Here is a 996,239-nt window from a genome sequence, read left to right as displayed (position 1 = left end):
TCTTTCCATTAACAGTCCAAACTTTTCTGATTGGGTTCCATTAATATACCCCCCAAGAACTGGAAATTAAAGAAACAACAGACACGACTTCCTCCGACTCATTTTAAGACTTATACCTCGAATTTGACATACACGAGGATCGCAGTACCAGAACTTATGACAAACGAGACGATTTTAATTTTGACATTATCAATTTCCCCGACCTTAGTAACAATATACCAACTCATTCGGTATTCAAGAGCTTGCAGCTGCTACTCAGACTTTGTAAAACGTTACAAGTGTCTGAGTAAAAAGTTGATGAACCAGGGGTATGTCAAAGAACGTCTCTTCCTTTTTCTAAAAAAAAGTTCGGAAGATACCAAGACCTTGTTGATAAATATTCCGTATCAACTTGACAAATAATACACGATGGTCTTGATAGATTCTTGGTACTGACGTTGTTTATCACCTTAATAAAGTGTCTATTTTAGTGATATCAATTTGACATGGCTCTGTACTTATACATCCTGTCATTGTGTTATTGTGCTATGGTAATTTTTTTGTATTCTTGTCTTTCATTTGTGCTTTGTCTATATGCCTTTTTGTGTTTCTTTTTTACATATTTGTTTGTTTTTATAGTGATTAAGATTATAACACAATGTTGACTGCTGTATCCCTATTTTTGACATTTTTACCTATTATGTCTGTTTGTTTTGTTCACACATCGTTGTCAATATAATGCATTTTTATGCGACTGCCATACAAGTGAGAGGTTTAGATAGCTATAAAACCAGGTTTAATCCACCATTTTCTACATAAAAAAATGCCAGTACCAAGTCAGATATATGACAGTTGTTATCCATTCGTTTGATGTGTTTGAGCTTTTGATTTTGCCATTTGATTACGGACTTTCCGTTTTGAATTTGCCTCGGAGTTCGGTATTTTTGTTATTTTACTTTTCAATGACAATTTAAAAAGTAAATAAAGGCAACAGTAGTTTACTACTGTTTAATAGTCATAATAGGATTAAGTAAAAACAACTCCGGGTAACAAACTAAAATCGAGGGAACACATCAACTATAAGAGGAAAACAACGGAACAACGGAAACACTGAACACGAAAGCAAACGCCAACATACATCGAAACGGACTGTCTGTAAACCACGAATTAATTACTAAGCTAAATGTCGATTCCAGGTGACCTATTATCGATATGTTTTACTTTTTTTATTGAATTAACAACTTTGGTATTGTCGGTTAATGTAATTTACCTTAATCTTTGATGAAACCATGACTTGGACAACTGTTTGCCATTCACAGAAATACAAGGGTTTTCTTTATAATTCTTTATTCATTCCGCCCTATGTGCTATTGACAATTTTTATGATTTAAAATAAGATGTTTATTTGGAAATCAAACACCCTAAGCTGAAATTGACCCAGTAGTATCAGAAAAGTTACAACTTTCAGTCGGACGACAGACGAAGGAACAACAACACACTCTAAGACAAGACATTTGATTAAGTTGAAATTAGAGGACATTTAAGTTTTAAGTCTACATAACATTTCATATAAAACTAAATACTGAGCAACACGAACTCCACCAATAATCAGTGGATAAACTTATGTGATCCTGAAGAGAAAAAAGTATGCTCTACATGTGACACTTTTTCAAATAAACCTTCGGAAGCTTTTTCTCTAATATGGTGTATTTCCTTAATTTTCTTGATGTAGTCGAATTTTCGTTTTTCGTGACCGAATGGATACTTGCTAATGATATATTGAAGTAACGACTGTGTAGCAGTAAAATTAAAATGTGTAATTTGTAAGTTACCAACCTAGTTTGCATAACGCTGAGTTAATGTTGAGTTGAAATAATATTAAAGTGTTCTGCACAAGTAGTACTTGCTTGTAAAAGAGAAGCAAATGATACAAAAGGGATATTCAAATACATAGTCGAAAACAAACGGATAATGGCATTGCAAAAAATGAAAATCGATCAAAAGTAGAGAAAAAACTAAAGATTTAGCAACACACATCCCAACAAAACCCGGATTTAAGGTGCTCTGAAAGGGTATGCAGACCCGTTGTGATGCTCGTATACGTACACACCTGGTGATAACTATGATTTGGTAGGTCACATTCAAGAAAAAGCAAATGTCCGATTTTCATCTATGGTATCGGCTGTTTTGGATATGTTGAGTCATGAAATTATAGACAACAATCTATATTGTCTACACAAGACTCTTCAGTAACGCTCGAATCAAAGAGTTAAAACGCCCAATAAAGAAACAAAGATCGATTTTGTTTAAGGATGTAGTCATGCCAGTTTTAGGATTTTTGGTCAGATGTTCGGACTCCTTTGGATTTTTTGCTACGATACTGGGTAAAATAATTTGCCCCAAATCACCCATTTTTCTTTACATAAAAGGTTCAATAAAAGGTCATTACCAAATTTTCAGCAGATTTTAGATTTCTTTTCTTACTATTTCAGACACAAATAATGCCAATGCTAAATATAAGGCAAATGTCCGAGTCAGCCTTTTCCCGCTATTTTTTATATCTCGAAAAGGAGTTCCATAACCTATCAACATTTTTAGCTTATTTTGTACCTTAAATAATGCTCTTCTGATTTATAGTATAAATCTTAAATTCCAGATTATTTTTTTTTAATATCATCATCATGTCAAATACACATATGAACCAAGATATCTAACTTATTCGTTTCTTTTTTCCAATATTGTTAAATGTCATCACTTCAGTCATTTATTTGATTTAGTTGTCCGGCATTGTTATATCATTTCTAGCCAATTCGTCAACTTCTTGTCTTATATTGTCGGTAGGTTTATCTGGTTTGTCATTAACTTTGTCTTCAAATTCCATAGATTTTATCGATTGTAATTCAATTATGTCTTCGATGTTTTCCTGAACAATAGTATTTGCTTTTTTGTGTAAATCGACAGTTCTAACTGACAATCGCAGTTCGTTTTTAGATGATCTGTTTGCTCGGTTATCCTCTTTATTTCTTTGATTTCTTTTTTTCTTAGCGTTATCTCCTACTTTTTGAGTTGCATTGTCTTTTCTGATTCCAACTCCCTTTCCACCCGCTTTAACACTCACTTGCATCATCTTTGTGTCTTTCTTGAATCGTATTGCATTCAATAAAGTTGTTACAACACAACATATCTGAATTAGAGAGTGGCTTGAAATAAGAATCTTATGGTATACATGGTATACGCCACCACAAAATCGATTTTGTTTTTGTTGTTTTGTTTTAATAATTATCTGAGATACCTGGAACGATTTTATTTCATAAAGAATCTTTTTTGTTTACTTATTGTACCTCAAACTTAATAACAATGTGTAGGTCCTGAAAATGCGGTTTTATTTTCATTAAATTAATCGGGCATGACTTATTGGGTACGCCTTTTATAATCAAGGGGTCCACACACGGCATTCAAAATACAATAATTCAAAGCTCCGTGGAATAAAAATGCCTTTGATTGATCATCTCTAGCTAAAAATCAGACAATATCATAGTGGAAATTCAAAGATGTTCGAAACTTAAAAAGTGCCTGCAATAGGAATTGATAAACACAAAAATACACGTTTTACTGACTGTAATGTTTAAATGGGCGGTCTTGCCTTTGAATTCGTTGAAAAGTTTGTATAAGGTTTTTTGGAGGTCGACCCACATTTCACTTCGTCCAAAATATACATGACATATTTGCAACTGGACATTTAGGCGGCAATCAATTATTCAGGGTCACAGGATTTAACTTCCGTATTCAGACCGAACGTATTCAAACGTCCATCACAGCCACACAGCCAAACGGATGCCTCACGTTAGCAAGGGTTTACTGTTGTATGGGAGAAGTGCAAGGGTTAATCGCGTCCAGCTGTTAAACGTAAATTTAAGCTTTTCATTAATCATTTGTCTTTTCAATTTGTATTTTCGGACCTATTCAATAATTTAACTATTTTGATTGGATGTATCCGATAATCCACTGGTATCAATGTAAGAATCTAAATGTATTACACGATGTTTAATACATGAATTGTTGGAAGAGATTTACTAACTGTCTGCTTATAATCTGGTCTTTTAAAATTAATTTCCTGATTACAAACAGATAAAAAAAAAACCCAAATATATATATAACAAAAAGTTTTGTGCAGAACATTAATTAGTCAGTTGTAAATGAGGTCAGTATATGGTTGACTGACTCATTTATGAAATAAAAAATTATTATTTTGAACATTTAAAGTTTGAAAATATAAGTTTACCCCTTAGTTTTATAGAACAATTCAACGGTTTATATTTAGAACTGGAAATGTTTAAGAATTCATAATTTGAATCACGTAAATGTCTTTAAATCGATCGGTTTTCGATGCAATTAAGTAACTTGTGTAGAATGTGTAGTGTTTACCTATCAAGTAAGTTGAATCCGATTTAAACTCGTCAATTCTAGGGGAATAAGGCTTATCCAAAGGCCTTTTCTGTACTGTTTATGACTTTTTTTAAGATTTCGAAATCAGTAAAAGTTTAATAATAAGTTAATATTGATATTAAAAGACCTCATCACAAAAGAACTCTTAAAATCGCCCCACCTTTTGGGCTCGTGGATCTTAGCTTCCCTTTTTGTTCCGAGATCTTTTATTGTCAATATAAACTTATCATTGAACTTTTATTATTACTAATAACTTCTTTTTCTATCATTAAATTTGACTATTGATTTAAATTAAAAAGGTACAGATAGTTATGTATGTGTTTTTTTTTTGGGGGGGGGTTTTGAGCTGCGACTTGGATAAAACTCCTGACCGCACATAAAGTATTACAGACCTGGGTACAGCTAAACATCTTTATGTTCTTAGTAAACTATGAGAATACCTAAAGCTCACCTGTTGTATTGGGAATTTGGTTAGAAACAATAAAAACAGATTTACTTTTTTGTGGATCTTGCTCAAATATCACTGATTGTTTTCCTTCATTTAATAACCAAGTAGACTACTTGATTGTCGATAGCATGTTCTACTGTCATATTAGAATAAATTTCAAAACTGTGTGAGATTAAGATGTTTAAGTTCTATATTAAAAAGATATTTTCTTTGCCTTCATCTGACGACATATGTTTTATACATTGTGTTACATGTTACATGCATATTGACTCGATCGGATGAGTTCAGCCCTTACCAACTGATTTTAATAGTTTTTTCTTGTGTTGTCATCGCTTAACCCCGCCACATTCTGTGTCTGATTTGTCCTAGTCAGGATTATATAATGCAGTGGTTCTCGTTTGTTGCTGTATATCATATTTGTTTTTGCTTCATTGTTTTGTACATACATCATCAGGCCGTTTTACTTTCGTCTGATTTATGTTGCATTTGTCATTTCTGGGCTTTCAGTGGTACTTTGCGATATTGGCTTTTGCTCATTGTTGATCGCCATACGGTGGCATATAGTCGTTTGTTTTTTTTTTGGGTTTTTTTTTTAACATTTAACTGATACAGTTGTTAACGTCTGCGTCATTTGGTCTCTGGTAGACAGTTGTTTCATTGGCAATCATACCACAACTTCGAATTTTTATATTGACTCTGCAAGCATGTGTGAACATTATAAATAGATACGCAAGTCGACTAAACTTCGGGTATATCAACGCAATTAGTGTCCTTACATTTTGTTTATTGTTTAAAACCCTCTTACATTTTCATCAGGGAGCAATCGGTTATAAGTCATGGCCTCCGGTTTCCTCGATTTACCACAAGTCAGCAGCAAACTATACAAAGTACCAACGGTTGTAAAAATTACAACCTTCTGTAAAACGCAGTCCTGGCTTGATACTTTTAAATTAAAAACGAATGAGGCGGGTAAAACCTGTTTAACTATACGATAGTGGACTTAGTGCCATCAAACTAAGGGTTACAAGTGGTAAAATTGAAGTCATCCATTCGAAAATTTTGGAGACGTAATCAAAAGTTGGTTTCCGGTTAAGGAATATCTGCCCCACATATGACGATGGATATGTTTAAATTGTCGTAACCATCATCGCGTCCTCTTCTCCTTGAATGTGAACCATCGAAGATGTACTTGCATTACCCATACGATAGTTACAACTTGTGGACCTCCTGAGATTTACCCCCTGCTTTTTAGTAGGGTTCATGTCGCTCAGTGTTTGGTGTTCTATCCTTTGTATTATAGACTGTTGTTTTTCGATTTTTGCCTTGGTATTGCCAGTTTGTCTTCAACTTTTGTGTTTGATTATCTCTATGATGTCTTTTTTATGCAGAATCATATATGCAAATTATGAAGAAGTGCAGCTTAAAATCACGAAAACACGTGAAGTACTTTTCCACAACTTATTCTGTAAGAATAAAAGGAAATCGGAAGTATACTTAAAAAAACACTCTTTTGCACATATTCATACTCACCTCTACAAAAATGATCATAGCCATGAATACAATGAAGATTGTGCTGTATATTTCTAATCTTTCTTTAACTGCAACATCACATGACTAAAAGACATAGTTGGCAAACTTAATTTCTTGGACATACAATGGAGTCCTATATTTGTTGTATATATCAATATTTTGTTATAATCAAATATTTTATGACTATGAAAGCAATATTTTCTGCGAAGGGATTTTACAAATTCGGGGTGATTTTTACAACATGATTGCCGAACTAAATTTAGAACCAGGATTGGTAAAACATTGTGTCGAAAAACTATTTAAATAGACCGTTCAGCACAAATTAATTAGTTTTACAATTAAAACAACCTATTAATCCGTTTATAATCCGTATAATGAAGAATAATTCAGTATTATTTATTATGTCATTCATGGAGACTTTATAGCTATTTGGTCGTTTTGTATTGCATAAACATTTATGAAAATATCAAATGCTATTTCTTATATAATGACATTTAGATTAGATTAATAAGAGCCTTGGAAAAGATATATCATGTTGATAAATCATACCCTAAAGTTAGAGATTTAAATAATTAACCTGTGAGCGATAGTAGCCGTCTAGCATAGAAGTTGAGCAGTTGCTATCTGTTCTCGTAGAGTAAGGGAAGACATTGGTTTGAGATATACAACATTGTACTGGAATTCGTTGACCTGCTGATCTGTCATATAAATACCAGTAAGTAGATTTAAATGACGATTCTATCATAGGTCCTACTCCACAACATTCTGCCTACATAAAAAGTTAACAGATGTTTTATTTAGAGTTTCCTCAAATTGATATCTACTTTTAGAAGTTGTCAGTGGTATATGTATGCATATGATCCCACTGATCACTTTAACAAAATAATAAAGAGACAAACGACAGACTTCTGTTAAATTGCGCCTACTTGTATTCAATTCTACATTATATCAGCAGTTTTTCTAAGAATTTTCGAATCATGCATATACTTTATCTATAATAATTAGCTGACTATTTTCCTTCTGATATTGTTTGTCAATTGTGATTTATTCGCAACACTTAAAAAACAGTCTTGGACAAGTAAAGTACTATATCAATAAAATAAAAAAAGATCTCTCCAGATTATTTATGAATATAACTTGAAAGACAGGGCTGTCTTGAATATGCAGTAGGATATGAGCTTTTTCTCCGTGTTGCATATCTAACTGTTACTTTGAGATGAATAACAGGAAATAGACCCGGTTCGCTTTCTGTAACTTTGCCTAAACACGTGCTAAATTGACGTAAAGTGTGTGTAGGTCTTTGTTTCATTACTTGATATAGCATATAATTTCATTTACATATATGGCACTGGAAACTAATTTGCAAATTCTGCGGAAGAATTCTGACAAACTGTTCAACATTTTGTATTCTAATTTAAACAAGGGGTTGACTCATTTTGATAAATATTTTCTGTACATTTTAGACTATACACTTATTCTTGTATGTATGTCCAATGTTTAAGTACTGATAGTTTTACATGTATTTATCCGTAGTGTAGTAATCATTTTTTTAACCGTTTTCCTGTCATCATACCTGTACAAATAGTGTGTTCCACGAAAGTGATAATGACCAATCACGTGTTGCTGATTTGTCAGAGTAATCATAACCGCCATTAGTACTATTAAACTGTTTCATAAGTTCATCTTCTAGCTCTGAAGATACCTATAAGTTAAATCAATGTAGTGTACGTTCATACGAATAAACGGATATGTGATCAAAAGTAAGAGTAAGCAGGTAAGAAAGGTATCAACCCAACAAAACTATAAAGCAAAGAAATCTTAGCACACGGTCTTCAATTATTTACAACTGTCTAGTTAATATGTCGGGCTCTTCTTTATTCTTATCGCAATCATATATGAAAATTACATCCTATTGCCAGACATTAGCCTACTGTATTAATATGGGTTTTTTATACCTATTTTTTAAATAGTAGAATGTCATAAAGATAGTTGGAGCAGAAACTACATGTCCTTTAACTATTTTATTTTTATTCTTGTACATGTCTATAAATAAAACAAATCTATTTAATTTTTATTCTTGTACGTGTGTACGATTGTTCTTGCGTTTGCTTGTACTGTAATCCTGTCAGGAAGTGTTGTCATTTTCATCAATAGCGGTATTTTTAACATTGTTATATAAGCGGGAGGTTTGGCTAGCCATAAAACCAGGTTCAAGCCACCATTTTTTTCTTAAAATGACCTGTATAAAGTCAGGAATATGGCATTTGTTATCAAACAGTCCGTTTCAATGTACATTGGCGTTTGCTTTATTTGCAGTTCAGTGTACCTGTTGTTCCGTTGTTTTCCTTCTATAGTTGATGTGTTTCCCTCGGTTTGAGTTTGTTACTCGGATTGTTTTCGCTCTATCGAATTATGACTATTGAACAGCGGTATACTACCGCCGTTACTTGTAGCATCTGAATATTTCAATTTAACTTATGATATACTAAATCATCAATACAAATTCCCTTTATAAACTGTGTGCATCTGAGGCGCTTTTCCTGATTGACCTTCATCAGGAACATTCTTTAACAGCAAAAAAAAAATAAGTAGCCATATTCTTAAAAGTGATTTAAAAGGAATTTCAAACAAGGTCAAATTTGCCTAAAGTAGTTGGAACTATAGCATATCAATAACTTCTAAATTAATCAAAGGAATTTTTTTAAATAAATGTCATAAATCATGTTAGAGGAATTATTGTTTTTGGAAACAGCTACTATTCGTTCTTCTAATATTACCGCGTATCTGAGTTGTGATAGATTGCAAGTGATAGATGTAGCTTGATCTTACAAAGAAATCCTCCCAAACCAGTGCAATGGGACGTCTTGACTTTTGCAGTGGAAAACTGGCTTTTGCTCTGTGCTATTACTTTGAGACGAAGAACAGCAAATAAACGAGGTTCATCTTCGTTAGTCTTAAAAGTACGTGTAGCGATTTGTGTCTTGAATAAAAATTATCGTATTTTTATCATCAGGAAATTATGTTGAATCATTAATTGTAATCAAATTATTTTAGGTAAGGTTTACAGGTTTGTGTATGCCTATCACGTGATTTGCTCTTAAAGGTTAATATTTTTGGCTTTCTAAATGTTTGTCTCTATCGTACCTGCAAGAGGATAGTAGTCCCCAATTATACCATTTTTCAAGGAACCAGTGTTACGGTATAACCACGATGTATAATGTCTGTGATAAATTATGTTAGAGTCAATATGTGGAACATTATGTTTGTGAATTTACAGTTAAGACATATATGGAGTTGTTACAGACCTCTGGAGAGACCCTTTTGTTCCTTATGCTCTAAACATTTTGTATATTTGGCTATCCAAACATTTTGTTCTCAAACAAACGTGATGTATTCAAACAAAAGAGTTGTCATATGGCAAAATCCTAGATACGTTATTCATTAGATTAGCACCACGTGACTTTAGCTCTTTTAATTAAATTACTTCCCTTAGCTGTAGATTGAAAAATAGAAATTATATCAATTTTGCTGATCATCAAGTCTGTTTCCGTCTTTGATCTTAAACTTACGTGTCTCTGAAAATCTTCCGCAGGTATATATTTACAAATATGCTATGTAGTGCAAAGGAATAATGCCTAATATTTGAGGTTTTAGAAAATTGGACGGAATTAATCAGTTAAATTGAAAAGGCCGAACGTTTTTAGTGTTGATAAGGTTCATTTGTACACGAACACAAGGCAAAAACATGTACAATTCACCAATATGCGGACAAAATGTTGATGTAATTACGAATTGGCATATTTGAATATTTACTTAAGGGGCATGCATATTCCTATTGAAACGGATGTCAACATGATACGGCAATATGGCCGCTATGCAAATTAGTACTCAACATGTGGCCACTGTAATCATATCCTACTTTTTTCATACTAGACAATTATTTAAATGAAGTTAATTCCTGTAGAAAGGTCAATTTATTTCCAATTGTTTTACAAAATATGTACAGTGGTATCATTTGTCTGATTATTGATTTTGAAATATAATGCTAGACTTAAAAAAATATTTACCCATTACTCTGAGTTAGTCATTTGTAAAATAAATGTTATACAATTTAAAGCAGTCGAAACACTCCCACATGTTGTGACACATTTGAAAGAACTATAACATTTTTTTGCAAAAATAAATATATCATATAGTATCCTACTTCTTTGAGTTTTAGCATACATATTGTGTATTATTTTGCAAATTAAGTATAACGACAAGGAAGTTTTGAAAAACTGTTGGTGATACAATAACTATATTAGATTTTTATTTTAAAGCTCTAATTAGTTATTTATGGGGGTGAATGACCCTCATCCGAATATCAATTTTACTTCAAAATCTAATACAAATTACGAATCACTTTTCATACAAAAATAATTACCAACATTTTGTTCTATGTACTTTTGTATAGCGTAATCCATGCTTAAAAGAGAGACTAAAGATTCGGAAAGGACATTCAAATTGCACTTTAAAAATAAAATTAATGAAAAAGTATGAGTTTGCTTTTTTTTCTAGAAAATAAACCTTACGAATGTCTGTAAAACTGTTGTTCTCCGAATGTCATCCTATATTTTTAGGAACATTTACTTCAATATGATTCGAAAAAATGTAAACGACATCTTCGGAAAATTACACAATATGTGCAAATGGAGAACTAAGAATATATATATTTTCATTTATCCAATTTTTAGTTCTATGATCGTTTTGAAGAGACTTTTTTCCGCGATGCTATCAAACACAACAATTGGAGCAACAGAATAATTAACGTTTATATCTGTTTGACAGTTATCTCCTCTTCATATTTTCTCATATTTCCCTTAATTAGTTTCCTTTTATTCGATGGATACTAGAATCGATTTAGGAAAGTTTGTTCTATTTACACAGATCTTGGTATAATTTTTTTGAATAACGTTATAAAAAACGAAGCTAGTCAGACAAAAATGCAAAGGTGTTGTCACACCATAAAGTATAATGAATAAACATATTATTTTAGCAAAACTGTAATTACTATATAAGTATTTTAACGATAAATGAATTATGTTATTCGTAAACTTACATTATTGAAAAAAATCACCCATAATCCTTCTTGAAGAAGATTTGCAACTGCCACGATACACAATACCCCAGCACTCTAGTAATACAAAAAGTATGCCAGTATTAATGTAAATATAATAACTTTAGTCACCACAATAACATTAACGATACCAATTTTTCTACATTAGATGCACTTTCGACAAGAAATGTCTCTTCATTGATGCTCAGGACTTAAATATTTGAACATCCAAAACTTGGTAGGAATTGAAGAGATGATAAAACCAAAAAGGACAAAAAGTATAGCCAAAACCGGATATGGTATCAGCGCTATGCATACGAGAGATATACTCTCTTATTTTCTATCTTAATTAAAAGTAATTTCTAAAATTTTAAAACAACAAACTTTAATAACACAATAACGTGTAACCGTATTTGGCTGGTAATACCCTCGGGGACAAACAGGCCACCAGCAGAGGTATCGAACCAGTGGTAGTAATTACATTAATGGTACTAATTTTACTGCAACAGAAACGCATTTTGACAATTTAAAGAGAGGCGAAATATACCAATGGGACATTCAAACTCAGTAGAAAAATAACTGACAACGCCATGGCCAAAAAAGAAAACCAAGAGTAAACAAAAAAATTTCTCTTCAGTGATGCTTGAGGCCAAACAATTTAAAAATCCAAAACGTATTAGGAATTGAAGAGCTGATAAAAACAAAAAAGAACAAAAGTATAGCAAAAGCCGGGCAAGGAATCAGAGATTTGCATGAGGAAGATACATTCATTAATTCCGAATTTTTATGCAAGTACCGAAGTACTGGCTCCTGGGCTGGAGATACCATCGGGTATATCATATTAGAGTGTTTCGGGCCTGTTTTTTGTCTCACATCAATACAATCTCCTCGTAATTTGCCAAATCTAGTGATTATGATAGAATGTGTTTGTGACATAATATGTTTAAGCTGCGGAATATTCTCTAATTGACTTATTTCTTGAGGATTTGAAAGAAACAACTCAATTACTTGAACAGAGGGAACACAGCAAGAAGGGTAAATTCATAGTATAATTTAGTCTTAAATGAAATCAATGCAGTTACATCTCCATTTAAATTAAATTTCTTTCATGTTAATAAAAAACATCAATATGAAGAAGAAAAATTATCGTACGACATCAATATAAATTCAATATGTATGAAAATTACAGATATTATCTTAAATTTTCGATGCTCTAACCCTATTTTTGTAAAAATTTCATCAGCAATAGAACACTTTTTAAAAACAGCCTTTTCAGATAATTCATTTCTACCATAAAGTTACGCCAATCATATGCTAAATGCACTGTTACCAAAACAGAGAGGGAATATGTTTTTGAAACCAAGACACTAAATTGCTGTATGCCAATTCAAAATATAAGAAAACAACAGTACTTACGACAAAACTAAGAACTGATTTCCATTTGGGTAATACCATAACAAAGATTGACAATATAGCAACTGCTATGGATACAGACGAAAAGGTGACAGTCACAATGGAAAATATGTTGATCGACCTTGTAAATATTTGATCGGTAACGTTTATCCTGGAGAATAGTTCTTGTACATCGGAGTTTCCAAAAACTTTGTCAAATCGTATGTTGATGGCTAGACACAGCACCACAATGTTGAATATCTGTTAAATTAAACAATCAGTGATTCACAACCGTGTATAGTAATTTGCAATTACAGAGACCTTGTCAAATTATCTTCCAGTTCAGTACATACGCGTATATTCTTCAACAATCTTTTTGTGTAGGATTAAGGAATCAGACATATTCAGTACTAATAGCATGATTTCTCTGACTTCCTGAGTATGTGTTGTATGACATTCATTTACCTGCATCTATGGTGTCGACAAAATGGAATTAACTGAATATGCTGGTTTTATTTTCATTTAGACCATACTAATTTTGACGTTATTCATCAACTTATTGAGAAAACCGGATATAGGCTGGTTGCTCATTATAAATATAGCCCATCACATGGTGTGTGGCTGTACAGAATTAGAAATCTCTGCAGTGGAGTTTGCTCTTTATCTTTTATCTTTTGTTCGTTCATTTAATTGTTTGTCTATAAATAAGTAGGTGTTTGTGACGTAATATTGAACTTATAAACAATAGGTCAATATAAGAATAAGTAGATATGGTATGATTGCCAATGAGATATATATATCCTACCATATTCTACAAAATATAGACTAAAGCAGTAGGCTAAATATGTCAAAGAAAAGCAATCAAATGACACTTACAAAAAAAATCTAGTATCTAGCATCCAAAGATAAATATATATATATATACTAGAAAATACTCACAAACAAACATCCAAGAGAAATAAAGTGAACCAGTGAAATTTTTGACCTATAATGTAAAGATATCATAGTAGAAACATACATTTTTTACGTTTAAATAAAACATCTTAGAGCACAATTTTTTACTATATGCATGAGCGTGTTATACAATAACAAACATACAAATAAAATTGCTACATATTCTAAATATTTTTAGTTTTTATTAGCATAATTGAATCTTTCCAAATATGATTTATTGCATGTATTGTATATATATTATAGTGATTCTGATATTTCCTAATCGGTTATTAATAATATGTGGTTTTCGATTATATTATTATTGAATGCTGACGTCAACGATTTAGCAATTTTTTTTCATGGAGGAATAATGTGGTTGGTGTTGTATGTTACTATATATGTTTGGTAATCGTGTATCCTTTCAATTAAACATACCACTGACAAAACAAAGTCTAAGTTGAAGAAATTCTTTGGTGGATCAAGAGTTGTTTTGTTATAAATTTGAAAACAAAGTCTAAGTTGAAGAACTTTTGTGATGGATCAAGAGTTGTTTTGTTATAAATTTATATTACAAGGCTATAGTAAAAGTTTCTAAGTCTTTTTTTGTTGGCAACCCAAGTTGTTTCTTCTGTATGTTACCATTATAACTCGCAATACATGATGCGTGTCTCCTTAATAGCTAATCGATGCTCAATTCTTACGTTTTCAACTTTTCTTCTTTTTTTATTATCCCCCCCCCCCCCCCACACACACACACACACACACACACACACACCCTGTTTTTTTTTTTTGCTTATTCAGGGCCATTAATTTTCAAATTTTCATTTCTATAAAAATGCTAAAACGACATCGCAAATAAGATATCATTTTAATTCTTTTTCATTTAGAATAAATTTCCCACATAACTCTACATAAACTTTTCCTAAAGATCTCATATTAAAAATGTTGTTTTTGTTGCTTTTTTGTTGTTTTTTTATTTTTGTTTGTTTTTTTTATCTTCTTCATTTTTTTTTCGAAAAGGGTGGGGTGGAGTGGGTCAGTTAGTGTTTGAAGTCATTAGTCGAAAACAAACTGACAAAACCATGGCCAAAAAGAACTAAAAGGGTCCAGAAATCAAACAACAGTATACAAGACACTGTTCAACTTTTATATTTGCTAAACCTATGGCAAAAGTATGCCAAAAATTTAAAACAATTCTTTTTTTGAACGAAAAATGACATCGCAAACAAAAATGTGATTCGGTTCTGTTAAGAATTTCCCACATTTATAAACACATTTGGTAACGCATGCATAAAAAAAAGAATAAGGTCATAGCGGCACGTATGATCGTGTTTTTCTTTAATTATTTTATTTTAAACATCCTCTGCTAAGATATGTAAAATAATACGATATATGCCACGTTTGTCATGTTTTATTTATATCGTGCACCATAAACCCATAACTAATATACGATATACTTATTTTTGTTGTTACCTTTTCCAGTTACTAACACAAAATGATTTTATTTCTTTAACCATCTTTCTGAATATTACAGACTTTGCATTCAATGTTGCTCCTGTTGGGTTTCCAGCGCTTTTTGTCAACATTATAACGAGATATTCTTTGCTAACAAATACGAAACCAATAATCTAAGGCAAAACAAAAATACAATGGTTGCATGAATTCCTATTCGTAGAATGTTTCATTAAATATATAAATATAAAAAATTATTCCTCATCTTCATTTTAATTTTCTATGAAGGACAATTTAATTCGTTGTGTAATAAAATAAAAGTTCCTTTATTATATAAGTTCCAAATGGAACACATATTCTATAATATTATTTCTACTTGAACAAATATTAAAGTATTCGTTCCTAACGGAAAAAAGGGTATAACTTGCTGTTCTAAGTGAGCCAAGGCTCCATGTTGAAGGCCGTACTTTGATCTATAATTGTTTACTCTTTAAACATTGTGACTTGGATGGAGAGTTGTCTTATTGGCACTCATACCACATCTTCTTACTTCTATAAAATATGTGTTTCAAAACAACAGATATTATAACATTGTTTATACCAACGTTTCCGGGAGAACTTAAGTTAGGCGGAACAAATACACGTTTACCGTGAAAGGTATTTGAATTTTAACATTTTAAATATGACCAAGTGATAGCCATATCAGAACAAATAATGCGTTCACTTGTGTTCTTCAATATAGATTCTCACTAAAATAAAAACAAAATACAGGAAAAAATGAAACATCATTTTACACACTTGACATTCAGTTTTTAAACATTTATCAAAGAAGTCCTATTAAATTATTTTTTTATTTGAAATAAAATTATTAAAACAGCTCAAATAAACTGTATTAAGTGAACTTTAAATGTATCCATGGTATTTGGACTGTGGATTCACTAGTATTCCAGAGGTACCATTTTTTATGTATTTTGTTGGAACAAGTGAACCAAGAATCTTAATCAACGAATAACAAAACTTTCTATAAGCTTGTATGCAGACTATTGCAAAACCACAAAATCAAATATCCACGAAAATTTAAGTTTTTCTGAATCCACAAACATTGATTCCCACGAAAATTTAAGCTTTCCTGAATCCACAAACATTGGTTTCCACGAAAATCAATGCATCCACAGTATCTATTTTTTTCAAAATGTCTGCAGTTATTTATTTTTAATTTATCTATTTTCGTTTGTTTTCATTCCTGTTTCGACGCAAGGTTTACTTGACCTATATAGTCTTCGATCCCGTAAGGTGCTTTAAATAAAAAATAACTCATCAAAGATATCAGGCTTATAATTTGGTATGACAGTACTGGTGTCTTCTCGATTGCTCAACTTTTTAAAAGTACAGGTAAAAAAGTAATGAAACTAAGTGGGACAATCGGGAAGATGTCTGTTAGACTTCATGTAGACTGTTATTTTGTACACTAGCACGTTACAAATCTGGTTCAGATTATAGGTATTGTTCAAACCAGATTGTATGGTCATCTAACATCAACATGTTTCCGTCCTGAATATGCATTTAACTATCCACTGGATGTTAAACAGCCCTCCATTTACCCTTTTTCATAAAATAATATCTGTTTAGAGCACACTAATGGCATTATACATTTTGTTCTATATGAGAATGTAGATTGAGTCCTTGCCCTGTTATTTTAAAAAGTATGTGAATTCGAATTATTAAGGTTAAATTAACCACTAAACTTACCCGTCATTGTGAGTGTTCATAAAAATTGGAAAGAAGAGAAAAAAATTACGTGCATTTTAATGAAAACTTTAAAATAAAAAAAATAAAATTTAAGATTACATGATTGATATTGTATTATAAATAAACCTAGCATTATAGATATTTTTTATTACTTATATGAGAAATTATTTTCGTGCATTTTAACTGATGATTAATTCAACAATTCACATTTACATATATAAAATTGATATCAAGTACCAGTATTCTCATGCGATAATTAATATTAATTTGACATTACCAAGCATTGTTTATTCAAAACAGTTACCATAAAAAAAATGATGTGATTCAATCAGAAATTATGATGTTGGCCAATCAGAAGTCTAATTTAAAAACATAAGGTCATCTAAATTAGAGAGAGACGAAAGATACCAGAGGGACAGTCAAACTCATAGATCGAAAACAAACTGACAACGCCATGACGAAAAATAAAAAGACAAATAAACAAATAATAGTACAGATGACACAACATAGAAAACTAAAGCCTAAGCAACACGAACCCCACCAAAAACAGGGGGTGATCTCAGGTGCTCCGGAAGGGTAAGCAGATCCTGCTCCACATGTGGCACCCGTAAATGAGATTACAATTCAACCATATACTTATTTTGTATGCTATAATTATATACCTCTAAAACAATTTGCAGCAACACAATCGCTAGAAACCAACCAACAAACATTTTAGTCTTGAACAAGATGACATCTGCGCATGTCTGAAAGATAATGATTTAATTTATTTGACACATGCGATTTACAAAAACAAGTACTTAGTAAGCAAAAACGACCAATCAGCAACATTCTTCGATTTGAGACCAGATATAAGAGTTCATTAAAGAAAAAAATTATAAATGCAATTTAAAACAAGATTTGGGAAATTAACAAATGCGAACGTTAAGCAATATGCTAATTGTTCTCAATGTAAATCGTGTTTTCATCAAAAAAATTAGTTGATCTTAAGAAGAGGACGGATTTCGTGGTTTATCTTGTGAAAATGATTTTCTTTAAATTATTTATATATATTGTGGTGGGTTTTTTTTTTTCGTGACAACATAAAACTTTTTTCAGTTCAAGTGATCCACAAAAGAAAAATTGCCAAAAATAAAAGAACCGCTAATATTTGTTATAGTCAATAAACTATGTTTCCGTTAAATACTTGGTTATCGTTGTTCAAATCACGTAAAAGTATTTTAAAAATGCAAATAAAAATTAGAAATAAATGGAGTGAGACCCGCAGGTTGAGAAGTTCCTGCGAGTCAGACATCACACGTCATGCGAATCCAGATTTATGATACACCGAATATGATACACTCAGTTATTGAAAACAACACGTTATAAATTGCATGCGTCCGAAGTACTTTTTATAACCAATTCGTAATTTTGACCATAAACTAATGAAGTTTCGTTTTCCTTCGTTTTTCTCACAACCCAGTTGGAAAAGTTTTTGAAATGATGAATAAAGGGCTGGTGATATCCTCGGAAAGAAAACCTCCATCATCAGTGGCATTAACCCATTGACAGTGAAGAAATATTATTAAAGATACCAGATAAAGAAAACATCCTGTTTTACAACAAGAATTACCTCTGTTTTGTATCCACCACATCCACCCAAATAATCAAACGATGAGTAGAAATTTGTATTATATCCAGCAGAGTCCAGTATTCTGGGATGAGCATTTTTACAACAAAATTTTATTCCATTTGTAGTATATGTTTCATTGTTATGATTGACGCCACAACACTGCAGCTGAAAACATTAGAAGAAGACTTATTACTATTCAAAATTGGAATTTCACAAGGTGATGGCTTTTTCTTTTTTTATTAACTTTTTTTAGCATTAGTATCTTCTGTCAACATTTTGTACGAGACTTGAACCTAACACTTTTGACACAACTTTGTAGAATTTTGAGTTTCAATGCTTTTCATTCTCCTTATTCACCTTCTATCTGTGATTCGAATCCCACTAATAATGCTGGTGTTGACTAAACGCGCGTATGGCGGTCTTAATTATAAGCCTGATATATAATGAATTTTTTTATCTACTTTGATCGTCAAGCCACTGATGTAATTCGTAATCAATAATTTCCTTTTAATTGTTTTTTTAACTTGTCATTTCGTCATTTTTGTCTTTGTTTTTCATTGTTTTTGTTTTTCTCTTTGTACCTTTCCTTTCTTTAAGAGTATAGCAGTATGTCTTTAATTTCTTACAAATTATTAATTCTTTCAGAATTTTCAAAACTTAAAATTATAAACATAGTTATGTCGGACACTTGTTTGTATCTTTATGTCTATATATGTCTTACTGTCATGATCATATCATTCCACTTCGTAGTAATTTCATTTCCGGAGCCTTCAATAAAATAACCTAATTGTTGTAACCATAACTGAAATTTCATGCCACTATTGATCTGTAAAGGAATATATTTTCAATTTTAAAGATATACTTTTGTACTATACCACTTTCTATAAAAAAATAAAATAAATGACATTCGTCTTAAAAGCTTTTCTAAGCCGAAAATATAGTCAACCCCATCTAATGGTCATTTTGCTGTAAGTGCTTCAAATGCATGCATTTTAATCCATTTTGAGTTCGTGTGATTACCCCAACCTTTTTCTCTTGTGTGAAATGTTCCAATACAAAAAAACGATTTACGATTGTAAACTACTGTCTCGTGTTTACATTTCGAAAAATTCTAAACTAATATCGTTTTTTACTTACATTAAGACCACAGATTGAAGATTAATGTTGACAAAATAGAAGAAGAAGCATACAAAAACATTGCAACAATACTAATCTACAAAAAGTAAAATATCAAAAATACCGAACTCCAATGAAAATTCAAAACGGAAAGTCTCTTATTAAATAGAAAAATCAAAATCTCACACATCAAACGTATGGAAAACAACTGCCATATTCCTGACTCTGTACAGGCTTTTTCTTATTTAGAAAATAAACACCGGTTGATAATCAGTATATCCATACAATAAACAAATTTACAAAATGTATATGCTAATGGAAAGTACAGTATGTTTAATACTGTAAAGATAAGCGCCAATGAGACTTCAACCAAAGAAATCAATAGACAACAATATGGCAATTTGTATCTTTCATAAAAGAAAACTGGTAATGAAATAATAAAATGTGACAGGGTATAAATCAATCTTGGTCTCGGATAAGAAGTTTTATTGGATCCCTTTATTCATGAAAAACTATTTAATTTTACTGATAAATGAAAATGTTATTAATTTTGTGGCATTCAAATGATATATTCACAATAAAGGTTATTATCCTGGTCGCAAACCGTTCTTTATAATTAGGTTGTTTTGAATGCAAAGAAAGGTCAACCCTCTTATTACAGTCCTTCATCTCAAGGTAAAATTTAGGCATTAAACATTGAGGAAATATGAAGGAAAGAAATGTGTACGCCTGTAGTTGATTTTTCATCTACGTTCAATAATCTCAGGGACTTTAATATTAAGTTCAAGGTGAGAGGTTTCTTTCAAATTCTAACTATAAAATAATAAGATTTTTTTTTGCCATGGCATAGTCAATGTATTTTCGACTTATTAGTTTGAATGACCCTTTGGTATCTTTCGTTTCTTTTATATATGTAATTCATATTATCTACAGCCATTTCAATGACTTGGGACTTTAAATCAAAAGTTTAAAATTAAACACAATAACTTTTACGCTGCAAAAAAAAAGGGATTTTAATTTGCAATACTATAGTGCATACCTTTGCAATAAAAAATATCCAAAATGCAACTGCAATGATTCTTGGTACATGCAAAACCAGAGAGAGAGCAGTGCTCTGAAATAGAAAGTGTTAATATATCAATTGTTTCACATCTTCATTCCTTGACCCTTAATGGATAGTTGTCTCGTTGACAATTATATTACACCTCCCTCTTTATGCATAGAATTATTTTACTGCAAAAGCAACCCACCAACACAATAAAGCATAAATAAAAACAATCTTATATGTATTGATATGTGGACAGTTGATTGTCTTTTTTCATTTGAAATTAATGTCGTACTAGTATTTCTTAAATCGATTGATTGTTTATCTTTAGCTCCTATGTATTTGAATCTCAACTCTAACTGACTGTTTTTTCTTAAAAGAGGGTACAATAAATAAACTGGTATATTTAAGATTATTTAACGATACATTATATATACTACCATTATCACTTTCTTTTTTAACTCAACAAGTATGATGAAGACATAATCATTCAATCAGTTTAATTGAGGTCTGGAGCTGGCATGTTAGTAAATGCTAGTAGTCCTTTGTTAATTTATGTATCATTGTCATTTTGCTTAGTTTCTTTTGTTACCTATTCTGACGTCGGACTCGGACTTCTTTTAAACTGAGTTTTACTGTGCGTATTGCTGTGTGTTTCTTTATTCTATATTGGCTATATTGGCTAGAGGTATATGGGAGGGTTGAGATCTCACAAAACATGTTGAACCCCGCCGCATTTTTTCGCCTATCGCAAGTCAGTGGCCTCTGGCCTTTGTTAGTCTTGTATGTTTTTTTTTTTTTAATTTTAGTTCGTTTATATGTTTTGGAGTTTAGTATGACGTCCATTTTCACTGAACTAGTACACATTTTTCTTTAGGAGCCAGCTTAAGCCCGCCGTGTTGAAGACCTATTGGTGGCCTTCGGCTGTTATCTGCTCTTTGGTCGGGTTGTTGTCTCTTTGACATATTCCCCATTTCCATTCTCAATTCTAATTTGTTGCTAAATTGCATACCGTCACAAGTACGATTGGTGATTTTTTCTAGGAACCAACTAAGCCAAGAACAGCTACCGTCGATGTTACTGTCCCAAGTACAACAGAAGCTGCAGCAAGACCAACCAGTATATCATAGAAATAGTAGTTGTGAAACTGTAGTTTGTAAAATATATGTTTGAGGGAGCTATTATTTATAAATTCGTCTCCTAGAAGCGTTAATCCTAGTCCAAGAAGTCCAACACCTGCTGTCTGAAAAAAATATTTCAAGCAATTTTATTGCGTGTAGCACTAATGTGGTTTTATTTTGTTTTCTTCTTTTTCAGCTTTTAATTTGTCTAATTTGGTGTTATCCTAAATGTCTTCATTGAAATTAGCATATGTAAAGACTTCTGTAAAATCAAATCCGGACGAAGTCGATATTAACAGTTAAAGCATAATTATCAGTTGTAATTAGAATCTATGTAATTTTGTGAAAACACAAAATTCTAAACCAATACAATGGCACAAAAGAGTAAAATTCTTAATCAAATACTAGGCAAAATTGTCAAGCAAAGATAATAATTCTTCGACGAACATCGAAGATAGGAAAAAGTATTTCAAATCTTTTTCTCATGACCTCTATCACTACCAATACTCACAAGAGAGGCTACTTTAAGTAGGACCGACGCAACAACTACTTTTGACCTGCAACGAAAGGTAATTAGAATTATCATAATTGTCTCTCAGACCGCACTCAATTAGACTGTTTGTCGATATTTTCTGACAAGACTTCATATTGTAAAGGATATTGGTAATCAATATACTTGTTTTCAGTTCTTTTTTCAACGGAAGTCGGTTACAGGGAAATATTCTGTTGAAACAATTATCGAATTTACCGAAACTTTCGGTGTTTAGAAAAAAAAGATGTAATATTTCAAGCAATATATAAAATGTAAAATAACAAAAATACCAAACTCTGAGGAAAATTTGAAACGGAAAGCTCTTAATCAAATTGCAAAATTGAAAGCTCAAACACATCGAACAAAAGGATAACAACTGTCATATTCCTGACTTGGTAAAGACATTTTCTTATGTAAAAAATGGTAAATTAAACCTGGTTTTATAACTAGCTAAACCTCTCACTTGTATGACAGACGCATAGAATTCCATTATATTGACAACGATGTGTGAACAAAACAAACAGACATAATAGGTAAAAATGTCAAAAATAGGAGTACAGCAGTGAACATTGTGTAATAATTTTCATCACTATAAAAACAAACACATATGTCAACAAAGAACAACAAATAGGCATATAGACAAAGCACATTAGCAAAAACGAAAGACAAGAATACAAAATGTATGTAAAAAAAAAATGGATCAACTAGACAACCAATATGCCAAGTTTTTATCATCAACGCAACTGAAGTAAGTATTCTCACGCTCATTTTAAAATAAAACACTACTACTAATATGTAAAGAACTGAGAAAATACGAGTTAGAGGGGGAATGCTATATTTCACCTGTTCCAATTTTCCTTTATAAAGATGATCAGAATTCGAAATATGCCATGCTTTAAACTCAACAAAAGATAGTACTTATTCTCTGAAATACTTGGTTTCTTTTCTTTAAATTCAAGTTTACGGAATGTGTATTCAGCTGCAACTATTGTAACTATCTGTAATGAATCATTATTTTAAAAACATCGTATTTCAATAATCGTTTATAAGTTATGTCTTTTCTCCACATATCACATACTTCAATCCCAAAGAATGCACATCAAATATACATTAAGTATTTTTGTCATCCCAAAACAAGCATTATACAGCACAAAATTCAGAAATGCACAAGAATTACACAAACGCATCGTGATTGTTACGTGAACGAAACAATATCGTAAATATGCAATAGTTACTAATTCAAGAAAACATGAAAATAGTAGGTTTATGTTTTTATTCTGTATAATTTAATAAACTCGCATCTCCAGACATCTCTTTGGGTTCGAAATATGTTTTTTTTTTTTTTTTGGGGGGGGGGGGGGGGGGGGGGATTTTATGACTATTATTAATATTTATGTTTTATTTGTATGAAAAAGATAGCTCGTATTAACAATTGTTGATCTTAATTTTAAACTTTAACATATATTTTTCAACTGTCTACTTGTTTTCTATTGTGTTTTATTTTTTTAAATTTTGCGCTATTATATTTAAATATCTCACTTGATTATACTACAGCTTCCTTTTTAATATATTGCAAACCTTCTATATTTCTTGATATTTTTCACATCAGTTTTCTTTACAAATCCTGCTACTAATGTTTTAACGAGGCGAGCGGTTGTCTGTCCGTTTGTAAATTATAAAGTCACTTGTTTAGTGGATCAGCTACTGAATCTTTCTTTGATTTATGAGTATTTTGGTTATTGTTCAATATAGGCAACAGTTGTTTGCCAGTTTTTCAGATAAAGTCGATCATAACTGGAGATCAATAATTCTTCTCAATTCAAGTTTATTGTGGGAGTGTTTTGCTCAATTATTGTAACGTTTTGTGGACAGTTGTTTATCTTTTCGTTGTTTCTATTTGACCATAGTATTGTTTGTTTTTCTTTGTTTATGGTTTTTGGTAGCCCACTTCATATCTCCTCCGTCCTTTTGCATATCAGATGTTGTTATGGTTTGAATAAAAAGTCAAGGAATTTATATAATAAGTAACCCGGAAAAGGTTCAAACACACCCTACTTAAAAAAAAGGATGGCTACAAAATATCAAGGGAAAGTTGAATATTTAGAATCAGACAGCCATCTGTATCTTTTTCCTTTCCTTTCTTATTCGTCTGGTTTAAGTGATGTTCGTGTTGCTGAGTCTTTGATATTGTAGGTTGTATTTTGTATACTGTTGTTTATCTTCTCATCGTTAAAAGTTGTGTGCCATGAGTTTGTTTTCCACTAATGAGTCTTGTATGTTTCGCCTCACTTTTATCTGTTTAAATCCATTAACGTTTATTAGTATTTCCAATGAAAACTATTTATAGTACAATTTCAATGATTACTAGGACATTGTATGTGCAAATAGCATCAAACGATGTAAAACATTTTATATTGGTTTAAATCTGTATGGCCGACATAAATCATTCGACTAAGTCGCTTTAATGTTTTAAAAGCTCGATATTACAATCTATTCACAAATACCTGACATACTATACACGTCACAATTATACCGATGTATATCTCTAAGTAAGTGTCTAACTTCTGGACATACACACTCCCGCAGTGATATATTTCTGGATAACTATTTTGGCATCCAAGCTAAAAATATGAAGAAAAATTTCACAAGGTCATGCATTTTTCAGAATATTAATGATATCGTTACTCTTAATTCTTTTGATGTGTACTGATTGATGTTTTGTCTTATACCAAAGACGGGATTTTTTTATTTAGCTTGAATCGATCGTACAAGTACGATGTTGTTTTTTATTGTTAACATATGAATCAGTTTCTTTGGGATCATTTCTTAACAATCGACTTCCTTCTTTAGGTATATAACTATATATATATATATATATATGAACAAGTCTAAATTGAAAACAACGTTCAAACCTATGATTGCGTTGGTTAAAAACCGCAATTTTTATACGTGTGCATGCAGAACAAATTTCTTGATTAAAGGGTCTAAATACAGCACAAACAACATTTTCCAAAAGACCAAATGAGTGAAAAAGTATATTTTAACAAAACGCATTTTGACTAGCAGGTCGAACAACTGATGTTCTTAGACCCTGCTGTCTGCCATTGGCGATTGCCAAAAAAACGGATCACAAGCGTTACAAAATAGATCTTATTATTAATTTATTACCAAACAGAAAACAATAACTTGCAGAAAAGATGGTAAACCGCAAACATGAGGTGCAAACATTTGTACACCATATCCGGATTTCGACAATTAATGTCTCTCCAGTGATGTTAGGAATCGAAACGGTATTTGGAAGGCCATATAATTTACCTCAATTTAGGATAGACTCTTGAATTTTGAAAGAGTCAAAATAGGATGAACGGATCATATAAACCCGAAGGAAAATATAATACAAGCCCAAACGAAAAAATATATACAAGTCTAAATTGAAAACAACGTTCAAACCTATGAATGCGTTGGATAAAAACCGCAATTTTTATACGTGTGCATGCAAAACAAATTTCTTGGTAGAGGGGTCTAAATACAGCACAAACAACATTTTCCAAAAGATAAAAAAAGTGAAAAAGTATATTTTAACAAAACGCATTTGACTAGCAGGTCGAATAACGGATGTTCTTGAACACTGCTGACTGCCATGGCGATTGCCAAATAAACGGATCACCAGATGTAACAAAATGGATCTTAATTATTAATATAATACCAAACAGAAAACTATAAACTTGCGGAAAAGATGGTATACCGCAAACATGAGGTGCAAAAATTTGTACACCATATTCGGATTTCGACAATTAGTGTCTCTTCAATGATGTTAGGAATCGAAACGGTATTTGGAAGGCCATATAATTTACCTCAATTTAGGATTGACTCTTAAATTATTCTTTCCCTGTATATATATATATATATATATATATATATATATATATATATATATATATATATATATATACAGGGAAAGAATAAAGCATTCAGGGACAAATAAATTGTAAAACAGTAGGCGTAGTATATGCAATTAATTGTACAAAATGCGAAAAACTTAAATATGTAGGACAAACGGGTGATACACTATATCAACGGATGCTATTGAACTTTTCAAAAATAAGAACAAAGAAAACAGAAGATCCGGTAGCCAACCACTTCATTCAGCATAATCATTCGATGAAATATTTTTAAGTTACCGCCATAGAAAGAGTATTTGGAACAGAAATTTACAGAAAAACTAAAGAAGCCTTTTGGATAAAAAAATTAAAAACTTTAGAGGCTGATGGACTCAACACAATGTATGAACGATAATGAAAATATTTATATAACAAAAGAAAAAAACGCGGCAAATGAACGTCATAGTAGTTATTATAACGTAATGTATTCAAGCAATGTAATTGTTGTTTGAATGTTGTAATTTATTCCAATGAAGAAGGCCGTAATGGCCGAAACGTATGGGAATTTGTGTTATAGTTTTTATTATACAATCATTCAGAGACTTTATATATATATATATATATAAAACCGCTTAAGAACCGAGTTTAAGAACATTTGTTGTTCGACCTGTTAGTCAAATGCGTTTTGTTAAAATATACTTTTTTCACTTTTTTGGTCTTTTGGAAAATGTTGTTTGTGCTGTATTTAGACCCTTCTAACAAGACATTTGTTTTGCATGCACACGTATAAAAATTCCGGTTTTTATCCAACGCAATCATAGGTTTGAACGTTGTTTTTAATTTAGACTTGTATATATATAAATATATCAATGTATTTCTTATATTTAAAAAATGTCTTTTACTTGGATATATGTTATCGATATTATATATTTTATTTGGACCTTAGTATGTGAAGTATCAGCTTTAAAAAATTAAATTTCAAATTATAAATTTAGTACTTACGAACCTGTATCTGTTTGAAACACAAGTGATATTCCCCGTTAGAAATTCTACGTTCATTAATTATTAAGAAACTAAGGTTCCTACTGTCTCATGCAAAGTTTGCCTGAGATGATTTTTACTGTTCTATTTTGGTCCTTTCTGATCATATAGCTTCGAACGTTTCAATGTATTCACGGTTAATATGTCGATCAGATCAAAGTAAGGAGACGTAATAAGATGGGCAATGATTTAATCATCTACCAGAATTTTGATGACGTGAATATAGGCATGTATAGATGTAATAAGATGGGCAATGATTTAATCATCTACCAGAATTTTAATGACGTGAATATAGGCATGTATAGATGTAATAAGATGGGCAATGATTTAATCATCTACCAGAATTTTAATGACGTGAATATAGGCATGTATAGATGTAATAAGATGGGCAATGATTTAATCATCTACCAGAATTTTAATGACGTGAATATAGGCATGTATAGGTCACCGTACGGCTTTCAATGACGAGAAACAAATAATTACATGAGTCAGCTTGTAAAGGGTCCGGCATAAAAAATAAGAAATAATTCGAACAAGAAAAGGTACGCTTTATTTCATAACAATAAAATTAGTAAAATTAAATATGACAGATGACGATTATATGACCACTTGTACTTTGTTATTTTAAGATCTAAGACCAGGTAGACACGGCTCCCCGTGAGTTGAGAGAAACACCTGTCGTATTAGTCAGTCAAATTGTCTTAACAATTCTGCTTCATATTAATAAAGGTTTTGTATATGATTTCTTCTCCGTGAATAAACATAGCAGAAGACGAAGAACTTGGCACAAATGTAACACAAAACAAAAACTCTTTATAAAGTTATATATACTATATAGTGTATCAAAAATCTTTCAGTTTTATTTCTGTGCCTTACTCATGCTCAATAACCTGTTACGGTTTAATCCATATTTTATCGTTCCTTTCTTTTCCGATCATAATTATTTATAACGTTTACTAAGTCGAACCTTTACCATGTCGTATCTTTGCGATATTTAGCAAGTCGTAACTTTACCAGTTCGTACCCACACATTCTGTATATGAAGTAAGGATAAATGCTATTCCTGTTTTCATTTTGCAAGTATTTTTTTCGTTAACTTTTAAAGGAACAGCATTTCCCGCAAATTTGTATATTTTATCAAAACACATGCCTCATATTGTTTCAAAGTAGTTTCATTTCAGGCTTGGACCATACCTATTGAGTATTTGATTATTTATTTTCAAAATTCAAAATGATTTTGTGAACTTCATATTGTTGGTGTATTGAATTTGATAAAGCATATCCCCAATTGAAACAATAATATCTTACCTTTTTTAAAAAGTTCGGGAAGGTTTTTTCCCAGTACGTGTATGATATGTAGTGTTTGTTATAAGGAATAGTTGCCTGGTACGCTGATGTGTAATTAGATAATGTGTCGTTGAGGTCAGTTTTCTGTAAAATAAAAAAAACTAATTTGTACCATAATTCAAAGCAAAATGAATGCATTAACCGGAGAATTGTATTGATTTTAATTCCAAAAAGAAACTATTTCAATTGACATTTATATTTGACAAGCATTTTGCGATCGGTAAGATTTGAAAATACAATGAACAGAACAGCAGTTTCTATTCTCATTTATTAAAAAACTAGCTTCGGAAAAACGACTAATTGTTCATTATACTATATGTACGTTTTGCAAACGTTCAAGTGCTGAAGTGACCGTGACAGTATTTTTTGAAAGTGTTTTCTTATAAAAAAGTCAACACATATAAGGTTTCTAAATTCTAACAAAACTCCTAAAACTAAGACCAGACCAATGCGGGTCTGAATTCGAAATGAGAACAAAAAGGTGTTTCCATGAAAAACGTAATGAAATCAAACTAAAAATATTTTCTAAAATACCCGATTTTGTTATCAAACTATCATTGTTATTCTGTGTTTGTGTCATCCCTTTCTAAAATTTTGTAACTTACCTTATTGTATATAATAGAAATATTCACTATATTTATCAAGTAGACAACTATCATAATGGAACTCATTAAGACGTTCTGCAATAAATAAATTAAACAAATTGGTATATATTCATACTATCCATTTGATTTTTGCACCTAATTTCTTAGACGATTTTGTAATCATATGGACATTAATTACCACAGAAGGTAAATTTATTCTAAATTGAGTTCTTCATTCAAAACTGAAATGATAATGAATGTTAAGTATATAAGTGTATAGTATCCTATTTGTTTGAGTAATATAAATACTTGGCGTTTTTAAATTATATGATCATCGACACTTTCTAGCTCTTGTTGGCAATAGCTGCATGAGATTTCGATTGTGTTCAATGTAAAATGTTGATTTTTTTATCAGTTAAAATCCTCAGCTTTTGTCAGCCAAAAACATTTATACTTTGCGGAACCATATATTTGGAATTCAGCTTCGTTATCAGAATTTGTGATATCATTGTGTTGTAAGAATATTAAAAAAGAGTTAACTAGGTTTAAGTTAGAAGCGTTTTTTTTTATATATTGATACATCTTATCTTACAAAAAAACGTACAAAACCACCGCTTTTTAATTTTGCATGGATTGGAAATCTTCATGTTTTGTAATTCAAATCTATCTTTGGCTTTTATAAATGTAGTGGTAGTGTACTATACAAATTGAAGTTGCACCTGACAAAAACATATCTATCCGAGGTCTGTCTTATGGGTGGCTGGGGGAGGGCGTTGTAAAATCTAAACATGTCATACATTTTTATGATTATGATCTTAATTTCATCTTATTCATACATAGTTTTTATGTAAAGTTATACATAATGTAAATCATTGAATAATGTAATAAGCAGGATACCAGTTGTACTTACAACGGCCAGTATTCGTTTTTTCCTTCCAATAGCTCCCCATATTCCAAAAATACCAGAAACCAGTTCTAAGACAAATACTCCAATGAAAGAAAATACAACAGATTTAACGGTTGTTCCTAATGGCATCCCAGCTAGTATCTCCATGTCGATAATTTTGATGACGTCTTCGTTTAAAATGTCGTTGTTAACCTTCATCAATATCGACATCATTATGAAACCAAAGGTAAATGTCTGTAATAAAAAAATGCAATTTTTTTTCTTTGAGTCGTGTAAACTCCCCCCCCCCCCCCCTTCACCATTCTCTATTACACAACACATCATTCCCCTTTTTCACTATATACTATTCCCCATTGCACCATACACATTTTAATCATAGACGATAATGCACCATTAGAACGCGTACACCTTTCCCTAACACACGATACACCATTCTCTATTTTATCATTAGTCATTCCCTACTGCACAATACACAATAAGTTCCTCATTATCCTATCACAATCAATCTGAAACGGTAATTTTTATCTGAACATATCTTAAAAGACTGAACAAAAAATGGGAAGCAACTGTGTTTATCGTCTTTTGATATTGAGGATCGGTTGAGATCAAAACTTTACGAAAAAAGATATGATTTTAGCTTCTCGATAGTGAACTTTCTAAGATCCCCTTGGTATCTGTCGACTCTCTAGTTAAATAATTTTCAGTCGTTCAGTCAATATTGAGATTTATCCACTGCGGTAAATACAATAGTGATCAAACAATTCACTTGCACTCACCTAAAATCTGTCCAGTCTATAATCATATTGTTTTTGTACAAGTGTTCGAATTAAATCATTGCAAAACAAAAACGTTTCCTGTTTTGTAATACCACATTCTTTATTGGTTCCTCAAATTCCTTCTGATACGGCGCTTTTAAAAAAATAAATCTACACATAGAAGTATTATTGAGTAAAATAAATTTAACATGTACTGAGTCAGGTACTCCAGTGATTTTATTACTTTCGTGTATTCTTTCGGAAATATGGGTCCTGAAGCTCTACAACTACGTACTTTTCTTGGCCTTTTTTAACTTTTTAACTTCTATGAGTCGTTTTAAGACAAAACGAGCGTCTGGCGTACAACATTTGTATCCTGGAATTTATGATGAGTGTTTATACTTATATACTTCATATGTTAGGTTGTTCAGTGGTTGTTATGCTTAAACAATGTCAAATACTTTATTCGCCTTAACCATTGCCAGAACTTATACCAGACCCCACCTTTACGCGTCATTTTCGTCAGAAATATACAAAAAAAATATAGAAACAAATAAATAAAAGTTGATGTAAACTAGATAAGGTTGTGGATTGAGATTTAGATCAATTGATATACGCATTTAAATACATAATATGTATACGAGCAAACAGGATTTAAGTTAATTATTCTGACATAATTGTATTTGATTTCGGATAACGACTTTAATTCTAAAGAAATATAATTTTCATGTTTTACAAACGATTTGTTGTGGTTTAAATTTAGAATTTGGTTAACAAACATCCGTGTTCTATTTTTGATATATTCATAGTTAACAACAAGAAAGTGACAAAAGATATGACTCAAGTTCTGAAATAACGAGTTCGTGTCCATCCGTGTTCTTTTAAGATATTATATGCAACAATTTACAATCACATCATGTTTAATTTATACTTTGAAATGCTTGAAATTGATAATCAGAATAATTTCGAATGTTATTTTGTTATTTCGTCTTATATTACTTATTTCTTAAAACAAGTGGGAAACGATTCGGGTATTTCGACAGGGTAAGTATCGTCTGAAAATCACTACGAAAAAAATAAAATAACAAAAATACCGAACTCTTGGAAAATATACCTAATTGTTGGAATTGATAAACATAACACAACGTTCGAATAAAAATAATACCGGTATTTCATATATTTCATATCAGAGTTAATGGATTTTGACCGTACATAAGGAAAAAACATTTTTTTCAATGTAATGTAATTGATCTAGTATGCTTGGATCAATTTCCTACAAACTTAACACTGTCGTTGTACTTGGTTCATCTAGACTTGCTTTTGATTTTGAAAATTTTCTAGAGTTATAAGTTTTTAACCGTCATATTTGAAGCAATATGTGTACTCCTATGGTTATCATCATGCGTGTTTTTCTATAGAGCCTTTTCATTTGATCTTAATAAATTACTTCATAACATCCCGTTTTAAGCACCAATTGCATATGCACAATATTGGCGTATCATGCAATCTTGGTATAGCTTATTATTGGATTTTTTCAGCTCTTCAATATTTGTTTTAGGTTTTGTATTTGGTTTTGGTTTTGGTTTTCAGCATTACTAAAGAAACATTAATGTCGTATGTGGTAAATTCTAATTTTTTCATTACAAAGATCTGAGAAATCTTGTCATATAGAACTGGTCCATAGTTTGTTTTATGTAAATTTTGAGTTGATGTTGCCAATACAAATTCAAAATTGCCACCACCTTTGAACAAATTTAAGCATAGAACATGTGAAATACATACACATGGCGTCTTCTGAGAATCTGTTTTATATATGTAAACGATATCTTGCACTAATTATACTTTACTAGTCCTATATTTATTTGCGCTTTTTGTTGCCGATCAAAGATAAGATATGACCACCGCAGTGGGACAAAATAAAACTATACGAGAAAAAAAATAATGAGTACAAACAATTTCTTTGCCCCTCTCTCACCAAACAATAACTTAAAACCAAATCATGTACAAATGCTCATAGGGTGTTCCTATACTTATTTTTTATATATCGTACCTATCCGAAAACAAAGATTGACACATCTGTTGAACATAGTTTTACGTAGAATCATTTTGAAAATCCTTACAAATAGCTTCTCCACCAAACTTATGCCTAGTTTTTGCTAGTTATCTGAGATCCAATATGACTGTCCCCACTGAACAGAGTTTAACATAGAACCCAATGAGAAAGACATAGTAAAAATTATAAAAATATATTAGTGGCACTACCATGCATGCACTCAATGGCACTAACACGAATCAAACAAGTACTTTCTCACTGATCTGTTATCACACTTCAAACTATATATTATTTCAAAAACACTACAACCAAATCGATGGTCTCAAAGTAGCTTGCTCGCTTTTAGTGCGGAAGATCTTTTTTTTTTTTTTTTTTTGCTGCTTATCCAGTTATTACGTGATATCTAAAAGTAAGATCAAAGATTGGATGGCTCGGGGTCGTAATAATGTGACCAGGTAGGGTGTCATATATACCTGTGTTTCATTGTGAGTCACGTTAAAAAGCCTGTCCAGATTGTTAGCATAGTAAAAACCAAAGTCAATTATAGTATCTAACAATAGCAGAGCTGTGCATATAAAAGCAACATGGTTCTAATTTCAATTTTTCTGTTTTTGGTCTTTCTATCTGCAAACGCATTTTTTTAAACGAATAAAGTTATGATATTAATGGAACTTATTCTACTCTAACAGATGCGCATTTCGACATTAAACGACTCTTCAGTGATGCTTGAGGCCAAACTATTTGACACTCCAAAACGTATTTAAAAATTTGAAGTACTGAGTAAATCACAAAGAATAAAAATTATAGCCAAATCCGGGTCAGAAACCTGATCTTTTCATTTGGAAGATATATTGCTCGATTTAGGATAATTTCTTCAATTCTATCACAGCAAATCTCCATAACACAGTATCCGTAGAATCATGCCAATACCAAAGTACAGGCTACTGGGTTGGTGATATTCTCGGAGACTAATAGTCCACCATCAGAGGTATCGACCCATTGATATGTACATTATTCTAACTGACAAAATACATATATTTAACTTACCCTGGTTATTAAGGATGCTGTCAAAACAATATTTGCTGAAATAGACAAACGACCTCGATTTATTTTCACCATTTTTCAAATAATATTTTGATGCTATCGGTGATGTGGTTGTCAATTTAAATGTGTAATGTGTTATTGTAATACATGTTTCAAACAAACCATACGTGAAATTCGAGGCTAAATTACATTTAAATACATGACATTCAAGATGGTATATTACATAATAGACTTCCTAGTTCTTTGTTACACAAAGGACACAAGAAAACAACATATATAAAGAAAAATAACCGCTTTCCACGAACCTTACACTTAATAAAGTGGACCATTTTTTGCATCAAACATTTTTTTTACTTATGAATTATTTATGGTTTTAAAGAAACAAAATAACATATTATTCAATGAAAATTTTAAAACTCAATCCGACGATACATTGTTCCCATAAAACATGCTGAAATATTTCCCAAGGATAAAGTTGAGAGCAATATTATATCACGCCAGTCAACTATTTAAGCTTATCAAAAAATGCTAAATAAAATGATTCAGAATAAACACAGACTTATTAATTTTGTAAATGAACATCATATAATGAGAAATGTGATAATAAGACAGTTCCCTATGCATGGGTTTATACATCTATGGTGTAACGATAGCCACTATCAGAAAATAGTTTATAACAAACGATCAGAAGGCGATTTCGTATTAGGAAAACTGTTGCTTTTAATCGGGTATATTTTTGGCATAACCTTTTTTAGATTGTTTACTTTTTTCAATGCTCTTCAAACTCTTATTTAATTTTGTATTTAAACTGTTCGAGTGCCATTGATGATTTTAATGCAGGCCAGACGCTTCTAGCGTATCAAATAATAAGCCTGATAACTTTCATTAACTTTACAACCGCTTGATTGATTCAAATGCTGGTGGACTTTTCGCCCCGACGGCATCACCAGTCCAGTATTCTGCAGTCCTATGGTGTAATATGTTAGTCTAATAATGATTTTAATGCGTTAGGTATGCGTTAGATGATACATCTTTGGACATGTTCTTTTGACATCACGATAGCGAAATCAGAGGAAAGCAAGACAGTTTGGCGTAATAATTGAAATTTGACCAATCAAGAATTGAGAACAAGAGAATTACACGTTTTATATATGATAAATATTAAGTTAAGAAAACCAAAAGAAAAAAAATTGAACCAAATGCTTAAGTTTAAGTCATCCTTTTGAATGTTTTACAGGCGCCTTCATAAATTAGTCGACTATTAAAAAGTATCTAGATCGTAGCCTCAAAAGTTTAAGCGGTTTGTCGTAAAGCCTATAAAAAAAAGAACGAATATGGAAAAAAATATAGTCCGTCCTTGTGTTGATTAACAAAAATTCGTCCAAAAATTAATTTCAGTCATCATTTTAATGGAAATCATAAACAAAATAGATATTCATGAAAGGACCGCTTTCCTTTTATATAACACAAAACTTGAAATTCCAGGTTTTTTGTCTCGGTGAAATTATACATTGTTTCTAGTGTCCTTACAACCGTTAAAGACTTATTATCTGATAATTTTATACACAAATGCATACATCAGAATCAAATGTTGAAAATCCAAATTATTGAATAATGCCATGTGCTTCTGAATTGTTATCATATCGCAACATGCATTAGAAAAAAACATGTCAATTCTTCAGAAGTGTTATCGCTTTCAACTTTTGAAAGACGTAATATTTATTTTTTTTATAACAAATACATGTTGCACACAATAATTTATTTATATAAATATATCTAAAAATTCGAAAACGTGATTTTATTTATGTAGACAGTTTAAAGTTTAAAATTTTAAATCAAAATGTAACATGTTGTGTTTTGTTATATAATGACGAATATATAGCATAAAGTATCATGCCATACTCGAATTCAACACTATAAATCTTCTTCGACTAAATTTTCTGCGTCAACATCTGCTATTAATTTGTCTTTCAATTCGGTTTTATCTGAATCTGTTTCTTCAGTAATTTGTATACTGGTGTCTTTCATTGTGTTATCTCCTTTTTCTTGATGCATGTTTTCTGTTTCATCGTTTTTGTGTTGATCTATTGTGTCTGCTTCCTCTTTTTTGTCATTGTTTGTGTTTTCTGTTTTATTGAAATGTTTCGAATCAAGCATTTCCTCAGTATTCGTTCTCATTCTTTCATTTTCTGTCTTTGTCTCTTCCAACGACTGTATTTCAATATTGTCTTTGATTTTCTCCGTTTCAGCAGTATCTTGCTTTACGAATGATTTCTGTTTTTCAGTCGATTGTTGCCTCTCACTTTTTGCAATGTTTTCGGATTTCTCTTTTTTTTTCTTCTTTTTCTTATCTTTTTTATCAGAAACAGTGCTTGTAGGTTTTGATGTGGATTTTTCATGTACTTCTAATATTTCTACATCTCCTTCATTTGCTTTCTCTTCTACGTGCATAGTACTTGGTTCAGCTGGTAGGTGAATGGCGTCATATATTGTCATCACTATACACGAAATCTGAAATGACAAGATTTTTTTATTGCGAGTAAAAACTAACAAGACTACGGTTATAAAAAAAAAATATATAACCAACAACACTCAATGAGAATCACGATCCGACCATAAATCGTGTTAATACAGGTACTCCTAGCGGGGAGTAGTTATTGCTCAACCTGTTGCTTCCGTCGTGTTACTCTTTGCTTTGGCTGAAATCAATTTTTTGAAATAAGGGAAAAAAACCTCATGATTGAATTCACGACAAGTGGAACATATGAGGGCCTCGATTGGGGTCCTTCATTTCTGTATTTTCTTAAGTTTCAGCTGTAATCTTTAATGTCGATACATTTCAATAGTTTAAATGATATGAAATACAAAAATGGACATATTATAAAAATGCATTTTTTAAATTTATTACATGAATGTAAATTGATGCTTTAAAGTTAATGAACTGTCAAGAAATTGTCATATACATTTTTATTTACTTTTCAAACAAAAGTTGAATGATTCAAATCCTGTAAGAATGATGTACCAATTATCAGCAACCAATCTTTAAAGTATATATGGAATTTAACCATTAAAATGAACAAAACTTTTAGCGGTTTGCCGTAAAGACTAATAATATAAGAATGAGTATGGAATAAATTTATCTGATTTCTACAACTTCTTCTATAATCCATCCTTGTGTGGTTAGACGAAAATTTGTCTAAAAATTAATTTCAGCCAACATTTTAATGGAAATCATAAAAAAGTTATATTCATTAAAGGACTATTTACCCCTGATAAAAACTAACATGTCAACGGGTACAATGCACGATATTGGTTGTCTACTACTAGATTACAAAGTCCATATAAAAATATCTGTTAAAATTTTGCTTAGTTTCCTTTGTTACTATTCTGACATCGGGCTTCTTTTAAACTGAGTTTTACTGTGCGTACCTTCGGCTGTTGTCTGCTTTTTGGTCGGGTTGTTGTCTCCTTGACATATTCCCCATTTCCATTCTCAATTTTAATGTATCATATCCTAGACAGAACATCTGTTACTATTTTTAAGTACTATATTTATGTTCAAGTGAGTAATTTGTAAACAGAAGCATTATTAGCGTGTGTTTTTAAATTGTTATTCGAATCATATTGTCATTAATATAGTCATGTGTAAGAGAAGACCGAAGACCCCAATTTAGTTCTGTCTACTAATTAATCAAGATCAGTTTTCCCTAGGCTATATTCAATTGTATATGATTATCTGCTACACAATTTGCTTGCTTGAGAACTTTGGATAAACTTCTGTTTTATTATTGTCCACCACACTGTAGGTTATGCTATTTTCATATTGTTATTTGTATTTTTAATATGTACCGACAGTTTCTTTATGATCTCTTTCAGAGTTTAAAGTAATTGTCTGCAAACACCTGATTTTGATTATCTTACATTGTGTCAGTTTTCACGCATTTTAGCCAGTTAAATACGTTTGATAATTGTCCAATCCCATTTGTGTGCAAGTATTTGGCCTGTATCGCCCCTCTTAAATTTCTAATTTTTGCTTTCTAAAGTGTCCTCTTTTTCAATTTAATTTTTCTATGGAACGTCATTTGTGTCATAAATTTTGGTTAATAATTTTTTAACAATGTAATGAAAATCGTATTATTGAGAACATATATGTTTGTAATAGTACTTACGATTCCGTTGTCGTCGGAAATGATAAATTTTAAGTAATATACCTAGTTACGATTAAGGCTCTTATCACAATGTGCCCCGTGAATGTCTAAACAGTTGTGTAATTCCCGCTGTCTTGTTCTTATTTGATTTTTATGAGAATATAAAGAACGATTAAATATTTTAACCTCAGGGTAATAAACACAGCATTGCATAATTATGAACTTTACATTTCTATGTAGCAACATTCCAGAAGCGCCTGCATACGCAGTATATATCTCCCAATTGATACGGGCTTGTATTTCCTATCATGATTTCCTTGATAGAGGGTTGTTGTTTACAAGGAAGCTTTTTAACAAAGAGTTCCAAATGGTGAAGCTAAAATCATCCCTTCGTAAAGTTTACGGATGCCATATTGATTTGGTTGACCGTTATGGAATATCCGTTTAACATATGATAGCGGATATGTTTCTAATGTCGTAACTACAATCCCGTCCCCTTTTAACGAATGTGACCCACCGAATAGGACTTGTTAGCGGGTTTGCACTAACATGGGCAGCACAACGGGTGCCACTTGTGGGGCAGGATCTGCTTACCCTCCCGGTGCATCTGAGATCACCCCCAGTTTTTATTGGGGTTCTTGTATTTAGTCTTTAGTTTTATATGTTGTGTTTTGTGTTTTATGGTTTGTCTGGTTGTCTGTTTCTTTTTTAGCCATGGCGTTGTCAGTTCATTTTCGATTTATGACTGGTATCTTTCGCCCCTCTTTTATTATAGTCATTGTTCTGATTAATCGGTGTTTATGTAGTATTCTTTTCTTTTAGCAAAATAATTTCCACAATATTCTCTTGTGAATCATTAAAAAGTCCATCGTACAAAATTTTGTGAAAAGAGCTACATAACCATTGGTGTATACAAACTTGAGATGATAGATGAAAACCACCCTTTAATATTATGGAGATGGCAGATGTGGATAAAGTTTGATATTTCACAGATGATCATTTTCAATTGACGTTACGACAATTCTCGATTGTGACATCCCCCTAATCAGACTTATCGGCAAATGTTTTCTTACCATGCGTAACACGACGGATGCTATTAAGGGAACATGGTTTGTTTGTCCTTCCACAGCACCTGAAACCTCCCTCAGGAAGTTCCAGACTGAGTATTGAATAACAATTGCACATTATTTACCTATGTTTTCCTGCTTACAGGTGTTGCAAATAATGTATTGTAATAAATAAATTGTTTTGTATTGCATGACAAACACCTACTTGACTGACTAAGCGGTATGAGTTTTGCTCATTGTTGGAGGGCGTAAGAAGGCCTATATTTGTCAACTTAGATTTCATTAGTCTCTGGTGGAGAGTTTTCTCATTGGCAATCATAATACTTCACATTTTAAATTGAGATCATTTTACTATAAAATGTTCATTTTTCATATACCTTTCTAACAATATCTATTTAAAAAAACAATATGAATTTCGGTCATTAAATATGTGTTGATGTAATATTTGGATTGATGCATACACTAACATGAGAGAATTTTTAAAAAGGATTAAATGATACAAACATCCCTAGAGTATATTTCTCTGTTGTATGTCTTGCTTTGTGACGATCTCTAACGGTCTAATTATCTATCTTAGTTTCCGATTATTCATTTTCTTCTTTGTGTTTCATCTTGTTTAAACATATGGAATATAATATCGTAAAAAGTGCACCAATCTTACAAACCTCAGCTAAAATGACGACTGCCATAAACACAAAGAACGGTATGCTGTACATTTTTAATCTACCTTCAACTACAGAATCACATCCCTACAATATATTTTGGTTTTTAATTTATTTATCTTTTATGTGCCATTATTCAAATTTTCAAATTCTAAGTAAAAAATTAAATCAATATGATACCATATTGTTTGAATTTCTTTCTTTTTTTTTTAATAAAAATAAAAACTTTTGAAATCATTTTCTTGTTATAATTATTCATGAGTTTGTATTAAACATGTTTTGTGCTATACAAATGCCCATTGAAACAATGGAACGAGTTATGCCGAGTCACTTATCAATTTACATTTTTTTTTCATATTTTATCTATGCTTCTTTTTCTTAGGCAACGAATTCTTAGATCGGTGCTTTGTTTCGATCTAAATGTTTTTGTCATTTGTATCGATTCGATTAATCAAATCATATTTTACAGCGTGTTTTTCAGGTGTGATGTAACGGTGCTGTCCCAAGTTTATGGCGGATCGACAAATCGCAAACATGTTAAATCTCGCCACTTCTATATGTGCTTCTCTTAAGTCATTCCAATGTAATTGAGTGTTGTTTTTGGTTGCTGTCTATCGAATTTTGTGTTTCTTTATTGTTTTTGTACATACACTTTGGCATTGTTTTTTTTCGATTGAATTGTTTTGCTGACTATATGATATTGGTTTTGATCGTTGTTAAAGGACTTGCGGTAACCTACAATTTCTTACATCTACTTCATTGGGTCTTTTTTTGGAAAATGTATCATTGGCATTCATACCACATAGTCTTGATTTTAATCAAATGAATGTGTAAATTGTTGACTACTTGGATATTTACATAAAGCAGGTCTTTTTTTAAATTCTTTATATAATTTGAAGAGGATATATATAAACTAGTATTCCTAAAATAGATTAATCAGTTCCGTTGATGTTAAAACGGCCTTTAAGAACATAGGTCAATGCGGAAAAATGTCTTTTTCGAATTACTCGCTTTCGTTAGGTTTGTTTTTCCAACCTTTTGTTTGTATTAATCTTTCTACTTTATACAACAGGCAAAGGTTTGAATTATGTCCCATCATCAGTTTGAACGCTTTAAAATGAGATAATACGCTTCCTTTCAGTGAGACAACGATTAACAGTATCATAACGCAGAAGTTAAATGGTCTAAATGTCGGTGTAACAAAAAAATATTATCGATAACTTCAATCGTATTTACATCGAGTAAGATGTTGGACGTCAAATCCAAAATCGAATCAATATTTGAAAACAATTCAAACAATACCATTGATTTAGGAAACTTCAAAATTTAATACAAGTTTGCTCTACCGGCTCAATAGTAAGATTTAAGTATTCTGGGAAAACCTAGAAGCTTTACCAAGGCAACTACAGATAAGACGATTTTATTTAAACTGTAACATAACTCGTACCTGACTATGGTAATAACCGTTAAATAGATTATATGTACAGTCCGTGTCAGATATACTGGTATATGGATACACTTCTGTCTGAGATTTACAACACTGCACTGGAATACGTTGGGAGGTCGAATCACGCCGGTACATATACCAATCCGATGAGGTAAATGAGTCCGGCATGTAAGTCCCAACACCACAGCATTCAGCCTAAATACATTAATATATATATTACTGTTAGATCAATGAAAGTATTAAAAAAACGAAGGACAAAATATAATATCTACGGCTACAGAGTATATGAAAACCTTTTTTCGAAAATGCATAAGAAATTGAAGATCTTCGTACATCATTACACCACCTCTTCAAACAAAAATAAAACAGAAAAATACAACGTCTTCTGAATTTTAAAGACTGTTAGCCTCTCCCAGTGACAGTTTATGTACTTATACATCCTTGGTTTGCAAATCTTAATCTTTCGGGTTGATCGGTCATCGATGAAGGTAAATGATGAAAAGTATTTTGAACACAACAAATTTACATTATTTTCATTGTCTAGGAGTGAGTATATTCCACTGCTGTTGTATTGTTATTCCCTGTTGTATCATCTGTTCAGTAATCTTTCTAGAATGTCTGTAAACAGCTTACTGTAACACCACTTTCCAAGGTTAGGGGATGATTGAGATCCCGCTAACATGTTTAACGTATATGTGCCTGTCCGAAGTCAGGAGTCTGTAATTCAGTGGTTGTCGTTTGTTGCTGTGTTACATATATGTTTTTTGTTAATTTTTTGGTACATAAATCAAACCGTTAGTTTTCTCGTTTGAATTGTTATACATTTGTGATTTCGGGGCCTTGTATAACTGACTATGCGGTACGGGCTTGGCTCATTGTTGAAGGTTATACGTTGGCCTATAGCTGTTAATTCTGTGTCATTTTGTATTTCGTTGAGATTTTTAGGTGGGGTTCGTGTTGCATATTCTTTAGTTTTCTATGTTGTGTTTTGTGTACTATTGTTTGTCTGTTTGTCTTTTTTTCCTTTTTAGTCATGGCGTTGTCAGGTCATTTTCGATTTATGAGTTTAAATGTCCCTCTGGTATCTTTTACCCATCTTTTGTCTCATTAGCAGTCTTCGTTTTTATAAGTTTGTATTCAGAAACATATGATTAAACTCTCTTAGGCAAACACTGTACACTGTGATAGATTTAACATCCTTTTTGGGGGTCCTATGTCCTTTCACGTGTATGTCGTCCTTATTATTACTTCTTTATTTTGATGATCAAGACTGGTACCTCGGGTACAGAAGGATCTATAACCCGGAAATGATTACATCGGGTGCAATGCTGCTTAGAATTTAGTTTAGTATGTAGTATTATGTAGACTGCCTTTTTCGTCCGACTCTGTTAGTTTCTCTTCTACTAATAAATATAAGATGTCTCTTCGAATCGATATCTTCCTTCTCTTCATTTTTATAGTGAGCCGGTGTATTTGGAATTCTGTTGTATTACCTGCTTCGCACATGAGACATACAATCAATACGCCGTTTTAGAATCGAATGCAATTTTGATTATTCGATTTTGTGTACCCCAAAATGAAAACCACATCCTGTTAAATAATGAATTTCAATTGTTTTGGTATTTGTTAGCCTATCATAGCGTTTTGATGTATTTTCATGAATATATTGCCCAGATTGCATTTGATTCTAAAACGGCAAATTGAAAAACTTTCTTAGTCTGAGGAACTAATCTATAAAACCTTCACTGTTTGTACCAATACACTGCAATTACCTGGACCTGTATCTTAAACAGTTTTATACTATAGAAAACGTTGTTGTCTAAAAGCAATGTGTCTGTACCACTGCTGTGCAATGGTTAAGTCATTCTAAATCATATCAATTTATCGGTATAGCAGTTATCTTACTAATGGCCCGAGAACACAGTTATTTCGTAGTGCATTTCTTTTAGACAATAAATTCAAATTAAAAAAATCGCACCTGCTCTATTTCAAAAAGATTTTTACAGTGTAGTGTACTACTATTGGGACAAATAATATCAAAATTATAGACACTTCTACCAGCTAAAACTCAAACAATTTACAATTCTGTGTTAAGGGGGTCTAAAATTCAGTTTGACAGCTTCAGACGTACTAATTTTGACCTTTTTTAACTGGACCAAATCACTACTTAACATAAAGATTCAGCACCCAAATTTTTTAAACATGTAATTTCATCCCCTTACTTAATATTTCATGCATTTAATATCAAGAAATAAATTGGAAAAGTGTAACAAAAAAAATGCAAGTTATACACTGTTCACACTAGGGACTATATTCGTAGACAACGAAAACCAAAGGACGATAACTGTGTCCTTGGACCTAATAGGACAGAAAAACGTGACCAATCTTAATAAAACTTTGCATGACCTAAGCTTATGGAATTATAAGATAGTTGGCCAAGTTTCATGGTCATAGGACATATATTATAGAAACTACGGTCATTTTAGTATTGACAATTGGATGTTTATTTTTGACGTTTAAATCAAATATTTTCAACTGTCAAGATTTTGGCCTAAAAAATTTAAATGTTGCAAAAATTTGCTTTTTAAATGCTCTTGAATATTATATATTAAGTATTAAAAGCATCTGAACATTCATTTTATTTATCAGATTTATTACAAGTATTCCAAAGTCAGATTTCTATGAGCCTATGCCTGAAAATAGAGATTTTCGAATTAAGGGAAGCCTTACATTAACATGCATTTTTTTCAACCAATTTGAAGTTTTTGAAGTTTTTTAACCATAGATTATTCTTCCATATATATTAAATGTACTTTAAATGTAGAGAAAAGTTACAAAAAGCATACCACATGAATTTAAAAAATTGAAAACAACACGTTTAATAATTTCCTGCGTACGAAGCGCTTTTCTGGATTTACCTTCATCAGGAACGCTCAAAATGGTCTTAGGCCATGTAATACTGAGAATTATTTAGAGTCGATTTAGGCCGTAGCCAATATTTACATATAAAAATGCACACAGAAGCTATAAGAAATGAAAATTTGTGACTTTTTGCTCATTTCTCTGCTAAGGTGTCATGATACAAGAAGTCTAATTGCAAAAGGACTCTTGTATTTAACTTTTTTGCAGACAGTATGGTCTGATGACCAGTTTTTTCACTTTTCAATGGAAAACTTGCATGTAGTTTTAGTCTCAATTGGCATATACTTGGACCACTTACTATCCTAAAGAAGAAAATTATGGTAGCATATGAAATAAATAAGGTGTACTGATCATTGTAAAGTGCTTTTTTTACAGATTTAGTGAAATATTTGTGATGGACTACAGATTTTATGTACAAAGCTCTTCACATTTCACATACATCAAACAGGCCGTTTAACCAGGGCCATAAATACATTCGTAGTGCATTTCTTTTAGACAATAAATTCAAATTAAAAAAATCGCACCTGCTCTATCTCAAAAAGGTTTTTACAGTGTAGTGTACTACAATTGGGACAAATAATATCAAAATTATAGAAACTTCTACCAGCTTTAACTCAAAATATTGACAATTCTGTGTTAAGGGGGTCTAAAATTCAGTTTGACAGCTTCAGACGTACTCATTTTTGACCTTTTTTAACTGGACCAAATCACTACTTAACATAAAGATTCAGCACCCAAATTTTTTAAACATATAATTTCATCCCCTTACTTAATATTTCATGAATTAAATATCAAAAAATAAATTGGGAAAGTGTATAAAAAAAAATGCAAGTTATACACTGTTCACACTAGGGACTATATTCGTAGACAACGAAAACCAAAGGACGATAACTGTGTCCTTGGACCTAATATCTTTACCAGTTTATATTAAAAAAAATCGTCAATGAAGCCACATTTTAATTTTGTACACAAAACGGACTTTTCGTCAATATTACACCTATCATTTGCGCTTGACTCAAACAGTATGATTAATCAATCAAAAACTGATCAGAAGAGCGTTATTTACAGAAAATTCCATAAAGTTGTGACTATAATCTGTATGATTAATCTATGCTAGGGGTCGAAAAACAGTGATTCAAATGATCGTTAAAATTTATAAACAATCAATTTAAATATTTCTTTCAATGATAGTGGACATTAACACAAACGTGTCGACTATCTCCATATTCTGAGAAATTTACAACTTGGTTTTTAAGGTTTTTGGGGGGTTATTGCTTACAAATATTTTATTATTTGTCTTCCTAATTGTTTGGTCATAATGATCGATGCAGGCTATACCGCGTTTCGTATCAAACGAATGATATACGTTTATACACACACGTACCTTTACAAATAATGTATTCCAAGATAATGATGTTTCACGGTGATGGTGGCCTGATGCATGAGAATACATATAGCTATATTGACTGGTTAACTCCGTTCTCATTTTTCCCTCTAAATCTGAATCTACCTGCAAAACAAAATATAAATAAGCATTAATATATATTGTATATAGTGATGCCCTCAATCATTAATGTAGATATGAAACCTTTCAATTGTTAGTATTCGTATCTTATACAACCCTCACATGATAGCGTTGAAATAAAAACATTGTTGTTGAAATAGTTCAGGTTCCTGTTTTATGCAGTCTGACTCAACTTACACTCGTAAATCTATTTTAAACTGAAACTTTCATTTGAATTTCAAAAGCTCTCAAAATACTGAACATCACATCCAGTAGTTTGGCCAATGCTCAGACATATTCACAGTGGTAAACTCAGTAAAGAACTGATTAGAAACTCTGAACAAGACTTGGTGTTTTCAGGTTCAGCTTTTTCGGTCGTTGTTAAGATCGAAATCACATTTTCAAAACTACACTTCTTTACTAGTGACAGGTTGCATGAACTTACATTGGAGTTCTAATGATACTTTTTTGGCACAGTACAGCTAACAACAGATAGACAAATTCAGACAACAGTTATTTGCCGATGTTCAAAACTCATGCATACGATATAAAGTCAAAGAAAAACAGCTAATAGAGGGATTCTCATGAAAATAAAAATGAGCGAGACCAGGTGTGTCTCCTCTATGCATGCATCACCAGACATTTGAATCCGCACTCAGGCAAACGATCTCGATCGGGAATAGGGACTTATCAGTAAAATGACATATTAGAAATTTTGTGGTAGATCTAAGACAGCAAAAATCTGTGAGTTGCGGCACATTTATACTTTATCCATTAACCATGTCGCAGTGATGACCGTGCAACTTATATAGTGTCGATTTCAGTCGTTCTTCCTCATAACTCTGTTAGAAAAGTGTTTGTGTAAAGAGCAACTCTTTCTTATAGTATCCGTATAGTGTAAACATAAAAAGCGTAACGTTAGAATTAAGATATTTAAACGGATTCTTTTGGTCAGAAGATAAAGTACAGGCAATAATTTGAAAGTTGAAATTATAACATTTGTCATAGATTCAAGTTAGAAGTTTTCAATCTGTTTCTATATCGAAAAAACTTTTTAAATATGAAAGGGGTTCTTCTAGTGTCTGCATAATCCTTATTCACAAATTTACTGGAATATATGAGATGCAAACCTCTACTTAAAAGTGGGTGTTATTGAGTGACAGGACTACATCAATATATCTTAAAATGAGATTTTAAACATTTGTGTCTGCCATGTTTTTTTCTGTTTCTTAATGAGGCGATTTTGTATGAGTTCTGCTGATAATGATTACAAAAACAGGCACGTCATTAGATGCACTTTTAGCACCGATGTTAATGGTGCGTCATTGTAAAGAGTTACAAAATACCTGTTTGTATTGGAACATAATTGTACACTTTTCAGTAAAAAAATTATCAAAAGGATAAACAGTAGGATAACAAGGAAAGCAAGAGGTATTGTTCAATAAAAGTTTGATGTATATTACATCAATTACACCACCTGACATGTTAAGCCTGGCATCGGTAATTGTTATTTTTAAAACATGGCAACCTACCAGAGCCCTTTTCTGCTTTACAAGGGTATACCTATGATGCTCTATTATGGTGATATTTGCCATTATACTTCCGTTTCTATGAGAGAGCTTTACTGATTGTTTAAACATACTAAAACGTACGGATTGCTGAAACTTATTAAGAATGTGTAAGAAAAAGTATTTGATTTTCTCAAAAAGGATCACTTTAAAAAAATTTATCAAATATCATATAAACATGTAGCCGTACTGTTTTGAACATCAAAATACCTGCAATTAAATATAACGAAAAGCTGTTTCTGTCCAGAAATAATATAATTATATTCTAATGTATTTACTAAAATTGACTTAAAATGAGGATTGGAATGGGGTTCCAATATGTTTACATTATTAGGAATAAACTTTTCTGTTAATTTGCATGAAATGGAATTGCTGAACTATGGTCCAAGAATTAAAGAAATTGAAAATATAATACAAATTTGGTCTAAACATAATAAACACTCTCGAGAACGACATATATCCATAAACAATCTTTATAATACACAAAGACCAATTATTACAAATAATATAAGAATATTTTTTTTTATCAAAAAAAGGTTCGAAAGATATGTATAACGTTTTATGAGAAAAAAAATACTAAACCTAAATGTTAATACAAATGGTCCTTAACACTACGCAAAAATTTTGATTGGAAAACCGTGCATAATATGTCTTTTTACTCCACAAAAAGCTCAAAACTACAATGATTATAGTACAGAATAATACACAGAATTTTGGGCACAACTACATTTTATTTAGAATGAAAATAAAATAAAGAGATAAATGTACTTTCTGCAATGAAGTTATTGAAGATATTGAACATATATTTTGGACTAGCTATAAAATAGTAGATCTGTGGATAAGACTTGGTGACTGGATTTATAACCAAACACTAATAGATATTCCGTTTAACATGGATATAATCTTTTCCGGAAATTTATGAAAAATGATAAAATAAAATATTTAATAATACTATCATCGAACTAGAGATAAAGGATACAACAGATACAGTTAAGTCTGCCTCATATCTTGACTTACATCTTGAAATTGACAATAAGGGTAGGTTGAAAACAAAACTTAGCGACAAACGAGATGATTTCAGCTTCCCAATTGTGAACTTTCCATTTCTATGTAACAACATTCCAGCAGCGCCTGCATAAGGAGTATATATCTCCCAATCGATACGATATTCCCGCGCTTGTATTTCCTATCATGATTTCCTTGATAGATGGTTGGTGCTCACAAGGAAGCTATTAAACCAAGAGTTCTAAATGATGAAGTTGAAATCATCCCTTCGTAAATTTTACGGACGCCATCACGAGTTTGTTGACCGTATGGAATAACAGTTTCGCAGATGATATTGGATATGTTTCTTACGTCGTAACTACAATCCCCTTTCCTTTTCATGAATGTGACCTACCGAATTAGACAATTTTTATCAAATTTGTAATAACATGAGCAACACGATGGGTGCCACATGTGGAGCAGAATCTTCTTACCCTTCCGGAGCACCTAAGATCACCCCCAGTTTTTGGTGGGGTTCGTGTTACTAAGACAGTCTTAAGTTTTCTATGTTGTTTTTTGTGTACTATTATTTGTCTATTTGTCTTTCTCATTTTTAGCCATGGCGTTGTCAGTTTATTTTCGATTTATGACTTTGACTGTTCCTCCATCTTTCGACCCTCTTTTATCAAAATTCTTTGTCTAAAGAACAAAACTTTGTGAAAAATCAATTAAATTTTGTAGGGCTGAAAAATTATCTAAAAGATAATATAATACTAGAAAAGAATATATTTTTTAAAACAAAGCCTCCTCAAATTGCCCATCTCTACTGGAACCCCTGACTCCCATGACTAGAATAATTTACACTTAAACAATTTGGCATTACCGTATGTAATGTTACTGTGTATATCGCTTTAGCCTTTTCCATACCACCAAATGTGTTTTGTATAGTATATTGATTTACGGTTGTTTTTTTTGTTTTTTTGCTTTTGTAATTTATTTCTTTATTATTTTCTCTTCTCTCCATTCTTTCTCTCGGAAATACAATTCTTTCTTTATTGAACAATAGGGAAATAATGGATACATAATTATAAAGCGTATATATTTCATAATCTAGAAAACTAACAATTACTTACTGTTTTCTATCTAAATATACAATATTATATATTTCTAAAAAGGCCTAGGTAATGTACCGGTACTTTCTGTATCCAATTAAAAAATATATGTATAATTAAAAAAAAATGACTTACACTCGAGATAAATTTCCCCCATAAACCTATCTGTGCTATACTCGCAACCAAAATAACACTCCACAATCCAGCACTCTGAAATGATATTTAAACCTGATCTTAGACTAGACTTTTATTGGTTCGTACATTTTAAATAAACAAAAACCAAATTCAGTATATGGCTTTGGTGGAAAAAATCAATTGATCATCCATACAGCCATATAGACATAATTTTATTGCAATTGACGATTGAACGTTTTGTCTGATATTTGTTTTGTTATGCAGTTTTTGTCTCGACAAATGCCACTTTATATCTAAAATAATCTTTATATTTAGTACAAAAAGTCTCTCAAATTTACAAGGTTAATTTTAAAAGGAAAAGACTTTCAAACAAACAAAAATTAGATATCGTCACCCAATGAAACCAATAAAAAACACCGTCATATTCCTGACTTTGTACAGGCATTTTCCAAAGATAATGGAAAACTCTAAACATTTGTAAGGTCTTGCATCGCGAACCGGTTTTATTTTTAATTAATATGGTTTCTTAGTGTATAAGTTACTCTGGGTAATTTACTAACTCATTGACTGAGCTAATCCGAAACGTCTTTTCTGTTAGTTTGTGTATTAATAAAATGTTTGCCTTCTTCGTTATATGTACAAGTACTACTGCAAACCGTAATACATCCTGCTCGAAATTTTCTCCTCGTATATAGGCATGCTTTTATTTTGTTATGTGTTTATAGTAGCCTATGCGCATCATGTATATACAAACAAGCTAACATACTGTATATAAAAATATTCTCCTCCATCTCCATGAAACAATGGAAACAATAGAGTACATAATTGCAACAATCGACAGTGACGAAAAGGTTGAAACCACGATAGAAAATATGTTTAGAGCTTTGCTGAGTGTGTGTTCTGCAATGCTAAATCTCGAAAGTATTTCCTTGATATCTGAATTTCCAAACACTGTATCATATCGTATGTGTATTGCTATTCCAAGTAAACCAACATTTGATATCTGAAATGGATATTGGCGATGATAACAACAATAACTATGTACAAAAATTAAAAGATGATGGAAATGATTTTGCAATAAATGATCGCTTTAAAATGTGACACATTATCAATTATCAATTTGTGATAAACGCTTATTTTCAAAAAATGTTTAACCTTTTTTTAATATCTTTGTCACAGATGACCACGGGTATTTTACTATTGCTGTAACAATAATCCCGTACTTTTTTTCTCAATTGAGACTTCCCATAAATAGACTAATCATCGTTTTTACTATGAGTAACATGACGAATGCTTGTGGAATACGGTCTGCTTACCCTTTCAGAGCATCTGAGATCATCCTATTCTGCTTAAAAGGGGTCCGTGTTGATTTTTCTGTAGTTTTAATTATAATTGTTTTTTGTCCTAGTCAGCCGATCTCATCTCTTGTTTTTCTTTTTTTGTGTGCTTGTTTGTCTTTTCGTCATGTTTGTCATTTCATTTTGTTGGTCTTTTCGTCATGTTTCTCCTTATGCATGGGCAATTTTTCGTTGACTTATGGGTTTTGAATTTTTCGTTGGTACAGATGGGTGCGGTCCTAACCGGTACAAAAGTTAACTTTGAGCAGACTTGTTGACTGCTTTTCTAGTTAACTTTGGAAATTTTAAGCAGACAAACAAGTTAACTTTGTCGTTGGTAGACCAGACCTACGGTCTGCTTTTTTGGGACTGCTGTAGACCAATTGACAGGTCTGCTCTAGACCAGACCTGTGGACAAGTCTGCTTTTGACCAGTCCTGAGGACAGGTCTGCCCCAGACCAGACCTGTGGACAGGTCTGCTCCAGACCAGACCTGTGGCCAGGTCTGCTCCTGACCAGACCTGTGGACAAGTCTGCTATTGACCAGACCTGGGAACAGGTCTGCTTATGACAGATAACCGTGTTTAAGACTTTTGATTTTAATATGTAAACAATAATCGCATTGTTCTTTTTTCCCAGTATAGCAAATTACTTTACTCGTTAGACTCTATCGATATTAAAAACATTAAAAAAAAATCTTTTTTTTAAATTCATATTCTTATATACATTAAACAATGGCTATAAAATTACACACTTGTGATCACATACAGCTATCATTAAAGAAAGGAAAGTTTTTATTTAATTAGAAGGCGGATAGAAAGGTTATCCAACGCATCGGAAAAATATTTTTATGTCATGGGATATCAACATCATTGTCGACGTTGCTTCGTTCCCCATTTTATACAGTCTCTTCCTTAAATTTAACTTTATGCATTACATGGATATTTCATCGTAATTCACCTTGTTTGCCTTGGATTTACGATTCTGTTTTCGACAAAATATTCTAACGAAAATTGTACAGTGTCCGGATACATAAGGTGTTGAATAATTATGAACAATCTCGTCAATTTCGTTCGATTTTTCTTTACCGATTAAAAATCATGATATGGGAATTCCAAAAAATATAGTCTTTGCACCACCGAACACCACCGCACACCACCGAACACCACCGAACACCCAAAAAAACACCAACCACTAAGAAAAACAGTGATATTATACACTAAAACGATAAAACAAATTAAATTACGCATAATTTAATCAATTTTTAGATTTTTATGAGCATCATTTTCATGTTTAAGTTGATAATCAATATAAAGGGAAACGTTTCCGGATTCAACCTTATTTTCCGGATTACAATCTGTTTGTATATATATTACTTTTATTTTGTGATAGCATTTTATCTTACTATCCTTTTTTGTTCTGTATAGATTTTTTCTTTCTGTTAATATTTTTTTCCTAACAAATACAAGTGACTAATATTTTCATATAATAATTTATTACATCAATGACTATATATACATAATTTACAACATGTTGAGTGTTTATCGTTTTTCTGTTCTCTCATTTACTGGTCTTTTTCTTTGGCAAGGTTTCTTTGCAATGTTTTTGGCCTTATTTACAACTGAAAATTTCCCATCAGTGGAACTGATCATTATTATTTTTCGCTTTCTTTTCTTGTCTAGTAAAAAGTTCTCAAAAATTGATGATTTTTCATCTTCCGACTTGCATCTCCATATTTGGTCTGTTATTCTGTAATGTACTTCACTTGAGATCAAGTCATAGTCTCCGTGACCATGACGACATCCTCTTAAGTGTACAAATTGTACCAGCACACAGTCGTAGAGTCTTTTTATTAATTCTGGTGTGGATTGGGGTTTCCATTTGATGGCTACTTTAAATACATGATTTATGCTCTCTGCGTTGTTGTTAGTCCAAAGTTTTTCGGATTTATCTTTATTTTTTCTCCGCGGTTCATTGACAAATGCTTTGATACGAGGTTTTAAATTGTCTGTGAAATACTTGGCAAGCTTGGGATACAGAACTATTTGATTCTTGAAGGTATTTGACTTATCTTCAAAGTCCACTGTATTATTTGCATTGACTACTCCGTCCTTTCCAAAAATGTTGTCCATGATTTCGTTTCGTTCTTTTACGTCGACACCAATTTTATTTTGAAGATAATGTTTTAAGTTGTCTTTTAAATGTTTGCTGCAGAGAAGTCTTGTTGCTGATGGAAAGGCATCTCTGATGGCATTGGTCATCGCCTTCTCGTCATCAGAACCGAAGATTAGTTCCTCAGGAATTCTTAATTCAAGACTGTTTATTTTGAACTCAGATGCTAGATGAGAAAAAAATGAATAATAAGTTTTGTAGGATGCATCTTTGTGCAGTAGCATTGGACCAATAAATATTGGGTGGTCTTTTGTAGTTTTTTTTACCACTCTATGGTGTTTGTAAACTAAGGCTGTCACGAAGAAGCTTCCCAAATTGAACGTTCTGTCTACACCAACTGCACCGTCAGACCTGGCTAGAAACATCTTAAAGTCGGTCATCTGTTTTTCTGTATAACAGAGGATTGATGGCACTTGTTCTTTTTTATGTATTACTTGTTGAACAAAGGGATGGTCGTTCAGCATACTAAGGACTTCTAGGATTTCGTCGGCTATGTTGTTTGAATTTGATGGCTGGTTTGCCTTCCTTTGTCGGTATTTGGCATTTTTAATTTGTTTAGTGTCATGCGGAGCGGTCATTGAATTGTCTTGATTCATTTGCAGGAAAATCTCTTTCGGCTTTTTGTCGCTGAATTCGGATTGCACTTGGCGAATAATGTTGGGATGAGTACGGACCTTATTGTCAGAGTTAATTACGTAGGTGCCTTGATACTCGTACAGAGCAATATCTGTCAATGCTGTATCTGATGTTGACGAAAACCAGGAAACATGTTTCTTGAATGCACTGTTTGATTTCAAAACAGTTTCGTAGCGATGCATAGTAATCACATCGGATTGAGGAGGTTGAGGTTCTAAAGCTGTCCATACCACTTGACCTTTTATGCGTTGCTTTAAACAGTACTGACTTTTTTTTTTGAAAATTGTCCTAAAATTGTCACTTATCAAGTAATCTTGAAGATGGGTGCGGCTTTTGCTGGTATTCAATGAACCACAATCGTCATAGTAATTTCTTTTTTTGTCGCTGGTAAGGGTGTTTCCGTCATTACGGACTAGTAACCATGAATTGGATTTGTTACCAGAGGGACAGTCATCAAAAACTTGTTCTTTCTTATTTATGTGGGAGAAACATTCTCTTGCAGACATGAATTTACCTAGTGGAAGGCTATTAACACCATCAGCAACTGGATAATCGTCATTATCACTATCAGCAACGGTTTCTTCAAAGTTATCGTCATCATTTGCATCTGATAGGACGTTTGAAGAATTTGTATAACAGTGGAGTTGTTCATCTGATTGTTCAATGTTATCGTCATCTACATCTTGGTTGATACTGCTATTAGGAGATAAGTCTATGGTTTTATCTGTCAAGTAATTTTCCAAAGTAGCATTTAATGGATTTGTTGTTTTTACGCATGGAGAGCTATGAGATTGTGGTACGAATTGTATATTATTAGCATTGTGTTCAAAAATTGGGACAAAGTGATTTGGTGTCCAGGTACCGCGCGGGTTTGAGGTTAATGATGAATGTGTCCACATTATGCTGATTTTATAGTTTGGCTGTAACATGGTACTAGCGTTGTAGACAGTGTTTAGCACCTTGACACGCGTCGATGATGAATAGATTAAACAGATTAATCAGATTAACAAATTCAACGTCTTATGCACTGAACAATATTAAGCTTAAAAAATTAAGAAGATTATGCAAAGATACTATATATTTTTTAGATTAAAACATAAAATTACCAAATTAAGACGAAGTAAGCCAGATAATTAAGAGTAGGTTGACCCTACTTCTTCTCTCAAACAGGTCAAACAACAGAACGTGGAACCGCTGGATGTAACCAAGAAATTGATGTCTTGTAATGATAATTGTTGACAATCATAGTGGTACCATGAATTGCAAGAGTCACAGTGTACTGCGTTCTTGGTGCAATTCTGTCTGCAGTCACCACATGGCCAGAAAACCGACCTTTTTAGGTACGAAATTTTGCGTTTTGGCATTTTGACTTTAGTGATAAACTTTGATACTTTAATAATAAATTTTGTGAGATTTTTGGGATTTATTTCTTGTTCTGTCAATATATACCTTTTGGTCAATATCTTTAGATTTTGGAGCCAATCGTAAATTTGACTTTTGAGGTGTTCGGTGGTGTTCATGACGGGTGGTTTGCGGAGTTGTAGTGTTATAGACTCTCCATTTCTGTTCGCTTTAGATAAATAATATCTTAATCTTATCATTTATTATGAATTTGTTGAAATAATAACATACATAATATATTTAGGTTGCATTTATAACGTTAAAAGACACAAAAATACATTTTTTGGGTGTTCGGTGGTGTTCGGTGGTGTGCGGTGGTGTTCGGTGGTGAAAAGACCTACCGAAAAATATACTCGTTGTGCACATGAATGAAATAGTTGCCACTTTAGGTTTAGCTACAAACAAAATCAATCAACCGACATGTATACTATTCCCAGAAGAGAACTTCTTATACTTTTCATTATAAAGTAAAAATGAAACCAGACATGTCTGTGTTGGATGATGCTGTCAAATAGTTTTGTTATACACACCATCCTCATTTTGATCCTGAACTACTAACTTTAGTGATGGTCTAATATTATGAATACAGGTTGAAATGCTGACAATCTAAATTGATGCGGAAAAGATATTGCATTCATTGTTTTCCAATATTGCTTTCATTTGTATTATAATACAGTACATCCATGACATCCTGACATAAAAAAAAATTCTGATTAAATATAATGCAGCCATAAAGATTTACATACTAAAGTGCAAATATGGTCAGTTTTAGTTGATACGGTCAAACAATTTGCTATACCAGTCAGCCTGAGGTATCAAAAGTACTGAAGTTTTGTTACATATCAATATATATTGAACAACAGGAGGAAATGCTGGCACTCTAAATTTATGCGGACAAAATTTTGTATTCATTGTGTTCCAATATTACTGTCATTTGTATTATACATTAAATCCTGACATAAAAATATTACTGAATTATTATGCGGCTATAAAGATTTACATAATCATGATAATAAAGTGCAAATATGGTTAGTTTTGGTTGATACGGTCTAATAATTTTGCTATACAAGTCAGCCGGGGGTATCAAAACTACTGAAATTTAGTTACGTATCAATATATTATGTATATTGAACAAAAGCAGGACATGCTGGAACTCTAAATTTATGCGGACAAAAATTTTAATTGTTGTGTTCCAATATTGCTGTCATTTGTATTATACATTAAATCCTGACATAAAAATAGTTGCTGATTTACAATGCGGCTATATAGATTTACAAAATAAAGTGCAAATATGGTCAGTTTTTGATGATGCGGTCAAATCATTTTGTTATAGGAGTCAGCCTGAGGTATCAAAACTACTGAAATTTTGTTGCGAAACAATATTTTGATTAAAAAGAGGACATGCTGGCAATCTAGATTTATACGGACAAAATTTTGCATTCACATTATGTTCTAATATTGCTGTCATTTGTATTATACAATACATCCTGACATAAAATATTACTGAATTATTATGCACATATATAGATTTACAAAATAAAGTGCAAATATGGAAGTTTTGGTTGATACGGTCAAATAATTTTGCTATACGGGTCAGCCTGGGGTATCAAAACTACTGAAATCTTGTTACGTATAAATATATTGAACAAAAGAAGGACATGCTGGCACTCTAAATTTATGCGGACAAAAATGTGTAGCTGTTGTGTTCCAATATTGCTGTCATTTTTATTATACATTAAATCTTGACATAAAAATAGCTGCTGATTACTATGCAGCTATATAGATTTACAAAATAAAGTGCAAATATGGTCAGTTTTTGATGATGCGGTCAAATAATTTTGTTATAGGAGTCAGCCTGAGGTATCAAAACTACTCAAATTTTGTTGCGAGACAATATTTTGATTAAAAAGAGGACATGCTGGCAATCTAGATTTATACGGACAAAATTTTGTATTCACATTCTGTTCCATTATTGCTGTCATTTGTATTATACAATACATCCTGACATAAAATATTACTGAATTATTATGCGCCTATATAGATTTACATGATAAAGTGCAAATATGGTAAGTTTTGGTTGATACGGTCAAATAATTTTGCTATACAAGTTAGCCTGGGGTATCAAAACTATTGAAATTTTGTTACGTATCAATATATTGAACAAAAGGAGGACATGCTGGCACTCTAAATTTATGCGGACAAAAATTTGTAGCTGTTGTTTTCCAATATTGCTGTCATTTGTATCATACATTAAATCCTGACATAAAAATAGTTGCTGATTTACTATGTGGCTATATAGATTTATAAAATAAAGTGCAAATATGGTCAGTTTTGGTTGATGCGTTCAAATCATTTTGTTATAGGAGTCAGCCTGAGGTATCAAAACTACTGAAATTTTGTTGCGAGACAATATTTTGATTAAAAAGAGGACATGCTGGCAATCCAGATTGATACAGACAAAATTTTGTATTCACATTCTGTTCCAATATTGCTGTCATTTGTATTATACAATACATCCTGACATAAAATATTACTGAATTATTATGCGCCTATATAGATTTACATGATAAAGTGCAAATATGGTAAGGTTTGGTTGATACGGTCAAATAATTTTGCTACAAGTTCTACAAGTCAGCCTTGGGTATCAAAACTATTGAAATTTTGTGACGTATCAATATATTGAACAAAAGGAGGACATGCTGGCACTCTAAATTTATGCGGACAAAAATTTGTAGTTGTTGTGTTCCAATATTGCTGTCATTTGTATTATCAATAAATCCTGACATAAAAATAGTTGCTGATTTACTATGCGGCTATATAGATTTACAAAATGAAGTGCAAATATGGTCAGTTTTGGTTGATGCGGTCAAATCATTTTGTTATAGGAGTCAGCCTGAGGTATCAAAACTACTGAAATTTTGTTGCAAGACAATATTTTGATTAAAAAGAGGACATGCTGGCAATCTAGATTGATACGGACAAAATTGTGTATTCACATTATGTTCCAATATTGCTGTCATTTGTATTATACAATACAACATGACATAAAATTTTATTGAATTATTATGCACCTATATAGATTTACATGATAAAGTGCAAATATGATAATTTTTTGTTGATACGGTCAAATAATTTTGCTATACAAGTCACCCTGGGGAATCAAAACTACTGAAATTTTGTTACGTATCAATATATTGAACACAAAGAGGACATGCTGACACTCTTAATTTATGCGGACAAAAATTTGTATTTGTTGTGTTCCAATATCGCTGTCATTTGTATTATACATTTAATCCTGACATAAAAATAGTCGCTGATTTACTATGCGGCTATATAGATTTACAAAATAAAGTGCAAATATGGTCAGTTTTGGTTGATGCGGTCAAATCATTTTGTTATAGGAGTCAGCCTGAGGTATCAAAACTACTGAAATTTTGTTGCGAAACAATATTTTGATTAAAAAGAGGACATGCTGGCAATCTAGATTTATACGGACAAAATTTTGTATTCACATTATGTTCTAATATTGCTGTCATTTGTATTATACAATACATCCTAACATAAAATATTACTGAATTATTATGCGGCTATATAGATTTACATGATAAAGTGCAAATATGGTAAGTTTTGGTTGATACGGTCAAATAATTTTGCAATACGAGTCAGCCTGGGGTATCCAAACTACTGAAATTTTGTTACGTATCAATATATTGAACAAAAGGAGGACATGCTGGCAATCTAAATTTATGCGGGTAAAATTTTGCAGTGATTGTGTTCCAATATTGCTGTCATTTGTATTGTATATCTATCCCGACATAAAAATATTTCTGATTTACTATGCGGCTATATAGATTTACATTATAAAGTGCAAATATGGTTGATACGATTGAAAGAATTTGATATGTATTGGAATATATATTCAGCTCGTTAGCATTGTAACCATTATCGTTTTTTTTTAATATATAGAAAGGCAGGTCACGGATAAATTTCTATATAAACAAGCAAAGTTTTATGCGTACTTTATTTACAAATAGATATAAGAAGATGTGGTATGAGGGCCAATGAGACAAATTAACTCTCCATCCAAGTCAAAATTTATAAAAGTAAACCATTATAGGTCAAAGTACGGTCTTCAACACGGAGTTACATGTATTTAATCATGTTTATATCACGGAAGTATTAAATTGACTTTATTTTTTCTATGTTTATACCAAGAAACAAAGACATTAAAAAATATTTTAAAAAATCGATTTAGATCGAGCGGTCCTGGTTACAAGTTAACTTAGTGTTGAGCAGACAAGGCCAAAATGTAACTTGAGATCAGGTCTGGTTCTATCGGAGTTGTTTAAATCAAAGTTAACTTGTGTTAACTTATGGCAGAACTGGTTTCGAAGTTAACTTATATCAATAGCGGACCTGTTTCCAAGTTAACTTTTTCGGCAGACATAAAAACAGTCCTAGGACCAAGTCCGCTTTTCAAGTTAACTAGATTGTGGTCCTAGGACTGGTCAGAGCAGTCCTAAATCCTGTCACAGGTTAACTTTGACCAGTCCAAATGACTGGTTATCAAGTTAACTTGCTGTACAGGTTAGGACTGCACCCATCTGTAGCATCCGACTTTTTTAAACAATGTACGCAATCGATGAATTATGATAAGCGAATTTTGACAAATTGCTCTATGATTAAAAAGTGTTAAAGTAAACTCACAAACAAAATTATAAGTGAAATGAGGTACACCAATGTCATTCTCGATCTGAAACAAAACAATATATGGAATCATAATTTATAGTCAAATTGATGCCTATACAGGAACTAACTTCATGTATGTTCTTCTTAATCTCCAATATTCGTTTTACATCTTTAGCTTCAGTGTCGTATAATTCTTTTTTATCTTTACTTTTTGTTTGAAATTTTATCATTATATTTATTTTTGTCATTGTTTATTCGATACCATCAAACTATTAAGGGGGCTCGAGGGTATAAATTTATTTTTTTTAAATATAGGATTCCGCTATTTTTTTCTATAAATGAACTTTATTATATACTTAATAGAAAAATTTAATTTAAACAAATGGGTCACCGTTCATTTAAGCTGATAATCTGCCTTCAAAAGAAGTATGCATTTTTGTTGAAGTCCTTTTTCTGTTGAACTAATAGTAGAAATAGAGGTAATATCGAAATAAAAAAAAGAACTAAATTACAGAAATCGCTTAAATTTTACAATCGTTTAGATTAAGTACAGCTTATTTAAAAAAAAAAAGAATAAAAACTAAAGGTCACCGATGAGTTAAAAAAGATATTTCAAGTTAAATGCAAAAAGTATGGCACTTTTCACCAAAGGGAGATAATTTGGAGCTTTTTCAATGATATAAACATTTTAAAATTCATCGAATCGAATTTGGCTGAAATATTTGTACCCTCGAGCCTACTTAAGGTTTATATGTGAGATCGTTTAACTATTTTTCAGTAGTGAATATCGATGGATGAGTTTATCACCTAGAATCAATTTCATTAATTATCCAGTATCGCTCTGTTTGAAGTCATTGTGATCTCGGTTTTTCTCTTATTACATCTTCTGTGCTAGTCCTTGATTTACGAATTAAGAACATATGTTTATCATCTGGAACTCATTTCATTCAGTCGACGTTCATAGTATCGCTCTGTTCGGAGTTCTTGCGATTACTGTATTTCTATGCATATGTATTCTGTGTTGTTCATTGATTTACGAATTTTTGAACATCGGTAAATAATGGTGCTTCCTATTGTATATCTGTATCCGATTAAAATAAAATACATAACTTTGTACTATGAATACCAGAAGAGCACTCACTGCAAACACTGTGTTATAATTAGAATCACAATGTCGAAAAAAATAATTTATCACATTTTCTCCAAACAAAATGCTACTCTTATTAATTATCAAAATATTGATATACTATCGATACAAATTGTATATGTGTTTATTTAAACATGTAATTAATTACATCACAGACCTTCTCCATTTATTCATGAGGAAAGATTGCATCCCTTGAAATGCTGTCCTGAAAATTGATGTTGCAGTTGATTCATTTTCCGTCTTGGTTTCCACGTTTTTCAGTGTAGATATAAACAGATATTCTTTGTTCGCAAATATCAAACCTAAAATCTATCAAAAACATCTTGTTTAAATGAAGCAATTTCTTCTGTCATGTTCAAATAATTTTTAGTCTACGAGAATTTTTTAATTATCATTTTAGTATTTTAGTAATGCAAGGCGTTTCTGATATTTACGCTGCATCAATCTTGTCAATTTGAAACCAAGAGAAAAAAAATCTTTTTTCCCAGCAATAACGAAGTTTAGTTTCTTGTACTTAGTTGTAAATTCCTGCTAAATAATTTCTAGCAACACTAAGAAGCAGACTAATTTGAAATTAAGGTCAGGTTCGATAATAATGTTACTTACCTTTATATAGTGGTTATATTACTAAATGCTTACCTCAATGACTACCTGCAGCAACAAAATTGCTAGGAACCAACCAATATACATTCTGGTTTTAAACAAAATGACATCTGTACATGTCTGAAAAAAATATAAATTGTTGCAGTTTAAATATTCGACTAAGAGGTAAAATTCATGGTTCGTTTATATTTGTTGCATTGCCGTTTGGTTTTTGTTGCACTTCAGTGTTTCTATTGTTTCGTTGTTTTCATCTAAAAGTTGATGTGTTTCCCTCAGTTTTAGTTTGTAACGCGGATTTATTTTCTCTCAATCGATCTATGACTTTTGAACAGCGGTAAACTACTGTTGCCTTTATTTTGTACCATATTACTAAACGGTATGACCATGACCTCCAAAAGTAATCCCAACCTTTATTTTGGGTTATGAAACCTTCTGGTAAAATTCCATAGAAATACATAGACTCATACACAAGTTATTGTACTGTAACAAAACTAATTCTTGATTTTGGTCCCGTTATGGTCCCTTATTCATAAACAGCAAGGCCAACAACTCCCAATATTCATCCAAATCTTCCTATTGTATGATATAATCAACTATATATCAATTGATTTCAGTCTATTTATATTAAAGGCTATCATTTATTTTACAGCATTTTCCGTATTACTTGTTTAAATATCAAACTTACATCAGTTTTGTGCTCATAACATCCACCAAAATAATACAAAATATTATTATCATTATTGTTATAATGGTTTCCTGGATCCATACGACTTTCATGAGCATTTGTACAACAAAATCTATTTCCATACGTAGTGGACCAAGTTTCGTAATAATAATTTACTCCACAGCATTGTAACTGTCAATAAAATATCAACGTGACCAATATTACTGTGAATTCTCTTCTGAAATGTTTCACATTTTGACATACCAGGGTATGATCTTCTATACGGTTTGAATGCTATATTGATTAATCTGTTCTGTTCTTACAGCAATGGTATGGTAAAAAAGCATTCGTTCGTTTTTTATTATATCTTATATACATAATAAACTTTTTTAAAAGGATATTATTTAGTTTACCTGCTTTTCATTATTCTAAAAATCATGTTTTTTTTTAATTCGTGACGTTAATTGTGATTTTAAGATTTTCGAAATGTTTTAATTACTTCCCTTTGTTGAATGTAAATGTTTGCCACAAGAGTTAATTTGTTATATTTGTTTTTGATTTCTTGGTTTACTTGTCGATGTCACTTTGACGTATTACCGCAGCTTAAACTATTTAATACATAGATAAACACCAGCATGATTCGTGATGACGTGTTTTGTAAAAAAAAAATGCATTACACTTTAACTAAGCGATTGATATAATTTAACGTTTGTAACATAGAGGCAGTTTTAGCAAACGTGGATAATAAATAAAAGTAGACAAAAACACCACACGCAATCGGAAAATGGTAACAATCGGACACAGTTTAAAATCTTACTGTCATTATCATTTCATTCCAATTTCTTGTGAGTGTGTTCTGGCTACCGCCGTAGTAGTAACCTTGCTGTTGTAGACCGAGTTGAAATTTCATTCCATCGTCAATCTAAACAAAATATAACAATATTTCAGTCATTTCCGTAAGTTTAATTACGCTTTTGTTCATATATGCCAAGCATTTTTGCTTCATCTTAACACTTCAAGGCTTTACTTTGAGGCTTTGAGTTTAATTTTGTAACATTTCAAAAACAATTACAACACTAAAATAATATCAAGACAGTGGAATAAATACAATGGGTACTGTTCGTCACTTGTGAGTCTTATGTAGACGAAATGCACGTATGGTGTATTAAATTATAAGCCTGGTACCTTTGATAACTATTAGCATGTCGAAATGTCATATTGTAATGTTTATTTGGGTATTTCTCTGTCCTGAATGTTCTTGCATTTATTTGTAATGTAGTCCTGTCAAGCAATGTTGTCATTTTAGTGTTATATTTAACATTGCCATAAAAGCGCGAGGTTTGGCTAGCCGCAAAACCAGGTTCAACCCACCATTTTTTTCTTAAAATGTCCTGTACCAAGTCTGACAAATGGCAGTTGTTATCTCATAGTTCGTTTCTGTGTGTGTTGCATTGTCGTTTTGGTTTCATGTTGCACTTCAGTGTTTCTGTTGTTTTGTTGTTTTCCTCTTATAGTTGATGTGAATTGCGGTTTGGTTTGTAACCGGGATTTTTTTTCTGTCAATCGATTTATGACTTTTGCATATACTTTCGGTATACTACTGTTGCCTTTATTTTACGTTTAAACCGTACGTGTTTTCCAAAATTATACGATTGTCTTATAATATGGTTCTACATACCAGTATACAAATTGAAACAACTAGATAGTATGATTTGGGCATCTTAATAATTGATTACTGATTCATTAAAAGCATGAAATATGAATGCAGGACTCAAATCTATGGAGAGTTCCAAATCTATGGCAGATTCTTAATCTATGGCAAATGTGACGTTACAAAAGTCCAACAAATCAAATCTATGGCGGATTTTTGTTTTCTCCAAATCTATGGCGGATTTTTAAATTGTTTCATTTTCCGGGAAAAGAGTAACACATAACGTCACAATTGAATTAGCCATATTACATCGTTGCAGCCTCTACCGATGGCGGAGCCCATAGATTTGAACACCATTCTAGATGAAAGTATTTCCCTCGACAACAATTTGCTGATGGTTTAAAGGAAGATGTGGCCTATTATCCGGAAGAGGGCTTTTTAACCAGTCAAGGTCGTTAAAAACTTTCATCATCATCGTAAGAGGGACATAAGGTGATGTACCGGCCGAAGTCCGCGATGAATAAGAGCTGTTTTCAGTACCGGATATTTTAGAAAAGGAGTTGTAGTAAACATTTTACTGTCTTTGGCTGGGAAAGTTTATAAAGTGAAAAATAAATTTCCGGATACCAAATTGAATTTGATTTAAATCGTCATTATATATAAAAAGATGTATTGACGATGAAATAAATCTCATGTGAAAATTCAAATTGTTAATGTTTGTTATGTGACTTACTAGTTGGTTTAATGAATGAGTTAAACAGGTAAAACGCTCAGATTAGTAAAATGTTTATTTTTACGTGGCACATCATTTCAATCTTGATGTCTACATTAAGGTGTATGAATTCATCATTTACGAAATATGTTGGTTGCCATCACGATTTGGTTGACCATGATGAAATGTTCATTTCACAAATGTTTAAAGACATGCTTCCGAACATTTCCACTTGTTGAGATAAGTCATTGGTCATATGTACTGCATTGTTTTCGATTTGCACAAAATTTGCCATAGATTTGGAAACAATAAAAATCCTCCATAGATTAGGAAATTACAAAACTTGTCATAGATTAGGATTGTAAAAATTCTGCCATAGATCTGGGATGGCATGACGTCACATTTGCCATAGATTTGGGATGGCATGACTTCACATTTGCCATAGATTAGAAATCTGCCATAGATTTGGAACAAACCATAGATTTGATTCCTACATGTTTTATTACTATCTGTCAAGGTTCGTGTCTCAAACAATATTTCATCAAAACTTTAACATGTTTGATATGAAATAGATGCTCGTCAAACATCCAACATCCATAAAAGATATAGATTGTTTGTGAGAATTACATTAATGGTACCAATTTTATAGTACCAGACGCGTATTTCTACAACTATCGTCTTTTCAGTGATAACCAAAGTATGTGAAATTCCATAACCTAGTATTACCAATGTTATTTCATCTGATCGGGCAGAGCTTACGTTTTAATTTGCATAAGGACAGTCTATTTGAAGATGTGTGTGATAAGGATGATGGCAGTTATAATTATAACTGATTTCTAATCACATATCAGTGTCACCAAACTGATATTCAAATGAACTGAGTGTATGATATGGGACGAATAACTGGACACTTTTATCCCGACACACCTGTCTATAGATGGACTTGTCTTAAATATGCGAACCGGTTAAACCCCGCCCAGTCAAGTGAAATAAATCAAGTAATATCAACGTTGAAAAGCACAAAAATTAAAAAAGGACTAGAAGCAAAGGTAATCATTGACCAGGAATCAGAGCTAGGCAAGACGGAGATATATTTCTTAATTCAAATGATTTTGAAAATTTGACTGCACATTTAAAAGGAACAATATCGGTATTTTATGTCAGGGCCGGGCTACTGGGCTGGTGATACCCTCAGAGACTAACAGTTCATCAGCAGATAGATCGACTCAGATGTCATGACAGCTTTCAAGGTAAAAATTATATTGCACCAATTTTATTGCACCAAATACGCATTTCGACAATTCAAGTCTCTCAAGTGATGACTGTTAAATTACGTTATTACTCATATGTAATCCATTTTGTTAAATTCGGATACAAATGGAGAATACTCAATAGTTATGGCAGCAATGGTATGGTGAATAATCAACATGGAAAGCACTCCTTTCACATACTACATAATGCAATAGTTTTACCTCCTCATTCTTACATATGACATAAATGGTGCTATTTTACTGCACCGCGTGCTCATTTCGACAATAATGTCTCTTAAGTTATGCTCAGACCAAAATATTCGAAAATAGAAAACTTATTCAAACATTGAAGAGCTGATATTACTAAAAAGAACAAAAAGTCAAAGTCGGACAAGGAATCAGAGTTTTGCTTGAATTGATATATTCTATAATTTTAAATAATTTTCAAAGTTTTATAACAGCAAATTCCACTAACACAATATCCGTCTTTTCATGCCGATACTGGTTAATGGCTGGTTTAGGGGTTTCTTCAGAAACCAAAAAGGACCAAAAGAAAGCCAAAGCCGGGCAAAGTGCTGGCTACTGGGCTGTTGGTATATTAAGAGATTGCGAAATAATCAATGGATTGGATTATACATTACTTCGAATCATAAACTAGGTAACAGTTGATGACAGGGTTAAACAATATCAGGAGTATGAAGTTATTGAAAAATATACTACTTTTTCTAATGTTAATGTCAAGATATTTTCAGTGTAGGTATTGACGTTTTGAACATTTTTTTCTTTGATAGACGACGGACGCTAAGTGACGACAAGAGATCACACTGTACCTGTTGGCTATATGAGTTAAGGTAAAAACTAGATAAATCTGTGAATTTTAAGAAACTTTAAGCATACGTTTAATTCTAGCATAGGTTAAACAATGAAATTGATCATTCAATTGCTCTTAATATAATGTTTTAACTACTTCCTTGAAAGAAATAGCCTATAAAATCTCAACAAATTATGAAATGTTTAAAATATAATGTATAAAGAGATTAATTCTGTTTTTCTTCTGAAAATACATTGTTCTTGTAGACCGATTTTTTTTATTTTGAAAATTCGTAACAAGGTTAGATTTATCTGAGTTTTCTGTATCCGAAGTTTTAAAGAAAAAAATGCTTACTGTCACGTAATTAAAAAACTTTTTTGAATTTAAAAACCACATGATTACACATACCTCTTCTACTAGATAAATCCATATAATTATAGCAATGATTCTCGGAATGTGTAAAATGTTCGACATAACAGAACTCTGCAAATAAAATAAAAAGAGAAATTTATTTACGAAATGAACTACAATAAAGCAAAAGCAATGAATTAAATAATCCTTTACAAGTGAGACGTTAAGCTAGCATTATTCATGTTAAAACCTGGTTTAATCCACAATTGTTCTACAAAATTAAATACATATACCATGTCAGGAATATGACAGTTGTTATCCATTCGTTTGATGTGTTTGAGCTTTTAATTTGGCCATTTGATTAGGGACTTTCCTTTTTGAATTTTCCTCGGAGTTCAGTATTTTTGTAATTTTTCTTTTTATTTAAACAAAGTTCAATTTGCAAAAAGAAATTCTACAAGAAACTTGTAAATATATATTGGTTTTTTTTTTAACCTATAGCCAATACCGAGTTATCTACTGTCTTTCTAAGTTTTTCTGAGTACCCTTTTCCTAGAGAATTGTGTCCTAACTGAAGCCTTGAACATTGACAGCAGTTGTCTTTAGTCATATAAAAAAAAATCCATGTGTTTAGGTCGACAGAATACTATTGATGGTATTTGTTTAATGTTTGTATTAAAGTTGAGAATCCAACTTTGGTAATATTATATAGTTTTTAGGTGAAAGACAAAGTAAAAGTTTGTTAGTGCAGTCAACAATTACGTTTACCTGTGTGCGTATACATAGAACATGTATAAATTTACCTTTTACATACCGTGAGCAATAGTTTTGATGACTTTCTCCATGAACCAATTAAACCAGTTATAGATGTAACCATCGTTAAAATGCCAATCACTACAGCCGAAGCAGCTAAACCCACAAGAATATCATAAAAATAGTAATTGTGGAATTGAATTTGCTTAAATATATATCTTAATGATGAATCATGTATGAATTTATCACCAATCAGTGTTAGTCCAAGCCCTGTTAGTCCAGTTCCAATTACCTGAAAAGTAAAATAATACGTATTATCAAATACTTAGAGTAAATGACTTATAACTTTATAGTATCATAGAAGCACCTTTACATTTACGTAAATTCCATATTCTTCGAAATAGGCCTTAGCGGGATGATGTGAAAAAATATCGACTGCTTACGGTTTTTTTTTACGTGCCTTTTCGTAAAGTTATCACATAGCATTTCGACGTCACTCGGCAAATTCCGAAAAAATACACCTCAATGGTTCGTTTTCAGTGAAAAACATAGTAAAGTAGGTTACAAACCAAATATTAGGAAACAGATATATAAAAGATTTATAAGGACAAGACAATTCAGATTTTTTTCTGATGCCCATTTAGCTGGCAATGTCACACTCAACTTTGCAGCATAATCTAGGTACTTTACAAATGTTGATATTTATAAACAATGTTCATTATATTTTGCTGATTTTTTTGACGTTTTTAAGGTTCTTGTTGGGTTATAAACGTCGTATATACCCTGGCAGTTTCCTGAATATAAACTGACATCTATGTTCTGTTATCCAATCACAAAATTTTATTCATTTGTAATCCTTAATATGAAAAATATATTATACTGTTGAATTTTTCCTGTATTGAGGCATATGATAGGAAGATTTCATATCGGGGTTATTACATTTGGCGTCCGTCTTCCGTAAACTTTTCAATGTTTTAGCTTCTACTTGAGAACCCCTTAAAGGATCAATATACCAGCTGTTATTGCTCACCATTGTTAAGCATTTGATAAAAAATTCATAAAATGTTATTTTTTATATCAGATGTATTATCAGCCCTCGTCCGAAATGAGACCTTAAATCATCGGCTCTTGGGCTGTAAATATAATTGATAGGAAATATGGCATGTATGAATCTGATGACATTAATTGTGTATAATAATGCAATAGTAGCAGTAGGACATGCAATATCCTTGCCTGTGTGTTCAAGGTGTGAAATATTTTGCGATCGGCCTCTTTTTTGATTAAATAACATTGGTTAAAATATCTTTAGCAAAGTCATACTTAGAAAAGCTCTTCGAACGCATGATTTTATTACGTATTGTTTTCATTTTTACGTGTCAGGCTTTCATTAATACCAAATATATGTTCCTGAAAATTCTTAAATATTGTAAATCTTTGTTTATTTAATGTTGCCATCGACTCAATTATTATTATCATACTTATGTTCACAAATATATCGATTATGTATTTTCAAATAATTCATACTTACAAGTGAACAAATCTTGAAGCTAACTGATATAAACATCAATTTTGACCTGAAATTGAGATGTATTTGACTTTATTAACTTACGAGAAAATTGTCTGAAAGATCTCCAACTCATATGAAAATAAGAACAGATGCGAACAGTTCGTTCTCATAGGAATGCCGACAAATTCAAGATATATATTGTAAATAACAAACTAAAACATACTGATTCCAACAAAATGTGTCATATGGGACCCAAAAGCAAAAAAAGGTTTAGCGTATGCTGACATTTTCATAATGAAAAGCGTTGTGGATTATCAATTTAAGACGATTCATCAATTTGACATAGGGAAAGGTGCTATAAAGGGATAAAAAATCAAAATTTTGACAGAATTGATTTAAGATTGAGATTTAAATTTAAATTTATCGAGAAGTTCTTTTGAGTTTGTAAGAATCCAAATATGGTTAATACCATTACACGAGTAAACAGTTACACAGTATTTTAGAGGACTTTCTTTCACTGCGGACAGAATTTTTGTCAATCTAATGGACAATTCCTTTGTAGAACCTGCAGATGAGCCAGCAACGTATCGTTATCTAAACGGAATTTTGTGAAGCTTAGGTATCCAATACACATAAGGTTAGTCCTCAGTTTGCAGTTCAATTTAATGTTTAAGGTAAACATGAAAAACTTATGATTCGTAAAAATCTCATCCTTTTTAATTTATATGATATTGTAGGTGGGACTACCTGAGTGCTCATTTATTCCTAATCATTTTACAAGACACTTGTATTAGTACGATTCACATACAAAAAAACAATATTATTTGAAGCTTTGTCCGCAGGAACAACAACATATTTATTAGGAAAAAATGAAAGACAGTTCACAACTTCTTTGACTCTGAATACGGACTTTGGTCGATCATTTACAGTTTTTTCAACTTTTGGACGGAGACCAGAGATAGCTTTAACCCATTCTGACAAAGTGTTTAGTTCAACTTCTTCTCTTTTAGTCCATGCTATGGCGGATTCCCTAATGGAATACATAACCATTTTGAAGTTATGATTCCAATTGATGTGTCGGGGTGCTCTGAACTTAGGACCGTGGGATATCTTTCGGAGATGTTCATGTTGCATTATGTTAAGATCACCAGTAATGAGATGGCAAGAGGGGCTGTAAATATAAGACGAAATGGAACAGTTACATGTCAGAGGGTTATTTATGTATTCTTCTCAATCAAGGTCCTACAATGCTTGCATAAAGTTAAATAGGCACAATGATTTTGGTATAACTGTAGGTTACAATAACATAAATTCTGCTGTAAAATCCTACTTTCTCAAGTTAAGAACATTACATTTGATATCATCGCTTTTGTTATTTGTTCTTTGTGTCGTAAGTTTTTTCTATATCATATTCATTATCCTGTTTTACCTTTTCCAATTATCTCTTACAAATATGGCAAAACTTCGAAATATTCCATGCTGTAAAGTTAACAGTAAATAATACTTGTTGTCTGAAATTCTCGGTTTCTTTTCTTTAAACTCAAACTTCCTGTATGTATATTCTGTTGCAACTATAGTTACTATCTAAATAGAAACAAAACAAATAGCATGTGATCATGGTTTTCCAATCAAAGTTGAGGAATCCTTATCTACTGATTACGAGCTATAATAATATTCTTCGAAGAAGATTAATTGTGCAGAGTTGCATTTTGAAACAACATACAAAAACGAGTGAACACGAGTAATTGTTTAATTGATAAAAACATAAGATGTGTTTATTTACTACTTAATACAAAATTGATATTTCAGAAAGATCAGAATAGAATGTTTTTCAATTGATTAAAGCATAAAAGCTCTGACGTCTATTATTTGAAATACTATGTGTTTATCTAGAATGGTTTAACATATTTGTGTTTCTGCAGATATAAACACACATTTTTGCAATAGTATATGGTACTGATTGATTAATACACAATGTAGGTACCAACCAATGAATAATATTTTGTATGATCGAAATCAGTTCGAACGATCTGCCTGGTGGTGTGATATGATTGCCAATGAGGCAACCATTCATAAAAATCGTAGATTTGCTTTGCTATCATAAATCCTTTTTTGTGTTATTTCGGCATCAAGCCACTGAATGCATGATAGTCTTCCTTACTTTGTAATAATACTTCATAACAAGTATCTCTCATATTTGAATATGTCTTCGTATATTTTTTGGCCTTCTTCCTATTTTTTGTTTAATAAGAGCGTCACTGATGAGTCTTTTGTAGAAGAAACGCTCGTCTGACGTACAACGTATCAATCTTGGAATCTATAATGAGTTAATTATATCCACGTACCTGGCAGACGATAGAGGTTACAATCAAACCAAAATAGGTTTTCAGGTAACTACTTAGTTGTTCATTGAAGTTTTCATAGCAGTAATAAACACCAGGTGTGTTTATTCCATCACATCCTAACTACAACATACATGAATAATTACATTACATACGATTCCGTAATTTCGAATGCCAGAGGCATGGTTCCGATAATTATGTTTTATTTCCGTATAATTACATTACATGTATGTTTCAGAAGAATCCGTTATTTTGATTGGATAACAACGCTTATGCGTCATACTAAAATTCACCATCATATCCAAATGAAGTTTAACATTCATGATGACACGTGCTATCACAATAAAAGTGCACAGCTTATTCAAAGAATTAAATGATAAAAATCGATTTTTCATTATCATAGCGAAAAAATGTAATTATAAGTATTGAATGCTTCTTTTAGTAATTTCATAGGGTTGTAAACGCGTTGCCCGTGCGCATATTTTTAGAATGAAGCGCTTCCGTGCTTCATACAAAATGTACTTCGGTCAACGCTTTTACACCCCAATGAATTTACAAAAAGAAGCATTCAATTCTTAAAATAAAAATTCAAAGATCACGGCAGCACGTGCTATCCATGACAATGGTAAAATACTGCATAAAAAATATGAAAGATTTGATTAAACTCGTAATTTCATGGTTGCAACATAAAAGTGTAATTACAAGATTATTTTTTTTCACTGAGGTAATAATATATGGTTGTAAAAGCGTTGAACGGTCGCACACCTAAAGTATGAAGCGCTTCCGCGATTATTGTCAGCCAATCATTTTTATGGGTTTGAATTAAAAAAAAAATACACGTTATATAGTAATGAAACAATAAAGAATGTCATTGCTGTAATCAAAGATATATAATCAAAAAGTCAATACCGTCATTGATATCCGCGCTTATGCGTTTTACTTTCTAGTATGCATAAATTCAACTAACAAATAGTCACTAACATTCAATTGGAGATGTCCTTTTGGTATTTCAAACTAAGGACGTTATTAAGTATTCTTAAAAAAGGCTATATCATTATAAGAAAGAACTTACCTTAGATAAAAAGCTTGGAAACGTAGACCAATAGTATGTGCTTGAAATGTAAGAAGTTCCTTGGTGATAAGCTTGCGTATAAGTGTACAATGTATCACGTAGGCTTGATTTCTACAATTATATAATTCGACGTGTTAACCTTAGTCAAAAATTTGGACAGACATTTATTTTATTTCATTTTTAATTTATGTTTTATATCTCTTGATACTGGCACAAATATAGTATATCTGAGGAGTCTGATACCGAACACACCTTTTTAATCATTTTATTGATTTTACTATTTCCAGTATATTTAAGAAAAAAGTATAACATCTTTATGTTAAAGGGACACTAGCTGTCAAATTCGTGTTCACCGATTTTACTCAAATTCCTATATTTGATGTATACCAATGTATAACATTTATCTAAATTATAAAAAGTATAAAATAAACAATTCATAGGACATGGGCTCGATAATACGTAGCTTCGTTTCGTGTGTATTTTAGTCTAGACGCCATCTAATTAACTGTCGGCTTGACCTCCGAAGACAACCGATGTCCATATAAGCGATATAAACATAAGTATAAATATAAATAGATAGTGAACTCGTGCGTTTGGATTTATCTATGTCTGTTTAATTTCATATTATAGGATAACAATATGTGTTTATCGTCGTTTTTACCTGTATAAAAATGATTTTTTTTTGTGGATCGAATCAGTCAATCAAATGATTTACCTTTGTTTCACTTTCAATGTTGACATTCTTTTCTTTTAAATAATCAACACGCACAATTCGTGCGTTATCCACTCTAGCTAAGGAGTTAAATTGAAGTTCACATGAATACGGATTCAATGAGGTCGAATTATTCACTTGAAAGTGAAAAATTCATCATCACTGTTTCTTAGCTTTTTGTCTTGCAAAATTCAACCATACTGGTCGCTACGACCAAGCATAAAAAAAAATGAGCGAGTGCGGAGATTTGATTTTAATTAGATTGTATTTTTTATATATCTCGTAGCTAGTGTCCCTTTAACTATTTATTGGCGAGTTTCAATATACAGGTATTAACTTCATAAAAAAGACTGCAAATAGGGGGAAATATTAGTTTACTATAAAGTGTAGGGTCAAAGTAAGGTCTTCAACAAGGAGCCTTGGCTCACACCGAACAGCAAGCTATAAAGGGCCCCAAAAATTAGTAGTGTAAAACAATTCCAACGAGAAAACCAACGGTCTAATCTATATAAAAAACGAGAAACGAGAAACACTTAAATGAACCACATCCACATACGACAACCACTGAACATCAGGTTCTTGACTCAGGACAGGTGTATTATTAAACAAATGCAGCGAGTTTAAACGTTTTAATAGGTACCAACCTTCACCCTAAGCTGAAACAATAGTTTAACAACACAACATAGAAAGACACACCTTAAACTATCAATTGAAATGAACTCAATCAAAAATAATATTAATTAACACAAACTAGTGAATATACACTGAACGAATAAATTTGATCTATGACACAATGTAAAAACATAATCCATAAAATAAGGGCTGTATGTATATATGCAAATACTAACCTGATGGTATAATATAGAAAGAATCACTAAGTATATACCGTAGATTATAATCATCAATGAACTCATCAAAACGGTCTGTAATTAAAAAATAATTCATAATTAAAAACTTATTTTTATTTTTAAAGTTTTCTCAAACATAATTATTAATTTTTTATTGGTTTTCAGCTAACTATATTTATTTTACGTATTTTATTACTTAAGAATTAAGATGTTGACTGTTATAACAAAACGTAAGTTATTATTCATATGTAACCGGGAGACTGGCTACTTTGACGGACAAATATTGCAAATAAAATGATTTCGATAAAATAATGAAAAGTTTAACAATATAATGACAATTTATGACCGAACAGTTTGTCAGTGAAAGTTCAAAAGTATCAGATTTGTGAAAAATACACTTTTTAAATAGCTCCAAATGAAGATGCATAATTTACACAAATTAGCGCTATCACACATATATTGTATAACGGAGCAAGAAAATCAAGTGAGTGCGGAGGCCATACACATTTGGACACATGCTATGCCGTGTCTTTTAAAAATTCTCTAATTTCGTTTTCTTTCAGGTCACATAATTTGTAAACAGAATATGAGAATTTTTACACGCGACCAGGAAATATTAACACCTTTGTCGTTTGCTCCAGGGATATTTATCTCATTTGCAATCATAATAAATCTTTTTATTTTTTATGCTGTAGCTCGATTTCATTTTTATCGTCCTGAATATGCATGAAATATTTGCAACTGGACATTAGGAAAACAACAATAAATCAATTGATTTCTTTTCATTTAAAAACTTTTTTTCTTTTCTGTTTAGGCCTTTTTAAATCATTGCGTGCATGTAACATGTATTGATGCAATATGACAGACCAACAGAAAACCCAAATAAAACACATGATTTCTATATGATTCAAACAAACTGTGATTGGTGATTGCTTAACGTCGCGCGAAGTCGGCGCAAAAATCTACATGTATATAGCGATAAAAAAACAATGAAATTTGAATTCGAAAAAACATGTTATGAGAAATTGCAAACTGGTTAATATGTCGATATTCTACCCAGAAGAGTCTTTTACATGCACATAACTTAATTTGCAACTTACTATCGCTAGCATTCGCTCTTTTCGTCCAATAGCTCCCCAAATACCAAATATTCCAGCAAGAAGTTCGAGAACAAAAACACCAATCAAGGACCACACAATGGATTTCATTGTTGTCCCAAGAGGCATGCCGGCCACGTCTTCCATATCCACAACTTTAATGACGTCTTCATCCAAGATGTCATCGCCAACTTTGATGTAGATTGACATCATTATATATCCGAAAGCCAGAGTCTGAAAAAGTTATTGATTTTAAAATGAAAAAGTTATAAATTTAGAGCACTCTCTACTTTTAAAGATTTTATATGGGTTAACGTTGCCCTTTAGAGCTTATTTAGTAATTTTTTAAAACTTACAAAATCATTGAAAAACGTATCTTCCTCAGGCAAAGCTCTTATTCCTTGTTTTGTTTGGTAATACGTTTTTGGTCAATTTCGGTTATATCAGCTGGTACACAATAAAATTGGACCCCTTAATATTATAATATTAAGACCACTGTATCGATACCTCGGCTTGGTGAACTGTTAGTCCCTGAAGGCGTCACCAGCCCAGTAACTCAGTGTTTCTGTATAGAAATGAAAATGCGCCTATTGTCATGTTAAAATATGCTGCTACAAATCTAAGAAAACCATTTTAAATAAAGAATGTTTTTCCTCATGCAAAGCTCTGATTCCTTGTTTTGTTTGGCAATACATTTTTGGTCATATTCGGTTATATCAGCTTTTAAAAATTTGTATTGCGTTTTGAATTTACAAATATTTTGGCCTCGGCCAATACTGAACAGACATTGAATACATGGTACACGGTGAAATATGACCCGTTAATGTTATATTAATAACACTGAATCGATACCTCTGCTGGTTGACTGTTAGTCCCTGTAAGTGTCACCAGGCCTGTAACTCAGTACTTCTGTACAGACATGACAATACGGCTATTGTTTTGTTAAAATTTGGTGTATAAATGTAAGAAAAACTTTTAAATAAGGTATGTATCATGCAGAGCTCTGATTTCTTGTCCGTTTTTTTTTTTGTTTTTTTGTTTTTTTGCTATACGTTTCTGTCTTTTTTCGGTTATATCAGATCCTCAAAGTTAGAATATATATATATATATATATACATTTTGGATTTTCCGGCAAATATTTTGGACATCACTGTGTTCACTTTTACCAGTATATTAATAGAGCACGGTCTAAAAAAAAACTATGAGGTAGTAGGGGCATATGTCTTTGCCGAATCGGATATTTGTTATAATCAAATGTAACGTTATTGGTCAGTTGAAATGACAAAACGTTTTTTTTTTGTATGGTAGCCCGGACTGTAAACATTTCATAAGTAAATTAAGTTTTACATCTTACTTTTCTTTTAGCTTCTTTTATAGTAAGAAAAACCCGTTCACAAAATAGTAAAAAAAACTTTAGACTGAAAAATATTTTATCTTTTTTCTTCATTTTTTTATATTCCTTCCATCATTGTCCATACTTTGAATGGGAAATGAAAATACTCTTCAAATATGTGTAGCTCCTTACAAATATGATATATACCTTGAGTGTCTGTATAATTTTTATCATAGAATATTAATATTACAAAGAAAACAACCGAATTCATATTCCATGGTTATGATTTACTTAAATGAACAACTTTAGATTATAAATGACTTTAAAAAAGTACATTGCCTTACCCTGGTAATCAAGGATGCTGTCATAATAATATTGGTTGAGAGAGTAAAACGACCTCGTCTTACTTTCGCCATTTTGAATTTTGTCTAATATTGTATTTTTTATTATTGATTTACAACACGTAAATCGATGTTGTCGATTAAGAGGTTTTTAAACATATAATATTACTTTAAAATGCATCGAGGCATTGTAAGTTTGAATAAAAGAATCGTTCAAAAAATGTTCCTTTAAATATTTAGATATTGGTTTTATATGATTACAAACGTATATCATATAGACAAGGACTTCCTTGTTTAATGTTATATAGGTAATCTGAAGAAATGTCATGTGTCAAAATGAATTTAAATTAAATTTGAATGTAATTTTCTATATCTGAACATAATAAAAGTAAAATGGGTACTAATATCATTAACAGGACAGTCTTTAAGGTTGGAGAGGAGATTAAAAAAAAGGACAGATAACATTGGCGGATCCAGGGGTAGGGGGTGTTCCGGGGGTTGATTAACAAAAAATGCCGATAACATTGGCGGATCCAGGGGAAGGGGGTGTTCCGGATTGATTAAGAAAAAGAACAGATAGCATTGGCGGATCCAGGGAGTGTTCCGGGGGTTGATTAAGAAAAAGTACCGATAACATTGGCGGATCCAGGGGTAGGGGGTGTTCCGGGGGTTGATTAAGAAAAGGGACATATAACATCGGCGGATCCAGGGAAAGGGGGTGTTCCGGGAGTTGATGAAGAAAAAGTACCGATAACATTGGCGGATCCAGGGGTAGGGGGTGTTCCGGGGGTTGATTAAGAAAAAGTACCGATAACATTGGCGGATCCAGGGATAGGTGTGTTCCGGGGGTTGGACCCCCCCCCCCCCCTTTTCCCCCTTTTCAAAATGGCTTCATTCGTGACTGCATGGATAGGCAATAAACAATAATAAGTCTAAGAAAAACAGACATTACCATGGCAAAAAAACGATGAAAAGGCGAATAGACAAACAATTCTACAAACGTTTACACAGAAAACTAAAGATTGACTTGATCAAAAACCGGGGCGATCTCAGGTGATCCGGAAGGGTTGGCAGATCTGGCTCTACGTGTGGCAATTTGAACATGTTGCCATATTTATCTCTTTTTAGAAGTCTCCTGTTATCGCTATACATATGTTTGGTAGTTTTAATGATGGTTTGTATGATTTTTAAAGTGTATCATAAGTTTACATGTAAAAAAATATTTCTCTTACTCTATATGCATTTTTTTTTCTTATTCTATATGCACTTTTCTCAAATTCTATAGGCCTATGCATTTTTCTCTTATTGTTTATGCATTTTTCTATAATTCTGTATGTATGGTTAGGGTTAGGTATAGTACATGTAATATATAGGATTATTTACTACCTGATGATCTATTAACTGAGTTCGTAAAATTTTTGTAAACAGTGATCGTTAATTTCTCAATGAAGTAGATATATTAGGATGTACAAAGGGATAAAGGTCGCCGACTACGATGAAATTTGCAAATTTTGGTTAAAAAAATAATTAAACAAAAACAAAATTCATGACGTCCTTATATTTGCTTCATTAAATCAAATCAAATAACACAATGTTGATTTAAAGTCGACAAGATAAGTATCAATACATGTAAAACGTTATAGTTCGCGTTGAGCTATTGAATAAGACATGCTGCATGCGATAAAATGCCTGTTATCAGATCGATGTCTATTCCGAACTAGCTTCGGAAATACTCATTTTGTTAAGTTTGCAAATATCGGACGTTAACCTATCGATCGTTCTCTCTGTTGTGTAACAGTTTTCTTAAACTCTAGATGAGGGTCTGGATTGGTGGGCCTTCATTACTGTAATTCTTTAATTGTTACATTACGTCATTTTTATGCCCCACCTAGGGGCATTATGCTTTCATGTCTGTGCGTCCGTTCGTTCGTTCGTCCGTTCGTCCGTCCGTCCGTCTGTCCCGCTTCAGGTTAAAGTTATTGGTCAAGGTAGTTTTTGATGAGTTTGAAGTCCAATCAACTTGAAACTTAGTTAACCCTTACCGAAAAATAAGCCCTGCGGCAAACATTTGCCGCAAGTTTGCAGCAAACATTGCCGCAAGCTTGCAGCAAACATTTGCTGCAAACTTGCCGCAACCATTTTACCATGCAAATGAAGGTTGCGGCAAGCTTGCTGCAAACATAATTATGCAAATTAGATTTGCCGCAAGCTTGCGGCAATTGTTTGCTGCAAGCTTGCGGCAATTGTTTGTTGCAAACTTGCGGCAAACTTGCAGGAACTACACATATACCAATGTCATGTGTGTAGACACATTCAATTTATCTCTTTCAAATTACACAGCAACATTTTTAAAAGATTTCCTGCCTGTATATAAACAGTCATTGAAAGAATTCTTGCAAACTTAAAGATTTAAGGAAATACATACATACATTTGAGTTTTGAAAAAGGGGGTAGGGGTTATTCTCAAATGACATCATATACCTGTATTAAGAAATGAAAAAGGAAAAATCTCCAATGTGTATTGGGTATAAAGCTATGTAATAATTGCATTACAGAATTGAACTTAATTTTAATAAACATGATACAGTACATCAGTTACAAAATTCAAACTTATAATAGCTAAAGTTTTTCAAACACACACATATATATATATATATATAGTTGCTTACTTAATTATGTATGATGGTGACATTAATTATTTTATTAAAACATGCAGTTCTATGAATTATTTGTACTTACAAAATTACCTATTGAATATCCTATATTATTGAACCAAAATGCCTCCTTGATCTCTTATATGTGAAATGCATTTTCCAAACACAATCAACATGACCTAGACACAATTTCAAATTGTTAGCTTCCAGGAAGTGCCAACTAGGCATGCCCAGTCAATATTGTGTAGTTCTTGCAATCTTGCGGCAAACATATAGAATGGTCAAAGTTTTCTGCAATCTTGCAGCAAACATTATTTATTATCTTAACTTTCTGGCAATCTTACGGCAAACATTGATGTTTCTGCAAACTTGCCGCAAGCTTGCAGCAAAAAGCTGCAATGTTTGCCGAAAGTTTGCAGCTAGCGGCAAACATCTGCAAACACTATTGTCTGTGTTCCTGCAAACTTTTTGTTTGCCGCAAGCTTGCAGCAAGTCTGCTGCAAGTTTGCGGCAAACAATTCAGTTCCATAAGGGTATACACATGTTCCCTATGATATGATCTTTCTAATTATAATGCCAAATTAGAGGTTTTACACCAATTTCACGGTCCACTGAACATAGAAAATGATAGTTCGAGTGGGGCATCCGTGTACTTTTGTCAATTTTTCTCTATTCTATATTTTAGGTTCATTTTCTGTAGGTTTGATCTATAATTCTCCATAGTTCTGTAAATACCATCAAGACCCTCCTAGATGTGTTATACACGATGCCAGTAATTCATTAAGTCAATTTCAAGTTCTTTTGTTAACACCGTGTCTTATATACATGTTTTACAAATATGTTTATTATCGATTTATTCTAAAATGTTATGTAATATAATTACTAGTAATTTAAAGGTACTGAACAACTAAAGAACCTGTGCACTAAAAACTTATTCTGAAAAATAAAATTAGATAACCATACGACCTTCGATGATGGATATGATGACGAAAAAACATAAGGTTTCATAAGTTATACCCCCCCCCCCCCCCCCCCTCTTTTCCGAACACCAATGGACACAATGACATGACTAATGGCGAATTTACAATATTTCGTTTATTGACGTTAGACTCTGTTCTAGATCTAAAATTGCCCGATTATAAATTTTGAAATTATACAGAAACTATATAGGTTTCAACTCCCTCAGGTAAAGTTGGCTTTAGATGGATTTTGCTATGATTTATCGGGTCATTTTTTGTTTGCAACTCTTCAACATGTTCGTTCCTTATACATCCTTGGCTTTTGAATATTTGGCTTTGAGCGTTCCTGATGAAAGTAAATCCAGAAAAAAAGCGCTTCGCACGCATAAAGTTGATAACATGTTTTCATCTTTATTTACTAGTCATATTTAGCCGTTTCAAGTATCATTCCTTTCAACAAACATGGTGTAGGTTTCATCTTGTTCAAACTGCAAAACCTCTATAATAGCTTCAGGAGCTGCGCCCGCAGACCCCCAATACAGTGATGGAAGATCCAGTTCTTCATATTTAATTGAAATTCCAAAGGAACATAGAGATACCTACTATTCCATGATTTCCTCTTTACTAAGTGTCGTGGGGGGTATATGTTGAGTTTCCAAGTGAATTAATTGTCAATGCCTAATTCACAAGGCAATGTGATTTCCACACAAAAACGACGTTGTTTGGGGCTTTATCTGCGAGGACAACAACATTATTTGTCATGGAGTTAGGACTAGTGGTTTGCAAAATTTGGGTAATTACAGATTGATGTAGCATGGGTATTAATAGACGCATTCAGTTTCTTGATAATTCTGATTTGTATCAACGACCTAACAGCCTTAATAATTAATAATCCTCGATTGAATCCATCAGTTTTTGAAGGTTTTTTTTTCCCATTGATGTATTTATAGGCTCACGATATTTCTGACCTTAGGATAACACATTTCGCAGATAAATGCAGAGGCGGATCCAGCCAAAAAAAGGGGGGACTGGTCACTGGTAACATAGCGTGGCCAGTCGGATTAAATATGAAAGGGGAACTAGCACAGGTGCAATCAGGAGGTTTAGACGAAGAAGTCTTCAATATTGAGATCCTGCATAAATGTTCATACTAGATATATATATATCCCTTACTGAAAAAATCAACCTCCTGCAAAAATTTGCTGCAAGGGCATTAAAGTTTAATAAACGTATTCAATCATTTATTAAACCACATGGAAATATTTATAAAAGTTGATGGCTTGTTTTGGGGCATTAGTTGTTCAATGACATATATAATTCTCACTGATAATTGTAATACTTGTCTTTGGTGGATTAATAATAAAAACAACGTTTTGTTTTGAAAAACTAGTCAGCTTCAACCTTGGAATTAATAAAAAAAACAATGATGTACGAATTGTAAATCATTAAAAGGATTTATAAGTTCACTTATTATACTCTGTGACTACCATTATAAAACATGTGTCATGGTAGTCTCAGTTATATATATACTGCATAAATTGACTGAATAGAATTATTTTGTTATCAAATATTAATAGGCCTATAGATAAATACATTGTATTCCACTATTCAGTCTACTATGCAAATCAAAGGGAAAATAATAAATTGGTTGCGGCAATACAAATATATTCGGCAAATTTGTCAACAAACTCGAATGGACCCTGGGCGAACAGGTACTAGGGCGAACATGAATCAGGGCGAACGGACCCAGATTCAGTGTCGAATATAAACTGGACCCCTGCTGTTGTTTCAATCTTATCTACACAAACGGCTGTGTCGGAAGTTTTCGAGAGTTTTCCAAGGCACAATTTGGCGCTTTATTTAGGCGGGTAAATTGAAGAAGGTAAACAAAGCTGAAAAGTATTTAATTTTTCTATTCTCTACTTTAGATCTTCATCGATAGCTGTGTATTCGCCGAAACTATCTCTAACCGTCAATTTTGTACGTTTTGCAAAGAGATTGATTATCTGAATCACACATGCACAATCACACTGATTCACAGACACTTTTTATTTTACCTACAGGCTACAACTACAAGTAAAAATGTACAAATGTACCTTTTAATCTATATATTTCATATAAAACTAAGGTTGGAACCCCCCTTTTTTGGACTATCATTTGAATGGGAACATAATGTTGAAACTCGCTTTATCCTGGGTCGGGACGACCCCTCCCTTTTTTTTTTTGAAAATGGCTGGATCCTCCCCTGAAAACAATATTTCATGACTATCTAGTCCAAATAGTTATGATGTGTTGCTAGGCTGTAAATAGACTTGTAAGACGTTGTAATTATTTGGACTAGACTGTCAGTCAGGGGTACTACTTGTACAAGTATCCTTTATTTACTTGAAAAAGTAAAAGATATTATAAGTTATCTACGTTCATATCCGTAGATATGGATATTTTAACACCCTGAAGTATCCAAGTACACCCTGAGGCGCAGCCGAAGGGTGTACAGGGTACTGAAGGGTGTTAAAATATCCATATCTACGGATATGAACGTAGATAACGAATATTTCCCCGGTCTTAGTCTAAATCTGGCGATTTTTAGAGAAATTCGACCACAAAGTTAAACGTGAAAGCAACGTTTTTTTAATTTTTTAAATATATCTTTTATTGAAATTTGGGAATTTGACATATTTTTAACGGGGTGTAGGGTCCTACCTTTGGTAGGACCCTACAGGTAGACAAATATAAGACGTTTTTAAACTAGAGACAGAGAAACTGAAATGGGTCTAATTTGGCGCGCAATGTTGTGAGAGTTACATCATAAACGGTGTGACGTCAACGTGGGTCATTTGCATAGCTAGGTCAGTAGTACCATTCATTGAAAATGTGGCTGCATAGTGATGCATTTACTAAAATGAGTGCAAATAATCGATATAATAAGATAAAATCGTTAGTGGATTAAATATTTAATTATACAGACATCATGGAAAATCTACATAATTCGATATTTCATAAGGAACAACCATGGAACTAAGGAAAACGCGCGTGAAATTCCCCGATGTAATGGGTAGCAACGTCCGGGGATATGGGTTAGCAACACCCGGGGGCTATGGGTTTTGTAACGACGTACGTTAACCAATCAGAATCCTAGAAATATACTAAGCCGGGGATAAATACTTATATCGTCTTGGTACCTGTTTTGACGCGGACCAGAAATGACGCACCGATTTAGTTAACGGTTTTATATTTCTAAACAAAAGCCGTGACGTCATCAACATTTGTTGTTCATAACATGATGTTGAAGGTCATCTGACTACAACAAAGATGCCTAAAACTCTGCCCAGAAATGTTATTATTGCTTAAAATATTAAAGACGATGCAATTTCCGCCATTTTATTAAGGTCAAAAAAATTCTACCCTTCCCCGAAAGATTATCATTCCTATCTCCACTTTGGTCAAGAAAAGTATGTAACCGTAGGCTTCCCCATTTTGTGTTTTTCAAATCACGTGACTGTCATGTGATATGGCTTTACATTTAAGCGGGAATCACTGTAGAAAAAATGATCGTCGCTTAAATATCATTTTCTATGGTTTATCGATTTTTTTTCATTCAATGTATGAAGTATACATATGTACATTGATAAATGTATTATTGTCAATGTTGTTTAATGAATGCAATTACTTTTTATTTTCAAATATATGGAATATGTATATCACTTTCATAAATTTTGGACAATTATATATCAAAATATAGGTTACAATTAAATTGATTAAAAATTTGGTGTTACAATCATCATGATCATTAAAGTGAATGAAAATTTCAAAAATTGTTAATAAAATTGAATCTGTTGAACAGTTTTAACTTCAAAGAATCCGGATTGAAGCAATTTTTCGATTATCAGTTACGTACAAGTGGTTTCTACTGGTTTGTTTATAGTGCGTCATTACTGGTACCCATCATTAGTTGGCAGTCCGTTTATTATGTTAGCAAACATGATTTTTATTGCTATTACTGTTTCAAATATCAACTGTTTAATAATTGAAATATAATAACAAGTTATCAATCTTTTATTCCATTCCGTTTTTCTAATTCTTTCAAATGGTAGATTAAATGCAGAGACAAACACAACCTTAGGTGCGTCATTACTGGTTCCTCGGGGATATAAGTTAATTATAATGTTTGAATAATCTCCCCTTAATTTTCTCAAAAATTCACTTGTATAAGTAATTTTTTTTTACAATCCCACAAAAATTCTCAAGTTTTGAGATGTAAAAACATGCCTTTAATGATTTTTACCAGGTTAGCTCATAATTTTTTATTAGAGTTCAATGTTTCATCTCATTAATTCAACAAAGAAACTGATTGCGCAAGGCCTTCAAAAATTGCTCCTTGGGGGGCTTGTAATTGAGAAGTGTTCTGAAGATAACAGACAAATGAGATTTTCATTGTCCAGGGCTCGACAATAACGCTTGTCCGATTGTCCGGTACCAGAAGAAAAAAAGGTCGGACAAGTAAAAGCTAGATCAAGGTTGTCCGACGGGACAAGTAAAATAATTTTGTAGAAAATAAATTAAATCCAACTTTGATGAACAAAGTAATAAACAAAAAACAAGAAAAGATAGATAAGGTAACAAGACAGTTCGGCACCGGCACGGAAACTAATCCTTCCATGTTTAATAGACAGTATGGCACCGTAGGAGACATTTCGGGACCAAGCCAACCAGCACCTCATTTCCCTACCATATTCTGTTGCTTATAATAAATATGATAAATTTTATTTAACAAAAATATTTTTTAAAATAAAAAATGAAGAAATTATTGACCATAAAATTCACAGAATCATATTTGATCATATGTAGACAAAACAATACTTGATTGCATTTGAATAAACATTTTAATATATTAAAAACAAAGCTGTTTGTAGTAAGGCATTAATCATAGTAATCAATATTTTACCAACATGAAAGACCAGGATACAAACCAAATGAGTGTAGACTGACAGGCCTACCAGACTGTGCCTCATGTGCAGAGTCTGATGAGACTTTGGCATTGATGAAAACTAGAACCTAAGTCCTGTGACATGACTTGATTCAGTTGTTCTCGACTCATATTTTTGAAAAGGATATCAAGAGATATAAATCAAATTCTGTTCTTATGTTCATTAAATCAACTTAAAATGCAAAAAAGGTTAATATTTAGATTTTTCTTGGACAAGTTACAATTCCATTCGGACAAGTAAGTTTTGATGTGTACTTGTCCTATTGGGCAAGTTGAAAAAAAAAACATTGTAGAGGCCTGTTGTCCATGAAATTACACTTAAATGATTAGTTAAGACAGCTGCAAAGGACAGACAATTTAAAATTCTATTAGAGCAAAGAAGTCCTAAGAATTCAAGAAAAGAAGATAGGATGACTTTTTCACTTATATAAGTAAAAAAATCTGAATGTCTAAGGGACATAACTAAGCCAATCTTTTTTTTTTACCTATACAAGTAAATAAAATACACTTGTATAAGTATCCTAAAAATTTACTTATATAAGTATATTAATATTACTTCTTCAAGTAAATAAAAATTACTTGTACAAGTACAATGTAGTACCCCTGACTGACTGTATCGTGAAATTTTTTCCCCATCTATGAAATAATGTCCAGAGAAGGAAATATTTCCATGATATAGACAATATTTTACCATACACATGATACATGTGATGGACTGTGAAACTCCGATCAGGAGATTAGGAAATTTTGGTCAGGAGATTAGGACTCAGATCAGGAGGTTTTTAATCGACATAGATTTTGTCGTAAATGTAACCGTGTGCTGTAGAAATTGTCTTTTAAAGTGTTTTTTCTTCAACTTTCCATCCGAATGTATTATGTTTATAGTACCCTTGTACTTATAAATTTTCTCTATCTTTATTCAACATGTTCAATCTAAGGCCTAAAATAAATATTGTTTGTTTCCCCAATCCCGACCGACCCTGCAAAAATGGTCTGACTCGCAAAATTTTATTGTCAAAAGTAAGTCAAATATTATTTTATTCATTTCTGATTTTCAGGCTTGCTGGATCAACCAATATTGTTCCAGCTTTTTGGAAAAATAAAATTATTTCCCTACCTACCTACCCACACCTGGCTTGGCAGGGTCGGGATTGGGGAAACAAACAGTATATTAATTTAGGCCTAACATTCTTTTTTTTTTAGTATGTTCTTTAAATTTTTTATTTTTGTCGAGCCTTCGACTTTAGTCGAAAAAGCGAGACATAGCGATCCTACATTCCGTCGTCGTCGTCAGCGGGGTCCACAAATATTCACTCTGTGGTTAAAGTTTTTGAAATTTTAATAACTTTCTTAAACTATCCTGGATTTCTACCAAACTTGGACAGAAGCTTGTTTATGATCATAAGATAGTATCCAGAGGTAAATTTTGTAAAAATAAAATTCCATTTTTTCTGTATTTTACTTATAAATGGACTTAGTTTTTCTGCCGGGAAATATTACATTTACTCTGTGGTTAAAGTTTTTAAAATTTCAATAACTTTCTTAAACTATCCTTGATTTGTACCAAACTTGGACAGAAGCTTGTTTATGATCATAAGATAGTATCCAGAAGTAAATTTTGTAAAAAAAAAATCCATTTTTTCCTTATTTTACTTTTAAATGGACTTAGATTTTCTGCCAGGAAACAACACATTCACTCTGTGGTTAAAGTTTTTAAAATTTTAATAACTTTCTTATTCTATTTTGGATTTGTACCAAACTTGGACAGAAGCTTGTTTATGGTCAAAAGCTAGTATCTTGAAGGAAATTTTGTAAAAAAAATAAATCCATTTTTTTCCGTATTTTACTTTTAAATGGATTTTCTGCCAGGAAACAACACATTCACTCTGTGGTTAAAGTTTTTAAAATTTTAATAACTTTCTTATACTATTTTGGATTTGTACCAAACTTGGACAGAAGCTTGTTTTATGATCAAATGCTAGTATCTAGAAGTAAATTTTGATTTCTTCCAGTTAACATTACATTCAGTCTGCAGTTAAAGCTTTTAAACATTTATTAGATTCATAAACTATCCTGGATTTTTACCAAACTTGGACAGAAGCTTCTTACAATCAAAAGATAGTATCAAGAGGAATATTTTTATTGATTTACTTCCTCATTTTTGTTGAGCCTGCGATTAACAGAAAAAGTAGGCGAGACACTGGGTTCCGCGGAACCCTTACGAATTTTATACCTTTTTTATCATTATTCTTCAGAACAATCACTGCAATCAGTACATTTGTTTAACTATCTACCCAGAGATCTTTTTTGCATGTTAAGAAACACATTTAAATCTAGAAACAAGGGTCATAGTTATTATATAAATTTCAATTTAAGCCTTGAAAGGAAGTATAGAACCCTCAAATAATTTTCAAATTATTATTTTTTTATTTGTTCTAAAACATTTAAAATCATTTAGTTACCATCCTTTTACGATTATTTGTTCAATTTATATTTTATTTATATTCTTTTACAAATTTACATTATTTAAAGGAAAGTAACTTAAAACAGGATAAATCAAGGGAAGTAACCCAACATTCATTTCAATTATTTTTAAATACACAAAGTTTTTATTACACAATGGCAGTTAGCCTGAGGTAAAAATCGTTGATTACCAGTATGTTTGACACCCAAGCTGACAAGTGAAGCCATATAATTATGCATGTTAGTTGATTTACAGGTAAAATATAACTTCAGGTAATGTCAGTTACACCAGATATGTTGGGCTGAAATTTTTCATTCATGAAATATTTCATACATGGGATTTTTTTCTCTTCAACAGGAGGTCGGGAGGAGACCCCTGAAAAAGGGATTATTGTACTACCGTCTGGAGGTTCACATGTATGTTTTACAGATGGATAGTATGACATTTTGTCCTGTTTAAAGGGAGGTTATCCAGATCCTGTATCCAAGCTACGACTGCAGAGATCTGTTAACTCTTAACTCATACACACCTTTAAAAATTTGAAAGCTGAATTTTTATTGGCTGATATAATAAAAATTCGTAAAGGTTCCGCGGAACCCAGTGTCTCGCCTACTTTTGCTGTTAATCGCAGGCTCAACAAAAATGAGGAAAAAAATTAATAAAAATATTCCTCTATATACTATCTTTTGATTGTAAGTAGCTTCTGTCCAAGTTTGGTAAAAATCCAGTATAGTTTATGAATCTAATAAATGTTTTAAAAACTTAAACTGCAGAATGTATGTAATGTTAACTGGAAGAAAAACTAAGTCTATTTATAAGTAAAATACGGAAAAAATGGAACAAAATTTTAACAAAATTTCCTTCTAGATACTAGCTTTAAATCATAAACAAGCTTCTGTCCAAGTTTGGTACAAACCCAGGATAGTTTAAGAAAGTTGTTAAAATTTTAAAAACTTAAACCACAGAGTGAATGTAATGTTAACTGGCAGAAAAACTAAGTCCATTTATAAGTAAAATATGGAAAAAATGGAATTTTTTTTTTACAAAATTGACTTCTGGATACTATCTTATGATCATAAACAAGCTTCTATCCAAGTTTGGTAGAAATCCAGGATAGTTTAAGAAAGTTATTAAAATTTCAAAAACTTTAACCACAGAGTGAATGTAATGTTTCCTGGCAGAAAAACTAAGTCCATTTATAAGTAAAATACGGAAAAAATGGAATTTTTTTTTTACAAAATTTACTTCTGGATACTATCTTATGATCATAAACAAGCTTCTGTCCAAGTTTGGTAGAAATCCAGGATAGTTTAAGAAAGTTATTAAAATTTCAAAAACTTTAACCACAGAGTGAATGTAATGTTTCCTGGCAGAAAAACTAAGTCCATTTATAAGTAAAATACGGAAAAAATGGAATTTTTTTTTTTACAAAATTTACTTTTGAATATTATCTTATGATCATAAACAAGATTCTGTCCAAGTTTGGTAGAAATCCAGGTTAGTTTAAGAAAGTTATTAAAATTTCAAAAACTTTAACCACAGAGTGAATATTTGTGGACGCCGCCGACGACGCCGACGGAATGTAGGATCGCTATGTCTCGCATTTTCGACAAAAGTCGAAGGCTCGACAAAAACCAGAACAGATGGTAAAAAACGTGTTAACAGAGCCTTGTAAGGGTCGCTTGAACACAGGGTCAGTAATAAAATTGGAATGCACATGGGCAGAAAAAGCAACAAAAGTATAAGCTGTTCATGTAGGATCTTGTATAACATATAAATTAGAAGGTGTGGTATGATCAATGAGTCAAGAGACCAACTGATACAGAAATTAACAACTATAGGTCATTGCATGGCCTTCAACAATGAGCGAAGCCAAAACTGTATTGTTGGCTATAAAAGGCCACACAAAGTGACAAATGTAAAACAATTCAAACGAAAAAAACTAACTTTTTTAGACTAGGGGCCCAACCAGCCACAATATGAAAATTAATGTAAGCACTATGGGCATTTTCATAAAAATTTTATGGGCCCAATCCAATTTTCAGTAGCATTGGCTACTGGGCCCCTGCTAATCTTTTTCCCTGAGTTGCAGCCTAATTTATGTACAAAATAATGAACAATAAACAAATATGTATTGTTATAGAGCAACAAATGACAACCACTGTATTGTAGGCTATTTTTTATATGTGTTCTGATCTTGATTTTACTAGACAATTATGGAAGCAGAACAGAAACAGATGAATGGACATGGCGACAATTTATTCAAAACAGGAGAAATAAAACAAAATGGGTGTAATGGACATACAAATGGTACAACTAGAAGGTAAATAAAGAGCTGCTGAACCAACGCTTCCTATGTTTTGTGCTGGTACCAGATGGTATGCAGGGTTGTCAGATTAAAAAAAATCAAATACTGCTATATTGACAACAACACTTCATTCTGTGTGAAACTGTTTTAGAGTTTGTCTGACCGAAAGAGAAATTTGAACTTTTTCAATATATATTCAACAAAAATATCTTATAAAAAGTTCTGTCTGACATTTTGTCGGTCAGACACTGAGAGTTGGATACACTGACACTTAAGTAAACTGCATCTTTTATTGTCTACCTTTTTTCGCTGGGATCTAGTCATCAAAACAAAGTACTGTAAATTCAGAAATTATTGCGTGCATTTATTATTGCGATTTTGGAAGAATGGACTAAAATGCGAGATTAATTATTGCGATTTCAGGAAAATCTACATACAGATATAAGTATCAGATATCATAATGCGAGTTCTTATTATTGCGATCTTCATCCACTCGCATTATTCGCATTAATAAAAACCTCGCAATAATTTCTGAATTTACAGTATACAAAAGGAGAACCCCTGAAGTACAAAAAATGATATCTTGTATGTGACGTCATAATTGTCTAGGCCAAAAAAAAAAATATGTTTGTTTACTATTACATCTTTGAAAAAAATAGGGTAGGTAGGTAGGGAATTTTATTTATTTTACCTTTTTTTTTACATTGAGTCTATGGGAGGGACATTCTGACTTTAAAGAGCTTATTGAAAAATGAAAAAAAAAAAAAAAATAGGGTAGGCTATTTTTGAGCTGAAAAAATAGGGAGGGTAGAGTAATAGGAAACACACATCTTTTTTTATTTGGCCCTATTGTTGACTTTGCTATAGGATACAATATATATAATTATAATGAACTAGAAAGTAACTATTCTTGAAAGAGGTGTGACCGTGTCACTTTTGTAAGCCACGTATGAATTTCAAGAAATTTTATGAGACGTATTTTTTGTCTTCTACATGTTACTAAGAAAGTTCTTTTTTTCATCATAAGAACTAAAAACACAAACCATGAAAACTAAATATTAAGTTTTTGTATTGAATATTTTTCAAAATCAAAATTTAAATTTACGTGGGCTAGAGTTAGCTCCATTCACTAGACAGGATGAACTGAGATGTTGTGTACCTGTATATTTTTTTCTATATATAGACACGATGAATACCACTACTTGGATGCCATACAAGAAGTTATTGACCATGGTGTAAGGAAGAGTAACAGAACTGGTATTGACACGTTATCTATATTTGGAATGCAGATGAGATACAGTTTAAGAGATCGTACGTATGAACATTTTCTCGACAAAAGAACCTAAAAGGTACTCATACCTGTGTACTTTTCAAAATCTCCCAGGGCTCACACTACCAGGCGACTAGGGCGAAGAAGTTGCTTTCCCGTCCATCACTTCGCTTTGCCCGACCCTCAAAATATAAAAAACAAGTCACCCTGTGGTTTACGATACTCGCTTTCAGTAGCTTTCGTCATCTGCAATATTCAATTTTTACCAAGACGATGAAACAGCAATTTTTCATTTAAAAGTAAAGAAATTCAAGGCATAAACGATTTATTTTCTTCAGAAAAGAGGTTAAAGCATTGATTTCAAAGTTGGTGGCATGTTATTTCATAAAAACAATTTTTTATCACTTCCGGTACTTGTTACTCAGGTCAAATCATTCTAACTTACAGCAAAATAAGTTGTAACTTCATTAGAACTTGATGAAATTTGAAGTAAATTTGTTATCCTTGTATTGCATTAAAAACGTCATATTCCTTTCCAAATAGCGTGTCAAACATCTTTTTTTTTGTAAATTTTTCTTCGTCCGCCATTTAAATTATTGGGCATATTATTGTACAACTACGGATCGGAGTTGGGATTTCATCGGAAACGGACCTGCTATGACCGAAATCCGGATTTTTACGATAATGACTATGGACGCATTAATGGCACTGATGACAGACAAAAATAAAAGGAAAAATTACGCATTCCACAAGCATTACCGTACTTTTGGTTAGATCTTCTCGATTAATGTATATATTTCCATGTATATGCATTGTTTCAATTTATAAGTTAAAGTTGCTCAATTCTGGGACTATTACGCTAATATAATTATATTATGTCCAAGCTTAACTGTTAAATTTATATATCTTTTTAATGAGAAATACTCAGTTTCATGAACATGATAACAGAGTAGTTTTTGTCTCGCCTTGACCGAGTCAAAAAGCAAGACATAGGTATGCTGTTTCCGGCGGCGGCGTCAACAATGTATTAGTTTGTGATTAGGTCTTGTTCATGGTGAACCACTAGTAGTAGGTCAATGATATTTGGTATGCAGTTGTATTAGCATTGGCACATCTCATTACCATAGAGATTATTTGGCCCCACCCCCTTAGTCATGGTCTATAGACTTTGAAAAATTTTGCTAAGTTAACATGTATTAATTTGTGATTAGGTCAGTTCAAGGGGAACCATTAGTGGTAGGCCAATGTTAATTGGTGTTCAGTTGTATAAGCATTAGGACATCTCATTTCCATGGAGAATATTTGGCTTTGCCCCCTTAGTCATGGTCTATAGACTTTGAAAATTTTGCTAAGTTAACGTGTATTAGTTTGTGATTAGATAAGTTTAAGATGAACTGCTAATGTTAAGTCAATAATATTTGGTATGCAAATTTATTGGTATTTGCAAGTATCGTTTTCATGGAGATTATATAGCCCCACCCCTGATCATGGTTCATTGACTTTGAAACTTTTACATAGTTTACAAGTTAATGGTTGTGTTTAGGTTTGTTTAAAGGGAACGACTTATAATAAGTCAATGGTATTTGGTATGCAGTTGTATTAGCATTGGCACATCTCATTCCATGGAGATTGTTTAGCCATGTACCTTCAGTCATGGTTCATCGACTTTGAATATTTGCATAACCTACATGTTAAAGTATTGCTATTTTAATTTCAACATTTGCATTATCAAAATTACAAAAAGGCGAGACATATCTCTGTGATAACAGTTTATTTAATTGATTTAACAACTTTCTTTTCCTTTTTAATATAAAAAAAAATCTTTTTTATTAGTGCCAGATATTTAATTGTTTTTTCTGAAAAGAGGACTCCTATGATTGTGCAACTAGATATGATAAAATTAAACAACTTTAAATTTGAACAGTTACTTTAATTGTATACCCAGGTACAAATTGAACTTTAAAAAAAAAATAAGATACATATGGCCCTTAATGTATTATAGTAAAAACAAAACATTGTAGCGCCGCGAGCGAACAAGCACTTCTCTTTCAAATATCACCACTTCTCCCTATCAATTTCAAAAAGAAGTAACTTCTCCCTATGATTCTGAAGTAGTGTGAGCCCTGATCTCCATTGGGGATTTTGAGTGCAAGAGGAACTTTTGCACCTCCTATTTTGTCATAAGTGTTTTAATCTACTACTGTATTATTTGAATGATAATGTATACATGTGCTTAAATACCCTTTCAGCTAATTTAAATGCCTGTTTTGAGGTGTTCAATTTGTTGAAATATAGAATTTTAAATTCTACATCAACACCTCTCATGTGGGATATAAATTGAGATAGTTGACAGGTGTTGTACTCAAGTTCTTGATACACCCCTGTATGTGTAAAAAGTTTTCATGGTTTTATTCACGTTACAAGCAAACTTTAATTATACACAAAAAGGAATCCAAATGATAGTTGACAGAACAAATGACTATACTAACCACCAACACTGAACACTTCAGATACCCCAGACTAATAAAATTTTATTCTGACTAGTTTGTTTTTTTTAAATATGTTGTTTAGACACATAAGAAAAATATCGGAATATTAGTCTTTGGAATATTAGTCTTGGAAAAGTTTTTGGTGCAGACTGGTTGTATCTGTGTACAAAGTCAAAAGTCAATTAATATCCTGAAATTTTTGTAGGTTTAATTTCTCTTCATAGAATACTATTTAAGAAGAGCTCCACATGTTTATTTTTGTTTTCTGAATATGATGGAACAGTTAAACATCAGAATGACAGACGTTGAGAAAGTAATAAAAGAATTTAAATCATTGAGTGACACATGTAGATTTTAAATGCATATGAAATAAGCCAAAATGTTAACATGGTTAAAGAAACTAATATGGTTCTTAAAAAAAGATAATTTAATTTTTGTATAAGGAGGGTTTTTTTTTAATTTGGTTATCTCCCTTTTTGTAATAGTAATAGTAAACAGACATATCTATCACTATGATCACCTAAATGATATTAGAAGCAGAAGAAATCATCAGTGACTTTTCTAGAATTAAAATCACAGGGCAATGATTGGCACTTTTTTAAAACCTGACCACCTTAAATAAAAATTTTATAATTCTTACCAAATTTTATAGAAAAATGCAACCACCCATATTTAATTTATTTTGTGGGACTCCCGTCCCCCACCAGATTTATTTTGAGACAGCCTTTTTTAAAAATCAACATTATTTTCAGAATTTCCCCTCCTGACAACTAAACGAGTGTTTTGGAGAGGAGTAGCTGAAGAGTTACTATGGTTTGTGGCAGGTTGTACTAGCGGGAAGAAACTGAGTGATAAAAATGTAAAAATATGGGATGCTAATGGTTCCAGAGATTTCCTTGATGGGTTAGGTCTTACACACCGAGAAGAAGGTATTTTTGTTTAGAAAATTATATATGAAATTGAGAAAAAAATCACTGTAAAAGTGCAAATTTTTTGCTCATTGTTGAAGGCCGTATGGTGACTTACACTATAGTTGTTAATTTCTGTGTCACTTGGTCTCTTGTGGAGAGTTGTCTTATTGGCAATCATACAATATCATCTTATTTTGATTGTTTTAGGAAGTGTTTTGATGGAAGTTTGCTTGCGAGTATTGTCAAAAGGTACCATTGGTAATTTGGATTAGCAATATTTACTTAAATTTATATTACCACACTTTTAATGCCTTCTGTTATAAAATCTATTTACAGTGATTTTCCTACCCTTTTTCAAATGGGGCCTGGGCCCTAGGCAATTGGGAAAATGTGTCATATAACGTCTGAATTGGGAAAAAATAAATCATTGTTTTCATCATAGTTTAATGAGGTTATTTATTAAAATTCCAATTTTCTATCATAACCAAATTTTAACATATCATTTTTTTTTCTTAATGCATTTAATTTAATATATATCATCAAGGTTTTTCATACTAATGATAAAACTTGATTAAATTGGGAATTTTCAGTGTTCATTTGGGAAAAAAATAGGGTTTTTCTAATTGGGAATGGGGCCTATATTCGGACCCAAAATATAAGCAGGAAAATCACTGATTTAGATAGCAGCATGGTGATATTCATCCCTTGGCAAATCCTACCTGGATGAATAAATCATGTAAATGTAAAACACCCAGAACCTATCCGGGTTGGAACATTTTATTATAATATAGAACAATTCTGTCCAGTTTCAGAAGGTGCTTAGTTTATTTTCCTACAAATTCATATGTTCAATTCTTATAAACATTGATAAATTAAAAGAAGAAATGAAAAGGTACTCTGAAACTTTGATACCATGGCCTTGCAGAAATAAAACTTGTTGGTCTCAGACCAATCAAAATGCTAGATAAGGTGTTTTGAGCAAAAATTTTGTACTTCAACGACTGAATATAGTTTTATTACCCCAAAACTATCTGCATTTTATAGAAAATTTCTGTATTTGTCAATATTATCCATTTTCTTTCAAGTTTTAATTCCTACCAATTTTGATTGTAGGTGATTTGGGGCCAGTATATGGATTTCAGTGGAGACATTTTGGTGCAGAGTACAAAGATATGCATGCAGACTATAGTGGACAGGGCGTCGACCAATTAGCAGACGTCATCAACAAGATCAAAACAAACCCTGATGACCGACGAATTATTATGTCCGCATGGAACCCTGTTGGTAAGATTTTGTAGCTGATATGTGTAAATTTAAACATAATATAACACAGGAAGTAATATAAAAAAATCTTTAAAAAAATTTAATACAAAAAATGTGGTAAGATTGCCAGTGAGACAACTATCCAATTAAGTTAAAATGATAGAGTAAGTAATTGTACCGTTCAACATGATTTTGAGTAATGACAGTTTTACTTTTAAATGTTGTGTGCCTTGATTATATTCAAACAAATTCTTTGTGGTTTAATGAGATAAACCAAGCACCATACTTGACAGAAATTTGTTTGTTTTGAACTGTTAATTTATTGGCAACATTTCCGTTGATATTTTTTTCAGATCTAAAGAAGATGGCATTGCCACCTTGCCATGCCTTTGTACAATTCTATGTAGCTAATGGGGAATTATCTTGTCAGTTATACCAAAGATCTGGTGACATGGTAATGTATTGTCAATTCTTATTTTAAAATTCCAATAGGGGTATTTAATACATATTAAAGTATTATTTTTTAAGGCGTTTTGGCCACTGGCCTGCTTCTTCATTATCCTTCTTACCTACATGGTAGACATTTCACTTTCACAATCATGGAAATGTTATACATTTATATCCTTGGTAATGTTGTGACGTCATAATAATTTTTTTTTTTCATGGGTACAGTCTTGATTTTTTAGTTTTCATGAATTCAGTGTGCATGTGTCTAGGAAATTTGAAATTTTTTGACTTTTTAAATTTGTGGAACATCTGAAATCTGCCAAAATTAATTTACACTCTACCAGTTTTAATCACATTTGAAAAATGGCAAAAAATAGATATTTAATAAGCTTGTGAATTCACTTATAGTTTGACTACAGATTGAAATTCATTTTCTAGATGATTACTACTTCCTTGGCTTGAAATAAAACCATGCTATTTTATTTTATTTTCAGGGTTTAGGGGTGCCGTTCAACATTGCCAGTTACTCGCTACTTGTATACATGATCGCTATGGTAACAAATCTGAAGGTTAGTTTAATTACTAGTGGAAAACAAAAATCCAATATCATTAATATTTAATAATAATGAGATGTGGTGTGATTGCCAATGTGACAACTATACACCAGAGTTCAACTGACAAAGATATATCATGCTTGAATCCTCATAAAATAGATAAGAAAGAATATGGGTATCCATCCATGACACAAAATTAGTTCATGCACAGCAAAAAATATAAATAGCAAAGGAAAAGTGCTTTTCTAAAACATAAGAAAATGTAATACTATACAGAGGTTCTACATGCTAAGCAATTTTAGTTTTGCAGTCAAATACAGTCTTCACGATAATCTTCTAAATTTAAAGGCCCCGAACCATAATTTTTGGAAATTTTTAGTTAGATTCTGTTGGCCTGTAGAGATGATTTTTACAAGCCCGAGAGCAATTTTACAAGCCTGGGCTGCTGTGGCCTGTGGTTAAGCCAGAGTTGACTGCAAATAGGCTATTTATTACCAAAGGTCTGACAGAAATAGCATGTATTACAAAATTGCCCATAATTACTTGTATATTCTCTTATGGTTGTGGCCTGTTATCTATTTCTTGCATAAATAGATATTTCTCGTATCACACTGCACTGAGTGTGATACGAAAATCTGTGTTAATTTGATTGGCTTCTCCAGCATCACAAGACGATATTACGGCATTTCCATTGGCTATTCGTTAGGTCATTGATGAATTTGAAAGGTTAAGACGATGTACATTTCGTCCATGGTAACGGACATATGTGATTTCTTCAATAATATACAAAACACTCACACATTTCACCTGACAATCTTCTTTTTGTCAAATTTTTTTACATTCTGAAGCGTACAAAAAGTCTTTCGTTGTCTGATGTTAAAGTTTGACACCAGAAAAGGACATATGACGTCATACTGGAATGTGCAAAAGACTAGATCAACATTTCGCGGAATTTTTAATTTAACACATTGAGAGTGTTGACCATAAGAGAAATAGGTTTCACAACTTGTGAAAATTGGATATCGCTTGATATCAACTCTCGTTATTTAATTTAAATAGTAATAACAAATTCTCCAAAGTTGATCAGGCGAATTATCTTTTTTACCAGTTATTCTTGGTCTTCTCAAAATTCAACAAAGGATTGTCTAGCCACAGCAATCATTTCTCTGACTTACAAATTATTTATTGATCTATAAAATCAAGGAAATTAACCTGCTTTCTCTTAAACCGGTTCAAATTTACATGTTTACCATCAGTATCTGAAAAATTTAAAAATCATGAATTTTAACAGTGAAAGTTAGTGGATACAATATTTATGGTTTTAACTAAATCAAACTAAATTTTAAATTTGGCATGTGAATCAGGATCAAACCATTTTCTTTACCGACCTTTGGATTAATGAACTGCCAGTATTTGACTGTCACACAGCATATTTTCCAATTTGTCCAAAAGTCAACATAGTTTGGCAAGTCTGATATAGGCTGACACACTATCTGGGAATTTATCAACTTGAAAAACAATGTTATAAACAAAGACATTGATGGTGATGGTCAAATCTATATACTTTGGATACATTTATTTTCGTTGGTACCAATTTTCCTTGATTGTGGAAAAAATGTATTTCATTCGGTGTGAGCCAATGCTCCGTGCACGTGTTGAAGGCCATACTTTGACATATAATGGTTTACTTTTACAAATTGTGCCTTGGATGGAGAGTTGTCTCATTGGCACTCATACCACATCTTATTATATCTATTCATGCATTTTTTTCCTTCACTTTTAATGTCTCTTTCAGTGGATTGGAATTATAGAAACGCTTGTTGTTTTTTTGGGGCATTAATTTGATTAAATGTTGTTTGTTTATATCAGTGTTCAGTGGCAAATACTTCATACCTAAAATCAGGACAAGTACAATTTGAACCATAAAGCAATTAGATACATGTAGTTCTATTAGGTAGGCCAGTCAGTAGGAAAGACTAGAGATTTGGACATCACTTGAAAAAGGGCATAATTGATAGGGTCAGAAATATTTGCCATGAAATTGGTCACCTACAGACCCCTCAATCAGTAGTTTCGGAAGTTCTTTTGGATGCAGAGAGGGACGCCATCCTAGCTTGACCTCATTAGGCCAAAAGTGAATTATCTATATAAAATTAAGAAATATTTTCAATTTGTGACTTCTTTTTCTTTACTTTACAGCCAGGAGATTTTGTACATACCATTGGAGATGCCCACGTTTACGTTAATCATTTTCTTTACTTTACAGCCAGGAGATTTTGTACATACCATTGGAGATGCCCACGTTTACGTTAATCTTTTTCTTTACTTTACAGCCAGGAGATTTTGTACATACCATTGGAGATGCCCACGTTTACGTTAATCATTTTCTTTACTTTACAGCCAGGAGATTTTGTACATACCATTGGAGATGCCCACGTTTACGTTAATCATTTTCTTTACTTTACAGCCAGGAGATTTTGTACATACCATTGGAGATGCCCACGTTTACGTTAATCATTTTCTTTACTTTACAGCCAGGAGATTTTGTACATACCATTGGAGATGCCCACGTTTACGTTAATCATTTTCTTTACTTTACAGCCAGGAGATTTTGTACATACCATTGGAGATGCCCACGTTTACGTTAATCATTTTCTTAACTTTACAGCCAGGAGATTTTGTACATACCATTGGAGATGCCCACGTTTACGTTAATGATTTTCTTTACTTTACAGCCGGTAGATTTTGTACATACCATTGGAGATGCCCACGTTTACGTTAATGATTTTCTTTACTTTACAGCCAGGAGATTTTGTACATACCATTGGAGATGCCCACGTTTACGTTAATCATTTTCTTTTCTTTACAGCCAGGAGATTTTGTACATACCATTGGAGATGCCCACGTTTACGTTAATCATTTTCTTTACTTTACAGCCAGAAGATTTTGTACATACCATTGGAGATGCCCACGTTTACGTTAATCATTTTCTTTTCTTTACAGCCAGGAGATTTTGTACATACCATTGGAGATGCCCACGTTTACGTTAATCATTTTCTTTACTTTACAGCCAGAAGATTTTGTACATACCATTGGAGATGCCCACGTTTACAATAATCATTTTCTTTACTTTACAGCCCGGAGATTTTGTACATACCATTGGAGATGCCCACGTTTACGTTAATCATTTTCTTTACTTTACAGCCGGGAGATTTTGTACATACCATTGGAGATGCCCACGTTTAGGTTAATGATTTTCTTTACTTTACAGCCAGGAGATTTTGTACATACCATTGGAGATGCCCACGTTTACGTTAATGATTTTCTTTACTTTACAGCCAGGAGATTTTGTACATACCATTGGAGATGCCCACGTTTACGTTAATGATTTTCTTTACTTTACAGCCAGGAGATTTTGTACATACCATTGGAGATGCCCACGTTTACGTTAATGATTTTCTTTACTTTACAGCCAGGAGATTTTGTACATACCATTGGAGATGCCCACGTTTACGTTAATCATTTTCTTTACTTTACAGCCAGGAGATTTTGTACATACCATTGGAGATGCCCACGTTTACGTTAATCATTTTCTTTACTTTACAGCCAGGAGATTTTGTACATACCATTGGAGATGCCCACGTTTACGTTAATCATTTTCTTTACTTTACAGCCAGGAGATTTTGTACATACCATTGGAGATGCCCACGTTTACGTTAATCATTTTCTTTACTTTACAGCCAGGAGATTTTCTACATACCATTGGAGATGCCCACGTTTACGTTAATCATTTTCTTTACTTTACAGCCAGGAGATTTTGTACATACCATTGGAGATGCCCACGTTTACGTTAATCATTTTCTTTACTTTACAGCCAGGAGATTTTCTACATACCATTGGAGATGCCCACGTTTACGTTAATCATTTTCTTTACTTTACAGCCAGGAGATTTTCTACATACCATTGGAGATGCCCGAGTTTACGTTAATCATTTTCTTTACTTTACAGCCAGGAGATTTTGTACATACCATTGGAGATGCCCACGTTTACGTTAATCATTTTCTTTACTTTACAGCCAGGAGATTTTGTACATACCATTGGAGATGCCCACGTTTACGTTAATCATTTTCTTTACTTTACAGCCAGGAGATTTTGTACATACCATTGGAGATGCCCACGTTTACGTTAATCATTTTCTTTACTTTACAGCCAGGAGATTTTGTACATACCATTGGAGATGCCCACGTTTACGTTAATCATTTTCTTTACTTTACAGCCAGGAGATTTTGTACATACCATTGGAGATGCCCACGTTTACGTTAATCATTTTCTTTACTTTACAGCCAGGAGATTTTGTACATACCATTGGAGATGCCCACGTTTACGTTAATCATTTTCTTTACTTTACAGCCAGGAGATTTTGTACATACCATTGGAGATGCCCACGTTTACGTTAATCATTTTCTTTACTTTACAGCCAGGAGATTTTGTACATACCATTGGAGATGCCCACGTTTACGTTAATCATTTTCTTTACTTTACAGCCAGGAGATTTTGTACATACCATTGGAGATGCCCACGTTTACGTTAATCATTTTCTTTACTTTACAGCCAGGAGATTTTGTACATACCATTGGAGATGCCCACGTTTACGTTAATCATTTTCTTTACTTTACAGCCAGGAGATTTTGTACATACCATTGGAGATGCCCACGTTGACGTTAATCATTTTCTTTACTTTACAGCCAGGAGATTTTGTACATACCATTGGAGATGCCCACGTTGACGTTAATCATTTTCTTTACTTTACAGCCAGGAGATTTTGTACATACCATTGGAGATGCCCACGTTGACGTTAATCATTTTCTTTACTTTACAGCCAGGAGATTTTGTACATACCATTGGAGATGCCCACGTTGACGTTAATCATTTTCTTTACTTTACAGCCCGGAGATTTTGTACATACCATTGGAGATGCCCACGTTGACGTTAATCATTTTCTTTACTTTACAGCCCGGAGATTTTGTACATACCATTGGAGATGCCCACGTTGACGTTAATCATTTTCTTTACTTTACAGCCAGGAGATTTTGTACATACCATTGGAGATGCCCACGTTGACGTTAATCATTTTCTTTACTTTACAGCCAGGAGATTTTGTACATACCATTGGAGATGCCCACGTTGACGTTAATCATTTTCTTTACTTTACAGCCAGGAGATTTTGTACATACCATTGGAGATGCCCACGTTGACGTTAATCATTTTCTTTACTTTACAGCCAGGAGATTTTGTACATACCATTGGAGATGCCCACGTTGACGTTAATCATTTTCTTTACTTTACAGCCAGGAGATTTTGTACATACCATTGGAGATGCCCACGTTGACGTTAATCATTTTCTTTACTTTACAGCCAGGAGATTTTGTACATACCATTGGAGATGCCCACGTTGACGTTAATCATTTTCTTTACTTTACAGCCAGGAGATTTTGTACATACCATTGGAGATGCCCACGTTGACGTTAATCATTTTCTTTACTTTACAGCCAGGAGATTTTGTACATACCATTGGAGATGCCCACGTTGACGTTAATCATTTTCTTTACTTTACAGCCAGGAGATTTTGTACATACCATTGGAGATGCCCACGTTGACGTTAATCATTTTCTTTACTTTACAGCCAGGAGATTTTGTACATACCATTGGAGATGCCCACGTTTACGTTAATCATTTTCTTTACTTTACAGCCAGGAGATTTTGTACATACCATTGGAGATGCCCACGTTTACGTTAATCATTTTCTTTACTTTACAGCCAGGAGATTTTGTACATACCATTGGAGATGCCCACGTTGACGTTAATCATTTTCTTTACTTTACAGCCAGGAGATTTTGTACATACCATTGGAGATGCCCACGTTGACGTTAATCATTTTCTTTACTTTACAGCCAGGAGATTTTGTACATACCATTGGAGATGCCCACGTTGACGTTAATCATTTTCTTTACTTTACAGCCAGGAGATTTTGTACATACCATTGGAGATGCCCACGTTGACGTTAATCATTTTCTTTACTTTACAGCCAGGAGATTTTGTACATACCATTGGAGATGCCCACGTTGACGTTAATCATTTTCTTTACTTTACAGCCAGGAGATTTTGTACATACCATTGGAGATGCCCACGTTGACGTTAATCATTTTCTTTACTTTACAGCCAGGAGATTTTGTACATACCATTGGAGATGCCCACGTTGACGTTAATCATTTTCTTTACTTTACAGCCAGGAGATTTTGTACATACCATTGGAGATGCCCACGTTGACGTTAATCATTTTCTTTACTTTACAGCCAGGAGATTTTGTACATACCATTGGAGATGCCCACGTTGACGTTAATCATTTTCTTTACTTTACAGCCAGGAGATTTTGTACATACCATTGGAGATGCCCACGTTGACGTTAATCATTTTCTTTACTTTACAGCCAGGAGATTTTGTACATACCATTGGAGATGCCCACGTTGACGTTAATCATTTTCTTTACTTTACAGCCAGGAGATTTTGTACATACCATTGGAGATGCCCACGTTTACGTTAATCATTTTCTTTACTTTACAGCCAGGAGATTTTGTACATACCATTGGAGATGCCCACGTTTACGTTAATCATTTTCTTTACTTTACAGCCAGGAGATTTTGTACATACCATTGGAGATGCCCACGTTTACGTTAATCATTTTCTTTACTTTACAGCCAGGAGATTTTGTACATACCATTGGAGATGCCCACGCTTACGTTAATCATTTTCTTTACTTTACAGCCAGGAGATTTTGTACATACCATTGGAGATGCCCACGCTTACGTTAATCATTTTCTTTACTTTACAGCCAGGAGATTTTGTACATACCATTGGAGATGCCCACGTTTACGTTAATCATTTTCTTTACTTTACAGCCAGGAGATTTTGTACATACCATTGGAGATGCCCACGTTTACGTTAATCATTTTCTTTACTTTACAGCCAGGAGATTTTGTACATACCATTGGAGATGCCCACGTTTACGTTAATCATTTAGATCCTTTAAAGGAACAGGTAAAAGTAGTTTTATACAAATACAGTTAACAACAACATATGGCAACAATATATGCAAATTTAGAGGTTACCCCAAAATATCAACAAGCATAATCACATTAAAGCCTCTAAAAGTGTCTTTAATTAATGGCGAGGTAATCTTCAAGATGCTCTCTGTACACAAATGCTATGTTAAAGAACAGTATGTCGTTTTAATGTAAATTCAGAAATTATTGCTTGAGTTTATTATTGCGATTTCAAAAAATCTGCGTACCCGTCTATATTTCAGTTATTCTTATTATTGTGATACTCACCAAATACCTTTATTGGCATTAATAAAAACCTTCACAATAATTTCTGAATCTACAGTAATCTTTGAAAACTAAAACACTTTCATGCACTTGACATAAACTATAAAGGAGCTTGTCCTTTTATGTCTGCATCTTTGATTAGTTGAAAGTTTCAGCACAAAAACTGTCCAACAGATATTTTGACAACAATATTCCACTTTTCTATCAATGTGTAATCAGGTAATGTCAATTTACACCAGAAACGTTCGATCCACTCGAGTTTTTTCATCTTCAATATAAACAGCGTAGTAAAAAATGATACCTAAAATTATACAGTGGATTTTTTTCTCTCAAATGGGAGAGAGGGAGGAGATCCCTGAAAACAGGATTATTTTACTCTCGTCCGGAGGTTCACATGTATGAAACATAATAGATTTTGTTATTTATTGCAGCTGAAAAGAGTGCCGAGAGAGTTTCCAAAACTTGTCATCAAAAGGGAAGTTACAGACATTGACGATTTTAAATATGAAGATTTTGAAATTGTTGGTTATAATCCTCATCCAAAGATTGCTATGGAGATGGCTGTGTGATGTCGGGTTGTCATGGAGATGGAGTTGTTATTGTTTATTAGTTGCCATGGGAATGCCAATGCTTTCAATTGATCAATTGATCAGTGTAGAATCTAAAATAATTCAGAAGGTCCTTTATTTAATAACATTGAAAAGTGCTTAAATCTTTTATTGATTAAAACATCAAAGTAGGCATGATATTGTAATGTTTTGAAGGGCCATCTTGAAACGTTCTTCACCATATATGATGGTTTATATGTCAGAAGCACTTCTTTATAAAAAAAATTATACTAGAAAACCAAATAATGTGCTCTCTCAAGTTTATGCATAGTTTTGTGTTCTCTCAAGATTATGCATAGTTTTGTGTTATCTCAAGATTATGCATAGTTTTGTGTTATCTCAAGATTGATTAGTTTTGTGTTCTCTCAAGATTATGCATAGTTTTGTGTTCTCTCACGGTTATGCAGTTTTGTGTTCTCTCAAGATTATGCAGTTTTGTGTTCTCTCAAGATTATGCAGTTTTGTGTTCTCTCAAGATTATGCATAGTTTTGTGTTCTCTCAAGATTATGCATAGTTTTGTGTTCTCTCAAGATTATGCAGTTTTGTGTTCTCTCAAGATTATGCATAGTTTTGTGTTCTCTCAAGATTATGCATAGTTTTGTGTTCTCTCAAGATTGATTAGTTTTGTGTTCTCTAAAGATTATGCATAGTTTTGTGTTCTCTCAAGAAGAGATCCAATTAATTTGTCAATCTCATTCATTATGTATGTACATTGAAAGAAAAGATGATTTGAATACTATGATAGATATTATACTCGCATTTTTGTGTGAATTATTTGAAGCTCTCTTATGCTCAATTATACTGTTGCCCAGTATGTATACACTTTTTGACTTCAATATAATTTTTTTTTTAAGAATCTTATAATTTCAATAATACTAGACCACTTTATAAAACATTTTGAATTAATCAGAAATATTTTTTTTTTATCTATGTAATTATTTAAGCCCAGTTGTGTTCAATTATATTGATGTTCATGCCAACATGTGTTCAAAAATACTTAACTTATGCAATATAACTTAATCCAACATGTGTTCCAATATTATGATATTATTTTTCTATGTATATATTCAAGTAAATATGTTTTCAAATATACTCTACTTGCACAAATTTCTTAACCCCATATGTGTTCAAATATACTGAAAAAATTGATCTTTGCAATTTCTTTATAAACCCACATGTTTTAAAATGTAACTATCCTGCTCTGATGGAGGCTACACTACTCTTTCTCTAACTGTTCATATATCTGTCCCATGAAATATTTATCACATTTTTCTCAAAAACTACAAATTGGAGCTTCATGTGAACATTCGGGCCTTGGTGGGTGAGTGGTCTAAGTAGTTCAACTACGGTACTGTATCACTAGCCTCTCAACACCAACACTGAGGTTGTGAGTTGAATCCCACACATGGCAGGTGCACTTGACTCCAATCTTAATTGAGAAGTATTGCCAGATTTCCTACTGAAGGTCATAGTTCTCTCTGGGCACTCAGGCTTCGTCCACCAAACAGCTGCCAGGAAATAGCCAGTAGTAATGAAAGTGACATTAAAAACCAACAATCAACCAATCATGTGAACATGCCATACTGTGTGATATTTTTTCACATCAATCTCTCATCAACTTCCTGTTTTCAGAAAACTTTAAAGTAACATTAATAATCACTAGCTCTCAGTACATCTTGGTATCATATTCTATGCAATTACTGATTCAAAATTGTTCTGATTTATTGTCCCCTGCGAACACGTTGCGGGGGACATAGAAATTCCAGGCTTCTGTCCGTCCGGTCTTGTTAGCGCTCTGACATGTACAGTTCTTGCCAGATTTTTAGGTTTAAATCATCAATGTCTCAGACAAATTTGAAAATCAGTGCCGATAAATTATTTTTGAAAGAGTTATGTCCCTTGGAAATATTGATTATATGGAAAATTGCATTGTTAGTGCTCTCATGTGTAAAATTCTTGCCAGAATTTTATGAAACTTATATCATAGGTTTATATCAGCAATGTCTTTAACACTTTCGAAAATAAGTGCTGATCAAATATTTTTAACTAGTTATGCTCTTTGGAAAAATTAATTATAATGGAAATTGCATTGCATTTGCACTGAAGCCTTCATTTCTCTAAGATATTTATAAATTGTTTAAAAAAAAAAAAAGTGTTTTTTTTTTTTAGTTATTTCCCTTGGATTGATTAAATATGGTTTAACGCGGTGGACATGGGCACTCTTTTCTTTTATTTATCCTTATTTAACCATCCATACATATAATTTTGGAATAGACATTAGACTAATGCATGTTCTGATTTATTTATACATTTCTTCCATTGTCTAACAAATGTGTTCCAATATACTGAAATTCTTGTATTCAAATATATGACGATGATGGGTGTGTTTAACCACCTTGACAGGCTATATTAGCCTTCGCACAGTCAGTGATCAAATATACTGCTACATTATAAAGTTATTTATAATGATATCAAAGCTTGTATGTGGAAAAAATGTGGATTTAAGGACATTCTTATAAACTATACCACTTGTGTTCAGCTATTATGATATAAATATATTAAATTTATGCAAATACTAAACTTGTGTGTTATAAATTTTAGATAACTTTCACTTATGCAGTTATTTAAGCCAGCATCTGTTCAAATATTTCATCTTTGCATCAACTTAGTAATACTTCTGTTCAAATACATGTAAACAGGAAATCATTATGTTTACAATTACTTAAGCCAACATGATATGAAATATACCTATAACTTTGCTATGCAATTGTTCAGTCTATTATTTGTATATTGATAAAATTATGTATGTATTTTTTTATACCAACTTGTGTTCAGCCTGAATGGCAGCTATTATTTTCATTGTATTATCCTTGTGCCATAATTATGTACAGAACTTAATTATGTAGATCTGAAGTTATAAATTCATTTCATATTAAGTAAAAAATTATGTTAATATTCTCTTTTTCCATTTTTAAAGGCAGTGCTTTAATGCCTTTCTAGTTGCCGTGTTAATCTTTCTTTCCGCGATATCCAACTTATCTACGTGGGGGGTCATTAGGCTCCAAGTAGATCCGGAAATTGTTGATTCTCTCCTCTTCTTATTGTGATATAAAATGTTTTTTGTTTCATTTCATTTACATTGGGAAATAGAGAAACGATCATTGTGTTTTGTTAGTTTTATAAACTTTTGATATATTTGTATTTTACATTATAAGCAGTCAACCGATTGACAAACTAGAATTATTTGAATTCCGTGTGGAAAGAGGTCGGGTTAATTTCGAGTGTTATCTGCAATCTAGATGTTTATAAATCATTTCAGTCGTTGATATAATAATTAAAGGTCGACTGAACATGAATTATATTATACAATTTAAAGCACATTTCTGTGTATGCACGCGAACCCGTCTAACGTAATTGTTATTTCGCGGTTATATAAAGTAGCAAATTATCGTTCCTGAATAGGTGGCGCCGTGGTAGCCGATCCTGTTCTTCAACTTCCGGTTTCTGCACTGTGCAACTATTACAGTTGCAATTTTGATTAACGATGTAATCATATCATGGACACCAGGACATGCCAATATAGCTGGCAATGACGAGGCTGACATCCTTGCAAAAACAGCAGCACAGGAAGCAAAAGAACTACCACCGGAAAATAACGTCATAACACTACAGGACGTCAAACAGGCAGCCTATAAAAGTACAGGAGAAAAATGGCAGAGAAGATGGGAAATATCTGAGAGAGGCAGGGACCTTTACGAAAAAATACCAACTACGAAACACTCAATTATGTATGATTTTCCCACTAAAAGACATTTCAGTATATTCGTCCAACTAAGAACTGGCTATACAGAACTCAACTACTACAAGAACCGAGTAGGCCAAACCAACGGCATAGAATCATGCAACTGTGGAGCACCTGAAACACCTCACCATTTCCTTCTGGAGTGTCCCTGCTATGAGAACGAACGAGCAGATATGTTACAACAAATATCCAAAGAGGTCGGGATCAGAAACCTGAATTTAGCTACTATGCTAACGAGACTAGACGGTGAGAACACCGAAGAGACAAAAGCCAAACTACAAACAGTGGCACATTACATTGACAGAACAGGCAGATTTGATACTGCTGTTCCTCAATCCCAATCTTAACCAGCACATACTAATTTAAAGCACAGAGAAGAAAATACGCCGAGAAAAACGCACCAAAGAGAAAACCTGCACATTGGGAAAATTCGTGCCAACAGGCCTTAAGATTGAGGATTGAGGAACGATGCCAAGTACATGTTGTTGTGTACCTGGATGTCATTTAAGAGGAGGACATGCATTTCCAAATGACTTAAAAAGAAGAGAAAGTTGGATCAACGCCATGGCCCATACGCAGATTGGACGAGAATACGATGAAATCGTGGAGTCCATCTCAATCAGCTGTTGTTTGCAAGGCACATTTTACTGAAAAAGACTACGTGCAGGAAACTATTCATGGTAAAACTCTATTTTCTTTTTAAAATATATAGTTATATATGTAATTGCCATGCGAATAAACCAAAGTTTGTTTACAACCGTAATTATCGTTTTAGAATAAAAGGGGGTGGTTAATTCAAGACGTCATAATTTTTTGGATTACGATTCAATGTGATCTGTTTGAGATTTTTTGGTGCTTGCTACAATTATAATGATTTCTTACAAGAGGTATATCATACTGAGAATTATTTTAGCAGTAATTATGCTAATGTAGTAATGACAGGAATGCATAAGCTATGCCTCATAGACTTTCTTGAAAAATATCAATGACAATGTTAACATGAACAAAACAATGACATGCTCTCATCTATATTATAGTTATTTAGGTACAAACAATGTATGTTTGTTGCATACGTCTCTCATTGTTTGTCCTCATTAGAGCTTATGTTTGTATGTTTGTCAATATGCCGAATCAAAATAAAGTTTTACTTACTTACTTACTTACTTTGGATTTACATAACATACATTTTGATGTACATTGATTCAGGCTAACATAGTTTTATCCAGATTGTAATGAATAAATCTAGTTAATATTTTGCCAGGTAGTACAAAGTATGCATTGCTAATGGAAGTTCATTTAATTATCAAAAAACTAATGTTTTATAACCTTTTTCAGGGTGCAAACCCACCATACAGAGACTAAGGTCTACTGCCATTCCCAGCCTATTTTCCTGGATTAAGCAAGAGACTGAATCGTCCGCAAAAAGAAAAATCAGGGCAGTTTCCTGTGAAAACAAAAGAACTAAACTTGATGAATATTGTAGTAGAAATCTAGAGGAAAGTTTTGATTGTAAAGTTGGTTTTCCTGAAGAAGTCATTCATACTGCAGACAGGATTTATGACTGTCCACCACCAACTGCCGAGCTAATGTTGAGCTTCACAGATGGAATTACGCAAACACCATCAATGCCTATATTTTCAGCAGAGAATTTTGAAATGAAGACACGTGACACAGCCATGCATTTTTATACCGGTTTAGAGTTGTATACTAAATTTTTATTTGTTTTCACCACACTTGGTCCAGCAGCACATTGTTTGAGATACATATATTTTCAAATTGATAGGGTGTCATTTGAAAATCAGTTTTTTTATGACTTTGATGAAATTGAGGCATTATACAACCAACTTTGAACTGTCTAGATTCTAGATTGAAACTAGTGTTAAGAATATTGTGTAAACATGGATTGTTTTTATGTCTAAACAGTGGTGTGAGGCTAACACTTGGCCATTAAGTGGTTTAGTCAGGTATTTTTCGCCATCCAACTTCAAATTAAAGTTTCCTACAACTTGGATTATTATTGACAGCACAGAATATCCCGTGATAAAACCTAAAGCTCCTAGAGCTCAGGCAACCTTTTCATCATATAAAAACAGAAACACTGAAAATACTTGTATGTTCGACACTGGTGGTTTAGTCAACTATGTCTCTAATGCATATGTTGGTTGTACCAGTGACTGTGAAATAGTTGAAAGATGTAGAATAGTTCAATTATGTGATCCAGGTGACAGTGTGATGGCAGGCAAAGGTTTAAATGTGCAAGATTTGTTTGCTCACTTTTTTCAAAAAAAGAAACAGAATTAGTTCCAAAACTCTTATACGGGATAGAAAAGTCTCCAATTAACATGTGCACATAGAGCTAATTATTGGACTTGGCAAAACATACAAAATTCTAATAAATCCTATGAATGGAACTGAAACAAAACTTTCATCTGAAATAACATTTAGTTGTTTTATGTTGTGTAATTTTAGAATTTTTATTGTGCCAAAGGATGCATAAATAAAAGTGACACAATGAAGTTTGTTCTGATATATATATATAAATATTATTTACAATTACATGCACATGTAAATTGTAATGCATATAAAAATAAGGAGATGTGGTATGATATTCAGTGAGTTTATCGAACCAAAGTGCATAAGAAATGGGTTAAGCAGTTACAGGTGTTACTGTCACCGTACAATCTCCAACAATTAGAAAAACTTGTACCGTGTAAACAATTTCAGAGATCTTACAACTAAGTTTGACTTTGGTGAATTGTTTATATCTGTTGATGTAAATATAAAAAAGAAGATGTGGTATGATTGCCAATGAGACAACTCTCCACTAGAGACCAAATGACACAGAAATTAACAGCTATAGGTCACAGTACGGCCTTCAACATTGAGCAAAGCACATACCGCACAGTGAGCTATAAAAGGCCCCGAAATGACAATGTAAAACAATTCAAACAAGAAAACTAACGGCCTAATTTATGTACAAAAAATGAACGAATAACAAATATGCAACACATCAACAAACGACAACCACTGAATTACAGGCTCCTGACTTGGGACAGGCACATACGTGTACATACAGAATGTGGCGGGGGTTAAACATGTTAGCGGGATCCCAACCCACCCCCTAACCTGGGACAGTGGTGTAACAGTACAATATAAGAACGAACTATAAAAAATCAGTTGAAAGAGGCTTAACTCATCAGATGGATAAATACAAATACAAGTGGACGTGGCCGGGTAGTTGTACATCCAAACAACAAAAAGACACTAAGTACAGATCTGAGAGTACTCGCATTTACTGACAGCTAGTTCAAAGCCACTAACAACTGATAAAAAAATCTTGCATCTTAGACTAAATTATCAATCCGTAAGCTCCCTTTAGAATTTTATAAATTTTAGATTTTACATTTCTGAGTTATGGGGTTTTATTCATTAAAAAAGGGGGGATTTTCCAGTTTTGGACAACAACTCAAAAATGCTTTAAGCAGTTCGCATGAAACTTTGGTGAATTATTTATAGCTATTGATGTAATCTCCCTATTGATTTTCCTAAATTTCAAATATGACATTGAGAAGAAATTGAACTTTATTTGTTTATAGTCTGGCAACAGATTTATTAAGTATTGCGCAACAGCAAGAAATCTTTAATTGAATATAAATTCAATTCATATAACCAATTTCAAGTTCTTTGACTACATTTATTCAGAAACTATAATATGTGAAATATTTAATTACAACCAAATTCAGACTTGTATCAAGCTTGAATATTGTGTCCATTTTTGCCCAAACTGTTCAGGGTTGGACCTCTGCAGGTGTATCCAGCTGCGCTCAGCGAATCAGTTTATTTCTTAATTAAGAACTCCTTTTTGTTGAGCCTGTGACTTTTCACGCAGAAAGCTCGACATAGGGATAGTGATCCGGCGGCGGCGTTAGCTAACTTCTTAAAAGCTTTATATTTTAGAAGGTGGAAGGTCTGGATGCTTCATACTTTGTATATGGATGCCTCATGTTACGAAGTTTCAGTCAGTCACATGTCCAATGTCCTTGACCTCATTTTCATGCTTCAGTGACTACTTGAAAAAAAAGTTGAGATTTTTTGTAATGTTAAATTCTCTCTTATTATAAGTAATAGGATAACTATATTTGGTATGTGCGTACCTAGCAAGGTCCTCATGCCCGTCAGACAGTTTTCACTTGACCTCGACCTCATTTCATGGATCAGTGAACAAGTTTAAGTTTTGGTGGTCAAGTCCATATCTCAGATACTATAAGCAATAGGTCTAGTATATTCGGTGTATGGAAGGACTGTCCAACTGGCAGGTGTTATCTGACCTTGACCTCATTTTCATGGTTCAGTGGTTATAGTTAAGTTTTTGTGTTTTGGTCTGTTTTTCTTATACTGTATGCAATAGGTCTACTATATTTGGTGTATGGAATGATTGTAAGGTGTACATGTCTAACTGGCAGGTGTCATCTGACTTGACCTCATTTTCATGGTTCAGTGGTCAAAGTTAAGTTTTTGAGTTTTGGTCTTTTTTTCTAATACTATATGCAATAGTTCAATTATATTTGGTGTATGGAAATATTTTATGATCTATTTGTCAGTCACACAGGTTTTTTTTTACCTTGACCTCATTTTCAAGGTTCATTGCTCAGTTTTAAGTTTTTGTGTTTTGGTCTGTTTTTCTTAAACTATAAGCAATAGGTCAACTATATTTGTTGTATGGAAGAATTGTTAGCTGTACATGCCTGCCTAGCATGGTTCATCTGACCTTGACATCATTTTCTTGGTTCATTGGTCAATGTTTAGTTTACTTGGTTAATGCTAAGTTTATGTGACAGTTGTAATGAAGCTTTATATTTAGGACTATCAACATAATATCAATGATTAGTAAAGATGGCGAGACATTTCAGCGTGTGCACTCTTGTTTCATTCATAAATTACTTTATACTTGGAAATATAATTTTGCTTGGAGTTTCTCAAAAAAGTATTGTCATTGAAAGAGTTGACATGTTGCAATGTACATTTATTCTACATAGTTCTATGGTACCAAATCAAAAGTTTATATAAAAGAAAGAAGTCAAAGGTTTCCCATCATAGTTTAGTTACATACTTTTTTTTTGTACCTGAGGTCGTTGAATATAGATCATTTTATATAAATAAGGAGATGTGTTATGATTGCCAATGAAACAACTATCATCCATACATTGTACCTACCAGTAACAAACCACATTTGCGAAGTTGAATAAAACACAGTTGATAACATTTACTTATTACTAAAAAGAAAATGCCAAACTATTTTAAACAGTATTTGACTATAAACATAGATAAAAAAAGGTACAAAGTGGACATAATGCACTAGTTCATAAACAAGTGAGAACAATCGCCTTCATATAGTGCTCAGAATATGACATTCATAAAAACTTGTTCAATATCATTAGAGAACTCTAAATCTTAAATACTGAAAGCCACCTCTGATAAGTACAATGTACTATGCAAGATAATGATATAACTGGACTAAAAATACACACAACCTGTAATTAACTGCCTTTACAGCGCTTTCGCGCTTTGATTATACACTGCCTACCAGTTTTTGGTTGGTTTCGTGTTTGTCTTTAGATTTCTATACCAGTGGTTTGTTGTCACGACATGTTTGTGTATTTTATATCTGACTAGGCTATATAGGTTTTGCTCATTGTTGAACACAGTAACATGGTTTTTAATTGCTTACATCCACATCATTTGTACTCTGGTAAAAGGTTGTCACATTGGCAGTCATACCACGTCTCCTTATTAGCTCACCTGGCCCTTGGGCGTCCGTCGTTAACTTTTACAAAAATCTTCTCCTCTGAAACTACTGGGCCAAATTTAACCAAACTTGGCCACAATCATTATTGGGGTATCTAGTTTAAGAATTTGTCCGATGACCTGGCCCGCCAAACAAAATGGCCGCCATGGCTAGAAATAGAACATACGGGGAAAATGTAGATTATGGCTTATATCTCTGAAACCAAAGCATTTAGAGCAAATCTAACGGGGTAAAATTGTTCATAAGGTCAAGATCTATCTGCCCTGCAATTTTCAGACGAATCAGAAAACCTGTTGTTGGGTTGCTGCCCCTGAATTGGAAATTTTGCAGTTTTTGTCGAGCCTGCGACTTTTGTCGCAGAAAGCTCGACATAGGGATAGTGATCCGGCGGCGGCGGCGTTAGCTAACTTCTTAAAAGCTTTATATTTTAGAAGGTAGAAGACCTGGATGCTTCATACTTTGTATATGGATGCCTCATGCTACGAAGTTTCCGTCAGTCACATGTCCAATGTCCTTGACCTCATTTTCATGGTTCAGTGACATTTTTTGTAATGTTAAATTCTCTCTTATTATAAGTAGTAGGATAACTATATTTGGTATGTGCGTACCTTGCAAGGTCCTCATGCCCGTCAAACAGTTTTCACTTGACCTCGACCTCATTTCATGGATCAGTGAACAAGGTTAAGTTTTGGTGGTCAAGTCCATATCTCAGATACTATAAGCAATAGGTCTAGTATATTTGGTGTATGGAAGGACTGTAAGGTGTACATGTCCAACTGGCAGGTGTCATCTGACCTTGACCTCATTTTCATGGTTCAGTGGTTATAGTTAAGTTTTTGTGATTTGGTCTGTTTTTCTTATACTGTATGCAATAGGTCTACTATATTTGGTGTATGGAATGATTGTAAGGTGTACATGTCTAGCTGGCAGGTGTCATCTGACCTTGACCTCGTTTTCATGGTTCAGTGGTCAAAGTTAAGTTTTTGAGTTTTGGTCTTTTTTTCTAATACTATATGCAATAGGTCAACTATATTTGGTGTATGGAAATAGTTTATGATCTACATGTCAGTCGCGCAGGTTTTATATGACCTTGACCTCATTTTCACGGTTCATTGCTCAGTGTTAAGTTTTTGTGTTTTGGTCTGTTTTTCTTAAACTATAAGCAATAGGTCAACTATATTTGTTATATGGAAGAATTGTTAACTGTACATGTCTGCCTGGCATGGTTCATCTGACCTTGACCTCAATTTCATGGTTCATTGGTCAATGTTTAGTTTTCTTGGTTAATGTTAAGTTTATGTGACAGTTGTAATAAAGCTTTATATTTAGGACTATCAACATATCAATGATTAGTAGCGAAGGCGAGCCATTTCAGCGTGTGCACTCTTGTTGGTTATTATCGTGAACATTATTATAGATAGAGATAAACTGTAAACAGCAATAATGTTCAGCAAAGTAAGATCTACATATAAGTCAACATGACCAAAATGGTCAATTGACCCCTTAAGGAGTTATTGCCCTTTATATTCAATTTTTAACAAACTTTTGTAATCTTTTACAAAAATCTTCTCTGAAACTACTGAGACAAATTTAACCAAACTTGGCCACAATCATCATTAGGGTATGTAGTTTAAAAATGTGTCTGATGACCCCGCCTGCCAACCAAGATGGCAGCCATGGCTAAAATAGGACATATGGGGTAATATGCAAGTTGTGTCTATTATTTTTTGAACCGTTATAAATAGAGAAAATCTGAAAGGAGCAAAAATGTTCAGAATTATGAGCTCTACCAATTGTCCATATATGTCAAAACTGTTAGACAAATTCTTATAGGAGTTATTGTCCATAAATGACAAATTTTACCATTTTTTTTTTTTCATTTTTGCCTATTATCATGTTAACTATGATATTTAGAGAGAAACATGTTTTTTTTCTGTTATGCCTTATATGATTTAAATTATAATAGATAAATAAACACTTTAATCACAAAAATGGTCAGCAAGGCAAGATCCATTAAAAAGTCAAATTTTGCCGATATAGTTAGTAGACTGTCACTCTTCATAGGAGTGATTGCCCTTAAATGAAGTAGTTTTTACCCCTTATGTGTTTTGAGCAAAAACTAAAGAAGATAGAGAGAAACTAATCGGACTAAAAGATCAGTAATACAAGATCAACAAAATAGAGATTTTCGTCATGAAGTCTATTCTCGGTCTACAATGTTGGAGAGTGTCCTTTGTTTGATATATATGCACATAGACATAGAGCGACACAGGCTCTTTAGAACCTCTAGTTTTCTTATTGTTCATCTTTTTGTTGTTTTTCATTGCATGCCATGGATTTGTAAGTTTTTCTTCAACTTATTATATTTGATCGTCCCTTGACTTCCCTTGGCATGTCCTGCCTCATTTTCATATTGACCATGAAAACAGATAAACTATATCAAATAGCCAAGATGGTCTATAACAGGTGCAGACTGCAGATCCAGGATTTTGATAAAGGTGGCAACCTGGCAAGCCAACATTTCGAGTGATATACTTTTAAAACGTCTATATAAAAATAAGATGTGGTATGATTGCCAATGAGACAACTCTCCACAAGAGACCAAATGACACAGAAATTAATTAGTTAATGCATTTATCATATATGTAGCTTCATTAAGGTGGACCCGGCTCCCCATAAATCGGTCTTTCATACATCAAGTTAAAACTTTCCAACACCATGGCAACCAAAAAAACAACACTGTCTTGTAGTTTCGGCAAGTTTTATTGTCTCTGGTTATATTAACGGCAAGTTTCAATCAGAGACTATAAAATTAGTATTTGTTGCTTGTATTTGTAAGAGCAAAGACTTGTCAGCTAAGACAGAGAACAATTTTCAAATATCTTTCTTCATGATTTCCTTTGTGACACATCAGGTCAATAATTAAGATATTTTTATTCTCCTCAAATGATACCCTAAACAAGAGGCATTAGATTCAATGTCCGATTTGGATGGGACATGGCTGCTAATGTATAGATTTGAAGTCACAGAATTGGGAGAGTGCCACATGCTCTAAACGATTAGGGACCCTTGCCACATTTCTGAGGGTCTGTAGGTGGCCTTTTGCATGGCATTATTTCTGTCCCTATCCAACATACCCTCGTATTAAGTAGCAGTCAAAATATCCCACCCATCATTCAGGTCAGCCCACCATGCAGAATGTATAAAATTAAGAACATGTGATATGATTGCCAATGAGACAACTCTCCACAAGAGACCAAAAGACACAGAAATTAGCAACTTTAGGGTACCGTATGGCTTCCAACAATGAGCAAAGCTTAGTCAGCTATTAAATGTGCCTATTTCATTGATTGCTTATTGTTCTGGTCCTGAAAATACAGGGGCGGGTCCAGGTGAGGGCGTAATGGACGTACCCCCCCCCCCCCCCCCCACCTTTTAAAAAAAAAACTGACAAAAAAAAACTATCGTAATCTGCTAATATTGTATTGAATATGGCAATTTATCATATTCATTAATTAAACACATACTCTGATTTCTTTTTATACTGATTCCCCATCCGATGCAATGCATATTAAAATTTTATTTATGTACCATGATTGCTTTAATTTAGTACTGTAGTACAATGACGTCAATTTTTCATATTCAATCATGTATTCCACATTAAAGCCTACAATATTAAGAACGAAAGAACTTTATACTTCAGTGTTTGTTTGTCTTGTATCATGTGTGTCGTTCAACAAAACCAGAACTTAATCTAAAATAGAGAGATATTTATCAGTCTGGCTACTTCATAATTTGATGCTAAATTGTTGAAATCAAGGAGCTTCTGAGCTTCCCTATGGACCCTCTACCAGGGCAACAGTAATTACGCCTCCCGTTCATAAAATCCTGGCCTAGGACTATTGAAATGTAAAGTAACGCCTTATACCCTAGAATTTGGAATTTCTCGTTATTGGTCTACTGCTGTTAAGATCCATCCAATCATTTTAATATACCATAGACAATTAATGGAGAGAATTCGGCATAAAAAATGTCAAACCCTGACACTTTAACTATAAAATAAGTCAGGAACCGTTACATTAGTGCATTTCACAATTATTTTATGTTTTTTAGCAAAAAAAAGGTTCAAATTTTTTTTCGCCTCGCCGAGTCCGATCGGCGAAAGATTTGATTATACGCCCCCTCTATCAAATATCATAGAAACGCCCCTGCTCTTCTCTGTGCAACGCCTCTGAATTGACCACAGCTTCTATCCAAGAACAATCCGAGACTTCAAAATATCATAACGGAAACTGACTCAGTGAGTCGGGTACTAGGTACCTTTAATGCAATGTATAGGAAAACCTTTGGTCGCACTTCCATAATGAGGTCATTGCATCATGATGTGTTAATGATGAAGTCAGAGTCGTCACTGGTTCAGACGTACTTATATACAGTCAAACCACAGGCACTTGTCTCAGAATTTTTTTCCTATATACCTTAATATATTAAGGTATATAGGGGAAAACATATATTAAGGTATATAGGGGAAAAAAATATATTAAGGTATATAGGGAAAAAAAAATCTGAGACAAGTGCCTGTGAGTCAAACCTGCTTAATTAAGAGATCATTAATTTTAGGTCCATCTCGGAATGGCATTTCATATAGATTGAACTTGTATTTAAAGACCACCTGTTATTTGCTCTCCCTTGAGTTGTCTCTTAATACAGCACTGTGTCTAAACTACCCCGGCAAAAAATGTTTGGACTCGATGGTATCTAATATCCGGCACGGTGACGGAACATCAATAGACAGAAAAAAGGTAGTTTTCTGTTTATTTATTTGTTATTTTTATGATATCGAAGAAAATATATACATATATAACTATTTTCTATTGTGAGATTTAATATTTTCTACAACCGTTCTAGATTAACGGAGAAATAAGTAAAAATGCACGCCAAAATGACGAATTGGGTGAACCTTGCCTCGAATTTGTTTAATTTCTCCTTAAATTGTTCACATGGTACGGAAAGAAATGTACGGAAAGAAAGATATTGACATGGCGATTGCAAAACTAGTCACTTTGAGCACCTCAATCCTTGTATTTCTGCGTATGAAACGAAAGAAAAAGGTCATGTCAAAATGGAAGCACCCGGTTTTGTCAATGTTGTTTTCTACACAATGACCCGGTTTTGTTTATGTATAGAACCCGGTTTTGTTTATTTTATGAAAAACAACGTTAACACTGGTACCCTGAAACGAGAAAAAATAAATTTACAAATCGCTGATCATGTGGGTTTCCAAACCAGATACCTCAATAAAGCGTGTGGCCAAGTTTAATTAAATTGTTAAAGAGGAGAAGATTTTTGTAAGATAATTGGCAAAAACGCAAAGAAATGGTAAACATCGTAATTAAAGGTCAATAATTCTTACAAGGGTATCGACCAAGTCGACTTGTTCGTATATATTGTCTTGCTGATCATTTTTGCTATATAACTTTTATATGTTTCAAGATAATAGACAGAAATGGAAAAAAGGAGAAATTTGTCATTCAAGGACAGTAACTTCTATAAGAATTCGTGTCAGAGTTTTGATGTGTATGGACAAAAGGTAGAGCTCAACATTATGAACATAGCTGCCCCTGTTAAATGTTCTCTATCTATAGCTGTTTTCAAATAATAGACAAAACTTGCATCCCCTATGTTCTATTTTAAGCCATTTCGGCCATCTTTGTTGACAAGCGGGGGTCATCAAAAACTTTTTAAACTAGATACCCCAATGATGATGAAATCAGTTAAACATAAGTTCGTTAGACCTTTTAAAACCGACATAAGATTGTGGATAAGGTTTGTTAAATGTGTTGTAGCCCAGTAATTTCAGAGGAGAAGATTATGTAAAAAATTAACGGAAGACGACGGACGACGGGGGCCAAGTGAGGAAAAAAGCTCACTTTTCCCTTGGGGTCAGGTGAGCTAAAACCAACCAAGAATTCCAAACAAGATTGCACCGTTCTTAAATTAAAAAAAAGTCTCACATTTCATAATTAAGGCATACACGAACGAGATAAACTAATCAGACATGTCAAAACAACTTCAATTGCGATTTGTTTTTACAAAAATAAGTACTACGTATTATTTATACAGTCAGACCTTCTAACTTCTGACATATGAAACTTCATACAGTCAAATAGTTCAAGCCGCCACGAATTTGCATCCCTTGGTCTCGCATTCCGACAATTCCAAAATATCAATGTGAATTTTTAGAATAAACATGATAATCCTTCTCACATACATCCCGTGAATTTCACGGGTGTCCCTCATTTCATATCATGTAAAATTTTAAGTTGGTATACGATTTAGTTTATAACATCAGTGGCGAATCCAGGCGGCGTATAGGTCACACGCCCCAACCCCACCTTTGGTGGCCCAAAAAAATTATATCTTTTTTTTACGATTTTTTTTAGCATAATTCGTCCAAAACATTGTTCGCTTTGCTACACTCTGCGGTATGTAAGCTGTTGGAATTACGCCCACTTTGAAAAAACCTGAATCCGTCCCTATATATTGTCAATAATATTTTGACCAACATCAATGTACGATAATCATAACACGATGGAGAGATAACAGAACCGTTTATTTATACAACTATTAATAAACTATCATTATTGCATTTTCTCGATGGCCTGAGACTATTATAATACTAATTTATACTTAGTATTATACATGTTATAGTTACAATTAGGGATAGATAGATTTGATTTTTAATGCATGATTATTGTAATCCTTTTCTCACCATAAACATTCATTTTCTATGGCGATTCTGCAAGCATATATACATTTGTTTGATTATCATGCCTTATAATGAACATTTAGCCTTAAGAAGAGTTATTTTAAACGATCATAGGAAATATTACACCCCTAGGTAGATTGGATTACTTATAAAGATAACCATCCTAGTGTGGAAGAAAATCACATATCAAATGTGCGTCCTTCAATTTTTAAGACCATAAACTCTAATTTTAAGTTTAAACACTAAAATTTACATAATTCATAAAAAAAACGTTTAGAGGGCTTAAAACTCAATTTGCGGTTTAACCTTCATTTCTATCTATTTCGCAGTTAGAGTATTATTTTTTTTAATGCAAAGCAAAATTATAAATATTTTTGTTCCAATAAAGTAGGAATTAAGTGTTTACAGATTCAAATAAATAACCAGCCACCAAACTCCTTTTAATTGCTGAAGTTCAATTATGTTATGCGATTATGCATTTTTTTTTTTGACAAAACGGGTTCTGCCTTGTGAAATCTAGGACAAAACCGGGTTGTACACGTACATTGACAAAACCGGGTGCTTCCATTTTGACATGACCCATTTCTTTCGTTCCATACGCAGAAATACAAGTATTGAGGTGCTCAAAGTGACTAGTTTTGCAATCTCCATGTCAATATCTTTCATTCCGTACCATGTGAACAATTTAAGGAGAAATTAAACAAATTCGAGGCAAGGTTCACTCAATTCGTCATTTTGACGTGCATTTTTACAGAGGATGACCTTGAGGTCACTCCGATGTATTGCTATCGCCTAAATTTCCATTATGCAAATTAGTTTTGGGATTTCAACCGATCTATAAAAATTATAGATCCGCGGTCATTACAAGGGAAAAAAGTGCATTTTTATACCTGCGATTCCGTTCTCCGTTCGTACGATGTTTCATCAAAAAATGGAATCATTTCAGTTGTTGATTTAGTACTGAAAATTTGACTGAATTATCTCCTTATTAAATACGGTTTTATATGTTTAATAGGTGTTTAAGAAAGAGGTCAGGTGCTCATGTTCATTCATAAAATTATCGTTCATTCATGAATTTATCGTAAAATCAAAATCACTACACAGGTCACACAGGTTGTATACGTAGTGTCAAAAGATTACCTGTATAGTATCTAAAAATAGACAAACTTAACTGACTCCCCATACTGTAGTGTGTGATAACATTTTGTGAGGGAATTCGATGTTTGCTATACCACTGTTCATTTCAACGCACTTTATGACGATACAACTTTATCAATATGAATGAAATTTTTTGCAGTGTTTTAAGACATAATTTTACTTTAAAATCGCGTATCATTTGTGAACTATTAAATGTTTTACAAGGACGAATTTTCTGTATAAAGTCAATAATTGTGTGAACTTTTGAAGCCCAAACTTTTTATAGCCTTAAATACGCTAATGAAAGATCCGAAAACTATACCCATACAGAACGACATGTTTTTGAAATTGTAGCAAAACTTTTGGTTGACAAATTTTAATTCGTTATTGCATAAATATTAACTTGAAATATCTGTCATTTTCTCCCTACCCAGTTTACCTCTATTACTCATTATGATGTGGACTTGACATTGTTATTGAATCTTATGCAATTTGATTGGATTAAGTTATTATTAGATTACCTTCAAACTGTTCATGCTTTTTCGTACGAGTATATTGATTAAATCAGAGCGTGCATGAATGTGTACAGAAAATTAAATGACCTGCAAACTGGACACTGGATATTACGTTTTATCAATGAATAGATTTTTTTTTTACTTCCCAAATTACAGGGCCCATAAAGGGCATAAAATCAGATACAATTGATTTACATAATTGGTAACAACAACAATAATAGCGGCATATAAATAGATATTTAGTATATAAGCATTGGTCAGAATCAGATGAACGAAACTTAAGGTATGAAAGGTAACAATTGCCACTTTTTATCTTTTCACATAATTTTCCACATACACATTAGATAAATTATTTTTGATAGCCTATTGCGGAGAAAAAAGAGAAAGTTTACTGTATTAACGTTCTATTCCATTAAATACGCCATTTTTCGAAGATAAATGCAGAAAAACATTTATGAACGGCTACGCCAGGTAAAATTGTTGTTTATCCTAAAAAAAATTACAATTTTCAGTTTCATTAGAATATTATAATAATAATAAATCCCAAATTTATGTAGTCATTAGATAAAGTCCGTATATGTCCGATCTGCCTATTTTTGGACATCAAAAGACAATACGATCGTTTTAAGGTCAATTTCGTCTACCTCACACAATCTTGTTAGGCACTATAATGAAATGGACCTGAAATTTATTTCACATGTTTCCTGAAAATTGATAAATATCAAAGCAACATAGAGCTGTTTGTTCTAGTTCGTATAATGACAATTTAATGTCATGTTTGTTTATGATGACCCCCCTTTTCGGGATTGCATCAGAATTATAGTTATCTCGTATCGCATGAGGATGACACATGTCAACTGAGCAATTATGTTTGGGACTTAGTTTTAAGAAATGATGTCAAAGTAACATTATGAAAATATTTTTAGTAAGCTGAAATATATATTTATTTTTTACATGTTTATGTCTTGTAAGATATTTTATTTCTGTCCCGTTTTTCAACATTAGCGTCTGGAAAGTTGAAATGTTTTAACTGAATGGTTAATTTAAATTAATTATGAAAATGGTTAAAATTAAATCAATAAAGGAAATTATTGCCCAGTTACAAACACTACCAGGGGATACTCCATAATGATTTTTTTTTCAGTTATATGTCAAGTTCAGCACATGTATAATTAACCCCAACTTTAGCCTGGTAAACTTGTTGTCTCCTTGTAAAATATAAAACATATTTAAAATGATTTCCTGCTAAAGTCTTATATTGATATAAAGTTAAAACCGTCTTGCTTCTCACTAGTCAACACTCCTGTCCTGTCAGGTTTAATTCTTATATATGTGGATGAAAAATAAAAGTCCACAAAACATTAACATGGCAGCAATTGCTTTTACAGCCTTTAAGACTTTGATTTTTTTTACAGAAGAGTATCCACCATGCACTTGCATTTAACTATAATAATAGTAGAATAGTATGATATACAAATAGATGAAAATTATATATACATGCAACCGTAATATTAATATAATATATAACAACAAACCAGTGTATTCTCTGGAACTGTTATTATATAAGTATAATAGTCTAAGGTATACTGATTTGTATCACTACAATATAATAGTTATTACGGTGAGGTTGAATTTCCTGTCATTTATTCATCATCCAAGCACGAACTTGTATAAGAAAAAAAAATCTCTGTAAATTAACCTCAGTTTCAGGTATAGAGATGTGATCTGTTTCTGTGACATGTGCTTTTGACCATCCACAAGAACCTGTGGTCATCCGATGTTCAGTACTTCAGTACTTTGATTACTTATTTCAGTGGCGGATCCAGAAATTTTCATAAGTGGGGGCCCACTGACTGCCTAAGAGGGGGCCGCTCCGGTCATGCTTCAGTGATTCCCTATATAATCAACCAAATTTTTCCCAGAAAAGGGGGGGCCCGGGCCCCCTGGGCCCCCCTCTAAATCCGCCTCTGTATTTCTCCGTTAATCTAGAACGGTTGTAGAAAATATTACATCTCACAATAGAAAACAGTTATATATGTATAAATATTCTTCGATATCATAACAATAACAAATAAATAAACAGAAAACTACCTTTTCTCTGTCTATTGATGTTCCGTCACCGTGCCGGATATTAGATACCATCGAGTCCAAACATTTTTTGCCGGGGTAGTTAGACACAGTGTACAGGTTTCACTGTATACATTGTATATATTATTGACCTGCTTTTAGGTAATCGTGAGAAAGTCGAGCACCTGTTCGTGTGACGTCATAATACCCTATTTCATTTCCCACAATACACCCGGCGAAAATTTACCTGTTGCAAATCAAAACAAACCAGTGTGGAGTTTGTTCTATCCTATAATGTTATTCACTATATACTTGAGTAAGTAAATATACAATGTAACGTTTTCATATGTTCTTCCAGGTACATCATGACGACGAATTAAATGTCACTCAGCAAAATTGATCTATAAATGGAAGTCGTTCAGTGCCGGGTAGACACAGAAAATCAATAAAGTAAGTTAAATTTATCTAAAGTAGGAATATATGTACATAAAAAATACTTACACATACAAATCTGCATGTGCAAAACAAATAATATATATCTGCAAACTTTTAGAAAGAGGCCCCCCTTCTCCCCTAGACCTAGCTAGCTGCTTGGGCTAACGTTACCACACATCATATTTCGTTGTAAAATTTAACACAATACTTGAAGAATAATTTTTTATTATAAAATAATAGGTACTTTGTTTACCTGAATTACTTTCACTTACATTTCTTTACCTTATCCACATCACCATCTATATTATGATTTAATAAATCAAATCAAATATTTTATTGTCGTATAAATTTTACAGTTTGTGACCAACATGTATTAACACAATAAACATATATACATACATATCAAACATACACAATAAAAACAGCATCAAAATTTATAAAAACAAACAAGCTGTTAAGAGTCCCCTGCCCTCAGTTCTAATGACTTTTTCAAGAAGGATCCTAACTTATTTGTTTGTAAAGGCGTTGATGGATTTAGTAAATAATGAATTTTTTCTTCTTCATTTAAATTATTAAAGTTATTATTTTCAGTACATATGTGTTCAAAAAAGGCATTTCTTAGTGTTTAATTATAATCACAATAGAGTAAAAAATGTTTCTCATCCTCTAGTATTTTACATTTATGACAAAGTCGTTCCTCTCTTGGGATTTTAAAATATCTCCCCTTTTCAATTAAGAAGGAGTGATCACTTAGTCTAAATTTAGTGATCAATCTCCTTATCTGAAAATTAGATATATTTAGATAAGATTCTAGTTTGCAATCCTTTTTACCTTTTTTATATAGATAAAATTTACTTTTATCATCAATGTTTTCAAATTTAGTTTCAATTAAATCTTCATATCTATTTTTCATTTTTAACTTTATATCGTTTTTTATTTTATTTACATGTTTTATGTCCTTACAATTATAAAAATATTAAGGTCAATATTAGTCTCTTCAACAATATTTTTTGCATATGTATACCATGAATAAGTTCCCGTCAAATCTAGAGACTGTGCTAGAGAAAAAGCTTCCTTTATCAATGGATTAATATTATTATTATATAGTCTAGCTAAATATAAAAGGGTTTGTGTTTTAATAAAACATTCTATAGGCAATCTTCCTAATTCAACTCTTGCTCCTAAATTGGATGCATTTTTTCTTATTCCTAGAGTAGATTTACAAAATTTAAGATGCATATTTTCGATAGGGGTTTTGTCTGTAAAATCAAGTTGAATAATTTGTTTTCCTGAAGATAAGGCTCTGTTTTTGGCTCTATGAAAAGAAATATATATATTAATATATGTATCCAAATATGTTACTTCTGAATTATCATGATTATAGGTCATAATTGGTTTTACTAAACATGCTAAAGAATCAAAAAGATTATTTGCTACTTTTATAGGTAGATTATTCAATGATTTAGTATAGGATTTTATTGCAAAAAATACTTTTTTTGCCTTTTTTGTCAGCTCTAAAGTACTTTGTGATAAATTTCCATTACATTTTATCAACATTCCCAAAAATGAATACTACATGTATTATATGTTGGTTTATATGTATGCTTGATGTTTTGTCTATGTTTGTAACTACCTATATGTTCCTCTTAGTTATTGCCTGAACGAAAATAATTGAAAAAAAAAATCCTTTGCGAGCTGTAATGAATGCTGTATTAGTAAGACATTCTTTTTTGTTTTTGCTTTGTCCAAAATTCCAAATTTCTGTGATTTTCATTTATTTATTTTTTTTTATTTTTTTTTCTTCAAATATATGGATCATTCTATATATATTGATAATGTATAAATAACATTTAAGACAAATAATTTAGACTGGTTAAAAAAAAATCTGAGTCCAAGTCTAGTAGTGTTAACTTTGACCATAAGATGGATATTCATCAACACTTAAATATAATCCAACTTAAGGATTTAAATCTAAGACAAATAAGTTATTTTAGAAGTTTTAACTATTCACTTTATTTTTATCAATGTTAAATAGAATTGTCAATGTGTTGGTTATTGTTTCCCCCCAATGAAACAAAATCTGTTATAGATAATGCATATTTTAAGGTTTTTCTTGTTGTTACTAAGAACACACTGAGGGGTGTCAGGATGGATCAAATGAAAGACCAACCAGAGGGAGGTCTTTCTTTGGGCAATCCTGACACCCCAAGATGTGTTCTACGACAAGAAAAACCTTAAAATATGCATTATCTGACTTATATATCGTCAAAAAATATTCTTTTTTTAAAGATTTGCAAAATTTAGCATCCTATTTTACCGACCACACTTAAAAGTGGGATATTCCTTTCTAATGCGTTCAGGTTTTAAAACGCCCTACGGCTCATTTAGAATGTGAAATAAAACTCACCAATTAATCTAGATATAGACCTTAGAAATTATTATCCATACACAATAAAAATATTACTGTAACTGCATGAAGTAAGACACAAATGAATTGTAACCATCTGATAACGGTGTATGAAAAATACAAGACACTTTGTAAGTAATTTATTGTACCAACTTAGTTTATGGAAAGGGGGAGGAGCTACATGTATGTTTTCTTGTCGATTTGTAATGACATTTTATCGCGGAAAAGTGATTATTTTTTCAACAATTTTAATTGAATCGAATGAAATATTCAGAATGATTTTCTTTTGAATAGCAATACATTTTTTTAACAGATAATCAGGATATAATTATACACCTCTCCCCCTCATTGTGAGGTACGTGAATGTTATTCAATAGAATATAAGAATATTTTATTAGTTAATCATTTGATAGAGTAAAAGGTATACATAAATGTAAAAAAGTTAAGAACTGACACGAAGGGGGCACGAAATCGTGATACATGTACATGTTACATGAAAACGAATATCAATACATGTAGGTCACAGTATGATTTCCTATTCAGAATGATTTTCTTTTGAATAGCAATACATTTTTTTAACAGATAATCAGGATATAATTATACACCTCTTCCCCTCATTGTGAGGTACGTGAATGTTATTCAATAGAATATAAGAATATTTTATTAGTTAATCATTTGATAGAGTAAAAGGTATACATAAATGTAAAAAAGTTAAGAACTGACACAAAGGGGGCACAAAATCGTGATACATGTACATGTTACACGAAAACGAATATCAATACATGTAGGTCACAGTATGATTTCCTATTCAGTGTGTATCGTCCTGAACATGCATGAAATATTTGCCACTGGACGTTAAGTAACCATCAATCAATTAACCTATTCAGTTTGAATCAATTAGATTTTCAAAATCTTACACACGAATATGTTAAATCTGGCTTTATTTTAAAGTGTTATGAAAGTTTTACATTAAAATTCATCTCGCATATATGATAATGTCTCTGTATTGTAGCGATAAATTAACAAAACTTCACCTTATTTGTTTCTAAAATTAAAATTCGGGCAAGGACAATTTTTTACACCTATCATAGATTGAACTTAAAAAAATAAATTCCCAAATCGGCAACAGAAACTATCAGACGAATATAATTTTGAGGTAAATTATAGTTTGCATTTTTATCAAGGAAAATAATGACCTCACACAGGTCATTATTTTATGCCTTGGAGCATATTTCATTGAAACATGGTATCGTCCGGGTTGATTCTTCGAAAGAATGACCTATCGTTCTGAAAGAAAATAACTCCATATAGGTATATAAAAAACAAATAAGATATTTTAGATTTTATAAGTTTTATTTACTCCTCAACCTTTTAGCATATTTGAATGGATAAACAAACTGTATTTTATAAGTTTTAAAGTGGTACCCAACACCTTGACTAATATTAATTTGGCTTGTTTAATTTTCATAAAATTTTGAGAAAATGTTTACTTTGACCCTTTGACAAAAATATAAAAATTTCAAAAAATTTGAACCAACCACTTTATCAGAAAAATTTCATTGGTTGTATAGCAGTTTGACAAACACTAATTTTGATCATTGAGAAGCTTAATATTTCCTTAACAATACAACGTAATTAAAACGTTTAGCTGATTTTTACAGAGTTATCTCCCTGTAGTGTTAGGTACCACCTTAAACCTCTATTCCATAAGGAATAAGAAGATCAAACTGAAAATCTGTGTATATTTTAAATAGGACTTATGTAAATGATTCACTCTAACAGGTGTAAATAGAGCTCGATTATGGTGTTTTGTTCTATTTTTATACACCCGTCAAATTTTTGACGGGACGTATTATGGTATACAAATGTCCGGCGTCCGTCCGTCTGTCTGTCAGTCTGTCCGTCTGTCCGTCTGTCTGTCCGTCTGTCTGTCCGGCGTAAACATGTCGCACCGTAACTTGAGAATGACTTATCCAAATTTCATGAAACTTAATATAGTTGTTTCTTATGATGGTCAAACGATCTGTATACTTTTTGGTGAAAATAAGATTAAAACTTTTTGAGTTACAGGACTTAGTAACTAAAACAGGTGTGTGTTTTTTTTCACATGTCGCGCCATATCTCAAAAACAATTTATGATTATTGATTAAAACTTTACACACTTCTTAGTTATATTAATCTTAAGATCTGTATTCTTTTTGGTGATGATTCAAAATTTTATTTTAGAGATATTGAGTATTTTGTTAAAAAAGGGGGAGGGGTTTTTCACATGTCGCGCCGTATCTCAAAAACCGGTTATGATTATTGCTTAAAACTTGACACACTTCTTAGTTATATTAACCTTAAGATCTGTATACTTTTTGGTGATGATTCAAAATTTTATTTTTGAGTTATTGAGTATTTTGTAAAAAAAGGGGGAGGAGTTTTTCACATGTCGTGCCGTATCTCAAATACGATTTATGATTATTGCTTAAAATTTTACACACTTCTTAGTTATATAAATCTAAAGATCTGTATACTTTTTGGTTTTGATTCAAAATTTTATTTTTGAGATATTGATTTTTTTTTTTTTAAAAGGGGGGTTTTCACATGTCACGCCGTATCTCAAAAACGATTGCTTAAAATTTTACACACTTCTTAGGTATATTAATCTTAAGATCTGTATACTTTTTGGTTTTGATTCAAAATTTTATTTTAGAGATATTGAGTTTTTTGTAAAAAAAAAAAGGGGGTTTTCGCATGTCACGCCGTATGTCAGAAACTATTTTGCTTATTGCATAAAAATTCACACTCAAGACAACAGGCGTATCATGCGCTCATGGCGCAGCTGTTTATTACATTTAGGTGTATATCCTTTCGATTTTTAAGACATTTTAAACATTAAAATACTTATGCCAGATTGTATATAGACCCTTTTATTGTTTTACTTTTTAATTAATTATACCAGTAAAAGTAAGGGCTTTTAATACCGTGTGACATGGGTGCTCCGATATAGGAGGAATCTACTTAGAGAAGAAGTATTATTTGGATATATTATAATTTATAAATGTATATATTACAGATGAAATAACCTAATAAGTACTAACAAATTTGATTATATACTACTAATGGTTAACGAGGATGGGATAAGGTACCGGTAATTGATGTATCCACTAACAAATGTCAAAATTATCAATAAAGTATGATTTACTATGAAAAAAAAAAAAAAATTTAACACAATGATTACAATTGTATATTATTTTAAAGTTATTCCATATAGTTCCATATACAATAACAGTTTTTTTTTGTCATGTGTGCCTCAATCCTCAAATAGCCTCACATCAGTCACATGTCAATTAAAGGATTGTTAATTTTTACATCTTTGAAAAGGCTGTGTGGCCTTCTTGTAATTTTCAATATTGAAGTATAATGTAGATGTAGACATATGGTAGAGCTCCTCATTTTGTGCTCACATACATGTAACCTTTTGCAGGATTTCCTCTTAAGTCAAAAAAATTTCACCACTCACAAATTTTCTTTCGCCAACTAACATAAATATATTTATGTTTAGAACTTTGTTTTCCTTCTTGCTAACAAAACAATTAAATTCAGTTTGCAGCATTGTTGTCTCATTTATTTTAATTCTGCAGATCTTTTTATAATCTACATTGTAATAAATGAACACTCGATCAATTATCACAAAAAAATAACAAAGTCGAATTGTAATATTTCTCTGTCCTTTTGTCGTTTTTATACGACCGCAAAAAAATTTTTGTGGTCGTATATTGGTATGACGTTGGCGTCGTCGTCGTCGTCCGGCGGCGTCGTCGTCCGAAGACGCATTAGTTTTTGCACTCTAACTTTAGTTTAAGTGAATAGATCTCTATGAAATTTTACCATAAGGTTCAATACCACAAAAGGAAGGTGGGGATGTATTTTGGGGGTTATGGTACCAACAGTTAAGGAATTAGGGGCCAAAAAGGGTCCAAAAATAAGCATTTTCTAGTTTCCAGACAATAACTGTGGAACGGTGTATGGATCTCTCTGAAATTATACTACAAGTTTCCATACCACAAAGGGATGGTTAGGATTTGCTTTGGGGGGTTATTGCTCAAACCGTTTAAGAATTAGGGGCAAAAAAGGGGGAAAAACAAGGTTGTCCTCATTAATGGACAAATACTTTAGTACAAAACATAATTTAAAGCAGTGTAAGGGAGATAAATCAAATACATCATTGAAATTATCTCCCTTACACTGCTTTTAAATTATGTATAAAGTAATGGTTAATGAACAATTAAGATAATTTAAAACAGTGTAAGGGAGGTAATCCAAATACAACGTTTTGGTTACTTCCCTTACACTGCTTTTAAATTATGTTTAAAGAAATGCATATTTATAAAGGAAGACCAGTATGGCGCATTAGATTTGTAAAATCTTTGACCACATTTATTTATTTGTTATGCCGAATCTAACCGTGTATTTAGATTTTTAATTTTGGGTCCAGTTTTCAAATTGGTCTACATTAAGGTCCAAAGGGTCCAAAATTAAACTTTGTTTGATTTTAACAAAAATTGAATATATGGGATTCTTTCATATGCTGAATCTAAACATGTATTTAGATTTTTATACGACAGCAAAAAAATTTTGTGGTCGTATATTGGTATGACGTTGGCGTCGTCGTCGTCGTCGTCGTCGTCCGGCGTCGTCATCGTCGTACGGCGTCGTCGTCCGAATACATACTGGTTTTCGCACTCTAACTTTAGTTTAAGTGAATGGATCTTTTTGAAATTTGACCATAAGGTTAAATACCACAAAAGGAAGGTTGGGATTGATTTTGGGGGTTATGGTACCAACAGTTAAGGAATTAGGGGCCAAAAATAAGCATTTTCTAGTTTCCAGACAATAACTGTGGAACGGTGTATGGATCTCTCTGAAATTATACTATAAGTTTCCATACCACAAAGGGATGGTTAGGATTTGCTTTGGGGGGTTATGGCTCAAACCGTTTAGGAATTAGGGGCAAAAAAGGGGGAAAAACAAGGTTGTCCTGGTTAATGGACAAATACTTTTGTACAAAACATAATTTAAAGCAGTGTAAGGGAGATAAATCAAATACATCATTGAGATTATCTCCCTTACACTGCTTTTAAATTATGTATAAAGTAATGGTTAATGAACAATAAAGATAATTTAAAACAGTGTAAGGGAGGTAATCAAAATACAACGTTTTGGTTACTTCCCTTACACTGCTTTTAAATTATGTTTAAAGAAATGCATATCTATAAAGGAAGACCAGTAAAAATATCTGCAAATGTTGCATCTTTTTTTTTTACAAAAAAATCCATATGAAAGATTTGACAGTATATTTTTAATTCTATTATAAAATAGATTAAGTTAGCACTATGGTAAATTTAATTGGGTAATTATGGTTGCCAACTCCATTGGAAATTTGAATAGAGATTATGACCATATCTTGAGGGAAAGAATTTTTTGGGGGAAAAAAGGGGGGGATAAAAAGAAATTGTGGGGGGTCAATTTTTTCTCATTTCAGATTTCAGAAATTAAAAAGAATTATTCTTCAAATATTTTTTTTTTTTCAAATTTCAAATATTGAAAAATTTCAAGAAGTAATCTTTAATTGCACAGTATGGCGCCTTAGATTTGTAAAATCTTTGATCACATTTATTTATTTGTTATGCCGAATCTAACAGTGTATTTAGATTTTTAATTTTGGGTCCAGTTTTCAAATTGGTCTACATTAAGGTCCAAAGGGTCCAAAATTAAACTTTGTTTGATTTTAGCAAAAATTGAATATATGAGGTTCTTTGATATGCTGAATCTAAACATGTATTTAGATTTTTGATTTTTTGGCCCAGTTTTCAAGTTGGTCCAAATTGGGGTCTAAAATTAAACTTTGTTTGATTTCAACAAAAATTGAATATGTGGGGTTCTTTGATATGCTGAATCTAACCATGTATTTGGATTTTTTATTTGTGGACCCCGTTATCAAATTGGTTCATATTGAGGTCAAAAGGGTCCAAAATTAAACTTTGTTTGATTTCATCTAAAATTGAAGTATTGGGGTTCTTTGATATTCCAAATCTAACCGTGTATTTAGATTTTTAATTTTTGGTCCTGTTTTTTAAATTTGTCTACATTAAGGTCCAAAGGGTCCAAAATTAAACTTAGTTTGATTTTAACAAGAATTGAATTCTTGGGGTTCTTTGATATGCTGAATCTAAACATGTGTTTAGATTTTTGATTATGGGCCCAGTTTTCAAGTTGGTCCAAATTGGGGTCCAAAATTAAACTTTGTTTGATTTCAACAAAAATTGAATATATGAGGTTCTTTGATATGCTGAATCTAACCATTTTTTTAGATTTTTGATTATGGGCCCAGTTTTCAAGTTGGTCCAAATTGGGGTCCAAAATTAAACTTTGTTTGATTTCAACAAAAATTGAATATATGAGGTTCTTTGATATGCTGAATCTAACCATGTATTTAGATTTTTTATTTGTGGGCCCCGCTATCAAATTGGTTCATATTGAGGTCAAAAGGGTCCAAAATTAAACTTTGTTTGATTTCATCAAAAATTGAATTATTGGGGTTCTTTGATATGCCAAATCTAACCGTGTTTTTAGATTTTTAATTTGGGTCCCGTTTTTTAAATTGGTCTTCATTGAGGTCCAAAGGGTCCAAAATTAAACTTAGTTTGATTTTAACAAAAATTGAATTCTTGGGGTTCTTTGATATGCTTAATCTAAATATGTGTTTAGATTTTTGATTATGGGCCCAGTTTTCAAGTTGGTCCAAGTTGGGGTCCAAAATTAAACTTTGTTTTGATTTCAACAAAAATTGAATATATGGGGTTCTTTGATATGCTGAATATAACCATGAATTTAGATTTTTTATTTGTGGGCCCCGCTATCAAATTGGTTCATATTGAGGTCAAAAGGGTCCAAAATTAAACTTTGTTTGATTTCATCAAAAATTGAATTATTGGGGTTCTTTGATATTCCAAATCTAACCGTGTATTTAGATTTTTAATTTCAAGTCCCGTTTTTTAAATTGGTCTACATTAAGGTCCAAAGGGTCCAAAATTAAACTTAGTTTAATTTTGCAAAAATTGAATTCTTGGGGTTCTTTGATATGCTGAATCTAAACATGTGTTTAGATTTTTGATTATGGGCCCAGTTTTCAAGTTGGTCCAAGTTGGGGTCCAAAATTAAACTTTGTTTGATTTTAACAAAAATTGAATATATGGGGTTCTTTGATATGCTGAATCTAACCATGTATTTTGATTTTGGACATTGGACCATAATAGGTAAATTAAAAAAATTCAAGTTCTTAGACCACATTCTTTCTGTGTCAGAAACCTATGCTGTGTCAAATATTTAATAACAATCCAAATTCAGAGCTGTATCAAGCTTGAATGTTGTGTCCATACTTGCCCCAACTGTTCAGGGTTCGACCTCTGCGGTCGTATCAAGCTGCGCCCCAGCGAAGCATTTTATTGATTTTTGGCCGAGTTTTGAAGTTGGTCCAAATTGGATCCAAAATTAAACTTTGTTTGATTTCAACAAAAATTGAATATATGGGGTTCTTTGATATGCTGAATCTAACCATGTATTTAGATTTTTTATTTGTGGACCCCGCTATCAAATTGGTTCATATTGAGGTCAAAAGGGTCCAAAATTAAACTTTGTTTGATTTCATCAAAAATTGAATTATTGGGGTTCTTTGATATGCCAAATCTAACCGTGTATTTAGATTTTTAATTTTGGGTCCCGTTTTTTAAATTGGTCTACATTAAGGTCCAAAGGGTCCAAAATTAAACTTAGTTTGATTTTAACAAAAATTGAATTCTTGGGGTTCTTTGATATGCTGAATCTAAACATGTGTTTAGATTTTTGATTATGGGCCCAGTTTTCAAGTTGGTCCAAGTTGGGGTCCAAAATTAAACTTTGTTTGATTTCAACAAAAATTGAATATATGGGGTTTTTTGATATGCTGAATCTAAACATGTATTTAGATTTTAGATTTTTGGCCCAGTTTTCAAGTTGGTCCAAATTGGGGTCCAAAATTAAACTTTGTTTGATTTCAACAAAAATTGAATATATGGGGTTCTTTGATATGCTGAATCTTACCATGTATTTAGATTTTTTATTTGTGGGCCCGCTATCAAATTGGTTCATATTGAGGTCAAAAGGGTCAAAAATTAAACTTTGTTTGATTTCATAAAAAATTTAATTATTGGGGTTCTTTGATATGCCAAATCTAACCGTGTATTTAGATTTTTAATTTTGGGTCCCGTTTTTTAAATTGGTCTACATTAAGGTCCAAAGGGTCCAAAATTAAACTTAGTTTGATTTTAACAAAAATTGAATTCTTGGGGTACTTTGATATGCTGAATCTAAACATGTGTTTAGATTTTTGATTAAGGGACCAGTTTTCAAGTTGGTCCAAGTTGGGGTCCAAAATTAAACTTTGTTTGATTTCAACAAAAATTGAATATATGGGGTTCTTTAATTGATATGCTGAATCTAACCATGTATTTTGATTTTGGATATTGGACCATAACAGGTAAATTAAAAAAATTGAAGTTCTTAGACCACATTTTTTCTGTGTCAGAAACCTATGCTGTGTCAAATATTTAATCACAATCCAAATTCAGAGCTGTATCAAGCTTGAATGTTGTGTCCATACTTGCCCCAACTGTTCAGGGTTCGACCTCTGCGGTCGTATCAAGCTGCGCCCAGCGAAGCATTTTATTTTATAGATATTCTTATCTGAAACTATAACTGGGCTAAATGTTACCAAACTTTTCTTGAATGTTTGTAATAAAATCTAGTTGTAAAATGAGGGGCCTGATGGGTTATTTTCGTTCTTCGTGATCGGCACATTTTCGCTATCGTGATCTGTTTTTCTACAGATTTTTTTTTTTTTATATTTTCGTGATCCGTGATCATGGAAATTTATTTTCCGTGAATCGTGATGAGACCCCCCCCCCCCATCAGGCCCCTCTAAAATGTGTTCACTGGTATTTCATCCTTCAACTACAACTGTATACGCATGACAGCTGTTGCTAAAATAGATCATAGGGGTCAAATTCAGTTTTTAGCCAGTTTCTAAAAGAGTTAAGCAGTTGGAGCAAAACTGACAAGAGAAAAAATGAGGAGCAGGTCAAGGTCTATCACCTCTTCAAGGTGTAATACCACCATTGATTTTCCCCTATTAGTCTTTGTTAAATTTGCACATTTAAAAAAATTGTGCAGAATTTATATTTGTTTCAAATAAAGAAATACTTGGCATGAGTAAAGTTTTATCCTGTCCAGTACTATAGAAAAAATTTCAGATAACATTTCATTGCATATAAGAAAATAACCATCACTGGAAGTTAACCAATCACATTTTCCCCTTTTATTAACCTGTGTACAAGCTTTAGTAACCATGTAACCTCAAGTTTCCAAAATATTCTATAGAAACCCCAAATAAAAAAATAATGGTGCTTTTAAATACCCAAGATATATGTTTATGACCCAGAAATGTTTTACTGCAATGAAATGTAGGATTAATTACCTACAACTGTCAAATTCAAGGGAATATTTTTTTCGACCTATTTTCATATGCAACCTGATGTAACGTACTATGATTTGGTAGTTAATTATACCTTAAATTTCAGTAAGATTTGGACAACCAATTTCAGAGTTATTGCCCCTTAAATGTCAATTTTGAGAAAATTTCACAGATTTTGGCTTATACATTATATCAAGATTCCACAGGATGTTAATTGATCAGTAGATGAGTCTTCCATTTTTTCTTCTGTTGTTCGGGTAACTGTACGTCTCACTGTATGGTAAGTATTATTGTCAGCTAAAATGTCAATGAAACAGATATGTACATGTATTTGACAGAATACATGTTATTTAATTAACCATACTACTGTTAGTTAAGATTTCTTAGTGCATTTACTTGCAATTGTATCAGTAATATCATATGTAAAGCACCTGCATATAGAACTGTAATATGAAGTGGAGATTATGGGTGGTTTTTTCAATGAGAGGGTGTTTCTCGGCTACAATCTCATCGAAGGGTGACTGCCCTGAGATGATATGTAGGAGAGAAACATCCTAGAGTTTGGAAGACCATTGATTATCTGTTAATTTCACTGTTTTCTTAGGCAACATCAATGACTTTGGTTCATGATGTCATACCTTCTCTTTCTACTCGACTGAGAAAATAGACCATATCACTCGAGTAGCTTGATATGAAAAATTATCACAAGAAAAGACCATAGTAAAATTTGAGAAAATAGCGATAATTTGTATTCTTTGACACCTTTAGAAAATCAATGACTAGAATAAATATATGTTTGAAAAGTGTAAAACAAGACCAAAAATAAGTGAAACACATGATAATCAATAAATATCACGTGTTGTTCATTAATTGACATTGCAGGATGTGAAATAATATAGAGTTTTTTTTTCATGAATACCAGTGAGTATCAGTTAATATTGTCCAGAGTAGATTTTCCTATTGCACGTACAAGCTTGCAATAACCCTTTTATTGTATAGCAAAGTTTGAAAAACTGATTAAAATTTTTTTTAGGTTCCTCATATGAATTGTTTTACATTCATGACATTTGTCAATTTGGGGGCTTATACATGTAAAGCTTACTTTGCAGTATGGGTTTTGCTCATTGTTGAAATCCGTACAGTGACCTATAGTTGTTAAATTCTACGTCATTTGGTCTCTGGTGGAGAGTTGTCTCAGTGGCAATCATACCACATCCTCTTATTTCTATATTGTCACTCATAGATTACGCCGATTATTTAAAGCTTACTCGAATTGCACTAGTGCAATATAACAGAATATTGCACTCTATTTTTTTTTGTTATGTTTTGTTGGAAATTTTATGTTATGCAATTTAAATATCAAACATCACAACTTACTATTTCAGGGTAGAGTTGTCCCCTTGAAGTTGTCCATTTGTCCAAAAAATTTTGATCAACCATGTCATTGCTTTATAAAGGAGTAGGTCCAGTAAGACCCCTTTTTGGCCCCAAAATATAGCAGTTTTACAAAATTGTTAAAATATAAACTTTTAGCTATTTATTGGAAAGTAGAATACTTCTGTTACATAAATATAGGCTGTTTTTTATGGAAAGCCAATGGGGTCAAAATTCTTACTTCGTAACTTGTCAATTCATAACTTGTAACTGTGTGATTTGTCAATTTGTATATTGGTGTTTTGTAACTTGTCGATTCGTAAATTGTCAATTTGTATATTGATGTTTTGTAACTTGTCAATTCGTTAAATGTCAATTTGTATATTCAATTTGATGTTTTGTAACTTGTCGATTCGTAAATTGTCAATTTGTATATTGATGTTTTGTAACTTGTCGATTCGTTAAATGTCGATTTGTAAATTGTCAATTTGTATATTGATGTTTTGTAACTTGCCGATTTATAAATTGTCAATTTGTATCATTGATGTTTTGTAACTTGTCGATTCGTAAATTGTCAATTTGTATATTGATGTTTTGTAACTTGTCGATTCGTAAAATTTCAATTTGTATATTGATGTTTTGTAACTTGTAACATGTCGATTCGTTAAATGTCAATGTGTGAAATGTCGATGTCGTTGTATTATGCTAACAATCATTATGACGACAGGACTATATATATAAGTAATTCTAATCAATTAATTACAGCAAATGCGTCTAAAAGAAAGCAAAACAAAAATCGCATGTTTACAGGATCCCAGTTTTATTTTGTTTACTGACGTGGACTTTCTTTCGAGAACAGAAACTATATAAAAATACATCCCGACTAGTTCAGTCCCTCGACGTAATCGATCTCTCCTTATTGCGTTGGTCAGTGTTATATAACGACTGGATTATTCAGGTGAATACAATAAGGAGATGTGGTAATAAACCGTATGATTGCCAATGAGACAACTATCCACCAAAGCGAGGTTTAAATAAAGTTGATGTAAGCAAGTATAGGCAACCTACGGCCTTCAACAATGAGAAAACCTAATACCATATAGTCGGCTATAAAAGGCTACATCATTACTGGAAAACCCAGGTACTAGTAATAAACGATTTCTATTAATCCTAAAATGCTATTATCGGACCATTTCATTCTGGCAGGAGGAAAAGGACTGACACATATATATATATATTAATATACATGCCTACTGAATTTTTCTGGTCAAGAAACTTAAAAATTGCCGCTACCAGATTTCCGTTCTATAAAAATATACAACGAAAAAGACCAAAATATTCACGAGTCCCTCGATCTCAACAGCTACTTAACGCCCAGTACTCCCGATATGAACCCCACGGTCACCCGGTGCCACACCTCCTTATAGCCCGGCAAACTTACCAAATATAATATTTTGACGATCGGATCGTTAATTAACCGAAAAGATTCACGATATTACTCAATAAAGCTTTTTTTTTTCAAATTGCATGTCATAAAGAATAAAAAATCATTTGCAATGAATTCGTAACAATATAATCCTGATATCCAATTGACAAACTATGTTGTATTCTGCCTGGCTCTTCTGTTGAGCAGTCAGCCAGAATCCCAAGCTACCATTTTACTCTAAAAATGACCCAATACATACCCCTGGGCAAAACCCAAAATCATGTGCAAATATTTTCATGGAGAAATAAAATTAGTGTAAGCATATTGGAGATAATTGCCTCTGTCACGCAAATAGTGAGATGGCGAGATCTTTTCTCTGACAAGTCAAAGGGATAGGGTGTCACTTTGGTTAAAAGTATGTGTATAAGGAGGGGGTTGAGATTTAAAAAAAAAATGTTTAACCCCGCCGCATTTTTGCGCCTGTCCCAAGTCAGGAGCCACTGGCCTTTGTTAGTCTTGTATCGTTTTTAATTTTAGTTTCTTGTGTATAATTCAGAGTTTAGTATGACGTCCATTATCACTGAACTAGTATACATTTTTGTTTAGGGCCAGCTGAAGGACTCCTCCGGGTGCGGGAGTTTCTCGCTGCATTGAAGACCCATTAGTGGACTTCGGCTGTTGTCTACTCTATTGTCGGGTTGTTGTCTCTCTGACACATTCCCCATTTCCATTCTCAATTTTATGTAGGTGACGCGTGTAGTAAAAAATAAACAGTTTCATGGTTTTACGATCATGGTCATAAACAAAATATCTTGAGGGGACACCTAGTATATTTCGATCTAGTACCATGATAATTCTAGAATTATAATTGATTTAAATTACTTCGGTATATATTCCAACGAATCGACAAGTTACAAAACATCAATATACAAATTGACAATTTACGAATCGACAAGTTACAAAACATCAATATACAAATTGACAGTTTACGAATCGACAAATTACAAAACATCAATATACAAATTGACAAATCACACAGTTACAAGTTACAAATTGACAAGTTACGAAGTAAGAATTTTGACCCTGTTGGCTTTCCATAGTTTTTGACAATACAATGCACATGTATCGGGTACTAGCATCATTAAGCCATGCTAAATTACTGAAATCTTCACAATTTGAGAATTTGAGTTAAATTTTAGACAGTTTCAGTCTTTAATGGAAGTGGCCGCATTTGTGTTCATTCTTAATATTTAAATGCAAGTTGTATTTGATGATAATACATAACATATATAAAGATTGAGACTGAACACGGATGCGGCCACTTTCATTTTTGACAAAAACCATCTGAAAAGTGACATATTATGGCATATTTGATAGATTTTTCATATTTAAGCTTGAATCTGAGCGTCTTTAATGATAAAATCAGTTCAAATCTGTCACATAAACTAATTGAATCTACTGAAGTAGACACTTAAGTGTTTAAAAAGTGACCAATATCTTTCATCAGATGAACCTGAAATTTGAGGCCAAAATCAGCCCTTACCGGACCTACTCCTTTCCATTAATCTTTTTTTTTCCAGAGTAATAGCTTTAGTTGCATGAGATCATTTTAAATGATTTGATATAGTGAAATGTACAATTAATTGTTTAATAACTATTTTTTGATAAGGATGGCCAGCTGTAACATCCAGTACCTTATCCTTTTCATATATATTTTAAATAACAGAAAAACATATTTATACATGATTTATACTCTATCATGTATTTTTTTTACTAAAATACACCTGTAATCATGATTAAGATAAAAATTGAGAATGGAAATCATGGAAATGGAGAATATGTTAAAGAGACAACACTATTTCATGGAGAGAAAAATAGATTTGACAAATACCTTATGTATTTCTGACTGGTTTTAATTGCATCTATGAAAAATATAGAAATTTGATTAGTTTGAGAAACTTTTGATTTAATCAGCAACTGTAAGATTTATTTCATCTCAATTTCTCAACTTTATCATATATTCATGATATTTTTAAGCAAAAAATAGTAACCTATTCGAGCAGCTCATCCTTGCTACTCATTACATAATAAATGCCCCCCCCCCTCCCCGCACACACACCACTGAGGATATTGGAGTCCTCCCATGATATGTGAGAAGGAAAGAAATAAGATGAAGGGGGCTTCTTATATTTATGATTTTAAAAGATAAATCTGTTGTAAAAATGAAAACTTTAGTGATGTGCATTGTTTTTATGAGGGTCTAAATGGAGAGTACATCATTTCTGTATTTTTTATGCCCCCGCCGTAGTGAAGGGGGGGGCATTAAGTTTTACCCTTGTCCGTCTGTATGTTTTCCGTTTGCCTCAACCAAATGTTATGAAATTTATTACAATGCTTATTACCACAAAACACAGATAAAATTTGAATTTTGGTGGCGTCACTTTAACGGTTCCTAAGAGTTATGCCCCTTTACAAATGGAAAAATTGCTAAATTTTTTGTTTCCATTCTCTAACTTTAGTTTGCCACAACCAAATGTAATGAAACTTATAGACAATGCTTATTACCACAAAAAACAGATCAAGTTTGAATTTTGGTGGCATCACTTTTACCGTTCTAGAGTTATGCCCCTTTACAAATGAAAAAAATGCTTAATTTTTCGTTTCCGTTGCCTCAACCAAATGTAATGAAACTTATAGACAATGCTTATTACCACAAAACACAGATCAAGTTTGAATTTTGGTGGCATCACTTTTACCGTATAGAGTTATGCCTCTTTACAAGTGAAAAAAATGCTTAATTTTTCGTTTCCGTTGCCTCAACCAAATGTTATGAAGCTTATAGACAATTCTTATTACCACAAAACACAAATTAAGTTTGAATTTTGGTGGCGTCACTTTTACCTTTCTAGAGTTATGCCCCTTTACAAATGGAAAAATTGCTGAATTTTTCATTTCCATTGCCTCAACCAAATGTTATGAAGCTTATAGACAATTCTTATTACCACAAAACACAAATCAAGTTTGAATTTTGGTGGCATCACTTTTACCGTTCTAGAGTTATGCCCCTTTACAAATGAAAAAATTGCTGAATTTTTCATTTCTGTTGCCTCAACCAAATGTTATGAAGCTTATAGACAATTCTTATTACCACAAAACACAGATCAAGTTTGAATTTTGGTAGCATCACTTTTACCGTTCTAGAGTAATGCCCCTTTACAAATGAAAAAATCGCTGAATTTTTCGTTTCCTTTGCCTCAACCAAATGTTATGAAGCTTATAGACAATTCTTATTACCATAAAACACAAATCAAGTTTGAATTTTGGTGGCGTCACTTTTACCTTTCTAGAGTTATGCCCCTTTACAAATGGAAAAATTGCTGAAATATTTGTTTCTGTTTTCTAACTTTAGATTGCCTCAACTAAATGTTATGAAACTTATGCACAATACTAATTACCACAAAACTCAGATCAAGTACAAATTTGGGTAGCGTCACTTTTACAGTTTTTGAGTTATGTCCCTATATAACGTTATATGCAAGTGGGGGCATCATCTGTGTCCCATGGACACATTTCCCATTTATTTTTATTTTTTATACAATTTTTCTTTGTTCTTTACTTTTTGGCCTCGCATCCTTTATTTTTTTTTAGCTCTCTATTATTTTCTATTCTTTATTTTTTTGCCCATTATTCTCTATAATGTAAACCCCATCCATACCCTTTTTATCAGAACAGTGCCCCTCTTCCGTCGTTTTCTAGCTAGAAAGCTGTGCATATAAATGACTGAGTATTCACTAAAGTTTGACCAGTGTGATCAAGTAGGTCTTTTTGATATTACTGGATCTAATTGGTTTCTATAAAAGAAAAATATTTTATTATTTTTACTCGTCATATATGCACATTAAATAAAGTAAACTAAATTCACATAATTGTTTTTTTCTCTCGTTCCAATATGTCAGTTGTGATCTGCACAATGTTGGATGAACAGTGACATACAAATTGGTTATTAAATTATAAAATCAGAGACATATATAGCACTATATATGTCTCTGATAATATTGACTTTTCACAAAGAATCTTTTATATTTTTCATTTATTTCAGCTTTGTTCTTCCTTTACTTGTGCTACATGTATTGATCTATTTAAAACTTTTATCTGCTGTGTTTCCCCTGATTTATTTGAATAGGGATGTTATACATGTTATAGCCATTGTTCTATTTAGTTGATGATATTCTTTGTATAAAATCAATGAAAATGTAGAAAGCTTTTTAATCATGTTAATACTGTTATCATAATCTCAGGTGCAGATATTTTGTCCATGAAGATCTTTGAAGAGACAACGTAATTAAAATTGTTGAAATGTGCATCTTGTGGTATTATTTGATCTTATTGTTGTTCTATTAATAGTTGTATCTTTTATGTTTTTCCCTGATTTATGAATAAAATATGTTATAGTTATTTAGTTGAAGTTTTGTTCTTTGTAGAAAATCAATGAAGACCTGGAAAAGCTTATTAACTCAGGTGAAGATTTGGTGTTAATACAGTGAGTGATATTTTATTATGGGGATTTTGGTTTTTTTTTGGGGGGGGAGGGTGGGGGCAGGGGTTTCTGGGTCCCCTTTATGGAGCTACATAAATGGTTAAATCGTTACTGCATATACTTTTTACAAGTCCTGCTCATAATGTTGCCTTCAATCAGGTTCCCCATCCCTTTTTTCTTCTTCAAAATCCTGGATTTATCTTTTGTTTTTCACTTTAGTTTTATTGGGGTTTCAAAAACAAAAAGGGTGTTTCCTTGAATGAGAAAAACTTTCCTCATTTCAGACTTTAAAGTCGACATTTTTTTTTAGAAATTAATTGTCCCCTGCACAATTAATGCAGTGCAGTGGACATAGAAATACCTAGCATCCATTAATTCATCCACCTGCCAGATAGTGTAAGGGTTCTCATCTGTAAATATCTTGACAGATTTTTATTAAATTGATATCAAAGGTCTCAGACATATCAAAACAGTGCTGATCAACTATTTTTAAAAGAGTTATTACCCCTTTGAAATATTCATTATATGGAAAATTGCATTGTAAGTACTCTCAAGCCTTGATTTCTTGTAGGATTGTAATGAAATTTATATCGAAGGTTTATATCGTCAAGTACTCAGCCAGGGGCAAGTTCAAAAATCAGTACTGATCAATTATTTTTCAGGAGTTACATCCCTTTGAAATGAAAAATTCTATTATAAGCACTCTTAAGCCTGAATTTCTTCTCAGATTAAAAAATCAAAGATTTATATTAAATATTAGTATGTCGTGGGCAAATTTGAAAATCAGTGCTCGTCACCTATTTTTACAGGAACTACCTGGTCCCTTAGCTTAAATATGTTTAAAATGTAATTTATATTGAACACTGCATTGTGAGCACTCTTAAACCATGTTGTATTTTCATGAAATTTTTAACAAAGGTTTACATCTGCAACTGCAAGGTATAAAAAGAGTTTGATACATGTAATTGACACCAATATTCTATTTTTACAGGAGTTATGCCCCTTGAAAATAGAAATTATATGAAAAAAAACAGAATTATGTCCGCGATTCGTGCAATTTCTTGTAGGATATTTGGTTATGAAAAGGTTTAAAAGAACCAAAAAATTATTGCCCTTGGACAGATAAAATATGTGCATCAGCGGGGCACATTGAAACCTAGCTGCTCATTTCTTTATACCTTGAAGATTGTATGTTGACCTAGATGTCACATTGAATCCCAGGTGCTCTTTTCTTTATACCTTGAAAATTGTATGTTGACCTAGATGTCTTTGATATCTTGTGTTGTTGAATTGCTTTCTGATTTACATTTTTTCACACATTTATTCTTCAAATAGGTATTTGAGTTATATGACATGTATGAGCGAGTACACTGTATAAATGATGCTTTTGGTATATCAAAACTAATCATCAGACAATTGTCCACTGTATTGAGCAAATTATCTGCTTCTATGCCAATCATTTAAGAGTAGGAGGAAAGATTGGTTGATTCAGAGTCAGAATGATATGTCTAAATAAGGTAGTAGCTGCATGTCTTCCCTAATACAGTAGACAATTACTATGTCTGTAAATCTGCATGTCTTCCCTAATACAGTGGACAATTACTATGTCTGTAAATCTGCATGTCTTCCCTAATACAGTAGACAATTACTATGTCTGTAAATCTGCATGTCTTCCCTAATACAGTGGACAATAACTATGTCTGTAAATCTGCATGTCTTCCCTAAAACAGTAGACAATTACTATGTCTGTAAATCTGCATGTCTTCCCTAATACAGTAGACAATTACTATGTCTGTAAATCTGCATGTCTTCCCTAATACAGTGGACAATTACTATGTCTGTAAATTCAGAAATTAATGCGTGCGTTCAGTGTCTTCCCTAGAAAATTTTTCATGCATGGTGGGTCCATTGTGGATTTGCAAGGCGGCGTGCAATGATTCTTTTTCAGAATTAGTTACACTACATAATTTATATGTTTATAGCCATATACCAATCTGATTGTTTTATTATAGGTAAGTCATGGAACTTTAAAGTATTTATTACATATGAGAGGAATTAATGAAAGACATTATAAACAATAATAAAAATAATCCAGTCTGCACTAGTTATTTACAAATTAATGCCATGTACATTATTTTGTTGATATCTTCCTCTGTTTCAACTTTCCAAAGGTCCCCACACATTTTTCAAAATCAAAATCTTCCTGCTTTGGTCCTTCAATTGATATATGCATTGAGCAATTCAGCACTTTTTGGCATAGTCTGTTTCTCAAAGGTGTTTTAACTCTGTTTAAGCATGAAAAACACCTTTCACAATCAGCTGTTGAAACTGGCAAAACAAGACCAATTGCTGCATACTTAGACAGACAAGGATACAAAGTTCCAAAACTGGCAACTTTGTTCATTGTCTGCCTAAAAGTCATGTCTTTACATTCTTTCACTAACAGTGTCCTCAATTTGCTGATAGAATGGTTTCAGCAGCAGCAACAGCAAGTTGTTCAATAAAACTTTGAATGTCATCATTGCTTCACAGAGATTTTACAGTAAACAATAAAAAAAAAGTTTATTTGCCATTTATTATTGCGATTTCTTAAGAACGGACAGAATGCGAGAATAATTATTGAGATTTGAGGAAAGTCTGCATACAGATATCATCTATCAGATTGTGAGTTCTTATTATTGCGATACTCACCCAGTCGCTTTATTTGCAATAATAAAAACCTTGCAATAATTTCTGAATTTACAGTACCTTGTGATTTAGAACATTGAAAATCTGACTGTGCATGTTGGTTATATAAGGCCAACAATAATAATTGAGTTGTTTGATGTTGCCTTATTTTATCTACAATGTACCCACTTAAAAAGCAGCCTACCCAAAACATTTTATGACACAGATCGCTTCAATTTTTTTTGTTAAAGATTATTTTACACTCTAAAGTTGTTTTCTTGTATAAGACATGTAACTTAAGTTGTTTTCAACAACAACAAAATCTCTACCTACCTACCTACCTACCCTACAATGCATGGGTAGGCAACATCAAACAAAGAATTTGTTAAAGGTGGCCTACATGTAAGTACAAGGCAGGTTAGGTAGGTTATAACAACTCTGACATGGACAAATTCCTTATTTTGATATATTTAATATAGTGTTATAGCTAATTTACTGTGTAACCCTCTTTAAATAAAGAATTATTATTATTATTTTTAATATGATGTTAACAACTTTTGATTTTGAATAAGAAGGATAAATCACTAAGAGACTTGAATATTTAGTAAAAATTTACCAAGTATATTAAGAGCTGTTCTTAATTGTCATGCAGAAGTATAGCTGTGGAAACGTAGCTCATCTGTGGTCCGCAAATTGTCAAAAAATATCATAAGGACACATGAGCTACGGTTCTGCAGCTAGCAGAAGTACAACTGATGCAGTTTTTTTATGTAGCAATTTTTTCATTGGCTCCTTTTTAGTGTCAAATCAGCAATTAAAATGTTGTTACTGATTCTAAATCTAGGAGTGACCCGCTGTATTAACTGTATGAAATCAACACAGTTATTTGAAAATGCAATAAATGTGACCCACCTCAAAACTCAAAAGCATCATTTAATGGGATAATTGAATTTGAATCCTACCATTAACGAAATATTACCTTCTGTTTGAAGATTTTCATTTGTATGACATCAAGTTTTGTCACCTTAATAATTAATGAAATGTCATGAACTTTTATCTTCATTTAATTTTATACAATTATTCTCTAATGCTTTATTTCTTTTTGAAATGCATTGGAACAGGAAAAACAGTACTGTCATGAATGTAGTTGAAATTAAGAGTTGACTGTGACCGTCAATTGGAGATTTGACAGTTGCAAATGTTTTACTTACTGGTTCAAATAATTAATAAAGTAATTTTTTTTATAGTGGTAAATATCAATACATATTTTTTCAATGTCACGAGATTACATACTTTACTTCTACCTTTAGTAATATATATAAAATAATCCTTAAAGTCACTCTGCTATATATATTCATCCTCTAATTATACCCCCGCTTTAAAAAAGTGGGGGTATACTGTTTTACCTCTGTCTGTCTGTCGGTCCGTCCTTCCCATGAATATTTTTCGTCGCATTTTTCTCAGGAACTACATACAAGGATTTCAGAAATTTAGTTTCAGGGTTTATATGAGTCAGCTATAACGTGTGATGCGTTTTCAGATTCATCACTCAACAACTTCCTGTTTACCATAATATTTGGGCTGGGGTATCATCAGTGAGCAGTAGCTCACAGTTTCACTTGTTTATTCTGAACTTTTGTCTTTGACATGGTATTCTGGTTTTCCCCAAAAATGCCCAAAAAAAGTGAAATAACAAAAATACCGACTCCAATGAAAATTCTAAAAGGAAAGTCCCTTATCAAATGGCAAAAATCAAAAGCTCAAACACATAAAAAAAAATCAAAGCAAGTTTACCTAATAACACTTTTAGTTTACTACAAAAACCATTAGACAGCTAAAGTTTTCACTCTTTTGCTAGCCTTTTTAGATAATTGATTATTGCAGAAGTAAAAGATCAAGATTGTTTCAAAATTATACCTTGCAAGATACTAATATGTGTTCATCTGTCAGCTAAATTATACTTAGCAAGATACTAAATATGTGTTCATCTGTCAGCTAAATTATACCTAGCAAGATACTAAATATGTGTTCATTCTGTCCTCTAAATTATAGTAGATTTTTACTGTTATAGAATTTGTGTTTTTTTAATGATTTTCCCTGTTTTTTTTAATTGAGTATTTAAACTTGGTCTTACTAAGATTAAAAGATTGATTCCATTTATCAAAACAAATAAGTTTAAAACAGTTTTTGAATGGTTAATGTGTTAGAGGGAGCTGTATGTACCAATTATATAACAGTTGAACAATAACTTTTTAGAAATGCAGATAATGCTGTATGGAGCCGTACCTGCAATCTTAAAAAGGTTTATTTTAGAAATGAAGATAATGCTGTAAGAAGCCGTACCTGCAATCATATGAAAGTTTCACAGTTTTTCAGGAGAGTAGATTATGCCGATAGGAGCCATACCATTCCCGTTTGGGAAGTGCAAGATCTGTAAAGATAAAGCTACTGGTGTACATTATGGGGTGGCTACATGCGAAGGATGTAAGGTAAACAGATCTTTCTTTAAGGTGTTATACCACCAAATTATAGTAAACAGATCTTTCTTTAAGGTGTAGTACCACCAAATTATAGTGAACAGATCTTTCTTTTAGGTGTATTACCACCAAATTATAGTGTACGTCACATCCGGTTTTATACGAAAAAGAGTCAGAAAAAATATTCAAGATATTCCATTGAATTTGACAGTTGTAGGAAATTAACCCTGCATTTCATTGCAGAAAAATATAACAGAATATAGACTACTGTAAATTCAGAAATTATTGCGTGCATTTATTATTGCGATTTTGTCACTGTAGACTAAAATGCGATTTTAATTTGTGCGATATTGAGAAAAATCCTGTTTAATTCATATAAAAAATTCAAAATGCAAGTTTAAATTATTAGGATTATAACCCTGTCGCATTTTTCGCAATATTAAAAACATCGCAATAATTTCTGAATTTACAGTATTAACCCTTTTTAGCTCACCTGGCCCGAAGGGCCAAGTGAGCTTTTCTCATCACTTGGCGTCCGTCGTCCGTCGTCGTCCGGCGTCGTCCGTCGTCGGCGTTAACTTTTTACATTTTGAACTTCTTCTAGAGAACCACTGAATGGAATGAAACCAAACATGGCATGAATGTTCCTTATGAGGTGCTGACCAAGTGTTGTTACTTTGTAGCCGATCCATCATCCAAGATGGCCGCCAGCGGAGGACTTAGTTTAACACAGGACCCTATGGGAAATGCATACAAATGACTTCTTTTAGAGAACCACTGAATGGAATGAAACCAAACATGGCATGAATGTTCCTTATGAGGTGCTGACCAAGTGTTGTTACTTTGTAGCCGATCCATCATCTAAGATGGCCGCCATCGGGGAACTTAGTTTAACATAGGACCCTATGGGAAATACATACAAATGTCTTCTTTTAGAGAACCACTGAATGGAACGAAACCAAACATGGCATGAATGTTCCTTATGAGGTGCTGACCAAGTGTTGTTACTTTGTAGCCGATCCATCATCCAAGATGGCCGCCAGCAGGGGACTTAGTTTAACATAGGACCCTATGGGAAATGCATACAAATGACTTCTTTTAGAGAACCACTGAATGGAATGAAACCAAACATGGCATGAATGTTCCTTATTAGGTGCTCACCAAGTGTTGTTACTTTGTAGCCGATCCATCATCCAAGATGGCCGCCAGCGGGGGACTTAGTTTAACATAGGACCCTATGGGAAATGCATACAAATGACTTCTTTTAGAGAACCACTGAATGGAATAAAACCAAACATGGCATGAATGTTCCTTATGAGGTGCTGACCATGAGTTGTTACTTTGTAGCCGATCCATCATCCAAGATGGTCGCCATTGGGGAACTTAGTTTAACATAGGACCCTATGGGAAATACATACAAATGTCTTCTTTTAGAGAACCACTGAATGGAATGAAACCAAACATGGCATGAATGTTCCTTATGAGATGCTGACCAAGTGTTGTTACTTTGATGTCGGTCCATCATCCAAGATGGCTGCCAGCAGGGGACTTAGTTTAACATAGGACCCTATTGGAAATACATACAAATGTCTTCTTTTAGAGAACCACTGAATGGAATGAAACCAAACATGGCATGAATGTTCCTTATGAGGTTCTGACCAAGTGTTGTTACTTTGTAGCCGATCCATCATCCAAGATGGCCGCCAGCGGGGGACTTAGTTTAACATAGGACCCTATGGAAAATACATACAAATGTCTTCTTTTAGAGAACCACTGAATGGAATGAAACCAAACATGGCATGAATGTTCCTTATGAGGTGCTGACCAAGTGTTGTTACTTTGCAGTCGGTCCATCATCCAAGATGGCAGACAGCAGGGGACTTAGTTTAACAAAGGACCTATGGGAAATACATACAAATGTCTTCTTTTATAGAGAACCACTGAATGGAATGAAACCAAACATGGCATGAATGTTCCTTATGAGATGCTGACCAAGTGTTGTTACTTTGTAGCTGATCCATCATCCAAGATGGTCGCCAGCGGGGGACTTAGTTTTACATAGGACCCTTTGGGAAATACATGAAAATGTCTTCGTTTGGAGAACCAATAAATGGAATGGAACCAAACATGGCATGAATGTTCCTTATGAGATGTTGACCAAGTGTTGTTACTTTGCAGCCGATCCATCATCCAAGATGGCCGACAGCGGGGGACTTAATTTAACATAGGACCCTATGGGAAATACATACAATTGTCTTCTTTTAGGGAACCACTGAATGGAATTGAACCAAACATGGCATGAATGTTCCTTATGAGTTGCTGACCAAGTGTTGTTACTTTGCAGTCGATCCATCATCCAAGATGGCCGAGTGTTGCTACTTTGTTGCCGATTTACTGTTCAAGATGGCCACCAGGATATTTTATTAAATAACGGGACCAATATTAATCAAAATTTGGCCTCAATCATTATTTGGGTATCTGTTATGATTTTTATCTATCTTTACATGATTTCTAAAACCAAAGTAGAGTCAGGTGAGCGACACAGGCTCTTGAGAGCCTCTAGTTTATCATGGTAATAGTTTAATGTGTACAAATGTATGCTATTTACAAGCCTATAGAAAGTTTGTACTTTGATGAACATTTAAATTCACGGTTCACCTTTATCAACAAAAGTAACCAAAACTGGTATCCGACGAATAATAATGAATACACAGTACAACATGTTTATATTTGTAATTTTTAGGGATTTTTCAAGAGGAGTATCCCAAAAGCACATAAATATAAGTGTTTTTTCGGAGGACAATGTGATATTTCACCAAAGAATAGGAATCGATGTAAATCATGCAGGTTTAATATGTGTCTTCAATTTGGAATGTCTATTGATGGTGAGTTTGAGTAAAGATAGATGGGGGTAAACATCAATTAGACAGCAACCAATACAAGAAAAAAGGACAATAATATTTAGATTTAAAGATCACTGTTATTAAGTCTTACTTTTAAAAATGACAAAAACATCATGACAGTCTGTCAGATTTATTTTAAGAAAAGGTTAAATTACCAAAATGACTCAGTAACTTTTGACGATAAAAAAATGACTGAGAAAAACTCAATGACAGAAATGACTGAGGAAAATCCATGACATATTTGACTGTGAGATACTCCTCTGACACTGAAATGACTGAGGTAAACTCCATGCATGACAGAGATCACCTAGAAAAACTCTATAGAAGAAATGACTGAGGAAAAATCTTTGACAGAAATGACTGAGAAAATCTTCATTGACCCAGATATGACTGAGATAAACTCCATGATCATGATAAAAATAACATAACAAAAACTCTATAGAAGAAATGACTGAGGAAAAATCTTTGACAGAAATGAATGAGAAAATCTTCATTGACCCAGATATGACTGAGATAAACTCCATGATCATGATAAAAATAACATAACAAAAACTCTATAGAAGAAATGACTGAGGAAAAATCTTTGACAGAAATGAATGAGAAAATCTTCATTGACCCAGATATGACTGAGATAAACTCCATGATCATGATAAAAATAACATAACAAAAACTCTATAGAAGAAATGACTGAGGAAAAATCTTTGACAGAAATGAATGAGAAAATCTTCATTGACCCAGATATGACTGAGATAAACTCCATGATCATGATAAAAATAACATAACAAAAACTCTATAGAAGAAATGACTGAGGAAAAATCTTTGACAGAAATGAATGAGAAAATCTTCATTGACCCAGATATGACTGAGATAAACTCCATGATCATGATAAAAATAACATAACAAAAACTCTATAGAAGAAATGACTGAGGAAAAATCTTTGACAGAAATGAATGAGAAAATCTTCATTGACCCAGATATGACTGAGATAAACTCCATGATCATGATAAAAATAACATAACAATAACTCTATGGAAAAAATGACAAAAAAAAAGTCCATGACAAAAATAACTCAGAAAAACTCCATGACAGAAATAACTCAGAAAAACTCCATGACAGAAATAACTCAGAAAAACTCCATGACAGAAATGACATACAAACCGATAGAAAATGTGTAATTTTGTTGAACATTTAAGTTCGTTGTTCAACTGTACCCATGGAATAAACGAAAATTGGTACCCAACGAATAATAATGAATCCACAGTACTGAAACAATACAAACATTTAAATGATCAAAAGGCACATCATTGAAATTAAATGAAAATTTGACACATACCCGTATATATTTTTTTCAGCGGTAAAAATGGGCAGAATACCAAAGACGGAGAAAGAGAAAGCCTTGGCTGAAGCAGCCGATGAGAAAACACCGGACCAAATCAATAACTTTCTTCAAAGAGAAGAATTGAGTTCTTCTTTTCAACAAAATGTGTGTTCTATGGAACAGAGACACTCTTTTGCTCCCCAAAAGGTATGTTCTGTGAGCCCTCAATCATTAGAAGAGGGAAATCAAATGCATGTTCCGCACGTGAATACGTTAGAAAATTGTGAGATAGAAACAAACTCAAGAATGCTAAATCATCATGACTTTCGTGAAAGCTCTGAAATTGAACAGAACTTCAAAGGGAGATTACAAAATTGTCAGGAATTTCAAGAAAAATCCCAAAACGATAGGAGTTTTGAGAACTGGAGAAGTCCAAGAAATTCAGCAAATGAAAGTTGTCAAAATTTACCTATGGATTTTCAAAAGACTGAATTTTCTGAGCTGTCATGGCAAAATCTGCAGAAAGGGCATACACTCGCGTCACAAAATCCATTATTGCAGCACAATTCCACTAATGGTATAAATCCATTATCATTAAGTGCTAGTAGTGAAAGTTGTGATAAAAACATGCATGAATCAAATTCTCAAAATGTACAAACTTTCTCAAACAATCACGATGTATTACGACCATCCACATTTTCTTCTTCTAATTTGGATGCCCAGATGTCCACATGTAGTCCTAATGTACCTTCTACTTCTAAGGTGCATTTTAGCTCAATAGTGATAGAAGAACTCGTTAGACAGGTTCTTGAAAAACCTGAGGTGACACAGATACTACATGAACGATCAAACAGCCTGTCGAGTCAGAGTACAACGTCTATTGGTGAAGGACAACTAGATGCATTGAGATTGGCAGAAGTTGCTTCGCCCAATGAAGACAACACAAACAGTGCCATTACATATAATATGATTAATGCTGAAAATTTGGTGAGCAGGCAATTAGGAAATGTTCAACAAATAAATTTCGACATGAACGGAACTGAAGTTGAAAAATCAGAGGAAGTAGCGAAAGAATCAAAAGAGCTGATTGATGTGACATTGGAAAGATTTAAAGCACCAGTTGATTTTCTGTTTTATTATCAATCCTTTAACAGGGAGTGTTATAAAAAGCATAAGAGTGGTGAGGTAAGTTAAATGAAAGGCATAAGAGTGGTGAGGTAAGTTAAATGAAAGGCATAAGAGTGGCGTGGTAAGTTAAATGAAAGGCATAAGAGTGGTGAGGTAAGTTAAATGAAAAGCTTAAGAGTGGTGAGGTAAGTTAAATCAAAAAGCATAAGAGTGGTGAGGTAAGTTAAATGAAAGGCATAAGAGTGGTGAGGTAAGTTAAATGAAAGGCATAAGAGTGGTGAGGTAAGTTAAATGAAAGGCATAAGAGTGGTGAGGTAAGTTAAATGAAAAGCTTAAGAGTGGTGAGGTAAGTTAAATGAAAAGCATAAGAGTGGCGAAGTAAATTAAATGAAAGGCATAAAAGTGGTGAAGTAAGTTAAATGAAAGGCATAAGAGTGGTTAGGTAAGTTAAATGAAAAGCTTAAGAGTGGCGAAGTAAGTTAAATGAAAAGCATAAGAGTTGTCAGGTAAGTTAAATGAAAAGCATAAGAGTGGTGAGGTAAGTTAAATGAAAGGCATAAGAGTGGGGAGGTAAGTTAAATGAAAAGGATAAGAGTTGTCAGGTAAGTTAAATGAAAGGCATAAGAGTGGTGAGGTAAGTTAAATGGAAAGAATAAGAGTTGTCAGGTAAGTTAAAAGAAAGGCATAAAAGTGGGGAGGTAAGTTAAATGAAAAGGATAAGAGTGACAAAGTAAGTTAAATGAAAAGCATAAGAGTGGTGAGGTAAGTTAAATGAAAAGCATAAGAGTGGTGAGGTAAGTTAAATAAAAAGCATAAGAGTTGCCAGGTAAGTTAAATGAAAGGCATAAGAGTGGGGAGGTAAGCTAAATGAAAAGCATAAGAGTGGCGAGGTAAGTTAAATGAAAAGCATAAGAGTGGTGAGGTAAGTTAAATGAAAGGCATAAGGGTGGTGAGATAAGTTAAATCAAAAAGCATAAGAGTGGGGAGGTAAGTTAAATGAAAGGCATAAGAGTGGTGAGGTAAGTTAAATGAAAGGCATAAGGGTGGTGAGATAAGTTAAATCAAAAAGCATAAGAGTGGGGAGGTAAGTTAAATGAAAGGCATAAGAGTGGGGAGGTAAGTTAAATGAAAGGCATAAGAGTGACGTGGTACTTAGTTAAATGAAAGGCATACGAGTGGCGAGGTACTTAGTTAAATGAAAGGCATAATTGTGGCGAGGTTAGTTAAATGAAAGGCATAAGAGTGGTGAGATAAGTTAAATCAAAAAGCATAAGAGTGGTGAGGTAAGTTAAATGAAAGGCATAAGAGTGGCGAGGTATTAAGTTAAATGAAAGGCATAAGAGTGGTGAGGTAAGTGAAATGAAAAGCTTTAAAGTGGCGAGGTAAGTTAAATGAAAAGCTTTAAAGTCGTGAGGTAAGTTAAATGAAAAACATAAGAGTGGCAAGGTAAGTTAAATGAAAAGCTTAGAAATACACTTCAGGTCAGATAGATTTTCTTTGATTAGACAATAGAATAGAGAATGGAAGCAGGGAATTTGTCAAAGAGACAAAAACCCACCCAAAGAGCAGAAAACAACCCAAGGCCACCAATGGGTCTTCAAAGCAGCAAGAAAATTCCAGACCCGAGTTTTATTATAAACAATAATGTATACTAATTCAGGGAAATGGACCCCACATTAAACTCTGAAACATACAAATGAAACAGAATTTAAAAAATACAAGACTAACAAAGGCTAGAGGTTCCTGACTTGGGAAAGTTGCAAAAATGTGGCGGTGTAAAACATGTTTTGTGTGACCTCAACCCTCCCCCTGACCCTATACCTCTACCCAATGTGGAATGAACAAACACACAATATTTTGTTACACTGCCACCAAAATTGTTAGGGGTTGTCATGTTCTTACACACTTTTGCTGCAATATTGTACAATTACATTTTATATACTTTTCATAATTTTCTTTCAAAGTTTGAAAAATCCACCCTTAGGTTTTTACAGCACCTGCACATGAAAGGCACATTAATTCTGATAAAATTTACATAAAAGATTGATATCAACAGCTACTTATCGAGTACACTCTAAAAATCAGGTGTAAAAAAGATGAATTACCAATAATGCTAATTATTGATAAATATATCCTAAATTCAACAAAAATATCCTAAAGTTTCAAATCTGAAAAAATTAAAAGCAAAATGATCCCATAATCATGTGGTGGAGCTTCTATTGTAAAACAAACATATAATTTTTTTTAGTGGATAGTTCCTATGACAAACACTGACAGGAAAGAATTGAAATTCATTTGGAACCAGCTGATGGAAGGAGTAAAATATTACAACGAGCAAGTTATGGGTAAGGCTGATGGAAGGAGTAAAATATTACAATGAGCAAGTTATGGGTAAGGCTGATGGAAGGAGTAAATTATTACAATGAGCTAGCTATTGGCAAGACTAATGAAAGGAGTAAATTATTACAATGAGCAAGTTATTGGTAAGGCTGATGGAAGGAGTAAATTATTACAATGAGAAAGTTATGGGTAAGGCTGATGGAAGGAGTAAATTATTACAGAGAAAGTTATGGGTAAGGCTGATGGAAGGAGTAAATTATTACAATGAGCAAGTTATGGGTAAGGCTGATGGAAGGAGTAAATTATTACAATGAGAAAGTTATGGGTAAGGCTGATGGAAGGAGTAAATTATTACAATGAGCTAGCTATTGGCAAGACTAATGAAAGGAGTAAATTATTACAATGAGCAAGTTATTGGAAAGGCTGATGGAAGGATTAAATTATTACAATGAGAAAGTTATGGGTAAGGCTGATGGAAGGAGTAAATTATTACAATGAGAAAGTTATGGGTAAGGCTGATGGAAGGAGTAAATTATTACAATGAGCAAGTTATGTGTAAGGCTGATGGAAAAAGTAAATTGTTACAATGAGCAAGTTATGGGTAAGGCTGATGGAAGGAGTAAATTATTACAATGAGCTACATGTAGCTATTTGCAAGACTAATGAAAGGAGTAAATTATTACAATTAGCAAGTTATGGGTAAGGCTGATGGAAGGAGTAAATTATTACAATGAGCAAGTTATGGGTAAGGTTAATGGAAGTAGTCAATTATTACAATGAGCTAGCTATTGGCAAGACTAATGAAAGGAGTAAATTATTACAATTAGCAAGTTATGGGTAAGGCTGATGGAAGGAGTAAATTATTACAATGAGCAAGTTATGGGTAAGGCTGATGGAAGAAGTAAGATATCACAATGAGCAAGTTATGGGTAAGGCTGATGGAAGTAGTCAATTATTACAATGAGCAAGTTATGGGTAAGGCTGATGGAAGTAGTCAATTATTACAATGAGCAAGTTATGGGTAAGGTTAATGGAAGTAGTCAATTATTACAATGAGCAAGTTATGGGTAAGGCTGATGGAAGGAGTAAATTATTACAATTGGCAAGTTATGGGTAAGGCTGATGGAAGGAGTAAATTATTACAATGAGCAAGTTATGGGTAAGGTTAATGGAAGGAGTCAATTATTACAATGAGCAAGTTATTGGTAAGGCTGATGGAAGAGCAAGTTATGGGTAAGTCTGATGGAAGTGCAAGTTATGGGTAAGGCTGATTGAAGAGCAAGTCATGGGTTAGGCTGATGGAAGGAGTAAAATATTACAATGAACATGTTATGGGTAAGACTGATGGAAATAATAAAATATTACAATGAGCAAATTATGGGTAAGGCTGACGGAAATAGTAAAATATAACAATGAGCAAGTTATGGGTAAGGCTGATAGAAGGAGTAAAATATTACAATTAGCAAGTTATGGGTAAGGCTGATGGAAGGAGTAAAATATTACAATGAGAAAGTTATGGATAAGGCTGATGGAAGGAGTAAATTATTACAATGAGCAAGTAATGTGTAAGGCTGATGGAAAAAGTAAATTGTTACAATGAGCAAGTTATGGGTAAGGCTGATGGAAGGAGTCAATCATTACAATGAGCAAGTTATGGGTAAGGCTGATGGAAGGAGTATAATATTTCAATTATCTAGTTATGGGTAAGGCTGATCGAAGGAGTAAATTATTACAATGAGAAAGTTATCGGTAAGGCTGATGGAAGGAGTAAAATATTTCAATGATCTAGTTATGGGTAAGGCTTATAGAAGACATACTCTTGTTTGTATCAGTTCATCAATATAAAGTAAGGAGATTTTGTGTGATTGCCAATGAGTTAACTATCTACCAAAGATTAAATGACCAATGGTCCAATGAATTTTAAATAATTTGGCCTTTAGCATCACTGTATAGACATTAATTCCTGTAATTCTCATTTGGTGCAGTATAATTGGTTACATTGATCAATTGTTGTTTTTCATGGGTACCAATTTCCGTGGATGGAGAAAAAATTGTTGTTTCATGGATATATGATTTCGTGGTTCAACAAAATCCTGAATATAAATCTTTTGGAAAATGTACTTAGTTAAACATTTGAATCGTTGTTCACTTTTTCCTATGAAATTGACGAAATTAGGTACCCGGTTTTCCACGAATAATTATGAATCACCAATAAATGTAATTGATCAAGTTTGAATTTTTCTTTGAAAGGATCCAAGATTTAATTGATGTACTTGATCTTAATATTTATTTTGACATTAAAATAGAAGATAAAATGTTTTTGATTACATACTGATGTCAATCAGTCATTTTTTGTCTCAAATTGAATTTTCATGATGTATTTAAAAACTGTAAAATTATATATTTTCAGGTTTTGCCAGTAAAACTCCTGGATTTTCTAAATTTACAATGGCTGACCAAGAAAAACTTACTATGAATGCCTACATGGAAATCTGGATGGTAAAAAAGGCGACATTAGATTAATTTGTAATTCTTAGTTTGTCTGCTTAGAAAAGAAGCGAGCTAGTTATTTTTTATTTGTATTTCCTAATTTACGAAAAGGTGATGAGCTGGGGAAAAAAATAATATAATTTAAAGAAGCAACAATGAAGTTTTAATTTTAATAATGAATATTATATTGTTTTTTTTTGGAGTTGAGGATTGCTGTTTATATTTCAAAGCTCAAATTATATAACAAAAAGGTGCCTAAATCAAGGAAAAGAGGCCAATAGATTTTAATCTGATTTGAATTTGAAATTTTAGCCAGTAGAAGTATTTTGATTTAATAAGTCTAAAGAATAACAAATTGATTAGTTGTTCCTAAGATAAGCATTAAATCCTTTTTTAGATCTAGATTAGGTAACCTTACTTCTTTCTGTTTGGTTTTAAATCAGTAAAATGTTTGTTATAAGTTAGTTTCATCAATGCTTTCTAAGCATTTATTTGAAACATAATTTGAATGAATATAAAAATAAGGAGATGAGGTACAATGTATGATTGCAAATGAGACAACTATTCATCAGAGTTCAAATGACATAGATATAAGCAATTATAGTTCACCGTACATCCTTCAACAATGAGAAAAACCCATACTGTATAGTCCAATATGAAGGCTCTGGCAGGAAAAATGTGGAACAATTCAAGGGGAGAAAACTTTATGGTGGTACATAACACTACAGGGAGATAACTCTGTAAAAATCAGCTGAACGTTTTAATCACATTCTATTGTTAAGGAAATATTAAGCTTCTCAATGATCAAAGTTAGTGTTTGTCAAACTGCTATATATCCAATGAAATTTTTCTGATAAAGTGTGTGGTTCAAGTTTTTTGAAATTTTTATATTTTTGTCAAAGGGTCAAAGTAAATATTTTGTCAAAATTTCCATGAAAATTAAACGAGCCAAATTAATTTTAGTCAAGGTGTTTGGTACCACCTTAAACTTCCTAATTTACAACAAAACAATTTACGAAAAAAAAATATGACAGACATGAACTGATGATAACCAATGAATTACTGTCTCCTGATTTGGGACAGGCACATACATGACATTAGGAAGTTTGTTATTTGAAGTTTAGAATATGTGTATGAAAAACGGTTAACCCAAACTTTAAGTAAAGGTGATTTTTGTAAAGAAATGTTGCAAAAGAGAGACACATCGCCCATTGGTTGATTGAATATTCCCATACTTCAATAAAAGTCTTTAATACTTTCTTTTCTTTTCTTGATGATAAGTAGAGCTATATGGGATGGCTTTGGGTGAGTGATTGGGTGCTCGAGACTGTTGTGACAATTGTAGGCCCTTCTTAGTTATGAAGTTCCTCATTTATTAATGCTACTGTGGCTGATTGTATACAGAAATTGTGTATCAAACACATGACTTTGATGTGGACACAGATTAGTATGGTTTTCTTTTTTACAGATGATCAATTCAGAGTTTTTGTGCGAGAATGAATCTTATGTGCTATTGAACAACACAAAGGTGTTTTATTCCAAGGCCACAATGAAGATGATACTTGGTGAAGAGCTGACAACTTTGATGTTAGATTTTGGCAGGAAGTTTTGTCAGTACAACTTGTCGGATACTGAGATTGGTTTATTAAGTGCCATTAGACTGACTAATCCAGGTTAGTGTCAATAAGCTGTTTAATTCTTGTAAATGAAAAAAGAGCCCTTCGGTGATTTCTGTAGATGAACTACTAAGACCACTTGGCCACTAAAGCCCCTCATAAGAAGATAACTGATACCTCACTGGAAAAATTCTTCATGCTGTTCTGTTTTTATTTCACCTGGCCGTAACTCAGGTCAGATGGAAAAAAAATTGACTTGAAAGTACAAAAAAATGCATTGCAGATCATGGAGTTTTCTCCCTTTATAGCATGTTTATGGTGTATTCTGTATGATTTATATTTCCTATAAACACAGGTAAAAATAGTAGTTATTGGTAGCTTTTGATATAATTTGGCATTCTGAACAGAATACTGAAAATAATTAAAAACCAATTTATCAGAGGACAATTGAAGGTCTTTCCACTTACCCAAATTCATATTTATTTAAAAAATTTGGTGAAAAATAATAGGTTCTGGTTAATAAAGTGAGTTCCATTGTTAGGAGATAGATTGTTTTGCACTGATTTCAAAAATACATAGAATTTGGTACTTTGTCATTGAAATAATCGAAATAGTTAACAACTTCCAATTAAAGAAAGTCACATCCTATTTTATATAATAGGTTATTTCACAATAGTCCTAAAATATAAGGTTTCTATGCACTTTTGCTTGAAATAGGGGAGATAATTTGCTTCCGGTTTAAAAATGAGTATGATGGGTGACTATACTGATTCCAAAATTATATGGTTTCTAGGTACTTACACCTGAAGTTAGTGCAAACATAAATACTTCTGATTTACAGAAGGAATAACAACTTTTTTTATTGTTTATTTACAGATGTTGAAAATTTGGAAGAAAAAGACAAAGTAGAACTCCTGAACTCTCATTTTCTGGATATTTTTGCTAGCATGTTCAACAAGAGGCCCCACAGTAGCAGAATAGCCTTGTCGCTATTCCAGTACATGTCTGTATTAAAAACAATTACCCAGTTACAACAGGAGGCCATCTTTAATTTCAGCTTGGATAGTCCACCTGTAGAAGGTAAGTTTGAAATTGTTGCAGAAGTTGATATTGTTTTCTGTCAGTTCAGAAATTTCTTTTTCTGTTTGTTATTTGATGAAGTCAGCCTTCCATAACAATATAATTTTACTATGGAAATAAACAAAAATACAGTTCATAGCTCTTCAACTGTCTTGGTTCTTATACATCTTTGGCTTTCAAATATTTGCCTTTGAGCGTTACTGATGAAAGTAAATCTAGCCAAGTGCTTCGGAGAAATGAAATTTATAAGGTGTTGTTTTCATTTTTCTATAGATAAGATGTTTGGAATCATGACTGTAGACCAATATATTTTTATCTTCTTTGATCAGTTCAAAGTTTGGTTTTATTCCAAAATGAGAATTAAACATATGTAATATAACTGCCAATGAGACAAAGTCAAGAGCCTTTAATTCAATGGTTGTCGTTTCTTGCTGTATATCATATTTGTTTTTCATTAATTGTTTTGTACATAAATCAGGCCATTAGTTTTTTCTCTTGAATTGTGTTACATTTGTCATTTCTAGACCTTTTGAAGCTTACTATGTGGTATGGATTTTGCTCATTGTTGAAGTCAGTACAGTGACCTATAGTTCTTAACTTCTACCTCATTTGGTCTCTGGTGAAGAATTGTCACATAAGCAATCATACCGCATCTTCTTTTTTTATTATATTATACTTCATGTCAAAATGACAGATTTTGATTGGTTAATATGAGAGAGACAATTTTCTCTATCCCAAGGTAAATACTCTATTACCATTCACCGAGTGTGTGCTTTAATAAATAAGAATGATTGTTATGTACAAGACGTCATAGCTTATTACTTTGAATTTGATATTTAATAGACAATAATAACAGAACATTCAGTATAATAAATTGAATACTGTATATTCAGAAATTATTGCGAAGTTTTTATTAATACGAATAATGCGACTGAGTGAGAATCGCAATAATAGGAGCTCGCATAATCATATCTGATACAAAGATATGCATGCAGATTTTCATGTAATCGCAATAATAAATCACGAATTTTTGTCCATTTTTCAAAAATTGCAATAATAAATGCACGCATTAATTTCTGATTTTACAGTAACACATATCTGAGAGGGTGATAGAGCAGATTGTTACCCCTCGAAGAGACATTGTCAACCTTGGCTTTGCCTCTGTTGACAATGTTTTCTCTGGGGTAACAATATGCTCTATCGCCCTCTCAGCTATGTATTATTTATATATTGTTTCTGTTTTAGTTGTAACTGAAATCAATGTGACCCCTACATGAGGTAAAAGATCGTATGGAAAATCTTGGAGCCTAGATGGATCACCATTACAGAAATTTTACCAAAGATTGAGATAGAACAACAGAGTGTTTAAGTTGTTTTGGAAATGTTATAGCTTTATCTACTATAACATCATGATATAATAGCAGCAGCCAAAAATAAAGAGTGTTTACAGGGTTTTACCAGCGCTAATTTTGAGCACCAACTCTAATGTTTTTATGACGATTTCTTAAAAATTTGTTCACCAACATATCAATTTTTGTAAACACTAACTAAACATTTAATCAAATTATTTGACTGAATTTATAAAAATTGTGATAAAAACTGTCACTTTGTTAATTGACTAATTGCAAATGTTGGAAGGTAACTCAGTCACATGTATAGTACCAGAACCAAACTTGGTGAAAACAAGATATGAGGGTACTGATGGGGGGGTCTCATCACGATTCACGAGTTGATTTTTTTGTCAATCACGATTCACAGAAAATAAATTTCCATGATCAGGGATCACGAAAATATAAAAAAAAAAAATCTGTAGAAAAACGGATCACGATAGCGAAAATGCTCCGATCACGAAGAACGAAGAACGAAAATAACCCATCAGGCCCCTCAGATATGTTTCAGGCCTGTAACTCAGAAAATCAATTTCTGACCTATTGACCCTAACTGACGCTACATTTTTCAGGTAGTACACCCTGAACCCACATTTTTTTTGGCTTATTAACCATCTAAATAGATTTTCTTGTTTAGCTTTATAGTGCCTTGTTTTTAAGTGAGTATTGTGATAAATTTTCTCCTAAAGGGAGATAATTGGTATTAATTAAAGAAGAAAAGTGTTATGTAAAAAAAGCAGAATGTCAATCACAAATTTTTTTCCATGACTTATTGCTCAAAAAGTGTAAAAATTACTTGTGTCTAACAATATTTTTGGATTTTTAATAAATAATAATAATTAATAATAATTAACAATAATTAGCAGACATTGCAGAACTCCAGACCTTTGGCTTCATCAGTTGTTATGGCATTAACTAATTTTATAAGCTGAATATTGCAGAACATTTAAATAGCTAGAGGTGACTTACGGCAAGCCATATTTTTCATTTGATACATTTGTTTTTTTTCTGGAAAAGAATAAATAAAAAGTTTGAGAATACTGTGCACATGTATTGTAAAGCCCTTTCCAAAAACTCATTTCAGAATCACAAATTTTACTCTAAAATGATAATTTGAAGTTGGTGATTTCCCTTTTTGGGATGTAGAACTGCTTCACGGCAATGATGCTCAATGAAGAGTCGACACTTAGCGGTTTAATTCCATGTTGATTTAAAAATAATACTTTGTTTAGATAAATTTAAAAATTATTAATGGTATTATGTCTTGCAACATACTCATAATCAAACTTGATTATAAACCTGGAAATGTTTGTAAATTAAATTAACGCATTGTTTACTATTTTACTTCTCTCTGTTGCTCTGCAGTGCAGCGAAACAGTATTATTTATACCAGTTAACTTTCCTACACCATGTACAAGGGAACTAATTTGTATTTTAATTGTAATTTTTAAATCCGATCGGGGGCTTTCCGAAGTAAGTTTCTAGAAAGTCCTATAGGGAGAGATTTACTTGCACATATTTTGTTGTGAATCTTATACAACTTATGCTTCGGACACATGAAATTTATAACGTGTTAATTGTTTTCATTTTTTACAGAACTGGGTTGATACCTCTGCTGGTGGACTATTAGTCCCTGAGGGTATCATCAGCTCAGTAGTCAGTACTTCAGTACTTCAGTACTGACTTGATTTATAACAAACCTTTCTAAAATTGTCCGTTGATAAATTTTGAAATTATTAGAAACTAAGGTTTCAACTCCCTCAGGCAAAGTTGACCTTAGATGGATTTTGGCTTTTTTTTTTTTTAGGTCCTTTTTGGTAATATAGCTCTTCAACTGTTTAGGTTCTTATACATCCTTGGCTTTCAAATATTCAGCTTTGAGCGTTCCTGATGAAGATTAATCCAGAAAAGTGCTTCGGACGTATAAAATTTAAAACGTCATGTTTTCATTTTTTATAGCAGATAGAAGCGATTTAATAAGTCATAATGCTTCTTTTTTAAACCTGGTTCAAGTTTTTTTTTATTCAAGGAACAATAGAAAGTATATCAGATTTTATAATCAAAAATATTTTATCAGCATATGCAGTTTGTATTAGAAGAAAACATAATGTTGTTTGTTAATAACGGTAAATTTTGTAAAAATGGTTTGTTGTCTTTTGTGTATGTCAAGAAATTCCAATGAACTGTTACGGCTAAGTCAAAATAACTGCCTTTGTAAAAATAGCAAGATGTGGTATGGTTGCCAATGAGACGACTATCCACCAGAGATACACACAATAATAGGTCACCAAACAGCCTTCAACAATGAGCAAACCCCATATCGTATAGTCATCTAGAAAATGCCCAGAGAAGACAAAATATAAAACAATTCAAACCAGAAATCCAATGACCGGATTAATTTAAAAACAATAAGAGAAAAACAAATATGACGGCCAGCCAATAAATAAACAACTTAATAATCCTACAATAATATTTCTACATGTATGTCAACAAAATCAATCTTTTGCAATCTAAACAGGAATTAATTACATTCTCTGATCCCAAGAAAGACAACTCTTACCAATAATGTTTTGCTCAACTGGCAAGGTTATATTGTTAACTGTGTGTTGCCAAATAAACAGCTTTAACTGCCTCAATTACATGTACATTCCAGTGCAAATATGTGATTTCACAATTTTTTGATATCTTTGAGTTAGGTTTAAATTGTACTGTTTATGATATTGTTTGTTGAAATTTTGTTATATTTTATCAGGAATTATGTACAGGCAGTAATTTTATTAATTTATGATATAAGTTTTTATTTTTTATTATGTATTATCATTATTTTACTAATATTTATTATTTAACTGCAATTTTTATGGTGTTTACAGAAATCATACAGTGTATCTCATATTGTCCTATTTCATGACCCAGAAACATGTTTCAAAATTATTAATTATGTCATACATCTTTAATAGAGGGGTGGAAGGACCTTTTACAATACGTCAGGATTGGGCCTTAATTTTTGCTGGAATTCTGGTGTACACTTTTAGTAATATCAGGACTCAGGAATTGATGATTAATTAATACGGATCTTGGAAAGAATGCTTTATTTTTTTCAGTTCCAATGACGAATTTATCTGTCAATTTCACTTGAAATTGTATTATTCTCTAGAATATTCTTTATTCTTTATTTTCATTGTTCTTTATTTCGTAACTTTTGCTTTATTTTCTATTCTGTGCCAACTTTCCTCATTATTGTATTTTTTTTAGAGATAGAATATTTACTTCTTGTATGTTATTCATTTTCACAATATTTTTATATTGTTCAAAGCAACTAAATTTTATCAAAGTAAAAATTGATAGTTTACCATAATGTATGGTTATTTTTTTATGTTGATCGTGCAATGTTTATTATTGTCTATGTATTATCTATTAAGTATTTTAAGGGTAGATAACCCAGGCTAGAATGTTTCAAATCATGTTTTATTTATGACAATCAATAATGTTGTGCCTTGGTATTTTGTGTTTTTTATTATTCCATAAATTTCTGAATTGTTGATACAATATTTTATGCCCTGCCTATGATATAGTAGGGATATTTTATGCCCTGCCTTTGATAGTAGGGGGGGATTTTGTTTCTGTTTGGTTTTTGTGTCTCTTCTGTTGTGTATCATTGTTGTTTCATTGTGATATGAACTTTTTAAAAGATATACCAAACAAGTATTTGTCCTAGATTTTGTAATTCACTGAACATGGAACATTAGCATTGTGTCCTATGGATTTGTTCCTGACCATATGAATATTTGGACCATTTTTGTATGGTCATTACCATATGAATATTTGGACCATTCTTGTATGGTCATGACCATATGAATATTTGGACCATTCTTGTATGGTCATGACCATATGAATATTTGGACCATTCTTGTATGGTCATGACCATATGAATATTTGGACCATTCTTGTATGGTCATGACCATATGAATATTTGGACCATTCTTGTATGGTCATGACCATATGAATATTTGGACCATTCTTGTATGGTCATGACCATATGTATATTTGGACCATTCTTGTATGGTCATGACCATATGAATATTTGGACCATTCTTGTATGGTCATGACCATATGAATATTTGGACCATTCTTGTATGGTCATGACCATATGAATATTTGGACCATTCTTGTATGGTCATGACCATATGAATATTTGGACCATTCTTGTATGGTCATTACCATATGAATATTTGGACCATTCTTGTATGGTCATGACCATATGCATATACTCATATGGTTATTAATGGTCTGGACCATATGAGTATTTAGACTACCTATAGGTATTTTTGGAATAAATTCTAACTTCCTTTGCAGGAACACGTAGCTCGTTCTTTGAAACAAAATCTGCACAAGTTACGCTGGATCCAATTTAAAGTGCCTTAATTTATCCTGTTGACTTTTTCGTCTGTAAGTGAAACCACCATTTGGGGAATGGGCTTTTTTCTTCTTTCTCCAGTGTTAGATTAATTTACTTGTTTAAATTCTACTTATTTTCACTTCATTGGTGTGTTCTTGCTCCTATTCAAAAGATTGTTCATTAACAGTAGTTTTTACGTGCTGGCCCACTATTCTTATTTTCAATACGAATAAAGATAGGGACAGCACATACAAACTACTAAAAATTGTATGAATAGGAGCATGAACACATTAAGTAACTAAAAATAATTTAAAATCTCAAAGAAATTTAATTTACTTAAAAAAATTAAAACACCAAATAAAGGAAAAAAAGAAAAAAAAAGAGGGTACAATGCCCCAAGTGCCTGTGAGTTAAACAGTTAAACAGTTGACTTCTTGTTTAACAGTTCATTCAGTGTTTTTAAAAGGGGCGTAATTCCAGAAAACACATTAAATATTGCTTAAAAACGAAATTGTTTAGGACAATCTTATGCTATAAAGTCATATAAATTGTGAATAAAATGGGATTATTTTGCAATTGGGGGGGGGGGCCGATCAAAGCTAGGTGGGAGGAAGTTTGCCCTTTGTGCCCTATCCTGTATCTGCCACTGTTGATAACCACACCTTTTTACAAGGTATAATATAAAAATAAGATGTGGTATGATTGCCAATGACCCTATTTTAGCCTTTTGAAGAAGTTGCTGTATCTTGTATGTCCCTATCCATCATACTATTGTATTCTAGTGGTAGTTCAAAATTTCCTCCCCATCATCTCTTACATCCCACCTTGCAGTACCTACATATTGAATTAAGGATGTACTTTATAGGTGAAATTAAAAAAATCTAGTATTTAAAATTAATACTATAAGTCAGAAGAGCATTAGTTAAGGAACAAAATAAGCTAAAAATATTGATAGGTTATGGAGCTCCTTTTCGAGATATTTAATTTTTATAAAATGGCGGGAAAAGGCTGACTTGGACTTATACCTTATATTTGCATTGGTATTATTTGGGTCCCAAATCGATAGAAAAGAAATCTAGAATCTGCTTAAATTTTGGTAAATGACCTTTTATGAGCTGTTGAAGTCTTATATGAAAAGAAAAATGGGTGTTATGGGGCAAAATATTTTACCCTGTATCTCAGGAAAAAAACCAAGGAGTCCGAACTTCTGACAAAAATTCCTAAACCTGACTACATCCTAATTATATAAATATACATGAATAAATTGCAACTTGTTGAACATTATGAAAGCAACAAACAATCAATCAATCATAACATTTGTTGAAGAACTGTAAATTGAGAAATTATTGATGCTTTTATTATTGTGAAAAATTAAAATAGGTGACGCAAAAATAAAAACTTGCACGATAAATTTTGATAGCGTTATTTGTATGCAACATTTCCTGAAACTGCAAGAAATAATCTCACATTTTATTTGTGTACATTGGTTAACAATTATGAGTGGGTCTCATTAATTTTTTGGGGTCTAAGCATGACCCGGGATTGCCAATTTTTTGTAAGCGTGATACGTGAAAGTCAAATTATTGTGCTGTGAAAACGGGAAATGAAGTCTAGCGGGACACAAGAAATTACAAAAAAATGAGAATTGCTTACATACATAATGTAAGCAAGATATGGGAATCTGACAAAACAGTAAGCTGGATCCGGATCAGAACCCCCCCAATGAGACCCCCCTTTGATAATACATGCACACAATCATTTCTAAATTTACAGTATATATGCTGAATTTTTTTGCTCAAACATTTAAATATGTAGATGATAATGACATAATTCAATGGTACTGTGGATTCATTATTATTTGTTCGTGGATTTTTGTAACAAATATCCAAAGGAAAGGCCTACTCGTTTTTCCGAGGTATTGTTTGTACAATTCTTATGATGTAAGAGAAATGGCATGATCAATCCATAGGGGCAGGGTATGTATGTGTCCTATATTCCCACCATGCATACTGTTGATTCATTCATTTTCATGGGTATCAATTTTCGTAGATTGAGGAAATATTGAATTTTTGCGGATACATGATTTCGTGGCTTGCCAACTATTGCATACAAGCCAATAGGATATTTATACTTTGTGGAACACTTACATTCATTGTTCATCTATCCCAACGAAATCCACTAAAATTGATATTCAAGGAATAATAACTAATCCACATTAAGTCAAAATAAATAAATCCATCCGAGCTGTTATGTATTTTAAAATAGTGTTGAAAAAATTGTGATTTTTAAAAGATGGAAAATTTTTAATGAAATTTTATATTGTATATTGTTGTTTGTGATTCATTTTGATAGTTTATTTATATTGTTAAAATTGACTGAAATTTATCAGAGTAAAATTGTTACTAAAATTTGTTGGTGTCTGTTTTTGTCTTGCCTTGACGATAGTCAAAAAGTGAGACATAGGTATGCTGTTTCATGCGTCGGCGGCGTCAACAATGTATTAGTTTGTGATTAGGTCAGTTCAAGGGGAACCATTAGTGGTAGGCCAATGTTAATTGGTATTCAGTTGTATTAGCATTAGCACGTCTCATTTCCATGGAGAATATTTGGTCCCGTCCGCTCAGTCATGGTCTATTGACTTCGAAACTTTTGCATAGTTTACATGTATTAGTTTGTGATTATATCAGTTTAAGATGAACTGCTAATGTTAAGTTAATGATATTTGGTATGCAAATTTATTGGCATTTGCAAATATCGTTTCTATGGAGATTATATAGCCCCACCCCCTCATCATGGTTTATTGACTTTGAAACTTTTACATAGTTTACAAGTTAATGTTTGTATTTAGGTTTGTTTAAAGGGAACAACTTATAATAAGTCAATGGTATTTGGTATGCAGCTGTATTAGCATTGACACATCCCATTTTCATGGAGATTGTTTAGCCATGTACCTTCAGTCATGATTCATCGACTTTGAATATTTGCATAACTTGCGTGTTAAAGTATTGCTATTTTAATAAAAATAAATTTCAACATTTGCATTATCAAAATTACAAAAAGGCGAGACATATCGCTGTGATAACAGTTTATCTGATTTAACTTGTATATAATATTGTGATAAGTCTTGTGGCTGGCTGAGTACTGTAAATTCAGAAATTATTGCGATGTTTTTATTATTGCGAAAATGCAACAGGGTTATAATCGCAATAATTTAAACAAGCATTTTTAAATTTTTTATATGAATTAAACATAATTTTTCTCATCGCAAAAATTAAAATCACATTTTAGTCTAAAATGACAAAAACGCAATAATAAATGCACGCAATAATTTCTGAATTTACAGTAATCAATGACTTCTCCTAAATGCAACATACAAATGAAAGAAGCAGCAAATGCCAAAATTAAAGAATAGTTTTAATATGTCTGGCAATCAAACTCAAGAACTCCATTTTCCAAGGCTGTTCAAAATTTAACTGTAGATTGTTCACATGGTAAAGTGTAAATTAAAGAAACTTGAAAAGTAGAAAAACAACTAGGGGAACTTTCTTGAATCAAAACCAACCACAAACTTCATAGTCCTGCATATCTACATAATAATATAACCGGGAAGTGTAATAATGTAAACTTAGGGAGCTACCATTTGATTTTTATGGGGGTGGGGGGCTAGGATGAAATTTGAAAAAAAAGGCAGGACAGGAGTTTTGAGTAAAAAAAAAGGCAGGATGAGCAACTTGGCAAAAAAAAAAGGCAGGATGACAATTTATGTAAAAAAAGTCAGGATAAACTAATAAAAAAATAGGTAGGACCGAATAGAGAGAAAAATAAAAAGGCAGGACAGAGATTACAATTAAAAAAAAATGCAGGACAAAATTTTTCATCCTAGCCCCCCATAAAAATCAAATGGTAGCTCCCTTATAGTTTCTGCAAAAACACAATAAACTGCTTCGCTGAGCGCAGCTAGATACGCCCGCAGAGGTCCAACCCTGAACAGTTGGGGCAAAAATGGACACAATATTCAAGCTTGATTCAGGTCTGAATTTGGATTGTAATTAAATATTTGACATATTATAGGTTTCTGAATAAATGTATTCAAAGAACTTGAAATTGGTTATATGAATTGAATTTATGTTCAATTAAAGATTTCTTGGTGTTATGCAATACTTCTGTAAATCTGTTGTCAAACTATAAACAAATAAAGTTCAATTAATTCTAAATGTCATATTAGAAATTTATGAAAATAAAAAGGGAGCTTACATCAATAGATATAAACAATTCACCAAAGTTTCATGAGAATTGGTGACAGCATTTTTGAGTTATTGTCCGAAAACTGGAAAATCACCCCTTTTTTTAATGAATAAAACCCCATAACTCAGAAATGTAAAATGTAAAATTTATAAAATTCTAAAGGGAGCTTACATCAATACATACAAACAATTCACCAAAGTTTCATAAGAATTGCTGAAAGCATTTTTGAGTTTTTATCCGAAAACTGGAAAATCCCCCCTTTTTTTATGAATAAAACCCTGTATATCGGAAACATAAAATCTAAAATTTATAAAAATTGAAAGGGAGCTCATGTCAATAGATATAAAAAATTCACCACAATTTCTTGCAAGTTGGTGAAAGAATTCTTGACTTATTGTCCGAAAACTGGAAAATCCCCCTTTTTTTAATGAATAAAACCCCATAACTCAGAAACGTAAAATCTAAATTTTATAAAAAACGAAAGGGAACTCACGTCAATAGATATAAACAATTCACCAAAGTTTTATACAAATTGGTTAAAGCATTTTTTAGTTAATGTCCGACATGTTGACGACGGACAGATGGACGGACAGACGGACAACGGTATACCATAATATGTCCCGTAAACGGGCGTATAAAAATGGGAAAAATCATCTTTCAAGGGTTATTACTCCTTTAAGAAGTTGACTGACTATTAAGACCATGTTGACATAGTTAAATATCTTGCCATGATTGTCACAATTCCCAATGAACAGTTTCTGCAAAAACACAAAAATGGGTTAAATTGTCTTTCAAGGGTTATAACTCCTTTAAGGAATTGACTGACAGTTTTGGCTATGTTGACTTGAATGTAGATCTTCAACAGTCCTTATGATAATTTGTGCTGTAAACAGGTTCTCTTTTTTCATTAGTTTCTGCAAAAAGCACAATCATGAGTGAAAATCGTCTTTAAAGGACAACATTTATTTTTAGATCTTATAAGCTGTAACTAGTTTTAAAATGGCCGTAAAAAAATTTTGCGGTCGTATATTGGTATCACGTCGATGTCGTCAGCGTCGTCCGAAGACATTTGGTTTCCGGACAATAACTTTAGTATTAGTAAATAGAAATCTATGAAATTTAAACATAAGGTTTATAACCACAAAAGTAAGGTTGGGATTGATTTTTGGGGTTATGGTCTCAACAGTTTAGGAATTAGGGGCCAAAAAGGGGCCCAAATAAGCATTTTTCTAGTTTCATGACAATAACTTGTGGAACAGTGTATGGATCTCTCTGTTAAAAAAAAATTGGGGGGGTAAACAAAATTGGTGGTGGGGGTGGGACAATTTTTTCTCCTCAAGATTTCAGAAATCAAAAAGGGAGGGGGGGGGGGGGGGAGGGGGGTTTAAAAAACAAAATTTTTGAAGGGTAAAATATTATTTTTTTTAGGGGGGGGGCAATTCGTAACCAATTCTAAGTTCTTTGACTAGTTATTCTGTCTCAGAAACCTATTATATGTCAAATATTGAATTACAATTCAAATTCAGACCTGTATCAAGCGCGAATATTGTGTCCATTTTTGCCCCAACTGTTCAGGGTTGGACCTCTGCAGTCGTATCCAGTATCCAGCTGCGCTCTGCGAAGCAATTTATTCTATTTATAGTAGTTTCCACAGTATCAGAGGCTCTAAAGAGACTGTCGCTTATCTAGCTCTGTGCATCTTAAAAAATGCAACATTATATACTAGAGTATAATTCATGACTAAAATCTCTTTTGTTGGACTTGCATTAATGATAATTTTTTCTGTGTACATCTTCTGGTTTTTGCCAAAAACACAAAAATTGGTAAAAATAGTCATTACAAAGCAAGAATTTTCTATACGGAGTGGACTGATGATTTGTGCCATTTGGTTTATTTGTGGATCATGTCTTGCTGATCATTTTGCGTACAAATATTGATTTATAGCCTATCAAATCTTAATAAAAGAGCAACAACTCAAATAAGGAGTTGACTGACCATTTCGGCCATTAGACTTATTTGTAGATCATTTTCGCTATTAAAGTTTTCTCTGTATCTATTTTTGTTTTCAAAATAATAGGCAAACATGAAAATAATTGGTAATTGGTAAAATTTGTCATTTAAGGGCAATTACTCCTGTAAGAAGTAATCTGACAGTTTTTATGTAAATGGACAGTAGGTCTCAACATTCTGAACATTTCTGCCTGTCACATTTTCTCTATTTATAAGCAAGATACCCCAACGATGATAGTGGGCAAGTGGTTCAATCTGGCCAAGTAGTTTCAGAGGAGATGTAAGAGTTAACAAACAACAGACATCGCAACCCAAGTGATGAGAAAAGCTCACTTGGCCCTTTGGACCAGGCAAGTTAAAAAAAAAGATTATATTTTTCTGTCATCGACTTAATATTGGATGCGTACAAGAAAGTCACATCTTGAGACAGTCCCTAACCCTCACTAACAACAACTGTCACATCTTGAGACAGTCCCTAACCCTCACTATCAACAACTAACACATTTCATGCTGAAATAATTTATTAGATATCATGTTCATGACATAAATGCAACATCAACAACAATTGTCAACAGGAGATTCAACTAAAGTCTAATCCACTGTAGACTCATCAGTAAATACTTGTGGGATACTTATTTTCATTACCTTCTTCAAAAATTTATCCACTTTTTTTTAATCTTTAGGGTGATAAGAGATTAAGCTTTTCTTTTTAAAATATCTTAAAAAATAAACAATAATACTGTGGATTCATTATTTGTGGATTACCAATTTTCTTGGATTTCGTGGATATAAGTGAATATCGAATTTAAACGTTCAACAAAGTACAAACTTCTAATAGGTTTGAAAACAGACTTTAGCACCTAAGTCAGGAATCTGATGTTCAGTAGTTGTCGTTTGTTGATGTGGTTCATAAGTGTTTCTCGTTTCTCGTTTTTTATATAGATTAGACCGTTGGTTTTCCCGTTTGAATGGTTTTACACTAGTCATTTTTGGGGCCCTCTATAGCTTGCTGTTCGGTGTGAGCCAAGGCTCCGTGTTGAAGACCGTACTTTGACCTATAATGGTTTACTTTTATAAATTGTGACTTGGATAGAGAGTTGTCTCATTGGCACTCATACCACATCTTCTTATATCTATTTGGCAAGACAACTAATCAAGTATCCACAAAAATCCTATCGTTACTCAATCAATGGAAATTGGTACCCAGGAAAATATATGAATCCACAGTAAACAGGTATTGTCAACAAAACAATACAAGTAAGATTTCACAACCTCCCATGGAATGAATTATGTAAATAAAGTAAGATTTCACAACCTCCCATGGAATGAATTATGTAAATAAAGTAAGATTTCATAACCTCCCATGGAATGAATTGTGTCAATAAATTTCTCTAATTCTTCGTCAATGTATCCCTTTCTGCACCCACTGTATAAAAAAATTTCATCAACTTGTGGTTCGTTTGACCTCAGTTCTTCATTGGTTATAATCCGATTATGACGTCGAATTTTCTTGCTTTCCTCTGAATTTCCTATTGTGACGGCATGAAAAAAGGCGACCTTGCCTGATGACGTCACAGAGAAAGAACACATTTTTTGGCAGGAATAAGTTTGCCTGCGTATTGTTTGAAAATCATTATAGAAACAGATTCCACCACCAAATCTTGTGTTATACGATATTTATCCACTCTCGACAGTTAAATTTTTAATATTTAAAACGCTCATCAAGCCTCGCGTTTTAAATTTGAAAATTTAACTGTGTCGAGTGGATAAATATCGTATCACACTCAATGCAGTGGTAGAATCTATATTTATTGTTAAATGCTGACCACTAATTACTAGTATTGATAACATACCAATAAACAAAAGTTCAATGTAAAAAAGAACCTTTACAATAAACAAGAAAATGATTATGGTAAACATGTATTTATCTGTCTTAATTAAAGTGAATTTATAGACAACTTACAAATTCATTCACTTTCCCGTACATTTCATATGTCTTAAAGCTTATGTTATTACGTCATAGTAAGAAGGAAAAATTCATGCACTTTCCCGTACATTTCATATGTCTTAATGCTTATGTTATTACGTCATAGTAAGAAGGAATTGCTTAATGATGTCATTTACACTGATTGACCTCAGGTTAACCAGTGTAACTCATTCATAAAAACTTACGATTGATGTATATCTGTACCAAATTTTAATGGCAAGAGAAGTAACATTTGTGAACTTGAAACTGTAAAATAATCATTTTCATGGCTATTAAAAAACAATTCATCATTCATAAAGATCAAAAGGTGGTAACCCTTGCTTAAAGGGAGATCACTCTAGATCCGTAACTTGTTGGAATCGCTTTTTAAAACATAAACTTAGAATATTTTATGAAAATCATTGAAGACTGGAAATTTTCCCCACATGCATAATGTTAATGTATCAGTGGTGAAACAAGATCTAAAGAAATCCATATAAAATCCTAGGTCCTACACCATATTGTCTAGACATATCTTAATGATTATAGGCAAACTCAAAGTAATGTCCACCAAATTTTTGTAAAAATCTAGAGTGCCCTGTATATTTGAATACATGGCAATGTAAAAGAATAAATCATTAAACCATTTAGTAAATAAAGTGACAACATAACAAAATATTACCTGGATTTCACATCAATGGATTCAAAGAATAAAATAAACAAGAAAATAGATATATAAATAAACTTATGTAAATAAATATTGCCTAGCTAGCTATTCCCTTCAATTGCATATCCAAGATACACTATAGCTCAAAGATGATTTGTCATATCCACCCGTCCACGGTTGGAGTGACCGGAGATGGGCCAAACTACTAGAAAGACCCCTTTGCCTATTTTTTCTATTGGACATCCCAATTCTTTTCTTTAATCATCAGAATTGAACTACTGCAGAGTTCTTGAAAAAGAAATTTGTCTTAGTTTATATAAAAGGATATTTGGACTAACATAGTCTGAAAATTTGTTTTAACAAACATTTGGACTGACAAAGTCTGAAAATTTGTCTTAACCAGACAATTGGTCTGACATAGTTAAAACATGTCAGACATTTTAAAACTTTATAATTCAAATGATTGCGACTAAAACTAAAAAAGTTGAGCTTTTGAAAAATTATATTTTTTTAAGACATATTAAAAAAAATTTAATTCGAGTTGGCAGAAGTTGAATGCCCTCTGTGGACAGGTAGAAAAGACAAATCTACTTGACCAATTGATAAGTTTTGATATGACATAATTTAAGTTTGAGTTATTTACCTTGGTCACCATTTTGGAGGAACAATCAAAGGAAATAGCAGTACTTCAATTGCACTTAATAAAAACAGCTTCATAATATCAAGAAAAATAATAAATGGATTTCAATCTATTAAACATAACAAAACAAAATCACATGTATAATAATACATAACAAAAATGGGGTATGCATAATATATATACATAATAACAAAAGATGACAACTATACAAAATCATATTAAATATGTCACAACTTTTTCTATGTTTCCCCAACAACCTGTGAATTGTAAAATAGCATATATACAAATGTAAAAGTATGGATTTCTTGTGTAAATTATTTTTTCAAATGGATCCTCTTGGAATGAAAGAAAACTACTGGAATGAAAAAGTCAACTGGAATGAAAGAAGTCCACTGGAATGAATTTTCATCAAAAATCTCATGAACAATTATAAAAAGAAACAATGAAATTAGGTTACAATATGAATGATGAATTTTGGTGAATAAAGTTTGAATTATAATACTGGTATTAATTTATCAATCTTTTTGTATTTTGTGACAAATAAAATTGACATTTCTTCATTTGATATAACTGAGCCCAAAACGTTTACTTTGGGCTGTTCCAAAATTGATCCCTGTGGGAGAGATAGGAGGTATTCAAATTTATTAATTGTGGGGTTGCATTTTCCTAGAATTTTGTATGAATTATAAGTAAAATGAAAATTTTATATTATGGGTAATGAGGATCTAAAAAAAGTGCCTCCCATCATTTGCCCATGCCCCACATGATTTTAATTTCTTCAATGTCTTTTACAGTTCTATTTATGTTTGTGAAGTTTAAATTTCATGATTTCTGGGTGGAATCTGATTACAAGGTTTCTGGTCTCAGTTTTTGACCTTCCTTACAGATCTCATTTACAGAATGGTGATTCTGATTTTGCAAGTTCATCATATGGAGGAAATTAGCCAAAATAAAGCAGTTACAAAAATTTCCCACTTGTCATTTCATGCAAAATTATGGGAACTTACAGTAAAAACTTATCATTTCATGCAAAAATATTGGAACTTACAGTAAAAACAAGTTAATATGGAATATGCAATGTACATGACAAATTTAAGTAGTATATTTCAAAGGCTGAACAAATATGACAAAAAGTCTTAAGAAAAGCAGACAAAACCTGAAATTGTCTCCCTTCAGTTATTCAGTAAGTGGCTAACAATACACATGTACAAGATTTATACCAAATATAGGATTTTGAAATTTTTAAATGCATACAACCGTTTAGAAGAAAAATAACAAAATACATTTTGGCTTAAGGATGTTGACTGATCATGTTTTTGACTTTTTGTCAGATATTCGAATTCCTCTGGTTTTATCCATGTAGTGCCATTTAAGATTTTGCCTGTTAACCCCTACTATTCTTTTCATAATTTTATATCAGAAAAAGAAAAATAAGAAACCATCTTCATTTTTCAATAATACTTAAAGATCTAACCTTATCATAGAGATTATCTTCAGACACTGCAACTGTCTTTCAAATTTGTATTTCATATGCCTTATTATTACCTCCCCTTTGACCCCAAAAATAAACATGTTTGTTTACAGTCACATTTGTAAATTTAATACATTGATTAGTTTCTTTCATTTTCAGTCATTGTTCAAAATGACGTCAACACAACAACTTTTGCATGGGTTAAATATGTTGTCTGCTCTATGGTCGGGTTGTTGTCTCTTTGACACATTCCCCATTTTCATTCTCAATTTTATTCCATTTGAAATATTGAAAAAAAAAACATTGATTATTTAAAATTCATACAATATAACATAATCCTGCTTGTTTTTGTCTTCTTATCAAGTATTGTGTAACCAAAGGCTTCCATTATAAAAATAAGGATATGTGGTATGATTGCCAATGATACAAATATCCACCAGAGTTCAAATGATGTTGTTTGTTTATCTCTGAACTCCAAAAAAGATGTTAATTGTTGATGTTTGAATTTTAAAAAAGAAAACTCAATTTATAGTTTTTTAAATGTTAAGGATAAGCGACACCTTTAGGAATTAGTCACATGACTGTCAACACATATTTTCTATTGGCTTTACAAATATTTAAGGAAGTTCGCTCCTCTTGTTTTTGAATTTTTATCAGATCATTGGAATCCTCTATTTTTTTCTATGTAATGCCATTAAAAATTTTGCCTTCCCCTACTTTTCTTTGAGAATGTCTGTGATTAGAAAGCATCTTTGATGTTACTAAATGGTCTGACCGCCAAATCTACCGGGAGTTTGAAGTTGATATTGTTTAATCTGTCAAGAGCCTTGATCGCATCATCAAATCCTACAATAAAGAAAATATAATATCAATCCTAATTGGATATTTAGCAAAAGGGTGAAGATATCAAGGGGAGACAACACTATGGCCAAATTCAATAAACTGTTAACACAGAGAGATGTCTCGCCTATTTGTTATTTTGATAATGCAAATGTTGAAATTGAAATAGTATTTGATTTTTGGTGTTTTAACGCCACTTTTAAGCACCGCTTTTGGGCTATTTTGTGGCGGCCAGTTTTTATTGGTGGAGGAAGCCGGAGTGCCTGGAGAAAACCACCGACCTTTGATAGGAAAACTGACAATCCTAGTCAATTAAGATTGGAGTCGAGTGCACCCGCACGAGTGGGGTTCAAACTCACAACCTCAGTGTTGACTGGCTAGTGATTACAGTAGTAACTACTTAGACCACTCGGCCACCGAGGCCCCCCGAAATTGAAAGAGTAATACTTTAACATGTAAGTTCTGCAAATATTCAAAGTCAATGAACCATGACTGAAGGTACAGGGCATAACAATCTCCATGGAAATCAGATGTGCCAATGCTAATACAACTGCATACCAAATACCATTGACTTTCCATAAGGTGTTCTCTTTAAACAAACCTAAACACAAATATTAACTTGTAAATTATGTAAAAGTTTCACAATCAATGAACCATAATGAGGGGGTGGGGTTATATAATCTCCATTGAAATGAAACTTGCAAATACCAATACATTGGCATACCAAATATCAATGACTTGACATTAGTGGTTCATCTTAAACTGACCTAATCACAAACTAATACATGTAAACAAAGTCAATAGACTGTGACTGAGGAGTAAGGACCAAATATTCTCCATGGAAATGACATGTGCTAATGCTTATACAACTGCATACCAATTAGCATTTACCTACCACTAACGGTTCCCCTTAAACTGACCTAATCACAAACTAAAACATGAAAACTAAGCAAAAGTTTTAAAGTCAATAGAACATGACTGAGGGGGCTGAGCCAAATAATCTCCATGAAAAAGAGATATGCCAATGCTTATACAACTGTATACCAAATATCATTGACCTACCACTAATGGTTCACCATAAACTAGACCTAATCACAAACTAATACATTGTTGATGCTGCCGCCGCCCCTGACACCGAAAACAGTATAGCTATGTCTCAATTTTCGACTACGTCAAGGCGATACAAAAATGGATCAAAGACTCAAATGGCTAGATTGTGCAGATTGTTTCTTAAACAATGGAGAATGGTCTATACTGAGCATTCAAATTTTTATTGAAATATAAATATAGACCATTCAAATTTTTATTGAAATATAAATATAGACCATTCAAATTTTTATTGAAATATAAATATGTACACGTACTACAAAAGAGCAAAAATTTTAATACTGTAAATTCCGAATTATTGAATAATAGAGAAAAAAAAATGCCAGTTTAAATTATACGAGTTCAGGAAATGCTTCACACAAATAATCTGAGTAAATTTTCCCCATTTTATATTATTGAAAAACCCTGTCCAGTTGTAATTTTCACAATAATAAATACATCTCAAAATTTCTCAATTTTCAGTAAAATATTTGTTAGATTTTAACTTCTGCCTCAAAAGTGACAAATTCTAATTTTTACATAGCACCTTTTTAAGAAATGGAGTTAAAAGATGTTCTCCATCAGTCAACCTTATGTACAAACCTGTTCTGGCAACGTAGCTCCAGTCTTGGTAATAATTGTCTATTAAACTCTGTGTTCGGAATAATAACTTTAACCACGTTGGAAGTTTTCTTTCACTGTAAAATAGTATTGTTATATTGTCAATATAATGTAAGAGAGATGACAGCTTTAAAATTAGAATCTTCCTAGGGTTTAATTTACTTCTTTTAATGCAAGTGAGATGAAAGTTTTAAAATGAGAATGTTCTGTGCATATATGTGACTTACTTTAATACAAGTGATATAGAAGCTTTAAAACAAGAATCATCTGTACGTTTATGTGACTTACTTTAATGCAAGTCAGATGCAAACTTCGAAATGAAAATCTCTCATGCATTTGTGTGACTTTTTTTAATCCAAGTGAGATAATAACTTTAAAATGAGAATCATTTGTGCGTTTATGTTACTCACTTTAATACAAGCTAAGTGAGATGAAAGCTTTAAAATTAGAATGTTCTGTGTGTTTTTTGTTATTAAATATACTGCAAGCATGATGAAAGCTTTAAAATGAGAATCTTCTGTGCGTTTATGTTACTTACTTTAATACAAGTGAGATGAAAGCTTTAAAATTAGAATATTCTGTGCATGTATGGGACTTACTTAAAAGCAAGAGAGACAAAAGCTTTATAATGAGAATCTTTTGTGGTTTTTGTTACTAACTTTACTGCAAGTGAGATGAATGCTTTTAAATTAAAATCTTCTGTGTGCTTATGTGACATACTTAAATGCAGGCAAGACCAAATCTGTAAAATAAGAATCTTCTGTGCGTTTATGTGACTTACTTTAATGCAAGTGAGATACAAGCTTTTAAATGAGAATCTACTGTATGTTTGTACGACCTAATGAAAAGCAAGTGGGATAAAAGTTAAACAATGAGAATCTTCTGTGCATTTATGTGACTTACTTTAATGCAAGTGAGATAATAGCTTTAAAATGAGAATCTTCTGTGCGTTTGAGTGGAGTATGAGATGAGATGACTGTATCTATTGCACCAAGTAATGTCTGTTTGGCAGTAATGGCTTTTCCTCCAACGATGTCCAAGTGGAATGACTGAGACAACATTCTGGCCGGGGATTCATTGTATTCTTTACCATGCTGAAATAAAAATATGTTTATCTATGTTATAATCTAAGTACAAGGCCAAACAAAAAAGTATGTGTGTTTACTGTACCCCTACCTACCCTAATTTTTATCCCCTACCCTAAAAATTTTTGACAATTTTTTATTAATATAAAAAAGAAGATGTGGTGTGATTGCCAATCAGACAACTCATCACAAGAGACCAAATGACACAGAAATAAACAACTATAGGTCACCTTATTGATTAAGCACTGTTAAAGTCACAATGTTGCTCTCATAGACTCAATGTAAAAAAAATATTAAAAATAATAAAAAAATTCCCTACCTACCTACCCTATTTTTTTCAGCATGTAACAGTAAATGCATATACTTTTTTGTTTGGCCCAAACAGAACATAATTAAAGGGAGATTTATTTGGAAGTACTGTAAACTAGCTGATTTTCCTGACTTTGCCAAGAAAATAACGTCACTAATATGTAAAACTTTGACTTCCCTTATATAAATATATGAAAATTTTAAAAAAATTAATCGCTGCGTAATCTTGAAAGGGCTAAAATGCGATATAATAGTATCTGTGAGAAGGTTTTCAGTATATATAATAGGATATCTGGAGTATATTATCTTATATGACAATTTAAAACAGCCTAAATTAAAAAAAATAACTTGTTAATAAACTGGGAAAAGACTTTGAAAGTTCTGTCATTAACACAATATTCCCCAAATGACAAGTAAAACAAAGAAACATATATAACAAGAATGTGTCCCACTCGCACGATCCTTTTCTATTCAGTGGACCGTGAAATTGGGGTAAAAACTCTAATTTGGCATTAAAATTAGAAATATCATATCATAGGGAACATGTGTACTAAGTTTCAAGTTGATTGGACTTCAACTTCATCAAAAACTACCTTGACCATAAACTTTAACCTGAAGCGGGACAGACAGACGGAATGACGAACAGATGAACAGACGGACGAACGGATGCACAGACCGAAAAACAAAATGCCACTAAGTGGGGCATAAAAACAAAAGGCAACTGGGGCAGTTTAGTGCTTAGCATACTCTTTCAGCGTCTACATGTCCTTTGGTTACAAGCTCATTGATGTATACCTCACATCAAGTCAATAAACTGCAGACAACTTAAGGTGGTACATATAGCACTACAGGGAGATAACTCTGTAAAAATCAGCTGAAAGTTTTAATCACATTCTATTGTTAAGGAAAAATTAGGCTTCTCAATGATCAAAATTAGTGTTTGTCAAACTGCTATGTATCCAATAAATTTTTCCGATAGTGTGGTTCAAGTTTTTTGAAATTTTTATATTTTTGTCAAAGGATCAAAGTAAATATTTTGTCGAAATTTTTTAAAATTGAACAAGCCAAATTATTCTAGTCACGGTGTTCTGTACCACCTTAAAAACAGATCAACACATCCATACGATTTACCGAATAAAGGCTTGTATAGTCCGCGGTTTTATTCTCCAAAATTGAACTTGCCAGACAGGTGTGCGGACTATGGAGTACCATAAGAGAAATAAGAGAAAAAAAATTCGATTTCTCGACGTGGTTTGTTTACGTTCCGCCATGTTTGTTATTGATATTGTAGAGGGTGCTTTTATCATTTTCAAAACTAATAATTTTACCTCATCCATAATTAATATGCTATTTTTATTCAATATCACATATTTACTGACAAAATTAAAAATCAAATGCTTCACTACAAATTTCTTTTCGCTGCATTGCTTAAAATAAACTGGAATCTGCTTGAATTTATCGGAACGAAAAAAATACAAAAGGCAACCGAGAACCAGCTTACAATGTATAAACTACAAAACGTAATCAGTCAGGGATATAACTCTATAGGGTTATTACAGAAAATATCTTACATGTGTTATTACAGATATTTTTATGAGTTGTCTACTCTTTAATCCTTAAATTTTCTAAATCTGTAATAACATATGTTTGTTATTTGTAAAATAAATCATCAACATTTTAATTTTTAGTGGACTCTAGGGAACTCTTGAAACTTTGAGCAGAAACTAAATGCATAGCCTTGATAACTAATTTTTGAATTAAATTAATACATTTATCATTAACCATGGTAAATCAATGAGACGAGGCTTTTAAGTGATAATCTTAGCTGTAATAACAAGGCTTAGTTATTAAAGGCATGTAACTTATTATATGAGGCACTTGGGAATTACTGGGAAGCTTGCGCAGAACCTCATTACATGCTCTGATCATTATTTCTTACAATGAATTAAAATATATTGTAATTGAACATGATGTATGTCTGAGCAAATGCTTTGGAGTGATAAAGAGAAGCTGTAATAACACCCTTTAGTTATTACAGGCATATTTTTTCTGTAATAATATGAACTGCTATATCTTTCTATAGTTAAGTATACATAAAGACGACAGAAATATCAATAAAACTTGTATACATTTTAACAAAACTAATGATGTATATTGTCCCTTTGAAACATGTAACATACATATGTTATCACAGGTCTTTGATTTTTTAGTCCACAATAACAAATGTATGTTATTTTTCTCTAATAACCCTATATAGTTATATCCTTGACTGGTAATCGGTTATTCATTCCGTTTTGGTGTTTCATACTGACACATGTGTTTTGTTTTAGCTTTAGATCCTTCAAACATTAGTGATTGATATATTAAACATTGTTTTATACAAGGATGCAACTGTTTTACTTTCAAAGTCGTATTATAGTGATAAGTACAGATTTTCTGTACACTCTCACCGTATTTATTTTCTTTTACACGTGCTATTCAAACTTCTGGTTTAATCATACACAAGTTTCTAAATTGTGTTTTGTGTGATTTTGACATATTTTAACACTCGTGAAGTGTTCTAGAATCATTTACAAGCAGTTTCAACTCCTTTTTGATGATGGAAAACAGGTTTTTCCATGAAAATACCGCAATCTACCACACACAATTTGAAATTACCGGAGTTTCATTAGACATTTTCTAACAGTTACATAGTTTTTTACCTGAAATTTCGTGGCCAGAAGGGGGTGCAGAAAATGTACCAGTGCGAACTATACAAGCCCGATTACGGTATATCTGCATAGCACTCATCATATGAACTTGATTTAAATAAAGGTTCAATAGATAACGAAGATGATGAGCATTGAAAACTTGATAGAAAAGTGTCAAATCTGGTTAAGGTAAAAAAAAAACAAGAGGCTCTCAAGAGCCTGAATCGCTCACCTGTATTTCAGAGGAGAAGATTTTCAAATTTTAGCAAACTTGATGAACAAATTGTGTAAAATTGTCTTTAAAGGGCAATAACTCCTTAAGGGGTCAATTGACAATTTTGGTCATATTAACTTTTTTGTAGATCTTACTTTGCTGAACATTATTGCTGCTTACAGTTTATATATATCTATAATAATATTCAAAATAATAACAAAAAAACTGCAAAATTTTGTTAAAACTACCAATTCGGTGGCAGCAACCCAATAATGGGTTGTTCGATTCGTCTGAAAATTTCAGAGCTGATAGATCTTGACCAATTGACCAATTTCACCCATGTCAGATTTGCTCTAAAAGCTTTAGTTTTTGAGATATAAGCCAAAAACTGCATTTGACCCCTATGTTCTATTTTTAGCCATGGCCGCCATATTTGTCGATGGATCAAAACTTCGGATACAATTTATAAACTAGATACCCTAAGGAACATTTAATTAAAGTTTGAAGGTATTTGGCCCAGTAGTTTCAGAAGAGAAGATTTTTTTAAATAGTTTACGAGGACAGACGACGATGCCAGACGACGATGACAGACATCGACGACAGACATCGACGACAGACGACGGACGCCAAGTGATGGCATAAGCTCACATGGGGCCCTTTGGGCCCCAGTGAGCTAAAAAATTAGTGCCTGCAAGCCCTTGACACAAATTCTATCAATTCAACATCTATATATATAGCTGTACAAGCCAGTTTTTCTTTCATATGTAATCAGAAAAAAGACATTTACCTTCATTTCATAAAATTTTATCAACAAATCCCAAGCATGCATTTGTCTGGTTAGTTGTGCTGACCTCGATGGAAAACATCCCCATGGTACTACACTTGTACTCTGTCCTATCTACAAAACAATTGTTTGAAAAGTAAATAGATGTGTTGATAAAGAAATATATCATCAATGCAATTTTTGTTGACATTCTGTGAGGTCAAGATCAGTTGATAATCATCAGGCTAATACTGTAACAAAACCAACTTTTTTTCAGACATACTTACTACTACTAGGGGGTGTTGGAACGACCTCTACTACAAATGAGGGTATCACACGGTAAGTCCTGGACTACACTCTTTTGGGAATTTATATAATTCATTTTTACCTTGTGGCAATTAACATGATTTTGAGAGACAAAAAAAATATAACATAAATATTGTAAAACAAGAATAAAATAAAATAAACAATTACTTGATAAAAAATAAATGAATAAATATTAAAGTTAATGAACAATAATTGTCTATTTGACACATTCCTCATTTCCATTCTCAATTTTAAATTTTACCCTTATTAAGAATGGCCTGTGACATACCTCCATAAGTCCATGTTCCATCAAATCTCTAATGGCCATGGAAAGATCTTTTCTCACCGTCTGTGTAAGCAAAGCACTGCTTTGTTCTTGACTCTGTACAATAAACATGATAAATAAACTAACTTATATACGAGCTATTCCAGAAATAAATGAATGAGGGGTCGGTAGGCACTTTATATTTAAACTTGCCATGCATAACATTTTAACAGATTATTTCATATAATTGTCAAGGCTATCAGTCTAAAATAACAACCACCCATCAAATTTTAATAAAATACCTTCTGACCCCTACCCCCACCCCATAAAATTAATTCTGGAAAAAATCCTAATGTATACTGGTTAACATTTCACAATTTGCTTCAAAGATAGATTTTTTGTTCAAATTTTGTATTCATTATTCATTTAAATTTCTTGTGCAGTGTATGTGAAGCATTTACAATCAATTATTTCTGCAAATAGATTTTTCACATTAAGCTGTAGAGGAAAGGGGATAAAAATTTATTTCACATTTCACAGTTTTAAAAAACGTTTGTTTTATTTGTTTGTCTTTTCCTACTTTTTTATTATCTTTATATATATTTCTATTACATTTCACACATGCTTTTTTAAAAAATATAGTAATAACAAAACAGAACTAGAGGCTCTAAAGAGCCTGTGTCGCTCACCTTGGTCTATGTGCATATTAAACAAAGGACACAGATGGATTCATGACAAAATTGTGTTTTGGTGATGGTGATGTGTTTTGGTGATGGTGATGTGTTTGTGGATCTTACTTTACTGAACATTCTTGCTCCTTACTATTATCTCTATCTATAATGAACTTGGCCCGGTAGATACAGTGGAAAATACTTTGTAAAAATTTACAAAAATTTACAAAATTTATGAAAATTGTAAAAAATTGACTATAAAGGGCAATAACTCCTTAAGGGGTCAATTGACAATTTTGGTCATGTTGCCTTATTTGTAGATCTAACTTTGCTGTACATTATTGCTGTTTACAGTTTATCTCTATCTATAATAATATTCAAGATAATAACCAAAAGCTGCAAAATTTTCTTAAAATTACCAATTCAGGGGCAGCAACCCAACAATGTGTTGCCTGATTGGTCTGAAAATTTCAGGGCAGATAGATCTTGACCTAATGAACAATTTTACCCCCATGTCAGATTTGCTCTAAATGCTTTGGTTTCAGAGATATGAGCCAAAAACTGCATTTTACCCTATGTACTATTTTTTAGCCATGTCGGCCATCTTGGTTCGCGGGCGGGGTCATCGGACACATTTTTTAAACTAGATACCCTAATGATGATTGTGGACAAGTTTGGTTAAATTTGTCTTAGTAGTTTCAGAGGAGAAGATTTTTGTAAAAAATTACAAAAATTTACGAAAAATTGTTAAAAATTGACTATAAAGTGCAATAACTCCTTAAGGGGTCAACTGACAATTTTGGTCAAGTTTGACTTATTTGTAGATCTTACTTTGCTGAACATTATTGCTGTTTACAGTTTATCTCTATCTATAATAATATTCAAGATAATAACCAAAAACGGCAAAATTTCCTTAAAATTACCAATTCAGGGGCAGCAACCCAACAACGGGTTGCCTGATTGGTAAGAAAATTTCAGGGCAGATAGATCTTGACCTAATGAACAATTTTATACTCAACAGATTTGCTCTAAATGCTTTGGTTTCAGAGATATGAGCCAAAAACTGCATTTTACCCTATGTACTATTTTTTAGCCATGTCAGCCATCTTGGTTCACGGGCGGGGTCATCGGACACATTTTTTAAACAAGATACCCTAATGATGATTGTGGACAAGTTTGGTTAAATTTGTCTTAGTAGTTTCAGAGGAGAAGATTTTTGTAAAAGATTACAAAAATTTACGAAAAATGGTTAAAAATTGACTATAAAGGGCAATAACTCCTTAAGGGGTCAACTGACCATTTTGGTCAAGTTGACTTATTTGTATTTGTAGATCTTACTTTGCTGAACATTATTGCTGTTTACAGTTTATCTCTATCTATAATAATATTCAAGATGATAACCAAAAACGGCAAAATTTCCTTAAAATTACCAATTCAGGAGCAGCAACCCAACAACAGGTTGTCCGATTCATTTCAGGGCAGATAGATCTTGACCTAATAAACAATTTTACCCCATGTCAGATTTGCTCTAAATGCTTTGGTTTCAGAGATATAAGCCAAAATCTACATTTTACCCCTATGTTCTATTTTTAGCCATTGCGGCCATCTTGGTTGGTTGGCCGGGTCACTGGACACATTTTTAAACTAGATACCCCAATGATGATTGTGGCCAAGTTTGGTCAAATTTGGCCCAGTAGTTTCAGAGGAGAAGATTTTTGTAAAAGTTTACGGACGACAGACGACGGACGCAGGACGACGGACGACGGACGCAAAGTGATGAGAAAAGCTCACTTGACCTTTCAGGTCAGGTGAGCTAAAAAGTGACTGGTTACGGCCCCTTCCAAGAGTGAGGAATAATCCAATTATACTTGTGAAAGAATTTATCTAAATAAAACATACACTAATATAAAATAACTCCCCAAATCCCAACCTTCCTTTGTGGTATGGAACCTTGTAGTACAATTTCAGAGGGTTCCATACACTTATACTTGTTATTGTCCAGAAACCAAATGAACAACGAAGATGATGATGCCAACGACATTGCAATACTATTATACGGCCGTAAAAATTTTGAAGTCATATAAAAAGGAGATGTGGTATGATTGCCAATGAGACAACTATCCACCTGAGTTCAAATGATGTGGATGTAAGGAATTATAGGTCACTCTATGGCCTGATATAAGCAATTATATGTCACCCTACGGCCCATTTTATTTATATTTTTACCTCCTCTGAATCACTGCCATATTCACTGAACCTGTCGTCTTTTTCCTGATTTTTTTCCTCCTCTACCGCTGCCTCTAATACTTTGTTTATAGCAACCTCTAACCTAGCTCGTAAGTCGCTACAAATATAAACATCAAGCTAAAATCAAGTCTCTATTTCTCTATTCTGTATTTTTTTTTTGATAATGCTTGATAAAGCGTTATTGACTTGTCACTTTGTTACAAGTTTACTCATAAATATTTTTCTAACATTTTTTTTCATTTTCAAACTAATATTAGCTCTTACTCAAGGAGGTTGCAAAACTTCCAAACAATTTTGTAAGTCATAATCTATGAATTTTTCATCTATAACAGCCTAATGAGTAATAATAAAAATGTATATATCTACATATTAGAGATCCTTCTACAGGTAAATACTGCTAAATGAACACATGTGTATGGGATTTACTCATTGTTGAAGGCCGTACAGTGACCTATAGTTGTTAATTTCTGTGTCATTTGGTCTCTTGTGATGAGTTGTCTCATTGGCAATCACACCACATCTTCTTTTTTATATTCAATTAATAATACACTTACACGGAGCCAAAAAGTCAAAACAAAGAGAAAGAGGTCAAGCCTTGCATGAAACGACTGTAAACTTGTCTCTCTAACATTTCAGCAACATTTAATTTTTGTCACTATAAACAAAGCCTTTAGAATATTTCTTCATAACTATGATGTTATGTGACTGTTGACAATGTAGTGAATTTCATTTTCATTTGAAACATGTTTATCTGTGTAAAGCAGTGAAACCAGCTGGACAATGAATATGTGATTTTGAGTGGATTTTTGTGTATATATTTTTATGATACCTACCCCCAATGATTGCCTTTTGTGGTTTTCTTCAGTAGGTTTCTCTGGAAATCCCTCCCACCACAACCAAACTGACTGATGAGGAACATCTGTAGTAACTCAATACTTTTCTTTATAAATGCTCTTGTTTCTTTCACATTCTGTAGAAATCAGATGTAATAAAAGAGCTGCATATGTATAAATATAGATTCTACCACTACATCAAGCGTGATACGACATTTCTTCAATGAAGACAGTTAAATTTTCAAATTTTAAATGTGAGGCTTGTCAAGCTTTTAAATACTTAAAGTTAAACTGTAGAGTGGAAAATATAGTATTACACATGTGAAAAGATTTGGTTGTGAAATCAGTTTCTCTAATGATTTATTGACAATATGCACATAAACTTAAAACTTCTTTTCCAATGGTCTGCAAAAAGATGTTTTTTTTTCTATGTGAGATCATCAAGCATGGTAGAATTTTTTTGTGGCCTCACAACAGGAAATGCAGAGGGAAAGCAAGAAAATGTTGCAACATAATTGAATTTTGACCATTGAAGAACTTAGATCAAACAGACCACATGTTTATCAAAAAACATAATCAACAGGTCAGGAAAAGATTAAATCTGTTAATAATTAGAGAAATGTACTTTATGAAATGAGTATCAACTGTACAAAGAAAGATTTATCAAAATAGTTAGAAGGTAAATGAAATACAAAATGAAGAATTTAAAGAGTGTTAAACACCAAAAGTTATGAAAACTTGTGCCAAATACAGCTAAGGCAACCTATGAATCTATAGTCTCCTGATTTATTGTACATTTACCTTTTTATTGTGCTTGTTGGTATTTCGGTCTCGTACTTTACAATCTTTTGAAGAGGTATCTGAACAATCACTGGAAGGAAACTAAAGAAAATACAAGAATAATAAAATTTATAAATAGTTTGTAACAACCTTTGCTTCTCCTATTATCAAACTTTTTCTTAATATATAATATCCTTTTTGGCCTTTTCTAAAGCTTAGCATAATTTGTTTATGCCCAAAATCATTGTTTTTCTTCTTTTTCTTTAAAACTTACATTACAGTTACACATCTGGAATTTTAATAGAAGTACAAGGGCAATAACTTTAATAAAATCTTTTTTTTATATAAATATCTTGGAAAAATGAAGGCTTGAGAGCAAATCCAATGCAATTTCTTATACAATTAATGTTTCCAAGGGGAATAACTCTTTTTAAATAAATTGATCAGCACTGATTTTTCTAACTCGTCTGAGACATCATTGTACACGTGCTAACAATGCAAATTTTCATATAATGTATATTTCCAAAAGGCATAACTCTTTTAAAATAAATTACTCAGCAAAAAAAATTGTGTCGCATAGCGTTGCGCTGGGAACAAAAATTACTGACACATTTAATTCTGAAGTTACCTTATGAACTGTACATGTGCATCTTTCTTTTCCTAAAGGTCCAGGACTTGTTGCCTCCCCTGAAAAAGACATTTAATGTTATGCAAAAATGAAATACACTAAAGACAGAAAGGACTGTTTTAGAAATGATCATATAATATGCAGGATGCACTTCAAATAAATAAGGGACCTTGTTGGACGAGGGGTCTAAGTACTTTATCTATTGCATCACTAGCCAGTCAACACTTGAGGTTGTGAATTCCAAACCCTGACCTTGTGCACAACATTACTCATACCAACTTTATAGCTTATGAATACATTTCAAAGTAGTGTCTGCAAGGATCTTGAATTTTTTCATACAATTTTGGTCATTCTAAGAAGAGTTGGGGTCCTTTTCACAAACTGTTGAAATTATTCATACTAGATTCACAGCATCAACGAACTTGTACTGACAGTTTTATCACATTTACTGCATGAAATTTCTAACCATTTTTTTTCTAAAAACAGTCAAGAAAGATTTATGGAATGCAATAGTTTAAAATTGAAGTGATTTTAATGACTTAAAAATGTATATTTCTTAAGAAATTCCCAGTGCTACACTATTTTCGATTTTAAAGAAGAAATAAAATCCGAAAATTTCAAGGTAATAATAAATTACAAATGAATCAAATGACTTAAAACTATCGTACATTTAATTTATAGTACCTGTAAAAATGATAATAGTTTCACTCTTATTATTTGGCAGGAAATCATGCCTGCCATGTGGAGGGTTCGAAGTCACAACCTCACTGATGGCAGGCTAGTGATACAGTAGTTAAACTACTTACCCCTCAGCCACTGAGGCCTCTAGCAATATTTGAAAATCCAAAACCTCATACATAAGTTGGAAACCAGATAAAACCAAAAAGGACCAAAAGTATAGACAACATGGACATGCAGTCTGAGGTATGCATAATATGAAAACATTCAATACTTAAAATATTTGATTTACAATTTAATGTCATATACAAGTGATATTCAGCAGATAATTTTACCGAAACGAATAAATTCTTGATAATATCATACTTAGAGTATCCTTAATTTGATTTGGCTCATTCATTTTATAAGTATTGTTCCAGAAATAAATATAGGGGTGGGGGATGGGAAGCATTTTTCATTTTACCCTGCTATAATAGAAAAACAAAGGATATTGGGTATCCAGCCATGACACCAAATCAAAACATACACAGCAAAAAACACACATAAAGCAAAGGAACAGTGCTCAAAAGTCACCTCAAAGTCACAATGAAGCCTTCAACACAGAGCAAAAAAAAAAAAAACTCTCACCTCACTGCAAGTTTAAGAAAGCCCCAACCACCTGCATATGTATAAAATCAAATTAATAAATTTGATTAAAATAATCAAAACTCATCGAAATTTAATAGAAGTACCTTCCAACCACCCATGCAATCAATTCAGGAACAATCCATAGTTGAATAAGAATGTGTCCATAGAACACGGATGCCCCACCCGTACTATCATTTTCGATGTTCAGTGGACCCTGAAATCGGGGTCAAAACTCTTATTTGGCATTCAAATAAGAAAGATCATATCATAGGGAACTGAACATGTGTACTAAGTTTCAAGTTGATTGGACTTAAACTTCATCAAAATCTATCTTGACCAAAAACTTTAACCTGAAGCAGTACGGACAAACGGATGGACGACCAGACCGAAAAACATAATGCCCATAAATGGGGCATAAAAATATCATATATTTGATGGTCTTCATTAGATCTATCTATTGTTATATATATTTTATTAGTTTTGCTATACTTAAAAGTGAAAAACAGCACACTTAGTATGAGATAAAAGCAGGTTTTGGATGAAGCATTAAAAATGTTATAAAAGAATATAAAATTAAATCAAAACAGAGTTAATTTCATATTAAAATGTCTGAAATTATAATTGTCATCAGATATGTTCCAATTGAAGGTACACAACAGCTCATGGATTTTGAAATTTCCACCTGTCCATCGTGGACACGCAGATTTTGACATGTCCACCTGTCCTCTATGGACATGCAGCTGCTTTCATCACTCAAATTTATTCGCAGAATTTGTAAAAATATTGTAAGTTTTGCATGAGCTGCATCTCTATGAAAAAAATTGATGGCATGACGATGTAAACTGTAAAAGGTTGCCAATGGAAACGATAAAGAATGACTCTTACCGTGGACAGTTGGCAAAAATCAGAGCTGTTCCAGATGTAAACGCATAGGGAGGGGTTTCCGTCATTTAATCTATTTTTAGATCCTATTTTGCTTATTATTTTGCTATCTACAGTTTCTCTCTGTCTACTAGAGTTTCTGCAAAAAACTTATAATGGGAATGACCTGTCATTAAAGGGCAATAACTCCTATTAGGAGTTGACTGATGGTTTTTACCATGTGAACTTATATGTAGTTCTTGTCAGGTGTATGATCATTTTTGCTGCATACAGTTTCTCTTTATAAATCTAAAATAGTTTTCTAGACAATAGCAAAAATTGTGAAAAATGGGTAAGAATCTTCATTTTAGGGCAATAACTCCTATAAGAAATAGCTTAATGATTTTTCGTAATAATGGATTGTAAGCAGATCATGACATTCTAAACATTTCTCATTCTGCCAGATTTTCTCTCACCTTTCTACAACTTTTCAAGATTTTAGCAATTAGTCATATTTCAGCCTTATATTCTATTTTTAGCATTCAGAGACATGTTGGTTGCCAGGTGGAATAGTTGGACACATTTTTAAACTAGATACCTCAAGGATGATTGTTACCAAGTTTGGTTTGGTTTTAACTGGCTAAATAGTTTGAGAGAAGATTTTTGTCTAAGTTAACAAGAGAACAACAGACTGAGACTGACAACGAATGCTAAGGGATGGCAATGAAAAAATATTTTCTTTAAGGACTTGTACTTTAAGGCAATCAAAAGATGATTCCCCTCCAAATTTTCTTAATATAACAAAACAGGTAATTCTTTCAGAAAATCATTTGAGTTACTTCTTATAAATTTCACATACAGTAACCTAAGGAAATTAATATTAAATCCATGCATAAATTTTTCAACGGGTCGTGCAATTGTTAGTGTGATAAAAGTAGGAAAAATATGATAAAATAATACAGAAAAAAGCAACTATGTTATTTCTAAGTAGGGAAGGAAAATCCCTCAACTATAGAATTAAAAGCATTACCAGGTCAAAATTTCATAAAAATTGCCAAAGATCTACGATTGATAGTAATCATATTAATAAATTTATTAAAAAAAAATAATTTTAAAATTAAGTTATAATGAAAGAGTTGAGTTAGTTTTTGTAACCCCATTAATATGTAGCTTAAGGATGTACCTAGGAATTTTTGTCATATGTTCGAACTCCTTGGGTTTTTTCCTACCATACAGGGTAAAATATTTTGCCCCCTAACACATGTAACATCCATTTTTCTTTTCATATAAGACTTCAACAGCTCATAAAAGGTCATTTACCAAAATTTAAGCAGATTCTAGATTTCTTTTCTTTCGATTTGAGATCCAAATAATACCAATGCAAATATAAGGTAAAAGTCTGAGTCAGCCTTTTCCCGTCATTAAAAAAATATAAGATATCTCGAAAAGGAGCTCCATAACCTATCAATACTTTTAGCTTATTATGTTCCTTAACTAATGCTCTTCTGACTTATAGTATCAATTTTAAATTCTAGATTTTTTAAATTTCACTTAAGTACATCCTTTAGTGCTAAAAACAAGGTTATTCTACGCAATTAAGGAAATTATTAGATTAAAAATTTAGCAGTCAGAAAACTTCATTTTTCGGTTTGTTGTTCCCCATTCTTATGTTAATTAAATAGAAAATAATTTTGTGATTAAAAAATTTAGCACTATTCAAAATCATGTCCACATTGAAAGTACAGCACAAAAAAAAAATTAACCAGTGCCACAAGCAAAAGAAGTTTTGACCCAGTCCATCACCTTGTAAGAACTGTATAAATCTTTCTAAATCAGTTATCTGTGTTGATAACTGCTGAATCAGCTTTTCTTTAACCTTGCCTGGGTTAACTATCTGTAAAAGAAAGAAAAGTCATAAAATTACTACATGTAAATAAAATTTACTATGATTTTTCCATGTATTAAAGTAACTTTGGGACAAGGATCATCAATAACTAACAATAAACAAAAAAAATATCAGCTGCCCATTTGACTTTGAATAATCCAGCCATACTCAAATGACACATTGTTATTTGAAAAGGCATGAAATCTTTTTAGGGTTAGATTCCAAAATTAAGATAAAATTAAAATTGAGAATGGAAATGGGGAATGTGTCAAAGAGACAACAACCCGACCATAGAACAGACAACAGCAGAAGGTCACCAACAGGTCTTCAATGCAGCGAGAAATTCCCGCACCCGGAGGCGTCCTTCAGCTGGCCCCTAAACAAATATATATACTAGTTCAGTGATAATGAACGCCATACTAAACTCCAAATTGTACACAAGAAACTAAAATTAAAAATAATACAAGACTGACAAAGGCTAGAGGCTCCTGACTTGGGACAGGCGCAAAAATGCGGCGGGGTTAAACATGTTTATGAGATCTCAACCCTCCCCCTATACCTCTAGCCAATGTAGAAAAGTAAACGCATAACAATACGCACATTAAAATTCAGTTCAAGAGAAGTCCGAGTCTGATGTCAGAAGATGTAACCAAAGAAAATAAACAAAATGACAATAATACATAAATAACAACAGACTACTAGCAGTTAACTGACATGCCAGCTCCAGACTTCAATTAAACTGATTGAAAGATTATGTCTTCATCATATGAATATCAGGCACAATCCTTCCCGTAAGGGGTTTAGTATCATACCATCATAACATATGAGAAGAACATAACCCGTGTCATGCATGAAACAGAAATTTACTTTGTTGCCTTATTCTCTAATGTACCAAAAACCATTTCAAAATCTTGAATGTTAAAAAAAAGTTCTGACAAGTATAATTTTCTTGACATGTTTTTGACAAGTTAATTTTCAAGTCCAAGGGCTGTAATCCTGCCAAAAAAACTGAAATTCAAATTTTTAAACTCAACTGTAAGTCATCATCATTCACACAAATCTGAACAAGAGGCTGTCAGAGTGACAGCAAACCTGATTTTTTAACATTTATTTCTGTCCTGGCATTTTTCAATATCACAACTCCTGAACAGTAAAAGTGACAATCATCAATATTGAACTTGACCTCCATTTAGTTATCAGTAACAACATATATAAATTTGAAAAGCTTTGGTAGAAAGGTTTGTGAGTTAAAGCATGGACTCGACTGGAAACACCATTTTTCAATCTTTCAAGAACCATAACTCCTGAAGGGTGAAAGTGAAAATCGTCAATATCGAACTTGACCTCCATTTTGTCATCAGTAACAACGTTAACATATTAAAATTTGAAAAGCTTTGGTAGAACAGTTCATGAGTTAAAGCACGGACACAACTGGAAACCTGAACAGTGAAAGTGAAAATTGTCAATATCCAACATGACCTCCATTTTGTCATCAGTAACAACATATTAAAATTTGAAAAGCTTTAGTTGAACGGTTCATGAGTAAATGCACATACACTGTTTGTTAGCCGCCTGCCGTACATCCCCAAATCAATAACTGATTTTTCCTTCGGAAATCCGGTTAAAAATTATCAATTTTTACAGCTGCAAGCATTTCAAAAAAAAAAAATATCAAGAAAAGTCCATAGGCATGTATTCCCCCAAATATCAGTCAAAGTAAAGAAACGTAAGCCATTATTATGTAGCAAAAACAGACCAATATCATTATCTACAAATATAACAGGGCATATTAAAAAAGAAGGCACAAAACAATTACCTCTCCAACAGCATGATCAACAATCTGTTTCAACTGATCTGTGCTGTAAAATACAATGTCATTTATAGGATTTTATTGTCATAATTAATAATCATTCTGTTGATAATTATTACTGTAAATTCAAATTTTATTGCGAGAATTTATTTTTGAGGTTTTGACATTACCGTTCCAAATTCTCGATTAATTATTGAGTTTTCTTCGTGAATATTTATCTGATATAAGATTGCAAATTCTTATTATTGCAATACTTACACGCTTTTTTTTATTATCATTGATTAAACCTTGTAATAATTTCTGAATTTACTGTTTTATATTTTTTATTATAATAACTTCATTCTTAAAAAACTTTTCTAGAAAACACTGATGAATAAAGTTAATCCATTTTTTTTTTAATTTGAGTTGTCAAGTTTTAATTTTAATCAACTTGTTATGGACTAAATTGTTTTAGTCTGTCATTGATTTTATTTGTTTTCATTTTCACTTGTTGTGGTGTGTTGTTGTTTGGAATTTTTAGTTGGTTTTGGTGTAATTTTAGTTCATGCAGGTAAGAGTTGTGTTATGCTGTTGTTTGGATATGTTAGTTTCTTTTTAGCCATTCCTTTACTGATGCCAGTAGTTTATTCATACAAATGCCCAAGATAATGAAATCTTTGAAACATTAATAATCTTTAGAAATGATGTAGTCTTTTTACTGTTGTGAAAATTTTACATTATTTTTTATTGGTATTTAACACCACTTTCATCATCCTTTGCTATCTAATGGTGACCAATTTTTTTATTTGTTGAGGAAACTAGAGTACCGTGATAGAATCACCGACCTTGTCAAATAAGATTGGAGTCAAGCACAGGCTGTCAAGAACAGGCTAGTCAAGCACAAGCTAGTAAAGCACAAGATAGTCAAACATAGGCTAGTCAAGCACAGGCTAGTCAAGCACAGGCTAGTCGAGCACAAGCTAGTCACGCACAAGCTAGTCAAGCACAGGCAAGTCAAGCACAGGGTAGTCAACCACATGCTAGTCAAGCAAAGGATAGTCCAGCACAAGCTAGTCAACCACATGCTAGTCAAGCACAGGCTAGTTAAGCACAAGCTTGTCAATCAGAAGCTAGTCAAGCACAAGCTAATCAAGCACAGGTTAGTCAAGCACAAGCCAATCAAGCACAAACTAATCAAGCACAAGATAGTCAAGCACAGGCTAGTCAAACACAGGCTAATCAAGCACAAACTAGTCAAGCACAAGATAGTAAAGCACAGGCTAGTATAACACAGGCTAATCAAGCACAAACTAGTCAAGCACAGGCTAATCAAACATAGGCTAATCAAGCACAAACTAGTCAAGCACAAGATAGTAAAGCACAGGCTAGTCAAGCACGGCTAATCAAGCACAGGCTAATGATCAATGTAGATTGATAACTGACACATGTGACACCTTGACCACAAAGGCCCAAGAGAAGTGATACAGATTTACATTGTACCTCAGTTTATAACACCTCCATATTTACCTGAGACTGTCAAAGCCCTCCAGATTAAGATCCAGTTTATGTTTCAGTTCATCGATGACAACTTTTTGTTTTTCCATCACTTTGGATGTAGGAACCACATCAGCATCACCAGTCTACAGAAAATATGAACATGAAATTTACTATAGACCATAATATGTACAAATAAATATAAACATGAACATAATTTTAAACATTATCATTCCCAGAAAACATCCAGATTTTTTACTGCATCATTGTCAGTTTGATGGATGCCACATGTGGAACAAGATCTGGTTACCCTTCCTGAGCACCTGAATTCACCCTTGGTTTTTGGTGGGGTTCATGTTGGGTTTTATCTACTGGTGGTTGGTAGGTTTTTTGTTTTTTGCTATGGCATTGTCAGTTTTTAACTTGTCTATGAGTTGCTTTTTGCTATGGCGTTGTCAGTTTTTAACTTGTCTATGAGTTGTTTTTTGCTATGGCGTTGTCAGTTTTTAACTTGTCTATGAGTTGTTTTTTGCTATGGCGTTGTCAGTTTTTTACTTGTCTATGAGTTGCTTTTTGCTATGGCGTTGTCAGTTTTTAACTTGTCTATGAGTTGTTTTTTGCTATGGCGTTGTCAGTTTTTAACTTGTCTATGAGTTGCTTTTTGCTATGGCGTTGTCAGTTTTTTACTTGTCTATGAGTTTGAATATCTCTTTGGTATCATCTCCTTGCGTTTAAAAGGGGTATGACACTTGTTAGTCAAGGTAGTGTTGAGAAAAAGAATTAAACAAGAATGTGTCCATAGTACACAGATGCCCCACTCGCACTATCATTTTCTATGTTCGGTGGACTGTGAAATTGGGATAAAAACTCTAATTTGGCATTAAAATTAGAAAGATCATATCATACGAAACATGTGGACTAAGTTTCAAGTTGATTGGACTTCCATTTCATCAAAAACTACCTTGACCAAAAACTTCAACCTGAAGCGGGACAGACGGACGAACGGACCAATGAATAAACGGACGCACAGACCTAAAAACATAATGCCCCTAGGTGAGGCATAAAAAAAAAGAAGAATGTGTCCGAAGACACCAATGCCCCTGCTCAAGCTTGCTTATAATATGTGAAAATACTTTTGGGACTGACGGAAGGACGGAGGGATGGTCAAGGGTAACACTTAATGCCCCTTCCCCTAGCTGCCGGGGGGCCTCAAAAGTGATTCTTTTAAAGAGGTAGACCTATGGCAAGGGACATAACTCTGAAGTTCCTGGAACATTTATGTCAACCATTTTCAAAAATATTTTCTTAGCTTCTTTACAACAGGTTTTTTTACTTCTGTTTCACGTGAGTGTTTAAAAACTCAAACTGACTATTACAAAACCAAAGTATAATTTGATTTACTTTTATCAACTGAACACAGAAAAAAACCTACAAGAAGTCAACATACAGTCTTAAACAGCAGTCAGACAAGTGTAAATAATACTAATCATGCTAATAGTCAATTTTTAAATTATCCACATGGTCTTCATTTTCAGTCAGGGTTACTTCTTGTACAAGTAATCTTTATTTACTTGAAGAAGTAAATAATAATATACTTATATAAGTAAATTTTGTTATGTTCATTTTTTCTTATAATGTTTGAATAATCTCCCCTTAATTTTCTCAAAAATTTACTTGTATAAGTAATTTTTTTTACAATCCCCAAAATCCTTAAGTTTTGAGATGTAAAAACATGCCTTTAACAATTTTTCTCATGTTAGCTCATAATATTTGATTAGAGTTCAATGTTTCATCTCATTAATTCAACAAAGAAACTAATTGCGCAAAGCCTTCAAAAATTGCCCCTTGGGGGCTTGTAAATGAGCAGTGTTCTGAAGATAACAGACAAATGAGATTTTCATTGTCCATGAAATTACACTTAAATGATTAGTAAAGACATCTGCAAAGGACAGACAATTAAAAATTCTATTAGAGCAAAGAAGTCCTGAAAAATTCAAGAAAAGAACATAGTATGACTTTTTTACTTGTATATAAGTAAAAAAATTTGAATGTCTAAGGGACTTAACTAAGCCAATGAAATAATTTACCTATACAAGTAAATAAAATACACTTGTATAAGTATCTTACAAATTTACTTATTTAAGTAGATTAATGTTTACATCTTCAAGTAAATAAAAATTACTTGTACAAGTAGTACCCATGACTTATTTTGGAATATTTCTAAAGGGGAGAAAATTCATATTACTGTAACTTAAATTTGTTCCGCCAAACAGAAGATCAACTGGAAACTTTATTATAAACAACACCATATTATCTGTTCCTATTGGAACAAATATTCTAACAGCTTTATTCTGTTAGGAAAAAATACTACAATGGAAATAATATTACAGAATAACTCTTCCATTTGTAATTTATATTATGGAGAAACTTCTATTTTATGACATAATGATTGACTGTCAATGAAAACCTTGTGGAAAGAACTTGATTTGTTCAGCGTAGGCTGTTTAGAATTTTCATTCTGAAACCATCTGTTTTACATGATTTTTAAAAATATTTGTATTCATGGGATAGGAATTACTGTTGATTTTGTGGGTACAGGTGAACCACAAATTTAAGTGTCCAACGAAGTAAAATTTTCTATAGACTTGTGTGCAGATTTTTGTAAAACCAAGAAATCAAATATTCATAAAAACAATTTTTTCCTAAATCCTCAAAAATTGGTACCCATCAAAATAAATGAATCCACAGTACTAGAAAATGGACTATTCTAAAAAGACTACGAATCATCACCAGATGCTGTTAATTACATGTGTTTTGGCATTACCTATTTTTTTTTTGGGGGGGGGGGGTATTCTACAAATGTTAGAACTACAAACCTCGTAAGCATAAGTTTCTAACTCCTCCAGTTGTTTTTTCAGCTGTTCTATTAATTCTCTCTGTTTCTCTCTCTGCTCTATTAATTTCTGTTCATGCTCCTGATCGCTCTGTAATAAAAGGTAGAAAAAGGTTATGGGCTGTTCCAAATATAAATGTATAGGGGTTGCAGGATGGGAGACGCTCAAATAAATAAATTGTGGGTGGTTGCTTTTTTTTAAGAATTTTATAAGAATTATAAGTAAAACAAACACTGCGTTCAGGTCTGTATTTTCTCGCTATTTTGAAGACCCATTGGTGGCCTTGGGCTGTATTATGCTCTTTGGTCGGGTTGTTGTCTCTTTGACACAGTCCCCATTTCCATTCTCAATTTTATTTTATATAATGAGTGGTTGGTGTCTAAAATAACTGCTCCCCTCCCCACCAATAATAAGTGCTCCCCTCCCCACCAATAATTATATTCATGTAGGTTTAGTTTGTTTTTGGAAGTTTTGTCCAAAATGGGCCAGACAGAGTAGGGAGGCCAACCCCTCAAAATTGTAATTTTTTTCAGGTTTCAATTTTTCAAAGGACGACTTCGGTTTCAAATTGTACCTAAAAAAAAATTTCAAAAGGACTTACCATTTCCTCTTGAACCTCTTCTAACTTTTTGTCTAAACATAATCTGGCATCAGGAATACCTCTAAAGGCAAACTCTTCCAGTTCTTGTAATAATGTCTGCAGAAGATAAATAGTATTCAATAAATGGTCAATATGTGGTTAGGAGCCTATTTATAGCTTACTTACATGTTCTATATACAGTATTGGTTGATCTATGTGTTACAGGATAGCTCATGTGCATTTCGTCATTTCCTCCTGGGAAGCATTGGCCTGTCAGTTTAAAGGACAAGGTACCTTTAGAGCTTATTTAACCCAATTAATTCACCAAAATAATCATGATAATATATTTCCTGGTATTCTTACTTTAATATCACAGTTTTTATGCATCAAAAAGAAGTGAAAAAGTGACTATTAGCGGAGTCTTGATGATGCAATTTGAATGTGACAACTTAAAAGTGACCTCATAAGTAAGATGGATTTGGCTATCATTTTTAAGTCCTTTTTGGTCAGATAGCTCTTCAAATTAACTGACCGCCTCAGAGGTCTTGTGGTAGCCTCGAGTGCGGAGCGTCGTTGGTTCAACCCCGCCTGTTCAAACCGAAGATTTTAAAATTGGTATTTGCTGCTTCTCTGGTAAGCACTCACCAAAGACTAGTTGGCTCAGAGTCAGAATAATGTGACATGTCTTCCTGCGGACTGTTACCTTGTGAACTACCACATTAAAAATCTGACTCAGGGTGTCAGTCTAGTACAAAGCAGGGTTAATATTCATATTAAGTAACATGTTCGAGTCCTGAATATGCATATTAATTTGCCACTTGATGTTAAGCAGCCATCCATCATCATCAAATTAATTGTTTCTGTTTTTACCTCTTTGTCATCAGGAGGTGCACTAACAATCTGTTTCAATCTAAATTGGACATGGGCAAAATGTGTGGTCAGGGCTAGTAGTGATGAATTTAACTGTTCTTGCTCTTCTTCTAACTGTCGTAACTGATCATTCTGTGCATGATGGCTGAAAAATTTATAAATATAATTTTAGTTTTATAAAAAAATAAAATGAGATAACTGCAATAATCTAAGCAATAATCTTTTTCAATTATGGAATTTATATTGACAATATACAGATATAATTATTTACATTTGTTTACAAATTTTTCATAAAAAAAAAATTTCACTGCATAAAAAAGATAAATTTCAACACCCAAAATTATTATATATCATAGGAAAATGTTAGGTTTATATTTAATTTGATGTTATTATGATCTAGAAAGAGGCATCAACACTATGGTAGAGTGTCTGGATGGGAGATGGACGCTGGGGGTCTTCATTTATGTATTCCTTCATTTTATTACTGATAAGTATTTTATTTTATTCTTTATTCTTTAAATAGTAAGTTATCATATCATTAAATATTTTCTGTTCTTTATATTTTAGCACAACATTGGGCTCTACTCTTTATTTGTTTGCCTATACTTCTCTATTTTTTATTTGTTTGCCCATACTTCTCTATTTTTTATTTGTTTGCCCATACTTCTCTATTTTTTATTTGTTTGCCCATACTTCTCTATTCTTTATTTGTTTGCCCATACTTCTTTCTTCTTTATTTGTTTGCCCATAATTCTCTATTCTTTATTTGTTTGCCCATACTTCTTTCTTCTTTATTTGTTTGCCCATACTTCTTTCTTCTTTATTTGTTTGCCCATACTTCTTTCTTCTTTATTTGTTTGCCCATATTTCGCTCTTTATTTGTTTGCCCATAATTCTCTATTCTTCATTTGTTTGTCCATACTTTTCTTTTTTTATTTGTTTGCCCATACTTCTCTCTTCTTTATTCGTTTGCCCATACTTCTCTCTTCCATATTTGTTTGCCCATATTTCTCTCTTTATTTGTTTGCCCATAATTCTCTAATCTTTATTCGTTTGCCCATACTTCTCTCTTCCATACTTGTTTGCCCATATTTGTTTGCCCATATTTCTCTCTTTATTTGTTTGCCCATAATTCTCTATTCTTCATTTGTTTGCCCATACTTCTCTTTTTTTTATTTGTTTGCCCATACTTCTCTCCTTTATTCGTTTGCCCATACTTCTCTCTTCCATATTTGTTTGCCCATAATTCTCTATTCTTCATTTGTTTGCCCATACTTTTTTTCTTCTTTATTTGTTTGCCCATACTTCTCTATTTTTTATTTGTTTGCCCATACTTCTCTATTCTTTATTTGTTTGCCCATACTTCTCTATTCTTTATTTGTTTGCCCATAATTCTCTATTCTTTATTTGTTTGCCCATACTTCTTTATTTTTTATTTGTTTGCCCATACTTCTCTCTTCTTTATTTGTTTGCCCATAATTCTCTATTCTTTATTTGTTTGCCCATACTTCTTTATTTTTTATTTGTTTGCCCATACTTCTCTCTTCTTTTTTGCCAAGACTTCTGTATTCTTCATTTGTTTGCCCATATTTCTCTACCTTTTATTTGTTTGCCCATACTTCTCTCTTCTTTATCTGATTGCCCATACTTCTATTATTTTTTACCAATACTTCTCTATTCTTTATTTTTGTTGCCCATTACATGTATAAGTCTATTCTGTATATCTTAGTCATGTTAGTCATTACTTCTCTATTGGTTATTTTCTAGCCCAATATTTTCTATTCAGCACACCAGATACAGACCCTCATTAGTGAGTGAGGTACATTTCTAGGTAAGAGTTTATGCACATTACCTTCATCAAAACTGCTTAAGCACGAAGTCCACACTAAAAAATACATAAATAAAATTCCCAAAGGAGTTATAGAACTAAAGGGTTGAGGCTGCTGAATCTAGGTCTAGTGCAAATATTTATGAAAGGGACATACACTTTTGCATTACATACCTAGTTCCTGTTTGAGATGGAGCAGAACTGAGGGTAGCAGCACTTAGTGGAGCCCACTGTTCTGTAGATCTATGACATTACTCTTACAATACATACCTAGTTTCTGTCTGAGATGGAGCAGGACTGACGGCAGCAGCACCTAGTGGAGCCCAACGTTCTGTAGGTCTTTCATCACTGTTTTCGTCAAAGCTGTCGTAGTCGTAACTTTCATCGTTAACACTGACTTGTGTTTCTTCCATCATCCTGAAATGTAACATGAATTGTTTCAAGTATCATTTATAAAAAGCTATATCTGCGTCAAGATTTTTCTAAAATATTATATTAGTGCATACAAATGAAAAAAACTAAATTTGTAGAAACAAATGAAAACAAAACTTTTTTCTTGTTCCAGTTTTCATCGTCCCCATGGTTTGTCGAAGTGGATCACAAGCCTTAGTATAGTTTACAACCAAGAATTTGTTACCATATGTATGATTGTCAGTGTTTAACACCATCTTCAGGGTTTTTTTTCATGCACATAAGTATATTTAGAACCAGAAATAGACTATCCAAAAATTCTAATGTACTGGTGAACCAAACGCTAGCAAAAGAATTTGAAGTATTTTTCAATTCCTCTTTCACCCACCCACCCACCCTACTTGTGATAAAATCAATCAATATAAATGACAAAGAACTGTCTTTTAAAGAGAGTGTCTATCCACCCACAATGCCATTATTGACTTTTTTTTCAAAATCCTTAATTTCATACCACAGTCATCATGTAAACTCTATCACCCTTTCTTTTAAACATTCATCAAATTCAATATTCAAACTTGTGTGTGGGTATATGAAGATACACAATTCGATTAAAAATACAGATCCTGTATCCACACTTTTCTGACAAGGATCTGACAATATTCCATTCTACTTTCTGTTTCAGGAATTATTACATCAGCCAATCAAATTTCTGCCCCCAAATTTTTGAAGGCGCGAATCAATATGACAAAACCAGAGGATCCCAAAAGGTCTTGAAAACAGAAAGTAAACCAAAGCGTTTTCAGATCTTTGTGAGTATAACGAGGACACATGATTGCAATCAGATTGGTGTATAGATGTACATACAAACCAGACAGCAAACCATCAATACAATAATATTGCAATCAGATTGGTGTATAGATGTACATACAAACCAGACAGCAAACCATCAATACAATAATTAAAAAAACACAATTTTTAGTTATCAGCAAAGTGATGTTTGGACCAATCAAAAAATAAATTGTGTCATGAGCCTCAAAGATATTAAGTGTGAGTTACAATACTTTGCATCAGTTAATAGTGAAGCAAGATCCCTTAATGCACTTTACAAAACCCAAAATTAAAAAAACAAAACTCTGAAATGATTGATTGATTGTTGAATGACTGTTTAACATCTTGTTATATTTTATATAGATGTGAAAGAAACTGCAAACCTGAAGTTAAGGATGTTCGCTCCTGGCTCCTATTGTTTTTGAATTTTTGTCAAGATATTCAGAATCCTCTGGTTTTATCCATGTATTGCCATTACAAAATTTGCCCACTAAGCCCAACTTTTCTTTTCATAATTTTATAACATATAGTTTAAAAAGCCATATTTGAACATCTTGTAAAATCCTTGTTATTTTTTCATACTTTTTGAAAGAATGTTAATAGTATGGAAAATCTAGAGAGAATCATTTCCCGCCAAATTTTCAATGGCTTATATCTCAAACACAAGCACACGGACCCTTCATTTTTTCTGCTTTTTAAGTTCCATTATTTATATACTATCAACTAGTCTTTTAAAAAGCTTGTTATTTTGAAACAGAGTAGCGAACATCCTTAAGGCAACAATATGTCCAACATCATAAACTATTGACAAATATATACAGTCTCCAATATTTATACTAATCAGGAAAATAATCTCCCTGAATGGTCAATTCCAACAACAACTTATGCATCTACTAGAATACCACTTAAACTTAAAATCAGTTTTTTTTTTCAATTGGAATTTTTTTTTTAAATTACAACATCTTATAACCATGGTAATATAATATATATGTTATCATGGTTGTGATCAAATATATATAAGCATTTACAAGTATAACAAATTAGTCCAACAAAATGCAATTCAAAGCATGTTTGTCAATTTACTTTTTAATTTTAATTAATTTCAATGAAGCTGTTTATAAATATTTCATGAAGTTTTAAATTGTCAATTTCGATACATACTTCCTAACAGGTGCACTTCTAGATAATAAATCTATCAAATGTCGTAGGTGTTTTGTTCAAACAAAATAATCCAAGTTTGTCAAAGTTTGGTTGAAACATGATCAGTAACCACAAATATCAGATCATCAAAAATGCAAAGAAATTAAAATGCACATGATGTATATATATATATATCATACATGTAATGAACTTTTATCTTATTCTTATGTGTAGTTGGGTATGATGTAAAAACTTTAATCCACAAGGTCAAAATGAAGGTAAAATGCCACGTACAAACTTTAAAAAAAATAACTTTAGGTGAAGACGATAACTTCAGCGTGAAAACATTTGACATTAAATAAAAGAGTCAATGTTTAATACATTTTGTATATACACTACAGCTGATGTGTAGATTTTACCATTGCCACCAGTCAATAGTGGGAGGGGGAAACCTGTAGATGTCACCTGTCTCCCATACCCCCAAAAAAAAGAGTGGACATGGAATTTCAATTTTTTAATCATAAGTATTGATTACACAGTATATAAATTATAATAATTTTGAACAAAGCCATTGTTGTCATTAAAAAGTTCAAAGAATATTCATCAACGTTTAGAAAAGTGAAAGAAATAAAGAAAAAATAAAAGGAGAAGTCTTAGCTTTTTAAATTGATTTGTAAGTCTACCTAATTACTTCATTGATACCCCGGTAATTTAAATCATCTGAGTGTAGATTGTAAGTTTTAGGTGTTTATGATCCTTGTATTTTGGTGATTAATTGTCTTATTTGGCTTAAGGTGGTACATAACACTACAGGGAGATAACTCTGTAAAAATCAGCTGAACGATTTAATCACATTATACTGTTAAAGAAATATTGAGATTCTCAATGATTAGTGTTTGTCAAACTGCTAGATATATCCAATGAAATTTTTCCGATAAAATGTGTGGTTCAAGTTTTTTAATTTTTTATATTTTTGTCAAAGGGTCAAAGTAAATATTTTGTCAAAATTTTATGAAAATTAAACGAGCCAAATTAATTTTAGTTAAGGTGTTTGGTACCACCATAATATTAATACCACATATCCTTATCTCTAAACAATTCAAGTTACAGTCTGCACCAAAATCCTTTCCAACTACTAGTCCCAAGACAAATATTTAGACATCTTCCTTATGTGTCTAAAAAAAGTTTTTGCAAAATCTACTAGTCCGAATAAAATTTTACAAGTTTGGGGCATCAGACTAGTGGCTAACGGTGCAGACTGCAAGCATGTCAATGTATGTATAAGGTTAAATAAAATAATTTTAAAACTTCTAGTTTTAATACCAGAAACAATGAGAAATATGTTTTACTGCAAATACCCCTCTCAGCCCTTACTAACATATTACACTTGGGAGATTTATAACTTTGAGGTTTTGAAAGTTTACACCTATTCAGTTATTGGATGAAGTTAGTTTAATATGGCACCATAAAAAAGGCTATGGTAAATTAATGATTTATTGAAGTTTCCTTAAGGGAGTACCCAACACTTTGACTAAAATAGATTTGGCTCATTTAATTTTCATAAAGTTTTGACAAAATATTTACTCTGATCTGTTGACAAAAATATGAAAATTTCTAGAAATTTGAACCACACAATTTACAGGAATAATTTGGTTGGATATATAGCAGTTTGACAAACACTATTTTTGATCGTTGAAAAGCTTGATTTCTCCATTCTAATAGTATGTGATTAAAACGTTCAGCTGATTTTTAAGAGTTAACTCCCTTAGGTGTTCTGTAACCCCTTAAAACAAAAGTATATGTTAAATGGGCTATGGCAATGACTTAACTCTACAACCAAAACTAAATTCTCAACGGTAATATTAACATGATTTATGTCTTTCCTTTTAAAATGATAGCTTATCCTGGATAAACTTCTTTTTATAAGATTATAACATTAGCATCAATAAACTTCAATGTACTGTAAACTACTACTTACATCACATAAGAAATAAATATGTTTTTAAATGCTAATTTATCTTTACATGAATGTAAAAAGAAATGAACATTGACGTTTCAACAAGTTCTTGTATCCATAAATAAGTTTTAATGAAAGTAATAAGAATAAAGAAAATCTTTTGAGAAGCAAAAAATGTGTCAGTTATATAAAGAGACACTGAAAATTTCAATAACACATAAACATAATAAATATGCTATTTATCATGTTTATTAGTTTAAAATTGTAGAATTTAAGTAAAATTACTTTACAAAATTCAATGACATTATTGAATAAAATCAATTTACTAAACCAAATTACAATATACATGCATATGACATACATGTATATTAGGTATATCAGAAACCTCTAGACTTTGTTAATCTTGGGTCGTGTTTTTTTAATTTTGGTTCATTTATATGTTTCAGAGTTTAGTGACAGTGTGGCATCCATTTTGCTGAACATTATTGAATACGGGCCAGCTGAAGCCCGCCTCTGCATGGGTGCAGCATTTTCCCGCTGTGTTGAAGACCCATTGGTGGCCTTGGGCTGTTTTCTGCTCTTTGGTCGGGTTGTTGTCTCTTTGACATATTCCCCATTTTCATTCTCAATTCTAATAACTTATTTCAATTATGTTAATAACAGATGTTCTAAGAAAAGTATAAAATAAAATTGAGAATGGAAATAGGGAATGTGTCCGACAAAGAGACAACAACCTCAACCAAAGAACAGAAAACAGCCAAAGCCACCAATGGGTCTTCAACACAGCGAAAAAATCCCGCGCCCGGAGGGGGCTTCAGCTGGCCCCTAAACACAAATGTGTACTAGTTCAGTGAAAATGGACGTCACACTAAACTCCAAAACATATGACTGAACTAAATTTAAAAAACATACAAGACTAACCTTGCTAACAAAGGCTCCTGACTTGGGACAGGCGCAAAAATGTGACAATGTTAAACATGTTTTGTGAGATCTCAACCCTCCCCCTATACCTCTAGCCAATGAAGAATAAACATACACACAGCAATACCCACAGTAAAACTCAGTTTAAAAGACGTCCGAGTCCAATGTCAGAATAGGTAGCAAAATAAACAAAGCAAAATGACAATGATACATAAATTAACAAAGGACTACTAGCAGTTACTGACATGCCAGCTCCAGACCTCAATTAAACTGATTGAAAGAGTATGTCTCCTTCATATGAAAGCACAATCCCTCCCGTTAGGGGTTTAGTATCATACCATCATAAAATATATGAGAACATAACCCGTAGCATGCCAACAACTGGTTTTAGAATAAATTTGTTTATTTCTGATGCAAAGACCCTATGGGTGAATCAATATTAATTCCAAAATATGCAATCTTTAATGACCTGACAATAGTATCATAACTATATCCCTTCTGAATAAGTCTGTTTAAAGGTTTTGTTAGCTTTAGAGGTGAATGACAATATTTTTGTGCTTTGTATAGAATATTACCATAAAAGATGTGAAATACCTGAACGTATTAGATGTCTGCATGTTGATTTATATTTACGAATGATGTCCTTGTACCGATGATAAAATTAAGTAAATGTTTTGACTAGTTTGTGATATCGAAAACCCTGGTGTAACAATTTTTTCAGTAATACAGAGATTTCTTTCGTTAAAATCAAATACATTGTTACATACACAAGCGAATCGAACAAGTTGAGATATATATATAAACACCATAAGATGGTGACAAGGGAACGTCACCATCTAAAAATGGATAATTAACAATAGGAAATGAAAAATCATCTCTTTTATCATAAATTTTGGTATTAAGCTTCCCGTTAAACATTGTTCAAGATCCAGGGCAGTGTCCATTGTTAGTATTAGCTTTATTTGAAGTCAGTTCAGCAGCACATGTATATCATTGTACATGTATGTCAAAAGAGAAACATTGTCAACTGACTCCTTAAAATAATAATTTACTGTCCTTAAAATTACTTTTTAACACTTATTTCTTTTGTTTTTGGCGATTAATTTGAAAACTATGTCAGTATGTATAGCAGATGAAATTTTACCTGAAAAACACATTACTGATCCCTTCCAATGCCAGAGTCATGAAAAAAAGTCAATTTACTTAATCCATCCAATGTTTACCAGCTTTTTGCAAATGTACCTGGTCAACGTCATATATCTAATGTTAAAGATACTATCTCCCTTTTATTGACAAAAAATTCTATAAACGACAACACGTTTTTGTCAGAAAGTAAGCCTACCTGTATTGGACATTTAAAAAAAGAAAATGAAATGGACTATTAATAAATTTCATGTTAAAAATATTTATTGCATGAATGGTTTTTATAGTGATTAGTTTCATGTACTACAACAATAGATGTTTTCTTTTAATTTTGCCCCGATCTGTGATTTTTTTTTATATACATTTGTAATACAATGTACATTCTTACAGATTAAGAAAATTTGAGGATCTGATGTCACAAGAACTATCAGCTTTACAATTTTTATAAAAAGTTAAATATCCTTAAAAAATGTTGCTCTGTTTGAATGTTTTTTTAATAAATAATCAACAGAAACTTTATGTTGGACTTTCAAAAAATATTTCTGAACAAAGTCAGCATAGGCAGTAGGCTAGCAAGGCAGTAAGCTAGCAAGGCAGAGAGACATGGAAATTGATGATCCCAATAAAGAATAAAATTGGGGAGAGCACATTTTATGTTGAGAGAGACGATCTAGCATGTCTTTAGTATAACTATAAGGAGATGTAGTTTGATTGGCAATGAGGCAATTTGAACTATCCACCAGATTTCAAATGAAGTGGATGTAGGCAATTATAGGCCACTGTACGGCCTTCAACAATGAGAAAAACTCATATTGAACAGTCAGCTATAAAAGGCCCTGATATGAAAAATGAGGAAAAGTTCAAACAAGAAAACCAACAACCTAATTCATAACAAAACAATTTATGAAAAACATATTAGAAAGACATGAACCAACGACAACCACTCAACTAGTTTCCGGACTTGGGACGGACATATGTAAAAACTGTGGTGAGGTGAGAGCTCAATATTTCCACTAACCTGAGACAGTGGTGTAACAGCACAATATAAGAACAAACTGTAAAGTAGTACATGTAGTAATTGGCTAAACTCAATCTATTGGTGTAGGCACAAAAACAATCAGATAAAAACATTAGAAACAAAGCACCAAGCAGTTACTGAAAGCTAGTTCAAACCCAATAACAACTAATAAATAAATCAGCTTCTCCCACACTAGGATCAATCAATGCCCATCCAATGGATTTAGTGTAAAGATGTCATAATCAGTCTAAGAAACGCATGACCTAGTGCAATGCCAAAATATAAAAAAAACATATCAACAGGATGTACGATAATTAGTTCTCATAGCTGTACATGTAGGTCGAACCCTGAACAGTTGGGGCAAGTATGGACACAACATTCAAGCTTGATACAGCACTGAATTTGGATTGTGATTAAATATTTGACATAGCATAGGTTTCTGACACAGAATGAATGTGGTCTAAGAACTTAAAAATTTTTAATTTACCTATTCAAACCATATCATTATTATTTGCTTTTATATCTAAATCAGAAATACCCAATTTAAAATGGAAAATTTTAAAGAAAAAAAAGGGGAAAAAAATCCCAACTCAAATTTTTTGAACCCCCTTATGATTCATCACCCCCAAACTCAATCCCATCCTTCCCTTTGTGTTACAATGTATGGTGCCTTGCAGTACAATTTCAGAGAGATCCGTACACTTGAACACAAGTTATTGTCTGGAAACTAGAAAAATGCTCGTTTTTTTGCCCCTTTTTGGCCCCAAATTCCTCAACGTTTAGGGCAATTACCCCCAGACTCAAACCCTCCTTTCCCTTTGTGATATGGAACCTTGATGTACAATTTCATAAAGATCCATACACTTACACACAAGTTATTGTCCTGAAACTAGAAAAATGCTTGTTTTTTTGCCCCTTTTTGGCCCATAATTCCTAAAATTATGAGGCAATTACCCCCAAAATCAATCCACGCCTTCCCTTTGTGGTATGGTACCTTGCAGTACAATTTCAGAGAGATCCATATACTTGAACACAAGTTATTGTCTGGAAACTAGAAAAATGCTTATTTTTGGCCCCATTTTGGCCCCTTATTCCTAAACTTTTTCGGCAATTACCACCAAACTCAATTCCAGCTTTCCCTTTGTGATATGGAACCTTGTAGTACAGTTTCAGAAAGATACATGCACTTACACACAAGTTATTGTCATGAAACTAGAAAAATGCTTGTTTTTTGCCCCTTTTTTTGCCCCTAATTCCTAAAATTTTGAGGCAATTACCCCCAAAATCAATCCCAGCATTCCCTTTGTGATATGGAACCTTGTGGTACAATGTCAGAGAGATCCATACACTAACACACAAGTTATGTCTGGATGTTACAAAAATGCTTATTTTTGGTCCCTAATTCCTTAACTCATGTAACTGTTGGTACCATAACCCCCAAAATCAATCCCAACCTTTCTTTTGTGGTATTGAACCTTGTGGTCAAATTTCATAGAGATCCATTCACTTAAACTAAAGTTAGAGTGCGAAAACCAATGTGTCTTCTGACGACGACGACGCCAACGTCATACCAATATACGACCACAAAAATATTTTTGCGATCGTAATGGTCGTATAAAAACTCTTGACTTAAAAATTTATCAGTTCTACATACATTACATTCGTTGAAATCTAAAACATGACTACAAATATCATGAATATATGTGAATAGCTAGTTAAGTTTTGAAATACACACCATCATGACCATAAGAAAGGGCTACAGGAACATCACCGTCCAAAAAGGGATAACTAAGGGACTACATCAAAAGATCAATGTAGGATAAAAAAACTTAAATCAAATAGTTTGGGGGTGGGGGGGTTAAAACTGCTGCAAGTTTTGTTTACCCAAAATAGATTTTACATATATCCATATTGGTGAATCAATTTTTCCCAAATTAAGTTAAGAGGGGGGGTCAGTGAAAAAACTATGTGAATTAAGTTTTTTATCCTACATTAAACTTTTGATGTCGTCCCTAACAATCAGAAATGAAAAATCTTCTCTTTTGTCATAAATTTTTTAATAGAGTTTCCCGTCATGCCTGTGTGTTACTGAAATATAAAAATCTAGAAAAGGACAATTATCACTGCCTGTATTAGATTTTAGGTAAATTTCTGCTTTAAAATGCGAAAATTATTGATTAAAGGCAAAATTATCACCAAGGTAATTATGGTAAATGTTTATTGAATTTAGACAGATCTTTCCTGAGTTTGGCCATAAACTCTGCATGAATAAGTCTGCTACTTATGGGAACCTGTTGGTGCTCATAAGAATAACTTGGCAATAGGTTATTGCAAAAATCACATGAAAATGTAAATGTTGTGGCTGATATGCTGTCCGACTGGAACACCATAGCCGTGAAGACACCATAATCAACCAAATTCTTTTAAACGGCAATATATAGCCTTAATTAGGACTTGCTGCATTCTCCATCCAATGATAATAAAGCCCTATAGTGATTATACAGCATACCCATATAAGCAGATGATGCATGTACATTCAACAAGAATGTGTCCATAGTACACTGATCATGTGATGCCCCACTCACACTATCATTTTCTATGTTCAGTAGACAGTGAAATTGGGGTCAAAACTCTAATTTGGCATTAGATTTAGAAAGATCATATCATAGGAAACATGTGTACTAAGTTTCAAGTTGATTTTACTTCAACTTCATCAAAAACTACCTTGACCAAAAACTTTAACCTGAAGCGGGACAGACGGACTGAAAGACGGACGGATGAACGGACGCACAGACCGAAAAACATAATGCCCCTAGGTGGGGCATAAAAATAATAAGATATGATATGATTGCCAATGAGGCAACTCTCCACAAGAGACCAAAATGACATAGAAATTAACAACTATAGGTCACCAACAATGAGAAAAGTCCATACTGCATAGTCAGCTAGAAAAGGCACTGAATGGCAAATGCAATACAATTCAAACTAGAAAACTAACGGCCTAATTCATGTACAAAATAATGAACTAAAAACAAAAATGATATACAGCAACAAAAGACAACCACCGAATTACAGGCTACTGACTTGGGACAGTCACTTACAGAATGTGGCGGGGTTAATATAGTTTGGAGGCGCTAACCCTCCACCTACACCATGTACACTGGGGCAGTGGTGTAAGGGCAAAACTAGTCCGAGATTACTCTGACTTCCAGCTGCTGTTTTACCAGACAAGCTGGGGCCGTGGGACGTCAGAGCGTCCCATATCAAAAAGTGGATATTTGCCTGTCCAAAATGGATGCGCTGCATCGTTGCTTCTGGTGGCATTGGATCCATATAAATCAAGCCTCTATTTGTTCATTTTTCATTTATCTCTTCATTCATGTAAGTTTTATCTACCTGCCACCCTTTATTTTCTCATATTTGGACAGTTTTCACAGTGACCCATCGATTCCGGCATTTATAACTTTTATTTTCAAATGGACCTCAATTTATGAGAGAGCTCTGACGTCCCACGGCCCCATCTTGTCTGGCAAAATAGCCGTTGGACATCAGAGTTATCTTGGACTAGGGCAAAACATGTAAACAACATGTATCTATCATGTGTATACAGTTAAATTATGACGGGTTTGCAAACATATACATGATTATGTTACTTTACTAATTGACAGAAACTCATTTTGTTCAACATGAAGTTAAAATTGTAACAGATTTAGCAATTATTGTCATGTTGTTACATATACATTTCTTGGGATCATGTTTACCGAATTGTTCCCCCTTTTTTAACCAAGTTGCTGACGCTACACTGTCGCTGTGTGTGTTTAACAGTGTTACCGAATCATACCCCCTCCATACATACATCTGATGTATGGAGATTTTACCTACTTCTTGTCATGGTTTCCTATACAATAAAATTGTCCATATGGGAATCGACAGGTGCCAAAAGTCTGTTTATCCTGGTAATCACAGAAGCAGAGCTAGCATCGTTTTATTTCCGATCAATAATGCTATGACGTCACAATGCAAGTTGTTGCGTAGGTGGCAAAATACAGTGCGATCGATATACTCAATTAAAAATACCTGAGATAGACATGTATTAATTTATACATCTCTGATCAGCTGATATCGGGTATAAGAAAACATAATTAAACATTTCCAATATCAGGGTAATCCGTCCACATTACATTGTACTGTAATTGTAGTTCTCCGCCATTCCTCAGAGCTCCATTCTGTTTGAAACATACCTTACTTTCCCAAAACTTTGAACATAGACAATTAATTTGTAAATTTCGAAAAAGCGACCACAGTTTTGATCAGTTTTTTAATAGAGATTTAAGATCAGTATATATATATCACTAATTCTCAGCAAATTGGGACCATTTGACAAAATTATATTTGGAAAATAAATTTGTATAAACCAACTTAATGCGCAAATGATTACGGTATATATATATTTGATTTGAAAGATTCCAAAGAGGTAGCTCTTACTGCGAAAATGATAACGATGGTCAAGACTAAGAGTAACTGTTTTCTACATAACAGATACATATATACCGTCTCTTATCATTTTATTTCCTTAGCAAACGAACTTTCATACAATGATTCAATTTTTTTCCTGCAAAACTATTCTAGTGGTACCTAAGATTACAGTCACATATTTGGTAATAGTCATAAACCTTGGTGATATAATCTGAAAAGTTTATGGACTGTTCTTGAATCTATGCATGCATATCTCGGTCCCGGTAAAGTGAGAAACGGAACAGAAACGAAACAGAGCGAAACGAAACGAAACATGGCGAAACGAAACGAAACTCAGCGAAACGAAACGAAACACGACGAAACGAAACGAAACATGTAAATTGAGAAACGAAACACAACGAAACGAAACAAAATCTGTATTTTGAGGAACGACCTATAGAAAATCTTCCTGACATAGCCCAAGGTCAATGTGGGTTTAGAGGGCCCTTTTGATTGATATCATCTAATCGTTTGCTTAAAAATCGTCAAAAAAACAACATTGGTGGTATGTTTATCTTTTTGGACAATTATGCCTCCCCCTTTCCTTAAACTCTGTCTGTGTCTCTGCGGTTTTTTTTTTATATATGTATACAAAAGATCTCGTTTAATCCAAAAAGAACGTGTGATTAACGGTTTATTCGAACACACATTACACACTGGGATTAACTTCACTGATTGCCGCACTAGAAAGAACGCATTACATACCAGTTCTATTGTGCTTTGTATTTTTCTGTGCTTTATAGTCCCACACATTGTTATCATTAATAATATTATGATATATTAGTATGTATAACTTTTCATTCGATCACGTCTGTTAATATCATTGTATATGCAATAATCTGCAATAGGTTTTTATCATTTATTGTTTATGAGTTTGTGCCAAGAAAGGTATTTGATTCATGAAAGAAACACTTACATGTACGTATCCCAAGTGAAATAACCATAGCCAAAATATGTAAATGGTATGGACACTTTGCCATACATAACTTTAGGTAGTTGGATCCAAATGTTCAAGTTGGATACATTCACCCTATATGTGGCTACACGTGACATTGTCAAGTCCGACCTGGGACGTCAAAGGAGGGATTGACCACGTTGCGACCTGAGGGGCTCCCACAGGGTACCCCCCTCAGGTCGCAAGGTCGCTTTTAAATTCGTCGCGAGGTCGTTTTTAAAGGAAATGTACAGGTCGCAGGTCGTTTTTCCAACATAGAGGTCGGAAGTCGTTTTTATATTTAAAGGATCCATTTAAGTCATTGTTGTGTCGATTCTTGTGTTATTAAACCAGGGACATATTATATATGATTAAACCTTTTAGTTTTATATTAGATATTTGGACATTTTGCTGTGACCTTGGGTTCGGTTGTTCTTGTTTTGTTTGAGGCTATCCAGATATGGCTGTCTGTAAGTGGGAAGTTCTGCTCTATTGAAGTTCGTTTCGTCAGCTCTAGATTTATTTTTGTGTGGCATTTAATGATCAATATGTGATGTCTTCGTGCCATTAACCCATATCCTTTCTTTTCCATATTGAGACCAAAACAGGACTTGAACTTTTCGATTTTTTCAACTAAACATTCAGTATTTCACTAATCCAACACAATATTTATATTGGGCAAGTCCCCAGAACTCTTATAAAATCACCGGGGTGTAGAGCTGGATTTACCTACTGAGATACTTTGAACACGATCTATAGACTGATGGCAACAAGGAAATGTCTTGAAGACAGGGGTGTTCCGCTCGGCGCTTATTTCCATTTTCGATGGAACTCCCCCATTTTTACACAGTTGTTAGTCCATATCATGATAAATAACGAGTACGGTACAGAATTTCATGAACATTCGACTTGAAACTTTTTAGGAAATCATCTTAAACGCAAAGGTAAACCAAAGTGTAACTGATGAACGAACGGATGGACGAACAGACCGAAAAACTATATTTACCGCAACAATGTTGTCGGGACATAAAACATGAAACTGATCATCAACCTTACTTGGATACATTTGTCTCTTTGGAGCACACACAGAGACGCTAGTAGCTAGTGCCCTATGCGCTAGTGATGACCATAATGTCCATCGCCCATAGTGTCCATAGTGTATTTGAAGCAATAACCCAGACCAATTTAAATCTTTTTTAAGAAACAAAAATGATCCAAAAATTATCATAACTTGACTATTTGATAGCTTATCCGGCTCTTGAAACAAAGAAACGAAGACTTCTAACCGACTATAGATACAAAAAGGGTCACAAATAATTCAAAATTGATTATTTGAAAACTGCATGTTGATTTAAGATGAAAATCGAACTTAACTTGTACTTTAAAGTGCTAAACAATTGGGAACAAATGAAATAAATCTTTGATCTGTTCTCAAGTTTTCATCTGGATACCACCATGGGACGGTCAGACAGATGGAAGTACGGACGGATACCCAACCATGTAATACTTTCTACTGCGTGTAGTGGAGTATAATAAAGTAGACAAAAGTGTGACAGATGGCCGGAAAAACAGTACGGTGGGACCAACAGTCAGCAGTTTATGTTTAATAACAGACATGTGATTTGGGCATTTTATTTTATCAGATCTACCATCCTAATCGGTCATGACGCCAGCCGATTGTTCTTCCCGATCTAGTTCTACTGGTGGGAAGAACGTAGTTTTCCGACACGATTCTCTTAGGAACAACTCGGTCAACATTGTCAGTATCATTTTCGTTCTCGTCGGATTCTTCTTCAGGGCGAACCAATTGACATTGATCAAGAAGAATGTTGTAGTCGTCTTCATTCAGAGGCGGGTCCAGGTAAGGGCGTAATGGGCGTACGCCCCCCCCCCCCCCTTTTCAAAAAAAAAAATACTGATTCCCCCATCCGATGGGTGACTTGGACACCTTTTTTACGAAAGCGGTAAGTAAATCTATACATGAAATGATTGTTTTGTGTGACACTTCCCCAATGGCCATTCTACATCTACCCGGGGGATACTCGCTATATATATGATACCGGGTATGTACCGACAAACGGGGTTGCATTTTCAGCTAAATTGTCTGAAATGGGGTTATGTTTTTTTCGCCTTGCATTGGAAGGGGTCAGATTTGACTATATAGAACGGGGTATTATAAATACAATGTTACACTATTGTTTCAGATAAGGGTAAATGTTTGGTACCATTAAAACGTTTAAACCCGCTGCAACTGTTTGCACCTGTCCTAAGTCAGGAATCTGATGTTCAGTAGTTGTCGTTTGTTGATGTGGTTCATAAGTGTTTCTCGTTTCTTATATAGATTAGACCGTTGGTTTTCCCGTTTGAATGGTTTTACACTAGGAATTTTTGGGGCCCTTTATAGCTTGCTGTTCGTTGTGAGCCAAGGCTCCGTGTTGAAGACCGTACTTTGACCTATAATGGTTTACTTTTATAAATTGTGACTTGGATGGAGAGTTGTCTCATTGGCACTCATACCACATCTTTTTATATCTACTAAATTGAAAACAACGTTCAAACCTATGATTGCGTTGGATAAAAACCGCAATTTTTAAAAGATTTATTTTTCATGCCCATTTCATATAACCTTTTAACTGAATTTACAACTTCTTCCAAAGATTTGATATCCACATGTTAATCAATACATAATTTCAATGATCCGAAAGCAGACTATTTTCACCAATTTGTCTATCATGGAGTCTGTTATAATACTTCATAATTTGATGCTAAATTGTTGAAATCCAGGAGCTTCTGACTTTCCCCATGGACCCTATACCAGGCCAACCGGAATTACGCCTCCCGTTCATAAAATCCTGGCCTAGGACTATTGAAATGTAAAGTAATGCCCTATATCCTAGAATTTGGAATTTCTCGTTATTGGTCTACTGCTGTTAAGATCCATCTAATCATTTTAATATACCATTAATGGAGAGATAAAAATATCAAACCCTGACATTTTAACTCTAGAATATACATGCTCCAAGTCAGGAACCGTTACATTAGTGCATTTCACAATTATTTTATGTTTTTTAGCCAAAAAAAGGTCCAAAAAAATTTCGCCTCGCTCCGCTCGGCAAAAGATTGTATTCTACGCCCCCTCTTTCTAATATCCTGGAAACGCCCCTGTCATTTATTAGTGAAAATGAAAATGGTCACAATCTTCTTCGTTCATTGAAGTATACTCGGAGTTGTCAAGTTTCCGGATTATCGAGTCTTTTGTAGTTTTCTCTGCGGTAGTTGTTGATGGCTTTGAAAATTTAAAACGTGATTCCAAAATGGCAAGGTCGTTTTTTAGCGTGGGTGAAGTCGGAGGTCGTTTTTTTTTCAAATTTTACAGGTCGCAGGTCGTTTTTAGAAGGCCCTCAGGTCGGAAGTCGCCTAAAAAAAGCCTGGAGGTCGCAGGTCGTTTTTGACCCTGCGGGAGCCTCACCTGACGTCTCTTTTGAAAGTACATGTGACCTTTAAAATGTTTAAACCGAGAATCAAATCAGTTTAGAACTGAATAGTTTGCTTAAAAGTGACCTGGTGACCCGAGGCAATTTTTAATCGTGACCTTGTGGTCTAAAGTGGTACTGGAGCACAGTCACTTATCTCCTTTTATTCATACAATATTGTATGTTCGACTCGTCATGTTCTACTTTCTTTTTTAAACTTACGGTACCGAATATTGTGTTTTGTTATTCGCCATTTATCTTGACAGACGCGTGTTACTAGGTATAGTATCTACCACATTTTCAAAAGATAAGCTACGAAGTACATACGGCATCTCCATACAGTTGAAGTCGATGGTACCTGTTGTAAGTAGTTTAAAAGGTTTATATGAATTGAACTTGTATTAAACGAGATTATGTCTTGCCTGATTTGCAACAAAATGAAAGAAGAAGAATGTTATCATGGTCATGGACTGCCATAATAAAAAATCTTTGAAACTTAAAAACAAAGAAGAAACGAATACAAACTAGAATATGTTATAGTGGCGAATTAGAAATGGACATATTGTGTAGACACCTATCTATTGTTGACATTATACTATAAGTTGCCTTCTAGATGTCCTTAGTTTGTTCTTGTCGTTTGGTTGCTGTCTTATTGACGTGTAACCTACATTTCATACAGTTTTAGTTCCGTTGAGTGTACTTTTGAATCGATGCATGAAAAATCATAACTAAACTGGTTATTGTGTATAGATTAATTGTCTTTCTTTCCCCCAATAATTCTAGGAAGATGAACCAAAGAGAGATGTACACAGACACTTGTTTCTATCAATATATAATACATATGAATAGTCGACCTTCCCATGTGGAGATGTACCTAAATTAAAAATATTAATATGTAAACAGAAAATAATGTTACACTTTTCAATCTTTAACTTCCCCTCCTTCCATTTTTTTTACTGTATCAATTTTAAAGACATGTCGCTTCTAAACAAAATCTGATTGATCTGTAGCTTATCCCCCAAACCTGCTTTCATACAAACTTGACTATGTTCCTCATTAAATTCGATCCCAAAACTTAAAAGGCACACATATCTAAATAGTCGGAATTATTTCCATTGAGCACGAAACTATAATCCAAATCAGATTTTATTTATTTGGATATTCTAAAATACATTTCTTTTTCGGCAGATATTACAAAAAAAAATATTATTATCTGGTTTGACTGGGAAACACTGATTTCAGATGTACATTGTACACAAAATATAAAATATTTTATGTCCCACCCTTTGAGTGGAAAACATATCATGTTTTAGCATAAAATCGTCTATTTTGGAGTGAAAAAAAATGGATGATTTAAATAAATTAGATGTTTTTGATGGTCTTTTGAATTCTGTTGACAGTTTTGACTTTTCTACTCTTTACACTACACCTCCACACAATCTTATCAAACAAAAGTTTTCTTATTAAATTAAATTGTCGTTTGGTAAATCTGAATGCAAATATATTTGCTGCAATTCATTTAAAGCCTTCTTCTTTAATGTGAAAGGTAAATATGCTAGATATACTTACTGGAGGTGGGATGAGATGATTGAAGCTGTTAATTTCCCCTTGAAAATATTTATGTACGTTTTGGCAACAAAGTTTATCGACAGGTTGTAGGTATTTCAATGGGCACTAATTGCGCCCCTTTAATAGCAGACTTGTTTTTGTACTGTTATGAATCATAGTTTATGACCACACTAAGTAAAGACCAGTCAAAATTGCATTTAACTGATAAATTCAACAACACTTATCTTTATCTTGATGATATTTTTTCGTTAAAAAATCAAGAATTTTCTAAATATACTGCCGAAATTTACGACAAAAGGGACGATTTTTCGTTCCCGATTGTTATTTTTCCCTTTTTGGATGGTGATGTTCCATTGGCACCATCTTATGGTGTTTGAATTTCACAACTCGTTCGCTATGCCCGTGTCTGTTGTGACGTTTTTGATTTTAACGAACGTAATCTACTAGTATGTATTACTGGTAAATTATTAAGCCAGGGATTTCGTTACCACAAATTACTTAAAACCTTTACTAAATTCTTCCATAGATATAAAGATTTGGTTTTGAAGTTCAAATGGGATAGCACATCCTAATTTTTATGGAAATGTTGTTTACCGTGCCCGGAAATTTAGAAACGATCCTGGTAAACTTGTCGATCCGTGAAATAAACTTATTCTAAAAGGTTACCAATGCAACACTGTAATTAGATCATTGAAAATTGTTTTATTGGTATCAATATTGATTTTGTTGTCAGTAAATTAAAAGCAAACTAAATATTATTGCTATATAATTCATATACACATTCATGGATCTACAATCTGTTGATACCTGTATCTTGGCATTACACAAGGTCGTGTTTTTCCTCTGACTGTTTATGACGTCTGTACACTAAATCCATTGGATGTTGGATGTGTACAGATCGATAATTTAGTCTTAGATGCATGATTTTTTCATTACTTGTTAGTGGCTTTGAACTAGCTGTCAGTAACTTCGAGTACTCTCAGATCAGTACTTCGTGTCTTTTTGTTGTTGGGATATACAAGTACCCGGCCACGTCCACTCTGTTTTTGTTAGATGTATGTTATTTGTATCCATCTGATGAGTTAAGCCTTTTTCAACTGATTTTTATAGTTCGTTCTTATGTTGTACTGTTACACCACTGTCCTAGGTTAGGGGGAGGTTTGGATCCCGCTAACATGTTTAACCCCGCCACATTCTGTATGAATGTGCCTGTCCCAAGTCAGGAGCCTGTAATTCAGTGGTTGTCAATTGTTGAAGTGTTACATATTTGTTGTCGTTCATTTTTTGTATATAAATTAGGCCGTTAGTTTTCTCGTTTGAATTGTTTTACATTTGTACGTCATTTCGGGGCCTTTTATAGCTGACTATGCGATATGGGCTTTGCTTATTGTTGAAGGCCGTACGGTGACCTATAGTTGTTAATTACTATGTCATTTGGTCACTTGTGGAGAGTTGCCTCATTGGCAATCATATCACATCTTCTTTTTTTATATGATTCGCTACATGTACACTCGGTGATATTTTTTAAATTTTATATGGAATTCCACTCCTTTCAAAATCGAGGGTCCGCCCCTAAAGGTAAGAGTACTTTTGAACTGTGCAGTATATCTGAGGTAGTAAATGCACACCTTTGCTGTGCATTATCCAGATTATAGCACAGTAAGAACAAAGAGATTTTACTCATGTCATGTGTTAAGTATCCATAGGACAGTATGACTCGCTTAAAATATCAAATTTGCATGTTCATTGAATCGCAAATTATGGTTCAAATTCCTAATTTGGCATACATTTCAAAAAGAACATGTCATAATGAACATGTGTTTCAAGTTGACATGAACACAACTCTATTGTAATTTAATCTATCTTAACAAACAGAATAAACCTAGTATTGGACGGACGGACTGACGGACGGCAGTACAGACCAGAAAACATTATGCCCCACTACCGTAGGCGGTACATAAAAATCCTAGTCACAAAGATAAGAATGGCCAATTTTGTTTGAGGCTGATATTCAGACGATCCCCAGTAACAGCTATTCTAATTTCAATGTTCCCTCATTGTTGCACGTGACAAGAAGCCTTGATATTAGAACAGGCTCTGTAGCATAGCTGACACACCTAAGCCTCACATTTAACAAAACAAGTTGACTAATTGCAACTAAAGCACGAAGATACCAATGTAAATGACGAGTAATTTTTTCAAAGTTGAATGGAATATTCGGTGTCTTCGGCTATGCACATATCTCGTCAGGAAGATTTTCTATATGTCGTTCCTCAAAATACAGATTTTGTTTCGTTTCGTAGTGTTTCGTTTCTCAATTTACATGTTTCGTTTCGTTTCGTTTCGTCGTGTTTCGTTTCGTTTCGCCATGTTTCGTTTCGTTTCGCTCTGTTTCGTTTCTGTTCCGTTTCTCACTTTACCGGGACCAAATACAAGTGTCGGAAGACAAATTGAAACATAACAATTAATTGTTCTTAATAAAAAAAAATGTATCAAGATATTAATCCAAATATTTTCAAGTATCAATTATCAACAACTGCTCTTGTTAATTTCATATATTTTTTCAACTGTTTTTATATCTGATCTTTTATTTTCAACTTGGTAATGAACAGATTACGTATCTTTGATACTGAAAACTCCGCTATATATGGCGGTTATAAATAAACTTTAAATCATGATGATAAAATATTTGAAATCAAAGAAGTGACCCAGTGGGCACTCGGCGTTGAAGTTTGGTTGAATTTTGGTCGTGACGTTGATCAACCTAAATTCATTATTTGGTGTTCTGCATCTTTTTGTTCGGTTTACTCAATTGTATCGGGTGTATATATAATGATTGAATGAGTAAACAGCTTGTTGATGTTATGGTTTGTTCCATAAGACTTAAATGTGGAGCAGGATCTGCTTACCCTTCCCGGCGGAGCATCTGAGATCACCCCAGTTTATGGTGGGGTTCGTGTTGCTTAGTCTTTATATAGTTTTCTATGTTGTGTCATCTGTACTATTATTTGTCTGTTTGTCTTTATATTTTTGGACATGGCGTTGTCAGATTGTTTTCGATCTATGAGTTTGACTGTCCCTCTGGTATCTTTTTGTCCCTCTTTTAAAGATAAATGTAAAAACCACATTCCGGTATATCCGGAAAAAAAAGTCAAAACAATATAACTAAATATCAGACAACAAAAACTTAAAATGAGATCAGATTTTTTTTTTTGAAATGGTCCTGCTATGTATTCACATTAAACAAAGGAGGCATTTTGTGTTTCTGCGCCAAACTTGCTGCATTTACATGATTTTGAATAAGTTCGAAAACTTGATCAACCAGAATCAAAACAATGTGCTGGAGTTAGGCGATACATGTGCTCCTTTGCTTTGAGAAATTAATAATGTGCTAGAATAGAAAGCTTTGTTATTATTGAGGTACTTGGTTTCAAATAAAATCTCGGAATTCTTACTGTCATTACTCCTTGGTTTTGATTGTTTTTGTCTACTTTTCTTTTTAGCCCACCAAGTGAACTTTTCTCATCACATGGCGTCCGTCGTCGTCGTCGTTAACTTTTTACATTTTGAACTTCTTCTAGAGAGCCACTGAATGGAATGAAACAAAACATGGCATGTATGTTCCTTATGAGATGCTGACCAAGTGTTGATACTTTGCAGTCGGTCCATCATCCAAGATGGCCGCCAGTGGGAGACTTAGTTTAACATAGGACCGTATGGGAAATACATACAAATGTCTTCTTTTAGAGAACCACTGAATGGAATTAAAATTAAAAATTACATATCAACACCAGTAAATTAAACATACACTGAACAAATAAATTTGATCTATGATACAATGTAAATACAAAATAAATAAACTAAGGGAAGAGTAATTGAAGTAACATGTTATACCGCTGTGAAATGTTAAACAATTTAAGAAAAACAATATGAACATGCAATTACCTAATTTGACGTTGTCCTTCATATGTCTTCAAAAGTTGCAGCTCATAACTTGTTGTTTTGATGATATTATTCATTGGTCATTAAACAAAACAAAAATGTGTTAAAGCAGATATAGCTCATATTATATATGTCTGAATTCCGAAATGGTACCGGTATTTCATCGTTAATAAAAACATGGTAACCTGAGACAACTATATATATAGTAGTCTCAGATGGTATAACGTATCTTTTGGTACCGTCTTAACAAATTATTCTTTGTCTTTTATTTCAATTTTTTTTTTTCTAATAACAGGACATTTTTTACTGTTGAAAAGGAAGATCAAATATGTAAAAACATATTCATGCAGTTACAAATGATTCCATAGTAACTTATCTGTTCAAAATCAACGTACAAAAGCAACTTCCTAATTAAGTAGCTTATCAATTTTCTAAATCATTATAATAACACATTAAATAATTTTGGTTACAACTATGGACAAACACTTTAACGGGGTTAGGGGGGGGGGGGTCGGACCTTTATCGGGACTCCGGGATCGGGTGTTTTTAAGCTCGGGATTTCGGGATTGATCCTTTCGGGATCCGGAAATTCTTTTTTCGAATTTCGGGATGTCGGGATTTAAATTTCTTTAAATTCGGGACCTCGGGATTTCATGTTTTTAAGCCCGGGATTTCGGGATCAGGACCCTACCGACCCCCTCTTTAAAAGCAACATAATTATTCTTCCAATTGACCTTTAGCTAAATGTAGAGTCTAATTAAAAGTCGGTAACGTATTTGGTCAAAGAAATAGTGACATATATAATCTCAAAACTGTGTTTGATATTTTTTTATGACAAACTACTTAAAATGACATAAATATGTACAGAAAGAATGGTGATAGATCGGAAAAGGCAACATATAAGGACATGTTTTGCAAGCTTCTTTTAAAGTGAAATCCCCAACAGAAGAAATATCTATACCATCAAGGACATTCGTTTTACACAAAATAATACGTTTGTGCAAGGTTGGAGTAATTTTGATATTCTTCTACTTGGCAATTGTGTTAGTTTTAGCAAAATATCCCCTGGAATTTCAAAAACTTTTTTTTACATTTTAAAGCAGACAAGGCTTAAAATATATACAGGAGCAACAAGTCAAGTTTTGGACCCGATTTCTTGAGAATGAGTGATATGTATTTCTTTTTTGAATGTAAGAAAATAATTGTTTATTGAAAATCAATACATGTATAATATAAACCCAAACCATATCATGGCATATGGATAAATTAAAGCAAATTCTTAATCCCAAAACAAAATAGGATACCAAGGACGAATAACAATATGTCCTTGAGGATACCAACAAACCAAATCAATTAAATCGATCAAATCATTTTATTTTAAATAATATATTATTATATCCGAGACATATATACATTGTATATACACATATATATACCGGATGTATATATCTCTCTGATTATATTAAGTATTTTTGTCATATATAGGATAGCTCTTCAACTGATTCGGCAATAGATTCTTCGGATTTCAAATGTTTGGCTTTGAGCGTTCCTGATGAAGGTAAATCCAGAAAAGTTTATCGGACGCATGAAATTATTGAACGTGTTGTTTTTTCAATTTTTTAATATATACCGCGAGATTATTTTTTTCACGATTTAATGAGACACTGAAAAGTCATATAAATCGCGAGAAACATGAGATTTTTTTTGGCAATCCGAAGGATTCGTACGCCTTTTACCCTCCCCCACATCCTGGATCCGCCACTACAAGGACGTATAAATATGTAGTTATACGTCCTTGACCATTGGAGATCATTGGAAATAAAATTCTATTCGCTCTTGGTTGATTCCGTTTTTATAACGTTTCCACTTGGGTTACACTAATGTCCTGACAATGTCCTGACAATGTCCTGACAAAGTCCTGACGGATATGAAAATGCTAATTACGTTTTCATTATATAAAGGATTTACTTTAAATTTGGAACCAAGCAAGATGACAACATTAATCTAATAAATAAAAGAAAAAAAATAAAAAAAAATATTTTTAAGAGTTAGAAAACTTGACCTGACCAACTTCGACTTTGAAATCACTAATGTCCTGACCGATATGAAACGGCTAAATACTTTTTTATTATTCACAGGATAGACTTCAAATTCGATATCAAGGAAGATTAAAACATTTAATCCAAAAATATAAGAAAAAAATGAAAAAAAAATAATTTTTAGAGTTAGAAAACTTGACCTGACCAATACGATTTTGCCGCGACTAATGTCCGGACCGATATAAAACTGCTAATTTCTTTTTTATCTTTGGAAGGATTAACTTCAAATTTAGTAGCAAGGAAGATTTCGACATTTAACAAAGAAATAAAAAGAAATGAAAAGAAAGCAAATATTCAAAAGACCAAAAAACTTGACCTGACCAACATAGGCTATTCACCAAAAAAAGACATGTTCGTTTAAAAAATAGAAAGACTATGTATATTTCTTAAATAAATGTCTTTAAGTTTGATAAATATCAATATTTTATTAAATATTTAAATGACAAAAAGAAAAAAATGTGAACAAGTATTGCAAGGGTAAAAATATATTGACCTGACATTGTCGAACTTGTCCTGATCAATTTTCTAACTGAAAGAAAATGTTAACCTCTTACCTTAAATTATTGAAATTGAAAATATCCGATCACAATGATATTACAACATTGAACGCAGAAAGATACTGTTGAAATGAAACGAAAGAGAAATATTAGAACCAGTTGCTGAATGTGAGTATTGTTTATGCATGTTAACTTTCTGTTATTGCTCTAATTGTTTATCTGATTAGGGGCTTGTTATGATTAGATTAATCACCTACTTGTTAATCCAATTAATTAATTATGAACGTGAACTGTGACCAGCTATTATTAAGACTGATAATTTATGATAAACAATACATTGGTATTTATGGGCTTCTACAAGCTTTGGTGATTGCTTTTTAAAAGTGAACATTAGTTACTTACAGTTATAAATATAATACATATTTTTAGTCTCTTTCAAAAGTTTTCATAGTGCTCTAATACATACAACCTCAGTGCTTTTTATTCGAATTGATATATTGCTTTAGTGCTATTTTTCTTTGTATATAAATCTCCTTGCTTTTGTTTAGTGTAATTAATTGTAGAAAATTGTAAATATATTTTTTGTGCTTTTGTTACATATTACTTGATTCTAATCATGTCTTCATTTCCAGTGCTGATTGCTGGCCATTCCCAGGCCAAGTATTTTAATCAATATTTATCTTTATCTGAAACTAATGTGCTTTCTTATTCAGGTTTTCGTATTGACCAGATGTTCAACGAACTGCAACCAACCATCGACAACTACAACACCGTGGTACTTCACGTTGGCGCCAACGACCTCTCCCGTGGTTCATCAGTAAAGACTCTACTCAGGAAATACCAACAACTGACATCAGACATTTGGCACAGCAACCCAACAGCAGACATCATCATATCTGGAGTCCTACCTAGAGCCGACAACCAATTCCCAGGGGCACTTCTGCGCACCAACTTCCTAACGGAACTCAACCAGAGAGCTCGGCTACTCAATACCAAACTACAGTTACTAGCTACCCGAGTTCCAAGACTCCACTACGTTGGTCACCCGTCATTCGCCCAGAAAGGTACTATCCAGAGACACCTACTCAGTCGAGATGGTCTTCATCTAAGCTACCGTGGTACATCAACTGTGGTGAAAGACATCGAGAGCGCCATTCGTCATCTACGCAAAACCAAGGATACTCATGACAGCATCTGGGAACTACCAACGTCAACACCAACGTCAACACCAACGCCAACACCAAAAGCACCTACACCAATGCCTGACCCAACTGAACCAGCTGTAGACCAATCACTGTACCGAACTGCACTACTCACTTTACCGATACGAACACCAACACCAACACCAACACCAAAACCAGTACTAACTTCAACAGGTATTCAGGTGATTGAAGAGTGGCCTGCTCTTCCACGGGTATGTTATCTGGTATCTTCTCTTATTAACACTTCATCTACCTCTAACACTGTGCATGTTCCTACCACCACGTCCTCATCTGTTCCAGCATGTACCATCTCACCAAATCCTGTTTGTGTCGCACCTACCTCCACTTCTAGCCGCTCACCCACTTCCACTTCTTACCGCTTGTCTACCTCCACTTCTATGTTCCGAAATTATAAATGTGTGCATGAATATGCTAGCGAAACAATTTCCAATTATATCTGGATTTCAATCAACAGGTTTAGCGCCTCTTTTTGATGAAGATAAACAGTGTTGGACAGAAAATTTCGGGACATTCACCAGTCAAGATACACCATGTGTGCAAATTCACCATACCGGAAAATCTCATTGGATTACATCTCTTCAGACTAAAAAGGATAGTGCCGTTTATGTGTTAGATAGTTACAGTAAAGATTTCAGATTAACACCATCGACAGAAATTCAGTTATCAGCTATTTATTCTCATGGAAAAAAGAACTTGCTTGTTAAATTACCTGATGTTCAACAACAAACAAATGGATATGACTGTGGTGTTTATGCTATTGCCAACATGGTGGAATATTGTCATAAAGAAAAACTCAACACTCAAAGACGTACGAAGTTTATTGAGAAATACATGCGACCACATTTAATATCGTGTTTGGAAAAAGGACATTTTACACCATTTCCTCAAAATACAACATCAAGTACAGACTTTGTTAGGATTTTTGCCAGAAGAATTGAGTGTAGTTGTCAGTGTGGTAAACCAGATGTTTTTGAGAACATGATTGGATGTGAAGCGAAAAGAGGACGGATCAGCTGTACTAAGTGGGTTCATCAGACATGTTCAGGAGTTTCAGAAGATTGGTACTGTGATGAACATCGCGATGCTTGAACATTGTATTGTATTGTATTGTATTGTATTGTATTGTATTGTATTGTATTGTATTGTATTGTATTGTATTGTATTGTATTGTATTGTATTGTATTGTATTGTATTGTATTGTATTGTATTGTATTGTATTGTATTGTATTGTATTGTATTGTATTGTATTGTATTGTATTGTATTGTATTGTATTGTATTGTATTGTATTGTATTGTATTGTATTGTATTGTATTGTATTGTATTGTGTTAACTCCTATATATTAGATATGAACGTTTTTCATTGTGGTAGGTAATCGTGACTAAATTGTTCTTTTCCATTTATCTTTATTGAACTCAATTTAATTGAATGTCTTCTTTTTTTCTGTTAGTGAAAATTGTGTGTATTAATTTATTTTATTTCTTTGTGATTCTAACATAATTGTAATTTATATGCTTGTATATACATCGTTTTTAAACAATACGAATCTCATTTCCTGCCTTTATATGACATGTATAATCACTCAATAACTAGATAAACAAAAAATAAATAATCAGATAGGAAAGAAAACATTCCAATTTGTGATTATAGTAATTAATATAGGTGTGATTTTATTTTAATGGTTCATATCACCTTCCTTTGCGTTTACTTTTATACAGTTTTTTTTTATTTATTATAATTGTTACATCAAGAAGAAAAAACCTTTCCATTTACTTAGTTATTAAAATCATTAATGTAGGTAACTAATTACATTTCACTTTTATAATTATTTAATTGGGTTTAATAATTCAATAATTAGTTTCATTAGTCACACTTATTAATCAAATCAAATGAAGTAGAGTTGTGATGAGGGGTAAACAATACTCACAGTCAGCAACTTGTACTCATATTTCCCCTATCTTTTCATTTAACAAAATTTATTTGCTTTGGATGTTGTGTTTTATGGATAAGATAAATATAAATTCAATGACAATATAAGGTAAGAACTAAAAACGTTTTTGTTTGTGTATTAAGTTTAATAAATTGAAGGTGGTTAGGTCAAGTTTTTATTTCGTATGAAATATTGTTTTCCAATTACTTTATAAAAAGTATTAAAAAGAAAACGTTATAATTTGACTTGGTTTCAAATAAGAACTCAATCATACCAACAATGTTACAAGTATTAGCACTTTTATATCGGTCAGGACATTAGTCACGACAAAGTCGATGTTGGTCAGGTCAAGTTTTTTTACCCTTAAAGTATTTTTTTCCCAATTCTTTTCAAATAAGTATTAAATCAATATTACTTTCTTGTCTGGTGTCAAATTTGAAGTCAATCCTTCCAAAGAAAAAAAGGAAATTAGCAGTTTTATATCGGTCCGGACATTAATCGCGGCAAAGTCGTAGTTGGTCAGGTCAAGTTTTCTTACTCTAAAAATTATTTTTTTTGCATTTTTTTCTTATATTTTTGGATTAAATGTTTTAATCTTCCTTGATATCGAATTTGAAGTCTATCCTGTGAATAATAAAAAAGTATTAAGCCGTTTCATATCGGTCAGGACATTAGTGATTTCAAAGTCGAAGTTGGTCAGGTCAAGTTTTCTAACTCTTAAAAATATTTTTTTTTATTTTTTTTCTTTTATTTAATAAATTAATGTTGTCATCTTGCTTGGTTCCAAATTTAAAGTAAATCCTTTAAATAATGAAAACGTAATTAGCATTTTCATATCCGTCAGGACTTTGTCAGGACATTGTCAGGACATTGTCAGGACATTAGTGTAACCCTTTCCACTTACGTCTTTTACCCTGTGTTTAACATTGTAGGTCAAGGTCGCAAAAGAATTTTACAGGTGTCAGATTCTCACTTTTAATTTTGTAAAATAATACTCCTATAACAACACTATCTGCATACAAGTAACCAATTACACTCTCTGCATTTACCGTGAATACAAAAATTATATCTTACATGATCAAAGACTTGAAAAAATCTAAATTATTACTTGATGTCCGACTTACTTGTTTTCTTCATGAATGGAGTGTTGTTTACGCAACCGTATTTACCTTGTATATTTCTTCTTGTGTAATACAAACGGAAATCTTACAAAAGCTGTTGTCAAAGTATAATCATAAAAGAATGTATAATCGTAACCTAGAGTAGGAAGTGCATGTATCCTGATCCTAAAGGTTAAAATTGACACTATACTTGTCTCTCTCTACTAGTTTTTCCCTCTTATGATACACCATTGCTCATGGTAATTTCTCGCAGTACTTTACAATATTTATTTAGACGCAAGATCGGGATTCAGGGCTTGTCAGTTCTTGAAATCGCCTTGATCTATCCGTATACACCCCTACAATTTGTGCTGTTGCTTCACAGGTTTCTCTCTTTGGTGGTCAGTCAGGGGACTTAAGGCTAAAAAAAAAAAAATCTGTGTTTCCGGTAACATCATTTTGTCAAATAGGGTCGGTAGGTCGGATTTTTTTTTTTTTTTTTTGACATTGTTAACGAAATCCGGAAAATTATCATGGTTTTTCCAAGTCTGTGTCCGTAATTAGTTTCAAATACCGTAAGTGCGGCCATTTGCAATGTTTTTTGAAGCACCTGCTGTGCAAATTTCTTGGATTTTAACCTATTTGGAATACCTTTTGACATAAATAAAATGTTTTACTGGCTTTCTGTGCAGTTAGATAAATAATTATGTCGATTAACAGAAGCCTGTGTCAAAAACAGGGTCGGTTCATACCAATTTTTTTTTTTTGAAGATCCAATAAAAAAATTAGGGTCGGGGCTAAAAAAACAGGGTCGGTCGGGTTACCAGAAACACAGATTTTTTTTTCTCGGACTTATTTAAGTAGCAAATTCGAAGTTTTGTCACAAATTGTGATTTTGTAGTTTTACCAAAATTTTAAACACATAGCTTTAGATAATATCTTTTCAATAGTAAAATTGTCTAGTCTAGTGATTAATTTGTACTACTTAAATAGGTGATTATTAAAGAAAGACAACTCTTACTTCCAACCTTTATGTACATAATGTTACTTGAATCAGTGATTTAGAAAATCACTCATTTAAGTAAGTCTCCTGACTGGTGGTGACAGTATTGATCATATGTCTAGTGGAATATTCAGTATTTCCAGTTGTCTTATCATGTCTTATCTTTCCTGTTGGTGTCTTGGGCAGTATATAAAGTAGTGTTATGTTGTCTGTTCTTTGCCGCATGCATTCACTCTATGACTATGTTGTGAGGGATTGACCTATTTTGTTTCTGTATCCATTCAATCTGCTGTAGCTTGTTTTCAATTCTGACAATTGGGGGGGGGGGGGGGGGGGGGGTGGTGGTGGTGGTGGTGGTGATGTGTCAGGTTGTACACCCCCCCCCCCCCCCCCCAGTAGGTACCAGAACGAAAAGTCATCTCTCAGTTTCACAAATTGTCCAATTACTTTGCCATTTCAGTTTTGTAGCCTGCACTTACATCTGATAATGTTATGATATTAAGTTGGTTGTTTAACGATGAGGCCCCCTTTCCAGTATATTTTGCCAAATTGTCTGCTATCTCGTTCGTGGCTATATTGATTAGCATGACCTGGGATCCAAGATAGGGTTGTTAGTATGCCGTGTCTCAAGAGTGTCCTCATGCCTTCTCTAATGTCTGTTATTGTGTCAATGTTTGAATGGTACTGTAGCTTGAAGATTTCAATTTAGAGTTAAGATGCCTACAGCAGTCTGGCTATCTGATAGTATTTTGACCTCAGAGAACTAGTCCTTAACTGTTGTAACGCAGTGCTCCAGAACCATTAGGATAGCTACATGTACAAGTTTGGCAAATAGTATTGATCCTCTGCTAGCTACTGATGCCTTGGCTATTTCCAGAATATATTACTGCCTATGCCCCACATGGTCCTGGGTTACCTGGTACATGAACTATATAAGGGGTGTGGAAATGCTATGCCCGACTTGCTCGACTCATACATTTGAACAACCGGACAAGTACTAAATACTACTATACTATAGTAATTTTTTTTTATCTCGGTTGCCCGTGTACAAGTAAAATAAAAATTCTCTGGACAAAACTAAATTTAATTAAAAAATACAGAATTACTTTCACAACTTATTTATACAGTAATATGTATTACCATGATTACTCTATGTAAAAGTAACCAATGATCAACAATTGAAAAAACAGAAGTAAGTCAAAATATCAGTGTTCATGGCGACAAGTATTAAAAAACCTGAAAATAAATCGATAACCAAAATTAAAAAGATAAGTACTAGTATGCAAATCTGGGTCTCATAAACATTGCATTATTTTTCTCAATTGACCAGGTTTCATCCGCCTTCAAACAGAAGCATTATTTTGATTTTTCATGACTAAGTTTTATCAAGATGAATAAATACTAGCTGCGGAACCGTAGCTCTTAGGTCGGCCCAAAAATTAAAAAAAATTACAATAGGACCTACAGATGACAAGAATAAAAATAACAATGAAGAAACGAAGAAAAAAAATGAAATAAAGACAAGCCAGTAGGAATACGTCAAAGAGAAGTTCAAACGTCGTGGCTTATAAATTTCACCAGGCTCTACAGTGAAGAAACTTCTGAACATAAATTAAATTGTTGTACAATTTGTAGGAAACACCAACAACTTGATGATCAAAATCTTACTCAATTGATGGCAAATTAATAGATAGAAGTGACTCTTTGGTGGCCCATCAATGTTCTGCAAAACACCAAGCTTGTCAGATGAAAGAAAATAGTAAAAGTAAACAGGTGTCGGAGGAAATTGACAAAACGTTAGTTGCCTTCTAGATTTATTTGGTTATTTTGCTTTTGGGTTTCAGTCTCATTGTTAATCTCATACCTCCTTTTATTTATACACAAACAAACAAACATCATTTATATTGCAATACAAAACAGTTTTAAGAATCGTACAAGCTTACAGTAATCTACCTGAATATTTAATGGGAAATTCAGAGCAAGTAAACTACTTGAATATTTAATGGGAAATTCATGGCCAGTAACTTTTTTTTCCAGACAAATAAAATTTACAGTTGAACTTGCCCAGGGAAAAGTGCTCACACCAAATATTTCTACTCTTCTGTATTTTCAAAATCTTGAAATAAGTTGTACACCATAATTCAGTCAGAGCTCAGACATAAACAAGTCGATTTTTGTTTTTGACTTACATAAGTCAAAAATGTATTTATTATAAAAATGTACTTTTATTTTAGACTTATTTAAGTCAGAAAATGACAGACTTGTTTAGGTCTATTTGTGTTTATGAAAAGACTTAATTTTAATTAGTGGCCAAAGTGCACCATCTATAGCATCATAAACCTGTGTGAGAGTTCACAATGACCCGAGCTATCTATTTTTATTATGCCCCCGCTGTAGCGGTGGGGGCATTAAGTTTTACCCTTGTCCGTCTGTACGTCTGTACGTACGTCCGTACGTCCGTCCGTACGTCCCAAAATTGGTTTCCATTCTCTAACTTGAGTTTGCCTCAACCAAATGTTATGAAACTTATACACGATGCTTATTACCACAAAACACAGATCAAGTTTGAATTTTGGTGGCGTCACTTTAACCGTTCTAGAGTTATGCCCCTTTATAAATGGAAAAATTGCAAAATTTAGTTTCCGTTCTCTAACTTAAGTTTGCCTCAACCAAATGTTATGAAACTTATACACAAGGCTTATTACCACAAAACACAGATCGAGTTAGAATTTTGGTGGCGTCACTTTAACCGTTCTAGAGTTATGCCCCTTTATAAATGGAAAAATTGCAAAATTTTTAGTTTCCGTCCTCTAACTTAAGTTTGCCTCAACCAAATGTTATGAAACTTATATACAAGGCTTATTACCACAAAACACAGATCAAGTTTGAATTTTGGTGGCGTTACTTAAACCGTTCTAGAGTTATGCCCCTTTATAAATGGAAAAATTGCAAATTTTTTAGTTTCTGTTCTCTAACTTAAGTTTGCCTCAACCAAATGTTATGAAACTTACACACAATGCTTATTACCACAAAACACAGATCAAGTTGGAATTTTGGTGGCGTCACTTTAACCGTTCTAGAGTTAGGCCCCTTTATAAATGGAAAAATTGCAAAATTTTTATTTTCTTCTAAATATCAAGTTATTTTTTAAATTGGAGTTATCTTCCTTTGTCCATGACTACAATCAATGCTTTATACAATGCAATGTTTGATTTTGACTTCCACTGATAAAACACAGATCAAGTTGAATTTGGGTAGTGTCACTTTAACCATTATTGAGTTATGCCCCTTTATAAATAGAAAAATTGCTGAATTTTTAGTTTCTGTTCTCTACTTAAGTTAGCCTCAACCAAATGTTATGAGACTTACACACAAAACTCAGATCAAGTTCAAATTTGGGTAGCGTCACTTTTACTGTTCTTCAGTTATGTCCCTTTATAACTATATGATATGCAAGCGGGGGCATCATCTGTGTCCACATGTGGACACTATCCACATTTATCAATTATCTAATTGAACATTTTTACTTAACATAGATTATTTTCCTCATTTTGTGTGATTACAGATGGTTGCATTGTAAAGTAAATAAACATTATCTCCGATTTTTTAGACTCTCATGCATATTTTTCCTTAGAAGACAAAGCATTGTCTTTCAATGTTGTCATAATTTCATGTAGATGCATGACCTTTTTATAAATATGTATGGTTTTTGAAGTTGGCCAATTTTGGTAACTTATTGACTTGAAGGAGTCAACATTTGCAACTCTTTAATTTAGGTCAAATATTTCTTGCTTAACACTAATTGACTTATTGAAGTCATAATTTGTCTTAAATTAAAGGGAGACAAATCTTGAAACCTTCAAATTTAGATCTCTATGAGTCAAAAGCAGATTTAGACTTGTTTATGTCTGAGCTCTGACTGTAATTTGTGAATGTTGTGTAACTGCTCCATAGAATTAGGGGGTTAACTCAGCCTTGGGTGATGCACTGGTAGGAAGATCTCTGGCTCAGTCGATTAAAGTGCTACCTTTACATCCCTAGATTGAGGGTTCGAATCCCGCTGATACCATGCATATATTTTCCAAATCTGGGACCAAATACATATAATATAAGGTTCATCATAACTATTAAACAAGCAGGACAACTCGCCCCACTACCAAAATATCCCTTTAAAGTCAACTTGTCCCCACTCTTCACACATTATCAACACTTTCATGGCCCTAAATATCCCACAAACCTGTCCCACTGATGAAGAGAATGTTACCATGTGTGAAAAAAAAATCACAACAATGAGAACAAAAAAAAGTTTAAATTTTAAATATATTTTTACTTAAGATTTGCAATTGCTTGTAGGCAGAAACATTCGTATATATGAGTTGGGAGTGATTGAAATGATTCATTTCAGTGGTGGGTTGGCAGTGGGATTAGTTGTCTAAGATTAAAAAAAAAAAGACTGTGTTTTCTCTACAAAATTTACCATATTTAGTCCGAGTACTTGGAACCTAGACAAACTTGTGCAACATGAAATGTTTTTAAGCCTGGTAGCACCTAGATAAATAAAAGTTAAATCTATCTATTACAGTATAATTTTATGTGATCAAGATATAGGGAAGGGAAAAAAAGTGTATACTTTTGTGATAATAGGTCAGAGGTCAAGGTCTTACTAAAAATTGAAAAATGGTTTCCAGATGGTACATGTAACTTGAGGAAACAACTACTGTGGATTCATCCATTTTCGTGGGTATCAATTTTCGTGGATAGAGAAAAAAAGACGTTTCGTGGTATACGTAAATTCGTGGATCGCTGATTACCAAAAAAAAAAAAATCCGTTACGTAGTTCTTGGATTTCTTTTTGACGATATACTAGAAGTGTTAGGAAAGTCAATACAATTTTGACGCTGATGTAAAATACCAATACCACTACAGGCTATAGTGGGGACCATCTCAAACTTTCATCACTATACACTCTGCTATCTAAATTGGACAGTATATAGTGCTGGGTGAATGGGTCCAAATGGGTCCATCCGTCCATTCTTTCGTCTATCTGTTCATTCATTGCTTCAAACCCAGATAGTAATAGACAATACGAATCACATATGGCTCATGAAAAGTGGTTTTGTTGAACATTGAAACGATGCGCAGCAAGACAACCTTCTTCCAAGAATTGGCAACAACTTGGAATTGGATTTCCCTCCAAACTGTGTTAATTTATGTGATAAGATTTATGCGAACCTTCCACCAATTGTTTCGCCATATAGGAGACACAAAATAAGACAAAACCGAAATAGGAAAAAAGAAAATGCAAAAAACTAAACAGAAGAGTTTCAGAATGTCAAGTTTATGTCGAACGTTTAAAAACATTTAGGGTTGTCGGAACTTTGTGGAGACATCCAAGACACGAATCAAGTTAAATTGTTGAATTTTGTGCTGGACTTGTGGAGAGGCAAACTGAGTTATATCACTGTTAAACATATTCTACTCATATCATTTAATGTATATATTTCGACTTGTGGCCGTAAAAATCTGTCATTCCCATTCTTGACCCTTTAGCTTACATATGTTTTTTTAAAGTTTTGTATTGCAATCCTAAATCAAACAAATACAAATGAATGTATGAAGATCTACGAGAGGCCAATGCACATCTTAAAATTTGGAGTCGACGTTAACCGTTCGCTTCATTTTGTATCAAGCACACCACAAAGCTAAACTATACTACGCCGGGTTACTTTTCAATGCAATTGCATTTTGAGAAAGTCCACACTTAAATCTTGTATCGGTTTTGGTATTTAACATCAGCGCAGTATTTAAATCCCTTTCCTAACACGTCTAATAAACAGTCATATAAGTAAAAGGTGTGAAAATAAATGTTCCTGTCATCAACAGTATTACCTACGGGCAATATCCCCATACTTAATCCTATTGATTTTTAATCACCAGTAAACCAAACTATGACACCGTAATTAACAACTTGCAGTTATTTTCCATGAACAGTTTTAATCAATTTTAAAAAGTAAATTATCACTGATATTCGATATATTTATTATTAATTTAATCAAAATACTTGTATCTTCTTTCAATAAAAACATGTGTTATGTTACAATGTTTATCGCTAGTCAACACTATACTAGAACTGTAAACATAAGCGGAAATAAACATCCGACTCCATAAACATTTCTCGGGATTATTCTTCGTTGAATTCTTAAATTCGTGGTTCGCTGTGACCCACGAAACCCACGGAAAATTGGTATACCACGAATAAAAATGAATCCACAGTATCATAAGTCAAATAAAAACAGACAAGACTATGGTCTAAAAGAAAAACAACGAAATGACATACAACATTAACAAACACTACATGAAAAACTTAAAATTGAGCAAACAAACCCCAGGAAAACCAGTGTTGAACTGTTCAACTCATGTGATCTGGAAAGGTAAGAAGTTCCTGCATCACTAATCGTAATGGCACCTGTCATGCTATCCAATGCAAGTTAAAATACAGTGATATGTCTATAAGTCAACTCATATGGTATTTTAGTTTTGAAAATTGATTGAGAACTTGGCTTAGGGCCATTCCATTGTACATGTTTGGGAGAAGTGGTGCATACTGAATATAGAACCTATGAATAAGAAAAAAAAATCACAGAGATATTTATTAATGCAAGTTTTGTTTTATTTTTTGTAGTAAAAAATGGCAGCAAGGGCAACAAAGGACTGGCGTCTGGACTGTAAAGTATATATTGGTGATTTAGGTTACGGTGCTGCTAAACAAGAAATAGAAGACATGTTTCAGAGATATGGACCGCTAAGAAATGTATGGGTTGCTCGAAACCCTCCAGGTTTTGCATTTGTTGAATTTCAAGATCCCCGTGATGCTGAAGATGCTACGAAGGCTCTTGATGGCACGTAAGTATTGGACCACTTAAGAATGTGTTGGCATGTTAGTTATGGGACACCTTTCAAATGTTTTCTGTTCAACCATCTGTTTGAGTGGAAGTGGTTCAAATTGTTTGATTGGTGGTGATCGAATCACATTGTAGTGGTCAATGTCCCTAAAGACTCTTTGTTGATAATTAATTTATATTGAATGCAATACATGTATATGTTTATATGAATGCAAGATGTATGTACAAAAAATAATTTAAATTGTTCACCTTGTAACCCCACATATATATAAGACCACAAATTCATTTACTAATGAAAATTATATAAAAAGCTATAAAAAAATGACAAAATCAAGTAAAAAAAGTTGTCATTGTGCATGCCCAAATAACAAGAATTGTAATGTTAGTCATGATCAAACTCTGAAAAAATGTAATTTTTTGAGATTTAGTCAACAAGAAAAGCAAAATAAAAAAACAAACTTTTAATATATATTTGTAAGTACTTTGCAGTAATTTACGAGTGTTGTTGTGTTTAATATTGATTATTTTTTACTTCTTCAAAGACAACTGTATCCACATGTTTATTACCCTACTGCACAATCACAACTCCATATACAACTATATATTTTTGTAACGTCAATAGGCAGGAAACAAATATATATACAATAAACCTAAAACTTCTCCATTGCATTAAACGTTAACATTATTTTACAGGAGAGTAAATGGTAGAAGAGTAAGAGTAGAAATGTCATCAGGGAAATCCCGCTGGGGCAAAGACGGTCCTCCTAAACGTGGAGGAGGGTATAGGGATGACTGGAGACAAGGTGGTGGCAGAGGAGGTGGTTATAGTGGAAGAGGTCGTTCAAGGTAGATAACTCCAAACATATGTCATTGTATGATTTAATTGTTACAATCAGAGAATTTCCTGTAAATCAGAAAATTTGGACACAAATGTAGGCTAGTTTTTGTCATATTTGTTCTTTCTTTATTTTTTGTCAATTTATATAAAAAAAACGTATTTATTAGACACACACATAATGGAAAAGGATATTATTCCTTGTCATAATGTTTACATATCCTACAGGGCTAAATGAATGCATGCCACTAAAATGTTGACGTATAAGTGTAACAAGTATGTAAACCAAACATGAAAGTGTATTGTATAATGAATATAAAGGGGCATTAGCTGTCCAAATCATGTTCACCCTTTGAATCAAATTCTCATAACTGATTTATAACATACTAAAATGTATATCCAAATTACAAAAAGTCTAAAATAAACAATTAAAAATGTTTGTACTTGATACTATGTACAAGCATTTCGTGTGTATTTTTGTCTAGTCATCTAATTAACCACTGAGATGACATCTGAAGACTGCTGACGGTCATATAATCCGATATAATAAACATAAATTTAAATAGATAGCGACCACATGCCATTTGGTTTTTCTAGGTCTGTTTGATTTCATATTGTAGGTTAAAAAGTAAGTTTCTTTTTACCTGTATAAGAATGATTTTTTTTGTGGATTGCATCACTCAACCAAATGGTTCATCCTTGTTTCACCTTCAATGTTGACATTCTTTTCCTTTTAATAGCTGAATACATGCGTAACCCATCTCCAGCTAAGGTGTTAAATTGAAAGTCATATGAATACAGATTCAATGAGGTCGTTTATTCACTTCCAAGTGAATGATTCATCAGCGATGTTTCTAAGCTTATTTTGAAAAAATTGAACCCAGCTGACTGCTGAAAGTTTTTATGATTTCACTATTTCACTTTTATTAATGATTGAACCAACAAAAATCATATTTTTTTTTTCATATCTCATAGCTAAGGGCCCTTTAAGTAGTTATTGGTTAATTTGAATGCTTATAAAAGATTGATTAATTGAAATTTATCAAAACAATGTTTGGTTTTAATACTTTATGTGTAAATGGTCAGGGTTTCCAATCGACAGTCCTTCTGTATTCAGTACTTAGAATTAACAAAGATAAGACGAAACTTCCTTTCAATGAATTATACGATTGAAAATATTTGTATTTTGATTTGTTTAATTAGTTATCAAAGGTACCTGTTTATAATTTAATACGCCAGATGCGCGTTTCGTCTACATAAGACTCATCAGTGATGCTCAGATCAAAATAGTAATAAAGCCAAACAAGTATAAAGTTGAAGAGCATTAAGAACCCAAAATTCCAAAAAGTTGTGCCAAATACGGCTAAGGTAATATGTCTGGGAAAAGAAAATCCTTAGTATTTCGAATAATTCATACTTTTTTAAATTGTTAATACTGAGTACTGACTGTTTTTATGCAGGCCAAACCTGTTTCAGAAAAAATATTGACAACTCAAATATTTTTTATTAATATTTGTGTTGAAGAAAGAGATAAAAGAAAAAGCACACATATAAGTGTTGAACAATATACTTGTATTCTTTTTTAGAAATACATTGTACTCAAAATGACATATATATTAAAACTTGTTCGTATCAGAAATTTCATGTAACTTGTATCACAATAACTTTATCACACGACTGTAAAGAGAAATATTTGATTTTTTATGTTTTTGTATAATTTTGTTTAAACTATGTGCAAATCAATTTACTATGTAAAATATCTGTGATTTCTTCTTTCAGCACATTGATGATTTAAAATATATTATTACATTTTGTGTTTTCTGACACCACTGTGCATGACTTGAATTGTGTAGAAATTTACGTGTATTTTGTATTTATTAATGTGATGACTGAACCCTTTACAGGGCCTCTCTCTTTGTCTTCAAACAAGTCATCAGGCAACACATCAAATCACAACCTCCTCACGTCTCAACGTTGACATCTTATCAACTGTAGCTCTGGGTCAACGCTATCAACAAGACCATGTAACAACTGACTCCTCAGCCAACGCTTTTTCAGCAAAGTTTGATTGACAGATACCAAATCTGTCAATCATCTCTAATAACAACAAGCACCTCTAATATGGGCTCTCAGCTTCATCTCTTGACCACACCCTGCTAATGCATGGGTTAAAACATGGAAAAATTGTCACCTCATCTGACATTATCATCATGGATTAGGGTACCAGTTCATGTAAATTATAATTTTTTCAGCAGAAGAAAGTTTTAGTGTGTTTTGAATCTAACAAAGTTAGTCCTGTTTTGGTTGCCTTACTAACACTCATTTGCCATGGTAAAATAACTTGATGCAGAATCTTTGGTTGACGATGTTGACAAAATGAAATTGGCAACATTTCAGCACACATTTGTTGAAAGATCATGGATCAATGAATTAGTTTGAGGCAAATGCAATGTATGGATATGTTTAAATTTAAAATGTATTTTACAACTCAATAGAGACTTGCCAAATTCTCCCAAAATCTTTAATATAGGACAAAATACACTATCAATTATATTGTTATAGCCTGTTTTATTTGGTATATTTCACTGTATCTGCATCAAGTTTATTCATGATGATGCCATTGTTATATGTGTTTTAGTTATTTTCCAGTTATTTATTTTTTTATTTATTTAGGTACTAATTGAAGTCATATGAAACTTCAAATTTAAAAAAAAGTTGAATATGTTTTATATACTTGAATAGCAGTTTTACTATAAAACAAGTGTACATTAACGTTCTTGTAAAAGAAAATCCTTTATATTATCAATATCTTCATAAATGTACTGCTATTGAATTATTGTCCTACCTGACACTTATTCGCTGGTATGTTCCCATATGTAGTGACCTTATCTATGAGACCTCTCGTTAGAACTTCTGCCTCTGCACAGGGCAAGTGCAAGGGTAAAAATGTGATGAAGAAAGTAAACAAACATGCACTGGAAGGTGAATATCAATAACTGATCTTAAAGAATTTAATACAACATATCAATTAAAAACTGTTATCGAAAAGTTTAATTCATAAATGGGAATGCATGGAAAATATAAGAAAAAAATATCATGGCTCTATCAATTCTTTATTTGTCACATGCATCACATGATCTGTATTGATTGTTTATCAATGTTACCATGGTTACAATCTGTTAAACTTTGGCAACAAACTTGAAAGTTAATTATCTTGAGATCAACAATCAAAGAATGAAATATTATTTGTTGATAATACATGTATGTTAATTTATAGATTCATAATAAATATAAAATATATGCATGCTATGTTTGAATAGTTTTGAAACATTGGAATTTAAAGAAACTCGTTTCATATGACTTTAACTTAATTGTTAGTTTGGGAGAGGATTTCGTTTCACAGTTAGGCCTATTCATGAAATATATCTGAAAATGTTGGTTTCATTATGGAAGTAATTTGCTGTGTTGGTATTTTGGGCATAAATTAGCAAGGTATCTGTTATCAAGAGGATACAGATATTGTTTATACATGTATTTTGATATTTATATAGATAAACATATTTCCTTTATACATGCACATAATTTATAAAGAAGCATCTGTAAGGGGTTTTCAAGGTAAAGTTACATGAACAGATTGGTTTGCACAGTGTAAAGTTGTGCGTATTTATATCCCTTTGGGTTTAAATAACCTTGAGGTAGAGGGATAGAGTTTATAGTTTTATCATCAACAATGATCAAGGTTCTGTTTGAATAATGACAATTAAAAAAAAAAAAATTAAAAATGAACTTTTTTCGACACTGTTGGTAAAAAGATAATGCATTAATGTTATTACACATCCATGGAAAAAAGAGGCATAAGCTATCAAAGGTGCACTTTTTAATTTAATTTAATTTTTTAGAAAGTAACTTGCCCTCCTGTTATGTACATATTTCATAACACAGATATCATGTATAAAATAACAATAGACAACTTTCAAGTTCGATGCATTTCCGTCAAAAAATCTGGTTTTAGTGAACATCATTCGTGCGTTTAGGGGCATCATCACTTCCGTTCCAATGTTGAGCGAGTGGTTGGAAAACTATAATGCTATATTGCACGAATTATTCGGCAAATTAAATTCTCATAATTAACAATCAGCACTGCTGTCATTAGGGAATTGTGATTAAGTACTTACAAAACAAACATTATTTCTAGTTTATCCTGCACAATGACGATCACTTAGACACTTGATGAACGTTAATAGTGCAGGGATACAGGCGATCCCCTCTATCTGGTAAATGACGTCATAAAGGCACTCATAATTGACGAGTTTTTTCCGGTGAAGGATGAACTCGAAAGTGGTCTATTGCTTTTAGTTTTCAATCTCAAATCAATGATTTGTACCACTTTTTCTACTACATTAGAACAATCATTCAATCTGTTAAACAAAAGAAAATAATGATATGGTAGGAAAATAACTTTGAAATGTTTACTTTGTTCTAGAAGCTTTCCAGGTTGTGGTTAGTGTTTCTTAGTGATAAGAAAATGCCTTTTCAGGAGTAAGCTTTCCCTAATAAATCTTGAAATTTGTACATCTGATTGTGTTGCAATTATCTTGCCTTTTTATGAATGTAATCTATTGATGGAGCGTTTGTGTTTAGTCAGTCTCTATTTTATACTTTTTGCAGATCTCCTTCTCCAAGACGCAGGGGATCACCATCACCAAGGAGACGAGGACACAGTGATAGTCGCAGCAGGTTTGTATAATAGATGTTTTATGATTTTTCATGGATATAGTGCAAAATTTCACAGATCAGGAAACTGCCTCAGGTGTCTCTTGGTAGCATACTCTCATACACTGTTGTAGGTCGGAGTTTGATCCCTCTCAATGTCAAAACAAAATATTTGCTGACTTTTTGCCAAACTTGCAGCAGGTATAAGAGAAATATCTGTCAGCTCAGAGTCAGAATAATGTGTCCAGGTAGGGTTACATGTCTTCTAGTGGAATGTTACCTTACAAACTAGTAAATTAAAAATATTAATGTAGCTCTTGTAAAAAGTAGGTTCATAGTAATATCACATTAGTATTAATAGTAGCTATCTGTCTTGTAGAAAACTTTCACAGATGGTAGGATTATTTGCATCATATTTTCCTGAAAATACTATATCGCCATTTTGATTTGACATATTTTTCTAATGTAAGGCAATGACACCTGAATGAAACCACGTGAACACATCAATATGTGACTGTTTACAAGAAAGTATTTGTACCTATCATTTTTGTCATTTTGTGTAGTCAACTATACTAAATCATCATTTTGATTTGACAATGGTTTCTGCGGTTAACGGACTTTGACAATCTGTTGCCTATATAAGCATACTCACGGAACAGCGACAATGGACTTATCTAGTTTTGTCCTAGTAAATCTAACTTTCTTTTTCTTCCTGTCCTTTCTCCTTAGATATAAATAAGACATTTTGTAAAATATAAAAACCAATATTAAATTGATCACTTTTCTATTGTAGGTCAAATTCACCTTACAGAAGAAGGTCAAGGTCACCAGTGGACAGAAGGTAGAGTATCATGGTAGTAAGCTATATTTTGTAGGATTCATGGAATTATATATATACAGGTTGTTCCTCATTGTCGGTAAAGTGGTGCTATCCATTTCTTCACGTTCTCATTTGTTTGTCCATTTGCTCATATAAATAAGGCGATGATAAGAGAGAGAATTGTTCATTTTCTCGTATAAATTAGACAATAGCAAGAGAGAGAAATGTCCATTTGCTCATATAAATAAGGGAATAATAAGAGACAGAAAAGCTCTACTGAAAAAAAATTCTGAAAGACATAAAAAGGAAATTTTTTTAGTTTTGTCAATCAAATATAACCAATGCATAGGAAAACTGAGAAAATACATAATCAAACAAGCATATCTTACAGAAACATGTGATTTGCGATAAGATTTTAGACATAGAAACCGACTATAGCTTATAAAAGGCACAAACATTTAGCAGATTTGCTTACTTCAAATAAAATAAGAAATTAGAAACACAGGACAATCCCTGATGATGGCAGTCCTATATTTAAAACTCATTAAAGAATATATACAAAGCTGCCGAACACTACATTAGTGTAAGGTTAATACAAACAATTATATAGACAATAACTGTTTAGTGTCTTTAAATATCAGCTGTATTTGTACGAGGCTAAGAAACCGGTGTAATGCGAGCTTCAGCGAGCTATTACTCCTGTTTCGAGCAGAGTACAAATACAACTGATATTTAAAGACACTAAACAGTTATTGTCTTTATCCTTCAATTAAATTTGTACATTTTTCCCATCCCAATCGATGAATTTGTTTTTGAAAGAAATCGACATGACTTCAATGCGGACCGCAATGAGGACCCCAAATTGAACTGTGACGTAAACAGTAATTTGACATAACCGTTCGCTCGCAACAGAAGCAGGATACCAGGAGACTATATATACGTCTAGTATACGTATATCGCTTCGTGTTATCTGTACACCTGTATTAGTATAGTAGAAAGGTCGATTGCAGGATAAATAAATTTATCCAGTCAGTTCCAGTATTTTACCAAAATATATATTAATACCTCATGATTGAGGTATTTTCATTCAACATTTTTTTTAAAATAAAGTTTGACATGAAGTATATAAAGATGACGGAATGCATGGATGTTGGGCTCCATTTGAATTTAAAATGTTTTGTCCCACTGAGGTAAGAAGTTTGAGCCCTGCTCGGGGTAGGTGTGTTGGACACTTATCTGAATTGACTAGGATTGGAAGTTTTCTTGCCAAAGGTTGCTGGTTATGCACAGGTACTTCATCTTCCTACATCAATAAAAACTGGCTGCCATGATGTATCCAAGAGTGATATAAGTACCCTTAAAAATCAATCATTTTAAAATCAAAATTGATTATTGTCAGTTTTATTGTAAGAAAATGCAAAATGTTTTTGCCATTTTTTTTTTTTTTTTTTTTATCTAGAATACATTTCATACTGAAATAATGTGAAAAGTAACAATAAAATTTTTGTTTCAGAAAGGACTGGTGAAGATCATAAACAGTAATTTAGTTTGACAGTCAACTGATAAAGACAGATTGCTGTTATCATTTTAGTCAGAATATATGATATTTTAATGTTCGCATCTAAATTGAAACCTCAGAGATGTTGAATTGTTCCAGTTTTTTTTTTTTTCTCAAGAAACCTGTAAAAGAACATTTCTATTTCAAGAATGTTATGGAATTACTTTCTTACTGGACTTCAACTTATCTTTCAAGAAGTTTTTTTTATTATCTTTATTTTTTATATGAAAAAGAAGTAAAATAAAAATGGCCTCACCATGGGGCCAAACTTAAGGTGTAACAAAATAAATTCAAATGCGTACACATTCTAACAAAGGTCATGGTAATCTGTATATGTGACAAATATTGTTGAGGACAAACCTTTTACACCACGGAACAAATAATGTGTTAGACCCATCAGTCTGTTAGTCATTCCGTTCATGAACTTTTGTAGATAATTAAGACATACTACGGTGATGTGCATATCGACAGGAAATTATGATTCAACATTTTTCTAGGAGTTATGACCCTTTGAACTTAGAATTTTGGCCAAAATATACTACTGCAACAGTTTGTCATCGCAATTGCTTCGAAACCACACAACAGAATTTCATCATGAAACTTTGTAGATAAGAAGGACATACTATGTTGATGTGCATATCGACAGAAAATTATGATTCAATTTTTTTTCTAGGACTTAAGCCACTTTGAATTTAGAATTTTGGCCAAAAGTTACTGCTGCAACAGTTTGTCATCGCAACTTCTCTGTAACCAAAGTTCAGAGTTTTATGAAACTTTGTAGATAATTAGGACATAATATGTAGATGTGCATATCCACAAGAAATTTTAAGCAGTTGACTTTTGTAGGAGTTATGAGTCGTTGAAATCTGGTGAGATTTTGTTTCCCCAGTGAAAATGTAAGGGTGTGGGGTATGTAAGCATGCACACAAAGGCTCTTTAATTTAATTTAGGATAATATTGGGGTCTCCCACCAGTTTGGATCAGAAAACAATTGGTCTACATTTTTTATGATATAAGGAAACTTTGAGGCTGGAATGCAATTCTTTTGTAAAACTTTTAACAAAAATGAATAAAATTGAGAATGAAAATGGGGAATATGTCAAAGAGACAACATGAGAATGGAAATGGGGAATATGTCAAAGAGACAACAACCCGACCAAAAGGGAGGCAACAGCCGAAGGCCACCAATGGGTCTTCAACGCAGCGAGAAAATCCCGCACCCGGAAGTGGTCCGCAGCTGGCCCCTAAATAAAATGGTGTACTAGTTCAGTGAAAATGGACGTCACACTAAACTCCAAATCATACAAATGAACTAAAATTAAAAAACATACAAAGACTAACAAAGGCCAGAGGCTCCTGACTTGGGACAGACGCAAAAATGCGGCAGGGTTAAACATGTTTGTGAGATCTCAACCCTCCCCCTATACCTCTAGCCAATGTAGAATAAAGAAACACATAGCAATACGCACAGTAAAACTCAGTTTAAAAGAAGTCTGATTCCGATGTCAGAATAGGTAACAAAAGAAACTAAGCAAAATGACAATGATACACAAATTAATAAAGGACTACTAGCAGTTACTGACATGCCAGCTCCAGACCTCAATTAAACTGATTGAAAGATTATGTCTTCATCATATGAAAATCAAGTACAATCCCTCCAGTTAGGGGTTTAGTGTCATACTATCATAAAATATATGAGAAGAACATAACCCGTATCATGCCGACAACTGGTTTTAGAATAAATGTGTTTATTTCCGATGCAAAGACCCTATGAGAGAATCAATATTAATACCAAAATATGCAATCCTTAATGACCTGACAACAGTATCGTAACTATATCCTTTCCGAACAAGTCTGTTTAAAGGTTTGGTTAGCTTTTGAGGTGAATGCCGACATTTTTGTGCTTTGTAAAGAATATTACCATAAAATAAAACAATATGTGATTTTAACCTTGATAGTTTCCTGTTATTGGCTCGAAATTTTTGTACTTGACCATAAAATGGGAGTTATTTAATAAGATTAATTTTGTAACAAATATGTGTAATATTATATTATTTTTTTTTGGTATTTAGCAATCTTAAAAGTATGCCTTTTAAGTTTCTAAAAGCATTTTATAATTTTAAATTATGTCATTTTGTTTTCTTTCTATTCATATAATAATGTTCATTTACTGTATAATCCTTTAACAAGCTTGGTTACCTATAATTTGTATTTAAATTTTGAAATAGCTCAAAGTATGAGATAATTTCTGTTACATTTTGTAACAACAACCATACTGCCTTAAGCAATGATAGGTCAAAATAAGGGTATTCATTATTTAAGTTGAATTTATTTTTCATCAAAGACTTAAATTTCATAGAATACTCGAACCATTATTGATCTAAATCTTGTATCTTTTAAAATATTTAAATTTTTTTAAAGTTTATTTTTCCACTTTTATATTTAAGTCTCCCAAAAAAAGTTTGGGAAAACTTATTGTTTTTGCTTAGTTCTTATTATTTTTATTATGTCACCTGATCGACAATGTCGGGTGACATATTGCTATTCTTCTGTTTCTTTGTTATGGCACCCTCAACGGAGTTGTGGTGACGTATTGTTATTCTACGTTTTTTTTTCTTATTATTTTTCTTTCACACATTTTGTCCGCGCGATTTCTCGAAATCCAATGGACCAATGTTGATTGAACTCTACTATATTGAGGACCCCCATGTGAAGTTGTGCACGAAGCATGGAATGGTTCAAGATGGCGACCGTTTCCATAGAAACTGCAAAAATGTGAAAAATTTTCAAAATTCTAAATCCTTCATTATAAGACCCAAGTGAATGAAACTTTATGGAAGTGTTATCTGATATGCCGAGATGTGCATGCATTATCAAGAAGTTCCAAAATGGCCGCCAGTGTCATGGAAACAGGGCAAAAGTTTAACATTTAGCAATATTTGGAAAAATACATAAAAGCTGCATTTTCTTAAAGATTATTACATAGAGATCAATGAAACTGTATTGATATTAACATGGCATGTGCCAATGTGGCGTCTGCTTATGGAATTTTGGAGATATCAATCGTTACCATGGAAACATTAAAACTTTCAAAAAATTTGAAATGCTCCAAACTTTCTGAAAATTTACAGAAATGATAACTGGCATATGTAGATAAGATGTTCCACTTTGGAATTTCCAAAATGGCCGCCGTTACCATGGAAACAGCAAAAATTTCAAAAATTTCAAAATCCTCAAAACTTAATGAAACTTTACAAAAATGATAATTTGCATGTGTAGATGCGCTTTTTGACTTTAAAATTTTCGAAATGGCTGTCGGTCGCCTTGAAATGGGGGAAGTGTGCCATCCGTTATTGCTAGCAATTACCAATCTAGTTCTTCTTCTTCTTCCGCCGCTTTTAAATTTGAACTTGTCCGCATCCTTTCTCCAAAACCTCTAGTCAGATTAACTTAGGGTTTCACAATATGTTAGACTAACATGTCTAGTGGTGCAATCAGGTTTTTATTTGTGCAATTGGGTTTATAAAAGGGTACTTCGAGGGGCAAAAGGAAAGGAGGGGTTTACTATAGAATCCTATCGGATTTTATTTTTTTTTAATTTTCAAATGATTATAAATTGAAAACAGTTAGTGATAGACACAATCTTTATAATTGAAAATGTTCTAAATGATAAAGCACATTGAATGAAATAAAAGGTTAGTCCCAAGGGGTAACCCCCGACCCCCTGCCATTTGAGAAAGTTTTAATATTTTGTAAGTGGTCAAGATTCCCACCCCTAAACCATATATATTCTGATTATTCTGGTTAGTCATGCCAAGATCATTTGAATGATAAACACAGTTAGTCCCCAAAGGTCATCCCACCCCTGCCGTTTGAGAAAGTTCTAATATTTGTAAGTGTTCAAGATCCCCACCCCTAAACCATATATATGCTGGTTTGTCATGCCAAGATGATTTAAATGATATACATGGTAAGACCCAAAGGGTCATCCCCACCCCTTGTCATTTGAATATGTTCAAATATCTTGTTAATTGTCGAGATTCCCACCCCTAAACCATATATATTCCTGCTTGTCATGTCATGAAGATTTGAATGATATATAGGAGAGGTCCCCAGGGGTTCTCACCACCCCCAATGTTTAAATATCGTGTAAATGGTCGAGATCCCCACCCCTTAACCATATATATATATTCCTGACCGTCATTTCACGAAGATTTGAATGACATACAGGGTCAGTCCCTTGGCGTTACTGATGCATATCCCTTTACTTGACCAAACCAATTTGTACTGGACTTTGCCCAATGTCAGGCGACCATGGGAATGACCAATTATGGGAGACTTCGTAACAGCATCCTGTTACAATAATTTCATGTTATTTATGTTTCTCAAAATTAGCAGGTTTAAACATCTAATATTTTCATCAACAAAGGTTTTCTGAATTAACCATTTTACTTCATATTGTATGAAATTTATTTTGAAATTAGCTATTAGGATCATTTTATTTTCTTTGTACTACATATGCTCATAGATCATCATCATCTAGATTAAATGGAAATGAAAGAAATGATTTAATGATTTCAGGTGTTGTAAATATTTTTGCAGATGTGACTGACTAAAAATAAATATATTCTTTATATCTGTAATACACCTACACAAGTGTAGGTTGGAAATAATATTAGGTATTCCAAAATTATGCATAAATAGGTTGGTAGTGATATTAGGTATTCCAAAATTATGCATAAGTAGGTTGGTAGTAATATTAAGTTTTCCAAAATTATGCATAAGTAGGTTGGTAGTAATATTAGGTATTCCAAAATTATGCATAAGTAGGGTGGTAGTAATATTAGGTTTTCCAAAATTATGCATAAGTAGGTTGTTAGTAATATTAAGTATTCCAAAATAATGGTACTTGCGATTCAGTTTGACATATCTGTCAAAAATTCTTGTTTTATGAAATGACAATATTATTGCATACAACTTATAGAAAGTTTGCCTGTAACTCCAATAAGTCTGTTGATGATGAAATGCAAACCTCTCACGAGTCTTGACAACTTTTGTATAATACAGAGTATTGTTGATACCAAAACATATAAGGATACATGTAAAATAGCTGAGACTAGTCAAATGTCCTTGTGACGTCCAAGAAAGTCTTATAAAGTTATATCTCTGATAATATCAATTCCTCATTAAACCTAATGTTTGAATGTACTTATTTGTCTATTGGTTGTAAATTATGATTTTCATTTCATGAAATATAGTTATTTTAAACAGGTATAGTGTTGACATAATGAATACGTTCAACATTGTTTCGTATTGCCTCCTGAAATTCTAAAAATAGAAATTGAATTTAAAATGTCTTCTGATATATTGACGGATAAGATAAAGCCAGGTCAGTCATACATTGATGGTTATGTGTGTGTGCAATACAAAACATTCACTTGATTGGGCATTTTGCTGAATGTCCTTGTTTTTAGGCTCTGTCTATTCACAATACTAATTCCTAAAATGTTATACCAAATTGCAGTTTTCAAACTGATTCACTGGTATAACTTGTAGCTAGTAAAAGGTTGTTAGTATGAAGCAAGTGCAGGGTATTTTTTAAAGTAAACTAAGAATTCTTGAAAAAATAGATTTTATATCTGTCAACACTTGTATATATGCATTTCTTTATATTAAAGTATGTCAATTGTTAAGGCATATGAAAGGTATTATAGTAATTTATGAATTGTTATAATAATGTCCAATTTAAAGTTTTCCAATTATCCCTTTTAAACTGTAAACATTCAGTAAATAGTACAGGATTGTCTTAATATCAATATTTAAAACACTCATAGAAATATATTCATTTTTTTTATTGTGTCTCTAGAATACGTTTTCCTAGAGATTTAAAGGGAGATGAGAGTTTATGTGAAAAAAATATTAAAGATTATCTCCCTTGAAATCTTATTGACAACATATTTTTACTATACAATAATTGAATGGATTTCTTATGTTTTAATTCAAGTTGATGTCTGTTTTGTAAGAATAATGAAAACATTGTAAAAGGAAAATCTTTAGACTTAAAAAATACATAGCAATTAAAAAATATCTAACTTACCTTTATAAGAACTTACAATTTGAAATATTTTTAAGAAATACAAAAACAATTGAGGAATTATAATGTTATATGATTGTAAATATACTCTTTAGTAAGAATGTAATTGCTTCATACTAACATGATTCACTTTGTATGAGCTTAACTGTTTAATCAGTTGAACAGTAGGGACGAAATCAAACTGCAATTAGGAAAACTATTTAAGCAATTGGTATTATGAAGATGAGGTTTTTCCGCAATAGTTTTTGTTTTGTCTTCCAATTTATCTCATTTGATACGTATTTTATCTTTCAGAAGTAAAAGGAATGTGAAAAGATGTATGTATAACAGATTCACCTCATTTGTAAATATATGTTTATATGTTGTTCCATTTTATTTTAATTACATCTAAATTATGTAATAGTAATAAAGATGAAGGTGAAATGTACTGATTACATAAAGGCAGAGTTGTTGGCTTTTTTGTTTTTTTTAGGGATTGTGGGGATGGTAGAGAAATAGATATTGTAATATTTTTATAACTATGTACTTAAGAGAACTTATACATTTGTCTTGTGTTGAAAACTGTTATAATAAAATACTTGTTTAACGATAGTATTTTTAATTTTTTCTTTTATATTTTGTTCCAAAAACTATGATAGAAAAAAAGAGAATTTAAACAGCAACAATTATTAGCTAAATAAAATCTATACATAAGGCAACATAACAGAATTTGTCAATTGATCCCTTATAGGAGTTACTGCCGTTCATATCTAATTTTAACATTTTTTATTGACAAAAACTATGAAAGATAGAAGCTTCAACCGCAAAACTATTTAGCATAGTAAGATCTACAAAATTAGTAAGTCAACATTACCGAAATTGTCAGTGGATCCCTAACTGGAATTATTGCTCTTGAAAGACAATATTTACAATTTTTAAAGTTTTTTGCAGAAACAATTAGAGATAAAGAGAAACTTAGAAGAACCAATATGTTCAGTGAAGTAAGATCTACAAATAATTGAACATGACCGAAGTGGTAAATGGATTCCTTATATGACTTATTGACCTTGAAAGACATATTTTATCATTTGTTTGCATACGTAAACTATGATGTATAGTGGGAACCTTTTAAAGGCAAATTAAAAAAAAACCTCATTACTATACATTAAACGGCATACTAATCATTGAAACAAGATCCACACAAAACATTATAGGTGAGCGATCTGGTTCTTAGAAGCTTATTGATTTGTTTGTTCAACATCATTTCAAGGCCCCAGAAAAATATCGTGAGTAAAAGTCACTAATACAGTAACATCAATGAAGTTTGTAATCTTAACATTGATAAAGTTTGTAATGTTAACATTGACAAATTTTGTAATGTTAACATTGATAAATTCTGTTATGTTAACATTGAAAAATTTTGTAAGGTTAACATTGACCAATTTTGTAATGTTAACATTGATACAGTATGTTGTTATAACATTGATACAGTATGTTGTTATAACATTAAAAAATTGACTCCAGTAAAAGGATACAACGATCTGAGATCAAAAATTCAGAGCTGGTAAAATCATAAAGAAACTCAGAAAGTGTCCATACATTACATTTTTTCTGAACTTCATATGTGATTTCCAACAATTGTAAATGAAGCATATATGTAACACTAATATTGTCACTATACTCTAAAAGTTGTTTTCAGATTAGGTATATGAAATTACTGCTGTCGGATATGTCAGATCTTCAGTTTGCATGAACCATTTTTATAAATGGATCTATTACTGCAAATTATGTGAAAAAAGAAAATAACTAGAGACCTTTGACGTCATCGTCGGCCCTAAGCAATGAACAAACACCCAAATCATATAGTAAATCCGACATGTTCGTGACAATTACTCTAAAGCCAATGAGTATTTAAAAATCTCTGGAAATGATATACCAATAAAGGACCAAAATGTAAAGCTAATTTGTGAAAAAGAAATCAGAGCTTTACGCGAAGGTGATGCGATCTTTGTCTGGTATTGTAAAACGATGGTAAAGATTATTTCGAGTGATAATACAAATATTGACGTTACTAATTTAACTACACTAGATGCACTTGATACAATAGTAGAAACCCGATTTTTAAAACGTATCAATCCATTATGAATACATATCAAAACAAAACTCTAAGGAAGGGTCTACTGCTAGACATGCATCACCCGTCATGCGAAATTATAAGGGAAAAATTCACAATAGAAAACTATTCACAATTGGCAATTCCTGTCACCTGATGCCATGTTTTGAAAACTGTTGATCAAAGACCGCATAAGGGTGTGGCTGGTGAGTTTATACCACATCGATCAATGAATTCGTGAAGGTTTACGTAAAAAGAATAAGTTTTGTCGTTCTTTCTCATTACTCTATGAAAACAGTAATTATGACAGCACATCCCTTTTACTGAGAGCAATGTACGATGTGAACATCCACGAGCGTAACTCATCAGTTACGATATGTTAACGCATGATAATTGTTTAAAATCTAGTTGGAAGATATTTCTGATATAGTATCCTTAGTTTCGAATCCGTTGATATAAATGGGATACAAGCATTCATGAGGGTCAGGTGCAGATCCAGGATTTGAAGGGGGGGGGTTGTTGCTAGAAAACCAACCTTTGGAGAAATACTTATAAAATGTCTATATATGCATTTATCATGCATGTAGTTCTAAATAGGGGAAGGCCCTCTGCAATCTATATCTTGGTATAGTTGAAACACACAAAGAACAGATTATCTTCCAGTTGTGTGTACTCTTTCTTTGTGGACTGGACATATTCACCAGTCGATTTATTATATCTTGGTATAGTAGAAACACACAAAGAACAGATAATCTTCCAGTTATGTGTACTCTTTCTTTGTGGATTGGACATACTCACCAGTGAATTTATTATATCTTGGTATAGTAGAAACGCTTAAAGAACTGATTATCTTCCAGTTGTGTGTACTCTTTCTTTGTGGATTGGACATATTCACCAGTGAATTTATTCTATCTTGGTATAGTAGAAACACACAAAGAACAGATTATCTTCCAGTTGTGTGTACTCTTTCTTTGTGGATTGGATATATTCACCAGTGGATTTATTATATCTTGGTATAGTAGAAACACACAAATAACAGATTATCTTCCAGTTGTGTGTAGTCTTTCTTTGTGGATTGGATATATTCACCAGTGGATTTATTATATCTTGCTATAGTAGAAACACACAAAGAACAGATTATCTGTCAGTTGTGTTTACTCTTTCTTTGTGGATTGGATATATTCACCAGTGGATGTAATATATATTGGTATAGTAGAAACACACAAAGAATGATTATCTTCCAGTTGTGTGTACTCTTTCTTTGTGGATTGGACATATTCACCAGTGGATTTATTATATCTTGGTATAGTAGAAACACACAAAGAAGAGAGAAGACTTTATAAGTTTGAATAACTTGTGTCTCATCCCTTTTGCATATTAAAGCAAAAAATATATGTTTAAACTAAACACTCAAAGAACAGATTATCTTCCAATTGTGTGTACTCTTTCTTTGTGGATTGGATATATTCACCAGTGGATTTATTATATCTTGGTATAGTAGAAACACACAAAGAACAGATTATCTTCCAGGTATGTGCACTCTTTCTTTGTGGATTGGATATATTCACCAGTGGAGTTATTATATCTTGGTATAGTAGAAACACACAAAGAACAGATTATCTTCCAGTTGTGTGTACTCTTTCTTTGTGGATTGGATATATTCACCAGTGGATTTATTATATCTTGGTATAGTAGAAACACACAAAGAACAGATTATCTTCCAGTTGTGTGTACTCTTTCTTTGTGGATTGGATATATTCACCAGTGGATTTATTATATCTTGGTATAGTAGAAACACACAAAGAACAGATTATCTTCCAGTTTTGTGTACTCTTTCTTTGTGGATTGGATATATTCACCAGTGGATTTATTATATCTTGGTATAGTAGAAACACACAAAGAACTGATTATCTTCCAGTTGTGTGTACTCTTTCTTTGCGGATTTGATATATTCACCAGTGGATTTATTATATCTTGGTATAGCAGAAACACACAAAGAACTGATTATCTTCCAGTTATGTGTACTCTTTCTTTGTGGATTGGACATATTCACCAGTGGATTTATTATATTTTGGTATAGTAGAAACGCTTAAAGAACTGATTATCTTCCAGTTGTGTGTACTCTTTCTTTGTGGATTGGATATATTCACCAGTGGATTTATTATATCTTGGTATATTAGAAACACACAAAAAACAGATTATCTTCCAGTTGTGTGTAGTCTTTCTTTGTGGATTGGATATTTTCATCAGTCGATTTATTATATCTTGGTATAGTAGAAACACACAAAGAACAGATTATCTTCCAGTTGTGTGTAGTCTTTCTTTGTGGATTGGATATATTCACCAGTGGATTTATTATATCTTGGTATAGTAGAAAGACACAAAGAACAGATTATCTTCCAGATGTGTGTACTCTTTCTTTGTGGACTGGACATATTCAGCAGTCGATTTATTATATCTTGGTATAGTAGAAACACACAAAGAACAGATAATCTTCCAGGTATGTGTACTCTTTCTTTGTGGATTGGACATACTCACCAGTGAATTTATTATATCTTGGTATAGTAGAAACGCTTAAAGAACTGATTATCTTCCAGTTGTGTGTACTCTTTCTTTGTGGATTGGACATATTCACCAGTGAATTTATTCTATCTTGGTATAGTAGAAACACACAAAGAACAGATTATCTTCCAGTTGTGTGTAGTCTTTTTTGTGGATTGGATATATTCACCAGTGGATTTATTATATCTTGGTATAGTAGAAACACACAAAGAACAGATTATCTTCCAGTTGTGTGTACTCTTTCTTTGTGAATTGGACATATTCACCAGTGGATTTATTATATCTTGGTATAGTAGAAACACACAAAGAACAGATTATCTTCCAGTTATGTGTACTCTTTCTTTGTGGATTGGACATATTCACCAGTGAATTTATTATATCTTGCTATAGTAGAAACTCACAAAGAACTGATTATCTTCCAGTTGTGTATTCTCTTACTTTGTAGATTGGATATATTCACCAGTACCTGGTAGATTTATTATATCTGGGCATAATTACTAACTATGAATACTATCTGTGGGATTTGATTACTAGCTATGAATACTATCTGTGGGATTTGATTACTAACTATGAATACTATCTGTGGGATTTGATTACTAGCTATGAATACTATCTGTGGGATTTGATTACTAGCTATGAATACTATCTGTGGGATTTGATTACTAACTATGAATACTATCTGTGGGATTTGATTACTAACTATGAATACTATCTGTAGGATTTGATTACTAAGTATGAATACTTTCTGTGGGATTTGATTACTAACTATGAATACTATCTGTGGGATTTGATTACTATCTATGAATACTATCTGTGGGATTTGATTACTAACTGAATACTATCTGTGGGATTTGATTACTATGAATACTATCTGTGGGATTTGATTACTAACTATGAATACTATCTGTGGGATTTGATTACTAACAATGAATACTATCTGTGGGATTTGATTATTACTGATGGAACAAATAATCTCCATTGACAGTTTGCTCATAATCAATATAAAACATTGTATTTATCTTATTATGAATTTAATTAAATCATTTGTCGAATCGCTGTATTTGGCAAAACCTTTCGGAATTTGGATCTTCATTTGTTTCAACTTCGTATTTTGTCTTATGAACTTTTCGATTTGAGCGCCACTGATTAATCTTTTGCACACGAAACGCGCCTCTGGCGTACGGTATCTATGATGAGGTTTTTTTCAGCCAACTAGATTTTATTTTTTTACTCATTGATTTAATCTATAATGGGGATTTGTTTTTGTGGGGAGGGAACTTGTTAAAATATCTGTTATTTCTTGTAGACGGAATATATCACTACCATGTTTCGTGTGATCATCATCAAATATGGATGTATCAAAACCCCAGATTAATTTGATGAATGAAATCTTACTGACAAACATGGACTATGCGAGTTACTCACTAAAGGTGGGACATTTTTGTCAATTGTGTACTAGCTAAAGTACATCTTTTCAAGCACCTCTTACTAAATCTTTCTAAAAAAAAGTGCAATTTAACCTTACATATAAAAGAGAGATATTTATCCAAAGTTCTTTCCTTTCACTGTTTGAAATAACGCCTCCAGCTACCTGCATTTGGTAGGATCTTTGCTGATCAGTCTAGATTTCTATGTTGTGTTTTGTAGACTGTTGTTTGTCATGTTTTTGTCGTCTTTTTGGGGCATGGCTTTGTCAGCTTGTCTCCGAATTATGAGTTTGAATATGCCTTTAGTATCTCTCACCTCTGTTTTACTTGAAATCTACCATTTGCAAAGAATTGTTTTTCTTTTTCTTTTTATTGTGATTAAGATTATAACACAATGTTGACTGCTGTACCCCAATTTTGACATTTTTATCAATTGTGTCCGTTTGTTTTGTGCACACATTGTTGTCAATACAAAGGAATTTTATGCGACTATCATACAAGTGAGTGGTTTAGCTAGCTATAACAAGAGGCTCTCAAACTAGATGAACAAATTGTGAAAAAGGCAATAACTCTTTAAGGGGTCAATTGGCAATTTTGGTTATACCTGAGACTACTATAACACATGTGTTATAGGTTTTATAGTAGTCTCAGGTTATACAGAAACTTATTTGTAGATCTTACTTTGCTGAACATTTTTGCTGTCTACAGTTTATCTTTATCTATAATAATATTCAAGATAATAACCGAAAACAGCAAAATTTCCTTAAAATCATGAATACAGGGGCATTAACCTAAAAATCAGATACCTGATTTGGCTGATAATTTCAGGGCAGGTAGACCTTGACCTAATGAATACTTTAACTTCTTGTCTGATTTGCTCTAAATGCTTTAGTTTTTGAGATACAAGTCAAAAACAGTATTTTACCCTATGTTCTATTTTTAGCCATGGCGGCCATGTTTCTGATGAAACACAAAATAAAACACAAACTGTTATCCAGAAGAACCATTCAGCTTAAGTTTGGTTTAATTTGGTGAAGTAGTTTCAGAGAAGTTTTTTGAAAATTAGAAAACATGATAGACAAATCGTGTAAAATTGTCTTTAAAGGGCAACAAGTCCTTAAGGGGTCAATTGACATTTTTTGGTCAAATAAAAACTTATTTGTAGATCTTACTTTGCTGAACATTTTTGCTGGTCACAGTTTATCTTTATCTATAATAATATTCAAGATAATTACTAAAAACTGCAAAATTTCCTTAAAATTACCAATTTAGTGGCAGCTACCCAATAATGGGTTGTTAGATTCAGATTCAGGGCTGATAGAACTTGACCTAATGAACATTGTTACCCCTGTAAGATTTGCTAAGATTTGTAAGATAAGCAAAAAACTGCATTTTACCACTATGTTCTACTTTTAGCCATGGCGGACATGTTTTTTTTGACGAAACAGAAAATAAAACTAAAAACTTTATATTCTACATACCCTAAGGATCATTCAACTTATGTTTGGTTGGAATTAGTTTAGTAGTTTCAGAGAAGATGATGTTTGAAATAGTTTACACCGGACAGATGACGATGACGGACGACGACTGACGCCAAGCGGTGGCAAAAGCTCACTTTTCCTTTGGAAAGGTGAGCTAAAAATCAGGTTTAATCCATCATTTTTTACATAAGTAAATGCCTGTCCCAATTGAGGAATGTTTTTCATTGGTTTGATGTGCTTGAGCTTTGGATGTTTGCCATTTGATAAAGGGACTTTTCGATTTGAATTTTTCTTGGACTTCGTTTTTTTTTTTTTGCCTAAAATCACGTTCGCTCCAATTCTCGTTCGCCCTATTTCACGTTCACACCCTTTTAAAGGTTTTGTTGAATACGTTTTCAATCGTGCTTTACTTAGTGTATTGCTATATAATAAGAAAAATAGTTTTTTTTATTGTTTTATAATTAAATTAAGTGACATTCTAAAAACGTAAACCGGTTAATCATCTTTTGAGAATAATGTAGACAAAATGGATAATAAATGTTGTCATGTTGATCAAAGACTAATCATTCGTCACTAATACAAAAGATTCCAAACGGCTATCAAACTCGCCACAAACTGTTAAAAAAATAAATTCATTCTTTTTATTAAAAATCTTCATTGTTTTTTTTTCCTACCAAGCTAACTACTTGTATTTTACTTCACAATATATAACACATAACAATAATACCAAATTAGCTTTGTAAATACCACCTAACAGTTATTGGAGTTTTACTGTGCGTATTGCTGTGTGTTTGATTATACTACATTGGCTAGAGAGAGGGTTGAGATCTCACAAAACATGTTCAACCCCGCCGCATTTCGCGCCTGTCCCAAGTCAGGAGCCTCTGGCCTTTGTTAGTCTTGCATGTTTTTATAATTTTAGTTAATTTATATGATTTGGAGTTTAGTGTGATCGAGGTCCATTTTCACTGAACTAGTACACATTTTTGTTTAGGGTCCAGCTGAAGCCAGCCTCCTGGTGCGGATTTTCTCGCTGTGTTGAAGACCCTTTGATGGCATTGTGCTGTTTTCTGCTCTTTGGTCGGGTTGTTGTCTCTTTGACATAATCCCCATTTCCATTCTCAATTTTATCTTAAATAAACCAGCTTATCACCAAAACAAATATTTCATTTAACAAATTCACGAATCTATTCATGAACATATAAATATTTTGATATATACATATAAAAACATCTTCTTATTCAACCGGTATTTGAAATAAAAATATGGGCGAACGTGTAGGGCGCGAATGTGTAGGGTGCGAATATATTTTTGGAGTGAACGGACCCGATACCTATACGCTGCTTTTTGTGATAGGTTGGACTGTCAGGTTCACCGTGTCAATGTTGCTTTGATTTTTTGGCCAATCAAATAAGAACAAGAGCATTTATTTATATGTTTTTTTACATAAGGGTGGTAGAACTCATCAAAAGTGTTTTACATATATATATATATACAAGTAGAAGACACTACTTAAAACACAAATAGTGCTAAAATAACCACAACAAAAACAACAAAAACACAATGGTATGATGACATGTTAAATTTGTAAATCTGAATTTTGCAAGCTATATATAAAGTCACTAAATCTGGCTAAGAACTTCTATATACACATTTGTGATGATTGAATACAAGAAGAAACATATTACACATGAAATCAGATTATCATAATTGTTACAAAACCTTTTCTGACAATATTGTAGAATATATCAACATTCACATGTTCACCTATCACCAATAGAAATAGCTGAGAAATGAATGAACAAATAAGTTGAAGAAAATGAATAACTATACAAATATTGATATTGGTGATGAAATGAAAACTTACATTTTTTAGAACTGACAATTAGTAATGCCATTTAAATTTACTAACTCGACTCCTCTAAACAAAAACAAAAAACAACAAAAATGCAACACAGAAAAACAACTCATAAAAGATTCCAGACATATCATTGTGTACGCCATTGTGTGTTTCATTCACAAAAGAATCATCAGTGACACTCGATTTAAAACTTTTAAAGGCCAAATCAGGCTCACATTTTAAGTAAATTTAGGTATAGCACCAACAAACAAATTAAGAAATAATTCCTTCATGTCATGCTCTATGCTCATTTTACGCTAACAGCGAGGTGTAAAATATGGTCAAATATAATGCCTACCCATGTTAAAATAAGCATAAAGCATGACATGAAGGAATTATTTCGATTCTAATAGGACAAGTACAGTATTTTTATAGGTCGAGTGCAGTCTGTAAATTCAGTTTTAAAACTAAAAGCAGGACAAATATATGTTGTTTGATAAAAAATATATAATAAAAGTTTATGTTAGCTGCTAAAATGAATAAATTTCATTTGGATAATAATGAAAATAACGAGAATATTAACAGTAAGTTTAAGCGCATGTGTCAAACATATTTTGTGCTAATTAGAACAAGGCTTTGTTTACAAAGCGTAATACGGACGTCATATAATAATGGTGTAGAGGCATTTGCTTGGGTAGCTGAGGTCTACAAATGTTTTCAAATATTTGAAAAATATAATACAATCAAACAATTATCACTGATCTGTTTAGATTTAAAATCCTGTTTTTCTGATGGATGATAGAGAACAGATGCATTATGTCAAATACCCATTGTTAATATTATGTCATGTAGCAACAACTATATTTCATAATATCGTTGCATTTGTTTTCTTCAAAATTAAATTGATGGAGAGACTTTTTTATTTACAAATGAACATTGAAAAGTAGTTGTAGGGTAAACAGCATATACAACAAACCACTGCCAAACAGAAACAACACAACGACAAGATTCGGTCTCTGAATTAGTTATTTTATATGTGTATACTTTATTATTCATTAGACTTGAAATTCGGAACTTAATTGAATATTAAGGTAGAATTAAACGCTTTTAAGATCAAAATAATTGAAGAATTTTAGAAGCACAGGTTGATCTCTTCCTGACATCGAAATGATGTTATTTAATTATATAAATGAAGGTCATTTTAAAGTTAATTGATTTCTGAGAGCAGTTGATTAGCACATATGCACACTTCTGAGATAACAAATCATAAACCAGGTATACATAACAAGTTTTGTTTACAATTACAGTGTGGATATCACTATTGTCGATTGTTTTGATCCCAGGGTTATCACCAGCTCGGGATTTCTGTGTTGTCTTCAAATATCATTTTTGAAAATTGTCTGTTTACAAAATTTTGAAATAGCAAAAACACTAAGGTTTAAACCCTCGGTCGAAGGTGGCCTAAATAAACTGGTAATTACGTTTACTTCCAATAGACTTACTTAAATAAACTGAAATTATTTCCTTGGCCAAAGTATGTCATGCCTCTTCCAAATTATCATATCTGTTAGGGAATGAACACTTGTGAAGATTTGAACATGTTTTAGTTTTTATTTCTTGCCATGACAATCATACATGAAATATGTTGAATATATGAGAATGTTATAACTAGCATAGTGTGATTCATTCACTTTGATTACTTAAGTGACCAAATTTTTGAGCATTGGTAATACCTCCTTCTATTGATTGTTCACAGGCGTTTGTTCTAGCTTTCTTTAACTTGTCGTGTATAGTTTTTTTTTTCTGAAAGAAATATTATTATATATTCTATTGATAGCACTTTTTAAGGATTTCTATATTTCTTCTCGTAACTGCTGTGCTTTCAATTTGATCTGCTAAATCTTTGTAAATTGAGTCTTTTCTTAAAGCTTTGAGAAATTCAATAAATCCTCGTTCATTTTTACGCAAAAGCATGTCCATTAAATTCCTGTTCTTTTCCTGTGGGGTTTTACCAGATTCTATCTTCTTCCCATCATCTACAGACACTACCTCTCTTGATATTAGATGATCTACTATGCTCTCATGTTGTATATCAGTAATAACCTTGAGATAATTCTTCTGTAGACGAACTTTATACAATGGAACATTCCAGTCTGATAAGCCTACAAAATATAAAAAGATTTGTTTCTCAAAAGGGACTAAAAATAAAAATAATAATCAGGCTTTGTGAATATTACAAATACATAGTTGATAGACATGTCTTTACAACAATGTCTAGCTAATGATTTAATTTTTCACAGGGAATGTTAGGTAGAAATCAAATTGTACAAATAATATTAACTTATATTTCTGAATTAGAACTATTAAACATATAGACAAAAAGATGAAGAGAAGTTGTGATCATACAGATAACCATTTTATGATCGGTTGCTGATTTGGGTATTTCTAATCCAAAAACTATTAGAAAATAACTAAACCAGTGTATTTGCGCCATAAATGATCAAGACTCCTTTCTGTTATCATAATGAACAGATAATTCTTTAATTACCTTTTAACAGTAACACCAACATTGAATAGAAATCTAAGACAATACAACTGTGTTTGCCCAGTATGGCCATATTTGAATCCTGTCTTTGAAGGAAGATGCCAAATGGGAAATAAAAATTGATGCCAAGGTAATAAAATCATCATTGGTACCAGGATTAAAATTGTGTAAGCCAAACACACATTTTGTCTTAAATAAACTGTTATCACAGAGATATATCTCGCCTTTTTGTAATTTTGATTATGCAAATGTTGAAATTAAAATAGCAATACTTTAACATGTTACATAAGTTATGCAAATATTCAAAGGCAATGAACCATGACTGAGGTACATGGCTAAACAATCTCCATGTGAATGAGATGTGCCAATGCTAATACAACTGCATACCAAATACCATTGACTTATTATAAGTCGTTCCCTTTAAACAAACCTAAACACAAACATGAACTTATAAACTAAGTCAATGAACCATGAAGAAGGGGTGGGCCAATATAATCTCCATGGAATTGATTCTTGCAAATGCCAAAAAATTTGCATACCAAATATCATTGACTTCACATAAGCAGTTCATCTTAAACTGATCTAATCTCAAATTAATACATGTAAACTAAGAAAAAATTTCAAAGTCGATAGACCATGACTGAGGGGGCGGGGCCAAATATTCTCCATGGAAACGAGATGTGCTAATGCTTATACAACTGAATATCAATTAACATTGGCCTACCACTAATGGTTTTCCTTGAACTGACCTAATCACAAACTAATACATGTTAACTTAGCAAAATTTTCAAAGTCAATAGACCATGACTAAGGGGGCGGAGCCAAATATTCTCCATGGAAATGAGATGTGCCAATGCTTATACAACTGCATACCAAATATCATTGTTTAATGTCCTGAAATGTACGAAAGTTTTGAATGTTTTTCATTAACACGGAGACATGCTGGATAGTTAGCAGAAGCATTCTGATTATTTTGAAACATATTGTCCTCATGTGTTTTGACTTAATATACCTCAATGTGAGCCCATAATTACGAACATTTATTTCTCACCAATGCAGTAAACCTACTTGGCCTATGTATGCAAAAATTATCAAGATAGATTATACCTTCATTCTCAGCGGGTACTAGTGCTGCACTTGGGCTTATTTCCTGTGAATCACATTTCAAATCATTTGCGAGCTCTTCATATCCATAGGTATTTAATCCGTCAACAAATACACCATACGCAGGTTCTCTTCTTTTATTCACAATATCCAGCAATGCTTTGTTCTGATCATCTTGTCCCGCATGTTGTTCAATACGGCGTCTGTCATCTACTGATATCACCAATTGTGTCATCATATGATCCAAAATCTGGCTGGTTTGTATTTCTTGTATTATTCTGTCTGCATTATCTCTGATTCTATCTGTAATCATAAAGATTGAATATTCATAAGATCATTACTGTATGACTGTTTTACATATGGTATGTAATGTCAAAGTATACGTAAATAAGGATATAAATAGTTTTTCAAGACTGTCTACGTGTAATTAAATTTAGATATGAAACTAACGGAAAATTAAAACCTTGATAATTAATTCTAAGATGCCAAAAAGAGGAATTTAAATTGTGATTCAAGAGCGGTTAGGTTTCAAATGTATCTTTGTTTTCAGACAGCCATTGAACTATCAAAATGAGGTCAATAAAAATAGACATATGCAAGACAGAAACATCCTAACATACGGCATCTGCATATAAGGTGTAACATTGTAAGCATCTAGGTCTTCTACCTTCTTAAAAACAAAGCTTTATACAAAAAGTTTACGTTGCCACTACGCATAGAAATGCATGTGTTTTTTTATTCTGCAACTATCATCAATTGCAGCTAAACAACAATTAGTTACTGATTGTTTTGTTGTTATTGGAAAAGTACTGTTTTAGATACAATGTTATTTGTCGTATAAAACTTCAGTAAGAAATCGTCCATCTACCTTCCATATCAAGAGAATTACACTAAAATACCAATAAAACCAAAAGAAGACGAAATAAAAATGAAAACAACGTTCTGCCTTTCAATACTTGTGTTGTCTGTTTTCATAAGACATGATTTTCGATTGGCTCGTTGTAACTCTTTGTTAAAAGAAATAAATCATCTTTGGCAAAAAAAACTTATATCAAGTTTTAATGGCTGTCTCTAGACATTTTTTTAGGTGTTGGCATAAGTGATCAATGAAAACGAGAAAAGCGAACATGTAAAACTATTTACAAATTAGCTGGATCAAAGCAACGACTATGCTTTAATTTGCTATTAAGAGTTTATGTATCTAAAAAGTCTGCTTTTCCTTTTTATCTTAATTATTTTAAAAGCGAAAGCCAAAATCGGATCAAATCATAAAAATCATCATATTTAAGGGCATTTAATCATATGAGTTAGGCAGTTGTGGTCAAAACAAATAATATGTATATATATTGATTTTGAACATTGTTATTCAAATCAGAACATTTTTTTTATCTATACTGGTTTACAAGAAACTAGACTTTACATGTATTCTACTCCCTGTTTATATTTTTAGCTTTGGTAGCCATGTTGGCTTGCAGGTAGCAATTTCTATTGATGAGTATCGTAAAGTTAACTTTCAATTGCTTTAGCTGTTTCTAAGAAGCAGATTTTACACAAATATATCATGCTTACAAGGAGTATTTGCCAAAAATACCGGTTGAGAGGTATAAAATTCCAGAGCCGTTAGGCTAGGGAAATTTAACTACATTGAAACCGGTATTTTTGCCAAATACCACCTGTAAGCATGATATAATTGTTTAATTCCACCGAATGTTCTTTGTATCCATCTTGACCTCAGAAGGTATACTGTAATCAGGTATCATATGGAGTTTCTACTTGAATGTATAATTGTTGTATATATACTGCAGCTGTGCTATTTGCGTAATCAAATTGCAATGGCCGCGTATAATCATTTCTGATCATTTTTTTATGTACAGTACCTCCCTGTTTATGATAAGCTGGTTCTCGGCTGACTACTGCAATTTGTTCATCAGTTTGAGTAAAGTGTAATACAAGCCAATTCCAGTTTATGTTTATGACCGGTTGACAATGTGTTTCCGTTGAGTTTCATATATGACATCATTAAAAGTACATGTTCACGGAATTTTTACGTCATTCGCTCCAAATTCAATAATGATGTTTTTATCCTTAATATTTCATTTGGAACCATATATTAAGAATGACCATAAATTTGTCCAATTAGAATAGAAATAATTTATTGGGCTTTTTTTAGACATGGTATTACCCATCTGTCATGGTATTTGCTAGCAAATACCCCGGCACATGGAATTCCCTAATGACAAATACCCTGGCAGAGAAAAGAAAATCTCAATACATAGAAATTGGTGAAAAATACCATGTCTCTCATCCAATCAAAATACAGCATTATTACATAAGGTGGAATTAATGCTAAAATAATCTCACAATAGGGACAAAATAACGTGAAAACCTTTCTGACATAGTTGATCTAAAAAAGAATAGGCCCATACGAGCTCGAATTGCATGGATTTTAACAAGAGTGCACACGCTGAAATGTCTCGCCTTCTTTACTAACCATTGATTTTATGTTGATAGTACATGTACTAAATATAAAGCTTTACTACAAGTAACACATGAACTTAACATGATCCAAGAAAATGAGGTCAAGGTCAGATAAACCAAACGAGAAATACATGTACACCTTACAATCATTCAATAAACCAAACATAGTTGACCTATTGCTTATAGTTTCTAAGAAACAGTCTTAACCAAGAAAACTTAACATTGACCAATGAACCATGAAAATGAGGTCAAGGTCAAATGAACCATGCCAGACAGACATGTACACCTTACAATCAATTTATGCATTAAATATAGTTGATCTATTGCTTGAAGTACCTAAGAAACAAACTTAACCATGAAAACTTAACACTGACCAATGAACCATGAATATGAGGTCAAGGTCAGATGATACCTGCCAGAAACACATATACACCTTACAAACCTTACAATCAATTTATGCATTAAATATAGTTGACATATTGCTTATAGTACCTAAGAAACAAACTTAACCATGAAAACTTAACACTGACCAATAAACCGTGAAAATGATGTCAAGGTCAAGACTGCCACCGCCAGATCACTATCCCTATGTCGAGCTTTCTGCAACAAAAGTCGCAGGCTCGACAAAAATATGCTGTTTTGATTTGTGATTTTAATATTTCATTCACTTATATTTCCTTATTTATAGGATCATTAAGTGGCAATTGTTTGTAACTTGTATTGATGATAATGTTTACTGTTTCTACCTTTTTATTTCACTTTATAGCTTTGGAGATGAGTTGTAATAAATTGCTTCGCTGAGCGCAGGTGGATACGCCCGCAGAGGTCCAACCCTGAACAGTTGGGGCAAAAATGGACACAATATTCAAGCTTGATACAGGTCTGAATCTGGATTGTAATTATATATTTGACATCTTATAGGTTTCTGAATAAATGTAGTCAAAGAACTTGAAATTGGTTATTAAGATTTCTTGCTGTTGTGCAATACACTGTGCTGTTGTGCAATACTTAGTAAATCTGTTGTCAGACTATAAACAAATAAAGTTCAATTTCTTCTCAATGTCATATTTAAATTTATAAAAATCAATAGGGAGATTACATCAATAGCTATAAATAATTCACCAAAGTTTCATGAGAACTGCTGAAAGCATTTTTGAGTTATTGTCCAAAAACTGGAAAATCCCCCCTTTTTTAATGAATAAAACCCCAGAACTCAGAAATGTAAAATCTAAAATTTTTTAAATTTTAAAGGGAGCTTAAAACAACACATATTAACAATTCACCAAAGTTTCATGAGAACTGCTGAAAGCATTTTTTAGTTATTGTCTGAAAACTGGAAAATCCCCCTTTTATTATGAATTAAACCCTGTAACTCGGAAACGTTAAATCTTAAATTTATAAAAATCCAAAAGGGAGCTCATGTAAATAGATATAAACAATTCATCAAAATGTCTTGCAAGTTGGTGAAAGCATTCTTGAGTTATTGTCAGAAAACTGGAAAATCACCCCTTTTTTAATGAAGAAAACCCCAAACTCGGAAACGGTAAATCTGAAATTTATAGAAAATGAAAGGGAGCTCACGTCAATAGATATAAACAATTCACCAAAGTTTCATGCATATTGGTTAAAGCTTTTTTGAGTTAATGTCCGACATGTTGACGACTGACGGACGGTACGACAGACAGTCAACGGTATACCATAATATGTCCAGTAAACGGGCGTATAAAAAGTCAGAAATTAGTTAAGAATCATGATTTAATGTTCATTACTGCTTACAGAATCCTCAGATGAGTTTGGTCATATTGATGTATTTGTATTGCTAATCATGTATGCTGTTTACGGTTTCTAACTATCTTTCATAATATAGTTTTCAAGGTGAAAGGCAAAAATACGAAAAAGAGTCAAAAGACATCTTCTAAAGGCACCAGCTCCTGTGAAGTATCATCAAACGGTTTTCTTACCAGTGACATCTTTATAGATCTTGTACTTCTGAAAATGTGTCTATTTACATAATATCTGTTGTTGTATTATGAAACAAATAAGAAAACTATTAAAACCTAAGGGCAATAACTCTTTAAAGAGTCATCTTATATTGGTTAAATATGAAGTAAGTCTATTGACATTCCGGGCAGATTTTCTCAATCTATTGAGGATTTCAATGTATACAAAAACAAATGAATTTTACTCTTACAATCTATTCGAATGACAAGTCATGTCCGTTTGATTGACAAGATTAAATAAAATGCTTCGCTGAGCGCAGCCTGATACGACCACAGAGGTCGAACCCTGAACAGTTGGTGAAAGTTTGGACAAAATATATATTCAAGCTTGACACTGTCTGAATTTGGATTGTAATAAAATTTTTGACATAATATAGGTTTCTGACACAAAATAAATGTGGTGAAAGATCTAAAAATTTGAAATGGGTTAAATAATATGTATTTTATTTCAATTGAGGATTTCTTGCTTTTGCGCAATACTGTGATATTGAAGATTTCTTACTATTGTGCAATACTGTGCAATTGAAGATTTCTTGCTAATTTATATATCAATCAGAAATAATCAATGTAAAAATGGAAAATTCTAAGAAGAAAAAAAAAAATTATGAAACCCCCCCACCCCCCCCCCCCCCAAATTTTTTTTGAGTAATGACCTCTAAACTCAATCTCTGTCTTTCCTTTAGTGGAATGGTACCTTGCTGTACAATTTCAGAGAAATCCCTACACTTGAACACAAGTTATTATCTGGAATCTAGAAAAATGCTTGTTTTTGGCCCCTAATTTCTAAACGTTTGGGGCAATCACCCTCTTCCTCAATCCCAGCTTTCCCTTTGTGATATGGAACCTTGTGGTACATTTTCAAAAAGATCTATAACTTACACACACGTTATTGTCCGGAAACTAGAAAAATGCTTGTTTTTGGCCCCTTATTCCTCAACATTTGAGGCAATTACCCTCAAACTCAATCCCAGCCTTCCCTTTGTGATATGGAATATTGTGGTACAAATTAAGGGCTTCCAAAATTATTTTTAGCCAGCCAGACATTTTATATATTATCCCGATTTTAATCCCTTAAGAGTAAATAAACAAAAGGCAATTATGGTATTCAGTTGCTGAGTTGGCCATATCAATGATTGACATTAAAAAAAAAGATATTAAACTTTCTTTGATTCAAATTCGAAGTTCTGACGTAAACTGTTAAATTGGCAGTGCATCATTCGAAGTGTGCAACATCAGCGTACTTATATTTGCCTTAGACTCTTTATTTGTGCAAAATAACGTTGTCAAAAACTTTACATTCGTTTAAATCTTATACCGGATGTTATCTTGACAACGGTAAAAAATGGACCAGAGACGGATATGTAAATTCTGTGTACGTTTGCAAAGCATGAATGAGTGTACGTAGCTCTTTCTACGTTATTACTATATATATAATAAAATATTAATTTTCGCGAACCATTTAGGTCACAGAAATTCCAAAAAATGGCATCAGTAAGGAGAGTTGTACAAATGATGTGAATACACAGAACCCGGATCCAAATTATCTTTTACTAAAAGTATTCATCTTTTTCTGTTTTGTATGTACTAACAACATTTCATTTTTCTACAATTTCGATTAAAATATTATAAAACCTGCAGTTCAATAGGTCACATGCCCCAAATAAACATTCCCCGATTGGTCGAACTACTGTGGCCTCGGTGTAAAGCAACGCAAGCCTCGATGTAAAGATCACGCTTCCAAAAATAGAGGTATGTCCCAACTTAACATTCCCCGATTGGTTGAATTGCTGCTCGATGTAAAGCAACGGAAGCCTTGATGCAATGAAGAAAAGGGGTTGACAGGATAAACGTAATCGTTATAAATTTTAACTTCATGGTTCTTATGCAAGCAAATTTAATAAACAATGATTTTATACAGTTGTGTTATTGTTTTCACCTAACATAGGGCTTTATTTCTGATCTCATTTCTGTGTACACAATTCTGAATCTACATATTTCACCTATATCAATATTAGGTAATCCGTTTGGACGATTCCATATACTATTATGTTTTAGGGTTTTTTTAGCTTCAGTGTCGAGTTGGTGTATAGTATTGAGGGATATCTGCGAGAAATAAATCCTTTTTTCTGATAGATTAACTAAATTCAAAACCAAAATAAAAATAGTTAACACATATATTTTATTTAACTGAGTAAATTGATCGGAATGTGAATGATACATAAACCTAAAATTCGTTTTGGTCTATCCCAGTGATGACATTTGCGCGGGAATTTAGTCCATTGACATTGTAATATAATTTACTTTGGATTATAACTATCTTTAGATGTAATGTTACAGGATTTAATGTGAAATTATTTGTCTCTTCTTTTATAGTACACGAGTTTGACGTCAGGTTTGTACACATGAAGTCTCTAGTCTAAAAAAAGCCAGTGACATAACGATAAACAGATAAGCAACTGTCTAGGGCCAAGTAAGGGAGGTGAAAAAGCCAGTATTACGCAGAACGATAAACAGTTACATAGACGGATCCAGGGGGTGGGGAAAATTTGGTTGATTTTATATGGAAGCAGGGGCGGATCCAGCCATTTTATAAAAGGGGGGTTCCCAACTCGGGACAAAGGGTGGGTGGGGGGTGTTCCAACTATGTGTCCCCATTCAAATGCATTGATCGTCCAAAAAAGGGGGGGTTCCAACCCTCGGAACCCTCCCCCCGGATCCGCCACTGGGGAAGCATGACGGGAGTGGGCAACCCTTAGGTCAGTCAGCGGCCACCCCCTTTTATGAAAAGTTGTGGATCCGCCACTGAGATTTATATAAACAGGTTTTCTTTGTGTAGATACCTTAAAATATCACCAACTGTGACTGAGTACACAATTTGATTCATTTTAGCTCATTAGCTGGGCTCACTCGCTAAAAAGGTTCATTGCGGGCCTGCTCACTGGCTAACATTTTACGATATTCATGACTCATGTAGGAAAGCCGATAATCTATATGTCATGTGTGTGAGGAGTAGTTATCAAGCTCTATCGTCTGTAAAAACTGTCTTAGGCCAAGTTAGGGAGGTGAAAAAGCCAGTAATAGAACGATAAACAGATGATCAGGTTTTCTTCATATAGATCCCTTAAAATATCCCCCACTGAGGACACAATTTGATTCATTTTAGCTCATTAGCTGCGCTCACTCGCCATAATAGGTTCATTGTGGCTTACTGGCCAATATGTGTAGAAAAGCTGATAACCTATACATACATGTACATGTATATGGTCAGATCATATGTTTTCGTACGTCATATGAATTTGTACTATGCATGCCTTTTCAATGGAAATTGTGACGACAGTATGCATTCTTAATAGCACGAAAAACGATGAGAAGAGGATACATATGTCAACCAAAATTTTTCAGCAACGTCAAAATATGTGAGGACACCCTATCAAGATCTATTAAGCTTGCATTCATGTTGCATTAAAACTGTTTGAGGAAGGTGAAAAATACCAACAATATAACAATAAATATAGATAATCGATATTGTAAAATATCAATGTGTTGAAAAGCCAATGATCTACATATATACTTGAATATGTCAACCATAAAATAAAACTGATTTAATTTACACCACAACTGTTGAAAAAACCTTTATGTTTATATAACTTATCTCATTCTAGTCCATTCAACTGACAGAATCGGTGTACATTTCATGAACTCTTGAATAACAATAATCATCATGGACTATTCTTTATAGCAATATCTGTTAGCCATTTAGGGGTCTTTTGCATTCAAAGTTTAGTTTTAGTAGGTTTATTTTGCAAAAAAGAACTCAATTTCAAGATCAAAGTTAACATTTTCTATATATTTTGCTGTGTCAAAATGACCTAATGAATATAAAGGACAGTACCCATATAGACCCAAAAATGGTATATCACATTCTACACATGACATTTTAGCAGGAAAGACTGCCATTGGAGTATATAACTTTTAACCTGTGTATATATAATTAAAATATGATAATAAAATTCATATCTTTTTCAGGACTTCTGATCGAACCATGTACATGTAGTATGGCATGTTTTTGAGATATAGTTTTGGTGGATAGGATGTTCATGAAGGACCTGTAGTACAAAGTATATCACTGGATTGAGCTCTTTGTCTAAGTGTATTATTAAAGTGCTTTGCTTTGAGCTCAGTTCATTGTTATGCAATTCATTCTTTGTGAAGACAACTCTCATGTACAAGGATTTGTCAGGGTAGTATCCATTCTATGTACAATTTCACTACACTGTAAGTAATAAGGAGATAAAAGCATTTTATTATGATTTGAACCAAACATTTTTTGTCCTTTAACCAAATTTTAAAAAAAGAACAAATTTACCCGACAATGCTACACTCGCTACTAGCAATATGATGCTAGGTTGTTTTAATACATCTGTACTGCCTACTGATGACTCGGTCCTGAGTGTAAATGGTCATTCAGTATGTTAAAAAAAAAAAAAATTATAAGGCCTATCTGGCCTAATTGATTTCTAAAACTATATTTCATTGTACATGTTCAACATTTTTCATTCATTTGTTTATTTCTTAATTTGTGTGAATTAACATTGTTACAGTAAATGTTAATTACTACACTTTCATACCACAACAAATACTGTATTGGTATCACTTATATTTGTATCCATATAACAAAAAAAATTGAAAAGAGAATAATTTTGCAATACCTTTTTCATATTGAATACTAGAACCTTTTTTGATATTTAGACATATTAAGTAGATTTTCATAATACCCACTTGACATGCCTGAAATTCTATCAGATTACTTTTGGAGCAGTTATGAGTCTTTGAAGCATGCTCACAAAGGTTTTTTTGTTGATATCGTTTTCATATTGGTCAAAACTTTTTTTTGCTTCGGCCAGCTTTGGAGGAGATGTTATCAAAGAATTGATAAAAAAAACAACACAGAAGTTTTCTTTCTAGCTCATCTTGCCCCAAGCATCATGTCAGGCATTTTTATTACTAAAAACCAATAAATGTCTTCTAATCTGAGAAACAATTTCGACATTTTAACAAAATATTTTACTAATGATACTGACAATCCACCACAAAGTAATATAAATAGAACCATACAAATAGTGAGCAAATACATATAAAAAAGATGTGGTATGATTGCCAATGAGACAATTCTCCACAACAGACCAAAATGACACAGAAATTAACAACTACGGGTCACCGTACAGCCTTCAACAATGAGCAAAGCCCATAACGCATAGTCATTTATGTTATTTATGTACACACAATAAACGAAAAACAAATATTATGTAACACATTAGACAAACGACAACCACTGAATTACAGCCTCCTGATATCATGTTCTCAGATATCATCTCCCATTTAAAAAAAAATCACATGAAAAAAGGAACCTATTATGTGTTGCTCTCCTAGCTACAAAATGTATCCAAAATCAAAGATGTGGAAAATATTCTATCATAATCATTTGGTCATTTATGCAATTAGTATCTCTTCCATGCCCTCTTCAACATAAAATCTAAATATTAAATAAACAACACTCCTCATGCTCAGGTTGGTTGTCATCGTGCAACACAGTTAATAACACCATATAGGAAAAACATAGAACTCCTTTTGTCATATAAAACACTGTCAAACATCCAAACATACTATCCACATTCATCTGTGTCCACACTTGTTTCTTTAAGAAAATATTTCGAAATAAACGTGAGAGAAAGGTATCAATGACAATTTAAGCATTTTTTGAGAAAATTAGGATGCATAATTAAATTTCACACCTGCGCACATGCGCACACGTGTACTAGTTCAAACAGAGACATGTCTCTGATCAAACAATGTGGTTATGACGATTTTTCATTTTCACCTTTTTAATTTTTTCATCAAATCATATTTGTAAACATATTTCTGATAATTTAAATCTTTTTGACTAAATTAGTTAGATGCAAACCGCTGAAATGTAAGAAAATAACTTTGAATAGACCGATCAATGTCCGGTTCAAAATAGTTTACCTGTCACCTGAACAGGTAAATTTCAGCTGTTCGACAACTAGTTAGCCTTGATTAAAATGAGAAGGTATTAAAGTAGGGGTTGTTTTGATAGTACTTAATGATCATGTCACTTTTATGACCGGAAATGTGTGGCTGTTAAAGGCAAAAGGTTGGGTCAAAAAGATCGCGAATTAGGTTAAAATGACCGTCTCTTAAGAAAGCCTTGAAAACTAAAAAGTAGATAACCGTTTCATGCTTTGCCCAGCCGGACTTTTACCGGACATTATACAAATGTCCGGAATATATGACCGTTTTGGAAGCTTTGTTCAATTTTAGAGAAATCCATACACTTTAACGCAAGTTATTGTCTGGAAACTAGAAAAATGCTTGTTTTTTGGCCCCCTTTTGGCCCCTAAATTCCAAAACCTTTGGGGCATTTACCTCCAAACTCACTCCCAGCTTTTCCTTTGTGATATGGAACCTTGCAGTACAATTTCAGAGATATCCATACACTTATACACAAGTATTTAGTAGATGTAAGAAGATGTGGTATGAGTGCCAATGAGACAACTCTCCATCCAAGTCAAAATTTATAAAAAGTAAACCATTATAAGTCAAAGAAACGGTCTTCAACAAAGAGCCTTGGCTATTACCGAACAGTAAGCTATAAAGGGCCCCAAAATTACTAGTGTAAAACCATTCAAACGGGAAAACCAACGGTCTATTCTATATAAAAAACGAGAAACGAGAAACACTTATGAACCACATCAACAAACGACAACTACTGAACATCAGATTGTTGTCCAGTAACTAGAAAAATGCTTGTTTTTGGCCCCTAATTCCTCAACATTTGAGGCATTTACCCCCAAACTCAATCACAGCCTTCCCTTTGTGATATGGAATATTCTTGTACAATTTTAGAGAAATCCATACACTTTAACGCAAGTTATTGTCTGGAAACTAGAAAAACGCTTGTTTTTGGCCCATAATTCCTAATCCTTTGGGGCATTTACCTCCAAACTCACTCCTAGCTTTCCCTTTGTGATATGGAACCTTGCAGTACAATTTCTGAGATATCCATACACTTATACACAAGTTATTAGTAGATATAATAAGATGTGGAATGAGTGTCAATGAGACAACTCTCCATCCAAGTCAAAATTCATAAAAGTAAACGATTATAGGTCAAAGTACGGTCTTCAACACGGACCCTTGGCAAGCTATAAAGGGCCCCAAAGAATACTAATGTAAAACCATTCATACAGGAAAACCAACGGTCTAATCTATATAAAAAACGAGAAACGAGAAACACTTATGAACCACATCAACAAACGTCAACTACTGAACATCAGATTATTGTCCAGTAACTAGAAAAATGCTTGTTTTTGGCCCCTAATTCCTTAAATGTTGGTACCATAACCCCCAAAATCAATCACAACCTTCCTTTTATGGTATTGAATCTTATGGTAAAATTTCATAGAGATCCATTTACTTAAACTAAAGTTATTGTCTGGAAACCAAATGTGTCTTCGGACGACGACAACGTGATACCAATATACAACTGCAAATTTTTTGCAGTCGTATAAAAACTTGACACTAGATATTCTATAAATCATTCAGCCAAAGTTTTGTTGAATTTGGTCTTGTAAACAGCATTTAAATATTAAAGGTATTCGATTGATTATTAAATTCAAATGTTTTGTTTTTGTTGTAGGTTTAATTGTAGAAAAACAAATGGTTTTTAATCTTTTGATTTTGTCTTCTTAGTTAAAAATAACTTAAACATATTTTTCAATGCAAGTTCAGAAAATATTCTATATTTAAATTGATCCTATATTTTATCTTCTTCAAATGACTATCAGACATTTGCAATTTTGATCCACTTTGAAAAAGAATTACCTGTAACGGTTTCTACAGCTCTCAGTGCTTTAGGATCCACATTCTTTACAACCTCCTCTAAACACCTTGCACCTTTTCGACTATTTACCAAAGCTTGTTCAAGGACACGTATTGTAGGTCTTACTAATCGGTCTCTCCTCCACGTAAATAACACTTCTTTACTCTGGTCGGTCAAGTCACAATTACATTTGTCTATGTTGTCCAAGTCTGCTATGGACAATCCAAGTTCTGTTCCTAATTGAAAGACCATTTTACCAATATGTGGTGATATGTTATCTAATATTTCATCAGAAGGAATCGAATCTAAGATATCGTCTGGAATACCTTTAAGGGAAAAACATGAATTATGCTTTCAAAAGTAGAAATTAGGAAAACATTTGGTTAGAGTGCCTCGGTATACCTTTAAGAGAAAAACATGAATTATGCTTTCAAAAGTAGAAATTAGGAAAACATTTGGTTAAATAATTTCTTAACAATATTTACGGACACTGGTACTTCTGAAAACTACATTTTGTTTACTTTGTTTTTGTTATGTAATTTATGCTGATGACCTATTCACTACAACTACCTATAACTCTTAAGAATTTAGAAATGTCATGAAGTCAAACATAAGCTTTTAAAATTTATTAACAATGCTAAAAATATAAAAATGTGTTACCAGCTTACCAATGACCTTTTTACAAAGTTGGGTCCAAAATGGACAATAAGTTTCAAAGAAAACATGACTTCTCAAAGGGTGGTAAGGCAACATTATGATCCTCTAGCCAACATATGCTAATATCTTAACTTCACAAATGACTGATATTTTGGTATTCATGACACGATTCTCATCAATATAAGACTCTACAGAGGCACTCTAAGCAAAGCAATTGAAAAGACAGAGAAAGTCCAAAAAAATGAATAGCATTGGGTATAAATAGTTCAATAAAACTGATCAAGAATACAAGGTTTATAGTTTGGTACGCCAGACACACTTTTGACTATAGGAAGCACATCGAAAGGCTTACATTATTAAAGTTGGAAAACTAAAGTAAATGCAAAGTTGTAGAGTATTCAAGTACCATTCCAATGAATTGATATTATAACACTTTAGTAACAGTTATAAGATTTTCATTTCTTTTGAAATAAATACTGGGGAGAGTGAATGTAGAATAATGCAATTAACCTAGTGTCTTCAAGGAGCCTGTGTCGCTCACCTGATATTTTTATTTACAATTGATGCATGAAATAATGCAACCGTTATACTTTTGCTTTAGTTTCAGAGATATAAGCCAAAAACTGCATTTTTCCCCTATGTTCTATTTTTAGTCATGTCTGCCATGTTGGTTGGCATGCATGGTCATTAGACATATTTTTTTAACTAGATACCCTAATGATGATTGTGGCCAAGTTTGGTTAAATTTGTCTCAGTTGTTTCATGAGAAGACTTTTGTAAAAGATTACAAAAATTTACGAACAATTGTTAAAATTTGACTTTAAAGGGCAATAATTCCTTATGGGGTCAATTGACAATTTTGGTCATGTTGACTTATTTGTAGATCTTACTTTGTTGAACATGATTGCTGTTTATAGTTTATCTCTATCTATAATAATATTCAAGATAATAACCAAAAACTGCAAAATTACCATAAAATTACTACTTCAGGGGCAGTAACCCAACAACTGGTTATCTGATTCGTCTGAAAATTGCAGGACAGATAGATCTTAACCTGATGAACATTTTTAATGATTGTCAAATTTGCTCTGAAAGCTTTAAATTTAGTTTGAGAGATATGAGCCAAAAACTGCATTTTTTACCCCTTTGTTCTATTTTTAGCCATGTCGGCCATGTTGGTTGGCATGCGGGGTCATCGGACATATTTTTTAAACAAGATATCCTTATGATGATTGTGACCAAGTTTGATAAGATTTGTCTCAGTTGTTTCAGAGGAGAAGATTTTTGTAAAATTTTGGTCATGTCTACTTATTTGTAGATCTTACTTTTATGAACATTATCGTTGTTTACAGTTTATCTCTATCTATAATAATATTCAAGATGATAACAAAAAACTGCAAAATTTCCTTAAAATTACCAATTCCGGGGCAGCAACCCAACAACGGGTTGTCCGATTTGTTTGAAAATTTCAGGGCAGATAGATCTTGACCTGATAAACAATTTTACTTCATGTCAGATTTGCTCTAAATGCTTTGGTTTCAGAGATATAAAAAAATCTACATTTTACCCCTATGCTCTACTTTTTGGTGGCCATCTTGGTTGGTTGGCCGGGTCATTGGAAACATTTTTTAAACTAGATACCCAAATGATGATTGTGGACAAGTTTGGTTCAATTTGGCCCAGTAGTTTCAGAGGAGAAGATTTTTGTAAAAGTTAACGGACGATGGATGACGGATACGATGGACGACGGACACCAAGTGATGAGAAAAGCTCACTTAGCCCATTGGGCCAGGTGATCTAAAAGGGAATTTAATACCACATGAAGTGTTCAAAATAAGGTTCATAGAACATTTAGAATATCTTGATTAAAAGATATTGTAACTATTCAAACGTGGACATTCTTCTTTTTGCATATTGCATCAAATGACAATAGAACTATGATTTGACTACCAAACAGACAATGTGCTTAATATGTTTGTTTTTAGAATATGGTAGACGAGGGGATACCAAAATAAAGGCAACAGTAGTATACCGCTGTTCGAAACTCATAAATCGATAGAGATAAAAACAAATCCGGGTTACAAACTAAAACTGAGGGAAACGCATCAAATAAAAGAGGAGAACAACGACACAACAAAAACAAAACATTAAAATGTAACACACACAGAAACGAACTATAATATAACAATGACCATTTTCCTGACTTGGAACAGGACATTTTAAGAAAAAAATGGTGGTTTGAACCTGGTTTTGTGGCATGCCAAACCTCCCGCTTTTATGGCAATGTTAAATCTAACATTAAAATGACATCATTACATGACAGGATTACAATACAAGTAAATGGGAGAACATATAGGACAAAGAAACACACGAATAATAGCTAACAAAAGGCACCAGGTTTAAAATCCAATACGCCAGACGTGCGTCTCCTCCACACAAGACTTACCAGTGACGCTCAGATGAAAAAAGTTTGAAAGCCAAAACAAATACAAAGCTGAAGAGCACCGATGACCAAAACTTCCAAAAAGTTGCACCCAACACGGCCAGGGGTTTCTGCCTTGGACAAGAACATCCTTATTATTTAGAATAATTTATAATTTTGCAAACAGCAAATTTTATAAAATGACTATATAATAGATATACATGATAAAACCGAAGTGGGGACTAACTACAGAATAAAAACGGATACATTACATAAAACAACTTAATCCAACACATACAAATACACAGCCGAGTTAGCCAAAGCCTCAACGCACAAAGTGACGTCACATTTGAAATTCTAAAAAAAACACACAAAGTGACGTCACATTTGAATTTGTAAAAATATTTCCCAAAAATAATATAGGATTAGGATTGATTCAAGATTAGATTTGTAATACTGACATTACATTTGTTAATAACAATGAAAATTACAATACTTATTAATGTCAAATTGTGGTAGTAATTAGATAAATAATTGTATTATCTAGCTATGTCGGTGTTTCTTCTGAATCAAATTGTAAACCAAATATATCGTATAAATTTCGTTGAACCAAACTAAAATCTAATAAAGGAAGGGGGTGATTAATTATCTTTACCATAACACACGAATATAACAGAAAAGACGTTAAGACATTTGACAAAATCCGACGAGAATAACAAATATAACATTAAAATTAAATACATGAATTTGGGATAGAAAAGTACCGTGACACGTCTTATAGCAATGCGGTTTCACACTCAGAAAAACAGTCACAATCGGGAATAAGTCACGTTCGGTAATTAAAAGATCAGACGACGTAATGACAAACCACACTAATTATCATGACAAGTAGATAATTTGAAGGCCCTAGGTATGCCAATTGTAAGTATCTGTATAGTTCCAATTAGTACTTACTAGATATCATTTGTTTTCTCCTCCTCATCTGAAAAGGAATAATATCAGATATTAAATAGTTGCAGTGACTGAGCATCGGAAGCTTTTGCAAATGTTTCAAAATGCTTATATTGTGCCAAAGCTGGTTTTCTTTGCCTGCTGTATTTCAAGTGTATAATCTTGTATGGACACTAACAGAACAGTTTCCACTAATGATATGGCTTTACACGATCGCTCTTTACAAGACCTGTAAACCATATGACAACAACCCAGAATAGTAGTTACCAAATTTCTGTGAAAATGTGCTAAAACATATCTAAACAAACAGTGTGACTTGTGGTTCCAATGATTCTGTATAGTTAAAACTACTATTGTTTTGTTTATAGACAAAAGAGACAGAAGAAACCAAAGAGACATTCCAAACTCATCAGTCGATGATAAAATGACCAAGTCATGGCAAAAACCAAACATGACAAAAAAAAAACAAGTATACAAACCATTATCTACATAATTAAAGACTTATGAACAAAGGGAACCTCGCTTTAAACCGTTGTTGATATCTGGAGGAAGAGTTATCAAATAATGCTCATGGTACTCATGTACAGTATGTCGATAAGTTATATGAAGGGATGAAGATTCATACATCAAATGACCTTTGGTTAAAATAGTTGTTCTTGGATTTTTTTATTAGTTGTTATTGACATTGAAGTCCATACATACGGTCGCATATAATTGCTAACATCAACTTTATTTTAAATTTGGTGGATAGTTGTCTCATTTCCTTATTTGTATATTGAGGCATAACACAATAGGGAAGTGTTAACTGACTATTCCCTCATCAAATTTATAAACTACTGTTCATGTTAGTTTTCTAATTCCAAAACCTGACCAAAAAAGATTTTTTTTAAAGTGAACAGTAGGCAATAAGACTTGAAACTAATTGTCTATTTTGGATAAAGATTATCCATGGAAAGGGTATAACTTAAACTAAAACTATTCTATTTAAGAACATATATCCAATCTTAAATCAGGGACAAATTCATATACATTTGATTTGAGGTGTAATTTATGCAAACTTTGTCCTTCTCTTTTTCTTCAGGACATAAAGATTGCTAGAATCCATGTAATAAAAAAATATCACCCGTAAAATAACAAGAACAATGGTAGATAAACTGACTTGAACTGTACTGGAATGAACAAAAACTCATTTTTTTCCATGACTTCATCTGTAAATTTCTGCAATTAAGTTTTGTGACAGGTTGTTGGCATTCCTATTTACATTTATAGTATTCTTCGAGTTGCAGACTTTGTCCTGTGTTGTTATGAATTACAGTGTATGGATTAACTCAGTACATCTGTCTGAATTCCATTTATTATTATGTTTTTAAATAACCTATACCTTAATGACATTTTTTCAAATCATCAAATGTCTAATTTTACTAAGAAAATTTACCTGAGGGATCTGTGCTTCAAAGTGGCATTGAAAATATAATTACGTTCAAAATTATAATTTCGTACCAAATATTTATTTTTAATCATAAGTTATTCTTAACAAATAATAATGTAAATAAGTTATTTGAAAAATGAAACACAAAGAGCGAATATGACTCATTTCTCCAGAACCTTCTGGATGGAGGTGGAGGGTAAGAAAAGCAAAAGAAAAACATTAAGAAAAGGAGCAATTTATCAGTATCATACATAGCTTACCATACATAAGGTATGTGTCGTTATCCTCATTTCTCTTAAGCCTTTGGCCAAATCTCCAAAACGTATTCCATTGTTCTCTCTCAAATCAATAAGTGTTAAAAACTTGACCATTTGTGTATTTCTTGGATAATTCTCTACCATATCATTCCATTCTTTTTCTTCCATTTCAAGATGAATAGCTAAATCATGTATCATGCGTGTCTCACAATTAACAGACAAACGAAGCAACTCTGTATTACTTGGAATGTGAGATAATGCATCTTCACTCAAACCTTAAATTAATATATAACAAATATATATGACAAATCTTTACACATACCCTACATAAACATACAGCTTTAACAACACATGACATATTTATACAGTGATAATTATCAGATTTCCTAAGAAAATAGTTAAACCTGTTTTTATAGCAAGATAAACCTCCCATTTAGTTGACAGTTGTTAACAGCCGCATTATATTGACAAAATTTAATGAGAAACCCAAATATAGACAATTGGTAAACTTGACAATAATTTGTATCCAGCAGTCAAATGATCTTCTCAGTATACCACTAATTTACTTACATTATTCATAAAAACTGAGTTTTGATATAAAATGAAAGTAGATAAAAATATTATACTTATACTGAATAACGGAACTTTTCACAAATTGTAATAAAACGCTGTATACATAGCCCCCCTCCCCATGATATTCAATGAAACATTTCTCTGACATTCCTGGTACTATTCTTTCTTAACTAATACAATAGGGTTAACAAATTACAAGTTTAAGTCGCCAATACAAATTGGTCGATATGCATGATGTGTCTGTGATACAAAAAAACAGAAGACTTGTTTTCATGGAATTACATATTAAGATACAAAATGTCTTCTGAACTGTAATTTACCGATTGCTTCCTATTCTATAGTGAAATTTTAACTGAATTCACATTTGATTTGTGGATTATGCAAGCACAGTAGGAAATGATTTCTCTTTTGACATCTGGTATTGTTCCGCTTTGAGTTCCAGAGATTTTCTTATGATTTGATTTGTTTCAAAAATTCAACACCAGTAATCAGCAATTGTCTCTAATTTAAAGCAGAAGTTATTTCATAAATAGGACTGTTTTTAACGAGAAAACAAACTTCATTAAATTTCCCTCTAATGTATTATGCGTAAATATGTATGCATCATCTGCAATGAGAATCCACACTGTCAAAATGTCACATATGGTTAAATGACACATTTAATGACTATTTTGGTATGTATATAATATGAAATAAATCAATGTTGCAAAATTATTTTCTTCTTGTCTCTGAAAATGTTCTATGAATTATACTTCATATGATTACAATAACAGATCAGCCAATAGGGATGCATATATATACTAAGAACCAATAGGACGACCGAAAGTCTGTTCAAATGGAAGTGTTATTGATTCCTTTCCATATATATATAATTTAGCCTCTGAGGGCATAGTCTCAATGTATATTTTCAGCATTTTTATGTTATTTTCAGTGTATTTCTTTTTAAGATCATATGAGCAGTTTGATGTCATCTTCAAAGTATTTTTGGTTGGGATCATAGCAGGTAGTTCTTCACAAATTCGATTTTTTATGACCAAAAACAATAAAGTTGTTTATATCATTCCTATTTAAAAAAAAAAAAAACCTCACTGTATAATGAAAATGTGTAGCTGACCTGTGAATGGGGAATCGAACTTGGAATGAATCAGTGTCTAATGAAATCAACAGTTAAATAGTAACAGAAGTTCATTACGAAACCAAAGAGCATTGACATCCAAAATTCTAATATGTTGTATCATATACAACTAAGGTATGCATGGGGGTTGACACCTTAGTGATCTGATTAGTTCAGTCAGATAATGAAGTATCACTGAGATCCCATGTTAAAATTCATTATCAACTTCTTTGGGTATTATTGTATCAATAAAAAAACACGAAGTTAAATACAAAACACATAACTATACCTGTACAATCCGGATCACACTGCTTTTGTTTCTATTAAAGGAAAAAAAAAATATATAATTGTAAATTCAACATCCACAATAAACTGCACAGACACTAATTATAACAAAGCATATACTAAACACAACAATTTGAACTCTAAACAGTAACTATGACCCAAATTCGATTGATTAACATTGACATATCTTTCTGTAAATAACTTATTAGCTAACTGCAAGCCGGAGAGCTGAAATGAAACACAATAAGGTAACCCCCCCCCTAAAATCTAAGTTGGCATTAGGATTAGAAAGATCATAGGGAACTTGTGTACTAAGTTTTATGTTGATTGGACTTCAACTACATTTCTTTATTGTGGTTAGGGAAATTAAGTGATTACAAAATAACTTGCATATTCAATGTTAGTATACAAACCTGTTCCTGGTTCCAAACCTTCCAGTTGCGTTTAATGTTGTCACCATGGTTACAAACGCACTCATCAGTTTTTAAAGCTAACCTTTCTCCTGGAATGTAACAGATAAATCTAGAGCAGGAATACTCAGTGTGAAATGGGAGTTGACCGCTAACTTTTTCGTGGACAGTAGACTGATAAAATTCTGAAATCCTCTCCAATGTTAAATGCAAACATTCTCTGACACTAGTGGCTATCTCAGGTACTATCAGGCCCTTGGAGCGCTTGTGGACTAGGTACAATAAGATCTTGTTTCCTTCTACACAGACAACAATATCATGCTCTTTATCAAATGATAACCCAACAAACCCAGAAAACATAAGTTTCCTTCCACGGTATTGTTTTAATGTCCACATACTGAGACATGCGCATATTAGACGGTTTGGTAAGGCTGGAGGTATGATGGTTCCTTTGAAAACAAAGGCCAAACTAAAAGTCCTCTCTGGTGTACATTCTTGTGTCAAGAAATCTGTATCGTTTCTTTGTGTAAGCATACAGGGTACAAAGAAGTTTTCTATTGGTAGACGACTTCCTGTTTTTGTATCATATCTACGCTGTTCAGATATGATATCTAGGTGTATCAGCATATCAAATATGTACTCTTTAAATGGTAAAATCTGACGGAATTCTTCTTGCTCCCATATCTGGTAGAGGTCTACTTTTTGTATCATTCCATTTATAGACATCTTTTTGAAGGTTTTCCATGTTTTATCTTCTTTTGGCCAGAATTCAACATCTATGAAAATGAAAATAAAAAAAAAAGATCTTAAGATTTGAAATAAAAGTCAAAAATATTAATATTATAATGTAATACTTCTCTAAATGGCTCACCTAGATCAGCACAGGAAAACAAACTAGTCTTGATAATTCAATTAAATGTCCTATTTCAAAACAAATTATTTTTCCTAATTCTGTATTCAAAGCATTTAAAGATCAAAATTGAATACTTTCCAATTTGGAAAAATATTACCACAAAAAAAGCATGTATATGTTTTTAATAATGTGTGTACATGTTTTCTATACGAGCAACATAAATGACAATGGTGGAGTGTGGTCTGAATGTATTGTTCAATCAAAGTTGATTACAACTGCTCCTTCTCATGATGAAAAATGAATTTATTTAGTTATGAAGTCCCTAACAGCCTTTTTGCATTTTTCTGAATGATTTTTTTTTGGGTTTAATTATCATTGTTTTAATGTAAGTGATTGTTTATTTGAAGCCAGATAGTGGTTATTAAACCGACCAAAGGTGCGAAAAATCTTTTTTCATTTTACAATTTAATAAAATGCTCCGCTGGGGCGCAGCTTGATACGACCGCAGAGGTCGAACCCTGAACAGTTGGGGCAAGTATGGACACAACATTCAAGCTTGATACAGCACTGAATTTGGATTGTAATTAAATATTTGACACAGCATAGGTTTCTCACACAGAATGAAAGTGGTCTAAGAACCTAATTTTTTTTAATTTACCAATTCAAACCATATCATTATTATTTGCTTTTATATATAAATCAGAAATAACCAATTTAAAATGGAAAATTTTAAAGAATAAAAATGAAAAAAAAATCCCCCCAAATTTTTTAAACCCCCTTATGATTCATCACCCCCAAACTCAATTCCAGCTTTCCCTTTGTGTTATGGTACCTTGAAGTACAATTTCAGAGAGATCCATACACTTGAACACAAGTTATTGTCTGGAAACTAGAAAAATGCTTGTTTTTGGCCCCTTTTTGGCCCAAAATTCCTAAAATTTTGAGGGAATTAACCCAAAATCAATCCCAGCCTTCCCTTTATGGTATGGTACCTTGCATTACAATTTCAGAGAGATCCATACATTTGAACAAAAGTTATTGTCTGGAAACTAGAAAAATGCTTATTTTTGGCCCCTTTTTGTCCCCTTATTCCTAAAGTTTTTGGGCAATTACCCCCAAACTCAATTCTAGCTTTCCCTTTGTGATATGGAACCTTGTAGTATAATTTCATAAAGATTCATACACTTACACACAAGTTATTGTCCTGAAACTAGAAAAATTCTTGTTTTTTTGCCCTTTTATGGCCCCTAATTACTAAAATTTTGAAGGAATTACATCCAAAATCAATCCTATCCTCCCCTTTGTGGTATGGTACCTTAAGCTTGCAGTACAATTTCAGAGAGATCCATACATTTGAACACAAGTTATTGTCTGGAAACTAGAAAAATGCTTATTTTTGGCCCCTTTTTGGCCCCTTATACCTAAACTTTTTGGGCAATTACCCCCAAACTCAATTCCAGCTTTCCCTTTGTGATATGGAACCTTGTAGTACAATTTCATAAAGATCCATACACTTACACACAAGTTATTGTCATGAAACTAGAAAAATGCTTGTTTTTTGCCCCTTTTTGGCCCATAATTCCTAAAATTTGGAGGCAATTACCCCCATAATCAATCCCAGCATTCCCTTTGTGAAATGGAACCTTGTGATACAATGTCAGAGAGATCCATACACTTATACACAAGTTATTGTCATGAAACAAGAAAAAATGCTTGTTTTTTGCCCCTTTTTGGCCCCTAATTCCTAAAATTTGGAGGCAATTACCCCCAAAATCAATCCCAGCATTCCCTTTGTGATATGGAACCTTGTGGTACAATGTCAGAGAGATCCATACACTTACACACAAGTTATGTCTTAAAGTTACAAAAAAACTTATTTTTGGCCCCTTTTTGGCCCCTTATTCCTTAACTGTGGGTACCATAATCCCCAAAATCAATCTCCACCTTCCTTTTGTGGTATTGAACCTTATGGTGAAATTTCATTGAGATCCATTCACTTGCACTAAAGTTAGAGTGCGAAAACTAATGTGTCTTCGGACGACAACGATGACGCTCGAAGACGACGACGCCAACGTCATACCAATATACGACCACAAAAATGTTTTTGCGGTCGTATAAAAAGACTTGTCATTTAATGGTTTAAAGAAAAATTTGCTACTTCTATTTATGTCTTAAGGGAAATCACCAACCATAAACAAAATGAAGGACAACACAATGCAATAAACAGCTGCGCCATGAGCGCATGATACGCCCGTCGCGTTTTCAAAGAATAAAGTTCAATAACTTCTCAATGTCATATCAGAAATTTATAAAAATCGAAAGGGAGCTTATAGAAAATATAAATAGATATAAACAATTCACCAGTTTCATTAGAACTGCTGAAAGTATTTTTGAGTTATTGTCCGAAAACTGGAAAATCCCCCTTTTGTTAATGAACAAAACCCCATAACTCGGAAACGTATAATCTAAAATTAATAAAAAACGAAATGGAGCTCACGTCAATAGACATAAACAATTCCCTAAAGTTTTATGCAAATTGGATAAAGTGTTCTTGAGTTAATGTCCGACATGTTGACGGACGGACGGACAACAGTATACAATAAAACGTCCCGTAAACGGGCGTATAAAAATGAAAACAAGAAGAAAGTACACTGGGTATATTAAGATAAGTGTATTTCCTAACATTTGTAAAGCTGTTGGTCGTCCATCTTAATTTATACACTCATGTTTTTCTTGCAATTTTATTTTGCTGCGGAGATTATGTTTAAAGAAAGCAGAGCCATCAATCAGAAGTTTTTTAAGAATTTCATCCCTTGTTCTCAAATTCATCATCTTAACAAAGGTCTACAAAACGTCACAATGAAAACTATATGTTTTAAAACAATATATGGTTGTTCTCCTTAAACTTCAACTCTCGTAAATATTCATATATTGGGTAGAAAACAATCGTATAACAATGATGCAAGTGATGACGGATGTGTTCACATTATGAAATTAACCTCAATATAATATGCCAAGATTCACTTGAGAGTAACAAAAGATGATATATGGCAGACTAGTCACCCCTGACAACATCTTGTCAGTCAATTGCTGTCTTTGATCTTAATGTTATGTTCATTTTTTCAGTTGTTTTCGGGGTAAAGTCTACTACTAGTACTAGTATACTAGTATTCTAGTGCAAACGTATTTTTAATAGATTTTGACTTGATCTAAATAAGACATTCCATTCCTTTGGCTGGGTAAAGTTTTAGTTTTATTTCACAGAAATGGTATATGATAGTTCAATAGCCGATCACAGGCAGTGTATTTCTAACAGACAAATATGATATTAACTTTACAAGGAATTTATGTTCCATTGTTAAGGTTCAGATTTCAGGATCAGATTCTTTCCCCAATACAACTAGAAAGTGAGTAAAGTTACATTTTTGACATTGGCCAACAATACTTGTGTAAGTACTTAATTAAAACCAGGATAGTAATACTTGCATTCTCAAAGTTTTTTTAGCATTGTTTAAATATATTTTATATTAAGAAACTATGTAGTTCTATAGTTATACCTAAACCTTTATACATATTAAATATCTGTTTCAGTTTAAACTAACAATTTTTTTTTTTCTTCAAAATTTGCAATTGTGTTTTTACAAAAAAGAAGTTACAACGGCCATGTTTTCCAATTTTTCACAACAGAATAAAATAATTGTCTGCACTTCATAAAAATTAACGCTGTGATTATAAAAGGATCAATTTTGACTAACTATATTACATAAAAGTTCTGACAAACCAACAAAAAGATTAGTATAGGGCACCGTTCAACAGTCCCCAGTGCTCTTAAAAATGGCTGGTAAACAATATTTTGGTATGTTTGTTTTTTACCAGCAATATCATCACTACTCAATGAAAATATATACACACCTGTAATGAAAGATCTCATTACTTCCACCATAAGAAGGGGGCTTATGATAACATTATCTCTCAGCTGTGGGGTATCAAAATAAACAATCTTTCCAAGAGAGTGTTGATAATGTAAAAAATCTGTTAGCTGCTCAGGAGACAGGACAGACACCTCGCTGATGGCATTTAATTCTTTAACTTCAGCCAATGACATAATTTGTTTTCCTTCTGCCACTAATTCAGCGATCTCCAGCTCTAGTGGAACACAAGCATTGGGCATTCTTTCACCCCAACATGGGTGGTTGAATGTAAGTTCTGTAATTGTTTTCTTCAGAACTTCTATTTCTGGGTCGTCTTGATTTTTTGCATTGACAAATATTAGAGGTCTAAGGACCAGATGATGTTGTCCCTCGTGGTCTTTAAACAACTTCTCAATTCCACTGTGAAGCATTTCACGTCGTGTCTCAACATTCTCCTATTAAAACATAAAAAGTTGCCAAATAAATAAACTTGAGGCTGTAAAAAGGATGCATTGCATACCATGATCTATAAGCATCTTCAATGGTGGAATATTCCAACTACAATATAATTAGATTTATCTCAAATTTTCAGAGTAGATATATCTACTCTTACAGGTCAATTTACACCTTTAACCTAGCTGTTATACTTTTAAAGATAACATTCCGAAACTGTTAACAGTTGTTTAATCTTACATTCCAAGGGGAATAAAGTGATAGTAGGGTCTTTAGAATATTTTTTGGAGAAGAACTTGTTATTGATGTTTTTTTGTTATTCACAATTTTACAAACATAATTTAGAAACACTAGTAAAAACTAGTGTATGAACGACACGAATGGCCCCGTCTAAAAAAGTTGAAAAATCTGCACTTTCAACAACACATGTGGACACAAACATGCATGGATAGTATCAAGCTCTCAAGACCAATACTAGTTTGATGAAAAATTTCCTTGATCAATGAGTAATTAAATTTCAAACTATCAGCAAACAGGAAGTGGATGTACTGCAGATGTAACAAGATGTGTTAAAACGACATGAAAATCAGCAAAGCAGAACGAAACATAAACTTGATCTGTAACTCATCATGGTTGTCTCACATACCAAAAATCAGCCCAATATCTAAAGGCATTTAGAAAAAAAGTCCCTATAACTGTGATTTTCAACAATTTATCAAAGTCCAAAGCCCGTAATTTTGGCAAAAATTAGCAGAGTGGAACGAAACTTACACTTGATCTGTAACTCAACATGGTTAACTCACATACCAAAAATCAGCCCAATAGCTAAAGGTGTTTAGAAAAAAACCATATAACTGTGATTTTCAACAATTTGTCAAAGTCCAAAGCATGTAATTTCGGCAAAGATTAGCAGAGTAGAACAAAACTTAAACTTGATCTGAAACTTATCATGGTTAACTCAAATACCAAAAATCAGCCCAATATCTAAAGGTGTTTACAAAAAAAGTCCGTATAACTGTGATTTTCAACAATTTGTCAAAGTCCAAAGCCCGTAATTTCGGAAAAAATTAGCGTAGCGGAACAAAACATAAACTTGATCTGTACCTCATCATGGTTAACTTACATACCAAAAATCAGCCCAATATCTGAAGGCGTTTAGAAAAAAATCCCTATAACTGTGATTTTCAACAATTTATCAACAATTTATCAAAGTCCAAAGCCCGTAATTTCGGCAAAAATTAGTAGAGCGGAAGGAAACTTAAATTTGATCTGTAACTCAACATGGTTAACTCACATACCAAAAATCAGCCCAATCTCTAAAGGCGTTTAGAAAAAAAGTCCATATAACTGTGATTTTCAACAATTTATTAAAGTCCAAAGCACGTAATTTCGGCAAAAATTAGTAGAGCAGGACGAAACATAAACTTGATCTGTAACTCATCATTAACTCACATACCAAAAATCAGCCCAATATCTGAAGGCATTTAGAAAATAAGTCTGTATAACTGTGATTTTCAACAATTTATCAAAGTCCAAAGCCCGTAATTTCGGCAAAAATTAGCGGAGCAGAACGAAACTTAAACTTGATCTGTAACTCATCATGGTTAACTGAAATATCAAAAATCAGCCAAATATCTGAAGGCGTTTAGAAAAAAAGTCTGTATAATGGTTTGTTGCGGAATGACGGAATGACGGACAAGGGTAAATTTATATGGCCCTGACAGCTTTGTTGCGGGGCCATAAAAATTACATTTTAATAAATTGGCAATAAATCTAAAACAGTTCAAGAGGATATTAAAAGCCTAGTAGCCAGTAATTTTGGTATTTGCGTGAAAATTAAGATATTGTTTGATTTAAATTTGCAGTTATAAATAAATGGGGAATGTGCCCAAGGTACACAAATGATGCCAACGCTAAAAAGGGACAGAACTCAAGAACTGTAAAAGTGACGCTACCTAAATTTGGACTTGATCTGAGTTTTGTGCTAATAAGTATTGTGCATAAGTTTCGTAACATCAATGAAGAGACATTAATTGCTGATAAGTGCATCTGGTGCAGTACAACTAAATGACAGAGTTCTTATACACAAACTTTTTGTTGAAATTAAACTGACTTAAAAAAAATCTTTAACATTTAAACTGAACAATTGTTTTAAGGGCATACGATACAGTTACAGGGGAAGTAATGACGTTGCTAATGTAAATTGTTATTTTCACGACGTCAAACTGTGACTTATCGGGAAAAGATGCAGTTTTCAACTGATTTTTATCATTCAAACTGATTTAACTTGAATACGAGTTAATGAACCCATTCTTTTTTAAAATGAAATTTGGTTTGATTACGTATGAAGATTATGTGTACCAATTTTCATGAAAAAGTCAATAGTGCAATTATTTAAAATTTGATAAATATACAGCAATAAACTGTTATCACAGAGATATGTCTCGCCTTTTTGTAATTTTGATAATGCAAATATTGAAATTAAAATAGTAATACTTTAACATGTAAGTTATGCAAATATTCAAAGTCGATGAACCATGACTGAAGGTACAGGGCTAAACAATCTCCATGGAATGAGATGTGCCAATGCTAATATAACTGCATACCAAATACCATTGACTTATTATAAGTCGTTCCTTTTAAACAAACCTAAACACAAACATTAACTTGTAAACTATGTAAAAGTTTCAAAGTCAATGAATCATGATCAGGGGTGGGGCTATATAATCTCCATGGAAACGATACTTGCAAATGCCAATAAATTTGCATACCAAATATCATTGACTTAACATTAGCAGTTCATCTTAAACTGATCTAATCACAAACTAATACATGTAAACTAAGCAAAAGTTTCAAAGTAAATAGACCATGACTGAGGGGGCGGGGCCAAATAGTCTCCATGGAAATGAGATGTGCTAATGCTTATACAACTGAACACCAATTAACATTGGCCTACCACTAATGGTTCCCCTTGAACTGACCTAATCACAAACTAATACATGTTAACTTAGCAAAATTTTCAAAGTCTATAGACCATGACTAAGGGGGCGAAGCCAAATAATCTCCAGGGAAATGAGATATGCCAATGCTTATACAACTGCATACCAAATATCATTGACCTACCACTAGTGGTTCACCATGAACTAGACCTTATCACAAACTAATACATGTAAACTATGAAAAGTTTCAAAGTCAATAGACCTTGACTAAGGGAGCGGGGCCAAAAAATCTCCATGGTTATGAGATGTGCCAATGCTAATACAACTGCATACCAAATATCATTGACCTACCACTAGTGGTTCACCATGAACTAGACCTAATCACAAACTAATACATTGTTGACGCCGCCGACGCCGGAAACAGCATACCTATGTCTCGCTTTTTGACTCCGTCAAGGCGAGACAAAAAACGAAGTTTTTTTTTTTACATGCATGAACATTTGATAAATATGAGTTATTTGTAAAAATAAAATGTACAAATTTATAGAACATTTATATTAAACAGAAATTACAAATAATTTAACAAAAAATTCGTAAGGGTTCCCCTGAACCCAGTGTCTTGCCTACTTATACTGTTAATCCCAGGCTCAACAAAAAATGAAGAAAAATAATTAATAAAAATATACCTCTCTATACTATCTTTTGATTGTAAGTAGCTTCTGTTCAAGTTTGGTAAAAATCCAGGATAGTTTATGAATCTAATAAATGTTTTAAAAACTTAAACTGCAGACTGTATGTAATGTTAACTGGAAGAAAAACTAAGTCCATTTATAAGTAAAATACAGAAAAAAAGGAACAAAATTTTAACAAAATTTCATTCTAGATACTAGCTTTTAATCATAAACAAGCTTCTGTCCAAGTTTGGTACAAATCCAGGATAGTTTAAGAATTTATTAAAATTTGAAAAACTTTAACCACAGAGTGAATGTAATGTTTCCTGGCAGAAAAACTAAGTCCATTTATAAGTAAAATACGGAAAAAATGGATTTTTTTTTTACAAAATTTACTTCTGGATACTATCTTATGATCATAAACAAGCTTCTTTCCAAGTTTGGTAGAAATCCAGGATAGTTTAAGAAAGTTATTAAAATTTCAAAAACTTTAACCACAGAGTGAATGTAATGTTTCCTGGCAGAAAAACTAAGTCCATTTATAAGTAAAATACGGAAAAAATGGAATTTTTTTTTACAAAATTTACTTTTGAATATTATCTTATGATCATAAACAAGCTTCTGTCCAAGTTTGGTAGAAATCCAGGATAGTTTAAGAAAGTTAATAAAATTTGAAAAACTTTTACCACAGAGTGAAAATTTGTGTACGCCACCGACGACGACGACGAAATGTAGGAACGTTATGTCTCGCATTTTCGACAAAAGTCGAAGGCTCGACAAAAACAGCTTGTTTTTATTCTCTAAAACAAAAAAATTAAGTATTTCTGTCGAAAGGAAAAATACGTTTACAAATCTGATTTTTGAGAAAATATCTGAAATTTCAACCTCAAAAAGTTGCACATGATGGTATATTTTTTATTGCATATTTGGTTTAATCAGGTAAAAAATAGCCTATATGCAAATTTTCATCAAAATTTCATTATGGGATCAAAACTGTATCGTATGCCCTTAGTCAATAGACCATGAATGAGAGTGGCAGGGCTAACTAATCTCCATGGAAATGAGATGTATCAAATTGAATATTGATATAAGGCATACCAAATATCATTTACTTATCTATTAGTGGTTCTTCATATCTTCTACTCTATTTATAAGCCCCGTAATCTGATCTTTAGTCTATTACCCACAAATGAATAGGAATCTTGTTCTTTTAAAAGTGTAGTTTCAAAAACATTTTGGTCAAGTTAAGACATATGAGCATACATCATTATGTAAGCCTAAGAGCTCTTATGGGGCAATTTGTACACATTATTAAAGTATTCCAAATAGCAATTACTAACTATTATATAGCTAGCATTAGATCACTCACCCTTGGTACTTTGTCCTTGTGAGTGGCAACAAACAAGATCTTTGGAATGCCTGCATATACAACCTTACAATAGGTCAGGATGGAATTGACCCAATATTGCAAGAATACTACAAAATAAAATCAAAATCTGTCATAAAAGAAGTACAAAAAAAATATATATACATTCTGCATTTTTCATAGTTCTGATACTGCACTTTAATTTTTTCATTATCTTTTGTTTTGTTAACCCGTTACTCAAAAAAAAATGGCTGAATACTTTGTCAACCTCATTCATTTAAACAGTTGAAAATAGTCTTCCTTTAAGTTGGATTATCTGTCAAAAAGTGACAACTATTTCAGTGTATATCTATATACTATATTGTTGTATTTTTTCTTCAGTTTATTTCATTAACACATAGATGAAGGAAAGCATATTAAAAAAAGGGTAATAATGCTAAAGACCTGCATACAATTAAAACGTATACAAACTAACATTTCAAACCGTACAAATAATGGCCAGTTCCAGTTGCCGTCCTGTTAAAAAATTTTGTGGAACAGCCCTTGGATTTTGTGTTTGTTCTTATCGCTATCTTGCTTTTTTAATTATCATTTATGGCCAATAACACATTTTTTTCGTAGTGCATTTCTTTAAAAAAACTAGAGGCTCTCAAGAGCCTGTGTCGCTCACCTGTATTTACTGATGCTTTGGAAATCATGTAAAATAAGGTTAAAATCATAATTAATAGTATTAGATATTAGATATTATAATCATGATATCTAAGATAATAACAAAAAACTGCAAAATTTTTGTAAAATTACTAACTCAGGGGAAGCAACCCAACAATGGGTTGTCGGATTCGTCTGAAAATTTCAGGGCAGATAAATCTAAATCTGATGAACATTTTTGCCACCTGTCAGATTTGCTCTAAATGCTTTAGTTTCAGAGATATAAACCAAAAACTGAATTTTACCCCTATGTTCTATTTTTAACCAAGTTTGGCCATGATGGTTGGAAGGCGGGGTCATCGGACAAATTTTTTCAACTAGATACCTTAATAATGATTATGGCCAAGTATGGTAAAATATGTCTCAGTAGTTTCAGAGAAGAAGATTTTTGTAAAAGATTACACAAATTTACAAAAATTGTTAAAAATTGACTATTAAGGGCAATAACTCCTAAAGGGGTCGACTGACAATTTTGGTCATGACAACTTATTTGTAGATCTTACTTTGCTGAACATTATTGCTGTTTACAGTTTATCTCTACCTATAATGATATTCAAGATAATAACCAAAAACTGCAAAATTTCCTTAAAATTACCAATTCAGGGGCAGCAACCCAACAACAGGTTGTCAGATTTGTCTGAAAATTTCAGGGCAGATAGATCTTGACCTGATAATCAGTTTCACCCTATGTCAGATTTACTCTAAATGCTTTGGTTTCAGAGATATAAGCCAAAATCTACATTTTACTCCTATGTTCTATTTTTAGCCATGGCGGCCATCTTGGTTGGTTGGCGGGGTCATCGGTCACATTTTTTAAACTAAATACCCTAATGATGATTGTGGTTAAGTTTTGTTAAATTTGGCAAAATAGTTTCAGAGGAGAAGATTTTTGTAAAAAGCTAACGACGACGGACGACGACGATGACGACGGACGACGGACGCCAAGTGATGAGAAAAGCTCACGTGGCCCTTCGTGCCAGGTGAGCTAAAACATGCAAATTAAACAAGAGTGCACTTTACTGACCATTGATTTTATGTTGATAGTCCTAAATATAAAGCTTTACTACAAGTATCACATAAACTTAACATGATCCAAGAAAATGAGGTCAAGGTCAGATAAACCAAACAACAAACACATGTACACCTAACAATCATTCAATACACCAAATATAATTGACCTATTACTTTAATATAGTTTCTAAGAAACAGACTTAACCGATAAAACTAAACATCGACCAATGAACCATTAAATGAGGTCATGGTCAGATGAACCATGCCAGACAGACATGTGCACCTTACAATGAATCTATGCATTACATATAGTTGACCTATTGCTTATAGTATCGGAGAAACAAACTTAACCATGAAAACTCAAAATTGACCAATGGACCCTGAAAATGAGGTCAAGGTCAGATGATACCTGCCAGACAGACATATACACCTTACAATCCTTCCATACAACAAATACATATAGTTATTATACTTCACGTTAAAATGCCAGATTTGGATTAGCGAATACGAGGGAGATAAATTACTCTATCCCATGGCAGAGCGGGAGACAATTTTTTTTAATGTCACCCTCTCGTGCAGACCAATCAAAAATCAATAATTTAAAGGACAATGAATTGAATAAACATCAAGTTATTTAAAAAGGCAATGCTAAAGTCCTACGTTTTGGCTCAGAACTTTTTTCATTGACTGTCAGAAAAAACAAAAAACATCTTGCTTCAGTTCTGTTGATTTTTTTGATACCCATAACGTTATGTTAGTGAAAATTACACTGTAAAAGACAATAATGATAGGAAATTCAGTATAATAAATTAAATAACACATAGCTGAGAAGGTGACAGAGCAGATTGGTACCACTCAAAAAAGCATAGTCAACCTTTGCTTCGTCTCTGTTGACAATGTTTTCTCGTGGTAACAATCTGCTCTATCACCCTCTCAGCTTTGTGTTATTTATATATTGACCTACTGCTTATAGTTTAAGAAAAACAGACAAAAACATATAAAAAATATAACCTGGAAGACTGACAGGTATATCATAAAATATTTCCATACACCAAAATAAAGTTGACCTATTTCATATAGTATTAGATAAAAATAAATGTGGATAGTGTCCACATGTGGACAAAGATGATGCCCCCGCTTGCATATCATATAGTTATAAAGGGACATAACTGAAGAACGGTAAAAGTGACGCTACCCAAATTTGAACTTGATCTGAGTTTTGTGGTACAAATGTAATAAGCATTGTGTGCAAGTCTCATAAAATTTGGTTGAGGCTAACTTTAGAGAACAGAAATTTAAAATTCAGCAATTTTTCTATTTGTAAACACGCATAACTCTAGAACGGTTGTGTATAAGTTTTATAACAATTGGTTGGGAAAAAAAAAATAAAGTTAGAGAACAGAAATGAAAAATTCAGCAATTTTTATGTTTATAAAGGAACACAACTCAAGAATGGTAAGTGTTGCCATCAAATTCCGTACTTAATCTGTATTATGTAGTAATAAGCATTGTGTATAAGTTTCATATCATTTGGTTGAGGCACTAAAAAACGGAAACAAAAAATTTGTACTTGATCTTAGTTTTGTGGTAATGAATATTGTGTATAGGTTTCATAATGTTTGGTTGGGGAAAACTTAAGTTACAGAATGGAAACTAAAAATTTTGCAATCTTTTGAGTTATAAAGGGGCATAACTCAATAATGGTTAAAGTGACACTACCCAAATTCAACTTGATCTGTGTTTTATCAGTGGAAGTCAAAATTAAACATTGCATTGTATAAAGCCTTGAATGTAGTTGATTCAATTATAATCATAGACAAAGGAAGATAAATCCAATTTTAATAACAAGAGTGCATACGCTGAAATGTCTCGCCTTCTTTACAAATCATTGATATTATGTTGATAGTCCTAAATATAAAGCTTTATTACAACTGTCACATAAACTTAACATTAACCAAGTAAACTAAACATTGACCAATGAACCATGAAAATGAGGTCAAGTTCAGATGAACCATGCTAGGCAGGCATGTACAGCTAACAATTCTTCCATACAACAAATATAGTTGACCTATTGCTTATAGTTTAAGAAAAACAGACAAAACCACAAAAACTTAACACTGAGCAATGAACCTTGAAAATGAGGTCAAGGTCAAATAAAACCTGCGTGACTGACATATAGATCATAAAATATTTCCATACACCAAATATAGTTGAACTATTGCATATAGTATTAGAAAAAAAGACCAAAACTCAAAAACTTAACTTTGACCACTAAACCATGAAAATGAGGTCAAGGTCAGATGACACCTGCCAGTTGGACATGTACACCTTACAGTCCTTCTATACACTGAATATACTAGACCAATTGCTTATAGTATCTGAGATATGGACTTGACCACCAAAACTTAACCTTGTTCACTGATCCATGAAATGAGGTCGAGGTCAAGTGAAAACTGTCTGACGGGCATGAGGAACTTGCAAGGTACGCACATACCAAATATAGTTATCCTACTACTTATAATAAGAGAGAATTCAACATTACAAAAAATCTGAACTTTTTTTTTCAAGTAGTCACTGAACCATGAAAATGAGGTCAAGGACATTGGACATGTGACTGACGGAAACTTCGTAACATGAGGCATCCATATACAAATTATGAAGCATCCAGGTCTTCCACCTTCTAAAATTTAAAGCTTTTTAGAAGTTAGCTAACGCCGCCGTCGCCGCCGCCGGATCACTATTCCTATGTCGAGCTTTCTGAGACAAAAGTCGCAGGCTCGACAAAAATTACTTCATATCTAGAAGAAAATAAAAATTTGGCAATTTTTTCATTTATAAAGAGGCATAACTCTAGAACGGTTAAAGTGATGCCACCAAAATTCAAACTTGATCTGTGTTTTGTGGTAATAAGCATTGTGTATAAGTTTCATAACATTTGGTTGAGGCAAACTAAAATTAGAGAACGGAAACGAAAAATTCAGCAATTTTTCCATTTGTAAAGGGGCATAACAGTGACTCCACCAAAATTCAAACTTGATCTATGTTTTGTAATAATAAGCATTGTGTATAAGTTTCATAACATTTGGTTGAGGCAAATTAAAGTAAGAGAACGGAAACGAAAAATTCAGCAATTTTTCAATTTGTAAAGGGGCATAACTCTAGAACAATAAAAGTGAAGCCTCCAAAATCCAAACTCGATCTGTGTTTTGTGGTAATAAGCATTGTGTATAAGTTTTATAACATTTGGTTGAGGCAAACTAAAATTAGAGAACGGAAACGAAAAATTCGGCAATTTTTCCATTTGTAAAGGGGCATTTCTCTAGAACGGTAAAAGTGACGCCACCAAAAATCAAACTTGATCTGTGTTTTGTGGTAATAAGCATTGTGTATAAGTTTCATTACTTTGGGTTGAGGCAAACTAAAGTTAGAGAAGGGAAACCAATTTTGGAATGTACGTACGTTCGTTCGTACGTACAGACGGACAAGGGTAAAACTTAATGCCCCCTCCGCTACGGCGGGGGCATAAAAACACAAAAACACAAAAACTTAACTTTGACCACTGAACCATGAAAATGAGGTCAAGGTCAGATGACACCTGCTAGTTGCCACCTTACAATCATTCCATACACCAAATATAGTGTACCTACTGCTTATAGTATCTGATATATGGACTTGACCACGAAATCTAAACCTTGTTCACTGATCCATGAAATGAGGTTGAAGTCGAATGAAAGCTGTCTGACGGGCATGAGGAATTTGCAATGTACGCACATACTAAATGCAGTTATCCTATTACTCATAATATGAAAGAAATTAGGTTACAAAAAATCTTAACTTTTTTTCAAGAAGTCACTGAACCATGAAAAGGAGATCAAGGACAATTGACATATAACAGACAAACTTCATAACATAAGGCATCTATATACAAAGTATGAATCATCCAGGTCTTCCACCTTCTAAATTATAAAACTTTTAAGAAGATAGTTAATGCCGCCGCTACCGGATCACTATCCCTATGTCGAACTTTCTGCGACAAAAGTTGTAGGCTCGACAAAAATCGCACCTTCACTATCAAAAAAAGATTATTATAGTGTAGTGTACTACTTTTGGGGCACATTATGTCAAAATTATAGAAAAATCTATCGGCTCTACCTCGAAATATGGACAATTTTAGGTTAAGGGGGTCTATAATTCGGTTTGACAGCTTCAGATATACTATTTTTTTACCTTTTCCCACTCGACCAAATCACTACTTTACCAAATTCATGTCCGAAATTTTTTTTAATTGTAATTTCATCCTGTACTTACAATTTATGCATAAAATATAAAGAAATAAATCTGGAAAGTGTATGAAAAATTTTGTAAGTTATACACTGTCCACAGAAGGGACTCTATTTGTAGACAACGAAAATTAAAGGACGATAATTGTGTCCCTGAACTTCATAACAGACATTTGAAGCAAAGAAATATTATTGAAAAGTAGTCCACATTTCCTAAGATTTATTTCCAAAATTAGTTTAGAAAAAGAAAAAGAAAGAGAAAGAAGTAAAAACTGAAAATAAACAAAGAAAAAACTCTAGAATTACATCATTTGAAAATCATATAAATCAAAATGAAGCTTTATTCCTTCAATTAAAACTTGCTTAAAAATAAGAACTGATAAAAAGGAAATTTTTATTTTTGTATGAAATGTTGATGGATGGATGGACAAACTACAATATATCATATGCTATGTTTTGTCTATATAAATGTGTTCAGTTTTGGTTCAAGTAAAGCAACACCTTTAAAATACAATGTGATAAATCCTTCTCATCAAAACTACTATTTTTAGTCCTTGAGAAATCAGTATGTAAACATTCTAACATTAAATATGTTTTCTGGTTTACTCATTTAAATCAATCTGAATTTCTATAGGAAAACCTTTTTTTTTAACATTGCTTAATGACAAGGCCATTAATTGTGAATTTTACCATACATTGGTAAACTTACTTTTACAACAAAAAAACATATTTTGACACAATTAAAGATAACATTTGTTTTGCAGCTATTTACTACAAAGTTTTAACAAAATAAGATTAAGGAATAACAACAAGAGTGCACACGCTGAAATGTCTCGCCTTCTTTACTAACCATTTATATTATGTTGATAGTCCTAAATATAAAGTTTTACTACAACTATCACATACACTTAACATGATCCTAGAAAATGAGGTCAAGGTCAGATAAACCAAACGAGAAATACATGTACACATTACAATCATTCAATACACTAAATATAGTTGACCTATTGCTTATAGTTTCTAAGAAACAGACTTAACCAAGAAAGCAAAACATTGACCAATGAACCATGAAAATGAGGTCAAGGTCAGATGAACCATGCCAGGCAGACATGTACACCTAACGATCAATCTATGCATTAAATATAGTTGACCTATATTGCTTATAGTATCTAAGAAACAAACTTAACCATGAAAACTAAACATTGACCAATGAACCATGAAAATGAGGTCAAGGTTAGATGATACCTGCCAGACAGACATATACACCTTACAATCCTCCCATACAACAAATATAGTTGACCTATTGATTATAGTTCAAGAAAAATAGACCAAAACACAAAACCTTAACACTAAGCAATGAACCATGAAAATGAGGTCAAGGTCAAATAAAACCTGCAAGACTGACATATACATCATAAAATATTTCCATACACCAAATATAGTTGGCTTTTACATATAGTATTAAAAAAAAAGTCAAAAACTCAAAAACTTAACTTTGACCACTGAACCATGAAAATGAGATCAAGGTCAGATGACACCTGCCAGTTGGACATGTACACCTTACAATCATTCCATACACCAAATATAATAGACCTATTGCATACAGTATAAGAAAAACAGACCAAAACACATAAACTTAACTATAACCACTGAACCATGAAAATGAGGTCAAGGTCAGATGACACCTGCCAGTTGGACATGTACACCTTACAATCCTTCCATGCACCAAATATACTAGACCTATTGCTTATAGTATCTGAGATATGAACTTGACCATCAAAACTTAACCTTGTTCACTGATCCATGAAATGAGGTCGAGGTCAAGTGAAAACTGTCGGATGAGCATGAAGACCTTGCAAGGTACGCACATACCAAATATATTTATCCTATTACTCATAATAAGAGATACATTAACATTTCAAAAAAATCTGAACCTTTTTTTAAAAGTAGTCACTGAACCATGAAAATGAGGTCAAGGACAATGGACATGTGACAGACGGAAATTTCGTAACATAAGGCATCTATATACAAAGTATGAAGCATCAAGGTCTTCCACCTTCTAAAATATAAAGCTTTTAAGAAGTTAGTTAACGCCACCAGATCACTATCCCTATGTCGAGTTTTCTGCGACAATAGTCTCAGGCTCAACAAAAATCATTTAATATAATTTCTCCCAGAACAAATTCAAAATCATATTTCAAAAAATTCATAAGGGTTCTGCGGAACCCAGCTGTGTCTCGCCTACTTTTGCTGTTAGTTGCAGGCTCAACAAAAATGGGGAAAAAAATTATTAAAAATTTTCCTCTAGATACTATCTTTTGATTGTAAGAAGCTTCTATCCAAGTTTGGTAAAAATCAAGGATGGTTTATTAATCTTATAAATGTTTTAAAAACTTTAACTGCAGACTGTATGTAATGTTAACTAGAAGAAAAACTAAGTCCATTTATAAGTAATATACGGAAAAACAGGAAATAAATTTTTACAAAATTTCCTTCTAGATACTAGCTCTTGATCATAAACAAGCTTCTGTCCAAGTTTGGTACAAATCCAGGATAGTTTAAGAAAGTTATTAAAATTTCAAAAAACTTTAACCATGTTAACCACAGAGTGAATGTAATGTTAACTGGCAGAAAAACTAAGTCCATTTATAAGTAAAATACGGATAAACAGGAATTTTGTCGAGCCTGCGAAATTTGTCGCAGAAAGCTCGACATAGGGATAGCGATCCGGCGGCGGCGGCGGCGGCGGCGGCGTTAGCTAACTTCTTAAAAGCTTTATATTTTAGAAGATGGAAGACCTGGATGCTTCATACTTTGTATATGGATGCCTGTTACGAAGTTTCCGTCAGTCACATGTCCAATGTCCTTGACCTCATTTTCATGGTTCAGTGACTACTTGAAAAAAAAGTTCAGATTTTTTGTAATGTTAAATTCTCTCTTATTATAAGTAATAGGATAACTATATTTGGTATGTGCGTACCTTGCAAGGTCCTCATGCAAGTCAGACAGTTTTCATTTGACCTCGACCTCATTTCATGGATCAGTGAACAAGGTTAAGTTTTCGTGGTCAAGTCCATATCTCAGATACTATAAGCAATAGGTCTAGTATATTCGGTGTATGGAAGGACTGTAAGGTGTACATGTCCAACTGGCAGGTGTCATCTGACCTTGACCTCATTTTCATGGTTTAGTGGTTATAGTTAAGTTTTTGTGTTTTGGTCTGTTTTTCTTATACTGTATGCAATAGGTCTACTATATTTGGTGTATGGAATGATTGTAAGGTGTACATGTCTAGCTGGCAGGTGTCATCTGACCTTGACCTCATTTTCATGGTTCAGTGGTCAAAGTTAAGTTTTTGAGTTTTGGTCTTTTTTTCTAATACTGCATGCAATAGGTCAGCTATATTTGGTGTATGGAATGATTGTAAGGTGTACATGTCTAGCTGGCAGGTGTCATCTTACCTTGACCTCATTTTCATGGTTCAGTGGTCAAAGTTAAGTTTTTGAGTTTTGGTCTTTTTTTCTAATACTATATGCAATAGTTCAACTATATTTGGTGTATGGAAATATTTTATGATCTATATGTCAGTCACGCAGGTTTTATTTGACCTTGACCTCATTTTCAAGGTTCATTGCTCAGTGTTAAGTTTTTGTGTTTTCGTCTGTTTTTCTTAAACTATAAGCAATAGGTCAACTATATTTGTTGTATGGAAGAATTGTTAGCTGTACATGCCTGCCTAGCATGGTTCATCTGACCTTGACCTCATTTTCATGGTTCATTGGTCAATGTTTAGTTTACTTGGTTAATGTTAAGTTTATGTGACAGTTGTAATAAAGCTTTATATTTAGGACTATCAACATAATATCAATGATTAGTAAAGAAGGCGAGACATTTCAGCGTGTGCACTCTTGTTTTTTAACAAAATTTACTTCTGGATACTATCTAATGATCATAAAAAATCTTCTGTCCAAGTTTGGTAGAAATCCAGGATAGTTTAAGAAAGTTATTAAAATTTCAAAAAACTTTAACCACAGAGTGAATATTTGTGGACGCCAATGCCGCAGATGACGACAGAATGTAGGATCGCTATGTCTCTCTTTTGCGACAAAAGTCGCAGGCTCAACAAAAATACAGTGTTGTCTGTCAATAAGTGTAACACTCTGTTTATACTTATGATAAAATCAATGTAGTTAGTATTCATCAGCTCCTTTTTTCAGAGAATTCATACATTCAAAATCTAAAGAAATTTACAGGAAAGCGCTTTATCACAATATATCATGATGTAATTCTATTGTTCTCTTGACTGATTTGAAAATTTAACACTGTCTTTTTCAGTTTTTTGTTCATGCTCTAACTTCCTTAATGATTTGGCCTCTCAATTTGATTCGAATTTAACTGATCATGTTAGTGTAAACAAAACACTAGTCTAACGTACAAAAATTTAAACCTGGTATCATTGATGAATGTTGACGGCAATATTATTGTCTTACCTCAAATCAATGCTGCAAAATGTGAGACATATTGAGGTTAATATGGTAGTTTGGGACAAGCTTAAAGTGACAACGTAAAAATTACCTAAACATTTAAGTTTACTTAGTTATTTTGAAAGGACAAATTTCAAAAATTTTAAATTATCACCTTGCTGTTATAGAAATATGACCTGTTTGCATTATCCGTGTGTCAATAACAAGCATATTACCTGCTGGAGTTGGCGTCATGTGCTGCCCTGGAAAATACATCACATCAGGGACCTGTTCATGCAAATCTTTGCTCCCATCAAATACTACAAGAAACAAGGCTCGGAACGTCATGAAGGTCTGGTGTGTTGTTAAATAAACATATTGTCCACCAAAATCCCAAAAGATAAGACGTCCAACTTTCATCTTATACTGCCCACTTTTGAGGACTTTTTCCATTTTCCTTCTTATTTCTTCTTTTGTCATTCTGGTTCTCGTTTTCTGTTTTACCGTGGAAGACACATTGGAGGATTTCTGAGGTGGTAGAGATAGTGCTGCTGTAGACTGTTCTGAGGGCAAAGAGGAAAGTGTGGTTTTGGCATAACTAGTTGGGCTTGTATCTGAAGCCTGTTCTAACTTTTCGGTTTGTTCAGAGTCTTCCTCTTCCAGTGAGGTCATTAAAACCTTATTGTACACAACATCCAGGGCATTATAAGCTTCTGAAATTATATTTAATACATCAGGCAAATCAAACCCAAAACAGGTTGTCAGAGCCAAATGAAGTATCTAAGGAAAATCAGAATTAAAGATAAATAAATTGCTTACCCAAGCGCAGTTGGATACGACCGCAGAGGTCCAACCCTGAACAGTTGAGGCAAAAATGGACACAATATTCGCGCTTGAGACAGGTCTGAATTTGGATTGTAATTAAATATTTGACACATAATAGGTTTCTGACACAGAATAACTGTAGTCAAAAAACTTAGAATTGGTTATATGATTTGAATTTATATTCAATTTTTTGCTTTTGTGCAATACACTATGCTGTTGCGAATTGACCCCCCCCCCAAAAAAAAAAAATTACCCCCCCCCCCCTTTTTTTGCATAAAAAAATAATATTTGAAAAAATTTTCTTTTTAATTTCTGAAATCTGAAATGAGAAAAAAAAAATGTTCCCCCCCCCCCCCCAATTTCTTTTTTACCCCCCCTTTTCTCCAAAAAAAAAAATTCTTTCCCTAAAGATATGGTCATTATCTCAATTCAAATTTCCAATGGATATTGCAACCATAATTACCCATTTAAATACATCATAAAAGTCTTAAAAATAGAAAATGTCATACATAATCATGTCTAAAATTAATATTCCTTAATCAGCATTTTTAATAGTAACTTCTAAAAATAAATTGACAGCTAATCACCTCAAGACAATAACTTAATAAACTATTAGGACTATAACCCCCAAAATCAATCCCAATCTTCCTTTTGTGGTTATAAACCTTGTGATTAAATTTCATAGATTTCTATTAACTTATACTAAAGTTATTGTCTGGAAACCAAATGTCTTAGGACGACGCTGACGACGTGATACCAATACACGACCGCACATTTTTTTGGGGTTGTATAAAACCTTTGTTATCAGGTGTAACACTCAAATGATGCTATTAAAATATTTTACAGAGAGGCATTTTAACTGATTGATTGATGAAATCATTGATTGTGGAAAATAAATGTCAATTCACTGCATGATTTTAACATTAAAAAAAGTAAATATCAAAATATAAAAACCTTAAAATCATTTTTTTAACAATAATATTAAGATTTTCATTAACAAATGATATTTAATATTGAATTAATTTGGTGCCTGAAAAGAAGTTACAAAATATATGACTACAATGTGATACTATCTAAATCAGTGCTTTAACATGTCTGCTTATATATAAAACGCAGCGGTCCACACAACAGCGTTTTTTAAAATATGGTTAGATGTTTCTACTTGTGCCTTTTCTCACCTGGATCAATAAGAATCCAACTTTTTGTCTCAATATCAAGGCCACAGCGACCTTCAACGAGAGAAATTCCATCAGTGGGATGTCGCCCTTCTGGTATGACATCACCAGCTAACAGCTTCACAAGAGTCGATTTCCCTACTGAAAATTGGCCGGTCACCATGCATCTCATATCAAAAGATTCATAGCTTCCCTTCCCTAATAAACGATTTAACATGGCAGACTGTTGCCCTTTCTTGATGGAATCTGAAAAAAAAAAATTAAGTTTGAAATTTGGAAATTTCATCATGTATGTCAAAAAGAATGTACGCATACCTCATGAACACACTCAAAGACAATTTGTTGCTCAGTCTATAGTTTTCTATGTTGTGCTTTGTGTACTATTGTTTGTCTGTTGGTCTTTTTCTTTTTTTTTAGCCATGGCATTGTCAGTTTATTTTCGACTTATGAGTTTGAATGTCCCTTCGGTATCTTTCACCTCTCTTTTTCTCCTCCAATTTTTGTTAAATAGAATGATAGAATGCCATCACCATCACTTGACTTGTGAGAGAAAATGATAGAATGATAGTACCGTAACATGACTTGTGAGAGGAAATGATAGAATGATAGTACCGTAACCTGACTAGTGAGAGGAAATGATAGAATGACATTACCATCACATGACTTGTGAGAGGAAATGATCGAATGATAGTACCGTAACATGACTTGTGAGAGGAAATGATAGAATCATAGTACCGTAACATGACTTGTGAGAGGGAATGATAGAATGACATTACCGTCACTTGACTTGTGAGAGGAAATAATAGAATGATAGTACCGTTACATGACTTGTGAGAGGAAATGATAGAATCATAGTACCGTAACATGACTTGTGAGAGGAAATGATAGAATCATAGTACCGTAACATGACTTGTGGGAGGAAATGATAGAATGACATTACCGTCACTTGACTTGTAAGAGGAAATGATAGAATGATAGTACCGTGACATGACTTGTGAGAGGTAATGATAGAATCATAGTACCGTAACTTGACTTGTGAGAGGAAATGATAGAATTACATTACCGTAAAATGACTTGTGAGAGGAAATGATAGAATAATAGTACCGTCACATGACTTGTGAGAGGAAATGATAGAATGATAGTACCGCAACATGACTTGTGAGAGGAAATGATAGAATGATAGTACCGTAACCTGACTAGTGAGAGGAAATGATAGAATGACATTACCATCACATGACTTGTGAGAGGAAATGATTGAATGATAGTACCGTAACATGACTTGTGAGAGGAAATGATAGAATCATAGTACCGTAACATGACTTTTGAGAGGTAATGATAGAATGACATTACCGTCACTTGACTTGTGAGAGGAAATGATAGAATGATAGTACCGTTACATGACTTGTGAGAGGAAATGATAGAATGATAGTACCGTAACATGACTTGTGAGAGGAAATGATAGAATCATAGTACCGTAACATGACTTGTGAGAGGAAATGATAGAATGACATTACAGTCACTTGACTTGTGAGAGGAAATGATAGAATGATAGTACCGTGACATGACTTGTGAGAGGAAATAATAGAATCATAGTACCGTAACATGACTTGTGAGAGGAAATGATAGAATGACATTACCGTAACATGACTTGTGAGAGGAAATGATAGAATGATAGTACTGTCACATGACTTGTGAGAGGAAATGATAGAATGATAGTACCGTAACATGACTTGTGAGAGGAAATGATAGAATCATAGTACCGTAACATGACTTGTGGGAGGAAATGATAGAATGACATTACCGTCACTTGACTTGTAAGAGGAAATGATAGAATGATAGTACCGTGACATGACTTGTGAGAGGTAATGATAGAATCATAGTACTGTAACTTGACTTGTGAGAGGAAATGATAGAATTACATTACCGTAAAATGACTTGTGAGAGGAAATGATAGAATAATAGTACCGTCACATGACTTGTGAGAGGAAATGATAGAATGATAGTACCGTAACATGACTTGTGGGAGGAAATGATAGAATGACATTACCGTCACTTGACTTGTAAGAGGAAATGATAGAATGATAGTACCGTGACATGACTTGTGAGAAGAAATGATCGAATGATAGTACCGTAACCTGACTAGTGAGAGGAAATGATAGAATGATAGTACGGTAACATGACTTGCGAGAGGAAATGATAAAATGACATTACCGTCACATGACTTGTGAGAGGAAATGATAAAATGATAGTACCCTAACATGACTTGAGAGGAAATGATAGAATGATAGTACCGTAACCTGACTAGTGAGAGGAAATGATAGAATGACATTACCGTCACATGACTTGTGAGAGGAAATGATCGAATGATAGTACCGTAACCTGACTTGTGAGAGGAAATGATAGAACCGTAACATGACTTGTGAGATGAAATGATAGAATGACATTACCGTCACATGACTTGTGAAAGGAAATGATAGAATGATAGTACCGTAACCTGACTTGTGAGAGGAAATGATAGAACCGTAACATGACTTGTGAGAGGAAATGATAGAATGACATTACCGTCACATGACTTGTGAGAGGAAATGATAGAATGATAGTACCGTAACATGACTTGTGAGAGGAAATGATAGAATCATAGTACCGTAACATGACTTGTGAGAGGAAATGATAGAATGACATTACCGTCACATGACTTGTGAGAGGAAATGATAGAATCATAGTAACATAACATGACTTGTGAGAGGAAATGATAGAATGATAGTACCGCAACCTGACTAGTGAGAGGAAATGATAGAATGACATTACCGTCACATGACTTGTGAGAGGAAATGATCGAATGATAGTACCGTAACATGACTTGTGAGAGGAAATGATAGAATGACATTACCGTCACATGACTTGTGAAAGGAAATGATAGAATGATAGTACCGTAACCTGACTTGTGAGAGGAAATGATAGAACCGTAACATGACTTGTGAGAGGAAATGATAGAATGACATTACCGTCACATGACTTGTGAGAGGAAATGATAGAATGACATTACCGTCACTTGACTTGTAAAAGGAAATGATAGAATGATAGTACCGTAACATGACTTGTGAGAGGAAATGATAGAATCATAGTACCGTAACATGACTTGTGAGAGGACATGATAGAACCGTAACATGACTTGTGAGAGGAAATGATAGAATGACATTACCGTCACATGACTTGTGAGAGGAAATGATCGAATGATAGTACCGTAACCTGACTAGTGAGAGGAAATGATAGAATGATAGTACGGTAACATGACTTGTGAGAGGAAATGATAGAATGACATTACCGTCACATGACTTGTGAGAGGAAATGATCGAATGATAGTACCGTAACCTGACTAGTGAGAGGAAATGATAGAATGATAGTACGGTAACATGACTTGTGAGAGGAAGTGATAGAATGACATTACCGTCACATGACTTGTGAGAGGAAATGATAAAATGATAGTACCGTAACATGACTTGTGAGAGGAAATGATAGAATGATAGTACCGTAACCTGACTTGTGAGAGGAAATGATAGAACCGTAACATGACTTGTGAGATGAAATGATAGAATGACATTACCGTCACATGACTTGTGAGAGGAAATGATAGAATGATAGTACCGTAACATGACTTGTGAGAGGAAATGATAGAATCATAGTCCCGTAACATGACTTGTGAGAGGAAATGATAGAATGACATTACCGTCACATGACCTGTGAGAGGAAATGATAGAATCATAGTAACATAACATGACTTGTGAGAGGAAATGACAGAATGACATTACCGTCACTTGACTTGTAAAAGGAAATGATAGAATGATAGTACTGTAACATGACTTGTGAGAGGAAATGATAGAATGATAGTACCGTAACCTGATTTGTGAAAGGACATGATAGAACCGTAACATGACTTGTGAGAGGAAATGATAGAATGACATTACCGTAACATGACTTGTGAGAGGAAATGATAGAATGATAGTACCGTCACATGACTTGTGAGAGGAAATGATAGAATGATAGTACCGTAACATGACTTGTGAGAGGAAATGATAGAATGATAGTACCGTAACCTGACTTGTGAGAGGAAATGATAGAATGATAGTATCGTAACATGACTTGTGAGAGGAAATGATAGAATGATAGTACCGTAACCTGACTTGTGAGAGGAAATGATAGAACCGTAACATGACTTGTGAGAGGAAATGATAGAATTACATTACCGTCACATGACTTGTGAGAGGAAATGATAGAATGATAGTACCGTAACATGATTTGTGAGAGGAAATGATAGAATCATAGTACCGTAACATGACTTGTGAGAGGAAATGATAGAATGACATTACCGTAACCTGACTTGTGAGAGGAAATGATAGAATCATAGTATCGTAACATGACTTGTGAGAGGAAATGATAGAATCATAGTACCGTCACATGACTTGTGAGAGGAAATGATAGAATGACATTACCGTCACATGACTTCTGAGAGGAAATGATAGAATCATAGTAACATAACATGACTTGTGAGAGGAAATGACAGAATGACATAACCGTCACTTGACTTGTAAAAGGAAATGATAGAATGATAGTACCGTAACATGACTTGTGAGAGGAAATGATAGAATGACATTACCGTAACATGACTTGTGAGAGGAAATGATAGAATGATAGTACCGTAACATGACTTGTGAGAGGAAATGATAGAATGATAGTACCGTAACCTGACTTGTGAGAGGAAATGATAGAACCGTAACATGACTTGTGAGAGGAAATGATAGAATGACATTACCGTCACATGACTTGTGAGAGGAAATGATAGAATGATAGTACCATCACTTGACTTGTGAGAGGAAATGATAGAATGATAGTACCGTAACATGACTTGTGAGAGGAAATGATAGAATGATAGTACCGCAACCTGACTAGTGAGAGGAAATGATAGAATGACATTACCGTCACATGACTTGTGAGAGGAAATGATCAAATGATAGTACCGTAACATGACTTGTGAGAGGAAATGATAGAATCATAGTACCGTAACATGACTTGTGAGAGGAAATGATAGAATGACATTACCGTCACTTGACTTGTGAGAGGAAATGATAGAATGATAGTACCGTTACATGACTTGTGAGAGGAAATGATAGAATGATAGTACCGTAACATGACTTGTGAGAGGAAATGATAGAATCATATTACCGTAACATGACTTTTGAGAGGAAATGATAGAATGACATTACCGTCACTTGACTTGTGAGAGGAAATGATAGAATGATAGTACCGTGACATGACTTGTGAGAGGAAATGATAGAATGATAGTACCGTAACATCATGACTTGTGAGAGGAAATGATAGAATGACATTACCGTAACATGACTTGTGAGAGGAAATGATAGAATGATAGTACCGTCACATGACTTGTGAGAGGAAATGATAGAATGATAGTACCGTAACATGACTTGTGAGAGGAAATGATAGAATGATAGTACCGTAACCTGACTTGTGAGAGGAAATGATAGAATGATAGTACCATAACATGACTTGTGAGAGGAAATGATAGAATGATAGTACCGTAACCTGACTTGTGAGAGGAAATGATAGAACCGTAACATGACTTGTGAGAGGAAATGATAGAATTACATTACCGTCACATGACTTGTGAGAGGAAATGATAGAATGATAGTACCGTAACATGACTTGGGAGAGGAAATGATAGAATCATAGTACCGTAACACGACTTTTGAGAGGAAATGATAGAATGACATTACCGTAACCTGACTTGTGGGAGGAAATGATCGAATGATAGTACCGTAAAATGACTTGTGAGAGGAAATGATAGAATCATAGTACAGTAACAAGACTTGTGATAGGAAATGATAGAATGACATTACCGTCACTTGACTTGTGAGAGGAAATGATAGAATGATAGTACCGTTACATGACTTGTGAGAGGAAATGATAGAATGATATTACCGTAGCATGACTTGTGAGAGGAAATGATAGAATCATAATACCGTAACATGACTTTTGAGAGTAAATGATAGAATGACATTACCGTCACTTGACTTGTGAGAGGAAATGATAGAATGATAGTACCGTGACATGACTTGTGAGAGGAAATGATAGAATGATAGTAGCGTAACATGACTTGTGAGAGGAAATGATAGAATGACATTACCGTAACATGACTTGTGAGAGGAAATGATAGAATGATAGTACCGTCACATGACTTGTGAGAGGAAATGATAGAATGATAGTACCGTAACATGACTTGTGAGAGGAAATGATAGAATGATAGTACTGTAACCTGACTTGTGAGAGGAAATGATAGAATGACATTACCATCACATGACTTGTGAGAGGAAATGATAGAATGACATTACCGTCACATGACTTGTGAGAGGAAATGATAGTACCGTAACATGACTTGTGAGAGGAAATGATAGAATCATAGTACCGTAACATGACTTGTGAGAGGAAATGATAGAATGACATTACCGTAACCTGACTTGTGAGAGGAAATGATAGAATCATAGTACCGTAACATGACTTGTGAGAGGCAGTGATATTGTTGTCTTTTTTCAAAACTACCTCTACCGTTTTTTATTGGGAAAAATGCATATTTTTTATGGAAATTGGGAAATTTGTATATTTTATTCTAAACACATCACCGATTTTTTGCTGACCTTTGCTGTCTTTTTTGCACTGTTGTTTTCATGTATATTTTGGCTGTCAGACATTTTCAACTTGAAAGGTACTTTTCGGAGAGGGGAAAGAAACAGAAGCAATGATGGTACTTAATGCATTGAAAACCACGTGTTACAAACACCATGATGATTGTGATCAGAAAACCGGATCTCAAAAGTGCTTTCTAATATCAAAATAATAACACGAATACGATATTTACAAACATTTACTACCAATGCCATCACTGTTTGGGGAAAATGTAAATCTTTTTGGGAAGAATTTTAAGCCATTTTTTTTAGTAATTGGGAATTTTCTCTAGGGGAAAAAGCCGAATTTCGGTTGTAATTTGAGGCAAACACTATCACTGAGAGGAAATGATAGAATCATAGTACCGTAACATGACTTGTGAGAGGAAATGATAGAATGACATTACCGTCACATGACTTGTGAGAGGAAATGATAGAATCATAGTAACATAACATGACTTGTGAGAGGAAATGATAGAATGACATTACCGTCACTTGACTTGTAAAAGGAAATGATAGAATGATAGTACCGTAACATGACTTGTGAGAGGAAATGATAGAATGATAGTACCTTAATCTGACTTGTGAGAGGAAATGATAGAACCGTAACATGACTTGTGAGAGGAAATGATAGAATGACATTACCGTCACATGACTTGTGAGAGGAAATGATGGAATGATAGTACCGTAACCTGACTAGTGAGAGGAAATGATAGAATGATAGTACGGTAACATGACTTGTGAGAGGAAATGATAGAATGACATTACCGTCACAGGAAATGATAGAATGATAGTACCTTAACATGACTTGTGAGAGGAAATGATAGAATGATAGAACCGTAACATGACTTGTGAGAGGAAATGATAGAATGACATTACCGTCACGTGACTCCTGAGAGGAAATGATAGAATGATAGTACCGTAACATGACTTGTGAGAGGAAATGGTAGAATGATAGTACCGTAACCTGACTTGTGAGAGGAAATGATAGAAATGTAACATGACTTGAGAGAGGAAATGATAGAATGACATTACCGTCACATGACTTGTGAGAGGAAATGATAGAATCATAGTACCGTAACATGACTTGTGAGAGGAAATGATAGAATGACCTTACCGTAACCTGACTTGTGAGAGGAAATGATAAAATCATAGTACCGTAACATGACTTGTGAGAGGAAATGATAGAATAACATTACCGTCACATGACTTGTGAGAGGAAATGATAGAATAATAGTACCGTTACATGACTTGTGAGAGGAAATGATAGAATGACATTACCGTCACATGACTTGTGAGAGGAAATGATAGAATGATAGTACCGTAACATGACTTGTGAGAGGAAATGATAGAATGATAGTACCGTAACCTGACTTGTGAGAGGAAATGATAGAACCGTAACATGATTTGTTAGAGGAAATGATAGAATAACATTACCGTCACATGACTTGTGACAGGAAATGATAGAATGATAGTACTGTAACATGACTTGTGAGTGGAAATGATAGAACCGTAACATGACCTGTGAGAGGAAATGATAGAATGACATTAACGTCACATGACTTGTGAGAGGAAATGATAGAATGATAGTACCGTAACTTGACTTGTGAGAGGAAATGATAGAATCATAATACTGTAACATGACTTTTGAGAGGAAATGATAGAATGACATTACCGTCACATGACTTGTGAGAGGAAATGATAGAATGATAGTACCGTGACATGACTTGTGAGAGGAAATGATAGAATGATAGTACCGTAACATGACTTGTGAGAGGAAATGATGGAATGACATTACCGTAACATGACTTGTGAGAGGAAATGATAGAATGATAGTACCGTCACATGACTTGTGAGAGGAAATGATAGAATGATAGTACCGCAACATGCCTTGTGAGAGGAAATGATAGAATGATAGTACCGTAACATGACTTGTGAGTGGAACAAGTGAGAATAAACAATCCAAATGCTACGGCAAAAAGTTCTTTAATTTATTGAAGAAAGAAGTTTGACAGACCCATATCGATAACTTTTTCCAGATGTACTATCATTCTATCATTTTAAAGTAGTTTTTTTTATTCTTTTCACTGAAAACTTTCTAAACAGCCTCAAAAATTGTAATGTATTTCCAAGCTATCGATCAGATCACTCTATGATTTTGCTCGATTTAGAATTTACCCTTTCATTAGGGGAAAAAGTAAAATCACAAAAAATACTGAACTCTGAGGAAAATTCAAAAAGGAGAGTCCCTAATCAAATGGCAAAATCAAAAGCTCAAACACATCAAACGAATGGATAACAACTGTCATATTCCTGACTTGATTTAAGAAAGTTTAACAAATCTTTATTATATGATATAGAATATATAAATACTACTAAACGAAAAATACAGAAAGTGAAAAAACAATAGTGTGCTTTAGTTTATAATTTGCAAAATATCGACAAAATAGATAACGAAAACATTCATTTTAGAATTAACTGCCAGCTTTTGCTTGAGACTCTTCTGCTGGAAATTAGGGGAAAAACAATTTCATATTAAAGTTAAACAAGAGTGCACATGCTGAAATGTCTCACCTTCTTTACTAACCATTGATATTATGTTGATAGTCCTAAATATAAAGCTTTACTACAACTATCACATAAACTTAACTTGATCCAAGAAAACGAGGTCAAGGTCATATAAACCAGACGAGAAATACATGTACACCTTACAATCATTCAATACACTATAAATATAGTTGACCTATTGCTTATAGTTTCTAAGAAACAGACTTAACCAAGAAAACTAAACATTGACCAATGAACCATGAAAATGAGGTCAAGGTCAGATGAACCATGTCAGGCAGACATGTACAGCTTACAATCCTTCCATACAACACATAAAGTTGACCTATGGGTTATAGTTTAAGAAAAACAGACCAAATCATAATAAACTGCTTCGCTGAGCGCAGCAGGATACGACCGCAGAGGTCCAACCCTGAACAGTTGGGGCAAAAATGGACACAATATTCAAGCTTGATACAGGTCTGAATTTGGATTGTAATTAAATATTTAACACATTATAGGTTTCTGACACAGAATAAATGTGGTCAAAGAACTTGAAATTGGTTATATGATTTGGATTTATATTCAATTGAAGATTTTGTGTAATACACTGCTGTTGCGCAATACTTAATAAATCTGTTTTCAGACTATATACAAAGAATTAGCAAAATAAATTGTGACCCCCAATTTTTCTTTGAAAAATTGACAATTTCTTAAATCTTGAAGAAAACAAATTAACCCCCTCCCCAAAAAATTTTTTCCCAAAAAAATATTTGAAGAAATTTTCTTTTTAATTTCTTAAATCTTGTGGAAAAAAAATTTGCCCCCTCCAAAATTTTTTTTTTTCAACCCCCCCCCCCCCCTCCAGTCTGCTTGTTTTAGACCTTTTTTTACCCCTAATTCCTGAACGGTTTGGGCAATTACCCCCCAAAACAATCCCAACCTTCCTTTTGTAGTATAGAACCTTTTGGTTAAATTTCATAGAGATCCATACACTGAAACTAAAGTTATTGTGCGAAAACCGAATGTCTTCGGACGACGACGAAACCGACGACGTGATAGCAATATACGACCCCAAAATTGTTTTGCGGTCGTATAAAAACTAAACACTGAGAAATGAACCGTGAAAATGAGGTCAAAGTCAAATAAAACCTGCCAGACTGACATGTACATTGTAAAATATTTTCATACACCAAATATAGTTGACCTATTGCATATAGTATTAGAAAAGAAGACCAAAACACAAAAACTTAACTTTAACCACTGGACATGTACACCTTACAATCATTCCATACACCAAACATAGAAGACCTATTGCTTATAGTATCTGAGATATGGACTTGACCACAAAAACTCAACCTTGTTCACTGATCCATGAAATAAGGTCGAGGTCAGATGAAAACTGTCTGACGAGCATGAGGACCTTGCAAGGTACGCACATATTAAATATAGTTATCCTATTACTCCTAATAAGAGAGAAATTAACATTACAAAAAATCTTAACTTTTTTTCAAGTAGTCACTGAACCATGAAAATGAGGTCAAGGACAATGGATCACTATCCCTATGTCGAGATTCTGTGACAAAAGTCGCAGGCTCCACAAAAATGATTACATAAGTGAATTTTCTAAGTCCAAGGACAATACCTCTGCACAAAATCATTAGACCCGAACAAAATTCAAACTTGATCTGTAACTTGTCATGATAAAACTATACACCAAATATCAAATCAATATCTTCAACTATGAAGAAAAAAAGTGTGGAAAACTGATTTGCCGGACTGACGGATGGACAGACAGACAGAGTGCAGACCTAAAATCACCTTCGATTTTGTCGGTAGGAGACCAACAACAAAACTCCCGTAACTGATGGTTTTTCAGCACAGTTCTATAAATATTTTTGGTGGAATCTTCAAATTTTTATTGTAAATTCTTACAACAATGGTGCAAAATCAAAGAACTATCTGTTACACAAAAACAAGGTATTATTACTTGTTTACCAAAAGGGAATAAACCCCACCAAGAATGTGTCCATAGTACACGGATGCCCCACTCGTACTATCATTTTCTATGTTCAGTGGACCGTGAAATTGGGGTAAAAACTCTAATTTGGCATTACAATTAGAAAGATCATATCATAAGGAACATGTGTACTAAGTTTCAATTGATTGGACTTCCAACTTCATCAACAAGAGTGCACACGCTGAAATGTCTCGCCTTCTTTACTAATCATTGATATTATGTTGATAGTCCTAAATATAAAGCTTTATTACAACTGTCACATAAACTTAACATTAACCAAGTAAACTAAACATTGACCAATGAACCATGAAAATGAGGTCAAGGTCAGATGAACCATGCTAGGCAGGCATGTACAGCTAACAATTCTTCCATACAACAAATATAGTTGACCTATTGCTTATAGTTTAAGAAAAACAGACGAAAACACAAAAACTTAACACTGAGCAATGAACCTTGAAAATGAGGTCAAGGTCAAATAAAACCTGCGTGACTGACATATAGACCATAAAATATTTCCATACACCAAAAATAGTTGAACTATTGCATATAGTATTAGAAAAAAAGACCAAAACTCAAAAACTTAACTTTGACCACTGAACCATGAAAATGAGGTCAAGGTAAGATGACACCTGCCAGCTAGACACGTACACCTTACAATCATTCCATACACCAAATATAGCTGACCTATTGCATGCAGTATTAGAAAAAAAGACCAAAACTCAAAACCTTAACTTTGACCACTGAACCATGAAAATGAGGTCAAGGTCAGATGACACCTGCCAGCTAGACATGTACACCTTACAATCATTCCATACACCAAATATAGTAGACCTATTGCATACAGTATAAGAAAAACAGACCAAAACACAAAAACTTAACTATAACCACTGAACCATGAAAATGAGGTCAAGGTCAGATGACACCTGCCAGTTGGACATGTACACCTTACAGTCCTTCCATACACCGAATATACTAGACCTATTGCTTATAGTATCTGAGATATGGACTTGACCACGAAAACTTAACCTTGTTCACTGATCCATGAAATGAGGTCGAGGTCAAGTGAAAACTGTCTGACGGGCATGAGGACCTTGCAAGGTACGCACATACCAAATATAGGTATCCTATTACTTATAATAAGAGAGAATTTAACATTACAAAAAATCTGATTTTTTTTTTCAAGTAGTCACTGAACCATGAAAATGAGGTCAAGGACATTGGACATGTGACTGACGGAAACTTCGTAACATGAGGCATCCATATACAAAGTATGAAGCATCCAGGTCTTCCATCTTCTAAAATATAAAGCTTTTAAGAAGTTAGCTAACGCCGCCGCCGCCGCCGCCGGATCGCTATCCCTATGTCGAGCTTTCTGCGACAAAAGTCGCAGGCTCGACAAAAATTACCTTGACCAAAAACTTTAACCTGTAGCAGGACAGTATTATTTTCTATGTTCAGTGGGCCGAAAAATTCGGGTCAAAACTCTAATTTGGCATTAAAATTAGAAAGATAATATCATAGGGAACATGTGTACTCAGTTTTAAGTTGATTGGACTTCAACTTCATCAAAAACTACCTTGACCAAAAACTATAACCTGAAGCTAGACAGACGGACGGACGAACGCACAGACAGAAAAACAAAATGCCCCTAGGTAGGGCATAAAAACTGGTGGCTAATATCTTTACTGAAAACTGTGTATAAAATTGGATCAGCAGCTATTTCAAACAGATTTAAGAGTGTCCTCGATAAATTAATCAATTTTGATCAGACTGGTTTTATAAGTGGGAGATATATTGGGGAAAATATAAGTATATTACAATATACAGAGGAACATGAAATACCAGGGCTTTTACTATTGATTGATTTAGAAAAGCTTTTGCTCCATATCATGGGATTTTTTTATGAATGTTTTGAATTTTTTGAATTTTGGTGAATCTATCATTAATTGGGTCAAAGTTTTTTTTACAATTATATCAACTCTGCTGTCATCCAGGGGGGAAATCTTTCAAATTTTTTTAGGATTGGAAGAGGTTGTAGACAAGGAGATAAGCTGTCTCCCTACCTTTGCATTTTATGCGCTGAAAATAAGGGGAAATAGTGACATTAGTGGTATCAAGGTCAAATGGGTTGAACATAAATTGTCACAATTTGCTGACGACACTTCTTTGATTTTGGATGGGAGTGAAACATCCCTGCAGGAATCACTATTAGAATTAGACTGGTTTGTAAAAATATCTGGACTGAATATTAACTTCACAAAAACACAAGTTATTTGGTTTGAGACTCACAGAGCAAAATATATAGTACAGATACATTATGTCCTGACAGAAATCTGTCTTGGGGTGAAACTACTTATACATTGCTAGGTATAATTTTTTATGTAGATCTTGAAAAAATTGCTAATATAAATTATTCTGTAAGAAGTGTACACATTAAAATACTTTAAAACAATGGTCTAATAGGAATTTAACTGTAATAGGAAGAATAACTGTGATTAAAACTCTAGTCTTGTCTATTGTAAACCATCTCATTATCTCTCTGCCAAACCCCTCAGATGATATTGTTAAGAGAACTTATTTATAAATACATATGGAACTCACCTATACATAGAGTTAAGAAGGATATCCTAAGGAGGTTTAAAAATGCTTAATTTGAATATGTCTTTTACAGCATATAAATCAACATAAATTAGGATTTTGAAGAGAAATAGTAATAGTGGCAAAATATTTTCATGTCAAATATAGTTAGGAAAATGTTGTTCAGTTGTGGTGTTGATTATATTAGACAACTTAATATGACTTTTCCGATCAATTTGTTGGGTTTTTTTTTCATTATTTTTCATTATAATATTATAAGGTGAATATAAGCAGATATCAAGGTTTCCAAATATTAGAAACAAGTTATTATAAATCATTTCAGTCAGTATCTGAATAATTAACATTAGATGATTACCTTCAACTACAGGTGCTGCAGGTTCCTGTAAATGGGTGTCAGTAGTTACTTCTGGGGATGTCTTTGACATGGCATCCTACAAAAGAAAAAAATGTAATAAACTGTCATTCCCCATGTGAAAACTTGTCAAATATTTAAAACATCTATCTTAAACGCCCATTTTTTGCCATTGTAAATTTAGATTCTAAGAACAATTTAAAATTTGCCCATAAAGTGCACACAATGTTTGGAAATGCATAAGATCAAGAAATACACACGTCAGACACATTATTATGACAACCAGTTCTTATGGAGAAGCAGGGCATACACATTTTTAAGTTGTCAGTTCGAACAGGCTGGTGATACAACCCATACTATCTAGCTCTCGAGACAGGCACCCTACAAAAGACCACAGTCATGATTGTGTGCCAGCGACTGGGGTCATAAATCCTAATACCTGAATAAGGGACGACAAATAATAATTTACTAATGTTTTTTAATGCTCTGTCCTTATTTCAGATTATTTATATTTTTATTTCTTTTTGTATTTCTATCAGAAGCAGTTATTGCCCAGTTTGAAAACAGTTGTGGTTATCAGCCATATAGTCATTAAGGAGAAAATGCATCATTTCTTAAAGTATGTTTTTCTATATTTGTTTTTATTTCTCCTATTGTTTAATTAGTCCAAAGACAGGAGTAAAAATACGTTGATGGGGACATTTCTAGTTCTTTCTACCTGTATATTCACATATATTTTACCATTATGTGATCTTTGGAAATGACGATAACACACACACTGAGGAAATGTACTGTAGAATTCTAAAGAATTTCCTACATTTCTATGCAATGTAGGATTTGTACTGTGTATAACTTTCAATGTTACGGAAAGCCAGAATGGAATAAGATGCCCAATTTACATCAGGCTGTTCATGCAAATAAAGGTGAATTTTTGTGTCCAACGAAATATAACAACGTTGTCAAAATCAAGACATGGAAAGATCCCCATGTAGGTTTGACTACAAGGATACGAGCATATTTACTCTAGAGATCTATTGATTTTGCGTTTATTATGTATCATGTTTGGTTTTTTTTTTCATGTTGGTCTTGTACACTTTAAGTTAGATCAGAAAAGCGCTTCGGACGCATGAAATTTATATCGTGTTGTTTTCATTTTTTACAGCACTGAGTCGACACCTCTGCTGGTGGACTATCAGTCCCCAGGGTATCATCAGCTCAGTAGTCAGTACTTCGGTACTGACATGATTTATAACAAATTATCTAAAATTGCACATTTATAAATTTTGAAATTATACAGAAACTATGGTTTCAACTGCCTCAGACAAAGTTGGCCTTAGATGGATTTGGCTATTTTTAGGTCCTTTTTTGGTGTATAGCTCTTCAACGTTTTCAGTCCTTTTACATTCTTGGCTTTCAAATATTTGGCTTTGAGCGTTCCTGATGGAGGTAGATCCAGAAAAGCTCTTCGGACCCATGAAAGTTATATCGTGTTGTTTTCATTTTTTAAGATGTATTTTATATTTATTTATTTTGCAGAGTATTTATATTTTATTAACAATCAAATGTCTTTGTTAGAACGATCATTTCAGTTTATCTAGACATTCTATGTAAACATCTATATAGATGGTAGGGGAAGGTAGGAATTAACAAAATCATTTTATGTTTTTTCAGAATCCAATATACATGATATATCTTAAACAAATCGCAGTCAGTACATGCTAAAGGAAAACTATGAATTAACCATATGGTAACAAGGAGTTACTACGAGCCTGAATCGCTTAATGCTTCACGTTAGTCAAAAACATAGAAATCAACAGACACTAGAGGCTGCCAGAGTAACAGCAAACCGGACTTTCCTGCAGAGGTCGAACCCAGAACAGTTGAGCAAGTATTTACAATACATTTAAGCTTAAAACAGCTCTGAATTTGGATTGTGATTGAATATTTGACACAGCATAGGTTTGTGACACAAAATGAATGTGGTTTAAGAACTGAAATACTTGAAATTGGACATTTAAATACCTATTATTTTTCAATATAAAAAATCTAAGTACATATTAGAATCAGCATATCAAAGAACACCAAGTATTCAATTTTTGATGAAATCAGACAAAAGTTTGATTTAAGACCCTTTGGACCTCAATGTGGACCAATTTGATAAAGGAGCCCACAATCCAAAATCTCTCAATACATGGTTAGTTGCAGCATTTCAAAGAACCCCATAAATAATTTTTTTGTTGAATCAAACAAAGTTTAATTTTGGACCCTGATTTGGACCAACTTGAAAACTGGGCCAAAAATCTAATATTTAAATACAGGTTTACATTCAGCATTTGAAAGAACCCTTTATATATATATTTAATTTATATTGAAATGAAACACAGGTTAATTTTATCCATAATATTTCCTGTGCAAAGGGAAAAAACTCAAACTGTATAAATAGTTCTCTAAAATAAGATATGATGCATTTTTTCAAATTATAATCAATAATATAATAACAACAACCAGTGATGACTAAGTTCTCTAAAATTAGATATGATTTCACACTCAAACATTGCTAGAATCAGCATATCAAAGAACCAAAGAATTCAATTTTTGATGAAATTAATCAAAAGTGTAATTTAGACCCTTTGGACCTCAATGTGGTATTATCTTATTAATAATGAAAAGAAATACAAGTTTAGATTAAGCATTTCAAAGAACCCTATATATATTCAATTTATGTTGAAATCAAACACAGTTTAATTTTGGACCCCAATTTGGACCAACATGAAAACTGGGTCCAAAATCAGAAATCTAAATATATGTTTATTAATAGACAATATAAGCTTAGTTTTTAAAGGAGTTTACTTTATCAAAAAAAAATTATATATAGCATTCAGAAAACTAGTTTTTACAGAATAACAAACACACTTGCCACAAAATTCTACAAACAATTTACTAAAGAAAAGAAGAAAAAAATCCTAAATTTTATTTATCACTAAAACAATGTCATTTCAAAATCTATAAAACTTATCAGTAACAAGAAATAATTGTAAGAGAATGCTGTTAAAAAGTCTCCCAAACAAAGCTCAAATAATTCGTCATTCCCATTGTCGCTTGACATTGGGCAATGTCCAGTACAAATTGGTTTATGATATGCATTAGTGACACCTATGGATTGACCCTGTATGTCATTCAAATCTTCTTGAAATAACGAACAGGAATTTATATGGTTTAGGGGTGGAGACCGTTTACAAGTTCTCAAAAGGGGGGGAGGGGGTGGATGATCCCCAGGGGACTCTCCCTTTACTTCGTATGATTTTTTTTTTTTGTCCTGTACAAGAATATATATGGTTTAGGGGTTGGGATCTTGACCGTTTACAAGTTCTTAAACAGGCGGGGGTGGGGGTGACCCCATGGGACTCGCCTTATATTTCATTTGATTTGTTTTATGGTCCCATACAAGAATATATATGGTTTCCGCATGGGGATCTTGACTGTTTACAAGTTTTCAAAAAGAAGGGGGGTGGGGGTTACCCCAGGGGATTTCTCCTTAATTTCATTTGATTTGTTTTTTTGTCCCATTCAAGAATATATATGGTTTAGGGGTGGGGATCTAGACCATTTACAAATTATCAAAAAGAAGGGGGTGGGGGTGACCCCCATGGACTTCCACTATATTTCATTTGATTTGTTTTATTGCATACAAGAATATATATGGTTTGGGGGTGGGGATCTCGACCGTTTACAAGTTCTCAAACAGGAGGGGGTGGGGGTGACCCCAGGGGACTCGCCTTTTATTTTTTATTTGATTTATTTCATTGTCCCTTACAAGAATATATATAGTTTCAGGGTGTTGATCTTGACCGTTTACAAGTTTTCAAAAAGAAAGGGGATGGGCGTGACCCCCATGGACTTCCCCTATATTTCACTTGATTTGTGTTATTGTCCCATACAAGAATATATATGGTTTAGGGGTGGGGATCTCGACCGTTTACAAGTTCTTAAACAGGAGGGGGTGGGTTGACCCCAGTGGACTCGCCTTGTATTTCATTTGATTTGTTTTATTGTCCCATACAAGAATATATATGGTTTCTGGGTTAAGATTTTGACTGTTTACAAGTTTTTAAAAAAAGGGGGTTGGGGTGACCCCTAGGGACTCCCCCTCAATTTCATTTGATTTGTTTTATTGTCCCATTCAAGGATAAATATGGTTTAGGGGTGGGGATCTCGACTGTTTACAAGGATACAAAAAGAAAGGGGATGGGGTGATCCCCATGGACTTCCCCTATATATCATTTGATTTGTTTTATTGTCCCATTCAAGAATATATATTTGGTTAGGGATGGGGATCTCGATGGTTTACAAGTTCTTAAACAGGATGGGGTGGGGTGACTCCAGGGGACTCGCCTTTTATTTCATTAGATTTGTTTTATTGTTACCATACAACAATATATATGGTTTCGGGGTGGGGATCTTGACCGTTTACAAGTTTTCAAAAAGAAGTGGGTGGGGGTTACCCCAGGGGTGTTCCTCTTAATTTCAATTGATTTGTTTTATTGTCCCATTCAAGAAAATATATGGTTTAGGGTTGGGGATCTAGAACGTTTACAAGTTATCAAAAAGAAGGGGGTGGGGTGACCCCCATGGACTTCCACTTTATTTCATTTGATTTGTTTTATTGCATACAAGAATATATATGGTTTCGGGGTGGGGATCTCGACCGTTTACAAGTTATCAAAAAGAAGGGGGTGGGGTGACCCCCATGGACTTCCACTTTATTTCATTTGATTTGTTTTATTGCATACAAGAATATATATGGTTTCAGGGGTGGGGATCTCGACCGTTTACAAGTTCTCAAACAGGAGGGGGTGGGGGTGACCCCAGGGGACTCGCCTTTTATTTTTTATTTGATTTATTTTATTGTCCCATACAAGAATATATATAGTTTCAGGGTGTTGATCTTGACTGTTTACAAGTTTTCAAAAAGAAAGCGGGGTGGGGGTGACCCCTATGGACTTCCCCTATATTTCATTTGATTTGTGTTATTGTCCCATACAAGAATATATATGGTTTAGGGGTGGGGATCTCGACCGTTTACAAGTTCTTAAACAGGAGGCGGTGGGGTTGACCCCAGGGGACACGCCTTGTATTTCATTTGATTTGTTTTATTGTCCCATACAAGAATATATATGGTTTTGGGGTGGAAATTTTGACCGTTAACAAGTTTTAAAAAAAAGTGGGTTGGGGAAGACCCCAGGGGACTCCCCCTCAATTTCATTTGATTTGTTTTATTGTCCCATTCAAGGATATATATATGGTTTCAGGGTGGGGATCTTGACCGTTTCCAAGTTTTCAAAAAGAAGGGGGTGGGGGTTACCCCAGGGGTGTTCCTCTTAATTTCAATTGATTTGTTTTATTGTCCCATTCAAGAAAATATATGGTTTAGGGTTGGGGATCTAGAACGTTTACAAGTTATCAAAAAGAAGGGGGTGGGGTGACCCCCATGGACTTCCACTTTATTTCATTTGATTTGTTTTATTGCATACAAGAATATATATGGTTTCGGGGTGGGGATCTCGACCGTTTACAAGTTATCAAAAAGAAGGGGGTGGGGTGACCCCCATGGACTTCCACTTTATTTCATTTGATTTGTTTTATTGCATACAAGAATATATATGGTTTCAGGGGTGGGGATCTCGACCGTTTACAAGTTCTCAAACAGGAGGGGGTGGGGGTGACCCCAGGGGACTCGCCTTTTATTTTTTATTTGATTTATTTTATTGTCCCATACAAGAATATATATAGTTTCAGGGTGTTGATCTTGACTGTTTACAAGTTTTCAAAAAGAAAGCGGGGTGGGGGTGACCCCTATGGACTTCCCCTATATTTCATTTGATTTGTGTTATTGTCCCATACAAGAATATATATGGTTTAGGGGTGGGGATCTCGACCGTTTACAAGTTCTTAAACAGGAGGCGGTGGGGTTGACCCCAGGGGACACGCCTTGTATTTCATTTGATTTGTTTTATTGTCCCATACAAGAATATATATGGTTTTGGGGTGGAAATTTTGACCGTTAACAAGTTTTAAAAAAAAGTGGGTTGGGGAAGACCCCAGGGGACTCCCCCTCAATTTCATTTGATTTGTTTTATTGTCCCATTCAAGGATATATATATGGTTTCAGGGTGGGGATCTTGACCGTTTCCAAGTTTTCAAAAAGAAGGGGGTGGGGGTTACCCCAGGGGATTTCCCCTTAATTTCATTTGATTTGTTTTATTGTCTCATTCAAGAATATATATGGTTTAGGGGTGGGGATCTAGACCGTTTACAAGTTATCAAAAAGAAGGGGGTGGGGGTGACCCCCATGGACTTCCACTTTATTTCATTTGATTTGTGTTATTGCATACAAGAATATATATGGTTTAGGGGTGGGGATCTCGACTGTTTACAAGTTCTCAAACAGGAAGGGGGGGGTGACCCCAGGGGACTCGCCTTTTATTTTTTATTTGATTTATTTTATTGTCCCATACAAGAATAAATATAGTTTCAGGGTATTGATCTTGACCGTTTACAAGTTTTCAAAATTAAAGGGGGTGGGGGTGACCCCCATGGACTTCCCCTATATTTCATTTGATTTGTGTTATTGTCCCATACAAGAATATATATGGTTTTGGGATTGAGATTTTGACCGTTTACAAGTTTTCAAAAAAAGAGGGTTGGGGTGACCCCATGGGACTCCCCCTCAAATTCATTTGATTTGTTTTATTGTCCCATTCAAGGATATATATGGTTTAGGGGTGGGGATCTCGACTGTTTACAAGTTATCAAAAAGAAGGGGGGTGGGGGTGACCCCCATGGACTTCCCCTATATATCATTTGATTTGTTTCATTGTCCCATTCAAGAATATATATTGGGTTAGGGGTGGGGATCTCGACGGTTTAAAAGTTCTTAAACAGGATGGGGTGAGGTGACTCCAGGGGACTCGCCTTTTATTTCATTAGATTTGTTTTATTGTCCCATACAACAATATATATGGTTTCGGGGTGGGGATCTTGATCGTTTACAAGTTTTCAAAAAGAAGGGGGATGGGGGTGACCCCCATGGACTTCCCCTATATTTCATTTGATTTGTTTGATTGTCCCGTACAAAAATATATATATTTTAGGGGTGGGGATCTCGACTGTTTGCAAGTTCTCAAACAGGAGGGGTTGGGGTTGTCCCAGGGGACTCCTGTTTTATTTCATTTGATTTGTTTTGTTGTCACATACAAGAATATATTTGGTTTAGGGGTGGTGATCTCAACCGTTTACAAGATAAAAGCACATTTACAAATTGAAAGGGGATGGGGGTAAGAATATATATGGTTTAGGGAGACTTAATTATCTACAAAATGTCTAATAATGAACAGTAAATTTCAAATTTCATTTATACAGTCCTATTTGTAAATTTCAAACTTTATGTATACAGTCCTACAGATCTAATCAGGAAACAGAAACTTTTCAAATAAATCTGTCACTCCAATGATATTATATGTTAAGATATAACCCAGATCTAATTAATAATTAATAATGTAATTAACTTCAAAATATCTAATAATATAGCTTATAATCATTACCTCCTAGGAAATAGATAATTTTCAAATAAATCTGTCACTCCAATTTTTATTGTGAGATAAGACATTATGATTAGTCATAAAAAAGATAACAAGAGTAAAATATTTAAAAATTCCACTTTTGGATATTAAAAATGGCGAAAACTCACAAAGGAGATACACTAATATCTTGAAAACTGAACTACACCTTCATTAAGTCCCAGGAAACAACATATTTAAATTTTGAAAAAAAATTGTTAAAGCGTTTTCATGTTATTGTGCTGACACTGTTTGGCAGCCGCCCAGCGTACATTACCATTTTAATAACCGATATTTCCTTTGGAAATCAAGTTAATAAGTGACGTATTTCATAATAAAATGCTCCGCTGGGCGCAGCTTGATACGACCACAAAGGTCAAACCCTGAACAGTTGGGGCAAGTATGGACACAACATTCAAGCTTGATACAGCTCTGAATTTGGATTGTGATTAAATATTTGACACAGCATAGGTTTCTGACACAGAATGAATGTGGTCTAAGAACTTAAATTTTTTTTTAATTTACCTATTATCAATTATGGTCCAATATCCAATATTTAAATACATGGTTAGATTCAGCATATCAAAGAATCCAAAGAATAAAATTTTTGATGAAATCAAGCAAAGTTTAATTTTGGACACTTTTGACTTCAATGTGGACCAATTTGATAACGGTGCCCAAAAATCAAAAATCTAAATACATAGTTAGATTCAGCATATCAAAGAACCCAATATATTCAATTTTTGTTGAAATCAAACAAAGTTTCATTTGGACCAACTTGAAAACTGGGCCCATAATCAAAAATCTAAACACATGTTTAGATTCACCATATCAAAAAACCCAAAGAATTCAATTTTTGTTAAAATCAAACTGAGTTAAATTTTGGACCATTTGGAACTTAATGTAGACCAATTTAAAAGACGGGACCCAATATTAAAAATCTTAATACACGGTTAGATTTGGCATATCAAAGAACCCAAATAATTCAATTTTTGATGAAATCAAACAAAGTTTAATTTTGGACCCTTTTGACCTCAATATGAACCAATTGGATAGCGTGGCCAACAAATAAACAATCTAAATACATGGTTAGATTTAGCATATCAAAGAACCCCATATATTCATTTTTTATTAAAATCAAATCCCCTCCCCAAATTTTAGGCCAAGTGAGCTAAAAAAGGAAAAAAAAAGGAAAAAAAAATCCCCCCCAATTTTTTGAACCCCCTTATGATTCATCACCCCCAAACTCAATTCCAGCCTTCCCTTTGTGGTGAGGTACCTTGCAGTACAATTTCAGAGAGATCCATACATTTGAACACAAGTTATTGTCTGGAAACTAGAAAAATGCTTGTTTTTTTGCCCCTTTTTGGACCCAATTTCCTAAACGTTTTGGGCAATTACCCCCAAACTCCAACCCAGCTTTCCCTTTGTGATATGGAACCTTGTAGTACAATTTCATAAAAATCCCTACACTTACACACAAGTTATTGTCCTGAAACTAGAAAAATGCTTGTTTTTTTTGCCCCTTTTTGGTCCCTACTTCCTATAATTTTGAGGCAATTACCCCCAATATCAATCCCAGCCTTCCCTTTGTGGTATGGTACCTTGCAGTACAATTTCAGAGAGATCCATACACTTGAACACAAGTTATTGTCTGGAAACTAGAAAGATGCTGATTTTTGGCCCTTTATTCCTAAACGTTTTGGGCAATTACCCCCAAACTCAATTCCAGATTTCCCTTTGTGATATGGAACTTTGTAGTACAATTTGAAAAAGATCCATACACTTACACACAAGTTATTGTCATGAAACTAGAAAAATGCTTGGTTTTTTGCCTTTTTTGGCCCCTAATTCCTAACATTTTGAGGCAATTACCCGCAAACTCAATCCCGGCATTCCCTTTGTGACATGGAACCTTGTGGTACAATGTCAGAGAGATCCATACACTAACACACAAGTTATTGTCAGGAAGTTACCAAAATGCTAATTTTTTGCCCCTAATTCCTTATCTGTTGGTACCATACCCCCCAAAATCAAATTCCAAACCTTCCTTTTGTGGTATTGAACCTTATGGTTAAATTTCATAGAGATCCATTCACTTAAACTAAAGTTATTGTGCGAAAACCAACGTGTCTTCGTACGACGACGAATCGACATCAACGACGCCAACGTCATACCAATAAACGACCGCAAAAATTTTTTGCAGTCGTATAAAAATAAGTTGTTAAAAAGAGGACATTTACTAAAACTGGCCACATTCTAAAAACAAATTTGCTAATTTCCAAATTCCAGGAGCGATCATCTAGCACCGTAGGAAAGTATAGGTGATTACTTTTGAGTTATTGTAAAAAAAATACCTGTCTACAAGTTTTAAGAAATTCGAATATTTCTTTCAACAAAGTTTGAATAGTGATGCACTTTCAATTCTTGAAAAAAATACAGTCAAACTAGTATTAAGCAGTCACTCATGAGAAGTATCAAAAGTGACCACTCAAGAGAGGTGACCTTTTAAGTGAGGTTTCAAATTATTCTGATTCTCAGACATCACCAGCGGTTGGGAATGCGGCAAGGCATTTTAGTGTTTTCAATCGGTAGAGTTATCTTTCTTAAGGCAGTGAAATAAAAAAAAATGACTGAATCGGTTGCTGTAAATTTGAGGAAAACATTCAAAATATTTATATTCGTGAAAAAATAAGTCGATGATAGGGTTTTTAATGGAAATGAAAAGATAGTTAAAAATATTAAAAAACCTTTGTTAACAGTTGAAATGACGATTTCGTGCGAACATAAGTTGTTTGCTGACCACGTTAGAAAGGCGATGACAGCTGAAAAAAATAAAACTATACAGACAAAACGTTTGGGAGGGTCTTAAAATGATCGTTGGAGGCAAGTAATCGCTGAAATGAGGTGACTGTTAAGGCAGGTTTTACTGCATCTTGAAACCTACAATGTGAGGCTTATGGCCACCTTCCTCTAAACTAAATTGAATAATTTTTTTCTTTTCTTTTGCTAGGAAATTGTTGCATAGTCATGAAAGTGTGTTTGGTAATATCTGAGGAATCAAAAATAGTTTAAAACAATTGGGCATATGATGACCAACTTGAAACCTAAGTTTAAAGTCATATGAAAGGGGTTTCTTGTAATTCTAATGTTATTGAAATTATTGAACTAATGCATGCATATATACTTAACTAAGTTTTCCTTAACAGTTATAAAATGAGTTGTTGTTGTATCAAGGTCAATTATGTCTAACGACATCTTGGATTTTGAAATAATCGGAAATAATTGGTCTCGATCGTTAGTGAAATAGGCAAATTTCAAGAGAAGAATGTAATTCATTTGTAAAAATTTCAACTTATTGAAGAAAATTATGTGTGTTATGATATTTTTATGACAGTTTCTTACAAATACAGAATATTATTTATTTGATTTAATTTTTTCAACCTTGCCATTTAAGGGGAGATAACTCAGATAAAGATACTTTTATAAAGGATCCTATTTTATTTTGTAGCTAGAAAACAAGTCCAGTGACCCCAATTTTCTTTTTTATTTTCCGAAAGCACATTAAAAGAGCTATCTTCTCATATTTCATCTTTAAATTCTATGGTTTAGTTTTCTTTTTATCACACACAATAGGAGTTTCCATGCAAAATCTATACAAAATCTGACCATTTTGCACAACCTGTAGCTTGACAAGAAGCCTGGTGGCCTATTTTCATTTTAAACAAAAGCATGATATAAACTACATTTAAGCAAATTATTAAAAAAAAAATCCATGCATTTTGATTTAGACACCCCTTCCCCAATCAACCTTAAATTTGTTCTTTAAGAATCATTTATTATTATTTACCATCCAGTGCATGTGTGTTTACATTCTCTCATCACGGTTTTCCCCTTGCACTTGCGCTGTGCGGTGGCCGAAGTTCTATCGAGTGGTCTCATAGTTAAGGTCACTGCATGTATATATACGGGAAAATTTCGACAATAATAAATAGAATTTTCTTTAACAAGAAAGTTCACATACACTTGTTTTATAGTTAAACTTTAAACTAAGCCATTCAAGTATATAAAACATATTCAACCTTTTTCTTAAACATGTTAAATTTGAAGTTTCATATGACTTTAAATAAATTGTTGTGTATACTCTAGCTATCATGACCTTTGTTACATTAATCTGGTTTCATAGTTGCCAAATCATACACTCGGATGTAAATGTTAATGCTCTAAAAGAAAATCATGAAAAGAATAATATATTCACTTTTTTACACGTTAGTGTATCAACTCTTTTCATCTTCAAATAAATTTCATATTGGGGCAATTAGTTATCAAAGGTACCAGGATTATAATTTAATAAGCCAGACGCGCGTTTCGTCTACATAAGACTCATCAGTGACGCTCAGATCAAAATAGTTATACAGCCAAACAAGCACAAAGTTGAAGAGCATTCAGGACCCAAAATTCCAAAAGGGTGTGCCAAATATGGCTAAGGTAATTTATTCCTGGGATAAGAAAATCCCAAGTTTTTCGAAAAATTCAAAGTTTTGTAACAGGAAATTTATAAAAATGACCATATAATTGAAATTCATGTCAACACCAAAGTACTGGGCAGGTGATACCCTCGAGGACGAAACGTCCAAATTGGGGATCAATCGCATCAAAAAGTCCACTTTTGTAACACTTTCGTTTACACTAGATCAAAATGAACTAACGGTAATCAAATCATTTATTTCATACTTATATTCTATTCATAATGATTTCATAGCTGAATATAACCATTAGCTTACCATAAATATCAACAGCAAAAAAGAAGGTTGATAGCTTCCGAATATAAATAGCACATAAATAACACATCTAGCACGAAGCGCAATCCGTGTTCACAAAACACATCAGCAATATGTATTTATTCATTTTCATGAAGTATGAGAAGTACTGAATTTTAGACATTAACAAATTCAAGAGTGGACAAAGGAATAATTTCTATGTAAAATGTCTTTAACAAACAGTCTATAGTCTTAATCGGTGTTAACTAGGTGTGGCAAAGATTCAAAAAAGATGCGAAGGATACCAAAGTGATTCAAAATAAACTGTTAACACAGAGATATGTCTCGCCTATTTGTTACTTTGATAATGCAAATGTTGAAATTAAAATAGCAATACTTTTTACATGTAAGTTATGCAAATATTCAAAGTCAATGAACCATGACTGAAGGTACAGGGCTAAAGAATCTCCATGGAAATGGGATGTGCCAATGCTAATACAACTGCAAACCAAATACCATTGACTTTTCATAAGTCGTTCCCTTTAAACAAACCTTAATACAAACATTAACTTGTAAACTATGTAAAAGTTTGAAAGTCAATGAACCATAATTAGGGGGTGGGGATATATACTGTAAATTCAGAAATTATTGCGTGCATTTATTATTGCGATTTTGTCATTTTAGTCTAAAATGCGATTTTAATTTTTGCGATATTGAGAAAGGATCAAATATTCTCCATGGACATGAGATGTGCTAATGCTTATACAACTGCATACCAATTAACATTGACCTAACACTAAAGGTTCCCCTTAAACTGACCTAATCACAAACTAATACATGAAAACTAAGCAAAAGTTCAAAGTCAATAGACCATGAATGAGGGGGTGGGGCCAAATAATCTCCATGGAAATGAGATATGCCAATGCTTATACAACTGCATACCAAATATCATTGCCCTACCACTAGTGGTTCCCCATAAACTAACCTTATCACAAACTAAGCAAAGTTTCAAAGTCAATAGACCTTGACTGAGGGGGCGGGGCCAAGGCCAAATAATCTTCATGGTAATGAGATGTGTCAATGCTAATACCATCCCTTGGGTAATTAAAAATGTAATTGTAATTAGCTGTAATTAATTACAATTTTGAAAGTAATTCAATGTAATGTGTAATTGAACATATTTTCAATTACATGTAATTGAAAGTAATTAATTACGTTGCCTTTAGCCATGTAATTATGAATTACTTTTCAATTACTTTCAATTACATTTATATATTTGCTGGGACATTTTAAACATTTTTGGCTTTTCTGATGCAATCACACATCATGCACTTGTAAATTGTATTTTTCCTACAATTAGATTGCACTTGGTACATTTTTTATACCTTATAAACATTTTAATGTGTTGAAAAAATATAAAACATTCCTTAATACTTCATTAACATTATAGCATTAATATAATCTTTAACATTTGTATTTAGTTCATTAATTATTTTTACACATGCATACATAAAAAAATTAAAAACAATACCAATTCATTGACATGATTGGCATATAATTTGTAGATATGTTGTTTTAAGAATTAACAATAATCTTTGCCAAAGGATATTGCTTTCACTTAACTAATTTTGAAGTATAAGAAAGTCCCTTGATTAAAATGCCAAAGGCCATTTTTATTTTTAACTATAACCATCATATTTATGTTAAACTCTGTTCAGATGGATATTATTTAAACACTTTCTACAAAATTTTAAATATAGCAGTCAAAACATACAAGAATGGAGTCCAATGTACTTGACAATTTTGACTTGCTAAAAGACAAGTTTGGAAATTTAATAAAAGCAAAATGCTATCATTGCTCTTCTGTAAAAAAATGGAAATTTGAAAGTTACCTTAATTTTTGTGACTCACATGTCACAATCAGGTTTTTAGTAGAAACTTGAAATTTTGAGAAAAACATTTTTAAGAATAAAAAATATATTCATTTGTATCTACATGATATATAATTTTACCAAAAAATTGTTTCCATAAAAATAAGAAATGTAATAAAATAATCAGTATTGAAAAGAAGCTTGTACAAATGTTTTCACTGTTAAATAGTCCATGTTTGAAAGTTTTATTCTATGGTGTTGTCATTTTTATGATTTATCCTATATGATATAGCTTTCCAATGTCTTTGGCCAAAAGAAATTCAATTGTAATTAATTACATTGGCAATGTAATTGCAATGTAATTAATTACATTTGAAAACCAATGTAATTGTGATGTAATTAATTACATTTAAAAATCAATGTAATTGAAATGTAATTAATTACTTTGACATGTTATTGACCACAGGTCTGGCTAATACAACTGCATATCAAATATAATTGACCTACCACTAGTGGTTTACCATGAACTAGACCTAATCACAAACTAAAACATTGTTGACTCCGCCGCCGCCTATGCCGGAAACAGCATACCTATGTCTCGCTTTTTGACTCCGTTAACGCGAGATAATCATAAGTCGAAAAAAAAAAAACATACAACGCCATGGTATAAAAAGAAAAATAATAAGAACCAATGCTTTAAGGAAAAAGTGAAAGTTTAATTTATTTGTTCTTTTTTTGTTAAATAAAACAAATTTGGATAAGTAGATTTAAAAGTAAGAAACATTTATTAGTTCCATAAATCCCTTCTTTAAAGCAAATTTATTTGACATTATTTTCACAAGATATTTTAGCCTTGACAACGAAAACTTAACCTTGACCACTGACCCATGAAATGTCTGACGGACATGTAGACCTTGCAAGGAACTAATATACCAAATATAGTTATCATTTTACTTATAATATGTGATTATTGCACATGACAAAAACAATATTACAGTGAACATGAGATCAAAGACGATGGAAATATGACAGATGGAAACTTTGTAACATAATTCATTTGAATACAAAGAATGAAACTGGCCAATCAAAATATTTGCATATGTATGCAAATGAACTACTGTATACATGTATACTTTACAAATTTTTAAATCAAACTTTGTTCAAAATTTTAAAGTTAGGTAAGTACATTTAAAGGTTTTAACAACAAATTGAAGAGCACCTTCAACTTAGCTACAAATAATGTCAAAGATTCATATTTGAATGTTCAGTGGTAGTTGTTTGTTGATGTGGTTCATAAGTGTTTCTTGTTTCTTGTTTTTTATATTAGATAAGCCCATTGGTTTTCCTGTTTGAATGGTTTTACGCTAGTCATTTTTGGGGCCCTTTATAGCTTGCTGTTTTGGTGTGAGCCAAGGCTCCATGTTGAAGGCCGTACTTTGACCTATAATGGTTTACTTTTACAATTTGTGACTTGGATGGAGAGTTGTCTCATTGGCACTCATACCACATCTTCTTATATCTATATACAAAATAAATGAATCCTTTACTTGCCACAGTAATTAGTTTTTCTTCTTTTCCATACCACACCTGAGTAAAATTTACAGCACATGCCTATTTAATAATGATGTGATTAATTTGTTAATGTAAAATAAAATGCTCTGCTAGGGGCAGCTGGATACGACCGCAGAGGTTAAACCCTGAACAGTTGGGGCAAGTATGGACACTACATATAAGCTTGATACAGCTCTGAATATGGATTGTGATTAAATATTTGACACAGCATAGGTTTTGTCACAGAACAAATGTGGTCAAAGAACTGAAAAAAAAAATGGAATTGGATTTTACCTTTTATGGTCCAATATCCAAAATCTAAATACACGGTTAGATTCAGCATATCCAAGTACACCAATAATTGTATTTATTTTAATTATTAATTGACCATAATATGATAATATCTTAGTACATCAAGAAGTTAATTTATTTATTTGTTAATGGACAATTTTAGCTAAGTTTTAAAAGGGGTTTGCATCATAAAAATATATATATATATAACATTCTGAAAATTAATTTATATAAAATAACACACAAACCTACCACGAAGTTCTTCAAAATAATAAAAAAAAATGAAAAAAAAAACAATTTCGAAAATATCATTCATCATTAATACAGTGTCTTTAAAATATCCATAAAACTTATCTCTTTTCAAAATATCTAATAATGAACAGTAAATTTCCAACTATATTTAAACATATTTCTAAAATTAGAATATGATGCTATATCTATTTTTAACTATGACCCATTTTAAAATTTCCAACAATTGTGCAATACAGCTCTAAATTTAGATTGTGATTAAATACTTGATAAAGCATAGTTCCTGACACAGAATGAATGTGGTCTAAGTACTTTAATAATCTAGAATTGCACATTTACCAATTATGTTCTAATATCCAAATCCTAAATACATGGTTGGAATCAGCATATGGGCTATTTAAAAAAAAATGATGACAAAGAGTGACAAATATGGTAAAACATTTAGTCATTGCAAATCTATTTTCTAGCATTCTACTTTAATCCAGAGACATTCAAGTTTACAAAACTACTTCTGGTTAATGCAAAAAAATAAAAATGAAAATTTTAACAACATTTTACTAATAAGAATTCATCAACTTTTCAAAGGAAACAACAACATACTATAATCAACTTACACACATAAATAAGTATGAATATATTAACGTAATTTGTTTGTTTGTTGAATTAAAGGTAATAGTTGATTTTCCTATAATTTTTTTCTCTTATATACAGGGATTTTTTTTAATATGTAAATTTCACCAATTTTCAGTGTATTCTTTAATATCTATAAAGTTTTTATATCTCTTTGCAAAAGCCTTAACTTTATATAATAAACTGTTAACACAGAGATATGTCTCGTCTTTTTGTAATTTGGTAATGCAAATGTTGAAATTAAAATAGCAATACTTTAACAGGTAAGTTATGCAAATATTCAAAGTCAATGAACCATGACTGAAGGTACATGGCTAAACAATCTCCATGGAAATGAGATGTGCCAATTCTAATACAACTGCATACCAAATACCATCGACTTATTATAAGTCGTTCCCTGTAAACATGTAAACTAAGCAAAAGTTTCAAAGTAAATAGACCATGACTGAGGGGGCGGGGCCAAATATTCTCCATGGAAATGAGATGTGCTAATGCTTATACAACTGAACACCAATTAACATTGGCCTACCACTAATGGTTCCCCTTGAACTGACCTAATAACAAACTAATACATGTAAACTTAGCAAAATTTTCAAAGTCTATAGACCATGACTAAGGGGGCGGAGCCAAATAATCTCCATGGAAATGAGATATGCCAATGCTTATACAACTGCATACCAAATATAATTGACTTACCACTAGTGGTTCCCCATAAATTGACCTAATCACAAACTAATACATGTAAACTATGAAAAGTTTCAAAGTCAATAGACCTTGACTGAGGGGGCGGGGCCAAATAATCTCCATGGTAATGAGATGTGCCAATGATTATACAACTGCATACCAAATATCATTGACCTACCACTAGTGGTTCACCATAAACTAGACCTAATCATAAACTAATACATTGTTGACGCCGCCGTTGACGCCGATGCCGGAAACAGCATACCTATGTCTCGCTTTTTGACTCCGTCAATGCGAGACAAAAATTATAAGAAGTCAAACATATATGATCTCATTACATCCTCTGAAAATTTCACACCAATTGCTTCAGTCAATTCTAAGCTTTCTTCATTTAAAAAATACATACATATGTTTTTGATCCTTTTGTTACACTCCTGACATATTTTTTCAGTAAATATAAGACTGTTTTTAATGGAATGTATTTTAAACTTACAATCTCACAAAACAAGTGAAACTGTGAGCTACTGCTCACTGATGATACCCCCGCCACAAGTGGATAAATTTAATAGTGTAAAAATATGTAAGTGTTCGGTAAACAGGAAGTTGTTGAGTGATGAATCTGAAAAGCATCACACGGTATAGCTGACTTATATAAACCCTGAAACCAAATTTCAGAAATGCTTGTATTGTAGTTCCTGAGAAAAATGTGACGAAAATTTTCAACTTGGCTATCATGTGTAAAATGATACAAGTGTTCGGTAAACAGGAAGTTGTTGAGTGATGAATCTGAAAACGCATCACACGGTATAGCTGACTTATATAAACCCTGAAACCAAATTTCAGAAATCCTTGAAATGTAGTTCCTGAGAAAGATGCGACGAAAAAATATTCATGGGATGGAAGGACGGACTGGACGGACTGTCGGATAGACGGACGGAAAAACAGACATAGGGAAAACAGTATACCCCCACTTTTTTAAAGCGGGGGTATAAAAATAAACCTATTAGACACTTGATTATGTTTTTTTTTAAATTCCTGAACGAAGAGTTAACTTTTAACATGTTTAATGTGAATTACAGTTTACACTTTAGTTTTTTAAGAATGTTAGGTAAAAAGTGTCCAGAAAAATCACTTTGCAAGACAGATTGACTATTCTCCAACTTTCTCATTACATTGTAAAGATGTTACAATTATTGTAATAAGGAATCATGTTGAATTTTGTTTTAGATGCTACATTAGAAACTAGTCAGGAATGTAACATATGTTACACTCCTGACCAGAATTCATTGCTACCATAAGATGGTAGCAGTATGTGCTCTGGATAAAAAATACTGTCCAAAAATGTACCCAAAAATGTCAGGAGTGTAACGCTTTTAGTGCGACATTTATGTTATTTTTTATAGAAACAATGTTGTTATTGTTAGTTTTTTTTCTTGAATTTAAGTGTGAACACCACCAATTGCAGATCATCAGTAACAAGCATGCCATTATCATGGCCTTCATTGGTTTGTATGCTCAATACTTGTACGTCAGGAGTGTAACACATTTAAACAAGCTAGTTCAATCGCAATTTTAGTTCAAAAATTTAATAAGTAATAATGTAGACTTGTCTTCTGTGTTAAGCTGAGGTTTAGTAATGTCATTTTTTAATAATTGTCAGCTTGTTTTTCTTCCAATAACTTACCTTTGCTAATTATATTGAAATAATGCATTTTTTTGTGTTACACTCTTGACATAGAAGTATATGTAAAAAACATAGTGCATGTTTTTTGTTGTCATTTCGTAAACTGACGTGTTGATGCTTTTCCTGGAGCTGGCGTGCGATTATTGATTAAACATCGATAAGTGCATATTGCAATAACTGTTCAGTCATACTTTTTTCGTTTATAAATGTAAAATGTATATTTAATTTGCATAAATCTATGGAAAAACTATGTCAATTCGTCAAAAATGGAGCTTTTTAGCGGTGAGTTCTCTTTGTAAAGATTCATATTTGCGTATTTTCCTTACAAATACCATCATCAAACAAATCAGAGACATTTTATTTTAATCATTTAAAACGTTGTGTAAAAAACAAAGTATGCCATATAGTTCCACCTCTCACAATGATAAGAATATCTTGTTAGCGTCCAACATCCATCTGCAGTCATTGTTAACCTTGACTCGATTTGGAATCGGCTTTCCCGAGTTATTTATATAAATAAATAAATAGCGAAAAAAGAAGGTCTTACCCATATTTCAGCGTAAAAAAAACACCTGATTGTTAAGGGGGGGATTAAAAAAGAAACTATTCTTGATTTTCTAAAAGTCTAAATATAAAATGTTTACATTCACTTTCCCATCATTGGAATGTTGATCATTTATTTATAGTTGTATATATTTTTATACGAGATACTTTTAGGATTTATTATCTGAACTTACTGGACTTTTCCATTTTGAATTGAAACTTTACCTCTTTTATTCAATTTTGTTACCCCCCCCCCCAAAAAAAATAAAAAATAAAACACACACACCCACACACCAGACAGAGACAGTGAAAAACCATATATTTACTGCCTATATGACATGTCACTTTTAGCATTATATATAGAATCCAATATTCCCCTTATTCATTATGTAAAACTTCTGATTTCCTAATATAACATTAAATCTAACCGTCACCTATATATACCAGAGCCTAAATGACACTGAGTTTGAAATATTTTTGTCTAATCATTTCTGCTAGCAATTTTGATACTGACATCCTTGGATCTGCACAAAATTAACATTGTCAGACTGGTCAGATTGAAGTAATAGAAGAAATTTATAAAAGACAGCCAATTTTCAAGTACCAATATTTTTTTCCTTCTATGCATTTGGTACAGGGAAATAGAACAAATCATTCTGCATTGAATTACACCCAGTAAACATCAATGTAATACATATGAGTTGCATGTCTTAATTCTCTCTCTAGGTGAGAACTGAATATCTTAGGGTTTTTTTGTGTTGTTGGGTTGCTTGTCTAACTATTGTATACCCTGTCCCAACATTAGCTTTCATGTATTATTTACTTAGTAGTATGTATGACTGGCATATCACATATGATACCTTCAGTTGGTTGCATACATTTTATGTAAAAACAGTTTATTTGTTTTCCAATTTTGGAAAATATATTAGAATTAGGAGATAACTGTATTGTATTTTAAGCTTGGCCTTCGTACAACATAGATTTTACTGTCGCAAATTGAGTTTACCTAGCGACGCGGAGCAGAGCTAGGTAAACGGATATTTGCGACAGTAAAAATCAAGTTTTACGAAGGCCAAGCTTAAAGTACAATACAGTTATCTCCATTCTAATGCCATATATTAAAATAAATTACATTATTTTACTAAATATTTTGGCTTAAAAATGCCATAAATGAAAAAGTCCGCGAAACTGTTGCATCGTCTTTAGCATCTAAACAATGTGACGTCATATGTATACTCTGGATGTCAAACATAAATACTAGACGTATGGTTTCGATATAGATAATAAGAAGATTTTGAGGCTCAAAATGGGACTTTATTTTTTGAGAAATTACATACCCCAAAAAAATCGGAATTCAAAATGGTGGCTTTTTTAGTTGCGGACTGGTAGAACGTGGAATCTAACCCCTCAAAATATTTGTCAACGTCCAATGAAAATTATCGTTACAAACGAATTGCATTAGAATTTGGTATTATCTGTGTTGTCTCAAGTTTGATATTGAAATGAAAGTCTTTCTTTTTGTCATTTCTTTTTTTTTTTTTTTTATTATGAAACATCGTTTCTCTAATTCTTACACGATTTATCCTTTTCCTGACCTGTTGAATATTTATATTTAATCAACGTGTGATTTGTTTGATCTCAGTTATTCATTGGTCAAAATTCGATTATGACGTCAAATTTCTTGCTTTCCTCTGAATTTCCTATTGTGATGTCATGAAAAAAGGCGACCATGCCTGATTGCGCCACATAGAAAGAACACATCTTATTGCAAATCTTCGAAAGGTAGGATTGAATTTGTCTGCATATCGTTTAAAAATCATTAGAGAAACAGATCCCACCACCAAATCTTGTGCAATACGATATTTATCCACTCTCGACAGTTAAATCTTAAATTTTTAAAACGGTTGGCGAGCCTCACATTTTAAATTTGAAAATTTAAACTAGCTTGAGTGGATAAATATCGATACATTGGTAGAATCTATATATAATATGTCACTTGTAATACTAATTTATATGGTTTGAAAATGAAAAGACTAAATATTTCAGAAGTACATAATTTTCACATTACTCCTTTTGTGTAGTGAGGATACCCTAAAATGTGAAAAGCAAAGTGTTTCAGCCAATATTAACTAGAGCATATTGGGTGGGTGTTTTGGTCAATAAATTTAGGAAATGTATTGCTTTCCCTGAAGCCCGCCATAAAAAAACAAGAGGCTCTCAAGAGCCTGAATCGCTAACCTGTAATTTTTTGCTTAAATCTTTCATCAATGATAATTTTTGCTATTCAATATATATTAACGAGTTGCTTAAAAATTCCATTTAAATGTTCTATGTATTTATCGTATTTTCTTCAAAAGCAAAAAAATGCATTTTACCCCTATGTTCCATTTATGCCATAGTGGCTATGTTTTTTGACTTACAAGGAAATAAAATACAAAATTTATACTAGATATTCTGAAACTCATTCAGCCCAAGTTTAGCTGAAATTCATTCAGCAGTTTCAAAGGAGCAGATTTTTTAAAGTAAGCAAACTAGATGACCAAATTGTGAAAATTTGTCTTTAAAGGGCTATAACTCCTTAAGGGGTCAATTTACAATATTGGTTATATAAACTTATTTGTAGATCTTACTTTGCTGAACACTTTTGCTGTTTACAGTTTATCTTAATCTATAATAATATTCAAGATAATAACCGAAAACTGCAAAATTTCCTTAAAATCATCAATTCAGGGGCAATAACCTAAAAATCAGATACCCGATTTGGCTGATAATTTCAGGGCAGGCACAAAGCAGGGCAGACGTTGACTTAATGAGTACTTCAACTTCTCGTCTGATTTGCTCTAATTAAATGCTTTAGCTCGGCCATGTTTTCTGAGGAAACAGAAAATAAAACACAAACTTTATTTTAGACACACTAAGGATCATTCAGCTTAAGTTTGGTTGGAATTGGTTCAGTAGTTTCAGAGGAGAAGATGTTTGAAATAGTTTACACCGGACAGACAACGACAACAGACGACGACGGATGCCAAGTGATGACAAAAGCTCACATTTCCTTTGGAAAGGTGAGCTAAAAAAAAAAAAGATATCAATAAGATGTTTCCTTTTAATGTCTTAGGTTTTAATTGAAAAACAAACATAAAACTGGAGGTAAAAAATGTTCTTTTCCATTCACATTACACTACACCAAAAGGCAGATTTACATCAATTTCGGCAGTCATGTAAATGTTTGACAAATATAACTACTTTTCTGCCAGATATATTTGCGGACCTACTAATGTATATGTAAATGTATTATACCTTTGACATTATTTAGGAGGTCCTCAAAGATATGCTAAAGATAATTATTTTATTTCCATAGCTTTACTCATATTCCAAAGATATGTAAAGATAGGCCATAAATTTGCATGCACTTTCCCGGATAGGAGATGTTAGCAAAGTTTAAAATTTGCAGAACTGTTTTATAGAGGTGTGGGCAGTTTTGAGAGACCGCGGTTTATAAAACATTTACAACCAATGTAAATACTGTCAAATGTTTGTGTTATATTTGCAAACGTTTGTCGATATGGTTCATGTATGTAATGAAATGTATTTTATTTACTAATACTTTACATTATGATAGTTATTTTGATAAATATTGATATATGCAACATATCTTTACAGAGGTATGCAAAGTTTTGAGAGACCACGGTTTATAAAACATTTACAGCCAAAGTAAATGCTGTCAAATGTTAGCTTATATTTGCAAACATTTGTCGATATCGTTCATGTATGTAAAGAAATGTTTTTTATTTACTCATGTACTAATACATTCCAGTATTATATTTTTTGGTAAATATTGATTTTTGCAACATATCTTTACACAGGTATGTAAAGTTTTGAGAGACCGCGGTTTATAAAACCTTTAAAACCAAAGTAAATGCTGTCAAATGTTTGCTTATATTTGCAAACATTTGTCGGATTCGATCATGTACGCAAAGAAATGCATTTTATTTACTACATAGTTATTATATGAAACATTGATATTGTTAAGATATCTTTACACAGGTATATAGCTTTGCGAGACTGTGGTTTGTATTTAACATGTACAGCAAACATAAATGAGGGTCTTGATTACAGCATAAAGAAGTAACAAGAAAATAATCGACTCCCAACAAATTAGATAAAATTGGTCTAATATATACAGAATAGAAAAAAATCATGAAAATGGACACAAAATATAAAACATAGAGAAATATGACCTAAATTATCAAGGAATACAGATATGAAGGTCCCCATCCAGACCCTAGTATTATTTCGCATTTACGAAGAAACTATAGCCACATATTGTACTTTTTGCAGCAAAGTTTAAGTATTGATGGTTTCAGAGACCGTACGAATATTTGAATTGATGAAGTAGATAGTGTTCTTCCCGAATTCAAAACAGATCTGAAGATATAATTAATGATATTAAAAACTAGCAGGGTGCTTTTTAAATGTCAGACCGAAGATATTTTTTCTATTTGAATAAATAAGAAATCTTCAAAGCTTTACTCCAGAACCATGGAAAACATTGAAACGTTAATGAGGATTTTCTTTTTAAGATCTTTCTTGTATAACAAAACACAAATGCTTTAAAATGTTCTTATATACCTATGTGGAGTTATTTTCTTTCGTCAGGTCTTTCTTTTGACGAATCAACCCAGACGATACCAAGTTTCAATGAAATTTGCTTCAAGGCAGAAAATAATGACCTGTGTAAGGTCATTATTTTCCTTGATAAAAATGCAAACTATAATAATTACTTAAACATTTAATTCGTTTGATAGTATCTCGTGCTAAGGATAAAGACATAAACACTTCTGTCATCTGTTTTTAGACTGAATTACAAAAGTCTTGAACGCACATTTTAACGTCTGAAACAAATAATGTGAAATTTTGTTAATTTATCGCAACAATAAAGGGACAATATTTGAGATGAATTTGATAATGCAAAACCCTTCATAACACTAATATAACAAACCATATTTAACAAATTCATGTGTAGGATTTTGAAAATTGTATTGAGTCACACTGTATTGGAAATCATACATTGACCTATGGATATTCGTTTTTCGTGTTATATGTACATGTATCAGTATTTCGTGCTCTATTCGTGTCACTTCTGAATTTATTACATCTATAGGTACCTATACCTTTTACTCTATCAAATGATCAAATTGCCATGTGCTTTATGATAGGGTTTGGGGGGGTATGATATTTAATTCTGACTAAGTTCTCTGTTTAAAAAAATGTCCTTCAAAAGTGAAAACAATAATTCTGAACTGCTCGTTAAAAACTGTTGAAAAATAATCTGCTTTTCCGCGATGAAAATGTCACGAAAAAATAGAAAAAACATAGCAAACCCCTTTCTTAAAATAAGTTGAAAATAAATTACTTACAAAGTAACATACACCGTAACAATTCATTTGTGTCTAACTTCATGCATTTAGTGATATTTTTTTTGTAACTGGATACAGATTGCTAAAGCTTATTATATCTAGATTAATTAGTGAGTTTTATTTCATGTTTCAAATGAGCCATAGGGCATATTAAAACCAGTACGGATCAGAAAAGAATATCCCACTTTAGTGTGGTCGGTAAAATATGATGGAAATCTTGCAAATCTTTGCAGAAAATAATATTTTGTTACGGTATGTAAGTCAGATAATGCATATTTTGAGGTTTTTCTTGTCGTAAAAAATTAACACACCTCGGGATGTCAGGATTGCCCTCCGGTTGGTCTTTCATTTGATCAATCCTGACACCCCTCGGTGTGTTATACGACAAGAAAAACCTTAAAATATGCATTATCTATAACATAACTTTCCTTACAGCAGGGTTTACAATTCAGTATGCTTGTATCAGAACGGAAACTTTAACTAAGACGATGAATTGTAACAGTAAACTTATAATTTTTTATAGCATATATAGACACATGATAAATTGGTTGATGGATTGATTTGTGTAAAAGTCCAGCTGCAAATACTACATGAATGTCAGGTGTAGGAATAGATGCACTATTATAATAACACTGTACTAAATTGTAAGCAGCATTACATTTTGTACTTCAAAATATGAAAACAACGATGTCATTTAGGAATGAACTGGAATAAATTAAGATCAAATTGATAAAAAACGGTACATTTTCTCAACCTAAGCTAAAGTCTACCAATCTTGGAGTGGACTTGGAAAAAAGTTTGTTTAGTTTTTGCTTATTTGTGATCTTTTCCCATTTTAAACAAGAGAATAATAATTACTTATTTCAATATAAATTGAGCCAAGGCGTGTGTTTTACATGATCCTATAATTTGAAAATACACTAGTATTTTATCAGAATTTTTATGTAAACAATTGAAAATGTCTAATAATACAATTCACAAAGAGCATGAATCAACTATCCCTTAGTAGGTGGTAAATGTGTCACTTGTATGTAAATGAAGGGATTTCCTGACTGTGAAATTGTTCATCTTTCAGCACAACAGGGTTCCTTAAAATGAAAACCGTATGTGTTTATTAACAAAATTGATCTAATAGCGCTAATTGTGTATAATAAAATCCAGACGTTCTGAAGACATTGATAATATACAATATACCAATTACGCAAGCCAAGAATATGTCAGATAAAGACATCGGGATCATTTCTGTAATTAAACATGCAATTTGTATTCATGAAAATGTGTTAATACTTTGAAAAATATATCTTTTGATATAAACCTAATATATAAGTTTTATAAAAATCTTGCAAGAATTGTACACGGGAGAGATCTAACAAGACTGGACGGAAGGACGGACGCCCAGTATTTCTATGTCCCCCACAACGCGTCGCACGGGGGACAAAAATCCAACAAGATCTTAAAATCATTTTGAATTTAGATTCATATTAATTTGCACTTCTCTCTTCAGGGATGGGTGTGTTTTTGGTGTTTTGAGTTGGACATGATGTACGGGCATGGTACAGCTGGTAAAAAAACGCACCTTTTCACAAAGTGGGGAGACAAAACGACTCACAGACGATTAGCAAAGGTGCCTTTTTGGTGGATGGGCATATTGCTCACATAGGCGTCGGGAAAAGCCCGAGAGTATTCGAATTCGCAGTCTTATAAGGAGTTTTTAAAACAAGTATACAAGTGTTTATGTAAATTAAAAGGGTTGTTATTTCTTTGTGTGCATAAATGAAAATGTGGGATATACAATAAAAAAGCAACTGGCCAATTAACGACACACAAAACCAAAGACATATAGACAACACGTGACTAATGCAGGATGGAGTATTTTTTTACTGCTAATCTGTAGGTTAAGTAAAGATTCGTTGGTCCCTTGAATTGATCCGGAAAGTTAATAAGTATATTTATATAGAAAGTATTAAATCTATCAAATTATAACATCACATGTTCACAACAAAAGTCAGATTTTAGCTATAACAGAAACATATTTCAGTCTTCTAGCTAGTACGTATCTGTTAGTCTTTAAACTTCTTGTATTTCAGGAGAAAACTCAAACCATTATGAAATAAGGAGATGTGGTATGATTGCCAATGAAACAACTTTCCATCAAAGACCAAATGACGTAGATGATAGCTAGCTTACGTTGCTACATTTGAGATCTCCCAATTACCATTCCACTATGAATTAAATATTCAAAAAGATATTTTGTCACCAAATGATTTATAAAATAGAATATTATTACAGTCAAGGGTCTAACTTAAATAAGTTATTAGAGAAAATAACATACATGTCGTTATTGTGGGCTAAAATATAAAAAAAACTGTGATAACATATGTATGTTACATGTTTCAAAGAGGCAATATACATCCTTTACTTTGTTAAATTGTATACAAGTTCTATTGGTATTATTATTGTCTTTATATATACTAAACTTTAGAAAGATATAACAATTTATAATTTGCCAATCATGTATAGTACACCTTTGTTATTACAGAAAATATATGCCTGTAATAACTAAAGGGTGTTATTATAGCTTTTCTACATCTCTTCAAAGCCATTTCTCTGCAGACATATATCACAATGTATTTTAATTCATTGTAAGAAATAATGATCAGAGTAAGTAATTAGGTTCTGATTGATTGATTGATTGATTGTTGGTTGCTTAATGTCCAGTGGCAAATATTTCATGCATATTCAGGACGAGAACAAATTAACAATAAATACAATAGGTAGGATCTGTAATAGGGGCGTCCAGGATTAAGGTCGGAGATATTTAGACTGCCAAGGGAGATGAGGGTATATTGGATAGGGACAGAAATTTAGCCTTGCAACAGGTCACCTACGGACCCCTCAAAGAGTTGTTGCAAGGGTTCTTAACGTGCAAGGAGCGTGGCACTCTCGTTACACGAGGCATCGGATTTAACATCTCCATTCTGAATGGACGTGGCTGCATATTTGTACATCCCGCACAGCCAAACGGACGCCCCACTTTAGCAAGGGTTTTACTGCCGGTCGGAGGAAGACAAATGGTGACCAAACTTCTATTCCCCAGTCACCCTTGGGGGTTAATGAGGTTCTGCGCAAGCTTCCCAGTAATTCCCAAGTGTGTCATTTTATAAGTTACATGCCTGTAATAACTAAGCCTTGTTATTACAGCTAAGTGTATCCCAAAAAAGCCTTGTCTCATTGTTTTACCATGGTTGATCAAAAATGTATTAATTGAATTGGAAAATTAATTATCAAGGTTATGCATTAAGTTTCTGCGCAAAGTTTCAAGAAATCCCAAGAGCCCACTAAAAATAAAAATATAATTTGATATATTAACTAATAACAAACATATGTTACTATAGATTAAGAAATAAAGAGCAGACAACTCATGAAAGTATCTGTAATAACACATGTATGTTATTTTTCTCTAATAACTTATTTAAGTTAGACCCTTGACTGTATTATATATGCTAATATACATTTTGCTCCCTTGACAAAATGCTGGGATCATATTGTTTTACCCGTGTCCGTTGGACAGTCCGTCCCGCACTTGGAATACAGGTTTATACGGTTGATTTCTTAGGACTACTTTTTTTAAGCTTAAACTTTATAATGATTTACCTGGTGTTAGTACATATACTAAAGAACTAAAGATGCGCATCTTGCCAGATTTTCTTTTTTTTATGACAGGTTGCTGAATTAGGCATTTTGATAATATATTCCGAGTATGTTTTTTTCACCTATATTGAGGGTGCATATATAATCTCAGGATCATTTTTTCTAATAATTTTTCAAGAACGACAGAAAGTTGAACTTGGTCTATTTAATTGACATTTTGCATACAGTTTGCAAGGTTTGTCCGACTTACGATGCACACAACCCACACGTTTACATCATACAGAGTATCCTATATTTAGAATGTGTATTTTATCAGGATGTTGATTTTCTTTATAATTTTCACAACTAACAGAATGTTTAAGCTTTCTTGACGGTGCATCAAATGTGTCTTTCAGACGCAACTATTTTAAATTGTATTGTATCGTCCTGAAAATACATGAAATATTTGCCACCAGACGTTAGGCAACCATCATGCAATCAATCAATTCAAATTATTATATTTTACCTCAACATCACTGTTTACCAAATCAAATGTTTGAAGCTTTTTATTTTATTCATGCATGAATACATTGGTGACATCACCATTGTCTAGTTTGGTAGGGTTAAGTTGAAGATCCAGTTTTGAAAAGCTAAAAGTGCACACAGTTTGGACGAAATAAAATGAACTCCGTCGAATGTTATTTTGAATTATTAGGAAACTTACGACAGGGGGGATGAAAATAAAATAACAAACACCATTCAGACCTGTAACATTTTTTTTCAGTACTTTTGAATAAAAATTACGCTTTTCTGTATTCAGTAACGTCACAAGTTTTCTGTCAAATTCTAAGCGTATCGGTCAACTCTAGAGCAAAGTATCTAAAAAACAAGGATGGTGACATATGTACAAACTATAATAAAATGCTTCGCTGGGGCGCAGCTTGATACGACCGCAGAGGTCGAACCCTGAACAGTTGGGGCAAGTATGGACACAACATTCAAGCTTGATACAGCTATGAATTTGGATTGTTATTAAATATTTGACACAGCATAGGTTTCTGACACAAAAGAATGTGGTCTAAGAACTTGAATTTTTTTAATTTACCTATTATGGTCCAATGTCCAAAATCAAAATACATGGTTAGATTCAGCATATCAAAGAACCCCATATATTCAATTTTTGTTAAAATCAAACAAAGTTTAATTTTGGACCCCAACTTGGACAAACTTGAAAACTGGGCCCATAATCAAAAATCTAAACACATGTTTAGATTCAGCATATCAAAGAACCCCAAGAATTCAATTTTTGCTAAAATCAAACTAAGTTTAATTTTGGACCCTTTGGACCTTAATGTAGACCAATTTAAAAAACGGGACTTAAAATTAAAAATCTAAATACACGGTTAGATTTGGAATATCAAAGAACCCCAATAATTCAATTTTTGATGAAATCAAACAAAGTTTAATTTTGGACCCTTTTGACCTCAATATGAACCAATTTGATAGCGGGGCCCACAAATAAAAAATCTAAATTCATGGTTAGATTCAGCAAATCAAAGAACCCCATATATTCAATTTTTGTTGAAATCAAAAAAAGTTTAATTTTGGACCGCAACTTGGACCAACTTGAAAACTGGGCCCATAATCAAAAATCTAAACACATGTTTAGATTCAGCATATCAAAGAACCCCAAGAATTCAATTTTTGTTAAAATCAAACTAAGTTTAATTTTGGACCCTTTGGACCTCAATGAAGACCAATTTAAAAAACGGGACCCAAATTAAAAATCTAAAAACACGGTTAGATTTGGCATATCAAAGAACCCCAATAATTCAATTTTCGATGAAATCAAACAAAGTTTAATTTTGGACCCTTTTGACCTCAATATGAACCAATTTGATAGCGGGGCCTACAAATAAAAAATCTAAATACATGGTTAGATTCAGCATATAAAAGAACCTCATATATTCAATTTTTGTTGAAATCAAACAAAGTTTAATTTTGGACCCCAATTTGGACCAACTTGAAAACTGGGCCCATAATCAAAAATCTAAATACATGTTTAGATTCAGCATATCAAAGAACCCCATATATTCAATTTTTGTTGAAATCAAACAAAGTTTAAATACTGGACCCTATCTTGGACCAACTTGAAAACTGGGCCCATAATCAAAAATCTAAACACATGTTTAGATTCAGCAAATCAAAGAACCCCAAGAATTCAATTTTTGTTAAAATCAAACTAAATTTAATTTTGGACCCTTTGGACCTCAATGTAGACCAATTTAAAAAACAGGACCCAAAATTAAAAACCTAAATACACGGTTAGATTTGGAATATCAAAGAACCCCAATAATTCAATTTTAGATGAAATCAAACAAAGTTTAATTTTGGACCCTTTTGACCTCAATATGAACCAATTAGATAACGGGGTCCACAAATAAAAAATCTAAATACATGGTTAGATTCAGCATATCAAAGAACCCCATATATTCAATTTTTGTTGAAATCAAACAAAGTTTAATTTTGGACCCCAATTTGGACCAACTTGAAAACTGGGCCAAAAATCAAAAATCTAAATACATGTTTAGATTCAGCATATCAAAGAACCTCATATATTCAATTTTTGCTAAAATCAAACAAAGTTTAATTTTGGACCCTTTGGACATTAATGTAGACCAATTTGAAAACTGGACCCAAAATTAAAAATCTAAATACACTGTTAGATTCGGCATAACAAATAAATAAATGTGATCAAAGATTTTACAAATCTAATGCGCCATACTGTGCAATTAAAGATTACTTCTTGAAATTTTTCAATATTTGAAATTTGAAAAAAAAAAAATATTTGAAGAATAATTCTTTTTAATTTCTGAAATCTGAAATGAGAAAAAATTGGCCCCCCACAATTTCTTTTTATCCCCCCCCCCCTTTTTCCCCCCAAAAAATTCTTTCCCTCAAGATATGGTCATAATCTCAATTCAAATTTCCAATGGAGTTGGCAACCATAATTACCCATTTAAATTTACCATAGTGCTAACTTAATCTATTTTATAATAGAATTAATAAAAATATAGTGTCAAATCTTTCATATGGATTTTTTTGTAAAAAAAAAAGATGAAAACATTTGCAGATATTTTTACTGGTCTTCCTCTATAAATATGCATTTCTTTAAACATAATTTAAAAGCAGTGTAAGGGAAGTAACCAAAACGTTGTATTTGGATTACCTCCCTTACACTGTTTTAGATTATCTTTATTGTTCATTAACCATTACTTTATACATAATTTAAAAGCAGTGTAAGGGAGATAATTTCAATGATGAATTTGATTTATCTCCCTTACACTGCTTTAAATTATGTTTTGTACTAAAGTATTTGTCCATTAACCAGGACAACCTTGTTTTTCCCCCTTTTTTGCCCCTAATTCCTAAACGGTTCGAGCCATAACCCCCCAAAGCAAATCCTAACCATCCCTTTGTGGTATGTAAACTTGTAGTATAATTTCAGAGAGATCCATAAACCGTTCCACAGTTATTGTCTGGAAACTAGAAAATGCTCATTTTTGGCCCCTTTTTGGCCCCTAATTCCTTAACTGTTGGTACCATAACCCCCAAAATCAATCCCAACCTTCCTTTTGTGGTATTTAACCTTATGGTCAAATTTCAAAAAGATCCATTCACTTAAACTAAAGTTAGAGTGCGAAAACCAATATGTATTCGGACGACGACGCCGGACGATGACGACGACGACGCCGGACGACGCCGACAACGACGACGACGACGACGCCAACGTCATACCAATATACGACCACAAAATTTTTTTTGCGGTCGTATAAAAATCAGTTGAAAAAGGCTTAACTCATCAGATGGATACAAATCTTACAAAAACACAGAGAGGACGTGGATGGGTATATATACATCACAACAACCAAAAGACACTAAGTACAGATCAGAGAGATCAGAGAGATCTCGCAGTTACTGACAGCTAGTTGAAAGCCAATAACAACTAATAAAAAAATCATGCAACTAAGATGTATGGATTCAGTATACAATCTTGGATATTATGTTAATTTTTAGTCTTTCTCCGTATATAAGAACATAGCCATCCATTGAAAAATCTAGAAACATAAGTAAAAAATGCATTTTCCCTTCATGTCTATCTAAATTTGTCGCCAAAATTGACATTTTCTAATGAATATTACAAAAAATCAAAAATGGTGACCCACATTTTTTATTTCATATTCCGATGTAACTCGATTCAAGATACAAGTGTGCCAAAAATTTTAGAAATCGGGAGATATGCCCTTCGTGTTACTTTAATATAAGTACACAGTTTTGGATTATGAAGAAAAACAAGCATTCTGTGAGTATTGCATGGCAATACATAGTCCCCTACAGGTTACAAATTCATTGTAATGGTACGAAATTCTAACTTGATCTATAACTTGTCATGGTGTAAACTACATAAAAATATCATGTAAAAATCTTCAAGCATGACGAAAAAAACTGTTGAAAACTGATTATTTAAGTGAATTTTCTATGTCCAAAGACCATAACTCATCAGACTGGGACAAAATTCAAACTTGATCTGTAACTTGTCATGATTAAACTATATACTAATTATCAAATCAATATCTTCAAGAATGACAAACAAACCTACCACTAAATTGTTCAAACAATTTACCAAAGAAAAGGAAAAAAATCCAAAATGTCATTTAGTCTTTTAAAAAATGAGTTATTTCCGTTTGAACAGAAATCTACTAATTAATAAGTATTTCATCAAAAATTTAATTCTAGGGAAAGGGCTTTAACTGAACAAAGAGAAAAGCTAAAATCGTGAAAATTGAACTTGACCTGTAACTTGTCATGATAAATCAATAAACCAAATATCAAATCAATATCTTCAAGCTCGAAGAAAAAAAGTCTGAAAAACTGATTTGCCGGACTGACAGATGGACAGACAGACAGACAGACAGACGGACGGAGTGCAAACCTAAAGTCCCCTTTGACTTCGTCCCACTTGCAGGGGAACATGAAACTGCATTGTAAATGACAAAATATGAAGCAAAATTAAACATACAAACCCTAGCTTAGAAAAAGACACTAGTTTTAAAAAATAAAAATAAAAGAAAGAAAAAATAATTAACATTAAGAGATACAATCATAATAATTTAGTACAAATAAAAAGACGTAGATAGTTAGAATGACACCTTCTATGAGGGCGTGCATGGGGTTTACAGAATAGAGAATAATGGGCCAAAAATATAAGAATAGAGAATAATGGGCCAAAAATATAAGAATAGAGAATAATGGGCCAAAAATATAAGAATAGAGAATAATGGGCTTCTAAAATATAAAGGATAGAGAACAATAAGCAAAATTTATAAAGAATAGAGAAAAATGGTGTAAATAAAATAAAAAAAATAATACAGAATTGAAGAACACCCCCCTTTTTCCAGACCCTCTTCTATCCTATGACTAATTCATAGGAAAAGATGGATTTGAAATATATTATTTTCTCTCATAAAGTCTTCTGTATAGTTGAAAACATTGTCAACTAGTTATCATAGATTATACATCGTATTAGAGATAAAATTGATATTTATTCGTAAATTCATGAATCACAGAGTCAAGTTTGGAAGTGCATTTTAAGAATAAAGGACAACTAGAGGCTCTAAAGAGCCTGTGTCGCTCACCTTGGTCTATGTGAATATTAAACAAAGGACGCAGATGGATTCATGACAAAATTGTGTTTTGGTGATGGTGATGTGTTTGTACATCTTAATTTACTGAACATTTTTCCTGCTTACAATTATCTCTATCTATAATTAACTTGGCCCAGTAGTTTCAGAGGAGAAGATTTTTGTAAAAGATTACTAAGATTTACTAAAAATGGTTAAAAATTGACTATAAAGGGCAATAACTCCTAAAGGGGTCAACTGACAATTTCGGTCATGTTGACTTATTTGTAGATCTTACTTTGCCGACATTTATTGTTTTTTACAGTTTATCTCTATCTATAATAATATTCAAGATAATAACCAAAAACAGCAAAATTACCTTAAAATTACCAATTCAGGGGCAGCAACCCAACAACGGGTTGTCCGATTCATCTGAAAATTTCAGGGCAGATAGATCTTGACCTGATAAACAATTTTACTTCATGTCAGATTTGCTTTAAATGCTTTTGTTTTTGAATTAAAAGCCAAAAACTGAATTTTACCCCTATGTTCTATTTTTAGCCGTGGCGGCCATCTTGGTTGGTTGACCAGGTCACGCCACACATTTTTAAAACTAGATAACCAAATGATGATTGTGGCCAAGTTTGGTTTAATTTGGCCCAGTTGTTTCAGAGGAGAAGATTTTTGTAAAAGATGACTAAGATTTACGAAAAATGGTTAAAAATTGACTATAAAGGGCAATTACTCCTAAAGGGGTCAACTGACCATTTCAGTCATGTTGACTTATTTGTTAATCTTACTTTGCTGAACATTATTGCTGTTTACAGTTTATCTCTATCTATAATAATATTCAAGATAATAACCAAAAACAGCAAAATTTCCTTAAAATTACCAATTCAGGGGCAGCAACCCAACAACAGGTTGTTCGATTCATCTGAAAATTTCAGGGCAGATAGATCTTGACCTGATAAACAATTTTACTTCATGTCAGATTTGCTCCAAATGCTTTGGTTTTTGAGTTACAAGCCAAAAACTGCATTTTACCCCTATGTTTTATTTTTAGCTGTGGCGGCCATCTTCGTTGGTTGGCCGGGTCACGCCACACATTTTTTAAACTAGATACCCCAATGATGATTGTGGCCAAGTTTGGTTTAATTTGGCCCAGTTGTTTCAGAGGAGAAGATTTTTGTAAAAGATGACTAAGATTTACGAAAAATGGTTAAAAATTGACTATAAAGGGCAATTACTCCTAAAGGGGTCAACTGACCATTTCGGTTATATTGACTTATTTGTAAATCTTACTTTGCTGAACATTATTGCTGTTTACAGTTTATCTCTATCTATAATAATATTCAAGATAATAACCAAAAACAGCAAAATTTCCTTAAAATTACCAATTCAGGGGCAGCAACCCAATAACAGGTTGTCCGATTCATCTGAAAATTTCAGGGCAGATAGATCTCGACCTGATGAACAATTTTACCCCATGTCAGATTTGCTCTTAATGCTTTGGTTTTTGAGTTATAAGCTAAAAACTGCATTTTACCCCTATGTTCTATTTTTAGCCGTGGCGGCCATCTTGGTTGGTTGACCGGGTCACGCCACACATTTTTAAAACTAGATACCCCAATGATGATTGTGGCCAAGTTTGGTTAAATTTGGCCCAGTAGTTTCAGAGGAGAAGATTTTTGTAAAAGTTTACGGACGACGGACGACGGACGACGGACGCAGGACGACGGACGACGGACGCAGGACGACGGACGACGGACGCAAAGTGATGAGAAAAGCTCACTTGACCTTTCAGGTCAGGTGAGCTAAAAAATAACGGACAGGAAATCACATGACAAAAAAATCACGATTAACAAAAAAATTTACGTACATATTAAGATTGATTATCATTATTTACAATGAACAAGATTTATATTTGGGTAGTTCATTTTATGACTTTCATTTAAAATAGTTCTAGTCTTAAGTTATTTTTGACTTTTGTTGTGGACCATTTCGTTCATGGTATTTATCCGTTGGCTTTGTTGCATGTCTCCTCTCTACTCTGAAGTCTTGGGTAGTATTTTTCATTTCTGTACTTTTGTCTTTGTGTTGTTAACGTTCACACTTATTTTTTTGTGTAAATGGTTAATGATACTAGGTTGATAAAAACGAAGCACTGTCATAAATTAGTTTTGGCACAATCTTAGTGCTAAAGATCAATCTCATATGCTAAGAGTGTATGTAGAAGCAATCTTAGATGGATTGACAGCCTTTAAAAGTCATGTTACGCTTGCAACCCTTAGAGTACTTTACCCTTCTCGGAACGCTCTGCTAGTTTTTATCTGATCTACTTGAATCGTCTTTGAATTCTCATAGAATATAATATGTGTCAACATTCTTTTTTGACTGAAAACTTTACAGAAAATTGTGAGAGTGGTCAGGTGCATCCCAATCGTCATCTTAGTTAATGAAAATAGCAACTGCAGTTCTTTTCCAGCACATAACTGTTGTCCTAACAAACCTAGAACCGAGGTTAACCAAACTTAGCAAGTAGATGCATCACAGAAAGACGGTGTTTCACACACACCCCCCCCCCCCCCCCCAAAAAAAAAAACAATAAAAAAATCATTGTTACTAGACCTGTGACCCCAATGCTAGTTAATACGGGTCCAGTCCATAACTTATGTACATTGATTAGAACTTAATATGTTCACAAACACGGTATCGATACCGATACTTGGTAGATACAATCTTGAAATGAGTGTGTGCCTCTTGCTTAAATCAATTCATTAAAAATTTCCTTTTACATTTGAGCCACCTGTGTTTCTTTTATTTTTGGAAGCATTTTTTACAAGGACTAACATTGCATGAACTAACCTCACATTTTGAACAGTCATCAGGATTTTGTATTGATAGATTCTGCCAGATTTGCAACTTGCATAAACATGCATATGGGGGTGGGGCATCAGTCCCGATATGCGGACAGCTCCAGTTTCGATTCATAAGTAGCTAGTTTATTAAGTTCACCTTTGGGACCCAAAGAACTAAAATTTCAATATCTAATAAACCTTTAAATTGAAGTTCAAACTGCATAAGTATTACAACATCGTGAATGGAGGAGTTGTAAGTGAAATAAAAGATTTCGTATGGTAGCCAATGGGACAAATACTTTCAGGGGTTCAAATTAGCGGTGGTCCGAGGTCCGCGACCTTCCACTATTGCAACCGGACTTTCGTTTGAGTTACTAGCTACGCCCGACGGACCTTTGATATGACTATTCCTGACTTTGTAATCTCTGATGAAGCAAAATTCCCAAAATCAAATGACAATGAGTATTCAATTGACTCTCATAATTTAAGAAATAATCTTGATTCGAAATCTGCAAACAGGAGTGGAAAATTATTAATTGATTTATGTAAAGAATCCGGACTCAGAATACTGAATGGAAGAACTATTGGAGACCCTATGGGCAAATGTACATGTATAACATATAATGGTTCCAGTCTTGTAGACTGTACACTTGTGTCTTCTAATATATTAGAATGCATTGGAAACTTTAAAGTTAATGAGTTTACTACAATTTCAGATCATTGTCCCATCAGTTGCTCTTTACTTGCTTGCTTTCAAAAATGTAAAAACACAGGGACAAAATTAGATCCTCTCCCTGGTAAATTTATTTGGGATAACAAAGCAATTGGTTGCTATACTACAAACATTCAAAGCTCACATGTGAAACAAAGACTAGATGATTTTGTAAGTGATAGCTGCAGATCGATTCTAATATAGCTGTGGAAAAAGTTAACGCTATATTATGTGATACAGCTCTTTCATCCACTAAATTTGTTCAAAAGAAAATCATGAATAAGCCTATCAAGAAAAATAAAAAACCATGGTTCTCGGACTCTTGTCATGACCTTCATACTACAGTTAAAAAGTACTGTTTTCTTGTAAATAAGTTTCCAGACAATGGATCCTACAGGAAATCATTTTACTCATTTAAATCTAAATTAAGAAGAAGGTGTAAACAAGAAGAAAGAAGTTACAAAAGTCAAATCTGTGACCAAATTTCACTAAATATCAAAAAAGACCCAAAGACATTTTGGAATTTACTTAACAAATTAAATGCTCTATCAGAATTAAAAGAAAAAAACCATTTTGATCAAGAATTATTTATAAACTACTTTGAAAAAATGAACAGTACTTCTAATATCCAAAACAATAAATTCCATGACATAATTATTGAAAAGTTGAAAGCCTTAAAAAAGACACTAAATACATGCAATTCTGACAACGAATTTAATCAACCAATTCAGCCAGTTGAAATCTTAAAGGCAGTTAAAACACTTAAAAATGGCAAATCATCAGCTGGGGACTTAATTTCTAATGAAATGATTAAATGTGGTATGCCAGTATTATTAGAACCCCTATCAAAACTTTTCAACCTAGTATTTATGAAAGGCAGCTTCCCAAAATTATGGAACAAGAGTCTGATCACATTAATTCATAAAAAGGGGAACAAATCTGACCCCTCTAATTACAGAGGTATCTCATTGACTTCTAATTTGGGAAAATTATTCAATAAAATTATACACACCAGACTTATGAAGATCATTAACACCAATAATGAAAGTGAAAATCAAATTGGCTTCAAAGAAAAAGCTAGAACAGCAGATCACATCTTCTCATTAAAGTCAATTGTTGATAAATATAAGACTAAAAAAAAAGAAAGTTTTTGCAGCATTTATAGATCTATGAAAAGCCTTTGATACTGTCTGGAGGGAGGGTTTATTTTACATCCTACTCCAAAACAGACATCCAGGCAAGCTTTTTAATGTCATTCAATTAATGTATAATGAAAACAAATGCAGAATTAAATTTCAAAATGGTATTAGCCATGAATTTATATCAAATTGCAGAGTAAAACAAGGGGATGTACTTAGCCCAACTTTGTTTAATATTTATATATAGATATGACCTTGTAAATGACCTTGATCATGCAAACACTCAACCAATTGTTATAGATGTTAAACTAACATCATTATTATATGCAGATGACATTATTCTATTGTCAGAAACCCAAGAAGGGCTACAAAATGCACTTAATGAGTTAACGAAATTTTGTTCCCTGTGGAAACTTGATGTAAACAAACAAAAATCAAAAATTATAATATTCAATTCTAATGTGAAATCCCATTGTAATTATTTTAAAGTAGAAAACGAGCATCTTGAGACTGTTAAATCTTATTGTTACCTTGGAATAACAAGAAATTATTCAGGCAATTTAAGTCACTCAAAAAAAATTCTTATGGAAAAAGGAAGAAAGGCTTGGTTTAAAATTAAAAAAACGGTTTCTTTAGATAATTCTTGCAATATGCTTGAAAAATTATTTGATACTTTACTTGTCCCAATCACTCTTTATGGAAGTGAAGTATGGGGTGTAAGCGAAGTGTTCAAAGATTCAGATCCATTTGAACATTTACATTTAAAATTTATTAAAGAAATTTTAGGGGTACAGTGCAAAACAACAAATGTAGCTTGTCTAGCTGAGACAAACAGAACCCCTTTGTACTTAAAAATTCAGCTTTCGGCTATAACATTTCTAAACCACATTGTGAATTCACCTAATTCTTTAGTCTATAAAATATATAATAATGTTGAGAAAACAAGTAAATGTGTTAACATTGTAAGAGTTTGGTTAAATAAATTAGGTTTTGGCCATCTTACTTTTGATACTATTAATTTAAAATATTACATAAATACTATCCAACAAAGAATCTTTGACCAGGCATATCAAATTATGAATTGTTCTATCCATAAATGTGAAAAATTAAATTTCTTTTGTAAGACTAAATAAAATGCTTCGCTGGGCGCAGCTTGATACGACCGCAGAGGTCGAACCCTGAACAGTTGGGGCAAGTATGGACACAACATTCAAGCTTGATACAGCTCTGAATTTGGATTGTGATTAAATATTTGACACAGCATAGGTTTCTGACACAGAAAGAATGTGGTCTAAGAACTTCAATTTTTTTAATTTACCTATTATGGTCCAATGTCCAAAATCAAAATACATGGTTAGATTCAGCATATCAAAGAACCCCATATATTCAATTTTTGTTGAAATCAAACAAAGTTTAATTTTGGACCCCAACTTGGACAAACTTGAAAACTGGTCCCATAATCAAAAATCTAAACACATGTTTAGATTCAGCATATCAAAGTACCTGAAGAATTCAATTTTTGTTAAAATCAAACTAAGTTTAATTTTGGACCCTTTGGACCTTAATGTAGACCAATTTAAAAAACGGGACCCAAAATTAAAAATCTAAAAACACGGTTAGATTTGGCATATCAAAGAACCCAAATAATTCAATTTTTGATGAAATCAAACAAAGTTTAATTTTGGACCCTTTTGACCTCAATATGAACCAATTTGATAGCGGGCCCACAAATAAAAAATCTAAATACATGGTAAGATTCAGCATATCAAAGAACCCCATATATTCAATTTTTGTTGAAATCAAACAAAGTTTAATTTTGGACCCCAACTTGGACAAACTTGAAAACTGGTCCCATAATCAAAAATCTAAACACATGTTTAGATTCAGCATATCAAAGAACCCCAAAAATTCAATTTTTGTTAAAATCAAACTAAGTTTAATTTTGGACCCTTTGGACCTTAATGTAGACCAATTTAAAAAACAGGACCCAAAATTAAAAATCTAAATACACGGTTAGATTTGGCATATCAAAGAACCCCAATAATTCAATTTTTGATGAAATCAAACAAAGTTTAATTGTGGACCCTTTTGACCTCAATATGAACCAATTTGATAGCGGGCCCACAAATAAAAAATCTAAATACATGGTAAGATTCAGCATATCAAAGAACCCCATATATTCATTTTTTGTTGAAATCAAACAAAGTTTAATTTTGGATCCCAATTTGGACCAACTTGAAAACTGGGCCAAAAATCTAAAATCTAAATACATGTTTAGATTCAGCATATCAAGGAACCCCATATATTCAATTTTTGTTGAAATCAAACAAAGTTTAATTTTGGACCCCAACTTGGACCAACTTGAAAACTGGGCCCATAATCAAAAATCTAAACACATGTTTAGATTCAGCATATCAAAGAACCCTAAGAATTCAATTTTTGTTAAAATCAAACTAAGTTTAATTTTGGACCCTTTGGACCTTAATGTAGACCAATTTAAAAATGGGACCCAAAATTAAAAATCTAAATACACGGTTAGATTCGGCATATCAAAGAACCCCAATAATTCAATTTTTGATGAAATCAAACAAAGTTAAATTTTGGACCCTTTGGACCTCAATGTGGACCAATTTAAAAACGGGGCCCAAAATCCAAAAACTTAATACACGGTTAGATTCAGCATATTAAAGAACCCCAAAAATTCAAGAATAAAACCACATTGAAATTGATCAAGAAATAAGCAATTTATACGAAGTATCTTCTTTTGCACAATACTGTGCAATTGAATATTTCTTGCTATTGCGCAATACTGTACAATTGACAATTTCTTGCTATTGCGCAATATTGTGCTATTGGATATTTCTTGCTATTGCGCAATACTGTTAAATTGAAGATTTTCTTGCTATTGCGCAATACTGTGCAATTGAAGATTTCTTGCTATTGTGCAATACTGTGCAATTGAAAATTTCTTGCTATTGCACAATACTTATTATATAATAATTTACACATCCTGTTTGGTGTGTATCTCCTACCATATCATTATTATTTGCTTTTAAATATAAATCAGAAATAACCAACTTAAAATGGAAAATTTTAAAAGAAAAAAAAAAGGAATAAAAAGAAAAAAAAAAATGAACCCCCTTATGATTCATCACCCCCAAACTCAATCCCAGCCTTCCCTTTGTGGTATGGTACCTTGCAGTACAATTTCAGAGAGATCCATACACTTGAACACAAGTTATTGTCTGGAAACTAGAAAAATGCTTATTTTTGGCCCCTTTTTGGCCCCCAATTCCTAAACGTTTCAGGCAATTACCCCCAAACTCAAACCCAGCTTTCCCTTTGTGATATGGAACCTTGTAGTACAATTTCAGAAATATCCAAACACTTACACACAAGTTATTGTCATGAAACTAGAAAAATGCTTGTTTTTTGCCCCTTTTTTGGCCCCTAATTCCTAAAATTTTGTGGCAATTACCCCCAAAATCAATTACAGCCTTCCCTTTGTGATATGGAACCTTGTGGTACAATGTCAGAGAGATCCATACACTTACACACAAGTTATTGTCTGAAAGTTACAAAAATGCTTATTTTTGGCCCCTTTTTGGCCCCTAATTCCTTAACTGTTGGTACCATAACCCCCAAAATCAATCCCAACCTTCCTTTCGTGGTATTGAACCTTATGTTGAAATTGCATGGAGATCCCTTCACTTAAACTAAAGTTAGAGTGCGAAAACCAATGTGTCTTCGGACGACGCCGGATGACGACGACGACGACGACGACGACGACGACGACGACGACGCCAACGTCATACCAATATACGACCAAAAAATTTTTAATTTTTGCGGTCGTATAAAAAATTGGAAAAAGACCCCTGTATATTGATATATGTAAATTCAAAACTGACAGATCAGTTTTCAGTAAACTTAAACTCAGTGCCCATTCCCTAGCAATTGAAACGGGACGTTATACCACCACCGAAAGAAATAAACGCATTTGCTTATCCTGTAATAGACAAGAAATTGAGGATGAATACCATTTCTTCTCAGTCTGCCCATGCTATATATCATTGAGGGACACCTATATACAAAATATTAATAAAAATCTTAATTTCAATTTTATTAAATTGCAATCGACTATAACACTGAGGCATATGACTACACTTTTAAATAGCAGTCTGCCAGTCATTATAAAACTCAACATAAAGTATATCAATGATTGTTTTTTATTGAGAACATCTGTATAACTTATATTTCTTTTAATATATATGTATCCTAATTTTTTTTTTTTTTTTTTTTGTACATGAACATTAATGATGAGTTTATTGTCTCAATACTGTATGCCATAACCATTTAATGTAAATGTGTTTGTGCTAATAAATATTGTCTATTGACTATTTATTATTCATGACAGCGATGTTCATTTTGTTCAACCGCTAGCTTTATACCGAAAATCGCCAACAAGTAATGTGTAAATCCGAGTAAAATCGTATCTGACTGACAAAAATAACATTGAAAAACAATGGATGCCGTAAACCGGAAATGAAGACAATTATAATACCGGATCAGATTCCGGGTGCGGATAAGGGTAATTCCGGGGTTTGCCGATCAAATACAATAACAATATAATGCTTCGCTGGGGCGCAGCTTGATACGACCGCAGAGGTCGAACCCTGAACAGTTGGGGCAAGTATGGACACAACATTCAAGCTTGATACAGCAATGAATTTGGATTGTAATTTTAAAAATATTTGACACAGCATAGGTTTCTGACACAGAATGAAAGTGGTCTAAGAACTAAAAAATTTTTAATTTACCTATTCAAACCATATCATTATTATTTGCCTATATATATAAATCAGAAATAACCAATTTAAAATGGAAAATTTTAAAGAAAAAAAAAGGAAAAAAAAATCCCCCCCCCCAATTTTTGAACCCCCTTATTGTCTGGAAACTAGAAAAATGCTTGTTTTTTGGCCCCTTTTTGGCCCCAAATTCCTAAAATTTGGAGGCAATTACCCCCAAAATCAATCCCAGCATTCCCTTTGTGATATGGAACCTTGTGGTACACTGTCAGAGAGATCCATACACTTACACACAAGTTATGTCTGGAAGTTACAAAAATGCTTAATTTTGGCCCCTAATTCCTTAACTGTTGGTACCATAACCCCCAAAATCAATCCCCACCTTCCTTTTGTGGTATTGAACCTTATGGTAAAATTTCATAGAGATCTATTCACTTAAACTAAAGTTACAGTGCGAAAACTAATGTGTCTTCGGATGACGACGACGACGAAGCCAATATACGACCACAAAATTTTTTTTGCGGTCGTATAAAAATAATAATTCCAGTCAGGTGACAAAATACATCTATGATGATGAAATATAAACACTAGAATTGAAAACCAAAAGATATATGGAACAGAAAAAAAGCAGGAAATATTTTATACAGAAACTCAATATTACTTTAAGTTCACAAATTCCAATTTAATGTGACAGTAATTTTCCTAATCATTAATAAATGTTGATATTATATGTAGATGTTTTTATAGTGTAAACATATTACTACAATTCCAAGAGGTCATTTCTTCTCAATTTTGAAGGGCCATTAAAAATCTGGAAGTTTCTTACTTTATTTTCACAGAGGAACTAATAGTTTGGGGTGTCAAAGGTCCTGGACCTTCCAGTACCAAATGTTAATTTGAACCCCTGTACTTTTATCCGCCAGGGACCAAATGACATTGATATTAACAACTTCAACGATAATCATGATGCGAGTTAAGGATTGTAAAAATCAGAAATGTGACTAGGTATACATAGACACAGGCGTTTGTCACCTTTTTATGTTTTTTTTTTATTGGAAAATATTCTTTAACATTTCAACTTATTTAGAGCTTTCTAACTCTTATCAATGCGATTTAAAAATAACGGTAGTTTATATATGTTGCCCCTCTATCCTTATTTTCCACCTGTGTGGGAAGCAAGTACAATGTTTCATGTTTTAGACTCGTGTGTTAAAGGACAAATGATACATGTAATGATTTTAAAAGACTTTGCGTAAAATATAACAAAGAAATGCAAGATATTCCTTTAATTTAAACACGAATCATATAAATTTCCGCTAAAATTATAAGTCTCAGTGATTTTCCTGCCTTTATTTTAGGGCCGAATATCGGCCCCGTTCCCAGTCAGAAAATACCTAAAATGTTTCCCAATGAACCCGTAAAATTCCCAATTCAATCAAGTTGTAGTGGAAAGGTTAGCGCATCCGAATCTGAAATCGACAACTTTTAATGAAATGTTTGATAAAATGCCCCCTAAATGTCCGCATTGATATGCAAATGATTGCAAATGAGGTCACAGAATAAATATTTGTGATTTTCACCGGAGAAGACCTTTGACGAAACATAAAACATTGAAATAAACGGCTGTTGAACTCATGTTGATCCACGGATGAAGCCATTAATTTCTCCCCAACGTGAACGAAGTCTCAACTGTATATTTCTTATTTTTAACCATACAAACCATTAAAACAAATTTAATAATAAGCTCCGTGACTGCGCCAATTTTCTCGTTCATATGACCTGTCATTTCGGTTAGAAACTGATTATAAAAATACCAAAAAAAAACGATGCCTTGAAGCATTGTTTTCGGACAAACGGGAGGCGATGCCTTGAGGAATCGTTGGGTACGAGCCAGGCGGTGCCTCAAGGCATCGTTGGGAATGAAAGGGTTAATATGGATCAATTCAAAAACAGACCCAAAATCCAAATAATAAATACCCAATTAGATTCACCATATTAAAGAACCCAAAGAATTCAAGACTTTGAATTAAACCCCATTGAAATTGCTAAAGATATAAGTATTACAAAAGAATTATTTTTTACCCCTTTTAACAAAACCAATACGGTCATTACCCCAAACTTTATTTAATGGTATAACACCTTGTGGCACAATTAAATAGAAATAAGTAGACTTATACTCAAGTTAGTGTCCAGAAACTAGAAAATCCTAGTTTTTTGGCCCCTTTTCGACCCCTAATTATTAAATGGTTTGGGCCTTGACCCCTTAAAATGAATCCCAACTTTCCTTTCGAAGTATGGAACCTTGTGGTAATATTTCATAGAAATCTATACTCATATACACAAATTATTGTCCTGAAACATGAACAATGCTTGTTTTTGGCCCCTAATTACTAAACAGCTATGACAAAAACCCCTAAAATAAACCCCAACATTCCTTTTGGGGTATTGAACCTTGTGCAAATATTTAATAGAGATCTATACACTTATACTCAAGTTATTATCTGTGAACCAAACAAATATTTTGTTTTGTTAGGCCCTTTTTGGCCCCAAATTCCTAAACAGCTATGACAATAACCTCCAGAATTAATCCCAACCTTCCTATTGTGGTGTGGGACCTTGTGCTAAAATTCAATAAACATATATACACTTGTACTCAAATTATTGTCTTAAAACCAGAAAAAAATAATTGTTTTGGCCCCTTTCTGGCCCCTCATTACAAAACAGCTACGACAATAACCTCCAAAATCAATCCCAACCCTCCTATTGTAGTATGGAACCTTACACTAAGATTTCATACAGATCCATACACTGCTACTAAAGATTTTTGTCTGCGAACCAATTTATTTTCTATGAACCAATAAAATGATTCATAACCCCTAAAATCAATCCCAAACTTTGTTTTATGGTATAACACCTTGTGTGACAATGAAATAGCAATACATAGACTTATACTCAAGTTACTGTCCAGAAACCAGAAAATCCTAGTTTTTTTTGCCCCCTTTTCTGTCCTTAATTATTAAACGGTTTGGACCATGACACCCTATAATCAACCTTTTTTGCCCCTAATTCCTAAACAGCTACTATAATAACCCCCAAAATACAACCTTCCTATTGTGGTTTGGAACCTTGTGCTTAAATTTAATAGAGATCCATACACTTATACTCAAGTTATTGCCTGCAAACCAGAAAATTGTTATTTTTGGCCCCTTTTTGACCCCAAATTATTAAACGACATTGACGACTAAAAGCAACCGCTGTACCATGTCTCTTGTGTCTCTAACAATCTGTGACATATTAGTGACTATCTCTTTTTAATTAAGACAGAATATTTACCTTTAGGAAGTCCATCACTTCTTTCTTCTTCCTTTTTGCCGCTTCAGAGCCAAAGATGTTACTTGTTACCACATCATAAGGAGTCTGACCCTGAAATACAATTTTCTTGTAATGCAAAACTATAAATAAAAGATAATCATTTTTGTGTGTGAAAAATATATGTACTCAAACCGTATGTCTGTTATTCTTGTTTGCGCTATATTCGCAAGTTCAATAACATATGATGAAAAGGCTGACATATGTTACTGTGGAGTGTCATTATTTTATTTTGTGTTCAATTCACATGGACAATGAGTGTATTATTATTCTAGTACATGCTTCATTGACAACCACTATGATACATGAGTAAAAGGCTGACATATGTTACTGCAGAGTGTCACTATTCTTGTTTGTGCTCTTTTCACACTCATAATGACACCTGCATAAAAACGGTGACATATGTGACTGTTGAGTATCATTATTCTTGTTTGTGCTCAATTCACAAGCACAATGACACCTGCATAAAAGTCTGACATATGTGACTGTTGAGTATCATTATTCTTGTTTGTGCTCTATTCACAAGCACAATGACACCTGCATAAAAGTCTGACATATGTGACTGTTGAGTATCATTATTCTTGTTTGTGCTCTATTCACAAGCACTATGACACCTGCATAAAAGGTTGACATATGTGACTGTTGAGTATCATTATTCTTGTTTGTGCTATATGGTAGTTGTGTCGGTAGTTTAAGATGTGTTGCTGGAGTATGATTAGATGGTAGTTTCGGTAAGTTGGTAGTGTATAATTGGTGTTAGGTGTTGATGGTGTATGATTGGTTAAATGTGTGTTGGTGGAGTATCAGTGATGTACAGTGTGTTGGTGGAGTATGATTAGATTGTTGTTGTGTTGGTGGAGTACGAGTGATGTACAGTGTGTTGGTGGAGTATGATTAGATTGTTGTTATGTTGGTGGAGTATGATTAGATTGTTGTTGTGTTGGTGGAGTATGAGTGATTTAAAGTGTGTTGGTGGAGTATGATTAGATTGTTGTTGTGTTGGTGGAGTATCAGTGATGTAAAGTGTGTTGGTGGAGTATGATTAGATTGTTGTTGTGTTGGTGGAGTATGAGTGATGTAAAGCGTGTTGGTGGAGTATGATTAGATTGTTGTTGTGTTGGTGGAGTATGATTAGATTGTTGTTGTGTTGGTGGAGTATGATTAGATTGTTGTTATGTTGGTGGAGTATGATTAGATTGTTGTTGTGTTGGTGGAGTATGATTAGATTGTTGTTGTGTTGGTGGAGTATGAGTGATTTAAAGTGTGTTGGCGGAGTATGATTAGATTGTTGTTGTGTTGGTGGAGTATGAGTGATTTAAAGTGTGTTGGCGGAGTATGATTAGATTGTTGTTGTGTTGGTGGAGTATCAGTGATGTAAAGTGTGTTGGTGGAGTATGATTAGATTGTTGTTGTGTTGGTGGAGTATGAGTGATGTAAAGTGTGTTGATGGAGTATGATTAGATTGTTGTTGTGTTGGTGGAGTACGAGTAGTGTACAGTGTGTTGGTGGAGTATGATTAGATTGTTGTTATGTTGGTGGAGTATGATTAGATTGTTGTTGTGTTGGTGGAGTATAAGTGATTTAAAGTGTGTTGGTGGAGTAAGATTAGATTGTTGTCGTGTTGATGGAGTATCAGTGATTTCAAGTGCGTTGGTGGAGTATGATTAGATTGTTGTTGTGTTGGTGGAGTATGATTAGATTGTTGTTATGTTGGTGGAGTATGAGTGATTTAAAGTATGTTGGCGGAGTATGATTAGATTGTTGTTGTGTTGGTGGAGTATGAGTGATTTAAAGTGTGTTGGCGGAGTATGATTAGATTGTTGTTGTGTTGGTGGAGTATGAGTGATGTACAGTGTGTTGGTGGAGTATGATTAGATTGTTGTTATGTTGGTGGAGTATGATTAGATTGTTGTTGTGTTGGTGGAGTATGATTAGATTGTTGTTGTGTTGGTGGAGTATGAGTGATGTAAAGTGTGTTGATGGAGTATGATTAGATTGTTGTTGTGTTGGTGGAGTATGAGTGATTTAAAGTGTGTTGGTGGAGTATGATTAGATTGTTGTTGTGTTGGTGGAGTATGAGTGATGTAAAGTGTGTTGGTGGAGTATGATTAGATTGTTGTTGTGTTGGTGGAGTATGAGTGATGTACAGTGTGTTGGTGGAGTATGATTGATGTAAAGTGTGTTGGTGGAGTATGATTAGATTGTTGTTGTGTTGGTGGAGTATGAGTGATGTACAGTGTGTTGGTGGAGTATGATTGATGTAAAGTGTGTTGGTGGAGTATGATTAGATTGTTGTTGTGTTGGTGGAGTATGATTATATTGTTGTGTTGGTGGAGTATGAGCGATGTAAAGTGTGTTGGTGGAGTATGATTAGATTGTTGTTGTGTTGGTGGAGTATGAGTGATGTAAAGTGTGTTGGTGGAGTATGATTAGATTGTTGTTGTGTTGGTGGAGTATGAGTGATGAAAAGTGTGTTGGTGGAGTGATTAGATTGTTGTTGTGTTGGTGGAGTATCAGTGATTTAAAGTGTGTTGGTGGAGTATGATTAGATTGTTGTTGTGTTGGTGGAGCATCAGTGATTTAAAGTGTGTTGGCGGAGTATGATTAGATTGTTGTTGTGTTGGTGGAGTATGAGTGATGTAAAGTGTGTTGGTGGAGTAAGATTAGATTGTTGTTGTGTTGGTGGAGTATGAGTGATGAAAAGTGTGTTGGTGGAGTATGATTAGATTGTTGTTGTGTTGGTGGAGTATCAGTGATTTAAAGTGTGTTGGCGGAGTATGATTGATTGTTGTTGTGTTGGTGGAGTATGATTAGATTGTTGTTGTGTTGGTGGAGTATGAGTGATATTAAGTGTGTTGGTGGAGTAAGATTAGATTGTTGTTGTGTTGGTGGAGTATCAGTGATTTAAAGTGTGTTGGCGGAGTATGATTAGATTGTTGTTGTGTTGGTGGAGTATGAGTGATGTACAGTGTGTTGGCGGAGTATGATCAGATTGTTGTTGTGTTGGTGGAGTATGAGTGATGTACAGTGTGTTGGCGGAGTATGATAAGATTGTTGTTGTGTTGGTGGAGTATGAATGATTTAAAGTGTGTTGGTGGAGTATGATTAGACTGTTGTTGTGTTGGTGGAGTATGAGTGATGTAAAGTGTGTTGGTGGAGTATGATTAGATTGTTGTTGTGTTGGTGGAGTATTAGATTGTTGTTGTGTTGGTGGCGTATGAGTGATGTAAAGTGTGTTGGTGGAGCATGATTAGATTGTTGTTGTGTTGGTGGAGTATGAATGATGTAAAGTGTGTTGGTGGAGCATGATTAGATTGTTGCTGTGTTCGTAGTGTATGATTGGTTTATGGCATGTTGGTAAAGTATGATAAGACGGTAGTTGTGTTGGTAGTGTAAAATGTGTTGCTGGAGTATAATAAGATGGTAGTTTTGTTAGTAGTGTATGATTGGTTTGTTGGTTGAATGTGATTAGACGGTAGTTGTGTTGGTAGGTATGATTGGTGTTAGACATGTTAGATGGTAGATGTGTTAGTGTAGTATGATTAGTGCTGGTAGCGTACATGTATCACTGGTGTTAGATGTGCTCTCAGATAATGAATATATGGTTGTTGTGTTGTAAGTGTATAATTGATGTTATATGTAGTGTTGTAGCATGACGGGTAAATGTTGGTAGTGTTCATTTGGTGTTCGTTATGTTGATAGATTACGTTTAAACAGTTGTGTTAGTGGAGCATGAATAGATGGTAGTTTTGTTTGTACTGTATGTCTATGATTGGTGTAAGCTGTTGGAGTAGAATGAGTAGATGGTTTATGTGTTGGTAGTGTATAATTTGTGTTAGGTGTTTTAGGTGGAGAATGATTAGATTGTTGCTATGTTTGTAGTGTATGATTGATGTTAGGTGTGTAATTGGAGTATGATTAGAAGGTAGTTGTGTTGGTATTGTATGATTGGTTTAGGCTGTGTTTGAGTAGAATTAGAAGATGATTGTTGTGTTGACAGTGTATGATTTGCGTAAGATGTGTTGCTAGATCATGACTAGATGGTTGTTGGGTTTGTAGTGTTGACTTGGTGTTTGATGTGTAATTAGAGTGTGATTGGTTTTTGGGAAAAAGGCGTCAGGGCAGAAGGGCGCGGATGAAGGCAGCCAGGGCGCGGCTGAGGGCACCCAGGGCGCGGCGCCCTTCTATTTTGGGCTAAAGAGACCACTGTTATTGCTATCTTTGTGCAATTACAATTGTTTACTGTGGCTTTGACATGAGAGAGTAATTTTCAATCGATCTTAATGTCACTTAAAGTTGACAAAATTGTTCATTCTCATATACAAGAGATTTTAGAAAATTTAGATTTCTTTTCATTTTATTTCATTTCAATCTTTTTCTGCAAGAGAAAATAAAAAAGACTGAAGACCGATTTAGATTGAGTATTTTTGAGTTGATCACCAACTGAAGTCTTAATCCTTACTTTAAGTACAACTGAGCTCATTAGTGTATGATTACGGTTAATTGTTTTTAAACATGTTTTAACAAATTTTCATAAACATTAACAATGTATCACTAATTATTTATCATGGTGATCAAAGATAATATTAGGTAAACACTCGTGGAAAAAGAATGTCATAAATCGATACAGTGGTCAGTGACCGGAAATTCAATTCCACATGTATTGTCAGATTAACTCTTTAATCCATTTAAATCCCTGAGGTCATGATTTGACATATGTGTATAAGTTCGAGATAAATAATGAATTTTGAATGTTTTTGTTAACCTTTGGGCCGTAAATTTAGTTCGAGTCAACACAAGTTTCGACTCATCCAAATTGGACTCATCAGGTGTCAAAATACATATATATATATATATGGAACAAAGTTCGGGACTACAAGAAAATTTCGACTCATCCGAAATTTCGAGTCAACTGAGTTTAAGACATCAAGAGTTAACTGTATTTGTGGAATGTCATAAGATTGTAGATGTGTTGGTAGTGAATGATTGGTGTAAGGTATGTTGATGGAGTATGATTGGTGTAAGGTATGTTAGTGGAGTATGATGGTGTTAGGTATGTTAGTGGAGTATGATGGTGTTAGGTATGTTAGTGGAGTATGATTGGTAGAACGAGTGTTGGTGGAGTATGATTGGTGTTAGGTATGTTAGTGGAGTATGATTGGTGTTAGGTATGTTAGTGGAGTATGATTGGTAGAACGAGTGTTAGTGGAGTATGATTGGTGTTAGGTATGTTAGTGGAGTATGATTGGTGTAAGGTATGTTAGTGGAGTATGATTGGTAGAACGAGTGTTGGTGGAGTATGATTGGTGTTAGGTATGTTAGTGGAGTATGATTGGTGTAAGGTATGTTAGTGGAGTATGATGGTGTTAGGTATGTTAGTGGAGTATGATTGGTAGAACGAGTGTTGGTGGAGTATGATTGGTGTTAGGTATGTTAGTGGAGTATGATTGGTGTTAGGTATGTTAGTGGAGTATGATTGGTAGAACGAGTGTTAGTGGAGTATGATTGGTGTTAGGTATGTTAGTGGAGTATGATTGGTGTTAGGTATGTTAGTGGAGTATGATTGGTAGAACGAGTGTTGGTGGAGTATGATTGGTGTTAGGTATGTTAGTGGAGTATGATTGGTGTTAGGTATGTTAGTGGAGTATGATTGGTGTAAGGTATGTTAGTGGAGTATGATTGGTAGAACGAGTGTTGGTGGAGTATGATTGGTGTTAGGTATGTTAGTGGAGTATGATTGGTAGAACGAGTGTTGGTGGAGTATGATTGGTGTTAGGTATGTTAGTGGAGTATGATTGGTGTTAGGTATGTTGATGGAGTATGATTGGTGTTAGGTATGTTGATGGAGTATGATTGGTGTTAGGTATGTTAGTGGAGTATGATTGGTGTTAGGTATGTTAGTGGAGTATGATTGGTAGAACGAGTGTTGGTGGAGTATGATTGGTGGAAGTTCTTATGAAAGTGTATGATTGGTCACAGGTATGTTGGTAGTGTATGATTTGTGGAAGGTATGTTGGTAGTGTATGATAAGTGGAAGGTTTAATGGAAGATAATTGGTGGAAGGTATGTTGGTAGTGTATGATTGGATGAAGGTTTAATGGAAGATAATTGGTGGAAGGTATGTTGGTAGTGTATGATTAGTGGAAGGTTTAATGGAAGATAATTGGTGGAAGGTATGTTGGAAGTGTATGATTGGTGGAAGGTATGTTGGTAGTGTATGATTAGTGGAAGGTTTAATGGAAGATAATTGGTGGAAGGTATGTTGGAAGTGTATGATTGGTGGAAGGTATGTTGGTAGTGTATGATTGGTGGAAGGTATGTTGGTAGTGTATGATTGGTGGAAGGTATGTTGGTAATGTATGATTGGTGGAAGGTATTTTGGTAGTGTATGATTGGTGGATGGTATGTTGGTAGTGTATGATTGGTGGAAGGTATGTTGGTAATGTATGATTGGTGGAAGATATGTTGGTAGTGTATGATTGGTGGAAGGTATGTTGGTAGTGTATGATTGGTGGAAGGTATGTTGATAGTGTATGATTGGTGGAAGTGTATGATTGGTGGAAAGTATGTTGGTAGTGTAGGATTGGTGGAAGGTATGTTGGCAGTGTATGATTGGTGGAAGGTTTGTTGGTAGTGTATGAATGGTGGAAGGTCTTGTGGTAGTGCATGATTGGTGGAAGGTCTGTTGGTAGTGTATGATTGGTGGAAGGTAAGTTGGTAGTGTATGATTGGCGGAAGGTATGTTGGTAGTGTAGGATTGGTGGAAGGTATGTTGGCAGTGTATGATTGGTGGAAGGTTTGTTGGTAGTGTATGAATGGTGGAAGGTATGTTGGCAGTGTATGATTGATGGAAGGTCTGTTGGTAGTGTATGATTGGTGGAAGGTAAGTTGGTAGTGTATGATTGGTGGAAGTTATGTTGGTAGTGTATGATTGTTGGAAGGTATAATGGAATTGTATGATTGGTGGAAGGTCTAATGATAGTGTATGATTGGTCACAGGTATGTTGGTAGTGTATGATTGGTGGAAGGTATGTTGGTAGTGTAAGTTTAGTGGAAGGTATGTTGGTAGTGTATGATTGGTGGAAGGTAGGTTGGTAGTGCATGATTGGTGGAAGGTAGGTTCGTAGTGCATGATTGGTGGATGGTAGGTTGGTAGTGTATGATTGGTGGATGGTAGGTTGGTAGTGTATGATTGGTGGATGGTAGGTTGGTAGTGTATGATTGGTGGATGGTAGGTTGGTAGTGTATGATTGGTGGAAGGTAAGTTGGTAGTGTATGATTGGTGGATGGTAGGTTGGTAGTGAATGATTGGTGGATGGTAGGTTGGTAGTGTATGATTGGTGGATGGTATGTTGGTAATGTATGATTGGTGGGAGGTATGTTGGAAGTGTATGATTGGTGGAAGGTCTGTTGGTAATGTATGATTGGTGGAAGGTCTGTTGGTAGTGTATGATTGGTGGGAGGTCTGTTGGTAGTGTATGATTGGTGGATGGTGTGTTGGAAGTGTATGATTGGTGGATGGTATGTTGGTTGTGTATGATTGGTGGAAGGTATGTTGGTAATGTATGATTGGTGGAAGGTAGGTTGGTAGTGTATGATTGGTGGAAGGTACATTGGTAGTACATGAAAGGTGGAAGGTATGTTGGTAGTGTATGGTTGGTGGAAGGTGTGTTGGTGTTGTATGATTGGTGGAAGGTGTGATGGTAGTGTATGATTGGTGGAAGGTATGTTGGTGTTGGTAGTGTATGATTGGTGGAAGGTAGGTTGGTAGTGTATGATTGGTGGAAGGTAGGTTGGAAGTGTATGATTGGTGGAAGGTGTGACGGTAGTGTATGATTGGTGGAAGGTATGTTGGTAGTGTATGATTAGTGGAAGGTATGTTGGTAGTGCATGATTGGTGGAAGGTAGGTTGGTAGTGTATGATTAGTGGAAGGTGTGATGGTAGTGTATGATTGGTGGAAGGTATGTTGGTAGTGTAAGATTGGTGGAAGGTATGTTGGTAGTGTATTGGAGGCGGGATTCATCGCAAGCAGATCAGCTATGACTGAAATTCGTATTCTTACGATAATAACTACAGACGCACTAATGGAACAACTGACAGAAGAATAATGATCCAAAAAGTTAAAATATTACATTCCACGCGCATAAAAAACTTTTGGTTTTATCTCCTTGCTAAATGTTTATATTTCCATGTAAATGCATTGTTTTAATTAATTGATTAAATTTGCTCAACTTCATTAAATCTATATATCTTTTTTAATGAGAAACAAAATATTTCATAAACATGATAAACAGAATAGTTTTTTGGTTGGTATATGATGCTTTCTTTTCTTTTTTGCTATAAAAAGATCTTTTTGGTGCTAGATATATAGTTGAGAAGTTTCTGACAAGTGGACAAAATATAATTGAATTACTATAAATGATTATTTAAGACATAAACTGAAACAACTGTTACTTAAATTGTATTCTCAGGTATGAACTGAACAATATAAAAAAGAATAAAATAAATAGGATGCATATGGCTCTTTATATTATGGAAAAAACAAAACATTGTAGCGCCGCCATCAAAAGAGCACTTCTCTTTCAAGTCTCACCACTTCTCCCTATCAGTTTCAAAAAGAGAAGTCACTTCTCCCTATAATTTTGAAGTAGTGTAAGCCCTGGTGTACCCCCTCCCTATGTGTACTGATGACTTTACCTCTTTGCTAGATTGACAGTTACCCAGGGCCGACAAAGTGTGTAAAAGGAACATCAATATATAAAAGTTTACTTACTTATTTTTTTAATTTATTTATTTACTACCTTTGGCTTTTGTTAGTTGTTACAAGGCTGGGTTGCATGTATCAGGGAATTGTATATTTAAATATACAATAATTATTCCTTGCATTTATATATCTTCTATTATGTCATTAGAAGTTCACTCTTGGATTTGACAAATAATGATTGGCTTTACTTATCATAGAACAATTAAGCAATACTATACACATGATACATGCAGTATAATATTAGTACCAGTAATATTTGGTAACTAAATAAGCAATTTAAATACATGTCATACATGTATCTTTTTTTTTATATGCAATGAAAATAATCAGACACAATGTTTAAAACAATACGGATACTAATTCTAACTATCAGCAGATTCAAATAGATGTCTATACATCTTTGTAAAATAACACTAAACATTATCTACAAACCTCATCAGTCTCATGTATATCTATATATATTTGTTGCGTTGGATAAAAATTTCGTGTTTATATGATCCGTTCATCCTATTTCTAATATTTCGACTCTTCAAAATTCAAGAGTCTATCCTAAATTGAGGTAAATTATATGGCCTTCCAAATACCGTTTCAATCCCTGAAGAGACATCAATTGTCAAAATCCGGATATGGTGTACTAATTTTTGCACCTTTTGTTAGCGGTATACCATCTTTTCCGCAAGTTTATTGTTTTCTGTTTGGTATTAAAATAATAATTTTAAAAGATCCATTTTGTAACATCTTGTGATCCGTTTATTTGGCAATCGCCAATGACAGTCAGCAGGGTTTAAGAACATCTGTTGTTCGACCTGTTAGTCAAATGCGTTTTGTTGAAATATACTTTTTCACTTTTTTGTCTTTTGAAGAATGTTGTTTGTGCTGTTATAGACCCCTTTATCAAGAAATGTGTTTTGCATGCACACATATAAAAATTGCGGTTTTTATCCAACGCAATCATAGGTTTGAACATTGGTATCAATTTAGACTTGTTTATATTTTTTCGTTTGGGCTTGTATTATATTTTCCTTCGTGTTTATATGATCCGTTTATCCTATTTCTAATATTTCGACTCTTCAAAATTCAAGAGTTTATTCTAAATTGAGGTAAATTATATGGCCTTCTAAATACCGTTTCGATCCCTAACATCACTGAAGAGATATTAATTGTCGAAATCAGGATATGGTGTACTAATTTTTGCACCTTTTGTTAGCGGTATACAATCTTTTCCGCAAGTTTATTGTTTTCTGTTTGGTATTAAATTAATAATTTTAAAAAATCCATTTTGTAACATCTTGTGATCCGTTTATTTGGCAATCGCCAATGACAGTCAGCAGGGTTTAAGAACATCTGTTGTTCAACCTGTTAGTCAAATGCGTTTTGTTAAAATATACTTTTTCACTTTTTTGGTCTTTTGGAGTATGCAGAGAATCAGAATTCACTAAGGACGTATGAGCCACGGTGTACTTGTATTAATGCAAATATCCGAACTTCTGAATACATGTCAGGGAAAAACAAATAAGTCTTTATTATTAGCATTATGCATTCTATTATGCATTTTACTCTTCATGAAAATAAATTTTACTTATTCACTTAAATCAATAATTGATCAACTTGAACTTTTTGACATAATTATTACTTTTCTGTCCCTTAATTTTTGGGTAACTAATTCCAAATAATTATTAAATATACTAAAAGTGATACTCCGATATTTTTATTCATCAATCAATAATTATTCATCAATCAATAAATAGTACGACTTAATGGAATAACAAAAAACTCACAAACAACTAAAGGCAATTTTTTTTTTACACCATAAAAGGTATGAGAAAATATGAAAATTAAATATAACAATTTTTATATTATATGATAATCTGGCGCAATACCCTACAGGGTAGTCGTCATTAACCCAAATTAGACAAGAAATGATTGTAACAGGATGCTGTTACGAAGTCTCCCAAGCGAAGCTCCCATAATTCGTAATTCCCAGGGTCATCTGACATTGGGCAAAGTCCAGTGAAAATTGGTTTGGTCCAGTAAAGTTGTATGCATTAGTGATGCCTGGGGACTAACCCTGTATATCATTCAAATCATCTTGGCATGACAAACCAGAATATATATGGTTTAGGGGTGGGGATCTCAACCATTTACAAGATATTAGAACTTTCTCAAATGGCAGGGGGTCGGGATGACCCCTGGGGACTAACCCTGTATATCATTCAAACCATCTTAGCATGACAAACCAGAATATATATGGTTTAGGGGTGGGGATCTTGACCACTTACAAGATATTAGAACTTTCTTAAATGGCATGGGGTTGGGGGTGACCCCTGTGAACTAACCCTGTATTACATTTGATGTGCTTTATCATGACAAACCAGAATATATATGGTTTAGGGGTGGGGATCTCGACCATTTTCAAGATATTAGAACTTTCTCAAATGGCAGGGGGTCGGGATGACCCCTGGGGATTAACCATGTATATCATTCAAACCATCTTCGCATGACAAACCAGAATATATATGGTTTAGGGGTGGGGATCTTGACCACTTACAAGATATTAGAAATTTCTTAAATGGCAGGTGGTGGGGTGACCCCTGGGGACTTACCCTGTATTTCATTTGATGTGCTTTATCATGACAAACCAGAATATATATGGTTTAGGGGTGGGGATCTCAACCATTTACAATATATTAGAAATTTCTCAAATGGCAGGGGGTTGGGATGACCCCTGGGGACTAACCCTGTATATCATTCAAACCATCTTAGCATGAAAAACCAGAATATATATGGTTTAGGGGTGGGGATCTTGACCACTTACAAGATATTAGAACTTTTTTAAAAGGCATGGGGTGGGGGTGACCCCTGGGGACTAACCCTGTATATCATTCAAACCATCTTAGCATGACAAACCAGAATATATATGGTTTAGGGGTGGGGATCTTGACCACTTACTCGATATTAGAACTTTCTTAAATGGCATGGGGTGGGGGTGACCCCTGGGGACTAACCCTGTATTACATTTGATGTGCTTTATCATGACAAACCAGAATATATATGGTTTAGGGGTGGGGATCTCGACCATTTACAAGATATGGGAACTTTCTCAAATGGCAGGGGGTCGGGATGACCCCTGGGGACTAACCCTGTATAACATTCAAACCATCTTAGCATGACAAACCAAAATATATATGGTTTAGGGGTGGGGATCTTTACCACTTACAAGGTATTATAACTTTCTTAAATGGCAGGGGGTGGGGGTGACCCATGGGGACTAACCCTGTATTTCATTTAATGAGCTTTATCATTTAGAACATTTTCAATTAAAAAGATTGTGTCTATCACAAACGGTTTTCAATTTATAATCATTTGAAAATTTTTAAAAATAAAATCCCATAGGGTTCTATAGTAAAACCCTCTTTTCTTTTTGCCCCTCAAAGTACCCCTTTATAAACCCCATTGCACAAACAAAACCCTGATTGCACCACTAGACATGTTAGTCTAACATATTGTGAAACCCTAAGTTAATCTGACAAGCGGTTTTGGAGAACGGGTGCGGACAAGTTCAAATTTAAAAGCAGCGGAAGAAGAAGAAGAAGAAGAAGAATAATAATAATAAGAACTGAGCAAAAACAATAAATCTTCCCAAACTTCGTTTGGGAGACTTAATTAGATTAATGTGTTAACATTTGATTGGTGATGTGAAGTGTGGTATGTGGGTTGGTATGATTAATGTTTGTAAATCAAGTGACTGCACCATGTTAATTACTTTGATTGGATGTCAGTGTGTTAACATTTGATTGGTGATCAGTGTGTTGACATCATTTGAAGTATGGTATGTGGGTTGGTATGATTAATGGTAAATCTAAAGACTGCTCCATGTTAAATACTTGGTTCACATAATATCAAGTGAATTTTTGTTCTCTATATGAATTTAAAATGTATACATTTTTTGTAAATAAAGATATTGAATAAAAATAAATACTTAATGTTACCTTTTTTGTTTTCACCCAAGGACTGCATCCTTGATCTATTAACCATTTTGTTATATCAATCTGTCCATACTGAGCAGCACAATGTAAAGCTGTTCGTCCATACTATAACAATATAAAAATATAAACATGTTAATGTTGTGTGATAATAAATCAAGAGAGGAGTCAAACAATTTATCAAAATGTAAGAATTATAACATCGGGTAAGAAAGAAACCAATTATACTTATGTATAAACTGATAAATGGTAGATTAAGATATATAAATTAAATATATATTTTCTGATCCAGTTCAACAAAACAAGTAAAATAATAGTAAACCTCACTTTATATAAGTCTAACAAGTATTTGTCCACTAAAGCTGTTTGATTAACCACATGAGTTTTTGTAGATTCAGAATAATGATCAAAGTGAAAAAAAAAACTTTTTCAAAATACATTAAAACGAGTTATATTTTCTAATTCAGTACGAAGAGACAAGAAAAATAAGATCCCACTTTATATAATTCCGTCAAATATTTGTTATCTAAAAAAAACATAATCAATAATGGGCCTGTATGATTAATATTCTCTGACTAAAGAAATCTTAAAAACAGATTTTACAAAATCTTTTTTTGTCAAGAAACAAAATAAAACCTTCACTATCTCATTCAGATTTGTGTTACGAATAAAATGAGACCCCACTTTATATAATTCTAACAAATATTTGTTGTCCATTAAATCTGTCTGATTAACAACATGATTAAGTAGAATGATCAAATTTGAAAAAAAAAAAAATTTCGAGATACATAAAAACGAGTTATATTTTCTGATTCAGTACGAAGAGACAAGAAAAATAAGACCCCACTTTATATAATTCTGTCAAGTATTTGTTATTTTTAAAAGATGTTTTACATTAGATCTGTAGAATTAACATTATCTGACTAAAGATGTTAACACAACTTTTTCTCATCAACTTCTCATTAAAATCAAATGTTTACAAAATAATTTTTCGTCAAGAAACAAAATAAAACCTTTACTATCTGATTCAGTTCTGTGTTACGAATAAAATGAGACCCCACTTTATATAATTCTAACAAATATTTGTTGTCCATTAAACCTGTCTTATTAACAACATGATTTTGTGTAGATTCTGTATAAAGTGAAGTTTTGTCAGAGTAAGGTCATTATATCTATCATTACCTTGTCTGTGACTTCTAACTGACTGCCGTGAGTGACCAGGTACGTCACCACCTCCAGGTGTCCTATCTCAGCAGCCAACATTAATGGTGTCATTCCCCACTGTAATATCAACATATAACAGACATCAAAACTTGTGTCATAAACTGGACAATGTTGTGTAATAAATATAAACAAAATATATATCACATGAATCAGTGGTCAAAACTGAATAAAATGACCAGTCACACTTGTATTTATATTCTACATAAACAACAAATAAACAACATGTTTTATTGTGAGATGTCAGAACTTCCATCAGAACTGTCAGGTTACAAAAAAACTTTTTTCTAGAAACATAAACAATATTTATATCAATGGACTCAGCTGGACAAGACAATTAAAATGAGACCCCACTTTATATAATTCTAACAAATATTTGTTGTCCATTAAATCTGTCTGATTAACAATGATTCAGTAGAATGATGGAAGTGAAAAAAAAATAAAAAATTAAGAAACATTAAAACGAGTTATATTTTCTGATTCAGTACAAAGAGACAAGAAAAATAAGACCCCACTTTATATAATTCTGTCAAATATTTATTATTTTTAAAAGATGTTTTACATTAGATCTGTAGAATTAACATTATCACACTAAAGATGTTAACACAACTTTTTCTCATCAACTTCTCATTAAAATCAAATGTTTACAAAATAATTTTTCCTCAAGAATCAAAATAAAACCTTTACTATCTGATTCAGTTCTGTGTTACGAATAAAATGAGACCCCACTTTATATAATTCTAACAAATATTTGTTGTCCATTAAACCTGTCTGATTAACAACATGATTTTGTGTAGATTCTGTATAAAGTGAAGTTTTGTCAGAGTAAGTAGATTATATCTATCATTACCTTGTCTGTAGCGTCTAACTGACTGCCGTGAGTGACCAGGTACGTCACCACCTCCAGGTGTCCTTCCCCAGCAGCCAACATTAATGGTGTCCTTCTCAACTGTAATATCAACATATAACAGACATCAAAACTTGTGTCATAAACTGGACAATGTTGTGTAATAAATATAAACAAAATATATATCACATGAATCAGTGGTCAAAACTGAATAAAATGACCAGTCACACTTGTATTTATATTCTACATAAACAACAAATAAACAACATGTTTTATTGTGAGATGTCAGAACTTCCATCAGAACTGTCAGGTTAAAAAAATAACTTTTTTCAAGAAACATAAACAATATTTATATCAATGGACTCAGCTGGACAAGACAATTAAAATGAGACCCCACTTTATATAATTCTAACAAGTATTTGTTGTCCATTAAATCTGTCTGATTAACAATGATTCTGTAGAATGATGGAAGTGAAAAAAAAAATTTTTTTTAAGAAACATTAAAACGAGTTATATTTTCTGATTCAGTACGAAGAGACAAGAAAAATAAGACCCCACTTTATATAATTCTGTCAAGTATTTGTTATTTTTAAAAGATGTTTTACATAAGATCTGTAGATTTAACATTATCTGACTAAAGATGTTAACACAACTTTTTCTCATCAACTTCTCATTAAAAACAGATGTTTACAAAATAATTTTTTGTCAAGAAACAAAATAAAACCTTTACTATCTGATTTAGTTCTGTGTTACGAATAAAATGAGACCCCACTTTATATAATTCTAACAAATATTTGTTGTCCATTAAACCTGTCTGATTAACAACATGATTTTGTGTAGATTCTGTATAAAGTGTTGTTTTGTCAGAGTAAGTAGATTATATCTATCATTACCCAGTCTGTGACTTCTAACTGACTGCCGTGAGTGACCAGGCATGTCACCACCTCCAGGCGTCCTCCCTTAGCAGCCAATATTAATGGTGTCATTCCATCCTGTAATATCAACATATAACCGACATCAAAACTTGTGTCATAAACTGGACAATGTTGTGTAATAAATATAAACAAAATATATATCCCATGAATCAGTGGTCAAAACTGAATAAAATGACCAGTCACACTTGTATTTATATTCTACATAAACAACAAATAAACAACATGTTTTATTGTGAGATGTCAGAACTTCCATCAGAACTGTCAGGTTAAAAAAATAACTTTTTTCTAGAAACGTAAACAATATTTATATCAATGGACTCAGCTGGACAAGACAATTAAAATGAGACCCCACTTTATATAATTCTAACAAAGATTTGTTGTCCATTAAATCTGTCTGATTAACAATGATTCAGTAGAATGATGGAAGTGAAAAAAAAAAATTTTTTTAAGAAACATTAAAACGAGTTATATTTTCTGATTCAGTACGAAGAGACAAGAAAAATAAGACCCCACTTTATATAATTCTGTCAAATATTTGTTATTTTTAAAAGATGTTTTACATTAGATCTGTAGAATTAATATTATCTGACTAAAGATGTTAACACAACTTTTTCTCATCAACTTCTCATTAAAATCAAACGTTAACAAAATAATTTTTCATCAAGAAACAAAATAAAACCTTTACTATCTGATTCAGTTCTGTGTTACGAATAAAATGAGACCCCACTTTATATAATTCTAACAAATATTTGTTGTCCATGACACCTGTCTGATTAACAACATGATTTTGTGTAGATTCTGTATAAAGTGTTGTTTTGTCAGAGTAAGTAGATTATATCTATCATTACCTCGTCTGTGATGTCTAACTGACTGCCGTGAGTGGCCAGGTACGTCACCACCTCCAGGTGTCCTCTCTCAGCAGCCATCATTAATGGTGTCCTTCCAAACTGTGATATCAACATATAACAGACATCAAAACTTGTGTCATAAACTGGACAATGTTGTGTAATAAATATAAACAAAATATATATCACATGAATCAGTGGTCAAAACTGAATAAAATGACCAGTCACACTTGTATTTATATTCTACATAAACAACAAATAAACAACATGTTTTATTGTGAGATGTCAGAACTTCCATCAGAACTGTCAGGTTAAAAAAAAAACTTTTTTTCTAGAAACATAAACAATATTTATATCAATGGACTCAGCTGGACAAGACAATTAAAATGAGACCCCACTTTATATAATTCTAACAAATATTTGTTGTCCATTAAATCTGTCTGATTAACAATGATTCAGTAGAATGATGGAAGTGAAAAAAAAAAAAAAATTTAAGAAACATTAAAACGAGTTATAATTTCTGATTCAGTACAAAGAGACAAGAAAAATAAGACCCTACTTTATATAATTCTGTCAAATATTTGTTATTTTTAAAAGATGTTTCACATTAGATCTGTAGAATTAACATTATCTGACTAAAGATGTTAACACAACTTTTTCTCATCAACTTCTCATTAAAATCAGATGTTTACAAAATAATTTTTTGTCAAGAAACAAAATAAAACCTTTACTATCTGATTCAGTTCTGTGTTACGAATAAAATGAGACCCCACTTTATATAATTCTAACAAATATTTGTTGTCCATTAAACCTGTCTGATTAACAACATGATTTTGTGTAGATTCTGTATAAAGTGAAGTTTTGTCAGAGTAAGTAGATTATATCTATCATTACCAGGTCTGTGACTTCTAACTGACTGCCGTGAGTGACCAGGTACGTCACCACCTCCAGGTGTCCTCCCTCAGCAGCCAACATTAATGGTGTACTTCCATCCTGTAATATCAACATATAACAGACATCAAAACTTGTGTCATAAACTGGACAATGTTGTGTAATAAATATAAACAAAATATATATCACATGAATCAGTGGTCAAAACTGAATAAAATGACCAGTCACACTTGTATTTATATTCTACATAAACAACAAATAAACAACATGTTTTATTGTGAGATGTCAGAACTTCCATCAGAACTGTCAGGTTAAAAAAATAACTTTTTTCAAGAAACATAAACAATATTTATATCAATGGACTCAGCTGGACAAGACAATTAAAATGAGACCCCACTTTATATAATTCTAACAAATATTTGTTGTCCATTAAAACTGTCTGATTAACAATAATTAAGTAAAATGATCAAAGTGAGAAAAAAAAACTTTTTTCAAGAAACATTAAAACGAGTTATATTTTCTGATTCAGTACGAAGAGACAGGAAAAATGAGACCCCACTTTATATAATTCTGTCAAATATTTATTTTTTGTTTATTAGATCTGTCTGATTAACAATGATGAAGGATCAAAGTTAAGAAAAAATAATTTCAAGAAAAATAAAAACGAGTTATATTTTCTAATTCAGATTAATGAGACAGAAAAAATTAGACCCACTTTATATAATTCTAACAAGTTTTTAATGTCCATGACACCTGTCTGATTAACAGTATTTTGTGTTGATTAAGAATAATGATCAAAGCTTAAAAAGAATTCAGTGGTATTTCCATGTAAAATGTTTGTGTGGAGTATAACAGTTGCTTCTTATCATATGTGCTGTTGCATATTGTGGTAATATAGCAATGGTGTATGTTTGTGTTGAGTATAAGCGAAGAACTTCAATAAGCCATGTTTGTACTTTTTGTTTGCGTTGCCTGATGTCAAATGTTTGTGAGGAGTGTAAGAGTGTCATTCCTATGTCAAATGTTGTAGTTGAGTGTAAGAGTGCCATTGTTATGTCACATGTTGATGTTGAGTATAAGAGTGTCATTGCTATGTCACATGTTGGTGTTAAGTATAAGAGTGTCATTGCTATTTCACATGTTGATGTTGAGTATAAGAGTGTCAATGCTATGTCACATGTTGGTGTTGAGTATAAGAGTGTCATTGCTATGTCACATGCTGGTGTTGAGTATAAAAGTGTCATTGCTATGTCACATGTTGGTGTTGAGTGTAAGAGTGCCATTGATATGTCACATGTTGATGTTGAGTATAAGAGTGTCATTGCTATGTCACATGTTGGTGTTGAGTGTAAGAGTGTCATTGCTATGTCACATGTTGGTGTTGAGTATACGAGTGCCATTGTTATGTCACATGTTGATGTTGAGTATAAGAGTGTCATTGTTATGTCCCATGTTGGTGCTATGTCACATGTTGGTGTTGAGTATAAGAGTGTCAATACTATGTCACATGTTGGTGTTGAGTATAAGAGTGTCAATACTATGTCACATGTTGTTGAGTATAAGAGTGTCATTGCTATGTCACATGTTGGTGTTGAGTGTAAGAGTGTTATTGGTATGTCACATGTTGGTGTTGAGTAAAAGAGTGTCATTGCTATGTCACATGTTGGTGTTAAGTGTAAGAGTGCCATTGTTATGTCACATGTTGGTGTTGAGTATAAGAGTGTCATTGCTCAACTTCCTACTTGTTTTGGCCTTTTTAACATTTTTTGATTCGAGCGTCACTGATGAGTCTTTAGTAGACGAAAAGCATGTCTGGCATATATACAAAATTTCAATCCTGGTATCTATGATGATGTTATTGCTATGTCACATGTTGATGCTGAGTATAAGAGTGGTATTGCTAGGGTACATGTTGGTGTTGAGTATAAGTGTGTCGTTGCTATGTCACATGTTGGAGTTAAGTATAAGTGTGTCATTGTTGTCACATATTTGTGTTTAATAAGAGTGTTATTTGTATGTCCTATGTTGGTGCTATGTCACATGTTGATACTGAGTATAAGAGTGTCATTGCTATGTCAAATGTTAATGTTGAGTATAAGTTTGTCATTGCTATGTCACATGTTGGTGTTGAGTATAAGAGTGTCATTGCTATGTCACATTTTAGAGTTGAGTATGACAGCGTCATTGCTATGTCACATGTTAATGTTGAGTATAAGTTTGTCATTGCTATGTCACATGTTGGTGTTGAGTATAAGAGTGTCATTGCTGTCAGTTTGGTGTTGAGAATAAGAGTATTTTTGCAATGTCACATGTTGGTGTAAGTATGTCATTGCTATGTCACATGTTGACGTTGATTATAAGAGTGTCAATGTTATGTCATATGTGTGTGTTGAGTATAAGAATGTTGTATGATCAGGTGTCACATGTCATGTTCAGTACAGGAGTGGTAAATGAATGTTGTATGATCAGGTGTCACATGTCATGTTCAGTACAGGAGTGGTAAATGCATGTTGTATGATCTGGTGTTACATGTCATGTTCAGTACATAAGAGGTAAATGAATGTTGTATGATCAGGTGTCACATGTCATGTTCAGTACAGAAGTTGTGAATGAATGTTGCATGATCAGGTGTCACATGTCATGTTCAGTACAGGAGTGGTAAATGAATGTTGTATGATCAGGTGTCACATGTCATGTTCAGTACAGGAGTGGTAAATGCATGTTGTATGATCTGGTGTTACATGTCATGTTCAGTACATAAGAGGTAAATGAATGTTGTATGATCAGGTGTCACATGTCATGTTCAGTACAGAAGTTGTGAATGAATGTTGTATGATCAGGTGTCACATGTCATGTTAAGTACAGAAGTGGTAAATGAATGTTGAATGATCAGGTGTCATGTGTCATATTCAGTACAGGAGTGGTAAATGAATGTGGTGAGATCAGATGTCACATGTCATCTTCAGTGCAGAAGTGGTAAATGAATGTTGTATGGTTAGGTGTCAGCTGTCATGGTCAGTACAGGAGTGGTAAATATATGTTGTATGATCAGGTGTCACATGTCATGTTCAGTACAGGAGTGGTAAATTAATATGGTATGATTAGGTGTCACATGTAATGTTCAGTACATAAGAGGTAAATGAATGTTGTATGATCAGGTGTCACATGTCATGTTCAGTACAGGGGTGGTAAATGCATATTGTATGATCTGGTGTTACATGTCATGTTCAGTACAGAAGTTGTGAATGAATGTTACATGATCAGGTGTCACATGTCATGTTTAGTACAGGAGTGGTAAATGAATGGTGTATGATCAGGTGTCCCATGTCATGTTCAGTACAGGAGTGGTAAATAAATTTGTATGATCACGCCTTCTTTACTAACCATTGATTTTATGTTGATAGTCCTAAATATAAAGCTTTACTACAAGTATCAGTTAAACTTAACATGATCCAAGAAAATGAGGTCAAGGTCAGATAAACCAAACGAGAAATACATGTACACCTTACAATCATTCAATAAACCAAACATAGTTGACCTATTGCTTATAGTTTCTAAGAAACAGTCTTAACCAAGAAAACTTAACATTGACCAATGAACCATGAAAATGAGGTCAAGGTCAGATGAACCATGCCAGACAGACATGTACACCTTACTATCAATGTATGCATTAAATATAGTTGACCTATTGCTTATAGTATCTAAGAAACAAATTTAACCATGAAAACTTAACATTGACCAATGAATAATGAAAATGAGGTCAAGGTCAGATGATACCTGCCAGACAGACATATACACCTTACAATCCTTCCATACAACACATATAATTGATCTATTGCTTATAGTTGAAGAAAAACAGACCAAAACACAAAAACTTAACACTGAGAAATGAACCGTGAAAATGAGGTCAAGGTCAAATAAAACCTGCGAGACTGACATGTACATCATAAAATATTTCCATACACCAAATATAGTTGACCTATTGCCTATAGTATTAGAAAATAAGACCAAAACTCAAAAGCTTAACTTTGACCACTGAACCATGAAAATGAGGTCAAGGTCAGATGACACCTACCAGTTGGACATGTACACCTTACAATCATTCCATATCCCAAATATAGTAGACCTACTGCTTATAGTATCTGATATATGGACTTGACCACGAAAACTTAACCTTGTTCACTGATCCATGAAATGAGGTCGAGGTCAAATGAAAATTGTCTGACGGGCATGAGGACCTTGCAAGGAACGCACATACTAAATTTATAGTTATCCTATTACTCATAACAAGAAAGAAATTAACATTACAAAAAATGTTGACTTTCTTTTCAAGTAGTCACTGAACCATGAAAATGAGGTCAAGGACAATGGACATATGACAGACGGAAACTTCGTAACATAAGGCATCTATATACAAAGTATGAAGCATCCAGGTCTTCTAGCTCCTAAAATATAAAGCTTTTAAGAAGTTAGCTAACGCCGCCGCCGCCGCGGATATCATTGGATATATAGCAGTTTGACAAACACTAATTTTGATCATTGAGAAACTTTATAATACCTTAACAATAGAACTCGATTAAAACGTTCAGCTGATTTTTACAGAGTTGTCTCCCTGTAGTTATATGTACCACTTTAATTGCAATAATTATAGGGTTTAACACAATTATGACAAATTTACAATTAGTGAATGCAAAGCAGACAGCCCTCATCAGTGATCTTTTGGGATTTTGTTTTGTTATGCGAGTGATTCCATAATTTATAGTGACTGACCTTTGTAAATATTCGTTTATTGATTTTGTTTATGAATGTTTTGTATCTGTACTTGTGTGTTCAATTATTATGAAGGATAAAAAAAAAGATGGAGCTTCAATACATAATAACAAATTGTCATGTCAAAAAAAAGGCACACTATTCAAAATATTTAGTTTACACAAATCTCATACTGTATTTCATGCATTCTAAATTGATGATGACACATTCGAACTTGGATGATTCTAACCTCAGATAAGGCAAATACTTTTGTCCAGTCCCTTTAACTTCAACACACTGGACGTTAAGCAACCAACAATCAATCAATCAATCAATCAACTTCAACAATTGCTAATGAGATTTGACTATATCTTATTTTGAAGCTTTGAGACAGTAACCCAATAACATAAAAGTATAATGACATATTTCATGTCTGTTCTTGGTGTCCTGTGTTTTAGGAACTGTTGTTTGTCTTTTTAATATTTTGTTTCTGCCATGTTATTCTAATTCTACTTATGTAATTTGGTTGCCTCCTTGGTATTTTATCCACTATTTCCTATGATTGATAGGTGTGGTATACATCTACTTCTAGTCATACTAGTTAAGTGATTGCCTCCTTGGTATTTTATCCACTATTTTCTCTGGTTGATAGGTGTGGTATACATCTACTTCTAGTCATACTAGTTAAGTGATTGCCTCCTTGGTATTGTATCCACTATTTCCTCTGGTTGATAGGTGTGGTATACATCTACTTCTAGTCATACTAGTTAAGTGATTGCCTCCTTGGTATTGTATCCACTATTTTCTCTGGTTGATAGGTGTGGTATACATCTACTTCTAGTCATACTAGTTAAGTGATTGCCTCCTTGGTATTGTATCCACTATTTTCTCTGGTTGATAGGTGTGGTATACATCGCTGTTTTGTTAATAAATTTCTAATATTTTGTGTAAAAACAGGAGTTAAGTGTATTGTTGTTGTGTAACAATGTTTCTTCCTTCTTATGTAAAATACAGATATACATGTAATAACCAATATTTACTGTGTTTAACAATGAATCAATCAGAACAAACAAGGGTGATTTATATATGATTGACTTTGTGTGTTCTGTAAGTAAATACCTTTATATGTTTTAAATATTTCTACTTCACTTACATAATCACTTTTATATTCCAAATTAGCTCCATTTTGTATAGATAATTCCACATCTTTAACATTTCCAACCACAGCAGCTGTACAAAGTTTCTGTAAGTAAACAAAGCTTAAGCATTTATCTCCTGTACATAACAATGTATGATAAATGTAATCATTCAAATAAACAAACTACTTTTAGTTATTCTGCTTATGATGTTCACTTTTACAGTTTGTTTTTTAAATGCAGTAACAACAACTGACCAAGACAGTGTTTGTAATTTCAGAGTTTTTTTGAGAGAATAAAAAAAACTTTGGATGATTGTATAATGTATCAGGTTTGCTCTTTCAAATTTTGTCCATTGAAATTCTTATAACTCTTGTCATTTTGATTTTCTTCTATTTTCCCTCTATGAATACAACGAACTACACACATGTACCTTTCTGTACAGTTTATAAACAAAATAGGTCACAAAATTGACCAATGAACTTTTCAGAAGAAAATCTTACCTCATCCCAATTTGCCATTATATCCTGCAAAAAGAAAAGAAAACATTTTAAATATATATGAGTTTTAATTCTATGACTTAATATTTTGAGCATTGATTTAGGTATGATGCAATACTTTGATTTGTTCTTTTTTCTCCACTGTGTAAAAATTAATTTATCCATTATCTGTTAAGCAGGAACACAGACATATGGACAGTATATTGCTGTAAGTTAATTTGATTATCTCCCCTTTAACAAACAATATTTTTCCAGCTGTTACACTGACAAGGCACATAAACATACAAACAGTATATAGAAGTAAGTTGATTTGATTATCTCCCCTTTAAGATGTTAGACCACCAGAAATAACACACGTCCAGATTTGTTCCATAACAAGGCACATAGACATTTGTACTGTATATTGAAGAAAATTAATTTGATTATCTCCCCTTTTACATGGTATGACACAGATGATTCTGCAATGTTTTTAGTTATTGGCTCATGTCATCAAAGGTAATAAGATATTTTAGATTACTTGAATGACACAGATGATTCTGCAATGTTTTTAGTTATTGGCTCATGTCATCAAAGCTAATAAGATATTATATATTACTTATAAAAAGACTCGCTGTAGTGGATGAGGTCCTATAAGAGACACTTACACCTATACATCACAAATATATATTCAGTATGATTAAATACCCAAACGTATGTCTGTTGGTTCTAGTTCTGTCAATAACTACAAATTATCCTTCATCAAACTCCAATCACAACTTCAGCTTATTTTAAAGGGTGTCTTCATGGAGTTAATACCAGCTGCCACAGGTCAATAACAGTCTGTAAATAAAGTTTAACATCAAATTTAAATCATGTAAAAATAATAGATATCATCTCATGAAGCTAGATAAGCCAATAAATTATCGCAGTTTTTGTATCACGTTTTCGTATCTTACTCCGTGCAGTGTGATACTTATAGGTTTCATAACGAGTAAGAATGGGATATCACTTGATATATATCAACTTGAGTTATTTAATTTCAATTTAATAATAAACGAGCCTTTCGAGTTTATTATTACTATCTAAATTAAATAACGAGAGTTGATATCAAGCGATATCCAATGTTCACAAGTTGTTAAACCTATTTCTCTTATCAAGCTTATGGTCAACACTCTCTATGTGTTAAATTAAAAATTCCGCGAAATGTTGGTCTAGTCTTTTGCACATTCCAGTATGACGTCATATGTCTTGTCAAACTTTAACATCAGACATTTTAAGAATTTTTGTACGCTTCAGAATGTAATAAAATTTGACAAAAAGAAGATTGTCAGGTGAAATGTGTGAGTGTTTTGTGTATTATTGAAGAAATCACATATGTTCATTGCCATGGACGAAATGTACATTGTCTTAACCTTTGTAAGTCATCAATGACCTAACGACAGCCAATGGAAATGCCGTAATATCGTCTTGTGATGCTGGATAAGCCAATCAAATTAATGCAGATTTTCGTATCACTTTTTCGTATCATACTCCGTGCAGAAATATCTATTAATTCAAGAAATAGATAACAGGCCACAACCATAAGAGAAAAGATTATCTCTTCATGCAAGAAATAGATAACAGGCCACAACTATAAGAGAATCATTTATATTTTATATTTCTCCAATAGCATATTTTTAAATACATGTTAAAAAGTTATCAGTGTTTCTCTTAAACTTTATCAGGAGTTGATCCGATGAGGACACTCTCCACATGTATAAATGAGCCAGCAGTGTATCACTGCCACCCTTCTCTAAGATACATGTAGCTCGCAAGAATCCACTGATTCTAATGGTGTTAATTATCAGCAACTACATTGGCATTATTTTGGTTCGATTTACTAAATTCTAAAATACAACGGGAGGCATATCAAAATACAATTGCATTTACTTTTTAAATTTAACTTTAACTTATAAATTTTACAATTCTTATAGATTTCATTTTACTTGAAATACTTTTCTTTTTTATTTCTTTTGCAAACTAACACTATTTAATAACATTTCATTTTTTTAACCTAACTTTTGAATTTCTATTCCTTTTCTTTTTCATTTGACTATGTTTTACTTGATTGTTGTACATTTGTAAACAAATTGTTGAGGTCTATTTGATTTATATCTTTGTTCAGCCAAAATGTGATTTCAGGTATCCTGATGATCTAATAGGGACGCCCCAGGAGGTGTCGATACTGACCACCTCCTGTTACACCTCTAACAATAATGGTATGCAATCAAGTTCCAGTTTATATTTTTGAAGAAAAAAAACCACAATACTGGAATAAAATATTATATTGTTAACAATACTGGTAGACCTATAATAGCTGCAGAACCATAGCTCTTAGGTCCTTATGATATTTTTTTTTTACAATTTGTTAAAAATATCATGAGAACATATTTCACTTGTGTTAAACTGATCGTGGTTCAGTTACCACGATCCCAATATGGCGGAGGTAGAAATAGGTAAAATCGATTTCTGCTAATTTCTCCGTGTATAAGTGTTGTTTTCAACAAGAGTGCACACGCTGAAATTTCTCGCCTTCTTTACTAATCATTGATATTATGTTGATAGTCCTAAATATAAAGCTTTATTACAACTGTCACATAAACTTAACATTAACCAAGTAAACTAAACATTGACCAATGAACCATGAAAATGAGGTCAAGGTCAGTTGAACCATGCTAGGCAGGCATGTACAGCTAACAATTCTTCCATACAACAAATATAGTTGACCTATTGCTTATAGTTTAAGAAAAACAGACCAAAACACAAAAACTTAACACTGATCAATGAACCTTGAAAATGAGGTCAAGGTCAAATAAAACCTGCGTGACTGACATATAGATCATAAAATATTTCCATACACCAAATATAGTTGAACTAATGCATATAGTATAAGAAAAAAAGACCAAAACTCAAAAACTAAACTTTGACCACTGAACCATGAAAATGAGGTCAAGGTCAGATGACACCTGCCAGCTAGACATGTACACCTTTCAATCATTCCATACACCAAATATAGTAGACCTATTGCATACAGTATAAGAAAAACAGACCAAAACACAAAAACTTAACTATAACCACTGAACCATGAAAATGAGGTCAAGGTCAGATGACACCTGCCAGTTGGACATGTACACCTTACAGTCCTTCCATACACCGAATATACTAGACCTATTGCTTAATTATAGTATCTGAGATATGGACTTGACCACCAAAACTTAACCTTGTTCACTGATCCATGAAATGAGGTCGAGGTCAAGTGAAAACTGTCTGACGGGCATGAGGACCTTGCAAGGTACGCACATGCATACCAAATATAGTTATCCTATTACTTATAATAAGAGAGAATTTAACATTACAAAAAATCTTAACTTTTTTTTCAAGTAGTCACTAAACCATGAAAATGAGGTCAAGGACATTGGACATGTGACTGACGGAAACTTCGTAACATGAGGCATCCATATACAAAGTATGAAGCATCCAGGTCTTCCACCTTCTAAAATATAAAGCTTTTAAGAAATTAGCTAACGCCGCCGCCCCCGTAGCTGCCGCCGCCGCCGGATCACTATCCCTATGTCGAGCTTTCTGCGACAAAAGTCGCAGGCTCGACAAAAATTACTCAGCCCCAGGTTGATCTGTACAGTTTTGTTGTGTGTGTGTTATAAATATCATATACATGATATATGGCCTTGTTACCGAAATAATAGCCATCGAAAACTTAAGAAAGATAATCCTAACTTGTGGACAAATAACTTGAAAGATAATCGTAACTGCAGAATATTTCGATGATAATAGTAACTGATTTTGACAAAAAGATTGCATCATAATAACAACAAACACGATAGTGCTACCACAGTTTTTTTGTTCACCACCCTCAATGGACGACTAAAATATGCACACAACTTTTCAAATCTTTCCTACACAGATTTGATCACTTTATAAGGCTGAATTTAGATTGTTTACAAATATATGCATAGAAATGAATCAGAAACTTATACTTAGTTTAACTTTCAAAATAAAAATAAGAAGATGTGGTATGATTGCTAATGACACACTATCCACCAGAGACCAAAAGACATAGATGTAAGCAACTACGGGTCATTGTACGGCCTTCAACAATGTGCAAAACTCATAGAGAAAGGTAACAACAACCAATAAATTACAGGCTGCTGACTTGGGAAAAGTACATACAGAATGTAGCAGGGTTAAGCAACTTAAGCGCATGCATGTGAGTGCTCTCCTTCTTTTTATGAAGAAGCATCTCTTATATTCCCAGATTTCTTATTCTTTTTGTATGCTCTATTCTATCTTTTGATTAACATGATTAACCTTCTAATATCTGCTCCCCCCCCCCCCCCCTCCCATCACAAAGGTGACTGGGAATAGAAATATGGGCACCCTTGGTCTTCTTCCAACCGGCAGTAGAACCCTCCTTGCCAAAGTGGGGCATCCAATTTAGCTTTGCGGGATGTATAAATACTCAGCCACGTCCGGTCAGAATGGGGACATTAAATCTGATGCCTCATGTAGAGAGTATGCCACTCACTCTGCACGTTAAGAACCCTTACAATAACTCTTTGAGGGGTCTAAAGATGACCTTTTGCAAGTTAAAGTAGTCCCTTCCCAACTTATCCTCATTTTCCAGTGGCAGTCCAAATTTCCCAACCTTCATCCCGGACAGACCCCTTTTACAGGACATATTGATTGTTAATTTGTTCTCATCATGAACATGCATGAAATATTTGCCACTGGACTTTAAGCAAACAACAATCAATCAATCAATCTTATATCTACTGTCATAAAGTTATATCTGCTGTCATAAAAGGCATCCATTTTTTCTCGATCAGCATTTATAGTTGAAAGCGTATCTGGAGAAGAAAAATTGGTAACGTCAATGTTATAGCAACCAACGGACTGCTGGGACATTGCCTTTGTTAGTGGACTATCAGTCTCCGGGTATATCACTTGCACAGTAGGTACTAGCATTAAAATACGGAAATTTTTTTCATTGCTTATATAAAAGTTGGGAAAACATTTAAACATGTTAAATAAAGGAATAAAGAATACGATTTTACGTATTTCTACCTCCGCCATATCATGCATATTGCAGTTACCACAATCAGTTAAACACCAGTGATATTTTAAATAAACTGTTAACACAGAGATTAGTCTCGCCTATTTGTTCTTTTGATAATGCAAATGTTGAAATTAAAATAGCAATTGTTAACATGTAAGTTATGCAAATATTCAAAGTCAATGAACCATGACTGAAGGTACAGGGCTAAACAATCTCCATGGAAATGAGATGTGCCAATGCTAATACAACTGCAAACCAAATACCATTGACTTTTCATAAGTCGTTCTCTTTAAACAAACCTAAACACAAACATTAACTTGTAAGCTATGTAAAAGTTTCAAAGTCAATGAACCATAATTAGGGGGTGGGGTTATATAATCTCCATGGAAATGAAACTTGCAAATGCCAATACATTTGCATACCGAATATCATTGACTTAACATTAGTGGTTCATCTTAAACTGAACTAATCACAAACTAATACATGTAAACTAAGCAAAAGTTTCAAAGTCAATAGACCATGACTGAGGGTTATGGACCAAATATTCTCCATGGAAATAAGATGTGCTAATGCTTATACAACTGCATACCAATTATCATTGACCTACCACTAACGGTTCCCCTTAAACTGACCTAATCACAAACTAATAATGAAAACTAAGCAAAAGTTTCAAAGTCAATAGACCATGAATGAGGGGGCGTGGCCAAATAATCTCCATGGAAATGATATTTGCCAATGCTTATACAACTGCATACCTCATATCATTGACCTACCACTAGTGGTTCCCCATAAACTGACCTAATCACAAACTAAATTATATACATGTAAACTAAGCAAAGTTTCAAAGTCAATAGACCTTGACTGAGGGGGCAGGGCCAAATAATCTCCATGGTAATGAGATGTGCCAATGCTAATTAATACAACTGCATACCAAATATCATTGACCTACCAATAGTGGTTCACCATGAACTAGACCTAATCACAAACTTATACATTGTTGACACCGGAAACAGCATACCTATGTCTCGCTTTTTGACTCCGTCAAGGCGAGACAAAAACCTACGGTTCTGCAGCTAGACAGTATTGTGATCATCAAGTTCAGGTTCATTGTTCTCACTTTATATAACATGTATAATTGACTTAGTTACCATATTTGAAAGCTCCTGTGATCCTACTTTATCAAATGATAACTAGAGGCTCTAAAGAGCGTGTGTCGCTCACCTAGGTCTATGTGCATATTCAACAAAGGACACTCTCAACATTGTAGACAAGAATATAATTCATGACAAAAATCTCTGTTTTGTTGATCTTGTATTGCTGATCATTTAGTCTGTTTAGTTTCTCTCTATCTTCTTTAGTTTTTGCTCAAAACACAAAAGAGGGTAAAATAAATCCTCATTTAAAGGCAATCACTGCTATAAAGAGTGACAGTCTACTAACTATATCGGCAACATTTGACTTAGTACTAGATCTTGGCTTGCTGATCATTTTTGTGATTTAAAGTGTCTATTTATCTATTATAATTTTATGATATAAGGCAAAACACAAAAAAGAAATGTGCTACGCATGTAGCAGCTGGATACGACTGCAGAGGTCGAACTCGGAACAGTTTGGGCAAGTATGGACACAATATTCATGCTTGATACAGCTCTGAATTTGGATAGTGATTAAATATTTGACACATTCTAGATATCTGACACAGAATAAATGTGGTCAGACAACTTAAAAATTTGAAATGGGACATTTAATCTACTTAATGGTCCAATATCCAAAATCTAATTCCATGGTTAGATTAAGCATATATATATATAAACAAGAGTGCACACGCTGAAATGTCTCGCCTTCTTTACTAACCATTGATATTATGTTGATAGTCCTAAACATAAAGCTTTACTACAACTATCAACCTTACAATCATTCAATACACTAAATATAGTTGAACTATTGCTTATAGTTTCTAAGAAACAGACTCAACCAAGAAAACTAAACATTGACCAATGAACCATGAAAATGGGGTCAAGGTCAGATGAACCATGCCAGGCAGACATGTTCACCTTACAATCAACCTATGCATTAAACATGTTAAATATTGTCGTCTGTTTATGTGGTTCATACGTGTTTCTCGTTTCTCGTTTTTATATAGATTAGACCGTTGGTTCTTCCGTTTGAATGGTTTTACACTAGTAATTTTTTGGGGCCCTTTATAGCTTCCTGTTCGGTGTGAGCCAATGCTCCGTGTTGAAGGCCGTACCTTGACCTATAATGGTTTAATATTATAAATTGTAACTTGGATGGAGAGTTGTCTCATTGGCACTCATACCACATCTTCCTATATCTATTGACCTATTGCTTATAGTATCTAAGAAACAAACTTAACCATGAAAACTTAACATTGACCAATGAACCAACAAAATGAGGTCAGGGTCAGATGATACCTGCCGGACAGACATATACAGCTTACAATCCTTCTATACAAAAAATATAGTAGACCTATTGCGTACAATATAAGAAAAACAGACCAAAACACAATAAAATGCTCCGCTGGGGCGCAGCTTGATACGACCGCAGAGGTCGAACCCTGAACTGTTGGGGCAAGTATGGACACAACATTCAAGCTTGATACAGCACTGAATTTGGATTGTAATTAAATATTTGACACAGCATAGGTTTCTGACACAGAATGAAAGTGGTCTAAGAACTTAAAAATTTTCAATTTACCTATTCATACATGTGATGGACTGTGAAACTCAGATCAGGAGATTGGGAAATTTTGGTCAGGAGATTAGGACTCAGATCAGGAGGTTTTTAATCGACATTAATTTTGTTGTAAATGTAACAGTGTGCTGTAAAAATGGTCTTTAAAAGTGTGTTTTCTTCAACTTTCCAACCAATTTATTATGTTTATAGTACCCTTGTACTTATAAAGTTTCTCCATCTTTATATTCTACATGTTCAATCTAACATTGTTTTTTTCCAGTATGTTCTTTAAATTTTTACTTCATATTCTATAAAACAATCATTGCAACCAGAACATTTGTTTAGCTGTCTGCAAATAGTTTTTATTTTTTTTTTTCTCTTGCAAATAGTTTTTATTTGCAAACTCAGAAATTCATTCTATCTGTAAAGTTAGGGTCATAGTTATTATATAAATTTCAATTTAAGCCTTAAAAGGAAGTATAGAATCCTCAAATAATTTTCAAATTATTATTTTTTTATTTGTCCTAAGACATTTAAAATCATTTAATAACCATCCTTTTATGATTATTTGTTCAATTTATATTTTATTTATATTCTTTTAAAAATTTTCATTATTAAAAGGAAAGTAACTTAAAACAGGATAAATCAAGGGATGTAACCCAATAAATACACAGTTTTTGTTAAACAAAGGCAGTTAGCCTGAGGTAAAAATCGTTGCTTACCAGTATGTTTGACACCCAAGCTGACAAGTGAAGCCATATAATTATGCATGTTAATTGATTTACAGGTAAAATATAACTTCAGGTAATGTCAGTTACACCAGATGCCTGAGATGTTATGTTGGGCAGAAATTTTTCATTCATGAAAAATTTCATACACGGGATTTTTTTAACGGGAGGGGGGGAGGAGACCCCTGAAAACGGGATTATTGTACTCCCGTCGGGAGGTTCACATGTATGCCTATTCAAACCATATCATTATTATTTGCTTTTATATATAAATCAGAAATAACCAATTTAAAATGGAAAATGTTAAAGAAAAAAAAGGAAAAAAAAAATCCCCCCCCCCAATTTTTTGAACCCCCTTAAGATTCATCGCCCCAAAACTCAATCCCAGCTTTCCCTTTGTGGTATGGTACCTTGCAGTACAATTTCAGAGAGATTCATACACTTGAACACAAGTTATTGTCTGGAAACTAGAAAAATGCTTGTTTTTTGGCCCCTTTTTGGCCCCAAATTCCTAAACGTTTACGGCAATTACCCCCAAACTCAATTCCAGCTTTCCCTTTGTGATATGGAACCTTGCAGTACAATTTCATAAAGATCCATACACTTACACACAAGTTATTGTCCTGAAACTAGAAAAATGCATGTTTTTTTTGCCCTTTTATGGCCCCTAATTACTAAAATTTTGAGGGAAAAATCCCAAAATCAATCCCAGCCTTCCCTTTGTGATATGGAACCTTGTAGTACAATTTCATAAAGATCCATACACTTACAAACAAGTAACTGTCATGAAACTAGAAAAATGCTTGTTTTTGCCCCTTTTTGGCCCCTAATTCCTAATATTTGGAGGAAATTACCCCAAAAATCAATCACAGTATTCCCTTTGTGATATGGAACCTTGTAGTACAATTTCATAAAGATCCATACACTTACAAACAAGTTATTGTCATGAAACTAGAAAAATGCTTGTTTTTTGCCCCTTTTTGGCCCCTAATTCCTAAAATTTGGAGACAATTACCCCCAAAATCAATCCCAGCATTCCCTTTGTGATATGGAACCTTGTGGTACAATGTCAGAGAGATCCATACACTTACACACAAGTTATGTCTGGAAGTTACAAAAATGCTTATTTTTGGCCCCTTTTGGCCCCTAATTCCTTAACTGTTAGTACCATAACCCCCAAAATCAATCCCCACCTTCCTTTTGTGGTATTGAACCTTATGGTAAAATTTCAATGAGATCCATTCACTTAAACTAAAGTTAGAGTGCGAAAACTAATGTGTATTCGGACGACGACGCCGGACGACGACGACGACGACGTCATACCAATAAACGACCACAAAAATTTTTTTGCGGTCGTATAAAAACTTAACTATAACCACTGAACCATGAAAATGAGGTCAAGGTCAAATGACACCAGTGACCTGCCAGTTGGACATGACCATACAATCCTTCCATACACCAAATATACTAGACCTATTGCTTATAGTATCTGAGATATGGACTTGACCACGAAAACTTAACCTTGTTCACTGATCCATGAAATGAGGTCGGATCACTATCCCTATGTCGAGCTCTCTGCGACAAAAGTCGCAGGCTCGTCAAAAAAAACCCATCAATTCAAACAAAGTTTAATTTTGGACCCTTTGGACCTTAATATGGACTAATTTGAAAACAGGGCCCAATAATAATTTACACATCCTGTTTGGTGTGTATCTCCTGCCATATCAGTATTTGTTGTTTCTTTATATAGACCAGAAATAATTTATGTTAGAACCAGCTTAGCCAGTATTAGAAAAGTCTTGTTTTGGCCCCTATTTGGCCTCTAGTTTCTTAACGATTAAAGCCACAACCCACAAAATCGACCCCAACCTTCTGTGTGTTGTATGGAATCTTGTGGTACAATTTCATAGAGATCAATTGACTAATACTTAAGTACAGCTCCTTGTAAAACCCAGGCAGAGTGTGATTTATGACCCCTTTCAATATGCATGAAAATGTTCCTTATAAGTGGGAGACATGTAAAAAAAAATAAAATTGCACATTTTTTTCAAAATTATAAATGGCTGCCATGGTAACTGCCAAGGCAAAATTTCATAAAAAACAAGGCGTTTTTTAGAAAAATCATCCAACTTTATTCATTATTTTTCAGGCATGTATTTTGCCAACAAAATTAAAACAATTCATTTTCAAGACAATGTGATACACATACAATCAGATTGTAAAAACAATATTGTGACCTCAGTTGTACATTTCGGGTAAATTTAGGTTGAACTTTGAACAAAATCCTCAAATTTCTACTTTTTACAAGTTGTGAAGTTTACCATGTATAAATGATTTAATTTCTTTAGTTACCAAGTTTAATATTTCAAATCATGTACTGTACATTATTTATCAAAACATAATAATTTAAAAAAATGATTCAAATTTTTGGGATCTATAAGCATTTTTGGTTGCCATGGCAACAAAAATACTACATTTTAGGCTTTTTTAAAAAAAAACCTAAACTTAAAATTTCAGTATGTTGAAACTCAAGATATCCTATTATATAGACTTAACTTGAAATTGGTATTTATTATTGGAACAAAAAAAAAAATATCAAAATACAAATGTTTATGTGTCAAAAACCTTTTTTGGGGGGGTTGTTATGCAAAAATAATTCCATCATTTTCAGAAAAAAGTAAATTTTTAATATTCTTATTTCCCAAAGTTACTACTTTTAAAGGTACTTTAAAAGTTTATTCAAATTAAACAATTTTTCATAGAAAGTGTTAAATAAGTGTTTTAAATTGTAAATAATTATTCAGATAGGCCCATCGACCCAGCTGGGGGTAGGGTGTAACTATTTATACAGCAAGAAAATATGTCCATAGCACACAGATGCCCCACTCCTCATACTACCATTTTCCATGAATACGGGCTAAATACAAATTAACCTTAACCTTAAAAGAAAATTTATAATTCATTTTTTTACAAAGTTCTGCTTATTCAAGTTATAAGAAGCCATCTTTAATGAATTTTTATATTCATACTTTTAGAAAGTGTCATGGACAAACAAACTGGATGATGGTCAAATTTTATTGTTGTAACATATATACATTAACCATTTATAACTGTGCATTACTTTCTTTAATAAGAAGCAAAGAAGATCATCCATAATAATAAATTGCTCTACAATGATACAATTTGTTTTTTACCCTTATGTATGGTTCAAAATAAAAGGCACAACATTTATGACAACTGTGCAAAATTTCATTGGCCTCCTAACTTATATACTTATGAAAAAGAGATTTAGAAAATACATAAAAGCATACCATTACTTAAAATAACCATCGTCAAGTGTTGCCGACTTCAATAGTTACCATGGAAACAAATATTATCCATAGCAACATCCATTCAAAAGCTGTATAAATTGAAAATTATGTAAAAAAAATACATATATAGAGGGTGTTTATTTTCGAATTGGAATATGACTGCATGCTTTGCTTCACTCACAGTCTTGTTTGTTTTATTTTCAGAAGGTTCAACAAATGTAATATATGATGTAACATTGGGGTTGGAGGGTCGGGAAAAAAAGAGGGGGAGGGTCGGGAAAAAAAAAGGGGGTAGGTTTATTTTTTAAATGTTTCATACATGTAGATCCTTGAAAAGATAATTGCGTTTGGTCGGATTTTGTTCAGAGTTCATCATTTGATAATCAATTTATGAAAGTTAACAGATGACGAACTTCATGGGATTGCAATAGCCCAACCTGGCTTATGGTAAGGCAAGATAAATATTGTCCCTTACTGATTGTAAGAAAATTCTTAATTTCTTAGGGCACACACAAGTCTGAGATGTTATCCCACCAGCAAAAATCACAAACTTGACCTGTAACATAATAATAAGCTTACAAACCAAAAAATAGAATCATTTGGTCAAAGCATTTCTAAATTGAAACTGAAGTGTGATGGATGGACGGATAGAAGGACAGACCAATTGAACACATTTTAAGTCGGTGGGGACTTAAACAAATGAATAGTCAATTGGAGATCGTTGCTGTCAGAAGTCCAATATAATGGAATCCTCTTAATATATAGCTATAAACATATCATTAATAACTCCTGTATTGTACTACTTTTCCGCAATTCAAATTCTGGATCTCCGAGATAGACGAATAGTTACATCTGCTAAGTTGGCATTGTGCTAATCCCGGTAAAATAATTATGCTATTTTCGGCAAAATTATATCAGAACAAAATTATTGTACAAAATAATTGTATTAATTATGAATCATTCCTTACTATGCACCGTACTACATATATCTCATAATTTCATGATTCCGGTAACATTAGATCTTTTTTGCAGGGGGGATGGGGTTTTGTTGAAGCACAAATTTAATCCTTCTGAAATCCCCCTCCTCTCCTTTTAGATAGTAAACATGTAAAATTAGTCCGTCCCAAAATTGGTTTCCATTTTCTAACTTTAGTTTGCCTCAACCAAATGTTATGAAACATATACACAATGCTTATTACAACAACACAGAGATCCAATTTTGAATTGTGGTGGTGTCACTTTAACTGTTCCCGAGTTATGCCCGTTTTGCTTTACTTTGCATGGTTTGATACTTTAAAAATGATTAAAACCGAGAACCAGATCAGTTTAGAACTGTAAAGTTTGCCTAAAATGGCCTGGTTAACTGAAGGAATTTCTAAAAGTGACCATGTGATCATAGAACCTTTCTGGAGCCCTTTTTTTACTCTAATACATACCATATAATATGTTCGACTTGTTATATTCTACATTATTTTGTAAACTAACCCAGCAAAAGATAATTTTTTCACCTTTTCTCCTATCATGTCAATTACTGCCCCATTCTGTCAATCACTCTGTATCTTTATAGGAGTACGGGTTACAGGGTCATCCTGACCGTGTAGAGTAAATGATATATACCGATTCGATTGGCCAATAACTGTTTTAACACATAATAAACGCCACCAATTTACGTGTATGTTTTGGAAATACTGCAATCCAAGGCTCCAAGGAAAGTTTCTTGTATGGAAAAAAGGGGGGAATACGCCTTTGTGTAGTAATAAAAGGTTGATAAGTGTTAAATTATTAACTTTTTTATGTTTAGGCTTCTTCCTAAATTGTTACATTACTTGAAGAATTGCTATTTAATGGTAGTTTTTTTTTATCATTTCTGTTAGATTTATTCTCAATTAAGTCTTTATATAAATTAGCAATGATTAAGAATTTGACATATTGTGTAGACACCTATAAGTACTAGTATTGTTGAAAACTGTATGTTGCCCGCTAGATGTCATTAGATGTTTTTGTCGTTTGATTGCTGTGTTATTGACGTATAACCTCCATCTCCTACAGTTTTAGTTCCATTTTGATGTATACTTTCAAATAGGTGTATAAAAATCATAACTGAAAGCGTTATTGAGTATATATAGATTAATTGCTTTTCTTTCCCTCAATAATATGCTTAGAGAAAGATGAACTGAGGAGAGATGTACCTAAATTTAGAAAGTTAAATAATCAGAAAAAAAGGTTTCACTTTCAAATCTTAAACTCTCCCTCCCCTTGTTTTGACACAGTCACACTTGAATATGATCTTCTTTAAATTCGATCCCAAAATAGACACTTAATAGGAATAACTATTCAACAAGTCGTAATATTAATTCCATTGAGCACAAAAACTAATCCAAATCAGATTTCATTTATTTGAATATTCAAAAATGCATTACTTTTTTGGCAGAAATAAGTAAAATAGTTAATATTACCTGGTTTGACTTTGAAGCACTTATTTAAGATTTACACTGTACACAAAATATCAGTTCCTAAGCAAATGGCAAAATCAAAAGCTCAAACACATCAAACGAATGGATAAAAACTGTCATATATTAATTCTGACTTGGTACTGGCATTTTCTTATGTAGAAAATGGTAGATTAAACTTGGTTTTATAGGTAGCTTATATTAAACCTCTCAATTTTCCTTATAAGGATCTATGAAAGATTCAAACAAAAACTACCCACCCTCCACCCCCTCCCCCAAAATGCCACAGGGTGTATATTCAATTTGTTGAACCTTCTCAAGGAGCGAAGACAGGACTGTGAGTGAAACAAAGCATAGCATGCAGTTATATTACCATTAGAAAATTTAACATTATTTACATAATTATATGTAATTTTTACATAAAACTATATTATATATCTTTTGATTGGATGTTGTTACAGGTGATATTTGTTACCATGGCAACTGTTGTAAACAATACTTCACGATTGTAGTTTAAAGTAAAAGTATATATATGCTTCTATGTATTTTCTTAAAGGTTTGGAAACAATTGAGAACATTGAAGTCCCTATACTGCAGAATTCAACAAATAATAACTCTCGTTTCCAGGGGAAAAATACGTTGCCACGGTGATAAAATTCAAGAGGGTCCCACGCAATATTCTATTTATTTCGGTCAAGTAGTATTCAAACTTAGTTACTACAATGCTAGCTAAGCTTTACATATTTGCACTTTTCGGAAAAAAACACGACAAAATTTGATAATTTCACAAAACTCTATGATTCAGAAAAATTGAAAATATGTGTTTTTTAGTATATTCTAACAAAAAATCTAAAAGTTGGGTTGAACTGCAATCTTAACTTAAGTGAAGCTTAAACCAAGTTATAGTAATGTTATATATGAAAATTTATGAAAAAAGTTTGATTCTATTCATAATCAGGCTCTGAACGGTAGTGATTTAGCTGATTTTTCAAAGGTTTTACTACGCTTAACTACCAAAAAATAGAGTGCCCATTACCATGGCAACCACTCATAAATTGATTATCGGATGATGAACTCGGAACAAAATCCAACCATACGTTGCAGCAATTATCGTTTCAAGGATCTACATGTATGAAAATTTTTAAAAAATAAACCTAACCCCCCATTTTTTTCTAAAAACTTCCAACCCCAATGTAACATTATATATTACATTTGTTGAACCTTCTGAAAAGAACAGACAAGACTGTGAGTGAAGCAAAGCATGCAGTCATATTCCAATTTGAAAATGAACACCCTCTATATATGTATTTTTTTATATAAATTTCCATTCATACATTTTATAATGGATGTTGCTATGCGTTATATGTGTTTCCATGGTAACTATTGAAGTCAGCAACACTTGACGATGGTAATTTAGAGTCAGCGTTTGCTTTTATGTATTGTCTTATCGGTTATGAAACAATTAAGGACATTAAAGTTCTTAAACTGCAATATTCTGCATATAATAACTCCGTTTCCAAGGAAAAAATCGGTTGCTATGGTGATAAAATTAAAGAGAGTCCCACGCATTTTTCTATTAAATTTGCTAAAGTAGTATTCAAACTAAATAACTACAGTGCTATATAACTATGCTGGACACATTTGCACTTTTCTGAAAAACACACGAGAAAATTTGATAATTTCACAAAAATCTATAATTCAGAAAAGTTGAAAATATGCAATTTTTGGTAAATTTTTTCAAAAAATTTACAAATTTGGTTGACATGCGATCTTAACTAAAATGAAGCTTAAACCAAGTTGTATCAATGTTAAATATGAAAATTTATGAAAAAAGTTTGATTCTATTCATAATCAGGCTCTGAATTGTAGTGATTTAGCTGATTTTTGAAAGATTTTACCATGCTTAACTACCGAAAAATAGAGTGTCCGTTACTATGGCTACCACTCATATTTTCCCACTCAAATTTATTTTTTGAGCAGTATTCAGCTACTGCTTCTACTAGGCCATTTATAGATAAAATCTGAAACCCTCATATATCACATGTATATGGCACTCTGCCTGGTTCTTATAAAGAGCTGTACTTAAGTATTTGTCTGGAAACCAGAAAAAAAAACCTTGTTCCTCCCCCCCCCCCCCCCCCCCCCCCCCCCCCCCCCCCCCCCCCCCCCCTTTTTGTCCCTTATTCCTGAACGGTTTGAGCCATAACCCCCAAAGTCAAATCCAACCTTCCCTTTGTGGTATGGAACCTTGTGTTTCAATTTCATAGCGATCCATAGACTAATACTTAAGTAATTGTCCATTTAGCAGAAAAACCTTGTTATTCCCCCTATTTCTGCCCCCCTTTTCCTGAATGGTTTGGGCCATAACCCCCAAAGTCAATCCCAACCTTCCCTATGTGGTATGGAACCTTGTGGTACAATTTCATAGAGATCCATACACTTATACACAAGTTATTGTTTGGAAACTAGAAAAATGCCTTTTTTGGCCGCTTTTTGACCCCTAGTTCCTAAACAGTTGGAACCATAACCCCCAAAGTCAATCACAATTTTCCTTTTGTGCTATTGAACCTTGTGGATCCATTCACTTATACTAAAGTTATTGTCCGGAAACCAAATGTCTTCGGACGACGACGACAACATGATAGCAGTATATGAATCATTGAATGCAAATTTTTTGCGGTCGTATAAAAGTGGTAAAAATCGTCTTTAAAGGGCAATAACTCCAATTAGAAATCGTCGGGTGATTTCCTCCATATTGTTTAAATTGTTAATCTTGTTTTCTGATCATTTAAAACTGTTTGAAAGTTGTTTGAAACCTATACTATTTTATTGCAGTAAAATATGGGCACTAGAAATGATAGTTACCTTAAAGAAAAGTCTGGAATGTTACACAGTGTTCCAGTTTGATCGAGTTCACAGGGCGGTCTACCTGCCCTGTATCAACTGCCGCCATGTGCCCTTTTTCTGACGCCCTGTACCCTTTTTAAGATGTCCTGCCCTTTTTGGAAAGTCAATATTACCTTCATTGTCGTAATATTTTGATGAAAATACTATAATTCTACCTATTTTCATGTTTCTGACAAGTTTATGACCCTCAGCTTATTAACATTTACAGCAGGTGTTATAAATGTATAAGTTGTGATTACAGGTAATCCGCTTATCGCCATCGGATTGGTCATTAATCCATTAATTAAACTTCATAATTGACCATTATAATTATTTTTTCCCAGTAAAATCGGTCAGTTAGCATTTCAATTTCAATATTTCTTAAAAGACCACAATCATGACAATTTGCAGTTTCGTCAATTGAACAAAATTGTTTTCCCCCCGGACGGTTCACATTTTAATTTCAAAATTTCTCAAACGATCACTTATTTATTGCAGCTTGAATGACGTAGTTTCTTCATTTGAACGTATTTTCGTCACATTTTATATAACGTTTCATTAAAATCATTCGAAACACTGAGGTTGTGAGTTCGAATCCCGCTAGGGGCATATGCACTAGACTCCAATCTTGATTGACTAGGATTGTCAGTTTTCCTACCGAAGGTCGTGGTTCTCTCCAGCTTCCTCCACCAATAAAAACTGACTGCCACGAAATAGCACAATAATGTTGAAAGTGGCGTTAAACACCAATCAATCAATCAATCAATCAATTAAAATCATTCACAACTTCAGTTATAAAGATAAAACTTTATTCAAAACGTTCAAAATATTTTCAAGAGTCAAACATGTGCTTTCTTTATCATGTACAGCGCATGCGTGAACGTATTTTTATAAATTTAATAGACACTAAAACGTAAAACTGTAGATATTTATAATTTTTGCCATCAAAATTTTAAATAAATTTGCTAAATACATGTAGTATGTTGGTGTAAATAAAGTTGCAGTTAACATAGCAGTTAAAGCAGAAATAACTATGCTCCTTATCCCTATTGATGCTTTAAAGGCTTCTGTAGGGTTTTGGTGCCATTTGACTTTGAATGGAAAATAAGAATATGCTTCAAATGCCTATAAATGTAGTTTATATTTTTATATATGGTTTTGCAGCCAAATTGAAAAATGCTCTTTCAAAAATAGGGTTCAATAGTGTATGGGAAAATCAAAATAATTTCTCCAAAATATGCCTCATTACTGCTGGAATAAATCAGCTGAAAGATAGATTTCTGGAAAAAAAATCTTTTAATGACCAAAATAACCCTAATGAAAACAAACTAATTGACTACCCTGTTCAATATTGAGATTGCTAGTACATGTACCTTATCTTATTTTAATAAAATAAGATGTCATGTATTGCATGTATTGGTATATATTAAATCTATTCTTAAGAAATACTCTAATTTGTAATCATTTTTTAATTTTCTGTACCTTCTTAGATATAAGAAGATGTGGTACGAGTGTCTTAATTGACTAGAATTGTCAGTTTTCCTACCGAAGGTCGTGTTTCTCTCCGCCTTCCTCCACCAATAAAAACTGACTGCCACGAAATAGCACAATAATGTTGAACAGGGTAGACACTCACACTGTAAATTTCCAAAAAATATGTCCCCTCTGTAAAATGTGGGATGAAGATGAATACTAGTATCATTTTGCCTTAAAATGTAAAATTTTAGAAAAAATAGGCAAAAACTTTTTCAGGAAATAGAGAGTACAGTCTCGTATTTCAACAAAATGTCTGAAGGGAAAAATTTACATTCAATGAGTATAACACAACTAGAGTTATTGTTAAGGGGGTTCATGACTTATATGCACTAAGAAATAGACTAGCTCACAAGAAATGCTAGAATACATATCTGTGTTTATTTTTTTTATTTTTTTAGCCTAAAGAGTCTTAGCGTGATTTAAAGTTGACAAAATTGTTCATTCTTGTATACAAGAGATTTTTTTAAATTACCATGATTAAGATTTCTTTTCATTTTCTTTTATTTCAATCTTTTTCTGCAAATAAACTCATCATAGATACCAGGATTGAAATTTTGTATTTGCGCCAGACGCGCGTTTCGTCTACTAAAGACTCATCAGTAACGCTCAAATCAAAACAAGAGGCTCTCAATAGCCTGAATCGCTCACCTGTATTTCAGAGGAGAAGATTTTTAAATGTTAGCAAACTTGATGAACAAATTGTGTAAAATTGTCTTTAAAGGGCAATAACTCCTTAAGGTGTCAATTGACAATTTTGGTCATATTAACTTTTTTGTAGATCTTACTTTGCTGAACATTATTGCTGCTTACAGTTTATATATATCTATAGATATATTCAAAATAATAAAAAAATAAAATGCTTCGCTGGGCGCAGCTTGATACGACCGCAGAGGTCGAACCCTGAACAGTTGGGGCAAGTATGGACACAACATTCAAGCTTGATACAGCTCTGAATTTGGATTGTGATTAAATATTTGACACAGCATAGGTTTCTGACACAGAAAGAATGTGGTCTAAGAACTTGATTTTTTTTAATTTACCTATTATGGTCCAATGTCCAAAATCAAAATACATGGTTAGATTCAGCATATCAAAGAACCCCAAGAATTCAATTTTTGTTAAAATCAAACTAAGTTTAATTTTGGACCCTTTGGACCTTAATGTAGACCAATTTGAAAAACAGGACCCAAAATTAAAAATCTAAATACACGGTTAGATTTGGCATATCAAAGAACCCCAATAATTCAATTTTTGATGAAATCAAACGAAGTTTAATTTTGGACCCTTTTGACCTCAATATGAACCAATTTGATAGCGGGGTCCACAAATAAAAAATCTAAATACATGGTTAGATTCAGCATATCAAAGAACCCCATATATTCAATTTTTGTTGAAATCAAACAAAGTTTAATTTTGGACCCCAATTTGGACCAACTTGAAAACTGGGCCAAAAATCAAAAATCTAAACACATGTTTAGATTCAGCATATCAAAGAACCCCATATATTCAATTTTTGTTAAAATCAAACAAAGTTTAATTTTGGACCCTTTGGACCTTAATGTAAACCAATTTGAGAACTGGACCCAAAATTAAAAATCTACATACACGGTTAGATTCGGCAAAGATAGGTAGGATCTCTTTGACCTTGAGCACATGTTTAAAGATTTGTCAATATAATACTTCCATAGCTAGGGCATGTAGGGAATACCAATACAAATATTTCGTATTATTGAAATCTGAATACCGTAAGAATCCCGCGAACTTGTTAGTTTCGCTTGTTATACATATAAAATTATACACAGTGACATCCGTACAGCAAGATGTAAGAATTTTTGCTAAACGTAAAATGGAACATTACCTTGTCAAACTGAATGATTTAAAATTGGTATCTCCTCCTTTCTTCTATATACGAGGGTCTCGATTGGGGTGGGGGTCCTTTATTTCTGTATTCTTTAATATTTCAGGTCATTTTTCTCTATTTTTTATAATTTTTGCCCATTATTCTTTTTTCTTTATATTCTAGCACCCTAATATTCCCTATTATTTATTTTTTTGCCCAATTTTTCTCTATTCTTTATTTTTTCCTCCATTTTCTGCATGTTTTACCTATTCTGTTAACCCCATGCAGACCCTCATATACTGTATATGGAGGCCATATAGAAGTCAGTCAAGTGCAGAAAAGGTTATCACGAAACAGCTATGCGATCATATGCGGCACATGTAAGCTTGACTAATTATAGGTGGAAATACTATGGTTAACATGGTACATGTATCTCCATTCAGAAAATGATATAGAACTTTTATTTTTTTTGACATATAAAAAATTAAAGATTCAGAAAATAAAAGTACAAATATATGGGATACACATAAAAATCGCATAAAAAAACTTCAGTAATTTTGATTTAAATCATTTATTTCTTAGAATCCTGTCTTACAAATTCTCTGTTATCTCCAGCCTACCGGATGTTCACATGCACATGTTAGCACATCCTTGCTTACAGTCAGGGGTACTACTTGTACAAGTTATTTTTATTTATAATTACTTGAAGAAGAAAATAATAAAATACTTCTATATAAGTAAAGTTGTTATTTCATATTTTCTTACAAGGTTTGAATTATCTCCCCTTAATTTTCTCCAAAAAATTTACTTGTATATATATAAGTAATTTTTTTTTTTACAATCCCTAAAATTCTCTAGTTTTGGGGTGTCAGGGGTGTGGAAATGCTATGCCCGACTTGCCCTATTCGTAGACGGTACATTTGACCGATCGGACAAGCAATTTTTTGTGTCTTTGTTGCCCGTGGACAAGTAAAAAAAATGTTGCTTGACAATCTTAATTTTTATAATTATATAGAAAAGTCCTCTAAATGTATTCATCAAAGTAGAAAAATATCAAATAACAAGACGAAAGCAACATGTTTTTGTAAAACAACATTAATGATCAAGAAATAGATGGATTATCAAACTGCCAAAAATAAATATGTGAACCCGGGTGTCTGATTTGTGCATCAGAAAAGTATATAATTTAACAAGAAAATAGATATGGTATAGGCATATTTTAATTGAAAGAGCAAAACTAATGTCATACATTTGTGAAATTTTCAAGTCAAATAGACAAAATGATCTTGATGCTTTAAAATGAATTATTAATAAAGAAACATTTTGTTTTTTAAATTTTGATGCAAGATTTTTTTTAAATCTAAGAATATGATCAGGATCTTTGATAGAAACTCATGGCATTTTTATTTCAATCTAGTGAAGTAACTGTTTAAGATACTTAGGTAGCAATTTAAATGTAGAGAACATAATTTTAATAATAAAACATCTTCATTTTATTGCAAAAAGGTAGCTTGTTTGGATCTAACCAACCTTACACAATCCTCAAACGAGAGCTTACTTTGGAAGAATATTTATATTTGGCCATAGCTATATTAGCAGGGTTGATTTTTTATATTCTTCGATACAACTTCACTTTACTCAATTTTCTTTGTAATATATATATACATGTATTATGATCATGTATATAATTTTTGGGACCCTGTATAGCTTGCTGTTCGGTGTGAACCAAGGCTCTGTGTTGAAGACCGTACTATGACCTATATTAAATGGTTTGATTTTAGAAATTGTGACTTGGATGGAGAGTTGTCTCATTGCCGTTCATATCACATCTATTTATATCTATTATCCTACTCATTATTAGACTAATTAGTCAATGATATGTTCTAAATATTCAAGCATTTTTCTTTGTTGAGTACAAAGGAGAATACATTTTAATGTATGCAGCCTCCTCCATTTATAACTGCTGCTTCCTTCATTGTCCTTTGAATCTTAAATAAGAAATAAGATAAAAAAAAAAATGTTTGCGTTATAACGCAAAAGGTTTGCGTTATAACGCAAAGGTTTGCGTTTTTTCACAAATGTTTGCGTTATAACGCAAAATGTTTGCATTATAACGCAAACATAGGAAGTAATATTGAAAAAAAAAGTTGTGTGGCGCTAATACACTTCCGTACAAATAGCATGAAAATTAATGAAATAGAGGATTTTAAAGTTCTATAATGATTTGATTTTGCTTAGTTATCTAAAGTAATCTCAAATTTACCATTGCCTACCAAAAGTGTTTTTTTGGAAAAAAAGGAGGGCCAAACAACAATTCAATGATTTATCAATTATTTGGTTTTCATCTCATCAACTTTTGATTTCGCACAGGCTCACAGAAACAAAAAAAATGTAAGTCATGATATAATCTCCAAGGTTCATGTAAGCTAGCATAGAAAAAATAATTTGCAAAATTGGCCTCTAGATTCTTTAGTTTAAAGTTGTTTCTCCGAGTTGTTTTTTGGTTGGTTTCTATCTAGTTGGTGTATACTCTACTTATATTTCTATCATTCTAACATACAAAAACCATGACTTCCATTTTCCTTGTGTTTCAAAACTGTTTAACAAAAAAATGTTTAAGGAACATACACGTTAAAATACATCTTCATTCCAAAATTCATAAAGAAATCAGGGCAAGTAACTTTTCTTTCGGACAAGTAAAATTTACAATTTCACTTGCCCGGGGACAAGTGGTCACAACCAATATTTCCACACCCCTGGGTGTAAAATCGTGCCTTTAACAATTTTTCTCTGGTTAGCTCATAATTTTGTATTAGAGTTCAACGTTTCATCTCATTAATTTAACAAAGAAACTAATTGCACAAAGATCTTTAGTAATTGCGCAAGGCCTTCAAAAATTGCCCCATGGATGCTTGTAAATGAGCAGTGTTTTGAGGATAACAGACAAATGAGATCTGATGTTCATTGTCCATGAAATTACACTTATTATGAATGATTAATTAAGACATCTGCAATGGGCAGACAATTAAAAATTATATTAGAGCAAAGAAGTCCTCAGAAATTCAAGAAAAGAAGATAGTATGACATTTTTACATGTATAAGTATAAAGCTCTGAATGTCTAAGGGACATAACTAAGCCATTAAAATAATTTACCTATACAAGTAAATAAAATACACTTGTATAAGTATCTTACAAATTTACTTATATAAGTATATTAACATTTACTTCTTCAAGCATGTTGTCAAGTATATAAAAATAACTTGTACAAGTAGTACCCGTGACTGGCTTAAGTACACATGAATGTAGACATAGATATAAGAAGATGTGGTATGAGTGCCAATGAGACAACTCTCCATCCAAGTCAAAATTTATAAAAGAAAACCAATATAGGTCAAAGTACGGTCTTCAACACGGATCCTTGGCTCACACCGAACAGCAAGCTATTAAGGGCCTCAAAAATTACTAGTGTAAAACCATTCAAACGGGAAATCCAACGGTCTAATGTATATAAAAAACGAGAAACGAGAAACACTTATGAACCACATTAACAAACAACAACTAATGAACATCAGATTCCTGACTTAGGACAAGTGCAAACAATTGCAGTGGGTTTAAACGTTTTAATGGTACCAAACCTTCGACCTTATCTGAAACAATAGTGTAACATACATGTTTCCGGATACTTAATCAAATACTTTAATATTGTATTGCAACCTTCCTTGGAAATATGATTACAAATGAGAGGAAGGCGTTTGAGTAATGGACTTCTGATCATGTTCATACATTTATATTTTTTTAATCTCGTCTCGTGCCTGAGGATGAGGAACCTAACTTGACACATGCTTGATGTAAATAATGATCAGTTCATAACTTTTTTTAGATTTTCTAATACATAGATTTTATATTGTATGCACAATTTTGACTCTATACGCACTGATACAAAACGTAAAAGTCTAAATGAAAGGTTCAGACAAGTTTTTTGTAAAAAAATTACTTGTTTACAAACAAGAGGCTCTCAAGAGCCTGAATCGCTCACCTGTAATTTTTTGCTTAAATCTTAAATCAATGATTATTTTTGCTTTTCAATATATATAAATGAGTGGCTTAAAAATGCCATTTAAATGTTCTTTGTATTTTTCATATTTTCTTCAAAGGCAAAAAAATGCAGTTTTCCCCTATGTTCCATTTTAGCCATAGTGGCTATGCGTCTTGACATACAAGGAAATAAAATTAAAAAGTTATACTAGATACTATGAAACTCATTCAGCCCAAGTTTGGCTGAAATTGATTCAGCAGTAATTCAAAGGAGAATTTTTTTTAAAGTAAGCAAACTAGATGAACAAATTGTGAAAAATTGTCTTTAAAGGGCAATAACTCCTTAAGGGGTCAATTGACAATTTTGGTAAAAAAAAACTTATTTGTAGATCTTACTTTGCTGAACATTTTTGCTGTTTACAGTTTATCTTTATCTATAACAATATTCAAGATAATAACCAAAAATGCAAAATTTCCTTAAAATCATCAATTCAGGGGCAATAACCTAAAAATCTGATACCTGATTTGGCTGATAATTTCAGAGCAGGTAGACCTTGACCTAATGAATACTTTAACTTCTTGTCTGATTTCCTCTAAATGCTTTAGTTTTTGAGATATATTTCAAAAACTGCATTTTTTATTCTATGTTCTGTTTTAGCCATGGCAACCATGTTTTCTGAGGAAACAGAAAATAAAACCAATATTTATTCTAGATAACCTAAGAATCATCCAGCTTAAGTTTGGTTTAATTTGGTTCAGTAGTTTCAGAGAATATTTTTTAAAGTTAGAAGACATGATAAACAAATTGTGTAAAATTGTCCTTAAAGGGCAATAACTCCTTAAGGGGTCAATTGACAATTTTGGTAAAAAAACTTATTTGTAGATCTTACTTTGCTGAACATTTTTGCTGTTTACAGTTTATCTTTATCTATAATAATATTCAAGATAATAACCAAAAACTGCAAAATTCCTTTAAAATTACCAATTTAGTGGCAGCAACCCAACAATGGGTTGTTAGATTCATCTGAAAATTTCAGCGCTGATAGCTAGAACTTGACCTAATTGAACATTTTTACCCCATGTCAGATTTGTTCTTAATGCTTTAGTTTTTGAGATATAAGCCAAAAAACTGCATTTTATCCCTATGTTCTATTTTTAGCCATGGCAGCCATGTTTTTTGACAGCAAAAATAAAACACAAACGTTATTCTAGATACCCTAAGGATCATTCAGCTTAAGTTTGGTTGGAATTGCCTTCAATTTGTTAAGTAGTTTCAGAGAAGAAGATGTTTGAAATAGTTAACATCGGACGGACGACGACGACGGACGACGACGGACGCCAATTGATGGCAAAAGCTCACATTTCCTTGGGAAAAGTGAGGTACAAAGTGACAAACATCAGCGCCGCCTGGTGTCTAAAAACTCTTCAACAGTTCAATGCACGTTTTACTGTCTTTTAACTTTCAAATTTGGTTTCATAAATACTTTTACCTTGAAGAAAATAAAATTACTCAGTTATATGTTCAATTGAAAATTTCTTCTCAGTCATTGTTCAGAACATTTCGTCTTATGTCCATCGACCTGTTGCTGTGTTTAAAATGTAAAATAATATTTTTAAAATGAGCTAAAATGAATATGTCATTTCTTCACATTAGTCAAATATAACAGAAATATTTAAAACATACCCTTAAAAGCCATTGAAGATTTAAATGACGTCTTCTTGGTTAAAAAGAATTGTTTGCAGTTTGTCGATTGCAGGAAGAACGGAAAGTTCTGTGAAAACGAGACACTGATTAACGAGATTGGGACAAGTCGGACCAAGAAAACTCGGACCAGTTTTGATAAACTCAGAAAGACAAATCGGACCAGTTTGAAACATTGATTGGGCCCATTTAAGGGCGATTCTAAACATTTTCAAAGACAACTCGGATCAATGTGAAACACTGATTTGGCCCATTTAAGAACGCTTCTCAGTGGTTGATTCGGGGGAAAAAAGGGGGCGTAGAGGACGTACGACCCCCCTCCCCCCCGTTTGATCGCCAAAAAAATAATAAAAAATTATTCTTCACGATGCATATAATTTTTTAGTCTAAAAACGTCCAATCATTTTTTTTTTATCTAATTGTCTTAAAAACTGTTCCGAGTTGTCTTTAAATGATTTTTTCAATGTTTTATACTTGATTGTATGTCTATAAAAGAGTCAAATAGAACCATTGATTGACATCAATTTGCAAATGTATATTGACTGACTGCTCTAATTTCGGCCCCAACAGGAGGATCTTTTACTTTGTCAGCTCAGTGAATGTCTGGCTTTGGGGAGAGGGTGTCGCAGAACAACTGAATCACCCGTTGCATTACATTTGCGCGCATTACCATTACATTTGCACGCAAAAATCATTACGTTTGCGCACAGCTTTTGGTTACATTTCGGCGCGCATTATTTCACAGGTAAACCCAGGTAAATACAGGTAGATTGTACATTTATTTCATTTAATTATTAATTTCGAGCAGGATAAGTCTGTTTTATTATGCACAAGCACTAAATACGGGAATAATATACAGATATAGAAATGTAAAAAACATAGCAAATCTAAAGATTTTTTAAAAGTACGGATTTTACATGTCGTAACCGTTGGTTCTGAATACTTGAAGTCCACTGCATGCTTTAAGAAAACACAAAAATACTATTAGTACATGAATTGCTCATTGTAGTGAGCATGCATGGAATGATTCCGGGCTGTTTGCAGTACGCATGGATTCTGCTGATGGTAGTGATGCCCAAAGACTTGGAGGAAATGGAGAATTTGCTGAAATACATTTACGGTGCATCGCCATGAAATATCCCCTGATTTAAGGATGTACTTAGGTGAAATTAAAAAAAACTTGAATTCAAAATTGATACTATAAGTTGGAAGAACATTAGTTAAGGAAAAAAATAAGCTAAAGATATAGATAGGTTATGGAGCTCCTTTTCGAGATATTGATATTTAAAATATGGCGGAAAAAGGCTGACTCGGACTTTTACCTTATATTTGAATTGGTATTATTTGGGTCTCAAATCGAAAGAAAAAAATCTAGAATCTGCTTAAATTTTGGTAATTGAACTTTTATGAGCTATTGAAGTCTTATTTGAAAAGAAAAATGGGTGTTACGGGGCAAAATATTTTACCCTGTATTAGAGGGGAAAAAAGGAGTACAAATGTCTGACACTAATTCCTAAACCTCACCTAAGTACATCCTTAAGTTTTCAGTCGATACAGGAAGTAAATCCATCGTACACTAATGAATTTTTCCTCCGACTTGTTTCTTACAAACGAAACTCCATGTGTGTGCCTTTACGCACATTTCAAACTAATCAAATAGAAAAATTCACAGTTACTTGACCAGGCCTCAACACAGGCAAGTAAATCCTTGGGTCTTTAATACAGTAAAAAAAATGTTACAAAAAAAGGAAACTTACCCTGTCACAGAAATGTGTAACTTTACGCTGTCACAGAACTCAACCCTGTCACAGAAATGTGTAACTTTACGCTGTCACAGAATTGTGTAACTTTACGCTGTCACAGAAATGTGTAACTTTACGCTGTCACAGAAATATGTAACTTTACGCTGTCACAGAAATATGTAACTTTACGCTGTCACAGAACTCAATCCTGCCACAGAAATGTGTAACTTTACGCAGTCACAGAATTGTGTAACTTTACGCTGTCACAGAAATGTGTAACTTTACACTGTCACAGAACTATGAGACTTTACACTGTCACAGAATATGTAACTTTACGCTGTCACAGAAATATGTAACTTTACATTGTCATAGAACTCAACCCTGTCACAGAAATGTGTAACTTTACGCTGTCACAGAAATGTGTAACTTTACGCTGTCACAGAAATATGTAACTTTACGCTGTCACTGAAATATGTAACTTTACACTCTCACAGAATTCAACCCTGTCACGGAAATGTGTAACTTTACGCTGTCACAGAATTGTGTAACTTTACGCTGTCACAGAACTCAACCCTGTCACAGAAATATGTAACTTTACATTGTCATAGAACTCAACCCTGTCACAGAAATGTGTAACTTCACGCGGTCACAGAAATGTGTAACTTTACGCTGTCACAGAAATATGTAACTTTACGCTGTCACTGAAATGTGTAACTTTACACTCTCACAGAACTCAACCCTGTCACGGAAATGTGTAACTTTACGCTGTCACAGAATTGTGTAGCTTTACGCTGTCACAGAACTCAACCCTGTCACGGAAATGTGTAACTTTACGCTGTCACAGAATTGTGTAACTTTACGCTGTCACAGAACTCAACCCTGTCACAGAAATATGTAACTTTACATTGTCATAGAACTCAACCCTGTCACAGAAATGTGTAACTTTACGCTGTCACAGAAATGTGTAACTTTACGCTGTCACAGAAATATGTAACTTTACGCTGTCACTGAAATATGTAACTTTACACTCTCACAGAATTCAACCCTGTCACGGAAATGTGTAACTTTACGCTGTCACAGAATTGTGTAACTTTACGCTGTCACAGAACTCAACCCTGTCACAGAAATATGTAACTTTACATTGTCATAGAACTCAACCCTGTCACAGAAATGTGTAACTTCACGCGGTCACAGAAATGTGTAACTTTACGCTGTCACAGAAATATGTAACTTTACGCTGTCACTGAAATGTGTAACTTTACACTCTCACAGAACTCAACCCTGTCACGGAAATGTGTAACTTTACGCTGTCACAGAATTGTGTAGCTTTACGCTGTCACAGAACTCAACCCTGTCACGGAAATGTGTAACTTTACGCTGTCACAGAATTGTGTAACTTTACGCTGTCACAGAAATATGTAACTTTACACTGTCACATAACTAAACCCTGTACGTCACAGAAATATGTAACTTTACACTGTCACAGAACTCAACCCTGTCATAGAAATGTGTAACTTTACGCTGTCACAGAATTGTGTGGCTTTACGCTGTCACAGAAATGTGTAACTTTACGCTGTCACAGAAATATGCAACTTTACCCTTTCACAGAAATATGTAACTCAACCCTGTCACAGAAATATGTAACTTTACGCTGTCACAGAAATATGTTACTTTACGTTGTCACAGAACTCAACCCTGTCACAGAATTAAATATGTAAGTGCACCATGCCACAGACATATGTAGCTACTTTGTAAAAAAAAACGTGTAAATTTACGTGATCACAAAAATGTGTAACTACATGTACATATGTATACCATAACACAATGTTACAACAATATGAAACTTGTCATGACTGCCATGTAACAAATTATATAACTTACCTTAATGACAACTGTCTGCACGTTAGCCACTAGTCCGATGCTCCTGACTAGTAAAATGTATCTAAATAAGTATTTGCAAAAATTTGTTTACACAGAAGCAAAATGTCGGAATATTGGTCTGCGGACTAGTAGTTGGAAAAGAATTTGGGGCAGACTGTGACCACATCACATTTCCATTCATATTTTAAGATGAAGACATGTATCAGCCTCTCGATACATGATTACCTTTAGAGATATGAATGCTAGACATTAAAAGATGTACAGATGAAGACACGTGTCAGCCTCTCAATACATGATTACCTCAAGAGATATGAGTGCTAGAGATTAAAAGTTGTACAGAGGAAAACATGTGTCAGCCTCTCGATACATGATTACCTTTAGAGATATGGATGCTAGAGATTTAAAGTTGTACAGATGAAGACATGTGTCAGCCTCTCGATACATGATTACCTCTAGAGATATGAATGCTAGAGATTAAAAATTATACAGATGAAGACATGTGTTTGCCTCTCGATACATGATTACCTTTAGAGATATGGATGCTAGGGATTAAACGTTGTACATATGTAGACATGTGTCAGCCTCTCAATACATGATTACCTTTAGAGATATGGATACTAGAGACTTAAAGTTGTACAGATGAAGACGTGTGTCAGTCTCTCAATACATGATTACCTCTAGAGATATGAATGCTAGAGATTAAAAGCTGCACATATGCAAGTAGAAGACGGTGTGTAAACTAAATTACAATGAACCGTCAAAAAATTTTGAATTTGGGAAAATGTACATGATGTATGGTGTGAGCAATATCCCCCATCACATAACAATTGGAAACACTTACAAAAGACTGTACATGTCATATATGTACCTAAATGTGTGCGCATTAAATTAGGATGATGGATTTAAAACCTGGACAAACACATACTTACTGATTTAGGAAATACATTAGACTTGTGGTCAATCTGATGCATTTGATGTGTGCAGGAAAGAGTTTATACAAAAATATGAAGTTGTGGTATGATTGCCAATGACACAACTCTCCACAAAAGACCAAATGACACAGAAATTAACAATTATAGGTCACCGTACGGCGTTCAACAAAGAGCAAAGTCCATACCGCATAGTCAGCTATAAAAGGCCCCGAAATGACAAACGAGAAAACTGACGGCCTAGTTTATGTACAAAATAATGAACGAAAAACAAATATGTTACACAGCAGCAAACGACAACCACTGAAAAACAGTGTGATTTATGCAGAAAAGACTTTTGTCAGAACAATCAGATGTATATACACACGAGAGCCCATAGAGGACCTTACACATGTGAAATGTGCAGCAAACATTTTCGTAACTGTATATAGCAACTTTAAGTAACACCGAAAAACACATACGGCTTTGAAACAATTCAAGTGTGATATTTGTGGAAAGATTCTTGTTTATCGTCGTACATTAGAAATACACAAGAGGAAGGAACATACTGATGTTGAAATACATATAGTGCAGTCCGTCTCGGCAATGAACTAAGAGATGTGCATATAGTGCAGTCGTTCTCAGTAATGAACTCAGAGATATGATATAGTGTAGTCCATCTCGGCAATGAACTCAGAAATCTGCATATAGTACAGTCCGACTCGACAATGAACTCAGAGATGTGCATATAGTGCAGTCCGTCTCGGCAATGAACTCAGAGTTATGTGCATATAGTGCAGTCTGTCTCGGCAATGAACTCAGAGATGTGCATATAGTGTAGTCCGTCTCGACAATGAACTCAGAGTTATGTGCATATAGTGCAGTCCGTCTCGGCAATGAACTCAGAGATGTGCATATAGTGTATTCCATCTCGGCAATGAACTCAGAGATGTGCATATAGTGCAGTCCGTCTCGGCAATGAACTCAGAGATGTGCATATAGTGCAGTCCGTCTCGGCAATGAACTCAGAAATGTGCATATAGTGTAGTCCATCTCGGCAATGAACTCAGAGATGTGCATTTAGTGTAGTCCATCTCGGCAATGAACTTAGAGATGTGCATATAGTGCAGTCGTTCTCAGCAATGAACTCAGAGATATGATATAGTGTAGTCCATCTCGGCAATGAACTCGATCAGAGATGTGCATATAGTGCAGTCCGTCTCGGCAATGAACTAAGAGATGTGCATATAGTGTAGTCCATCTCGGCAATGAACTCAGAAATGTGCATATAGTGTAGTCCGTCTCGGCAATGAACTCAGAAATGTGCATATAGTGTAGTCCATCTCGGCAATGAACTCAGAGATGTGCATATAGTGTAGTCCATCTCGGCAATGAACTTAGAGATGTGCATATAGTGCAGTCGTTCTCAGCAATGAACTCAGAGATATGATATAGTGTAGTCCATCTCGGCAATGAACTCAGAGATGTGCATATAGTGCAGTCCGTCTCGGCAATGAACTAAGAGATGTGCATATAATGTAGTCCATCTCGGCAATGAACTCAGAGTTATGTGCATATAGTGCAGTCTGTCTCGGCAATGAACTCAGAGATGTGCATATAGTGTAGTCCATCTCGGCAATGAACTTAGAGATGTGCATATAGTGCAGTCGTTCTCGGCAATGAACTCAGAGATATGATATAGTGTTGTCCATCTCGGCAATGAACTCAGACATGTGCATATAGTGCAGTCCGTCTCGGCAATGAACTCAGAGATGTGCATATAGTGCAGTCCGTCTCGGCAATGAACTCAGAGATGTGCATATAGTGCAGTCCGTCTCGGCAATGAACTTAGAGATGTGCATAAAGTGTAGTCCATCTCGGCAATGAACTCAGAGATCTGCATATAGTGCAGTCTGTCTCGGCAATGAACTCAGAGATGTGCACATAGTGTAGTCCGCCTCGACAATGAACTCAGAGTTATGTGCATATAGTGCAGTCCGTCTCGGCAATGAACTCTGAGATGTGCATATAGTGTAGTCCATCTCTGCAATGAACTCAGAGATGTGCATATAGTGCAGTCCGTCTCGGCAATGAACTCAGAGATGTGCATATAGTGTAGTCTATCTTGGCAATGAACTCAGAGATGTGCATATAGTGCAGTCCGTCTCGACAATGATCTCAGAGATGTGCATATAGTACAGTCCGTCTAGGCAATGAACTCATAGATGTGCATATAGTGCAGTCCATCTCGGCAAAGAACTCAGAGATGTGCATATAGTGCAGTCCGTCTCGGCAATGAAATCAGAGATGTGCATATAGTGCAGTCCGTCTCGACAATGATCTCAGAGATGTGCATATAGTGCAGTCCGTCTCGGCAATGAACTAAGAGATGTGCATATAGTGCAGTCCGTCTCGGCAATGAACTCATAGATGTGCATATAGTGCACTTGGTCTCGGCATTTAATTTAGAGATGAATCAGGATATCGTCCCTTTGAAAAATCTTTTATGAATCTTAGAATCACTTTAGCAAATTTAGCATTATGCAAATATGGAACACTTGTCAAATATAGTGTGTTGCAGTGTCACTGTGCTTCTATCACAACTCTAAGAAAACAATTCAACGCTGTTTAACAGTATGCTTCTATCACAACTTTGAGAAAACAATTCAACGCTGATCAACAGTATGCTTATATCACAACTCTAAGAAAACAATTCAACGCTGTTTAACAGTATGCTTCTATCACAACTCTAAGAAAACAATTCAACGCTGATCAACAGTATGCTTCTATCACAACTTTCAGAAAACAATTCAACGCTGATCAACAGTATGCTTATATCACAACTCTAAGAAAACAATTCAACGCTGATCAACAGTATGCTTCTATCACAACTCTAAGAAAACAATTCAACGCTGATCAACAGTATGCTTCTATCACAACTCTAAGAAAACAATTCAACGCTGATCAACAGTATGCTTCTATCACAACTCTAAGAAAACAATTCAACGCTGTTTAACAGTATGCTTATGTCACAACTCTAAGAAAACAATTCAACGCTGTTTAACAGTATGCTTATGTCACAACTCTAAGAAAACAATTCAACGCTGTTTAACAGTATGCTTATGTCACAACTCTAAGAAAACAATTCAACGCTGTTTAACAGTATGCTTATGTCACAACTCTAAGAAAACAATTCAACGCTGTTTAACAGTATGCTTATGTCACAACTCTAAGAAAACAATTCAACGCTGTTTAACAGTATGCTTATGTCACAACTTTCAGAAATCTATTTATATAAGAATAAGTATATGTTGTCATACACAATAAGGAGAGGTTGTGTGATTGCCAATGAGACAACTATCCCCCATAGTCCAAATGAAAATCATGTAGATTAAAGCAACTATAGATCACTGTGCGGCTTTCAAAAATAAGCAAATCCTGTTCTGTATAGACATAAATCAGCTTACAAAAGCCCTGATATAACAAAACGTGATACAATTCAAACGAGAAAAGGAACGGCCCGATTTATGACAAAACAATTAACGAAAAACAAATATGATAGACATCAACAACAAATTACCAACGAACCAGTGAATTATAGGATCCTGACTTGGGACAGTCACATATAGAATATAGCGTGGTTAAACGCAAAACAAATATGACAGACATCAACAACAAATTACCAACGAACTATAGTGAATTATAGGATCCTGACATGGGACAGGCACATATAGAATATAGCGTGGTTAAACACAAAACAAATATGACAGGCATCAACAACAAATTACCAACGAACCAGTGAATTATAGGATCCTGACTTGGGACAGACACATATAGAATAAAGCGTGGTTAAACGCAAAACAAATATGACAGACATCAACAACAAATTACCAACGAACTATAGTGAATTATAGGATCCTGACATGGGACAGGCACATATAGAATATACAGTGGTTAAACGCAAAACAAATAGGACAGACATCAACAACAAATTACCAACGAACCAGTGAATTATAGGCTCCTGACATGGGACAGGCACATATAGAATATAGCGTGGTTAAACACAAAACAAATATGATAGACATTAACAACAAATTACCAACGAACCAGTGAATTATAGGCTCCTGACTTGGGACAGGCACATATAGAATATAGCGTGGTTAAACGCAAAACAAATGTGATAGACATCAACAACAAATTACCAACGAACTAGTGAATTATAGGATCCTGACATGGGACAGGCACATATAGAATATAGCGTGGATATTCGCAAAACAAATGTGATAGACATCAACAACAAATTACCAACGAACTAATGAATTATAGGATCCTGACATGGGACAGGCACATATAGAATATAGCGTGGTTAAACACAAAACAAATATGACAGACATCAACAACAAATTACCAATGAACCAGTGAATTATAGGATCCTGACATGGGACAGGCACATATAGAATATAGCGTGGTTAAACACAAAACAAATATGACAGACATCAACAACAAATTACCAATGAACAAGTGATCGAATTATAGGATCCTGACATGGGACAGGCACATGCAGAATATGGTGTGATTAAACATTTTTGTGATCGCTGTTGAAACCCTCCCCTAACCAGAGACAATGGTGTAACAGCACAAAATAAAAACAAAGTATAAATATCAGTTGGAAATGGTGACGATTTCTTATTGTCGAGTTGCGAGTCACAAAAAGTCGAGTTGCCAGTTTTTAGTCGAGTTGCGAATTAATTACAAAAGTCGAGTTGTAAGTTAAGAAAGTCGAGTTGTGAGTTTAAAAAGTCAAGTTGCGAGATAAAATAGTCAAGTTGCGAGTTAAAAATGTCGAAATACTTTTTAATAAAGTCGAGTTGCAAGGTACAAACAGTCGAGTACAAACAGTCGAGTTGCGAGGTACAAACAGTCGAGTTGCAAGTTAAGAAAATCTAAAGATTAAAACAATTAAATAAATGATTTATATCACTGGTAAATAATAATGCAGACCTTGCTGTTTCCTTTTGAAAATTAAATAATAAGTCCATTTATTTTTTGTGTTTAACGCCACTTTCAGCACTCTACAGTCACTCTATAATTGCTGTCAGTTTTTAGTGATGGAGGAAGTCGGAGTACCTGAAGAGAACTGAGAGAACTGTAGACCTTCGGATGGAAAACTGGCATTCTAATCAATTCGAACGCACCTTGCTACGCTCACAATCTCAGTTTATATTTTTTGTCCTGAATAAATGAAATATATTCTGATCTCGTCTGAGTTGAACAAACACTCCAGCTGCCTTATAATATTATATATATATACCCGTTTAGTGTTTCAATACTAAAAATATGGAAATTTTATAGAAAATGTACAGCCTTTCTCCGTGTACTCTTATATTTGACTCTTATGTACTTAACAGATAGAGGATTACTACATTAAGTGTAAGCAATGATTTCCCTAAAACAACTTTTCAAATTAAGATATTAGTTAAAACAAGTACAAATATGGACCAATTCAAAAACAAGTTTGTATACCTTATATTTCACGATGGTAAAAAGTAGGATACATATTAAAGCAGAAAATGCCTTCTATACCACTTTTTAAATATTTTGAAATTGACTTCTCTCAGTGGTAAAAATACACATTTGTCTGAAAAATGTCTGTAACAAAAGTTATAGGAATATAACAGCCATTCGCCATTCATTCTGTTCGTCTCTGTATGAGCTGGTAAAACTTTTTCAGATAATATTGGACTATAGTGGATGTTATTTTACTTTTTGAAAGAGTATATGACTAGAAGTTACTGTAGATATGATCACGTAAGCCTGTGTCTGTTTCTCTCTGGGAACATAGTGGAGTTAGCATCAAACAAAACACTGCGGACCCAAGAGATAGAAGAAATAGCCGCCTGTCCGTCCTAATGGATCTACATAAGAAAGAGGTACTCTCTACAATGTTTTTAGACCGAAAGTTACATGTACATGCGCATAGATTTTACTGTGAAATCTATCAGACTGATCTTAACCAAATTAAACTTGACATAAATAATGTATGGACGGTTCTTTATATAAAAGTTTTGTTTCTTAATTATGTGTCTCACTTTGGTGCTACAAGTTAAAAAGTACTTTTAATATCCCGTGGGAATTCACTAAATTCTATAGGATAAAGCCATAATTCTATAGGAAATTAAAACTATCTTAAATGTTAAAGGATAAATTATTCAGATGTGGTATGATTGTCAATGAGACAGATATACAGTACTTAGTATAAAAAATTAAGAGCTGTGATATGATTGTCATGAGATAGATAAACAGTACTTAGTATGAAAATAAGGAGATGTGGTATGAATAGCCATGAAACAGATAAACAGTTCTTAGTATACAAACAAGTAGATGTGGTATGATGGTCAACGAGACAGATAAACAGTACTTAGTATAAAAATAAGGAGATGTGTTATGATTGCCAATTAGACAGATAAACGGTACTTAATAGTATAAAAATAATGAGATGTGGTATGATTTTGAATGAGACAGATAAACAGTACTTAGTATAAAAATAAAGAGATGTGGTATGATTGCCAATGAGACAGATAAACAGTACTTAGTATAAAAATAAGGAGATGTGGTATAATTGTCAATTAGACAGATAAACGGTACTTAGTACAAAATTAAGGAGATGTTGTTTGATTGTCATGAGACAGATAACAGTACCTTGTATAAAAATAAAGAGATGTGGTATTATTGTCAATGAGACAGATAAACAGTACTTAGTTTAAATAAAGGAGATGTGGTATGATGATTGCCAATGATACAGATAATCAGAACTTGGTATGAAAATAAGGAGATATGGTATAATTGCTAATCATGGGCAATCATTGTCTACCGTACGGTACGGAATTCCAAGAATTAGGAGAACTCATACCGTATAGTCGGTAATAAAAGGTCCCGACATAAAAAAATATGAAACAATTCAATATGTCATTTTTGTCACATATATTTGACGTTTTCAATCTGTCAGTAATGTAATCAGGAAATGGATTGTTTTAGTTTAAACAAATTTTATTTACTCAAAGTAAAATGGATTGGACACAAGTAAAGCATACTTATGAAGTCCGCTCCGAATAACAATAAATAACATTACAATATTAATATGAGCATGCAATAATTCAGAATATACAATACTTTACGAGTCTATCCATTGAAAAAAAGATGGAGCAAGAATAACGGAAAAAATTGGTAATGATGACGATGATGACAGTGGCGGATCCGGGGGGGGGGGGGGGGGGGGGGGGGGGGGTTATGGGGTTTGGAACCCCCTTTTTTTACGATCAATGCATTTGAAAGGGGACATATAGTTGGAATCCCTCTTTATCCTGGGTTAGGAACCCCCCCCCCCCCCTTTTTATAAATGGTTGGATCCGCCCCTGGATGATGTGAATGTACCGCAAATACACTTTTCAGTATCATATAACAAGAAATCTCTCATACCTTCAAATAAACTCGAATACATGTTTAAATATATGGACGTTTTGTTCATACGAGAGGTTCGGATTACCAGATGTTAGTAACTTAACATTCAATATAAGTTCATCAGGGAGCCATCTTAGATTGTTCAACAGAATTTCTCCGCTCTGATCTGTATATAAAGAACAGTCGAAAAGGAAATGGTGTACAGTCTCAATGTTACATCCACAAAGACAAGATGGGTCAGCAATTGTATTGACTCTGAACAAGTCATAATTCAAGAAAGATGAGTAGCATCTTAATTGTGTTAGAATTATATTTAGTTTCCTGAATCTATATTTATAAATAGTGCTTACTAAATAGGTACATCTTTATTTATAGTATTTAGCCTTTTTAATTGGATTTAAATCTTGAGAAAGAGCCTGATTTTTGAAGGGACAAATCGGTATGATTCCATAGTCTTATGGTTGATGGTATAAAAGATTCTTTAGAAAGGGATAATCTACAAAAAGGAACAATGATATCATTGCCATTTCTCAAGGGATATACAGTTGCGCTCTGTACACTGGGGGTCTCATTGGGGGGTTCTGATCCCGGATCCCGCTTACTGTTTTGTCAGATTCCCGTATCCCGCTTACACTATGTACGAATGCAATTCCCATTTTTTTTGTAATTTCCCGTGTCCCGCTAGACTTCATTTCCCGTTTTCACGGCACAATAATTTGACTTTCACGTGTCACGCTTACAAAAAATCGGCAATCCCGGGTCACGCTTAGACCCCAATGAGACCCACTACACTGGGTGGAACATGATTGCATACTAGATAATCCGGAGCTTGTTTATATTGAAAGTTATAAAACATTTGTAATTTTCGTCTTTTCCTCTTGTCAGCTAAATTTTCCCACCCAACTTCCTCATACAGACTTTCAGTTTTTGTAAATATAGGCAAACCAGTAACTATTCTAGCAGCTTCTAGCTGTAGACTTTCAAGTTAATTAGCATACCCTATCCCACAATTATCCCAAACCAGTTGCATATTAAAAAATTGGTCTTATAAATACTAAATAGAGTTTTTCAAAATTTTTCCTACAAAGTTGGTATTTGAGTTTTCTCAGTATATTTCAATGTTTCGTAACACTAATAATCAGATTGTCTATATGGCTATTCCACCGAGCATCAGAGCAAAACGTTACCCCAAGGTGTTTGTGACATTTTGTAATAGGGATTTCATTATTATTTAAGCAGAAATTTAGATCAGGTGCGTCATAATTTGAAAAAAAAATCATTATTTCTGTTTTGTCTGGATTAAAAGACATAAGCCACCTTCTTGACCATTCGTTCAGCTCCTCGAGGTCACGATCAATAACAGTTTTATTTGTCCTTCGTCGTGACCCGAGTAATTAAACGAAGTGTCATCCGCATAAAGTCTGGTCAGAGATGTGAGTTTCTCTGAAATGTCATTTATATATATTATAAATAACAAGGGATCAAGTACTGAGCCTTGAGGTACTCCAGTTGGAAATACTGCAAAATGAGGATGATGATTTATTAATCGCAACTTTTTGTTTCCTATCACAAACTTTTTTTGAGATAACTTTCAAACCAGTTAAGTAAGTTACCATGTATTCCGTAAGCTTTCATTTTACGAGTATGTAAAAGCCCTCTATGCCAAACCTTGTCAAAAGCTCTTGAAAAATCGCAAAAGACAAAACAACTTATTTCCTTCTTTTCTATTGAGTTAAAAATACAATTATACATTATTAGTAATTGATTATTGAAGGACAGACTACAAGAAAAAGAGAGTATTAAAAATATATTCCGATAATTAGTTTTTTAAACAGCTTGGTATACAACATCCAATCAAACAGACCTAGCAGCATGAAGTTCTTCAGAATATTCAGATAAATGTACAATTGGGCTTTAATCATGTACTTTGCCTACGCTACATGACATTCAAATTAAAAATGAGTATAGTGTTCTCTTTCTTGTCCAATTGATTTATCAGTCTTCTTTTTTATTTATAAAAACCACTCCTGTAAACTTCAATGACAAATCGTATTCAAACAACATAAATGCAACATCTAATTCTTCAGGCTCAACTAATTTAGTTGTAAGAGGTGCACTCAAAACATGTATAGACGAGATATTTTACAAGTTTTGATTACTAATATTTACCATTTGAAGTTCCACTGACCGAGATTAAAAAGGGGAGAATGCCATTTTTCAAGCACACAACATGAATGGTTTGTTCTTGGTGGAACATGTCTGATGGTACATACTATTAAATCACTCTTTACTCTTTTTGGAGATAAGGCGGTTACGAGCTTGACATTTTGTATAGATACTTGTCTAGTATGACACGAAAGACTGTATGTTGACTGTAGATGTCTTGATGTCTTGATTCTTCTGTAGCCTTGTTTGCTGTTTCATTCTGTATAGGCATCAGTCTAATATAATATGAAAGACTGTATGTTGACTCTAGATGTCTTGATTAATCTGTGTTGTTGGTTTGCTGTCTCATTCTTTATAGCCATCTGTCTATACAAAAGACTGTATGTTGACTGTAGATATAAATAAGAAGATGTGGTATGAGTGCCAATGAGACAACTCTCCATCAAAGTCACAATGTGTAAAAAGTAAACAATTATAGGTCAAAGTACGGCCTTCAACAGGGAGCCTTGACTCACACCGAACAGCAAGCTATATATTGGGCCCCAAAATGACTATTGTAAAACAATTCAAACAGGAAAACCAACAGTCTAATCTATATAAAAGTCGAGAATCACTTAATATGAGCACAGCAACAAACGACAACAACTGAACAACAGGCTCCTGACTTAGGACAGGTGCATACAAATGCAGCGGATTTAAATGTTTTAACAGGCGCCAATCTTCACCCTAATCTGAAACAGTAGTGTAACATTACAACACAAAAATACACACTATAAAATATCAATTAAAATGGCTTAACTCAATCAAAAAGACATATAAACAAAATCAAGAAAACATACACTGAACGTATAAGTTTGTAGATGTCTTGATTGATCTGTGTTGTTAGTTTGCTGTCCTATTCTGTATATGCATCTGTCGTCTATTATACTATGAAATTCTGTATGTTGACTGTAGATGTCTTGGTTGTTCTGTGTTATTGGTTTGCTGTCTCATTCTGTATAGACATCTGTTTATTATAATATGAAAAACTGTATGTTGACTCAATATGTCTTGATTGTTCTGTGTTGTTGGTTTGCTGTCTCATTCTGTATAGACATACAGTCTATATAAAATACTGTATGTTGACTGTTGATGTCTTGATTGTTCTGTGTCATTGGTTTGATGTCTCATTCAGTGTAGAGATCTGTCTATATAAAAGATTGTATGTTGACAGTAGATGTCTTGCCGACCGTGCAAGGGCTGTATAGCCAGTCAAGGTCGTTAAAAACTTCCATTTGTTGTAGATGTCTTGATTGTTCTGTGTCATTGGTTTGCTTCTCTCATGAACGTTTACTTCATATCTCCTTTTTATTCAAACCCCAAGAGTTGACTAGGGTACAGAAATATTGTCATCACTGGACTTCTCCCGTTCGACAGTTAACCATGGCTTAATGTGTGGGTCGTCTGGACGGCTATGCGGGATATATAAATACGCAGCCACGTCCAGTCGAAATTGGGACTTTGAATCCGATGCCTCGTGTAGCGAGAGTGTCACGTTGTCTTCACGTTAACAAAATATGTGACCAACACTTTTAGGGGGTCCGTAGGTGGCCTGTTTCAAGGCAAAATCTCTGTCTCGTGTAAACATACCATTGTTTTCCATTGGCTGTCATGCACATGTTTGGCGCAATTACAGGTCATACACCAAACGGGTCTAGAACTGTTGATTATGTTATTCTGTCGGAGAGTATCCTGGACCAAATATTGTATTTTAAGGTCTCAGATTTTATACCAACATTGTCAGATACTCATTGTAAACTAGAATGGGAAATACTTGCTACATATATGCAAGAAAGTATATCTCAAGACAATATTACACATCCCTTGTCACCTAATCTTAAATGGGATGATGACTCGGCTAATAACTTTCTAATGGCACTGGGCTCTGCTGACATTCAAAATCAATTACACAAGTTAAACAATAAGACAATACCCAACTCACACATCTCAGTTGATGACACATGCAAAGAGCTAAGTAACATTATACACTTAGCTGCATTCAAATTCAAAAAGTAAACAGTAAGAAACATAAAAAGCACAAAAAGTGGTTTAATACTCTCTATACTACACTTCCACACCATCTTATCAAGAAAATGTTTTCATATTTAATTAAATGGTCTTTTGAAAAATCTCATTATAAATTTATTTGCTGTAACTCGTGTAAAGCCTTTTTCTGTAATGAAAAAGGAAAGTATGTTAGATACGCTTACTGGAAATGTGAAGATATGATTGAAGCTTTAAATTTTCTCCTGGACAACATATATGTACGTTTCGGCGATAAAGTGTATCGACAAGTAGTATGTATTCCTATGGGCACTAACTGCGCCCCTTTTATAGCAGATTTATTCCTGTATTGCTATGAATCTCAGTTTATGACCAAACTCAGTAAAGACACGTCATTGTTACATTTGGTTGATACATTCAACAATACCTTCCGTTATCTAGATGATATTTTTTCGTTAAATAATCCAGAGTTCTCTAAATATACTACCGAAATTTACCGAAAAGAACTTACTTTAACCAAATCGAACATAAACAGCAGTAGTTGTCCTTTTCTAGATTTGGACATTTCAATCTCTGAAGGAAAACTCCATGCTAAAATTTACGACAAAAGAGACGACTTTTCATTCCCTATTGCTAATTTTCCTTTTTTAGAAGGCGATGTTCCTTTGGCTCCATCATATGGTGTTTATATATATATCCCAACTCGTTCGTTATGCCAGTGTGTGTAGTGATATCATAGATTTTAACGAACGTAATCAATGCATCACTGGTAAATTATTAAGTCAGGGATTTCGTTACCATAAATTACGTATTTTTTTTTTAATTCTTTCATCACTACAAACTGCTCCGAGTCTGAAAAGACCAGTTTTTGTGCTCGACCAGTAAAGTCGAGCACACATTTTACTCGACTAGTCTCGACATTGTCTCGACAGTACTTAACTGTACTTAATTGTACTCGACTAGGTCTCGACTTTACTTAATTATTCTGATTCAGTACTTGATAATCTTGGTTTAGTCTGAAATGGTCTCGACCAAGGCTCGACCAGTCTCAACCTGTCTCAACCAGTCTCGACTAGTCTCAACTCAGTCTCAACCAGTCTCGACCTGTCTCGACTAGTCTGGACCTGTCTCGACTAGTCTGGACCTTCAAATTTAGTCTTCACTGGTGTAAATCAGCTCATCTAACTAAATTATATATAGATCTTACAAAATACCAGTCTATTTGGTAGTTTGATTCATTGCTGTGAAATGAAAGAATTTAATTAATAGGTAAAAAAAAAGATTAAATTCAGATAGGTATCTTTAATTTTTTTTATAACTTTTTCAAATCAACTTTGATTTTCATCAAACTATGAAGCTATCTTAGTAATATATTGATCTTACTGAATCCCAGGTCTTTATGTAGTTTGATGTATTGCTGTCAAATTTAAGATTTAAATTAATCTAGGTAAAAAATGCTAGGATTTGCAGTTCGGACAAAATTCAGACAGTACACTTTAATTTTTTTTATAACTTTTTCAATTTAACTTGGAATTTCATCAAACTATACAGCTACCTTGGTAATATATTGATCTTACTGAATCACAGGTCGTTATGTAGTTTGGTGTATTGCTGTCAAACTTAAAAATTAAATTAATCTAGGTAAAAAAGCTAGAATTTGCAGTTAGGACTATATTCAGATAGTACACTTTAATTCTTTAAATAACTTTTTCAAATCAACTTGGATTTTCATCAAACTATACAACTATCTTAGTAATATATTGATCTTACTGAATCATAGGTCATTATGTAGTTTGGTGTATTGCTGTCAAATTTAAGGATTAAATTAATCTAGGTAAAAAAGCTAGAATTTGCAGTTAGGACTATATTCAGATAGTACACTTTAATTCTTTTAATAACTTTTTCAAATCAACTTGGATTTTCATCAAACTATACAACTATCTTAGTAATATATTGATCTTACTGAATCCAGGGTTGTTATGTAGTTTGGTGTATTGCTGTTAAATTTAAGATTCAAATTAATCTAGGTAAAAAAAGCAAGGATTTGCAATTTCGGACAAAATTCAGATAGTACACTTTAATTTTTTTTATAACTTTTTCAAATCAACTTGTTTTTTCATCAAACTATACAGCTATCTTAGTAATATATTGATCTTACTGAATTATAGGTCATTGTGTAGTTTGGTGTATAGCTGTCAAATTTAATAATTTAATTAATATAGATAAAAAAAGCTAGGATATTTGAAATTTATCTTTTATCATAATTTGGAATAAAGTATATATGATATAGTTATATAATTTCTTAAATTTTTTATCCCTTTTTTATATATATAATATGAATATATCAAAAAGGGATCAAACTTTAAAGAAATTAATAAAGTATTTCTTCTGATTAGTGGTGATGTATAAAAGCAATACCTCCTGCTTGGGGAAACTTAATAAAAAGATCACACCTACCAGAGAGTTTAAAATTTCATAACCTTTTTCAAATCAGCTTGTTTTTTTATCAAACTTTTCAGCTATCTTTATTATATATTTATCATGCAAAAAAACAGGTTGTTTTGTATATTGGTGTATTACTGTCAAATTTAATGACCTAGTTAATAGGTAAAAAAAAAGCTAAAATTTTCAGTTTTGACAAAATTCAGATAGATACCTATAATTTAGATATTTAAATTTGACAGCAATAAACCAAATTACCAAATAACCTGTTTTTGTAAGAATAATATATAATAAAGATAGCACTAGATTTGGATGAAAATCCAAGTTGCTTTGAAATAATCTAAAGTGTACTATCTGAATATAGTCCGAATTGCAAATTCTAGCTTTTTTGACCTAGATGAATTTAATCCTTAAATTTGACAGCAATACACCAAACTACATAATGACCTATGATTCAGTAAGATCAATATATTACTAAGATAGCTGTATAGTTTGATGAAAATCCTAGTTGATTTGAAAAAGTTATAAAAAAATTAAAGTGTACTATCTGAATTTTGTCCAAAATTCCAAAACCTAGCTATTTTGACCTAGATTAAATTTGACAGCAATACACCAAACTACATAATGAGCAATGATTCAGTAAGATCAATATATTAGTAAGGTAGCTGTATAGTTTGAAGAAAATCCAAGTTGATTTGAAAAAGTTATAAAAAGATTTAAAGTGTACTATCTGAATATAGTCTGAACTGCAAATTCAATTTTTTTTTACCAAGATTAATTTAATTCTTAAATTTGACAGCAATACACCAAACTACACAATGACCTGTGATTCAGTAAGATCAATATATTACTAATATTGCTGCATAGTTTGATGAAAATCCAAGTTGATTTGAAAAAGTTATAAAAAAAATTAAAGTGTACAATCTGAATTTTGTCCAAAATTGCAAGTCCTAGCTTTTTTGACCTAGATTAAATTTGACAGCAATACACCAAACTACACAATGACCTTTGATTCAGTAAGATCAATATATTACCAAGGTAGCTGTATAGTTTGATAAAAATCCAAGTTGATTTGAAAAAGTTATAAAAAGATTTGAAGTGTACTATCTGAATATAGTCCGAAATACAAATTCAAGCTTTTTTGACCTAGATTAATTTAATCCTTCAATTTGACAGCAATACACCAAACTACATAATGACCTATGATTCAGTAAGATCAATATATTACTAAGATAGCTGTATAGTTTGATGAAAATCCTAGTTGATTTGAAAAAGTTATAAAAAAATTAAAGTGTACTATCTGAATTTTGTCCAAAATTGCAAATCCTAGCTATTTTGACCTAGATTAAATTTGACAGCAATACACCAAACTACACAATGACCTGTGATTCAGTAAGATCAATATATTACTAATATTGCTGTATAGTTTGATGAAAATCCAAGTCGATTTGAAAAAGTTATAAAAAGATTTAAAGTGTACTATCTGAATTTAGTCCGAACTGCAAATTCTAGCTTTTTTGTCCTAGATTAATTTAATCCTTAAATTTGACAGCAATACACCAAACTACATAATGAGCAATGATTCAGTATTATAAATATATTACTAAGATAGCTGTATAGTTTGATGAAAATCCTAGTTGATTTGAAAAAGTTATAAAAAAAATTAAAGTGTACTATCTGAATATAGTCCGAACTGCAAATTCAATTTTTTTTTACCTAGATTAATTTAATTCTTAAATTTGACAGCAATACACCAAACTACACAATGACCTGTGATTCAGTAAGATCAATATATTACTAATATTGCTGCATTGTTTGATGAAAATCGAAGTTGATTTGAAAATGTTATAAAAAAAATTAAAGTGTACTATCTGAATTTTGTCCAAAATTGCAAGTCCTAGTTTTTTGACCTAGATTAAATTTGACAGCAATACACCAAACTACATAATGACCTTTGATTCAGTAAGATCAATATATTACCAAGGTAGCTGTATAGTTTGATGAAAATCCAAGTTGATTTGAAAAAGTTATAAAAATATTTAAAGTGTACTATCTGAATATAGTCCGAAATGCAAATTCAAGCTTTTTTGACCTAGATTAATTTAATCCTTAAATTTGACAGCAATACACCAAACTACATAATGACCTATGATTCAGTAAGATCAATATATTACTAAGATAGCTATATAGTTTGATGAAAATCCTAGTTGATTTGAAAAAGTTATAAAAAAAATTAAAGTGTACTATCTCTATTTTTTCTGAACTTCAAATCCTAGCTTTTTGGACCTAGATTAATTTAATTTTTAATTTGACAGCAGTACACCAAACTTCTTAACAACCTGGGATTCAGTAAGATCAATATATTACCAAGGTAGCTGTACAGTAAGATGAAAATCTAAGTTGATTTGAAAAAGTTATAAAAAGAATTAAAGTGTACTATCTGAATATAGTCCGAAATGCAAATTCAAGCTTTTTTGACCTAGATTAATTTAATCCTTAAATTTGACAGCAATACACCAAACTACATAATGACCTATGATTCAGTAAGATCAATATATTACTAAGATAGCTGTATAGTTTGATGAAAATCCTACTTGATTTGAAAAAGTTATAAAAAAAATTAAAGTGTACTATCTCTATTTTGTCTGAACTGCAAATCCTAGCTTTTTGGACCTAGATTAATTTAATGCTTAAATTTGACAGCAATACACCAAACTTCTTAACAACCTGGGATTCAGTAAGAATAATATATTACCAAGGTAGCTGTACAGTTAGATGAAAATCTAAGTTGATTTGAAAAAGTTATAAAAAGAATTAAAGTGTACTATCTGAATATAGTCCGAACTGCAAATTCAACCTTTTTTTACCTAGATTAATTTAATCCTTAAATTTGACAGCAATACACCAAACTATACAATGACCTGTGATTCAGTAAGATCAATATATTACTAATATAGCTGCATAGTTTGATGAAAATCCAAGTTGATTTGAAAAAGTTATAAAAAAAATTGAAGTGTACTATCTGAATTTTGTCCAAAATTGCAAATCCTAGCTTTTTTGACCTAGATTAAATTTGACAGCAATACACCAAACTACACAATGACCTTTGATTCAGTAAGATCAATATATTACCAAGGTAGTTGTATAGTTTGATGAAAATCCAAGTTGATTTGAAAAAGTTATAAAAAGATTTAAAGTGTACTATCTGAATATAGTCCGAACTGCAAATTCTAGCTTTTTTGATCTAGATTAATTTAATCCTTAAATTTGACAGCAATACACCAAACTACATATTGAGCAATGATTCAGTAAGATCAGTATCTAACTAAGATAGCTGTATAGTTTGATGAAAATCCTAGTTGATTTGAAAAAGTTAAAAAAAAAATTAAAGTGTACTATCTGAATATAGTCCGAACTGCAAATTCAATCTTTTTTTACCTAGATTAATTTAATCCTTAAATTTGACAGCAATACACCAAACTACACAATGACCTGTGATTCAGTAAGATTAATATATTACTAATATTGCTGCATAGTTTGATGAAAATCCAAGTTGATTTGAAAAAGTTATAAGAAAAATTAAAGTGTACTATCTGAATTTTGTCCAAAATTGCAAATCCTAGCTTTTTTTACCTAGATTAAATTTGACAGCAATACACCAAATTACACAATGACCTTTGATTCAGTAAGATCTATATATGACCAAGGTAGCTGTATAGTTTGATGAAAATCCAAGTTGATTTGAAAAAGTTATAAAAAGATTTAAAGTGTACTATCTGAATATAGTCCGAACTGCAAATTCTAGCTTTTTTGACCTAGATTAATTTAATCCTTAAATTTGACAGCAATACACCAAACTACACAATGACCTTTGATTCAGTAAGATCAATATATTACTAAGATAGCTGTACAGTTTGATGAAAATCCTAGTTGATTTGAAAAAGTTATAAAAAAAATTAAAGTGTACTATCTGAATATAGTCTGAACTGCAAATTCAATCTTTTTTTACCTAGATTAATTTAATCCTTAAATTTGACAGCAATACACCAAACTACACAATGACCTGTGATTCAGTAAGATCGATATATTACTAATATTGCTGCATAGTTTGATGAAAATCCAAGTAGATTTGAAAAAGTTATAAAAAAAATTAAAGTGTACTATCTGAATTTTGTCCAAAATTCCAAATCCTACCTTTTTTTACCTAAATTAAATTTGACAGCAATACACCAAACTACACAATGACCTTTGATTCAGTAAGATCAATATATTACCAAAATAGCTGTATAGTTTGTTGAAAATCCAAGTTGATTTGAAAAAGTTATAAAAAGATTTAAAGTGTACAATCTGAATATAGTCCGAACTGCAAATTCTAGCTTTTTTGACTTAAATTAATTTAATCCTTAAATTTGACAGCAATACACCAAACTACATAATGAGCAATGATTCAGTAAGATCAATGTATTACTAAGATAGTTGTATAGTTTGATGAAAATCCTAGTTGATTTGAAAAAGTTATAAAAAAAATTAAAGTGTACTATCTGAATATAGTCCGAACTGCAAATTCATTTTTTTTTTACCTAGATTAATTTAATTCTTAAATTTGATAGCAATACACCAAACTACACAATGACCTGTGATTCAGTAAGATCAATATATTACTAATATTGCTGCATAGTTTGATGAAAATCCAAGTTGATTTGAAAAAGTTATAAAAAAAATTAAAGTGTACTATCTGAATTTTGTCCAAAATTGCAAGTCCTAGCTTTTTTTACCTAGATTAAATTTGACAGCAATACACCAAACTACATAATGACCTTTGATTCAGTAAGATCAATATATTACCAAGGTAGCTGTATAGTTTGATGAAAATCCAAATTGATTTGAAAAAGTTATAAAAAGATTTAAAGTGTACTATCTGAATATAGTCCGAAATCCAAATTCAAGCTTTTTTGACCTAGATTAATTTAATCCTTAAATTTGACAGCAATACACCAAACTACATAATGACCTATGATTGAGTAAGATCAATATATTACTAAGATAGCTGTATAGTTTGATGAAAATCCTACTTGATTTGAAAAAGTTATAAAAAAAATTAAAGTGTACTATCTCTATTTTGTCTGAACTGCAAATCCTAGCTTTTTGGACCTAGATTAATTTAATTTTTAAATTTGACAGCAATACACCAAACTTCTTAACAACCTGGGATTCAGTAAGATTAATATATTACCAAGGTAGCTGTACAGTAAGATTAAAATCTAAGTTGATTTGAAAAAGTTATAAAAAGAATTAAAGTGTACTATCTGAATATAGTCTGAACTGCAAATTCAACCTTTTTTTACCTAGATTAATTTAATTCTTAAATTTGACAGCAATACACCAAACTACACAATGACCTGTGATTCAGTAAGATCAATATATTACTAATATTGCTGCATAGTTTGATGAAAATCCAAGTTGATTTGAAAAAGTTATAAAAAAAATTAAAGTGTACTACCGTATCTGAATTTTGTCCAAAATTGCAAATCCTAGCTTTTTTGACCTAGATTAAATTTGACAGCAATACAGCAAACTACACAATGACCTTTGATTCAGTAAGATCTATATATGACCAAGGTAGCTGTATAGCTTGATGAAAATCCAAGTTGATTTGAAAAAGTTATAAAAAGATTTAAAGAGAACTATCTGAATATAGTCCGAACTGCAAATTTTAGCTTTTTTGACCTAGATTAATTTAATCCTTAAATTTGACAGCAATACACCAAACTACACAATGACCTGTGATTCAGTAAGAACAATATATTACTAATATTGCTGCATAGTTTGATGAAAATCCAAGTAGATTTGAAAAATAAATAATTTTACCTTTGTCTTGCAGACTTTCAAAATAAAACCAATGGTGAGTAAAGCAGGCAAGACATTTCAGGATGTGCACTCTTGTATAGGCTTTTAGTTTACAGATCTAAAGAATAAGAAAATCAGTTCTCTTCATTATGCATGTTATGTACATAATGAGGAACTTTGACTCAAAGATACAATATTTGTCTGTCATATGAGTTGTAGGCTTAAAGTGCTTTGTCAATATTGGTTCAATCTACAGCTTGCATTTAATAGTAGCCCTTCCAAATTAAGGCTATTGCAGTTTGTCCAAAATTCCTCCATTGTTTGATAGATTTATTGATACTGTTCTTCATTTATAAATCTTCACATTAATATATGAGTATACACACAACTCTGTTTTAAGATTTAAAAAAAAGGAAAGGCTTACAACAGTTTGACAGCAATCTTACAACAAAAGTACAATAAACATAGACATTACGGCAGTTTCTTGAACATTCTAGAACTAGCTGGGCATATACGTTGTAGTCTGTTTGGGGCCTCTAAAGTGTATTTCACTTTTAATTATTATACATTACTTTATTGAAGTTAAATTTATATTGTTTATAGAATTAATATTTATTTCAATTAGCATTCACAGTGAAGAATAACCAATGCAGGACATAGAAGACTACCTCACAAACATGGGAAATATTACAAAAAAAACAATATTTTGATTTACGAAGAAGACATTTATTTTGACATTCATGTACTGGGAAAACCGAAGAAAATAAAAAATGTGAATAAAAATCCTTGGAAATAAAGTTAGAAGATTGAAGATTATATTTTAGTGTTTATACTAAGAATGTTTGAAGAAAACGGATGCATCAAAAACTGTAATAAGGAAACTAAACACCATTCACAATCACTCTTGAGATCAATTACTGTTGAAATATAATTCAAAGATCCTATAAAAGTAAGAAAATTTGGTTGAAATGCCAATTAGTCAACTATAATCCAGCAGAGTTCAAATGATGTGCAATTATAGGTCACCATATGTCCTCCAACAATGACAAAAAAACCATGTATAGTGAGTTATAAAAAGGCCCAGACATGACGAATTGTGAAACAATTCATAGAAAAAACTAACAAACTAATTTTTAACAATTTAATATATGAAAACAAAACATGAACCAAAGACAAGCACTGAAGTACTTGAGATTATGATTGATTTACTCTGGAATATTCATGTAGACAATTTTCTAAATGGATTTTAAATCAGAGTTATCATCCATATTCACCTTGTTTAACAACAATTCACCGTAGGACAGAAAGTTCTATACCAAAATCCTTGTATGTGTATTGCATCAGAAACAAATTTTAGATAGAACACCAGGAGACTACAAGGAAATGCAAATGAAAATTTTCATCACATAAAAAAAAAATATAGCATTTTATCTTTGACTGTTCCATCAAAAGCTCCAGCAATACAACTGTGACATAAAAATCAAACCGTACAGGTATTTTTATGCCACACCTACGATAGTAGAGGGGCATTATGGTTTTCGATCTGTGTGTCCGTTTGTTCGTCCGTCTGTCAGGCTTCAGGTTAAAGTTTTTGATCAAGGTAGTTTTTGATGAAGTTGCAGTCCAATCAACTTGAAACTTAGTACACAGGTTCCCTTATGATATGATCTTCCTAATTTTATTGCCAAATTAGAGTTTTGACCCCAATTTCACGGTCCACTGAAGTGCGAGTGGGGCATCGGGCCATCTGTGTATTATGGACACATTCTTGTGTATAAAAAATTTCACAATATATTTGTATTTCAAATGAAAAAAGAAGATGCCAAAAGTTGTCAAAACATTAACAATTAATTAGAACTAATCAAAGCCAGATAATAAAAAAATATAAATAATTCACTACATAGTTTTACCATGACTACGCATGCTAATCATGTTTATTGTTTAACGCATGATTTTCATGCGTAAATCTATTTCATGTATTTCGCACGTAGCTCTTTACGCATATTTTTCATGCGTGAATCATGCGAAAAGCATGCGTAAATTTACGCACGATAATCGGATGTAGCTCGATTTGGACGTGTTCCGTGCGAAAAACACGCATGATATACGCATGATTTTCGCACGATTTTCATGCGTGGCACATTTACTAGTGTACACTTGTTCATCATTTTTGTTCCATGAAACTTTGGTAACATCAATACTTTGAGATAAACTCACCAATAGAAAAAAAATGCAATAGTGAGCCAAATGTTTGGAGAAGAATCTGCCTTTATCGGGATGGGTGATCGAACTAAATATAATCACCTAGACAAGATCTGAAAATAAGTCAACATGAATGTTTTCGTAATTCGGTTCCATATAGAAGTAATTGTCCCTCAATACACCTTATCACTATTTGTCCGCCATTACTGGACATCACAAAGGTTCCCGTAAAATTTTGACGTCACAACAGAAAATATCTGACGCCACGATGGAAAAGTGATTGTTGTATGACGTCAAAAGTTCAAGCGGCGCAGATTCTCGGGTCAACCGGCGCAGATTTCCAAATAGCGATAAGGTGTATGACTATTTTTTTCGGTTCTACTTCCTTCCCTCTACTTTGGCTGGATAAGATACATTTCAACCCCTGTTCTTATTACATTTTAAATGAAGGTAAAGGTAAACGTCAAACAAAGAACAGCGACAATCCGACAACACTATTTAAGAAATAATTCTTTCATGCCATGCTCTATGCTCATTTTAACATGGGTAGGCATTATATTTGTCAATATCTTTATACCGAGCGCAAGCGAGTTGTAAAATGTTGACAAATACAATGCCTACCCATGTTAAAATGAGCATAGAGCATGGCATGATAGAATTATTTCGTTTCTAATCTATTATGAAAATTTTGAACTTTTATCCTCTGAAGCGGACCTATAATACATGTTCGAAAGGCAGCCATTTTGATTTGATGAAACCAAAACGATATAGAAAATTAACTCTTTCACGATAACATATGAACAAATACATGTAAACTTACTTTTATAATGATTTTCTTTAATTTCCTACCAGAAACACCAACACAAAAGTCCATTTTTATCTCCGGTATTGTTTAAAATACAACTGACGTTGCAATTTTAATTTTGACCTCAATTATGCGCAGCCCATGTTATATTCGAATAAGAACATGGCTTCGTTTTCAAAGCGAAAGAAGAACGTCATATTAGAATAACATATACTGAGGCAAATAAACGGTCCTTCGATGATAGACAAGTGACAAATGTATATTTCAAATGAGTAAACTACTTGTAAATTAATTTAACAGGGACTGTTATACAAGTGCTACGTCATTTATCCAGTGTACTGAGTTATATGTAAGATAGTAGACAAAGCACGAATGAAAAAGAACAAAATAAGTAAGGAAAAGCTGAAATCTACATGTTTGTACGTTTAACTAGCAGAATGAAATGCAAAATGGAACGTCGTTGCTGATCTTCTTGCTTAAGATCCTGTTAACACATGATAATAAATCAGCCTTATTTTCTGTCGCTGTACGCTCTTCAATCGGTTTATAATGTAGAAATTGTAAAATTGAAAATCTGAAACGAGGTCACATTTTATTGAGTTGTATGTAATATTCAGTCCAATGTTAGGTAACCATCATAAAACTTTTTATTTCAGATTTATTGATTGCTCACTTAACGTACAGTTGCAAATATGTCATATAAAAATAAGGAGATGTGGTATGATTGCCAATGAGACAGCTATCCACCAAAGTTCAAATGAAGTGAATGTCAGCAACTATAGGCAACCGTACGGCCTTCAACAAGGAGAAAAACCCATACCGTATGGTCGGCTATAAAAGGCCCCGACTTGAAAAATATGAAACAATTCAATTGAGAAAACATACGGCCTAATTTATAACAAAACAATTTACGAAAAACAAATATGACAGACATGAACCAACGGCGACAACCACTGAACTACGGGCTCCTGACTTAGGACAGGCACATAAAGAATGTGGCGGGGTTTAACATGTTTGTGAGCTCTCAACCCTCCCCTAACCTTGGACAGTGGTGTAACAGTACAACATAAGAACAAACTAAATCAGTTGACAAAGGCTTAACTCATCAGATAGATACAAATAGAAATAGTGGACGTGGACGGGTACTTATACATCCCCAAAACATAAATACATTAAGTTCAGATCTGAGAGTACTCGCAGTTACTGACAGCTAGTTCAAAGCCAATAACAACTAATGAACAAAAATATGTATCTAAGACTAAAATTTCAATCAGTACACATCCAACATCCAATGGATTTAGTGTAAAGACTAACAGTCAGATAAAAACATGACCTTGTGCAATGCCAGACATGTATATTCAGGACGAGATGCAAAAAAGGTCGACCGGGAAGAAACGTTTAACAATTTAGAGTGACATTGAACAAGATGTTGGAAAGAGGCATAAGGGATGCCTTACAATAGTAAAGTTGAACGATGACCCATATCGTAGGGTAAATAATCACACACATCCCCCCTTTTCTCTCCACTGTAGACGAATGCAAAATAAATTAGAAAAAAATAATTGAAAGGCAGTATTAACGGCCGTCTGTAAGTAAATATGAAATGTACTTATTTTGTATATAAATAAACATTGCAGCCGAAATTTTACGGTTTGGATAGGTTTTAATTTCCTTTCTAAGACCGTCACATTGTATCATCGCCACCGGCAATAGAGTACTAACGAAGCGAAGAGTTAGGAAACAAAAATAAACAAGGTAAGAGTTCCTTTAATTTAAACCATTTCTACCGTTTTGATGAGGTTTCCGCTGATGAAAAGATTTTCTAATAGATAAGTGTTTTAATTGGTTATGCAAACAAGTAGCAAACAAAGACAAGATTTTGTGTTATACTCCAAAAATGTGCACTTGGTTACAGAAAATTTCGAGGTCAATCGCCCTCCGACGTCCTGCTGGCCAGATAATCAACTGTTTTTATTTTTTTTCCATATTTTTATGATACTGTGACATCTTATTTACTGAAATTCACTATCAAAATGATGTTTTCTAAAGAATATCGGTAAAACCAATCAAGCCTAGGATACGACAACTTGGTCATGTTTACAGATTTACAGTACGGCAACTTGTTATCCATGCAACTGTATGGAAACTTGTTTTCCAACTGTATGGCAACTTGCTAGTTTTAAAAAATGTATATGCCGTCCTTTTCAGGAAATAGCGCTATAAGTTCAAATACCTAGTTATGCATTATATTTCTCATATATCCGAGTTTACCTCAGATATAAGACGCAATGCAATGTAGTCAATTCTAAGACATTGAACACATAAAAAATAAGTTCATCTTTTTTCCCAGTCATAAAATGTTGATATTAAAAAGAAATTAAATTAAGCGATTACAATTTGAATACGATACATACAACAGCGGATACGTGTTTTGACTTTCTTTTATAGTTTTGCTGTGTCTTTGACAGGCTACTCGTATGGTTAAATGACAACTGTGATTGACAAAGCAAATCAAATGATATTCTACATACACATTTTATGTAAACTAAACTATTTGAACTCTCTTAACCTTATGAGAAAATCTGTACATACACACTAGAGAATGACTCTCCTTACACTTTGATTATTCCATGTACCATCGTATTGTTTACTTGGAAAAATGTCTTCCTCATATGCTCTATTTAAACAGGTATTGTCAAACAAAGACGTAGTCACAAAATATAGTTTTATATTTATAACACAGTTTACATAAATTACTAGTGAAAAATCTTTTTCTTTACAAAAAAAAAAAAAAAAAAAAAAAAGAAAAAACTGGTTTGTTCTTATTTTGTGCTGTTTGAGTGCTCGCAAGCATGATAAACTGCGCCACATTCCAGATGTATAGGTCCTTGTCCCTAGTCAGGAGCCTCTAATATAGTAGTTGTTGTAGGTTGTTGTCGGTCATATTTGTCTTTCGTTTATCCGTTTGCCATAAATCAGACTATTGTTTTTTTTTCGTTTGACTATACGGTATGGGATTTTCTCAATGTTGAAGGCTGTATGGTGACCTATAGTTGCTTAAATCTGTTTCATTTGGACTCTGTTGGAAAGTCTTCACATTGAAAATCATACCACATCTCCTTATTTTATAAGTATTATTGACTTATTCTAAAGGCAACTACAACCAGTAGGTTAGTTTAAAGAACATTTCTAATAAAGCAAATATTCTTCTTAAGTAAAAAAAAAGTACATGCTCGCGACTTATACTGTTTGAAATTTTTGAAAACAACATTCTATAAAACAATATTTTGAGAAAGTATTGATATCGCAGAATGCTTTTTTAAGTACCTGTCTTTGTAAGAACCGTGCAGGTTCCTGTTGATTGACTATTCATGACCCCTCTTCGAATGTCTTTATACTTTGTTTTTGAAGAAGGTGTGGTATCAAATTAAGTTTCATAATTATTTTTTTCTTTTGACCTTTGTTGCCATGGAAACCATCATAACAAAATTTTGCCTATATACGTGCCAAAAGTAGCATTTTTAAATTGAAAAAAATAAGGGATTTTTAAGTCCCATGGAAATAAAGTTAATCAATAAAAACAATAAGCATTTTTACATTGTTGACAAACAAAGACCCACATTATTAAAAAACGTTAAAATTTTAAATTTACGTTGTAGTTTGTTTCCATAGCAACCATTTAAAAATACGTTAAAATGTTATGATACAAATTTAAAAAATCGCCAATTTTTATTTTTGTTTATCTCCCAAGACCAACAATACCATAACATGTCACTGACAAATTTTGAAAGAAACATATCATATATTCATAAAATAAAAAGAAAGTCGTGCGTTTTTTTTCCTTTAAACATGTCCATTTTCACAAAAATCCTGTTTGCCATACAGATGAACAATCAAACATCTTGAACTTAATAAGCCAAAATCTTTCATTTATATGTGGCATTCTGACACAAATTTGTTAATTATAAGTGAGAATATATGATTTATAAAGATATATTGGTACAGAATGAAAACTTATCACTCTGGGTATGTTGCACCCCCCTTTTTTAATTGTGAAAAAAAAAATGGTTTTTCAAAATTATAAAATTTGTCAAAAAATTTAAAGAAATGGTATTTAATGTTGTGCCTTCTGAATATTTTGAGCATTAAAGCATACAATTGCTTCAATTGTTGAGGGCAGTAAATGTACCCCCTCCCCTATTATTAGATATTAGCTAGATTTCTCAGAAATGTCAAACTAAAATATTAATGGTTGCGCATAACCCTTTGTCTTGTCTGAGACTGATGCTGTCAGTGTTAAAGAGTAATGTTGACCCCCTCCCCCCAAAAAAAAAGTGAGGCAAAACGATCATATGTTCTGTCGTCGGCGTTGTCTGCGGCGGCGTCAACATTTAGGTGAATTCAGTCTGTGGTTAAAGTTTTTTTATACATTAATAACTTTGTCAAACCTCCATGGAATTTTAGGAAATTTTGACAGAAGATTGCTTATGACCAAAATACAGTATCCAGAGCAAAATTTTGAATTTATTTGTTTTTATTTTTCTGTTTTGAACTGATAAATTGACTTAGTTTTTTACAGCTAGCATTCAGATTTAGTCTGAGGTTAAAGTTTTCAGTCATCAATAACTTCGTCAAACCTCCATGGAATTTTATGAAAATTGGACAGAAGCTTGTGTATGACCAACAGACAGCATTCATAGCATTTTTTTTTATATATTTATTTTCATTTTTCCTTATTCAACTGATAAATGGACTTACTTTTACACTGACATCAGCAATCACGGGCGAGTCACAGACCTTACGGTTTTTGATTCGTTCTGAAACTTTTTATTGTACCATAGAGGCCTCACATTATTAATTGTTTTTGTTGCTTAACATTTTTTCAGAACTTAATATAAAATTTAATGAAAATAACAATTACTAGAAAATATTTATTTCTTTTTCCCTGGTCATGTTATATATTTCTTCAAAATTGTGAATCAGAATAGTTTTAGCGAAAAACCATTACCCCTCCCCTTCAGATTTTAAATAGTCATTCCCTAAATGATATTATCTTGCAGTGTTTGTAACTGAGCCTTTTAACAACTTTGATTAGACGCCTTATTATAAATATTCCACTTCATTCTCTTAACAATTTCAATATGCACAAAACGGGTGTATTCTTTAGAGCCCCGTTCTTAGCTGCTAATTGTGTTGCCTGCTACAAAGGTCGCAAAGGTGAGACATAGCAATCCTACATTCAGTCATTATTGTCAACAATTATGTTTAGTCTGTGATGAAAATGTTTCTAAGACATCAATAAGGCCTGATGAACAAAAATACCTTTTTCAACTGATCCTTTAAACCTACACTAAATTTTAGTCCCTACCCTAAAGATATTTTGTCATTTATAAACAAGCACTTATTCATTCAAAAACATTTTCAGAATATAATTCTTTTCATGTCTATTGACCCTAATTTTTCAACATGTCAATAGAAACACAGATATTATTGTTTATGCCTAGCTTTGTCAAACATTTATGGAATTCTATGAAACTTAAACAGACGTTTCTTCAATATAAAGAACTAGAGGCTCTAAAGAGCCTGTGTCGCTCACCGTAGTCTATATGCATATTCAACAAAGGACACTCTCCAACATTGTAGACGAGAATAGAATTCATGATAAAAATCCTTGTTTTGTTGCTCTTGTATTGCTGATCTTTTAGTCTGTTTAGCTTCTCTCTATCTTCTTTAGTTATTGCACAAAACACAATAGAGGGTAACAAGAAAATCCTTATTTAAGGGCAATCACTCCCCTAAAGAGTGAGAGTCTACTAACTATATTGGCAAAATTTGACTTGTTAGTTGATATTGCCTTGTTGATAATTTTCGTGATTTAAAGTGTTTATTTATCTATTATAATTTTTATCATATAAGACAAAACGCAAAAAAAATTATAAAAAAGCGTCATTAAAGGGCAATAACTCCAATAAGGAAGTCGTCTGACGATTTCCACCATATTGTCTTTATTGTAGATCTTGTCTTGCTGATCATTTTTGCTTATTTACGTTTCTATCTATTATAATTTTTAAGATATAAAGCAAAAACGCAAAAAATTGGTAAAATTTGTCATCAATGGACAATAACTCTAATAAGGAGTCGACTGACGATTTCGACCATTAGACTTAGTTGTAGAACTTGTCTTCTGACAATTTTTTTTTTCAATTTAAAGTTTCTCTCTATCTATTATAGTATTCAAGATAATAAGCAAAAATGAAAATAAATGGTAAAATTTGTCATTTAAGGGCAATAACTCCTATAAGAAGTCGTCTGGCAGTTTTGACGTGTATAGACAATTGGTAGAGCTCAACATTCTGAACATTTTTGCTCCCGTCAGATTTTCTCTATTTATAACGGTCTTCAAAATAACAGACAAAACTTGCATTTTATCCCAATGTTCTATTTTTAACAATGTCGACGATCTTGGTTGGCAAGCAGGGTCATCGGACACATTTTTTAAACTAGATACCCCATTGATGATTGTGGCTGAGTTTGGTTAAATTTGGCCCAGTAGTTTCAGAGGAGAATATTTTTGTAAATTTATCGACGACGACGACGTACGACGAAAGTGATGAAAAAAGATAAAAGGATCTAAAGAATGTTATTCTACTTTCCCCATATCGTACATGTTAAACTTGAAAATGAACTGCATATTTTGGTGTGTTAAAATTTAGAAACAGATCAAACAGTCTAAGGTTAAAGATTAAAAAAAACAATTATCTGTTTCAAACTGTCATTGAGTTTCATGAAACTTTTATGAAGCTTCTACTTAGCCTTTAAGTTTAAAAATAAAACACTGATAAATATACTAAATTCTTTTTTGTACTCAAGGTAGACATGTAGGCACAGTTTGGTATGTGATTCAAGATTTTTAAATTTGGATAACTATTTCAAACCATCTGGAAATTTTACAAAGCTTGGACAGAAGCTTCTTGAAAGTGATAGTATCATGAGCAAATTATTTGTATTTTTAAATTGGTTCGTTATGTTTTGTTTTACTAATAAACATGTTATGCTCATTTTTTGAGGTCGTACGGTGACCTATAGTTGTTAATTTCTATGTCATTTGGTCTCTGGTGGAGAGTTGTCTCTTTGGCAATTATACCACACCTTCTTAATTTTATATATAGACTTAAATGTTGTTTTTTTTAATTCAACATTACTCTTTTACACTGACAGCATCAGTCTCAGGCTAGACAAAGGGTTATGCGTAACCATTAACATTTTTTTTTTATATTTTGGAGAAATCATATATTTAAAAAAAGGTGGAGGAGGTAGTTGTATGCTTAAATGCTCAAAATATTTACAAGAAAGCACAATAAAATTCAACCTTTTTTTTCGAAAAATTCTATAATTTTGAAAAACTAAATATTTTTTTTTTCAAAATAAGTTTGAGGAGGGGGGGGGAGGGGCACCATACCCAGAGGGATTAGTTTTCATCCTGTACCAATATATCTTCATAAATCATATATTCACATTTATAATTAACAAATCTGTGTCAGAATGCCACATATAAATGGAAGATTGTTGGCTTATTAAGTTCAAAATGTTTGATTGCTCATCTATATCATGTGTATGGCAATCTGGATTTATTTGAAAATGGACAAATTTTGAATAAAAATATTTTTTTAAAGAAAAAAACAACACACTACCTTCTTTTTATTTCATGAATATATAATATTTTGTCTTTCAAAATTTGTCAGTGATATGTTATGGTATTGTTGGTCTTGGGGAATAAACAGAAATAAAAGTTGGCGATTTTTGCAATTTTTTATTACAGTATTTTAACATATTTTAAAATGGTTGCCATGTAAACAAACTATAACGTAAATTTAAAATTTTAACATTGTTGAAAAGTGTGGTATTTGTTTGTCAATAATGTAAAACCACTATTGTTTTTATTTGATTAACTCTATTTCCATGGGACTTTAAAATCCCTTATTTTCAATTTTCAAAGGCTACTTTTTTCACCTGTTCAGGCAAGATGTTATTTGTACTGTTACCATGGCAACGCACATTATACAGGGAAAGAAAGACAAAATTTTACTCATCTACCTATGTTCTTATGATCAAGTGCGAAACAAAATAATTGTGTGACATGTCATAAATCACCCTCTGCATGATTCTTACAAAGACAGGTACTTAACAAGGGCTGATTTCTGCTCTATGTTTGGGTTGTTGTCTCTTTAACACATTCCCCGTTTCCATTCTCAATTTTAAGGGATGTAAATCCGGCTGCAGCTACGGCATAGACTATTTATAGAAAACAAAATAACCGCGTGCTGCTGTAACTGTCAGTGCAAAAAAAAAAGTAAATAACAAAAGTACCAACTCCAAGGAAAATTCAAAACGGAAAGTCCTTTAACAAATGACAAAATCGAAATCTCAAACACATCTAACGAACGGAAAACAACTGTCATATTCCTGACTTGGTACAGCCTTTTTCTGATGTAGAAAATGGTGATCAGAAAGTGGTGGGTTAAACCTGGTTTTCTGGCTAGTTAAACCTCTCACTTGTATGACAATCGCGTAAAATTCCAATAAATTGACATAATAGATAAAAATGTCAAAAAATGGGGTACAAAAGTCAACATTGTGTTATTATCTTAATCACAATAAAAATATACAACTATGTCAACAAAGAAAAACAAAATGGCATGTAGACACTTTATAGACAAAGCACATAAGCAAAATTTAAAGACAAGAATACAAAAAATGACCATAGCACAATAACACAATTGTTGGATGTATAAATACCGAGCTACGCAATTGCAAGTCTTATATGTATTGAGTTGTATAATTTTATTTGACACAATATAAAAGTCTTATTTGTGAAAAAGAACTACAAAAAGAGATGTCGGGCGAATATACCCCGCTCCCCCACTACCCACCAACACACACTCCTCTTAATTTAGACCAAACAAAAAGATTTAAAGATAACAAAGTTTCTTTTATCTGTGACTATTTGTATTTGTTTACCACACAGTTATAGTCTGCCGTGATAGTAGTTTGGATCTTTGAAATCCTACGAAAGAACTAAATATTTTAAGTCGGCGATCCCTTTGCGGATTTTTTTTTTATTGAAGACCGTTTTTTTAGGCGGCATGATTTTTCTCTCGTGACTAAAATCTCTTTTTATAGTTTGTTCTTATGTTGTACTGTTACACCACTGTCCCATGTTAGGGGAGGGTTGAGCGCCCGCTGACATGTTTAACTCCGCCTCATTCTGTATGTACCTGTCCCAAGTCAGGAGCCTGTAATTCAGTGTTTGTCGTTTGTTGTTGTGTTACATATTTGTTTTTCGTTCATTATTTTGTACATAAATTAGGCCGTTAGTTTTCTCGTTTGAATTGTTTTACATTTGTTATTTCGAGGCCTTTTATAGCGGACTATGCGATATGGGCTTTGCTCATTGTTGAAGGCCGTACGATGACCTATTGTTGTTAATTTCTGTGCAGTGCGCACAAAAAGGATTAATAACTTGTTGAATAGTATTTCATGGTTTAGTTTGTCAAATGCTTTTTCTGCATCAAGAGTTATTAAAATCATCAGTATCTTTAATTTCTTACATTCTTCGATTGCTTCTGATGTGAGGAAAGCTGCGCATAGTGATGATACTCCTTCTGTAAAGCCTCTTTGCAAGGAGTTTTGTATGTTATTAAATACAGAGTCAACTCTATCCTTCAGTATACTTTGTAATATTTTTGCAAAGGTTTTAGTCACAGTTATTCATCTATAGCTAGATGGTAATGTGTTGTCTTTTTCTTTCTTTAGGATTGGTGTAAGAATCCCTGTCTTTAGGAAGATTGGTACATCCAGATATGTTAAAATTAAATTTAGCAAATGTACTATAAAGGGAGTTAACTCATCCATCCCATATTTGTAGTGTTCTGCCGAAATTCCATCCTCATCTGGTGCTTTTCCTGCTTTAAGTTTTTCTATAGCTTTATTAACCTCCTTTACATTGACATGATCAATGCCTTGACCTGTTTCCCTTTCTATGGATTCTATTATATTGTTTTGTATTTCTACAAGCTCTAGCTTTTCAGTGTCAAAATTTTCTTCTAATGTTGGCGTAGCTAGTTGTTGGAAATGTTCTTGCCAAATGTTCATTATGCTTGGTCCATCTTCTGCAGTCTTTTTATTCAGTTTCAGTATCTTGGTGTTAGTAAGTGGTGTTTTTCTTTGCATGTTAATCAGCTTGTAAAAAAGTTTTGTGTCTGCATTTGAAGCTTTCATAATTTTTCCCGCTGTTGATTCTCTCTGAGAGGCATAAGCTTGTCTTTGTGCTTTTCGAAGTATTCTTTTTGCAGCTGTCATTTTGATTTTGAGCTCGTTACTTCTTTCTTGGGGTGCTCCATGTTGCCTCCATACTTTATATGCAATTTTTTGATTGCTTTGATGCCTTTTCTATTTGTTCATTCCATATCGCCTTTCCCTTTGATTTGATTTTGATTTTTCTTCTATACTTTGGGATTGCCGCTTCTCCGGCTTTATGTAGCAATTTTTCTAGATTTCTTATATCTTGCTCAATGATTCCTTTCGATTTTTGCATGAGGTTTGGTAGATCTTTATTGATGATTTCCTTATAAATTTGATGGTCACAGTCAGTCCATTTAGGTTTTGCTATGATAGTTGTTGCTTTTTCCCTTACTTTTTTCAGTTGGCTATTCAGTGTCAGAATAACAGGTACATGGTCCGAGGTATTCTCTGGGTCAGTGTCAAGGACATCAATTTGTCTGATTTTATTTATTATTTCCGAGTTACTTTTGAAGAGGAAGTAATCAATTTGTCCTTTCGATTTACCATTCTGCTGATAAAATGTTTCTTTTAATGGGCATTTCTCAGTATTTCCTATACATTTTTTCTTGCAGAAAGTTTCTAGAATTTTATCATGAGGTGCAGAGCTTCTATGGAGTGACCCGTTCATCTCTCCACATGCTATAATTTCGTGTGTATCTTTATATTTCTCTATCATTTCATCAATTTGAGCCAAAGTGTCTTTGTATTCGATATCTGCATTTTTGTTATCTGATGGCATATATACATTTATAAGACATATTGGTTTGTCTCCTTGTTGAATATGTATGGCTTGTATTCTATTTCCACCGTCTATCAGTTCCTTTATATTTTCATTAATTTCTTTTTTCCAGATTATGGCTACTCAACCATATCCTCTTTTCATTGATACGTTGAAATCAGGGTCGTCATTATCGTCAACGCTTTTAGCTATGTATCCGCTATTTTCAGCAACTTCGGCTATGATTTTCTTTTCCGCATTGAAGAGCCAGTGTTCTTGAATGCATAACACCTGTACATCCCTTAACAAGTTTTTGATATAGAGAACGTTTGACTTCACATTTTGTACATTGAGTGTACCTTTTAATGATATCCTCCCTTTTATCTTGTTTGATCGGCCGCTGCCTAAAAAATGATTTGGTTTCTTTCTATTCCCATCTTCTTTTGTTTCTAGATTGTCAGCCTGAACTAGTCCCTTTAGATGCTAAGGACCACCAACATTAGCCCCCCTTTGAGAGGGAAACTTCTGATGGCAGTCCGCTTCCAGCGGGGCGTCCCCACTAGAAGCCGTTGTTATAAGACCAGTTCTGGAAGTGACTTCTACTTGATGGTTTACTTCTGTATGGGTTTTATCTGCATCATTTTTCGGTGTAGTCAAAGCAGCTGAATTTGTTAGATTGATGTTCATTCTAGCTTCTTCTGTTGGTTCTTTATCTACTTGGTTGATATTATCAGCCTGATTTGTTTGTTGTTGTAGTTGATTTTGTCTTTCAATTTCTTCTGCCTGACTTTGTTTAGCTATTACTGGCATGTTTGTTCTTTGGTCATAGAATCTTTTATTGATGTTTCTTTGACTTTGTTCCTTTCTGTTTGTCTGTTGTTGTTGTTGACTATATCCTTGGTGGTAATTTATATTTCGTGGTATAGGTTGTGGAGTTATCCTATATTGCTGTTTGTATAAATGTGCATTTTGTATCATGTTAGTGTTGATACTGCCAGTTGGTATACCTCTATAGCCAGTGTAATAGTGGCTGCTTTGGCCATTTGCAGGTATAGCCTGTATTCTGCTATTGTGGTACATTGGCGCTTGTATATGGCCATGATTTATTCTGCTCTGCTCTGTTGGTATCTGGCTATAGTGTGGAGGTGCCAAATGATTCATGAATAGTGGATTGGCTTGATTAGGAATCCTGGATTGCTGATCTGTTAGCTGTACGCCAGTATGCTGATCACTCATGTGGTGTTGATTTGTGTTCATAGTATTATCCATATTCTGGTTATAAGGATAATATTCATGACTTCCTGGTCTTTGCCACATTCTTAGTTCTTTCTGTAGTTCCATTATTTGCAGTTTATTTCTTAATTCATTCATTTCCATTTGATGTTTAATTCTTAGGTCTCTATTTTCCATTTCTAGCCTGAAGTTGTTCAGCATCATATCTACTTTGTTTATAGTCTGCTCCTGCGAGTTGTTGCTACAGTTACAATTTGGTTTAAATTACCTTTGTCAATGGTGCTTTCTTCTGTTTGCATCCTAAGTAGATTGATTGTATTTCTATAGTCTCTATTGGTATCTTCCATTATGACTAGTCTTGCTCTGCATTGTGCTAATTGATCTTCCAGCTGTTGAGTAGTTTCATTTATATTTTTGCACTTATATTGCCTTTTCGGTTTTGCTATCATGTTTTTTGGCTCATCTACATTTTCTATTTGTTCATTTCTGCCATTCTGTAATATTTGGTTAGGCTGTTTGTATGTAGCCATTTTGTTCATTTCTAATTCTTCTGTGTTTGCATTTCCTGCTTCTTCCTTCGTAACATAATCCTTATTAAACCAGTAACATGCAGAGTTATCGAACGTAATTATGACTGGAATAGTTGCATATGTTCTCATTAACATACAGTAACTAAAAAAATTTTAACGAAAGGCTATGAACAATTCCCCCCCCCTTATTTTCAAGGCAAACAAAGTATTTTGTTCACTTTCCTTCTAAACAAGGAATTATTTAAATAATATATTCAAGAAATTTATATCAAACTATATATGTGTATATTTATAAGTCTAAATTGAAAACAACGTTCAAACCTATGATTGCGTTGGATATAAACCGCAATTTTATACGTGTGCATGCAAAACAAATTTTTTGGTAGAAGGGGTCTACATGTAAATACAGCACAAACAATATTTTCCAAAAGACCAAAAAAGTGAAAAAATATATTTTAACAAAACGCATTTGACTAACAGGTCGAACAACTGATGTTCTTAAACCCTGCTGACTGTCATTGGCGATTGCCAAATAAACGGATCACAAGATGTAACAAAATGGATCTTTATTATTAATTTAATACCAAACAGAAAACAATAAATTTGCGGAAACGATGGTATACCGGAAACATGAGGTGCAAAAATTTGTACACCATATCCGGATTTCGACAATTAATGTCTCTTCAGTGATGTTAGGAATCGAAACGGTATTTGGAAGGCCATATAATTTACCTCAATTTAGGATAGACTCTTGAATTTTGAAGAGTCGAAATAGGATGAACGGATCATATAAACACGAAGGCAAATATAATACAAGTCATAACGAAAAAATATAAATAAGTCTAAATTGAAAACAACGTTCAAACCTATGATTGCGTTGGATAAAAATATATATATATATATATAAGAAAAACTCCCCAACAAAACATGAATGTTTTATTGAACTTTTGAAAATTCGCCCTAACAAATAAGACAACAGTTGTTAGTAGTATAAAGACAAATGAATATATTTAGGATGATAAGGTTAAAGTAACCATTTTGTCTTTCAAAACACAACATCCGATAAGAGTACGCAATAATGACACCTGAATGAAATTAACGGCATATATTGTATGATATTTTTTGCTATGTAGTTCATTTTGCATATTTGTAAGTTGGTAACGCGTTGATATGTACACCATAGCACCCTTGTCATTAGCTTTATAGTTATTAATATCATCTTTACATTTCAGTATATCGCAAGACGCTATACAGAAAACAAGCTGTTATTTGGCAATTCGCGGTACAACGCCCTTCAATTCGCCGTACAGTAAACAATAACTGTTTTGGTCCATATTCTTTAAAAAAAGAATTTGGTAGCAAATTCAAGTAATAATGAAGTCACCCTCTCATAATCTAAAACTAAAAGTCTGGAAAAGAATGAAAATCAGTTGAATATCTGGCCAGCGGAAATGTTCTGATACCAAGAGCACGGTTTTGGAGTATAAAACAAATTCTCATTTGGTTGTGGCTTGTTATTTTTTTCTTGCATGAATAGATATTTCTCGTATCACACTGCACGGAGTGCGATACGAAAAAGTGATACGAAAATCTGCGTTAATTTGATTGGCTTATCCAGATTACAGCATTTCCAATTTTAACGGTTTTATTTCGATTTGCGTCAGTAGTAGTGTGACGTCTGTTACGTCACTTATAAATTAACGACAGGTTCCTGTTCTAGAACAAACGCTACGTGTAATATCATGCTTTATTAACGTCAAATGTTGGGATTTATGTACAAAATTCCATTTTCAAACTTTAGAAAAATAATTTATAAGCAATGAAAGAATAAAGCTCGTTGCATTTTTTTTTTAAATTATTGGTTGTCTAAGTGGTGAGCGAAAAACGTTTGGTTTTGGAACAGTTTTTTATCCTACTTTTGTTCTACATGCCTATATAGTTTGCATATTATTGAGCATTAATGCGCACAGAAAATATGTATTCCGTTAATTTTGGTGAATGATAAAGCTGACCATAAATTTAGTTGTGAAAATGATATGAAATGTTTGCATAGGAGTATCTGCCAGAAAATAGTTCATCATTATGTTTATGGCAAAAGTTTTTGAAACAAACAGCTTATCTAAAAGATCGCCACTTCTTCGTGAAATTGAGCTCCGAAGGACAGGCAACATATTTGTTTCTTGTTTTTTTTTAAAGTGATGATGATGATGATGGATGGCTGTTTAACGTCCAGTGACAAATTAATATGCACATTCAGGATGAGAACATGTTAATGGAATATGAATATTTACCTGCTTTGTACTAGACCGACACCGCTTAGCCGGATTTTTTTACGTGCTAGTTCACAAGGTAACAGTCTGCAAAAAGACTAGTCACCTTACCCTAACACATTATTCTGACTCCGAGCCCAACAGTCTTTGCTCTTATTCCTTAATAAAGCGTGCTTAGCGGAGAAGCAGCAAATACCAATTTTAAAGTCTTTGGTTTGACCCGGTGGGGGTTCGAACCCATGACTTCCCGTTTTCAAGGCGAATACGCTACCACCAGAACAACGAGGCGGTTTTTTTAGTTGAGAATATATATTTAAGTCTAAAAGTATTTATTTTCATTAATTCTTTCTTTTATTTATCAAAATTGTAAAATACAAGTATAACGTGGAAAAGAAGGAAAATTAAGTGAAAACAGGACCAGTCCCATGATCAACTATATACTCTGTTATGTTATGAGAATCCAAAGAGTTTCCGAGTTTTGTCTTTACATAAATAAGGTTTGAAAATACCGTTGAATGATCATATATATCAGATCAGTTCATGTTGTACCCTGCCCAATCGACGAAGATTCTGGCCGACGCAATGTATATCAAATGCCAACTCTTCTCCATTGACTAAATGAGTTATAATTGGTCATACATATTGACACAAGGCACACGATTGTTGATCATATCCAAAGTGCATTCGTTTTCCGGTATTAGTTAAAATTTCTGGTCTACCATTTATGTTGCTCAACATTACAGAGCCTATAATAGATTTTAATTTGTAATCTGAATAATAAGGAAATATTTGGTATACACGATAGCATACTGTACCTTGTCTCATGGAAAGTTATTTTTCTGCCGATAATGACTAATTCATCTAGTTGCCAAAAATTGAAGTGATATAATAATATAAAGTAAAAGTAGATGTGGAGTATACGTCAAACATGTATACAGCAAACCAACGAAACAAATACCATATAGTTTAGGAATATGTGGAGTATCCGTCAATGTGTATACAGCAACACAACGACACCAATAATATAAAGTAACAGTAGATGTAGAGTATACCTAAACGTGTATACAGCAAACCAACGACACAATTAATATATAGTTAAAGCAAATGTGGAGTATACATTCAGCGTGCATAGAGCAACCAGTGACATAAATAACAGATAGTAAAAGTAGATTTGGAGTATACGACAACGTGTATACAGCATTCCAACAACACAACTAACTTATATGAAAATTCAATATAAAGTGCATTTCAATATGTGAACAGGTACATAACTTACATAACATATGGTACAAATAGACGTGGAGAAAACGCCAGCGTGTATACAGCAAGCTGATGACCCATATAATATTAATCAAAATTGGATGTAGACTATATGTCAACGCGTTAACAGCAATTAAACGATGCAAATTGGACACAGTAAAAGTAGATGTAGAATATACGTCAAAGTGTAAACAGCAGCTAAACGATGCAAACTGGATACAGAAAAAGTAGATGTAGACTATACGTCAACGTGTAAACAGCAGCTTAACGATGTAAATTGGATACAGTAAAAGTAGATGTAGATTATACGTCAACGTTTAAACAGCAGCTAAACGATGCAAATTGGATACAGTAAAAGTAGATGTAGACTATACGTCAACGTGCAAACAGCAGCTAAACGATGTAAATTGGATACAGTAAAAGTAGTTGTAGACTATACGTCAACGTGCAAACAGCAACTAAACGATGCATATTGGATACAGTGAGAGTAGATGCAGACTATACGTCAAAGTGCATACACCAACTAAACTACACAGAAACATTTATAATAAAAGTGGATGTGGAGTGTACGTCATCGTCTATACAGCAACCCAAACGACACAAATGACAAACAGTAAAAGTAGATGTGGAGTTTATATCAACGTGTATACAGTAACTAAGCGATACTAAAGCATATAGTAAGAGTAAATGTTAAGAAAACATTAACATGAAAACAGCAACCCAACGACACATATAACATATAGGATAAGTAGATTGGAATTAAACGTCAACGTGTATACAGCAACCAAACGACTAAAGTATCTTATGGTAAAGTAAATCTTGAGTATATGTCGATATGTATGAAGCAACCAATTATCATATACTAAAGAAGATGTAGACTATACGTCAACGTGTATATAACAACACAAAAACACACCAATTATATAAATTTAAAGTAGATGTGGGGCATCATAACGACACACATAACAAAGAGAAAATGTAGATGTCGAATATACGTCAACGTATATACAACAGATCAACGACGCAAATAACTTATAGCAAAACAAGATGTAGAACATACGTCAACGTGTATTCGTATAGTTAAACATGATGTAGAGTATACGTCAACGTGTAATACAGCAAACCAAAGTCGCAATTAACTTATAGTAAAACAAGATGTAGAGTATATTCAACGTGAAATACAGAAAAAAAAAACGACGTCAACGTTTATACAGCAAACCAATCACACAAATAACTTGTAGTAAACAAGATGTAGAGTATACATCAAACTTTAACCAGATGTAGAGTATACGTCAACGTGTAATACAGGAAACCAACGACGCAAATTACTTATAGTAAAACAAAATAGAGTATACGTCAACGTGTATACAGCAAACCAACGACACAACTACAGTAACTTATAGTAAAACAAAATGTAGAGTATACGTCAACATGTATTCAGCAACCAAACAAAACAAATAACGTATAGCAAAACAAGATGTAATGTATACGTCAACGTGTAATACAGCAAACCAACGTCGCAAATGACATATAGTAAAACTAGATGTAGCGTATAGACGGGTCTTTCTAATTATCCCCCATAGTATTGCACATGTCCGCACGAGGTCATCGATGTCCGGTCGCCATTAAGGTCGTGAAACATTGTAAACATTAGAGAAAGCACGCTATCTGAACACACATAATTTTATTGTTGATACAACCAAAATGAATGATCTGAATTATTAAATTTGATAATTATCTCATATTAATGAGATAACACATTGGTATGCAATGTTGACGTTTGGACAAGAAAACTTCATAGAAATGTGTGTAATTTACTAGGGATAATCACAGTTGGAAAGGCAAACAGTGTTGACTTGTTTACCTTCACATGTTAACGTAATTGCTTGTTATGAAATAAACATGTATTACTCCTGGAGTTCACTTCAGGAGACCCGTAATTCCTACTTTGATAAGTCCAGATGCTTATAATTCGATACAATTTAATAATAAAAAGTAATGAGCAGGTCTATGATTACCAGTATATATATATATGTGATTTAATATACAATTATCTTTTATTTTTCACTTGTTCATAACAACAATAATAAGAAGAAGACCAGGAATTATCGTCTCCAAGCTAGTTTATACACACTCACATTAATGACATCCAAGACAGGAGATTTAGTCCACTGCTCATTGAAGAGTTTTTGATGATTTAATCCAACTTTTATTGTTGGGTTACAGTCTCATTGACCCGAATTCTTTCATTCAAGTCAATTATGGAAATCAATTAATTAAAATAAAACAATCTGAAGGTTATATAAAAATGTAATAAAAAAAATGAGAGACGAAAAACACAATTTACAATGTAATTATATTCAATCCGTATCTACATTGACATCCCGTATTAAATCTGATCTCAAATTTACCAATGCGGAACAAACAATAAGAATGTCTTCAAAATTCTTTAAAGACGACACTGGTACAGTTCCACTTAAAACTTTAAATACTTTCAGTCTACGAATAGCACGCTCTACATGTATTCGTACATGTGCAATACGTATAGTAGTTGTGACATCTTCATTTGAAAGCTGGGGTTTGCATTTTGTAAATGCAGGAATGTTTAATTTTATTCGACGAGGAAAAAGAAAATCTTCAATTGTAAATCCACGATCTGCCATTACTTGGTCACCCGGCAATAAATATTTTAAAAATCCACTCTTTTCCACAATAAACTTGTCACTAGCTCTTCCGCCAAAAGCTTTGGAAATAAACATGATTTGTCCATGTGGAGATATTCCAATTAAATATTAAGGTATTGTGCGACTTGTAATTACTGAAAGTTTCACTTCTAGTTTTCAAGTTGTTAGGTCGTTGTATAAATGTTTCGGCACAGTCTTTTATTACAGGTGTGCGAGGGTAATTTTCTCGGAAAGATTCGGGACAACATGCTCGTATTGTTTCCCTCGGCAACCATGCAACTAAATCCTTAAGTTTTTCTGCAAGGACTGGCATCCAAGCATTAAACATTTTACTAGCTAAATTTTAGAAATTCCAAATCTACGAGCTAAGTCATCAAACAGCAAGTTTAGTTAAAGTTTCATCAACACTAGTAGTAACTGGTCGGCGACTTCAAGTTGAAAGTTAAATGTATTTACTTCTGACATAACCTCTGCTAACGTAAAGAATACTTCTTTACTTACACCAGTATATAACAAAGAGTCACTGTCCGTTACTATACTTATTTTTGCGGACATATCGCTACTTTCAATCTTGACTTGAACCCCCTTTTCTTCAGTCAACGCCGTATTCGTTTGAGTAAAGGTATTCGGTGTGTCCGACCAGGGTTTTGAATACATGTGATCCTGTGAAATCATGTAATCAGAATCGACATATTGTGTTCAAACTGATGCCGTAGGTGGATTAACCACATTAAAATCACAAAAAGCTTCTGGAAGCAGTTCAGAATTAAACGGTCCTTCAGTCTGATTAATGTCAACCCTCGTCTCGGTACTACTGCTTTCTTCCAATAAATGTTTTCTTTTTCTACTTTCTGGTTCTTGTTTCGACAGTTTACGTCTACCGGGGGTTGTCTGGCTTTCATACCCAAGATTTAATTTCGGGAAAGGATTTTGTTCCGTCGGAGCTCCGTCTAGAAAGTGATCCGAGCATACGAATACTTGCTTTGGAAATGTTTTTCTATTTAAAGCTTTAATCCACTGTAATCGTTTTGTCTCATTAGCGGGCATAACATGTAGTTTAAATGGAACCAAACAAGAACAGTCTTCGTGATTTTGTCCATGTAATTCACAAAATGATACGTTCCAATCATTTAATTTACGACGATTATTAGAACATCCATTAACAGCACAAGAATTTCCACCCCCTTTCCTTTATTTTTCGTTATTTGCCATGGTCATATGTACATGAAATGTGTGAAACAAAAACGTTATAAATGACCGATAATTATAAAGACTATATAGATTATTGATTGTACGTGCGTTATCATTCACGAGTGCTATGGCTGACGTACCACGTGACCTCTTAATGGCAGCGCACATGTTTTTGAGATAAGACGTGGATAAACCCGTCTAAACGTCAACATGTATTCAGCAACCCAACAAAACAAATAACGTATAGCAAAACAAGATGTAGTGTATACGTCAACGTGTAATACAGCAAACCAACGTCGCAAATAACGTATAGTAAAACTAGATGTAGCGTATATGTCAACATGTATTCAGCAACCCAACGAAACAAATAACTTATAGCAAAACAAGATGTAGAGAATATGCCAACGTGCATACAGTAAGCCAACCACACACATAACTTATAGTAAACAAGATGGAGAGTATACGTCAACGTGTAGAACAGAAAATTAACGACTCAAATAACTTATAGTAAAACTAGTTGTTTTATCTGGTACTAGCCGGTTTGGCCTTGTATTTTAACTATATATACTGTGATTTTTATCTATATTCTGAATGTGGATTTATTAAGAACAGAAACAACATTATGAGCCGTAGCCAGTAGTATGAGGTACACAATGTATTTACTAGTTCAAGGTTTTTCAAATTAATCTATGGTTAAAAGTTACCGTCTTAAATATTTCATTTAGTTTCATTTACTTTGCTTATTGTATTTGAAACTTCATATTTTCTTATCTACCTGTAATTAGCTTTCAATGTTGTACAGTACTTCATTGAGTCGTATAGTCAATTTACTTGAGCGAATAGTTTACATTTGCTATGATTAACAAATTGTTTACATGTAGAGTTGTTATTTAACTGTATTTTGCATTATTATATATTTGCAATTGTGTAATTTAATATAATAAACATTATTTGCTACAAAATTATATATTTATATGCATTTATTTGTAAAGTTATATTTGTCATCTTCTGTATAATTCAGATCTATCATTGCCTTCTTTGATTATATTTAGTACAGTATTCGAACGTTCCGCATACGTGTCATCTCAAGCCTTATTCCACCTGGACATATATGGCGTCGTCGACAAACCCGAAGGCAATGATTACTGGCATTCCATCAGATGGCTGAGCGGGGTATTTACGGATGTAGCCGAACATTTACGACGTTCATGTCTGTCATCAAACTATCGACGGAGTTAAGGTGGCTCGGGTGTCTTCCTCCATCTTGGATTTTGAAGAAGCAGATAACTTTGGTCTAGATATTTGATGAAATGTGCAAATTTTGAGAGTTGTATGTAATTTATGTAAAATACTTTTTATTTAAATATAGAAAATTGTGTGTTTTATCATAGTTACAGTTGTAATTTCTCAAAAACACTTTGTTTGTGTCTGATTAGATTTTTTTCAACTTTGCCAAATAAGGGGAGATAACTCAGATAAAGTAATTTTTATAATAGAAAGTGTTATGAATTTACCTTTTTTGATATGTAGCAAGAAAACAAGTTCGGTGACCCCATTTTTTCTTTTTCTTATCTGAAAGCATGTTATAAGAGCAATCTTCTCACATTTTATCCTAAAGTTCTGATAGAACGTTTTCTTTTTATCACACAAAATTTGATTTTCCATGCATAATCTATACAAAATCTGACAATTTTGCACAACCTGTAGCGTGAAAAAAAGTCCGGTGACCCATACTTTTTAATATATTTTTGAAAAAAGCATGATAAAAACTTCACTTTGACAAGTTATCAAAAAATTCTATCAATTTTAATTAAGACGCCCTAGCCACCTTAACCGAACTTTCACGAAATTTATACTAGACAGGAAATCTACGGAGAAAGCCGAACATTGACGAAGATTTTTTGTGTGTCATCGGGATATGTACGGACTTAACCGAACAATGTCGGAGTTTACGATTGAAAGGCGAACACTAACGAAGATGTTTAACAGTGCCGAAACCGTTTAACTAATGAAGACCGATTTAGTTACTGTTTTTCCCTATTTGGATGTATGTGATATTGATAGACATGGTGATATATGTTGAAGTGTGTGATTTTTTTATTTTCATTCTGGATTATGTGTTTTATTCAGACGGGATTATAGTTTTGCATTGAGTCACTTTTTGTGAATATAGAGTTGGAGTTATATATTGTGTATTTTTGCAATTTTTGTATTTTTTAAAATGTTCAATAGTTTTGAAAGTTCATAATGGCAAGTAATCATACGTGTAAGTATTTACAAAAGCAGGTGAATGAATTACAGAATAGAGTTAAAGAAATATCTTGGAAATCTAGTGGTGAATTAGAAGTAAACAAGGCCCCCGAATGAAACATTGAAAAGAATGTGGTATATGTGCATAAAGATAGAAAAGTTCCTAAATTTCCTGGATATAATTTTTCCGGTTGCAGATTGGATGAAGGTGTTAATACTGTGTTATATTCACGTGAAATGACCCGTCAAGAATGAGCGGATTTTTATATATATTTACATCTATAAGGTTCTACTAAAGATGAAGTGAAATACCGTTCTCATCCAGTACGACAAAGTCCAGATCAAATTTAAAAGTGTTGCTAGATACCTTTGGTGTGACGGACAACCTTACCAAAATACAGAAGATTTTTTTTGGATCGTGTGCAAAAGCCAAATGAATCCTTAAAGGATAGTTTGTACGTTCTTATGGATTTAATGGGTAAAATTTCAAAAAAAGACTACTTGGATGCCAAATAAAGAGAACACATTATGAGACCAGTTTACACAAAATGCACAAGACAGCATCTTAAGAAAACATGATACTACATCTCCTTATTTTTATATCTGAAACAAATAGTTCGTTTACAACCTCATATGCCGTTTTTGAATTTACGTGAAGAAGCTATAAAGTGGTCTGAGGCAGAAGAATATAAGGGTAAACGTGAAACAACCGCTACTGTACCAGAGGAATCTACAGCTGATGTTTGCACAAATAAGGATAACACCGACAGTATTGAACAATCCGATAAATTTAATCAGTCATTTGGTATTGTACAGAAACCAAAGCGAACAAATTGAAGCATTAACCAAGATCGTAAATTCAAAACTATAGTCGACTAGCTATCAGAGTAGATATAATAGGTTCTAGCAACAACGACGTACACTGTTGTGTTATGGATGTCATAAGCCAGGTCATAAGATTGCAGACTGTCCATTTATTAATTCCAAGAAGTCAGAAAATCCGTAGCGTCTACTGTGAAGAGTCCCATTATAGATAATATTCATATAGACTCAGTTCAAGCTAATCGTTTAGTGGGTAAATGTCCAACAGTAAGTGCATGCTTTGCAGAATTTAAAGTTAACTGTTTAGTAGATACTGGTTTAACAGTCACAATAGTTACAAAGTCTTTTTATAACCGTTTTCTGAGGAGGTGTACCGAGATACAAACTGATCTTACTTTAATCTTAAAGGTGCAAACAAAATGTAAACCGTATACTGGATATATTGAAGTAGATATTGATATTGTGGGGCAACGTTTGACAAACAGAGGTGTTCTGATTGTGAAAGATCCTATTGACAGTTATACACGTATAAGGAAAGAAAATGTCACTGGACTTCTTGGAATGAACGTTATTAGCTTGTGAAAAAAACATTTGCAACAAGATTTTGGGAACCAGTAATCAGAAGATGTTAACGAAATAGCCGAACATTTCAATCTTCGAGAACTTTTTAATGCTTGAGACAAAAAATGAACATTGTAATACTATTGGATTTATTAAACTTTGTTCTAATTTACCAGTTCGTATTCCTGCAAATTCTGTGACAATCTTAAATGGAACTGGGCCGAATTTACCGAGATTGTATGATGCTGTGGTTGAACGTTTACACACTGGTGGACACTTGCCTTCTACTTTTATCGCTGTACATACTTTTCTGTCTGTTCGAAATGGACATTTAACTTTTAGAGATGCTAATGTTGGATATGATGATGCATGGCTTGCTCCAAGAACTAGAGTTGGATGAAATTTATATTAACGAAAATGCTAATTGTGCTGAAACTAATTTAAATTTGTCAACTTTAGACGATTTTGAAATTCCTGTAGATATAAGCCATTTGTCAATAACAAGTAAACAGAGAGACCAAATAAGAACATTGTTTTATAACTTTAGAGATGTGTTTTATAAGATGACGGTGATGTTGGATATACAACGACTGTGAAAGATAGAATTTGCACATTAGATGATGAACCAATTGTTCAACCGTATAGACGAATTCCACCTACCCAATATGAAGAGGTCAAGCAGAATATACAGAAGGTAGTTGTAAATAAGATTATTAGTGAAAGTCCCTACGAAAAAAAGACAATTCACTGTGCATGTATTTGAAAAATCAACCGGACGTCCTTTATAGATGCTTACCCATTACTTCGTGTTGAGGAATCATTTGATGCTCTAAGTGCAGCTAAGGTGTTTTGAACAATGGATTTAACCAGTGGTTACAATGTCATGGCGATGCATGAAGATGATATCGAGAAAACACCTTTAACAACACCGTTTGGACTTTACGAATATCTTCGATGGCGTTTGGATTATGCAATGCACCTGCAACATTTCAACGTTTGGTGCAACATTGTTTTGGAATTGAGATTTTGAACATTTTGTTAGTCTTCTTATATGACAGTATTGTCTACTGAGCAAATATTGAAGAACATTTGAAACATTTAGAAGTTGTGTTCAAAGATTAAAAGAACATTGTTTAAAATGAAGCCTTCAAAATGCAAAAATGGACAATGACATTTCGTATGGTGTTAAAAGTAAAACAACAAAAATATCGAACTCCAAGGACAATTCAAAACGGAAATTCCATTAACAATTGGCAAAATCAAAAGCTCAAACACATCAAACGAATGGAAAACAACTGTCATATTCCTGACTTGGTACAGACATTTCCTTATGTAGAAAATGGTTGATTAAGCCTGGGTTTAAAGCTAGTTAAACCTCTCACTTGTATGACAGTCGCATACAATTCCATTATATTGATAACAACGTGTGAACAAAACATACAGACATAATAGGTAAAATGTCAAAAATAGGGCAGTCAATATTGTGTTATAATCTAAATCACTATAAAACAAACAAATATGTCAACAAAGAAAAACAAAATGGCATATAGACAAAGCACATACGCAAAAATGATACCCAAGAAAATACAAAAAATGACCACAGCACAACAACACAATGGCGGGATGTACAAGTACCGAGCCACGCCTAAAGGATATTACAAAAAATAGACCAAACAGTAAACGTTAATAATTTACAAAGACAAATTTAAGAACACTACAACATGTAATTAAGATGATAAACAACTTCAGTACTTAGAATCTATACATCAAGACCATTATGTATTATGTGTGAAGTTGATGCTTTGGAAAAGTTTGTGAAGGAAAAAACACACCATGATAAAATACATCAAAAACAAATCAAAACTTGCTTACAAAACGATTATTTGAAAATATAATGTTTCCAAACAAGTAATCACTTACTGTCGGAAGAAAAGACGGAATACCGATACAACAGGGATATAACAGTTGAGAGTAGAGTAAATAATGGATAGGGGCAGCAAAAGAAAATGGTGAGAATATATCTTAGAAACTATGAAACTGGAGTGAAAGAAAGACTGGCCTATATCTATCATTTGCCTCACTAAAATGATATGAGCTCGAATTGGCTTCTTTGGCAAGGGAGTCAATTCATACAAAAACCTACTTTTAAAAATGTTAACATCTTTTGAACAGAATAGTATGTCTAAACGTTAAACCATAATATAAATTGACCAGATTTAGTAAGTATTCCAATGTGCTTTTATTTAAAGAAAAAAAAAATATATGAATTACTTTAAAATGTGCAGTAACAGATTATTAGAGACACACTTTGTGATGAAGAGTAAGACAATGGTTACGTCAATCTCTCCATACCGTTCTTTTGATACCAAAATATCAGTGATAACTAATGATACCTTTCAATAACACCAGAAGTTAAAATTCAAAATTCATTCTACATGACAGTGCTTCTATAGTTTACTTTTGTTCCAGTCATTAAAACGGTCTTAGGAAAAAGAATGCGTTTCTTTTGATTTTATTCCTGTGATTGGTCGGAGCAGTTCTAAATTCTGCCGCAGGGTAACTTTGACATGTCAACATGTCTGGTTACGAAGTTAACTTGCTCTACAGATAGGGACCAATCCCATCTGTGCAATTGACCAATGCTTGAGCAGAATTTCCTCTTCTGGAAGTGTCGTAGGGGCATGTGGTGGATTGCACAAGAAGTGGTCAACACCAAATTGAAAAATTCCTCGACTGAATTCAAATGTTTTTAAAAATTGTGCTTCCAGCTTACGGATTTTAGCCTGCGGTGTTTTCTGTGTAGACTAAAACAAATGGAATCAGGTGATTTTGAAAAGGTTTTTGCGCCATTTCATCATTTCCAATTCAAACTGTTTTAAAGAGTCCTAATCAATATTCAATATTAAGCTTGCATTTATTATAATGGGTATTTACGAAAATGGTTCCCAAACAAACATATAGATAATTTTTTTTGGGAAAATGACAGCGAATACAGAATCGTTCGAATGTAATGCATTTCCGACGGCGTATAAAATATTAGATGTCAATGATTATGACCTGATGAGGAGTTGATGTTGTTGACACGACTGACATAAATACTGTGACAGAACTTCTAGCACGGACTTCATGACAACACCAGTAAAAGTTTGCAAAAAGTGAAGGTCGTCAATTTCGAGACAGAATACTAGCTCTCATGCCTATACCAATGAGTTTTGTTTTCACAAGACAGTTAAGGTAGTAATGATCGGAAAAATAGCATCAACTGTATGGGTTTGAAGAATGTGAGTATTTCATATATTCGGAATTTGCTAGCTGTAAGTTCATTTATACAACTAGCGTTACTCAAATTGGTATACTGTTAATGAATTCATGGTCCATTGTTAAAAACTTAGTCATAATGTAAAAAAAAAACATGTTTAAGCATTGACCACTATGACCACTATGACCTGATGTTGATGATACCATGTTCTAGCGTTGACCACTGTGTATTTTGTTAATATTACACTCACAACAACGGACGTGAATTCCTGGTTTTAATGTTGTTAAAAAAAGAGAAACATTTTTCAGTGAGCGATCAGCAGTTTTTATAGAGTAAAAAGTATCTTTTACCATACAGTGAAATTTCATGGCGACATTTTTAGTATGGAAACTTGTTCTACAGGTTAAAACATATATTAGTCATATCGTAAAATCACGTGACGACTTAGACACAACGTGTGACAGCAGAACATATTTTTCTGGTAGTCGTATCAACAATGTATACTACATCAATAATTCTGGAATCAGTTATTTTTTTTCAAAATAAAAAATAAATAAAAAAGGGGGAATACCTAGAAAATTAATGAAAACCTGCATTAACCTACATGCGTATTTAAAAGTAGATTTTTGAAGAAGTGTTTTAAAAAACTAATCAAAGAATCAAGGCTGATACTTTGATACGTCAGACGAGGGTTCCGTCTACATACGACTCGTTAGTGACGCTGTATTAAAAATAGTTGGACAGTCAATGTGAAATTAATGAGATTATCTGAAATGGAGAGTTCGCAAAGGTTACGCTCAGCGATACGAAATGGTCAATCGATATAATTTATTTGCTTCAATTTTTGTAGTGATTTTGCTTTCTTATTCTGGATTCACTGTTATATAACATGGCGTTTACTCTGCTATGTTTTTTGCCAGGAAAATTTACCTAATCTGGTAGGTTTGTGATCAAGGTTCTTCTTTTGATATATCCCTTTTTCGGGGAAGATGCAACAATACTAGTCTATAAGTAATAAAAAAAAAAGAGGAAACACATAGATTGATCTGTTTATAATAAAAATAATTCCACTCGTGACCATTAGGATTTCATTTATACCTAAAATAAGACTAAAAACTCCCACATACGAAAAAAAGGCATGTTCAGTGTCATAGAAGGTGCCAACGTACCTTTTTTTACAGATCAAAGAAACATTACAAAACGAACGTAATAGCAAATCTAAAAATCCGATAACCAAGGATGTGCCAAAACTTGAATACTTAAGAAGCTATATGACCAAAAATAGCTTGCATTAGGTTCTTGAAACCTTACCTTCCTAATCATTATTTAATCTACCAACTAATGTTTATGTGCATTTGTTTGATATGTAGCTATTTATCTTTGTTCAAAACACCCCTCAGATATGCCAAACAATATTATTTGTTGCTTATAGAGAACCAACAATTCAATACCTTCCAAAATGTATACCCTTCTTTTTCTAAAACTGAAGTCCAGGTTAAAGTGCAATAAAATTGAGAATGGAAATGGGTAATGTGTCAAAGAGACAACAATCCGACCAAAGAGCAGAAAACAGCCCAAGGCCACCATCGGGTCTTCAACACAGCGAGAAAACCCCGCACCCGGAGGCGGGCTTCAGCTGGCCCCTGAACAAAAATGTGTACTAGTTCAGTGAAAATGGACGTTATAATAACCTCCAAAACATATAATTGAACTAAAATTAAAAAAACATACAAGACGAACAAAGGTCAGATGCTCCTGACGTGGGACAGGCGCAAAAATGCGGCGGGGTGAAACATGTTTTGTGAGATCTCAACCCTCCCCCTATACCTCTAGCAAATGTAGAATAAACAAACACAGCAATACGCACAGTAAAACTCAGTTTAAAAGAAGTCCGAGTCCGATGTCAGAATAGTCTTTTTTTAGCGACGTAATTTAAATGCCTTTCAATTATATGTTGAAACAAGAACCTTTTGTTTTAGTTTTATGTTAACTCTAGAAATTGTAATAATACATTCAAAATATGTTGAAAATAGATAAAGCTTAAGAGGTATGATTAGTGATTTCATATTCTGTTGTATAAATGTCAAATTTAGCTTAGTAAGGTGTGTGCTATATTTTTGTTTTATTCGAACAAAAAACGGGAAGTAGACTTCTTTTCAACTTGTACAATGTTTTATTAGATACAATAGCCATATTGATTAAAATCTTTTCCAACAAGACATATTTCTTTCTTTGTTACATTTGTCTTTGAACAAGTACTTTTAAAATTTATTCATGATACAATAATACATGGTCACTCCCGATGAGAAAAAAGACAAATTATAGTCCGTTGCATTAAAATTTAATAATGTTAAAAGGATAAAAAATTGAAATAAAAATTTAACTTCATAACGTTATTTTCGTATGTATCATACAACATTTGATATCGTGTCAAAGAGAACAGATATTTGTTGTTCAATGTTTATAAAGACGCAGACATGACATACGATGTTAGGGACATGATATGCTGTTCTAGAAAGGTGGGCATGTGTTCATATGATTTATCTTTACGGCAAAAGAAATATGTAAACGGCAATTTTGTTTTTAGATATCATATCAGCGTTTTGCAATAATTTGTGGTTTGTGAAAACACAATATCCAAACATTGATTAAATGACAAGTCCAACAATTTGCAGAAGCGCAAAATATTGTTTTTTTATTTTGGTAACCCTTAATTAGAATTCATTTCAATTACCAATCCAATTTACCACATAAACACTTCGAAATATATCGTACTGATCAATTTAAAGTTCGTTGGTCGTTGTATTATATTCTTAAGCAAACAATGACATTTGACCTTAGCGATATCATAATCTTTGTAAAACAGCCTAAATTTCTAAATCTAACAAACGAATCATTAACTAGTATCGCCCATGGTTTAGGGTCATATGAACCCTTTATATATTAACCGTATGGTCACAATTTATTAAAATGTCAATTTTTTAAGAAAAATAAAAGACTACCATGAATAACGTATAATGTTACACACAAAATAATAAGTTAAAGAATTTAGAAAATTGTCGCTAGTACGTACCATATAACAACTTCAGGGTAATATCAATTCAAAATGCTTCTCCATTTATTTAATACAGTATATGTGGCTACTGTTTAACCATAATAATAATCTTTATATAGTTTCGCGTTCTCAATATTTGTTTAAAAACTTAAGATATAGTACGTCATGGCCACATTGTTTTCTACGTTATTTTTTGTTCAAGCATTGATAGCTGGGTTGTCTTAAGTTCAAATAAAGTGACAATCATTTTATGTCAACACTATACTTTATCATTGCTTTTGCGGAAAACATGAACATACATTAAATAAAACGCAAGAGCTCCCTGGTTCCTGAAAGTTAGGTAGTACAACAAAAATCACTTCTGAGCTGAGAATAACATGAATAAGGCAAATATATATTATCATACTTTAATTAAATCATTATGCAAAATAAAATTTCAACAGGGTATCTAAAGTGATTTGAGTCCTTTAGCTTGATTTGATATCAAAGTTATCAGAATTTTTTCTCACTTTCAAAGTTATAGCCATACGCATCAACTATTTACGGTGTACTGTTCCAGCATGTTATTTCTGACGGGCACGAATAAGTAGTGTCTTATCTTTTAAACCCAACTGACTTGATATATTATTTCAAAACAACTGCACATATATACAATCGTGCATGCTTTTCCGGGATTGAAACATTGTAAAAGAGGTAGAACTTCTAGTGAATTCCATCTGCATAAAAATTTGTTGTGGCTGGGTTTTTAACTACTCTATTTCGAATTGATTATTCACATGATCTATACAAGAAGCAACTTTCCAATCGTTACCAACTATTAGTGAAAAAAGGTTCTTAAAAGTGAAATGTTATAATATTGAGAAGAAATGCTATTCAAAAATTTCTTAGCCTATTTGCAACGCATTTATTGTTGCCTATCCTGACTGTAAAATTTTCCGTGGATGACTGGCAAGTCCTTTTTAGATTTGATCGATTTAGGGCGTTGGAATATATGCAGACCTTTGTTGTTTAATACATATAGTATGCTTACCTATAGATACATTATTTTTTTAGTATTTGGATGTCTATTTCATTGAAATATTGGAGGCAGCTCATGTTCATTGACGCTGATAATGTGCATTTTTTAACTAACACATCCTTTGGTTGTTCGTAGAGTAGTCATTGAAAGCAGGTATAGTTGAACATCCTGCAATAGTACTTTTCAGGCATACATTCTTTGTTAAATCATGATTTACATTAGAGAAAAGATTTACAAACGTTTTGTATATTTATATAAATTCGTGGTCAGTGAATAGAAAAATTGTACTCACTTAAATTTGTCAGAATCTTCTATCCATTCACAGTATTATTCTTCTCAACGGTAACTACAATTAAAATGGATTTTAAAGGCGATGATATATATATATATATATATATATAGTTTTAACTCCGCTAAAAAACTGACAAACAGTTTGAACGAATAATGTCCTATATAAAACATAAACGTTCACAGGAGATATTAAAAATGAATAAAAGAAAAATTTTGTGTACAATTCGTAGTTATTTGTATCACCTTTCATGTGATTAAGCATAACACAATATAAAACATTTAAATAAGAAAACTGTCATTTATCCGGACTACATGTATTCCCTTTTCGTGTGATCAGGCATAACACAGAATAAAAAATTTAAATAAGAAAACTGTCATTTATCCGGGCTACATGTATTCCCTTTTCATGTGATCAGACATAACACAATATAAAACATTTAAAAAAGAAAACTGTCATTTATCCGGGCTACATGTATCCCCTTTTCATGTGATCAAGCATAACACAATATAAAACATTTGAATACGAAAACTGTCATTTATCCGAGCTACATGTATCCCCTTTTCATGTGATCAAGCATAACACAAAATAAAACATTTGAATAAAAACAATGTCTTTTATCCGGGCTACATGTATCCCCTTTTCATGTGATCAAACATAACACAATACAAAACAATTGAATAAGAAAACTGTCATTTATCCGGGCTACATGTATCCCCTTTTCATGTGATCAAACATAACACAATACAAAACAATTGAATAAGAAAACTGTCATTTATCCGAGCTACATACATGTATCCCCTTTTCATGTGATCAAACATAACACAATACAAAACAATTGAATAAGAAAACTGTCATTTATCCGAGCTACATGTATCCCCTTTTCATGTGATCAAACATAACACAATACAAAACAATTGAATAAGAAAACTGTCATTTATCCAGGCTACATACATGTATTCCTTTTCATGTGATCAAACATTACACAATACAAAACAATTGAATAAGAAAACTGTCATTTATCCAGGCTACATACATGTATTCCTTTTCATGTGATCAGATATAACACATTATAAAACATTTAAACATAAAAACTGTCATTTATCCGAGTTATCAGGGGTTTCAGTGTATCTAAACCTATGTATTCTTAAATTCATCAACTTGTGCAATGTTTTATTGAATACAATAGCCATATTGATTAAAATCTTTTCCAACAAGACATATTTCTTTCTTTGTTACATTTGTCTTTGAACAAGTACTTTAAAATTTTTCATGATGCAATAATACATGGTCACTCCCGATTAGAAAAAAAGGCAAATCATAGTCCATTGCATTAAAATTTAATAATGTTAAAAGGACAAAAACAGAAATAAAAATTTAACTTCATAACGTTATTTTCGTATGTATTATACAACATTTGATATCGTGTCAAAGAGAACAGATATTTATTATGAATACGCAGACATAACATACAATGTTTGGGACGTGATATACTGTTCTGGAAAGGTGGGCAGTGGATCATATGATTTATTTTTACGGCATACGAAATATGCAAACTGCAATTTTGTTTTTGAGTATCTTATCAGCGTTTTGCAATAATTTGTGGTTTGTGAAAACACAATATCCAAACATTGATTAAATAACAAATCCGACAATTTGCAGCAGTGCAAAATATTGTTTTTTATTTTGTTAACTCTTAAATAAAATGCATTTCAATTATTAATCCAATGTTCCACATAAACACTTAGAAATATATCGTACTGATCAATTTAAAGTTCGTTGGTCGTAGTATTATATTCTTAAGCAAACAATGACATTTGACCTTAGCGATATCAATATCTTTGTAAAACAGCTTAAATTTCTAAATCTTACAAACGAATCATTAACCAGTATCGGCCATGGTTTAGGGTCATATGAATCCTTTATATATTAACCGTATGGTCACAATTTAATAAAATGTCTATTTTTAAGAAAAATAAAAGACTACCATGAATAACGTATAATGTTACACACAAAATAATAAGTTAAAGAATTTGGAAAATTGTCTCTAGTACGTACCATATAACAAGTTTAGGGTAATGTCAATTCAAAATGCTTCTCCATTTATTTAATACAGTATGTGACTACTGTTTAACCATAATCATAATCTTTATATAATTTCGCGTTCTCAATATTTGTTTAAAAACTTAAGACAGAGTACGTCATGGCCATATTATTTTCTACGTTAATTTTTGTTCAAGCATTGATACATTTAGCTGGGTTGTCTTAAGTTCAAATAAAGTGACAATCATTTTATGTCAACACTATAGTTTATCATTGCTTGTGCGGAAAACATTAACATATATTAAATAAAACGCAAGAGCTCCCTGGTTCCTGAAAGTTAGGTAGTACAAAAAAATCACTTCTGAGCTAAGAATAACATGAACAAGGCAAAATATATTATCGTACTTTAATTAAATCATTATGCAAAATAAATTTTCAACAAGGTATCTAAAGTGATTTGAGTCCTTTAGCTTGATTTGATATCAAAGTTATCTTAATTTATTTCTCACTTTCAAAGTTATAGCCATACGCATCAACTATTTACGGTGTACTGTTTCAGTATGTTATTTCTGACGGACCCGAATAAGCGGTTTATTTCTGACCGGGCACGAATAAGGAGTGTCTTATCTTTTAAACCCAACTGTCGTGATATATTATTTTAAAACAACTGCACATATATACAATCGTGCAGCTTTTCCGGGATTGAAACATTGTAAAAGAGGTAGAACTTCTAGTGAATTCCATCTGCATACAGATTTGTTGTGGCTGGGTTTTTAACTCTATTTCGAATGGATTATTCACATGATCTATACAAGAACGCAACTTTCCAATCGTTACCAACTATTAGTGAAAAAAGGTTCTTAAAAGTGAAATGTTATAATATTGAGAAGAAATGCTATTAAAAAATTTCTTAGTCTATTTGCAACGCATTTATTGTTGCCTGTCCTGACTGTAAAATTTTCCGTGGATGACTGCCAAGTCCTTTTTAGATTTGGATCGAGGAAGGGTGTGGGAATATATGCAGACCTTTGTTGTTTAATACATATAGTATGTTTACCTATAGATACATTATTTTTTTAGTATTTGGATTTCTATTTCATTGAAATATTGGAGGCAGCTCATGTTCACGAGGATTGACGCTGGTAATGTGCATATTTTAACTAACACATCCTTTGGTTGTTCATAGAATAATCATTTGTAAGCAGGTAAAGTTGAACATCCTGCAAAAGTATCTTTCATTCTTTGTTAAATCAGAATTTACATTTGAATCAACATTTTCAAACGTTTTGTAAATCTATATAAACTTCGTCGTCAGTAAAAAGAAAAACTGTACTCACTTAAATTTGTCAGAATCTTCTATCCATTCACAGTATAACTCTTCTCAACTGTAATCAAAATCAAAATGGATTGTACAGGCGACGCTATATACATAGTTTAACTCATTTAAAAAAAAATGACAAATACTTTGAACGAATAAAATCCTATAAAAATACATACACGTTTACAGGAAAATTTAGAAATGATTGAAATAAAATATTTTGTGTACAATTCGTACTTATTTGTATCCCCGTTCATGTGATCAAACATAACACAATATAAAACATTTGAATACGAAAACTGTCATTTATCCGAGCTACATGTATCCCCTTTTCATGTGATCAAGCATAACATAATATAAAACATTTAAATAAGAAAACTGTCATTTATCCGGGATACATGTATCCCCTTTTCATGTGATCAGGCATAACACAATATAAAATATCTAAATATGAAAACTGCCATTTATCCGGGATACATGTATCCCCTTTTCATGTGATCAAACATAACACAATATAAAATATCTAAATATAAAAACTGTCATTTATCCGAGCTATCAGGTGTTTCAGTGTATTAAAGCTTATGTATTCTTAAAGTCATTTAAAGCGAGTTGTTCTTGGTAAGAAAGTATTAAGGAAATTATTGAACAAATCCATGATTTTATACTAAACTAAGTCCTCCATACTTTCTAAACAAAAACAACTTGTTTTTTGTTATGCCTTGTTTATCTTGTTTCATGAAAAATCAATAAAAAAACTGACTGAGTAGATTATTACGTTATTAAGTAATTTTTACATTATGACGATTTCAATCCCTGGTAGTACATACTTTTAATTTCTTTTGAAATGTTTAATATATTCAGTTTATTATTTTAAATAGGTGAACAATTTGATTGGAAAAAGTAAATGTATATATGTCAGATGCAGCTCCTTATGTTGTATTTTGTAAATCTCTACAACTTCGTAACTGCTTTGGCCTTCCAACTGATATAATTATATTGTACTGTTAATAACGTCCAGGGAACAATATTTTAGAAATATTCAGTTTGAAAATTAAATTGTAGTTATCATACAATCACATATCATTGGTTAGTAGAGTAAGTAGGGACATGAATTTCTATAGTTAAACAACTATAATCCACATCATTCTCCCTGCAAAATATATTAAACAAACTTATTTGCTCTTTTAAGATTGAGATTAAAAATTTGATTTTATATATGTTTTCACTTGCTGATGGGTTATATGTAAATAGCTTCCTAAGTCATACTGGTTTTGTGTATATAAATTGATTTTTTTTATTATTTCACCCACTTTGATGCAGTTTACAATTAAAAATCAGTATTATAGCTGTCGGCCATGTTAATTTTGTTTATTTATATAGACAGACCCCTGTCCCTGGTTTTGGTTTACAGTGGCAGATCCAGAACTTTTCATAAGGGGGTGGGGTGGGGGCGCTGACTGACCTAAGGGTGGGGGGGGGGGGCTCCAGTCATGCTTCAGTGATTTCCTATATAATCAAACAAATTTTTCCCACAAAAAGGGGGGGGGGCGGGCCCCCCAGTGCTCCCCAGGCCCCCTTCTGGATCCGCCTATGGTTTATAAACTTGTCCATCTTAAGAGAATAATTGTACCTTTCACATGAATTACTTTCCCAAGACATACCGGTTGTGTGTATATTAGTTGAATTCTTCATTATTTCTCCCACTTTGATGCAATTTACAATTAAACATCAGTACTATAGCTGTCGGTCATGTTGATTTTGTTTATTTATATAGTAGTGTTGTCAAATCGAACAGTTTTACCTAACCGGTTACTCGGACAATCTTTCGACCGATTAACCGGTTAACTGATTGTTAAGTTGGTGTTTAAATGCCTTATCTATAGTACCTTACAAATGTACGTTTTTATAAGCCGATCAGTTGAAGTTTATCATTGGGCATTGTAACATGTGCAAGGATAGGCTTTGAACATTCCTGGTGAAGTTTTACTTTTAACAATCAAACTCTACTGTATCTTTTATGAAGTTTTTAATACTAGTAACTTCAGATTGGGAAAAATGAAAATCTTCTTGATCTCGTCAAATTGACAATGTCTAAAATCATTGATCATGTTCATTGTTTCATTTTCTCTGCTCTCTCAAAATATAATGTGGAGTGTTTCAATTATAGATGATTGAGCGTGTTATTCGTTCCCCCGAATGTACATTAATTCCATTCACATGATTTGCATTTCACCACTTTTTAATCGGCATTTCGTTTAAAGTGAAACGTTGGACGATGGAGGTGGCATATTTACATGTAGATCTACACTATATTAAATCAAAAAATAAATAATGAAGTATATCGTAAATCGTAAAATGTAATCAGCTTGCAACTGTTCAAAAAACATGTATGCTAATTATAAGTTCTTGTCCCGAGCTGATTTGTTACAAGTTGTCTTTGTGCTAATTAATGTTGTAAAATTAGAATGTTTTCAAAGTTAACAATAGCAATCAATATACTGGACAATTGATCTTTCAAATTAATTATTAAAATTCACCAAAATTTATTAATGATTTCCATACACATTTATATTAAATCTTTTGAAATTGAAAAAAAGGTCCGGTTAACGTTAACCGGTTAGCATTTTTGGTATTCGATATTCGGTCCTTCAGACGGTTAACAGGTTAACCGGTTAATCGTTGACAACACTATTATATAGACAGACCCATGTACTAGTCCTTGGTTTTATAATTTAGTCATATATATTAACATTCAGTATCTGACAACATTTTATTCTATTTGAACAGGATCCTGTTGTAAGAAAGAACAAAGATATTGTTCAAATTTCCCAAACAGTATGTAGTACAGCATGCAAGAGACGAAATAACATGTCCTGAATTCAGGACTCCGTATTCTTTTCTGTTTGAAAATAAGACTCCCTGGTAAACATGATCAACTATTAGTGATTAATTTTTTATCTCTCTGAATAATATGACAATGCAATCATGTATTGGACCGATTGCCAATCCTATCAGTAAGATACTTAAACATGTTTTGTGAGAGAAAAAAATAACATCTGCTTATCATTTGAAAACACAATATTATTGTAGTTCATATGCCAAACTTTATGTATGCACTTTTTGTACAAGTGATAGTGGCATAATTGAACTGAAAGCAAATACAAGACCTTGCTTCCAATCTATTGCATTTGAAGCAGAAGTTGTACAGTGGCAGTTGTACAGAGACCATTTCGAAAGAAATGCAAATAAATATCTTGTGTTAAACTTCATTTGATTTCGTTACTAAAGTTTACAAAGTACACATACATGTATAACAATGTGGTGATGTAGTATGATTGCCACTGAGACAATGATGTATATGTATGACTATCATTGGAACACCACTCTATAATATCTTTGCACATTATGAAAAAGATAATGATACCTTTGTAGCATAATGTAAAAAAAATGAAAATGTTATATCAACTCATGCCACAACACCTCTATGAATATGAAACTTGATAGTACTAAAAAGCATAATATTTCGATTCACATTTAGTCCTTCCTCTACATGTTTAAGGAAAGTGACATATTTAATCGACTTTACATGAAATGATAAAAAATGTTGAATAAGAAGCAAGAAGTCTTAACTCTATTGGTACACTAGGCTTTACGGGTTCATATTGGTCATCATCTATGTACATGATGTATGTTTCAGTCGTTTTACAATGATGCTTGTTTGTACTTATTTGTTGTGTTATGTTGCTTCAGTTTTACGTGTCCTCATTCTGTGATCACTAGATCACCACTCGTGTTTTGAAAAATGTGTATGCAAATATTTTCTGCAAAACATTGAAAAGGTACAGATTCTATGAGTAGAAGGAGATATGGTGTATATGTCAATGAGACAACGACCCGACAACAAAAAATATTCTTAACACATCTATGTATGTTTAAGAACTCTTGTTTAGTACAATAGCAAATAATGATAATGTATATTTATATATCGGTCATGTCACTGTAAATGAATTGAATCATGTATATACCTATTGATACTTTTCGTCCTAAAAATAATTGTGTGAAGGGCCCAAACAGTTTTTTTGCATAAAAAATGATATTCAAATAAATTTCTGTATAACAAATTTATTTTAAATCTTTAGAATGACCTAAGTACCTTAGAATAAGCAGAAGATGTCCAAGGGGCAAAAAAAAAAATGACAAGGTCGTGTATCAGTGGAATAAATAACAAAAGAAAAGAATATAACAGCCCACATAGCACTACACAGAAAAATGCCTTGTTAACATTGAGCAACACAAACACATAAAAGATCAGATAGAACTTATGAACAATTTCAAATCTGTCTAATTTCAAACTCGAGGTTCATTCCCCGAGAGCAAAGAGTAAAGATAAGAATGTTGCAGTACTCCTGTAGTCTATGAAATAAAGAAAATAAAATCTACAGTTCAGCAGAGAATTTGACTATACTTATGATACAAATTTGTTTTTAATTAAAGTCGTTGGTTTTAAGTCTTAATAAAAAGCAAAATAAAAAACAGATTCATATTCATATTCATAATAAATATTTTATGGCAGCAACAAGTGATTTCAACAACACTAATGTACGTTCATATAGTAAATTCATGCAAAGGTTCCATAAATGATCCTTAAATTCTAGGTCAATCGAAGATTAAACGTATATATAACTAAATTAAAACATAGAATTACATGGAATAATTTCGAAAAAATAAAGATGTGAAGTACACGCCAGTTCAACAACAATGAAGTGTTCAGCCCCATTTTCTATTTTCCATTGTTTCTTAATACGAGAGGACCCAACCAATAATGCAATTTTGGCATAATGTTTTCCTTATTTCCATGGGTTTGAAGATTAAATCAAATTACTGTGATTAGAGCCGTGATAATAATGTAAAAGTCCGACAACATACCTCTAAAATTTGTATCATGCTGAGGCTATTTACCGAAAACAAAATGTAAGTGCTTGTTCTTTCATGCTATTTGAAAATATTTAAATCAACTCCTTAGCGAAAATGTACTAGACTTTAACGGTGCAAAAAGGCTCACTGTCGGTTGAAACACCAATCAAATATTAAAGGTGAAAGTGACGGTAATCAGTTTCCTACGAGACAAAATCGGACATTTGACAAAATTCCAATAGCGCAGTGCTTTTGATTAAATAAATTTCTGGTCAGGGTTAACATTATATGTCAGCATTTGTTTAGATTTAAAATCAATTACCAGGCGATAATCCCTTTAGAGTTTCACCTCTGGCAAATTTCAGGTGATCGGAGGACAATGAATTACGTAATCGCACACCTGTGATTCCACAATCACAACTCTAAGGAATTAACTACCGGAGAATCGGACTAGGACATTATTTCACTATGTAATTAAGGAGCAAGCTTTAGCAAAGAAATGAACTACAGAAATCTTTTTTGCATAAACAATATAATGATCATTACCAGATAAATACAACGACTTACAAGTAGCTTTTTAGAAAAGAAATTATTTGGTCTGAGATAAGTTTTCCCATTTGTTTTTCTTGGTTAGCAATTGGATTTATTCGTCCCCGATTTGTAGAGTCATTCATCGGCAAGTCTCATTCCGGGCCGCGTGATTGAACGTGATTTCACAGAGTTGCCAATCTCTGTGTATATGTCTCTGATTTAAATGGATTGTATTATGTTCTTGAAATCTTACTTTCCTGATCATTACTTTTTCTATAAGCTAATTATTTAAGAAATTAAATACCTACATATAAGTTAAATTAACGATATATATATGAAGTATTGTTCAAATGTGTCTTTAATTGCTATATAGCTATCTAGTTGTGTTTGTAACAACAATTAGGAATTTCAAACAATATGTAGAAAGCCAACAAGTCTAAACCTTCCAAAATGAATACCTCCTCTTTGTCTGAAACTAAAGTCAAGGTTAAAGTGCACTTATCCTTTTTTGAACAGTAATATAAGCGCCTTTCAATTATATGTTGAAACAATAAACTTTTTATAGTCATGATAGTGTTATGTAAACACTGGAAAATTTATTAATACATTCCAACTCTATCAAAACTGGAGTAAACTTAAAAAGAATGTTTCACAACAGCTGTGATTTAATTTTTCTGATGAATACGTGTCAAATTGGGCTTGGTCATGTTTGTGTTATATCTTTGATTTAATCGAACAAAAGGCGGGAAGACGATGTCTTTTGAACTACTACAATGTTTTATTAAATACAATAGCATTGATTAAAATCTTTTCCAACAGGACATATTTCTTTGTTTGTTACATTTGCCTTTAAACAAGTTCGTTAAAATTCAAGATACAATGATACAAGGTCACCCCTAATACAAAAAGAAATATTTCAGTCCGTTGCAATAAAAGTCAACAATGTATAGTAAAGGGCAAACAAATAAAACCAAATTTAAAATAACTAAACTTTATAACATTATAGTCTTATGCGGGATATTTCATATAAAATTGTGTGCAAGGAGTACAAGACATTCGTTGTGACTTTTTATTAATAAGCAGTTATGGCACATGTGGCATTTGTTTGAGGTGTGATATAAATTTCATTTTTGAATTTTTCGTATCTAATCAGTGTTTTGTGTCAAGTGAAAATACCATATCATTACATTGTTTGAATGATTAATGATTAATCGAACAATTTTTCAATGCAAAATAGTCTGTTATTTAACTTGTTATTACCTCTTCAATAAAGTGTAATTTATTAATCCAATCCCTTGTTTTAACACTGCGACATATATCATACTGATCAATTTTAATTTATATAGTCGTACTATAATATTCGTCATCTAAACATGACATTAGACCTTAACGATATCATTAGCTTTGAAAAACAATTAACTAAATTCCTACCATCATATCATTGACTCCTATCAGCCACGGTACATGGTCATATGAAGCTTTAATCTATTCACCATGTGTTCACCATTTTTTGAAATGGATATTGTTATAGAAAATAAAAGATAACCATGCATATCACATAACGTTACACAAGGAAAAATAAATTAAAAATTTGGAAAATTTTCTCCAGTACGCAATATATGATTAGTTGGCAATCATACGACATCCTATTGAACTGTATATACTAAACAGAGTCCTCTGTGCACTTTTTATTATTCATAACGAATCCGTAACGACAAAAATATCATTGGTGTCTGTTGATCGAACACTTCAGCTACTACAACTTTTTTTTGCCGATCGAAAACTTGATAAACAATCAACAAATTATTGTTGAGTACGAGACTAAATAAGCGGGGTAACATTTTGTAACTTTTACGTATTTAATATGCTTTTATTATACCAATATTCGAGTAATTTAATGTCGTTAGGGACAGCTGCTCTCAACATGAATCCAAGCTTCTTGAAAATAGTAAAAAAAAAGCTTTAAGAAATATTACTGCACCACAGTAAAATTCCGCAAAAGTTCCGCTAGCAATTTAAATCGGGAAATCGGTCGGGAAAATCTTGACGCGAAAAAGGATTCCGATATGGTTGCGTACTTCTGTTTGCAAAATGTCGTATATTTTCGCTGATTATATGATAATATCAACTGATTATCGCACATTTATTCAATCTTTATTTGTATCGATAAAATACTAGTAAACAACAAGACTAATCTCATGTGACCTACTCCATGCGTAAATATAATAAAAAAAAGTGTTTTTGATAATATTACGTGTTTAACTTATTATTCGCTTAAAATTGTTTAATGGACTTAATCTTCCAAATGCGTCACTTAGAAATTAACAAGAAGTGAACATATCTTTTTTTCAATTAAACAAATAAAAAATCGTTAGTTGTTCGAGACAATATTATACTAAACCGAAATAAAACCATGCACCACTCTATACAGAGCGATTGACTGGATGATTAATCTTTGACTCAGGTTTTTCAAGTCTCGTGTGTAATTCAACTGTATCAAATTAAAAAGAAACAAAAAGAGAGATAATTGACTTTATTATTATTCTGAAACGCAGTGTATTTTGCCAAGTACGATAGAGTGGACAATTGATGTCATGTAGACTTTTATGTAAGCATACAGGGTTCTTTATAGAGCGTATCTTTTAAATCTTTTGTTTAGGTCAATATTAAGGATGTTCGATCCTCTTATTTTTTGAATTTTTCCCAGATTCTAACTCCTCTGGTTTTATCTATATAGTGCTATTAAAAAATTTTCCCCGGTAACCCCTACTTTTCTGTTTATAATTTTATTACACATAGTTTAAAATGTAATTTTTGCAAATCCTAAAAAATCCTTGCTTTTTTTAAGGAAACAGGGGGCAATGTTTAATGTATGAAAAGTCTAGAGAGAAACATTTCGTGAAGACTTAGATGTTATCTAAAATTGGGCAAAATCATGGGCTGTTCAATTTAACCCAAAGAAAACAAAAAATATTGTATTTACTAGAAGTGAAGGGGAGCATCCACCTGTATTTTTTTGGGATATATGGTGAAGAGGTTGAGAAAATAAATATTCACTGTCTTGGGATAACATTTCAGTCATCAGGTTCATGGAACACACATATTGATAATGATAAAAAAGCATGCTCTCGTTCATCTGTGTTTCGACAATTTAAACATTTATTAGACAGGAATTCACTAATACGTATTTATAATGCTTTTATCAGACCTATATAAGAGTATGGTGATGTTGTTTGGGGAAATTGCTCCAAGCACGAGTCTGAGCTTCTTTAAAATATCCAAAAAGAAGCTGCTAGAATAATTACTGGACTACGGCGTAATTCCTGAAGACAAAAACTTTATATTGAATTAGGATTTGAAACTCTGGAGAATAGACGGAATAAACATAAGCTTATTTTGTTTTTATAAAATATTAAATGGGAGGACACCTGCATACTTATGTGAGTTAGTCCAGCCATATTTTCCTAGACAAACCCCTTATACTTTTCACCCTCCTCTTGCTAGAACTAGGTCTTACTTTAAAAGTTTCATTCCTTCCACTATAAGACTTTGGAATAGTCTTCCTCTAATATACAAAAATCCCCAAGTTTGTGTATATTTAGAGGTGAACTGGACAAGTTTTATAGGACTGAAGAAATATTTAAATCTTTCAATTATTGGATAAGGAAACATAATATAAGTCATTGTCAACTCAGAAATAATGCTAGCAACCTTAAATCTCATTTGTTTAATCAGTTCTTATCAGAGAACACTATTTGTGCAATAATAATTTAATCACCCTGTTGAGGATAATCAGCGTTTCTTTTTTATTTGCCCTAAGTACAATGATGTTAGACAGATCTAACTTGAAACTATTTACTCCATTGTTGATAATATTGACATACATATTGATTTATTACTTTTTGGAAACAGCCTATTTTAATATGATATGAATATTGCTATTTTTAAATCTGTTCAAAAATATATCAGTGACATTCACCGTTTTGTTTGAAATTTTCTTGATTTTTGTTTTATTTATTTATTTATTTATTTATTTATTTATTTATATTTATTTATTTATTTATTTATTTATTTATTTATTTATTTATTTATTTATTTTCTCACTTTCTTTCTTTCTTTTTTCCTTCAACTTCTAAACCTTATATATATATTTCTAATGACTTAAAAAAGATATTTACATGTCTCAAGGTACTTGAATAAATGATGAGTAATTGCCTACATACTTAAATATACTTTACATTAAGTAATTAACACTGTAAATATATATTTGCTTGTGTGGGCTAATAAGTAGCATGCATTTTCCACTATATTGTATTATTTTAAATACAGTTGTTAATATTTTATTTGTACTTTGTACATGTAATATGGAGAGAGATTTTATAGGCTGTGCCTGTTGCTCAATCCTTTTCATATCTTTATGAATAAAATATGTTTAAAATCAAAATTTCCCGCCAAATTTTGAATGGCTTATATCTTGAAAACGGGCACACAGACCCTACATTTTCTTCTTCTTTTTTAGTTACTTTATTTAAATACTATCAATTTATAACAGTCTTTTCAAAAGCTTGTTATTTTGAAATAAAAGAGAAAACATCCTTAAAAGAGATATCAGTATGTAAGGTAAAATTTCATTGAAAATGGACGTCATACTAAACTCCGAAACAAATAAGTGAACTAAAATTAAAAAAAAAAAAAAAAGAAACATTCAAGACTAACAAAGGCCAGAGGCTCTAGACTTGGGTCAGGCGCAAAAAGGTTGGGCCGGGGGAGGGGGGGAGGTGGGGGGGGGGGGGGGGGTAGACATGTTTTGTGAAATCTCAACCCCCCCCCCACCCCCCTCCCACAACCTTTTTGCGCCTGTCCCAAGTCTGTAGCCTCTGGCCTTTGTTAGTCTTGAATGTTTCTTTTTTTTTTTTTAATTTTAGTTCACTTATATGTTTCGGAGTTTAATATGACGTCCATTTTTAATGAACTAGTACACATTTTTGTTCAGGGGCCAGATGAAGCCCGCCTCTGGGTGCGGAATTTTCTCTCTGTGTTAAAGACCCATTGGTGGCCTTGGGCTGTTTTCTGCTATTTGGCTGGGTTGTTGTAGCTTTGACACATTCCCCATTTTAATTCTCAATTTTATTTTCTATAGCAATAAATAATGTACATGTATCTAAACAGAAACTGATTATGCTCTTAAATCTCAAATCCGATGCAAAGACGCTATGAGTGAATCAATATTAATCCAAAAATATGCCATCTTTAATTAACTGAGAACAGTATCGTAACTGTATTCCTTCTGAATAAGTCTGTTTAAAGGTTTGATTAATTTAGTAGGTTGCCCAGTGTCCAAAAAATCCTCTAGTTAACGAGTTTAAGTTAACGGATAACACACGGCTACTTTTTGGGCAAATTATAGGAAAATCATTATATTTTACAATTATGATTGTCGTCGTAAGTTCCATTGGTCACGATTTGCTTAATTTCGTGTATTTACAGAGTACCCCAGATGCCGTATTGTACGGGAAATCTTACACATGAAAAATTAATTTATTACGCTCTTTGTTGGTGGTTAAAATAGTACTTATAATATTGTTTATACGTTAACTATATCATATAACAAAAGCGGAAAGTATTTAAGTGATTTTAGTATCATTATTTCAGCATTTATAAGACTAAATAATCACCCAAAATTTACCACATTTTCACTGAAAGGAAAATTATTACGTGTATCATCACGATGTCTTAAGACAAGAAATAAGACGCGGTGCATGCGTGTGCCAAATTTCATGTGTGAAATACAAGTAGTTTTAAAAGAAATAGCGATTGAAAACACAAATTAAGTCAAAATTTTGGCATTGATTAAACACGAATTATCCCGTGACATTAATCATTGTGTTGCTTACACTATTAGGTCATTAACAAGGACAGTGGGCACATAATACATTTCTCAGTGTTGCTTGTTGTGTGGTTGATTTATTTGTTTTGAATAGCCAGCTAACTTCGTAAATTGTTATTTTCTTCGTAGTGTTATGAATTGCTATGTTACATCAGCTGTAAACTTTCTTTACTTAAAACATGGTAACGTCAACTAGACCATCCTAAATGAATCACCCTGCAACTAAACAACAAAATGTAAACAGTTGGCTTTTTTGGCAGACGTTCGATTTTATTTTTCATGTTTTCTCTTACAATACTTAGTTTCCTTGTTATCTCAGAACGAGAATCAAATGCATATCCTTCAAATTGTATTTATGAATCTACGGTACTTACATCCTTAACATGATAAATAAAATAAAGTTATCACCATTAGGGCAGAACAGTGTAATAATGATAACGCACGCAGTTTATACACGCACATGTCGTTTCTTTATTTTTCTATGTTACAATGAAATAGAAAACTTTTGTCATATAGCATTTTCTGTTTTAACTAATCGTACATACGAAATACTTTTTGTAGAAAACAAAATTGGACAAACACTCCAAACCACACCAGAACAAAATACATGAAAACAAATCAAAAATTGACAAAGGAAAAGGCTCTTGAAATTATATTTCCATACACGTACATTGAATAACTGACCATCTAAAAAAAAAGATGCGATACCGATAAGTGATGTAAAAGAGGATACAGTGGATACTGGGTAGGGATAGCACACGGCAGTGGTAAAATGAGTTCTTAGAAACGGGAATGAAAGAAAGACAGGAAATGTCTACCTCTAGCCACTCTAAAATGACCAAAACCAGTCTCTAGATCAATAAGCAGAAAACATATAATTTGATCTATATATCCTGCTTATAATACATATATAAATAATTCCTCTGTGGTTCTTCAACTCTAGAACATTTGGATTTCATTTAAACTTGAAACAGGACTGCTAATACCCGTAAATATACGTGTACAGTCAAATAGAAGGTTCCATCGTACCAGTACTACATATCAAAGAAACATTACAAAACGAAAGTAAGAGCAATCAGTCTTATTAAAAAAATTGTTAACAGCAAAAAAATTGTCTGAGAATGAAGATCGAAACATTATCAATTTAATGCGTTCGATGTTTATTTCTTGATTTACCTTCATAAGAAACACTCACATACATCGAGACCCTTTAAAGAATAGCCAGATATATCTGATCATATTGATGTAAACTTTTTCTGAGGGATTTCAACCCTAAACGTCAAAATTATGTTTCAATATATAAAAGGATTATTGGAGACAGGTATGTTATAATCGTATCAGTGTATACATAACCAATGACTTCTACCGTCAAGATACAATAACTCGTTATGAATTTGAGTTAACCGTATCACTAAATCCAATATTATTGACAATCAAATCCAAAAATGTGTCAACCAAGGATATATAAACACTTGAATACTTGAGACACTATATGTTCAAAAAAAAAATAGCATTAAGATCTTGAAACTTTACTTTCGTTATCAATACTTATTCAAATGATTTTAACAAAAATTAAGTACCTACATATAGCGTAAATGATTAATATATATGAAGTTTTGTGCAGATGTGTCTTTGTTTGATATGTAGCTATCTATCTTAGTTCGGAACAACAATTAGTAATTCAAAACAGTATTATATGTCGTTTGTAGAAAGCCAACGATTCTTCAACAAACCTTAAAAAATAATACCCCCTCTATTGATGAAACTGAAGTCAATGTTAAAGTGCAGCAGTCCTTCTTGGCGACGTGATATAAATACCTTTCAATTGTATGATGAAACAAGAAACTTTCCTTTAGTTTTATGTGAACATTAGAAATGGTATTGATACATTCAAATTATGTTAAAACTGGAGCAGGCTATTTAAGGAATGTTTCACAACAGCTGTGATTAATTTTTCTGTTGTAAACATGTCAAATTAGGCGTAGTCATGTTTGTGCTAATTTTTTTGTATTCGAACAATAGGCGGGAAGGAGTTCTCGTTTAAACTACTACAATGTTTTATTAAATACAATAGCCATATTGATTACAATCTTTTTTAAGAGGACATATTTCTTTCTTTGTTATACTGTATTTGAACAATTACTTTAGAGTCTAGTTAGGATACGATGATAGATGGTCACTCCCGATGAAAAAAAAACTATAGTGCGCAGTAAAAGATAATAATGTAAAAAGGACAAACAAGGAATACACAATTATAAATGAAACTTCACAACGCTAATATATTATGTAGTATACCACATATGGTATCGTGTCAAGGAGAACAGACAATTGTTGGTCAATGTTTATAAAAAGTCAGACACGACATACTGTGTTTGTGACGTCATACACTGTTCTGGAAAGCGGTCGGTCGGTCATTTTATATTATTATATGACAGACGAAATATGTCAATATAAATTTCGTTTTTCAATATCGTATTAGTGTTTAGCAAAGATGTGCTGTTTGTCAAAACATTGCATTAATATATTGCTTAAACATGTTAAATGACATCTCGAATGATTTTGCAGCATTGCAAAATATTGTTCGTGTTCATATTTGTATCATTTTATTAAAAAAATCATTTATTAATCAAATTTGTCTCGATGTATATTGTACTGATTAATTAAAGTTTCTATAGTCGTACTATTATATAGGTCAGATAAGGTTGACATTTGACCTTAACAATATCAATAACTTTGTAAAACTACGTATTTAATTTTTACAATCGTATCATTAACTTCTATCGTCCACGGTAAAGGGTCATATGTACCTTTTATACATTAACCATGTGTTCACAATAATTAGGAATGACAATTGTTATAGAAAAATAAAAGACTACCATGCACATTGTATAATGTTACACACAGGTAATTAAGTTAAAGAACTTTGAAAATTGTCTCCAATACGTACCATATGAATAGTGTAGTGTTATGTTCTCTTAAAACGCTTCTTTCTTAATTGAAAGCATTATGTGAATAGTTTTAAATCACATATTGTCGTTTTGTCTATTCCTTTTAAGGATAAAAGCATGGATTATCTCCATTGGATTTTTTACCTTAACAGCTGACTATGCGGTATGGACTTTGCTCATTATTGAAGGCCGTACGGTGACCTATAATTGTTAATTTCTGTATCATTTAGTCTCTTTTGAAGAGTTGTCTCATTGGCAATCATACCACATCCTTTTTTTTTATATATATATAAGGTATCGTAAACATTTAAAAATTTTCAAATTAGGCCAAAATTAAGATATTTGTTTGCCGTTTTGCGATCGACCCTTCAAAAATAGGCCGACACTGAAGTTTTTTTTATATTTCTTTTTTACTCCCGATAAAATCCTGAATTTCCGACATTTTTGTTCCAATTCGAGTCCGCTTTAGTAATGACTTTTCCATCCACTCTTACTTAGTTCAAGACTAAAGATAAATCATGAAAAACGTGTTCCAGTTTTTGTTTACAAATTTTCTTCCTTTATGCTGCTCTGTTAATTGCAGATGAACGAGTCTATGGTAATTTTGACGGATCAAACTCCAAAGTCAATGCTCCTCCAGTCGAGGTTTTAATACATCGATTGAAAATAATTAAAGGAACAATTATTCAATCCGTTGATTTTACATATTTTTTGTTGTGCTTTTACAGCTTTCGGAATGGGTTTTGCTAATTGTTGAAGATGTATGGTGATCTATAGATGCTATCATCTGCATTTTTTGGTCTTGGTGGATAGGTGTCTCATGTGCAATCATTTCTTTGGAGTTCGGTATTTTTGTTATTTTACTTTTCACATCTCCTAATTGTTGAGCATGCCACATTTATGTCACGGAAAGGATACATAGCAATTCTAGCGTGAACATATATTAGGTTCAGTGTCCAACTGGTTGATGTCATTATTGTTTTAAACATCCATGACTTTAATTGTCAAACCTTCATAGAATTTCTAAAATTTGGACAGAGGCTTATTTATAACAAAACTGAACATCCAGAGCAGAATTTCTAATATCATGAATATATTATTTCCCGTATTGTTCTGAAAAATGGACATAACTTTTTTTACAGAAGACATTTAGATCTGTGGCAATCATAAATCAATATATGTCTCAGATCTTAATCATGATCATGCTAATAAAATTTATGAAAAATGGAAAGAATCTTTTTATGATCAAAAGATAGTATCGAGAACAAAATAATGATATACTTTTTTTCATTTTTCCGTATTTTGCTGATGAAAGGTTGTTTGTCAGTTAACATGTAGATACGATCTGGTTTTAAGTTTGTCAGTCATAAATTACTTTTTCAAACATTGATAGAATTTAATGATACTTTGTCTTTTCTAGTTTTATTTTAGCTTACAATTGTGCGTGTACTACTTCATTTTGAAATCGATCGGAACTAAAATATGCATGACTTAAATAATTTGATCTTTATTAAGATATGAAAAATATTTGTGTTTCTTTCAAAGGACATAAAAAAAATATTCTTGATTCCAAAATTGTCCAGTTATCGATATGTTGGCTTAGCATGACGAACGATTTATACAGAAGACTCTTACCTGTAGTAGACACATCTCTGTGTTTATGCGGTTCAGTCAGATTCTTTCTGTAACCTTATTCAATTTACGAATTTACAGTGAGAGTCGTAAAATGTATCCGCACTGTATTTTCTTGTATCGAGAAACACGGACATTTGAAAATATACTATTAATAGATGCAATGTATAATCACGTTTAAGTGTGGAGGAGGCCAGACCAAACGTTGAAATTGTAATATGATTCAATCTGAGCTGTACTTGTCGTTGTTGATAACCTTAACCAACTTGAACAAAATATGTATCTCTTATTTTTGACTGTTTTCTATTGTCTTGTTCAATCGGCGAAGGAGTCCATATGTATTTAAAACTAGTAGTTGTGTTTTTAGTTTACTGAATTTAGCTTACAGTTGTTTTTTGTCACTGCTTAAGTAAGGACATTTTTACCACGTGTTAGATTGTGGTTTGTCATTACGTCGTCTGATCTTTTAATTACCGAACGTGACTTATTCCCAATTGTGACTGTTTTGCTGAGTGGGAAACCGCATTGCTATAAAACGTGTTACGGTACCTTTCTATCCCAAATTCATGTATTTAATTTTGATGTTATATTTGTTATTCTCGTCGGATTTTGTCAAATGTCTTAACGTCTTTTCTGTTATATTCGTGTGTTATGGTAAAGATAATTAATCACCCCCTTCATTTATTAGATTTTAGTTTGGTTCAACGAAATTTATACGATCTATTCGATTTACAGTTTGATTCAGAAAAAACACCGACATAGCTAGATAATACAATTAATTATCTAATTACTACCACAATTTGATATAAATAAGTATTGTAATTTTCATTGTTATTAATAAATGTAATGTCAGTATTACAAATCTAATCTTGAATCAATCCTAATCCTATCTTATTTTTGGGAAATATTTTTACAAATTCTAATGTGACGTCACTTTGTGTGTTTTTTTAGAATTTCAAATGTGACGTCACTTTGTGCGTTGATGCTTTGGCTAACTCGGCTGTGTGTTTTTATATGTTGGATTAAGTTGTTTTATGTAATGTATCCGTTTTTTTTTTCTGTAGTTAGTCCCCACTTCGGTTTTATCATGTATATATATAATATAGTCATTTTATAAAATTTACTGTTTGCAAAATTATAAATTATTCTAAATAATAAGGATGTTCTTGTCCCAGGCAGAAAACCCTGGCCGTGTTAGGCGCAACTATTTGGAAGTTTTGGTCCTCGGTGCTCTTCAGCTTTGTACTTGTTTTGGCTTTCAAGCTTTTTTCATCTGAGCGTCACTGGATGGTCTTGTGTGGACGAGACGCACGTCTGGCGTATTGAATTTTAAGCCTAGTACCTTTTGTTAGCTATTATTCGTGTGTTTCTTTGTCCTATATGTTCTCCCATTTATTTGTATTGTGGTCCTGTCATGTGATGTTGTCGTTTTGGTGTTGTGTTTGACGTTGCCATTAAAGCGGGAGGTTTGGCATGCCACAAAACCAGGTTCAACCCACCATTTTTTTTTTCTTAAAATGTCCTGTACCAAGTCAGGAAAATGACCGTTGTTATATTATAGTTCGTTTCTGTGTGTGTTACATTTTAATGTTGTGTTTTTGTTGTGTCCACTACACGAAAAGGCCAATTTACATTTATTTGCAAACATATGCAAATATTTGATAAAAATAACTCCTTTGCTGCCTCATATATTTACTTACTTATATGTAACATACGAAATACAGCTTGTATTTACATTTACACAAAATTTGCGCAAATATTTGGTGCATAGAACCCTTATCTTTGCATTAGTTTATAAGTATCGAAAATATATATAAAGATTATACATATATTTGCATATGTTTGCATAGGTTCTACTACATCAATAAATTTGAATGTGCGTAGGTTTTATTTACGGTGGTATACGTAGTTTTTAGAGACCGCAGTTTATCGCTGCTTTCCATAGGTACTTAATTGTCCTAAATATAACAGTTATATTTGTAGTCTTTTCTTTCATTCGGATAGATATGTAAAATGTTCCCTTCTATTTACATTGTTTTACCGATGTATGCATAGCACTGTAAAAATATGTATTTGCACAATATATTTATCATGGTATGTGCAGTTTTTAGAGACTATGGTTTATCGTTGCTTTCCATATGTATTAAAGTGTTCTAAACATAACGGTTATATTTATAGTCTTTTCTTGCGTTTGGATATATATGTAAAATTTTCCACTTCTTTTCACAATGTTTTAACTAGGTATATATATCATATAAAAAATGTATTTGCACAATATATTTTTTATAGTATGCGCAGTTATGAGATACTGACGTTTACTATTTCTTTGCCTAGGTGTCAAAATTATTTAAAAAATTGTGGTTATATTTCAACATTTTTGATGTGTTTGTTTTTATGTGTAAAGTTTACTTTTTAATTTACGAACTTTTACAGGCGTATTCATTGTATTTAAAAGATTAATATTTGGGTTATATATTTGGTATGATATGCGTAGTATTCCAAAGCCAAAAATAAGTATACTTTTGAAAGGATAGACAAACTATCGTAAATGAAACATCTATTTTTGTACACTTTACATAGTTTATTTTATTTCATTGAAATGATATGTATATGCATTGTGTTTAAATTAGTTCGTTGGTTTTCAAGTTTGGAAGGTTTTGCACACTTTTGAAGACGATTTTCCTTATGGAAATTGACCATATATTCAAATATTTTTGATTTTCTTAAACATTTCATTGTCTTTTGGTTTAATGATTACCAGATATACCCCATAACCCCTCCCCCGTCCTCCCCCCCCCCCCCCAAAAAAAAGAAAATAAAATAAAATTCCAAAACGTCAAGTAATTGAAATAGAATAAATTAAAATAGTTATTGTGACTTGCAATAGGTAGTGAAAACTAACGTAAACGTTGTTTTTGGATTTATCTGACACTTTTGAAAACTAATAAAAATTTAGGCCGTGATATGTCTTAAGTCCATCTAAGATACTTTCAAAATTCATGGCCCATGTCTTTCAGATTGAGCCAATAAAATTATTCCCAGTATGTGTGATGTGCATATGCCTTACATTGTTGTAGCGTCAATGATTTATTTCAATCTCGACTGATTAACACCCATGTTTTAGATTTTTTAGATTTGTGGTTAATCATACACTGCTTGGACATTGGGGTCTGTTAAGGAGCATTTATATTGTCATTAACTTATGACCATTTTAGTAGGAATATTCCTTTAGACCGTCGGAGAATTAGTTAAGACGGTACAATTTTAATATGATAGTTTAAATACCAAGACTCAATAGAGCATTCCTGCATAATAATGTTATTAATTTTCAAAAGAAAATGATCTATGGTAAACCTTTGAATGTCAAGAATATGTTTGTTTTGATTTCAATGAACATATTATTTAAAATATTTGTTTAATATCTTTTCATTTAAACGACTTTTTAAAATATTGATACATGTAATAATTAAAACATGGATACTTCCATGATTAAAAGAATGACAAGTTTGTTCATAAACCAATAATGCTACATAAATAAAAGCATTTATTGTAAAAAAAAATAGAGCAATGTTTATTATGATAACCAGACAAAACCATGCAGGAGTTCACACCATGGTGGTGTGAATTGCACTGATCTTTTTAGCATATTATTACCAGATGTGTGTAAACAGAAATGATACAAATTATGTCAACATATATTGAGCTTTTTATCATCCATTTCCTTATTCTGAATTTTCTAAATTTTTTTTAATTTGTAAGATAATTACTAAGTTTAATAAACAAGTTGTAGTATTAAGGGAAAATATAAAATATTCAACCTGTTCCTATGATACAAAACATTAGCCCGTAGAAACGTCTATTAAATATTTTATTTCCACTCCTTTGTAAGTCCAGCAAAGGTTGAAAAAAAAACGGCATGTTTACCTATTACCTTTAGTGAATGTCTGTGTATTGATTTAGATAATTGCCAGTGAATAGTGAAATCGTGAGCAAGACATTTTCGCCGTTCAACTGCCTATTTCAAAACTTTGCAAACGAGATTTCTTAAATCAAAACAAGTGGCTTGTATATATAAAAAATCATTTTAGACAGTTGTGGAATGTCAAATATATGGCATATGCAATTTGCTGATAAATGGGTATCAAAAAGTGTAGAACTCAAATTACAAGATCAATATAAACAGTTATGTCTCTCAAATATCTGTATATCCCCAAAGGGGTTATGTTATCGAATTTTTAAGACAGAAGCTAAGTTTGAAAACTATCTTAATATTTTACCATTTAACCATTTATATACTCTGTGCAAATTTAGATGTGGTAGTCATCTGTTGCCAATTGAAACGGGAAGATGGCAAGGTATTACGAGAGACAATAGAGTATGCCATCTTATTGATTCTAATGATATTGGCAACGAATACCACTACGTTATGATATGTCATTTTTGGAAATATCCAAATACATGTAAATTTAATCTGTTGTTCAATTGCACAAATGCTATACAACTAGAAAAGCTGTGCAAATTTATTAAAATCATTAATGTGAAAGTCAGTTAAATTGTATATTTTGTAATTCACACATGCATGTTATAATATTTATGTATGTAAAATGTATAATTCTCTGAAACTTTGTCTTTAGTTTATGAGAATAAAGTTCAGTTCAGTTCAGTAAATAACGGAACATTCAAAATAATTTTCAGTCAATGTGGTTATAGACATGTAGGTCATAGAAGTTATATGACTGTTTAGAAAAGTAAGAATATGAAGGAAAGACATCTATTCTATTAAATGTGTAGACTGAAATTTTTTAGTCGGTTTGTCAACGAGCCGATGATCGTCTGAAGTTCTTATATAATCATAAACAGTAAGTGTATATAATATACTTTATAACTTTAATTGCTTTAATTATCGGTGTTGCTTAATCAAATAAACCAACAAATATTGTTCCGTAGCTGGTTCCCTCCCGTCTACATTTCCTAAGTATGCGGAAATACAATTATTGAATTTCGGCCTATGGCCAACTCGCAACACACACACTCGCACCAATTTTTATCAACTCACATTACTTTATCAAGCTCACACCACAAAAAAAAAGAAATATTACAATTTCGCACCTGTCCACTGAAAAAATGTTTTTATCATGAAAGAGTACGAGAAAGTCTTCTTCTTCTACCAATTATTTCCTCCTTTTTCGGGGCACATGTGTTGCACAGAGACAGAACTGCATGGCACCACTAAAAAAAAGAAATACTACAAACTCGCACCACTGAAGAAATGTTTTAAATCATCAGTGTTCTAGGTTCTCTTCATCTCTTGATTTCCTTCGTTTTCGGAGCACCGATGTGACACAGAAACAGAAGCTATCAAATGGACATTAAAACTTGGATGGAGAGTTGTCTCATTGGCACTCATACCACATCTTCTTATTCATAGAAAAACTCCTTATTAAAGAATAACAGTCAATGTAATGCAAATGATTAAAATCATGGATACAAACTAATAAATTTGAACAACATCATGCGTCAGCACAAACAACAGTTTGAGAGCTGACATGAACCCAACTGCACGATGTAGGGACGTGCTATATATAACCATAAACATTTCAAGTATCATTTAAATCGTGATCGCGCGGTATTCTTCTAGTATTCTTTAAGTCGGTCACCCATAAACTCTCACCAGCCGAATCATATATTAAAGCAAATGTGCGAAAAATAAAAAGTGGAAAGCTTACAATCTCTCTTCACATAAATGATTCTATTTACGTTATCACTGTGGTGACATACATGTATTTCCATTTTTAATTATCGTGCACGCCTGCATTAGAAAGTCGTGCGCAACAATTTGAAAGTCATCTGCACCAGTTAGTTGGCAAGTCTTAAAAAAACACTGTCAGACACCAGAGATATCAATACGGCTCGAACAAGTCTTAAAAGGGTTGTCAGACGTCAAAGCACTCAGACTACTTCTTAAAAGGCACAAAAAATAGGCCCAACTACGATAGTTTTCTGGTATATGCGTCGGTCTTTCTGATGTTTGTCCGTCCGTTCGTCCGTTCGTCCTTCTGATCCGGATCCGGATAAAGATTTTGGACAAGGTAGTTTTTGATGAAGTACAACACCGAAACTTAGTACACATGTTCCTTATGATGAGGTCTTTCATTGTTGTTTATGACCCCAATTTTACTTAATTTGAAAATATGATAGTGTAAGAAACAGTACATTTTCAAGTTAAAGATTTTGGTCAAGGTAGTTTATGATGACGTTGTAGTCTCGTGAACTTGAAACTAAGTACACACGTTTATATACTAGTAGATGTGATCTTTCTACTTTGTGTTCCAAATTTCACCAAATTTAATGGTTCATTGTACATGGAAAATAATAGTGCAAGTGGTACATCTGTGTACTGTGGACACACGTGCTTTTTCCACTTTTTTAACAACATCATTTTCATAAAGATGAAATAGTTTCCCCTTCTTTATTATTATCATTCATATACTAGTTTCTTAATTTCTAGTGCAACGTTGTTAATAGCGTTATTTATTGGATATATGGATGGATTTTTAACGTCCAGTGGCAAGTCAGATGCAGTTTCAAGACGAGAGCTTGATAATGAAAAATGTATACTAACTCTGCTGTATTATAATACACGCTAGGCAGGATTTATTACGTGCTAACTCACTAGATAACTTTTCAGAGGAAGCCATGATAGCCTACCTGAACACAATAATTTGACTCTGGGTCGACCATTCGTTGCTCTTACTCCTTAATGTCACGTGCTTTGCGGGGAAGCAGCAAATAACAATTGCCCAGTTTTGACCCGGTCGAGGTTCGAACAAACGACCTTCCGCACTCGAGGCTAGCGCGTTAACTGTTTACTTACCGCTTTTGATTTTATATTGAAAAACAATCTTTCACATTTCAAAATAATTATACTGATTTTTACTTATTCAAATTGTTATAACTATTATCAATGCTATTTGAAAATAACAATTATTCATATATGTTGCTCCTCTCTCCTTATTGTTCATATTTTTAAGGAAAGATTTAAACTAAATACGAATTTCAAAACGGTTGATAATTTCAAATGAAATGTATCTTAAGGCAATGATTTTAAGTATAAATCATTAACATCAATAGTTATAGTACTCGAATATTCATACCAAGCAAGCAGGTTATATTACGATCAAAGTGTTGTTCTGCTATACTTGTTGCAACAACAAATATAATGAACACACACAGTTCTGAATTAAAGAATAATCGTTTGAATTGAGTTGTGCATTTATTTATTAAAGCGACTATTAAATCATACAAATCGTTTCAGTTTTGAAGAATTAATAATGAACGGTGATTTCGAGGTTGATAAATAAATAAATTATGTTTTTAATTTATGCTGTCTCTTGAATTGTTAAACTGCTTGTTTAAAATGGTAGATAAGCATTTGTATTTAAGGCTTGTAGAAATATTGAGTCGGGACTGTATTCGTAGACCACGAACATATTATGGAATGCCCATATGCCAATTTATTCATTCAATTTCCTTTTGTTTAAGTATAATGTATTATTGTTAAAACGCATGTTAGATATTCCAATACTTCGCAACGATATTTATAGCAGCACATTAGTACATGTTATTAGAACAGTTATAATGCATATTTCTATATGGAATGTCCGATAGTATGTCCCGTTTTCATGAAAATTACAGTATATCGAATGCACATTTCATCGCCTTCGCTCGTATTCTATTGTTATCTCTAAATTGTATTTAAAATATTCCTTTTACTTATTGTTATTTCAGTTAACATTATTCTACACAACCAAAATACATTTTGAATGAATCGGACTGGTACAATGTTGATATGAAAGCATTAACCCGTATATTCATAACTTTCATTTTTAAAAATGTTGTCAAAAGACGCAGACCTTGTAGAAGACACCTGTCATTAGGCTATAAATAGAACACCATAATTATTTGATTTTAACAGCAAAAGGTTATTAATTATAATAATCTATTAATCACCAACAACACTTAGTCGAACGTGACCTGATCTCATTTGCATATTATTGCAGGCTAGCCTCATGAATATTAACGCCGGCTAGAATCACACATTCATCGTATACTAGTATTACACATTTTGGAATAGAGTAGTGTCTAATGCATAAGGCGTCAGCAAATTTACGTGCAACACTTTTACATAATATATGTGCCTGTCCAAAGTCATTGCATGGTCTTATAACACAGTTGTTATTGTTTGCATTGTATTTCATATCTGCCTTTCATTGATTTTTTGAAATAATCAGGCCGTTCATTTTCTCGTTTGAATTATCGCTTGTTATGTTCAAACCCACTGCATATATTATATGCATCTGTCCTAAGTCAGGAACCTGTTGTTCAGAGAGTCTTCGTGTTCCTCATCTTCACATTCATATGTATTCATGCCAAGAAATTGCCTCCGTTGAAATTCTGCAAACACCTCATAGAGCAAATTACATGGATAATTAATATTGACCATTTGGTACAAAATGTATATGGCCGTGTTCAAAGCGACACGTACATGAAGGTCATAAATTAATTTGTTGAATGAAATCAAATCTTTAGCTACTAATGAGTGCCGTAGGAGGAAGACCGGAACTTTTAGCGAGGATTTCTTGGCATGTTACAGATAGAAAACTCAGGGTAAGAATTCATAGAACAGAAAAGGGGCAGTGGCAAATATTTCGTCATGGTATATTTTGAACACAGAGAGAATTACCCCGGCACCCTTTACAAAACAAACCATTCTTTTTCTTATTTGTGCCTTCGGACTTTATGTTTTGAATTGTAGTTTCACTTTCCATATTCGGTATTTATTCAAATGTAAGCTCCACGTGGTAAAAATGACGTGATGCAGGAATATAGTATCTTGGAGTTAGGCTACTTCGTTCTTTTCGGGCGGGGACTCCATGCAAACAATATGCATGTGTATAACGGCACTGCGGATTTTCGTATTATATAAAGAAAGTTGCCAGTCCGGTACATGAATAGATTGTTTAGAAAGCAAGGTTTTAATTTCAATTAGATTTGAAAGCTTAATTCGAGGGTTGAAAATAGAGAGTACAAAAAAAAAGGGGGGGAGGGGAGGTGTTCCACAGGGAATATATTTTATCTTATGAACTCTGCATTTGAAAGGTTTATTATTTTTTTTATTTAATTAAAAAAGAGAAAAACAAATGTAAGATAAATTGTGAATGGTCTTTCTTCCTTTCTCCCATGCCAAGAAATTGCCTCCGTTGAAATTCTGCAAACACCCCATAGAGCAAATTACATGGATGAATAATATTGACCATTTGGTAAAAAATGTATATGGCCGTGTTCTAAGCGACACGTACATGAAGGTCATAAATTAATTTGTTGAATGAAATCAAATCTTTAGCTACTAATGAGTGCCGTAGGAGGTAGACCGGAATTTTTAGCGAGGATTTCTTGGCATGATCTCAAATGATTCTTAAATGATAAACTCTGCCAAAAACAAAAACGTACAAAAATGTAGAACACAGTGGAAATACTGATTTTGTAGTATTATAAAAAATAATCTCCCGGGGAATAGACATGCTTATAAAAAAGAAGATGTGGTGTGATTGCCAATGAGACAACTATTCACAAGAGACCAAATGACACAGAAATTAACAACTATCGATCACCGTACGGCCTTCAACAATGAACAAAGCCCATACCGCATAGTCAGCTATAAAAGGCACCGAAATGACAAATGTAAAACAATTCAAACGAGAAAACTAACGGCCTAATTAATGTACAAAAAATGAACGAAAACGTTTTTATTTCTAGAATAGTTGATTATTTCATTTGAAAATTTTCGGAGTAGACAATTTAGAGTAATTTTCCTTTAATGACTTTTTTCACCAGATATTTTGGCTTTTTGTCTATTGAGAAAAACTATAGGTTGATAAGTTGCCTTTTTATAAGTTTACTGCTTAAAACAGTTATTTGCCCTAATAGATGAATTATACCATTTTCAACTTTTTAGTTTATTATTTCATTTTGTGTATTTTGAACAGAATAACTATCAAAATATGCAGCTGCCTCTTTAAAGGAGTTATTAACCACCATCGTGATTCCGTGTACGCTCAATTTTACTTTCTGTTTAAAGACCTTTTGGAATCTTCTGGTTTTGTCGGATTGATACACACCTTCAAAATTTGAAAGTTTAAATTTCATTGGCTGATGTAAAAACTACCAGGACAGAAAGAATAACGGAGTGTTGTCATATCCTTGTAAGCAAACCTTTTAAGAGTAGACACAGGATTTGAATTTTTATCAATTTGGTTTGATTATAATCTGAATTATTATGGAATCTTCTATGTTTATTCAACTCTAAATTTCTTAATTCTTTTTTGGGAATAATTCACTAAACTATGACAGAAGAGTTGTTGTAATATAAATATTCGTGTCTGACGACGACAAATAAACAATGCAAACATCATGGGTATGATTACAAATGAGAAAACTTTTATCAAAAGACAAAATAATATACCAAACACCAAGACAGCGGTTACAAGTGATATGATCAAAATCAACACAAATGTAATTCATAAAATGACATTTTCATAGTTTTAGTAAAATAAAACATCTACATCAAACGCTAATGTACTGTTTTGTCGAGACTTTGGACTACAAATCCATTATAATGTTAATTTTGATCATATCACTTTTAACCGCTGTCTTGGTGTTTCGTATAAAGATTTATATACCAATAAAACATGGTATGCCTGATGGCATTCAACAACGAACAAAGCACATCCCGTAAAGTAATTTATCAAAGACCACTTTACCGGCACGACTAAATGGAAACCAATTAAAACGAGAAAATCAGCATTTCCGATTTGTGGAAAAAAAACAATAAACAAAATATAACACACAGAATTTTTAAAATGTTGCCGATTTTGGATATGGACCTATAAAATGAGGCGCTGTTCAAGACGTTGTGAGCGCTCTATCCCCTCAAGAGCAGTGGTGTAATAGTACAACTTTTTAAATTAAATTAAAATTCTGTTTAATTTAAGATCGCCCATGTTAAGAATTGTGTATTATATATAGTTGCTATGTCCAGAAACAGCAAATATATTTGATATCATAACAGAGAAGACTTTTTTCCGGATACAAATTTCTATTATGTTGAGCACTCTTTAAAAATAGAAGTTAAAAGTTTGGCAAAATTGGTATAAGACATTTTAGTCATTTGGTTGAAATGTTTGTCATTTTCATCTTAAAAACTTGAATGACAATACTAAGATCATAGCTATTTTTGTAAAATCAACATTTGAAGTCCGATTATTCATGTAATATCACGGCAGAAAAAAATACCTTGAAGAAAATTAATGAATCTGGCATAAAAGGAATGACAATATAAGTTCATTGTTATTTTTGTGAAATCATTATTTGAAGTCCGAGTATTCATGTAATATCACGACAGAAAAAAAATACCTTGAAGAAAATTAATGAAATCTGGCAAAAAAGGAATGACAATATAAGTTCATTGTTATTTTTGTGAAATCAATATTTGAAGTCCGAGTGTTCATGTAATATCACGGCAGAAAAAAAAATACCTTGAAGAAAATTTATGAAATCTGGCAAAAAAAGAATCAAACAAATTTTTGTAATGGTTCTTAGTCAATTTCAGGGTCAATTTTTACTTGAAAAATGACAGGTCTAAATGAAAGTTAATTTCATTTTGAAAAAAAATTTAATTTCAAGATGCTTCAAATTATTATCACGGCAAAATGTGCAACCTTGATACGAATTATTATAATTCCAATTGTAATATTTTCTGCTATGCTATTAACTCGAATAATTCAAGCCCTTTCCTTGTCAGATTTTCTCCTTGAAGCCTTCGTAGATCAGCGGAATATAACGGCTGAATTATTCGGGTTACTTTTCTATGCATTGACGGACTCTTTGTTATCTCTACAATTAACTGAAATTACCTCAAACCATCTATGTGGAGAAAGCTTGTATTTCATGAAACTTAACGTATATCTTTAAGTTAATTAACTTAACATGATATAGGACATTAATCGATAATCGTTATCTTATCTGTATATAACAGCTATAAATGCTAATGATGCATATTCATTTATGCATTAGTTTCACTAACCCGAATAATTCAGTCGTTATATTCCGCTGATCTACGAAGGCTACACTGGTGTGGTAGAAAATCGGACACGGAAAGGGCTTGAATTATTCGAGGTATAGTTTCACAAAAAGCTTACTGTATAAATGATCGATAATGTTCGAAACGTTCCGAGAATCTTCCTACCGAGGATATCGAATGGCCTATAGACATAGCCAAAACTCACCAACATATAAGCGTGAACCCTTGAGGGTTCACGCGAAAAAAAATTGACAAATAGATCGCAGAAGTGAAAACTATTTGGTACATGAGTTGAAATAGATTAAGATTTAAAAAGACATCGCCTTTCTTGAGGCAAGAATTTGAAATTCATATACAAATGTGAAACAGTAACAAAACATAAAAGTAACAGTGGAAAAAAAGATGTTATAACATGTTGGCGACAAGCCACTTACAACCAAGGCTGTTTCTTATTAGGTGCATTTTACTGCAATAAATCAATTTTCAAAAATTGTATAATTATTTGCGTAAACTCTGTATTTTACTCATTTTTTGCGAACTCTTTGTATTAACGTCCTAATGAATGCCCAGTGGCAAATATTTCATACTATTTTGGGACGATATACTCATAGTTCTTCTTTTTCTGCATGTACTCAATCAATTGACAAAGACATTTTTTAACTGAATGGTGACATTGCATGGTAATAATTATGTCTTGATTTAAATTTCGGTAAGAAAGGCTGAACGTTTATTATAAGGAAAAAGAGCATTTATATATTACTGAAGAATATTCTAGTTATTTTTACTAAAAACGTAATTATAATTATTCAATACAAGACTCATAAAACAAAAGGACATTTACAAAACCGAAAAAATAAATAAGAAACAATACGAACTCCAAAAAGAAAAACGGGAGTGAAAGCAGGTGCTCAGGAAGGGTGAGCATTTACGAACAGATTAATGTATCTGCTCTCTATTACACATCATATAATTTACTTTGGGTGTTTTTGTCGATTAAATATTACTGTCTGATTGGTTGATTCGTAGATTTACGAAAGTTCATTAAAACACTAAAAAAATATATTTAATTATTCCCTTGAAGGGCAGAATAGTAATGTTCAGACGTTGAAGATCAATAACCCTAGACAAAACACACAAAAAATAAAAAAAAAGGAAGATATGTATTTTTGTTATCCACTTGCAAAGTCTGCAAGGGCTTTTGGTGAAAAGTAAGGGGGTGCAAGTAAACGGTGTCTCCGACTTTTATTTATAGTACATTTGCATGGGTAAAATGATTAACTATACTGTTGAAAAATGGATAAACTATTACCAACAAAAAAATACCAGTATGACAAAACATTAAAATTGGCTTGTTTAAAGTAGATAAACGTCTTCATTTGTATCATTCGAACACACCTACCAAGCCGTAATGACTCATTGCAAAAGCATGACATTTGACCCATATAATTTATTCTTTAATAAAGTGATTTTTAAAGCTTTTTTATCAACAATTAGGCTTTTATATGAAAATAATGGAATCCGAAGCGTAATGATATATCAATTCTTTTGTTGAGACAAAACAGTAAACTCAAACACGCCTGAACTTACCAAGGTCTACCCATGGAGGTACTATACTAACTTAGTAACAAGTAAGTATAGTACCTCCATGGTCTACCCGACTTTTATTTGCGATAAAACGGTAATGGGGTGAATTTGGGACTTAACAATATGGTTTTTTTTTTCAATCATTGTACAGGTCATAAAGTGTTGTCTTTGTTAGCTTGACTCTTTGGCAAGTAACTGGTTCCAGTACTTAATTTTCTGTAGGTTTATTGCATATACATATATACGGGATATAGAATAAAACGGTCATTATACATATTCAAGTACAATAATGGTTTTGAAAATTATTTGACTATTTTACATCCTTTTGAGCAAAGAAAAGTAAGAATATCTGCACATAGACTACAAATTGAATTTGGTAGATACCGGGGTATTCTTCGACAAGACAGAATATGTCCCAGGTGCACTTCAGGTGAAGTTGAAGATGAAGTTCATTATCTAATAAAATGTGACACCCATTTACTTAAGAGAGAGGAATTAATTCAAAATATATTAAAATCATGTCCACCCTTTCAACATTTATATACTTATAACAAATTAGTTTGGATTATGAATACTGAAGACCCCTGTAAATTAGCTGCATTTTTTAAGTATATAAAAGATACAGATAATTAGATCGTAATCTGCAGCAACTGATTTTAACTTGCTTCATTATTAAACACTATTATACTCTGGTAGGCCTGCACTGATCATAAGAAGATTTAAATTCTGCGGCACCGTCCCTTGATGCTCATTGCTGGTTTATCATAGCTTTCTTAATGCTGCTATAATTTATTATCTTTCAAAACTACTTTTTATGCGTTTTTGACTGATCTGCTTTGGGTACAAGTAGGGATTACCCCTTTCAGCATCGACTCTTGGTACCCATTGCAGATGAGCCAATATTTATAAATTAATGTAGTTGCATAGTTAGGTTTATTTTATTTTATTTTTAATGGTCACAGCAACTTCCTGATGCACTTGGGTCAAGGTTGATTTTAAAATGTCTATCCTGTATTTACACTTCATGTACTGTTGTTCATATTATATAGTTTTGTCAAAATGTGTAATCATATTGTTGTATGCTATATGCCCTCCTGGGCCTTAATTTGGTGAATAAACTATACTATTCTATTCTATTCTATTCATATGCGACACTGTAATATTGTGTGAAGATAATTAAAATGATGCACGACTTTTAATCATATTAAAGCTATCCTGTAAGGATGAAAGTGAATCAGCTGAACTTTTAAAAAGCAGCTTTGAAAATAAATTAATAAACCCAGAAGAACCTTGACTTTTTGCAAATTATTAAATTTTTTAAATGGGCATGACTTTTCACAAATATGGTAATTAAATTAGAACCGTACATAAAGCTTCAAAGTATTTCCTTTTGATGCTATTTAAACAATGAAACATTTATTTCATAGACTTTACACAATAGCCATACTAATCCAACTACGGGGGTCATGCAAATCCAACCTCCTTGTTCTACTAAATTATTGCATAATTTGAAATGTGACAATTTTGTCATATTGCTGTAGATTGTGATTTTTTAATTGTGGATCAGTATGGCACTAATAACACATAGTTATATTATGATTGGTCAATTTATTGTTATCCTATTGTGCACTGCATGTGGTATAATAGATATTTGAAACGTTATCATTCATTCTGTACTTGACTATACTCTGTAAATGTAGTAAACTTGCATTCTTAAAGTTTTCAGTGGATGCGACTCGTGTAGTTAGAATTTAATCCAAACATTTGTGAACGATATTATTCAATGACATGCTCATTCTAGTTTGGATAAATATTTTTATTCGAACTTTTAGTACATTTCTAATTTTAGAAATTTCGAGCAAAAGAAATTGACTTTTGTTTTATAAAATTCATTTAATGCAATTGATGTTTATCTTTCAAATCAAATTAAACGAAACTTAAAAAAAAAAATTTAAAAAAAATGTAAGTATAACAATATCAATATAATATATAGTCATTTGAACTAACTTATTTCTATATTTTTTTTCGGAAAATTTTAATTTAACTAAAAAAAATCCATAATAGACGCAGCTGCAGCATTTAAAATATACATTTCCAAGAAGAACAAAACCTACTAGGTAATTTGTCTTAAAGGCCATTAGAAGGAGTATTTTCAAAACGACAGAAAGAAAATGCGAGACAATACTGAAAAATATTAATAAATTAATATCCCCCATCTATTTATGCATAGAGCCGGCATTTCAAGAAAAACAAATTATATTATATAATATTTATTCATACCTGCCCGAAGTATACAAAGCAATGCAGTGCAACAAATCATTGCATACCTGCGAAATATATTGCAAAATTGGATGTTTACAAAGCTGCTCTATACCAGTAAATATTTGTAAACATGTGTCTTTATTGTGTATTCTTTATGGGGTGTAACTTTTGCAAATAATAACCTCCACATGCATTTCATATCCATCGTTTAGCAATGTAAAAATGACTGTTTATTATATATTTGTTGTCTCTTTATTCCCACACAAAGATTAATGTTTACTTGAATTGTTAAGGTTATAAAATTCCGTAAAATTTAAGAAATGACCTGTCTTTCCATACGTGAAACGAAATGAATAAATATCTTTATTTCCAAATACATTCACAAACTACGTAAAGATTTTTGCATATTCTCTTTTCTTATGGTATTTGAATATTATTCTCCACAAAAACTTTACAACTATTTGCGACCGTAACAAATATCAAAATTTATCTTGGTGTAAATACATGGCAAAGCTCAAGTTTTATGGACCCCTTTAAATGTTGATATTTTTGGTTACTTTATATACGTATACAAAATATTGGAATTACTTCAATTTATTTATGTTTTGAATAGTTGTTTGCATGATATGTAAACCGCGGTCTCTAAAAACTGCCCTGTAGTATGGAAACACTATTAAATGTTAACATTTACGATGTGTAAAGAAATGACAAACACCTGCAAATAAATGTAAAGCATATGCAAAGCTTAACACCTAAATAGGTTTACCAAATATTTGCATAGGTACGTAAATCGAGGATTTCGTGCAGTGGTCGTTGTTCTCCTCTTATATTTGATGCGTTTCCCTCAGTTTAAGTTTGTAACCCGGATTTGTTTTTATCTCTATCGATTTATGAGTTTCGAACAGCGGTATACTACTGTTGCCTTTACTTAATACATTTTGTAGAAAACTGATGAATAACGTGTCCGAACGGGATTATCTATAAAATATGAACTTAAACAGGTACAAACAGGTGGTATAGAAAGGGTCGTTACGCCATTTCAATTTTTCTTTCACAAACTGCTCTGAAAATTTTTAGACAATATCCAAGATAGCTGTTAGTTTATTAGAATGAACACTTGTGTCAGGATTTCCAAATATGTTTTGCATATATACTACAGTTTTGACAATGGGAGCTTATATAGATTCGTGCGAATTTAATGCACTACGGACGGCTTTTGTATAAAACAATTAATTTCGTTGATCGAGACATTATGAAGAGTTGGTATTATTGATCAAAGATCTTATTGTAGGCACAGCTGACATAAACGATGTGACAAAACTACTGTCATGAACAGCAAGACAAAAACAATGAACAATAACATTTTGCTTTTACACACATTTAAGGTCGGTGTGAATTTAGAGACAGAATAAATATCTACAGCATAAATTTAAAGAATGCGAGATAAACACGGTCATGCGGATTTAAATTGTACTGCTTCCAATATTGTGTACGGTTGCATGTGCTCTTTGTGGATTGATCTACGTCTAGTTAACTCGACAAAAACCCAATTTTAGAATGAATGACCCTCGATCTAATATTAATGATTCTTATAACAACAAATTTCTCTATAGACATTTCAATCAGCATGACCATTCTTTTGTTTCAATGAAAGTCCGAATTATAGAGAAAATAAATTATTCGACAAATGACCGCGCATTGAGTACACCATATCGTCTACAAAGAGAAGACTTTTGGATAAGAGAGTTTGAAACAGCCATCCCCTATGGATGCAATGACAAAATTGATGGTGTTGGTATTTTGTCTAGCCCTAGGTGTAGCACTGTCAATAAATTACAATTATTGAACACTTCTGCTTGACGAAATAGTAGTCATGGTCACATAAATTTTACACCACCTGCTGTTCACACCGTGACAATTGATACTAGTAGTCTGTTATCGTCTGTTCAAAAACCTTTAGAAATTCACCATATCAGAATTAAATAATACTCCATTCCATTAACTAAAATTTATTCACTATTTCAAGAGGCCCAAAATACTTCCGTTATTGATTCTAATTCTGTTTGGATAGATTAGTTGCAATAATCAATGACATTGCTAACCATAGACTTTTCAAACCCGTATCAACTACATAACAAAAATGAGGAAAAAAGTAATTTTTTTAAAGTAGAATTTGCCAATAAAGGTTTAAATGCTGTCAATATTAGCAATATTTTCCACCAGAAATTTTGTTTTCCTCTTATAGTTAATGTGTTTCCCTCGGTTTTATACGAAGTAATAACTACTGGTTTGAAAAATGGCTAACATCATGGTGGACAACTGTATTTGATTGATGAATGAAGAAAACAGTTGCATGCAACCATTTTATATATCTTATTCACTTAAAATACTTGTTTATTTGATCGTGTTCTTAGCGATGATATGCTTTGACGTTGAACAATTATTCCCGAAGTAAACGATACAGAACTCTAGCGTTGACGACTTTATCCTCCTCTTAATGATATCATGCTCAGTCCTGTTGTTGATGATACCATGTACTTGCTTTGACCACTTTGTCCTACCGAGAATGATACCATGTTCTTGTTTCGAACACTGTGTCCTGTTGTTGATGATACCATGTTCTTCCGCTGAACACTGAGTGCTGCCGTTAATGATGCCATGGTTCAGGGGTATCTACATCGTTCTGCTGTACATTATATTATGTAGTAGCGTTGACCACTTTGCCCTGCTGTTTATTATAATATCAAAGTCTAGAGTTGACCACTGTGTCATGCTGCTAATATTACATAAAAAGTAAAATCACAAAAATGTGATACCATAGTCTAGCGCTGTCCAATTATTCCTGCTGTAAATGAAACTATGTTTTAGCTTTGACCACTGTGTTCTGCGATTGATGCTACTATGTTCTTGCGCTGAACAATGTATGCTGCTGTTGTGATACAATGTTCCCGAGGTGACCACATAGTTCTTGCAGATCCTTATCTTCCTTATCATAACTTATTCTATCAACTGATGTGCATGTGTATTTGTATGATATGTAGATATTTATCTTTGTTCGTAACAGGAATAAGACATTCCAAACAATATTATGTGTTGTTTATAAAAAGCCAACTTATCAATACCTTCATAAATTTATACACTCTCTTTTTTTCAAACTGAAGTCAAGGTTAAAGTGCAATAGTCTTTTGTTCGCAATTTAATATAAATGTCTTCCAATTATATGTTGAAACAACAAACATTTCTTTTAGTTTTATAAAAACTCTAGAAATTGTAATAATACATTCTAAATATGTTGAAAATAGATAAAGCTTAAGGTATATTTTACAACAGCTGTGATTTTATTTTCTGTTGTATAAATGTCAAATTGGTCTTAGTAAGGTGTGTATTTTTGTTTTATTTGAACACAAAGCGGGAAGTTTCTTTTTAACTTCTACAATCATATGTTTAATTAAATACAATAGCCATACTGATTAAAATTTTTTCCAACAGGAAATATTTTTTTTGGTTACATTTGTCTTTGAACAAGTACTTTAAAATCTATTCATGTTACATTAATACATGGTCACTCCCGATGAGAAAAAAGACAAATTATAGTCCGTTGCATTAACATTTCATAATGTTGAAAGGACAAAAAAGAAATAAAAACTTAACTTCATAACGTTTTTTTTTATGTATTATACAACATTTGATATCGTGTCAGAGAGAACAGATATTTATTGTTCAATGTTTATAAATACACAGACATAACATACGATGTTTTGGACGTTATATACTGTTCTAGAAAGGTGGGCAGTAGGTTATATGATTTATTTTTACGGCAAACGAAATATGTAAACGGCAATTTTGTTTTTAAATATCTTATCAGCGTTTTGCAATAATTTGTGGTTTGTGAAAACACAATATCAAAACATTGATTAAATGACAAGTCCAACAATTTGCAGCAGTGCAAAATATTGTTTTATTTTTTTATTTTTGGTAACTCTTAATTTAAATTTATTTCAATTATCAATCCAATGTTCCACATAAACACTTCGAAATATATCGTACTGATCAATTTAAAGTTCGTTGGTCGTAGTATAATATTCTTAAGCAAAAGATGACATTTGACCTTAGCGATATCAATAGCTTTGTAAAACAGCTTAAATTTCAAAATCTTACAAACGAATCATTAACTAGTATCGGCCATGGTCACATGAACCCTTAATATATTTACCGTATGGTCACAATTTATTAAACTGTCAATGGTTTAAGAAAAATAAAAGACTACCATGAATAATTTACACAAAGAATAATGAGTGAAAGAATTTGGAAAATTGTCTCTATTACGTTCCATATAAATAGCTCAGGATTATATCATCTCAAAATGCTTCTCCCTTTAATTAATACATTATGTGACTTCTTTTTTACCATAATCATAATCTTTATATAATTTTGAGTTTTCAATATTTGTTTTAAAAAATAGGACAAAGTACGTCATGGTCACATTGTTTTCTATATTAATTGTTTTTTCAAGCACGAAAAACTGCGTTGTCTTAAGTTCAAATAAAGTGACAGTCATTTCAGTTTATTATTTGAAACAGGTAAACAATTTGATTTATAAATGAAAATGTATATATGTCGGATACAGCTCCTTATTTTGTATTTTGTATATCTCTTCAATTACGTATCTGATTTGGCAGTCCAACTGTTATAATTATATTGTACTGTAATCAACTTCAAGGGGGAAATATTTCAGAAATAGTAGTTTGAAAATTGTAAATTGTAGTTATCATACAATACCATATGGTTAATGAGTGAAGTAATTAGGGACATGAGTTACTATAGTTAAACAAACATAATCAACATTGTTCTCCCTGCAAAACGTTTTAAACAACCTCACTTGTTGTTTTACGATTGAGATTAAAAACTTGAGTTTATATATGTTTTCGCTTGCTGAGGGTAATGTGTATCAAACGAATTTTTATTATATCTTCTAGATTGACCATTTAATGTATGACTATTTTAAAATTCAATTGTAATACTCGTCGTGAAATTGTTGGTGGGGTAATTTGGCTACAACTTGACTGTCTCTTGTTGAACACCATGGTTATAGACACATTGAAATAACGAGGCATTGGATAGTTCAAAAGACAAATGATAGAAACAAAAACAAAAATAGCAAATTTAGTATTCTTCATAAATGAAAAACTATTATGATCCTTTAGTTGTGAGTGGTTGATTATTGTTTATTTTACGCCTATCTTCAAATATTGATATGGATTTTCAAAAAGAAAAACAAATATACTTTGATTGCAATAGGTAGGTCCTTCAATTTGGGGTCAACAGGGATGAGAAAAACCCGAGAAATTTGGAATGCCCATAGAAAAAGAGGGCATATTAGATAGGGACAGACATTTAGCCTTCCAATAGTCCACCTACAAATTCTTCAAAGAAACCCAACAAAGAAACTTGAATGTGCAGACAATGTGGCACTCTCTGTATACAAGGCAGAGGTAGCGAGTTTAACGTCCCTTGTCTGACCGGAATTTGCAGCCAAACGGATGTCTCTTTTGAAAAGAATTTCACTACCGGTCCAATGTTTATGTTTGTTTACATTGATAAATGGCAATGCAAGTTCTTCTCATAAACATAGATTTCGTTTCACTGAAGACATTTTATATTTTTGAAAGATTGACTGTTTGAAGTTAATTTGTTTTCTATATTAGAAATTGTATTAATACATTCAAAATATGTTGAAACTGGAGTTAGCTTTAGAGGAATGTTTAAGAACAGCTGTGATTTAATTGTCTTTTGTATTCATGTCAAATTAGGCTTAGTCATGTTTGTGCTATATCTTTGTTTAATTCAAACAAAAGGCGGGAAGGAGATATTTTAAACTACTACATAGTTTCATTAAATACAACAAGAACATTAGTCATATTGATTTCAAATCCTTTCAACAGGACATATCTATTTCTTTGTTACTTTTGTCTTTGAACAATTACTTAACTTCCCGATGAATAAAGACAAATTATAGTGTGTTGCACTAAAACTCAAAAATGTAAATACGGAACCCCCCCCCAAAAAAAAAAATTATAAATGAAATATTACAACGCTAATATCTTATTTAGTATATCACATATAGTATCGTGTCTAGGAGAACCGACATTTGTTGTTCAATGTGTATAAAAACTAAGACACGACTAACTGAGTTTAGGACGTCATTTACTGTTCTAGAAAGGCAGTCGGTTGGTCATTTGATTTTGATTGTGCGGTTTGTCAAAATAAAGTATCAATACATTGACTAAATGACAATTCGAACACTTTTGCAGCAGTGCAAGATGTTGTTCGTTTAATTGTTTGTATCCCTTAATTAAAATGTCATAAACACTTCAACATATATCGTTCTGATAAATGTAAATATTCTATAGTCGTAGTATTATATTCGTCAGCTAAAGATAACATTTGACCTTGATGGTTTAGATAACTTTGTTAAACAGCACATTTAAATTTTACAATCGTATCATTCAATGCTATCGTCCACGGTAAAGGGTCATACGAACCTTTTGCATATTAACTTTGTGTTCACAATAATTAAGAATTACAATTGTTATAGAAAAAAAGGACTACCATGAACATCGTTTAATGTTACACACGGAAAATTAAGTTAAAGACTTTGGAAAATTGTCTCCAGTACGTACCATAGTTCAGTGTTATGTCATCTTTAAATGCTACTCTCTTTATTTAAACAGTTTGTGAAAAGTATTAATTATAATCATAATCATGTTTATTTAATGTAATTAAATATTATCGAACAACTAAATGTGCAGTTACACATTGTTAAAGGCAAACTAATGGATGAAGAGTATGTCAGAAATAACTAATGATACCTTTCAATAACACCAGAATTTTAAATAAAAATTCTAGCTACATGAACATTACAGCGCTTCTACATGTTATAGTTAATAATAGATCGATGACGCACAACATATTGTTGTTTTGTCTATTCATTTAAAGGATCCAAGCATGAATTACAACCATTTGATTTTTTTTACCTTAACAGACATATAAGGTATCGTAAACATTTAAAATCATTTCAAATTAGGCCAAAATTAAAAGGATATGTGTTTGCCCTTACGCGACTGACCTTTCAAAAACGGGCAGGCTATGAAGTTTTTTTAAATGTTTTCGTATTTTTTTTTTACTCCCGGTAAAATCCGGAACATCCGGGAAGTCCATTCCAAGTCGAGTCCGCTGTAGTGATGACTTTTTCATCGGAAGTCCTCTGACTTATCCCAAGACTGAAGATAAATCATGAAACACGTGTTCCAAATTTGGTTTACAAATCTTCTCCCTTCACGCTGCTCTGTTAATTGCAGTTGAACGTGTCTTTGTCAATTTTTATTATTCTATTATCATTTTTATTATTTATAACCAAAACCTAATATCCGGAGCAAAATTTTGAATATCATTATTTCTCGTATTTTTCTGATAAATGGATTTAGAACATGCCCTAATTAATATACCAGTAATTTTATATCAAAGTGACACACTATGTATGTCTGAAGTTAGCTTATCTGACAGGTAGTGAAAAAGATTCAATGGAGGTTATTTTGTCCTCACAAAAGTAAAACCTACCTATCTACCAATGCGTCTTACTGATTAGTCAGGTAATGGCAAACTGAGTTTAATTTTTAAGCCTGGCATTAGTTAAGTTAGAATGTTTCTTGAACACTTTCTCATGCTGTTAAGATGACTTCTTTTTTTGTTTCTTGTATCTTTCTTAATATATCGTTAAACAATGCTATCTGAACCAGTTTTTTTAGCTTAAAAATGTGCGTGTACTACTTCATTTTAAAATTGATTGGAACTAAAACATGCATGACTTAAATAATTTGATCTTTATTTAGATATGCAAAATGTTTGTTTTTCTTTTAAAGGACAGAGAACAAAATATTTTTTTATTCCAAAGTTGTCCCGTATAGTTTGGCTTAGCATGACGAATGAATCATGCAGAAGAAGCTTACCTGTAGAAACATCTTCTGGTGTTCATGCGACTCAGTCAAATTAATCTTGCAATCATACTCAATTTACGAAAATTGGAACTCAGTAAACTACTGTCGTAAAATTTTACCACAACGTATTTATTGTATCAAGAAACACGGACATTTGGAAATATATCATTCATAGATCCAATGCATTGAAAGTTAGTTTAACAAGTGGAGAGGAGACCAGATCAAACGTTGAAATGTTAATAGGATTTGTTTACTATGAGCTGTGCTCGTCGTAGTTGATAACCGACCTGAACAAAAAATGTAACAGATATGAACTTAAACAGGTACAATCAGGTGGTTAAGAAAGGGTCGTTTCGCCATTTCAATTTTTCTTATACAAACTGTTCTGAAACATCATAGACAATATCCAAGATAGCTGTTAGTTTATTAGAATGAACATTGCACTCATACCACATCTTCTTATATCTATTTGTGTCAAAGGTTTGCAAACATGCTTTGCATTTATATTACAGTTTTGACAATGGTAGCTTATACATAATCGTGCCAATTTAATGCATAACCGACGGTTTTTGTATAAAAACAATTAATTTTGTTGACTGAGACTTTATGAAGAGTTGGTATTATTGTTCAACTATTTCAATGTAGACACGGCTTTTACAAAATTAAAGGTTTTTGAATTTAGAATGAATTTAGAGACAGAATTAATAGGAAGCAATTGTATTATAAAAATAAGTGGATTTCTCATTTCTAAATCATGAAAAGACAACGGTATGTTAACAATATGTGTAGTGACAATGTACTTAGTTGAAAATTGAACACTTAAAAAAAGACGGATCTTTTTGCAGGAAATGAATAGTCTTTTGAAATTAATGATCAAAACTGTATGAATTTAATGTGTTCGAGGCTTATTTCTGGATTTACCTTCATCAGAAACACTCAAATCCATTGGGCTCCTTTAAAACAGCCAGATACATCCTATGTAAACTTTGTCTAAGAGATTTTATACTTAAACGTAATAATTATTTTTCAATATATAAAAGGATTATTGGAGAAAGGTATGTTAAAATCGTACCAGTACATAAGCATTGACTTTTGAGGTCATGATACACAAGGTGACTAGAAGTACATGATAAGAAAGTAACACGTTTTGAATTTGATGTAACCGTAGCATTTTAATGAACATTATACGTAATCACATGCAAACTATGTTGAAAATAGATAAAGCTTAAGAGGTATGTTTTACAAAAGCTGTGATTTTATTTTTCCGTTGCATGAATTTCAAATTGCGCTTAGTAAGGTGTGTGCTATATTTTTGTTTTATTCGAACAAAAAACGGGAATTAAATATCTGTTTAACTTCTACAATATTTGATTAAATACAATAGCCATAATGATTCAAATCTTTTCCAACAGGATATATTCCTTTATTTGTTACATTTGCCTTTGAGGTGGGCGGTCAATCATATGATTTATTGTTACGAAATATGTAAATGTGAATTTCGATTTTAAATATATTATTAGCGTTTTGCAATAATGATTGGTTTGCGAAAACAAAATATCAATACATTGACTAAATGACAAGTCCAACAATTTTGCAGCAGTGCAAAATATTTGTTTTTATTTTTATTTTGGTATCTTTTATTTAAATGTCATTTCAATTATTAATCCAATTTTTCACATAAACACTTCGAAATATATCGTTCTGATCAATTTAAAGTTCTATAGTCGTAGTATTATATTCTTAAGTAAAAAATTACATTTGACCTTAACGATATCGATAGTTGTAAAACAGCTCAAATATTAAAATTTTACAAACGAATAATTAACTTCTATCGGCCATTGTTCAGGGTCATATGACCCTTTATATATTTACCATATGTTCACAATTTATTAAAATGTCAATTGTTTAAGAAAAATAAAAGACTACAAAGCATAACGTATAATGTTACACGCAGAATAATACGTTAAAGAATTTTGAAAATTGTCTCTAGTACGTATCAAAGAGAAAAGGTATTTGTTGTTCAATGCTTATACATACACAGACATAGCATACGATGTTTGGGACGTGACATACTGTTCTAGAAAGGCGGGCGGCATACGAAATATGTAAATGGCGATTTCGTTTTTAAATGTCTTATCAGCGTTTTGCAAATAATGTGTCGTTTGTGAAAACACAATATCAATACATGGATTAAATAACAAGTCTAACAATTTTGCAGCAGTGCTAAATATTGTTTTTTTTATTTTTTGGTTTTGGTTTGCCCTAATTAAAATTCAATAAAAATTACTAATCCTAAATATATCGTACTGATCAAGTCCTATAGTCGTATTATTGTTCTCTTCAGCAAAAGATAACATTTGACCTTATCGATATAAATAAATTTGGCAAATTGTCTCTAGTATGTACCATCTTAAAAGTTCAGGGTAATATCATCTGAAATTGCTTTTCTCTTTATGTAATGTAGTATCTGACTATTTTTAACCATAATCATAATCTTTATATAATTTCAATTTCTCAATATTTGTTTAAAAAATTAAAAACGGCATGGTCACATTGTTTTCTATGTTATTTTGTTTTCAAGCATTGATAGCTGGTATGTCTTAAGTTCAAATAAAGTGACAGTCATATACTTTATACTTGCTTGTGCGGAAAACATTAACATACATTAAATAACATGTTAGAGTCCTCTGGTTCTTGGAGGTTAGGTAGTAAAACAAATTATTTCTTGAATTTTCTTTGCTGAGAATACGGCAAAATATATAATCATACTGTAATGTATTCATTTCGCAAAATAAATTGTCAACAAGGGATCTAAAGTGATCCAAGTTCTTAGATGAGAATGAGGCTAACCATATAATTATACTTCAATGTATTCATTATGCAAAATAAAGTGTCAACAAGGGATCTAAAGAGATCCAAGTTCTTAGCTTGATTTGATATTAAAGTTATATTAATATTTTCTCACTTTTAAAATTACAGCCATGCGCATCAACTATTTACTGTGTACTATTCCATCATGTTATTTCTGACGGGACCGAAAAAAAAAACGGTTTATATCTGACCGGGCACGAATAAGTAGTTTCTTACCTTTTAAACCCAACTGTCTTGATATATTATTTCAAAATATCTGCAGATATATAGAATCGTACATGCTTTTCCTGGATTAAAATATTTTGAAAGAGGAAGAACTTCTAGTAAATTCCATCTGCATAAAGTTTTGTGGTGTCTGGATTTATAGCTTTATTTCGAATTGATTATTTACATGGTATATACGACAAGAACTCAACTTTCCAATCATTACCATTTATAAGTAGAAACAGTTGTTTAAAGTGTAATGTTATAATATTGAGAAGAAATGCTTTTCCAAACATTCTTAGTCAATTTGCAACACATTTATTGTTGTCTGTCCTGACTGTGAGATTTTCCATAGATGACAGGCAAGTCCTTTTTATATTTGGAACGATTAAGGGCGTGGGAAAATATGCAGACCTTTGTTATTAAATAGATATAGTGTTTTTACCTATAGATACATTATATTTTTAGCATTTGGGTTCTTTTTTCATTGAAATATTGAAGGCAACTCTTTTTCACGAGGATTGACGCTAGTAATGTGCATATTTTAACTAACACATCCTTTGGTTGTTCGTAGAGTAGTCATTGGAAGCAGGTACAGTTGAACATCCTGCAATAGTATCTTTCAGGCAACAATTCTTTGTTAAATCAGGATTTACATTTGAATCAACATTTTCAATCGTTTTGACTATTTATATAAACTTCGTCATCAGAAAAAAGAAAAACTGTACTCACTTGAATTTGTCAGAATCTTCTATTCATTCACAATATTACTCTTCTCAACGGTAACTACAATTAAAATGGACTGTACAGGCGATGCTATATACATAGTTTAACTCATTTAAAAAAAATGACAAAAGTTTGAACGAATAATATCCTATAAAAATATATACACGTTTACAGGAAAAAATAGAAATGAATAAAATAAAACATTTAGTGTACAATTCGTACTGATTTGTATCCCCTTTTCATGTGATCAAGCATAACACAATATACAACATTTAAATAAAAAAAAAGAACTGTCATTTATCCGAGCTATCAGGTGTTTCAGTGTATCCAAGCTTATGTATTCTTATAGTCAGATATCAGAGCTATCAGGTGTTTCAGTGTATCCAAGCTTATGTATTCTTAAAGTCAGATATCAGAGCTATCAGGTGTTTCAGTGTATCCAAGCTTATGTATTCTTAAAGTCAGATATCAAAGCTATCAGGTGTTTCAGTGTATCCAAGCTTATGTATTCTTATAGTCAGATATCAGAGCTATCAGGTGTTTCAGTGTATCCAAGCTTATGTATTCTTAAAGTCAGATATCAGAGCTATCAGGTGTTTCAGTGTATCCAAGCTTATGTATTCTTAAAGTCAGATATCAAAGCTATCAGGCGTTTCAGTGTATCCAAGCTTATGTATTCTTATAGTCAGATATCAGAGCTATCAGGTGTTTCAGTGTATCCAAGCTTATGTATTCTTAAAGTCAGATATCAGAGCTATCAGGTGTTTCAGTGTATCCAAGCTTATGTATTCTTAAAGTCATTTATCAGAGCTATGAAGTGTTTCAGTGTATCCAAGCTTATGTATTCTTAAAGTCATATATCAGAGCTATCAGGTGTTACAGTGTATCCAGGCTTATGTATTCTTGAAGTCATTTAAAGCGAGTTGTTCTTGGTAAGAAAGTATTAAGGAAATTATTGAACAAATGCATGGATATATACTAAAGTTAGCCCTCAATACTTTCTTAACAAGAACAACTTGTTTTTTGTTATGTCTTGTTTATATCTTGTTTCAATAAATAGACTGACTGAGTAGATTATCATGTTATCGAGTAATTTTTACATAAGGACCATGTCAATCCTTGGTAGCACATACTTTTAATTTCTTTGGAAAAGTTTAATACTTTCAGTTGATCATTTTAAATGGGTAAACACTTAGATGGGAAAATGTAAATGTATATATGTCAGATGCAGCTTCTTGTGTTGTATTTTGTAAATCTGTACAATTTCGTATCTGATTTGGCCTTCTAATTGTTATCATTATATTGTACTTTTATTAACGTCCAGGGGGAAATATTTCAGAAATATTCAGTTTGAAAATTGTAAATTGTAGTTATCATAGAATCACATATGGCTGGTTAGTAGAGTCATTAAGGACACGTGTTTCTATAGTTAAACAAAAAGAATTAACATCTTTCTCCCTGCAAAACGTTTTAAACAACATTACTTGCTCTTGTAAGATTAAGATTTATATATGTTTTCAATTGCTGATGGGTAACATGTATCTAACGAATTTGTATTATATCTTCTATCTTGACCATTTTCTGTATGCATATTGTAAAGTCATATGAAACAAGTTTCTTGAAATTTTAATGTTATCGAAATTATTGAACCAATGCATGTATATATACTAAACTGAGTCTTACATGCACGTTTTTTCATATTTATTACACTTCCATAAGGTATTATCGACAAATAATATTTCATTCAGGGGTAGTTGATCGGACGATAATTAACTTACGAGTTTGTTGCCGAAGTTTACCGAATCATGACATTGATAAAAGCAGAGCACGTAGAAAGAGTGATAGAAAAGTGAATTGAAAGAGCCATGACATTTGTTTTTATATTTTCCATGTGTTCCCATTTGTTAATTAAACTATGCCTTAACAGTTGTTAAATGATTTGTTGTATTAAATTTGTTCTTTAAGAATCTATTATTTCCATTTTCCTTTAAGAGCACGTATGTTAACAATCTTTTATCACGATTTTTCCCTCGCACTTGCGCTGTGCGGTGGCCGAAGTTTTAACGAGAGGTCTCGTAGTTAAGGTCACTGCATACGGAAAAATATCAGCTAATTAGTGTTTGGGAAGTCTATAGTTCAATATCGGTACATTTTTGAAGATTTTGATAATATAAAGGATTTTCTTTTTAAAAAAGTTCACATTCACTTCTTTTAGAATAAAACTTAGCCATTCAAGTAAATAAAACATGTTCAACTTTTTTTTTTAAATTTGAAGTTTCATATGACTTTAAAATCCAATTATAATAATCGTCTTGAAATCGTTGGTTATGTTGTTTGGCTACAGGTTTACTGTCCCTTGTTGTACACCAATGGGTATACACACATTGAAATAACGAGGCATTGGATAATTCATATGGGAAAAAACAGGAAGTTTAGTATTCTTCATACATGAAAAACTATTATGGTCATTTAGTTGTGACTGGTTGATTACTATTTGTTTTACGACTATCGCAAATATTGTTATGCATTTCAGGAGGAAAACTGAATTTCAGTGCAATAGGTCATCAATTTGGGGGTCAATAGGGATACAAAAAAAAATATTTGTTTTCAATATTATTTTAGTGTTTTGCAATATTATGCGGTTTGTAAAAATACTGTATCAATACATTGATTAAATGACAATTCGAACAATTTTGCAGCAGTACACAATGTTGCTCGTTTTTATATGTGTATCTCCTTAATTAAAAAGTCATTATTAATCCAATTTTCCTCATAAACACTTCAAAATATATCGTACTGATCAATGTAAAGTTTCTAAAGTCGTAGTATTATATTTGTCAGATAAAGATGACATTTGACCTACACTATATCAATAGCTTTGTAAAACAACATAATTAATGTTTATAATCATTTACTTCTATCGGCTAGGGTGATGAATTTAACGGTTTCTATAGTCGTAGTATTATATTTGTCAGCTGAAGATGAATTTTGACCTTAATGGTATAGATAACTTAGTAAAACAACGTATTTGATGTTTACAATCGTAAAATCAACTTCTATCGGCCACGATCTAGGGTCATACGAACCTTTTATATAATCACCACGTGTTCACTATACTTAAGAATAACACATGTTATAGAAAAATAAAATACAATGCACATCGTATAATGTTACACACGAAAAAATAAGCTAAAGAATTTGGAAAATTTTCTCTATTACGTACCATATGAATATTTCAGGGTAATATTATCTCACAATGCTTCCCTCTTCATTTAAAGTATCACGTGACTAGTATTTAACCATAATGATAATCTTTATATAATATCGAGATTACAATATGTTTTTTAAAAATTAATCAAAGTAATTGAGGCCCCATTGTTTTCTCTGTTATCCTATGATTTTCTTCAACCATTGCTAGCTGTGTTGTCTAATGTCGAAATAAGGTGACAGTCATTTAATGTCAACACTATACAGGGAAATTCAGCATACCTTGAGTTGAATACAAGAATGCACTTGTAACCGGAAGTTTGGTAGTACAAAAACAAAAAATTGATCTGGGAATTATGCCATCTTTTTTCATTTTTTTTTTCTGATTTACAAGGGATTGAAAGTGATCCAAGTCTTTAAGATTTCATTTGATTTCAACGTTACACAAATATGTTTTCTTATTCAGAGAGCTACAGCTATGCGCAGGAGCTATTTTGTTTAAAATGTGTATCTTGTCTGTATGTTATGTCTGTCCGAATAAGTTTATTTGTTAACCCAATTCTGGTTCCATATATAATTTTGAACAACTGTATATGTATAGAATAGTGCATAATTTTGTGGGAGTGAGTTACATCTGAATAACATTTTGTGGATCTGTTGTTTTGCTTCATTTCTGGTCTATTTTACACACATTTGCATCAAGTGAAGTTTTAATAGCGATCAGAAATGCTAATTCGATACTCCTGACTTTTATTCTAGTTTCATCCTACATTTTATTAAACTTTTCTGACTTTAAAACTTTAAAATATTTAGTAGATGACTGTAAACCAACCTATTTTCGTGGATACTTTATTTCGCGTTAAGCAATTAATCCGACTTCGCGGCGATTTATTTTCGCGGGTTCTCATTTTCTTGATGTAATTATATGAGAGAAGTCCCAAGTGCAATATATTAGCGAAGATTTATGTTCCAGTTATTTTTCCATTCGCGGAAGTCTCGAAAAGAAATCGCTCGCGAAAATTTGTTGGTTTACAGTATCATGAAATCATAACTTTATAGTATGAATATTCTTTTGTTTTAACTCAAGAATAAAATAAAATGTAAAACAATTTTCAACAATCTTTTTTCTTCTAAGTATATTAACTTCGACGTCAGCATGGTCAGCGAATAGAAACAAAAATACTTACTTGAATTTGTCAGAATCTGTGATCCATATACAATGTTACTCTTCTTAATGGTAACTAAAATAGTTGATTAAGTGTACAGACGACGTTATATACAGAGTTCAAATCAACTTCAGAAAATAGAAATCAGTTTTAAAGAAAAAAATATTCGGTAAAATATGCACAAATGTCTACAGGAAACATTTCAAATCAATGAAATAAAACTTAATTAACTAACCATTTAAACTGGTTTGTGTCCCCTTGTCACGTGATCAAGCATAACACAAGTGTCTATAAACAATTTAAATAAGAATAGTCATTGTTTAGAACTATCATGTGTTTCAATGTATCCAAGCGGATTTGTCCTTCAAGTCATTTTAAACAAGTTGTTTGTTCCATTAAAATAATAAGGAAATTATTAAACAAATATGTATGTGTATAATCAAGTAAATCCTCTGTGCACGTGGATTTTTATTTATAACGAATCCATAACGTTTACCCAACAAACAACATTTCATTTTTAGCTTCTTATAAACCTTTAGATTTTGTTACCGAAGTCTACCGATCATAAACTTGATAAACAATCAACAAACAATCACGGAGCACGTGCACACATATGTGTTTCCATTTGTTAAATATACTAGAACATATCAGTTTTTAATTTGATGTATTATTGGTGGGTTTTTTTTCAGAATCCTTTAGCACAATATATCTGACAGTCTAAGTGTGTTGCATTGATGGTGAAGGTTTCGGAATTCTGGATCCTCATTGCTCTTTAACATCGTACTTTCTTTGGTCTTTTAATGTTTTGATACCAGCGTCACGAATTAGTCTTTTGTAGACGATACGCGCGTCTGGCGAGCACAATATGCACCAGGTATATTTTATGAGTTTTCACCTGGGTAGATACCACTGCTTCTTGAGGTTTCAACAGCACTCATGTATTGCCAGGCATTTTCATTGAGATTTACACAACTATAGTTGATTTGGTAATTAAGCTGTTCCTGCAGAGTTATGATCAAACTAATTGATCATTCTGATTAACTGATACTTAAAGGTAATAAATGAAACACAGTGAAATCATTGAATATTGTATGTATTGGTACTGAGATTGATTACGTTTTTATATATTAATATGTATTGATATATATGCACAGTTATGACAACTCTTTATCTTGCATCCTGTTGATACTGATGACTTATATTTTGGCATTGCACAGGGTCATGCGTTTCTTATACTGTTTACGATTTCTTTACACTAATATCCATTGGATGTGTACTTATTGATACTTTAGACTTGTCGACAATGATTTATCTATTAATTGTATTTGTCTTTCAACTAGCTTTCAGTAATTGTAAGTACTTTGATTTCGGTGCTTTGTTTCTAATGTTTTATTGTAGTTCTGTTCGTGCCTCGTACCAACCTTGTGTGTTCAGTCACATTGGAACTGTAAAAGTTTTACAGCTTATTGTTATAGTGTCCTGTTACACCACAGTTCACTCACACACAGTTTTACAGTTTATTGTTATAGTGTCCTGTTACACCACAGTTCACTCACACACAGTTTTACAGTTTATTGTTATAGTGTCCTGTTACACCACAGTTCACTCACACACAGTTTTACAGTTTATTGTTATAGTGTCCTGTTACACCACAGTTCACTCACACACAGTTTTACAGTTTATTGTTATAGTGTCCTGTTACACCACAGTTCACTCACACACAGTTTTACAGTTTATTGTTATAGTGTCCTGTTACACCACAGTTCACTCACACACAGTTTTACAGTTTATTGTTATAGTGTCCTGTTACACCACAGTTCACTCACACACAGTTTTACAGTTTATTGTTATAGTGTCCTGTTACACCACAGTTCACTCACACACAGTTTTACAGTTTATTGTTATAGTGTCCTGTTACACCACAGTTCACTCACACACAGTTTTACAGTTTATTGTTATAGTGTCCTGTTACACCACAGTTCACTCACACACAGTTTTAGTTTATTGTTATAGTGTCCTGTTACACCACAGTTCACTCACACACAGTTTTACAGTTTATTGTTATATTGTCCTGTTACACCACAGTTCACTCACACACAGTTTTACAGTTTATTGTTATATTGTCCTGTTACACCACAGTTCACTCACACACAGTTTTACAGTTTATTGTTATATTGTCCTGTTACACCACAGTTCACTCACACACAGTTTTACAGTTTATTGTTATATTGTCCTGTTACACCACAGTTCACTCACACACAGTTTTACAGTTTATTGTTATATTGTCCTGTTACACCACAGTTCACTCACACACAGTTTTACAGTTTATTGTTATATTGTCCTGTTACACCACAGTTCACTCACACACAGTTTTACAGTTTATTGTTATATTGTGCTGTTACACCACAGTTCACTCACACTTAAAGAGATGAAAAGACTTTTTGTTGGCGGCCGTACGGTGACCAATAGCTGTAAATTTCTGTGTCATTTGGTCTCTTGTGGAGAGTTTTCTCATTGGCAATCATACCACATCTTCTTTTTTATAATTATGATTGCAGTATAAACAAATCTGTGTTATAATCGGAATAATTACTTATTAATTTGTGATGTCTATGTATAAAGTTATCATGCTATAAATGTTTCAACAACAAAAAATAGAGATGAACAAACATTGTTAAATAGTCATTTTAAATTTTACATTTTAGTTATAATTATAGAAAATAATCAGAAAGCTACCATGTTAAGAGTCTGACCATTAAGACAGAATGGCAACTTAATTTGTACATGTTTCAGCAAGATTATCTTTAAATCTTTTTGAGAAAACTTTTCACATAAGTCTATTTGTGCTCATATTTGTCTCAAGAGTTGCTGGACAGATACTTTTTTCAAATTAATAAACTTTAAAAAAAATTATGTATTTTTATTTTTTTTACTATTATATGTCCTATAAAATATAATATATCTTTTGTATGTATTGCATTTGTAATTGAACACAGAGTCTGCTTTTAAGTTTCAAACCAGTATTTATTATTACCCAGTATTGCCCAGTATTACCCAGTAAAACCCTGTAAAACCCGGGTTTTCCCAGTATTTCCCACTGGGCTGGGCAATACTCATAAAACCCGGGTTTTTCTCATTTTTTTTATTTGTGTGTTGATGGTATGCATTGTATGTTTAAAATAGCTTCCCAGTAATGTTTGAAACTAAATATTGAGAAAAACCATACCAAAACTATTGTAAGTAAGCTGAAATATTTATCCAATTTATACATATTTCTGTCTTGTAAGAATTTTCACATAAAAAATTTGTAAACCAACAAATTAAAAAACCCTGGCCAAAAAGTTAAAATCTATACACTACAGTCTAAGGGGATTTGTTACTTCCCCCTGCTCATCTGGGTATCCACCCCTGTCCCCTCAAGATTACCACAAGATTTTGTAAGAATGTTTTACCCAAAATCTTTTATCATCTGAGTCACTGCGAATGTTTTCATTATTTTCACATTTCCAAACCGATTGTGAAAAAATTGTTCTCCTCACTAGTGGAATAAAACTTGGCACTACAGCTGCACGCATCTGTATTTGGCTTGGTAGAGCAGATTGTTACCCTGAGAAAACATTTTCAACTGAGGCGAAGCCAAGGTTGACAATGTCTTTTCGAGGGGTAACAATCTGCTCTATCACCCTCTCAGATATGTGTTATTTAATTTATTATACTTAATGTTCTGTTATTACTGTCTATTACATTTCAAATTCAAAGTTATAAACTATGACGTCTTGTACATAACAACCATCCGTATTAAAACAGCGCACACTTGATCAAGCGTCTCCATGAAAGGTAATAGTGTATTTACCATAGGACAGAGTAAATTGTCTCCCTCGTATCAACCAATCAAAATCTGTCATTTTGATATGAAGTATAATAATATACATTATTTGTTTTTACTGTGCAGTTGTATAAGTCCCCAGTTGCCATATTGTAAATAAATTTACATGTTTTAATATTCTTGAATAAATAATAGTTTAGTACCTAGTCTTTGTATATATTAGTATACTTCTCATCACACTTAGTTTATTACAAACTGCAGACATGTGTCGATTAGAAATTGAGGTTTGGGTTTATGCATATGAGACAGCAACTCAAAGCAAGAATGATAATTTCTGTGTTTAAAGAGTGATATGGGTTAAATGAAAGAGACATTAATGTGGTATTAGATATAAGGCCAATTAAAATTAATTGATAGATTTTCATCCCCGCCCGCCCCTCTGAAATCGTTCCGCCCCAATTTTTTTTATTTTGAAAAATTTACGATTTCCGGATTTTGTTCATTTTCGTTACCGGTAACTGTCGATAATTTCGTTTCATTAATAACATCCTGTTTCAAATTTTGGTTTTTGCATTTCTTTGTATGTTTGATTCGTTATACATGTATATACATGATAGAACCTTATTATTACACTTGCATATATGAAGAACACGTCACAAGAGCGTTTCATATCCAATAAAAAATAAAAAATAAAATCCTCCCACCCACCCCATTTTTTTCAAAAATTTGGATGAAAATCTACTAATTAAATTTACTTGGCCTAACTACGCTAAATTATTGGTCTAGAACAAGTGAAGTCATAAAATAACTGTTCTTGGCAAATGATTGGTCGAAATTTAATTATGACGTCAAATTTTCTTGGTTTCTTTTAAATTTCCTATCGTGACGTCATGAAAAAGGTGACCATTCCTGATGACGTCACATATAAAGAACAAAACTTTCTGCAAATCTTTGAACAGGAAGGATAATTATCAATAGAGAAACAGATTCCACCACTATAACGTGTAATACTATCTTTTTTTCCACTCTCAATGCCTAAATTTTAATTATTTAAAAAGCTCACCAAGCCTCGCAACTTAAATATTAAAATTAACTGTCTCGAGTTGAAAAATATCATAACACAATTGTTGCAGTGGTGGAATCTATATGTTTCTGTTTTTACCTCTTTATCATCGGGAGGTGCGCATACAATCTGTTTCTATCTAAATTGGACATAGGCAAAATGTGTCGTCAGGGCTAGTAGTGATGAATTTAGCTGTTCTTGCTCTTCTTCTAACTGTCGTAACTGATCATTCTGTGCATGATGTCTGAAAAATTTATAAATATATATTTTTACTTTTTAAAAATTAAATTAATCGAGATAATTGCAATAATTTAAACATTATTTTTTTCAATTTTTTTCAGTTTCATATTGGCAGTATATTTACATTTGATTTACAATATTACATATAAAAAATGTTTTAACTGCATAAAAAACTTTTTTTTTAAGTGCCCAAAATTGTTATATATCATAGAACAATGTAAGGTTTCTATTAAATTTGATGCTATTATGATCTACAAAGAGGCATCGACACTATGGTCGAGTGTCTGAATGGGAGATGGATGCTGGGGTCTTCACTTTTGTTCTCCTTCATTTTATTACTGAAAGGTATCTTAATTTATTCTTTATTGTTTAAATAGATAATATTTTCTGTTCTTTATATTTTAGCACAACATTGTGATCTACTCTTTATTTTTTGCCCATACTTCTCTATTCTTTATTTGTTTGCCCATACTTCTCTATTCCTTATTTGATTGCCAATACTTCTACATTCTTTATTTGTTTGCCCATACTGGGAATTCTATATTCTTTATTTGTTTCCCCAAACTTCACTACTCTTTATTTGTTTGCCCATACTTCTCTATTCTTTATTTGTTTGCCCATACTTCTCTATTCTTTATTTGTTTGTCCCTACTTCACTACTCTTTATTTGTTCCCCCATACTTCTCTATTCTTTATTTGTTTGCCCATACTTCTCTCTTATTTTTTGCTCATACTTCTCTATTCTTCATTTGTTTGACCATATTTCTCTACCTTTTATTTGTTTGCCCATACTTCTCTCTTCTTTGTCTGATTGCCCATACTTCTATATTCATTATTTTTTGCCAATACTTCTCTATTCTTTATTTTTGTTGCCCATAACATGTATAAGTCTATATTCTGTATATCTTAGTCATTACTTCTCTACTTTTTATTTTTTTGCTCATAAAATGTATAAGTCTTTATTCTGTATATCTTAGTCATGTTAGTCATTACTTCCCTATTCATTATTTTCTAGCCTAATATTTTCTATTCAGCCCATCCCATACAGACTCTCATTAGTGAGTGCGGTACATTTTTAGGTAAAAGTTTTATGCACATTACCTTCATCAAAACTGCTTAAGCACAAAGTCCACACGAAAAGATACATAAATACAATTCCCAAAGGAGTTATAGGAACTAATGGGTTGAGGCTTCAGAATCTAGGTCTAGTGTGCAAATATTTCAGAAAGGGACATAAACTTTTGCAATACTTACCTAGTTCCTGTTTGAGATGGAGCAGGACTGAGAGCAGCAGCACCTAGTGGAGCCCAACGCTCTGTAGGGAACATTACTTTTACAATACATACCTAGTTTGTGTCTGAGATGGAGTGGGACTGTTGGTAGCAGCACCTAGTGGAGCCCACTGTTCTGTAGATGACATTACTCTTACATACATACCTAGTTTCTGTCTGATATGGAGCAGGACTGACTGCAGCAGCACCTAATGGAGCCCAACGTTCTGTAGGTCTTTCATCACTCTTTTCGTCAAAGCTGTCGTAGTCGTAACTTTCATCGTTAACACTGACTTGTGTTTCTTCCATCATCCTGAAATGTAACATGAATTGCTTCAAATATCATTTATAAAAAGCTATATCTGCGTCAAGATTTTTCGAAAATATTATATTTGTGCATACAAATGAAAAAGACTAAATTTGTAGAAACAAATGAAAACAAAACTTTTCTCTTGTTCCAGTTTTCATCGTCCCCATGGTTTGTTGAATTGGATCTAGGTTATCATGGTTATATATATATATATATATATATATATATATATATATATATATATATATATATATATATATATATATACATTCCCTGCATCATAAATGCTAGTTATTCAAACTCATCCCATTTCATGTCATTTGAAACAATTTAAACAATCTAAAATATTTTCACATTGTCATGTTCCCATTTTTATCTTTCCTTTTATTACTCTCACCATGCTCACCATAGTTTTAACACATTTTTTCATGTTCCATCTTTTACACTCCAATATTTCAAAGTTAATAATTTTAACCTCCCTTCTTTCCTTTTACTAAGTTAAATCATTTTTTTTTTTCATTATATTGAATATTCCAAATTCAATATTCCAAAATATTTCCAAGTTCCCATGGTTGACTCTGACACCCTTTCCCCCTTACCAAAGTTTAAAGCCATTATTCATACCATTCAAAATTAAATTGTGTCCCCCTTTTTTTATCTAGCTATGTAACAATTGTTTACACAATTTTCAAAGTTTTTAACACACTTTATCACAAGCCTCAGTATAGTTTACAACCAAGAATTTGTTATCATATGTATTATTGTCAGTGTTTATCACCACCTTCAGGTTTTTTCATGCACATGAATATATTTAGAACCAGAAATAGACTATCCAAAAAGTCTTATGTACTGGTGAACCAAATACTAGCAAGAACATTTGAAGTATTTATCAAATGCTCTTTCACCCACCCACCTTACTAGTGGTTATATCAATCTTTTATTATATAGATCAATATAAATGTCAAAGAACTGTCTTTTCAAGAGAGTGTCTATCCACCCACAATGCCATTATTGATGTTTTCAAAATCCTTAATTTCAAACCACAGTCATCATGCAAACTCTATCACTCTTTCTTTTAAACATTCATCAAATTCAATATTCAAAATTGTGTGGGTATATGAAGATACACAAGTCGATTAAAAAATACAGATCCTGTATCCACACTTTTCTGACAAGGATCTGACAATATCCATTTATACTTTCTGTTTCAGGAATTATTACATCAGCCAATCAAATTTCTGCCCCCAAATTTTTGAAAGTGCGAATCAATATGACAAAACCAGAGGATCCCGAAAGGTCTTAAAAACAGAAAGTAGAACAAAGTGTTTTCAGATCCTTGTGAGTATAACGAGGACACACGATTGCAATCAGATTGGGGTATACACATTTACACACAAATCAGACAGCAAACTAGCAATACAATAAATTAAAAAAACACAATATTTAGTTATCAGCAAAGTGATGTTTGGACCAATCACAAAATAAATTGTGTCATGAGCCTCAAAGATATTAAGTGCCAGTTACAATACTTTGCATCAGTTAATCGTGAAGCAAGATCCCTTAATGCACTTTACAAAACTCAAAATTTAAAAAAACAAAACTTTTAAATGATTGATTGATTGTTGACTGTTTAACATCTTGTTATATTTTATAAATGTGTGAAAGAAACTGCAAACCTGAAGTTAAGGATGTTCGCTCTTGGCTCCTCTTGTTTTTTTATTTTGGTCAGATATTCGGAATCCTCTGGTTTTATCCATGTATTGCCATTACAAAATTTGCCCACTAAGCCCTACTTTTCTTTTCATAATTATATAACATATAGTTTAAAAAGCCATATTTGAACATCTTGTAAAATCTTTGTTATTTTTTCATACTTTTTGAAAGAAAAATGGTGCCAATGTTGATAGTATGGAGAATCTAGAGAGAATCATTTCCCGCCAAATTTTCAATGGCTTATATCTTAAAAACAAGTACACGGACCCTTTTTTGTTTGCTTTTTCAGTTCCATTATTTATATACTATCAATCTATAACAGTCTTTTAAAAAGCTTGTTATTTTGAAACATGGTAGCGAACATCCTTAAGGCAACAATATGTCCAACATCATAAATTATTGACAAATATATAGTCTCCAATATTTATACTAATCAGGAAAATAATCCCCCTTAACAGTCAATTTCAACAACAACTAATGCATCTACTAGAACACCACTTAAACTTAAAGTCTGTTTTTTTTCAATTGAAATTTTTTTTTTAATATACAACATCTTATAACCATGGTAATATAATATATATGTTATCATGGTTATGATCAAATACATATTAGCATTTAAAAGTATAACAAATTAGTCCAACAAAATGCAATTCAAAGCACGTTTGTCAATTTACTTTTTAATTAATTTCAATGAAGCTGTTTATATATTTCATGAAGTTTTAAATTGTCAATTTCAATACATAATTCCTAACAGGTGCGCATCTAGATAATAAGTCTATCAAATGTCGTAGGTGTTTTGTTCAAACAAAATAATCCAAGTTTGTCAAAATTTGGTTGAAACATGATCAGTAATCACAAATATCAGATCATCAAAAATGCAAAGAAATTAAAATGCACATGATGTATATATATATATATCATACATGTATTGAACTTTTATCTGATTCTTATGTGTAGTTGGGTATGATGTAAAAACTTTATTCCACAAGGTCAAAATGAAGGTAAAATGCCAGGTACTAACTTTAAAAAAAAATACCTTTAGGTGAAGACGATAACTTCAGCGTGAAAACATTTGACATTAAATAAAAGAGTCAATGTTTAATACATTTAGTATATACACTACAGTTGATGTATGGATTTTACCATTGCCATCAGCCAATAGTGGGAGGGAGAAACCTGTAGATGGATGTCACCTGTCTCCCATCTCTCTCTCCCCCCCCCCCCCCCCCCCCCCCCCCCCCCCCCCCAAATAGAGCGGGCATGGAATTTCATTTTTGTTAAATCATAAGTATTGATTACACGGTTTAAAAATTATAATGATTTTGGAAAATAACAAAGCCATTGTTGTATTCATGAAAAGTTCAAAGAATAGTCATCAACGTTTAGAAAAGTGAAAGAAATAAAGAAAAATGTGGATAGTGTCCACATGTGGACACAGATGATGCCCCCGCTTGCATATCATATAAATATAAAGGGACATAACTGAGGTAAAAGTGACGCTACCCAAATTTGAACTTGATCCAAGTTTTGTGGTAATAAGCAATGTGTGTAAGTCTCATAACATTTGGTTGAGGCTAACTTAAGTAGAGAACAGAAACTGAAAATTCAGCAATTTTTCTATTTGTAAACACGCATAACTCAAGATCCGTTGTGTATAAGTTTTATAACATTTGGTTGAGACAAACTAAAAAATTCAGCAATGTTTATGTTTATAAAGGGACATAACTCAAGAATGGTAAAAGTGTTGCCACCTTATTTCGTACTTAATCTGTATTATGTAGTAATAAGCATTGTGTATAAGTTTCATAAAATTTGGTTGAGGCAAACTAAAGTTAGAAAACGGAAACAAAAAAACTGTACTTGATCTTAGTTTTGTGGTAATGAATATTGTGTATAGGTTTCATAATGTTTGGTTTGGGCAAACTTAATTTACAGAATGGAAACTAAAAATTTTGCTATCTTTCGATTTATAAAGGGGCATAACTCAATAATGGTTAAAGTGACACTACCCAAATTCAACTTGATCTGTGTTTTTTCAGTGGAAGTCAAAATTAAACATTGCATTGTATAGAGCATTGATTGTAGTTGATTCAACTATAATCATGGACAAAGGAAGATAACTCCAATTCTAAAAATAATTTGTTATTTAGAAGATAATAAAAATTTTGCAATTTTTCCATTCATAAAGGGGCATAACTCTAGAACGGTTTAAGTGACGCCACCAAAATTCAAACTTGATCTCTGTTTTGTGGTAATAAGCATTGTGTATAAGTTTCATAACATAAGGTTGAGGCAATCTTAAGTTACAGAACGGAAACTAAAAATTTTGCAATGTTTCCATTTAAAAAGGGGCATAACTCTAGAACGGTTGAAGTGACGCCACTAAACTCGATCTGTGTTTTGAAGTAATAAGCATTATGTATAAGTTTCATAACATTTGGTTGAGGCAAACTCAAGTTAGAGAACGGAAACCAATTTTGGGACGTACGGACGGACAGGGGGTAAAACTTAATGCCCCCACCGCTACGGCGGGGGCATAAAAAATAAAAGGAGAAGTCTTAGCTTTTTAAATTGATTTGTAAGTCTACCTAATTACTTCATTGATACCCCGGTAATTTAAATCATCTGAGTGTAGATTGTAAGTTTTAGGTGTTTATGATCCTTGTATTTTGGTGATTAATTGTCTTATTTGGCTTAAGGTGGTACATAACACTACAGGGAGATAACTCTGTAAAAATCAGCTGAACGATTTAATCACATTATACTGTTAAAGAAATATTAAGCTTCTCAATGATCAAAACTAGTGTTTGTCAAACTGCTAGATATATCCAATGAAATTTTTCCGATAAAATGTGTGGTTCAAGTTTTTTGAATTTTTTATATTTTTGTCAAAGGGTCAAAGTAAATATTTTGTCAAAATTTTATGAGAATTAAACGAGCCAAATTAATTTTAGTTAAGGTGTTTGGTACCACCATAATATTAATACACCATATCCTTATCTCTAAACAATTCAAGTTACAGTCTGCACCAAAATCTTTTCCAACTACTAGTCCCATGACAAATATTTAGACATCTTCCTTATGTGTCTAAAAAAAGTTTTGCATAATCTAATAGTCTGAATAAAATTTTACTAGTTTGGGGCATCATACTAGTGGCTAACGGTGCAGACTGCAAGTATGTCAATGTATGTATAAGGTTAAATAAAATAATTTTAAAACTTCTAGTTTTAATACCAGAAACAATGAGAAATATGTTTTACTGCAAATACCCCTCTCCGCCCTTACTAACATATTACACTTGGGAGATTTATAACTTTGAGGTTTTGAAAGTTTACACCTATTCAGTTATTGGATGAAGTAAGCTTAATATGGCACCATAAAAAAGGCTATGGTAAATTAATGATTTATTAAAGTTTCCTTAAGGGAACACCCAACACTTTGACTAAAATAGATTTGGCTCGTTTAATTTTCATAAAGTTTTGACAAAATATTAACTCTGATCTGTTGACAAAAATATGAAAATTTCTAGAAATTTGAACCACACAATTTACAGGAATAATTTGGTTGGATATATAGCAGTTTGACAAACACTAATTTTGATCGTTGAAAAGCTTGATTTCTCCATACTAATAGTATGTGATTAAAACGTTCAGCTAATTTTTTAGGGTTAACTCCCTTAGGTGTTCTGTACCCCCTTAAAACAAAAGTCAAAGTAAAATGGGCTATTGCAATGACTTAACTGGGTAATATTAACATGATTAATGTCTTTCCTTTTAAAATGATAGCTTATCCTGTATAAACTTCTTTCTATAAGATTATAACATTAGCATCTATAAACTTCAATGTACTGTAAACTACTACTTACATCACATAAGAAATAAATATGTTTTTAAATGCTAATTTAGCTTTACATGAATGTTAAAAGAACTGAACATTGACGTTTCAACAAGTTCTTGTATCCATAAATAAGTTTTAATGAAAGTAATAAGAATAAAGAAAATCTTTTGAGAAGCAAAAAATGTGTCAGTTATATAAAGAGACACTGAAAATTTCAATAACACATAAACATAATAAATATGCTATTTATTAGTTTAAAATAGTAGAATTTAAGTAAAATTACTTTACAAAATTCAATGACATTATTGAATAAAATCAATTTACTAAACCAAATTACAATATACATGCATATGACATACATGTATATGAGGTATATCAGAAACCTCTGGACTTTGTTAATCTTGGGTCGTGTTTTTTTAATTTTGGTTCATTTATATGTTTCAGAGTTTAGTGTGGCGTCCATTTTGCTGAACATTATTGAATAGGGGCCAGCAGAAGCCCGCCTCTGCCTAGATGCAGCATTTTCCCGCTGTGTTGAAGACCCATTGGTGGCCTTGGGGGGCTGTTTTCTGCTCTTTGGTGGGGTTGTTGTCTCTTTGACATATTCCCCATTTTCATTCTCAATTCTAATAACTTATTTTAATTATGTTAATAACAGATGTTCTAAGAAAAGTATAAAATAAAATTGAGAATGGAAATGGGGAATGTGTCCGACAAAGAGACAACAACCTCAACCAAAGAACAGAAAACAGCCAAAGCCACCAATGGGTCTTCAACACAGCGAAAAAAATCCCGCGCCCGGAGGGGGGCTTCAGCTGGCCCCTAAACACAAATGTGTACTAGTTCAGTGAAAATGGACGTCACACTAAACTCCAAAACATATGACTGAACTAAATTTAAAAAACATACAAGACTAACCTTGCTAACAAAAGCCAGAGGCTCCTGACTTGGGACAGGCGCAAAAATGTGGCAATGTTAAACATGTTTTGTGAGATCTCAACCCTCCCCTATACCTCTAGCCAAAGTAGATTAAACAAACACACACCAATACCCAACGTAAAACTCAATTTGAAAGAAGTCTGAGTCTGATGTCAGAATAGGGAGCAAAATAAACTAAGCAAAATGACAATGGTACATAAATTAAAATTGCTTTCAGACTTGTAAAAGTCTTTTATTTCCATTCTCAATTTTATTCTCTACAAGCCAACCGAATCCAACTAAAATTTTCAAAAAATTGAGCTTCGGGCTTGTGGACTCAAAAGTTAATCGTGAAGGCTGGAACATAACCCGTATCATGCCAACAACTGGTTTTAGAATAAATGTGTTTATTTCTGATGCAAAGACCCTATGGGTGAATCAATATTAATTCCAAAATATGCCATCTGTAATGACCTGACAACAGTATCGTAACTATATATCCCTTCTGAATAAGTCTGTTTAAAGGTTTGGTTAGCTTTAGAGGTGAATGACAACATTGTTATGCTTTGTATAGAATATTACCATAAAAGATTGGATGTGAAATACCTGAACGTATAAGATGTCTGCATGTTGATTTATATGTACATGATTTACGAATGATGTCCTTGTAGCTATGATAAAATTTAGTTAATTTTTTGACTAATTTGTGATATCGAAAACCCTGGTGTAACAATTTTTCAGTCATACAGAGATTTCTTTCGTTTAAATCAAATACATTGTTACAAGCGAATCGAACAAGATATATATATAAACACCATAAGATGGTGACATTCCTAAAAATGGATAATTAACAATAGGAAATGAAAAATCATCTCTTTTATCATAAATTTTGGTAATAAGCTTCCCGTTAAAGATATAGATATCAAGATCCAGGAAAGGGCAGTGTTCATTGTTAGTATTAGCTTTATTTGAAGTCAGTTCATGATCAGCAGCACATGTATTTCATTGTACATGTATGTCAAATGACCAAAATTGTCAACTGACTCCTTAAAATAATAATTTTCTGTCCTTAAAATTACTTTTCAACACTTATTTCTTTTGTTTTTGGCGATTAATTTGAAAACTATGTATAGCAGATAAAATTTTACCTGAAAAACACATTACTGATCCCTTCCAATGCCACAGTCATGAAAAAAAGTCAATTTACTTAAACCATCTAATGTTTACCAGCTTTTTGCAAATGTACCTTGTCAACGTCATATATCTAATGTTAAAGATACTATCGTCCCTTTTATTGACAAAAAATCTATAATGACAACACGTTTTTGTCAGAAAGTAAGCCTACCTGTATTGGACATTTAAAAAAAGAAAATGAAATGGACTATTAATAAATTTCATGTTAAAAATATTTATTGCATGAATGGTTTTTATAGTGATTAGTTTCATGTACTACAACAATAGATGTTTTCTTTTAATTTTGCCCCATCTGTGATTTTTTTATATACATTTGTAATACAATGTACATTCTTACAGATTAAGAAAATTTGAGGATCTGATGTCACAAGAACTATCAGCTTAACAATGTTTATACAAAGTTAAATATCCTTAAAAAATGTTGCTCTGTTTGAATGTTTTTTTAATAAATAATCTACAGAAACTTTATGTTGGACTTTCAAAAAATATTTTTGGACAAAGTCAGCACATGCAGTAGGCTAGCAAGGCAGTACGCTAGCAAGGCAGAGAGATATGGAAATAGAGGCAACTTGAACTATCCACCAGATTTCAAATGATGTGGATGTAGGCAATTATAGCAGCCCTTAAAGTAGGTTTAAAGACCAGGTGGCCTTTTGGCCACCAGATATAAAATTTCAGTGGCCAATTCAAAACTTTAGTGGACAGGAAATAATTTCAGGTCGCCTAAGAAATTTGTTACGAAAGTCTAGTCCATAGAGCTAATGAAGACTAGTAAAACAAGAGGCTCTCAAGAGCCTGAATCGCTCAACTGTAATTTTTTGTTTAAATCTTTCAAAAATTAATTTTGCTTTTCAATATATATTAATGAATGGCTTAAAACTTCCATTGAAATGTTCTTTGTATCTGTCATATTTTCTTCAAAATCAAAATCAAAGAAATGCATTTTACCCCTATGTTTTATTTTAGCCATAGTGGCTATGTTTCTTGACGTACAAGAAAATAAAATACAAAATTTATACTAGATACTCTGAAACTCATTCAGCCCAAGTTTGGCTGAAATTGATTCAGCAGTTTCAAAGGAGAAGATTTTTTAAAGTAAGCAAACTGAATGAACAAATTGTGAAAAATTGATTTTAAAGGGCAATAACTCCTTAAGGGGACAATTGACAATTTTGGTCATACGGACTTATTTGTAGATTTTACTTTGTTGAACATTTTTGCTGTTTACAGTTTATCAGATAATAACCAAAATCTGCAAAATTTCCTTAAAATTACCAATTAAGTGGCAGCAATCCAACAATGGGTTGTTAGATTCATCTGAAAATTTCAGGGCTGACAGAGCCTGGCCTAATAAACATTTTTACCTCGCATCAGATTAGCTCTAAATGCTTTGGTTTTTGAGATATAAGCCAAAAATTGCATTTTACCCCTACGTTCTATTTTTAGCCATGGTGGCCATGTTTTTTTACGAAACAGAAAATAAAACACAAACTTTATTCTAGATACCCTAAAAATTATTCAGCTTAAGTTTGGTTGGAATTGGTTTAGTAGTTTCAGAGAAGAAGATGTTTTTAAAGTTAGAAAACATGATAAACACATTATGTAAAATTGTCCTAAAAGGGCAATAACTCCTTAAGGGGTCAATTGACAATTTTGGTAAAAAAACTTATTCATAGATCTTACTTTGCTGATCATTTTTGCTGTTTACATTTTATCTTTATCTATAATAATATTCAAGATAATAACCAAAAACTGCAAAATTTCCTTAAAATTACCAATTTAGTGGCAGCAACCCAACAATGGTTATCAAATTCAACTGAAAATTTCAGGGCTGATAGAACTTTACCTAATGAACACTTTAACTCCAAATCAGATTTGCTCTAAATGCTTTAGTTTTTGAGATATAAGCGAACAACTGCATTTTACCCCTATGTTCTATTTTTAGCCATTGCGGCCATGTTTGTCGATGATACAAACTTCGGATACATGTTATTTGACGAAACAGTAAATAAAACACAAATTTTATTTTAGATACCCTAAGCATCATTCAGCTTAAGTTTGGTTGGAATTGGTTCAGTAGTTTCAGAGGAGAAGGTGTTTGAAATAGTTGACACCAGACGGACGACGACGACGGACGCCAAGTGATGGTAAAAGCTCACAGTTCCTTCGGAACGGTGAGTTAAAAAGCATATCAATCAATTTTCTGTTGTATAGATTAGAAAACATAAGATAAGTTAGTCTTTGTTCAAAGCAAATATCCGATTGGCCAGCTAAATCAGGAAGGCTCTGACAAAATTTGCAGCTCATTTTATCTTTATATTCATTATAGATCAACCAGGACAACTCCTTTAGCCAGCTGTTTTGGAATTTTCTTATAAATTTTCCAGTATCACTCGAAGTTGGTTGTGCGATTTTTAGCTTAATCGCAACATAAGAAGATGTAATTGGCTCTTCAAAAGCCGGAGTTTCTATAGAGGAACTCTCCGCCCCTTATTTTTGTTTCTTAGCTGGTGAAACATCGTTGTTTTGGGTAGTTTATTTGAATAATTCGGACAGCAACATCTGTTTGGCTGCTAGGATGTATTGGCCCCGAAAACACTTCATCAGACGTTTGAATTCGGACTTAAGTTAAACGCTTTATTAGCCCAGTTAAGATTAAAAATGCTTGAAATCATAATAAATGATATTCAAGATTTAGCATACATTCAAGCGCTCGTATGACTGTGAATAAAACTTAATAAAATATGACCGGAGGCAGGTTATTTATCCGGAATTTTACGGTCACCAGGTCCAAATAGTATGAGTCGCCAAATGGCAACCAACAATGAAATTAATGTCACCTGGAGGTTTTATAGGTCGCCCAGGCGACTGTTTTAAAACTGTAAATTCAGAAATTATTGCGATGTTTTTATTATTGCGAAAAATGCGACAGGGTTATAATCGCAATAATTTAAACTCGCATTTTGAAATTTTTAAAATGGATTTAACACGATTTTTCTCAATATCGCAAAAATTAAAATCGTATTTTAGTCTAAAATGACAAAATCGCAATACTAAATGCACGCAATAATTTCTGAATTTACAGTATCCTATATTGGGGGTTGTTATAGGCCACTGTACGGCCTTCAACAATGAGAAAAACTCATATTGTACAGTCAGCTATAAAAGACCCTGATATAAAAAATGAGGAAAAATTCAAACGAGAAAAAACCAACAACCTAATTCATAACAGAACAATTTATGAAAAACATATGTGAAAGACATGAACCAACGACAATCACTCAACTGGTTTCCAGACTTGGTTCGACGGATATACATGTATAAAAACTGTGGTGAGGTGAGCATGGTGAGAGCTCAATACTTCCACTAACCTGAGACAGCGGTGTAACAGCACAACATAAGAACAAACTGTAAAGACCAGTAGTAATTGGCATAGAAATTAACAACTATAGGTCACCGTACGGCCTTCAACAATGCGAAAAGTCCATACTGCATAGTCAGCTTGAAAAGGCACTGAACATGCTGAATGGCAAATATAATACAATTCAAACAGGAAAACTAACGGCCTAATCCATGTAAAAAATAATGAACTAAAAACAAATATGATATACAGCAACAAAAGACAACCACTGAATTACAGGCTACTGACTTGGGACAGTCACTTGCAGAATATGGCGGGGTTAATATTATATAAGTTTGGAGGTGCCAAATCTACACCTAACCTGGGACAATGGTGTAACAAAACTAGTCCGAGATTACTCTGACGTCCAGCGGATGTTTTGCCAGACATATATATTTATCTCTTCATTTATGAAAGTTTCATCTACCTGCCACCCTTTATTTTCTCATATTTGGGGTTTTCAGTGACCCATCGATTCTGGTATTTTAACTTTTATTTTCAAATGAAGGTCAAGTTAGAGAGAGCTCTGACGTCCCACGGCCCCAGCTTGTCTGGCAAAACAGCTATTTGACGTCAGAGTGTCAGAGTAACCTCGGACTAGTGCAAAACATGTAAACAACATGTATCTATCATGTGTATATATACATACAGTTAAATATGACGAGTTTGCAAACATATACATGATTATGTAACTTTACTAATTGAAAGAAACTCATTTTGTTCAACATGAAGTTATAATTGTAACAGATTTAGCAATTATTGTCATGTTGTTACGTATACATTTCTTGGGATCATGTTTACCGAATTGTTCCCCCTTTTTTAACCAAGTTGCTGATGCCCTACTGTCGTTGTGTGTGTTTGTAACAGTGTTACCGAATCATACCCCCTCCATACATCTGATGTATGTATGGAGATTTTACCTACTTCTTGTCATGTTTTCCCATACAATAAAATTGTCCATATGGGAATAAAAGTCTGTTTATCCGGCTAATCACAGAAGCAGAGCTAGCATCGTTTTATTTCCGATCAATAATGCTATGACGTCACAATGCAAGTTGTTGCGTAGGTGGCAAAATACAGTGCGATCGATATACTCAATTAAAAATGCCTGAGATAGACATGTACTAATCTATCTCTGATCAGCTGATATCGGGTATAAGAAAAAATAATTAAACATTACTTATGTATTTAATAAATACACTCAGGGCACACAGAAACCAAGGATTTGTATACTATACATTGTACTGCAATTGTAGTTCTCCTCCACTCTGTTTGAAACATACCTCACTTTCCCCAAAACTTTGAACATAGACAATTAATTTGTAAATTTCGAAAAAGCGACCACAGTTTTGATCAGTTTTTTTAATAGAGATTTAAGACTATATCAGTATATATATCACTAATTCCTGGAACTATTATAAGAACTTAGTATAATAGTCATAGCTAATTCTTAATAAAAAAAAAATGTATCAAGATATTAATCCAAATATTTTCAAGTATCAATTATAAACAACTGCTCTTGGTAATTTCATATATTTTTTTCAACTGTTTTTATATCTTATCTTTTTTTTCAACTTGGAAATGAACAGATCACGTATCTTTGATACTGAAAACTCCGCTATATATATCGGTTCTGGAAATATTGATTATAAATAAACTTTAAATATATAATATTTGAAATCAAAGAAATGAGCGTAACACTTAAAACTTGAATGAAACATATACAATATAAGATGTTTTTATTTAAGGCAGATAGCTCATATTATATATGTCTGAATTCAGAAATGGTACCCGTATTTCATCGTTAATCAAAACATGGTCTTTTATTTCAAATATTTTTTTCTTATAACAGGACATTTTTTACTGTTGAAAAGGAAGATCAAATATGTAAAAACATATGTATGCAGTTAAACAGATCCCGTGCAAGTGGTTATTTTTTTTGCAAATGATTCCATAGTAACGTATCTGTTCAAAATTAACGTACAAAAGCAATATGGATAAATTAAAGCAAATTCTTAATCCCGAAACAAAACATGATACCAAGGACGAATAACTATATGTCCTTGAGGATACCAACAAATCAATCAAATCATTTTATTTTGAATAATATATAATATATACCGCAAGATTATTTTTTTTTTGACGTTTTAATGATACAAAAATCATATAAATAGCGAGAAACATGATATTTTTTTTTTGCAATCAGAAGGGTTCATACGCCTTCTAACCTCCCTACCCCACACCCTGGATACGCCACTGCAAGGACGTATAATATAAAGTTATCAGGGCCGTAAATACATTGAGGCAAATGAGGCAAATGCCTCATGTTGGAAATTTGAAAAAAAAATAAGTTGACACAAATGCTTGTCTTCATATCAAATTGTTTCACGGTGATTGTCTTGCAAGAAGCAAATTCTGTTCACCCTCTGACATCGCCCCTGTTTTTTCGGGATCCATGTTTCTCATTTATTTTTAGTTGTCAGTGTTGATTGTTTGTCGTTATGTGCCTAATATCTGTTCCCAAGGTTGTCTTTTGTTCATTGGTTGCCTTTCTTTATGACTATTCTCCTAGTGTTGAATTACATTTGTAAATTAATCATTTTGTTTTAAACTTAACATTTATTATAATTCAGGACCTTTTGTCTAATTTTAAAAACTACTTTAAATTGTAAAAATATTTGAAATTAGCTCTCGCTTTTTTGTTCTATGTTCTATGTCGGCGTTAAGCGAACACCAATCAATCTATCGACCTTTATGACTATAGCTCCAGTTGTCTGATATTCCTTGTTGTGAGTAGATTTAAGACTTGGGAAAGATCTACGATGAGCCGTGAACGGTGATGTGTGGTTTGGCAATGTTACATGCCCACCGATGTCCAGATAGTGTTTGAGAAATGTTTTGAAAAGATACGATGCTACCGGAAATAGAAAAAAATGTCGTGTTTTCATGGAAAATTAAACTTTATATTAAAGAATAGACTCTCATCCAAGTATAACTTGGAATATGAAGGATGAGAGTCATTCTAGTAATGGAGCCTGAGGCTCAAGAGGATGTTACTATAGCATTCATTTCCCGATGTACAACGAGGCATCTCATTTAAAAGAGGTCAAAATCCTTGACCTATGGGTATGACGTAGCTATACCTAGCTATAAATACTGCGGCTATTACCTGTGCCAATCATGATTCAAAGTTTGTTTGTGCAACCAAAACAATTGGGATGGGCAAACAGTACCCTCCAAACTGGGTGGGTAAATTGTAACATCCTCTTGAGCCTCAGGCTCCATTACTAGAATGACTCTCATCCTTCATATTCCAAGTTATACTTGGATGAGAGTCCATTCTACTAATTACGCTCCTCGGCTCTTCGAGGATGTTACTATAGCATATTCAAAGTGTTGGCACAAACAAGTAGTTCCCTGAACAACTAACAAGGAGCAAATCAGAATTTGCTGAATCAGTCCAGAATATACTGGAGACTAAGATAGTTGTCAATCTAACTAATCTTTCTGACTTAATAAAAATATAATCTAAATATTAAGGTAAAGTACCAATATTGTTAGTCCAGGTATAAAAAATAGTTTCAAAAACATTTAAAGTAATTTTGAAAATGAAAACAAAACAAAATGTATATTTCTCTCAATATATTTTGTAGTCTGAATTTCACTATTTTCAAGAATAATAACTTATTCTATACATTCAAGACAAATTCTCTTAACTATATAAAGAGCATAACTGACTCATACCACATCTTCCTATGTCTATATAACAAGTTTTGAATTTTCAAAATACCATTGGCCTGATACTTGCTCACAAACCATTATTTGTATATCTAAATATCTACTGACATATTATTCGGCAACACTTTTCTTAAATATTTGAAAGTGTTTAATTCTTTAGCCCTTATTTTTGTACTCTTCTAACATGACAGTAGTCTCTGTAGTTCAGATGTGTATGAACAAACAAGAATTTGAAGACAAATTCAGGAGACAGTAGTTTAAATACCGATGTAAACACAGCCAGATACAGATTTTCATTAGAATTCTGAAGCTTTCAATATTATGTATACATGATTTATCTAATATTAATCCATGGTAAAATATCTAGTATATTTACTAGCTAAAAACTGTCACTGCAAGTTCTACAAGTATTATCTCTTTGCATGACATTTGCAATTCAGTCTGTCTTTAATATTGTAAAAACAGAAAAATTGATTCAAAAGCTCAAGTAAGCAACGAAAGCTTCAAATAGTGTTAATGTTCATAACTTTAACATAACTTAGCAATCAAAAACTCCTCTCTGAGTCATATTAAAAAGTCATAAATAGGTGATTACTGTCACACTAAGGTCACCTGTTAATTAAAGGTTGACTTATTTAAAACTACATGTAGATGTCAAAGATGAACAGCCTCTACCTTAGTTCTTATTCAGGACACCTAATAAAGTGACTATATTTACAAATTTCTTCTTATTCATTTGTATCTGGAATATACCAACTACAATATAGTATTTGATGTCTGGTTCAGTAAATTTACATTCCATGTTTGTTTATGACAATGAGTATGTAGTATATGAGTAATATATATATATATCAAACAGTATTGATAATAAACTGAATCTTAAAGTCCAACACTTCATACAGACTAGGTCTACATATACATACTGCATCTAATGTTCCATTCTGAAGTTAATCATCTCAAAAGTATCATCGTTATGATATTTCATTAAGTATAAACAAATTATACAAAAAACAGTGTAGCTATTTAATATCTTATGTTATAAGAATTAATATAGATCAATATATCCAGAATTAAAACTTGATCCAGCGTGTTTTAAAAATCCTAAGATTTAAGTAATACTATTCTGTGAACACTCATCTGATAATCTGGTAATTTTCTTAAAAAGAACTGGAGAAGGGTTACAAAGTTTATACTTCCATTGTAAACTGTAACATTTGAAAATGACCTTCACCCATCCTGATATCCATACACATGTTGGATATTGAAGGAATATAACTATTACTGTATATTAACCTATATCAGTCAAGACTTGAACTGCTCCTTTGTACAATATGCTTATGATACATCTTACATGTACAATTTTTTTTTTTTTTTTTTATTTTTTTTTTTTTATATATATATACATCTAATGTTATATATGGCTATGTTAAATTTAGAGCAATATAACTACATGTAATTAAGAAAAGTAATTTCTATCTGAACTGAAAAGAAAATTCAGTGTACATATACAAAATATTAGTTTGTAATTTGCTTTGCAAATTCTAATGCTTTATAGAATACTTTGCATTTCTCGATGGAGCATAAAAATATATAAATGATATATAATATATATATATATATATCATACCATGAATATGTCAATTCTTATAAACTGATGATACAAAAGCATCAATATAGCAATTCTATTTCAAGTTCATGGAGTCTAGAAAGATCACCATTTTCAATTTTCATTTCCATCAAGGATTTCAATAATACAGATGCATAGATGCAATATTATCATTTGATTATCATTATAGAAACTTTATAAATTCTACATAAATTCATGTAATACTACTTTCTTCAGTATTTGCTATCTGACACGAAAAATGTGTAGGAGATTAGTCCCCTAAACATTATATTCAATTGTTTACAGAGAAATGACTTAGCCTATAACAAGGCAACACTTAGTCAAATAAAGATTAGTGATGCACATATCTAATGTACATTATAGTATTCCTTTTATAAAAAGGAAAATATGTCAGATATTTCATGTCCAACATCAAAGCAAAATGTGCATGTTGAGAGAAAAATCTTCCTGTTTTGTATAGTTCTTTGACATTCATTGTTGCTACCATTTGCAATTTAATAAATATATATTATAGCTTATCATATCTAGTATCATTACTGAGATTGTAAAGCACAATTTGTCTTATCAAAATAAGCACATTTAAACAATATTTTCTGCAAGTCAAAATAGGACTTTTGGAAAGAATCTTCCTTCCTTGGCAGAATCTAAATAATTTTTATAGTTGTATCTCAAACTATATTTTACAGTAAAAAGTTGTTTACTATTACTGATACCTTGTAGACAACATGATCAAGATCTACAATTGTGTTCTGATTAATGAGAACAATAACTATGAACTATTTCTTCAGAAAAGAGTAACTGTTTACCTATTCTAAGGCTTTGTTTGTTATATTCATAATTAATGTTATAACAATGCCAAGATACAAGACTGAAAAACTCTATTGTCTTATTTCAACTATATGAGGATATCTTTAATAAAGATATGGTAATAAATGTACATGAATGTATCATTTTACAAGTGTCAAATAATTTTATTCATAATATGAAATCTACATTGATGAATTTCAAGGCAATGATAAAACCATCCAATGGAAATTATTTTTATTTCCTTCCACACTATGCATACATATATGGAAGTTTTTAACGACCTTGACTGACTATACAGCCCTTGCATGGTCGGTAACACTATGCATGTTATGTCAACATCATAAAAATTATCCTTGAAAAAAGGAATTTACATCTGACCAATGCAGGTCAATCATATAATTTTTTCAGAAGATCCTATGATCTTTCTTTTTTAATATTTGATATCAACTAGTATGTTTTGATATGTTGGCATCACACTTCTCACAATTTGCAACATCATTATCATATTGTACTTATTCTTTTTCAAAAGCAAAGAACTCATGTTAACAATGAGCAATGCTCCTCTGCTTTAATTTTTGCCAAGATAAAGATATAAAATCTGAAATCATAGTAAAAGACATGAGATTAACTTCATGTACAGAATTATGCCACAAAAGTTTGCATTTTAAAACACTGCATTGTTGCAGATTTTTCAAACAATAATAATTGTTTTACTATTATTTTCTACAGTATGTTTCTACCTAATCAATTGTTTGTTAGTGGCATGTTAAATGCTCTACAAGGAACTATTCATTAAATGCTAATGTTCCTCCTTCGACCTATTTCTGGTCATGTTTGCTGTGATATTCCACTGACCTCTCAATATTCAGATATTTTAAATATCAGTCACATAATATTATTTCTGTAAATGTTTCAACTGTAACACAGTTTTATTATCTCACTAAGAACTTATTTTGAAGCCTTAAATGGCTTTGTATATTACAGATATACATATTCTGTACATATTCTTGATAGTTTCAACAATATTGTAAGTTCATTCTGAACTGTTGTCACATTTATGACACACCAAGGACTTATAAAAGTCTCTAGGCTCATTAATTGCTTTGGACAAATAAGCTTTTAAAAATTAGCTATTTGAACATTATTTGATATAACATATCTTTAGCAAAGGTTTACAGATACCTTAGATTGGAAGTGGCACATTATGCCTTCCGTATTATCACTAACTTTGTCTATTTATAGTAACACACATACAGGTGTACATATCGACCAAGTAGTCTAGCATAATATTCCAATGCACTACATTACAGTTTCTTATATTGGAATAAGAAATGTTTTTTAATCACAACATTTTGTGATAATAAAATCTCAAGTATATTTGCTATATTTTCTATAAATTGTACGTCACTACGTGGGTACATTATAGCAAGAATGTACGAGTACACCTTCGTACATTTTGCACTTACCTTGAAAATAAAGAAAGACATTCTACTTATATACTTCTGTATAGAGTTTCATTCGTGTTAAAATAACTACGATAATGTATCAATTTATTTAGACGAAAAAATGTCAAAATTATTAAAAAGTGAACGTTCGGTCCACCATTGATTACGTGATAAGCACCTGTGTGTTACACACCACAGTACACGTGTATTTTTAGAACAAGGATTAGAAAAAAGAACAACGATAAAATACATTGTATTTAACGAACTTGGATAATAAGTTCTCAAGATAACTAATGTTTATAAAACATTTTTTACTGGAACAACGTTCTCAGTTTTACAAAATCTTAAAATTCTGGACGTCGTCACAGATTATAACGAGTTAGACACCTCGCTGCTCGAAAAATAATATGATTGGCACAGGTAATAGCCGCAGTATTTATAGCTAGGTATAGCTACGTCATACTCATAGGTCAAGGATTTTGACCTCTTTTAAATGAGATGCCTCGTTGTACATCGGGAAATGAATGCTATAGTAACATCCTCGAAGAGCCGAGGAGCGTAATTAGTAGAATACAAAACTGGCTCTCTTTTCTGTAAATACAACTAAAAAGCTGACATGGGTTAAATTAAAGTGAGACAACCCAATCTCCCGGAATCAAATCATTTAAAAAGAAAATAAAGTATTGTCATATGATCTTTTACATTGAAAGGCTAAACTTGCATTAAGCCGTGTTCAGGCCCTAAAATAGAAAATAAAGGGATATGGAGTAAATGTGCAGGGGACAAAATCGCACACAATACATAAAAAAATACGAATTATCAATGAACAGGGCTTTTATTCATGTTCTTCATCTTGACAGTCGCTGGAGGGTCTTCAACAACGAACGAATCATTCATACCCTACGACAAGGTCTAGACTTAAGCGGTACTTAAAGTATTGTACTGTGAATAAATTTTTAAGTCACAAAAATATTTCACCAAAGTCTTAACCCTATACAAGACCAGAACAGACAGATCCGACATTAATCAGCCGGTATACATATTAAAACTGCACAAAAATGTAGCAATGAGGTCTAAGAACAGTTTCCCTGAGTGTACCCTTTTATCCCAGTTAGGAACTACATCAAGTTGTAACTGAAATGTGTTATCAACACTGATTTCACATCGTTATGTCAATGATAATTAGCCCCCTCTTAACTTCATTTGATAAAAAAAAACATTATTCAATGTATCCCAAACTCTGTCTGCCCAACAAAATATCAGACAAAAAATCATTCTGTCAGACAGAAATATTAAGATTTTTTAGTTGAAAATATAGTAGAAAAGGTCATATTTCTTTTTCGGTCAGACAAATCCTAAAACAGTTTGGCACAGACTGATAATTGACAGGTATAATACGTTTTTCTGCAAGCCAAAAAAAAAAAAAAAACAGCAGCCACACACTCGACTATATGAATTATGATTTTTGCTTTATCCTACATATCGGTCTTTTGATGTTGTCCATAAAAACTAAAAAGTCTTAAATTGAATCTATATATTTTGCTTTGAGACCAGAATATTGTCGAAAAAATTCGATTGAGTCTATTTTACTATAGATCAGTGGTAGATTAAGTTTAGAGATGAAATAATAAAAATCATCAATGAAAATATACCAAGTAAATTGACAAAATCTAAATATACAAATCTCTGGGAAAATAAAGAAATTGATAGTTTATGTAAACAAGAGGCTCTCAAGAGCCTGAATCGCTCACATGTATTTCAGAGGAGAAGATTTTTAAATGTTAGCAAACTTGATTAAACAAATTGTGTAAAAATTGTCTTTAAAGGGCAATAACTCCTTAAGGGGTCAATTGACAATTTTGGTCATATTAACTTTTTTGTAGATCTTACTTTGCTGAACATTATTGCTGCTTACAGTTTATCTATATCTATAATAATATTCAAAATAATAACAAAAAACTGCAAAATTTTGTTAAAACTACCAATTCGGAGGCAGCAACCCAACAATGCGTTGTTCGATTCGTCTAATAATTTCAGGGCCGATAGATCTTGACCAATTAAACAATTTTACCCCATGTCACATTTGCTCTAAAAGATTTAGTTTTTGAGATATAAGCCAAAAACTGCATTTGACCCTTATGTTCTATTCTTAGCCATTGCGGCCATGTTTGTCGATGATACAAACTTCGGATACAATTTATAAACAAGATACCCTAAGGAACATTTAGTTAAAGTTTGAAGGTATTTGGCTCAGTATTTTCAGAGGAGAAGATTTTTAAATGTTAGCAAACTTGATAAACAAATTGTGTAAAATTGTCTTTAAAGGGCAATAACTCCTTAAGGGTCAATTGACAATTACGGTGATATTAACTTTTTTGTAGATCTTACTTTGCTGAACATTATTGCTGCTTACAGTTTATATATATCTATAATAATATTCAAAATAATAACAAAAAACTGCAAAATTTTGTTAAAACTACCAATTTAGTGGTAGCAACCCAACAATGGGTTGTTCGATTCGTCTGAAAATTTCAGAGCTGACAGATCTTGACCAATTGAACAATTTTATTCCATGTCAGATTTGCTCTAAAAGCTTTAGTTTTTGAGATATAAGCCAAAAACTGCATTTGAACCCTATGTTCTATTTTTAGCCATGGCGGCCATGTTTGTCGATGGATCAAAACTTCGGATACAATTTATAAACTTGATACCCTAAGGAACATTTAGTTAAGTTTGAAGGTATTTGGCGTAGCAGTTTCAGAGGAGAAGATTTTTGAAACAGTTTACGACGACAGACGACAACAGACGACGACGACAGACGACGGACGACGACGGACGCCAAGTGATGGCATCAGCTCACATGGGGCCCTTCGGGCCCCGATGAGCTAAAAACAAAGACGAGCATTTAATAAAGCTAAAAAAACTTGGAAACAAATCCCCAAAGATAAATACAAAAAGCTTAAAGCAACAGCTCAAAGAGAAATTAGGAAAGCCCAAAGTAAATATATGGAAGAAATCATAAGTCCCCAACTTGAGGAAAAACCAAAATTATTTTGGCAATACATAAAAGGGAAAAAGACTGAAACATCAGGAGTCTCACCTTTGAGAGGTAAAGATGGATTACTTTATAGTGATCCACAAACACAATCAAATATTTTAAATGAACAATTTAAAAGTGCATTTACTAAAGAAGATAAAACTTCAATGTCACATAAACCTAAAAGTCCCTACCCCACCATGCCAGATATAACAATTAATATCAATGGCATAATTAAACTCCTTAAAAATATAAACCCCCATAAAGCTAGTGGGTCTGATAATATCCCTGCTATTTTCCTTAATAAACTCTCGTAAGAGATATCCCCCTTCCTTGTATTCTTTTTTCAAAAATCCATAAATGATGGAAAAATCCGAGAAGAGTGGAAACAGGCAAATGTTGTGCCAATTTTTAATAAGGGAGATAAGCATAATGCAATTAACTATAGACCGGTTTCTTTAATGGCTATATGTTGTAAGGTTTTAGAGCAAGTCTTAACAAGTAATATTAGAAAACATTAAGATTTAAATGATATTTTAAATGATTGCCAACATGGCTTTAGGAGTAAACGTTCCTGTGAAGCACAACTTGTTATCAGCATCCAGGACATAGCCAAATACTTGGCAGAAGGTAATCAAGTTGATGCAATATTTTAGATTTTTCTAAAGCCTTTGATAAGGTCCCCCATGAAAGATTAATAACAAAACTTAATTATTATGGTATACGTGAAATTAACTTACTTTTGATAAAATATTTTTTTGTCAGACAGGCAACAGCAATTCCTGCTTAACGGTGTCCAATCTTCCAAATTAGCTGTTGACTCTGGTGTTCCTCAGGGCACAGTATTAGGCCCAACTTTATTTTTGTTATTCATAAATGACCTACTTGAGCATGTCTCCTGTAAGATTCGTCATTTTGCTGACGACTGTTTACTTTATCAAACATCAAATAATATAAATGAGTCTCAAGCACTCCAAAAAAATCTATCAAGCCTTGAAAATTATGAATCTGAATGGCAAATGAAATTTAATCCTGAAAAGTGCTATGTAATAAATATTTGTAAAAAGTCGAAAACTAATTTATTTCAATATAAATTACATAACCATGTACTTGAATCTGTCAAAGACAGCAAGTATCTAGGAGTTACAATAAGCAATGATCTTGAATGGGGGCCCCATATTAATAATATAACTTCAAAGGCAAATAAAACACTAGGTTTTTTTACGTAGAAACATGAAAAACTGTACACGTAAGGTTAAAATTCTTACGTACACATCACTTGTGCGTCCGACCGTCGAGTACTCCTCACCAGTTTGGGATCTGTACAAACAAAGCCAAATAAACCAAATTGAGCAGATACAGCGTAAGGCAGCAAGATATGTCACAAGTTTTAATGACTATAACGATAGATCACCAGGCGCTGTCACTGTTATGTTATACAAACTAAAATGGGAAAACTTGCAATCCCGTAGAACAAAAGCTAAGCTTGTCTTGATTTATAAGATTAATGGGGGGTTGGTTGAAGTCACTAATGACGTCCTGACACAATCTGACAGGCGAACTAGAGGCCTACATAAATTTCGACATATATATACAAATAAAGACTTTTTTAAATCATCTTTTTCTCCAAGTACTATTGCTGTCTGGAATGATCTCCCAGAAACAATTTGCATGTCACACTCCCTAGAATCCTTCAAAGGTGGTATCTCCACCTTAACATTTGAAGGTTTTAGTATGGCTAATTAATTAGTGTATTTAAGCCACTGTACATAATGTGAATATGTTTAACATTAAGCTACAACTAATGTTATTTTAAATTGTAATTGAACTGTGGCAAATATTTTTATTTTATTATAACAAAATTTTCGACATCCATTTGCATGTACATAGCGCCACAGTTCCGGGATATTCCACACTCCGGCACCGGAGTCTTTCCCGTACAAGGAAGAAGAAGAAGAGGGTCTGTGAAACGCTCAGAATGCTCGAAGTTTGGTTATTTTTTCCAGAGCTTTTGTGGATTTTGAGCAGCCGCCAGGCCCCTCGCCGCGATAATTTTTATCGCCTCGCTCCGCTCGGCGAATATTTATTGCCTCATTTTTCAAAGAGACTAGTCATGCTAGTTACGGCCCTGGTTATACGTCCTTGGCCATTGGAAATAAATCTTGGTTGATTCCGATTTTTTTTAACGTTTCCACTTACGTCTTTTACCCGGTGTTTAACATTGTAGGTCAAGGTCGCAAAAGAATTTTACAGGTGTCAGATAATTTCTCACATAAAATTTTGTAAAATAATACTCCTTTAATAAGACTGTCTGCATACAAGTAACCAATCATATTCTCTGCATTTACCGTGAACATAAAAGTTATATCTTACATGATCAAAGACTTGAAAATAGCTAAATTATTACTTGATGTTCGACTTGCTTGAATAGAGTGTTGTTTACGCAAGTGTATTTACTTTGTATATTGTTTCTTGTGTAATACAAACGGAAATCATACAAAAGCTGTTGTCAAAATATAATCATAAAAAAATGTATAATCGTAACCTAGAGTAGGAAGTGCATGTATCCTGATCCTAAAGGTTAAAATTGACACTTTACTTGTCTCTCTGTACTAGTTTTTCCCTCTTGTGTCATGATACACCGTTGCTCATGGTAATTTCTCGCAGTACTTTACAATATTTATTTAGGCTCGGGATTCAGGGCGTGTCAGTTCTTGAAATCGCCTTGATCTATCCGTATACATCCCTACAATGTGTGCTGTTGCTTCATCGTGCTGAGGTTTCTCTCTTTGGTGGTGACAATATTGATCATATGTCTTGTGGAATGTTCAATATTTCCAGTTGTCTTATCATGTCTTCTCTTTCCTGTTGGTGTCTTGGGCAGTATATTAAGTAGTATTATGTTGTCTCTTCTTTGCCGCATTCATTCTGTATGTCTAGAAAGATTGACCTATTTTGTTTCTGTATCCATTCAATCTGCTGTTTTCTGTATTCATTCAATCTGCTGTAGCTTGTTTTAAATTCTGACAATATTCCTCAAACATTGTATTTGGGGGTTTGATGCGTCAGGTTGTACATCCCTCCCCAGTAGGTACCAGAACAAAAAGTCGTCTTCAGTTTCACAAATTGTCTAATTACTTTGCCATTTCAGTTTTATAGCCTGCACTTACATCTGATATTGTTATGATATTAAGTTGGTTGTTTAACAATGAGGCCCCCTTTCCAGTATATTTTGCCAAATTGTCTGCTATCTCGTTCATGGCTATATTGATTAGCATGCCCTGGGATCCAAGATAGGATTGTTAGTAGTCGTGTTTCAAGAGTGTCCTCATGCCTTCTCTAATGTCTGTTATTGTGTCAATGTAGCTTGAAGATTTCAATTTAGAGTTAAGATGCCTACAGCAGTAGTTTGACTTCAGAGAACTAGTCCTTTAACTGATGTAACGCAGTGCTCAAGAACCATTAGGATAGCTACATGTACTACAAGTTTGGCAAATAGTATTGATCCTCTGCTAGCTACTGATGCCTTGGCTATTTCCAGAATATATTACCGCCTATGCCCCACATGGTCCTGGGTTACCTGGTACATGAACTATATCAGGGGTGTGAAAATGCTATGCCCGACTCGCTCGACTCATACATTTGAACAACCGGACAAGTACTAAATATTACTATACTATAGCAATTTTTTTTTATCTAGGTTGCCCGTGGACAAGTATAAAAAAAATTATCTTGACAAAACTAAATTTGATAAAAAAAAATACAGAATTACTTTCACAACTTATTAATATATATTAAGGGTTCATGGCGACAAGTATTAAAAAACCTGGAAATAGATCGATAACCAAAATTAAAAAGATAAATACGAGTATGCAAATCTGGGTCTCATAAACATTGCCTTATTTTTCTCCATTGACCAGGTTTCATCCGCCTTCAAACGGAAGCGTTATTTTGATTTTTTTTATTTTGGTTTTATCAAGATGGATAAATACTAGCTGCGGAACCGTGGCCCTTAGGTCGGCCCACAAATTATAAAAATATATCAATAGGACCTAATGATGACAAGAATAAAAATAACAATGAAGAAACGAAGAAAAATAAACGAAAAAAGACAAGGAATACATCAAATAGAAGTTCAAACGTCGTGGCTTATAAATTTCACCAGACTCTACAGTGAAGAAACTTCTGAACATAAATTAAATTGTTGCACAATTTGTAGGATACACCAACAACTTGATGATCAAAATCTTACTTAATTGATGGCAAATTAATAGATAGAAGTGACTCTTTGGTGGCCCATCAATGTTCTGCAAAACACCAAGCTTGTCAGATGAAAGAAAATAGTAAAGTAAACAGGTGTCGGAGGAAATTGACAAAACGTTAGTTGCCTTCTAGATTTATTTGGTTATTTTGCTTTTGGGTTTCCGTCTCATTGTTAATCTCATACCTCCTTTTTTTTATACACATAAATAAATATCACAAACATCATTTATATTGCAATACAAAACAGTTTTAAGAATCGTACAAGCTTACAGTAATCTACTTAAATATTTAATGGGAAATTCAGAGCAAGTAAACTACTTGAATATTTAATGGGAAATTCATGGCCAGTTTTTTTTCCAGACAAATAAAATTTACAGTTGAACTTGCCCAGGGAAAAGTGCTCACACCAAAAATTTCCACTCTTCTGTTTTCTCAAAATCTTGAAATAAGTTGTACACCATAATTTGTTAATGTTGTGTCACTGCTCCGTAGAATTAGGGGGTTAACTCGGCCTTGTGTGATACACTGGTAGGAAGATCTCTGGCTCAGTCGATTAAAGTGCTACCTTTACATCCCTAGATTGAGGGTTCGAATCCCGCTGATACCATGCATATATTTTTTTTAAATCTGAGACCAAATACATATAATATAAGGTTCATCATAACTATTTAACAAGCAGGACAACTCGCCGCACTACCAAAATATCCCTTTAAAGTCAACTTGTCCCCACTCTTCACACATTATCAACACTTTCATGGCCCTAAATATCCCACAAACCTGTCCCACTGATAAAGAGAATGTTACCATGTGGGAAAAAAATCACAATAATGAGAACAAAAAAAAGTTTAAATTTTAAATATATTTTTACTTAAGACTTGCAATTGCATGTAGGCAGAAACATTCGTATTTATGAGTTGGGAGTGATTGAAATAAATCATTTCAATGGTGGGTTGGCAGTGGGATTAGTTGTCTAAGATTTAAAAAAAAAGACTGTGTTTTCTCTGCAAAATTTACCATGTTTACTCCGAGTACTTGGAACCTAGACAAACTTGTGCAACATGAAATGTTTTTAAGCCTGGCCGCACCTAGATAAATAAAAATTAAATCTTTCTATTACAGTATAATTTTATGTGATCAAGATATAGGGAAGGTAAAAAAAGTGTATCATTTTGTGATAATATTGAAAAATGGTTTCCAGATGGTACATGTAACTTGAGGATACAACTATCATAAGTCAAATAAAAACAGACAAGACTATGGTCTAAAAGAAAAACAACGAAATGACATACAACATTAACAACCACTACATGAAAAACTTAAAATTGAGCAAACAAACCCCAGGAAAACCAGTGTTGAACTGTTCAACTCATGTGCACTGTAAAGTTAAGAAGTTCCTGCATCACTAATCGTAATGGCACCTGTCATGCTATCCAATGCAAGTTAAAATACAGTGATATGTCTATAAGTAAACTCATATGGTATTTTAGTTTTGAAAATTGATTGAGAACTTGGCTTAGGCCCATTCCATTGTACATGTTTGGGAGAAGTGGTGCATACTGAATATAGAACCTATAAATAGGAAAAAGAATCACAGAGATGTTTATTAATGCAAGTTTTGTTTTATTTTTTGTAGTAAAAAATGGCAGCAAGGGCAACAAAAGACTGGCGTCTGGACTGTAAAGTATATATTGGTGATTTAGGTTATGGTGCTGCTAAACAAGAAATAGAAGACATGTTTCAGAGATATGGACCGCTAAGAAATGTATGGGTTGCTCGAAACCCCCCAGGTTTTGCATTGATTGAATTTTAAGATCCCCGTGATGCTGAAGATGCCACGAAGGCTCTTGATGGCACGTAAGAATTGGACCACTTAAGAATGTGTTGGCACTTAAGCATTGGACCACTTAAGAATGTGTTAGCATTTTAGTAATGGGACACCTTTCAAATGTTTTCTGTTCAACCATCTGTTTAAGTGGAAGTGGTCCAAATTGTTTGATTGGTGGTGATTGAATCACATTGTAGTGGTCAATGTCCCTAAAGACCCTTTGTTGATAATTAATTTATATTGAATGCAATACATGTATATGTTTATATGAATGCAAGATGTATGTACAAACAATAATTTAAATTGTTCACCTTGTAAACCCACATATATATAAGATAGCAAGTCATTTCGTATCTTGACCATTTCGTACCTCTGCCTTTTCGTACCCAAAATTACCATTTCGTTACCACGAGAAAAACCATTTCGTACCTCACGGACCAAATAGATATAGGAAGATGTGGTATGAGTGCCAATGAGACAACTCTCCATCCAAGTCAAATACATGTTCACTATTTCGTATCATATATTTGTAAAAGTCATCATTTTTTTTCGATATAAAACATTTTAAGATGATTTTTTGTTTTAAATATAACATAAATACAATGCATCCTGCCGTAGAAATTTTATAAAGACCGATGATTTGTTTACTTAAGCAGCACTTGGACACTTTAATTACAGTCTTTGTTTGTTTGCAGGATTTATCCTTAATTAATTGTTCAACTCTAAAAATATGAAGTTGATAAACCAACAACCTAACGATAATCAATTAAATATATCTCAATATTTAGGCACACGTCGCTATTTCAAATGGCACGTGTACATGTATTCAAGAAACATTTTTAATCCAATTAAATAGAATGCTACATTTTTAAAACAATACACCAGTTCGGCGCATGTCTTTAATTACAAGTTTATACCAAAGTAACAAAATCAATGTTATCGGAATGTGAACTGTTACTAAAGCGCAAGTTAATATCTAAAATAATATTTAATATTTAAATACAAGTTTAAAAAAAAAATCGTTTTTTATAATATCCCATTGGTGCTTTAATTTAAAATTTTAGGCATTTCTCGTGATCTCTATAGCTACCGCCCATATAAATCTCCCATGAGGAAAGAAATGGCATACACACAACCCTTCCATGAGGCACGAAATGGTATACTGTGGATTCATTATTATACGTTGGATACCAATTTTCGTGGGTTTTGTGGGGACAGGTGAACCACGAATTCAAATGTTCAACGAATAACATATTTTCAAAAGGCTTTGTATACAGAGAATGGCAAAACCACGAAATCAAATATCCACGAATATGTAAGTTTTCAGCGATCCACGAAAATTGATACCCATGAAAATAAATGAATCCACAGTACATACAGATCTTCCATGAGGTACGAAATGATATACAAACAAATCTTCCATGAGGTACGAAATGGTATACATATAAATCTTCCATGAGGTACGAAATGGTATACATATAAATCTTCCATGATGTACGAAATGGTATACATACAAATCTTCCATGAGGTACGAAATGGTATACATATGAATCTACCATAAGCTATAAAATGGCGCACATCAATGAGACAGTTTTAACCAAGAAATCAAAGACATATAAATCTTCCATCAGGTACGAAATTGCATACATATAAATCTTTCATGAGGTACGAAATGGCATACATATAAATTTTCCATGAGGTACGAAATGGTCAAGGTACGAAATGGTAAGGGTACGAAATAGTTTTTGCCAGGGTACAAAATGGTGGTACGAATTGGTTAGGGTACGAAATGACTATAATTCATATATAAGACCAAAAATTCATTTACTTATGATAATTATATAAAAAAGCTATAAAAAAATGACAAAATCAAGTAGAAAAAGTTGTCATTGTGCATGCCCAAATAACAAGAATTGTAATGTTAGTCAAGATCAAAAATGTAATTTTTTTAAGATTTAGTCAACAAGAAAAGCAAAATAAAAAAACAAACTTTTAACATATATTTGTAAGTACTTTGCAGTAATTTACGAGTGTTGTTGTCTTTAATATTGATTATTTTTTACTTCTTCAAAGACAACTGTATCTACATGTTTATTGCCCTACTGCACAATCACAACTCCATATACAACTATATATTTTTGTAATGTCAATAGCAGTGTTCCAGCTTGAATCTCAGGGAAGGGGGGTGCTAGTTGTCTGAAAGGGCACTTTAGCGTTATAACCCAGATTTTAAGGGCACTGTTGGACACAGTGTATTAATTACCTTGAATATTGCTAGGCTCATGCAGCTGGAGAACATTAATTGTATTTAAACCATATTCAGAAATTAATGTGTTCTTGATGTTGGTTCCAGTAAGAATTTTTTTTCTATCAAATTATCATACCATGAAGCAAAGCATATCATTTTGATGTTAATCTAAACAAACTTGTACATTTGGTAAGGAAAATAATCATCGGAAATTTCAATGTTTTATAACTTACACCAGTCTATAAAAATAAACAAGTAGTTTCGAAAGATGGAGTTATACATGCAAAATTGAATGTTTAATGTAAAACTACTAATGTAAATTACTTGTTCAAACATATAGTATATATATTATTGAGAGTTATTTATTATCATTTGAATTGTTACAAAAAAGTATTTTTAAGTGCACGCCAAAGTGCTCCTCAGTAAGGAGTTTTATAAATATAACAGGTGAGACTGTAGATGATCATATTATATTGATGCAATAATATATTGCAGAAGGTATAAACAGTTACTTTTTTCTCCATCTTTGTTAAAAATAAATTTGTTGAGTGCTCTTATGTCAGGAGGATTATAAAATACAAGAAGTAAAACAGGAAGTGAATCTTGTTATGTTCAAAGTACAAATTTCTTAGATTTTTCTTTAATTTTCATACACATGGTTATGAAACAAAACAATTTTTACCAATTAAGTCAAAATTATGCCTTTGAAATTGTTTAAGATTTTATTTTTAGCTCACCTGGACCGAAGGGCCAAATGAGCTTTTCTCATCACTTGGCGTCCGTCGTCCGTCAACGTCGTCCGTCGTCGTCATTAACTTTTTACATTTTGAACTTCTTCTAGAGAACCACCGAATGGAATGAAACCAAACATGGGATGAACGTTCCTTATGAGGTGTTGACCAAGTGTTGTTACTTTGAAGCCGATCCATAATCCAAGATGGCCGCCAGCGGGGGACTTAGTTTAACATAGGACCCTATGGGAAATACATACAAATGTCTTCTTTAAGAGAACCACTGAATGGAATGAAACCAAACATAGCACGAATGTTCCTTATCAGATGCTGACCAAGTGTTGTTACTTTGAGCCAATCCATAATCCAAGATGGCCGCCAGCGGGGGACTTAGTTTAACATATGACCCTATGGGAAATACATACAAATGTCTTCTTTTAGAGAACCACTGAATGGAATGTAACCTAACACGGCATGAATGTTCCTTATGAGATGCTGACCAAGTGTTGTTACTTTGAAGCCCATCCATAATCCAAGATGGACGCCAGCTGGGGACTTAGTTTAACATAGGACCCTATGGGAAATACATACAAATGTCTTCTTTTAGAGAACCACTGAATGGAATGAAACCAAACATGGCATGAATGTTCCTTATGAGATGCTGACCAAGTGGTGTTACTTTGAAGCCAAGTCATCATCCAAGATGGCTGCCAGCGGGGGACTTAGTTTTACATACGACCCTATCGGAAATATTTACAAATGTCTTTTTTTTAGAGAATCACTAAATGGAATGAAACCAAACATGGCATAAACGTTTCTTATGAGGTGCTGACCATGTGTTGTTACTTTGAAGCCGATCCACCACCCAAGATGGCCGCCAGAGAGGGAGTTAGTTTAATATAGGACCTATGGAAAATACATACAAACGCTTCTCTTAGAGAACCACTAAACGGAATGAAATAAATTATGGCATGCATGTTCCTTATGAGGTGCTGACCAAGTTTTGTAACTTTAGGCGATCAATCATCCAAGATGGCCGCCAGTGGGGGACTTGATTTAATATAGGACCCTTTGGACAAAAAATATAAATGTTTTCGTTTAGAGAACCACTGAATGAAATGAAACCAAACATGGCATGAATGTTCCTTATGAGGTGCTGACCAAGTGTTGTTACTTTGAAGCCTATCCATCATCTAAGATGGCTGCCAGCGGGGGACTTAGTTTAACATAGGACCCTAAGGGAAATACATACAAATATCTTCTTTTAGAGAACCACAAAATGGAATGAAATAAAACATGGCATGAATGTTCCTTATGAGGTGCTGACCAAGTGTTGTAACTCAGTAGGCGATCAATCATCCAAGATGGCCGCCAGGGTGGACTTAGTTTAACATAGGACCCTATGTGAAATATATACAAATGTTTTCTTTAAGTGAACCACTGAATGGAATGAAACCAAACATAGCATGAATGTTCCTTATGAGGTGCTGACCAAGTGTTTTTACTTTGAAGCCAAGCCATCATTCAAGATGGCCGCCAGCGGGAGACTTAGTTTAACATAGGACCCTATGGGAAATACATACAAATGTCTTCTTTTAAAGAACCACTGAATGGAATGAAACCAAACATGGCATGAATGTTTCTTATGGGGTGCTGACCAAGTGTTGTTACTTTGAAGCCCATCCATATCCAAGATGGCTGCCAGCGGGGGACTTAGTTTTACATACGACCCTATGGGAAATATTTACAAATGTCTTCTTTTAGAGAATCACTGAATGGAATGAAACCAAACATGGCATAAACGTTCCTTATAAGGTGCTGACCAAGTGTTGTTACTTTGAAGCCGATCCATCACCCAAGATGGCCGCCAGAGAGGGAGTTAGTTTAATATAGGACCCTATGGGAAATACATACAAACGCTTCTTTTAGAGAACCACTAAACGGAATGAAATAAATTATGGCATGCATGTTCCTTATGAGGTGCTGACCAAGTTTTGTAACTTTAGGCGATCAATCATCCAAGATGGCCGCCAGCGGGGGACTTAGTTTAATATAGGACCCTTTGGACAATACATACAAATTTTTTCGTTTAGAGAACCACTGAATGGAATGAAACCAAACATGGCATAAATGTTCCTTTTGAGGTGCTGACCAAGTGTTTTTACTTTGAAGCCGATCCATCATCTAAGATGGCCGCCAGCGGGGGACTAAGTTTAACATAGGACCATAAGGGAAATACATACAAATATCTTCTTTTAGAGAACCACTAAATGGAATGAAATAAAACATGGCATGAATGTTCCTTATGAGGTGCTGACCAAGTGTTGTAACTTAGTAGTCGATCAATCATCCAAGATGGCCGCCAGGGTGGACTTAGTTTAACATAGGACCCTATGTGAAATATATACAAATGTTTTCTTTAAGTGAAGCACTGAATGGAATGAAACCAAACATAGCATGAATGTTCCTAATGAGGTGATGGCCAAGTTCTTGGTAGCCAATCAATCATCCACGATGGCTGCCATCGGGGAACTTAGTCTAACAAAGGACCCTATGTGAAATACATACAAAAGTCTTCTTTTGAAGAACCACTGAATTGGATGAAACCAAACATGACATGAATGTTCCTTATGAGGTGCTGACCAAGTGTTGTTACTTTGTAGCCGATCCATAATCCAAGATGGCCGCCAGTTGGGGACTTAGTTTAACATAGGACCCTATGGGAAATACATACAAATGTCTTCTTTTAGAGAACCACTGAATGGAATGAAACCAAACATGGCATGAATGTTCCTTATGAGGTGCTGACCAAGTGTTGTTACTTTGAAGCCGATCGATAATCCAAGATTGCCGCCAGCGGGGGACTTAGTTTAACATAGGACCTTATGGGAAATACATAAAAATGTCTTCTTTTAGAGAACCACTGAATGGAATGATACCAAACATGGCATGAATGTTCCTTATGATATGCTGACCAAGTTTTGTTACTTTGAAGTCCATCCATAATCCAAGATGGCTGCCAGCGGGGGAGTTAGTTTAACATAGGACCTTATGGGAAATACATAAAAATGTCTTCTTTTAGAGAATCACTAAATGGAATGAAACCGAACATGGCATAAATGTTCCTTATGAGGTGCTGACCATGTGTTGTTACCTTGATGCCGATCCATCACCCAAGATGGCCGCCAGAGAGGGAGTTAGTTTAATATAGGACCCTATGGGAAATACATACAAACGCTGCTTTTAGAGAACCACTAAACGGAATGAAATAAAACATGGCATGAATGTTCCTTATGAGGTGCTGACCAAGTGTTTTTACTTTGAAGCCAAGCCATCATTCAAGATGGCCGCCAGCGGGAGACTTAGTTTAACATAGGACCCTATGGGAAATACATACAAATGTCTTCTTTTAAAGAACCACTGAATGGAATGAAACCAAACATGGCATGAATGTTTCTTATGGGGTGCTGACCAAGTGTTGTTACTTTGAAGCCCATCCATATCCAAGATGGCTGCCAGCGGGGGACTTAGTTTTACATACGACCCTATGGGAAATATTTACAAATGTCTTCTTTTAGAGAATCACTGAATGGAATGAAACCAAACATGGCATAAACGTTCCTTATAAGGTGCTGACCATGTGTTGTTACTTTGAAGCCGATCCATCACCCAAGATGGCCGCCAGAGAGGGAGTTAGTTTAATATAGGACCCTATGGGAAATACATACAAACGCTTCTTTTAGAGAACCACTAAACGGAATGAAATAAATTATGGCATGCATGTTCCTTATGAGGTGCTGACCAAGTTTTGTAACTTTAGGCGATCAATCATCCAAGATGGCCGCCAGCGGGGGACTTAGTTTAATATAGGACCCTTTGGACAATACATACAAATGTTTTCGTTTAGAGAACCACTGAATGGAATGAAACCAAACATGGCATAAATGTTCCTTTTGAGGTGCTGACCAAGTGTTTTTACTTTGAAGCCGATCCATCATCTAAGATGGCCGCCAGCGGGGGACTAAGTTTAACATAGGACCATAAGGGAAATACATACAAATATCTTCTTTTAGAGAACCACTAAATGGAATGAAATAAAACATGGCATGAATGTTCCTTATGAGGTGCTGACCAAGTGTTGTAACTTAGTAGTCGATCAATCATCCAAGATGGCCGCCAGGGTGGACTTAGTTTAACATAGGACCCTATGTGAAATATATACAAATGTTTTCTTTAAGTGAAGCACTGAATGGAATGAAACCAAACATAGCATGAATGTTCCTAATGAGGTGATGGCCAAGTTCTTGGTAGCCAATCAATCATCCACGATGGCTGCCATCGGGGAACTTAGTCTAACAAAGGACCCTATGTGAAATACATACAAAAGTCTTCTTTTGAAGAACCACTGAATGGGATGAAACCAAACATGACATGAATGTTCCTTATGAGGTGCTGACCAAGTGTTGTTACTTTGTAGCCGATCCATAATCCAAGATGGCCGCCAGTTGGGGACTTAGTTTAACATAGGACCCTATGGGAAATACATACAAATGTCTTCTTTTAGAGAACCACTGAATGGAATGAAACCAAACATGGCATGAATGTTCCTTATGAGGTGCTGACCAAGTGTTGTTACTTTGAAGCCGATCGATAATCCAAGATTGCCGCCAGCGGGGGACTTAGTTTAACATAGGACCTTATGGGAAATACATAAAAATGTCTTCTTTTAGAGAATCACTAAATGGAATGAAACCGAACATGGCATAAATGTTCCTTATGAGGTGCTGACCATGTGTTGTTACCTTGATGCCGATCCATCACCCAAGATGGCCGCCAGAGAGGGAGTTAGTTTAATATAGGACCCTATGGGAAATACATACAAACGCTGCTTTTAGAGAACCACTAAACGGAATGAAATAAAACATGGCATGAATGTTCCTTATGAGGTGCTGACCAAATGTTGTAACTTTGTAAGCGATCAATCATCCAAGATGACCGCCAGCGGGGGACTTAGTTTAATATAGGACCCTATGGACAATACATACAAATGTTTTCGTTTAGAGAACCACTGAATGGAATGAAACCAAACATGGCATGAATGTTCCTTTTGAGGTGCTGACCAACTGTTGTTAATTTGAAGCCGATCCATCATCCAAAATGGCCGCCAGCGGGGGACTTAGTTTAACATAGGACCATTAGGGAAATACGTACAAATATCTTCTTTTAGAGAACCACTAAATGGAATGGAATAAAACATGGCATGAATGTTCCTTATGAGGTGCTGACCAAGTATTGTAACTTAGTAGGCGATCAATCATCCAAGATGGCCGTCAGGGAGGACTTAGTTTAACATAGGACCCTATGTGAAATATATACAAATGTTTTCTTTAAGTGAACCACTGAATAGAATGAAACCAAACATAGCATGAATGTTCCTAATGAGGTGCTGGCCAAGTGTTACTTGGTAGCCAATCAATCATCCAAGATGACTGCCATCGGGGAACTTAGTTTAACAAAGGACCCTATGTGAAATACATACAAAAGTCTTCTTTTGAAGAACCACTGAATGAAATGAAACCAAACATGGCATGAATGTTCCTTATGAGGTGCTGACCAAGTGTTGTTACTTTGTAGCAAATCCATCAACGAAGATGGGTGCAAACGGGGGGCTTAGTTTAACAAAGGACCTTATGGGAAATATTTACAAATGTCTTCTTCTAGAAAACTGCTTAATGGATTGAAACCAAACATGGTATGAATGTTTCTTTGGAGGTGTTGACCAAGTGTTGTTACTTTGTAGCTGATTTGTCATTGTCTTTATAAAGTCATTTTCTACAATTAAATGAATTTATTGTTAATTTCTGTAAACTTTACAAAAGTCTTCTGCTTTTGATTAAATTACGGGGCCAATATTAAACCAAATTTAGCCTCAATCATTATTAGGGTATCTGTTATGGTTTTAGACTATTTTTACATGATTTCGAAAACCAAAGTAGAATCAGGTGAGCGACACAGGCTCTTGGGAGCCTCTAGTTTATGTTATGCCTACTGAAATAAATTGTTTCAGGTGTACATGCTGTACATAAACATTACAAATGGATAACACATGGACATTTCATTTTGTATTAAATATCTAGTATTTGTTCAATTATCTTAAATCCACTAATTAGCAGTAAACAATCATTAACAAAGATGATAAAACTGCCAAAGCATTAGGTATTTAACTTTATCCCATTGTCAGTTAATTAGAGTTACACAATCAGGTAACAATTTTACCGGAAACGCCGGTAGGCATGAAATTTGGAAATTTTATTTTTTTGAAAAGGCAGAGGGTTGCATTCTTTTACTTTGGAGGACAGAAGGGCGGGGGTAAGGACACCAAGGGCGGGCTGCCCGTCTATTTAGGGCAGGCGGGAACACTGTCAATAGGCAGGAAACAAACATGTATACAATAAACCTAAAACTTCTCCATTGCATTAAACGTTAACATTATTTTACAGGAGAGTAAATGGTAGAAGAGTAAGAGTAGAAATGTCATCAGGGAAATCTCGCTGGGGCAAAGACGGTCCTCCTAAACGTGGAGGAGGGTATAGGGATGACTGGAGACAAGGTGGTGGCAGAGGAGGTGGTTATAGTGGAAGAGGTCGTTCAAGGTAGATAATTCCAAAAATATGTCATTGTATGATTTAATTGTTACAATCAGAGAATTTCCTGTAAATCAGAAAATTTGGACACAAATGTAGGCTAGTTTTTGTCATATTTGTGCTTTCATTTTTTTTTTGCCAATTCATAAAAAAAAAGTAATTATAATTACACACACATAATGGAAAAGGATATTATTCCTTGTCATAATGTTTACATATCCTACAGGGCTAAATGAATGCATGCCACTAAAATGTTGACGTACAAGTGGAACAAGTATGTAAACCAAACATGAAAGTGTATTGTATAATGAATATAAAGGGGCATCAGCTGTCAAAATCATGTTCACCCTTTGAATCAAATTCTCATAATTGATTTATAACAAACTAAAACGTATATCCAAATTAAAAAAGTCTAAAATAAACAATTGAAAATGTTTGTACTTGATACTATATACCAGCATTTCGTGTGTATGTTGTCTAGACATCATCTAATTAACCACTGAGATGACATCTGAAGACTGCTGACGGTCATTTAACCCGATATAAACATAAATATAAATATTAATTGATAGCGACCACATACATTTTGGTTTTTGTCGAGCCTTCGACTTTTGTCGAAAAGGCGAGACATAGCGATCCTACATTCCGTCGGCGTCGGCGGCGTCCACAAATATTCACTCTGTGGTTAAAGTTTTTGAAATTTTAATAACTTTCTTAAACTATCCTGGATTTCTACCTTGATTTCTACCAAACTAGGACAGAAGCTTGTTTATGATCATAAGATAGTATCCAAAAGTAAATTTTGTAAAAAAAAAATCCATTTTTTCCGTATTTTACCTCTAAATGGACTTAGTTTTTCTGCCAGGAAACATTACATTCACTCTGTGGTTAAATTTTTTAAAATTTTAATAACTTTCTTAAATTATCCTTGATTTCTACCAAACTAGGACAGAAGCTTGTTTATGATCAAAAGCTAGTATCTAGAAGGAAATTTTGTTCCTGTTTTTCCGTATTTTACTTATAAATGGACTTAGTTTTTCTGCCAGTTAACATTACATACATGTACAGTCTGCAGTTAAAGTTTTTAAAACATTTATTAGATTCATAAACTATCCTGGATTTTTACTAAACTTGGACAGAAGCTTCTTACAATCAAAAGATAGTATCGAGAGGAATATTTTAATTTTTTTTTCCTCATTTTTGTTGAGCCTGTGATTAACAACAAAAATAGGCGAGACACTGGGATCCGCGGAACCCTTACGAATTTTTCTAGGTCTGGTTGATTTATATTGTAGGTTAAAAAGTATGTTTCTTTTTACCTGTATAAGAATGATTTTTTTTTGTGGATTGCATCACTCAACCAAATGGTTCATCCTTGTTTCACTTTCAATGTTGACATTCTTTTCCTTTTAATAGCTGAACACATGCATAACTCATCTCCAGCTAAGTTGTTAAATTGAAGGTCACATGAATACGGATTCAATGAGGTTGTTTATTCACTTCCAAGTGAATAATTCATCAGCGATGTTTCTAAGCTTATTTTGACAAAATTGAACCCAGCTGACTGCTGAAAGTTTTTATGATTTCACTATTTCACTTTCATTAATGATTGAACCAAAAAAAAATCATATTTTTATGACCCCGCCGTAGTTTTACCCTTGTCCGTCTGTACGTATACGTACGTCCTTCCCTATGTCCCATAAATGGTTTCCGTTCTCAAACTTCTCGAATTTTGGTGATGTCACTTTTATTGTTCTAGAGTTAAGCCCTTTATAAATGGAAAAATTGCTGAAATATTCTATTCCGTTCTCTTACTTTAGTTTGCCTCAACCAAATGTTATGAAAATTATGCACAATGCTAATTACCACAAAACACAGATCAAGTTCGAATTTTGGTGGCGTCACTTTTATTGTTCTAGAGTTATGCCCTTTACAAATGGAAAAATTGCTGAAATATTCGATTCCGTTCTCTTACTTTAGTTTGCCTCAACCAAATGTTATGAAACTTATACACAATGCCTATTACCACAAAACACAGATCAAGTACAAATTTGGGTAGCGTCACTTTTACAGTTCCTTTTTAACGTTATATGCAAGCGGGGGCATCATCTGTCCCATGGACATATTCCCCATTAATTTTTTCATATCTCATAGCTAAGGGCCCTTTAAGAAGTTATAGGTTAATTTGAATGCTTATAAAAGATTGATTAATTGAAATTTATCAAAAAAATGTTTGGTTTTCATACTTTATGTGTAAATAGTCATGGTTTCCAATCGACAATCCTTGTGTATTCAGTACTTAGAATTAGCAAACAAAGATAAGACGAAACTTCCTTTCAATGAATTATAGGATTGAAAATATTTGTATTTTAATTTGTTTAATTAGTTATCAAAGGTACTAGGCTTATAATTTAGTACGCCAGATGCGCGTTTCGTCTACATAAGACTCATCAGTGTCACTCAGATCAAAATAGTAATAAAGCCAAACAAGTATAAAGTTGAAGAGCATTGAGGACCCAAAATTCCAAAAAGTTGGGCCAAATACGGCTAAGGTAATCTATGCCTGGGATAAGAAAATCCATAGTATATCGAATAATTCATACTTTTTTAACTTGTTAGTACTGAGTACTAACTGTTTTTATGCAGCCCAAACCTGTTTCAGAAAAAAAAAATGACAACTCAAATATTTTTCATAAATATTTGTGTTGAAGAAAGAGAGAAAAGAAAGAGCACACATATAAGGGTTGAACAATATACTTGTATTCTTTTTTTGAAATACATTGTACTCATATATATTAGAACTTGTTCGTATCAGAAATTTCATGTAACTTGTATCACAATAACTTTATTACACGACTGTAAAGATAATTTTTTGATTTTTTATGTTTTTGTATAATTTTGTTTAAACTATGTGCAAATCAATTTACTATGTAAAATATCTGTGATTTCTTCTTTCAGCACATTGATGATTTAAAATATATTATTACATTTTGTGTTTTCTGACACCATTGTGCATGACTTGAATTGTGTAGAAATTTACGTGTTTTTTTGTATTTATTAATATGATGACTGCACCCTTTACAGGGCCTCTCTCTTTGTCTTCAAACAAGTCATCAGGCATCACATCAAAACACAACTTCCTCACGTCTCAACGTTGACATCCTATCAACCGTAGCTCTGGGTCAACGCTATCAACAAGACCATGTAACAACTGACTCCTCAGCCAACGCTTTTTCAGCAAAGTTTGATTGACAGATACCAAATCTGTCAATCATCTCTAATAACAACAAGCACCTCTAATATGGGCTCTCAGCTTCATCTCTTGACCACACCCAGCTTAAGCATGGGTTAAAACATGGACAAATTGTCACCCCATCTGACATTATCATCATGGATTAGGGTACCAGTTCATGTAAATTATAATTTTTTCAGCAGAAGAAAGTTTTAGTGTGTTTTAATATTAACAAAGTTAGTCCTGTTTTGGTTGCCTTACTAACACTCATTTGCCATGGTAAAATAACTTGATGCAGAATCTTTGGTTGACAATGTTGACAAAATGAAATTGGCAACATTTCAGCACACATTTGTTGAAAGATCATGGATCAATGAATTAGTTTGAGGCAAATGCAATGTATGGATATGATTTAAATTTAAAATGTATTTTACAACATTTTCAATAGAGAATTGCCAAGTTCTCCAAAAATCTTTAATATAGGACAAAAGACACTACCAATTATATTATTATAGCCTGTTTTATTTCGTATATTTCACTGTATCTGCATCAAGGTTATTTATGATGGTGCCATTGTTATATGTGTTTTAGTTATTTTCCAGTTATTTATTTATTTAGGTTCTAATTGAAGTCATATGAAACTTCAAATTAAAAAAAAAGTTGAATATGTTTTATATACTTGAATGGCAGTTTTACTACATGTATAAAACAAGTGTACATTAACATTCTTGTAAAAGAAAATCCTTTATATTATCAAAATCTTAATAAATGTACTGCTATTGAATTATTGTCCTACCTGACACTAATTCGCTGATATTTTCCCGTATTTAGTGACCTTATCTATGAGACCTCTCGTTAGAACGTCTGCCACTGCACAGCGCAAGTGCAAATGTAAACATGTGATGAAAGAAAGTAAACAAACATGCACTGGAAGGTGAATATCAATAACTGATCTTAAAGAATTTAATACAACATATCAGTTAAAAACTGTTAACGAAAAGTTTAATTCATAAATGGGAATGCATGGAAAATATAAGAAAAAAATTTCGTGGCTCTATCAATTCCTTTATTTATCACATACTCCACCTGCTCTGTATTGATTGTTTATCAATGTTACAATCTGTTAAACTTCGGCAACAAACTTGAAAGTTAATTATCTTGAGATCAGCAATCAAAGAATGAAATATTATTTGTTGATGATACATGTATGTTAATTTATAGATTCATAATAAATATAAAATTTTGCATACAGGACTTAGTTAAGTATATATATGCATGCTTTGTTTGAATAGTTTTGAAACATTGGAATTAAAAGAAACTAGTTTCATATGACTTTAACTTAATTGTTAGTTTGGGAGAGGATTTCGTTTCACAGTTAGGCCTATTCATGATATATATCTGAAAATGTGGGTTTCATTATGGAAGTAATTTACTGTGTTGGTATTTTGGGCATGAATTAGCAAGGTATCTGTTATCAAGATTATACAGATATTGTGTATACATGTATTTTGATATTTATATAGATAAACATATTTCCTTTCTACATGCACATAATTTATAAAGAAGCATCTGTAAGGGGTTTTCAGGGTAAAGTTACATGGACAGATTGTTTTGCACAGTGTAAAGTTGTGGTCATTTATACCCCTTTGGGTTTAAAAAACCTTGAGGTAGAGGGATAGAGTTTATAGTTTTATCATCAACAATGATCAAGGTTCTGTTTGAATAATGACAATTAAAAAAAAAATGAAAAATGATCTTTTTTCAACACTGTTGGTAAAAAGATAATGCATTAATGTTATAACACATCCATGGAAAAAAGAGGCATAAGCTATCAAAGGTGCACTTTTTAATTTAATTTTTTAGAAAGTAACTTGCCCTCCTGTTATGTACATATTTCATAACACAGATATCATGTATAAAATAACAATAGACAACTTTCGAGTTCGATGCATTTCCGTCAAAAAATCTGGTTTTAGTGAACATCATTCGTACGTTTAGGGGCATCGTCACTTCCGTTCCAATGTTGAGCAAGTGGTTGGAAAACTATAATGCTATATTGCATGAATTATTCGGCAAATTAAATTCTCATAATTAACAATCAGCACTGCTGTCATTAGGGAATTGTGATTAAGTACTTACAAAACAAACATTATTTCTAGTTTATCCTGCACAATGACGATCACTTAGACACTTGATGAACGTTAATAGTGCAGGGATACAGGCGATCCCCTCTATCTGGTAAATGACATCATAAAGGCGCGCATAATTGACGAGTTTTTTCCGGTGAAGGATGAACTCGAAAGTGGTCTATTGCTTTTAGTTTTCAATCTCAAATCAATGATTTGTACCACTTTTTCTACTACATTAGATTGATTGATTGATTGTTGGTTGCTTAACGTCCAATGGCAAATATTTCATTACTACATTAGAACAATCATTCAATCTGTTAAACAAAGGAAAATAATGATATGGTAGGAAAATAACTTTGAAATGTTTGCTTTGTTCTAGAAGCTTTCCAGGTTGTGGTTAGTGTTTCTTAGTGATAAGAAAATGCCTTTTCAGGAGTAAGCTTTCCCTAATAAATCTTGAAATTTGTACATCTGATTGTGTTGCAATTATCTTGTTTTTTGATGAATGTAATCTATTGATGGAGCGTTTGTGTTTAGTCAGTTTCTATTTTATACTTTTTGCAGATCTCCTTCTCCAAGACGCAGGGGATCACCATCACCAAGGAGACGAGGACACAGTGATAGTCGCAGCAGGTTTGTATAATAGATGTTTTATGATTTTTATACGCCCGTTTACGGGACGTATTATGGTATACCGTTGTCCATCCGTCCGTCCGTCCGTCGTCAACATGTTGGACATTAACTCAAAAACGCTTCAACCAATTTGCATAAAACTTTGGTGAATTGTTTATATCTATTGACGTGAGCTCCCTTTCGTTTTTTATAAATTTTAGATTTTACGTTTCCGAGTTATGGGGTTTTATTCATTAAAAAAAGGGGGATTTTCCAGTTTTCGGACAATAACTCAAGAATGCTTTCACCAACTTGCAAGAAAATTTGGTTAATTGTTTATATCTATTGACATGATCTCCCTTTTGATTTTTATAAATTTTAGATTTTACGTTTCCAAGTTACGGGGTTTTGTTCATAAAAAAAGGGGGATTTTCCAGTTTTCGGACAATAACTCAAAAATGCTATCAGCAGTTCTCATGAAACTTTGATGAATTGTTGATATCTATTGATGTTAGCTCCCTTTAGAATTTTATAAATTTTAGATATTACATTTCCGAGTTGTGAGGTTTTATTCATTAAGAAAGGGGGGATTTTCCAGTTTTCAGACAATAACTCAAAAATAGTTTCAACAATTCTTATGAAACTTGGTGAATTGATTATATCTATTGATGTGAGCTTCCTTTAGGATTTTATAAATTTTATTTGTTTATAGGAATGTTACCTTACAAACTAGCAAATTAAAAATATGACTCAGAATGTAGCTCTTGTAAAAAGTAGGTTCATAGTAATATCACATTAGTATTAATAGTAGCTATCTGTCTTGTAGAAAACTTTCACAGATGGTAAGATTATTTGCATCATATTTTCCTGAAAATACTATATCGCCATTTTGATTTGACATATTTTTCTAATGTAAGGCAATGACACCTGAATGAAACCACGTGAACACATCAATGTGTGACTGTTTACACGAAAGTATTTGTACCTATCATTTTTGTCATTTTGTGTAGTCAACTATACTAAATCATCATTTTGATTTGACAATGGTTTCTGCGGTTAACGGACTTTGACAATCTGTTGCCTATATAAGCATACTCACGGAACAGCGACAATGGACATAGTAAATCTAACTTTCTTTTTCTTCCTGTCCTTTCTCCTTAGATATAAATAAGACATTTTGTAAAATATAAAAACCAATATTAAATTGATCACTTTTTTATTGTAGGTCAAATTCACCTTACAGAAGAAGGTCAAGGTCACCAGTGGACAGAAGGTAGAGTATCATGGTAGTAAGCTATATTTTGTAGGATTCATGGAATTATATATATACAGGTTGTTCCTCATTGTCGGTAAAGTGGTGCTATCCATTTCTTCACGTTCTCATTTGTTTGTCCATTTGCTCATATAAAAAAGGCGATGATAAGAGAGAGAATTGTTCATTTTCTCGTATAAATTAGACAATAGCAAGAGAGAGAAATGTCCATTTGCTCATATAAATAAGGGAATAATAAGAGACAGAAAAGCTCTACTGAAAAAAAATTCTGAAAGACATAAAAAGGAAATTTTTTTAGTTTTGTCAATCAAATATAACCAATGCATAGGAAAACTGAGAAAATACATAATCAAACAAGCATATCTTACAGAAACATGTGATTTGCGATAAGATTTTAGACATAGAAACCGACTATAGCTTATAAAAGGCACAAACATTTAGCAGATTTGCTTACTTCAAATAAAATAAGAAATTAGAAACACAGGACAATCCCTGATGATGGCAGTCCTATATTTAAAACTCATTAAAGAATATATACAAAGCTGCCGAACACTACATTAGTGTAAGGTTAATACAAACAATTATATAGACAATAACTGTTTAGTGTCTTTAAATATCAGCTGTATTTGTACGAGGCTAAGAAACCGGTGTAATGCGAGCTTCAGCGAGCTATTACTCCTGTTTCGAGCGGAGTACAAATACAACTGATATTTAAAGACACTAAACAGTTATTGTCTTTATCCTTCAATTAAATTTGTACATTTTTCCCATCCCAATCGATGAATTTGTTTTTGAAAGAAATCGACATGACTTCAATGCGGACCGCAATGAGGACCCAAAATTGAACTGTGACGTAAACAGTAATTTGACATAACCGTTCGCTCGCAACAGAAGCAGGATACCAGGAGACTATATATACGTCTAGTATACGTATATCGCTTCGTGTTATCTGTACACCTGTATTAGTATAGTAGAAAGGTCGATTGCAGGATAAATAAATTTATCCAGTCAGTTCCAGTATTTTACCAAAATATATATTAATACCTCATGATTGAGGTATTTTCATTCAACATTTTTTTTAAAATAAAGTTTGACATGAAGTATATAAAGATGACGGAATGCATGGATGTTGGGCTCCATTTGAATTTAAAATGTTTTGTCCCACTGAGGTAAGAAGTTTGAGCCCTGCTCGGGGTAGGTGTGTTGGACACTTATCTGAATTGACTAGGATTGGAAGTTTTCTTGCCAAAGGTTGCTGGTTATGCACAGGTACTTCATCTTCCTACATCAATAAAAACTGGCTGCCATGATGTATCCAAGAGTGATATAAGTACCCTTAAAAATCAATCATTTTAAAATCAAAATTGATTATTGTCAGTTTTATTGTAAGAAAATGCAATGTTTTTGCCATTTTTTTTTTTTTTTTTATCTAGAATACATTTCATACTGAAATAATGTGAAAAGTAACAATAAAATTTTTGTTTCAGAAAGGACTGGTGAAGATCATAAACAGTAATTTAGTTTGACAGTCAACTGATAAAGACAGATTGCTGTTATCATTTTAGTCAGAATATATGATATTTTAATGTTCGCATCTAAATTGAAACCTCAGAGATGTTGAATTGTTCCAGTTTTTTTTTTTCTCAAGAAACCTGTAAAAGAACATTTCTATTTCAAGAATGTTATGGAATTACTTTCTTACTGGACTTCAACTTATCTTTCAAGAAGTTTTTTTTATTATCTTTATTTTTTATATGAAAAAGAAGTAAAATAAAAATGGCCTCACCATGGGGCCAAACTTAAGGTGTAACAAAATAAATTCAAATGCGTACACATTCTAACAAAGGTCATGGTAATCTGTATATGTGACAAATATTGTTGAGGACAAACCTTTTACACCACGGAACAAATAATGTGTTAGACCCATCAGTCTGTTAGTCATTCCGTTCATGAACTTTTGTAGATAATTAAGACATACTACGGTGATGTGCATATCGACAGGAAATTATGATTCAACATTTTTCTAGGAGTTATGACCCTTTGAACTTAGAATTTTGGCCAAAATATACTACTGCAACAGTTTGTCATCGCAATTGCTTCGAAACCACACAACAGAATTTCATCATGAAACTTTGTAGATAAGAAGGACATACTATGTTGATGTGCATATCGACAGAAAATTATGATTCAATTTTTTTTCTAGGACTTAAGCCACTTTGAATTTAGAATTTTGGCCAAAAGTTACTGCTGCAACAGTTTGTCATCGCAACTTCTCTGTAACCAAAGTTCAGAGTTTTATGAAACTTTGTAGATAATTAGGACATAATATGTAGATGTGCATATCCACAAGAAATTTTAAGCAGTTGACTTTTGTAGGAGTTATGAGTCGTTGAAATCTGGTGAGATTTTGTTTCCCCAGTGACAATGTAAGGGTGTGGGGTATGTAAGCATGCACACAAAGGCTCTTTAATTTAATTTAGGATAATATTGGGGTCTCCCACCAGTTTGGATCAGAAAACAATTGGTCTACATTTTTTATGATATAAGGAAACTTTGAGGCTGGAATGCAATTCTTTTGTAAAACTTTTAACAAAAATGAATAAAATTGAGAATGAAAATGGGGAATATGTCAAAGAGACAACATGAGAATGGAAATGGGGAATATGTCAAAGAGACAACAACCCGACCAAAAGGGAGGCAACAGCCGAAGGCCACCAATGGGTCTTCAACGCAGCGAGAAAATCCCGCACCCGGAAGTGGTCCGCAGCTGGCCCCTAAATAAAATGGTGTACTAGTTCAGTGAAAATGGACGTCACACTAAACTCCAAATCATACAAATGAACTAAAATTAAAAAACATACAAAGACTAACAAAGGCCAGAGGCTCCTGACTTGGGACAGACACAAAAATGCGACAGGGTTAAACATGTTTGTGAGATCTCAACCCTCCCCCTATACCTCTAGCCAATGTAGAATAAAGAAACACATAGCAATACGCACAGTAAAACTCAGTTTAAAAGAAGTCTGATTCCGATGTCAGAATAGGTAACAAAAGAAACTAAGCAAAATGACAATGATACACAAATTAATAAAGGACTACTAGCAGTTACTGACATGCCAGCTCCAGACCTCAATTAAACTGATTGAAAGATTATGTCTTCATCATATGAAAATCAAGTACAATCCCTCCAGTTAGGGGTTTAGTGTCATACTATCATAAAATATATGAGAACAACATAACCCGTATCATGCCGACAACTGGTTTTAGAATAAATGTGTTTATTTCCGATGCAAAGACCCTATGAGAGAATCAATATTAATACCAAAATATGCAATCCTTAATGACCTGACAACAGTATCGTAACTATATCCTTTCCGAACAAGTCTGTTTAAAGGTTTGGTTAGCTTTTGAGGTGAATGCCGACATTTTTGTGCTTTGTAAAGAATATTACCATAAAATAAAACAATATGTGATTTTAACCTTGATAGTTTCCTGTTATTGGCTCGAAATTTTTGTACTTGACCATAAAATGGGAGTTATTTAATAAGATTAATTTTGTAACAAATATGTGTAATATTATATTATTTTTTTTTGGTATTTAGCAATCTTAAAAGTATGCCTTTTAAGTTTCTAAAAGCATTTTATAATTTTAAATTATGTCATTTTGTTTTCTTTCTATTCATATAATAATGTTCATTTACTGTATAATCCTTTAACAAGCTTGGTTACCTATAATTTGTATTTAATTTTTGAAATAGCTCAAAGTATGAGATAATTTCTGTTACATTTTGTAATAACAACCATACTGCCTTAAGCAATGATAGGTCAAAATAAGGGTATTCATTATTTAAGTTGAATTTATTTTTCATCAAAGACTTAAATTTCATAGAATACTCGAACCATTATTGATCTAAATCTTGTATCTTTTAAAATATTTAAATTTTTTTAAAGTTTATTTTTCAACTTTTATATTTAAGTCTCCCAAAAAAAGTTTGGGAAAACTTATTGTTTTTGCTTAGTTCTTATTATTTTTATTATGTCACCTGATCGACAATGTCGGGTGACATATTGCTATTCTTCTGTTTCTTTGTTATGGCACCCTCAACGGAGTTGTGGTGACGTATTGTTATTCTACGTTTTTTTTTCTTATTATTTTTCTTCCACACATTTTGTCCGCGCGATTTCTCGAAATCCAATGGACCAATGTTGATTGAACTCTACTATATTGAGGACCCCCATGTGAAGTTGTGCACGAAGCATGGAATGGCTCAAGATGGCGACCGTTTCCATAGAAACTGCAAAAATGTGAAAAATTTTCAAAATTCTAAATCCTTCATTATAAGACCCAAGTGAATGAAACTTTATGGAAGTGTTATCTGATATGCCTAGATGTGCATGCATTATCAAGAAGTTCCAAAATGGCCGCCATTGTCATGGAAACAGGGCAAAAGTTTAACATTTAGCAATATTTGGAAAAATACATAAAAGCTGCATTTTCTTAAAGATTATTACATAGAGATCAATGAAACTGTATTGATATTAACATGGCATGTGCCAATGTGGCGTCTGCTTATGGAATTTTGGAGATATCAATCGTTACCATGGAAACATTAAAACTTTCAAAAAATTTGAAATGCTCCAAACTTTCTGAAAATTTACAGAAATGATAACTGGCATATGTAGATAAGATGTTCCACTTTGGAATTTCCAAAATGGCCGCCGTTACCATGGAAACAGCAAAAATTTCAAAAATTTCAAAATCCTCAAAACTTAATGAAACTTTACAAAAATGATAATTTGCATGTGTAGATGCGCTTTTTGACTTTAAAATTTTCGAAATGGCTGTCGGTCGCCTTGAAATGGGGGAAGTGTGCCATCCGTTATTGCTAGCAATTACAAATCTAGTTCTTCTTCTTCTTCCGCCGCTTTTAAATTTGAACTTGTCCGCATCCGTTCTCCAAAACCTCTAGTCAGATTAACTTAGGGTTTCACAATATGTTAGACTAACATGTCTAGTGGTGCAATCAGGTTTTTATTTGTGCAATTGGGTTTATAAAAGGGTACTTCGAGGGGCAAAAGGAAAGGAGGGGTTTACTATAGAATCCTATCGGATTTTATTTTTTTTTAATTTTCAAATGATTATAAATTGAAAACAGTTAGTGATAGACACAATCTTTATAATTGAAAATGTTCTAAATGATAAAGCACATTGAATGAAATAAAAGGTTAGTCCCAAGGGGTAACCCCCGACCCCCTGCCATTTGAGAAAGTTTTAATATTTTGTAAGTGGTCAAGATTCCCACCCCTAAACCATATATATTCTGATTATTCTGGTTAGTCATGCCAAGATCATTTGAATGATAAACACAGTTAGTCCCCAAAGGTCATCCCACCCCTGCCGTTTGAGAAAGTTCTAATATTTGTAAGTGTTCAAGATCCCCACCCCTAAACCATATATATGCTGGTTTGTCATGCCAAGATGATTTAAATGATATACATGGTAAGACCCAAAGGGTCATCCCCACCCCTTGTCATTTGAATATGTTCAAATATCTTGTTAATTGTCGAGATTCCCACCCCTAAACCATATATATTCCTGCTTGTCATGTCATGAAGATTTGAATGATATATAGGAGAGGTCCCCAGGGGTTCTCACCACCCCCAATGTTTAAATATCGTGTAAATGGTCGAGATCCCCACCCCTTAACCATATATATATATTCCTGACCGTCATTTCACGAAGATTTGAATGACATACAGGGTCAGTCCCTTGGCGTTACTGATGCATATCCCTTTACTTGACCAAACCAATTTGTACTGGACTTTGCCCAATGTCAGGCGACCATGGGAATGACCAATTATGGGAGACTTCGTAACAGCATCCTGTTACAATAATTTCATGTTATTTATGTTTCTCAAAATTAGCAGGTTTAAACATCTAATATTTTCATCAACAAAGGTTTTCTGAATTAACCATTTTACTTCATATTGTATGAAATTTATTTTGAAATTAGCTATTAGGATCATTTTATTTTCTTTGTACTACATATGCTCATAGATCATCATCATCTAGATTAAATGGAAATGAAAGAAATGATTTAATGATTTCAGGTGTTGTAAATATTTTTGCAGATGTGACTGACTAAAAATAAATATATTCTTTATATCTGTAATACACCTACACAAGTGTAGGTTGGAAATAATATTAGGTATTCCAAAATTATGCATAAATAGGTTGGTAGTGATATTAGGTATTCCAAAATTATGCATAAGTAGGTTGGTAGTAATATTAAGTTTTCCAAAATTATGCATAAGTAGGTTGGTAGTAATATTAGGTATTCCAAAATTATGCATAAGTAGGGTGGTAGTAATATTAGGTTTTCCAAAATTATGCATAAGTAGGTTGTTAGTAATATTAAGTATTCCAAAATAATGGTACTTGCGATTCAGTTTGACATATCTGTCAAAAATTCTTGTTTTATGAAATGACAATATTATTGCATACAACTTATAGAAAGTTTGCCTGTAACTCCAATAAGTCTGTTGATGATGAAATGCAAACCTCTCACGAGTCTTGACAACTTTTGTATAATACAGAGTATTGTTGATACCAAAACATATAAGGATACATGTAAAATAGCTGAGACTAGTCAAATGTCCTTGTGACGTCCAAGAAAGTCTTATAAAGTTATATCTCTGATAATATCAATTCCTCATTAAACCTAATGTTTGAATGTACTTATTTGTCTATTGGTTGTAAATTATGATTTTCATTTCATGAAATATAGTTATTTTAAACAGGTATAGTGTTGACATAATGAATACGTTCAACATTGTTTCGTATTGCCTCCTGAAATTCTAAAAATAGAAATTGAATTTAAAATGTCTTCTGATATATTGACGGATAAGATAAAGCCAGGTCAGTCATACATTGATGGTTATGTGTGTGTGCAATACAAAACATTCACTTGATTGGGCATTTTGCTGAATGTCCTTGTTTTTAGGCTCTGTCTATTCACAATACTAATTCCTAAAATGTTATACCAAATTGCAGTTTTCAAACTGATTCACTGGTATAACTTGTAGCTAGTAAAAGGTTGTTAGTATGAAGCAAGTGCAGGGTATTTTTTAAAGTAAACTAAGAATTCTTGAAAAAATAGATTTTATATCTGTCAACACTTGTATATATGCATTTCTTTATATTAAAGTATGTCAATTGTTAAGGCATATGAAAGGTATTATAGTAATTTATGAATTGTTATAATAATGTCCAATTTAAAGTTTTCCAATTATCCCTTTTAAACTGTAAACATTCAGTAAATAGTACAGGATTGTCTTAATATCAATATTTAAAACACTCATAGAAATATATTCATTTTTTTTATTGTGTCTCTAGAATACGTTTTCCTAGAGATTTAAAGGGAGATGAGAGTTTATGTGAAAAAAATATTAATAGATTATCTCCCTTGAAATCTTATTGACAACATATTTTTACTATACAATAATTGAATGGATTTCTCATGTTTTAATTCAAGTTGATGTCTGTTTTGTAAGAATAATGAAAACATTGTAAAAGGAAAATCTTTAGACTTAAAAAATACATAGCAATTAAAAAATATCTAACTTACCTTTATAAGAACTTACAATTTGAAATATTTTTAAGAAATACAAAAACAATTGAGGAATTATAATGTTATATGATTGTAAATATACTCTTTAATAAGAATGTAATTGCTTCATACTAACATGATTCACTTTGTATGAGCTTAACTGTTTAATCAGTTGAACAGTAGGGACGAAATCAAACTGCAATTAGGAAAACTATTTAAGCAATTGGTATTATGAAGATGAGGTTTTCCCGCAATAGTTTTTGTTTTGTCTTCCAATTTATCTCATTTGATACGTATTTTATCTTTCAGAAGTAAAAGGAATGTGAAAAGATGTATGTATAACGGATTCACCTCATTTGTAAATATATGTTTATATGTTGTTCCATTTTATTTTAATTACATCTAAATTATGTAATAGTAATAAAGATGAAGGTGAAATGCACTGATTACATAAAGGCAGAGTTGTTGGCTTTTTTGTTTTTTTTAGGGATTGTGGGGATGGTAGAGAAATAGATATTGTAATATTTTTATGCGACCGCAAAAATTAAAAATTTTTTGGTCGTATATTGGTATGACGTTGGCGTCGTCGTCGTCGTCGTTGTCGTCGTCTGGCGTCGTCCGGCGTCGTCCGAAGACACATTGGTTTTCGCACTCTAACTTTAGTTTAAGTGAATGGATCTCCATGAAATTTTACCATAAGGTTCAATACCACGAAAGGAAGGCTGGGATTGATTTTGGGGGTTATGGTACCAACAGTTAAGGAATTAGGGGCCAAAAAGGGGCCAAAAATAAGCATTTTTGTAACTTCCATACAATAACTTGTGTGTAAGTGTATGGATCTCTCTGACATTGTACCACAAGGTTCCATATCACAAAGGTAAGGCTGTAATTGATTTTGGGGGTAATTGCCTCAAAATTTTAGGAATAAGGGGCCATTTTTTGTTCTTTTAAAATTTTCCTTTTTAAGTTGGTTATTTCTGATTTATATTTAAAAGCAAATAATAATGATATGGTAGGAGATACACACCAAACAGGATATGTAAATTATTATATAATAAGTATTGTGCAATAGCAAGAAATTTTCAATAGCACAGTATTGCACAATAGCAAGAAATCTTCAATTGCACAGTATTGTGCAATAGCAAGAAATCTTCAATTGCACAGTATTGCGCAATAGCAAGAAATATCCAATAGCACAATATTGCGCAATAGCAAGAAATTGTCAATCGTACAGTATTGCGCAATAGCAAGAAATATTCAATTGCACAGTATTGTGCAAAAGAAGATACTTCGTATAAATTGCTTATTTCTTGATCAATTTCAATGGGGTTTTATTCTTGAATTCTTGGGGTTCTTTAATATGCTGAATCTAACTGTGTATTAAGTTTTTGGATTTTGGGACCCGTTTTTTAATTGGTCCACATGGAGGTCCAAAGGGTTCAAAATTTAACTTTGTTTGATTTCATCAAAAATTGAATTATTGGGGTTGTTTGATATGCCGAATCTAACCGTGTATTTAGATTCTTAATTTTTGGTTCCGTTTTCAAATTGGTCTACATTAAGGTCCAAAGGGTCCAAAATTAAACTTAGTTTGATTTTAACAAAAATTGAATTTTTAGGATTCTTTGATATGCTGAATCTAAACATGTATTTAGATTTTTGATTATGGGCCCAGTTTTCAAGTTGGTCCAAATCGGGGTCCAAAATTAAACTTTGTTTGATTTCAACAAAAATTGAATATATGGGGTTCTTTGATATGCTGAATCTAACCATGTATTTAGATTTTTGATTTTTGGGCCCCGTTATCAACTTTGTCCACATTGAGGTCAAAAGGGTCCAAAATTAAACTTTGTTTGATTTCATCAAAAATTGAATTCTTGGGGTTCTTTGATATGTTGAATCTAACCATGTATTTAGATTTTGGATATTGGACCATAATAGGTGAATGTCCAATTTAAAATTTTTAAGTTCTTAGACCACACTCATTCTGTGTCAGAAACCTATGCTGTGTCAAATATTTAATCACAATCCAAATTCAGAGCTGTATCAAGCTTGAATGTTGTGTACATACTTGCCCCAACTGTTCAGGGTTTCGACCTCTGCGGTCGTATCAAGATGCGCCCTGCGGAGCATTTTATTATAACTATGTACTTAAGAGAACTTATACATTTGTCCTGTGTTGAAAACTGTTATAATAAAATACTTGTTTAACAATAGTATTTTTAATTTTTTCTTTTATATTTTGTTTCAAAAACTATGATAGAAAAAAAGAGAATTTAAACAGCAACAATTATTAGCCAAATAAAAGCTATACATAAGGCAACATGACAAAAATTGTCAATTGATCCCTTATAGGAGTTACTGCCGTTCATATCTAATTTTAACATTTTTTATTGATAAAAACTATGAAAGATAGAAACTTCAACCACAAAACTATTTAGCAAAGTAAGATCTACAAAATTAGTAAGTCAACATTACCGAAATTGTCAGTGGATCCCTAGCTGGAATTATTGCCCTTGAAAGACAATATTTACAATTTTTAATGTTTTTCGCAGAAACTATTAGAGATAGAGAGAAACTCAGAACCAATATGTTCAGTAAAGTAAGATCTACAAATAATTGAACATGACCGAAATGGTAAATGGATTCCTTATATGACTTATTGGCCTTGGAAGACATATTTTATCATTTGTTTGCATACGTAAACTATGATGTATAGTGGGAACCATTTAAAGACATATTTAAAAAAAAACCGCATTACTATACATTAAACGGCATAATAATTATTGAAACAAGATCTACATAAAACATTACAGGTGAGCGATCTGGTTCTTAGGAAAGTATTGATTTACGTTTGCTCAACATCATTTCAAGGCTCTAGAAAAACGTCGCGAGTAAAAGTCACTAATACAGTAACATCAATCAAGTTTGTAATTTTAACATTATAATAAAGTTTGTAATGTTTCAATGTTAACATTAATAAATTCTGTTATGTTAACATTGACCAATTTTGTAATGTAAACATTGATACAGTATGTTGTTATAACGTTAAAAAATTGACTCCAGTAAAAGGATACCACGATGTGAGATCAAAAATTCAGAGCTGGTAAATTCATAAAGAAACTCAGAAAGTGTCCATACATTACATTTTTTCTGAACTTCATAGGTGATTTCCAACAATTGTAAATGAAGCATACATGTTACACCAATATTGTCACTATACTCTAGAAGTTGTTTTCAGATTAGGAATATGAAATCACTGCTGTCGGATATGTCAGATCTTCAGTTTGCATGAAATATTTTTATAAATGGATGTATGACTGCAAATTATGTGAAAAAAGAAAATAACTAGAGACCTTTGACGTCATCGTCGGCCCTATGCTATGAACAAACACCCAAATCATATAGTAAATCCGACATGTTCGTGACAATTACTCTAAAGCCAATGAGTATTTAAAAATCTCTGGAAATGATATACCAATAAAGGACTAAAATCTAAAGCTAATTTGTGAAAAAGGAATCAGAGCTTTACACGAAGGTGATGCGATCTTTGTCTGGTATTGTAAAACGATGGCAAAGACTATTTCGAGTGATAATACAAATATTGACGTTATCAATTTAACTACACTAGATGCACTTGGTACAATAGTAGAAACCCGATTTTTAAAACGTATCAATCCATTATGAACACATATCAAAACAAAACTCTAAGGAAGGGTCTCCTACTAGACATGCATCACCCGTCATGCGAAATTATAAGAGAAAAAATCACAATAGAAAACTATTGGCAATTCCTGGGGGGGGGGGGGGGCAAGGGGGGTTCCAATAAGTAAAACAGCAAAACAGCAAATTGATTTGGCTTATAACTGATAACAAGGAATTGAAAAGGGATAAAAACAGATATCAGTAAATGAATAATTAAAATCATTCAGGTCCAGGACAAATCCAATATATATCTTATTATAGTCCTTTGTAATGAATTCCATTTTCTATGAACATGTTTTTAGAGTTATATATCTAGAATTGGTTTACTCAATGTATGAGTAAATGAATATTTTTTTGTTATGGAATACTTTTTTCAGCATTTATTTTTGTACTTTTAAAGAAGCTCACACATGCTTGTAATTGAGTCTGTGTTCCTTATTATATAAAAGGTGTTTAGGTAAGGTTGACTGGTCGTATGGAACTAGGACTTAATTGCCACCCTCATCAGGTTTCCCTGGCCATATGTTTTCCTTTTTGTCGAGTCTGCGACTTTTGAGACATAGTGATCACACATTCCGTCAGCGGCGTCGTCGTCAGGGGCATCCACAAATATTCACTTTGTGGTTATTGTTTTTAAAATTTGTATAACTTTCTTAAAATAATCTGGATTTCTACCAAACTTGGACAGAAGCTTGTTTATGATCATAAAATAGTATCCAGAAGTAAATTTTGTAAAAAAAAAATAATCCTATTTATCCGTATTTTACTTATAAATGGACTTAGTTTTTCCGCCAGTTTACATTACATTCACTCTGTGGTTAAAGTTTTAAAAATTTTAATAACTTTCTTAAACTATCCTGGATTTTTATCAAACTTGGACCAAAGCTTTTTTATGATCAAAAGCTTGTATCTAGAAGGAAATTTTGTAAAAATTTATTTCTTGTATTTCCATATTTTACTTATAACATGATTGTATAAATGGACTTTGATAAGTTTTTCTTTCAATTAACATTACATACAGTCTGCAGTTAAAGTTTTTAAAACATTTATTAGATTCATAAACCATCCTGGATTTTTACCAAACTTGGACAGAAGCTTCTTACAATCAAAAGATAGTATCTAGAGGAAATTTGTATGCACCCGCCGTAGCGGAGGAGGCATGAAGTTTTACCCTTGTCCGTCTGTACATACGTACGTCCGTACGTCCCAAAGTTGGTTTCCGTTCTCTAACTTCAGTTTGCCTCAACCAAATGTTATGAAACTTATACACAATGCTTATTACCACAAATCATAGATCAAGTTTGAATTTTGGTGGTGTCACTGTAACCGTTCTAAAGTTATGCCCCTTTACAAACGAAAAAGTTGCTGAATTTTTCGTTTCCGTTCTCTAACTTTAGTTTGCCTCAGCCAAATTTTATGAAACTTATACACAATACGTATTACCACAAAACTCAGATGAAGTACAAATTTGGGTAGAGTCACTTTTACTGTTCTTCAGTTATGTCCCTTTATAACTGTATATGATATGCAAGCGGGGGCATCATCTGTGTCCAATGGACACATTCCCCATTTATTTAATCACTTTTTACCCATTTTGTTGAGCCTGTGACTAACATCAAAAGTAGGCGAGACACTAGTACTGGGTTCCACGGAACCCTTACAAATTTTTGTAATATGTTAAAAGAATTGTTCGAATTTAATATGCACATATAGGGAAACAAGGATCGTTATCCCTTTACGTAAAAATCAAGATAATTCTAAATACATGTTCATAGAAAAAGGAATTTATTACAAAGGATAATAATAATATATACTGTAATGGTCCTGGACTCAACTAATATTAAAATGTTTATGTGATGATCTGTGATTAAATATAAGAAGATGTGGTATGAGTGCCAATGAGACAACTCTCCATCCAAGTCACAATAAAGGGCCCCAAAAATGACTAGTGTACTGTAAACCCATTCAAATGTCTATATGTTAATTGAATCCTTCTCCGAATACGGTACCACCATGATACTAGTGGAAAGATCCCAATTCAATTTCTACTGCAGATTGCCTGTCAAAATGCAAACATTTTAATTTTCAATAACTGTTAACAGCAAATACATTCTCACAATAACAGATAACAAAAAAACTAATAGTCCAATAACAGCTAACAAGGAATAAGACAATAACAGCTAACAGCAAATATATTTTCAGAATAACAGATAACAAAGAATTAAATTGCCCCAAAACAGCATAACAGTTAAACCCCTTGCCCCCCCCCCCATTCCTGTCACCTGATGCCATGTTTTGAAAACTATTGATCAAAGACCGCATAAGGGTGTGGCTGGTGAATTGATACCACATCGATCAATGAATTCGGATAGGTTTACGTAAAAAATATAAGTTTGTCGTTGTTTCTCATTACTCTGTGAAAACAGTAATTATGACAGCACATCCCTTTTACTGAGAGCAATGTACGATGTGAACATCCACGAGCGTAACTCATCAGTTACGATATGTTAACGCATGATAATTGTTTAAATTCTAGTTGGAAGATATTTCTGATATAGTATCCTTAGTTTCGAATTCATTAATATAAATGGGATACAAGCATTCATGAAGGTCAGGTGCAGATCAAGGATTTAAGGGGGGGGGGGGGGGGGGGGGCTAGAAAACCAACCTTTGGAGAAATACTTGTAAAATGTCTATGCATTTATCATGCATGTAGTTCCAAATAGGAGAGGACCCTCTGCAACATCCCCCCCCCCCCCCCCCATTAATCTGACTTTGGGGTTTATTGGGTGACAATTGTCATAAACCTGATGTTGCGTAATAATATGTATACTGTTTTTATTAATTGATGTTGATTAACAATTAATTTGTCAAACTCCTACAATGTTTGACTACGGAAATACACATCTTGTGAACAAAGTTTATTGGGAAAATTACATTAGAATTTTCTAGAAGTATCTATTCTATATTATGTTTGACCTTTCAAAATGTTCAATATTATCTCATATAAGAATGTTAGAACTTTCCGTTTTGGTCAGTATACAATGTACATAGAAACACGCAAAGAACAGATTATCTTCCAGTTGTGTGTACTCTTTCTTTGTGGATTGGATATATTCACCAGTGGATTTATTATATCTTGGTATAGTAGAAACACACAAAGAACAGATTATCTTCCAGTTGTGTGTACTCTTTCTTTGTGGATTGGATATATTCACCAGTGGATTTATTATATCTTGGTATAGTAGAAACACACAAAGAACAGATTATCTTCCAGTTGTGTGTACTCTTTCTTTGTGGATTGGATATATTCACAAGTGGATTTATTATATCTTGGTATAGTAGAAACACACAATGAACAGACTATCTTCCAGTTGTGTGTACTCTTTCTTTGTGGATTGGATATATTCACCAGTGGATTTATTATATCTTAGTATAGTAGAAACACACAAAAAACTGATTATCTTCCAGTTGTGTGTACTCTTTCTTTGTGGATTGGACATATGCACCAGTGGATTTATTATATCTTGGTATAGTAGAAACACACAAAGAACAGACTATCTTCCAGTTGTGTGTACTCTTTCTTTGTGGATTGGATATATTCACCAGTGGATTTATTATATCTTGGTATAGTAGAAACACAAAAAGAACAGACTATCTTCCAGTTGTGTGTACTCTTTCTTTGTGGATTGGATATATTCACCAGTGGATTTATTATATCTTGGTATAGTAGAAACACACAAAGAACAGATTATCTTCCAGTTGTGTGTACTCTTTCTTTGTGGATTGGACATATTCACCAGTGGATTTATTATATCTTGGTATAGTAGAAACACACAAAGAACAGATTATCTTCCAGTTGTGTGTACTCTTTCTTTGTGGATTGGATATATTCACCAGTGGATTTATTATATCTTGGTATAGTAGAAACACACAAAGAATAGATTATCTTCTAGTTGTGTGTACTCTTTCTTTGTGGATTGGATATATTCACCAGTGGATTTATTATATCTTGGTATAGTAGAAACACACAAAGAACAGATTATCTTCCAGTTGTGTGTACTCTTTCTTTGTGGATTGGATATATTCACCAGTGGATTTATTATATCTTGGTATAGTAGAAACACACAAAGAACAGACTATCTTCCAGTTGTGTGTACTCTTTCTTTGTGGATTGGACATATGCACAAGTGGATTTATTATATCTTGGTATAGTAGAAACACACAAAGAACAGATTATCTTCCAGTTGTGTGTACTCTTTTTTTGTGGATTGGATATATTCACCAGTGGATTTATTATATCTTGGTATAGTAGAAACACACAAAGAACAGATTATCTTCCAGTTGTGTGTACTCTTTCTTTGTGGATTGGATATATTCACCAGTGGATTTATTATATCTTGGTATAGTAGAAACACACAAAGAACAGATTATCTTCCAGTTATGTATTCTCTTACTTTGTAGATTGGATATTTTCATCACTACTTGGTAGATTTATTATATCTGGGCATAATTACTAACTTTGAATACTATCTGTGGGATTTGATTACTAAGTATGAATACTATCTATGGGATTTGATTACGAACTATGAATACTATCTGTGGGATTTGATTACTAAGTATGAATACTATCTGTGGGATTTCATTACTAACTATGAATACTATCTGTGGAATTTGATTACTAACTATGAATACCATCTGTGGGATTTGATTACTAACTATGAATACTATCTGTGGGATTTGATTACTAACTATGAATACTATCTGTGGGATTTGATTACTAAGTATGAATACTTTCTGTGGGATTTGATTACCAACTATGAATACTATCTGTGGGATTTGATTACTAACTATGAATACTATCTGTGGTATTTGATTACTAACTATGAAAACTATCCGTGGGATTTGATTACTAACTATGAATACTATCTGTGGGATTTGACTACTAACTATGAATACTATCTGTGGGATTTGATTACTAACTATGAATACTATCTGTGGGATTTCATTACTAACTATGAATACTATCTGTGGGATTTATTTATTACTGATGGAACAAATAATCTCCATTGACAGTTTGCTAATAATCAATATAAAAAGTTGTATTTATCTAATTATGAATTTAATTAAATTATTTGTCGAATACTTGCTGTATTTGGCAAAACCTTTCGGAATTTGGATCGTCATTTGTTTCAACTTCGTATTTGGTCTTATGAACTTTTTCGATTTGAGCGCCACACATTAATCGTTTGCACACGAAACGCACCTCTGGCGTACGGTATCTATGATGAGTTTTTTTTAGCCAACTAGATTTCATTTTCTTACTCATTGATTTAACATATAATGGGGATTTGTTTTTGTTTGGAGGGGGCTTGTTAAAATATCTGTTATTCCTTGTAGACGGAATATATCACCACCATGTTTCGTGTGATCATCATCAAATATGGATGTATCAAAACCCCAGACTAATTTGATGAATGAAATCTTACTGATAAACACGATGTGTGTGCGTTACTCACTAAAGGTTATTACATGTGGAACATTTATTTTTTCATTTATGTTCTAGCTAAAGTACCCCTTTTCCAAAAAATGCAATTTAACCTTACATTTAAAAAGAGATATTTAACCAAAGTTCATTCCTTTCACTGTTCGAAATAACGCTTTCAGCTACCTATATTTTGGTAGGCTTTGTGCTGCTCGTTCTAGTTATCTAAGTTGTTTTTGTAGAGTGTTGTTTGTTATTTTATCGTCTTTTTTTTGCCATGGCTTTGTCAGCTTGTCTACGACTTTGTGAGTTTGAATATGCCTTTGGTATCTTTCACCTCTGTTTTACTTGAAATTGATCATTTGCCAAGAATTTTTTTTTTCTTTGTTGACATATTTGTTTTTATAGTGATAAAGATTGTAACACAATGTTGACTGCTGTACCCCTTTTTTAACCATTATCTCTTTGTTCACACATTGTTGTCAATATGAGGGAATTGTATGCGACTGTCATGCAAGTGAGAGGTTTATTAAGCTATAAAACGTGGTTTTTAAACAACGATTTTTTACATAAGGTAATGACTGTACCAAGTCAGGAATATGACAGTTGTTTACCATTTGTTTGATGTGCTTGTCATTTGATAATGGAATATCCAATTTTAATTTTCCCTTGAGTTCGGTATTTTTGTTATTTTAAATTTACTCTATTGTTTTTATGTATGAATACGCTGCTTTTTGTGATAGGTTGGACTGTCAGGTTCACCATGTCGATGTTGTTTTGATTTTTTGGCCTAAGATAATAAGAAGAAAAATATTTATTTATTTTTTTTACTTAAGGATGGTATAATCCATCAAAACTTTATACATATATATACAAGTAGAAGATACTACTTAAACATTAATAGTGCTAAAATAACCACATAAAAAAACCACAATGGTGTAATGACATATGTTTAATTTGTAAATCTTAATTTTTCAAGATATGTATAAAGTCGCTAAATTTGGCTAAGGACTTTTATATACACGTTTGGGAAGATTGAATACAAGAAGAAACATATTATACATGAAATCAGATTATTATAAACCTTTTCTAAGCAATTAAAGAATATATAAACATTTACATATTCACATATTTCCAATAGAAATAGCTGATAAAGGAAAAATTCGTAACCCAGTGTCTAGCCTACTTTTGATGTTAATTGCAGGCTCAACAAAAATAAGGAAAACTACTAATAAAAAAATTCCTCTCTATACTATCTTTTGATTGTAAGTAGCTTCTGTCATAGTTTGGTAAAATTCCAGGATAGTTTATGAATCTAATAAATGTTTTAAAAACTTAAACTGCAGACTGTATGTAATGTTAACTGGAAGAAAAACTAAGTCTATTTATAAGTAAAATACGGAAACAATGGAACAAAATTTCCTTCTAGATACTAGCTTTTAATCATGAACAAGCTTCTGTCCAAGTTTTGTACAAATCCAGGATAGTTTAAGTTGTTAACATTTTAAAAACTTTAACCACAGAGTGAATGTAATGTTTCCTGGCAGAAAAACTAAGTCCATATATAAGTAAAATACGGAAAAAATTGATTTTTTTTTTACAAAATTTACTTCTGGATACTATCTTATGACCATAAACAAGCTTCTGTCCAAGTTTGGTAGAAATCCAGGATATTTTTAGAGAGAAAGTTATTAAAATTTCAAAAACTTTAACCACAGAGTGAATATTTGTGGACGCCGCCGCCGCCGCAGACGGAATATAGGATTGCTATGTCTCGCTTTTTTGACAAAAGTCGAAGGCTCGACAATAAAGGAATAATTAAAAGAAAATGAGTAACTGTATAAAAATTGATATTGGTGATGAAATGAAATGATATATTATGTAGAACTAACAATAAATAATGCCATTTAAATTTTAGTTATGAACACCATATGTAGCTACAGTTAAATACTAAGTTCATGTCGTTGCAGTTTTTTTTTCAAAATCAGATTGATGAAGAGACATTTTTTATTTACAAAAAAAACTACATATTAAGTAAATACTATATACAACAACCGCTGACAAATAATTCAGAAACACTTTCAGGTCAAGATTCGGTCTCTGAATTAGGTATTTCATATGTGCATACTTTATTATTCATTTGACTGAAGATTCAGACCTGAATTGACTAATAAGGTAAAATTTAACAGCTTAAAGAGATAGACACACTAAATTATTACTGCTATGAAATTGCTCATAATCTAATTTTATATCTATGTAGGTTAATAAAGTTTATCAAAATAGTACATATAGTATATAATAAATAATAATAATAATAAATTCTTTATTTAAAGAGTTTAACTCAGTTAGTTACGATAAACTTATCTTCCCTGAGTCCCTCACATACAAATTACAATACAATCAAAAACAGATATTTACACATAGTTAATTTACAGTCAATTAGTTCAATGTAATATTAAAAAGGCTGTTCAAGATGCACAGGTAGTCAAAAAATCAAATAAAAATAACTAATGGCTCTCAAGAGCCTGTGTCGCTCACCTGTATTTACTGATGCTTTGGAAATCATGTAAAATAAGGTTAAAATCATTATTAATAGTATTAGATATTAGATACTATAATGATATCTAAGATAATAACAAAAAACTGCAAAATTTCTGTAAAATTACTAACTCAAGGGCAGCAACCCAACAACAGGTTGTCAGATTCGTCAGAAAATTTCAGGGCAGATAAATCTAAATCTGATGATCTTTTTGGCCACCTGTCAGATTTGATTTAAATGCTTCAGTTCAGAGATATAAACCAAAAACTGCATTTTATCCCTATGTTCTATTTTTAACCAAGTCGGCCATGATGGTTGGAAGCCGGGGTCATCGGAAATTTTTTTTAAAACTAGATACCCTAATAATGATTATGGCCAGGTATGGTTAAATTTGTTTCAGAAGTTTCAGAGAAGAAGATTTTTGTAGAAGATTACAAAAATTTACGAAAAATTGTTAAAAATTGACTATAAAGGGCAACAACTCCCAAAGGGGTCGACTGACAATTTTAGTCATAACGACTTATTTGTAGACCTTACTTTGCTGAACATTATTGCTGTTTACAGTTTATTTCTATCTATAATAATATTCAAGATAATATCCAATAAAATGCTTCGCTGGGCGCAGCTTGATACGACAGCAGAGGTCGAACCCTGAACAGTTGGGGCAAGTATGGACACAACATTCAAGCTTGATACAGCTCTGAATTTGGATTGTGATTAAATATTTGACACAGCATAGGTTTCTGACACAGAAAGAATGTGGTCTAAGAACTTCAATTTTTTTAATTTACCTATTATGGTCCAATGTCCAAAATCAAAATACATGGTTAGATTCAGCATATCAAAGAACCCCATATATTCAATTTTTGTTGAAATCAAACAAAGTTTAATTTTGGACCCCAACTTGGACAACCTTGAAAACTGGTCCCATAATCAAAAATCTAAACACATGTTTAGATTCAGCATATCAAAGAACCCCAAGAATTCAATTTTTGTTAAAATCAAACTAAGTTTAATTTTGGACCCTTTGGACCTTAATGTAGACCAATTTAAAAAACGGGACCCAAAATTAAAAATCTAAAAACACTGTTAGATTTGGCATATCAAAGAACCCCAATAATTCAATTTTTGATGAAATCAAACAAAGTTTAATTTTGGACCCTTTTGACCTCAATATGAACCAATTTGATAGCGGGCCCACAAAATAAAAAATCTAAATACATGGTAAGATTCAGCATATCAAAGAACCCCATATATTCAATTTTTGTTGAAATCAAACAAAGTTTAATTTTGGACCCCAATTTGGACCAACTTGAAAACTGGGCCAAAAATCTAAAATCTAAATACATGTTTAGATTCAGCATATCAAAGAACCCCATATATTCAATTTTTGTTGAAATCAAACAAAGTTTAATTTTGGACCCCAACTTGGACAAACTTGAAAACTGGTCCCATAATCAAAAATCTAAACACATGTTTAGATTCAGCATATCAAAGAACCCCAAGAATTCATTTTTTGTTAAAATCAAACTAAGTTTAATTTTGGACCCTTTGGACCTTAATGTAGACCAATTTAAAAAACGGGACCCAAAATTACAAATCTAAATACACGGTTAGATTTGGCATATCAAAGAACCCTAATGATTAAATTTTTGATGAAATCAAACAAAGTTTAATTTTGGACCCTTTTGACCTCAATATGAACCAATTTGATAGCGGGTCCACAAATAAAAAATCTAAATACATGGTAAGATTCAGCATATCAAAGAACCCCATATATTCAATTTTTGTTGAAATCAAACAAAGTTTAATTTTGGACCCCAATTTGGACCAACTTGAAAACTGGGCCAAAAATCTAAAATCTAAATACATGTTTAGATTCAGCATATCAAAGAACCCCATATATTCAATTTTTGATGAAATCAAACAAAGTTTAATTTTGGACCCTTTTGACCTCAATATGAACCAATTTGATAGCGGGTCCACAAATAAAAAATCTAAATACATGGCTAGATTCAGCATATCAAAGAACCCCAAGAATTCAATTTTTGATGTAATCAAACAAAGTTTAATTTTGGACCCTTTTGACCTCAATGTGGACAAAGTTGATAACGGGGCCCAAAAATCAAAAATCTAAATACATGGTTAGATACAGCATATCAAAGAACCCATATATTCAATTTTTGTTGAAATCAAACAAAGTTTAATTTTGGACCTCGATTTGGACCAACTTGAAAACTGGGCCCATAATCAAAAATCTAAACACATGTTTAGATTCAGCATATCAAAGAACCCTAAAAATTCAATTTTTGTTAAAATCAAACTAAGTTTAATTTTGGACCCTTTTGACCTTAATGTAGACCAATTTGAAAACGGAACCAAAAATTAAGAATCTAAATACACGGTTAGATTCGGCATATCAAAGAACCCCAATAATTCAATTTTTGATGAAATCAAACAAAGTTAAATTTGGACCCTTTGGACCTCAATGTGGACCAATTTAAAAACGGGGCCCAAAATCCAAAAACTTAATACACAGTTAGATTCAGCATATTAAAGAACCCCAAGAATTCAAGAATAAAACCCCATTGAAATTGATCAAGAAATAAGCAATTTATACGAAGTATCTTCTTTTGCACAATACTGTGCAATTGAATATTTCTTGCTATTGTGCAATACTGTACAATTGACAATTTTTTTGCTATTGCGCAATATTGTGCTATTGGATATTTCTTGCTATTGCGCAATACTGTGCAATTGAAGATTTCTTGCTATTGCGCAATACTGTGCAATTGAAGATTTCTTGCAATTGTGCAATACTGTGCAATTGAAAATTTCTTGCTATTGCACAATACTTATTATATAATAATTTACACATCCTGATTGGTGTGTATCTCCTACCATATCATTATTATTTGCTTTTAAATATTAATCAGAAATAACCAACTTAAAATGGAAAATTTTAAAAGAAAAAAAAAAGGAAAAAAAGAAAAAAAAAAAATCCCCCCCCAAAATTTTTGGAACCCCCTTATGATTCATCACCCCCAAACTCAATCCCAGCCTTCCCTTTGTGGTATGGTACCTTGCAGTACAATTTCAGAGAGATCCATACACTTGAACACAAGTTATTGTCTGGAAACTAGAAAAATGCTTATTTTTGGCCCCTTTTTGGCCCCCTATTCCTAAACGTTTCGGGCAATTACCCCCAAACTCAATTCCAGCTTTCCCTTTGTGAGATGGAACCTTGTAGTACAATTTCAGAAATATCCAAACACTTACACACAAGTTATTGTCATGAAACTAGAAAAATGCTTGTTTTTTGCCCCTTTTTTGGCCCCTAATTCCTAAAATTTTGAGGCAATTACCCCCAAAATCAATTACAGCCTTCCCTTTGTGATATGGAACCTTGTGGTACAATGTCAGAGAGATCCATACACTTACACACAAGTTATTGTATGGAAGTTACAAAAATGCTTATTTTTGGCCCCTTTTTGGCCCCTTATTCCTTAATTGTTGGTACCATAACCCCAAAAATCAATCCCAATCTTCCTTTCTAGGTATTGAACCTTATGGTAAAATTTCATGGAGATCCATTCACTTAAACTAAAGTTAGAGTGCGAAAACCAATGTGTCTTCGAACGACGCCGGACGACGCCAGACGACGACGACGCCAACGTCATACCAATATACAACCAAAAAATTTTCAATTTTTGCGGTCGTATAAAAACTGCAAAATTTCCTTAAAATTACCAATTCAGGGGTAGCAACCCAACAACAGGTTGTCAGATTTGTCTGAAAATTTCAGGGCAGATAGATCTTTCAGTTTTACCCTTGTCAGATTTACTCTAAATGCTTTGGTGTCAGAGATACAAGCCAAAATCTACATTTTACCCCTATGTTCTATTTTTAGCCATGGCGGCCATCTTGGTTGGTTGGCGGGGTCATCGGACACATTTTTCAAAATAGATACCCTAATAATGATTGTGGCCAAGTTTGGTTAAATTTGGCCCAGTGGTTTCAAAGGAGAAGATTTTTGTAAAAAGCTAACGACGACGGACGACGACGGACGCCAAGTGATGAGAAAAGCTCACTTGGCCCTTCGGGCCAGGTGAGCTAAAAATAAAAGAATATACAAATACATTGTAGAAAACATAATCTTATCAGGACTGTGTTAAGTACTTCTTTCTTGATACTTTGTTTAAAAGTATAAGTGTTTTGAGCTTTACACATTTTGTGTGGTAGTCCAATCCATAACACTGATCCAGAATAAACAAAAGATTTCTTAATTACCTCAGCTTTTGGCTTAGGAACTATCAGATTACCTTGAGTGACACCTCTCAAGGAGTAAGGATTATTATCTGACTTCAGTTTAAACTTTTGAACTAGGTACATTGGTGATTCCATACGCATACCTTTATATAGAAGTAAATATTTGTGGTATTTGATTCTATTGTCAACTGTCATCCACCCAAGTTCTTTAAATAATATTACAGATAGGGAACACATATAGTATATTGTATCAAGTTATGACATTTCCTTTATAGATAGGGAACAGATATAGCATATTGTATGAAGTTATGACATTTTCTTTACAGAAAGGGAACAAATATGGATGGATACCTTTATACTAAACACATACACACTACATTCATGACAGAAAGAAGAATAATAATAGTCATATATTTGCAAAAAAATGCAATCTAGCAATTTATAATTGTCTTTATATGTACACATATTTTTTAATTGAATAACTTTAGAAGCACAGGGTGATCTCTTCCTGACATCTAAATGGTGTTATTTAATTATACAAATAAAGGTTACAAGTTTATTGATTTTTTAACTCTTCCATACATTTAAAGGTTATTCTAAAGTTAATTGATTTCTGAACACAGTTGATTTACTCACTTGCGCGCTTCTGGCAAAACAAATTATAAACTTTGTATATTTTACGAGTGTTTACAATCACCGGGTTAATGCCACTGTTGGTGGATGTTCCATTTCTGGTATCACCAGATCGGTAGTCAACACATCTGTGTTGTCTTGAAATATCATTTCTGCAAATTGTTTATGAAATTTTCTATTATAAAAAAATTCGTAAGGGTTCCGCGGAACCCAGTGTCTCGCCTACTTTTGCTGTTAATCGCAGGCTCAACAAAAATGAGGAAAAAAATTAATAAAAATATTCCTCTCTATACTATCATTTGAATGTAAGTAGCTTCTGTCCAAGTTTGGTAAAAATCCAGGATAATTTATGAATCTAATAAATGTTTTAAAAACTTAAACTGCAGACTGTATGTAATGTTGACTGGAAGAAAAACTAAGTCCATTTATAAGTAAAATACGGAAAAAATGGAACAAAATTTTATCAAAATTTCCTTCTAGATACTAGCTTTTGATCATAAACAAGCTTCTGTCCAAGTGTGGTACAAATCCAGGATAGTTTAAGAAAGTTGTTAAAATTTTAAAAACTTTAACCACAGAGTGAATGTAATGTTAACTGGCAGAAAAACTAAGTCCATTTATAAGTAAAATACGGAAAAAATGGATTTTTTTTTTTACAAAATTTACTTCTGGATACTATCTTAAGATCATAAACAAGCTTCTTTCCAAGTTTGGTAGAAATCCAGGATAGTTTAAGAAAGTTATTAAAATTTGAAAAACTTTAACCACAGAGTGAATGTAATGTTATTGGCAGAAAAACTAAGTCCATTTATAAGTAAAATACGGAAAAAATGGAATTTTTTTTTTACAAAATTTACTTTTGAATATAATCTTATGATCATAAACAAGCTTCTGTCCAAGTTTGGTAGAAATCCAGGATAGTTTAAGAAAGTTATTAAAATTTCAAAAACTTTAACCACAGAGTGAATATTTGTGGACGCCGCCGACGACGACGACGACGCCGACGGAATGTAGGATCGCTATGTCTCGCTTTTTCGACAAAAGTCGAAGGCTCGACAAAAACGCTTAGAATGCACCCAAAGGCGAAGGTGGACTTGGTAAACTGTGATTACAAGTGAATCTTTGAGCTACTGCTCACTAATGATACCCCCGCCCTGCTAAAAGTATAAGATAAACAGGAGTTGTTGATTGATGAATCTGAAAACGCATCACACGGTATAGCTGACTTATATAAGCCCTGAAACCAAATTTCAAAAATCCTTGTAATGTACTTCCTGAGAAAGTTGTGATACAAATATTCATGAGACAGACAGACGGACTGACTGATGGACTGACGGAAGGATGGACTGACGGATGGACGGACAGACAGAGGTAAAACAGGATACCCCTACTTTTTTAAAGAAGGGGTATAACTACCTTTATATCCAATAGTTCTATCAAAATACACTGACATTATTTTCTTGTCCAAAATATGTCATGAATCTTTCAAAATATTATATCTGTTTAGGTAATAACGCTCGTAAATGGGATTTCTACATATTCTAGCTTTTTCTTGCCATGATACTCACATATGAAATATGTTTTATAAAAAAAGATTGTAATCATTATTATATTGTGATACCTTCACTTTCAACATTGAAGTGACTACATCAAGGTGTATTGGATTGGCGATAACTTCTTCTATTGATTGCCTTTATCTTGTCCTGTATAGTTTCTTTTCTGAAAGAAATTACAGTTATTTTATTTAAAGCATTTTTGAAAGATTGCGATATCTCTGCTTGTAACTCCTGTCTTTTCTATGTGGTCTGCTAGATCTGCATACATCGAGTCTTCTCTTAGGGCTAAGAGAAATTCAATAAATCCCTGTTCATTTTTACGCAAAAGTATGTCAAGCAACGTCCTGTTCTTTTCCTGTGGGGTTTTACAAGATTCTATCTTCTTTCCATCATCAACCGACACTACCTCTCTTGATATTAGATGATCTACTATGCTCTCATGTTGTATACCAGTGATAACCTTGAGGTAATTCTTTTGTAGACGAACTTTATACAATGGAACATTCCAGTCTGATAAGTCTACAAAATATAAAGAGAGATATATAAGTGCTATTGACCATTCATGACTCAAGATGAAGATTTATCCAAAAAAGCCATTCGAACCACATGAAATTTAAAACGTGTTGTTTTCATTTTTTTACATCACTTGGTCAGTACCTCTGCTGGTGGATTATCAGTCCCCTAGAGTATCATCAGCTCAGAAGTCAGTACTTCGGTACTCACATGATTTATAACAAACCCTTCTAAAATTGACAATGTATAAATTTCAAAATTATGCAGAAACTAAGATTTCAACTCCCGCGGGCAAAGTTGGCCTGAGATTGATTTGACTATTTTTTTGGTCCTTTTTAGGTACATAGCTCTTTAAATTTAATGTCTCACAAATAAGCTGAATGCTTACATAGAATGTAATACCGATAGATCTTATATTTCTGTAAGCAAATTGCATATATTTTATAATTTGGATTGCAATTTTTGCGTTAAAATTATAAACACATATGATAACCGGTTGACATTTTTAAGAGAAATGGTAATCATACATATACACAATTTATATTTAATTGTTAATTTGTTTCTTATTTATTTTTTCTTACTCTGAAAAAAAAAATCATAGTTGACCAAATGGAATGTCTTTGCATTTTAAATGTTGAAGATTCATTTCTACAGTTATAATGAAAATACTGTTCATAAAGTACCTGTTAAGAATCAGACAAATATGACCTCAGATGAATTTTACTATTTAGACCCCTTTTGGTCACATAGCATTTCATTTGTTTAGATCTTTCACATTATGGACTTTTAAGTGCAATGGTCAGATACCCAATACTTACAATATCAAGAAAACAGTTCAAAGTGACCTAATGGCATTAAAACGAAGGTACGACCATCTTTTGATGTAATTTTAGACAGTTACATTGTCCAACACAAATATATGTCTTTTTTCTTGGACATTGACCGTAGACCAAGAAATTTCAAAACCAATAGGCAACTGTCACTTATTATTTATGACCACAAATCTAAGTCAGGTTAAAATTATATGTGTCATATTTAATTAATCATTGGTATACTACTTTTCAGCATACCAAATTAGATCCCTTGTATCTATGATGAGATTTTCAGGACAAATTTCAGTTTGTATTAAATAACTATGATCTCAGACAGTGGGACCTGATAATAAGTGAGGACTTATATATAATCATTTCCTTGTAATGAATCATTTTCTTTAATTTACCTAAATAGATAACCAATATATAATTCCATAAATGGGTCGAAATTTTTTACATATATTATAAGCAAGTAATGAAATATGGAGACATTTTTGTTAATAAGCAGAAGCATCATACATGATTTTTGAATTCAGTTTTGTAATTATGAGTATACCTCGTCGTGGGAAAACAAGTTACGAAAATGAATTTCTCATCGTGATATCTGATATTCAAATGTTTGAAACAATATAACATTAAAAGGAAATCAAAACAAGCTGAGGAACTGTTGCACATCTGGTAGATAATCTTTAGAATCAAATACATTATATCTATTTTGAATGAATATGTAACAAGAACGTTCGGTTGTAAAAAGTATTTAAAACTGATTTCAGTATAAAACCTTCATTGCTAGTATTTATAATAAACCCTTCAGCCATACCTTCATTTTCAGCAGATGTTGATGTTGTACTTGGACTGATTTCGTGTGAATAACATTTCAAATCATTAGCGATATCTTTGTATCCATAAATACGTAATCCATCAACAAACACACTGTAAGCAGGTTCTCTCCTTTTAATAACAATATCCAGCAATGCTTTGTTCTGGTCATCTTGTCCAGCATGTTGTTCAATGCGGCGTCTGTCATCTACTGATATCACCAAATGTGTCATCATATGGTCTAAAATTTGACTGATTTGTATATCCTGTATGATTCTGTTTTCATTTTCTCTGATTCTATCTGTTAATGATAAGATTGGTTTATTAACAAAAAAGAAGTTTATGGGATCATCAAGTAAAACAATTCTCACGATTATGTTGTTGCCCGCTAAACATATTATTGTTTATAAGAAAACTGCAATGAAATGTATTATTATTTCGTATAATTGTCAGCAAAATTTTCACTCGGTCCTTGTTGTTGTAAAAATATGGCAGCTTATTAATGGTTGTGTTTTTATGCCGAAGTTTACCGATTGTCACCTTTGTAAACAATCAACAAAGAAGCATGGATATTCAGGTAAGCACGTGTATTACATGTACAATAAGATATAGATTATTTCGATGACAGAGCGATGACAGAGCGATGTTTACGTTTGTATCCTATCTCTACCAATTTGGTTTTCCCCTTCGCACTTGCGTAATTGCAATCACCTGATGTTTACAAGAAAGGTCACGCTGAGGTAACTGCATACGGAAAACATGTCAGCGAATTGTTCCAGCCAACAATTCAGAAAAAGTAACATTCTTCAAAATTTGGACAAATTAAAGAATTTTCTCCATAAAAAGGAATAAGTACATTAGTTTTATAATGAAAACTAGCCATTTAGTTATAAAAAACATATGTATTATTTTTTTTAATTTGAAGTTTCATATGACTTTTAGATAAAAGTCGTTTTAACAAAATAAAAAATAAAAAGTACAAATGTACACGATGTTTATTTCATAATTTATACAAACTAGTAAACGCTAAAAGTAAAAGCCCGTTTACTTTCAAGTGCACGTAAAAACACACTTTTAAAATTTGTAGTCAACACCTGTTTACTTTTAAGTGCACGTAAAAATAAACTTGTGCAATCTGAAGTTAACGCCTGTTTACTGCTGACTAAACGGACACGCGTTTCCTCGGGTAGACAATAGAAATTTTGATTTTTACAGCGTTAATGTAAATATAGTAAACACAAGTTTACTATTAAACGCGAAAATAGAAGTTAACTAATGAAATATGTGCACGAGGCATTAACGTGCGTTTAATTTATGTAATGATTGGACTGCACCCAACTGTACCTACTGTATTTATAATTGATCAATGCTGAATTTTAAACTTGTTCAAGATAATAACTTTTGACATAAATTTCAAGATAAACATGCTCGGTGTGAGCCAAGTCTTTATCTTGAAGACCGTACTATGACCTATAATGGTTTACTTTTCCAAGTTGTGACTTGGATGGAGAGTTGTGTCATTAGCACTCATAATTACAGATGCCCAGGATGCAGTTTTGGACTTTTCCATATAGCTGATGTTTCAGAGAGGCATTGTATAATACTAGGCAATAGTAGTGTAGCACTGATTTCATATATTTCTGTTATAAATCTATGATATACATATTTCTTGTACTAAATAAATGAATTACATTATACCTAATAGTGTTATTTATTTACTCAGATCGTTCAAATAGTATTACCTGTAACCATTTCCACTGCTCTAAGTGTATTTGGATCAACATCTTTTACAACTTCCTTTAAACACCTTGCTCCTTTACCAATATTTGCAAAAACTTGCTCAAGTACCCGTATAATAGGTTTCACTGTTCTGTCTTTCCTCCATGTAAACAACACTTCCTTATTCTGTGCTGTCAAATCACGATCACATTTCTCTTTTATACTCTCTATCTCTTCAACAGACAGTCCAAGTTCTATTCCTAGTTGGAAGACTATCTTGCCAATCAGCGGTGCTAATCTATCTAAAATTTCATCTGATGGAATAGAGTCTAGAATATCGTCAGGAATACCTGGAATAAGAAATCAAATATATCTACAGAGAATTCGTCAAAACTAATCAGTGACTCAAATTGCAGTGTTACCCAAAATGCTTTTTAAATAAATGGGGAACGTGTCCATGGGACATAGATGATGCCCCGCTGCAAATTAAGATTATGAAGAGACATAACTCAACAACGACAGAAGTCACCCTACCTAAATTTGAACTTAATATGTGTTTTGTGGTAATATGGTTGTGTATAAGTTTCATAACATTTGGTTGAGGAAAACTAAAGTTAGAGAACGGAAACAAAAAATACAGCAATGTTTCCATTTATAAAGAGGCATAACTCTAGAACAGTAAAAGTGAGGCCACCAAAATTTGAACTTGACCCGTGTTTTGTGGTATTTAGCATTGTGTATATAGGTTTCATAACATTTGGTTGAGGCAAACTAAAGTTAGAGAACGGAATTGAAAAATTCAGCAATTTTTCCATTTGTAAAAGGGCATAATTCTAGAATGGAAAAAGTGACGCTACCCAAATTCAAACTCGATCTGTGTTTGTGGTAATAAGCATTGTGTATAAGTTTCATAACATCTAATTGAGGCAAACAAAAGTAAGAGAACATAAAACAATTAATGAACGTATGGATGGACGGACGGACAAACGTACGTACAGACGGACAAGAGTTAGACTGAATGCCCCTCTGCTACGGCGGGGGGATGGCATACAATTGAATATTGTTAATCCCGGATTTATATGTTTGTTATGCTTGTGATAACTGTGTTTAGCCATAGCAGCCATGTTTTTTGACAGAACAACATTTATACTGCATACTTACTCAAAGTTTTGTTGAAATTGGTTCTTAATAAAAGTAGACGAAATATGATAGATAATCAATAAACTGTTGACACAGAGAAACTTTTAATTGCCTTGCATAGTTTACATGTTTTAATTCTGCATACCGCAATGAAAGATAAACATCTGTTAAGAAAGTAATTATATTGTGAAGGTATGCTCTTACAATTAATGTAACTAAACAAGCTTAACATCTCCAAAGGGAGTGATTATAACTCTAAGGATTTCTATGTAATCAAACAAGATACATATCTATATGATAAAGATAATAACATTATGACTACTGGTCAATCCCATTGAAATGTGAAAAATCCAAGTTGCACATTTATATGAAAAAGAATCAAGATGACCTTTTGATTACATTAACTACCTTTAATCAGATAATGTAACATTTATGATATATTCGATACAGAACATTATGACAAAGGCCTTTTTTATTATGTCATATAAAGACCTTTAGATATCAAAATACTTACCAGATTTCACTTGTTTTCTCCGACGTACCTGAAAATATGATAATTGTTAAAATCAATTTATTTCAGGGTGATGAGTGAAATCTATCATTAATCCATGCTATCTGAAAACAAGCTCATACTGTTATTACAGAAGTAAAGGGTCCAGACCAGATGCAAAAGACATGTTCAAATTTCTCATTGCATAGGGCATTAGCTACGATTAGGACACACATTCAATACTTTAAACTGATTTTATCCATATTTATGTGACCTTCAATTTAACCCTGAGCTGAAAATGAGCTACTTAGCTCGTTCACAAATTGTAAACAATGAAAATGAAACAAGGGTGAACCATTTTGTAGATGGATTCGACCCATAAAAAAATAATTCTTATGCAGGTAAAAAAAAACAATAGTTAACAGATTTTTAAACCTATAATATGAAATCAAGCAGACCTAGAGAAAACCAATCACAATTGATCAATATCTATCTATATGTATACGTATGTTTAAACTGGTTTATATGACCGTCAGCAGTATTAGGACTGGTCATCTCATGGGTTAATTAGACTTAAATACACACAAAAAGCAAAAACATATTATCAAGACTATGCATTGTTAATTGCTTATTTCAAATTTTTTGTAATTTGGATAAATGTTTTAGTAAATTTTAATCAAGTATGAGAATTTAAGTGAAATTGTTGAACATGAATTTGACAGCTAGTGTCCCTTTAAAAACTTAACCATCTTGTCCTTACCAAGCACAATACAACATACTGAAATGTCTCTTTTGCTTTGCTTATCTTGGTTGCATTTATATTGACCATGCTGGCAGTCTGTAATATGACGGTTTCACTCAAAGATGAATAACATATAAAATTAACCTTATCAAAGATCAATGTAAAAAAAGTATAGCAAAAGTCCCAAACTCAATGACAAATTCTAAAAGGGGACATCAATAAAAATTGACAAATTTATATGATATCAATCAACCGAACAATTGAAAAACAGCGGCCATATTCATGACTTGGTACAGGCATTTTTTGGCAGATGAAATTTGTTAAACCCGGTTTATAGCCAGTTAAGCCTCACACTTGTATGACAGTTGTGTATAATTCCATTACATTTACACCATTGGGTGGTTAACCCAAACAGATGTAATAGGCCAATGTGACAATAATAAAATCCAACAGCCAAAACCATGTAAACATTCATGACAGACGTACAACACAAATAACTAAAAAAATTCAAACAAAAACACCAATCAATGTAGCAAAGACGCAAAAAAAAGAAAGAAAAGACAGTTCAAACTAAATTTTAAATTTCACAATAACGTCAACAAAAAAGTGTTATTGATATCACATACCGTATACAGTATAAACGTTTTCTCGATAAGTAAAAACTAAGGAAATGTAATTACATGGGTAAACAAAATAGGACGACACTGCAAAAAGCCTTTGTGTCTAAATCAAACCTCCTGCACCATGATTGCCTAACACTAAAAATATTTAAAAAATTCTAAAGGGGTCCCACAGAACCCTTTGTCTCAGCCCTGATTGCTCCTGTCAATGTCAAAGCGTAATGCTGACTTCTGTCCAATAGTTATCAAAGGTACCAGGCTTATAATTTAATAAGCCAGTCGCGCGTTTCATCTACATAAAAACTCATCAGTGACGCTCAGATCAAAATAGTTAGAAAGCCAAACAAGTACAAAGTTGAAGAGCACTGATGACCCAAAATTCCAAAAAGTTGTGCCAAATACGGCTAAAGCTATCTATGTCTAGGATAAGAAAATCCTTAGTAGTTCGAATAATTTCCCAGTTTTATGAAGGTTTACAAACTTGGTATGTAAAAAGAAAAGTAATAATCACAAACCGTCTGTAAATGTTAACTGAAAAGTAAGTCCAAACATTCCAAAAAATACTGAAAATGAAAATATATGTTTCAAAATTTTGCATCAGACATAATCTGTTAATCATTAAAAAGCTTCTGCCAATGTTTCATAAAATTCTAGGAAGGTTTTACAAAGTATTACATGTGAAACAAACTTTAACACTAGACTCTATCTACTTGTTTATTGTTAAAAGTTTATTTATCATTAAAGGGCATTAGCTGTCAAATTCGTGCTTATCGATTTGACTCAAATTCTCACATATGATTTCAAACCTACTAACATGTAAAAAAAGTCCGAAATAAACAATTCACAATGCATTGGGTCGATAAAATGTATCAGCAATTCGTGTGTAATTTAGTCTAGACGCAATCTAATTAACTATCGAGATGACCTCCGAGGACTGCCTACGGTCATATAACCTGATATAAACATAACTAAAGATATAAATAGATAGATAACAAACTCGTGCAATTCGTTTTTTCGAAGTCTGTTTGATTCAATATATAATAAGTTGAAAAAATTTGTTAATAATCGTTTTTACCTTTATAAGAATTAGTTTTTGTGGATCAAATCAATAAATCAAATAGTTCACCCTTGTTCCACTTTCAATGTTGACATTATTTTCATTATCATAACTGGACACGCCTAATTAATGCATAACCCATTTCTAGCTAATGGGTTAAATGGAAGGTCACTTGAATACGGATTCGAATAAGGGTCGAATTATTTACTTGTAAATGAATAACGCATTAGCTATGTTTCCTAGATTTTTTGACAAAATTGACCAAAAATGGCTACTAAATGCGAATTGTTATTTCACTCTTTCACTTTAATATTTTTTTTCTTGTAGCGAAAGTCCCTTTGAAATATAGAAAAAAAATCCAAAATGGTGCTCTCGATACTGTATTTTTGTCTTTTACAAGCTTCTGTCCACATTTCATAACATTCCATGAAATTTTGACAAAGTCATTGATGCCTGAAAAACTTTAACCTCAGACTGAATCTGAATGATAATTGGATAAAAACTAAGTCCATTTCCATGCAAAATAGGAAAAAAAAAAATGTTTCCAAATTTTGCTCTTGATACTTAATTTTGTCACCGCCGATGACACCTCAATCTAAGATCGCTATGTTTCGCCTTTGCGAAATAAATTTTGTAGTCTCGACAAAAACCTGGTGGTAGTATGCACAGAAAGAGAATCATATAAAAATTCATAAGATCAAAAGAACCATGATATCTCGAAGACAAATAAAGGGGAAACTGAAGTAAAATTGAAAGATACACAACATCAAAACTAGAATCTATAATTTAATATGACACTGCATATGTCTCTATTGGGTCTTGGTGCTCTCTGAAGATTTTTTTTATGTCAATTTCAGATAAATTTGTACACCTTAAAATCATACCATATACCAAGTATAATAATATATAAAAAGATAAATACAATTGCACCAGTCCATTGCAGTAATTACTTACCACGCATAATTTATGTGGTGTTATTTCCATTTCTCTCAATCCGTTGTCCAATTCTGTGAATCTGATTTCATCATTCTCTTTCAAATGCATCAGTGTCAAAAATTTGACCATCTGTGTATTTGTTGGGTAATTCTCTACCATATCACTCCATACCATCTCTTCCATTCCAAGATGGAGAGCCAAATCATGAAGCATGCATGTCTCACAATTATTAGACAGGCGAAGCAACTCTGTGTTACTTGGAATCTGAGATAATGCATCTTCACTCAAACCTAAAATTAATTTAACAAGAGTGCACACGCTGAAATGTCTCGCCTTCTTTACTAATCATTGATATTATGTTGATAGTCCTAAATATAAAGCTTTATTACAACTGTCACATAAACTTAACATTAACCAAGTAAACTAACATTGACCAATGAACCATGAAAATGAGGTCAAGGTCAGATTAACCATGCTAGGCAGGCATGTTCAGCTAACAATTCTTCCATACAACAAATATAGTTGACCTATTGCTTATAGTTTAAGACAAGAGCAACTTAACATTGACCAATGAACCATGAAAATGAGGTCAAGGACAAATGACACCTGCCAGACAGACATGTACACCTTACAATCATTCCATACACCAAATATAGTTGACCTATTGCTTATACATGTAGTATTAGAAAAACAGACCAAAACACAAATACTTAACATTGACCAATGAACCATGAAAATGAGGTCAAGGACAAATGACACCTGCCAGACAGACATGTACACCTTACAATCATTCCATACACCAAATATAGTTGACCAATGGCTTATAGTATTAGAAAAACAGACCAAAACACAAAAACTTAACATTGACCAATGAACCGTGAAAATGAGGTCAAGGTCAGATGAAACCTGCCAGACTGACATGTATCCCTTATAATCATTCCATACACCACATATAGCTGACCTACTGCTTGTAGTATCTGAGAAACGGACCTAATCACGTAACTTTAACCTTGATCACTGATCCATGAAATGAGGCTGAGGTCAGGTGAACCCTGTCTGATGGACATGTAGACGTTGCAAGGAACCCATATACCAAATATAGTTATCCTATTGTTCATAATAAGTGAGAAATTTACATAACAAAAAAACTAAACTTTTTTTTTCAAGCAGTCGCTGAACCATGAAAATAAGGTCAAGGACATTGGACATATGACAGACGGAAAGTTCGTAACATAAGGTATCTGCATACAAAGTATGAAGCATCCAGGTCTTCTACCTTCTGAAATATAAAGCTTTATACAAATAGTTTACGCCGCCGTCGCCACCGCCGGATAGTTATACCTATGTCTCACTTTCTGCGACTTTCGTCGCAGGCGAGACAATAACACATATGATTAGTCAAGATTGTATGTTAATATACAGAGATAAGATGAGATAACTAGAGGTACGCAATATTAGCAACATATGCAGTAATCTAATTCTAATTTCTAACCTATGTTCACAAAATACACCTAAATATATTATCTTAAATGTAGCACATACTTTAATCTGTTGACAGCAATCGTAGGCAATTTACTCATAAGACATATAGGATATATTTTAGTAATTTACAGCAATTAATCTTAACTAAACTTGCAAATCATATTTTTTAAATTGAAAGTTTCTAATACAAGTATCTTTGGTAATTGTAAACTCAGATGGTAAAAATCCATTACTTTTCCACAGATGTTCCAATCTGAAATATGTGAAATATAATTATGTTGATAACACTATATTATTTAAGCTTTATCAGCACTAAAGCAAGTCAGTAGCATGGTTTAAGACATGAGATATGAAATTGGAAATTTTCATAACTTAAATGTTAACTCTGGTCAATAATATGCAAGTGCAGAGAGATAAATGATACATTTACCTGGACAATCTGCATCACACTGCTTTTGTTCCTGTAAAGTAGAAAATAACTCTACAATTCAAGTATGTGTGTAATTCCATGTAAGCAATTACTTGTTCATCGGTCCACAAAAAAACATTTCACTTTGTAAAATGTGTGAAACTAATGACAAAAGCACACATATTAAAAAAATATAATATTGTCAAATGCTGATAGAAAAAATTAGTACAAGCAAAGTCAGGTGAATATTTTAATTATTAATTCGCTCTTCTACCTTACAAAAAAAGGTTTAAACTAAGAGATGTCATGGCAACATTATCATCCCTTTGTCCCTGATAAATTCGTCTTTTGCTGTTTAGTTACTATCATACCAACATCAACAAGTTGGTACAGATATAAATTTGTCTCTGAATGTATGGACATTTTTTACATAACAACTTTAAGAGATCGATATGTGGCATAGGTTTTAATCATTGTTGAAGGCCTTATGGCGACCCATAGGTGATGAATTCTACGTCATTTGGTTTATGGTGGAGAGTTGTTGCAATGACAATCATATACCATATCTTCTTTCCTATATAGAGTTGAAAAATTGTCTAACATATAAATGCAAATTGAGTACCAATCTTCTGCAATAAGGGAACTTGGCGACATATTCGCAGGCTTAGAAATCAAATTCTAGATTTCTCTCATTGATATACCAATAAATGTATATACATACCCTTTTCTTGTTCCAAATACTCCAGTTATTTTTAATGTTTTCACCGTGTTCGCAAAGACATTCCTCAGTTTCTGAAGCCATCTTGTTTTCTGAAGTAAAACAGCTTAATTTCGAGCAGGAATACTCGGTGTGGAAGGGTAACTTGCTGCTGGCTTTACAATGGATGGAGGACTGATAAAATTCAGAGATTCTCTCTAAAGTAATAAACAAACAATCCCGGACACTAGTGGCTATATCAGGTATTATCAGGCCCTTGGAGCGCTTGTGGACTAGGTACAGTAAGATCTTGTTACCTTCTACACAGACAATAATATCATGCTCTTTATCAAATGATAACCCAACAAACCCAGAAAACATAAGTTTTCTTCCACGGTATTCTTTTAATGTCCACATACTGAGACATGCACATATTAAACGGTTTGGTAAGGCTGGAGGTATGATGGTTCCTTTGAAAACAAAGGCCAAACTAAGAGTCCTCTCTGGTGTACATTCTTGTGTCAAGAAATCTGTATCGTTTCTTTGTGTTAGCATACAGGGTACAAAGAAGTTTTCTATTGGTAGACGACTTCCTGTTTTTGAATCATATCTACGTTGTTCAGATACGATATCTAGATGTATCAGCATATCAAATATGTACTCTTTAAATGGTAAAATCTGACGGAATTCTTCTTGCTCCCAAATCTGGTAGAGATCTACTTTTTGTATCATTCCATTTATAGACATCTTTTTGAAGGTTTTCCTTGTTTTATCTTCTTTTGGCCAGAATTCAACATCTATGAAAATGAAAATATAAAAAATTTTCTTCAGATTTTATATGGAGACCATATAACTACAGATCAGAAAGAAATTGCAAAGAATTCAATAATTATTTCACCTCATGTGTTGAAAAATAAAGGCATAGCAGGGCACCAAGCATCTCAAATTTTAATACTCTGACAAACTATGTACAAATGAAATTCCTAAAAAAAGGCAGAAGTAGTTCATCATTCCTCCAGTAAAAGTTTCAGAACTATTTGATGAAATAATTAAACTAGATGTTAAGACATCCTCCTGTTCTGACAATATAGGTCCAAAAATTTTAAAACTGAGTGCTCCTTTCATAGCAGCTTCCTTAACATACATTTTTAATCGAATGATTGATACTGGTATTTATCCATCTGTTTTAATAAATGCCAAGGTAGCTCCAATTTTCAAATCTGATGAAAAAAACGTAGCTAGAAATTACAGAGCAATATCTGTTTTGCCAACATTATCAAAATTAATAGAGAGACATGCATGTATCTAAACATCTGTATAATTATTTGACAAAGTTTCAAATTTTACACCCTTCCCAGTCTGGTTTTAGACCTAACCATTCATGTCAAACTGCCCTCATTAATAACATTGATAAATGGCTACATGAAATGAATAATGGAAATATCAATTGGGCAGTCCTCCTGGATTTTAAGAAAGCTTTTGATGTTGTTGATCATGAAATTGTATGTAAAAAAACTTCAAATTGGTGGCTTCCATGAAGATACTGTTGATTTTTTAAAATCATATTTTGAGTGAAAGAACACAGCAAGTCCATATAAATAATCAGTTTTCTTATAAAAAGTTTATAAATTTTGGTGTTCCACAGGGCTCAATACTTGGTCCCATTTTGTTTGTTTTGTACATAAATGACCTTCCATTACACATTAAAAATTGCCATATAGACTTGTATGCAGATGACACAACTATGCATACATCAGGAAAGAGTATTGCTGATATGCAATTAAAAGAACAAGATGATCTCCAATGTGTTGAAAAATAGTGTCATAAAAATAACATGTTCATAAATTCGGATAAGACTAAATGTATGGTTATAGGTACAAGACAAAGGCTGCGTTTAAATCAAGCGAACCAGTTTTAACTATTGAGAATACTATTCTTCAAAAATCATCAATTGAAAAACTTTTAGGTGTTAGAATTGACTCTAATCTGTCCTGGACAGGCCATGTTAATTACTTATGTTCATCAATATCATCTAGACTTCATTTACTCTCTAAAATCAAGAAATTTCTAAATATTGATTCAAGAAAATTGTTTTATAATGGCTATATTCTCCCACTGATAGATTATTGTTGTATTATTTGGAGTGGTTGAGCTAAAAATGAGCTAGTCAGAATAATAAAATTGCAGAAAAGGGCTGCAAGACTTATTTTAGATGCTGATCAACTTTCATCATCAGCTCCACTGTTTAAACAGCTTGGGTGGACGACAGTAGAAAACAGAATCTCATACCACAAATCTGTTTTGATGCAGAAATGCCTTGAGGAACAAAGCCCCTGTGTATCTCACTGAAAACTTTAAAGAAATGCCAGAAATAAACCAATATTGTTTGAGGAATGCATCTTGCAAAAATTTACAAGTTCCAAAAGCCAAAACAGAGCTGTATAAGAAATCTTTTATATATTCAGGATCTATTTTATGGAATAACTTACCAATATCCCTGAAAAAATTAACCTCAAGTACAAGCTCATTCAAAAAAGATTTAAAAAATTACTTGTTGGAACATTAAGAAGCTGTGTAATTTTATATGTATAATAATTTTCACACACTTACTCAAACTTAAGATATTGTTGAGTTAATTTGAATGATGGCAATACTATATGAATTTGTAATTTTTACCTGTTTTGAAAATTGTATATTTCATAACAATTTTTTATTTCATGTTTTCATATATGTGTGTTTGTTTGATATTTTGTAATGGGTTGTTATATTTCATTGTATTTCATGAGGGCCTCAGGGAAGATTAGTTTTATAGCTAACTGTATAACCCTCTTTAAATAAAGAATTATTATTATTATTATTATTATTTCAAAACAAATTAACTTTCCTAATTTTGTATTCAAAGCATTTAAAGATCAAAATTGAATACTTTCCCATTGGAAAAATATTACCACAAAATAGGCATGTATATGTCTTTAACAAGTAAAACTGTGAGCTACTGCTCACTGATGATACCCCCGCCGAAATATTTCGGTAAACAGGAAGTTGTTGAGTGAAAACGCATCACACTGTATAGCTGACTTATATAAACCCTGAAACCAAATTTCAGAAATCCTTGTCAAGTAGTTCCTGAGAAAAATGTGACGAAAATTTTCAACTTGGCTATCATGTGTAAAATAATATAAGTGTTCGGTAAACAGGAAGTTGTTGAGTGGTGAATCTGAAAACGCATCACACGGTGTAACTTACTAATATAAACCCTGAAACCAAATTTCAGAAATCCTTGTCAAGTAGTTCCTGAGAAAAATGCGACGAAAATATTCATGGGACGGACGGATGGACTGACGGACTGACGGACAGACGGACACACAGAGGTAAAACAGTATACCCCCTTTTTTAAAGCGGGAGTATAATAATAATGCGTGTACATGTTTTTTTGTACGAGCAACATAAATGACAATGGTGGAATGTGGTCTGAATGTATCAATCAATCAAAGTTGATTACAACTGCTCCTTCTCATGATGAAAAATGAATTTATTTAGTTATGAGGTCCCTAACAGCCTTTTTGCATTTTTCTGAATGATTTTTTGGGGTTTAATTATCATTGTTTTAATGTAAGTGATTGTTTATTTGAAGCCAGAAAGTGGTTATTAAACCGACCAAAGGTGCGAAAAATCTTTTTCATTTTACAATTTAATGGTTTAAAGAAAAAAATACTACTTCTATTTATGTCTTAGGGGAAATCACCAACCATAAACAAAATGAAGGACAACACAATGCAATAAACAGCTGCGCCATGAGCGCATGATACGCCCATTGCGTTTTCAAAGAATAAAGTTCAATAACTTCTCAATGTCATATCAGAAATTTATAAAAATCGTAAGGGAGCTTATAGAAAATATAAATAGATATTAACAATTCACCAAAGTTTCATTAGAACTGCTGAAAGTAATTTTGAGTTATTTTCCGAAAACTGGAAAATCCCCCCTTTTTTGATGAATAAAACCCCATAACTTGGAAATATAAAATCTAAAATTTATATAATATAAAAGGGAGCTTACGTCAACAGACATAAACTTTTCACCAAAGTTTCATGAGACCTGCTAAAAGCATTTTTGAGTTCTTGTCCGAAAACTGGAAAATCCCCCCTTTTTTAATGAATAAAACCCTGTAACTCAGAAAAGTACAATTTAAAATTTATAAAACATGGAAAGGGAGCTCATGTCAATAGATATAAACAATTCACCAAAATGTCTTGCAAATTGGTGAAAGCATGTTAGAGTTATTGTCCAAAAACTGGAAAATTCCCCTTTTGTTAATTAATAAAACCCCATAACTCGGAAACGTATGATCTAAAATTAATAAAAAACGAAAGGGAGCTCACGTCAATAGACATAAACAATTCCCTAAAGTTTTATGAAAATTAGTTAAAGCATTTTTGATTTAATGTCCAACATGTTGACGGACGAACTGACAGACGGACGGACAATAGTATACAATAATACGTCACGTAAACGGGCGTATAAAAATGAAAACACTTAAGAAAGTACACTGGGAATATTTAGATAAGTGTATTTCCTAACAACATTTGTAAAGCAGTTGGTCGTCCATCTTAATTTATACACTGATGTTTTTCTTGCAATTTTATTTTGCTGCGGAAATTATGTTTAAGAAAGCAGAGCCACCAATCAAAAGTTTTTTAAGGATTTCATCCCTTGTTCTCAAATTCATCATCTAAACAAAGGTCTACAAAACGTCACGATGAAAACTATATGTTTTAGAACAATATATGGTTGTTCTCTGTAAACTTCAACTCTCGTAAATATTCAATATATTGGGTAGAAAACAATCGTATCACAATGATGCAAGTGATGACGTTTGTGTTAACATTATGAAATTAACCTCAATATATTATGTCAAGATTCACTTGAGAGTTACAAAAGATGATGTATGGCAGTCACCCATGATGACATCTTGTCAGTCAATTGCTGTCTTTGATCTTAATGTTATGTTCATTTTTATCAGTTGTTTTTCGGCGTAAAGTTTACTACTACTATTATACTAGTTTACTATTTCAAACGTATTTTTAATAGATTTTGACTTGATCTAAATAAGACATTCCATTTTTTGGGCTGGGAAAAGTTTTAGTTTTATTTCACAGAAATGGTATATGATAGTTCAATAGCCGATCACTGGATTAATCACAGGCAGTGTATTTCTAACAGCCAAATATGATTTTAACTTTAAAAGGAATTTATGTTCCATTGTTAAGGTTCGGATTTCAGGATGAAATTCTTTCCCCAATACAACTAGAAAGTGAATAGAGTTACATTTGTGACATTGACCAACAATACTTCCTTTTCACAGTTGTAAGAGTTGCAGTATGAATATAACAACAACATATTGTCTCAAAACATAATTGTGCTGGTACTTATAACCAGGATAGGAATACTTGCATTTTCAAAGTTTTTTAGCATTGTTGAAATATATTTTATATTAAATAACTATGTAGTTCTACAGTTATACCTAAACCTTTATACATATCAAATATCTGTTTCAGTTTAAACTAACGAATTTTTTTTTTTAAATTTGCAATTGTGTTTTTACAAAACATAAGTTAAAACAGCCATCTTTTCTAATATTCCACAACAGAATAAAATAATTGTCTGCACTTCACAAATATTAACGCTGTGATTGAAAAAGGATCAATTTTGACTAACTGTATAACATAAAAGTTCTGACAAACCGACAAAAAGATTAGTATAGGGCACAGTTCAACATTTTCCAGTGCTCTTAAAACTGGCTGATACACAATATTTTGGTATGTTTGTTTTTTTATACCAGCAATATCTTTTGGTATGTTTGTTTTTTTATACCAGCAATATCATCACTACTCAATGAAAATATATACACACCTGTAATGAAAGATCTCATTACTTCCACCATAAGAAGGGGGCTTATGATAACATTATCTCTTAGCTGTGGGGTATCAAAATAAACAATCTTTCCAAGAGAGTGTTGATAATGTAAAAAATCTGTTAGCTGCTCAGGAGACAGGACAGACACCTCGCTGATGGCATTTAATTCTTTAACTTCAGCCAATGACATAATTTGTTTTCCTTCTGCCACTAATTCAGCGATCTCCAGCTCTAGTGGAACACAAGCATTGGGCATTCTTTCACCCCAACATGGGTGGTTGAATGTAAGTTCTGTAATTGTTTTCTTCAGAACTTCTATTTCTGGGTCTTCTTGATTTTTTGCATTGACAAATATTAGAGGTCTAAGGACCAGATGATGTTGTCCCTCGTGGTCTTTAAACAACTTCTCAATTCCACTGTAAAGCTCTTCACGTCGTGTCTCAACATTCTCCTTTAAAACATAAAAAGTTACCAAATTTAGATTTATCTCAAATTTTCAGAGTAGATATATCTACTCTTACAGGTCAATTTACACCTTTAACCTAGCTCTTATACTTTTAAAGATAACTTTCCGAAACTGTTAACAGTTGTTTAATCTTACATTCCAAGGGGAATAAAGTGATATTAGGGTCTTTAGAATATTTTTTGGAGAAGAACATGTTATTGATGTTTTTTTGTTGTTCACAATTTTACAAACATAGTTTAGAAACACTAGTAAAAACTAGATGTGTATGAACGACACGAATGGCCCCGTCTCAAAAAGTTGAAAAATCTGCACTTTCAACAACACATGTGGACACAAACATGCATGGATAGTATCAAGCTCTCAAGACCAATACTAGTTTGATGAAAAATTTCCTTGATCAATGAGTAATTAAATTTCAAACCTATCAGCAAACAGGAAGTGGATGTACTGCAGATCTAACAAGATGTGTTAAAACGACATGAAAATCAGCAAAGCGGAACGAAACATAAACTTGATCTGTAACTCATCATGGTAGTCTCACATACCAAAAATCAGCCCAATATCTAAAGGCATTTAGAAAAAAGTCCCTATAACTGTGATTTTCAACAATTTATCAAAGTCCAAAGCCCGTAATTTCGGCAAAAATTAGCAGAGCGGAACGAAACTTAAACTTGATCTGTAACTCAACATGGTTAACTCACATACCAAAAATCAGCCCAATAGCTAAAGGCGTTGAGAAAAAAACCATATAACTGTGATTTTCAACAATTTGTCAAAGTCCAAAGCACGTAATTTCGGCAAAGATTAGCAGAGTGGAACAAAACTTAAACTTGATCTGTAACTCAACATGGTTAACTCACATAACAAAAATCAGCCCAATATCTAAAGGGGTTTAGAAAAAAAGTCCCTATAACTGTGATTTTCAACAATTTATCAAAGTCCAAAGCCCGTAATTTCGGCAAAAATTAGCAGAGCGGAACGAAACTTAAACTTGATCTGTAACTCATCATTAACTCACATACCAAAAATCAGCCCAATATCTGAAGGTATTTAGAAAATATGTCTGTATAACTGTGATTTTCAACAATTTATCAAAGTCCAAAGCCCGTAATTTCGGCAAAAATTAGCGGAGCGGAACGAAACTTAAACTTGATCTGTAACTCATCATGGTTAACTCAAATACCAAAAATCAGCCCAATATCTGAAGGCGTTTAGAAAAAAAGTCTGTATAATGGTTTGTTGCGGAATGACGGAATGACGGACAAGGGTAAATATATATGGCCCTGACAGCTTTGTTGCGGGTCCATAAAAATAACATTTTAATAAATTGGCAATAAATCTAAAACAGTTCAAGAGGATATTAAAAGCCTAGTAGCCAGTAATTTCGGTATTTGCGTGAAAATTAAGATATTGTTTGATTTAAATTTGTAGTTATAAATAAATGGGGAATGTGCCCAAGGTACAAAAATGATGCCAACTCTAAAAAGGGACAGAACTCAAGAACTGTAAAAGTGACGCTACCTAAATTTGGACTTGATCTGAGTTTTGTGCTAATAAGTATTGTGCATAAGTTTCGTAACATCAATGAAGAGACATTAATTGCTGAGAAGTGCATCTGGTGCAGTACTACTAAATGACAGAGTTTCTTATACACAAACTTTTTGTTGAAATTAAACTGACTTAAAAAAAATCTTTAACATTTAAACTGAACAATTGTTTTAAGGGCATACGATACAGTTACAGGGGAAGTAATGACGTTGCTAACGTAAATTGTTATTTTCACGACGTCAAACTGTGACTTATTGGGAAAAGATGCAGTTTTCAACTGATTTTTATCATTCAAACTGATTTAACTTGAAAACGAGTTAATGAACCCCTCTTTTTTAAAATGACATTTGGTTTGATTACTTATGAAGATTATGTGTACCAATTTTCATGAAATAGTCAATAGTGCAATTATTTAAAATTTGATAAATATACAGCAATAAACTGTTATCACAGAGATATGTCTCGCCTTTTTGTAATTTTGATAATGCAAATGTTGAAATTAAAATAGTAATACTTTAACATGTAAGTTATGCAAATATTCAAAGTCGGTGAACCATGACTGAAGGTACATGGCTAAACAATCTCCATGGAATGAGATGTGCCAATGCTAATATAACTGCATACCAAATACCATTGACTTATTATAAGTTGTTCCCTTTAAACAAACCAAAACACAAACATTAACTTGTAAACTATGTAAAAGTTTCAAAGTCAATGAACCATGATCAGGGGTGGGGCTATATAATCTCCATGGAAACGATACTTGCAAATGCCAATAAATTTGCATACCAAATATCATTGACTTAACATTAGCAGTTCATCTTAAACTGATCTAATCACAAACTAATACATGTAAACTAAGCAAAAGTTTCAAAGTAAATAGACCATGACTGAGGGGGCGGGGCCAAATAGTCTCCATGGAAATGAGATGTGCTAATGCTTATACAACTGAACACCAATTAACATTGGCCTACCACTAATGGTTCCCCTTGAACTGACCTAATCACAAACTAATACATGTTAACTTAGCAAAATTTTCAGTCTATAGACCATGACTAAGGGGGCGGAGCCAAATAATCTCCAGGGAAATGAGATATGCCAATGCTTATACAACTGCATACCAAATATCATTGACCTACCACTAGTGGTTCACCATGAACTAGACCAGATCACAAACAAATACATGTAAACTATGAAAAGTTTCAAAGTCAATAGACCTTGACTGAGGGAGCAGGGCCAAAAAATCTCCATGGTTATGAGATGTGCCAATGCTAATACAACTGCATACTAAATATCATTGACCTACCACTAGTGGTTCACCATGAACTAGACCTAATCACAAACTAATACATTGTTGACTCCGCCGACGCCGGAAACAGCATACCTATGTCTCGCTTTTTGACTCCGTCAAGGCGAGACAAAAAACGACGTTTTTTTTCCTACATGCATGAACATTTGATAAATAAGAGTTAATTGTAAAAATAAAATGTACAAATTTATAGAACATTTATATTAAACAGAAATTACAAATAATTTAACAAAAAATTTGTAAGGGTTCCGCGGAACCCAGTGTCTCGCCTACTTTTACTGTTAATCCCAGGCTCAACAAAAAATGAAGAAAAATAATTAATAAAAATATACCTCTCTATACTATCTTTTGATTGTAAGTAGCTTCTGTTCAAGTTTGGTAAAAATTCAGGATAGTTTATGAATCTAATAAATGTTTTAATAACTTAAACTGCAGCACTGTGTCTAAACTACCCCGGCAAAAAATGTTTGGACTCGATAGTATCTAATATCCGGTACGGTGACGGACAATCAACAGACAGGGAAAAGGTAAAATTTCTGTTTATTTATTTGTTTTTTAATGATATTGAAGAATATACATACACATATAACTATTTTTGATTGTGTGATGTAATATTTTCTACAACCGTTCTAGATTAATGGAGAAATAAGTAAAAAGGCACATCAAAATGGTGAATTGATTAAACCTTGCTACGAATTTGTTTAATTTCTTTTTAAATTGTGCACATTGTACGAAAAGAAAAGTACGGAAAGAAAGATATTAACACAGAGATTTCATGGCTAGTCACTATGAGCACCTCAATATTTGCATTTCTGTGCATGGAACGAAAGAAATGGGTCATGTCAAAATGGAAGGACCCTGTTTCGTCAATGTTGTTTATTACATAAGGACCCGGTTTTGTCTCAGTATAGGACCCGGTTTTGTTTTGTTTTGAAACCACAAATTTATGAAAAGCTACGGATCTGAACATTGCCCATCGGAAGAAATTAAATATGTGAGTCAAAATGATGTTATAAAGATGTTATTGCAATACAAACATGTCGTGTTAAAATATATTTAAAACGGGGACTTTTCGAAATAGGGAGTAGACATTTTTGAATGCTATACGTATACCTTATTGAACTTATCTTCGAACTAAGTTTAAATTGAAATAAATACTTTATAGCATGTACTTACATTAATTCCTTATGATATAAAAAGAAGATGTGGTGTGATTGCCAATGAGACAACTCTTCACAAGAGACCAAATGACACAGAAATCAACAACTATAGGTCACCGTACAGCCTTCAACAAAGAGCAAAGCCCATACCGCATAGTCAGCTATAAAAGGCCCCGAAATGACAAATTTAAAACAATTCAAACGAGGAAACTAACGGTCTAATTTATGTACAATAAAATGAACGAAAACCAAATATGTAACACAGCAACAAACAACAACTACTGAATTACAGGCTCCTGACTTGGGACAGGTACATATATACCGATGTGGCGGGGCTAAACATGTTAGCGGGATCCCAACCCTCCCCTAACCTGGGAAATTGGTGTATCAGTACATCATAAGAACGAACTATAAAAATCAGTTGAAAAAGGCTTAACTCATCAGATGGATACAAATAGAAATACATCTAACAAATGTTTGTTTGTTTTCTATACTATTGTATATTGACGGACAGTGAGAGAAAAAGCTCCGTTTTGAAGGCCGTACTTTGACCTATAATGGCTAACTTTTACAAATTGTGACTTGGATGGAGAGTTGTCTCATTGGCACTCATACCACATCTTCTTATATCTAAAAGAACGTTTTGGATATCTTAAATCAAAAAGTTGCCTTTCGAACGTGTATTTTATGTCCTCTTTGAAATACACAAGTTCTAAACTTCCCTATTAAAATCGAAATAATTCTATCATGCCATACCCTACGCTCATTTTAACATGGGTAGGCATTATATTTGTCAATATTTTATACCTTGCTAATGCTTGGTTTAACAATTTTAACAAATATAATGCCTACCTATGTTAAAATGAGCATTGAGCATGGCATGAAAGAATTATTTCTTTTTATAAATAAAAGTTGGTTTGCAACATTATAACGTCCAATATCTTAGTCTTCGTCGTCGTCTTCGTAGAACAACCTAAGTGGCAATTTAGCCCGTGAAAAATTACAATGAGACAGCTTTTTATCAGAGACCAAATGACGTAAAAGTTAACAAATATAGAACACCGTATGGCATCCAACAGTGAGAAACGCCCATACAGCATAGTAAGCTAAATAAGGCCCCGAAATGAAAACTGAAAAAAAAAACAACTAATGTGAACACTTACAACCTGATTTATTTACAAAATAAATAAATGTGGATAGTGTCCACATGTGGACACAGATGATGCCCCCGCTTGCATATCATATAGTTATAAAGAGACTTAACTGAAGAACGATAAAAGTGACGCTACCCAAATTTGAACTTGATCTGAGTTTTGTGGTAATAAGCATTGTGTGTAAGTCTCATAACATTTGGTTGAGGCTAACTTAAGTAGAGAACAGAAACTAAAAATTCAGCAATTTTTCTATTTGTAAACACCCATAACTCTAGAACAGTTGTGTATAAGTTTTACAACATTTGGTTGAGACAAACTAAAAAATTCAGCAATTTTTATGTTTATAAAGGGACATAACTCTAGAATGGTAAAAGTGTTGCCAACTAATTTCGTACTTAATCTGTATTATGTAGTAATAAGCATTGTGTATAAGTTTCATAACATTTGGTTGAGGCAAACTCAAGTTAGAGAACTGAAACAAAAAATTGTACTTGATCCTTACTGAGTTTTGTGGTAATGAATATTGTGTATAGGTTTCATAATGTTTGGCTGGGGAAAACTTCAGTTTCAGAATGGAAACTAAAAAAATTTGCAATCTTTCTATTTATAAAGGGGCATAACTCAATAATGGTTAAAGTGACACTACCCAAATTCAACTTGATCTGTGTTTTATCAGTGGAAGTCAAAATTAAACATTGCATTGTATAAAGCATTGATTGTAGTTGATCCAACTATAATCATGGTCAAAGGAAGATAACTCCAATTTTAAAAATATATTATATAAACTTGATATTTAGAAGAAAATAAAAATTTTGCAATTTTTCCTTTTATAAAGGGGCATAACTCTAGATCGGTTAGAGTGACACCACCAAAATTCAAACTTGATCTGTGTTTTGTGGTAATAAGCATTGTGTATAAGTTTCATAACATTTGGTTGAGGCAAACTTAAGTTAGAGAACGGAAACTAAAAATTTTGCAATATTTCCTTTTATAAAGGGGCATAACTCTAGATCGGTTAAAGTGGAACCACCAAAATTCAAACTTGATCTGTGTTTTGTGGTAATAAGCATTGTGTATAAGTTTCATAACATTTGGTTGAGGCAAACTCAAGTTAGAGAACGGAAACCAATTTCGGGACGTACGGACGGACGTACGTACGTACGTACATACGTACGTACAGACGGACAAGGGTAAAACTTAATGCCCCCTCCGCTACGGCGGGGGCATAAAAACGAAAAACAAATACATGTATGATATACAGCAACAAAAGACAACCACGGATTTACAGGCTCCTAGATTCGGTACTGGCACATACCGAATGGCGGGGTTGAACGTGTAAGCGCCCCCCTCCATCCCCTCCCCCCCAAAAAACAAGGAAAAAACTGGTATAACAGCACAACATATGAACAAACTATAAAATTCAGTGAGTTCAAAAAGGCGTAACTCATTTGATTACAGAGCTCCTATAGTAAATATGCGATTGCGGCTGTCTCTGTTTTTTCGTCTTTTATTAAATTTTATGATGGTTTACGACATAGTTACATTATATCAGTGGCGGACCCAGGGGGTAGAGGGAGTACGACGACCCCCCCCCCCCCCCCTTTTGGTGGCTAGAAATAATTATTTTATCATGTTTTTTACGATTAATATATGATTTTTTATTTAGCATAAAATCGTTAAAAAAAAGTTCCCCTTGCTACGCTCTGCGATGTAAAATCCGTTTATGAATTTGCCCCTTTCAAAAATCATGGCCTCGGTCCGCCCTTGCATATTGACAATTTTAAACTTGACCAATGTCCTTAAATTGTAGAACACTTGTCAATGTACGATAATCATTATACAATGAAGAGATAAACCTATATATAATAGTTGTACTATATAGGGCAGTTGTTAACAACTTGATACTAGTGCATTAAAGAATTTGTTAATTTAAAAAAAAAGAAGGAAAAAAAAAGAGATAAAACATCGTTTATTTATAAAATTACTAATAAAAATAATCATCATTGCAATTTCCTGATGGCCTAAGACTATTTTACTAATTTATACTTAGTATTATTGTAACAAGGAGGGGTAAACAGATTTTAACGCACTATTATTGTGATCCTTTTCGCTGCATGGAAATTCCTTTTCTTGGGCGATTCTGCATGCATATACATTTGTCTTATTCTCTTGCTTTATAATGAACGTTTAGTTTAAAAATATTTATTTTCAAACGATCATACTGTCTCTCCCTTTAAGTAGAGCGGAACATTAAGATAACCATCTTGTTGTCCCAGAAAATCACATATCAAATGTGCGTCCTTAAATTTTCAAAGCCGTACACTATTTAAGTTTGAACACTTAAATTTACATAGTTGATATAAAAAAATCTAATTGCATTACAAAACCTTCATTTATTTTTAATTTTTCCTTTTTTTTATACAAAACAAAATTGAAATTTGCTTTGTTCTAATATATCAGGAATTCAAGTGTTTACGGATTAAAAAAGGTTATAAGTTATCCTCTGAAAGAAAATGTTTTTCAACGATCCCTCAAACTGCTGTTGAACGCCATATTTTAATTTTCGTCATGCGATTATGCATTATTTTCTATGACAAAACCCGGGTCTGCTTTGTGAAATTTAAGGACAAAACCGGGTCGTACACATTGACAAAACCAGGTGCTTCAATTTTGACATGACCCACTTCTTTCATTCCATGCACAGGCATGCAAATATTGAGGCGATCATAGTGAGAAGTCTTGAAATCTCTGTGTTAATATCTTTCTTTCCGTACCTTTCTTTCCGTACAATGTGCTCAATTTAAATAGAAAATAAACAAATTCGAGGCAGGATTCACTCAATTCACCACTTTGATGTGCCTTTTTACTTATTTCTCCATAAATCTAGAACGGTGGTAGAAAATATTACATCACACTATTGAAAATAGTTATATGTGTATTTATATTCTTCAATATCATTAAAACAACATATAAATAAACAGAGTTTCTACATTTCTCTGTCTGTTGATTGTCCGTCACCGTACCGGACATTAGATACTATTGAGTCCAAACATTTTTCGCCGGGGTAGTTTAGATACAGTGTGCAGACTGTATGTAATGTTAACTGGAAGAAAAACTAAGTCCATTTATAAGTAAAATACGGAAAAAAAGGAACAAAATTTTAACAAAATTTCATTCTAGATACTAGCTTTTAATAATAAACAAGCTTCTGTCCAAGTTTAGTACAAATCCAGGATAGTTTAAGAAAGTTAATAAAATTTGAAAAACTTTAACCACAGAGTGAATGTAATGTTTCCTGGCAGAAAAACTAAGTCCATTTATAAGTAAAATACGGAAAAAATGGAATTTTTTTTTGCAAAATTTACTTTTGAATAATTATCTTATGATCATAAACAAGCTTCTGTCCAAGTTTGGTAGAAATCCAGGATAGTTTAAGAAAGTTATTAAAATTTGAAAAACTTTAACCACAGAGTGAATATTTGTGGCCGCCGCCGACGACAACGGAATGTAGGATCGCTATGTCTCACATTTTCGACAAAAGTCGAAGGCTCGACAAAAACAGCTTGTGTTTATCTTTTAAAACAAAAAAATTATGTATTTCTGTCGAAAGGAAAAATACGTCCACAAATCTGAATTTTGAGAAAATATCTGAAATTTCAACCTCAATTTACTCAAAAAGTAGCACATGATGGTATATTTTTTATTGCATATTTGATTTAATCAGGTAAAAAATAGCCTATATGCAAATTTTCATCAAAATTTCATTATGGGATCAAAACTGTATCGTATGCCCTTAGTCAATAGACCATGAATGAGAGTGGCAGGGCTAACTAATCTCCATGGAAATGAGATGTATCAAATTGAATATTGATACAAGGCATATCAAATATCATTTACTTATCTATTAGTGGTTCTTCATATCTTCTACTCTATTTATTAGCCCCGTAATCTGATCTTTAGTCTATTACCCACAAATCAATAGGAATCTTGTTCTTTTAAAAGTGTAGTTTCAAAAACATTTTGGTCAAGTTAAGACATATGAGCATACATCATTATGTAAGCCTAAGAGCTCTTATGGGGCAATTTGTACACATTATTAAAGTATTCCAAATGGCAATAACTAACTATTATATAGCTAGCATTAGATCACTCACCCTTGGTACTTTGTCCTTGTGAGTGGCAACAAACAAGATCTTTGGAATGCCTGCATATACAACCTTACAATAGGTCAGGATGGAATTGACCCAATATTGCAAGAATACTACAAAATAAAATCAAAATCTGTCATAAAAGAAGTACAAAAAAAATATATATACATTCTGCATTTTTCATAGTTGTGATACTGCACTTTAATTTTTTCATTATCTTTTGTTTTGTTAACCCGTTACTCAAAAAAAAAATGGCTGAATACTTAGTCAACCTCATTCATTTAAACAGTTGACAATAGTCTTCCTTTAAGTTGGATTATCTGTCAAAAAGTGACAACTATTTCAGTGTATATCTATATACTATATTGTTGTATTTTTTCTTCAGTTTATTTCATTAACACATAGATGAAGGAAGGCATATTAAAAATGGGGTAACAATGCTAAAGACCTGCATACAATTAAAACGTATACAAACAAACATTTCAAACCGTACAAATAATGGCCAGTTCCAGTTGCCGTCCTGTTAAAAAATTTTGTGGAACAGCCCTTGGATTTTGTGTTTGTTCTTATCGCTATCTTGCTTTTTTAATTATCATTTATGGCCAATAACACATTTTTTTCGTAGTGCATTTCTTTAAAAAAACTAGAGGCTCTCAAGAGCCTGTGTCGCTCACCTGTATTTACTGATGCTTTGGAAATCATGTAAAATAAGGTTAAAATCATAATTAATAGTATTAGATATTAGATATTATAATCATGATATCTAAGATAATAACAAAAAACTGCAAAATTTTTGTAAAATTACTAACTCAGGGGAAGCAACCCAACAATGGGTTGTCGGATTCGTCTGAAAATTTCAGGGCAGATAAATCTAAATCTGATGAACATTTTTGCCACCTGTCAGATTTGCTCTAAATGCTTTAGTTTCAGAGATATAAACCAAAAACTGAATTTTACCCCTATGTTCTATTTTTAACCAAGTTTGGCCATGATGGTTGGAAGGCGGGGTCATCGGACAAATTTTTTAAACTAGATACCTTAATAATGATTATGGCCAAGTATGGTAAAATATGTCTCAGTAGTTTCAGAGAAGAAGATTTTTGTAAAAGATTACACAAATTTACAAAAATTGTTAAAAATTGACTATTAAGGGCAATAACTCCTAAAGGGGTCGACTGACAATTTTGGTCATGGCAACTTATTTGTAGATCTTACTTTGCTGAACATTATTGCTGTTTACAGTTTATCTCTACCTATAATGATATTCAAGATAATAACCAAAAACTGCAAAATTTCCTTAAAATTACCAATTCAGGGGCAGCAACCCAACAACAGGTTGTCAGATTTGTCTGAAAATTTCAGGGCAGATAGATCTTGACCTGATAATCAGTTTCACCCTATGTCAGATTTACTCTAAATGCTTTGGTTTCAGAGATATAAGCCAAAATCTACATTTTACTCCTATGTTCTATTTTTAGCCATGGCGGCCATCTTGGTTGGTTGGCGGGGTCATCGGTCACATTTTTTAAACTAAATACCCTAATGATGATTGTGGTTAAGTTTTGTTAAATTTGGCAAAATAGTTTCAGAGGAGAAGATTTTTGTAAAAAGCTAACGACGACGGACGACGACGATGACGACAGACGACGGACGCCAAGTGATGAGAAAAGCTCACGTGGCCCTTCGTGCCAGGTGAGCTAAAACATGCAAATTAAACAAGAGTGCACTTTACTGACCATTGATTTTATGTTGATAGTCCTAAATATAAAGCTTTACTACAAGTATCACATAAACTTAACATGATCCAAGAAAATGAGGTCAAGGTCAGATAAACCAAACAACAAACACATGTACACCTAACAATCATTCAATACACCAAATATAATTGACCTATTACTTTAATATAGTTTCTAAGAAACAGACTTAACCGATAAAACTAAACATCGACCAATGAACCATTAAATGAGGTCATGGTCAGATGAACCATGCCAGACAGACATGTGCACCTTACAATGAATCTATGCATTACATATAGTTGACCTATTGCTTATAGTATCTAAGAAACAAACTTAACCATGAAAACTAAACATTGACCAATGAACCATGAAAATGAGGTCAAGGTTAGATGATACCTGCCAGACAGACATATACACCTTACAATCCTCCCATACAACAAATATAGTTGACCTATTGATTATAGTTCAAGAAAAATAGACCAAAACAATACCTTAACACTAAGCAATGAACCATGAAAATGAGGTCAAGGTCAAATAAAACCTGCAAGACTGACATATACATCATAAAATATTTCCATACACCAAATATAGTTGGCTTTTACATATAGTATTAAAAAAAAAGTCAAAAACTCAAAAACTTAACTTTGACCACTGAACCATGAAAATGAGATCAAGGTCAGATGACACCTGCCAGTTGGACATGTACACCTTACAATCATTCCATACACCAAATATAATAGACCTATTGCATACAGTATAAGAAAAACAGACCAAAACACATAAACTTAACTATAACCACTGAACCATGAAAATGAGGTCAAGGTCAGATGACACCTGCCAGTTGGACATGTACACATTACAATCCTTCCATGCACCAAATATACTAGACCTATTGCTTATAGTATCTGAGATATGAACTTGACCATCAAAACTTAACCTTGTTCACTGATCCATGAAATGAGGTCGAGGTCAAGTGAAAACTGTCGGATGAGCATGAAGACCTTGCAAGGTACGCACATACCAAATATATTTATCCTATTACTCATAATAAGAGATACATTAACATTTCAAAAAAATCTGAACCTTTTTTTAAAAGTAGTCACTGAACCATGAAAATGAGGTCAAGGACAATGGACATGTGACAGACGGAAACTTCGTAACATAAGACATCTATATACAAAATATGAAGCATCAAGGTCTTCCATCTTCTAAAATATAAAGCTTTTAAGAAGTTAGTTAACGCCACCAGATCACTATCCCTATGTCGAGTTTTCTGCGACAATAGTCTCAGGCTCAACAAAAATCATTTAATATAATTTCTCCCAGAACAAATTCAAAATCATATTTCAAAAAATTCGTAAGGGTTCTGTGGAACCCAGCTGTGTCTCGCCTACTTTTGCTGTTAGTTGCAGGCTCAACAAAAATGGGGAAAAAAATTATTAAAAATTTTCCTCTAGATACTATCTTTTGATTGTAAGAAGCTTCTATCCAAGTTTGGTAAAAATCCAGGATGGTTTATGAATCTTATAAATGTTTTAAAAACTTTAACTGCAGACTGTATGTAATGTTATCTAGAAGAAAAACTAAGTCCATTTATAAGTAATATACGGAAAAACAGGAAATAAATTTTTACAAAATTTCCTTCTAGATACTAGCTCTTGATCATAAACAAGCTTCTGTCCAAGTTTGGTACAAATCCAGGATAGTTTAAGAAAGTTATTAAAATTTCAAAAAACTTTAACCACAGAGTGAATGTAATGTTAACTGGCAGAAAAACTAAGTCCATTTATAAGTAAAATACGGATAAACAGGATTTTTTTAACAAAATTTACTTCTGGATACTATCTAATGATCATAAAAAATCTTCTGTCCAAGTTTGGTAGAAATCCAGGATAGTTTAAGAAAGTTATTAAAATTTCAAAAAACTTTAACCACAGAGTGAATATTTGTGGACGCCAATGCCGCAGACGACGACAGAATGTAGGATCGCTATGTCTCTCTTTTGCGACAAAAGTCGCAGGCTCAACAAAAATACAGTGTTGTCTGTCAATAAGTGTAACACTCTGTTTATACTTATGATAAAATCAATGTAGTTAGTATTCATCAGCTCCTTTTTTCAGAGAATTCACACATTCAAAATCTAAAGAAATTTACAGGAAAGTGCTTTATCACAATATATCATGATGTAATTCTATTGTTGTCTTGACTGATTTGAAAATTTTCAGTATTTTGTTCATGCTCTAACTTCCTAAATGATTTGGCCTCTCAATTTGATTCGAATTTAACTGATCATGTTAGTGTATACAAAACACTAGTCTAACGTACAAAAATTTAAACCTGGTATCATTGATGAATGTTGACGGCAATATTATTGTCTTACCCCAAATCAATGCTGCAAAATGTGAGACATATTGAGGTTAATATGGTAGTTTGGGACAAGCTTAAAGTGACAACGTAAATCAATTACCTAAACATTTAAGTTTACTTAGTTATTTTGAAAGGACAAATTTCAAAAATTTTAAATTATCACCTGACAATAGCTGTTATAGAAATATGACCTGTTTGCATTATCGGTGTGTAAATAACATGCATATTACCTGCTGGAGTTGGCGTCATGTGCTGCCCTGGAAAACACATCACATCAGGGACCTGTTCATGCAAATCTTTGCTCCCATCAAATACTACAAGAAACAATGCTCGGAACGTCATAAAGGTCTGGTGTGTTGTTAAATAAACATATTGTCCACCAAAATCCCAGAAGATAAGACGTCCAACTTTCATCTTATACTGCCCACTTTTGAGGACTTTTTCCATTTTCCTTCTTATTTCTTCTTTTGTCATTCTGGTTCTCGTTTTCTTTTCCATCTGTTTTACCGTGGAAGGTACATTGGAGGATTTCTGAAGTGGTAGAGATAGTGCTGCTGTAGACTGTTCTGAGGGCAAAGAGGAAAGTGTTGTTTTGGCATAACTAGTTGGGCTTGTATCTGAAGCCTGGTCTAACTTTTCGGTTTGTTCACTTTCTTCCTCTTCCAGAGAGGTCATTAAAACCTTATTGTACACAACATCCAGGGCATTATAAGCTTCTGAAATTATATTTAATACATCAGGCAAACCAAACCCAAAACAGGTTGTCAGAGCCGAGTGAAGTATCTAAGAAAAATCAGAATTAAAGATAAATAAATTGCTTACCCAAGCGCAGTTGGATACGACCGCAGAGGTCCAACCCTGAACAGTTGAGGCAAAAATGGACACAATATTCGCGCTTGAGACAGGTCTGAATAGGATTGTAATTAAATATTTGACACATAATAGGTTTCTGACACAGAATAACTGTGGTCAAAAAACTTAGAATTGGTTATATGATTTGAATTTATATTCAATTTTTAGCTTTTGTGCAATACACTATGCTGTTGCGAACTATACCCCTCCACCAAAAAAAAAAATTAAAAAAATTTTTACCCCCCTTTTTTTTGCTTTTGTGCAATACACTATGCTGTTGCGAATTGACCCCCCCCCCCCCGCAAAAAAAAAAAAAAAAAAAAATTTACCCCCACCCCCCCCCCCCCCCTACCCCTTTTTTGGCATAAAAAAATAATATTTAAAAAAATCTGAAATGAGAAAAAAAAAATGTTCCCCCCCCCCCCCCCCCAATTTCTTTTTTACCCCCCCTTTTCTCCAAAAAAAAAAATTCTTTCCCTGAAGATATGGTCATTATCTCAATTCAAATTTCCAATGGATATTGCAACCATAATTACCCATTTAAATACATCATAAAAGTCTTAAAAATAGAAAATGTCATACATAATCATGTCAAAATAAATATTCCTTAATCAGCATTTTTAATAGTAACTTCTAAAAATAAATTGACAGCTAATCACCTCAAGTCAATAACCTAATAAACTATTAGGACTATAACCCCCAAAATCAATCCCAATCTTCCTTTTGTGGTTATAAACCTTGTGATCAAATTTCATAGATTTCTATTAACTTATACTAAAGTTATTGTCTGGAAACCAAATGTCTTAGGACGACGCTGACGATGTGATACCAATACACGACCGCACATTGTTTTGCGGTTGTATAAAAACATATGTTATCAGGTGTAACACTCAAATGATGCTATTAAAATATTTTACAGAGAGGCATTTTAACTGATTGATTGATGAAATCATTGATTGTGGAAAATAAATGTCAATTCACTGCATGATTTTAACATTAAAAGTAAATATCAAAATATAAAAACCTTAAAATCATTTTTATAACAATAATATTAAGATTTTCATTAACAAATGATATTTAATATTGAATTAATTTGGTGCCTGAAAAGAAGTTACAAAATATATGACTACAATGTGATACTATCTAAATCAGTGCTTTAACATGTCTGCTTATAAAACGCAGCGGTCCACACAACAGCATTTTTTAAAATATGGTTAGATGTTTCTACTTGTGCCTTTTCTCACCTGGATCAATAAGAATCCAACTTTTTGTCTCAATATCAAGGCCACAGCGACCTTCAACGAGAGAAATTCCATCAGTGGGATGTCGCCCTTCTGGTATGACATCACCAGCTAACAGCTTCACAAGAGTCGATTTCCCTACTGAAAATTGGCCCGTCACCATGCATCTCATATCAAAAGATTCATAGCTTCCCTTCCCTAATAAACGATTTAACATGGCAGACTGTTGCCCTTTCTTGATGGAATCTGAAAAAAAAAAATTAAGTTTGAAATTTGGAAATTTCATCATGTATGTGAAAAAGAATGTACGCACACCTCATGAACACACTCAAAGACAATTTGTTGCTCAGCCTATAGTTTTCTATGTTGTGCTTTGTGTACTATTGTTTGTCTGTTGGTCTTTTTCTTTTTTTTTAGCCATGGCATTGTCAGTTTATTTTCGACTTATGAGTTTGAATGTCCCTTCGGTATCTTTCACCTCTCTTTTTCTCCTCCAATTTTTGTTAGATAGAATGATAGAATGACATCACCGTCACTTGACTTGTGAGAGGAAATGATAGAATGATAGTACCGTAACATGACTTGTGAGAGGAAATGATAGAATGATAGTACTGTAACCTGACTAGTGAGAGGAAATGATAGAATGACATTACCATCACATGACTTGTGAGAGGAAATGATGGAATGATAGTACCGTAACATGACTTGTGAGAGGAAATGATAGAATCATAGTACCGTAACATGACTTGCGAGAGGAAATGATAGAATGACATTACCGTCACTTGACTTGTGAGAGGAAATGATAGAATGATAGTACCGTTACATGACTTGTGAGAGGAAATGATAGAATGATAGTACCGTAACATGACTTGTGAGAGGAAATGATAGAATGATAGTACCGTAACCAGACTTGTGAGAGGAAATGATAGAATCATATTACTGTAACATGACTTGTGAGAGGAAATGATAGAATGACATTACCGTCACTTGACTTGTGAGAGGAAATGATAGAATGATAGTACCGTGACATGACTTGTGAGAGGAAATGATAGAATCATAGTACCGTAACATGACTTGTGAGAGGAAATGATAGAATGACATTACCGTCACATGACTTGTGAGAGGAAATGATAGAAATATAGTACCGTAACATGACTTGTGAGAGGAAATGATAGAATGATAGTACCGTAACCTGACTTGTGAGAGGAAATGATAGAATGATAGTACCTTTACCTGACTTGTGAGAGGAAATGATAGTACCGTAACATGACTTGTGAGAGGAAATGATAGAAACATAGTACCGTAACATGACTTGTGAGAGGAAATGATAGAATGACATTACCGTCACTTGACTGGTGAGAGGAAATGTCAGAATGATAGTACCATAACATGACTTGTGAGAGGAAATGATAGAATGATAGTACCGTAACATGACTTGTGAGAGGAAATGATAGAATGACATTACCGTAACATGACTTGTGAGAGGAAATAATAGAATGATAGTACCGTCACATGACTTGTGAGACGAAATGTTAGAATGATAGTACCGTAACCTGACTTGTGAGAGGAAATGATAGAATGATAGTACCGTAACATGACTTGTGAGAGGAAATGATAGAATGATAGTACCGTAACCTGACTTGTGAGAGGAAATGATAGAATGATAGTACCGTAACTTGACTTATGAGAGGAAATGATAGAATGATAGTACCGTAACATGACTTGTGAGAGGAAATGATAGAATGATAGTACCGTAACATGACTTGTGAGAGGAAATGATAGAATGATAGAACCGTAACCTGACTTGTGAGAGGAAATGATAGAACCGTAACATGACTTATGAGAGGAAATGATAGAGTGACATTACCGTCACATGACTTGTGAGAGGAAATGATAGAATGATAGTACCGTAACATGACTTGTGAGAGGAAATGATAGAATGATAGTACCGTAACATGACTTGTGAGAGGAAATGATAGAATGAAAGTACCTCAACCTGACTTGTGGATGGAAATGATAGTACCGTAACATGACTTGTGAGAGGAAATGATAGAATGATAGTACCGTAACCGTGACTTGTGAGAGGAAATAATAGTACTTTACCTGACTTGTGAGAGGAAATGATAGAATGACATTACCGTCACATGACTTGTGAGAGGAACTGATGGAATGATAGTACCGTAACATGACTTGTGAGAGGAAATGATAGAATCACAGTACCGTAACATGACTTGTGAGAGGAAATGATAGAATGACATTACCGTCACTTGACTTGTGAGAGGATATGAAAGAACCGTTACATGACTTGTGAGAGGAAATGATAGAATGATAGTACCGTAACATGACTTGTGAGAGGAAATGATAGAATGATAGTACCATAACATGACTTGTGAGAGGAAATGATAGAATCATAGTACCGTAACATGACTTGTGAGAGGAAATGATAGAATGACATTACAGTCACTTGACTTGTGAGAGGAAATGATAGAATGATAGTACCGTAACATGACTTGTGAGAGGAAATGATAGAACCGTAACATGACTTGTGAGAGGAAATGATAGAACCGTAACATGACTTGTGAGAGGAAATGATAGAACCGTAACATGACTTGTGAGAGGAAATGATAGAATGATAGTACCGTAACATGACTTATGAGAGGAAATGATAGAATGACATTACCGTCACTTGACTTGTGAGCGGAAATGATAGAATGATAGTACTGTAACATGACTTGTGAGAGGAAATGATAGAATGATAGTACCATAACATGATTTGTGAGAGGAAATGATAGAATGACATTACCGTAACATGACTTGTGAGAGGAAATGATAGAATGATAGTACCGTCACATGACTTGTGAGAGGAAATGTTAGAATGATAGTACCGTAACATGACTTGTGAGAGGAATTGATAGAATGATAGTACCGTAACATGACTTGTGAGAGGAAATGATAGAATGATAGTACCGTAACATGACTTGTGAGAGGAAATGATAGAACCGTAACATGACTTGTGAGAGGAAATGATAGAATGACATTACTGTAACATGACTTGTGAGAGGAAATGATAGAATGATAGTACCGTAACATGACTTGTGAGAGGAAATGATAGAATGATAGTACCATAACATGATTTGTGAGAGGAAATGATAGAATGACATTACCGTAACATGACTTGTGAGAGGAAATGATAGAATGATAGTACCGTCACATGACTTGTGAGAGGAAATGTTAGAATGATAGTACCGTAACATGACTTGTGAGAGGAATTGATAGAATGATAGTACCGTAAAATGACTTGTGAGAGGAAATGATAGAATGATAGTACCGTAACCTGACTTGTGAGAGGAAATGATAGAACCGTAACATGACTTGTGAGAGGAAATGATAGAATGATATTACTGTAACATGACTTGTGAGAGGAAATGATAGAATGATAGTACCGTAACATGACTTGTGAGAGGAAATGATAGAATGATAGTACCTTAACCTGACTTGTGAGAGGAAATGATAGTACCGTAACATGACTTGTGAGAGGAAATGATATAATGATAGTACTGTAACCGTGACTTGTGAGAGGAAATAATAGTACTTTACCTGACTTGTGAGAGGAAATGATAGAATGACATTACCGTCACATGACTTGTGAGAGGAACTGATCGAATGATAGTACCGTAACATGACTTGTGAGAGGAAATGATAGAATCATAGTACCGTAACATGACTTGTGAGAGGAAATGATAGAATGACATTACCGTCACTTGGCTTGTGAGAGGAAATGATAGAACCGTAACATGACTTGTGAGAGGAAATGATAGAATGATAGTACCGTAACATGACTTGTGAGAGGAAATGATAGAATGATAGTACCATAACATGACTTGTGAGAGGAAATGATAGAATCATAGTACCGTAACATGACTTGTGAGAGGAAATGATAGAATGACATTACCATCACATGACTTGTGAGAGGAAATGATGGAATGATAGTACCGTAACATGACTTGTGAGAGGAAATGATAGAATCATATTACTGTAACATGATTTGTGAGAGGAAATGATAGAATCATAGTACCGTAACATGACTTGTGAGAGGAAATGATAGAATGACATTACCGTCACTTGACTTGTGAGAGGAAATGATAGAATGATAGTACCGTGACATGACTTGTGAGAGGAAATGATAGAATCATAGTACCGTAACATGACTTGTGAGAGGAAATGATAGAATGACATTACCGTCACATGACTTGTGAGAGGAAATGATAGAAATATAGTACCGTAACATGACTTGTGAGAGGAAATGATAGAATGATAGTACCGTAACCTGACTTGTGAGAGGAAATGATAGAATGATAGTACCTTTACCTGACTTGTGAGAGGAAATGATAGTACCGTAACATGACTTGTGAGAGGAAATGATAGAAACATAGTACCGTAACATGACTTGTGAGAGGAAATGATAGAATGACATTACCGTCACTTGACTGGTGAGAGGAAATGTCAGAATGATAGTACCATAACATGACTTGTGAGAGGAAATGATAGAATGATAGTACCGTAACATGACTTGTGAGAGGAAATGATAGAATGACATTACCGTAACATGACTTGTGAGAGGAAATAATAGAATGATAGTACCGTCACATGACTTGTGAGACGAAATGTTAGAATGATAGTACCGTAACCTGACTTGTGAGAGGAAATGATAGAATGATAGTACCGTAACATGACTTGTGAGAGGAAATGATAGAATGATAGTACCGTAACCTGACTTGTGAGAGGAAATGATAGAATGATAGTACCGTAACATGACTTATGAGAGGAAATGATAGAATGATAGTACCGTAACATGACTTGTGAGAGGAAATGATAGAATGATAGTACCGTAACATGACTTGTGAGAGGAAATGATAGAATGATAGAACCGTAACCTGACTTATGAGAGGAAATGATAGAACCGTAACATGACTTGTGAGAGGAAATGATAGAGTGACATTACCGTCACATGACTTGTGAGAGGAAATGATAGAATGATAGTACCGTAACATGACTTGTGAGAGGAAATGATAGAATGATAGTACCGTAACATGACTTGTGAGAGGAAATGATAGAATGAAAGTACCTCAACCTGACTTGTGGATGGAAATGATAGTACCGTAACATGACTTGTGAGAGGAAATGATAGAATGATAGTACCGTAACCGTGACTTGTGAGAGGAAATAATAGTACTTTACCTGACTTGTGAGAGGAAATGATAGAATGACATTACCGTCACATGACTTGTGAGAGGAACTGATGGAATGATAGTACCGTAACATGACTTGTGAGAGGAAATGATAGAATCACAGTACCGTAACATGACTTGTGAGAGGAAATGATAGAATGACATTACCGTCACTTGACTTGTGAGAGGATATGAAAGAACCGTTACATGACTTGTGAGAGGAAATGATAGAATGATAGTACCGTAACATGACTTGTGAGAGGAAATGATAGAATGATAGTACCATAACATGACTTGTGAGAGGAAATGATAGAATCATAGTACCGTAACATGACTTGTGAGAGGAAATGATAGAATGACATTACAGTCACTTGACTTGTGAGAGGAAATGATAGAATGATAGTACCGTAACATGACTTGTGAGAGGAAATGATAGAACCGTAACATGACTTGTGAGAGGAAATGATAGAACCGTAACATGACTTGTGAGAGGAAATGATAGAATGATAGTACCGTAACATGACTTATGAGAGGAAATGATAGAATGACATTACCGTCACTTGACTTGTGAGCGGAAATGATAGAATGATAGTACCGTAACATGACTTGTGAGAGGAAATGATAGAATGATAGTACCATAACATGATTTGTGAGAGGAAATGATAGAATGACATTACCGTAACATGACTTGTGAGAGGAAATGATAGAATGATAGTACCGTCACATGACTTGTGAGAGGAAATGTTAGAATGATAGTACCGTAACATGACTTGTGAGAGGAATTGATAGAATGATCGTACCGTAACATGACTTGTGAGAGGAAATGATAGAATGATAGTACCGTAACATGACTTGTGAGAGGAAATGATAGAACCGTAACATGACTTGTGAGAGGAAATGATAGAATGACATTACCGTAACATGACTTGTGAGAGGAAATGATAGAATGATAGTACCGTAACATGACTTGTGAGAGGAAATGATAGAATGATAGTACCATAACATGATTTGTGAGAGGAAATGATAGAATGACATTACCGTAACATGACTTGTGAGAGGAAATGATAGAATGATAGTACCGTCACATGACTTGTGAGAGGAATTGATAGAATGATAGTACCGTAAAATGACTTGTGAGAGGAAATGATAGAATGATAGTACCGTAACCTGACTTGTGAGAGGAAATGATAGAACCGTAACATGACTTGTGAGAGGAAATGATAGAATGATATTACTGTAACATGACTTGTGAGAGGAAATGATAGAATGATAGTACCGTAACATGACTTGTGAGAGGAAATGATAGAATGATAGTACCTTAACCTGACTTGTGAGAGGAAATGATAGTACCGTAACATGACTTGTGAGAGGAAATGATAGAATGATAGTACTGTAACCGTGACTTGTGAGAGGAAATAATAGTACTTTACCTGACTTGTGAGAGGAAATGATAGAATGACATTACCGTCACATGACTTGTGAGAGGAACTGATCGAATGATAGTACCGTAACATGACTTGTGAGAGGAAATGATAGAATCATAGTACCGTAACATGACTTGTGAGAGGAAATGATAGAATGACATTACCGTCACTTGGCTTGTGAGAGGAAATGATAGAACCGTAACATGACTTGTGAGAGGAAATGATAGAATGATAGTACCGTAACATGACTTGTGAGAGGAAATGATAGAATGATAGTACCATAACATGACTTGTGAGAGGAAATGATAGAATCATAGTACCGTAACATGACTTGTGAGAGGAAATGATAGAATGACATTACCGTCACTTGACTTGTGAGAGGAAATGATAGAATGATAGTACCGTAACATGACTTGTGAGAGGAAATGATAGAATGAGAGTACCGTAACATGACTTGTGAGAGGAAATGATAGAACCGTAACATGACTTGTGAGAGGAAATGATAGAATCATAGTACCGTAACATGACTTATGAGAGGAAATGATAGAATGACATTACCGTCACTTGACTTGTGAGCGGAAATGATAGAATGATAGTACCGTAACATGACTTGTGAGAGGAAATGATAGAATGATAGTACCATAACATGATTTGTGAGAGGAAATGATAGAATGACATTACCGTAACATGACTTGTGAGAGGAAATGATAGAATGATAGTACCGTCACATGACTTGTGAGAGGAAATGTTAGAATGATAGTACCGTAACATGACTTGTGAGAGGAATTGATAGAATGATAGTAACGTAACCTGACTTGTGAGAGGAAATGATAGAATGATAGTACCGTAACCTGACTTGTGAGAGGAAATGATAGAACCGTAACATGACTTGTGAGAGGAAATGATAGAATGATTGTACCGTAACCTGACTTGTGAGAGGAAATGATAGAACCGTAACATGACTTGTGAGAGGAAATGATAGAATGACATTACCGTCACATGACTTGTGAGAGGAAATGATAGAATGATAGTACCGTAACATGACTTGTGAGAGGAAATGATAGAATGATAGTACCGTAACCTGACTTGTGAGAGGAAATGATAGAACCGTAACATGACTTGTGAGAGGAAATGATAGAATGACATAACCGTCACATGACTTGTGAGAGGAAAAGATAGAATGATAGTACCGTAACATGACTTGTGAGAGGAAATGATAGAATCATAGTACTGTAACATGACTTGTGAGAGGAAATGATATAATGACCTTACCGTAACCTGACTTGTGAGAGGAAATGATAAAATCATAGTACCGTAACATGACTTGCGAGAGGAAATGATAGAACCGTAACATGACTTGTGAGAGGAAATGATAGAATGACATTACCGTCACATGACTTGTGAGAGGAAATGATAGAATCATAGTAACGTAACATGACTTGTGAGAGGAAATGATAGAATGACATTACCGTCACTTGACTTGTGAGAGGAAATGATAGAATGATAGTACCGTAACATGACTTGTGAGAGGAAATGATAGAATGATAGTACCGTCACATGACTTGTGAGAGGAAATGATAGAACCATAACATGACTGGTGAGAGGAAATGATAGAATGACATTACCATCACATGACTTGTGAGAGGAAATGATTGAATGATAGTACGGTAACATGACTTGTGAGAGGAAATGATAGAATGACATTACAGTCACATGACTTGTGAGAGGAAATGATTAACCGTAACATGACTTGTGAGAGAAAATGATAGAATGATAGTACCGTAACATGACTTGTGAGAGGAAATGATAGAATGATAGTACCGTAACATGACTTGTGAGAGGAAATGATAGAATGATAGTACTGTTACCTGAATTGTGAGAGGAAATGATAGAACTGTAACATGACTTGTGAGAGGAAATGATAGAATTACATTACCGTAACATGACTTGTGAGAGGAAATGATAGAATAATAGTACCGTAACATGACTTGTGAGAGGAAATGATAGAATGACATTACCGTCACATGACTTGTGAGCTGAAATGATAGAATGATAGTATCGTAACATGACTTGTGAGAGGAAATGATAGAATGATAGTACCGTAACCTGACTTGTGAGAGGAAATGATAGAACCGTAACATGACTTGTGAGAGGAAATGATAGAATGACATTACCGTCACATGACTTGTGAGAGGAAATGATAGAATGATAGTACTGTAACATGACTTGTGAGTGGAAATGATAGAACGGTAACATGACCTGTGAGAGGAAATGATAGAATGACATTACCGTCACATGACTTGTGAGAGGAAATGATAGAATGATAGTACCGTAACATGACTTGTGAGAGGAAATGATAGAATGATAGTACCGTAACTTGACTTGTGAGAGGAAATGATAGAACCGTAACATGACTTGTGAGAGGAAATGATAGAATGATAGTACCGTAACCAGACTTGTGAGAGGAAATGATAGAATCATAGTACTGTAACATGACTTGTGAGAGGAAATGATAGAATGACATTACCGTCACTTGACTTGTGAGAGGAAATGATAGAATGACATTACCGTAACATGACTTGTGAGAGGAAATGATAGAATGATAGTACCGTCACATGACTTGTGAGAGAAAATGATAGAATGATAGTACCGCAAAATGCCTTGTGAGAGGAAATGATAGAATGATAGTACCGTAACATGACTTGTGAGATGAACAAGTGAGAATTAACAATCCAAATGGTACGGCAAAAAGTTCTTTAATTATTGAAGAAAGAAGTTTGATAGACCCATATCGATAATTTTTTCCAGATGTACTATCATTCTATCATTTTAAAGTAGTTTTTTTTATTTTTTTCACTGAAAACTTTCTAAACAGCCTCAAAATTGTAATGTATTTCCAAGCTATAGATCAGATCACTCTATGATTTTGCTCGATTTAGAATTTACCCTTTCATTAGGGGAAAAAGTAAAATCACAAAAAATACTGAACTCTGAGGAAAATTCAACTAGAGGCTCTAAAGAGCCTGTGTCGCTCACCTTGGTCTATGTGAATATTAAACAAAGGACGCAGATGGATTCATGACAAAATTGTGTTTTGGTGATGGTGATGTGTTTGTACATCTTAATTTACTGAACATTTTTCCTGCTTACAATTATCTCTATCTATAATTAACTTGGCCCAGTAGTTTCAGAGGAGAAGATTTTTGTAAAAGATTACTAAGATTTACGAAAAAATGGTTAAAAATTGACTATAAAGGGCAATAACTCCTAAAGGGGTCAACTGACAATTTCGGTCATGTTGACTTATTTGTAGATCTTACTTTGCCGACATTTATTGTTTTTTACAGTTTATCTCTATCTATAATAATATTCACGATAATAACCAAAAACAGCAAAATCACCTTAAAATTACCAATTCAGGGGCAGCAACCCAACAACGGGTTGTCCGATTCATCTGAAAATTTCAGGGCAGATAGATCTTGACCTGATAAACAATTTTACTTCATGTCAGATTTGCTTTAAATGCTTTGGTTTTTGAGTTAAAAGCCAAAAACTGAATTTTACCCCTATGTTCTATTTTTAGCCGTGGCGGCCATCTTGGTTGGTTGACCAGGTCACGCCACACATTTTCAAAACTAGATAACCAAATGATGATTGTGGCCAAGTTTGGTTTAATTTGGCCCAGTTGTTTCAGAGGAGAAGATTTTTGTAAAAGATTACTAAGATTTACGAAAAATGGTTAAAAATTGACTATAAAGGGCAATTACTCCTAAAGGGGTCAACTGACCATTTCGGTTATATTGACTTATTTGTAAATCTTACTTTGCTGAACATTATTGCTGTTTACAGTTTATCTCTATCTATAATAATATTCAAGATAACCAAAAACAGCAAAATTTCCTTAAAATTACCAATTCAGGGGCAGCAACCTAATAACGGGTTGTCCGATTCATCTGAAAATTTCAGGGCAGATAGATCTTGACCTGATAAACAATTTTACTTCATGTCAGATTTGCTTTAAATGCTTTGGTTTTTGAGTTAAAAGCCAAAAACTGAATTTTACCCCTATGTTCTATTTTTAGCCGTGGCGGCCATCTTGGTTGGTTGACCAGGTCACGCCACACATTTTTGAAACTAGATAACCAAATGATGATTGTGGCCAAGTTTGGTTTAATTTGGCCACGGAGTTTCAGAGGAGAAGATTTTTGTAAAAGATTACTAAGATTTACGAAAAATTGTTAAAAATTGACTATAAAGGGCAATAACTCCTAAAGGGGTCAACTGACCATTTCAGTCATGTTCACTTATTTGTTAATCTTACTTTGCTGAACATTATTGCTGTTTACAGTTTATCTCTATCTATAATAATATTCAAGATAATAACCAAAAACAGCAAAATTTCCTTAAAATTACCAATTCAGGGGCAGCAACCCAAAAACAGGTTGTTCGATTCATCTGAAAATTTCAGGGCAGATAGATCTTGACCTGATAAACAATTTTACTTCATGTCAGATTTGCTCTAAATGCTTTGGTTTTTGAGTTATAAGCCAAAAACTGCATTTTACCCCTATGTTTTATTTTTAGCTGTGGCGGCCATCTTGGTTGGTTGGCCGGGTCACGCCACACATTTTTTAAACTAGATACCCCAATGATGATTGTGGCCAAGTTTGGTTTAATTTAGCCCAGTTGTTTCAGAGGAGAAGATTTTTGTAAAAGATTACTAAGATTTACAAAAAATGGTTAAAAATTGACTATAAAGGGCAATTACTCCTAAAGGGGTCAACTGACCATTTCGGTTATATTGACTTATTTGTAAATCTTACTTTGCTGAACATTATTGCTGTTTACAGTTTATCTCTATCTATAATAATATTCAAGATAATAACCAAAAACAGCAAAATTTCCTTAAAATTACCAATTCAGGGGCAGCAACCCAATAACGGGTTGTCTGATTCATCTGAAAATTTCAGGGCAGATAGATCTTGACCTGATGAACAATTTTACCCCATGTCAGATTTGCTCTTAATGCTTTGGTTTTTGAGTTATAAGCTAAAAACTGCATTTTACCCCTATGTTCTATTTTTAGCCGTGGCGGCCATCTTGGTTGGTTGACCGGGTCACGCCACACATTTTTAAAACTAGATACCCCAATGATGATTGTGGCCAAGTTTGGTTAAATTTGGCCCAGTAGTTTCAGAGGAGAAGATTTTTGTAAAAGTTTACGGACGACGGACGACGGACGACGGACGCAGGACGACGGACGACGGACGCAAAGTGATGAGAAAAGCTCACTTGACCTTTCAGGTCAGGTGAGCTAAAAAGGAGAGTCCCTAATCAAATGGCAAAATCAAAAGCTCAAACACATCAAACGAATGGATAACAACTGTCATATTCCTGACTTGATTTATGAAAGTTTAACAAATCTTTATTATATGATATAGAATATATAAATACTACTAAACGAAAAATACAGAAAGTGAAAAAACAATAGTGTGCTTTAGTTTATAATTTGCAAAATATCGACAAAATAGATAACGAAAACATTCATTTTAGAATTAACTGCCAGCTTTTGCTTGAGACTCTTCTGCTGGAAATTAGGGGAAAAACAATTTCATATTAAAGTTAAACAAGAGTGCACATGCTGAAATGTCTCGCCTTCTTTACTAACCATTGATATTATGTTGATAATCCTAAATATAAAGCTTTACTACAACTATCACATAAACTTAACTTGATCCAAGAAAACGAGGTCAAGGTCATATAAACCAGACGAGAAATACATGTACACCTTACAATCATTCAATACACTAAATATAGTTGACCTATTGCTTATAGTTTCTAAGAAACAGACTTAACCAAGAAAACTAAACATTGACCAATGAACCATGAAAATGAGGTCAAGGTCGGATGAACCATGTCAGGCAGACATGTACAGCTTACAATCCTTCCATACAACAAATATAGTTGACCTATTGGTTATAGTTTAAGAAAAACAGACCAAATCATAATAAACTGCTTCGCTGAGCGCAGCAGCTAGGATACGACCACAGAGGTCCAACCCTGAACAGTTGGGGCAAAAATGGACAGAATATTCAAGCTTGATACAGGTCTGAATTTGGATTGTAATTAAATATTTAACACATTATAGGTTTCTAACACAGAATAAATGTGGTCAAAGAACTTGAAATTGGTTATATGATTTGGATTTAGATTCAATTGAAGATTTTGTGTAATACACTGCTGTTGCGCAATACTTAATAAATCTGTTTTCAGACTATATACAAAGAATTAGCAAAATAAATTGTGACCCCCAATTTTTCTTTGGAAAATTGACAATTTCTTAAATCTTGAAGAAAACAAATTAACCCCCTCCCCAAAAAATGTTTTCCCAAAAAAATATTTGAAGAAATTTTCTTTTTAATTTCTTAAATCTTGTGGAAAAAAAATTTGCCCCTTCCAAAATTTTTTTTTCTACCCCCCCCCCTCCAGTCTGCTTGTTTTAGACCTTTTTTTACCCCTAATTCCTGAACGGTTTGGGCAATTACCCCCCAAAACAATCCCAACCTTCCTTTTGTAGTATAGAACCTTTTGGTTAAATTTCATAGAGATCCATACACTTAAACTAAAGTTATTGTGCGAAAACCAAATGTCTTCGGACGAGGACGAAACCGACGATGTGATAGCAATATACGACCCCAAAATTGTTTTGCGGATGTATAAAAACTAAACACTGAGCAATGAACCGTGAAAATGAGGTCAAAGTCAAATAAAACCTGCCAGACTGACATGTACATTGTAAAATATTTTCATACACCAAATATAGTTGACCTATTGCATATAGTATTAGAAAAGAAGACCAAAACACAAAAACTTAACTTTAACCACTGGACATGTACACCTTACAATCATTCCATACACCAAACATAGAAGACCTATTGCTTATAGTATCTGAGATATGGACTTGACCACGAAAACTCAACCTTGTTCACTGATCCATGAAATAAGGTCGAGGTCAGATGAAAACTGTCTGACGGGCATGAGGACCTTGCAAGGTTATCCTATTACTCCTAATAAGAGAGAAATTAACATTACAAAAAATCTTAACATTTTTTTCAAGTAGTCACTGAACCATGAAAATGAGGTCAAGGACAATGGATCACTATCCCTATGTCGAGATTCTGTGACAAAAGTCGTAGGCTCCACAAAAATGATAACATAAGTGAATTTTCTAAGTCCAAGGACAATACCTCTGCACAAAATCATTAGACCCGGCATTACAATTAGAAAGATCATATCATAAGGAACATGTGTACTAAGTTTCATGTTGATTGGACTTCCAACTTCATCAAAAGTTACCTTGACCAAAAACTTTAACCTGTAGCAGGACAGTATTATTTTCTATGTTCAGTGGGCCGAAAAATTCGGGTCAAAACTCTAATTTGGCATTAAAATTAGAAAGATAATATCATAGGGAACATGTGTACTCAGTTTCAAGTTGATTGGACTTCAACTTCATCAAAAACTACCTTGACCAAAAACTATAACCTGAAGCTAGACAGACGGACAGACGAACGCACAGACAGAAAAACAAAATGCCCGTAGGTAGGGCATAAAAACTGGTGGCTAATATCTTTACTGAAAACTGTGTATAAAATTGGATCAGCAGCTATTTCAAACAGATTTAAGAGTGTCCTCGATAAATTAATCAATTTTGATCAGACTGGTTTTATTAGTGGGAGATATATTGGGGAAAATATAAGTATATTACAATATACAGAGGAACATGAAATACCAGGGCTTTTACTATTGATTGATTTAGAAAAGCTTTTGCTCCATCTCATGGGATTTTTTTATGAATGTTTTGAATTTTTTGAATTTTGGTGAATCTATCATTAATTGGGTCATAGTTTTTTTTACAATTATATCAACTCTGCTGTCATCCAGGGGGGAAATCTTTCAATTTTTTTTAGGATTGGAAGAGGTTGTAGACAAGGAGATAAGCTGTCTCTCTACTTTTGCATTTTATGCGTTGAGATTCATGCGTTGAAAATAAGGAGAAATAGTGACATTAGTGGTATCAAGGTCACATGGGTTGAACATAAATTGTCACAATTTGCTGACGACACTTCTTTGATTTTGGATGGGAGTGAAACATCCCTGCAGGAATCACTATTAGAATTAGACTGGTTTGTAAAAATATCTGGACTGAATATTAACTTCACAAAAACACAAGTTATTTGGTTTGAGACTCACAGAGCAAAATATATAGTACAGATACATTATGTCCTGACAGAAATCTGTCTTGGGGTGAAACTACTTATACATTGCTAGGTATAATTTTTTATGTAGATCTTGAAAAAATTGCTAATATAAATTATTCTGTAAGAAGTGTACACATTAAAATACTTTAAAACAATGGTCTAATAGGAATTTAACTGTAATAGGAAGAATAACTGTGATTAAAACTCTAGTCTTGTCTATTGTAAACCATCTCATTATCTCTCTGCCAAACCCCTCAGATGATATTGTTAAGAGAACTTATTTATAAATACATATGGAACTCACCTATACATAGAGTTAAGAAGGATATCCTAAGGAGGTTTAAAAATGCTTAATTTGAATATGTTTTTTACAGCATATAAATCAACATAAATTAGGATTTTGAAAAGAAATAGTAATAGTGGCAAAATATTTTCATGTCAAATATAGTTAGGAAAATGTTGTTCAGTTGTGGTGTTGATTATATTAGACAACTTAATATGACTTTTCCGATCAATTTGTTGGGTTTTTTTTTCATTATTTTTCATTATAATATTATAAGGTGAATATAAGCAGATATCAAGGTTTCCAAATATTAGAAACAAGCTATTATAAATCATTTCAGTCAGTATCTGAATAATTAACATTAGATGATTACCTTCAACTACAGGTGCTGCAGGTTCCTGTAAATGGGTGTCAGTAGTTACTTCTGGGGATGTCTTTGACATGGCATCCTACAAAAGAAAAAAATGTAATAAACTGTCATTCCCCATGTGAAAACTTGTCAAATTATTAAAACATCTATCTTAAACGCCCATTTTTTGCCATTGTAAATTTAGATTCTAAGAACAATTTAAAATTTGCCCATAAAGTGCACATACTGTTTGGAAATGCATAAGATCAAGAAATACACAAGTCAGACACATTATTCTGACAACCAGTCTTTATTGAGAAGCAGGGCATACACATTTTCAAGTTGTCAGTTCCAACAGGCTGGTGATACAACCCATACTATATAGCTCTCGAGACAGGCACCCTACAAAAGACCACAGTCATGATTGTGTGCCAGCGACTGTGGTCATAAATCCTAATACCTGAATAAGGGACGACAAATAATATTTTACTAATGTTTTTTAATGCTCTGTCCTTTTTTCAGATTATTTATATTTTTATTTCTTTTTTTATTTCTATCAGAAGCAGTTATTGCTCAGTTTGAAAACAGTTGTGGTTATCAGCCATAGTCATTAAGGAGAAAATGCATCATTTCTTAAAGTATGTTTTTCTATATTTGTTTTTATTTCTCCTATTGTTTAATTTGTCCAAAGACGGGAGTAAAAATACATTGATGGGGACATTTCTAGTTCTTTCTACCTGTATATTCACATATATTTTACCATTATGTGATCTTTGGAAATGTCGATAACACACACACTGAGGAAATGTACTGTAGAATTCTAAAGAATTTCCTACATTTCTATGCAATGTAGGATTTGTACTGTGTATAACTTTCAATGTTACGGAAAGCCAGAATGGAATAAGATGCCCAATTTACATCAGGCTGTTCATGCAAATAAAGGTGAATTTTTGTGTCCAACGAAATATAACAACGTTGTCAAAATCAAGACATGGAAAGATCCCCATGTAGGTTTGACTACAAGCTAGGATACGAGCATATATACTCTAGAGATCTATTGATTTTGCGTTTATTATGTATCATGTTTGGTTTTTTTTTTTTCATGTTGGTCTTGTACACTTTAAGTTAGATCAGAAAAGCGCTTCGGACGCATGAAATTTATATCGTGTTGTTTTCATTTTTTACAGCACTGAGTCGACACCTCTGCTGGTGGACTATCAGTCCCCAGGGTATCATCAGCTCAGTAGTCAGTACTTCGGTACTGACATGATTTATAACAAATTATCTAAAATTGCACATTTATAAATTTTTAAATTATACAGAAACTATGGTTTCAACTGCCTCAGGCAAAGTTGGCCTTAGATGGATTTGGCAATTTTTAGGTCCTTTTTTGGTGTATAGCTCTTCAACGTTTTCAGTCCTTTTACATTCTTGGCTTTCAAATATTTGGCTTTGAGCGTTCCTGATGGAGGTAGATCCAGAAAAGCTCTTCGGACCCATGAAAGTTATATCGTGTTGTTTTCATTTTTTAAGATGTATTTTATATTTATTTATTGTGCAGAGTATTTATATTTTTATTAACAATCAAATGTCTTTGTTAGAACGATCATTTCAGTTTATCTAGACATTCTATGTAAACATCTATATAGATGATAGGGGAAGGTAGGAATTAACAAAATCATTTTATGTTTTTTCAGAATCCAATATACATGATATATCTTAAACAAATCACAGTCAGTACATGCTAAAGGAAAACTATCAATTGACCATATGGTAACAAGGAGTTACTACGAACCTGAATCGCTTAATGCTTCACGTTAGTCAAAAACATAGAAATCAACAAAAACTAGAGGCTGCCAGAGTAACAGCAAACCGGACTTTTCTGCAGAGGTCGAACCCTGAACAGTTGAGCAAGTATGGACAATACATTTAAGCTTAAAACAGCTCTGAATTTGGATTGCGATTGAATATTTGACACAAAATGAATGTGGTTTAAGAACTGAAATACTTGAAATTGGACATTTAAATACCTATTATGTTCCAATATCAAAAATCTAAGTACATATTAGAATCAGCACATCAAAGAACACCAAGTATTCAATTTTTGATGAAATCAGACAAAAGTTTGATTTAAGACCCTTTGGACCTCAATGTGGACCAATTTGATAAAGGAGCCCACAATCCAAAATCTCTCAATACATGGTTAGTTGCAGCATTTCAAAGAACCCCATAAATAATTTTTTTGTTGAATCAAACAAAGTTTAATTTTGGACCCTGATTTGGACCAACTTGAAAACTGGGCCAAAAATCTAATATTTAAATACAGGTTTACATTCAGCATTTGAAAGAACCCTATATATATATATTTAATTTATATTGAAATGAAACACAGGTTAATTTTATCCATAATATTTCCTGTGCAAAGGGAAAAAACTCAAACTGTATAAATAGTTCTCTAAAATAAGATATGATGCAATTTTTCAAATTATAATCAATAATATAATAACAACAACCAGTGATGACTAAGTTCTCTAAAATTAGATATGATTTCACACTCAAACATTGCTAGAATCAGCATATCAAAGAACCAAAGAATTCATTTCTGATGAAATTAATCAAAAGTGTAATTTTAGACACTTTGGACCTCAATGTGGTATTATCTTATTAATAATGAAAAGAAATACAGGTTTAGATTAAGCATTTCAAAGAACCCTATATATATTCAATTTATGTTGAAATCAAACACAGTTTAATTTTGGACCCCAATTTGGACCAACATGAAAACTGGGTCCAAAATCAGAAATCTAAATATATGTTTATTAATAGACAAGATAAGGTTAGTTTTTAAAGGAGTTTACTTTATCAAAAAAAAAATATATATAGCATTCAGAAAACTAGTTTTTACAGAATAACAAACAAACTTGCCACAAAATTCTACACACAATTTACTAAAGAAAAGAAGAAAAAAATCCAAAATTTTATTTATCATTAATACAATGTCATTTTAAAATCTATAGAACTTATCAGTAACAAGAAATAATTGTAAGAGAATGCTGTTAAAAAGTCTCCCAAACAAAGCTCCAATAATTTGTCATTCCCATTGTCGCTTGACATTGGGCAATGTCCAGAACAAATTGGTTTATGATATGCATTAGTGACACCTATGGATTGACCCTGTATGTCATTCAAATCTTCTTGAAATAACGAACAGGAATTTATATGGTTTAGGGGTGGAGACCGTTTACAAGTTCTCAAAAGGGGGGGGGGGGGGGGGGGGGGGGGGGGGGGGGGGGGGAGGGGGTGAATGATCCCCAGGGGACTCTCCCTTTATTTCGTATGATTTGTTTTTTTTTGTCCTGTACAAGAATATATATGGTTTAGGGGTAGGGATCTTGACCGATTACAAGTTCTTAAACAGGCTGGGGTGGGGGTGACCCTAGGGGACTCGCCTTATATTTCATTTGATTTGTTTTATGGTCCCATACAAGAATATATATGGTTTCCGCATGGGGATCTTGACCGTTTACAAGTTTTTAAAAAGAAGGGGGGTGAGGGTTACCCCAGAGGATTTCTCCTTAATTCCATTTGATTTGTTTTATTGTCCCATTCAAGAATATATATGGTTTAGGGGTGGGGATCTAGACCGTTTACAAATTATCAAAAAGAAGGGGGTGGGGGTGACCCCCATGGACTTCTACTATATTTCATTTGATTTGTTTTATTCCATACAAGAATATATATGGTTTAGGGGTGGGGATCTCGACCGTTTACAAGTTCTCAAACAGGAGGGGGTGGGGGTGACCCCAGGGGACTCGCCTTTTATTTTTTATTTGATTTATTTCATTGTCCCTTACAAGAATATATATAGTTTCAGGGTGTTGATCTTGACCGTTTACAAGTTTTCAAAAAGAAAGGGGGTGGGCATGACCCCCATGGACTTCCTATATTTCACTTGATTTGTGTTATTGTCCCATACAAGAATATATATGGTTTAGGGGTGGGGATCTCGAACGTTTACAAGTTCTTAAACAGGAGGGGGTGGGTTGACCCCAGTGGACTCGCCTTGTATTTCATTTGATTTGTTTTATTGTCCCATACAAGGATATATATGGTTTCGGGGTTAAGATTTTGACTGTTTACAAGTTTAAAAAAAAAAGGGGTTGGGGGTGACCCCTGGGGACTCCCCCTCAATTTCATTTGATCTGTTTTATTGTCCCATTCAAGGATAAATATGGTTTAGGGGTGGGGATCTCGACTGTTTAGAAGTTTACAAAAAGAAAGGGGGTGGGGTGACCCCCATGGACTTCCCTTATATATCATTTAATTTGTTTTATTGTCCCATTCAAGAATATATATTTGGTTAGGGGTGGGGATCTCGACGGTTTACAAGTTCTTAAACAGGATGGGGTGGGGTGACTCCAGGGGACTCGCCTTTTATTTCATTAGATTTGTTTTATTGTTTCCATACAACAATATATATGGTTTCGGGGTGGGGATCTTGACCGTTTACAAGTTTTCAAAAAGAAGTGGGTGGGGGTTACCCCAGGGGATTTCCTCTTAATTTCAATTGATTTGTTTTATTGTCCCATTCAAGAATATATATGGTTTAGGAGTGGGGATCTAGACCGTTTACAAGTTATCAAAAAGAAGGGGGTGGGGGTGACCCCATGGAAATCCACTTTATTTCATTTGATTTGTTTTATTGCATACAAGAATATATATGGTTTCGGGGTGGGGATCTCGACCGATTTACAAGATCCCAAACAGGAGGGGGTGGGGGTGACCCCAGGGGACTCGCCTTTTATTTTTTATTTGATTTATTTTATTGTCCCATCCAAGAATATATATAGTTTCAGGGTGTTGATCTTGACCGTTTACAAGTTTTCAAATAGAAAGCGGGGTGGGGTGACCCCCATGGACCTCCCCTATATTTCATTTGATTTGTGTTATTGTCCCATACAAGAATATATATGGTTTAGGGGTGGGGATCTCGACCGTTTACAAGTTCTTAAACAGGAGGCGGTGGGGTTGACCCTAGGGGACACGCCTTGTATTTCATTTGATTTGTTTTATTGTCCCATACAAGAATATATATGGTTTTGGGGTGGAGATTTTGACCGTTTACAAGTTTTAAAAAAAAGTGGGTTGGGGTAGACCCCAGGGGACTCCCCCTCAATTTCATTTGATTTGTTTTATTGTCCCATTCAAGGATATATATATGGTTTCGGGGTGGGGATCTAGACCGTTTACAAGTTATCAAAAAGAAGGGGGTGGGGGTGACCCCCATGGACTTCCACTTTATTTCATTTGATTTGTGTTATTGCATACAAGAATATATATGGTTTAGGGGTGGGGATCTTGACCGTTTACAAGTTCTCAAACAAAAGGGGGGCGGAGGGGGGGTGACCCCAGGGGACTCGCCTTTTATTTTTTATTTGATTTATTTTATTGTCCCATACAAGAATAAATATAGTTTCAGGGTGTTGATCTTGACCCTTTATAAGTTTTCAAAATGAAAGGGGGTGGGGGTGACCCCCATGGACTTCCCCTATATTTCATTTGATTTGTGTTATTGTCCCATACAAGAATATATATGGTTTAGAGGTGGGGATCTCGACTGTTTACAAGTTCTTAAACAGGAGGGGGTGGGGTTGACCCTAGGGGACTCGCCTTGTATTTCATTTGATTTGTTTTATTGTCCCATACAAGAATATATAAGGTTTTGGGATGGAGATTTTGACCGTTTACAAGTTTTCAAAAAAAGAGGGTTGGGGGTGACCCCAGGGGACTCCCCCCTCAATTTCATTTGATTTGTTTTATTGTCCCATTCAAGGATATATATTAGTTTAGGGGTGGGGATCTCGACCGTTTACAAGTTCTCAAACAGGAGGGGTTGGGATTGTCCCAGGTGACTCCCGTTTTATTTCATTTGATTTGTTTTGTTGTCACATACAAGAATAATATGGCTTAGGGGTGGTGATCTCAACCGTTTACAAGATAAAATTCCACTTTTGGATATTAAAAATGGCGAAACTTCACAAAGGAGATACACTAATATCTTGAAAACTGAACTACACCATCATTAAGTCCCAGGAAACAACATATTTAAATTTTGAAAAAAATTTGTTAAAGCGTTTTCATGTTATTGTGCTGACACTGTTTGGCAGCCGCCCAGCGTACATTACCATTTTAATAACCGATATTTCCTTTGGAAATCAAGTTAATAAGTGACGTATTTCATAATAAAATGCTCCACTGGGCGCAGCTTGATACGACCACAAAGGTCAAACCCTGAACAGCTGGGGCAAGTATGGACACAACATTCAAGCTTGATACAGCTCTGAATTTGGATTGTGATTAAATATTTGACACAGCATAGGTTTCTGACACAGAATGAATGTGGTCTAAGAACTTAAATTTTTTTTTAATTTACCTATTATCAATTATGGTCCAATATCCAATATTTAAATACATGGTTAGATTGAGCATATCAAAGAATCCAAATAATTAAATATTTGATGAAGTCAAACAAAGTTTAATTTTGGACCCTTTTGACTTCAATGTGGACCAATTTGATAACGGGGCCCAAAAATCAAAAATCTAAATGAATAGTTAGATTCAGCATATCAAAGAACCCCATATATTCAATTTTTGTTAAAATCAAACAAAGTTTCATTTGGACCCCAATTTGGACCAACTTGAAAACTGGGCCCATAATCAAAAATCTAAACACATGTTTAGATTCAGCATATCAAAGAACCCAAAGAATTCATTTTTTGTTAAAATCAAACTGAGTTAAATTTTGGACCATTTGGACCTTAATGTAGACCAATTTAAAAGACAGGACCCAATATTAAAAATCTAAATACACGGTTAGATTTGGCATATCAAAGAATCCCAATAATTCAATTTTTGATGAAATCAAACAAAGTTTAATTTTGGACCCTTTTGACCTCAATATGAACCAATTTGATAGCGTGGCCAACAAATAAACAATCTAAATACATGGTTAGATTCAGCATATCAAAGAACCCCATATATTCAATTTTTGTTAAAATCAAATCCCCCCCCCCAAATTTTAGGCCAAGTGAGCTAAAAAAGGAAAAAAAAATCCCCCCCCCCCAATTTTTTGAACCCCCTTATGATTCATCACCCCCAAACTCAATTCCAGCCTTCCCTTTGTGGTGAGGTACCTTGCAGTACAATTTCAGAGAGATCCATACATTTGAACACAAGTTATTGTCTGGAAACTATAAAAATGCTTGTTTTTTGCCCCTTTTTGGACCCAATTTCCTAAACGTTTTGGGCAATTACCCCCAAACTCCAACCCAGCTTTCCCTTTGTGATATGGAACCTTGTAGTACAATTTCATAAGGATCCCTACACTTACACACAAGTTATTGTCCTGAAACTAGAAAAATGCTTGTTTTTTTTGCCCCTTTTTGGCCCCTACTTCCTATAATTTTGAGGCAATTACCCCAAAATCAATCCCAGCCTTCTCTTTGTGGTATGGTACCTTGCAGTACAATTTCAGAGAGATCCATACACTTGAACACAAGTTATTGTCTGGAAACTAGAAAGATGCTTATTTTTGGCCCTTTATTCCTAAACGTTTTGGGCAATTACCCCCAAACTCAATTCCAGATTTCCCTTTGTGATATGGAACTTTGTAGTACAATTTGAAAAAGATCCATACACTTACACACAAGTTATTGTCATGAAACTAGAAAAATGCTTGTTTTTTGCCTTTTTTGGCCCCTAATTCCTGACATTTTGAGGCAATTACCCGCAAACTCAATCCCAGCATTCCCTGCTTTGTGATATGGAACCTTGTGGTACAATGTCAGAGAGATCCATACACTAACACACAAGTTATTGTCAGGAAGTTACAAAAATGCTAATTTTTGGCCCCTAATTCCTTAACTGTTGGTGCCATAACCCCCAAAATCAAAATCCGAACCTTCCTTTTGTGGTATTGAACCTTATGGTAAAATTTCATAGAGATCCATTCACTTAAACTAAAGTTATTGTGCGAAAACCAATGTGTCTTCGTACGACGATGACAACGACGAAACGACAACAAGGACGCCAACGTCATACCAATAAACGACCGCAAAAAATTTTTGCAGTCGTATAAAAATAAGTTGTTAAAAAGAGGACATTTACTAAAACTGGCCACATTCTAAAAACAAATTTGCTAATTTCCAAATTCCAGGAGGGATCATCTAGCACCGTAGGAAAGTATAGGTGATTACTTTTCAGTTATTGTAAAAAAAATACCTGTCTACAAGTTTTAAGAAATTCGAATATTTCTTTCAACAAAGTTTGAATAGTGATGCACTTTCAATTATTGAAAAAAATACAGTCAAACTAGTATTAAGCAGTCACACATGAGAAGTATCAAAAGTGACCACTCAAGAGATGTGACCTTTTAAGTGAGGTTTCAAATTATTCTGATTCTCAGACATCACCAGCGGTTGGGAATGCGGCAAGGCATTTTAGTGTTTTCAATCGGTAGAGTTATCTTTCTTGGGGCAGTGAAATAAAAAAAAATGGCTGAATCGGTTGCTGTAAATTTGAGGAAAACATTCAAAATATTTATATTCGTGAAGAAATAAGTCGATGATAGGGTTTTTAATGGAAATGAAAAGATAGTTAAAAATATTAAAAAACCTTTGTTAACAGTTGAAATGACGATTTCGTGCGAACATAAGTTGTTTGCTGGACCGCGTTAGAAAGGCGATGACAGCTGAAAAGAATAAAACTATACAGACAAAACGTTTGGGAGGGTCTTAAAATGATCGTTGGAGGCAAGTAATCGCTGAAATGAGGTGACTGTTAAGGCAGGTTTTACACTTGAAACCTACAAAGTGAGGCTTATGGCCACCTTCCTCTAAACTAATTTGAATATTTTTTTTCTTTTCTTTTGCTAGGAAATTGTTGCATAGTCATGAAAGTGTGTTTGGTAATATCTGAGGAATCAAAAATAGTTTGAAACAATTGGGCATATGATGACCAACTTGACACCTAAGTTTAAAGTCATATGAAACGAGTTTCTTGTAATTCTAATGTTATTGAAATTATTGAACTAATGCATGCATATATACTAAAATAAGTCCTGTATGCATGTTTTTTTTATATATATTACGAATCTATAACGTATTATAGACAAATAATATTTCATCCAGTGAATGTTGATCGCTAGCTTATTACCTTTTGAGTTTGTTGCCCACGTTTATCGGATCATGATATTGATAAACAATCAACACAGGGCACGTGGAGGACGTGGCAAATAGGTGAATTGATATATTTTCCATGCGTTCCCATTTGATAAATAAACTTTTCCTTAACAGTTATTAAATGAGTTGTTGTCGTGTAAAAGTCGATTATGGCTAACGCCATCTTGGATTTTGAAATAGTATGAAATAATCGGTCTCGATCTTTAGTGAAATAGGCAAATTTCGAGAGAAGAATGTAATTCATTTGTAAAAATTTCAACTTATTGAAGAAAATTATGTGTGTTATGATATTTTTATGACAGTTTCTTACAAATACAGAATATTATTTATTTGATTCAATTTTTTTCAACCTTGCCATTTAAGGGGAGATAACTTCATAGTTATATTCTATTCATAATGATTTCATAGCTGAATATAACCATTAGCTTACCATAAATATCAACAGCAAAAAAAAGAAGGTTGATAGCTTCCAAATATAAATAGCACATAAATAACACATCTAGCACGAAGCGCAATCCGTGTTAAAAAAACACATCAGCACTATGTTTTTATTCATTTCCATGAAGAATGAGAAGTACTGAATTTTAGACATTAACTAATTCAAGAGTAGACAAAGGAATAATTTCTATGTAAAATGTCTTTAAAAAACAGTCTATAGTCTTAATCGGTGTTAACTAGGTGTAGCAAAGATTCAAAAATTAGGCGAAGGATATCAAAGTGATTGAAAATAAACTGTTCACACAGAGATATGTCTCACCTATTTGTTACTTTGATAATGCAAATGTTGAAATTAAAATAGCAATACTTTAACATGTAAGTTATGCAAATATTCAAAGTCAATGAACCATGACTGAAGGTACAGGGCTAAACAATCTCCATGGAAATGAGATGTGTCAATGCTTATACAACTGCAAACCAAATACCATTGACTTTTCATAAGTCGTTCCCTTTAAACAAAACTAAACACAAACATTAACTTGTAAACTATGTAAAAATTTCAAAGTCAATGAACCATAATTAGGGGGTAAGGTTATATAATCTCCATGGAAATGAAACTTGAAAATGCCAATACATTTGCATACCAAATATCATTGACTTAACATGAGTGGTTCATCTTAAACTGACCTAATCACAAACTAATACATGTAAACTAAGCAAAAGTTTCAAAGTCAATAGACCATGACTGAGGGGTAAGGACCAAATAATTCTTCGGACGCATGAAATTTATATCGTGTTGTTTTCATTTTTTACAGCACTGAGTCGACACCTCTGCTGGTGGACTATCAGTCCCCAAGGGTATCATCAGTTCAGTATTCAGTACTTCCGTACTGACATGATTTATAACAAATTATCTAAAATTGCCCATTTATAAATTTTGAAATTATACAGAAACTAAGGTTTCAACTCCCTAAGGCAAAGTTGGCCTTAGATGGATTTGGCTATTTTTAGGTCCTTGTTTGGTGTATAGCTCTTTTACGTTTTCAGTCTTTGTGCATTCTTGGCTTTCAAATATTTGGCTTTGAGCGTTCCCGATGAAGAAAAATTCAGAAAAGCTCTTCGGACCCATGAAATTTATATCGTGTTGTTTTCATTTTTTAAGATGTATTTTATATTTATTTATTTTGCAGAGTATTTATATCTTATTAACAATCAAATGTCTTTGTTAGAACAATGATTTCAATTTATCTAGACAATCTCTGTAAACATCTATATAGATGGTAGGGGAAGGTAGGAATTAAGAAAATCTTTTTTTTTTTCAGAATCCAATATACATGATATATCTTAAATAAATCGCAGTCAGTACATGCTAAAGGAAAACTATGAATTAACCATATGGTAACAAGGAGTTACTACGAACCTGAATCGCTTAATGCTTCACATTAGTCAAAAACATAGAAATCAACAACAATTAGTGACTTATTTCATAAAAATGAGTTGTTAAAAAGAGGACATTTACTAAAACTGGCCACATTCTAAAAACAAATTTGCTAATTTCCAAATTCCAGGAGCGATCATCTAGCACCGTAGGAAAGTATAGGTGATTATTTTTGAGTTATTGTAAAAATAATACCTGTCTACAAGTTTTAAGAAATTCGGTTAGTTCTTTCAACAAAATTTGAATAGTGTTGCACTTTCAATTCTGGAAAAAAAATACAGTCAAACTAGTATTAAGCAGTCACACATGAGAAGTATCAAAAGTGACCACTCAAGAGAGGTGACCTTTTAAGTGAGGTTCCAAATTATTCTGATTCTCAGACATCACCAGCGGTTGGGAACGAGGCAAAGCATTTTAGTGTTTTCATTCAGTAGAGTTATCTTTCTTGGGACAGTGAAATCAGTAAATGGCTGAATCGAGCGCTGTAAATGTGAGGAAAACATTCAAGATATTTATAATCGTGAAGAAATAAGTCGATGATAGGGTTTTTAATGGAAATGAAAAGGTGTGGAACAAGAGGAATTTACTAATTCACCTTCCATTGCGCAATTTCTGTTGCAAATGGGTTCTCATTTTCTTTTTGACTACGATACTCAAATTCAATGCATATATTTTTTGTCATGATTATTTAGATAGTTAAAAATATTAAAAAAACGTTGTTAACAGTTGAAATGACGATTTCGTGCGAAACATAAGTTGTTTGCTGACCGCGTTAGAGAGACGATGAAAGCTGAAAAGAATAAAACTATACAGACAAAACGTTTGGGAGGGTCTTAAAATGATCGTTGGAGGCAGGTAATTGCTGAAATGAGGTGACTGTTAAGGCAGATTTTACTCTTGAAACCTACAAAGTGAGGCTTATGGCCACCTTCCTCTAAACTACTTTGAATAAATTCTTTCTTTTCTTTTGCTAGGAAATTGTTGCAAATTCATGAAAGTGTGTTTGGTAATATATGAGGAATCAAAAATAGTTTGAAACAATCAGGGGCATATGATGACCAACTTAACACCTACGTTTAAAGTCATATGAAACGAGTTTCTTGTAATTCTAATGTTATTGAAATTATTGAACTAATGCATGCATATATACTAAAATAAGTCCTGTATGCATGTTTTTTTTATATTTATTACGAATCTATAACGTATTATAGACAAATAATATTTCATCCAGTGAATGTTGATCGCTAGCTTATTACCTTTTGAGTTTGTTGCCCACGTTTACCGGATCATGATATTGATAAACAATCAACACAGGGCACGTGGAGGACGTGACAAATAGGTGAATTGATATATTTTCCATGTGTTCCCATTTGATAAATAAACTTTTCCTTAACAGTTATTAAATGAGTTGTTGTTGTGTAAAAGTCGATTATGTCTAACACCATCTTGGATTTTGAAATAATAGGAAATAATCGATCTCGATCTTTAGTGAAATAGGCAAATTTCGAGAGAAGAATGTAATTCATTTGTAAAAATTTCAACTTATTGAAGAAAATTATGTGTGTTATGATATTTTTATGACAGCTTCTTACAAATACAGAATATTTTTTATTTGATTCAATTTTTTTCAACCTTGCCATTTAAGGGGAGATAACTTCATACTTATATTCTATTCATAATGATTTCATAGCTGAATATAACCATTAGCTTACCATAAATATCAACAGCAAAAAAGAAGTTTGATAGCTTCCAAATATAAATAGCACATAAATAACACATCTAGCACGAAGCGCAATCCGTGTTAACAAAACACGTCAGCACTATGTATTTATTCATTTCCATGAAGAATGAGAAGTACTGAATTTTAGACATTAACTAATTCAAGAGTAGACAAAGGAATAATTTCTATGTAAAATGTCTTTAACAAACAGTCTATAGTCTTAATTGGTGTTAACTAGGTGTGGCAAAGATTTAAAAAAGAGGCGAAGGACATCAAAGTGATTCAAAATGAACTGTTAACACAGATATGTCTCGCCTATTTGTTACTTTGATAATGCAAATGTTGAAATTAAAATAGCAATACTTTAACAAACCAAATATCATTGACTAAACATTAGCGGTTCTTCTTAAACTGACCTAATTACAAACTAATACATGTAAACTAAGCAAAAGTTTCAAAGTCAATAGACCATGACTGAGGGGGTGGGGCCAAATATTCTCCATGGAAATGAGATGTGCTAATGCTTATACAACTGCATACCAATTAACATTGGTCTAACACTAATGGTTCTCCTTGAACTGACCAAATCACAAACTAATACATATAAACTAAGCTAAAGTTTGAAAGTCAATACACCATGACTGAGGGGGCGGAGCCAAATAATCTCCATCGAAATGAGATATGCCAATGCTTATACGACTGCATACCAAATATCATTGACCTACCACTAGTAGTTCCCCATAAACTGACCTAGTCACAAACTAATACATGTAAACTAAGCAAAAGTTTGAAAATCAATAGACCATGACTGAGGAAGCGGAGCCAAATAATCTCCATGGAAATGAAATATGCCAATGCTTATACGACTGCGTACCAAATATCATTGACCTACCACTAGTGGTTCCCCATAAACTGACCTAATCACAAACTAATACTTGTAAACTAAGCAAAAGTTTCAAAGTCAAAAGATCATGACTGAGAGGACAGGGCCAAATGAGATGTGCCAATGCTAATACAACTGTATACCAAATATCATGACCTACCACTAGTGGTTCACGATAAACTAGACCTTATCACAAACTATTACATTGTTGACGCCGCCGCCTCCGGAATCAGCATACCTATGTCTCACTTTTTGACTCCGTCAAGGCGAGACAAAAACTATATCAAAAAAGAAACTCAGGTAAAAATAAATAAAAAGAAGAGAGTTCCAATGTCCCCCACATTGCACATATTTTATCTATCCAAGGTACAACGGAAATAACTAGTAAAAGCACTTTTTTTTTGTTCTTTAAAACTTTTTACTAATATCTTAAGAGAAATGAAATCTTCAGAGCAACTGTAATGCGATTTTCATTATAATTGATATTTCCAAGGGGCATAACTCGTTAAAAATATTTGATCAGAACTTATTTTCCAAAGTGTCAAAGACATTGCTGATATAAACCTATGATATAAGTTTCACAAAATTCTGGCAAGAATTGAGAGCGATAACATTGCAATTTTCCATATAACCAATTTTTCCAAGGGGCATAACTCTTTTAAAAATAATTGATCGGCACTGATTTTGAACTCTTCAAGAACATTGATGATATTAACCTATAATATAAATTTCATAAAAATCTGGCAAGAATTGTACACATTAGAGTGCTCATAAGGCTCTTTTCCATATAATTAATATTTTCAAGGGGCATAACTCTTTAAAAAATTATTGATCAGCACTGATTTTCAAATTCGTCTAAGACATTGCTAATATTAAACTATGATTTAAGTTTCATAAAATTCTGGCAAGAATTGTACAAATGAGAGCGCTAACAATGTAATTATCCATATAACTGATATTTCCAAGGGGCATAACTCTTTTAAATAAATGTGGATTGTGTCCACATGTGGACACAGATGATGCCCCCGCTTGCATATCATATAGTTATAAAGGGATATAACTGAAGAACAGTAAAAGTGACGCTACCCAAATTTGAACTTGATCTGAGTTTTGTGGTAATAAGCATTGTGTGTAAGTCTCATAACATTTGGTTGAGGCTAACTTAAGTAGAGAACAGAAACTAAAAATTCAGCATTTTTTCTTTTTGTAAACACGCATAACTCTAGAATGGTTGTGTACAAGTTTTATAACATTTGGTTGAGACAAACTAAAGTTAGAGTACGGAAACGAAAAATTCAGCAATTTTTGTGTTTATAAAGGGACACAACTCTAAAATGGTAAAAGTGACGCCACCAAATTTCGTACTTAATCTGTATTATGTAGTAATAAGCATTGTGTATAAATTTCATAACATTTGGTGGAGGCAAACTCAAGTTAGAGAATGGAAACAAAATATTTGTACTTGATCTTAGTTTTGTGGTAATGAATATTGTGTAAAGGTTTCACAATGTTTGGTTGGAGCAAACTTAAATTACAGAATGGAAACTAAAAATTTAGCAATCTTTCGATTTATAAAGGGGCATAACTCAATAATGGTTAAAGTGACACTACCCAAATTCAACTTGATCTGTGTTTTATCAGTGGAAGGCAAAATTAAACATTGCATTGTATAAAGCATTGATTGTAGTTGATTCAACTATAATCATGGACAAAGGAAGATAACTCCAATTTTAAAAATTACTTGAATAACGACATTGATATTTTTAGAAATTACATTTAGTTAAGACAAACTCAAGATAGAGAACGGAAACGAAAAATTCAGCAATTTTTTCATTTGTAAAGGGGCATAACCCTAGAAAGGTAATCAAAGTGCTTGTAAGCACTGAATGGTAAAGATTGCTTTAATTTATCAGTAGGAAGTTAAATTGAATATTGCATTGTATAAAGCATTGATTGTAGTTGATTCAACTACCATTATGCACAAAAAAAGATAACTCCAATTTTCAAAGAAGACTTTAAAATATTTTTAGAAATGAAGGATAAAAATTGCTTTAATTTATCAGTGGAAGGCAAAATTAAACATTGCATTGTATAAAGCATTGATTGTATTCAACTATAATCATGGACAAAGGAATATAACTCCAATTTTAAAAATTAATTGATATTTTGAAAAAAAAAAAAATTTCCATTTGTAAAGGGCATAACTCTAGAACAGTAAAAGTGACGGCACCAAAATTCAAAATTGATCTGTATATTGTGGTAATAAGCATTATGTGTAAGTTTCAAAATATTTGGTTGAGGCAAACTGAAGTTAGAGAACGGAAACCAACTTTGGGACGTACGTACGTACAGACGGACAAGGGTAAAACTTAATGCCCCCTCTGTACGGGGGGGGGGGGGGCTTAAAAATAATTAATCGGCACTGATTTTAGAACTTGTCCAAGACATTGCTAATATAAACCTATGATATAAGTTTCATAAAATTCTGGCAAGAATTGTACACATGAGCGCTAACAATGCAATTTTCCATAAAGTTAATGTTTCCAAGGGGCATTACTCTTTTAAAGATAATTGATCGGCATCGATTTTCTAACTCCTCCAAGACATTGCTGATATAAACCTATGGTATAAGTTTCATAAAAATCTGTCAAGAATTGTAAACGTGAGAGCCCTTACAAGACCGGACGGACAATACGCGTTACGTTGGGACAGTAACCAATGCCATGCTTTTGAGAACCCTCATTTATATATGTGAGACATGAAACTGTTCAGAGTGAATGTTACCATCAAATGATAAAATGCTCCGCCGGGCGCAGCTTCATACGACCACAGAGGTCGAACCCTGAACAGTTGGGGCAAGTATGGACACAACATTCAAGCTTGATACAGCACTGAATTTGGATTGTGATTAAATATTTGACACAGCATAGGTTTCTGACACAGAATGAATGTGGTCTAAGAACTTAAAAATTTTCAATTTACCTATTCAAACCATATCATTATTAGGCTTAAATTAAAATATTGTTTGTTTGCAGTTTACCGACCGACCCTCGAAAATCCGCCCGACTGTGAAAATTTTATTGCTTTTAATTTGAAGAAATTATTTTTATTTTTCTATTGACGCAATCCGGAACTTCTGGTTGTTTCCGGAATTGATTTAAAGTCTGGGTCGATTACACGTTTCAAGTTATGTTTTTCTTACCTTCTTGTCAAGCGTACATGGGACCGTTTAATAATAAAGCACATGGAGATTGTTTACAGGTATCGATGAAGACATGGATGAGTACTTTGCGCTGTCGTTTTCTGTCAATTTTAAAACAAATAACAACCAAAAAAGTTTAATAGTAAACTGTTTATACAGATTCAGAAAGATATCATTGACGATTTGAGAACGCATGATGCAGCGAATATTCATAAAATCGACACGATAACCTGGTTTCCATCTCAAACAGATCGGGTACAGAATCTCTTGAGCCTGACTTTATGGAACCAATATCATTGGTTAACCGTTAAACAATTTGACAGCAGCCTGAAGTATGCCATAGTTTCTATAAAACGTTGTGAAGACAACAAGGATGAAAACACTTCTCCATGACTTCATGGATACCTGTAAACACGCCAGGAAGGGCGCATTTGAAATTTATAATCGATAGACAATGCCAAATCTATAAGAAGCCACAGAAACTACACAAAGATGTTAAGAAAATAAATGGTTGGCTTGTAAAAATAAATATACTTTCTCTATGTTAAATCTATCTTCTATTGCAATGAGTATGCTCCTTTCGGATAAGGGGAGCTACCCCACTCATTGCAATTCTTCTCCCTCTTACAATATTAAATATACCCAAACAGTGTGGCTTGTGTGAATTGAATTAAAACATGTCCTTAGGAGCTATGCTGCCAATTTTTTTATGCAGTCGAAACATTTCAGCACAGACCATTTACTTTTAAAGGGGTGCTATTGATTTCACCCTGAAGTCTTAAGATTTTTTTTGGTTTTAATTAAAGCCTGATCACATCAACATATCTTTCAAAATATAGCCTTATTCATGTATGCATATAATTAAATATTGTTAGATTTATGAAAACAGTCAGATGTCAAATATATTTTTTCAAGTTTCCTTTTTTTTTTAATTGAGAAAGATTCAATGGTTAATTTTTTTTATTGATAACACTCTTACATTGTCTTATGAATCTTTGATATCTACATGTTCCTAAGGAAAATACTCTACTCATGAAAACTTTCTAGTAAAGACGCATATGTCAGTGAACAATTTCTTTAAAACAATTCTAGTCATTCCTTGTTTATAAGATCTTATAAGTGTTCCAGTACTAGTATTTAATAATGTCATAAATTGGATAATCACACCATGTTATCATGGTTATAGTTTCAATTTTGGTTGAAAAGTTTTTATATAAAAATGCCTGTTCATTTCATGTTGGTTTTCAGTGTTTGTTGTTTTAAAAAAAAATTTCTTCACAAGAAACTTGGTTTGTGTAACTGCTTGTATAAACTTCATTTTGTCTGATAAAATAAAATATTTTTCCTACCTACCAACCCTTCAGTCTGAAGGTACAGTCGGAAAACTGCAAACAAACATATTTTTAAGGTTGGCCTTATTTGCTTTTATATATAAGTCAGAAATAACCATTTTAAAATGGAAAATGTTACAGAAAAAAAAATCCCTCCTCCAAATTTTTTCAACCCCCTTATGATTCATCACCCCTAAACTCAATCCCAGCCTTCCCTTTGTGGTATGGTACCTTGCATTACAATTTCAGAGAGATCCATAAACTTGAACACAAGTTATTGTCTGGAAACTAGAAAAATCAATAAGGGTTCCGCGGAACCCAGTGTCTCGCCTACTTTTGCTGTTAATCGCAGGCTCAACAAAAATGAGGAAAAAAATTAATAAAAATATTCCTCTCTATACTATCTTTTGATTGTAAGTAGCTTCTGTCCAAGTTTGGTAAAAATCCAGGATAGTTTATCAATCTAATAAATGTTTTAAAAACTTAAAGTGCAGACTGTATGTAATGTTAACTGGAAGAAAAACTAAGTCCATTTACAAGTAAAATACGGAAAAAATGGAATTTATTTTTTACTTTTTTACAAAATTTACTTCTGGATACTATCTTTTGATCATAAACAAGGTTCTTTCCAAGTTTGGTAGAAATCCAGGATAGTTTAAGAAAGTTATTAAAATTTCAAAAACTTTAACCACAGAGTGAATGTAATGTTTCATGGCAGAAAAACTAAGTCCATTTATAAGTAAAATACAGAAAAAATGGAATTTTTTTTTTACAAAATTTACTTCTGGATACTATCTTTTGATCATAAACAAGCTTCTTTCCAAGTTTGGTAGAAATCCAGGATAGTTTAAGAAAGTTATTAAAATTTCAAAAACTTTAACCACAGAGTGAATGTAATGTTTCTTGGCAGAAAAACTAAGTCCATTTATAAGTAAAATACGGAAAAAATGGAATTTTTTTTTTTACAAAATTTACTTTTGAATATTATCTTATGATCATAAACAAGCTTCTGTCCAAGTTTGGTAGAAATCCAGGATAGTTTAAGAAAGTTATTAAAATTTCAAAAACTTTAACCACAGAGTGAATGTTATGTTTCTTGGCAGAAAAACTAAGTCCATTTATAAGTAAAATACGGAAAAATTGGAATTTTTTTTTTACAAAATTTACTTTTGAATATTATCTTATGATCATAAACAAGCTTCTGTCCAAGTTTGGTAGAAATCCAGGATAGTTTAAGAAAGTTATTAAAATTTCAAAAACTTTAACCACAGAGTGAATATTTGTGGACGCCGCCGACGACGACGACGACGACGCCGACGGAATGTAGGATCGCTATGTCTCGCTTTTTCGACAAAAGTCGAAGGCTCGACAAAAATGCTTATTTTTGGCCCCTTATTCCTAAACGTTTTGGGCAATTACCCCCAAACTCAATTCCAGCTTTCCCTTTGTGATATGGAACCTTGTAGTACAATTTCAGAAAGATCAATACACTTACACACAATTTATTATCATGAATCTAGGAAAATGCTTGTTTTTTGCCCCTTTTTTGGCCCCAATTCCTAAAGTTTTGAGGCAATTACCCCCAAAATCAATCCCAGCATTCCCTTTGTGATATGGAACCTTGTGGTACAATGTCAGAGAGATCCATACACTAACACACAAGTTACAATAAAATGCTTCGCTGGGCGCAGCTTGATACGACCGCAGAGGTCGAACCCTGAACATTTGGGGCAAGTATGGACACAACATTCAAGCTTGATACAGCACTGAATTTGGATTGTGATTAAATATTTGACACAGCATAGTTTTCTGACACAGAATGAATGTGTTCTAAGAACTTAAAAATTTTCAATTTACCTATTCAAACCATATCATTATTATTTGCTTTTATATATAAGTCAGAAATAACCAATTTAAAATGGAAAATGTTACAGAAAAAAAAATCCCTCCTCCAAATTTTTTGAACCCCCTTATGATTCATCACCCCAAACTCAATCCCAGCCTTCCCTTTGTAGTATGGTTCCTTGCAGTACAGTTTCAGAGAGATCCATACACTTGAACACAAGTAATTGTCTGGAAACTAGAAAAATGCTTGTTTTTGTCCCTTTTTGGCCCCAAATTCCTAAACATTTAGAGCAATTACCCCCAAACTCAAACCCAGCTTTCCCTTTGTGATATGAAACCTTGTAGTACAAGTTCATAAAGATCCATACACTTTCACACAAGTTATTGTCCTGAAACTAGAAAAATGCTTGTTTTTTGCCCCTTTTTGGCCCCTAATTCCTAAAATTTTGAGACAATTACCCCCAAAATCAATCCCAGCCTTCCCTTTGTGGTTTGGTACCTTGCAATACAATTTCAGAGAGATCCATACACTTGAACACAAGTTATTGTCTGGAAATTAGAAAAAAGCTTACTTTTGGCCCCTTTTTGGCCCCTTATTCTAAATGTTTTAGGCAATTACCCCCAAACTCAATTCTAGCTTTCCCTTTGTGATATGGAACCTTGTAGTACAATTTCAAAAAGATCCATAGACTTACACTCAAGTTATTGTCATGAAACTAGAAAAATGCTTGGTTTTTGCCCCGTTTTTGGCCCCTAATTCCTAAAATTTTGAAGCAATTACCCCAAAAATCAATCCCAGCATTCCCTTTGTGCTATTGAACCTTGTGGTACAATGTCAGAGAGATCCATACACAAACACACAAGTTTTGTCTGAAAGTTACAAAAATGCTTATTTTGGCCCCTTTTTGGCCCCTAATTCCTTAACTGTTGGTACCATAACCCCCAAAATCAATCCCAACCTTTCTTTTGTGGTATTGAACCTTATGGTAAAATTTCAATTCACTTAAACTCAAGTTAGAGTGCGAAAACCAATGTGTCTTCGGACGACGACGACGCCGACGCCAACGTCATACCAATATACGGCCGCAAAATTTTTTTGCGGTCGTATAAAGATTAATAGAATAAATTGGCTTTTCATATTCTTAAAGTAAATAACTTTTTTTACAGTATGATAAAAGCATTAAATTTACGGGAATTCCATATTTTCCGAAATTGTGCTTAGCAGGCTGATATGAAAAATTTATCAACTGCTTCCGGTTATTATCATATGCCGTAACGTTATTACATGGCATCCCAAAGTTACTTGGGACATTTTGGGAAAATAAACCTCAATGGTACATTTCCAGTGAAAAACATAACCAAGTACAAAACAAATATTGGGAAACAGGAAAATATATAATGTAAAATGCAAAACAAATGATAAATTTAATGCATTTTCAAAGTTCCCAGCATAATTTAGCAAGTTACTTTACAAATGTTGACTTTTTTTTTATCGTCAATATAATAATATATTATACTGTTGTTTTTCTCCTGTGTTGATGAGGCATATGATAGAAAGATTTCATATTGGATGTATTCAATTTGGTGTCCGTCGTCCGTAAACTTTTCACTTTTTGAACTTCTACTTGCGTCTGTCGTCCGTAAACGTTTCACCTTTTGAACTTCTACTTGAGAACCACTTAAAAGGATCAATATGTTAAACTGTTATTTTTCTCCATTGTTGAAGCATATGATAAAAAGTTCATAACATAGTCATTTTTCATATCAGATGTATTATCAGCCCAAGGTTCAATATCAGGCCAAGAGTGATATTAACTTAGTGTCCGTCATCCGTAAACGTTTCACCTTTTGAACTTCTACTTTAGAATCACTTAAAAGGATCAATATATTAAACTGTTATTTTTCTCCATTGTTGACGCAAATGATAAAAAGTTCATAACATGTCATTTTTCATATCAGATGTATTATCAGCCCAAGGTTCAATATCAGCCCAAGAGTGATATTGAACCTTGGGATGATAATATATCTGATATGAAAAATGAATGCCATGTAATAACCTGATAATTTCACATGATATGCATATAGATTTATATTAATCAACATAATATATTCAAAGGAGTAGGGCCAAATTCCCTAGCTTGATTTTATTTACACAACTGCCATTCTCAAAGTCTTTCAAATTATTGTCACTTAAATTCATAGAATCACAGCCCAATGTATGAACTTTAAGGTTCTTACACTGTTATGGCTTATTCCTGAACAGGCATCAAAACGCTGTAGAAAATTTTTTAGCATTTTTTTCCACAAATGTATAAATGTAAACTTTCCTTTTGAAGTATGGAACCTTGTGGTAAAATTTCATAGAAATTTATACTCTTCTACACCAACTATTGTCTTGAAAAATGAAAAATGCTTCTTTTTTGGCCCCTTGTTGGCCCCTAATTCCTATACAGCTACGGCAATAACCCCCAAAATAAATCCCAACCTTCCTATTGTGGTATGGAACCTTGTGCTTAAATTTAATAGAAATCCATACACTTATACTCAAGTTATTGTGTGTTTACCTGACAACAAATTGTTTTTGTTAGACCCTTTTTTGGCCCCTTATTCTTTAACAGCTATGACAATAACCCCCAAAATTAATCCCAACCTTCCTATTAAGGTGTGGAACCTTGTGCCAAAATTTTGACCTGAGAAATATCTCTTATAATCAAGTTATTGGCTTAAAACCAGACAAGTAATTGCTTTTGGCCCCTTTCTGGCCCCTAATTACAAAACCGCTAAGACAATAACCCCCAAAATCAATACCAACCCTCTTATTGTGGCATGGAACCTTGTACTAAAATGTCTTACACATCTAAACACTTACACTAAAGTTATTGTCTGCGACCAATTTATTTTCCATGAACCAGTAAAACTGACCTTTTTTGGCCCCTTATTACAAAACTGCAAGGACAATAGCACCCCAAAACAATCCCAACCATCCTTTAGTGGTATGACACCTTGTGCTAAAATGTCATAGAGATCCATGAACTTATACTGAAGTTATTGTCTGCCAACCAAAATGTCTTCAGACGAAGACGGAGACAACACCATAACATAATAAAAAAAGCTGCTTGACAATGTTTATTTATATAACCATATAGAAAAGTTCTCACAATTTATTCCTCAAAGAAGAAAAAGATCAAATAACAAGACGAAAGCAACGTGTTTAAGTAAAACAACATCAATGATCAAGAAATAAATCGATTATCAAACAACAATAAACTGCTTCGCTGAGCTTAGCTGGAAACGACCGCAGAGGTCCAACCCTGAACAGTAAGGGCAAAAATGGACACTATATTCAAGCTTGATACAGGTCTGAATTTGGATTGTAATCAAATATTTGACACATTATAGGTTTCTGACACAGAATAAATGTAGTCAAAGAACTTAAAATTGGTTATATGATTTGAATTATATTCAATTGAAGATTTCTTGCTTTTGTGCAATACACTGTGATGTTGCGCAATACTTAGTAAATCTGTTTTCAGACTATATACAAAGAATTAAATCAAATGTGACCCCCCAAATTTTCTTTGGAAGAAATTTTCTTTTTATTTTCTTGTGTCTTGAGGATAAAAAATTGTCCACCTCCAAAGACAATTTTTTTCCCCCCCAAATTTTTTTTTTAATCTCCCCCCCCCCCCCCCCCCCTTCCCCCTTTTCCCAAATAAAAACATTTGCGGAAAAATTTTCCTTTTGTAAAATGTGGTACAGTTTAAGCGACATCAATACACTTAAACACAAAGTTATTGTCTGAAAACTAGAAAAATGCTTGTTTTAGACCATTTTTGGCCCCTAATTCCTGAAAGGTATGGGCAATTAACCCAAAAATGAATCCCAACCTTCGACTTGTGGTATTGGACCTTGTGGTACAATTTCAGAGCAATCAAAATTCTTATACACTAGTTATTGTCCTAAAACTAGAAAAAATCCTTGTTTTGGGCCCTGTTTTGGCAACTAATTCCTAAACTGTTGATACCATCACCCCCAAAAACAATCTCAACCTTCCTTTTGTGGTATTGAACGTTTTGGTTAAATTAAAGAGATCCATACACTTAAACTAATTAAGTTATTGTCCGAAAACCAAATGTCTTCGGACGACGAGGACGACATGATAGCATTATACAACTCCAGAATTTTTTTGCGGTCGTATAAAAATAAGTATGCGGACCCATGTTTCATTAATATTCTGCCATTTTATTCCCACTGATCCGGGATTGTCAATCAGGTTATAGCAACGATACACTGGAATTGGTTATTATTAAGAAGACAGTTAAATAAACTGAATGTTATTTTTTTCCTTTGTAATACTGGTTATTTTAAACATTACTGTCAAGTTTTGTCATAATCAGTTCAATAGTTTGAGAAAAATCTAGTATAATGTAAGACAACTTCTACAGCGATTCGGGCAAAATTTCTTCGAAAAATTGAAACCAAGCCGCAATAGAATAAAGCGTGGACCAATAAATGATTAAATATTGATCGCATCTCCCTACTAACAGTTGAATGTGATACAAAAGATGACTCTAGGATGATAAGTACCACTAATGGACCTCTTTGTCTTCATTATAAGGTCCCTTTTGGTCCATTTATACCTTTCATTTTCTCAAAATTTCAACTTTTTAGGCCAATACATCAACATTTTTGGGTAACTTTCACATATCTATGCAAGAAATGTGAAAATAAATGAGTAATTGAAGTATTCAAGCTGAATGAACTATCTATATAAAGGTATACTGACTCCATGGAGGTTTCAATAAGTCCTTATGTAAAACTTAAATTTACGCCGCACTCCAGAGAGGGACATAAAATGCTTCCCTTTAATATAGTGAATGATTTGTTGTTACTGCTTCAAAATTAATTTCATTTACTTATAACTGTATATTTATTAAAGTATTACTTAGGAAAACGTTTTCTATTATAGCAAAATATAAGAAATAAGGATAAAAAGTCAGAAAAAGCTACCCAAAACAATGAGTATGGCTTGCTCTGTCTACTAAAATTCATGGTAGAGTCCTATTTCAAGGCAATTTGCTCTTAAAATGTGTTTTTGAGACTCAATCTACTCAATTCATTCTTGCAATTTTTTCACTAAAATAGCATGAAATTTTAACAAATGAGAGTACATACAAGATGCATTTGCAGCTTCCCATAATAGGTGTAATACCACCATTGTTTTTCCCATATCAGTCTTTGTTAAATTTGCACTTTTCCAAAAAATGTGTAGAATTTATCTTTGTTTCAAATAAAGAAATACTTGGCATGAGTAAAGTTTTATCCTGTCCAGTACTACAGACAAAATTTCACATAACATTTCATTGCATATAAGATGATAACCATCACTGGAAGTCAATTAAATGTCCACCCCTTTCTTTCCTGTTTACCAGCTTTAATAACCATGTGACCCCAAGTTTCCAAAATATTTTATAGAACCACCAAACAAAATAAAATGCTCCGCAGGGCGCAGCTTGATACGACCGCAGAGGTCGAACCCTGAACAGTTGGGGCAAGTATGGACACAACATTCAAGCTTGATACAGCTCTGAATTTGGATTGTGATTAAATATTTGACACAGCATAGGTTTCTGACACAGAATGAATGTGGTCTAAGAACTTAAAAATTTTAAATTGGACATTCACCTATTATGGTCCAATATCCAAAATCTAAATACATGGTTAGATTCAGCATATCAAAAAACCCCAAGAATTCAATTTTTGATGAAATCAAACAAAGTCTAATTTTGGACCCTTTTGACCTCAATGTGAACAAAGTTGATAACGGGGCCCAAAAATCAAAAATCTAAATACATGGTTAGATTCAGCATATCAAAGAACCCCATATATTCAATTTTTGTTGAAATTAAACAAAGTTTAATTTTGGACCCCGATTTGGACCAACTTGAAAACTGGGCCCATAATCAAAAATCTAAATACAGGTTTAGATTCAGCATATCAAAGAACCCTAAGAATTCAATTTTTGTTAAAATCAAACTAATTTTAATTTTGGACCCTTTGGACCTTAATGTAGACCAATTTGAAAACGGAACCAAAAATTAAGAATCTAAATACACGGTTAGATTCAGCATATCAAAGAACCCCAATAATTCAATTTTTGATGAAATCAAACAAAGTTTAATTTTGGACCCTTTGGACCTCAATGTGGACCAATTTAAAAACGGGGCCAAAAAACCCCATTGAAATTGGTCAAGAAATAAGCAATTTATACGAAGTATCTTTTTTTGCACAATACTGTGCAATTGAATATTTCTTGCTATTGCGCAATACTGTACAATTGACAATTTCTTGCTATTGTGCAATATTGTGCTATTGGATATTTCTTGCTATTGCGCAATACTGTGCAATTGAAGATTTCTTGCTATTGCGCAATACTGAAATAACCAACTTAAAATGGAAAATTTTAAAAGAAAAAAAAAAAAGAAAAAAGAAAAAAAAGGAAAAAAATAAAATCCCCCCCCCCCCCAAATTTTTTGAACCCCCTTATGATTTATCACCTCCAAACTCAATCCCAGCCTTCCCTTTGTGGTATGGTACCTTGCAGTACAATTTCAGAGAGATCCATACGCTTGAACACAAGTTATTGTCTGGAAACTAGAAAAATGTGTTTTTTGGCCCCTTTTTGGTCCCAAATTCCAAAACTTTTAGGGCAATTACCCCCAAACTCAAACCCAGCTTTCCCTTTGTGATATGGAACCTTGTAGTACAATTTCAGAAAGATCCATATACTTACACACAAGTTATTGTCCTGAAACTAGAAAAATGCTTGTTTTTTGCCCCTTTTAGGCCCCTAATTCCTAAAATTTTGAGGCAATTACCCCCAAAATCAATCCCACCATTCCCTATGTGGTATGGAACCTTGTGGTACAATGTCAGAGAGATCCATACACTAACACACAAGTAATTGTCTGGAAACTAGAAAAATGCTTATGTTTGGCCCCTTTTTCCTAAACGTTTTGGGCAATTACCCCCAAACTCAATTCCAGCTTTCTCTTTGTAATATGGAACCTTGTAGTACAATTTTAGAAAGATCCATACACTTACACACAACTTATTGTCATGAAACTAGAAAAATGCTTGTTTTTTGCCCCTTTTTTGGCCCCTAATTCCTAATATTTTGAGGCAATTACCCCCAAAATCAATCCCAGCATTCCCTGTGTGATATGGAACGTTGTGGTACAATGTCAGAGAGATCCATACACTAACACACAAGTTATGTCTGGAAGTTACAAAAATGCTTATTTTTGGCCCCTAATTCCTTAACTGTTGGTACCAAAACCCCCAAAATCAATCCCAACCTTTCTTTTGTGGTATTGAACCTTATGGTAAAATCTCATAGAGATCCATTCACTTAAACTAAAGTTAGAGTGCGAAAACCAAAGTGTCTTCGGACGATGCTGGACGACGACGACGCCAACGTCATACCAATATACGATTTGCGGTCGTATAAAAAACTGTTATCACAGAGATATGCCTCGCTTTTTTGTAATTTTGATTATGCAAATGTTGAAATTAAAATGGCATACTTAACAAGTTAGGCTAATATTCAGAGTCAATGAACCAAAAAATTGACTGAGGTACATGTCTTAACCATCTCCATGTAAATGAGATGCACCAATGCTAATACAACTGCATACCAAATATCATTGAGTTATTATAAGTTGTTCCCTTTAAACAAACCTAAACACAAACATTAACTTGTAAACTATGTAAAAGTTTAAAAGTCAATGAACCATGAAGAGGGGGTGGAGCTATAATATCTCCAATGAAACGATACTTACAAATGCCAATAAATTTGCATACCAAATATCATTGACTTAACAATAGCAGTTCTTAAACTGATCTTATCACAAACTAATACATGTAAACTAAGCAAAAAAGTCAATACTATTATAGGCCATGACTTAGGGGATGGGGCCAAATATTCTCCATTGAAATGAATAACAATTAACATTGGCCTACCACTAATGGTTCCCCTTGAACTGACTTAATCACAAACTAATACATGTTAACTAAGGAAATATTTCAAAGTCAATAGACCATGACTAAGGGGGCTGAGCCAAATAATATCCATAGAAATGAAATATGCCAATGCTTATACAACTGCATACCAAATATCATTGACCTTCCACTAATGGTTCCTCATAAACTGACCTAATCACAAACTAATACATGTAAAAAAAGCAAAAGTTTCAAAGTCAATAGACCATGACTAAGGGGGCAGGGCCAAATAATCTCCATGGAAATGAGATGTGCCAATGCTAATACAACTGTATACCAAATATGATTGACCTACAACTTGTGGTTCACCACAAACTAGACCTTATCACAAACTAATAAATTGTTGACGCCGCCGTAGTAGTCTCCGACGCTGGAAACAGCATACCTATGTCTCCTTTTTTGACTCCATCAAGCGAGACAAAAAGAATGGTGCTTTGAAACACCCATGATATATGTGATATATGTTTATGACTCAGAAACGTTTTACTGCAATGAAATGTAGTATTAATTTCCTACAACTGTCAAATTCAAGGGAATATTTTTTTTACCCTTTTTCGTATGCACCTGGATGTGACGTACTATGATTTGGTGGTATTACACATTAATTTCAAGCGGTTAAGCATCTTCAGATAGGTCATCGCTAGGAAGTTGACCAACGGAGAAGAGGGGCCTCATATAAAGTAAAATTGTTGAGCCAAGAACTTCGTTTTTATTAGAAAAGGAAATCAGAAGCGGCAAAGGTCAAATAGTATTAAATTAAACAGAATAAAGGATTTTAAAGTTCTATAATGTTTTGATTTTGCTTAGTTATCTTAACAAAATCTCAAATTTACAATTGGCCTACTAAAACCTTTTTTTGGGGGGAAGGGGAGGTGGGGTGCAAACAACAATTCAACAATTCATCAATTATGTGGTTTTCATCTCTTCATTAACTTTAAAACTTTGCAGAGGCTCACAGGGAAGAAAATATAAGTCAAACTGAAAATATAGTGTTATATTGTTCTTTTATTTGTCTTTTTAATTTATTAACGTTTACTGTTTGGTCCATTTTTGGTAATATCCTTTAGGCGTGGCTTGGTACTTGTACATCCCGCCATTGTGTTGTTGTGCTGTGGTCATTTTTTGTATTCTTGTGTTTCATTTTTGCGTATGTGCTTTGTCTATATACCATTCTGTTTTTCTTTGTTGACATATTTATTTGTTTTTATTGTGATTGAGATTATAACACAATGTTGACTGCTATACCCCTATTTTTGACATTTTTACCTATTATGTCTGTTTGTTTTTGTTCACACATTGTTGTCAATATAATGGCCGGAATTTTATGCCACTCTCATACAAGTAAGAGGTTTAGCTAGCTTTAAAACCAAGTTTAATCCACCATTTTCTACATAAGGAAATGTCTGTACCAAGTCAGGAATATGACAGTTCCATTCGTTTGATGTGTTTGAGCTTTTGATTTTGCCAATTGTTAAGGGACTTTCCCTTTTAAATATTCCTTGGAATTTCGGTATTTTTGTTGTTTTACTTTTCACAATATAATCTCGCAAGTTCTTGTAAGCTAGCATCTAACATTGAATAAAAAGCTTCGCAGAGCGCAGCCTAATGCGACCGCAGAGGTCGAACCCTGAACAGTTTGGGCAAATTTGGAAACAATATTCAAGCTTGATACTGTCTGAATTTGGAATGTTATCAAATTTTTGACATAATATAGGTTTCTGACACAAAATAAATGTGGTCAAAGATCTTCAAATCTATTGCACATTACTGTTAAATTGAAGATTTCTTCTTGGAACTTTTCAAAAAATTTGAAATTTGAAAAATTTTGAAAAAAATATGAACCCCTTAAAAAAATCACCCCCCCAAAAAAAATTTTGAACCCCCCCCCCCTACCCAATGGAGCAATTACCCCCAAACCAATCTCAGCCTTCCCTTTGTGGTATGGAACCTTGTAGTACAATTTTAGAGAGATCCATTCACTTAAACACAAGTTATTGTCTGGAAACTAGAAAAATGCTTGTTTTTTGCCCCTTTTTTGCCCCTAATTCCTGCACGTTAGCGGCAATTACCCCAAACTCAATCCCAGCTATCCCTTTTTGATATGGAACATTGTGGTACAATTTCAGAGAAATCCATACACTTACACAAAAGTTATTGTCCGGAAACTACAAAAATTCGTAAGGGTTCCGCGGAACCCAGTGTCTCGCCTACTTTTTCTGTTAATCACAGGCTCAACAAAAATGAGGAAGTAAATCAATAAAAATATTCCTCTTGATATTATCTTTTGATTGTAAGAAGCTTCTGTCCAAGTTTGGTAAAAATCCAGGATAGTTTATGAATCTAATAAATGTTTAAAAACTTTAACTGCAGACTGAATGTAATGTTAACTGGAAGAAAACAAAAATTTCCTTCTAGATACTAGCATTTGATCATAAACAAGCTTCTGTCCAGTTTGGTACAAATCAAAAATAGTATAAGAAAGTTATTAAAATTTTAAAAACTTTAACCACAGAGTGAATGTGTTGTTTCCTGGCAGAAAATCTAAGTCCATTTAAAAGTAAAATACGGAAAAAATGGATTTATTTTTTTACCAAATTTCCTTCTAGATACTATCTTATGATCATAAACAAGCTTCTGTCCAAGTTTGGTAGAAACCCAGGATAGTTTAAGAAAGTTATTAAAATTTTAAAAACTTTAACCACAGAGTGAATGTAATATTTCCCGGCAGAAAAAACTAAGTCCATTTATAAGTAAAATACGGAAAAAATGGAATTTTATTTTTACAAAATTTACTTCTGGATACTATCTTATGATCGTAAACAAGCTTCTGTCCAAGTTTGGTAGAAATCCAGGATAGTTTAAGAAAGTTATTAAAATTTCAAAAACTTTAACCACAGAGTGAATATTTGAGGACGCCGCCGACGACAACGACGACAACGACGCCGACGGAATGTAGGATCGCTTTGTCTCGCTTTTTCGACTAAAGTTGAAGGCTCGACAAAAATGCTTGTTTTTGGCCCCTTTTTGGTCCCTAACTCATAAACTGTTAGTACCATAACCCCCAAAATCAATTCCAACCTTCTTTTTGTGGTATTGAACCTACATGTAAAAATTTATAGAGAACAATTCACTTAAACTAAAGTTATTGTTTGGAAACCAAATGTGTCATCAGACGCCGTTGACGACGCAGACAACGATGACATCATAGCATTATACGATCCTAAAAAAAATTTTGCGGTCGTATAAAAATTGGCCTCTAGATTTTTTAGTTTAGAATTGTTTTTTGGCTGGTTTCTATCTCATTGGTGTATACTCTATTTATCTGGTGTTGGTTAATATACATGTCAAGTATAAACTTTGAAATCATAACGGTTCTCAAGATATAGAGCGGACAGGATCTTTACCATAGGACACGGGGTTGTCAACTGAAATCAAAGTTTTTTTACCTTGACATTTGACCTAGGAAGTTGTACATACATTATGACACACCCTCTGGTGTTGGTTCATATACATGTCAAGTATATACTTTAAAATCATAACGGTTCTCTAAATATAGAGTGGACACAATTTGTTATGGATGGGCGGACAGACTGACAGACTGACGAACAGACAGACAGACAGATTGACAGACTGATCACTATATGGTGTCCGCCATTCGGCGGGGCCCTAATAACTTTGCCTACAGACAAGTAAAATTTACAATTTCACTTGCGGCGACAAGTGGTCACAACAAATATTTCAACAACCCTGATCCAAGCCTTAGACCTTCTAACATATAAAGCTTCATACAAATAGTTTACGTTGCCGCCGCCGCCGCAAGATTAGCATCCCTATGTCATGACTCTGTAACTTTCGTCGCAGGCGAGACAAAAACGGGTATCCGAGTAAAATACTGTCATATTTAAATAGATCTTAACCAAGGTAATTGTAAAATATTGGCCACATTTTAAGCTGTCTTTCTGGTCATGAAAAAACGGAAACTAGGGCTTCAAAACATTATAATATTTTGTGCATATGATATATACCGTACTTTCTGGAAAATAAAACGCACCCTAAATAAGGCGCACGGCCGTTTTTTGGGGGAAGAAGTGTTTTTTTCCTTACATAAAACGCACCTGAATATAAAGCGCACCCTGATGAAAACGTAGTATGCATTCTACTGACCTTAGAGTAATGAATGTTCACTCGTTTTTGTAACTCACTCCGTAACATGTTTCATTTCTATTTTCAGATTGTTGAGAAAGTTGAAAGGCATTTTGATTATATTTATTTGTTTCATATTAAAATAAAGAATGTTAATAAAATTATTATACTTTTCTTATTGTTTTAATGACGCCAGATTCATTAGTTGTTTTTTTGTCAACAATGGCCATGTGTTGACAGCGTGGGTGTCCACTGAACTTGTTGTTTTGATTAAAATTAGTTCGGTGTTGATTGCTCGTTAATTGTTTCAATTGGAATCCAGCATTTTAATCTTTCTTGAAAATGTATTCATTAAAGGTCACGCAAGCCATAAAACTGCCATTGTTTACCTTGATTATTACGTAATACTGGGTACCTGTAGCCACATGTTAACTGGTCACATCACAAATAAGTCGAGGGAAAACAAATTATCAAATTAAATTTGAAGAATTTTATTGTTGTCTATAAATAAAAAAGTTTTAGTTTATTAGGGAGCTACCATTTGATTTTTATGGGGGGCTAGGATGAAAAATTTTGTCCTGCATTTTTTTTTAGTTGTAATCTCTGTCCTGCCTTTTTATTTTTCCCTCTATTCGGTCCTGCCTTTTTTTTTAAAGTTTATCCTGACTTTTGTTTACCTAAATTGTCATCCTGACTTTTTTTTTTGCAAGTGTCTCATCCTGACTTTTTTTTTACTCAAAACTCCTGTCCTGCCTATTTTTTTCAAATTTCATCCTAGCCCCCCCCCCCCCCCCCCCCCCCCCCATAAAAATCAAATGGTAGCTCCCTTAGCTTCAAACATTTTTCAATTAAAACTTGGTTGAAAACTACAAACAAAGTCATTGTCTTTTTTTAACTAAAAGTGAGATGGGCCACAGAAAGGGGAATTCAAATAAGACGGCGATATATAAATGTCTAAACATATTAAATTATGAAAATTGATATTCTTTTTTTTTTATTTCATACATCCTATACTGTGTGGCTACAATATTTCATAAAGATATTTCATTTTGAAACACAATAAAACAACAAGCAGTTACTCCTCAATAGTATATCCTGTATGGTACCTCTTTTCAAACACGCTTATCTTTCTTTGTTTATGAAACATTTTAAAGGGTTCATTTCAGCATATGGTTATCACAATTGTCATTAAAAGAGACTTGAAATATTGGAAAGGAACACAATCACTTCCTTTATTATTCCATTAGGAGATTTTATTTAAAAACACATTAAAACAACAAACAATTAAAGAACCTAAGTAAGCGCGCTCACATACCCCACGTCCCCACATTGTCATTGGAGAAATAAAATAAGTGTAAGAAAAAAAAAATTGTATCAGAAAAAAAAATTGAATCATAATTTCCTGTCAATATGCACATCTACATAGTATGTCCTTATTATCTGAAAAGGTTTCATGAAATTCTGTTGTGTGGTTTGAGAGGAGTTGCGATGACAAAAGGTTGCAGTAGTATATTGGGCAAATAAGTTCAAAGGGGCGTAACTCCTGGAAAAAAAATTGAATCGTAATTTCCTGTCGATATGCACATCTACGTAGTATGTCCTTATTATCTGAAAAGGTTTCATGAAAATCTGTTTTGTGGTTTGAGAGGAGTTGCGATGACAAAAGGTTGCAGTAGTATATTGGGCAAATAAGTTCAAAGGGGCGTAACTCCTGGAAAAAAAATTGAATCGTAATTTCCTGTCGATATGCACATCTACATAGTATGTCCTTATTATCTGAAAAGGTTTCATGAAATTCTGTTGTGTGGTTTGAGAGGAGTTGCGATGACAAACTGTTGCAGTAGTACATTAAAGTAAATAAGTTCAAAGGGGCGTAACTCCTAAAAAAGAATTGAATCCTAATTTCCTGTCGATATGCACAACTACATAGTATGTCCTTATTATCTAAAAAGGTTTTGTGAAATTCTGTTGTGTGGTTTGAGAGGAGTTGCGATGACAAGAAACAGGACTGACGGACTGACGGACGGACAGACAGACGGACGGACGGACGGGTCAAAAACATTATACCCATCCGCAACTCGTTGCGTGGGGTATAATTACATATTTACTGTAAATACACAATTAATATCCTGTATGGTACCTCTTTCAAACATGGTTATCTTTCTTTGTTTTTGTAACGAACACATGGTTATCAACTTCGTAAGCCAACAATAAAATAAAGAACAAATGAAAAAGTATATATATTTTTATTCATAACAAAATATGCCACATGAACAATTTATCAATTCACTGCAAGCACTTGACAATCTGACGGTCTCCCTAAAAAAAATCCAGATATAATTTTTTTTCACGCTTGCCCTGATACACTGAAAAAAATACATACTTAAAGCACACCTGAGTATAACACGTGAAAGAGAAAATAAACTGTTATCACAGAGATATGTCTCGCCTTATTGTAATTTTGATAATGCAAATGTTGAAATTAAAATAGCAATACTTTGTAACATGTAATTTATGCAAATATTCAAAGTCGATGAACCATGACTGAAGGTACATGGCTAAACAATCTCCATGGAATGATATGTGCCAATGCTAATACAACTGCATACCAAATACCATTGACTTATTATAAGTCGTTCCCTTTAAACAAACCTAAACACAAACATTAACTTGTAAACTATGTAAAAGTTTCAAAGTCAATGAACCATGATCAGGGATGGGGCTATATAATCTCCATGGAAACGATACTTGCAAATGCCAATAAATTTGCATACCAAATATATTGACTTAACATTAGCAGTTCATCTTAAACTGATCTAATCACAAACTAATACATGTAACCTAAGCAAAAGTTTCAAAGTAAATAGACCATGACTGAGGGGGCAGGGCCAAAAATTCTCCATGGAAATGAGATGTGCTAATGCTTATACAACTGAACACCAATTAACATTGGCCTACCACTAATGGTTCCCCTTGAACTGACCTAATCACAAACTAATACATGTAACCTAAGCAAAAATTTCAAAGTAAATAGACCATGACTAAGGGGGCGGAGCCAAATAATCTCCATGGAAATGAGATATGCCATTGCTTATACAACTGCATACCAAATATCATTGACCTACCACTAGTGGTTCCCAATAAATTGACCTTATCACAACTAATACATGTAAACTATGAAAAGTTTTTAAAGTCAATAGACCTTGACTGAGAGGGCGGAGCCAAATAATCTCCATGGTAATAAGATGTGCCAATGTAAATACAACTGCATACCAAATATCATTGACCTACCACTAGTGGTTCACCATGAACTAGACCTAATCACAAACTAATACATTGTTGACGCCGCCACCGACACTGACACCAGAAACAGCATACGTATGTCTCGCTTTTGAACTCCGTCAAGGCGAGACAAAAACTTATTTATTTAACGAATTTAACAGTAAAATTGAGAATGGAAATGTGGAATTTGTCAAAGAGACAACAACCCAGCCAAAGAGCAGAAAACAGTCCAAGGCCACCAATGGGTCTTCAACACAGCGAGAAAATCCTGCACCCGAATAATATTGACTTAACGAAGCAGTGCACCGTTTATATAATACTACTCTTAGGGGACTTTGATTGTGCTGGGTTATTTTGTTAAATAGGATGAATCTGAAAGTATGGAACAGACATGACTGTCTATATAAAAGTTCTGTTACTCTCAAACTTGGTCTCATATTGAAAGTGCACATAACAAGCCAGAAATATCAAGATGATAGTTTGATTTGTTTGTTAAAAATGGACCGTGTTATGTTATTCTGAACAAATTTTTTTCATGTAGCGCTAAAAGGGATTGCCCTGCATTAAAGGGTCCAATTAAAATTATTTTCCGCAGTTTTATTAGGCTAATGGGATCAGCCTTGGTCAGGATATTCCTGCTCAATTTTGGGATGAGGATTTCTGCTTTTGAACTTCAGAATGGTTATACACAACATGACATTGGTTTACTTTTAATAGTATTTTTGGTTGATAAATCATGATATGTTTGGTAAAGAGGAACCATAATGGTATATGTATGATCATTTTAAAACAAATAGTGAGGCCAAAGGTGAATTCGTACGGGAGGGAAACTTAATTGGTAACAGCATCATATGACAATATACTTCATTACTTGTCAAATATGAAATGATATATTTAATAATTTTTCATGTCTAGCAATTTTAATAGATGACTGAAAACAAATGGTGGTTGTTATTGTTCTTAGATTTGTGGAGATACCGAAATGTATGCTTTAATTTTTTATGGCTTGATCCAACTTTCTTCTCAGTTGCACATCAATGAAAGTAATGCTGATTATTAGTCTTATTCTGGAAGTAATATTGACGTCAATATAATACTCCCTGTTCCATAGTTAAATGTATAAATAAAATGCTCCGCTGGGCGCAGCTTCATACAACCGCAGAGGTCGAACCCTGAACAGTTGGGGCAAGTATGGACACAACATTCAAGTTTGATACAGCTCTGAATTTGGATTGTGATTAAATATTTGACACAGCATAGGTTTCTGACACAGAATGAATGTGGTCTAAGAACTTAAAATTTTTTAATTTACCTATTATGGTCCAATATCCAAAATCTAAATACATGGTTAGATTCAGGACATCAAAGAATCCAAAGAATTCAATTTTTGATGAAATCAAACAAAGTTTAATTTTGGACCCTTTTGACCTCAATGTGAACCAATTTGATAACAGGGCCCAAAAATTAAAATACATGGTTAGATTCAGCATATCAAAGAACCCCATATATTCATTTTTTGTTGAAATCAAACAAAGTTTAATTTTGGACCCCAACTTGGACCAACTTGAAAACTGGGCCCAAAATCAAAAATCTAAACACATGTTTAGATTTAGCATATCAAAGAACCCCAAGAATTCAATTTTTGTTAAAATCAAACTAAGTTTAATTTTCGACCCTTTGGACCTTAATGTAGACCAATTTAAAAAATGGAACCTAAAATTAAAAATCTAAATACACAGTTAGATTTGGCATATCAAAGAACCCCAATAATTCAATTTTTGATGAAATAAAACAAAGTTTAATTTTGGACCCTTTTGACCTCAATATGAACCAATTTGATAGCGGGGCCTACAAATAAAAAATCTAAATACATGGTTAATATCAAAGAACCCCATATATTCAATTTTTGTTGAAATCAAACAAAGTTTAATTTTGGACCCCCAATTTGGACCAATTTGAAAACTGGGCCCGAAATCAAAAATCTAAATACATGTTTAGATTCAGCATATCAAAGATCCCCATATATTCATTTGTTGTTCAAATCAAACAAAGTTTAATTTTGGACCCTTTGGACCTTAATGTAGACCAATTTGAAAACTGGACCCAAAATCAAAAATCTAAATACACGGTTAGATTTGGCATATCAAAGAACCCCAAGAATTCAATTTTTGTTAAAATCAAACTAAGTTTAATTTTCGACCCTTTGGACCTCAAAAGTAGACCAATTTAAAAAATGGGACCTAAAATTAAAAATCTAAATACACGGTTAGATTTGGCATATCAAAGAACCCCAATAATTCAATTTTTGATGAAATAAAACAAAGTTTAATTTTGGACCCTTTTGACCTCAATATGAACCAATTTGATAGCGGGGCCCACAAATAAAAGATCTAAATACATGGTTAAAATCAAAGAACCCCATATATTCAATTTTTGTTGAAATCAAACAAAGTTTAATTTTGGACCCCCAATTTGGACCAATTTGAAAACTGGGCCCGAAATCAAAAATCTAAACACATGTTTAGATTCAGCATATCAAAGATCCCCATATATTCAATTTTTGTTCAAATCAAACTTAGTTTAATTTTGGACCCTTTGGACCTTAATGTAGACCAATTTGAAAACTGGACCCAAAATCAAAAATCTAAATACACGGTTAGATTTGGCATATCAAAGAACCCCAATAATTCAATTTTTTATGAAATAAAACAAAGTTTAATTTTGGACCCTTTTGACCTCAATATGAACCAATTTGATAGCGGGGCCCACAAATAAAAAATCTAAATACATGGTTAATATCAAAGAACCCCATATATTCAATTTTTGTTGAAATCAAACAAAGTTTAATTTTTGACCCCAATTTGGACCAACTTGAAAACTGGGCCCGAAATCAAAAATCTAAATACTTGTTTAGATTCAGCATATTAAAGAACCCCATATATTCATTTTTGTTAAAATCAAACTAAGTTTAATTTTAGACCCTTTGGACCTTAATGTAGACCAATTTGAAAACTGGACCCAAAATTAAAAATCTAAATACACGGTCAGATTTGGCATAACAAATAAATAAATGTGGTCAAAGATTTTACAAGTCTAATGCGCCATGCGCCATACTGTGCAATTAAAGATTACTTCTTGAAATTTTTCAATATTTGAAATTTGAAAAAAAAATAATATTTGAAGAATAATTCTTTTTAATTTCTGAAATCTGAAATGAGAAAAAATTGACCCCCCCCCCACAATTTCTTTTTACCCCCCCCCCCCCCCCCCCCCCTTAAATCTTTCATATAGATTTTTTTGTAAAAAAAAAAAGATGCAACATTTGCAGATATTTTTACTGGTCTTCCTTTATAAATATGCATTTCTTTAAACATAATTTAAAAGCAGTGTAAGGTAAGTTATCAAAATGTTGTATGTGGATTACCTCCCTTACACTGTTTTAAATTGTTTTAATTGTTCATTAACCATTACTTTATACATAATTTAAAAGCAGTATAAGGGAGCTAATTCAAATGATGTATTTGATTTATCTCCCTTACACTGCTTTAATTTATGTTTTGTACTAAAGTATTTGTCCATATAAAAATGCTTGTTTTTTGCCCCTTTTTTGGCACCTAATTCCTAAAATTTTGTGGCAATTACCCCCAAAATCAATCCCAGCATTCCCTTTGTGATATGGAACCTTGTGGTACAATGTCAGAGAGATCCATACACTAACATACAAGTTATGTCTGGAAGTTACAAAAACGCTTATTTTTGGCCCCTAATTCCTTAACTGTTGGTACCATAACCCCCAAAATCAATCCCAACCTTTCTTTTGTGGTATTGAACCTTATGGTAAAATTTCATAGAGATCCATTCACTTAAACTAAAGTTAGAGTGCGAAAACCAATGTGTCTTCGGACGATGATGACGACAACGTAGGACGACTACGACGACGCCAACGTCATACCAATATAGGATCGCAAAACTTTTTTGCGGTGGTATAAAAATGAGGAGATGTGGTATAATTGCCAAGGAGACAGCTATCCACCAAAGTTCAAATAAGTGAATGTAAGCTATTATAGGCAATCGTACAGCCTTCAACAATGAGAAAAAAACCATACTATATAGTCGGCCTTAAACGTGAAAATGTGAAACAATTCAATTGAGAAAATAACAACCTAATTTATAACAAAACAATTTACGAAAAACAAATATGACAGAAACTACAGTTTTAAAGCTGGTTGTATATGACACAATACAGATGTATCTTTGTCACTGCTCTGTTGCCTTTTCAGTAACAATTACATCTTAGAAAGAAAATTGGAACTGGGTGCACAAACATGTTTAACCCTGCCAAATTATTAATGTGCCATATCAGGAGTCCTTAACTCAGTGGTTGTCACTGTTTGCTGTCAGTCATATATGTTGTTCCTTTATTGTTCTGTTTATAAATCAGGCCGTTGGTTTTCTCCTAAGTTTTAATCGTTAACTTTTGTCTTGTCGGGACCTTTTTAAGCTTACTATACTATAGCATAATATGTTCAATATATCATGTATATAGAATAACAAAGGAGAAAGAAAAAGAAAACAATATAAGTCAGATCACACACGAAAATACAGTTGATATACTAATATCTCTACATTAAAAAGAAAAAGCTATTACTTTAACATTACGTTTTATTAATTAATAGTGTGTAGTTACTTTTGAAAAAGCTCATTCAAAGTAATTATCGGCTTATGTCCTACTCTTTAATATTCTAATATAGACCGCTTAACATACTTCCTAGTTTATTTCATACAATTACGCCAACAAAAAAGATTTTGCTCAAAGATTAAGTTAACTTTTGCCATCATGCATATGACATAATTAAACCATACACAAGGTTTCAACAGGTATTCTATGATTGGCCCCTCTTAAATTTTTTCATATGTGCATTAAGTGTTAGGTCTAATCAATTGGTTCTATTCCTAGTACAAATTCATTGGTCTCATTATTTAACAAAGATGGATGTGACATAAACAGATATAATTGGTCGGACTTGCTGCTATTTGGACATCCATGCAATCGTCTCTCTCTGATACCTTTGCTTTTATTGGTTACAAAGTATTGTATAATTTTATTGGTTACAAAGTATTGTATAATTTTATTGGTTACAAAGTATTGTATAATATTACAATACTAAAGTGTGTGACCCTACACTATATGAGTCTAAAACATAGAAATTCACAGAAAAAAATGAAAAATTATTTTTTTATTTCATTGGATTGTTGGCTCTTTTTTGGCACACTCACCAAATTTGAGATAATGAATACAATAAATGAATGTTCAATAGTTATTTAGTAGCGTTGTCAAATAGAACATTTTTATCTAACCGCTTACTTGAATAATCTTTCGACCAACTTACAGGTTAACCGATATTAAAATTGATTTTAAAAAACTATGTCTACAGTATATACTTTACAAATCTATTTAGATTTATCGTGACATCCTAGATCATTCTGTATTGTCTGCATGTAAATGGTACAATTGATTATTTGGCTTCACGTCAAGTGGCAAATATTTCATATAAAAAACTTAATGCACCCTCAGCTACGACGGGGGCATAAAAATAAGAAGATGTGGTAAAATTGCAAATGAGACAACTCTCCACTCTAGACCAAATGACATAGAAGTTAACAGCTATAGGTCACATTACGGTCTTCAACAATGAGCAAAACCCATACCGCATAGTGACAAATGTAAAACAATTCAAACAAGAAAACTAACGGCCTGAATTATGTACAGAATAATGAACTAAAAACAAATATGATAAACAGCAACAAACGACAACCACTGAATTACAGGCTTCTGACTTGGGATAGGCACATACAGAATGTAGCAGGGTTAAACTATTTTTAATGCAAACTCATTAACAAGTAAATTTTATCTCAAAATGGTCTAAATATATTTCTCTTTCACCAAAAGTTTCATTTCTGCAAATTTGTTGGTTAGTTTCAGTAAACAATGACATCAAAAGCACTATATTTTTTCAAGGAAGGGCTACTTTTACATACGTTCTAAATTGGAGTGGGTGAATTCGTGGTCTGACACCTTAACCACATGTTTACTAGCCACAGTAATTGTTTTTTTTTTCTTCTATGCTATATCACACGTGAGTAAAATTTACCACACATGCCTATTTAATAATGATGTGAATTATTTGTTTTTGTATGTTATTTAAAAAGGTTGTGCAGGTAAGTAAACGTTACTGAGTAAACTCATTTCATAGAGGTGTTATCTATGTAAAAGGTAGCCTTGCCTACCTACTACATACTGAAAGGTTTAAAATCTATACACAGGTTGACAGCATACTAAACATTTTGTAAAAATGTGCTTTTATTTTCATATATGTTTATTACATATTTACATAAACATGTAAATAAACTTTTCTACACAGAGATACATATTATGTATACATAAAAGGAGATGATTGATGTATATACCAAGGAGACAGCAAGCTGATGACAAAATTTAAGAGACATCCAACAGATGAGCAAACTGATTTCAGTCATTTGTCTTTCACATATGCCAACATCTATATTAGGTAACAAGCTTGGAATTGTCAACTTACATTGTTAACTGACAACAAATGCCACAGTGACATAGACAACTAAAAGCAACTGTTTTATTGTAAAATTGTAACAAGTCTGTTGTGTCTCTAACAATTTGTGAATATCTCTTATCAATTAAGACATAATATTTACCTTTAGGAAGTCCCTCATTTCTGTCTTCTTCCTTTTTGTCTCTTCAGAATCATAACTTTTCATTGTTACCATATCATATGGAGTCTGACCCTGAAATACAATCAAAACTCTTTTATCAATCATACACATATACATAACATGTAAAACAATAAATTATAGGTAATTATTGCATTAATTTTACCTATACAATGCAAAACGATAAATGATAGGTAATTGTTCCATTAATTTTACCTATACAATGCAAAACGATAAATAATAGGTAATTGTTGCATTAATTTTACTTATATATATAATGCAGAATGTTGCCTTATTTATAGATACTTGACATGAAAACCAGTGAACCTAAATCAACAAAAAATATGAAGTATCATTCTAAAGAGATCAATGAATAATATTTGAGATTTTACTGTTAATAGTGTATGATTGGTGTAAGATGTGTTGGTGGAATGTGATTATATGGTAGTTATGTTAATAGTGTATGATTGGTGTAAGGTGTGTTGGTGGAATGTGATTAGATGGTAGTTTTGTTAATAATGTATGATTGGTGTAAGGTGTGTTGGTGGAATGTGATTAGATGGTAGTTTTGATGATAGTGTAAGGTGTGTTGGTGGAGTATAAGATGGTAGTTTTGTTAATAGTGTAAGGTTGGTGTAATGTGTGTTGGTGGAATGTGATAAGATGGTAGTTGTGAGGATAGTGTAAGGTGTGTTGGTTGAGTATGATTATATGGTACATGTAGTTGTGTTGGTATTGTATGATTGGTGTTAGATGTGTAGGTGGAGTGTTATTAGTTGTTTGTTGTGATGGAAGTTTATGATTTGTGTAAGGTGTGTTGGTGGAGTGTGATTATATGGTTGTTGTGTTGGTAAAGTTTAATTAGATGGTTGTTGTGTTGGTATTGTATGATTGGTGTAATGTGTGTTGGTGGAGTGTGATTATATGGTTGTTGTGTTGGTACTGTATGATTGGTGTAACGTGTGTTGGTGGAGTGTGATTAGATGGTAGTTGTGTTGGTATTGTAGGATTGGTGTAACGTGTGTTGGTGGAGTGTGATTAGATGGTAGTTGTGTTGGTATTGTAGGATTGGTGTAATGTGTGTTGGTGGAGTGTGATTAGATGGTAGTTGTGTTGGTATTGTAGGATTGGTGTAATGTGTGTTGGTGGAGTGTGATTAGATGGTAGTTGTGTTGGTATTGTAGGATTGGTGTAACGTGTGTTGGTGGAGTGTGATTAGATGGTAGTTGTGTTGGTATTGTAGGATTGGTGTAACGTGTGTTGGTGGAGTGTGATTAGATGGTAGTTGTGTTGGTATTGTAGGATTGGTGTAACGTGTGTTGGTGGAGTGTGATTAGATGGTAGTTGTGTTGGTATTGTAGGATTGGTGTAACGTGTGTTGGTGGAGTGTGATTAGATGGTAGTTGTGTTGGTATTGTAGGATTGGTGTAACGTGTGTTGGTGGAGTGTGATTAGATGGTAGTTGTGTTGGTATTGTAGGATTGGTGTAACGTGTGTTGGTGGAGTGTGATTAGATGGTAGTTGTGTTGGTATTGTAGGATTGGTGTAATGTGTGTTGGTGGAGTGTGATTATATGGTTGTTGTGTTGGTAGAGTATAATTTTTTTTTGTGTGTAAAAGGAACATCAATATATAAAAGTTTATTTATTTGTTTTTTTAATTTATTTATTTATTACCTTTGGCTTTTGTTAGTTGTTACAAGGCTGGGTTGCATGTATCAGGGAATTGTATATTTAAATATACAATAATTATTCCTTGCATTTATATATCTTCTATAATTAAAAGTTCACTCTTGGATTTGACAAATAATGATTGGCTTTACTTATCATAGAACAATTAAGCAATATGATACACCTGATACATGCAGTATAATATTAGTACCAGTAATATTTGGTAACTAAATAAGCAATTAAAATACATGTCATACATGTATCTTTATTTTATATGCAATGAAAATAATCAGACACAATTTTTAAAACAATACAGATACTATTCTAACTATCAGCAGATTCAAATAGATGTCTATACATCTTTGTAAAATAACACTAAACATTATCTACAAACCTCATCAGTCTCATGTATATCTATATATATTTGTTGCGTTGGATAAAAATTTCGTGTTTATATGATCCGTTCATCCTATTTCTAATATTTCGACTCTTCAAAATTCAAGAGTTTATTCTAAATTGAGGTAAATTATATGGCCTTCCAAATACCGTTTCGATCCCTAACATCACTGAAGAGACATTAATTGTCGAAATCCGGATATGGTGTACTAATTTTTGCACCTTTTGTTAGCGTTATACCATCTTTTCCACAAGTTTATTGTTATCTGTTTGGTATCAAATTAATAATTTTAAAAGATCCATTTTGTAACATCTTGTGATCCGTTTATTTGGCAATCGCCAATGACAGTCAGCAGGGTTTAAGAACATCTATTGTTCGAGCTGTTAGTCAAATGCCTTTTGTTAAAATATACTTTTTCACTTTTTTGGTCTTTTGGAGTATGTTGTTTGTGCTGTATTTAGACCCCTCTATCAAGAAATTTGTTTTGCATGCACACGTATAAAAATTGCGGTTTTTATCCAAAGCAATCATAGGTTTGAACGTTGTTTTCAATTTAGACTTGTATATATATATATATTTACACGCATACACACGTGCTCCCACTGACATATATATTTATACATAATAGAAGTATAATTTAGTCAAATCCAAAGCATGCAGAGAATCAGAATTCACTAATTACGTATGAGCCAAGGTGTACTTGTATTAATGCAAATATGCGAACTTCTGAGAACATGTCAGGGAAAAACAATTAAGTCTTTATTATTAGCATTATGCATTCTATTATGCATTTTACTCTTCATGAAAATAAATTTTACTGATTCACTTAAATCAATAATTGATCAACTTGAACTTTTTAACATAATTATTACTTTTCTGTCCCTTAATTTTTGGTAACTAATTCCAAATAATTATTAAATATACCAAAAGTAATACTCCCGATATTTTTATTCATCAATCAATAAATAGTACGACTTAATGGAATAACAAAAAACTCACAAACAACTAAAGGCAATTTTTTTTACACCATAAAAGGTACGAGAAAATATGAAAATTAAATATAACAATTTTTATATTATATTATAATCTGGCGCAACACCCTACAGGGTAGTCGTCATTAACCCAAATTAGATTAGATTAGTGTGTTAACATTTGATTGGTGATGTGAAGTGTGGTATGTGGGTTGGTATGATTAATGTTTGTAAATCAAGTGACTGCACCATGTTAATTACTTTGATTGGATGTCAGTGTGTTAACATTTGATTGGTGATCAGTGTGTTGACATCATTTGAAGTATGGTATGTGGGTTGGTATAATTAATGGTAAATCTAAAGACTGCTCCATGTTAAATACTTGGCTCACATAATATCAAGTGAATTTTTGTTCTCTATATGAATTTAAAATGTATACATTTTTTGTTAATAAAGATATTGAATAAAAATAAATACTTAATGTTACCTTTTTTGTTTTCACCCAAGGACTGCATCCTTGATCTATTAACAATTTTGTTATATCAATCCCTCCATTCCTAGCAGCATAATGTAAAGCTGTTTCTCCAGACTATAACAATATAAAAATATAAACATGTTAATGTTGTGTGAAAATAAATCAAGAGAGGAGACAAACAATTTATCTAAATGTAAGAAATATAACATCGGGTAAGATAATAAATAATTATACTTATGTATAAACTATTAAATGGTAGATTAAGATATACAAATTAAATATATATTTACTGATCCAGTAAAACAAAACAGGTTAAAATAGTAAACCTCACTTTATATAAGTCTAACAAGTATTTGTCCATTAAAGCTGTTTGATTTAACCACATGAGTTTTTGTAGATTCAGAATAATGATCAAAGTGAAAAAAAAAACTTTTTCAAGATACATTAAAACGAGTTATATTTTCTGATTCAGTACGAAGAGACAGGAAAAATAAGACCCCACTTTAAATAATTCTGTCAAATATTTGTTATCTAAAAAAAACATAATCAATAATGGGCCTGTATGATTAATATTCTCTGACTAAAGAAATCTTAAAAACAGATTTTACAAAATATTTTTTTGTCAAATAACAAAATAAAACCTTCACTATCTCATTCAGAATTGTGTTACGAATAAAATGAGACCCCACTTTATATAATTCTAACAAATATTTGTTGTCCATTAAATCTGTCTGATTAACAACATGATTAAGTAGAATGATCAAATTTGAAAAAAAAAAAAATTTCGAGATACATAAAAACGAGTTATATTTTCTGATTCAGTACGAAGAGACAAGAAAAATAAGACCCCACTTTATATAATTCTGTCAAGTATTTGTTATTTTTAAAAGATGTTTTACATTAGATCTGTAGAATTAACATTATCTGACTAAAGATGTTAACACAACTTTTTCTCATCAACTTCTCATTAAAATCAGATGTTTACAAAATAATTTTTTGTCAAGAAACAAAATAAAATCTTTACTATCTGATTCAGTTCTGTGTTACGAATAAAATGAGACCCCACTTTATATAATTCTAACAAATATTTGTTGTCCATTAAACCTGTCTGATTAACAACATGATTTTGTGTAGATTCTGTATAAACTTATGTTTGGTCAGAGTAAGGTCATTATATCTATCATTACCTTGTCTGTGACTTCTAACTGACTGCCGTGAGTGACCAGGTACGTCACCACCGCCAGGTGTCCTCCCACAGCAGCCATCATTAATGGTGTACTTCCATACTGTAATATCAACATATAACAGACATCAAAACTTGTGTCATAAACTGGACAATGTTGTGTAATAAATATAAACAAAATATATATCACATGAATCAGTGGTCAAAACTGAATAAAATGACCAGTCACACTTGTATTTATATTGTACATTATAAAACAACAAATAAACAACATGTTTTATTGTCAGATGTCAGAACTTCCATCAGAACTGTCAGGTTAAAAAAAAACTTTTTTCTAGAAACATAAACAATATTTATATCAATGGACTCAGCTGGACAAGACAATCAAAATGAGACCCCACTTTATATAATTCTAACAAATATTTGTTGTCCATTAAATCTGTCCGATTAACAATAATTATGTAGAATGATGGAAGTGAAAAAAAAATTTTTTTTCAAGAAACATTAAAACGAGTTATATTTTCTGATTCAGTACAAAGAGACAAGAAAAATAAGACCCCACTTTATATAATTCTGTCAAGTATTTGTTATTTTTAAAAGATGTTTTACATTAGATCTGTAGAATTAACATTATCTGACTAAAGATGTTAACACAACTTTTTATACGACCGCAAAAAAATTTTTGTGGTCGTATATTGGTATGACGTTGGCGTCGTCGTCGTCCGGCGTCGTCGTCGTCGTCGTCGTCGTCCGGCGTCGTCCGAAGACACATTGGTTTTCGCACTCTAACTTTAGTTTAAGTGAATGGATCTTTATGAAATTTTACCACAAGGTTCAATACCACAAAAGGAAGGTTGGGATTGATTTTGGGGGTTATGGTAATAACAGTAAAGGAATTAAGGGCCAAAAAGGGGCCAAAAATAAGCATTTTTGTAACTTCCAGACATAACTTGTGTGTTAGTGTATGGATCTCTCTGACATTGTACCACAAGGTTCCATATCACTAAAGGAATGCTGGGATTGATTTTGGGGGTAATTGCCTCCAAATTTTAGGAATTAGGGGCCAAAAAAGGGGCAAAAAACAAGCATTTTTCTAGTTTCATGACAATAACTTGTGTGTAAGTCTATGGATCTTTCTGAAATTGTACTACAAGGTTCCATATCACAAAGGGAAAGCTGGGGTTTGAGTTTGGGGGTAATTGCCCTAAACGTTTAGGAATTTGGGGCCAAAAAGGGGCCAAAAAACACATTTTTTTCTAGTTTCCAGACAATAACTTGTGTTCAAGTGTATGGATCTCTCTGAAATTGTACTGCAAGGTACCATACCACAAAGGGAAGGCTGGGATTGAGTTTGGGGGTGATGAATCATAATGGGGGTTCAAAAAATTTTGGGGGGGGATTTATTTTTTTTCCCTTTTTTTTCTTTTTTTCCTTTTTTGTTTCTTTTAAAATTTTCCATTTTAAGTTGGTTATTTCTGATTTATATTTAAAATCAAATAATAATGATATGGTAGGAGATACACACCAAACAGGATGTGTAAATTATTATATAATAAGTATTGTGCAATAGCAAGAAATTTTCAATTGCACAGTATTGCACAATAGCAAGAAATCTTCAATTGCACAGTATTGCGCAATAGCAAGAAATCTTCAATTGCACAGTATTGCGCAATAGCAAGAAATATCCAATAGCACAATATTGCACAATAGCAAAAAATTGTCAATTGTACAGTATTGCGCAATAGCAAGAAATATTTAATAGCACAGGATTGTGCAAAAGAAGATACTTCCTATAAATTGCTTATTTCTTGACCAATTTCAATGGGGTTTTATTCTTGATTTCATGGGGTTCTTTAATATGCTGAATCTAACCGTGTATTTAGTTTTTATACGACCGCAAAAAAATTTTTGTGGTCGTATATTGGTATGACGTTGGCGTCGTCGTCGTCGTCGTCGTCGTCCGAATACACATTAGTTTTCGCACTCTAACTTTAGTTTAAGTGAATGGATCTCATTGAAATTTTACCATAAGGTTCAATACCACAAAAGGAAGGTGGGGATTGGTTTTGGGGGTTATGGTACTAACAGTTAAGGAATTAGGGGCCAAAAGGGGCCAAAAATAAGCATTTTTGTAACTTCCAGACATAACTTGTGTGTAAGTGTATGGATCTCTCTGACATTGTACCACAAGGTTCCATATCACAAAGGGAATGCTGGGATTGATTTTGGGGGTAATTGTCTCCAAATTTTAGGAATTAGGGGCCAAAAAGGGGCAAAAAACAAGCATTTTTCTAGTTTCATGACAATAACTTGTTTGTAAGTGTATGGATCTTTATGAAATTGTACTACAAGGTTCCATATCACAAAGGGAATACTGGGATTGATTTTTGGGGTAATTTCCTCCAAATATTAGGAATTAGGGGCCAAAAAGGGGCAAAAAACAAGCATTTTTCTAGTTTCATGACAATAACTTGTTTGTAAGTGTATGGATCTTTATGAAATTGTACTACAAGGTTCCATATCACAAAGGGAATGCTGGGATTGATTTTGGGGGTTTTCCCTCAAAATTTTAGTAATTAGGGGCCATAAAAGGGCAAAAAAAACATGCATTTTTCTAGTTTCATGACAATAACTTGTGTGTAAGTGTATGGATCTTTATGAAATTGTACTGCAAGGTTCCATATCACAAAGGGAAAGCTGGAATTGAGTTTGGGGGTAATTGCCCTAAACGTTTAGGAATTTGGGGCCAAAAAGGGGCCAAAAAACAAGCATTTTTCTAGTTTCCAGACAATAACTTGTGTTCAAGTGTATGAATCTCTCTGAAATTGTACTGCAAGGTACCATACCACAAAGGGAAAGCTGGGATTGAGTTTGGGGGCGATGAATCATAAGGGGGTTCAAAAAATTGGGGGGGGGGGGGGGGTTTTTTCCTTTTTTTTCTTTAACATTTTCCATTTTAAATTGGTTATTTCTGATTTATATATAAAAGCAAATAATAATGATATGGTTTGAATAGGCATACATGTGAACCTCCCGACGGGAGTACAATAATCCCGTTTTCAGGGGTCTCCTCCCGACCTCCCGTTGAAAAAATCCCGTGTATGAAATTTTTCATGAATGAAAAATTTCTGCCCAACATAACATCTCAGGCATCTGGTGTAACTGACATTACCTGAAGTTATATTTTACCTGTAAATCAATTAACATGCATAATTATATGGCTTCACTTGTCAGCTTGGGTGTCAAACATACTGGTAAGCAACGATTTTTACCTCAGGCTAACTGCCGTTGTGTAACAAAAACTGTGTATTTATTGGGTTACTTCCCTTGATTTATCCTGTTTTAAGTTACTTTCCTTTTAATAATGAAAATTTTTAAAAGAAAAATATAAATAAAATATAAATTGAACAAATAATCATAAAAGGATGGTTATTAAATGATTTTAAATGTCTTAGGACAAATAAGAAAATAATAATTTGAAAATTATTTGAGGATTCTATACTTCCTTTTAAGGCTTAAATTGAAATTTATATAATAACTATGATCCTAACTTTACAGATAGAATGAATTTCTGAGTTTGCAAATAAAAACTATTTGCAAGAGAAAAAAAAAAAATAAAAACTATTTGCAGACAGCTAAACAAATGTTCTGGTTGCAATGATTGTTTTATAGAATATGAAGTAAAAAATTTAAAGAACATACTGGAAAAAAACAATGTTAAATTGAACATGTAGAATATAAAGATGGAGAAACTTTATAAGTACAAGGGTACTATAAACATAATAAATTGGTTGGAAAGTTGAAGAAAACACACTTTAAAAGACCATTTTTACAGCACACGGTTACATTTACAACAAAATTAATGTCGATTAAAAACCTCCTGATCTGAGTCCTAATCTCCTGACCAAAATTTCCCAATCTCCTGATCTGAGTTTCACAGTCCATCACATGTATGAATAGGTAAATTGAAAATTTTTAAGTTCTTAGACCACTTTCATTCTGTGTCAGAAACCTATGCTGTGTCAAATATTTAATTACAATCCAAATTCAGTGCTGTATCAAGCTTGAATGTTGTGTCCATACTTGCCCCAACTGTTCAGGGTTCGACCTCTGCGGTCGTATCAAGCTGCGCCCCAGCGGAGCATTTTATTCTCTTTTACTTCTCATTAAAATTTAATGTTAATAAAATAATTTTTCGTCAAGAAACAAAATAAAACCTTTACTATCTGATTCAGTTCTGTGTTACGAATAAAATGAGACCCCACTTTATATAATTCTAACAAATATTTGTTGTCCATTAAACCTGTCTGATTAACAACATGATTTTGTGTAGATTCTGTATAAAGTGAAGTTTTGTCAGAGTAAGTAGATTATATCTATCATTACCCAGTCTGTGACTTCTAACTGACTGCCGTGAGTGACCAGGTACGTCACCACCTCCAGGTGTCCTCCCAAGGCAGCCAACATTAATGGTGTCATTCCTTCCTGTAATATCAACATATAACAGACATCAAAACTTGTGTCATAAACTGGACAATGTTGTGTAATAAATATAAACAAAATATATATCACATGAATCAGTGGTCATTAAACTGAATAAAATGACCAGTCACACTTGTATTTATATTCTATATAAACAACAAATAAACAACATGTTTTTTTGTGAGATGTCAGAACTTCCATCAGAACTGTCAGGTTAAAAAAAAAACTTTTTTCAAGAAACACAAACAATATTTATATTAATGGACTCAGCTGGACAAGACAATTAAAATGAGACCCCACTTTATATAATTCTAACAAATATTTGTTGTCCATTAAAACTGTCTGATTAACAATAATTAAGTAAAATGATCAAAGTGAGAAAAAAAAACATTTTTCAAGAAACATTAAAACGAGTCATATTTTCTGATTCAGTACGAAGAGACAGGAAAAATGAGACCCCACTTTATATAATTCTGTCAAATATTTATTTTTTGTTTATTAGATCTGTCTGATTAACAATGATGAAGGATCAAAGTTAAGAAAAAATAATTTCAAGAAAAATAAAAACGAGTTATATTTTCTAATTCAGATTATTGAGACAGAAAAAATTAGACCCACTTTATATAATTCTAACAAGTTTTTAATGTCCATGACACCTGTCTGATTAACAGTATATATTTTGTGTTGATTAAGAATAATGATCAAAGCTTTAAAAGAATTCAGTGGTATTTCCATGTAAAATGTTTGTGTGGAGTATAACAGTTGCTTCGTATCATATGTGCTGTTGCATATTGTGGTAATATAGCAATGGTGTATGTTTGTGTTGAGTATAAGCGAGGACTTCAATAAGCCATGTTTGTACTTTTTGTTTGCGTTGCCTGATGTCAAATGTTTGTGAGGAGTGTAAGAGTGTCATTGCTATGTCACATGTTGGTGTTGAGTGTAAGAGTGCCATTGTTATGTCACATGTTGATGTTGAGTATAAGAGTGTCATTGCTATGTCACATGTTGGTGTTGAGTATAAGAGTGTCATTGCTATGTCACATGTTGATGTTGAGTATAAGAGTGTCAATGCTATGTCACATGTTGGTGTTGAGTATAAGAGTGTCATTGCTGTCACATGTTGGTGTTGAGTATAAAAGTGTCATTGCTATGTCACATGTTGGTGTTGAGTGTAAGAGTGCCATTGATATGTCATATGTTGATGTTGAATATAAGAGTGTCATTGCTATGTCACATGTTGGTGTTGAGTGTAAGAGTGTCATTGCTATGTCACATGTTGGTGTTGAGTATAAGAGTGCCATTGTTATGTCACATGTTGATGTTGAGTATAAGAGTGTCATTGTTATGTCCCATGTTGGTGCTATGTCACATGTTGGTGTTGAGTATAAGAGTGTCAATACTATGTCACATGTTGGTGTTGAGTATAAGAGTGTCATTGCTATGTCACATGTTGGTGTTGAGTGTAAGAGTGTTATTGGTATGTCAAATGTTGGTGTTGAGTAAAAGAGTGTCATTGCTATGTCACATGTTGGTGTTAAGTGTAAGAGTGCCATTGTTATGTCACATGTTGGTGTTGAGTATAAGAGTGTCATTGCTCAACTTCGTACTTGTTTTGGCCTTATTAACATTTTTGATTCGAGCGTCACTGATGAGTCTTTTGTAGACAAAAAGAATGTCTGGCATATATACAAAATTTCAATCCTGGTATCTATGATGATGTTATTGCTATGTCACATGTTGATGCTGAGTATAAGAGTGGTATTGCTAGGGTACATGTTGGTGTTGAGTATAAGTGTGTCGTTGCTATGTCACATGTTGGAGTTAAGTATAAGTGTGTGATTGTTGTCACATGTTTGTGTTAAATAAGAGTGTTATTTGTATGTCCTATGTTGGTGCTATGTCACATGTTGATACTGAGTATAAGAGTGTCATTGCTATGTCAAATGTTAATGTTGAGTATAAGTTTGTCATTGCTATGTCACATGTTGGTGTTGAGTATAAGAGTGTCATTGCTATGTCACATGTTGGAGTTGAGTATGACAGTGTCATTGCTATGTCACATGTTAATGTTGAGTATAAGTTTGTCATTGCTATGTCACATGTTGGTGTTGAGTATAAGAGTGTCATTGCTGTCAGTTTGGTGTTGAGAATAAGGGTATTTTTGCAATGTCACATGTTGGTGGAAGTATGTCATTGCTATGTCACATGTTGATGTTGATTATAAGAGTGTCAATGTTATGTCATATGTGTGTGTTGAGTATAAGAATGTTGTATGATCAGGTGTCACATGTCATGTTCAGTACAGGAGTGGTAAATGAATGTTGTATGATCAGGTGTCACATGTCATGTTCAGTACAGAAGTGGTGAACGAATGTTGTATGATCAGGTGTCACATGTCATGTTCAGTACAGGAGTGGTAAATGAATGTTGTATGATCAGGTGTCACATGTCATGTTCAGTACAGGAGTGGTAAATGCATGTTGTATGATCTGGTGTTACATGTCATGTTCAGTACATAAGAGGTAAATGAATGTTGTATGATCAGGTGTCACATGTCATGTTCAGTACAGAAGTTGTGAATGAATGTTGCATGATCAGGTGTCACATGTCATGTTCAGTACAGGAGTGGTAAATGAATGTTGTATGATCAGGTGTCCCATGTCATGTTCAGTACAGAAGTGGTAAATGCATGTTGTATGATCTGGTGTTACATGTCATGTTCAGTACATAAGAGGTAAATGAATGTTGTATGATCAGGTGTCACATGTCATGTTCAGTACAGAAGTTGTGAATGAATGTTGCATGATCAGGTGTCACATGTCATGTTCAGTACAGAAGTGGTGAATGAATGTTGTATGATCAGGTGTCACATGTCATGTTAAGTACAGAAGTGGTAAATTAATGTTGTATGATCAGGTGTCACATGTCATGTTCAGTACAGAAGTTGTGAATGAATGTTGTATGATCAGGTGTCACGTCATGTTAAGTACAGAAGTGGTAAATGAATGTTGTATGATCAGATGTCACATGTCATGTTCAGTACAGAAGTGGTAAATGAATGTTGTATGATCAGGTGTCATGTGTCATATTCAGTACAGGAGTGGTAAATGAATGTGGTGAGATCAGATGTCACATGTCATCTTCAGTACAGGAGCAGTAAATGAATGTTGTATGATCAGGTGTCACGTCATGTTAAGTACAGAAGTGGTAAATGAATGTGGTGAGATCAGATGTCACATGTCATCCTCAGTGCAGAAGTGGTAAATGAATGTTGTATGATTAGGTGTCACCTGTCATGTTCAGTACAGGAGTGGTAAATGAATGTTGTATGATCAGGTATCACATGTCATGTTCAATACAGGAGTTGTAAATGCATGTTGTATCATCAGGTATCACACGGCATGTTCAGTACAGGAGTGGTAAATGAATGGTGTATGATCAGGTGTCACATGTCATGTTCAGTACAGGAGTGGTAAATGAATGTTGCATGATCAGGTATCACACGGCATGTTCAGTACAGGAGTGGTAAATGAATGGTGTATGATCAGATGTCACATGTCATGTTCAGTACAGGAGTGGTAAATGAATGTTGTATGATCAGATGTCACATGTCATGTTCAGTACAGGAGTGGTAAATGAATGTTGCATGATCAGGTGTCACATGTCATGTTCAGTACAGGAGTGGTAAATGAATGGTGTATGATCAGGTGTCCCATGTCATGTTCAGTACAGAAGTGGTAAATGAATGTTGTATGGTAAGGTGTCACGTCATGGTCAGTACAGGAGTGGTAAATATATGTTGTATGATCAGGTGTCACATGTCATGTTCAGTACAGGAGTGGTAAATGAATGTTGTATGATCAGGTGTCACATGTCATGTTCAGTACAGGAGTGGTAAATGAATGGTGTATGATCAGGTGTCCCATGTCATGTTCAGTACAGAAGTGGTAAATGAATGTTGTATGGTAAGGTGTCACGTCATGGTCAGTACAGGAGTGGTAAATATATGTTGTATGATCAGGTGTCACATGTCATGTTCAGTACAGGAGTGGTAAATGAATGTTGTATGATCAGGTGTCACATGTCATGTTCAGTACATGAGTGGTAAATTAATATGGTATGATCAGGTGTCACATGTCATGTTCAGTACATAAGAGGTAAATGAATGTTGTATGATCAGGTGTCACATGTCATGTTCAGTACAGGGGTGGTAAATGCATATTGTATGATCTGGTGTTACATGTCATGTTCAGTACAGAAGTTGTGAATGAATGTTGCATGATCAGGTGTCACATGTCATGTTTAGTACAGGAGTGGTAAATGAATGGTGTATGATCAGGTGTCACATGTCATGTTCAGTACAGGAGTGGTAAATGAATGGTGTATGATCAGGTGTCCCATGTCATGTTCAGTACAGGAGTGGTAAATGAATGGTGTATGATCAGGTGTCACATGTCATGTTCAGTACAGGAATGGTAAATGAATGGTGTATGATCAGGTGTCACATGTCATGTTCAGTACAGGAGTGGTAAATGAATGGTGTATGATCAGGTGTCACATGTCATGTTCAGTACAGGAGTGGTAAATGAATGTTGCATGATCAGGTGTCACATGTCATGTTCAGTACAGGAGTGGTAAATGAATGGTGTATGATCAGGTGTCCCATGTCATGTTCAGTACAGGAGTGGTAAATAAATTTGTATGATCACGCCTTCTTTACTAACCCTTGATTTTATGTTGATAGTCCTAAATATAAAGCTTTACTACAAGTATCAGTTAAACTTAACATGATCCAAGAAAATGAGGTCAAGGTCAGATAAACCAAACGAGAAATACATGTACACCTTACAATCATTCAATAAACCAAACATAGTTGACATATTGCTTATAGTTTCTAAGAAACAGTCTTAACCAAGAAAACTTAACATTGACCAATGGACCATGAAAATGAGGTCAAGGTCAGATGAACCATGCCAGACAGACATGTACACCTTAATATCAATGTATGCATTAAATATAGTTGACCTATTGCTTATAGTATCTAAGAAACAAATTTAACCATGAAAACTTAACATTGACCAATGAACAATGAAAATGAGGTCAAGGTCAGATGATACCTGCCAGACAGACATATACACCTTACAATCCTTCCATACAACACATATAATTGATCTATTGCTTATAGTTGAAGAAAAACAGACCAAAACACAAAAACTTAACACTGAGAAATAAACCGTGAAAATGAGGTCAAGGTCAAATAAAACCTGCGAGACTGACATGTACATCATAAAATATTTCCATAGACCAAATATAGTTGACCTATTGCCTATAGTATTAGAAAATAAGACCAAAACTCAAAAGCTTAACTTTGACCACTGAACCATGAAAATGAGGTCAAGGTCAGAGGACACCTACCAGTTGGACATGTACAACTTACAATCATTCCATATCCCAAATATAGTAGACCTACTGCTTATAGTATCTGATATATGGACTTGACCACGAAAACTTAACCTTGTTCACTGATCCATGAAATGAGGTCGAGGTCAAATGAAAATTGTCTGACGGGCATGAGGACCTTGCAAGGAACGCACATCCTAAATTTATAGTTATCCTATTACTCATAACAAGAAAGAAATTAACATTACAAAAAATGTTGACTTTCTTTTCAAGTAGTCACTGAACCATGAAAATGAGGTCAAGGACAATGGACATATGACAGACGGAAACTTCGTAACATAAGGCATCTATATACAAAGAATGAAGCATCCAGGTCTTCTAGCTCCTAAAATATAAAGCTTTTAAGAAGTTAGCTAACGCCGCCGCCGCCGCAGATATCATTGGATATATAGCAGTTTGACAAACACTAATTTTGATCATTGAGAAACTTTATAATACCTTAACAATAGAACTCGATTAAAACGTTCAGCTGATTTTTACAGAGTTGTCTCCCTGTAGTTATATGTACCACTTTAATTGCAATAATTATAGGGTTTAACACAATTATGACAAATTTACAATTAGTGAATGCAAAGCAGACAGCCCTCATCAGTGATCTTTTGGGATTTTGTTTTGTTATGCAAGTGATTCCATAATTTATAGTGACTGACCTTTGTAAATATTTGTTTATTGATTTTGTTTATGAATGTTTTGTATCTGTACTTGTGTGTTCAATTATTATGAAGGATAAAAAAAAGATGGAGCTTCAATACATAATAACAAATTGTCATGTCAAAAACTAGAGGCTCTAAAGAGCCTGTGTCGCTCACCTTGGTCTATGTGCATATTAAACAAAGGACACAGATGGATTCATGACAAAATTGTGTTTTGGTGATGGTGATGTGTTTGTAGATCTTACTTTACTGAACATTCTTGATGCTTACAATTATCTCTACTATAATGAACTTGGCCCAGTAGTTTCAGTGGAAATTATTTTGTAAAAATTTACAAAATCTATGAAAATTGTTAAAAATTGATTATAAAGGGCAATAACTCCTTAAAGGGTCAATTGACCATTTTGGTCATGTTGACTTATTTGTAGGTCTTACTTTGCTGTACATTATTGCTGTTTACAGTTTATCTCTATCTATAATAATATTCAAGATAATAACCAAAAGCTGAAAAAAATTCTAAATATTACCAATTCAGGGGCAGCAACCCAACAACGGGTTGCCTGAATGGTCTGAAAATTTAAGGGCAGATAGATCTTAACCTTATGCACAATTTTGTTTTTGAAAGATTTGCTCGAAATGCTTTGGGTTTAGATATACGAGCCAAAAACTGCATTTTACCCTATGTACTATTATTAGCCATGTCGGCCATCTTGGTTCGCGGGCGGGGTCATCAGGTATAATTTTTAAACTACATACCATTATGATGATTGTTTACAACTTTGGTTAAATTCATCTTAGTAGTTTCAGAGGAGAAGATTTTTGCAAAAGATAACCAAAATTTACGAAAAATTGTTAAAAATTGACTATAAAAGGGCAATAACTCCTTAAGGGGTCAACTGATCATTTTGGTCATGTTGACTTATTTGTATATCTTACTTTGCTGAACATTATTGCTGTTTACAGTTTATCTCTATCTATAATAATATTCAAGATAATAACCAAATATGGCAAAGTTTCCTTAAAATTACTAATTCAGGGGCAGCAACCTAACAACGGGTTGTCCGATTCATCTGAAAATTTCAGGGCAGATAGATCTTGACCTGATAAACATTTTTACCCCATGTCAGATTTGCTCTCAATGCTTTGGTTTCAGAGATATAAGCCAAAATCTACATTTTACCCCTATGTTCTATTTTTAGACATGGTGGCCATCTTGGTTGGTTGGCCAGGTCACCGGACACATTTTTTAAACTAGATACCCTAATGATGATTGTGGCCAAGTTTGGTAAAATTTGTCGCTGTAGTTTCAGAGGAGAAGATTTTTGTAAAAGTTTACGGACGACGGACGACGGACGCCAAGTGATGAGAAAAGCTCACTTGGCCCTTTGGGCCAGGTGAGCTAAAAAGGCACACTATTCAAAATATTTAGTTTACACAAATCTCATACTGTATTTCATGCATTCTAAATTGATGATGACACATTCGAACTTGGATGATTCTAACCTCAGATAAGGCAAATACTTTTGTCCAGTCCCTTTAACTTCAACACACTGGACGTTAAGCAACCAACAATCAATCAATCAATCAATCAACTTCAACAATTGCTAATGAGATTTGACTATATCTTATTTTGAAGCTTTGAGACAGTAACCCAATAACATAAAAGTATAATGACATATTTCATGTCTGTTCTTGGTGTCCTGTGAAGTGTTTTAGGAACTGTTGTTTGTCTTTTTAATATTTTGTTTCTGCCATGTTATTCTAATTCTACTTATGTAATTTGGTTGCCTCCTTGGTATTTTATCCACTATTTCCTATGATTGATAGGTGTGGTATACATCTACTTCTAGTCATACTAGTTAAGTGATTGCCTCCTTGGTATTGTATCCACTATTTTCTCTGGTTGATAGGTGTGGTATACATCTACTTCTAGTCATACTAGTTAAGTGATTGCCTCCTTGGTATTTTATCCACTATTTCCTATGATTGATAGGTGTGGTATACATCTATCTACTTCTAGTCATACTAGTTAAGTGATTGCCTCCTTGGTATTGTATCCACTATTTCCTATGATTGATAGGTGTGGTATACATCTACTTCTAGTCATACTAGTTAAGTGATTGCCTCCTTGGTATTTTATCCACTATTTCCTATGATTGATAGGTGTGGTATACATCTACTTCTAGTCATACTAGTTAAGTGATTGCCTCCTTGGTATTTTATCCACTATTTCCTATGATTGATAGGTGTGGTATACATCTACTTCTAGTCATACTAGTTAAGTGATTGCCTCCTTGGTATTGTATCCACTATTTTCTCTGGTTGATAGGTGTGGTATACATCGCTGTTTTGTTAATAAATTTCTAATATTTTGTGTAAAAACAGGAGTTAAGTGTATTGTTGTTGTGTAACAATGTTTCTTACTTCTTATGTAAAATACAGATATACATGTAATAACCAATATTTACTGTGTTTAACAATGAATCACTCAGAACAAACAAGGGTGATTTATATATGATTGACTTTGTGTGTTCTGTAAGTAAATACCTTTATATGTTTTAAATATTTCTACTTCACTTACATAATCACTTTTATATTCCAAATTAGCTCCATTTTGTATAGATAATTCCACATCTTTAATATTTCCCTCATTAGCAGCTGTACAAAGTTTCTGTAAGTAAAACAAAGCTTAAGCATTTCTCTCCTGCACATAACAATGTATGATAAATGTAATAATTCAAATAAACAAACTACTTTTAGTTATTCTGCTTATGATGTTCACTTTTACAGTTTGCTTTTCAAATGCAGTAACAACAACTGACCAAGACAGTGTTTGTAATTTCAGAGTTTTTTTGAGAGAATAAAAAAAACTTTGGATGATTGTATAATGTATCAGGTTTGCTCCTTCAAATTTTGTCCATTGAAATTCTTATAACTCTTGTCATTTTGATTTTCTTCTATTTTCCCTCTATGAATACAATGAACTACACACATGTACCTTTCTGTACAGTTTATAAACAAAATAGGTCACAAAATTGACCAATGAACTTTTCAGAAGAAAATCTTACCTCATCCCAATTTGCCATTATATCCTGCAAAAAGAAAAGAAAACATTTTAAATATATATGAGTTTTAATTCTATGACTAATATTTTGAGCATTGATTTAGGTATGATGCAATACTTTGATTTGTTCTTTTTTCTCCACTGTGTAAAAATTAATTTATCCATTATCTGTTAAGCAGGAACACAGACATATGGACAGTATATTGCTGTAAGTTAATTTGATCATCTCCCCTTTAACAAACAATATTTTTCCAGCTGTTACACTGACAAGGCACATAAACATACAAACAGTATATAGAAGTAAGTTGATTTGATTATCTCCCCTTTAAGATGTTAGACCACCAGAAATAACACACGTCCAGATTTGTTCCATAACAAGGCACATAGACATTTGTACTGTATATTGAAGAAAATTAATTTGATTATCTCCCCTTTTACATGGAATGACACAGATGATTCTGCAATGTTTTTAGTTATTGGCTCATGTCATCAAAGCTAATAAGATATTATATATTACTTATAAAAAGACTCGCTGTAGTGGATGAGGTCCTAAAAGAGACACTTACACCTATACATCAGAAATATATATTCAGTATGATTAAATACCCAAACGTAAGTCTGTTGGTTCTAGTTCTGTCAATAACTACAAATTATCCTTCATCAAACTCCAATTACAACTTCAGCTTATTTTAAATGGTGTTTTCATGGCGTTAATACCAGCTGCCACAGGTCAATAACAGTCTGTAAATAAAGTTTAACATCAAATTTAAATCATGTAAAAATAATAGATATCATCTCATGATGCTAGATAAGCCAATCAAATTAACGCAGTATTTGTATCACGTTTTCGTATCTTACTCCGTGCAGTGTGATACTTATAGGTTTCATAACGAGTGAGAATGGGATATCGCTTGATATATATCAACTTGAGTTATTTAATTTCAATTTAATAATAAACGAGCCTTTCGAGTTTATTATTACTATCTAAATTAAATAACGAGAGTTGATATCAAGCGATATCCAATGTTCACAAGTTGTTAAACCTATTTCTCTTATCATGCTTATGGTCAACACTCTCTATGTGTTAAATTAAAAATTCCGCGAAATGTTGGTCTAGTCTTTTGCACATTCCAGTATGACGTCATATGTCTTGTCAAACTTTAACATCAGACATTTTAAGACTTTTTGTACGCTTCAGAATGTAATAAAATTTGACAAAAAGAAGATTGTCAGGTGAAATGTGTGAGTGTTTTGTGTATTATTGAAGAAATCACATATGTTCATTGCCATGGACGAAATGTACATTGTCTTAACCTTTGTAAGTCATCAATGACCTAACGACAGCCAATGGAAATGCCGTAATATCGTCTTGTGATGCTGGATAAGCCAATCAAATTAATGCAGATTTTCGTATCACTTTTTCGTATCACACTCCGTGCAGAAATATCTATTAATTCAAGAAATAGATAACAGGCCACAACCATAAGAGAAAAGATTATCTCTTCATGCAAGAAATAGATAACAGGCCACAACTATAAGAGAATCATTTATATTTGATATTTCTTCAATAGCATATTTTTAAATACATGTTTAAAAGTTATCAGTGTTTCTCTTAAACTTTATCAGGAGTTGTTCCGGTGGGGACACTCTCCAAATGTATATATGAGCCAGCAGTGTACCACTGCCACCCTTCTCTATGATACATGTAGCTCGCATGAATCCACTGATTCTAATGGAGTTAATTATCAGCAACTACATTGGCATTATTTTGGTTCGATTTACTAAATTCTAAAATACACCGTGAAGTATATCAAAATACAATTGTATTTACTTTTTAAATTTAACTTTAACAATTCTTATTAGATTTCATTTTACTTGAAATACTTTTCTTTTTGATTTTGTTTGCAAACTCATGAAACTATCACTATTTAATTACATTTCATTTTTTGAACCTAACTTTTGAATTTCTATTCCTTTTCGATTTCATTTGACTATGTTTTACTTGATTGTTGTACATTTGTAAACAAATTGTTGAGTTCTATTTGCTTTATATCTTTATTTAGCCAAAATCTGATATCAGGTATCCTGATGATCTAATAGGGACGAAGTACTAGCCACTTGACGCCCCGGGAGGTGTCGACACTGACCCCCTCCTGTTACACCTCTAACAATACTGGTATGCACTTTGTGAGAAAAAATAAACTGCTTTGCCGAGCGCAGCTGGATACGACCGCAGAGGTCCAATCCTGAACTGTTGGGGCAAAAATGGACACAATATTCAAGCTTGATACAGGTCTGAATTTGGATTGTAATTAAATATTTGACACATTATAGGTTTCTGACACAGACTAAATGTAGTCAAAGAACTTGAAATTGGTTGTATGATTTGAATTTATATTCAATTGCAGATTTCTTGCTGTTGTGCAATACACTGTGCTGTTGCGCAATACTTAGTAAATCTGTTTTCAGACTATATACAAAGAATTAGCAAAATAAATTGTGACCCCCAATTTTTTTCTTTGGAAAATTGACAATTTCTTAAATCTTGAGGAAAAAAAAATTGACCCCTCCCCAAAAAAAATGTTTTTCACCCCCCCTCCAAAAAAAATTATATTTGAAGAGAATTTTCTTTTGAGAAAAAATAAAATGCTCCGCAGGGCGCAGCTTGATACGACCGCAGAGGTCGAACCCTGAACAGTTGGGGCAAGTATGGACACAACATTCAAGCTTGATACAGCTCTGAATTTGGATTGTGATTAAATATTTGACACAGCATAGGTTTCTGACACAGGATGAATGTGGTCTAAGAACTTAAAATTTTAAATTGGACATTCACCTATTATGGTCCAATATCCAAAATCTAAATACATGGTTAAATTCATCATATCAAAGAACCCCAAGAATTCAATTTTTGATGAAATCAAACAAAGTTTAATTTTGGACCCTTTTGACCTCAATGTGGACAAAGTTGATAATGGGGCCCAAAAATCAAAAATCTAAATACATGGTTAGATTCAGCATATCAAAGAACCCCATATATTCAATTTTTGTTGAAATCAAACAAAGTTTAATTTTGGACCCCGATTTGGACCAACTTGAAAACTGGGCCCATAATCAAAAATCAAAATACATGTTTAGATTCAGCATATCAAAGAACCCTAAGAATTCAATTTTTGTTAAAATCAAACTAAGTTTAATTTTGGACCCTTTGGACCTTAATGTAGACCAATTTGAAAACGGAACCAAAAATTAAGAATCTAAATACACGGTTAGATTCGGCATATCAAAGAACCCCAATAATTCAATTTTTGATGAAATCAAACAAAGTTTAATTTTGGACCCTTTTGACCTCAATGTGGACAAAGTTGATAACGGGGCCCAAAAATCAAAAATCTAAATACATGGTTAGATTCAGCATATCAAAGAACCCCATATATTCAATTTTTGTTGAAATCAAACAAAGTTTAATTTTGGACCCCGATTTGGACCAACTTGAAAACTGGGCCCATAATCAAAAATCTAAATACATGTTTAGATTCAGCATATCAAAGAACCCTAAGAATTCAATTTTTGTTAAAATCAAACTAAGTTTAATTTTGGACCCTTTGGACCTTAATGTAGACCAATTTGAAAACGGAACCAAAAATTAAGAATCTAAATACACGGTTAGATTCGGCATATCAAAGAACCCCAATAATTCAATTTTTGATGAAATCAAACAAAGTTAAATTTTGGACCCTTTGGACCTCAATGTGGACCAATTTAAAAACGGGGCCCAAAATCCAAAAACTTAATACACGGTTAGATTCAGCATATTAAAGAACCCCAAGAATTCAAGAATAAAACCCCATTGAAATTGATCAAGAAATAAGCAATTTATATGAAGTATCTTCTTTTGCACAATACTGTGCAATTGAATATTTCTTGCTGTTGCGCAATACTGTACAATTGACAATTTCTTGCTATTGCGCAATATTGTGCTATTAGATATTTCTTGCTATTGCGCAATACTGTGCAATTGAAGATTTCTTGCTATTGCGCAATACTGTGCAATTGAAGATTTCTTGCTATTGTGCAATACTGTGCAATTGAAAATTTCTTGCTATTGCACAATACTTATTATATAATAATTTACACATCCTGTTTGTGTGTATCTCCTACCATATCATTATTATTTGCTTTTAAATATAAATCAGAAATAACCAACTTAAAATGGAAATTTTTAAAAGAAAAAAAAAAGGAAAAAAGAAAGAAAAAAAATCCCCCCCCCCCCCCCATTTTTTGTACCCATTATGATTCATCACCCCCAAACTCAATCCCAGCCTTCCCTTTGTGGTATGGTACCTTGCAGTACAATTTCAGAGAGATCCATACACTTGAACACAAGTTATTGTCTGGAAACTAGAAAAAATGCTTATTTTTGGCCCCTTTTTGGCCCCCAATTCCTAAACGTTTCGGGCAATTACCCCCAAACTCAATTCCAGCTTTCCCTTTGTGATATGGAACCTTGTAGTACAATTTCAGAAATATCCAAACACTAACACACAAGTTATTGTCATGAAACTAGAAAAATGATTGTTTTTTGCCCCTTTTTTGGCCCCTAATTCCTAAATTTTGAGGCAATTACCCTCAAAATCAATCCCAGCCTTCCCTTTGTGATATGGAACCGTGTGGTACAATGTCAGAGAGATCCATACACTTACACACAAGTTATTGTCTGGAAGTTACAAAAATGCTTATTTTTGGCCCCTTTTTGGCCCCTAATTCCTTAACTGTTGGTACCATAACCCCCAAAATCAATCCCAACCTTCCTTTTGTGGTATTGAACCTTATGGTAAAATTTCATGGAGATCCATTCACTTAAACTAAAGTTAGAGTGCGAAAACCAATGTGTCTTCGGACGACGCCGGACAACGCCGACGACAACGACGACGACGCCAACGTCATACCAATATACGACCAAAAAATTTTTAATTTTTGCGGTTGTATAAAAATTGCCTTCCACTCCCCCTTTTCCAAAAAAAATTAATTAAGAAGAAATTTTCTTTTTGTAAAATGTGGTTCAAATTAAGAGACATCCATACATTAAAACACAAGTTATTGTCTGAAAACTAGAAAAATGCCTGTTTTAGACCCTTTTTGGCCCCCAATTCCTGAACGGTTTGGGCAATTACCCCCAAAATGAATCCCAATCTTTAACTTGTGGTATTGAACCTTGTGGTACAATTTCAGAGCAATCAAAATACTTATACACAAGTTATTGTCCTGAAACTAGAAAAATGCTTGTTTTGGCCCCTTTTTGGCCCCTAATTCCTAAACGATTGGGACCATCACCCCCAAAAACAATCCCAACCTTCCTTTTGTGGTATTGAACCTTTTGTTTAATTTCATAAAGATCCATACACTTAAACTAAAGTTATTTTCCGGAAACCAAATGTCTTCGGACGACGCTGAGGCCAATGTCGACGACGACGTGATACCAATATACGACTGCAAAAATTGTTTGCGCTCGTATAAAAACACAATAACGGAACTAAATATTTTATTGTTGACAATACTGGTAGGCCTATACTAGGCTGCAGAACGGCAATCTACACAAATTGTAAAAAATATCATGAAGACATACTGATAGTAGATCCCAATACAGTGGAGGTAGTATAAGGAATAAACTGCTTCGCTGAGCGCAGCTGGATACGCCCGCAGAGGTCCAAACCTGAACAGTTGGGGCAAAAATGGACACAATATTCAAGCTTGATACAGGTCTGAATTTGGATTGTAATTAAATATTTGATATATTATAGGTTTCTGAATAAATGTAGTCAAAGAACTTGAAATTGGTTATATGAAAGATTTCTTGCTGTTGTGCAATACACTGTGCTGTTGCGCAATACTTAGTAAATCTGTTGTCAGACAAAAAACAAATAAAATCTTATAACTCGGAAACGTAAAATCGAAAATTTATAGAAATCAAAAGGGAGCTTACAAAAATAGATATAAACAATTTACCAAAGTATCATAAAAAAAGCTGAAAGCATTTTTGAATTATTGTCCGAAAACTGGAAAATCCCCATTTTGTAATGAATAAAACCCCACAAATCGGAAACCTATAGTCTGAAATTTATAAAAATCAAAAGGGAGCTCATGTCAATAGATATAAACCATTCACCAAAGTTTTTTGCAAATTGGTGAAATTGTTTTTGAGTTATTGTCTGAAAACTGGAAAATCCCCACTTTTTTAATGAATAAAACCCCAAAACTCGGAAACAGTAAATCCGAAATTTATAAAAAACGAAAGGGTGCTCACGTCAATAGATATGAACAATTCACAAAAGTTTCATGTAAATTGGTGAAATTGTTTTTGAGTTATTGTCCCAAAACTGGAAAATCCCCCCTTTTTTAATGAATAAAACCCCAAAACTCGGAAACGGTAAATCCAAAATTTATAAAAAAAAACAAAAGGGAGCTCACGTCAATAGATATGAACAATTCACAAAAAGTTTCATGCAAATTGGTGAAATTGTTTTTGAGTTATTGTCCGAAAACTGGAAAATCCCCCCTTTTTTAATGAATAAAACCCCAAAACTCAGAAATGGTAAATCTGAAATTTATAAAAAAGGAAAGGGAGCTCACGTCAATAGATATAAACAATTCACCAAAGTTTCATGCATATTGGTTAAAGCGTTTTTGAATTAATGTCCGACATGTTGACGACGGACGGACAGACAGACGGACGGACAGACGGACAACGGTATACCATAATACGTCCCGTAAACGGGCGTATAAAAATTGTTTTCTGCTAATTTTTCCATGTATACCTGTTGTTTTCAAGAATTACTCATGTTGATCTGTATGGTTATGTTGTGTGTTTATGTTATAAATATCATATATGGCCCCGTTACCGGAATAATAGCCATCGCATATTTTAGGAAGACAATCGAAACTCCAAAAAAAGATAATCATAACTTGTGGACAAATAACTGGAAAGATAATCGAACTGCAGAATATTTCAATGATAATAGTAACTGATTTGGATGAAAATCTCTGATAAACTTAGTATTTCATGCATTTATCCACAGTTAAAACTGTTTAAAAGTTGCTTGAAACCTATACCTATAATTTCAAATAAAATTTGCTAAATACTATCATGGTGTAAATACTGTTGCACAATACTTAGTTAATCTGTTTTATCACTCAGCACAGTAGAGCGATATGAAAAATTATCACTAGAAACTAAGGACACACGTGCCATAGTCAATGTAAACATCAACAACGTCATAGGCAAAATCATTGGTCATCTCAACTCGATTGCTTTTCTCACTTTCGCGTTACCGGCTCTAGCAAGATAAACAATCTCGTTGAGATGAACAACGATTATCTATAAATATATAATAATTTACACACCCTGTTTGGTGTGTATTTCCTGCCATATCAGTATTGATGCTTATATATAAATCAGAAATAATCAGAAATAATCAATGGAAAAATTGAAAAATTTTGGGAAAATAAAAAACAAAATTTTTTTTTTTAAATCTTCAAAAAAAAAGTATGAAACCCCCCCCCCCCCCCCCAACAAAAAAAGGGAAAAAAAATCCCCCCCCCCCTCCCCCAATAAAGAATTTCTAGAAATTTGAAATTTCCTAAAATTTTGAAGAAAAAAAATATGAACCCCCAAAAAAAAATGCCCCCCCCCCCCCAAACTTTTTCAATCCCCCCCCCCCCCACCCATTTTTTTGAAATTTTGAAGATTATTTTCTTTTCAGGTAAAATGTACAATTTCAGAGAGTTCCATAAACTTTAACACAAGTTATTGTCAGGAAACTAGAAAAAATGCTTGTTTTTGGTCCCCTTTTTTGCCACAAATTTCTAAACCTTTTGGGCAATTACCCCAAACTCAATCCTAGCCTTCCCTTTGTGATATGGAACCTTGTGGCTCAATTTCAGAGAGATCCATAGACATACACACAAGTTATTTTTCTGGAAACTACAAAAATAATTGTTTTTTGCCCCTTTTTGGTCCCTTAATCCTAAACTGTCGGTACCATAACCCCCAAAATCAATCCCATTCTTCCTTTTGTGATATTGACCCTTCTAGTAAAATTTCAAAGAGATCCATTCACTTAAACTAAAGTTATTGTCTGGAAACAAAATGTGTCTTCGGACGACGAGAATTGATGCTGAGAATTTTGAACTATTTTCAAACTGCTACAAAAAACAAATAATCATCAGGGATCTCCATGGATGAATATTGAACGATGGAGGAACTTTCACCATGACAAAACCCCGCGTCTACGGCGTGGCGTGATCGAAAGTATTGCATTCCTTCATTTCCATGTAAGGAATGGTGAACAGGCTGTTATATTGCTTATTACATTTGTTTCCTTATAAAATAACCAATATTCTCATTGTCATTAGTAACAATTGCAATGCCAAGCCTGTATAGCTCCCCCTTAGGCAAGAATGACCACAAGCTGTCCTTAAGGTTCCCACTTTGTTTTGCTATTTTTGGTAATGGTATAGGGCTTAAAAATCAGGGGGATCTTTTTTTCACTGTAAAACGCTGAGAAAAGATTTGGAGGGCAAACGTTTACAACTTTAAAGGTTTTAATGACTTTAAATAACAAATTTCATTGTAATGTACTATGCAACATTCATCTTTTGATTCTAAATGTAAACCGGAAAACCGGATGTATTAATTTGATTGTAAACTACGAAATGAATTCTGAACTACGATACGAAATTTCTTCAGATCATCAAGTTGCAGTTAATATTCATGTATTTACTTTTAAACTTGTAAAGTGATTCAATATTATCGATAATGGCTGTACTCGTGTTATTTGGCATAAAATTATGTTCTGTTTTACGTCTTATTTTTTACTCGTTTAAAAAGGGGGATGCGGATTGCGTAAGTCAATATAAAAGCACGTGTTCACCTTTTTAAACTTTTTTCTGTGTAACTGGATTAAAATTTATTTTTTAATCTAAATTTTCATTAGCTGAAACGTTATTAAATAATGCAATCAATCGTCTATCTTCAGTGGCGGATCCAAAGGGGGCGTAGAGGGCGTACGCCCCCACCTTTGCTTGCACTTTTTTTTTTTTTTTTTGGTAAAATGATTAATCAGACTAGACTTCGTGAGCTTTGCCATTTTCCGCGTATTTAATTTTTATGCGACAATTCTTTACTTATAAAGATATGTTTCGCTCGTATTTACTGTAATATATTATTGATTATGTCAAAATCATGTGATTCGCTATGGTGGAGTTGACTAGTGCGTCACTCAGTCATTTTGAAATTCAAATTACAGTAACACATTGCTTAGGCTGAGGATGACAAGCATGACACCTTCAAAGCGATAAAGGATTGAGCAAGAACGTATTTATTGACTTCTATTTCACAATTCCACCGAACAGAAAGTAATACTCCATTACACTTTCATGAAAAAGAAGTACCACAGCAATATTATTTACCTACGAAAACATGTTTAACCCAACACGCCCCAGCCTATTAATAACATAGCTGAATAATGATCCCCAGTCAATAAGCCCTAGATAGATTGAAAGTCTAAGGTACGGACGGACCATTTGATTTGAGGGGGCAGTCTGAGATGATTGAGAGAAAAAATTCTGACCCTGATTTTTGCCTTAAACAAAAATTCTGGCCGTATCTGGATTGAAAACAATAATCTTGTCCACTTTTTTTGCTATTAGAAACAAAAATTTCCAACAGAATTATTTAGCATTAAATGAACATGATGAATAAAACTAGAGGCTCTCAAGAGCCTATGTCGCTCACCTGACTCTACTTTGGTTTTAGAAATCATGTAAAGATAGATAAAAATCATAACAGATACCCAAATAATGATTGAGGCCAAATTTTGATTAATATTGGTCCCGTTATTTAATAAAATATCCTGGTGGCCATCTTGAACAGTAAATCGGCAACAAAGTAGCAACACTTGGTCAGCACTTCATAAGGAACATTCATGCCATGTTTGGTTTCATTCCATTCAGTGGTACTCTAAAAGTAGACATTTGTATGTATTTCCCATAGGGTCCTATGTTAAACTAAGCCCCCCCCCCCCCCCCCCCCCCCCCCCCCCCCTAGCGGCCATATTGGATGATGGATCGACTGCAAAGTAACAACACTTGGTCAGCAACTCATAAGGAACATTCATGCCATGTTTGGTTCCATTCCATTCAGTGGTTCTCTAAAAGAAGACAATTGTATGTATTTCCCATAGGTCCTATGTTAAACTAAGTCCCCCCGCTGTCGGCCATCTTGGATGATGGACCGACTGCAAAGTAGCAACACTTGGTCAGCACCTCATTAGGAACATTCATGCCATGTTTGGTTTCATTCCATTCAGTGGTTCTCTAAAAGAAGACATTTGTATGTATTTCCCATAGGGTCCTATGTTAAACTAAGTCCCCCGCTGGCGGCCATCTTGGATGATGGATCGGCTGCAAAGAAACAACACTTGGACAACACCTCATAAGGAACATTCATGCCATGTTTGGTTCCATTCCATTCAGAGGTTCTCTAAAAGAAGACATTTTGTATGTATTTCCAGTAGGGTCCTATGTTAAACTAAGTCACCCACTGGCAGCCATCTTGGATGATGGATCGGCTGCAAAGTAACAACACTTGGTCAGCACCTTATAAGGAACATTCATGCCATGTTTGGTTTCATTCCATTCACTGGTTCTCTAAGAGAAGACATTTGTATGTATTTCCAATAGGGTCCAATGTTAAACTAAGTCCCCTGCTGTCGGCCATCCTGGATGATGGACCGACTGCAAAGTTACAACACTTGGTCAGCACCTTATAAGGAACATTCATGCCATGTTTTGTTTCATTCCATTCAGTGGTTCTCTAAAAGAAGACATTTATATGTATTTCCCATAGGGTCTTATGTTCAACTAAGTCCCCCCGCTGGCGGCCATCTTGGATGATGGACCGACTGCAAAGTAACAACACTTGGTCAACATCTCAAAAGGAACATTCATGCCATGTTTGGTTCCATTCCATTTATTGGTTCTCTAAAAGAAGACATTTTTATGTATTTCCAAAAGGGTCCTATGTAAAACTAAGTCCCCCGCTGGCGGCCATCTTGGATGATGGATCCGCTACAAAGTAACAACACTTGGTCAGCATCTCATAAGGAAGATTCATGCCATGTTTGGTTTCATTCCATTCAGTGGTTCTATTAAAGAAGACATTTGTATGTATTTCCCATAGGTCCTATGTTAAACTAAGTCCCCTGCTGTCGGCCAAATTGGATAATGGACCGACTGCAAAGTAACAACACTTGGTCAGCACCTCATAAGGAACATTCATGCCCTGTTTGGTTTCATTCCATTCAGTGGTTCTCTAAAAGAAGACATTTGTATGTATTTCCCATAGGTCCTATGTTAAACTAAGTCCCCTGCTGTCAGCCATCTTGGATGATGGACCAACTGCAAAGTAACAACACTTGGTCAGAACCTCATAAGGAACATTCATGCCATGTTTGGTTTCATTCCATTCAGTGGTTCTCTAAAAGAAGACATTTGTATGTATTTCCCATAGGGTCCCATGTTAAACTAAGTCCCCCGCTGGCGGCCATCTTGGATGAAGGATCGGCTACAAAGTAACAACACTTGGTCAGCACCTCATAAGGAACATGCATGCCATGTTTGGTTTCATTCCATTCAGTGGTTCTCTAAAAGAAGACATTTGTATGTATTTCCCATAGGGTCCTATGTTAAACTAAGTTCCCGATGGCGGCCATCTTGGATGATGGATCGGCTACAAAGTAACAACACATGGTCAGCACCTCATAAGGAACATTCATGCCATGTTTGGTTTTATTCCATTCAGTGGTTCTCTAAAAGAAGTCATTTGTATGCATTTCCCATAGGGTCCTATGTTAAACTAAGTCCCCCGCTGGCGGCCATCTTGGATGATGGATCGGCTACAAAGTAACAACACTTGGTGAGCACCTCATAAGGAACATTCATGCCATGTTTGGTTTCATTCCATTCAGTGGTTCTCTAAAAGAAGTCATTTGTATGCATTTCCCATAGGGTCCTATGTTAAACTAAGTCCCCCGCTGGCGGCCATCTTGGATGATGGATCGGCTACAAAGTAACAACACTTGGTGAGCACCTCATAAGGAACATTCATGCCATGTTTGGTTTCATTCCATTCAGTGGTTCTCTAAAAGAAGTCATTTGTATGCATTTCCCATAGGGTCCTATGTTAAACTAAGTCCCCCGCTGGCGGCCATCTTGGATGATGGATCGGCTACAAAGTAACAACACTTGGTCAGCACCTCATAAGGAACATTCATGCCATGTTTGGTTTCATTCCATTCAGTGGTTCTTTAGAAGAAGTTCAAAATGTAAAAAGTTAACGCCGACGACGGACGACGCCGGATGCCAAGTGATGAGAAAAGCTCACTTGGCCCTTCGGGCCAGGTGAGCTAAAAACGGGCGTAATTTTTTTGGGGCCGGGGGTTTTCATGTAAATCCCATATCTGACCGGAATGTCTGTTTCGTCGAACTGATAAAATGAATACTTTTTCAAGGCCCGACTGCAACCTGCCTGCTGGGTGTGGCCTTTATGTCTCCATTTGTAGACCGTCATTCATATATTCGTTGTCATTTCAGACTCATTCTTAGCCTTTGGTTGATTTGGAACCCCTCACTTCCCTTGTAAGGTGAAATATTTCAACCAAACATTTGGATAAAAATTGCTTGTTTGTCTTTCTTAACTCGTGTTGGTCGTATTGTAAATTTCATTGAATAGCCAGGCATATATCTTGTTTACAACAAGAAATCCGTGACGTAATGCTAACTAAACATACAACGAGAATTTTCCCATGTCAATTTTTTACTGACAAGTCCCACATCAAATATATTAGTACATAGCTTTGGATCCATCCAATCATTTTATAATAGACAGATAATGGGGAGAATACGGCATCAAAAATGTCCAATCCTTACACTTTAACTATAAAATATACATGCCTTACGTCAGGAACAGTTAAAAAAGTGCATTTTACACTTATTTTATGTTTTTAGCCAAAAAAAGGTCAAAAAAAATTTCGCCTCCCTCCGCTCGGCGATCTTTAAATACTTCGCCCCCGCCTTTCCAAAATCCTGGATCCGCCCCTGATCTTGATCAAGTGTTCTCCTGTCAGGTGTGTCGATCTACCTGTACAAGTGATTAGCGATCTTGACTTCAGCCGGATATCCCTCAGAGCTTTAAAACATTATATTACAAAAAGTCTAAGGGTTATGCAATTACATGCAATTGATTATAATTGCTAAGAAAAATTGCGGCAGCTAGAGAAACGAAAATAAATTGACAATGGCGGGGATCATTTGACGATGGCGGAAGATAATTTAACGATGGCGGGGGTCATTTGACGGTGGCGGAAGATATTTTAATGATGGCGGTGTGCCATCATAAAATAGGTCATGGAGATCCCTGATCATGAATAATTTCAATAAATTTCTTGACGTTTGCATTTCGACTTTAGCTAGAAAATTAATACTATAATTTCAAAACCAGCACCTGAGAATGGAACATCCAGCCCAGTGTGTGTGTGTGTGTGTGTGTGTGTGGGGGGGGGGGGGGGGGGGGGGGAGGAGGGGCTTTGTAATGGGTATTCAGGTTGTTGCAGCCCCAAACCGATCTGGCCCCAAGTGGATCAGGCCCCAAGTCCATCTGTCCCCAGTTGATCCGTCCCACGTCGATCCAGCCCCTTAATAAAATAATGAATAATTTTATATAATTACTGTCTTTTGATGAGGTAAGGCCAAAATCAAAATTAAGTTTGTTTCCCCTTACCCGACCGACCCTCTAAAAATCCGCCGACTGAAATAATTTTTTTCGAAAATCACGTTGTTTTTTTTTTTTTTCGTTTCGCTCAAAAGTTTGTTTTTTAATTTCCTTTCCTTCAATGATCCATATTTTCAACATTCCGCAAAATCATTGTCGCCCGTGTGTTTGCAGCAAAGGGTAAACAACGTATGCAAGGATACTGAAATTGGAATGGAATAATGTTTTAAATAAATGCATCCGAGCAATCGTAACTACTCTGCCATTCTAGCTACACCTCCAATAACAATATTGTATGCGTAGCGAGAATGGCCGAGTTGTTACGATTGCGCTTCCCAGCTCACCATGCAATGAGCTTAGGCCCGGTGTTTCTGTCGTGTTTGGCAGGTTGGGAACAATCCCTCAAATGAGGGGTAACCCCTCAATACACCTTATCGCTAATCCCGCTTGACCCGAGAATCAGTCCCGCTCGAACTTTTGACGTCATACAACAATCACTTTTCCATTGTGGCATCAGATATTTTCTATTATGACGTCATAATTTTACGGGAACTTCTGTGATGTCCAGTAATGGCGGACAAATAGCGATAAGCCATCATAAGGTGTATGTAATGACTATCCCTTTTATGAGGGGTACATTTCAGGTGATAAGAAATGATATTTTTTTGTAAAAACCACTTTTAAGTACAAATGAGCACATATTTATATTATTTGAAGAAACTTTTCTCAAAGAACTATACATCTTAGTCATCTATCTGGTGTTATATGGTCAAAACTTTATTCTTTATTATTAAAAATAATTGGACCCCTCTTTTAGAAAAAATGTTCCAAATATAATGAATTTTCCCCCTTTCAAGTTAAAAAATCAAAGTTTTTCTTTTTTTCTTTTCTACAACAGTAAAATGACCCCTTGTCTGAGGGACAGTCCCTCGTTTAAGGGATATCCCTCATTTGGGGGGTTGTTCCCAACCTGTTTGGGGTAAATCCCTGAGTTCGCCTTCATCAGTGGTCGACTCAATAAGTTGTATATTGGCGTGCTATTCAGTATGCTATTTTGTTTTATTTCGTATGTTATATTGGACCATACACCAGTTGTCTTTGGATAAAAAAGTAGTTAATTTTTTTCAAGCTCAGTATCATATTGTGTTGTGAAAAGTCGAGCTGACTATACCAGCTAATACTTTGATAACAGTTCTTGTAAGTTTTTATGTCTTTCATAAGCTATAATGAGCTGATGATTAAATATGGTCACACATTCAGGGTTTTGTGAAATAAGATGCCAGTGTTTCATTATATTTTTAGTTTCTGTACAGATGCGTTGAATTTTGTTAACATTACTAGCGGTTGCTCCCGTTTCGCTGGGCGATGTGTTAGCAAGTTTTCCCTTTCTGTATTTTGTGTTTGAAAAAAATTCTTTGATTTAAGATATTTGATATCCTTGTTTGAGCTTCTAACTGTTTTTTTTTTAAGATCAGTTTTGCTGCTTGTGTTTCTGAGATACCTCAATACTTCACCCTTGATAAATCCTTTCAATGAAAACACTCTTTGGGTGTGAGCTGTGTCTGTGCAGATATTGATATGTTTCAGTTGGTTTGATATTGGTTTTAATGTCTTGCATCATACTATTCCTTCGTTAAAGAATCTTTCTCCTTTGTATAATTATGACAGTGTCTAAGAATATTGTTTCAATACAGGAAAATTCGTAGGTGAACTTCAGCTATCATTATCATTTTGTTTCTCTGTGTTGAAAGCGTTGTAAAATGTGTTCAAGAATTAACAAACATTGTAAGGTCTGCTAACTCAGTGAATGCTGATCCGCACATAGGCACGCCCAAGGTTTCATGGTAAAGTTAAATGTTACAATAAATTCATAGTTTTCCAGAATAAGCCTTAATAGGCATAGTCATACTCGCTTGGATCACGGTTTGTAGCTTCTAGTATTTCCGTAAACATTTGTTAAATGAAAAACAAGTGTACATATTTTTTGCATCGAATGTTACTAGGTAGCAGTCTCGTTGGGGTTTTATATTTTCAATTGAATTAATAAAACTATAAGAAAAATATAGAACCATGTCTCAAGTTATATGTGGTCTACTCTAAGTCACAAAGATATTTACAAACATTTTATAGTCTGAAATTGTAAGGTCTTCTAGTCATGCATAATACGTTATGCAGTATGTTATTTTAGTATCAATAAAGTTCAATTTGTTGTTTTTCTGTGTTTTCCTGTGTGTTAGATATATTTCAGGGATTTTCTCTAAAAAAAAAAAAAAGCCTACCTACCTACCCACTTCCAAAATGGTGGGTAGGGTAAGGGGAAACAAAGATATTTTTAATTGCGGCCTAAATATGTGGTTTTATTGACTTTTGAAAAACTGATATTTATTGAGGCCAACGGCCGAGGTGAATATCAGTTTTTTCAAAAGTCAATTAAACCACATATTTACCTCATCAAAAGACAGTAACTGTTTTATTCCATATTCCAAGAGAGTACAGAGAAAGGTATGTAACGACAATTATTTAGCAAAACCAATTGTACATCAAACAATTTAATATAATTATACACGTAAAAGCATGCGACGTTTTGCGCAGTGAATATTCTTTTCCCCAGGTGAATATGCTTATCTATTCAAAATCCCATTCATATAGAAAAACCTACTAAAGTTCTATCAATATGGAATAAATATTAACATTTGGAGGATTTCGTGACATATATGAATCAGGATAAATGGAACTTGTAAAAAAATTTGATGCTTAATGACAGCAGGTAAGTGAAGTATGCCTAATATCTGAGTAACAATCAGATGAATTATTCGTAATTACTTAATTCGATCAAAATCATGATTGATAAAATTTACTTAAGGCTAGCAACAAGGTCTTTTATTTAAATTCTAATAATTAATTCCTTTGTAGGAATTGTTTTATGGAAAATATTTTTAAAGAATTTCATAGAAAGCCATAATAATTACATTACACATCACTTTAAGTTTTACTTAAGGATGTTCATTCCTAGAGTGTTTCAAAATAACAAGCTTTTAAAAAAAATGTTATTCGTCTAAGGTCAACTTTTTTACCATCCACCTTTTATAATATTATAAAATTAATAAATATTTATGAACACGTTGTTTTCTTTAAAAAAAAGAAATGCAATCGTGAACCTAAATGCATGTTTGGAATGAAAGATAAGATAATTGTATTATAAAGATGCATGATTTCGCCTCATTTCTTTTTTATATACATGATATAAAATGTAGATAAACTGACATAGATTCTTAATGAAATTGCTGTTCTACATGTTCTATGTTGGGCATAATTTTCTTGTTAAAGAAATAATTTCTATCTCCCAGATATCCCATTACAACATGATAAATAAGAAACAACCACTGTATGTTAATTCCTTTCTGAGGTACTATTTTGGGAATTAGAGGTAGCTTCCTGGCTGAAGTCGAAATGTAACTGTGAAAAGAGTCTTTGTTGTAAAGAAGGTTAAAGAAATGGATCATGATTATTTGTTTTTGTAGCCAGTTTGAAAATAGTTCAAACCCTAAGCTGTATTCTTATTTGTTAATCCCGAACTAAACCATTTTAGAAAACCAATATGGTTTGGTCATTGGCTATTATATTCAAGATATGCTTGATCTCAATTTATTTATACCCCAGGCAACAAACGCAAATCAGGTATTTAGAGTAGAAACAGTTTGAAACCTAAACTTTATACTTAAATCAGTTTTACTCCATGGTTCAAACAAATCTAACTTTTTCATATCATAACTTGTCCTTTTGTAAATTAGCCAAAATATAATGAAGTTGTTGATTTGTCGTTTTTAAACGAGTGTGTGGCAGACAGAGTAAAGCAGGAATAACAGTGCCAATTCAGTATAGCTCATGTCCAGTACGTAATTTAAAAATCATGTTTTTGCAATCGCATGTCCGTTGAATACAGATAGTGATTTTAAGAAACAAGAGGCTCTCAAGAGCCTGAATCGCTCACCTGTAATTTTTTGCTTAAATCTTTCATCAATGATTATTTTTGCTTTTTAATATATATTAATGAGTGGCTTAAAAATTCCATTGAGATGTTCTTTGTATCTGTCATATTTTCTTCAAAAGCAAAGAAATGCATTTTATCCCTATGTTCTAATTTAGCCATAGTGGCTATGTTTCTTGACGTACAAGAAAATAAAATACAAAATTTATACTAGATACTCTAAAACTCATTCAGCCCAAGTTTGGCTGAAATTGATTCAGTAGTTTCAAAGGAGAAGATTTTTTAAAGTAAGAAAACTAGATGAACAAATTGTGAAAAAATGTCTTTAAAGGGCAATAACTCCTTAAGGACACATTTGACAATTTTGGTCATATTAACTTATTTGTAGATCTTACTTTGCTGAACATTTTTGCTGTTCACAGTTTATCTTTATCAATAATACTATTCAAGATAATAACCAAAAACTGCAAAATTTCCTTACAATTACCAATTTAGTGGCAGCAACCCAACAATGGGTTATTAGATTCATCTGAAAATTTAAGGGCTGATAGAACTTCACCTAATGAACACTTTTACCTCATCGGCATGTCAGATTTGTTCTAACTCCTTTGGTTTTTTAGATATAAGCCAATAAAATGCTCCGCAGGGCGCAGCTTGATACGACCGCAGAGGTCGAACCCTGAACAGTTGGGGCAAGTATGGACACAACATTCAAGCTTGATACAGCTTTGGATTTGGATTGTGATTAAATATTTGACACAGCATAGGTTTCTAACACAGATTGAATGTGGTCTAAGAACTTAAAAATTTTAAATTGGACATTCACCTATTATGGTCCAATATCCAAAATCTAAATACATGGTTAGATTCAGCATATCAAAGAACCCCAAGAATTCAATTTTTGATGAAATCAAACAAAGTTTAATTTTGGACCCTTTTGACCTCAATGTGGACAAAGTTGATGACGGGGCCCAAAAATCAAAAATCTAAATACATGGTTAGATTCAGCATATCAAAGAACCCCATATATTCAATTTTTGTTGAAATCAAACAAAGTTTAATTTTGGACCCCGATTTGGACCAACTTGAAAACTGGGCCCATAATCAAAAATCTAAATACATGTTTAGATTCAGCATATCAAAGAACCCTAAGAATTCAATTTTTGTTAAAATCAAACTAAGTTTAATTTTGGACCCTTTGGACCTTAATGTAGACCAATTTGAAAACGGAACCAAAAATTAAGAATCTAAATACACGGTTAGATTCGGCATATCAAAGAACCCCAATAATTCAATTTTTGATGAAATCGAACAAAGTTTAATTTTGGACCCTTTTGACCTCAATGTGGACAAAGTTGATAACGGGGCCCAAAAATCAAAAATCTAAATACATGGTTAGATTCAGCATATCAAAGAACCCCATATATTCAATTTTTGTTGAAATCAAACAAAGTTTAATTTTGGACCCCGATTTGGACCAACTTGAAAACTGGGCCCATAATCAAAAATCTAAATACATGTTTAGATTCAGCATATCAAAGAACCCTAAGAATTCAATTTTTGTTAAAATCAAACTAAGTTTAATTTTGGACCCTTTGGACCTTAATGTAGACCAATTTGAAAACGGAACCAAAATTTAAGAATCTAAATACACAGATAGATTCGGCATATCAAAGAACCCCAATAATTCAATTTTTGATGAAATCAAACAAAGTTTAATTTTGGACCCTTTGGACCTCAATGTGGACCAATTTAAAAACGGGGCCCAAAATCCAAAAACTAAATACACGGTTAGATTCAGCATATTAAAGAACTTCATGAAATCAAGAATAAAACCCCATTGAAATTGGTCAAGAAATAAGCAATTTATAGGAAGTATCTTCTTTTGCACAATCCTGTGCTATTAAATATTTCTTGCTATTGCGCAATACTGTACAATTGACAATTTCTTGCTATTGCGCAATATTGTGCTATTGGATATTTCTTGCTATTGCGCAATACTGTGCAATTGAAGATTTCTTGCTATTGCGCAATACTGTGCAATTGAAGATTTCTTGCTATTGTGCAATACTGTGCAATTGAAAATTTCTTGCTATTGCACAATACTTATTATATAATAATTTACACATCCTGTTTGGTGTGTATCTCCTACCATATCATTATTATTTGATTTTAAATATAAATCAGAAATAACCAACTTAAAATGGAAAATTTTTAAAAGAAACAAAAAAGGAAAAAAAGAAAAAAAGGAAAAAAAAATAAATCCCCCCCCAAAATTTTTTGAACCCCCATTATGATTCATCACCCCCAAACTCAATCCCAGCCTTCCCTTTGTGGTATGGTACCTTGCAGTACAATTTCAGAGAGATCCATACACTTGAACACAAGTTATTGTCTGGAAACTAGAAAAAAATGTGTTTTTTGGCCCCTTTTTGGCCCCAAATTCCTAAACGTTTAGGGCAATTACCCCCAAACTCAAACCCAGCTTTCCCTTTGTGATATGGAACCTTGTAGTACAATTTCAGAAAGGTCCATACACTTACACACAAGTTATTGTCATGAAACTAGAAAAATGATTGTTTTTTGCCCCTTTTTTGGCCCCTAATTCCTAAAATTTGGAGGCAATTACCCCCAAAATCAATCCCAGCATTCCTTTAGTGATATGGAACCTTGTGGTACAATGTCAGAGAGATCCATACACTAACACACAAGTTATGTCTGGAAGTTACAAAAATGCTTATTTTTGGCCCCTTTTTGGCCCCTAATTCCTTTACTGTTATTACCATAACCCCCAAAATCAATCCCAACCTTCCTTTTGTGGTATTGAACCTTGTGGTAAAATTTCATAAAGATCCATTCACTTAAACTAAAGTTAGAGTGCGAAAACCAAGTGTCTTCGGACGACGCCGGACGACGACGACGCCAACGTCATACCAATATACGACCACAAAAATTTTTTTGCGGTCGTATAAAAACTGCATTTTACCCCTATGTTCTATTTTTAGCCATGGTGGCCATGATTTTTGACGAAACAAAAATAAAACACAAACTTTATTTAAATTCCCTAAGGATCATTCAGCTTAAGTTTGGTTGGAATTGGTTCAGTGGTTTCAGAGGAAAAGATTTTTTAAAGTTAAAAAACATGATAAACAAATTGTGTAAAATTGTCCTTAAAGGGCAATAACTCTTTAACGGGTCAATTGACAATTTTGGTCATATAAACTTATTTGTAGATCTTACTTTGCTAAAAATTTTTGCTGTTTACAGTTTATCTTTATCAATAATACTATTCAAGATAATAACCAAAAACTGCAAAATTTCCTTAAAATTACTAATTTAGTGGCAGCAACCCAACAATGGGTTATTAGATTCATCTGAAAATATCAGCGCTAATCGAACTTTACCTTATGAACACTATGACCCCATGTCAGATTTGCTCTAAGTGCTTTGGTTTTTGAGATATAAGCCAAAAACTGCATTTTACCCCTATGTTCTATTTTTAGCCATGGCGGCCATGTTTTTTGACGAAACAGAAAATAAAACACAAACTTAATTCTAGATACCCTAAGGATTATTCAGCTGACGTTTGGTTGGAATTGGTTCAGTAGTTTCAGAGGAGAAGATGTTTGAAATAGTTCACACCAGACGGACAACGACGACGACGCCAAGTGATGGCTAAAGCTCACAGTTCCTTCGGAACGGTTAGCTAAAAAGAATTTGTTACTTAGTTGTACTATTTTTTCTTATGAATACAAACGTTTTTGTATCGTCTAATTTGTTATGATATCGTCCTATTTTGTCGCCAGAAAGGCTCGAAGCCTTTGTCAACTAGACCCTCTAAATTCGTTTATGAATACAGATTGCCTCGACTCCTTGAAAACAAATTGATTAACATACGCATCTCAAATTTTATAAAATAATCTGGAATAGATAATACTCATCTTCCTGTTATTATAATTCTTTGGACAATTGGTAATATATTTTCGCAATCACATACCGTTAGTAACTTTAATAAGTATAATAGTTTTCAATCCAAACATTGAGGAATAGATCAGACCTCATTGTTTTACTTCATATAAAAATAAGAAGATGTGGTATGATTGTCAATGAGACAAATCTCCACCAGAGACCAAGTGACGTAGAAGTTAACAACTGTTGTCAACATACCGCCTTTAACAATGAACAAACCCCATACCGCATAGTAAGACAAAAAATGCCCCGAGATGCCCCCCCCCACCACGAAAATTTTGAAATTTAAGATGCAAAATCCTGCAATCTGAGCATACTTTTAAGGGTTTAACATGTCAACTGATTATGATGATTTGGTAGGTTCTGTAACAGTTCCTTTTTTTCCTGTCATATTCATTATCCTTCTGTTTTTTGGGGATACTATTCCCATTAACATTGTATTCTGTTTTTCTTTTAAAATGTCAAAGGATTTATGCAAGCTCATTTTTTGAGCGTCCGCAATATTTACAAACTGGTTCCCGTGCTACAAACTGGATATCGTAAATTTAAACCAGTCCGCTAACGATCTAACTAAATACCAAAAGGCACACGTGTAAATCGCATAAAGATGTGATGAAATCATGGAAATTCGACGCTCAGATGATCTTACAGAAGTATTTTGACATTTAAACAAGTAATAGGGACAAATTATTAAATTTATTTACCGGAAAACGACTTTCCCAACGGGATACAAGCAACTGCACTGTTACTTTCCCGTGTAATAATTTACTTTTCCCGGGAAACAGGAAATGGTCATCGTTATGCCCTGCTGCTATTGCATAATTTATGCATAATTGACTTTTCTATTATCCGTCATCTCAGACATCAAGTCCTAAAATTTAAATATTCTTTCAGAATCATCATCATACCGCTAAAAAAATTTTATAAGTTAAATGTTTATTAAACTAGAGGCTCTCAAGAGCCTGTGTCGCTCACCTGATTCTACTTTGGTTTTGGAAATCATGTAAAAAAAGATTAAAATCATAACAGTTACCCTAATAATGAGTGAGGCCAAATTTGGTTTAATATATATTGGTCCTGTAATTTAATAAAAAATCCTGGTGGCCATCTTGAACAGTAAATCGGCAACAAAGTAGCAACACTTAATCAGCACCTCATAAGAAACATTTATGCCATGTTTTGGTTTCATTCCATTCAGTGCACCTCTAGAAGAAGCATTTGTATGTATTTCCCATAGGGTCTTATGTTAAAGGAAGTCCCCCCATTGGCGGCCATCATGGATGAAGGATCAGCTTCAAACTAACAAAACTTAGTCAGCACCTCATAAGGAACATTCATGCTATGTTTGGTTTCAATCCATTCAGTATGTGGTTCTCTAAAAGAAGACATTTGTATGTATTGTCCATAGGGTCCTTTGTTAAACATTGTCCCCATCTGGCAGCCATCATGGATGAAGGATCAGCTTCAAAGTAACAACACTTGGTCAGCACCTCAAAAGGAACATGCATGCCATGTTTGGTTTCATTCCATTCAATGGTTCTCTAAAAGAAAACATTTGTACGTATTTCTCATAGGGTCCTATGTTAAACTAAGTCCTCCGCTGGCGGACATCTTAGATTATGGATCGGCTTCATAGTAACAACACTTGGTCAGCACCTCATAAGGAACATTCATGCCATGTTTGGTTTCATGCATTCAGTGGTTCTCTAAAAGAAGACATTTGTATGTATTTCCCATAGGGTCCTATGTTAAACTAAGTCCCCCGCTGGCTGCCATCTTGGATGATGGATCAGCTTCAAAGTAACAACACTTGGTCAGCACCTCATAAGGAACATTCTTGCCATGTTTGGTTTTATTCCATTCAGTGGTTCTCTAAAAGAAGACGTTTGTATGTATTTCCCATAGGGTCCCATGTTAAACTAAGTCCCCCGCTGGTGGCCATCTTGGATTATGGATCGGCTTCAAAGTAAATACACTTGGTCAGCACCTCATAAGGAACATTCATGCCATGTTTGGTTTCATTGCATTCAGTGGTTCTCTAAAAGAAGACATTTGTATGTATTTCTCATAGGGTCCCATGTTAAACTAAGTCCCCTGCAGGCGGCCATCTTGGATTATGAATCGGCTTCAAAGTAACAACACTCAGTCAGCACCTTATAAGAAACATTCATGCCATGTTTGGTTTCATTCCATTCAGTGGTTCTCTAAAGAAGACATTTGTATGTATTTTCCATAGGGTCCAATGTTAAACTAAGTCCCCTGCTGGCGGCCATCTTGGATTATGGATCAGCTTCATAGTAACAACACTTGGTCAGCACCTCATAAGGAACATTCATGCCATGTTTGGTTTCATTCCATTCTGTGGTTCTCTAAAAGAAGACGTTTGTATGTATTTCCCATAGGGTCCCATGTTAAACTAAGTCCCCCGCTGGTGGCCATCTTGGATTATGGATCGGCTTCAAAGTAACAACACTCGGTCAGCACCTCATAAGAAACATTCATGCCATGTTTGGTTTCATTCCATTCAGTGGTTCTCTAAAAGAAGACGTTTGTATGTATTTCCCATAGGGTCCAATGTTAAACAAGTCCCCTGCTGGCGGCCATCTTGGATTATGGATCAGCTTCATAGTAACAACACTTGGTCAGCACCTCATAAGGAACATTCATGCCATGTTTGGTTTCATTCCATTCAGTGGTTCTCTAAAAGAAGACATTTGTATGTATTTCCCATAGGGTCCCATGTTAAACTAAGTCCCCCGCTGGCGGCCATCTTGGATTATGGATCAGCTTCAAAGTAACAACACACGGTCAGCAACTCATAAGGAACATTCATACCATGTTTGGTTTCATTCCATTCAGTGGTTCTCTAAAAGGAAGACATTTGTATGTATTTCCATAGGGTCCCAGGTTAAACTAAGTCCCCCGCTGGCGGCCATCTTGGATTATGGATCGGCTTCAAAATAACAATACTCGGTCAGCACCTCATAAGAAACATTCATGCCATGTTTGGTTTCATTCCATTCAGTGGTTCTCTAAAAGAAGACATTTGTATGTATTTCCCATAGGGTCCTATGTTAAACTAAGTCCCCCGCTGGCGGCCATCTTGGATAATGGATCCGCTACAAAGTAACAACACTTGGTCAGCACCTCATAAGGAACATTCATGTCATGTTTGGTTTCATTCCATTCAGTGGTTCTCTAGAAGAAGTTCAAAATGTGAAAAGTTTACGCCGACGCCGGATGACGCCAGACGACGACGGACGCCAAGTGATGAGAAAAGCTCACTTGGCCCTTCGGGCCAGGTGAGCTAAAAATGAAATGTTTCGTTGTTGCATCTCATATCTGCATTTTACACATCTCAACGATTCTTTAAGGTTCTGTTTGTTTTCTTTTAATTTGCTTTCTTTTTATTTCAATTTGTATTTTGATAACGATAAAAAAATATGTTGTTCCAATATTTTACCAATTAAATAATATGATTATAACAGGGATCATCATGACTTATTTAAATTTCTAGCGCGGCTTAAATTTCTAGCCCCACGCTAACTTTATTGTCCGCCACACTTGAAAATGCAACTGATTGAGGTTAAATTTCAGATATCCCTAATCCAATTATCATGTCAGTGGCAATTAAAAAATCTAATTATTGTTAACTGGCGTGAACATTGCCTCAAGGGATGTACACTGACATTACATTATTTGCATGGTCGCGCCTGGTTGAACAAAGAAACTACCAATGAACGATCATGACCCAGTTTCTTTTCAATTTGAAAAGTAAACAAGAGGCTGTCAGAGTGACAGTAAACCGGATTTTCCTGCAGAGGTAGAACCCTGAACATTTGAGCAAGTATAGACACTACATTTAAGCTTAAAACAGCTCTGAATTTGGATTGTGATTGAATATTTGACACAGCATAGGTTTGTGACACAAAATGAATGTGGTCAAAGAACTGAAATATTTCAAATTGGACATTTACCTATTATGGTCCAATATCCAAAATTTAAGTACATATTAGAATCAGCATATCAAAGAAACCCTAGAATTCAATTTTAGATGAAATCAGACAAAACTTTAATTTAGGACACTTTGGACCTCAATGTGGACCAATTTGATAAAGGAGCCTACAATCAGAAATCTCTCAATACATGGTTAGATTCGGCATTTCAAAGAACCCCATAAATTCAATTTTTGTTGAATCAAACAAAGTTTAATTTTGGACCCTGATTTGGGCCAACTTGAAAACTGGGCCCAAAAATCTAATATTTAAGTACAGGTTTAGATTCAGCATTTGAAAGAACCCTATATATATTTAATTTATGTTGAAATGAAACACAGGTTAATTTTATCCATAATATTTTTGTGCAAAGGGAAATAACTCAAACTGGATAAATTTTTTCTTAAATAAGATATGATGCAATTTTTCAAGTTATAATCAATAATATAATAACAACAACCAGTGATGACTAAGTTCTCTAAAATTAGATATGATTTTCACTCAAACATTGTTAGAATCAGTATATCAAGGACCAAAGAATTCAATTTTTGATAAAATTAAACAAAAGTTTAATTTAGGACCCTTTGGACCTCAATGTGGTATTATCTTATTAATAATGAAAAGAAATACAGGTTTAGATTAAGCATTTCAAAGAACCCTATATTTATTCAATTCGTGTTGAAATCAAACACAGTTTAATTTTGGACCCCGATTTGGACCAACTTGAGTTTGACTGTCCCTCTGGTATCTTTCGTCCCTCTTTTGAAAACTGGACCCAAAATCAGAAATCTAAATATATGTTTATTAATAAAAGAAAAGAAGAAAAAAATCCAAAATCTCATTTATCATTAATACAATGTCTTTTCAAAATCTATAAAACTTATCAGTAACAAGAAATAATTGTAACAGGATGCTGTTACGAAGTCTCCCAAACAAAGCTCCAATAATTCGTCATTCCCATGGTCACCTGACATTGGCAAAAGTCCAGTACAAATTGGTTTGTGATATGCATAAGTGACGCCTATGGATTGACCCTGTATGTCATTCAAATCTTCTTGAAATGACGAACAGGAATATATATGGTTGTTTAAGGGTGGAGATCTCGACCGTTTACAAGTTCTCAAAAGGGGGGGGGTGATCCCCAGTGGACTCCCCCTAAATTTCATATGATTTGTTTTTTTGTCCCATACAAGAATATATATGGTTTAGGGGTGGGGATCGCGACATTTTACAAGTTCTTAAACAGGAGGGGATGGGGTGACCCCAGGGGACTCGCCTTTTATTTCATTTGATTTGTTTTATTGTCCCATACAAGAATATATATGGTTTTGGGGTGGGGATCTTGACTGTTTACAAGTTATCAAAAAGAAGGGGGGGGTGGGGGTTACCCCCAGGGACTTCCCCTATATTTCATTTGATTTATTATAATGTCCCATACAAGAATATACATGGTTAAGGGGTGGGGATCTCAACTGTTTACAAGTTCTCAAACAGGAGGGGTGGGGTTGACCCCAAAAGGACTCGCCTTTAATTTCATTTGATTTGTTTTATTGTCCCATACAAGAATATATACGGTTTCAGGGTGGGGATCTTGACCGTTTACAAGTTTTCAAAAAGAAGGGGGTTGGGGTGAACCCAGGGACTCCACCAATATTTCATTTGATTTGTTTTATTGTCCCATACAAGAATATATATGGTTTAGGGTTGGGGATCTCGACCGTTTACAAGTTATCAAAAAGAAGGGGGTTGGGGGTTACCCTCATGGACTTCCCCTATATTTCATTTGATTTGTTTTATTTTCCCATACAGGAATACATATAGTTTAGGGGTGGGGATCTCAACCGTTTACAAGTTCTTAAACAGGAGGGGGTGAGGTTGACCCCAGGGGACTCGCCTTTTATTTCATTTGATTTGTTTTATTTTCCCATACAAGAATATATATGATTTCGGGGTGGGGATCTAGACCGTTTACAAGTTTTCAAAAAAAAGGGGTGGGAGTGACCTCTCTGGACTTCCCCTATATTTCATTTGATTTGTTTTTATTGTCCCATACAATAATATATATGGTTTAGGGGTGGGGATCTCGACCGTTTACAAGCTAAAAGCACATTCTCAAATTGAAGGGGGGTGGGGGTAGGAAAATACATGATTTAGGGAGACTTAATTATCTACAAAATGTCTAATAATGAACAGTAAATTTCAAACTTCATTTATACAGTCCTTCATGTAAATTTCAAACTTTATATATACAGTCCTACAGATCTTATCAGGAAACAGAAAATTTTCAAATAAATCTGTCACTCCAATGATTATCATATGCTAAGATATTTCCCAGATCTAATTGATAATGAAAATAAATCATTATCATATGCTAAAATATTTCCCAGATCTAATTGAACAGAACTATGGTTTAACATAGTACTCTAACATTACATATATAATAATTAATAATGTAATAATCTTCACAAGAGTGCACACGCTGAAATGTCTCGCCTTCTTTACTAAGCATTGATTTTATGTTGATAGTCCTAAATATAAAGCTTTACTACAAGTAACACATAAACTTTAATAACATGATCCAAGAAAATGAGATCAAGGTCAGATAAACCAAACGAGAAATACATCTACACCTTACAATGATTCAATAAACCAAACATAGTTGACCTATTGCTTATAGTTTCTAAGGAACAGTCTTAACTAAGAAAACTTAACATTGACCAATGAACCATGAAAATGAGGTCAAGGTCAGATGATACCTGCCAGATAGACACATACACCTTACAATCCTTCCATACAACAAATATAGTTGATCTATTGCTTAAAGTTGAAGAAAAACAGACCAAAACACAAAAACTTAACACTGAGAAATGAACCGTGAAAATAAGGTCAAGGTCAAATAAAACCTGCAAAACTGACATGTACATCATAAAATATTTCCATACACCAAATATAATTGACCTATTGCATATAGTATTAGAAAAAAAGACCAAAACTCAAAAACTTAACATTGACCACTGAACCATGAAAATGAGGACAAGGTCAGATGACACCTACCAGTTGGACATGTACACCTTACAATCATTCCATATCCCAAATATAGTAGACTTACTGCTTATAGTATCTGATATATGGACTTGACCACGAAAACTTAACCTTGTTCACTGATCCATGAAATGGGGTCGAGGTGAAATGAAAATTGTCTGTCGGGAATGAGGACCTTGCAAGGTACAAACATACTAAATATAGTTATCCTATTTCTCATAATAAGAAAGAAATTAACATTACAAAAAATGTTGACTTTTTTTCAAGTAGTCACTGAAACATGAAAATGAGGTCAAGGACAATGGACATATGACAGACGGAAACTTCATAACATAAGGCATCTATATACAAAGTATGAAGCATCCAGGTCTTCTAGCTTCTAAAGTATAAAGCTTTTAAGAAGTTAGTTAACGCAGCCGCTGCTGCCATAACTACTGCATCCGGATCACTATCCCTATGTCAAGCTTTCTGCCACAAAAGTCGCAGACTCGACAAAAATGTCTAATGATATAGCTTATAATCATTACCACTTAGGAAATAGATAATTTTCAAATAAATCTGTCACTCCAATTTTGATTGTGAGATAAGACAAATCATAACATAACAAGAGCAAAATATTTAAAAATTCCACTTTTGGATATTAAAAATGGCGATAACTCACAAAGGAGATACACTAAAATCTTGAAAATTGAACTAGACCTTCATTAAGTCCCAGGAAACAACATATCTAAATTTGAAAAAAAAATGTTAAAGCGTTTTCATGTTACTGTGCTGACACTGTTTGGCAGCCGCCCGTCAGCCAGCCCAGCCGCCCGCCGTACATCCCCATTTTAATAACAGATATTTCCTTCGAAAATCCGGTTAATAAAAGGTTTCGCTGAGCACAGCCTGATACTACAGCAGAAGTCGAACCCTGAACAGTTGGGGCAAATTTGGACACAATATTCAAGGTTGACACTGAGTTATTGTCTTTGAAACTAGAAAAATGCTTTTTTTGGTCCCTTTTTTGCCCCTAATTCCTGCATGTTTGCAGCAATTACCCCAAAACTAAATCCCAGCCTTCCTTTTGTGATATGAAACCTTGTGGTACAATGTCAGAGAGATCCATACACGTACACACAAGTTATTGTCTGGAAAATACAAAAATGCTCGTTTTTTGCCCCTTTTTGGCCCCTAATTCCTAAACTGTTGGTATTATAACCCCCAAAATCAATCCCAACCTTTCTTTTGTGGTGTTGAACCTTCTTGCAAAATTTCATAGAGATCCATTCACTTAATCTAAAGTTATTGTCCGGAAACCAAATGTGTCTTCGGACGACGACACAGACGACGCAGCCGACGACATCATAGCATTATACGAACCAACAAAAATGTTTGCGGTCGTATAAAAATGTTTGCAAACTACCGGTTTTCTATAAATGCAAATGTTTGACTGTACCTTATATGGAATGTCATATCCTAACTAAATTACCAAATTAATAAAAGCAGTAATCCAGAAAACAAATGAACTCGATCCCTAACCACATGTTCCTTTTGTTGACAACCATGTCACATGTGCTCTTTTGGCGGGAAAATACTGGGGATCACCTAAATAACAGACAACATTGTGACAATGTCTGGTTATTAATAGACAGTTAGATCAACAGCTGGGATAGGAGTTTCATTATCTTAAAACTCATTTAAAGTATGAAAAGAGTAAAACTGGATATATATAATTCCTTTACATAATTGTATTGGAAAAGAGGGCAGTTAATTTACTAAAATTCTACATAGCAAATATGACCAAACTGCTAGATCAGTCTTCACGCTTAACCACAGGCCCAGCAGCCCAGGCTTGTAAAACTGCTTTCAGGCCTGTAAAAATCATCTGTACAGGCCAACAGAATCTAACTAAAATTTTCCAAAAATTGAACTCTGGGCCTGTAGATTTAAAAGTTTATCGTGAAGACTGCTAGATAGGCTTAATTTGGTTGAAATGACTTTGAAATTCTGTGACTAAATATGTTTTTTTATCATTAATTTCTATTTCTTTTTTACCATGTGGTATTCCATAAGGCAATTTAAATTAAATCTAAATTGGTCAGAAATCTATTGAAAATAATAAAATTATATAATGCATACTTTATCACATGAAAAGCAATATTATATGTGGATCCCTCACTTTAATATCCCTGCAATCTGGGAAGCCACATTAGGTGTTTACTTCTCCCTGGTTAATATGTTCCTACAAGTGTGGTGACCACTAATAGGAATAACTACAAAATGTATGAGAGACCCCCTTTCCAAATTAGCTATATATGACAAATACTTGTAAGGCATATAATTAACAATTTGTTAACAAGGAAACGATTCGACAACGCAACACACAATCTCTGATTTGATGAACTCCCCGACCCACCCTTGAATTTCATTCTGTGGTGAACCCTGTATAATAATTCCAGTTTTGCTTTTTTAATTAAAATAGGAACACTTTTTAAAAACTCCTTAATTACTGCATAAACGGACTTAGCTCTTTTTTAATTTCGCTAAAATGGCTCAGTTTTAAAATCTTAAAAACGCCTAACCATTGACGGCACTTTTTTTCACTTAAAATCTAATGTCGAATGTTTACACAGCTTGTATTTCAGAAAAATTAACATATGCGACTATAATTTAATTAACTACTGATGTAAAATATAATCAGTCTCGAATCTCGATTAACACTTATCTCTATAGCAACTGTAAGACGCTAATACATATTCATTAGGTCAATTAATTACCTATTATGCAGGTGGCCACAGAAAAGAACATATGCGACTATAATTTAATTAACTACTGATGTAAAATATAATTAGTCTCGAATCTCGATTTTCACTTATCTCTATAGCAACTGTAAGACGCTAATACATATTCATTAGGTCAATTAATTACCTATTATGCAGGTGGCCACAGAAAAATTAACATATGCGACTATAATTTAATTAACTACTGATGTAAAATATAATCAGTCTCGAATCTCGATTTTCACTTATCTCTATAGCAACTGTAAGACGCTAATACATATTCTTTAGGTCAATTAATTACCTATTATGCAGGTGGCCACAGAAAAGAACATATGCGACTATAATTTAATTAACTACTGATGTAAAATATAATCAGTCTCCACTCTCGATTAACACTTATCTCTATAGCAACTGTAAGACGCTAATACATATTCATTAGGCCAATTAATTACCTATTATGCAGGTGGCCACAGAAAAGAACATATGCTACTATAATTTAATTAACTACTGATGTAAAATATAATCAGTCTCGAATCTCGATTTTCACTTATCTCTATAGGAACTGTAAGACGCTAATACATATTCTTTAGGTCAATTAATTACCTATTATGCAGGTGGCCACAGAAAAGAACATATGCGACTATAATCTAATTAACTACTGATGTAAAATATAATCAGTCTCGACTCTCGATTAACACTTATCTCTATATCAACTGTAAGACGCTAATACATATTCATTAGGTCAATTAATTACCTATTATGCAGGTGGCCACAGAAAAGAACATATGCGACTATAATTTAATTAACTACTGATGTAAAATATAATCAGTCTCCAATCTCGATTTTCACTTATCTCTATAGCAACTGTAAGACGCTAATACATATTCATTAGGTCAATTAATTACCTATTATGCAGGTGGCCACAGAAAAGAACAGATGTATTCCAAAAAGACAATAGGCATTTCCGGTATTCCGAAAGACTACAGCATCAATTAATATATATGCGTGAACCCTCATGCAATGACACTGAATTCATAAAAAATATATCTTTATTTGTATTTCTATTGGGGACAGATTGACTTTAAATATGTGACAGGATCAACTTGGGCTGGATCGACTTGGGACGCAACGACTTGGGACAGATCAACTTGGGCTGGATCGGCTTGGGGCGGAACGACTTGGGACGGACCGACTTGGGCTGGAACGACTTGTGACGGATCGACTTGGAGCCAGATTGACATGTCAGTTTCTATATATCTTATACAACACAAGAGGCTAATGAGAGCCTGATATCGCTCACCTGTAATTTTAGTTTCAGGCATTTGACTTATTTGTAGATCTTACTTTGCTGAACAATTTTGTCATTTATTTGTATTTCTATTGGGGACAGATTGACTTTAAATATGTGGCAGGATCAACTTGGGCTGGATCGACTTGGGACGGAACGACTTGGGACAGATCGACTTGGGCTGGATCGGCTTGGGGAGGAACGACTTGGGATGGACCGACTTGGGCTGGAACGACTTGTGACGGATCGACTTGGAGCCAGATTGACATGTCAGTTTCTATATATCTTATACAACACAAGAGGCTAATGAGAGCCTGATATCGCTCACCTGTAATTTTAGTTTCAGGCATTTGACTTATTTGTAGATCTTACTTTGCTGAACAATTTTGTCATTTATTTGTATTTCTATTGGGGACAGATTGACTTTAAATATGTGGCAGGATCAACTTGGGCTGGATCGACTTGGGACGGAACGACTTGGGACAGATCGACTTGGGCTGGATCGGCTTGGGGAGGAACGACTTGGGATGGACCGACTTGGGCTGGAACGACTTGGGCTGGAACGACTTGGGACGGATCGACTTGGGGCCAGATCAACATGTCAGTTTCTATATATCTTATACAACACAAGAGGCTAATGAGAGCCTGATATCGCTCACCTGTAATTTTAGTTTCAGGCATTTGACTTATTTGTAGATCTTACTTTGCTGAACAATTTTGTCATTTACACTTCATCTCTTTCTATAATAATATTAAAGATAAAACATTACCCTAAACTGTAAAATTTCCTAAAAATTAACTATTTCTGGACAGTTACCCAACAATAAATTGTCCTATTGGTCTGAAGATTACTTGACAGGTAGATCTAAACCTGTTTAACACTTTCACCTATGTCAGTTTTGCTCTTACTGCTTTAGTTTTTGAGATGAAAGCCAAAAACTTCATTTGACCCCTATGTTTTATTTTTAGAAACTGCCGCCATGTTTTTGAATGGATCTAATCCTCGAATACAATCTACAAACAAGATACCCTTAGGAACATTCTATTAAAGTTTTTAAGTATTTGGCTTAGTAGTTCCAGAGAAGAAGATTTTTGAAAAAGTAATTAGACTTTTACAAAAAATGTAAAAAATGAACCGTTTTAAGGGCAATAACTCTTCAAGGGGTCAATTGACTATTTTGATCATGTTGACTTATTTGTAGATCTTACTTAGCTGAACATTTATTGCCATTTATACTTTCTTTCTATCTATTATAATATTATAGAAAATAACCAATAAATTGCTTCGCCGAGCGCAGCTGGATACGAACGCAGAGGTCCAACCCTGAACAGTTAGGGCAAAAATGGATGCAATATTCGCGCTTGATACAGGTCTGAATTTGGATTGTAATTAAATATTTGACACATAAAAGGTTTCTGACACAGAATAACTGTAGTCAAAGAACTTAGAATTGGTTATATGATTTGAATTGACCCCCCCCCTTCCCCCCTCAAAAAAAAATAATCTCAATTCAAATTTCCAATGGAGTTTGCAACCATAATTACCCATTTAAATTTACCATAGTGCTAACTTAATCTATTTTATAATAGAATTTAAAATATGGTGTCAAATCATATGGATTTTTTTGTAAAAGAAAAAAGATGCAACATTTGCAGATATTTTTACTGGTCTTCTTTTATAAATATGCATTTCTTTAAACATAATTTAAAAGCAGTGCAAGGGAGGTAATCAAAACATTGTATTTGGATTACCTCCCTTACACTGCTTTTAAATTGTTCATTAACCATTACTTTATACATAATTTAAAAGCAGTGAAAGGGAGGTAATTCAATGATGATGTATTTGAATTACCTCCCTTACACTGCTTTAAATTATGTTTTGTACTAAGTATTTGTCCCTTAATCAGGACACCCTTGTTTTTCCCCCTTTTTGGCCCCTAATTCCTAAACATTTTAAGCCATAACCTCCAAAAGCAAATTCTAACCATCCCTTTGTGGTATGGAAACTTGTGGTATAATTTCAGAGAGATCCATACACCGTTCCACAAGTTATTGTCTGGAAACTAGAAAAATGCTTATTTTTGGCCCCTTTTGGCCCTAATTCCTTAACTATTGGTACCATAACCCCCAAAATCAATCCCAACTTTCCTTTTGTGGTATTGAACCTTTTTGTAAAATTTCATAGAGATCCATTCACTTAAACTAAAGTTATTGTGCGAAAACCAATGTGTCTTCGGACGATGACGCCAACGTCATACCAATATACGACTTTTGCGGTCGTATAAAAAACTGTAAAATTTATTAAAAATAAACTATTTCCAACAGTAACCCAATAATGGGTTGTCGAACTTGTCTGAAAATTTCATTACAGATAGATCATGACCCATTTATCACTTTAACTCCCTTTCACTTTTGCTCTAACTGCTGTAGTTTTTGAGATATAAGCCATGTTTGTTGATGGATTAAAACTTCAGATAAAATTTAAAAACTAGATATCCTAAGGAACATTCAGTTAAAGTTTGGAAGTATTTGGCCCAGTAGTTTCAGAGAAGAAGATTTTTTAAAAAGTAATAGACTTGCACTAAAAAATTAACGTTTCAAGGGCAATAACTCCTTAAGGAGTCAATTCACTATTTTTTTCAATTGACTTATTTGTAGATCCTACTTAGCTGAATATTTTTACCGTTTACACTTTCTCACTATCTACTATACTATTAAAGATAACAAGCATTCTGTGAGTATTGCATGGCAATACATAGTCCCCTAGTGGGCCTACCAGTTAAAAATTCATTGTATTGGAACAAAATTCCAACTTGATCTATAACTTGTCATGGTGTAAACAGTATACCAATTTTCAAATCAATATCTTCAAGAATGACAAAAAAAAGTGTGGAAAACTGATTATTTGAGTGAATTTTCTAAGTCCAAGGACCATAACTCTGCACAAAATCATCAGACCCGAACAAAAATCGAACTTGATCTGTAACTTGTCATGATAAAACAATAAAATATCAAATCAATATCTTAAAGCATGAAGAAAAAAAGTGTGGAAAACTGATTTGCCGGACTGACGGATGGACAGACAGACAGACGGACAAGAGTGCAAACCTAAAGTCCCCTTCGACTTTGTCAACTAATAACCCAAAAACAGTAAAATTTCATAAAAATAAACTATTTCAGACAGTAAGGCCATAAAAAAGAATAGGTTGGTTTGCCCTAACCCGACCGACCCATAAAAAAGCACCCGAGTCAAAATCTTTTTTATTCAAAATTCACGATGTTTTTTTTTTTTGCGGAGATTTGTTGTATACGTATCCGTCTTGAGTTTGTTGCTTAGAATAACCTGATCCGATCTGACCGTGCTTTATCACAGGACAATTTGTGTTATGTATTAAAGCCTCCAATTGATACGGATGAAAAACAACATGTTACCGTCTAGTACAAATAAAGGTTGGATTAAATTTCATAAACTGTTATCACAGAAATATGTCTTGCCTTTTTGTTATTTTGATAATGCAAATGTTGAAATCAAAATAGCAATACTTTAACATGTAAGTTATGCAAATATTCAAAGTCCATGAACCATGCATGACTGAAGGTACATGGCTAAACAATCTCCATGGAATGAGATGTGCCAATGCTAATACAACTGCATACCAAATACCATTGACTTATTATAAGTCGTTCCCTTTAAACAAACCTAAACACAAACATTAACTTGTAAACTATGTAAAAGTTTCAAAGTCAATGAACCATGATCAGGGGTGGGGCTATATAATCTCCATGGAAACGATACTTGCAAATGCCAATAAATTTGCATACCAAATATCATTGACTTAACATTAGCAGTTCATCTTAAACTGATCTAATCACAAACTAATACATGTACCGGTAAACTAAGCAAAAGTTTCAAAGTAAATAGACCATGACTGAGGGGGCGGGGCCAAATATTCTCCATGGAAATGAGATGTGCTAATGCTTATACAACTGAACACCACTAATGGTTCCCCTTGAACTGACCTAATCACAAACTAATACATGTTAACTTGACAAAATTTTCAAAGTCTATAGACCATGACTAAGGGGGCGGAGCCAAATAATCTCCATGGAAATGAGATATGCCAATGCTTATACAACTGCATACCAAATATCATTGACCTACCACTAGTGGTTCCCCATAAATTGACCTAATCACAAACTAATACATGTAAACTATGAAAAGTTTCAAAGTCAATAGACCTTGACTGAGGGGGTGGGGCCAAATAATCTCCATGGTAATGAGATGTGCCAATGCTAATACAACTGCATACCAAATATCATTGACCTACCACTAGTGGTTCACCATAAATTGACCTAATCACAAACTAATACATGTAAACTATGAAAAGTTTCAAAGTCAATAGACCTTGACTGAGGGGGTGGGGCCAAATAATCTCCATGGTAATGAGATGTGCCAAAGCTAATACAACTGCATACCAAATATCATTGACCTACCACTAGTGGTTCACCATGAACTAGACCTAATCACAAACTAATACATTGTTGACGCCGCCGCTGACGCCGGAAACAGCATACCTATGTCTTGCTTTTTGACTCTGTCAAGGCGAGACAAAAACCCGTAGTTTCCAACAAATTCTTTCGTTTTGAAAACGCAAAAACATGGAAAGAGGTGTTTGATAAAGTGTGTGATGACAATTTCTTACTACGGAAAATTGATGGAATTTGTGTGACTGTCTCTGACCGATCGGGACACTTGTTTTGACATTGTGAGCCTGATTTTGAGGAACCAATCCAAGTTGTTCAGGAATTTGATTAGCCATTAAAATTTGATTAAAATGATATTATTCTGACAGAAGTTCTGTCAACAGTGTTTTTGTTCAAGTGTTTTGTATTTGAATTTTGTATTCAAATAAACTTCTTCTTAGTATGAGCCTCCTTTAATTAGGAGAACCTCCAAATATATATGGAGTTTTTCCATTTTCAAATTTTAAAGAATAAAACAAAAACGTTTTTTCCAACATATGTACAGCACATATAAATATAAAACAATAAAAGTATCATGCATGGCATATTTACAGGGACCTTTTTATTAATTATTTAATTTCATTTTCATAGCTTTTGATATTTGTCCAGAGCTTCTTTACATTTCTTACAATTGTTATATGACAGACTCTGTGTCGGTATATATATGTCACTTATGATAATCACTATTATCATTTGTTTGTCATTTCCTCCATTTTGAGATATATGTATATATATATATGTATATGCAATATATGTCTTGCTATTTGTTGTTCATGATTTTCAATCTTTCTATATGCATTTTTCTGGTTATGTTTTCAATATTTTCCTGGAATTTTTCACCGTTATCAAACAGCTCCTTATATTTTGAACAGTCTATAAGCAATTGTAATATCGCAGTTTTGTTCGTGAAGGTGCAGTTCCATTTTGTTGGTGTGATTTTATCAGTGATCTCTTTTCTTATTTCAGGGAAATATTTTTCTCTCGTAGTACTGAGTATAAACTCATTTAAAATGTTTGTCTGTATTTACAATGTAAACATTCAGAAAAAAGTGTGAACATTGAGGTGGAATGCTGAAAAAAAAACTGTTAATAGAAAAGATCTTTATAGTACATACAGATCCTGGCATATATGTGTCTGACAATTTATACAAAACTCTATAGTAGCCTTTCATTTTAAAAGTTGTTTACAAGGTAAAATAATTTTTCCCCCTATTTTTCTCTTAAAGTATAAAAAAAAAAGAATTTCCCTACCTACCTACCCACACCTGAGACTGGTGGGTAGGGTTTGGGCAGAAATATTTTTAAGTCTGGCCTAACCCTACAATGGGTGGTCCAATTAGTCTGAAAATTTCATAGCAGATAGATCTTGTCTTATCCATCACTTAAACTCGTGTCACTTTTGCTCTAACTGTTATAGTTTTTGAGATAGAGGCCAAAAACTGCATTTGACCCCAGGCCCTATGTTCTATTTTTAGCCATGACAGCCATGTGTGTTAATGGATCAAAACTTTGGATACACTTTATAAACCAGTTACCCTAAGGAACATACAGTTAAAGTTTAGAAGTATTAGGCCCAGTTGTTTCAGAGAAGATTTTTAAATGTTAGCAAACATTGGTGACCTTCGGCTGTTATCTGCTCTTTGGTCGGGTTGTTATCTCTTTGACATATTCCCCATTTCCATTCTCAATTTTATGATGAACAAATAGTGTAAAATTGTCTTTAAAGGGCAATTACTTTGTAAGGGGTCAATTGACAATTTTGGTCATATTGACTTTTTTGTAGATCTTACTTTGCTGAACATTTTTGCTGTTTACAGTTTATATTTATCTTCAATGATATTCAAGACAATAGCCAAAAACTGCAAAATTTCCTTAAAATTACCAATTTAGTGGCAGCAACCCAACAATGGGTTGTTCGGTTCGTCAGAAAATTTCAGGGCTGATAGATCTTGAACTATTGAAAATTTTTACCCTTTGTCAGATTTGCTCTAAATGCTTTATTTTTTTAGATATAAGCTAAACACTGCATTTGACCCCTTATGTTCTATTTTTAGCCATGGTGGCCATGTTTGTTGATGGATCAAAACTTTGGATACATTTTATAAACTAGATACTCTAAGGAACATTCAGTTAAAGTTTGAAAATATTTGGCCCAGTAGTTTCAGAGAATAAGATTTTTGAAATAGTTTACCAAGAAGACGACAGAAAAGACGACTACAACAGACGACAGACAAAGGACACAAAGTGATGGCATATGCTTACATTAGGCCCTTCGGGCCTGGTGAGCTAAAAATTGAGGTAAAACAATGCATCTTTTTTTTACAATTATCTGATCTTTCATGCCAAACAGGCATTGAGGTTCACGATTGCATTTCTTTTTTTAAATAAAGCAACTTGTTATTATTGTTTAATACATTTCAATGCAATCGTAATGCAGTGCCTAAAATAAATTGATTTGGTTTAGTTTCGGAAATATACCTCTACATAAACTCAAGGATCTGTATACTATAAATCCTTGATAAAATGAAGAAATTAAAAAAATCTCAGTAGATTTCTACTTGGTCCATGACGGTCCTACTAAAAAGCGCCCGGGAAAAGAAAAATTCGTAAGGGTTCCGCGGAACCCAGTGTCTCGCCTACTTTTGCTGTTAATCACAGGCTCAACAAAAATGAGAAACAAAATTAATAAAAATATTCCTCTCTATACTATCTTTTGAATGTAAGTAGCTTCTGTCCAAGTTTGGTAAAAATCCAGGATAATTCATGAATCTAATAAATGTTTTAAAAACTTAAACTGCAGACTGTATGTAATGTTGACTGGAAGAAAAACTAAGTCCATTTATAAGTAAAATACGGAAAAAATGGAACAAAATTTTATCAAAATTTCCTTCTAGATACTAGCATTTGATCATAAACAAGCTTCTGTCCAAGTGTGGTACAAATCCAGGATAGTTTAAAAACTTTAACCACAGAGTGAATGTAATGTTAACTGGCAGAAAAACTAAGTCCATTTATAAGTAAAATACGGAAAAAATGGATTTTTTTTTTTACGAAATTTACTTCTGGATACTATCTTATGATCATAAACAAGCTTCTTTCCAAGTTTGGTAGAAATCCAGGATAGTTTAAGAAAGTTATTAAAATTTGAAAAACTTTAACCACAGAGTGAATGTAATGTTTCCTGGCAGAAAAACTAAGTCCACTTATAAGTAAAATACGGAAAAAAAGGATTTTTTTTTTTACAAAATTTACTTTTGAATATAATCTTATGATCATAAACAAGCTTCTGTCCAAGTTTGGTAGAAATCCAGGATAGTTTAAGAAAGTTATTAAAATTTCAAAAACTTTAACCACAGAGTGAATATTTGTGGACGCCCCCGATGGAATGTAGGATCGCTATGTCTCGCTTTTTCGACAAAAGTCGAAGGCTCGACAAAAAGCCCCCATGGAAACGAAAATGCGCCCAGGGAAGAAAAAAAAAACCGCCCGGGAGAATAAAATAATAATATTTTATAACAACAAATGTTTTCCTGAATAAAACAAAAATAATCATTCCTTGTTTTGTCCTTAATATAAATTGGGATATGTTCGATGCTACATCTAAAGTGTGTAGATAGTTTTGTTGCACTTTTACATTTTAGATTTCAAAATTGTATATAAGTAAGTAAGTAAATATAAACAAGAGTATATAGAAGAATCATGAAATCCTACAAAAATCAAATTTCTAAACTTGCATTAAAATACAATTCTGTGCTCCCGTAAATATGTGTACGAAAAAAGCATGCATCATTGCATGATCCGACATCAATGACCTGTAAATGAAAGAAAATTTAAATCTGTTAGCACAATCTGGTCTTGACGACAATCCCTCTGCAACTAAAATTTAAAAACAGTCTTAATGTGTATATCAGCTTGGTGACGTCACAATCACACCATCTGCACCGTGTGCTACCTAAAATAAAATAGGGGTTTTCCCCTTTTCGACAAAAATTAAAAACGTGCACGAATTCCGGGAAGCCTTATGAAAAAAAAGTACATTTATAAAGGAAGATGCAAGGATATTTTTGTAGTTTTTTTTTAAATCCTTGCATGTTCCTACAAATATCATAAATTAAATATAAATAAACATGTTGCACGAACCCATTTTCGCGTGTTCCTAGAGGCAAGGTCCCAAGTGTTTAAACACAGGAACTAGGCTCTCAGTCCCTTTTCCATGTGTTCCTAGAGGCAAGGTCCCCAGTGTTTAAACACGGGAACTAGTCTCTCAGTCCCTATTTCCCGTGTTCCTAGGGGATAGGTCACAAGTGTTTAAACATGGGAACTATACTATCAACACCTTTTTCCCGTGTTCCTAGAGGCAAGGTCCCAAGTGTTTAAACACTGGAACTAGGCTCTCAGTCCCTATTTCGCGTGTTCCTAGGGGCTAGGTCACAAGTGTTCAAATACGGGAACTAGGCTATCAATTCCTTCTTTTGCGCGTTCCTATAGGCTAGGTCCCAAGTGTTTAAACAGGAGAACTAGGCTATCAATTCCTTTTTCACGTGTTCCTAGAGACTAGGTCCCAAGTGTTTAAACAGGGAGTTAGGCTCTTTATTCCGTTTTCGCTTGTTCCTAGAGGCTAGGTCCCATGTGATTAAATATGGAATCTACGCTTTCAATTCCGTTTTTGCATGTTCCTAGTGGCTCGGTCCCATGTGTTTATTCAACCATCCAACCAACCAATCAATCAATGCATGCATGTTTTGGTCCCATGTGTTGAATACCCGGTCCAAGATCTCATTTGTTTCAAGAGACCCTATCCCACGTGTTTAATTACTCAATCAATCAATCAATCAATCAGTCAATCAATCAGTCAATCAGTCAACCAACCAACCAACCAATCAATCAATCATGTTTGGAAGGGAAAGACCATTACCAATTGTTTGTAAAACAATTGATTTATAATCTCTTCTGAAAAAAAAAATCCACATGCTTGTTATGTGATCTTCTCTGAAACTACATGTCCAATTGAGCTCAAAATTTGCAGTCAGCAGGGAATACATGTATTACATCTTCATATAACAACGTTGTGCAGCTACCTCCCAAGAATTTTCGTAGAGAAAAGAAATTTCAATGCCATAAAAATCGCTTGCTAGCTCCGTAAATTTCAGTGAAATCATACAATAAAATGTCTGCTCCTAGATTAAACATGTTAAAATACAATCTGTTACAAACTGCTGCTGAAAAATGTACATTGTATGAAAATAATCGATAAACTTGTTTTAAAGTTACACAGGATCAATTAAATCCAAAGCATGCACTGCTCGTAAACCGTGATCAAAACATCAATTACCTACAATGACAAAAGAAATACATTGTGTGTTATTCCATCGATATACATGTTGTCTGTCCAACATCTCCACCTAAAAAGGAATAAATATACTAAGTTTTCGCTATTATAAACACTCGTCACGTGACGTCTCAATCTCGCCCGAGAGACGAGCGCGGAACCTGAAATAGAATAAAAACTTTCCAAACTAAATATAGAAACTTAACCAACACAACAATATGGTCCCTTTAAAGAAAGAAAGAAACACACACATATCAATCAATCATGTTTCAAAGGGGGAAAGACCGTTTACAATTGCTTTTTTAAAGCATTTGATTTTTTTTTTTTTCTTCTGCCTAATTTTATTTCTTTCACTGTTTGGTTGTTTCCCAAGATGTTGATTTGATGTTTGGTATATGATATCAAACCGTTTATGCGCTTTCAAAACTGACCCTGCTTAACCGAATACTTTTCTTTGTAAGGAGTATCTCCCCGATCACTGTTTTTATTGTGTTTGCTACTCCTTCGCAACCGTACAGATAACGACAAAATTATTTTACCAATTTGCTCGTTATATCCTCAGGATGTTGAGATTGGTTTGGACCGAAGCGTTCCGGAGACTCCATATGAGAGTTATTTCCCCTTATGCATTGGATATAAGTGATATGCATTTGTAACTGGTAAACCATAAGTGATAGAGATCTAGGATCTATTGATTTGAGGTCCTTGGTCCAAAAAAAAGAAAATAAGGTCAAGGTCACATTCTAAACTTTGATTTTGGCTTATTTTCACTTCTTTTCAAAAACCATATAAGATAACGACAAAATATCTTTACTACATTGTTAGTTGCGACATGTCGTTACACTTCAGTTTTAGTTGAAAGTGTATGTTGACATGAAATGGCAGTTTTCTCCCCTTTTATAGGTAAAATTATGTGTATGGTGATCTAACTCGTTAACCATATCTAATAAAGACCTAAGGTATTTTGATTTATGGTCCTTGGTTTATGACCTTGAAATTGAGGTCATTTTGATATCGTTTTTGAAAAACATGTCTTTTGATGTCTAACATTTTATAAATCTTCAGCATAAACTGTGATCCATTATTATCTGTCTTTCGAAATAGTATTCATATATTATTGTTAAAATTGAAACATTCATACTTTTTTTTGTGCTTTATTACAAATGTCTATTATCTGAAATTGCAAAATACTGGTCTCAAATTAAACAAGAGTGCACACACTGAAATGTCTAGCCTTCTTTACTAACCATTGATATTATGTTGATATTCCTAAATGAAAGCTTTACTACAACTATTACATAAACTTAACATGATCCAAGAAAATGAAGCCAAGGTCATATAAACCAAACGAGAAATACATGTACACCTTACAATCATTCAATACACTAAATATAGTTGACCTATTGCTTATAGTTTCTAAGACTTAACCAAGAAAACTAAACATTGACCAATGAATCGTGAAAATGAGGTCAAGGTCAGATGAACCATGCCAGGCAGACATGAATTGCTTACAATCCTTCCATACAACAAATATAGTTGACCTATTGCTTATAGTTTAAGAAAAACAGACACATAAACTTAACACTGAGCAATGAACCGTGAAAATGAGGTCAAGGTCAAATTAAACCTGCGAGACTGACATGTACATCATAAAATGTTTCCATACACCAAATACAGTTGACTTAATGCATATAGTATTAGAAAAAAGACCAAAACTCAAAAACTTAACTTTGACCACTGAACCATGAAAATGAGGTCAAAGTCAGATGACACCTGCCAGTTGGACATGTACACCTTACAATCATTCCATACACCAAATATAGTAGACCTATTGCATAAAGTATGAGAAAAATGGACCTAAAACACAAAAACTTAACTATAACCACTGAACCATGAAAATGAGGTCAAGGTCAGATGACACCTGCCAGTTGGACATGTACACCTTACAATCCTTCTAAAAATGTATACCGTATTTTCCGGATTAAAAAGCGCACCCCTAAATAAGGCGCACGGCCGTTTTTGGGGGTGAGGATTGTTTTTTTCCTTACATAAAACGCACCTGCATATAAAGCGCACCCTGAAGAAAACGTACATGCATTCTACTGACCTTAGCGTAATGAATGTTCACTCCTTCTTGTAACTCACTCCGTAACATGTTTCATTTTTATTTTCAGATTGTTGAGAAAGTTGAAAGACATTTTGTATATATTTATTTGTTTCATATTAAAATAAATAAATGTTAATAAAATTATTATAATTTTCTTATTGTTTTAATCATGCCAGATTCATTAGTTGTTTTTTGTCAACAATGGCCATGTGTTGACAGCTTGGGTGTCCATTGAACCTTGTTGTTTTGATTAAAATTAGTTCGGTGTTGATTGCTCATTTATTGTTTGAATTGGAATCAAGGATTTAAATTAATCTTGAAAAGGTATTCATTAAAAGTTACCCAAGCCATAAAACTGCCATTGTTTACCTTGATTATGACCTACTTAATTACCTGTACCCACGTGTGAAAACTGTTCACCCATAAGTCAGGGAAAAAAATTATTAAATTAAATCTAAAGAATTTTATTGTTGTTTATAAAATAAAAGTTTAAGTTTTATAAGTAACAAACATTTTTCAATTTAAACTTGGTTGAAAACTACAACAAAACCATTCAGTTTCTGCAAGTCATTGTCTATTTTTAACTGAAAGTGAGATGGGCCACGGAAAGGGGAATTCAAATAAGATGGCCGCAATATATAAATGTCTTAGCATATTGAATTATGAAAATTAATATTCATTTTTTTTATTTCTTACACCAATATGTGGCTACAATATTTCATAAAGATATTTCATTTTGAAACAATAAAACAATAAACAGTTACTCCTCAATAGTATATCCTGTATGGTACCTCTTTTCAAACACGCTTATCTTTCTTTGTTTATGAAACACTTTAAAGGGTTCATTTCAGCACATGGTTATCACCATCGTCATTAAAAGAGACTTGAAATATTGGAAAGAAACACAATCACTACCTTTATTATTTCTAAAGAAGATTTTATTTAAAAACACATTACAACAACAAACAATTACATATTTATTGTAAATACACAATTAATATCCTGTATGGTACCTCTTTCAAACACGGTTATCTTTCTTTGTTTATGTAATAAACACATGGTTATCAACTTGTAAGCCAACAATGAAATAAAGAACAAATGATAAAGTATATATATTTTTATTCATAACAAAATATGCCACATGAACAATTTATCAAGTCACTGCAAGCACTTGACAATCTGACGGTCTCCATAAAAAAAAATCCAGATATATATTTTTTTTCACGCTTGCCCTGAAACTGAAAAAAATACATACACAAAGCGCACCTGAGTATAACACGCAGGGACAATGACAGAGAAAAAAACCTGCGGCTTATTTAACGAATTTAATGGTACACCAAATATACTAGACCTATTGCTTATAGTATCTGAGATATGGACTTGACCACCAAAACTTAACTTTGTTCACTGATCCATGAAATGAGGTCGAGGTCAAGTGAAAACTGTCTGACAGGCATGAGGACCTTGCAAGGTACGCACATACCAAATATAGTTATCCTATTACTCATAATAAGAGAGAAATTACAAACTAGAGGCTCTCAAGAGCCTGTGTCGCTCACCTGTATTTACTGATGCTTTGGAAATCATGTAAAATAAGGTTAAAATCATAATTAATAGTATTAGATATTAGATATTATAATGATAAGATAAGATAATAACAAAAAACTGCAAAATTTTTGCAAAATTACTAACTCAGGGGCAGCAACCCAACAACGGGTTGTCGGATTCGTCTGAAAATTTCAGGGCAGATAAATCTAAATCTGATGAACATTTTCCCACCTGTCAGATTTGCTCTAAATGATTTAGTTTCAGAGATATTTATAAACCAAAAACTGCATTTTACCCCTATGTTCTATTTTTAACCAAGTCGGCCATGATGGTTGAAAGGCGGGGTCATCGGACATATTTTTTAAACTAGATACCCTAATAATGATTATGGCCAAGTATGGTTAAATTTGTCTCAGTAGTTTCAGAAGAGAAGATTTTTGTAAAAGATTACAAAAATTTACGAAAAATTGTTAAAAATTGACTATTAAGGGCAATAACTCTCAAAGGGGTCGACTGACAATTTTGGTCATGACGACTTATTTGTAGATCTTACTTTGCTGAACATTATTGCTGTTTACAGTTTATCTCTATCTATAATAATATTCAAGATAATAACCAAAAAATGCAAAATTTCCTTAAAATTACCAATTCAGGGGCAGCAACCCAACAACAGGTTGTCAGATTTCTCTGAAAATTTCAGGGCAGATAGATCTTGACCTGATAAGCAGTTTTACCCTGTCAGATTTACTCTAAATGATTTGGTTTCAGAGATATAAGCCAAAATCTATATTTTACCCCTATGTTCTATTTTTAGCCATGGCGGCCATCTTGGTTGGTTGGCGGGGTCATCGGACACAGTTTTTAAACTAGATACCCTAATGATGATTGTGGCCAAGTTTGGTTAAATTTGTCCCAGTGGTTTCAGAGGAAAAGATTTTTGTAAAAAGCTGACGACGACGGACCGACGCCAAGTGATGAGAAAAGCTCACTTGGCCCTACGGGCCAGGTGAGCTAAATTTCTCAACTTTTTTTTCAAGTAGTCACTGAACCATGAAAATGAGGCCAAGGACAATGGACATGTGACAGACGGAAACTTCGTAACATAAGGCATCTATATATAAAGTATGAAGCATCCAGGTCTTCCACCTTCTAATATATAAATCTTTTAAGAAGTTAGCTAACGCCGGCGGCGGCGCCGGATCACTATCCCTATGTCGAGCTTTCTGCGACAAAAGTCGCAGGCTCGACAAAAAAAAATCAATGTGCATAACTTACTTCATCGACACAAAGTTGTCTCATGCCAATACAATCTATATATTTTTCCCGGGCGCTTTTTTTTTCTTCCCCGGGCGCTTTTTTCTTTTCCCCGGGCGCTTTTTCTTCACCCGGGCGCTCCCGGGCGCTTTTTAATAGGACCGTCCATGATCCTGGTTTAGAAGCAGAAGAATTGATACCCGGAAATTATTTTTTATAACAGTTAAAACTTCGACCGACCTGTGTACATGGTGTAACTGTCCCGTTCAAAAAGACGTAAACAAAATCTAAAAATTATGGAGCGGCAAGGAGTGTCATTTCTCCACAAGAGTGTGACATAACAGAGCGAATAAAACTGACCTGTTAATTTCTTGTTGGTTTAAAGCTTTAGGTTGACAGCATCAATGGACAGCATATTCTGAGAAGACCAGGAAGTTTAAAAGTCACAACGAGGCGATGAATACGAGCTCTTCTATCAATTGTACTGTACTGTACAATTAAACAGGGACAGTCTATATTAACTTTGTATGGAAATTCCCTCAATTAAGGATGTTCGCTACTCTGATTCAAAATAACAAGCTTTCTAAAAGACTGTTCTAAAATGATAGTATATAAATAAAGGAACTAAAAAAGCAGAAAAAAATGATGGGTCCGTGTGCTTGTTTTCGAGATATAAGCCATTGAAAATTTGGCGGGAAATGATTCTCTCTAGATTTTTCATACTTTTAACATTGGCCGCTTTTTTGTTTCAAAAACTATGAAAAAATAACAAGAATTTTATAAGATTTTCAAATATGGCTTTTTTTTAAACTATATGTAATAAAATTATGAAAAGAAAAGTAGGGGTTAGTTGGCAAAATTTTTTAATGGCAATACATGGATAAAACCAGAGGATTCCGAAAATCTGGCAAAACTTCAAAAACAAGAGGAGCAACAAACATCCTTAAACTATCAAAAACTGTAAATCGTGATCACTTTAAGGTATCTGTCAATTGCGAAACCGTAAACAAAATAGAAAGGGAGAAACGAAACGAAATAGCCCAAAACGAATAAAACGAAACGAAATACAGCAAAACGAAACTAATCGACCGGTCATTATTTATCTCCAGGGGGGGGGGGGGGGGGGGGGGGGGGCTGCAAAATGTAAATTTGAAATGATAAAATACGATTGACCCCCCCCCTTTTCAAAATGTGTTAACAAATTTTACCCCCCCCCCCCCCCTTTCATCTACATAAAAACTTTTGACCCCCCCTTCTCTTTTCTGATTATAATTGAAAGGTTTCAAATGATTCAATTATCATATGTTGCTAATACTCCTAGTAAGGTATTTTAATACACATACACAGAGAATGCATTGAGGACAAATATTTTTTTTATACAATTTCAACATAAATGTCCCCGCGCAATGTCTTTATATGTAAGACAGTGTGCAGTGGCGGATCCAGAAATTTTCATAAGTGGGGGCCCACTGACTGCCTAAGAGGGGCCCGCTTTAGTCATGCTTCAGTGATTCCCTATATAATCAACCAAATTTTTCCCAAAAAAGGGGGGCCCTGCCCCCCCCCCCCCTAAATCCGCCTCTGGTGTGAACTGATATATATGAATTGGGTTTAAATCTCCTTTCCTTCGCCGAGTGTGCGTACACTTAGTAAAATACTGTATATAGCTATAGTAAAGTCTGCTGGTGAAGAAAAATGCGGCTTAGGAACATTTGAGTAGCCATAATCAACATTTTGTAACTATTTAACTGCATACTATTCTTTGCTTTTAAGACAATGGTTACATTTCAATGAAATTTCATGTTGCGTTTCTGTCATATATGGTATACAGCATTTAGCAACTCGACCACACTAACATACTTTTCAGTGATATTTTTCAATAAGGCAATAATTAACGAGCAGGTCATCAATACATACCGGTATTCCATAGTTGATTCAACCTCGGAGTTAATTAAGATAGTTACTTTATAAGTGGTTGTTCTTTTTTTTTTTTTTTTGGCACATACTGCTAAATACGAATATAACATATAGAGGAGATAGATGCACCAGAAAAGTTTTATGAGAATTCTTCAGGTCAGAAAACAACAATGATGTAAACATATGTGATATACACCTTTATAAATGTATTTACGTTTTGCGGATATATTTTTTATGCAATGCTTTTTGAACTTTTTTCGTATTTCATGTCTATTTGTATTACGATTTTAACATTGGTACGGATATTTCATTGTGTTCTAGCAATATGCAATTTAATATGCATGTCCTATACTGAAAAATCTATGTTCATTGCTTCCTAGCAGTAGGCAATTTACTATCCATGTCCGTATACTGAAAAAATCCTGGAATTTAGACATGGATGTAGTAAATTGCGCATTGTTAGGAAATAATGAACTATAGTATTTTCCGTTTACGGACATAGATTCATCGTTTATCTTTTTTTATTTACGGCGAGGGCGACATTCTAGTTGGTCGACGAAATCTAAGTACATAGTTATTTTACATAGTCTGTGTCATAAGTATGATAAGTTTCAACTGCACCGATGATATTTTAAAAGTAACGGATGACGACGGACGAAAAGACGACTGGAATAGCGACAATAGGCTAAGCCTGAAAGCCTCCCAACATCAACTTGGTCTATGTACTTAGATATTGAAAAATAAAAAACAAACACTTATCGAACTATAATCATAGATGATTGTTTCATTAAAGTCAATCCGCTCCGTCATTTTTCCAGGCTTTGAAATCAAATGAATAAAAATTGGTCGCGCAACGGTTTTTTATACAGTCTTGCGAAATCGAACTGCACGAGATTTTTTCGCACTGTAAACTTTAAAGTAACAAGAATCCTTTAAAGTCCTTGGAACTTTATAGTTCAAATGGATTTGTAGAAACTCATTGTTAAAACATCAAAGGAACTTAGAATGCCGCATAGTGTATAAAAAAAAAACTGAAAAACCGGCTGGCACTCAACAGCTTACATTTCATGACAACATATGGTAATTTGCTGTCAAACCCGATTATTTTATGAGTCCACCATTATAATTTCGGCGCTTGGGTGGGGGTGGGGCTGAGGGGGGGGGGGGGGGGGGTTGCATCAAAAACTTTAATTCTCAATATTTTGGGGGTGAAATAACAGATTTTGTTAAAAGGTCAAATTCAATTATTTATTTTCATTTTCTGTTTATTTTTGGTGCAACAGTACGTGAAGGAGGGGGCATTATAAGTAGCACGATCATATCTCTTTATGTCTCAGGTAAATCCGCAAATGATATAAAAAAAACTTCCCCAACGTTTAGCCCAAAACTTTTAACATTCAATAATATTAGGATTGAAATAGATTGCTTCAAAATATTTCAAGCTACTCTCATTTAATGAAGGTTATTTCTCAATCACGGGGAGTGGGGGTCGATCTAATCATGGGATTTTGGGTACAGTAGTGCAGCTGGGAAAACACCAAAAATTTCATAAATAAAAACCTTGAGAAAAAATCACGACACTTAATATGTTTCCGATGAAAAAATCATGACCCATTCATAGTTTTCTCAGTAATAAAATATTTTAAAATATAAATACGAAGATGTGGTATGAGTGCCAACGAGACAACCTTCTCCATCCAAGTACAAGTTTTGATATCTTAATTTAAATAAAAACGATAAAACAGCATTTAACAAACATCTATTATAATTCGGATGATAAAAATTACTGACCCATTGCTATTTGACCTTAGTGAAATTCAGTGTATGCCATTAATATATAAAAAGGGGGCCCATTTAAGCAGCACGTCTATGTATACCTTCATTTAGTCATAGAACCCCAAATCTAGATTGAGATCCACGTGCGTGTCCTCAATATCCCATGCAGTTCTGAAATATAGTCTCATTTATATTATTTATCTCAGGTGTACCACCCCTTTTTTCTTTCTTGGGTAATATTCTACCGTAAAAACTTTTTATCATTCAAAACGACGGGTGAAAACTTAAAACACTTAGGCAGTACGCATCGGTATGTACGACCCCCCCTAACCCCCCCCCCCTTTCCCCTGAAAATAAACGTTCGCCCCTCTGTCGGTTTTATTTGATTTGTTCCAACTAAACCATAAAATTCAGATGCATGCAAACTCTGCAACACACAAACATATTGTATTATAAGACATTTGTTAGAGATTTAAGTTAAAATTATGAAATAAATATTTCTTCCGTTTCATTTCGTTTCGTTTTGCTGTATTTCGTTTCGTACTGCGTTATTTCGTTTCGTTTTGTTCCGTTCCGTTTCTATTTCGTTTCACACTTTACAGGTACCCTCACTTTAAAGGCCTGTCTAGCTCACCTAGCCCAAAGCGCCATGTCAGCTTATGCCATCACTTGGCATCCGTCGTCATCTGTCGTCGTCATCGTATACTATTTCAAGAATCTTCTCCGCTGAAACTACTAGGTCAAATACCTTCAAACTTTAGCTGAATGTTCGTTAGTATATCTAGTTTATAAATTGTATCCGAATATTTGATCCATCAACAAACATGGCCGCCATGGTTAAAAATAGAACATAGGGGTCAATTGCAGTTTTTGGCTTTTATCTCAAAAACTATAGCAGTTAGAGCAAAAGTGACATGGTGTTAAAGTGATGAATAAATCAAAATCTATCTGCTATGAAATTTTCAGACCAATTGGACAACACATTGTGCAGAGGGTTACTGTCCGAAATAGTTTATTTTTATGAAAATTTCCTGTTTTTGGTTATTATCTTTAATATTATAATAGATAGAAAGAAAGTGTAAATGGCAAACATATTCAGCTAAGTATAGGATCTACAAATAAGTCAAATGATCAAAATAGTCAATTATGAAAATTTACTGTTTTTGGTTATTATCTTTAATATTAAAATAGACAGAGAGAAAGTGTAAAAGGCAAAAATATTCAGCTAAGTAGGATCTACAAATAAGTCAAATGATCAAAATAGTCAATTTACTCCTTAAGGAGTTATTGCAATTGAAACGTTTATCTTTTACATTTTTTCGTGCAAGTCTTTTATGTTTTCAAAAATCTTCTACTATGAAACTAATGGGCCAAATACTTCCAAACTTTAAATGTATGTTCCTTATGGTATCTAGTTTGTAAATTGTATCCGAAGTTTTGATCCATCAACAGACATGACCGCCATGGCTTAAAATAGAACATAGTGGACAAAAGCAGTGTTTGGCTTATATCTTAAAATCTACAGCAGTTAGAGCAAAAGTGAAAGGGAGTTAAAGTGGTAAATGGGTCATGAGCTATCTGTTACGACATTTTCAGACAAGTTAAACAACCCATTGTTGGGTTACTGTTGGAAATAGTTTATTTCTATTAAATTTTACTGTTTTTGGTTATTTTCTTTAATATTATAAAAGATAGAGAGAAAGTATAAATGGCAATAAATGTTCAGCTAAGTAAGATCTACAAATAAGTCAACATGATCAAAATAGTCAATTGACCCCTTAAAACGGGTTTTTTTTTACATTTTTTGTGAATTACTTTTTGAAAAATCTTCTTCTCTGAAACTACTTGGCCAAATTCTTAAAAACTTTAATTAAATGTTCCTTATGGTATCTAGTTTATAGATTGTATTCTGGGATTTGATCCATTCAAAAACATGGCGGCAGTTTCTAAAAATAGAACATAGGGGTCAAATGAAGTTTTTGGCTTTCATCTCAAAGACTAAAGCAGTAAGAGCAAAACTGACATAGGTGAAAGTGTTAAAAATTTAAGATCTACTCAAATAATCTTCAGACCAGTAGGACAACTTATTGTTGGGTTACTGTCCAGAAATAGTTAATTAAAATAAATAGATGCATGTTACATATTTTAATTGCTCATTTTAAAAAGTTGACTTTTTGTGGACGTCGCGTTACCGTAGATTTCACTTTTTCCAGTGAATACTTCATCTGTTGGTATAAACTATGCACGTTTTGTGTATATCATATATTTATCTATGTTGAAAGACGTGCATGATGTCAAATCAAACAAATACAAATTGTTTGGTCTCTAAGAAAACTTGTAAGATTTCCGCTGCTATTTTTGTCAAATGGGTGCAATTTGGGTACTCGGCGCAATTTGGGTACTGTTATGTTACACTCCACACACTACTGGAGAACAAAGTCCTGCATAGGTATGTCATCAACACCGTCTTTATTCCTTTCCTGTTAGGATAAAGGATAAAACAGTACATTATAAAAATTGATATAAATGTTTATAGTATTACAAAGACTATATACAATTGATCTACATATATTTGTTTCATTGACATATACATCAACCTATATAGCATATTTCGTCTTTTGTGTTATTATTGAATATGGAGAATTTGGGTACCGCATTGGAACAGCTGTAGGATTTTTAAAAGGATATTTGTCGAGAAATTAAATTGAAGCTGTTAAAGACACATCTTTGCTTGCAACAACAGTTTCTGAGCTTCAACTTTCGCTATGTGAAGCAGGTAAAAAGCTTTCAAAAAACTAGTGGTCAGGGTCCTCTTTGATGTAAATGCAAAGAGGGGGAGTAGCGGTTCTAAATGTAAATGCTAAATGCAAAAGATGTTGTGTAATTCCTAAAGCCATAATTCACTCACATGCTCAAACAAATGATACAGAACTATTTTTGTATTTTGTAAATAAGTATAAAAGGAGATGTGGTATGATTGCCAATGAGACAACTCTCCAAACGAGACCAAATGACACAGAAATTAACAACTATAACCCATCAAACGGCCTTCAACAATGAGAAAACCCATACCGCATAGTCAGCTATAAAAGGCCCTGAAATGACAAATGTAAAACAATTCAAACGAGAAAACTAACAGCCTAATTTATCTACAAAATAATGAACGAAAAACTTAGTAACACAGCAACAAACGACAACCACTGAATTACAGGCTACTGACTTGGGACAGCCACATACAGAATGTGGCGGGGTTAAACATGTTAGTTGGCAACCAACCCTCCCCTAACCTGGGACAGTGGTGTAACAGCTAGTACAACATAAGGTTTATTATGTGGTCATTGAATAAAAATTCTATAGGGTGTACCGATGTTTTTTTATAACAAAATTCATACTATAAGTTATTGTACAAGTTATAAGTGAATTTTAGTCAAATTTTGTACAAATTGTTACAAAAAAAGTATTTGTACAAAAAATCTGTACAAAGTCAAAATACAAATTATGATTTGTACAAAATGATAATCTAAATACATGTTCAAAGACAATGGAGAATTTGTTACAAAGGATAATAATAACATATACTGGAAGTGATCCGATTGTTGTTTTTTGTTTGTTTATGTGATGTATGTTACTGGAATCCTTCTGCAAATAAGGGACCACCATATTAACAGTGCCAGGGGAAAGACCCTAATAGATATAAGAAGATGTGGTATGAGTGCCAATCAGACAGCTCTCCATCCAAGTCACAATGTTCAATGATTTTCAATTTCTACTGAAGATTGGATGTCAAAATGCTAACATTCCAATTTTCAATAACAGCTAACAGCAAATATATTTTCAGAATAACAGATAACAAAGAATTAAATTGTCCCAAAACAGCATAATAGTTAAACCCCTTGCCCCCCCCCCCCTCTTATGAATATATATATATTTGCTTCGTTGATAAAGACCTCAATCTATATAGCATATTTAAAAAAAAAAAAAAAAGAGGGGGCAATGGGTTAAACTGTTGTGCTGTTTTGGAGCAATTTAATTCTTTGTTATCTGTTATTCTGAAAATATATTTGCTGTTAGCTATTATTGTCTTATTCCTTGTTAGCTGTTATCTGTTATTGTGAGAATGCATTTGCTGTGAACTGTTATTGAAAATTGGAATGGTAGCATTTTGACAGCCAATCTTCGGTAGAAAATGAAAATCATTGAACATTTGGGTCTTACCACTGTTAATATGGTGGTCCCTTATTCGGAGAAGGATTCTAGTAACATCACATAAACATATTAAAATCAGTCGGGTCAAGGACCATTCCAGTATATCTTGTAATAATTTCCATTTTCTATGAACTTGTATTTAGAGTTACCTATATCTAGAATTGGTTAACTCAATGTATGATAAAAAAATTATGTCATGGAATACTTTTTTCATCATTTATTTGTGTACTTTTAAAGAAACTCACACGTGCTTATAATTTAAACAGTGTACAGTGGCGGATCCAGGGGGGAGGGGGTCCGGGGAATGGAACCCCCCTTTTTTTGACGATCAATGCATTTGAATGGGGACATATATTTGGAACCCCCCTTTATCCTGGGTTAGGAACCCTCCCCCCTCTTTTATAAATGGCTAGATCCGCCCCTGAGTGTATGATTCTTAGAAAAAAATCACAGAGCTGAGTCTGTGTTCCTTATTATATATATAAAGGGTTTTTCGGCTAAGGTGGTATGGACATTTAGGCCTATCCTCATCAAGTATCCCCTGTTTTCCTGTTTGTAATATTAAGAATTGTTCCAATTTGATTTTTACGCATGGGGATAATGTTCCTTGTATCCCAATACGTAAATATTAAATTCGAACAATTCTTAATTTACTGTTATCTGTTATTCCTTTTCAACTCCTTGTTATCTGTTTATACAAGTGAGAGGTTTAGCTAGCTATAAAACCAGGTTCAATCCACCATTTTCTACATAAGAAAATACCTTACCAAGTCAGGAATATGACAGTTGTTATCTATTCGTTTGATGTGTTTGAGCTTTTGATTTTGCTATTTGATTAGGGACTTTCCGTTTTGAATTTTCCTCGGAGTTCAGTATTTTTGTGATTTTACTTTTTAGGCCAAATCAATTTGCTGTTTTGCTGTTATTGGGTCCCCCTTGTTCCCTCTCTATAAAGACTAATGAGAAAGGTAAATATGGTAGATATACTTACTGGAGGTGTGATGAGATGATTGAAGCTGTTAATTTTCTCCTTGATAATATTTATGTACGTTTCGGCAACACAGTTTATCGACAGATTGTAGGTATTCCTATGGGCCCTTATTGCGCCCCTTTAATAGCAGACTTGTTTTTTTACTGTTATGAATCACAGTTTTTGACCAAACTCAGTAAAGACCCGTCTAAATTGCAATTAATTGATAAATTCAACAACATTTACCGTTATCTTGGTGATATTTTTTCGTTAAATAATCAAGAATTTTCTAAATATACTGCCGAAATTTACCCAAAGGAACTTACTTTAAATAAATCAAATGTAAACGCTAATAACTGTCCTTTCCTAGATTCAGATATTCCAGTTTTACACGGGGAACTCCTCACTAAAATTTATGACAAAAGAAACGATTTTTCGTTCCATATTGTTAATTTTCCTTTTTCGGATGGTGATGTTCCTTTGGCACCATCTTATGGTGTTTATATTTCACAACTTGTTCGCTATGCCCGTGTCTGTTGTGACGTTTTAGATTTTAACGAACGTAATCTATGTATTACGGTAAATTATTAAGTCAGGGATTTCGTTACAACAAATTACTTAAAACTTTTACTAAATTCTTCCATAGATATAAAGATTTGGTTTTGAAGTTCAGTTGTACCTGTAGAAAACTTATCGGTAAATTAAAAGCAAACTAAATATCATTGTTATACACATATGCACTTTCATGGATCTACAATCTGTCGACTCCTGTATCCTGGCATTGCACAAGGTCATGTTTTTCTCCGACTGTTTATGACGTCTTAAATTTACACTAAATCCATTGGATGTTGGATGAGTACTGATTAATAATTTAGTCTTAGATGCATAATTTGTTTATATAAGTTTTTTTTTTTCTACTTTGAACTAGCGGTCAGTAACTGCAAGTACTCTCAGATCTGTACTTAGTGTCTTTTTGTTGTTGGGATGTACAAGTACCCGGTCACGTCCACGTGTTTTTGTTATATGTATTTCTATTTGTATCCATCTGATGAGTTGAGCCTTTTTCAAATGATTTTTATAGTTCGATCTTATGTTGTACTGTTGCACCACTGTCCCAGGTTAGGGTGAGGGTTGGGATCCCGCTAACATGTTTAACCCCGCCACATTCTGTATGTATGTGCCTGTCCCAATTAAATCAGGAGCCTGTAATTCAGTGGTTGTCGTTTGTTGCTGTGTTACATGTTTGTTTTTCGTTCATTTTTTTGTACATTAATTAGGCCGTTAGTTTTCTTGTTTGAATTGTTTTACATTTGTGATTTCGGGGCCTTTTATAGCTGACTATGCGGTATGGGCTTCGCTCATTGTTGAAGGCCGTACGGCGACCTATAGCTGTTAATTTCTGTGTCATTTTGTCTCTTGTGGAGAGTTGTCTCATTGGCAATCATACCACATCTTCTTTTTTATATTTATAGGTAACTTGATAAGTTAATTTCTACTTATATACACATGCTATGAATGGGTTGACTAGGGGTACTTTCCTCGCCGACTTCCAATTCCCTACCGGCTGCCTAGGTAACTCAAACTTGCATCCTCCTTCCTATTTTTACTTCCCTTCTATCCCGGTTCCCACCCCGTCTGTTATAGAAGTCTCAGTTGTCGCTATTTTTTTTCTTGACGTTTTTTTTTTCGCTTTTTGTCTTCGATAACATGGGGGGGTCGGAGGGGGTCCAATCCCGAAATCCCGAGTTTATTTTCATCTAATCCCGATTTCCTGGACATTTTTTGACAATATCCCGAAATCTTGATAAAATAACATATGCATTTTGGCACAATACATTAATTAAGGATTGCATGTATACTGTTCAATTAACATGATTAAAGCAATCAGTCAGTCTGTTGTGCAGATTCCCTGTATCTTATTGATATAATCTATAAGCTAAGTTTAAAACAGATTATATATACATGGAGACTGCGACATTCCAAAACTTATATGAAACATAAAAAAGTTGGCTAATTTGAGCTCAATAAAAGAAGGTAAGAAATTTTCGTCAGTTACTTGGAGTATGATAGTACATTGTATACGTCATCACTCTTCTTTACTCTGTAACTTTTTTGTGGGCTAGTCCGAAGCCAGGATACAGTGTCAAGTAGTTGTGCGTATACAATTAATTCGATGTTGTTTTTTCGGGTAATTCTTAATGTGTGTCTTGCCATTTAATATTGGCAGTGGCTATTTTGCCGGCTCAAGCAAAATAGCCTCTTGGGTGTTAGTTTACCGGCTCCGGCAACATAGCCTCCTTAGCGCTATTTTGCCGGCTCCGGCAAAATAGCGATTTATATAGAGTCAAGCTATTTTGCCGGTCTTATTTCAGATTTTTCTTCAGATTATATGAAATTAAATTTTTATTGAAACTTAAGTCAGCGGTTGATGACAGTCTGGTGATAGAGGAGGAACACATAGAAACCGCCCTGAAATGGTTTCAAGTACATGTTCAGACAAACTAGTGGATATAAAATTAAAAAAGAAATACCGATATTGTAATGACGATGCATGGAAATCTATAGACAGCATTTATTCTATGATAGTGGAATATAATGTATATATCTGCAATTTTTGTAAAAGTGATGCAGACGTAAAAAAACATACCCAATCTCCTTATTTTTATATAAGTGTTATGCGCAGTTCATGTCTGCATTGGCAGAATCTTCCTTTAGCAAGACTAAAAAATGCATCAAAAGGAAGGCACTGGTTTTGTAAAACGTGTAAAGCATTTTAAGGTGGTTGGATGTTACTTTTGATTTAAAAACTTATAGGATATTTTTATTGATTTTTTTTAGTTATAATGACGATTTTAGTATGCATGCTTTGCTTAATGTGTATTATATTTAAAAGAGACACATTTATTTAGAAATTTCTAATAAAAGTAAAGAATATCAATTTTAATATGCATGCTTTGCTTAATGTGTATTAGATTTTAAAACAAGAATGTGTCCATAGTACACGGATGCCCCACTTGCACTATCACTTTCTATGTTCAGTGGACCGTGGAATTGGGGTCAAAACTCTAATTTGGCATTAAAATTAGAAAGATCATATCATAGGGAACATGTGTACTAAGTGATTGGACTTCAACTTCATAAAAAACTACCTTGACCAAAAACTTTAACCTGAAGCGGGACAGACAGACGAACGGACGGACAAACGAACGAACTAGCGCACATATCGAAAAAAATAATGCCCCTAGGTGGGGCATAAAAAGATATATAATTTGTTTAGAGACTTCTTATAAAAGTAAAGCATATCAATTTTAATATGCATGCTTTGCTTATGTATACATGTTTAAAAGAAGGCATATTTTTAGAGATTTTTATATATTAAACTGGCTTTACTGAATTTTGTCCGACATCTTTTTTTTTTAAATTTATTATGGGCCCTATTTAGCTCTGTGGTATGGGTGATCACTGGCACTGACTGACATTATTCTGTAAATAACTTTGTAGAGTGCTTCGAAACAATGAATTGTGTAACACGAAACTCAAACCGTATTTTTTGGGGGGGTCAAAATTAGACGCTTTGGAACTGGCATGTGGAAGGGTTACTTTTTCTTTGAATACTCATCTTGTGCTGACGCAAATGGTTTAAATCCTGTTTTGTTTCTCTGTGTAATCGTGTCCTCTGGTTTATTAATTTTTAGTACTCTTACATTTATAACTTTGACCAAGATGAACAAAATTATCTTCGGATAAATCCAAAGACTTAAAACCATAGAACAAACAATGTGCAAATATATCCAAGTAGTAATAAAAAAACAAACCTAAACCGTTGAACAAATAAACGCGGGTACAAAAGGAACAATCACAAACAAAACACCGAACACTAAAAAAACATGCAGGAACTCCTACAAAAACTAGGAGTAAACCCAGGTGCTCCGGAAGGGTAAGCTAATGCTATTTTTTTCACTGAATAAGAGTCCCGATAGATAAAAATCCCGAATTCCAGGACGTAACTATACGTCCAGTGTCTCGATTAAACAAAATCCCGAAATCCCGATGATGACATAGCTCGTTCCCGAAATTCCAAACTTAAAAATGGACATAATCCCGGAGTCCCGATAAAGGTCCAACCCCCCCCCCCCCCCCCCCCCCTCCCGCCCCCCTCTTACATGGAATAGTGTCAGTGGCGGATCCAGAAACTTTCATAAGGGGTCCCACTGACTGCCTAATTTCGTCCGCTCCAGTCATGCTAAAGCCGAGTGATTCCCTAATTAATCAACCAAATTTTTCCCACAAAAAGGGGGGGGGCCTGGAAAACCCTCTAAATCCGCCTCTGAGTGCGACCGATTTTTTATTTTTTGCTTTACGTTCATACTTGTCCCCTACTGTACATAAAATAGCATAGTCATTGCAAACCGTAAAAAAACAATAGTCGTATCAAAATATGTACTCGAGAAATACATGAAAAAGTAAAATCACAAAAATAAAGTCACTAATCAAATAGCAAGATTTTCCATTTAATCAAAGATATGTAAACATGTGTTAAATATTCAATTAAACTAGATTCCGGACTAACTGATTCCATACTCTCAAATGTTGGTGTAAAACAAGGGTGTATACTGAGTCCCCTTCTTTTCAATTTATTTATGAATGACTTTCCAGGATATCTTGATAAGAAATGTGATCCAGTAGATATAGGGAATACAAGCTTAAATTGTTTAATGTATGCAGATGACATAATTTTAATGTCTCAAACCAAAGAAGGGCTACAAAACTGTTTATCCTCATTGGAACTTTATTGTCAAAAATGGCAATTATCATTGAATATAGAAAAAACTCAAATAATAGTATTTAATAAATCAGGTAAATTATTGAAAGACTGTAATTTTTATTTTGAGCAAAATCTTATCAAAAGTGTTCAAGAGTATAAATACCTAGGTATTGTAATGAGAGCATCAGGTTCTTTCAGTACTGCAGTTGAAGATCTCAGTAAGAAAGCTCTTTAAGTAATTTTCATGATTAAACGTAAATTTCATTGTACACATAATAATACACCTTTGCTTTTAAAACTTTTTGACTCCTGTGTTAAACCAGTCCTTCTTTATGGAAGTGAATTGTGGGGTCCGTACATTCTTAACCTGGACAAAAGATTAACACCAGGTTCAAATGATGATTTAGAAAAAACTTTTTTAAATTTTGCACCTGAAAAGGTTCACATTCGATATTGTAAATTTGCACTTGGTGCCACTAAATATGCTTCTAATATTGCCAGTATGGCAGAACTTGGTCGTTATCCAATCTCTATATTTGTTATTTTGCAATCTCTTAAATACTGGATATATTTGTATAAAGACCCTCTTTTGAATTCAGTTTCAAAATTAGCATATAAGTCAATCGAAAATGTTGATTGTACCTTTCCATGTACCTTCAATAAACACATTTTTCAGTTTCTAAAATTCATTGGTTTTGACCATGTCTGGAATAATAAAGGAACTCTGTCAGAAGGAAAACTCATATCTGCAGTGAAAAAGATATTACAAGAAAGATATGGAAAATATTTTTTTTCATGTTTGTCAGGCGAAAACCAAAACAAATTACGCAAAAAAAGGAATATAAACCTGAGACTTATACAAAGTTGAATATCTCAAAACAATATATTAGACAGTTATGTAAATTAAGAATTTCTAACCACAATTTACACATTGAAAAAGGCAGATATAATAATACGCCTTTGGATGAAAGAATATGTAAACATTGTATTGATAACAAAATTGAAGATGAGTTTCATTTTATATGTGAATGTAACCTCTATCAAGACGAGAGGAAAAAGTTTAATGATGACATTGTTAATATTATACCATGTATACCGTGTTTTTGTAATTTAGATAATTTTGATAAATTTAGATATTTAATGAACTGTTCGGAGACTGATGTTCCCAACAGATTTCTTTTATATATATATAGACAAATGTATTTTGATAAGAAATTCATCAGTGGGAATAATTGCATAATATTGAAGTGGTTGTTTTGTCTATTGTTTGTTAAAAGTGTCACAATTGTTGTCTCTTTATGTTTTATTTTTCTTTTGTTTTTCTATGTTTTCATGTATTTCAGCGATGATCCTTTTGTACTGGATTTTATACTGAATAAAATTAGTTAGTTAGTTAGTTAGTTAGTTAGTTATAGTTAGCAAAATCAAAAGCTCAAACACATCAAACGAATGGACAACAACTGTCATATTCCTGGCTTGGTACAGGCATTTTCTTATGTAGAAAATGGTGGCTTGAACCTGGTTTTATAGCGTTAAACCTCTCACTTCAGTGGCGGATCCAGAACTTTTTATTCGCATAGCGTGTACATAATTTTAATTGTAAATTGGCGAACGTTTTAAATGTAAATAACCTTGAGAAGACTTGTTGCCTTGCCCGGCACTGCGCTAAGTTTTCGCGGGACCATACACATTCAAAATGAATTCGGTTCCTTACTTGGAAGAAGAAGAAGAAGAAGGGGGGGCCGCTGACTGACCTAAAGGGGGGCGCTCCAGTCATGCTCCAGTGATTCCCTATATAATCAACAAAATTTTTCCCACGAAAGGGGGGCCCGGGCCCCCCAGGGCCCCCCTCTTGGATCCGCCTATGCACTTGTACGACAGTCGCACCAAATTCAAACCGTTACGTGAAATTGGTAGAAATTCAGGGGCGATAATCCGACTCTAGTGACGTAGTCGCCTTGGTGATATCTAAATATTTCAAGATGGCAGACAAGTGTAAATAAAGCCAAAACAATATCGTTTTAACAAGTTTTGTCCTTCAAAGTGCGATATATCTTATAATTTATTTTTTGCATGGTACCATAAATTCGACAGTCCGAGTAAGTAAGACAAAGTATCCGAAATTGAACAAGTTTACCGCTCTGACCTCTGTTGTAGCAGGTGCTTGTACAGCTGATCATCGACATCGTCCTGTCGCGCTATAATGTTTTCAAATCTTACAAGTTTATAGAGACACATTATTTGTTTGCTTGAATAGTTTTATTTAAAACCAGGTCCACCCCATACACTTACTTACTTTAATTGCGCTTATAATGTAAAGGTTCATCACAACAAAAATGGACGTGTCTACACTGTCACTGGTGTCTTCTGTCCTGTCTCCTGAGCCTGAGGAATTACCTCTTCTGAGACTGACAAACCTGTGCAGCTTTCTTCTACCCGTTCATCAGTCACAATCATCTGTCTGATTATTCTGCAATGTGTTGCGCATGAAGTTACAAATTTTAAATGAAATATATACATTTCTTTGTTAGTTAAAATCCTAACCCTATTCTGATCCTGATCCTAAGGTCAATATATAGTTTGACACAATTGGTCTGTTTATGCTAGCTTGTTTCAGCTTGGTACTGTAGTTTCTCTAAGTAATGTCACATTGTATACTCGGGTTAAATTGTTAAGGTGCAGGATCAGAATTCTTCAGGGCTAAGTGTATCTATTGGGATGTTATGTATCTCCAGCTGTCTTTTCATTTCTTCTCCTTTCTGGTGGTATCTTGTAAGTTAAGTAGAAAGTGTTCTGTGCTTTCTTCTTCACCACATTCGCAGTATGGCCTGAGGGATTGGCCTATCTGATGGCGGTATTTATTTAGTCTATTGTAGCCTGTTCTAAATTCTGACATGATTCTCCCTATAACCAGGTTCGGATAATCAAGTGGATGGGTCTTACCTACAATAGGAACTAATGCATGTAGTTGTCTCCCAGTTTCACTTCTAGTCCATCTATTTTGTCATTTAAGTTTTGTTGACATCTTGACTGCACTTTTCACATCTGACATTGTTATGACGTTGTACTGGTCATTTAGACTTGAGGCCTCCTGTGCTGCATCTTTTGCTAACTGGTCTGCTATCTCGTTCCCGGCTATATTAGTATGGTCTGGGATCCAAGATAGGGTAGTTTATATGCCACCTCTCAGGAGGGTCCAAATGCTTTCTTTAATGTCTGTGATAGTGTCGATGTAGTTAGTTGACTTCCAGTTGAGAGTCAAGATGCCAACAGCTGTCTGGCTATCTGATAGAATCTTTACCTCAGTAAACTGTTCTCTAAGTGTGTAAATGCAGTGTTCCAAGACCATAAGGATAGCTACTAGGTCCACTAAAAGTATGGAGCCTCTGCTAGCTACTGGTCTTTTTAAGCTTGGTTCTCAGTATATATTACTGCTCCTGCTCCACATGGTCCTGGATTTCCCTGACAGGAGCCATCTGTAAATGCGATAGCTGTTGAATCAGAGCTTTCTCCTATTCTTGTACAATTTGTTTGCTTTGGGTAGTTTGTTCTGCGGTTCTGTTTTTCGAGCTTCCCAATCGGCTCCAGTAGCTTGGTGCTCCAATCAGCATAAAATCCGCTCCTGTCTTGTAGGTAAACTCTGGCTCTATAAGTTTTATATCTACTTTTGTTGCTTTTTGCATGTCGATGGCTTGATTTATAGCCTTACCAAATGGAGATTCTTGTCATTCATATGTATCATTGTTGGTAAGATACTCCTCCATCTGTTGTTTTTTTATGAGTTTTTCATCCAACGTTACGCCAAATAGTTTGGGTGTGGGACTGTATTTGAAGTTGAACAAATTGACAGAGTTTTTTGTGTTATATCTAGATCTTTGTTTGAGAAAAGACATACTTCACATTTTCCCATGTTGACATTGATCCTCCATTGTTCAGTCCATTTTAAGACTGTGCTAACGTCTCTTGGTGTTTTTTCTTTTAGTTCTTTGATGTCTTGTCCCTTGTACCACAATGTGCCATCGTCAGCAAATTTGCAGTTTTGTCCTGTGGTGTTATCCATAATGTCTGCTATAAAAATGTTGGAAGAGGGTAGGTGACAGAACTGACCCTTGTGGTAAGCCAATTTTTGTTTCAAATTGATTCCCAAAGAAATTATTCAACATGCATCTGGCTGTTCTATTAGTGAGGAAGCTATTTATCCATATCCAGATTTTTCCTTTTATACCTAATTTATGCAGTTTAACCATCTGATCCCTCACACCATATTGAATCATACGCCTTTTCAAAATCTACTGACCAAGCCAAAACCAATTCATTCCTGTTCAGAGCATCACCTATTGTTTGAACCAGTCTAAGAAGGGCATTTGTTGTCGAATGATTTTTTCTGAACCCTTCTTGGTTTAAGTCAATCAGTCTGTGTCCCTCAATATATGCAACTATTCGTTCTAATATTACTCTTTCCATACATGTATACATTGTAATGCATGTAAGACTAATTGGTCTGTAGGAAGAGGTGGAGAAGTACATGTAGCTTTTTTTGTACATGATATAATAATGGGCCTTTTAAAAATCTTTTGACATCTGGAAAATGAAAAAAAAAATGGTTGAGAAATAAGTGATTTAATCATAATCATGTCAATACTTTAACATCAGTATAAAATATGCAACCTAGCTTAAACTGAATGGTAAATTGATAACAACTCAGTAAAAGTGAACATGGTGTACCAAAATGTCCCCTTTGCAACGATTTTTAAGGCTCTACCAAACTATAAAATTAGAATTTATTTTTCTCTAAGAATCTGACAAAATAAGTGATTTTATACACGGCTTAGCCACAATCAGATGTACATTTTGTGTTTCACATGAAGTCAAAAATGAAGATCACATCAGGAAAAAACCCTTTTGATATTTTGGTACAGAAATGGTTTAAATTATGAAAAATGGCTGTCATAAGACTAACACTTGAAGCATTTATATAATTACATGCAGTTTTGGGAAGAAATATTTAATATTTTTATTAAATAAATGGTGTTTTAAAACTGTCTAATTTTCTTTAATGGTTGCCTTCAAGACATGGTCACCAGTTTCAAATTTTTGGCCAATCACAAAGACAACAAAATATGTTTAAATTATTGAATATCAAACATTTTAATCGAAAAAAAAATTGACAAGAACATGTTTAACTCACAATTATTTCAAACAACAGTAGCTTTCTTTGATCATTACTATGATCTGATCAAACTATTTCTAAAATAATCTATTAAAAACAAAACTTCAAAAAAAACCCTTTCTTTTGGTGTATAGAACATTAAAATAACTTGATGCATATTCTTACAATAAACAATCAAAGTTAGCAATACAATTCATATGTTTTGTCTACGGACAAGACATTTTATTGATATATAATTAAATGCATTATTAAAACTTAATTTTGACATAGCTGAATATGTTCTCTTGACAAAATAACATACATTTTATCATGTTTATCTATCAAATGCTGCTGAACCTCTAGGAAATTGGAAACAAATACATTGTGATAATGTCTACGGACAAGACATTTTATTGATATTTAATTAAATGCATTAAAAAGATAATTGTTAAAATTAAGATTAAGTTACCCATTTAATTTTAAGCTGTGTTTTTTAATTTTTGGAAAATATAAAAATGTACCCATGATTCTTTACATATCTCAAAATTTTATTGATTAAGCAAAAAAGAAGACACATTCTTTCAACTGAAATCCATAAGTCTGACTGTTTAACAATTAAACTTTTATTAAAACTCAATTTTGACATAGATGAAAGTGTTCTCTTGAAAAAATAACATACATTTTATCTGTCAAATGAGGCAGAACTCAAGGAAATTGGAAACAAATATAGATTGTGGTAATGTCTACGGACAAGACAATTTCAGTTGAATAAACAATCTGTTAGAAATAATTGTGATTATATTTATGTTGAAAATATTGAGTTTTAATGTGTTCAAAGAACTTTCATCACCTATAAATTAGAATTAAGTTCCAAAGTAGACAAATAATTGAATTTAATACTTGTTCTGTACAGGTGTCTTGTCCGTAGACACTTCCTCATCTGTTGGTAATCCTAAAATGCAAAAGATAAAGTCAGAGAGAGAGAAATACAATTTCTTCATTTGATTAAGTTTATCTTTTAAGTTATGAAGAAACTGGAATAATGATATTGAAGTAAAATAAGGTATGCCTTTTATGACTGACAATTTGCCACTTTTTAAATTCCACTCCTGTAAAGTAATTTTACAAAAAATGAGAACAGTTAAATAACCATTAATTAATCAAAAATAATATATTTCTAAGTTTAAACAACACATCGGAACAATTTAGATCCATAAAGCCAAGCAATATTGATATAAAGCTAAGTCATGTCTACGGACAAGACATGTGTCTACGGACAAGACATTCTGACATTTTTTTCAAATTCTTTCTCTATTAAAAGATGGTAGAAATTAATGTTTGTAGTGTTTTCATATCTACAAAAGAGCAGGAACTTAGCAATGCAACATTTATGTTATTACACTTCAAGTTTACTAGGAAATGCATGTCTACGGACAAGAAATTTTTTCACTTTATTTGTATATCCATTTTAGATGGCATATATCTCCAGCTAGGGTACTGCAATATAGATATATGAGGTAGTTGTTGATAATTCATATACAAGAAGAGAAAACAAAACACATAAAAGCATAAATTTCAAAATTTTTTCTCTGTTATTACTGCACTATACAAGGTAAAAACAAAAATACAAAATTGCATAACGAACGATAGTATTCCACTTTTTATCATAAGTTTGTAACCACTGAAGATTTTTCTTTGCAACAACCAGCAAAAGAAAGATGAATAAATTGTCTATAACAGTGAACCAATAATGTAGTTCAAATTAGGTTCACTTATTAACTATCAATTGATAAAAACAGTGTATTTTTAAATGAAACAACATAACATGAAATTTTGCCCATTTTTAGCGTGTATTTAGTGGTTTTTTTTCAAAATGGTCACACATATACATGATATTTGATATGCATTGTGAAAACCCTATATTCTTTCCTTCAGTTCAAAGATGTAATACTTAATTTAAGTTCATCTTCTTGTCTATAGAAGCCTATAACATAGACCTAATATGAAATGTACATCTGATTGTGGCTAGGCCGACAGTTAATTACTATTTGATTTGCAATTTTAATTTCTAGAAAATATTTGTTATATATTTATCGTGGGTTGTAATGATGACTATTTCATTAGAGTATATATGTTTATTAAAGTACAATCTACACACCCAATGATTACATTTGCAATACATAACATCAGTATATATATAAAACAAAGAGTAATTTAATGCCATGGGAAAGTTAAGCCCATAAAACCTAACAGAATACAGTAGCTGTGAACTATGATAAGAGATAATATTCTATTGACAGACACATCCGCTAATCTGATCATTATAAATTCCTAACTGTCAGTATTAATTTTAAGCCAATTAAACTATAGTGATAATGTATCATGTAAACATAACAATAATAATAGCCGTTTTTAAAATATTCACAAATGTCCACTGTGTAACAATGTATGTCCCCTATGAAATGCTCTGTGTCCCCTACCCAACAGATTGTGTCCACTTCGAAACGAAATGTTGCGTAGTGGACTGTTGCGGTGGACATATACTAACAGACTTTAGAAAGGCAACACACATTTTGGTGATTTTTTTTACCGAATCATGATTGATCCACATAGAACTACTATTCATGCTTATCATACTTGTTTATGATTAGAAAAATTCAACACCTGACTTACCTGAGGTAATTGAACATACAGGATTATTGAAGTCACATGAATTTCTTAAAGTGAAAACTTGAAACCCATCAATGATTTTTTTTAAGGATTTATTTTCTTGAAACAATTCTTTCAATCCATACCCGCACTTGAATCATTAGAAAAAATGTTGCACCTCTATATTGCTGAGACTAAGCAATGAAAAATCTGAATCAGGCCATAAGAATATTGCAGGCAGAAACTCGTTTTACTGTCCTTACAACAATGGTACAGGTAGACAGGATTTGTTGATGACCATACATGACCAGATCAATATGTAGTGACAAAGAAACGTCAATTAAATTTGATTATGCAACGTCATTTGAGAGGAAATGTTTACGGCTGCAACATCAACTGCTAATCAAGTTGACGAATGCCATGGTAGACAGATTCTTGCCAAAAATGTTTCCCATATACTGAAATGCCAAAGAATCGACTGCTGAAATACATTTGAAGCACTAATGTTTAAATCACGTAATTGCTAAAACACACTGTAATGCATGTGACAGAGGCAAAATCAGAAGGTACATAACAGAACTCAAAACATGACCAACAGAATTGGTTGACCTTTCTGACGATTATTTTGGCGTCGGTTGCAGGCAGTCATTGCCTTCGACGATGACACATCCATTGATAAGGGAAAAACCAGGATTTCAGTGCATACCACATGATTTGAACTATAAAAATGACGTCATCAGTTTAACTTTTGAACTGCAAACTTTTTATCAGACAATTAAGAAATGAATAAAATTTATGTTTTTACATTTATTTTACATAAATTGCCTATCTGAAAATGGGAATAAAAAAGAATAATCTAGTGTTGCATTTTTAAAGTCCGTCATTATATTTACATGTTAGCAGCCATTATTGTTCCATGCAGTTTTTTCATGGACGCCACATAAAAAGTTTCTTATGCACAAATCTATTTGAACTTATCCTAATATTGGAATAATTTGTAATGTTCAAATGTAGCTCTTTAACAAATCATTAAAAAATTAAAAGGAGCAAAAAAGATTGGTAAATTGTATGAAATTTTGAAAATTTGAATTAACTTTGCACTCATGCCGATGCAAATGAAATGATGGTTTTCCATTAAAAGACTTGTTTTTTTCTGTTACAGAATGTCGAAGAAGAAAGAAGACCAACCTAAAATCCATTTACCAAAGGAACAATCAGTCCAGTTTAGTAGAACCAGTACAGACATGGTCAGTTATGAAGATCTATTAATTGCTCAGTATCTTGAGGAACTCAGAAAAACTAAAGGAGAAATGAGAAAAAAGAAAGAGTAAGTCATGAGAAGTTGAAAAAACAAGGATAGTGTTGTTATTCATATAGGCCTCTCAAGAAAAGTAATTCTGAAATGCTTCAAATTTACGTCTCATGTTTTAGATTGGTAGCTTTAGTAGTTATTTCTGTTACTTCGAAATAATGACAATGATTTTATTTTTAATCTTAAATTACAAAAGACATTAAGTAATGAAATGTGGTACAATGTATGATTGTTATGAGAAGACAAACCACCAAGGACAAAAGGACAGGTTTATTATATTTTTTTAAACAACTCACAGTAGACTTCTGTCTTTTTTCGGTATACATGTAGATAGATATAAGAAGATGCGGCATGAGTGCAAATGAGACAACTCTCAATCCAAGTCACAATTTGTAAAAGTTAACCATTATAGGTCAAAGTACGGCCTTCAATACAGAGCCTTGGCTCACACCGAACAGCAAGCTATAAAGGGCCCCAAAAATGACTAGTGTATGTAAAACCATTCAAACAGGAAAACCAACGGTCTAATATATATAAAAACGAGAAATGCGAAACACTTACACGTTAATGCTAGTCATGAATATAGTGAAAATAGATTTCTGTTATTTAGACTTATTTGTAGATCTAATCTTTCTGGTCACTATTTTAAGCTACAGTTTTCTCTTTCCCTTATAGTTCCCTGCATAAATGGATAAATTTGTCATTCAAGGGCATCAGCTCCTATAAGTCAACTGACAGTTCTGGCCTTGACCTTATTTTCATGGTTCATTGGTCACACTTAGTTTTTGTCGAGCCTTCGACTTTTGTCGAAAAAGCGAGACATAGCGATCCTACATTCCGTCGGCGTCGTCGGTGGCGGCGTCCACAAATATTCACTCTGTGGTTAAAGTTTTTGAAATTTTAATAACTTTCTCAAACTATCCTGGATGTCTACCAAACTTGGACAGAAGCTTGTTTATGATCATGAGATAGTATCCAGAAGTAACTATTGTAAAAAAAAAAATCCTGTTTTTCCGTATTTTACTTATAAATGGACTTAGTTTTTCTGCCAGGAAACATTACATTCACTCTGTGGTTAAAGTTTTTAAAATTTTAATTACTTTCTCAAACTATCCTGGATTTCTACCAAACTTGGACAGAAGCTTGTTTATGATCATAAGATAGTATCCAGAAGTAAATTTAAAAAAAAAAAAATCCTGTTTTTCCGTTTTTTACTTATAAATGGACTTAGTTTTTCTGCCAGGAAACGTTACATTCACTCTGTGGTTAAAGTTTTAAAAATTTTAATAACTTTCTTAAACTATCCTGGATTTGTACCAAACATGGACAGAAGTTTGTTTATGATCAAAAGCTAGTATCTAGAAGGAAATTTTTATTAAAATTTTGTACTTGTTTATCCATATTTTACTTATAAATGGACTTAGTTTTTCTTCCAGTTAACATTACATACAGTCTGCAGTTAAATTTTTTAAAACATTTATTAGATTCATAAACTAGCCTGGATTTTTACCAAACTTGGACAGAAGCTTCTTACAATAAAAAAATTGTATTGAGAGGAATATTTTTATTAAATTTTTTCCTCATCTCATTTTTGTTGAGCCTGCGATTAACAGCTAAAGTAGGCGAGACACTGGGTTCCGCGGAACCCTTACGAATTTTTAGTGATTAGATCTATTTCCCAGATACTCTTGAGCAGTAAGTCAACTATATTTGATTCTTGGAAGACTTGCACATTTTTCTTTATAAAGAAGATTGAAAATTTGTTTCAGTGTTCCAAGATCACCTTATGCTCAGCGTGTATCTTCAGCGACAGAATATAAATATAGCAAGAGACGACCCATGTCAGCAACATATCCAGCCAGACCACCTTCTGGTAACAAACCAAAAATAGATGCTAAATTTATTGCAGACCCTAATCTATGGGACCCGGCTACTCCTAGGGAGAGAATGACGATAACAACAGCGACAACAACTGCCACCAGTCAACAAATTAAAAATCGTCCAGCAAGTGCTCCAGCTAAAAATAAAGGGTAAATATTATAAGAGTTTACCGTAAAGGTTGAATTTAGTGCCATTATATTGGTACATCGCTCCTGATTGAAAATTACCTTTTTGTCAGAACATGCCAAAAACTGTACCATATTTCTGTTTTCAGACTTTGGCTTTCAGGCTTTGGTTAAAAAACCAGATTTGATAAGGTTGTTGGCCTGTAAATTTATAAAATAAACACCTACTGATTTAACCTACTTTTGATTTCTGTCAATCAGAATTAAATATAAATCCTAGTAATTTTTGCATTTTGCAATTTGCATGCAAGGATCTGATGATGGTAAGAAGGAAAAATTACAAAATTTAGATGTGGTGTAGTCTTACTAACGGCTATATTCTATTAAAATGGATAGGTTGGGTGGGAAGGAAAAAATGACAAATAGAATTGAGAATGGAAACGGGTAATGTGTCAAAAAGAGAACAACCCGACCAAAGAGCAGAAACAGCCCAAGGCCACCAATGGGTCTTCAATGCAGCAAGAAAATCATGCACCCGGAGGTGGCGGGCTTCACCATTGATGTGGTTGTGTGACTTACTAAGGGCCTATCCATTAAAATGGATAGTAGTAGGTAAGCAGGAAAACTAATATCATCCACCTTAAATGTACAATGTCATGTTAGTTAACAACAGAAACATGTTTTGTCAGATATTCGGAATCCTCTGATTTTATCCATGTAGTGCTAGTAGATATTTTGCCTGCTAACCCCTACTTTTCATTTTATAATTTCATTACATATAGTTTTAAAAGCCACATTTGGAAATCCTATTAAATTCTTGTTATTTTCTTATAGCTTTTGAAAGAAAAAACATTAAATGTATGAAAAATCTAGAGAGAATCATTTCTTGTAAAATTTTCAATGGCTTATTTCTCGAAAACAAGCACATGGCCCATTCATTTCTTTCTGCTTTTTTATACGACCGCAAAAATTGAAAATTTTTTGGTCGTATATTGGTATGACGTTGGCGTCGTCGTCGTCGTCGTCCGCCGTCGTCCGAAGACACATTGGTTTTCGCACTTAACTTTAGTTTAAGTGAATGGATCTCCATGAAATTTTACCATAAGGTTCAATACCACGAAAGGAAGGTGGGGATTGATTTTGGGGGTTATGGTACCAACAGTTAAGGAATAAGGGGCCAAAAAGGGGCCAAAAATAAGCATTTTTGTAACTTCCAGACAATAACTTGTGTGTAAGTGTATGGATCTCTCTGACATTGTACCACAAGGTTCCATATCACAAAGGGAAGGCTGTAATTGATTTTGGGGGTAATTGCCTCAAAATTTTAGGAATTAGGGGCAAAAAAAGGGACAAAAAACAAGCATTTTTCTAGTTTCATGACAATAACTTGTGTGTAAGTGTTTGGATATTTCTGAAATTGTACTACAAGGTTCCATATCACAAAGGGAAGGCTGAAATTGAGTTTGGGGGTAATTTCCTGAAACGTTTAGGAATTGGGGGCCAAAAAGGGGCCAAAAATAAGCATTTTTCTAGTTTCCAGACAATAACTTGTGTTCAAGTGTATGGATCTCTCTGAAATTGTACTGCAAGGTACCATACCACAAAGGGAAGGCTGGGATTGAGTTTTGGGGTGATGAATCATAAGGGGGTTCAAAAAATTTGGGGGGGGGGATTTTTTTTTTTTTTTTTTTTTTCTTTTTTTCCTTTTTTTTTTCTTTTAAAATTTTCCATTTTAAGTTGGTTATTTCTGATTAATATTTAAAAGCAAATAATAATGATATGGTAGGAGATACACACCAAACAGGATGTGTAAATTATTATATAATAAGTATTGTGCAATAGCAAGAAATCTTCAATTGCACAGTATTGCGCAATAGCAAGAAATATCCAATAGCACAATATTGCGCAATAGCAAGAAATTGTCAATTGTACAGTATTGCACAATAGCAAGAAATATTCAATTGCACAGTATTGTGCAAAAGAAGATACTTCGTATAAATTGCTTATTTCTTGATCAATTTCAATGGGGTTTTATTCTTGAATTCTTGGGGTTCTTTAATATGCTGAATCTAACCGTGTATTAAGTTTTTGGATTTTGGGCCCCGTTTTTGTCGAGCCTGCGACTTTTGTCACAGAAAGCTCGACATAGGGATAGCGATCCGGCGGCGGCGGCTACGGCGGCGGCGTTAGCTAACTTCTTAAAAGCTTTATATTTTAGAAGATGGAAGACCTGGATGCTTCATACTTTGTATATGGATGCCTCATGTTACGAAGTTTCCGTCAGTCACATGTCCAATGTCCTTGACCTCATTTTCATGGTTCAGTGACTACTTGAAAAAAAAGTTCAGATTTTTTGTAATGTTAAATTCTCTCTTATTATAAGTAATAGGATAACTATATTTGATATGTGCGTACCTTGCAAGGTCCTCATGCCCGTCAGACAGTTTTCACTTGACCTCGACCTCATTTCATGGATCAGTGAACAAGGTTAAGTTTTCGTGGTCAAGTCCATATCTCAGATACTATAAGCAATAGGTCTAGTATATTCGGTGTATGGAAGGACTGTAAGGTGTACATGTCCAACTGGCAGGTGTCATCTGACCTTGACCTCATTTTCATGGTTCAGTGGTTATAGTTAAGTTTTTGTGTTTTGGTCTGTTTTTCTTATACTGTATGCAATAGGTCTACTATATTTGGTGTATGGAATGATTGTAAGGTGTACATGTCTAGCTGGCAGGTGTCATCTGACCTTGACCTCATTTTCATGGTTCAGTGGTCAAAGTTAAGTTTTTGAGTTTTGGTCTTTCTTTCTAATACTGCATGCAATAGGTCAGCTATATTTGGTGTATGGAATGATTGTAAGGTGTACATGTCTAGCTGGCAGGTGTCATCTTACCTTGACCTCATTTTCATGGTTCAGTGGTCAAAGTTAAGTTTTGAGTTTTGGTCTTTTTTTCTAATACTATATGCAATAGTTCAACTATATTTGGTGTATGGAAATATTTTATGATCTATATGTCAGTCACGCAGGTTTTATTTGACCTTGACCTCATTTTCAAGGTTCATTGCTCAGTGTTAAGTTTTTGTGTTTTCGTCTGTTTTTCTTAAACTATAAGCAATAGGTCAACTATATTTGTTGTATGGAAGAATTGTTAGCTGTACATGCCTGCCTAGCATGGTTCATTGGTCAATGTTTAGTTTACTTGGTTAATGTTAAGTTTATGTGACAGTTGTAATAAAGCTTTATATTTAGGACTATCAACATAATATCAATGATTAGTAAAGAAGGCGAGACATTTCAGCGTGTGCACTCTTGTTTAAATTGGTCCACATTGAGGTCCAAAGGGTCAAAATTTAACTTTGTTTGATTTCATCAAAAATTGAATTATTGGGGTTCTTTGATATGCCGAATCTAACCGTGTATTTAGATTCTTGATTTTTGGTTCCGTTGTCAAATTGGTCTACATTAAGGTCAAAAGGGTCCAAAATTAAACTTAGTTTGATTTTAACAAAAATTGAATTTTTAGGGTACTTTGATATGCTGAATCTAAACATGTATTTAGATTTTTGATTATGGGCCCAGTTTTCAAGTTGGTCCAAATCGGGGTCCAAAATTAAACTTTGTTTGATTTCAACAAAAATTGAATATATGGGGTTCTTTGATATGCTGAATCTAACCATGTATTTAGATTTTTGATTTTTGGGCCCCGTTATCAACTTTGTCCACATTGAGGTCAAAAGGGTCCAAAATTAAACTTTGTTTGATTTCATCAAAAATTGAATTCTTGGGGTTCTTTGATATGCTGAATCTAACCATGTATTTAGATTTTTTATTTGTGAACCCGCTATCAAATTGGTTCATATTGAGGTCAAAAGGGTCCAAAATTAAACTTTGTTTGATTTCATCAAAAATTGAATTATTGGGGTTCTTTGATATGCCAAATCTAACCGTGTATTTAGATTTTTAATTTTGGGTCCCGTTTTTAAATTGGTCTACATTAAGGTCCAAAGGGTCCAAAATTAAACTTAGTTTGATTTTAACAAAAATTGAATTCTTGGGGTTCTTTGATATGCTGAATCTAAACATGTGTTTAGATTTTTTATTATGGGCCCAGTTTTCAAGTTGGTCCAAGTTGGGGTCCAAAATTAAACTTTGTTTGATTTCAACAAAAATTGAATATATGGGGTTCTTTGATATGGTGAATCTAAACATGTATTTAGATTTTAGATTTTTGGCCCAGTTTTCAAGTTGGTCCAAATTGGGGTCCAAAATTAAACTTTGTTTGATTTCAACAAAAATTGAATATATGGGGTTCTTTGATATGCTGAATCTAACCATGTAATTAGATTTTTTATTTGTGGGCCCGCTATCAAATTGGTTCATATTGAGGTCAAAAGGGTCCAAAATTAAACTTTGTTTGATTTCATCAAAAATTTAATTATTGGGGTTCTTTGATATTCCAAATCTAACCGTGTATTTAGATTTTTAATTTTGGGTCCCGTTTTTGTCGAGCCTGCGACTTTTGTCGCAGAAAGCTCGACATAGGGATAGTGATCCGGCGGCGGCGGCGGCGGCGTTAGCTAACTTCTTAAAAGCTTTATATTTTAGAAGGTGGAAGGTCTGGATGCTTCATACTTTGTATATGGATGCCTCATGTTACGAAGTTTCCGGCAGTCACATGTCCAATGTCCTTGACCTCATTTTCATGGTTCAGTGACTACTTGAAAAAAAAGTTCAGATTTTTTGTAATGTTAGATTCTCTCTTATTATAAGTAATAGGATAAATATATTTGGTATGTGCGTACCTTGCAAGGTCCTCATGCCTGTCAGACAGTTTTCACTTGACCTCGACCTCATTTCATGGATCAGTGAACAAGGTTAAGTTTTGGTGGTCAAGTCCATATCTCAGATACTATAAGCAATAGGTCTAGTATATTCGGTGTATGGAAGGACTGTAAGGTGTACATGGCCAACTGGCAGGTGTCATCTGACCTTGACCTCATTTTCATGGTTCAGTGGTTATAGTTAAGTTTTTGTGTTTTGGTCTGTTTTTCTTATACTGTATGCCATAGGTCTACTATATTTGGTGTATGGAATGATTGTAAGGTGTACATGTCTAGCGGGCAGGTGTCATCTGACCTTGACCTCATTTTCATGGTTCAGTGGTCAAAGTTAAGTTTTTGAGTTTTGGTCTTTTTTTCTAATACTATGTGCAATAGTTCAACTATATTTGGTATGTGCGTACCTTGCAAGGTCCTCATGCCCGTCAGACAGTTTTCACTTGACCTCGACATCATTTCATGGATCAATGAACAAGGTTAAGTTTTGGTGGTCAAGTCCATATCTCAGATACTATAAGCAATAGGTCTAGTATATTCGGTGTATGGAAGGACTGTAAGGTGTACATGTCCAACTGGCAGGTGTCATCTGACCTTGACCTCATTTTCATGGTTCAGTGGTTATAGTTAAGTTTTTGTGTTTTGGTCTGTTTTTCGTATACTGTATGCCATAGGTCTACTATATTTGGTGTATGGAATGATTGTAAGGTGTACATGTCTAGCGGGCAGGTGTCATCTGACCTTGACCTCATTTTCATGGTTCAGTGGTTATAGTTAAGTTTTTGTGTTTTGGTCTGTTTTTCTTATACTGTATGCAATAGTTCAACTATATTTGGTGTATGGAAATATTTTATGATCTATTTGGCAGTCACGCAGGTTTTATTTGACCTTGACCTCATTTTCAAGGTTCATTGCTCAGTGTTAAGTTTTTGTGTTTTGGTCTGTTTTTCTTAAACTATAAGCAATAGGTCAACTCTATTTGTTGTATGGAAGAATTGTTAGCTGTACATGCCTGCCTAGCATGGTTCATCTGACCTTGACCTCATTTTCATGGTTCATTGGTCAATGTTTAGTTTACTTGATTAATGTTAAGTTTATGTGACAGTTGTAATAAAGCTTTATATTTAGGACTATCAACATAATATCAATGATTAGTAAAGAAGGCGAGACATTTCAGCGTGTGCACTCTTGTTTAAATTGGTCTACATTAAGGTCCAAAGGGTCCAAAATCAAACTTAGTTTGATTTTAACAAAAATTGAATTCTTGGGGTTCTTTGATATGCTGAATCTAAACATGTGTTTAGATTTTTGATTATGGGCCCAGTTTTCAAGTTTGTTCAAGTTGGGGTCCAAAATTAAACTTTGTTTGATTTCAACAAAAATTGAATATAGGGGGTTCTTTGATATGCTGAATCGAACCATGTATTTTGATTTTGGACATTGGACCATAATAGGTAAATTAAAAAAATTGAAGTTCTAAGACCACATTCTTTCTGTGTCAGAAACCTATGCTGTGTCAAATATTTAATCACAATCCAAATTCAGAGCTGTATCAAGCTTGAATGTTGTGTCCATACTTGCCCCAACTGTTCAGGGTTCGACCTCTGCGGTCGTATCAAGCTGCGCCCAGCGAAGCATTTTATTAGTTCTTTTATTCATTATAATTTCAATTTATAACAGTCTTTTAAAAAGCTTATTATTTTGAATCAGAGTAGCAAACATCCTTAAAGTAAATACCAGGGGGCCTCGGTGGCCAAGTGCTGAAGTGGTCTAAGTAGTTCTACTACTGTAATCACTAGCCAGTCAACACTGAGGTTGTGAGTTCGAATCCAGCTCGTGTGGGTGCACTTGACTCCAATCTTGATTGACTAGGATTGTCAGTTTTCTGTGGTTTTCTCCTGGCACTACGGCTTCTTCTACCAATAAATACTGGCCACCACAAAATAGCCCAAAAGTGGCACTTAAAAGTTGAGTTAAAACACCAACAATCAATCAATAAAGTAAATACCTGTCTTTATAGGATAAGCAGCAGACCAATATCAGCCACATCTAATTTATCCTGGTTTTATGGCAGATCAACACGACCATGGTCAGGTAGATCATTTGGTTCAGGTAAGAATATAATAGTAATTACTGTATTCTTATAAGTATAAATTCAGGCAAAATCTAGTGTCTGATATATCCAAAGTTTTTATTGCAAATAATATCATTATTATTTCATAATCAATACTAAAGTACCCAATGGCATTCAGAGTTATTAGGTTTGTTACAACAAGACTATAATTAACCTTAATGTCTGTTGGTTTTTTTACCTGCATCTCCGAAGGGACTGGCAGGTCAAGTAACTGCTAGACTTCGACTCTGTCCAAAAGAAATCTGTGATGTATCTACTTCCTGTTTGCCGATAGTTAGAAATTTTACAACACTCATTATACTAGGAAAATTATTTTCATCAAACTTTCTCCTCAGTATCTATTGTATTGAATTTTGACTTAAAATTTGGTTTGCAGCTTGATAATGTTGAGACTCAACTTGAGTTGTAGCGAGTTAGCAATTTTTACATCTGCTGTTTATCCACTTCCTGTTTGCTGATAGATTAAAATTTTATGACACTCAATTTTTTTGTAAAAGGAAAAATTTCATGGCTTCAATGAAAGTGCAGGATCAGTTATACTCCAATATACATCAGGGCTCACGCTAGCAGGCGACTGGGGCGATAAAGTCGCTTTCTCTTCCGTCACTTCGCTTTGCCCGACCGTCAAAAGCAAAATCTAGTCGCCCTGTCGTTCACCATACACGCTTTCAGTCGCTTTCATCCATGGACATTTTCAATTTTTACCAAGTCGATGAAACATCAATCTTTTATTGATAATTAAAGAAATTGAGAATTAAAAGAATTCATTATCTGAAGAAAAGAGGTTTAAGCATTGACTTTACAGTTTGTAGCAGGTTATTTAATAAAAAAGACAACTTTTTTTCACTTCATGCACTTCTGGTTCTTGTTACTCGATAGCATACATCAATCTAACTTTGGCGACAAAATAAGTTTGTTACTTCATTTGAACGTGATAAAATTTGCCTCCAGTAAATGTTTAATCCATTTATTGCATTAAAAACGTCATATTCCTTTCCAAATAGCTTGTCAAACATCGTTTATTTTTGTATATTTTCTTCGTCCGCCATTAACTGTTTACTAACTACGGATCGGAAACGGACCAGCTTATAATGACCGAAATCTGTATTTTTACAATAATAACTAAGGACGCATGAATGGAACAGCTGACAGAAGAATATTGATCATAAAAGGAAAAATTACGCATTCCACACGCATTAACAGACTTTTGGTTAGATCTACTTGATTAATGTATATAATTCCATACATATGGATTGTTTCAAAATATTGATTAAAGTTGCATAACTCTGGGATTATAATACTATTATATCAATATATTATGGTCCAGCTTAACTTTGTATATCTTTTGATGAGAAACACTGAATTTCATAAACATGATAAACAAGATAGTTTTTTAATTGAATTGTAATTGATATATTATAATTTCTTTTCCTTTTTGACATAAAAAATAATATTTTTAGTGCTAGATTATTTAGTTGGTAGTGTCTCACAAGAACCTAAACTTAAACAACTTTGAATTTGAACTGTTACTTTAATTGTATACTCAGATATGAATTGAAGAATATAATAAGAACATTATTTACATATGATCCTTTGTACTATAGGTAGTATAAAACCAAATATTATAGTGCAGCGCGCAAAGGAGCACTTCTCTTTCAAATCTCACCACTTCTCCCTATCAGTTTCAAAATGAGAAGTCACTTCTCCCTATGATTCTGAAGTAGTGTGAGCCCTGTACATGTTACCTCAATTAACTGCAAGCAGTGACGCAGGTGCAAACCTGGTATTGCTGTTATTATTGTGAAGTTTGGATCGCGTTGTATTGTTATACTCTAAACACTTCCTTTTTAGCTCACCAGGGCCCGAAGGGCCTCATGTGAGCTTATGCCATCACTTGGCGTCTGTCGTCGTCTGTTGTCTGTCGTCGTCGTCTGTCGTCGTAAACTATTTCAAAAATCTTCTCTGAAACTACTGGGCCAAATACCTTCAAACTTTAACTAAATGTTCCTTAGGGTATCTAGTTTAAAAACTGTATCCGAAGTTTTGATCCATCGACAAACATGGCCGCCATGGCTAAAAATAGAACATAGGGATCAAATGCAGTTTTTGGCTTATATCTCAAAAACTAAAGCTTTTAGAGCAAATCTGACATGAGTAAACTTGTTCAGTTGGTCAAGATCTATCAGCTCTGAAATTTTCAGACGAATCAAACAACCCATTGTTGGGTTGCTGCCACCGAATTGGTAGTTTTAACAAAATTTTGCAGTTTTTTGTTATTATTTTGAATATTATTATAGATATATATAAACTGTAAGCAGCAATAATGTTCAGCAAAGTAAGATCTACAAAAAAGTTAATATGACCATAATTGTCAATTGACCTCTTAAGGAGTTATTGCCCTTTAAAGACAATTTTACACAATTTGTTCAAGTTTGCTAACATTTAAAAATCTTCTCCTCTGAAACAACTGGGCCAATTACCTTCAAACTTTAACTAAATGTTCCTTAGGGTATCTTGTTTATAAATCGTATCTGAAGTTTGTATCCATCGACAAACATGGCTGCCATGGCTAAAAATAGAACATAAGGGTCAAATGCAGTTTTTGGCTTATATCTCAAAAACTAAATCTTTTAGAGCAAATCTGACATGAGTAAACTTGTTCAGTTGGTCAAGATCTATCAGCTCTGAAATTTTCAGACGAATCAAACAACCCATTGTTGGGTTGCTGCCCCCGAATTGGTAGTTTTAACAAAATTTTGCAGTTTTTTGTTATTATTTTGAATATTATTATAGATATATATAAACTGTAAGCAGCAATAATGTTCAGCAAAGTAAGATCTACAAAAAAGTTAATATGACCAAAATTGTCAATTGACCTCTTAAGGAGTTATTGCCCTTTAAAGACAATTTTACACAATTTGTTCATCAAGTTTGCTAACATTTAAAAATCTTCTCCTCTGAAATGCAGGTGAGCAATTCAGGCTCTTGAGAGCCTCTTGTCTAAATGATACCAGTAAATGTATCTTTTTTTCAGCCTTCTCTGGACGTAAAATCAAATCTCAGTACAAAAAACAGCCACTAACCATTAGAGTGGTCGCATATAAAAATGGAAGTAGAGAAAGATTTGCCAAAATTGCAGCTCCAACCATGAAAATTGTGAGTATCAAGAATGAAATGAAAGGAAAATTTGTTTACTATTATGCAGACAAAGTGTGTATTTAGGTTAGGTCAATTTCTGTCTCGTCTACGATTATTGTTACAGGATGTGAGACATAGTTATAGTATATGAGCTGCAGAGGATTTTTAGAATTTTTTTTTACTGTTATCAAGGGTTGAAAATATGTCCTGGTCTTAGTCCAGGAGTTTTAAAGGTTTGGAAGTCTTGAAAATACTTTTGAAAGATTCTGTGTGCCTGAATTATTATGATAAATGAAATAGTCTACTTTGTAAGCAATTATAACATAGAAGTAATTTATATATAATTCCTGCACTGAAGGACTTTTGAGGGAAAGGATAATAGGTAGCAAAAAAATGTATTTACATTTCGCACTCATGTCCTGATTTTTTGCAGTTTCGTACTCATATCCTGATTTTTTGCAGTTTCATACTCATGTCCTGATTTTTTGCAGTTTCTGGAATGCTGCACAGATAGGTTGGGCCTACCATTTGCAGCTAGAAGAGTATTTTTAGAAGGAGGTGTTGAAATATTTGATGCAGAGGATATTCCCATCGATGGAGAAGTTTTTGTTTCCTGTGGAGAAAATTACAAAGACCCATTGGCCAGTGTTAAACGTAAGTACAGTTGTTTTACAATTTAAAAAAAAAAATTTTTAATTTGGAAGTTAAGACCAAAAATAAAATTAAAATTGTTTGATGCTGCCTACCTTCCAACCTAAAAACAGCCTTAGTATTAAAACTTTTTAACACAAATCGTTTCAAATTTATTTTTTATATGAACTAATGTTGTTTTCTGGTCTAAAACATGTAACTTATGTTGTTGGCCAAAATCAACGACAAAATTCTTACGTACCTATACCCAACCCTACAAGTCATTGGTAGGCAATATCAAACAAGGAATTTGTTAAGGATGGCGTAAGTAACATATGCTGGGCTATATAAGTTCATCATCCTGTAATCCTAAAGGTAACCACCTTGTATGTATTGGTTGTGAAAACTTTATGAATGTTTCATTATTTCAGGTAATATTTTGATCAGTGAAGGAGCAAAATGGACATTGTCTGGATTACTTCTCCCTGATGAGGGACGAGTCAGAACTAGAAAAGCCAAGATGTCAAAAAGAATGAAGTAAGATTCTTTAACTTAATGAAAGGACTGTTTGACACTTCACAGTTTTTGATTTAATAATACACGTTGATGAATCTAAGTGTGTATTACACACAGGTTTTTACTCCAAAACACAAATAACCAGGCGAGGATGTTGTTTATAGATAACTACAACCATGAGATAAGATACACAATGTTTTGGTTTACGTTCCACCATGTTTGATCTTGATGAAACTATAGATGGGCCCTACTTTTGAATTCTTTAATCATTTACATTTTTTACCTAATCCATAATAATATGCAATTTTAATTAATAAATCCAGTATCTACTGACAAATTAAAAAATAAATAATGCTTCATTACAAATATCTCCTTCATTCTCAAAGAAATGAGATATAAACAGAAAAATTTATTGGTTACTCTTTCAGATTTGGTTTTTCAAACTGTTGCCTGTATAAAAATAAGGAGATGTGGTATGATTGCCAATGAGACAAATATCAACCAAAGTTCAAATGAAGTGGATGTAATCAATTATAGGCAACTGTATGGTCTTCAACAATGATAAAAACCAATGCTGTTTTGTTGGCTACAAAAGGCCCTGACATGAAAATTATGAAACAATTTCATTGAGAAAACTAACAGCCTAAAATAATAAAAAAACAATTTTCAAAAAAAGCAAATGTGAGAGTATAATATTCAAATTCTTAGTAATATTTTTGGGTAGCCTGTACATATTGTTGAATTCATAAAAAATACCTTTAATTTTCAGAAAACTTATTGAAAATAACCGAGTAAGGATAGTTGTGTACAAGAATGGTATTGCCACAGAACCAATAGAATGTGTTGCTGATCAAAACAATATGGAAGATGTAAGTACTAGTAGGGAAAAGGGGGGAATGTAGTGTACAAGAACTTTGTGCCACTGAATATTTCAGGGATGATTTGGACAATATGTTTGATGAACGTACAGCAATTTTACGTAAATTTGAGAGGGAAAATGTAGTGTATAAAAATGATATTGCCTTAGAACACATTCTTCTGATCATAACAATTGGAAATAAGTAAGTGCAACAGTTTGAGTGGATTAGAAAAGGCACATGGTGTTTCACATAGTAAACAGTTTTAGTATATCTACTAATGGCTGTTCCAGAAATCGGAAATGATTGAAATGGCGGGGGGGGGGGGGGGGGGGGGCATGGGAGGCACATTTATAAAGAACGCAGTGACCAAAGAGAATGAAAAATTTCATTTTAATTATAATTCTTAAATAATTCTACAGAATTTGCAACCACCCATTTTTAATGAATTATAATGTCTCCCACCCCCCACCCAATAAATTTTGGAACAGCCCTAATCATTCAATGCAATTCAATTCAATATTATATTGGAAAGAGCACAATAGAGGCGTGATCCAAATACAGACAATAATCGTATAAAAAAGACTTATCTTATCAAAATTGGGGATTTTCTGCTTTTAATATTTAGATAATCAACTCAATTTATTAAAGTTGTTGTTAACTGTCTGAACCTCATATTTTACAACAACAAAAAACAGTCATGGACAAAAATAACAATTTAAAAAAGCAAACACCATATCTATTTATAGCCATCACTTTGCGTCTATTATCCGTCTCCATTTTGGAGATGTCTGACCAATCAAGCGTTCCCATTTTTATTTTGTGACTGTACCCACAACATTAGTATTTCTTGGTCTTTGATAAACACCTTGCAAATCTTTGAAATTTTCCTGTGCTTCGATGTGTAAGGCCAATAAAAAAGAAGTAAAAACTATTTGACAAATTAGATAAGAGTTGTGAAATTTTCAAGTTCAAAGATTTTATCTTTATTGTCTTTCAGTTTTTGTGTGCATGTACAGCCAAGTTGAATTTGACATCATATGCCAAAATTCTGTATGACTGGGAAGGGAATGTGATATCAGATCTCAATGATGGTGAGTCGGTTTATGACGTAAACTTTACGTATATTATTATACAATTGTCAGCTTGTATGAAAAATTAGTCTATGAGTACTTCCTTCAGGCCTAGGTCTGATGTTGTTTTCATTCAATAGATGTAGTAAATTCAGAAATTTTTGCATGTATTTCTTATTGCAATGTTTTTTTTAACGATGTACAATAATTTGATATCAAATATAACGATTTCATGGATTGTTGCATCAAAAAACTATGAAAATCTAAAATCTAAAATGTGATTTTATATATTTTTTTAAACCTATCAAGTCACTTTTTACCTTTTTCAGCTCCTATTTTAGATGAATGTTTCTTACCAGGGAGTGCAGGAAACTATACCAGTGCCTAAATCTTTTTGACTTTTATCAGGTCCTATTTCAGATGACTGTTTTCAAGCAGGAAGTATTGGAAACTATACCAGTCCCTAAATCTTTTTGACTTTTATCAGGTCCGATTTTATATGACTGTTTCCTAGCAGGGGTACAGGAAACTATACCAGTGCCAGTGCCTTAATCTTTTTGACTTTATCAGCTCCGATTTTAGATGACTGTTTCCAAGCAGGAAGTAGGGGAAACTATACCAGTGCCTAAAAAATTTGTTTTTTACAGCTCTTATTTTAGATGACTGTTTCCAAGCAGGGGTTATGGGAACATATACCAATGCCTAAATCTTTTTGACTTTTTTCAGCTCCTATTTTAGGTGACTGTTTCCAAGCAGGAAGTAGGGGAAACTATACCAGTGCCTAAAAATTTGACTTTTACAGCTCTTATTTTAGATGACTGATTCCAAGCAGGGAGTATGGGACACTATACCAGTGCCTAAATCTTTTGACTTTTTTTCAGCTCCAATTTTAGACGACTGTTTCCAACCAGGTAGTACCCCTATTAGGGGCCCACTATGGGTATCTATTGGAGAAGCATTTAATGCTATAGCAGCTTACAGTTACATCAGAACCATGAGATCTGTGGTCATAAGTAGGATGGATGATGCTGAAAAATATAAAGGGGAGGTAAGTCTTACTTCATACTTGATAAAATATAAAGGGAGGTAAGTTACTTCTCATTGATTTTATTCAAAGGGGAGGTAATTCTTACTACTTCATACTTGGTAAAATATAAAAGGGAGGTAAGTCTAACTACTTCATACTTGGTAAAATATAAAAGGGAGGTAAGTCTAACTACTTCATACTTGGCAAAATATAAAAGGGAGGTAAGTCTAACTACTTCATACTTGGCAAAATATAAAAGGGAGGTAAGTCTACTTCATACTTGGCAAAATATAAAAGGGAGGTAGGTCTAACTACTTCATACTTGGCAAAATATAAAGGGGAGGTAAGTCTTAACTACTTCATACTTGGCAAAATATAAAGGGGAGGTAAATAACTTCATATTAATAATTAATACTAAGGGGAGGTAAGTCTTACTACTTCATACTTGATAAAATACAAAGCATGGCTGGTATTTAATACAAATGATGCTAAAAGATATCAAGGGAAGTTGAAACTTTTTAAAAAAAATTTAATATGATATACAAAGAAAGATATCTTTAAAAGGATTCTTAAGCAAAGAGGAGGCAATTCTAACTTCAGACTAACTAAGAAATATTATGCAAATAAGAGGAATTTCCTTTATACCAAAACTTCCTCACATTAGAGGTTGTGGGTTCAATCCTGGTTTAGGTTAAACCATAAAATTTGAATGAGATATTTGCTTTTTCTTCTCAAAGCCCACCATATTCAGAAGTAACTGCAAACACTTGTTAGAATTATGTGACTTGGTAGGTTGAAATGTCTTACTTGTGAACTAGCATTTTAAAAATCAGGCCCAGCGTGCCTAGTTCAAAGTAAATATAAAAAAGAAGATGTTGTATGATTGCCAATGAGACAACTCTCCACAAAAGACAGAAATGAACAACTATAGTTCACTGTATGGCCTTCAACAATGAGCGAAGCCCATACCGCATAGTCAGCTATAAATGACCCCAGGCCCGAAAGGACAAATCTTAAACAATTCAAACAAGAAAACCGACAGCCTAATTTGCCAATGAGACAACTCTCAAAAACAGACCAAATGACACAGAAATTAACAACTATAGGTCACAGTACAGCCTTCATTACATTTAAAAGTACTCGTCCTGATATTTATGTGATAATTGCCATCATCGTTATTATCTCTATACAAATACTTGACTTATATTTTCTATTTCAGTTACAATGTGCATTGGATGGAAACAAAGATAAGATCACAATGACTGTTATTCTGTCCATGAAAAAAGAAGAAATAGAAGCACATATAGAGAAGGTAAAAATAAATTAGGTTACTGTGACAATATTGTTAAGATTAAGAAGTTCTTTTATTGTAAGGAGGCATTCTATTGTTGATAGAGAAGGTAAAAATAAATGAGGTTACTGTGACAATATTGTTAAGATTTAGAAATTCTTGTATTGTAAGGAGGCATTCTATTGTTGATAGAGAAGGTAAAAATAAATGAGGTTACTGTGACAATATTGTTAAGATTTAGAAGTTCTTGTATTGTAAGGAGGCATTCTATTGTTGATAGAGAAGGTAAAAATAAATGAGGTTACTGTGACAATATTGTTAAGATTTAGAAGTTCTTTTATTGTTAGGAGGCATTCTATCGTTGATAGAGAAGGTAAAAATAAATGAGGTTACTGTGACAATATTGTTAAGATTTAGAAATTCTTGTATTGTAAGGAGGCATTCTATTGTTGATAGAGAAGGTAAAAATAAAGGAGGTTACTGTGACAATATTGTTAAGGTTTAGTAGTTCTTGTATTGTAAGGAGGCATTAAAAAAGGATTGAAAAAAAATGTTGTTCTTTGCTACATTCATCTCAAAATAAAACTAAAAAAAAAACAACTGAAGTTGTTATTTAATAACTTACCGGTGATACACTTTTTACGTTCATAAAATCTATAATGCACTACAAACACTGGCTAAGAGAACAACTTGGGATATGTGAACACTTTAAGATAGAGCTAAAGGATCATCACCTTCAAGAAAAAGAAAATTAACAATAAGGAAAAATACCCTTCTCTTTTATCACAAATTATAGTATAGAGCTTCCTATGTGAAACTAAAATATCTCAATCTATGAAAGGGCAGTTATTGCAGTTTATATTAGATTTATTTTAAATCAATTCCTTTAAGTAAATTTATGATCACTTCAACTTGGAACTTAGAACATGTGTTTATTATTAGTTGAACTGTTTAAAGTAAAATTGTGAATGGAAACGGGAAATGCGTCGAAGAGACAACAACAGAGCAGAAAACAGCCCAAGGCCACCAATTGGTCTTCAACACAACGAGAAAATACTGCACCCAAAGGCAGGCTTCAGCTGGCCCCTAAACAATAATATTTATGCTAAATTTGGGTTTTAAGCAAAATTTCAAAGTTCACTGAACATGGAAAGGTGATAATGCAAGTTGGGCATGCTGTCCTATTTTATTGCACCAATAAACTTGACTTAACCTTCATGGAATGTTAGAAAAACTTGGACAGAAGGAATAGCATCAAAAGAATTTTTTTGGTGGTCAACATTACACTTTTATACTGACAGTGTCAATCACAGACAAGATTTCGGGTTCTACAAAAACTTTAACCATATGAGACATTTCTGTGTGTCCACACTAAATTTATTTGACTTTATTCTTTTTCAGGCTGAGGCTGAAATAGAAAATTTAAATGAAACAAAGCAAGATTTACAAGCAAAGTTAGAAAATATACAACAACTACAACAAAGAGAAAAGGTATTTATTTATTATTATTGTTAACTTTGTTGCTATATTTATTTACTCTACAGTCAGAAATATTTGCAAGGGTTTTATTTTCGTGATTAAAATAAAATTGCAAAAACATCCCAGTCACATCAATTTAATATTTAAGGGAGCAAGGAATTATGGACAGGAAAAATGTGAACATTTTACCTTAGATTAATCACAAAATTTGGCCTGCATTAAATTAAACTACTTTTCAGTATGTGGGTTTAATACCTATATTAGGCCCCAAAAAATATATATGTCTGTTTAAGATTACATCATAAAAAAAATAAGGTAGTTCGGTCGGTATTTCCATTTTATTTTTTGTGACATGATTTTGAGTAGTGCAGTCTGTCTTGCCATGGTCTGAGTTGTCTATGGTCCGAGTTTACTCATATTTTTAATGATTGGATTATTTTCCTTGTTTGTTGGTTGGGGGGAATAAATGGCGGGTAAAGTAAAATTGAGAATGGAAATGGGGAATGTGTCAAAGAAACAACTACCCGACCAAAGAGCAGAAAACAGCCCATGGCCACCAATGGGCTTCAGCTGGCCCCTAAACAAAAAGTGTTTACTTCATCACACAAGTTGCAAGTTTCCTTAACCTTGTTAACAGAGAGAGCACAGAGACATTTACATTTGAAATAATCGGTCAAATAAAATAATATAATTATTAATTATGTCACCAAACAATACAAATATTACACCGCTCCTTTCCTAAGTTCTTATTATTAACATGCTTATTTTTAAAATATTATAAACACAATTTTTGCTCAGATTAGCTTTTTTATATGAGAATGAAATGTTTAAAAAGTTTTAATTTCATACGACAGTATACAATGTAATCTTAAGTAATCTAAAGTAATCATGATTACTTTAAAGAAAAGTAATCTAATGTAATCAATTACATTTGAATTTAGGTGTAATTGTAATGTAATTAATAACATCAAATAAGCAAAGAAATTGTAATTTAATTAATTACATTTCGAAGTAATCGACCCCATCCCCGATAGTTATTGATCAAGAAATATATGAGCAACAGCTTTACCAAAAAAGATACTTTACACACATCATGCACATTAACATCTTTGTAAAATTTGTAGAAAAATATCTTCTATATTTGTTACTCGATAATACTATAAACCAACTAATTTTCATTAGACATTTATTAAAGGGACATTAGCTGTCAAATTAATGTTCACCGATTTGACTCAAATTCTCATATTTGATTTATAACATACTAAAACGTATATCCAAATTACAATAAGTCTGAAATAAACAGTTAACAATTCATGTACTCAATAATATACATCAGCATCTCGTGTGTATTTTAGTCTAGACGCCATCTAATTATCTATCAAGATGACCTCTGAAGACTGCCAACAGTCACATAACCCAATATAAACATAAACATAAATATAAATAGAAAGCGACCTCGTGCAATTTGACTCTTTTAGGTCTGTTTGATTTTATGTTATAGGTTAAACAATAAGTAATCATCGTTGTTACCTGTATAATCATCGTTGTTACCTGTATAATCATCGATGTTACCTGTATAATTATCGTTGTTACCTGTATAAGAATGATTTTTGGTGGATCAAATCAGTCAACTAAATGGTTCACCTTTGTTTCACTTTCAATGTTGACATTCAATTCCTTTTAGTGGCTGAACACGACTAATACATGCGTAACCAATCTCTAGCTTATGGGTTAAATCTAAGGACACATGAATACGGATTCAATGAAGTCGAATTATTCACTTGCTTATTTTGACAAAATTGAACCAAATTGGCTGCTAAAAGTGAACTATTATTTCATTATTTCACTTTTATTAATGATTGAACCAATCAAAATCGTATTTTATTTTTTTTTATATTTCCTAGCTAATGCCCTTTTTAAGTCGGTAGAAAAATAATTTGTTGCAAATATTTCAAATTATGATCTTCTTTAATATATATTATTCACCTGCAAAGTTCGAAAAATTGTGAAAATTTATTGCTGGGAAGTTGACTAGAGACGGCTTAACAGGAAAAGAATAATAGTGGAAAAAGTTAGTTTACACTATTTTTGCATTTGTTCAAAATTTAATTTATAACAAATTATTTTTAGAATAGGAATAGTTTTTTAAAACCATTTTGACTCTAGTACCTTAAATTATTTTGATCATTGTTTTAGAATGAAGGATCAAACTTTACCATGGGACATATCAAGGAGTTCAAATTTGATCATCGTCTGGTTGGTAGAAAAGGACTAAGGTTAAAGGTTAGTTATTATTCATGACAAAAAAGATTATTTCAGGTTTCCCAATTGTGAACTTTCCATTTCTATGTAGCAGCTTTCAAGCAGCGCCTGAATATGGAGTATATGTTTCCCAGGTGCGTTTACTATCATGATTTCCTTGATAGAGTGTTCTGCTTACAAGGAAGCTATTAAACCACAGGTTTCAAGTGGTAAAGTTGAAGTCGCCCCTTGGAAAATTTTGTTGGTTGACCATGATTATGGAATATCTGTTTTACAGATGAAGACAGGGATGTTCCAATTGTCATTACCACAATACTGTTCACTTTTTTTTTAATTTGACATGACGGAATGAGACTTTCACCAAATTTGTACTAACATTTGCAACAAAATAGGGGCCAAATGTGGAGCAGGATCTGCTTACTATTCTGTAGCACCTGAGCTTACTCCCAGTTTTTATTTGTGTTGCTCAGTATTGTGTTTTTTTAAGTGTTATTTGTCATTTTGTTGTTTTTTCTAGTTTTGCCATGGCGGCCTCGGAGGCCAAGTGGTCTAAGTAGTTCTACTTCTGTAATCACTGTAGTCAACACACTGAGGTTGTGAGTTTGAACCCTGCCAGTGCGGGTGCACTCGACTCTAGTCTTAATTGACTAGGATTGTCAGTTTTCCTATCAAAGGTTGGTGGTTTTCTCCGGGCACTCTGGCTTCCTCCACCAATAAAAACTGGCTGCCACGAAATAGCCCAAAAATGGCGCTTAAAAGTGGCGTTAAAACACCAACAATCAATATTTTTGCCATGTCTTTGACAGGGATAAAAGGTTGTAAATTTAAACTTGTAGATTTTTGACAGATGATTACAGAGAGAGATAATTCTTTTACAACAATGATTCTAGTATGAACTGAATTTGAATATTTAAATTTTCAAGAGGAAAAATAATATCATATCACAATGGACGCAGTGATAGAATCTTTTCAGGTGATATATAGGCAAACTTTTATCTTTCATCTTCAATAATTGGCAATATAATGTATCCTTTCTGTGTGACATCATCTGGCATGGTCATCAGGGACATAAAGTGTTACCCTTGTCCTTCTGTCTTTCTGTCCCTCAGTCCTTTTTGTCTGTCCAATTTTCATTTCTGTACTCTTAACTTAAATTTGACTTATGCAAATTTTATGAAACTCATACACAATGCTAAAAACTAAAGCTCACAGACATTTTTCGAATTTGAGTACTTACCGTTCTAGAGTTATGCCCTTTTCTAACTTGGAAAATTGAGAGTTTTTCATTTCTACGTTCTAAAGTTTGTCTTATTCAAATTTTATGAAAATCATGTGACCTATAGTTGTTAATTACTGTGTCATTTGGTTTCTTGTGGAGAGTTTTCTCATTGGCAATCATTCCACATCTTCTTATTTTTATGCCATACTAAAAGCCACACCACACAGACAGAGGTCAAATTTTGGTTGTGAGTCATTTTCTGTTGTAGTCTCAGTTACCCTCCTTTTTAATTTGGAAAATTGCACGGTTGAGTGGAGGCATTTGTGTCCTCAGACACATTCTTTCATCTGTTGTGAGTGACGGTTATATTCAAGTTACTGTTTACATCACAGTAAAATTTGGGGTCCACATTTAAGTCATGTTAATTTCATTAAAAAACCAAATCCAACTGTTGGTAAGTAAAAAAAAAATACATTTAAGCATACATGTTACACCGAGATTAAAAAAAAATATTCATACATAGTAGGAAATAAAATATTTGTATTCCATTCGAAACAGAAAAAAAGCTCAATATTATCAGCAAGCTTCACTTTTCTCTCTGTTTCCAAAACTCATACAAATAAATTTTATATATCCTTAAATGGGTGAATATTGTTTATATATTTTTCTCTAATTCTTCGTCAATTTATCCCTTTCTGCACCCATTGTATAAAAAAAATTTAATCAACGTGTGGTTCGTTTGATCTCAGTTCTTCATTGGTTAAAATCCGATTATGACGTCGAATTTTCTTGCTTTCCTCTGAATTTCCTATTGTGACGGCATGAAAAAAAGGCGACCATGCCTGATGACGTCACATAGAAAGAACACATCTTTTTGCAGATCATTCGAAAAGAAGGAATAAATTTGCCTGCGTTTTGTTTGAAAATCATTAGAGAAACAGATTCCACCACCAAATCTCGTGTAATACGATATTTATCCACTCTCGACAGTTAAATTTTAAATATTTAAAACCCTCGGCGAGCCTCGCGTTTTAAATTTGAAAATTTAACTGTCTCGAGTGGATAAATATCGTATCACACTCGATGCAGTGGTAGAATCTATATGTATACTCATTTATCTGTATGATGACATTATGGTTTCTGAGAATAAACATTTACATTGGTATTGTAGGTTTACGAGAATGGAATTGTTGAAGGGGGTATGGATTTCTACTTTAATTTGTCTGGTGCTATGAAAGGTATAGAGGGTGGACATGATGCCAAACAGAAAATTCTACAGAGGGTAAGTTACATAATCAAGGGGGCGTGTAGTACATAGTGGTATCTATATCTCCATTAATCATCTGGTGCTATGAAAGGTATAGAGGGTGGACATGATGCCAAACAGAAAATTCTACAGAGGGTAAGTTACATAATCAGGGGGAGTGTAGTACATAGTGGTATCTATATCTCCATTAATCATCTGGTGCTATGAAAGGTATAGAGGGTGGACTTTATGCCAAACAGAAAATTCTACAGAGGGTAAGTTACATAATCAGGGGGAGTGTAGTACATAGTGGTATCTATATCTCCATTAATTATCTGGTGCTATGAAAGGTATAGAGGGTGGACTTGTTGCCAAACAGAAAATTCTACAGAGGGTAAGTTACATAATCAGGAGGGAGTGTAGTACAAAGTTGTATATTTATCTCCATTAAGTTATCTGGTGTTATGAAAGGTATAAAGGGTGGACTTGATGCCAAACAGAAAATTCTACAGAGGGTAAGTTACATAATCAGGGGGGAGTGTAGTACAAAGTGGTATATTTATATCCATTAATTTATCTGGTGCTATGAAAGGTGTAGAAGGTGGGCCTGATGTCTTACAGAAAATTCTACAGAGGGTAAGTTACATATTCAGGGGGGAGTGTAGTACAAAGTGGTATATTTATATCCATTAATTTATCTGGTGTTATGAAAGGTGTAGAAGGTGAGCCTGATGTCTTACAGAAAATTCTACAGAGGGTAAGTTACATAATCAGGGGGAGTGTAGAACAAAGTGGTATCTATATCTCCATTAATTATCTGGTGCTATGAAAGGTGTAGAAGGTGGGCCTGATGTCTTACAGAAAATTCTACAGAGGGTAAGTTAAATAATGATGGGAGGATTGTAGTACAAAGTGTATATATCACCATAAATTGTCTGGTGCTATATATATAAAGGCTGTTGAAGTTGAAAATATGCCAAGAAGAATATTTTAAAGATTATTAACCACTGTGTTTTAAAACATAATGTGTAGATAGTGTACTTAATACAGTTTTTCATCCCAGATCCTCGAAACTTCACAGGAAGATTTCATATATGCTTTAAGTTGTGTAGCTGTTTTTAAAAAAATGTTTGAGGATTTTTATCTCATTTTCCCAGACTTGGGAACTTAGTTATTTTCCAAATATTTAATTGTTTAGTCTAGATTATCCTTCATTGTTTAAGAACCCGGCAATAAAAGCCTTTGATCTAATATTTTCCTGAAAATCTTAGTGTTAAATTAATGTTGACAATGTCAGATCGGAAGATCACTTATTTTACAGTTTTAATTATTTTTCAGCTTTTAGATGATTTGTCATCCAACAGACTGCTAGCTAACCCTGTCAGACCAAAGATTCTTCCTGTAGCCTCAAATATATATGATCAGTATGGGAATGATATCAAAGATGTTTTTACCTTGGAATATGATCAGGAAATATGGGTGTCTTTTGGAGAACCATTTATAAATCCTTTCAGTAAGTTTTGTTTATTTTAAATGCATAGATTTCAAGTAAGATAAACCTCACCAGGAAAAAAAAACTTAGCTGCAAATTTAAAGTTTATGTCATGTAGAGACACTTATAAGATTAAACAAAAAGCAACCCCCAAAAACATATAAAATTTAACTTGAATCTTGGTACATATTAAATTTAACTTGAATCTTGGTACATATTAAATTAAACTTGCATCTTGGTACATATTAAAAATTTAACTTGCATCTTGGTACATATTAAATCTAACTTACATCTTGTTACATATTAAATCTAACTTACATCTTGGTACATATTAAATCTAACTTGCATCTTCGTAGATGTTGAATTTATCATACATTTTTGAACATATTAAACGTGATATTCTTTGTTACATATGATAATGTTTGTTTTTACAGCTTGGATGCTACAGATACAGTTTGATGAAGCTGAGTGTTATGATATGGGAGACAAAACTTTGTGTATCAGAAAACAATTAATGACAGATTCAATACATGAATATAGCGATTATAAGTAAGATTTAACTAAATGTTTCATCTACTAAAAAAAGGGGGGAGTGGGAGTATATAGGAATGACTTTCTTTATCAGTCTGTCCATCTGTCTGTCTATCTGACCAAATGCATTGAAAGAATAACTCCTTCCAAACAGCTTAAATAATATTGTAAAACTTGATGCAGATGTCGTATACTACCTGGCCATTTGCCTCAAGAAATATGGGGGAGATAAACAAATTACTGTAAACCAACTTATTTTTTGCAAGGGATTTATTTTTTGCAACTTTCACGAGTAAAAAAATAATGCGAATATAAATCGTCGCTAATATATAAAACTTGGATCTTTCCAACTACAAGTAAATTAGTAAAAAAGCGAAATTAAATCGCCGCAAAGTGGACTAGAAAGGGTACAACGCGAAATAAAGTATCCGTGAAAATAAGTTGGTTTACAGTAACCAAATAGTATTGAAGGTTGGGAGAGTTGGTATACTCATGTACATGCTGGATAGTTTTATAGTAATAAGCCTATTACTGTCCCAGATTAGGAGGGGGAGAGTTGGTATACTCATGTACATGCTGGATAGTTTTATAGTAATAAGCTTATTACTGTCCCAGGTTAGGAGGGGGAGAGTTGGTATACTCATGTACATGCTGGATAGTTTTATAGTAATAAGCTTACTACTGTCCCAGGTTAGGAGTAGGAGAGTTTGCACCAGCAAACATGTTTTACCCCGCCACACTCTGTATGTGTCTGTCAGAAGCATGTATTCCACTTGTTGTCGTATGTTGCTGTATATCATATTTGTTTTTCGTTTATTGTTTTGTACATAAATCAGGTTGTTAGTTTCCTCACTTGAATTGTTTTACATTTGTCATTTCGGGGCCTTTTACTATGTGGTATAGGTTTTGCTCATTGTTGAAGGCCGTAGGGTGACCTGCAGTTGTTAACTGCTATGTCATTTTGATTTCTTGTGGAGAGTTGTCTCATTGGCAGTCATACCACATCTACTTATTTATATATTTATTGCTAAATGGTGGATAAAAGTCGAGTGGCAATTATTACAGGCATATGCAGGTCAAAGGATTTTGTTTATGGTAATTTTAATTAAGTTCCTTTTCAAATTTTTATCAAGATTTCCATGAGTTCCATTGAAATCTGAAATAGGGACCACTTTTCAGCAATGGGATTTTAAAAATTATCCTGTGTCAAGTGGGATATAAAGGGTCCTTTCATTTACATAAGAAATAATATATACATTATTCAATTTATTAAATATATAAAACAGTATATAGAAGTATGAACCCATTAATTAACTTCTTGATAAAGTAAGTAAGTAAGTAAGTTTATTAAAGTATATAAGTATATAAGTATGAACCCTTTTGTTAACTCCTTGATAAAAAGTGGATAAGGAGATAAGTGTATGGTCAAATTTGTCACCTTAAGGTATGCCTCAGCAAGCAAATCACTTTTTGATTGGCCAGTTCTATTAAATGATCTTTTATGAGCATTGGAAAAAAATCATCAAGGTGGTCAATTATACCTCATTTTAATCAATTTGATTTGAGACAAAGTTTTTATGACAGATCTTATTTATTTTTAAATTTACAATTATGCATTTCCTTTTCGGCTTAAATTTTGGAAATGACCTTTTTATGAGCTATTGAAGTCTTCTATGAAATGAAAAGTGGGTGATATGGAGCAAAATATTTTATCCTGTACAAAAAAAACCAAGGAGTCGGATCATTTGACAAAAATTCATAAACCTGACCTGACTACATCCTTAACAGTATTCCTTTCAGTATACTAATTGAATTGAATGTTCACATAGTTTCTCTCTTTTGACAATTATTATTTTTTAGTTTACAAAATGAATGGGATATTCACATAGTTTCTCTCTAATGACAATTATTATTTTTCAGTTTAAAAATTGAATGGGATGTTCACATAGTTTCTCTCTTATGACAATTATTATTTTTCAGTTTACAAATTGAATGGGATATTCACATAGTTTCTCTCTAATGACAATTATTTACAATTTAATGGAATGTTCACATAGTTTCTCTCTTATGACAATTATTCTTTTTCAGTTTACAAAATGAATGGGATGTTCACATAGGCTTCCCTCCAACATATCCTGCCAAGTCTAATGAATATGAGAAAGCTAGAGCTGTTGATTTGGCAAGTTCATCAGAAGTGGATTCAAGATCTCATTACCTACAGTCTAAGGTTGGTCCAATTACTGTTCAATACATAATTTTTCCATTTCCAGTCTAATTCATAATTAGTCCATTTCCAGTTTTAATCCATAATTAGTCCATTTCCAGTTTTCATCTATAATTAGTTCATTTCCAGTTCCAATCCATAATTATAAAAATAAGAAGACGTTGTATAATCGCCAATGAGACAACTCTCATCCAGAGACCACATGACATAGAAGTTAACAACTATAGGTCACTGTACAGCCTTCAACAATGAGCAAAACCCATACCGCATAGTCAGCTATAAAAGGCCCCAACATGACAAATGTAAAACAATTCAAACTAACAGCCTGATTTATGTACAAAACAATGAATGAAAAACAAATATGATATATAGCAACAAACGACACTACTAAATTACAGGCCATTTCCAGTCCATTTCATAATTAGTCCATTTCTAGTCCAACCATTTTTCCAGTTCTCATTCTTAGAGTAGTCCATGTAAATAACTATCCAAAGTTATTTAATTTCCAAGTAGTTATATTAAATTATGATGCCCTCCTATCAAGTTTGATAGCATGTTAGAAAGCTAGAGCAGAAATTTGATAACTTTACAAATTGAATTTGATATACTTAGATTTTTCCTTCCTTCCTAATTTTTTTGTATAAAAGCTAGGGCTATACAGATCTGTGAAGTTCATCAAAAGTGGATTGAAATTTATTAAATTTTGTTTTTATTTTTTAACTATGTAATGACCTTCAACAATGAGAAAAACCCATACCATATAGTGGGCTATAAAAGGCCCAGATATGAAAAAATGTGAAACAATTCAAATGAGAAAACAAATAACCAAATTTATAACAAAACAATTTTCGAGAAACAAATATGGCAGACATGAACCAATGACAGCCACTGAACTACAGGCTCCTGACTTGGGACAGGCACATATCCAGTTAGATGAGTCAGCCATCTTGTTTTTTAGCCAAGCTCCAACAAATGACGTCCAGATTCTGGAAAGAACTATTAATTCATAAACAATATCATTACAAATATAGAAATAAGGAGATGTGGTATGATTGCTAATGAGACAACTATCCACCAAAGTTCAAATAAAGTGCACGTGGATCTAAGCAATTATAGGCAACCGTACGGCCTTCAACAATGAGAAAAATCCATACTGGATAGTCGGCTATGAAAGGCCCAGACATGAAAAATATGAAACAATTCAATTGAGAGAACTGAGGGCCTAATTTATAAAACAACAATTTACGAAAAACAAATATGACAGACTTGAAACAACAACAACCACTGAACTACAGGCTCCTGACTTGGGACAGGCATATAAAGAATGTGGCGATGTTAAACATGTTTGTGAGTGCTCAACCCTCCCCCTAACCTGGGACAGTGGTGTAACAACACAAGGTAAGAACCATTTATTTAAATCAGTTGCATTTGGCTTAACTCAAAAGATTGGTATGATGCACAAAAATATATAAGTTGTTTTAAAAAATGTATTGAGGTTTTTTGCCAATTATTTTTAGAAAAAGGAAGACTTTGCATTGTACCCAGAGCTTGTTGTTAATCATAAACTGAAAAAGGGACAAAAAGATTTCTGGCCTATGGAAACTCAGTCATGGATTATATCAAAGGTAACTTTATCAATACAAGAGGGTCTGGATTGAGTTTAAAGAATAGAGAATAATGGGCAAAACAAATGCAGAATAAAAACTGAATATATGGATCAATACTACAGGTCGAGGGTCTGGATTGAGTTTAAAGAATAGAATTTAATGGGCAAAACAAATGCAGAATAAAGACTGAATATATGGATCAATACTACAGGTCGAGGGTCTGGATTGAGTTTAAAGAATAGAATTTAATGGGAAAAACAAATGCAGAATAAAGGCCAACTTCTACAGTTTTCAACCTTATCATTGAAACTTCACAAAAAGATTACACAAACATTGAAGTTGTTTACCTGTATTATGAATTTATTTGAGGATTTTTTTTTATTTGGGAAGATATTAATTTTTCAGCAATTTTACATAAAACTGTAATAACTCCTCCTACACTTTTCCACCCAGATTCTTAGAATTTCGCAAAAAGTATTAAAGTTGTGCACATGGTGTCATGGAATTGTTCGAGGAATATTTTTTAATTTACAGACACTTTTGAAATTGACATATTTGGTGCCTTAAGGCATTTCCTGTGTCCGCTCTTTTTTAAATTTAATATATTTTTACAGAAAGGTCGCATAAATGTTAATTGCTGTCCACAACTTTGCATAGCTGCATCGACATAACAGTAGATGTACCATGGTCAAGGAAGAACTCTCCACTGAATATATTTGGTACCATAAGACATTTCCCTGTGTCCACACTTGTTAAGATTTGAAATATGTTTTTTAATCATAATCAATGTATTTTTTAACAGAAAGGAACCATATATGCTAAATGCTGTCCACAACTTTGCCTAACAGTGTCAGACACAAGAGTAGATGTACCATGGTCAGGAAAGAACTCTCCACTGAATGGATTTGTGGTCACGGTACAAAAGAAGATGTCTGCCAACACTTACCAACAGTGGAGGTTTAATCCAAATGGAACCTTAACTTGTATGGTAAATGATCATAGTAATATCTCCACTTGCTTTGAATTTTACAAATTTTTTTTAGTGTTTTTGCCTGTTATCTTGAAGAAATTGTTAGTCAACTGACAATTTTTACCAATATTTTGCATTTTTGCCTTTTATCCTGAAAACTATAAATTTTAAAGGTAGATAGACACTTTAAGGTAGATAGGGTGTCTTCCTCCATCTTGGATTTTGAAATACCAGAAAACAATCGGTCTAGATCTATTATAAAAGGTGCAAATTTTGAGAGTAGTCGGTAATTCATGTGTAAGAATTTTCATTTCAATATAGAAAATGACGTATTTTATCATATTTATGGTTGTATTTTACAAAAAAACAGAACACTTTTGTTTGATTCTATATTTTCCAACTTTGCCACATAAGGGGAGGCAACTCAAATGTAAGGGCAGATAATTCACATAAAGTTGCTTTTACAATAGAATGTGTTAGGAATTTACCTATTTTATTATGTAGCAAGAAAACGGGTCCAGTGACCCCATTTTTTCTTTTTCTTATCTGAAAGCATACTATTAGAGCTATCTTCTCATATTTTATCTCAAAATTCTATGGTGTAGTTTTCATTTTATGGCAGAAAATTGGGTTTTCCATGCATAATCTATACAAAATCTGTCAATTTTGCACAACCTGTAGCGTGAAAATAGGCCCGTGACCCATTCTTTTTATTATTTTTTTTAAAAAAGCATGATATAAACTACATTTTGGCAAATTATTAAAAAATTCTATGGATTATAATTTAGACACCCCATCTACCTTAAGCAAAACTAATCAGCAAGATAAGATCTACAAATAAGTCAAATCGTTAGTAGACTCATGATAGAAGTGATTGCCCTTAAATGACAATTTTTGTTTACCCTTTTGTATGTTTTGGGCAGAAACTAAAGAAGATAGAGGGAGATTTTAGAAAGAAAAGATGCAGGGGTTCAAATAAGTGGTGGTCTGAGGTCCGTGACCTTCCTTTTCTGGGTTCAGACCTTCCCACCGGTAGTTAAATACACCTGACGGACTTTCGTATTTTTGCAGGTTAAAAAGTTACAAAAGCATTTTGAACAAAAATATATGAAATCAAGAATGAAAATAATCTTGAAATATGCAACTTTACTGAAAGAAAACATATGTACTTGCTTACATTCTTTACAATTGAATTGATGTGTAGTCATGTGACTGGTCGTTGTACAAGATCGCAGGAAACTCGAGAATATTATATTTAAATCAGAACGAGTAAACGGTATGATCGAGTCTGTTTGGTTTTGGAGTGACCCCTTCCAAAAGAAAACCTGATGAAACAGGGGATAAAAAGGGGGTGATTTGTGAAATAGGTGATACGAGGGTGTGATTGATTATACGGCTTAACGCAGCCCGAAAGACAGGATCTGACTAAAGACCAAAAATATGACGGGGAAAAACAAGAACATAAATTTTTCCCACAATAAAAACTTGACTCCATAAAAAATCATGTTGAAAAATAATCACCCAGCATCTATATATGTATCTTGCCAAAAAAGTGGTAAAAGAAACTGACCTCAAGTTTGAAAACGAAGTTGAGCTATTATCTGACACAAAGTAAGGCAGGTGGTCTTAAGCAGCAATTGAAACCAAACCAATTATAAAGGTACATAGTGTTGGAAAAAGGGGAAGACTTTTTCTGACTGAATTTATTTAAGAAATTCAGAAAAAAATGAGGTTAATGTAGTAAGATATGATGGGTGTTTTGTTATGGTAAGTATTTTCTGTTTTTGTTGAGCCTGCGACGTTTGTCGCAAAAGCGAGACATAGCGATCCTACATTCCGTCGTCGGCGGCGTCTACAAATATTCACTCTGTGGTTAAAGTTTTTGAAATTTTAATAACTTTCTTAAACTATCCTGGATTTCTACCAAACTTGGACAGAAGCTTGTTTATGATCATAAGATAGTATCCAGAAGTAAATTTTATAAAAAAAAATCCTGTTTTTCTGATTTTACTTATAAATGGACTTAGTTTTTCTGCCAGTTAACATTACATTCACTCTGTGGTTAAAGTTTTAAAAATTTTAATAACTTTCTTAAACTACCCTGAATTTGTACCAAACTTTGCCAGAAGCTTGTTTATGATCAAAAGCTAGTATCTAGAGGGAAATTTTGTACAAATTTATTTCCTGTTTTTCTGTATATTACTTATAAATGGACTTAGTTTTTCTTCCAATTAACATTACATACAGTCTGCAGTTAAAGTTTTTAAAACATTTATTATATTCATAAACCATCTTGGATTTTTACCAAACTTGGACAGAAGCTTCTTACAATCAAAAGATAGTATCTAGAGGAAAATTTTTAATAATTTTTTCCCTATTCAATAAATTTATGTTTCAACTCTTTTATAAATCTATAGATTTGATTGCATACTGTATTCATTATTTACAAGCATAACTTTTTTCATACATTTCAAACGTTTTATTTCATTAACTGTAAATCTATTATGTGCATTCCCCTATCACACTGAAAACATAGACAACAGCAAAAGTAGGCGGGACACTGGGTTCCACGGAACCCTTACGAATTTTTATAAATTGAATTTTCAATAAAAATTGGACCCTCTTAGAATAATGGAGGCCCTTTAAGTATCTTTGGTCAAAGGTCCTGGACCTTCCATTGCTTAAAGTAAATTTGAACCCCTGAGATGATCAGCAATACAAGATCAACAAAAAAGAGATTTTTGTTATGAATTCTATTCTAGTCCACAATGTTTGAGAGGGTCCATTGTTTAAGATGCACAAAGACCAAGGTGAGTGACACAGGCTCTTAAGAGCCTCTAGTTATTTAATTACTAAAATACTGAGGTGAAGTGGTTCTCTGCAAGAGTGATATTATTTGTATATTGTAGGCCTATGAGAATCTATTGCTGACTTATTTACAACACAAGTTTGGTGATGAGGAAGGATATATGGCCCCTGATGGAGTTAAACCTGGACAAAGGATCTATCTTGTTCTGGCTGATCCATTGCAGAAAAAGGAAAAACTTTATCAGAGGTAGGAGATTCTAAAGGACTGTAGGTGATGTTATTGTTTGTAAACTTAAAGTAACACTAGAATTTTGACTGCTACCTATAAACATTGTAACCAGGGAAGGCGCTTTCAAAACTGGGTATCCACCTTTAGAATTTGACTTAGATTTCCACTGTACTTGACACCCACCTTTAGTTGAGATTTCCCAGAGTCCCATGTTTTTAGCTCACCGGGGCCCGAAGGGCCCCATGTGAGCTTATGCCATCACTTGGCGTCTGTTGTCGTCGTCTGTCGTCGTAAACTATTTCAAAAATCTTCTCCTCTGAAACTACTGGGCCAATTACCTTCAAACTTTAACTAAATGTTCCTTAGGGTATCTTGTTTATAAATTGTATCGGAAGTTTGTATCCATTGACAAACATGGCCGCCACGGCTAAAAATAGGACATAAGGGTCAAATGCAGTTTTTGGCTTATATCATAAAAACTAAATCTTTTAGAGCAAATCTGACATGGGGTTAAAATTGTTTAATTGGTCAAGATCTATCAGTCCTGAAATTTTCAGACGAATCATACAACCCATTGTTGGGTTGCTGCCACCGAATTGGTAGTTTTAACAAAATTTTGCAGTTTTTTGTTATTATTTTGAATATTATTATAGATATATATAAACTGTAAGCAGCAATAATGTTCAGCAAAGTAAGATCTACAAAAAAGTTAATATGACCATAATTGTCAATTGACCCCTTAAGGAGTTATTGTCCTTTAAAGACAATTTTACACAATTTGTTCATCAAGTTTGCTAACATTTAAAAATCTTCTCCTCTGAAATACAGGTGAGCGAATCAGGCTCTTGAGAGCCTCTTGTTTTTTAATGGAACAGCCCTTTAGTGATTGGTTGAAATCTTGATGTTGGTAGCATATGGCATATTTTGAAAATATTACTTAGAATTCATTAGATTTAGAAATAGTGAGTTGTAGATAAATACTTATAGTAAAAATTGTAGATTACAGAAAACCAAATATAGTTTGGCTTTTATCTCTTTCTATCCAAGTTCACAGAGATTTATTTTCATGAGTTACAAACTCACCTTATGTTTTCATGTATGAGAAGATATAAGTTTTTTATACCAGTATTTGTTTTATTTCTGCTCATGAAAATCACATAAATAAATTTCAATTTTTGGTAAGAATGATGAGGAAGTATTTTCCCTATTTGTTTGAATGTTTATTATAGTTTTGAAGTGAAGTTTGGTTTTCTGTAACAAGACTGGGTCTTATTATGCTGTTAAGTTGCTTTTGTTGGTTCATACCCTACATTCCATGTTTTTCTTATGTACCTTTTTTTTTTTACATTAATCTAGAACACACATAGCATTATAAAAGTACTCTACTGCATCAACTTAGGGAAAAAACATGTTTAACCCCGCCGCATTTTTGCGCCTGTTCCAAGTCAGAAGCCTCTGGCCTTTGTTAGTCTTGTATCATTTTTAATTTTAGTTTCCTGTGTATAATTTGGAGTTTAGTATGACATCCATTATCACTGAACTAGTATACATATTTGTTTAGGGGCCAGCTGAAGGACGCCTTCGGGTGCGGTAGTTTCTCGCTGCATTGAAGACCCATTGGTGGCCTTCGGCTGTTGTCTGCTCTATGGTCGGGTAGTTGTCTCTTTGACACATTCCCCATTTCCATTCTCAATTTTAAGGACTACAAAAAGAACCCATCAAAATAATCCTATGGACTATCCAGTTGTATTCATTGTATGTTTTATTTAAATTGGCCTTTCCAGAATCTAAAGGACTCTGGGTAATCTCATTGTTCTTACACCAAAATGAAAATAACGTTACGTCACTGGTTAAATTTCCATTGTTTAGAACGTTTTAAACAAATCACTACGGTTTGGTGTACACTTTTAAAAATATTACCCAGAATGCATTAGATTCTGTAATGTCGAATTGACCTGTATAAGTACACTACAACAGAGGATTCTCTTATTTTCCATCTGTCCTGGGTGAGAGTGCAGAAAGTAGACAAAACTTCTATAACATCATCTATGGCAATCTTTTGGAGTACACTTTGAGTTCTGAACAAACAAAACGGTGTAAAAAAAAATTTCTGCTATTCTTAGAAATAAGTTCAATGTCAAATTCTTGGTATATTAATATTTAAATACTTGTAGATTTGCCTTGAAACAAGAAAGATTTGAGAATCTTGGACAATGGAAATATTCTGATGCCACCAATCCAGAATTCAATAAATTGGCCTACTCATGGCCTTGTAGAAGAGATGGAACACTCAATGAGGTATTAAATGTAGTAATTAAATCTACTGATCAATCTATATCTTGTAAGCAATATTGAACATTCAGTTCAGTATAATAGGAACACAAGCCCATTCTATGTCTTGTAAACAATATTGAACATTCAGTCCAGTATAATAGGAACACAAGCCCATTCTTTGTCTTGTAAGCAATATTGAACATTCAGTCCAGTATAATAGGAACACAAGCCCATTCTATGTCTTGTAAGCAAAATTGAACATTCAGTTCAGTATAATAGGAACACAAGCCCATTCTATGTCTTGTTAGCAATATTGAACATTCAGTTCAGTATAATAGGAACACAAGCCCATTCTTTGTCTTGTAAGCAATATTGAACATTCAGTCCAGTATAATAGGAACACAAGCCAATTCTTTGCCTTGTAAACAATATTGAACATTCAGTCCAGCATAATAGGAACACAAGCCCATTCTTTGTCTTGTAAGCAATATTGAACATTCAGTCCAGTATAATAGGAACACAAGCCCATTCTATGTCTTGTAAGCAATATTGAACATTCAGTCCAGTATAATAGGAACACAAGCCCATTCTATGTCTTGTAAGCAATATTGAACATTCAGTCCAGTATAATAGGAAAACACGCCCATTCTTTGTCTTGTAAACAATATTGAACATTTAGTCCAGTTTGATAGGAACACAAGCACATTCTTTGTCTTGTAAGCAATATTGAACATTCAGTCCAGTATAATAGGAACACACGCCCATTCTTTGCCTTGTAAACAATATTGAACATTCAGTCCAGTATAATAGGAACACAAGCCCATTCTTTGTCTTGTAAACAATATTGAACATTCAGTCCAGTATAATAGGAACACATGCCCATTCTTTGTCTTGTAAACAATATTGAACATTCAGTCCAGTATAATAGGAACACAAGCCCATTCTTTGTCTTGTAAACAATATTGAACATTCAGTCCAGTATAATAGGAACACAAGCCCATGCTTTGTCTTGTAAACAATATTGAACATTCAGTCCAGTATAATAGGAACACAAGCCCATGCTTTGTCTTGTAAACAATATTGAACATTCAGTCCAGTATAATAGGAACACAAGCCCATTCTTTGCCTTGTAAACAATATTGAACATTCAGTGCATTATAATATTTGCCTTGTAAACAATATTGAACATTCAGTCCAGTATAATAGGAACACAAGCCCATGCTTTGTCTTGTAAACAATATTGAACATTCAGTCCAGTATAATAGGAACACAAGCCCATGCTTTGTCTTGTAAACAATATTGAACATTCAGTCCAGTATAATAGGAACACAAGCCAATTCTTTGTCTTGTAAACAATATTAAAACTAAGTTCAGTACAATAGGAACACAATCCCATGTGCTTGATACCAGGCTTATAAATTGGAACGCCAGACACACGTTTCAAGATTAAACACTTTGTTTTGTATAACAGGTAAACTAACATGATTATTACAATTATTTTCAGATGGTTGAATTCTGGGAAAGCCATACCATCTTGCACTCAAACAGCTTTTTAATGAAATATTTCAAAGATAAGATCTAGTGTAAGATAAATAAGGTTGAATATTTCTAGGATTATGATTGGTAGATGAAACCTTTCTTTTTTTTTTTAATTTTATTTTCTTTTATTATGATTAGCAAATGAATCCTTCATTTTTTATTTTTTTTATTTTCTAGGATTATGATTGGCCAATGGAAGCCTTCATTGTCCCTAATGCACCTCCAGTTCATAAACCAAGAAAAGAACAACAATCAGGTATTTGTTTTTATCACAATGTAATTTTTAATTGCAAGGTTTTTTAAATTCTTCATTTGTTTTTTGTATAAAAATTAGGAGATGTGATATGATTACCAATGAGAAAACTATCCACCAAAATTTTAATGAAGTGGATGTAGACAATTATAGGCAAACTGATTCTGTGTCATTTAAAGATTGCAGTGTTTTCTGCAGCTTTTGAAAAGGGCAGAGTAATTTTTTGTCTCGAGAGCAATGTAGCATCCTAGCATGTAGGACAACACTTTGATGACATCTTTAATTGAGATACTGTAAATTCAGAAATTACTTCATTCTTATATCATTACAATTTTTGAAGATTGAACAAAATTATTACGATATCAGGAAAAGCTTCATACAGATATATGTATTGCAATTATTGCATTGTTCACATTTATAATAAAAACCTCACAAAAATTTTGAATTTACAGTACATAGAAGAGGGTCGTAATGGGGGTACGTTTATGACAAATAACGGTAAAAATTCTTGCCAAATGATGTTAACGGTAATTTTTTGTGCATGACACTTTCTCTTAGACTGATTTTGATGAATCATGTTAAATTTTTTCCAAAAATAACGGTATCGATAATTATTTGAGACCTCTAACGAATCACAATAAGGATATTTTGACGAATCACGATAAAATTTTAACCAATTTGACGCTAACGGTAGCCGAAAATGACCATTTGACGCCTGACAGTAAAGGGCATTCCTACCCTCATAGAAATCACAGTTGTGTTCCTGTCAACCATTTACATAAATACATTTTAACCTTATTTAATTTTGGATGTAACACGTCTTCTGAATGGCTGAAAGTTGTTTGTCTATCAGCTCATAGACATCATTTAGTCATGGGATAGTGACGTCATCAATGTTTTTTCATAATTTACTCCTTTAAAATGGAATTAAGAATTAAATTATAAGGAATGACTGTAATCTTTTTTCTGTCTATTCGAAATAACCTCAAAAATGTTGTGCATACTTTTAAATAACTTGCTACGCAAGTTATTCAGTGTGCACCACATTTTTGATGTTATTTCTTCATAGACAGAAAAAATATGACAGTCATTCCTTAACTAGTCTAAGCTTTGCTTACAAGGATCTGGAAAGGCTCTCTGTTGTAAAAACCTTTCAGGATCCTCTGGTTTTATCATATTTACAGGCTGTAAAATTCCCAGAACAGAAAGTAAAACAGAGTTGTCAGATCCTTGTAAGCAAATCTTGAACACGGGAACTATATTTTAATCAGATTGCATGTAAAATAATCAAAACTTCCATTTTTTTCTCTCTCCAAAATATTAACGTACCCAGCTTTTTCAGCTATATCAATATTATCAATATTTAATCAGGAATGCTCCTTAGATAAATAACAATATTTTTATTAAATTATTATTACTTCTCAGGTTGGTACTATTTTTATTAATTTTTAATCATAGATTTAAGATTATATTTGTATAACCATGTGTGCCCATAGACTTATGATTATATTTGTTTAACCATGTGTGCCCATAGACTTATGATTATATTTTGCATTACCAGGAATGCCTCTTAGGTTAATGGCTATAAAGAATGGAGAGAGAGACTACAGGTTTATGTCACCTGTTGTCGGCCCAGATCTTACTAATGTAAGTACTTCACACCTATATTGTAAGTACTTCACACCTACATGTACATTGCCTAATAGATTTAAGAATTAAGAAAATATAGATTTTTTTTCAAATAGTATAAAAATAAGGAGATGTGATATGAATCCCAATGAGACAACTATCCACCAGAGTTCAAATAAAGTAGATATAAGCAATTATAGGCAACCGTACGACCTTCAACAATGAGAAAATCCCATACCGTATAGTCAGCTATAAAAGGCCCCAACAGGAAAAATGTGAAACAATTAAAATGAGAAAACTAAGAGCCTATTTTATATTAAATCAATTTATGAAAAACAATCAAGATTGACATGAACCAACAACAACCACTGAACTACAGGCACATAAAGAATGTGGCAGTGTTAAACATGTTTGTTAGTGCTCATAATTCCTTGTTACCTTTCCCATATTTAGACATAGAAAAAAATCATGTTTATACAAATCTTATGTGTTTTCCTCTAGGCTTTTTTGCCATTTTCCAACAAATTTAAAGTCAAAATGTGTCCTATAGAAACTGGTTATTTATTAAAATGTGTATCTCATTTTTTTACTGGGCCCCATTTCAAGAGTGGTCTAAGTAGTTCATGTCCAATGATCTCTAGCCTGTAAACACATTAAGAGAGAGTTACTGCTCTTGACAGTAAGTTCAACTCCAATCTTAATGGATGAAGATGGTCAGTCCTCCTGCCAAAGCTGGCTGGTTCTCTATGGGTATGCCAGCTTCCTCCACCAATAAAGGGAGAGAGGTAGGAGGGGGTCACATCCTGAATTCCCAAGAAAATATATGCTGAACCCCGAATTCCTTTGAAAATAATGTGTCCATTCCCATATCATGATATAATTAAATCCTGAATTTCATCAAATTAAACAGCTCAATCTTGAATTATAGAAAAAGGTCCTTCCACCCCTCAATAAAGACGGGCCATCATAATATGCTGTCAAGGCTGCTGAAAGTGGCTTCAAATAATAACAAATCAATAAAATCTTATTTTCATAAATTACCAGTACACTGTCAACATGAAAATAAAAAGTCAATTATAAGTATTGTTACAATGAAAAAATAAACAAGGGATATGGGTTATCCATTCATGACATAAAATCAGTACATGCACAGCAAAAACACACACAAAAAGCAAAGGAACAGCGCTTTTATTGCTGTTCTTATCTCTAAGTCACAGTGAGGCCTTAAACAGGGAGCAAAGAAACTCTCACTTTACAGCCAGTTTAAGACGGCACATAGCCCTTAAAGTTGCAAAAATAGTCGCTCTGTAAAATAAGATTCTCTCAGTATTTATTACTGCTTTTAACAGATGATGAAAGACTTGCATAAAGAAAAGGATAAGAGTAAAACTAAATCTAAGATTACACAGGAGAAGGATGTGCCAGTATCTAACTCGGATATTGTAGAGAATGATATACATATACACTGTGAAAACATGACAGTCAGACAACTGGAATTTACCATGGTATGTTATCTTATCTTACCTCCTATACACTTCTAGGAATATCATTGTTTAAAACAAACACATGGTGTGTATATTAAATATTTGGTCCATGGGCATGTTTTATTTTAATACACGGTTAGTAGTGGTGTTAAGTTCATTTAAAAACTCCCCCAAGGGTGACTGGGCAATAGAAATATGGTCATTTTTTGGTCTTCTTCTGACCGACAGTAAAACCACCACTTTGATCACAATATTTATTCCCCTGACATACAGTCGAATCTCGTTAATTCAGAAATTATTGTGAAGTTTTTATTAATGAAAATAATGTGACTGGGTGAAAATGACATTGATAAACAACTCCCATTCTGATATCTGATATGCTGATTTTCCTGAAATTGCAATATTTGATCTCGTATCTTTGTCCATTCTGCAAGAATCACAATAATAAATGCACCCAATAATTTCTGAATAATTTACAGAAATTACATTTTCAAACTTTAAATATGAGGTTTACCAAGCATTTTAAATTAAACTATAGAGAGTGGATAAATATATCTATCTATAGGGTAAAGCAGTAGAATCTGTTTTTGTAATGAAAGCATGGAAAAAACAGTGTCAATCTTCCGAATGGATATGGCGTCAATAAAAGGAGACAAATTTAATCAACCATGATTTATCGGAATTTAAAAAACTGGTCAGAACCAGTTGAAATACATACAGAATTAGACAAAAATTTCGTCTGACGTTTTCCTTTGAATTCACAAAATCATTTGGATTCATTTATTAGTTTTAAATTGGGACTATGCCTCTGCTGCAATCTTAAAATGCAATTATCTCCCTTAATCAACTTTTCAAGGGGAGACAACTTTTGGTTAAACAGGTTATCACTGCTTCTATGCAGTATTTAGAAAAGCAAAGAGCTGTTAATATTTTACAGTCATAAAAATTTTAAGCACTATGACAGTATTCAGACTCCAAAACCAACCAATCAGAATACTGGATTTGGTGTTTTGAGCACAACTCCCAGTACTTAGTAAAGTTTTATGATCGAGAGCCCAGGACTTGTGGTTATAAAATTTCTAGCATGATTATCGTACTCAGACTCAGAAATCAACCAATCAAGTTGTCCGATTTGGTGTTTCGAGCACAAATTTTGTACTCTGAGTACTGAGTAAAGTTTTATGACCAAGGTCACAGGTCTTAGAGTCAGACATGTGAAACATCTCATTCATATTTTTTACAGTTCCTTGACCACAGTACCAGTGTATTAAATCTGCCATTTGCTGCAAGACGTTTATTTGACAACAAAGGAAATGAACATTTTAGCTTAGTCAATTTAAAACGGGACGATTTAGTGTACATTTCATGTGGTGAATCATGGATTGATCCAAAATTGTCCAAAGAAGAACAACAAAAGAGATTCTTATTGTCACAGCTATCACAAGATGTGGCTAAAATCAGACAGTACTGTGCTCTTAGGAATCCTGAGAGTAAGTAAACAGATTCTTTTTGTCTCAGTTATCACAAGATGTGGCTAAAATCAGGCAGTACTGTGCTCTTAGGAATCCTGAGGGTAAGTAAACAGATTCTTTTTGTCTCAGTTATCACAAGATGTGGCTAAAATCAGACAGTACTGTGCTCTTAGGAATCCAGAGAGTAAGTAAACAGATTCTTTTTGTCTCAGTTATCACAAGATGTGGCTAAAATCAGACAGTACTGTGCTCTTAGGAATCCAGAGAGTAAGTAAACAGATTCTTTTTGTCTCAGTTATCACAAGATGTGGCTAAAATTAGACAGTACTGTGCTCTTAGGAATCCTGAGAGTAAGTCAAAATTCATCAAATATACCAGTAAAGCTTTTAATTGCTGAAAAGAGAGGGTATATTTAATATATTCTCTTTACAAAATGTTATTTTGTTTTTACAGTATAAATTAGGGATGTCAACTTAATGAAGAGTGACTAATCAAGTACTGATTTGTTTTGATACTCAGTACTACTGAGCAATACTCAAATATTCCAGTACTCATCGCTAGTATACATATATATGACAGCTTATGTAGATCTTGTCTTTTTCACCTGTACATTGTTGGCAACCCAATTCTGCCAATTCAAATTTGATTTAGTTTTGTTTTTGTCACCTCAAAGTCATAGTGAGGCCTTAACATGGGGCAAAAAACTCTCACCTCACTGCAAGTTCAAGATGGTCCCTTAAGGATGTTCGCTACTCTGTTTCAAAATAACAAGCTTTTTAAAAGACTGTTATAGATTGATAGTATATAAATAAAGAAACTAAAAAAGCTGAAAAATATGAAGGGTCCGTGTGCTTGTTTTCGAGATATAAACCATTGAAAATTTGGCGGGAAATAATTCTCTCTAGATTTTTCATACATTTAACATTGGCACCTTTTTTCTTTAAAAAACGATGAAAAAATAATAAGAATTTTATAAGACTTTCAATGATGACATTCAGGGCTCACACTACTTCAGAATCATAGGGAGAAGTGACTTCTCTTTTTGAAACTGAGAGGGAGAAGTGGTGAGATTTGAGAGAGAAGTGCTAGTTCGCTCACGGCGCTACAATGTTTGGTTTTACTATAATACAAAGGGCCATATGTATCCTATTTTTTTATATTGCTCAATTTGTACCTGGGAGTACAATAAAAGTAACAGTTCAAATTCAAAGTTGTTTAATTTTATCATATCTAGTTGCACAATCATATTAGTCCTCTTGTCAGAAAAAAAACCAGTTTAATATCTAGCAATAATAAAAAAGATTTTTTTTTATATCAAAAAGGAAAAGAAAGTTGTTATTTCAATTTAAAATATACTCTGTTATGTTTGTGAAATTCAGTGGTTAAAATTCTCATTTAAAAGATATATAAATTTAACACAGTTAAGCTTGGACATAGTATAGTAGTCCCAGAGTTGAAAAATTTTAATTAATAAATTGAAACAATTCATATACATGGAAATATTTACATTAATCAAGTAGATCTAACAAAAAGTATGTTAATGTGCGTGGAATGCGTAATTTTTCCTTTTGGGATCAATATTCCTCTGTCATCTGTGCCATTCATTCTTCAGTAGTCATCATTGTAAGAATCCGGATTTCGGCCATAGCTGGTCCGGTTCCGATCAGTAGTTTAGTACAAATATTTCAATGGCGGACGAAGAAGAAAAATTTACAAAAATAAACGATGTTTGACACGCTATTTGGAAAGGAATATGACGTTTTTAATGCAATACATGGATAACTAATATACTTCAGGCAAATATCATCACGTTCTAATGAAGTAACGAACTTATTTTGCCGAAAATTAGAATGATTTGATGTACGCTCTCTAACAAGTACCGGAAGTGATAAAAAATTGTTTTTATTAAATAACATGCAACCAACTTTAAAATCAATGCTTTAACCTCTTTTCTGAAGAAAATAAATCGTTTATGTCTTTGAATTTCTTTACTTTTTACTGAAAAATTGCTGTTTCATCGACTTGGTAAAAATTGAATATTGCCAATGACGAAAGCGACTGAAAGCGAGTATCGTAAACCACAGGGCGACTAGTTTTCGCTTTCGAGGGTCGACAAAGCGAAGTGACGGACGGGAAAGCGACATCTTCGCCCTATTCGCCTGGTAGCGTGAGCCCTGACATTTTAAACTATATGTAATCAAATTTTGGAAAGAAAAGTAGGGGTTAGTGGGCAAAATTTTTAATGGCACTTACATGGATAAAACCAGAGGATTCCGAATATCAGGCAAAAATTCAAAAACAAGAGGAGCGAACATCCTTAAGAATTCTCTGCTAGATGTCCCTCACAGCTTTGCATTGGAGAACATAGAAACAAATTATAAGTTATATCTGGCAAAGAAATCTTATAGATAAATTTATGGTATAGCAATGTAATATTTCCTTTAGAACATTAACAAAAGTTAGCATGCAATATTATATGATATTGCACTAGTGCAAATGTAGATTCAAATTATTGAAGTCATCAGTGACAAATATAGATTCAAATTATTGAAGTCATCAGTGACAAATATAGATTCAAATCATTGAAGTCATCAGTGACAAATATAGATTCAAATCATTGAAGTCATCAGTGACAAATATAGATTCAAATCATTGAAGTCATCAGTGACAAATATAGATTCAAATCATTGAAGTCATCAGTGACAAATATAGATTCAAATCATTGAAGTCATCAGTGACAAACATCTGGTGACAAATATAGATTTTCAAGCTTTGCTATACAATAGACGGGTTATTGCAGAAAATATTGGAGAATTTTATCTGTTGTAAAATATATATTGCACTGGCAAACTCATGTAATGTGAAAACCCTACTGAGGACAATATTCACCAATAGTCATGCAATAATCCCTTTATTATTTCTGATATTCTGAAATGTAATTTAAGTTTTAATAATTTTTTAACAGAATATGTATTGGAGATTGAGGGAAACTTAGTACCAACCACAAGGATCATAGTGAACCGACAGTGGAGCAAAGATGAAGAGGAAAAAGAAATATTGGTTACCACGGATACACAGAGTGTAAAATCTTCTAAACAGTTATCTAGTAAAGGATTTGAGGAAGAGGAGGAAGATCTGTAAGTAACTTAACTTCATGGATCACCTTAGTTCACCTTTACTGATCATCTTAGTTCACCCTTATGGATCACCTTAGTTCACCCTTATGAATCACCTTAGTTCACCCTTATGGATCACCTTAGTTCACCCTTATTGATCACCTTAGTTCACCCTTATGGATCATCTTAGTTCACCTTTACTGATCACCTTAGTTCACCCTTATGAATCACCTTAGTTCACCCTTATGAATCACCTTAGTTCACCCTTATGGATCACCTTAGTTCACCCTTATGGATCATTTTAGTTCACCCTTATGGATCACCTTAGTTCACCCTTATGGATCACCTTCGTTCACCCTTATGGATCATCTTAGTTCACCTTTACTGACCACCTTAGTTCACCCTTATGGACCATCTTGATTCACCTTATGGACCATCTTTGTTCATTCTTATGGACCATCTAAGTTAACCTTTATGGACCATCTAAGTTCACCCTTATGGACCATTTTTGTTTAGCCTTTTGGACCAGCATATTTCACCTTTATGGACCATCTTAATTCACTTTATGGACCATCTAAGTTTACCCTTATGGACCATATAAGTTCACCCATTTGGACTAGCTTATTTTACCTTTATGGACCATCTTATTTCACGTTTATGGACCATCTAAGTTTACCCTTATGGACCATTTTAGTTTACCCATATGGACCATCTAAGTTCACCCTTATGGACCATCTTAGATCATTTTTATCTAGTATATGTCATTGGTCTTGAGTGATAGAGAGGTGTCTCATTGGCCATCAAAGCACAATGAACTTATTACTTTAATAATATATAGGAGACAGATAAATATATATATATTGCTTGTTTCTGAATCTTATTTGTAATTCTATCTATTTAAATTGCATCAATGTATTTTCATTCAATCATATGAATATATTTTTTTGCATTAATTATAGCACTGCCCATGACAGAGCCCATCGCTTAGCAGATCAAAGATTAAATAATTTGAAATGGCCATGGGAAAGATTGGTGAACACTGGCAACGATGACGATGATGATGATCCTGAAGCTCACAAATATACAGATAAAGAGATGTATGAGAGATATAAGTAAGTTTTACCAAATATATAATTAACAACTCGTAAATATTTAATATCTACGATTTCTTCTTAATTCATGAACTACTAGCTATAGATTAACATATAATAGAATACCTTTAACAGTCTATTTATTAAAGTCAAATAGTCTACATACAATCTAACTAAAATGCAGATTCTGGGACAATGCTTCGCTCACAAGTACCTGACAATGCTATGTTCTACTTTCCATTTAAAAGAGACGCCTAATTGGTCTCATGGTAGTGTGTTGGCCTCAAGTGCGGGAAGTAGTGGGTTAGAACAGGGCTTCCAAAATTATTTTTAGCCAGCCGGACATTTTATATATTATCCCGATTTTAATCCCTTAAGACTAAATAAACAAAAGGCAATTATGGTAATCAGTTGCCGAGTTGGCCATCCCAATGATTGACATTAAAAAAAACGATATTAAACTTTCTTTGATTCAAATTCGAAGTTCTGACATAAACTGTTAAATTGGCAGTGCATCATTCGAAGTGTGCAACAACAAATTACATCAGCGTACTTATATCTGCATTAGATTCTTTATTTGTGTAAAATAACGTTGTCATATTTTATAATAGGCAATTTATTTTGACGTTGTCAAAAACTTTACTTTCGTTTTTAAATCTAATACCGGATGTTATCTTGACAATGGTAAAACATTGACCAGAGACGGATACGTAAATTCCGTGTATGTTTGCAAAGCATGAATGAGTGGAAGTAGCTCCTTCTACGTTATTTCTTCAAGAAAATATTTGAAATAAACGTGAGATAAAGGTATCAATGACAATTTAAGCATTTTTTGAAGAAATTAGGATGCATAATTAAATTTCACACCTGTGCACATGGGCACACATGTACTAGTTCAAACAGAGACATGTCTCTAGTTCAAATAAGGTGGTTATTTTTTCATCAAATCATATTTGTAAACGTATTTCTGATAATTTAAATCTTTTTGACTAATTAAATTAATTAGATGCAAACCGCTGAAATGTAAGAAAATAACTTTGAATAGACCGATTAATGTCCGGTTCAAAATAGTTTACCTGTCACCTGAACAGGTAAATTTCAGCTGTTCGACAACTAATTAGCCTTGATTAAAATGAGAAGGTGTTAAAGTAGGGGTTGTTTTGATAGTACTTAATGATCATGTCAATTTTATGACCGGAAATGTGTGGCTGTTAAAGGCAAAATGTTGGGTCAAAAAGGTCGTGAATTATGTTAAAATGACGGTCTCTTAAAGCCTTGAAAACTAAAAAGTAGATGAACGTTTCATGCTTTGCCCAGCCTGACTTTTACTGGACATTTTACAAATGTCTGGCATATATGACCGTTTTGGAAGCCTTGGGTTAGAACCCCTGCCGGGTCAAAGCAAAGTCTTTAAAATTGGTATTTGCTGCTTCTCCGCTAAGCCTGCGGCAGTATGGAGTAAAAACAAAAACTGGTTGGCGCGGAGTCAGAATAATGTGTCCGGGTAAGGTAACATGTCTTCCTCCGGACTGTTACCTTGTGAACTAGCACTTTAAAAATCCGACTCAGCGTGTCAGTCTAGTAAAAAGCAGGATTAATATTAATATTACATCAACATGTTCTCGTCCTGAATATACATATTAATTTGCCGCTGGACGTTAAGCAGCCATCCATCATCATCATCATCATCTGATTAAAAGACCTTTCAGGATCTAATGGTTTTGTTGTAATGATACACACTTTCAAAAATTTGAAGGCTGAAATTTCATTGGCTGATGTTATAATGACAAGAATAGAAAGTAGAACTGAGTGCTGTCAGATCCGTGTACACAGCTACTTTTGCATAGGTACTATTTCTGTACCAAAAATCTGTAGTACTGGAAATCTACTTTTAATATTCAGTACTATTTTGTTACTTTAAAATTATTGTAATATTTAGGTACCTGTATTTTACAGTACTTGATTTGTACTTGAAATTTAAGTACTACAGATTTTTGGTTGAACTGTTACATTTTCAGCATTTTGAAAGTTTGTCTATTTCAAATCTCTTAAAGTTATGATTTTCAAACATGGGAATATTGTGATCACTGTTGGTATTATTTCTGTACCAAAATTTTAGTACAAATCAAGTACTGTAAAATACAGGTACCTAAATATTACAATAATTCTAAAGTAAAGAAATAGTACTAAATATTAAAAGTAAATTTCCAGTACTACAGATTTTTAGTATAGAAAAAGTACCTATGCAAAAGTAGCAGTGTAGCCTTGACACAGGTTCTGCAATTTAATCAGATTGGCCTACATACATCCTGATTGCACAAATACTGTAAACAAATGCAATGTATGTTTGAAATTTTCTAAAGTGTTTGTTTTATTCATAACAATGAAGAACCAAGTTTGACATATGCGTATGATTTTTCTATTTTTCGAAAAATCACGTTAATCTATCACTTGCAATAAAATGTTGGGTTTACAGTAAATAGCAATGTGCAATTCCTGTGTTAAAATATTTTTGTTTTAAAATTTCAACTGGATCAAAATTATCAGAAAATTAGAAATTTGTTAGTAAATTATGGGTGTTACCTGTGTACACTTTGGCTACATTAAAAAAAAACATTGTCATTTGAAAAACTTTTAACTAGACTTATAAACTGATGATTTGTACATGAATTTTTTTAACAGCCTTTTTGGTAGCATGCTTTCATGTGATAGTTTATGGGTCAGTTCAAAGACTTTGAAATGGACATTTGCTGCTTTTCTGCTAATCATGTGACTTTAAGTGTAAGATCACATGTAGCTTTTAGTAGTAAGAGGAAATCCTTGTCAACATGGAGGCAGAAAAATGTGGCCTGATTGGGTCAAATGTCCCATGAACGGTGTTATCTTGCGAATGTAAAAAAAATATATTTTAGTTTTGAATTGGAATATGCAAATACATGCATGACATTAAGAAGCTGGCCATCATTTATAATACTTCTTTTTAAATAAAATTTGTGATGGATGAACTTGACCATCTGTCTGATTTGCTGTAAGTAATAAGCTTATTTCAATAGGACTGCAAAATTGCTCATAATGCTTGTATTTTTACGTACATTTTATTGGATGATAATTTTTTAACTTACAGATTTGGCGATCAGTCAGAGAGAATCTATTCATTTTGTAATCATAAGTAAGGATATATGTCCATATACACTACAAATCATGTAGATATTGTCACTTCCACCTTTCCATCGTAGGCAACTTACTTCTGCCCAATCAAATTTAACCTTACATTTCTGTAAAAAATATTGAATTGAAAAACTAAACTAAATTTTCCCATGTATAGTAAGTTCAATTTTTATGATGACAGAGAAGAAATAGCATTTATGAGCCTCCTCATGGGGTTTTTGATTATGTGATTACATGGCCGATTTTATAGTGATTATTTGATTACCAGACCAAATATTTCATGATTATTTGATTATCTGATTATCTTGTTTAAAAAACTGGTTAATGATTATGTGATTATATTGGCAAAAAATTTGTGATTATGTGATAACTTGGACACCCCCATGAGAGGCCTCATTTCTGTGTATAGGAAATGTACAGGGAAAGTTTTACCGTTTATGCCATTAACTCCCAGTTCAGGTGGAAAAGACACAATCCTCCAGAAGTGTTGTGTAATATTTAATGTAGTATTACACTGCAGTATAGGTGGATTTAGATTTTTCCACCTCCCCACCATAGGAAGCCAACTCAAATTTGACATAAATTTAAAAACTTTGAGTACTGTGGATACATTTATATTCACAATTACAAATTTTCTTGAATTGATAAAGACTTTCATTTTTGTGGATATTTGATTACATGGTTTTGCTTAAGTCTGCAAACATTCCTATAGAAAATTTGTAATTCTTTGAACATTCTAATCTGTTGTTCCCCATGACCCACAAAGTCAACAGAAATGTGTATCCATCGAATAATAATGAATGTTGACTGCTGTACAGTGTACCCCTATTTTTGACATTTTTACCTATTATGTCTGTTTGTTTTGTTCACACATTGTGTCAATATAATGGAATTTTATGCGACTGTCATACAAGTGAGAGGTTTAGCTAGCAATAAAACCAATTTTAATCCACCATTTTCTAAATACCTGTACCAAGTCAGGAATATGACAGTTGTTTTCCATTTGTTTGATGTGTATGAGCTTTTTGATTTTACCATTTGATTAGGGACTTTCTGTTTTGAATTTTCCTTGGTGTTCGTAATTTTTGTTATTTTACTTTTTTCTTCCAACAAATAATATCGAATTCACAGTACAATAGCTTATTTTTTCCAAAAGCAATGTATGATTAACTCCTATAATGAAAAAAAAAGTAATGACATGTTCACTCTTAAGGGTGGGCACGGGACATCTAAAGGTAGGGTGGAAATGATAAAATCCTCCAGAGGTGTAGTGTAATAATTTATGTCAGTATATCACTTAATCAACTAACAGGATGAAGCAAAGACAATTGTATTAACACCAGATGGATGAAAAATTGAAAAAAAATAATAGGCTAGTACACACTCATTCATCTGAAAAAGCTATTTGAAGGAATTTTGTTACCTTTTTCAAAATAGAGCCTTTGCACCAATTACAGAGTATGACAATATAATGCTTGTCTTATTGTGGGCTTGTCAGAAATATAATCAGTTGTGTCTTCATTGCAGAAATAAAAATATCAAAACAACTTCCACAAATTAAAGTCTTAAAAACTTATATTAGGTCTACCTGTAGTACTAGTACTTGCTGATTCCGCAATAGGCATCAATTGTGGAACGACAGGAGAGACAGATATCTGTGCTGGTGGTTAATTACAATTGTCTTTGCTGTTATAGTGTCTGTATAAGTTGAAATAACACCATTATTTATGATATCAGACGTTTTTGAGGTAACACCAGTATAATTGATTTTCTGACAATTATGTATATTGCTATGTTTTTTTGTGATTTAAATGCATGTTATACATTTATAACTGTGTTTCAGAATCTAAAGGAGTGTTTGACCCCAAAATGAAAATAAAGTCACGTCATTGGTTGAATTTCCATTGTTTAGAATGTTCTTAGCCAATCAAAACATTTTGGTGTACGCTTTTGAAAATAATACCCAGAATACATTAGATTCTGAAACAGCAAATTGTGTTTTGGTTTGAATATGGTTTCAGAAATTCTTAATATTTTTGTTTTTATAATTGTAAGTGTTACAAAAACTAATAAAAGATTTTGTGTTCGTAATTTGTAATACAGGAATTTAAGATTAAAAAATAACCGGATATCCTTGTAATGTTGGTCTAAGTTTACATAAAGTATGCTTGTTTATTAGGTGTTTTGATTTTGTAATAAAACTTCAGGAATATTTTTCTCATGCTTAGCATTTTGAACATTTTTTGATTTGTGAAGATTAAAGGGGGAAAAAAAAGAAGAAAAAACGATTAAGGAGATGACCTGAGTGTAGGTAGATAACTCAATCAGCAATACGTTCGTATTTGTCAGCTTTATCAATGCTTTTTCAAGCCCTCTTGTGAAACAGAATAAAATCAGTATAACTTAGAAGCATAGAATATATTCAGAAAAATGGTGACATAAATGTTTCTATGATTTTTCAGAGTTTTGACTTTTACCGTTAATCTACCTTCTTAAAAATGGTTTATAAAACATTTTCAACTTGTTTTCAAAGACTCAAATTAAATTTCATTATTATCATTTCATCTTCATGTGAACAAGCCATATTAAAATTCAATCCTCTCTGTTGAAATATTGAAATTATATAGTACTCACATGTATATTCTTTTTACAGGCCTGCATCAGTACCCAAAATATCTCGTGACACACTTCAGCGATTTAAATTTGAAGATGGTTACATTTCATGTGCAGCAAACCGTGAACTTGTATTGGGTCTCATGGAGCAAGAAGGACGTGTCAGACAGGTTTTGTTAGTGAAACGTAAACCAGATGACATTAACCAAAGATGGGTCATGAAAGAAAATGGGTAAGAACTATCTATCATACAAATTATTTACCAAAGATGGGTCATGAAAGAAAATGGGTAAGGACTATCTATCATACAAATTATTTACCAAAGATGGGTCATGAAAGAAAATGGGTAAGGACTATCTATCATAAAAATTATTTACCAAAGATGGGTCATGAAAGAAAATGGGTAAGGACTATCTATCATACAAATTATTTACCAAAGATTGATTGATTGATTGTTGGTGTTTTAACGCCACTTTTAAGCGCCACTTTTGGGCTATTTCGTGGCGGCCAGTTTTTATTGGTGGAGGAAGCCGGAGTGCCCGGAGAAAACCATCGACCTTCGATAGGAAAACTGACAATCCTAGTCAATTAAGATTGGAGTCGAGTGCACCCACACGAGCAGGGTTCGAACTCACAACCTCAGTGTTGACTGGCTAGTGATTACAGTAGTAGAACTACTTAGACCACTTGACCACCGAGGCCCCATTTACCAAAGATGGGTCATGAAACAAAAATGGATTTATATAAACATTACTGGTAACTCTGGTATAAATTTTCTACAAAGTTGGGTCATGAAAGAAAATGGCCACAGATTTGCACAGAAAGAAAACAGGTAAAAATCTGAACCATAGAGGGTGATGAAAAAAAATGAGTAAAAATCGCCCATAGATGTGTGATGAAATTAAATGGGTTACATCAGAACAAACAAATGATGGGCCATGAAAGAAATATTTAAAAAACTATCTCCCATACTAGTTATCATTAAATCATTAGATTATTTCTTTGTTACTGCATCAAAATGAAAGTTACTGTTGATTACAGCATTGATTTGATGTCAATGGTTTGAAGATTTTTGATATGTTGGAAAATATTTCCCATAATGCAATAGATTTTGAAATGCTGAATTAGTAGCCACCAACAAACATCTGCAATCACAGTGAAATATCTCTACTTTAAGTGATTTCTAAATGAATCAGTCTTGTTTGTACACCTTTGAAACCAGATAACTATGGTAACAGTATTAATGAATCAGTGGTATTGTTTATTGTTTTATTCAGTGAGATAAGATCAAAACACAGCAACCAGACTTGCTTGACTGTCTCCATGCCAAATAATGAGCCATTTTCTGAAGATGAAGAAGGTCGTCCTTTGACCTTCTCTGGATGCCCTGTGACCTTACAGGCTCGTAAAACCAATAAATATGGAAAGGCCCATCAGAGATGGCATTACGATGCAGAGACTGGGTTTATACATTCCTTTTATGCTGATCCTTATGATAAAGGTAAATATAGATAATAACATTTTCTGTGCATTGATATATATCTCAAATATCAGCCAGGATAAGAATAAAATGTTTTTTGGCAAGGGAGGGTGGCAAATTACTTCAAAATTTGTTGATAAGACAGTATTTTTGAATATCAATATTATAAATTTTGAATATTTTTGAATATATAAAATGGTATATTATATATACCAGATAATCTGTTTATCACACTAACTGAGGTAATTTTTTTACGCCCCATTTTATGCCCCCCATTTTATACTTTTGACCAACTGAAAGTAAGACTGATAACTCACAATGTGACATTGCCGTTAAGTTTTCACCTGTGAGATAATGTCACGAAGCCATGATAAGAGAATTACAGAGTGACTGAGCAGGATTATATAAACAGAAAAACAATGTATTTAAGGGTAACCCCTTCCTTCAGGGAAGCCTAAAATTTATGAAAAAAATGATAGAATGATCGAGTGAAACTAATTAATATTAGATATATCTGTATTTTGTAGAAATAACAGCTGCCAACAAAGCTGATGTGTGTACTTTCTCTATAGCTGGACAGGATAACATAGATCAACCAGTAAGTCCATAAAGTTTTTAGATATGGAAAATTTGGTAATCAATTCCCCATTTCAGAATCTGAATAAAATTTTCATATATGTTCTGAAAGTGGTGTTAAAACACAAAAAATCAATCAATCAATCACTAACATATCATCATTCCATTGTTAAGGTGGTACATAACACTATAGGGAGATAACTCTGTAAAAATCAGCTGAATGTTTTTATCACATTCTATTGTTAAGGATATATTAAGCTTCTCAATGATCAAAATTAGTGTTTGTCAAACTGCTATATATCCAATGAAATTTTTCCAATAAAGTGTGTGGTTCAATTTTTTTGAAATTTTTATATTTTTGTCAAAGGGTCAAAGTAAATATTTTGTCAAAATTTTATGACAATTAAACGAGCCAAATTAATTTTAATCAAGGTGTTTGGTACCACCTTAACATTGTTAAATAAATATTTGCAGGGTTATGTTGCTGAGATCCCGTTGTCGACAGGAGATAAACAGTGCAGAGAATATCTTGTTTGTACATCATGTGCTAGAGCCATGAGGGGCAGATACAAAATAAACAAACTTCAAAATAATGTCCAGTTCTCATGTTCAATGGGTGAAGGTAGGTTGGAAGTGTTAAAACATTTATCAAAACTATTGTTCAGTCTATTCATATAGGTTATTTCCTGCAAAATTATCAAACAGATATCTTAATATGCAAACCCTTGACAGCAATCTGTAAACAAAAGTATTAACATCAATATCGAACTCCAAAGTAAAATTCAATAAAAGATAAGTCCATAAAAACTGACAAAATCAACCATTAGACTTTATTAGCTGATTTTGCAATTATCCTAGATTCTTTGAAAAAGAAGGCCGTACGGTTGCCAATAATTGCTTACATCCACTTTATTTGAACTTTGGTGGATAGTTGTCTCATTGGCAATCATACCTCATCTCCTTATATTTATAATGCACTGAATGGAAAACAACCGTCATATTCCTGACTTGGTACATGTACAAGCATTTTGCAAAGAAAATTGTGGATTAAACCTAGTTTTATAGCTAGCTGAACTTTAAAGTCTAGATGTCAACATAAAGTCTTCAACGACAGACAGTTGTCTATATATATATTGTCAAACTCTTAGTTGCCACAATTTAAAAAATGTTGCTATGAAAATGTTGTATTGATTTATAAAGAGTTATCTCCCTTTCCTTTTATAAACCTGTTATACCTTCAGAAATACATATGATTTTTACATATGACTTGTATAAATAAAACAACTTTCTGATCCAAAGATCTGATATTCTAAATTCTGTATTTATAACAGCTAAGAAACTAAAACTACAGCAAATAGGAAGTTTTAAAGTCTTGAATGGAAAAGTTGATCTGTCCACACATGAGGCTTTACTATCTCTACAAGACTGGGAACATAAGCTCCGTACTCTACGTGACGAAACCAATGTACGCACAATAGCCAAGGAAATATCTGCAGCCAAATCGGTCAAAACTGTTAAAATTCTTGCCTACAAAAATGGTGAGGGACGATTACGACCAGGAGAACTTATTTGTGGATCCACCATAGAGGGCGTATGTATAGATGTTTTGTTCAGCCATTTCTGTTTTTTAATGAAGAAGGGGAATATATAGATTTCGCAATTATCCTAGATTCTTTGAAAAAGAAACCAATAATCTTGCTTAAAATGGATTGGATAATTTTGTTAATACATCATGACTGATGGCTTAAGGGAATGCTATTGAACCAGTGTTTTTTCCCAAATTTTAAAAGTTTAATACTTGAGGTATAATTTTTCCCCTAGATTCTTTGCAAATTTTCTTACCATTTGAAATATCATGCGAAAAAGTGCTGAAATTTCATACAGTTTTAGATTTTGTTTCTACTTTTATTATCATTAATTAATATCTAGTTAATAACTTTTAAATAATTTCAGATTTTGGACCAGTGTACATACAGACTAGGACTTAATAGTGCTGCACGTAGGATATATACAGAGGACGGTACAATGGTCATGGAGATCGAGGACCTGATAGACTGGGCCGTAGATAATTATAAAACATTGATGGCAGAATACCTACAAGGAAAAGATGCCAAAGGTAATCATCCAACCCTAAGGTTTGATAAACTGACTGAAAGGTAGTCATTGTGTCCTGAGGTTTAAATAGACTGGTCTACAGGTAATCACTCAATCCTAAGGTTTAAATAAACTGACTCAAAGGTAGTCATCGAGTCCTGAGGTTTTAATAGGCGGACCTAAAGGTAATTACCGACCCCTAAGGTTTTAATAGATGGACCTAAAGGTAATCACCAACCCCTAAGGTTTTAATAGACGGACCTCAAGGTAATCACCGACCCCTAAGGTTTTAATAAACGGATCTAAAGGTAATCACTAACCTTAAGAAGACTGACTGAAATGTAAGAGTATGGTGTTAAATTTTGTGGTACATGATTTCATGGGGATTAATTTTTGTGGTTTTTAGTATGTGAAAGTAATATTCTTTGAATATTAAGATTTCTTTGGGGTTTGAATTGGTGGATAAGGATATTATCTATCCACAAAATAAACAAATTAAAACGAACATTTCTGCTGTAACAGTAAATACTCCTGTAAAATGTTAACATAGTTAAAAGTGATTCAATTTGGAGGGACCTGTAAATTATCTTTAAGGATGTTTGCTACACTGTTTCAAAATAACAAGCTTTTTAAAAGACTATTATAAATTGATAGTATATAAATAAAGGAACTGAAAAAGCAGAAAAAAATGTAGGGTCCGTGTGCTTGTTTTAGAGATATAATCCATTGAAAATTTGGCGGGAAATAATTTTCTCTAGACTTTTCTTACATTTAACATTGGCACCCTTTTTCTTTCAAAAATTATGAAAAAATAACAAGGATTATATAGGATTTTCAAATATGGCTTTTTAAACTATTAGTAATAAAATTATAAAAAGAAAAGTAGGGGTTAGCGGGGAAAATATTTTAATGACACTACATGGATAAAACTTGAGGATTCCGAATATCTGGCAAAAATTCAAAAACAAGAGGAGCGAACATCCTTAATTAGAATAACAATTGGCTCAGATAACCAAAACCAAAAACATAGATTTTGCATATATTATTTAAAGGTATTGGATCATACATGTATTTTAGAAAGTTATGACAGTACTTTAAGGTCTTTGTTGAATTTACACAATAAAAAAAATTATGCTGTCTCAATGACAAATACCCAACATCTCTTTTATTCACATGAATCTTCCATCATAGGAGATACAACTGTATCATAAAAACAAATTATTGTTGCTTAATAATTAAGTTGTATAAATTTGGTAACACTTTGCTAATAATTTTTTGAAATTGTAACTAAATATTGCAGTTGACGACCTTGAACTTGAGCATGAACCAGAGAAACAGGAACAGGAAACAGAAAAATTGGATGAACAGGGTAAAAATTTACGAGAACGGGGTGAAGGTGAAGGTCAGGACAGTCAAGAGGAAGTACAACAGGATAAAGATTCTGCAGGTCAGTTTTTAGCCTTGGATCCTGGCTCTACTCAACAGAAGAGCCAGGCGGAATACAACATAAATTTTCCTTTATTTGATGTCAAAAAGATGCATTGTGGGATAGCATCATTTCTTGACACATGGTTGGAAATATTTATATACCCACAAATTTGTTGAAGATTATTTTAAAAGACATGTAAATTACAATTTTCATTAATAATCCAAAGAGTATTAATTTAAATCGTGAGTCAACAGTAAATTTACAATTCAATCTATTTATTCATTGTTTATATAATTTAAATATGAAATTCAGTCCTATTTTTATAACTTTAAAGTCAGTTACACTCCATCAATATGTAAACAAAAGGACTTCTCAGCTTGGTAAGAAATAGAAAAAAAGATGTACTCCAAAGGGAGATAACTGAATCAATGATTGTCTTTCTTTATTACAGAGGTGGTCCAACTAAAGGCTTATAAGTTAGCTAAAGAAAGGGAGATAACTGAATCAATGTTTGTCTTTCTTTATTACAGAGGTGGACCAACAAGAGGCTAATAAGTTAGCTAAAGAAAAAGAGATAACTGAGTCAGTGTTTGTCTTTCTTTATTACAGAGGTGGACCAACAAGAGGCTAATAAGTTAGCTAAAGAAAGGGAGATAACTGAATCAATGTTTGTCTTTCTTTATTACAGAGGTGGACCAACAAGAGGCTAATAAGTTAGCTAAAGAAAGGGAGATGGTTCTGAGTCAGATACAGATTCCAGGAACAGACACCATCCTTAGATATCCTATAGAAGTATGGATCTCCAGTGGAAAGGACTTTGTTGCTCCGGAAATAGTGGAATCCAAAATTGAAAACAGGAGAAAGAAGCGAGTCTTCAGATCAGCTGTATCACTGGAGCTTGACATTGAAAAACATATTCTAAGACAAATGAAAGGTAAATTGCTACTTCTTCTTTCTCAGGCACTACAAAATAGATATAAGCTTAAAATTTCTGTTTTAAATATAGAAGTTATTGGTGTGGGAATACAGTTACCCATTTAATTAAGATTTTGAATTATAATGTTCACTTGAATTGTGAATTTTTTTTCCTGTAAAATTCAATGATGGAAAAAAAATTAACAAAAGATCCGGGAAATATGATTAAAGGCAAATGTGGGGTAAACAAGAATGGGTCAGCAAACGGAAAAATACATCTTGATATGAATAAAATGTCATGTAGATATACCCAAATGAGACAGCAACCCAATGACAAAAACAACCAAACTGAAAGCCTAGTGAGGTCAGTTTACTTGGGGCTGTTTAAGTTACAATTGACTTCAGTATGATTGAGCATGTAATATCATAAAGCCTTTGGTTAAGCTGTTGAATTAAGGTTTGACAAGAGAGATATGAATTTTACGAAATTGCCAACAGGCATGCAATGGGCTTTTAACTTTGGAACATTGGAACAATATTACACTTTATCCTGATTTAGAGAAATTTCTTGCAATTTGATTGGCTGATATTGTCCTAATAAATTTCAGTGCAATTTTTTATTAAGTTAATTCGAATACCATTGACTTAAATAAAAAAAAAGTCCTAATATTTTTCATTTTTTACAGTTTTAGATTAAATATCTAAATATATTTGGTTGATATTGTCCTAATAAGTAACGTTTTAAATACTATTTTAATACTATTTAAAACAAAAACAATAAATAATCAAAATTAGGATAAATTCATTACACAGTGTGCAATTGTCCTAATACGAAATTTATCGGGTCAATAAAATTCATATCAGGTTTGGCTTCACCTCGCCCGATATGAATTTTATTGATCTGATAAATTTTGGATTTGGACAATTGCACACTGTGTAACTAATAGTATTTTGGAGGGGGATAATTGTCTTTATAATTAAATAATATCAAAATGTTTCCTGTCATAATGACATTTAGACTGTTAGATTTTTTTTGTTAAGGACCAAGTTGGCTTCTAATGTTTTAATTTCCATTCCTGTGTTACTACCATATGTCACTTATTTTCTGGTAAGAGAATTAATTTAATATCCTATTGTAAAAATATATTATATTATTTACAGCAAGAAGATACGAAGAAATGGATCCTGGAGAATTGAAGCCTACCAGAAGTTCTAGACAGCCTGTTGTTATAGAGGGGAATTGGCAGGAACCGTCTGTAGAGGAGCAACTCAAACATGATACTGTTCATAAGTTAGAGGTAGACATCCATTAACATTGTATGGTCATACTGTTCACAAGTTAGAGGTAGACATCCATTAACATTGTACGGTCATACTGTTCACAAGTTAGAGGTAGACATCCATTAACATTGTATGGTCATACTGTTCACAAGTTAGAGGTAGACATCCATTAACATTGTATGGTCGTACTGTTCATTAGTTAGAGGTAGACATCCATTAACATTGTATGTTATACAACTCACACACTAAGGATTAGTATGAAATAAGAAGATGTTGAATGGATTGCCAAAGACACAACTATCCACAAAGGACCAAATGATGTAGATGTTGGCAATTATAGGTTACTGTGCTGCCTTCAACAATGATAAATAAAATGCTCCGCTGGGGCGCAGCTTGATACGACCGCAGAGGTCGAACCCTGAATAGTTGGGGCAAGTATGGACACAACATTCAAGCTTGATACAGCACTGAATTTGGATTGTAATTAAATATTTGACACAGCATAGGTTTCTGACACAGAATGAATGTGGTCTAAGAACTTAAAAAATTTTAATTTACCTATTCAAACCATATCATTATTATTTGCTTTTATATATAAATCAGAAATAACCAATTTAAAAAGGAAAAAAAAATCCCCCCTCAAATTTTTTGAACCCCCTTATGATTCATCACCCCCAAACTCAATCCCAGCCTTCCCTTTGTGGTATGGTACCTTGCAGTACAATTTCAAAAAGATCCATACACTTGAACACAAGTTATTGTCTGGAAACTTAGAAAAATGCTTGTTTTTTGGCCCCTTTTTGGCCCCAAATTCCTAAACGTTAAGGGCAATTACCCCCAAACTCAAACCCAGCTTTTCCTTTGTGATATGGAACCTTGCAGTACAATTTCATAAAGATCCATACACTTACACACAAGTTATTGTCCTGAAACTAGAAAAATGCTTGTTTTTTTGTCCCTTTATGGCCCCTAATTCCTAAAATTTTGAGGGAATTACCCCCAAACTCAATTCCAGCCTTCCCTTTGTGATATGGTACCTTGCAGTACAATTTCAGAGAGATCCATACACTTGAACACAAGTTGTCGTCTTGAAACTAGAAAAATGCTTATTTTTGGCCCCTTTTTTGGCCCTTTATTCCTAAACATTTTTGGCAATTACACTCAAACTCAATTCCAGCTTTCCCTTTGTGATATGGAACCTTGTAGTACAATTTCATAAAGATCCATACACTTACACACAAGTTATTGTCATGAAACTAGAAAAATGCTTGTTTTTGCCCCTTTTTGGCCCCTAATTCTTAAATTTTGAGGCAATTAACCCAAAATCAATCCTAGCATTCCCTTTGTGATATGGAACCTTGTGGTACAATGTCAGAGAGATTCATACACTTACACACAAGTTATTGTCATGAAACTAGAAAAATGCTTGTTTTTTTGCCCCTTTTTGGCCCCTAATTCCTAAAATTTTGAGTCCATTACCCACAAAATCAATCCCAGCATTCCCTTTGTGATATGGAACCTTGTGGTACAATGTCAGAGAGATCCATACACTAACACACGTTATGTCTGGAAGTTACAAAAATGCCTAATTTTGGCCCCTAATTCCTTAACTGTTGGTACCATAACCCCCAAAATCAATCCCCACCTTCCTTTTGTGGTATTGAACCTTATGGTGAAATTTCATAGAGATCTATTCACTTAAACTAAAGTTAGAGTGCGAAAACCAATGTGTCATCGGACGAAGCCGGACTACGACGCAGGACGATGACGCGGTCGTATAAAAACCATACTGCATTGCAAGCTATTACAGACCAGCGATATTGTTTGCCTCAAATTACATCCGAAATTCGGCTTTTTTCCCTAGAGAAAATTCCCAATTACCAAAAAAAATGGCTTAAAATTCCTCCCAATAAGTTTTACATTTTCCCAAAAGTGATGGCAATGGTAGTAATGAATGTAAATTTCGTATTCATGTTATTGTTTTGATATTATGAAAGCACTTTTGAGATCCAGGTTTCTGATCAGAATCATCACAGTGTTTGATGTGGTTTTCAAGCATTAGGTATCATCATTGTTTCCGTCTCTTTCCCCTCCCCAAAAAGTACCTTTCAGGTTGAAAATGTCTGACAATCAAAATGTACGTGATAAAACTGTGCAAAAAGGACAGTCAAGTTTAGCAAAAATCGGAGATGGGTTTAAAAAAAAAATAAACCAATTTCCCAATTTCAATAAAAATTATGCATTTTTCCCAAAAAAAAACGGTAGAGGTAGTTTTGAAAAAAGACAACAATATCACTGCAGACATTGACATGACAAAATGTTAAATAATTCAAAAGATAAAACCTGATTAAAGAACAAAACAATTAAACAAATATAATATACATAAACAAAGACAACCACTGAATTACAGGCTGCTGACTTGGGACAAACACACACAGAATGCAGAAGAGTAAAACACATCCGACCTTCATGTTCCTCAATTCATACTTTGAGGATTAGAAATGTTTAACGTCCTTACCTTGTACAGAACTTTAGTCCTTGTGGATTTTGGCACACAAACTTGTTCCCAGTGAGAATGGGTAAACCTGCTGTAGACAGTCCCCTTGTTAACCTTATGGACTACACATGCCATTTCTATAGAAAGTCCTCTGTGTTAACCTTATGGAGTATACGTGCCATTTCTATAGAAAGTCCCCTGTGTTAACCTTGTGGAGTACACATGCCATTTCTATAGAAAGTCCCCTGTGTCAACCTTATGGAGTACACATGCCATTTCTATAGAAAGTCCCCTGTGTTAACCTTATGGAGTACACATGCCATTTCTATAGAAAGTCCCCTGTGTTAACCTTATGGAGTACACATGCCATTTCTATAGAAAGTCCCCTGTGTCAACCTTATGGAGTACACATGCCATTTCTATAGAAAGTCCCCTGTGTCAACCTTATGGAGTACACATGCCATTTCTATAAAAAGTCCCCTGTGTTAACCTTATGGAGTACACATGCCATTTCTATAGAAAGTCCCCTGTGTCAACCTTATAAAATACACATGCCTTTTCTATAAAAAAAATCCCCTGTGTCAACCTAATGGAGTACACATGCCATTTATTTCTTTCATTATAGACTTTGTCATGACTTTATGTAGGGATTTGGAGTATCATTTTGTGAGCTTTGCTTGCAGTTCATCTAGTTTACTGCTGAATTGTTCATTTTTTTATACAAATGTTTTCCTAATATAACAAAATGTTGATGTTTCAATTTCCTGTTTTCTAGTTCCCATCATGCAACTGAACAATTCTATTTGGTTGAGAACTTATAAATTTATTGTTGCCTCTTCCCATGAAATCAACAAACCTTAATGAATCAACAGTGATTATTAATATTATCAAACAGCTTATCTGACCTTATAAATGCAACTATATAGTCAATCAAATGGAGTAATCTTCATCTCACTGTCAATTTTAATCCTGCTCCAATGTTTTCTCTATATTTTCTATTTTGGTTGTTTTAGGTGACCTCTCTAAAGTCATCTTGTGGTCAGCTATTAATCAGAGATCTAAAGTCTTAGATGTAAGCAACCATAGGCAACGGCATGCACCAAACAAAAACCAAACTAACATTGAACAGCAAGCTAGCTTCCTGAATATAATGAAGTGTTTGCCACTCCATATTAAACTTTTGCTCAACAGTACTAAGTTAAAATCATAAGAACCACATTCAAACATTAGACATGAAAGGGGAGGAATTCTGTAGAAGTAAATAATATTAACAGTTATTTTAACTTTGTTTCTTTTCCAGACCCATCTTGCTGAGGTGAAAAAGAATCAAAAAGAACCAACGAAGACTATAGGTACTTCAGGACGTTTATATAAACAGCCTGACACAGTATGTAGATTTAAACTTATTAGCAGACTTAAATATTGGGTTAAGAATGTCAAGACTTTTAAAAAATATAGTGAAATCGTCAAAAAATTCATTTAAAAATTCATTGTGCTGCCTATTTTTTTGTTTGTTACAGAAATATTGTACTTGTCAGTAGATAAACGTTATATGTAATAGAGGTATATTGATTTTTGATTGGCTGCACGACAAATCACCTGTTTCTGTTATTTGTTTCCATTTTATGCAAAAGCTACCAAAGAAAGGAATTACTTGTCACTTGCTTTTGTTTCCAATAAATTTTCAAAATACAGCATTAAAGAGTGAAAAAAATAAAATTCCTGAATTTACATGAATAAAAGATATGGAGTAGAGGAATAACTGAAAAGTAAAAAATTTAAACAATTCTGATTATTTTAGAAAAGAGTTATGGTCTATCCAAATGGAGAGAGTTTAGAAAGAGCTGTGTACGTATGGGGCAATACTTTGGAAGAAATCCTAGATAACTCCACAGCTAAACTTGGAATGTGGCAGAAGGCTAGATTGATATATACAATGGAAGGCAAGCTGGTGAGTATTAGCTGATCTGAAATTCAAGATGACCACAATTGTGATATGCAAAATTCTTATCTTTATGTTCAAGATATTAAATATTTTTTTTTATTTTTTTATTTTGAAAGATAAAGTGATATCTTTATTTTTTTTATTTTTTTTATTTTGAAAGGTAAAGTGATATCTTTATTTTTTTTTTGAAAGATAAAGTGATATCTTTATTTTTATTTTTTTTTTATTTTGAAAGATAAAGTGATATCTTTATTTTTTTTTCCAATGTGTTAAATTTAGTTTTATGTTTTATGTAAATTTTATTTGCTAGTCCTTAAATAGACTTCTTGAGTCTTGATTTGATTTTCACAGTTTACTGGTTTATGATTGAGATTACTGACCAGTTATTGGTCCATTACAGGTAACAAAGTTCCAGGATATAAACAAAGATGAACTGTTATGTGTTTCTGGGGGTAAACCATTCACTAAACCACAGGGATACAGGGATGTGATAGAGATCAAAGCTAATTGGACCAGAGCAAGGAAAGAATACGGACCATCTGCTACAGATTTTACTGTAGACGCTCCTGTTAATCCTAAAGTCAATGTAAGCCAGATTTAAATGTTTACTTTCAAGACAGTTGAATGCTATAAATTCAGAAGTTTTTGCGTACATTTATTATTGCTGTTTTTGAATAATTCTTATATGATTTGCATATTAGAGAATACGTTGATATGATTGGCTGAGAGGACTTCCGGTAGTTGTTGTTGACGTTGTTTATTTTTCAATAGACGACGTTGACCGAACTTCTTTTCGTAAACAAGATGGCGGCGATAATGACACAATTGGGATCAACGTTATCAAAATTTATTTTCAGTTTGCGTTAATAGGTCTTAATAGTTAAATTAAATAATAAACACAAAACATTCATTTGAATGATAATAAGAGTTTTTGTAGTTTATTTTTTATCAGATTGCAAATTTCATGGAGTACATATTTTTGTGTTAATCAACAAATATATTCATGCGCCAGGCCTATTCAATGACACAAATATACAATTTACGTGTGATAGAGGTTACGAGTGTGGAAAAATAAATTCCTTATCTCCAATTTTAAAGAATTATAAGGATTAAAAGCCTTTTTAAAGGAATTTATTGGTGTATAAACTTTACCAAGTCACCCACAAACATATCATAAAAGTCCTTCGGACTTTTATTTGTTTGTGAGTGAATTTGATGAGTTTATACACCAATAAATTCCTTAAAAATGCGTTTAATCCTATAATAATGCTGCATACAAACAAAATTTAAAATGCTGTCACAATTTTCACCAAAATTTATAAAGACATCATAAAAATTTCTGAATTTACAAAAATTTTACACTTTTATGAATGATCAATAACTAGATAACAGCTTCTCACACTTTTGTTGCTGAAAGTTTATGATGACAGTATAAATTAAAGATATAAAGTTTTGCTCATGTGAATTTTGTCAATTCCAACAGTGTGTACAGAATGAGCAAAACCTCTAGTAAACATACCATATCTCTACTTTCACCATAATAAATGTACATGGCCAATTTAATTTGGGTAAACAAGTTTAAGGATGTTCCCTACTCTGTTTCAAAATAATAAGCTTTTTAAAAGACTGTTATAAATTGATAGTATATAAATAAAGGAACTAAAAAAGCAGATAAAAATGAAGGGTCCGTGTGCTTGTTTTCGAGATATAAGCCATTGAAAATTTGGCAGGAAATGATTCTCTCTAGATTTTTCATACATTTAACATTGGCACCTTTTTTCTATCTAAAAGTATAAAAAAAATAACAAGGATTTAATAAGATTTTCAAAGATGGCATTTTAAACTATATTTAATCAAATTATGAAAAGTAGGGGTTAATGGGCAAAAGTTTTTAATGGCACTACATGGATAAAACCAGAGGATTCCGAATATCTGGCAAAAATTTACAAACAAGAGGAGCGAACATCCTTAATTCTGGTTGTATTTGTATTATGAATTCTTTTGCCATTGGTTTAATCTCGTTATGTTTTACAAAAAGTACAGTATTTTTTTTCCTGTCATACATGATCATCTGAAATCCAAGATGGCCACTAGTGTTCCAATTTTAATGACTATCTTTGCAGCCATGTTATCTGCCTGTTTTATTCATTTTTTCAGGTTGACCCGTTTGGACCCCCAGCTTTGACAATGCCACCAGAAGAGACAGCTAAATGATGCAATAATTGTTAGAAGTTAGGAACTGCCAATTAATAATAATGCTTGTATTTAAACAATATTTTCTATGTAGTGTTTGTCCTTTTATAAGAAATGCAATTTTGCTAAAGAGAATCTCAAGAGTTTTTAATCTTTTGTGCTTTCTTGATTTGACATTTATATGTTGATAGAAATTCAGATTTTATTGAACAAGGTAACTTCTCCATCTGGTAAGGTTCACTGAAGATAACGCGTTTTTGTTATGCTTTGTTGCAGAAAGTGCAGAAAATAAATGTATTACATTGACCCCTCTCAAAAAACTGCTTCCTCAAAGAAGGAAGTATGATCTTATTACAAGGGTAGATTTAGGTTGTAGTGATTGAATTAGAAACGAAGTTAATACTGCTTTTATGCTTAATTTAAGAGGGAAGCTTTTTAGAAAAGGACTATACCAGAGGGACTTGTTTTTAGACATGAAAACTGTTCATGCATGACTGAGTGTATTAGTGAATGATAATATTCAGATGTAGATATCTTATAGTTTTGACTGATGATCATTTATTATATTTTAAAATTTGTGTAAATGGACTTGTCAATATAAATCATGTTGAAAAAAAAAAACAGTTGAGAAAAGATTGTTGACACTACAGCTAAAAATGTATTTTGTCATTTTTACCTGGCCACTGTGGTCAGTCGACTCTTGACCACTCAAATTTAATTTCAAAGTTTTTTCCGCTGTAATAATTTTATGTTAAATTTCTATGATGAAAGAGAAGAAATTACATGTGTACTCCATAAGGTTGTCACATGGGACCACCTAGCTAGAAGTTTGCCCACTTTGTGTAAAATCCCATGGTGGACAGGTAGAAATGACTAAAGTCCTCTAGAGCTTTAGTGCATGTACAATAATTGTAATGATATTGCCTGTGATATTTATTGTAAAAATTTGGACCATTGTACAGTTAAAGCCATTCAAAATGAATCTTGTTTCTAAAGTACTGACTTGCTTAGATGGGATTTTGATTCAGATTGTATACCAGCTGCCACCAAAGCTAAGTTACAAACCAAAATGGTAGATAACAAATAGCCTCAAGGGAGACAAATCAAGTGGCATAAATTGTTATGTATTATATACACTGGTGGATCCAGGGGGCTTGATACGTTGGAACCCCCCCCCCCCCTTTTTACCTTTTTTTTCAAAACATTTTCATGTTTCATTATGTTACAGGGGTTGCAACCCCCCTTTTCAAAATGGCTGGATATGCGCCTGATATAAGGAAATGAAAAAACGCCCCCCTGTAGCTTTTCAGTTATAAGCAAAGATGTATGCTTAGCAGAAAACCATTTCCTCATTGCTTTAATATGGAAGATAAATTGGCAATTGCTGCATAAATCTTTTCCTTTTGTTTTTATCCCTTCCAGCAGCAAAGATGGGGATGTCCATAACATTTGTCTGCTTAGTCATTGAATTTTTTGTGTGTTGAAATCCCGATCTAAACCAATACAAATTATAAAGGAATAAACTTTGTCAGTTTTCGCATCATGTTGTGTAATTAAGTTCCACACTTGAATTAAATAACCTTGACCATTATTTGGTACATGAATGTCATTGGTTAAGTTTCATAATTACATGTCTAGATCTATACAACTAGAAATCGTTAGGTTTCAATTAAGACAAGTAAGAGAAAGAAGGAAGAAAAAATATGATAAACTAAAATTTGTTAGAAACAAAAGATTTGTTTTGAATGGTTGTATTGTATTGTCTGTGATAATTGTTGCTCAATTTTACATGTTTGTGAAATCTATTCTCATTTATTTTGTAAAATTTTCAATATTTTATGATGTTTTTATGTCCTGGATATTTGGTATATTACTGTTCTATCCAACGAATACCTTTTTTTTTTTTTGTTGGATGAAGCCATTTGTACATTGAATTTACAAGTACAAATATTTGTAACTTTGTGGTTATATTTTGCTAATTTTTGGTTTTTTTGTGTTGTTTTTTTGGGTGGGTGGGGGTGGGGGGTAAAATTACACATGAAAAGTAAATCCAAATAAGTCAATATTCTAATCTTTCTTTGTGTAAAATCTTGTCTTAAGATTAGAGACTAAGAAATTTTCTTGCCTCTAACTTTTTATAATTTTTGTTCAAAATAGGAAGGTATGACTGTTCAACTCTTTTGCCTCTGTTAGAATGTTAATCTAATATAGAACAGACTAATTTTTTAACTTTTTTTCAATTTTACTTTTTGTTTGAAGGCTAATTTAGTTGAGTTATTTTGTATGAGTTTCAAACATTGCTAGATATGACATGAGAGGCCAGATATACAGGATCAAAAGATGGATGCTTATTTTTATTAAAATTGATTTACTTTTTATCATTTTGTATATATATATTTGTATTGTCTTTTGTAGTAAATATGTACTTATTTAAAACTTTATATTTGGATATAGGGTAGATTTACAATAATATAACTAGAAAAGGACTTTTGCTTTAATACTTTTTATTTGGGGATTACAGTTTTCACAGCTTGCAGATAATGGTTTGGCCTGATATTTCAAATTTACACGAGGGGATATTATTGCTTTATAATGCAATGGTATCTTTATTGCAAAATTAGTTAGCGAAGAAGAAAAAAATCTGGTTTGATAATATTTTAATGACTTACTTCTTGAATCCTTGAGTTCAACACCTTATACTGAAAAAAAATTATCAATTTGTAGCAGTAACAATTATTGAAATAGTTAATATAAATTTGGAATTGATTGAAAACTACTATAACTACATCCGTAGCCATTGGGTTTTGTCTAAACCCCCCTCCCCTGAAAACAAAAAATACTATTAAAGTCAAGTTTCATATGTAAGTTTAACTATTGAAGTCAGAGCGTCATGACCCTAAACAACCCCCTCAGATACATCATGACTACTAGCCTGATAGTGTTAACGTTTAGATTTTATTTTTGGCATATTATTTCCCCCTAATCATAAAGACTTAAATAAAGATTTAAAAAGGTGCAGAGAGTTGATATAGGATGTTTTGTTTTGTTCGTAATTGGTTTTGTATTTATTCTAACAAATATATTACTGTATGTTGGGAAATATTGATACCCCCACTCAAAAGAAAAGGGTATACTGGTTAAGATCTGTCTGATTTCCCTGAACAGCTACAAGTTAAAGATTCTTGATATTTGGCCCCAAGCTTTAAATTTATAGTTATGACACATTTTCAGTTCCTTTGATGTATTTGTTTGCTGAAAACTAGGGTCAGCAACATTGAGTTGGGGCATGATTAGTGAGCAATAGCTTGTAGTATATCTTGTTTCCTCTATGTTAATTTAAAGGCATCTAATTAAATTTGTAGATTAACAGTGCCTTATTTTAAAGGAGTTGCCAACATCAAATCCAAAATTGACTGTGCCAACTCTTTGTATACAGTACTTTTATTCCTATTCTAATGCAATGCTCATAATTTTTTTATATGAAAAATTTGAAATACCACAGAAACTGTGATTGTGCAGTGATATTGCAAATAAACTGACTGTCAACTGTTGAATTGAGGGCAGACTCCATCCAATCAAAAGTGGTGTTACATTTATTACTTCATATTACATAAGAATCTCTGTTGTTGTTCAGTTTGTTGATGAGATATAACAGATAAAAAAACTGGCCAATATTTCCAACTGTACAGTAAACTGGCCAATATTTCCCTCTGGATAGTAAACTGGCCGATATTTCCATCTGTACAGTAAACCAGCCATTATTTCCCACTGTACAGTAAACTGGCCAATATTTCCATCTGTACAGTAAACTGGCCAAAATTTCCAACTGTACAGTAAACTGCATGGTCAATATTTCCCACTACAGTTAAATGGCCAATATTTCCCACTGTACAGTAAATGTGTATGTCTTTTTCACTTTCATTTGTTTTAACATCAGTTTTGTATTTTTATATGGATCTTTATTGTTGTAATATTTATAGTTTATCTGTCGGTGTGTATTTAATTTCATTTCAGGAGAGGGTTATGAGCTTTTCAATCCTCAAAGTGGGCGATCTCCTTCTTTGACAGAAATTTCCTTCACTAAAATTTGCCACATGCAACATTTTTATATTTTGTATTTCACATTGTTTTTCATAAATGCTTAATCATACTGTTTGTGCTTCAATTCCTAAGGTTAAGAAACAAAAATTAGAATCAAAATGCATTTGAATCAAATTATGAGCTAATTAAGTAAAATAGCATGTCAATTAACTATGACATTCAAAATTATGTAAACTAATATTTCACAACAAACTGCTACTTTATAATGGAAAAGAGTGAAAGAGGAGGAAAGTATTTTTTTTTTAAATTTTAATACAGGATGATTTTATCTCCTGTCAGTTTGGAAGAAATATAGTGAGGCTTTCATTAATAACCAATTATTACAGAAAACAGTGCCAATCTCCTTCATGAATTTATTTATACTACATATCACATTTTTTTTTCTTCAAATAAACTATTTCACTGTGCATGGAAGGCTGGTGTTATCGAAATCATAAAGGAATGATGCTACAATTATAGATTTGAATTGAAGATGAAAATATATTTTTCCTTTATTTATACTGTGGATTCATTTATTTTCATGGGTATCAATTTTCGTGGATTGAGGAAAACTAACATTTTCGTGGGTATTTGAATTCGTGGGTTTGCCAATCTCTGCATACAAAGCCTATAGAAAATTTGTAATTCGTTGAACATTTGAATTCGTGGTTCACCTGTAGCCACGAAACCCACGAAAATTGGTATCCCACGAATAATAATGAATCCACAGTAGTTACAAATTTAAGAGAAAGCTTTATTGGAATTATTTTCTTACTTTTATCCACTTGTTTTACTATCACTCTAATAGGTTCACAGGGTTAGATTTGGGTTTTAAAAATAAATATTAGAAAATTAATAAAATACACTACAGCTTGGGTGGATTAAGTCATTTCTACTTGCCCTAAGTAGGCATTCTATATATACCTGCTTGCCCAAATTTTTCAAAAAATAATCAACACAAAAACTGAACTTATTTTTCCAAGGGAAAATATATGTTTAATCCTAATGATGATTTAATAGAATAGGATGGAAAAGAAAAAATATACTGTTTTAATTCATGACACGAAATCATAATGCGCACATGCGAAAAAGTAAAAACGAATAGGAACATTTCTTTTATTGCTGTTTTTATTTCTATGGTATGTCCACTCAATAGAGTTGGTGTAGGAGACCATCTGTAAATGTGTGACAACTCCCACCAAATATAACTGGAAATGACAAAATCTACCAGAGCTGTATAGGGTAGTCTCATATACATAACCAAACTCTCCTTTTCTTCAAATCATCAATATATATATTACTTAATTATTTTGTGAGGTTTAAGCCAATATATCATTTAAATCATACAATTTTTTTTTAAAGTCAGTGCATTTGCAAGCTATTTAGCTTTGTTAGAAATTTTACAAATGTTGAAGTTTTCTTAATTGTATAGGAGCTTAGCTCTGTCAAAAGAGGAATAGAAATAAAAATATAAAAGAAATATGTTTTTTATGTTGATATCTCGCCTTCTAATTCCTGTCAGACAGTTTTCACTTGACCTCGACCTCATTTCATGGATCAGTGAACAAGGTAAAGTTTTTCGTGGTCAAAATCTCAGATACTATAAGCAATAGGTCTACTATATTTGGTAAAATTGAGAATGAAAATGGGGAATATGTCAAAGAGACAACAATCCGACCAAAGAGCAGAAAACAGCCTAAGGCCACCAATGGGTCTTCAATGCAGCGAGAAAATCCCGCACCCGGAGGTGGTCCTCAGCTGGCCCCTAAATAAAATTGTGTGCTAGTTCAGTGAAAATGGACGTGACACTAAACTCCAAAACATATAAATGAACTAAAATTAAAAAACATACTAGACTAACAAAGGCCAGAGGCTCCTGACTTGGGACAGGCGCAAAAATGCGGCGGGGTTAAACATGTTTGTGAGATCTCAACCCTCCCCCTATACCTCTAGCCAATGAATAAAGAAACACATAGCAATACGCACAGTAAAATTCAGTTTAAAAGAAATCCGAGTCTGATGTCAGAATAGGTAACAAAAGAAACTAAGCAAAATGACAATGATACATAAATAAACAAAGGACTACTAGCAGTTACTGACATGCCAGCTCCAGACCTCAATTAAACTGATTGAAAGATTATGTCTTCATCATATGAAAATCAAGTACAATCCCTCCCGTAAGGGGTTTAGTATCATACCATCATAAAATATATGAGAAGAACATAACCTGTATCATGCCAACAACTGGCTTTAGAATAAATGTGTTTATTTCTGATGCAAAGACCCTATGAGTGAATCAATATTAATACCAAAATATGCAATCCTTAATGACCTGAAAACAGTATCGTAACTATATCCCTTCTGAATATGTCTGTTTAAAGGTTTGGTTAGCTTTTGAGGTGAATGCCGACATTTTTGTGCTTTGTAAAGAATATTACCATGAAATATTGGATGTGAAATACCTGAACGTATAAGATGTCTGCATGTTGATTTATATTTACGAATGATGTCCTTGTAGTCTTGTAGCGATGATAAAATTTAGTAAATGTTTTGACTAGTTTGTGATATCGAAAACCCTGGTGTAATAATTTTTCAGTAATACAGAGATTTCTTTCGTTGAAATCAAATACGTACGTTGTACACAAGCGAATCGAACAAGTTGAGATATATAAACACCATAAGATGGCGACAAGGGAACGTCACCATCAAAAAATGGATAATTAACAATAGAAAATGAAAAATCATCTCTTTTATCATAAATTTTGGTATTAAGCTTCCCGTTAAAGATAAAGATATCAAGATCCAGGAAAGGGCAGTGTTCATTGTTAGTATTAGCTTTATTTAAAGTCAGTTCGGCAGGATAAATCTCTTTAGTGTACATACTGAAGTCGTCATTATTGAGAGCCAATATATCATCTAAATATCTATAAGTGTTATTCAATTTTTGAATCAGATGTTGTTTTGATGGGTCTTCGCTGATTTTAGTCATAAATTGTAACTCATAACAATACAAAAACAGGTCCGCAATAAGTGGTGCACAGTTAGTCCCCATGGGAATGTTATCTAGTAAAAAATCAAGGGCAGTTAAAGTATCAAAGCAGGTCCAATTGACATAGTTCTTTTGTTTGTTGTTACTAAAAAATGACCTAAAAGAGTCTGAACATATATATTTGCATTCCGACTTTTTAAATGCCCATTTAATCAGGTGTGTGAAATTTTTCTTAATAAGATTATTAGGCAACGTGGTATATAGGGTAGAAAAATCAAAACTTTGAACAGATTCGAAATCACCAATATAAGCATGCAATTTATCAAGTACTTCCAACGAATTTTTGACACTCCAAAAGTGGTGTATGTAATGATTGTAAGGTGTACATGTCCAACTGGCAGGTGTCATCTGACCTTGACCTCATTTTCGTCATTGGACAATGTTAAGGTTTTGTGGTTTAGTCTATTTCTCAGATAATATAAGCAATAAGCAATTATACTTGGTGTATAGAAAGATTTTAGGGTGCACATGTCTGTCTGGCAGGGTTTGTGTTACCCTGACCTCATTTTCATGGTTCATTGCATGGAATTGGTTAATAATAAGTTTCCATAATTTTGTCAGTTTATCAGATACTATAAGCAATAGGTGCACGTCTGTCTGGTAGGGTTCATATGACCTCATGTTCATGGTTCATTGGTCAATTTTAAGATTTTGTGGTTTGATCTGTTTCTTGGGTACTATTAGTGATAGGACCACTACATTTGGTGTACAGAATTATTGTAAGGTGTACATGTCTGTCTAACATGGTTCATCAGACCTAAACCTCATTTTCATAGAACATTGATAATGTTAAGTTTATGTGATACCTGTAGTAAAACCTTCATATTACAGACTTTCGACATGAAATCAATGATAAGTAAAACAGGCAAGACATTTCAACATTTGCACTCCTGTTTTGTATTAAGTGTGCAAAATATCAACTGCTCCTCATTGCAAAGAATTATAATATTTACACAGCCACCCTGTTGGTAATCTTAATGAGACATGTGGCCTTGTAATATTTACACTACAACCCTATTGGTAATCTTGGGGAGAAATGTAGACATATATATACACAGCCACCTTGTCAGTAATTTATATTATTTACACAGCCACCCTATCGGTAATCTTGGTGAGACATGTCCTTTTAATATTTACACAGCCACCCTATTGATAATCTTGGTGAGACATGTAGCCTTATAATATTTACACAGCCACCCTGTCAGTAATCTTGGTGAGACACATGGGCTCATTAGGTTTACCCAGCCACTATGTCTGTTATCTATAATTTTTACACTTCCACCCTGTCGGTAATCTTGGTGAGACATGTGGCCTTACTATATTTTTACAGCCACCCTGTTGTTAGTCTTGGTGAGACACGGGGCCTTATAGTATTTACACAGCAACTCTGTTGTTAGTCTTGGTGAGACACGGGGCCTTATAGTATTTACACAGCAACTCTGTTGTTAGTCTTGGTGAGACACTGGGCCTTATAGTATTTACACAGCAACTCTGTTGTTAGTCTTGGTGAGACACTGGGCCTTATAGTATTTACACAGCAACTCTGTTGGTAATCTTGGTGAGACATGTGGCCTTATAATATTTACACAGCCACTCTGTTTAATAGTAATCAAGGTGAGACATGTGGCCTTATAATATTTACACTGCCACTCTGTCTGTTATCTTGGTGAGACACATGGCCTTTTAATATTAATACAGCCACCCTGTAGATAATCTTGGTGAGACATGTGGCCTTATAATATTTACAAAGCCACCCTATTGGCAATCTTGGTCAGAAATGTGGCCTTATATTTATACAGCCACCCTGTCGGTAATCTAATAGTGAGACACATGGTCTTATAATATTTATATAGCCATCCTTTCGGTAATTTATAATATTTACACAGCCACCCTGTCGGTAATCTTGATGAGCTCAATATGTGGCCTTATAATATTTATTAACTATGGACAAAAAAGTGGTGAAACATCAACATTTATTTCAATAATAACATAAATTAATAATCACAAAAAATAAAATAACAATTCTATTATAAGAAAGTTTAAAATTTCAAATTAAAAAATATATACCGGTATTGAATAAAACATAAAGGTAAATATTTGCTGTTATCCTTGAATATACAGAATAAGTGTTAAAACAAGAGTTAAAAAAGAAGCAGAGACATTTAATAACGAACAGATTGTCAATATTCCCTTTAATTCTGTCAATTCAGAAAATTAGTGCAAGCATTTATTATTGAGATTTTGGCCTGACCAACTAAAATTCAAGATTAATTCTTATGATTTCAAGAAAAGCTACATACAGATTTATTCCATATTGATAGAACTTTAGTAGATTTTTCTATATGAATGGGATTTTGAATAAATAAGCATATTCACCTGCGGAAAAAGTATATTCACCGCGCAAAACGTCGCGTGCTTTTACGTGTATAATAACGATACAATGTTTGATGTTTAGTTGGTTTTGGTAAATAACTGTTATTTTATACATATTTTTCTCGCTCGGAACATGGAATAAAACAATTACTGTCTTTTGTTTCGGTAAATATGTGGTTTAATTGACTTTTGAAAAACCTAGTGACATTCACTTCGGCCGTTGGCCTCAGTGAATATCAGTTTTTCAAAAGTCAATAAAACCACACATTTACCTCATCAAAAGACAGTAATTGTATAATATTTATCAGATATCAGAATGTGAATTCTTACTTTTGCGATACTCACCCATTTAAATCATTTGCACTAATAAACAAATACCTGGCAAAAATTTCTGAATTTACAATAGTTATATTATCTATTTAAATATAGAATCGCTCACCCATTATGTTTCAAACTACCGTAAGGAGGAATAATTTCCCAGAGTTCAAATTTTGTGATTTCCAAGGTCAAAACTGTTCTTCTTGTCCATGATTCTTATCTAGATCTTATTGAAACATAAAATTTTCACAATTATTGCAAGAAAATAAATCATTCAAACTCATTCCCCACTTACAGGTACTTAATTTTGACATAAATCGCTATTATTTTTTCTCATTGATGTGAGCAACTATACAGTGACCTATAGTTGCTCACGTACCCATCATTTGGTCTGTGGTTGATAGTGGTCTCATTGGCAATCATACCACATCTCTTTATTTTGATATCCCATTTGTAAGAATTTTACTTCATTTCAAAATATTTCCAAATATGTTTAAAGGTTTGAAAAAAATATGTCTTTTAAAATAGCGAACACAAAAAAATATAAATTATTGATAATTCAAAACAAAACAATTGAAAATATTGAAAATACAAAAAATTACACCTGTAAAAATTGGGTTGTTTTGGGATGTTAATTTATTTTGAGTTACGATGCAATAAAACATGAAAATGTATATTTAGATATTGAGATTTTAATTTGTACTGATGAATGAAAGGTTATGTGAGATGTAAATCGGTGAGAAAGCAACCAAATGACAAAGACAATACACTTAAAGTGGCTGGGGTGTCTTCCTCCATCTTGGATTTTGAAATAGCAGATAACAATCGGTCTAGGTCTTTAATAAAATGTGCAAATTACGAGAGTAGTATATAATTCATGTGTAAGACTTAACTCATGTTAATATAGAAAATTATGTGTTTTATCATATTTAGGACTGTATTTTACAAAAAACAAAATATTTTTGGTTGAATCATTTTTTTTTTCAACTTTGCCATATAAGGGGAGATAACTCAGATAAAGTAGGTTTTATAAAAGAATGTGTTGTGAATTTACCTAATTTATTATGTAGCAAGAAAAAGAGTTCCGTGACCCCATTTCTTCTTTTTCTTATCTGAAAGCATATTATTAGAGGTATCTTCTAATATTTTATCTTAAAATTCTATGGTGAAGTTTTCTTTTTATCACACAAAATTGGGTTTTCCATGCATAATCTATACAAAATCTGACAATTTTGCACAACCTGTAGCGTGAAAAAAAGCCCAGTGACCCTACTTTTTATTATATTTTTGAAAAAAAGCTCGATATAAACTATATTTTGACAAATTATTTTAAAAATCTATGGATTTTAATTTAGACCCCCCATCTACCTTAAAGAGATAGCGGGAATAACCAAAAATAATACATTAAGGATGTTCAGTACTCTGTTAATAACAAGCTTTTTAAGACTGTTATAAATTGATAGATATAAATAACAAGCTTTTTAAGACTGTTATAAATTGATAGTATAAAAATAACGGGACTTAAAAAGCAAAAGAAATTATTGTTCCGTGTCCTTGTTTTTGAGATATAAACCATTAAAAATTTGGCGATAAATTATTTTCTCTCATTTTTTTTTCCATACATTTATTTAACATTGGCACCTTGTTTTTTTTTCAAAAACTATGAAAAAATAACTAGGATTTATGACTAAGAATTTCAAAAATGGCTTTTTAAACTACATTCTATGTGCAATTAAATTATGAAAAGAAAAGTATGGATAAAACCAGAGAATTCCGAATATCTGACAAAAAGTAAAAAAAAGACTAGTGAACATCCTTAACCACTAACATCTGACTCCTGTGGAGAAGAAAAACAGACATACAAGCAATTACAAACAATAAAGTACAACACATAGTACAATTACTTTGTACAGGAACAAAATATGATGGGACCACTTTTACCCATGCACCCCCTTATTTTACTATGCATGCTACGGGCTGTTCCAGAAGTAAAGGCATCAAAGGAATTTTTTTGGGACCACAATCACCCATAATATAAAATTTCATTTTACTTATAATCTTACAAAATTCTAAGGAAAATGAAACCACCAACAATGAATTAATTTGAGTGCGTCCCATCCATCCCACCCAAATCAATTTTGGAACAGCTCTTATCTTAAAGACATTTATACATACATGTATAGAGGATAACATATACTGTTCAACAATACAATAGATGTCTATACAATATGACAACAATACAATAGATGTCTATACAATATGACAACAATACAATAGATGTCTATACAATATGACAACAATACAATAGATGTCTATACAATATGACAACAATACAATAGATGTCTATACAATATGACAACAATACAATAGATGTCTATACAATATGACAACATTGAACAGGTTTTGCATGATAACACAAGACTTCTCTGGTTTTTCTTACAAATTGTCTGTATTTTTGTGGATTCATTATTATTGGTGGAACACTAATTTGCGTGGATTCATTATTATTCAGGCAACACCAATTTGTGTGGATTCATTATTATTGGTGGAACACTAATTTGCGTGGATTCATTATTATTCAGGCAACACCAATTTGTGTGGATTCATTATTATTGGTGGAACACTAATTTGCATGGATTCATTATTATTTGTGGAACACAAATTTTTGTCGATTTCGTGGGTATAGTTATAGTTAAACCATGAATTTATATGTCAATCGATGTACAAATTTTGTATAGGTCTGTAGGGAGACTTTGTCTGAACCACAATCAAATATTCATGAAAACAAAATTTATCATCAATCCACGAAAATTGTATCCACTAAACTAAGTGAATCCACCGTAGGAATGATGGTCTGACAGCCATTAAATAAACATGATGCAGCCTTTACATGTGGAGCGTTTAATATTTGTTCATGATTATACAAATCTTTGAGATTATAATATTAATTAAAACTGTACATCTTGTTTTAGAATTATGATTAAATGTTCCATTAAAAGAAAAATGAAAATGTCAACTTTAACAATTCTTAAATCTCCATTAAAACAAAATTTAAAGAAAAAACAAAGTCTGGGTATTATTGATTACTTATCATACAAAGTGTTGGCCATTATCTCAACAGCAAAGAATGATATAAATATAGTACACAAAAGGGCATCCGCTCAAAAATCGGTGGGGTAGAGTGAATCAGTCAAACAATATTTATGACCTTGTCATACTGTAAATTGAGAACTTATTGCGTGCATCTATTAAAAATGGACAAAAATGCGAGATTAATTATTGCGATTTCAGGAAAATCTGCATACATATCTTTGCGAGTTCTTATTATTGCGATACTCAACCAGTCGCATAATTCGCACTAATAAAAACCTGGCAATAATTTCTGAATTTACAGTACATTGTATATTATTTAAGGAATAACAGTATTTGAAGAGTTGCTTCCATCAACTGGGGATTTAACAGTTGAAAATAAAGTTTTATTGGCAAGGCAGAGCTTAATTGATGATGACAACTCCTAATATACAGAACTCGTATTCTTTTTCTAATACATACTCATAAAATATTCAAAGAAAAATTCATTTGCTTTATTAATTAAAGAAATGTTGACTACCATTATGCAACATTGTTGCCAATGAGTCACGACCATTAATGGTGGAAAACAGGTGTCATCTAATCAAAACTTGGCATTACATGTCAGATTACATTAGAATTGTAGTATATACTGATGCAGAGTGAATCACCAGAGTTTCCTGTCATAGACTACTAGAAAAAGCACATTATGGGTGATTTTATATAATGCAAATTTTGGCGTCTTTCATAAGAGCAAATGTTCCTATATTCTGCCTTATATGATACATGACAAAGTTTAACAATAACAATTGTGATCACATTGGATAAGATTATTACATCTGTGGATTGATTATAGATTGAAATTTCTGGCTGCCTATTATGTGTCAATAAAAACTAAGTGACAGGTTTGTCGAACTGTACTATCTGACTGTTGTGTGCTGGAGGATTAAAACTAAGTGACAGGTTTGTCGAATTGTACTATCTGACTGTTTTGTGTCTGACGATTATAATTTGGTGACAGGTTTGTCCAATCATACTCTCTGACTGTTGTGTGTCAGAGGATTATAACTATGTTACAGTTTTGTCGAATCATAGTCTCTGACTGTTGTTTGTCGGAGGGTTTTATGATTATAATTTGGTGACAGGTTTGTTGACCCGGATTGATTCTAACTTTACATTGTTGTCTGTTTGTTGTTCGTCAGAGGATTTTCTTCTTTTAAATAAGTCGGTCAGTGTAAACACCTGCAAAATAAATGTAACTTAATTAATAATTCTAAAGTTGTGTGTGAGTTTGGAGGTCAATATCTCGATAAACAAAAAATTAACACATTTATTACTGCCATTTCGGAATATAACCAATATAGATTTTAATACAAGCTTTATAAATACCCATGCATTGTGAATTGAAAACCATTTTTTTTTTACCATTTTTATAGAAATTTTAGGTAATAAAGGTTATTGAACATATTTTGTTTATGTGTAAACTTAAACTCATTTACAACATGAAAACACTTACATACTTTATATAAGTTCTTAAGATTTTGTAAAGTTTGTAAATGAAACGAAATGAAATGAGTTTATATATAACATTCCTTCAAAACAAGAATGTGTCCATATTACACAGATGCCCCACTTGCACTATCATTTTCTATATTCAGTGGACTGTGAAATTGGGGTAAAAACTCTAATTTGGCATTGAAATTAGAAAGATTATATCACAGGGAACATGTGTACTAAGTTTCAAGTTGATTGGACTTCAACTTCATCAAAAACTACCATGACCAAAATCCTCAACCTGAAGCGGGACAGACGGACTACCGGACGAACAAACGGACGGACGGACGAACAGATGCAGACCGAAAAACATAATGCCGCTAGGTGGGGCATAATAACAATAATTTCTGTAAATACAGAAAATTTGCAAAAAAACTTGCATTTTATATATTGATAGCATTATTAGTTTGTAGCATTTCCAATCGCAAAAATTAATACACACAATAAGTTTGTAATTTACAGTATATATATATATATAAAACCCAATTAATATAATGAAGCCAAAAAAAAAACATTCTATATTTCCACACTTTTTACTGTAAGAGTTCTAAATTCTTTACATTCAGTAAGTGCTTCAAACTTAAGGACGAATTTGCCTTGAAACTCCAAACATGGATTAGTAGAAAGGCAAATTTCTTCTGAGCTTTAGTAAAAGTAAAGACTTGAATGAAACCCCTTTACCACTTCACATATACAGTAAACATGTAGAGGTAAACGATACTCAGTTACACAATGATCAATCTTGGGGGGACCACTTCCTATATACAAGAGTAAAGGACATGCCGCTGGAATAGGTCACATTTTCCAGCTTGAAAATATGTGAATAGGTGGGGAAAACTATCAAAAATATATGATAAGGTCAATAAAGTTACCATTACTTGCTCCGAGCAAAGGTGATACTTACCAATATGGGAAAAGGTTACATTTTTCTTACATTTTACGCAATACATGAAAAGGTATACATTTTAAAAATCTAATAATTATATGAAAAGGGTGGGGTAACATAACTCCAGTGGCACCCCCTATCAATTAAGTATTGAAGTGGACCTCCCGAATGATGGATGTACAAGCATTAAAAAGTAGATGTGTGAAAGACACAAAACATGACCTTTTCCAATCCTTACAACTCCCACTTAATTAAATGTTCAGTCTTGCACCCCACTTAATTAAATGTTCAGTCTTGCATCCCACTTAATTAAATGTTCAGTCTTGCACCCCACTACATTTCCATCAATAAAACCCACTTAATTAAATATTCAGTCTTGCACCCCACTACATTTCCATCAATACAACCCACTTAAAATAACTTGTACTCACAGTTATAAGTGATACAATGACACCGATGATGTTTCCTGCTAGAACATCACTCCAATGATGTTTATAATCATATATCCGAGACAGTCCTGTGTAGAAGGCCAGACAAAACACCATCAACTGAAGTAGTGGCCGTAGAAGTAATAGATTATTCCATGTTAATCGAGCCTGGTAGTAAAACTGAAAATAAAGGACCATATATTATATATAAGGACAATCCATCATAGTAATCTAAGGTATACAAAACAAAAACAACTGACTCAAGGGTCAAAGTAGTTATAGATTAATAATAGGAAAAATGTATATGGTGTTTTAATTTATTACACAAAAGCGTCATGTAAAAATGATTTTACAAAATTGAAAGAAAAAGAATGCACTTTTATTGCTTTTTTTCATCTCTAACTCATAGAGAAAAAGCTCGAATCTCACTGGTCATGTACAATGTACTAGAAGATTGTACTAATCAGCTGACATGTACAAAAGAAATTGTATTGATCATGTGACCTGTACTCTAAGAGAATGTGTAGATCATGTGACCTGTACTCTAAGAGAATGTATAGATCATGTGACCTGCACTCTAAGAGAATGTATAGATCATGTGACCTGCACTCTAAGAGAATATATAGATCATGTGACCTGTACTCTAAGAGAATGTATAGATCATGTGACAATTTCTTGTCACAATTAAATTTTACACTTCTATTTTTTTAGCAACAAAATAAAATACCTGTTCATTTTTAAAACTCATTTGCTGCCATAATCAATTAAATCTTAGGTCATTCCAAAACAAATATTATGGAATACTTACCACAAGAAATAACATAGAATACATGGAGAAAGATGCATGTCCTGACGGGAATGACACCCTGAAATATAAACATGTATCACATAGAGTTAAGAATTACAGACTCTAGACTCTGAAATATAAACATGTATCAAATAGAGTTAAGAATTACAGCCTCTAGACCCTGAAATATAAACATGTATCACATAGAGTTAAGAATTACAGCCTTTAGACCCTGAAATATAAACATGTATCACATAGAGTTAAGAATTACAGCCTCTAGACCCTGAAATATAAACATGTATCAAATAGAGTTAAGAATTACAGCCTCTAGACCCTGAAATATAAACATGTATCACATAGAGTTAAGAATTACAGCCTCTAGACCCTGAAATATAAACATGTATCACATAGAGTTAAGAATTACAGCCTCTAGACCCTGAAATATAAGCATGTATCACATAGAGTTAAGAATTACAGCCTCTAGACCCTGAAATATAAACATGTATCACATAGAGTTAAGAATTACAGCCTCTAGACCCTGAAATATAAACATGTATCACACAGAGTTAAGACAGCCTCTAGACCCTGAAATATAAACATGTATCAAATAGAGTTAAGAATTACAGACTCTAGCCTTAATGTTTATTTTGTGTGCGTTTTTTTTTATTTGGTTCATTTATACGTTTTGGTGTTTAAATGGGGCATTAATTTTGCCTGACTAGTATACATTATTGTGTAGGGGCCACCTGAAGCCCTCCTCTGGGTGCAGAATTTTCTCGCTGCCTTGTAGACCCATTGCTAGCTCTGGGATGTTTTCTGCTGTTTGGTTGGGTTGAAGTCTCTTTGACACATTCCCTGTTTCCATTCTCAATTCTAAATATTGTTACTCCTGTCAGTTCTGTTAGGTAAATTTTAAATAAGATTGTCATTTTGCATGTTTTGGTTATTTTGTCACATCTGAGTTTTAGCAGGTTGTATTCTGTAGATTAAAAAATTTGTAAGGGTTCCGTGGAACCCAGTGTCTCGCCTACTTTTGCTGTTAATCGCAGGCTCAACAAAAATGAGGAAAAAAATTAATAAAAATATTCCTCTCTTTACCATGTTTACTATCTTTTGATTGTAAGTAGCTTCTGTCCAAGTTTGGTAAAAATCCAGGATAGTTTATGAATCTAATAAATGTTTAAAAAACTTAAACTGCAGACTGTATGTAATGTTAAATGGAAGAAAAACTAAGTCCATTTATAAGTAAAATACGGAAAAAATGGAACAAAATTTTAACAAAATTTCCTTCTAGATACTAGCTTTTAATTATAAACAAGCATCTGTCCAAGTTTGGTAAAAATCCAGGATAGTTTAAGGAAGTTGTTAAAATTTTAAAAACTTTAACCACAGAGTGAATGTAATGTTAACTGGCAGAAAAACTAAGTCCATTTATGAGTAAAATACGGAAAAAATGGAATTTTTTTTTTACAAAATTTACTTTTGAATATTATCTTATGATCATAAACAAGCTTCTGTCCAAGTTTGGTAGAAATCCAGGATAGTTTAAGAAAGTTATTAAAATTTCAAAAACTTTAACCACAGAGTGAATATTTGTGGACGCCGCCGCAGCCGACGGAATGTAGGATCGCTATGTCTCGCTTTTTCAACAAAAGTCGAAGGCTCGACAAAAATAGTGAACAGTTGTACCAGGATCTGAGTGCAAAATAAGTGTGTAATATGCAAACTGAAATTGTAAGAATGAACCTGATAAATGGAACACATTATAAAATCATGTCAGTAAAATGGCCCTGCTGGAAATTTACATCCCAAATAATCTCCTTCTTTGATTCTGTTTCATTATTTTTGCTTAATTTTGAACAGCTACTACGCCCCAGCTGTCAAAAAGAAATAAAATTGCCTAAAATTTGACAGATAAAGTCCAATAACTTTAAAATAGTAACAAACAAATTTTTAAATGTAAGGGAGCTTATTTTCACTAATACCAACAACAATGTAAAGTTTGAAGTAAATCGATCCAAGTGTATGTACAACAATGCAAGCTAGTGCAAAACACACGAAAACTTGCCTCTAAACTGGCAATTAAAATCTTATGCTCTGGAATGACATATCAGAACATTTTCGGTATCAACAGGGATCTTACTTTATCTTATTCTAATTCCAACATTTTACAAATGTAAATTAAGTTTGAAGAAATTGATCAAAGTTGTTATTTGTAAGAAATTGCCTTAAATCGAATAGTTGAAAGTCCCATAACCATGATAAATCTGGGAGGACAAACCCAAAAACTTTAAATGGAAGCTTTCCAGTACTTTCATCCAATCAAATATTGTTATTTAACCTACCTTGCATGTTTGATGAGTGCAATGTCTCCCGTGCAGACGTCAGCTGTTATATAGCCATCTGTGCAATTAAACTTGGTTAAATCTGGTTGACAAACTGCTAGGAAATGTGGACGAAGTCTTCCGACCGAGTATTTAGCTATGTCTGTCACCAGCTGTACTACAGCAGCTCCATACAGAAATGGTAACAGAACATTGAACACAACACAAAAGTAAGTCTGTAAAACGTTCTGTTCCTGATTTTTGTTTGTTCGCTTATTTTTACAGTTTCTTAAAAAAGCAGCTTCAATTAAAATGAACTGAAATAAAAAGACAAAAGCTCAAGTACACTATCCACATGATTTAGACAACAATATTTTAAGTGTGATATTGAATCAAGATGTAAACTTTTTATTATTTATAAATTGTCAGTTCACACCAGTTTCCTGGGGTTTGAAAAGCATTGACCTATATTTATTTGAAAAGCATTTACATTTGTGTCTTTAGTCTTTTTGCTAGTTTTTTTTTGTATCGATGAGTTAATATAAGTTATTTACGGATATGAACGTAGATAACAAATTTATCCCCAGTCTTAGTCCAAATTGGCAATTTTTACAGAAATTCAGGTAAAGTGTAAGGTGAAAGCATTGTTTTCTTTTATTATTTTAAAAAGTTTTATTAAAATTGTGAAATTTGACATATTTTTTTACAGGGTGTAGTTGGTAGAAGCCTACAGGTAGTAAATTATAAGATGTTTTTAATCCAAAGACAAAGAAACTAGAATAAATCAAATTTAGTGCTCAATGTCGTAAGCAATATGTCATCGCCAGCGTGACGTCAACGTGGGTCATTTGCATAACTAGATCAGCAGTCACCTTCATTGACAACGTGTTAGCAAAGTGATGCTGGCCTTAGTGAATATCAGTTTTTCAAAAGTCAATAAAACCACATATTTAGTAATTACCTCATCAAAAGACGGTAATACAATACAAAACCTGTTCCCAACCTTTGACATTTGAACAACAGAACAATAATGTTTGTTTGCTGCACCCTGTTATAAATCACTCTTACTGATATATTATTATGATGGAAACCCAGAAAATTGGAAAAAATGTGGATTTACTTCACATGAGACAAACACTGCTGATATTTAAACAATCTGCCACTTAAATTGTTTAACGATGGACAATCAGTCTTAAAAGAGAAATAATTGAAGAATAGCCTACCTACATGTACAAGTTAGGGAAAGGAACGTATTTTTATTACGTGTCCTAGTGTTTAAAAACTGATAAAACTATAAAAATAAATAGGGAATGTGTCCATGGGACACAGATGATGCCCCCTCTTGCATTTAATGTTATAAAGGGACATAACTCAAAAAAACTGTAAAAGTGACACTACCCAAATTTGTACTTGATCTGAGTTTTGTGGTAATACTTAGCATTGTGTATAAGTTTCATAACATTTGGTTGAGGCAAACTAAAGAACGGAAACAAAAAATTCAGCAATTTTTCCATTTGTAAAAAGGCATAACTCTAGAACAATAAAAGTGACGCCACCAAAATTCAAAGTTAATCTGTATTTAGTGGTAATAAGCATTGTGTATAAGTTTCATAACATTTGGTTGAGGCTAACTTAAGTTAGAGAACGGAAACGAAAAATTCAGCAATGTAAAGGGGCATAACTCAAGAACGATTTAAGTGACGCCACCAAAATTCAAACTTGATCTGTGTTTTGTGGTAATAAGCATTGTGTATAAGTTACATAACATTTGGTTGAGGCAAACTAAAGTTAGAGAACGGGCACCAACTTTGGGATGTATGGACGTACGTACGGACGGACAAGGGTAAAACTTAATGCCCCCTCCGCTACGGCGGTGGCATAAAAAGAGACACATTTGTTAAACTTTTATTTAAGCAGGATGTCTGATATATTGAGCTCATTTCTGCTCCAATTTTCAAAATTTACACTAATAAATCTGACTTAATTATATTGTGATAACTGTCACACAATTTCAATTTTAAAGAATTTTGTTGTCTTATACATATTTGCTATTCTCCTAAATGTATATATTTGTTACGAAAATCTAATAAATTTTTATTAGTAATACATGTAATACTAGTATCAAAGCTCAAGTCCATCATGGAAAGCTCACCCATGTCCTCAAAATAAGCTTATACTTTGTAAAAAAAATATTGAATTCAAAAACAACATATTTTTCCAAGGTTTTTTTTGTTTAACAATTCTTAAACTTTAAATTTAGAACTTTAATCTTTTTGAGGGTAAGTGGATTAGACATTCAATACACTATCATATTCTTTAACCAAAAATAGACATATTGAAGGTTGGCGCCTGTTAAAACTTTTAAACCCACTGCATTGTATGCACCTGTCCTGAGTCAGGAGCCTGTTGTTCAGTGGTTGTCTTTTGTTGGTGTGGTTCATAAGTGTTTCTCTTTTCTCATTTTTTATATAGATTAGACCGTTGGTTTTCCTGTTTGAATTTTTTTACACAAGTCATTTTGGGGCCCTTTAGAGCTTCCTGTTCGGTGTTATCCAAGGCTCCGTATTAAAGGCTGCACTTTGACCTTTAATTGTTTACTTTTACAATTTGTGACTTGGATGGATAGTTGTCTCATTGGCACTCATACCACATCTTCTTATTTATATCTATAGCTATATTACCCTATTTCATGGACAGCTAAGACAGATGTGACAAATATCTGATGCATTTAACACTGGTTATGATTATAATCTCATCTTTAAAAAACATATATGATTCAAAAGTTTGAGATACTTATCATATTTGTAATCTAAATTTCTCGCCCTCATCTTATATTATGAAGCTTGAAGTGGTGACTAACCCCTACCACTCAGTATATAGTAAGTTTATTTCTCTTATAGAATTCAGAATGGAAACGGGGAATGTGTCAAAGAGACAACAACCCGACCAAAGAGCATATTTTCTGTTATCCTATTTTAAAATGCATAGTTGTCATGGTTGTCCAAAATATTTAATCAATACATATTCTATCAAACAAAATAAAGGCTGTTCTCCTTTCAGCTGTATATACATATTTATAATTTGAAATAATTACATGTACTTACCGATACAATGTTTAATGAGAAGCCGACACCATACAGGACAGGGGAAGGAATCGTACTGTCGTGGTGTGGGTACTTTATACTATCATCATCACAGAAGAAGCCTCGCTCAAATGGTTCCCATAATCTGTTTATCAATAATATGATCAACCCAACTGAAAAAAAATAAAAATGATTCAATATTAATTCTATTTCTACACGTTATAATTTATCAATTTGTAAAGAAGGACAAAATACATAGATGTAGATATGCTACAAGGGACATTTTATAGGTACTGACACTGTCAATAAAATTTTAGAAGGCAGTTGGAGCAGTCTTGACATCATATGTTTCTCAAAATTTGTGTTTTTCAATTAACTCAGTTTTTTACCAAAGTATTTGTCTAATTTTCACAAAAATTAAAAGGCATTCGGTACATGTTTCCAGGCAGGAATCTGAGGATTTGAGGTTAGTTGGGAATGACCCTTACAATTTTTTATGTGTTTTAGGCATAACAAAATGATATTTCTCCAATTTTTAGGGGATATGTACCCCATATAAACCCACTCTTGTGTCTATCAATTATTTCTAAATGAATTTTATTGGCTAAGGTATAGATCTATTCATTATTTTTTTAAAGACAAAATTCATGATTTTGTAATACATATTTTTTTACTGGCCAAATAAGACCTTAATGTACCTCAATAGGTTTTAAGAGGTTTATTCAACATGAAGCGAATATTTTTAGATTACAAGTATTAAAAAATACAATGAATAAATGTGGACTTTGAATTATAGTTAAAATGCAAAGTTCAAAATATTATTTTGATTTGAGTGGACTTGATATTACAGTTTTATCAAATGATTCAAAATTTTCATTTAGGTGGAAGGTTTTAATGCCATAAAATATAAACATGATAAATTGGTTTCGAAGACTTTCATTCTCAATCATATTGATTAAGGTCATCTTAGAAATAGGTTATAGGTTCATTGAAATTGATCACACAATCATTGATTGATAACTGTGTAAATTCACGTCAGTGCAAAAAGGTTATATATTGGAAAGAGTTAAATATATGTTAAAGGATGTTAATATATGACTTGGTACAGGCACAAACATATTGAATAGTGCCTGTACTAAGTCATATACATGTATATATTAACATGTCATTGTGGCGTAAACCAGTTTTACTCCCCCCCCCCCCTTTTTTTATGCCATTAAGTAAAACACAATTTTGGAATTTAGAATTCCCTTCCTACACATACCCCACTGTGTTCATTTTATTGGAATTAATAGACCAAAGGATTTTCTTTGAAGAGTCCAAGATTAATAAAAGTATTTTCATAAAAAAATAATTAAAAAATAATCATATTCAAATAATTTTTGCAATGATAGGTGATGACTACATGGACTAAGGGTCTGGTTGTGGTTTACTGAATAGAGTATTATAGGACCAAAATAATAATGTATAGGAAACAATGGGGTGCTAAATATAAAGAATAGAGAATAATAGGTGAACATTATAAAGAATAGAGATAAACTGCTTCAAAAATTTAAGAATATGCATTGTAACTAGAGGCTCTAAAGAGCCTTTGTATAGCTATCCTGCATCTTCAATAATGGCCACTTTTAATTAAAATCATCATTAAAGGGGAATAAGCCTATGAATAGTTAACTGACAATTTCATTCATGTTGATGTATCTGTAGATCTTATCCTGCTGATCATTTTTCCTTTCTAAAGTTTCCATATGTCTCTGTTGTAGTTTTCAAGATAAAAGGCAAACAAATTAAAAAAAAATAAAATTATCATTAAAGGGCAATAACTCCAATAACAAGTCAACTGAAGATTTTGGTCATTATGGCTTATTTGTAGATCTTGTCTCGCTGATCATTTTTGCTTATAAAGTTTCTATCTATCTATCTATCATAGTTTTCAAGATAATAGGAGAAAATCCAAAAATTGGGAAAAAAGGTCATTAAAGGACAATAAATCCAATAACGAGTAGACTAACAATTTCAGTTATGCTGACTTATTTGTAGATCTTGTCTTGCTGATCAATTTTGCTATTTAAAGTTTCTATCTATATATTATAGTTTTCAAGATAATAAGCAAAAATGCAAAAAATTGGGAAAAATTAAAGGCATAAAAGGGCAATAACTACAATAAAGTGTCGACTCAGACTCATTTATAAATCTTGTCTGTCTGTCTGTTATAATTTTTCAAGATATCAGGCAGAAATGTAAAAATTGGTAAAATTCATCATTTAAGGTAATTAACTCCAATGAACTGTTGTCTGACTGTCAGTCAGGGGTACTACTTGTACAAGTTATTTTTAATATACTGTGGATTAATTGGATTCGTTGGATACCAATTTTCGTGGATTTTGTGGGTACAGGCGAACCACAAAATTAAATGTACAACGAATAACAAATTTTCTATAGGCTTGTCTGCAGACTTTGGCAAAACCACGAAATCAAATATTCACGAACATGCAAGTTTTCCTGAATCCATGAAAATGGATACCCACGAAAATAAATGATAAAATAATTTACCTATACAAGTAAATAAAATACACTTGTCTAAGTATCTTACAAATAATAAATTATATAAGTAAATTTGTAAGATACTTATACAAGTGTATTTTATTTACTTGTATAGGTAAATTATTTTAATGGCTTAGTTATATCCCTTAGACAATCAGATTTTTTACTTACATGTATACAAGTAAAAAAGTCATACTAAAAAAATTACTATCTTCTTTTCTTGAATTTCTCAGAACTTCTTTGCTCTAATGGAATTTTGAATTGTCTGTCCTTTGCAGATGTCTTTACTTATCATTTAAGTGTAATTTCATGGACAATGAAAATTTCATTTGTCTGTTATCTTCATAAACTGTTAACACAGAGATATGTCTCACCTATTTGTTATTTTGATAATGCAAATGTTGAAATTAAAATAGCAATACTTTAACATGTAAGTTATGCAAATATTTAAAGTCAATGAACCATGACTGAAGGTACAGGGCTAAACAATCTCCATGGAAATGAGATGTGCCAATGCTAATACAACTGCAAACCAAATACCATTGACTTTTCATAAGTCGTTCCCTTTAAACAAACCTAAACACAAACATTAACTTGTAAACTATGTAAAAGTTTCAAAGTCAATGAACCATAATTAGAGGGTGGGGTTATATAATCTCCATGGAAACGAAACTTGCAAATCCCAATACATTTGCATACCGAATATCATTGACATAACATTAGCGGTTCATCTTAAACTGACCTAATTACAAACTAATAGATGTAAACTAAGCAAAAGTTTCAAAGTCAATAGACTGAGGGAAAAGGACCAAATATTCTCCATGGAAATGAGATGTGCTAATGCTTATACAACTGCATACCAATTATCATTGACCTACCACTAGTGGTTCCCCTTAAACTGACCTAATCACAAACTAATGCATGAAAACTAAGCAAAAGTTTCAAAGTCATTTGACCATGAATGAGGTGGTGGGGCCAAATAATCTACATGGTAATGAGATGTGCCAATGCTAATACAACTGCATACCAAATATTATTGACCTACCACTAGTGGTTCACCATGAACTAGACCTAATCACAAACTAATACATTGTTGACACCGCCGCCGACGCCGGAAACAGCATACCTATGTCTCGCTTTTTGACTCCATCAAGGCGAGACAAAAATTATGAGCTAACCAGAGAAAAAATGTTTAACATGTTTAAGGCATGTTTTTACTCCCAAAACTTACGAATTTTAGGGATTGTTAAAAAAGTACTTATATATACAAGTAAATTTTTTGAGAAAATTAAAGGGAGATTATTCAAACCTTATAAGAAAATATGAATATAACAAATTTACTTATATAAGTATATTATTATATACTTCTTCAAGTAAATAAAAATAACTTGTACAAGTAGTACCTTTGACTGACAGTTATGTTGTCAATAGACATAATGTAGATCTCGTCATTCTAAACTTTAGCATGAATGTCAGATTTTCTTTGTCAAGATAATAGGCAAAAATTCACTTTACCTCATGTTTTATTTTAGCCATGTCGACCATGTTTGTCAGCAGGCATCAGACACATTTTTTAAAACTATGTATCCCATTGATGATTCATGATTGTGGCCAAGTTTGTTTAAATTTGGCCCAGCATTTTCAGAGGAGATAATCTTTGTAAAAGTTAACAGAGGACAACGGACAAAGACGACAGACGATGCATGGGCGCCAAGTGATAGCAAAAGCTCATAATGGCCCTTCGGACCAGGTGAGCTAAATATGAAGATCCTTCCACCTAGACCCTCAGTTTAGAAAATGATGAGTCAATGTTGATTTTGAATAAGAACCCTGCTGTGGAAGTGTGGAAATATAGATTTCATCACTGCAACAAGTGTGTTATGATATTTCTCCACTTGAGACAGTTAAATTTTAATATTTAAAGTGCGAGGCTTGCCGAACTTTTTAAATAATTAAAATTTAACTGTCGAGAGTGGAGAAATATCGTAATACACGAGTTATAGTGGTGGAATCTGTTTCTCTAACGATTTTTATCCTTCCTTTCAAAAGATTTGCAGAAAGTTGTGCTCTTTATATGTGACATCATCAGGTATGGTGGCCTTTTTTCAGGACGTCACAATAGGAAATTAAATAAAAAATCAAGAAAATTTAACGTCATAATTAAATTTCTACCAATCATTTGCTGAGAACAGATATTTCACAAGTGACGAGAAATATTTTTCTCACACCGCTCAAGAAATGTGAAAATAGCACAAAAATTAGAGAAGTAAATAAAACAAGAGATCAAAATCAGCTCATCATACTCTGTATTCTATTTATAGTAACAGTATGCAATTGCAAGGTCAAGTAAACGGAAGAAACACTATTTTTAGAGGAAATACTTAACAATACTTAAGTTAATACTTTTTGCAGATGTACAAATTTTAGATAATTTAAAGCTTGTACAAAAGTTTTAAGATAGCTGTCTCTAATGGCAAGCAAGATGATGAATGTAATACTTCATGAAATAAAAAAAATATCTTAAAAGTTGTTAAATTTTAATAAAAAAAATCCTACTTAAACATTTGACTCACCTGCTCACCACATACACCAGAAATAACAATTTTCAGTTTTCATTAAACAAAATTTTACCTTTTTAAAGTTGTTAAATTTATTTATTAAATTCTTACTTGCTTTGTAAACTAGATAAAATGCTCCGCTGGGCGCAGCTTGATACGACAGCAGAGGTCGAACCCTGAACAGTTCGGGCAAGTATGGACACAACATTCAAGCTTGATACAGCACTGAATTTGGATTGTGTTTAAATATTTGACACAGCATAGGTTTCTGACACAGAATGAATATGGTCTAAGAACTTTAAAAAAATTTAATTTACCTATTCAAACCATATCATTATTATTTGCTTTTATATATAAATCAGAAATAAACAATTTAAAAAGGAAAATTTTAAAGAAAAAAAATCCCTCCCCCAAATTTTTTGAACTCCCTTATGATTCATCACCCCAAACTCAATCCCAGGCTTCCCTTTGTGGTATGGTACCTTGCAGTACAATTTCAGAGAGATCCATACACTTGAACACAAGTTATTGTCTGGAAACTAGACAAATGCTTGTTTTTAGGCCCTTTTTTGGCCCCAAATTCCTAAACGTTTGGGGCAATTACCCCCAAACTAAAACCCAGCTTTCCCTTTGTGATATGGAACCTTGTAGTACAATTTCATAAAGATCCGTACACTTACACACAAGTTATTGTCCTGAAACTAGAAAAATGCTTGTTTTTTGCCCCTTTTTGGCCCCTAATTCCTAAAACTTTGAGGCAAATACCCCCAAATTCAATCCCAGCCTTCCCTTTGTGGTATGGTACCTTGCAGTACAATTTCAGAGAGATCCATACACTTGAACACAAGTTTTTGTCTGGAAACTAGAATAAACTGCTTCGCTGAGCGCAGCTGGATACGCCCGCAGAGGTCCAACCCTGAATAGTTGGGGCAAAAATGGACACAATATTCAAGCTTGATACAGGTCTGAATTTGGATTGTAATTAAATATTTGATATATTATAGGTTTTTTAATAAATGTAGTCAAAGAACTTGAAATTGGTTATATGAAAGATTTCTTGCTGTCGTGCAATACACTGTGCTGTTGCGCAATACTTAGTAAATCTGTTGTCAGACTATAAACAAATAAAATCTTATAACTTGGAAACGTAAAAGCAAAAATTTATAAAAATCAAAAAGGAGCTTACAAAAATAGATATAAACAGTTTACCAAAGTTTCATAAAAAATGCTAAAGCATTTTTTAGTTATTGTCTGAAAACTGGAAAATCCTCCTTTTTGTAATGAATAAAACCCCATAAATCGGAAACGTATTATCTGAAATTCATAAAAATCAAAAGGGATCTCATGTCGATAGAAATAAACAATTCACCGAAGTTTCTTGCAAATTGGTGAAATTGTTTTTGAGTTATTGTCTGAAAACTGGAAAATCCCCCCTTTTTTAATGAATAAAACCCCAAAACTTGGAAACGGTAAATCCTAAATTTTTAAAAAACAAAAACGAGCTCACGTCAATAGATGTGAACAATTCACAAAAGTTTCATGCAAATTGGTGAAATATTTTTTGAGTTATTGTCCCAAAACTGGAAAATCCCCCTTTTTAAATGAATAAAACCCTGTAACTCGGAAACGGTAAATCCGAAATTTATAAAAAATGAAAGGGAGCTCAGGTCAATAGATATGAACAATTCAGCAAAGTTTCATGCAAATTGGTGAAATTGTTTTTGAGTTATTGTCCGAAAACTGGAAAATCCCCCCTTTTTTAATGAATAAAACCCTAAAACTCATAAATGGTAAATCTGAAATTTATAAAAAACGAAAGGGAGCTCACGTCAATAGATATAAACAATTCACCAAAGTTTCATGCATATTAGTTAAAGCGTTTTTGAATTAATGTCCGACATGTTGACGACGGACGGACGGACAGACGGACGGACAGACAGACGGTCAACGGTATACCATAATACGCTTATTATAAAAAATATATAAAAAATGCTTATTTTTGGCCCCTTATTCCTAAACATTTTGGGCAATTACCCCCAAACTCAATTCCAGCTTTCCCTTTATGATATGGAACCTTGTAGTACAATTTCAGAAAGATCCATACACTTACACACAAGTTATTATCATGAAACTAGAAAAATGCTTGTTTTTTGCCCCCTTATTCCTAAACATATTGGGCAATTACCCCCAATCTCAATTCCAGCTTTCCCTTTGTGATATAGAACCTTGTAGTACAATTTCAGAAAGATCCATACACTTACACACAAGTTATTATCATGAAACTAGAAAAATGCTTGTTTTTTGCCCCTTTTTTGGCCCCTAATTCCTAAAATTTTGAGGCAATTACCCCCAAAATCAATCCCAGCATTCCCTTTGTGATATGGAACCTTGTGGTACAATGTCAGAGAGATCCATACACTAACACACAAGTTACATGTATGTCTGGAAGTTACAATAAAATGCTTCGCTGGGCGCAGCTTGATACGACCGCAGAGGTCGAACCCTGAACAGTTGGGGCAAGTATGGACACAACATTCAAGCTTGATACAGCTCTGAATTTGGATTGTGATCAAATATTTGACACAGCATAGGTTTCTGACACAAAAAGAATGTGGTCTAAGAACTTCAATTTTTTTAATTTACCTATTATGGTCCAATGTCCAAAATCAAAATACATGGTTAGATTCAGCATATCAAAGAACCCCATATATTCAATTTTTGTTGAAATCAAACAAAGTTTAATTTTGGACCCCAACTTGGACAAACTTGAAAACTGGTCCCATAATCAAAAATCTCAACACATGTTTAGATTCAGCATATCAAAGTACCCCAAGAATTCAATTTTTGTTAAAATCAAACTAAGTTTAATTTTGGACCCTTTGGACCTTAATGTAGACCAATTTAAAAAATGGGACCCAAAATTAAAAATCTAAAAACACGGTTAGATTTGGCATATCAAAGAACCCCAATAATTCAATTTTTGATGAAATCAAACAAAGTTTAATTTTGGACCCTTTTGACCTCAATATGAACCAATTTGATAGCAGGCCCACAAAATAAAAAATCTAAATACATGGTAAGATTCAGCATATCAAAGAACCCCATATATTCAATTTTTGTTGAAATCAAACAAAGTTTAATTTTGGACCCCAATTTGGACCAACTTGAAAACTGGGCCAAAAGTCTAAAATCTAAATACATGTTTAGATTCAGCATATCAAAGAACTCCATATATTCAATTTTTGTTGAAATCAAACAAAGTTTAATTTTGGACCCCAACTTGGACCAACTTGAAAACTGGGCCCATAATCAAAAATCTAAACACATGTTTAGATTCAGCATATCAAAGAACCCCAAGAATTCAATTTTTGTTAAAATCAAACTAAGTTTAATTTTGGACCCTTTGGACCTTAATGTAGACCAATTTAAAAACGGGACCCAAAATTAAAAATCTAAATACACGGTTAGATTTGGCATATCAAAGAACCCCAATAATTCAATTTTTGATGAAATCAAACAAAGTTTAATTTTGGACCCTTTTGACCTCAATATGAACCAATTTGATAGCGGGTCCACAAATCAAAAATCTAAATACATGGTTAGATTCAGCATATCAAAGAACCCCATATATTCAATTTTTGTTGAAATCAAACAAAGTTTAATTTTGGACCCCGATTTGGACCAACTTGAAAACTGGGCCCATAATCAAAAATCTAAATACATGTTTAGATTCAGCATATCAAAGTACCCTAAAAATTCAATTTTTGTTAAAATCAAACTAAGTTTAATTTTGGACCCTTTTGACCTTAATGTAGACCAATTTGAAAACGGAACCAAAAATTAAGAATCTAAATACACGGTTAGATTCGGCATATCAAAGAACCCCAATAATTCAATTTTTGATGAAATCAAACAAAGTAAAATTTTGGAGCCTTTGGACCTCAATGTGGACCAATTTAGAAACGGGGCCCAAAATCCAAAAACTTAATACACGGTTAGATTCAGCATATTAAAGAACCCCAAGAATTCAAGAATAAAACCCCATTGAAATTGATCAAGAAATAAGCAATTTATACGAAGTATCTTCTTTTGCACAATACTGTGCAATTGAATATTTCTTGCTATTGTGCAATACTGTACAATTGACAATTTCTTGCTATTGCGCAATATTGTGCTATTGGATATTTCTTGCTATTGCGCAATACTGTGCAATTGAAGATTTCTTGCTATTGCGCAATACTGTGCAATTGAAGATTTCTTGCAATTGTGCAATACTGTGCAATTGAAAATTTCTTGCTATTGCACAATACTTATTATATAATAATTTACACATCCTGTTTGGTGTGTATCTCCTACCATATCATTATTATTTGCTTTTAAATATTAATCAGAAATAACCAACTTAAAATGGAAAATTTTAAAAGAAAAAAAAAAGGAAAAAAAGAAAAAAAAAGAAAAAAAAAATCCCCCCCCCCCCCCAAATTTTTTGAACCCCCTTATGATTCATCACCCCCAAACTCAATCCCAGCCTTCCCTTTATGGTATGGTACCTTGCAGTACAATTTCAGAGAGATCCATACACTTGAACACAAGTTATTGTCTGGAAACTAGAAAAATGCTTATTTTTGGCCCCTTTTTGGCCCCCAATTCCTAAACGTTTCGGGCAATTACCCCCAAACTCAATTACAGCTTTCCCTTTGTGATATGGAACCTTGTAGTACAATTTCAGAAATATCCAAACACTTACACAAAAGTTATTGTCATGAAACTAGAAAAATGCTTGTTTTATGCCCCTTTTTTGGCCCCTAATTCCTAAAATTTTGAGGCAATTACCCCCAAAATCAATTACAGCCTTCCCTTTGTGATATGGAGCCTTGTGGTACAATGTCAGAGAGATCCATACACTTACACACAAGTTATTGTCTGGAAGTTACAAAAATGCTTATTTTTGGCCCCTTTTTGGCCCCTAATTCCTTAACTGTTGGTACCATAACCCCCAAAATCAATCCCCACCTTCCTTTCGTGGTATTGAACCTTATGGTAAAATTTCATGGAGATCTATTCACTTAAACTAAAGTTAGAGTGCGAAAACCAATGTGTCTTCGGACGACGCCGGACGACGCCAGACGACGACGACGACGACGACGACGACGACGACGCCAACGTCATACCAATATACGACCAAAAAATTTTCAATTTTTGCGGTCGTATAAAAATGCCCCTAATTCCTTAACTGTTTGTACCATAACCCCCAAAATCAATCCCAACCTTTCTTTTGTGGTATTGAACCTTATGGTAAAATTTCATAGAGATCCATTCACTTAAACTAAAGTTAGAGTGCGAAAACCAATGTGTCTTTGGACGACAACACCAACTTCATACCAATATACGACCACAAAATTTTTTTGCAGTCGTATAAAAATGCAAGAAAGCTATTTTTAAAAATACCTTTACAAAAATCCAAACACATTATATATGTCCATCATGAAAATAGTAAACAACATTTAATAACAGTACTACAGTAACTATTATATTTCTCCAGATGCACATTTATTATTATCTTTATATCTCTATAGCCTATACCCCACTGCAATACATGTACCATTTCTAATGATTGTCTTTTTTAATCTGAAAGCTTTTGAAAATTTGTTACTGTATCATTATTTTTATAGGCATCTAAAACGATTCAGAATGGCAATACTAGTTGTTATACAATGTAACAAAATAGTATTATGCATTTATTAGTAAAAAAATACCCTTTTTATAAAGAATAAGTCATTCATTGTTAAAATTATTTTAAGAGAAAATTCCAACTTACGAGAAAATGCAATACAGCTATTTACAACTCCTTTACAGAAATCAACACACATAATTCCTTGGACTGTTCTGGGAAGAAGAGGGACGAGTTCTATATTAAAATACATCCTGCTGATCGTACGAGATTTGGAGCATTTACAATATTGTACAAGATTCACTGACCTCAGAGGAAGTTCCGATGTAATAAAGGGCTTAATCGTAAACAGGATATTTTTAATTTCCTTTGACATACAAAACAAGTGGTGTTATTAAAATATAAATATTGGATTAATAATTATTTATGAAAGAATGATCTCTTGAATAAGCACATACCACAAACTTAAAAGCTTTCCTGTATCGTTTCCTTATTCAGAATTTGGCTCATAGGACACAATCGTACAACGTAGGTGGGGCATAATAAATACTTAAATCATAAACACATATTAATCAACCTTCTGAATAATTAAGTACCGAGGTGTTGTCTTTTTTTTTCTTCCACTTATCCAGCTCAGTCATAATTATTTTTCAAAAACAAATTTTGACTTATTTTGTTGTTTAACCAGACAGTAATTTTGGTTAGCTTTCATATTAACTTAAGAAGCCCAAATTTAAGTACTAAAAATTAATACTCATTAATTTAAAATAATTACTGTCCAGATTATTTTTTTTTTTAAATCTAGGACTTGACTATGTATGAGGTAAACTACCTTGTGATTAATTAAAACAAGAGTGCATGGACACACTGAAATGTCTCACCTGCATTACTGACCATTGATTTCATGTTGAAAGTTTCAAAGTTTTACCACAACTACCATATAAACTTTACATTTTTAAAGATCCATGACAATAAGATCAAGGTGAGATAAATCCTGTCAGACAGACATGCACACCTTGCAATTATTCCATACACCAAATATAGTTGACCTATTTCTTATGGTATTAAAAAACAGACCAAAACACAAAAACTTTACATTGACCAATGAAAATAAGGTCAAGGTCAGATGATATTTGCCAGATAGACATGTATCCATACACTATATACATGTACAGTATACTAAGCTGACCTATTGCTTTAAGTATTTGAAAAATGGACCAAAACATAAAAACTTAACATTGACAATTGTCATTATGAACCATGAAAATGATGGTCAAGGTCAGATTATACTGGCTAGACCGTCATGTACATATTAAATTCATTCCATACACCAAATATAGTTGACCTATTGCTTAAAATTATAGTACTTGAAAAATAGACCAAAACACAAAACTGCAAACATTGGCCAATGAACCATAAAAATGAGGTCAAGGTCAGATGATACCGGCTAGACCGACATGTATACCTTACAATCATTCCATACACCAAATATAGTTGACCTATTGCTTAAAGTACTTGAAAAAAACAGACAAAAACACAAAAACTTAACACTGACCAATGAACCATGAAAATGAGGTCAAGATCAGATGATACCGGCTAGACCAACATGTACACCTTACAATCATTCAATACACCAAATATAGTTGACCTATTGCTTAGAGTACTTGAAAAACAGACAAATACACAAAAACTTAGCATTGACCAATGAACCATGAAAATGAGGTCAAGGTCAGATGAAGCCTGCCAGACAGACATGAACCCCTCACAATCATTCCATACACCACATATACATATAGTTGACCTACTGCTTATACTATCTGAAAAACGGACCTAATCACATATTTTTAACCTTGAAGAGACAAAAAATCAGTACACAGGTTTTCAAGGATATGATCATGATGATAATAAAATAATTTTTCATCGGATGAACACATTTAGGCATTTTTCAAAATATAGACATGTAATAGGCCATGCAAAACTGACTGTTTGTTTACACTAACCCTGTCAGGTCTGTTTTTACCCTCTGGGTCAATTCTTTTTGTTGTTGCTTTTTTTTGCAGATAAAAAAAAAGTGTTGCTTTGTTTTCTATTGATAATTTTCAATGATGTTTTTAAAATTATCTCATAACCTCATGACCCTCTTAAAAGTGTGTCAACATTGCTTAATAAACATTCCTTTAGTTTCACATAACTTATACCACAATATAGGATGTAAAGTTTAACGACCTTGACTGGCTATAAAGCCCTTGAACAGTCAGTAGAACATGTGTAATGATGTGTGAAAGCTGTTAACATTTGTACACCAGCTAGACATGTTTTGGTGCACAGTGATGTCATAATATGGAAACTTTGGGCAGATTAGAGACGTTGTCAATAATGCTTGTAAGGAGTCTAGTAACAATTTTGGCTATATTAAAAAATTTTGCTGTACAGTTTATTCTCTTTCCGCCAAAGTTTTCACCAAAAATTGGTAAAAATTATCAACAAAGGGCAATAGTTATTATAATGAGTTGACTGACATTTTCGGCCATGCTGACATTATTGCAGCCTGACCAATCTAGACAGAATGTTGATTTAATAGAATTTTAGGATTATTGAGGAAAGCTTTTCACATTTTGTCCAATGTGTCTTCATGTACATTAGAGTTGCTGGAACAATACTTTCTCAGAGTTATTATATTACACTTTATAATAAGAGTCTCAAACAAGTGAACTTATAAATCAAATTACTATCGGCCTAGCCACAATCAGATGTACATTTCATATTAGGTCTATGTTATAGGCTTCTATAGACAAGAAGGTGAACTTAGTTTAAGTATTACATCTTTGAACTGAAGGAAAGAATATAGGGCTTCACAATACATATCAAATATCATCATGATCATGTATATGTGTGACCATTTTGAAAAAAACCACTAAAATACACGCTAAAATGGGCAAAATTTCAAGTTATGTTGTTTCATTTAAAATTACACTGTTTTTATCAATTGATAGTTAATAAGTGAACCTAATTTGAACTACATTTTTGGTTCACTGTTATAGACAATTTATTCATCTTTCTTTTGCTGGTTGTTGCAACGAAAAATCTTCAGTGGTAAGAAAGTTATGATAAAAAGTGGAATACTATGCATTCGTTATGCAATTTTGTATTTTTGTTTTTACCTTGTATAGTGTAGTAATAAAAGAGAAAAATAAATGATATTTATGCTATTATGTGTTTTGTTTTCTCTTCTTGTATATGAATTATCAACAACTACCTCATATATCTATATTGCAGTACCCTAGCTGGAGATATATGCCATCTAAAATGGATATCCAAATAAAGTGAAAAAATGTCTTGTCCGTAGACATGCATTTCCTAGTAAACTGGAAGTGTAATAACATAAATGTTGCATTGCTAAGTACCTTCTCTTTTGTTAATATGAAAACACTACAAACATTAATTTCTACCATCTTTTAATAGAGGAAGAATTTGAAAAAAATGTCAGAATGTCTTGTCCGTAGACACATGTCTTGTCCGTAGACATGACTTTATATCAATATTGCTTGGCTTTATGGATATAAATTGTTCCTATGTGTTGTTTAAACTTAGAAATATATTATTTTTGATTAATTAATGGTTATTTAACTGTTCTCATTTTTTGTAAAATTACTTTACAGGAGTGGATTTTAAAAAGTGGCAAATTGTCAGTCATTAAAAGCATACCTTATTTTACTTCAATATTTTTATTCCAGCTGCTTCATAACTTAAAAGATAAACTTAATCAAATGAAGAAATAGTATTTCTCTCTCTCTGACTTTATCTTTTGCATTTTAGGATTATCAGCAGATGAGGAAGCGTCTATGGACAAGACACTTGTACATAACAAGTATTAAATTCAATTATTTGTCTACTTTGGAACTTAAATCTAATTTATAGGTGATGAAAGTTCTTTGAACACATTAAAACTCAGTATTTTCAACATAAATATAATCACAATTATTTCTAACAGATTGTTTATTCAACTGAAATTGTCTTGTCCGTAGACATTACCACAATCTATTTGTTTCCAATTTCCTTGAGTTCAGCCTCATTTGATAGATAAAATGTATGTTATTTTTTTCAAGAGAACACTTTCAACTTTGTCAAAATTGAGTTTTAATAAAAGTTTAATTGTTAAACATTCAGACTTATGGATTTCAGTTGAAAGAATGTGTCTTCATTTTTGCTTAATCAATAAAATTTTGAGATATGTAAAGAATCATGGGTACATTTTTATATTTTCCAAAAATTAAAAAACACAGCTTAAAATTAAATGGGTAACTTAATCTTAATTTTAACAATTATCTTTTTAATGCATTTAATTAAATATCAATAAAATGTCTTGTCCGTAGACATTATCACAATGTATTTGTTTCCAATTTCCTCGAGGTTCAGCATCATTTGATAGATAAACATAATAAAATGTATGTTATTTTGACAAGAGAACATATTCAACTATGTCAAAATTAAGTTTTAAAGATGCATTTAATTAAATATCAATAAAATGTCTTGTCCGTAGACAAAACATATGAATTGTATTGCTAACTTTGATTGTTTATTGTAAGAATATGCATCAAGTTATTTTAATGTTCTATACACCAAAAGAAAGGTTTTTTTCTAAAGTTTTGTTATTAATAGATTATTTTAGAAATAGTTTGATCAGATCAGAGTAATGATCAAAGAAAGCTACTGTTGTTTGAAATAATTGTGAGTTAAACATGTTCTTGTCATTTTTTTTTTCGATTAAAATGTTTGATATTCAATAATTCCAAACATATTTTGTTGTCTTTGTCATCGGCCAAAAATTTGAAACTGGTGACAATGTCTTGAAGGCAACCATTAAAGAAAATTAGACAGTTTTAAAACACCATTTATTTAATAAAAATATTAAATATTTCTTCCCAAAACTGCATGTAATTATATAAATGCTTCAAGTGTTAGCCTTATGACGGCCATTTTTCATAATTTAAACCATTTCTGTACCAAAATATCAAAAGGGTTTTTGCCTGATGTGATCTTCATTTTTGACTTCATGTGAAACACAAAATGTACATCTGATTGTGGCTAGGCCGTCTGTTTTATTTAAATAAATATCTTTAATGTATTGTATTTGTGATTAATCACTGCATCCTCTTTAAAATTCAGGCCAGTATTTCATATTACCAAGTATTGCCCAGTATTACCCGGTAAAACCCGGGTTTTCCCAGTATATTTCCCACTGAGCTGGGCAATACTCATAAAACCCGGGTTTTTGCCAACCCTGCATTATTGTGGACCAAGTCCTGCTGATCATTTATTATGATTTGAATTTGAACTGAGCATCAGGGATACCTATAGGTAAATGTGAGCCAAAATTTGTTCCTGTGAAAAAAGTTCCAGTGGAACTAATATCACAGGAAATATGTTCTGGGAGAACTTTTTTCACAGATAATTTCTATGTAATTTGTTCCATCTCTATAAAATAAGTTCCACACTTTATCTGGTGAAATAAGTTCTGGGATGTTGAAATTTGTTCCTTACCTAGTGAATTAAGTTCAGGGTTTGTGGGATTTGTTCCTTACCTGGTGAAATAAGTTCTGGGTTTGTGAGATTTGTTCCTCTCCTGGTGAAATAATTTCCACTGGTTTAACAAGTTATCTTATATACTGAGCATTTATCATCAGTGAGTTTAAAGTTATCATTCAATTACATTATAAAAAACATGTATTAGATTGATAAAGTAAAATTAAAAAAGTAAACATCCTATTTAGATCCCGTGGAGCATAGCAAATGTTTTTTTAAATTACATAAGTACTCCATAAAAAATACCAAACTGACAGAAAAGAGTAGAATAAGAAAAATCATTCAGTAAAAAAAGAATAGTTAAAGATAAACATTTGTACTATCTGAAAAGGACAAAGTGACTGATCAATTATATAAAAAGACATGTAGAAACATAAAACTCTTTTGAAACTGTGCCATGACCTATGTACAAATGTACATGTATGACTAAAACAACCATGACCGTTAACAGGAAACAAGAAGGAATACCACATAAAACATAAATACAAATTATGATACATTACGCTTTTATTTCTTATCATCATCCTAAAGTTACAGTCATGCCTTCAATTGTAAATGTACCCCATGCAAGCACAGTACAACATCCAGCTTGTATTATGATTTAAGTGTAACCAGAAAATTTTTCGCTGTGTAATATTGCAAATTTCCTTATTTTCTGTGAAATAGGTCTGAGCGGAATTTATTCATTGATTTCTATGAAATATGTTCTTTCAAAACTAATATCCCAGGAACATATATTTCACTTTTTAAAAACTTTTAATATTGCCAATGGAACAAAATTCATGGAGCTGTGATTTTTGTTCCGGAACTTATTTCACAGTTGGTAAATAAATTAGTTCCGGAATCCGGAACAAATTTTACAGTGCTGGAACATATTTTCTGTGATATAAATTCCAGTGGAACATATTTACTATGATATTTGTTCTGGCGGAACAAATGTCACACCGGAACAAATTTTTTGTTACATAAATACATGACATACAAACACATTTACAGAAAACCATTAACATGATTAAGAACATATATATTTTACTTTATTTATTGTAATGATCTAATAATCATTATAAAAAAAATGACAATAATATAATTTCTATTGCCTGGAGATAGTTTAGTTATTATTTTGTAAGAAAATACTTCCAAAGGTATTTATTCATTGATTCAATTTAATTTAAAAACTATTGTTGTCCAAATAAAGGCAACAATTATAACAATCGTTAAAACATTCATTTAAGGACAAAAACTTAAAGGAGTCCACTGACAATTTCAGCAATAATTGAATATAATAGATCTTGTCTTTCTGCTCATTTTTGCTATTTAAAGTTTCAATCCATCTATTATAGTTTTCAAGATTATACACAGTCAGAGGTATGACTTATACAAGTGATTTCATTATCTTGGTGATTTGTAATAGGATGTGCAATCAGCGAAATATTAAGATGTACTCAGGTGAAGTATAGGAATTTTTGTCAGATGTTCGGACTTCTTGGATTTTTTCCTATGATCCAGGGTAAAATATTTTTCCCCATATCACCCACTTTTCTTTTCATAGAACAATGTAGAAGACTTCAGTAGCTCATAAAAAAGTCATTACCAAAATTTATGCATATTCTAGATTTTTTTCTTACGATTTGAGACCCAAATACTGCTAAAGCTTAATATAAGGTAAAAGTCAGAGTCAGCCTTTTATCGCCATTTTTTTAAAATCAAATATAGCAAAAAGGAGTTCCATAACCTATCAATAACCTATCAATATTTTTAGCTTATTTTGTTCCTTTACTAATGCTCTTCTGACTTATAGTATCATTTTAATTTCTAGATTTTTTTTAGTTTCACCTAAGTACATCCTTAAGAGGTACTTGCAGACTTATTGCAACAGCCGTACTTAAATTATAAATACTTTTTTGTGTGTATTTTTTGGTTTTTGTCTGATACAAAGATTAAGTAACACTTTTGGATGATATATTGGCTCTCAATAATGACAACTTCAGTATGTACACTAAAGAGATTTATCCTGCTGAACTGACTTTAACAATGTTTAAATAAAGCTAATATTAACAAAGAACACTGCCCTTTCCTGGATCTTGATATCTATATATCTAATGGGAAGCTTAATACAAAAATTTACAATAAAAGAGATGATTGTTCATTGTTAATTATCCATTTTTAGATGGTGACGTTCCCTTGTCACCACCTTATGGTGTTTATATATCTCAACTTGTTCCATTCGCTCAATTTTGTAACAACGTATTCTATTTTAATAAAAGAAAGCTCTATATTACTGAAATATTATTACACCAGGGTTTTCGATATCACAAACTTATCAAAACATTTACTAAATTTTATCATCTGTCATGTCTGTACAAAGACATCATTTGTAAATATAAATCAACGTGCAGGCATCTTATACCTTCATGTATTTCACATCCCATCTTTTATGGTAATATTCTATACAAAGCACAAAATGTCATCATTCACCTCAAAAGCTAACCAAACCTTTAAACAGACATATTCAGAAGGGATATAGTTACGATGCTGTTGTCAGGTCATTAAAGATAGCATTTTTTGGAATTAATATTGATTCACTCATAGGGTCTTTGCATCGGAAATAAACACATCTATTCTAAAATCAGCTTTTGGCATGATACAGGTTATGTTCTTCTTGTACATTTTATGATGGTATGATGCTAAACCCCTAACGGGAGGGATTGTGCTTGATTTTCATATGATGAAGACATAATCTTTCTATTAGTTTAATTGAGGTCTGGAGCTGGCATGTCAGTAACTGCTAGTAGTCCTTTGTTCATTTATGTATCATTGTCATTTTGCTTAGTTTCTTCTTTTACCTATACTAAAATCGGAAATGGACTTCTTTTAAACTGAGTTTTACTGTGCGCATTGCTGTGTGTTTGTTTATTCTTCATTGGCTAGAGGTACATGTATATGGGGAGGGTTGAGATCTCACAAAACATGTTTAAACCCGTTGCATTTTTGCGCCTGTCCCAAGTCAGGAACCTCTGGCCTTTGTTAGTCTTGTATGTTTTTTTAATTTTGGTTCATTTACATGTTTTGGAGTTTAGTGTGACGTCCATTTTCTCTGAACCAGTATACAATTTTGTTTAAGGGCCAGCTAAATCCTGCCTACGGGTGCGGGATTTTCTCTCTGTGTTGAAGACCCATTGGTGGCCTTGAGCTGTTTTCTGCTCTTTGGTCGAGTTGTTGTCTCTTTGACACATTCCCCGTTTCCATTCTCTATTTTATCCTTCATAAAAATACAGGCTTTCAGTTGATACAATGTGCTTTGATGAAAATTTAAAACCAATTTTATATATGAAGTTTGTTAATTACATGATTTAGATTGACAGAGTGGAAACTTTCTATTACTGTTTATATTTTTTATTCTGTTATGTATCATCATATGATAGGTAAAATAATTTGAATTATTAAGCAAAGAAAAGTTTTACTTATTTACATAATGGTCATATGATACATGTATCTATGTTTATGATATATCAATATTTACTGAACTATGATCTGATAATAGCTGAAGCCCGCCTCCAGGTGCAGGATTTTATCGCTGTGTTGAAGACCCATTGGTGGCCTTCGGCTGTTTTCTGCTCTTTGGTCGGGTTGTTGTCTCTTTGACACATTCCCCATTTCCATTCTCAATTTTATTAATCCTTGCATTACAAAAATGTGCAACAATATTTACATGTATGCAGACAGAATATTGCCACTTTGATTTACATTTAAAAGATTTTATACATGTGTGCTCTGTACTAAGGGAAGCAACTTATGCCTATTATTTAAAACAATTACATGTACAGTCATCAAATGAATCACATTACATTATATATTTGAATTCAATTTGTTATTGATCTATGGAACAATATACATGATATATGTAGACAGAATCTACAAATGTACATGTAGCACTAGACACTTACAAATGTATACAGATTTTGAATACACATGTATATTTAACTTTTAATTAATTATTAATGCTATGGACTAGGGGAAACAACTCCTGCTTATAATGAATTCCCAGTATATGTCACATACATTTCTAATTTTAAATGAGAATTCCGCTTTTTTAAATTAAAAACTGCCACTTATGCAATGATATAATAGAACAATGACAAAAAAAGAAACATAGCTATTTTAACAAATTACAATAACCTCAGATTTCATAAAGATTAATTTACAGTTTATATTTTCTTTGTATGTTTATATGCTTGTATGAATATTGTTAGTGTTTCATAAGCCTCTAAAGGCTGGCTGATATAGTATACTTTTGCTGATGTCTTGAATTGTAATTGTGGTGTTATATTATGTATATTGTATCAGGATGCACTTTCAATTTAAATAAGTCTAAAAATCTATTCTATATTAATGTAAGCAGTGCACAAAGCTTTAAAAGTTCCCTTGGGAATTATCCCATTGATTAAGTTTTAATTAACCACTCCATCATTAAGACAGAGTTCAATAATTCTAAGTCACCTGATTTGACTTCTTTATTTCTAAAATGATTAACCTCAAGGTTTTGTCCTAATTCAAAAATTGTTACAGTTTATGATCAATTCAAATAAACTGTAAAAACTGACCAGCAAACTGAGCAAAAAGCATTCTTATATGACATTCTTCAAACACTTTGAGTACAGGCCGTGGTAAAATATGAATATATTGTTTGGGCTGTTCCAATCATACACCAACGTCATATGCTTTTTTATGAATGAGCTACTTGACGTCAGAATATAAACATTTTAGGGGAAAATGCACAATTGTGAAACTGAAAATCATCACAACAATGAAACGTAAACAAACGATGATAAAATGTGTTATAAGCCATTTATTTTACATATAAGTAAAATTATCAATATAATAGTGTGTTTATTTACATGTACGGCAAATATTTGTTTATAATTTTTTTCAATGGAATCTTTATTTTTTAAACCACAAAAAGATAAAACTTGAGGGGAAAATAGCAAGAAATATCAAGAAAATGTTATCCTTAACTTATATAAATGTTTAAATTTCTACTTCTAAAATTACTTACTTACATGTGTATAGTGATTGATTTTAAAGAATCTGTGTCAAATGTTATTAGCTTTTTCAATTTTAAAATGTCATAATGACTTAAATAGGTTATTCTGAAATCACCTGTTGTAGTAATACCCCTGACTGCAATAGACAAAAACCCATTAAAAATCAACATTTCAGGGGAAAACTCCAAAAGGTTTGACAATTTCAGTCATGTTGACTTTATAGATATTGTCTTGCTGATCATTTTTGCTATTAAAAGTTTCTCTGTATCCATGGTATCTATTACAGTTTTCAAGATACAAGTAAAAGGCAAAAATGAAAAAAAATAAATGGGGAATGTGTCCATCATGTCCGTGGGACACAGATGATGCCCCTGCTTGCATATATAACATTATAAAGGGACATAACTCAAGAATGGTAAAAGAAACGCTACCCAAATTCAAACTTGATCAGTGTTTTGTGGTAATAAGCATTGTGTAAGTTTCATAACATTTGGTTGAGGCAAACCTAAGTTTGAGAACGGAAACAAAAAATTCAGCAATTTTTCCATTTGTAAAGAGGGGCATAACTCTAGTAAAAGTGAAAGTGATGCCACCAAAATTCAAACTTGATCAGTGTTTTGGGCTAATAAGCATTGTGTATAAGATTCATAAGGTTAAAGGTTTGGTTGAGGCAAACTATAGTTTAAGAGAACGAAAACGAAAAATTCAAAAATTTTCCATTTGTAAAGGGGCATAACTCTAGAATGGTAAATGTGACGCCACTGAAATTCAAACTTGATCTGTGGTACTAAGCATTGTGTATAAGTTTCATAATATTTGGTTGAGGCAAAATAAAGTTAGAGAACGGAAACTTATTTTGGGATGTACAGTACGGCACAGATGGACAAGGGTAAAACTTAATGCCCACTCCGCTACGACAAGGGCATAAAAATTGTTTAATTTGTCATTTAAGGGCAAAAACTTCTATAAGAAGTCATCTGTCAGCTTTGATGTAAAGGGACAATAGGTAGATCTAAACATCCGGATCATTTCTACCCGTCAGATTTTCTCTATCTTTACTAGCAGTTTTCAAAATAATAAATGTAGATAAAATCATGAAACTTGCATTTTACCCCTATGTTTTATTTTTAGCCATCTCAGCCATATGTTGGTTAGCAGGGGGTAATCGGTCACATTTTTTAAACTCATTACCTGAATGATGAATGTGGCCAAGCTTGGTTAAATTTGGCCCATTATCATGATTATATTAGTTTCAGAGAAGATTTTTGTAAAAGTAAACGGATGACAACCACAGATGCAAAGTGATGAGCCATGGAAGCTATAAATAAATGCAGAAATACTGACAGATTACTGTATATTGGGTTTTTTTCGCATCTGCTTTTTATTGCAATTTGATGACAAAATGGGCAAGTTAAATTTTCACTGTGTATAATTTTCGCTGTCAGAATGAGAAAATATACACATGAAATCACTGACACTGTATTGTCTATTGAATTGTTAAAGAAGTAAACAACATAACCATGATAACGATGATTGACTGACAGATAATTAATCGGTTAAAAATACTACAAACTAAAATACATGTAATTCAGTGATGTGTCAACGTTCATTTAAATCATGTACATGTAATTCAGTGATGTGTCAACGTTCATTTAAATCATGTACATGTAATTCAGTGATGTGTCAACGTTCATTTAAATCATGTACATGTTATTCAGTGATGTGTCAACGTTCATTTAAATCATGTACATGTAATTCAGTGATGTGTCAACGTTCATTTAAATCATGTACATGCAGTGATCGGGAAGGACGTGCGCCTTGCGCCAATTGCGCTTATCGACCAGAAATGGCGCATAGAGTGACAAATGTAAGCGCCCTCGTGGCGCATGATATTTTTCACTTCGTTTTGAAACGTAGAGATATCGTCAAATGGATTTCCGATCGTATTTCGTGCCGCCATGTGTGAGTACACAACTGTGTAGTGTTTACTCCAATGATAGGAGCACTTATATATTTTTGGGACGTCTCGGGTGTTTTCCTATGGTAATAATAGCAACATTAAACAACTTTAAATTTGTGAAGATTGGCTAGTACAGGCGAGAATTATTCTCATAATAATCTTTTAAGTAAGCTTGCTATTATTTCGATTGAAAAACCCAAAAGCCTTTTTATGAATGGTATAGTATTTGTCTCCATAAAAGGGGCTTAACTGTCCTTGACAATTTTTTTGGTCTTTGGCTCATTTTGACATTTTGTAAACATGCCTTCAGCAAATTGTTGTTGTGTCTTATCAATTAACGTTGCTCTCTACTGTTATTCTTGTCATCGTGATGAAGTAATAATAATACAAGTGCAGAGGAAATGCCAGAAACGTCCTTTAATTCGGAACGTCTGGAATAAGTATGGTATCGACGAAGACCCAAATTTAATGTAAAAAAAACATGAACATGAACAAGGGAACAGTACCAGTTTTAACATTGTAAATAAATGGTTATCGTAGATATTGCCAGGTTTGGAAGAAGTTATTGTATATTCATTGAAATTGAAATTACAAAATCACAGGAACAATATCCATGATATTAATTAGAATCATACTTGTAAGTACAGTGAAATATACACTTTTTAGATTTTTTTTTATTGTAAACGAATGGCCCACTCATTTGACAACATGGCCCATTAATTCTAAAAATGGCCCATTGAATTTATTTTTGGGGAGCCCTGGGCCCATAGAGAAAAAATCCTTCCAGATCACTGTACATGTAATTCAGTGATGTGTCAACGTTCATTTAAATCATGTACATGTAATTCAGTGATGTGTCAACGTTCATTTAAATCATGTACATGTAATTCAGTGATGTGTCAACGTTCATTTAAATCATGTACATAATTTGCGACATGCTAAAAATTGAAGGTTTTGATAAATTTTGTGATGGTATATATAACAGAGCATTTTTAAAGACTTTTTTGTGCAGATAATAATCCTTGTAAATCACACTGTTTCGATTAATTTTATTTATATATTAGAAAAGGAGTGGTCATGATCAATTATATCAGAAGTCCATTACTAGACGAAGTGTGCAACCCGCTATATAGTAAGGCGATCACGTTGTCCCTGTACTTCCAACTGTGATTGAAACGGGATTTGAGCGAGATTGCTATTAATAGTAACAAAAATCAATGGCCAAATTGTTTGTGATGCATTCTGGGTAGAGATAATTTATTCAAAACACCCTATCCATTAATTAGCACACAGTTGAATATAATGTTTGACCATCGAGGTGTTAATGAATAGCAGATCCTAGATGCGATATTATGTCAGTGTCATGAGTCATTATGATGGTTTAAATATTAAACGATAAAAATGTTTGTACAATTTATCAATTTAAAAACTACAAAAGCAGTTCTCAACACGTGCGTTCGACATATAAATTTTATAGGTTTAAATTGTAGGAAAAGTTGCGATCTTTGTAAACAAGGTAATAAATATATATTCTTTATGTAAGTATACTTTATACTGAAATAAGACGAAGTCCTATTTCAAAAACCTTGCTGTAGGACAATTTGATTTAATTTGTTCAAATACTAAATCAATCTCAAGGGTTAAGTTGTGCTGTAAAGAAATAAAGTCAGTAATTCCTGGAATTGTCCGGTTTTTGCAACAGTAAAACCCTTTCTTACAAGTGTGGGATGTATACATTAATAGCGGCCGCGTCAGGTCGGAGGAGGGACTTCAGATCTAGCCTGACATCCTGACCCAGTCTAATACGACAGTCCAGCAGTTAGCCAGGATCCCAGGCTACTTCAAGTGAAATCCAGTACCTCGCGTATTCAGGATGAATGTTACGATCTCTGATGTTAAATTACACTTGCGACAACTCTGTGATGGGATATGCATATTTATATTTCCCACTGAACGTTACGCTAGCAACACGCGATAAATCATTTTTTTTAATCCACATATCTACAGATGCCTTCAGTTTAGTGAGTATAAAATAACAAAAAAAGGACTTTTACGCGTTGCATCACTGACTCAAGTATACTGTGATCTTGTGATTAATCTAGCGAACGTAATGATGGACAACATGAGAAAAGTATGTCTCTTAATTTAAAAAAGGTAAAAAAAAAAAAGAGACTTTTGAAATTCGAAATTGTTTCGAAGTCATCTGAAGCAACAAATGGACGGATATTATTGTTTTTTCTGTAGAAGCGAAGAAAAAACCCTGTCATTTGCTTATCCATCACCGTATATACCGTAGCTTCCTTGGTGCCGTAAATGACCGAGACATAATTCGACAACACAACGCGGTTCTATTTAAAAAAGGAGACAGTTATGACTTTATTTTGACAAAAAACAACTACATCTTTTAGATAGACGATACATTTTAAGTCAACACGGCCGATATTATAGTTCTCATTTGCCTTTGCGCGATGAAAAATGGTACCAATGAATTCGTTTATAAAATTCAATATCATTTTCTAAATATTGAATTAAAATGAAGAAGTTAACTAACTGGCAATAAGAAACCACCGAACTAAGTCAGCTGACTTTATTTACACCAAACTGATATTCAATCAAACGCTCAAGGAGACTAATTAACAGCTATCTGTTCGATGATAATAGAGGGTAGTAATGCCCTTTACCGTCAGGCGTCAAACGGTCATTTTAGGCTACCGTTAGCGTCAAATTGGTTAAAAATTTACCGTGATTCGTCAGAGGTCTCAAATAATTATCGTTACCGTTATTTTGGGAAAAAATTTAACGTGATTCATCAAAATCAGTCGATTTTTTTATCGTCTAAAAGAAAGTGTACATTTTATCGTAATGCAACAAAAATTACCGTTAACGTCATTTGGCAAGAATTTTTAACGTTAATCGTCATTAGGGTACCCCCATTACGACCCTCATAATATTTTTACCCATGATTCCATAGTTATAAAACGAGACTTGGGGGGACCACCAATGGCGCTTTCCACTGATAAAGGGGACATCTTGATCGCCTTACTATATAGCACAGGTTGCACACTTCGTCTAGTAATGGACTTCTGATTATATATATAATTAGTACAGAATATATAAATATATCATGATAAAGGAGTGGTCAGTGAGAACATGAATTCCTCTTGTAAGTTGTAAACAAGTCATTTACTATGAATACACCTATCAAGAAATCGTAAAGATAAAGCTAAAATTTGTATACATGTACCTAATGCAATAACACAGCTATTGATGGTGGTATAAATAATATCTTTTCTTGAACAAGACAGCAACGATTCTGTTTTCATTTTTACCGGAAGTTGGAATAAATTTTAAAGGTACTTTCGCCACACAACATATATCTGTCATTTATTCAATGAGGACAAGTTTGCATTCACTAATCATCATCATTATTTTACATATTTCTGCTTCAGTTTGTTGAAATAACTGGTATTGGATTGTCATTTTAGACGGTCACTTAGTTTTGTCAAGGATTTGTATATATATCCTTGGTTTTGTGAAGTATATATTTTCTGCAATTGAGGACGAGGGCTATGGGACGAATTTGTAATCAAACTCCAGAAACACGAGGAAAACTGAAACACGAGAATGAATGTACTTCGTTCACTCACAAGAGTAAGCTGTGTTCATGAGTATTTTGTCGGTTTTCCTACTTTAAATATAGAATGTTACACGTTTCATCTTCTTACTTCACAGAGAGTTAAACATTCTGGGAGTTTACATAGCTCTGCTCCTGGAGATCTGTGACACAGACTGTGTGTGAAGCAAAGGTCACCCCTACCTGATATTCATGTAGTTATTATGCTTTGGAAAGTTATTTAAGTTTTTGATTTGACGTCAGTCATGTCAGTGAATGAACTTTAAATTGAAAATCGTAAAAACAGCCTCAGCCTACATACATCATGTACATATGTTGTTACCTTTTCTTCAAAATACAACATGGTCCTCATTTAGGAAGACCGGGCCCCCCTTTTGTGGGAAAATTTTGGTTGATTATATAGGGAATCACTGAAGCATGACTGTAGACAGGCCCCCCTTATGAAAAGTTCTGGATCCGCCACTGGTAATAATAAAACAAAACATACATATTAAGTCATGCACACTTAAATTAAACATAGAAAGCAAGAGTTCATATTAATATATAAACATGCAACACAAAGTTTTTTAAATCATTTTAAAAGTTAAACATACACTGAAGCATGCACTTATGAGATAAAAACACAAAAGCAAAAATAAAATGGTTTGCACATAAAAAGCACATACATGACACAGAGATTAGTTAAGTAACTAAAATTAGCACAAAGCAGCAGAAGCACTATAGTAAAGATAACAAAATAATTTTGCCATACTCAAAACAAAGCATTAAACTAATATTAGTTAAAGCATTAAACTTCATTGACTGTGACCAAGAGTGACCCATAAAATGCAGGATTGTTATTAGTGTAGTTTTTAGTACAAGTACGACTTGGGGTGGGCTAAAAAATGATTGAATTTCCTTACACATGAGCCCTTACATTTAAAAGATTCTACAGGTCATGCAGGTATTCTACAGGTATAGTTTGTATACATCATGTACATTAAGCATCTAGCTGGACTATCCAATACAAACAATACTAAAATTTAAAAAGTTTAAACCTACACTATTCATAACGAAGGAAGCTGTGGAACCGTAGCTCTTAGGTCCCGGTCTGCAAATTGTCAAAAAATATCATAAGGACTTAAGAGATACGGTTCCACAGCTATAACAGAGGTAAAATATAATCCTGAACATGCATGAAATATTTGCAACTGGACTTTAAGGTTCATCATAATTGGACAAAACTGTCTGTGTTTTAGGTAGAAAATTACTCTTGAGTACAAACAAACCTGTACAGTTGGAAAAGTTTTAAGTCCTAGCTTCTGATAGGTATATAAAAGTTAAATGCATTTTGCATTTCTGTGACTGGATTGCTTCTCTTAGTACTTGTAGTAAATACTTAGTCAGGTGTAAGCGGTTGAGCTAGGGAAGTACTTCTTAGGTTAGAGCGCTGACTTGTAACACAGAGGTCCGGGAGGATACAAAGTGATTTTGTAATGAAAATCGTGCTTTCCGCTTACATATGGCGCCTAACGTAAAAAACCCTAGGCAGTTAGAGAGGATTTCTAGCCAGCATAATGGTATGATGACTCTTGAGGTGGGGGGAAGTGTGACAGGATTGCTTCCCTTAGTACATGTAGTAGATACAAAAATGTACTTGGTCAGCCGTAAGCGGTTGAGCTAGGGAAGTACCTTGTAACAAAAAGGTACTGGGTTCGAGTCCCGGTGGAGACAAAGTGATTTTGTAAGAAGAATCATGCTCTCTCGTTACATTTCAAACAGATAAAATCTTATTTGGATTTTGATGGGCATTTTTTTTAATTCCTGCTAGAAATGCAGAAAGTGGGCATTTTTTTAAATTCCCGCAGAAGCAGGGGTTCAAAATTACTTTAGGCAACAGAAGGTCCAGGACCTTTTACCAAAAATTCTTAAAGGTCCTCCTTTATTCTTAGAAGGTCCAATTTTTATTGAAAATTCAATTTATAATAACCTGACAACAGAAAATGGTAACCACTCCAAATTAAAGCACTCATCAATATCTTACTACATTAACCTCATTTTTTTCTGAATTTCATAAATAAAGTCAGTCAGAAAAAAAAGGCTTCCCCTTTTCCCTCAACACTATACGCTGGTGTTACATAACACTTTGTACCTTTTTAATTGTTTTGGTTTCAATTGCTGCTTAAGAACACACTGGCCTAATTTTGTGTCAGATAACAGCTCAACATCGTTTTCAAACTTAGAGTCAGTTTCTTTTAACCACTTTTTTGGCAAGATATATAGATACTGGGTGCTAATTTTTCATCCTGATTTTTTTATGGGGTCAAGTTTTAAGTTTTTTTGTCTAACAATCCAGTGCACTTTCCCTTTCACTGTGTGTGGGAAATTTTTTTTACGTTCTTGTTTTTCCCTGTCATATTTTTGGTCTTCAGTCAGATCCTGTCTTTCAGGCTGCATTGAGCCATTTCATCAATCACCCCCGCTGTATCACCCGTTTCATCTGGTTTTCTTTTGGAAGAGGTCACCCCAAAACCAAACAGACTCATACCGTTTACTGGTTATGTTTTAATAATATGTTCTCAAGTTTCCCAGTATCATCTACGATGACCAGTCAAGTGACTACACATCAAATCAATTGTGAAGAATTTAAGCAAATACATAAGTTTCCTTTCAGTAAAGTTGCATATTTTAAGATTATTTTTATACTAGTTTTATATATTTTTTGTTGGAAATGCTTTTGTAACTTTTTTTACCTGCAAAAATATGAAAGTCTGTTGGGTGTAACTAACTACTGGTGGGAAGGTCCGAACCCGTAAATGGAAGTCACAGACCTCGGACCACTGCTAATTTGAACCCCTGAGAAGGTGTAAAAATAAATTAAGTTGGGTTAAATCTTTGAGATGACCCCTCTCGGGTAACAACTGTATTGTATTGTGTTGATTAACATGGACAGTAGAAGAACAATAGATATCTACACAGCAATAGGCGAGTTAAAGGGTGTAACTGAGTGGACAATATCAAGTGTAATTCAGGTGTTCATTTATTTTACACCAACAGCAGGATCGAAAAAAAAAATACCCATCAAGATCCAGAAACATGAGAAAAGAATTTATCTTTCTGAAACACAAAATGCACTTAAATTTTATATATCTAGTGGATTCCAAGCCTTGAAACTTTTCCAACTGCACAGGTTAGTCTGTACTCAGTAGTTTTTGAAGTGTAAACACAACCAGTTTTGTCCATTTGTTATGTTGAACCTTAAGCAACCATCAATCAACCAATCAACAGACCTATGTTTCAAAAAAAAATTCTTCCAATCATCAGTGTTTACACAAATTTTTATAGTAACTTTTCATTATTTTACAACGGGGATGGAATGGGGGTCAGATTGCTTTGGGGTGTAAACGACCTGTTACCATTTTATTAAGTCAATTATGGTGCCCAGAGTCACAGGCTCTAGACATTCTATCAAAAATAATATAATATGGGCAATGGGAAGAAAATAGTGCCTGTGCCAGAGTAGAGCAGAACAAATATTCACAGCTAAAAAAAAACCAAAATACAAATTTCATATACTTTAAATTTAAAAAAAATGATTTTTATATTTAAATGACCTGCGTCGGATACAAATCGACTGTATGCAAATGAAAATCAATACATCTGTTAACCTCTTTTGGGTTGAAAATTCTCTACGAAAAAATCTGTAACTGTTTGAAAATTGAGTTCTTATAAGAACCCTACGAAACAGACCAAAATTCATCTTTTATTTTGGTATTTGAATCTTCCAAAATCAATCAAAATCTTATACATGTACATGTATATATGTGCACTTGCACAAGGTCGTTTTCTATCTGACCCAGCTTAAATATTAAACATAATCATAATGAAGCAATAAAAAGAAGACTACAAATATAGTCATGATAGTAGAATATAATTTTTAGTTTAAGGCATCTCTACCTGGGGAAAGGGAGACAACTTCTACTCCTAAGTAGCATTGAATACACAATCTTCCAATAAATGCTGGAAACAGCCTGGGTATATATGATATGTTTTACCCTAAACCAAATGTAAATTGGAACCTCAATAACGTCATAATAACTAAATGTATATGATGTAGTCTTAATCTACATTTAACGGTATTAAAGAATGCTAGAGGTCAATGGAGGTTCATACAGGATAAAAAGTTATGTGTATCCTTCAATTGTATGTGTCGGATTCAATAATCCCGCTATTTGCACACCAAACTAAATTAATGGCTGAAAGTATTAATATAAAGTATTGTATACACATGAAAATTATTTTCACTTCAAATTACAAAATGATAGATTTTTGTATACAGAAGGTTCGGTTTTAAATTTTGTTTTCAATTTAGAGTCGTTAGGATTTGACACTTGCCATGCAGTCTACTAGATGTCTTGTATTATCTACTGTTGAAAGATCTTAACAAAAATTGTCCTTGCTAGTCCCGGTGCGGATTCAGACAAAAAAAAACAGGAAAAAAATGTAATTTACAGGTAAAATTACAGCCAATTTTTGTTAAAATATGGACCTCTTACTCCTAATTTTAAGGAGTGCCTCCCTCCTAACACCAAAATTCAGGATCCACACCTGTAGTCCAAGTCTACCTGTTGATCATCTGGACTGTACTTAAATTTTTGTCAAAGGTATTGATCTTTTTCAGGATATTTTTAAATCATCTTTTTCAGATTACACGGCCATGTGCCCAGTTGGCAAGAACAATGTCTGATGAGAGTCCTAGGTCGATGGAAAGATGTGAGTTTTTGTTTACAATGCAGTTCATATGGATTAGTGTTATCAGATTGGTCATTGCTATATAATCATTGCTGTCTTACTCTATTCTAATGTGCTACCAGACAGGGACAGATTTCTCTAGACCTTACAATTAAATAGGGCAAAAAAAGACAACATGTATGAGACAGACTTACATTTACATAGCAAAAACTTAATAGACAATATACATGTATGAGACATTGATGGACTTACAATTACATAAGAAAAAAAAGACAATATATATACATGTATGAGATGGACAATAACAAAGGAAAAATGTATATAGACAATAAACATGTATGAGAAGGACTTATAAATACACAGGAAAAACTTAATAGACAATATACATGTATGAGATGGACTTACAATTACATAGAAAAATTTAATAGACAATATACATGTATGAGACAGACTTACAAATACAAAGGAAAAACTTAATAGACAATATACATGTATGAGAAGGACTTATAAATACACAGGAAAAACTTAATAGACAATATACATGTATGAGAAGGACTAACAAATACAAAGATAAAATTTAATAGACAATACACATGTGTGAGACAGACTTACAAATACAAAGGAAAAACTTAATAGACAATATACATGTATGAGACATCAGATAAAAAACAGTTTGTCCATAAGTGAAAGTGTGCATATATACTGAATAAAAAAGTTAAGCAACATGTTTGATACAAAAAATTCCATGAAATACAATTTTTCCTCATTCCACAAAAATAAATGAAAGCACAGTAGTCAAGTCTACTCCAGGGGCATCCCCTTTGTCAAGTTTGTAAATAAAGTAAACATCCTTATGGCTCCAGAGTTAATAAATGTTTTGCATGTATTTTCAGGTATAAATGAAGTAACACTGATGGGACGAGTAGGTAGAGATGCTGAATTGAGAGGCAGAGAGGATATGAACCAAGTTGCTGTATTTTCTCTTGCTACAAATTATAGAATAAGAAAAAAAGACACTGGTAACAAATTACGATAATTGATTAAAATCTGAGTTTGATTTTTCTTTTTGTTTACTTTTGATAAGACTAAAAAAAATAGTGATGTGTTAAGTGATAGTTGTCTCATTGGTAATCACACCTCATCTCCTTATTTTTACTTTGGTTGATAGTTGTCTCATTGGCAATCTTACTGCATCTCTGCATTTTTATTTTTTTTATTTTGGTGGATAGTTGTCTCATTGGCAATCATACCTCATATCCTTATTTTTACTTTGGTGGATAGTTGTCTCATTGGCAATCATACCACATCTCCTTATTTTTATATTTTATTCCTTTTTTTTCATCAATTTCATTAAAAAAAATATGAGAAAAATCATTCAATATGATGTTTAACATCATACCTAATAGCAATTGGTGGAAATCCAGGTGAAGTCATATTTATTAACTGAAACCTAATTGGTGGAAACTCAATGCTTTCCAGATTTGTAACTAAAAAGCTATAACACATGTACAGTTTTATACCCCTGCTCCAACATTTGTACAAAGGAAATTGAAAGTGAAATTTTCTTTCAAGGCATTTTTCTTAAGAAGTAAAAATCAGAGCTTGGTGAAACTCTTGTGCTATACTGTTTGATACGGTTTACCGTTCATTGCTATTCTACTTTCTATTAGTACTAATGTTTTTACACTTAATCACCAATTTATAATAAGAAGTATCAATTTTTTTACTATAAACAACTGTCATACAAGTGAGAGATTTAGCTATAAAACCATGTTTAACTCAACATTTTCTTCCAAAAACATCTATACCAATTCAGAAATATGACAGGTGATTTCCAGTTGTTCTGTTGGTTGATATAGTTTTATAGTGTTTGGTTATGTCATATTTTATAAATTTCCCCCTCTTTGAATTGAGTTCAGTATTTTTGTCAATTCATTTTTCTTCTACTACTCTGAGTATGGAAAGATCCCCTTCCTCTGAGAATATTTTTGTAGGTTGGAGATACTATTAACTCAGAATTTATATTCCCTTCCAGGAGAAATTACACATGATACAGATTGGCACAATATTGTTGTGTTCAACCCATTCACACGGGACTTTGTAGCCAGTAAAATTAAGAAAGGGTAAGAGCACTGATTGTAATAATCAAGGGCGGATCCAGCCATTTTTAAAAGGGGTGGTTCCAACCATATGTCCCCATTCAAAAGCATTGATAGTAATAAAAAAGGGGGGGGGGGGGGTTCCAACCTCTGGAACCCCCCTCCCACCCTGGATCCGCCACTGATAATACTTTATAATACATAACAGGCCCAAAATATTGTACAACAAACCACACCAAAACCTACTTGGAGAGAATACAGCTGAAGACCAACACAAACAACAAACTACACCAAAACCTACTTGGAGAGAATATATCTGAAGACCAACACAAACAACAAATGGTCCAGATAGCCTAAGTTGGTAGATACATAAAAGTTGATGGATTTAAACCAGTTTTACTTCAGCGCACATCCTGATGAATCAGGCATATTTTGGTAGACAAATAGTTTGGCTGAAATCAATGTGAAGAGTACTGGTGAACAGGATTCATCATTTATTTATTAACTATTCATACAACCTTAGGCCTTGTTAATATCACCAAGAAAAGGAGGTAATGTGAAATCATTAATATTCCTGGGATATCAATTTTCGTGGACTTTAATAGTGGGTATAACATGTATAAGCAAACCAAGAATTTAAATGTTCAATGAAGTATAAATTTTCCATATGCTAAAATGGAGGCACCATAAAACGAAACATCCACAAAAACACAATTCCACAAAAATTGGTTCCCATGAAAATAAATGAATCCACAGTAAATGACATATGATTATAGAAACATTCATAAAACATTAAAAAAATACCAATTTTACTGCACCAAATAAACATTTTTACAAATTATGTCTCTTCAGTGATCCTGGGGCCAAATTTTTGATGGTAATCAAAATCTTTATTCTAATACATATACAAACACTGTATATATAAACCATCAAGCAGGTACAGTGTTGTTACAACATTGCTCAGAGTCAGCACTTTTTGCAGTAGCTGTTCAATTAATTAACAATTTAACAACCAGCCGAATGATTACGACTGTCACAGAAATCCAGAAATAAATGTATTAGGTAGTCAGAAGGCACTTTTTATTCTAACACTCCTCTCACTCTTTGATTATTTCCTATAATTGTTCTAAAATAATCACCAATCGATTTTAATAGTGGTGCCTTCTCTGACCCCTAACAATCGGCCCTAAAACAGACCTTAACAACAACAAAGAAGATCTTTAAGTGGGTAACACATTTACAGTTTGGTTTTGCATAGCCATCTAGGAAAATTTTGAAACTTTACAGGTAACACAATGCAAGCTGTGTTGAAATATTCCCAGTTACACTAGCATTTTTTGGTGTGTTTAAGTCTTCTTATTGAGATGTTTTTATATTTTAGAGATCGGCTTTTGATACAAGGACAGTTGTCAAATAAAAAATATGAAGATCCCACGACTAATGAAAGAAAAACTGTTAGTAGAGTAATAGCAAGTATGTACACATCACTGTTAGGCCAAAATAAATAAATGGCGTGTTTCCGGTTTCCCGACCCTACCTCCGTTTCCGACGCCGACCCTAAACATTTTATTGACAAAAATAAAATAAAAATTCAAAATCCGGATTTGTCAGTCAGTCCGGATCCGATTATTCGTTTAGAATACTATAGATCTTCAAAGCGTTTGATAATAACGACCAATATTGATAAGTAAAGCGTTTCAAGGACCAAGATTTTAAATAAACAAGCATGGCTTTTCGGCAACCGTGTAGCGTATTAGCTGTCAAATATGCGAAATGTGATCACATGCACGCAAAATATAATGACATCGAATCCGGATAATTACGATATGATGAATCTTTTTGATGAACATCAAGCGGACCTATAGACGAAAAAAATACGAAGTTGACGCACTTTGTTCAACTTCTTTGAACAGCCTTTACAAGCGAGATTTTTTAAATATTTGTATATATAATGAAGTCTATTCAGTATATATACATATATTTACTAAATCTCGTCTAGTACCTGTGCTTCTTTGGACCCGCGGCAACAGTCAGAATCGTTTCAGGTTGGACAGACTGTAACTGTCGGTAAATTGACTAACAATTTTATAGTAAAAACTGCTAAAATCAATCCAGCTTTTGTTGTAAAACATGCTCTTACGAATGTTGTACAGAATTGTGCCCAAGACGCAACATAAACGGCTGTTAATGCTTTTTAGTTTATGATGGCAAGGGAACAGACAATGTGGAACGAGAAAGATGAAACTTCAGAAGCTTTCCCCAGTAGGCAGACATGGTGTATGATTCATATTCATTTATAAATGAATCTGCCCCAGCACCATGTCTACTTTTATTCTTTTTTATTTCTCTGGCTGGTCCCATAACAATTTATACAAGAAAAGGGAAAAAATCCTGTCATATTTACATCTGCAATTTATTTGACCAGTAGATTAATGAGGTACCTTCACGACGAATTGTCACGAAATAGAAGTTCCAAATGGAAAAAGTGTTCTGGAATATTATTTCCACTGGAATAAATATTACAGTATATGTTCCTTACGGAATGAATGGTATAGAATATTTATTCCAACAGGAACAGATATTATGACATTGGTTATAACAAAGTTTCCAGTGGAACTTCTGTTAGGCAGAACAATCATATGTAGACAGAATAACGCTAAAAAATCTTGCCAAACGACGTTAACGGTAATTTTTAGTGCATGACGATAAAATGTACACTTTCTTTTAGACGGTAAAAAAATCGACTGATCTTGACGAATCACGTAAAAAAATTTCCCAAAAAACGGTAACGATAATTATCTGAGACCTATAGTATACAAATCCTTGCTCTGAAGAATCAGGATAAGGATATTTTGATGAATTAAGATAAAATTTTGACCAATTTGACGCTAACGGTAGCCAAAAATTACCATTTGACGCCTGACGGTAACAGGCATTACTACCATCATTAATAAGACAAAGATTTCACATTCTCACTCTTCTCAAAACCTGGAATTTTAATATTGTCAGAACCACCCAATCTTCAATCACCATCACATTTTGTCAAACATCAAAACACATCTGTATATTAAATAAAGAGGGTGCAAGGGCAGAGTATTAACCCTAAAAAAATCATAATTATCTGCTGCTTAGCATCGGTTCACAGTTTTTTCAAGGGGTACGAATCTGCTTCCATATGTATACCCTGTGTGACATTTACATTTTTAGGTTCAACGAGGATCAACATAATAACATACCATGCCAGATTTTTCACTGCCATTTTTGGTTTAAGATAATTAATCGTGAAGAACATACACTTTTCTTTTTACGACCAATGAAATGCATAAAATTTTCATTAAAGTTTATTTTCATATTTCTGACGCAGAATTAAAACAGAAAATTAAAAAAGCTGTAGATTTAATTACTTTTCTAAAGATCAGAGAAGCCCGCACATCAAACTATTTGATTTGGAACTTTTTTCTGCTGTCGACCCATCAATTAAAAAAAAAATAAAATGTTTTCATAAAATAAAATGTTTTACCTACCTACCCTACCTAATTTTTTTGAAGATGAAATAGGAAACACACTATTAATTTATTTTGGCCTTATGTGGCCATGTCTAGAAAATGTTCAATCCCACTTATAAATGTACCATCCAAGGGTCTGGAAACAGTCATATTTGACAGACAAGACCTAAACTGTAAGATCAATGAGCGAAATGGCAGATTAGGATTATTTTTTGTACACAGAAATATAATAATTTTAGTCATTTCATTGAAATCTGGTTTCTTAATTGCCAATTTGCACTATTTTTTGTTTTAAAATGCTTTATCGGTAATAAAGCTGTCACTTGAGTAAAGTTTGATAATCCAAGAAAATGCTATACCTCACATATAAATTTACTATCCCCTCCCTTCATGCACCCCCTCAATCCACCACATGAATACCATAGATACCATTACAACAGATATGTAAACATCACTTTTATTTGGCCATGTCTAGAAAATGCTATATCTCACTTACAAATTTACTATCTCTTCCCTGCATGCACCCTTCAATCCACCACAGAATACCATAGATACCATTGCAACAGATATGTACATATCACATAAAAGAGAGCCTTTACAAGTTTCTAGGGGCTAAAATTAATGTTTGGTTATCAGTGAAACCTTGTAACACATAGTATTGATTCAATGTAAACAAAACATTTCTATGTGTATTTTTATATGCTTTCTGTTTTTTTTAAGACAAAAATATGAATCTATCATAACATTTGCAACATCATACACTACAGTTTCGGTAGATTCATTCACTTCCACAACCTCTCCATGGGCTGTCCAGGGCTTGACGCTCAAATGTAACCTTAGATTTAATATTAAAAAAGGTAATGAAAGCAAAAGATGAAGACTATTTCCAAGATATGGCATTTTGTCGGTGTGGTCAGATGATTAATCCAATTGAACTCTATTGTATAAACTAGAGATTTTCAGTGTTTTGTCACTTCCTAATATGCATTCGTTCTTTTTCCAGGAAATGTTATAAATCTGACACAGAAATGGAGAAATGAAGAACAATCTATTCCTGGAGATGAACAGGAGTATGAAAATCAAGATCAAAGTTTATAGACATTATAATTTGTACATTTGTTATTGTTTGTTTATGTATTTTTATTTCCATCATTTTGTATTTTATCATTTACATTTCTCATGTGGTTGAGTGTTATCATTTACTTTTGTCATGACCAAACTTGCCTGGGATCCTGGTCCAATCTCTTCTTTATATCAGTAGGTTCACACCTATAAAAATTCATGTGACCAACAATTTTTAGTACTATTCAGAACAAGTTACTTCACATGTTAAAATTTTAGAGAAATGAATAAAACAGATCTGGGTTTTGATCTTAACATTGTAAATAAAAAGGATTATAGGAATTACAATCCAATACTAACACCTGACTGAGTAATGATTTAAGTCAGTAGACTTGACAACTGTGGCGTAATTTTTGGATTGTCGTCTGTTTGCTCTTTTTGAAGTATACCCCTCATTTCCGTTTATTCATTTATATTGTTAAGAAGTATTTTTGCTAATTTTAGGACAATTGTCAATAACCTAATGGCAAATTCATTGTTTCCTGTTGTGAGTTTGATATTGAAGATATCCCACAATGCATCATTCTTAAATCCAATAATTTGTGTAGTTCTGCTTAGTTTATACTGGATTTCAGGCAGTTACTTAATCTTCCCTTGGATCTTGGACCATTAAAAATCTCAGTCAACAGGAAACCAGTCGTAATTCTGGTATCCTAGAATGTCAGTTCATAAATTTGTTTAACAGTGCTTTTAATCTAAAAGCATTTTCAATTGATATTCATGAAACATCTTTCATCACATCTTGTGTGAATTTGATAGGTGTAGGGTTGTATCTTATCTGAGGAGATGATTCAAATTCTATTTTTGATTTATACCAAGAGGGTTTTTTAGGACTGTTCCATTTAAACATACATGGTACCCAAGGATAGCCCTTTTTAAATGGTGTCACTACCTAAAGAGGCAATATGGAATTTCACCTACATTTTCACTGACTACCACCGATAGTTGAGATTTATAAAGTACATGTAGTCCCATGTATGTTTTTATTGGAACAGCCCTCATACTCAAACAGTATTGATACTCAAAACAGTATTGCATAAATGTCAGTTATGACCTTATAATTATTCCCTCCAAAGTCACAAAAGGGAATTCAAATTAATGGTTGGAATTGAAATTTTACAGTTTGGATTAGATGAACAAAAAATGGGAGATAACTGAAATGCTTTCTCTAATTTACTATTTATTCAGAAAAAAACTTACGATATAATGTAAAAGTTTTGTGAAGTTGTTAAACTATAGGTTGATTTTCCATACTATACCACCAGAGACATATAATACATGTCTCTGATACCACAAAGGATAATGCAATGTTCTCAATTCCAAGTTTCAAGATTTAGCTAGAGTTATTCCCCTTTGCATATGGAAATCATCTATGATACATAATTGTTTTTTACTGTAGAGTTGTAGATCAGAAATTTATTAGTTGCCATTACTGTGATAATGTAAACATCTTTTACTGAACAATAGAAAATATTTATTTTATGTAAGATAGTTTCTTTTATTATTATATCAATTTAGTCACATCTTTAGAAAAATAAGGTGATGTGGTTATTTATACTGTAATCCAGCCTTCTGCTCACTCAAATTGTAATGTCGGACTACATTTTTTGTTTATAAATAGTCACAAACTGAATGAATTCTTTTTTGTGACATTGATAGTGTGTTTCTTAAGACTATCATCTATGACTTCCTGAAAGAATGCAGGTTTGCAGAATTTTTATGTCATCTCCTTCAAATTCAAAATTTTACTTTTTTACACAGAATATTTCATTTGGAAGAGTTATAAGAGGTGTAAGTATTTTGTGTATTGGTATTGTGTTATTGATTTGCAAATAAGTTCCTTTTTTGATAAGCTAGTTCTATTTTTTTTAAATATAATATTTTTGAAACATGAAAATTTTTGTATTGACAAAAAAGAGAGAATCTTCTACTTCTACTAGGGGGTGTTTAACAACCTTGACTACCCTTGAGTGTCTTGCAAGGTCGGTAGAATCTTCTACTTCTACTAGGGGGTGTTTAACAACCTTGACTACCCTTGAGTGTCTTGCAAGGTCGGTAGAATCTTATACTTCTACTAGGGGGTGTTTAACAACCTTGACTACCCTTGAGTGTCTTGCAAGGTCGGTAGAATCTTCTACTTCTACTAGGGGGTGTTTAACAACCTTGACTACCCTTGAGTGTCTTGCAAGGTCGGTAGAATCTTATACTTCTACTAGGGGGTGTTTAACAACCTTGACTACCCTTGAGTGTCTTGCAAGGTCGGTAGAATCTTATACTTCTACTAGGGGGTGTTTAACAACCTTGACTACCCTTGAGTGTCTTGCAAGGTCGGTAGAATCTTATACTTCTACTAGGGGGTGTTTAACAACCTTGACTACCCTTGAGTGTCTTGCAAGGTCGGTAGAATCTTATACTTCTACTAGGGGGTGTTTAACAACCTTGACTACCCTTGAGTGTCTTGCAAGGTCGGTAGAATCTTATACTTCTACTAGGGGGTGTTTAACAACCTTGACTACCCTTGAGTGTCTTGCAAGGTCGGTAGAATCTTCTACTTCTACTAGGGGGTGTTTAACAACCTTGACTACCCTTGAGTGTCTTGCAAGGTCGGTAGAATCTTCTACTTCTACTAGGGGGTGTTTAACAACCTTGACTACCCTTGAGTGTCTTGCAAGGTCGGTAGAATCTTCTACTTCTACTAGGGGGTGTTTAACAACCTTGACTACCCTTGAGTGTCTTGCAAGGTCGGTAGAATCTTCTACTTCTACTAGGGGGTGTTTAACAACCTTGACTACCCTTGAGTGTCTTGCAAGGTCGGTAGAATCTTATACTTCTACTAGGGGGTGTTTAACAACCTTGACTACCCTTGAGTGTCGTGCAAGGTCGGTAGAATCTTATACTTCTACTAGGGGGTGTTTAACAACCTTGACTACCCTTGAGTGTCTTGCAAGGTCGGTAGAATCTTATACTTCTACTAGGGGGTGTTTAACAACCTTGACTTCCCTTGAGTGTCTTGCAAGGTCGGTAGAATCTTCTACTCCTACCAGGGGGTGTTTAACAACCTTGACTTCCCTTGAGTGTCTTGCAAGGTCGGTAGAATCTTCTACTTCTACTAGGGGGTGTTTAACAACCCTGACTTCCCTTGAGTGTCTTGCAAGGTCGGTAGAATGTTATATTAAGTAAATATGAATAGCCTAATTCTAGTTATTGTAGAATAATGGTTTACTTTTATAAATTTTGACTTGGATGGAGAGTTGTCTCATTGGCACTCATACCACATCTTCTTATATCTATTGGTAGGTTTTGTTTGTTTTGTTATGTGTTTTTTTTTAATATTAGATTTTGATTTTTTTGTGTTATATTTTAAGGTAAAATGCTAAAACATCAGTATTCATATATGGCCAACATATTATATTCACACATTATTTTGAAATAATGGAGCATTCTCAGAGAGCATATATGTTTCAATAATAATAATCATGAACTTATTTGATATAAAGCTAAATGTTGACGCCCTTCAGGTTTTTACCTTACACTAACACATGTTTCCATTCTCAATTTTATTCATCATTGAAAATTCTTATAATTTGCCCTTTTTATAGTGTAAACTAAACACATGAATTCAAAATGGCATAACTTTTACATTACATGGATTACACTTTTCATCAGAATTAAGATTGTGTTTCTACAATGTAAAATCCTAAAGAGCTAGGTAATATTTCACCTACAAAGTTCTTACAGATGAACTTAATGCTGTCATCTCATGATCTGATTGGTCAATTTTGTTTTTGAAAGAAATTACTGTAAATTCAGAAATTATTATGTGCATTTATTATTGCAATTTTTGAAAAAATGCACAAAAATGTGAGATAAATTATTGAGTTGTAAGGAAAATCTGCATACATACTGTAAATTCAGAAATTATTACGTGCATTTATTTTTGCGATTTTTGAAGGATGGACTAAAATGCGAGATTAATTATTGCGATTTTAGGAAAATCTGCATACAGATATAAGTATAAGATATCAGAATGCGAGTTCTTATTATTGCGATCTTCATCCACTCGCATTATTCGCATTAATAAAAACCTGGCAATAATTTCTGAATTTACAGTATATGAATCAGATATCAAAATGGAAGTTCTTATTATTGCTGTACTCGACCAGTCGCATTACTGGCATTTAATAAAAACCTGGCAATAATTTCTGAATTTACCGTACATTTAATGTTATTTTTATTTACTTGTTACATTAAAAAATGTAATTATTTTTATGATAAACTGGTGTTTATGTTGAGGACTGTTCTATTAAGTCAGATCCCTGGAATTCAACAATAGTTTGTATGATAGGTGATTTGTATCAAAGCTTCACTGTTAACAACAATACAATTCACATCTATTGATCGTCCTGAACATGCATGAAATATTTGCCACTGAACGATAAGCAGCCAGCCATCAATCAGTCAATCACATCTATTGGGTTGGGCAATAGATATGAAATATACACCTCAATTGTTAAAAAAGACAGGAACATCAAAGTATTAATTTTTTGCTAATGATTAGAATAAGTTGACAGAAAATTGGAGGTTAACTGCCTGTTTTTGAGAACATCCTCCCTGAATTTTCTATTTTGATTTAATGGAACAGCCGTTAAAAATGTATTTTGAAAGAGTTGTGAGAGAATATGGTTGATCTGAATGAAAATAAAAAGTTGAAGAAAGAATCCATCAAGTTTTAAATCTCTCTGACTTGTAGGAACTAACGTTTCAATATGTTCTACCAGATGCCATGTCTCAGGATATAAACAACTGAGTCTTTAAAGGAAGACGGTGTTGCAGGCCATCTTCAAATAATATAAATAGAAATGGCAGAGTCCATTTTGTGGTGTGGGAAACCTCAAAACTTTATAATTTCATGTTCTGTAGAAAAATCTATGAATGTTTGGTTGAATTCAAGCTCTTTCCATGGAGATTGTGATAGACAAAGTGTGACACAAGGTGACAGGAGTGTTGCTCAAGCTGTCAGGTGGCACAATAAGATTGCCAATGAGACTAATTATCACATCAAAGAACAAGGATGTATAAAACAACTTTAGGTCAAGTATAGCCTTCAACAATGAGCAAAAGCCATATACTATTATAAGCTTAGCTATAAAGGCCCCCAGAATCACTAAGATATTATTATACACCCACATTATAGTAAATTTCACCTTTTCATCTGCATGTTCGTCTATTTACCCAACAAATATTTTCTTAACAGTTTTCTCTGGATGCAACTGAGCAGAAGATTTCATAAAATGACAGCAGCTGGTCAGTGATGATTTGCATATGATGTAACCATTGTTTGGATCCGTCAGACACCAACTTCTTGTTGCCGATACTTTGATTTTTTTCAATATGTTGAATAAACTTAAAAAATTCACACATTTCTCTGAACAAAATTACTTTTAGTTGCATCTTGACCGAGATGAGTTGAAAATTTGTTTGCTTTTTAAATCTGTGAGACTCCAACTTTCTGTTTTCTGTTGATTTACTAGTGGAGGTATACTTGGCATTGATTATGCATTGTTTTTTGTTTCATTGTTTTTTTCTCGCAATTATCAAGACCTAGGTATGCTATTCCACAACTACTTAATTAGTGTAAACAAGATAGATATGAAGGTTTTCATTTTGTGAGGAAAAAGAGACAATTAAAATGGAACATACAGATGGATATGGTTGAATGTTTCTTTTGACAACTAAAAAAATCTGTTTTGAAGGTTTAGATTTAACTACTTGCAATTAAAACCTATTGATCAAATCTTGTTACATGATGCAAATTTGGGTTGGCCAAGTCCTGTTGCAATCTTGCAGATGAATACAAATTTTGGTTGTCCAAATCCTGTTCTATGGGAATATAAATTTGGGTTGGTCAAATCCTGTTGCAGAGGAATAAAAAATTTGGGTTGGTCAAATCCTGTTGCAGAGAAATACAAAGTTTGGTTGACCAAATCCTGTTGCTAAGGAATATAAATTTGGGTTGGCCAAATCATGTTGCAGAGGAATAAAAATTTGGTTTGGCCAATTCTTGTTGTTGATTGTTGAAAATTTGAGATGGTCGAATCTTGTTGCAGAGGGATACAAAAAATGGCTAAAATTTACCCTAGGATTTTAATGCTTTTTTAATCAGCCAAAATACTACAAAATTCAAACAGAAATAGTAGTGATGTTATTATTTATACAAAATAATTTCATTTTGATACCTTGCATTATAAATAACGAAGTTATGACCCCTTAATTTTGCATTATTTGTGTTGTAACTGCTGTTTTGTTCAATTTTTTCCATAATTTATAAAAGCTTTCCACATTATTTACCTTAGCACCATCCCTGCTCCAAAAATTTGTTGTGTCCAAGGATTCAGTATTATAAACCATGGTGCTTTTGGTTACAAAACATTTTGGATCTTAGGTAGCAGCTATGGTATAAAAGCCTTACAGCCCTGGAAAATCCACAAACTCATTGTATTTTAACAACATCTCCAAAATGTGCAGACTTTGGAGTTTATAATGTAATCAAAAACAAATTCAGGTGTGGAAGCGTAAATTTGGATTGGCCAAAACCTGAAAATTTGGGTTTGACAAATCATATTGCAGAAGGATACATTAGTTCACTTTTCACTAAATATGGGCTTGAATTTCAACTTGATCAAAAATTATCAAAAATGGATGTATTAAAAGCCTAAATGCCAATCAAAACAAATATCTTAATACAATATAAAAATAAGAAGATCGGGTATGATTGCCAATGAAAAAACTTTCCACCAGAGACCAAATGATGTAAAAGTTTGCAAATATAGGTTACTGTACTGCCTTCAACAATGAGCAAAACCCATAATGCACAGAAAGCTATACAAGTCCCTGATGTGACATATGAGAGAATGAAAAAAGTTCATTATAAGCACCAAAGTACAGTAATCACATTTTGGAGATGTTAAAAAACAATGTTTTGTGCTTTTTTGGGACCTAAGTTTTAGGATAACCTTGACCCCTACTTATGATCAAATATGTTCTCTTAACCAAAAGGTGCCAAGGGTTTATACTGAATCCCTAGACAACAGTTTTCTTAATCAGAGGTAGGGATGTAAGCAAATTTTCCTGTTCAAAATTATGGAAAAATTGGACCAAAATTGATGTTTCAACACAAATAATACACCATTAAGGGGTTATAACTTTGTCACTTGTAATGTGATGTGCCAAAAAGAGTAAATTTATATTAATAATAATATCACAACTATTTAAATGTCAAATGTGTAGTATTCTGGCCCAATTAAAAAATATTAAAATCTAAGGGCCAATTGTAACCCTTTGTTAACCTACTCCTTTGTGTTGGCTAAAATCATGTTGCAATAAACAGCTGCGCCATGAGCGCATGATAGGCCCGTTGCTTTTTCAAAGAATAAAGTTCAATAACTTCTCAATGTCATATCAGAAATTTATGAAAAACTAAAGGGAGGTTATCGTAATAGATATAAACCAGTCACCAATGTTTCATGAAAACTGCTCAAAGCACTTTAAAGATATTGTCTGAAAACTGGAAAATCCCCCCTTCTTTAGTGAATAAAACCCCACAACTCGGAAACTTAAAATCTAAAATTTATAAAAAACAAAAGGAAGCTCTCGTCAATAGATATAAACAATTCAACAAAGTTTCATCAAAATTGGTTAAAGCGTTTTTGAGTTATTGTCCGACATGTTGACAACAGAGGGACGGACGGACAACAGTATACCATAAATATAAATCAATTGCTTAAAAAAGCAATTGTAAACGGTCTTTCCCCTTCTGAAACATGATTGATTGATTGATATATGTGTATGTTTGTTTGTGTGTTTGTTTGTTTGTTTCTTTCTTTGAAAGGTCCATATAAGTGTGTTGGTTAAGTTTCTATATTTAGTGTGGAAAGTTTTTATTCTATTTTAGGTCCCGCGCGCGTCTTTGTCTCGCGCCAGATTGTGGCGTCACGTGACGAAGCTTTATAATAGCGAAAACTTAGTATTTTTATTTCTTTTTAGGTGGGGACGTTGGACAGACAACATGTATAGCGACGGAATACACACAATGTATTTCTTTTGTCATTGTAGGTAATTGACGTTTCGATCACAGTTCATGAGCAGTGCATGCTTTGGATTTAATTGATCCTGTGTAACTTTAAAACACGTTTATCGATTATTTTCATACAATGTACATTTTTCAGCAGCAGTTTGTAACACAGATTTGTATTTTAATGTAGGAGCAGACATTTTATTATAGGATTTCACTGAGATTTACGGAGCTAGCAAGCGATTTTTACGGCATTGCAATTTCTTTTCTCTAGGAAAATTCTTGAAAGATATCTGCACCACATTGTTTTATGAAGATGTAATACATGTATACCCTGCTAAATGCAAATTTTGGGGTCAGTTGGACATGTAGTTTCCCAGAACATCTGATAATTATTAACAAGCATGTGGATTTTCTTTTTCAGAAGAGATGTAAATACAATATTAAACACATGAGACGGAAACATGCATACAATGAATGAATGAATGATTGATTGGTTGGTTGGTTGGTTTATTGATTGATTGATTGATTGATTGATTAATTAATTAATTAATTAATTGGTTGGTTGGTTAGTTGGTTGGTTGATTGATTTGTTGATTGGTTGGTTGATTAAACACGTGGGATAGGGTCTCTTGAAACAAGCGAAAAAAGAAACAACAGAAATCTTGGACCCCGTATTAAACACACGAGACGGAAACATGCACACAATGAATGATTGCTTGGTTGGTTGGTTGGTTGGTTGGTTTATGAATTGATTGATTGATTGGTTGGTTGGTTGGTTGGTTAGTTAATTTAACATGTGGGATATGGTCTCTACCCAAGGATAGCCCTTTTAAAATGGTGTCACTACCTAAAGAGGCAAAATGGAATTTCACCTACATTTTCACTGTACTTGACTACCACCAAAAGTACATGTAGTCCCATGTATGTTTTAATGGAACAGCCCTCATACTCAAACAGTATTGATACTCAAAACAATATTGCATAAATGTCAGTTATGACCTTATAATTATTCCCTCCAAAGTCACAAAGAGGAATTCAAATTTATGGTTGGAATTGAAATTTTACAGTTTGGCATAGATGAACAAAAAGGGGAGATAACTGAAATGCTTTCTAATTTACTATTTATTCAGAAAAAAACTTAGGATATAATGTAAAAGTTTTGTTAAGTTGTTAAACTATAGGTTGATTTTCCATACTATACCACCAGAGACATATAATACATGTCTCTGATACCACAAAGGATAATGCAATGTTCTCAATTCCAAGTTTCAAGATTTAGCTAGAGTTATTCCCCTTTGCATATGGAAATCATCTATGATACAGTATTGTTTTTTACTGTAGAGTTGTAGATCAGAAATTTATTAGTTGCCATTACTGTGATAATGTAAACATCTTTTACTGAACAATAGAAAATATTTATTTTATGTAAGATAGTTTCTTTTATTATTATATCAATTTAGTCACATCTTTAGAAAAATAAGGTGATGTGGTTATTTATACTGTAATCCAGCCTTCTGCTCACTCAAATTGTAATGTCTGACTACATTTTTTTTTTATAAATAGTCACAAACTGAATGAATTCTTTTTTGTGACATTGATAGTGTGTTTCTTAAGACTATCATCGATGACTTCCTGAAAGAATGCAGGTTTGCAGAATTTTTATGTCATCTCCTTCAAATTCAAAATTTTACTTTTTTACGCAGAATATTTCATTTGGAAGAGTTATAAGAGGTGTAAGTATTTTGTGTATTGGTATTGTGTTATTGATTTGCAAATAAGTTCCTTTTTTGATAAGCTAGTTCTATTTTTGAAAAATATAATATTTTAGAAACATGAAAATTTTTGTGTTGACAAAAAAGAGAGAGAATCTTCTACTTCTACTAGGGGGTGTTTAACAACCTTGACTTCCCTTGAGTGTCTTGCAAGGTCGGTAGAATGTTATATTAAGTAAATATGAATAGTCTAATTCTAGTTATTGTAGAATAATGGTTTACTTTTATAAATTTTGACTTGGATGGAGAGTTGTCTCATTGGCACTCATACCACATCTTCTTATATCTATTGGTAGGTTTTGTTTGTTTTGTTATGTTTTTTTTTTTTTTATTAGATTTTGATTTTTTTATGTTATATTTTAAGGTAAAATGCTAAAACATCAGTATGCATGTATGGCCAACATATTATATTCACACATTATTTTGAAAGAATGGAGCATTCTCTAGAGAGCATATATGTTTCAATAATAATAATCATGAACTTATTTGATATAAAGTTAAATGTTGACGCCCTTCAGGTTTTTACCTTACACTAACACATGTTTAGTGTAAACTAAACACATGAATTCAAATTGGCATAATTTTTACATTACATGGATTACACTTTTCATCAGAATTAAGATTGTGTTTCTACAATGTAAAATCCTAAAGAGCTAGGTAATATTTCACCTTCAAAGTTCTTACAGATGAACTTAATGCTGTCATCTTATGATCTGATTGGTCAATTTTGTTTTTGAAAGAAATTACTCAAATTCAGAAATTATTATGTGCATTTATTATTGCAATTTTTGAAAAAGTGCACAAAAATGTGAGATAAATTATTGAGTTGTAAGGAAAATCTGCATACATATTGTAAATTCAGAAATTATAGCGTGCATTTATTTTTGCGATTTTTGAAGGATGGACTAAAATGCGAGATTAATTATTGCGATTTTAGGAAAATCTGCATACAGATATAAGTATAAGATATCAGAATGCGAGTTCTTATTATTGCGATCTTCATCCACTCGCATTATTCGCATTAATAAAAACCTGGCAATAATTTCTGAATTTACAGTACATTTAATGTTATTTTTATAAACTTGTTACATTAAAATATGTACTTATTTTTATGATAAACTGGTGTTTATGTTGAGGACTGTTCTATTAAGTCAGATCCCTGGAAAGCAACAATAGTTTGTATGATAGGTGATTTGTATCAAAGCTTCACTGTTAACAACAATACAATTCACATCTATTGATCGTCCTGAACATGCATGAAATATTTGCCACTGAACGATAAGCAGCCAGCCATCAATCAGTCAATCACATCTATTGGGTTGGGCAATAGATATGAAATATACAACTCTATTGTTAAAAAAGACAACAACATCAAAGTATTCATTTATTGTTAATGATTAGAATAAGTTGACAGCAAATTGGTGGTTAACTGACTGTTTTTAAGAATATCCTTCCTGAATTTTCTATTTTGATTTAATGGAACAGCCGTTAAAAATTTATTTTGAAAGAGTTGTGAGAGAATATGGTTGATCTGAATGAAAATAAAAAGTTGAAGAAAGAATCCATCAAGTTTTAAATCTCTCTGACTTGTAGGAACTAACGTTTCAATATGTTCTACCAGATGCCATGACTCAGGATATAGATAACTGAGTCTTTAAAGAAAGACGGTGTTGCAGGCCATCTTCAAATAATATAAATAGAAATGGCAAGAGTCCATTTTGTGGTGTGAGAAACCTCAAAACTTTATAAATTTCATGTTCTGTTAAAAAATCTATGAATGTTTGGTTGAATTCTGTCAAGCTCTTTCCATGGAGATTGTGATAGACAAAGTGTGACACAAGGTGACAGGAGTGTTGCTCAAGCTGTCAGGTGGCACAATAAGATTGCCAATGAGACTAATTATCACATCAAAGGACAAGGATGTATAAAACAACTTTAGGTCAAGTATAGCCTTCAACAATGAGCAAAAGCCATATACTATTATAAGCTTAGCTATAAAGGCCCCCAGAATAACTAAGATATTATTATACACCAACATTATAGTAAATTTCACCTTTTCATCTGCATGTTCGTCTATTTACCCAACAAATATTTTCTTAACAGTTTTCTCTGGATGCAACTGAGCAGAAGATTTCATAAAATGACAGCAGCTGGTCAGTGATGATTTGCATATGATGTAACCATTGTTTGGATCTGTCAGACACCAACTTCTTGTTGCCGATACTTTGATTTTTTTCAATATGTTGAATAAACTTAAAAAATTCACACATTTCTCTGAACAAAATTACTTTTAGTTGCATCTTGACTGAGATGAGTTGAAAATTTGTTTGCCTTTTAAATCTGTGAGACTCCAACTTTCTGTTTTCCGTTGATTTACTAGTGGAGGTATACTTGGCATTGACTATGCATTGTTTTTTGTTTCGTTGTTTTTTTCTCGCAATTATCAAGACCTAGGTATGCTATTCCACAACTACTTAATTAGTGTAAACAAGATAGATATGAAGGTTTTCATTTTGTGAGGAAAAAGAGATAATTAAAATGGAACATACAGATGGATATGGTCGAATGTTTCTTTTGACAACTTAAAAAATCTGTTTTTAAGGTTTAGATTTAACTACTTGCAATTAAAACCTATTGATCAAATCTTGTTACATGATGCAAATTTGGGTTGGCCAAGTCCTGTTGCAATCTTGCAGATGAATACAAATTTTGGTTGTCCAAATCCTGTTCTATGGGAATATAAATTTGGGTTGGCCAAATCCTATTGCAGAGGAATACAAATTTGGGTTGGTCAAATCCTGTTGCAGAGGAATACAAAGTTTGGTTGACCAAATCCTGTTGCTAAGGAATATAAATTTGGGTTGGCCAAATCATGTTGCAGAGGAATAAAAATTTGGTTTGGCCAATTCTTGTTGTTGATTGTTGAAAATTTGAGATGGTCGAATCTTGTTGCAGAGGGATACAAAAAATGGCTAAAATTTACCCTAGGATTTTAATGCTTTTTTAATCAGCCAAAATACTACAAAATTCAAACAGAAATAGTAGTGATGTTATTATTTATACAAAATAATTTCATTTTGATACCTTGCATTATAAATAACGAAGTTATGACCCCTTAATTTTGCATTATTTGTGTTGTAACTGCTGTTTTGTTCAATTTTTTCCATAATTTATAAAAGCTTTCCACATTATTAACCTTAGCACCATCCCTGCTCCAAAAATTTGTTGTGTCCAAGGATTCAGTATTATAAACCATGGTGCTTTTGGTTACAAAACATTTTGGATCTTAGGTAGCAGCTATGGTATAAAAGCCTTACAGCCCTGGAAAATCCACAAACTCATTGTATTTTAACAACATCTCCAAAATGTGCAGACTTTGGAGTTTATAATGTAATCAAAAACAAATTTTGGTTGGCCAAATTCTGGTGTGGAAGCGTAAATTTGGATTGGCCAAAACCTGAAAGTTTGGGTTTGACAAATCATATTGCAGAAGGATACATTAGTTCACTTTTCACTAAATATGGGCTTGAATTTCAACTTTATCAAAAATTATCAAAAATGCATGTATTAAAAGCCTAAATGCCAATCAAAACAAATATCTTAATACAATATAAAAATAAGAAGATCTGGTATGATTGCCAATGAAAAAACTTTCCACCAGAGACCAAATGATGTAAAAGTTTGCAAATATAGGTTACTGTACTGCCTTCAACAATGAGCAAAACCCATACTGCACAGAAAGCTATACAAGTCCCTGATGTGACATATGAGAGAATGAAAAAAGTTCATTATAAGCACCAAAGTACAGTAATCACATTTTGGAGATGTCAAAAAACAATGTTTTGTGCTTTTTTGGGACCTAAGTTTTAGGATAACCTTGACCCCTACTTATGATCAAATATGTTCTCTTAACCAAAAGGTGCCAAGGGTTTATACTGAATCCCTAGACAACAGTTTTCTTAATCAGAGGTAGGGATGTAAGCAAATTTTCCTGTTCATAATTATGGAAAAATTGGACCAAAATTGATGTTTCAACACTAATAATACACCATTAAGGGGTTATAACTTTGTCACTTGTAATGTGATGTGCCAAAAAGAGTAAATTTATATTAATAATAATATCACAACTATTTAAATGTGAAATGTGTAGTATTCTGGCCCAATTAAAAAATATTAAAATCGAAGGGCCAATTGTAACCCTTTGTTAACCTACTCCTTTGTGTTGGCTAAAATCATGTTGCAATAAACAGCTGCGCCATGAGCGCATGATACGCAGTTGCTTTTTCAAAGAATAAAGTTCAATAACTTCTCAATGTCATATCAGAAATTTATGAAAAACTAAAGGGAGGTTATCATAATAGATATAAACCAGTCACCAATGTTTCATGAAAACTGCTCAAAGCACTTTAAAGATATTGTCTGAAAACTGGAAAATCCCCCTTTTTTTAATGAATAAAACCCCACAACTCGGAAACTTAAAATCTAAAATTTATAAAAAACAAAAGGAAGCTCTCGTCAATAGATATAAACAATTCAACAAAGTTTCATGCAAATTGGTTAAAGCATTTTTGAGTTATTGTCCGACATGTTGACAACAGAGGGACGGACAGACAACAGTATACCATAATAAGTCTCGTAAACAGGCGTATAAAAAGATAAAAATTTGGGTTTGTCAAATCTTGTTGCTGTGACCTTTGACCTATTGATCCCAAATCATTTCTTCCTCACACTGGGGGCATTATCAAACCAAGTTTGGTAATGATATTGTTTATGAATTGATAGTTTATTCCAGAATCTGGACGTCATTCATTGGAGCTTGGCTAAAAACAAGATGGCTGACTCATCTAACTTGAAAAACAATCTATAAATGGTCTAAAATAAAATAATCATTTCTAAATTATATTTCTTTATTTTTTCAACAATACATTAATTATAAATAAGTTCATTTCTGAAAACAAACACAAATCAATTTAACATTAAAATGATAAAATAAAAGTTTAGAAAAATAGTAAGTTAATCAAATGGTTTCTGAATTTTTTAGCCTTTTTTAAAAAATGACCAGATTCTGAGTGTTTCACACTTTTTTTTTACTTTAAAAAATACCCGATTTTTACCTTAGACTAAAAGTATTTCCTTCATACAATTTCAACTGAAAAGTCTCTATATTTTATTTTTTTAGCAAATTTCTGGACTGATATGTTTAGCTCTGATATAACACTGATAAATAAATTCTTAGCTTTTTAGGTTTACATATATTTTAAAGCAAGTATGCAACTCACCCCCTTTTTTATATGAATTTGTTCTTCAAGTCTATAGGTTTGTGGTTGATTTCATTCCCTCTCCAAAATGAAATGTTCTTTTGTTTAAAACATTTCGGACCAATCACAATGTTTTGGTGTATGCATTTGAAAATATTATACCCACAATGCATCAGATTCTCAAATTGGTAACTATGGTATTGAGCCAACATGATTCAGTTCATCTTAACTTTAAAAAAAAACACATAATCCTTAATAAACAATATTATTAACAAATAATGCATCTAAGACAATTAACATTTATTATTTTTTTTTGTCTTTATAGAAATAAAAATACATGTAGTATAGAAATGCAAAAAAAAATAAGTTTTTGCACTTTAAAGAAGGTTAAAACAATGAGATGTAAAATTCTCTTATGCTAAAACTATTTCAAAACATTGTAAATGCTAAATAAAGCTGACATATATAAATAAAAATAAACAAATAACAGATAATATAAACAAACAATACAGATCTATTGTGTACAATGTGTACTCTCTCTGACCAATTGAACTTGGGTAAAACACATATAAATGAGAAACTGAAAAACATAAGTTGTCTCCCTTTAACATAAAAATAAAGATACAGGGGTTTGATTTGACAAAACATCCACTAAAGATCAAAAGGTTAGAATAAATATGGTTACTGAGGATACTGTTGCCCTAAAACACAGGAAAACTTCATACAAGTGAGAGGTATAGCTAGCTATAAAACCAGGCTTAATCCAAGGAAATGTCTGTACCACGTCAAGAATATGACAGTTGTTGTTTTCCATTCGTTTCAGGTGTTTTAAGCTTTTGATTTGGCATTTTGAATTTTCCTTGGAGTTCGGTATTTTTGTTATTTTACTTTTTTTTTGGGGGGGGGGGGTCTCATTATTCTCTGTTCTTTATATTTAAGCAAAGAAAGGGGGAGTCATTATTCCCTATTGTGTAAACCCAATCCACACCCTTGTATAGCATGTATCTCCTTTTCATTAAATTTAGAATTTAGATTTTAACAGTTCTTAAAAATTATCATATAAATAACTGCTCTTAAAAAATTCTCAATGAAACTTGCCATTACCAAGCAATTTGCCCATCAAAGCTGTGGTATTTGCTATAAGTATCTTACAACATTTGAATGCCCCTTTGGTATCTTTCACCTCTCTTTTACCTTTTGATTCCACGTCAAATATTATTTCTTAATTACACAAAGATGAGAATGAATTTGTTCAAAAAATACATTGCACAGAAATATAAGTTATCACCAGGCTTTCAATGATTTACAAAAATGATTTTAATCTGTGGCAGTTTAAACATATACATCAAACAAAATAGACATCAGAAGTTTAACACAGCATGTGTCTATTGACTATTGCACACTATAATTATTTGTTAGGGTTCCATGACAGTATTCTATATAATAAACAAATCTATGATGATGCTATGATGTACACAAACATGATTATTCTATGGAATTATAGTGTTTTTGGCTTAGAAAAAAATCATTAATATGCTGGATTGATATTATAGTATCACACATTTTATAATGGAGAAGGTATGATATCATTTAGGGTCAAATTTATCCTTATATCTAATGTTTTTCTTACTTTCTTCAATTTACAGAATTAAACATTGGATCTTTGTATTTGAATAAAACACTGCACATTTTGTTTTTTAATGATGATAAATTCAGTCAAATGGTGAAAATACACAAAATCGTAACTGCTTGGCTTTCACATTTTGTACAGTATGTACAGTATAGAGAATAGTACTTGCCAAAAAAGAAATTCACACATGAAGTGTGTTTTGTAACGATCTGTTCACTGGCACCAAAAGATTCATATGCTCTTATATGTCTTAGTTAATTGAACCAAATTAATCGGGAAATTTGCCAAGACTTCACAAATCTTTCTTATGACTTTAAATCTGCCCAAAATTGGCGATAACTCAATGTATGTAAATAAGGCATGAATTTAAACCAAATAACCCCTGAAATTTGCCATTATTGCTTTTATAGACTTAACAATTATGACTTTTAATAATATCAGAGTCAAATAAAAATGTGTCATTAATGTTGAAGATTTTAAGTCAATAATGATGTAACACAACTTTTCATCTTTGATAAATTTACAGACTAAATAAGGCCAAAATTACTTCTTCTCCTTTGTGTATACAGTAAACGAAGATGAATTATCAGCCACACATGGGAGGTAACTCAACATTTAAAATAAAGCATGAAGATTTCTTTAAAAAATGGAGCACTAATAGAAAAATTATAGATATTAAATAAAATGGTGTCCACTATTCATTCCCCTAATACCATGTTAGAAGTTCAATCCTTAATCAGTTGGCAAAGGATTTTCACCTGTGTCAATATTTTAAAGATCACATGCCATTTAGTTTCTTTTATAATAAGAATTAAACATACAAGACAGTGGAAAAATAAGTTAAAGTTATGAACTTGATTTTGAGTAGAATCCACAATGCATATCAGTGGGCAGGAGGAAATGCCATAATCCATGTTTGCTGTATTGTATTTGAGTAGAACATAAATGGGCTTCCCACAATGCATAGCAGTGGGCAGTAGGAAATGACAAAATTCATGTATGCTGTAGTGTATTAGAGTAGAACATAAATGGGCTTCCAACAATGCATAGCAGTAGGCCGGAGGAAATGATATAATCCATAATCCCCTTTGACAATATATCCTTCTGCTACTTATTGTTACCCATGTAGGAATTGTTAAATCAATTTTCATCATAATTTTTATCTAATGCATGTACCCTGCTGTACTTCAGTGTCAAGACCACCAATTCAAAGTAAAAGTAGTCCTTCCCTGACAAAAAATAGTGCTTTTCATTGTTTACTTAAAATAACTAACAAATTTGCAGAAATAAAACTTTTGGTGAAAGAGAAATATAATTATACCATTTTGAGCCAAATTTACTTGTACATGATTTTGCATTAAAAATTCAGGTCTACTCCATTCCATAGAATACTTATTTAGGATTTCCCGAAAACTGGTGGTTATTTTTAGTAGCAACTGCTTCTGAATGGTGGTGGTATACTACACAAGACTTTTAACATTGGTGGAAAACTGGAATTTACAATTCAGGATATACCTGGCTTTTATGGAGTTAAACTAATTAAAGGTAAAATATTTAGAAAGCTGTGAAAATTGAAAAACTGTGGTTGATTATATGGGGGTTTTGAATTGGTGGTCTGACACCTACTTTCTTCTTTTATTTTCCAATTACCAACTTATTTAAAAAGTTCAGAATCATCTGCAAAGGGAAACAACACTTAATTTAGGACAAACTGTACCCCTGCCTATATGAGTAAACTCATCATAGATAAGGCAGTGGAATGAACATAGTGTATTGTATGGGGTCTGAAAATCATTTTTATTTCAAAAGTGCATTACACATTTATGGTTAAAATGGGTCTGTAAAATTGCTGAGTATGTATAATGAAAATGCATTAAAGCTTTTAATTATTACATCAAAACCAACTCTTTCCATAAGATTTATATAGACAGGGATACAGTTTTGTTCCCCTCCATGTTTCAGGTATATGACAAAATGAAGAGGTGGAGGTCAATGAGACAGAAACTCAACAACACAATAAAGTCAGACAAAAGAAGACATTTAGTTACTTCAATAGTTCACCAAATCTATTTCTCTCAGTTATTAACTTAATAATCACTGAATTTGTAGCATTTTTGACAAAACCAATAATATACACTCATTTTGATAGTCAGCATTAATAAATACTTCAAATAATTGTTTTCCCAAACTGAATAAAATACAGATCCTATGTCCAAGCTTTGCTTACCAGAATCTGAAAACACTTCGTTCTAATTTCTGTTTAAAAGACCTTTCAGGGTTCTCTTTTTTTTATCAGATAAATACACAAATTTGAAGCCTTAAATTTCATTGGCTGATGTAATAATTACCAGAACAGAAAGTAAAGGGGAGCGTTGTCAGATCCTTGTAAGCAAAACTTAAGACACAGGATTGTATTTAAATCAGAATTTTTTTTTTCCTGTAATAAGAAAAATTCCTACATACATTATAAATATACATCATGTACTTAATATAGATCATTTCCTGGAATAAACTTCTCTACCTCTGTATCACAGATAAGTGTCCAGCTATCAATAGGCTACCGTCACTGTGTCCGTTCCCCTGTGTAACCAGTAACCTGAATGTGTCCAGTCACAACAGATTAAGGCAGGTTTCATACAAAAAAAGTCTCGTTATAGCTAACTGTGTTTGGTTAATATGGCACATGACTGGATATATATATATACCCCACCCCCCTTGCTGCCATCTGTCTCATCATTGACGGTCTTATCTCTGTCAGCTGTTGTCTTCACTTATTTTTAGAGGTCGAAGGTCACTATCCTCAAGATTCAAAAAGTCTGTAACAGCAGATGCATCAGTTATTTCATCCTAAAATTTAAAAGGTCAATTTTTAAGTTCATCCTAAAATTTAAAAGGTCAATTTTTAAGTTAATCCTTAAATTTAAAAGGTCAATTTCAGGTCAATTTCAAAGTTCATCCTTAAATTTAAAAGGTCAATTTCAAAGTTCATCCTAAAATTTAAAATGGTCAATTTTTAAGTTCATCCTAAAATTTAAAAGGTCAATTTCAAAATTCGTCCTAAAATTTAAAAGGTCAATTTCAAATTTCATGAAGTTATGAGGTTATATACTGTAAACATTCCTATGTTTGTATTTCTACAGTACCATTAATGAGCAATCTGTTGAACATTGGTAAGCAGCAATACAATAAATACTGAATTTCAGAAAGCTCTGATTTATAGTTCCAGAAAAAAATGCAACGAAATACCATAGGATGGACGGACACACAGGAGAGGTAAAAAAGTATACCCTCCTCAGTCTAAGCAGGGGTACAAAAATTCACAGCTTCAAGTGTTTTCAAATTAACCGTAAGCTGTGAAATAAAAATTTTATTGTGAGCAGAAGATAAAAAATTAACATTTAAACTTACAGATTGTTCTGATTTGACGTCATATCCTTCATCATTGGGTTCTAGTTTTGTCGTGAAGAATCGTCCTCCATCTCCCCGACATCTCTGCATTGCATGTTTATGCCTGGACTCATGCAAGTATTTCTGTAAAACATAGCATTACATAAAAATAGGGCAAAAAATAAAAAATTGAGAATAATTGGCAAAATAATATAAATAGAGAAAACTGACCTAAACATTTAAGAATACAAAAATGAAGGATCCCCATTCAGACCCTCAATTTTCATGGGAATGATTCACATTGCTGATTTTTCAAAGGTTACTGAAGAAAGCTGTGTATTGTATGAACAAGTTTACTCCAGTGTCCTGTCATATTGTTTTTATATTAGGAAGGGGAGACAAATCACTAACATAACTTATTACCTATCTCTCCTTGGGTATTTTGTCAACAACCTCTGTCTACGTGTCAGTGTCCTGTGATATTTTTATATGTAGAAGGGGAGACAAATCAGTCTAACATTACATGCACTAATTTCCTGTCTCTCCTTTGGTATTTTGTCAACAACCTGTAATCTTTCGTAGCCTGTCTACATGTCAGTGTCTTGTGACATTTTAATATTAGGAAGGGGAGACAAATCACTAACATAATTTTATTACCCTTCTCTCCTTTGGTATTTTGCCTTGAGCCTCTAGTTTTGCCCTAGCCTGTCTACGTTTCAGTATCCGGTGATATTGTTTAGCATTGACATAGAGAGGTTCCTCTTCATTGTTGTCATTTATTGGCATTCTCTGTAGATTGGCTCCATTCAAAACCTGCAATTAATTCCAACATTCAAAGCAGGGAGTTTAAAAGAAAGTAACTTGTTCGTTGTTCTAGTTTAACCAAGTTTGTCAGACAAAGACCGATGTCTCTTATTGTACATTGTAAAGTTTTCCTCTGAATGTGACTTTCAGATAAGGAACAACCATACAAATTCCAGCAGCATACTGTAAATTCAGAAATTATTGCGAGGTTTTTATTATTGCGAATAATGCGACAAGGTGAGTATCGCAATAATTAGAACTCGCATTCAGATAACTGATACAAACATCAGTATGCAGATTTTCCTGAAATCGCAATAAATAGTCTCACATTTTTGTCCATTCTTCAGAAACCACAATAATAAATGCATGCACATTCCCCAATTTTATGCAATAATTTCTGAATTTACAATAGTTTAAACCTTATTCACATCAATATATATGTAACATATCTAATACTGTTATATGTTTTTAAGTTTGCTGTTTTGTTTTTTTGTGTATACCTTACTACATTTATGTTTTCATGATTATTTGTGATTGTACAGATATTACAGAAAAAAACATACTTGTGAGCTGTTATTAAGACATATTTTTGCTGTACACCAAATATCATATTTCTGTATTTCTTATTAATTTTAATTTCTTTCTTCCTACTTTTTTTAAAATATAGGTTATTCTTTTTTCAAAGGTTCTTTGGAAGCTATATGAATGTCAAAATTATCAATAAAGTATGATAAAATTTATAAAAATAAAAATAAAAAAATTCCAGAAGCACCATGGGCATGTGTGTATTATTTGACAGAAGCACCATGGGCATGTGTGTATTAGTAAGGTTACAATCGTTATGGATTTGACAGAAGCACCATGGGCATGTGTGTATTAGTAAGGTTACAATCGTTATGGATTTGACAGAAGCACCATGGACATGTGTGTATTAGCAAGGTTACAATCGTTATGGATTTGACAGAAGCACCATGGGCATATGTGTATTAGTAAGGTTACAATCGTTATGGATTTGACAGAAGCACCATGGACATGTGTGTATTAGTAAGGTTACAATAGTTATGGATTTGACAGAAGCACCATGGGCATGTGTGTATTATTTGACAGAAGCACCATGGGCATGTGTGTATTAGCAAGGTTACAATTGTTATGGATTTGACAGAAGCACCATGGACATGTGTGTATTATTTGACAGAAGCACCATGGGCATGTGTGTATTAGTAAGGTTACAATCGTTATGGATTTGACAGAAGCACCATGGACATGTGTGTATTAGCAAGGTTACAATCGTTATGGCTTTGACAGAAGCACCATGGGCATATGTGTATTAGTAAGGTTACAATCGTTATGGATTTGACAGAAGCACCATGGACATGTGTGTATTAGTAAGGTTACAATAGTTATGGATTTGACAGAAGCACCATGGGCATGTGTGTATTATTTGACAGAAGCACCATGGGCATGTGTGTATTAGCAAAGTTACAATCGTTATGGATTTGACAGAAGCACCATGGGCATATGTGTATTAGTAAGGTTACAATCGTTTTGGATTTGACAGAAGCACCATGGACATGTGTGTATTAGTAAGGTTACAATAGTTATGGATTTGACAGAAGCACCATGGGCATGTGTGTATTATTTGACAGAAGCACCATGGGCATGTGTGTATTAGCAAGGTTACAATTGTTATGGATTTGACAGAAGCACCATGGACATGTGTGTATTAGTAAGGTTACAATCGTTATGGATTTGACAGAAGCACCATGGGCATGTGTGTATTAGTAAGGTTACAATCGTTATGGATTTGACAGAAGCACCATGGACATGTGTGTATTAGTAAGGTTACAATCGTTATGGATTTGACAGAAGCACCATGGACATGTGTGTATTAGTAAGGTTACAATCGTTATGGATTTAACAGAAGCACCATGGGCAATGGTGTATTAGTAAGGTTACAATCGTTATGGATTTGACAGAAGCACCATGGACATGTGTGTATTAGTAAGGTTACAATAGTTATGGATTTGACAGAAGCACCATGGGCATGTGTGTATTAGCAAGGTTACAATTGTTATGGATTTGACAGAAGCACCATGGGCATGTGTGTATTAGCAAGGTTACAATAGTTATGGATTTGACAGAAGCACCATGGGCATGTGTGTATTATTTGACAGAAGCACCATGGGCATGTGTGTATTAGCAAGGTTACAATTGTTATGGATTTGACAGAAGCACCATGGACATGTGTGTATTAGTAAGGTTACAATCGTTATGGATTTGACAGAAGCACCATGGACATGTGTGTATTAGCAAGGTTACAATAGTTATGGATTTGACAGAAGCACCATGGACATGTGTGTATTATTTGACAGAAGCACCATGGGCATGTGTGTATTAGCAAGGTTACAATCATTATGGATTTGACAGAAGAAACCAATTTTTGAATCAATAAATAATTTGTTTGTTTTGATAATGAAGACTTTAAATGTCAACTTCAACTTCATAACTGGTCAAAATCCATACTGGACACCAAATAAAGAAGAAGTGACCTGGACCTTTGACCTTTGACCGAAAAATTTAAGAGGTTTGTATTTTCCCAGGAGCCTTCTGTGGATACTTGATGTTAAATTTAATGATGGATGCTGGAAGTAAATGTAGTTTCTGTAACCTTGAACGTTGCTTTTAGATTAGTTAGTGTCAAGATTAAAACACAAATCCCTTTTTTTGCCAAGGCTTTGTCAGCAAGAAAAAGTTGTATTTCTTAAATATTTGTTACCATAATTTGTTGTCCACCAGAAGACATCTGAATTCCTGGCACCTGTCCAAGTTGTATGACCTGAGGTGTTCCCATAGTGTTTGATGTTCCAGTAGACTGTCCAAGTTGTATGACCTGAGGTGTTCCCATAGTGTTTGATGTTCCAGTAGACTGTGTCATAGATGGGGAAATAAGGTTTCCTCCCTGTGTTAACATGCCACTTTGAATTACCTGACCTGACTGAAATACAGATGGTGCCACACCTGTCTGTACAAGCTGTGGCATAGTTCCATTCTGTATGATCTGTGGCATTGCCGACGAAGATGAACTGACGGGAATTACTTGCCCATTTGCCTGAAAGATCTGTGGCATGGCAGACGAAGTTGAGCTGACAGGAATAACTTGCCCATTTGCCTGAAGGATCTGTGGCATGTTCGAAGAAGATGAGCTGACAGGAATAACCTGCCCATTTGCCTGTAATATCTGGGGTGTGACAGGCGATGACGAACTGGCAGGAATGACTTGCCCATTGGCTTGTATGATCTGTGATAAGTTTACTTGTCCTGGTGTCTGATTTAATATCTGTGGATAAGTAATCTGGTTCCCTGATGATAAAAACTGTGATAGAGTTGACTGCAATGTTTGTTGCTGGTTAAATTGTGAGGTTGTCAGTGGTGAGCCATTATCTTGGTTGATTTCATTAGCAGAGTCTTCTGTGGTAACAGGTGTAGCGTCTGTAATATTACATTATTAAATAAAATTGTTATAAATGGAGCAGCATCAATAAACTTGAGAATGTAAACGGGGACTGTGTCAAAGAAACAAAAACCTGACCAAAGAGCAGAAAACAGCTGAAGGCCACCAATGGGTCTTCAACACAGTGAGAAAATCCTGCACCCTAAACAATAATGTATACTATTTCAGCGAAAATGGACGTCACACTAAACTCTGAAACATATAAATGAACCAAAATTTAAATCAAGTCTGACACTAACATTGATGAATAATCTATATCTGATACGCTGTACAGTTTAAATTTCAAAGTTTCTATAAATACAGTATCTGTTTGCACAGTTTGATTTTTCACATTTTCATTCGTCTTGTCTCTTATTTTCTTTAAACAGGAAATTTACTGAAAGGTGTTTTCTTGCGATTTGAACTTGATCGCAAAATATAAAGTGAAAATAAATGCAAGTCCGTCACAAAAATGTTCTACTCTACAGCCCACTTTCAACAGTATTTCTAATTGTGAAATTTGCATACTATTCTATTAGGCTTTCATACAGTATAAAAAGGTATAAAATAAATTTTTTTTATTTCCTCAAAGTGGACGGGTCAAATGACAAAAATTAAAATCCCCCTCAGTTGTAGTGTAGTTGCTAATAATCTATTGTTTTTGACCCCTAATTCCTTAATGATTTAGGCGATAACCCCCAATATCAATCCCAACCTTCCATTTTTTGGTATGGAACCTTGTAATATAATTTCATAGAGATCCATAGACTTATACTCAAGTTATTGTCTGGAAACCAGAAAATCCTAGTTTTTTGGTCCCTTATTCAGCCCCTAATTCCTAAAAGATTTGGGCCATAACCCCCAAAATCAATCTTCCCAACCTTTCTTTTGAAGTATAGAACCTTGTGGTACAATTTCATAGAGATTCATAAACTTATACTGAAGTTATTGTCCTAAAACAAGAAGAATGTTTGTTTCTGGCCCCTTTTTGACCCCTTATTCCTAAACAATTCAGACAATAACCTCCAAAATGATTCCCAACCTTCCTTTTGTGGTTTGGAACCTTCAGGTACAATTTCATAGGGATCCATAAACTTATACACAAGTTATTGTCTGGAAACCAAATGTCTTCGGACCACCATGACGTCTCTGCTGATGTCATTACATTATATGACCGCAAAATTTTGCAGTCGAATAAAAAGCCCTCACAATCATAACTTACAACTCATCACCATCAACAAAACAAGATGTGGAATTTGTGCCAATGAGACAGTACCCCAAACACAATAAACAGCTGTGTTAAGAACATATGACACACCCATTTTTTGCATATAAATAACAGAGCATGTAGAAATTGTAAGAAAAAAATGGAATTTTTAGAAGGTTTTCAATCAAAAGTCAGTAAAATGGCACTGTAGAATAATTTGCATGAGGATATCCTAAGGTGTATAAATAAGCCTTAAATATGACTGTTAAAAGTCCCATAACTCTGGACATCAGACCAGAAAATTTTTCAAAATCATAAGTGAGCCTAGAGGCCTATATTCATCAATGATCCCAACAACAGTATAAAGTTTGTAGTAATTTGATCCAAGATTGATAAAGCTATTGCTATACATGTGCCAAATCACTTTAAATCTGACGTTTAAAGTCCCAAAACTCTGGAATAAAAATCAGAAAAATTTTCAAAATCAAAAGGTATCATACTTTTACCAATTCCAACAATTGAGTAAACGTGAAAGTTTCAAGTAAATCTATCCAAGCATACTAAAATAAGAGTTGAAAATGTGACAATTTCTGCCATGTTGACTTATTTATTGACCTATTTTGCTGAACAGTTTTGCTATTTATAATATCTTTTTACCACACCACTCTGTAGGAATTAAAGTAGAAAATCTAGCTATTAATAGTTGGACAAATATTAAAGTGAACAGGATTAAGTAGTAAATTCTGTTTTGTCAGGGGTTCAAATAAGCGGTGGTCTGAGGTGTGTGATCTACCATTTTTCGGGGTTCATACCTTCTTGTCAGTATTTAGCTACACCCGACTGACCATGCTGACTTTCGTATTTTGCAGGTAAGAAAAAAACAATCCAAAAGAATTTTGAATAAAATCTATAAATATAATCTAAAAAAATGTTACTTTAATGAAAGGAAACTTATGTGTTTGCTTAAATTCTTTACAACTGATTTGATGTGTAGTCACATGACTGGTTGTCATATGAGACATCAAGAAACCCGAGAATATATTATAAAACATAACTAGTAAACAGTATGAATCTTTTTTATTTTGGGATGACCTCTTCCAAAAGAAAACCTGATGAAACAGGTAATACAGCAGGGGTGACTGATGAAATGCAGCCCAAAAGACAGGATCTGACTGAAGACCAAAAATATGACAGAGAAAAGCGAGAACGTAGGTTTTTGACCCAACAGAAGGTTATTAGTCCTTGGCTGAATTTTGATGAGGCAACTGGTTTAACACATGTTTAATGTCGTGCAAGTTTTATGTCAAATATCCCACAAAAATGCCTAGTTTGTGGGACAACAACCTATAACTTGAACCCATAAACAAGTCACCCATCTTGCCAAAAACAGTGGTTAAAAGAAACTGGCCCCAAGTTTGAAAACAAAGTGGAGCTGTTATCTGACACAAGGGTAGGCCAGTGTGTTCTTAAGCAGCAATTGAAAGCAGAACAATTAAAAGATATTTAATAAAACAAAGAACAGAACTATATGTAGCTTTAATAGTTATACCTATAATTAGCCAAAAACATTGCATGCATGGTTCTTTTCGGCTTTTAGATATTAGTATAAACAATAACACATGCTGATTGCTTTGGAAGGGTAAGCATTTTCTGTTTTCATAAATAGTGGACCTTCTAAGAATAAAAGAGGGCCTTTCAGTCATTTTGGTCAAAGGTCCTGGACCTTCCATTGCCTAAAGTAAATTTGTTTGTCTAATGATTTAATTCAATATGCAGTGAAATAATCAGAATGGATAAGGTGGGCAATTACAAAGACAAATTTAATTACATATGGTTTATTCAAATGATTCAATCTGGTCAGAACCTGTTTGAATGCGTACAGAATTAAAGAACCTTAGTGAGCGCGCTCACATACCCCACGTCCCCACATTGTCACTGGAGAAATAAAATAACTGTAAGAAAAACTAGAGGCTCTAAAGAGCCTGTGTCGCTCACCTTGGTCTATGTGAATATTAAACAAAGGACGCAGATGGATTCATGACAAAATTGTGTTTTGGTGATGGTGATGTGTTTGTACATCTTAATTTACTGAACATTTTTCCTGCTTACAATTATCTCTATCTATAATTAACTTGGCCCAGTAGTTTCAGAGGAGAAGATTTTTGTAAAAGATTACTAAGATTTACGAAAAAATTGTTAAAATTGACTATAAAGGGCAATAACTCCTAAAGGGGTCAACTGACAATTTCGGTCATGTTGACTTATTTGTAGATCTTACTTTGCCGACATTTATCGTTTTTTACAGTTTATCTCTATCTATAATAATATTCAAGATAATAACCAAAAACAGCAAAATTACCTTAAAATTACCAATTCAGGGGCAGCAACCCAACAACGGGTTGTCCGATTCATCTGAAAATTTCAGGGCAGATAGATCTTGACCTGATAAACAATTTTACTTCATGTCAGATTTGCTTTAAATGCTTTGGTTTTTGAGTTAAAAGCCAAAAACTGAATTTTACCCCTATGTTCTATTTTTAGCCGTGGCGGCCATCTTGGTTGGTTGACCAGGTCACGCCACACATTTTTAAAACTAAATAACCAAATGATGATTGTGGCCAAGTTTGGTTTAATTTGGCCCAGTTGTTTCAGAGGAGAAGATTTTTGTAAAAGATAACTAAGATTTACGAAAAATGGTTAAAAATTGACTATAAAGGGCAATTACTCTTAAAGGGGTCAACTGACCATTTCGGTTATGTTGACTTATTTGTAAATCTTACTTTGCTGAACATTATTGCTGTTTACAGTTTATCTCTATCTATAATAATATTCAAGATAATAACCAAAAACAGCAAAATTTCCTTAAAATTACCAATTCAGGGGCAGCAACCCAATAACGGGTTGTCCGATTCATCTGAAAATTTCAGGGCAGATAGATCTTGACCTGATGAACAATTTTACCCATGTCAGATTTGCTTTAAATGCTTTGGTTTTTGAGTTAAAAGCCAAAAACTGAATTTTACCCCTATGTTCTATTTTTAGCCGTGGCGGCCATCTTGGTTGGTTGACCAGGTCACGCCACACATTTTTAAAACTAGATAACCAAATGATGATTGTTGCCAAGTTTGGTTTAATTTGGCCACGTAGTTTCAGAGGAGAAGATTTTTGTAAAAGATTACTAAGATTTACGAAAAATTGTTAAAAATTGACTATAAAGGGCAATAACTCCTAAAGGGGTCAACTGACCATTTCAGTCATGTTGACTTATTTGTTAATCTTACTTTGCTGAACATTATTGCTGTTTACAGTTTATCTCTATCTATAATAATATTCAAGATAATAACCAAAAACAGCAAAATTTCCTTAAAATTACCAATTCAGGGGCAGCAACCCAACAACAGGTTGTTTGATTCATCTGAAAATTTCAGGGCAGATAGATCTTGACCTGATAAACAATTTTACTTCATGTCAGATTTGCTCTAAATGCTTTGGTTTTTGAGTTATAAGCCAAAAACTGCATTTTACCGCTATGTTTTATTTTTAGCTGTGGCGGCCATCTTGGTTGGTTGGCCAGGTCACGCCACACATTTTTTAAACTAGATACCCCAATGATGATTGTGGCCAAGTTTGGTTTAATTTGGCCCAGTTGTTTCAGAGGAGAAGATTTTTGTAAAAGATTACTAAGATTTACGAAAAATGGTTAAAAATTGACTATAAAGGGCAATTTCTCTTAAAGGGGTCAACTGACCATTTCGGTTATGTTGACTTATTTGTAGATCTTACTTTGCTGAACATTATTGCTGTTTACAGTTTATCTCTATCTATAATAATATTCAAGATAATAACCAAAAACAGCAAAATTTCCTTAAAATTACCAATTCAGGGGCAGCAACCCAATAACGGGTTGTCCGATTCATCTGAAAATTTCAGGGCAGATAGATCTTGACCTGATGAACAATTTTACCCCATGTCAGATTTGCTCTTAATGCTTTGGTTTTTGAGTTATAAGCTAAAAACTGCATTTTACCCCTATGTTCTATTTTTAGCCGTGGCGGCCATCTTGGTTGGTTGACAGGGTCACGCCACACATTTTTAAAACTAGATACCCCAATGATGATTGTGGCCAAGTTTGGTTAAATTTGGCCCAGTAGTTTCAGAGGAGAAGATTTTTGTAAAAGTTTACGGACGACGGACGACGGACGCAGGACGACGGACGACGGACGCAAAGTGATGAGAAAAGCTCACTTGACCTTTCAGGTCAGGTGAGCTAAAAATTGTATTAGAAAAAAAAAATTGAATCATAATTTCCTGTTGATATGCACATCTACATAGTATGTCCTTATTATCTACATAGTTTCATGAAATTCTGTTGTGCGGTTTGAGAGGAGTTGGGATGACAAGAAACAGGACTGACGGACTGACAGACAGACAGACGGACGGACCGGTCAAAAACATTATACCCTCCGCAACTCGTTGCGTGGGGTATAATTAGAGAACGTGTGTTTCAAAGGGTATGACCTACATCACTGACATTCACTGTAAAATATTAACACCAAGAGTGATGCTGAATCCCTTTCTTTATACTAACCTTGTTCGTCTTGTGACGTGTCCTCCTGTTTTATTTGTAATTCCGGTTGCTGATATATCACTGCTTGTTGTCCATCTTGGTTCTGTACTACTTGACTTTGACCTTGGAACTGACCCAACAACTGGCCTTGGTTAAAGTTGGAGAGTGGGACATACTGACCAGATGTCTGATTTTGACCTTGTAGGAAAATCTACAAACATCAATAAAACATGTTATACTGACCAGATGTCTGATTTTGACCTTGTTGGAAAATCTAAATGCTTCAATTTCTATATCATAAATGCTTATTTATTTTTTAACTTAAAGTCAAAATTATAAATGAACATCAAACCATAATTCCATTTCAGCTTCTTTAATACAATGTACAAAAGATCTAATCGGCGAAACATGTCAACAATAAAAGATGGAGTTTTCTTAAGTGATGTTGTCAATGTAGCGGTATTTGATTTTTTTATCTGACAACCCTGCATACCATCTGGTTTCCACTTAAGGGAACTCTACCAGCACAAAACATAGGAGGCGTTGGTTCAGCAGCTCTTTATTTATTAATGTACAAAAGAGTAAATTCTTCTTAAATTGTGTACAAATATATATAATCATGATAAAGGAATCATGGGAACGTATGGGTTATTATTTCACATTTAATAAGATAGAGTTATTCCTCTTAGTACTGATTTCATATCTAAATTGATTCAAATCTACCTGGTGAAGAGGGAACAATAGAAAATCTTTTTCCGATAATGGTAACAAAATTAAAAGTTTGATTATGTCACCAAACATACTACTCAAAAGTTATTTAGAAACCACTATTGTCATAGCCTGTGATTGTAAACATCTAAAAATTGAAAAACTTACTGGTGCAACATGTGGAGCAGACCTGCTTACCCTTCCAGAGCACCTGAGATCACCCCCAGTTTTTGGTGGGGTTCGTGTTGCTCAGTCTTTGTGACAAATACATAATAAGTATACAATATAACTAAAATTCACATATATATACACAATCATTTAATTACAGTAAATAGTCCAGAGTTCTCTGTCCTAAGTTCTAAAGACTTTTTAATGTAGGACCCCAATCTATTTACTAATAACCTAAATTCAAAAGTGTAGATCTTTGCTGCATATTGATTTTAAGAGGTCACATGCATTTTGTTATTTCCACCTGCCTACAAGGGACAGACAACTCTTGACTGGTCATGACTTTGCCTAGGAAAACAGTGATAAACAGAATATCAATGTTTTTTTCAAACTCAAGGATTTTTCTAGGCTGCATCTCATCTCCAATTTGTCTCCCTTCTATGAGATTGTAGCTGAGAAACACCATCAAGACCATATTGTTTGAAATAAATGTACCATCGATAATCTTTAATTACATGAATACAAGTACATATTTTTAATTTGTGGAATTTTTGTCCCTTCAAAATAGGAATTAAACTAACTCCTAAAAAAAAAGAAGAATTAAACTTTTGTATTTAACATTTTTACAAAATTTGCAAATCTGAGAAGGCGACAGAGGGAATGACTTGTGTAGTTTACTATATTTCATAATTACCTGTTGAGGCATTTGCGTAGGTTGACCTTGAAGCTGAATTGGTTGACCTTGGATCAGCTGACCATTAGGTAACATCTGAAAGAATTGTTGACCTTGGATAAAGCCATTTTGTCCCAACTGTATAACCTGAATAAATATGGAAATATCATTAAAATCAAATATCAAGTAAAACAAGAGGCATATTAAAGACACAGAATTACAAGATGCAAAAGTTAATTTGACACACCAAATACAAGTAACAAATGTGTCAATATTCATTGTTGAAGGGCTGGCTGTATTGTAGATTACAGTCATGAGGCAAACATCTGTTAATTACAAACTATACAAGTGGCATAAGACACAGAATTACAAGATGCAAAATCTAATTAGACACACCAAATACAAGTAACAAATGTATCAATATTCATTGCTGAAGGGCTGGCTGTATTGTAGATTACAGTCATGAGGCAAACATCTGTTAATTACAAACTATATTATGCTTCATGCTTGTGTACTGTTTTTAATTTTGTAATAATTTGATTAAGAAATATTTTCATCGACAGTACATGTATTTCACAGTGAAATATTGTCATGGACAGAATTTTACAGTAAAATATTGTCCAGAAGGAGGTGAAAAAATTTCAAAGACAAGGACACTATTTCATAATGAAATAATGTCTGGACAGTAATATTTCATTATGAAATAATGTCTGTGGACAATATCTAAATGAAACTTTGTCCGACGGACAATATTTTATGTTACATATGTTCATACATGTCCTTGAAGAAAGAATTACAAGTTACGGCTAATGTGCTTTTAACAAGTTCTTTTAATTTATTTAGATTAAAATGTTTTCCCAAAATTCATGTGTATGCCTGGGCGTTTTGACATAAACCTAGCTACGCAAATAAATAAATCTATATTGTTGGAGGACTGGCTGTATTGTAGACTACACACGAGGCAAACATCATTTTGTATTTCTGTGTTAAAATAGTTATTTGTTTTTATAGTGATTAAAATCATAACACCATGTTGACAGCTGCTGCACCCTGATTTTGGACATTTTAACCTATTACGTAGATGTTTGTTTTGGTCACACATTGTTGTCAATATAATGGAATTCTATGCGACTGTCATACAAGTGAGAGGTTTAGCTAGCTATAAAACCAGGTTTATTCCACCATTTTCTACATAAGGAAATGCCTGTAACTCAGAAATATGACAGTTGTTTTCCATTCGTTTGATCATATTGATGTGTTAAGTCTGAGCTTTTGATTTTGCCATTTGATAAAGAACTTTTTGTTTTGAATTTTCCTTGGGAGTTTGGTATTTTTGTTATTCCAATTTTTGCCACTATACACAAAAGCTATGATAAACTTGTTTTTTTAAACACTTAAACACTTAATGTTCAGCATTACCAACATTGTACATGTATATGTAATCCACAAAAAATAAGCCACAAAAAATAATGAAACATCAATTCAAAAAAAAGAACAGCAACTGACTGAATAAAAAATAAATGTGGATAGTGTCCACATGTGGACACAGATGATGCCCCCGCTTGCATATCATATAGTTATAAAGGGACATAACTGAAGAACGGTAAAAGTGACGCTACCCAAATTTGAACTTGATCTGAGTTTTGTGGTAATAAGCATTGTGTGTAAGTCTCATAACATTTGGTTGAGGCTAACTTAAGAAGAGAACAGAAACTAAAAATTCAGCAATTTTTCTATTTGTAAACACGCATAACTCTAGAACGGTTGTGTATAAGTTTTACAACATTTGGTTGAGACAAACTAAAAAATTCAGCAATTTTTATGTTTATAAAGGGACATAACTCTAGAATGGTAAAAGTGTTGCCACCTAATTTCGTACTTAATCTGTATTATGTAGTAATAAGCATTGTGTATAAGTTTCATAACATTTGGTTGAGGCAAACTCAAGTTAGAGAACTGAAACAAAAAAATTGTACTTGATCCTTACTGAGTTTTGTGGTAATGAATATTGTGTATAGGTTTCATAATGTTTGGCTGGGGAAAACTTCAGTTACAGAATGGAAACTAAAAAATTTTGCAATCTTTCTATTTATAAAGGGGCATAACTCAATAATGGTTAAAGTGACACTACCCAAATTCAACTTGATCTGTGTTTTATCAGTGGAAGTCAAAATTAAACATTGCATTGTATAAAGCATTGATTGTAGTTGATTCAACTATAATCATGGTCAAAGGAAGATAACTCCAATTTTAAAAATATATTATATAAACTTGATATTTAGAAGAAAATAGGGGCATAACTCTAGATTGGTTAAAGTGACACCACCAAAATTCAAACTTGATCTGTGCTTTGTGGTAATAAGCATTGTGTATAAGTTTCATAACATTTGGTTGAGGCAAACTTAAGTTAGAGAACGGAAACTAAAAATTTTGTAATATTTCCTTTTATAAAGGGGCATAACTCTAGATCGGTTAAAGTGACGCCACCAAAATTCAAACTTGATCTGTGTTTTGTGGTAATAAGCATTGTGTATAAGTTTCATAACATTTGGTGTAGGCAAACTCAAGTAAGAGAACGGAAACCAATTTCGGGACGTACGGACGGACGTACGTACGTACGTGCGTACGTACAGACGGACAAGGGTAAAACTTAATGCCCCCTCCGCTACGGCGGGGGCATAAAAATTAAAAGGGTGGCGAAACCAACCAAGAAGTACATTTTGTACCTGCTTCTATTGTCAGTTAATGTTCTACAGACAGTGATAGACTTTCTATAGAGCAGGATGTCTCGTGAAACATCTGTTAATGTTCTACAGACAATGATATAGTTCTATGGAGCAGGATGTCTCGTGAAACATCTGTTAATGTTCTACAGACAGTGATAGACTTTCTATAGAGCAGGATGTCTCGTGAAACATCAGTTAATGTTCTACTGACAATGATAGACTTTCTATGGAGCAGGATGTCTCGTGAAACATCTGTTAATGTTCTACTGACAATGATAGACTTTCTATGGAGCAGGATGTCTCGTGAAACATCGGTTAATGTTCTACAGACAGTGATAGACTACATGGCAATGATAGACTTTCTATGGAGCAGGATGTCTCGTGAAACATCTGTTAATGTTCTACAGACAGTGATAGACTTTCTATGGAGCAGGATGTCTCATGAAACATCAGTTAATGTTCTACAGACAATGATAGACTTTCTATGGAGCAGGATGTCTCGTGAAACATCAGTTAATGTTCTACAGACAATGATAGACTTTCTATGGAGCAGGATTTCTCGTTAAAAATCTGTTAATTACAAATTAATACAAATTTGTTCAATCTTAAATTTTAAAATATATTGACATCATTATGAACATTAAAATCTAATTAAGCAAAATATTATATAGGTCTGTTTCCTGTCTCCATGTCAATCCTGAATTGTCATGCCTATCCCAACACATTCTATGAACAGTTTTATGTTAAGCACTGGTAAAGTCTGTACAATCTACTCCTGTACATCATGTACATGTACACTGCATGTAAAATAATTTGCATACAATCGTATACCCTATATTTTCAGCCATGAGCAATCTGACATGAGGGTCTTGATGAGGTTTAGAGAATAATAGATTAACACTACAGAAAAATAGGCCAAAAAAATAAGGAAGAGGAATGGGGTGTTAAAATATAAAGAATAGAGAAAAATTGCAACAAATATATTAAAAGAATAAAGAAAAATGATCAAAAAATAAAAGAATACAGAAAATAATGTTCCTCTATCCAGGTCTCTATGGTGATACACTGTATTGATCATCAGGTAATTAACTTTCAATGGTATTTTTGTATTAATTGTAAATAGTGTTGGTGGCCTTTGGCTGTTGTCTGCTCTATGGTCGGGTTGTTGTCTCTTTGACACATTCCCCATTTCCATTCTCAATTTTATTGTATCTTGATTACATGTTTACATGTATATGAGGGTCTGGATGGGGTTAACAGAATAGAGAAGAATGGACCACTGTACTATGGAAAAATGAACAGAAAAAAATAAAGAATTTAGAAAATATACCAAAACAAGAATGTGTCCATAGTACACGGATACCCCACTTGCACTATCATTTTCTATGTTCAGTGGACCGTGAAATTGGGGTCAAATCTTTAATTTGGCATTAAAATTAGAAAGATCATATCATAGGGAACATGTGTACTAAGTTTCAAGTTGCTTGGACTTCAACTTCATCAAAAACAACCTTGACCAAAAACTTTAACCTGAAAAACTTTAACCTGAAGTGGGACAGACGGACAAAGGGACGCACAGACCGTAAAAATAATGAATAGGAAATAATGGGGTAAAATATAAAGAAAAGAGATTAATTGGCAACAAATATAAAGAATAGAGAAAGTAAACTAAAAAAATAAAAAGAATATAGAAATGAACATGATGAAAGACCCTCCCCTCCCCCAACCAGACCCTCATATATGGTGATAAATAGCATGTAATATCTACCTGAGGTTGTCCTTGCTGTAGCTGTCCCTGAACTTGAAGTTGTCCTTGTTGAATTGGAAACTGTCCTTGCTGTATTTGAAATTGACCTTGTTGTAATGGGATCTGACCTTGCTGGATTGGTATTTGACCTTGCTGGATGGGAATCTGACCTTGCTGGATGGGAATCTGACCTTGTTGGAATGGTATATTGCCTTGTTGCAAGGGAATTTGATTTTGCTGTAATGACATTTGACCTTGCTGCAGTGACATTTGACCTTGAAGTAATTGTAGAGGCATTCCTTGCATCACAACTGGTTGTTGTACTTGTGAATCTGTTGTCATAGAAACTTGAGGGAGCTGCTGATACTGTTCCATGTTTGTCATGGTTGATGGTTTATACGATCAATTGCACCATTTTACCAAAAAATTGTCCAAAGTTGCTGAACTTCATTGCTGGACTGGTACCACATTTAGATCCTTTCAAAAAAATTTTTTTGAAAAAGTCATGGATATTTAATAATAAACTATATACATGTACAAAAAATGAATCAAAGATTCAAATCGCTATTGGCCAGGTTCAATAGACAGTTTCTTAAACTATGAGAAAAGGTCTATACTGAACATTTTAAAACATGTACATGCATGGCATGTATATGGAAGTATAAAAATTTGAGAAAATCATAAAAAATAGCAAAAAACAAGTCCATAACAGAGGTGGATTTAGGGTGGGGGTGGGGCCAGGGTGCTCAGGCCCCCCTTTTGTAGAAATAATTTGGTTGATTATTTAGTGAATCACTGAAGCATGACTAAGCGGCCCCCTCTTATGGCAGTCAGTGGGCCCCCTTCTGAAAATTTCTGGATCCACCACTGAATAATGTATGGTGAACAACAACTATGAAAAGGTGAAGTTCCATATTTGAAGATCTGGGTTAAACACTTCTGAAAATTTTGCTATAAAAAATATATAATTCCCAAGTGTACTATGAGGAGAAAATCTACCAACAATTCTTAATAGCAGGTGCATATGTAATCATTCTGTGAAGTTTCAAGGATCTGGGTTGACAATTAGAGGAGTTGATATAACACTACATTTAGTTATAAGGTCTTTTGTAAATGTTGCTCCAAAATGACTTAGGTCTCAAGTTTGGAAAATGGGAAACAATTCCTAAATCAATTCCATAATAGGAACACTGTGTATCATCGCCACCGGAAATTGGGTACTAACGAAGCGGAGAGAAATAGAAAAAAAAGTAAACAAGGTAAGAATTCATTCAATTTAAAGCATTTCTACTGATTTCACGAGGGTACCGCTTAAGAAATGATTTTCTGATATATAATTCTTTAAATTATTAGGCCGATAAGTACAAAATTAAGACAAGATTTTGTGTTATACTCCAAAACTTGCAACTTAGTACCCGAAAATTTCGAGGTCGATCGTCTTTGTCGCCCTTTTGGCAAGATATTCAACTTTTTTTTATTATTTTTCCAGACATACATGTACTTTTAGATTATTATAGTGTGGCATCATATTTACTGAAATTTGTTGTCAAAAAGATGTTTTTGAAAGAATATAGACCATAAAAGATAAAGTCTAGGGTACGGCAACTTGCTCGTGTTGACAAATTTACTGTATGGCAACTTGTTTTCAACTGTATGGCAACTTGCTGTTTTTAAAATATTCATTTGCCGTCTTTTTAAAGAAAAATAAAGTATTAAGTTCAAATATCTAATTATGCATTTGATAAAAATACAATTCGCTTGACAGCATTTAAGATGTATACACAATATAAGACTTGAACACAGTCCTATTACATCTTTTACATACCCGATGTATACTATATGAATACGGCATATACAAAAGCTGGCAAATGTTTCAACTTTCGGAAAAGCATGTCACTGTTTCATTGACCTGTTTTATGCCCCTGACGTTATATGTGTCTGTCACTGGCCAGGAACATGTAATATAGCGGCTGTCGTAGGTTGCTGTCTGACATTTGTTCATGATTAGAATAAAGAACATTAATTTTCTAGAAATGAACAAGTTCGGTAGCTAACACTGTTTGTTTTTAAAAATATTTACCTTATATTAATCATTTTTGGAAAGAATGAAAGAAGAAACCGATACAAGGGATACAAATCTTGCTGTGGCTACGGCATATACTATTTGTATAAACTTTCTACTTGAGAATAAAGATGACCTTGTATGAAGTTTTTTTTTGGTTGTCATTTTAATGCTATATACTTATTAATACAATACACAAAAGCTAGCATCTTTGACTTGTAAGTTAAAGAAATATAATCAAATAACATCTAATAAGGTTAGGTTAAAATATTTTTTTAATTCCTGATGATGCATACTCATAAATTATTTTGGAAAAATCCACGAAAACTTAAATGTTGATTTGATAGCGTTCTTTTATTTATTTGCCCTCGTAAACAGTTTTGTTAAAATACCGAAATCGGTAAATTCTTATCGTGAAATAATAAGTTGAGTACACCTTTTTACATTCAGGCGTGCTTTAGTTGCACTTTTTTCTTCTTATTAAGAAAAATGATTTTAATTTTAGCATCTATCTAAAGATGAGATTATTTACACACACACACAAATAAGGCTAACTGTTGAATTTGAAACACTATGACTTCACATTTATATTCAACCAAACAGATAGGCTGAGATCCATACATGTATAAGTTTCAAAACAGAGAAGGTGTGTTTGAAAACAAATAATCATGTGCTGCTACATGTATATCATTTAAAGCAAATGCAAGTCTTACTTGTATTAATTATATAACTTTAATTGGCACAATATCACATTAAAATTTACTGAGAAATATTATACATAGTAAACATGAAAATGTACTACAATGAGAATTCGGACGAATATACCCCTTTTTTCCTTTAAAATAAAAAGATTGATTGAATTTACTTAAACTAAAAAAAATACAATCTTATTTTCGATAAGAAACAAGAAAAAATAATTCGAAACACAATTCATGATTTATTTCTCCTAATTTTCAATGAAAAAAAGGTATTTTCTTCACTTTTCTTTTAACAAGTTATTAGTTTCAAAAATTATAAAAATAAACAATGTATTTAACCCAGCACATTCTTAAAGTGTCTGTCCGAAGTCACGAGACTGTAGTTATGTGGTTGTCTTTGGTTCATCTCTATCGTATTTGTTGTTTTTCGTACATTGTTTGGTTATGAGTTATAGGCCGTTAGTTTTCTTGTTGAATCCTTCCACATTTTTCATGTCGGAGCTTTTTATAGCCGACTATAAGGTACGAGTTTTCGTTGTTGAAGGTCGTATGATAGCATATAATTGCTTACATACACTTTATTTGACCATGGTGAATAGTTATCTTATTTGCAATCATACCACATCTCCACTGTTTATATTAAAAAAAAACATTCTTTCCAGCACCAAGGAAAGATGAATGGTCGTTTTTTTTTTTATTGAACTTACAAAATTTCACCCTGACGACAAATAACACAACAGTCGTTAGTAGTATAACGATATATGAATGTATTTAGGATAATATGGTTGAAATCAAAGCGCGAAAGCGCTGTAAAGGCAGTTAATTACAGGTTGTGTGTATTTTTAGTCCAGTTATATCATTATCTTGTATAGTACATTGTACTTATCAGAGGTGGCTTTCAGTATTTAAGATTTAGAGTTCTCTAATGATATTGAACAAGTTTTATGAATGTCATATTCTGAGCACTATATGAAGGCGATTGTTCTCACTTGTTTATGAACTAATGCATTATGTCCAGTTTGTACCTTTTTTATCTATGTTTATAGTCAAATACTGTTTAAAATAGTTTGGCATTTTCTTTTAAGTAATAAGTAAATGTTATCAACTGTATTTTATTCAACTTTGCAAATGTGGTTTGTTACTGGTAAGTACAATGTATGGATGATAGTTGTTTCATTGGCAATCATAACACATCTCCTTATTTATATAATGATCTATATTCAACGACCTCAGGTACAAAAAAAATGTATGTAACTAAACTATGATGGGAAACCTTTGACTTCTTTCTTTAATATAAACTTTTGATTTGGTACCATAGAACTATGTAGAATAAATGTACATTGCAACATGTCAACTCTTTCAATGACAATACTTTTTTTAGAAACTATAACTCCAAGCAAAATTATATTTCCAAGTATAAAGTAATTTATGAATGAAACAAGAGTGCACACGCTGAAATGTCTCGCCTTCTTTACTAATCATTGATATTATGTTGATAGTCCTAAATATAAAGCTTTATTACAACTGTCACATAAACTTAACATTAACCAAGTAAACTAAACATTGACCAATGAACCAAGAAAATGAGGTCAAGGTCAAGGTCAGATGAACCATGCTAGACAGGCATGTACAGCTAACAATTCTTCCATACAACAAATATAGTTGACCTATTGCTTATAGTTTAAGAAAAACAGACCAAAACACAAAAACTTAAAACTGAGCAATGAACCTTGAAAAAATGAGGTCAAGGTAAAAAAAAACCTGCGTGACTGACATATAGATCATAAAATATTTCCATACACCAAAGTTGAACTATTGCATATAGTATTAGAAAAAAAGACAAAACTCAAAAACTTAACTTTGACCACTGAACCATGAAAATGAGGTCAAGGTCAGATGACACCTGCCAGCTAGACATGTACACCTTACAATCATTCCATACACCAAATATAGTAGACCTATTGCATACAGTATAAGAAAAAGAGACCAAAACACAAAAACTTAACTATAACCACTGAACCATGAAAATGAGGTCAAGATCAGATGACACCTGCCAGATGGACATGTACACCTTACAGTCTTTCCATACACTGAATATACTAGACCTATTGCTTATAGTATCTGAGATATGGACTTGACCACCAAAACTTAACCTTGTTCACTGATCCATGAAATGAGGTCGAGGTCAAGTGAAAACTGTCTGACGGGCATGAGGACCTTGCAAGGTATGCACATACCAAATATAGTTATCCTATTACTTATAATAAGAGAGAATTCAACATTACAAAAAATCTTAACTTTTTTTCAAGTAGTCACTGAACCATGAAAATGAGGTCAAGGACATTGGACATGTGACTGACGGAAACTAAGTAACATGAGGCATCCATATACAAAGTAAGAAGCATCCAGACCTTCCACCTTCTAAAATATAAAGCTTTTAAGAAGTTAGCTAACGCCGCAGCCGGATCACTATCCCTTATGTCGAGCTTTCTGCGACAAAAGTCGCAGGCTCGACAAAAAGGAGTTCTTAATTAAGTAATAAACTGATTCGCTGAGCGCAGCTGGATACACCCACACAGGTCCAACCCTGAACAGTTGGGGCAAAAATGGACACAATATTCAAGCTTGATACAGGTCTGAATTTGGATTGTAATTAAATATTTGACATATTATAGTTTCTGAATAAATGTAGTCAAAGAACTTGAAATCAGTTATATGAATTGAATTTACATTCAATTAAAGATTTCTTGCTGTTGTGCAATACACTGTGCTGTTGCGCAATACTTAATAAATCTGTTGCCAGACTATAAACAAATAAAGTTCAATTTCTTCTCAATGTCATATTTGAAATTTATGAAAATCAATAGGGAGATTACATCAATAGCTATAAATAATTCACCAAAGTTTCATGCGAACTGCTTAAAGCATTTTTGAGTTGTTGTCCAAAAACTGGAAAATCCCCCCCTTTTTAATGAATAAAACCCCATAACTCAGAAATGTAAAATCTAAAATTTATAAAATTCTAAAGGGAGCTTACGGATTGATAATTTAGTCTTAGATGCAAGATTTTTTTATCAGTTGTTTGTGGCTTTGAACTAGCTGTCAGTAAATGCGAGTACTCTCAGATCTGTACTTAGTGTCTTTTTGTTGTTTGGATGTACAACTACCCGGCCACGTCCACTTGTATTTGTATTTATCCATCTGATGAGTTAAGCCTCTTTCAAGTGATTTTTAAAGTTCGTTCTTATATTGTACTGTTACACCACTGTCCCAGGTTAGGGGGAAGGTTGGGCTCCCGCTAACATGTTTAACCCCCGACACATTCTGTATGTACATGTATGTGCCTGTCCCAAGTCAGGAGCCTGTAATTCAGTGGTTGTCGTTTGTTTATGTGTTGCATATTTGTTATATTCGTTCATTTTTTGTACATAAATTAGGCCGTTAGTTTTCTTGTTTGAATTGTTTTACATTGTCATTTCGGGCCTTTTATAGCTGACTATGCGGTATGGGCTTTGCTCATTGTTGAAGGCCATACTGTGACCTATAGCTGTTAATTTCTGTGTCATTTGGTCTCTTGTGAGAGTTATCTCATTGGCAATCATACCACATCTTCTTTTTTATATTTACATCAACAGATATAAACAATTCACCAAAGTCAAGGTGAGACAACAAAACTTAGTTGTAAGATCTCTGAAATTTTTTACACGGTACAAGTTTTTCTAATTGTTGGAGATTGTATGGTGACAGTAACACCTGTAACTGCTTAACCCATTTCTTATGCACTTTGGTTCGATAAACTCACTGAATATCATACCACATCTCCTTATTTTTATATGCATTACAATTTACATGTGCATGTAATTGTAAATAATATTTATATATATATATCAGAACAAACTTCATTGCGTCACTTTTATTTATGCATCCTTTGGCACAATACAAGTTCTAAAATTACACAACATAAAACAACTAAATGTTATTTCAGATGAAAGTTTTGTTTCAGTTCCATTCATAGGATTTATTACAATTTTGTATGTTTTGACAAGTCCAATAATTAGCTCTATGTGCACGTGTTAATTGGAGACTTTTCTATCCCGTATAAGAGTTTTGGAACTAATTCTGTTTCTTTTTTTGAAAAAAGTGAGCAAACAAATCTTGCACATTTAAACCTTTGTCTGCCATCACACTGTCACCAGGATCACATAATTGAACTATTCTACACCTTTCAACTATTTCACAGTCACTGGTACAACCAACATATGCATTAGAGACATAGTTGACTAAACCACCAGGTGTCCAACATACAAGTATTTTCAGTGTTTCTGTTTTTATATGATGAAAAGGTTGCCTGAGCTCTAGGAGCTTTAGGTTTTATCACGGGATATTCTGTGCTGTCAATAATAATCCAAGTTGTAGGAAACTTTAATTCTAAGTTGGATGGCGAAAAATACCTGACTAAACCACTAAATGGCCAAGTGTTAGCCTCACGCCACTGTTTAGACATAAAAACAATCCATGTTTACACAATATTCTTAACACTAGTTTCAATCTAGAATCTAGACAGTTCAAGGTTGGTTGTATAATGCATCAATTTCATCAAAGTCATAAAAAAACTGATTTTCAAATGACACCCTATCAATTTGAAAATATATGTATCTCAAACAATGTGCTGTTGGACCAAGTGTGGTCAAAACAAATAAAAATTTAGCATACAACTCTAAACCGGTATAAAAATGCATGGCTGTGTCACGTGTCTTCATTTCAAAATTCTCTGCTGAAAATAAGGCATTGATGGTGTTTGCGTAATTCCATCTGTGAAGCTCAACATTAGCTCGGCAGTTGGTGGTGGACAGTCATAAATCCTGTCTGCAGTATGAATTACCTCTTCAGGAAAACCAACTTTACAATCAAAACTTTCCTCTAGATTTCTACTACAATATTCATCAAGTTTAGTTCTTTTGTTTTCACAGGAAACTGCCCTGATTTTTCTTTTTGCGGACGATTCAGTCTCTTGCTTGGTCCAGGAAAATAGGCTGGGATTGGCAGTAGACTTAAGTCTCTGTATGGTGGGTTTGTGCCCTGAAAAAGGTTATAAAACATTAGTTTTTTGATAATTAAATGAACTTCCATCAGCAATGCATACTTTGTACAGAAGCAAGTTAACTCGTACCATTGTAAACTCGTACCAACGTAAACTCGTACCACTGGGAAGTCGTACCAATCAGAACTCTTACCACTGCAAACTCGTACCATTAAAAATATATTCAAAAATACGAAAGTTTTATGATTTTTTTTTTGGTAAACTAAATAAAAAAAGTTGAATTACTTGAATTTTATACTAGATTTTAATGAAAACTTAGACAAAAATACGAATGTTTTATGATTATTTTTTTTTTTAAGCTTTATACAAAAAATTAAAATATCTTTGAAATTTATACCAGATTTTAATGAAAACTTAGACAAAAATACAAATGTAATTTCTTAATTACCATGCTAATAAATATATTAAATTCCTTTGATTGTGTGATTATTGGTTGATTATTAACTAATCAACTTGTTTTTTTTTATCTTTTACTAATCAACTTGTATAATCATATAAGCATGGTCATATTCTGCTGAAATGTGCTGAATATTGTATAAAAATAAATTTCATACTTTCTAACTGTTGGTCATAAACAATTTTAAACCTTTAAAACACAATCAATAAATTCTTTCATTAAATAAAATTCCTTTTAGAAACAATAGAAAAATACCCAAATCTATTCAATGTTACTGATTTGGAATGATTAAAAACTAAATCAAATAGTTGTCAGTAAAAGTTTAAAAAAGAGTCTATTCAAGGGAGACAACAAAGCCAATCTGCCACGGTTTTCTCTATCCAATTAGACAAGGAAAATTAGCTACAAATTGGTTATTGTAATTTCAAATTATATACATTTTACAGACTTAAGAGGTATTGAGTAAAATTAAAGTATATATTCATCATTAAACACCATTTGAATGCATTTAAATAAGTTGGTACGAGTTTACAATGGTATGAATTTACCGTGGTACGAGTTAGCAGTGGTACGAGTTTGCATTGGAACGAGTTTTCGTTTAGTGGTACGAGTTGACATTGGTACGAGTTACAATGGTACGAGATAACTATAATTCCTTTGTACTCGTAACCTGGCAAAATATTAACTAGATTTATTCATTACAATCTGGATAAAACTATGTTAGCCTGATTCAATGTACATCAAAATGTATGTTATGTAAATCCAAAGGACAAACAATGAGAGACGTATGCAACAAACATACATTGTTTGTACCTAAATAACTATAATATAGATGAGAGCATGTCATTGTTTTGTTCCTGTTAACATTGTCATTGATATTTTTCAAGAAAGTCTATGAGGCATAGCTTATGCATTCCTGTCATTACTACATAAGCATAATTACTGCTAAAATAATTCTCAGTATGATATACCTCTTGTAAGAAATCATTATAATTGTAGCAAGCACCAAAAAATCTCAAACAGATCACATTGAATCGTAATCCAAAAAATTATGACGTCTTGAATTAACCACCCCCTTTTATTCTAAAACGATAATTGCGGTTGTAAACTGACTTTGGTTTATTTGCATGGCGATTACATATATAACTATATATTTCACAAAGAAAATAGAGTTTTACCATGAATAGTTTCCTGCACGTAGTCTTTTTCAGTAAAACGTGCCTTGCAAACAACAGCTGATTGAGATGGACTCCACGATATCATCGTGTTCTCGTCCAATCTGCGTATGGGCAATGGCGTTGATCCAACTTTTCCTTCTTTTTAAGTCATTTGGAAATGCATGTCCTCCTCTTAAATGACATCCAGGTACACAACAACAAGTACTTGGCATCGTTAATTAAAAATATAACTGAAATAGTTGCACTGTGCAGAAACCGGAAGTTGAGGAACAGGATCCGCTACCACGGCGCCACCTATTCAGGAACGATAATTTGCTACTTTATATAACTGCGAAATAACAATAACGTTAGACGGGTTCACGTGCATAAACAGAAATGCGCTTTAAATTGTATAATATAATTCATGTTCAGTCGACCTTTAATTATTATATCAACGACTGAAATGATTTATAAACATCTAGATTGCAGATAGCACTCGAAATTAAGGTTCATGTGGACCCTTCGTCTAAAATGGCTGCATTTTCACCTCAAAATTTACTCTGAGTACAGACACACCTGTGCATCTGGAAAAGTTTTAAGGCATAGCATGCCCTAGATAAATAAAATTCAAATATATTTTCTGTTTTAGAAAATTAAAAACTTAACCGGATTTTGCAGTGCACTTTTTTTCATTCCTCCAGAAGGTGCCAAAATAAACTAAGTTGGGAAAGAGGTTTGAGAACTTCCCCACAGGTAATAATTGAAATGAACTGTTTTGATTGACATGGACAATAGATGGACAATAGATACCTGACAATAATTGGTGATTTAAACTGTGTATCTGAGTGGACCATATCAAGTGAAACTCAACTGTTTGTTAATTTTATCATCTTCTGCAGGGACGAAAAAAAGTGCACTGCTAAATCCAGTTAAGTTTTTAATTTTCTAAAACATACCATGCATTAGAAGTTTATTTATCTAGGGTATGCTATGCCTTAAAACTTTTCCAGATGCGCAGGTTTGTCTGTACTCAGAGTAAATTTTGAGGTGAAAATGCAGCCATTTTAGCCAAAGGGTCCACATGAACCTTAACCCGAGCTCTTTCACACGGAATTCAAATAATTCTAGTTTGTCAATCGGTTGACTGCTTATAATGCAAAATACTTATAAATCAAAAGTTTTTAAAACTAACAAAACACAATGATCGTTTCTCTATTTCCCAATGTAAATGAAATGAGACAAAAAACATTTTATACCACAATAAGAAGAGGAGAGAATCAACATTTTCCGGATCTACTTGGAGCTAAATCACCCCCCACGTAGATAAGTTGGATATCGCGGAAAGAAATATTAACACGGCAACTAGAAAGGCATTAAAGCACTGCCTTTAAAAAACCTTTTTGTCTTTAAAAACACAAAGTCGAATAGAGGTACGCAACGACGACTTCTGAACGAAATTAACGGCATATATTTTATAATATTTAATATGTAGTTTATTTTGTATATTTGGAAGCCGGTAAAGCTTTGATATGGACAAAATATCGTCACTTGATATTATCTAAACAGTGATTAATTTCATCTTTAAATTACAATATATTTCAAGACGCCGTACAGACAAAAGTTGTTATTTTGCAATTCGCCGTACAACGTTCTGCAATTCGCCGTACAATAAACAAACAATGTTTTGATCAATATTCTTTAAAAAACATCTTTATGACAGCAAATCTCAGTAAATATGATGTCACATTATCATAATCTAAAAATGTGTCTGGAAAAAAGAATGAAAAACTGTTGAATATCTTGCCAATGGGACGTCAGAGGACGATCGACCTCAAAATTTTCGGGTACTAAGTGGCAAGTTTAGGAGTATAACACAAAATCTTGTCATAATTTTGTACTTATCGGCCTAATAATTCAAAGAATTATATATCAGAAAATCATTTCTTAAGCGGTACCCTAGTCAAATCAGTAGAAATGCTTTTAATTGAATGAATTCTTACCTTGTTTACTTTTTTTTTCATTTCTCTCCGCTTCGTTAGTACCCAATTTCCGGTGGCGATGATACACAGTGAGGAAGCATATGGGTACAATCAATCTGTGAAGTTTCAAGGATCTCACCGGAAATCAATACAGAAAACTATCAGAGTTGATTTTAAACAAAATATCCTATTTGGTACTGTCTTTTTTAAATTTTGATGAAGTATGACTAAGTTCCCAACATTTGTGTAGTCCTGCTGGGTTAAAAACTATAGCAGTTGATTTCACAATGAGCTTACCATCTTTTGAAAATTTTGCTGAAAACTTTTATGTATACATGTAGTATTGAAAATTTGGAAAACATTAAATATTTTCAAAATAACAAATTACAATTCTACAATTTAGCAGGTATTTCAAACAAAGGGGAGCAACTCTAATTTATAATTCAACAACTACTAGGTACAATATAAAAATAAGATGCAGTATGATTGCCAATGAGACAACTCTCCAACAGAAACCAAATGACATAGATTTTAACAGCTATAGGTCATTGTACCGCCTTCAACTATGAGCAAAACCCATACCCCATAGTGTAATCTATGATTTACTGTTACATTTCACTATTCAAAATGAGATTTTACATACAAATAAAGTTCAAATCTAAATGTATTATATATTGACATTGCACTTAAAAAAAATAAAAAAAAATAATTAGTTTTAATTAATCTTTTTCAAGTAGAACCAATTAAACAATGCGATTAATTGTTTAACTTTGATAGTCAGGGGTCTACTTTAATTTATAGTGAAAAGTATAAAACATTTTACTTGAAGTAAACTTAAGGCTACCTGGGTTTATCTCCCTTGCCAAATTTTCATAAATTTACTCATACAAAGTAACAAGTCAAAATATAGACCTTTGAACTTCTGCTGTGATTCAAATGGGAAAGATTTTCATTTGAACCCTCCTTATCTGTATTTTGATTATTACGTCAACTAGGGGGTTCAAATTGAAGTTTTTCTGACAGGTGTTGCACCTCTTTAAAAGATCAGTCCCTTAGGAGAGAAAACATTAATTCATTAATGCAAAGTCATATGGATGTAAAGATTTCATATAGTTGTTAGTTATCAAATTGAAATTCTTTGCACTTTATTGTTTCAATAACTAGTGATATATAAGTTAAAGATAAAATGTAACACCCCATTGAATGAAAATTAAAATTTTAGATTCTACAAGGAAATAAAACTTTTGTTTAAGCAGGAAGTTAATCATTGACTTGTAAAAGTAACTAAAAAATTGAAAACATTAAAATTTATAGAAGTGGACCCCAGACTGTTTGAACTGCATTAGTTTATACTTTAACAATTTGTTGATTATCTAGACAAAACTGGAAAATTTCCTTTAATTTTTGGCTTTTATTCTTCATTTTCATGTTCACTAACATTTATACATCACAATTATTATTCTCATTTTTCTATTACCTCTGTAAAAAATGTGTTTTGCATTTTTCATTTTCAAAGAAAATTATTGAGGACTTGTGAAACATATTGATAATTAACAAAATATATATATTCAGGTTTAAAAGTGAAAAATTGAGGTTATTGTTTTTTTTTAATCCATTTCTAAATAGTGTGTTATTATTATCATAACTTTTAATAATTTTGAGAGAAAAGATTTCATGAACCTGGGTAATTGTCTCAATCATAGAGTACAATATTTAAAGTATAAAAATATGAATTCTAAATTAGAATGATAGTGAAAAAATTTAAAGGAGAAAAAAATTAAATAAAATTCATGAACAAGTTTTTGACGACTCCAAATCTTTGACCTAATTGAATATGTACATGTAATTATTTATCATGAAACTTTACATTTACATACTGGTATATATATAATTATCATGACAATAAAACTACATGCATGTAATCATTATTACACATACACAATATTGAATTACCTAACATTTGATACAGGCAATCTTTTATTTCAAAGAGTGATTAAAATTTCTTAACTATTTTACACATAAAAAATTAGGCCATCGAATCTGGGCAAATTATGTTAAATTTCATGAATGTAAATGCCCTTTTTCAATTTAATAAAAACAGTAATTAGCTTTCCTGGCACTTTAAAAATTCCCTTTGTTAATTTGGATTTTTTTCTCCAAAATGAAAATGGCCTTTTAATAAATCTAAGGTGTAAATTTATGAATATTTTTTTTGGAACAAAGCCCATTGTTAATAGCTGTTAAGGGGGATTAGTACTTAATAAGATTTACTACAAACAGGTACTAATACACAAAGTCCTATTAAGTTTTATCGTAAGTAGGACTTACTCAAGACCAATTGGTACGCTTTATTTTGATGATTGGCTACAAAAATCAACTTACTATATATGCAACGAATCATGTCTCTAATCCTTGCTAGTGTTAGGACGCCATTGGTTCCGTTAGCAATTCTAGATCATCTATAATTTCTACCATATTTTTCATTGAAAAATGGGTTTATATTTCGCTTATGTTAAAAAAAATTATGCATACACCTTCTTGCCAATTAATATACTGCCTTTATTTCAATTGGGATAATTTCAGGTTTATTTGTCAATCAAAATTGTCAAATGAAATTGGTTTACGGTGGGAGTTTCACTACTTGATCAGAACAGCTTCACTGGTGTGTGATTGGTCTTTGTAGCCTATCAGGTAATGCTGAGTCACGTGACGTGTGTCAATTTCGCCGAGTTATCAACAACAGAAATGGCTACAGGTGAACCGAGAGCGGTGGGCAGGGCTTTAAATAGCCAACGACTGTTTTCCTGGGTGAGAATGGTTTTCATTCATCAATCCACTATGCAATTTGTGCATGAATTTTAGATTTGAGTTGTCGAGTGCAAAACGTGAAATGACATTGTACATTTGAAGAGAAAAATAAAAACGAGCACCTGCTCATGAATATAAAAGTGTAAACATTTGCACACAATGTGTATTTCAATGGAATTCCCCGTTACGTCAGAAATCGTAAACATTGACAGCAAACCACGTGGTGTTTAGGTGAAGAAAATTTCATTTCTAATCTGGGACTATTTGATAATCAATGTATTAGTCCCAGTTCTAATCTATTTTCTTATCATTTATACAATAAATCCTAATTGACCTATTACTTAAAATGAATCAGATGTAATGCTTAACAAAAAAGGGGGGATACAAAATGATCGTGGAAGTCACATGAATTTCTATCAAAAAGTGATTAATTAAAGAAAGATAATAATATCGTTAAAGAAAGATAATAATATCGTCTATAGTATAGTATGGGCACAGTCGCTTGAATTTCTATCCATAAATGATTTTAAAAAAAATTTCGTTTTTATTACCTTTTTAATCATTTATGGATAGAAATTCAAGTGACTGTGGTGGAATCTACAAATTGTTTTATTGGATTAATTGCTCAAAATAGACTTTAATTTTCTTTATTTGTCAATGATTTTTTTTCTCTGATCATGCTGATGCTTCCGAATTACACAAGTACGTGTTTAGAGACAGGACAATTCCCTCTCCTTTTTTTTTAAATCCATTTTTTTTTTTGCATGTCTCACCAATGAATTGATTCTGTTTTCAGAAATTTTAGCTAGTCCCAGCCAAAATGGTGAGTGCAAGGCTACATGTATGTGCTTTAGAGAACCATGTCTGAATTCTGGTGTCTGGAAAGACCAAAATCACTAAACATGCTAAGGTAGCACTCCACAGTTAGAAAAAAACATTAAAATTGAACCACAAAATGTTTTATCATCTTCTATTCCTGGCTTTCTAATACATTAACCTAACTGTTTGTGTTATACATGTGCATATGTATGTTATCAGTATCTTCCATAGATTTGATTTTTAAAAGTTAAAATGCTGAAAAATAATTCCTTTTTTGTGTATCCATGGCAACATTCTGCATTTATTTACCATAAAATATTGCAAAAAGGGGGGCAAAAATGTCACATATTCCCCCAAAATTTGGTTCAAACTAGAATTTCAATGCCTTTCAGTGATACCTTTTCAGAAACTGTTGATATAAATCTACCAAATGATCAAATAAAAAATGGGTGTCTTTCGCCTCATTTTTTCATAAAATTTAATTGCAAAGTTCGTGCGACAAAAAGTCGGAAAAAAACATTACAATAATTGCCGGACCAATATTTGGTATGGATATGAAAATACGGACTGTCATACAGAAAACAGCCCATATTACATACATTACATAATCTTGATGTTCCTATAAACCCACTATGAAGGCTATTTTAATCTTCAGCTATCCAAAAATGAATTTTATTCTACACTAGCTATCATATTTGAAAAATCCACAGGGGCCAAAATGCGAAACTACACACCTAACTGTGGAGTGCTACCTTAATATCAAATTTTTTTTCCCTGCCTCAAATTCAAATTCATTTCCTGTGTTCTACTAGCTGTAACGATTAAAATGGTACCATAGTTTTTAAAATTGGTTCAGTAATAAAGATTTTATGAAGGTTAGCATTTGATGTTAAACGGGACAAAAAGTCATTTAAAAAAAAATGCCTGATCAAAGTGTAAAACCTCAAGCCTGTCACATTTTTGGGGTAAATTTCTAAAACTTTTCCCTTTTTTCTGTTTAAAATCATAAAATAACCTTTAAAGAAGAAAAATTGTACAATTTTTAGGTATTTGAAAGCATTTATAGGTCAATTTTGCTGTAAATAGCATGCCAAACCTTGTTTTAGAAACTCTCAAGCAGGGTATAAATATCTAACAGTACTGGCATCATTAAATTTCATTCATGCCAAATTATTATATAAAATCCTGCTAAAAATGTTTATTTGACTTATTTGCATTAAAAAATATAAAGCGATATATTCTGAGGCTATCATATAAAGCGCAATCTTTGGTTACAAGGGCGAAGCTAATGGAGTACAAATTTAAGACAGAAACATGTCTTAGTGTCAAAATGTGTATATTTGGTTGCTAAGGACAGTAAACAATAAAATTAAGATGTATTGCAATCCTAGCAACTTTTTTCCCTTCAGAACTACATTAAGAACCTAACAGACTAAAGATTTGTGGTTAAATTTATCTTAAAAAGTGCATTTCTGTGCTTTCTGATGTGCCATAAGGTAGCACTCCACAGTTAGAAAAAAACATTAAAATTGAACCACAAAATGTTTTATCATCTTCTATTCCTGGCTTTCTAATACATTAACCTAACTGTTTGTGTTATACATGTGCATATGTATGTTATCAGTATCTTCCATAGATTTGATTTTTAAAAGTTAAAATGCTGAAAAATAATTCCTTTTTTGTGTATCCATGGCAACATTCTGCATTTATTTACCATAAAATATTGCAAAAAGGGGGGCAAAAATGTCACATATTCCCCCAAAATTTGGTTCAAACTAGAATTTCAATGCCTTTCAGTGATACCTTTTCAGAAACTGTTGATATAAATCTACCAAATGATCAAATAAAAAATGGGTGTCTTTCGCCTCATTTTTTCATAAAATTTAATTGCAAAGTTCGTGCGACAAAAAGTCGGAAAAAAACATTACAATAATTGCCGGACCAATATTTGGTATGGATATGAAAATACGGACTGTCATACAGAAAACAGCCCATATTACATACATTACATAATCTTGATGTTCCTATAAACCCACTATGAAGGCTATTTTAATCTTCAGCTATCCAAAAATGAATTTTATTCTACACTAGCTATCATATTTGAAAAATCCACAGGGGCCAAAATGCGAAACTACACACCTAACTGTGGAGTGCTACCTAAAGATAAAAGTAATTTTACAAACCCACTGTCAAACAAACTTGGACAGACACAAATAGTTGAATGGTATGTTCTTAAAATTTATGTTATATGTAACCAAACATGTATTTATTTACACAGGGAGCCAACAGCTATGGACAGCTTGGATTAGGTCATTGTACAGACAAATCGATACCAGAGGAAATAAATCTTCCTGAAGATTTTGGTAATGTTTCATCTGTGAGTGGGGGAGGTGGACATACCCTTGTTCTGACAGGTAACTCAAAGTAAATATAAACCATATGTCCCCCCCCCTTTAATTGATAAATTACTGTTTCTATTGAAAAATTGAAAAAAAAAATCACTTTTGATTTGTCTCCAGATAGAAACCATGCCCCCCACAAAAGATGACTAATACATGTATCAGGATTTAGTAATTTCCATCTATCCATTAATTAAAACTGCCATGGATGGTCCCCCTTGTCGACTTTTGGAGTACATATGATATTTCTTTTCTAATACTACAGAAATGGACAAACAAAACTAAGGATAATTAGTTTATTTTTGTTTCGCCTGATCCTGCAACGTCTGTCACAGAAAGCAAGACACAGGGATAATGATTCGGCAGTAGCAGCATTAACTAATAACATAAAAGCTTAATATTTCAGAAGGTAGAAGACCTGAATGCTTCATACTTTGTATTTAGATGCCTTATGTTATGAAATATTTTTTGTAATGTTAATTTCTCTTTTATCAAGAGCAATAGGATAAATATGTTTGGTATGTGTGTACCTTGCAAGGTCCTTATGCCTGTCAGACAATTTTCACTTGACTGTTACCTCATTTCATGGGTCAGTGATCAAGGTTAAGTTTTCGTGGTCAAGTCAGTATCTCAGATACTATAAGCAATAGGTCAACTATATTTGGTGTATGGAATGATTGTAAGGTGTACATGTCGACTAGCAGGTTTCATCTGATCTTGACCTCAATTTCTTGGTGTATTGGACAATGTTAAGTTTTTGTGGTTTGAGATACTATGAGGAATAAGGCCATTATATTTTGTGTATGGAAATAATTGTAAGGTGTACATGGTTCATTGGACAATTTTAAGCTTTTGTAACTTAAATTTGTCTATTTCTCAGATATTATTAGCAATAGGTTGTTATATAAATAATTTGGTGTATGGAACGATTGTAAGATTAACATGTCTGTCTGGCAGGGTTAATATGACCTCGACCTCATTTTCATGGTCCATTGGTCAACGTTAAGATTAATTGGTTTGATCTGGTGTATGGAATGATTGTAAGGCATGTAAGGTGTACATGACTACATGTCTGTCTGGCATGGTTCACCTGACCGTGACCTCATTTTCATAGAACATCGATAATGTTAAGTTCATGTGATACTTTTAGCAAAACCTACATACAATTGTTTTACAGACTTTCAATATGAATTTCAGCATGTGCACTCTTGTCCATTTAATATTTTATCAAAATCTGAGATTGATTTGAGTAGGTGGAGTTTCCACAGTAGGCAGTTGGAAATGATAAAATCCATTTCAGCTATAGTGTATATGATAGGGTCGTTAATTAGTTATAAGTGGCAAAACTAAGAAATTAAGTATCCACAAAAATTTACGTTTTCCTCAATTCACGAAAATTAGTACCCAGGAATATAAATGAATCCACAGTACCTGAAAACTGGGGATCACATGGGTAACCTGAATATAGAAATAAGAAGATGTGGTATGATTGCCAATGCCAGTCTAACTGGGGATCACATGGGTAACCTGAATATAGAAATAAGAAGATGTGGTATGATTGCCAATGCCAGTCTAACTGGGGATCACATGGGTAACCTGAATATAGAAATAAGAAGATGTGGTATGATTGCCAATGCCCGTCTAACTGGGGATCACATGGGTAACCTGAATATAGAAATAAGAAGATGTGTTGTGATTGCCAATGCCAGTCTAACTGGGGATCACATTGGTAACCTGAATATAGAAATAAGAAGATGTGGTATGATTGCCAATGCCCGTCTAACTGGGGATCACATGGGTAACCTGAATATAGAAATAAGAAGATGTGGTATGATTGCCAATGCCCGTCTAACTGGGATCACATGGGTAACCTGAATATAGAAATAAGAAGATGTGGTATGATTGCCAATGCCAGTCTAACTGGAATCACATTGGTAACCTGAATATAGAAATAAGAAGATGTGGTATGATTGCCAATGCCCGTCTAACTGGGGATCACATGGGTAACCTGAATATAGAAATAAGAAGATGTGGTATGATTGCCAATGCCAGTCTAACTGGGGATCACATGGGTAACCTGAATATAGAAATAAGAAGATGTGGTATGATTGCCAATGAGACAACTCTCCACAAGGGACCAAATGACACAGAAATTAACAACTATAGGTCTTGGTACAACCTTCAACAATGAGTAAAGCCCATAGCCCCATACCGCATAGTCAACTATAAAAGGCCCCAAAATGACAAATGTAAAACAATTCAAAGGAGAAAACTAATGACCTAATTTATGTACAAAATATTGTACTAAAAACAAATATGTTACACAGTAACAAACGACAACCACTGAAATACAGACTCCTGACTCGAAGCATGATATTCTTTTCATATAAATTTATATATTTTTTAACTTTTACATAAATTATTTCAGATAATGGAAATTTGTTTGTGTGTGGTTCAAATGACAAAGGTCAACTGGGATTCGGATCAACAGAAGACAAAACAGAGCTGACACCTGTCAGATCAATGGAAAGGGAGATAATTACGAAAGTAGTTGGTGGCTGGGACTTTACTTTAATGTTAAATGGTAAATGGCAAAGCTTTTTAGTTAAAAATACTTGTAACAACTGTGCTTGTATAACTCTGTGTGAACATATTGATGATACGATAGAGCTGTTACAATCTATAACTCTGCATGAACATATTGATGATATGATAGAGCAGTAGAAATATATTTAAAATTGAGAATGGAAATGGGGAATGTGTCAAAGAGACAACAACCCGACCATAGAACAGACAACAGCAGAAGGTCACCAACAGGTCTTCAATGCAGCGAGAATTTCCCGCACCCGGAGGCGTCCTTCAGCTGGCCCCTAAACAAATATATATACTAGTTCAGTGATAATGAACGCCATACTAAACTCCAAATTGTACACAAGAAACTAAAATTAAAAATAATACAAGACTAACAAAGGCTAGAGGCTCCTGACTTGGGACAGGCGCAAAAATGCTTGTAGGTAGGAATTCTTTTTATTTTGCTCAAATTATTTTACATTGAGTTTTATGGAAAGATCATTCTGTCATGTTTAACAACTAAATTGCCAATGATTTTAGTACAAATGTAGTATGGGAATTTTAAGGCATACAAAATATGGTAGGTACAGGAACCCTTAACACATATTTTTTTTTTCTTTTGGCGTGATGACAAAATCCATATAAGTTGTAGTGTCTATAGAAATATTTTCTTTCAGATAAAGGAACGATTTACGTTACTGGATCGAATAAATTTAACCAGTTGGGATTACCAGATATCACAGAGAAGTATATCACTACTCCAGTAAGTCAACATCCCAATGGACATGTATGTTACTATAGTTACTGTCTGTCTTGTAATAGTATATACACACGGTAATCTGTCCATTTTGACCAAACCCTGAAAGAAATACATTAATATTACATAAAAAAGAAAACTGTTTGGAGATATGCATTCCATATGTTGTATTGTTAATATGCTAGAAATTATTGCTCCAAATAGAAATGAAAAGTTCATGATTGGGAAACTTAAAAGTGCACACTGTAGTTTCAATCCTTACAGACTGATTCAAAAAAGTTTGGCTTTATATCAGAATGAGAAGAAAGTCGAATTAAAATTTTATTTCATTGATAAACAGGTAAGAAAGTAATCTAATTGTAAAGAAAACTAACTCCTCTCAGAATCAGGGGTTAAAAAATCTCCTCTCAGAATCAGGGGTTAAAAAATCTCCTCTCAGAGTCAGGGGTTAAAAAATCCAATAGTAGGACGTCCAGTACAAGAACATTTAGTAAACTCCTCTCAGAATCAGGGGTTAAAAATCCAATAGTAGGACGCCCAGGACAAGAACATTTAGTAAACTCCTCTCAGAATCAGGGGTTAAAATATCCAATAGTAGGACGTCCAGTACAAGAACATTTAGTAAACTCCTCTCAGAATCAGGGGTTAAAAAATCCAAAAGTAGGACGTCCAGTACAAGAACATTTAGTAAACTCCTCTCAGAATCAGGGGTAAAAAAATCCAATAGTAGGATGTCCAGTACAAGAACATTTAGTAAACTCCTCTCAGAATCAGGGGTTAAAAAATCCAATAGTAGGACGTCCAGTACAAGAACATTTAGTAAACTCCTCTCAGAATCAGGGGTTAAAAAATCCAATAGTAGGACGTCCAGTACAAGGACATTTAGTAAACTCCTCTCAGAATCAGGGGTTAAAAAATCCAATAGTAGGACGTCCAGTACAAGGACATTTAGTAAACTCCTCTCAGAATCAGGGGTTAAAAAATCCAATAGTAGGACGTCCAGTACAAGAACATTTAGGACTCTGGCAATAAAAACTTGTAATCCAATATGCCCGACGGACTAGAAATTTTTTTTTGTTATTACCAAAATAGAAAGTGGAAAATCCCATCCACAAGGATTCCAGGAATTTCAACTGATTTTGTACACGTTTTGAAAATAACTGGGTGGACCAGTATATATATAATACAGTATTATGTATTGATTGCAATCTCGTACTTTCAATATCAATTTCTCAGTATTGGGGGTATTGTGCATTGCTCATACAGAGACTTTCAATTAACAGTACTGGGGGTATTGTGCATTGCTCTTGCCGCGACTTTCAATTAACAGTACTTTGGGTATTGTTCATTGCTCATGCAGAGACTTTCAATTAACAGTTCTGGGGGTATTGTGCATTGCTCATGCAGAGACTTTCAATTAACAGTACTGGGGCTTAAATTAAAATATTGTTTGTTTGCAGTTTACCGACCGACCTTCGAAAATCCGCCCGACTGAGAACATTTTATTGGTTTTAATTTGAAGAAATTATTTTTAATATTTCTATTGACTCGATCCAGAATTTCAGGTCATTTCCGGAATTGATTTCAAGTGTAGGTGAATTACATGTTTGAAGTATGGTTTTTCTTCCCTTCCTGTCAAGCTTTCATCGCACCCTTTAATGGTGAAGCACATGGAGATTGTTTACAGGTATTCACGAAGTCATGGAGGAGTACTTTATTCTGTCGTCTTCTGTCAATTTTAAGACAAATAATACACAGAAAAGTTTCATAGTAAACTGTTTATACTGATTCAGGCAGAATTGCACACAGAATAATGTCTTCGATGATATCATTGACGATGATGCAGCAGATATTCATAAAACCGACACGATAACCGTTTCTGTCTCAAACAAATCGGATACAGAATCTTTTGAGACTGACTTAATGGAACCAATATCAGTGGTTCAACAATCAACAGCAGCCTAAAGTATGCCATATTTTCTTTAAATTGTCGTGCCAAGACGACAAAGATGAAACCACTCATTCGTGACTTCATGGATACCTGTAAACATGCCTGTACGGTGGAAGGACGCATTTGAAATGTTAAATCAATAAGAAGGCACCCAAACTACACAAAGATGTAGAGAAAATGAATGGTTGGCTTAAGAAATAAATATATTCTCTCTGTATCAAATCTATCTTCGATTGCAATGAGTATGCTCCTTTAGGATAAGGGGGGCTATCCAACTCATTGCAATTATTCTCTCTCTTACAATAATAAATATACCCAAACTGTGTGGCATGTGTGAATTGAATTGAAACGAAACATGTCCTTAGCTAGGAGCTATGCTGCCAATTTTTTTATGCAGTCAAAACCTATCAGTACAGACCATTTACTTTTAATGCGGTGCTATGGATTTCACCCCAAAACAAGTCTTAAGATTTTTGTTTGTTTTAATTAAAGCCTGGCATCAACATATCCTTCCAAATATAACCTTTATAACAGTCAGATGTCTAATATATTTTTTTTAAGTTCTCTTTTTTTTTCAATTGAGGAAGATTCAATGGTTGATTTTTTTTAAAACACTCCTAAATTGTCTTTTGAATCTTTAACATCTACATTTTTCTGATGCAAATACTCTACTCATGAAAACATTCTAGTAAAGATGCATAAATATCAGTGAATATGTTTCTTTACAACAATTCTAGTCATTTCTTGTTTATAAGTGTTCCAGTATTTCATAATACCATAATTTTATGTCATAAATTGTATAATGACACTATGTCAAGTTTCAGTTTTGGTTAAAAAGGTGTTTACCTGAAAATGCCTGTTCATTTCATGTTGGTTTTCAGTGTTTGTTGTTTTAAAATGTTTTTTCTTCACAAGAAACTTGGTTTGTGTTAAACTGTTTGATTAAACTTTATTCTGGCTGATAAAATAAAATATTTTTCCTACCTACCGACCCTGCAGTCTGAAGGTACAGTCGGAAAACTGCAAACAAACATATTTTTAAGGTTGGCCTGGGGGTATTGTGCATTGCTCATGCAGAGACTTTCAATTAACAGTACTGGGGGTATTGTGCATTGCTCATGCAGAGACTTTCAATTAACAGTTCTGGGGGTATTGTGCATTGCTCATGCAGAGACTTTCAATTAACAGTTCTGGGGGTATTGTGCATTGCTCATGCAGAGACTTTCAATCAACACTACTGGGGGTATGATGCATTGATTAATATGACCTGTCATGACAGATAGCATGAAACCATACAACAAAGTATTGCTAAGTATTGTAGTACAGGCACCCCAATAACATCGTCAGTTTTGAAACGAAGAACTGCAGATGAAGGGGGAAATGTCATCAAAAAGTGAAAATGCCAAATGCAACCTAGCAGGTCTGTTTTGCTGGGCTGGCAGGGCAGTTCTTTCAACAGGACTAGTAATAGTAAAATACTGCTAGCACTACACAGCTACTTTAGTACAAGTAATCTTGATGTACAGTTCTAAAGATGCATATAAAATGTACATCTGTAAAGCTGTATTTAAACTGTACATCTGAAAAGCTGTATATCAACTGTACAGCTGTAAAGCTGTATATAAACTGTACATCTGTAAAGCTGTATATAAACTGTACATCTTTTAAGCTGTATATAAACTGTACATCTGTAAAACTGTATATAAACTGTGGATAGATATCGTATCACACAAGATCCAGTGGTAGAATCTATATGTTTAGCTTATACACAGATTTAAACATGTGCAGTTAATGTACATTTTTACAGAGTTACAGTTTATATACAGCTTTAAAAATGTACAGTTGATATACAGTTTTACAGATGTACAGTTTATATACAGCTTAACAAATGTACAGTTTATATACAGCTTTACAGATGTACAGTTTATATACAGCTTTACAGATGTACAGTTTATATACAGCTTTACAGATGTACAGTTTATATACAGCTTAACAAATGTACAGTTTATATACAGCTTTACAGATGTACAGTTTATATATAGCTTTACAGATGTACAGTTTATATATAGGTTTACAGATGTACAGTTTATATATAGCTTAACAAATGTACAGTTTATATACAGCTTTACAGATGTACAGTTTATATACAGCTTTACAGATGTACAGTTTATATACAGCTTTACAGATGTACAGTTTATATATAGCTTTACAGATGTACAGTTTATATATAGCTTAACAGATGTACAGTTTATATACAGCTTTACAGATGTACAGTTTATATATAGCTTTACAGATGAACAGTTTATATACAGCTTTACAGATGTACAGTTTATATACAGCTTTACAGATGTACATTTGATATACATCCTTAGAACTGTACATCAAGATTACTTGTACTAAAGTAGCTGTGTAAGTCCTGGGCTAGTGAGCTGTAACAAAAAAATTAAACCCCTGTAGGATAGGTAAAGTTACATGATTAAAAATCTGTACCAGCTTAAGTGCATCAAAACATGCTACATGTACATGTATATGCAGGGATACAGTTTTAATCAAGACTTGTTTCAGTTGCAGAAAGATTGGAATTTGGAAGAAAAGTGGAAAATGGAACAATTGACAGTTGCTTGTAAATACCAGTCATTTGGACTCTGGGTGGATAGTTGTCCTATTGGCAAGCCTACCACATCATCTTATGTTTTTATTGACAGTAGGTCACAAAGTTGATATAATTAAAAAAAAATGTACATGCATAATAAATGTTTATTTATAGGTTAGATTGTCTTTACCCAGGAATCCAATAGTCATGGACATAGAAGCTGGATTACGTCATGGTATCGCTCTAACAGGTACATAATTGAATTTGGAAGCCATTAGATTGAGAGCAATTATTTTTCCCTTTAAAATTGCAAAAATAAGTTAAAAAATAATTGTATTTAGGGAATTATAACATTTTGCATATATTCTTTTAAATTGTCCAAAAAGTCCAAAAACAAAAATGTGAAACAAAATTTAAATATAGAGCAGTCTTCTGAAGAAATAAAAGCAAAAAAATACAATAGACCAATCAAAATACATAAACTAAAAAGGCAAACAACTGTTAACTGAGACCAAAAGACAACAGTTTACAGAGCATAACACAGCAATAAACCATTCAGCTGTTAACCAAGACCAAAAGACAACAGTTTACAGAACATAAAACAGCAATAAACCATTCAGCTGTTAACTAAGACCAAAAGACAACAGTTTACAGAGCATAACACAGCAATAAACCATTCAGCTGTTAACTAAGACCAAAAGACAACAGTTTACAGAGCATAACACAGCAATAAACCATTCAGCTGTTAACTAAGACCAAAAGACAACAGTTTACAGAGCATAACACAGCAATAAACCATTCAGCTGTTAACCAAGACCACAAGACAACAGTTTACAGAGCATAACACAGCAATAAACCATTCAGCTGTTAACCAAGACCACAAGACAACAGTTTACGGAGCATAACACAGCAATAAACCATTCAGCTGTTAACCAAGACCACAAGACAACAGTTTACAGAGCATAACACAGCAATAAACCATTCAGAGCTGTTAACCAAGACCACAAGACAACAGTTTACAGAGCATAACACAGCAATAAACCATTCAGCTGTTAACCAAGACCACAAGACAACAGTTTACGGAGCATAACACAGCAATAAACCATTCAGCTGTTAACGAAGACCACAAGACAACAGTTTACGGAGCATAACACAGCAATAAACCATTCAGCTGTTAACTAAGACCACAAGACAACAGTTTACAGAGCATAACACAGCAATAAACCATTCAGCTGTTAACCAAGACCAAAAGACAACAGTATACAGAGCATAACACAGCAATAAACCATTCAGCTGTTAACTAAGACCTAAAGACAACAGTTTACAGAACACAACACAGCAATAAACCATTCAGCTGTTAACCAAGACCAAAAGACAACAGTTTACGGAACACAACACAGCAATAAACCATTCAGCTGTTAACTAAGACCTAAAGACAACAGTTTACAGAGCATAACACAGCAACAAACCATATATATATTCTGTCATTTGTTTTTGTATAATTTTTTATTCGGAATCAGAGCTAGAAACAAAGAATGCTCTCATTAGTTTTGGAATATTTTAAGTAATGAATTTGTGATATTCTAACTGTGTATTTTTTATGCCCCCGCCGCAGCAGAGGGTTGTAGTGTAAAATTCCAAGAGCAAAAAAAGGCAAAAATTACCAAAAAAAAAACTAAATTTTTGCCAAAATTTCAAAAAATAAAAATCTTCCAAAATTAAAAAACAAATATCAATTTTGACAGAATTCCAGTCCAATCCCAACCAACCCCCCACCCCGAAAAAAATTAAAGTTATATTTAACAATACATCTGAGTTCAAAGGTGAAGTGGAAATTCTTCATTAGAAATTTTCAACTTTACGCCCGGGTAAAAAAGTTCTTGGTGTTCTTCAGAATTTGACAATGCATTTCCAACACTGGTGTAAAATTCCTTACACCTCTGATTACACCAAGAGAGCTAATAATATCATCTATATCCTTATACGTTATGTTTCACGCTATAAAATGCTTTACACATTCCTGTTTCTGTTTATATAGTTCTACTAATTTACACATAGCCCCTCTTTTTTTTTTTACAAAGTACAATATTAAGATCTCTCAATTCTCAGCTACTAAACAGAGCCAATAAAGTAGCAAATCATTCAACATTAATGTTTTATACAGTATTCAAAATGTAAATTGAAAAATATATAATAATAAATGCCTGCAATCTTTGTACACATTGAGATACCCCTTCTCAAAAAGATTTCCTGTCATCGGTGTAAACGTCGGTATTTTGAAAATGTCTTATAGTAGACAGTACCTTCTCCACTAGCTGCACCTGTCTGGTTTAACATGGTTACTAAAACTTGTAAACAAGGAAAAAAGGGATGAAAATTTGAATGGTTTACTTCTGGTGATGGTTATTATGTTACATGCAATGAAATGCTGTGTGAAATTTTTACTGTAGTATTGGAAAGGATAAAACTTTACTCATGCTAAATATTTCTTTATTTGAAACAAAGATAAATTCTGCACAATTTTTTGATGAATGCCAATTTAACAAAGACTGATATGGGAAAAGCAATGATGGTATTTTTCCTACAATAATGAAAAAGCTTACATTTGAACTTTGGTTGATAGTTTTCTGATCATTGGAATTGGCAATGGAATCACATTGCCTTATTTTTATAAAGGAAGATAACTCCAACTCAAATTCATAATTAACCGCCTCCGTGGTCTGGTGTTTGCCTAAAGTGGGGGAGGTCGTGGGGTCGAACCCTGACTGGGTCAAACCAAAGTTTTAAAATTGGTATTTGCTGCTTCCCCACTAAGCACACGGCATTAAGGAATAAGAGCAATGACCTTGTGAACTAGCATGTTAAAAATCTGGCCAAGCGTGTCGGTCTAGTAGCAGGGTTATTATTCATATTACATTAACATGTTCTCAAACTGAATATGCATATTAATTTGCCGCTGGACGTTAAGCAGCCATCATCATCATCATCATCATCATCATCATCATCATCATCATCATCATCATCAAATTCATAATTTGCCTAGCTAATTATTTGCATTTTAAATCCACTAAATTGCAAAATGAAAGCAATCTTTACAGTACTCACAAGCGCTTTCATTTATGAATAGTTATGTTTGAATTTTACATTGAAATGTGTCAAATTATTTGCAGATACTGGACAGGTATATATCTGGGGAAGTAGAAAGTCAAGTAAAGATAAAACTGCTGCAGTACCTACCATAGGTAAGGAAAGGTAAAATATACATATTCTAATCAGATTACATCTCAGTACTTTTTGATATGGTTAAACAAAGGAGTAGGTCCGGTAAGGGCCGATTTTGGCCTCAAAATTCAAGTTCATCTGATGAAAGATTTTGGACACTTTTTAAACACTTAAGTGTCTACTTCAGTCGATTCAATTAGTTTATGTGAGAGATTTGAACTGATTTCGTCATTAAAGACGATCAAGTTCAAGCTTAAATATGAATAATCTATCAAATATGCCATAATATGTCACTTTTCAGATGGTTTTTGTCAAAAATAAAAGTGGCCGCATCCGTGTTCATTCTCAACCTTTATATATGTTATGTATTATCATCAAATACAACTTACATTTAAATATTAAGAATGAACACAAATGCGGCCACTTCCATTTCAGACGGAAACCGTCTAAAAATTAACCAAAATGCCAAAATTTTAAAGATTTCAGTAATTTAGCATGACTAAATGATGCTAGTACCCCATACATGTGCATTGTATTGTCAAAACAGCCCATATTTATGTAACAGAAGTATTCTTCTTTCCAATGAATAGCTAAAAATTTACATTTTAACAATTTTGTAAAACTGCTATATTTTGGGGCCAAAAAGGGGTCTTACTGGGCCTACTCCTTTATGTAAAAAGAATTGATTGTTGACTTGGTATTATTCAATATTTCAAAAGTTCAACAAATACAACTTTCAATTTGTTTGTATGAAATCAAGTATCAACACCATATTTTTTTCTGCAAAAAATGGTTACGTACCAACAAAATAGAATGTATTAAAATTGATAGAATTTCTTTCACCACCAATAGTCAAATCTGTTTGTCAGAATAGTTTTCCAATTTTCCTTTTCAGAATTTCAATTCTATAGAGGGTAATTTCATTGTTGTTTCACCAAAATGAAATCAACATTACTTCATTGATTGATTTTCCATTGTTAAAGCGTTTTAAACCAATCACAACGTTTTGGTGTACCTTTTCGAAATTATTACCCAGAATGTATAGGTTCTGAAACGGCGAATTGATCAATGGCATCGATCATTCAACTTTTGAATATTTATTCTTCCTACCTCTTTGTTCAATGGTCTTTGATATTTGGATGACTACTAAGGTGATAGCTATTCATGCTGCTTGGAGCCTCTAGCTCATAGAAAATAATGATTTCCATCAATATGTATTTAAAAATGAAAAAAACAATATTCCCAAACAAGACCATAAATCCTGGAATTTCACTGTAGAATATTTTAACAGCTTACTAATGAAGAATATTTTGTTTGCCTGTTGATAGTTCTCCTACCTGAAGACACAAAAGGCATGGTAACCAAGATTACGGCAGGGTCATATTTCTTCTCAGCGTTGACAGGTAAGTTACTGTAACTTCACAATTTAAGATAGAAAGATCAATTAAGGGGAATTACTAAAAATATTGGACAGTTCAACAGACCATGCAATTCACAAACAAACGACTCCTCAAAATTCTTAGACTCATGTGTTGTTCGGTCTTTCGGTGAATTTTGATCAATATTGAAATTCTTGGATGAGTTATTCTATAATTGACATTAAAAGAAGAAAAGGCAGTTACAGTAAGCAGTAAACATAATTATAATAATCTTTGTAACGTTTAGACCAAGAGAGACATTTTGTAGACAATCATCTGTTATTAAAGGCTGTACGTTGACCTCTAGAAAAAAATGAGAATAACACGTTATAAATTTCATGCCTCTGAAGCGCTTTTCTGGATTTACCTTCATCAGGAACAGTCAAAGCCGAATATTTGAAAGCCAAGGATGTGTAAGAAGCGAAACATGAAGAGGTATATGACCAAATAGGACCTAAAAAATAGCTAAATCCATCTAAGGTCAACTTTGCCTGAAGAAGTTGAAACCTTATTTCTTTATCCTTAAAAAATTTATAAACGAAAGTCTTTTACTGTCAATCTGTTGTTGGGTTGCAGTCTCATGGACATACCTTGTAGTGAATCAAATTCTTCGCAGAATCTTTGCATCACACTTTCTGTTATTATAGTATTTTTTTCTTAAAAAAGACTGTATGTTGAACTCTAGAAGTCTTTTCTAGTTTCATTCTGTTGATGGGTTGTCGTCTCAATAACTTTTTCATGGGGCTCCAGAAGGGTATCCCACTTTATGTCACAAGGTAAGATTTACATATTGCCTCAGTTAACTTTTAAGCAAATAGAACATTTAAATAAAACAGTTAATAAATATTTTTAAAGGTCAGAGGTCTTTTGAGATGAGTCATCAAGTCGTCAGGTTGTCCGCCAAACCCCATAAGGTCACATATCAGCTTTGATCATGTTTGAGCCACATACATGATCCCAATTATGTACCACATTCAAATCATTATCTTTGCATCACACATTATATGTTAATAAAGGATTTGTTTTTTAGATCATGGTGAGATTATAAGTTGGGGTGACAACACTTATGGACAATTGTCAACAGATAAGGTCATGCAGCAGCCATATCTAGTACCAGCCACCTTTTTCAAGGGCAAGGTCACAGACATACAGGCTGGATGGACACATATGCTGGCATTAACAGGTACATTAATGTAGTCACAGCAAATAAAGTCCCATCAATATAAGAAGATGCTGAGTGTCTCTCAATTCTCATATTTACACTGCAGTTGCCTCGTCAAACTTTCTAATAAGCTTCTGTATCAAGGAATGATTTGATATTTACTTTATAATGCTGAGTTGTTCCCTGTAAGTAATTTCCAGTCAACAATGTTTCTTCTTAGACATATGAGCATCCAACAATCAAAATCACTAGTTTAATAATCTGCCATTTAACAGAATCCACTCATTTCAATCAAGACTCTACAATCAGTGAAAATTAAATAAATTTAACAGAAATAGCTACATGTGTATGTTATAGTATTTTTTCAGATTGACAATTCAATTCTGCAAATGGAATTCATTTTTCAATACACTTGATTTAAGTGCAAATTTTCCCCTTAAGTCATGTGACCTTGATATAGTTTTATTGTGATGTTAGGTTGCTGTCTAATTGATGCCTACCAACACCATTTTTGTCTTGCCTGTGACGAAAGTCTCAGAATGCTAAAACAGGTATTACAATTAGGCTGCAGCATAAACTATTTGTATTACTGTGGATTATTTATTATTCATTGGATACCAATTTTCGTGGGTTTCATGGGTTCAGGTGAACCACGAATTCAAATGTTCAACGAATAACATATTTTCAATAGGCTTTGTATGCAGAGATTGGTAAAACCACGAAATCAAATATCAACAAAAATGCAAGTTTTCAGCAATCCACGAAAATTAATACCCACAAAAATAAATGAATCCACAGTAAGCATTATATTTCAGAGGTTAGTAGACCTGGAGACTTCATACCTGATATACAGATGCCTTATGTTATGAAGTTTCTGTTTGTCATATGTCCGTTGTCCTTAACCTCATTTTCATGGTTCAGCGACTGCATGAGAAAAAGTTTTGTTTGTTATGTGAATTTCTCATACTTATAAGTAATGGAATAACTATATTTGGTATATGGGTTCCTTGCAAGGTCTGCATATTTGTCAGAAAAGTTCACCTGACCTTCATCTCATTTCATGGATCAGTGATCAAGGTTAAAGTTACATGGATAGGTTTTTCTGGTGTATGAACTGATTGTAAGGTGTACATGTCTGGCTGGCATGGTTTATCTGACCATGAGCTCATTTTTATGGTTCATTGGTCAATGTTAAGTTTTCCTATAGTCTGTTTCTTGCATACTATAAACAATAGGTCAACTATAGTTGGTTTATGGGATGATTGTGTAAGGTGTACAGGTCTGTCTGGCTTGGTTTATCTGACATTGACTCAATTTCATGGATCATTGATAATGTTAAGTTTATGTGATACTTGTAGTAAAACTTTATCTTTAGGACTATCAACATAAATTAAATCATGAATAGTACAACAGGCAAGACATGTCAGTGTGTGCACTCTTTTTGATTCATATTTGACTTGATTAATGTTTTATTATATCCCATACAATGAAACTGCTAAGGGTTTAGGAGTAATACCACCATTGATTTTCCCCTATTAGTCTTTGTTAAATTGGCACTTTTCAAAAAATTGTGCAGAATTTATCTTTGTTTCAGATAAAGAAATACTTGGCCATGACTAAAGTTTTATCCTGTCCTGTTCTACAGTGAAAATTTCACATAACATAGTCATTTCATTGCATATAAGGTAATAACCATCACCAGAAGTAAACCAATCAAATTTTCACCTCTTTTTTTCCTGTTAACAAGCTTTAGTAACCATGTCACCTGAAGTTTCCAAAATATTTTATAGAAACAGCCAATAAAAAAAGAATGGTGCTTTTTAACACCCAAGATATATGTTTATGACTCAGAATTTTTTTCTGCAATGAAATGCAGGGTTAATTTCCTACAACTGTACCAACTTGTCAATCCATCAGTCATCACTTCATTCAAATCTGGATCAATGTTCCAACTGATCAAAACTTCAGATATTCGTAGAAATCTCAAATGGGGGACCATTTTTGGGAGGGGGACTTGGATGGGGGTGTGAAGTATGTTAGCTTTAGATTCTTTCATTGTGTTTCATTGTCCCTTTATTACAGATCAAAAGAAGGTTTACAGTTGGGGAAGGGGAAACTATGGACAGCTAGGTAGAGAAGTTGACCTTCAGCTTGACCCGTCACCACAAGTAATTGGTTGCCACGACAACATAATATGTGTACGATGTGGATCAGAACACAATCTTGCATTAACAGGTTTGTATCAAGTGTTTACAATGTGTTTTGTTCATACATTTATTTTTGGATGCACAAAGTATTTCTCTAAAATAATTTTCATTGACTTACTGTAAATTCAGAAATTATTGCGTGCATTTATTATTGCGCATTTTTTCTTTGTCATTTTAGACTAAAATGCGATTTTAATTTTTGCGATATTGAGAAATTTCCTGTTTAATTCATATAAAAAATTTCAAAATGCGAGTTTAAATTTTTGCGATTATAACCCTGTAGCATTTTTCGCAATAATAAGAACATCGCAATAATTTCTGAATTTACAGTATTCATGACCCTAGTATTTTCAATTACTGTAACATTTTGCCATTTGATATCAAATAATACAGTCCTTGAGGTCATTGTTATTTTGCGAGAGCAATAGGATGTCAGAGAGCTGTATAATTTGTAAAAGATGGAAATGGTTGAACTAAACTTATCTTTGTTAATTCCTATTTTTTGTTTAACCTTATGACAATTAATACAATGTAACAATTAAACAAACTTTGCTCCATTAAGAAAAAGCATTGACAAACCACATAAATGGCTACTTTATAAAGTTTAAATAATAAGTAAAAAAATGGAAACAACACGTTCACAGCCAGATATTTGAAAGCCAAGGATGTAAAAGAACTGAAACAGTTGAAAAGCTATATGACCAAAAAGGTCCTTAAATATAACCAAAGTAAAGATTTATTGAAATGTTATAACTTTCATGATTTATCAAACATATTTTTTCATTTGAAATTCTGTTGAATAAATTAAGATGGATCATCACTATGTATTTCCTAAGAGAGAATTTTCTTATACTTTGTCAAATGGAGATTTACCATGCTTTTTTGAAAAATATAATCAAAAGTATGGGCCACTGTGCTATTTTTCAAGCAATGAGTCATCTTCATGAAAAAACACTTTTTATGAATAAAATAAATCTATGAGATAGAATTTTAAAATAAAGATAGGTTTTATAATATGCTTTAAAAAAAAAACGAAAATGGTGTTTTCAAACTTGTTTTCTTGCTACAAGTAAAAAATAAAAGATTTCACATCATTCTAGTATAAAAATGTAACTATAAGAGTTATCTCCCTTTGTATGAATAAGTTGAAAAATTGGATCGAACGAAAAAAATATTCAGTATTTGTTAAAACAGTATAAATTATACAATAAATCACTGATTGTTCTTTATTTAAAATAACAGTCTTACACATTAATTGCCAATCTGTATTTGAAAGAACTATACTGATTGTGTACTGCTTTTTTACAATCCAATATGGCAGTATACATTTAATCTACCTTAAATTTAATTTATTACTTACCATGCAGTAACGACCATCTAATTAAACCAATTATAGAAAATCTGATGGAAGGGGTATAATCTAGCTGTTGTCATTACTTATAGAATAACTAATCGATGAATTCAAATAGAGAAAAATATTCAACGAGTAACCGAACAACACATTAATTCACGAATGCGTGTAGCGCATGAGTTAATTATCAGTGTTGTTCGGTCACGAGTTGAATATTTTTTGATATTTGAATTCTTTGATTAGTTATCCTTTTTATTACATTGGAAAATGGCTTTTTTGTGAAATTAAAGTAGAAAATGTAAGGAACTATATCGTTTTCTACGCATTCACAATTCGTTTTGATCTGACGTTATCGACGTCTTGACAACGCCTATTGTTGTATGACGTCAGAGCAGTGAAATAACCACGTTTATTTCACATGTGAAATTATCTGTTTTTATTTCACTGGGAAATCAATGTAATATTCATTGCAACCAATGTAATAAATATATTTCTCTAATTCTTAGTGGGTCTGAGTGGTCTAAGTAGTTTGACTACTGTATCACTAGCATGTCAACACTGAGGTTGTGTAGGGGTCACGGTGGCTGAGTGGTCTAAGTAGTTTGACTACTGTATCACTAGCATGGCAACACTGAGGTTGTGTAGGGGTCACGGTGGCTGAGTGGTCTAAGTAGTTTGACTACTGTATCACTAGCATGTCAACACTGAGGTTGTGTAGGGGTCACGGTGGCTGAGTGGTCTTAAGTAGTTTGACTACTGTATCACTAGCATGTCAACACTGAGGTTGTGTAGGGGTCACGGTGGCTGAGTGGTCTTAAGTAGTTTGACTACTGTATCACTAGCATGTCAACACTGAGGTTGTGTAGAGGTCTCGGTGGCTGAGTGGTCTAACAATTTGACTACTGTATCACTAGCATGTCAACACTGAGGTTGTGTAGGGGTCACGGTGGCTGAGTGGTCTAAGTAGTTTGACTACTGTATCACTAGCATGTCAACACTGAGGTTGTGTAGGTGTCACGGTGGCTGAGTGGTCTAAGTAGTTTGACTACTGTATCACTAGCATGTCAACACTGAGGTTGTGTAGGGGTCACGGTGGCTGAGTGGTCTAAGTAGTTTGACTACTGTATCACTAGCATGTCAACACTGAGGTTGTGTAGGGGTCACGGTGGCTGAGTGGTCTAAGTAGTTTGACTACTGTATCACTAGCATGTCAACACTGAGGTTGTGTAGGGGTCACGGTGGCTGAGTGGTCTAAGTAGTTTGACTACTGTATCACTAGCATGTCAACACTGAGGTTGTGAGTTGGATCTCCACACAAGGCAGGTGCGCTGGACTCTAATCTTAATTGACTAGGGTTGTCAGTTTTCCAGCTAAAGGTTGTGGTTCTCGGGCTTCCTCCACCAATAAAAAAACTGATTGCCATGAAATGGCCAATAGTGCTCAAAGTGGCTTTAAACACCAATCAATCTAATACATTCCCAGTTCAGTTGACTTTTTCCTTCAACAGTGGATTATAATTGGTCTCCTACCGACGAAGTCTGTCAGTCCGGCAAACCAGTTTTCCAGACTTTTTTTCTTTGTGCTTGAAGATATTGATTTGATATTTGGTTTATTGATTTATCGTGACAGGTTACAGGTCAAGTTCAATTTTCATGATTTTAGCTTTTCTCTTTGTTCAGTTAAAGCCCATTTCCCTAGAATTAAATTTTTGATGAAATACTTATTAATTTGTATATTTCTGTTCAATAACTCATTTTTTTAAACATTTTTTAAAAGACAAAATGACATTTTTTTCCTTTTCTCTGGTAAATTGTTTGAAGAATTTAGAGGTAGGTTTGTTTGTCATTCTTGAAGATATTGATTTGATAATTAGTATATAGTTTTATCATGACAAGTTACAGATCAAGTTGGAATTGTGTTCCAGTCTGATAATTTTGTGCAGAGTTATGGTCTTTGGACATAAAAAATTCACTTAAATAATCAGTTTTCAACAGTTTTTTTCGTCATGCTTGAAGATTTTGACTGGATATTTTTATGTAGTTTACACCATGACAAGTTATAGATCAAGTTAGAAATTCGTGCCATTACAATGAATTTGTAAACGGTAGGGGACTATGTATTGCCATGCAATACTCACAGAATGCTTGTTTTTTTATAATCAATATGGAGTCCACTTAATCTCAGAATTAAATTATGATATAAAATTTTCTTGCCTTCTTCTGATTTGGCTATTGCATGTATGCAATGCATAGACCATGTATGATGGTGTCAGACAGAAAGAACACAATCTATTGGTCAATCATTGGGGAAAAAATAAGTTTGCTTTATACTTGTATTTGAAAAAATCATAAGAGAAATAGATATTCCCTCAATGTTTACCGATAGCTTGTGATACAATTTTTCTCCTCTCAAGACAGTTAAATTAATAACGTTTGGCATGCTCTGTTTTTTAATTTTGAAAATTTAATTGATTCAAAAGGATATTGGATTATGCTAGATGTAGCAGTGGAATATCTCTCACTCTCTCTCTCGATCTCGTTCGATCAATCGAGCAACATAGAAGAGCTCTTTACAAATGATGTTGCCTTGATTTAATGTTGAAGGCATAGTGTTATATTTAAATACAATATTTCACCAAAGAATTTAATAAGTTAGTATATATAATTCCATGTTTGCAAATTGCCTGGATCTTTAGGCTATATCATACATGAACTTCTGTTTTCATTGATGTCATGATGATAGATAAAACCTGTGTAATTTGCATTAATTAAATTTTCCCCCCAAATTTCACCTGAACGTGATGTGACTTTTGTGTTGCGTCACAGCAAATCTAGAATTTAACAGACTTGCATCATTCCCATGTATTCAGCTATCGCCTAGATTTCCATTATGTAAATTAGTTTTGGGTTTGTAACCGATCTATAAACATGATAAATATGCGCACATAAACGAGTGCAAAATAACATTCCTTATCATTTGATATAAATACATCTCTTCGATGAATACTGATATAAATATTTTTGTTTACAACATAAATTAATAATATGAAAATGTTTTGTAGTTAGAGATATATATATAAGTAAAAAATCATTGATAATATCAATGCACACGTACCGCAAAATTGTGTTAAAGCATGCGGAAGAATATCTCAAAGAACGTTTTGCGACAATACTGGCAAGGACCGGTAACTCTGTAATTGTTTTTGCGGGAAAATATGAATGCCTACTCGTATCCAATCTTAGAAAAATCGAATTTTTACAGAAAAGTGTCCACCATGCACTTGCATTGCACTATTATTAGAATAGTAGAATAGAATGATATACAAATGGATGCAAATCATATATATATGTTACTGTTATTTTAATATAATATATAACAACAAATCAGTGTAACTAATCATTGTAACAAATCAGTGTATACTGATTTGTATCACTACAATATAATAGTTATTACGGTGAAGTTGAATTTCCTGTCATTTATTCATCATCCACCCACGAACTTGTTTCAGAAAAAAATATATCTCCGTACATCAACCTCAGTTTCAGGTAAAGAGATATGTTGTTATACGACCGCTAGGTTCCATATCACAAAGGGAAAGCTGGGTTTGATTTTGGGGGTAATTGCCCTAAATGTTAAGGAATTTGGGGCCAAAAAGGGGCAAAAAAACAAGCATTTTTCTAGTTTCCAGACAATAACTTGTGTTCAAGTGTACGGATCTCTCTGAAATTGTACTGCAAGGCACCATACATTGTAACACAAAGGGAAGGCTGGGATTGAGTTTGGGGGTGATGAATCATAAGGGGGTTCAAAAAATTTGAGGGGGGATTTTTTTTTTCCTTTTTTTTCTTTAAAATTTTCCATTTTAAATTGGTTATTTCTGATTTATATATAAAAGCAAATAATAATGATATGGTTTGAATAGGTAAATTAAAATAATTTTAAGTTCTTAGACCACATTCATTCTGTGTCAGAAACCTATGCTGTGTCAAATATTTAATCACAATCCAAATTCAGTGCTGTATCAAGCTTGAATGTTGTGTCCATACTTGCCCCAACAGTTCAGGGTTCGACCTCTGCGGTCGTATCAAGCTGCGCCCAGCGGAGCATTTTATTTTTTTCTGAGACAAGTGCTTTTGACCATCCTCAAGAACTTGTGGTCATCCGATGTTCAGTACTTCAGTACTTTGATTAGAATTTTACCAGACTTGCACAACAACTCCTTTTTAGAATTTAACCAGACTTGCACAATGCCTTGTTAGAATTTAACCAGACCGTCACAACAACAACTTGTTATAATTTTATCAGGCTTCCACAACAACTCCTTGTTAGAATTTAACCAGACTTGCACAACTCCTTGTTAGAATTTAACAGACTTGCACAACTCCTTGTTAGAATTTAACAGACTTGCGCAACAACTCCTTGTTAGAATTTTACCAGACTTGCACAACAACTCCCTGTTAGAATTTATCCAGACTTGCACAACTCCTTGTTAGAATTTTTAACCAGACTTGCACAACTGCTTGTTAGAATTTTTACTAGACTTTCACAGATTTTGCTTCAAACATAAAGTTGTGTGAACCTGCCATTCTAGTTTTACATCAGTGAATTTTCTGTGTTTTCAATACCAAAATAGTGACTTCTACTTTTGTTTTATTGAGAAAGCAGGACGTCACATGTTTTGCTCGGTGCTCTTCAGCGTCATACTTATTTTGGCTATTAAGGTTAAAGTGTCACTGATGAGCCTTTTGTGGACCAGACGTCTGGTATGCCAAATTTTTTGCCTGGTATCAATGATGAGTTTATTTGAAGACACGTGTTATTTATATGTGTATTCAATGTATAATTTCAGATATAGGAAGATTACTGACATGGGGATGGAATGAACATGGATTATGTGGGAATGGAAATGAAGACAATGTGATGACTCCTTCTCTGGTGGACAAACTTGATGGTCACATGATTAAAACTGTGGGATGTGGTGCTGGACATTCTTTCGTATTAATTGATCCAACATGATGTAAAATAAAGTTTCATGTTGACCTCTAGATGACTTTTTAGTTATTTATGTAGTTGGGTTGCTGTGTTATTCATATCTTGATTATTTGTATGCCCCCGCCGTGGCGGATGGGGCATTAGGTTCTACCATTGTCCTTCTGTACATCCGTTCATCAGTCAGAACATCCCAAAATTGGTTTCCGTTCTCTAACTTTAGTTTGCCTCAACCAAATGTTATGAAACTTATACACAATGCTTATTACCACAAAACACAGATCAAGTTTGAATTTTGGTGGCGTTACTTTTACTGTTCTAGAGTTATG

At 33.0% G+C, this 996,239-nt stretch overlaps 17 protein-coding genes and 4 long non-coding RNA genes across 90 annotated transcripts; 11 read left to right on the top strand and 10 right to left on the bottom strand.

The window, feature by feature from the left end:
• Positions 1–2,629: 2,629 nt before the first annotated feature.
• Positions 2,630–35,723, bottom strand: LOC127706057 (uncharacterized). Its single transcript, XM_052210473.1, has 20 exons — positions 34,066–35,723; positions 30,214–30,444; positions 29,325–29,399; positions 28,681–28,803; positions 24,955–25,071; positions 23,294–23,448; positions 22,430–22,475; positions 21,810–22,040; positions 20,792–20,866; positions 19,358–19,462; positions 18,637–18,801; positions 17,687–17,770; positions 15,297–15,451; positions 13,830–13,875; positions 12,915–13,151; positions 11,502–11,576; positions 7,977–8,105; positions 6,981–7,172; positions 6,404–6,487; positions 2,630–3,163 (listed from the first exon to the last, which is right to left on the bottom strand). Exons 10-20 carry the CDS (start codon positions 19,448–19,450, stop codon positions 2,753–2,755), a joined length of 1,671 nt encoding a protein of 556 aa, XP_052066433.1. The 5' UTR covers positions 19,451–19,462; positions 20,792–20,866; positions 21,810–22,040; positions 22,430–22,475; positions 23,294–23,448; positions 24,955–25,071; positions 28,681–28,803; positions 29,325–29,399; positions 30,214–30,444; positions 34,066–35,723; the 3' UTR covers positions 2,630–2,752.
• Positions 35,724–35,806: 83 nt separating this feature from the next.
• LOC127706050 (uncharacterized) lies at positions 35,807–77,148 on the bottom strand. Its single transcript, XM_052210458.1, has 20 exons — positions 77,043–77,148; positions 75,369–75,599; positions 74,269–74,343; positions 72,709–72,819; positions 71,640–71,759; positions 70,724–70,878; positions 69,316–69,361; positions 67,849–68,079; positions 67,092–67,166; positions 63,077–63,181; positions 62,281–62,451; positions 61,632–61,715; positions 61,150–61,301; positions 59,864–59,909; positions 50,378–50,614; positions 49,612–49,686; positions 45,693–45,818; positions 41,387–41,581; positions 39,943–40,026; positions 35,807–36,573 (listed from the first exon to the last, which is right to left on the bottom strand). Exons 1-20 carry the CDS (start codon positions 77,112–77,114, stop codon positions 35,977–35,979), a joined length of 2,988 nt encoding a protein of 995 aa, XP_052066418.1. The 5' UTR covers positions 77,115–77,148; the 3' UTR covers positions 35,807–35,976.
• A 5,289-nt stretch (positions 77,149–82,437) lies between these two features.
• Positions 82,438–108,292, top strand: LOC127706062 (thymidylate synthase-like). 4 transcript variants are annotated; one of them, XR_007984189.1, is made up of 10 exons: positions 82,462–82,551; positions 90,314–90,426; positions 91,595–91,722; positions 94,923–95,099; positions 96,195–96,365; positions 96,698–96,798; positions 97,286–97,360; positions 104,369–104,440; positions 105,162–105,736; positions 106,007–108,292. XR_007984189.1 is itself a non-coding variant. In XM_052210516.1 (9 exons), exons 2-9 carry the CDS (start codon positions 90,320–90,322, stop codon positions 105,297–105,299), a joined length of 969 nt encoding a protein of 322 aa, XP_052066476.1. In that variant the 5' UTR covers positions 82,438–82,534; positions 90,314–90,319; the 3' UTR covers positions 105,300–108,292. The 4 variants fall into 4 exon arrangements, 2 of the variants coding, with proteins under 2 accessions (XP_052066476.1, XP_052066475.1); XR_007984188.1 differs by having other exon boundaries at positions 105,979–108,292; XM_052210516.1 differs by having other exon boundaries at positions 82,438–82,534; positions 105,162–108,292.
• Positions 108,293–109,174: 882 nt separating this feature from the next.
• LOC127706066 (uncharacterized) lies at positions 109,175–111,657 on the top strand. The gene is made up of 2 exons (XM_052210522.1): positions 109,175–109,821; positions 110,477–111,657. Exons 1-2 carry the CDS (start codon positions 109,737–109,739, stop codon positions 110,989–110,991), a joined length of 600 nt encoding a protein of 199 aa, XP_052066482.1. The 5' UTR covers positions 109,175–109,736; the 3' UTR covers positions 110,992–111,657.
• A 14,005-nt stretch (positions 111,658–125,662) lies between these two features.
• Positions 125,663–157,871, top strand: LOC127706058 (uncharacterized). 39 transcript variants are annotated; one of them, XM_052210513.1, is made up of 10 exons: positions 125,663–125,751; positions 145,115–145,173; positions 150,151–150,326; positions 153,058–153,199; positions 154,570–155,816; positions 156,106–156,169; positions 156,266–156,297; positions 156,426–156,457; positions 156,554–156,682; positions 156,979–157,871. In XM_052210513.1, exons 3-5 carry the CDS (start codon positions 150,225–150,227, stop codon positions 155,727–155,729), a joined length of 1,404 nt encoding a protein of 467 aa, XP_052066473.1. In that variant the 5' UTR covers positions 125,663–125,751; positions 145,115–145,173; positions 150,151–150,224; the 3' UTR covers positions 155,730–155,816; positions 156,106–156,169; positions 156,266–156,297; positions 156,426–156,457; positions 156,554–156,682; positions 156,979–157,871. The 39 variants fall into 39 exon arrangements, with proteins under 39 accessions (XP_052066473.1, XP_052066461.1, XP_052066465.1 ...); XM_052210501.1 differs by having other exon boundaries at positions 156,106–156,201; positions 156,234–156,297; XM_052210505.1 differs by having other exon boundaries at positions 156,106–156,233.
• Positions 156,932–171,383, top strand: LOC127706065 (retinoic acid receptor alpha-A-like). The gene is made up of 6 exons (XM_052210521.1): positions 156,932–156,946; positions 157,912–158,008; positions 160,414–160,502; positions 161,962–162,166; positions 162,986–163,189; positions 164,435–171,383. Exons 2-6 carry the CDS (start codon positions 157,924–157,926, stop codon positions 164,464–164,466), a joined length of 615 nt encoding a protein of 204 aa, XP_052066481.1. The 5' UTR covers positions 156,932–156,946; positions 157,912–157,923; the 3' UTR covers positions 164,467–171,383.
• A 4,348-nt stretch (positions 171,384–175,731) lies between these two features.
• Positions 175,732–218,242, bottom strand: LOC127706056 (RUN domain-containing protein 1-like). 5 transcript variants are annotated; one of them, XR_007984186.1, is made up of 18 exons: positions 213,218–213,323; positions 207,087–207,233; positions 204,989–205,133; positions 204,140–204,235; positions 203,521–203,628; positions 200,678–200,790; positions 199,178–199,220; positions 197,280–197,370; positions 193,311–193,369; positions 192,704–192,784; positions 191,903–192,039; positions 191,049–191,166; positions 188,176–188,268; positions 187,605–187,715; positions 183,423–183,613; positions 182,502–182,596; positions 176,587–180,818; positions 175,732–176,543 (listed from the first exon to the last, which is right to left on the bottom strand). XR_007984186.1 is itself a non-coding variant. In XM_052210470.1 (17 exons), the coding sequence occupies exons 1-17, from the start codon at positions 218,124–218,126 to the stop codon at positions 180,712–180,714; spliced, it is 1,749 nt and encodes a 582-aa protein (XP_052066430.1). In that variant the 5' UTR covers positions 218,127–218,242; the 3' UTR covers positions 175,732–180,711. The 5 variants fall into 5 exon arrangements, 3 of the variants coding, with proteins under 3 accessions (XP_052066430.1, XP_052066432.1, XP_052066429.1); XR_007984187.1 differs by having other exon boundaries at positions 175,732–176,500; XM_052210470.1 differs by lacking the exon at positions 213,218–213,323 and adding an exon at positions 218,113–218,242 and having other exon boundaries at positions 175,732–180,818.
• A 17,082-nt stretch (positions 218,243–235,324) lies between these two features.
• LOC127706067 (RNA-binding protein 1-like) lies at positions 235,325–251,620 on the top strand. 3 transcript variants are annotated; one of them, XM_052210523.1, is made up of 7 exons: positions 235,344–235,373; positions 238,154–238,314; positions 243,201–243,421; positions 244,114–244,266; positions 248,924–248,992; positions 249,762–249,809; positions 251,302–251,620. In XM_052210523.1, exons 3-7 carry the CDS (start codon positions 243,207–243,209, stop codon positions 251,312–251,314), a joined length of 498 nt encoding a protein of 165 aa, XP_052066483.1. In that variant the 5' UTR covers positions 235,344–235,373; positions 238,154–238,314; positions 243,201–243,206; the 3' UTR covers positions 251,315–251,620. The 3 variants fall into 3 exon arrangements, with proteins under 3 accessions (XP_052066484.1, XP_052066483.1, XP_052066486.1); XM_052210524.1 differs by lacking the exon at positions 238,154–238,314 and having other exon boundaries at positions 235,325–235,373; XM_052210526.1 differs by lacking the exons at positions 235,344–235,373; positions 248,924–248,992; positions 249,762–249,809; positions 251,302–251,620 and adding an exon at positions 246,160–248,917 and having other exon boundaries at positions 238,039–238,314.
• A 16,819-nt stretch (positions 251,621–268,439) lies between these two features.
• On the bottom strand, positions 268,440–771,414 carry LOC127706048 (uncharacterized). 7 transcript variants are annotated; one of them, XM_052210454.1, is made up of 23 exons: positions 536,147–536,203; positions 535,933–535,986; positions 531,545–531,598; positions 487,866–487,913; positions 484,489–484,542; positions 399,917–400,051; positions 399,236–399,259; positions 398,750–398,839; positions 389,291–389,389; positions 388,115–388,216; positions 375,325–375,414; positions 327,874–327,949; positions 313,626–313,868; positions 311,859–312,335; positions 301,164–301,270; positions 295,733–296,186; positions 290,971–291,743; positions 290,562–290,592; positions 288,589–288,860; positions 286,903–286,930; positions 282,872–283,195; positions 270,495–270,794; positions 268,440–269,004 (listed from the first exon to the last, which is right to left on the bottom strand). In XM_052210454.1, exons 7-23 carry the CDS (start codon positions 399,251–399,253, stop codon positions 268,670–268,672), a joined length of 3,819 nt encoding a protein of 1,272 aa, XP_052066414.1. In that variant the 5' UTR covers positions 399,254–399,259; positions 399,917–400,051; positions 484,489–484,542; positions 487,866–487,913; positions 531,545–531,598; positions 535,933–535,986; positions 536,147–536,203; the 3' UTR covers positions 268,440–268,669. The 7 variants fall into 7 exon arrangements, with proteins under 7 accessions (XP_052066414.1, XP_052066415.1, XP_052066411.1 ...); XM_052210455.1 differs by lacking the exons at positions 484,489–484,542; positions 536,147–536,203 and having other exon boundaries at positions 535,933–536,136; XM_052210451.1 differs by lacking the exons at positions 531,545–531,598; positions 536,147–536,203 and having other exon boundaries at positions 535,933–536,136.
• LOC127706071 (uncharacterized) lies at positions 357,711–370,315 on the bottom strand. Its single transcript, XR_007984195.1, has 2 exons — positions 368,747–370,315; positions 357,711–358,541 (listed from the first exon to the last, which is right to left on the bottom strand). It is a non-coding gene; the product is annotated as an uncharacterized LOC127706071 (long non-coding RNA).
• On the bottom strand, positions 370,324–713,566 carry LOC127706049 (uncharacterized). The gene is made up of 16 exons (XM_052210457.1): positions 713,377–713,566; positions 707,820–707,921; positions 704,281–704,370; positions 661,994–662,069; positions 646,428–646,670; positions 644,562–645,047; positions 640,235–640,341; positions 630,441–630,894; positions 624,552–625,324; positions 623,852–623,882; positions 621,958–622,229; positions 618,609–618,636; positions 616,978–617,304; positions 615,237–615,536; positions 610,200–613,610; positions 370,324–370,865 (listed from the first exon to the last, which is right to left on the bottom strand). Exons 1-15 carry the CDS (start codon positions 713,488–713,490, stop codon positions 613,276–613,278), a joined length of 3,738 nt encoding a protein of 1,245 aa, XP_052066417.1. The 5' UTR covers positions 713,491–713,566; the 3' UTR covers positions 370,324–370,865; positions 610,200–613,275.
• Positions 381,344–383,578, top strand: LOC127706069 (uncharacterized). 3 transcript variants are annotated; one of them, XR_007984191.1, is made up of 8 exons: positions 381,344–381,368; positions 381,534–381,562; positions 381,618–381,733; positions 381,850–381,878; positions 382,041–382,069; positions 382,128–382,156; positions 382,418–382,446; positions 383,207–383,578. It is a non-coding gene; the product is annotated as an uncharacterized LOC127706069 (long non-coding RNA). The 3 variants fall into 3 exon arrangements; XR_007984192.1 differs by lacking the exons at positions 381,534–381,562; positions 382,041–382,069 and having other exon boundaries at positions 381,618–381,704; XR_007984193.1 differs by lacking the exons at positions 382,041–382,069; positions 382,418–382,446; positions 383,207–383,578 and having other exon boundaries at positions 382,099–382,139.
• On the top strand, positions 570,240–589,098 carry LOC127706068 (uncharacterized). Of its 2 annotated transcripts, XR_007984190.1 has the most exons (6): positions 570,435–570,454; positions 579,905–580,057; positions 583,133–583,460; positions 585,974–586,042; positions 587,247–587,294; positions 588,782–589,098. XR_007984190.1 is itself a non-coding variant. In XM_052210527.1 (5 exons), exons 2-5 carry the CDS (start codon positions 579,936–579,938, stop codon positions 588,792–588,794), a joined length of 252 nt encoding a protein of 83 aa, XP_052066487.1. In that variant the 5' UTR covers positions 570,240–570,454; positions 579,905–579,935; the 3' UTR covers positions 588,795–589,098. The 2 variants fall into 2 exon arrangements, 1 of the variants encoding a protein (XP_052066487.1); XM_052210527.1 differs by lacking the exon at positions 583,133–583,460 and having other exon boundaries at positions 570,240–570,454.
• A 14,473-nt stretch (positions 771,415–785,887) lies between the features above and the next one.
• On the top strand, positions 785,888–865,217 carry LOC127706047 (doublecortin domain-containing protein 1-like). Of its 2 annotated transcripts, XM_052210447.1 has the most exons (41): positions 785,888–786,019; positions 792,881–793,045; positions 794,800–795,060; positions 801,896–801,987; positions 805,044–805,165; positions 805,639–805,801; positions 806,209–806,314; positions 807,063–807,162; positions 808,151–808,244; positions 809,105–809,271; positions 810,470–810,562; positions 811,943–812,032; positions 814,217–814,303; positions 816,673–816,783; positions 818,086–818,260; positions 818,674–818,788; positions 820,859–820,997; positions 822,512–822,619; positions 823,404–823,589; positions 826,481–826,626; positions 828,783–828,906; positions 830,599–830,677; positions 832,236–832,321; positions 833,653–833,808; positions 835,031–835,277; positions 838,225–838,396; positions 839,335–839,487; positions 842,591–842,635; positions 845,288–845,479; positions 846,525–846,748; positions 847,255–847,325; positions 847,778–847,925; positions 848,635–848,894; positions 849,257–849,419; positions 850,698–850,844; positions 851,515–851,760; positions 852,903–853,039; positions 856,820–856,906; positions 857,321–857,470; positions 857,865–858,050; positions 859,622–865,217. In XM_052210447.1, exons 2-41 carry the CDS (start codon positions 792,882–792,884, stop codon positions 859,676–859,678), a joined length of 5,649 nt encoding a protein of 1,882 aa, XP_052066407.1. In that variant the 5' UTR covers positions 785,888–786,019; position 792,881; the 3' UTR covers positions 859,679–865,217. The 2 variants fall into 2 exon arrangements, with proteins under 2 accessions (XP_052066407.1, XP_052066408.1); XM_052210448.1 differs by lacking the exon at positions 842,591–842,635.
• LOC127706070 (uncharacterized) lies at positions 797,638–800,930 on the top strand. Its single transcript, XR_007984194.1, has 2 exons — positions 797,638–797,920; positions 800,018–800,930. It is a non-coding gene; the product is annotated as an uncharacterized LOC127706070 (long non-coding RNA).
• An 8,123-nt stretch (positions 865,218–873,340) lies between the features above and the next one.
• Positions 873,341–908,294, bottom strand: LOC127706063 (phospholipid phosphatase 1-like). Of its 2 annotated transcripts, none has more exons than XM_052210519.1 (6): positions 908,211–908,294; positions 881,630–881,781; positions 878,547–878,842; positions 876,223–876,280; positions 875,418–875,594; positions 873,341–873,788 (listed from the first exon to the last, which is right to left on the bottom strand). In XM_052210519.1, exons 1-6 carry the CDS (start codon positions 908,287–908,289, stop codon positions 873,675–873,677), a joined length of 876 nt encoding a protein of 291 aa, XP_052066479.1. In that variant the 5' UTR covers positions 908,290–908,294; the 3' UTR covers positions 873,341–873,674. The 2 variants fall into 2 exon arrangements, with proteins under 2 accessions (XP_052066479.1, XP_052066478.1); XM_052210518.1 differs by lacking the exon at positions 908,211–908,294 and adding an exon at positions 892,529–892,666.
• A 251-nt stretch (positions 908,295–908,545) lies between these two features.
• Positions 908,546–931,465, top strand: LOC127706865 (single-stranded DNA-binding protein, mitochondrial-like). Of its 8 annotated transcripts, none has more exons than XM_052211590.1 (8): positions 908,546–908,617; positions 913,286–913,352; positions 914,225–914,350; positions 915,367–915,454; positions 916,812–916,903; positions 919,940–922,040; positions 922,938–923,006; positions 930,059–931,465. In XM_052211590.1, the coding sequence occupies exons 1-6, from the start codon at positions 908,591–908,593 to the stop codon at positions 920,032–920,034; spliced, it is 495 nt and encodes a 164-aa protein (XP_052067550.1). In that variant the 5' UTR covers positions 908,546–908,590; the 3' UTR covers positions 920,035–922,040; positions 922,938–923,006; positions 930,059–931,465. The 8 variants fall into 8 exon arrangements, with proteins under 8 accessions (XP_052067550.1, XP_052067545.1, XP_052067544.1 ...); XM_052211585.1 differs by lacking the exons at positions 922,938–923,006; positions 930,059–931,465 and adding exons at positions 922,179–922,247; positions 923,145–924,776 and having other exon boundaries at positions 919,940–922,109; XM_052211584.1 differs by lacking the exon at positions 922,938–923,006 and having other exon boundaries at positions 919,940–921,762; positions 929,779–931,465.
• On the bottom strand, positions 922,530–930,573 carry LOC127706866 (uncharacterized). The gene is made up of 3 exons (XR_007984597.1): positions 930,431–930,573; positions 923,118–923,584; positions 922,530–922,841 (listed from the first exon to the last, which is right to left on the bottom strand). It is a non-coding gene; the product is annotated as an uncharacterized LOC127706866 (long non-coding RNA).
• A 3,328-nt stretch (positions 931,466–934,793) lies between the features above and the next one.
• On the bottom strand, positions 934,794–970,124 carry LOC127706806 (nuclear transcription factor Y subunit alpha-like). Of its 2 annotated transcripts, XR_007984579.1 has the most exons (9): positions 970,046–970,124; positions 956,291–956,746; positions 951,818–951,943; positions 950,269–950,458; positions 943,760–944,472; positions 940,837–940,992; positions 940,201–940,323; positions 937,057–939,639; positions 934,794–936,910 (listed from the first exon to the last, which is right to left on the bottom strand). XR_007984579.1 is itself a non-coding variant. In XM_052211492.1 (8 exons), the coding sequence occupies exons 2-8, from the start codon at positions 956,651–956,653 to the stop codon at positions 939,547–939,549; spliced, it is 1,764 nt and encodes a 587-aa protein (XP_052067452.1). In that variant the 5' UTR covers positions 956,654–956,746; positions 970,046–970,124; the 3' UTR covers positions 934,794–939,546. The 2 variants fall into 2 exon arrangements, 1 of the variants encoding a protein (XP_052067452.1); XM_052211492.1 differs by having other exon boundaries at positions 934,794–939,639.
• LOC127706807 (uncharacterized) lies at positions 962,928–966,168 on the bottom strand. Its single transcript, XM_052211493.1, has 2 exons — positions 965,706–966,168; positions 962,928–964,108 (listed from the first exon to the last, which is right to left on the bottom strand). Exons 1-2 carry the CDS (start codon positions 965,788–965,790, stop codon positions 963,786–963,788), a joined length of 408 nt encoding a protein of 135 aa, XP_052067453.1. The 5' UTR covers positions 965,791–966,168; the 3' UTR covers positions 962,928–963,785.
• Positions 970,125–970,335: 211 nt separating the features above from the next.
• Positions 970,336–995,966, top strand: LOC127706475 (secretion-regulating guanine nucleotide exchange factor-like). Of its 4 annotated transcripts, XM_052211125.1 has the most exons (11): positions 970,364–970,471; positions 971,268–971,294; positions 973,569–973,704; positions 976,118–976,273; positions 976,938–977,023; positions 981,736–981,811; positions 984,732–984,803; positions 986,112–986,186; positions 987,232–987,384; positions 989,446–989,598; positions 995,771–995,966. In XM_052211125.1, exons 2-11 carry the CDS (start codon positions 971,292–971,294, stop codon positions 995,935–995,937), a joined length of 1,077 nt encoding a protein of 358 aa, XP_052067085.1. In that variant the 5' UTR covers positions 970,364–970,471; positions 971,268–971,291; the 3' UTR covers positions 995,938–995,966. The 4 variants fall into 4 exon arrangements, with proteins under 4 accessions (XP_052067084.1, XP_052067085.1, XP_052067086.1 ...); XM_052211124.1 differs by lacking the exon at positions 971,268–971,294 and having other exon boundaries at positions 970,336–970,471; XM_052211126.1 differs by lacking the exons at positions 970,364–970,471; positions 971,268–971,294 and adding an exon at positions 970,599–970,702.
• The last annotated feature ends 273 nt before the right edge of the window (positions 995,967–996,239 follow it).

This window comes from Mytilus californianus, unplaced genomic scaffold, assembly GCF_021869535.1.
Source record: "Mytilus californianus isolate M0D057914Y unplaced genomic scaffold, xbMytCali1.0.p SCAF_6, whole genome shotgun sequence".
Lineage (NCBI taxonomy): Eukaryota > Metazoa > Mollusca > Bivalvia > Mytilida > Mytilidae > Mytilus > Mytilus californianus.
The sequence above is the reverse complement of the archived record's forward strand: the minus strand, read 5'-3'. Positions and strand labels throughout refer to the sequence as shown.

What these genes read in the sequence shown, in the direction of transcription:
- LOC127706047 (XM_052210447.1), top strand. Translation starts at nt 792,882, where the DNA reads ATGTCGAAGAAGAAAGAAGACCAACCTAAAATCCATTTACCAAAGGAA. An exon ending in AACTACAACAAAGAGAAAAG is followed by an intron (nt 812,033 to 814,216) that starts GTATTTATTTAT and finishes TCATTGTTTTAG; the next exon opens with AATGAAGGATCAAACTTTAC. An exon ending in AGGATAACATAGATCAACCA is followed by an intron (nt 847,326 to 847,777) that starts GTAAGTCCATAA and finishes AAATATTTGCAG; the next exon opens with GGTTATGTTGCTGAGATCCC.
- LOC127706065 (XM_052210521.1), top strand. Translation starts at nt 157,924, where the DNA reads ATGACAAACACTGACAGGAAAGAATTGAAATTCATTTGGAACCAGCTG. An exon ending in TTACAACGAGCAAGTTATGG is followed by an intron (nt 158,009 to 160,413) that starts GTAAGGCTGATG and finishes ATATATTTTCAG; the next exon opens with GTTTTGCCAGTAAAACTCCT. An exon ending in CCTACATGGAAATCTGGATG is followed by an intron (nt 160,503 to 161,961) that starts GTAAAAAAGGCG and finishes TCTTTTTTACAG; the next exon opens with ATGATCAATTCAGAGTTTTT.
- LOC127706067 (XM_052210524.1), top strand. Translation starts at nt 243,207, where the DNA reads ATGGCAGCAAGGGCAACAAAGGACTGGCGTCTGGACTGTAAAGTATAT. An exon ending in ACGAAGGCTCTTGATGGCAC is followed by an intron (nt 243,422 to 244,113) that starts GTAAGTATTGGA and finishes ATTATTTTACAG; the next exon opens with GAGAGTAAATGGTAGAAGAG. An exon ending in CACAGTGATAGTCGCAGCAG is followed by an intron (nt 248,993 to 249,761) that starts GTTTGTATAATA and finishes TTTCTATTGTAG; the next exon opens with GTCAAATTCACCTTACAGAA.
- LOC127706062 (XM_052210516.1), top strand. Translation starts at nt 90,320, where the DNA reads ATGGAAGCAGAACAGAAACAGATGAATGGACATGGCGACAATTTATTC. An exon ending in TCTTACACACCGAGAAGAAG is followed by an intron (nt 95,100 to 96,194) that starts GTATTTTTGTTT and finishes TTTTGATTGTAG; the next exon opens with GTGATTTGGGGCCAGTATAT. An exon ending in GTCCGCATGGAACCCTGTTG is followed by an intron (nt 96,366 to 96,697) that starts GTAAGATTTTGT and finishes TATTTTTTTCAG; the next exon opens with ATCTAAAGAAGATGGCATTG.
- LOC127706056 (XM_052210469.1), bottom strand. Translation starts at nt 213,258, where the DNA reads ATGACTCTGGCATTGGAAGGGATCAGTAATGTGTTTTTCAG. An exon ending in CCAACAAGCACAATAAAAAG is followed by an intron (nt 192,040 to 192,703) that starts GTAAATGTACAA and finishes TGATTTCTACAG; the next exon opens with AATGTGAAAGAAACAAGAGC. An exon ending in ATGGCAGTGATTCAGAGGAG is followed by an intron (nt 188,269 to 191,048) that starts GTAAAAATATAA and finishes TTTATTGTACAG; the next exon opens with AGTCAAGAACAAAGCAGTGC.
- LOC127706066 (XM_052210522.1), top strand. Translation starts at nt 109,737, where the DNA reads ATGAAATCGTGGAGTCCATCTCAATCAGCTGTTGTTTGCAAGGCACAT. An exon ending in CGTGCAGGAAACTATTCATG is followed by an intron (nt 109,822 to 110,476) that starts GTAAAACTCTAT and finishes AACCTTTTTCAG; the next exon opens with GGTGCAAACCCACCATACAG.
- LOC127706807 (XM_052211493.1), bottom strand. Translation starts at nt 965,790, where the DNA reads ATGATATCGTGGAGTCCATCTCAATCAGCTGTTGTTTGCAAGGCACGT. An exon ending in CGTGCAGGAAACTATTCATG is followed by an intron (nt 964,109 to 965,705) that starts GTAAAACTCTAT and finishes AACCTTTTTCAG; the next exon opens with GGCACAAACCCACCATACAG.
- LOC127706068 (XM_052210527.1), top strand. Translation starts at nt 579,936, where the DNA reads ATGTCATCAGGGAAATCTCGCTGGGGCAAAGACGGTCCTCCTAAACGT. An exon ending in AGTGGAAGAGGTCGTTCAAG is followed by an intron (nt 580,058 to 585,973) that starts GTAGATAATTCC and finishes TACTTTTTGCAG; the next exon opens with ATCTCCTTCTCCAAGACGCA. An exon ending in CACAGTGATAGTCGCAGCAG is followed by an intron (nt 586,043 to 587,246) that starts GTTTGTATAATA and finishes TTTTTATTGTAG; the next exon opens with GTCAAATTCACCTTACAGAA.
- LOC127706050 (XM_052210458.1), bottom strand. Translation starts at nt 77,114, where the DNA reads ATGGCGAAAGTAAGACGAGGTCGTTTTACTCTCTCAACCAATATTATT. An exon ending in TTTCACTTATAATTTTGTTT is followed by an intron (nt 50,615 to 59,863) that starts GTGAGTTTACTT and finishes TATCCATTTCAG; the next exon opens with ATATCAAATGTTGGTTTACT. An exon ending in GGAATACATTATTTGTAAAG is followed by an intron (nt 41,582 to 45,692) that starts GTACGTGTGTGT and finishes TAATGTATTTAG; the next exon opens with GCTGAATGCTGTGGTGTTGG.
- LOC127706806 (XM_052211492.1), bottom strand. Translation starts at nt 956,653, where the DNA reads ATGACAAACATGGAACAGTATCAGCAGCTCCCTCAAGTTTCTATGACA. An exon ending in TACAGCAAGGACAACCTCAG is followed by an intron (nt 951,944 to 956,290) that starts GTAGATATTACA and finishes ATATTTATTCAG; the next exon opens with GTTATACAGTTGGGACAAAA. An exon ending in ACGTCAAATCAGAACAATCT is followed by an intron (nt 939,640 to 940,200) that starts GTAAGTTTAAAT and finishes TTTAAATTTTAG; the next exon opens with GATGAAATAACTGATGCATC.
- LOC127706865 (XM_052211584.1), top strand. Translation starts at nt 908,591, where the DNA reads ATGAATGTACTTCGTTCACTCACAAGA. An exon ending in TCCTAGGTCGATGGAAAGAT is followed by an intron (nt 913,353 to 914,224) that starts GTGAGTTTTTGT and finishes ATGTATTTTCAG; the next exon opens with GTATAAATGAAGTAACACTG. An exon ending in AATAAGAAAAAAAGACACTG is followed by an intron (nt 914,351 to 915,366) that starts GTAACAAATTAC and finishes ATTCCCTTCCAG; the next exon opens with GAGAAATTACACATGATACA.
- LOC127706048 (XM_052210453.1), bottom strand. An exon ending in AGTTAGAAGTCACAGACAAG is followed by an intron (nt 388,217 to 389,290) that starts GTAATGATAGAT and finishes ATATTGTTATAG; the next exon opens with TATGGACGAACAGCTTTACA. An exon ending in AGTACCCGCTGAGAATGAAG is followed by an intron (nt 269,005 to 270,494) that starts GTATAATCTATC and finishes TATATTTTGTAG; the next exon opens with GCTTATCAGACTGGAATGTT.
- LOC127706058 (XM_052210488.1), top strand. Translation starts at nt 150,225, where the DNA reads ATGCCGATAGGAGCCATACCATTCCCGTTTGGGAAGTGCAAGATCTGT. An exon ending in CTACATGCGAAGGATGTAAG is followed by an intron (nt 150,327 to 153,057) that starts GTAAACAGATCT and finishes TGTAATTTTTAG; the next exon opens with GGATTTTTCAAGAGGAGTAT. An exon ending in ATTTGGAATGTCTATTGATG is followed by an intron (nt 153,200 to 154,569) that starts GTGAGTTTGAGT and finishes TATTTTTTTCAG; the next exon opens with CGGTAAAAATGGGCAGAATA.
- LOC127706475 (XM_052211124.1), top strand. Translation starts at nt 970,358, where the DNA reads ATGCTGAGTCACGTGACGTGTGTCAATTTCGCCGAGTTATCAACAACA. An exon ending in GCCAACGACTGTTTTCCTGG is followed by an intron (nt 970,472 to 973,568) that starts GTGAGAATGGTT and finishes TTATTTACACAG; the next exon opens with GGAGCCAACAGCTATGGACA. An exon ending in AGAAGTATATCACTACTCCA is followed by an intron (nt 977,024 to 981,735) that starts GTAAGTCAACAT and finishes GTTTATTTATAG; the next exon opens with GTTAGATTGTCTTTACCCAG.
- LOC127706057 (XM_052210473.1), bottom strand. Translation starts at nt 19,450, where the DNA reads ATGAAATTTCAGTTATGGTTACAACAATTAGGTTATTTTATTGAAGGC. An exon ending in TTTCTCTTGGATGTTTGTTT is followed by an intron (nt 13,152 to 13,829) that starts GTGAGTATTTTC and finishes TTAATTTAACAG; the next exon opens with ATATTCAACATTGTGGTGCT. An exon ending in ACGGCTACTATCGCTCACAG is followed by an intron (nt 6,488 to 6,980) that starts GTTAATTATTTA and finishes TATGTCTTTTAG; the next exon opens with TCATGTGATGTTGCAGTTAA.
- LOC127706063 (XM_052210518.1), bottom strand. Translation starts at nt 892,634, where the DNA reads ATGTATTTTAATATAGAACTCGTCCCTCTTCTTCCCAGAACAGTCCAA. An exon ending in TCTCATTAAACATTGTATCG is followed by an intron (nt 878,843 to 881,629) that starts GTAAGTACATGT and finishes TTTTTATTTCAG; the next exon opens with TTCATTTTAATTGAAGCTGC. An exon ending in TCATTGTATCACTTATAACT is followed by an intron (nt 873,789 to 875,417) that starts GTGAGTACAAGT and finishes TTTATTTTGCAG; the next exon opens with GTGTTTACACTGACCGACTT.
- LOC127706049 (XM_052210457.1), bottom strand. Translation starts at nt 713,490, where the DNA reads ATGTTGATATTACAGGAAGGAATGACACCATTAATGTTGGCTGCCTTG. An exon ending in CATGACGCCAACTCCAGCAG is followed by an intron (nt 640,342 to 644,561) that starts GTAATATGCATG and finishes TTTATTTTGTAG; the next exon opens with TATTCTTGCAATATTGGGTC. An exon ending in AATGAGATCTTTCATTACAG is followed by an intron (nt 625,325 to 630,440) that starts GTGTGTATATAT and finishes TCATTTTCATAG; the next exon opens with ATGTTGAATTCTGGCCAAAA.